Source organism: Zonotrichia leucophrys, chromosome 10 (genome assembly GCF_028769735.1).
Source record: "Zonotrichia leucophrys gambelii isolate GWCS_2022_RI chromosome 10, RI_Zleu_2.0, whole genome shotgun sequence".
Lineage (NCBI taxonomy): Eukaryota > Metazoa > Chordata > Aves > Passeriformes > Passerellidae > Zonotrichia > Zonotrichia leucophrys.
In genome coordinates, this window is record NC_088180.1 from 1,616,562 (window position 1) to 2,739,702 (window position 1,123,141).

Sequence of the window (1,123,141 nt, forward strand, 5' to 3'; positions counted from 1 at the left end):
ATTTTGAAGTGTTTTGTAGTGCTATTTATTTTTATAGTGCCTTGTGACATCCTGTGGGGAACACACTATAATGAATACATAATGAGGCTGCCTCGCACCAAGAGATTATTAGTGGAAAAAAGATGGGGGAAAGCGTTTTAGCTGCTCCAGAGCAGATCTCTTGTTGTAGCACAGCCCGTTTGCAGTGTTACGTGGGACAGCATGAACATAATTTTTGTGTTGTGCGCACACGTTTCTTTGGGAGTTGACTTGCCCAGGGCAACATGTAAACTTCTGGGGTCACAGGCAAGACTCACTCATTGCGGACGTGAGGGAATTATGCCATTATTTAGCTTGAACATAGCTTTAACTTGAACACATAACTACATGCTTACAACTGCTGCTGTGTTGGAGCGGGAATTGAGCCCTGTGGGACGGCCCGGAGCCGCCCTGGGTGAGGGCCGGGCCGGGCCCGCGGACCACAGCCCCCGTCGGGCCCGGCGGTTCCGGCCGTGACGCGCTCGCAGCTCCGCCTGCCTCCCTCTCTCTCTCTCTCTCCGCCCGGCCCTGCTTCCCTTCCTTCCCTTCCTCCCCTTCCCCTCCCCGCCCGAGTCCCGCCCTCCTTCCGTCCCGCGTTCGCCCCCTCCTGCTGCGGCGGCGAGCCGAGCCCAGGCGAAGATGGCGAAGACTTACGACTATCTGTTCAAGCTGCTGCTGATCGGGGACTCGGGCGTGGGCAAGACCTGCCTGCTCTTCCGCTTCAGCGAGGACGCCTTCAACACCACCTTCATCTCCACCATCGGTGAGGGGCCGCGCCCGCGGCCGGCCGCCGCCATCCCGGCGGGAGAGGGGTCCTGCCGGGGCCGAGCGGGGACGGAGGGAGGGAAGGGCCGGGGGCACCGCCCGTGCCGGGGCCGCGCTCGGGCCGTGCCGGGCCCCGTGCGGGACCGGGGGCAGCGCTAGCCCAGCACGGCAGTGCCCGGCAGGGATTGTCCGGCGGGGAAAGGTGCCGCGGGCCTGGCGGGGCCCGCAGGGTGCGATCCGCTCCTGCAGCGGCCCCGGCGCCTCCGTGCCCGCCGCAGCAACAGTTGGGCCGGGCCGGGCCGTGCTGCCGCCGCTGTAGTGCCGCGCGCAGAGCCCGCAGCCCCTTCCCTGGGCGCCGGGAGCCCGCAGCCCCTTCCCAGAGCGATCGGAGCCCGCAGCCCCTTCCCGGGGCGGTCGGAGCCCTCAGCCCCTCGCTGGGAGCCCGCAGCCCCTTCCCAGAGCGATCGGAGCCCCTTGCCGAGCCCGCAGCGCTGCCGGCCTGAGGCAGAACCGCTGCTTCCTTGGGCTCCCCCCGTGTGAGGCGTCTCGTGTTTAGGTGCAGATGTTCAGAAAGTGGGGAAGGGTTGCTGGAGCTGGTGGTGGCAGTGCCTGAACGCTCTGGGCAGGTGGTTCGGCTCTCAGTTCTCCCCTCCACACTCCTCGTGCATATGTGTGCTCGCGGTTTGGAGATTTGGAGTGGTTGCGTTGAGTAGAGCTCCTCAGTCGGCTATAGAAGCCCCTTAGCGACTGGGTGGAGGAACCTCCTCGACAAATGTTGAGTTTTGTCCCAAATTTGGTTCTGAAAAAGGGTTTGTTTCTAAGCTTCACTAGCCTTTTTTAATGGCAGTGAAGTGTGATATATCCAAACAGGTGGTTGTGACATATTTTTGTAAGATTTTTCAGTTTTAAAATACTCTGCTGAAGTAAACATAAGCAAAATTTTCAAGGCCTTCACTGAGATAGAATTGAAACTACAGCGTGGCATGACTTGAGATTTACATTCAGCTACTTGTAGCTGAGGTCACTTCTAAAGTGAGGTACAGTGTTTTGGGGATGAAAGGGAAAGGTGCAGTGCAGGTTACTAGTATTTAGGAGGGCAAAACTAATGCTGACTTTAAAAAAATAACACTAAGAGAATGAGTAGACTCTCTTGAAAAGAAATTGCTTTAAAGATAAGTGAAATAGTGTGTAACTTGTTTTATGTTACCCTAATGCCCTGTCCTTTTCAGACATTTTATTGTGCAGAACTTGGTGCACAAGGAAGAAACAATCTTTACTTAGGCAATTGTGATTGACTAAATTAGGTGTGGCATCATTTCTAATGCTTTTACAACAGTTTTTCTGCATTTTTCTGGCACATTTCTCTCTGCAACCATTTTCAAAATGCTGGATCAGTAACACCAGCTGATTAAGGCCTGAGTAATTTTACCTGAAGAGGTATTATTCTGTACCTGTGGTAGAATAAAAGGCTTAATAAACATTAATAAATGCTGTATCATTAAAAAAAAATAGCCTACTTTGGTACTGTGCTGCTTCTTTATACTTCTAAAGAGATAGCTAACATAAATGGGTGTGTCTGTCTTCCAACCATTTTCTTGACGTTTCTTGAACTGCTCAGCTCCTTGATGGATTTTTTTTCCCTCACTGATTCACTTTGAAGTCTTGAGGACTGTGAATATGCTGTTGTTTTTTCTTACCTTATTCAGCAAATATAGGATTTGCTCTCATTTCCTTCCTTTATATTTGTTTGTGCAAGGGCCTTGTTTGCAAAACAAGTCAGCTTGAAGAAACTTATTAATAACTGAGGCCCACTTTTAATTCCATAGGTAATAGTTGGGATTCCACAGTTACATATTCCTTCTTATAGCTCTAGTCCCCTTTTGTTTTTTAGCAAAGAACCTCCAAGCAGGAAGGTTGACAGTCAGGAAATAGTGAAACTGTTCATAAAAGTGCTGACCTATGCTTGAATAGAAAGACTTGGAGCTTTTTCAGTCTTCGTTGAGGATTGTGTGTGTTACTTGTAGGTCTGACATGTGGCTGTAATCTGCTGTTGAAGATGTGCTCCTGTGCCCTTTCTCTCTTCTCAGAACTAGTTGATTTTACAGTCATAACTGCTCCATCTGATGAGCTTGGGGGAATTCCATTTTTAACAATTCTGCTTTTTTTCCATGACTGATAAGTCACAGTTAGCTGTGCTGTGGAGGGAGGCACAGGGATGCTTCTCCCAAACAGGCTGCCCTGCCACTTCACGTTCTGAGGTGCCCAGATGAGCATTTCTCATTAAATCCAGAGTTTTCCTGGAGTATGAGCTGCCATGTATGTTCCCATGAAGTGGATCCTGCAGTAGGATGGTACTTAGGATGTGTGTTCAGTTAACAGTGATTTGTGATGTTGTGGGCCCTCAGTTCTCCTTCTCTCAGTTCTTAAGAAGATCAGACTTGGTTTTACTGTAGAAGTCTAAGAAGGCGTATGTTTGAGATGTGTTGACATCAAATTTTATTGTTTAATCTTACGTACTTACATGCTGTTTGTGAGATGAGTCATTCAGATTTTTTTTTCAAACTATGATGGGGTTAAATTTTTGCCAGTTTAAACTTTTTTTTTCTTAGACGTTTGGTGCAGAAGTTAAAACACTCTCTGTTGCCATGATGCAAGGGCCCACATCATATCCAAGCACCAGAAAACTTCCTTATAATTTCCCACTCCTATTGTGCTTTGGTAGTTTTACCAGGGTTAAACTACAGCACTCCAGTTACCAAAACAATGAAAACACTTTCCAAAAGGAAAAAAAAATAAAGTAGGAGGGAGATATGGAAATGCTGTTTTATTACAGAATAATTGCTTTATTTCCCTTCAATGCTCATATTATAGAAATAAGTCAGTAATGAATTGTAGTTACTTTGTCATTGTGCGTGGTATATTCGTGTTATACTTCACAGATCCTCTTCTGTTTTGCTGTCATGCAAAACGTGCCTGTAAGGCTGCAGCATCCATGTGGAGTGCTTGGAGGTCAGGAAATGCTCCTTTGACTTTTCTCCTCGAGACTTTGCTCATGCTCACACTCAATGTTGGGCTGTTCAGACAGCAGGGACTTCCAGCCTGGTGTCCTGTGGCCAGCATTGCATAAGAAATGTGATAAAAGTGCAAGGCATATGTATTTATAACTCATCAGACTTCTTTTATTCTTTTTATGGGTGACTGTTGGTGCAAGAACCTTCATGTCTTGGTCTTCACTACCTGGCATTAGTAATACCTTCAGCAGACTTTGCTACCCATTATGAGAAGTGAGCCAGTGACCTTTGGATTGTTCAAAGCCACGTATTTTCACTGTGTAAAAGCACAGATTGGCCTTAAGCAACTTTAGACATGACAGGTCCTTGTCCTTCAGCAGCTTTTGATTTTTTATACAGGGCTCTGTAGCTCTGTTAGAATTTCTGAAAATGCTGGCAAGGCATAATGCTGCTGTGGTCCCTAGTGAGGGTCAGCTTTTCACTGTGAACATGGGATAAAACTTTTTTTTGCAACAGGAGTGTGTTATGTAAGGTTGTGTTGTTTAGTTTGCTTTCTGGGTGGAAACTTCTGCTTTTGCACATTACATGGAAAGTAAAATGCAGTTGAGTCAGCTCATTTTCATACTTAACAACTCCTGAAGCAAAGCCTATCTTGGAATATCTCATGTGCATTTTGCTAGTAGTTTCAGTGCAATACACAAGAATCAGGAGCATTAATTTAGCGGTTTCTAAGTATCTTAACTTGCTGTTCAAGTAGTGCTGTCTGGTAAAACTGGATTTGGTTTATCATTTGAAATAATAAGGTTTATTTTTTGCATTCCTTTCAGCTTTTTTGTTTCTATGAGAGTAAAGTCAAATCTCTGTAGCTGATAGCATTTCTGATTTAGTACAAAGGCTTGCTGACAGAAACAGAATTTGTCGTATTTATTTTTTTAATCCAGGATGATATCAGCATTTGGCAGGAAGTTGCTCACAAGATAGTACTGTATCTGAGAGCTGAAACCATTTGTTGATTTTACAGAAGTAACTTTTCCTTAGTCTACATCTTCCAAAATAGGACACTACTCTGGCAGGCAAGCACGTGTGTGCTGACCTTTGAACACTTCCATGAAAATCCTTTGTCAAGCAGAATCACCAGCTTCCCTTTTGCAGTGAAATTTCCATGTCTGTAAAGTGTAATGGAAATTGTTTTAGTCTGTTCAAGTCAAATCATGCCTCATTGAATATTTCTACTCTTCTTCTTCACAGTTACTTATTTGTGTGATGGACAAGGAGTGATTGTTGCTTTCTTGGGGTTTGGGGTTTTGTTACCCACCCTCCCATTAAGCTGCAGCATTTCCTGTCCTTAGTCAATCAATTTCTTTTGGGCTCCTCCAGATGGTTGGAGCTGGAGAAGAAAACACATCAATGATAGATGAGCAGGGAAGCATCGGGAAAGCATTGCCAGGAGTTCTTTATTAATGGTCATTACTCCAAAGTGATTGTCAGCTGCACTTTGGAGTGGCTGAGGTGAGGTCAGTCCCACTCAGGTGGCACAGTTCCATGGGTCTGCAGGGTGGGAGTGTGTGTTCCCTTGTGGGATCTGGGTGAGGGTATCTCTTTAGGACAGGGTTTGCATGGAATAGGGAAAACAGGTAAATATGAAAGTGGAAGAATGATTCTGTTTTCAAGGTCAGCAAGATGATGTCCTGATATTGAACAGGAAGTTGTAGCTGAAGGTATTGCAGGTTAAAAGCATTGAAGTTTGTGTGTCTTGTAACTTTAAATTTGATATTAACACCCAGCTGGTAGCAAAGGACATCTTAACTCTGATTTTCATCTGCTGGTGAGGTTGCATTACCTCACTGTATTCTGCAACAAGCCAACAGTGGAGTGGAAATTATTTGGCTTTTATTAAAAATGCTGCTGCAGCTTTTGTGCTGCGTGTTTTACTCTGAAACAGCGTGACAGATGTCTGAGTGTTGGTGCCTGTTCCTAATTGGCAGATGGAGGTCTGTCTTGGTTATGTGTTACTGGTTATTTGAGTGACAGGAGGGCAGTTTGGAGCTGCTTTTGTGATTTGGTTTGAATGCAAAGTTAAGAACACAGACTAACTTTGAATAAGGGTAGGAATTGGTTGATGGATACAGGCTTTGAGAGCTTTTGTTTGGGAATTTTTAATGTACTTTTTAGGATGGATTTCCTAGTCCTTCTGCAGTAGAAATGCATCCTTTTAGTGGAAATACATCGTGGACTGTCTTACTTCAGAAATTAACTAACTATTATTATTAGTTAACTAATTATTATTCATATTATAAATTAACTAATTATTATTCATAATAATACATGCAGTGTTTATAATGATGGTTTATTGCATGTTTTGTGGTTAAAGCTACGTGGTTTTAATTCAAAGGATATTATATTGCTTTTTATCTTTAATTGGATGTTATGGTGGCTTAAGTGTCAAGTCATCAGGCTGACTATATATATAAACCAGCTCTGATGCTTTTCTAATGTGGATAAGCAGGGACTAATAGTAGCATCAATAAAGTTGGGCTGTGTCAGGCTTTTGTGCAGAGTTAGGATCACAGACTCAGGATATCCTGAGTTGGAATGAGCATAGAAGGATCTTTGAGTCCAGCTCCAGGCTGAGCAGACCAAGTGCCCTCAGCTGTTCCCCATAAGGCTTCACCATCCTCATGGCCCTCCTTTGGACCCTCTCTCAAGTTTTCCATCTTTTTTTTACTCTGGGACCCAAAACTTGACCCAGAGGCTTTTACTTACCAGACTTGCAGCTCAAAACTTAGGTCAGTAACTTCCTGTCCCAGCAGAGCCTGCAGTGGGTTGTAATTTAGTGCCTTTTGGAGGGTTTTGACCAGTAATTGCATCTAATATCAGTTTAATCTTGTGGTTTATAGTAAATTTTGCTGTTAAATGTATGCTATGACACTTTTGATTAGATTGTATGTAGTTGAAGTACTGCATGTTCAGAAGGTTTCTATTCAACAAACAGCTGACCAGGTTTAAGACGTGTTAATTTTGCTGCCATCGTGCTTTGGGCACCAGAGAGAAAACCCCTGATGCTGAATATCAGTGGCATCCTCTTGTATGTATGGAAACATCAAAAAGCATGTCAAGCAGGCTGGTCACTAGTAGGAGTCTGGTTCCACATCTGGAGATTGGGAAAACCAGGCTGAGTATAGGAAATTGGGCAAAGCTGAAGTGTCTGTCAGCAGGGAGCACATCCACTGCTTCCCTGCCTCCACACTCCCAACAAAATCCTCATTTCTCCCACCTGACACAGAGCAATAGCTTTCCTTTGCTGTGTCCAAATATCTTGTGTGTGTGGTGTGACTTCTGCTGGGATTAGAGATGGAGTGTCTGTGTCAACCCAGGCGTGGAGAGGAGGAAAAAGAAACAGAGGAACTGCCTGGGAGAACTTCTCTGGCTTAGCAGAAGTGATGTAGAGAGGAGCACTTAGAACATGCAAAGCAGGAAAAGCAAATGAAGAAATTAAAGCATTAATTAAAATTAATTCATTAAAAGAACTTGCATGATGTAGGAGGAGAAAACAGCTGTGCCAGAAAGAAAGTATGACCTTTCTTAGTAAGTTAGGTGGCTGTGCCTGTTAGTATAGGTAATAAAAACCTTTCCAAAAATGGCCTGTTTTGTCATTCATGTAAGAAGTTAAAGCAGCCCTTCTTTTCTCATGTCCTTAACTTCCCAAACAAACCAGCAAATGACAAACCAATGCTTACTTATCCCCATGTTAAAACATGGCTTTAAAGAAGCCTCTGATGAAAATGGTGTTTTGGGGCTGCTGATAATGCTGTCTATCAAACTGACTTCAGTAACTTTAAACCTTCTGCTTTGACTTTTTGGCCTGATTTTGCTGCCTCACTGGGTACTTCCTACCCTTGCTTCTAACCCAACTGAATTTCAGACTCTAACTGAAATTCCTAGATGAGATGATTTATTTTAACAAGGATAATTCTTGCTGGATGAGACATTTTGCTCTTCTTGGGTCCTTTTGGACAGAGTGTCAGTGAAAGCCAAGAGCTATCTTACTGATATTGTTGATATGTGTGGGGTATTTTGTTCTTTGTACTTTTTCTTCCAGTGTAAGCATCTGTGCCCTTTGAAGTGAGCAGAGGGTTTGTGCATTCCTATAAAACTTCCAAAAATTTCATCACTTCTGTCTTTACATTGGTCATGTGTAATTTACACCTGCTCTAACATTATCCAATTTAAGTAGTTTTTGTAGCATCCCTGAACCCATCAATGAAGTATTTGGCAGTGTGGTTTGTTGGGCTGTAGCAATGCTCACCTGTCCATCCCAACTGTTCCTGTGCTATTTTCCATACCTGTGTTAAACCTGCAGCTGCTGGGGTTTTTCTGTGGTGCCAGTCACAGGCAGGGCTGCAACAGAAGGTACAAAGTGCATTTTTGTGAACTGTGTGAGGGCATCTTATCTGTGAGCACTCATGGACTTGCCAGGTCCTGCTTTGCTTTGTGGCTCCTGGGACACTCGGTGTGCTCACTTTCCATGGAGCTCCTCTTCTCTTTTAAACAAACAATGTCCTGGCCCCCAAAATCTTTATTTCCTCACTCTGAATAACCAGTTCATGTAGAGCCCTGAAACTTTTAAAGAAGAAGTGGCATCTCCATTTCTCACTGGCCAGATGTGTAGATGTACCAGGAGCAAAAATTAGGGAACAAAACCAATCCTAATCTTTTTGGGCTGTTCTTGTTGTCACAGCTGAAGTTTGGTTTATGAATAATAAAAAATGAAGTTTAAATCGTGGTGGCAGGGCAGTATTGATTCCATGAGACTTTTTAATAAGCCATTTTCTCAATCTTTTGGATTCTTAAGATGCTAACTTTGGTCAAAGTAATTATTTTTGTCTTTTTCCTGACAGCAGTATTCAGTTAGAGTTATTTTGGTTAAGGACATAATTTTCTATGTTTTCTACACCTACAAACATAGTTCATTTACAGGCAAGAAATTCAGGAGAATTCTTTCATTTTTTTCCTGTTCTTGAGAATTCCACTTTGTGGGAGCTTTTTTTTTTTTTTTTGGTCTTGCCTATTAATTTCTGCTTTTGATAAGGATCAATCACATGTTGTCTTGTATTAAGCACTGGACTTCTGGAAGAGGAATCAAATTTTTGTCTTCATAAGCCACCTTCTAGATGGGGAAATGTGGTGTTCTTACCCATTGGAGCAGAGTTTTTTACCCATGTGGCAGAGTTTTTCATGTTTGCTGCAACTCCAGTTGCATCTTGGCTTGAAAGGAATATGTCCTCTAAGCAACTAAGTTAATGCATTCCTCTTAGACACAGGCAGTCTATGAATAATCCTTAAAATAAACAAACTTTGCTGTCTGTATCAATAGTACAATTTTAATCTATTTAAAAATTGTTTTAGATGAAACTGAGTTACCATCAAGCGTAGCTTATCTTGCATTGAAAATAGAATGAGAGGTAGACCACAAGTGAATTCCTGTGCACTTTCATGGTATCTAGATTGTAAGCTCTAAAATACATTCTGCAGGGACTCAGCCCTTTTAAAGTTGGGCTCTTGTGACAGTTGACAATTTCACTCATGTCAAATTTCAACTAAGTTTCTAGTGTTATGTTGTTTTGTAGTCTTGAATTTTATATTGAGTAGGTTTGATGTTTAAAATCATGCATTTCAAAGGTTGCTCAGAGCAATATACAAGCTGAATTCATAACACTGAAAAGAGAATTTTGGTGCTCAGGATGTTGCAGTGCCCACACTGAAGCAGTGCAGTGCACAGTTGTGGGGGCAGAACTGACAGGAGCCCTGGGTTCAGATCTCAGTGTGGTGATCAGAGCACACTGTGGGCTGCTGAGCTGTAAAAAACATGGACATTCCAAACGTTGGTCTGATTCTGTTGGTTGGAAATGGTATTCTGAATCCCTTGTTCTGTTTAGAGTAGAAAGTGGCTTATTTAAAGCGAGGCAGCTTAGGTGGCAGTTGTGCCACAGCTGAGGGGACACGTGCTGCAGGAAGTGGCACAGGGCTGGCACCCTGAGCTGATGGTCCTTATCAGCCTCAAGGCTTTAGGAGCAGCAAACATGCACGTGGCATCCCCATTCTTTGTTGCCTTACCTCCTTTAGCCATTTCTGTAGATTTGTTTTGCCAGTATTAAGCACTGGACTTGTGAAAGAAGAATCAAATTTTTGATTCTTCTTTTGATTTCCCCTTCTAGATGGGGAAATGTGGTGTTCTTACCCATTGGAGCATGTGGCAAAAATTTATTTCATGTTGTACAAAGCTGCACACTGCACATCCTGCAGACTTGAGGGAAAGAAGAGCCTAAACTAAACTTTCAAAGTTTGTAGCTTTCTCAACTTCCAGAGCCTTTCTGTGTTAATAACTTCCAAGGTGCAAGACATTGCTTTATCTGCGTCTCGTTGTGTGGAACTCTGGGTTTGGGCTCTTGGTGGGGGTGAGGAGTCAGATGAAGAAAGGCCAATTAACCTGAAGGAGCCAATTCAGCCCCCTCAGGGTTACCAGTGTGTTGTGGGTTCTTGTGGGCTGCCCAGAAAGAATGCAACTCACTGTGTCCCTTTAAGTTGTGAAAGAGTAACAAGAAGTGGTTGCACTTGTGTTTAATTCTAAAATAATTCGCTTTATGGCTTTTGAGAAAATGTTGACCTTTAGCCTGGTGGGGTGTTTCATGTTAGTCTGCTGTATTTCTGAATGGTGCAATAAAAAACTACTGCCTCTTTAATTTACATACTGATACAAGACATTGCTGAGATCATCTGAAAATTCTCTGCAGATGTTACTAGGGACTAAGGCTAAACGTTCAAGTTCAAAATGGTCAGACTTTGTTCTTTTGTATGAGGCTGTATGACACACTGGGATGTTGCAAGGGTTCTCTATCCTGCCCTTTACAGTAATCCTGACTCTAATTTTGTCATTTTTTATTTTTACTATAATTATTGTAGGAGTATTAATTTAAAAGCAACTTTCTGAAGCGTCATTTATCTACCTTTGTAGATTGAGATGTAGCACAAGAAAATGTTCTCTTGAAAACCACATTAAAAAAATAATTGTGTACTTAATCCAAACCCTGCAATAGCTCCTGCTGAGAACAAAAAAAGGAGTAATCTGTGGGTAAGCTTAATCTGTGGGAACAAATTGATGTCCCTTGGCTGTTGGATAGATATGAAAAGAGCAAGTTTGTGGAGAGCTGATCTGTCCATGGAGGGTGTGTTGTGGTGTGTGTGATCAGTGCTGGTCCCTGCTGTGTGTCCCTGAGTGTGACAGGGCCCCAGTGCTCTGTTCCTGTGTGTCCTCACCCAGCTCCTGTGTGATCAGTGCTGGTCCCTGCTGTGTGTCCCCTGTGTGTGACAGGGCCCCTCAGAAGGATGGAGGTGCCCTGGCAGAGGTGATGCTGGAGGAGCTGCAGTGTCTCAGGTGAGAGTTTGCTGCTGGGCTCTCCCTTGGAGGGTGAGCAGCCCTTCCCTGCCCCTCTGTGCAGCTGCACACAAATGCACAGCCTGGAGGGAGAAGTATCTCCTGAGGAATTCCCAGGATTCAACAATCTGAGGGTGAAGCATATTGATTTTCAGTTATGTGCCTTTTCTCACTTCATTTTTTTTTTTGAAGGTAAATTACAAATGTACTTGCTTGGTTCAAAGTTACTTTTAATTCACTTAACCCAAGTGACTGCAGAAAATGTTTTCCTTTCTTTTTGTGTATCTTAAGACTCTTACATGTCCTGCAGTAAAGAATTCCTAAGGAGTTCTCTTTTCCCAGCTCAGCCCATTGAAAAAAATCAACACCCCACCACCTCATGTATAAACCAAGCAGGCTAGAAAGGACCAATGCTGTGCAGCTGGATCAAGCCTGGCTTAAGATTTGATGCATAAACTCCAATTTTTCCCATGCTGACTTGCTCAGAGGGGTAATGAGACTTTGTACCTTGACTCTTTGTGGTCTATGTCCAGTGGTGGTGAGTTCCACTAAGTTCTGTTTATTGTGGAATCCCATTTAAAAAAAAAAGGTTTTTATTTCTATTTCATTCTTCCATTCTTACTTCAGAGAAGTAAAGTAAGATTTAGACAAATAGGAAGACAGCTTCTTTAAGAGGGTGAGGCTTTTATTATATGCAGGTCATGCAAAACAGTTCCCTTTTTGTTTTAATAAAGTCTAGTGCATCTTTTATGTTCTCTGATAGATGGGACTAAAATAAGATTTCTCTAGCAAGCTAATCTGGTATTCATGTTTTCACAGTGTCTTTGCCAGTTTTTGTGTTCACTGACTTCTTAAAATGTCTTTGGCTTATATATTAAATAAAACCAAAAGGTAAACAAATTAAAATGCTAGTACATTGAATACTTAAAGTATGGATTTGTCAGAGATGGAGCAATACTCTGCTGGGGTAGATATGCAGGCTGTCAGAGCCTGATGTTTATTTACATCCTGAATGGTGCTGATTTCCTGTCTGCTTTCTTGCTACAGCTGCACACATAAGGTCCTCCTGCTGCAAACTAGTGTTGAGCCACATGAAAAATTAACTTAAAATACTGCTGAATTGGGTAATAAAGGTAAAGGTCAAGAATTCTAACATTTGCCTGCCAGTGGCAGGATTTTTTGTTTCAGTTTCATTTGTATAAATTACTTTTGTGTCTGCATTTTACTGCTCATAGAAAACATTCAGGAACTTGACCCTTCCAGAAGCATTTTGCTGAGCAGACTGAAGTCCCCCTAAAGAAACCTTTACCTTCAGGAATTATTTTCTGGTACAGTTGGAATAGCTTACTGGCTCCAACCAGAATACTTCAGTTTGGTTTCTTTGCTTTCTTTGTGCTGTAGCATTTCTGCAACAGCAATTTTGTTGAAAAGAACAAACAAGACAATCTGTCCAGGCAGTGGTGCTATGCAGGGGAAAGTTGTAGTGGAGTCCTAGCTGGAACAGATACTGTAGCATGAAAAACATGAGATATTGGCTCTGATGGCTACAGGGTTAAAACCAGGGTGAGGGGAGAACAAAAGAGTAACAGTGATGCCCTGAGAGTGAGCTACTGTTTTAAAAACTAAAGTAACAAAATGAACTTTTCCAGCCTCCCTGCTCGGTTTGTCCTTCCATTCCTGTAAGGGCTGAGTCAGGCTGGTTTGTTGAGGTTCATGGTAGAAAACCCCTGGTACTAGAGCTGGAAAAGGAACTGCTCCCTGTGTGCTGCTGGGCAGTTCTGCTGCTTACTACTGTAGTGTTGAGAGCTCTTTCTAATATTTCACTGTGTCTCCTGAAAATTATTGCATGGCAGCTTAATTATGGGCAAAATCTGCCCAGGTGGGCAGAAACAGCTGGGGAGTGGAGTAGGGGAAGAGGCAGTGGCAGAAGAGCTTTGGGATATGAGGTGGACAGGAGTTCTTGGCTTAAAGCAGAAGAGGCCAGGTGAGATCAGTCCCTGTGGCTTTTGGCTGAGTGTCACTGGCCAGGCATGCCCTGAATTCTGTCAGCTGTGCAGAGCAAGGCAAGGTGGGCACAGCAGCACAGAGCTGCCAGGGTTCTGTGAGAGCCTTTGTGTGGCACTGGGGATGCTGCCCAGTGTGCTCCTGTGCAGGGCTGTGTTGGGAGCTATGGAAGCAAACACCCTCAGTGAAGTGAGGAGAGAGGATGCACCTCTGCCTGTAGTTAGCAAGGATCTGGAAAGGATTTTAAAGAGCAATAAGCCCTCAGCTGCTTAAGGGAAATGCAAGCATTACAGCCCTAACTAATGTGCAGTTCAGACTGCACATTCTGGCTTCTGTCCTTGCAGAATGCAGGTTTGTGATTCCTGCAGCAAATGTTTCTGTGTAGTTCTGATCTAATATTTACTGACATGCTAGTGTGTCAGACTTTCATGTGACAGCTCCAATTCAGCAGTTAATTATTCTGTTAGCATCTGCACTCTTAAGCATTAATCTGGGTCTGTGTTTTCTAAAAGCTTCTAAAACTTAACTTCACATGGACATCCAGATATTTCTGGGCTTTTTTTCCTACTGGAAGAACAGCATTTCATGTTGCATTTTAAAACTGCAAACTCTGTGATCCTTTGCAATCAAACTTTAATTCACTGACTCATCTTCATTTAGCCTAAGTAACTTTTCAAACTTTTGTATCCCAGTGTATGACTGTGCAAAAGAAGAATGGATTAAGAGCAGAAATCCTCTGTGAGGAGTTGGTGTTGCAATCTCTAGCTGTGGAGTGTTTTCCATGGTGTAATTTGGAGGTGGCTGCGAGCAGATCGTGGTTTGTGCTTTACCAAGCAAGAGCCTTGGACGGAAGTGGCAGCACATGTCACCATTGCTCTCAATGTGTGTAGCTCACCACTTCCTCATGCTGAAGAGCAAAAGAAACATCAGTTTCTAGTTCATTTTAACCTCCAAAAAGTTACAGTTGCAGAGGTACTTACAGCCTTTCCCTTTTTATATTCTTCTTTTCGCTTTGAAAATCATTGAGAATTTTGGTGAAGTTCTTACTAGGAATCTTAAGTTCTGAGAAGATATTTTTTGTGCAGGTCCTGACTTTTAGAAGGAGTGGTTGTATAGATAATTTCAGTGCTGCAAGGGAAATGAGTAACCACGAGAAACCAGTCTGTGCAGGAGCTGGATTGGTGCAGATGGGAAGCTGGTGCCGAGTCCTTCTCAGAAAGCCACCCCTGCAGGATCCCTCAGTGCTGTGCCTCAGCTCCAGCAGCTCTCACTGCAGGCAAATTCTCCTTCTCAATCTGCTTTTCTGATATTTGCTTCCCAAAGCTTCAGGCCTAGACACAAATGAACTTTTGGAACGGATTTAATTTGCTGTTGCCACGATAAAATGCTCTTTCCAGAGAAATACATATTTGTGCTTTATAACCTTTGAGGCCAAAACAAAATCCATTCAGGGCAAAGGTTATTTGTTTTCAGACCTGAATACAATTGTCTATGATTTCAACAGCTGTGATTGCACCTGGTTAGGAAAAAAATCTTTACAACAAGGGAGGCAATATCCTCTGTTATGGAAATGGAAACATTTGCCAAACTTATGTAGGATAGAAATTTTTTGAAAGTGCATATAATTCTCATGTCATTTTTAGAAGAGTGTGAATTAATGAAAGTCTCTTTTTTTCTACCAGTGAATCTTGTGAAGTTGCAATTGTACTGGCAATCATAGCATTTTAATTAATGCAATTAATTTCATGTGCTGTTTAAGTGCTGATGTGATATTTTTGCTCATAATTTGTATTTTAACTAATGAGCTGAGCTACATATCCATGGCACATTAAGTGGCCAAAACTTGTTATTTTCCATATATTAAAATAGTAATATTGTATGTGAGAAGAATGAAATTCAAATAACTAATGAACATCCATATTTCATATTCAGTTTCTACTGTGGTGTAGTAAAAACTCCCATAGCTTCCTGTTTAGTATCTGGATTAATTCTTAAAGCTAGAAACAGCATTTTTCCAATTAAGATACTTTTGATAATTGTAAATTAAATTACATTTTAAGAAAGTTTATTTTTTTTTCTAACTTACCCCATCTTTTACAAACTACAACTAAGTATCAAGTAACTATTTAAGATGCAGTGAAGAACAAGTGGGCCATTTGTTTCCAAACCAATTAATCTGAGGGATACTGTCACAAGATTGAAAAATCTGGCAGTCCTGTAGTAGTGAGGCTTGAGCAGTCCCAATTTGACCTGTGTTGTAATACAGATTTAGAGATCCAAAAGTTACAGTAGTTAGGATTAAGGGGCTAGTCTGTTTGGAAATCCATTTCACCCCTCTAAACCTTAAAAAAAAACATTATTAAACCCTTCTGAATTAATTTTTCAGTCTTTTTTTAAGACCTATGGCTTAAAATCTGAAATTTATTTTGAAAATCATTCTTAGAACTGATGGGTACTATGTGGAAGTGTAAAGGGGAAAAGGAGAGAAGTGTTTTCTTGATGCTTTTTTGGAGCTTCCTAGAAAATTTTAATTGTTCCCAAATGAGTGTTCTTGGAAAAGGAGTCTCCTATCTCCTGTGTTGTATTGCTATTTAGTGTGATGTCTGATTAGATTGAATCAAACATCAGTTTTCAAAAGTAGATACTGGCTTTGAAAAGGAACTCTGAGGTGTCACAGGATGAGCCAGAGGTACCAGAGAATTGACTCAAACTGCAGGGACTGGTCAGATCTTCAGGAGAAATACACACTCATACCAGTGCCCTTATTGGTGTGAAATGGAAGGTTCTGGAGATCAAGTCTTCCTCTGATGATCTTGACTAACTAGTACTGCGTCTGAGCTTGGCCTGCTTTCATTGTGCAGAATAATTTATCCTTGCCACGTTGGATGCAGCTGAAAACTTTGTGCATTTTCAGCACTTCCAAGTGTGTGGAAGAAATGGCAGCTTCAGAATGGTTCTTTTGGCTGAGTTTGCTCTTACCAAATTGCCAAAAGGAAACCGAACACCTCCTTTTCATTAACTGCAAAACTTAGGAGTGTCTCTTTCTCTGGCAGGAATCGACTTTAAAATCAGAACAATAGAATTAGATGGAAAGAAAATCAAGCTACAGATATGGTAAGTATTCCAGAGTAATTCAGGTTTTCAATAACTTGAATTCAGTTTGAGAAAGAATACTTGAAAGCTTTTGAACTTCAAGGTATCACAAGTTTCCTAGCTTTTATTAATTGACTGTTCATAAGGTTTGTGCTTTCTCCTGGCTTGCCCTTGGAGTGGTTCTGCTTCAGCAGCACTGGAAATAGCCTGCTCACATGCAAGCATTACAGCAATTCCCTAGTTTATCAAAAACTGCCCTCTTAAATGTGCCTTTAGCTTTTCCCTGTGCAGGAGAAATATTAACTCAGTAGCTGTAAGCTAAAATATGCAAGCCAATAAAATGTAATCTCCTCTGGTACTTTGATACCTGGTTGTACTCACCAAGGCCCAGGTGAGTGATAATTCCTTGCATGGTGGCTTGGTAGAAACTGAGTCTCCTGAGAGTGACTGAGGAGGTGCAGTGCCACAAGTGGCTGATAAACATGTTCTGTCTGTAATACAGGTTAAAAAAGCTGGGTTTGGATCAGTTAAAAAGGGTTTTGTCAGGCCTTTGGGGTTCAGCTCTGCTGAGGTGTGACTGGAAACACCAAATATCAAATATATCCAAAACTTGGGTCGGCTGGGTCACTCGCAGGCAGGTGCTGCTCTCAGGTCACCCAGGACAGGACAGCAGCACACTGAGCTGTAGGGGCTCTTTGAACTTCTGTTTAAGACAGGGCTTGGATGCATCAGAACTTTTCATTTTTGATTACTGGAGGGCTGGCTGTGCAGTGCTGAGTTTTATTGCCTGCATGTAACCTGGAGTGGTTTTGTGCCACTTTTCTGGTGCTGCTCTAAGTGCTGATGTAAGGAGTGAGGAAACTGCTGAGGGCTGAAGGAACTCATGCAAACAGCCAAAAGTGTGATTTTCCTAATGAGCAAGTATCAACGCATTGTTATTTTTTAATAAGACATCTCATGAGTGTAAAACAAATCCTTTTTTTCTCTCTGACCTGTAGGGACACAGCAGGCCAGGAGAGATTCCGCACAATCACCACAGCTTACTACAGAGGAGCCATGGTGAGTGCTCACACTTCAAAAAAAACCCTAAACACAACTAGTGGAACTGGTTTGCTGCTCCTGAGTTTGGGTCCTGTAAGTCTTCCACTGGGAGGACTGGATAATTGTGGCTTGAGGTGTGGGGAATGAAGTTTGTGGTTTGGTTGGGGGTTTGCTCTCTGTTTTTCCTTTTTTTAATGTGCTGGTACTCAGTCTAGGCTTGTTTTTTGTGATGAAGCTTCCAGCCCTATTGTGTTTTTTAATATAATTAAAATTTCTGCAGATTTTAATGAAATATGCTACCAAGCTTCAATCAGATAGGTTCGGGGATTTTTTAACTCCTTTAACACTTGAAGTGTTTCAAAAATGGATAATGAATTATTTTAATATTAAAAGTGTGTTTCACTGAATTGCTTTTCCTTCAGCCAGTAGAGAATGCAAAGTCTGGGCTAGAAATAGTCACCTGCAACACCTACTGTTATGTTTTGCCCCATTGAGAGTGACTTGAAGTCAAATAATTGACTTAGAGCCTGCACCCTTGTGGTACAACACTTGTAATGGTTCTTAATGCTGTGACTTGAGATATTTTATTTTGGGACACCTTTAATTTTGATTTGGTGGTTGCTCCCTGTGCTGCTGTTTTAGGTTCTTTTTGCTTTGTATGAACAGATCTGTGACATTCATGGGCTGTGGGTCCAAATGACTCCACTGTTCCAGAGCACAGGGAGAAATAATAATGGTTGTGGCACTGTGTTAGAGCTCTGCAGTGCTTCAGAAGGCTTTGGCAGTGAGCTGGGCTTCTCCCCAGTCCATGGCCAAGAACTTCTGTTTGTCCTATGAGGAGTGATTGGAAAGGCCTTAGGAAATGGAGGTGAACCCTGCACTGTCCTTACTGCAGTGGCTCTGGGCTTTGCCATGCTTTGCTGAGATCCCATGGCAGAGCATGTCCAGGGCTGCAGGAAGGAGCTGAAGCTCCTGGGAGAGCCCCAGGGCTGAAAGTTCCTGCTGGCCCCAGAGACTGGAGCTGCCAGGTTTGGGATCCTGGATTGCTTTAAGCTGCTGCATTAAATGTGACTTTAACCAGAGAGTCCTGCTGGCTGCTGGAGTAGAATTTCTAAACTTGTCCTGACTGTAGGCTAACAATTAAAAGTATAGGTGGTGTGTTTGACCCCTAACAGTGGCAAAAAATGTTAAATAATAATATTTTGGGTAAATTCCAAGCCATGGCATAATGCCTTGAGAAAAGACTTACACACCTATAATGCAGTGTTGAATTTTTTTGGAACTGTAATTAAAACTACAGCATACATCAAAAGTCAGCCAATTGTACTAGCTCATCTAACTAGATTTTCTTAATTTTATTTAGGGAATTATGCTGGTGTATGACATCACAAATGAAAAGTCTTTTGACAACATAAAAAATTGGATAAGGAACATAGAAGAGGTAAGTGCTTCATTCCATCTTATGATTTCCCTGGGACAAATAAAAATCAAGTAATTACTCACTTCCATTGCAGTAGCCAGCAGATGTGGCCATGCAGCACTTAGGAGTAAAGTGCCTGCTGTTTGTTACATTTCCAGAATAGCCAAATGCCTGGGCAAGTGTGCAACCTGCCACAGGGCTCATTATAGTACATGGGCAAATGCAATCTAGGAGTATTTATTCCAGCCTATTTTAATATTTTAATTGCTTTTTTCAAGAGTCAGCCTCTGTCAGTAATGCCTTCCCATTAGATAATTTCTGTAAAATAAAATAGTCCATTGTGGAGGAGTTTGACACACAAGTTTCTTCTCAACAATGATGCACTTTGTTCCTGAGAGATTACTTTTTCTTCTTCCAGCATGCCTCTTCAGATGTAGAAAGAATGATCTTGGGTAACAAGTGTGATATGAATGAAAAAAGACAAGTCTCAAAAGAAAAAGGGGAGAAGGTAAGATTTGGTAACTCACCCTAATTAGAAGCCTACTTCTTGTAGGATTTTAGCTTCTGGGTGTTTGATATGTTTTAGGCATGTGAGAGAGAATGGATCTCAAATCTCTTGTTTTATAGACTTTTACATGTATAGGATGCCAGGTTTAGGGGGTTTTTGGTTTTAAATAGCACTTAACTGTCTTCAAGTTTGGATAAACTTAATGGTACTGTTGTCTTGAGGGCAAGATCCTGTTAAGAATGTTGGCCTTTGCTACAGCATGAAATATTCTAGATCTCAATAGAAAGTTTTCTATTTGACCACATTGTACTCAGTTATTCGAGGTGGTTACTTATCCTGGTTATAAGTGCTGCTACTAAAGGTTAAGTAATTAATGAGTTGTTCTACAGAACAAACAAATGAGGAAGAATCCTACAAACTCTCATGTACAGCTGAAGTAGTCTGGCTGTTGGCAACACAGCTTAAGGGATGATGGCATTGCAGTTTTCTGGTCCACAATCCATATCAAGAAAGATTCTACCTTAATGTTCTTTTAGAGCCTAAATAAGTATTTTGGTGAGAAATTAATGTCCTTCTTTTGTTTTGTTTTGACTTTATGTGAGGGTAGGATGAGTTCTAATACTTTGTCTAATTGTCTTTAATGTTCTTGCAAGAGAAAATAGAAGTGAAACGTGCTTGGTTTGGTTTTTATAGTTTGTACAGCATCTATTCTGTTATGAACCTGTTGTGAACCTGTGTGAAACATTACTTTTACAAAGGGACTTCAAAACAACTGAAAAACTTTAACCTCTCTTCCAGTTAGCAATTGATTACGGAATCAAATTTTTGGAGACAAGTGCAAAATCCAGCATAAATGTGGAAGAGGTAAGAGACGGGTGCCACACTTGGGGGTTTCCTGAATTACTTCTGGGGAGGTTTTACTCCATGGCCTGCTGGGCTTTCTCACCTCACCTGGCACCTGAAACCCCCACTGCACTCCTGGGTCTGCTGCTATGATCCAGCTGTTTCTGGTTTTCTGGTAGGGCCTGGAATTGTTTTAAAAATGGGTGTTAACAGAGTGCTCCACTATTACTGTAGCAAACAGTTGCCTTTGATGTCTGTGCCTTGCTATTTCAATTTCAAGTCCTTTTGCACAAAGAATAGGTTTAATTTTAGAGCAGTGCCTTGTGCAGGAAATGGGAATCTTTATTTTCAGGGTAACATGCTACTGTGTCGCAGAGGTTACTGCCAAATACATGCTGTGCAGATGAGGCTGAAAATTCGTGTATTAACCTGAACACCAGGTCATAGCTCATGTTAGGGGAGGAAGAAGACTCACAATGCTATTTATAGATTTATAATCTGTTTTCCTGTAAATCAATTTCGTGCTAAACTCACAAGATCCCCGTGAGAGTTTCAGGAAATAGAGTGGGAAGGAAGAGTGGCCCAAGTCCAGTCTGTCTCACTATAAATCACTGCTGTCATCTCAGGGAGGGTGGGGCAGGATCTGAGCTGTGTGAGAAGTGTGGACAAAAAAAAACTCTACCAAAGGCCAGTTAAAATGAGATTTATTCATCCAGCAATGTAGACTTGTGTTGTCCTTATACATAATCATTTAAAAGTCTTTCTATGGGATTTTTTTCTTTACAAGTCCTGCAAACACCTACTGAATTCAGCTTGTGTGTCTGACAAGTTAACTAGAAACTGAAAACAGTGTTGCTTTAAAATAACAAGAGGGATGTTGTGCCAGCCAGGGTGGTTTTTTTGTGATTGTGGGGTGATTGTTTTACAGGATAGAGTTAGAATGGACTGATCTGCATCATGCTGGACTAGCCTGACCTGATTTTCAGTGTCCTTGTGGTTCTTAGGGCAGACTCTGGAAGTGGGGCCGTGAGGAGTCAGTAGCAGAGGGGAGACCTGAGTTCCTCTGAAGGGATGACTTGGCTCTCTCATGACATGGCACTTTCATTTTAACCCTTGCATGCCATGAAATACACAACAGCAGTTTGTGCTTACTCCAAAATGTTTGGCTCTCTGAATATTTTTTTAAATTGTCACATGAATGGTGAAGAAAGCATTAAAAAATGCAGCTGGTGTAGGCATTTGGCAATCACTAATGCTTTGGTTTACTTTCCACCAAATACTTTACTTGCAGGGAATTACACAATTGTGATGGTCTTGGGATCTGAAGTGCATTAATTTATCTGTTGTGATTTATTTACATTAAATGAGTGCCTGTCTTTGGCTATATTCCAAATGAGAGGGGAAGTGTTTATACTTCTTACATTCTGGAACTGTCCTTTGATTATTAGGGTCTCCAGACAGCCTAAAGTCTTGCTTTTTCCTGCTCCTGGAGAATTGCAGAGCTTTCCTGCTACTGAAGTTTCTTTGCTCCTTCATGCATTGAAATCTGAGATGCTGAGATTTGCCAGAGTAATTATTCATGGGTTTGTGTCTTTAATTGAGATCCTGGAAGCTTAAATAGCCTTACAGATAGTCCAGAGTAAAGCTTTTGGAGGACAGAAAGCAAGCTAACCTTAAAGGGAATTCCCAGGCTTGCCCTTCTCAAACCTCTCTGGGTTCCTGATTGTGATGCACAGTTCAGTTTGGGGGGAAATAAAAACAGGATTAGTAAATGCAGCCTTGTCTTCAGCTGATTTTTCTTTCTCCCCTCAGAGGAATGCAATGGGGAGATCTGTTCATTTGCTTCAAAGATTGGCAAGATGGACGCTAAAAATAAATATTTTTTTTCTTCTAAATCACATTTGCTGAAATTTTAAATATACAGATATTGTACATAGAGTGTCTTGCAACTCAAAGTGCTTCTAGTGGCCTACAGAACACTGCATTGTTAATGTGTCTGGCTAGTCCAAGTTTATCATGTCCTTAATGTGTCTTGTGACTAACTCTTGTTTGTTTTTTCTTCATTTCCCCTCCTCACCAGGCGTTTTTCACACTTGCACGAGACATTATGACAAAGCTCAACAGAAAAATGGTTTGTATTTCCAATTAGCATACAAACTAGATACAGTGAGAGTACAGCTATCATAATACTGAGTAGTAGCCCTACCAAATTCTCCTGGGGATTGCATTTGTTACTAGATAAAATTTGAGCAAGCAGTGATTTATCATGCTTTATTACACATCAGTGCATAACTATTCATTATTTTGCATGAACATTAACACTGGGCAGCCTGAAACTGATGTGTTGTTCTAAAATGCAGTAGTGTGATCTGTGTTTTATTGTGTAGTCCCTTTGCCAGCTAATTCTTGAGATCTGGATTGTTATGTAAATGTTAAATTTTTTGCCAAGTGCTTAATGAAGTCTGGATAACTGAGGAGCTCATGTTGCATCAGATCTCTGCTCTGATTATTGCTTTGCAAGCAGAGGAAGTGGGAAGGGAGACTAGGAAAGCTAGAGACACTATTTTCTGCATTTTGTGATGTTGACACTCTTTTCTCTTTCAGAATGACAACAGTTCATCGGGGGCAGGTGGGCCAGTAAAAATAACAGAAAATCGATCTAAGAAGAGCAGCTTCTTTCGATGCACGCTACTTTGATGAACTTCTAATGATAAGACTGCAGCACACTTAGAACCTTTTCTGCTTCTTTGAAAGCACAGGGTCACAAAGCCTCAGAAATAATACCACCAAGCTGCTGCTGAGAGCTCCATTGAACGTAGACTGCGATACACAAATACCAAGTGGATTTTGCTCACTAAGCCTATTGACCTGTCAGGCTCTTCTTTCTCAGATATGGAAGCTATGAAGTGGAGACACAAATGCAAGATTTAACTTGTTTTCCTTTTTTACTTTCTGTTTTATTGCCTGTTGCAAAAGCTGCTATGTTTCTTTTAACTTTGCACATCCATATTGGCCTCTTACTGCCTGTTACAGCACAATCTTACATTTGTATTTGCACAGTTTGACTTGTAAGTAAGATTCTTAACAGATTTGTGCACAGTTTTATTTCTCTTTTTAAACAAATTTATTTTCAAGCAGAAGAGCCAGGGGAAAAATTAAGTCTCATTTCCATTATTTTCTATGCTGTATACTCGTGGCCATGCAGTATGGATGTTGTTGCTCTAGTGATGAGAATTACTGTAACAATTGGCATTTAACAAATTTGTCCAGATTTTGTCTCTTAGATGCACAAATCTGTTTATGCAGAAGCTGTGGCTTCTATTCTGAATGTAGTATGCTTTTCTTTCTTTACCAGACTTAGCAAAGTTGTGTTCTGAATTGCCAGTCACTGTCTGATTCACAGATGCACCTTTCAGTTATTTGAATAAACACAGTGTCTTTCCTCACCTAACTTCCCTTTGTTAGCTCAGACTGTCTGCTCCTTGTTTTGTTTCTGATGAGGAAGCACACTCTGGATTTGAAATCATCACCACAAATTGGCCTCATCACTATCACTTAAGTGGCTTGTGGAAGCTGAATGCATGAGTTTTGAGTAACCTCTTTGTGGATTCACTTGTTCAGAAATGACTGCTTCTAAAGGTGACTTCCATTTCTACTCTTAATTCTAAGGATAGTTTGTTAATGTCTGTAAGCATTGGCACTAAGGAAGCCTCTCATTAGGGCTCTGATGTACTCCTAGTTTGCAGTTAATGCTGAATGTGTGTCTTTGGTCTGCTCGAGCAGTTGTTTTTTCATCAAAAACTGGTACAGTGACCTAGACTGTTAGAAGCAGAGGTGAAACATAGTTGCCTTTTTTTACTCAACTGAGCATTGTATAACCTAGTCTTTGTTCTACTACTTTTTTATTGTCTTCTGAGAAATTTCCTCAATGAGCAATTAAAACAGGTGCTTTAGTTCTGTTGGTGTGCCAAACGTGGACCATTGTAAGCTTTAACTCCAAGTTTGTGTCCAGCATGTTTGCTGTTAGGGGATGGGCGTGTTCTGTCATTGTCAAAGGAAATGTCTGACATGCTTTTGCTTCACTTGGTTGTCTGGAGCTGTAAACAGTGAGTTAGTTGTTAGCACAGAGAACCATTTTGTTGTGTCAGGTACTGAATTTTGTCATCTCTGGGTCTGTTTGGAATAGTTTGAAAGCAAACAGGCCGATAGCATTAGATGTAAAGCTTTTGATTTTAAAGGGTTTATCCTTAGTAGCTGGTTCCATAAAGTTTTAGGTGGTTATCAGCCTGTCCCCACACGTAGTTTAATAGAAGTAGTTCTTGTAACTAGATGGTGGATCTCATAAACTGCTGTTGCTGCACTAGAACAGAGAAACCTTCATGGCAACAAGGTTTAGTGAAAAAACAAAGCAACCCTAACTGCTCTGTTGTCTACCCTTGATGTTTTTCTTGGACAGGCTAAAGCAGTTATGTTTTCTGTATGGTTAAAAAAAGTGCTTCTATACAGAAAGTGTTGTGACACCAATTATGAATGTTGTTTATTTTCAGTAATTTACCTCTGACTTACTTGGTGTCGTAATACTTTGATTTTTATCTCAGGGGTTGTCTGCAAACCAAAACTGACATGTTCTGTGTTTGGCACTGTTTACAGAATGCTTTGTATTGTTTTTCCTGTCTTCACTGTGTGGTTAAATGTTCATTCAATATTAGTCTCCATGAACTTCCCTTTGAAAGAGCCTGTAAGTAGTAGAGTCTATGAAGTGCTTCTTGAAGCAGCAGCGAATTGGGGTATCTGCTCTGTACGGGGGAGGGTGGGAGGGAGAAAAGAACTTGCTATTTTCTTACATTTAGCTGTGCTAAACTGTACATAAATGTGAGGTAAGACCATAGGAAATTCACTTTATGCATGAGAAAGTACTGCAGTAAATATTTCCCTTTGCTTATTGTTCGTGTACAGTTCATCTTTTTCTATTTGTAGAAGAATTTAATGCAATTTTGTTGTCATCTGCTGAAACTGAAGAATTCTAATTTCATGTGATCTTATGGATAAGGTAAAATGCAGATTTCTTTCTTTATGTCTTTGCCCCCACCCCACTTCTCCAGCAGTATTAAATGGCTGAGTGGCTGCACTTTATCAGTGTGCTAACTTTTGGTCAGTAGAGACCTTTCTGTGTACAGTCTGCCCTGTCAGACGTGGGAAAATGTGCTGTATCTTAGCATGCAAATCAGCTGTATGTTTTACTGGGATATTTTAGCTCTGGTTTCCTCTAGACAAGCGGGTGATGATGATGGTATGTCCTGCCTAGGCATCAGATGCTGGCTATTACAGGCTTTTCTAATATCACTATGATTGTTTTGTGCAGTCTCTGTTGTTACTTTGCTCAAGACTATATAATCTTAAGTTTTGAAGGACTCTTAACTATACCTCAGTCAACTAGTTAGTACTCTAATGCCCATTAGAATGAAAGTCATATACTTACTATTCACTTAGCAGCAAATGTATTTCTGTTTTCTTCCAGAAATTGCCATTAACCTTTCAGGAAAGCAGACATTTTTTTGGTGGATTTCAATAAAACAAAAATGCTGCCTATGCTTTGGAGTTTTAGGAGAACTTTCCCTCAGCCCCATGCCTGTGCACTATATCTTGACCTATGTTTTTCTAAATGGTTTTTAAAAAAAAAAGCCAAATGAAAAACAAGCTGGTCTCAGTGCTTTGCAATTTTAGCTTTCAGTCTGTGCTCAGCAAAACATGCACAAGAATTTTTTGTTGAGTGTATATAGAATGTGTTATTGACTTATCTGGGAGTTCTAATATTGCTAAAGCTTAAACCACTCATGAAACTTAATGCAGCTCACTTTTCTCTTTGGGGGACAGTCTCAAAAATGCTGATTGACTTTTCAGACCTGTAGCTCTTTTCACAGAAAATATTTCCCATTGTGACTTTCTCCTACTAGTCTGCTGAAGTTAAGAGAATTACATGGATCATTTTCACAAGTGAATAAAGAAGTCTTGAATGTACATATCACATTAAAATATTGTGAAAGCATAATGATTTGAAAGTCCATCAATAATATGTAAAATGCATAAATGTGTTATTTGTGAAAATGCATCTGTTGTTGGGTTACCTGTTAATGTAACAGAATTTTTGCAATGTTAAACTTGCTAAGGATTGGTCTGTAGGTAATAATAGGTCTTTTTTCTCCTCTGTTCATTGAACTGCTTATACCATTCTCACTCTTACAAATAAAACTTGTATTTCTTTCTTCCAAAAAAGCAGGATTTACATTGATTTTTCTTGTTTCTGGTGAATATAACTATTTCAGTGCATTCCTATGGCCTTACGAACATTTTTGCAAATAAAACTTCAATTACCATTATTTTAATGCTATATAGCTACTAAATTCAGAATAAAAAGTATAGTCCTTGAGAAAATGCTTAATTTTGAAATAGAAGTGTTCTGCTGTGTGTGTTTAAGCACATTTTACCTCTGGTATAAAGGTGTAATGTGAAAAGCTCCTGCAGATAAAAGTGAACTTGTCATGTGGTTAACTTGTAAACCTAATCATTAAATGTGTATTGATGTATATAGATAAAAAAAACCAAACCCAGCTCCTAAGAAAACCTTCATAGTCCAATAGTTTTATTATTTCATGTGAACTTTTTTACAATGTGTGTCTCAAATAAAAGTTACATAATGAAAAGTATTTTGGAGTATTTTGTATGAAATATTCCATGTAGTTTTTATACAGTTGGCATTTCCACTCTACTTCTGATACAATTGTTGTGGAAAGGTGTCCTGCTGGGTTGTATATGTAAAGTTTAGTTTAACTAGTGGTGAACCACAAGGGTTTTTGCCTGTCTTTGCTTGTTCCTAAACTTCACTGTTCTTTAGAGCAGTCTAGAAAAATCCTTTATTTCTGTAGTGATTGCTTAAATCTGAGTATATTAGTTTGATGACCTTCAGTTTCCTAGGAAACCATTTTTCCAGACATTTAGTGTCATGAAATGCCCTTTTAAAGTGACTTCTAAACAATGCCTGCAAAGGTAACATGAGACACAATTTCCAATTTGATTAAGAATTATCTACTGACTTAAACTGTTAACATTCTCCTTTTTTTGGTTATTGTTTTAAATCAGCATTATTTGAAAGGTATGACTGAAATAAGCTGGAGCACAAACATTGCATCAATATAGCAAATATTGTTTGTCCAGTGTCCTTCAATTGAGGAACAAATCCCAAATTGAGGGATTTGGCAAATTCTTGTTAGCTGTTATATTAGCAATAGTTTCTGCCTTCCAAATTATTGTGATTTGGCAGTAGCTTACAAGTGGTACAAAAATTAGCAAACCTGAGGAAAGAAGGGTTTTATCTTCCCAAGAAAGTTAATAGTTGAGACATCCTAAGAAGTAAGTGGGAAACTCAGGGATGACAGATAATTTCTGAAATGTGTTTTCTGTGTGTTTAAGCATTATCTTACATATCCCCTAGATCTGAATTGGGTTTAGATGCTCAGCAGTCCTTAAGTCCTCACAGTGGTCAGTGACACTTTAAGTACATTTGCATTCTGCATTTGTTAAAAGGAAATAGCAGACATACCTACACTACAGAAAAATGATGATTTATTACAGCTTCTGTCTGGAGCTATTTTTGGTTGCAGACTAGCACTTATGGTACAAATAGTGCCCACTTGTAGATCACACATGTGGAATGGATCCACTTTTTATAATGTGGTAAATTGCCTTTTTCATAAATTATTCTTTTTCCGACTTGGCTGACCAGTGTCTCTTAAGAATTCTTGAACTATACCAAAGTAATCAATATAAAAAGATTTCATAATATTTTTTCTTTAGAAAGATTCTAATCTCCAAGAGATGAGATACATAAATGAAGCTTTTATCTCGCCATCTGGAGATTTAAAGAAAGGGCATGGCATGGAATGCCAAACATACTGAAAAGTTGTGCTCTTGTATGTGTTGTAGCTGCTTCAAAAATTTTTTACTGGCTTCAGCAAAGCACATCAGCAAGAAGCTGCTGGTGTGAAGAAAAGCTGCACGAGTTCTGTGCACATAGCTGGTACTTATTGTTAGTTCAGTCTGGGAAATAAAGTTGTAAGTTATGAGCAGGGTATGAGCATTTTCCTCATCTGAGGAATTAACAGGTTTAATGAATTATGGAAAGTGTGTGTAACTTAAACTGCACTACTGAATACACTGTACTGCCTTCAGAGCGACCAAGAACTCTGTGAATATCCACTAAGTCCTGAGAATTTTACCTTAGTTAATCCTAAATATCTTCCTTGAGCAGGTGGCTGAGGTGCCTCACTGCAGCTGGGACCTTGCCTGCCTCTGCCACCCGTCCAGAGGGGTGGGTGACACAGCTGTGTGTGCCAGGGCCTGCTGTTGGCACTGGGCTCTCACATCCCTGGGCCTGCTTCCACTCAGGGAAATGCTGCCATTGTGCTCCCTGACCTTTCTGCCGTGGTTTGACACTTTTGTGGAACAGCACGAGGGGATGAGGATGCTCCTGAGACACTTCCTGTGGGACAGGGCTGGCAGGGCCAGGGCTGACGCCCTTCTCTGCTGCATCCTCTGTCAGTGCTGCCTCACCCACAGGCTCGTTTCTGTATGCAGGGGAAAGTGCAGTGCAGACTCCACTTGTCCAACTCACTGCAAGTGAAGTACAAATTATAGAACTTTTTTTAAGAAAAGGCAAATGTTTAATTTATTTCTATGCTGTTTGCAAATCCGTACTGCTACTTTTACTTATTTTTTCTCTTTTTTTTTCTTTCTTTTTTTTCCCCTCCAGGCAACATAGGAACTAACTAGCTCTGGTCTGTATTGTAGATGAAGGACAGAATTTCTTCAACAAGGCTGATCAACTCCTGTCCCTGTCTTAATGCTGCCGAATGCTTCTTCTGAGCTTCCTCACCCAAACTGCAATGACTTTGTAACCCTCACACTTGTGCACTGAACCAATAAAACACAGGCAAAAGGCAACCACACGTGTCTTATGTACTGTTTATATGTCATTTTCCAGAACAGCACTGGTAGATGTACATGAAATTAGGAAATGGCTGAGCAGCTCCTTGGGCCAGCCGTGAGGAGGGACCGTCCTTTAAAACGAGGTCTTGATTAATTAAATGAGTTCTGCCATTTAGGCAGACAGGGCTGCATTACCCGGCCTTCGTTCGCTTCAGGGAGGGCAGGGAGAAGCCCAGCGCTGCACGAGGCGGGGCCGGAGCCCTTCCCCTTCCTCGGCTCCCGCCTAGGAGCGGCGAGACCCCGGCCCGCCTCGCTGAGGGGATGGGGCGAGACCCGGGCCCGACTCGCTGAGGGGAACGGCGGTGAGGCCTCGCTGCCTGTCCCGGTGAGGGGATCAGCGGCGAGACCCCGGCCCGCCTCGCTGAGGGCACTGGCGGCGAGGCCTCGCTGCTTGTCTCGCTGAGGGGACCGGCGGTGAGGCCACCCCTGCCGTGTCCCGGTCAGGGTATCAGCGGTGAGGCTGCCCTGCCGTGTCTCAGCGGTGAGACCGCCGGTGAGGCCGCCCTGCTCATCCCGGTGGGGAGACCGGCGGTGAGGCCCCCGTGCCCATCCCGTGAGGGGACCGGCGGTGAGGCCGCCCTGCCGTGTCTCAGCGGTGAGACCCCCGTGCCCTGAGGAGACCGGCGGTGAGGCCCTCGTGCCCATCCCGTGAGGGGAACGGCGGTGAGGCCCCCATGCCCATCCCCTGAGCGGACGGGCGGTGAGGCCTCTGTGCCCATCCCGGTGAGGGAACCGGCGGTGAGGCTCCCGTGACCTGAGGAGACCGGCGGTGAGGCCGCCCTGCCCATCCCCTGAGGAGACCGGCGGTGAGGCCCCAATGCCCATCCCGTGAGTGGACCGGTGGTGAAGCCCCTCTGCCCATCCCCTGAGGGGACCGGCGGTGACGCTCCCGTGCTCTGAGGGGACCGGCGTGAGGCCCAATGCCCATCCCGTGAGTGGACCGGTGGTGAAGCCCCTCTGCCCATCCCCTGAGGGGACCGGCGGTGAGGTTCCCGTGCCCTGAGGGGACCGGCGGTGAGGCCCCTTCTCGCCCCTCTGAGGGAACCAGCGCAGCCCCCGGGCCGCCCGCGCCCCCTGGCACCGTGGGGCGGGCAGGGCTGCGGTCGGTGCCGGCGGCCCTCGGGGCAGGCAGGGCGGGAGGGAGGCGGCCCCGGTCGGGGCAGAGAGCGCGGGGGCCGCACGGACTCGGGGATGGGGATGGGGACGGGGACGGCTCCGAGATGGCGAAGGCGCCTCCCGCCCGCCCCGGCCTCTCCTCCGCGATAATAGAGAACTTAGGAATCGTCATTTAAAAACGTAACTCTATTCCTTAACCCTTGAACTTTCTCTCATAGGGAGGGTCACCTTTTGGAAAGCAAGAGAATTTAAAAGGAAGTTTATATTTTACTTCTCTCTGAGGGTATCATTTCAACGTGCCCCTCTTTTTTAGGGTAAGACACCCTAAGAATTTAGAGTGGTGTGGTTTGCTGGAGAGCTGTTCCTTGTTATTTATTAAATACACATGGAAAGCAAAGAACAAAAGAGGAAACTGGTGAAAATTCCCTGCGCCACCTCTTTCGCTCTTTCAGTTTTTGTGCAGCAATTCCGATAGGAAAAGCTCTCCTCGACAGTCCTGCAGAGGGCACATGACCGCGGTTTGAGAAAAAGGTTACTAAAGTTTTGTTCAGTATACCCCTTCAACAAAATCATAGAGGAATAATAATATAAAACCTAATAAATATTTTGCTTTTGTCTAAATTTTTCTAGTGGATGAATTCCTGGGATATTTTATAAGACCTATGCAATCTGTACAGAAGCAGGTAAGTTGAGTAAAGCAGCTTAGAAGTGTTCTGTGCTGGCAGCCTTTAGGCAATCTGCTGGAAAAGTGAACATAAATGCACAGGATCATGGTGCCTGTGCAAATATGAGGTGTGATTATCAATTGAAGAGAAGGGGCTGCTATTTGAATTTATCAGTGAAAAATGAGATGCATCCAATTTTTATTCATGAGTTTTGACAGCTGTGTGTGTTACTAACTGATAGAAGCCTTTTTAATAAGCTATTGTTGCCACTGCTTAAAAACCATTTGTTGCTACTGGGAAGATACTTGGGTCAATAGTATGTAACTATTAAATTTATATTGTGTGTTCTTCCAAAATGTTTCAACCTACTAAAGACCACAGGTATCTAGTTTGGTAGAAAAATAATCCTTGAGTACAACACTTGACTTTCAATTCCTTGTTCCACAGTAGGTGTTCTGGCATTCATGCTTATTTTTACATTTACTTTTGGTAATGTTGCCGAACTTGACTGCATGGTGTTGAGAGGAAGTAAAAGAAGTGACAACTTTTCTGGTTTCTCATGTGTGAGTCACTAGATGGTGCCATTTCACTTCTCTTGAATCAGAAACTATCTGACATTATTTTTAGTAACAGTGGTTGGTTGTGTTTTCAAAAGAAAACTACTGGTCTTCTGAGTATTTTTGGATTTTTTTGAAACTATTGTGTTTTTTTTCCTGAGACTATGCAATATAGATGTTTTGAGTTAATCAAACTAATATATTCATGAAAATGTACACAATTTTAAAGTTCTGATCTTTTAAATTGTCATCAACTTTCAGTTTTACATTCTATTACATGTTTTACTGGTCTAACAATGAGACCAGAGTTGACAAAAATGCACATTTTAAATGCAGAATTGTTTGAGAGTCTTTAAGTATCTGCAGCTAATGTGAATCAGTGATGTGAAGAGGTCATGGGGCATTCCCCATGGGCTCTTTCATAATTTTTAGGGCACACAGCCTCCTTTTAGTCCTGATTTTCTGGCCACATTTTCCCACTCTCTTTCCCCACTGGCTGAGGTACATGAGAGGTACAGACTCCCCAAAAAGCCTAATACCTAAAACCTCCTTCTAATGTATAACCCCCTCCAAACCCCATTTTTCTTCTTCCTTGTGTCTCTGTTCTTTTTCTCTGAACCCAGAGATTTTGCACAGTCTTAAGTGAGTAACAGTGTGTGTCAATGATTGGAATTCCTATGGAATTTATGGTTCTCCCATTGCTTCTTTCACCTCTCTGTATCTGGGCTTATCTACCACAGTTTGTTTGTAAAGACACCTCCTTCTCATTGCTTTCAATCCCTCCTCTTCTAATTTTCCTCAATAATTGTCTTTACAAACCTTATTTATCACTGACTTCACTTGCTGTTCCTGGGGCCTTTTTGGTTTTGCAATTATTTGCAGTAACACCATTTTCTGTCCTTTTGTAGCCATTTCTGGATTTCTGGATCTGTAGGCATGGCTACTACCTGCATCCCTTTGATCACATACTGAATAAGTTGCACTAAGCAAGGGATCATGCATGGTAAAAGATGAGAGTTGCTACAGCACATAAGAGGAAAAAAAAGGTATTCCTTTAACCCACCACGAAAATGTGTCCCATTTCCATCCTTTCCATGTTTGGACTGGTACATGAGCTAACTTTCTTATTCCCTTTGCTGTTTGCTTTACCACTTTTCTATGGTCATCTATTTGCAAATGGCACTTAATTTACTTTGCCACACGCTCCCCCTTCTTCTGCTAATAGATAATCTACTGCCATTGAAATATTGCATTCCTCATCTGAGTGGATTGGTCAGCAAAATGGTGAAGGGCTGTAGTGACTGGTTGGTAATTATTTCAAGGACAGCTTGTAACCTAATTATCTGCTTTAAATTATAAATGGGTTCTCTGGCACCTGATAATAATTCAGTAGGACTCCATGTGGCTGCTCCATGATGATGTATAATTTACTCATGTGGCCATTCATCTTTTCCCCTCTTCTAGGTGCTCCTTCCAGCCAGGGCTGCATCAATTGACTGCTTTTCTCTGATTAGACCATCATATATCTTGATTCCTGACTGATTTCCCTGAATTGTGACAGCAGAAAGAACAACAGTCCAATACACCCTACACAACCAGGTTGGAGGTAACCTGTGATGGGCATGTTGGCCACAAATCCAGTAATGCCCAACCTCCTGGGCATGGATTGCCCTTCATTACCTCTGCCAAACTACCTCAACAATTTCCCAAGGGATTCTTTGAGGTATCTCAGGATCATCATCTCTTTTTCCAGGACCCCACCCTGGCTTTAACTGTGCACTGGCCCCTTCTGTGTAGGAGCAAATGTTGGGCCTTGCATTACTGGAAGTGTTGTGCAACCTTTGCTTGGCTAGTTCCTGAATGAGAATGTGTTTTCATGGGAAGGAAAAACACACATCCCCACTGTTGGAGGTGCAGATAAGAAGCTGATAAGGAGCTGCCTAGTGGAGGTCCAGGCAGGTAACCTGTAGCCACATTTCTCTTCACAGAGAAAAGCAAGGCACATCTTCCCAAGAATATTTCTGGGTTTCACATTTCTCTGAACATCAGAGAAAAAACCCCACAATTCTTAACATTTGCTGTGCCTGTGTTGTGCCAAAGTAGAATGCAATATGGAGATTGTTTACCCACAGTGATGGGGTTTTGTTTCCTTGGCCTATCAGGGCCAGGTGAGTGTGTGTGTGTTGGGACTGTGGGCTGACAGCCATGAGATTCTGTGCAGAAGAGTGTAGAGTTGAATGCTTGGCAGATTCAGTTTAGATGTAATGTAATAGAGTGGAATATAGTATAGAATAATAGTATACTAAAGTAATTAATTAGCCTTCTTTTAATGTGGAGTCAGATGCATCATTCTCTCCCCTTGTTGAGGCTGCCTGTGAATTCAATAGTAACCACTTTCTGTCCTGGCATATTTGGTGTTTGCCTCAGTTTGTCCAGTGATGGGGTTGGTATCCATCTTTGGAAGGTGATCTCCTGATAGATTCAATTTGGCATGAGCTATCCACATCTCAGAGGTGGCCTTCTTGAAATTCTCCTGGCACACATCTTTCAAACAAGGGAAGCAGCTACACTGAGGCTTGGTGTGCACTGATCTCGTGCCCTGGGCAAGTAATGCCCAGTGATGGTGTTCTGTCACCTTTTGTATGGGGTCAGTCCTCAGGTGTTTTGTGTTTTGGGGGAGGGGATGCCATTTCTTTTGAGATGGGCTTGTAGTTCCTCTCTTTGGCAAAGCAAGCAGGTTCTGATGCACACACTGGGTACTCTCACTGAGCATAAAGGCCTTTCCCAACAGGCAGCTCTCTGGGTTAGAGCTGTTGAGCTGTCAAGTGGGAATGGAAACACCAAACTGCTGAGCTTTCTGTCCTGGTAGTTTTAGTGTGTGAGCAGTCCATTTATTCCTGACTCTGAGTCTGAAGGCTCAAGGTGGTACCCAGAGCTGGGAAGGGAAGTGCTGATAGCAGGGTGTGTGCTGGAAGTTTGATGGGTGCAGCTGAAGCTGTAGGCAGCAAGAGCTTTCTCAGCTGACTTCTTTGTGAGCTCTGGCTTTGACAGATGTTTTCAAGCTTGTGGCCACACTCTGTGAGAGTGAAAAGATTTGTTAGGGCAGAGGAGTTTGTGTTGCCTTTTAAATGTGGTGCAGAGAAGGGTTTGCACTTTGAAGTGGAAGATCAGTGAAGCCTTTTTGTCCTGATGTGGATGATTTGAGAGACGTTTGTTTCTTGGCTCTGTGCTCGGGGTGGTTTCCAGCTGGGCTCTGTGCATTTCCTTCTTTTGTGAGTCGACACCACCATCGTGTGGTTGTTTCCATGAGGGCTGACAGTGCCCAGGAAAAAGCCAAGCACTTTTGTGGCCCTGCCCCATTTGTGTGGGAGCAGTTTGTGGAAGAGCTCTGCCTTGGATCCTGGCTCTTGGCGTCTGACAGAGTGGGATCCTGCATGTACCAGTGAAAGAAGAGGAATTGTTTCACCCTTAGCTGTGCACAGCTTATAGGTTACAAAAGAAAAGGCAATTCCAGCACAGCATTTTATTTTTAGAATGTTTTCCAGCTGCTGAACATGTAACTCACACCCATGAGCTGCATCCAGCCCTGTGGAGATGTGTTCTTTCCCTTAAGCTCCATGTACCATCTTACCCTCTCACTCTTGCACATCACAAACCCCTTCCAAACGTCCAGCAGGTATTCCCAAAGGAAACAAAAAGTGCTAGCTTCATCCTCCCTTTGCAGTCTCTAAGTTAAACAAAACACACCAGTGATTTGCATTTGCCTTCTCAGCTATATATATAGCATCATCACATTCTCTAAAGGCAGCAGGGTCCATCACTAAAGTGAAGCATTTCAGACTGAGAAATGTGCCAGGAGACAAAGCATTTGCTGACCTTCCCTCTTCCCTGTGAAACCTGATTTTCACAATGCAATCACTTTCAAACACCTTCATTGTTGCCTAATTGAAGCATCTGTATCTACCAGAGAAGGAAGTGTCAGGACAAAAGGCTTTACTAAATTAACCTCTTTTCCTGGCAACCTCTAAAGTGCACACAGCATGCTGGGACTGTGCACCTTCCTTCTCACATGTACAAATCAGACATTTCTGGGTCAGTTCTAGACAGAAATGTGAGGGGCACACTGCCCAGCTTTGAGGCTGCCCAAGCTGGGCTTTGCAGAGCTTGAGGGATGGCATGGCCCAGGCTGTCTCCCAGAGAGGGCTGGCTTTGCACTGGGGCTCAGTGTCACTGGCACAGGGACTGCAGCATGTGGGTAATGAATCCCTGCTGGCCTCACCCCAGGGAGCCACCCCAGGAGCAGCCATGACATCAGTGTCACCTGCACACCCAAGGGCCTGGAGCAGGTGTGACACACACGGCTGTGGCAGGGCCAGGGCCAGGCATGGGCACAGAGGGGGCCATGGCACTGTGTGCACCCATCCCTGCTGATCCCAGACACCCTTCCCTGCAGCCAAGAGGCCACTGGGACACTGGGGGGACTTAGGGAAGGGTGGGACCATTGTGACACAGCAGGGCTGCACAGAATCCACAAACTTCTGTGAACCTTTTTCAAGGTATGTTGTGACCCCGTGGGACCCAGGAGACCCTTGTGATGCTGTGCAACTTCACAGAACTCAGGCACTGTGACACCACAGAAGCTCAGGGAACCCTGGAGACTGTGGGAAAGCTGTGGAACCTGACAGAAGCCTGGGGAGCACTGGGATGCTGTGGAACCTGGTGGGACCCAGGGCCCTAGTGACACTGTGGGGCCTTTTGGGACCAGGGAGACCCTAGTGAGAATCCACACGAGGAAAGAGAGAAGGGTCAGGAAGAGCAGAGAGACAATTCAGAACGCCATGCTGCTTTGGTTACTAGAATGTTGAGTGAAGCAGACAAGCTGATCCTGGAAAACAGCAAGGAAATGTTGTGTTTAATGTTTGTTTGGGTTTTTCTTGTTACTCAGTATGTAAACCTTTTTCAATTGGCCAAACATTAATTTCCCCAAGTTGAGTCTGCTTTGCCAACAATCATATTTGCAAAGCCATGTCCCAGGGTTTGTTTTGTCCTGGAAGAATTCTCATCTTGTTTTCTATGCTTCTCATTCACAGAAGGTGGAGCAGGAGTGAGCAGCTGACTGTGCTTAGCCCACCACAGGCATGGACCCCCAAATGCACCTACATGGCACAGTGTGTGTGGGGAGTGATGCTGTCACCAGCATCCCCTAAAGCACCACCAGCACCCACAGAAACAAGGCAGACTGTCTGACCCTTTTCTGCTTCTCTGGCTGCTGAGGGCTGGAGATTGGTGCTGGACACCCAGATCCATCTCTCCCAGACACACCCCATCGGTCTGTGCAGCCTGTGCCTGCAGATCAATCCTGATCTGTCCAGGGTCCTGCCCCAAGCCTGGGCAGCTCCTGGGGCTGATCTTCTCTAGTCGGTGTCTACCCCAGCTTGAGTTTTCCAGCCAATACCTTACTGACAGAAACACCCATCTCTTGTGGCAGCCTGTAGCAGGGCACATAGAAACAGAAGGAGCCGGTGTGGGATCCTGAGCTGGTGTTTGGAATGTGACCTGGAGGAGCAGGCACAACCTGGTTACACAGATGCGTTGGTGGTATAGTGGTGAGCATAGCTGCCTTCCAAGCAGTTGACCCGGGTTCGATTCCCGGCCAACGCAGAAGAATTTTGTTCTCTCACCTGCTCCCTGATGGAAGCACAGACGCCTCGAGCCTCTGTATCGCTGGATGACGAACCTCAGCTTCTTGCCTGGTCCTCCTTTCCCTGCCATGACACACCTGTTCTGATGGACAGGTTTCTTCTCACCCCCCCACTACCCTTTCCGGGGATTCAGAAAAGGGTGATGACAAAGGTTTACCCAGCATCAGCTCTCGGGGCCTAGGAGGACACTCTGCTTTCAGCAGTTTATTTTTCCTGCTGAGATGGCTCTGTTGGTACAGGGTGAGAGGGATTTTAGGGCTGCTGCTGCAGCTGGTTGCACCTGGCAAGAGAAGCATGCTGCTGACACGGTAATGATGGAGACTGACAGTGCCCAGGTGGGGACCCAGGCATGAACTGCACTGCATGAGGCCAGTTCTGCACTTTGGGGGATAGTGGGAGGAGGCCTGTTCTATATAAAATGTCTCAGTGTATCATTGGGGTGAAATTGCTCTCCATCCTCCACCTTTTCCATCTCTGCAGTGCCAGCTTTGACAAATGACAAATGCTTTGTCCTTCCCCTTCAGAGGGGATGCTGGTACATACAATGTCTGTGTTCACAACACACAGTCATTTCATATGTAGGACTCTTCCTTGAATACAGACTGTGATACATGTGGAATTTCATTTGGGATGGCCTGGTTAGCAATCATGACTGCACATCTCAGACACCCAATGTCACCAACCCACAGGCAGGGCTGCTGTTCTTATTGGGGCTGCTTGCAACTAAGATACTCCCTCACTTTCCTAGGGACCAAGGTGAGGCTGACCAGCCTGTAGCTCTCTGGGGCCTCTTACCCTTTTCAAAGACAGGAGTCTTTTGCCTTGTTTTAGTCCTCAGGCATCTCTCCCAGTCACCATGATCATTCACTTATTGAAAAAGGCCTGACAAAGACATCAGCCTGTGCTGTCAGCACTCATGGGTTCATGGGCAGGTTCATGGACAGGGGGATTGGAACTAGATAATCTTTAAGGTCCCTTCCAACCCAAACCACTCCATGCTTCTGTAATTCTCTGATTCTATAAGTTATGTATGTCTGTTATTCCCTGACCTGATCTTCCTTCACCAAGGATGCACCATCTTTACCCCAGAGCCCCTCTGACCTCTCGGGCCTGGGGTTCCTGAGGCCTGGTTTGCAAGTGAAGATCAAGGTAAAGGAGTCATTCAGTGCATCAACCATGTTTTGCCTCATCAGGTTCCCAGCTCAGTCACCAGTGGGCTGTGTGTGCCTTTTGTCATGTGGGTACTTACAGAAACCCTCCTTGCTGTCTTTGACATCCCTGGCCAGGTGCAATTCCACTTCAGCTCTGGCTATCATAACTGCATTTCTGCATGCTCAGACAGAGCATGAAGATTTGAATAATAGTAATTGTTAATTAGCTTATGCACTTTTGTCCTGTAAACTGCCAGCCAGATGCTTTAGGGAATATATCTGTATGGCCAATCAAAACACTTCCACCCACACCCAGGCGTGCACATGCACGCCCCACACACTGCAGGAATCCTCTGAAGAGAAGGCAGAGGCCAGGAGCCCTGGAGGCTCAGGAGAGGATGATGGTGCACTGGTTCACAGCTATTGCAAAAAAACCCAAAATCATCTCGATATGAAAAGGAACTGCAGGTGTTCATTATTTTATTTTGACAAAAGAGAAAAAACTAGAACAACCAGTTGTATGTATAGAAACCTAGAACCAGAGCAGGTGTAAGCACATGGGTGACATCCTCAGCTTGTCCTCAGAATGAATCACATCACAGTGCTGACAGCACATCCTCTTGTTGTGCCTGAGTCCTGCTGCCACAGGGCTGCTGTGAACACAGTGCTGCTGTCCAAGGCAGACACAAGGCTGAGTAACCCCCGTCCCAGGCTTTATGTTCTCATCTAGGTTTTTCTCCAAAATATTTATATCTCCCACTGACTGCAGTTTGGGAAACCGTGCTCCTGAATTTGTGAGAAACATCTGCAAAAATCCACCCACCTGCCTTCTTATATGCTCCCCATAAGACACTTGCCTGTTTTCCCAAAATCTGATGGATGGGTGGTTGTGTACCACAGGTGAATGGTGGCTGCTACCAGGCAAGCCAAAAAGCAGAAGATACCAGATGGGCTTTGTCTCTGTTCTGCTTTCAGCAGCACAGGGGGGACTTGTTGTAGCAGGACATCCCCGACGGGGTAATAATTAGCATTGACTCCATGATTCCAGAAGGCTGATCAATCACTTTATTACACTGTACTTATTAAGAAACTCATCACCCTTACAGACAGTCTGGTACAGTTTGACCCACTTGGTCCCTTTAAGTAAAACACCATTACCAGTGGTCAACCAAGAACCCACCCTTTGGTAAACAAATCTCCATAACACATTTCACATGTTCACATCAACAGGTGCAGCAAGTGAAGATAAGAATTGTTTCTCATTCTTTTCTCTGATCTTCTCCCAGCCTTCCCCAGGACAATGCCTGGAAAAGCTGTGCCTGTTGCTCTCTGTGACCAGAGAGCGGCTGCCACAGGGGTGGTTCCTGGGAGGAGGTGAAAGCTCTAGCAGCAAGTGGGGCATCACAGTGTGTTATATTCATTGTCCTCCGTTTTGGGGCTAACGGGGCATTCCTGTCACCCTGCACAAGCTGTCAGTACTGCTGGGGTTGCAGGGCAGGGTGGAATTACAGATGACAATATCTACTTGTGAGAAAAAGTCAAAGCAGAAAGCAGAGTGGCGCAGCGGAAGCGTGCTGGGCCCATAACCCAGAGGTCGATGGATCGAAACCATCCTCTGCTAGGAATGCTTTTTTTTCTGTTCCGTTTTCCCGGGAAGCGGAGCCATGGCCGGGCCAGCAGGTGGCGGCGCAGACATCTTCCCAAGGTGGCCGGTTAGCTCAGTTGGTTAGAGCGTGGTGCTAATAACGCCAAGGTCGCGGGTTCGATCCCCGTACGGGCCAGCTTAGCTTTTCCTGAGCATCAATCTTTTTTCTTCCCGTCCGGCTCTCCCTTTTTTGGCAATGATGGTGCAGGGAAATAGTCTGTAGGAAAGCAGGGATCCTCCTCGTGCTGCTCAGCCCTGGCGGATGGTCTGAGAGAGCTTCTCGGTTCTCCCCCTGTTCTCCCTACTCCTCCTTTTGCAGGTGTTCATTCCAGCTAAGGATAAACTTCACTGGTGCCCATGGCAGGTGCATCATCTCCAGCAGCCCTCAGACCTGGCAGTGACCTCAGCTGTGCCATGGCTGGATTCAGGTGTGCAGCACTAACCACTGCACCTGCTGCTGCTGTGCAGGGGCTGAGGGTCACACCTCGGCCACCAAGGTTTATTGTGGCCGTCTGATGACAGGAAAGAATCAGCTGGGGTACAGATGGAGCCTTGCTGGGCAGGCAGGGCAGTGGAGTCAGTTGTCCTGAGAGAAGGACTCTTGGGGTGTCCCTCCTTGTGTCAGGATGCTGCCCAAGGTCACTCTGTGAGATTGAGAGCCCTCAGTCTGTGGCATTTTGTGTTACCCTTTTTTTGCACGTTCTGTGTTACCCTTCTAAAATCTTGAGAATTCGGAAGTCACTCAGGAAGTACAAATTCCACTTGACATCACACATCTCTGTGCAAATATTGACAGAGCCTTAATTAGTTTGATTTGCTTATCTGCTTTAACTGCTTTATAAGGCAAATCTCATAAAATTATCTGTGGATTTTATAAGCCTCCTTGGCAATGCTACAGTCAACGTTGCCCATTTAAATGGTGAATAATTGTCAGAAAGCAGGTTTGCACAGGAAGTGCATCAGTCAGTGTCCTGCCCTAAGGACCCCAAGAGTGACAAATGTCCACGTCCCCCACTTTCAGCCACCAGCAAGGCTCAGTGTGTAAGCCCAGGAGGCACAGGCTGTCTGTAATCCCAGAGTGGCAGAGGGGCATTAGATGCCACCCAGGCCATCATATCCTTATCCCTCTATTTTCCCACACTTATGGCTCTCCAAAACCACCTTGGTCCCTCCTTTTCCCCACTTTTCATTCCTGCCCTGAACATTCCATCAGTCACAATCTGAAATTGCTCTTTCCTTGTATCCCACAATGTGACTTTGCCCCCAGTGAGGGACCAGCTGTGACCTGCAGTGGCCCCATTCACCCTCTGGCTGGGAGCCAGCTCTGAGCCCAACAAGAGCCCTGGGAGCTGCTGGGACAGGGAATCCCTGGCACGTGGAGGTTCCCAGGGCTACTCCACCTCCCCCTGCTTGTCTTCATTGCTGAGCTCTTAACCACCTAACCTAATGCTCTCATGGGGTAGGAGTGTTCCCTGCAGCCCTGGCTGACCCTAACAACCCTCAAAAACACCCCACATCCTGCCCTGTCCCTTCCCAAGGTGCTGCACCCCAGCCAAGCCCCAGCAGCTTGGGGCAGGGGCTGCCCTCACTGCAGCTCCAGCAGCATCTCCAGCCCTGCAGAGAACAAGGCTGAGGGTATGAGAGGGGCTCAACACAGGGTATGGGGTGACAGGGGCCAGGGAAGGGGTGTCAGGGCTGTAGCTGCAGCTCAGACATGGGATGCAGCTCTGGGTTCTCAGGTGGGACCACTCTTGAGCTGATATTCTAGAATTCGACCTTCTTCCTTGGTGCCACTTCCCTCCAGGGCTTGATCCCATGGGACTGTATCAAGCAGGAGGCCAAAGTCTGCTCGCCTGCTGCCCAGCATTGTGACCACAGCTTGTGCCTGGCTACCTCCTTCAGGCCTCTGAACTCCAGCACCTCAGTTTTACCAAGGGGAGCAGCTGCACTTTGTTATTTGATCAGAGTAGGAGAAACCCAGACCTTGCAAACCTCATTTTAACACCTGTTGAAGCAGGTTGGTGAGAGAGAGATCTTGAGTTTAGGAATCACCATCTAACTCCCATAGAATGGAGGCACTTTCTCCTAATTAGAGACATGGAATTCATCAGCATCCCCTGAGCTCCCAGAGCCATCAGGAGGCACCCTACTGCCTGGAGAGCCTCTGGAACCATGCCTGGTAACACCTGAGCCCCAAGAAACCCACTCACCTGCTTTAGGTACTTGGGTATGTCCTGCCCTAAGTGATGGAGCTGTTCCCTCCCTTATCTGGCCCAAACTCCCCTCTGACCTGGCTCCTGAGGCAAAGGGGGCTGCAATGCTGTGTAAATGAATAATCACATCAGCACCACTGGGAGGACTGAACCTGGGATTGTGTCTTGGGAGAGATCAATCTGGTGTCAGATATTGTAATACATGCTGTAAAGAGGCAGATGGGGAAACAGGAAAAGCCAAATGCAGGAACATTTCCAAGCAGCCTGCATGGCCAAAGGAAGTTTTGGAAATAAGAACCAACAGCTCTGTTTTCTGTATTACAAATCATGGTTTTAGTTTAATACATACAACACAGGCAGCTTCAACAAGCACAATTTACAATCATTGTCAAGCACTGCAGTCCATCTGTTCCAAGGCTCGCTCAGGCACTGTTGCCGGCCCCGCTGCCCTTGCCAGAGGCCGCTGCCTTCTGCCCGCGGCTGGCGCTCGGCTGCCGGATCCTCTGGGCAGATCCTTCCCGGCTGCTTCTCTCGGCCAGACCCTGGGAGCCACCCACAGCAGAGCTGCTTTTATTCCTCCCTGAATAAACAAACACATCCATCAGCTTTCACATCCCAGCCCCAGCATCCCCACACAGCAGCTAGGCACAAGCGTTCCCTCAGGAACCATGCAGGAGGCAAAATTCATTAATGTCACAAACATCTCCAGCATCCAGTGCACAAAGCAAATTGGTGAATTCAGCCCAACAGGTATCAGTGCCACTAATCCCAAAGAAGTGACAGTAGAAGCATTTTTAATTTTCATGAGGTTTAATCTCCCAAGTAACCAGCCACTTTGTTCCAGTCATTGCACACAGGAACAGCAGCACAGCAAACAGCACTGCTGGAGCACCAAGAGTTTCCAGCACCTCGAGCTGGGATAAGTGAAAGGATGTGCCAGTGTCCACTGGTGTCTGAGACTGCTGCCACATCATCAGACCACACACACCTCTCTCCATATCACTTCTGTCACTCAATGAGCAGATCTGGATTCCCTATCATCTCTTGGGATTCTCAGGAACTCAGACTTCTACACAGGATTTCAGATGTTGTCACAGAGCTCAGGAGGTGACAGTTCCCCTCCTGGAGGCACAGCTGATGGGCTCCAACAGGCACGGTGGGTACAAAGGTAGAAACTGAGCGAGGCAAGGGGCAACAGGATCCTGTCAGAGGAGAGAGGGACAGACTCACTGCTGCTGAGGGAATGAGGGACACTGACTTTTCCTGCCACTCCCTCAGGTGAGAAGTAGGACTCACTTTAGGAAAGAGAATAAAAGGAACATGATGTACAGCATTTATTAAAGATGGCAACCTCCATGAAGCATCGTAAAATGAGGAAACAAACCAGGGATACAGAGGGCTGTAGTTACATGCACACAATTAAAATGAAGAGTGACATTTTGGCAACCACTCACAGTACAACCTGCACAATATCAACAGCTGCTCTACACTCTAGAGTCTCCATGGACATGATCTTGGGTCATCTGTGCTATGGACAGCCCACAGTTACTCACCAGACCATCCTGCCTCCTTGGAGCACTGTCTGGGAGCAGGACTCACATCAGTACTACCACCTAACACCTTGATGCACCAGCAAGACAATCTAAGAACTTCCAAGCAGAAGCAAGTGGCTGTTATTAATCCATAAAATTTGGGTGGCACAAAAATCCATTCACTTATCCCAGCCAAGTCAGGTGCTCTTGGTAAACTCTCTTCTTGTGAAGCAGGGCAGTTTTGTGCCAGCAGCCACCACCCCAGGTCAGCCTTCCCAGCTGTGCTGTAGCTCAGGCACCTTAAGCAGCTTCACTAAAGCAAGTGCTGTGGATGAAAACAAACACACTGGGCAGAGGTAAGATGTGATCTCACAGTATTTGAGAGAAAAGTGGCAGGAGGAATAAAAGCATTATTCACCATGATGCTTTTAGCTAGCCTGGACACGTCCCCAGTGTCCTCCTGTCTCCCATGCATGTGTCTGCTGAGAGGGCAGGTCCTGAACCCACCCACAACTGCAGCTGTGTGCACACACACCCTGGTACCCTAAAACACTCCTGGAGTGGGGCCCTCCATGTTCTGAGCAAAACAACTTGGGGAGAAAGAGTCATTGGGCTGAAGAGAAGCTGGGCTCAAAGCACAGGCCCTCCATCCCATAGCCTTGAATCACAGCAAAACAAACCAATTAAACTGCATAAAATACCCAGAATATTTGTGGAAGCAGCCTGTGCAAACCCATGTACCAGACAAGGACAGCTTCTGAAGCGTGCAGGGACAGACATGGTTTGTGCTTCTCTCAGTTACACTATCAGAGATAACAGATTCAATTACCACAAAGCACAAAAGCAGCTCAATGAACACAAACTCTCTGTAATTCAAGTACTACAGAGGAACAAAAGGATTCCACTGATATTTTCCTTGCTGACTGTCATGGTTTGACACTGGACAGATGCTGGGCACCCACAAAGCCATTCACTCACTCTCCCATGTTACACCCAGGCAGAGTCCTCACTTTTCTCTGAGAGCTCTGCTGAGTCTGATTTTTTGAGTGTTTCTTTGGTAGGGTGGGGGGAAAGAATGAATTGTCACTCAGTTATAATTCAAACTTGTATCTCATTACTGTGCAGCAAAACCACATGACAAATCTGGCATTTACAGTATTCCTCTAAATCCTTTTTCTTCTGTCAGGTCTTGCCTCGCAGAGCATGAAAAGGAGGGAAAATAAAAGCTTGATAACCAGCCTGAAAAGACATATTGAAAAAATTATGGCAGTGCAGCAGAGAGGAAAGCTCAGAGCCTCAGGTAACCCTCAAACCTCCTGCAGGAAAAGACCTCCATGGCCACCCATTCTTCTGGGACTAGAGCCACAGCAGGTTGTGAGTATTCCAGACTAGACTTTTTGCAATTTACTTCCCTACTCATCACCTGTATTTTGAGAGGTTCAACTTTTATTAATACCTCCTGGGAGGAGAAAGGTACAGGAACTTTTAACCAAGGCAATTTCAGAAAGCACAGTACAGCTGAGAAAATTTTTGTCAGTTCTAAAATAATTGACATATTGATAATTTCTGTACCAAAAGATAATAGAGGTCTATAAATTGAAGCTAGTTGGTTGCCTACAATACAGAAAAAATATTAATTTTGGAATGTGAGCCTGGGGGAAGGGAGAGGAACAGCAACAACTTCACATCAGGAATGCTCTGTGCACAGAACCTGTCCCATGCATTTACCATGTCCATCATTAGACAAAACATGAATCAAAGCCTCTCATCCAGAAGGTTTAAACTCTATTGTTTATGGTAGGAAAAGCTGAGGGGAGTGAGATTGCAGGGTAAGATCCAGAAGGCAACCTAACTGCTCCTCAGTGACTGCAGGAAATCCAATCATTGGAATGGTATTGATGGAGAGCTGGAAGAAAACCGAGTAAGAGCAACTAAGTAAGAAAACCATGATCAGATTCTGTAAGTCCTTTAATTAGTCCCATATAAGTCACCAATAGGTCATTCTACAGATCTTTTTTCAGAGAAGCATGCAGACCACCAAGTGTCTGGGAATATTTTCAGGTGCAAGGCACACATCAGCACCACTCACACCCCCTGGGGATATTTCATTTACAATTAAAGCATAATAGCCAGTATAACCCACAGGAAAATTCACTGCATGATGTATAAACCCCAGATTAAATAAATGTAAGAGAAATCCTTTGCATATCCAAGGGGATTCCCTCTGCCATATCAGAGCCTTACACAGAATCCTCCTTGTCAGCATTATCCTTATCTCCTTAATACAGAAGTCCACACTACAAATCCCACATCAGGGTGAACCCTGAGATACCTCAAGGCTGAGGGGAAGAGCAAAGCAAAGCAGCTGGCATGGCAGACCCAAGAGTCTGACAGCCACCACTGCAGAAGGCTGCTCACAGCCAAAGACAGGCTGCACAAAGAGAAAGAAACAAGTGAGAAAAAGGGATAAATGGGGAAGGATAAAACCCCACAAAGATGGCAAGCAGAACACACAAGAAGGACAAAGTTAGCAGCAAGCTGTGTTATACATTGAGGAATATTTATGAAACAACTGAAGAGCAACACTTACAATTCTGAGGCCTTGACTGCATCTAAGTATTTACACAGGAATTAAGCAGTTAAAAATGCAGGGTAGAAAAGGACTTGTGATTGTCCACAGCACATTTTTCCACACAGACCATAAAAACTCACCATGTGAACCTCTGAGAGCCCATGGCTGGTGATGGGCTCAGTGTTTTTTCCAACAGGCACTGAGAGTTTCCCTGGGCAGGAGAGCATTCTGACCCTGCTATGCACAACTCCTTTCCTCCTGTGTCAATTAGCTCCTCGCAGCCCTAAAATCCACACACCAAGTGACAGCCCCACAAAGGAGACAGATTTTGAAAAGCAAGCCCATGTTAACAACACATTCAGAAGAGAAATTAGCTGGGGTAAAGCTTCAGGAAGTAATTTTATGGTAAGACACTCTCTGGGGAAATGGGGAATGTGAAAAAGAGGTTGGAGTGCAGAGTGAGAGAAGCAGCAGAGACTACTCAGCAGCCCAAAAAAGAGCAGGGCACTGATATATGCACGTGTATAGAGAGGTAGAAAACTGCAGGGAACCAGCAGGGACTTGAGGGCTGGCTGATGGAGACAGAAAGTACAGAAATATGTGAGAAATGGGTTACTTAATTACACATATGTCTAGTCTAGCCAAACTCATCACTGTCCTTAACCCTGCCCCTCACACACACAGAAAGGACACCTGGGAAATTCCTTCTATTTCAATCCAGCACTTTCCCTCCCAAATGAAATGCTGAGGGACCATTTTGAATGAAGCTTAAATTAAGCTGCATCCAGCTAAATATGCCAGATGGATGCTGCAATACCCACACAGAGCAATTTGCAGGCAGCTGTCAGGGATTCAGTTACCAGCCAGCACAGAAGGCCATGGCTGTGTGCTGTGGGAAAATACAGAGCTACTGATTTCAGACTCCCTGATGCTTCATCAGCACAAAAGCTGAAATAACCACAGGGCATCCCCCAGCACCAATAGTGCAGATCAGAACTGCTGCATCAGCTTTATTTTAGCTGGTTTTTAAAGCCTCCTGCACCAGGATGTGCTGGGAAGCCTCAGCCAGATCTCATTCCTGACACAAGTGGAGCAGAGCAGGCTTGGGTGGGACCAGGATTCCCTGAGCCCCTTGTCTGCCTCCTGACAGGGCAGGGAGTGCAGGGCTGAGCTGAAAGGCACCAAGCAGCTGGAGAAGCTGGCACAGGACAATGCTGCTCTTGTCACAAGCACAGAGCTTGGGCTGTAAAACACAAACAAGTCCCAGCAATGCAGAAGAGGCATCTCCCCCAGCAAATGCCTGGTCCTGCATGGAAGCTGCACCATCCTCTTCTTAAATGAAGCAGCACCTTCCAACAAGAGATTGCAGAGCCAACAGCAGGCAGCACTTAGGTTCCCCCTCCTTACAGCAGCTCCCAAAGGGAAAGGAGGCAAGGCAAGGCAAACCCACCAGTCCTGCAGAACAGATCCAGCCCAGAGGCCACCCCCAGACACCCCAGAGACACTTACCCACTCCTGAAGGATGCACTTGGACTGTGCCCACAATGAGAAAGCTCAGTGAAAGACAAGTGATTCTTTTTCAAGTTAAGGATGGTAAGTTTAGATCAGGTATTGGAAAGAAATTCTTGTCTAGGAGAGTTGTGGAGCCCAGGAACAGACTGCCCAGAGCAGCTGTGGCTGCCCCATCCCTGGAAGTGTCCAGGAGCCACCTGGGATAGTGGAAGGTGTCCCTGACCATGGCAGGGAGTGGAATGAGATGAGCTTTAAGGTCCCTTCAACCCAAATCATTCCCTGATTCTGTGATCCTTACAAGCAGGACTGGACAAAATACATCCTTCATATCAACAGGATCTCACCAGCACTTCTTATACTCACAGAAATGAAAACACAGGACTAAAGTTGTGCAAAGCCCCTGCTCAGCTTAAATTCTGCCTAAAGCATTTTCTGAGCATCAGCTTTTCAGTGACAATTTTATTCACACAGGAATTAGCTGATGTCAGCAGATGCTGTGTGACAGCAAAGTCACCTGGGCTGGCAGAAACTAAAGAGAGAATTCACTCTCACTTTGATTCAAACTGAGTTAGGGCTCTAATTTAACACAAGCTTACAGAAAACCAAAAACCTGACACAGTTGGGAAGACCAAGCCTTCTGACAAGGTACAGAAGTGCTGTCCATTGCAATTGGTCAGGGATGAATGTGAAAAGAAAGAGGAGGCCCAAGTGCCTCTTCACCACCATTACTAAGCAACAGCTTTGCAAAGAGGGCAAATCCAAGCTTAGCATTTAATGTTTGACCACATCTGCAGCACAACTGTGGCTTGATGGTACAATCTTCCTGTTTCAGCAATTCCAGTGCATTAACTTGCACCAAGGACATATTTTAATCTTGGGAAATAAGGCAGCAATTGGCCAAACTGGCTGCTGAAAGCCAAACTAATACCAGAAATATTTACCACAAACAACACCACAAGAGAAATTAACTTTTCCACTGTGAATCCAGGCTTAGTGACAGCAGACTTATTTTAAACCTTTTGGAAGTAATCCACTGAGTTGGCGAGCCAAAAGTCACTTCAAGGAGTAAATAGAAATTTTATTAGAACTGGTTAGGAATAAAATAAAATTATGTATATATATTTATATATATATATGGCACAAGTTCAGGGCTATGGTTGTTACTGTCCATGGACATTAGAGTATTAAGGAGAGATAAATACATTCAAAAGCAGTAACTGCTTTAGCTGACAGCCTTCTACTTCATCTTCCCACACAAATACCATCTCTAGAGGATGGAAACCGCTGGATGAGTGTTAGAAACCACCACACACAGGGGGATAAAGGAAGCAACACAGCTTTCCTCCTTTTCCAGGAATTCCTCGTGGCCCGGAAACCTTTTTTTGTTACATACAAAGAAAGCAGTACTGAATAATACCGTAGATTAAAGTGAATTTTTTTTCTGGTAAGGGCTTGGCGAGCAGAAGTAGCACAAGTACTGCAGCAACCTCTGCCCAAAACCCATGAACAGTAAGACAAAAGGGGTTCGGGCCGGGGCTCACCCGGAGCGGGCCCCTCGGGCCGGGCCAGGGCTCACACGGAGCGGGCCCCCCGGGCAGAGCCGCTCCCCGGGCTCGGCCGAGCGGCCCGCGGGCCCCTTCCCGCGGCGGCCCGGGCACGGGGCAGCGCCAGGCGCGTTCCGGGCCGCAGCGGCCTCAGCGCGGGCCCGGGGGCCGGCGGGCTCCGGCCGTGCTCGGGGGGCTCCGCCCGGGAACTGCCCGGGGAAGGGCCCCGTCCGCCCCGTTCCGCCCCTGCCCGCCGCGTACCTCGGCTGTCGGCGGGGATCGGCGCCGGCGCGGCGGGGCCGCTCTCGGCTGCCGGCGGGAGCCGCTGCCCGGCGCACATCGACTTCAGCACCTGGAACACGGCGAGCGGCGCCACGTTCATGCGCAGCAGGTCCAGCAGCACCCTGCGGGGGACACCGGCAGCGCCCGTCACAGGGGGCTCCGGCCTCACCGGCGGCTCCCGCGGGGGCGCCCCCACCGCTCACCGGAACACCTCCGGGTCCAGCCCGCTGCCCGCCGCCTGCGCCAGTTCGAACAGCTCCGCTTCCTCCGCGCTCAGCAGCTGCTTCCGCCGCAGCCGCGTCTCCGCCATCGCCGCCGGTGCCGCCATTCCCGCCGGCCCCTCCGACATGGCTGTGGGGCCACGCCCCGGGCCCGGCCTCCTCACACCAGGGCACGCCCCCACACTGCTCAGCCCCGCCTCCGCCGGCCCGGCTCGGCTGCTCCCGGCGCGGCCGGCAGGTGGCGCTCCAGCCGCGGCCCCGGCCTGAGCGTCCGCGTAGGGACGGTGAGAGGGGTGAGGGCGTGCGGGGTGTGAGGGTTTGCGGTGTGTGAGGGGTGAGGGTGTGCGGTGTGTGAGGGTGAGGGTGTGCGATGTCTGCTCTGCGGTGTACGGTGTGAGGTGTGCAGTGTCCGGTGTGCGGTGTCCCGTATCCGCCCCGCCGCCCTCCGCGCTCGCCCCTGGGGCCTCCCCGCGGACGCCTCCGCTCCCGAGCAGGCCGGGCCCAGCGGGGCCGCTGTGCACACAAAGGGCCGTGCTGCAGTTCGGGGTGCGGAGATGCCGTGGGACCGACCGGACCACACTGAACCCCCGTTCTCACCCCGGCTGTGCCCAGGGCCCGGCGCAGCTGCCCCGAACGCGCTGCAGCCCCCGAGCCCAGAGAGCAGCTGGGGTTGCATGGGGAGAAAACGGGAAATTGGAGTCTTGAGTCGCACCGTGGCGAAGCGCTGGCAAACTGAGATTGAAATTCCTCTATCTAAATGGAAATGAGCTGTTGCCATCAGGGAGGGATGTTCGTCACCGCTGCCCCAGCCCAGAGCTGTGCTGTTAATGCAGAGCAGGGCAGAGCAGAGGGGTCACTGTGTCCCCCCATCACTGCTGTGACAGACCCCGTCCCACCCTACACCAAGCCACAGCACACAGATGCTCCCACTCCACATCCCAACCTGTGAGTGTCAGAAGGTGAGCCGACCTTGTGCTCCAATGGCCTTGCTGACAGACATCTACTGCAGACGCCAAGACAGGAGTGACACGGATGATGATAAAAGAAGGATCTTGCTCTCTATGGCCCCAAGCACAACCAGCCCAGCAAGAACAATTATGGCTGTTTTGAGTGGGAGCAGCTGCTGCCAGCACGAATTACTGTGCTATATCAAAGGGATGTCTCTGAGCAGCCCCAGCACTGCTCCCCACCTCAGCCTTGGCATGCCCCCACTAACGTTAACAGCAAGAAGCTGGTAGTGTGGGATCATCATGCCTGGAATGTCCTGGGAAGGGACACAGCCACACCACTAGCACTGGGATGGTCTCAGTGGAAGATCATGGAATCCTAGGTTTGGGTCAGAAGGTCATCTAGTCCAACCTCCTGCTGTGAGCAGGGACCTCTTCAATTAGATCAGGTTGCTCCAAGCCCTGGCCTTGAATGTTTCCACACATGGGATTTCCACCACCTCTCTGAGCAACCTGTACTGGGGTTTTACCACCCACACTGTAAAATACTTGTATCTAATCTAAATCAACGTTCCTTTTAGCTTAAAGCAACTTCCCCTTCTGGGTGCCTGAGCATGGTGGTTTGGAGACAGGCCTCCAAAACTGTGCACAAAAAATGACAGAACTACTCACAGGTGTAGACTCAGAATGAGGTGGAGGCATCCAGGCAGAGATGTCTTGGGACAATTTCCAAACAGGACACCAGGAGCAAGTCAGTGGTTTGGAAGGATGCTGGGAGCCATCCTGAAGGGACTGAGTGAGGATGGGCTCCAAGTCAGAAGTTGAAATTTGTCCTTTGCATCAAACATTTGGTCTTTAGGAAGAGATTGGAGAGGAGGCATTCAGCTGTGCCAGTGCACATGTGTGTTATGTGGGTGCCACCCTGCACATTCCACTGGCAGCCCGAAGGGATCAGGAGCAAATTTCTCTCCTTTTCTCTAAACTCTGGCAGCTGATCCTCCTGCAGATTGCTGTGCTTGGAGACAAAACACAGGGCACAGCATTCTCAGGGATACCCAAGTAACTCCAGCATCCCTACTAGGGCTGAGGTTTCAAACTCATCACCAGGCTGGGCTTCAAGGAACTGCTCCAGGCCAGAGGGCAGGAAGGGGGCATGGATGACAATGTGAGGGTTTAACCCAGCCCCACAAGGATCAGCTCTGGTTCTCTCCAGCCTCTGAGGTACCTGGGAGCCTTGATGACTTGTGCTGGGAGGGTGATGTGAGGCTTGGCACTAACCAAAGGGTTTCATTTCTAGCAGGTGGGAGACATCAGGGACAGAATTCAGTGAACACAGCCCAGCTTCCCAGGTAGGCAAGCTCCAGTTCTGCCTTCTATCAGTCTTTTCTCCCTCTTGGTTGCCTCCATCCTGCAAAACTACACATTTTCATAGAATCATGTAATGGTTTGGGTTGGAAAGGGCCTTAAAGCTCGTCTTGTTCCAATCCCCTGCCATGGGCAGGGACACTTTCCACTATCCCAGGATGCTCCAAGCCCTGTCCAACCTGGCCTGGAACACTTCCAGGGATCCAGGGGCAGCCACAGCTGCTCTGGGCAGTCTGTGCCAGGGCCTGCTCACCCTCTCAGCCAAGAATTTCTTCTTACCTCATCTGACCCTGCCCTCTTTCAGTTTGAAACCATTCCCCCTTGTCCTGTCACTCCAGGCCCTTGTCCAAAGTCCCTCTCCCACTCTCTTGGAGACCCTGAGGGCACGGGAAGAGGCTTTAAGGTCTCCCTGGAGTCTTGTCCTCTCCAGGCTTCACAGCCTGAGCTCCCCCAGCCTGTCCTCATGGCAGACAGCCCTGTGAGCACCATTTTGGCCAGTGAAGTGCAGGGCTGACACAGCCCCAGCTGACCCACAACCAGGCAGAGACACGAGGCCAGGACTGCACCAGCTCAGCCCTGACCCCCTGCACAAGCTGTTCCCAGCAGTGCTAATCCAATTACAAAACAAACTTCCTGCCCCCATTCTCAGAGCTGCAGCATGTGCTGAACCAGCCCTGGGATTGTGGAGGGCTTTGTGAGGGACCAGCACTGAATGGCAGAGGGAGGAGGGACACAGAGCACAGGCAGCTGGGAGCACATGGGGCACTGCTGGGACAAGTGGATTACAATTATTACAAACAAAGGTCTTTGGTCTAACTTTATACTCCCAACGGGGTTAACCTTAAAGCCACACAAGGTTGTTCATGCCCTTTTCCCTCCTGGGGATTAGCATCCTCATGAATAGGGATCCCTGTCACCTCTCTAGCCCTACTAGATGCCTGCCCTCACCCACCCCATTCCCAAACAAAGCTCATTCAGTCACAGGATGGCAAAGGCAGCACTAAAACACCCTTTCTAGAGAATTTAAGTTCAAATTTTCTGGGGAGAAACTCCTGCTAGAATTGGAGTGATATATTTTTGGTGGTCAGGACAAAGGAAGGGGTTATTTCCCTTTATTTGGCATTGGTGAGACCACACCTGGATACTGTTTCCAAGTACATGAAGAGAGTGAGAGACTCCTGCTGAGGATGTTGGGGGCAGAACAAAGGAGTTTCACTTCTTTACCTGGAAAAGAAGGGCTCAGGAGGGATGTGATCCCCACAGCAATGCCCAAGAGCCATTTTGCTGGAGCACTTGCACACCCAGCCCAGCTGCAGGCAGTGCTGCTGGCCCGTGCCTGGCTCTGGGCAGCTCCTGCAATGCACACAGCTCTCATTCCTCATCCCTGTGCTCAGCAGGGATGCTCTGAGATGGAGCCAGCTGACTGAGCAGGATTTCACCACAAGGCTGCACAGCCAGCACTGCCTTCCCGGCACTTTGCTCCCTGCCACAGCTCCTCAGGAAAACAGCCCCACACCATGTGGGGAGCTGCATGAACACAAGAAACCTCTTTTCCACCCCAGCTTCCAAGAAGGCAGAGGATCCCCATGATGAGCTCTTCACTGAAGCCCTTCACACTGCAGGGCTGTTTAAGTGCCACTTGAAACCTCCTAAGAGCAGAAAGGGCACCCAGAATTCTGCACCTCCAGCCCTTCCTGCAGGCTCTGGGTGCAAAGCCCTCCCGGTGGAGTCACCTCCATCCCCAGCGGACAGAACGCCTCCCTGGGATGGGAGAGGCAGGCAGAGCTGCCAGCACCAGAGGCTGTAAGGAGACACCGGCCAGCTCGATCCAATGCCTTTTAAGGAGCGGCACAGGCTGAGGCATCCTGGGCCAACCCCCCAGGCTTGTGCAGCCTCCAGTCACGGCGTGCACTCACAGACCACACTGGCCATGCCCCACGGCCCCCAGAGCAGCTCAGAGCTGTGCAGGGCAGCCAGGACAGCTGTCTCTGTGCTGAGATAGAGTCTGAAATACCCCAAACCCCGGACAGCAGAGCGGGGTTCCTGCAGCGGCTGCAGCTCTCACCCACACAAAATCACAAAATCCCCCCAGTGCCATCAATCACCTCAGTGTCCCCCAGCAACAGCAGGGACAGCTTCTTCCTGGCAGCAGGCAGAAGGGAGGATGATGCTTTTTCACAAAGCCTTCACCAGGACACTGCTAACTCATCCCACCAATTCCCCAGGGCTTTGTTCCACTAACAGAAAAGGTTTTGCTGGTCCAGCAGTGAATTTGCTGCTGTCATCCCCACCCAGAGAGCAGAGGGGAAAGGGAATGTGCTGCTGGGGAGTAACAGCAGGATGGAGCTGAGGCTGAAGCATAGATAGAGGAAATGCATGTGCATGGGTAGAGGAGCGACAACAGGAGCAAGGTGAAAAGGCAAGGATGTATGAAACAGTACAGAGCACCAGAGAAAGGTTCAGCCAAAAAAATAAAGAGGAGCAAGCTGGCCCAAAGACAAGGTGTCAGAAAGACAAACAACAGGAGTGGAGCCAGTCATTTCTCAGAGGAGATCAGGAGCTCTGTGAAATTCAGAGATTTTGCCTAAGATTTCTGAGAGGTGAAGGAAAACAAGAAGGCAAAAGATCCTTAAGAGCACCCTCTTCTACAGGGAGTAACAGGCAAGGACATGGCCACCAGCATCCTTTGTCCCCTGTGTCTCAGAGGGGACACTGGCTGACCACGCCACTCTCAGTGTATCCAATGGCGCAGGCAAATCAATTCCCTCAAAGCTCTTGTGCAACAAAATTTCCCTTTGCACTGTTTTGCTACACTGATCCCCCACTCAGGGGGGATGTGGGCACACAGTCCCATGAAGCAGGAGACAACCATGCACTGCTTTATTGGGCAGTGGTGCTGCACACATGGCCAAGGCCGGTCACTGTTCACGTTTGGCACAGGATGGCAGTGAGCACTGAGCAGGGGGCACTGAGGGCAGCCTGCCTGGCACTCTGCACGCCTCACTGGCCCCAGGCAGGTCCTGCTCACCCCTGCCAGCCTCCTCACCTCGAGCACAGCCATTTGTCTCTCATGGGCAGAGCCAGGCACCCTCACGGAGGTACCTCAAGCCTGCTACCGGATGATTCATCCCCGTCCTCGCACACACTGCCCCCCTCCCTGGACTCTCCAAGGTCCCAGCTCCAGTCCTGGCATGCCAAGCTCTGCCAAGGAGGCAGGTGTGGAGGTGTGGACAGCCCCACTCGGCTCCTGGCACAGGGGGTCCTTCCAGTGCCACGCCAGCACAAAACCAGAGCCCCTGGGCGAGCAGGACGAGGGGCCCGGCTGCAGCAATGCCCGACGGCAGCGGCTGTGCCCAGCGAGCCGCCCACGGGCCTGGAGCCCATCCTGGGCACGGCAGCGCTCAGCCCTGGGGATGGGCCAGTTTGGGTGCAGCCAGCCTGGAGCCTGGCTCGTGGGGTGATCCCTATAGGGTACGGATGGCCACCGGGTACAGCAGGGACATGTGCTCGGCCCCCTTGATGGGCAGCTTGCGGCTGGCGTAGTGATGGATGATCTCGGGCACGCTGTCGAAGGGCGGGCTGTGCTGGCCCAGCACGTACTTGTTCTCCTGGGTCCGTGACAGCTTCATGTGCATGAAGCCCTGGCTGCTCCTGCAAGGACAGAGCGAGGCAGGGTTAGGGGGTAGAGCTGGCCCCGGCCTCCCCTCATCTCTGACCCCCGACACAGGCAGCCTGCCCCTGCAGCTGAGGGGGACACTGCTGGCTCCTGTCTGCAGCCATGGCTCTGCTCCTGGCTGACTCCAACAAACCCCACAGAGCAAAGCAGGGACATGGCCAGTGATGCTGCACAGTGCCCCTTGGGGAGCAGGGCCGTACAGTGGGGTGTGCAGGGCCCTCCCAGGGTGTGTGTGGTAGGGAAGGCATCACTGCTGTAGGGTCACAGAGGGGTACTGGCTTTTGCTCCTTGCATGTGACAAAGCCCCTTTTTCTCTGGTTCTCACAAGATCCCCTCAGCTCCCACATCTCCAGCCTCACCGTGGCAAACCAGGTTTTTCTCCTTTAGCCCACAGCCAAAGGATTTTCTCCTTCCCCCTCTCCCCATGCCACCACTGCAGGCTCCATAAAACCTGCTCAGCACAGCAAGAGCATTTCCCAGCACAGCACGGGCACGGAGCCACGGCAGGCTGTGCAGGCAGACCCTGCCACGAACACTGATTCCAAGTGACGGACTAATGGCCCTGTTGCTATTAATTTGCGTCTCCGAGGAGAGCCACAGCCTGTCTGCAGTGTCTGGATTGCACATTATGGCAAAATATTGATGACTTAAAAGCAGACAGGACCTCATCAGTGATGCTGAGCTGCTTGGAGTGCTGCACAGCCCGGCCCCATCCCCCCGGCTGGAGAGGGGCCATAATGGACAGCCCAGCTGCATTAGCAGAATGGCTCTGCAATCCATTTAGAGACAGGAGCAAGGAGCCAGCTGTCCTGAGAGACAGCCACAGCCCCCCAGCATGGGCTGAGCAAAAGCAATAGCTTGGCTGTGTCTTGTGTCCCAGCTGGGAGGGAATGGAGTGCTGCCACACGGAGCCATGGAGAGCTGACACTGGCTGTGCTTAGCCCCAGGTGCTCCACAGGACTTTGCCACAAGCTCAGGGATGTGGTGGGATCACACCCCTAGAGTGAGGGAACAGGCTGCAAACACCAGCAGCCAGGACAGGGGGTGGGTGCTGCTCCTGCTGAGCACCTCTGCAGGCACAAGGAAGGACACAAAGCTCTGCAGTGTGGCCTCAGCCACCCTCGTGGGCTCTCCAAACATCTGAGGCAATGACATGACCCTGTCCATGACACTCTGGGGCTGCCCACCCTGGACCAGCCAGCACTGTCACAGCAGGGTTAAATCCTTCCAGCTACCTGACCTGCTCCTGGCTGCTCTCTCTTGTGCATATTTGCCTTTAAAGCAACACCAAAGTACTTTAGGTCAGCATTGGAACGCTTTTCAGACCATCTCCTTGGCTGTGCCTCCTTCCTCAAGGAAAAAAAAAAGAGTTTAAAAAAAATAATAGAGAGAGCTGCAGACAGCCAGCTTACAGCTATATAAAAACATCCCAGGGGATTTTCCTTGAACAGGCTCTACAGAGAAAGGCAGTGGAGTAAAAATCCTGCTCCTGGGGCTGTGGGTTCTCCACAAACTCTGCAAGGACAGGCAATGCCCAGACAACTCCCTGATGGGCTGGGGAAGGTGGGATATTGCTGCACACCACGGCAGAACCACACACGCCCTCTGAGAGATGAAGATTTTGCCATAAGACTGAGGAGGATGGCAAAAAGTACGGGAAAAACCACTAAGGTGACTGGCTTGTGGAGAGGTGATGGAAAACCACCTTTGGTGATGGAATGCCATCTCCCAGGCTCTCCAACACACAGCTGGCTAATGCCAATCCCAAGGCAATGGTGAGACCTCTTGCAGCTTCAAATGCAGCCCCCCAACCAGAAGAAGCTGTTGCTCCAAAATGGCTCACAAGCCAGGGCAAGGAAAAACCACAGAAAATTAAAATATCAGTAAAAATTAAATCATCAGTAAAAATTCTAACCAAAAAAAAGGGAAAGGAGGGAGCTCTTTCAGAAGGGTTTATTGGCTGATCTGAAAGCTCTAAATGAAGAAGGAAGAAAATGTATTTTCAGTGGAGCTCCTGCCCTGCTTTGGTGCTGAAGGCAACAAAAAGAGTGAAAAAAATGTGAAGAGAGAGCAATTTAATTCACAATTGTGCCACTGGGAAATAAACAGAGAGGCTGAAAGCCCTTGGGAGCAATGCAGGTAGAGAGACCAGTGGGGAAACTCAAAGTATACTGAGAGAAGCACAGGGTTAAGGGGTCTGTTGTTGGGCAGGGATAGCTGAAGTGCTCAATGAATACTTATTTCCCATCTGGCAGGAACAGAGCTAATATAGCTGTCCAGCAGCAGAGCAAGAAGGTATTTGCTCATCCATCATCATCTTCAGACAGTAACAGCTTTGATTTTGTGGATTTGTGCTGCCCCAAGAGCCAGGAAAGAGCTGGATGAGGAGCTGTGGGCAGTTCCCCCCTGTCAGGACACATGCAGAGATGCTTCATGCAATTTTGGCATCCAGGGAATCTGGAAAACTTGGGGAGAATATAAAGATTCCCCAAAAACCACAAGCAGAAACCAAGCTGTGCTGTGGGAATGGCAAACCAGAGCAGGGCAAAGCCCTGTGTACAGCTGAGCAATGGATCTGCGGGCTGGGGAGGCAAGGATGGGTACCCACATTCCCTCAACAGTGGGCTCTCACAAACTTTCTTTTCCCATAAAACTAAACTACAAAAAAAATAAAAAGGGGGAACAAGAGAACAGAGCTGGAAGCTGTAACCAGACACATCTGACTGAGAAGTGAAGCACATCATTGATCCATCTCAGGGATTATGAGCACTGCCAAAGAAGAGCAGTGGGCCTCCAGATTTTCCTGAGAGATTTTTTTTTGCGACACACCAAACCAGAAAGCTGTGCCACACCACAGAAGAGTGTGGACTCCATACTGCAGCCACAAGTGCTCATCTCATATGGGCACAATTCACCTGGGGCACCCACCTAAGGGTCACCTGTGCTGTGTGCACCCCCCAGGCCTGGCAGGCTCACTCACTTCAGGGACAGCGAGAAGTCGTTCTTGCTGGTCTCGCTGTTGCGCACCAGGTAACTCGCCTCCTTGCACAGCCGCAGCAGCGTCTCCGCGTCCGTCCGGCTGATGGCCCCGTGGTACCAGCTGCAGGGAGAGGGCACAGGGCACTGCCACGGCTCTGCTGGGCACAGGGCACACACTGTGCCAAGGGCTCTGCTGGGCACAGGGCACTGCCACGGCTCTGCTGGGCACAGGGCACACACTGTGCCAAGGGCTCTGCTGGGCACAGGGCACAGAGCACACACTGTGCCATGGGCTCTGCTGTGTTGGGCACAGGGCACACACGGTGCCAAGGGCTCTGCTGGGCACAGGGCACACAGCTGGCAAGGGCTCTGCTGGGCACAGGGCACTGCCACGGCTCTGCTGGGCACAGGGCACACACTGTGCCAAGGGCTCTGCTGGGCTGGGCACAGGGCACACCTGGCAAGGGCTCTGCTGGGCACAGGGCACACACCTGCCAAGGGCTCTGCTGGGCACTGGGCACACACTGACAAGGGCTCTGCTGGGCACAGGGCACTGCCACGGCTCTGCTGGGCACAGGGCACACACGGTGCCATGCTGTGCTGGGCACAGGGCACAGTGCTGGGCACAGGGCACACCTGGCAAGGGCTCTGCTGGGCACAGGGCACACACTGTGCCAAGGGCTCTGCTGGGCACAGGGCACACAGCTGGCAAGGGCTCTGCTGGGCACAGGGCACACCTGGCAAGGGCTCTGCTGTGTTGGGCACAGGGCACACACTGCCAAGGGCTCTGCTGGGCACAGAGCACACACTGTGCCAAGGGCTCTGCTGTGCTGGGCACAGGGCACACACCATGCCAAGGGCCCTGCCCTGGGGCAGCAGGGGGAAAGAGCTCTGCCATGCTGGGCACAGAGTACACACCATGGGAAAGGCTCTGCCCTGGGACAGCAGCAGTGCCAGCACCTCCCCAGGGACTGCAGCCACCCTCAGGGAGAGGAAGGGGGTGGCATCACTGGGGTTGGGAGACAAGGGGCAGGGACAAACAGGCTGAAATGTGGAGTCAAAGAAGAAAGGAAGGAGCAAATCTGCCCCAGGGTTCCTCATGGTGTGGCCACAGGGCTCCCTGTGCAGTGGGAGGGTTGGCAGCCAAGCTGGGCAGGCAGGACTCACCACTGGCTCTCCAGGGGCAGGGCAGGGTCGATCCTCTCCCCAACAAAGGGGCCGGGCTCAGCTGTCAGTGTCTTTGTGTTCTTGAGGCCGCTGGAGCCGTGCCTGAGGACAGCCCTGGCCTTCTCCTCCCTGCAGGGCGAGGTGCGGCCGTACCCCAGCCCCTCCGAGGGACCTGCCAGACAGACAGACAGACAGACAGACAGACATCACAGGCTGGGATCAGAACTTCCCCTGGCAGGAAGAGCCAGAGCCACTTCCATCACACTGGGTCACCTCACACTGCCCCATCCCCCTGGTCTAAGCAAGGGCAGGGCAGCTCTTGGGCTCCCTGCAGTGCCCAGGCTGCAGCCAGTAGCTGAGCCCATGGAAGACATTTCCAGGGAGGTTTCAAAAGCTCAGGAGGTTTTGCTGATGCAAAAATAGATTCAGTGGCTGTGGCACAGGGTTAAGTGAGATACAGCAAGAAGAGGTTCCCCAATCTCAGAGGAAGAGGGGGTAGATGGAGCTAAAGGAAGCTGTCAGTTTGGAACCAATGGACACATTCTGCTGGCACAAACAAACAGGGGGTGAAAAAACAATTCCTCAAGGTGGGAAGGGGATATTTTGACTGCAGGTACCTCCCTGACACTGCCACCTGCCTGTCACCAGCCCAGCCACAGCCAGGAGTGCGGGGGATTGACCAAGCCCTGCCCCAGGGACCTGGCCTCCCACTGCCTGTTATTTCCACGCAGGATGATTTCAGCATTAACAATATCAGCTCTCCTTCCTCCCAGGAGTTCATTATTGCTCCCTGTACCACCAATCCCCTTGCACAAATTACTTATTGATCAGGCAGAGCTGCCACAGTGTGGGGCTGCCAGGGGCTGACACTGTGGCAGCACAGTCACTCTGGAGATGGCTGAGCCCAGAAATGCCCTAGGACTATTGGAATGCCCCAGACAGAACAACTCTCCAGGCTCCCTGGCTGCTGGAGGGGAGGTAAAAAATAGCCAGAGGGATGTTTTCCTCTCTAGCAGGGCATCCTCTATGGCAGCTGTTTGAGTGATACCTTCTCCAAGCCCTGTGCAGGTGAGCAGGACTCCAGCTCCCCAGCACTGCAAGGAGGAGAAGGCAGCCAAAAGCAAACCCAGCCAAAATCGTGTGCAGCTCAGCATGGCATAACCCACCCTGAGCACAGCCCAAGGAGGAGGTGCCTGGCATTATGGCTTGACAAGCCCTGCTTCTGCAGCACTCTGGCTTTTCACCAGCCATGCTCCCCTTGGACATCACACACAGGCTTCGATTTCAACTCATCACCTTAAAAAATTGGGGCAATCATTAAAAGCCAGGCAATCAAACAGCCCAAGTGTTTGCTGGCGGCACAAAGTCATTGTGTTCCAGGCTCAAAAGAAATGCATTGCACCTGTCAGAGGGAGACAGAGGCAGGTGCATGATTAAACAGGATATTAAAAACAAGCCCTTAGGAGGAAGAAGACATCCTTCAAGACGTTCAAGTCACCCCCAGACATGGGAAATAGAAAATGAGACAAAATTCTGGCAAGATAAACTTAATACAACAAAGCAAGGCAAGTTAGAGGGAAAAAAAAAAAAGAGTCTCTGTGTTGCTAAAACCAGGAAAAATGACAAAGTGATGTGTTCATCAGGAGCAGGATGCATGTCAGAGCCACGGTGGGGATAATAAATGAGAGGGGAAGAGGGGAGCCTGCATAACAAAGAGATTAATTTCTCTTGACACCTGCACTCACTGCAGGAAGAGGATCAGAAAATTCCCACCTGCCAAGACCTTTCTTCTTGAGGAGTGATCTCAGCCTGCAGCACCCCTGGGGGTTTGGGAAACACCCAGCAAAGCCCTGGCAGAGCGGCCACTGCTCTCGAGTGCCCCCACCATCAGCACCACAGTGAGGCAGCACCTGCAGCCTGTGCTCAGCCCACCCAGGAGGCAGCAAAGGCCACTCTGGCTTTTATCCTATGGAGCTCTGCAGGGATCTGGGTAGCTGCAGATAAGGGAATCAGACATGTGCAGCTGGCACTGCAGCGAGTGCCCACCTGGACAGCAGGAAAAGGCACAGCCTGCATCCCAGCTCCACACTGGTAACAACCCAGTCATGGCTTTCCACAAACCCCCCCCACCTAATGCTCTTGGCAAAATCCTAATTCACCACAGCATAACAGCAAGGTCCTTGAAATATTAATAAAGGGTTAAAAGAGAAGCAGCAATATTTGGCTTTCATAAGTGAGACTGCCAGCAGCATCCAAAGGGGATTTACCCAGGGGCTCTGTGCTCAGCACACAAAAAAAGGTTTCACAGCAAGGCAAACCTGAGATGACAAAGTGTACCTGGGAGATTTGGCTGCTCAGGATAGCAAAGGAAGAGTGGAGAATCCACAGGGACCTCCTGACACTAAGCAGCAAGGTAATAAAACAGCAGAGGAAACGGAGCAGTGCTAAATAATGAAGAGGGGAAAAAACAGCCCCAGCCTCAGCACTGGGATCTGAATTAGCTGCTAACACACCTGTAAGGGACCTGGGCATTAAAAATCAGTCAATGAAAGAAAACATCACCTAAATACTCAGTACAGTTGTTGAGAAGACCTTAACAGCAGCCATCAAATGTTGGGAATTCAGAGGCAAAGAGGAGAGAACAAAAGGGACAGTAACAACTCTGCCATGCCACGGAATGATCCCCCAGAGCAGCTCTGCTGCCGAGAGCTGAGGCACCAAAGAGACAGCGCCTCTGCAGCAGAAAATACAGCAGGACAAACACCTGGTGTCCAGCATGGGACAACTGAAGAGCCAGGAGGAGCTGGGAGAGGGCACAGGAGGAGCTGGAGAGGGCACAGGAGGAGCTCGGAGAGGGCAGAGGAGGAGCTGGAGAGGGCAGAGGAGGAGCTGGGGAGGGCACAGGAGGAGCTGGGAGAGGGCAGAGGAGGAGCTGGGAGAGGGCACAGGAGGAGCTGGGAGAGGGCACAGGAGGAGCTGGGGAGGGCACAGGAGGAGCTGGAGAGGGCAGAGGAGGAGCTGGAGAGGGCACAGGAGGAGTGGGAAAGGGCACAGGAGGAGCTGGAGAGGGCAGAGGAGGAGCTGGGAGAGGGCAGAGGAGGAGCTGGGGAGGGCAGAGGAGGAGCTGGGGAGGGCACAGGAGGAGCTGGGAGGGCACAGGAGGAGCTGGGGAGGGCAGAGGAGGAGCGGGGGAGGGCACAGGAGGGGCGGGGGAGGGCACAGGGGGGGCTGGGGAGGGCACAGGAGGAGCTGGGGAGGGCACAGGAGGAGCTGGGGAGGGCACAGGAGGAGCTGGGAGAGGGCACAGGAGGAGCTGGGAGAGGGCACAGGAGGAGCTGGAGAGGGCACAGGAGGAGCTGGGGAGGGCACAGGAGGGGCTGGGGAGGGCAGAGGAGGAGCTGGGAGAGGGCACAGGAGGAGCTGGGGAGGGCACAGGAGGAGCTGGGAGAGGGCACAGGAGGAGCTGGGAGAGGGCACAGGAGGAGCTGGAGAGGGCACAGGAGGAGCTGGAGAGGGCAGAGGAGGAGCTGGGGAGGGCACAGGAGGAGCTGGGAGAGGGCACAGGAGGAGCTGGGAGAGGGCACAGGAGGAGCTGGAGAGGGCACAGGAGGAGCTCGGAGAGGGCAGAGGAGGAGCTGGAGAGGGCAGAGGAGGAGCTGGGGAGGGCAGAGGAGGAGCTGGGAGAGGGCACAGGAGGAGATGGGGAGGGCACAGGAGGAGATGGGGAGGGCACAGGAGGAGCTGGGGAGGGCACAGGAGGAGCTGCGAGAGGGCACAGGAGGAGCTGGAGAGGGCACAGGAGGAGCTGAGGAGGGCACAGGAGGAGCTGGGAGAGGGCACAGGAGGAGCTGCGAGAGGGCACAGGAGGAGCTGGAGAGGGCACAGGAGGAGCTGGGAGAGGGCACAGGAGGAGCTGGGGAGGGCACAGGAGGAGCTGGGGGGGCACAGGAGGAGCTGGAGAGGGCACAGGAGGAGCTGGGGAGGGCACAGGAGGAGCTGGGGGGGGCACAGCAGGAGCTGGGGAGGGCACAGGAGGAGCTGCGAGAGGGCACAGGAGGGGCTGGGGGGGGCAGAGGAGGGGCTGGGAGAGGGCAGAGGAGGAGCTGGGGAGGGCAGAGGAGGAGCTGGGGAGGGCACAGGAGGAGCTGGGAGAGGGCAGAGGAGGAGCTGGGGAGGGCAGAGGAGGAGCTGGGGAGGGCACAGGAGGAGCTGGGAGGGCACAGGAGGAGCTGGCGAGGGCAGAGGAGGAGCTGGGGAGGGCACAGGAGGGCGGTCATGTCTGGCACTGCCCAGGGCAAGCCCCGAGGCAGCCCAGCGGTGCAGAGTCACAGACACGGCGCTGGCACGCAGGACCCACCATTGGCGTCTTCGTAGCTGAGCTGCGCAGGGAGGGGGGCCCCGGGCTCCCCATCCGGGGGGCTCTCACTGCTGTCCAGCTGTCCCACCGGCGGGGGCCATGGCAGGTCTTTAATGACCTTGATTTCAACTGGATGGGGGGTGGGGAGGGTGGGGGAAACAGAGAGAAAGAGAGAGAAAGAAAGGGTTTAGAAAAAACCATCAGCAACACCAGAGACCCGCAGAGAAGGAGAACAGTTGTGGGGGAAAAGACCTCAGGATTCCCAGGAGCCCTACATCAGCTTGGCCATCTCATCCCTTGCACAGCACCAAGCAGGGACAGGCCTGAGGTGGGGCACATTCCCAACAGAGAGACCCTGCTCCTCCCATCAGTTTTTCCAGGCAACCCTCTCTGGGGTTTGGGGGAGCCTGCAATCACCCCTTTCACATACTTGTTTGTCTGGGGGTCTTGGCCAAGCATCCCATTGCCATCTGTCCTGCCTGTGCATCTGTCCTGCCATAGGTACCTCCCAGTGACCCACAGGGTGCACATTTCCCTGCCAGGCACCAGTGGGTTGCAGCCTTGTGCCAGCAGCAGCTGCCCTTCAGCAGGGGTCTCATGGACCCCTTGGCATCACTGGAGAGAAAAAACACCCCACAAAACACAGCAGGATGTGCCCTGGCTTCACAAAAAAACGGGCAGCAGGTTCCAGCGTGGCCCAGGGAACAGCAACCTGGCTCCCTTGGGACTCAGAGCAGGCCTGAGGCACCCTGGGCAGCAGCCACATGTATCTACAGGTGAGGCAGACCTGTGAACACACCACCTCCACCCAGGGATATCAAGCAAGGCAGCTCATCCAGAGCACAGACACCTCAGCACAAACCCAGCCCAGCAGAGCACGGTTCCATGATGGAGCCTGACACACCAAATCCTCAGCACAGGGTGCTGTGGGACCTGTACCCCAAGCACAAGTGACACCGTGACACTGAGCCCAGCACACACATCTCCAGCTCACACTGCCCAAACCCAAAGGGTGAACCTTTCTCAAAACCCAAATTTCCACGTCTCTCTGCCATCATCTCCACACAGTGCCAGCAGCCTGAGCACCCTCAGCAGCAGCTGCAGCACAGCCACACAATGCTGCAATTAAAATGCATCCTAGATAAGAGCGCAGCAATTAGGCAGCAGCGGCAAGGAGCCAGTGCTAATGCACAGCATGGATTTCCTCATTACCAAACACAAACACAATCGATCCCACAGCATGGATAAATAGGTCAGGGAGCTGGATGAAGGCTCCTTGGCTATCTTCCTGCCCTGAGGAAGGAGGGAGCTGCTTGAGCTCGGGGTTGAACCCACCCCTGCAGTGCAAGGTGTTAATTTGCACCAGAGGCTGTGATCGGTCAGAGCATGGTAGAGGCAATGGGAGACAGGTGTTGGACAGGTTACCAAGGCAGATCTGTCCATCACTCTGTCCAGCCTGGCTCCCTGCTCAGAGAAACAGCTTCTGCAAGAGCACAATACTCCCTGAGCTATGAAAATGCACAGACCAACATTACTGACCCCTAGAAGATGAAGCAACCCCAAAGACCCAGCTTCACAAAAAGTGTTGTTTGCTTTATGGCTGCTCCCATCGCTCACCTGCAAAGGCTTTGGAGATCCTCTCCTTCTTCCATTCCCAGGGCTGGTCATACTCCTCTGGTGGCCTCTCATCATCCTCGGGCAGCCGGGACTCCCTGGGCCTGGGGCAGGCCGAGCAGTCGCTGTCCATGTCCAGCACAGGCTCGTAGGGGGTGTCATAGAGGGGCAGCGGCCGCGCGGGCGCCTCCCGCAGGCCCTTCTGGCGGATCTCTGCCCGGACAGAGGGAAAGGACCATGAGCCTTCTGCCAACACAGCCATGGTCCCCCAAAAAACGGTGCTAGGTGACAGGGATCAGTGTCACCCGTGGTGAAATGGGGCAGGGAGCACCAGCAGAGGAGGAGACAGCGAGCAGCTGCCAGGAGCAGGAGCACCAAGATCCCACAGTCCCACTCCTGGCAAAATGGGGACAGAGTACCCTGAGCCTGATTTCCTGCAAGCAGTGAGGCTGGGCTTCTCCCCTGGACCCCCAGAGTGGTTGGTTTAATAAAATGCCCTTCCCTCAAGCAAAACAAAGTCTCTCCCACAGGCACAAGCACTCTCTCCACTGCTTGCTGGTTTTTCCAAGAAATATAATGGACTACTTGAAAAAGTCACATGAGCTTTCCAGAAACCACTTACTCCAGGAAAACCACAGAGCTGCAAAGCAGAGGCAGAGCCAGCATGGTGACCCTGAGCACTGCCTTCAGGAGCACATGCTCCCAGCTCACCACAGCTTTCCAGCCCCAGACAGGCCCACTGGGGGCCCTGCCAGACACTGCACGTTCTGGCCCAGTCAGTCCTAACTGAATTAAACAGCTCCCACATCCATCTTAGTTTTAAGCCAGATGCATGGAATGTCAGGTCTCTCCTGACTCCACCTGGCAACTGGGGTCCTGGGGGACAGCATCTCAGGGAGAGATGTGCCTGTAGTGCTCAGACAGTCTTTGCATGCTCCTGCAATCCCAGTGCACAAGGATAAAGCTGGGAAAATTCGCCTGCAAAATGGCTCTCCCCCACCAGAACCATCACCCAGGTTTGCCTCATGTGGGGGCTGCAAGGAACAGAGTACAGTGGCCACCAAACTCAGGGACCAGAGGTGTAAAGAGTGGCCTTTGTGTGACACCTTCCACCTTACCAGCCATCATCTTCTGGGCTTCATAGGGCTCCATATATCCATCATTCTCCATCACCTTCTCCAGCCCTGCCTGGCTGCCTGCCACCTGTGCTGCATCAAAGGGATCTGCATAGTCCTCCAGAACAGCCAGCTGCAACAGGGCAAGAACAGGAAAGGGTTAAGGCACTCTCTGCCTTTACTGGCAGGTGGAAGGCAGAGCCCACCATGAGCTCCTCCAGCAGCAGCCAGCGTGACCACTGAGAGCCCAAACCCACAGCGTGGCAGCCCTGCAGAGCCCTGCAGGCAGTGACAGCTTTCCAGGCACCAGCAGTTGGCTGTGGAAATGCTCCAGCCTTTGTCCTGAAAGCTGAGATGGAGCCAAGCAGAGCAGAAGGCAGCTCTGCCCCTCCCTCACCAGCAGGCCCCACCTGCCAGCACCCACATGCATGGCCTGGCTGGTCCCACCCCTCCATGGCACACACAAGCTCTCCTGCACACAGCCACATCTCCTTTCCCAAGGTGGACAAGGGGCACAGATCCCAAACACGGGGTGTCAGCTGGCACTGGCACAACTAGGAGCTCACTGCTTAATTTCCAGGGCTCCTGTGCACTCATTCGAGGAGCTTTTCTAACAAAAGGGCTAAGAATAGCCAATGGCTTCCTCTCCACAGCACCCCCAGACACATCCCAAGTTAAGTCAGACAAGATAGAACCTTCCTCCAGGAAGCCAAAGCAGGAGCTCCTCAAGTGCCAGGTCACAGGGTCAGCACTAAATTCCTGAGATTTGCACTTATTCGTGAAAAGGATCCTGCAGTAGGATATGGGGCATGTCCCAGAGCTCAATCCCCTCCAGCACTGCAGCCACATGCCTGCTCTAGCATCTCAGCAGCTTCCCATCAGAGCACCCCCTCACATGGCCCTGCAGCCCCCAAAAAGCCTGGAGCTGTACATCCACCTCCAGCCCCAAAGCCTGCTCCCAAAGTGGGGCCAGGCAAATTTCCAGCAGCAATCAAATGTACCCAAGCACCCCCCAGGACACACACCCCCAGCTTGGGGGGGATTTGCTACCACAAAAAGGGCTATGCAGATGTCCCACAGCAAGGACCAAATGTCCCAAGCATGGTGTGGCACCCACCTGGTGCCAGGCTCCATCCTCACCACGATGCTGCCCTGCTGCTGGCCAGCCAGGGGGACCACGGCTGCTCACACATCCCTCTGCAGCTCCAACAATCAGCTCAAAACAAAAGATTTCTCCCTCCTTCCTGAGCAAAATGCCCAACAATAGCCTGGGACAGAAAGCCCAGCAGGAAAAGGGAACAGGAACTGGAACTGTAAACATCTCCATGCAGACCCAAGACTTGGCATCCCTGGGAGCTACATGAGGCTCTGTGCCTGGCTCAGCAGCTCCTCCCGAAATGTCCCAGCTCCATGGGGCATGGGGAACAGGGTCAGCTCTCCAAACCAAATGTCCCAGCTCCATGGGGCATGGGGAACAGGGTCAGCTCTCCAAACCAAATGTCCCAGCTCCATGGGGCATGGGGAACAGGGTCAGCTCTCCAAACCAAATGTCCCAGCTCCATGGGGCATGGGGAACAGGGTCAGCTCTCCAAACCAAATGTCCCAGCTCCATGGGGCATGGGGAATAGGGTCAGCTCTCCAAACCAAATGTCCCAGCTCCATGGGGCATGGGGAACAGGGTCAGCTCTCCAAACCTGGTCCCTCCATGCCAGGGCACGAGCATTGCTTGTGATCACCCCCAGACTGCCCCAGAGGAGCAGAACAGGGCTCACACATGGGAGCTGCAGATGCTCTCCCCTCAGCAAGGCAGCAGAGGACAGGTGGTGTCAGAGCTCCACCCCAGGCAGGGGCAGCGAGCCAGGACAGGGCTCAGGAGCAGCCAGCCCAGCTCTGCAGGGGGAGACAGGCAATCTGCTCTCACCTCCATCACCTCAGGGCTGACAGGCATCACTCAGGCCCCATCGAGCACTGGGGACACGAAGGAGCAGAGCTGAGCCCAGGGGTCTGCAGCTCTTTGCAGGGTGAAATTCCCCAGGGCAAACACAAGCCCCTGGTGACTCTGACAGCTGCTTGGCCAAGCAGGACCTGCTTCCCACTGCTGCCTGAGAGATCTCAGAGAAGCTGCTCCAAACAGCCAGGACACCCCATGGCCTCTCCCATAGAGGCTCTTGCTGCACCTCAACCCCTGCAGAGCACAGCCCGGTGACAGCAGCAGCAGCACCTTCACACATGTGCTCCAGACAATGGCATGGGCATGCCAGCAGAGTCCCTGCACACACAGGTGCACCAGCCAAGGTGGGTGACTGGGCTGTGCCATGCTCAATGCTAACTTTAGCAGAGCTCTCGTGGCTCCAAGCATGCTGGGGGGGCTGTGAAATGCAGTTTGCTGACCCTGCTGGGGTTAGCTGTCTGTTCCTTGGGCCCCAAGCCCAACCTGACCACATTCAAACCTGCCATGAACCACATTTCCTAGACAGGCACAGACCTATTGTGCTGCTGGTGCCAGTCCTGGACACTCCCTCTGTACCACACACACACAGAGGCTTCCCTGCATGCAGTGGTCACTGTCAGAGAATCATTAAGGCTGGAAAAGACCTCCAAGACCACCAAACCCAACCTTATTTCCATATTTCCAAAAGTATTTCCTTGTGTTTAGGCCTGGCTTCCCAGGGAGGAATGCACAAGCTCCAGCAGGCTCACAGAGTGGCCCCACACAGATCATTCCAGGTCTAGAAAGCAGAGGATGGTGGAGAATCCTAACAGGTTTCTGTCAAGACCCCTAAGACTGGGTATTTTGCCTGCAGAAGTTTGCAGAGGCACTCAGCAGAGATTAGATGGAGGATGTGGTTTGCTGGGTTCAGTTTGGACCCAGAGCAAATGGCTCTGGTTAGAGGTAAGCTCCTTGGGTTTGGGGGAATTTGCCACACTGGTTTGCTTTTCCACTGCCTCAAGGATGCCACCTGATAGCAGCAAGGTCTCCCAACTGCAGGGTGATGAGAACATAAATAAATTTTTTTTCAAATGGGTGGATATTACAGCAGAGAGCCACAGAAAAGGTGGGAAGGGAATTTCTGCCTCCAGGAGCATCACAACCTCGGGATGGACAAGCAAGCCCACGAGAACGGTGCCTCAAGCCCCAGGAATGAGGGGCTGGAGGCTCCAGCCAGTGCCAGGAGTGGGGCAAACAGCAGGGATCCTGCAATCACTGGGCACATCCTAATGCCCTTGCACAAGGGGCTGTACCACGGTTGCCCAGGAAACTGAATCTCTGACATTTCCTAATCTGAGTTCTGGACTTTATGAGCCATGCAGGGCTCTCAGCAGCAGCCACAGTGCAAACTGCTGCTCCCAAGAGAGGGAGGGGGCACAGCCCTGGCAGGGCAGCTCCCAGGGGTGCCCTGAGCCCCCCCACTTTGCTCCAAGGCCAGGCATTTCCATGCTTTGCTCATGTTGCTGAAGGAGCTGCTCACTGCCTGCTGATCCCAGCACACGGCTGTGGAGGCATTGCCTGCTCATACAGAGCACAAGCTTTGCTAGATTTGAAATAATCTGGGTGCAAAGCAAAAGCCTGACGTGCAAAGCCACCATCCCAGGGCAGCTCTTGGTGCAGACCAGTCCTTCAGGGAGCAGCCAAGCACCACTGGCACCTGGACACACATCCTGCTTGAGCACGAGTGTTTTTCACATGTTTATCTGCCACAGCAATGCACTGAGGCTGGTCTCACTCTATTGTACATGCCAACAATAAGGAGGGGAAAAAATCAAAACAAAATTAATGCAAAGAACCAAATCATCACTGGGTTCTCACAGTCAAACAGCTTTTATGCTGCTCACCAGTGAAGGTGACAGATCACAGCTCCTCAAGAGCATTCACAGCTCAGACACCAAATTCCCAGGGCAGAGCTGGGGCTCTTTGTCCCATCTTGCTCAGAAACATTTTACCTGCCACCACATTCTGCCACAAGATGTTCCACTCTACACAGAGGTTTGCAGGGGATTCCTGGGGAGATCCTCCACCTTAAAAACGAGTTTCCTGCCCTAGAGGTAAAGCTCATTTGGGGTCTCCTCAGAAGACCGGGTAAATAAATTGTGCAAACTCTGTCAGGTGCAAAATCCCTCCAGTTTTCCACATCTGGCAGCTCGGCTTTTGGCAGACACGGGAGCCAAACCCAAAAGCAAACAGAGAGCTGACCTTCCAAGAAGGGTCTGGTGCAGGGCCCCCAGGGACAGGTGGGCTGGGCAGGGAGCCGGGGCTGCAGCCGTGGCATGGAGGAGGGCACACACACAGCACAGCATGGGCAGCGTGTAAGATGACTCAGATGGAGGAGCTCTGGCAGGAAGGACACACACCCAGGAGCTTCCTGAGCGGCTGTTCCCACACCCTGCAGCACTGAGCCTGCACTCCCAGCAAGCACAGCACACTGCTCCTGGTGGGCACGGGACAGAGGTGTCCCCAGGCAGATCCCCCAGCCCAGCAGTGGCAGATCCCTCAGTGCATCTCTCCCCACTGGTGCTGCTTCTCGTGCCTAATCCAAACCCAGCAGGGACGGCACCTCCAGAGTGTCCACCTGGCTCAGGTGAACAGCACAGGGCCAATCCATTGCCCACTGCTGTGGGGAAAGGCCTGGCACACCAAGCAGGCTGAGGAGGACGTGTGCTGTCCACACCATTTCCAGCAGGGTTTGGAAAGCAGCACAAGCCACGGCAGAGCTCGCTCTAATGCATCCCCACAGGATGCTGCAGATCCCACAGAAGGGGCAAAGATGTGGCAGATGTGCTACAGCAGCAAAGCATCGTGCAGCCCAGGCAGGAAGGATTCCTGTACCAAGATGTTCCTGCCCTTTCCATTCTCCAGAAGAAACACGACAGCTACAGCAGGCACAGGGTGCCCAGGGAGCACAGTCAGACCCCAGCCACAACAAACCACATGGTCTCAGCCAAGCCACACAATCAGGAACCACAGACTGCTCTTCCCACTTGTCTCCATCCTAATCATCCCCGCTTGGAAGGGCTGCATATTTTATTAGAGTGATTTTCCCCGTCTATCATTAACAAAAACCCTCTCTGCTCCAGCAGCTCTGTCTGTACACAGAATTGTGCTTCTCCTTTAATCTCCAGCATCCCCACAACCCCAGGGGTCTGCAGTGTCAGTCCCTGCAGTAGGCAGGGAACAGTGCCCACAGCCTCCTGCTAAGCCTGTGAGCACTGAGCCCTGGGCACAACCATCACCTCAGCTGAGGCTCCAGCCAGCTCCAGCATCCCTCCCCTGCTCCAGGACAGCTTGACTGCACCAAGAGCAAGGGTCACAAACATAAGTAACCCCCAGCAGGCACTTCCATCCTCCTGTACCACCTTCAGGAAGAGCCTCCACGATGCTGGAGCTGTTGGGAGCCCTTCCAACTGTTCAGCCCAGTAGATGAGAGCTGCAAAGGGCTTTTCAGCCCAACACAGCTGCTCTACATGGTGGATGCTCCCTGGCTCCTCCAGGAAAACTGTATTAATGGACAGCTGCAAGCACTATCAAATATTTCTACTTTTAGTCCGGTTTTGCCCAGGCTCTGGAGCTCTGTGTCCATCACGTGTCAGAGCCCTAAAGAATTAGAAGTCTCCTCCCTACAGTGGCATGCAGGAGACCATCAGTAATCTAATCACTGCCTATCCTGGAAAAATGAAGGGTCTTCAGCCTAGCACTGTTTGAGCACAGCTTCCCTGAATGCACCCCAGCTTCTGACTTTTCTCCACACTTCTCAGATTCTCCCCAACCTTTGGGTCCCCAAACAGCCTGGCCGTGCCTGTCAGCAGTCCCTGCTTCCCTCAGCCCTTTGCACATCACAGCCTGAGTCCACACGCTCCTGCTCTGATCCTGCAACATGCTCCAGACAAAAAACCATCCAGACTGCCTCAGCAAACCACAGCACTACGGTGGCACCTCTGCTCCCTACTCCCCCTGCCACCCTCCTCATCCCCCTCTGCTGCCTGCAGCAGCCAGTTCAACCCCGTTCAGAAGGGGAGCTCTGCTGGGCCACTCGAGAAATCTCCCAAAAGCAATTACTCAGTACAGGCAACTTCCCAAGATCCACCAGCAACAAGTTTGTCTATCTGCTTAAAACATTCCCTAGCAGATTTTTCCCGGTGCTCATTTCATTGTGCCGCCCGGCAGTGCCAGGACCACGGATGGCATCGCTGACTGTATCCGCGATTCCCTCCGCCAGCCAGATCTGCAATCCCGTCGAGTTCGCCTGACAAGCCCCGTCTTGCAGGCGGCAGCACTAGCGGGCACTAATTACCCCCTCCTGCCTTTATTTGCGCAGTCCCCGCATCAGCCTCTCCTCCGAGAGCGAGGCCCGGCACCGAGGGCCGCAGCCCCGCTCGGGCTTATCCTCCACCAGGTCCGGTGCCACTCAGAGCCCGTGTGCCATGGGGAGCTCCTGCCCAGCTCCTGCCTCTCACCGCGGATGTTTCTTGCCTGCCTGGCAGCTCCAGGCTCTGCTCTCAAGCCTGGAGAAGCCGGCGGAGGGGGGGCGGCAGACAAAGAGGCGCTGAGGCTCCTGACAAAGCAGCACGGCATCTCTGGGGGTCCGGCCGCCGCCGCTGGCACGGGCAGCCCGGGCAGGGGAGATCCGCCGGGCACGGAGCGCTGCGAGGCCCAGGGTCAGCGGCCCCAGCCTCGGAGGGCACCGCAGACAGTGCTGCGCTCCTCGGCTTCCCGCTGGGGATCGTACCTGCCGCCCGCAGGAGAAGCCAGGGCCGCCCCCGGTGCCGCTGACGTGTGCCCGGCATGTCGGTGCTGCCGGGGCACAGGGGAACGCGACACGGGAGCCCCGTGGAGCCCGGCCGGGCCCCCCCGGGTGCTCGAGGATCCCAACCCTGCTCCTTACTGCGGTGCCAACAGTCTGGCGGGACCGCCGGGGCCATCTCCGTGACAGAGAGGCTCAGGCTCCACCTGCCCCGAGGGTCCCGGTCCTGCCCCTCACGGCACGGGCCGAGGCTGCGGGCGGTCACTCGGGGCACCGCAAGTGGCGGGATAGCGCGGGGAGAGCACCGGGGCCCCGTGTCCGGGCACTCACCTCCTGCGGCGGCTCGTCGGGCGGTTCGGGACCGGCCGGGGGCGAGCTGGGGGCAGCCGGCACCGGCGGCGGCGGCGAGGGGCTGGCGGGCACCTTTTCCACCGCCTCCACCTTGATGAGCCGGTGCTTGGGCGAGACGTAGCGGGGCCCGTCGGGGGCGACGGCGGGCGGCGGGCCGCTGTAGGGGTCCTCGAAGTCGCGCTCCTTCTGCAGCCGGTAGGCCGCCACGATGTCGGGCTGGGCGGCGGCCAGCGGCTCGGCCGCGCCCCCGGGCGGCAGGGGCGGCTGAGGCGGCGGCCCGGCGCGGTAGTCGGGCTTGGGCGGCGCGGGCGGCGCGGGCCGGGCGCTGCGGAAGCCCAGGTGCTCGCGGAGCCAGCGGGCCATGGTGCCCACGCACTGCGGGGCCCCGCCGGCCCCCGCCCCGCCGCTGCAGCCGCCGCGCTCCGAGCCGGCCGCTCCGCTCAGCAGCATCGGCGCCGGCGGACTGAGCGCGGCGGCGGAGCTCGGGGGGGGCGCGGGGGAGGCGGCCAGTGCCACCTGCCGGAGCGCCGGCTGCGGGGCCTCCCCCGCCCCGCCCGCCGCACCGCGGCCCCGCGCCCGCTCCCCCCGGCGCGGCCCTCAGCGCGGCCCGGCCTCCCCGGCCCGCCTCCCCCGGGGCCCGCCCCGCTCCCGCCGCCTTCCGCCGCCTTCCGCCGCGCCCGGCCCTCCTCGCCGCTCCGGGCCGCTCCCCCGCTCCCGGGCGGCTGAGGGCTGGCGGCTCCCTCCCGGCGGGCCCGGGCCCGATCCGGCACCCGGGGAAAGCTCCCGGGGAGCAGGGCGGTAAGGGGTCCCTCATGGGATCGCAGGACGTGCTGAGCTGGAAGGAGCCCGCGAGGGCCGTGCAGTCCCGCTGCCCGGGAGGTGTGTGGTGGGAGCAGCCCCGTGCGGGACCCCCGGAGCAGCTCGGTCCAGGGAGACACTGAAACACGAGGCTGCCTGGGGACCGCCACAAGAAACACTGCGGGAAGGGGAGAGCAGGGACAAGGCAGGGAAGTGCTTGGGAGGAACGCTCAGTTCAGGCTGGATGTGCAGAGACATTGGAGTGAGCGTGCAGGGCTGATCCCCAGCAGAGGGCCGGGGGACATCTCCTGGGATGCAGCGGGAATGGGGCACTGGGAGCAGTCTGTTGGGGCATGGCAGCAGAGCCACAAAAAACACACTAGCACACATTCTCAGTGCTCCCCCTGGACACAGCCATCACCAGCCGGCAGCTCACCCACCACTGAGACCATCTCCCCATGCTCTCCAATGCCCCAGCAGCCCTGTCTCCAGACCTATGCCCCCAAATCCCTTCCCATCCACACCATCACCCAAACCTGCTTCCAAGTTCACAAGCTGAATCCCCTGAAGGCCATGAAGAAAGAAAAGGAGCAGGGACAGGTGCCACAGTGTGTGTCTGTGCGTCCTCACACCATTAGCCGTGGCCCTGCACAGTGTGGGGACAGATGCTGGGATCTTGCTCTTAGCTGGGCAGAGAAGTTTCTCATGGTGACCTCCTTCCTACCATCCCTGTGCCGGAGGGACGGTGAGGATGGGGCTGCAAGGAACTGAGCTTCCTGTGCCAGCCTGGCACGGTACATGCCCAATATGTGCCCAGGGAGCCCACTGAGTCCCACATTTCCTGGTTCCTTGAGCACGCTCCTGCTTGAGAAACACATCCGAATTTTCCAAATTTGCCAGGTCCATGTGGACACCGTGGGAGCTTCCTCCAAAGGGAGAAGACAGCCATGAAACCCAGAAAAACAGCCCTGGAAATTTCAAAGCATGGGGATTGCAAGATGCAAAAGGCAGCAGGAGAAAAAGCATCTGTGAGGAACAAAGTGATCACCAGGCAGTGTTTGCAGCAGTCTAGCAGCAGACCTCGCTCCCAGGCTCTCAGATGGAGATGAAGAGACTTATTAAAATGCAGAAAAGACAGAGATTCTCAATAAATTTGCCTGTCCAGCATTTGGAAGGAAGCAGGGCTAATGGCACTTGAGACTGAAAGCACTTCCACCCTCTATTAGTAACCAAGGAGGATGTTCAGCAGCAGCTGTTGGAGATGGCTCTTGTTAAATCCTCAGGCCTGGAAAACACACGCTCAGTGTCTCCAGAGAGGGGTCTGAGCAGGGACCTAGCTTGTGGTGGTGTTTGTTTTTTTAAATACTACCATATTAGAGGAATTGCAAAGGTTCTTCCTTCTCATCCAGTCCTGGCACATGCCCCACATTGCTCCCTCCTTGGAGAGGCAGCTGTGCTGGGGTTTGACAAAGGTCTGTGGTCCATGCAGGACCCCAGCACCTCCTCACCATTTGCTGGGCCTGTTTCTCCTCCAGGCTGCCCCCTGTTCCCTGATCTGTGCCTCTGAGTGATCCCCTTCTCACCTCAGGCTTCAGCAGAGCTTGGAGGGGGATCAAAGTCCCTGGACTCACCTGAGCCCTCAGATTTGGGCTTCCCCTTGGCCAAGCCTCCCAGGCAGCAGGTGGAGAGAGCACAGCTGAGGTGAGAGCCCCCTGGGAGACTCCTTTGTGCTTGGGGAGCTTTAGGGAGCTCCAGAAGGAGACCCAATGACCTTACCACCTGCAAGGCCTGGCACAGGCACAGGCTGCTCATGTTCTTTTCTGCAGTCACGACGAGAGGCTGGTGACATCGCTCTGTTCACAGTGCCTCACTTCAGGCTTGGAGGAGCAGTGGCAGATTTCTACATTCTCCTGCCAAAGCCAGAATCTGTCTGCAGCTCGTGCTGCAGCTGGTGCTGCTCCAGTCCCAAGTGTTTGCACTCTCCCTACCTTATTCCTGTTGGGACCCAGGTTTGGTGGCTGCACTGCAGAGATTGACCCCGACACCTGGGTGGTGGCTGTGATGCCACTGTGCCTGTGGGTCGCTGTGACAGATGGCTGTCATGGGGTGCTGCAGGGACTGGCAGATGGGAGAGGACGGGGGAGCACAGGCTGCACCGCTTGCGTGCCAGACTCCACATTTCAGCTTCTCTCTGATGCATCCCCAGGTAGGACGTGCAGCCCTGGGGGCTGCCTGCTGCTGGCACTGCCCAGGAGGGAGGGAAGGATGGCTGTGAAGCTGCACACAGTCCTCAGACAGGAATATAACAACCCATGGCTGTGCAGAAGTGATTTATGGTTCACTCTGAGGGAACAGCGGAGGCAGAAGGGCTCTCTGCAAGGATGCAGGGCTGGTCCTCTGCACTGGAATCTGCTCCCACCCTCTTCTCCACCTCTGATGGCTCCAGGAGCTCTTTGCTGAGATCTCCAGGCTGGTGCTGACAGCATTGCCCTTCCTCTTACCAAAGGAACTGCTTGCCTGGGTAAATCCAGACAGGTCAGAGCACGCACCAGGAAGAAGAATCCAGGTAATGTCTTCCGGGCTGCTGCCAGCCCAGCGGAGAGCTGTGTGCATCCTCATCCATCCTCCGGGGCCCGAGGAGCCGCTTCAGCTGCCTGGAGTGTTCCTGGTGCCCACCCCAGCTGGGGACAGGAGCCCTGTGTGGCGGCAGCCGGGCCAAGAGCAGCCCACAGCATTCCCTGGGCTGAGGAGGGATGGTGCCAGGTGTCATGGCAAGGCTTCCCCTCTGGTTTAACCTCGGGTGGTGCGGACACAGCAGCTTCCTGTGAGTCAGAGTCCCTGCCCCTGCACACTCCCGGCTGACTCAGCCCGGCTCATGTGGGGGCTGAAGCTGGCACTCGCCCACGTGTCACCTGAGTCAGGTGCTGGGTCCATCCACTCCATCCACCCTGGCCTGCAGGGAAGCCTGCAGCTCCTGAATCTCCAGCTGCTTCTTCCCAGCTTCAAACAAAAGCCATTTGCAGGAGGTTTGGAGTGGATGTGTGCCTGCTCCTTTCCTCCCCAGCAGCAACCCACATCCACCCCACTGTGCAGCACAGCAGGGACCGAGGGGATGTCACCTCTGCTGGGTGACAGCCGAACCATCTCCGGGCTCCGGGTACAGCAGGGGACATGAGGACTGGAAGGTGGCAACTGTGGCACCAGAATTGCTTCCTGGGAGGCAGCCAGGGAGTCCCAGGCTGATAAATGACACATCTGTTCTCTGCAAATGAACAAAAATTGGCATACGGAGGAGGAAACTGGCATCGTTAGGGAACAGATGGATAAATATGACATATTGGGGAAGAGTTGATACAGCTCTCTTGCAGTGAATTTCTCTTTTCCACAGCGAGTGCTTTCTTGGAAAAAGCCAGCAGGCCCCTGAGGTGATCCAGCAGAAGTCCCTGCGTTTCCACACGCAGATCTTTGGCAAGATGAGGTCAACGGCAAAATCTGCAATAATATTGAATTATTCTGGAAATTGTGGATGCGTGCTGAGCATTGCAGGAGGACTTTGAGAGGCTTAGGAAGCTGACAATAAAATGAGACAAAAGCCAGTGTTAGGGGAAACCAAGCCCAGGCTCTTGTCCACAGTGATGGGTTCTGAGACTGGGAGCTCTGACAGTCTGTGAAACTGCCCCCTCAGCAAAAGTCAAAACCTCAAAGCCTCTCTGACAAGCTGATAGGAAGGGTCAGCCAGAAGGAGAGATGAAATCAGAGATGTCACTATTCCCCAGCCAGTCCCAGTCTACATGCATTTCTGGTCCCCCTGTTCCAAGGATACAGCAGAGCTGGAAAATGTGCACACAAGGGCAGCAGGAGGATCCAAGGTCCCTGCACACGGGGTCCCTGAAGGACCAGGGCTCTTTGGCACAGGAAGGAGACAGCTGGGATCACAGAGCAGAGATCTGCACAGCAGGGGGAGGTGGGAGAGGCTGAAATAACAGTGATAACACTCAGCACACAGGGGCCCTCCCTGCCAGGGGCTGCTGCAGATGCTGCGTGGTTTAGGAACAAAACCACACAAATCCACAGGAAAAAAATCCATAAATACATATTAAATACAAAGACTAGCACAAAGGAGAGTTGTGAGATTTTAGAGGCAGGGATGGTGTCCAGGGAAAGTGTTGGTACACATTTGCACCAGGACACCATCAAAGCCTGGGTAGGATATGCACAAAGCATGTGGAGCAAATTTCTGCAGGCACTTTTTGCAGCTTTCCAGCTTTTCTGTGAAAAAAAAAAAAATGTTATGCAGTTGATAGTATAATTGAGGCAATGCTAATTGACCAAAAGAAGAGATGACAACTTGCTGAAAGACTTGGAGCCAGATCCATTGGTCATCACCTGGAGGCTGGTCCCTGCCTCTGCTCTCTGCCCTGACAGCCTCAGCACCCCGAGTGTCACAGCTGCTCTGTATGTGGTCCATCATCTCATTAACACTTTGACGAGGTGTGGAGAGCACTGGGAAACTTCATTTCCACAGGTTCAGGTGCAGCACGCTGGAGACAGGCCAGTGAGAGAGCTGGGTGACAGGAGAGGAGAGAAAAATGACTGCAGGATTGACACCCAGAGGGGGGAAACGCTTCTTTCACTGACAAATGCAAGGTTGGAGGGAAATTTCCAAGCAGCCATTATGTAAACTCTGATGTTTTTGGTTTTTTTTTTTTTGTTTTGTTTTTTTGCAAAATCATTTTGTGTGGGCTCAAGTCCCAGAGAGCTGAATTCTCCCCACTCAGGTCTCATGGGGACAGGGGAAGCAAGACATAGGATCTTTCCTGGAACAAAACCAGGATGATGACAGGAAAACCTCATGCAGATGCTGGCTTGGTGGCAACAGCTCTGTGATATCATGCAAATTGCATGGCCTCACCCAGCCAGCCACTCCACACTCTGACAGCCAGGTGGATGCTCTGGGGCTTCAACCACAGCACAAATTCAGTCCTTTCATTGCTGGCCCTCCATTTTTGGCTTTTATTTGCTCCTACCAAAAGGTTTGATCCTGCAAGGACAAAACAGCATCCAGCTGGGATAAAATGCCTGAATCCCTCCTCTGAATGAATGAAGGAAATGGGACCAGCTGTGAGAGCATGGATCTGAACTCAATAGCAAGTGGTAAAGTGGAATTGATTGGGGCTGCCTGCCCTCATCGATCTGAGGCTGAGCAAACGAAGGAGCTGCAGCATTTGCAGCTCAATCAGAGCCATGAGCTGCTGGGGGCTGTGCTGGGGGCTGGCAGGGGACCTCAGTGCCCCAGGAAGGGGTTAATGGTGGGTTTGATTAATCCAGCTGCAACAGCCATGCTCTCACAGCTGGGTCCTTCTCCAGACAGCTTTGTGTTGCCTGTGGGCAACACCCACCCTGGTATCTCCTTATATCTCTTAATAGGGCTGTCATCAGCTGTCAGGAAGATGGGCTCAGTGCACAAGAGCAAAACAGTGGCCATTGCTCCCACAGAGAGGGGATCAATTGCAATTGCCACCAGCCCAATTTCTCTGGAAGGGCTGAGAGGCAGAAAATGAAGGTGAATTCAGAGATGAGTGCAAGAAGTGTGGAGGTGAGGGCTGGCAGCTCATGGGGGCCTGTCCTCTGCCCACTCAGCAGCACAAGCCTGGGTTAAGGCTGGCTGTGTGCAGGCCATAAATCCCTGCAGCAGGAGGAGGCTCCTGCTGTGCACACAGAGTGGGAGCTGGGGCTGGCAGCTGGGATCAGGCAGGGCACACACAGACATGCCCAGCTTTTATTTAGGGCTGCAGGATGGCTGGATCTCCCCTGGGACACTTTCCTCACGTTCCATCTTCAGCTGGATGCTGGACACACCAGGGAAGAGCTCAAGAGGCTGCCCTAGGCTGTGCTCCCTGGGTTTTGGACAGGGATAAATCCCTGCTCCATACATCTTGGGTACCATTTTCTTTGATTTCTGAGTGTTGGACCCAGGCAAGGGCATGTCAAAATACAAACAAGCAGACAATCTTTCTGTTAGATCCTGTTTGCCTTCCCTTCCAGTTTTCTTGCAGACTGGAAAATATCCTTTGAAGTTCAGGCTTTGGAAGAACCAGGACCCACCACATGTGCTGTTGTGGGCTCATAAAGCCTCTGGAGAGCATCACAGCTGAGCACTCGTGTCAAGGAATGCTCAAGTTCTTCTCATTCAGTCCTCAGTGCATGTCTCATGAGCTACAATCACAGAATGGTTTGGGTTGGAAGGGACCTTAAAGCTCATCTCAATCCACCCTGCCATGGGCAGGGACACCTTCCACTATCCCAGGGTGCTCCAAGCCTGTCCAGCCTGGCCTGGAGCACTTCCAGAGATGGGGAAGCCACAGCTTCTCTGGGCAATCTGTGCCAGGATCTCAACACCCTCTCAGACAATAATTCCTTCCCAATATCCCATCTGACCCTGCCCTCTGGCTGTGGGAAGCCATTCCCCTTGTGTTGTTGCTCCAGGCTTTGTCCAAATCCCCTCTCCAGCTCTCCTGGAGCCCCCTCAGGCCCTGCCAGGGGCTCTGAGCTCTCCCTGGAGCCTTCTCTTCTCCAGGTTAAGCCCCCCACTTCTCCCAGCCTGGCTGCAGAGCAGAGGGGCTCCAGCCCTCAGAGCATCTCTGTGGCCCTAGAAGAGGATGGTGGGGACAGAATGAGGTCAGGTTGATGGCAGTTGTCTCCCAATTCAGGTGTTTTGTCCTTCACTCCTAAATCCCACACAAACCTTCACCTTCAAGTTGTCCCAGCCCCAGAGCCTTTCCCTGCTCCTGCTCCAGCATCCAGCTCTGCCCCAGCAGCACCCATGGGATGCTGGCCATGATGGTAGAGTTGCTCTGATTTCCTTAGGAAGGAAGGTGGGATTTCCACAGCAGAGCAATTTCCAAGTTGGATTAGTGGCCTCTGAATAGGCAGAGAGGACAGCACTGGCCTGCACCCCTGCTTTTCCATCAGCAGCAAAGCACAGAGCACCTCCTCAGCTCCATCCTGCCTCCCCAGCACCAGCGCTGCTGCTGGGGCTGCTTCAGCAATCTGTGAGAAAAGAGGAGGTGGTGGGGATTCCTCTGCCTCCCAGCTGCCTTCCTGAGGCTGGGAAAGGACACCAGGGCCTGCCCCGCTGAGGGAGCAGCTGGGGAGCCTGCTCGAGGGGCAGAGCAGCCCAGGCAGCCGTGCAGTGATGAATTGCCCTTGTCCCTGTGCCAGCTGCAGGATTTATATTTGTGCCACAGAGTGGCAATGGCTGGGTACAGCAGCACTCTCCGTCTTGCTGCACTGGTGTTTTGACATTCCAGGCACCTTTAAAATCCCACTGAATACAACCCACAGGCATCAGAGGGCTCAGAGAAAGGACACTGAGGGGCAGAGCAGGGTGGGAAGAGCCTGGAGCAGCCATCCTGGCCGGGTGCTGACATCCCAAAGGGATCAGGTTACCCAGCAGGCACATGGGGCTCTCAGTGCTCCCACAAGCTCATCTCTTTTCCTCCATCCTGGCAGGTCCAAACCATCTGGACTAAAAAGCACATGGCAAAGGGTGGTTGGGGCCCTGACAACCAGGCAAGGTCCCTTAGGAGTGCTCTCATCCCAGTTCTGTTGGGACAGCAGCCTACAGCAGAAAGTTGGACAGGCCACCACCGATGCCAGCGATGGGTGGCAGCAGTTTCTCACCTCCTCCTTCTCATCCACACCCCATGCCTTATCTCTGGGCCCTTTTGCACCTCCCTGCTGAGTTCCATGTTTGGCTGACTCTCCTGGATGGCTGCAGTGTTATCTCAACCATGCCTGTTCCAGCAGTTGAGGTCATTGTAATTCTGTCAACTTCCACATTCTAGAAACATCTGCCAAGAAGTCAAATCACAGCCCGGCTGCCTCCAAATCACAGCCCTGCTGCCTCCTCCAGGGCACCAAGGAGCCCACACGTGGGCTGTGCCTCCTGCCAGACCAGGAGCTGGGATAAAGCCGTGGTGACACAGCCTCAGGGGTCCCACTCTGCCTGCCATGCAAATCCCTGAGCAGGAATCTCCTGGTCAGTGCCTGTGCCTCTGGGGGTTCTCTGTCCCCACCAGCCATGGACAGCATGTCCTGCCAGAGCGTGCCCCACTATCTCCTGTGGGTCCCACCACACTGTCATGCTCTACAGAGACTAACATGGAGCTGGGCTTATCCCTTCACCAGGGACACAGCTCATGGCATGGTGCCACTGTGGAGGAAGGCACAAGAGACCAGGCACAGGGCAGCACCAGGACTTCTTCCCTTCACAAGCTGATGACCTGGGATTCAGAGGTTGCAGTGATGCCACCTCTACAGCTCAGCTACACCTGTCCTGCAGGGGTCTGTTGGTTGGATTTGTGTCCTTGGTGCAGCAAAGAGGATGATGATGGTGTCAAACTCCTCAGGCATGAGAGGAGAACCATGTGTTTCCTTCCATTGTCACCTGCTTTGTTCCAGCATAAGGACACAGATGGGGACAGGGATGGACACAGATGAACAAAAGCAGCATCCCTGCAGCCCCATTAGAGGCATGGACTGGGATCCCCATGGACTGGGATCTTGGCACGTGGTCAGGAGAGGGAGAAAGGTGGGACTGGAGCAGGACAGTAGCACATGGGCACTCAGCTCATTCAGAGTGACACCCCTTCAGCATCTCCTGGCCAGACAGTTTGACATGGGAGAGCATCTCCCACTGCAAAGGTTCCCAACATTGCTGAGGGACCACTGGTGCACACCAGCAAACTGCTGAGGACAGGATGAGGTGGGCACAGACAAAGAGAGAACACAAAAAAACACAAAAAAACCATTCTGTCTTCCTCCACCACTCTGAGCTCTTTTGGGCTGGTTGTGAGAAAGATGAGCTCAGAGTGGCAGGAGCAATTACTTCACAGAGTAATCAAGGCACACAGGGCATTTCTCCAGTTTGCCCCAAGCCTCAGGAAGACCATTCTAGATGGAGGATTTTCCAGCTGCAGCAGATACACCAGGATGGATGGGGTGCAGGGACATGGCCAGCAGGGTTGTAGGAGTCCCCTGCCACTCCCTGTACCCCCTCCCATGTGTGTGTATGACACTCGATGAGCTCATTCCGTGTGAAGGAGCTGATGTTTCTATGACCAGCTCCAGTTCTTCAGAAGGAATGAGTCATGCTACGATAACTCTGAAATATTTTATGTCAGGAATTCTTTTTGATCCCAGGTGTTTGGAATTCTTTGCATATCTGTGAAAATGAAAGAACCTTTAGTACTGGGAGCAGGGAAGCAGCAGCAGTGGTGAGAGCAGAGCCTTTAGGTCTCGATATGTGCTCGAGCAGGAGAAACAAGGAGTCCGGCATAGTCTGATACCTGTTGCTGTTTCAGGGGCATAAAATCCTTAGTCTCTCTCTTTTCTCCCATCCCTCTGTGCCCAGTCGTCATTAATCCTGTGGTTGGGAGAAACTTTACTCCCTGAGAAATACGCAGGGGAGCGAGAGGTGAGGTTACAGCTCGAGGAACGGAGTTACCCCGGGATACGGAGATGAGGGGAAGGGCCGGGCTCAGGGTCAGAGCAGGGAGGGCTGAGGGCAGGGGATAAAGGTGAGCGCCGCCGTGGGGTCAGACACGGAGCGAGGCTCGGGGCTGGGGCCAGGCAGGGGCTGAGGGCCGTGAGAGCTCCGGGGCTCGGCCCGGGGCCCTTCACCAGCGCCCCGGCCCCGCACGGCGAGCACGGGACGGAGCTCCGGAGCTGCGCCCGGGGAATGCCCGAGTAGGGCGGAGCGGGAGCGCCCAGAGCAGACCTGGTGTGACAGGGGACACCCAGAGCGAGCCCCGCTGTGACACTGTTCACCCAGAGGCAGCCCCAAGTGTGACAAGGGGACACCCAGAGTCGGCCCCGCTCTGCCGCTCCCGCCTCGCCCACACCCGGTCCCGCCCCGCCTCACGTCAGCGCCCTCACACACAACTGCCGCCGCGCCGACCCGCCCGCACAGAGCCCCGGTAGCGCGCCGTGATCGTATAGTGGTTAGTACTCTGCGTTGTGGCCGCAGCAACCTCGGTTCGAATCCGAGTCACGGCATCGCCCGGCGGTACCACGGCACACGGGCTCTCTTTTTTTTGACGTTTTCTTGCTCTGCCGCCTCGTGCTCTGGTTTTTTGTCACGTCGCGCCAATATTTCATTTTTCTTTCTTGTTTTCTGGCGGTTGCCGGCGGGGCTGCGGGGCTGAGCTGGGCCCGGCGCGGGGGGGTCCGCGGGCGCCGGGGAGAGAAGGAGCGGAGGGACTGAAAACAAGAAAATAACACAAGATAAAAAAAGAACATAAAAGTAGAAATAATAAATTAAATAATAAAATTAAATTTTAAACACACGAAAATAAGAGGAGTCGAGAGAATAAGGTATAAAGTAAGAGTAAAATTAATATATATATATAAAATAGAATTTTAAAAAAAGTTAAAATAAAAGAAATATTTAAAAATTAATAAAATTATACAGCTTTATTAAGTAAAATAAAAGTAAATAAAATAACTACATAATTAAATTTAAAGTAATATAAAATTAACTATTAAAATGAACTATTAAAATAAAATATAATAGAAAAAACTAAACGAAAAATAACATTTGATGGCATGAACGTAAATAAAGAAAAAAAATCAAAAATTGAATAGAAGAAAATTAAAGAAAATATTATTAAGTATAAGAATAAAACAGTAAAAATTAAAAGTGAAAATGAAAATTAAGTTACGTTAAACAGATAAAATGAAATAGAATTAAATGAAAATAAATAAGCATGTTAAAATAAATTCAAAATAATAAAATTAAGTTCAAAATAATAAGAGAGAATAACAAAACTAAATTATGAAATAAAACCAAAGCGGCGTTTGAGGGGGGAAGAAGTGAAAAAAGAGAGCCCGTGTGCCGTGGTACCGCCGGGCGATGCCGTGACTCGGATTCGAACCGAGGTTGCTGCGGCCACAACGCAGAGTACTAACCACTATACGATCACGGCGCGCTACCGGGGCTCTGTGCGGGCGGGTCGGCGCGGCGGCAGTTGTGTGTGAGGGCGCTGACGTGAGGCGGGGCGGGACCGGGTCTGGGTGTGCCCGGTCACACTTGGGGCTGCCTCTGGGCGTGCCGTGAATGCCACACTGGGACTGGCTCTGGGTGACCCGTGAGTGACACAACACACCAGGCTGGCTCGAGGAGTGCCGTGAGTGTCACACCGGGGCTGCCTCTGAATGCCCTGTGAGTGGCACACCGGGGCTGCCTCTGGGTGTCCCCTGTCACAGCGGGGCCAGCTTGTCACACTGTCCCCTTGTCACACTGGGGCTTTCTCTGGGTGTCCCGTGTCACACCGGGGCTGGCTCTGGGTGACCCGTGAGTGCCACACGCGGGGCTGGGGGACCTCCCCGAGGCGCGGTGATGCAGCTTAGCCCAGCGTGGCAGCCGCCGCTTTCATGGTTTCTCTCTCCCTTTGTCACCCCACGCTGCCCGGCGCCATCGCGCCCTCGCTCCGCAGCCCTGGGCAGCTCTGGCGGGATTGGATTGGCCGAATCCTCAGGGAGAAGGCGCCGGGCTGGCACCGAGCGCGGTTTGTTTACGGGCGGCGTGTGGCACGTGGTGCCCTGAGCGCCCCGTGCTATCGCTAATCATCACCAATGCCTGAACTGATTCCTGCCAACCCCGGTTTGGCACCCTCGGAGCCACATCACCGCTCCCTGTGCAAACAAAGCGAGGGAGGTACCAGCAGAGTGCACAAACCTGGGCATTGGATTCCCATCATCTGCGTGGGAAGGCCGTTTCGGACACACAGTGCAAGGGGATGTGTTTGTTGGCTTCCACCCCGTCCCTCTCGGGTACCAGGGCACATGGCTTCATGCCACTGAAGCCTTGGAGGCCACGTGTGGCGGGCTCTGTTTTCCTTTGGGAAACATTTCCCGGGGTGGGGTAAAAGTTTGACTTCTACTTTCAATATCTCTCCTGCAGGCTCGTTTTGCCAAGGGGGAAAGTCCCGCGGCTGCCCCTCCTTTGGATGGCACGGTGCCCTGCCCGGCCGCGCCGCTGGGCTTCCCTGCCCGCCCTTCCGGGCAGCCGGGCGTGAGCCCGGGAGGAGCGACGGCCCCAGCCCAGCCCAGCTCTTTGGACCGAGCTGTTAATGGGTAACCGGACCCGGGCCCGGGAGCTGCGGGGCCGGCAGGGCTGAGGGTGAGTGCCGGGGGACGGCGGTGCCAGGGCGGGGGAGCCGTGAGGACACGCAGGGCACGAGGCCAGCGGGGGATGAGGGACACGGGGCAGGGGGTGCCGCGGGCACGCTGCTCCAGAGGCTGCGGGGGACACAAGGAGTGAGCAGGGACACAGGTATGCAGGGGGCACTGGGGACAGCCGTCTGCTTCCTCCTTCATTATCTGCCTGTCCCTGTGGTCCAGCTCCTGACGGGACAGCAGCCAATGAGACTGCACAAAAAAAAAGAGATTTTGGGGCTGGTAGGGTGAGGGACAAGGAGGTGGCATCAGCCCTGGTGTGCACTGAGCCTGAGATGGGGACACAGCCAGGGACCTGGGGTGGTCCTGGAACTCCGTGAGATCCTGGAGGGGTCGCTGAGCCCAGATGGGCACTGGGGAGTGTCCTTGGAGTGGTGATGGACTTGGGGCAGGGGCCCTCCTGATTTGTGCCAGGGTCCTGGAGACACATCCCTGAGCACCAGGAGCACCAGCGATGTTGGAGGCCCTGGGTTCCCACCATGGCCCTGAGTCCTGCCCTGCTGCTGAGGAGCCACAGGGACACACTGGGCCAGGACACTCCAGTGGTTCCCCATGGTGGCTCTGCCAGCCTGTGGAGCCCTGGCCACTCCACCTTCAGCTGCCATGAGGTCCCATGAGGACGTTCTCCACCTTCACCTGTTGCATATGGGGCTGAGCCCCTTCAATGGACACTGAGAGAAACCGGTGATGACCCTGTGATCTCCATCTTCTTCACACAGAGCTCTACAATTCTCCTCAAAGCAAAGGCAAGATCTTACTGCCTCTGTCCTCACACAGAAGCGCTTCTACAGTCGATCACTGCCTTGCCTGCGACTCTCTGCTCTTCCCTCAGCCTTCTCCAGGTAGGGGAACTGGGTGGGTGTCCAAACAGGATGCTCCGAGGGTTCCTGCCCTGGCATAACACTGCTTCTTCTGGGTTTGCTGGACCAGTTCTCCCAGTATGATTCTCTTTTAGGACCAATCCCTATGCAAACTATCAGTCATTCCTACCCCTCGTTCCTTCACTATGTTAATTATCAGCATGAAAGGATCTTCTTCCTCATCTTACTTGGTTGTATCAAGACCTTTTGAGGATGAAGGATACTTTTAGAAAAATCCCTCTCGCAAAGGTGTTGCGTTGTGATTTCAGATTTTACCTCAGAAACCTAGTCCCTCCCCTGATAATTCTCTCCCAGGTGTGTCAGTCACCTCTCCTTTCCCTGGAGCACTCTCTGTCAGTCCTGGCATTCCAGAAAGGCTTTGAGTGATTGGCAGATTCAAAGGATGCTCTCTACCCCCGGGGGGGACATTGGGCCATCCAGGTGTCCTTTGTCCCTTGAGACCTCCCCTCCTGTGCCTGGTTGGTGGCTCCCTACCCCTTCCCTCCCCTCTCCCCGGGGTTAAAAGGAACAGCAGCCACGAGGTCTGAGAGTTCTGTTGCTGCATTCAGAGCCCTGCTGGCCAGAATAAAGCTCTGGATCAAAACTCTCCATCAGAACCGACTCCTCTCCTTCACCATCACCATAAAGCTTCTCTGCCAAAGGCTCCATCCCGCCACCACCAGAGCTCCTGCAGGCCTGGATCTGCCTCCATGTGCCCAGCTGCAGCACCCAGCCAGCCAAAAGTGTCTCTGGGGTGAAACACCACAGTGCCACTATTTGGTTCAGCACCAAGGGCCAGACAAGCTCAGGCACGTCCTGTCCAGCTATACTGGTATTATTCCAATACAAAGAGGCTCACAGGGGCTGGTGGTCACTGTCACCATCTTGGAGGGGGAGTACCAGCACTCCCTGCTGCGTACAGTCCTCTCCTGTAATTCCTTGGAAGCACAGCAAAGACCTCTCTAGAGTTACAGGAATTCAGCCCACCAGCACCATGGCCTGAGGACCCTACAGCATGGTCCCTCGATGAGCTGGGGCAGGACCTGCTCTGAACACTGACTGCAAGGGGTGTTCTCCTCTCAGCGCCCCAAAACTGAAAAGCAGAGTGGGACATTTGAGCTTCCCAGAGGTGATCCCATTTTGCTCTCCCCAGCCAGCATCAGACCCTCCCGGGGTTTCCCATATGCACTGAAGCAAAGGAGCTTCTGGAGATGGAAGGAAACCAGATAACCCTGGACAGCCTTGACAAGGGCACAGATAACCTAGCTTTCAGCTTGGAGGTAAGTTCCCTTCCCTTCCCTTCCCTTCCCTTCCCTTCCCTTCCCTTCCCTTCCCTTCCCTTCCCTTCCCTTCCCTTCCCTTCCCTTCCCTTCCCTTCCCTTCCCTTCCCTTCCCTTCCCTTCCCTTCCCTTCCCTTCCCTTCCCTTCCCTTCCCTTCCCTTCCCTTCCCTTCCCTTCCCTTCCCTTCCCTTCCCTTCCCTTCCCGGTGCTCAGTAATGGTGTTTTCCAGGGAGAGAACAGACACTATGAGGAACATGGTGATCCACACAGTGAGAGCCAAGAGGAGAGAAGAGAAGGGAGATTCTCCTCCTACTGCAGGTGGGATGATCTGCACAGATGTGTGAGCTCTGCCAGAGTACAAACCTGGTTTGGGAGCAGAGTAGGGTGGTATCGAGGTGGGGACAGTGTCTGATGGCTCCGTGTGGCCCTGTAGGGTGCCACTGGCAGGTCTCTGTCCCCACAGCAGGTGACAGTGAGCATGCTGGGGTTCCCACCTGTACCATCTCCTGCTGCTGGCAGTGCCCAGCGGGAGCCACGCTCATGGCCTGGCTCTGCTGGGTTGGTGCACTTGGGGTGGTTTGGCTTGGGCTGATGTTCCTGTCCATCTTCTGCGTCTCTCCTGTCTCTGCACGTGACTCTCCCCAGGAAGGCCCTGCAGCCAGCATCCAAGGCCCAGCATTTCTGCAAGGCTCATGCCAAGGTGGTGAGAAGAGTTCTCCTGGGGCTCCTTGCAGTAGGTGAGGACTGAGACTCCACATCCCCACCCCTTCGGCTGGCTGTGCCTCCAGACTCCACTGACTGAGCACTGTCCAGTGTGTGGAGGTTGTATCCACCCCCAGCAGCCTCACTGCCCCCTCCTCACCCCACCACTGCTGCCCAGCTCTACCTTCATTCACCTCCCTGTCCCCCTGCCCTTTCTGCACCTGCCCAAAGGGTTTACTGTGCCCCTGCTGCTCCCTGCTGCGGTGGTGCTCTTAAGCTCTCCTCACGCAAAGATGGGATTCTCAAGGGTGGCCAGGGAAGGACATTGGGAGGAAATGAACCTTATGGTTGGCCCCAGTGAGTTATGGACCCGTGATCCTACAGCCCTGATGTTTCTGACTCCCAATGTGCCTTCTCCAGCCTACCTGTGCTACTTCATTGCGGCCTGCTACCTCAACTTCCAGCGAGCCCTCGCCTTGGTGGTGATAACTGCTGTGGTTGTCTTCTTCATCTGCTGGGAGCTCTTCCAGAAGCACTTTGGGGCAAAGGTTCTGCTGCTCCTCCGCCCCATTGGGAAGTGCTTCCAAAAGGTCTGGCCATGGCTGAAATGGTGAGTCAGGAGAAGGAAGGGCCAGATCCCTCCCCGCACCTGGGTTCCCTCCCATGGCTCTGCATGTGCCAGGCTGGCACCTGGCAAATGCTGAGCATGGCCCAGCCTGGGGACCCCTTAAAAGCATTGCAGAGATGTCTGTGTGCTCTGCCTCAGTAGTGATGGCTGTTCACAGCCTCACTTGTGCCTGAGCCCCAGGTTTCTGCGCATACATGGACCTTACAGTGGCAATTCCACACAGTGGGCTCCTGCCCTTCATGAGCTTCCCTCCCTGTGGGGACATCATCTTGCTGACAGTCTGGGGTTTCCTCTGCAGGCTTGTGTGGGTGGCCCTCCTGGCAGGCCTGATTGTGTGGCTGGTTTTGGACACTGGCAGAAACCCAGAGCAGCTCATCTCATTAGCTGGCTTCTTCGTTTTGGTGCTGTTCCTGTTTGCCTGCTCCAAGCACCACGGTGCGGTACGTGTTTCAGGTGTGGCTGACCATCAGGCCCCTTGCAGGAGGTGACACCGAGCTCTGGAGAAGCTCTTTGTTCCCCCTGGTATCCCCTTCTCTGGAGGAAGCAGAAGCCCAGCAGAGCTGGGCAGAGCTGGGTGCAGCCTGAGCAGCTGAACTGGTTGGGTGGATAGACCCCAAAGCCACCTCGCTGCTCTTCGTCCCATTGCTCTCCTTCCCACTTCCCAACCCAGGGCTCCCCTGCATGCCTCTGTCCTGTTTTCTGCCATGTGGGTGAGACCCAGAAACCCAGCACCAGACCCACACCTGGGCTTCAGGTGCCTTGGGAGCCTTGGTCAGAAGGGATTGAAATCCTGGTGGTTTTCAGCCCAAACTGCTGCAATGCTTTGGGCAGCCTCTCCATCCTGCTCCTCCAAAGGGTTATTGAACAAACAGTTTCAATCTAGCAGCTCTGTGCTACCAATCATCATAAGGTCTTTGTGCTTGTATCCCTGGCAGGTTATGTTCCAGCCAGTTCCAGAGTCTCACCAACTCACTTCTGGCTCTGTCACCAACCCACATTTCTTGGTTTCTGTAACACTTTACTGGTCTCCCCACGATCTTCACCCGGGGGCAGTGTGTGGTGTTTGTTGTGTGCTGGAAAGCAGAGGGGGAAGCCTGTAGGCCTTGAAAACATTTCATCTCCTGTTCTGCTTTTTGTCCCCAGGTGTCCTGGAGAGCCGTTATCTGGGGCCTTGGTTTGGAGTTCTTACTCGGACTCTTTGTCCTGCGAACGACTCCTGGCAACCAGGCTTTCCAGTGGCTGGGAGACCAGGTCCAGGTACTGACTCATCCCATCCTGTGCTGTACCCTGAGATGGACAGGAAAAGCAGAGTGTGGCATGGGGAGGGGACACGGCAGGGATTGCATGCTCGGGACTGGAGGGCAGCCAACTCTTCCCTGGCTTTCTGCAGCAGCCCAGAGCCCTCTGTGTGCTCCCCTTTCCAGGCTGTAGCAGGGCCCTGTGGCTTTGGGATAGCCCACCAGGATCCCCACCTTAGGTCTCAGAGGGGCACTCTCTGGTGTGCAGTGAAGGGAGCTATGGGACTGAGGGCACAGCCCCTCATTAGGCAGAATGAGATATCAGGGAGGGACCTGATGGAGATCTCTGTCCTACAGTGTAACTTCTTCCCTTGCAGTACTTCCTGGGCTACACCACAGCTGGCTCCAGCTTTGTCTTTGGGAACACACTCATTGAAGACATCTTTGCCTTCCAGGTCAGTCAAGGAATGGGGAATGGGGCATGGGGAGGTTTTCTTCTGGTCTGCCTCTTTGCTGGGTCCTGGAGAGCACAGAGCTAAATGCAGCCAGATCTGCTGTGGTAGAGCTCAGCCATCTCAGAGATGGATCTCCCTCAGCTGTGTATCCACCTGGGGGCTCCCTCAGTGCCACGGAGGATTTGCAGGGGTCCCTGTCCCTCCTGCCAGCCTGGCTGGGTGTTGTGGCACCCCAGCAGTGTGGGCTGGCTGTGCAGTACCACACCATGTCCAGCCTGGTGCCCACGGGTGCTGGGATGTGGGGCTCAGCTCTCCTTTAACCGTGTGCCTTGCCTGCAGAGCCTGCCCATCATTGTTTTCTTCAGCTGTGTGATGTCCATCCTCTACTATCTCGGTGTCATGCAGTGGATTATTCTCAAGGTAGGGCCTCACTCCTTATCTGGGATGGCAGTGGGAAGGAGAAGAACCTGCTGGGCTCTCTGTCTACTATGGTCAGCTGAGAGCAGTCCCAGAAAAATTGTCATGGTACTAATTTGGGGTGATTTGTCCTGCTTAAAAGGATAGACACAATCCCTGTCTTTCTAGCACGTCCTTCTCAGAAAGCTTAAAAACTGAACCCTAGAGCTGATGTTTCCTCCAGGTCTGGAGGTGCTTCCCAGGACCAGCTCCATGCAGGGGCCAAACAGTGCCTGGCTTGTGGGTATGGTGGCAGGGTGCCTGCAGCTCTGTCAACACAGCGGCCTTGTCTTTCCCCAGATCTCCTGGGTGCTTCAAATCTCAATGGGCACCACTGCCACCGAGACTCTCAGCGTGGCAGGGAACATTTTTGTGGGACAGGTAAGGTCCTGGTCTGGCAGCAGATCCAGCTCCTCAGTGCTTGCAGCTGGGCCTGCCCTGGAGAAAGGGTCTTCTCCCTCCCCCTGTGAGACCTATATGGCCCCATCCTGAGGACAGCAGGGTTTTCTCCTCCTCCTGCACAGACCGAAGCGCCGCTGCTCATCCGCCCGTACCTCGCAGACATGACCCTGTCAGAAATCCATGCTGTGATGACTGGTGGCTTCTCCACCATCGCAGGCAGTGTGATGGGGGCCTACATATCCTTTGGGGTGAGTAGCTGGAGCCACATGCTCCCTGCCACAGGCCACTGACATGCAAGAACTGCCCTGGACTTGGGGAAGACCCCCAGCAGGTGCCTCATGTCCCCTTCCCCAAGGAGGATGAGAGCAGGGTGTCCAGACCCACCTTGTCCCAAAGACACCTGATCCAGCCCCACCTTTGCTGGCCTGGCCAGAGCCCTGGAGCCCTGCCAGGTAGAAGGCAATGCTATGGGATCCCTTACCCTGTGTCCCTGCACAGGGAGCAGAGCAAATCCCACAGAACCATGGGATAATATAGTCCAGAAAGACCCTCTGGTAGGGGGTCTCTGACCCACCCTCCTGCCAACTGAGGTTATGGCAACTGAGGGGATGCCCAGGACCTTGTCCAGGTTGGTGGTGAACATCCTATGGATGGAAATTCCCCCAACCTCTCTGATTTCCCCCACAGGCACCTCAGACACAAGAAACAAATTTTCCTTATATTCAAATGAAACAGTGTCTGTGATTCTCACCTTTTCACTGACTATCACTGAGCAGTGTCTCCCCTCTAACCCCCTTTTAAACAGAAACAGCAATACCCAGCCCCCTCCTCTTCTCCCAAGGGAAGAATCCCTGCTCCTCCAGCATTGCCTGGGCACCAAGCCTCCAGGGATGCCCTCTCCAGTTCATCAGTGCTCCGAAAAAACCTTTCCCTTAACCTGCTGCCTGAGCTCCTGCTATTTAAATGTTAATTAGTGTCCTTAAATGGGGAACCAAAGGTGGAAGGTCAGAGAAATGAGACGTTGCCAGGGGAGGGGTGAGGCTGGGAGCTTGGTCAGCAGGTAGAAGGTAGCAGTGTTATTCAACATATTGCTCTGATACCAATAAAAAGGGACAAGGAAGGGACAAGAACCATTATGATTAAGTCAAACAGCAGGAGAGATTAACATCACCAAGGCTACAATCTCTGCAGCTCCAGCAATTGCCTCCATGCAGGCAAGCTGCCCCATGTGCACGGCTGCTTAGATGGGAAAACAGCCAATTTTCCCACCTCCAGCAAGTGGAGAGCCCTGAACTGCTCTGAGTGTCACTGGCTGATGCCAGGCACGTGCTGGACTGGCTGATGCCAGGCACGTACCACCCTGGGGTGGCAGTTCATGGGGCACAGCCCTGCACAGAGGTGCCTATGCCTCTGGTGTGCACGTTGCAGATTGATGCAGGATCACTGATTGCAGCTTCGGTGATGGCTGCGCCCTGTGCCCTCGGCATGGCCAAACTTGTCTACCCTGAAGTGGAGGAGTCCAAGTTCAAGGGCAAAGCAAGCGTCCGCATCTCCCGAGGGTGAGTGTGAGCAGAGGGGCAGTGCAGTGGGGCTGCACGTGGCCGGGCACTGCAGGGTGTGCCCACATCCATGGAGTGAGCGCCGACCTGGCATGGGGGATGCCCAGCCAGATGAGTACATTGGGGTCTGTTCTCATGCAGGGAAGAGCAGAACATCTTGGAAGCTGCTAGCAATGGGGCTGCCAACTCCGTGGGGCTCGTGGCCAACATTGCGGCCAACCTCATCGCCTTCCTGGCCGTGCTGGAGTTCATCAACGCTGCCCTGCGCTGGTTCGGGGAGATGGTGGACATCGAGGGTCTTACCTTCCAGGTATCCCCAAGAGCCAGCAGATCCTGCATCCCACACCCATCCCCACCTCAGTGGGCTGCTGAGACCCTTGCTGGGTTTTGGCAAACACTGGCAGCAGATGTCCAATCTGGCGGCCGTGCAGGTCAGCTCTGAGTCGTTCCCTTCTGGGATGCTTTTCCCAGGTGATCTGCTCCTATGTCCTCATGCCTTTGGCCTTTCTCATGGGAGCAGACTGGGCAGACTCACCGATAGTGGCTGAGCTCCTGGGGATCAAGATCTTCCTGAACGAGTTTGTGGCATACCAGCAGCTGTCCACGTACAAGAAGAACCGTCTGATGGGCCTGGAGGAGTGGGACGGGAGCCGGAAGCAGTGGATATCTGTGAGGGCACCTGCCACCCTGCCAGGCACAGGGCAGGGATAGAGCCAGCTGGAATGGGGCATGGCATCTGCCCAGGCAGTGGGGTGGTGGGCAGGAGAGGATCATAGAACCATTTAGTTTGGAAAAGCCCTCTAAGATCATTGAACCAAGGATGATGGTGCTGGGAGTGGGAGGGCACTTGGATGTTTGCTAATGGCATGGTGTGGGAAGAAGGAGTCAGTGAAGCCCTTTCCCATTCATCCTGCTCCTTGATGGAAAGATCATGGTGCTACAGGGCCCCTTGTCCCCCCAGCCCAGCCTCTTCCAGGAAGAGCCTTCATGCTTGCTCCCAAAAACAGCTGACAGAGAAGGGACTGGGGTGGGGGACTTCTCTCTATCATGTCTGTCTGGGAGCTCCAGTGTGGTGCTCAGCTCTGGGGCTGCTCCTGGGCAGACACGACTATCCCCTGCTGCTGTGCCCTCCAGGAGCGAGCCGAGAGCATCACCACCTTTGCACTCTGCGGATTCGCCAACCTCAGCTCCATTGGCATCATGCTGGGAGGCCTGTGTGAGTGTGACTGACATCCTGAGTGCCTGGGCACTCTGGGAGTGGGGTCCTGGGTCAGAGAGCAAGACCTCAGCTGAGGCAGGAGGAATTTGCTGTCCTCAAGCCTCCATGTTTGGTCTCTACCAGATAAAAAAACAGGATTTGCATGAGGCAACCAGGATGATTTTACACTGCACCCATGGGCAAGCCTGGGTATCACCCAGACACAGGGGAAAGAGCAGAGAGACTCCTGTGCTGGGAGTGCTCTGGTGGATCACCCATAGGTGCTGGGTGGGCACAGATCTGTGCCAGGATGGACAGACAGCAGACTGGGTGCTGGCTGGGATCACCACACCCTCCAGACAGCAGGAGCTGGGGTGGGCAGGGCACTCAGGACTGAGGAGGGTACCATGATGTCCCCATCTGTCCCCCATGCAGTGTAGAGCAGGAGCAAGGATCTGACTGACGCCCCTGTCTGTTCTGCCCCCACAGCTTCCATGGTGCCCGAGCGCAAGGGTGACTTGGCCTCGGTGGTGCTGCGGGCGCTGCTCACTGGCATGTGCGTCTCCATGCTCAATGCCTGCCTGGCAGGTAGGTCTCTGCCCACCAGAGAGGCCCAGGGAGGGGCAGGCACAGGGCTGAGGACCCCATAAATGCAGCATTCAGGGATGGAGGTGGCTGGCCTGGCTCCCCATGGCTCTGCCTTCAAACCCTGCTCTCCCCTCATGGCTCTGCCAAGGGCAGCCCAAGCCCAACAGCTCTCCTGGGGCCCGTCATCCTTCTCTGGGCTGGAACATTTCAAGGGCAATTTTTGGAGTGTGGCAAGGAGCTCTCTGAAGTCTTGGGGGGTGAGGTGGAACCTGCACAGTCCCAGGTACAGGATTTGCAAGGAAGTATAGTCAGGGTGTGGGACTTGTGAGCAGGCATGGGGTACAGAGCTCACAGCTTGCTTGAGGTATGGAATTTGGATCCATGGTCCCTCTGAAGTCCCAACAGAAGATCTTGTCCCCCAGGTCTCCTCTATGTGCCAACAGAGGTGGGTGACTGCGCCACGTTCTTCAGCACCACCAACTTCAGCTCAACCAGCTACACCATGTACACCTGCTGTAAGCAGCTCTTTGCCAGGTGGGTGTGAGGGGCCCCAGAGCCATCTGGTCCTGCCCAAGGACCCGGTGCTGGGGCAGCAGCTTGTCCTGACCCTGTCTCTCCTTCCAGCTCAGTGCTCCAGAACGGGACTCTGACCTTCACGGGATCCTGGGGTGAGCAGGCAGGCAGCGAGCAGTGGCTCAAGGAGTGCTGTGCACACTACAACCACACGTCCTGTGCGTGGACATTCTAGAACTGGAGGAGCACCAGGGCCTACAAGGCCTATCCCCAACAGCAGAAAAAACCCCAACAGAAACCTGAGCGTCTGGTCTTCTCCACTCCAGCGCCGACAGACAGCTGCCTGCACCCTGCAACCTGCACCCTTAGGTGCTGGCCCTGTGGACACGAGGGAGCAGCTCCCAAATAAATTATGGCAACCCTTGTGTGCTTGCCCTCAGACCCTCTGGCCCCTGACTATGGCTGTTGCACACAGCACAAGGTGGTTTGCTGGGGCTGCACCCCAAGCCCACTGCAGACTGTCTGCTGCCAGCCTTGGGTTCTGGCCCCAGCCCCCCTCTTCTCCCCCACGGGACATGGATGGAACACAAAGCCAACCCACTGTACTTGGGTGCAGCTCTCCCAGAGGGACCACAGTGCCAGGGAACAGGCCAGTCCTTCTCACTTTATTGCACTCGAGAGCACCCAGTCCAACGCAGCCGCGTTCCGTACATCGGTATCTCACAGCCACCCAAGGACAAAGCACCTGGAGCCCAGAGCACACCACGCTCCCAGCCCGGCCCCTTCCCTCCACCAGGCTGCACTGAGCCACTGCTTGGGACCCCATCCTGCAGGGTGCAGGCACCCAGCACCCTCCTGCAACGCCCTGAGGAAGGGGATGCTCTGCAGGGTGAGCGAGCAGACAGCTCCTGTGCTTGTCCATCACTGCCTCGAGCCAGGGCCAGCAGGATTTGGAGTGGGTACTGCCAGCTGCTGCTGGAGTCCAGCCTGTGCCAAGCAGGGGTGATGCTGAGCACCAGATTGTGCTGTGGGGCTAGGGCATACAGGGTCTATGTATGGCAGGGGGCAAGGAGCAGCGATTCCTGTGGGACAGACAACCCCACATACCAAGGCAGAGCCTGGTATGGAGGGGAAGTCACCCCTTTGCCCTGCTCCCTGGTATCCCATGTGAGGTAGAGCATCCTTACCATAGCACCAGCCACCATCCAGAGCAGCACAGCCACCCAGCAACAGGGTGGGAGACTTCCCTGGGAAGCAGGGGAGGGCAGGGGTGCAAAATCCCAGCCCTATGCAGCTGCTGGTACTACTGGCAAACACCTGCCCTGGAACCAGCTAACACCCCAGAGCCGCACACCATAGCAGAGGAGCCCTGCAGCAACTGCTGCAACCCTCTGCAGGAAAAAGGGTGTGCCAGGGCATTGGGGACTGCCTGGGCACTGGTGGGAGTCTCATCCTTGACAGTGCTGGCAAGGCTTGGCCCGGTCACTTTATGGGGTCACAGAGAGGGACATGAGGTGCTGGGAACCACAAGGGTGTCCAGGACTCCCAGTCTGCTGGGGAGCCAGGCAAGGACATTCTCCCTTGAGCCTACAGAGCTCCAGGGAGAAGCTCTGCCCCTGCCTTAAGGAAGGCCTATGGAAAGTTGAGAGAGGAAAGCGAGTCCGAGCATGGAGAGGCACTCGGCCCCACAGGCTCCAGCAGCAGCTCCTGGAGAGAGGCACTGGGGAGGTGGCCTGTGCCTCACAGCCCCCTGGCCCGGCCCAGCCACTCACAATTAGCACACACCACACAATGCAAGCGCTGCGGGCCGGCCAGGAGAAGGCCACTGCCAGGGTCTCCCTTCCCCACTGCTCATGTGCTGGGCCCAGGCTGGGAGCCAGAGCAGGAATCTCAGCTGCAGCAGCTCTGACTACTGTGGGCAGCCAGCTCTGTTGCTCTCTCCTGACCTGGGTTTGCAGGCTGTTGAGGCCTCCCCTGTTTCTGCAGCTCTCCGGGAGCTCTTGGGGCTCACAGAAGCCTTGCGGGCGCTCTGAGGACTTGTCAGCACCTTCTTCTGGAGCTGGGGGCTGGACTGGGCAGACTTCCTGCCCAGGCAGGGACTCCTGGAGCCCTTGGGCTTGGCTGGCTCCAGCATCTTCAGGCCCAGGATGCTGCAGTAGTGATTGCACTTGTGAGCGGCCGGGAACTGCTCCAGCAGGGAGGGAAAGCAGCTCTCCTTCAGCCCCTGGTACCTGCCAACACAGCTATCCTCAGCTCCTGCTCTGCACCAGGAGATGTCCCACCAGGGCACAGAGGTGAGGATGGAGCCTGACCACGGTTCCCACCATGGCAGAGCTGGGGACAGCCAGGGCCACCCGGCTCCAGAGCTGGAAGTCACTCACCCTTTCAGGTTGGTAGCGATCCGCACATTGGTCAACTTCCAGCCCACTCCTGTAATTTAAGAGGACAACCAGTCTCTGTCCAGGGAAGGACAGCCACCAGTACCAAGGACAGGTCATTGCCCTGGGTAGAGGGTTCCATGGCATGGGGTGGGAGAGGGGCAGGAAGGCAAGCCTGGGCTTTTCTTTCTTTCCAGACTGGAGGGGGGTGATGGGCCATGGGCACCACACAGGAGATCCCCTTACCTTCCATGTCAGTCACGAGGATGTTTCCATTTGTCCACTGGTAAACCCAGTGCTGGAAGGTGCAGCATTTGAGCACAATCTCTGAGGTGCCTCGTGCCACCAAGCTGCCATCTCTCTCAGTGACACAGTACTGCTCACAGGGCCTGCCAAGGTCCTCCTCCATTGTGGCATAAGGGATGTTGTTGGCCGGACGATAAATCAGGTACAGAGGAATTATCCTGTGTGGGAGTTCACAAACAATGTCAGCATGGTGAGCTCCCCTCCTCTGCAAGTGGAGATTCACACCACAGTCTGCAACCCTGGCACTTGCCTTCCTCCCAGTATCCCTTCCATTTGTGGGAGTAGAGTGCACTGTCTTTGGGATGCCCCAACACCCACAGGGAAGCTTCCCACCGTCCCCTGCAATGCTCTGCCAGGGCATTAAGCCAGTGGAGGTGCAGCACATCACTTACTCAGGCACTGCTCCAAAATCAGGGACTGCTCGTGCCTCAGCAGCAAAGATCTTGCAGTACTCACGACTGGAGTTTTGGACTTTACATTCCTGGAAGTGCAAACAGAAGAGTCAAGAACCTGTTCCATCATGCACGACTGCCTCCCTGGGACCACTGCCAATTGTTTCCCTGTCCTGGTGGTCAAAGGGTGATGGGAAAGTCCTGGGCAACTCCACATTGCTCAGATGGAAGAGCTGAAGCTAAGAATGGCAAGGACATGTCCAGCCCCCTGGCTAGAGCACCCCAGAGCATTCCAAAAGTGGAAGGAAATAGCAAAGATGGGCACAGAGCTGGGGACTGTCTGGGGACCAACTCATACACAGGTGGGGACGGTGGGAGGGAGAAAGGTGGATGATGGCCCACAAGGATGCCCACCTGGATGGTGATATCATAGTTCTTCTCGACGAGGCTGTTCTCATTCTTGGTCCCAAAGACGATGAAGTTGTGCACTTTGATGACGCAGGTGTGGCCGGACTCGAAGATGGGCTCCAGGCCGTAGATGGCCCGGGCACGGCAGGCCTTGCGCAGGAAACCGGCGCCCACCTCCAGGTCCTCGCTGACCACGCGCCCGAAGAGCTTATCCCCCCAATAGCCTGCATCAGCCAAACCCTTGGCAAACACCATGGGTGTCATCTCGATCTCCTCTCCAACTGGTGGGAGGAAGAGCTGGTGAGGAGGGGACAGCATGGGCACGTCCTGCTTCTGCCCCAGAGCTGCCTGCCCCACTCAGCAAGGGGCAGAGTCACAGCTCAGCACGTGGCCCTTACCTTCAATCTCCTCCCGCAGGATAAATCCTGACAACACTAGAGGAGACAGAAAGCAAAGAGGTGTCAAGGTCCTGCCATGATCCCACCTTGCCCCATGCACTTGCACAGCTAGGGATGGCAGGCAGGATGGTGGGAATCAGTTGGCCCACAGAGGCAAAAGCACCTCACAGAGGTGTGGATACAGAACATGCCAAGGCTCCCCCACTGCAGCCTGGCACCAAGCCTTCTCTGCAGTTGGCCACACCACCCCATGGCACACCCAGGAAGCTGTGAGAGGCTGCTGAGGGCTCCTCACCTTCTGGGCTGAGCAGGAAATCTGTGGAGTCGGTGCCGTACTCGTTGCTGATCACACACCGATAGACCCCGCAGTCCTTCTGGGATGCCTGCACAACAGCCAAAGCTGCCTGGCCCTCATCACCAGCACTGCAAAAGAAATGGAGCATGGCCACATCCCCGTGTGGTGGTGGGGCCACACGGGGGCCCTGTGACAGGCACTGTGGGTGGGCAACATCCTGCCCTTGGGGGGATGGAGGAAGGCTACAAACAAAGCCATCCCAAGGGCAGCCCAGCTGTTCCCCCAGCATGTCACAGCACCAGGAGTCCTGCCCTGTGGTTTGTACTAACAGAGATGCTTATCCTCCACACAAGCCCTGGAAAATCTGGCTGGGATTGGGCTACAGACTGATAAAGGTACTTGTCCCTGAGTGAGGCTGGGTCAGGGCTTCACAGAGAGGAGAGGTGGGACCCTCATCCTGAGACCCACTGGCTGAGCAGGCTGGTTTGCTGGAAGGCAATGGCCACTCCTGCCCATCTCAAACATCTGCCCCAGGAGACAATTTCTGCCCCAGAATCACCTAACTTACCATCCACTCACTATAAAGGGAGCTCAGGGGACACCAATGGCATCAGGCAAATCCTAACTGATGTGGATGATGCTCCTACACAAATCCTCTGGGTTTGCTCTTCATAGTAGACCCAAAGGATAGAACCAGCCACCCAGCTGTCTGAATATGGACTATCAGTATCTGAACTATCCCTGTGCAAGGGCAATGCCCAGGGATAGAGAGGGCACAGCCAGAGCTGCTTTTTCCCAGTGGTGGTTGCATGGAAGACCCTCCCAGCTCTGCTGAGAGGCTGCCACCCTCACATGGATCCTTTGGGGTCCCAGTTTTGCAGTTCACATTCAGCTCTTGACTTTTGTGATGGGCATAACACCTTTTCTGCCCTCCCCAAGGTTTGGGTACCCAAAGCAGACACTCCAGATGGAGCATCAATAAGATAAATTTGTCAGCAACTCCCTATCTGGGCAATCCTTCCCTGTGTGGACACTGATATGATGAAGTGCACAATGCACTGTGCCATGCACCGAGATTCCCATGCTGCCTTAGCAAGAGTGACACCTTCACCCAGCAGGGCAAGGAGCAGGATGTGACAGGTGACAATGTGGAACTGACAGGTTACCTCCTTTGGGCTTCAGCCACAGGGATCTCGTCCTTGTACCACGTCAGCTTGGAATCACTCAGTATATTGAAGAACTGGCACCAAAGTTTCAGGTTTCCTGATGCATCAGAAAATTGCTCTGCCCTGATCTTACGGACCACCTGTGGAGCTGAGGGTGCAAAAAGGTGGGTGGTGAGACACAGAGTGCTGGCTGCAGCTCTGGGGACAGCCAGCCTACATCCATACTGCTGCTCAGGGCTTTGGGCATCACGGGTATGTCAGCACGTGTAACTCTGCCTTCCCAGGGAAGGTCTCAGAGCTCCACTGGGATAAAGAGATGGGATACAAGTGGTACAAATTTGCTCAACATTGCAGCACTGCAATACCCAGTGAGGCCTGTACAGAGGAAAGGCAGAAAACCACTATGGAATATTGGAGGAAACATTCATCTACTGAAGTAGGGATTTATCATGGTTACCCTTTGCAAGAGTGCTGATTCCTGTGAAAGTATCGCCTGGTTCCATGATCCCCAGGATTATGCCTTTTTTCAATTCAATGCCACAAGGAATCAAATTAGCACTGGCCACAGACGTGGAAGAGGAGTGTGTGCCCTGTGATGCCCACTGAATCATGGAATCACAGTTTGGGTTTGAAGGGACTTTAAAGACCACCTCTTGCCATGAGGAGGGACACTTTCCACTCAATCAGGTAGCTCAGGATCCCCAGCCCAGAACAGAGAGACCAAAACCAAGAGTATTCTATGATCCCTGAAGCTGGGGAAGCCCAGGCTGTAAGAGACAGCTGCCAGTGTCAGAACTGCTGCCTCTTGCATTCCTCATCCCTCCCTGCACTGGGATAGAAGTCTCAAGGGAGACTTTTGGCTTTCACACAGCCAAAGGCTGATGCTGAAAACCCTACAAATGTACAAAACTCATGTGGCTCCAGCTGACTATTACTGGCTCCCTTTGTAGGCAACAATGGAACGAGCTTCATGGGGATTCTCTCTTCCCTCACCTTTAAATGGGTTATTAGTACTCTGGGACTCTGCTGGCTGTGCTTCTGGCTTAGCATCTCCAGGGACCTCTTTGTCACCACCGGTGTCACCTGCAGGCTCCTCGTACAGCTTAGGAACCTCCAAGGTGTCCATCTTCCTCGTGAGGGTTGGAGAGCACTGCTCTGAGGGAGAGGATGGAGCTGGGGCAGGAGAATGCAACAGGGATGCATTCTTCCTGGACTGCCGTGGCGAAACAGTCGGGCTTCTTGTGTGGCCCAGGCTCTCTGGGGTTGCCTCCTCCTCCAGCCCCACCTGTTTGGGTTTTGGCAGGTATATTTTGCGCCGGGCCCCCAAAGCCAGCTCTTCTGGTGTGGCACAAGGTAGCACTGGCAGAGGGTCAGCAGGGCTCTCTTCAGAGCTCACTGGAGGCAAATCAGATAGATGAGGAGCCACTGCTGCTGTGGGCACGCTGCCCACCACGATGGAGGGCACTGAGAGTGGGGGTGGCCCCTCGGCCTCAGGAGCCCCCCAGGTGCGTCTCTTTGGAGGCACAGGCCTGCAAGCCAGCATCTCCTGGCTGGTGACAAACTCCTCATTAATCATTCCTGTGATCCGTCTGGATGTCCTGGGGGTCAGAGGCAAGTTCTCTGCTGTCTGGAAGAGCTGGTTGTTTTGTACTTTTTCCAAAACTTTCCTTGAGGTGCGAGGGCTGAGGCCAGCAATGCCTATCTCTGGGATCATGCCTTCCCCTGCATTCGGCTGCTCCGTGTCCCCAGAGTCAGTGTCCCCTTTTGTGGCATCCTTACTGCTATCTGACATTTTTAGAAGTAGCAGCAGGTAATTCTTTAAGGAGGAAACCAGGTTTTTGTGCTGCATTTTCTCCTCCACAGACATCTCCTGAGATCTCTCAGAGCCGGGCAGGACCAGCGGTACCTGTGGCTGAACCTCAGAGACTCCTTCCCAAGTCCCTGAAGATGCTGCTGGTTCCTGGCATGGAGCTGTGGCTGTCAGGAGTCCTCCCTCCTTCCCTTGAGGTCCCATGGGCACTGGCTTGGCATTCTCCTCCTCTGAAGTGATGGCTGAAAACATCTCTCGTGGGGCAGATCCAGCTGTCGTCGTGATTTCCGCTCCTCCTCTGGCAGGAGGCAGCAGCTGGGCTCCAGATGGGACCTCTCCTGCAGTGGCCTCCACCCCTGGGCTTCTGTTGGACGCCAGCAGTGCCTCCTGAGCCCCTGATGGCCTCACTGCAGGAGCAGGGGGCGGCTCTTTCTTGGCAAGAGGAACTGAAGCAGGAGCTGCTGTTTCATTTTGGGTGTTCTGATGGCCCAAAGGTGTCCCTGCTGCCTCCCTGTGCACAGCCCCAAATGGCTCTGCTGCTCCACTCCCTCCTGTCCTCACACCAGGATGGCTCCCAGACAGCTCTGCTCCTGCCTCTTTGCTCTTCCCATCCTTGACTGTCTGACATGGGATTTGTTCAGGAGCAGTGTTTTCTCCAGGTTCCGGAGGAGTCAAATTTTTTAGCAATGACTCTTCCCCACCTTGGCTTTTGTTCTCTTGATTTAACAGTCCTTGCTGAGTCTCTCTGTCCTCAAGTGCATGGGAATGTCTTTCTGCCTGTTTCCTGGGGGGTGGGTGCTCCTTGCCAGACTGCACACGGTCTGCAGAACGTGCTGGTGGCTTTGGAGGCTCCTGAGGCCTAAACCGAGGATTTGTCCTTTTCACAGCCCCCCTGGTTTCCTGGCAAGCAGGCACGTCTTTCCTGACCTCCTCTAGCTTACTGCCTTGCTGACTGGTCTCTCTGGCTGGACTGGACACTGGATGCTTTAGGTCACCAGGAGACTGTCCAACTCTTGCTGCAACCTAGTTAAAAAAAAAAAGGAAGGAAATTAGCATCATGTTACTGCCTGGGTCTGTGCAGTTGTATTTGTGGGCCACCTGTACCATACAGCACTGCCCAACTTCTTGAATCACGGGAATTACCCTGATACCAGTGTTACTCTGTCATCCAGGGTCTTCTGTTTCATCATCTTCCCACAGGAGTGGGTCCCACCTGTCAGGCTGTACAAAATGTTTCTTCTTTCAATCAGCTCCAGCCCTTCTGCCTTTCAACACCCCTGCTGTGCAGAAAGGCAAGAGATCTGCTTTTCTAAATCATTCAGTGGCCTTTAATCCAATCTCCTCTGACAGTGCCTTCCCAAAGAGCAAAACTTTCCCATTTTTACCAGCCACTGCTGACACCTTGCATAATTCCCCTGATGTTTCTGCAGACTGAGCGCTCCCCTAAGTGCCCTGTGAGATGGGGCAGCTGGCATGTCACACTCTATCAGGATGAGGCTGCCCAAATGATTTATAGGGAAACCATACACCCTGACGTTATCAGCACTATTCAGCCATTCTGTTTCTCTGACGTTTGGGAAGCTCAAATGTTTCCGACCGCAGCTGCACCCAGCAGACGTGTCAGCGAGCTGCCTGCTGTGATGGCCAAGCTTTGTCCTGAGGAGAACTGCTCCAGTCCTCCAGCCAAGGAGCACAGCCTATTTTTGTAAGGAAGGCAGTGATTCCGTGGTGCACACTCTGGGAGCATCACCAGGACAATGGCACGGGGACAGGGCATGCCCACAATGGGACCCCATCACCATCACATTTTCTGAAAAATCCTCCTTGCCCACGATTTCTCTCCTGGGAAGCTAGGAAGCCTCTGAGAAAAAGGAAAACAATATTATGTCATTTGCTTCTCCTGTGTCTTGCTGCTTTGGAATGTGGTTGCAGATTTATCTGACACATTGAATTGTTTTAACTTAACAACCAATCATGGTCCAGCTGTGTTGAGGCTCTAGAGAGAGTCACGACTTTTTCTCTATTATCTTTTAGCCTTCTGTCTGTATCCTTTCTCTATTCTTTAGTATAGTTTTAGTATAGCATAATAGAATAGAATAATAAATTAGCCTTTTAAGAACATTAATTAATATAATAATAAACTAGCCTTCAAAGTATCTTGTTAAGCTTTCTGTCTGTATCCTTTCTCTATTCTTTAGTATAGATTTAGTATAGCATAATATAGTATAATATAATATAATATAATATAATAATAAATTAGCCTTCTAAGAACATGGAGTCAGATTCATCATTTCCTTCCTTCATCTGGGGACACTGAAAATACCACAGGACCCCCTTCCAGCCTGGAGGATCTGCTGCTAAGGATTTTCTTCTGAGGTTTTTGACTTGAGCGTTAAGCCCCCCAAAATGAACACCATGGGAAAGGAGGGCTGTGGCACTTGAATCTCTATTTTGTGCTGCTTTTGCTTCATTGGTAGCTTGGGGAAAAGAGGAAAGGTAGCACCATTCCCTCAGCAAGCCCATTCCCAAGCAAATAAATAGAATGGTTTGGGTTGGATGGGATCTCAAAGCTCATCTCATTCCATCCCCTGCCATGGGCAGGGACACCTTCCACTATCCCAGTTGCTCCAAGATCCATCCAACCTGGCCTGGAACATTTCCAGGGATGGGGCAGCCACAGCTGCTCTGGGCAGCCTGTGCCAGGGCCTCACCACCCTCTCAGCCAAGAATTCCTTCCCAATATCCCATCTGACCCTTCCCTCTGACAGTAGAAAGCCATTCCCCCATGTCCTGTTACTCCATGCCCTTTTTCTAAGTCCTTCTCTAACTCTTAGGGCATGAGTATTGAAGGGCTGGAGTGGGGGAAGCATCATTAGAGGCTGTTCCTACCCATAAAATTCAAGAAATATAATCAAATCATCAGTTTAGAATTTAGGCAAGAGTGATTACCATGCAAAACTAGTTTCTTTGCTCTCATAGAGGATGATGTTCAGAGCCTGGGTACACTCTGGCTTTTTGCTACAGATAAATCCAGCTCAGAAGAGAAGTCCTGAGCATAAGGCCCAGCTATGTCCCAAGGCTAGGAAAACACTCACCTATGACCTTTCTTTTTTAAGAAAAAGAATAAAAAATAAATAGACAAGTAACCCCTGTCCTGAGGGGTGAAAATATCCTGAAACATGCCTGGAATCTGCCTTAAAGGCTTTAAACCAGCTTATTTGCTCTCACAAAAGCCTGATGACTTTCCCCAGCAGCACCAACAAGCTGAAGCATTCAAATTCAAATCAGAAGCATTCCCTTTTGTCTCCTCAAAGGCACACCAGCTGACAAGTCACAGTTTTCCCTCTGTGAGGCTTTTAAAGAGAAAAAAAATCTTGATGCATGTCAAAGGCTCAGGGATGACAGCCCAAGCCTGCTGCACACCAGCATTTTTCCATCTTTTTTGGAAGCCAGAGCTGTTAAAATGAGCACAGAGGGGAGAACAAATGGCTTTGCCATGGGCTGGCCTGACCAGCAATAATTTCTGCAGCAGTATGTGATCCTGGTGGGTCAGGATGAAGATGAGTTCACAGCACTGTGCAGCAGCAAGGCCAGAAACCAGGTGAGCACTGCAGAACACAGCAAAGCTGCATCCACCAATGGCTAACGAAATTTAAGAGAGAAAGAAGGGATTTTTTTTTCCACTGGAGCACCCATCAGTCCCTTATGCATTGTGGATTTTTCCACGTTCTGAAATACATGCATTACCTCCCAAGTGAGAGGTGCTGCACCCAGAGCCTTGTCTCTGCTGAAAGCGTGCACCTACCACAGACCAAACTCCAGATCCTGCCAGCACCTGCAAACTGGACTCAGAGAATCCTTTATGATAGAAGGGGTCATTAAAGAAAAATGGAGGGAAATTAGTCCAGTAGCTTCCAGTCTAATATTTTCATGGCAAATACTTCAGGTTAAGTGACAAAAATAGCAGCTGACTAAGAGATGCTCTGAGGGTCAGAAGCAGGTGCTGTGCCCTAGCACCTCATCACCACCAAAACGAGTCTCCCAACAGAGTTTTCCCAACAGGGATGGGTGAAAAAAATAGTCCAGACCTACTGTATCCACGTTGCACTGTAAACAAAACTCGAGGCCCTGAGGGTGCAGCTCACTGGTACCTCATCTGCATGGGGGGCTCCTTAACTAAAGGTCCCTTGTTAAACTGAGCAGATGCCATCACAAGGCACTCACTGCCAGCTATAAATACCCATTCAGTGCTCCCTGCCGACCTGATCTGCAAACATTCCGCATGAGGTCAGCCTGCTGATTAAACCGGAGAGCCCCAGGCCACCGGGACCAGCTGCTCGAGTGGCCCCGACTTACATCTCTCACCACCTCAGCTGACATTTGCTTGGAGATGGGGTGGAAGCTCTGCTGTCTGGGCTCACAAAATCCAAAGAGCCCTCCTGGGTGCTTTCACCAGTGGAGACCTGCAGAGCCTGGGCAGCAGATCCCATAGTGTACATGGAGCCTCCCAGTGCCACAACATAAATGCACAGCACAGATATTTTCTTGCTGCCACCCCTGCGTTGGCTGCTGTCTCTCCTAGTTACCTCTTTGTTTCCCTCCAACTTCTGTTCTTGCTGCTGGCCTCTCTGGCCCTCCAACACCTCAGGGGCCAGTGGAGCATCCTCTGTCTGTCTGCTGGCTGCCACAGGCTGCAGGGCAGCCGGACTCCCGGCCTCGTCCTTGGCTCCCACCTCCTCCTTCCCTGCTGCTGGCTTCACTTGCTTATCAAAATACATGTCCTTTAAAGAGAAGTACATGTCATCATTGGGTTTAATGTCCTGTTTCACAGCTTTGCCAGGCTCTTTGAGTTTTGGACTGGTTTCCACTTCTTGATCACTTGCTGCTCGCAAACGCGCGTTCCTGCGTAAGGGGACAGGAGGAGCAAACCTGGGATTTGAAGACTGATTGGCCCTGTCTCTCCCACTTTCTTCTCGCTTAGAAACCTCCTGTTTTGGTGCCGAAGGAGCCTCCACCTTCTTTTTCTTTTTAGCTGCAGAGTCTTTTGCCCCTGGCTTGGTTGCCAAGTCCTCCACTGTCTCATAGATGTACGTGAGAAAGCTGTTCCCGTTCTCCTCCCCACTTTCCAAAGTGGCATCTCCATTGGTGGTCACCTCTGCTTTCAGAGGTGCCACCAGTTTGTTTGGGAAGCCTGGCACTGCACTGAGTGGCTGCTCCTTTGTCTCAGCAATATCCTTGTGTAACCTGGACTGTGAATCTGCCACGTGCACTTTGGCTGTGTCTTCCTTCTCCCACGAAGAGTCTCCTGAGCGGAGGTTCTGATCTCGAGCCAGCCTCCGCTTCCTCTGGAGCCGTTCAGGGCTCATTCCTTGCAACTTCTCCACCTCCACATTTTCTTTTCCTCGTTTCTTGCCTTGTTCTATTTCTTGCATCTTTTCTTCAGCCTTTCTCTTGATTTTGTCAAACCACTTCTGATGGATTTTGAACTCCGTCATGGTTCCCACTTCCAGCACACCGGAGCAGGACACGATGCCTTTGTTATTTCTAGCTGAGGCCTGGTAAATGCCTGCATCCTCTTCTCGGCACCTGGAAATCAAAAGCTGTGTGTGAGACCTACCCATCCTCCTCAGGATGCCTGCTGGACTCACAGGCATGCATGTTCTCCTACTTCTTGCTCCACAGAGTGCAGAAGATGTGGCCCATGAGGAGCCCACAGGACATCTGGAGGCCTTGGGCTGGCCTCCCACCCTGGCTCTGCCTGCTCTCCACTTTAATAAACAAGCAAGTTTTATGATAAATTTGTTCTAGCTCCACCCTGGGCTGTAACTCTGGTATGAGGGCTGTGATGGAGGAGAACAGGCAGCACCAGGCTTCCCAATTGTTCTTGGTCAGAGTCCTCTGCAGGATCTTTTCCTCTCAGCTCTACACAGCCCACAAGACATTCCTACTCTTCCTCTACCCCACCCTATTACCAAAGTCTTCCCACCCCCTGTCACAGGCACCAAAAGCACCTGCCTGCATCCCTACTGTCACCCCCTGAGGACGCCTGACCCACAGAGATCCCTGCTCCTGGAAGAGGTGAGCCAGCCTCTGATGGACACCTGGAGCACAGCTGGGGGAGCAGAAAAGCTTAGGCCACAAGCACAAGGATGGCAGGACTATCAGCAACACTGATATTCTGCATTTTCAGTCAGTGCCACACCTGATATCCCAAATCCAGGACTCAAGGTATGCTTGGCTCTCCAGAAAGTTGACTCCCTTGACCATCATCATGGAGGCAGATAGTGCTTTCCCCTTGCTCACCTTTGTCATACCTAATGCTCAGCACTGGAAGGTTCCAGAGAGAGGGATTCCTTCTTCCCTTCCTCTTGTTTCCAGCAGTAATGGATCTCATACTGGTGTGACTGGGGAGCCACAGCTGGAGGGGAAGGGCCAGCTCTGAACTCACAGTGGGGAGCAGAAGGGGCCAGCCAAGTGGTGGGGGGCTATCACTGCTGACAGCTTATCCAGCCTCTGACAACACACTCAGAGCTCCCATCAGCAAGCACAGGCACTCTGCAGCTCCTTTACTCACTTGTAGAGCTGCAGGGTGTGGCGGTTTCCATGACGGAATATCTCGTACTTGGGCAAGCCACAGTAGCGATCCATCTCCTCATCATCCTTGTACCACGTCACCTCGGGCTGTGGGTACCCTGGGGAGGACAGGGAGGGGACATCAAAGAGTGAAACATTCCACACAGAAGCACAGACAGCACGGTATCAGCAGCAGCACACCAGCACAGATGCTATTCTGGGCTCACCACGTTCCTAAATGGCACAACAGAAACAGTGGAAACTTAATGGGCTTATCTCAGACTTTTATCACTCCTAGGAATAGGGCTATTTTTGAGGAAAAAATCCCAGCACTTCATTCCTGAACAGAGGGAGTGGATCACACGCTCGTCTCCTGTAACGCTGGCTGGGAGAAGGTGAGCATGCCGTCACTTTTATGTGAACAGGGGTGTTCTGAAGGGGCCAAGGCTATGGCTGGACAACAGGCCCCTCCATGGAGCTCACAGCATTTTGCACAGTGTCACAGCCTGTAAGCTGATCTGAAACTTTCCACTGAACAGAAACAACCTTGATTGCATCACAGTCAGCTCAGTGTCCTACAAATGTCACTTGACAACAGATGTCACCTGCCTTTTCAGTAGAATGACATCATGATGTGTGTGACTGGCTGGCTGGCAGGCTGGCTGGGCACACAGCCACGTTCTCCACCACTTGCAGAGGTGTTGGATCAGCATGTGAGTCCCATATGGACCAGTGCTAGCCACAGCCCTCACTGCTCACTGACAGCAGCTCTAGTTCACATTAAGTGCAGTTTTCATGCAAAGACTGCTCGAGCCAGCAGCCAGCAGAGGTTCCTGCACCTCACTCAGGGCTCACCACCCAGCCAAGCTGACCCTCAGGGCATGGGATCAGAGTGTCAATGATCACATCCTGCCATGGGTAAAGGCTATAGGAATGCTCAGGACCTTCTCTGCTGCAAATATCCCTGCAGGCTTTCTATGGAGCCAAAGGAAGGAGTCCAGCACTCTCCTCAACTCCACCAGACCCCAAGGATCACCCACAGCACCCCAGAACGTGGCAAGGGTCAGCTCCCATGAACATCCCAGGCATGGGGCTGATGAGGGCTTTCCAGGAATATCCAAAGGGTCCCAACCCAATGGATCTGGAGTAATGAGAAAGCAGGGACAAGGTGCTCTCTGGATACCAAGCCACAGGTTTCAAGGCCAACCAGGACCTCAACTGTCCTCCTTGCACCAGCCAAAGATGCTGTCAGCCCATAGCAATGCCTGAGCTCCTGCTCTCATGAAGGTCCTAGAGCAGGACTGAGAGTCCAGGAGCAGAGACTCATCAGCAGGAATTCACCCAGGCTTTGGCCAATCCAACATGCCTTTGCCCAGAAAAGCAGCATATGCCAAATCTCCTCCTGTACTGCTCTGCCTCCCCTGTGCCCACCCCTTGCCTGTGGTGGCTCCTCAGTGTCCACTGGGACCAGACAGGGCTGGGAAGAGAAGTCTCAGCAGCTTTTCTTTCCTGTCCTCCTCTATGAGAAGCATCCACCCCCATAGCCCAGACACCCACAGACTGGATTTTACCCTATTGTTCCTCCTTCTCTAAGGTCTTACTCTGCACTGCCCCACATCCCTGCAGTCTGTACATCTCCCACGTGCTTTGCTGCCTCAATCCCCTCCCACTGCTGCCATCAGCAGCTTTGGCTTTCTGTTGGGTAGTGCCTCATTTCTCCTCTTCCACAGGAAGCCAAGCCATGACTTTCTCCCAACACCCTTCCACAAGGCTCTCTGTCCTCCCCCTCTGCCCCACTCTTGTCACAGCCCGTTCCTTGCTGCTGCCCTGACCCCCCAAACCAGTTTCTAGAGACATGCAAAGCCCTCAGGTACTTGAGGGTGAAGAAAATTAGCCCTGAACTGCAAACTGGAGAAAGCTATGAGAGCATTCCAGTGATAGGACCACCAGGGGTTGACTGCTGCTTATATTTTTCATAAAACAATAAATATTGGCAGCAGGAGCCTGGGCTGAATGAGCCTGTGGTGGATTCTTTCTGCTCCAGAGTTGACCAAAACAATTTCCATACACAAGCTCAAACTGTGCCCAGAGCAATCCAACCCTTCCCAAGGGCTGCTCTGCAAGCAAGATCTTCAGAATGCCCCCACAGCCCATCCTGCAGGGAGCTGGCAGGTAGATTTTCCTGACATCCTAAGAAACAGCAATCACAGCCCTTCATTCTGGGAACTGCCAGCTGACAGTTTCCGAGAAGCTCTGTGATGTCCCCCCTGCCGTGGCCTCCACAGCTGATTTCCATTCCCAGCTGACATCTGCTGGAAAGGAAAGAGCTGCCATTGCAAAGAGCTGCCACTGCAAAGAGCTGCCATTGCACAGAGCTGCCATTTCCATCCAGGAAAGGCTTTTTCTCCTGCTAAGCTTCAACTCTCTGTGACTTGTGGCACTCGTGTCCTTGAGGCTGCCTGCTCCCTCTGAGGAGCCATGGCCACGAGAGCTCAGTGCCAGGCCAAGCTCACACTGCACAGTGTCACCAGTGTCACCTGCAGCCCAAGAGAGCTGCAGGCAGGCTCTGGCTGGATCTGCAGTCTGCAGGCAGGCGGATGCTGAAAGGATTCCCACCTCCCACGCAGGTACAGTGGCCCCAGCTGCCTGTCCAAATATCATCCATCCCTTCCCAGGGGCTGTAACCAGAGCCAAGATGGAAACATGCCTGGGCAGGGATGAATGCTCTGGCACAGGGAGGGGAGCTGCTGCTGATGCTGCTGACATCCATCTTTGGGCTGCTGAGTGAATAAATTCCCCCAGTCCAGAGTAGGGGGTTAAAGGAGTCAGGCATCATTCCCAGCACGGTGCATCCCCTGCAGGCACAGCATCCACAGCTTGCCCAGTGGGATGAGGGCTCCATCCATGGATGGAGGCACCATCACACACCCACAGATCCACACTAATCCATCCCAGCCCTGCCCTGCTGCAGCCCCCCGTGCAGCTGGGCCCCTGCAGCTGCAGACAGAGCAGCCACCCAGAGGCTCCACATCCCAGCATGTGTGTGTGTGCCTGCCAGCAGCACTGCTCCAGCCACCACAGCATCCTGGAGACTTTTCAGAGCAAGGATGTTTCTTTCATGGAGATTGCCAGGTTTAGATCAAACATTCTTTTTCAGAAAACTGTCGAAATCTGAGAAGTCTTCAAAGCTTAGTGACTGTGACCAAAACAGTTCTTAAAATATCTATCCAGAACAGTTCTGAATATATCTATCCAAAACACCCAGAGAAACTCTATTTCAAGTTGCTTTCTTTTTTTTTTTATTTTTTGGGGGCAGGAAAGGAGGGGGAGTTAGTCTTCTGAAACTTGGGAAGGTGATATGAGTTCAGAACCATTAAACAATATCCACAGTTTCTGCTCTACACAAGCTACATACACACAGGGGCTTCAACAGTCTTGGGAATACAATTCCTGGTAAGGGGTCACCCTTCCTGGCTTCATGGATTTAAACCCCTCCAGCACACAAGGACAAGGAAGCTTCTAGCAATGCTGACAGGAGGGACAGATACTCAGAGCAGAAGCTCCCCATGCACTGTGAGCAGCGCTCATTCACCATCCTCCCCTTGTCCTGGGCCCCAAAGCCAAAGCTCCTCATCTCCCAGCAGCTACTCTCTGCTCTTGCAGTCACTATCCCATCCCCAAACCCCTCTCACAGCCCTGCCTGTCTCCTGACATCCTTCATCCAAGCACTTCAGTCTCATCCTTCAAACACTTCCCTCAGGGGGTCACCACAAATGCAGCAAGTGGAACTCCTTTAACCTGATTAAAAACTGCATCCATAAGCATGTGACTGTCTACTCAGCCTACCCCACCTCTCTTCCCCAAGCCATGGGCAGAGCCCTCTCCCCTCTGTATTCTGCAATAAAACCATGGAGGCACTGATGGGATCAAGCTCCTGAGACAGTGATTTGTGAAGCCAGATCAGAGGGTTGGACCTGGCTGAGGAGGGCTGAAATGGCACTGAAGAGGCAGCTGTACAGCAGTGGGCTGGTGCTGACATACAATGGTCTTGGCTAGATCCAGCCACCACCTGTCCTGGCTGGAGTCATTCCCTAACAAGCAGCCAGAGACCTGGCCTCTCCATCCAGCTTCCCCCATTTCATCAGCTGACATCTCTCCTTCCCAGGCAATGCTGCACAGAAGCAAATAAAAAGCTGGAAAATCCTTGTGGCAGCACCTCCATGAAGGGCCACTCTGAAGAGAGAAGCCCAGTATCGACCCACTGCAAATGAGCTGTGATGACCCTTGAGACCCTGAAGTCCAGACAGACCCAGCAAAGACAGCACAGAGATGTGGGATGAAGCTGCACAGTAAATGGAAATGTTCTTGTTTCCTTTGTCACATCTCTTAGAGAACAAAGGATGAAACTAATTTTGTCTGAAAAAAGAAAACATCTCATAACTGATGCAGGATCTGACCCAAAAAATCCAATCAGACATAGCAGGGACACCAGCAGCAGGCTGAACTAGGCATGAGGAGGAAAGGAAAGTTTGTGCCTCCACACACAGGAATCTGCCTCTGCCTGACCTGCTTTTTTCCTGCCTGCACCACTCATCACATTCTGGAGATTGGTTCTTCAAACTCTTGCATCCTTCTGTGTTCCTAGGACAGCCCAGCAAGTCCTAGTCAAAGTATTCCCAGATGTTGGACTAGTCTGTAACTCTCATTATTGATAAAGAAAAAAAAAGTAAGATGCTATTGTAGGTCACACGTCCATATTTGTGGCTTGACCGTCAAAACAGGAGCAGGTGACTGTCTGCCCTTTGCCTCCATCAAAGTGTCCCTGGACTGCAGCCACAGTGCTGGGACTGAACTGGTTCCACTCTGGTCACTGGCCAGGGATGCCACTGCCATTTCCTTGCTCCCAGCAACGCCTCCCAGTTGAACACAAACATCACGGCAGGGCAGGATACCTGACGTACCAGGCAGGCTCTGCAGCCAGGGTATGCCCCACACCTCCTGCCCCTCTCTCCCAAAGAGATCCTGAGCTCCTAAAGCACTCCACAGGACCACATACAGGAGATGCCCATCTGGCAAAGGTGGTCCAAGAATGATTTTAAAACCATTTCATTTCCATTAAAATTTCTAAGTGCATAGAGACATTTCCCAACCTAGTTCACCAAGCACAAAAATATTGTGACACATGCTGAAAGAGACTCATTGACAATTTCCTATACTTGAGCAGGAAATGAGGCCAGTACCAGGTTCAAGTTTTCTGCCTGGTGCAACACACCAGGAAGAGATGGAATTTGTTAGAAGGAACCATCAACCTCAGAGGTGCAGCTGGTGGAGGTTTAAGCCAGTGAGATAAGCCAGGACTTTTACTCTGGATTTCCCAACACAACTAAACATTTTCTCACCTCTGACACTTGCAGAATGGCATGTTCCATGGTACTGCACAATATGTCAAGCTTTTGCTTCCAGAAAACTCAAACTGGGAAGAGCCCTTCTAATGACTCCCCAAATAAAGTGGTTTGGAGGCATCTCCTAGCAGCCCTCTTTGGCTCTAGAAGCAGCAACAAGGGGTCTGCTGAAGTTAAGCCTCAATAAAATCAATAAATCAGTTGTACCCCTGCAAGTCAGAAGGTCAGCCTTCAGAACAAGGGAATCCATGAGGGAAAAGCCAAGAATTCATAGCTGGCAGTTCTCAGAGGGACTGAGACTGTGCTTCCCTATTTCCAGCCTGTTCCTAACAGCAAACCAGACTTCCTTAGGAAAGCTTTGGTCCTTGTGCCTAAGAGGCTCACTGGATAGACTCTCCTCCTTCCAGAACTTGCAAACTTGTTTGCAAGTGCCTCTCACTGAGTAACCTCTGGCAGTAATTAATACTAGTGAGGTCAGGAAGGATCATGGAGCTGTTAACAAGAGGTTAACATTGAGAAGTTTTAGAGTCTCCATATTTAAAGAATAAAATTTCATCACCAAAGGAGCTACTTGTGCTGCCATGCCACAAGGCCTTTAGCACCAGCCTTCTTTTTTGGCCTCTCCCTCTTCCTCCTCCTCTTCTTGACTTAACCCCTTCCTGCCCAAGGGGAGGTTTTAGCTCATTGGGCAGTGACCAGCTTTTATTTCAGATGTTGACAGACACAGAAGCTCGTCACAGATACAAATGTAGCTGTGCTCTAACCATCCACAGCCAGCAGTATTGGTTCCAGCAGGAGAGCCTTAGTCTTCAAAACTGCACATTCCTGAGTTATGGAGGCCAGGATTAGAGAAGCAGAGATTAGGACAACAAAATGTAGCTGGTCCAAGCAGTAACCAGCATATCCCATTTTCTGGTCTTTCACTTGCCTTGTTTGAGATGTTAGCTTATGCCTTTGCCTCTTTACACACTCAGGTGCTTCCCACCTCCCTCAAATTGAAGCTAAAATCACCATGCAATTGCTGAACCTCTGCTTGTGGTGGGCTTGTTATCCTTGTTATCACTTGCTGCAGAGTTTAACTGGCACAAGTCCAGCAGGTGAGGCAGGACCAGGTTATTCACTGAAGACACTGTTACCTGTCACTATGCACGTGAATTTAGCATCAGAGTCCTCGGACACAGCACGGGATTTGATAGTGGTTTCAAATAGTGGCTGTGTTTCCTCCGTCAGCTGAGAAATGATTGCGCAGAAGGTGCTCCTGGAAGATTCAAGAAGCATTTCTTAGAGATAAAAGCACCAGAAAAATCAAAGGGTCCACCTTGTGTCTCACCTCAGCAGCCTGTGTTCTCATTGTCCATGCCCTCTTCCCTCCCATCATCCCTACACCTGCTCACAAGTCCAGTCCAGTGCCAGGGCATTGGACTGATTTCTCCCTCCTAAATGTCAATTTAAAGTGACATTTGGGAGCCATTCCCTTTGTCTTAGCTCTTAGGGCTATTGGGGCAATGAATGTCGACCCTCTGGATGAATGAAGACCCATTTTAGCTCTTGATTATACCAAAACATCTCTTTGGCCAGCCAGCAAGCTTAGAGCTCCACCTAACAAAGTCAATTCCCAATTCTGAACCATAAATGTTTCAAGAGATGTTCTGTTCACTGGGATTTCCTTTTATTTGTGAAGACTTTGAGTCATTTCAGGCCACGTGTGAATTGCACGTTTCCTAAAACACAGCAGCACTCTTAGAATGAAGAAAAGCTGCCAGCTGTGGGACAGCTCGCTGAGGAAGATTTGAGTCTGGCTAGCAGCTTTCTGAACCCAGAATTAGCTGGGAAGGAACTCCCTGATTAACCCCTTACTGCTGCAGGTAGACACTCACACTCCCTACTCCAGGAGTTCAGGCTGGGACACCCAAATAGCCAGAACTATCCTGACAATGCAATCTGCAATGCTCAAGAGCAGACCATGGTGTTTCAGCACTGTTCTATGAGTGCAATAAATCACCATATTCATCCAACCCTGCTGCAGCATCACTGAGAGAGGTCCCAGAAAATCTGGGCTTTCTTAAATAAAGGGAAATTATTTAATTTCAAATTGGGTTTTCATTCAGATAATGCTGAGGCTCTTGGAAGGGAAGAGCTTCTTATTTAATTCTTCCCTCTGCAATTAAAACTCTACACATTTACAACATGAGAGGGGCCCCCGAGGCCTCAAGTGCAAAGATGCTGGGAGAAACAGCTAATACTGCAAGAGAACTGGTAGCTGGCAGCTCTATTTATATAATTTTCAGCAGTGAAAGACATTCCTTAAACAAGTGATCAGCTTCCAGAAGCATGCAAGGGGTGGAACAGATGCCCAAACCACTCGTGACACAGCTGCACCATGAGCAGAAGGGCTCAGAGTGTGTGGTGAGGGTTCCATGAGCAGGACCCCAGCCCCACAAGCAGCCCCAGCTTGCAGGCAGGATGCTGCTGCTGCTGCCACTAATGCTCTACCTGCTAAGGAAGCAAACTGAGTCAGGACAAACCAAAAAAAAAACATGTTTAGCATGACCCAGAGGGGGCAGGTGCACTGACAGGGACTAAGCACACGTGGCTGAAGGCGTCAGGAGAGCTACAGCCACAGCAACTGCCTGTTTTATCCACCCTGAAAACTTACCTGGAGGCTGCAATGTCATTATTTTCCCTCTGCTTTCCTGCAAGAATGGGTTTGTAAGAGCTGCAGGGAGATGAATCCCTGAGTAACAACCCACTGGGACCTCACCCAGCTCCCAGGCACCTTGTGCTGGATGAGGGTCAGGACAGGGGAAGCTTGGGATGTTGCAAACCTGATTCATCTACTGAATGAGGGTTATAAGCGTGGTGTGTATCCAAACACATGTGTGGGGTGGGATAAAAATAACAGATCCCACAGCTCAGACTCTTTTCTGTGGAAATCAATGGTTACTAGGACACTGGTCCTGGTAAGCAACTCTTCACTCAACTGTGGGGCCAGGAATGGGCTGTGGGAGTCAAAAGCTGTTTCAAACCAAAGCAACCTTCCCAAATTCCAATCCCAGGAAAAAAAAAAAAAAAGCCCATTTCCACGGAGCAAGGCAGACAATCCAGTACAAGGCAGTTACTGGTAGGGTTTTGATGCTCCTTTTAATACAGATCCCCCTCCCCATACCAGTAAATGCCTTTCAGAGCCACATAAAAGAATTTCCCAAGCATCAACCAACATTTCATAGCCCAGCAGGAGGGCAACAGGATCAGCATCTTATAACCAAGTGATGCACACACACAGAGTGGCTCTTGGGACCCAGTTTAATCCCAGCACCATGCCACCAGCAGGCAGCACCAGGAATAAGTCTGGTCCACTCAGTGCAAACCCCACAACCAGGTGAAATACATCCAGCAAAGGCTACTGAATGGCTTTGGAAAGCAGCTGTGGTGGAAGCTGGGAGCGCCACAGGCTCAGCAGATGAATCAGGGCCTTGCCCAGTGACACCTGGCAGGAAGCCTGGAAGGTCTATTGAGCCTTTCAAAGAAACCATTGTGTTGGTCACAGCAGGATTTCAAGGCTCTGGCACTGTGGGGCTCTCAGCTGACTCACTCCAGCTGCAAGGAGGCTTGGCCAATTCAAATTGCTTTCTAAACCAGTAATTCAGGATATTCCAAGAACTGGACACAAAGCACTCGCCACTTTTTCTTTGGGCCTTCCTGGAGTTGCGTCTTTGGGGCAGAAGAGACCCCTTGCAATTCAGTAGCCTTTTCAATTAAAGAGGGATTTCCATACAAAAGCCTGCTGGAAAAGGAGATTTGAGAAGTGTATTCCTCTTGGTATGATTTTCTCTTTCTGACTTTTTGGTTAGAAATCCCAGAGCTATAGAGGTGTTCTGGAGAGGCCTCTCCCTCCATGGTTATTCTTCTACCTGCCACTCCAGCAAACCAGAAATGCCAACTGATTTCCAAATGTGCTCTTTTGCCAAAGGCAAAGTACAGCTGTACAAGTGCCTTTTGGGGCAAAGTCCAAGTGAATGAGGATCCTCACAACAATGGCAGGGGGAAGAAAATTTTTTTCTCTGGATGTCTCAGGGCAGTCACATCCAATTTTTAATGTCTCTGTATGGAAGTCTCACTTTAATATAAAGAAGTAGCTGAACACCCATCCTTTGGCTAAAAAAGAGGAATATTTCTTGCACCTTAATACAGGAATTATGATGAACATTCACTTTTCTTTCTGCAGTTCAAGCAAATATTAGGGATCAAATCATGCAGAATGAGGCTGTTAGAACACTTCAGGGCTCTTGACTGATTAATTAATTAGTACCAAAGCATTACAGGTTAATCACGTGCAGACAGATTCAGAAAAGTGTCTGGTCAGAGCAGTTTAATGCAATGTAGTTTTACCTTCCTAAACTGGAGGGAGAGAATCTGCTGCTTGATAAGCTAAGCAAAAAACAGCATAAAAACCATTAGAGAGAGAAGCACGGAAAGGAGCTGAAATAAACAAACCGTTACAGAGACATATTAATGATGAGTCATTTTGCAGAGGTCAGAGTTCCTATTAAAAGAAGGTACAGCTGCCTTAGGCTGCCTGCCAGGACGAGCAAGCCACATTGTCAATTGAAATCAAAGGCTGGAAAAATGAAATGGTCGTTAACCACAGAGAATCAGTGTCAGGACATTTATACAAGTAGGTTTCCAAGAAGCAGCACTTTGAGCCTTCCATGCACCATCTGCAGCACTGTGCTCAAAGCAGGCAGCTCCAGCACAGGAGATGTCCAGCCCAGCTCTGTGCTGGCAAGCAGCTGGTCTGAGCTGGGTGCCCTCTGTGCTTCCAAGGACAGCTCCTGGCAGAAGCTGAAAACTCTCTGATCACATTGCTGTGCAGCTTGCCAATCAAATCACTAAGGTCTGGCAAAACATTAACATAAAAGAACAGAAGTAGACTTTATAAGAATCTACACGTTTTGCTTTCCTTGTGGGAAGATGTAGGAGCATTGACCAATTCAGGGAACAAAATCAAACACGCAGCTCCTGCACAAGACATCTTGATGAGCTACTTACCAGTGGTCACAGCTCTCCCAAAGGAGTGTCTTCAGGGACTCATGTCCTAGCCAAAGGACTGTGGCAGCAGCCCCTTGCAGGCTGCAGGAAACAACCTCTGTGCATTGACCTGCAGCAGTCAGGAACAGCTCCTCAAGCCCTGACTCACCCACATGGCAATCAAAAGTCCAAAACTAACAGGGACAAGCTAGTCAGCAGCATGTAAGCTCAGTGATTTAATTGCACTGAGGTACATGTTACACCTGTGCAACAACCTCACCACACAGCCTTGGAAATGACTGCAGCATGGCCATCCTCTCTGGGAGGTGCCAGGCCAGACTGGCACATCCCCAAGTGCAGGGAGATCAAACCTTCTCAGCCTCTGTGAACCACCAAAGTTCAGCGCTCTAGGATGGTGCTACTGAAGGCAGCAGGAAGGACCACATGGAGGGCCACCTGCAGGTGCACCTCTTCAGGTCTCCTACCCAAATGTGTGAGTCCCAGTCCTGTGCAAACCAGCAGGACTCCAAGTCTTGCCCTAAAAATGACCACAAAGAGACCCTGAAAACTGGTCCTGCCAACTGTACAATCCACCTGTGGAGGCAGAACCTCCATGTGAACACTGAGAAAAGAAGTAGCTCAGCTTGAAGTCCTGACACTTTACACAAATAATTGCATATTTCCTTTGAGAAGAAAAATCTGAAGGGATCACTGACTCTTCTCCTTCAGGAAAGCAAAGACAGCAGAAGTTTTGGTCTGTTGCTGAGGAGCAGCTTTAACCCAACAAACATGGGTGGCACTTGGCCTTTTGGCAGCAGCTCCACCCCCAGGCACACAATCCTGGTCCATTCCCAGTGCCAAGTGCTGGTCATGCAGCCAAAGGATGTGCAGGCTGGGTGTGATCCAGCTGGGGAAATCAAGTGCTCACAGGAACAGGCTGAGGATCATTCACTCACCTGATCCCTCTTTCATGTGCTGTGCTGGTCCATGGAGAAGCCACACAGAGTCCTTTGTCCTTTGAGCTGTATCCTTCCACTCCTTGCAACATCCCTGTGAGCTCCATGCCCTTTCTGACACCACCAGGCACAGCTTTGCATTACCTGCCTTACTGACCAGCACCTCACCTTGTCCTCAACACCCTCAGAGCTTCTGGGGCTCAAATTGCACCTCGTGCTGCTGTCACCCCATCCTGACCTCCTGGGGATCCAGGTTCCTCCTCCCAAGCACAACCACCCCCAGTGGTCCCAGGGGCAGCTGTATCCCTGTGCTCTGGGCTGCCCCCAGGCACCTCTGTCTGTCTGTCTGTCTGGAAACACAACTCACTGGTTTAACTCGTCTCAAAACATTTTGCTTACCACGGCAAGGGAAAAACATCTTTTTACCCACCAGGAATACTAAAGACCTTCTAAAAAGGAAGTTCCCAAAATCCTTGCAAGCTAGAATGCTAGTGTAGGCAGTGGTGTGGTTTTAATCATGATTTCTTGCATAAGACAAGCAGGGATGTGTCTTGGCTTGGACGTAAAGAAAATAGCAAGAGTCAGAACAAAGGCTGCTTGTGCCATGAACCCATTGTGCTCATGGATGTGATCAAACAGTAAGCACTGACAGTGCTTTTTTTTAATCCCCAGTATTAAGACAACATGGGCTTTATTCAGTGCACATCCTGAGACAGTGCTGAACACTGAACTGAGGGTCTCTTGAGGGTCTCTCCACATTATCAGAAGAAAAAGACCATCATGTATTAATTGAAGTTTAACCTCAATATGCTAAATTTGCTTTTCAGACTAGAGCTTTAAGCCCCAGAGAGCATGATCAAATTGTGGATCCTGCAGCCAGCAGAGCCCTGCCTGCAGGCAGCTGGCACCTCACTTCAATGACGTTCCAGCATATCCATGGAGAGCTGAGCCAGCACAGCTCCATCAGAACCCAACCCAACCCCTGCTGGAAACGGGGGGCTCCTGAGCAGGGCAGCAGATATCCAGTGTGCCTGCTCTGATCCTCTGTGCCCTGGGCTCCCCAAGGACTTACACAGGGCTCTGCTAATGAGGTGCAGCCTCAGCAGTGGATGTGCCTCCCTGGAGCAAGCTCAGGGCCATTGCACTTACTGGATAAAAGCAAATGCTTATGTTGTCCCGAGGAACACATCTAAAGCACTGAATCAAGGCCTCTCCAGTGTAACCCTTCCTTCTGTTGGAGAAGTGGACTTCAAAAACATCTGCTCCAGGTGTGTCCAGCACTGGTGGGATGAAGCCTCCTCAGGCACCTCCCACTGATGAAGAGAAGCTCAACTTTTTACAAGCTAATTCTGAAAATACACAACTGTTCTCACAGCACTACACCTCTGCACCACATCCCTTCTACCACTCTCAGTTCTTTGTTAAATTGCATTTTGTCATATGCTTTCAAGCTCCTTTGGCCATTTATCATCCTCTTAAAGGCTTTAGCCCTTCAACTACTCCTAATTTTCTTTGGAAGTGAAGACAGCCTTCCTCATTTTTCATGCTCTTGCCAAATTTCAGTCTTGCAAGGGCAGGAGGCAGAACTGTCAACACCACTCACTTTTTTTAACCACTCAAGTTGATGGTCTGGGCTGGCATCCACTGACACTAAAATGTTAACTGCTTGAAAAACATACATTTTCGGTCTGACACCTTTTTTAACCCTCTCATGCAATTATCCATGAAATTACTCTCTTTCTGTATTTCTTACAATTGAGATAAAGACGTCTTTCTCCTTCCAGTGCACTCCTCACATGGAAGTGAGCAAGAGCTCAGGAGACCCTGAAATAGGCTTAACAGTGGCTCCATCCCCATATGGACAAGCACCTGGACTCGAGCTGCAGCAGTGATCAATATTTTTTAGTGCTCTTCCACAGCGTGAAAATTGACCCACACAAGCTGTCCAGTGAAGGAAAAAAAGAGCAAAACATGTCCATGACAGCAAAGCTGACAGGCCCAAGTTATGTTTTGAGGGAATCAGCATTGCACCAAAGCTCCTTGGAGAGCCTGGCAGCCTGTACAGAGCTGCACAGAGGGACTGGCAATTTCCTACAGACATTGCCCCTCACTGGCTCCCTGATCCCTGACATTATTGGGCATGTTTTGCACATGCAGACTTCCAAGCATAAGATTTCCTATGAACTTGCCTGTCTTCAAGGTTAACACTACTTGAGACAAATACAAACCACTCAGCTGTCAGCAGTGAACCCTTTTCAGGGTTTAAAAGCCAATACTGAGGCTTTCATGTAGGCATGGCTGTGCTCAGAGCTGCGTTCCTGCCACGTGTCCTGCTCCTTATCAAGCACTCCCTGCACACACAGAATGTGTGCTGGTGCTCATACACCATGGCAGGAGCTATCAGCAGGCCTGTGATAAAGCAGCTCTGGGTGCTGTGTTGCTGTACAAGACACACTGTTATTTCACAGACTGGAAAACAGATGTATTGAGTCTTTGCTTGTCAAGGTCACAGAGCGAATCCATGTCAGAGATGCAGAAATGTGACAATTTTTTTTCTGCAGGTAATTTACTTTTTGCTGAAATGACTTGTGTGTAACTATTCAGGCTAGATTTCATTAACAGAGAAGGTGGAAAACAATAAATTAAGTTACACATTCCTGTATCAGCCTCTGTAATGCTCAGATTTGTGTATTTTAACTCTGAATTGTTGCTGCCTCTATGGCTCAAATTAAACTTAGAAACACACCAAGGGATGAGAAATGGCCAAAAATAAAAGCAATGTAACTATTGGACAATGAGATGCCCAGGAAAGGTGACATCCTCCTGGCAGCTCACTCTGCAGAGAAAAGAAAAAAAAAATAAAATTGCCTGCAACAGCCCTTCCATCTTCCTCTTCTTGGACCAGGCGATGCTGTGAATGTGAGATAACAACCTCAGTCACTCAAGATCTTCCTCCATTCACCCAAAGGGGGCAAGGGTAGAGCAGGTTTCAATTCCATCTCCTGGGAACTGTCTCTGCTGGACATGAGAGGTGCCTTGTTTGGAGAGGACCACACTCTGCCCCCCACACAATGGCACCCCTGGCCTGGGAAACACCCCCTTTCAGGAGGTTTCCTGAGAAGAGCAGAGTTCCCACATGTGATATCCTCTGTATCTTTATGATGACCCTAAAGGGCATGGGCTTATCAGGACACACACTTGGCTCCACTTGGCTTCCTAGGGGATATGGACATATGGACAGGAGCTATGGAAAGGGAGCTGGAAAACCTCCCTTTGGAATTGCTGAGGATTGTTATTCAGAGTGCACAGCTGCTGAGGAGCCCCACTCAAAGCAGAGCCCTCCAGCAATGGGAAACAACCTCCTCTGTCCTGCAGGTCACAGGGTGTGGAGATGACTCATTGGCACCCCAAACTTTGCCTTTCCTGTAGGAACTGGCTGTCCCTCCTCCCGGAGTTTGAGACACTTCCATCCCACAAATCAAACTGACTGAGTGCTCTCAGCTGCCTCAGCTGGCATCTGACCAGGGGGTTACACCACTCCTGGCCAAAAGCAAAGTCCCCTTGGACATTACAGGTACCCAGCTGCCAAACAGGGAACGCCACTGAACTAAACCTGCTTTTCAGGAACCAGGGGCTCCTCAGTTTCCTCAGCACACTTTATTATAGCAACAGATCTTTCTCCTTCATTTGATATTATGTGCAAAGCAAGAGGGACAAGATTGGGAATGGTTTGCAGCCAGAAGAGCCAGGTGGCAAGGCCCTCTCCTGAGCTCAAGTGCCACCCTGAGCAGAGTTATCCAAGAAAAGCTCAGAGGCAATGCCACTACACTCTATAAATATCTGGCTATGATGTAGCTGTGACAGTAGAAAGACATTCAAGCAAGGAAGCAAGGCTCTAATGAGACTGAGGAGCAGACAGCTGCATTAGGTAAGAGGTGCAGATCACTTGCAGCAGAGCTTTGCCTAGCACTCAGATGAAGGTTTTATATAAAACTGCATCTCTCTGCACAATACACTCTCCAGATTTGCTAGTTCTTACAAAAAGGACATCTAAAAAGATGTCTTGAGGGTTGTGGCCCATGAATGCAGCTAAGGTAGACCCTGAACAGGACTGACAGTGAAATAATTACTTGCTTGAAATAATTGCTTTGAGACATAACAGGTTTGTTTAAAAAAAACAACATAAAGATTAAAAAAAATCCTGTCAGCAGCCAGAGCAGAGGGCAAGTCACTGTGGCCATAAGCTGCTCCTGACACTGTCCAAGATTAGGTATGTTAAAAGAGCAGCAAAGGAAAAACACTGAGCTGTTTGCTGACAAGGAAAATCCTTACAAAAGAGTAGTTCCCAAGGGCACAAAGAGTAAATACCCTGAATACTCTGTTTAATAAAAGGATGATGTTCTATCTATGGCCACTTTCAACACCTCTATTCTTCTGGCTTTCTTAGCACCGCCTCTAGAAAATTCTACAAGTTAAAACCCAGAAAAATCATGTTCTGGTTACCAAGTAAGACATCCAAACTACCTTCAACACAGAATCACAGAATGGTTTGGGTTGGATGGGACCTCAAAGCTCATCTTGTTCCACCACCTGCCATGGGCAGGTGATCTATCCCAGGTTGCTCCAAGCCCTGTCCAACCTGGCCTTGGACACTTCCAGGGATGCAGGGGCAGCCACAGCCCCTCTGGGCACCCTGTGCCAGGGCCTGCCCACCCTCACAAGCAGAACTGAACCCTCATATCCCATCTAACCCTGCCCTCTGTCAGTTTGAAGCCATTCCCCCTTGTCCTGTCACTCCAGCCCTTGTAAAGAGTCTCTCTCCATCCTTCTCTTAGGCTGCCTTCAGGTACTGGAAGGCCACAATCAGGTTACCCAAAAGCTTCTCCAGGATGAACAATTCCAGCATTTTCTCATGGCAGAGGTGTTCCATCCCTCTGACAATCTTGGTGCCTCCTCTGGACTCGTTCCAACAGCTCCATTCCTGTGCTGGGATCCACAGGGCAGAGTGTGTTCATAAGTCACCCCAGAAGCAGGGATTTCCAACCTCAGTTTCTTTTCTTAAAGATCTCTCCAGGTCTTTGTGTACCTCTACCACGTTAGTACACTTTCTACTGCTTTAAGAAGTGGTGAACAGGCAAACATTTTAGTTAAACATAGTCTATATATACACATAAAGACAGAAACAGAGAAACCTGAAAAACCCCACATTTTCTTTGGATCACAATATCCATTTTTGTTTCCTAATTGCTACAGCAGCCTCCCACAGCAATCCTGTGTTTGTCTCATTGCCTTTGTTAGTTTCAAACCCAGCAAATCCAAACCCATTCTGTGTTAGGAGAGCTGCTCAGTGTTATCTGCTGTTCTGCATGTTGCTCATCGTGCTTTTCAAGTTCTCCCAGGTATGCTCTCCAGATGTTCCTGGATTTAATTAAAGTCATAATTGCTTTCTGAAAGTCTCCTTGCTACACCATTCCAGTCATTTGCTTCCCAGAATTGTTATGATACATTTTTTAATTACAACATAAAAAGCCACACTTCATTCAAGCCCTTGCCCTGCATTTTAGACAACAGTTTCCAAAAATCCTGGCTCAAGTCTTCAGCACTTGTAGGGCTCTGCAGGGAACCAGACTTTTACATTCCTCCTCCCTAACTCATTAGAGAACCTAGAAGTTGCCATGAACTCAGGGAAAGGTCAATTTTGCCATTCAGCCATTATTTAGTCACTGCTTCTTACAACAGAAGGGGCAGACAGTGGATTTCAGAGACAAAATTAAATTGCCTTGCCACAGGCTTTGACGATCATGCACATAAGTGGTTGGAAAAATGATTGGAGAATTTGTGGAAATTGAATGTGCTGCTGATTTAACTGGGGCAGCAGAGTCCCTTTGCCAGCACTGGGCTCCCACTGATGGAAATTGGGGTGCAGCCACAGCAGCATTAGGTTGAAAAGCTCAAAAGGTTCAGGGCTCAGAGCTGGATTTACCATGCCTGAGGCACAGCCCCAAGGGGTGCTGCAGCCAGCAGACACCAGGAACACTGCCTGCATGGGTGCTGCACTGCTCCCACCTTCCCCAACAGAGGAAACTCTGGGAATCCAACTGGGAGCACTGAAGGTACTTCTTGCTGGATGGATGAACTCTCCTTTATGGTTAAACTGATTAAAGCTGCAATTTGAGAGTAGTAAGGAAAATAAAAGTTAAGCTGTAGGCAACCCAAATACCTCAACATCTTCTTTATTAAAACCCCTCTCTGCTTGTAATCCCCAGAATGGAGTCACTGGGCTCAGTTAAGAGATTTCCAGTCCCTGGTATGATCTGAAGCCACAGGTTGTGGACCCTCTGTGGACATTTGGTGGTGCTGAAGATGTCACTGTGTGCAGCCAGTCTGTGATTAGCTCACACCCCAGCACGACATGATACCCCCACAGAGGAACTCAATTTAGGCAACTACACTTTGGCGTCACCCCAGTTTTAACACCTGATTTCCAAGCAGCACTTTTTTATCTCTTTTGGTCCTGCATTTATTTTTATGAATGTCTGACTCCTTGAGGCATCAATGCTTGACACGCTTGGAAATGGATTATTTATAAACCATCAGCAGGGAAGAGGCACACTCATTTGGAGAGCTCATAGACTGAAGAGCATTCCCAGCGAATTCAAAGCAATTTCAAGGCTTTTTTGAGTGCCTCACACAATCACCGACACCTTGGGCACTGCTGGCATATCACCCTGTAATTCTGTGTTTGCTAACCTCAGTCAGGCTCAGCTGACAGCATGTTTATCATACCTTCCCCCTGCGAACAAAGCCTTATTCCTACCCCAGACCCTGTGCTGGAGGCCATTCCTGACCCAGGAATGCTGATCTCATTGCTGCTCAGCCCCTATCTACAGTGCAGAAATGCCTTTTTGACAATAAGATAAGGCACCCAGCGGGCCCCTCGCTCTGTCTGGCGAGGCACTTTACTACAATGAAGGCAGGAAGGTCAGTGCTGTTCCCTGAGTTTAACTGGAGACACTGGTGTTTGTCAGGATTTCATAAGGACAGCTTGGACTGAGCCTTCACTGGGATCTGCAGCTTTCTCATGAGGAGAAGAGGAGAGGCAGCACCAATCACTCTCTGCTCTCTGGTGACCAGCAACAGGACCTGAGGGGCCAGCATGAAGCTGTACAAGGGGGGATAAAATATAATAGATTCTTGGATATTCAGAAAGGGTTCTTCACTCAGAAGGGTGAAGAAGGTGTGGAGGCTGTTCTGGTGGGTCACCAGAACAGGCTCCACAGGGCAGCAGTCATGGCCCCACGGCTGCCAGAGCTCCAGGAGTGTTTGGACAACCAGCTAAGGCACAGCACGGGATTGTTGGGGTGTCCTGGGCACGGCCAGGAGCTGGTCTCGATGATCCTTGTGGACAGGACATTCCATGATTCCATGCTACGATTCCACCACCACTTCACACACCCGCTCAGCCACACGCAATGCGCCGTGTCCACAGGCCCTGCCCGGCAATAGCCGCGACACCGCCAGCTCTCTCTGGGGAGGCGAGGGACTGGCACACAGCACACAGCAGCTCCTCTGAGAGCCCGAGCCATCGCTCGGTTTTCCCCCTGGAGCAGCTCCCCAGGGACGGCCAGGCCCGTTGTCAACAGCACTTCCAGCTGGCCTCGCATTCCCTGCGAGGCCTCACGGTTGGGGTGAGGGCCAGCCCGGCCTCCCCGCTGCACCCCCGGCCCGCTCCGTCCCCCGCCAGCCCCGCTCCCGCCGTTACCGCACCCAGGGCCGCGGGCAGCTCGGGGACAGCCCCACAGCGGCGCCTTCCCCCGGGCCGGCGCTCACCTGTTCTGGGGCCGGATGCCCAGCAGGTAACTCCGTCGGTCCGGCCGCGAGGCCCAGGCCGCGCTCTCGGCCTCCTCCGCGCCGTCGATGTGGCTCGTTCCCCGCCCGTAGAGGCCCGCCAGGGCCCTGCGGGTCGAGCTCATGGCCGGAGTGCGGCTGCCGTGCCCCGCGGCCGTCGCTGCCCTCCCTGTCACTCACGGCCGCCGTTTATAGACCCTCCACACATGCCGCTGTCAATCGTGACGCGGCCGCTGCCCGGCCTCCCCGGGCCGCCTGCCCGGCCGCCTCCTCCTCCTCCTCCTCCTCCTCCTCCTCTCGCCATCGAGTCCAGCTTTTGAGGAAGAAGTGAACTTTTCTTCATAATAACCGCCCCATCACGGGGGATTTCTCACCCCTCAAAGATCTCTGTGGTGACCACTGATAGAACCTGGTGGTACAGCATTGAAGCTGTGTCAGGTTTTCACTGGGTCAGGTTTTCACTGGATATCAGGAAAAGATTCTTGCCCCAGAGGATGGTTGGAAGAAGTGAACTTTTCCTTATAATAACCGCCTCACCACGGGCATTTCTCACTCCTCAAAGATCTCTGTGGTGACCACTGATAGAACCTGGTGGTACAGCATTGAAGTTGTGTCAGGTTTTCACTGGATATCAGGAAAAGATTCTTGCCCCAGAGGATGGTTGGAAGAAGTGAATTTTTCCTTATAATAACTGCCTCACCACAGAGGATTTCTCACATCTCAAAGAGGTGACCACTGATAGAACCTGGTGGTACAGCACTGAAGTTGTGTCAGGATTTCACTGGATATCGGGAAAAATTCTTCCCCAGAGGATGGTTTGGCACTGAACACACTCTCCAGGGAATGGTCATGGCCCCAAGGCTGCCAGAGCTCCAGGAGCTTTTGGACATTCTCAGGCACAATGTGGGGTTGTTGGGGTGTCTGTGCAGGGCCAGAAGTTGGACTTGATGGTCCTTGTGGGTCCCTTCCAGGTAATTCCGTGATTTCTCAGGATCAGTTCCAACATTCCCCACTTCCTTGCAGCACAAGGCTCCCACCCTGCCTGGCAGCACCTCTCAGCATGGGCATGGCAGTCACATCCTCACATCACTTGGCAGCCTGTTTTTTACCCCAGAATGCACAAGAGAAAGTCTGTGATGGTATTTATTCAGTCTCTAAAAAATACAGCACAAAAGAGAGATGTAAAAGGTGGATACATGTCACAAACAATTACTAGCTGTGATTTAATACCAAATGAAAATATAATGAGTAATAAAATGGACTTATTTTCTTGTTCTACCTTTCTCTTGCCTGTCAAGTTGTTGCATCATGTGCTGCAGATATGTCACTGATGGCACTGCATCCCTCCAGCACTGGAATGATGGATGGAGCAGATTCACTGTGGATTAGCTGCCTGCCCATGGCTGCACAGCAGTGATTGCAGCAGGAGCAGGGAAATTATGGCAAATTGCTCCATTCCAGGAAATACAGCATGATTAGAGCTGATCCTCCTGGGACAGGAGAGGCAGCAGATGTGGCAGCAAGCAGCAGGACAGGTGATGGATGCATTGGTGCAGGACATTCCTGATTCCTTCTCCTCAGCAAATACTGTGATTTGGAATGTGACTTTGGCTAGGGACTGGCACCAGGGTATGCACAGACACACAGAGTGTGTGCATCACCTGTACAGATGACACAACAGTGGCAGGTGATCACATTATCAGGCATGGAAATTGCAGGATTTGTGATAGCAGAGAGGATATTTGATCTTGGCAAATGCAAAGGAGATGGACCTCCTGAGACATTTGGATGTGCTCCTAGGAAATATGGAGAAGGGTGGTCCCAGAGGGCTGACTGAAAACCTTCACCAGGCAGTGAAACAGCAGATGAAATTGCATAAAACAAATAGAACATGATCCATGGGGGAAACCACAGTACTCATTTTCAATAGGCAGCAGTGAGCTCTGTGTGAGCTAATGTCACTTAGAAATAATCCATCTCAAACAGAAAACAGCAGATGCCCAAAAAGCCCAAATGCAGAACTCAGAGAAGGGCAGCAAGGATGAGCCAATATCCAGGCTGGCTGCTGCATGAAAGGTGACTGTGTGGACTGGGACTCTCCAGCCTGGAAGAAGCCACTGAGGTGCCCATGACTGAGGAATACACAGCTGAGAGGGACAAGGAGAACAAGTCAGATTAGCAGGAGGTAAAACAGTGAAAGGGAGATGCTTCCTCCCTCCCCTTGGCTTTAGGCTACTCCCACACATGGCTGTGGTTGTTCAATGTCAACAGGGATTAATAAAATCCACAGGACAAACCTGTGGAAAGAAAATCTCCTGAGATTTATGCAGTATGGAGATATAACCTTCAGTTCAAGAAATGTTTGAGGTGCATAAGAATGTTCAGTGTGTGCATGCCCTGATCTCACACCTTTGCTCTGCTCTGGCTGCTGCCCAAATGTGGGAGGCAGGATGCTGGGCTGGGAGGACTCAAGCTGGCATTCTCCTGATCCCATTCCTTTCTCTGGAAAGACAAAGAGGATTTTCAGGTCCCACAACTTCAGGAAACCTGAAGTCCCAACATATGAATTACACATGATTTTACCATGAGCCCAGTCTCTTGGCATATTGATCTGATAGAACAGAGCCCAGACCAGCTAAGAAGGGTGTCCAGCACAGGTAGGTTTCTGCTTTGGGCCTGAAACTGTATCTGATTTCAGATTCCCAAATACAGGAAAGACACTAATATGCTGGATCAAGTCCAGTAAAGGCCACCTAAAAGACTGAAGGAGCTCAGACACCTGACAGAGAAGAGGGTGAGAGAACTGGGGTTTAGGCTTTGGGAAAAGGCTAAATGGAGACCTCCTTGTTTTCTTCACTACCTCATAGGAGGGCACAGACTCAGAGGTGCAGAGTGATGGAATGAGAGGCCAAAATGCAAATGGCAAGGAGGAAAGTTCTGACTAGATATTGGGAAAATTACTTGCCCTGTGAAGGGAATCAAGCAGTACCACGGGGACCCAAGAGACAGGCACTCTCCATTCTGTGAGACAGCTGACTGTGGATGGCACAGGGTGCTGAGCAGCTGATTGCCATCCTGCTCAGCGTGGGGGGCTGGATCAGAGACGCCCAGAGCTCCCTTCCCACCCTGGTCATGTCATGGTTTGGTGCTGCACCCCGTCAGTGGAGAGAAGCCTGGATGGTGAGCGCAGAAAGAGCCTGCTGTGGTGTTTGATCCTCCCCCTGACACGCAGGGCTTATATTCCTTTTCTGCCCTTTCAAGCTCTGAATGGTTCCTGTGCCTGTTGCCTGCTGAGACAGCTTCCTCTCACAGCATCTGCTCTCCCGTCAGTCTGCTCAGAGAGTGACAGTGCCCTCTGCTCCTGGCTCCGGGGGAAATGCATTCAGCTGCTGCAGCCTGAGCCAGCCAGAAACGAGGCTTCAGACCTCGTTAGCAAAGCTTTCTTCCTCTGCCTGCAAATCCAGCACCGACTCACGCAGGCACAGATGTTTTCTCACTCCTCTTGCACAATTTATCCTTCCCTTTCCCATCCTGCACCCTTAAGTTCCTCCCTTTCTAAAATGACAGCCTTCTTCCTGCACTCCTACAACAAGCTCTCACCTCTGGTTCTTCCCCAAATATTAACAGGTAGTGCCAGGGAAGGGCTCTGACAGAGCACAAGCACAATGGGCTTCCTGAGGAGGTATTTGGAGGAGGATTCTTCCTATCAAGCCTGGAGAAACAGTCCACAGGGAACACAGCAACCTCCAGCTGTTTGAAGAGATTCTGCATCAGCCAGAAGTGCCATCTTTAGCTATGGGAAAGTGCTGAGGTTAATTTAATGATCATTTTTATTGGCTACGTGTGTCGCATAGATAATAACTCTGCAGGATAGATGTGCCACAGAGCTGCTGGCACATACTCAGCCAGAACCTTCACTTTCAATCATTTATAGATATATTTCCAAATGCCTAGCTGGACCCTGGAGAAAATAGGAAAAAGAAGGGTTTGTGTGATCTCAGACAGCTGGGGAGATGAGCACAAAGGAAGGTCCTTTTTTCCTTTTCCTCCCTTTCCCTTTCCCTTTCCCTTTCCTTTCTCCATGGAAGGAGAGGATCAGTCCATGTTGGAGCAGGGATTGCTCTGGGTCAGATTGAGTGGACAGGTTTTCCTGCCTTTGCAGTGTAACAATCCCATTCTGCACAAAGGAAAGGACATGGAGGGACAGAGTTTTTCCTCGATCCACCAGTTGTGTGGGGTTTGGCTTTTTCCTACCACCTACTTCCCCACCTGTTATAAAATAAAAGCAGCAGTTAGAGATGCATCCTCCAGCCTTGCTTAGTCCCTCTGACCCTATGGCACAGCTTAGCCTTGCCCTGGGTTCCATAGGGCAGGGATCCACCAGCACTCGGCCACAACTGCTTCTCTCTGCCATCCTGATGCCCCTGTTTGTGCCCTTCCATGCTGCCTCCTGGGAGAGACATCCCTGATGGCCTCCCTTTTCCTTGCTCAGCCCATAGCTACAGGATACAGAAATTTCAGCAGCAGAGTGAGTCTCTCATAGCTTTCTCTCTAACTGGTCCATGGTCCCCCTCATGCTGAAGTCCTGGTCTGTGAGGAGCCTGCTTCCTAGGACTATTAACATAGGGAAAAACAAGCCAGATGCAAATTTGTCTGCCCTGAGTTCATTCCTCCGAGCTTTGTGTTACACTCCCTTCCCAATCACTTCAAAGTTCTTTGGGAATGACAGTCACTCCCTGGCCACCCTCTGTCCTCCGTAGCCACCATTTCCAGCTAATTTCCTTATAGCCTTGATGCCTCTGGAAAAGTGATGAGTACTGGGTTAATGAGCCTGACCTTGCCCTAACCTTACCAGCGCAAGTCTCGGCACAGCGCTGGGGAGTTCTCCACGCTTCCCTTCTTTCCCAGAGGGGCTTGTGCAACCTCCGGAGGGCTGGCCCAGCCACTTCCCCCGGGCCGTCCGTGATGCCCGGCCCAGCTGGCGGGGACTTCTCGGAGGAAGGGGGTTCTACACACCCACCCCGGGGAGTGCTGGCTCCACCATGAACCTTCCGGGCCGTGCTCCCCAGGAGAGACGTGAGTGCGGCCCTGGAGCCGGGGGTGAGGGCGGTGGGCAGGGGGCGAGAGCGGCTGCGGGCATGAGGGCGTGGGTGATCATGAGGGGACGGACAGGGCCATCTGTGGGGACACGGTGAGGACACCCCTGGGGATGTGGGTAAAGACGGCTGTGGGGATGAGGACACTGGTGGGGACACGGTGAGGACACCCGTGGGGATAGGGGCGAATATACCCATCAGGGGGTGCAGGACAGTGTGGGGAGGACATCTGTGAGAAGAGGGGCAAGAATCCCTGTAAGGAGTGGAGGGGACACTATGGGGAGGAGGGGAGGAGGGGAGGACACGCCTGGTAAGTAGTTGATGTCACCAGTCAGAGTGGGGACAAGGACACCTGTGGCAAAGCGGCAATGACGATTGTGGGGTTGGGTGAGGTCACCAGTGCGGATGGGGGTGAAAACACCCGTGGGGAGGGGGTGAGGATATCTGTGGGATATGGGGTGGTGGGGACGGGGACGGGACGAGGACACGCTGTATGGGGGAGGGAAGGACACCCGTGTGAATGAGGCTGAGGTCAGCCGTGGCGGTGGGGAGGCCGCGTGTGAGGAGTGTGGAGAGGGGCGAGGCCACCAGTGGGAGTGGGGACACCCCTGGGCAGGGGGCGAGGTCACTCGTGGGCTTGGAGCTGCGGGCAGCCTCGGCATGGTGGCGAACGGCGTCCCCGTCGGAGCGGGCCGGACATGCCTCGGAGCCCATCCGTGCCGTGCCGGTCCGTGTCGGTCCGGTCCGGTCGGGCGCGTGGCGGCGCCGCCCCCGGTGCTGGCGGGGCGCGGGGCGGGCCGGGAGCGCGGAAGTGCGGGCCCGCGGGGCCGGCGGCAGCCGAGTGCGGGCCCCGGCCCGGCGCCGCAGCCCCAGCCCCAGCCCGCCATGGGCCCCCGCGCCGGGTGAGCGGCCCCTGGGCCCGGCCCGAGCCGCCCCAGCGCCGCCGTTCCTCGCCGCAGGTGCCGCCGCCGCGTCCCGGGGACAGGAACCGCCGCGGGGCCGGCCGGCGGCCGCCCAGGCCGGGGAGGAGCCGCCGGAGAAGCGATGCAGGAAGGTGAGTGGCCACTTGGCAGTGACCGTGCCTGCCCCCGGGCACTTGCGAGAATAGCCAGGAGAGCCCCATGTCATCCATTCACCCACCCATACTTCCATCCACCCATCCCCTTGTCCATCCACCTACACACCATCCATCCATCCATCCATCCATCCATCCATCCATCCATCCATCCATCCATCCATCCATCCATCCATCCATCCATCCATCATCTATCCATCCATCCATCCATCCATCCATCCATCCATCCATCCATCCATCCATCCATCCATCCATCCATCCATCCATTCTTTCCAATCTTCCCTGCCTGCTGGGATGGGTGTCCCCCTTGACGCCCCCCATGCCTGGCCACTGGGTGACAGTGAGATGCTGGGCTGTGCCTGCAGTGCTGTTCCCAGCTGCAGCTGCTGTTTCTCCACAGCCATTACCATAACGGAGCAGCCGGTCTCTGTCTCTGTCCCGGTGGGATATTCCTTCACGCTGCGGTGCCGAGCCCAGGGACGTTCCCCTCTGCAGTACCAGTGGTTCTGTCAGCACCAGGTAAGGATGGGGTGGCCCTGGGTGTGGCACCAGTTGGGTCCCTGGTGGCACACAGTGAGAGAGCTGAAGGAGAGGAGGGTCCAGGGGTTTCCACTTTTGTTGCCTTTACAAGGGGCTTTCTGGTGCCTTCTGCTGCCAGCAGTGAGGAGGGAATTGCTGCCCACTGCCTGTGTTTTCCCTTTAGTCTGACTGCCGCCTCATTCCTGGAGCAACCAACCAAGACTTGCCCATCATTGCAGAGCAGACCCAGCTCTACACCTGCAGAGTCAATGACCTCCAGAGAAATGCTGTCTTCTCTGACTGGGTGAAGGTAGAGGTCCATCAGTGTGTTGCCAGAGGTACAGGCCTGTCTTTTACGTTCTTGATGTATTATGGAATCACAGAATGATTTGGGTTGGAAGGGACCTTCAAGCTCGTCTTGTTCCACCTCTTGCCATGGTCAGAGACACCTTTCACTAGACCAGGTTGCCCCAAGCCCTGTCCACATGCACCTGCACCTCATGCTTGCTTTGGTTTTCCCAGAGTTATTCTGGGTTATATTGGGACTGGAAGAACCCATCTGGCTACTTCAAAGTTGACCAAAAACGGGGTGTGGTTTTCCTTGGAATGTTGACTGTACCTTTGTCAGGAAAGGGCGAGGATCAGGTTTGGGAAGGCAGAGGCAGGGCTTTGGTGTGGCATTTACTGTCGCAGGCATTGCTCCCAAGGGTTCCCTGCTCCCCAGGGAGAAAGGTGCAGTAGTGATGGTGGAAGATGGTGTTGTTTGCTGTCCCTGTGGAGGGAGGACCAATTGTGTCTTGCTGCCTTGCAGGTCTGCCCCCTCGGCTGTGGCAAGGAGAGCCAGTGATTGTGCTGAACCCCCAGGAGCAGCGGGTGGAGGTGGGGCAGCCCCTGCAGCTGCAGTGTGCTGCCATGGGGGTGCCAGCCCCCAGCTACCAGTGGTACCACAATGGGAACCCCCTGGAGCAGCAGAAGAGGAAAAAGCTCCGGGTAAGGCTTTCTGGGGGCAGTACAGGAGCTCTGGGTGCTGAGGTGGGTAATGGGAGAAGCTGATTGCAGGGTTGTGAGAGAGCCCTCCACGTGTCACCCTGCTGCTTTGGCAGCTGGCTGGATGACTCTGTGTGTGAGGGGAATATGTTTTATACATTTCTTTCAAAGTTGTGGATATTCCTCTAAGAGGTAACCAATCCATAGATGTGTCAAGGGCTCTCAGCACATCTCTTGTGCCCTTTTATGCAGAGATATGAGAACAGCTACTCGCTGTGTGTGGATTGATGGAGCAGTGGGAATGCTGTCTGCCTGCTGGAGACCTAGAAGGAAAGAGTCAGGGAGGCAGTAGAGGAGCTGGCTTTATTTTGTGTCTCTGTCTGAGTGTAAATCAGTGCTGTGTTATTGATTCGGGAAAGGAAATTTCCTCCCAGGGCATCATGTGAAAGGCACAAGGACAAGACATCCAGTCTCTCCTCAGATGGTATTGCAGATGGTCTCAGAGGGTATTACATGGTGGCCTTAGATTGCAATTCTGATGGGAAAGTTCAGTCTGGGCACTAACAAGAGGTTGTTTTCAGAGGTGGATGGTGCTGTGCTGGAGCCAGAAAGGCAGCAATGTGCTTAGAGGTGTTCAGGGCTTGAGTAGACAGAGCTGTGGCCACCCTGACTCAGTGGTGGCTGTAGTCCCTCTCTGAGCAGGATCCTGGGCTGGAGAACCAGAGTCCTGCTCTGGTTCTTATCCCTGTCCTGATTCTTTGTGAGGTAAAGTCTCTGCAAACAGCAGGAAAAATACTTTTTATTCCACAAACACAAGTGCCTTTGGCACATCCTGGCCTGGATCTTCAGACTTTCCCCATAAATAATGTGATTTAACTTTTGGTCTGCCTAGATCAGCCACAGCAGGGTCAGTGACTCTGGCACGTACCTGTGCTGTGCCTCCAACAGCCACGGGGAGCACTGGAGCAGCGCCGTGGACGTTCACATCGGTGAGCAGAGCCAGCCCCCGTCCCTCTGCTGCGTGTCACCTGCTGTGGGATGGGATTACAGGGGACAGAGGAACGTGGTGCTCTCTGGAGGTGCTGAGCTGGTGAATGAGGACTGTGATAAACAGGATTCCTTGACACTGAGGGGGCAAAGGGAGCAGTGGCTGGAGAAGCCCCTGAATGCACATGGGATGCTGCTGGGCCTGTTGTGGGTCAGCCCTGCTGTGTTAGGGCAGGCTCAGTGCTCTCAGAGCTGCCAAGACACCATGCCAAGGTGCTGCTTTCACCAGCAGGCTCCTGTGGCCATACTCATTTCCAGTCTCTCTGACACAGCGGGATGTGCTGGGATACAGAGCTGGAGAGGATGGTGTTTATTTGGGAAGGTTCAGGCCCCTTGGGCAGCCAGCTCAGGGCTGGTGCTGTGTGAGTGATGGATCCCAGGGAGAGGATGTGTTCCCAGAGCACCTCTGGCTGCTTTGGCCCTGTGCCTTTCCCTTATGTGAGGCAGGAATAGCTCAGGCTGAATTGCTGGCTCTTTACTCCACCTAGAGATTTTTCTATGCCATAAGCTTCTTATCCTGCCTTTTATGCTGGCTTTAAAATTGCTCCACAGTGCAATGAGTGCAATGAGCATAGTGCAATGAGCAAAAGAGTGCTCTTGTGTAGCCAGAGAGCACTCTGCCTGCCTCCTCACAGCTGGCAAAACACATCCTGGGGGCACAGACAGTGAGAACAGGACACCAGATTGGGTTGGGTTCAATGTGTTACTGCTGGGGAGCTTTCACATGCAACAAGTTCCTCTGTAGGAGGTAGAAAAGAATGAGTGGTTTTGTTCTGCAGCTTTTCAGGCACCTCTCATGCATCAGCAGCACTGGTTCAGGGACCAAAGGTGTTCAAGACCCATGAGATTTATGCAATTTATCCTTAATTTCTTCTTTAAGAGCATTTAGCATTCTCGAATTTTCTCCTGGGCTGGATTTTTAAATTTATTTCTGATTGAAATAGGAAAATGTGGAGCTGTTAAGGTAATGATGATTTTAAAAGACTGGAAGTGCTCAGGCAGGAGAGCTTGTGGACCAAAGTGAGTGGCTTGCTGAGCCAGAACTGCTGCTAAAACACCAGGGAAAGACCGAGCAGGGAGATGAAAAGCTCTGGGAATATTGTTGCAATCAAAAGCAGACAGGGCAACTTCCTCTGCACTGCACATTTATGGGGAAAAACTCTGGTTTTGGAGCTTGTATTGACCTTGAGTCATTTTGTTTCCTTTGCTTTTGCTGCAGTGAGGTAGCAGGTGAGTCACATCAGGTAGGAGCTTCTCCATGTTGACCCTCCTTCCCTGGTCTGCCACCTCTCCAGGCTTTGCTTCCCAGCTGCTCAGGATGTCATAAATCAGGCTGGATTTCAGAAATCCTCCCAGCATCAGAGCAGTGTCTTTAAGGTTAGCAGTCAGGCTATGAGGAGTTGCCTGAGGAATGTTGCTTGTGCAGATCCTCTGTGTGTTTGTTCCAGCTGTGCATGGCCAGGGCTGTGGGAGCAGAATTCAGAGCTGACACTGGGTGCTGGACCCAGGCTTACTCAACCCAGGCTTATCATTTCCCTTTTTCTTTCCCAGGTCCGTGTGGCTCTGGGAAGTTTTTTGGTGAGTACTGTCATCTTTTCTTCCTGAGCAATTATTCCCTTAATTAAAAGCCAGGCTCCAGGGTGGATGGGAGGAATGGGAGTGCTTTTTCTGCAGAGACTGCTTCAAGCCTTTATGACCACAGGCTCTGCACTTTTGGATTACAGCTGTACAGCATAAAATGAATCCCAACCCCTGCCAAGCCCTGGTCTTTTTCAGCAAGTGGAGTAAGATTATTCCTAATGAGTAACTGAGTGTTAAGCTCTGTGCCTGCCAAATGATTTTAAAAAGTGTTCAAATGACAGCTTATCCCTACTTGAAATACCTCCTCAGAGCAGGGCAAAGTCCCTCCCTCTCACCACTGAGCAACATAAATCCTATTTTTTACAGTGGGAGGTGGAGATAAAATCAAAGCAGGAGCCTTGGGTTTCTCTCCTTGAGCCCTGTGAGGGAAGGACCCCTCGGCCTGGCTCAGTGAATCCCCCTCCCTGTGGTCATGGTTGGGCAGGTAGAGCAGAACCTCTGCACTCCTGGGATTTTGGTTGTCAGCTGACAACTTTCCAAGCCTTTCTGTCAGAATGACTGTGGATTTTGTCAAAGTGCTCAGAAAGCTTTCTGGAGAGCACTCCAGGCTTGCAGCAGCCTCAAGTCTATCATTGCTTAGATTGTCCATATCTTCACTCCAGAAGGAGGAGGTGAGATCTTGCTGAGCATTTACAGCTTTTTCTCTTGGTTTTTGTTTCAGCTACAGGCAAAATAGCACTTTTAGTGGGCAACAACCGTTACCAGCATCACCCCAACCTCCTGGCCCCTGTGAGGGATGTGTTTGAGCTGAGGCACCTTCTGGAGCATCTGGGCTTCCAGGTTGTGTCCCTGCTGGATCTCAACAAGGCTGAGATGGCGACGGCGGTCGCTCAGTTCCTGCAGCTCCTGGGCAAGGGAGTCTATGGTAAGGCCAAGCCAGCTCAGCCCCCTGCCTGTGCTGAGGAGGGGTTAGGGAATTGTCTGAACAGCTAGTGAATTAAAAGAGAAGAAATTGAATGTTGCTGTCTCAAAGGAGACCTGGTTTGGCAGGAGCCCTTGGATTAAGCGTAGTTTAGTTTTGGCAGATGTTTCTCCAACATGTGGCTCACCTCCAATCCCAGCAGCACGGGCTTACACTGAGTTTTTGGGGAGCCAGTGCTTCCAATAGTGAATGGGTTTTGATTTTTCCTTGAATAAAAGAATTGAGGAGACTGATTGCCCCTCCCCTACTCATGTGTGAGGAGGGGAGCTCCTTTTGGGCCCTGACTGCTGCATCTGGTCATGATTTCCTTGTTTCTCTTTCCTGAAGGTCTAATTTGGGCCCCTGACAACCCTTTTGCAGAAGAGCATTTCCAGCTGCAGGTGGCTTTGAGGGTGGGCTTTGTGCTTAATTGTACTCAGTAAGGAAGTGTTCCTCAACCACAAACCCAACCAGCAGATCTTTTGGATCTTAAAGCAGGTGTTCAGATTTGGTGGTGAAAGTTGCATCTTTGGGGTCCCTGAGATTCTTACAGTGGGATAGATACCCTGAAAACACCTTGCAGGTGCTTGTTTTTAGTTTCCAGCCCTCAGAGTGAGGGTTACATGCCAGCTGAGTGGTGCCCAGACAGTGAGGACCAAAAGGCATTTTATCCATGGCCCTTCCTAAGCACTGCAGAGAAAAAAAGGCTTGGAAACAGCAAACCCAACATGCTTTTCATGTTGTCATGCCTTATTTAAACTTTTAGAGCTTCTCTGCATTTGTGGCCTCTGATCCTTCCTGGCAAAATTGATTTTGTGTGCTGTCAGGAAAAACATCAACAGCTGGGTTGAGTGTTTGTGAGGCAATGCCTGCTTAGGCTGAAGGATCAAAACCCAAGTGGATGTGACACTGCATGATATGGTTTAGTGGGCATGGTGAGGTTCAGTCCAAGGTTGGACTTGATGATCTTGGAGGTCTTTCCCAACCCTCCTGGTCCCATGATCCAAAGGTTTGTCCAGTTCATTGTATGGAGGTGGTGGATTATCAGGCTGCTTTTCCTCCAGACTTCATCTAAAAAAGCTTCATAGGATTTTTGAAAGGCCCTGAAACTACATCCTCTAAGTGATCTAATTATTGCACCCTCAGGCAAGTGAGGAATCCCCTGGATGTTATTTTGAGCATCCTAAAAAGTCCCAAATGAAAAAAATTTGGAAATGCAACGCGAGCAGAAAATCGCCTTTATTCAGCCTCATGCTGGTGTTTCCTCCATTATAAGCAGTGCTTGGAGCTTCCCCTTTTTAATTTAAGCTCAGAAGTTTTTCTGTGACGAGCAGTTCTGACTCATACAATGTGGAAAGAACTCAGAATAACACATCCCTTTCCTTCTCTGAGCAAACTGTTGACTTTCCTGTTCAGGGGGAGAGATTCAGTCCAGGAGAGGTTGGAGAAGTTGCTCAGGTGATGTGAAACTCACCTTTTTTGATTTGAACACAAGTCTTTGTGGTTTATATAGCATGGGGAGCACTTGGTGGTACATTCAGGTACTCAACAAGACCTCAAAAGTTACAAGATTTAAGGAGTGAATCATTCTTTGTGGGCTTTCCTGTTACATTTCATTTTTTCCAAGCCTCAGTGGTGCTGCCTGGTGACAGATGTCATCACTTCCCTTGCATGTACAGGCAGAAGGACAAAAGCCACCAGTGCTCAGTGGCTCAAGGGGCCCAAGCTGCATCTAATTTTTCTAGAAGGCTTCCTGTTTTATACTCTTTTCTCAGGGGAGGGTTTTGTGGCTTTGATTCACAAGTTACAAAAGTTTAAAGCTTCTGCAAATCAGAGCCTGCTGCCTCTGGCTGGTGATCCACCAGAAGAGGAACCCAAATCTCATGGGCACCTGTGAAAATGGCCATTTGAGAAACTTTCCATTGTCTCCTGAGAATAGAAAGCAAAGGTGACTCAAGGTCTTTTTGACTCTGAGATCATGTTTTCCATTCTGCACACAGTGAGGTCATGCTTTCAGCCCTTCAGCTCCTGCCCCTGTCACTGCATCCCTGCAGAATCACACCAAAGTCAGTGTCCTGCCAAGTGCAGGGGCAGAGGAAGGAAAACAGAGGAGAGGTTACTCGCTCAGTGTGGGCTTTGGCAGTGAATCTGAGTGAAGAATTTCTCCTGCTGTTGCCTCTTTGCTGCTTTTTCCCATTTCTGACCTCTCACTCTTCGCTGTCCCCCAGCTGTAGTGACACAACTCCCTGTGTCACCTCACAGAGCTTTTTTTAACCCATTTCAATTCCCCAATTTTCACCAAGCAGCATCCCCAGGCAGTGGCACTGGTCCTGGGGAGGGGTTGCCAGCCACTGCCCCTTGTGAGAAGCTCCATCCTGGGGATCCCCTGCCAGCCCTGCACTGAGCCCAGGGCTGCAGAGGAGCCCCAGCTTAGGCCATGCCAAGTTCCCAGTGCTGGCTTCCCACCTGGACAGCCCATCCCTTGGGAAGGCAGAAACCATCACTGTTTCACTGTGCCTAAGAGTAAAACTCCAAATTCTTGTTGGGTTTTGGCTTCCCACCAGCATCTGCATGAGTCTGACTCCTCCCTTAACAGGGCTGGTGCTTGGTTTGAGGTTGTTGAAGCAGAGAGTCCTCATGTTCTGGCTATCTGAAAACTCATCTCTCTCTGTGTCTAATTTTCCACCAGTTTATAGGTGTGTGAATACAGGCAGACCTTTGAAATGAGAATGTTTCCCATCACCTAATCAGTTATTAGTCTCTTCTCCAAAACTAGGAAACTGAGGAGCTTCTAATTTAAATGGCTGTTAATGGCATCTAATTTAAATGACTGTTAATGTATTTTCCATCCTGGTAAAATCCTTTTCTGTTGCCTTATTCCTTCAGAGAGCTGAGGACTGAGCAAAACATGGTACAGTGAAATTCAGCCTGGCAGGTGCTGAGCCTGGGTGTTGCAGCACAGAGGGTTTGGAAGTGTGTAAATCAAAGGTCCTCAGGAGACAAGCAGTGCAGGAGTCCACAGGCACAGGAGAGCCTCTAGGGGCTGCCTCCAGCACTAATGAAGGGAATAAATTGGGAAAAAGTTGAAATTGTGAGGTCAAGGTAGCTCCAGTTCCATACTGGTCTAGGACAGGGGGTGGGACATGGCCATGAGGAGCTGGTTCCTGCAGGTTGGCATCCTGATTCACCTCTCCTCTCCCTGTCCCCAGCTGTATTCTACTATGCTGGGCATGGCTATGAACATCTGGGGAGGAACTACATGGTCCCTGTGGATGCTCCCCAGCCCTACTCCCCTGAGAACTGCATCAGCGTGCAGAGGATCCTGCAGAAGATGCAGCAGCAGCAGACAGCCCTGAACATCATCCTGCTGGACACCTGCAGGAAGTGGTAGGAGCCTCTTCCCCCTTGCTCACCTGGGCGTGCTGAGGGCTGGGGAGGGGATCCATCCTCAGCTGTGGGTTTGGACAGCCCCCGTGGTGCTGCTGAGCCTCTGTTCAGAGGTTATTGATCTTTAAAATCAACCAGGTTGTCAGGTCCTGCAGGGTGTCCTGAGGGGTGGGGCAGTCATGTCTTAGTGCAGAGAGCATCAGACCTTGTCTGAGATCTGCTGGAGACCCTCCCTTGGTTTTTGAGATGAAGAATCCTGGCAAATACAGGCAGGTTGCCTCAAGCTTGTGGAGGGATGGCTCTGCCTGGCATAAACTCAGCACAGGGTTTTTATTTTGTGTTTCAACCTAACCTGATCTTGCTGATTGTGTGCTTTCCTGGTCCATATTTCCCACGTGCTCAGGCTGGGAGTGTTGGGTTCACCTCTCTTCTCCTGGCTGCATTCTTGTTAACATCTGTGAGAAGACTGCAGCATGACAGGGAAAATATTTTAAGCCCTGCTACTTGTTTTTTTGCTGGGCTTAAATCCTTCTGAAGTGGTCGTGTTGTGAAGCTGCTGCTGCTGAGGTCAGGGATCAGCATTTTCCCACTTTCTGTGGAAAACCCATCATCCTCCCTTGGCCTGCAGACTTCTATCCTGCTGCAGGAAATTACTACTTGTCCAATTTCAGCAGAGGTGGGTGGATTGGTGCAGTAGAAGCTGTCATTAGTTCATTTATTTCAGGCTCCTGAGGCAGATTTACAGGTCAGAGAGGACCTGGAGAGCAAAATCTCTCTCTCTCTTCCTGCTGTGGTTCCTGCATTAAGAATGGGAAAGACAACAAAGCTTTTGGTACCTTGAGAGAGCTGCCAGCCCCTGAGAGCTGATAAATTTTGGATGCCTTTTAGCTGCAGTGATGGGGCTGCTTGCTTTGAATAGCTTAAAGCTGGCTGTGCTGGGATTTGTCCCACAGCTCTGGGGCAGGAATTTGATGTCCCTTGATGCTGCCCTGAGCTCCCCAGAGTGGAGCATCCCCTTTCTCCCTTCCTGCTGAGGGCAGGGTGTGGTGCTGCCCTCCCCAGTGTGCTCAGAGGCAGGGGATGGCCTGCAGCAAAGCAGGAGCTCCTGGATCTCATGGATGCTCTGCTGGAGCTGGGCTGGAGCAGCTCTGGGCTGTGCTGTGCCATCTGTGTGATGGGGAGGCACTGTGGGGGCTGCACAGGGACACCAGTGCAAGTGCTAACAGTCTGTAAAACACCTTTTGAGGTGCTGTCTGTCTGCCTCTGAGCTGCTGTCTCCTCCCCTGGCATTGCCACGGTTCCTTTGCTCAGTGGAGTCTCAGTGGTGCTCAGAGGATGCAGTGTGAGCTCTGCTGTTACATTCTGGCAAATTTGTGCAGCTGGTTTTCTCCCTCCTTCCCTGAAGTTCACACCTCCCCTGTTCCACAGCAAGCACAGCACTCCATGCAGTGGTGTTATCCCTGATCTGGTGGGGGCAGGAGCTCTGTCCTGAGCTCAACAAGTCACCATTTCAGCTCAGAAAATCATCTGCATTTCATAGCTGTGTAGAACAAGGCCCCCTCCTTTCCAGGCACCCTCGTGGTCAGGCTGATGCTGCAGCTCTGTCAGCAGCTCCTGCATGAAGCTGGGGCTGTGCTGAGAGGGAGCTCACCCAGAGCTGCTGCTCACCCCATGTGTTGGCATCAGAAATGCCAGGGTGCTGAGAAACACATCTCCTCCCTCTGCCAGGGGGAGCAGATGCTCAGCCTCAGCAGGGGAGGAATCAGCACAGAGCCTGTGTGTAGCCTCATACATTGATGTACTGATTTGGGGTGGGTGTGATTGCCTTTTCCAGGAATTCCCTGATTTATCCTAGGATCTGGAACCAAAGATTTCTGCATTAAATTAAGAGCAATTGAAGAGCAGATAAATCTCAATATTCAGATTTAGAAACATGCTTCCTTTCTCACATTTTCTCTTCTGATCATCTTTGGGACAACTTACACAAGCCAGTTGAATTCTGCCATTGAACATGTCCAGGCTGTGCCACCAGCAGTAGGTGACATGCTGGCTGCTGCCAATACCTCTGTCCTTTCTGCTGTCCTTAGTGTGCCAGCTCCAGCCCCAGGAAGCTGTGCTGGAATTGAATTACATGGACTGACTCTGCCTCTCTGCCTGGTTCTTGTCACCGTGTGACTGGGAGCAGCTCTGAGTCACTGGTGTGAGCTGGAGGCAGCCTGTCCCCATGCTGTCAGTCTGGCTGCAGGCAGATGGGCAAGCTTTAACCATCCAGTGTGTTTTGTTGGAAATCAGATCCTGTCACCATGGATCTACCTGATTTTGGGAATAGTAGGGGCTCTGTGTCTAGACTGAGGTGCTGGGACCAGTTTTGGGCTTTGAGACTCTTGTGTGTGTGTCCTGATCCCATCTCAGGGAGATCTGGGGGTGTATCACCCACAGCCTGCATTGGTTCCCTAAGGCAAAGGTGTGGGCATGGTCTGGGAGGGCCCTGTGGGGTGCAAAGACAACTGAACTGTAACCATGGTGCTGAGCACCTCTGGCTTCTTGAGGAACTGTTGTGTTTGCAGGGTGCCCTGGTGAAGGCAGGAAAGATACATCTGACTCCTTGTTCTCAGAAGGCTAATATTTTATGTTATATTATTAGATATTATTTATATTATATGATTTATTTTTATATTAAATAATATAAATTTTAAAGATATATTCTAAATATATATTTAGATATATTTATATAAAAATATATATTTATATAAAATATATTTATATATAAATATATATCTAAATATATATTTATAGATAAAATATATGTTATATATTTTTATATATAAATATATATATAGATATAAATATCTTTTATATATTTGTATTTATTTTCATGTGTTTATATTGATGTATTTAATATATTCTATTATTATAATATAGTATTTCTATTATATTAAAGAATACTATACTATACTAAAGAATACAGAAAAGATACTTACAGAATGCTAAAAAGATAAAATGAAAACTCTGAATGAAAATGGAAAAGATAAAATGAAACTGACTCTTTCCAGTGCCCTGACACAGCTTGGCCCCAATTGGTCAAAGAGTGAAAACAACTCACAGCAGAATCCAGTGGAACAATCTCCAAACACATTCCACATGAGTAAAACACAGGAGAAGCAAACGAGATAAGAATTGTTTTCCTTTTCTCTGAGGCTCCTCAGCTTCCCAGGAGAGAAACCCTGGGTGAAGGGATTTTTTCAGAGGATGTGAATGCCACAAGGCACAGCTGTGCATGGGGTGAACCTGTGTGTTCTCTGCACTGTGGTGCTGCTGGAGTTGTTAAAACCCAGCCTCTGTAGGAGGTGCCAACGTGCACCCACAGCTCCAGGCTGAGGGCAGGGAGCAGCTCACCAGTGCAGATAAGTCACAGCTGGACAGACCACACCTTTCTCTGTGGTTTGGGTTCTTGGTGGGATTCCCAGCTTTAGTCTATCTGTATCTGAGGTGAGACTTGGTCCTACTGCCACCCCTAAGAGATGGACATGAGGAATGTGTGGGATTTGTCCCCTCCAGCTGACAGATGTCCTGGACACTGACCTGTGCCTTTGCTTCCTCTCCAGGTACAACCCAGGACGTGCCTTGTCCCAGGTGCAGCCCCTGGAGCCCTGGGGGAACACTGTCTATGGCTATTCCACGTGAGTGACCTCAGCATTCCCACAGCCCCACACAGGAGCAGAGCCTGGCACAGCCCTGTCTCCTCTCAGCCTTTCCTGCACAGAGGCTGGAGAGGATTCCATGTTCCCTCTGGCTCTCAGACCCTGGCACAGCCCTGTCTCCTCTCAGCCTTTTGTGCAAGGAGGCTGGAGAGGATTCCATGTTCCCTCTGGCTCTCACCCTGCATCTGCTGGGTGTGCTGTCCAGGCACTTCTGTCCTTCCTTCCAGAGTTGTGTGTGAAGGTGACATCAGCTCCTATCACCTGATTTTCACCTGGTTCTCCAGGTGGATGTCCCATGAGCAGCTCACCCAAAGCCTCCTGAGGTGCTGGGTGTTATTTACTGCTCCAGTGCCAGTTCCACTGGCTTTTCACCTTTGTCACCTACCTGGGCTGGCAAAGGAGACTGTGCTGTCCTGTCCCATTCCCTTCCCCTGCTTTTCCCTGTCCTGTGGCCTGCCCATCCTCTCTGGGGCACAACCAAAGCACTTTGTGTTATTCCTTGAGAAACTCTCTGACCCAGCCAATAGAGCCTGGATGGAGCTGGCCACCCCAGACTGACCTTGGGCTTCATGCCCAATGCAGAACTGCAAGGACTCTGAAGAAACACCCTTACTCTTGCAGGAGTGAAGATGCAGAAGCCTATGAATTGCAGGATGGGGAGTTCAGCTCTGGGATCTTCATGAAATACCTGAAGAAACACATTCTGCAAGAGAAGAAGGTTACACACATGCTGGAGGATGTGTTAGAAGGTAGGAGAAGCTACAAATTGTGGGAATTTACAAAGTCAGAGGGTTTTGGGAAAGCTGCAAAAGGCAGGCTTCAGAAACAGTAGAACTGTGATTAGAGCTAAGCAGCAGCCATGAGATAGGTCAGCAGAAAAATTATTTAAGAAGTAGAAAAGCAAAGACAAATAGAACAATGGTCTGTGGATTAATGCTTGTCTAGAATAACTCTCTAAGCTACAGAAAAGTTTATCTAGCAAGATATTAGGAAGTTTGAAGCTTAATAATGAAGCTCTGTGCATTGTGTTTTAAGGCTTACAAGTAGGTATTGTATTCAAAATAAGCAAGCATTGTCTAACCAAAGGTGTGTGTGCTTATGGTGGTTAAATAGAACTACTGTCAGTATCCTTTTGCTTTGTGTGATTGGTCAAAAAACTTATAAAGTAAGTTGTAACATCAAGTTCTTTGTCTGCTGCCTGAGATGTGAGCTGGTGGCATCTTCCCATTGTCATAACCATGTAATGAGACTGATGCTGAAAAATTAAACAGCTCAAGGCACATTTCCACAGCAGTCCTGTCCTGTTTGTGATTTGTACAGAGACCCCAGCCAGTGATAAAACCAGTTGCTTCAGTGGCAGGGGTGAGAAGAGACAGCAGTGGCTCCACATTGCCCCATCCCATCCCATCCCATCCCATCCCATCCCATCCCATCCCATCCCATCCCATCCCATCCCATCCCATCCCATCCCATCCCACTCACTGTTCTTCCCTAAGCTCCAAATCACCGGCTGTGCCCCGTGGGAGCTCTCAGTGGCCTCTGAGCAGCATGGAGACGTTCATGTAGGGCCTGAAAGGCAGGGAGATCAGTAAGGAGCCTGGAGTGATCCTTGTGCTCCCTTCCCACTGTTTCCCTCAGACATTGGCCGTGATCCCCTGGTCACTGGGAAGCAGGTGATGGAGATCAAGCACACCCTGAAGGAAGCCCGGTCCCTGACAGACCCCATCTGTGCCTCGGGAGCAGGCGCTGAGCGCTGGGGACACGGCCAAGGTGAGCCAAGCAGGCGTGGGCAGGAGGAGCTGGGGGTGCCTGTGGCCCTCAGGGGCTCTGCTGGGCAGGGAGGGGTTGAGAGAAGCCCAGAGGAGCTGATGGTGCTGGCATTTCCCTTGCAGAGCTGCCGAGCAGAACGGTGACGTTCCCGTGCGGGGCGCGGGCGCAGCTCCGCTTCCTGCGGCTCTTCTCCAACCTGATGTTCGTGTGTGCCAAGCCACTGCCACCCCTGGCACACATCACTGAGCCCCAGCTCCTGCTCCACCAGCTCGTGAGTGCTCTGCCCGTGCCCTTCCTGGGCTGCTTTCCCCAGGTTACAGGTGGGGAGGGTGCTTGGGCTGAGTCCTGGGGAGTGGGGATGGCTCATCTGAGTGAAAAAGGGATTCCTCTTTGAGGCTCCTCCCACATCTCCCTGGATTCCCTGCCTTGCTCCTCGTGCATCACAAAAAAAGATTTGGCAGCAGTTGGATGCCTTTAACCAGTTATCCCTCAGATTGATTTCTGGCCTGCCTGATTAAATTATTGCATTTAATCTGATTGAGGCCAAGAGCTGTTCTGTTTTCTGTGTTAGAAAGTAGGTCTGGCTTTTTGACTTCTTTAGCCTGCTGTGCTAATATATCTTAATGCAACAATATATTCTTTCCCAGCTGAGCTGTACCAGCTTCCTTGAACCCCTTTTCAAACCTTTCCTCCCAGACCTATTGTATTTGCTGGGAAATGTCCCTACAAAGGCAGGAATGATGCATCTGACTCCATGTTGTCAGAAGGCTAATTTATTACTTTATTATACTATATTATATTAAAGAATACTATACTAAACTATATTAAAGATTACAGAAAGGATATAGACAGAATGCTGAAAGGATAATAATGAAAACTTGTGAGTCTTTCCAGAGTCCTGTCACAGTTTGGCCTCAATTGGCTGATGAGTGAAAACAACTCACAGCAGAATCCAATGGAACAATCACCTGTGGGTAAACAATCTCCAAACACATTCCACATGAGCAAAACACAGGAGAAGCAAATGAGATAAGAATTGTTTTCCTTTTCTCTGAGGCTTCTCTGCTTCCCAGGAGAAAAACCTTGGGTGAAGGGATTTTTCAGAGAATGTGAATGTCACACAGACCATGTGCCCAGGGTGGGCTTTACTGATGGTCTCCATGCCACTTGTACAGAGTTAATGTGCTGCTCCTTCCTGTAACTATCATCTCCCTTGTTTTCTGTAGTCCTCCTGACGTGTAGCTCATTTGTGGTGGATTTTTGGCCCTTGTTTCTCATGGAGGGAGAAGCACAGTGGGGTCACTGATGCAGTGTGGTGTATCCAGGAGGTTTGGAGCCTGATCCTGCCCATTCCTCAGCTGCAGCATCATTTCCCCTTGTGAGCATCATGCATGAGAATTGTGTCTGTGTATGTGAGCATGTATGTGTATGCTTTGCCTCACATCAGGGACTGGGAGAAATGGAGACCCAGCTGCCTGCTGGAGCTGTCTCAGGAGGGATCAGGGGGACAAAAAGGGACCCCAGTACAGCCAGATCCCTCTTGTTGTGCTGGTGCATGGTGGAGCTGGCTCCCACTGACTCCAGGGCTGTCTGCAGAGGCAGCAGCTTGTCCTTCCATGAGTGTCACCTGCCCACCTCAGACATCACAGCAGCCCCTGTCCCACTGTGGGATCCCTGAGATGCCCGTGGGGACAATGGGCTCTCTCTAGTAAGGAAAAGCTGGGAGAGCTGGGGCTGTTCATCCTCTGGAAGGACAGGCTGAGGAAGAGCTCCTCCAGGTTTACAAACACCTGCAGGGAAGGGGCAAAGAGGAAGGAGCCAGGTTCTTCCCTGTCGTGCCCAGTGTCAGGAGCAGAGGCCATGAGCCCACACTGATGCACAGGAAATTCCACTTAAAACTAAAGAAAACTTTCCTTCTTGGAGGGTGACTGAGTATGTCTGGGCTTTTTGGAAAATCAGGGCTGTGGGATTGGTTGTTATTTTCACTGATGTGCTTATTAAATACACAGATCCCATAACACCAAGGTGCTACAAAGCAGATTTTTGAAGGATTTGGATAACTGAGGGTACAATTTGAGGCCAAGGCTGTTATTCAGCAGATACAAGTTCCTGCATGTGAGCCAGAATAAAAAGTAGCATCAGCATGGGATGGGCAGTGAGTGGAGAACCAGTCCTGGTCAGAGCCCAGAGCAGCTGATGCCCCAAAAACAGGGCACAAAACCATGGCAAGGTAGCAGACTAGAGCTCTGAGATCTCTGTGAGATCTTGCCTGGCTCTCCTGGCTGTTGCTGCAACACTGGGTCCAGTTTTGGGTCCATGCTTCATGGAAAAAAAACTGTGCCAACTAAAACACAGACAAAGCAATGAAAGGAAGGAGCAAGCCAATTGTAGTTTAGGCAAGAAAAGCAAAAATGTTGATTTTACTGGGCCTTGAAATCTACAAAAAGTTCTTTCTAACGTGGAAGAAAGTCATGGTTTGAATTGCAGGGAGGAAGTTCCACAGTGGAGATGACATTCTCCCTAATCTCTGATGGCAGTGGGAGCCATTCCCCTCTTGTCACTCCATCCCTTGTCCCCTGTGACATTGTTCACAGGGGTTCTTGGATGAGGGAAGAGATGAGGACCTGACTGACTTTCAGAAGGCTGATTTATTATTTTATGATATATATTGCATTAAAACTATACTAAAAGAATGGAAGAAAGGATTTCATCAGAAGGCTGGCTAAGAATAGAAAGAGAATACAATGATAACAAAGGTTTGTGGCTTGACAGAGTCCAAGCTAGCTGTGATTGGCCATTAATTAGAAAACAACCACATGAGACCAATCACAGATGCACCTGTTGCATTCCACAGCAGCAGATAATCAATGTTTACATTTTGTTCCTGAGGCCTGTCAGCTTCTCAGGAGGAAAAATCCTAAGGAAAGGATTTTCCATAAAAGATGTCTGTGACAGTCCCCAGTCCCTCTCCAGCTCTCCTGGAGCTCTCCCTGGAGCCTTCTCTTGTCCAGGTGAGCACCCCCAGCTCTCCCAGCCTGGCTCCAGAGCTTCCTGCCTCCTTGGTCTCCATTCACTGGCCTGATCCTCCCCAAGCTCCCTCCAGCTTTTTGTCTTTCCTGTAATGAGCTGCCAAGTGCAGAGATGGATTTGGCTTTCTCTTGCACAGAGATAAATGGTGTTTCCTCAGCCTCCAGTGACCTCCTGTTCCACCAGCCTTGCATGCAGGGCTGATCCTGATGCCTGCAGATCCCAGCCAGCATTTGGAATCCAGTGCTTTTCCTCATACTCTCCTGGCCAGAACCAAATCTCTTTGGCTGCTTGCAGGCAGCAGCTCAGGGAGGGCCAGGAAGAGCTCCCAGGCCTTCTCCAACTTTTAAATCCCTAAATATCCCAACAGCCTCCTTTATCAGCCTGCCCAGGGCAGCTTCTCCTGCTGAGGATCACACTGGGATGGTGCCAGAGCTGGCTGGCAGAGGGAATCTTCTGGAAGGGGCTGTAGGCTGTGGCCTGTCACCCATTCTGGAGGGCTCAAATCCAAGGCAAGAGGGAATGGTCACAGCTCCAGGGCTGTCAGAGCTCCAGGAGCACATGGACAATGCTCTCAGGCACAGGGTGGAAGTGCTGGGGTGTTTGTGCAGGGCCAGGGGTGGAACTCAATGACCTCTGTGGGTTCCTTCCAACTCAGGGTATTCCATTGTTGTCATCATATTGCAAAAGTTCTATTGTCATTACATGGCAAAGGTTCCATATTGCCAGAGTTTTGTACCTCCTTGATGTTTCTTGTAGGCAGCTCCTCTGATTTTTCCTTGTCCTCACAGCAGCCAACTGACTCCAGTTCCCACCAATCCACTCTTTAATAACACTCTTCTTATTGGCTAAATGCAGCCTGTTAACATCAGGCCTGCTCCTAATCTTTAATAATTAACCCAGCTGCAACTCTTTAGGGGGTGAGATTACTTTCTATACCAACTTTATTTACTTATGTTCTATCCCCCTACATTCCATGACCTGTGATTTCATAAGGCCTTTATTCCCTTGTCTCTTCCTGGGGTATTATTGTGGCTCAGTTGGTACTGAGGAGGATCTCAGTGCTGTTTTGGTTAAATTTGAGCAACTCAGCAAGAATTGGCAGTTCTGTAGATGGTGGGGGGCTAAATCAGCCCTCAGCACAACTCAGTGCCTTTGGAAAACTTGCTCCCTCCATGACACACTGCTGGCACTGTGGTGGTTGTGATACCAGCTGGTGCTGCTTCTGCTCTGCTGCAAATCCCACTGTAGCCCATTTTTCACAGTGAGATGTGCTCAGGTGTAGGCACAGAGTTTGTGGTAATTGGGGATGGGCACAGCTGTGAAAAACAGGTGACAGCAATGAGCCAGGGAGTGCCCAGGGGCACTGAGCAACCACCAAAGGGAGCAGAGGGCACACAGGGGCAGGGCATCAACATCAGGGGTGTGAAAGGCTGGGCTAAAGAAGAGGAGCAGGTGTTTGCAGCCTTCTGAAGTGTTGTTCTGTCTGGGCTGATGCTTTCTGATATTGTTTGATGATCCTCTGTGTATTGTGGCCATCTCAACTGCAACATGTGCTGAGACACTCATGGTCCTCTCATTGCATACCAGGCAAGTGTGTGAAACCTCTGCATTCCCGTGGCTTTCTGTAGCACTTCCATTAGGATACCCAGCCTTTCCACCAGGCAATGTGTTGTTAATCAAAGCCCTGAGCACATGTTTGAATGACAGTTGTGCCTCAGTGCTTCATGCTGCTGCTGAAATTTCCTTGCCTTTCCTCTTGTTTTCCTGACCCAGGAGACAGATGCTGTGGCCATCCAGAGGGAGAGCTGTCTGGACCACGTGGAGACTCTGCTGGCCTCTGTGTACAAGAGGGAGGAGCTGGACTGCATCTTCCAGCTCTGTGCACTGCAGAAAATTCAGGTAGAGAGTAGCCAGGTGCACATTTCCCCAGCTCTGCACTCTCATGGAGCTGGTGTCCTTACCTGCATGGCTGGAGCTGGATCTGCCTCTCTGATTACATGTCTGTGTCACATCCAGATCAAAGAGGAGCTTGTTGGTCTTCAAGGCACAAAAGCCGCTCTCTTTTAGAGAATCACAGACTGGTTTGGGTTAGGGGGGACCTGAAAACTCATCTTGTTCCACCCCCAGCCATGCCATGGGACACCTTCCACTGTCCCAGGGTGCTCCAAGCCCCATCCAGCCTGGCCTGGAACACTTCCAGGGATGGGGCAGCCACAGCTGCTCTGGGCACGCTGTGCCAGGGCCTCACCATCCTCACAGGGAAGAATTTCTCCCCAATATCCCATCCATCCCTGCCCTCTGGCAGTGGGAGCCATTCCCTGTGTGCTGTCCCTCCATCCCTTGTCCCCAGTCCCTCTCCAGTTCTCTGGAGCCCCTTTAAGCATTGGAAAGGGCTCTAAAGTTATCTTGAATCCTTCTCTTCTCCAGGCTGGACACACCCAGCCCTTCCATAGGAGAGCACTGTCCTTTCACCTCACCTCTTCCACCTCAGCAAAATCTTCCTGATTTACAGTCAGGCTGCAGAACCTGACTGTGGATGCTCTTTGCTTTTGTGTTGTCTCCTCTGCCTGACTTTGCTATCAGAGCTGACCCACAGCAGCCTCTGCTGAGGGCAGAGAGGCATCACCAACCATGATTGTTCTGTTTTTCTCTGCTCCCTGCCCCCTCACCCACAGGGAGGTCAGAGCTGCCCAGTTATTTCAGGTGGAGGAATGTCTCACTGGCTGTGTGCATGCCTGAGAGATGAATTCAGGTGGAGGAATTATTTCAGTTATTTCAGGTGGAGGAATGTCTCACTGTGCTTGCCTGAGAGATGAGTTCAGGGGCTGGCCAGGATCTCCAGTCACCAGAGTGACACTGCCAAGCCTGATCCAAGCTGTGCACACTTTGGCACACTTCAAAACACCCTCAAACTATTTAAAGAGCATGAGAGAAGCAGAATTGCTTGTCCCCTGGCTTGTTTCTCCTCAAACAGCAGTATGCACCTTGTTTATTCTTGGATTTTTCTTCCCTAACACACAGCCAGTGGATCTCACACCCAGTGCTGCTCTCAAGCTGCTGCCTGGATCTGCCTGCAGCAAGTTCTGCTTGCTCTGTACATGATGTGCTTCAGCATATGGCAATGCTTTCAGTTCTTCATTGTTCCTGGAGCTCTTTTCTGAACCTTTCCCTGATTTTCTGCATTGCTTCTAAGTGCAGACAGGAGACCTAGACCAGGTATTGCCTGCCAGAATTTTCTTGTTCCATTATATCTCTCCCTGCTCTTTACAGGTGTTTCTGGGGATCTGTTTTCAGGGGTTTGACTGCCACAAATGTGGTTATTCTCTTATTTCTTCACATTTTACAAAATTCTAAAATAGTGCTAGGCTGTGAGTAGATCCCTGTGGAGCACTGCTGGCTTTTACAGAGTGAGGAGTGTTTTAGTTCACAGAATCCCAGAATGGTTTGGGCTGGAAGGGACCTTAAAGCTCATCAAGCAGGGATGCCTTGCACTAGATCAGGGTGCTCCAAGCCCCATCCATGAGCACTGTGAGTGGTTCATGCTTTCCTCTCCCACATGCATTGCTCTTGGCCATGGTGCACAAAGACCTGGGTAAATACAGCCCAGTCAGTCCCACCTTGTGCCTGGCAGGATCATGAGGAAAATCCTCCTGGAAATGATGCTAAGATCTCCTGTTATCTCCTGGAAATGATGCTAAGATGCATGGAAAATAAGGAAGTGATTGGCTGACTGTGCCTGGTGTATTTGTGATGGGATTACAGTAGTGCTGGGTGAGGGAAGAGTAACTGGTGTCATCTGCCTGACTTGTGCAGAGCATTTGGCACTGTCCACATGGCATCTTTCTCTATAAACTCTTTTCTGCTCCTGCTCCCCTGTGCCCCAGGGTGATGCTGGCAGTGGCAGTCCCTGATGGAGCTGATGGGATCCCACATGGCCTGACTTCAGGAGAAATCCAGGATCCATGGCTGAGGCTGCAAGCTGTAGGAGTGTGTTCAGCCCATTTTCTCTGGCAGCAGTGTTGCTCAGTGAGCTGTAGGAGTGTGTTCAGCCCATTTCCTCTGGCAGCAGTGTTGCTCCATCGTGCCACAGCATGGGGCTGTGAGCCTGCACAGCAGCAGCCAAGGCTCCTTGCTGGCAGCAGCACTAGGAGAGCTCTGCTTCCAATCTGATTCCCCCATTCACTCCATCTTCTTTGTTCTCTCTTTCCAGACAGATGTGGTCCTGCAGCTGGATTTGCATTACACCCAGCCAAGCACAAACCAGAGGACTTGTGAAAGCCTGCAGACCACGCTGCAGAAATCCCTGCTGAGGCAGTTTGTGTGCCAGAGCAAGGACTCCCAGCCAGCCCCTGCCCGTGTGTGCCCACAGGGTGCCCCGGGGCTGGGCACTGAGCCCAAGGGCTCCCTGGGCACGGGCTCTGGGCACAGCTTGCCCAGCAGCAGCCCCTCCACCTTCAGCAGTGAGCCCGAGGAGAACGATGAGAGCGAGCTGGCTCTGCCTGGCCCGGGGCAGGGCAGGCCCTGAGCCCAGCCTGGGAGCTGCTGCTCTGTCATTGAGGCCTCAGCCTGAGTGCTCAGTCTGGCAGAACCCATCAGTGCTCCCCAGCCTTGGCACAGCCCTGTGTGAGCGAGGCCAAGGCTGCTTTTTTGGAAAGGTTTCTCCTGTGTGTGCTCTGCGGTGTGCAGGGCCTCAGTTCCCAGTGGGAATGTTCCCTGTCCTGTGGGAGCACTGGGATCAGCGAGGAGTCATTGTGGTGTCTGGCAGGGGACACAGCCACCCACCAGTCATAACAGAGCCAGGCAAAAAGGGTTTTGCTGCAGGGCAAGGGCACAGGCTGGTGTTTTCTGCCTGGAAACAAAGGTTGCTGCATTGGGAAGCCCACAAACACTACAGACCCCTCTGGCTCAAATCCCAGCCACCACTGCTGATGTCCCCAACCCGTGCAAGGGACACAGGGCTGCACTGAGGGAACCAGTGAAACAGTGCAGGCTCTGCACGGGTCCCAGTGTAGTTTCCTTGTCAAAGCAGGTGTTAAGTTATGCATTTCTGTATTTATAATGGGGGGAGGCAGAAGCTTGCCAGGAGAAGGAAGGGCAGATGTTGCATGCAGTGTGTTTACATTGGAGCAGGAGCAGTGTCCAGGCAGGTGCACTGACACTGCCCCTTCCAGCAGGGCATTAAAGGGTGTTCAGCCCTCTGCAGCTCCAAGTTCAGGTGCAGAATGTCCTACAGGAGAGATGCAATGTACAGGATTGAGAAAGGATACCCTCAAAAAGTTATTATTAATGTAAAGTGTTCTGTGTGTGTGCCTGTCTGTGCTGTGGGCAGCCCCAAGCACTATGTGGGGAACCAGCTGTGCAGGGAGAGCCACAGGGGAGCCCAAAGCACAGCCTGGGTGTCACAGCTCCTCCCTGATGGCTTCCTAATGGATGTTTGATAAAGGGGATTGCTCAGTATTGCTGTGGGATCTCCATCCTTGGAGAAAAGTTCACTTTGGGCTGCACAAGGTGCCAGTGACCTGATCCAGGATGGCTGAGGGCTGGACCAGAGACCACTGGAGATCCCTTCTGGCTGCTGTGGAAGAAAGGTTGGAGGGCAGAACTTCTTGAGAGGTCAAGGGCAGCAGGGTGGGGAGAATGCTTGAGCTCTGTCTTGCTTTAAAAGAGGGTTGGAGGCAGAATTTTCTCAGTTTTGCTCTCCTTCAGCAATGAAGATACATCCCTGTCTGTGGTGCCAGTTGCAGCATAGAAAAATCTGAAATGTTGCTTCCAGATAAACCATTCTCCAAGTGCTGGAAACCTGTCCAAAGAGAACAGAGGAGGCTTTTATCCTTCTCACAGTGAGTAGAGCCAAGGGAAAGAAGTGGGGCCCCAGCTGGCTGCAGACTAGAAAGCTTCCTAGAAAAAAAATCTAAAGCTCAAAAAAAAGAAAATTCAGAGGATGTAGTTTAACTGAGATGGGTTGATAGAGAAGCTAAACCAGAAAAAAATAAACTAATTTCAGGATGAACCAAAGATCAACTCCACAGCAGCAGCCATGGGGACAGGTCAGTGGGAATGGCTGAGCAGGCATTTGGGAGAAGGTTCTTCTGAGGATCATTCACAGCCCCCTGTGCTGTTGGGGCACTGAGGCAGGGCTTGATCCTGGCTCACATTATCATGCCAAGTGTCATCTAATATGAATTTTTATCTCATTCAAAGCAAGGTTGATTATTTTTTCTGAATAAAACACTATTGGTGTTTTTAATGTACAAAGTTTCATGTGGCTCTGAGTTAACTGTGTTTATTTTCCCTCTAATTGCCAGGATGTAACTTAATATTGATCTGCTGGGGTTTCATGCTTCCAGCCTGAGCTTCTAGGCTCTTCTGGGTGAGCATTGTTTCTTTTTTTAGGGAACTAAAAATACTGGAGTTTGGATTTAGAAGGCAGATCAAGTGACCAGATAGGATGAAGTGATGTCAGGTGAAGTGTGTAGATTCAAAAACAAAAAGTCCTCATTCATTGTGATTTGTCCATCTGCTTTGTGAGGGTGGCTCAGGTGGTCTCCTGCCTTGGTGCCAGCCACAGCACTTGTCCCTGTCATCAGTTCTGCTCCTCCAAGGAGACCCTGCAGCCAATCCCAGGAGAATCACCACATTCCTATTGAGATGATGGTTTGCCATGTCTGGGATTGCTGAATTCCAAAGGTGGGCTTTGTGTGCTGGGCCTCGGCTGGAGTCATTGTAGGAGGGGATGGAACTATGGATCCTTCATCCCCACCTTTCATGTGAAATCCGAGCTCCCTCATGGTGGTTAAACTGTTTAGTGCCAGTACATTTTCCTGGAGATCTGTGTTTCCATCCCCCAGCATTACCACGTGTCCCTTTCTGGAATGCACCTTGGGCTCCAGCTGGGAGGGTGGGAAGGGAGCAGGGCTCAGGCAGCAGCAAACAAAGCAGGATCAAGACATCAGCTCCAGTTCACATTCCCTTTCTGCCTCATCTTCCACAGCCATTGCCCTCTACTATTGCGTTTGTGGGGTGCCCTGATGAAGGAACCATGAATCTGACTCCATGTTCTCAGAAGGCTAATTTATTATTTTATGATACTGTGTTATATTAAAGAATGCAGAAAGGATACAGACAGAAGGCTAAAATGATAATAATGAAAACTTGTGACTCTTCCAGAGCCCTGACACAGCTTGGCCTCAATTGGCCAAAGAGTGAAAACAACTCACATGAACCCAATCAAACAATCTCCAAACATATTTCACATGAGCACAACACAGGAGAAGCAAATAATATAATTATTGTTTTCCTTTTTCTCTGAGGCTTCTCAGCTTCCCAGGAGAAGAATCCTGGGTGAAGGGATTTTTCCAGAGAATGTGAATGCCACACTCCACTTCCTCTGTTTCTGGGCCAGTCTGTGCCCAGAGGCTGCAAACAGCACTTAGAACCATTTCTGTAGGTAATACAGGTGCTTTCCTTCACCCAAGTCTTTAAAAAGCACCAAGGGAACTGAAGCTTTAAAACAATATATGATGAAAATAGCAGCACCTAAATATTCAATAATTTTATTTTTAGATAGATGCCCTTCTTTTGCTGTCTGCTAGAGCAGATGTGTTGAAGGGATGGACCTTGGAAAAGAGCCTGGTATGTTCTTCTTCTGCTACAGAATTCATTTGGGGTGCAGTTCTCCACTCATTTGCTGAGGTTTGGCAGTTCCTGACAAAACAAGGCAAGTGCACCCAAAAGGGTTGAGAAAACAAGGCAGGGAAAATCAGAAAAATCAGGGAATCTTGGACATTTCAGTCCTGAGCCCAAGCGCAGTGATGAGATGTGTTACACATGCATGGCAGATCCACCCCAGCCTGGCAGCAGATTCCTGAAGGTTTCTTTTCTGTTGGCATCTTTGTGATCAAAGCATGGAAAAGGTGGATTTGTCTCATATCAGCCACAGCCACAGAGAAAAAGAAACCCAAGACAGGTCCTTCATTTCAGGAGGCATTTCTGGGAGAAAAAAATCTGAATGGGACAATATTCCAGCTCACTTAACTCTTTCCATCTTTTTGGAACAAATCCTTCTCCCTCACAGATGTAAATCTGAATTAACTCTTCAGAAACTGGCAAGTTCTCCTTATTTTCTGCAATAAGAGGTTTTCCATGCTGAACAGATAATTTCCTACCCCACATTAGGGGCAGAGTGCATGGTGCTGTTGATGGAATGTGCTCTCAGTGTAATAAAATGTGTAGAGGGACACGCAGGGAAATTCCAAGATTCAACAACATGGTTTTGGTCTTCTTTCCCTAGTTTTTGGAAGTAGCTTCTCATAGAGGGAGGAGAATCCTGAAGGCATTCAGGAGCCATTCACTCCCAGGGAAGGAAGGAGCTTCCCAAAGGACAGGTTATGGTTCTTTAGAAGTTATTGCTGCCTTTCATGTGGACAAGGAGTGAAGAGGATGATCTTGTGAACTGAGAGGACATGGGAATCAGCTGTTTTGTGAAATGCTGAGGGTTGCTTTCATCAGCTGAGGATCACTTCTGGAACACCAGGTCCTGGAAGTCAACTTGCTCTGAGCTAACAGGACCATGCACAACAAGGCAGAAATGAGAGACAGGCTGAGCTCTGGTGAGGAGGGAATCACTAAACCCAGGTGCTGCTTTCACAGCCAGCCCTTACCCATCCTGTTTTGCACATGGAGACATCCCCAGCTCTGTCCTGCTCCCAGCTGGATTGTGTGTCCTGTTGGATTCACCTCCCAACCAAGGCTGTGGCTGTGCTACCAGAATGTGCCCACAAGGATGGATGTGTTCTGAGTTCTACACACCAAACTGGCAGTTTCAACATTCTGTTTCAGTGAAATATCCCTCGTCCCTGTCCAAAAAGCAAACAAGGACATTGGTTCAGCTCAGCTGGATTCAAAATTTATGAAACAAACTCGTGGCAGGGCAAGAAAATAAGGAAAAAGTGGTAAAAGAGTTCATTTGAAAATGACAAATGGTTCAGATTCAGTTCATTCGGGCCTCCCCATCAGGGGGATGGTTCAGGAGTGAAAGCAGGAGCACAGTTTGAAACAAAAGGGGTGAGTGAAGCCATCCCTGCCCAGCTAATAAACCCAAGGTGAGTCATAAGGAGATTCACACTGCTGCCCTTCATTCAGGCACCTCCTGGGGAAGCAGGAGCAGCTCTGGTGTCACACTGAAGCTTGCAGACCACGATTTTCTTATTCATGGTGAGAAATTATTGATTGCCCAGACTTTTCATGTTGTCCCAGAGTTCTGTTCTCTATCACAGATTATTTCAATGACTGTTTTGCAATTGTTACTAATCTCTTGAAATTAGGTCTGTAACATCATGTGGCAGTGGAGAGAAAAACACATCAAAAAAAAGGAGGCTCCTTGAAGCACTCGAAATTGCTTCTTATCTTCACAGTTTGGATAACCTTTTGCATAACAAGCAACAATTTCAAATATATTGGTCATATCACCCCCTCAAAGAGACAGAAGACACACTTTGAAATTACAGAGCAGACTTCATGTGCAGGAGAAGAGCTGACGTGGTGTCACACAGCAAGGAAGAGCTAATGTCTCTTTGATAAATCTGTCTTCACTGAGTTGGGTTTTCTTGCCACAGTGTCAGGAACAGTTGACGAGACAGACGTGTTATTAAGTGGTAAAAATAAACAGATGGAAGAGAAAAGTGAGAGATTTCAGCTCTGACTTTTCCAGAATGTTTCAGCAAAGAATAACCTCCTCATTTCCATTCCCTACCAGAGATGAAAATCAGGCAATGCTTCCTCAAGGACAGCACGGCTGGAGGAATGGGGCACCCACAGGTCCCTGGGGATGTGGGATTTGGGCTCCCAGAGAGGGAGGGAGCTGCTCCTGTCCTGCTGCTCCTGCAGATCCAGAGTCACCCTTGTTGTTGCATTGCCTGCCTTTGGTTCTCCTGGGGTTTGGAACCTATTTTTGAGACCAAACCCCCCTTTCTCTCACTCTCCCTCCCTCCTTCTTCCACAGAAGGGACATTTCACTCCTTCCCTCCATGGAGGATGCTGCACTTTGGTCAAGGCTGTGTTCTGACAAGGGACAGGACAGAGGACAGGCAGCCTGGAGGTGCAGGCACAGCCAGAGATCCTCACTCCAAGACACACATTGAGGGGCTGGGAAATGTCACAGAGCCAGGAGCAGAGCTGGGAAAGGGTCTGGAGCAGCTGAGGGGGCTCAGCCCAAGGAAAAGGAGTCTCAGAGTGGGAATTCTTGTGCTCCATAATTCCCAGACAAGATTGTGCAGCCAGGTGGGGATTGAGCACTGCTCTCGTGGAACAAGGGATAGGATGACAGGAACTGACTCAAGTTTAACCAGAGGAAGTTCAGATTGGATTTTGAGGAAAAGTTCTTCACAGAAAAAGTGATCAGGCATTGGCACAGGTTTTCCAGGGCACTGGTGGTGTCACCATCCCTGGAAGAGTTAAAAAAAGTGGATGTGGCACTTGGGGACATGGTTTAGTGGTGAACCTGGCAGCTGGACTCCATGAGCTTAGAGGGCTTCTCCAACCTTAATAATTCCATGCTATGATTCTAGGAGATGTTTCATCCCCTGGGAATGTGGTGGTAGAGCAGCAGCTCCTGCAGATGTGGCACTGAAAAGAGTCAAGTGGCAGTGTTGTAAGTGTGGGGGAGCTGACCTTGGCATCTGGGCTCCTCACCCAGGCAGGGCACAGCACAAAATCCACTTTTCTGAACAGCTGATGGTCAAGGGATGTTCCCTGGCTCATGCCCAGGCCATTGGGCATTGCTGGAGGAGCAGGGGGTGGCTTCTGCTGTGTCACTGCAGCCACCTCTTGGCCTGCCTGCTTTATTCTTCTGTGTCACTTAATATAAATTATAAAATATTAAATCAGATAAATACCTCTAACCTTTCTGGATGATAAGGAAAGATATTGTTCAGCCTCCTAAAATGCCTTGTATTCACTGGAAAATGCTAATGGGATTATATAAAGGTTATTTCAGCCTCCTTTCAAGACTGAAGATGTGGCAAAACAATCATGATGCCCTTTGTTTATGCCTTTTTAATGACTGCTTTTACCTTCAGGTATCTGAGACTTCTGCATCTTTTCAAGGAAGTTCTTGGAGTGCTTTTTGGTGGAAACTTCCTGAGGAATGTAAATGTGCCTGTGATTTTAGAGGTCTGGAGAGAGCTGGGCTGTTGGAGCACTCTGGCAGTCTGGCCAGGGTTTGCTGTGCATGTTTGGATGTCTCTGTGTATTTTGCAGGTCAGGAGCTGCATCCAGAGGCCCACCAAGCTCCTGTGCTGTGTGTGGGAGCAGTGCTTGGGGCTCTGCTCTGTCCTTCCCTGCCTGTGGGGCTGTGCCAGGCTGCAGGAGGAGCTCAGTGCATGGCACAGCCCTTCTGCAGCCTCCAGCACAGAGGGACCTTTGCTACACTGCAGCTGGGAATTTCTGGGTAAGAAACCATTCATGATGCAGAGAAATACAGAAATAATGTTCCACTCACTCTGTCCTCTGGGAAGGACCTCCCAAGCCCATGATTTCCTCTACTTTTTTTTGTTGTTACTGGTCTTTTCCCCAGGTTTTGATTTTTTGGCCAAACTTTGTGTCCCAAACAGCTCCAGTGTTGTGCAGGGAGCTTGTGGTGGCCTGATCACCTCCCTGCATTCCAGAGCAAAGCATGAGGCAGCCTGTCATCATTTCTAACAAGGGAAACCCCATCAAAGAATTCATTCTCTCCTCCACCCACGGTCCATCTAACTGGGCCTTGGACACTTCCAGGGATGGGGCAGCCACAACTTCTCTGAGCAACCTGTGCCAGGGTCTCACCAGTCTCACAAGGAAAAATCCTTCTTAAGCACGGTTTTATTGTGTTAATAGGTGGAGTAATTGGAGAGGAGGAAATTGTTCCTGGAGAGCAGAGGGCAGGTTAGCTGAGCCAGCAGGTTCACACCTCTCACAGCTGGGAAGAGAAGGTTGTTGTCACTGTCTGGGGAATACCAAAGCATTTAGCCAAGAGCAGAGGCAGGGAAGGTGCTGCACCCCTTGTGCTTGGTGGAGATACAAATGGCACATTGCATTACTGGAAGTTATAACTCTCTATTTTGAGGTTATTTTGCAGGTCCCTGGAGGGTCATGCCTGGCAGGTCAGAGAGAGCAGAGCAGCTCCTCTGGGAGGACCATGTTCTCCTGCCCATGGGGCTTTTCATGCACGTTGGCTGTGCAAATTCAGCAGCTGTTGAGTTTCTCACATCCTTTTAAAAACATCTCTCTGGCATCTGTGTTAATTAGGGAAAATCTGCAGTTTAATCACTAAAAAATTAGGGAAAATCTGCAATTTAAGCACAGCATTTCCAGTATGGGGATAGTGTTTCTCAGTGCACTGCTGGCATCATGGAGCCCCTGGAGCCTCATGGGTGCCCACCTGCACAGACCATCACCCTGGCATTGCTGCTGGGCTCCACCTGACACTGCCTGCTCCATCTCCCTCTCCTGCCAGCCACAGAGCCACTGTGGTGGCCAAAATCACAAGAAGCAGCAGAATGTCCCTCAAAAGTTGGATCTCACCTGGAGGGTGCAGCCTTTGCACTGGTTTGGGACACTTCTGCCAAAGATGTAATGGAGAACACCAAAAACATGATGAAAATTGCAATCAATCTGGGGGGGAAATGGAAGGATTTTGGGCAGAAGAGATGATTTATTGAAAGCATAAAATCAATCCTAAGTGGTCTGCATGCCCATGTCTGTCAGGGTCTGGAGTTCCTTGGGTCATGGATGCCTCTCACTCTGTCATGGTTTAACACTGGCCAAGCACCCACAGAAGTCATTCACTTCTCTAGTTACAGAGAGCTGGGCAGATGAGAGGGAAAAAATTTAACAAAGAGCTCATGAGGTGAGATAAGGACTTGGGGAAAAAACACTCTAAGGGCAAAACGGGTTCAAATTTAAAGGTGTAAAGTAAATTTAATATTAGTGATCAGAGGAGGATAATGAGAAGTAAAATAAGCTTCTGAAACACCTTTTTTTCTCCCTCTTTCCCAGCAGCAAGGGTCTTCTCTCTATCTCTCTCTCTGGGAGCAGAGGCCTTCTCTCTCCATTTGGGTTTCCCACTGGATCACAGCTCTCTCTGCCATCCACCTTCTCTGCTGTGAGCAGATCTGTGCATCCCCCATGCATTTTTGGGGGACAGTTTGTTTTAACACAGCCTTTACCATGGCCTGCAGAGGACTCTCAGCTCCAAAGCCCCTCTTCCCCCTCCTTTTCTCCACTGACCTCAGTACCGCCATGTTGTTTTCCCTCACATGTTCTCACTTCCTCTTCTTCTCTGACTAGAAGTAAAACTGTTGTTTGTAGGCACCATTGCCAACAAATGTCACTAATTTGAAAGAGTCTTGCAGGATTTCACAGCATCAAAAGGTCAGTCTTGTCTGGGTTCCACACTGGGGACTCAGACTCAAAAACACTCCCCATGTTTTTGCTGCTGGCCATGGGACCCTGAGACAAAGTGAATCCCTATTGAATGCTCATCCATTGCCATGGCTTGGCATCAGCCCAGCTCAGCTTCTCCCACAGGACATTCAGACACACATCACAACCCTCCAGCACATCAGCCAGCTCCAGTGGCCTCCTTCAGGTCACTTTAATGGTGGGAACAAAAAGTCTGTCCCAGACACACGTGGTCCCTTGTCAGGGGCAGAAACTCTTTCTGAGGGCCCTGTGTGATGCACACAATCTCATCCTTCTTGAGGAATGTGACACACAGCAGGAGGACCACAGGAAATGGCCTCAAGCTGCACCAGGGGAGCTTTAGGTTGGATATTAGGAGAGATTTCTTCACTGGACATTCTTTGACAGGGAAAGATGCTCCAGGAGAAGATGACATAAGCTGCCTCCCAAAGAGGCCAATTCCTTTATTACCTGTTTCCTACCTACCTGGAGGTTATAATTTTATCCTGTATACCTCATTGCAATTTTATTCTTTGCCTTCATCAATGCTTTAACAAGCCCTACTTAGCCCTTTCATAGGAAGAGGTTTTATGATCTACAATGCAATGAGGCTGCTTATTCATTCCTGGCTCCTCTCCACTATTTTCCCTCACAGGAAATGCTGCTGATTCCTGGTAGGCTGCAATGAGAGTGCTGAGTGCATTTCTCTGCTGCACTGGCATGAGTCAATACGAGTTCAACCTTTGGAAAATTGTTTCTTGAAGGCCAGAGACATTTGTTTGTCCTACAGTTAAACATCTTTTGCTGACACATCAGAGCCACCCCAGCCCATCGCTCAGTGTCCTGAGTGACAGCCCAGCTTAACTGAGGCCCCATGGATGCCTAACAGGATAAAAAAGGACATGAAATGCTCTAATGTCTGCAGTTAATGGGGTCAAAGGAGGCCCACAATGGAAAACTTCATTTGCAGATGACTTTTGACTGTGCCATTACAGTGCTTTCTCAGCATCGTCTGTCATGCTTTTAAGGCATAAAAAGAATTTTCTTCTTAACAAATCTTACAATTGTTTTCTTTTTTTTTTTTTTCCCATTCCTGAAAAGTCCATTTGTCACACCCCCTTATATTTTTTATCTTTTTTCCTTTCTCTCAAAGCTTGGTTTGAACAAAAAGTACTCAGAACCCTGCACTTCTTATGACACTCTATACACTTTTGGGGCTTGGAGCAACCTGATCTAGTGGAAGGTGTCTCTGCCCATCACACAGGTGCAGCAAAATTACCTTTAAGGTCCTTCCAGCCCAAACCATTCTGGGATTCTATGACTTTCTAACTTTTAGGAAATTGATATTGCATCTAATACTGCTTCTCAGGAGCCACAGCCCCACAGCATGTGGCTGACACCTGTGACCTCTCCAGGGGAGTAATTCCTGCTGATTAATTCCAGCCAGTCTCCAGAAAGTCCTTCACAGGGACAAGGAACTGTGTCCTGTGTGATACCAATATGGGGCCGAGGGTGCAGAACTAAAGGTGAACAAGGCAGGAATGAGACAACACAGGAGGGAGAGAAGATGCAGGAGGAAGAGGAGGTGCAGGTGCAATAAGCAGAGGTGATGCAGGAGGCACAGAACATGTAGGAGGCTGAAACTACATTTATCTACATTTATCCCACTGCAGGATCTGTGAGGGGCTCTGCCCTTGTGTGTGAAACAAGACACAAAGTTGAAGCCAAGACATTTGTGTTAACAAAATCAAAACCAAATTGAAAATTTAGCATTTTTTTCCAAGGTGCTGGTCTTTCCCTTGCCTGAGAGCTTGGTGGAAGGATTACCCAGAGAGTGAGAGCAGCAGAGTGCCCTGGAGCACACCTGATTTGCTCAGGGGACATGCATTGGATACCACACAGGTGGATCCCAGCTCCTGAGCAAAATCCATTAGCATGACATTAATAAGCCAAATGGAAAACAAACACAGAAGATTTTTTTGCCTCACCTGTGGGATTCCTAGAAACTTGAAGGTTTGGAGAGCAAGAAGAAAAATCCTCTAGTTCCCAGTTATCCTCTTGTCCCTAGTTATGAAGAAAAACCTCTGCCCCAGACTGGGAACAGTTTAAAATGCAGCTCCTCAGCACAGCTTGTGGGATAACGCCTGAGAATGTGCTGCCCTGCCTGGGGCTGGACCCACCCCACTCACACCCAGCTGCACATTCAATTGCTCAGACGCCTCCTGTCCCCCATGACCTTTTAACAGCGCCACAGGGAGGATCAGCAGGGCTCCTTGTGAGCACCTGGGAAAGTGCCAGAGGACATTTCAGCAACCAGAAGCATGGAGAAGGGTATTTAGGTATGTAAGTGCCAGGGAAGAAGTGGCACAGGTTGTAGGGGTGAGGAGAGGGGCCTGTGCACCAAAAACTCCATTTCTGAGCTTTTTTGTCCTTACTCTAGTAGTGGAATTAGCTTCTGTTCACTAGCCCCTTGTTTTGGGACTATGTTGCCTTTAATCCTTTTTTAACATCTGGAAATATATTCATATATTCTCATAAATGCCTCTCCTAGCTCTGTGTGATAATTTGAAGCAGAAGAATTTAATCTACTGACCTCTTCTTTCCTGCCTTACCTTAAACTTGGTCGCATTGGCTGCCTGTTACTCCTGTTGGGAAAAACATCCCACTCACCCCTCAGCTACACCTGTACCTTGTACTGACCTTGTACGAGCATCTACAGCCCCATCCCTCTTTTTCTGAGCATGCAAAGCAATTTCTGGAGCTTTCTTGGGGAAGTTTTTCAAGATCCAACTGCACTGATACTGCTTGGAGTGTCCTATGGGCAGTTTAAGACAGAGAACCCTTATGGAATTATTTTCCCTGCAATTTTCTCAAGGTTTTGTTTAAATTTTTAACCAAAGTTTGGGAGAGTTTCCAGGAGCAGTGTGGGCCGTGGTTCAATGCTGCTGGTCCCTCCAGCTGGATCCCACCTGCAAGTCAAGTACCTCAATCTTTGTTTTTGCCCACACAACCACTTGTCAGACTATGGGTAAGCTCAATTCCAATCCTGGGGGCATGACCCTTCATGACAAGATTTTGAGGGGCTGGAGCACATCCAGGGAAGGGAGCAGAGCTGGGGAAGGAGCTGGAGCACCAGGAGGGGCTGAGGGAGCTGGAAAGAGGCTCAGCTGCAGAAAAGGAGGCTCAGGAGGGACCTTGTGGCTCTGCACAGCTCCTGACAGGAGGGGGCAGCTGGGTGGGGCTTGGGCTCTGCTCCCAGCATGATAAGAGGAAATGGCTTTGAGTTGTATTAGGGAAGGTTCAGGTTGGATATTAAGGAAATTGTCTTCACTGGAAGGATGTTCAGGCACTGACTCAGCTGCCCAGGGCAGTGGGGGAGTCCCCCAGCCCTGGAAGGACTTAAAACACAAGGATGTGGCACCTGGGGACATGGTTTAGTGGTGAACATGGCAGTGCTGCATTAATGGTTGGGCTCACTGATCTTAGAGTGCCTTTCCAGCTGAAATGAGTCCATGATTCTATGATGAGGGATGATTCAAAGTTTAATTCCTTCCCTGAAGAGGTTTAGCAGCCTGAATCAGTTCTCTCTGGTTCACAGGGCTGTTCCACTGCTATCACATAGAGGCACAAAGGCAAGAACAGCTCCAGCCCTTGTCACCCTGGGAATGTGTGGGGAAACCATGGAGCTCCCCAGCCACTGCAGCCACAGGAGACATTGCTCCATCAGGAGAGGATCTTGACAAGGTTCTCTTGCCACAGGCTGGAGTGACTCTGTTCAGAGGCAGCTGGGGAAGGAGAGGGGTCACTGTGAGTCCCACAGCAGCCATGAGGAGCCCCTCAAGTGCTCATAAATGGGCAGAGCAACACAGCTCAGGGCTCTGCTGTCAGCTCAGAGGATTGCACAGAGCAACCTTGCTTGCCCAGACCTTGGAGTGTGTCTGTACTGTCTAGAGCCTGCAGTTCTCATGGTGAAGAAAACTGGAAGTTATTCTCCTGGTCTTCTGTGTGAGTAGTAGAATGGGTTTGGTATTGCAGCAGAAAAAGCTGATATGGACAAGATGCTCCCTTGGCACTTCAGCGGGGTTTGGCTGCAACCTCCGTGCAAGAAATCTCGTCTTGCCTCCAACTGGGAATCCCCCAAATCCCAACAAATGGGATTCAGAATCATGTCAAGGTATGAAACAGTCCTTCTCTGTTGGGATTTTGCCACATTATGATTCTTATTCCTGCTCCAAAACTCACTGGGAGATATGGCTTTGTTCTCTTAGATTTGACTCCAACTGGGAATCCACCAAATCCCAACAAATGGGATTCAGAATCATGTCAGGGTATGAAACAGTCCTTCTCTGTTGGGATTTTGCCACATTACGGTTCTTATTCCTGTTCCCAAACTCGCTGGGAGACATGGCTTTGTTCTCTTAGATTTGGCTCAGGAATTTAAGGTGAGGGCTCCATCACTGCAAGAGAGCATCACAACCATTCCAAGTTGTATGGATGTGGGGTAGAGGCAGGTTTTTCTGTGTTTGTGGTGGATCAGTGGTTGCACAGAGGGATCTTCAGTGAAGACATGCACCCGCTCATCAATATTTGTGTAAATGAGGAAAAAGACAGAAAAAAACAGTTTGGGGCAAGGAAGAGTGCAGGCCCTGGGAGTGAGTGAGACAAAAAAGCCAAAGTGATAGCTGTAAATGGTTTTAAATATATACAAAACACATCTGTGTAATTAATCACCCTGATTTAAGTTACACCCCTTTTTTCATGTGTGTGTAGGTAACACCAAGGGCTACAGTGTTATCTTGGAGGAATGTTTGTGTCTGGGGATCCATACTCACCCTGCCAATAACAAATCTTCCCCCGAGTTTCTGAACCATTAATTACAGTTTTGTAACAGGCAAGTTTTGCAACCAGCTCAAGGTAATTCACTACAACACAGACGTCTGGCAGAAACAAATGAATCTCTGATGTGAAAACTGACAGTTGCTTAGACATGAATGCTCAAGACTTTGTAATGTTTGTTATTAAAAATAAAACGAGTCTCACTGTCCTTGCCAGCCTGCCTGCCTCCATACACTTTTCAGCACACTGGCACCTGGGAAGAACCATTTCCCCCAGCTAAAAAGCAAGCACCAACAACCCCAAGCAGGTCAAGAATTAAAAGTTAAGGTCCCACATTTTCAGAGTGTTTCATCCTGAGGTTTCCCTCTCTGAGGTGGGTTCCACCACTGTTGTTCCCTGCTCAGGCCTCAGCACCTCCCAAGTGCAGAGGGCTGCTCTGTACTTTGTCTCCTTTTGTCTTTTCCACATCAAATCACAGAATCCCAGACTGGTTGGGGTTGGAAGGTAAAGCCCATCCCATTCCACACCCCTGTCACAGACAGGGACACCTTCCACTAGATCAGGGTGCTCCAAGAGCTGTCCAGCCTTGGATACTTCCAGGGGTGGGGATTCCATAACATTTACAAAACAAGCCTAAAGGGACACATTTAAATTTTAAAAGAAAAACAAAGAGGAGGAAGATGTTTTGCTTCCAGATTTGTCAAATCACCACATTGGACTAATGTAGTTTTTAGGTCATGCTGAAAGACATGGACTCTCCTTAGAGCATTTTGTGTCTCTGCTGTCTTGAGGAAGGGACCCCAGCCATTCCAGGGCTGTCTCTCCTCCTTGGCCATCTAAAGGGATGGAGCTAAATTCCCATTGGCATTACATTTCTTAATTATCACAATCCTTCAAATTACCATAGCTTTCCGGCAGGCTACAACTTGTTCAGGACTGTGACAGCTCTTAGTAAATTGTGTAACAAATGTCAGCTCTCTTACTAGATACAATTTAGAGGTTTTCATAGACATGTGCTAAAATTAGAGGTAACAGTTGCAATTTTGAAAATGTTTTCTGTTTGTGAGTCCCTTTGTCCTTTTGCTCGTTTTTGGAAACTGGCTATCACCTCCAAAAGAAGAAAAGTGATGACACTGATTCAGAAATCAAAGATGTGAAGCTACATGTTTCAGCTAGAAAAAAAGACTTTTTTTGCCCATGATGTCAAAGAAAAAATTAATTATTTAACTAGATAAAAAATAAATGTAGTATGAGCAGTGCTGTATGCCTGGTGCTGGGGGTAGATGCTTAAAATGTCAGTTCATAGGAAGACAGCCTCAAGAAATATTGTTGATTTATTATGATAGAAGTGTGCATGTCCAAACCTCAATACAAAATATTTCACAGCATCTCAGAGTACTTGAAGTTGGAAAAGAACTCCTGAGGTCATCTGGGCCAGCTAATACTGGCTGCTCAGAAAATCCCAACTGCTTCTGAACACCTCCAAGGATGGAGACACCACAGCCTGGGCAGCCTAAGCCAGCCTGTGGTTACCATCACAGGGAAAAAGTATTTCCTGATGTGCATCAGTGTGTGCCCATGGCCTCTGCTCCTGGCACTGGGCACCACTGGGAAAAACCAGGCTCCTTCCTCTTTGCAGGTATTTGCAGACCTGGATGAGCCCTCCCTGACTCTGCTCTTCCATGGGATGAACAGTCCCAACTCTCTCAGCCTTTTCTTACAGAGGAGATGCTTCAACCACTTCATCATCTCCATGGCACCTCCACTATGTCCATGCCTCTCTTGTACTGAGGAGCCCAGAGCTGGACACGGATGGAGTACAAACAATATCCACCACCCTCTCCTCATCCCCTGAACTTGCCATAGAATGGAAAGGGCCTTAAAGTTCATCCTGTTCCAGGATCCACCTTCCACTAGACCAGGTTGCTCCATCCAGCCTGGGCTGGGACACTTCCAGGGATCCAGGGGCAGCCACAGCTGCTCAAGGCCTCGCTGCCCTCACAGGAAAGAACGTCTCCCTAACCTCTAATCTAAATCTACCGTTCTGGTAATTTCGATGCAGAAGGCATCAGGGATGGAAGCCCTTAGTAACCTGTGCTGACAGATCCCAGGCATCTCCTTGTCCTCGCTGTTTGGAAAGGGCTCCGGGGGTTATTGGCTCCGCCGCCTTGCCAGGATCAGGGTGAGGCTCCCCAGCCTGGAGCTCCGCTCTCGCCTTTATGAGAGATCAGCGGGTCCGTGGTGTAATGCGAGCGAACCGCAACAGGGCGGGTGTGGGACACACAGCGGGGAAGGAGCTGGAGACACGGAGCGGGGGCTGCAGCGGAGCCGATCCCGGGGCAGGTTTGGTGAGGGAACCGTAGAACAGCGGCAGCGCGGGGCCTCGGCGGCGTCAGGGGCGGCGGGACCGGGCCGGGGCCGGGGCCGGGGCCGCCTCTGGCAGGAGCCTCCCGGAGGGAGAGCGGGGCAGCGGGGAAGGGAAGGGAAGGGAAGGGAAGGGAAGGGAAGGGAAGGGAAGGGGGGGCGGTTCCGCTGTGCCCGGCCCGCCCCGCTCCGCCCCCGGCCCCACCCGCCGCCGCCGCCGCCATGTTGCGGCCGTTGGTGCCCGGTGCGGGGTGAGGCCGCGCGGGCCCGGTGGGCCCGGAGGAGCTGCCTGCGTGGGTGAGTCCTGCCCGCCCGCCGGGGCCCGGCCGCGCCGGGCCCGCCCCTCCCGCTGCCCTCCGCCCTCCCGCGCTCCCTCCCTCCCGCCGGCCCCGCGGCCGGGCGGTGCTGCCGCCCCGCGGGCAGGGCGGGCGGCCCCGCCGCCGGCGCACCGAGCCCTGCGCGCCCGCACCGGCTCTTCCGGCCCGCAGGCCGCCGCCGCTCCCCGTTCCTCAGCTCCGTGCCCCGATGGGCTGCGCTGCCCGCGGCGGCCCGGCCCGGCCCGGCCCGGCGGCGCCGGCACAAACTAAGTTCGGCGGGCGGCCCACGTGCGGCGGGGCCGGGCCGGGCCGGGCTGTCAGCGCGGGGGGCGGCGGGGCCGGCCTTTGTCTCGGGTGGGGACGGCGTGGGCTGGGGGCGGCGTGTGGGGATGTGGGTGTGGGTGTGCGGCTCTGTGTGTGCGGCAGTGCCACGGGCCGGACGGGTCCCCAGCCCGGCGGCCCCGTTCGCACCGAGAGCCGCACCGGGCTCATGAAACTTTCACGGGTCTCAGAGCCCCGGGTCCCGATGCCACCGAGCCGCCCTCCGGTTCAGCCCTTCCCCGCAGCCCTGACAGCGGCCTCTGCCCCATCCCCTGCCTTCCCCGCGCTTCGGGCTCCTGCCATCCCTGCCTTCCCATGGGATTCCGGTGTCATGCAGTCTCTGCATCCCCTCCCGGAGACACCAGTCGGGCTTGAGCAGATGTTTTCCCTTGTACACTGTTTTGGTGAGGAATTACCAATGGTTAAAATGGTTAAAATGACCAATATTTAGTAATGGCAATGTACATGATAAATAATCCCCTACAGCAGGGGATTGGAGCTAGATGGTCTTCAAGGTCCCTTCCAACCTAATCCATTCTCTGATTAATTTCCTTGGTGTTACTGGGGTTTCATGCTTCACTATTAAGTGGCAGTCTCAAATCTCCTCCTTAGTTGGAAAGCTGCAGAGCATCTACTCCCAGTCTCCAGGAGTCCCTGGGAATAGCACTGCTAGCAAAAGGTTTGTAAGGAGTGAGTGGAGGAAGTGGCTCCTGTGGTGCCTCTCCTTGGCTTTGAAGCTTATCCATAGCACATGGCCCTGGGGTTTGACATCCTTCCCCAGGGCTTTTGTGGATGGCTTGGAGCCTTCCAGGTTTCCTGATTCCTGAAGAAATGTGTATATATAGTGAGGTTGATTTTGCACACTGAAATACACTCTTTACTCCATAAGTCCTTCTGCTTTGCTCACTTTATTCACCTCTTCTACTGCTTTGCAATTCTCAAGCTCCATGTTTTCGTTGGATCCCAACTGTGGGTTTGCAGTCCTTTGCACAAGAATGATGGAGTAAGGACAAAGGTCTTTATTTTCAGCTTTCCTCACAGGCTAGTTTACATAATTCTCTTTAATTCCTTTTTTTGTTTGTTATCTGTGATCAGAAGTATACAGTGTTGTGTATGTTATTTAAAAATCAATTTTGTTGATAAGATACTTATTCTCTAGAATCTGGGTCAAAACTTGCTTTATTCTGAGAAAGTGTAGCTTTGTGTATGACAAGTTTAAGATGCAGTTCTGTGGAGAAATATTTAGGTAGAGACTTGTGCCCTCATGGTTGCAAAGCCAGTAAAAGAGTGTTTTATAGGACTCAAAGATGAACACAAATCCTTCTGAAAAAGCAAGGTTTCATCCAAGAAAAGGATATTTTGAGATGCTGCAGATACATGGGATTTGTCTTGCATTTCAAAACAGATGCAGAGAGGTGTTCCAGAGTGGGAAGGGGAAGGTCAGGAGTGATTGGCAGGCTCATTTTTCTCTGTACAAAACTCAGTCATGCCAGGTTATGGAATGAAGTGTCTTCCTTGCAGAAGGGTTTGTGTGCCAGAAATGTTGGGAGCTGCATGGTGCCTAGCTCTCTCCCAGCTGGTACAACTTTTCCCACCCAAAGGAATGGGAAGTTTCAGGCCCATGCCTTTGCCAAGTGCAGTAATCTGTGTTGTCTCCAAAGTCCTTCCCAAGCGCTGCGGATGTGGAGTGTGTGGATCATTTGGGCTTCCAGGGATTTCATGCTCAGCTGTGATTCCTTGAGGGAAGTGGTTGCAAATTATTGCATAGCCCTCTGTGGACCTTCATATTTGTGGTTTAATTTAAGAAGGAGTTTAGGTTCAGCCACAGCTAGCCACTTTGAAGCCAAGTAAATCTCTGCAGAGTGTTTTGCAGTAGATTAAGCAAAGCAGCACCTCTGGGACTTGTGTAAAGCTCAAAGACCACTGTGTCCCTGTGCTCCACTCCAGGTGATTTCTCCTGGCCCAGGAGCTGTTCCCCATTCCAGCAGCCTGGCCAGAAGGGTTCAGCTTTGTTTGGTTTGGATGTGATGCTTGACAAACTTCTAAACTGCATGGTCAATAATGACAGCAGCCTTAAGCCAGGCCCCTTTTGGGGAGCCATCAGATGGTTTCTCTCTGTCCCTCTGCCTTGTGCCATGGTCCTGCTCTGCTCCCAGTTCTGCCCTGTTATCCTGGAATTCTGCCACCCTCTCAGCCTCCCTGGCTTGCTGCAGGCTTTGGCAGCATTGTTGCAGCCCAAGTGGAGTGTGGCAGGACTCACCTTGCCTGTGGATGCTCCTTGCCAAGCAGGAACTGGTGCCCTGCTAGTTCTGTTGACACATTTTGTTTTTTTTCCCCTCCCTTGGGTACAGCATGCACCAGTTCACATAAGTTTGGGGTTTAAATAAAATATATTAAAGAATGACTCATTAAATGTTTGTGAAGTCTCTGTATTGTAGCAACTCGAAAATATTTTGGTTATCAGTGTAAATGCAGTATCCCTGACAGTAGAGAACACAAATGTTCTAGTAATTCTGTGCTGTCAGTTTTCATGCATCTCACCAGAGCTTGTAGGTTGCTTGTTGAGGCACCACTTCCTTTTTGAAGAGCTTAGAAAGAAAGTGCTGGCTGGGAGCACAATTTCATCTTTCAATTTGGATATTTAGTTCTTTATTCTATCTTTGGGTGGTTTTTGCTTCACATCATACTTAAGGATTGCCCCTGTTTCAGAGAATCCTTCTTGGAACTGTTGTATTGAAATATTTACTGAAGATTTCTATTATTTAAATTGCTCAGGATAGGGAGTCATCTCAATTTCAGGTCTGTGTCTCTTGGGCCACCTCTTTGCCCCTGCCTTTCTTCCTGGAGAAAAGACTGAATTCTTCAAATGTGGCAATCTGTGGAGAAATCAGCAGTCATTGCTACCTATTAGCTATACAAAAAACCCTCTGCTAATGTACTTCAGAACCTTCTGTCGAGGCTCATGATGATGGCTGGTTTTGGATTAGTCCAGAGATGTCCCCTGCATGAGCTGGGTGTGGTTTCCAAGGTGATGCTTGTGCCAGCTCTGTTCTGGGGGATCCTGGGATGGGGGGATGCTTGCTGTCTCTCACTGTGCTGCTTGGAGCACCTCTGAGGAGCAGCCCTGCCCACACCCCAGGCTTTGTGCAGCTGGGATTTTTGTCACAGAAAAAAAATCCTGATTTTTTGATGCACATGAGTCTTACAAAGTTTGTGCATGGGGGAAATACATTGACAAAGTATTTTTTGTGCTTTTGATTGTAGCTTTCATCATGGGGGACATGAAAACCCCTGACTTTGATGACCTCTTGGCTGCTTTTGACATCCCTGATCCAACCAGTCTCGATGCTAAGGAGACCATTCCATCAGCTGGGGAGGAGAATGAGAATCACCTGAAGTCCTCAGGAATGTGCATGGATGAGAATGTGTCCTTGTCCCACTCTCTGCCTCCCTCCGATGCGCCCGTTGTCAGTGTGATAGTGAAGAACACGAGTCGCCAGGAGTCTTTTGAGGCAGAAAAGGAGGGGAATCACCTTGGAACTGGTCTGTTACACAATGGCTTTCGTGGCTCTGATCTGCCACCTGAGGCTCATGCTTTAGTCCATAATTATGGCAAGTTTGAGTCAACTTTTATTAATGGTGACAGCTCGAGAGGTTACTCTGATAAACTGGACGAGTCCAAGTCAGAGCCTTTGCCAACATTTAGTCAGTTTAGCCCCATTTCCAGCCCTGAACCAGAGGATACATTCAAAGAGAACAGTATTGGGGATAAACCCAAACATGCCCAAACTCCCTATTTTCCACCACCTTCAATATATGTCCCAACAGGGGCTTCAGTCCTGGATCATCTTAGGAAGGTGCCAGAGCCCGAATTAAGCATGTTTGATCAGTACTGTAAAAAGGAGCAGAAGACAGAAATCCACTGCCAGCCAGAGAATAGGCTGGAAATGAGCAGGAGAGAGCAAGACAGAGCAGTGGAGAGGTTTGCAGAGTCAGGCAAGGACTTGTTAGATACCAACAGCTTTCTTGGGGAAGGCTTGGTGTTTGGAGACCTCCCTCACAACAATTTAGGAGATGGCAAGGGCTCTGTGCCCGAGCTAAACATGTCTTCATCCATACCACCTCGGCAGAGGCTAAAGCCAACTCATTCCAAGCTGTCATCCTGTGTGGCAGCATTAGTAGCTCTTCAGGCCAAAAAGGTTGTGTGTATCCCAAAAAGCGATCAGCCAAATTTTACCAAGGAACCTGGTGCTTTTAAAGACGGGACGAAGGGAAGCCCAAAAATGCCCAAGTCGCCAAAGAGTCCCCGCAGCCCCCTGGAGGTGGTGAGGAAGGCTGGCAAGCAGCCCGAGAGTCCTCGTAGCGTGTGCAGCGACAGCAGTGGGAAAGGCTCTCCCTCCATGGCAGCTGGCTCCCCGCCAGCCATTCCCAAAGTCAGAATAAAGACTATCAAGACATCTTCCGGTGAAATTAAAAGGACTGTAACTAGAATTTTGCCAGAAAATGATGAGTTGGGCAAGTCTTCAGAAGAGTCACCTGCAGAAACCTCTTCTGCCGAAGAGTTTATCAAATCTTTCCCATCCCCTGATACTAGTGCAGTTACAGAAGGTGAGGCTGGCAGGAATTCAACCAAAAACGGGGCTGCTGTGGCTATCCAGCTGTCAAATGTAGTGAGTCCTTACTCGGACAGTGTGAAAATGGATATTGCAAACAGCACTTGCACCGTGTCCTTATCTCCCCTGCCCAACTGCGGCGGCGGCGCCATCAAGGTGGGGGTCAAGAGGCAGCAGCCATCCAACACGGCCTCCTCCAGCCTCCTTCCCAAAGCTGTGCACTTGGCAAATCTCAACTTGGTCCCCCACAGCGTTGCTGCTTCTGTCACAGCCAAGACATCGGCGCAGAGGCGGAGCCAGCCTCAGGTGCCGCAGATGTCGGTGCCGCTGGTGCACCAAGTCAAGAAAGCTGCTCCCGTTGTCATGGAGGCATTCCATAAAGTGCTACACAGTGCCAATCCGGTGCCCATATATACTCCAAACCTCAGCCCCCCAGCTGACACTAGTATTAATTTACCTGCCTCTGGGTATTGTTGCCTGGAATGTGGGGACTCATTTGCCTTAGAGAAAAGCCTGACTCAACACTATAGTAGGCGAAGCGTTCACATTGAAGTCATGTGCACTCAGTGTTCAACTATGCTCCTTTTTTTTAATAAGTGTAGCTTGCTTAAACATGCACGAGATCACAAGAGCAAAGGATTTATCATGCAGTGTTCTCAGCTGCTCATGAAACCAATTTCCATAGACCAAATGTTTTCACCTTCTCCTACAAGCTCTTCAGCCTCTCCAGCTCCTCAGACTTTTCTCTCCTCCTCTCCTCCACCCAAGTCCAGTGCTGCTTCAGGAGGTGGGGTAGGGATTTCTGCAAGCACTCAGCCAGCCTTGCCTCTCTACACAGACCCACAGAGGCTAATCCGTCATGGATCTAAGTGTTTGGAGTGTAACAAGCAGGAGCAGGATTACACTTCTTTAGCAGCTCATTACCAGAGAACCTCAGAAGATAATGAGAGACTGGTAAGTCATCATTTTAATGTTATTAGTTAAATCTCTCCTAGTTTAAAGAGATTGTCCTCAAGGGGAAAAGTAGGCATGGTGGTGGCAGATGAGTTGCTTTGCCTAAAAAATGCTTATGGGGAGAATTTGGAATGCGCGTGAGCCCAGACGCGTGCGTGTGAGGAGATGTTTGCATTGTTTGCTTGCCTTCCTTCTGCCCTGTGCCTGTAAAAAGAGCATAGTAAGGAGACTGTGGAGATCCTTGAGTGTCAGAGAAAGGTGATGGAGATGAAAGATCCCTTGGATGAGGCGTGCAGAGAAGCTGTGGGGGAGGATCAGCAGAGCGTTACCTGGAACAGGGTTTGTGCTGTAAGCGTGGCTGGAGGAGATGTGGCACAGCTCAGTGCTGCCTTTCCTGCAGCTGCTGCCAGAACCTTCCGTGAGAGCCATGGCACATGGGCTGTTATTGTTGCTGTTGTGTGGTCAGCTGTGTGTTGGACAGGCCTGCTGTGCTATGTGGGGGAAAGGCTGGTTCTGGCTGCTTTTGTCCTGTGGGTGCATAGCAGGCAGGGTTGGAGAGCCTTGTTAGTGGCTTCCTGCCTTCCTCCTGTGCTGCCCTGCTCAGCTTTCCACCACCTTTAGGGACCTGGTTGGAATCCCCTTAAATTAAACTCCAGCTTAAGTTTCCCCTGATGAAGAGAAGATGATTATTGTTCTGGACCATACATTTTCTTCATGGCTTTTATTTTGGAAGATGAGGTCAGTCTTGTTTAAGTGTTAACCAGCTTGCAGTTGAAGAGGAGGAGTACTCCCTTCTCCTTATCTCTTTGGATGAGGTGAAAGCTTTCCAGCAGAGCTGGCTGCCACTGCAAGGGCTGCAAAAAACCAGGACTCCATGCCAGAATTTGGGAGGATGACCACATCTCTGCCATGGCTGTGAGAACACCTGCACTCTCCCTGTGCTGCTCAAATGGCTTGCAGGAGTATTGAGGTTGCTGTGGTCTCATTTAGATAGTTTGTTATCTTAAATTCATCAGCCACCAAAAAAAATAGATTATGGCTGAATGGTTTTGATGTTGTAAAAAATGGTGAGGCCAAAAGGGATCAGTGTGGCCACGTAATCAGGTTTCTTGCCTGAGGCAGGTCAGTGAGCACTGCACTCTGTCAACACACCAACTTATTTTTCAACTCTAATGCTTTTTTAGGAAATGTCAGCAGTCTGGCATTAAAACTTCCAGGAGAAGGGATACACTGAGTGCTCCAAAGTGATCTCAAATGTTAATCAGTGGCATTAAAAATGTACTTCCTTATTTCTATTGTGGGATTATCAATTCAGAAGTTCCTTAAAGAGGAAAAGAATGTGTGATAGTAAGTATTTTTAGCTTGTAATCAAATAATTTATTCTGTAACTTAACCAAGAATAGAGTTTACGCCTCTCATGTCAAGTAGTTCTGCTAGATGTGGGATTATTTTTGGGGTATTTTTCTGAAGAGAAGCACTGGAAAAAGAGGCTACTTTGGAGCTTCTGAAACCAGTTCCTCCCTGTAAGATCTTCCCATGCTCACCCTGCACAGGATGCATGCACTGCTCTGGGAGTCCTTTTCCACTGTGTGTTTGCTGTCCTGCAGGCTGCCCAGTGCTGCTCCGTGCTGTTCCCAGAACATCTGTTTCAATAAAGTTGTTACAATTCTAAAGGAAATAAGCATTTGTGCCCCACGCCTGTAATGGTGTGTGTGGGTTTAGCAGTAGCTGATGGAAACCATCCCTCTGCCTTCTCAGGTGTTTGGTGTCACTGGGCTGAGAGGTGGAAGGATGGGTGGAATTCAGTGGGGTCTCAGGGATCCCTGATTCTCTGAGCTGCCCAAGGGAAAAGCTGTGGGTGACCTTCACATCATGTGTAGCTCCCAGCAGCACCAAGGTCTGAGAAGCTGAAGGTTTTGCATATTAATGAATGTAATACTATTAATCATGGTGTGAGAAGGGTGTAGGTGAAGCTGTTGGAATTTGTGCCATAAACTCCTGGAATAGGAGAACATGGCCACCTCTTTCTGAGAGATACCCTGACTCTGCATTAAGTTAATTCTTTCTGTTTTGGTGAGAAAAAGGAGAAGTGTTGGTATAAGCAGCAGAGGATCAAATGACTGATTTTGCAACACTTTCTTACATGGTAGAAGTGGTTAAAAACTCTGCAGAGTTGGGCCAGGACACTTGTTTTTTGTTAGAAATTGGGTGTAGAGAAATTCTTCCCTTGTGATGGGGGGAGGCTCTGGTGTGGGTTGCCTAGAGAAGCTGTGGCTGTTCCATCCCCATAAATGTTCAGGGTGAGGTTGGATGGGGCTTGGAGCAGCCTGGGACAGTGGGAGGTTCCAGGGACTGGAATGAGATGATCTTCAAGGTCCCTTCCCACCCAAACCAGTCTGGGGTTCTCTGATTCTCTGAAATTGGGTTGCTGAGGAAGGCATTGATGTAACACCTGTAATAAAGAGATTTCAGTGCCCTAGTAGTGGTTCAAAACCACCATGTCCACAGGGCAGAAGATGTTGATTTACATATTGGTACATCTAATTAAAACCACAGTCCACAGCAGTTGTTGTGCTTGATCCACAGCAAGCTGCAGTGGTGGGAAAATCTGTCAGGATGCAGAAATAGTATTAATTGTTGTGGGCAAACCTGGTTATGAACCACATTCCTAGATCTCAAGAGACTAATTATCTAGAGTTTTAGCATAATTTTGTGCATTTTGAATAAAAACTGTGTATTTCTTCCTCCATACCTGATGTCTATCTCACTGTGTTGAAATGCTGGTATAGAAGTGGTGGTATGGTTGTCCTAGTTTCTTATAGACAGCAAAAAACTGCACTCTGATAAAAAATACAAAAAATTTCCAAATGAATTTCTTATTCAATTTCAGAACTCAGGCACAAACTCTTTACCATGCCTCACTGAGAAACTAGGAAGTGCTGATGCTTTCCACATAAAGACTTGGATTGATTTATGCCTTCTAAGGAGCTTCCAGAAGTAGCAGGGCAGGTCCCCTTTGTATTATGGCCAAAAGCTTTTAATCTGTGACTGTTCAGATGCTTGGTACTAGATTGTCCATAAAAATGAGGATGCTTGGAAAGGGTAGATGAATGTATAATGGAAAGAGCAACTTCAGCTGAAGGGAAAAGGTAAAAGCAATTTATCCACAGCACCTGGGTTTGTACGGGAAGGTGGAGAGCTGTGCAAAATAAGCCAGGTGATTTTTGATCCATGTTCTTGGAAGCTTTTCTGTTGAATGACACCACATCTGGATGCACATCTGCTGTGACTGTACCTTGTGGAACCAAACAGGCTTTGAAGTGCTCAGTTCTGGTGCCTTTAACTCCAAAACTGGACATGGCTTTGGTGTGGCGCCTTGCTCAGAAGGAAGGGCTGATCCAACGGGGTTGATGAAGAAAATAAAGAGCAGGAGAGGCTTTTTCAGTGTGGTGTTTTCAGTTCCCCAGAAGCTGAAGGACAAGCACCCTGTGATAAGAGGCAGGAATGACTGGATTGGAGAGGGGGAAGAGCCTGAGCTGTCTCTGCTCCATGAGAAAACTTACCCTGTGCTGATACTGAAGACTTTTCACTTCAATTGGAATTTCTTACCATGACTTTGTGAATTACTCTGACATTTTCAGGTTTCCCAGAGCTGCTTGAAAGGGGATTGTTGGTTTTTCTCTTTCTTCCAAATGATGGTTTGGGAAATACCTGGTGTTACACTCCTACATGGCTGTGGGTAAATCCTGAATAAATAGGATGGATAAATTGCTTTCCTAGGTGTGGCCAAAATGTGAGTGACATGGCTGGGTCACAGTTCTATTGCAGGAAGGAAGAAAGATAGTGATGTGGTCTGGAAGGAGGGAAAGGAGGAGATTTGGAGCAAGTGGGAGGAGGAGAGGGGGATGATGATGTGCTTGAGAAGGTGCTGTGGTTTTCTAAAGGAAAAGACCTTTAAAAAAATGATGGAGAGCTTGACCTTAATGTTGTATTTTTAAACATGTACATGACTGCAGTTGCTCAGAGCACAGCAGGGTTTATTTTGGTACAGAGTTTGTGTAGGATGAAGGCAGTTGCTCCCAGCTGAATTCTGTGGTGGGATGGGATGGGATCTCCATGGCTTGCAGGGAGGATACAGGCTGGAATAATCCACTGCAGAAACATAAGGAACTGGGTTTATCAGATGTATGTTTTGAATGGATCATCTTGATGCCTTTTTTAGCAACTAGTGAGGCCAATTCTGCAATTTTTTCAAGCTTGTGAATCAAGCAGCTCAGTGGGACCTGCGTGCTGCTTTTCCATTGCTGAACTGCAAGAAGGAGGCAGTATGGGAATTAGAATAACTGGCAGGTTGGATTTGTTCAAAGCAGAAGCTGAGCTCTGTGTAGGCATTATCCTTGACAGATGTTGAAGAGGTGGTACCAGATGTTCCATGTGACTTCAGGTCTGTTTGGTTTCATACACTGGTGTGTTCTAGAGCAAGATTTTTTGGGGTTGAAGGGGGAAGGATATATAAGTAGGTGTAATTTATGCCAAATTATATTGGTTTTTGGAATAGAGAAATGAGTTTATCCTCATCTTCTTGATGTTCAATGAGATGGTTGTTAGGAGTGCTGCATGAAGAATGAATATACTGAAGAAAATGGATTGTGAGGTTGGAGCAGAATCAGGTAAACTCCCAGAAATAATTGCAGCTGGGATCAGGATTTTATGAGATCTCCTGAGGGATGGTTTTAGATATCTGTGGAGTTCATATTTGTGTTAAGGAGACCTTGGAGGATGACTGTGTTAAAAAATTTGCTGAACCAAACTAGCACAGTAAGAAGTCATGGAAAATGGGGAATATTTTACAGGAGGTTCTAGATGATCTTTAAGACTGAGTAGGAATGGTAATGGTATGAAAATGAACCAAAGGCAGGATTTTTGATCTTGAGAACTCTCTGAATGACTGAGGTGACACAACTGTGCAGGAGATTTCTGTCAATCTGTGGTGATGCTCCCTCGTGCTAGAAATAACCGAGTTGGAGAGGAGTGTATTGTTTTGTTTATCAGGATAGATTGGAGTAACCGAGGGAAGAATGACCAGAAATGGAAACATGATCTCTTGAGGGGAAATTAAAACCATTTGATGAGTTTAGCTTGGCAAAGGCCTGGTAAATGAGGGTGGGTGGGTGCCCTTCAGCACTGAAGCAGGCAAAGGACTAAGGTGAGGATAGTGGCACTTTTTTCCCCCACCAGAAAGTAAATCTGCCCTCAAGAAATGCTTCCTGTACTCACAGGAATTGCTCTGGGCAATTCATCAGTATCAGACAGTTTTCAGGGCTCAAATTACAGGAGAGAGGAACAAAGCCCATGCAGCTCCTGGTGCCTGCATTTGGGATGTGCCTTTCGTTACAGGGTGTTCTCTATCCACTCTCACCTGTATCTGGTGTGATCTTTGGAGAAATGAGCTTTTTCATTTAGGGGCAGTAATGATGCAAGACAGACCGAAATAGATTTATGTAGAAAATCAGAGGACAGTCTGAGATCAGCACAGGAATGAATTCTGGAAGAGTTTGCAGCAGAAGGAATGGAACAAAGAACACAAACTGGTTTTGAGACAGAGCTGATTTGTTTTCTTGGCAAGGAAAGACCACAATAACATGTGGAAGAATTAAAAGTACTTCCTGACCCTCTTGGGCATAATTGTCTATCTACTGGTAACCAGAGATTTTAATCCTTTTTCCTTTCCTTTCTTATTTGACTTGACCACCCAAAATCCACCAAGGTAGCTAGCAACTCTGATAAAGTACAGAACATAAACTCAGGACCTCTGAATTCTCTTGAACCTTTTGTTCTCCTTACTTTTTTCTTCTTTTCTCTCTTTTTTTTTTTTTTGTCCAATAAGAATTTTTCAATGAGTTGTGATGTCTCCTGTTTATGAACCACCTACACAAGTAATTTAAAAGCAATTTTATTGCTGCCTTTTCTTTTTCTTCTTCCTTCCCTGTCTTAAATCAATGCTTTATAATTTATTGGATAAAACTTGCCAGGAGCTAGTAGAACCACATGCTGCCCTGATAATTTCCCAGCAGCAAAAATAAGAAAGGCAGCAGCTGTATTTTTCCTATTTTTTCTCTTCCTTCCCCCCTTCAAGTTCATGTTTTAATTTAGAAAACAAGAGGTTTGAAAATCAGCAAAAAAATTCCCTTGGCCCCATAAAGCACTGTTTTCTCCCTGTCCCAAACCAAGAGGGATTAATGCAGTCCTTTGGTACCAGTGAGGATAGATTTTATTTTTTATGGAAATTTTCCCTGTGGATTTTGTAGAAGCAAAGGGATGGAAGATGTTCTGATGAAAGCATGTTGGGGAAATGGAGCTGCTGGGAGAGAGCAGGATAGCAGAGCCTGCACCCAGGCCAGAGCAGAGGATGAGGAGGAGAGGCTGGTGAGGAAGAAAATCCAGGGTGTGGCTCCATGGTCTGCTTAAATCAGTTTGTGATGTGTTACCATCCCCAGCCCCACCCTCTCCTCCTTCCCCAGCCATGCCTGGTCCTGGTGGCCCTGCAGGCCCCAGAGACTGGGAGCAGCTGAGGGAGGAGGAGCAGGAACTGGAGGCCATGGCTGAGAGTGAGGAGGAGGAGGAGGAGGAGGAGATAGCTGGAGCCAGAGGGGCTGTCCTGGGTGGCATGGAGATGGGGTGGAATCTGGTGTCTGCTGGCACTAAAAGGAAGAGTGTGGCTCCTGCATTCTTCTTCCAGCTGGGCACCCGTGATGCTGCCCCTGTGGCTGGACAGCTCTGTGGGTGACAGGCCCAGGCAGGGCTGATGGTCTGCTCTGTCCTGCTGGGAGGACAGGCTGCCCTCTGAAGGGTGTGATGCTGCTGCAAGCACCACAGGCAATAAACACAACCTCCAACCAGAGAAACTGTGGCTGCTTCATCCCTGGAAGTGTTCAAGGCCAGATTGGCCAGGGCTTGCAGCAACCTGCTCTAGTGGGAGGTGTCCCTGCAGGGTGGCGGGAAGAGCAGAGGCCTTTAACATCATCAATGTAAGAAAAGAGAGGGAATGTTCCTATGTAGCACATGGGGTCACACAGGGGGCTTGAAAGTGTGGATGTGAAAAGTCATTTAATCCACTATGGGATCATTTTAGTGAGTGGGAGTTCAGATTTCTGGTTGGAACTAAGTGCCCACCCAGCCTTCCTCCTCACACGCTGCCCTGCTCCATCATGGAGTCCTTCTGTGATGGTGTTCACAGGGGTCTGAGGATGAGGGAAGAGATGAGGATCTGACTCCATGTTTCAGAAGGCTGATTTATTATTTTATGATATATATTACATTAAAACTATACTAAAAGAATAGAAGAAAGGATTTCATCAGAAGGCTGGCTGAGAATAGGAAAAGAAAGAATGATAACAAAAGTTTGTGTCTGGGACAGAGAGTCCAAGCCAGCTGACTGTGATTGGCCATTAATTAGAAACAACCACATGAGACCAATCAAGGATCCACCTGTTGGATTCCACAGCAGCAGATAATCAATGTTTGCATTTTGTTCCTGAGGGCTCTCAGCTTCTCAGGAGGAAAAATCCTAAGGAAAGGATTTTTCATAAAAGATGTCTGTGACATCCTCCCCATGGGAGACAGTCTGTCGTGAACAGCTTTGTCGTGAGTCCTTTCCACAGTGCAATTCTTGAGGATCTGCTCTGGGATCAATCCTTTCCATGGGGTGCAGTCCTGCAGGAACAGGCTGGAAGAGCACGGGCCTCCCATGGGGTCAGAGATCCTGCCAGAAATCCTGCTCCAGCAGGAGCTGCAGTGTCCTACAGAGCACATCCACTGTGGTCCTCCATGGATCAGAGAGGGACAGCCAGTGTCACCATGGATTCATGGCACTGTGCTCTGCCATCTGGGCTCTTACTCTCACATCTTCTCTCTCCTCTTTCCCAGCTGCTGCCCAGCATCTTTTACCTTCTCCTGATCTGTTATCCCACAGGTGCTGCTCAAGGGCTCGGTCCTGGCCAGTGGCAGGTCCATCACAAGCTCTGTCTGACATGGGGACACCTTCTGGTGTCTTCTCAGAGGTCACCTGTCACAGACATCTTCTATGGAAAATCCTTTCCTTAGGGTTTTTCCTCCTGAGAGGCCTCAGGAACAAAATGCAAACATTGATTATCTGCTGCTGTGGAATGCAACAGGTGCATCTGTGATTGGTCTCATGTGGTTGTTTCTAATTCATGGCCAATCACAGTCAGCTGGCTTGGACTCTCTGTCTGCGACAGAAGCTTTTGTTATCATTCCTTCTTTTTCTATTCTTAGCCAGCCTTCTGATGAAATCCTTTCTTCCATTATTTTAGTATAGTTTTAAGGTAATATATATAATAAAATAATAAATCAGCCTTCTGAAACATGGAGTCAGATCCTCATCTCTTCCCTCATCCTCAGACCCCCGTGAACACGGGCACAGTCACCCCTGCAGCCCCTCCCAACCAAAACCTTGCCACGTAAACCTGCTACAGTCAAAAGAAAATATGTCAAAACTGAAATTCTTGAAATTACAGCTGAGATCATAAAGAGAAAAGAGGTACAGATTTTGCAAATTCAGAAGGAAGCTGATTTGATGTAATATTGTCTAAGGTCTGTGAGGGATTTTTCCATTGCAATTCCACTTTGTTTCTCTAAGCTGTCGAGTTTCTAGATTTACATCAATGCTTTAACCAAGGATTTTTCCATATATAAAAAATGCATTTTGTGTTTATTTAATGGCCTTACTTTCCAGAGATAAGTTTTTATTGGAGTGCCTTACTGCAGGTGTGTTGGATGATTGAGATGTTGTGTGGGAGCTGGTCTTGGTGCAGGTGTGAGGAGGACTCTGGATTTGGGAGTGTTGAAGAGTCAGGGAGGTTCAAGGATACAAATACAAAAGGTCGATGGGAGGAGGAGGAGGAGGGATGCAGCAATGAGGCTGAGGATGAATTGATGTGAGGTGGGAGTGAGCTGAAGGTCAGGCAGGCTCCCTCTGTGGCTGACAAAATAGGCAGCCATAATCTAAGGAAATAGCAATTGCTGTTGTGCTTGGATATGGCTAATTAGAATAAAATCTCCAAATTAGGGTTCTAGGTTTTTCTTCAAATGAATAATCTTGAGTTTCTGTTGAAGGGGTGCTTTTCATCCCTGAATTGAACATGTTAATGCAATGATGTGTGTTCATTTAGAGAGAGCCTTGGCAGGAGTTCAGTTCAGTTATCACAGCAACAGCAGGTTCAGTTCTCTGCCTGCTGCTTCTCCTCAGGCTGGTAAAATGCTGTGTGGCACTGCTGTCACCTGGATGGTTGGAATAAGTCCAAAATAGCCCTCCAAGCATCTGGAGCCTGCCTGTAGTGTGTGTGACCCACAACCAGTGATCCCAGAGGGCTGTGGGCAGGGGAGCAGAGGGGGCAGAGGTGCCAGCTGTGCCCCCAGAGGCAGCACATGGCACCCCTGCAGTGCCACCCTGCTGAGGGACACAGGGGCTGGCACTGATCCCAGCCAGGCAGGCAGGGAGAGCTGCTGAGAAGTTAAAGGTTAACTTCAACTAGTAATTGATCACTGGTTTTTTTTATTTTTAATAGCAAGAGGATCCTGCTGCTCTCTGTGATCCCTTGGCTGCCCCAAAGCAGAAAAATTACAGCTTGCAAAATGGTGAATTTGGGAAGAACTGGGCTTTAGGGCACCACTGGTAGGGGATTTTTGATTTGAATATATTAGGGGTAAGCATTTTTTGAAACATTACCAGTCTGCAAATACAGTTTCTGTTCCCCTATGACTGTTTGAGTCTTTAGTATTTTTTTTAAGAGATATTTGGCTTGTGAATCTTTTTCCTAGCCCTGGTTCCGTGCCATAGGGCTGCTGCCCAGGTGTTTTTAACTGAAGCTCCATGATGATCATGTCAAGGTGGATCCTTGTAATCTGGGGGCAGCTCTTAAGTGGATGTGGACTCCATGACCATCACTTAACTCTGGAACTGCAGAGACTAAAACTGCTGGAATGTTTCTTTGCTCGTGCCAATTCCCTTTCCACAGGCACTGTCTGGGGTAAAACTCTGTGTTGCTATAAATGCCCTAATTTGCAAACACCTCTGTGGCCACAGGGTTGGGTTTAACAGACAAACTTTTTTTGAGTAGTGTATGTTTTTTTTCAATCTGCACTGTATCTCAGTGAATATTTAATTTTTTTCCCCTTTTGAAGAAGCTAATAAGTAAAAATGGGAATCAGCTCAAGTATTCCAAAATGGCTGAGCTTCTGAACATTTGTCTGTGTGTGAATGTGACTTGTGGAAGAAAAACCCGAATGAAATGTGGCAGGCAAACCAGAATTAAAGAAAATTTGTAATAAATAACTCTTGATTAAAGCGTAGGCTATGGGAGTATGAAAAACACAGACATTACACAACTGAATCCTGTCCTGGTAACATGTTTTAGAAATAACTGACTAATGAATGTCTCAAATTGCTGCCAGACTTCTTTGAAAAGTCATGGAAAACTAGGAGAGAGATAAAAATGTGACATCTGGAAGCAAGTAATAATTTCTCATACGAAGCAGAGGAGTTGCAGAAGGAGGAAGCCGTCTGTGTCCCAGAGTGGGAGTCTGGTGGGGAGCCCAGCATGGCTGCACCCTGGCTCCTGCTGCACAAGGGGTGAGCAGAACCTGCTGTGATCCTCCAGGCAGGGTGGCTGCTCTCCTCTATCTGCAGCTGGTGAGAAAAGCATAAGTGTGAGCAGGAAGACACCATTATGGTTTTTTTTCCTCTTACTGGAACCTTCCTCAGCTCTAATGTGTTCCTTGCTTGGTTCCTTCCTACTCATTTGTGTGTAGGGCTGAGGGTAATGAAATGAACCAAGACACATGGCTGTGTCCTTTTGCAGCCAGTCCTTGTGCTCAGCCCTTATCTATAACATGCTGAGTGACTGGATTATGATCATCAATCTTTGCTCTTTAACTTTCCCAGATATTTGGAGGTTATTTTGAAGAGCCAAAATGCCAGCAGAACTTCCTGGGGACCTTGCTCTGTCTTTTCTTCTAACCACTGAATTATCCAAGCAAACTCCTTCTCTTATGTGGTGGTACCTCCTCAAAATCCTGTAGTGAAGGATGTTGCAAAGCTGTTTGGAAAATCCAGGTAGCCTGATGGTCCATTGCAGCTCAGATCTTCCTTACCCATGTGTTTGTTGACTCCTCTGGAGAGCCTGGATTGTTCCCTGGGGCCAGAAGGGAGAAGCTGCATTGACTTTTCCCAAGTTGAGAAGTAATGCTGCTTGAGGATGAGATTTTCCTTATTCTTACTCATTTATCTCTCTTCTTTGTCTGTTTACTGCCCAATATCTTGGCTCTTCACAAGACAATGTGAATTTGGAGGCTTGGGCTGGTTTTTGTCCCTCCTGTGGTGTGTGGTGTCAGTGTGGGAATCCTTTTAGCTCCTTCAGTGGTGCCTGCAGGAGCAATGAATTAATTAATTTAGCTTTATCCTCACTGAGTCTTGCTTTTTATTGCTGTATCATGTGTCCACACTTTCTGGCGGGCTTTTGCCAGTCCTGAAGTAGATAACCACAATTTTGGTCCCCAAGCTTTCCTGGCCTGTGTTGGTATGATTTTGGTCCCTGGGAGCCTTTCACATAATGCAGGAGGTGACAGGAGCTGGCTGCTCCTCTGACATCCCCAGGAGCAGTGCCCAGGCATGGAGCTCATCAAATCCTCCGTGGGTTTGGCATATTTTAGATCCAGCACAAGAGCACACAGGCTGGTGAAAATTCAAAATGCTGATTGATTCTGGGAGCAGTGGGTATGACACGCAGGGGAGGAAGAGGTGAGCCTCAAACTGACTTAAAATCAAAACTAAATTGGCTTTGACAAGGCAGGATCTGGAGAGAGTGTTTCTCACCGAGTTACTGGGGCAAAGGTGCTTTCAGCTTGTGCTTGTGGTGCCTCTGCCTTACATAATAGTTGAGATCACAGCAAGAAGTCCCATTTTGACAATGCCAGGGAGATAAATTCTCCATTCTCAAGCTAGTTAGAAAAAAATATCTTAAAAAAATCTTAAAAATATCTTAAAAAAACCACAAAACCACAAAAAAAATCTTAAAATATACACAAAAATATCTTAAAAATATCTTAAAATATCTTAAAAAAACACAATAAAACTGATTTTACTTATTACTTACTGGTCTTATTTACTATGAATTTACTGCTTATTACTTACTTTTGTAGCTCTTACTTGGGGATTTGAGAGTGCATTGGAGAATTAAAGGTCCCGCTCAGCTCCTTGCAGAGAGATCCTGGGGGATTTTCTGTTTCTCATTTTCTCATTCCCATGGCCCATTTGCACTGGTTTTGTTTGCTGAAATTAGGAGACTTCTGCAGCATTTGAAATGCTCTTGAGCTTCCTTTAATTGCCCATGGGTGTGTACATGACAATCCTACCATGTGGTTTTTCCACTAATTTCTCTCCTTCCTGGAGAAACAGTTTCTCCTCTAAACTTGAGTTGTGTTATATCTGAAGCTTTCCAGGTATTTGGCAATTTTTGCAGTTTTTACTTTTGAGTGCCTAATTTTTTATTCCCTTCCACCCTGTGAACCTTTCAGGTTTGTCACAGCTTTGCATTTTATTGTAAGTGATGCTTTCTCATACCTGCAGGGGTTTTGACATTTCCCTGGTGGGTGTTATGTAGTGGAGCATCACAGAGGTGCTGCGTGAAATAGCAATGATACAGAAAAGGGAGTTGGCCATTGATTTTATTCTATTTTTTTGGTCAGATTTAGGGGCTTCTGTCTCATGTTTCTACTCTGCCTGCCAGCAGTGAAGTCCATGGAAATGATTTAGTTAAATTACTTGATTTGATAATCCATAATTAGCTGCATGCTGCTGTTTATTCTTAAGTTAGAGGAGTGATTTTGCATGGGATGATAAATAAGTGTTGGGAGACAGTTTTTGCTCCTGGAGGGCTCAGAGTGGGCTGGGATCTGCTCCAGCTCTACTCCTGCTCAGGCATCCACAGTAATTTCCTTCCTGCAGAGGAGGAGTAGCTGCTCCTGGGCTTTGCAGGAGTACAGAGACACCTGTGAAAGGGAGCAGAGGTTTGACAGCTGTTGAAAATGGGGCGATACATCCACATAAAAACTCTGCATGGCAAATAAATGACGCTTCTGCAAAGAGGTTTTGATAGCAAGCATGTGTGCAAAAATGGATTTCATTAAGGATGAAACAGGGAGAGAAAGAGGCTTTGTATTATTTCTGGTCATCAGGAAGTTTCTGTAAGGGAAACCTAGTTTGTGGTCTTGGAAAGTTGAAATTTCATCTGATACAAAGAAATTTTGCAAGAGACACAGCAGTTGTTTTGGTGGGGAAGGTGCACATGAGGACTGCACTGCCTTCAGCAGCAGGGGCTTGGAGTCAGGCTGTAATTTTCCTCCTTTTTGTGAGCTTTTGGTGTGGGGTGAACTCTTGTTGAGAAGAGTGCTCTCCTTCTCAAGTCAGGAAATGAAAGTGCTGAGCGTTCAGAATATCGTGAGAGCTGAGAGGTGAAAGAGTTTGCTTTCCTTTTTTATGGGGAAAAAAGGAAATAAACAATAAAAGAATAAAATAAAAGAATAAATAATAAAATAAAGAATAAACAATAAAAAGTGTGGTTTAAAAATAGAATGGTTAACTGTGGTTATAGAGCTTTGTGCAGTTGGTGCTGCTCATGAGAGCTAAGAGGTGAAAGAGTTTGCTTTCCTTTTTTATGGGGAAAAAAGGAAATAAACAATAAAAGATAAAGAATAAAATAAAAGAATAAAGAATAAAATAAAGAATAAACAATAAAAAGTGTGGTTTAAAAATGGAATGGTTAACTGTGGAAGAATTTGGGAAAAGATGATAGGAGACTGGTTAAAGAGCTTTGTGCAGTTGGTGCTGCTCATGAGAGCTAAGAGGTGAAAGAGTTTGCTTTCCTTTTTTATGGGGAAAAAAGGAAATAAACAATAAAAAATGTGGTTTAAATATGGAATGGTTAACTGTGGAAGAATTTGGGAAAAGATGATAGGAGACTGGTTATAGAGCTTTGTGCAGTTGGTGCTGCTCATGAGAGCTAAGAGGTGAAAGAGTTTGCTTTCCTTTTCTGTAGGGAAAAAAAGGAAATAATTAAAGATAAATAATAAAATTAAAATAAAGAATAAACAATAAAAGATGTGGTTTAAATATGGAATGGTTAACTGGAAGAAGTTGGGAAAAGATGATAGGAGACTGGTTATAGAGCTTTGTGCAGTTGGTGCTGCTCATGAGAGCTAAGAGGTGAAAGAGTTTGCTTTTTGCTTTCCTTTTTTATGGGGAAAAAAAAGGAAATAAACAATAAAAATGTGGTTTAAATATGGAATGGATAACTGTGGAAGATGTTGGGAAAAGATGATAGATTAGTTAAAGACTTTGTGGAGTTGATGCTGCTGCTAGTGCAGTATGCCTGTTCTTCCTTCAAACCTGGAAGTTTTCTAGGGTGAATTTGGGGAGAAAAGAAACCCCAAGTAGAAAATAACTCCCAAATGTAACCTTTGTTCCCTCAGACGTGCCAAGTGTGCCAGATGATGCTGCCCAACCAGTGCAGTTTCTGTGCCCACCAGAGGATCCACGCTCACAAGTCGCCGTACTGCTGCCCCGAGTGCGGCGCCGTGTGCCGCTCCGCCTACTTCCAGACGCACGTCAAGGAGAACTGCCTGCACTACTCCCGCAAGGTTGGCTTCAGGTGGGTGCTCCAGGCTCCCTGCCAGCTGGCATTTACACCTCTGGCTGCCCTGCATTGCCCAAGCCCCTGCCCAGGGGGGCTCAGATGTCCGGTTTTCGGCTGTTTGAAGGGCCTGGAAAGGCCCGGAGTGGCCTTGGGGCAGCCCGCGTATCAAAGGACGAGAAGAGGCTTCAGTTCTTCTTTCGGTTTTTATGTTTATTAATTGTTTATCTAAAAGATTTTCTTTCGGCCCAACAGCGCTCTGCTCAGCAGCCAGCCATGAGCACACTCCCTCCCTCCGGACAGTCACCTATCTTTATACCCATTGTTATGTGTACAATATTTATCATTTTTCCCCAATACCATTTATTCTTATTGCCCGGTGCACTTTTAGTAATGACCAATCCCAAAGTGCCACCATCACCAAAGAAGATGGAGGAGAAGAAGAAGAAGAAGGAGGACAGGACACGCCCCAATTCCTCCATCTTACTTCTCTAAACCCCCCTGTACAGAAATCCTAAACCCTGTGTTTCACTCTCTAACTAACTAATCCCTTCACCATTCACCCCGGTGAAATCCTCCTATCCTCATACAGGTGTCGTCTCCCGTGTAGGATCAAAGTCCAGCCACCAGACACTGCTGGAACATTCCAGGACTCCCGAGCCCCCCAAGGGTGGTCTCGGTGACTCGGCACCTCAGTCCTGAGGTGCTGAGATCCCACACTCAGACACCCTGGCACAGAGCCCAAGGCACGTGTGATTTGGATTATGTGATGTGCATGTGTGTGCCCCCCATGACATAATACACTTGACCTAGTGGTTGGAAGTTTTAACATCTGCTGGATTCCAGCTGCAGGAAGACAAGGTTCAGAGGATGCCACCTTGGAATTACCCGGGCTTGCAAATCACTGCACAGACCATTGATCCCAAAACCCTAGCAGATCTCCATTCCTTGTGGGGGTCTTTGACCTGGGTCAGGCCTTGGCTGGGCCTCACCAACGAGCACCTAGCTCCCCTTCTCAATTTACAGAAGGGAGAGAGAGAGCTAGCCTCTCCCAGGGAACTGGCCCCAGAGGCAAAAACCGCCCTCCAAAAAGTGCAGAAGGGATTCCTGCCCATGCCCGATCCCCACAAATTAAAAACAAACCTTTAGGGAGGCTTTTGGGATGTGAATGGTCTGGATTGTCTGCTGCAATATGGCTTAAAACCTTACACCACGTTTTGGCAGTGAATTCCTCTCAATGTTTAATGTTGTTAAAAGGTTTGGTGTTGGAACATGGGATAAAGAAGAAGTGTATGCAGTATGGTGCAGGGGAGGAGCCCAACAGCTCTAACTTTTGGGGCTCCTGAGCAGCTCTGGGTAGCTTTGGCAGCCACTCTTCTGTGGGGTTTTTAATCATTACAGCTCGCTGGTGATGGATATTGTGTGGTTGTGTGTGATTTGGTTTGGAATTTGGGTGAAGTCTAGGTGTATCTAACTTGTCTGTGAGCTCTCCAGCTTGCAGTGGAATCCCTACCAGGCAGGTACTCATTGGGTCTTCTGCTGCTGCTACCCATGGAAGGAACAGGGATACAGCAGCTCTTTTGGGCTTGGCCCAATGGAAGATTTCTGCATCACAGTTTGGGTCCAAATTGTCAACACTTCTCTTTTGAATTTGGCTGACTGAATTGTTCTTTTGAGTCCACTCACCAGTCATGGTTTGGTGTCAACAATTATGACCCATGGAAAAAATTATTAGCCTTACATGAGGATCTGCAAGCCACGAAAGTCTAAGCAGAATAATAGTTTGTCACAGGGTGAAAAATAGATTTTTTTTTTGGTTTTTAGAATGGGGGTTCAGGAGGCAAGATGGAGGAATCTGAGTGTGTCCAGCCTTTCTCCTTCTTCTTCTTGGCCTCCATCTTCTGCTGTGCTGGCACTTTTGGATTGGTTTAGAGTAGAAGCTCACTGTCTAACACAGGTGATAGGTATTGGGAGGTTATGGTAAATAATGCACACGTAGTTTTTAGTATAAAAGATAACACCACCTCTGAGGGTGGTCAGTGTGCCTCTGTCTGACCTGCTGAGCAGACCTAGGCAGGCCAGAGAAAGAATTTTATAGATAAGAAACAATAAACAACCTTGAGAACGAGAATAGAAGAGTCCTGACTCCTTCTTCAACCACCAGACTGGGAAAAGAGACTTTCTGACACATCTTGGGGTCACTGTGAGCAGCAGAATGCTGAGACCTGTCCTGGCTGTGCTCCCTCCCAGTTGGTTTTACAGCTCCCTGAAGGGAGGCTGCAGACAGGTGGGGTTGGTCTCTCCCACCTGGCAGCACTGACAGAACCAGAGGACACAGTCTCCAGCTACATCAGTGAAGGTACAGGTTGGATATCAGGAAGAAATTTTTCACTGCAAGAATAAAGTGCTGGAATGCTCTTCCCAGGGAGGTGGTAGAATCACCATCTCTGGGTGTGTTTAAAAACAGACTGGCCATGGCACTGGGTGCTGTGGTCTAGGTGAAGTGTAGGGCATGGGTTGGACTCTATGATGTTAGAGGTCTCTTCCAACCTCATTTTTCTGTGATTCTGTTTTGTGTCTTCTCACAGAGCAGGAAACAAAAAAAACACAGCCCTTGACTTAGGATAAACCTAACTTAGCAAAAAGCAAAACATCAGTGTGTTATCAATGTTATTCACATTCTGAATCCAAAACACAGCACTGCAGCAGCTACTGAGAGGACATTAACTGTTCCATCTGAAACTAGGACATCCATCCTAGCTAGGATTTACACCTCTGCAGTCTGGGTGTGCTTGTGGGGTTGTGGCTGTGCCTGCCCTGGCTGTGCTCTCTCCTGATTTGTTTTGTTTCTTTTTTCACTGGCAGAGCAGGAGACACACGCACAAAAAAAAGGTCCTTGATTTAGGATAAACATAACTTAGCAAAAAGCAAAACATCAGTGTGTTATCAATGTTATTCTCATTCTGAATCCAAAACACAGCACTGGAGCAGCTACTGAGAAGAAATTAACTCTGTTCCCTCTGAAACTAGGACATGCATCCCTGGAAGTGCTCAAGGCCAGGCTGAACAGGGCTTGGAGCCACCTGGTGTCATGGAAGGTGTCCCTGCCCAGGGCAGGGAGTGGATGGGATGAGTTTAGAAGTCCCTTTTAACCCAAAACATTGTGACTGTGAACTGTGTCTTACTTACAGCAGAACTGAAAGTGGATGTAGCTGGAGCTTGGCATGGTTTTCTGCATGACAGGACACATTTGAAATGGGAAATGATTACTAACTGGATTTAAGGGAGGTTTCTGAGAGCAGACATTATTTTGTGGTGTCTTTGAGCTGAAAAGCTCTTGTATTGAATTCATGTTGCAGCTGGATGTCTCAGGATTGATACTTACAGCAAAAAAGATTGCAGATCTTAATCCTGTAAATCTCCTTAAGGCTTGAATTTATATTTATGTCAGTTGTAATGGGCTGAGGATGTATGCCTTTATGAGAAGGGCACAGATTATTTCCTTCTATGCCCCTGCAAATGTCCAAACATTTCTCATGAGCTGAGACAGGTGGAGAAGGCTCCCAAGGTTCTGGATGTGGTACAATCTTTTCTCCAAGTCAACTGCTTGCTCTAATAAGATGTTACTTTTCCCTATGAGCCTTCTCTCCTTTTCATGTTTAGATCACCTGAGCTGCAGCACAGCCCTTAACACATGATGGTTTGCTTGGGAGACTGGCTGATCTTTTGAGTTTCATTAAAGTTCTGGTTTTCTCTTGGTTGCCATTAAATACTCTGAGAATTCAAACAAGCAGGGCAATTTCTGCTCTTGGAGATGTTCTTTTAAGATGTCTGCAACTTCAGGAAGCTCTGCTGTGTGGTTTGGTCTGAATCACACTGAGGTTTTCAAGGGCTTTTTCTTTCAACTGTGAAGACAAGAGGCACATAACAAACTAATTTTGAGTTTAATTATATACAGATAAGGTTTTTTAATGTGGGATCTGATTTGAGGAGACCCAGCCCACAACAAAGAATTAATTCCATCACATATTAAATGGCTGTGACACTGGGGCTATTTGAAAATGAGTTAATCTGGGGAGGAGGAAAGCTGGAGCAAAAAATGTTTTCCCTGAGATGGAAAAAGGGGTATGGAGGAGATGTCAGAAAATTAACTTGGGTTTGGTGCAGTTCTTGGGACTTCAGTGGTACCTGAGAATCCAGCAAGGAGAGCTTCCATCTTTCTAGAGATGTCTTGAGCAGATACCTGCTCTCTGTTCCAGGGACATTAATGAAACTGTAAATGAAGGCAAAGCTCACAAATTATACTTTAAGATTTTTTAGCTTTACCCAACTTCTCTAAAAGCTGAATTTCTTTAACTTCTCCTCTAATTCACATCTACTGAAGCTCATTTCTGAAAGCTGAGTCCACCAGACAGGTCAATGTGTGCCATCCTTGTTATCCTGCCTGTCTCTGCTGCAGGGCTGATGTCACTGACATTGTTGAAAACAGAAGAGATAAATTCTGGTTGCAGAACCATATCTAGATAATCTGTGGCATCTGCCCTGTAGTCACAGAGTGACTTAATTCTTTTCTTTCACCTTTCTTACTTGCAGAGCTGAAAAGCTGAGGAATTCTTTAAATCCCTCCTGGGATCAGCTTGACTTTAGCTGCTTCTCTTTATGTCCCTATTTTTCTTGAATTTCTGGAGCACAGGTTTGGCTTTGTGATAAGTCCTTATTCTGTCTCCTTTTCTGCTCATAACCCTATGCTTTCAATTACATTTGGGCTATGGTTGTTTTATTTGGAGTTGAGTCAGGGCTAGTGATTGCACTGAAAATGAGAATGGTCTTCTACAGTTAAAAATGAAACTTTACAAGATTGTCCTTAATGCTCCTTTCTTCTTGGCTCCAGTGTCACTTTCCCCATTTTTTTCCAAGCTCCTTCCAGGTGTCCCCACTAATTTGGGACTCATTTTTCTGCTTGGTGCCATTTGGAGAATTGAGGGGCTGGAAGGTGATGGCATAAGAAGCGTTCTGAGGGTTAAGACAACATCTTGTAGCTGTTATCTCCTCTCACAGGATGCTTTCCAAGACTTCCAGCCAACCCTCCCTGCCCTGAGGGATCCAGCAGCACTGGGGATGATAGCAGGATTTGCAATTTGCAGGAATTACATGGCAAGCCCCTTGACATCCTCCATCCACTTTGTTCAGCTAATTAGTTTATGAGACCTTGTCCTTCTGGCACTGGGATTCTTAATTACAACGTGGCTGTTGTTTAGACTTCCATTTAGTGTAAATTAAATTAACCTGTGATCCTTTGACCCTGAGTTACTTGTTTCATTCCTTATTCTTAATGAAGTACTTCCCAAAATCAAGCATCAGGCAGAACCATCTCTTTTTAATTCAGGGAGTATTTGTGGAAAAAGCCCCTTGGATATTCCTTATGGCCAGGATTGGTATTTGTTCTTCCATTTATACTTTGGGAATTCATTCTTCCATAATAACCTGGTTCCTGGCGTTACTGTGTTAGAAAGTCTCTCTCCCCCTCTCATATGTTGAGGATCAGGCTTGAAGGCAGAACTACCCCAGCAGAATGTTTTCATGCTTCCCCAAAGGTCACACCAGCTTCTGTCACTGCTTCCCTCTTGAAATTTAAGAAAACAGCAATTCTGTGTTTTCTTAAAAGTGTGGGGGAGAGGGTTTGGCTCCTTCAGGCTGGCTTCTGCCTAATGATCTTTTGAAGTGCAACTTCAAAGCCTGGGCTTGTTTCCTAAACGCTGCTGGGAGGCTGGTTTGGAGGGAAGGATATTCCAGCAGCTTGTTTGTTTATGATAGGGGCTTGGAGCTGTGCCAGGGCACGATAGCTGGGGTCCATCTGTGCCAGCAGCACTGAGCACACTCCCCCAGCAGCGCTGTGGGCAGACACAGCCTCAGGGGAAGGAGGGAAAGGGAGGGAAAACCCGTTCATGAGGTGAGGAGGTCATCCCTTGTGCATCTCTCACATCCCACCTGTGCAGGGTTGGCCCTTGCATTGCCAGGCTGGGCTCCCCTGCTCTAACAGCTGGACATGCAGTGCTGGCTTAAGCAGGGTTCCACTGGTGTCATTCTGATGGAATATCCTTGGGAGAGGCTGTTCTGGTGCCACATCAGCAGAGGGGCACCAAACTGTGGCTGGTGTACTGGGGACAGGTGGCTGCATCCTCACATGCCCTTCTGAGTTGGAGTGTGGCATCTCAGAGCACAGCAGGCAGATGTGGGGAGTGTCAAAGGGAAATGAAGTGAGGCTGCTGGTTGTTGCCATCTTGTGGGAATGTGAGGCAGGACCTGTCACAGGTGTGTGTGTCTGGAGGAGAGGCCAGCTGGGAACAGCAGGGTGGCCCTGCTCTCCTCTTGGCCTTCTTTTCAGCTGCTGAGAAGATCCTTTTCTGCTTCTCCCTCTCTCTTCTCTGAGCACTCAGACAGCCTTTCCAGACAAGCACTTTATAGGCAGCACCTGTATCTTAATGAGCTTTATCAGTTCCTTGGGTGTTACTATTGCTGTTGTGATTTTCTAGAGTAGCAATTGCTGAAGATTTCCAATTGGATATTCTTTCTCTTTATTTTGTACTGGGTATTTGTGCTGCTTTTTGCCACAGGGAGATCTCATCAGGTACTTTAGTCTTTCACTTGTGCCCTGTGCTGGAATTGGCTTTCACAGGTACAGGGCTGGCATTCTGTTCAACCACATCTTCATTCTTTATTGGGTTGTTTTAGTCTCTGAAGGTTTCTTTTATAGATCTTGTTGGTAACATTTAGCTGTGAGTTCTGCCCAGAATTCCAGCATTGTATTCCTCCTTGACTCTTCCACATTAACACAGAAGAGATTGAACTGATTGTATCAAGGACCCACCACAGCCTGGTCCTCCTCCCATCTGTGCCATTCTGTGGCTGTGATGGGAGTGGTGCTGTGGCTGTAACTCAGCTCTTTGTCCTGCCTCCCCCAGGTGCATCCACTGTGGAGTTGTCTTCATGACCCTGGCCATGCTCAAAGTGCACATCCACGAGAAACACTGCGAAGTCTTCCACAAGTGTTCTTTTTGCCCCAAGGCCTTCAAGTCTGCTGACACCACCATGGCTCACGTGGCCAGCCAGCACCCAGCAGAGCCTCACAAGACTACTCAGTAAGTGTTTTTGGTTTTATCTCTTCTCCTTTGCTGGATGGATCCAGGATTCCCCCTTTCCCTCACAGGTTTTTATCTAGTTTTGTTTTTTATCCTTGTGTAAGATGAGCTGCTGCTTTGTCTGCTAGCAGGGGTCTGTTCCAAAGCAGAGCATGCCTTGGTACAAACACAGTCTCCTGGGTAGGAGGAGAGGGCTTTGGACAAGCAAGAGCTAAACATTCATAAAAGGAATTTAATTGTCACCTCTTTGTCCAGCAGGACCCTCAGTGGCACCTCTTGGTACATGTCCCCAGGGAATCTGGCACTTTATGGAAGAGGAGAGTTATCCCAGGCAGTGTTACCCCCAAAAATCACTAGAGAGAAGCCTCCTGATTTTTCCACCCTGTAGCTGTTCCCTCCAAGGCTTGAGCTAGTGCCAAAAATCTGTGCTTTAAGTGAGGAACTATGGAAAGGTGGGATTGAAAGCAGTGTGTAGCTCTGGCTGGTTTGCTTTGTGTTTGCTCCCATCTGTCTGTGCTCATACACACAGGGTTATGCATATGCATAGAAGTAAACTTATTTTTAGCAAGCTGTGGTATGTGCCTGAGGCATTTTGATGTTCTTCCCAGTTGAGTTACTGGTGCAGTTGCCCACGTGGGTGTGTGTTGACAATACATGGAGAGCACAGCCCTCCTCAGAAGTCCATCCCTTTCTGGAGTTGCTGGGATAACTTTTTACATTGTTTTCTCAAGGCTGAGAGACTGAATTTACTTCCTTTAATTGTTTAAGGGTGATCTACAAATGCTCTTGTGAGATGGTCTTTAACAAGAAGAAGCTGCTCCAGGAGCACTTCCAGCAGAACCCCAGCAAGTTGTTAGTGGGAGTGTTTAAGTGCCCACAGTGTCAGCTGGTGTATATGCAGAAGCAGCAGCTAATGCAGCATGTCAAGGTAGGTAACTCTCTCCCTTACTGGTGCAAAATCTCATTTTTTGAGTTCACAGAGAATGTACATCAACCATGTGGGGCAAGTGGTTCAAGAAGTGGAAGATTCTTGAGGAATATCTTGGTGGAAAATATAGACTGCAATGATTTACAGGATGTGGAAATGTCATAGTGGAATAGTTTGTGTTAGTTGGTCTTAATGCTGGCAGTTCCTCTCATCTAGATGCATTTTATGACAAAAATGTGTTTATACAGGTAAAGCTCTTTGATTTTAAACTCTTGTGTGTTCATAGAAGCACAGAATCACTGACTGGTTTGGGTTGGAAGGGACCTTAAAGGCCATCTCATTCTACCCCTGCAGGGACACCTTCCACTGTCCCAGCTTGCTCTGGGTGCTGTCCCTTGTGTCCTTGAACACTTCCAGGGATGGGGAGTCCCCAGCCTCCTAAAGAAAGTAATTAAATTCATATGGCAGCTTTTTCTTTGGTTGGAAGACAGGAACAATTATTCTCTGCCCACAGTGTTACTGAATTTATATAGTGAAAGCTGGATCTGCCATTTTGGGTGCTCCCCTGGAGAGCTTTGGTCCCTTTGCAGCAGCCTCAGAGGAGGTTATGTGGCATTTAACAGCCCAATTCCTGCTGCTCTGAACCACACCAGGCTGCAGGAGGGGACTGAGGGAGGCAGAAATTACTGCCCTGGAGGTACCAGCCTTACAGGTCTGATCATCCCATAAATGTAAAGGGGTCACATTTTTCTGTTATCTTACTCAGGATGTTTTTATGTTCAGTGCCCAACAACACCTCACAGAAATCATCTCAGAAGATTTTTCTGTGGCATTCTGAAGAAAGAGCTTGCCCTTTGATGAGGGAAAAATGATTTTTTTTTTAATCAGTGACTTTGTTTATACTAACACTGAGAAAGCTAGAAGATTTTTTAGCTCATTCCTGAAAGCAAAACCCATTCAAAACTCTTTCCTTGCTCTCTCCCCCATATATTTAATTTGCAAATCTGGAAGTACTTTGCATGCAGTAATGAATTACAATTTGAAGCCCTCCTGTGAAGCTGATGATTGCTAATCTTGGTGCATTATAGCTAGGAAAATAGAGTTGAGATTAAGGCTAGGACCTTCAAAGAGGTGTTCATCCCCAGTGCTAAAAAACTGGGGCTGAGATATTTCCCTTGTGGTTCATTGTCAGATGCCAGCCCAGGCACCTGCCTGCAGCAGTCTGTGCATCAGCACCCCGAGATCTTCACCACAAAACTTTGTCTCAACCTCTGAGGTGACTGAAGGCTTTTTGGCTGTGATTGCACTCCCTCTGAGATCACCCTCATGTGGTAGAGTTTTTAGGAGGTGCTGTCTGGTGTGTGCCTACATGCAAAATAAAGAATCCACGTGCCTCCTCATCTTCCTCAGGTTTAGAGCTTTGCAGAGCAGGAGTTACTCTGCTTCCTGGTGTTGATTCTGCAGAGAAATCATTTTTCCATGCTCCTCATTTGTGGTGTAACAGTGGAGTAATGGGCACTGAAACCCTCCAGAGATTTCCAGATGGGGAGGAAGGTGATGTGTCTGTGTTCCTGAGGAGCTGGCAGTGCTGTGGCTTCTGTGGGCATCAGCTGGGCCAGGTGCAAAGTACACACAGAATTCTCAGCTGAGCCCTTTGTTTAGAGGTTTGTTTGGTGTCTAACCCACAGAAAGATTTCCAAATGCCTGGGGCTTTCATGTGTTGAGACTTTACCCGTTATTAATTACTGTGCACAATTAAACCTCTAAATTAGCCTTTTGTGTGGATGAACTGTTGTTGTTCCTGGGGGAGTTTCTTGAGGTTTCTTTGGTATGTTGTTCTTTTACTTGCTTTTGCTTTCCCACAGCTCTTCATTTTTAGATTATTTTCCTTATGTTCAATTTTCTTTGTTAAAATAACTTTTTGGGGGACTTTTGGATTTTGGCCTGTTGAATAACCAAAGAGCCTGGAGCCATATTCCTTATAAGGCTGGTTCCTGGCTTTATGCTTGGTCTTATATGTCAGGAGCAAAGTTTTGAACCATGAAAAATGTAAATATCAATAGATGGAGTGGAATTGAAGGAAATAGACTTGGAGAAACTTAACATTTTCTCCTTCCATCCCTTGAGCAAAAATGAAGCAGCTTTGGAGCAACATTTCATTCAGAGCTTACCAAAGCTCTGTGTTTTTAGAGCTTAGCCTCTTGAAATAATGACAATTGAAATTTCTCTTCCATTACATGTTCCCTGTTTAACCAGAGTTCCCAGAGCTCATCCAAAATGCTGAACAGGCAGCAGCAAGGAGTGGCTGTTGTCATGCAGGAAACAGAAATAGAAGTTTATTTTTTTTTTTGGGAAGATCTCTTGTCAGGGAAAGCACTGCAGCAGCTTCTAGGAGAAATGGAAAACATACAGGAGCAGGACAACACACAGTTTGGCCAGTGGGGATTTAAATAATGTGTTTAAATAGTGAATGGTATTTATTTATAAATAAAGGTGTGGAATACAAATTACATGTAAATGTTACCTGCATTTCCACTATTCCTGTTACACAGGGTGTTCATGGAGTCCCCCGCAATCCTGAGGAGCTCTCAAACTTCCGGCAGAAATCTGAGAAGGCTTCGAGGAACCAGGTTCACACCTCACCAAAGGAGCTTTTGGTAGCCAATGGGACTTCCCCCTCTCCTCTGACCAGGAAAGACATGAGGGTGGAAGGACATAACCCTGAATCCAAGTCCAGGCTGAGAAGAACTGGTTGGACTTGCAAGGAATGTTCACAGTGGATCCCTGATCGGGAAACCTACGTGTCCCACATGAAGAGAAATCATGGAAGGGTAAGACTGGAATGAAATACTTGAGCTAGGGAGATGGAGAAGAACACCAGTCTCCTGCATTCCAGGCCCCTTTGCAGAGCTGTCATTACAAGAACTGCAAATCTCAATTTTTGTGTGTTTCATCCAGCTCAAGCCTTGACCTACTTTTGTCAAGCTAATCCTTGTTGCTGGCAGAACATGGGCCAAGATGCTGTGTGCAGCCAGATTTCTCAGTACTTTGGCATCAGGATTTCTTGCTTGATATCCTGAGTCACCCAGCCATGAATGGGAATCTGGATCATTGTATTTGAGTCCTTCTAGCTTGATTTGGGGAGGGCTGGGTTGTCTCACTTGATGATGCCCTCACTTCAAGAGAAGGAGATGAGGGCAGGCTGAGTGCTGGATTTTCCCATTTGAATGTCACAGAAGTAGGGAATTGGACAAATATTTCAGTTTAATACATAGATGTATTCTATGTATTTAATTAAATACATAGAATTATGTATTAAACAAGCCTAAGAAGATTTTAACTGGAATGTACATGCAGGTTATATAAAGGGCTGTAGAAAAATTTGGAGGAGGCTGGTTAAAGGACAGACTTTCTTAGGGGAATGTGGATATCATACATCCAAATGCATGATAACAGAATAGGGATAACAGAAAGGCCCATGTAATGCTGTTTAGCATTTTGCCCTTTTCTTGTTCTGAATTACAGGAGTGAGAAGGGTAAGTGGACTTGTACTTAACTGGGGTCCTGCTGCCTTCTGAGGCTGAAGGGATCTTCCACTGAGGGAATTCTGCATGGGGTCCAGTAGTGAATATATGTAATTCCTAATAAAAACATCAATAAAATCAATGCTTTAGGTAGTCCTGCTTTTATAAAATCAGTGCTGGTATTACCCAACTGTAGGGCTGAATCTAAGTGAGATCTCAAAGCCTCTGTGATCTCCATCACAGAATTACATATTATTAAGGGATTTTTTTGCACGTGAGAGGTAATATCCAGGTGAAGAGGAGGAGAATTAGAATCCAACCAGTGCCTTCCATGTCCCTGCTGCTGAGAGGTGTTTCTCTTTGCCTGCAGTCCATGAAGAGATACCCCTGTCGGCAGTGCGAGCGCTCCTTCAACGCCTCCAACAGCCTGCGCAGGCACATCCGCAACAACCACGACACAGCAAAGAAGGTCTACACCTGCTGGTACGTACCCTGTGCCCCTGGGCAGCAGCACCCTCACCCTCTGGGTCTGGCAGTTGTAGTAACTCATGTCTGCTGCTCCTGTTTGCTCCTGACTGTGAGTTACTGAAGCAAAGTGAGGAGAAGAATGTGTTAAACACAAGAGATTTAGTGGCTAAAAAACTCCTTGCTTTTAACTGCACAGTGAATGTAGAAACTTAAGGGAAGGTGGGCTATTTAATAGAAATACATATTTGGAGGTACGAAACATAACTGATATACTAAAGTAACTAACTGTTATAAATCATAGGAGGGGCTCCGGGGCTACAGCCAACCATAACTCCCAGAGAAAAGAAAATTCTCGAAACCTGGGAGGAGAGAAGGAGTGATTGACTGAGCCCAAGGAGGAAACAACTTTCACTTTATAAGAGAAACCAGGGGAGGAGCAGTTTCATTTCTATAGCAACTTAACTGACAGGGTCCTGGGAAAGGAAGAAACTATTTAATACAGAAAATGGGGGGAGCAAACTAACAAACTTAAGAACACACTACAGCAAAGGTGTGGTTTGATATCTGCAGTGTGTCCTGGTTCAGGGCAAATTTTGGAGAGAATCCCCAAAGGGGGCTCCTCTAGGAAAGCAGATTGAATTGGTCCCTCCCCGCAACTGGTCCAGGAGAAAATTATGTCCTTGGAGAAAAGTGATAAAACCTGTTTATTAAGCAATAAAACCTAAACAATAAAACCTCTTGCTGCTCCAAAAGAGATGACAAACTCAGAAACGCCCTCCCCAGGTTGCAGCTCAGCTCACTCAGGCTCTGATCAGTCCCTCAGTGCTGGAAATGTCACAGGCCAGGCCTGGCCTGATGGGCCACAGGTGCAGCTGCCAGTGCTCTGCTGGTGTTCAGTCCAGAGCAGGTTGAACAGCTCCAAAGAAAAGGAAAAAAACCACAGTCCAGGGAATTTTTTTGCCTCAGCTAGCTAAAACTAACTAAAAGCAAAGGAGAGCTCTGTCCCGCTGTCTGTCCGTCCACAGACAACACAGTCCAGGAGCAGAAATGTGGAGGAGTGAGTGCAGTGTCTGAAACAAACTGCTGCTTCTTCTCTCCCCCTTCACTCTTGGATCAAGTCTTAAAGGTGCAAAACTTACTATTCAGCATAAACAGAACAGAACTGGGGTAAAAGCATCATATAGTCAACCCAGGACAAGGTGGTAAATGAGATTAATATTTTGCATAGTTGTGAAACAGCCAATAAAATATTGGGTCAGTCTTTCACTGCTTTGTGGTTGGTGTGGTCATGCAGCACTCTTGTGCCTTCTCTTTGGGTATGTAAAATCCTAATAATGAACCAGATCTTGTCACTGCTGTGGAAGGGCAGAACTGACTGCACAGAATTAATCTTGCTGGAATTGCTTGGGAAGTCACACCTCAAAGCTGGAAAATTGATCTGGAGACTTCAGACAAATTATGGAAATCAGTGGTGAATGAAGATCATTGCTGGTCAATGTATTTTAACTGTGGATACAATCTCAGTTCAGGACAAAGCCCAGTGCTTATGAATCTACCTTTTTAACTGCTGCAGGTAGAGTTGTTTGCTGAGTGACCGTGCAAAATTCCTTCCTGTCTCATTCTGAGACATCCTTTTGAAATAGGATGAAAGCATTTGGGTAAGAAAAGAAGTTTGCAGTGATGTAGGCTGGGGAATTTTTCTAATTTATCTAAAATTTTGGTGTAATGCAAGCATTTCTGATGTGTGTCACTTCACTGCACTCAAATTGCTAAAACCTCATACCAATATCTGAAGAGTCCAAGTACATTCCCCATGTACTGTGTTTCTTTGAACTATCTAGTGAGCCACAGCAGCTTTTAGTAAATTGATACAGCACAGGCATTACCACTGGGAATACATTCCTGAGACATTTTTCCATCCAGGACTTCTAAACTTTCCTTTTCTTGTAACTGCTCTGACTTGGAACTTCTGGAGGAGATGAAATGTTGGCTCTTATTGTGTTTCATTCAGCTTTAAGTTTGTGGGCGATGGTCTTGGGTGTTCCACTCACCTGATCTGTGTAAATCTGTTTCCTCTGGGTCAGTTATTTGTAAAGTGGGATGTTTCTGGGAAGATGTTACTGGAAAGAAGGATTTGTGTGGAAATTCCTGACAGCCTAGGATATGCCAGCCTGCTGTGCATTACCTTGTTGCTTTTCAGAACAACACACAGCTGTGCATCCACTGGTTCACCCAAGGGGCAGTGGTCATGCCAGCAGAGAAAACACAGCTAGCAATCCAAGGGAATTGTGGTTGCATTTAATTCTGCAGCTTGTGCTTGCTCCTTCTCAAAATCTGTGGATGAAGTCTTAATTGGACAGTGGTTGTGCTCTCTTCATCATTGTAGGGCAGACTCACTGAAATCACAGCACTCTGCAGATGAAATCTCCTCCTTGAAATTCTCTGCCAGCATCTCCAAGAGCTGCTCCTTGTTTGGTTTGAGGTCTCTTGTTCTGTCTTCCATTTGATCCCTCTTACTTTATAAAGCACTGCTCTAAAACTCTTACCCTCCAGTCTCTGCATTCTTCCTTGGCTCTTTTCAGCACATCACATCTCCACTGCTCCTCCTTTCTTGTGGTTCTGGTGTCTCTTTTCCTTCTTCCTGTTTGGCATTTTGTATCTCACCTGTTACTCTCTTCAGGGATTTTGATGCCTTAACTTCATGTCACCCTCTTCTCCTGGGTTTCCATGTGAAACATGAATAAAATCTGTCATGGATCTGATTATTGACAATTTTTGTGACTCTTGCTTGTAGGTGACCTTCCTCTGGTTTCTAACATTCCCAGCTGTGATTTCCCCTTTTTCCCCCTGCCCTGCTTAGGTCTCTGGCTTTGGATAAATTTGTAGGGAGCAGCCAGTGATGAAGGACTTACCTGAACACCCTCCTGCCATGCTTGTCACTGGGGTCATTCAGGTTAGGCAAGCATCTTTCCCTGCTCACATGAGAAGAATTCTAAATTAGGGCAAATTGCAAAATACTGTGATGTATTGTGTATTTTCTTTCATAATTCACTTGGTTATTGTTATCTTACTCTTCTTTTCCAAGTCTTGAGTACAAAGTGTCTGAAACACTTGATTTTCAACATGTTTATTTTTGATAAATACCACTTAATAACCTCTCAGCTCTCCTCCACAAAGAAGAAAAATTCCTTCATCATTAAATATTGATTTAGCCTCTGAGCAATTCCTGTTAAAACCCAGAAGTATTCAATGAGCATGTCTGCATTTTCACATCATTTAATTTCCCTCTAGTTATACTGGAAGATCAGTAGGAATCTTCTTTTAGAAGGTATCTTTGTTATCCAGAGACACTTCAGCTCCTCTCTGTTGTCCTCTGTCTCAGATGCAATTAGGGCACTTCAGGGGACTCTGGTGTCACTTGTCCTTGTTCAGGTCTGTGTGTGATGGACTTTCACCATGTTGTGCTGGCAAGAACAGCACAAATACTCAATTTTGGCTTTCCCAATTGCTAACAGAGCCCTCTGTGCACTTCAGGGGGGTGGTTTATGTCTGCAAGGCCTGGCACTTATTGCAGGAGATCTCAGTGATCCAGGAGCCAAGGTGCAGACAGCCCTTCCCCTCACCAGCTCCTTTTTGAGATGTCACCAGCTCTGGAGCAGCTCTGCCAGGTTTGAACATGGGTTACATATAAGTGACATGTTCATGAGTGTTTCTGCCTAGATTGTTGGGACAAAAGTTGGAATTTCAACAGTTTGGTAAGAATTTTAGCTGTGTTGTGGCACAGTCTGGTGGGTGTAATGCTGGTTCTCCCTGGGTGCAGGGCTGGGTTGTGTCACACACCTCCTCAGTGTCACACGAGTCACCAGCTCTCTCTGTGTGGTTCTCTCATCTCAGAGTCCATTTTTGTTGTTCTCCCATGTGTTTTCCATCCTGATAATTTATCTTCTTTGGCATCTGTCACAGGTGCCTGATCCCCTCTAGTCCCTATATTTATTTAGCACTGAAAGAAGACATGTCCTACTGTCATTCATGAGCACTGTGGCAAACTCCAAACTGTTCTAGATTTCTCTCAATGTAATATTTTATTATTAAAACATTGCTTTGCTGTGTATTTTGGTAATCTGATGGTACATTACTCACCAGAGTCTGTCTCCAATTGCACCTCTTGGTTTGGCACAATACAAAGAGCATATCCTCTAATAAATTGTCTTCTTTCTTTTTTTATTTCCAAGGTACTGCACAGATGAAAATCAGACATTTCCTCAGCCATTCATGCTGGAGAACCACATCAGCCTCATGCACGGCATCAAAAACCCAGACTTATCCCAGATGGCCAAAGTGAAAGCTCCAGAGAGAGACAGAGCAGAAGTAACTGATCCCTATTTTCATGGAAAATTAAATGTACAATTAAATGTACTTGGCTAGTAGCTGTTCATTCGGGGTGTTACGTCGAGCTGTGGCCTCGTGCCAGTCAAACCCTCCCACCCTTGGGGCAGATCCCCTTTCCTCACTCAGTTCCATCCAGCCTGGCTCCCTCTGGCAGGGGCAGGGGCAGCAGTGTCAGTGCAGCTGAGCTGCACCAGCTCCAGGACAACATGCATTTCATCTTGCATTTCTCAAGATTTTCTCTGGCATTTTTTCAGTCTATTTTGTAATTTAAGGTTGTTTTTACCCTTGTTTTCCCCTGGTACCCCGTTCACGAGCATGGCACATTTTCCTTCTTTCTCCCTTATTTTTTCTGCTACTTACAAAAGATTTATTTTCTGTTTTAAAGTACTTGCTAGATCCATTACCTATGAGAACTGCATTTTTCTTAAGTAGGAATGTGTAATTTCGTATAGTAGCTGTAACTGTTCTACTGATTTTTGTTTTGGATTGGAGTGGAGGGTTGGCTGCTTGGGCTTCTTTGCTCCATTTATTTTAAAAATACACATTTTGCATATCACTGCAGGGGCATATTTAAGCAAGTCATCCTCAAAGGAGAAGAAGCTGCAAGATTTTAAGATAGAGAGGATGAGTTACTGAGGGATGCCATGAGGACAAAATCTGAGTGGAGGGGAGAATGTTCAGAGTTTAATCTGAGAAGTGTTGTCTGGGCTATTGACCACCCCTGTGTCCCTCAGCTGTCCCTCTTCTGTGGGCTCCTCCTTCCCACACCAAACCAGGTTTTTACCCAGAGAGGTCGTGGCTGCCCCATCCTGGAAGTGTCCAAGGCCAGGCTGGACAGGCTTGGAGCACCCTGGGACAGTGGGACATGTCCCTGCCCATGAGGGGGTGGAACTGGATGAGCTTTAAAGTCCCTTCCAACCCAAACCATTTCATGATTCCTTGATTCTAAACTATTTCCCCATCATGTTTGTGCCCTGCCAGCCTCTCCCAGCGTTCCCATCTCACATCACAGGACAGCAGCTGAAATCCTGTGCACTGGTGAGGTGTTTGGGTGTGGGGAGGGAAGGGAATGCCCCAGCAATCCTAGGCATGACTTCACCCTCAGGCATCTCCAGACTCGCGTGTGGATTTTAGCACTTACTTTTCTGTGGGTTCAAATGATGAAGTAACTTTTCAATCTTATTTTTTAAAGGCCAAATCTCCAAAGAGGATGGCACAGGATGAGCTGGGTGAGGCAGAGAGCGCTGCGGGTTCGGACGCGCCGCCAGCCAAAAAACTGCGAGCGCCTTGGAAATGCGCCAAGTGCGGCTTTGCCACGGACGTCCGGACTGAGTTCCAGGAACACATCCCTCGGCACAAGAGCGACAGCTCCACCTTCCAGTGCTTGTTCTGCGGCCTCTGCTACACCTCCCACATCTCCCTGAACAGACACCTCTTCATCGTTCATAAAGTCAAAGATGAGGAGGAGGAGGATGAGGAGGAGGAGGAGGAGGAGGAGGGGGATGAAAGGCAGAAGTTACAAATAGAGATGGGTAAGAATGGACACGAGGACTACAATGGCGAGTTGAACACTACGGCAGAAGAGGAGAACAAATACAAAGAGTGCAAAAGGGACTCAGCTCTTTGTGAGCACAGTCAGACGTGTGGAGCAGAAGGCCCCAACAGCACCTCACAGAACAATCATTCAAAGTCTCTTAAGACTTAAAAGCAAAAAAAAAAAAGCCCTTTTGGTTGATTGGGGTTTTTTTGTTGAGGGGTTTCTACTCAAAATACAGGGTGGGGATGGGGCAAATCTTTGAAATATTCTGTTGATTTCTTGAGATGGACGTTGCAACTCCTATTTGTAAGGGAAATTTAAAACAGAAAAAAACAAAACCAACCCTGCCATTGCATCCTAAGCACTAACTCTCTGCCAGCCCAGAGAGGTGAAAAGGGAAAGCAGGGCCAGAGCCCTCAGTGGGGTTTGGCCAGCTCCTGAGGATCCAGGAGCACTTTGCAGCTGCAGTTTCCTTCAGATGAGCTCTCCTCCTTTGAGTGTGCACCGCCTCAGCCTCTGCCCAGAGCCCCAGCCTCGCCTTCCCAATCTCCCTTTCTTTCTCCTTCTATTTATGGCTTCTTTTTTCTCTCCCCATCCTGCCTTTGTGTTACTCATTTTAACTCATAATTCTGGCTCAGCCGAACGCGCTTGTCAGGACCGTGCTGGCCGGTCTGGGATCCGCGTTACACGGGATGGCCTCGAGCTGGAAGTCGTGCTGGTTATTCTTTAGTTATGCCCAAATAACAACATTCTTTTCCAAAACGCAGTTTAATGAAATGTCTTGGACCTGAATCATCCTTGAAAGAGGATTTTGAGGCCCCTGTCCTCCTTGGTGAGTAGGGTGTTGAGGAGGGCCGTGCTGGCCGTGTGTCTGTGGAAGCCATCCTGGGGTGGGCATTGCCAGGCCCCTTGGCTCATCCCAGTGTGGAGCTCAGCCTGGCACCATCACCAGAAGGGGGTAAATCCGCCATCAGTGGGGTCAGCTGGAGTGAAACTATTCCAGAGCTCCCGATGTGTCAGTGCCAGGGCTCCCTGACAGCTCATTTTGAGGAGAGAGGAGCAGAGCTCAGCCCACAGAGGTGTTGGAACAGCAGGAGCCACCATCCTGCAGCCATCAGTACCTCCATAGCTCCTCTGCTGCTGTGGCTCGGCACTCCCATCCTTTAGGAGATGTTTCTTTCCATGTAGTCACATTGACTCTCTCTTTCCTCCCTCATTCCTTGTCACACCCATGCTTTGTGTAATACAATTACCTTCTATACCATTATTTTTTTTTCATTCTGTTGAGCCAGAACTCCGCTTGTTATTGTTTACTCTGACAATGTTTAAATAATTTAAGAACTATTTATCTCCTTGCTTGGGCTCCTCACCATGTGGTCTCGTGATGCTTGGATACGGAGCTGTCTGGGTGCTGAATGGTGTGTTGGTTGGATGAGTAAAGGCTGGATGGGGGGTGTCTGTAGGATTGGGGGTGTCTGTAGGATAGGGGGTGGTGGGAAGGGCTGTCGTAGGGGGTGTAGGTTGGATGAAATGTTGGCTGAATGGGGTGTGGAGTGTAAGGGGTGTCGGTGTTGGTTGAATGGGGGTTTGGTTCACTGTGTGTTTGGTTCAATGTGTGTTTGGTTCAGTGTGTGCTTGGTGAGATGTGTGTTTGGTTCAGTGTGTTTGGTTCACTGTGGGTTTGGTTCAGTGTGTTTGGTTCTCTGTGGGTTTGGTTCAATGTGGGTTTGGTTTCATTTGAGTTTGGTTGTTTGGGTTTGGTTCGGTGTGGGTTTGGTTCAGTGTGTGTTTGGTTTGCTGTCTGTTTGGTTCAATTTGTGTTTGGTTCAATTTGTGTTTGTTTCAGTATGTGTTTGGTTCGGTGTCTGGTTCAATGTGTGTTTGATTTGGGGTGTGTTTGGTTCGCTATGGGTTTGGTTCACTGTGGGTTTGGTGCAATGCATTTGGTTCAGTGTGCGTTTGGTTCGCTGTCTGTTTGGTTTGCTGTGTGTTTGGTTCGCTATGGGTTTGGTTCAGTGTGTATTTGGTTCCCTGTGTGTTTGGTTCGCTGTGGGTTTGGTTTGCTGTTTGGTTCGGTGGGTTTGATTCGCTGTGTGTTTGGTTCGCTGTGTGGGTTTGGTTCGGTGTGTTTTTGGTTCGCTGTGTGTACCCTGGAGGGGAGTGACTGGAAGAGGCACGGACGGACCTGGGCATGGGTTGGACGGCTTTTGATGGAGCGGGGCATTGCTGGCTGCGGTGTTTGGCTGGATGGGTGTTGTTGGCTGCGGGCGCCGGGTGCGCAGGGCTCTCTGGGCTGAGGTGCGGCCCCGCTCCGTTCCCGTTCCCGCCCCGGTGCCCGGTGTCCCGGTTCCCGCGCGGCGGAAGCGGCGGTGACGTGTCGGGCAGGCGGAAGCGGAAGCGGGGCCGTGCGGGCGCGGCGGCGGCGGTGGCGGCGGCGATGCTGTCGCTGGACTTTCTGGACGATGTGCGGCGCATGAACAAGCGGCAGGTGCCGGAGGGGCCGGGGGGGAGCGCCGGGAGGGCAGGAGGGCGGGCGGGGCCGGTGCGCCTCGCCGTGCGCGGGCGGCGGGGCCTCACCCACCCCTTGCTCCCCAGCTCTACTACCAGGTGCTCAACTTCGGCATGATCGTGTCCTCCGCCCTCATGATCTGGAAGGGGCTCATGGTGGTGACGGGCAGCGAGAGCCCCATCGTGGTGGTGCTGAGGTCAGTGCCGGCATGCGGGGGATTGAACCCAGCGGGTTTAACCGGGGCCCTCACAGGGACGGCTCAGGCGGAGCCACAGCGGGCCAGGAGCTCCTCAGGAATCCAGGCTCAGCAATAGCGAGGGAGGAGGGAGCGGGCTAGAAAGAGCATCTCACCTGGCTCTGCCAGCCGGCTGGTGAGAGAGAGGGAGAGGGACTTTATACCCGGGCAGGTAGTGACGGGACGGCCCTGCCGGAGGGCAGGGTTAGAGGGGTCAGTGTGAGGAAATCCTGCCCTGTGAGGGCAATAGGCCCGGGCATAGGCTACAAAGAGAAGCTGTGGCTGCCCTATCCCTGGAAGTGTTCCAGGCCAGGTTGGACAGGGCTTGGAGCACCTTGGGATGGTGGAAGGTGTCCCTGCCCATGGCTTTAAGGTCCTTTCCAACCCATCTGTGATGGTTCCATGATTTTCCATTACAGAGGTGGTCCTGAGCTTAAGGCTTGTCACTTTGTCACTGATTGGGGTGTCACACACTGTCCTTACAGCAGTGCCCTGCACTGGGTGCCACCCGTGTTATCCCACCTTCCTGCTGCCTGGGACAGATTCCCTGGGTGCCATTGGGTACTGGCATGGATATTGCCCCTGCTCTTTGCATGGATATTACATCTGCCCTGTGCATGGATATTGCCCCTGCTCTGTGCATGGATATTGCCCCTGCTCTGTGCATGGATATTGTCCCTGCCCTGTGCATGGATATTGCCCCTGCCCTGTGCATGGATATTGCCCCTGCCCCGTGCATGGATATTGCCCCTACCCCGTGCATGGATATTGCCCCTGCTCTGTGCATGGATATTACATCTGCCCTGTGCATGGATATTGCCCCTGCTCTGTGCATGGATATTGCCCCTGCTCTGTGCATGGATATTGCCCCTGCCCCGTGCATGGATATTGCCCCTGCCCTGTGCATGGATATTGCCCCTGCCCCGTGCATGGATATTGCCCCTGCCCCGTGCATGGATATTGCCCTGCCCTGTGCATGGATATTTCCCCTGTCCTGTGCATGGATATTGCCCTGCTCTGTGCATGGATATTTCCCCTGCCCTGTGCATGGATATTGCCCCTGCCCCGTGCATGGATATTGCCCCTGCCGTGTGCATGGATATTGCCCCTGCCCCGTGCATGGATATTGCCCCTGCCCTGTGCATGGATATTGCCCCTGCCCTGTGCATGGATATTGCCCCTGCCCTGTGCATGGATATTGCCCCTGCTCTGTGCATGGATATTACACCTGCCCTGTGCATGGATATTGCCCCTGCTCTGTGCATGGATATTGCCCCTGCTCTGTGCATGGATATTGCCCTGCTCTGTGCATGGATATTGCCCCTGCCCCGTGCATGGATATTGCCCCTGCCATGTGCATGGATATTGCCCTGCTCTGTGCATGGATATTGCCCCTGCCCTGTGCATGGATATTGCCCCTGCCCTGTGCATGGATATTGCCCTGCTCTGTGCATGGATATTGCCCCTGCCCTGTGCATGGATATTGCCCCTGCCCCGTGCATGGATATTGCCCCTGCTCTGTGCATGGATATTGCCCTGCCCTGTGCATGGATATTGCCCCTGCCCCGTGCATGGATATTGCCCTACTCTGTGCATGGATATTGCCCTGCTCTGTGCATGGATATTGCCCCTGCCCTGTGCATGGATATTTCCCCTGCCCTGTGCATGGATATTGCCCCTGCTCTGTGCATGGATATTGCCCTGCTCTGTGCATGGATATTGCCCCTGCCCCGTGCATGGATATTGCCCCTGCCCCGTGCATGGATATTGCCCTGCTCTGTGCATGGATATTGCCCCTGCCCTGTGCATGGATATTGCCCTGCTCTGTGCATGGATATTGCCCCTGCCCTGTGCATGGATATTGCCCTGCTCTGTGCATGGATATTGCCCTGCTCTGTGCATGGATATTGCCCCTGCCCTGTGCATGGATATTGCCCCTGCTCTGTGCATGGATATTGCCCCTGCTCTGTGCATGGATATTGCCCCTGCTCTGTGCATGGATATTGCCCCTGCCCTGTGCATGGATATTGCCCCTGCTCTGTGCATGGATATTGCCCCTGCTCTGTGCATGAATATTCCCCCTGCTCTGTGGCCACTCTGCCCTTTCCTTTGTGTTTCTGCATCATTCTTCATGATGTAGAAATGCACATGACCAAGTGCTGCTTACCAACACCCCCTCCTGATGAGGTGCAGGGCAGATGTTTCCCCCTGCTCCTCCCAGTGAGTAAAACAGCGGTGGCGAGGTCACAGCCCCTTTGCAGTGACTGATCTGCTGTTCTGAGCTGCATCTGCCGTGCTCTGTGAAGATAAAACACAAATGCACGCGGTACTTAAAGTTCATTGTTCTGTTCTGCATTATTTATGTGGAATTAGGAGGGATAAGTAGTTGGTAACAATTGCCATTTACAAGACAGAAGAAAAATAACTTGAGTCGTGGTGCCTGAAATGAGATAATTAAGCAGAGCAATGAATCATTGTAACAAATTTTTGGCAAGTCCCTTTGTCTGTTTCAGATGGGAATGCTTTCAGTGCTTTGTTTCTGATGATAATCTGTCTATCTCTAAAAAATAAATTAAATTTAAAAAAGCTTCCCATCATTACAAAGCTGCCAGCATTGCCCTGCCAATGGTGAGCTCAGGAATCAAAAGGCAGCGTTCATCATCAGCTTTTTGCTTATTAAAAAAGCTTTTCCCTTTGGATGTGCTTGTAATACAGTGCTCTTTTCCCAACAAATCCAAACAGTATGATGACTGAAAACCTGATTGCAATAGAGATTACACAGTTGCCCAATCCCCAGGGTGGTTTTCTCTTCATTAAGGTTTCAGCCTGGTCTTCAACACTTCCAGCAATGGGGTATCCACAGCTTCTCTTTCTCAGGAAGTTCTTGTGAGATTTTTCCTAAAGGGCCATGAAAACCTGGTACTGAGTGTTGAAATGTTGTTCAGTTGTTCCTCTCCTGTTTTTCAGTGGGAGTATGGAGCCTGCTTTCCACAGAGGAGATCTGCTGTTCCTCACCAACCGAATTGAAGATCCCATCAGAGTGGGAGAAATTGTTGTCTTCAGGATAGAAGGAAGGGAAATTCCCATTGTCCATCGTGTCCTGAAAATCCATGAGAAGTATGTGAAGAGTTTGGGGGTTCTGCTGCTGTTGTGTCCCTGTCTGGTGTTCTTCATGGGTAAACAAGGGGGGATGTCAGTCATGGAAATCCAGGTATAGGAAGTGTAGGACACTCCTGTTCCGCTGTAGGAAGTGACACAGGAGTTTCAGGCAGACAAAATCTGGCCTGCTTTGTTTACTTGTAAAGATCATAAGCTGTGCCAGTGCCCTGGACACTCCAAACTGTAAAATCATGGAATTGTTAGGGTTGGAAGAGACCTTAAGGCTCACCTCATTCCACCCTGTGCCATGGCAGGGACACCTCCCACTGTCCCAGGGTGCTCCAAGCCCTGTCCAGCCTGGCCTTGGGCACTGCCAGGGATCCAGGGGCAGCCACAGCTGCTCTGGGCACTTGTGCCAGGGCCTGCCCACCCTCACAGGGAGGAATTTAATTATTTTATCCCATCTAACCCTGGCAGTAGGAAACCATTACCCCTGTTACTTCAGGGCTCTTGTTTGCAGTCCCTGTCCATCTCTCTTGGAGCCCCTTTAGGCACTGGAAGTGACACCATGCCTGTCTCCTGTGCCATCCTCTCTGTCCCCAGCTGCTGTGCTGTCTGCTGGAGCAGGGCTGTGTTTGTGAAGTGAATCTTGGTGGCAGAAGATGTTTTGTGTGTAGTGTGTGTTACTTTAGAGCTTGTCTCTGTATCCTGGTCTTTGCTGTCATGCACACTCAGGCCCTTTTGTCTCTCTAGAAGGTTGTGTTGTTGTGCTCAGAGTCTTTGTGTGCTGCTCACTCTCAGCACTGGGGAGGTTGTGTGTGTGGAGGAATGGAACAGGCATTGGTTTCATGGCTCATCAGGGCTTAGCTTTCCAAACAAGGCTTCCACTGCAGTCAGGAGCTTTCCTGCTTTGCTGGATGGGGCTGTGGCCTCTCCAGGTCAGCTGTGTGAGTTGTTTGAGTGAAAACTGAATCCAGAACTGAACCCCTGATTCTTCAGGGCATCTCTGGCAGGCAGCAGCTGGTTGGGGTTCCCGCATCTGTTCCTGCTGAGTGAATGTTTGCTGGTGGGAGCTGGAGCTGAGCCAGGTGGCATCTGAGGATTCCTCTGGTTGAGATGTTGATGGGATGGAGAAGGTTCCTTTCCCAAAGCTGCTGGAATATCCAGACCAGTTGTCTGCTCCAGCTGAAGGATGACCAGCCTTGTGCCTGTGAATACCCAGCTGGAATCCTGGCTCTGAGGCAGTGAAACAATGCCTCTCCCAGCAGGCAAAGCTGGTCAGATTTATTCTTCACCCATTCTTTGCTGTTCAGATTTATTCTGTACCCAGACCTTTGAACAGTGTCAGTTTGCAAAGTGCTGTTCTTTGATACCACTGATTTAAAAATAACTTCAGTTTATGGGCTGAATTTGACATCTGATGTTGTAGGAACTCTTTCAAGTGAAATGCAGTTTTCCTTCTCTGTTCTGTGCAGCATTTTCTCTCCAGATGTTGCCCACCCTTCATTTTTGGGGCTCTATCTCTAGATATCAGGATATCCAGCACTATTTTTTGTTTAAATGTAACAGGGCCAGAAGGGTGAAACCATTCTGCAGTATTTTAGGTTTCATTTAACTGAAACAACCAAACACAAACCTAATCTTTTTATTAGGAGAGATAAACTGAAAAATCCATATTGCAACCTGAACCTGGGAGCTGAAGGCAGGATTTGGGTGTCTGTTGCTTCTTTCACTACTTAAAGAATAATTTTCTAGTGCCAGTTTGGAAGTGCAAAGTCTCTGCAGAAGCTGACAGGAGTGTCAGAATTCAGGAAGACAGAAACAGTGTTCTCTATGATTTTGGGGCAATTCAGGCCCCAGTTCACATCAATATTGTGTCAGTGAGAAAATGTCTGTTATTTGCTGGCCTTTTCTTCTTCTTTCAGCTCAAAATTGAATTCATTCTTTATTACTAACACTGAGTCTGCATTCCAAATTTACTTAGTGGTTTTGGAGCAGGGTCACTCACCTCAGACAGCAGAGGATTGCACCATGGGCTTCTCATGCTGCATCGTGGCAGAGCCTTGACTCTGCTCAATAAGGTGCTGCACTCCCACACCATCACTCTTCAGAGCTAAACTACATTTTCTGCACCTCTGGGGATCTTTATCTTTTCCCAGACAGCGTTTGTTGTTCCCACACAACGAGCCAGATGTGCTTTGGAGAAAGAAATGTGAGTTTTTTCTCTTTTTCCTTCCCAAACTTCTCCTGTCAAGGAGCCTGTTGGTGTTCATGCATGATGAAAACAGCCTGAGCTCCACAGAACTGCTTTCCTGTTTGCATTCCATCTGTCAGTTCTGGGAGAGCTGAGATTCAAGCACTGAGGATGCTCCTGTCCAGCATCTGAACAGGAATGGCCTGGAAAGAATCTTTTTCCTGGTCAAAGCAAAGATTCATCTACTCCTCAATCCTGATTCTGGCAAGCCAATTCATCTCAGGATTAATTAAACACTAGGGAGAGCATGTAGTGATAATTTCCCTGCTTTCTGCAGGTTACAGTTTCAAGCACAAAGTCCTAGTTCTTTATGAACAACCTAATTCCCTCTTTAATATCAGGTCAATTTTTCAGCCAATACAATTTTTTGCCAACCAAAATACCTTTGCAGAGAGCCATGGTTTAGTTCTTCCCTGCCTGGCTTTAACCCATTATTTGTGAGCTCCTTTTGGTACCTTCTGGCTCTTGCACTGGAAGAGAAAATCTATTTGATTGTTGCTGCCATTTGTGGTGGATTATGACATACCTGTCCCATCAGTTCTGTCTTTCCAGGCTGGAGGGTCCTGGTCTGTAGTTTCTTGTATGGAAGTGGTTCCACACCTTGTTAATAATTTCTCAACCTTTGCCAGTTCTTCTCTCCATTGCAGAAAAGGATCTGGGGGGCTCAGCAGTGCCCAGAGCATTCCAGATGTAGGCACATTGTGAGTTCATGCAGTGCCATTGTGGTGTTATTTGGGTTTTTCTGTCCCCCTTTCCTAATCAATTCTAATTTTCAGCTTGCTTCTGCCCACTGCTGAGTAGAGCTGTGTGCTTCAATCCCAGTTTCTCCTTTTGTGTTGTAGTAGGGATACCAGAATTCAACATTTGTGTGAAGCAAGAGAAGCATCAACACAAGATGGGTCAAAAGGCAAGAGGCAATAGCTGCACCTACACTAGAAACTGTTCTGAAATTCTGCTGGGGCCAGAATTCATTCTTCCCATGGCAGCTTTTCCCAGACCATCTGCTTTCTGCTGCATTTGACAGTTTCCCCCTTTTATCCTCCTTGAATTGTAGGACATGGATGCTTCTAGTGCCCTTGTGTTGGTCTCTCCATGCTTCTTGTTTTAACAACTTTCTCTCCTGCCTCACCTGGCTCTCTTGTCTTGTCTTTACCAGGCAAAATGGAGACATCAAATTTCTGACAAAGGGAGACAACAATGCTGTGGATGACAGAGGGCTCTACAAGCAGGGGCAGCACTGGCTGGAGAAGAAGGATGTAGTAGGACGAGCAAGAGGGTAAGTGGAGTTGAAAACAATGGGGCTTTTCACAGTGCTGTCCCCAAAAGCCATCTGGTAAATCCTCCTTTGCTGGGTTTTGTAACCTGCCTGAGGGTGTGGAGAGTTCAGTTCTTAGTTTGGTGTAAGCAAAGGCATTGAGGTGTGAGCTGTGTCCTGAGGTGTTGGTGCTGGATGGACACAGGTGTAAGGGTGGGTGGGCTCAGACTTGGTCAGAATTGTCAGATTTCTCCTCAGTGTTTGCAGGCAAGTGAAATCTGAGCCAGGCACAGACTGAAACACCCTCTGGGCTGCTTGTCACCCACTGCCACAGGGAGGAAGAAGTCACCAGCCCCTTGATTAATGCTTGAGTGACTCTCCCTCTGCACCCTGGAACAATGTTTATTTAAAAAAAACCCCTTTATTCTTGTAGATTTGTGCCCTACATTGGAATAGTGACTATCTTAATGAACGATTATCCAAAATTTAAGGTAAGAACTCTTCTATTTCCTGCCTGCTTTTCCCACCCCAGCTGTAATTCCTTCCTGAGAACACAGGCAGAGCCCTGTGCCCTGCACATTTGCTGCTGTAGATGTCAGTGTGCACTCCTTGTCTCCTCTGCTCTCTCTTCCAGTATGCAGTGCTCTTTTTACTGGGTTTATTTGTGCTGGTCCATCGAGAGTAATCCCTTGCACTGAACTACTGAAGATGAAGGTGCCATGGAATTTTCTAGATGAACCTTTAAAGTAGCTGATGGTCCAGTGTACCAGGAGAAAGAAGAAAGCATGCATTTCAAAGCTTCGTGCCAGTTTGGGTTTGTTTTGGTTTTTACTGCTCAAGGGCGAATGTTTGTCACAGTATTTCCAATGGTTTGTCACATTTTAGCCTTTTTAGTGAATTTTTATATTAAAAATTTGAGCCAAAGTGTTTAGTGCTTGTACTTTGAAGCTGAGCTTCCTCTCCAAGTGCCTCTGGGACCGTGTGCTCAGTGTGTGCCTGGCAGGGCCAGGTGCCCCCTCCCTTGTGCTCACTGAACTGTCCTCTGGTGACTTGTGGCCAGGACAGCTCTTTTCCAATTCAGAACTGGAATAAAGATTTTGCCTCTTGCCACGTTTTTTGTTATTGCCCTGATGAGAGCAGCCTCCTTGCCCAGGTTCTGGGGGATACCTGGGCTTTGCTGAAAGCCACCATTGAACTTGTTCTCTCTCCACAGAGCAGTAGCAGCTGCAACTCTCACCCCTTTTTGGGGAATAATCTGTCCTGAGTATAGATCATTCAATATTTCTGTGTTTCTATAGATCACACTGAAATAATCTGCCTAAACACTGCAAAGTGTGTGGGGTAGAAGATGGCAAAGGGTTACTTTGTGCATTGTGTAGGTAACAGAAGGATAGACATGGGAAATACCCACAGCTCTTTGACAGGGATGCAATAATAAAAATGGCTTAATTTTTATTGCAAATTGAAAATTGCAATTCATTGCAATTTATTGAAAATTACAATTTTCAAAAATTGTTTTGAAAAAGGGCTTCAGGTGGCCTGTGAGCTGGCCACGTCTCACAGCTCACCTGAAAGCTACAGACTGCCCTGGGTCTGAAATAAAAAACCCACTGGGGTCTGAAATAAAACCCCACTGGGGTATTAAATAAAAACCCATTGGGGTCTGAAATAAAAACCCACTAAGATCTGAAATAAAAACCCACTGGGGTCTGAAATAAAAAGCCACTAGGGTCTGAAATAAAAACCCCCTTGTCACCACTGTTTTTTCTGAGCTTCTCCTTCAGCCTTGTGATGCTGCTGGTGGAGGTGTTGTCACAAGGGGCCCAGGGAGGAGGTGCAAGGCAGTGATGCTGCAGCTGATCAGCTCTTCTCCATGACTGCTCCAGGATTCCAGAGCAACAGGAATCATTGCAGGTGGTCCCTGCAGCCTCACACACAGCTTGTGTAAAGCAAAAGCAGTCAGGAAAAGCAAGGACAAATCCAAATGGGGTGTTCATGGCTGTTTGCAGTTTCTTGCACGTGTCTCTCTTTGGGTTTGTCAGGCCTCTCCCATCTCTGGAGGTGAATTACACACAAAGGGCTGAGCTGAGCTTGTCTGAAAGCTGCAAACCAACACCTCCCCATGAACATTCACTGGCAGTGCTGCTGCTGCTCTCCAAGTCCTCTCCCTTTCACACCTTCCCCAAAATTCTGAGTGTGTGCAAGCAGTTTATTCCTGTCACTGAGCTAATTTAACAACAAAAAAAGGCTGAAACACAAAGGTTTAACTCTCCAAGTGCTGAGCCTGCAGTTCCAGAGGGTGGCAGCTGCTGTCAGGAGTCCCTGGGCTGGGGGACACAAGGTGAGCTCTTGCAGGAGGGTGTGCCCTGCTCTCACCTGGTGCTGTGGGAAGGAATTGAGCAAATGTGGTGGTGTGAGGTCCTTAGGATGAGGTGAGAGATGAGAATTTGACTCTGTGCTCTTAGAAGGCTGATTTATTATTTTATGATATATTATATTAAAAGAAACAATATACTCAAACTATACTAAAGAAAGAGAAAGGAGACATCAGAAGGCTAGGAAAGAGTGAATAATAAAAACCTATGACTGACCAGAGTCCTGACACAGCTGGACTGGGATTGGTCATGAAGTAAAAGCAATTCACATGGCACCAATCCAAGATGCACCTGTTGGTAAACAACCTCCAGATTGCATTGCAAAGCAATCAAATATTGTTTACATTTATTTTCTGAGGCTTCTCAACTTCTCAGGAGAAAAATCCTGGCAAAGGGATTTTTCAGAAAATATCACAGTGACAAACAAGTGCTTAAAAATGCAGGGTGGTTGTGGTGAGGGGTGGTGGGAGCTCCCACTGCAGCCCAGCTCCAAGGCTTCTCTCCAGGCTCTGCAGGCACTTGAGGAACAGGAACCATTGCCCTAAAGCAGGGGCTGCCATGTGGCATTTGGGAATTCATCTCTGCAGCCCTGCTGTGCCTGCTCTCAGCTCTGTGCAGCTGGGAATGTGCCTCTGCTTCCTGCAGTTGGGAAATGGGGAGTTGACTCCAACAGGCAAAGAATAACTTGGCAGCCAACCCCATCACACTCTAACACCCCCCACCCCCTGTGCCAGCTCCCTCCTGCCTTGCAGCCAAACCTTTCCTGCCACAGGATATGGGGGCAGCATGACACAGAGCTGCTGCTGGCTCCATCCCCACCAGATTTATTCTGCTTTGCAGAGCAGAAAAGGCACGGAGTGAGCAGGATGTGTGGCTGGCTGGGTGCTGATGCTGAGGTGTTTGGGAGCACTGCTGAGCCCCCACAGAGCCAGAGTGCCTGGTGATATGTCACAGACATCTTTTATGGAAAATCCTTTCCTTAGGAGTTTTCCTCCTGAGAAGCTGACAGACCTCAGGAACAAAATGTAAACATTGATTATCTGCTGCTGTGGAATGCAACAGGTGCATCTGTGACTGGTCTCATGTGGTTGTTTGTAATTAATGGCAATCACAGTCAGCTGCTCAGATCTGTCCAGCACAACCTTTGTTATCATTCCTTCTTTTTCTATTAGCCAACCTTCTGATGAAATCTTTTCTTCTATTTTTTTAGTATAGCTTTAATATAATATAGATCATAAAAGAATAAATCAAGCCTTCTGAAACATGGAGTCAGATCCTCGTCTCTTCCCCCTTCCTAAGACCCCTGTGAACACTGTCACAGTGATAGAACTTGATGTGTTCATGTTTTATTTCAATTTTATGCTAGTTTTTTTTTAAAGGTGAAACTGTCTGGGCAGCTCCAGCAAAGGCAGTGCCTCTGGAGGCTCTGGAAATGGCTTCAAGTCACTACAGGAATGGGATTTGCTTGTAAAGTACGTGGGTGTTGAGAGGTCTGGTTTCTGAAGGAGAAAAAAAAGAAGGAAAAATCTGCCAGGGCTGATTGCTGCAGTGTCTGTTGTGGTTGGTTAGAGCCAAACAGGGCAGGTTTTCTGTGAGCAATTCCAGTGCTTAATTACAGCTCAGTCACATCCTCGGTACAGAGCACAGATTCCTTCACGGGCAGGAGCTGTTCCATGAAGCAAAGCCATGCTGGGCTCTGTCTGACGGCTGCTGCAATTCCAGGGGGTGATTTTCTTCTTGTGTCAGAGCTAAATGCATAAGCAGGAGCGTGATGGTTGGGAAGTGAGCTGTGAGGGGTGATTGCAGCAAGCTGGAGCTGTGAGCCAGAGCCTGGGTTTGTGTATTTGTGATGCTTTAGTGCACGGTTGTTGGTTGAACAGCAGTGAACATCACGGTGCTTCATCCAGATCTGTTGCTGCTTATTGCTTTGCAGGGGTTCACAGAGCTCAGGTTTTGTCAGTTCCCCACTGTCTTTAATGACATTGGGTAATTTCATGGTGATTTTCGTGCCCTTAAAATCAGAACAGATCAACTGTGGTTTTTTTCCAAGGAGCATCTTCAAGATGAAACCTGGTCCATGCTTGAAGACCACAATGCACAACACAATTCCTGGTCTGTCCAGCTCTGAGAGTCCTTCATGTTTTCTTATCCCTCAGTTTCTGTAAAAACCCACCAGCTCCATCACACACAGTCCTGCTTGCCCATGGGGCAGGACCCACCTCTACATGCTGGTTGAGCACATTGTGTGTCAAACCTACTCCAGCTGATGGGGAAATTCATAAACTTGCTCACTTCTAGCAGGTCCTGTGAGTGGCTGATCCAGCAGGGTTCCCTAAACCTCAGGAACATCTTCACAGAGAGCAGCCTAAACTGGGATGGACTAGAAATTCACCCTTTGTGATTCAGAACCTCTGTGATCCAGGATGGAGCTCTCAGTCTCTTGCTCCTTCTGCCCAGCTCCTCATCTTTGGACTATTTGTGCTCCTTCTGTTTAACAATTCAAAAACCCTTCCTGCATCTCTCTCTGCTGAATATCTTGGTATCACTTTTGTTTTCCAACCTCCCCTTTCCCCATAAAATCAGTCCTGAAGGAAAAATAATGTGGAGGGAATGAACTTCTCTGAGCCTTGATTCACTCAAAGTGGGATGTCGGATTTCTGCTGTTTAATTCTGGCTGGGCCTGGGTTTGCCTGGAAGAAAACACGATTTTCTTCTCTAAGTCTTCTTGCAGAACAGTTATTTGTATATGTCCAGCAGTGTGGAGTGAAAGGGAGACCTCAGGGAAAACCACAGCTCATTTACAGCTTAAATGAAACTTGAAAATGAGTTGAAAACAAGATGTGCAAGATTTCAAATTTTATCTTTTATAAACAACAGCTATTGCCTGTGGATGAATCCCTGTAACAGAGGGATTTAATCTTTGTAAACAAGAGAAAAATGCATCAAAATAGACCCTCAGGCATGTGGCAGGACCTGGCTTTGGAGAAATGGTGAAGAAGAGGCTGAAGCAACCTAACTGCTGCTAAGAGTTTTATTGGCACAGGAGCTCTGTGAAGGAGACAAATAGGGGAATTCAAGGCCTTTGCTCCTTGTATTTGTTTTTTATTAGAGCCATCAGTTTGAGCACATATTTGCCTGCCCAGGTGGATATTTGCAGGGCCTGGGAAGCCTCAGCTCCCCAGCATGGAGTGTCTTTCCCTTGCCAGCCTGGCCACATCTCTGAGGGCGCAGCAGTGCCAAAGGTACTAAAACATGGAATTTCAGAGTGATTTGGGCTGGGAGGGACCTTAAATCCGAGCCAGTCCCACCTCCTGCATGGGCAAGGGCACCTTCCAGTATCCCAGGGTGCTCCAAGCCATGTCCAGCCTGGCCTGGGACATTTCCTGGGATGGGGCACCTGTGCCAGGGCCTCATCACCCTCACAGGGAACAATTCCTTCTCAATATCCCACCCAACCCTGCCCTCTGGCTGTGGGAAGTTATTTCCCCTGGTCCTGTCCCTCCATCCCTTGTCCCCAGTCCCTCTCCAGCTCTCCTGGCGCTCTCTGAGCTCTCCCTGGAGCCTTCTCTGGTCCAGGTGAGCACCCCCAGCTCTGCCAGCCTGGCTCCAGCCCTCAGAGCATCTCTGTGCCCTCCTCTGGACTTGCTCCAACTGGTCCATGTCCTTCTTGTGCTGAGCACTCCAGACCTGGATGCAAAGCAGAGAAAAAACAAAAATGGGCCTTGCTTTAAAGCCCTTGAAGCCAGGGTGTTTTCAGGTTGGTGTGTTACATTTGTTAGTGAGGCTCTTCTGGCTGTGCAGTTTTTACATCCATTTATTTTGCCTCGTTGTGGTTTTCCTTTCTTTTCCTGGTGAAATCCTGCTTTATCCTTAGGTGCATTTAGAGGATTTGCTACAAGTGCCTGTTTCACAGGGCTGTTATTGCTCATCTTATCCCTGCTTGGACAGGAGTTTGGTAAGGAGCAGAACACACTAAGAGTAGACTTGGAACTTGTGGAAGGAATTTGGAGGTTTATGGGCAAGGTGAACCCACAGGGATCTGTGACCGTGTTCACTGGGCTCTGAGGATGAGGGAAGACACAGGATCTGACTCCATGTTTCAGAAGGCTGATTTATTATTTTATGATATATTTTACATTAAAACTATACTAAAAGAATAGAAGAAAGGATTTCATCAGAAGGCCAGCTAAGAATAGAAAAAGAAAGAATGATAAAGGTTTGTGGCTCGGCTCTCTGTCCAAGCCAGCTGACTGTGATTGGCCATTAATTACAAAAATCCAACATGAGACCAATCCCAGATGCATCTGCTGCATTCCACAGCAGCAGATAATCATTGTTTACATTTTGTTCCTGAGGCCTGTCAGCTTCTCAGGAGGAAAACTCCTAAGGAAAGGATTTTCCATAAAAGATGTCTGCAACAGGGATCATCCATCTGGATTTCCCAAAGGTATTTGGCAAGGTCCCCCAGCAAAGGCTCCTGAAGGAAGGAAGCAGCCCTGGAACAGGAGGTGAGATCCTTACAGGGGAAATTGTTTGCTAAAAAGTAAGGAACAAAAGGGAAGAGGGAAGAGACTGGGTAATAAAAGAGATGAAGTTTAAATGTGCATAAATATAAAATGGTGCACAGGGAGAAAAACCAATTTTAACTCTATTTATGAAACAACGGGTTCCAAGTTAAGTGTTACCATCTGAAACATCGGGGTTGTTACAGATTGTGCTGTGAAAATGTGAAAATGTCAATTCTGTGGTCAGCAGCCACCCAGAGCAAACTGTGTGTGTCAATTGCTGGGCAAAACAGAACAAAACAACCCCTGCTCCCTCTGGCTGCAGGGGATGCTGAGGATTCCTGGAACTCTGAGGTGTTTTGGGTGGGAAGGGACATTCCTGGAGGCTGTGGGGCTGTGCAGGGCTGCTCTCACCCAGCCCCAGAGGGTAAATCCTGCAGAGAGAGGAGGGGATCTCCGTGCAGACCCTCCTCTGAGGGTCTCTCTGCAGATCCTCGAGGATATAACCACGGGCAGCCGGAATTTTCCAAGCAGTCACCTCAGCCTCATCTCCTGCATCACCTGGTAAAGTCAGTGTGCTGACTGTCAGCAAAACTGATTTATAAACTAGAATTTCTACAGCATTATTTGTATATAAGCTGGGAGGATTCCCTTGGAGGCTGGGAAGGTGAATCTCTGCTGAGCTGGACACAGCAAGGGGCAGAGAAGCACTGCAGTGACAATTCCTGCCTGGAATGCTGAATCCCAGCAGGCTCCTTGCCCTGATCCACCAAAGTGGAAGGGAGAAAATCTACCACAAACCCCACCAGGCTGGTGATGGCCAGGTTCTGGAGCTCAGGTCCTGGGTGCCAGTTATTTCCCCTAAAATTAGGAGCAACTTCTTTGTGAAGGCTGGAAAATCCAGAAGAAATCAGGTTCCTCTGTTGGTGTCTGGGGCTGGTTTTTACCAAGGCTGCTGTGGAGGAAGGAATTGCTGCTCCTGCCTGGATCTCAGCACTGCTGTGCTGCTGCTCATGAGTGCTGAACCCTCTCAGCAGCTGTTTTCCAGCAGAGCCCCCCTGGCTGCCCTGAACTGTGCTCCCACTTGCAGCCTCCAACACATCCCTGAGTAGCTCCTCAGGTGCTCTTTGCAGACTTGAATCAGGGTTATGGGCTCACATCTCCCCCACACACACCATGAGGCCAAGCCTTGGTACTCAGCAATCCATCTGACACCCCCTCAGTTTCTGAGGGCACTGCAAAAGGGCAGGAATTCCCTGATTTCCTTTTCCCAGCCTTCCCCAAGCTTCCTTAGCAGTGCCACTGGGATGGAAAATACCTGTTCCTCTGCTCCCACCCTGGCTGAGGCAACAGCAGCTGAAAAAGAAGGAACATCTGGCTGCATCTGGCTGATTAGAGCAGTGCACAAGCCTTCGCTGTTTGAAACCCTGCAGCTTCCCAGTGCTCATCCCTTGTCCCTGGGGCTGCCTGAAGGAATGGGATTTACCCTGTCACGCTTCAGTTGGTGCCGTAATTGCCCAGGGCTCCTCCATCTGCCCTCTGTAATTGGGATCACTTTATCCCTGCCTCCATCCTCCCTAATCCTGCAGGGAACCCCTCAGCTTGCTGTTCCCCACAGTGCAGGATTGTGCTCAGCTTCCCAAAAAACATCCCCAGGGCAAGGAAAAGCCAGACTCAGCAGCACCAGGATCTTCCTTCACACTCAGCACCTTCTCTGGACCTCCCCTCCTCCTCCTCCTCACTTTCCTATATCCCCCACCCTCTCCAGACACCCCAAATTTCCATCATTTTGGCCACCACGAGTGAATTTAAAACTGTCTTGAAGAAAACAAGGTAGTGTCCAATATCCATTTCAGGCCGTGTTTTGTCAGTGCTGTGAAAAACACCAATCGCTTGTTTTTAAAATTTTAAAAGTTTAATAATAATAAAATGGTTATGAAAATAGCAATATAATTAGAGTAATAATAATTTGGGCAATTTGGATTTAGGACAATACGAGACAATAAGAGCAAAGAGTTACAGATGGTCCAGGTACCTTTTTCTGGGCAACATAAGCTCAAAAAAGGACCCAAATATTAACCCTTAAACGCAACAGCCTGTTGCATATTCATACACCTCATACATGATGCATAAATTCAAACACAGGATTCTGTCTGGTCAGTGTCAGCTTCTTCCTCTCAATCCTGACTGCATCTTCAGGGCTGAGCAGGCAGGAAGAGATTCTGTGCAGTGCGTGCAGAGCTGAGTGCTTGGCAGATTCACTTTAGATGTAATATAATATAGAATAATAGAGTATAATGAAGTAATTAATTAGCCTTCTGATAAGATATAATCTTATCAGATCTTATCACTCTCTCCCTCTCTTCGGGATCAAAAATCTCCACTACACGCATGTATTGGGAGATGGCTTGGAGCTAAACCGGGAATGACGCTCAGGGCTGAGCTCCGGGGCAAAAAGAAGAGAAGGAGAAAGGAGAAGGTGAAAGATGGGCATGGAGAGATGTGGGGATGGGATCGGACTCAGCGGCGGATCTGTCACATCTCCCGCTCCGCCGGGGCGCTGGGATGACACACGGCGGGCACGGGCGGAGCTCGGAGCGGGTCAGACCGGGCGGGCTGGGCTGTGCCGCGGTCCCGGTATAACCAGGCGGGGTCGGGGGCCGGGCTGTGTGCCGGTCCCTCCCGCCGCTATAACCGAGGTGTCCCTCCCCGTGTCGCGATCCCTCCCGCCGCTATAACCGAGCGGTCCCTCCCCGTGTCGCGGTCCCTCCCGCCGCTATAACCGTGCGGGCGGCGGGTCCGCGTCCCGGGGCGATGGCGCTGCGCTGCCTGCTGCTGCTGCTGTGCGGAGCCGCGCTCGGACCCGCCGTGCACCTCGACTTCGCCGAGCACCGCAGCCAGGCCGCCAAGATCAAGGTCAACCCCCGCGGCAACCTCTGGGCCACAGGTACCGGGCGGGGACGCGGGGACACGCGGGGTGTGCGGGCACGGTGACATCCGTCCCGTGCTGGGGCTGCCTTGCGAGCTGCTCCCACCGGGGAGGGGATGCTGGCAGTGCGCGATGGGCAGAGGTGAAATCACCCTGGGCAGCAGGTCCGGCATCCCCGACAGGCTGAGCGGTCTGGCATCCCCGGGTGTGAGGTTTGGCATCCCCGGGTGTGAGGTTCAGCATCCCTGGATGTGAAGTTCAGCATCCCTGGATGTGAAGTTCAGCATCTCTGTAAGCCCAGAGATCCTGTCAGCGGGAACAGAGAGTGAAGTTTCCCAAAAATCCCACGTGGAGTTACTGAGGACCTGGGGTTTCTGTGTTTCCCGTCACTCAGCTGCTTTGGGCATTAGCTCGCTCGGTGCTCCCAGTGCTGGTGCCAGCTCAGCTGCAGCCCCGTGTCCCCCCAGAGCCCCCGTGTGTGCTGTTGCAGGTCACTTCATGGGCAAGAAGAGCGTGACGGGCTCCCCGCACCTGGAGGCTGCCGAGGAGCCTGCGGTGCCCGTGGTGTTCGGTCCCTCTCTCCGAGCCCTGCTGGAGGACATGATGGAACTGCTGACCCGGGAGCTCCTGAAAATCCTCTTGCAGGAAAGGCTGCTGGATGAGAACCAAGGGAAATACGACCTCACTGGCCAGGTGAACACTTACTGAGCTAGAGGGAGATGCTCAGAGCAGGGAGCTGGAGGAGCTCTGCTGGAGAGGGGAGCCCCTGCACAGCTGCTAGAGGTGCACTCCCCTCTTCACCCTCCCTTTTAACTCTTCTTAAGCCACTTTTAAAACCAGCCCCAAAGGGAGAGGGGAGAAGTGTCCTGAGGCTTGTGCCTGGCTGGGCAGTGACAAATAGTGCCAGGTGCCTGGGAAGGGTGTGAGGATGAGCAGGTAACTCTGCAATGAGCTGTGACAGCAGAGGTGTCCAGGGTTGCTAATAAACATCTGGATCTTCCTCAGCCAGATGCAGAAGAGGATGGTGTCCCCTTTCCAAGGACAGGGAAATCCTCTCTCCCTGTTATTGCCACAGCAGGAGACCAAGAGGGGACGCAGTGTGTGAAGGGAAAAGCATCTGTGAAGCAAAGAGCTTTGGCTCTGTGTCCCTGTGGTTGGGATGCCTCGATGCTGAGGGCACAGAGCCTTGCAGGGAGTAGCTGTGCATTGCTCCTGCTGCTGCAGAGTGGGTTTGGGGGAGCAGGGAGAGGGCAGGGGCTCCTCTGGTGCTGCTGTGCATCAGCACACCCTCACTGTGGCTTTTACCTTGGAGCTCACCCAGCTCCTGGTGGAAAACCTGCCCCTGGGAGCAATGCACAGGCACAGATCCTCGGGCAGGATGCACAGATTGAATTGCTCAGTCCAGAGATGGAATTTCTGCATCCATAAATAGAATTAGGCTGTGTGGCTCTGCTTGTCTGTTGCCTCCTGCACACCTCCCTGGTGTCTCACCCTTTCCAGTCACTGCAGAAGTAACTGGGAGTCTAAAAAATCCTCTTGGGTCTGTCCCACCTGTGCTGTCCCCCTGAGGCAGTGCCTGAGGAGCCATCCAGCAGCCCTGCATGCAGGTAAAGCCGTTTCTGCTGGGCAGGGCTTGCTCCTCTTGGGCACAGGTGTGTCCGTGCAGGGGCTGCCCAGAGTGCTGGTGCTGTGCCACAGGCTCCAGCTGGGTGTGCCAGAGCCCTGCCAGCCCTGGCAGTGCCATTCCCAGAGCTCAGGGCTGGGTGCTGCCCAGTGTGGCGCTGCTGCCACAGCCCTGCTCTGCTGGGTGATTTGTGTGTGCCCATGCAGGTGCTGCTGCCTCTCTGGGGCCAGGTGGGTGGTGTGCCCATCACAGCTGGGCTGCTTGGTGTGAAACTGGCTCCTGCCCCTCTCTTTCTCTCCCCAAAGCCTGGAGCCTCTCCTTGCTCAGTGCCCTGGTCCCCTTGGCCACCTTGCTGCGTTCTGTTTCTGGGTTTGCTCCTTGGGCACCTCTGAGCACTTCCCTTCCCCAGCTCCTGCCCTACGGCTCCTTTCTCCACCCATCCCCAGGGCATCCGCACATCTGGGCTGCTGTGGCTATTCCAGAACTGCCTCTGAGTGCTGTCCACCTTGTACTGGTCTGTGTGACCCACCTAGAAAAACTGTTCTTGCTCTGTGGTTGTCACAGCGCCAGTCCAAACCCCTGCCACCGTGCCAGCTCTGCCCTCAGCATGGCTGTTGTTGGACAGCAGGTGTCAGCAGCCAGCCTGAGCTCCTCTGTGTGCTGTTCCCTCATCCCTCAGGAGCCAGCCCGAGCTGCTCTGTGAGCTGTTCCCTCATCCCTCACAGAGCTGCCTCTGTGTTCCCTCATCCCTCACAGCCTTTTCATGGCTCTGCCCTGGAAGCTCCCTGTCCATGCCCTGCTCAGGATCCGTTGGTTCCATCTCAGCTTTCCAGCCATGGGTGTCCCGTCAGGGTTTGGCTCTCAGCGTGCTGAGGCTTCACTGGGATATTTCCTGAAAAATCCCTTTGCCAGGGTTTTCTCCTGAGAAGCTGAGAGCCTCATTGCTCTGTGTGACAGAGGAGGAGGAGGATCCTCCCATCCTTTGTCATCTCCTGGGGTGTGTGACACTGACTCCCCATGGAATGGAGCAGCTCCAGGGTTGGGGAGAGCCCTTCTGCCTCTGCTCAGTGCCAATCCCACAAAACCCTCTGTGCCTCTTCCCTGCTGTGTTTTCTGCCTCTTTCTGCCCTCTCACATTCTCTGCTGAATGAGGCTTGTGGTGATTAATTGTTGTGGTGTTGTTGTGGGTCCCAGGATGAGGTGAGAGATGAGAATTGACTCCAAGTTCTTAGAAGGCTGATATATTATATTATATTATATTATATTATATTATATTATATTATATTATATTATATTATATTATATTATATTATATTATATTATATTATATTATATTATATTATATTATATTATATTATATTATATTATATTATATTATACCATATACCATATAATATCATATTATAGTTATTGTATTATATTTATTACATTTATTGTCCAATAATATAATTTATTAATTATATTAATTAATTAATATAATTTTTATTTATATTTATATTATTATATTGTATTGTACATTTATTTTATTTGTGTATGTATTTATTTATACAATATAATATAATTATATTGTATTTATATTTATATTATATTTATGATATTGTATTGTATATATTTATTATATTATATTTATTATATGTATTACATTATAATTATATACTAAAACTATACTAAAGAAAGAGAAAGGAGACATCAGAAGGCTAGAAAAAAATGATAATAAAAACTCGTGACTGACCAGAGAGTCCAACACAGCTGGACTGGGATTGGTCATGAAGTAAAAACAATTCACATGGAACCAATCCAAGAAGCAACCTCCAAACCACATTCCAAGCAATCAGATAATTATTGTTTGCATTTCTTTTCTGATGCTTCTCAGCTTTTCAGGAGAAGAAATCCTGGCAAAGGGATTTTTCAGAGAATATGTCAGTGGCAGAGGCTCTGCCCTGGAGCTCAACCAGTGGCTGCTGCCTCCCTGGGATGAAGTTTCCCTCAGTATCTGAGCTGTGGTTCAGCTGTTGGAGCACATGGGAAGCTCCTGGCTCTGTCCTCATGTGTCCTGAGGGTGCCATGGGGTGTTTGTGTGCCCTGCCCAGGGTGGGGATGGTGCTGGTTGTGTGCATGCCCCCTGTCTCACTGTTGTGTTTTGTTTTGCAGGAGACAGGGCTTTTAACAAAGGTGCTGGAGAAGTACTTCTCAAACTGAGGGAGGATGAGGTGTGCAAGGTCAGCTGTGCCTGTGAACAGAGGAGAGCTTCGTCCTTGTGGGCTCCTATAGCAACAGCACTTTTATTTATTCTTTCTGAAATATTGTTAATAGTGATGGTGTGTGTGGAAGTGGAGCCTCCCTGTGTGTTTTGTGTTTCCTTGCTGTCTGATGTGCCTGTGTGAATAAAGCTGGTTCTTTGCACAGACTCTTCTGTGGGGGGAGGAAGGCAGAGCCCAGGGCTCGGGCAGGGGAATGGGCAGTGGGAGCTCCTTGGGGAAGGGTGAAGGGAAGCTCCCAACAGCTCAGAGGGGTTGGATTCATATCCCTGCAACCTCTGCTCACTGAAGGAGACCCTGACATGATAAAACAGCACACCTGTGTGATGGTGTTCACAGGGGTCTGAGGATGAGGGGAGAGACGAGGATCTGACTCCATGTTTCAGAAGGCTTTATTTATTATTTTAGCATATATATTACATTAAAACTATACTAAAAGAAGAGAAGAAAGGATTTCATCAGAAGGCTAGCTAAGCTAAGAATAGAAAGGAATGAATTACAAAGGTTTGTGTCTCGGTGCTCTGTCCGAGCCAGCTGACTGTGATTGGCCATGAATTGGAAACAACCACATGAGCCCAATCACAGATGCGCCTGTTGCATTCCACAGCAGCAGATAATCATTGTTCACATTTTGTTCCTGAAGCCTCTTCAGCTTCTCAGGAGGAAAAATCCTAAGGAAATGATTTTTCATGAAAAGATGTCTGCCACACACTTGGGTGAGCTGATCCCGCCACTCATCACTGGAGTATTTGTGACCCTCTTTGCTGGGAATGCTCCCAGCAAAATCTTGTCCTGGCAGTGCTGGGATTGAGGCTCAGAGTCCTTGTGGCACCTCAGGGTTCACTGCAGGCTCTGTGACCATCACACACTGCTCTGGTTCTGAGGCTGCTTTGTGAGGATGGTTTGGTGCTCCCTCCCCTCGTGCCTGCAGTTCAACACCCACAGGGGCAGAGGCACAGCCCTGGGCCCTTGGCTGTGCAGGATGGCAGGAGAAGGGAGCTGAGGGTGAAATAGGTGATGGAACAGTGCCATGAGCAGGCTCTGGGTCTGTTCCTTCTGGAAGTGCTGCTCACAGCTGCACCCCATGGCTGCCAGCCACTTGTGGGGGTCACAGAATGGGTTGGGTTAAAGGGACACTTTTGTGGCCATATTCCAGGGGCAATTCCACTATCCCAGGCTGCTCCAAGCCCTGTCCAGCCTGGCATTTCCAGGGATGGAACAACCACAGTTTCTGTGGGCACCCTGTGCCAGGGCCTGCCCACCCTCACAGGGATGAATCCCTTCCCAATATCCCATCCATCCCTGCCCTCTGTGCTGATAACTAGTAGAGGGGTCAAAGCCATGGTAGGAGACCTTCCCACCATGCTCCCTGTCCTCTCAAGGGTAGTCCAGATCCTGTGGAGCCTCCTCTTCCTCACTGGAGCAGCTCCTGGGAAGAGCAGCACCCTAAGCCTCCCACAACATCTATTTCTTGTTGTGTTCTGGGCATGTGGGTGACCCCCAGCTCACCTTTTCATTAGCTGGAGTAAAGCTTTGACTTAAAACTAATTATTAGCAAGAAAAATAATGAGCCTGTGGATTGTGTTTGACACTGGAGGAAGCCAGATGCCCCTCAGCCAGCAGAGTGAGGGCCTGACGGCCTCATGGGCTTCCTGCCTTGGTGTGCCATGGGACCACCCTGTCCAGCTCACTGCAGGGGGAGCAGGGTCCTGAGGCACCCACGAGAGATCCTCATTGTCCCCCTGACCCAGCCAGACCCTGTCCAGCTGCCTCTCTGTCTGTCTGTCTGTCTGTCTGTCCCCAGCCCCCCATCGCTCTCCTCTGGGTTGGGAGAAAGAAGGGTGAGGTCATTTGTTAACTGCTGCCATGGGCAGAACTGGCTCACCTTGGGGAATATCAGTTTATTTATTAATTAATTTAAGTTTATTTATTAATTAATTTAAGTATTTGATTCAGGTTTTGGGAGAAAAACAACCCTCCCAGCATTTTCACACCTGGGGAAGGCACCTCCCCTCTGCCATTGTCACTTCCAGCCCCTCTCCTGCTCCCTGGTGTCCCTGTGGGTGACATCTATTTATCCCTGACAGGCAAACAACTGAAATCACTGTTCAGCCCCTAAATCACCATTCCCTCTTGAGTTTAGATTACAAATGAGAGGATCAGGAAAGCTTTTGAGGAAGATCATGATGTTTTGGCAGTGTGCTGGCTCTGCCCTGTCATGCCCCTTTCTGGCATTTACCTGCACAGGCTTGGCACAATGTCCCATCACTCACCAGGCCACCTTCTTAGGAAAGCTCCAGGACCAAGGCTTTGTGCCCAAGCTTAGAAAATGAGTAAATTCTTCACTTTGGTTTTTTTCCCCAGCTCTGATTTGTTTCTGTCACTCCTCTGGTTTGAGGCTAACTCTCCATGCTGCTGCTGGGGCTCAGGTCCTTGCTCACAGCTGTTTCTGCACACTGCAAACACAATATAAATTAATTTATTGTAAATTAATTTAAGTATTTGATTCAGAGATGCAACGAGGCCCCTGGGGGTCACTGGGATGACTTTCCTGGGGTGTTCAGACTGGCTGGCTGTGATGGTGTTCACAGGGGTCTTATGTTGAAGGAAGAGACGAGGATCTGACTCCATGTTTCAGAAGGCTGATTTATTATTTTATGATATGTATTATATTAAAAGAAAATTATATATTAGAATATATATTATATATAGGATGAGAAAGGAGACATCAGAATGCTAGAAAGGAATGCATAATAAAATCTAAAACTATACTAAAGGGAAGAGAAAGGAGACATCAGAAGGCTTAACAGGAATGAATAATAAAAACTCGTGATAGACTCAGACAGTCTGACACAGCTGATGGTGATTGGTCATTAAATAAAAACAATTCACATGAAACCAATCAAACATTCACCTGTTGGTAAACAATGTCCAAGCCACATCCCAAAGCAGCAATCACAGCAGCAACAATCAGATAATTATTGATCAGACACCCCAGCCCACTTTTCCCCCTCACTCAACCATCAAACTGGTGAAGGTGGCACTGAGAGGGTGACGGGACCTTCAAACATTCAACAAAGGCCAACTGCTGCTCAGGCAGCACCAGGAGCTCCCTGTTGGGCTGGCCCTGCCCAACCCAGACCTTCAGGGACAATAGAACAGGATAAAGTTCCTGCAGTGCACATAAAGAATGAAAACAGCTCCAGAGCAGCAGGGACAGCACCGGCTGTGGGGCTGGATGGGAGCTGTGATGGTGGGCACAGGGGCCTTAAGGTGAAAGAAGAGAAAATTTGACTCTATATTTTCAGAAAGCTTGGTTTGTTATTTTATGATATATATTACATTAAAACTGTACTAAAAAAAATAGAAGAAGAAGTTTCTCAGAAGACTAGCTAAGCTGAAAATAGAAAAGAATAAATAACAAAAGTTTGTGTCTCGGACAGAGAGCCGAGCTAGCTGAGCTGTGATTGGCATTAATTATAAACATTTAAGATAGGCCAACCAAAATTCTACTTGATGCATTCCACAGCAGCAGACAATCACTTGTTTACATTTTGTCTCTGAGGCTTCTCAGCTTCTCAGAAAGAAAAAAAATCTTAAAAAAGAGATTTTCCTAAAAAGATGTCTGCCACAGAGAGCAGCCCAGCTGGAATTTGGGCAGATCCTTCCCAAAGGAGGAGGCAGAGGTGGGGGCAGTGAGACCCTTCCTGCCCCAGGTAGGAAACACAAAGAGTGAGCTCAGGGCTCTCCCGTGGTTCCTTTCCTGCTCTCACAGCCTCGCTGACATCTCCCACCCTCTCACTTTGCCCTCAGGAGTGCATCTGTGCCTGTTCCAAGGGTTTTCAAGCCAAAACTGCCCCGGGGTGGTGGCACTGATAAGGGAAGCAGCTCCATGATTTTGTAATGATGTTTTATTCCTTAATTGTCTGCTTCACACCCTGAACATGGCTGCTGTAGATTTCAGATGGACCCAGGGGTGGGATGGGGAGATTTGGGCTCCTGCATGCTTTTGGTTCAATCTCTCTCCAGGCTGGACCAGGGACACTGCATTAGATTTTTATGGGATTGGTTTTTCACTAACTCCAAGCCAGAAGCTTCCCTTCCCTTCCCTTCCCTTCCCTTCCCTTCCCTTCCCTTCCCTTCCCTTCCCTTCCCTTCCCTTCCCTTCCCTTCCCTTCCTTCCCTTCCCTTCCTTCCCTTCCTTCCTTCCCTTCCCTTCCCTTCCCTTTCCCTTCCTTCCCTTCCCTTCCCTTCCTTCCCTTCCCTCTCCTCCCTCCCTTTTTTCCCTTCCTTCCCTTCCCTTGAAATGTTTTTGGCATTTCTCATTTTTCCTTTCAGCCCTCTTGGGGAAGCAGTGGGGACCTTAGAGGAGCTGAACCAAGATGAGAAAGGACATTAAAACATTAAAATCCACCAGCTTTGGCTGCAGTGAGGAGAAAACCCACACCACAAATCCAACATGTTCCCAGCTGCTCTGTGAATTCTTTTCTCCTCCCTTCCCAGAGAAGTTCAGCCACCACCTTCACCTCTCAGCCACACACTGAGGTGGGGTTGGGGTGTCAGGTTCAATATTTTTTCCTGTACTTTGCAGGTATCTTGCTTTGATAATGAACAGTTTTGTTTGGGTACTTTTCTTCACTTTCATCTACTGGTATCCATTTCTCTCACTGGCAGAAGAAAAAAAGAGTTACTGATGCCCTCAGAGGAAACACTCAATCCAGGGCATTTCCTCCTGAAATTTGTCTCCATAAAGCTTTTGTGACACCCAGAGCTGGTAGAGAACATGCAGAGGAGACCTGGCCAACCCCAAATCTGCCTTGGATATCTTCCAGCACAGAGTTCACCCTGCTGATGTGAGATCTGGCAGCTCACACCCCTCAGGAGCTGCTGTGAAGGGATTCCAAGGCTGGCAGGGAGATAGAATGCAGAGGAGTTTCCATGGAAAAATGTTTGTTGCTTAAAGCTGGCCTCTAATGGCAGGGATTACAGGAGAAAGCTCTCTAAGCTGCAGCCAAGGATGAAAGTGATGATTAGCACACAGTGCATCACCAACAAGCCCCAGCACAGCTGGGAAATGTTCACCTCCCTGATGGTGACATCAAACTGGCAGGAAGGGCTGCTATCCATGGGGACAGGGCTCCCCAAACTGGGACAGTGAAACCCCACAAATAAATCATGGATCCCTTCCTGAGAGCCACCCCAGGGCAAGGAAAAGCTCCGTTGGGTGAGGGAGATGCTCTGGGATGTGTGACCGTGTTCACAGGGTGAGGGAAGAGATGAGGATCTGACTCCATGTTTCAGAAGGCTTGATTTATTATTTTATAATATATATATTGTATTAAAACTGTACTAAAAGAATAGAAGAAAGGATTTCATCAGAAGGCTGGCTAAGAATAGAAAAAGAAGGAATGATAACAAAGGTTTGTGTCTGGGACAGAGAACCTGAGCCAGCTGACTGTGATTGGCCATTAATTAGAAACAACCACATGAGACCAATCACAGATGCACCTGTTGCATTCCACAGCAGCAGATAATCGTTGTTCACATTTTGTTCCTGAGGCCTGTCAGCTTCTCAGGAGGAAAAATCTTAAAGAAAGGATTTTCCAGAAAAGAAGTCTGTGACAGACAGCAGGGACACAGGGACTCTTTCCAGGGTCCCAACACAGCTTGGCCCTGATTGGCCAAAGAGTGAAAACAATTCACAGTATAATCCAATGGAACAATCACCTGTGGGTAAACAATGTCCAAACACATTCCACAGGAGCACAACACAGGAGAAGCAAATGACATAATATTGTTTTCCTTTTCTCTGAGGCTTCTCAGCTTCCCAGCAGAGAAAACCTGGGCAAAGGGATTTTTCCAGAAAATGTGAATGTGAGAGTTTGGGACTAGAAGCAGGGATGATCAAGCACCCAAAGCAAGATGCTCCTCCTGTCATGTGCCACAGAAGGTCCAGACCATGGCCAGAGCCTGGTTCCTCTCCTGCACAAGGGCTCCTGGAAGGGGCAGAGGGCTGAACTCCCAGCACAATTTCTGGATGAGGATTTCCTCAGTGTGGCTGAACCCTCCTGGTTCACTTCCCACAGGGATGGCTTGTGGCTCCTGCTGGGCTCTGCCTCCATCTCCTGGCAGCCCTTCCACTTAAGCTGGCTCCATCACAAGATGTGAAACCCACAGGTCAGTGGGTAGCAACAGCTCCTGCTTCTCCCAAAATGTGCAACTTCCAAACAGAGATGGAAAAACAGATCCTTGTTGAAAATACACCTAGAGCCAAAACAAGGCCACTGACCAGAGGGGCCTTCCTTCCTGGAATCCTGGAATCCTTCCTTCCTTCCTTCCTTCCTGGAATACCTCCTGGAATCCTTCCTGGAATCCTTCCTTCCTGGAATCCTTCCTGGAATCCTTCCTGAAATCCTTCCTGGAATCCTTCCTGGAATCCTTCCTTCCTCCCTCCTTTTCCTTTTCCTTTTCCTTTTCCTTTCCCTTTTCCTTTTCCTTTTCCTTTTCCTCTTCCTTTTCCTTTTCCTTTTCCTTTTCCTTTTCCTTTTCCTTTCCCTTTCCTTTCATTTATTTTCCTTTTCCCTCCTGTCATTCCCTTCAATCTGCTCCATGATGCCCCAAAGGTTCCTGGGCAAGGATCCATCCTCAGGGGATGGGTTTCCCCATAGCAGATCCCCACCTGCAGATCCCTGTCAGAGAAAAGGGCAGAGGGGAGATGGGCACAGCTCTGGGGCAGGGTGGCTCCTGCGGACAGGCAGCACATCCATCATCCTGGCTGCCATGGGTCAGGCAGAAACGCTCCCTGTCCATGCCCAGCATCACCTCCCTGCCCAGGCATGCCCCCACTCTTTGCTCACTCCCCAGCCCTGAGAGGGGTGGCTGATCCAGCACTCCCATCCTCTTGCACAAGAGGTGCTGGGAGCTGCCCCCACCTCCCAGGTGACCTGGATGCAGTGACTCATCCCTAATCTGGGGCTCCATCTCTCCACAGAAGCTTCCCAAGCAAGAGGGCTGCCCCAGCAAGGGCAGGGTGCTGACACTGGCAGAAGAAACTCCCTGGAAAATGTGCAGTGTGCCCTGGAAACTCCGTGATGAAATGCACGCCTTTGCTGCCTGCAGAAGCACTCAGAAAATGTAAAATTTAAAAAAGGAGGAAAACACAAACAGCCAGTTGGAATAATAGCCTCTTCCTACATTCAGAGTGCTGGGTGAGGGGTAAATCAGGCAGTTTTCTCACATTTCCCAGGGAATAATCCCATCAGCACTCCAGGAAGGGGAGCATCCCCTGCCAAAATCATTCCCCATTTCCATCCCTGCTGGGGCACATGAGGGAACCAGAGCACTTCTGGGAGCACACAAACCTTGTGGTGCTGGTCACCTCTAGAGAAAGAGGGGAGCTCCCTCCCCCTTGTTTTGGGAACAGGATATCTCCCCAAAGGGACATTGGTGATGTTTGTCTGAGCAGCCCCAGACCCACCGTGCCTCAATCCCTTCCCAAGGCAAACTCCACACATGGATTTATCCAAGCCAGTGCAGGGCTCACCCCTCTGCTGCCTCTCCCAGCTCCAGGGCGTGCAATAGGGGATGATTTAGACCCTCATCTCACCCTTCACATCTGGATTAATTTCCTGCTGCCACCCCTCAGTGATCCCCTCCCACACTGCAGGCAGAGGTGGCTCCACCTTTCCAACAGGTCCAGAGCCCCAGGGCCGTCCCTGTGACCAGCCCTGAGGATTTGCTCCATTTGCTGAGAGCAGTTTTGTGTCTCCCTCTGCTTTGCAGAGGCTGTCAGAGCTGGAGCTGGAGCCCATCCCCACCAGAGAGCTCCCAGCCCCTCTCTGCACACACATTCCCCAACACATCTCCCTTCCCACCCTTTGATTTCTGTAAACAGCTCCCGGGGAGGGATTCAGTGCTCAGATTGGGTCAGATCAATTGGGAATTTCAAGGGAAATGGCAAAGTTTTTGCCCAAAAAATGCCTTTATTCCCTGTTGGAATACTCATTTTTACCTCCCTCTGCCAAGGGGGTGGTACCCAGCCAGCCCATTCACTGGGATGCAAACAAGAAGCATCCAGGGGATGGATATTTCCATCAGTTTCAGAGGGGAGATCCCAAACATGGGTCAGGGGAGTGTTTCTGCCCTGCTGGTCCTTCTCAGCATCAATACAACCTTCTTCAGCCAGCTGAAATGCCAAAGTAGAGGAGCAAACCCCAAAAACTTGAATTTCCGTGATCTCCATGCCATGGCCAGGTCACAAACCCGAGCACCTCCTGCACGATGGGGCTGGGAGCAGCCCTGGAGACCTTGCAGGACCTGCTCAGGGATGGAGCCAGGGCCACCTGGCCAGGCAGGGCCAGCCCTGCTGGGTGATCCAGCTGGGAACCCACCAGGAATGGGGGCTTGGACACCTCTGGTCCCACAGAGGGGCCTGGCAGCCCCAGGCTCTTCATGCCATGCGGAATTGGACTTTTTAAATGTTCTCCAAGAAAACTCCAGGAGGTGAAGCCGACCCTCCCCAGCTCCCCTTTGTGCCCTCACAGGAGCTGGGAGCTCTGGCTTAGTGTGAAAAACGCCAATCCCTGGTTTTTAAAATTGTAAAAGTTTAATAGTAATAAAATGGTTACAAAAATAGTAATACAATTAGAGTAATGATAATTTGGATAACTTGAATTAGGACAATATGAGACAATAGAGACAAAGAGTTATGGACAGTCTGGGTACCTTTTTCTGGGCGAGTCTGAAAAAGGACCCACGTTAACAGAGGATTAACCCTTAAAACCAACAGCCTGTTGCATATTCATACACCTCATACATGATGCATAAATTCCATTCAAACACAGGATTCTGTCTGGTCAGTGTCAGCTTCTTCCTCTGAATCCTAACAGCGCCTTCGGGGTGGGAAGAAGTTCGTTTCTTCTGAAAATGGAGCAATAAATTCTCTTTCTCTGAAAGATTCAGGTGTCCTGTGGCTGCTATCTTGCTGCAAGTCCTTTCTTTACAAAAAGTATCCTACATAGCATTGTTTCTATTTTAACAATTTTTATAACCTAAAACTATATTTAACACACCACTTAAGAGAATTAATACATCATTATTATTGTTACTTTCTACCACAACACATACAATATTAATTTAACATTTGCGAAAAGCCTATCATAAAATACACATTTTTCACACTTAGGCTGGATCGTCCAAGCACTTTGGGAGGCGGGCACTCCAAAAACCACCGGGAGCAGCGCAGCCAGGCTGGCTGCTCGCCCGCAGCCTTGGCAGGAGGAGGGAGCGGGCGGGCAGGCGGCGTCAGGGCTCATCCCGGAGCTTCCCGGAGCTTCCCAGCTCATCCCGGAGCATCCCAGCTCATCCCGGTTCATCCCGGTTCATCCCGGCTCATCCCGGAGCATCCCGGCGCTCCCATCCCGGCACCGAGGTAGGCTGGGCGTGGGGAAGGGGCTGGGGGTGTTCCTGCTGCCCCCATTCCCGGGGGATGCTGAGCAGCCCATTCCCAGCAGGAAAAGGAGCTGCTCAGGTGCTGGGGTGTAAAAGCAGCGTTCGGTGTCCGAGCTGGCTCCCGAGGGCTGGCACACCGGACTGGCAGTGTCCCTGTGCCCTCCGGGTTATCCCCGGGTGGTGAAGGGTTAACAGCGCAGGGCTCAGCCGTGTTTGTGCCGTGATTCACCCGGCAGCGGGGCCGGGCTGCTCCAAAGGAGCTGAACCAGCGAGGGTGGCTGGGACGGTGTTGGCAGGGGTCAGGGGATGAGGGAAGAGATGAGGATCTGACTTCGTGTTTCAGAAGGCTGATTCATTATTTTATAATATATATTACATTAAAACTATACTAAAATAGAAGAAAAGATTCTCCTCAGAAGGCTGGCTAAGAGTAGAAAAGAAAGAATGAAAACAAAGGCAGCTGCCCCAGACTCTCTCTCCCAGCCAGCTGGCTGTGATTGGCCATTAATTAGCAACAACCACATGAGACCAATCAAGGATCCACCTGTTGCATTCCACAGCAGCAGATAATCAATGTTTACATTTTGTTCCTGAGGCCTGTCAGCTTCTCAGGAGGAAAATTCCTAAGGAAAGGATTTTCATGAAAAGATGTCTGTGACAGGTGGGAGCACAGGGAACATTTTGGGGATGGAGAACAGATTGGAGTGAGCTGCCCAGTTGTGTTTGCTCACCTTGCTGTCCCTCCTTGGGGACAATCGAGCTTTGCAGCAGTGCCCTGGTGGCTCCAAGGCAGCTTGGCTGTGCAGGATGGAGGGTTCCTGATGAAGGAGATCCCTGAGTGTGGGATTGCAGTGCCCAGGGGCACAGGATGCTGAGTGGGACAAGGGGCAGGACACAGCTCTGTGGGGAAGGCTGACGGAGTGCATGTGTGGAGATGATTTTCTGCCAGTTTTGGGCCCTTCCAGGCAGCAAGATGACTCTGTGGAATGGCTCCTACCCCTTCTACCCCGGAGCCAATGCCTGCTTCCCCTTTGACACCACCCGGGCCGTCATTGTCACCGTGTTCCTCTCCATGCTGGCCACCTTCATCATCATCCTGCCGGGCATCCCAGGCAGGAGGGTAAGTGGAGGAGCAGGGGCACTTCAGACCTCTGCTCCCTGCCTGTGCATCCCACATTCCTCCTCTTCCCAGCCTCCAGAGCAGATTTGGCAAGCAAAGCTGCCTGGGGCTATGGCCAGAGCTCTGGGATCTCTGAATGCCATGGGGCTGAGGGAGCTCCAGCCCAACATGAGCACCAAACTCCACCAGCCCAGGTTTCTGAGGCTGCTAGAGCTGATCTTGGCTGGATTTCTCTGTGAAATTCTTTCAGCAGAGTGGAATGGCAGGGTGAGGCTCAGAGTTCTTACCCCACCTTGGCAGAGAGCTTGGTAAAAGAGGGAGGTGTGTACAGGGCATGTCCCAGCACTGCTCCCTGTGCCCCACAGACCCTGCTGGAGCCGCACCAGGGCTGGCTCTGTGCCTGCAGGGCTGCTTGAGGGGCTCCTGTCCCCAGGGGACACCCTACAAATGCCTGGTGGCTCCTTTTGTTACAGCTGTGGCCAGCTGTCAACACACTGAGGGTTTGGGTAAGGGTGGGAATTGCGGCTGAAGATTCTCAGAGGGAATGTTTCCAAACATCCCTTCCCAAAAAAAGGGCTGTCACAGCTTTCTCCAGTGGGTTCTTTAGATGATTTTCTTCCTCTGCCTGGATCTCCCTGCTGCCTCCCCCACCCCAGCAGGGTTGCCACAGGTACCCCCTGCCACCCACCCACCCAGCACATGGGTGACTCCCCAGGGCAGGGACAGGGCTGTTTCTCACCATTTCACCTTGCTAATGATGTGCTTGGTGCTGAGGTGCCCGTGGTAACCTCTGGCTGAGCCCTGTGACTCCTCTCTCCCCTCTTACAGAGGCTCCTGTGGTTCCTGCAGCTGGTGCTGGGGCTCTTCGTGGGAGCAGTGATCCTCAGTGAGTGCTGGGGGGCCCATGGAGGCCCAGAAATGGGGGGGAAAGGTGGGAGAGGGTGAAGGGATCACTCAAGGGCCAAGCCCAGCCCGTGGGATGAGCTCATGGGGAAGGTGGACACGTGTCCTGTGCGTGGGAGGTGGCTCCAGCCATGGTGGAAGGCACCAATCCATCTGCCTGGGGTCTGAAGATCAGTGGTCACCTCCAGGGCAGTCACCAAAGGCTCAACACCACCTTCCAGGGGGATCAGGGGCTCAGGGGCAAAGCAGTGCCCAGGCAGTGCCCACACATCACCCCACAGCCACCAGGGAGAGGATCTGTGCTGGGGCTGGGGAGAAACCAGCACAGGGGGGGCTTTGAGGGTCACTAATGGGTGATAATGAGGAGGGACACACAGGGATACAGGAATGACACACAGGGATACAGGAGGGACACACAGGGATACAGGAGGGACACACAGGGATACAGGAATGACATCCAAGGATACAGGAATGACATCCAAGGATACAGGTGGGGCACAGAGGGATACAGGACTGGCACACAGGGACACAGGAAGGACACACAGGGATATAGGGAGGACATCCAGGAGTTCTGCCCCTTGGGGCCCACAGCCCAGCCCTGGATTTGGGGTGAGCTAGGTGATGCTCAGGCCATGGTGACTGTCCTGGCAGGTGTTTCCAGCACCAGTCATCTTGCTGCCAGCTGTGACTAACCCCTGAGGTCTCCACAGATGTGCAGTTCACCAGAGACTGGGAGCGTGGCTGGGTGCAGGCCAACACCTCCTACAAGTCCTTCAGCCCTGCGCAGGTGAGCGCTGACATCGGGCTGCACATCGGCCTGGCCGGGCTCAACGTCACGCTCAGGGGTGAGTCTGTGTCCCCCTGTGCCCCTGGGCAGCGGCCCCAGCAGCTGCACAGCTGCCCTGCAGGGCCCTGGCAGTGTCTGGGCCCTGCTGTGCCCGCGCTGCTGCTGCGCTGGCAGTGCCCAGGGCTGGCACAGCGGAGCTCAGCCCGTGCCTCCCGCAGGAAACCCGGTGCAGCAGATCAACGAGACCATCAACTACAACGAGCACTTTTCCTGGAGCTTTGGGGAGGATTATGAGCTCAGCTACAGCCAGGGGCTGCACAGGGGGCTGCCCAGCCCCATCCTGTATGTGGCAGAGAAGTTCAGCGGGCAGAGCCCCTGCGGGGTGCACGGGCAGTACCGCATCGCCGGGCACTACGTGTCCCTCACCCTGTGGTGAGTTACAGCCCTGCCCTGCCCTGCCCTGGGGAGCACCAGGGACACCAAAGAGAGGTTTATGGAGCCACCCTTGTCACTGTAATGGTGCCACAGCCTCTCTGCAGGGTCTGGGGTTCTCATGCTTCCTGGCTTGTCACAGATTCCCAGAATTTTGGGATCATGGAGTGATTTGGGTTGGGTGGGATCTTAAAACTGATGTTGCTTTAACTCCTCACCATGGGCAGGGACACCTTCCATGATCCCAAGTTGCTCCAAGTCCCATCCAGCCTGGCCTGGAACATTTCCAAGGATCACTTCCCTAAATGTCTCCCATGTGAAGCCAGGACAGGCAGCCAGATCTTCGCTGGGCCTCACCACCCTCACAGGGAGGAATTCCTTCCCAATATCCCATCTAACCGTGCCCTCTGGCAGTGGGATGTTATTCATCCTCATCCTGTCCCTCCATCCCCTGTCCCCAGTCCCTCTCCAGCTCTCCTGGAGCCCCTTCAGGCTCTGAGGTTTCTCCAGAACCTTCTCTCCTCTCCCAGCACCCCCAGCTCTCCCAGCCTGGCTCCAGAGCAGAGGGGCTGCAGCCCTTGGGGCATCTTCTGTCCACGTCCTCCTCTTATGTGTCCTCTGCCTTGATGTCCAAAACTGCAGTCAGAAAATTTCATTGAGGGGAAAGCAGACACAGCTGTGGGGCTCATGGTTCCAGATCCCTCCAAAGGACCGAGATAGAACCCAAATTTAGACCCACTGTGTCTTCCTTTGCCTGTCCAAGTGGGCCCAGACCTGTCCCATGGTCAGGATGCTCCTCCCTGGGGAGGGACCATCAGGAGGGAGCTCATGGAGCTTGGAGCCTGGTGTGTGCTGTGATTGTGGGGTCCCAGGGCACCCCCACGAGTCTCAGAGGTCTTGGGAAAGGCACTGCAGGGTAGAGAGAGCCTTGCAATTCCCCCAGGAATGCAGGTTCCACATCCCTGTATCCATCTCTTTTCTCATGTTCAGGAAAAAAATTATCCCCACCCAAACATTCCTGTATTTCCAGGCAGAAATGTTCAACAAAACTTATTTTTTAGGGTTTTTTTTCCTTTGAATCAGAAATATTTGTTAGGCTCACCTTCCCAGGGAGCTGAATGCAAGCCCCAAGCACAGGGGTTTGGCAGCTGGATGCACTCCAGGTGCTGCTGGATCAGGTGTGGGCATGGCTAATGGTGCAGCTCTCCAAACAAAGGTGTCCCTGCATGCCATTGTCCCTGCATGCCATTGTCCCTCCATGCCATTGTCCCTCTGAACGCTGGGAACTGCCCAGGGGTGACCAGCTGTGGACAGCCACAAGAATCAGGAAAGAAGGCACTTGGCAGGACTGTTACAATCTGATTGTTAGGGACACCCTCTGCCCAAATGAGGGTGCAAATGAGGCCAAATGAGGGTGCAAATGAGGCCACGTGCTGAAGTCCATAGTACGGACGTTATGTTACAGGAAATATGCCGTAGACAAAGATGGAAAGAAATAGAAAAGAGAAACTGGGAAGAGAGAGAAAAATTAAGAAAGAAGAAATGACCCCCCGTGGTACCAGACAGTGTCCCATGGATGCTCCTTCCTGGGAAGGGAGGGGAGCATTCCAGCTGAGCCTGTTGTGTGAGGGAGGGCATTGGCACGGTGACAGACAGCACCCTGTGTGAAAAACGCCAGTCACTTGTTTTTTTAAAATTGTAAAAGTTTAATAGTAATAAAATGGTTATAAAAATAGTAATGCAATTAGAGTAATGATAATTTGGACAATTTGGATTAGGACAATATGAGACAATAAAGACAAAGAGTTACGGATGTCCGGATACCTTTTCTGGGCAGCACAAGCCTGAAAAAGGACCCACGTTAACAAAGGATTAACCCTTAAAAACAACAGCCTGTAGCAAATTCATACACCTCATACATGATGCATAAATTCCATTCAAACACAGGATTCTGTCTGGTCAGTGTCAGCTTCTTCCTTCTAATCCTAAAAGCACCTTCGAGGCAGGAAGAAGTTAGTTTCTTTTGATAAGAGAGCAACAAATTCTTTTTCTCTGAAAGATTCAGGTGTCCTGTGGCTGCTATCTCGGTGCAAGTACCTCATTCCTTTCTTTAAAAATCCCACTAGCATACTTCTCATTTTAACTACAAAAGTTGCCTTTTAATTACAACGCTGCATTTATTATTAAAACGTTAATACAGCACTACTAATCAATACATGAAAATACATATGGTAAATATTTGCATAGACCCATATAATATGCACTTTTCACACCCTGCCTCTCCAGGGGCTGCTTCTCACCAGCCTTCTCCCTCATCTGCCTCAAATCCCAGAGCTTCCTCCTCTTATGCACATCAGAGGGCTTGCCAGCACACACCCCAAAACTCTCCTTTCCCCAAATCCCCTCCTTCCCACCACACACCCAAAACCCCTCCTTTCCCCCCCTACAAAGCTCCTGCTGCCTCTGCAAATGGCCAAACGTTTGAGCTATTAAACACTCATATTTCAGATATTTCAGTCTCTCACAGGAACCTCCAGAGATTTCTACTCCAGGCCCACACCCAGAGCAGGGCTGATGCCAAAGCTGCACCAAGGTGCTTGGGGGGCTTCAGGAAATTCAATGCTGAACATTCCCAGGTGTGGAGATCCCTCTCCACTGCTGCAGGATGTGTCCCACAGCTCCACCACTCATGTCCTTACTCAGTTGTTTGGGTTGATCTCTAGATCAGATATCAGATATCTGCTGGAGCAAGGCCAGCTGGACCAGGTTGTCCATGGCTTCATCCCTCCTTTGGGATATGGAGAGCAGAGCCTGAGCAGATTCTCCAAGCCTGGTGTTTTGTGTTGTGTTTTGTGGTCCTTTTTCAGGCTGGCCTTTTGCACATGGCTCATTTCCATCCTGCTCTTCTCCATGTCCATCCTGCTCTACGGCGGGCAGATGCTCCTGCTCACTGGCACGCTGATCCTCTCCTCCCTGCTGCTCTTCTCCACTGCCAGGAACAGCCTGAGGTGCCCCATCCAGTTTGGCCCAGTTTCCTTGAGGACAGACTATGGGGAGTCCTTCTGGCTGGCGTTGGCCACAGGTGAGTGCTCAGCCTGCTTCTGGGGCTCTCCGCCTCCATCCCTGCACAGGGGATGGCCCTCAGCACCTCTTCCCTTCCTTCTCCATGGCTGGCCACAGAAAATGATCATTTCAGGTTAGAAGATTTTGGATTAGAATTATCAAGGTTGAGGAGAGAGAGAGATGAGCAGTGCAGAGAATTGAATGTTTGAAGTTGCCTGCTGGATAGAGATTCCCTCTCCTCTCAGGACTTGCAGCAATTGCTTCCTTTGCTCAAACCAGAATTTTCCATGTCACAACATCACCTCCAGGGAGAGCAGCTCTTTCCCAGTAGCAGGTGATAACTAAATCCCCTGGTGCTCCTGTTCTTCAGGCTAAACAAACCCAAATTCTCCAGCCTTTCCCTGTGCATGGTGCTCCCCATCCATAATTGACCTCTCTTTTGTGCTGGAGAGCCTTCAGTGATGCCAGAATCGAGGTGGGGAAGGAGAAAAAGCCTTTTCCTGCCTGCTGGGTGATGCCACATGCCCCTGGTGTGCAGCTGGGCCCTGCAGGGCTGTCTCTCTGTGTGTTTGCAGGGCTGCTGTGCCTGCTCCTGGGGCTGGCCATCATCATCCTCAACGCTGTGCAGCCCCAGAAGCTGAAGCTCATCTTCAGCCTGGACAGGAACAACGAGGAGGAGCAGTGGGAGCAGCCCTGGCTGCCAGCCCAGCCCAGCTGCTCTGCACAGGGCAGCTTCATGGTCCCCCTTGGGGAGCTGTGCCCTGGGACAGCCACCCGGCTCTGAGGCACAGGGGACAGGGCAGGGCTGCAGGGGCTGCTCCTGAACCCACCAAATCCATCAGGAGCAACAGCTGGGAAGGGACAGGACAAGGACCAAGGGATGAGAATATCCAGAGCTGAAAAAGTGTTTCAAATACAACTGGTTTTGTTGGTTTTGGGTGGTTTTTTGGTTGTGTTTTTTCTTTTTTGTTTTACTGCCATCCCAACAAACCCCGAGTCCTCCCCAGCATACAGAGATTAAATCAGAACAAACTGGGGACAAAACAAGTAACTGCAGAGTCACAGCGATGAACCAAAGGAAAAGCAGAGCCCACAAGTGCCCCTAACCCTGAAGACCTTTAAAAATCCCCCTGCCCTTGGATGCTGCCCCACCAGCAGGCAGGAGGCTGAGATGGAGCTGTGCCCCCTGTACCCCATATCTGCTCTCAGTGTGAAAGGAGGAGCAGGATGGCAGAGAGAACACAATTGAGGAGGATGATGGAGGAACCAGACCAGGAGGGAGGAGGAGTTGGGAAAGGAGGATCAACAGTGCCTTGGAGAGCAGCTGGAACTCATTAGGGAGAGCTGAGCAGCACCTCCAGTCTGGGTTCCTCCTGGGCTCCTCATGGCAAAGGTTCCTCAGTGGGTTTCTTAGCCCCTGAAATCTGCCAAGGAGACATTTGTCCCCATGGGAAGGAAATGCTGCTGCTGGGGGCTTGGCAGGATTGACCTCCAGATGTGCCCCATGGTCCCTTCTTAACAAACCAGCCCCCTAAATGTCCACATGGAGTGCTTCAAAGGAGAGGGGTTTTAGTAAAGTTTTATTGAAAATAATTCCTGTGCAGAACAAACCACATTAGTGACACACAAACATCATCCGACACAAATGAGTAACTTGCCAGCAAGGATCTCAGGAAGAAAAGTCAAAATATTGAAATGATGTAGTTTACAGTTAATTGGAATGAAGGTGCCCAGGCTTCCAGCATTCAGATATGGAATCCCAGAATAGTTTGGGTTGGAAGGGGTCTTAAAGCTCATCTTGTTCCCAGCAAGGGCAGGGATATCTTCCAGTGTCTCAGGTTGCTCCAAGCCTGGCCTGGAACATTTTCTGGGATGGGGCAGCCACAGCATCTCTGGGCACCCTGTGCCAGGGCCTCATGACTCTCACAAGGAGGAATTCCTTCCCAATATCCCATCTGCTCCCTGGCAGTGGGAAGTTATTCCTCCTCATCCTGTCCCTCCATCCCTTGGCCCCAGTCCCTCTCCAGCTCTCCTGGAGCCCCTTCAGCCCCTTCAGGCCCTGCAGGGGCTCTGAGGTTTCCCTGGAGCCTTCTCCTGCCCAGGGGAGCACCCCCAGCTCTCCCAGCCTGGCTCCAGAGCAGAGGGGCTGCACCCTCAGAGCATCTCCGTGGCCTCCTCTGGGCTCCCCAGCAGCTCTGTGTCCTCTCTGGAGGCAGCTCTGCAGGTGGGGTCTCACCTGAGTGGGGCAGAAGGATGGAATCCTTCCCTCCCCTCCATCCCAGCCAGTCTGAGTGTGCTCCAGCTGGACAGGGATTCATTCCCCACTCTCCTTCCTCTCCTTATGGCATCCTTTCGGCCCACACTAGGCTACAATTTCATCTAATAAGGGCCAAATTTGAAGGTGAAAAGGATCAAATCAGCACATCCCCCTCAGCAGGCTCCATGGTACATTCACTCAGTGTTTGTTTCTGGAGCAGGCTTTTTATTCCAGCTCCTGCAGAAGCTGGATCCATACCTGGCTTTCCTGGATACACCTAAACCAAAAAACGTCATGTTTGGGGAAGAAATGACCAGGTTTAACCCCAGGCTTTTGGAGTGGCAGGTGCTCCCAGGCAGAAATGTGAGCCATGAGCTGTTTCTCAGTGTCAGTGGGAACAGACCCTTGGAGAATGGAGCAGGAAGGACATGGATTCCTCCTGGGACAGCGTGCCCAGGTGGGTGTGCAGCCCCAGTCTCAGCGAGCTGCTCTGGCACAGATCACAGGAGACACAGCCTGGGAAGGGCTTGCCAGCAAGGACCCATCCCAGAGTGGGTTCAAAGGCAGCTGGATGGGGAAATGCATCTCTGGGGACATCAAGGAGGATTTGTTCTGCCCTTTTGGGTCCATCCTCAGGGGAAGAGTGAGGATTTTCTGCTAGACACTGTTGATTTCAGTGTGCTCAGAGGGAGACTGGCTCTTGCTCACAAAGTGAGGGTTGATGAACACCTCAGGCAGCTCCTGGTGCTCCTCTGCTTTGTCCTCACGGAGATCAAAGAAAGTTTTCAGCAGGTCCAGGTTGAGGTGGTGCATTGCCACGACGGTGGTCCCAGCCACCAAACAGAGCAGGCCTGGAACAAACACACACTCTGATGGGGTCCTGTCACCCCAGCAGTGTCCCCACCCCTTGTAGGATTGTCCCCTGCCAGAGGACAATGCCTTTGCTTATGGAAGGTGGCCTTCCATTGCATGAGCTGCTCTGAGCATCCTTAATGCCCAGGCACAGGTCTGAAAACCCAGGAGGGTGATCCCAAAGTCTTTGCACACCTCAGGAGCTGTGAAAGCCTTGAGATGAGGATGGTGCTTGTCCTTTTCCCACCCCTCCTCACACCTCTGCCAGGATCTGCACGCCAAGGCCCAGGCTGGGGCTCTGGGGAGATGCACATCCCATTTTGGGGGGCAGCCCTGGGACTCAGGGATGTTTCCTGGGGCACCCCAATGCTCTCACCAACTGCCAGCATGAGCCAGAAGGATCCCCCATAGGCCACGTGCAGGGTGCTGCTCCCAATCTGGATGGGGCACATCGGGGAGTTCCTCACGGTGGAGAAGGAGAGCAGGGAGAAGATCATGAAGGCCCCTGTGGCCAGGAGCATGTATCCTCCATAAACCAGGGCGGGCATGGAGAGCAGGATGTTGGAGATGATCCACGTGCAAAAGGCGACCCTGGAGGCAGGAGGAGACCAAGGGATGAGTGGTGAGAGTGCCATGGGTTAGGGTGCTCTGTGTGAGGATTTCCATGTGTTGGGAGCACTCTGGGCTCCAGGAGCACTGCAGGAGGAGGAGAAGCAGGCAGGAATGATCCCTAATCCCCAGGCTGAGCAAGTGCACGTGCAAGGCTCACATTGCTCCATCCAGAAGCACAAACACAGATCTCCTCCTCACATTGCTCAGCCCACACACAGCTCAAGGAGGCTGTGGCAGCCCCTCAGAGCATCTGGACCACCCCAGCTACCTGCCCTGCCACACATGGGGCAGCCTGGTCCCTGAGAGCAGCACCAGGACTGGGATGAGTGCAGGAGCAGGCAAAGGCCATGAGCAGTAGCTCTGCACTTGCTGAGGAGCTGGGCTACAGAGGAAAGCCTCAGCTATGGGCCAGGAGCTCTTGCTCCATGGTAAACCAGGCTCCTTCCCTATTTCCGTGTCCTGCTGTCTGTCACACATTTTTATGAAAAAATCTTTTAAAGGATTTTTCCTCCTGAGAAGCAGGAGGCGCCCTCAGGAACAAAATGTAAACATTGATTATCTGCTGCTGTGGAATGCAACAGGTGCATCTGTGATTGGTCTCATGTGGTTGTTTCTAATTAATGGCCAATCACAGTCAGCTGGCTCAGACTCTCTGTTCCAGACACAAACCTTTGTTATCATTCCTTCTTTTGCTACTCTTAGCCAGCCTTTAGAGGAAATCCTTTCTTCTATTCTTTTAGTACAGTTTTAATAGAATATATATTATAAAATAATAAATCAAGCCTTCTGAAACATGGAGTCAGATCCTCATCTCTCCCCTCATCCCCAGACCCCCATGAACACTGTCACAAGCTGTCAAACCCCAGGCAGGGACAGCAGCCCTGCAATGGTTCGTGATGGCCAGCACGTGGTGGAAGCTGGTCCCCATCTCCTGCCAGCTGGGACAGCTCTCCCCCAGCCCAAACGGGCACTGACAGATCTCTGACCTTGCCAAAGAGTCGAGATCAGCTCCACAATAACAGCAGCAGGAACTTTTCCCCACTGGATCCAATCTTAGGTACAAAACCCACTCACGGGTAGGGCTGGGAGAGTCCTTCATGGGCCTCTCTGGGCCACCAAGGACAGCAGCTCCAACTCCATCCATGGGGAGGGAGTCCTGCCACACCACAGCAGGGACCTGCAGCACGTTCCTCTCTCCTCTGCCCACCCTTTGGGTTTTTCCAGCAGGGAGAACCTGAACTTCTCCTCTGCTCATCCCAAAGTGTCTACAGTGCCCGGCAGGGCCCCCTCCATGCACACAGCTTCCCTCCTGACAGGATGCAATCCCACCCATCCCAAAGGCCATGGGGAAGGGCAGCCAGGCTCCCCACACCCCTGTGCTGGCAGCAGGACAGGACAGGGCAGGGCAGGAGGGCTCACCAGAGCATGGCTGAGGCGTAGTGCCCGGCGATGCGGTACTGCCCGTGCACCCCGCAGGGGCTCTGCCCGCTGAACTTCTCTGCCACGTACAGGATGGGGCTGGGCAGCCCCCTGTGCAGCCCCTGGCTGTAGCTGAGCTCATAATCCTCCCCAAAGCTCCAGGAAAAGTGCTCGTTGTAGTTGATGGTCTCGTTGATCTGCTGCACCGGGTTTCCTGCGGGAGGCACGGGCTGAGCTCTGCTGTGCCAGCCCTGGGCACTGCCAGCGCAGCAGCAGCGTGGGCACAGCAGGGCCCAGACACTGCCAGGGCCCTGCAGGGCAGCTGTGCAGCTGCTGGGGCCGCTGCCCAGGGGCACAGGGGGACACAGACTCACCCCTGAGCGTGACGTTGAGCCCGGCCAGGCCGATGTGCAGCCCGATGTCAGCGCTCACCTGCGCGGGGCTGAAGGACTTGTAGGAGGTGTTGGCCTGCACCCAGCCACGCTCCCAGTCCCCTGTGAACTGCACAACTGCCAGGAAAAATGAAGCTGGGGTTAAAGCAGGCCCAGGCTTTGCTGTGCTCAAGGGGAGAATCACAGGTGAGTGGCAGCATTCCCACCATGGCACTGGGAGGGAGTGTTGGGAGGGCAGGAATGCTGATTCAGCCACCAGGACGTGCCCCAACCAGCTCCCACACCCTGCAGAGCTCGGGTCCTCCCCTTGCTAAGCATCCACTCCCTGGATCCGGGAACAGCAGGGCTCTGATCCCCAGGCATGGACATCCTGATCTGATCCCTCCCTGGACATCCTCTGCAGAGCTTCCCTGCCAGCTGCCCACCATGGCAAGCACCACAGCAGCCAGGGTTCAGAGATGAGCCACAGGAACAGGGGTGAGTCTCATTTCCCACATCCAGCTCCCTGAATTGCATTATTAGTGAATAGTAAAGGTCATTGTCAAAAGGAGAGGTGGAGACGGGTGGGAAGTGCCATCACAACTTGGGCAGCCATTCCAGCTCGGAAAAAAAGAAAAATTGGATTTTTTTTCTGGTATTGTCTTTGGGAACAAGGTATCTTTTTGGAAGCACTTCCACTTTGCAGTGGGCTTCATTTTCCAATGAAGGTAAAGCCGATGGTTTGATGCTAGGCTGAACAAAACCCTCCTGAGAAAATGTTCAGTTGCTGAGTCAACTTGTGAGGGCACTGATGCAGTGGGAGCTCCACAGGAATGTTTCTGGCTGCAAGGGTGAGTGTGCCCTGCTGCTGCCAGACGGAAACTCTGACGCTGCCTCAGGAACAGTGTGTTCCTCCCTGTGCCCCAGCAGAGCCCTGTCCCACAGTGGGGCTGTGCCTCTGCAGGGCTGGGCTGTGGTGGCATCTCCCAGACCCTGGGATGGTCCCTGTGCCCCTCAGCTGGTCCCAGCCTGGCTGCCTAATCAAGTCAGAGCTGAATCTTTAGGTCATCATTTTAGGTCATCTGAGTCCATCTTGTCCTTCACAGCAGGAAGGATGCTTTGATTTAGGGTCAGGGCTGGTTTCTCTTGCCACCTGGCATCTTTTGTCCCCTCAGTATATCTTTTCTTACCCATCCTGTTGCCCAGAGCTGGAAATCCCACTGCCTGGTTTCCACCATCAGTTATTACAGAAGATTTCCTGGTTTTTACTAAATTAAATCCTCACCTTCATCTCCTCTGACCTTGCTCCTTGGGAGGTGTTTACCCCACCACTTCAATCTCTGCCCTGCCTGTGCTTTATTCCAACCTGCTCCCTCCACATCACTGCCAGGCTCCTCACAATCTCCACAAACACGCCTGGCTGCAGCACAAGAGGGCTCACAGAGTGGGGGGAATAATGGAAAACTGGTGAGGAGGACTGCAAACACATCAAGCAGTGTGTAGAAAACCCCAGAGATCACAGTGAGCACTGTCTAGCCCTGTGTGTTGGGGAAGAGGAGCACCTATTGAACAAGGGAAGATCAAAGCACATCAGTGAGCTACACCTGCACAAATTCCTGCAAACCAGGTGCAAACAGCAGGTTTGGTGACCCTTGGTGCCAGTGCCCTCCTTGTCTCTACCCAGTGCTGCTCTGGGGGTCCCTTGGAGGGCAGGGTAATGAGAATAAACCTGCTCTCTGCATTTCATCCATGCCTTTGTGGTTGTTCCTGCACCCTGCCTGTGTCAGGTACACACAGCTGGAGGAACACGGGGCTGTGCAGCCTGGTGGAGCTGGGGCTGCTTGAGTTACACCAGCAAAACTCCCAGAAATTACCACAGGCACCTCCAGGCACCCTCAGCCCAGGGAAGGGAAAAGGAAAGGAAGGGAAAGCCATTTTGGGAACTGTGTGACTGCTTTGCAGAGCAAGGCTAAGGCAGACTCCACGACCAGCAGTGGTTGTGCCCCTCAGCTCCCATTTCCCAGCCCCAGGGTTCAATCCTTCCCCCAGAGCCATCCAAACCCGAGGGGCTGCCCTGCACTCACCGACAATCACCAGTCCCACGAAGAGGCTGAGGAGAACACGGAGAGTCCAGTACAGCCTCTGCAGGGAGAGAGGTGGGACATGAGGCAGCAGGAACAGCAGGAACAGCCCTGCCTCTGCTCCTGCCTCTCCCTGAACCCCAGAGCCGCCCATCCTTGGATTCCCGGCACCCAGAGCCCCCATCCCCGGGGTTCCAGCACCCAGAGCCGCCCATGCCCAGGAGGGTCCCGGCACCCAGAGCCCCCATCCCCGGGGTCCCGGCATGCGGGGTACCCCATGGCCGGAGTCCCAGAGCCCCCATGCCCGGGGTCCCAACACCCATCCCCGGGGTCCCAGCATGCGGGGTATCCCACGCCCGGGGTTCCAGCACCCAGAGCCCCCATCCCCGGGGTCCCAGCACCCATGCCCGGAGTCCCAGCATGCAGGGCACCCCATGCCCGGGGTCCCAGCACCCATCCCGGGGTCCCAGTATGCGGGGTATCCCACGCCCGGGGTTCCAGCACCCAGGAGCGCCCATGCCCGGGGTTCCAGCACCCAGAGCCGCCATCCCCGGGGTCCCAGCACCCATGCCCGGGGTCCCAGCATGTGGAGCACCCCATGCCCAGGGTCCCAGAAGCCAGGGCCGCCCATGCCCAGGAGGGTCCCAGCACCCAGGGCACCCCATCCCTGGGTCCCAGCATGCGGGGAACCCCGTGCCCAGGGTCCCAGCACCCAGAGCCACCCATGCCCGGGAGAGTCCCAGCACCCAGAGCCCCCATGCCCGGGGTCCCAGCACCCAGAGCCCCCATGCCCGGGAGGGTCCCAGCATATGGAGCACCCCATACCCGGGGTCCCAGAACCCAGGGCCGCCCATGCCGGGGGTCCTGGCACCCAGGGCCGCCCATGCCCAGGAGGGTTCCAGCACCCAGGGCACCCCATCCCTGGGTCCCAGCACGCGGGGTATCCCATGCCCAGGGTCCCAGAACCCAGAGCCCCCATGCCCGGGGTCCCAGCACCCATGCCCGGGGTCACTCACCGCCCGGCCGCGGATGCCCGGGATGATGAGCAGGAAGCAGCAAGCCAGCGTGAGGAACACCACGGTGACTATGATGGTGCTGATGTCAAACACGGCAGCCTTCCTGTGCTGCGGGTAGAAGGGGTAGACGCCGTCGAACAGAGTCATCCTGCACCTCCAGGAGCCTGCGGGACAGAGCTGTGACTCCCTGTGCTGCCCTGCCCGGGTGCCTCCGGCCAGTGGTGGCTCCGTTCTGGAATAACCAGCTGAGGGAGGTGCACCTGAAGGGTCCCCAGAGGGACAAGGAAATGTGACGCTGGCAGCAAGGCGGGCAGAGCGCTCAGAACACTCCCAGCAGAGCACACGCCACCCAAATCCATCCTGGAGCAGAGAGGAGGTGCCTGGGGCAGGCCCAGCAGCCTCAGGGGCCGTGGCACCCCAGCAGACACCAGCCCTGGTCCTGAGGAGCAGCCCCAGAGCAGGAACCTGTCGAGCAGCTCCTGCCTGCACAGGGCCAGGCCTTTCTTTCCTCCTTGGGGTGGAAGTGCCCAAGCCCACTGGGGGAACTTCCCAGTGGGCAAAGAACGCAGAAGTGTTTTCCTTCAAAATGACAAGGAACCACTGAAAACGTGGATTTCACAATAGCAAAATGAACCCCAGCCAGGGGCCAGCAGTGCCAAGTGGAACAAAGCCCATTTCGCCCATTCCTGCCCATTTCCTCCAAGAAGATTTTCCCCAGGAGATGCTGGTCTGATGAAGGAGGAAGAGGAAGGATTGGTCCTGCACGTGGCTGAGGGGGGCCAGAAGCAGCCCCCGTTCCCAGCATGAGGGTCCAAAGAACACTCAAAACTCTATCAGCACATCTCAAGGCTGAAGGACTCTATCAGCACACCTCAAGGCTAAAGGAAGCTGAATGATATAAAATTAAAAGGTGCGTGTGATTCACACAGATGACCTTGACCTTCCTCTGGCACTCCACTTCCAGCAATTACACACCTTATTCTTGTGCCTGCGTTAGATCTTCTCTACCAAAACATAATATGCTTAGTCCTCTTGTTTTGCTCATTTAATAGCCTCTCTGCATGTCACTGCCCCAGGAAGTTTGGGAATGCCAGAGCTGATCTGACTCGTGTCCAAGCAGTATTTTTTTCTGTTCCTGTACAGAGCAGGTGATTTTATTCTCATTTTCCAAAAACCAGTTTAAATCATATTTTTGGGTAAGATCCAACCCAGAACAATTCAGCCACAAAAAGCTGGTCCCAAATCCCTGGAGGTGAGTGGGGACAACAATAATTATCATAAAACAGTTTGTTTAGGCAGCTCAATTGCTTTTCAATACATAAAGCAATATTTGATTTGAGAATAATTTTCTGTCCAGCAACCCAGATAATAACAGCAAAGACTGGAACAGAGGCTGGGATTTTACAATGGCTCTGAATTTAACTTGACTGCTACAGACTGACAGAGCTGTTGTGTGCTTTTAAAAATCTTTTTTGGGGCTATTTTGCTGTAACAGCTTTGGGTTTATTTCTTGGAAAGCCAAACCTGGAGAAAGGCAGCCTTCAAGTGTATTGATTTACCTGGCAAGAGGAGCTGCAGCTGATTCCTGATGCTCCTGACACCCAGCAAAAGTGCCCACAAAACAGTCAGAGCTGCTGCAAGAAAAGAAATAAATGAGCAGTTTAACCTAGGACAGATTAAATAATAATGGCTTGAATTCCACTTGTCCTGGTACCTTTGCCCAAATTTCCTATGAGATACAATGAAGCAGGAAACATTTCCAAGTGTAAATTCACAAAACACAACTCGTCAGAGCTGAAAACTTTAAAAACCAGAACATAGCATGGAGAATGCGGTCTTGTTAAATTTCAATTTAGATTTCAACCAACACCAATGGATGTTTGCATTTCTGTATGTTTGGACTCGTTTTATAGAGAATTTCCAGGGAAACAACTCTGAATGTCTGTCCTTCTTTCTCCATTGATTGCCCTTCCGGCATTTTTGCAGTTCTTTGGCACTTTTTGCAGCTTTAAGTAGAAAAGTGATGCCTACAGTTCACAGTGGGAGAAACTGAACTTGTTGCACCTTGTGAAACATCCTCCACTCTGAAGCTGTGACCGTGGAGGGGACCTGGGAGTCCCTCTGTCACAGTATATGGAGGGGAGAAAAAATGACAACATCTTCAAGGAAGGATTAGCAGTTCAGCAGAAACAGACAAGTTAATCTTATCTTTTAAAATAATCTGGTTCTGGAGGATAGAAAGATGAAGGAGGCAGAAAGTTTGCCCAAACCCCAGAAGTTTCTCCTTACAGAATCTCCATTTCCCTGCTCCAGAGTCAATCAGGATAAAAGGATTTTTTTTGGAAGTGCTCAGCCGAAACACTCATGGTGGCAGAGCAAGCAGCAATCCTAGCTGGGACTGACAACAATCCTAGCTGGGTTGCTCGGGGCTGCAGATTGGTATTTTCCATTGGAAAAAAAAGAATCCTGTACCCTAGAAACTGAAACATCAGAACTGCAACTCCCAGCGGGGGAAAGAGGGGCGAGGAGGGAACCTGGCTGCGCTTTCCTGCCCCTGTAACAGGATGGAATAGAAGGAACCGAGGGTTAGTGCAGGTGGAAGCATCCTCCCCAGGCAGCCCCCCGCAACAGGGGCCGGGGTGGGGGTGCCGCCCCCTCCCTCCACATACCTGTTCCTCCTCCTCCTCCTCTTCCTCCTGCTGCTGCTGCTGTTCTTGCGGGCGGCTCCGTCCCGCTCGGCGCTCTTATAGGGCGCGGGCCGTATGTAACCCGCGGAGCGCCCGCCCCAGCGCACTGCCGCCGCCCGCAGCACTCCCGGTGAGGCCGCAGCGGCACCGGGGACACCGGGGGACAGGACAGCGGCACCGGGGGGACAGCGGCACACCGGGGACACGCGGTAACTGCCCGGGAGGGGGTCGGGATGGAGGGCACACGCGTTGGGGAAAGGGAGGTGCAGCGGCTCGGGGGTCAGGGACACTCGCGGTCCCTGCGTGTGTCTGAGGCCGTGGTGTCCGCGCTTGGGAGGATGTCTGAGGGGCCGGGGCCACGCGTGTCCCTGCCTGGGGTCGGGATCGAGCCCACACGTGTCCCTGCCTGTCTGCGGGACCGGGACCAAGCCCAGGAGTGTCCCTGCCTGTCTGAGGGACCAGGGTCACGCTTGTCCCTGCCTGCCTGCGGGGTCGGCACCGCGCGTTCCCGCCTGTGTGGGAGCTGCGGCGCCGGGAGCGCGCCCGACCCCTCCGGGCCCGCGCACGCTGCGACCTGCGGGGCTGGGGCTGTCACCTGCTGCAGGGGACAGGGGCTGGGGCTGTCACTTCTGAGGGGGCAGGGCATGGGATTGTCACTTTTAGAGGGGACAGGGGCTGGAGCTACTCCTCCCCACATCCCGCTGTGGGGACTCGCTGCGATGGGGCCGTGCCCAGGGGATGGAAGGGTCGGGAGGTGTCCCCGTGTCCCGAGGGCTCCGGGTGATGTGTGAGTGAGCACGGTGAAATGGAGCCCCGGGGATGGAGGTGTCGGGCCGTGTCCCCATGTCCCGAGGCTTTGGGTGAAGTGTGAGCGAGCACGGTGAGCTGGAGCCCCGGGGATGGAAGGGTTCCCATGTCCCCGTGTCCCGAAGGCTCTGGGTGATTTGTGAGCACGGTGAGCTAAAGGTTCCCATGTCCCCATGTTCCGAGGCTCTGGGTGGTGTGTGAGTGAGCACGGTGAGATGGAGCCCGGGGGATGAAGGGGTCGGGCCGTGTCCCCGTGTCCCAAGGGCTCCGGGTGAAGGGCGAGCACCGTGAGCCGGAGCCGTGCGTGGCCGCGCCTGCAGGGTGCGGTGGAGCCCCGCACATCCATCCCTGGCGCTCAGGGAGCAGGCACGGCACAGATCAGGTGGGACAGGAGGTCCTTGCTCTGTGGGAAGCTGTGTTTGCACTGACACATGGTTTTTGGAGGGGTGTGAAGCTCCAGGCTCTGACAGGACACAGGGATCCTCTCTGATGGGAGAAGACAAGTTGAATTTCACGGGATGCAGAAGGAGGGAGTTAGTTTCCAAAGGTGGCACAGGGAATCTCTGGAAAAGCAGAGTTTGGAGGGCTCATCATTACAATATTTCTGGGAAGCTTGACAAGGCTGTGGAAATAATCCAAATTTGCCAAGCTTTCCCTCAGCAAGCTGCACCAGGGGCTTCCAAGGCCAGTCTGTGAGATGGCCACTGTGACTGTATTACACTGGCCACGATCCAGACTGGAAAACCTCCAGAGGCTTGGATTGATAAGGCATAAGATAACTAGATTTGAATTCCTGGGTGTAAGGAGATAAAGGATTCATGAGAACTGGCATGTTATCTCATGACTTGGGACAAGAGTCATTCCCATACCTGAGGACAAGGGAGGGGTGCTCAGTGACAGAAGGGATTTTAAAACACTTGTTGTGCTAGAACTCTGTGAGAAGACCCAGAGGGAAAGGGGAGATGTGTTGTTATAGGACATGGAAGAACACATGTGCACACCGCTGTTCTCAAGGTGAAGAAAAAAGGGAAGTTTATTTTCTTACTCTAACATTTATAGTTTTCTAAGAGTGAGAGTGGATTGGAGGGTGACAGTGCCACCTCTCCAATGACACTGGACAGACTAACAGTCTGTCAACTCTCTCCTCCGCTATAAAGGAATGCAAAAGAATGAGTTATTTGCAGAAAGTGTGTAAGAAAGTTCATTATAAGAATGCCAACATCAGAGGGCTTAGAAAAATCTCAAAAAACAGAGGGAGAGAGATGATGTGTGCTGTGGCTGTGGTGATGTGCTTTGAGCCTTGGCCCTGCTCTGTCTCCTGAGTCACCTTCAGACCTTGCTCTGGGGAAGGGGGCAGCTGCACATTTGGAGTCAGGTGGAGATAAATCCAGCTCTGCCCGATAAATCCAGCTGTGCCCGATAAATGCAGCTGTGTCTGATGAATCCAGCTGTGTCTCTGGGATCTCCCTTTCTGCAGCACAGGGGGCTGTGTGGACCTTTCTGCACAAGTCCCCAACTCTGTCCCCTCTAAGGGAAGGAGCTTTCAGGCAGGACAGTCCCAGTCCCATGGTGACAGCACTCTGTGCCCATCCTGCCAGAGGCCACAGGCACCTCCTTGTGTCACTGTGAGCCAAACCTCCCTGTTCTTTGTGCAGAATGGGGCTCACAGAGCCTCTGGTGCAGCCCAGCAGCTGCACAGAATAAATCCCACATCCCCCAGACCATGCTCAGCACAGGATGGAAAGGATGGAAGAGCTGTGGTGATGGCCAAGGAGCATGGAAATGTCACTTCTTGAGACACAACTTGTTTTCTAGTGCAAAAAACCAAAAGTACAGGGATTTTTGGCAGATGTAACCACAGGTTACATGCTCTGCTCACAGCCTGGTAATGAGTGTTTAAATTGATGGATGTAATCAATGTGAGTGCAAATGGTAATATTTAAGTCTCAGAACACTTTGTTTTCCAAGCAGACAGTTCAACATGAACTCATGTTTTGCAGTTTGCACCACTGCGAGTTACAGGTGAAAAATCCCTGCTGCAATTCTCAGTAAATGAAATATAAAACCTACAGAGCTGCTGGAAATGTGTAAGCCTTCCCAAAACCAGATTTTATTTAAGTTTTAATTAAATTAATGAAAAAAAGTTAAAAATTAGAAACATCAATTTGGATGTGACAGAGTGGTGTAGGAAAAGCTGAAACCTGTGTGTTGCTGCATCTCCTGGCAGCACAGCTCTTCTGAAACAGTGCTGATCTTTGGGTACACACTGAACCAGGGACAAAGAGCCATATTTAGAGGAAAACCCTGTCTTGGAGTTAAGTTCAGGTTTGGCATTTCTGTGCATGGAAAGCCAGTGGTGGGTGGAATTGTCACATTTGTGACTCTAAGTCACTTCACAATTCAGAACTGGGAATCCCTCTCTTCTTCCAGGTGTTGCCTGGGATTTTAAATGCTCAGTTCCCACTGGTGAAATCTGCTCTGGATCCAGGGTTTTTGTGGAAAGGGAGGTGGTAAAGCATTATGAGAAAGGCTGGTCAGGAGGGATGGCCATCAGGTCAGCTCAGAGGGGATCAGGTTGTCCTGTCTGCAGGACTCACACACTCTGGGATGTCTGACTGTGTGCTGAGGCTGTTCCATCATGTTCACAGCTGGATTTGCTTGGATGGGTCAATGCAGGGGGAATTTCCAGCTGCAATGTGCCTGTCTCTGTGAAGAAGGGCTTTCTGTGATAGAGCAGATGGTGAGCTGTGGGTCTGAACTGACACACAAGGCAGGAACACTGGTCCTGCTCCAGCAGAACCTTCCCAAGGTGGTGGGGTCTCACACAACTCCTGCCAACTCCCCAGAGCCAGGCACTGCTGATGGATGATGGCAGCAGGGGGGTCTTACCCAGCAGCACAAACCACAACAAAGAGTTGGGATTTGCTCTTTCCACATTTCTGGGAAGAGCCCGCCTGCATCTCCCTCCCTCTCATTTCCATTTGCAGGTCGCTGCTTCCAAGGGCTGATGGAACCTGCAGCAGCGATGCTGAGCTTGGTGGTGGCTCTGGTGGGAACATGGACCTTGGGGGGTGAGTGTGATATTTGGGATGGGGAACCCAAGGGGAGATCCTATGTGGTTGATGCCCCTCATGGGAATTTCCTCTGAGCCACAGGACATCATTTCAGAGTACCCTGCTCTTGTGGAGGTGTCTCTGCCCAGGGTGAATGGAACCAGGTGGAGTTTATGGTCCCTTCCAACACAAATTCCATCAATTCTGTGATGCAGCTTGTGAGGAGATAAGAAAAAAATTGGAGCAAAGTGCAGGTGGAGGGACTGCCCCATGGCAGCTGAGCACGCAGCTTGTTGGCTGGAGCTGGAAGTCTTTGCTAGTATTAGCAAAATAAAAAGTAAAAGTAATAAAAATTAACATGAAGGAAATAAGGCTGATGCAAAAGTGTCAAGTATTTCCTTGACTCCCATGGACTTTGTAGGGGTCAGAAGTAAGGAGAGGTTTCTGACCCAGTGAGACAGAAGGAGTAAAGGAATGTCTTTTGGGATTAGACTGGTGGTGGCCACAAATTCATCTGGGGACATCGGGATCACAAGCACGAGTTTCTAATTTTAGCTATTGTCCCTCAAAAGGAGTGCAAAACTTGTCTGCAAACCTGCATAACTGGGAAGTCTCAGAAAGAATATGGGAAAAAAAAATCCCAATATAAATATAATCCTCTAGTGCTGATGCATTCATGCCTTTTCCTTGCTGCTGCTGAGGTGGGTTCTGTGTGTTGCAGGAGCCCAGGAGAGCATCTCGTGGGAGGTGCAGCGCTACGATGGCTGGTACAACAACCTGCTGCACCACAGCCACGGCTCTGTGGGTGAGTGCCAGGGGTGCCAGGGTGGCATGGGCACCGTGAGCTGCCCCCTGGGCACTGGGCTTCCTGACAATCTACAGGGCTTGCTGGTGTTGGATCAGCCCCAGAGCAAAGCTTTGTGCCTTTGTGAGATAGCTCAGAATAGACCCAGCCCTTTTCAGCAGGTGTTTCTGTGGTGGTCAGGGATCCCAGAGCTGGAAAAAAAAAACATCTTTAGCCAAAATCAGCACGCAGTTCAACAGGGATCCAACACAAGGCAGAAGAGCTCATGGTCCAGGCGTGTGATGGTGTTCACAGGGGTTCTTGGATGAGGTAAGAGAAGATCTGACCCCATGTTTCAGAAGGCTTGATTTATTATTTTATTAAATATATTACACTAAAATTATACTAAAAGAAGAGAAGAAAAGGATCTCATCAGAAGGCTAGCTAAGAATAGAATAAGAAAGAATGATAACAAAGGTTTGTGTCTCAGACTCTCTGTCTGAGCCAGCTGACTGTGATTGGCCATTAATTAGAAACAAGCACATAAGACCAATCACAGATGCACCTGTTGCATTCCACAGCAGCAGATAACCAATGTTTACATTTTGTTACTGAGGCCTCCCAGCTTCTCAGGAGGAAAAATCCTATGGAAAGGATTTTTCATAAAAGTTGTCTGTGACACAGGCATGCTGAACCTTTGATTTTCTGCCCTACAGAGAAGTGATACCATGTGCTGGGAGAGGCATTTGGGATTTCCCTGTGCCATTGGTGAACTGTTTCCTCATGCTACAGCCATGGGCTCAACTCTAGATGTCCCTGAGCCAGGGGCCAGGACAGATCAGGCAGGATCTTACTTAAAACACTGAAGATTCTGAATCCTCATTTCTGGCAGGTTGGTCACTGCTCTGGTGACACACTGGCTCTCCCACACGACATGTGTGTCACCAGCCTTTAGTAACACCAAAGCCTGACAGGAAAAACCAGCCCTGACAGACCAGGTCTTCTTCTTCTAGAGTAGACAGATCAGACTTTAACTTTTGGAAACCAATATGCGGAAACTAAGCCACAAACTAGGGCAGGAATTCAGGATTTCCCCCAGTTCTTGGGAGCTCCAGTAAATGGTGACAAGGCTTTTAAAAGCAGTGAGAAATGACCAGGAGGCCTCTGGGCCTTTCAGTTTTGGGACCAGCAGTGTGCACAAAATCAGGGTGTTTCTCTCTCATCTTCACACTTGTCTCTGGCTGTTCCCTTTCCCATTCCCTGTGGTGCTGAAAAACACCACACTTCTGTAGGATTACACTGTTAATATGGGACAGCTCAACAGCACTCCAGTTACCCACTGGAGCACCATCCCAGACCTTCAGGAGGCAGCAGGGAAGCACAGGGACAAGAGAAGGACAACTGGAAGAGAGGAGGGTCTCTCCTGGATTTAAGTGTACTGATTCCACTGTTGCAAGCAGTTTTGGGTGATGCCACCAAACCTTGCATGTTCTTGGCCACTCTGAGAACCCACCCTGTAACAGACATCTTTTATGGAAAATCCTTTCCTTAGGATTTTTCCTCCTGAGAAGCTGACAGGCCTCAGGAACAAAATGTAAACAATGGTTATCTGCTGCTGTGGAATGCAACAGCTGCATCTGTGATTGGTCTCATGTTGGTTGTTTCTAATTAATGGCCAATCACAGTCAGCTGGCTTGGACTCTCTGTTCGAGACACAAACTTTTGTTATCATTCTTTATTATTTTATTCTTAGCCAGCCTTCTGATGAAATCCTTTCTTCTACTCTTTTAGTATAGTTTTAATATAATATATGATGCTGGCAAGGGGGGCTATTTACAGACTATGAACGAGACAAGGCTGCTATGGAAAGCGCCTTGAGCTGTTTATTTTTCAGCATCAGCCTCATTATGACAATGGGAAGACACTGGCAGCTCACAATCCAGGCAGCAGGCCAAAAAACTTAATGTTACAACTTACTTTATAAGCTTCTTGATCAATCACACAGAGCAAAAGCATATTGACAGTGGTTCTATCCAATCACCACAAGCACACATACCTTTAGTTAAAACAACGCTTGTATTTAGAATATAATACCTGCTTGTAAGCTTTAAAACACAATGCACAGAGCTCCATTATTAAGCTTTAACCTTCCTAATATCTTGCTAGATAAACTTTTCTGTAGCTTAGAGAGCTATTCAGACAAGCATTAATACACAGGCCATTGTCCTATTTGCCCTTGCTTTTCTACAGTTTAAATAATTTTTCTGCTGACCTAACTCATGGCTGCTGCTTTAGCTCTGCTCACAGTTCTGCTGTGTCTTAGGCCTGGCTTTTGCAGCTTTCCCCAAAACCCTCTAATTTTGTGGATTCCCACAATTTATATCATAAAACAATAAATCAAGCCTTCTAAAACATGGAGTCAGATCTTCATCTCTTCTCTCATCCTCAGACCCCTGCAAACACGGTCACACCACGCTGTGCTCTCGCTGTCCTCTGGCCCCTGAACGCACATCCACGTGTCCTGCCATGGCTGGGCAGCACAGGACCCACGTTAACCAATCTCCCCTGTGTGTTTTGGTGCTGCAGGAGCCAGGCTGCTGCGTCTGCTGCCGGCACATTTCGCGGACGGCGTGTACCAGGCGCTGCAGGAGCCCCGCGTGCCCAACGCGCGCCAGCTGAGCACCGCCCTGGCACGGGGCGCCTCGGGGCTGCCCTCCCGCAGGAACAACACCGTGCTCGCCGTCTTCTTTGGTAAGACCCTGCTGGGGAAGGTGAAACGGGAAAGCCTTATCAATACGATTGCCTGGCAAAAGATTTTGAGAATATGGAAACTATAAGCGAGATGGAAGGGAAAGCAAGCTTTGAGATCCTTCAGTTACTGAACAACTGGAAAACAATGGTGTGGCCGGCTGAAGGTATCCCCTTTTGATGGAACAACACCCTCTGCTTGCAGACAGGCCCAAGGGTCCGAGCAGACCCTACAGCTTGGCAGAAGGGGTCCAAAGAGGAGTTTTTAGGGTTTAAAATGTAACACAGTATGGTAATGTAATGATTCTTATAGGCTGTATGGAAATGCTATAGGATTTGTATCTTGTACTAGATTGGTTAGTGAGAATCAGAATGTTCAACACAGAAGAAGATTTATGGTATAACAGGAACTTCGCTCACTTACTTTTCTATGCTCTTGCCTCTTGTCTCTTAGCTATTTTACTCTCTTATGCTTTTACTCTCTCACCCTCTCATCCCCTCTACCCCCTCTCTTCTCTCAGGCCTGCTCTGAGCTGTGGCTGGCAGCTCCCAGCAGGGCCCTGCACCCAGGCCCTTTGCAATAAACCTCAAATTCCAAGACCAGAAGAAGATTTATTGTATTGTAACGGGAACCTCACCCTGTGATGCTCTCTTTTACTCTCTCATTCTCTCTTTACCACTCTCTTTATCTCTCTTTCCCTCTTTGGGGCCTGCTCTGAGCTGTGGCTGGCAGCTCCCAGCAGGGCCCTGCACCCAGGCCCTTTGCAATAAACCCCAAGTTCCATGACCTGGCTGCAGAGATCTCTTGTCTCCATCCGTCCCGACTGTGCAACCCCCCCATCAATCCTACGAGACCCCACATCCACTGCAAAAATGGTGGTTTGGGTGAAAAAAAGTTGGTTTGTCACACTCCCAAGGCCGTGCATTGGAGCACTCCTCACCCAGCACTCCACAGCAGACCCACTTGTGGATATCAGATCCACAGATACTTGTGGATATCATACTCCTTGGATATTGTCAGAACCCAGGACATCCCTCTGGCTGTCCTGGATGGCTCAAGCCCCTGCCAGGGGGCTCAGAGACCTTGGCACAGACCCCAAGGCACCTGTGCCTTTGATTTTGACCCACAGAAAAAATTACCAAACTAATATGAGGATTTACAAGCCACAAAAGGTTAAGTAAAATGATAGTTAGTTTGTCACAGGGTGGAAAAGTAGAATTTTGGGGTTTTTAGAATGAGGGCTCGGGGTCCCAAGATGGAGGAATTTGGGTGTGCCTTGGCCTTTTTTCTCCTTCTTCCTAGCCTCCATCTTCTGGGTGATGTTGGCACTTTTGGATTGGTTTAGTGTAGAAGCTCACTGTCTAACACGGGTTATAGGTATTGGGAAATTACTCTAAATAAAGTACACAAAGTTTTTAGTATAAAAGATAACTGAAGGCGGTCAGTGTGCCTCAACCCAACCTGCCGGACAGACCTCAGCAGGCCAGAGAAAGAATGTTGTAGATAACAGAGAATAAACAACCTTGAAAACCAGGACAGAAGAATCCCAGCTCCTTTTTTAGTTGCCAGGCTGGGAAAGGAGACTCTCTGACACATCTGGGAGTTATCCTGACCACAGAGACCCCCAAGAGGATATGACTTCACCACAGCACTGTCTGGCTAGGAGAGATCATGTGGGTTTTTGGTGACCTTTGCCAGGTGACCCAAGTGCTGATATTTGTCATTTGGGAACTTCCTCATTTCTTTTAGCAGTGGAGTTGCCCCACGGCGAAAACACCAGACAGGTGTGATAAGAGCCATGCTGGGCTAAATTGCTGCAAGCTGGAGCAGCTTTTTCAGTCTCCCAGGAGCTCAGTGGGGTCTTAGCTCTCCAGGCCTGGAGGTGTTTGTCTCTGGGGAATCATGGAACCCCAGAATGTGTGGGTTGGAAGGGATCTCAGTGGTTGTTTTGTTCAAGAGGGCCAGGTTCCTTCCAGCCCTGTCCAGCCTGGCCTGGGTCACCCTGGCTGCTCATGGTGGTGCCCCCAGCCTGCCCACAGCTGTCCTGCTCCAGCTGCTGACCAGGCTTTGGTGTCTGCCAGGTTTCCACGTGCTCCTGGACATCCTGGACACAGAGAAGCCCGGCTGCCCTGCTGAGTTCCTCAACATCCACATCCCCTCTGGAGACCCCGTGTTTGACCCTGCTGGCACTGGAGACGTGGTCCTGCCCTTCCAGCGCGTCCGCTGGGCAGCAGAGACGGGACAGAGCCCCAACAGCCCCCGGGAGCAGGTGGGTGTGCTCTCCTCTGTCTTTGCTTTTCATCCAAATTCTTCTTCACCCACCATTGGGGTCAGTAACACTCAATATAATTTACAAAAATAACTGATAGCACTACTACATCCCTAAAAATACACATCTCTCAAGCATTTAAACCAACTAAATGAACCCCAAAGTCAACTTCCAGTTTCACATTGAGCAATGCTAGTGATTGCCCAGAGTCAAAGCATTTCCCGAATGAAGAAAAGGTAATTAGGTCAGTCAATTATTGCACGTTGTTTTAGGCACCAAGTTCTGTCTTTAATAATGTATCACAAAGGTGAGCTGGCCCTGCCACAAAGATGTGGTGCTTCCCTGAAATTTCAGTCATTTTGGAAAATAAATCCAGGTTTTCCCCCAGTTTCTCTGGATTTTGCTGTTCTGCTTGTGTTCTCCAGATTTCTTTCATGCTGGAGATCTCCCCAGCCAAAATCACCAAAGTGAAACACCCCCCTAAACCTTTCAGGTGACAAATCCTGAAGAGACCGATTTAGCAAGTCATGTTCTTATCAACATTTAAAAGCTTAAAAAATTGGAAACTCCAGCATGTTTTCAGAATAAAAAGTATGTTTCCATGCAAACATTTGGCAGGGGAAATGTTCAACATACTTCCACGATAGTGGGTTTTCCTACTGTGAAATCAGAGGGGAAAGCTCTGGTGTTCCCAGTTTCCCCAGAGATGGGTTTAGTCCCCTTCCAGCCTACATGGGAGGGATGTCTCTACAGATGTCTGCTTCTGGGCATAGCCAAAATAACTGGGGAAAAAACAATCCCAAATGTAATTTTGAAAAGCTTGTACCTGGTTACTTCTTCTACCTGGCACTAACTCCTGGGATTTGCATAGAGATTGTATTTGCTTCCTGAGAGCTCTGGTTAAAATGAGGTTAAAACAGACTGCTTTGCAAGAGCAAAAGAGGCAGACTGGGGCTTTCCAGACCTCTTTTTTACACCTTTCCAGTGAAACCCTGTGCCCTGTTAATGCCTCTTCCCTGTGCCTGCCCTAGACCAACGGGGTGACGGGCTGGCTGGATGGCAGCTCCATCTACGGCCCCTCTCACTCCTGGAGCGATGCCCTGAGGAGCTTCCAGGGGGGACAGCTGGCAGCAGGGCCCAACGGGAGCCTCCCCAGGCAGACAGACGGGAGGGTGCCCATGTGGAAGGCTCTGGATCCATCCACGGGACAGGGCGGTCCCCAAGGGATCTACGGTAAGGGGGGCATCCCAATGGTTCCTCATCCCTGCAGGGAGCAGGGGTCCCTGGAGCTGAGCCCAGGAAAGGGGAAAGGGCAGAAGATGCAGGATTTGTGGATCAGGGGGGCTGTGGCAGGTTCCCAAGGGGTGGGAGATTTGAGCCCCAGCAGGACACACCAGGAGCTCCAGAGGCCACACACCCTGGTGGCAATGTCAGAGAGCAGCTCTGATCCCAGCTGAACTCTGGGGAAAGGGGCTGCTGCTGACACAAACCCACCCAGCTTGCTTGGAGCTCCTCACCTGCCCAACGTTTGGTCATGCTGGGGGCCTGGTGCTGCTGCTCACCTGCCCAGGTTGCTGCTCTGGCTGGGGAGATGGAAGGGTGAGGGGACAAGGGACACTGGGCTGGGGGTGCTCCTCCAGGGACAGGGGGACACTGGGCTGGACCCACGGGGCTGGGGGTGCTCCTACAGCCACGAGCAAAGCTAGACCCAGCGGTGACACCCCCAGTGATGGTCGTGGTGGCTCTTGCAGACCTGGGGAGTGCCTGGGGGAATGAGAGCCCCTTCCTGCAGGCCGAGAGCATCGCCTGGTTCCGCTACCACAACCACGTGGCCGCAGCCCTGGCCCAGCAGCATCCTGCCTGGTCTGATGAGGATCTCTTCCAGCACGCCCGCAAGAGGGTCATCGCCACCTTCCAGGTGAGGGCTGGCACCCCCCAGCTCTGCTGGGACCCCCAGGATCTTGCCTGGTTCTGGCCCTGACCCATTTCCCTGTTCCTAGAGCATCGTTCTGTACGAGTGGCTGCCGACCCTGCTGGGCACACAGGTCCCCGAGTACCAAGGTGAGGGTGGGCAGAGCAGGGCTGGGAGCAGGGGAGGGGACAGGGGAGCTGGTGGGTGGGGAGGGACAGGGGACTTGGCCCCTTTTCCCTCCAGCCTGACAGTGTTCACAGGGGTCTTATGTTGAGGGAAGAGACTAGGATCTGATTTTATGTTTCAAAAGGCTTGGTTTACTGTTTTATTATATATATTACATTAAAACTGTACTAAAAGAATAGAAGAGAAGGTTTCATCAGAAGGCTGGGTAAGCTAATAATAGAAAGGAAGGAATGATAACAAAGGTTTGTGACTCTGCTCTGTGTCCAAGCCAGCTGGCTGTGATTGGCCATTAATTAGAAACAACCACATGAGACCAAACACAGATGCACCTGCTGCATTCCACAGCAGCAGATAATCAATGTTTACATTTTGTTCCTGAGGCCTCCCAGCTTCTCAGGAGGAAAAATCCTAAGGAAAGGATTTTTCATAAACAGATGCCACACTCCCCCACAGGTTACCAGCAGCACCTGGACCCCAGCCTCTCCCCTGAATTTGTGGCAGCTGCCAGGCAATTCCTGGCCACCATGGTGCCTCCAGGAGTTTACAAGAGGTAGGAGCAGCCTGGTGGGACCATGGGACTGTGTGAGGGGAGGGGATGCCCAAGCTGGGCTGGTGACTGGGAATGGTCTTTGTTGGGGAAGATGAAAGAAAGCCTTATAAATATGGTTGTCTAGCAAAAGACTTTGAGAATATAGAAACCATAAGCAAAATTAAAATGAAAGCAAGCTTTGAGATACCTTACTTACTGAACAACTAAAAAAATATAGTGTGACTAGCTAAAAGTAATCCCTTTTTAATAAAACAATACCCTCTGCTTGCAACCAAGTCCAAAAGTCAGAGCAGACCCTACTAACTTAGCAAAAAAAGTCCAAAGAGTAATTTTTTAAATTTAAAATGTAACATAATATAGTAATGTAATAATTCTTATGAAGTGTATGTAAATACGATAAAATTTATATATTGTACTGAATGAGTTAGTAAAAATTAGAATATTCAACACAAAAAAAAGATTTATTGTATTGCAATAATAAATACAATAAATCTTTTATCCTCCTTTACTCTTTCTCTCTCTCCCTCGTCTTCTTTACCACTCTTCTCTCGGGCCTGCTCCGAGCTGTGGCTGGCAGCTCCAAGCAGGGCCCTGCACCCACAACTTTACAATAAATCCCAAATTCCACAACCTAACCTCAAAAATCTCTCATCGCCATCTGTCCCAACCATCCAACCTCACTGTCACTCCTACAGATGCTCTCTGTCCCTTCCCCATGTTTTAGCTGAGACAGCCCAGCCCTGGCAGCTGCAGGCACCCCTGGCTCAGGGCTGTGGGCTCAATCCTTCTCTGTTCTTCCAGGGACACCAGGGACAGGTTCAATCCTTCTCTGTTCTTCCAGGGACACCAGGGGCAGGTTCAATCCTTCTCTGTTTTTCCAGGGACACCAGGTGCAGGTTCCAGAACGTGTCTGCCTCTGGTGCCTTGTTCCCAGCAGTGAGGCTCTGCAACAGCTACTGGAGCAGAGAGGTACAGGGTGGGGATCATGGGGTCCCCTGGGGATGTGGCAGGCTGGCCAGGGGGCCTCACCCCTTGCTCTGGGTTATGGGGCACTCCACAGGGGTCTGTGAGGGAAATTGGGTGCAGAGCATGACAGCCAGACAAGGGGTGAGGGGTCCTCCCCATCCAGCATCCCCAGCCTTCTGCTGTGTCAGGCTCAGGCCTCGAGGTTGAGCTGATGTGGAGAAAATGAGCCTGGAACGGGGTCCCTGATTCCCCTACACCCCTGGGGGCACCAGTTCAGGGTTGTGGGGCTGCTTTCTGTCCTCCCTTGTGCAAGAGGAATAATTTGCTCTTCCCATGCCTATCAGAGCCCCGGGCTGCAGCAGGCAGAGGATGTGGACGAGCTCCTGCTGGGGATGAGCTCCCAGATAGCAGAGCAGGAGGACAACATTGTGGTGGAGGATTTGCAAGGTCTGTACTGCAGCTGTGCTGGGGCAGGGTGGGGAGCAGGTGCCATTGCCTCCTTTATCAGCACCCAGCCACACAGCTCAGCCTCTTTAAAGGAGGTGCAGAGAGCTAGAGACACACAGAGCATGTGCCCCCACAGATTTCTGGTATGGACCCTTGAAGTACTCCCGCACTGACTTCGTGGCCAGCTGGATCCAGAGAGGGAGGGACTTTGGCCTGCCCACCTACAACCAAGCCCGGCAGCATTTTGGGTTGGAACCTCTCCAAAACTGGTCAAGCCTTGCCCCACACCTGGAGCCACAGGTAACAGGGCAAGGAATGTGTGTGGGCCAAAGGGGGATGGATTGTTCCAGGCAGGAACTCAATTCTGCAGCTTCATAGGAAGAGGGAGATCAGTGCATGTCCTGATTTTCACGCCTGCAGGGGGTAACTGTGTAATTTCCTGGCATGAATAAACAATCCTGTCCCAGTGCTACACTCCCATGCCAACAGGCACTCTGCACCTCCTAGAGCTGATGTGCCCTGGGAGTGATGCTCAGCTGCTCAAGTTCAAGCCATGGGCTCCAGGCTGTGTGAGGCTCAGCACCCTCCCAGCCCACAGATGCGTGTGATGCCTGGGAAATGCACATTCCTTACACCTCCCGAGGCTTGCCAACACTTTATGGTGCCCTGGCAGAACTCCCTGTGCTCACGGATGTGTGCTGGGGGTTTCTCACCAGGTCCTGCAGAAGGTTGCTGCCCTGTATGGCAACAACCTGGCTGGGCTGGAGCTGCTCCCTGGAGGCATGCTGGAGGCTGATGGCTCCCTCTTCTCCACCATCATCCTGGAACAGTTCCTGCGCCTGCGTGACGGTGACAGGTTTTGGTTCGAAAACACCAAGAATGGGTAATGGCCTTGTCCCTGTCTGGGAGCTGCTCTGTAAGCCCCAGTAACTCATGAAAACTGGAGGAAAAAGCATCCTCCAGCTTCCTCAGTTCCCTCCTGCTGCTGCTCTGTGACAACCACTTGTTGTTTTCCCCAGGCTGTTCACAGAGGAGGAGATCAGGGAGATCCGTAACACCACCTTCCACGACGTGCTGACTTCTGTCACCTCTGCCAAACCCACAGACCTCCAGCCCCACGTGTTCATGTGGAGACAGGGTGAGTGCACCCTGCAATGGGGTAGCACAGGGAGGGAATGGCTCCTGCAAGGCAGAAAGGGGAACAGAGCCACCCCAGTGACACAGCTGGTGAGTAAATGGCATAGGGAACACATCAGGTTTGGAGTTTCTCAAGCCTCACACCTGCTATGACCCTAAACCAGCAAAATGGGCACAAAATGCAGGGGTTGCTTGTGAGCAAGATGTTGATACACAGTGTAGATGTTGAAGGAGGGCTGTAGTGCAGGCAGGCATGATCCCAAGGGAAAAATGCATATTACTGTTTGGCAAAATAGTACCACCACCAACCCCACCCTCTTGGAATATTGCCACACCTTCCCATTTATTGGAAGCATTACCTTTGGGCAACATTCCAGACCTTGCAAGGTGCTTTCATTCCCATGGTGTATGTTCCTTGTAGTCACACCAGGAGGACTTCCTGCAGCATCCAGATGAGTGCAGGCTCTGAGCCCCAGATTGCTGTGGCCCAGGGTCTTGCTCAGCCCATCCCAACAGGAGAGGGGATGGTGCTGAACTTGCAGAGCCCTTGAGTCCAGTTCTGTGCTTGGTTTGCTGTGGCAGGCAAAAGTTGAACCCAAACCCAAAGGCTGTCCCCAAGATGTGGAGTTTAAATCAAGCCCCCCAATTCTGCACTGCTGGGTCGCTCAGCCATGGTCCCCATCAACATCTTCATGCAGAGGCTCCTGGGGGGATGCAGGTGGGCTGGGTACAAGGTCAGTGACATTCACACATTCACAGCCTGTTTTCCCTCTTGCAGGGGACCCGTGCCCCCAGCCCCAGCAGCTGACAGCTCAACTCCTGGCCAACTGCACGCCCATGATGGTGCTGGACTACTTTGCAGGCAGTGGCGCGGGCTTCGGCATCATCATCGTTGTCCTCTGCTGCCTGCCCCTGGGTTTGTCATCCTGTTCCCTCTTCCTGTCACTGTCCTCCTCTTCCACCTCTCCCCCAGAGAAAGGGGCTGAGTGCCCATGCACAGAGCACCTCCCAGCAGGAGCTGCTGAGTCCTGGTCTCTGCTGGGGGGCTTGAGCTGGCAGGGTCCTTGGGCACCAGGAGGGAGCCAAGGGGGGAAGGAGCTCTGTGATCTCTCATGTGTGACCATGTTCACAGGGGTCTGAGGATGGGGGAGGAGACGAGAATTGGACTTTATGTTTTAGAAGGCTTGATTTATTATTTTATTATATATATTACATTAAAACTATACTAAAAGAATAGAAGGAAAGATTTCATCAGAAGGCTGGCTAAGAATAGAATAGAAAAGAATGATAACAAAAGCTCTGTCTCAGACTCTCTGTCCAAGCCAGCTGGGCTGTGATTGGTCATTAATTACAAACATCCAACATGGGCCAATCACAGATGCACCTGTTGCATTCCACAGCAGCAGATAATCATTGTTTGCATTTTGTTCCTGAGGCCTGTCGGCTTCTCAGGAGGGGGAAAAATCTTAAAGAAAGGATTTTTCACAAAAGATGTCTGTGACACTCATGCCCCTTTCTCCCCTGTGTCCCCAGTGACTCTGTTTGTGGCCTGGGTGGTTGCTGCTCTGCGCAGGAGGGATTTCCAGAAGCTGCAGAGGAAGCAGGGCACCAGCGTGCGCAGGGAGGTGTCTGGCGAGGCCGTGTGTGGTGAGTGGCACTGCCAGCCCTGCGGTGGCATCTGCTGCTGCTGCTGCAGCCAGGGCACTCTCTGAGGCAGGGCTGGGCCTGGGGCTTGTACCCACGTGGGATGTAAGGAGGAACAGTTTACCCAGGAGCAGAGTCAGGCAGTGGGACAGGGAGCCCAGAGAGCTTGGTAGCCCATCCTACCCAAGGCCTGACCAGATACAGCACTGAGCAGCCTGACCTGTGGCTGGTCCTGCTCTGGGCAGGAGGTTGGGCAAGATTCCCTTCCAACCTAGGTCATCCTGTGCCCCAATTCCAATCTTCCCCAGGCCCCACCTTGCCTGAAGGAAACCTGTGCAGAGCAATTGCACCAGTAGCTCCAGGACAGGGACAGCATCTCCTTGCTCTGCCTCCCTTCTCCATAGCCTGGACTCCTCCTGTGCCCATGTGCTTGAGCTATGCAGTTAGGAGATTAGGAGATATCATTATTCCTTTGAGATCTTCCTGGTCATAAAATCACTCCCAAACTGCCTCTCAGTGCAGGAGGTTCTGAGACGAGCAGGAACATTTCCAGCTGAGTCCTGTGCTCTCTCCCACCAGCCATGGAGTGGCATGGGCCCAAGGCAGACAGCTGTCCTGTCTACATTCAGCTCCAAGCTGACAAAGAGCTCAAAGTGCTGGACAGCAGAGGGTCTGTGCTGCGGAGCATCAACCTGAAAGCCCAGCCAAGGGTGGAGGTGATCCTCTCCAACAACAGAGGCAACAGAGCTCTGCTCCTGAAGAGCCCCAAGGAGTATGACCTGGTAAGTGCCATGGTGCCTGGGGGATGGCACCTTGCCCTGGGCCCTCCACAGTCCTCTGCACCACCCAGCTGGGGGCACTGGGAGCACTGTAAGGCCTTGGAGGGAGGTTGTGGCCTCCTGAGAACCACCAGGGCCAGCAAATACCATGGAGCTGAGCCTCTGGTGATCACAGCCAGTCCGTGGGCCCTTTGCAGGTGCTGCTCTTCAATGGGGAGGCCGAGAGGAGCATCTTTGTTGGGAAGCTCAGAGACTACTTGAAGGAGAGCAGCTTTGACCTGCATCTGTCTGAGATGAGGGAGCAGAACCTGATGAAACGGGCAGTCACCCAGGAGCAGAGAAAACAAATTCTAGAGACTTTCTTCAGGCACCTGTTTGCTCAGGTGTGTAGAGGTGTAGCAATCCCTGATGCATGGGGGAAGGTATTTCTGTATTGGTTAAACATGAACATCAGGGCTGGTGCTTTCGGGAAGAGCTCGTAAATCATACACAAGGAAGCTGCCAATGCTTCCAGTAAATACATTTTCCTCTGCAGAAGACAAAGGGAGATCTCCTGCAGTGACGCATGTGTCTAAAGTGGCAAAGAGACTATTGGGCAATGTAACAGCTCTCCAGAGTGGTCAGCCACATGGAGTGTGACAAGTCACATTGTGCAGGAGGGACACGGAACGTTCTCCATGGCATCTGCCATGAGTTTGGTGCCAGGGAGCCACCAGGCTTTGTGCAATAGGTCAGGAAGGAAACACCAGCCTTCTGCTCTGCCATCACTCACAGCATTTCTTTTGTGGGACACAACCTGCAGGTGCTGGAAATCGACAGATCCGATGCTGGGGAGCTCAGCTTTGAATCTTCACAGAAGGCAAGGGAATCCCTCACCTGTGAGCTGAGCAGGGCTGAGTTTGCTGAAGCCCTGGGGCTCAAGGAGCACTCCATGTTTGTGGAGTCCATGTTCTCCCTGGCTGACAAAGACGGCAATGGCTACATCTCCTTTCGGGAGTTCCTGGACATCTTGGTGGTCTTCATGAAAGGTGGGAGCTGGAGCTGGTTAATGCCCCTGTCTGCTGCCCTTGGACCTGTTTCTGGGCTCTGTCAGAGTGGAGGACATGATTCACACAGCAGGTCAACCTGTAGACACTGCTATAAGTTAAAAATTTCCTTCACTCAGGACAGCTTCAGCTTGGGTCATGGGGCATGACAACGTGAATGTGTTTTCTGGAAGATGGTTCGTGAGGGGAGCTGTCTTCCACCACCACAGACATGTCAGCCCTTTCTCCTAAAGGGACATCCTGTGCATCCCGTGCCTGGGAGGTCATGGCAACTGTGTCTGATATCTGATTCTCTGTAAATGACCACTGGAATGATGGATTAACAGGTGGAGGTGTTGAATGTCAGATTCAATCAAAACAATTCCCAGGAAAATCATTGCTCTGCAAAAGCACACTTTGAAAAATAATGTACAAGAAAGAATGTGTGTCTACCCAATATTTACCTTGCACTTGAGAAAGTCAAGTGGAAGGGTGAGGCTCCACTGCTGCAGGGTCCAGACACTCAAAAACAACATATGAAATCATCTTTGTTGATGAAGATTGGATCTTCTTCTAACTTTGCCTCTTCCTCTCCCCACCAGGGTCCCCAGAGGAAAAGTCCAAGGTGATGTTCAGGATGTATGACACTGATGAGAATGGGTTCCTCTCCAAGGAGGAGTTTCTGAGGATGCTCAGGTACTCTCCTTCCTCTCTCCTACTGTTTTCACAATGTTTATAGACATGTCTTCAGCAGCAGCTCCCAGTTTCTGTGCACAAGGGCAACCAAGAGCCCATTTCTCCCATGAAACTGGCCTGGGACTCAGCTGGTGTTCCCATCTCTCCTCCTTGCTCCAGGTCCTTCATTGAGATCTCCAACAACTGCCTGTCAAGTGAGCAGGCAGAGCAGGTGACCGAGTCCATGTTCCGGGCCTCGGGCTTCCAGGACCGCGAGGAGCTGACGTGGGAGAATTTCCATTACATGCTGCGGGACCACGACAGCGAGCTGCGCCTCACCCAGCTCTGCGTCAGAGGTCAGTGGGCACTGGCACAGCCCAGCTCCTGCAAGGCTGCAGGCAATGGGCACCACCATTGCCTCTCAAATCCTGCCCCATCAGCATCCCCACACCAACTGCAGTAATGGGGCTTCAGCTTGTCACAGACATCTTTTATGAAAAATCCTTTCTTTAAGATTTTTCCTCCTGAGAAGCTGAGAGGCCTCAGGAACAGAATGTAAACATTGATTATCTGCTGCTGTGGAATGCAATAGGGGATCTTTGATTGGTCTCGTGTGGTTGTTTCTAATTAATGGCCAATCACAGTCAGCTGGCTCAGACAGAGAGTCTGAGCCACAAGCCTTTGTTATCATTCCTTCTTTTTCTATTCTTAGCCAGCCTTCTGATGAAATCCTTTCTTCTATTCTTTTAGTATAGTTTTTAATATAATATACATCATAAAATTATAAATCAAGCCTTCTGAAACACGGAGTCAGATCCTCATCTCTTCCCTCATCCAAGAACCCCTGTGAACAGTCACATCAGCTGTTGCTTCATGTGTGATGTTTGGGCCAGTTCACAGCTTTTCCCTGCCCACAGGAGATTCCTAAACTTTGTCTTGCACCTTCTGAATGGCTGTTTGTCATTTTGTCTCCTCAAAGGTATCCCTGAGGTCTCCAAGCAAAATCTGCGCAACTGTGTCTCCTTCATAAAAAAGAACGAGCCAAAAGGGTAAGCTCCCTTCCTTAGTGGCACTGTGGCTATTCCTTCTCTTCCTGGTGGCTCACATCTGTCCTCCACCCCAAGCCTTCCAACAAATGCTCCCACCAGATGTTGGAGCTCCCAGAGCTGGGGAAGGGGTGGGAAGTGCATGCTGCAGGGGGCTGCCATCCCCCTCCCCAGGCACAGCCAGAAGGGGGAATTGCCTCCTGCAGAGCCCTCTGTGCGGGGATGGGAGTCCTGCATAGCCCTTCAGATGGAAGTGTTATCTTGGAGTGAATCCAGACTGTGTGCAAGTGGAGTTAATGCAGGCAGGCTTGCAGGAAAGAGCTGGACATGTCCCCAGCTGAGCCTGAGATGGGAAGTGGAGAAAAGGGGAAAATGTCAGCAAGCACTTCTAGCAAATAGAACTCTGGGCTAGACACAGCTCTATTTCCACAGAATCATCTCAGAGGAGAAGACAGACCCAAACCTGGACACTGTGAGTCACTACATGGAGCGAAAAGGCCAAGAACTGAGGAAGAGACCAGGAAGAAAGTGAGTCCCCTCCCCAGCTGTGCTTTTGGGGCTTGGGCTTGTCCTGTTTGCTGCTTCTCACACCTCCATGTCAGACTGGGTAGCCCTCTAGTCAAATGTCACTGCTCCAAGGAGGCACTCACTCATTGGCCAAGGAGCTACAGAAAGAATCCCATCTTGGCAGGACAGTGCCATAGCTGAGTCTGGGCGATGCGCCTCTACAAAAAAACCCAAAAAACTTCAAACAGATGAAGTGGCCAACTCCAGAGGTTGGAATAGTGTCTTTCAGAGAGGGGTTTTGTCTGACAGTTCCCACCTGTGCTCCTCCTGGTTCACCTGGGCTGCCTGCAAGAGCTGCAGGAGAGAATTTGTCCTCCCTGCTGTGGCAGCAGCAAGTATTTCTTGGAAGCAAGTGTTTCAAGGCAGCAGTTCAGCTGCTGTTATTGTTGGCCATAATATCTTGGATCGCCTTAATTGCACCAATTAAGGAAGTTCCCCTTCTCCAGAGATTTTTTTGATGGCTGAATAGTACTATGAAATTTACAGTTCTCATCTACAGTTTCATTTGTGAGTCATTGCCTCCACATTTACTACCAGCTTTTGAAGGCATTGCAGAGCAGGCTGACCTGAGATCACCCTCAGATGGTGTGTGCTCTGCAGGTCTCCCCTGTCGCTGATGTGACAGGGAAAAAAGGAATCCCAAACCTGGGCCCTGAGCCATTCCCTGCCGGGAAGACCTCAGGGTGACACCAGCACTCCTGCCATTTGCCAGGGCAAACCAGTACCAGCTGCGTCTGTACACGGAAGCGCGACGGAAGAAGTACGAGAGGAACAAAGTCCAGCAGAAGATCCAGGAGTTCAAGCGCTTCGTTGAGAATTACCGACGCCACATCGTCTGTGTCACCCTTTTCTCTGCCATCACTGCTGGTGTCTTTGCTGAGAGAGCCTACTGTGAGTGCCCACCCTGCCCTGCTGAGGGGCACGGGCTGCCTGCCTCGGCGCTGGTGGATGTCCTGGGGCAACCCAAGGGACTTGCCTAGCACAGCTTGATGGGGACTTGCCCGGCACAACTGTGGGCAACAGGGTCAGTCCTCCCCTGGACTGAGATCTCTGGAAGGGTCTGGTCTGCTCTGTGTGCCCATGAGATGGCTGCAGACAGCCAGCTTCCCTGACCCATCTCCTCCAGCCTAACAAGCCCATTTCCCTCAGCCTTTCCCTTACATAGACATAGCTCTGTGATGTCCTGCTGCCCCCACCCAACCTGGTGGTCTCCACTGGACTCATTCCAGTTTATGGACACTTCTTATATTGGATTCCCCATCTGAGGCGACAGTCCCAATGTGCAGATTACCAGGTGGACATTCTCCTCCCTGGATCTCCAAGGACACCCTATCATCCAGCAGTTCTGGGTCATTGTGCCCCTTTCCCCACACAAACCCACCCCTGGTGTCCTGTTTTTGGTGGAGCCACGCAGGTGACTGTCCCCTTGCTGCAGGGAGGGTGATGTCCCTCAGTGCTGGGCACACGACACCCCCTCCGCTCTCTCTCCCCAGACTACGCCTTCGCATCCCCCAGCACTGGAATTGCACAGACCACCTTTGTGGGGATCATCATCTCCCGGGGTTCAGCTGCCTCCATCTCCTTCATGTACTCCTACATCCTGCTCACCATGTGCCGCAACCTCATCACCGTCCTGCGGGAGACCTTCCTCAATCACTACATCCCCTTTGACGCCGCCGTCGACTTCCACCGCTGGGTTGCCATGGCAGCCCTGATTTTCTCAGGTGGGTGGGCTGCTGGGGCATTGCCACCCACCAGCACAGGACCAGCCCATCACCCCATGGCAGGACCAGAGACAGAAGCTAGAAGGCCTTGCAGAGACATAGATGCCTTGCACTACAGAAAAGGAGTCCTCCGAGTCACTCCAGGTCCCAGGGGACATCATCAGAGTCTGACACATCTCCATCCACATCAACTGATGTTTCTTTCTCTATGTTTTTGTCTCTTACAGTGCTCCACACTGCAGGCCACGTAGTGAACGTCTACATCTTCTCAGTCACACCTCTCAGTGTGCTGTCCTGCCTTTTCTCCACTGTCTTTACAAATGATGGGTAGGTGGAATTTGAAGCAGAGTCCATTCAAGGGTGTCCTGGGCATGGACAGAAATGAAAATGGAAACCATTCGTTCATTCTGGTCACTCCATGGTGCAATCTCTTGTCCTTCTGCAGGTCACAGCTCCCACAGAAGTATTACTGGTGGTTCTTCCAAACTGTTCCAGGTGAGAATAGGTGGTTCTTCCAAACTATTCCAGGTCTGTCCTGGAATATTAGGACTATTACTAGTGGTTTGGAAGAACCACTATTACTGGATTACTGGTGATTCTTCCAAACTATTCCAGGTGGTTCTTCCAAACTATTCCAGGTCTATCCTAGCAGACAGACCTGCACACCTGTGTCCAGGATGGGCTGCCCTCTGCCCAGTCCAGTCAGAGCCCCTCTTAACTCTTCTCTCACAGGCATGACAGGAGTGCTGCTGCTCGTGGTCCTTGCTGTGATGTACGTGTTTGCCACACACCACTTCCGGCGCGTCAGCTTCCAGGGATTTTGGATCACTCACCACCTCTACATGCTGCTCTACATCCTGGTAAGGGTTGGGGCTGGAAGGGAGGGATGGCGGTGCCCGTGCACTGCAAGCCTGTAGGTGAATTCAGTGCAGCTGATGAGATGGAATAGCTTGGGGTAGTCCCAAGGGAGATGGTAGCCCCACTCCTGGCTCCCCATTGCTGTTGAACTGCCACCAAATCATCCCTGGGCTGATGACTCGCCTTGCTAAAGGGTTCTGCTCCCTGCCCAGGTCATCATCCATGGCAGCTACGCACTGATCCAGCAGCCCCGTTTCCACATCTACTTCATCATCCCAGCCCTCATCTACAGCGCAGACAAGCTATACAGCCTGAGCAGAAAGAAGGTGGAGATCAGTGTGGTGAAAGCCGAGCTCCTGCCCTCAGGTACCACGACATCCCTGCCCATCCAGCACCAGCCCAGCTCAGGCTCCCTGCAAGAGCATCAGGGGCTGCAGCGCTGCAGGAGCATCAACCCCTCAACATCTCCAACAACCTGCCCACAGGTGTCACCCACCTGCAGTTCCAGCGGCCGCAGGACTTTGACTACAAGTCCGGGCAGTGGGTGCGCATCGCCTGCGTGGGGCTGGGCACCACGGAGTACCACCCGTTCACGCTGACCTCGGCCCCGCACGAAGACACGCTGAGCCTGCACATCCGCGCCGTGGGGCCCTGGACCACCCGCCTGCGCGAGCTCTACTCGCCCAAGAGCCTGGCCCTCCTCGGCACGCTGCCCAAGGTGAGCCCTGCTCAGCATGTCACCCTTGGGGACACCTAGACATCTGCCCAAGGTGAGCCCTGCTCAGCATGTCACCCTAGGGGACACCTAGACATCTGCCCAAGGTGAGCCCTGCTCAGCATGTCACCCTAGGGGACACCTAGACATCTGCCCAAGGTGAGCCCTGCCACCCATGGGGACGTCTAGACCAAGAGAGCATCTCAGCAATGGGTTGTGCCAAGCGTGAGGCACTCCTCCAGCCCTTCCAAGGCCTGGGCAAGCAGAGACTTCTGCTAACTGCTGTCTCCCTTCCAGCTCTACCTGGACGGGCCCTTTGGGGAGGGCCACCAGGAGTGGAACAAGTTTGAGGTGTCGGTGTTGGTGGGAGGAGGCATCGGGGTGACTCCCTTCGCATCCATTCTCAAGGACCTGGTCTTCAAGTCATCCATAAACTCCAAGCTGCTGTGTAAGAAGGTAAGAGTGTCTGAAAGACAAGTCCCCCTGGGAGGCTGGACTCGATGATCTCAGAGATCTTTTCCAACCTAACTGATTTGTGATTCTGAGATGCCTCCTGCTGCTGCTGGCCTCTTTGGGGGTAAAATCCTCTGTGGAGTCCATAGAGATTCATAAGGATGCTGGCCCCACTCTGGGCCTCATTCCAATGTGCTACAGATCTACTTCATCTGGGTGACGCGCACGCAGCGGCAGTTTGAGTGGCTGACAGACATCATCCGGGAGGTGGAGGAGTCAGACAAGAACGGCTTGGTCTCTGTGCACATCTACATCACACAGCTGGCCGAGAAGTTCGATCTGCGCACCACCATGCTGGTGAGCCTGGGCATCCAAGGGCGAGGGTGCCATGCCATGCCATGCCAGGCCATGCTGGGCTGTGCTGGGCCATCTGACGTGCACCAATCTCTCTTTCAGTACATCTGTGAGCGGCACTTCCAGAAGGTGCTGAACAAGAGCCTGTTCACGGGGCTGCGCTCCATCACCCACTTTGGGCGCCCTCCCTTCGTGCCCTTTTTCAGCTCGCTGCAGGAGGTGCACCCTGAGGTCAGTGTCCACCTGGGGACAGGAGGAGGTGCACCCACTGGCTATTGTGGAGGATTGGTCCCAACCTGTCCCCAAGGTCCTGGAGACCTCAGTGGCATCTGCACCAAGAACAGTGCAGAAGGGGAATGAATCCTGTTTTCCCTCTGGAGCCAGGCTGAGCTGCAGGAGTCAGCAATGCCCCACACCAGCCAAACACCCCCTGCTATTGCAGGGCCCCAGCTGCAACCTCTGACCTGAGCTGGGGGGTTCCCATCCTTCCTCCATGGCCCTGGCAGCTCCATGGGAATGTGACAACCTCCCCAAAAGCCTCTGGAGGCTGAGCAGCCATGCCCACAGCTGTCAGAGAGCAAGGGGGGCTGACTGTGGGGAGAGCTGGTGCTGCAGCCTGACCCTTTGGCTCCCTCCTTCCCCAGGTGCAGAAGATCGGGGTGTTCAGCTGCGGCCCGCCCGGGATGACAAAGAGTGTGGAGCAGGCGTGCCGGCACATGAACAAGAAGGACCAGACCTACTTTGCACATCACTATGAGAATTTCTGACCTTACCCCGCACTGTTCCACCCTCTGGCTGCAGCTGCATGATTTCACCCTAACACCTAGCAGCAATACTTCCAGCAGCCACAGTCCCAGGCACCTTCCCCAGGTGAAAGCCATCCAGAGCTGAGTGCAGGGATACTGAGACCCACACAGCAGAGATCTGTGTGCTAGTAAAGCTTTGCCATCCCAGCACTGCCCTACATGGCCCCAGTGAGAACCCCTGAGCCCTGCTACCATCCACACATCCCTGCAGCCCCACAGACAGGGGCATGCTGCTGTCCCAACCCAGTTAAACCCAGCTCTGCCCCCTTAATGGCACAGGACAGAGCTTCTGCTCTGCTGGGGGACTCAGGGAATGTTTCTGACCAGCTTTGGGGAGCAGCTTGGTGCCTGCACAACCTGGATTCACAGCACTTTGTTCCAAGACCCATGTGGTGAACAGATGGGGTGAGGAGCCAGCAAGCTCCCTGCTAGCCCTCTTTTTGAAACAGCTCTCCTCACACACTCTTCAGTGCCTGCTTGTTAACTCTCCAAGCCCTCCCTGGGTTTGCATAAGGCCTTAGCTGTGTTTGCATTGGCTTCTTCCAGCAGTGTCAGTCCTTCAGTCAGGTATCAGTTGTACTTGGTTAAGTAATGCCTGGCTTTGCATCACTGCTGCTTTTACAGGCTGTGGTTGAGCTCAAATAAAGCTGATTGAAGTCTTCAAACACTTTCTTGCCTCCTGTAGTTGGGTCTTGGTCTTGGGGCTGCTAGGAGTGTCTTGAGCTATTTATTTTTCAGCATCAGTGCTGCTTTAGCACTGTTCACAATTCCACTACATCTACAGCCTGTCTCTTACAACCTCCCTAAAACCCTCTAATTTTATAAATTCCCACACCCTGCAAGCCCATCCAACCCACCATCCCACACTTCAAGAGACACACTCTGGAAGGTCTCAGGCAGCCAGAATTTATTGAGCAAAATTCAGTACCAAGCAAGGAACTGATCTCTCAGTACTAAAATTAACATGACTGTAATCAAAGATTAGAATTTTTCTACCTCATTAGTACCTTGTTTGTGGCTCACAAACTCAGCAGGAAGGCTTGATATTCCCAAATAATTATGATATGTTTGCAGTGGTAAAACCCTTGAGTGACGCTCACTCAAAGCAGTGGTAAAACCTTTGAGAGATGCTGTCCTGTCATGTCTCATCTGTGCTCCTTTCCATGTGAAAAGCAGCTGTGCCCCCCAACAGCCCCTTCATGGGAGGCACATGAGGACAGGGCTCTCAGCACTCCCAGTTTCCCTGCCTGCAGTGGTCCCACGAGGAGCTGCTGGGGTGACACAGCAGACATGGTCCCAGCTGGCCTCCAATTTCCCAAAACCCCAGTTCTGAGCTCTGAGAAGGGCATGGAGAGAATGACCTGAATGTGCCAGTGCTTCCCGTGCAGTGGGGAGGGCCAGGCTTTGTTCCACAGGCTGTCCAGTCCCTGAGCACCCATGAGGGAAGGGGGGCTGTTCACATAGGGTTATCTTGCATCCAGGGATTGCCATGCAGGAAATGCTGCAGCCAGGGCAGTGCAGGACAGGAAGGGAGGAGTGCCAGCACCTCCACCCTTGCTGTGCCACATGCCAGCTCCTCCTTGGCATGGAGGAACCTGGCCAGGCTCTGTGGTCTGTGAAGAAGAGCCACCAACTGCAACCCATCACCTCTAATTCAGCATTTTGATTCAAACTATTGGTTGTCCATTTGTAGTAACCTGTTAGTGCTCTAACGGTGTCTCCCAGTACCATTCACCCTCATTACATGTGATTTTCTAGTTACAAGCAGCAGGGATGAGGGCTGGGCACTGGGACAGCTCAGGGGTTCTGATCAGTGGGGTCACACTTCAGCATGACTTTGACCCCCTCACCCCTCTTGGTGGTCTCAAAGGCCTCCAGAGCCTTCTCCAGGGGAAAGCGGTGCGTGACCAAGGGCTTGACGTTGATCCGCTTGGATGCCAGAAGAGAGATGGCCACAGGCCACCTAAAAGGGAAGCAGAGAGCAGGGGATGAGAGCAGCCACTACTCTGGAGTCCAGGAAAAGAGCTGCTCCATGCTCTTCTAGCCCAAAGAAGTTTTGCCTGCAAAGAATTTTCTGGTGTCTTGTCACCATGATATATTATGAAAAGTCCCTTCGCCAGGATTTTTTCTCCTGAGAAGCTGGGAAGCTTCAGCTTCTCCATGTTTTTCTACTTTGGAATGTGGTTTGGAGAATTGTTTACCCAGCATGTGAATTGTTTTACTTTAATGTCCAATCACAGCCAGCTGTGTCGAACTCTCTGGGTCTGTCACAGGTTTTTACTATCATTCTTGTCTAGCCTTCTGATGTCTCCTTTCTCTTTTTTAGTATAGTTTGAGTATATAATTTTCTTTTAATATAATATCATATCATAAAATAATAAATCAGCCTTCTAAGAACTTGAAATCAGATTCTCATCTCTCACCTCGTCCTGGGGACCCTCACAACACCACAACAGTGTCTGGTATGGGAGATGGGAAAAGCCAACAGCTCTGGGCAGTTGGGCTCTGAGAAGAGAGGCACTGCTACACAGACAGTTGAGACAGAAGTGAAATCACAGGAAGCAAATGAAAATCACAGGAAACTACGACTTTGGAAGGCCTGAAGGAAAACCAAAACTGCCGTGCTCTGCTCTCCTCTTGCCCAACCTCTTGCCTGCACACTGACCATGGTGGAGCTCAAACTCATGGACTCAGTGCAGGGAGAAAAAAGGAAAAGTCTCATCCAGCTTCCAGCCTCTTCTCTGGCACAGAGTCCCTCATAGGGATTGTGTTGCCACTCTGTTTAGAATCATAGAAACACTGAGATTGGAAAAGGCCTCCAAGATCATCAAGTCCAACCTTGAATGGGCCGAACTAGAGCAACAGGGATACAAAGGGATGCAGCAGCTAATCCCAAACTGCCTACTTAATAACACTTCTCATTTTAAGAAGGAGCGTGACGACATCCCATAAATCCTTCCTGGGGAGCTACAGATTAAGAAAAGAGACTTTCCCCATCAGCAAGAAAGTAGAGCTCTGAAGGATTTTAGCTTGGAGACACATCAGCCCCCCAGACGAGACTCACGTGTTGCAGTAGCGGAATATGCCGCGGATGTCCACCTCCCGCACGGCCGCGTTCACGATGGGCACCGTCACCATCTCAGGGCCCAGCCCCACCAGAACCAGGGTCCCACCAGAACGAGTGGCCTGCAGAGCAAACACACAAACGGGTTACATTCTGCAGAGCACATTGCAGGAGACTGTGTAGGGTCTGTCAAAAATGAAGGCATCTTTGTGGCTGCAATGGATTGTCTGGGGCACAGCAGAGAAGCACCAGGGAGAGGCAGGATGCTGTCAGGAGTCTGTAAGAGTGAAATATGTGGTAATCAAAGCATAAAATGCAATCTTTTTTTGAAGGATTTTGATAGGAATCCAAATTTCCTATTCTGAAAACCCCATTCTGAAAAATGGCTGGCATTTAGGACTACAAAAGGTACTTTGGGATTTCAGTGGGAGAGATTTAAAACTAAGAGTCTGATGCTCTACTGGAATTTCTCTTTTTGAAGTTTGTCCCATTCCCCTCCTGTCCTTTCCCTGTGAAACTCCACATTAACCTTCCCCTCATCCTCCTGTTAGGATGTTCATGGCAGCAAAACATCCCTTTCTTAATTGCTTCTTTCATTCCTTCTGGAATTAATTTTCTTGATCCCTCTTCTTATGTGGACATGACTTCAATGGAAGCTGCTGTCCTACTCCCTGGGTTTGGGGATCTTATTGGAGTCTCCTTGGTAAGTTTTTAAGCACCCAAGCATCAAATCAATTATCCCCACGCTGATGTTAACCCTTTAATTATCTCTCTTAGTTTATTGTCTAAGGAGCAGCTCCTCTCCCCAAACCAAGCCCACTTAAATTAAGCACAGTGAGAGTGAAATAGGTCATTCACTGACCCATCCCAGAAAAAAAAAAACAGACCAACACCATCACTGGTCTGCCTTTGGAACAAGTGGTACTCACATAAATTCCAGCCTGGATACAGGCTTGCACTCCTGTGCACTCCACAGTTATCTCAGGCATGCAGCCAAGCACACTTTCCACCTTGGAGGCCACCTCCTGAGGGGTCTCTTTCTGCAGCTGGATGGTGAAATCTGCCCCTACCTCCTTGGCTTTCTGCAGGCGAGAGGCAGATAAGTCTGTGGAAAGAAAACCAAGCCAAGAATTGGAGTATTGGTGAAAGAAGGGGAAGAGCCTGAACCTGGCCTCTTCTCACTACATGTGTGCACAGGACAGTGAACAACCAGAAGAGGTGAGGATTCACCCCTTCTTGGCAGGCAGAGAATGATCATAAAATCCTGGAATAGTTTGTGTTGGAAGTGACTTCAAAGCTCCACTCCCCTCTGAAGTTCCATTTCCTGCCATGGGCGTTTCTCTTTGGTTCTGCCAGAAGACTGAGAGTGCATCAAGGCAATAAACATGGCTATGGACAGCACCAAGGAATCCTTCCAACAGGAGACAACAGGCTCAGAGGGTCATTAATGGGGTCATTTCACTTCTAACAGTACCCAATGAGAACAGACCATGAGCTCTCCAAGGGCTCCCTTGAGGAACCCTCAGCAGGTGCCTTCAGCTGAGCAAGGTGCAGAATGCATTCATTGCAAACACTCAGTGTGTCTGCATGGTCACCGACCTGTTCTGTTTTTTACCCTCCTTGTAGCAGCTCTGGAGGCTGCTGAGCATCTCTCAGACAGTTTCTGTCATAGATGAATGAGCAGGCAAGCCCATAAAACAAAAGGGAGTGGATCTGGTAATAAGATGGACTTGAGATACCCATTAATATGGAGCAATAAAGCTGGTGATGATAAACATCTGTGAGGGCATGGCTGTACTCTGTACTCTGCTCTGAGGGATCTTGACAGGGCTGTATTGCCTGAAGATGACAAGCTGTCCTGCTGGGGCATTCCACACCCCCTGGAGGAAAGCCACCTATTCCTCTCCAGGCACCACTGGTAACCTTATCTCCTCTGGAGATAAGGATGTGGACAGCTGAAGAGAAGAATGGGATTGCCCAGGAAGGAATCACCTCTTTTCTCTACACTAAAGCAGAGTCTACAGGGGTCTGCATGCTGGCACTGGAAAAGATGTAACAGCCAAGATTTCCTAGACCCAAAATTGAGAGGTGGTCTCCTCCCAGAGGTGCTGGACTTGAAGACTCAGAAAATGATGCCTGTGGTAGGGGCACACACAGCAAAGAGGAAAACACCCCTCTCACCAGGGCACAGTCTTCAGAGAAGTCAGAGGTGGGGCGGGGTGAAAACACCAAGGGGAAGAGGAGGAGGATAAGGCCAATTCTCCAGAATGAGCCAGTCTGACTCAGCTGCGGTCCTGGGAGTGAGCCAGAGGCTCTACCCTGCCCAGCCCACAGCAAAAATGATGGCACTCACTCACTGGCAGGGCAGGGGATGGACAGACACTCACTGGCAGGGCAGGGGATGGACAGGCACCCACTGGCAGCTGGAAGGCTCAGGATGCCAAGTGTGGGCACAACCACCCAAGAGAGCTGTGGAGGGTGTTTCAAGAAGGTGTAACAAAGGGTAATAAAATGCAGACAAAAGAAGAAAAGTCAAGGCTGAAAAGAAAGGGAAGCATCACCCTAAGAGCCCCAAAATGGGCTCATTGCTGTGGCTGCAGGAGTCACCTCTGTCCCTCCCAAGCTCTGAGCATTGGGCTCCAGGCCCATGCTTGACCCCAGCTGAGCTGCACTCAGAGACCTCCCATGCACCAATTGCAAGGCCAGGAGGTTCCTGAGGCACTTCAAGTGCCATGAAATACTCTTGCCCAGCATGGTTGGTGTCTCCCAAATCTCAGTGTGTGGCAGGGAGACCACAGGGTTCAACAGTACAACAAAACTCATCACAATACCACTTCACAGCAGGCACAGATTCTGGATTCTACCATTTTTAACATCTCCTGAGGCACTAATGTATTTTAAACTATAAATAGATATTTAAAATATTACACATGTATAATATATAAATATTAGAGATATTCTAGTCTACATTTTACATATTTCATACTTTCTCTCTAGCAGAAACAATCCACAGGCAGTGCCCTAGAGTAACAAGGCAGCCAGTGCATTTCAAAGTGGCCACAAAACCACTCCCAGGCAGCAAAAACCCCCACATCTTCCCTGTAGCTGGCCTCTGGTTTGCTGAGCTGCTTGGGAAGGAAGCCCTGGCTCTAAGCAGCCCATGGAATGCAGCAGCAGCACTGTCAGCCCTGGCCAGGGCTGCAATAGCATCCCAGCACACCTGAATCACCAGGAAGCACTTAGTGAAGCAGACAGATCTGCAGGTCACTGCATTGTTAGAGCTCCAGACACTTGTGAGTCTTAGGAAGGATCAAATCCTTTGCACTTTAAACCCACACAGTTCTTGGAAACTGGTCAATTAAACAATTAATGGCTTGCATCTTGCCTTAGTCAGAAGTTTGTTTTCATTTCCTAGCCCCTGGGGCTAATTAAAGTTTGGTTTGCTTCCAGTGAAGTTATCAAATTACCCTTAAGCTTCTCATGATGGTTTATGAGCCAACTTAACAAGCAAATAAATACTCTTGATTATTCTCAGATTTTCATTGTTCATCTTCTTTATCAACAGAGTTGAGCTCTGTGCAGTTATTCACCTCCCCTGACCTTGAATTCCAGGGTTTCTGGAGGCATCAACACCCAGAACATCAGGTTCAGATAGAACAAGGAGAATAATTTCCCTTAAGCAGGAATCATAAAGTGCACCTTCAGTGACAGACAGTGCAATGCAAGACAGCCCAACATGAGCACCTAAACTGCCCCATCACCTTCTGGGAAGGAAGGGTGATCTTTGACATGCATCTGAGGAGAAAAGCAGCTTTTCAGAGCACCAGCAAGGCAGGAGGACAGGAGAAGGTTGCCCATTCAGGAGTGGAGTGGATTGGAGAAAGACAGAGATCTTTTGGAAGAGTAGGTGAGGACCCATGAAACAAATTGATCTTCTCACCCATCTGGAGTCCATGAAATATATAAAACACTCCAGGCAAGCCAAGACAGAAGTTGTAGGAGGTGAGTTCTCACAAAAAAGCTTTTCTAAATATTTCTAGATCTGTAAGAAACTTGTCAAAACAGACACAAATTTTTAAAGCCATAAGTGCTGCACAGACAAAACTCCTCACAGACATGATAAAAACACAGGGCAATGACTTCAGATAATCTGGTAGCAAAGTACAAGAGGGCCTCTGTGGGCAGACAGGCGCCTCACAGGTGTTGGCTCCTAAAGCCAAAACAAAAAGCAGTTCCTTGAGACAGGCAGCAAAATCTCCAGCAGCACAAGCCAAACCAAACCCATTCCTCAGCTCGTCACACTCAAATATTTGATTTGGGACAGCACCTTCATGGTTTGAGCACCTCAGCCAAACCCCTCTTGTGTGGAAGAGACATCCACGAGGCACAACCAGCACCTAGGCTAGCACAGAAAGATAAGAAAGGGTAATTCCATGTATCCAAGCTTGCTGATCCTTCAAACCAAGCAGCAGGCACCTCCTGTGGCACAGGGAGCCAGCACATGACAGCCAGCTCAGCTTGCCAAGGTCCCCATCAGGAGCAGCTCCCGGTACCAGGGGAGGACACACCCATTCCTGGAGCAGGAACGAGGGCCAGGCTGAGCCAGCTGCCTCAGCCCCACCAACCCCACTGACCAAGCCCTCCCCACCCAGGGAATGGGACACCCCCAGCCCCTGCATAGCCCAGCTGGGCACAGGGTTCCTCGTGCATGATTCAGGAGGCAGAGCTGTTTTTCCTGCTACAGCAAATATCATCCTCAAATGACAGCACTTCACAAAATCTGAGGTGTGGACCAGCCACATCCATCAAGCACACACACCTGCAGGGTGAGGCCAGCACAGCTAAAAATGCCCTGGACTCAACAGCAAAGGGATTAAGGAAGGAGAAGGCCTTGTGTTTTCTGCTTTGACCTCAGCTACTACTGAAGGATGTTTCTGTTTCAGGAGGGTGGGACCTGAATTTTATCTCTTGACCCAAAGTAGGTCAAGCAATACAGTAATGGAAAGGTCAAAAATATATCTGGCTCGAAGTATGGGAGGTGAATAACAGCCCTCTGAAAGGTCAAGATCCTTTAGGGCTTTGACAGAAAAACTGCAGCAGGTTGTGCTCAATGTCCAGTGGCACCTCTAACTGCTCCTCCTGGCCATCACCACTCAGAAAGGGTGAAGACTCATAGTGGGAGCTGGAAGCACCATTTCCAGACCCTCTTCAATCCCCAGGTGGAAATTTCAACCAGAGAACATCCTGAGGTTACTCCAGCTCTCCATCCTTCCAGGCAAGCTACAGAGAGAGAGGGCCTGAACCTTAGAGGAGAGCTAGGAGGAACTGGGCTAGGTCAGCATGGCAAAATAAGGGGAGGACGGAATTGCTGTCTCAGCAACCTGAAGGGCAGCTACAAAGGTGATAAGGACTCATTTCAGCTCTTCCATAAATGGAAAATCTCCATAAATGACAGCTTGTGAGTGGACCCTAGAAAAAGCTTCATCATTGAGAGATGCAAACCTGGAAAAGGTATTTAGAAAGATGGGATCTCCTTCCTCAGAGATTTTCCTGACACAGCTGGACATTCCTGAAGCAGCAGCTCAACTAGAAACATCCAGGATACAGTTATGCAAGGAACACCCATTTCTGAAATGCAGAGACCCTGAAAAGGCCATTTCAGTCACTGTGGATAACCAATGAAAAATGAAACCCCCAGCAGGAGCAGACAGAAGGGCAGAGAAAGACAAGTGGAGAAGCACAGTGTGGCTGCACACAGAAAACAGTGGGCAAACGCTGTCTGGGCCATATCCAGATAAAAATAACCTGCTAAGATCAAACCTCCCTGGAAAGGTGATCAGGTACTGGTACAGGCTGTCCAGGGAAGTGGAGGAATCACCTTCCCTGGAACTGTTCAAAAAACATGTGGATGAGGCTCTTATACAGACAGGGTTGGGCTTGACAGTGCTGCATCAATGGCTGGACTCCATGATCTAAGTGGTTTTTTCCAACCTTAATGATTTTGTGGTTCTGTATGGTGGGAAACAGGCACACTCTGAAAGGGCTAAAGGGACTTACCTGTAACTACCACAGCTGCTGCACCCATCATCTTAGCAACAATCACATTGACGAGGCCGATTGGTCCTGGGGACACAGGGGAGAAAGAGAACATGTACCACTGCCAGGCAGCATCATCCCCACCTTCTGCACAGCCCAGAGCTCTGGCAGCCCCTTTGGCTCCCCTCATCCCTCATCCCTTCCAGCAGAGCCCAGAGGCAGAGCCTGAGCCTGCCCATGCCCTCCCAGCAGGCAGGGAAGCCAAGGACTGGCTGTGCTCACTGTACCAGAGCCAGACACGAAGACTTTGCTCCCCAGAGTGACTCCTGCTCTTTTGCAGGCGTGGATTCCCACTGAGAGGGGCTCGATGAGGGCTCCTTCCTCAAAGGTGACATTGTCTGGGAGCCTGCAAGAATGGGACACAAGGAACAGTCAGCAATGTAGTTCATGAGGGCAATGGGGAAAGCCATGAGACTCAAAAAACAAACATGGGTGTAAAACACAGTGGCAAAACACACTGTCACCTGGGGTCAGGGAAATATGTTGGAATACACTTCAAGAGATTCCACTGTTCTTTCCCTCCTCTGAAGCAGCATCAAATGCACCTGAAGCATTTTCCAGTGAGGTTTGCCCCAGCACCACACCCAGGGCCCCACAAACTTCCCCACATCAACTCTCCAGTGTTTGGTGAGTCAATAAGGATTCCTTTGCCACTCATTCCCTTTAGAATAACCCCCCCAGCTGCATATGTACCACCCCAAAGCTGCCCTATGGCTCACCACCAGCGAGCTCCCAGAACCCTGATTTACCAGGGTTACTCTTAGAAAACATCCTGCTGCCAAAGGTGAGGCCACCAGGAAAGGCAGCCAGATCCAGGTCTCCCTTCCTGGTAACAACCAGGAACACCTCTCCTGATGCACCAAGTAATTTAACAAGTGGACTGGTCCCAGTATGCATCCTTCCAGCAGTCAGTGCGTATCAAACATGTTTTGGACAAAACCAGCCCTGTTACACAGCCAACATAAGTGACAAAAAAAGCAGAGGGAGTGAAACCCTTCTGAACTGCTGAAAGAAATCAATCTCAACCCCAAAACACTGCTCACCAGCAAGCCACCAGTGTTGTTCCCACACTGCTCTGGGAGCTGTGCCTGCCAGGAAGGTCAGCAGGGACAGTGACAGCACTGGGAAGCTCAAGGTCAGAGCTCAGTCAGGCCAATGTGAAGCCAAGGAAATGGAAATTATGGCTGTGGGAAGACAGATGTAAGATATCTGCATATTCCCTATTTCCAGGAGGCTTTAAAGGTCTGACTCCAAGAGTTCCCTTGTCACAGAGCCTGGCATCATGTCTGCTACTGCTGGGTTTGGGCAGTACCCTGTCAATGGGGAGGGCATGATCCCACCTCCATCAAGTCACTCAGAGCACCCAACACAGAGTCTGTCCACCAGCAGGACACACAGCAACTGCCCAAATGTGTAACAGCTCACTGAGCTCAGCCATCATCTGTTCTTAGCAAATCTGTGCTGGCAGAATGACTGCGTGCCAGGGAATCTGCTCTACATGAGCCAGACACAGCACTGCTGATCTGAAACTGGGAGCAGGCTTTGCATCCCAAAGCTTAAAAAAAAAAAAAAATATATATATATATAATGATATATTATATTATATATATATGTATTATTGCTTTTTCCCTCCAATTTGAGCAAATATTACTTTGGCTGTATATATTAAAAATATATTTAATAAAAATATAAATATAAAAATATATTATTATATATTGTATATTATATATTATATAATATATATGTTATTGATTTTTTTCCTCCAATTGGAGCAAATATTACTTTGGCTGCATATATATATATATATATATATGCAGGCAAAGTAGTATTTGCTCAAATTGGAGGAAAAAAGCAAAAGCCTGGAAGAAGCCAGCTACAAATCAACCACCTCCTCTCAAGCAAAAACTTATGATGTTGTCAGAAAATGTTATTTTGATACACAGGGAATCGATGACAGTGGGTCTGGGCAGTGAGATGCCAATTCCATCCAGACCAGCACCTCATCCTGACAGCAGCTGTTGGTAGCTGGAAGCTTTGAAAGTTTCCTGCCTGAGGATTCCCAGGAGAAGAGCAGTCAAGTGCCTCCTTCAGACTGACATGATCCTCATTTCTGTGCCGACAGCAAAGATCAATCCCAAGAATGTTCCAGCTTATGGAAGCACCAGCTCCATACACACTGAAAAAGAACAAGCTCCACAGGTAGAGCAGCTTCATGGGGACACTACTTGGGTATTTTTAACTCCTTGTTAAAGGCACTTAAATGGATTTAACAAGTTTATTCAGGTCTTTGGAATATTTGAGCTCTGGCAGAGGCTGCCTAGAGAAATGGTGGCTGCCCCATCCCAGGAAGTGTTCAAGGTCAGGCTGAATGGGGCTTGGAGCAACCTGGCTTGCTCCAAGCAAGTTTTTTCAGGTGTTTGGAGTATTTGAGGCTCTGGCACAGGTCACCCAGAGAAATTGTGGCTGCCCCATCCCAGGAAGTGTCCAAGGTCAGGCTGAATGGGGCTTGGAGCAACCTGGCTTACTGGAAGGTGTTCCTGCCCATTTGTAGGGGGTGGAGTGGGAAGAGCTTTAAGGTCTCTTCCAAACTGAACTGTTTTGGGATTCTATGATTTGCAGAGTGTTTATGCACAGATTTGCTTCTAAGCAAATGTGCCAGTGCTGCCACAATTAATAATATATACCAGTTTGCTGAACTGGACATGAAAACAGATATGTTGTAATGCTGGTAGCTTAGTGGAGACACTCAGACACACATGGAAAAACAGCTCAGCAGGGCTACTGCTTTCTGCTCTGCTCAGAGTGGGATGACTTTGTTTCAAATGACAGAGTGAGATGTCAGCAGTCACCCTGGTGCTTCCTGAAAAGCAACAGCAAAACTCAGCTCAAAAAACCAAAGACCTTCAGGCACCAGCCTAGGAAGGCAAGGATATGAAAAGAGACAGGAGAGAAACCAAGAGCAGAGAGCAAATGGGAAAAGGAAAATAATTAAAGGGTAAACCAGTGGTGACATCCCAGAAGACATGCAAGAAATGTTTATGTCTGGCACCTGAGGGGATAAACTGTCTGCCTGACAAACCCTTTGCAAAGTGGCAGCCATCCAAGCTTAGGCATGTTATTTATGGATCAGAAAGCAATAAAACCTGTTGGGATCACATCAAGAGTGTTCCAAAGGGCCAAGAGGTGATTGCTGCAGCTAATCTCCCCCCAGGGAGTGTATATTTCTCTTGGTGGAGGGAGCAGGGACTGACTTGTAGCAGTAGCTCGCGCTGTGCTTGTAGTAGCGGCACAGGTTGCCGTCGTCGGGCGGCGTGGCGCAGAAGAAGATGGTTGGGGACAGGTTGTAGCGCCCAGATTTGCAGAATTCATCCATCTCCCTCGGCACGCCCGGCTCGATGGCCACACGGTCACCTGGCAGGATGAAAGCAGATGCAGTGGGTCAGGGACAGGGTGGCACACAAGCAGGAGTAGCACCAGAACCCACAGGAACGCTGGCACCGTGTCACGAGGAAGGTCTTGCTGCACACACCAGGCTGGTTCCCAATGCTGCCTTGGCAGCAGCCTCATGTGAAAAACACCAATCACTTGGTTTTAAAAACTTTAGAAGTTTAATTGTAATAAAATAGTTATGAAAATAGTAATATAATTAGAGTAAGAAAAATTTGAACAATTGAGATTTAGGACAATACATGACAATAAGAGCAAAGAGTTACAGACAGCCAAAATACCTTTTCTGGGCAAAATAAGCCCAAAAAAGGACACACATTAACAGAGGATTAACCCTTAAAAGCAACATCCTGTTGCATATTCATACACCTCATACATGATGCATACATTCCATTCAAACACAGGATTCTGTCTGGTCAGTGTCAGCTTCTTCCTCTGAATCCTGACTGCATCTTCAGGGCTGAATGAGGCAGGAAGAACTTTGTTTCTTCTGATAAAAGAGCAATAAATTCTTTTTCTCTGAAAGATTTAGGTGTCCTGTTGTTGCTATCTGGTTCAAGTACCTCAGTCCTTTCTTAAAAAAAATATCTCACATACATAGTTTCTATTTTAACATTATGTTATAACCTAAAACTATATTTAACACACTACTTAAAAAATGAATACAGCATCACTTTCTAACACAACACATATAATATTCATTTTAATATTTGGGAAAAGCCAATCATAAAATAGGCATTTTTCACACTCATCACTGAGATCTTCACAGGCAGTTGGGAAGAGATGGCGTTTCAGAGGCACAGATGGAAGCTCAGCCCCACACACACACAGCTTCCTCCAGCTGCCTTGCAGCCAACCTCAGCAGGTGAAGGGGCAGCCCCCAGACAATCACTCTGTGAGCAGATATTTTGCTGAATCTGTAGAAGTGGAAACACTGAGGATGGAGTAGGTGAGCTTGGCTAGCCACCACACTGCCAGCTGGAAAGGGCTGTTCCTTGGGAATCATGGAATCATCATGGAAGAATTTGTGTTGGAAGGGACATTAAAGCTCAGCTTGTTCAACTCCCTGCCATGGGCAGGGACACTTCCACTATCCCAGGTTGCTCCAAACCTCGTCCAACCTGGCCTTGGACACTTCCAGGGATGAGGAAGACACAGCTTCTCTGGGCAACCTGTGCCAGGGCCTCCCCATGCTCACAGGGAAGGAAGATTAAGGTGCAGAACACCCAGGAGCCAGGCAGGATTTATCTGGGAACAGAGACAGCTTGTGCTACAGCAGAGTAGCCCAGGGTGCTGGAAGGACACAGGCTGCAGGACAAAGAGCTGTTATTTCATTGCTGTCACAAAGCAGGATGGACCAGAGAAAGCAGTGTGAGCATAGTACAACTTGCAGGGGACACAAAGCCTCACATTTATCTGGCAGAGGAATCAGAGCCAAACCTCTGAGCAAAGCTCTCCACCAACAGGCTTTCAGGCAGACACAGGGATAAGGAGGATGGAAGCAAAGACCCATCTAGGCCACTGCACCCCCTCTGAGCTGGCCAACAAAAGGTGTCTGACAGGACACAGGACAGGCACAGCATGAGTACTCTCACATTATACACAGCTGAGAGGCTTCCCAAGTCACAGGTGGTTTGTTTGTATTTAGTAACACTCAACAACTTCTCCTCCTTCCACCACATAAACCACATGGTCTGCAGCATCTCAGGTGAATGCTGCACCTCACTGTGCCTTGCTCTGGTGCTGGAGCAACCAGAGAATGGGCAACCTGTCCTGCCAGCCCTCCATGAGCCCTCACATCCTTGAGTTGTGTCTCTATCTCTCTGACTTGGACATTTGTCAGAGATGCTGCTGCACATGTTGTTATCTCCTTGTCCTCCTCTGAACCCTTCTCCCTTGTTTTACATCCTTTTGGGAAGGAGGAGACCAGAACTGCATGCAGAGTTCCAGATGTGCACTGACATCCTCTGAGTCCCCTTCCCAACAGAAATTTGCATTTTCACTGCTGTGGAGCCAATGCTGCTATGCACAGAGTCAGAGCCAAAGCTCTCACCCTTCAGCAGTGATGGTCAGCACAACATTTTAGATACTAAGCTGGTTTTGTTTGTTCTATAGTGAATATAACTTTGTGTTTGCCTGACTTGAATCCCACTTGCATCTCCCTGGCACCTCTCTGGTCTCTCTGTAACTCTTGCTGACTCTCCCCCACATCTCTCCACCTTGCCTAAGTTGCTGTCATCAGCAAACTTTCCAAAATTCCCTGCTCAGTCCATTTTTTAGGATATTCATGAGCACAGTGAGCTGTGGAGGTCCCACCACAGGGCCTGGAGCAGTGGCTCCAGTGACCTCTGCACTGCAGGAGGCTGTTTGCTCCTTCCAGAGCACACACAGAGAAGAAACACTCACAGCAGGCTGCTGGCAAGGGCTATAGATGTGGTTTCTGAAGCTTTATCAAGCTTCCTTAAAAGGGACCTTGCACCAGTATACACTCTGCTCTGCATTAAAATATAAAATACAGCCTGGCCAGCTCAACACATCCCAAGATAAAGCTACCTAAGGAATATCACACACCAGTGGCCAAGATGGGTGACTAACAGCAGCACAGTGACACTTCTTAAAGGAGGTCAGAACTTCAGATAAATTTACACGACACAGAAAGAAACCCAGCCTGTTATCGACACATTCTCGGAACTGATTAGGAGGAAAACAAACAAATGGGTTTGGTTGCAGATACCTGGTTTCAGATGAGTCACCCCAGAGCCCACTTTCACGACAGTCCCGGAAGCTTCGTGTCCCAGCACCATGGGATCCTTGACAACAAAATCCCCGATGCGGCCGTGCTGCCAGTAGTGAACATCAGAGCCGCAGATCCCCACGGAATGCATGCGCAGCAGCACCTCTGCCAGGAAAGGAGAGAAGGTTCCTTGTAGAAAACCAACCTTCTCAGGCACTGGGAGAGCAGCACGTGGGCCCCAGAGCAAAGGCTGAGCCAGTGTGGACACATCCAAATTTACTGGCATTCAATCAGCACAGAATTGTTGCTCGTGCACGCGTTAGGAGAGCGGCACGTTCGTGAGCCACGCGAAACTATGCAATGATTCACAAAGCAAGAAGGCTCAAAATGGGGTAAGGCAAAAGATGATGTCAATAAAAATATGGGCAACAGAGTGATGCAGTTTAAGAGCAATGTTATTATTGCTGGAGCAGGAAAAAAACAGCAAGTCCATTTAATTTTCCCTTCTCCCAAAGGTATGATTTGAGCCCCAGAGAGTTAGTGAATTGAATTTCTACCAGCCCATATGCTCATTCTATTAATGTTTAGTCCTGCATAAGATCATCTGGAATGTCCCAAGAGCCATTTACTGTGACATACACCAACTGATGGAACAGGAAGCAAAAAAAGACAGATAAAGGGGTTTATCTGTGACTGCCCCAGCTCTTCTTTTCAGCTGGAAAAGCAGCATTACCTGTTTCAGCCACACAATTGTTTTTTTGGTAATTTTATACTTCCTCAGAAATATTTTATGTTATCAAGGAGCAACAAAAGAGAATGAGAAAACAAAGAGAGAAGTAAAGGAAGCAGCCAGAATCAGTCATCTATAGACCTACCATTAGGGCCTGGTTCTGGGATTGGACGGTTTTCCTATGGACAAAAGGAAATAAAAAAAAACATTTAACTGCTTGTTCATATCCCTGGCAATATCTGTGGAAGCTTAGCTGTGGTCAGCTCAGGTAAATCCACAAGCAGACAAGGTTTTTGGTTCTGTCTGCTCCATAAGACACAGCTGTGCCACATGGAGCCTGCTCCTGAGCTCCTCTCATTTTCCATACTCAGTGGATAACACAGGGAGCTGTAGGAGTAAGCACACTGCCAGCTTGTAAACCCACCCTCCAAATTATTTTGTAGTAAATTCCCTTTTCCCAGCCCAGACAAGAGACACATACTAAATTTCCCTGTACTGGAGCAGCCCCAAATTTCAGCTGAATCTTTCATCCATCCCACTGGCTGACAAAAAAAAAAATGCCCCCCAGAGTAGTGCCAACAGTAAACCCTTAAAAATTCATTTGCTGCTCAAACTGTTCTGCATTTTAACTGTTTAAATCCCAGCATATTTTGTACTTCAGTATTCTAAACATCATGGAAAAACCAGCTCTGGAAACATGTTCTCATATGACTAAACTGACTGAAATTTTCTATGTTCAGACCCGTATCTGCAATTTTTCTGTGTGGGGGGTTTGTTTTATTACACTGAGGAGCAGTGTAACTGGGCCCAGAGCAGCATTATTTCTAAAAGAGGTCAATCTAGGTGTAACCTCTTTTATAGAAATGCAATAAGCACAGGATGTGGTGACACACCAGAGGTACAGACCACCTCAGAGTGAGCAGAAATTCCACAGTGAGAGATAAAGGCAACTTCTAGCGGAAAATGTGTGTGAAAAAAATCCCAAAAACCACTTTTTTTTTTTTTTTTTTTTTTTTTTTTTTTTTGGCAATAACAACTGTGCCCAGAAAACCTGGACACCTTGGTAGGAAGTGAATTCTCCAGCCTGATTTGGTGAAAATAGGAGTGACCAAAGTGGAGAAAACCACAAATTCTGCTCGTTGGCTGTTGTTCACTGAGAAGTTCAGAAATGGTGACTGGTAAAGTAAACACAGCAAATATTTTCTGTGAAAGGAGATGTGGAAAGAGAAGCCATGGTAGAAGTATAAAACCAACAAATCCTCAATGGGCAGCAAAGAGGAACATGTGCAACTACCTAAGGACAAGAGGAGGCTCAACAAAATCAAAGCAAACACATTGTCACACAGGACAGGGATCACAGCAACTCTGCCCACAGGAAACTTGTCCAAAAATCAAGAAAGGTGTGGGAATTACAGGAAGATGGAGTCACCCAGTTTTGGGTATCAATAACAGATAACAAGTTCAGAGTTCACTGCTGGGACTACTGCTACCACCAGTGGGTCAATACCATGAGCACCATTCACGTGACGGAAACAAACTTCAGGGAAGCCCAGGAGGAACACACAGGGTGCTGCCAGTGAGGCAGGAGGGCACTGATGACCAGCTCTAAGGTCTCCAGCAGTACAAATACCCAAGGAAAACTCACACATCTGGGTGTAAGCCAGTTTAGAGACCAGCCACACAGATGTGATGGAGAGCCCACCTTCACAAGTCTCAGACACCAAATCACAGGGGTTTGGAAATGTGTTCTTGAGCTAGAGGAAGCACATCAGTCCTTAACCCATTTTGATTTCTTTGGGTAATCAGGCTCCATGTGACTGCAGGGAAAGCCCAATTGTGCCAAAGGTGCCGGGGAGCCACCAGGAGCCACCCACGGCACGTGTGGCTTCAGCTGGGCGGGATTGGTAAAGAATCAACCCCTTCCCTGGTAATCATGCCCTGAGCAAGGCGTGTGTCCAAAGTCTGTGTGCTCCCCAGAGCCCTCCTGCCAGGGCTCTGTGTACAGAGAGCTGCCTGCCAATGCCTGCCCGGGGAAACCTTCCTTCCCCCTTTGGCACTCCCCAAGCTGGAGCACACGGCTCTCCAGCAGCGCCATAGTGATTCAGCACCCAGGAAGAGCCCAGCATTAGCAGCCAGAGAGACAGAATGAGATTAAAGTAATTAAAAAGTACAAAATAAAACTCCTCCCTGTCTGGGAGGGTCCGTCAGCACTTTCTCCCCCCGAACCCTCTGTCCTGGTGCTCACCTGGGCTCTGATAGCCCAAAGGAGCAGCAACCACCCACCCTCCACCTGCTGCCTGGGAGGGCCCATCCCAGCTGTGAGAATGGCTAATCTGGGGGAAGGAGAAGTTTTTTGGGGATTCTGGGTTTCAGGGATAAAATATTCTCCCCCCAGAGCTGGCAAAGATCTCAAGATTATCCCCTCCTGTGTCCCCGAAGCGCATTCTGTCGCTGAAACCTTTCCAAGATCGGAAAACCAGAAAAATATACACACAAAGTTGCCAGAACTAGCTAAAAATAAATCACACTTCCGATAGTGTTACATCCTCCTAGCAGAAAGAATGAGCATGCCTCTAGCATGCATGAATGAGTGTATCTGTGAATTGATTTCTCTTGCAAAAATGTTGCACCTCCCATGCACACGAGGGCTGGCGCTTTTTGTTTGTTTTGATTTGGTTTGGGTTTTTTTCCCTGTCCGGGTCATTTCCCGTAACGCTGTGCCGAGCCCGAAGCGGCCGCGGGCTTCCCCTCAGAGGGGATGGGAGGAGGGCCCAGCCATGGGACACCCCCGAATGTGGGTCCCCCCCGCCACCCCCTGCCATGGCCGCGGGCAGCCGGGGCCGGTTCAGGCTCTCCCGGGGCCGGTTCAGGCTCTCCGGGAGCCGGAGGAACCGGGAGGAACCGGTGCCGCCGTGCGGACACCCCCGGTGCCCCCCGCAGGCCGCGGGGCCGCTCCCGCCCCTCCGCCCCCGCCCGGGCCCGGCTCCCCGCGGCCGTACCAGGCGCAGGTCCCCGGCTCGGTGAACCACCACGGCCACGTTCTGCCCCGGCACCGCCATGGCTCGGCTCGGCTCGGCACGTTACAGCCCCGGGTCCAAGGATCGCTCCCTGCTGGGGGGGCCGCCCGCGCTCCGGCCCCCGCCCGCCCGCGGGCCCGGCACCGCCCCCGGGACCGAGCGGGCACGGCCGGCTCCGGGCACGGCTGCGGGCACGGCTGCGGCCCCGGCTGCGGCCCCGACCCCAGCGCCAGCCACAGCCACAGCCACAGCTCCAGGCCCATCTCCGGGCCCGGGCTCTCCAGCTCCAGGCCCCAGCTCCAACCAGGCCTCAGCCCCTGCTCCAGCCTCAGCTGCCGCCACAGCTCCAGACTGTAACCCCAGCCCCAGCTCTGATTCCAGGCCTCAGCCCCTGCTCCAGCCCCAGCTTCAGCCTCAGCCCCGACCCTGGCACCAGCTCCAGCTCATCTCAGGCCCAGCCCCAGCTCCAATCCAGGCCTCAGCCTCTGTTCTGAATCCTGCTCTGGGTCCAGTCCCAGCTCCAAGCCCCAGCTGCAGCCACAGCTCCAGGCTCTAACCCCAGCCCCTGCTCCAGCCCCAGCTTCAGCCTCAGCCCCTACCCTGGCACCAGCTCCAGGCCCACCTCCTGGCACAGCTCCCCCAGCTCCAGGCTCTAACCGCAGCTCCAGTTCCAGCCCCAGCCCCAATCCAGGCCTCAGTCCCTGCTCCAGGTGCAGCCCCAGCCCCAATCCAGGCCTCAGTCCCTGCTCCAGGTGCAGCCCCAGTTCCAGCCTGTAACCCCAGCTCGAGTTCCAACCCCATCTCCAGCCCCAACTCCAGGCTGTAACCCCAGCTCCAGTTCCAGCCCCAGCTCCAGTTTCAGGCCCTGGGTCCAGCCCCAGCTCCAGGCCCAGCTCCAACTCCAATTCCAGGTCCAGCCCCAGCCCCATCCCCAGTCTCGACTCCAATTCCAGCCCAAACCACTGCTTCCAGGCCAAATCCTAGCCCCAGCTCCAGTGCTTACTCCAGCCCTGCCTTTCAGGCCAGTCCAGCCTCACCCCAGGCCCAGCTCCAACTCCAGTTCCAGCCCCAGCCCCATCTCCATCCCTGACCCCAATTCCAGCCCAAATCGCTGCTTCCAGGCCCAATCCCAGCCCCAGCTCCAGGCCATGCTGGTGACAACACTGCACCCTGAAATTTGACTGAAATTCAATAAAATGTGACCTGTGTGCTTGCCCTGGACATGACACAATTGGAATGTGGTTATCACAGCTGCAGAAATAGTTTACTGGGGGGAAAAAATGGAGACTTCAGGGATTCTGAGTTTTGGGAACAAGAGTTTTCCTGCTCTAATGGAGTTGACAAACACTTCGAATAGATTATCCCCTCCAGTGTCATTGAATCATGGAATATCCAGGGTTTAAGGTACCCACAAGGACCATTGAGTCCAAGTCCTGTCCCTGCACAGACACCCCAACAATCCCACCGTGTGCCTGAGAAATTGTCCAAACTCTCCCTGAACTGTGGCAGCCCTGGGGCTGTGACCATTCCCTGGGAGCCTGTTCTGTGTCCCACCACCCTCTGAGGAAGAGCCTTTACTCATATCAAACCTAACCCTCCCCTGACACAGCTCCAGCTGTTCCCTTCGTCCTGTCATAGGTCACCAGAGGGAAGAGCATTCTAAGAACATTCCATAGCTGGGAGCTTTCCAAGCTTGACTTCCTTGGAAACAGAGAAAATATATAGGATTTATCATGTAAAATTGCCAGAACCAGTTAAAACTGTTCTAAAAATGTGTTTCTAATATTATTTTGTCCTCCTCCTTGCATGAATTTAGTTTCCCTAAAAATGTTTCAGACACATGAAGTCTCATGCTTTTTATTTTTTTCCCTTTCAGGGTCATTCCCTGAAATATTTATTGCAGTCAGAGTCAACATTCTTGCAGACATTACTCTGAGGGTAGGGAAGAAAGTTCATGGGAGGCTGTGACAAAACACCTTACTCAGTGTTTATACAGCAATATAATTCCTGACACTTCCATGGAAGAAGGAATATCTGCATTTTATGGAAAGGTTGACAACAGCTATTTCTTGCTGGATATGCTTGTTTTATCAAGGTACCTGCTTGTGCCTTTCCTTTTTAGGGTGTATTTGCCTCCAGACTTGCCTTGCCACTCAAATTATCTGTGTGGGATTCACCATGAAAGCCTGCAGCTCTGCCAGCACATCACTAAATCTGCCTCCCTAAATCTGAAAAAATGCTGGAGACATGGGCTGGGAGCTTCACTGGGAACTCAGGGCTCTTGCTGTGATGCACCCCTTTGGGTTCTCACGTCAGTTCCTTGCCAGACTTTGGGCAAAAAGTGACTTTTTGTTGGGGCAGGGAAGCTGGTTCCTTCAGCTCTTCTGCTCCTCCCTGCCATGACAGTCAGCACTTTGCCCTCAGTTTTCTTCCCTGCTCTTGCCCTTCCTTTCTGGATCAGATTCCTTTCACACTTCCATGTTTTCTCTGCCAGAATTTGCTGCCTGTGCCTGCTGGGCCTGCTCTTCCTTCTGGACCACGAGAACCTCACCAGCCATTACAAATCCTCCAAGATCCTCCTATAAAAAAGATGTTTTGAAGACCTTGCAATGGCCAATTTCTCTTTGTTTGCCTTCAGCATTGCCTGGCAAGCCCTTTTGACTGCCACCCAAAGACAAAACACCTGTAGGACTCAGTCCTAATTAATTTCTCTCTCACCTCTCTGTGTGTGGGTGTCTGGCTTTCACTGGCGAGGCAGTTCACGTTCCTCCAGGCACACAGGAGCAGTGCTGTGGGATTATGTCATATCCATGGTGTGTGCTCTCACAGCAACCCTTATTACCACAGCCATTTCACTGCTCATTAACTCAACCAAATGTTTGCCCACTCATTCTGTGATCAGAATGCTTGTGGTCCTGCTGGAAGAGGATGTGGGTGCTTTGTTGACATGACAATAAATCACTTCACCTGAAGCAGTCAAACTCTCCAAAACACAAACTCAGTGTGTGTTTTCCTTGCGTGCAAATGATTAAACACCTCAGAACTAACTCAGTGAGGAGAATTGGGGCATGACCTCAGGGAGGTGCACCCCCAGGTCTCGGAGGATGAATTCTGCTGAATTCTTCTGCAGCCTGGGCTCAGTCTCTCCATCTGCAGGAACTCTCCATCTCCATGCACAGGGCAGGCAGGACTCACATTGGAGGCAGATGCTCCTGTTCTCCTTCCTTTAGGAGAATATTTCCCTTTACCTTATAGAGGATTCTGGTGTTTGCCTAGGAGGTGTCACCCCCAACAGAATTGCCCTGGAGCTTCTTCCACCTCCCAACACCACAATTCTATTTCTGACCAACTACAGCAAAGTGTTTTCTCCAGAACTGCTGCAGAAAATTCTAAGGTGCCTGTCCACGATCTACCATCACCTTTGACAGAGTTGGAAAAATAACTCAATAAGTTATTCCAATAACTGTGATAACTGCGCCTCAGCTATAAAGCCATCATCCTGTGACAGTCTTATCTCCCCTCTGAAGCAACGGGACCTTGAGTGGTAGGGCTGTGTAAGGTAGTGACCTACCACTCACCCTAGATTAGGGTGAGGTTCAGTAATCCTATGGAATATCTCCAAGTGGGGACAATCAGATTATGAAATAATGATTAAACAATCCAGTGGGAGAAGAAGGCCCTGTTGTGGCTGCTGGTTGCAAGTTTTTGCATTACTGTTCTATTCTGGATCAAGATTTTCATCCACCTTCTCGTACGTGCCGCTGCTCCCTCCACCTCTTCTATCAATGGCATGACTCCGTCAGTTGGGTATTTACTAAACATGGAACTGTTTGCGTACTCAGATTTGTGCTTTCCACAGAAGTCGTCCTCAGCCCTGACTTCCTTGTCCAACCTTGCTCTCAGCTCTGCCTTTTGATAAGACATGACATCACATATCATCCCATCACTTAATATTTAACACAACTGTCTCCAGAGAAACACTGCTCAGGAAATCATTTCACTTATCCTTATGAGACAAACATTTAGGGACTGAGTGCCAGATTTTTAAGTTCCCCCTTCCTGGGAGAGGTGGCTGTTCCCTGCAGGACAACAACCCTGTCCCAAGCCTGAGATGGGACAGGAGCACTGTGAATGACAGTCCCTCTGCACTGTGTGCTCACCCCCAGAATTACAGAGCTCACCATCAAACTCTTCTGCAAACGAGCTTTGAGTGGCAGTGGTGGGTCTGGGATAGGTGGTGGTAGCTGGCACTGGGGCAATGTGTCCACCTAATTTTGTGTGTGTGCTTTCCTCGTAAATCCTGTCGCTATGTGAGTCATGCTGGAGACTGGCAGGCCATGCCAGGGCAGGGTGCAGGCTGAAAGAGCCACCCAGGAGTTTGGTGGAGCTCAGGATCAGGGTCATAACCCACAGAATCTCGGCTTTCATTTGTGACTAACTCCTGCTCTATGTGCCCATAAACAGCCCTTCTCTCTTCTCCCAGGTATCTGTGGGTTTAAAACTGCTTTACAATCAGCAAGACCTTCTTGGTAACCTATTTTGAAGCCTCCATGCTGCTTCCTTCCTTGCTCTGACATTGCCACCCCGAGAGCAGACAAATCCCACCTTTCCATGTCCATGCACCAGCATCGTTCTTTTAGTGGTGTTGCTGTGCCCCCACCTGCCTGCCCTGATCCCCTTCTCTTTGAAGTACAATTTTACTGACATTACAGACGCTTTTCATCCAAGAGGCTGCCAGAATTCCTCTGGCAACTTCATCTCCAGCCTCCATGGGAGCCAAGCCCTGTCCCAGTTCCCCAGGCTTGCTGGCTGCACGTTGTGGATTATCACCAGGGGCACTTGGACAACACTCTCAGATGCATGGGGGGGATTATTGGGTTGTCCTGTGCAGGGCAAGGAGTTGGACTGGATCCCTTCTAACTCAGGATGTTCCATGATTTTGTGATTCAATGACTTATTGGTTCCAATCAGCAGAACAAGGCATTCAGCCCAAGATTTGCTGCTGAAGGCCTCAGTCACATAAGCACAGTGCTGGTGCAAAGCCTGTATTTGCTTTTCCCTAGAGGAATATTTTTTAAATTATCTAAACCAGCTGACCCGTTTCCCCCATGAAGAGTTTACACATCTTTTAAAAGTGACCAGAAATATCACTGTAGCAGGAGATCCTAGAAAAGGAATAAAAGAGTGGGACGCAAGTGACAGAGAGAAGAAATACATAAATCAGTGCAAGATCCAAGGAGTGGGAGGTGAGGAATGTGTACCTAGAAGCACTCTCTGGACGTGAGCGTGTGTGTCCCTCTAGCCCCAGAACTCCCCCGAGCAGGTTGGGTTTGCCCATGTTTACCCAAAGGCTCTGCTCTGAGCAGCAGTGGGATTTCTGTGGGCAAGTCAGGGCACCTCGAGGCACATCCCTCTAAGAACAGAACAAAGGCTGCTGGATGCTTTCCTGACACCAGCTGGCATTTCTGAGCAGTGCCAACCCTGGAGATCTGCCCCTGCACACAACTCAGGCCTCACAGGGTTTGCCTCACCCCAGCCAAGGCCTCTCCTCTCCCTGGGATGGTTTTGTGGGACAGCTTGTCCAAGGGAAGGCATCCATCCTTTATCTCAGGGAGGAGATGTCTCCTCTCCTTGCATCTCTCCTTCCTCACAGCCTTGGAGATGCTGTTCCTCACCACTCCTAGCAGTGCTCCACCATTTGGCTTTTGTCACAGACACATTTTCTGAAAAACCCTTTAATAGGAGTTTTTCTCCTGAGAAGCTGAGAAGCCTCAGAGGAAAAGAAAAACAATGATTATCTGCTGCTGTGGAATGCAACAGGTGCATCTGTGATTGGTCTCTGTGGTTGTTTTTAATTAATGGCCAGTCACAGTCAGCTGGCTCAGACTCTCTGGTTAGTCACAAGATTTTATTATCATTCCACTCTTTTCCTTGCTAGCCTTCTGATGAAATCCTTTCTTCTATTCTTTAGTGTAGTTTTAATATATCATTTTCTTTTAATAGAATATATATCATAAAGGAATAAATCAGCCTTTTGAAACATGGATTCAAGATTCTCATCTCTCCCCTCCTCCTGGGACCCCTGTGAACACCACCACATGCTTTTCTTCTGGGAGCGTTCCAAAATGCTGCCTTCACTCTGCCTCATTCGTGCAGGGCTATGCTTGGAGGAAGAGACATGAAATTCAGTGGAAGTAGTTACAAAAATACTATTTTCCACAGTCCACTGCACAGAGCACTCCATGGGGTGGCTTAGGGGTGATTTTATCTTGAACAGCTCCACCCAACTCTCCCCTTTCTCACCCTGATGTTGGCTTTGATCACTCCCTCTCCATCCTTGGGGCTGCAAGCTCTGACATTCATGCCTAAAACTTTGCCCAGAAAGGAAAAACCCATAGTTCTGATTATTTCCACTGAGAAAAACATGAGAAAATGAGAAAACCTTTTTTTTTTTTTTCATTGATCCCCCCAAAGCACCTTGTGTGAGTGTCACCAGCATTTGCTTTCAGTTTCCATCTCCAGGACCTGCCGTGCATGGGAGCTTTGCTCTGATCCCATACACAAACACACACTGCTGGAGATCACCTTTTTCTTCACCACAGCATATTTTCTTTAGAAACCCGAGGTGTACTTACTGGCTTGGGATTTGTGTGTCTGTTTGTAATAATCTTTTTGAAGAATACAAACAGATTAAAAAGAAGTTATCTTCCTGTTTTGTTTTATATAATGCTTTTTTTTAAGGGCAGGCATGAAGAGAAGAGAACACCAAGCAGGGCTTGAACACTCTAGAAAGGTTTAAACCTTCTGGAAAACACTGTCTGCATTCAGTGTCATATATTTAACCTCTAAAACAATAGATATTTTTTATTCTAGCTAAAAGCTTTTATTTTTAAGAAAAAAGTATCTGTTAATCCTCATTTATTGAGTGATAAATGACTACAGACTGTGAGACAGACAATTAGATGTTTCTGCAAATCAAGTTTAGCCAGTTACTCCTCTCCCATGCAATGTCCCCTAAATTGCAAGAAACGGGGAAAGTTTTGAGTTGGAGGCAATTCTGGAGATCTCCAAGGATGAAGAGACCCCTCACCACTGCTCCATAGCCTGTCCAGTCACTCTGCCACTCTCAATATATTTTTTTTCCCTTGTATCCAACTGGAATTCCTCCCATTTCCCACCAAAGTTGCTCCCCAGACACAGGACTTCTCCATCAGAAGGGAAAAATAATAATTTTATACTGTGAAATGCTAAGAGAGGATTTTTAGCCTTCATTAAATGCTCACTTAGTTTTTAATGTTCCACCACCACATTTTTTTTACATATATTGCATATAAGTTTTCCATGCCTTTAATAAAGCCAAACTCATCATAGGAACTCAGCATATCATCCCAAGAGGTACCCTAGAATTTTTGTATCTATAGCATGGAGAAATTTTTCAGAATTGGCTTTTTAATTTTTTTCTTCTTTTCTCTCTCTTTTTTTTTTTTTTTTTTTTTTTTTTTTAGAAAAGAAACCAAGAAACCAAGAAAACAGGCACAGTGGTCATTTGGATTTCCAGTCATTTGGATTTCCAACCTTTCCTTGGTAAATATTAAGGAAGTAGGTCCATGTCAAAATGTTCTGTTCAAATCCAGTTGCTGCCTTTCAGAAGGATACTGGCACAACCAGGCTGCTCCTCATGAGAAGAATTTCTCTCCAACTCCCAAAAATTTCCCCTAAAGAGGCAACTACCTACAAGTGCCAACTTCCTTGGAAAATCAACATTTCCTTGCTGATTCCCAGCCCACATGGAAGTTCTACACCAGAGAGGAAACCTAAAATAGGGTAATTAATTAATCAAATTTGACCCTGTTTGGTTCTCATGAGCATTTTAATGTGCTTGGGGCACAAAGGCAAGGCTGGAACAGGATCACAGAACTATGGAATCATTTGGGATGGGAAAAACCTCTGGGGTGATCCAGCCCAACTGCTCCCCCAGCACTGCTGTGTTCACCACTAAACCACATCCCCAGGTGCCATATCCACACAACTCTTGAACATTTCCAGGGATGGTGACTCCACTTCTGCCCTGGGCACCCTGTTCCTGTGCTTCACCACCCTTACAATGAATAAACTATATTTATAAAATAATATCCACTCTAAGCCTCCCCTGGTGTGACCTGAGGCCATTTCCTCTCATCCTGTCCCTCTTCCCTGGAGCAGAGCCTGATCCTCCCCTGGCTGTCCCCTCCTGTCAGGGAGTTGTGCAGAGCCAGAAGGTCCCTCCTGAGCCTCCTTTTCTCCAGCTGAGCCCCTTTCCAGCCCTTTCAGCTGCTCCTGGTGCTCCCGACCCCTCCCCATATTTCCTCATTGCATCCAGTGGGATTTGGGAGGCAGAGGTAGAGCAGCAGCTCTGTCTGGAGAAGCCACAGCGGGTTTTGTGATGTGGGAGGTGTTACCAGGGGTTTCTGTCCTGCTGTGGCACTGGAGGCTCAGACTGCCCTGGTAGAACTTGTTCCCAAGGAAACCTGTTGGGATCAGGGAGTTGAAATCCACCTGCACCAGCTGGCACCTCTGGAAATGCCACTCAGGGTCACCCACCAGTGCAGGGACCTCCTGGGCACAATGGGAGACATGGGCCAACCCCTGGCAGATGTTTGGAGCTGGCAGCCATCACTCTTCTTGCTGAGGGAAGAATGATCCAGCTCAGGACACTGTGCACAGAGAGCAGTTCCAGCCTTCCCCAGACATCTGCAAGGATCAGGCTCCTCTGCCATCACCTTGCTCATGATCCTGAAGGGAGACAGATCCCTGGGAAGATCCTGCACATTCTGACTCCAGCTGGGGCGTCAGGTTGTGCTGTCTTTGCCACCAGAGAAAGAAGAGCACCTGTAGCTGTGCCCTGAGGGGACTGTGCTGTCACACACCCTGAGCAACCCACCCAGCCCTGAGCACGATGCCAAGGACACTGAGGGGACAAGAGAAATGATGGGAACTCATCAGTGGTGGGACCAGCCTGCCCTGACAGTCAGTAATTGCTGCCAGCAATCGGCTTTAACCCATTGCTGCCCTGGCTTTGACACAAGCTGCCCCTCTCCTTTTGCTGCTGGAGCTGCTCTCCTGGGTCAGCAGCATGGAGAGCTCAACCCAGGGGAGATTCAGGGGGTCAGACCCACTCCTGGAACCCAGAGGAGAATTTAGGAATGGAGATCTGGAACCCAGGGGAGATTCAGGGGTCAGACCCAATCCTGGAACCCAGAGGAGCAGGAAGGAATGGAGACTGGAACCCAGGGGAGATTCAGGGGGTCAGACTCACTCCTGGCACCCAGAGAAGCTTTCAGAAATGGAGATCTGGAACCCAGGGGGGATTCAGGAGTCAGACCCACTCCTGGAACCCAGGGGAGATTCAGGGGGTCACACTCTCTCCTGGAACCCAGAGGAGATTCAGGGGGTCACACTCTCTCCTGGCACCCAGAGGAGAATTTAGGAATGGGGACCTGGAACCCAGAGGAGATTCAGGGGGTCAGACCCACTCCTGGAACCCAGAGGAGAATTTAGGAATGGAGACCTGGAACTCAGGGGAGATTCAGGGGTCAGATCCACTCCTGGAACCCAGAGGAGCAGGAAGGAATGGAGACCTGGAGCCCAGGGGAGATTCAGGGGTCAGATCCACTCCTGGAACCCAGAGGAACAGGAAGGAATGGAGACTGGAACCCAGGGGAGATTCAGGGGGTCACACTCACTCCTGGCACCCAGAGAAGCTTTCAGGAATGGAGATCTGGAGCCCAGGGGAGATTCAGGGGTCAGACCCAGTCCTGGAACCCAGAGGAGCAGGAAGGAATGGAAACCTGGAGCCCAGGGGAGATTCAGGGGTCAGATCCACTCCTGGCATCCAGAGGAGCATTTAGGGATGGAGATCTGGAACCCAGGGGAGATTCAGGGGTCAGACCCACTCCTGGAACCCAGGGGTCAGACCCACTCCTGACACCCAGAGGAGCAGGAAGGAATGGAGACCTGGAACCCAGGGGAGATTCAGGGGGTCACACTCACTCCTGGCACCCAGAGGAGCATTTAGGAATGGGGACCTGGAACCCAGAGGAGATTCAGGGGTCAGACCCACTCCTGGAATGCAGGGGAGATTCAGGAGGTCACAGTCACTCCTGGAACACAAAGGAGCATTTAGGGATGGAGATCTGGAACCCAGGGGAGATTCAGGGGGTCAGACCCACTCCTGGCATCCAGAGGATCATGCAGGAATGGGTCAGCCATAGCTGAGCCCAGCAGGTGAAGCCAAATGGACAAAGCCCAGGGGATGATGCCCAGTGGATGAAGCCCACCAGGTGAATCTCACCTGAAGAAGATCAAGGTGAAGGCCAGGAGTGAGGCAGGCTCTGCCATGACTAGGGAGTGTGGGAGATGGAGGGAATGGGAGAGCTCTGGGCTCCCATAGCAGGACAAACACTCCAGAGACTCCAACCCATCTGCATCCCAGGGAAAAGCTGGGATTTCTCCTGAGCTGAGCATCCCAGAACAAGAGAGCAGGACATTTTGGATGAGTTTGGAGATCCTTCCAGGATTTCATCAGGAGATGTTGCTCCCCTGTCCCAGAGGTTGCTGCAGCTGGTTCTTGATCTCCTGCCTGTGCTGGGCTGAGACCTGAGTTTTGATACAATAAAACTTCTTTAAATCAAAAGAAGTGACAGACACAGATTCCATCAAGAACAGATTGAATGCTAAAATTCTGGCAGAGTGGAGGAGAGGATTTTGAACCCCTTCAGAAAATGTTTGAAACAACTTCTACTGTTTTTGATGCTGTCACTTTCTCATTCTCCTGACAAACTTTAAAAAAGAAACGGTGACACTTTTAAGATGATGTGAACACCTGTTGGAGATGCCCTGAAATGTCTATTAGATAAATAACTATGCTTTGAATTTGCTTTTGACCCTAGTTCAGCTTTTCCATAAATGACCATGGTGTCTCAACCATGAAGACTGGAGCCACTTTGGGTATGTGAATATGTGAGTATGTCAATATGTGAATATGTGAATATGTGCAACACCAGTCTATAACCTTTAGAGAACAGCAGACATATTGAGTTTAGCATTAAGCAGCAAGATGCAGGAAGGCACCGAGTGGCCTCTGCTCCGTGCCAGCTTGTCCCGTGCCAGTCTCCAGTGCCACCTGCCGTCTGTCCGGCACACTGAGGGCTGGCAGTGCCACTCCGCCCATCCCGGCTCACTCCCAAAGGAGCGGCTCCGGTGCCCCGCGGGATGGAGAGCCCAGTGTGTCACGGCTGTGTCATCGCAGAAGGCATCGCACTTCTTCTTTTTGAGTTAAATGAGTAATACCAGCAGCTATGCACAGGAGAGCGACAGCTCCAGCCTCAGGGGGTTCCCAGGCTCGGCTGAACAAGCCAGGACCGGCCTGAGTGGTGACAGTGCCACCTCAGCCCGCTTGGACTGTGAAGCAACACCCCCATCCCGTCCCGTTCCAGCTCACATGCGGTGTATTTTTGATAACAACGCTGTAGCTGACCAGAAAACCAGAAAATATTTTCTTTTCTGAACTTAGTATAGAGCTTCTTTGCCTAAAAGTATCACAGAATCATAGAATCATGAGGCTGGAAGAGACCTCTAAGATCACAGAGTCCAACCTATGCCCTAATGTGACCGTGTTCACAGGGGTTTTTGGGTTGGGGAAGACATGAGGATCTGACTCCATGTTTCAGAAAGCTTGATGTATTATTTTATTATATATATTGCATTAAAACTATGCTAAAAGAATAGAAGAAAAGGTTTCATCAGAAGGCTAGCTTAGAAAAAGAAAGAATGATAACAAAGGTTTGTGTCTCAGACAGAGAGTCCAAGCCAGCTGACTGTGATTGGCCATTAATTAGAAACAATTCTATGAGACCAATCACAGATGCACCTGTTGCATTCCACAGCAGCAGATAACCATTGTTTACATTTTGTTCCTGAGGCCTGTCAGCTTCTGAGGAGGAAAAATCCTAAGGAAAGGTTTTTCCATAAAAGATGCCTGTGACACACGCGTGTTTCCCGCAGTGTCCGGGCTGAAATCGCGCTCGGGCTCCGGCTGATGCTGTTCCCTGTGCTCAGGTCTCGGATGCCACCTCCTGGTTTTGCTGCTGAACTGTCCATGTCGCGACAGCGCCGGCCCGGAGCGCATTTCCCATCACACCATCCCAAATAACAACCCCGTTAAAGCCTGCCTGGCTCAGAGCAGCTTTTGTTCTTTGTGGAGATGACCCCACACAGGAATTACCTCCTGTGATTATTAACCCTCAGGATCCCATCACAGCAGCACCTTGAGTCCCAAGGCCTTTCTGGTATGTTCCCCATCCCTTTGGGGGTGGGATCTGTCCCCTCTCACCTTTCCCTAACAGTTGTTTTTGGGGTGATTTTGTTACATGATCCCTGTGGCATCCATTGTTTATTACCTGTGTCATCCATTGACAATTCCAGGTCTCTACAGACTTGTTGCTGGGTTGGGGGGTAATTCAACAAGAAGATGTTTGGCAGGGGGAGAGCAGAGTTGTTCTTGGAGCTGTGAGTGTGGTGATATCCCCCAGAGCTCCTGAGAGGGGGCACTGTGCCACAAGGAATCGTGAGGCAGCCACAGCGCTGTCTCCTCCCTGCTTGGTGTCCATCATTCCCTGCCTCCTCCTGCCCTCCTGGGGATATTTCAGGCCTGGCTGAGCTTGCTTGTACAGCTGCCAGCCCAACCTGCCTCTCCCAGAGGTGCTCCCGAGCTCATCCATCATTGCACATCTCAGACAGTCATTTTATCTGCCCCACAGATGTGCGATGCTCCCTGACCACAGGAGATCTGCTCCTCACCCTCACAGGGATGGACAAACACGTTTGCCTGGGAATCCCAGCAAGCTTGCATGAGATGCAGCTGCTTGGCACAGCTCAGATCCTGTGCTCAGCTCTGGGCCCCTCCTGACGTTGAGGGGCTGGAGCATGTTCAGGGAAAGGAAAGGAGCTGGGGAAGGGGCTGCAGCAGCAGGAGCAGCTCAGGGAGCTGGGAGGGCTCAGTGTGGAGAAAAGGAGGCTCAGGGAGACCTTGTGGCTCTGCACAACTCCCTGACAGGAGAGGGCAGATGGGGGGAAGTTGGGCTCTGCTCCCAGGGAACAAGGGACAGGATGAGAGGAAAACACCCCAAGTTGTTGGGGAAAATTTGTTCCCTGAAGGGGTGATCAGGCATTGTAAGGAGCTGCCCAGGGAGCAGTGGAGTGATCCTCCCTTGAACCATTCAAACCTGTGGTGATTGGGAATGTTGGTTTAGTGGTGGCAGTGCTGGGGAATGGTCTTAGAGGGCTTTCCAGCCTTAAAATTGTTGTGATTCTCTGATCCATGGAAATCAGCAGGGAGCAGTAGCTGCTAAATGCTGCTGCAGGATGGAGCTGGGGCTCTCTGAGATGTTTCCCCACAGCTGTGGCCATTGTTCTCTGCCTGATGGACAAACAGCAGCAGGCCAGCAGTGATGTCCACAATGATCTCTAGCCATGACAGGCTTTGGCCTGGGAGAGGACAGGGAAGGGGACAGTGGCAGCAGGGCTGGCACAAACCAGCAGATGGGAATTGCTGGGGTTTGATCCTTTACAAAACCCTTTGAGTTGTTCTTCATCACATTTTCCAGAGAAATGGGTGAAAAGCACTGACATGACTGAGCTGCATCTGGGGGTATTCAACCATCAGCAGAGGTGTGTGGGACATGAGGGGAGCACCAGAGCTGTGGGATGGCCCTGCCCCAGAGCTCCTGTGAGCAGCACATCCCTGGGTGAGTGCTGCTGTGAGATGGCCTGAACCCCTTCCTACCTCTCTGGGTGCAGCAGGGACAGAGTTTTGGATCTGCCCCCCTGGCTGGCTGTGATCACCTCCAACGGGAGCAGCTTATCCAGCACAGCCTGCTGAGAGGCCCTTTTGCATCCCAACAGCTGGATTTTCTATTCCCAAAGTGTTCCTTGCCTCAGTGCCCAGACCACACACTGTGGCAGTGCACAGCATGCTCAGGAGAAGAGAGTCCAAAAGCTCCAAGATTTATCTTCAAAACAAGGAAAAGAGGAGCTTCCAGTAAAGTGTAAAACAAAAGCAGCTTTTTCCCCCTATATTTTTCCAGCTTCAGTGTCATCCTCTCTATTCCCTGGCAGGTTTGTCCTTTTGCTATGGGCTGACACTCCCAGGCAGCACAAGGACCGAAGGTGCCATAGACCTGCATCCTTTCCCTGGTGATGCCAACAGAGCATCCCTGCACCTCGAGTTCCATCCTGTCTGGCCATGGGGATATTTTGGGGACATCCCGTGTCCCCAGATCCCCTCGCAGAGGGTGTGTCCGAGCAGGACCCCATCGGGAGCAGGCGGGGGCAGGGCACACGTGTGTCCGCAGCCGGGGAAGGGGCGCCCGGGGACCCTCGGAGCAGACGTGACCTACTTTAGCTCCGAGGCGAGGCCCCGTGTAAAAGCTTCGTAGAGCCGGGCGTCAATTATTCATGGCCTGGCCATGTTAATGCATGTGCTAAAGGCTTTAAAAAAAAAAAAAAAAAAGAAAAAAAGCCCGAACAGGATAAAGTCTGCTGTATAATTTAAAGCCTTGCACGCTGCCGTCACCATGGCCCGCTGCTCCCGGAGTGTTTCCGCTCAGGTGAGCAGGGATGCGGATGGAGGCAGCAGGGAAGGGCCGGCCCGCCGGAGCTGGGGTGGGGTTGGGAGCCGGGATGAAGGCAGAGCTCCAAAGCTCGGGCTGCGGGCGGGGGATCCCATGGGAAGGGGCTGGCAGCCTGCTGTGTGCGGGCAGCCCCACAGCGAGTCACTTCCCGGAGCAGCAGCGCTCGCTCCGCTCCATTCCCAGGCACGGGGGCCAGGCCGCCTATTTTTAGATCTGCCTTTTTTCTTTTGCTATTTTTTTTTTTTTTTTTTTGCCTTGCTTTCGTTCAGCGCTGCCCTCGAAGGCCTGGGGAGGGAGGAAAACACTGATCCCTGGCGCGGGAAGCTGCGTGGGAGGCTCCGGAGTGCCCCACACAGGGGTCAGCCAGCCGGGCCATGGGGACGCTGAGGCACCGCAGGGAGAGCCCCGGGCCCCGCACGGAGATTCCCAGCGGGACAAGCAGCCCTGGGCCCAGGACTGCCATTCCCAGCGGGACAAGCAGCCCCCAACCCCTGCACAGAGATTCCCACTGGGACAAGCAGCCCCTGGCCCCCACATGGAGATTCCCAGCAGGACAACCAGCCCCTGGCCCAGGACTGCCATTACCACTGGGACAAGTAGCCCCCGGGCTCCTGCACGGAGATTCTCCCCGTGACAAGCAAGCCCTGGCTCCTACAAGAAGATTCCTAGCAGGACAAGCAGCCCCTGGCTCCTACAAGGAGATTCCCACTGGGACAGCAGCCCCCAATCCCTGCATGGAGATTCCCACCAGGACAAGCAGGCCCCAGGTCCTACACAGATATTCCCACCCGGACAAGCAGCCCCTGGCTCCTACAAGGAGATCCCTGCAGGGACAAGCAGCCCCTGGCCTAGGGCTGCCATTTCACCACCTTCCCACTGGGACAAGCAGGCCCTGGTCCTAAAAGGGAATTCCCCTGGACAAGCAGCCCCTGGCCCAGCGGGAATTCCCACGGGACAAGCAGCCCCAGCTCCTCAAGGAGATTCTCCCTGTGACAAGCAAGCCCTGTCTCCCACAAGGAGATTCCCAGCGGGACAAGCAGCCCCTGGCCCAGGGCAGCCATTTCCACCAGGACAAGCAGGCCCTGGGCTCCTGCACAGAGATTCCCAGCAGGACAAGCAGCCCCTGGCTCCCACAAGGAGATTCCCACCGGGACAAGCAGCCCCTGGCCCAGGGCTGCCATTCCAGCAGGTACAATAAGGCCACAGAAGGTTGGGCAGCGCAGGCAGCAGAGCAGGAGCTGGGCGGGCACACAGGGAACGCTCCAGCCATGGAGAGCGTTTGCCTTCTATGGAGATCTGCTCCTGCTCTGCTGGCACGGAGGCCTCAGCCTCACAGCCACTGGGAAGGGGGAACAAAAACATCCAAGAGAGCTCAGGGCTGCCCTCACAGAGGCCTCCAGCAGTTTCACACCACCAACCCCCCACAGCACATCCCCGGCCAGGCCAGGGCTTGCCCTGCTCCCAGGGGTAGGGAAGAGCCAGCTCCTCATCCTCAGCTGCATCCCAAAGCAGCCCGCATCCTCCCAGCCTGGGAAACGGGGCCAGGCCAGGCCTGCAGCATCCCACACCATTCCCACAAGAAAACACCCCAGACCACAGAAAAAGTCACAGCAGCCTCTGGGTATATATATTTTTTTTTTTGGTTGCATTTCATATATTATCCAGTTTCACATTCTCATAGGATCAGCAATTATAGAGCAACTTATTCTCAAATCTTTTAATACAAGCGAGACAGCCATGGTCAGATAATACTTAAAGCACTTCAATACCAAGCAATAAGATGCTAAAACAAAAATTGCACAATTTCTTGTTTACTATGCCTGACTGAATCATTGGTACAGAAGACAACCCTTCTTTTTCAAGCTTTTAACTAAACATTAACTTATCTTACAGGATTACAATTTCTCTTTAATAATAATAATAATAATTAATTGCACACAAACACACAAGAAATTCTTTATGATGCATAAATATTTCCTTATTACACATGGTACAAAAATACTCGTACTTTTTTTTTTTTTTTGTTCGGTATTCCCATAAGGATGGCTGATTATTTGGCAAGACTGGATGCTCTCCAATCAGAAGAATGTGGGGAAAAAAAAAAAGAGGTTAGATATTTTACAGCTGTTCTATATATAGAAGTTTGAAGGAGGAAAAAAATAATATAATAACCCTGACTTTAAAACAAGCAGAATGGATGAGAACAAAAACCCAGTGCATCATACTTAAAAAAAAAAAAAAAAGAAAGAAAAAAAAAGCATTTTTCAAATTTTTCTGGTCATCCTGGGGAGGGGAGGGTGGAGGTGGGAGAAGGGGTGAGACAAGGACAGTTAGTATTTCTCAAAGCCAAGTCTTCACCGAAGCAAGAGGAAAACCTTGATGGATCAATCCGTTGGGCCAAGACCCGTTGCTAACGGTTACACAAACGCTAGAACAAACAAACTTACACTCACACAGACACAAGTTAAGTGTTTTAATTCATGCCAGAAAACATGCAAAACCCATTTTTGCCTTTCGATTCCTTCAGCCGAGCTGCCCCCGGGGCAGGGGGAGCTGGGGACGCCCAGGACCTGGCCCCGGCTGGGTTTCAGTGCAGCCGGATGGCAAAGCTCAGGCAGGGAGGAGGTCCTGGGGATGGATGGAGGGAGGGATGGATGGAGGCAGCACACAGCCCGTGGCTGGGGCCACGATGGCTTCACAGTCCAGGGAAAGGGTGCTGGCAGCCCCGGGGGCAGCGCGGCGGGGCGGGCGCGTTGTCCTCTGGCCACGTACCCAATCCAGAGTATCGATCGTCCCTGGCACATCCCGCTGTGGAGAGGCAGGGAGGAGGAACACAAGCCCAGGAGAGACACTGTGGGAGAGGAGCACGGTGAGCAGGGCCAGCTGGAGCCGTGTCCTGAGGGTTCCCCACAGCCTCCACCCAGCCCAGGGCTTGGGGGCTCTCCCTGCTCCCATCCAGGAAACCCAACCACATCCCTGGGTGGGTGTGGGGCTGAGCCCAAGCTCCCATCCTGCCTCCCCACAAGAGCCCAAGGAGGAGCAAGACAAAGACCTGACTCCAAGAGTAATTAATTACTTACTAATGAACTAACAAAACTGACGAGACTTCCATCCTTGCTGGGTAGCTTCAGAGGGAGGGTACCAGCGCATCTGGAAAAAAAAAGCCACAGCAGAGGTCCATGATCCAGGATCACCTCAGCCAGAGCACAAACCTTCAACTCCTCCAAGCCATGTGCAAGGTCCATGGAGCAAAGATGTCTCCAGCAGGGGAAAGGAGGCTCCAGGGTGAGCTCCAAATACTCCTTGAATAGCTCCACCCTCAGCCAGTCAAAAGGAGGATCTCAAGAGCACACATTAAAACCAGACAACCTCTACAGGACATGTAGGGGGAAAGAATTGGCTCATCTACTACAGCAGATGCCCATGAAGTTTTCCAAGCCCCAACTCTGCTACCAGGAGTGGCTCCAGGCAAACCACAACATGGGAAGAACTTGGAAGAGCTGCAAACCAGCAAGAATTGGAGGCTTCCCTTGGAAGCCTTGGAGGCAGGTGCTTGCTGCCACCTCTATTTCTCAGATCTGCTCCTTGCCAAGGAAATGGCTGGATGGGGACCTAACAAACAAACAAACAAGGGACAGTAGCTGAACAGATACTTTCCAGCCCCTTAGGAGACACAGTGAGCTGGCAACACCCAGCCCACAGCCTGGGACATCCAGATGATCCCATGTGATCAGCAGGGCCAGCGTGTCCAGCTGGGCTGCATCAGCAGCTCCAAGCCTGACAGCAGCAGAGACAAGCCCATGGCACTTCACTGAGCACTGATCCACCAGCAGGAGCAGCAACTGGAGCTTGGAGCTTGGTCCTGCTGCTGGAGCACAGCAGCCACCCCTCAGTCCTCCCTCCCCAGCTGCCAGGAGAGAAGCACAGCCTCAGCACATTCAGGGCTGGGAACCAGCACAATGATGGACTTGGTTCTGAGATGGGGAGAAAGTGGCAGAAAACCCCCTGGAGACCCTGTGAGCCACCCCCCTTGTTCCATTCATCCTGGCACAGCTGTCCCCTCACCCAGCCAAGCCTGGTTAGATGCTCCTCTCCCAAGGATGTGCAGCAGACTGCCACAACCTCTGCACTGCTGCCTGCAGTGGCCAAGTTCCCCCCACCACAGGGAGAACAGAATCCCAAGTTCTCCCATTGGGACTGCAGTGCCAGGAACTGCAGCCACACGAGCCATGGGCCTCGAGTCCCTCTCCTAACTGAGCCCTGCCAGTCAGCAGCAGCTCAGTCCTCACAGGAGCCCCTCATCAGCTCAGAACAAAGCCAGTCTGGGCAAGACTTGATCAACCTGGCCTAGTGGAAGATGTCCCTGCACATGGCATGGGGGTGGAATGGGACTGGTTTAAGGTCTTTACTAACTCAAACCATTCCATGGTTCCATAATCTGCTGGGCTCTTGCCAGACACCTTCACAAGGCAAGGGGGTGCCACTAAATCAGCTCCCAGCTGAGCCCATACCTCACTCCATGGCACAGCATCCCAGTCACTCCAGCCTCCAATCAAGGGCATGGAGGTTACCAAGACCCTCCTCCCCAGTGAGGGGTCCCACCCACCTGGTGCCAGCACCAAAGTGCCACCCAGAATGTCCTTTCCCTTCTCCTTTAGCCTGGAGAGGGACCTTTGCTGCCCAGTCACTGTGCACAGCCACCACCCAGGAAGGCTGGGCACGGGCAGCAGCACCACTGACACCTTCCAGGGCCACCACAGCAGCTGCCAGAGCAAGGACAGGGGTTCCTTGGCCCTGTCACCAGGAGGAGCTTGCTCAGCAGAGCCACATCTCTGCAGCCGTGCTCCCCGGCCAGTGTGTCCCACTGCACACCCTCCCCTGACAGCTGGAAGCAGTTTCCTCCTGCCCACAGGAAACTCCCCCTTCCTTCACAGGGCTGCAAGAGCTTAACCCTGAGAGCTGCCTCTGCCCCAGGCAGGCTGGGGAAGCAGCACAGCCAGGCCATGGACAGCCAGCCCAGCCTGGTGACCCCCATCCTGCCTCAGAGCCACCTTCTGCTCCTCCTGCAGAGCCTCAGCACCTCCACTTTGAACAGAAGTGCTGCTTTGCTCTTAAAACATGCACTGTAGCTCTGTTCTGAGCTAATTAGCTCGTAGTTTATAGCTAATAAACCATCAGTGCAATGGACCACCCCTCCTTGCCTTCCTCCTGCAGGTCTGCAGTGCTCACACAGCAAACCCACCCAGCTGAGCCACTGTGGCTCCACAGCCCAGCCCTGCAGGAGCTGCTACAGATGTGACAATCCTGGGTACAACCCAAGGCTCTGACATGCTGGCAGGGGGAGGCAATGACCTGCCAGGCCTCTCAGCCCACAGAAAGATTAAGGGCTTGATGGGACGAGGCAGGAACTCAGTAGGAGGGAGGCTCCCAAAGCCAGCAGAAAACACTGGAAGCTGTGGATCAGAGGGAGCAGATAGCCAAGAGGACACTCTCTAGGCAGATTTCTCTTCACACCCCTCCAAATATTACATCCATCAAGGAGGAAGCTGAGAACTGATGGAGATGTTCAGCACTGGGTGAGGAAAGCAGAGCAAGAGAGGCTTTTACTGGAAGAGACCCTGTTGTTTCTGGAGAGGCATTAGCTCACAGTTGGAAAGGAGTCTGGTCACACCACCAACACATCTCCTGCTCACAGGGATGAGGCAGCCACTGCTGGCCAACTGCAGCAGCCTTCAACATCTGTCCCAGGAACAGCTGGAGAGGAGAAATGTGTGCCTCTGCCTGCCACCCCTCCCAGAGGCAGGAACCCCTCCCTTTCTGCAGCACAACACCAGCAGCTGCCTGAAAGTCACAATGAAATTATAAACGGGCAGAGAAACAGCCCATCAGAGCCTCACTCTCCTTGTCAAAACCTCCCTTGTCTCTCCCAGTTGCCCTCAGAATTTAAGTATCCAACTGTCCACCATCCTCAGGGAGGGCAAATCCTTCAGAAGAGGGGAAGCAAGGACCAAACACACAGGTCCCTCCTCAGAGCACCTTTGGCTTGGAGGACCTGCCTTTCCTCCTTAGTTACCTCTAGGTCTGCAGCCAGCCCCAGCATCTCGGAGCTCTGACCTATCTCTACAGCTGGAATGGTCTCCAGGGATGATTCCCTCTGCTCCTGGGAGCTGGGAGGATCCAACCAAAACTTCCAAGAGCTGCATCTTGCTGCCAAGGTGCTGAAGTGCAGAGCGCATCCTCACTGGTGCTGCTGAGATGCTCAGCCTGGCAAGCCAGGAGCAGCACAGCTGTGAGCCCTGGGCAGCCCCCACGAGCAGGGAGAGCTGCTCTGCTCCATCTCCATGGAATGGGACCAGGCAGGCAGGGACAGGCTGCTCCTCACCCACCCCAGAGCGGGCACTGCATCCTGGCACCTGCTGGAAGGTCCCTCAGGGGCTGGTGTGGGACCAGAGCAGCTCAGCCCAGCACCAGGAACACCAGATGCAGTGGGATCCAGCCCGTGCATCTCCCCAGGGAGCTCTGGTGAGGATCAGCAACCATCCCACAGCAGGGCAAGGAGCATCTGGGACAACGCAGGCACTGATCCATCCTCTCAGGAACATTTTAACAGGTGTGCATCCATCCATCCATCAGTCCAAAACCTTGCACCCCTATGGCTCAGGGAGACACATCCCTCTCTGAGACTGCAACAAAGAAGCATTTCCCTTTTTACAGCAAGTTGTGTTATTTTCTTTTGGATTGAGCCTGCTAGGGAGAGCCACTGCTGGCCACAAGTGTCTTCTGAAGGCACAGCAGTCCCTTTGACCCACCAGTTATGAGGACAGCTGCTCAGGAGCATCTCCTGCCTGCTTCTCCCTGCCCAGGAGGGAACTGCTGGCTGGGGGCTGCTTGGCCAGCTATGCCACCACTGTCACTGCAGTTTAGAAAGTTGCCACAGCCATGAACGTCTTGAACAAGAGGCTTCACATCTCTGGAGCTTGCCCAGAGAGAAATAATCCTGGGAAGTCCCTACACGACAGCACCAACAGGCAGCAAGTTATTAGAGACAGAAAATTCATCCTGTCTCCAGTCTAGGGTGGGTCTGTCAGCTGTTCCCCTGCAAGGGAAAGGGGGTTGGGACGAACCTCAGCTTTCATCAATGGGATCAGCCTCAACCAGCACCAGGAAGTCCCAAGGTCCTTCCAGGCTCTTGCATAACCACACAGCCACGATGCAGGACTGCTCCCTCCACCCACCACTTACTTGGACAGGCCCCAGAACCAGAGACCACCTCTGCCATCTCCTCAAGGAGATGCTTCAAGGGAACCTTGGGCAGCCCCCTCCCAAAAAGACTGGCATCTCTATGTCCTCAGGCCTTGCCCTACCTGACTGCCTTGGAAACACCCACCAGGGGCTCCAGGCACCCAACACATCAGCTGTGTCCCCAGCAACACCCTGTGGCCATGTTTTTATGGGCAAATCTTGCTTCCCATGGCAAGTCCTGCCCAGAGCAGAGTCCTGCCACAGCTGGAAGCATCTCTGCAAAAGAGCTCTAGAAGCATGGATAGCCCTGGCATCCCCTGCTGCCCACTCACAGCCTGGTTTAGAGGCACCCCAGACCAGTGGCTCCACCTCAGAGACACAGTGCAGCCCAATTCCATCCTACCAGCAATGGACAGCTCTGTCTACCAGGACCAAGCAGAACAAGACAAGCTGTATCAATGTCTCTGTGCCTGTGTCAAGCTCTTCACATCTTCCCAGGAGGGAAAATTATAACTCAGAAAACTGTGAGGGGCAAAGGCAGACCTGGCCCCTCATCTTTGGTGGCTTCTCTTCTTATCATCACTTCCACAGAGAGAGGAAAAGGTCTGCTCAGAACCACAGCAGGGGGAACTGAACCAGGGCTCATTTCCTTCAGTCACACATCAACCATCCCCCTGCCAACCAGTCCCATCCCTTCCCTCTTCCCAAGCTCCCAGTGTCCTACACCACACACCCCTCTCTCCCAAGGCTGCTGATTCCCTCCATTACAGCTCACACAACCTGGGTCCTGCCTGGGATTTCAGCTTGCAAGAGAGAAGTCAAGCTCCAGGTAGGAACTGGGCTCCATTTCCATTACCAGAGAGGAAAGCAGTGAGATTAGACCCACGATCAGGGCAGGGTCTGTCCCGGGAGGCGATTCTGGAACAAAGTGACCGGCAAGTGCTGTTGTCTACGGTGCCCACTAAAATTTAGTCGTGTGCTATCAACTACCACGTCACTCACCTCCCCCACCGTGTGCCAGGAGTGAGGTCAAGGTGTATTTCTGGTTGCCCTCTAAGGGTCGAGGTTGGGGAGAAACCAGGTTTCTTTCAGGCTGGGTGGCAGGGTGGTGTCTGCCCCAGCCCAACCGGGCTGCTCCCCTCCCAGGCAGGGCCTGGCTGAGGCTGGCCCAGCTGGAGGAGCTGATGTAAGATGGTGCCATGCTGTGTGCGCCATGTCATGTGCTGCCAAGTTGGAGATGTGGGTTAGAAAGAAGGCCTGGCATCTCATTCCCCAGGCTCTGGTGGGTGGGTAGCGTGAGGCCCATGCACTGGGTTGCCAAGGAGATACGGGCTACAGAGATGGGCAGAAGCTTGCAAATCCCACAGTGCACCTTGGAGGAGAGATGGTTACCTTACCAGTCTTTCCAGACGTGGCTGCCATCATGCTTAACACTTCTAGGAATGGAGCTGTGGTACAGCCACTCCACTAGCTGCAATAAGGCATCACTAGGGCGTCCCATCTCCAGGGACAGCTCTGAGCTTCGGGGCTAGCCTGCGCTGGCATCATGGCTGGAGTTCACTAGGGACATCAAAGGAGGGATTTGAGAGAGGGTGGGAGGGAGGGAAGGCAGATGGGACAATCTTAAAGTCAGCAGAGTCCCCGGAGGGGCAGGGTCAGGCTACAGTCCCAGCTGCAGCAGCCTGGTGCCTGCCTGGAGCAGTGCCAAGGCATGGACATCCCAGTAAGCTGGGAGTGGCTTACCAAGGGTTCCCGAGACCAGGCCAGCCTCTCACCACCTCCTGCCCCTTATCCCTCCTGCCAGCCCTCGGGGCAGCTCTTCAGGAGACCAGGCCAGGCCTCCTCCTCTCCCCGCTGCTGAACTCAGCTCTGCAAGAAGATGAGCCCTTCAGGTTGAAATATCTTGTGACAAGACCTTGGTTTAGCTACATCCTCAAGGCTGATCACTGTGGAGCTGCTGCAGCTCTGGCCATCCCCATGGATGCCCTGCAGCCAGCACCAGTCCAGCAGGAGGAAGATCTGTGACTGTTCTAGGGAATGACCCATAAGCCCACCACAGGAGTGAGCCAGCCCCTCCCAGCGAGGGCAGAGGGCTCAGCACACGGGGCTAAGGGCACAGCTTTCAGCCCAGTTTGTGAGCAAAAGTCATCTCCCTGCTGTGCTCCACCCTCAGCTCTGCAAGGGACAGGGCTCCAGCCCAGAGCTGCCAGCACGAGTAATGTTTAACCGCAGTAAATTTTATTGGTAACATATCCTGTGCCAGGACATGCCCCTGCAGGGTCAGCACTGGCTCAGCACAGCCAGGAGCGGCTGGGACTGCCCAGCAGCCTCTTTGGAAAAGAGAAAACAGCCTGGAGGGGCTGCACTAAGGCTTGGAGCCCATCACCACCTATGGACCCCTTGGGCAGGGAGCTCTACCTGCACAGGGAGCTCCTCAGGTCTTAGGATGAGGCCAGACAACCTCTTTGGACACCAGCAGCTCACTAGCTGGAGGGCAGGAACTAAGACCCAGAAGGAAAAGATGTAGCTGGAGGCCTCCTTAATACCCTCCAGAAAAGTGGACTTTTCTCCCCAACTTTGCACCATGAAATTTGGGTGTCTCACCCTCACACTCAGGGTCCCTACACAGTCACCAGTGACCACCCTGGCAGAAACTGCAGTTAAAGTTTCACCTCCCTCAACCACCTCAGCCAGGCCAGAGGGGTTGATTTTTCCTGGTCCTCCCTTCCAGGGACAATTCAGCCTTGACCACCACCCTACACACACAAGGGGCAGGGAGACACTTCTCTCCTGGGCCACTGAGGAGCACAGCACTGCCCTGTAGGTGTGGGCACCACCACCAACTTCTGGAAAACACCAGCAAGCACAACCTTCCCAGTGAAGAAGCAGCTTGGCTCTGGAGGTCCTTGGAAGAACATTCCAGTGCTCTTCCTGGTCCTGTCCTGAACCCCAATGTACTTTTCCCCACCCCCCTGGAGCTTCAGCCCAACAACAGCTCACCTGTGGAAGGGCAGAAGGAGAGATCTGCAGGTGTGAGAGGGGCAGGACAGAGGACAGGAGTTGGCATCCACCCCACATGGCATTTGGGAAGCAAGCTTGGCTTGAAGCTGGGCAGTTACCATCACAAAGCTTGCAGGAAGCAACAGGAGGGGGCCAACACAGCTCACTGCCAGCCAGGACAGCAAGGGGAGAGGACACAGCTCCTCCTGCTCTCCACTCAGGCAGGGAAGAGCAGGAGTCAACAGCCTGCCTGGCAGGGCAGAGAGCAGAGGTTAAGCCCCAGTGCTCAGTCCCATGGCACCACAGAAGCAGGCAGAGCACAGCTGGCTGGTCACACTGAGCAGGGTGGGACAAGGGCTTCAAACCAAGCACCTCAAATTGGAATCAGGACACTGCTACTCTGTTTTGACTTTCACTTTGCATGTTGATGGTTTCAAGGTTTGTGTGGTCCCTGTACATTAAAGCATCTGTCAGATCAGTATAGGCAACCCTACATCCTCAGGTGTCAGCAGGCAAACCTGGGGAGAGCAGGTAGCTGTTGCACCTCCAGGGGCTCATGCATGGAATGCCTCTCCTCACTGGCCTGTACCGAGGGTGGCTAACACCCTGCTCCATCACAACCCTCACTCTGGCAAGGCTCTGGTCACTTATCTCCTGCAGCACACCCTCCTCCAGCTTTGGGAGTGTGGCTGAGCCCCTCAGTTTAGCTCTGTTGCTTTTGCTGTGACTTGGGATGACATTTCACAGCTATGTTACGTGCAGGAAGCGTTTCCACCCAGCACTCCCTCAGCGGAGTTCTCTGGCCATGGGGAGCAACAAGAGCAGAAACGGAGCCCTGACTGCGGGGTCAGAGATCCCCAGGCAGCCCTGCCTGCTCTCCCTGCAGAGCCCTCCCTGGGCTGCCCTGCAGCGGAGCCAAGGTGCAGAGGGCAGGGCGGGGGTGGCCAAGCGCGGCCCGCGGGGATGGAGGGGACACAGGAGGGACCAGCCCCGCTCGGGATGGGGACAGACTCACCTGAGCGTGCAGAGCTGCGGCCGCGGCTGCCGCTGCCGGGTACGTGAAGGCGGCGTGGGGGATGGCCGGGGTCAGCTCCGTGGTGTACAGCGGGTAGGGAGCCCACGCCTCCGGGGACGCCGGGATGAGAGCTGCTCCAGTCAGGTCATCTACAGGAGGGGGAGACAAGGGACAGTGTCCCAGGACTGTCCTGCTTTGGGGACAGCCGGCTCCGGATTCCCCACCCCAGGCTAAAGCTTTGCGCTGCCGTCTTGATCAGGTATAAAATCTGTATGCACAGCTGCTCCTCCAGCCTCAGCCTCATTCCAGGAGAACCCAGGAATGGGTCACATTACAGCCCCACATGGGCTCTGGACACTGGTCCACACAGCAGCCGCAGGATGCAGGGCAGGGGGCTCAGAGCCACATTATAGCTCACCCTCAGCAGGGCTACTCAGCCTACCAGGCTACACAGAGGGTGATGGCACAGGACTCATCCCTTATCCTTCACATTTAGGGATGCTTTAAAAGATTTATGGTATCACTTGAGCCACCAAATCCAACTTTCCTGTCTCAGCAGCTCTGTGCTGTCCAGATGCCTGTGACTCTCCTGTAGCTCCACCACCCTGCTGGCCTCCCTGCCCTGGCAGATTTCAGAGGTGGGTCTGGGCTCCTCTCCATTCTCAGAGCCACGAGCCCCCAGCCCCTCCCAGCATACTCACAGGGGTCCCGTGCAATGAAGTGTGCACCCAGGGCAGGGTGGATGTTGGTGGGGTTCGGGGTGGCCATCAGCTTGCTCTTGGCCATCTTGGTGTTGGCTTTGGCAAACTCTAACCGCAAGGTCTGCGGGTTCTCGGGGTCGAAGCGGATGCCCTGTCACAGAGAGAGCACAGGGCCCTTTCAGAGGTGGAGTTCCAGCCCAAGCACAGGCCGTGGCTACTCATGGAGCAAAGCCCAGCTGAGGCACCAAGGCCACCACTCTGCAGTCACAAGCCCAGGTTTTTGTCACCTCACTGCAACACTCAAATTCCCATGTGCTTTTATTTTTACTTTTAGCTGGCCTGACTAACATTAGACCACTATTTCCAACATGAAGGACATAATTCTGCTCCTTATGTGCAGCTCACCAACCACTACCGCAGGGATGGATATCAACATGGCTCAGGAAAAGTCTGTGTGCTGAAGCTGGGGTAACTGTCTACACTGGAGTTGCAATAATGGAATAATCCCATCCTGTGTGGGAGCTCCCATCTACACCTTCTGCCAGCCTGAGCAGAGGCACTAGCAGGTGTCACACAGCACAGCAGAACCATGTCTTGCTGACCAGATCCCACCAACACTCCCGCAGGATGGGGATCATTTTGGGTGTCCTTTCCAAGCTGACCATCCTCATGATATTTTATTGAGTCACAGCAGGTCTCCACACCCTCAGAGCTGTCTTCCAGTGGTCAAAAACTACACAGAGACAGCTTGCATCCATTTGCCCAGGCTGATGTCAGCCTTGAACAGCTCTCCTGCCTCCCTGCTGGGATGCTGCAGGCCCATTTCACTCTGCCCTCACTCTGGGCCCAGCAAGGCCTGTGGCCCCAGCCCTGCAGCCCCCAGCACTTTGGGTACTCACATTCAAGGCGTTCTTGGCTGCTTCAGCGCCAGCCCGGCTGTCGAAGGTCACAAAACCCACTGGCTAAAAGAAACAACACCCATTTCAGTTTGGAAAATCTTCCAGCTCCTCAGGCTGCCTTGCCACCCCCTCTGCCCCAGACAACCAGCACAAGAGACCATCCTAAGCTGTTCAGGAGCTTGAAGCAGAGCTTGGGGCATTGGCTCAAGATTCCTGCTCTGATCTGCTCCCACCATAAAAGTTTTGGTGTTCTTACATGTGGGGACACAGCTCACCCTGACAAGCCCCCAGCATGGCAGAGGGGAAGGCTGATGGCAGCACAAGGTTTGGGGCTGAAGCCTCAGGGCTCACCCAGGGCAGCAGGAGGAGACATGGAGACATTGAGGACATGCTGGGTCAGCAGAACCCCTCAGTGTGGCTGGTGCTGGCCCAGACAGTGCATTACACACTGGAACGGGATCTGTCCCCTCTCCCCTCCTGGCATGTCCAGTTTGATAGCAAAAGCCAAAAATACCCAGGCTGGAAGGAGGTACCTGCTTTGAAGTCAGCTTGATCAGTGACCCCTCATAACCCTGCAGGAGAGAAGAAACAAGTCAGTGTTGGGCTCCTGAGGAGGCCACGCTACAACCAAGACACAACACGACAGCTCCAGGAGCTCCTGCAGCACCAAACCCTCCCCAGGGCAGGGGACAGAGCAGAAACAGGGACAACAACACTGCTTTCCCACCAGTAGAGAAGACTGGGGACAGAGCAGGTCTTTTAGCTCTTCCATCCTGGCCCTTTGGGAAGGAATCCCATTTTTTAGCTCTTCATCCAGCTACAAAGATGAGCACCCTACCCTGGCAAGTGCCTAGAGAAAGCAGAGCACCCTCCTTGTGCCAGAGGAGTGCAGAGAAGGGAACCCCACGTGCCCTGAGACAGCCTGGGTGGCTATTGGAGAAGGATGGAGGGTCTGGGGGATGAGGACACATCCTCAAGGAAGGGCTGGTCCAGCAGAGCAGCAGGGCTGACCAAGCAGCACAATTCCAATGGCAGGCTCCAGCTGGAGGCTCCCAGCTGAGCACAAGTCATGGATCCCGTGCTGGCTTCAGGCTCCCATGTCATCCCCACTTCCCTGACAGACCTTTGGTGCCAGGTCACCCACAAACCAGCATCTTTCCCTCCAAAAACCAGATCTGAAGATCTCCTTACCTTGAAAGGTCGGAAGAGAAGGTAGAGCTCTCTGGGTTTGATATCCACAGGAAGGCCACTGACAAACAGCGTCCGTACCTGGGGAGAGGCCAAGCAGCTGTACTGAGATGTTTGGTGATGTTTGGTGCCCAAGCAGCCGTACTGACAGGAGATATCTGCTGCCCAAGCAGGAGCACAGCTCAGAAGTGCACTAAGAACAGGACACCTTGCATCAAAGGTCCACTAACCCTTCCCTGCATTAGGGAGTGTTGGCCAGGATAAAACACACCCAGCCCTTTGATCTCCACCTCAAAGGATTGATGACTTTACAAAAATTCAGTCCCTGGCACCGTGGCCTGTGTTGATGAAGGCATGGACACCAGCCCCACAGCCAGACAGGGCATGATGGCTAAACTGGCAAAGACCACACACTGCCACAAGAACCAAGTTTGGCACATCCCAAAGGTCCAAAGGGACCAGAACAAACCCCAGTTCTCTCCAGATCTTTCTCCAGATCCCACACTGGATCTCCTCTCCTCAACCCACCGTGGCACTTTAATTCCATCACCTATTCAAAGACAGCCCTCAATTTTAAGAAACACCTCACCACCCCACTTAAAGTTTTTGACTTCTGCAGCAGCCCCAGAACATGACTGCAGGAAGATTTTTGGGTCCATCCCAGCTCCTTCCCCAGCACACCTCAGACCCTCCAGGAGTTGCTCCCAAACCCACTCTCAGAGCAGTTCTTCTGCTGTGCCCAGCCAAGAGCAGCTGTGCTGGGTCAAACCCCTGTGGCCATCTGCTCTTCCCAGGCTGTTCAGCCATGGACCGAGTCCAAACACACTCATGTCAAAGCAAAAAAACACAGTTCCAGGGGAGGGTTTCAATAGATAATCCATTAAAGTTATAGATAATAGTTCACTTGAATAACCAGGAAGAGAAAGTGCTGAAGGCTCATGGCCTGGGAGAACTCTGCTCAATAGTCAGGCTCACCACAAGCACCTTCTCCCTGCACTATTCCCATAGGAAGCAGCATGAGGAAGCTGCAGAGGGTTTTTGTAAATCAGCACAGAGCTGGAAAGGGAAGTTATGCACAACCAAAGTCATGAAGACATTCACTGGTCATTATGAACAAGGAGCAGAACAGGCCAGAGCTCATCTCCTGGCCTGCTCCCAGCACTGTGACCCCATTATGTTTGCAGGGCAGAAGAGCTCTGCTCCCTGTTTTGTTTTGCTCAGCCATTTCCCATTCTTCAGGCAGAGTGGGCTGCATCCAAAACCAGGAGCTACCAAATGCAACTTTTACCAAGCATGTGCTTGCCCTGCTCCTGGGCTGGAGGCAGACCTGGAAACACAGGAGCCCCTGCCTCTGTAATTCTTTGGGGGCAGCCAGATAGAGACTCCACCACACAGGGAAGTTTCTGTTGCTTTCAGATGGTAACTCACCTCTTTGAGCTCCTGTGCCAAGGCAGACAAATGCCATTCCCAGGGTAAAGCCCCTCAGGATGAACAGTGATTGTGAAAGGCTTGAGGTGCTCCTGCTCTCCTGTGCATGCTGAGACTAAGGGCTGTCACTGTCCCCCATTAGTGTGAGGAGCCTTCTGTGGCCCAGCACAGCTCAGGAGCAGAACCAGAGCATCCTTCCCATCCCCTCACCCTTCAATATGGATGCCTCTAGCACTCACTCCTGCTTTGCCCTGCCTTGGGAAGCAGGATGCCATGTGGAGCATTCAGAACACTTGCCAAGCCCAGGCTCAGTCTGACAGGCTCCCCAGCCATCCCAGCCCACATCTGATGCTTTAAGGCACCGCTGCAAGGCCACCCCATGCCTGGACAGAGGGGACAACGCCACGGTTCCCTGGCTTGCTGCCTGCCTCAAAGACCTCAGCGCGAGCTCCACAGAGCGTTCCCAACAGACCCACAGCCATCTCTGGCAGGGAGGACTGCAGAGTGTGGTGGCACACATGTGCCTCAGCCATGTGAAAGCATTGTCCCTTTTCAATATTTCAGGATCCAAGTGCGCTCAGCCCCCAGAATGGATTTTTCCTTCCGAGCAGATGAAATCCACATCCCTGTTGGGTCTGTAAATGGCCCCGTGATGCGTCACTGGGTAACTCCTTGCGACAGGCGTGACAGGATGGGAGATGGTGGTGGCTCAGGGAAGGGGGAGCCAGAGCTGGGGCCCTCACATCAGCCTGAACACAGCCCAGGAAAGCTCTTTGTCAGAGGGAACAGCCTCCCAGTGCCAGCCCCATAAGCTGCTGCCAGGGACAGGAGCAAGAAATCTCCTCTCGCTGCCCAGAAGTTTCCCTTTGGCCTCCAAGTCCTGTTTGTCACCATCCACAGCACTGAAAAGGCTTTGGAAGCCAAGCCACAGCACCCAGCAAGGGCTACCATTGCTCCAAAGCCTGGGCAATTCCAAATGCCACCAGCCAGCCTCTCCAAAGAGGGGCTCAAGGCAAACCAAGGAAGGCCCTGCTCAGAATGGCTTGTTGGAAGCAACAAGACCAAGGAGCTGGTTTTATCTCTGCAATTCAGCACATCCATAAGTGATCTAGAGACGTGTAAGGAAAGAGGGAGACCAAGTTAATTAAGGGAGGGTGAGGCTGGTGAGAGACCTGAGCAATATTTTCAAGGGATAGAGTGAGCAAAGCCAGAGGGAGCTCACTTCCAACACCAGGAATAAAGCAAAGGAGATTTAGGTTACCCCACAGGAGGCAGCTCACCAGTGTGAGCCTCCTGTGCACTGTGGGCAACCTGCTCCAGCCTCTTCCCCTGCTCCCAAAAGAGAGGAAGCTGTAGATGAGGGCAACGGGGTCTAGACAAGCATCTTCCAGTGGATTTACCAAAGTGGGACTCTCCAGTCAGCCCAAGTGCTGCAGGCTTTGAGAGCCCAGTGGTACCACCCAGGGCTGACAAATCCAGCATGCCACAACAGGATAACTTCTGCTAAAACATGCCCTGCTTCAAGTCCCTGCCACCCAACACCAAACCCAGCCTCCCCACAGGGCATCTGGAAAAGGCACAGGACAAAAACCACCAAACCAAACAAAAACACCATCAAAAATATCCATCCAGGGCTGCATCAGGAACTGCCTGGGCCAAACTACACGTGCAGACATCCAGCAGGAGCAGATGTCCAGGAATGCCATGTTCTTCTGCTCATCCTTAGGCTGTGATGCCAGGTGAGAGCAGTCAGATCCCACCCAGGGATCTGAACTGGGCACATGGGCATGGGGGAAGCAGGACAGGGAGCAGCCCTCACCTGGGACAGCCCAGCAGGGTCACCCTGCTGCAGGCCCTGCTGAAAACATTCTCCCTGCCCCTCGGGGGATGTCCCCAGCCCAAACACCTGATAGAGATGGAGGAGAGCCATGGAAAACAGCATTCATGCCAGGAGGGACAGGACCATCCAGGCCATGCCAGAGAGGGAGGATCCCAGCACAGCTTCCCACGCAGGGGGAGGAGGGACAGGACAAACCATTCACCCTGGAGTTCTCAGTGTCAGCCCTTGCACAAGGGACACACACCTTGGGCCAGCACAGCCAGGAGTGCACACCAAGGCTGCAAAGGAGCCAAGGAGCAGCACCACCTGCTTTGTGCTGCCACAGCCCCTGCACAGCTCCCACAGCTCCTGGCCACAGCTGCTTTGCAGTAAGAGCTCTCAAAAGAGAGTTCTGAGCTGCCCTGCAGCCCAAAATGGGTTATGTCAGAAGTGTTTGATGCAAGGGCACAGGTACCCTGAGGGTGCAGTGATTGGGGTTTTTCTGTTAGAGCACTGCTCCAAATCCCCCTCCTGGAGGCAGCAAGGCCAACCCTCCCCTCTGGAGAGCTCAGCCCTTTAACTGCATCACCCACAGCACACTTGGGCTACTCCAGCCCCCCAGAACTGGCCTGGTCCTGGATCCATACTTGCAGCACAGCAGTGGCTCAGAGACACCCAAGCACAGATGTGCTTAAGGCACCACTCCAAGGCCACCCCATGCCTGGACAGAGGGGACAATGCCACTGTTCCCTGGCTTGCTGCCTGCCTCAAAGCCCTCAGCGCTTGCACTTCAGCATGAGCTCCACAGAGCATTCCCAACAGACCCACAGCCATCTCTAGCAGGGCAGGAATGTTCTGTAATGCCTCCCCCACATTGTGCTGTTGGACACTTCCCCTCTCCAGGAAGCCACCCCAGTCTCACACCAGTTTTTCCTAGAAACTAGGAAAAACCATTTCCCACTAGTTCACACCAACATGCCCACTGAGCCTTCTTCCTGTGCCACCAGCCGGTGCCACCCTGCTGAGGACAGGGACAAAGCTCTGCCACAGCATCCCAAAGGCACTTCCCATTCTGCTGCCAGGAGCTCAGGGACATGGACCGCAGGGACATGGACCGCTGCTTTTCCCAGTGGGGTGCCTGCCTGCTATCGGGGAGGCCTGAGGGGACACAGAGCCCGGTGCTGGTGGCTGTGATGCCGCCAGGGCCACTTGACGCCAGAGCGCTGGAATGCGGCGGGGCTGCGCTACCCCGGAGCCGGGACTTATAAGGCACGGACGGGAGCTTGCACAACAGGGCTGCGGGGAGGGGAACGCACCGACTGCACTGGCGGGGCTGGAAAATGGGACAGATCCTCCCCCCTCGGTGTCTCGGGGGATGCAGAGTCCTGCCATTGCAACCTGGAGATGTTTGGTCCTCAGCGCGAAGCGCCAGGAACCGCAAGGAGGAGAAAGCATGGAGAGAGGGATGTGTGGTGTGTGCGAGGGACAGCTGGGCAGGCGAGCAGGGCAGCCTCCATCACAGGGCAGGAATCCCGATAAAAAGGGCTTGAAACTGGCTGCTGCACTGCTCCGTGCCTCAGTTTCCCCTCCAACAGCCAGAGGAGAGGCGGCAGGAGCTGGGAATGCTGCCCTTGCAGAGCTCCGGTGTCTTGGGCAGGATCGCACCGAGCCCCGGCAAAGGACCGGGAGCTGCTCCAGCCCGGATGCCCAGAGCCTCCCATCCCTGGAAAGACGCTCACCCATCCCCAGAGGGGAAACAGGGCCTTGAACATCCCCCAGCGCCTGGAGTAAGGCAGCTTCAGGCATTTCCCTCCAAAACCAGCCTTTGCACAAAAAGCACGCGAGGACCAACGTCCCCCCAGCCCAGAGGGAAGAGGGCTGACCACAAGCCAGCCCAAGTGCAGCATTGTGTCCCCAAGGCTGTGGTGTCCCACACTGCTCACAGCCAGAGCAGCCTCTTCCCCCCACGTCAGGCAGGGGATGTCAGCAGGGCTCAGCCACCCCTGTGGTCAGGGGAGGAGGAAGACACTCTGACAAGGGGAAAACAGGGAGAGGCACCAGCCCCACTCTGGGAGAGCAGGATGCACATGGGGGCTGATAAACCCAGGCACAACAGGCCAGCACCCAAGAATAGACCTTGGCCTGGCAGAGGAAGCTCTGCTGGTGTGGCTTGGCCATGGATGCCCGCTCCTGCTATCAGGTCCCATCACCTCTGCCTCTGCAGCCTCTCACAAAGAGAGCAGCACCCACATGGGTTTGGGCCACAACAGGGGCTCAGAGCTGATGGAACATTTGGAAAGGTGAGCCTCACAATCCCCAAGGGCAGCTCCCAGCACAGGGAGGGCTGGCTGAGCACCCTCAGGCTGCCTTCATCACCTTGCACCTAAGCCAGAGGGGACAGGCTCCAGTGCCACAGCCAACGTGCTGAAGGACACTCACATCCATGCTGGCCCTACCCAGCCACCACACTGAGCCCTGGGCTGCAGACACCCTCACCTGCCACTCTCTGGTGTTGGGGACACCTGTCACCATCAGCTGGAGCCATGGGCTTTACCTGCTATGGAGCAGCTTTTCCTGCCCACACCCAGGCACCTGCTCTCCAGGACAGGAGACAGTGGTGAAATGGGCTCCACCCCAGGGCAGAGACTGGCAGGAGGCATGGGTGTGGAAGCAGGACCCTCACCACAAACATTCTCACCTCAGATCCTTCATTGAGCACATCTGTATCTGCCTCACCCCACCACAGGATGACTCCTGGGCACTCTTCAGTGCTGTGCCTCCCAGGACACATCCAGAGACAGAGGAATCTCTCCTCAAACCAACCCAATTTGGGCAGCACACCAATGGCCATGCCCCAGCCCCATGCAGCATGTCAGGTACCTCCACAGCCCAACAAACCAGTGCTCCATAAAACCCAGGTGATGGAGAGCTGAAGCTCACAGCAGCTCCTCACTGTGGACAGCAGTTATTGGAGTGTCACCCCAACACTGAGAGACCTCTGGGGACACCAGGAGGGTGACAAGCACCCACAGGACTGAGCCAACACTGCATCAGCCCAGCTCTTAGCAAGACAGCGCCACTAGACAGCAGGGAAGGGCTGTGCTCCCAAAATATGGACCAAAAGTGCCAACCTAAATCCACAACATGTCCTCTGGCTGATCTCTCCCAATCCACAGCCCATGTTGCACTTCAGGCCATTGCTACAGGTGACCCAGGGCAGCTACACATTGAGGGAGACAGAACTCCTGTCCTTGGAGTAGATGGGAAGGACACACATCCCCAGGCCAACAGCTTCTGACCCACGGACACACCCCACAGCAATGCAAGAACCTGACACCCCCTGCAGCACAGGAGGGCAGGCACCAGCCCAAACATCTCCACAGCTTCTCCTGGGCTCTGCAGCAGGGCTGGAGAACCTCCACAAGGATAAAGCCACTCACTGGGCCCTCAGGTTTCCAGCCACCCCAGCACACCAGGACCCAGAGCACCCTTGCCAAGCCTGTAGCACCCACTTCTGCCATGCCAAGGGTCACCTGGTGCCACTACTCCCTCCTCATCAGACGTGCTGCCTGGCTCAGGATCACACTCAGTGTGAGCCAAGGTCAGCAGCTCCAGCGTTGGAGCTGTGCCCCACTGCCCTGCCCCTCATCAGGGGTCAGGCACACAGGGGGAACCAGGTTTCCACTATCCCACAAGGTGCAGGAAGATGCTGAGTCTTGTAGCAAGGTCCAACCGCCTCACTTCTGCAGCCATGCCACAGTGAAGCTTCAAGCTGAAGCCTTTATTTCAGGCAGAGCTCCACAACAGGCAGCAGAGTTGTTCTGTGACCCACAAAGCAGCAAAGTCTCCATGATCTGACATGGCCAAGACCAGCAAAGCCAAAGGATCTTTCACTCCTCAACTTTCCACATTAGTTCCAGCAAGAGTCTTGAATTCCTACTGTGCCAGATCCTCAAGCAGAGCTATGAGGAAGGACAACAAAGCCTGGACTACTCTTAGCTGCCTCCCAGACATCTCAAAGGGCATCCTTCCTACTTTGGTGAGGGCAAAGCAGAGACCTAGAAAGGGAACCATTGAGTTTGGCCCTTCCTAACTTCCACAGGCACCACTAAAAATTGTGAGGCTAAGGAGGGAAAGTGCTGCTCAGCAGCTCCTCAGGAAGACTCATTCTGAAGCTGGGTCTCATTTAATAGCCCAGCTGGCAGGAGAAAGAAATTACCCCATCACAGGGACTAGTTGAGTTGGGATGTCAATGCTCAAACTCACATCTAAGAAATTGAGATTTGAAAGAGTGAGAAAGGGGAAGGAAGCTCCTTGAGAGGGTATTTGCAGGACACAAGGAGATAATGGGCAGATTCCCACATCCCTCCTCCTGTCAGAGCAACTCCGTGCTCAACCCAAGACCAAGAGGATGTCTGGGAACACATCAGTTCCCAGCACCCCTGTGTGCACGATGACTACAGGGTGTCTGCTCAGTCAACAATCTGTCACTGACAAAAAACTGCACCCAACAAACACTTGGGGGGCTTTAGGATGCATGAAAACAGCTCTGAGGCACCGTCCTGCCTCAGCCAGGCCAAGTGCAGGAGGATTAACAAGTGGTGACTGTAACTACTGCAGCTTCGTGTGCCTCACAGTGAAGAGCAGCATCAGAGGAGACATTTGACTCCAGAACTCACACTAACCTTATTTGTTTGCAGCTGCAGAGCTGGAATCCACACATGCACGAGGTATCTAGGTCCACTCAAGCAGAGATTACAGAAGTCAAGAGATGCCTGGCACCAGTCCATGAAGTGCTACAGACATCCAGCACATAACACAGCCCACTCACCAGCAGCATTCCCAGGCAGCTCCAGCAGCTAAGGCAAAAGGGATGTAGGATTTGCTACTGAGGAGGTTGTCTGCAAGCCAAGAGCCTCTGCCTCTCCAACACAGAGTTTTCTAACCCACAGCCTTTCATGGACCAACAGGGAAGATCACAGAATTATATAAGATTTAGTTTAGAAAGGATCCTTAAGACCATCCCGTTCCATCCCCTGCATGGGCAGGGACACCTTCCATTAGACCAGGTGGCTGCAAGTCCCATCCAGCCTGGCCTTGAACACTTCCAGGGCTGGGGCAGCCACAGCTGCTCTGGGCAGCCTGTGCCAGGGCCTCACCCCACCACATGGAATTATTTCTTCCTAGGATGACCCTCTCTGGCAGAGCTTAGCCAGCTCCTCACCCAGGCTCTCCCAGCACACCTCACATTTAACACTTCCCACCTTCAGCATCCGGGATCCCCAAGCTCCACCTCAAGAGCAGCAGCCATGGAGCTGCAAACAGGCCCTTCAGACCAGCCAGGAGGACACACAGGATCACCACAGACTTCAGCTGCCAGCTCCAGATCCCTCCTGCTCATGGCACACCTACAACTTCCCAGCGACCTCCCAGGAGAGCAAGAACTAATTTCTAGAGTAGAACCAACATTTCTGCACCATGCACTCCGGAGAGCAGGGTGAACACACCGGGTTTGATTGCCATGCAGCCATGGCCACAACACCCAGCGTCCACGGGCAGCATGAGAGCTCCTCCAGCTGCTGGAAAAAGCTCTGCCTGCCCCAGGGGTGGGAGTGCAGCACCTAGGCCTGTCCCACACTACCCTTCGGGGCTGCCAGGAGAGATGCAGCCACGCAGATTGGTGCCTGGGCTGCCTGGAAAATTAAACAGAAGATAGCAGCAAGTGGGGAGGGATCGCGTTTGGGGAGGTGTCTGGTGAGGAACAGCAGGGACTGACATTAGGCCCTGTTTGTTTAACATTCCCGTTAACGACCTCGAGAGGAGCGAGAGGCATTCCTGTCCTCCGCATGTCACCCGCCAGGAAGCGGCTGCTGCGAGATCCAGGGGCTCGCAGATAAGATAAAGGGAGAGGCTGAATTTGGGAGCTTCGCCCCGCTCTATCTGGGGCACACGGCGCTCTTCTGTGGGGAGGCAGGGAAGGAGGTGCGTGCTGGGGGGGACTGGGGGAGTGTCCACAGCGCCGGGATCTGGCAGTGTTATCCTGGCAGTGTGGGAAAATATTCCAGCACACCCTCCTGCATGTGCTGGGACTGAAGGATTCCACTTTGCACCGAATGTATTTATCGCTCTGTATCAAGGGGAGCTTTGGGCAAGAATTTGGGCCCCCAGACCGTGCTGGGATCCTGAACACAAGGTCACTCCTTATGCCTCCACTAGGCTCTGCAGTGAGGAACAGCTCCTGGCCAGCCAGGAGGTACTGGGAAAACAAGGATTCAGAGCAGGCTCAGAGTAGCCACCATGGAGCCCAAACCATGCTCGCCACCCACAGTGTTATTTCTGTTGGATTCTGGTGGAGAAAGGACTTTCCAACAGCAACCCCACCAGGGACAGGGACATTAACCCAAACCAGTCCCAGCCTAACCCAGATGGTGGGTATTTTGCTGCAGCCCTGGGTGCAGGGGGACAGACACACCCAGCGAGGACACAGACCATCCAACAGGGCAGGCAGACTGAGCCCCTCCCTGCACAGCGGAGAGCAGGAGCCCCTTCCGTCCAACCCCTACACGCTCCCCAGGGATGCCATCTTCAACTCAGTTTTCCAGCCATCAAGCTCCACTCCTGGGAGGACCAGCCCCTCCAGAGGGTGAGGATTTCCTGAAATGCTCCAGCACCCGCTTTGCCAAACAACCACCACGCAGTGGGGAACACACTGGCTCTTGCCCAGCACCAGGAGCTCACCTGAGCACCACCTGTGAGGCACCAGCCCAGCTGGAGCAGCACCACTGGGATGGGATGCACCAAGTGGTACCAACCTCAGGGACCTTTGCAGGCCAGTCAATAATTGGATTGAAGAGCGGCATAGAATCTTCTGAGCGCTCATGCACAGCCTGTGAAGCCCCCAGGTACCAAACCTCCCTCCACCAGGAGCGGCACAGGGCCCCAGGAGCTCAGGCTCTCAGCCCACCCACAGCAGTGGCACCCGGTGACGCTGGGACACGCCATCCACAGCATCCCCATCCCATTGCACCAGCGCATCACCAATGCCCTGCTCCACGCTGCGGACAGCACCGCTCCAGCCACCACCTGCCAATCCATTCCAGGCCATTGCTCGGGTCCCCCTGGCCGGGGCTGGGGCCCAGGGGACACGGTGGCCCCGTGTCAGCTGGCGTGCGGGCCGCGCTGCCCGGTGGGTGGTGGAGCAAGCCAGGCGCCATGTTGCGGCGGCGAGAGCGCACGGAGGACAGCGAGGGGAGGGGACTGAGCACCTCCACGGTGCTGAGCGCCAGGCACTGAGGACTGCAGCAAAACGTTGCCATGGCCAGGCATTTTCCAGAGCCCTCTCCAAGATGGAGGGCAGCTAGTAACCCACTGTGGCAATACCTGCTCCAGGGGTGCAGTGATGGCATCAGCCAATGGCTCCAACAGCCAAAGTGCAAATGTGGAGGGCTGCAAGCTCTGTCATGTGGCTACAGAGGACTGACCCTCATTAGCCTTCCCAGCCCTGAATCCAGCATCATCCAGGCTGTGGCTTGCAGTGGTATCTGGGGGAAGGGGCTGCCGGTGGGTCAGCTCAGTCCTGCAGCCCCAAGCCAGGCTGCCAGCACACACGGAGCAGGGCAGGGGTTCCTCTACTATTGTCCAAATGTCTCCCTTGCAGCCCACACGGGCAGAACGGTGCTGGATCCAGGAGCCCTCCAGCTAGAGGGACGTGGCAGCAGAACACCAAGACACCATGCCCACGGGCACCGGCTGCGCTGGATGGAGCAGGGACCGGCCAGCCCTCTGCCCCACAGGGCTGAGCACGGGACTCGCCCTGCCCGACCCCAGCCCCTCTCAGGGCGGCCCGGGGACTCCAGCACCAGCTCGCCAACACCTCCGTACTCTGGTTTCCCACAGCCTGCCCCCAGCTCCCCAGCCCGCAGCAGCCCCGGCATCTGGGCTCTGGTTCCTCGACGACCCGGGGCTCCAGCCGCGACACCGGGTCCTCTATTCCCCAAAAGAGGCGCTGCGCTCCTTGCCGCTCCCCGTCCGCGGTCCCCGATACCGCCCTGCTCCATCCCAGTACCCCAGCCGCGGTTCCCCGACGGCGCTGCCTGCGCTCCGCCCGCCGTCCCCCGCCGCCCCGTCCCTGGTCCCGCCGCCGCTCTGACCCAGCCCCAGCCCCGTTCCCGACCCCCGGCCGCTCCGGTGTCCCGGCGCCGCTCGCAGCTCCCGGCTCCCACCTCCTCCTCGACGGTGCCGCCGCCGTTGGTGTGCTCGGTGTCCTTGTTGAGGTTGCTCATGGTGGGGTGCCGGGGCGGGGGTGTGCCGGCTGCTCCGGAGCTCCGAGCCGGGTGCGGGTGCCTGTGCCGGTGCGGTGCTGGTGGCGGGGGCGGTGCGGGGCGGTGCGGGGCGGCGCTGCCCTCCCGGCTCACATACGGCGGCCCGGGACGGCGCCGCTGTTAAGGGCCGGGCCGGGCGGAGCGGGGCCGAGCGGAGCGCAACGAGCCGCAGCTGCGGGGCCGACGCGCCCCAGCCCCAGCTCGAGCCGCCGCTCCCGGTGCCGCCACCGCGCACCGAGCAGCGGGGCCGGGACCCGCCCGCCTGCCCCGCCCGGGGCCGCCCCCGGCCGCCAACGCCGCCAATCCCGGCCCGGCCCGGCCCCCCGGGACCGCGGGGAGGGTTTTTTTTTTTGTTGTTGGGCTCGAGTTATTTTAATTATTTTTTTCCCCTCCTTTCCACGAAAAACTTTGTCAACTTTGATGAACTTTCGGGTTTCGACTTTCTTAAAGGGCCCGCCGGGCTCTGAGCTCGCGGCGGGGCTGTGCCGGTCTCTCCGCGCATCCCCGGGCCGGGGAGACGCGGCTCAGCCCCGCCGGGGTCCGAGAGCCCCGGAATGGCGTCCTTGTGACCCCCGGTGAGAGCCCCGAGCCCCAAGAACGGCAGCCCAAGAACGGGAGCTCAGCACAGGGATCCTGCAACTCCGGGACAGCGGCTCTGAGCCCCAGGAGAGCAGCCCCAAATCTGCCCCGACAGCATCCCCGGTCCCCTGGGGACAGCAGGGACAACTGGGCAACCCCACAACCATCCTCATGGACGTCCATGTGTGCAAAGCCCTGTTCTTGGGCCTGGGAGGAGGAGCAGGGTTGAGGCACAGAATCATGGAATCTGTGTGCGGTGTGGGTGGGAAGGGACCTTAAATTTCATCTCATTCAACCCCCCTGCCATGGTTGCTCCAAGTCCCATCCAACCTGGCCTTGGACATTTCCAGGCATGGGGCAGCCACAGCTTCTCTGAGCCAGGGCCTCACCACCCTCATTATCCATCTTCTTTCCTTTCTCCCTGCCCGCATGGGTGCCCAGTTGGCCACATCCTAAAGCACAGCCTGTGGTTGGATAACATGAGCAGAAAATGAAATACATAAAACATTCCTCCACAGTGCAACCCCTTTGGTCCTATGTGAGGTATCAGTGTAAAACCCCAAGAGCTTGGGTCACCCTGCCAAGTGAGAGATGTCCAGAGATCTGAACCCTGCTATCTTAACCAGTGTTTCTTGTGCCCAGCCCCTGCTTCCCCAGCACTGAGGCCAGGTGAAAGAGGGGAAACATCATCCCTGTCCTGCCCTGGGTGTCCCACAGCCCCCCTGCACTACAAAAGCCAAATGTGTTCCCTGTCCTCCACTGGCCTGGCTGGAGACACCTGTGCTGTCCCCGTGGCACTGAATGTCACTTCAAAGTAAACTGAGTCCACTGCTGCCTCTGAGTGACAGTGTCATTCCAGCAGGAGCTCAGGGATTTTGCTCATGTGAATGTTGTGAAGAGGTGTGAGCCACAGCTGAGTTCCCAGCACCCCTGGGTCCACTGCCCTGTTCAAGCCCCAGCCCCTGACTCCATTTGCCACCTGGCTGCAGAGAGGCACGCTGTGAAAATGTAACCCCAAACTGAGCCATCCCCATGCACAGGCAAAGTCCAGCACAGCTCACAGCACTCTGAGTCTGGCTCCAGAAAGGCAATGCAGGAAACACCATCACCGAGATGGTGCCACAGCCAAGAGCATGTGGGGCCAAGGAATTCCATCACAGGAATTTGGAGTGTATTGGAGGGGATGAAACATCCCCTGGGAGCATCAGCTTTATGTCCCCCTCCTTTCTAGGTTCTGGCTTTCAGCAGCAGCACAGAGGGTTTGTGTACGGAACCCTCACACAGTGGCAAAGTGATCACTTCTTTTTTCAAGGCTTTGCAATGAGCTGCTAAACCAGAGAGCCTGATCCCTGCCAGGTTCTGCATGAGGGGAGAAAACTCCCACTTTTTGACTTTATTTATTTAAAATGCTGTCCTACAGAAAGGTTTTGGAGAGACTTCACATCCCAGCTGTGAGCACCACAGCAAGAGCTCCCCCAAGCCACCCATGGAGTTCAGCACAGATCCAGATCAGAGCAAGGACTTTCCCTACTCTTCAGGGATGCTGCCCTTCACCACAACTTTGTCCCCAAGGCTGGGGACAGTCCCATGAGGCTGTGCAAGAACAATTCCCAGGAAGAGTTGCCTACCATTACTCAAAGACTCTGAGAGAGCCCACCCTGTCAAAAGACCAGGAATATTTGCTTCCTGTGCTAATTGAGCAAAACCCAGTGTAACCTCACAGCACTTTCTCTGTGTTTAGGTTTGGGGTTTCACTTTCTACAGACTTTGATTGCAGAGCCTGAGGCAAGTGCAAGAAGGCACAAAAGGGTGGGAGTCAGGAGCAGCAGTGGGTTTTCATCAGACCCCCAAGGACCCCAATGCTGCACACACGTGCAGAGGAGACATTCTGCCTCTTCCAGAGCAGGAAAATCCTGGCCACAAGCAGAAGAGTTCATGTTCCATCATGCTGGGGCAATAACAGTGGCTCCACCACATCACTACCATACTGATGGCCACAACCTCTGGTTTATTTTGTAGGCAAATCCATGGCATTGGGCTGGATATAAGTATCCTCCTTGCACACCCACCCCTCAGAGCTGTATGATGGCAACATCCCTTCATCCCATTTTCTTGTGGCTCACAGGATCTTTGATATCTTCATAAACATCACAGCCAGGCAGCCTCTCCCCTCCCAAAGCACTGCAGGATGTGCTTCAACACATGGAGCCTTTGATGGGCCAACCAGCTGCACACAGAGGAGATGTTTTCTCCCCTCAGGAACTCAAAGGGATGGACAGAAGGTGGGACAAATGAAGCTGCCACTGCTACCAGCTTGTGCAGGTGAGCCAGTCCGCCAGAAAATGGTGATGGCCCTGCAGAGATTTTGGCTGAGGATTCCACTTCCACCTGGAGGTGCTCAGCTTTAAGTATGTGATCCAAGGTCACACCAGCTGAACCAGGGCAGGAGACACTTGGGTTTGGCCTATCCATGCCTTACAGCAATGTATTTTTACACCAACACCTTTCCTCCTAAAGTATCACTCAACAGCATCTGGCTCTGCAATCTGGCCAAGGGCTGCCCCAGAGCTTTGTCCTTGTGATACCATCTCCACTAAGATGGGATGGTTACAAGAGCAGATGTGATGCTGTGACCCATTCAGCATCCACTTACCCCTCCCACATCAATTCCCCATCAGGGTGGACATGTGGACAGTGAACCCTGTGATAATGTCCCACACAAGCAGCTCACACCAGGCTGTCCTGCCTGCAAACAATGAGAATGGCAGAGCCTCACCAGGGAAAAGGAGTAAAAGCTGTGAGGTGCACACAACCAACAAGGTTGGTCTGGCAGGCCTAGAAAGGGGGTTAACAAAGTACTTGAGACAGAAACAGATTGAAATCAGCTGAAAAATCAAGGTGAGACTTGAAATGAGAGCCAGTTGTGGACACTCTTGTGCTTTCACACAGTTTCTCAGCTTTGCATTGTCCAAGGGCTCTTTCTCATTCTTAAACAAGCAGGTGACCAGCTCAGGTGATAACGAGGGGTGTCTCTCTCCAGCTGGGCTCCTGCATCCTGCCCACTCATTCTGTGATCCCAGACCTCCTTCACCCACCTGTAGAAAGGCAATGGATTTAATTTTGGACATCATGGTGGCTGCTGAGCCCATCACAGGCAGTGCCACACTCTGGCTGAGCTGCTGGATTGTTTTTGCTGTTCCTCACTGCTTATCTGGGACAACAACTGAGCCTTGGCACTTGTCCCAGGGCAGAGAGGATGCTCCCATGCCACTTCCAACATTTCTGAGGTATGGAAAAGGGAGGATTTCCTCTGCTTGCCACTGGCACCGATTTCTCCTCCTCCTGTCCTTGTCCAGGAGATCCCACATCTGCCCAGACTGCTCTGCTGCTTTCCTCCAACCTCTGCCCATTCCAGCTGCTGTATCCTCATGCTCCTAGTCTTTCTGGTTGATTATTCCAGACTGGGATTTGCTATGCTGGTTGGAAAGAGGCCACCAGCCATGGGACAGGGAGGAACACTGATTTCCAAGCAAGCAGAGAGACCAGACAACACCCAGACCAGTGATGGGCACATGCAGGCTGAGTGCTGGTGCCACCAAAGACCCTTTACAGGGCCTCAGATGAGTTCTCAGAGACCTTTCTGGGCACAGGCAGGTGAAGGCTTTGGGGCTGCTTTTGGTACCAGCATGCAAACATCTGGAGACTTGTTATAGCAAAGGTGGGAAGGGACCTCAGAACTCACCCATCCAACATCCTGCAGCACGGGTCAGGTTGGTCTTACCTTGAAAACCCCTAAGGATGGACCAACCCCACCTCTCCACGTGTCCACCCCAAAGCTGCACCATCCAGCAGGGAAAAAGTCTTCCCTAACACCTATCCTGACTCTCTCAAGCCACCAAGTGTGGCTGCTGCCCCATGTTACATCATCTGCTGCCCCTATCAAGGTAAGTGTAACTCCACCGTCTTTGTACTTCCCCTCTAGGGAGCTGTAAGCTGCAAACAGACCCCTGTTCAAGCTCTTTTGGCCAGGCTAACCCAGCCCAGTTCCTTGCTGACCCCTCAGCAGCACCTTCTGTGCTTTCCCCCCTCCCATTGTGCATCTCTGTGTGACGCAGAGCCTGCCCAGCCTGGAGCCTCTTTTGGTCTGTCTGTCCCCAACCAGCAGGGATGGCACTTGGTCAAGGCCAAGCTCAAGAGGAGCTCCCAACCCCTTCCATGGATTTGTTCCTTCCATTGGACCATGTGGCTACAACAGCCCTAAGCACCACAAAGGGCAGAGGATAAAAGGTGTGGCAGAAAAATTACAATGATATTTGGGCACCAAATCACAGGCTGCAGTTAGCCCCATCCTGGGAGCTGTGCAGGACTCTGGGTGGCCCAGTGGGTGCAGGGCAGAGACGAGCAGCAGAGGAATTGCAGAGCTCATCCAGCATCACATGCCTGGAGTAGCTGCTCCGAGGACGGCAGCGAGCGCTTTTCAAACTTTAATTCCTTTCCAGACGTCACCGCCGGTGTCCTGCAGCCCCGCCTTCCCCCAGGAGGACCAGCTGAAGCTAAGTGAGAGAGACAAGGGCTCGGAGGTGTGCGCAAATGTTTGCTCAGACACATCTCAGCGCTGCAGAGCGGCTTTTATGGGCATTTCAGAGCAGCTCCTGGCAGCGCCGAGCTCCGGGGATGCTGCAGTGCCCCATGACGCCAAGCGCCGAGTGGGCTCCCGACCAAAAACGGGTGAGGAGGAGAGCTCGTGTTTACACTGTTTGAATAAAAAGATAGCACCAAACAGAAAAGCCTTTTAGGAGCCAGGAGCAGGAACAATAAACCCAAACGCTCTCTCTGATGGGTTGCAGATGCAGCATTGCTGGTGATGTGGTGGAAAAAGCACGGCTTCGTGGAGGGATTTGTCACTTGGTCACCTAGAAATGAAGACAGGACTTTAGTCTGCCCCAAGACTCATACTTTTTTTGCCTAGAAGATGAAATACAGAGAAGAAAGAAGGCAATGCTCCTCCTTGCTTGTGCAGCACTGAAACAGTGCACTCTTATCTCTTTAGTTTCATAATTAATATGTCATTTGCACTGGCAGGCACATTATTTATGAGGACATTAACCAGGGGGAATCCTTTGTAGAGGATTTCTTAACTAAAGACCCCAAAGCCAATTCAGCCCTGTGCATGGGATGGCCACACACCTGGCTCTAGCACACTGCACTGAACATCCATGGCTGATTTTTAACGAGGTCGTTTTGAAATGTGGGGTGCAGGCTCTTCCAGCTCTAGGTCCAGACCTAGTGGAGCTCTGTGTCCATCCCCTGCAGCTCCTTCCACCATCCTTCAGCCATGAGAGCAGCTGCTGCCACCACCATGGTGCTCTTGTGGGCTAAAATTGTCATAGTGCAGCTGGACCTCACCAACAGCAGGATCATTCCATCACCTCATCCACAGAGGAGCTGGGAGCTGCCCAGCCTGCAGTGGTCCCATGGCAGCTGTAATGGAGGGATTTTTGCAGTTGGATCTGTCCTTCCTCACTGGAGATGTGTCAGGAGCTGCCCCACTGGCAGAGGGACAGGCTCAGTGCTCCCCAGCCCCACTGTCACTGCAGTGCCAGCAGACACAGCTTCACTCCAGAGCCTGGCACTCGGCATTAACAAAGTGGCACCAATGGTCACCAGACCTGTCCCAGCAGCAGGGAGGAGTGACAGCACCTCTGGCAAGCCCTGCCAGGCCAGATCCTGCCCCTTCCCTGCTCTGCAGTTGTTTGAGTGAGGGTTTGACCAGGTGCTCAGTGACAAGATCAGCTTCAGTGCCAACAGGGATGTGGAGCAGAGGGACAGGACGTGGCTTGACCCAGAGCACTGAGAAACAATCAGTGGCATTGGTGTCCTGAGCCCTCATGTGTGGTCCTACCCCCAGGATCTGGCCCAGGCCCCTCAGGGTGTCAGCAGATGCAGCTTTGGATCTCTCAGCCAGCTGCTACCCAGCAGAGTACCATGTCCCATCCTCTCCAGAGCCACCTCTGACCACCAACAGGGCTCTGCAGGCCCCATCCTCTGCTCCATCATCTTCATCCCTAATTAACAGACATTAGGGATCATATGGAGGGGAGAAATACTCCCAGAGTTTGCCATTAGGTATCTGGGCAGCCAAAGAGGGCCACCTCTGTAAGGCAGATGAGCAGCTTTGAGCTGTCCCCTGGTCACAGCAGAACACACCAACCCGAACTCCCCGAGAGGAAGGCATCCCATTTTCACCAAGGTTATTAACATCCAGCCCCTCTGCACACTGGAGACCTTGTCAAACAAAACAAAAAGACTTGTTGTGGAGGAATCCTTGGCAACACGACCAACATACACATGACCTCCCGACTTGGAAAACAGATTGTCCAAAACCCAAGTGAGCGCTGCCGCCACTCGTGGCACGGCTCAGCCCCCCAGCCACTGGCGCCGGCCCGGGATGCACCACGAGTCCCAGGGCCTCTGGAGCATGCCAGGGAGCAGGAGGGGATGAACATCACTCCAGGCTGGATGTGGCACTGTCTCGGTGGCAGCTGCAAGCTTGGGAAAGCTCTTTAGCAGCTCACTTATTGCGTCCTTCCCCAGGACACTCGCTGCTCCCATGGGTGCCCCTCAGGCAGCCCCTCTGCACATCCACCCTGGGGATGTGTCCATGGGTGCCCTCAAGGGTGGGAAATAAATCTCCTTGAACTTCCTCCTCTTGTCCTCCTGGTGCTGAGCACTGTGCAGGACAGCCAGGGACACCCCCATTGTTAGGCTCCCTGTGTGACACTGCCCAGCACGGGGAGATCCCAGCATGGATGTGGCATTCCTGCTGACTCCAGCTTCCCATCTCCTCTGGCCAAGCAGGGCCCATGCTCCCCTCCTGGAGATGACACTGCCCATCCAGGGGTGCAACCTGCTGTGTAAAAGCTGCTGCCAGAACTCTGAAGGCTGTTCCTCAGTCATGTGAATAATGAGAGGTATTAAGGAGTTGGGAGGATGAGAGCTAAATGAAGCATGGCCTTGCAAGGGGCTGCTCCATCCATCCTTGTCTTTGGGCAGAGAAGGGAAGGTGGAGGGCAGCACTGGGGCAGGCCAGGGACAGCAGCAGGGCTCCACTGTCCCTCCTGGAGCTGGGGGTACAATGAAAGGCAATGTGCCACAGCAACAGCCTTGCCAGTGCTGTTCCCACATAGGGATGCACTACAGCCAAGGCTCCTGCACACCTGCAGGGTTTGCACTCACTCCCAGCCTGGCCACAGCCCAGAGTTCCCCACAGGCACAGTTAGTGGCCTGTCCCCATCCCCAGGGCACCCCAAGTCTCACCCTCTGGAGTTTCCAGCCTTGGCAGCAAACCAACACATCCTCCCAGTTTTCAATCCCAGCGAGGCCAGGCTTGTTTAAAGTGGGTTGTTTAGATGACTTCGTGTATGTTGGACACCCAGCCTGAAAGATTCAGCTCACGATGAACGTCTGGCAAAGCCCTAAAACCAAGGAAAACAAAGAATTTTATCATGGGAAGCACTGATCCCTGAGATGAGCTGTAATTATTTTTGTCCTGCTTCGACCACAGTGCATAAACACCGAGGACTGACAGCACAAGGGCTGATTTTCCAGAGCTGATCCCTTCGGCTGATGGGACAAACTGTGGTGCAAAGTGCCCGTCTCCCTGCAAGGAACATGCTGAGCTCCCATCTGCAGTCCAGGCATTTCCCCGCAAATCCCTAAGAAACATCACTGACCATCACCAGCGCAAACTTCCCTGGAAAAATTCATTTTCACGCAAGGAATACAGCTTGGAAAATTCCAGCCTCAGTGGGGAACAACAAGCAAGGGGCTGCGATGGAAACTATTTTGCAACCTTAATTACTTTCCCCCAAAGGCTGGCAGCCTGTAATCACATTAGTCTCCTTGAGAAAGCCCGAGCCCCTCTTGCCCTCTTATCACTCCCCCAGGCCCCAGAGGGAGCTTGCAGGGAAGCTCGGGGGCCTGGTGAGCCCCTGCATGCAGCCTGCCAGGCAGATCCCGGGAATGCCTGATTTATGGTGTTATGCTTCGTTCTGTTTACGCCAGGCGAGTTATTTAAAACGAGCAGAGTGAGAGGAGCTCGGGTTTTGTTTAAAAGTCCAGCAAGGAGATTTGCCTTAAATAGTCAAGAGCTGAGGTTGGAGGGGAAGGCGCCCGGCGGCGCGGACCTCCGGGGTGGGAGCGGAGCTGGCACCCGCGGCGGGAGCTGGCTGCTCAGGAGAGGTGCCAGAGCCTCACATTAACCCAGGAGAGTTAAACCATCCTCACTGCCCCGGCTCTGAGCGGCTTGTGGCGACATGGCCCACCTCCACAACATGAAACAGTTTCAGAGGGAAACAGCGCTGGCCTCACAGCGCTCTGAGCCCGAGTGATGGCGGTCCAAAACGCTGCTCCACAGCCAGAATTGGCGCTGTCATGCCAAAGGAAGCCATGCCCAGCTCTGAGCCTGCTGGGCAGCCCTGCCAGCCCTCCAGGCCTCCTCCTCCTCCTCAGGGCAAGGCTCAGCGTGAGGGAAGGGCCTCTCTCGGGGGACCCACTCGAGCTTGGTGTGCTCGGTGATAGCACAGATCTGATTGCTCTCTATAAATACATCCGGGGTCAGCACCAGGGACGGGGAAGGGCTATTTAAGCTCAAGGGGGGACGCTGGCAAAAACAAAAGGCTATATATAAACTTTCCATGAGCAACGCCAGGCTGGAGGGAGGGTTTTAACTCCTAGAGCAGGGAGGTGCAGAAAGAGCCCCACAAGGAGTGGGGTGAGGCATGGGATGGGGCCAGACATGTTTCACTGTGTCCCCAGCGTGAGTCACCTCAGCTTCCCTCCATCCTCAAGACCAGTAAAACCAGCTGAGGGGCCATGAACTGGCCTTGGCACCACAGAGAGAGCTCCCAGCCCCACCTCAGGCACAACAGCAAGGGGCAAGAAGCTCTTCAGACATTTTTCAACTTTCTTGACTTATTTGGTCAAAACTGCTGGGGAATTAATCAGAATAATGAGTAACTCGGGTGCCTCAGCACACTCAGCAGCAAGGGTCAACTCCTCAAAGGCTGAACTGTTGTACCCAGCCTGGCACCCCTTGCTAAGCCTTTCCCTGCATCACTCTTAATGCCTGTATCCCACATAATTCCTGATCCTCCTGCAGAACACCACAAAGTTCTGCACCCACTGTTAGCACATGCATCATCTGCTAATCCAACCTTGCCCATCCCTGAACCTCTCTGATCCCTGCACCCCAAGGAGCCATGATGTCTGCTCCCAGAGTGCCCACTGGATCCACCTCCCAGATCCCTGAACCCCAACAGTGCCTTCTGGGACCAGCATGGGTGAAAAACATTGCATTTGGGAGGTGTTACAGAGATGGGTATAGAGGAGGAGGACAAGGAGCTGCATGGTGGGGCAGGCTGGTGTCATGGCCCCAGTTAACAGCCAGGCTTGTGGGACACTAACCTGACACTTTTTGGAGCTTGTCTCAGATGGAACGGAGGCCAGGACACCACCAACCCCAGCAGAACTATTTGCAAGGTGGGGGATGAAATATTCAGAGAGGTTAAAGCAACTCAGAGTCTCCCATGGAGCAAGGATGAATATTTCAGAGGAATGGGCACCTTGAAGAGGGCAGGGAGCCACCTGAGCATTGCAGCACACAGCCACCTGGTCACCAGAGTGGCCATGGTGTGGTCAGAGCAGCCTGTTGTGTGAGGCCATGGTGTGGTCTCCAGCATCCCAGGGATGCTGCTGGGAATCAGAGCAGCCTATTGGAGCATTGGCCAAGGAGGACACTTCTTCTGGAGGTGTACCACATCTTTCTGCTCTGCCCCCAGGGGTGCCCCAGCAGTGAGGGTTGGTTCCCAGGCACACAGCCATCCATTAGGTATCCCAGGCACTGCAGAGTGGTTTCCTGGCAAGCAGCAAGGCAGATTCCATCTTCCCAGCTCCTCCCAGCTCCCCTCACCTCACTCATCCCCTCCAAGCAGTGTGGTCACTGTGCTCCCACACTGTCACCCCACATGCTGGGATCACTGCAGGGGGAAGGTGACAGCATTGGTACAGAGGACATTCATCCCACCATGGGAAATCCCTCTCCTCACCCCTGTCCACACAGCCTGCTCCTTTCCAGGCTGTACAAGGAGGGATCTGGCTACATGGGCAGTGAAGTGTGGGCTGTACATAAGGCCCATAAACACTTGTCACTGTAAATTAAAGCAGACCTGCCCCTATCTGCCACGCTCCCAAATCCCCTAAGCCCCAGCCCCAGAGCAGCCCCACCAGCACTGGTTTTGCAAGGACCAGGGGAGTGTGGGGAGTCACGTCCTGGGTGAAAAGTTCAGGCCCAAGCCAGAAGAGCTTCTGGGGCAGAGTAAAGGCTGTGGGGTTTGGGATGCACTGCCAAAGGATGGGCTGGCACCTCGCTGTCCCTGCCTGGCACAGAGCTGCTCAGCAGAGTCAGCACAGGGCAGGACTCCACTGTGCTGGGAAGGGGTTTTAACTCCTGCTACATCCCCCAGGAATGGCAGCAGCAGGTCCAGAGGCCAGCAGAGCAGGGATGTGACTGGCTGATGGGAAACTCTGGGGTAGCAGGAGGCAAGGCAGCATGCCGCCAGACTCAACCAGCACTGGGGCCACATTCCCCAGGGAGAGATAAAAGCAACCGTAAAAGGGGAGAGCTGTCACTCAGGCTGGCCTGGCTTGTCTCAGCACGGCGGGGAGAGTGGAGCACCACTCAGCAGGCGGGTGCCACTGCAGCTCCAGGGGCTGACGGCCACCTTATCACTGCATGTCACAGCTCAGGGATTGCTGAGTGCTGCCAGGGAAGGCACCAACTCACCAGGCACCTCTGAGCAGCCTCAGCTCTGTCCCCTCTGTGGTGGCAACCTGCAGCCTATGCCAAATTGGAGCCACCACTTCCCATCCAGCTCCACTGGCCAGCAGGTCCCCACACTGTCCCTGTGCCACTGCAGCCCTTCAGTGGGAAGTTGGGATGGCTCCTGGGTGAGCCCAGGCTTTCCAGGGGCACAGCCATGCCTGATTCCCTCCATCACCCTCTGCACACAAGGGAGAGGCAGCTCAGACAAAGGGAAGGCAGGAGAGAGCAGTCCCCTCCAGAGGAGTAAGAAATGAGACCCTCAGCCCCCCCAGTGCATATCCAGCAGGAGCTGGGGCAGAAGCCACCGGCTGCAGCAACTTTTGCTTACGACGAGCAAAACACTCGAGATCCATAAGCAGGAAGAGGCTCTTTTGGAGTGAACACAAAATATTGTCCTTGCACAGCTACACTCCCCCGCTCGCTCCTTCTCCTTGAGGCCTCGGCAGCTCTCGGGGAGAAGGTTCCTTCCTGCTCGCCCTCCACCAAGGGCAGGGCTCCTCCTCACAGTCAATTAGAGAGCTGGGGTCGGGGGTCAGGGGCCTTCCCGAGTTCATGGTGCCTCTCTGAACCGCTGCCGAGCGCCGCCAGCACCGAGTGGCACAGGCAGGGCAGTGAGTGGCACAGGCAGGGCAGTGCCCATGGCTGTCCTGGGACACTCTGGGTACCAAACTGAGTGTGTGTGTGTCCCAAAGTCTGCAAATTCCCCTCCTAGCCAGCAGCTGCTGGGTCCCCCCCTGCACCCACCTCCCTGCTTCATTCCTCCCTCAACCTGACAGCCTCCAGCTGCCGGCCCGGCCCCCACACATCCCTCTGCAGAGGCCACATCCCACCATGGCAGGTTTGCAGGGCTGGAGGAGGAGCTCACATCTCTCCAGCCCCATCCCAGCACCACCACACTGGCCTGGGCAGCCCCACTGCATGCCAGCCCCATTGCCAGCCCCATTCCAGCCCCATCCCCTTCCTGTGCAGGCCACGCCGCAGCAGGCCAGTGGCCGCTATCAAATATTGATGGTGCTGTGTGGTAAATAAGCATTATGAATTTATGACTTGCTGAATTAAACAGGCCCTGCTTGGGCTGGCTGCTGTTCAGCGAGGTGGAAGGAACAGTGGCACTGCTGGCACATGCAGCAGTAAAGGCACAGCCCCACAGCTGACCACGTGCAGACCCAAACCAAGCCCAGGCTCTGGGAACACCCTGAGCCCTGGGGTGCACCAGGCAAAGGGTTCCCTCCTCTCCTGCTCTCTGTATTCAGCTCTCCCAGGGCAGCTGACAGTGCAAACTTCCCCCTCCTTGGAGCTGCAGTACCTCGGAGCAGAGGGAAGGGAGAGAACTGAGGCTCAGGTTCACTGGTTTAAACAACAGTGAGTGCAGCACTATGGTTATGTGAGTAACTGGGTTAATTAATAACATGGCAACTGCTGCCCGACACAGGAAACAGGCACAAAATTATTCTGCTTTGTACAAAGGGGTTGGTGGAAAGTCACCTGTGGAACCCCAGGCAGTGGGAAGGAGAGATGTCCAGCTCTGTTCAAAGAGGCTGGTTTGCCACAGCCAATCCAACATGCTGGATGCAAGGAGAACCATAGACTGGTTTGGGTTGGGAGGGACCTTAAAGCCCATCTCCTTCCAATGCCCTGCCACAGCAGGGACACCTTCCACTAGACCAGGCTGCTCAGATCCCTGTCCAGCCTGGCCTGGAACACTTACAGGGATGGGTGTGAGAGGGTGGTATGGCTTGGCATCTGAGCCTGGCTGCCTCTCTGGAAGAGGTTTGGGTGTCCTTGTGAACATCTTCACAAGAAGTGAGATGTAAGGCAGGAAAGGAGATGGGATAAACACTGCAGCAGCATGTGAGACACCACCTAATGTGGGCCAGGGAGGTAAGTGCCAAAGGAAAAGCCAGGGGATGGGATTTCCAGGATTGACACAAGAGGGAGCACAGGGAAACATAAAAGCAGCGAGAAAGGCTCCCTGCCAGCACCATTTCCCAAGGGAGCACCATGCAGGGCTGGTCCTGTTTATCAGGACCATGGAATCAGTTTGGCTTGGAAGGGACCTTCAAGACCACCTTGTTCCACCCCTGCCATTGGCTGGGACACTACATTAGGCCAGGTCACTCCAAACTCCTTCCAGCCTGACCTTGGAGCAAGCCCAGAGAAGGAAATATTTTTGCCCATCCAAATATGGCCCTTTACACCTCCCTGCCACACGACAGATTGACCACTCAGTTAGGGCTGGGACATTGCTGTCACCATGTCCCCTGTGAGGTGGCAGCAGGGTGTCACCAGGCCTGGCTTAGCAGATGGGACCCCCATCCTCGCTGTTAACACAGCAAATGATCTCCTCAGCCCCCAGGCTGGGGCTGGCTCCCAGCACTGGCTACGTCCTTCAAGGACCAGCATGGCCCTGGTGTGACACCACAGAGTCACTGTCCTGGAATTGCAAAGCACCCTGCACGTGGGTGACCTGCTTCTCAAATCAGCCCTGGCATGTCTTCTCCAAGCTCCTCTTCCTTAAGTGACAGCGGAGCCACCAAGGAGGATTGGCAAAAGGGCTGGCTGGAGCTGCTGCTTTGGTCACTGCTGCCCCTTCCCACCCCATCTTCCTGTCCCCATTGGGTGTCCAGGGCTTTGCCACCCAGTGACAGCAGGAACCACAGACACTCCTGGCACACTTGGCTCAACACACATCAGGCAGAGAGGGTGACAGTGTTCACAGGGGTCTCAGGATGAGGGAAGAGATGAGGATCTGACTCCATGTTTCAGAAGGCTGATTTATTATTTTATGATATATATTATATTAAAACTATACTAAAAGAATAGAAGAAAGGATTTCATCAGAAGGCTAGCTAAGAATAGAAAAAGAAGGAATGAATAACAAAGGCTTGTGGCTCGGACTCTCTCTCTGAGCCACCTGACTGTGATTGGCCATTAATTAGAAACAACCACATGAGACCAATCAAGGATCCACCTGTTGCATTCCACAGCAGCAGATAATCATTGTTCACATTTTGTTCCTGAGGCCTCTCAGCTTCTCAGGAGGAAAAATCCTAAGGAAAGGATTTTTCATAAAAGATGTCTGTGACAAGAGAGAGCCAGCTGGGCTCCTTCAGCGCCACTGAATTTACCCCTGAAGACCCCTCTGTGGTACAATCAGTTCCCATCACCGGGTGATGCTTCATTCCCACCCCCACCTCCTCCCCCAGGGCAGGACATTCCCTCATGGCCGTGCAGGGCTGGGAGCAGCCAGGTTCACACGGGACAGGCAGTGGGGCTGGACCTGACTACAGGCACCAGAGGGGATGTTGCTGTGCCCCCCACAAGCCAGCCCCGTGCACCACCATGGCTTCAGCTGCTCTCCCTGGCCGGGCAGGGGCTGCAGGGTGTGTGATGGCACACCAGCCATGGCTTCTGTGGGTCGGTGCCCTGCTCACACCAAGGACAGGGGAAAACCAAACCTCCTCACAGGAAGCCCTGCAGAGTCCTGACATCACCTCACACTCCCCCTCATGGAACCATGGAGGGTTTGGGGGGCTAAGGAGGCTGCAATGAAAGCCATGGCATGTGCCCACATGCCAGACCTGGGGATGACACCGTGAGTTTAAGCCACATCACTCCCTCCCCACCCATGACAGCCAGGAATGGCCAGACAAAGAGCAGGCTTTAGTTCCTTTGCTGGATCCACGCCCCGAGGAGCCCAGGGAGCTTGAACACTAATAAATCGAGCTTCCAAGACCACAGAAAAAGCACATTTCTGTATGGTTTCAATATTAAAATCAGAGAGATATTGCTGGCCCAGTGAAGAGTCCTGGGAGCTTGAAATTCCAGCCAGCACAGGATGCAGTGCTCAGAGCTCGTCCTATTGGAAAGCACAGCCGGAGCTCAGGAGGAAAACGCTCCTTGTGAAAGAGTGACCCCAGCTGTCGTGATGGAAGGAAACACTGCTGGAAAGCTCAGCTGGGAGCCTCAGCTGCTGCTCTGCTGTGTGACGCCAGGCACAGAGAGATGGAATCTCTGGGGCAAAAAGTGAAACCACTGAGGGGAGACACAAGACGGGAACAGAAGTTACAGGGTCTCACAGGGGACTCGGCTCCCTGTCCTTCTCCAGCTGCAGGGAGAGTAAAGCAGGATGGTTTGGCATTAAAGCATTGAGAAATATATTTGAGTCCCAAAAATTCAGCTGGGATTTAAATGCACTGAGCTCTCCATTTTCACTGCCAGCAGCACTGAGACACAGCACTGTTCCTGGTGTCACCTCCTGGGACTGGGAACCCTCCTGGCCCACACCAGCCACCTGTGCCCTTACAGAGCCACAGGAGCTGACATGAACCCCAAAAAGAACACAGTCACTAATGGGAATGCAGGGGACAAGGACCAAGGGAGGGACAAAGACCAGTAATGGATGAGGTGACAAGTGACACTGACAGGGGCTGCCTGGAGATGTGGCACAGCAGGAACAGGGTGGCTGTGGGGTGAAGATGAAGCCTGGGTTTGGTCCCAAGGGGCCCTCACCCCACAGGGCTCCCCTCTGGCTGCAGGGGAGATGGGGAACAGCCCCCTCAGCATCAGTCACCCCTGGATTCACTCCATCACAGCCTAGGACACCCTCAGCAACTGACACAAGCCAGGGAAACATGGACTGGCCTGGGAATGCTGCAGGATATAACCCACCAACTGCCTGAAAACCCATCCCACACCTCCCAGAGGCTCTGATAATTGTCCAGTGTCCCAAGGACCAATGAAGAGGGCAACCACAGCTTTGGGTAGGAATTTTTTCACTGCCACAAATAGAAATTTCTCCAGGAAAAGCTCTGCATCTTGCCACTGCTTCCCTGCTCTGTTGTTGCTCGCTTTGGCTTCCAAGCAGTCCCACATTCCTGTCCCAAATAAAGCACCTTCTTCACATGCATCCAGCCCTGCTGCAAGAGAGTGACCTGGAAATGCATGGAGAAAACAGCTGGAAGATGGTGGCTGAGCTGAATGTCCCATAAAAGCCCACAGGGCTGTTGGTGGAAGCAGGCCTGGCAAGGCTGACCTTGGGACAGGGCACAGCTGCACTCATGTTCCTGGGGCTCCTCCTGCAGGATAATGACCCCAGCAAGTCCTGGGAGAGATCTGGAGGACAAGGACCTCCAAAACACAGCCCTTTTTGAGCAACTGAAAGGAAAACTTGGCAAATGGTTTAAAAATACTGTAATGAATATGCTGTCAGGGCTAAAAGTGACGCTTTAATAATTTTCAAGCACTCAGAGGTTTTAGTGCTCAGAGGCAGCTCCTCTCTTTATAAAAAGAAGGAAAACACTCAAAGGCATTTCAGCTGGTCCATAACAACCTGCCCAGCCTCACAGAGCACCCAGCACCCGCTCAGACAGGGGCACAGGAGGGCACAGGGTGTGCTGGGCACCCACACTCGGGTGAGGAGCACACGGGGTGCGATGATGGGAACACAAAGCTGGGCAGGGAGGGGCCCTGTGCCCGAGCTGGAGCTGTGTGTGTACCCATTCACCCCAGCTCCCCACGGCGCTCTCCCCGCCCGGGGATGGATGGATGGAGGCGCTGTGCCGGGTGCTGTTCTGGCCCAGCGCCGCTCCCCGGGCCATTCCCACGACCCGCTGCACTTCCTGCGCTGCCGGCGGCTGCACGGCCCTGGGACGTGGTGCGGAAGGAGAGGCCGGGAGCAGGAGCAGCCTGGGAACGGCCTCCATGCGATGTTCCCCACGGCCGCGACACCCGCGGCGGGATCCGCTGCCGGCCGGGAGCCGCTCGGGGGATGCTCTTGGGAAACTCGGTCCCGAGAGATTTCTGCTCCTTGTCCACAAGGCTGTACCCCAAGCAGAGCCATTACATGAGTTTGTAAAATGCCCCGGGTTGGCTCCAGCCCAAAACCATTTCCCGTTGCACCAGAGGGGCCGGCGGAAAGGGGGCACTCCAAAGAGGCAGGTGCTCCCAGCCCTGCGGTGATTCCTTCCCTGTGACCGTGTTCACAGGGGTTATTGGATGACGGTAGAGATGAGCATCTAACTCGTCTTGATTTATTATTTTATTATATATATTACATTAAAACTATACCGAAAGAATAGAAGAAAAAGATCTCATCAGAAGGCTAGCTAAGCTAAGAATAGAAAGGAATTATAATCTCGGACAGAGAGTCCAAGCCAGCTGACTGTGATTGGCCATTAATTAGAAACAACCACATGAGACCAACCACAGATGCACCTGTTGCATTCCACAGCAGCAGATAACCATTGTTCACATTTTGTTCCTGAGGCCTCCCAGCTTCTCAGGAGGAAAAATCCTAAGGAAAGGATTTTTCATGAAAAGATGTCTGCCACACATCCCTTCTTTGAGAGATGTGCAGGGAGCAGCAATGTTTCTTGCTCAGACTGGGCACCAGAGCTCGTAGAGGAATCTGTCTTAGGTAGGTTGCACACAGACCCATCACACACATGGCAGAATTGAAAGCTATCCAGAAGCTGATTTGGGAATGGTCTCCATGTACTGTCTTGGGAAGGTTTTTATCAGTGTTCCAGAGCACTCCAGATGGCAGCTCATGAATCCCTGACTCAGCTGTTTGATGGGCATGTTCTCAAGTTTATTCTTGCAAAACAATTAGATTTTCTGGAGCTTAGGATCACTTGGAGGTTAGAGCTGGAGCTCCAGGACAGGAGGCTGCCCCTGCACATGGTGACAATTACAGCCCAGTCTGCACCTTGTTTGGCTCTCCTGAAGGAGGGAGGTCTCTGTTTAGCTGTGGGCTCCTGAAGACAAACATTTGATTTCTTAGGGGTCAACACACCAGGATGAATCCAGCTGGAGTCACCTGCTACTCAGAGGTGTTCCTGTCCCAAATCACAGGCAAAGCCTGGGAGGCCCTTTTCCTGCCTCCCTCTTGTTTCTTTCCTCTCCATTCTTTGAGCAAAGCTGTGTTGCAATAACACTTCCGTGGGACGAGGAGAGCTGCAAGGTGATTGGGATGAAAAGGTTTGGCATGTGGCCACCCTCTGAGCTGACAAACCCTCAGCCTGTGTCCCAGAGCAGTTCTAACAATACTGCAAAGCCACACTCAGAACACACCCCTGCCATAAGCCCCAACAGGCAGAGGAGCACAAAATACCACTGCAGGCACCCACAAACACTCACAGGAGCTCTGAGAGTGAAAGATCCTCCTCTCCTACCTCATGAAAGCACAGAACCTTCCCAGCTGTTCCCTGCTCCCAGGCAGACACACACACACACACACACAGAGCTTGCTATGGATATGTGCCAACCACCCTCAAAAGATTTGCAGTCATCTTTGTGAGGTAAAACCAAGTCATTCATCATCTATTGTAACAGGAAACTGCATGAGGAACCTTGATTTTACTTTCAGTTTGTCCCCAGAGTTTCAGGTGATGGGAGTTTTGAGCTTTTGAGTCTTCTATGATGGTTGTGTAGACCTTTGTCTGTAAAAGAGCTCATGGCATTTTGCTTATTCTTCTCCCAAACTGCCCCTCCTAAATTAAACTTTCAACTCCTCCAGAATCCAAGATTTTTCTCTCCCTCTGCGTGCCCAAGCAGTGGTTTCTTGAAAAGATTCAAACAAAGAATGTAATTTTACAAAAGTAAATTAATTGAATCTTAAAAAATCCAAAACCACAGTAACTTTGAATCACAGGGAAAGGCATATTTGGTGGGTTTGGAACGTGAAAGGATCCTAAATTTATATTAGATTAAGATATTTAGCATATTGTGAATAAATAAGTGAGCTGCATCACTTGGAAGAATGTACATTAGACCAAAAAGCACGAAATGCAAGGAGACAAGAACCTACAAACAAAGATATTCACAATAAAACTATCCAGAGGACAATTTTAACACTATTTGGGTATTATAGAGGAGCTCATTTCCATAAAATGAGCAACCTGAGGAATAGCAGCACCTTGGCTGGTGGTTGTGCTGGTTTGACCGGAAAATGGGAATTCTGGGATGCTGTAGTCAAACCAATGGGTGCTCAGATTTTAATACAGATTTTAACACGCTGCAGCTGCTGACAGGAGCCAGAAGCTGGAGCAGGGAATGCAGCTTTGCAGAAAAATTCTCTTCCATCAGCCCTTTCCCTCTGCTTGCAGATGATGCAGAGGGCTAACACCCAGCCAGCCTCTGCAGGGAGCCCCCAGCAATTTCACTGAGCCTGCAAATTCCTGTGGGGCTGCAAAAACAGGAGCTTTATGAATCCAACTGAACTGAACAGAAATGTGTCCAACACATATCTCACACACACCAAGGCACAGAGAGGAAGAATCCACACAGTTCTGGGTGTTCTGCAGGGAGTTCTGCATCCCCAAACCCAGCTGGCAAAATCCATGTTTGCATGTGTGGCATGGAAAGAGAGAAACAACACTACCTTTTTTGCAGAGGATGGGACAGAGGCATGATCACGTTCTAGAAATATCTGGATCTCAGAATGAATCCTTTGAGTGAAGCAGTACAGTGAAACAGGCCTGGACACATTATTATGGGGGTGTAGAATTGAGAAAAACAAAATTATTAAAGCAAAAGGAGGTGTTTTGCCTGGACAGGTCCTTGAGCTTCTTGGCTCTGTGTTTCCAACGGCTTCAGCACCAGCACAGGAGGTGTGAGCAGACAGGAGCTCTGCAGCTGGGGGTGAACCCTCAGCCCTGAACCACTGGTGCTGCCCTGCAGCATCCCCAAGGCTCGACACGAGTCGCTCCTGAGGATGGAACCAAGCTCCTGTGTCAGATCCATGGACCCACTCCTTGGTTCACTCCTTAAATTGACCATGAAGGGACAGTGAGGCTTTGGGTGCTGCTGGTGTCACCTCACCAGGGAGCACCCTCTGCTCAGGGAGCTTTGGGGCAGCACTTTAAGGATTTCAGATCTGCAGGGACTCCAGATTTCCAGATTTGGGGGTTTCAAGATTTCCTGTTTTATGAAACAGCCATAGGTTAAGAGGAAAGACACAAAACAAGCTCTCCCAAGACAGTTCTGAGTTCCTGTCATGTGAAATTTCTAAGAAGCCTCACTCAGGTACTGTGAATGCCATGGGCAGACACAAGACTTTGATTTTTACTGTCCTTGCAGTGAGCAGTCAGCTTGTGGCCTTAAAAACACAACTCTAAGAGGCCTTTTGGACTTTTGCTGGAGTAGCAGTGGCTCCTCATCATGTCCCAACACACCACCCAGTCTGTTCCACAACTCCACCTCTGTTCATGGGAGCTTTTCCTAAAGTATTGACCACAAAAAACCAGCTTTTGGGCAAGTCCCACTGCTCAGAGGCAGCGCACAGGCCCTGTTTTGGCAAAGTTCAGGCAGCTCCATCACAAACACCTCCAGCTCCATCCATCCCACCTCACACAGTGCCTACAAGCAGCCAAGATAAGACCTCTTCTTCTCCAGGGATAAGTAGCAAAGCTGCTGTTCCCAGCTTCTATGTGGTGAACAACACCTGCCATGCCAGTATGGAATGCACAGGGAGAAAGGATGTGCCAGGAAAGATGAGCTCATTGTAAAAATAATTGAATGAGCTTTTAAAGGAATCAATACAAAGCCCTGGCTGGATTCACTTGTGCAAATGCTAGCAGCAAGGCACCTCCCCACCACACAAGGCTTTTCTGTATGCTCCTTTTTATCAATTTGTCCTTGATTTTATCCCTTTTTTGTCTCTTTGTGCCACCCACCAGACCTTGCACTGAGTACCCTGGAGTGTGTCGTACTCCACAAACACCAAGGAAAAGAGCTTTGAGCACAGAGCAGCGGGGATGATGCAGAGAAGCTACAGGCAGTGGAAACAGGGACAGGGAATCACAGAAGTATTTATTTTGGCCAAGGAGAAGTGACCTCTGGAGCAAACCCCAGCTGCCACAGATATTCTCACTGCCAGCTCGGCTGACGCAGTCCAGAGCCGGGCGCTGTGTGCCTGAGCCTCCCATGCACACGTTCCTGGCTGGCTGGAGCCTCTGCACCCCATGGATCACCTTCTCCATCACACCCCATGGATCACTTTCTCCATCACACCCCATGGATCACCTTCTCCATCACACCCCATGGATCACCTTCTCCATCACACCCCATGGATCACTTTCTCCATCACACCCCATGGATCACCTTCTCCATCACTCCCCATGGATCACCCTCATCACTCCGATGATCACCCTCCATCACCCCATGGATCACCTTCTCCATCACACCCCTTGGATCACCTCTCCATCACACCCGACACCTTCCATCACTCCCTTGGTCACCTTCTCCATCACTCCCCATGGGTCACCTTCTCCATCACTCCCCATGGATCACCTTCTCCATCACACCCCATGGATCACCTTCTCCATCACTCCCCATGGATCACCTTCTCCATCACACCCCATCCCCAGGTGCTGTTGTGCCACATCACCACAGGTGGAGGAACTGCCTGGTTTTTCAGTGCTTGACAGTGAAACCCCTCTGCCTCTTCAGGGCAACACATTCCAACACTCACTGCTTGGAGGGACAGTCAGGGGTTTGCTCTGGCATGTGTTCCCCATGGCCATCCCATCCTACCAGCAGAGCCCTTTCCAAAGGCATTGACACTGGCCCACAGGGCTCATCAATGACACAAGTTTGTGACAGACCCCTCTCATGGTGAGCCATCATGTCAGATCACCAGCTCATCCCCCTGACACCATCCAGCTCCTCCCAATGCCACCCAAATTCAGGCTGCCCACCTTTGCTTGGTGCTGATCACACCCACTGGCATGAGGAGGGACAAGGCCTCCTCAGAGCACAGCAGTGGCAATTCATCCCTTGTCATGATTTCTAAGTTTTCTTCTGCCCATTCCCTGGTTCCAGGCCTTGGACACACCAGATATCACCATTCCCTGAAACAAGAAGTTCCCTGACCTCCTTTTCCCTCATCACTAATTCACACCGAGCAGGTTTCAGCTCAGCTCATGCATGAACTCCACGCTGGCACCACTTAATGGCTAAAGAACGAATTCTGACAAAGCTCATTAAAAAAGAAAGCCACTGATGTCAGCAGCATGCCTTAAACCTGACCCTCAGCTCCAGGCAGGTCTGCCAGGAAATCAAGTCATCCTGCTGGAAATATAAAGGGAGAGCAGAAAATGATCAGCACGGTTTGGAAGGAACCTCATTTGTTGTTACAGACGTGAAGCAGATCGAAGACACAGGTGAGGGACACCAACCATTTTAATTTGACTGTTCAAACAATTAAAACCCACCTTGCAGATTTACAGGTGGGCTCTCAAGACAATTCCAGATGCACTGATGGGCCAGCTTTAGGGGATTTATGCACAGCTCACCTCAAAACACAGGGAACCAAAATCCCAGGAATGCTCCTGGTGCTGTTTTGGTTGTAACAGACACAGACATGTCAGCACAGGAAGAACGAGCTGGCAGAAGGGTTGGGACTGAGGTATGAAAACAAAATTCTCTGGCAGGGTTCATTTTTGTTTTTTCCTTAGGAAAACAAGATCCTCACCTTAAAAGGAGGATCAGTCATAGAAGGGGGATGAAAAGGCACTGTTGAAAACTTAATTACATCCCCAGGTACATGTCCAGCCCTAGAAAGTTCTGAATGACACATTTCTAACAACGTTTTTAAATAGCTGGGAATCACTGATCACTTCTGTCCATAGTTTTTTTAGGAGCTACACAGTCCACATTTCATCACAATAATTAGGGAGATGCTCAATTAGTGTTTGCAAGCTTCTAAAACAGAGAGGTTGCAGATTGCATCTGTTTTGCATCTAGAGTTTGGGACAGTCAACCCCAGAAACCAGTGTGACAGAGTAAAGCTATTTGGAGGAGTCTGTCCTTCCTCAGACTGGCTGTGGCAAAAAGAAACTGTCCAAAAATACGGTGCAACAGCTCTTCTCACTGCCAAAATCATGGGTGCTGGGTGCTCCTAGGGTTTGGCACTGAAACAAAGAGGGGCTATTTGTTGAGGGCAATGCCCCTCTTTGGCCTCCATCCTCAGGACACCTCTCAGTGCTCCCAGCACCCTCCCTGGTGGGCTCATGGGCACAGACCCCTCAGCCAGCAGTGGCAGAGCATTGGAGAGCTGTGAGCAGCACCAGGCACCTTGTGCTTCACACACTCTCCTCCTCAGCACAGATGGGGACGCGCAGTGACACGCAATAAAAAATAAAAAGCCTTCCCAGGGAGATGCAAAAATAATACTATGTACATTCCAGCTTCCCAAACAACAATCGCCTGAGAAGCCGGCACTGTGGGAAAGTCTCAGTTCGCTTTTCCTGGGCATTATAAATAGAATCAGGGCTTCAAGCAGGGCTGGAAATGCGAAGGAAGGGGGGAAAGGCCATTTAATGGGCTCTGTTTGAACTTGGGCCCTGGCTGATGTCCAGCTTTCTGCAGAACATCTGGTCCTTTCCTGCCGAGCCAGGGGCAGCACCGCTGCACTGGGAACTGGGAAGCACCAGCCCAGGGATGCTTGTGAGCACCCAGAGCCCACTGGGGCTGGCACCCCAGGCTGCTGCAGGTGCCACTCAGGAGCTGCCTGTGCCGTGCCCAGGTGTGAGACCCTGCAGGGCTCCAACCCTGGGGCTGTGCTGGCAGCCACAGGGACTCCAGAGCTTCTCTTCCAGAGGGATGCTCAGTCCCTGACCCCACGTGAAGGCTCAGCACCCACCAAGATCTCTTGCAGGACTGAAGCCCACAAGTTCTTCCATGCGCCTGGTTCTCCAGGAGCCTCATCTTTGGCTGTGTGACTTCTTTTCTCTCATGGATACATGATACCAAAAGCCCTGCAGAACCCTGTCATGGGCAGCTCCACATTCTGTTTTCCATGTGTTCAATCTTGACACTGGCTCCTACTTACCTGTTGTATCCCAGGCCACATTTTATGCACCAGCAACATACTTTTAAGCAGGATATAAAATCATCATGTCAGGAGATGGTTTGGGTTGGAAAGGACCTTAAATCCCATCTAGTTACAACCCCTCTGCATGGGCTGGGACACCTTCCACTATCCCAGGTTGCTCCAAGCCTTGTCCAACTTGGCCTTGGATACTTCAACAGATGGGGCAGCCACAGCTTCTCTGGGCAACCTGGGTACCAGGGCTTCCCCACCCTCACAGGGAGGAATCTCTTCCCAATTACCTCTGCACCAGTGGCTTCTTCTACGTGGCTCTGCTACCCATTCCCTGGCCCTGTTCCCCAACCTCTCCTCCCGCCACCTGTGCCCCTGTTCCTGCCTGGGCCTTGTCACTATCCCAGACCTGCCCCACAGGGGTGTTGGGGGAGAACCGGGAGCCCCAGAAGAATGGGGAGTCTGAGCGGAGCTCCAGGAATCCATGGGGGGAACCAAGACCTAGGAGATAAACGGGAGCCCAAGGAGAGCAGGGAGCTGAGGGGAAAACTGGGACCCTGGGAAGAACCGGACCATGAGGAGAGCCAGGAGCCTGAGGGGAGAGCCAGGACCTTGGGGAGAGCTAGTCCATGAGGAGAGCTGGGAGCCTGAAGGGAGAACCAGGACCCTGGGGAGAACCAGATCATGAAGAGAGCCAGGAGCCTGAGGGGAGAGCCAGGACCCTGGGGATGGCCAGGAGGAGCCAGAGGGCAGAGCCGGGGCCCTGTGGGTGACAAGGAGGAGCCTGGGCACAGCCAGGAGTCGGGACAGAGCCGGGGCCCTGTGGGTGACCAGGAGGAGCCTGGGCAGAGCCGGGCCCTGTGGGTGACCAGGAGGAGCTGGCAGAGCGGGGCCCTGTGGGTGACCAGGAGGAGCCTGGGCAGAGCTCGGGCCCTGTGGGTGACTAGGAGGAGCCTGGGCAGAGCTGGGGCCGTGTGGGTGACTAGGAGGAGCCTGGGCACAGCCAGGAGTCGGGACAGAGCCGGGGCCCTGCGGGTGACCAGGAGGAGCCTGTGGCAAGCCAGGGCTCACAGGCGCGCTCCCCTCAGCCCCTCCAGGAACGCAGCAGGCGCGCGCCCCCGCGCGGGGCGGTGACGTCGCGGGCGCGGGGCGGGGCGAGGCGGGGGCGCGGCCGGGCGCGCGCCTTTGTTTGGGGCGGCCGTTCCAAGGCTGCCCGCGCGCCGCGGGGCGGGGCCGAGGGCGGGGCCGGGGGCGCGCGGCGCGGGGGGCGTGACGGCGCGCGGGCCCGCGGGGTCAGTCGGAGCGCGGCGCCGAGCGGAGCAGGAGGGGATAAGCGGGGCACAGCCAGCCGGGCACCAGCACCAGCAGCGCCGATAGCCACCGTCAGCCGCACCGGAACGAGCGCACCATGATAAACACCCAGGACAGGTGTGCAGCGCGCTCCCCGCCCTCCCTCGCTCCTCAGCGCGGCGGCGGCGGGCGGGCCTGGGGCGCGGGCGGGCGCTGAGGCGGCGGGGAGGCCGCGGGACGGGGGAAGGCCGCTCCGCCTTTTCTCGTTTAAAATCCCCATAGAGGCGTTGCTTCCCCCCGGAGGAACCCCCTGGGGGTGGGTCTGGGCTCGCCAGGGCCTGAGCACCCCTCGCTGGGCAGCCCCGGCCGCGGTGGGGTCCGAGCGCTCCCTCCCCGCGCCCCCCGCGCCTCTCAGCCTGGAGGAAGGTGCTTTTCCAGGCACGAACTTGCAGCATCTGTGTGTTTTTCTCAGCTGACCGATCTATCCTGTGTGTGTGTTCCTTGTTTGGAGTCCCCAGAGTGTCATTTCCTGCGCCCCTGTGGCCGATAAGAGCCCAGAGGATGCGTGTGGGGCAGCCTCGGTTCTTGCCCTTTGCCTGTGTGGGAGATGCTTGAGCTGTGCTGTGTTCATCAGATGGTTATTTACAATTTAGTCCTCAAATCAGGCTCCTGGATATACGTCCAGCAATAATAATAGTAATAATCAATTTTACTACTATTGTTGTTATTAGTATTATTATTATTCAGGTGCAGCTGCATCTCCAGCGCCTGTTTAGGGAAGGGGCAGAAAGGAAAACAAACAAAACAGTCATTTCTCCAACGTCAGGAGAGCTCTCTAGATCCTTCCATCTGGTCTAAGTGTTCCAAACAAATGAAACCCCCAAAACACAAGGAAATGTGTCGATTTCAGCCCCTGGTGGTGCTCCCAGCCTGGCTCTGTGTGCCAGGAGCAGCGATGATGGGGTTTTGAAGTTGTTGAGCTGCCCTTTGCACTTCCCAGGGACAGGGCACGGGCTTGGGATCGCTGGGAGCTTAGTGAGTTAAAATTACACCCGCGGGATGAGAGCTGAGAGCTTAACATCGACTTCCAGCTCCCCTTTCGGGCAGGGCACAGAGGAGGAGTTCCTCCACGGAAAGGCCTTGGTGATCTAAATGCATCCTTATTTCTACCAAGCAGCAGGAAAGCAGCTTCTCCAAGGAGGACAGACGTCAGAAGGGAGCACAAGCCTAACTTTTAAGCTACAAGCAGACGTCGGGGAGAGTTTGTGCGAGGATGGATGTAGGGATCAGATGCTGTTGGGTGTTTGCATGAATTTCCTCCCAGTGAGCTGAAGCACAGCTGGAGAAAGCAAAAGCCCTTTTTTGCACTCTCTTCCCTGAGGGTGCTGCTCTCAGAACCCCAATCCTTGGTGGGGGTCGTGGTGGTGTGCAGGGACCCCGATTTTGGGGGAGGATGGTGGAGGTGTACAGGCAGCAGCTGAAGGGGGCTGGTGTTTTGACTTCTGCATGTGCCAGAGGAAGTGAAACCGGGAAGTGTCTTTGGCTGCCTCTCTGTTTTAATTTTTTTTTTTTTTCCCACAACTCCACTTCATTATCCAGTTTCTCGATGCCTTGGCCGCAAGTTGCAAAGAGCTATCAATAGTACATTGTTGGCTGGAGGCTAGAGGGAGGAGGGAAGGGAATAACAAAGCTGCCAACAGCTTTCGGGGGTGGGGACGGCACAAAGTGCTTTGTCATCCTCTCGACATCCTCTACTACTGAGCACACACTGGCCCATTGATAGCCCCAGGCACAGCAGGGAGCACACAACACCCTGCTTTGCTCCCAGACATCTCCTGGTGTATTTAAACTGCTTTTTCTCCAAGAGCTGCCTGCTCTAGCACATGGCAATGCTGCCCCAGTGCCCCTCTAGCAAACCTGGGGGAGGGAGTATGTGCAGGAAAATATCAGTGTTTCCTTTAGAAAGATGGCTTTGGTGGTAGGTGGTAAGCAGAGATCCGTGGTGAATTCTGCCTTGTGCGTTTGTGAGTTGTTTTTGGCACTCAGAAATGCCAACCTGTAGTAGTTTGTTTGCAGCTGGCACAGGCAAGTGACAAGGCCGGTTGGATGGGGCTTGGAGCAACCAGGTCCAGTGGAAGGTGGGACTGGGAGGGCTTTAAGGTCCCTCCCAGCCCAGCCCAGACTGATTCCCTGTTTCTGTGCATCTGAGGTGGTTCTGACAGTGCAGCTCTGTTTGGATACTTAAGCCTGTCTGCCTCGTGGACAGGGATTAGAGTGGAAAAACACTGCATTGGGAATCACTTCAAGTGAGAAGTTTCAGGGCAGACAGTGGCTGTCAGAACAGCTGCAGAATTTATCCTCCCAGCCTCATTGCTGGCTCTGTGCTCACAAACCCCCCCTCAGTGTGTTGTTTTGGTGGTGCCTCCACAGCTTTGTGCTGCTGTGTTTCAGAATGGCAGCACTGGGAAGGGCTGTGCTAAAGGAACATTGCTGGGCACAGAGCTGTTGTGGTGCTGAGAGAGGAACCAAGGCTCCAGAAGTAAAATAATTTGCTTTGATGAGCTTCCTAAAAACCAGAGCAGGTATTAAAGTGTCCAAAGCAATTCTGGAGGACTGTGTGTAGAACTTCCAAACAAACCTGGAAACTGCAAAGGAAATGTGTTTTCTTGCTGTTCAAAGTAGTTCCTGGGGTGAACTTGTAATTTTTAGGGTGGGGTGGAGGATGCTTGCATGGTGCTTCATGTGTGTGTGAAAATATTGCCATGGATGTTGTGGAGCATACTGAAGAACCAACCCTTTCACTTCTCCTGGCTTTGAAAATGTGAAACTTAAACCTTCTCCTCCTAGGCCCTGTTGATCTATTTGTAGATATTTGCCTCTAGAAAATGTGTGCTCATCTGGTCATGTGTTCCCAGCCATCTGCTCCTGGCAGCCTTCCAGGGCTCCCTTATTAGCATGAGGTTGCTCAGCACTCTCTGGGTTCCTGGCTCTGGCCCCTCCTCCATTCCCAACAAAACACCCTGGGGGTTCTGGTGCCACCGGGGCAGTGGGTGGTTTCTGTGCTGACACCTGGGTGCTGTGGAGGAGCAAGGATACAAATGATGTGGGGGTTTGAGCCTCCAAAACACGATGCCTGCTAATGTAACGGGGTGTTCTCTCTCTGTTTTTCTTGCAGTAGTATTTTACCTTTGAGTAACTGTCCCCAGCTGCAGTGCTGCAGGCACATCGTTCCAGGGCCTCTGTGGTGCTCCTGATGCCCCTCACCCACTGTCGAAGATCCCCGGTGGGCGAGGGGGTGGCAGGGATCCTTCTCTTTCAGCTCTGATTTATAAGGTGAGATACATTTAACCTCTAAACATTCACCTGTGCCTCTGTTACAGCTCTACAGTCTGGTGGGAATAAATGCAAAGAATTCCGAGATAATAAGTGGGAGAACAGGTAATTGTTCAGGTCTCTGCTGCTTAAATATCACCTGTTTATTAAGAAATGAGAGCCCATTGTGCAGCAGATCATTCACCAGGCTGTCCCCAGGGGCCTGCTGCAGCTATTGTACGTGGAGCCTGCATTATCAAAACGTGAAAGGGGCTCTGAAATGCCTGGCAGAGAAAGGAAGTGAGAAGCAGAAAGGTGAAATGCAGCAAGGGAGGGTTGATAAGCTCCTTGCTGCCCCCTGCTCTGGAAGGTGAAGCTCTCAGGGCCTGGGAGCTGCCTGAACCCAGGTGCAGATGGGAGAGGCAGCTCCCAGACAGGGCTGCTCCTAGAACATGAGCACAGGCAGGATCAGCAAGGGTTTGTGTCTGCAGGCCTGCAGCTGTCTCATTTTGTGTTCCTCCTCATTCCACGGGACCTCTCCTTCCCAATGAGGAGACCTGGCTGCTCCTTCCTGTGGAGTGATTTGTGTGCCTTGGCTCACAGCTCTCTCCTTTCTGGGACAAGGGCTGCTTTTCCTTGCAGATGAGGCAGGCTGAATTTCTGCTGACCCTGCAGATTTGGCTGTTGTCAGAGGTGTTAGACCTGATTTTAATTAACCTGTGGGCGGCACACAGACGTCACCTGATGGAAAGATACAGACCCTTTTGGGCCACAGCTCCCAAAGACTCCCTTGGGAGTTCCTGAGAGAATCACAGAGCTCCTGGTTGCTCTCAGAGTTTCCTTTGGTGAGTTTTCAGCACTTTCCTCACCTTGCAAAATGTCAACCTCTGAGCCTCCAGTGATAAGATCCCATCAGTTTAATGCTCAAGGTGAATTGTCACAGATGTTTGGGGGTACAAACTCCAGAGAAGCTGCACAATGGGCTTTCTTCACAAAAACAGCTTCAGGTGGGCTCAGACAAATAATGAATCCCCTCTGGGTGGGAAATGGGACCTTGCAGCCTGAACTCCACCCAGCTTTGCCAAGCCTTGTGTGTGCACCAGGCAAGGCCCAGAGGCAGAAAATGGGCTCAGCATGGAGGAGGAAGGTGGAAGGAATCATGATTTGGGGACTTTGGAGTGTTTTATTCCAGTATAGCCCCAAACTTGCACAGATTTTGGCAGTGGTGTGTAGGCAGGGGGGATGTCATCCAGATAGCTGCATCCCAGAAATATGGATGGAATTCCTCCTGGATTGTTTGACTAAAACTAGCAGAATCTGTCAGAAAATCAGCCCCTTCTGTAGCAAAGAATCATGGAATAGTTTGGGTTGGAAAAACCCTCTAAGGTCATTGAGTCCAGCTGTTCCATCAGCACTGCCCATGTTCACCACTAATCCATGTCCCCAAGTGCCAAATCCACAGGGCTTTTAAACCCCTCCAGTGATGGTGATTCCACTTCTCTGGGCAGCCTCTGCCAGGCCTGGACTGTCCTTTCAGTGACAACATTTTCCCTAATACCCAACCTGCTCTGGCCTGGAAATGGTTGAGGTAATTTCCTCTCATCCCACCCCTTGTTCCCTGGGAGCAGAGCACGACTCCCCCCTGGCTGCCCCTCCTGTCAAGGAGCTGTGGAGAGCAAGAAGGGCCCCCATGAACCTTCTTTTGTCCAGGCTGAGCCCTCCTAGCTGCTCCTCATCAGATTTGTGCTGCAGCCCCTCAATGTCTGTCCTGGAATGAGGGGCCCAGGAGTGACCCCAGGATTTGAGGTGTGTCACACCTTGGGGTGGTGACTGGATTCTGATCACCTGCTCAGTCTGGCAGTGCTGCACTTACAGCAGCTCAGCTTTCCAGCCAGCATGACCTGCAAAGGCATCTGGATCTGAAAGTTTAAGTCCTTTTTCCAGCTGTATCAGCTGTTCCAGTCCAAGGGATGACCTTTCTCAACACACCTGCCTCTGCCAGCAGCACTCAGATACACCATTGCCATAAGTTTGGGATCATTTTAAATGTTGGAATTTTTGTGTTAAGAGACTTTAAGCTCAGCTCTCCATCCAGGGAGTCTTGCTGGAGCTGGGAATGCCACAGTGAGTGGTGTGGGTGCTGCACAGCTGAGATGTGCCCTGCAGGTGCAGCACAGGGCAGCAGTGAGGGCTTCCACAGCTTTCTGCAGCCCCTTGGCCAGAATGGATTTTAACATCCTTCCTCTGACCCTGCCAACACACCAGGGCCTCCCCCCATCCTTCCTGGGACATCTGAGGAGCAGAGCAGGGCTGGGAAATCTTGTGCTCGGTGAATTGGAACCAAGTGGAAGTGCTCCTTGCAGCTTTGCTCTGCTGAAATGGAGCTGCAGGGCTGAGGAGCCAGGGTGTGGGCAGCTGAGTAAAATCCACTCTGGTGGCAGAGGGTTTTGTCCACAGGAACGTGGCAGGGGGAATTTCTGTGGGGATTTTTCCACGGTGAGCTAAAACCGAGTGCTTGTTGTGTAAACAGGATTTTGCTTTGAGCAGCTTCCAAAGAATTTTGGGCTGTTGTTGCTGCAGCCCACAGAGTTTTTCTCTTCCCCAGCATCTCTGGATGCCTAGAAATAAAGTGTCAGCTGGCCCAGCCAGGCTGTGTAAACCTAATTCCCACTGAACCAGGGGAGCTGGTTCTGCTAATCCCTGTGGTCCTGTGCCTTTGGCTCCTGGGGGTTCAGTGGAACAATCTCACTGGGTTTAGGGCACTGGACACAACTTCTGGTGCCAAGGAAGTTCTGAACCAAATGGCTCAGAATGCTTTTCCCTTCACTATGGCAGTGCCACACCTCCCATGTGGCAATCCCAGCCTGCTTCCCTTACCTTCCTCACCCAGTTTGACTTTTGTGAGCATGGGAAGAGCTGTGAGTTTTTCTGGAGAGAAGGATGTTTTCTGGAACAGAAACGCTTTCTGCACTGAAACAAGACCTGTAAAGGGTCCTGTAAAGTCACTGCTGAAGGATATACACATAAGCCCCTTGGATTTGTTTTTTGTAAAAATCTCTGTATTCAGCCCTGCCCCTCTGTGCTGGCTCCATCACAGCCACAACTTGACCTCATTGGAACAACTCTCAGTGCATTTCTTGGTGCACTCAGCCACTCAGGCTTCCTTCAAACTCAATGAATAAACTTGTTTCCTACAGGATATTTATTCTGGTGAAGTGTAAGCTTGTTTTCCAGCTCAGCTTTGTGAGCTTTCAATGAAAGGCAACTTCCTCTGCTCAGCTTTCAGAGGCCAGGCAGCTCCCAGTTTGCCCATGGTATTACTTTGTCACCAGTGTCAGTGTCCTCAGAGGCTGCTCTGTCATACAGCAGTCAAACCAAGGGACATCTATTTGAAGACAGGAGGTAATAGGAATTAAAGCACTGGGACAGTGGCTTGAGGAGCCTGTAAGGAGTTGCTGAATGTTAAAATAAAATATCTGGAGGCTGGACAGTGCTCACCCAATGTCCCAGAGGAGTGAACCACTGCCCACCCACCTGCTGAGGACAGGGGAACAAACACATGGCTCTCCAGGTTTCAGAGCTGCCCAGGTGCCTGTGACATGAGGGACACAGGAGCTGTCACCAAGCACAGGGGACATTCAGCTCCACTGCAGTAACACTGTTAACTCTGGGCTCTGCTTCTTTCACTGGGGCTCTTTGCACTGAAACATGGAAATCATTACTGGGCAAGCCAAGTGCCTGCAGGAATTGTCTGAAGGAATGGGGCTTTAACCACTGAATTGTTTTCTAGGAACTGCTGAGCTGATCCCAAGTAATCTGCATGCTTGGCATCCTCATGGGGCAGGACTGGGGAAGGACATGTGCATTTGTGGTCTCTGGAGGAGACCTCCTCAGAAGCTTCAGATCTGCTCTGGAATTTCCCCATGCTCTGTGTTTTCCTCCCTTACACCAGGAGGCAAACCATAAAATCTGGGAAAGCAATTTGTGGTCACTCCTGGAACAGAAAGGCTGTGTTGGGGATGGGGGAGGCACCAAACCTGGCTGGGCTGTGGTAGCAGCAGCTCTGTGTTGGGTGTTGGGTCCAGTTGTGTTCTTGGAAGGGCAGTTCCTGAAGCACCACCAGATGTGGCTGGAGCCTGCAGTGAGGGAGTGGAGTCTTCTACTCAGAAATTTAATATCATGTCAATATGTGAAATTACATTCCTTAACAGGAAACCATGGCTAGAAATCCCTCTGAGGGCTGAGAAGTGTGTGATGTGTCCCCGAGCCAGCAAAAGGAGAAGGGAAAAGCATAATCCTCTTCTCAGTAAAACCCTAAGACTATTCCTTTGCATTTGCTTTCTCCAGTTGTCTTCTGGCTGTTCAGGACATTACATTTTTCATTTTCCCAGGATGAGAAGATCACTGTTAGCCAAGATGTCCCAGTGCATGAAGGGAAGCCTCACATTGTCCACTTCCAGTACAAGGTCACAGAGGTGAAGACCTCCTCCTGGGATGCAGTGCTCTCAAACCAGAGCCTCTTTGTGGAAATCCCTGATGGATTATTAGCTGATGGAAGCAAAGAAGGGTAAGTTCTGCATCCCAAAGGTGCAGCCATGGCTCCTGGAGGGCAGGACTTGGGTTACATAAGTGATTGTGGATGGACACCTCATCTCTGGAAGTGTTCCAGGTCAGGTTGAATGGAGCCTGGAGCAACATGGTCTAGTGGAAAGTATCCCTGCCCATGGCAGGAGTTGGAATGAGATGTTTAAAGGTCCCTTCCAAACCAAACCATCCTGGGATTCCATGCTGTGTGTGGGGAAAATGGGCTGTGCAATAGCAGCTCTGCTTTCTGGTCTGTGCACATTCTGCTCCCTGGTCTGTGGAGTCCTCCACAGGAATATTTTCCCCCCCAGTGATATTCCAGATGAGTTACATTTTTTGAGTCCCAAGCCTAATGAAAAACAAGCAGTAAATGAGCAGAGTGAATCTTTGTATACTTTGGTATAGAAAGCCAACAAGATTTTCTCTGATATTTTATTACTTTTTAATTTTATTTTTCTGCTGGCCACTTGGCAGATTTTCCTCTCTTTCAGGGAACTAAAAACCCCTCCATGCTATTGATGCTGTCCTCCTCAGTAGGTGGATCTGCTCTTGGAGCCCTGGTGCCGGGCTCTGCCAGGAGCTCTGATTTTTCTCTTGGCAGAATCCGGTCATGTTTTGTCCAGACAGCTCTGCTATGGGAAGTTTGTGTAAATGCAGCTTCCAGAGCAGCTCCTTCCTGCCAAGTGCTGTGCCAGAGGTCTCTGCTGCAGTGGAGATGTGGCTTTGCTGGATTCCTCAGCGCCTCCTAAATCTCCAAGCAGGCTTCATCCCTCAGTGACACGAGCTCATTAAGGAAAAACCCATGGCTGGGCACCTTCAGGAAGTGGCAGTGTTGTTGCTGTCTCACACTTGTCTCATTTGCCTCTGAGTCCAGATAAATGTTTGTGTAGTTTCTCCAGTTGGCCTGTAAATCTCTGGGCTCTCCCTGGAATGGGTCCTTCTGGGAGGGGATTTATTTGCCACTGTCATTGTGACTTAAAGCGCAATTTTGTCAGGTTATTTTTAGCTGGGTGAAACAGCCGAGGAGAGGCCAGAAGCCATAATTAAAGTAGTTCATTAACATATTAACAGAAGCCTTGCAAATTTAATCTCCTGCTCTGCGCTGACAGCTGGTTGCTGAGATGTGGAGTGAGTGAAGGCCTGTTTGTCACTGCTGTGGCAGCGCCAGCGGTTCCGAGTGACAGCAGTTGATCAGTGAGCCACCCTGGAGGCTGCAGAGGGGTTCCTGCAGCACCGCTTCCATCACGAGGTGGCACAAACAATCCAGCTGGAAAGGCAGGAAGCGAGGATTCAGGGGGCAGCAGCTGTGCCATCCAGCTCAGGAAATGGCTTTGCCTGTGCACGTGTTCTCTGGGGATGGTTTGTTCTCCTTTTCTGCCTGCCACGAGCTCGGTGCTGGGCGGTTTTCCTTCCCAAAAAGCACAGAACTCCCAGAGCCCCCATGTGCACTGCCAGGGAATGCAGCCTGGCCTGGGAGCAGCTGCAATATTCTGCTTCCTGACCACGAAAGCTTCAGTCCCAAAGCACCACGGGTGGGGAGGGTGTTTGTGGCTGTGAGGACAGGAACTTATCCTGACTGGGAGCAAGGACAGCTCTTGAATCTGCAGGGCAGGAAGCCCATTGTTTCAGCACCCATTGTTCGCTGGAAGGGCGCTGTAAACAATCTTTGTGTCCGAAATCATCCAAACAGTTGATAATTTGATAATGCTCAGAGGCTTCCTCAGGACAGGACTTCCCAGAGCTCATGTCCTTTTGTCTTCTCCCTCCTTGGCAGGTTGTCAGCACTGCTGGAATTTGCTGAAGAAAAAATGAAAGTCAACTATGTCTTCATCTGCTTCAGAAAAAGCAGAGAAGATCGAGGTGAGGGCTGGTCTGTGCTCGGGTTTGCTCCTGACATCCCACACGGTGCTGCTGAGGCTGTAAAGAAACTTGGTCATCCCAGGGGACCCTCCCAGTGCAGGGATTGTTATGTGCATAATTCCTACAGGAATAGTTTTGTGTGGAGGGTAGGGGTGAGGCAGTGCTGTGGTTTCTCCAGCAGATGTGCTGGACAGGGCTTGGAGCAGCCTAGTCCAGTGGAAGTTGTCTCAGGCAGTGGGATGGAATTCAATGAGCTTTAAGATCCTTTCCAGCCCAAACCAGTGTGGGATTCCATGGGATTCTGTTCATCTGCTTTGCTGCACTGCCATTAAATACTCTGGTGCAAAATGCTGCTCCTCAATGATTTGGGGTGATTTTTTCATCCAGTGTCAGTTAATATTCCCCCTTTTGGTGAGCAGTGAAGTCTCTGTTTGGCACCAGGCTGCTGTGACATGGAAGGTGAAAGGGAGGAGTTACTAGACAGAAAACCAGCACTTAGAGCCTGTTGCCCTGAAATTCATCAGCTTTTTAAAGATCTCCTGGCACTTCTGTCCTTTCCAGGCTTACAGGTAATCCTGGCCCTAGCTTGAGATACTTATAGCTTTGGGGCTGCATTAGGGTCTAAAGATAGACGTGCTGGGTGAGGGATTACAGCCTGGGGGCTGGGGGATGTACCAGGCTGGGAACGTGTCACTGCAAATCCCACCAGAGCCAGGCTGTATCCCAGCCAGTAATTCCAACCCCAATTCTAATTTTACTCTGCAGCTTCACGAGCTGTCCCGGCTTCTCCGAAACGAAGGGCCTTAGTAAAGCTGAGCTGAGCCCAGGAAGATGTCATCATCCCTCATTACCATGCCAAGAATAATTTCCAAATCAAGTCCTGGCTGTTATGTCACCACTAGCACTGCTTGTGTAGGTGGCCCCTGCAGAGGGGGGACAGGGGACAGCCAATGCCAGGGGTTGTTTGTAGTTCTGGAGTGGTCAGATCCTGGGTCCTTGTCTGTGCAGCTGGAATTCATTGCTGCCAGAAAACAGCTTCAGGAGCTCCTCTGTGTTATCACTCAGAGTCCTGGAGCTGATTGCCCGAGGGTGCCACAGAGTGGGACACTGCAGCAAGGGTGACTGTCACAGGTCAGCCATTGCTTCAGTGACACAGGCAGGTGCCACAGAACTGGATCTGTGTGGGCTGCCCCACTCGGAATTCCCACAGGCAATGATCATGAGTGGCTTTCCTGGGGTCCCACCCCGACCTGTGCAGAGCTGACTGGAGTTTCCACTGAGCTCCAGCACCTCCTTGTGGAGACAGCAAATGTCACCCTTGTCCCCAAAGAGATTCCTCCTTGCTGCTGTCTGTCCTCTCTCGGTGCTCAAGGGGTGCTGGGCCTGGACAAATCCTCTGGGATGGCCACCCGCATCCTGGGAAAGCAGGGATGTGCAGCTGGTGCAGGCACACAACCAGTGATTGCTGTTTCTCACAGGGGATAGAAGAAACATAGCAGGAGAAACATGGACAAAGCTGCTCAGCTGCACAGCTAAAATCCCTTGACACTCAGGAGCAGCTGCAGTGAGCACAGGAGGAGACAAAAACCCACAGCCTGCTGGGGAGGGCTGTGCTTCTCTGCATAGGAAGCTGTGGATGCACTCAGAGGGTGTCCCACACAGTGATGGCTCAAGGGAGAGGTCAGGAGGGTTATTCCTGGTGGTAACACATCTCCTTGTCTTTGCCAGCTCCACTCCTGAAGACGTTCAGCTTCTTGGGCTTTGAGATCGTGCGGCCCGGCCACCCCGCTGTCCCGGCACGGCCCGACGTGATGTTCATGGTGTACCCCCTGGATCAGAGCTCTTCCTCCGACGAAGAATAGCTGCAGAGGGCAACTCCAGTGGGACCCTACATGCTGTGGAGGGGAGAGAGGACCACCTCCTTTCCTGAGGAGAGGGAAGCAGAGCTTCTGTTGGACTGCAAGCGCATTTCTCATTGTTAGATTGGGCTGTGTACCCCCAGAGTTGACTCTCATTGAAACATGTTGCCTAGAGAACTATCTATCACACATGTAATCATCACTAGGAAAAGGAAGATGTTTATGAACTGGCATAGGAGCTCTTCCCATGCAGCTGCATGGTGTGGGAGCCCCGGGGTCGGTACCACCTTCGGGACTCCTCCGACCCCCACTGGTGCCGCCTGCCCGCCCAGCGTGGGCTCAGCTGGGACACGACCCCTTCATGTCCCACTCAAGACCTTACAAACAGCCTGCCTTGGTGTGGGGCCCGTGCAGGAGACACTCAAGTTTATCCTTTAACACTACATTAAACCCCCCATACATCTCCACTCCAATGCTGGTTTAACTGGTCTAACCTTTTTATTTTCCCTTTTTTTTTTTGAAACTTCTTGCTCTTCCAGCTTTTGTTTTACGCAGTCTTAACCCTGTTCCATGTTCCCACTACACTATCACAGCATTCAATAAAAGGGGCATTCAGATGAACTTGACACACCTGGGGCTGCTTATTTGGGAGGAGCAGTTTCCTGACCTGCACCATGCTGGCTGGGATGGTCCAAAGAGCCAAGAAAAGCTCCTGCCTTTACCATCCACCCCAGGATGGGTCTGGAGTAACCCCAAGCCCTCAGCTCTGCTCCTGCTCATCTTCCCACAGGGATGAGCTCAAGGCTTGAGATGCCAAACCAAAGGGTTGTGTGGGGGCAGGTGCTGGGATATTCTTCCCACCCAGGGGCTTTTGCAGGAAGGGGCATGGTGCCAGCAGTAGGTCATGTCTCACCCTGTCCCTGTCCCTGGGCTGGCTCTCTCTGGCAGGGAATTGGGCTGTGCCCCAGGGCTGTGCCCTCAGCTCTTCCCAGCCTGGCTCCTTGTGGGATTGTTCCTGTTGTGCCCTTGCCCTTCACAGATGATTCTACTGGGAAGCTGGACCTGCATCATTCCATATCCACCATGGTGAGTGGTTAGGGAGAGGTGGGGCTGGGATATGAGTGTGTGTGAATAAATAATCATAAATTTGGGTCTCTTTTGCCCTATTTCACCTCCATGAAGCCAAGAGGGAAAGGAGCTCTGCTCTTTCCAGCAGGGCATTAGACCCTCTACCAGTTTAAAATCAAACAGGCTGTCCTCTGAAGGAGGAGCCCTTGGGAATGGGTGTTCCTGGCTGAAACTGCTGAGTGCTGCTGCTGCCTTGAGAGGGGTGCAGTTTATCCTTTCTTGTGGCTGGAGCTGCCCCAGCTCTGGCCCAAGACTGGTGGGTGCCTCCTGGGTGTCCCTGCACGTGCCAGTGGCTGGCACATCCCAGCTGATGGGATGGGAACCACTTTGCTGCTTCTTACTGGTAAATTTGACTGGTAAAATGTAGGATTCTGGTCACAGGAGCTGCAGTGAGGCTGATCTGAGCTCATCATTGTGCTGGAGATGCGAGGCTGTGCCACTGCATGTGCTCCTCTGACAATTTCAAATCCTCTCCTGCCCTGCCTCAAGTAAAGGAGGGCAAATGCGGATTTCCAAGATCACCAAATGCCTTCCAAAACCACCTCTGGAAAGTGTGGAAGGTGCCTCTGCCCTGTACCTCCTGAACCCTCAGGCCATGGTGTAGGGCAGGCCCTTGGTGCCCAGGGGTTCAGCCCTAGGGGGTTCTGCCCCAGTTACCAGCTCTGAGCTCAGCTGCAGCACCCACCAGAGCCATGAGTGCTGGGCAGAGGTGGATCCAGGGGTCAGAGAGCACCAGGAGCCTTCTCAGATGCCTGAGACAGGAAAATCCCCTCTCCCACCCCTAAAAATAACTGGCCACTCTTTAGGGATAAAGGACCAGACTTGGGGGAACAGCAAGAAAAAGCCACCCTCACAGGTTTGTGATTGTCTCTTAAAAAGATTTATTCTCCCTCCTTGCCTAAATGTACAAAGGCAAGAAGAGTACAGTTTGTATATATATATATTTATATATATATATATAAAAAAACAAGGAACTTGGTAATAATGTACACTTTACAGAAGGGCAGAGTCAGGAAGACTGAAATGAAACCCAACACAGCAACGCCAATGGAAACGAGCTATAAACACCAACGGTCTGACACCGGGGCTGGGGGCAGCAGCTGGCCCAGAGAACCCCGAAAACGTCAAACCTCAAACCTATTCTGCAAAAACTGTTGTTTCATTTAACACCTAAAGGGAGACTCAACTGGGACCCAAGTGGGAAGGTGGGGAGCAGCCCCCCGAGCCCCTCCGCCTGCCAGCAAAGCCTGTGGCACCCCCAACACCCCCAGGCACTTCCTCTGCGCCGCTGGGGCCGCTGTGGGCCCCGGCCGTGCTGGGAGCCCGGCTGGGCCGGGCCGGCCGGGGCTGGAGGTAGGAGCAGCCAGCGGGACACCCCTCCACGGTGGGATGTGGGGCTCTGAGCACCCCGACCCTGCCAGTCAGGACACCCCTCCACGGTGGGATGTGGGGCTCTGAGCACCCCAACCCTGCCAGTCAGGACACCCCTCCACGGTGGGATGTGGGGCTCTGAGCACCCCAACCCTGCCAGTCAGGACACCCCTCCACAGTGGGATGTGGGGCTCTGAGCACCCCAACCCTGCCAGTCGGGACACCCCTCCACGGTGGGATGTGGGGCTCTGAGCACCCCAACCCTGCCAGTCAGGACACCCCTCCACGGTGGGATGTGGGGCTCTCAGAGCAAGCACCCCAACCCTGCCAGTCGGGACACTCCTCCACGGTGGGATGTGGGGCTCTCAGAGCACCCCAACCCTGCCAGTCGGGACACCCCTCCACGGTGGGATGTGGGGCTCTCAGAGCACTCCGACCCTGCCAGTCCCCGCTCCCGTGGCTGTGTGTGGCTCTGTGCCGGGTGCGGGGCGGGTCCATCAACCAACCCACCTTGTCCCTGCGGAGTGTGCCGGGCCACGCGGCCCCGTCTCCTTCCAAACACAATAAAGGGTGGAAGAAAAATGAGTCAGACAACAAGAGCAGGCTGGGGCTGCTGTGCTGCCGGCACCTGAAGCGGGCCGAGAGCAGCCAGCACCTCCTTTCCAACTGGGTACAGTGGGATGGGGAAGAAACGGGGAAAGAAAACAAAACCCAAAACAACAGCTTTCAAACAATTGCTTTTTACAGTATGTACAGAGCCCAGCAGGCAGAGCATCCCCGTACAGCGGCCCTCGGGGCCGGGTGCGACACGGACACACACAACTGAGCGATGGCCCCTGTCCCCCGGCCGGGCAGCGGGAGAGGCGGGGCAGGGCGGGCGGCCCGGCCGCTGCGGGGCCGAGGTAGAGTGTCGGCCTGGGGTGAGCCGCGCTGGGGCTGGGGGCAGAGGACCAGAAAGCCCCTGTCCTCAGAGCTGGGAGCAGCCAGGAGTGGGGACCATCTTCCTCCAGGACCCGGTGCCCCCAGCCCTGGCACGAGGCTGGAGCGGGGACCGGCACGGCCCCACACGCCTCTGGCAGAACCTAAGTGTGCTTGTTTCTTGCTGCGCCCTGCCTGCGGCCTGGGGAAGTTGCCCTAAAAGCAAAAGGTGGATGAAAAGGGGAGCCACAGCCCCCCCAACAGCAGGATGTGCTGCCCCAGGGCTTGGGGGGCACTTGCCGTGATAGTGGGGCAGAGAAAAGGCTGGGATTTGCAGAGCTGCAGCTCCAAAACCAAAGCAAAAGCCACAGGCAGGAGCTTCAGGCAGGTCTGGGCCGTGCACAGCCTGGGGGCCCTGGCAGCCTGTGGGGTGACAGACACAGCCCCCAGCTCTGTCCCCTGCTGCCCCCAGCCCCACAGAGCCCCAACCCCAAGGGCAGAGGCTGCTTTGCTGGGGCCAAGAGCTTCCCCAGCCCCACTCTGGCCATTGGCTGGCGGCTCCTGCCCACAGACAGAGTTGTGGGTGCTGTGGGGGGCAGGACCAGATGAGGGACTGGGAGAGCCCCAGAGCTGCCTCCAGCCAGGCTGCCACTCACCCGCCTGGCTCACACCAGCCCCCTGACACCCGCCAAGGTTCTGTGAGCCAGTCCTTCCTTCCTTTCCTGAGACTGTGGCCACACGGCAGGCTCGGCCCCATGTTCCAAGTCCCCGCCTGCCCCCAGTCCTATCGTGAAGCAGCAGCTCACAGAGACACGGCAGGGTCCCAAATTCATCAAGAAACCTCAGTGCTTCTGTTTCCTCTTCATATGCACCAGGCAGGTGAGTAGCCTCCACCCCAAGTGCTGGTGCTCAGTAGAATAAATATATCCGCAGGTACCAGCTCACCCAGCCCCCAGAGAGGGGTGGGGTGGGGAGTCAGTGTGTGTCCGACGAGGGGAGAAGACAGAGTCTGCCTCAGATCACGGCAGGAACGTCAAGCAGTACAATTAACACCATTCAACTGATGTCTAAAGGAGTCTCCAGCGCTTCTCCATGTGAGCCAGTCACACGTCTTGTACAGCCCAGGCATCCCGGTGTGTCACATCCTGCCACGACCCAAGGGCAAGTCAGCTCCCGCGAGCCCCAAGAGGCACGGGCAAACCCTAAACCCTCGAGGGCATCCCGTGAGCGCCCATGCCGGGCACCTGGGGCCCGGCCCGGCTGGGGAGTGCGGCAGGAGCGGAGCCTTACCGTTCTCACCTCCGGGGAGGCGGGTACAGGGATGGGGCGGAGCCTTGCTGGCTGGCCACGATGGCTGTGGAGGAGAGACCTGCGGGGAGAAGAGGGGTCAGCAGCTGCTAGGCAGGGCCCTCGGGGACAATGTGAGCGTCCCATGGCCCAAGGGCAGGTGCAGCCTGCCCCAGCCCAGCCCAGCCCCACTCTCACCTGTTGCATAGGGCAGGTTGTACTGTGCTGGCAGCAGCGAGTAGCCGAGGTGGTGGTGGTGGTGATGTGTGGAGAGCAGGCGCTGCGAGGGCGACGTGCGGGGCCGGTCAGCGCTCCTCTCCCCTGCCCCCGCTCCTCCAACGCTGCTGCAGCTCCCGCTGCCCCCCACCACCCCACAGCCACTGCGCTCCCGCTCCTGAGACGTCTTCTCGCTTATCTGGGGAGGAGAAAGCACACACTGCTGAGGGACATGACCAGCGACCCCAGGGCATGGACCAGGATGTTCCCTCACTGTCCAAGCTCTGTCTCCCAGCTCAGCCCAGGAGGATGGAGACAGCCCCCACATGGCACCTGCCAGTTCCAGGCCTGACTGAGGACAAGTGTCACCTGACTGCCCTGTGCTGGGGCACAGGTTTGGCTGGTCCATCCCAAAGGGCTTGTAATGCAGGAATCCATGGCTGCAGGTCCCCCACAGCAACAGAAACAGCAAAACCACATGACAAACAGAGCTGCTCCCACCTCATTATAGGATCTAGGGACTACCCCACAGAGCTGGATGAAGCCAGCACCCTGCTGATGCTCACCGTGGGTGATTTGCTTTTGTAGTGGCTGGCATGCTGCTGCAGGATGTCCAGAGCCTTGGACTCCGAGCTGGATTTACAGCTCACGCTGGGGCTGGCCCGGGACTTGTCACTGTCATCACTGCCGGATGCCTTGCTCCCATACGGAGAGAAGGAGTAGCTGGAGGGTAGGTATGATCCTGGGGGAAAAAGAGCAGTCAGGGCACCTGGAGCATTCAGGCAGCACAGTGAGAGCATGTGGCTCTGTATGTGTGTGAGAGGATGTCCCACAGCCACCCCCCACCCCGAGAGCAGGGACAGCTGGCAATGGACACCCCCTGACGGCCCCAGCTCCCTACCTGGGTAGTTCTGCATCATGACGGTGGGCATGGCACGGTAGCTGGGGTGGTTGGGGTCATACGACTGGCTGTAGGAGTAGCCGTGCATGTACGGGATGTAGGACTGATGCTGCGTGAGGGGTGAGGACACGGGGACGTGGACACTGGGCCTGGGGTCCTTCCCCACCATGCGAGCCTCCTCGGTGGGGGTCAGCTTGCACTCGGAGCTGCTGCTCTCCTTCCCGTCCTCCTTGGACGAGGCTTCTTTGCTTCGATTTCTTTCTTCCTTCAACTTTCGGTCCCTCTCCTCTTTCCACCGCTCATCCTCTGCCTTGATGTCTGAGTACTTTGCTGGGTACACGTAGGTCCACATCCGGGGCTCAGCTTCCTGCAAGAACAGCCAGCCATCAGAACAGCTGCCTTCCCCTGATCCTGCCTGTCCCAAAACCAGCCTATGTTTGGAGAAGACTGGCAAACCCCATTCCCTTTCTCTGAGCTCTCCTTGGCCCACCCATGACCTCCACTTCCTGCAAGAACAGCCAACCACCAGAGCAGCTGCCTCTCCATAGCCCCACCTGTCCCAAATCCAGGCTGGGTTTGGAGGAGACCAGCAAACTCCATTCCCCTTCCCCAGGCTCTCCCTAGCTCATCTGTGGCCTCACAGCCCCACCCTTTTTCTCTCATGGAGTCCCCACCACGTGCTCTCTGAGATGATGGCCCCATCAAAGCCCAGTGAGCGGCTTCCTCCAGGAGCAAACCCAAGGGAGGCAGGGCTGGCAGACAGGGCAGGGCATTACCTGTCTGTACCAGAGAACAGGGTCCACCTCCGCCTGCCGGCCACACTCGGAGCCAGCCTTCGTCTCAGCCGTCTCCTTCCCCAGGTGACCAGGCTCACCCAGCTTCACCTTCAGCCCCTCGGCAACCTGGCTGCTGGACAGCTTGGACGAGTCCTCCAGCTTGGGGATGATGACTGATTTGGCCATATCAGGACCTCCCTGCTCCTTGGGCTTGCTCAGCCCCGACTTGACGAGGTCTGTGAGGCTTGGGGCTTTGGTCAGCGTTGGGGGCATGGGTGGCTTCTGCTTCCATTCTTCTTTGAGTGCCGCCTCCCTCTCTTTCAAGCCCAGCTCTGCCTTCTTCTCCAGCCCTCGCTGCTGCTGCTGCTCCAGGCTCTGCCTCTGCTTCTGCTGCTCCTCGTACTGCTGGCGGTAGGCAGGGTTGGTGCTCAGCAGGTGGGCATGGTAGCCCTGCTCGCTGTAGCCGTAGGGTGGCACGTAGGCGTACTGGTTGTAGTAGAGGGACTGCATGTACATGTTGGGGCGCTGCTGGATGACCGAGGGCTGCTGGCTGGAGCCACTGCCGAGCTCTGCCTTCTTCTCTTCACAGCCTTCACTCTTCACCTTCACCTCCGGGTTCTCCTGCTCCTCGTCCTTCTTCAGCTTCAAGGTCTGTGTCTCGGCTGCAGACTGCCCGCCGGGGTTCAGGGGTCCCGGGCTAGCCTGGGGGTAGCCAGGGGAATAGTAGGTTTCAAAGCCTTGGTAGAAGGGAGACTCTTTGCTCTGCGGTTGTGGTGGGAAAAGAGCTTTTTTGGCGCCTTCCTTGACCAGCTGCTCTGGATCCTTTGCCTTCACACTCTCCAGCTTGCCCTCCCCATCCTCCCCAGCATCAGAGATGTCCGAGTAGGCCGGGCTGTTGGTCTTCACCGAGCTGGCCTCTGCCCCATTCTGGGTGACAACGTGCAGTGGGGTCAGGGGCTGGGCTGGGTTGGTGTTCTCCAGCCTGCTGGCCCCACCAATGGAGGGACTGGGGGCGTTGTCAGTGAAGCTGTAGATTTTATCTGCCTCGGCCTTGATGCTGGCGAGCCGGCTCTGGTGGGGGTCAGATGAACCGTTCAGCAGCCCCTCGCCTTTCATCCCCAGCTCACTGGATTCCCCCCGGAAAGGGCTCTTACCTTCCTCTGCTCTGCAGGCTTTGCCAGGAGTCAAAGGGTTTTCCACCTCTTTGGGCTCTTTCTTCTTCTTGTCTTTCTTCTTCTTCTCCTTGGAAGGGGTGAGGGCAGGGTTGACAGCGAAGGGCTCTCCCATCACTGTTGGCTTGGGCTGGATGGGTTTGAGCTGGGGGCTGTTGGGCATGGTCTGGACCACAGTTGTGGCCAGGCCAGCAGAGGAGCCAGGGCTGGCTGTGGTCAGTGTGGCAGTCTGGAAGGTGTAAATCGGCTGCGGGGGGATGGCTGGTGCAATGGGTCTGGCAGACTTCAAGCTTTTGGAAGGAATCTTCTCCTGTTTAGCACCAGAGGCCTTCTTTGACTTGTCCTTATCAATGCATCGCTTCTCCATAGAGTCAAAGTCATCGTTACTCGTCTCATCGGCCACCAAGGGACCATCCTCAGAGCCATCATTGGACAGAGCACCCAGGTCTGTGTCCCCTTCCCCACCCACCTTCTTCTTGCAGGGGACCTTGGCGCTGAACTTGCTGGATGGGGAGGGGCTGTGTGGCTCCATCAAACGCACCTTGGGGGTGGCCGAGCGCGCGGGTGAGAGGGAACCCTTCTGTGTTCCAGCAGCACCATTGCAGCTCCCAATGTCGGCATGCAGGGAGGGCTCCTCACCATACTCACTGTCCACATCTGCTTCTAGCTTGCTGTCGTCATCCGTGTGTGCGTGGGCCTGGTGGTACTTCAGCCCATTGATATGCTTGTACTTCTTGTTACAGTTGGGATGGGGGCAGTCGATGAGGATGGGCGAAGGGCAGTTGCGCTCCAGGACAGCCGGCTCCACCTTGACCGCGGCAGGCGGCACCGAGGCCGAGCCCATGGAGTTGGTGCGGATGCGCTTGCTGCCCTTGGAGTCCTCCGAGCTGGAGTTCAGATCCATGTCGGAGAGGGGTTTGCTCTTCCTCTTGGTGACCGAGGAGGGGCTGGCCTTCACGTCCTCGGCGGTGCCCCCGGGCGGGGTGCGGTGGTCCGACGAGTTCTGGCTGCCCCGGCGGCCCTTGCTGTTGGCTCCCGCCCGGGTCTTGCTGCTGTTGCTGCTGCCCTTGCTGTCCGAGGCGGCGGCCGTCTCGTTCACCGGCGTGTTGCTGTTGGGGCGCATCCGCTTGCCCCTGCCCCGGCCGTTGCGCATCTCCAGGTCACTGGTGGGAGAGTCACAGAACCTACAGGGAGGGGGACACAGAGGTTTGAACAGAAACATGGTTGTGCTGTCCCCAAGGCACAGTGGAGACCCCCTTGCTCTCCTCACTACCAATGCCATAGACTTCTCTCCCCACTGACCGATAAAGAGGAACCAGAGAGATCCTCTGCAGGGGCAAAGAGCCATGGGAGCAGCTGGGTTGGGCAAGGTGGAGATGCCAACCCTGTGGCAGCCCCATGGGCACAGGGCAGAGTGTCCCAGGTGCCATGGGGGCCATACAGACCCAGACCTGCCCTCAGCACTAGAAGCCCACCGGAGCCCCCCACGCACTCACCGGGGCGGTGCCCAGTCATGCTGCGTGCAGTCCAGCAGTGTCCCCACGTACGTCTTGTTCCTCCAGGTGACGTTGACCACCAGCATCCCTGCAAGGCGAGGAGAAAGGGTCAGACAGGGCCAGGTGTGATCCCCTGGTGCCAGGAACCTGCCCCTCAAGACAGACAGGAGGAAGAGATTAGCTCTAGAGTTGAAGGAGGGTGGACAGGTGGTCATGGGCTCTCAGAAGAGGTGAAACATTGGGCTCAGGGCTGGAGGGACACCAAGATGGGATTTGGAGACTCCCAGCTCATCCCTTCCCTCAGCATGTCTCACCTAACCTCTTTTCCCATTCCCTACTTTCATGGAATATTAAAACCCAGTCATCCCCAAAGGGCTGTGGGATTTCAGCCCTTCCGGGGGGACCTGAAGATCCACATTGGCTCCATGTGTGCTCAGGTAGGGTAGGGAATGTGAAAGAGCTGGAAAGGCCCTGGGGAAAATGCAGAAAGCTCCTAGCAAGGCTGTAGACCTCAAAGTGGAGCTGCAGATGCCCCAGCAGGGCTATGAACCAGCACAGCCATGAACCTCATGACTCTCTGGAAAAAGCTGCTACTGCCACTAGATGGCAAGCTGAGCCCAGCATTCCTGCCCAGGAGACTGTTCCTGGCAGGAAAACCCAATCCTGGCAGAATAATCCTCTGTTGCCCTGGGCCACTTTGTTTCAGCACCTCCACGGGAATCCCTCTGCCCTGTATTTCCATTTGGAGAACCATCCATGGGGTCACAGCCTCCCATCACGGAGCAAAGAGAAAACCTTGGAGTTTCAGCTTTTCCACACTAATTCAGAAGAGGAACTGCCTGGCTCACACCCACACTGAGGTCAAGGATGCTCAGCACCTCTTCTGGGAGGCAGAGGGGTCTTCCACAGCACCCCTCAGCATTGTGGTGTCTCCTTGCCACGGATCACTGGAGCAGAGTCTGTTGTGCCAGGCACATTTATCCAAGCAAGGTAAAACTCGGGAATACATTTGCAAGGGTTGATGAGTGCAGCAAGATATACGGCCCTGGGAGATGGATGGAGCCGAGGGAGCCCGGAGCAGCTGCGCCTGAAGCATGTTTATAAATCTCAGCCCACATCCCCCGTTGTGCTATGCCAGCAGCCAGCTGCAGGCTTCGGCATGGATAATACATGGAGCCAAGGCCAGACACGTGGGGCTCCTTCAGAGACAGAAATGAAATGCAGACCTTCTCTTTCTCCTTTTCCTCCTGGAAAATGTTGCGAGCAGATCATGGTGCCAGCACATGGCCAAGAGGCACAACTGGCTCATCCCAGTGAGCAAGAGACAATGGGCTCTGCCTTCAGAGGAAGGTGCTGGGGACCTGCCTTAACAAAGACATGGCCAGGCTGTGATGGTGGAGACAACCAACTGCTGGGAACCCACAGCCCAACTCAGGGAAATACCAGTGGGATGCTGGTTCCAGGCATCCCAAAGGGGGCACATGGAATATGGCCTTCTGTTCCTCCTAATGCAGCAGGTTTTGGCAGGCAGGAGCCTGTCCCCCTTTCCTTAAAATCCAAAGAAGCTCCTGGCTGCCTCCTGCACCCCAACCCAGCCCCACCATCGCCAGGACACCTCTGGGGAGCTGCTGTGGGATCCTCCCAGGAGCTGCCCAAGGACCTGGGAGGCACTGAGGAACACGCAGCACTAACCCAGGCCCCATCCCTCCCAGTCCCTCTGCTCTCCCTGCCAGCTCAATCCCTCTGAAGGCAGAGAAGGCCACGTGAGCCCCTGCAAGTTAATTGCATGGCAAACCACTGGAGTCTCTTGTGCATCCCGGGGCCAGTGCATGGTATTAGAAAGAAGTGCTGGCATTTTTCATCCCGACCACCACAGTCACAAGAGAGAGATGAAAGAGGAAGGGGCAAAACGAGCTGGCACCGTGTCTCCTTCCCTGTTGGAACACCAGACCTCCAATACACACCAGCCTATATTTAACCCGCTGCAACCAATCATACCAAATCCCCTCCTAATCCTCCAACAATAACCCAGGACAATTTAAACCCCAGGATAGATCCTAAGCAGCTTTTTTCACCCACTGTGTCCCCCTCCCACGGCAGGATGATGAGCAGGCATGACAAGGGCAGCAGTGAGGAAGCAATGCTTTCACATCTCCAAGAACGCCGATGCTCTTGAACAGAAGGAATCCCACTTGGGTAACTCCCACCCCACCTGGTTTATGGGAAGGAGACATCTCTGAAGCTCCTAAGGAATCAATAGCACCCAAATCTGAGTGCAAACCACTCAGCATCCTGCTTACCAAGTGCTCACATCAGAGTTGTATCCTGGCTGGAAAAATTAGGGGTGGTGATGTTGCCATTCAGGAAGGCAGTGTATGAGAAAATCCTGGCATTATGTGGGATGGAGGACAAGGTGCTGTGGGCACCAGGAGCCTTTCTATTGAGGCACATTTCCCCCCTTTTCAAAGATAAACCCCCCAAGCCCAACCAAGAACATCTCCATAAATTCCTCCTCCACCTGCATCACTTCCAGGATGCCCTGGCTTTGGGATGCCCCTTCTTCCATTAATTTCTTCCCCAGCTGCATCATCTTTAAAATGATCTTTGTTGTTTCCCCTCCAGCTGCATTACTTCCAGGATGCTCCAGCTTTTCCATAAGCCCAGCTCATGTGCAGAGATCCTGTCTGACCTGTCGTGCCCAGGCTCTGGGACACAACACCAAAGCTGCTCACGGCCACCATGCTCCTGCCAGGAGACAGGGGACACCACAGAGCTGTCCAGCATAATTGTCACCTCACCCAGTGAGGAGAGATCACTCACCAATTACCATCACAGGCAAAAGAGACTCACCCTGGGGAAACTAATTTAATTTATTATGGATGAAATCAGAGTAGGGTAATGAGAAATAAAACCAAACCTTAAAAGACTTTCTCCTGGCTTCTTCCCAGGCTCAACTTTACTTCTGATTTCTACATTTCTGCCCCCTAACAGCACAGGGGGATACAGAATGGGGGCTGCTTTTTCTCCCCTTCCTAAATACATTATCCTGCCCTCATCACTGATAGGCTCTGCTTTAGCTGACCTTGTCCAACGTGGGGGAAGTTTCACAGAGAAGTCCCTGCTATCAAACAGACAACTGGAACATGGTTTCCCCAGCAGGGCCGGAGGGAGACAGATCTTCCCATCATACCATGCAGGGATGGATGCTCAGATGGTGCATGAGTGTCCCTGGCCATCCAACTGCTTCCCAGGGACTGCAGCACACAGAAGGATCACTGCCCTGGACTCCAGGAGAGAGGACTATGGCCTCTTCAGAGACCCATTTGACAGAGTGCCATGGGACAGAGTGCTGGAGGGGACTGGGACACAAGGAAGCTGGGTGACATCCAAGGATCATCCCTTAATTCAGGAGCAATGCATCCCAACAAAGAAAATTCAGGCAGAAATTCCAGAAGGCCTGATGGATTAACAAGGAACTCTTGGAGAAACTCAAACACACGAAGGAAGCCTGCAGTTGTGGTAACCCACAGCTAAGGGGCTCAGTGACTTGTTTGCCTTGATTTTCCCCAGCAACACCTGCTCCAGCCACACCACCTGAGGGGGCAAGGACAGACTGGGAGAAGGAAGAACCACCTGTAAGAGAAGTTCAAGGTGTGTAAGTCCATGAGACCTGATGAGACCCCACAGTTCCCATGAGAGCTGGCAGAGGAAGCATCTAAGCCACTATTTGAGAAGTGTTTGCTCTCACCCTCCCATCTTCTCCATTCTATCCCTATCTCTTGCATTTCCCTCCTGCTCCAAGCAAGGACATGTCCACTGGCACGTGCCAGCCCTGGGCAGGCTTGTGCTCCACCATACCCTCATGAGAAGTTTGCAAAAGGACAATCCAAATGTCCAGAGTACAGAAACCTGAGCCATGGTAACCTGCCACTGACACCCCAGCAAGGAGCTGGAGGAAGGGATGTCCATTGTGCTGATGTTTTCCAGGTGCTGCCACACCATGATCCTCATAGCTCAGAGGGTTTGTGTTTGTTTTGCTGGGATCAGCACTGGTGTGGCACCATGGGGAGGTGACAAGGTGACATGATCCAAGCCAGGTGACACCAGCTTGACTGAGGGGAATGGAGGAGAGCTGGCAGCTCGTGAGGCAGCCAAGAGAGCAATGCTTCCTGGTGTGATCACATCAGATAATCTGTTCCTCAGTTCCTGAGGATCAGAATTACACACAGCAGCACCAGGGGAGCTCCCAACACAGCTGCTCCCCACTGAAAGTGTCCTGATAAAACACATCCCTGTGCAAGCCAGGCTCAGCAAAGGACAGTGTCACCAGCATGGCCGCAGGAGAGCAAGAATAACAGTGTCACTGCCAGCTAGACCAGACCTTGGGCCAACACCAGCCTGGAATGGTGGAGGAGAAGGTGGACCCAGCCCAGAGCCAGATGGCTGGGAGCCCTCTGGGATGCCTTCAGCAAGGCTCATGGACTCATGGCACATTTTCTAGTGGGAGATGAGGACAAAGTTGGTTCAGGGAAGAAAGGACATCATCAGGTTCACTGGAGCTTCACACTCCCATCTCAGATGGACTTGTCCTTCTTGCCCAACTTATCCTTCCAGGCATTGCCAGGCTTTGGCTTTGGCTTTAGAAGCTTTTCTCCACGATTTTGCAGACCCACATGGAGAGGAGCAGGCTGGCTTCAGGGAGATTTTAAGAGTCCTTTCCAAAGCCTGAAGGGGATCTCTAAAAGAATGCTGAAGAGGGATTTTTGCAAGGCCAAGAAGTGACAGGCCAAAGAGTAATGGCTTTAGCTGTAAGAGGGGAGATTTAGATTGGATATTAGGGAAAAAATTCCTTCCTGGCAGGATAATGAGGCCCTGGAACAAGTTTCCCAGAGAAGCTCTGGCTGCCCCATCCCTAAAAGTGTTCAATGGGACTTGGATGGGACTTGGAGCAACCCTGGCTAGTGGAAGGTGGGGGTGGAATGAACTGGTTCCACGGCAGGGGGTGGAATGAACTGGGCTTTAAGGTCCCTTTCAAACTAAACCATTCCTTAGTCCAGTGATTCCAAACTTGATTCAAGCCAAGAGCTGCTCCACTGCTCTGGGGTCCTTCCAAGCAGTCCAGTGAGGCTGCTACATCCCAAGGAGCAAGGGGAGAAACTGATCCCTCTGGAGATATGAGGAGAGTCTCCAGATGCTTTGACTTTGCAGACATGCCCTTGGTGTAGCTTTCTCCTCTGTATCCTTTGGGCGAGGGGAGATGGCTGCTGCATCCCTGGACACTTCACAAGCTCCAGCTTCCAACAGCCAGATCCAGCACCACCCTTGACTCCATCTTTGACAAGGGGAAGGCAGGGGAGAGATGCCAGGCAAAAACCAGGGCTGGCTCCCCCCGCCTTTACAGTCAAGGATGAGAGATGCTGTGTGACTGAGCCAAGGCACACAGCAGACCCAAAGAGACCAAAGGCAATATCAGGGTTTTTTGTGCAGAACTGGATGTGAAATCCTTGCTCCCAACAGTGGCAACTGGCAGAGAAGCATCACTGAATTACCACAGACTAAAAATATCTGGGCTGTGGGAAATCACAGGACACCTCCAAGGCGTGCTCTGAAATGGTGGCTGCAGAATTGAGGGGCAGGCATGGAGCTCCACGGTGGGGTGAGGAGCAGGAGAAAAGAACAGCAACCACTCCCATGGCAAGGCCTCTCAAGCAGGAACTGGCAGGGAGGGAAGTTTCTGTGCTCCCTGCCTCAGGGATGCTCAGTTCATCCATCCTGGCACGGCCATTGTTACCCTTTTTGGATTTCCACCCAAAACCACCCTACAAGGTCCAAGCTCTCCTCAGCTCTGCTGCTGCCCATGGGGCTCTCCAGCAGCCCTGGGATTTTCAGGGAACTCTGCAGCTCCAGGGCTTTTGGGTTGAGGGAAGTCACACCAGGACAGTAGGCTGATGGGGCTGGGGAGATGGGGGGGCCCCACAAGTGAAGGGTGCCAATGTTCCTCTGTGCTGCTGTGTTTCCCAAAACCCAGCCCAGCTGTGCCTCAGTTTCCCCAGCTGAAGGTGGTGTATCCTACAAAGTGATCGGGCTCTTGGAGACATTGATCACGCAGTGCTGGGGAGGTGGTAGATGAGTGCAGACCTTCCACAGATTTCTTTGGAGCAGATCCACCCTGCAGATCCCCTGGCCCTGGGATGTGCAGAGGAGGACTTCTGAACTCTCCTGTTTTGTTTCTTCTCACATCCTTCTGATTTGGAGCAGCAGAAAAAACACGCTTACAGCTTCCAGCTGCCTCAACCAGGGTGATTTTTCTTCCATATGGAATGGATGGTAAAGGAGAAGAGTGCCAAGGTCCCCATCCCAAGCTAGACACTCCAATCTTCCCTGGCACAGTCCATCCATTGCTCTCTTCCCAAACAGCTCTGGTGCTATTTCTCAATATGCTTTTCCCAAGCAGCCACTGCAGCACCTGGTCCTGTGCCAACCACGGTTTCAAAACCAGTTTGCCAGTAGGAAAAGAGGAAAGGCAAACTGGGCCCACCCCCACCTTCCCAAAGCACGGGACAAGAAGAGAACCTCACTGGAAGCAGATAATGGGAATGGGGATTTCAGCTCAGCTTCTATCCCCAGTAACAGTCTCAGTGAGGAGTGGTTGGGATAAAGGCCAACAGCTTCATTCTCTGCACAGAACTGCAATGGAAGAGTGGGAGCAGATGTCCAAGAGGAGCACATGGATACCTGGCTGAGATGACCCAACAACCAGCCTCCACCACCACTGCTCTCTCTCACCTTTGTGCTTCTGGACTGTTTCTGCTTCCACACACAAACACAAGGAGCTCACCCCGTGCCTCCCAAGGCAGAAACCTCCAGCATCCCACTCAGGCTCGAGGGAAGGCCAAGTTCCAGCGCTTGCCATGGGCCACTGAGCCACCTATTCATCCCTGCATTCCTTGGCAGAGCCCCAAGAGCAATGAAAACCCATCAAAGGACCTGGGAAAGCAAACCAAGCTGTGCACGGATGAGATGAGCTCCAGTGGAAAAAAAAGATTGGATTGGCTTGGCAAGAGAGGCGAGAGGCTGATCTCCCACTGAGTCGATTTTGAGAGCTCCACTGGGGTTTTTTAATCCAGCAGGAGATTTCTGCCACCTCCCAGGGTTTGAGTGTTTTTGTGACAGACCTGCGGGTTGCCAAGCAAAAATGAAGTCAACTCTGTCGAATTCCCCTGCCGGCTGGCACGGCCTTTCCCCTGGCACCTCCAAAACAAGTCAGCTCTTGTCCAAGGGCAGAGAAATGGCAGCTTAGATTTTTGCCTGCTGTCTGGGCAAAGGGATAACGCAACACATGGGGCTGATGCAAGTATTGGCCCATTACTCCCTTTACTGGAGGATTATGGACTGCTCTCACACGGCTCCTCTGTCCTGACCACCCAACTGGTGGCAGGCGAGCCCAGGAGACACCAAAGAACACCACAGCAGGGACATGGGAAGGAAGGGACTGCCACAACTCCCCTGTGATGAAGCTCCATGGCACTCACCGTCCTCTGTCTCCTGCCAGACGATGCCCTCCAGGTTGACGCTGGTGCCAGGCTCGCAGGGGCCCAGGCACTCGGGCTCGGTGGCCAGGGCCACGTCGCACGTGTTCACCCCCACCGAGCGCGTGCGCACCATGATCTGCTCGCACGGCGACGAGATGTCGTTGTTCACCACGGGGACGAGGAGGTGCAAGGGCAGCACTGCGGGCGTAGACACTGGAGATTCCATCTGTGGGGGAAAAGAGAAATGTGGCCACTGTCAGGAATACTGCTGGCAACACAGAAGGGAGAGCAAGTATCAACAGATATTTACATTCCTGGAGAACCTCAAGCTCAGGACTGCCACCTTCAGCTCACGTCCCACACACCATCAGAGGACAAGGATCTCGCAGGGCTCTGCTGCCCTGGCGTGCCCATGCCCATGTAACCCTGGGGAGCTCTGTAGTCACAGAGATCACAGCCAGAAGTCCTTGTGCAGGAGATATCTGTGCTCCTGCTTGAAAGAGCTCATGGCAAGTTCCTTCCCCGACGGCTTCTGTAATCATGCCTGCTGAGGATGCCTCTTGGCTATGGCTCAGATGTTAATGCAGTCAATGACTTTGGACCCCATGGCTCCCTAGAAGAGCTTCTGCTCAACCAGCAGGACAGGACAAACGAGTAGCAGACTCCCTCTGGCACCCATGAAAACCAACATCCTTCTCCTTCCAGAACCACCCTGTGACCACCTGCAGACACAGGCACTTGGATCATATCCCTCTTCCCTATGCAAGTATCTGCTTCAGAGCCTGATCCAGCCATTGTGCTCTCTTTGCACACAGAAACCAGATCCCACAGCCAGAGCCGGGCTTGGAAAGCCAACAAGCCAACATGCCAAGAGGAAGCCCAGCCAAGCAACCCTGCTGCTGAGAAGCCAAGGCCCTTGGCCGCTCTGCCACGCAAGCAGATTACAGCAGTGTCAGGAGGAGGATGGCTGATGGGCGGATTCTGTGGCTGGCCAAGGCAAGGTGGAGACCTCCTCCTCCTCTGGGGCTCATCAGCCAAGCCAGCCACGGCCAGCCACCCCTACACCTTGGCTTGAGAGGACCTGCAGCAAGGGGTGAGCGGCTCCTCTTCAGCTGAGACTTCCCCTCTTCACCATTTGTGATCTTTAGACACCGGGCTACCTCAGAAGAGAAGCAGACTGAGGAAACTCATCACAACCGCAGCAAGTGCTGACCTGGGTTCCTGTTTCAAGCAGGCAAAGATTCCTCTAGAGCACCCAGTTGTACTCCCAGTCCTTCTAAAACTCTTCTGAGGGAAAACAACAGACCTGGAGAGCCCAAGTTTGTGGTTACCAAGTGTGGACATGGGCACCAGCCCAGCCTTGCTGCTGACTCCCATCCTGGTCCTGACCAGCTGCCAAATTTGCCTGCTCTCTCTCTTGCTCACACATCCCCCTCCTTCCAGCAAGGGAAACAACTCCAGCAGAACCTTGCATGTCCAACCCAGCCTGCCCTACCTGATAGGGTAACCACAGCAAGCACCTGGAGCATCACATCTCCCCACCAACTGCTGACCCACAGATCCTCTCCACGTCCCTGGTGACACAAATCTCTAGGCAGAGGAGCAGAGATGAGGACATCACATCCTGGCTCTGATAGTGCAAGTGGATTTGCTTTTCCAGCAGAACACAAAGCACCTTCTGTCTGCAGCCCTCTCCCTGTACTGCATCCATCCTCTCTCTAGACAGCTCATCAGAGCAACATGCAGCCCACCTGGCACTAAAGATGGCCTGGAGGTCTCTAACAGCAGTGGCTGGACCCCACAGTGCCCTCCCCAGCAGCACAGCTTGTCATCCACAACCACCTCCAATCTCCCAGCAACAGAACCAGCTCTCCCCCAGTAGCCCATCTCCAGACCATCCACCTCCAAGGCTGCCATAGGGCCAGTGGCCCAAGTGTACCCCATGGGATTCAAGAAGGGTGGTTTTGGCATAAAACCACCCCAGAAGGCTGCCAGAGGAGCTTCCAGAAGACTCCCACAGGAAAATCACCCCCCAAAACACAGCAACCTCATCAGCACATCCAGGGCAAGATGCTCCAAGGAAGTGTGAGGCTTCTTAGAAGGGGCTCCTCGATGCCATATTGTGCAAACCACACGTCAGTCACCAGCAAAGGAAGAGACAGGGAAGAACCAGGGTGGTGGGCAGCAGGAAGAGCCCAGGGAGTGGCAGGGATCACTTTCCCCCATTGCCTGGGGAGTGGAGGCTGTGTGTGCATGTTGGAGACCTGCTGAGACCGTTCAGCTTCCTTCCACTCTGCAACAGAAACCACAGCGCAGCTCAGGAGCGTTTAATTACAGTTCCAGCTCTGCTAATTATCGCCCGGTCACATTCGTAATCTGCATTATGCCATGGTGCATAATAAGCAGCTCACTGAGATCTCTAATAAGCAAGGCGGCTTGATGGGATTTCATATCTCACCCTGCTCTGTAATAAACAGCCTCTTTCAGCAGCCGTGGGGAGACAAGGCGGCTCTCCTGCTCCCTTGCCCCAAGCTCCAGAGCAAAATAAAAAGGTTCAGGATGCTTCTTCAAGGGTGAGGGCAGGAGCAGAGGTTCTCCACTGGGACACAACCAAAAAAAACAACTGAAAGCCATGCTGGAGGAAAAGCCACATGGATCAATCCCTGAAATTCAGCTCCCCCTCTATGTGTGCCTTATCTCTCGTTGCCATGATCTTTTCACCCTCCTGCTTGCTGAGCAAGGTCAGGAGATGCAGGATGGCTGGGAGAGCCCTACATATCATGGGGTAGCTCCTCTGGCTGCTCTTCCCCTCGGAGGGAGAGAGGGAGCCTGGGGCAATGCTGGCTGGGGGTGGTGGGCAGCACTCACACCCCACGGCAGCGCATTGCACATCACCTCCAGGGCTGTGCTAACCGAGATCCCCAGCTCCAAAAATGAGCCTTGTACCTTCTGGCCACCCCCCCATACTTCTTTTGGGCCCTAAATACCCCTTGCAGAAATAAAATTTCTTTCTCTTTCCAAGCTCTAAGATGAAATACCGGCTGCACTCTGGCTGCTGGAGGAAGCTGGTGTGTGTGCAGGCACCCCTGTGGCAGTGAGATGGGGTGAAGCTGCAGTGTGCCAGCGCTGGCCATCCGTGTCCGCCCGCCGCTGCCTCCCCTGCTGAAAGCCCTTTGTGTTTGTGGCGGAGGCTTTCCCATCACGAGGAACGTGCTTTCACCAGCGCCGAGGACACAAGTGGAACGGAGCCAAGCCCGGGCGGCAGCGGCCGCCACAGCCTCTGCTCGCTGGGGGAAAAGCAAATCCACCCAGAGTCCCCAGCGATGCCAACGGCGCCGCGGCATGCCAGGCTCTGGGGGATAATTAAATCCTACCCCTCGTTACAGCCACCCCCAGGAAGGTGCAGTGGGGTCCCACAGTGGGTGCTGGCATGGAGAGATGCACACAGAGCAGTGCCTGCCATCTTAGCAGCACTGGTTAGTGCATCAGCTGCCCTCAAGGGGACAGAACAGCAGCAATTATTAATGAGAGAGTGAGAAGAGGGCAAACCAGAAATAAAAACACCCCACTGGTTTTAATGTCATCTAGACCACCCATTCATATTTATGAGAATTTTGGTTTGTCCTCAATAATAAAAGTCAGGCAAGAAAAATGCATTTTGGAGTGATAAAAGCCAAAAGCAAAAACTCCCGAGAAGTGCAACTAGCAGAGATATCTGCAGTGCATTTCCAAGGGCAGAGAGGGTGTGAAGGTGCAGGGCACCCCCAGATCTGTCAGAAGAACTCAGGCTGAGACCACCAAAGCATGTGAGATGGTTCTAGGCTCCAGTGTACCCCCACATGAAGAAGCTATGCAGCACATGTATCATTTTTCTCACCTACAAGGTCCTTTCACTCCTGCAGACACAGAGACAAGAAAAGCCAAGAGGGAGCCTTGTTACTAGTCACAAACTCATGACTCTGCGTCAGGAGACAGAACATGGACCAAAGGTGCTCCATCATCACAGGAGCATTGCTCTCAACACGTCCCATGTCACTGATCAGCTCAGCTCAACCTTTGGGAGCTTTGATCTTCTCATTCCTGTCACTATATGCCCCACAGCTTTGCTTTTTCAGAGTAGGAGCTGGGAATGTTAGCTCCTTGGTGAGAGACCCCCAGGGAGCAGATCCACCCAGGTGACAGGCATCTTCAGTGGGCATCTCTAGACCCCCAAACCACAGCACCACAGTGCCTCTGCCCCTCTGCTGACCTTGGAAGGAATTTAGAAGAGTCTTCTCCAACCTGACCCCCAAAGCTGGGTATGCAGAGCCTGAAGACAAAATCCTTTTGTTGGCTCTGGTGCCCACTATGTCTATGATTCCATCTTAAATCCACCTGCAAGCAGAGCTCCCAGTCACATCCCCCAGTAACACCATCCCAACACACTGGAGGTACAGGCTCCAGAAGATCCCCTCCCCAAACAGTGCAGGTGCCACTCAACCCTGACTGTTTGCTGCCTGGATTTCTCCAGCAAGAAAGCAGCCAACAAGAGCTTCCAACAAACACCCACATGCAGGGAAATAATGGTGGCACAAGTGTCAGGTCCAAAGATGGAGCCAGGAGGGTGGCCTGGGACACTGATCCCAATGCTGCTGCCCACTGCTCTCCCCTCTTGCTACAGCAGGAAGTTGAGGTTGCTGACATCAAGATGTGAAAAAAAAGGATTCTGTTCTAGACAAAAGTCTCCTTTCCCTGGATAAACACAAGCTCAAATAAACAAAGCCAGTTATTTCTACAGGCCACAGGAACACTTGGGGAATATATTGGGTTCCTTAGCTGGCAAATCTGAGCCCACAGGGCAACAGGGCAGTTGCTCCAAGAAAAAGAGATTGACATTTGTGACAGCCCTCCCTTACCAAGAAGCAGTAAATGCCACAAGGAAGGATGAATGCTTCCATGTGCTTCCATCTGTGCAGAATGCAGTGGGCTCAGCATTGCACTCCCTGAGTTTGCCACTCAGAGAAGACAAATGAGCGTGGGACCTCCTGGCCAGCACCACCACCAAAGAGCCAGGCAATTCGGATGGGAAGTAAGGAGTTTTAAGGAGCAGAGATCCCAATTTCCCAGCCCCAGGGCTCTCAGCATCCCCCTAAAAACATGCCAAGAGAGGCCAATTCCCCACCACTCTCCTTCACAACTTGTTCCCAGTGCTCATCACCATCTGCTTCCACCCATCAGACTTGGGATTCATGGCATCTCCCAGCTGTGGGGCTGTTGATGCCAAGGTGTAATGGGAATGCACTACCTACAAAAGGTGCCTCCATGTCCTTTCCTGGCCATACCAAGCACCTGTGCTCCAGCTCTGAGATGCAGGAGGGGCTTTGCCTCCATCCATGCAAACACCTTCCCTGGCCAGCAAGTCCCTGCAGAATGACCAGAGCAGATGGTGGCCAAAAGGATGGCACAATGCAGCCCAATGCTGGGGTTGGCAGCACATTCCCAACTCAGACTCATTTTTATCTGGGCACTTTGGGGTGGACCTGGCTGAGCAAGGCTGTTCTGGCCACAGGAACCAAAACCTGGAAGAGGATTATCTGCATAAAGCTCCCAGCCCCACCACCAGCACCACCAAAACCAGACGTGGTCACAGTTAATGGGAATGTCAGGGTGAGCCATCCCACCCAGGGATGCTGGAGGCACAACCTCCCACCATGCCAGTGCTGGGGGCTGATCCAAGTACCCAGCTGATGCAGACAGCTGGATGCTATCAACCTCAGCCACACTGCTGGGGAAATGCAAATACAACCCAGCATGACTTACGAGGAGCTGCTTTCTCTCTGCAGAGGAGAGGGGAATAAAATCACTGCTTGAACACAGCCTGTCTTATCTCAGTGCTTGCAGCGTTTTGAGATCAAGAGGAGGCAGACACCGCAGAGGCACAGCCTTGCATATTACTGTGTCTCCAATAAAGCCAGGAATAGTATCCAAGGCAGACGTGCTGGCACCAAGTCACCTGCTCCAACCACTTACAAGACTATCAGATCTGCTCCTGGAAGGGAAAAAAGGTGTCTCCAGCAGGAGAGAGGTAGTGAAGAGCGGTGATGAAAGGGGACAGGTGACATAAGTGAGAGACATGGGAAAGAAATCCAAGCTGGGACCTCTGTGCATCAGTCCCACCACATGGCATTGGGTCTCCATTCAGCCTCATCAAGCACTGATATCCCACAGGTCTCCTCATTTACTGAATTAAAAAGTGAAGCAGCTCAGTTGGCGGGGAAAAAGGGAAAGATTCCATGTGGAAAAGTAATGGAGATGCATCTGGGTCATGGGAGAGCAGAGACTATTAGAAACACAGAGCCTGACCACAGAGGGCCACAAGCATCCTTCACAATGACCAACCCAGCCTGCAGCTCCTTCTTCAGCACTGCTGCTGCCATGGTCAGCTGTCATCCTCACCTCTGGCAGTGCTGCCTGAGCAGGAAAGCTCTGATGGCAGCAAGTGACTTCCCACTGGGAACCCAGGTCCCCCATTACACCCCACAACCTGTACCCACCCTTCTGCCAACACAGCCAACCATCACAGATGCGTGGTTGGCTTCTCATATTTCTGCTTCCTACATCTCCATCTCCAGCACCCCCTGCACTGCTGACTCCAGCCATGTCTCCTGCAAGTCAGGTTTCTATGTGAAGAAATACTGTGAGGGAAAGTCTTGCTTTTGCTGGTTTTTTTCCACCAAAATAACCAGGCAGCTGCACCCGAGGATCCGAGCAGTGCTCAACAGCTGCCATTAACAGCACTTGCTGACCAGCACATTTAAGCAGGCAAAGGAGAACATAAAAGGTTTCACAGTGCCTCACTCAGTGCATCAATCTCCTGGAGGGAGGATACAAATCTATGAGACCTTTCACAAACCACAGGCAGCTCCAGCCACTGTTAAGAGCCATCTGATAACCACCAGCTCCATAAACCTGGCCAAATGACACAGAGGCTGAAACAGCCAAACTACAGACATCCCTAAAACCCAAATCTGCAAGGCAGGCATGAGAAATCAGATGAAAAAGCAGGATTTTCATGGCAAGTGGCTTTAACTTGCCTACAGGGTCTGCCTTGTGCTACACAGCACACAGGCCAGCATCCTGAGCACCAAGCACAGGCCCCACCACCCTAGGGATGAAAAACATATTGTAGAGCTTGGAATCTCCATTCCAGCGGATCAAGAGATGAGTCTGAAAGAGGCTGAAAAAGCAGGCTCCTGGAGACAGCAAGAACACAAAAGTTACCAACAAACCTTGGCGAGGATCACCAAGCAAGGACTGCAAGCCAAAGCTGACACTTGGTAGGTCAGGGCTGAGGAAAGAAGCTGGCACAGCAGCTCAGCTCTCTGTTGGGGAATAACACAACTCCACCTGCCTGCCTCAACTTTTCCTTCCGTTTTTTCACCCATTTTTTCCTCTACCTCAGTCTCACCAATCTAAACCCCTAAAACATGGACAATGTGGCTGCTAGGCCTCCAGCAATTCAAGTCAGGGCACGGCCACGTGTGCACACACACCCACAACCCTACATGCAAACTCAGAGCATTAATAATTTAATCACTTTTAATTAATGCTTATCCAGGCACAAAGTCCTTACCTTTGAAAAGCTACAATGCACAGGAACCAGTCAGAGGGGAGACAGCTCAGGATTTACAAATCATTTCAGTACAAAATTGGATTCTTGTCAATATAGAAGGGAGAAGATGGATCCAAGCCTTGAAGTAAAAATGAGCTGGGCTCAGCCCTGTCTCATCTAGGATAGGTTTCTCTGCTTGTTTGGTGCACAGTCCAGGGACCAGCTTTGTCTACATCCATCCCAAAACCCAGTGCCCACTTCCAGGTGAGACTGGACAAAGCCACCACAACCACTCTGTCACTGTAGACCCATGGCAGACAACACAACCACGTGCAGGGATGCGGTTTTATCACATCACTAAGAAACCAACTTTTATACTCATAAAGCACAAGAGATGATGTGGTAAAAGGCCCTGGTGTTCTCAGAGCAGAGCTGACAAAGAAGAGATGGAGTGTGGGGTAAAAGATGGGCTTTGTTTGGGGGTGTTTTGATCAACCAAGCTGTGAATGTGGTGTGGGACAGCCGGACCTTCCACAACAGCCAAAGCTGTGGCACTGGGTTGTGCTCCAAGGCCTCAAAGAGGGCCAAAAGCAAATCCCACTCACATTCAGAGTCCCTGTGCAAGAAAACTGGGGGAATATGGAGTTACAGACATACATAAAACAGCCAAGCACCAGCCCAAGGTGATCCTTTCAGTGACCCAGAGGGGATCATCGTCAAGATGCCATCTTAATGTCCCAGAATGCTTTGGCTTGGAAGGGACCTTAAAACTTCTCTCATTCCATCCCCCTGCCACGGGCAGGGACACCTTTCACTGGTCCATTCATGACAGAAAAGGACACAAGAGACAAAGTGAAGGAAGTTCAAAGAAGAGGCACAAAAATAACAGGCTGAGGGGATTGGTTTGGAAGAGGAGATTAGAAGAGCTAAATATGGATAGCTTGGTTCAGTGACAGCTATGTGGGGACACAGCCATAATCTACAAATACATGGGGGATGAAAACATCAAAGGAGAGAGAGGAATTACGCAGAGGATGATGCAGAGGAGCAAGGAGGAAATGGGATGAATCAATGAGAGGAACGTTTAAGACAGACATTGGCCACAGCTTTCTGGCAGGGAAATTGTTCCTAAGTATACCAGTATTTTCCAAGTGAGAAAATCCTTCATCCTTCCCTTGCTCTGCTCCCTCTTTCTTTCCTACAACCCTCCATTAACATCATACAACATACATCACTGCCCACAGCACCTCCTAAATGCTGCTGACACCCCAGATCCACCCCGTGCCAGGCTCTGAATCCCCAAGCCACATTCCAGGTCTTCCCAAGACACAGCAGCAGCTCTTCTCCTTTTAGAGAGCCAACATCCAGCAGCTTTGGAACTGCCCAAGTTCAGATTAGATTTGCCAGGTTTTGGCAGGGTTTTACTTAAATTTTGGCAGAGTTATCTTTTCTTGATGTTCTTCCACACTGCAACCATGATAACAAGCATCTCTGACAAGAGAGCAGCTTCAGCTCTATGATCCACCTCCATGGCTGGACCAGGAGGTTCATGGCCAAGCAGATAAGAAAAAAATTCTTCTCTTGTCCCATCCATCTCCCAGCAAATGGCAGTAGCAAGATGGAGAGTTTTCTAAGCAGTTCTCCAGCACAATAAGCTGCCTGCCCACAGCTACAAACAGCATTTTGTCCTGAAGGGCCTGTGGATCGTGGATGAGAAGCCAAGCCAGGTGCTCAGGGCTCACACCTGTAAAATTTGTTTAGGGAAGGGCTGGGAGGGAAGGAGACAGTGCTCAGTCCCTGCAAAGCAGGATGCACCTCCTGAAGCACCCACACAGCTCCTGGAGGAGGTTTAGCACTGGGAGGGCACCAGAGTACCACAGCTGTGACACCACGGTGGCACCATGAGAAGCACCACGTCCAGACCATGGGGTGCACACAGCTATGGACTGGGGGAAAAAAAAGAGGCAAATCCATTCACTGGATGCTTCTCCCAAGAGAATTTCCATCACATCCCACATACACCATGAATACCAGAGCATTTTTACACATGAGTTGTAGCCAGGTATTGGCAGCTCCTGGAGAGGCTCGATTCCAGGGTGAGACACACATATTTCAGATGCAACAAGCAGCAAAGTCTAGGATGAGTTTCAGATCTATTTATCCCTCAGGCAAAAGGAGACATCTTCCTTCCATCTATTTAATATTAAAAACCTGCTTTGGTATGATGTGCACGTCCCAGCCCCTGCAGGCTGCACGTTTAGGAAGCCGCCCACTTGGCTCTCATCTCCTCTTCTTTGTAGGTTTTGCTCCAGTTGCCAGGAGAGATCCTGGTGCTTTCCAGACACAAAGCCAGCTCTGTTCCATGGCCTGATGGGGAGGTTACAAGAGAAGAGAGAGCAAGAAATGAGCCCAATCACATGACACACAAGAATGTGGGTGAGGAAGATGGTGTCACCACATGTGTCTCATAGCAGTGGCCACAGAGAGGGGACTGGTGTCTGGAATGTGCCTCTGTCTCCCAACACACAAGACAGAAACCTCAAGCTAACACAGGAATGACAAATGTGCTGTGTCCCATGACTGCATCACCCCCACTCCCCAAACCCCAGTTTTTCAGCCAATTCTTTCAATCATGCTGTTTTTAAAACAACACAAGTCAATATTCCTATTCTGGCCAATAAATGCTGGGCTCATCCCAACCCTTCAAGCAACAGTTTGCACCCATGTCCATCAGCTCCCATCAGGAACATGCAGGACACAGCAAATTCCACAGAAGTTTTTCAAGCCAATTCCCAAGGTTTTATAAATTACTGAAATCAAGATGCTGCCTGCACAGAACAGTGCCCAGGCACCGACCCCAAAGCAGCACAGCATGTGCTCATATTGCCATGAAATCTCTAGCTGAGCTGCAAGAGGAGCAGGAACGAGCTTTCCACGTGAACCCACAGGCTCCCATCACCTACCCTCACTCCAGACTTTAATTCCAGCCTCGAGGATGAAAAGCAGTTTTCCTGTGCTTGGCTCAAATGCCTCTTGGTGCCTCTGCTCTGATCACAGAATCACAGACTGGTTTGTGTTAGAAGCAATCTCGAAGCTCATCTAGATCCAAGCCCCCACTGCAGGCAGGGACATTTGGCAGGAGGAGGCAGAGCCTGTGCTGCTGTGGGAGCCAATGCCTGGCTGCAGGACACAGCTGGGCTGTGATGCCTGAAGGTCTCACCTGGCAGGCTCTGTGCTGACGAGCAGCAGCCGCCAGCGGTCGAGCAGCACGGCTGGGGAGGATCGATGGCTCCCTGCAGGGAAGCTGAGCAGCCAGGGAGCAGAGGAGCTGAGCCAGAGCCAGGCCAGAGTGTAACTCATCACCTGCAGGCCACCTACAGCCAGGGAGCAGTGCAGCCACAGTGGGGCTTTCACAGCACAGGGAGCTTTGTGATTCGCATCACAGGACTGTGCTGCTCGCAGCCATGCTCTCCTTGAGAGTACTTCACATAAAAATAGAAAAATAGCTTCAAGTAGCTGCTTCATCAGCTCCTCTGGACCACACCAAGGGGAAGAGCTTGCATTGAAATCCAAATCAGCCTCCACCACACAGGGATGGATGCTGACACCACCCATGGCTGAAGCTTTCTGTCAGTCCAATTAAGCTCCAGGAAGGTTTTTAGCCTCTAACCTCACATTTCTCAGGCTATGTGCCGGGACACCCACGGGTCAGCAAATTCCAGCTAATGAGAAATTGTTCCCCTTTGCCACAAAACAAAACAAAATGAGAGAGAAAACAGTCACCACCGAAAAAACACCATCCAATGCCAGCAGTCACTATGCTTCCTTCCACCCAGCAGCACCTCAGACAGCACACAGACATGTCAAAATGAGATGCCAGGGGCTGGTGGGCACACAGGGAGTAGCAGGGCCAAGTTTATATTCAGTCAACACTGGATTTTTAGCTGGCATCCCTAAAATAAGGCAAAGATACTGCTGGAGTTAGACCCATCATAAGCAAGCCCAGATCTCCATAAATTTCATTTCTTGCCCTACCAAAATTTGATTCTTTAAATTACCAGCCAGCTGTGGCAGAGAAATCCTAATTCCATGAGGAAGAGTGGAATGATAATAAATAAGGAAGTTTTAGCCCCAAGCTTGAGTATTGGGGTTTGCTGGCCACTGCAGACCTGAACATGGCCACCCATCATTAAAATTCAACCATTCCCCTGGGGGCCAGAGGGACCACAGGGCTCTCCAACAGACAGCCCATGGAGGTAACACAAGCCCTGTTTGGAAACACACAACAGAGTCATAAATCAGAGCCTGGAAGGTTTTTATGGCCAGCAAGGGGGGCATAAATAGAGGACAGGAATGGGGAGCCTGGAAATCAGCCATGAGCTCAGCAATGGATCAGCCCACAGTGGTCATTGCCTGCATGCCAAGGGTCCCAGCTGCAGAGAGCTGAGAAAAGTCAACAAGGAGCCAGCCTGGGCTCAACAACCTGCTGGCTACATGTTTCCATCTCCTCCATCTCCTCTCCTGTCTTAGGGAGAGGTGGGAGGGATCAGGGAGCTCCACATCTCCTCCCCAGGGCTCTCCCTGCCCAATGGTTGGCTTTGAGGGATGATAAAAGAGTCACTTTGCCCAAGAAATGCTGGGGGTTTGGGGTCACATGCATCAAAAGGATGTCCTTAGCACAGGGGAAGCCACCACCCCACAGCTCCACATTTCCAGGTTCTTTGGGAAGACGTCCCACAGTGTTTCTTGGCATTTAATTCTTAATTAGTGACATAACTCTGTTTTATAGTTTTTATATGGGATCTTGGAAAGTTAAAACAAAAAAACAAACAACAAAAATACAAAGGCAAGTAGGACAAGCAGGACACCAGAGTCCCTCCCAGGAATGCCACTTGCTCAGTGTTATGATCTAATGGAACCCTGTAAGAGACAATTCCTCATTATCAGTGGGACAGTCTTCCAGAGCCTACTCTGGAAGTTCCACAACCCCTGCAATGGTTGTCCAACAGTTTTTGATACCTCTGCTCCAGCCTGAAGCAGCCAAAATGCATTTCTGTCTGTAATAAACCCATCTGACCTTTAATCACACTGTCTCTCCTGAAAACACACAGGCAGCATGTCCATACACATCCTGTACTTCTGCTCATACCTGAGGAAAACGAACAACAGCTTTTTATTGATAATAATCACACAAGATGCTGTTTGGACAGAGGGAGAAGGTTCCCACAGTGTAAATCAGCAGCTCTGGGATGGCCAGGACGTGCTAATGAGCTGCTGGTCTGCAGGTTGGGGCTAGGAAAGCAGGCACTGGCCAGGGAGAACCAGGGCTTTGCAAGGCAGGAGAATGTGTATGAAGGCAAGGATGGATGGATGGATGGATGGATGGATGGATGGATGGATGGATGGATGGATGGATGGATGGATGGATGGATACTTGTGCAACCCCTGTGCTCAGAGTGGTGTTGGCAGCAAAAGTCCTCCCTGCTCACCCTTACCATCATCTGGGATCTCTGCCAACATCTGACCTGATGCTGGCTTTTCCCAAGCCAAAGCAGGTGAGTGGTGCCTGTCTGAACACCATCCCCTAAACATCACAGAGCTCATGTGGGGACAACCAGAGAGCTTCTCAAGGGCCTTCAAGAGGCTGCTGGTAAAGGAGAGGGGCACAGCTGATACAGCAGATCCCAGAGATGCTTCTTGGCCAAAAAAACCAAACACTGGCATTTGAAGGGCAGTGTCTCAGAGAAGGAAGCTGGTGGCTGCAGGGATGAAAGCCTGAGAAAATCTGCATGGGCACTGGGAAAGGACCTAGGGCTGGGAGGGGCTCAATGGGATTAAACAGTTGAAACTTGGTAAAAAGCCTGGAAATGACTCCTTTCACACAGAGGAACACCAAAGGACAGGAGGAATAAGGGGACCTGAAGAACCCTCCAGGATATGGTAACAGTAGCTAGGCAAATCAGTAACAAATAAGCCTGGGAAAAGCCAAGGGGATGCACCACACTAAGTGGAGAAGTACAGACATCCCAGAGGAGCAAGTGAAGAGCCAGAGCTGGCACGCAGCTGGAGTCACGCCGAGGACACTGCCTTGGGCAGCCTGTGCAGGCAGGGAGAGACGTGGGAGGCAGCTTGGCAGAGGGAAAAAGCCTTTCTCCATCACATCAGCAACTTCCCTTCCCACCCAGAGAGGAGCAAGTGCCCTCTCTGCCCTCTGTGCTGGCAGTCTGCACAGCTCCTCACAGACTGCTGGGCTCCTGTTCCCTGAGCTGAGCATCTCCCATCTCCTGGAGCAGGGTGCTGGCAGCAGTGACTTCTCTTGAGGATACCTCCAGGAATGGGGTGTTTGGCACCCCCAAAGGATCTTTCACTGCTTCTAGAAAAAGGCTCAGCAGCACAGACCCCATCCCCAGCTCCCAGGGCAGTTTGGGAATGAGCACAGCAGAGCAGTGGAGACCTGGCTAAGTTTAACCCCCATAAAGTAGAAACTTGATGCACCCCATGACTGAGCACCAGCACTCAAAACCCAGAAACCCCACCCTTTATCACCAATCCTTGGCTTTTAAAGACTCAGGCCATTATCAGGAGGATTGGGCAGGAGTCCTGGTGTCCATAAGGAGCCGTGCTCCCCAGCACAAGGAACACAGCAAGACAGCAGTTTATCCAAGTTATTTTCTCTGTCTGAGGAATGACATTAAAGGGGGTGAGGGACTGGACAGAAGCCTGCCCTGCCTCCCTGCCCTGCACAGACACTGACTGCAAGCTCACCCAGTGGCAAGGAGCCATCCAGAGCCCTGCTGCAGATATTGAATTTGCCAAGAAGCTGAAGAGAGAGAGGTGCAAGGCACGGGCAGCAGCAGGCAGTGATTTATGGAGCTGCCGTGCCTTCCCAGGTCACACATCCACAGGAGCCTCACCTCCTCCGTGGGCCAACAGCCAGGCTGATTATCTGTCATATGCTACAGGATGCAGTGCCAACAGCCCAGCTCAGATCACCCAGCTTGCTTGCAAAAAAAAAAAAAAAAATTAATAAACACAACCCTGTAGATCCAGGTGACCGGCTTTTGCTCAAGCCCATGCTTGCTGGTGGTAGGAGATCATCACAGCAGCCTGCAAGGAAGCAGGTAATGCCTGGAGGCTGACCCTCACCAGAGCTCCTGGAAAGCACAATGGCAGCTGGCAGCAGGAGCAGGGCTCACAGGAGCAGCTCTGCAGCTGCCTGGCATCTGCCCCTGGGTCGGCTCCCTCCTCAACTCACCCCAAATCCAGCCCTAGGGTTTCTGTGCTGTTACAGGCATCAGGATAGAGCTGGTTGCTCCATGAATCCCAACACTGGTGCAGAGATACAAAAGCAGGAAAACAGCCTGTGCAAAGAGAGTGCTCACAGGGCTGTGTGCACAAGCCACGTGCCTTTTACAATTAGCCCCTGCTGACAAATGCGCTTTTTTCCAAAAAAAAATCAATTTTAAGAAATCAATTTTTCAGAAATTTAGATTTAATATGGTATTTCCTCCAAATCCTTTTTCCTCTGGCAGACCTGAGGGATAAGCTGAGAACCACCTGCACTCAAGTCACCGAGCTGAATCACAGCAGCCTGAAGGACACGAGCTTCTGGAGCTGCCTGCTGCCAACACTGCATTAACCTTTTTTTCCCCTTCCTTCTGTTTTTACTGAGTAATTCCCAGATGCAGCCACTCAGCAGCAAGATGCCATTCAATACTCCTCAGGGAGTCTCAGAGCCTTTCCTCCCACTGGGATCAACAGTGGAAAAAGGTTTGTGGTTCTTGTATGACAGTCTTGTAATGAGAATCCCATAAATTCTGAACTGTATTTCATCAGGAGTTTGTAGGGAGAAACCAAATTTCACAGAAGAGAAACTTAAGACGTGGGTTGAGACTTTGAGAAACCAATTTTTTGTTCTCTTGGATTCTGCCAAATGCTTTGGAGGATGTCAACTTTTGAAGGAAGGGATATTCAGAGATCCTCCAAACGAAGATGTGCAACACCTGAAGCTCCTAACATAATCACCAATGAAAATACAGCAAAAACAGTGACCTAACCTTGTGTTTTTACAGGAACAAACAAATCCAAAAGAGCCAAACAGTCATGACTGAGAGCAAAACAGCAAAGATGTGAGAGTTTGGGTGCAGACAGGTGAGCATGACCACAAAAAAGCTTTACTCTTACTTTTTTAGCCCATTTTGGCCCAACATCAGCTGCATGTTGAGCTTGTGTAGACAAGACACAGGGCCAACACACTCTGTCCCACAGAACAGAGAGATGAGGCTTCATCCACATGCAATCTAAGGAACATACTCTCATCTGTGACTTCAAACCACCTGACACACCTGGACCCCCTCATTAGGTAATCCAGAACCTGAATGTTTTTACACCTCAGATACATCATGGAAGGCCACACACATGCATGAGCCATGCATTGCTCCACACCCATGGTGAGAAGCCTGCAGTGCCAGCCAAAACTGGGACCTGGAAAGACCAGAGGTGATAATCTGGGAACAAAAATGAAACTTTGGGGTTGTGAGCCAGGCTCTGTCCCAGCCCAGCTTGCGTGCTAGAATTTTAAGAAGGGGGTTGTTTGCTGACAGCTTAAAGGATTTATGGGAAGGATTAACCATGGCTTTGCTGATGAGGGAACCAGTGGCAAACTCGGAGCAATCCCAGGAGCATGGGGAGAAGCTGGAAGAGGACAGGGAAAGGGCAGATGAGCCTACAACAACAAAAACAACAGGGACAGTTTGTTTTGCACAGTGAACTCAACCAGGAGCAGCTCTTCCCAGCATTACCAGCTTGGTTTGGTGCCCACTAAACACGGGACAGGCAGCTCTGGAGTCCTGCCTTCACAGTGCTGGGTAACTGGAGGTGCCCAGGAGCCATACAAGTGAGAACATCACACACCTCAGCCATGAGGAAAGGTGCCCAAAAAGAAGAGAGTGCAGAAGGTCTGGAGGGGAAGGATGTGGTGGTGGTGGGAGTCCTGCTCTGGAGGTGGGGGAGGAGGGAAATCCTGCTGTGAGCAGCAGGCAGCAAGGAACCGCAGATCCACAGCACTGGAAAGCTTTGTGCTCTAGCTTGAGAACTCTGTGAAGTGTCTACAACTGAATCAGGCTTATATCCAGGTGAATAACACAGATAAAAAGCAGGAGGCTACAGATCTGCTGCTGACTGCCAGAGGAACACGAACCTGGAGGGGTTTGCTCCAGGAAGCACGGGATGCTGGTTACCAGGAACACACATAGACCGATCAATGGACTTGTCTGGCAAGCTGGAGCCCAGCAACAAGGGCATGTTCCAGCTGTGAACAGCTAATCCACCCTCTCAACCCAGTGCAGCTGCTCAGCAAACAAGCATGGTCCCCTTAAGAGAAAGCACAATCAGCCCAGATTTAGCTGGAAGAGGGTGGGGATATCGCTGAGCTCCAAGCCGTGGTCTGAACCTTATCTGCTGCTTTAATACCTATCAGTGTTGATACAGATTAAAGGATTAGTCGGGATTACTGAAGGCAACCCCCCTCGGCCCCAGGCAGTGAGGATGGCCATGGGTGCAGTGCAATTCCAGCCCTCCCCTGTGACCACAGCCCTTGGCTGCACCCTTGAAGCGAAGGAGCCTGAGAAACGCCTGAGGAGAGGCTCTCCATGAGCGATGGCAGCCTCAAAACAGACACAAGGGAGTGAGACTGGGCTCCCTGGGAAGAAAACAAACACTCACCAGCTAGAATCCAAGTGGGAGTCAGGTTTGTTGTCCCTACAGTTGCCTACCAACACAGCAAGCCTTCATGGACCAGCAGCACCACCAGAAGAAACCACCCCACCACAATCCACCCATGGCTGTTTATTCCTGCTGTGGTCCAAAGCCCTCTTTTCCTAACAACAGGCATTTGTGGACTGTCAGGAAACTGCCTGGTTAAAACCTGCTTTCGATGCCACTCAGCACAGCTTTTAATTGGATCATGTCCCTGACCCAATTCCCCACATGGTTGCACAAACCCTTGAGCGTCCATGTGGGAAGGGGTGGCCAGGAGCAGGCAGGACAACTCCTGGGGGAGCAGCAAAGCTCCAGTGACTGCACAAGGAGGCAGGAAGGCTCCTGTGCCCACGTTTATCTGAACACAAACCTGTGAAGAAGCTCTCCACTGAGATCCCCCATCTTCCAAGAGATCATCACCAAATCATCACTAGCTATATCCAGAGAGCTTGTTCCTAAAACCTGGCTGGGCTGAGAGTGGTTTAGGACAATGGCAAGATGACGAGGTCAGTTTAAAAGACCCTTCCAACCCAAAGCAGCCTGTGAGTCTATGAAACACGAATGGAACCACACCTGGCTCCTCCATCTTTCTTGCTTCTTGCACCAGGACAACAGCAGGGAATGGCAGAGGCACTGAAGCTGTCAGCAACAAGAAGACAGGCAATGCTGGGGCAAAAACCACAGAGAAGGACATCACTGATCTGAAATGATCACCTGCCAGAGCCAAACTCAGCTTACAGAACCACAAAACAGTTTGGGTTGGAGGGGACCTTAAAGCTCATCCAGTTCCAAGCCCCTGCCATGGGCAGAGACACCTTCAAACTTCTCCAGGTAGTGCACTCACATCCATGTGTCAACATCCCACATCCTGCAGGGATTCAGGGATGAAACTCTGCATCAAGCCTCAAGCCCAAGGCAGCACCCCTCTGCATCCCCACTCCCCTCAAACCATCTCCTCTGGAGGGGGAAGCCCAGGCAGCTGCTACAGCCATTAGTTTCTTCCCACTAAAACACTACCAGGCTGCACAAAGCTCAGGAAGGAACGTGGAGCCCTGGCCACAAAAGATACACCCAGATAAAAGACTCTTTTCCCCTGTGCAGAGAAGATCTGAGTAAGGAAGAAGACCAAAATTGGTCACACTTCACTCAAAAGCACACACACAGTACAATCACCTCACCATAAGAAACCAGCTGAAGACCTGCAGCGTTGGACATTCAAATGATATTAAAAAAGTCTAACTGTGCTGAGATGTTAATTTTGGTCCCATAAAAGCAAGCTGCACTGGGCATTCAAGGGCCAACAGCAGTAAATCCGACACTGGAAGAGCATGCCAGCCCAGTGCCAGGACAGGGTGATTAAACCCTTACAAATTCTTGGCCCAGATGGAAGAGTGGCTACTTTCAGCCTCACTGGGTCACAAGCCAGCTGGAACCTTGAGTGAGTCTCCAGAGCCAGGGCCCCATCCTGCACCATGACCCCAGGCAGGAGCCAGAAGGGCTCCCAGCCAGCACTGATGTGTTCAGCCATCCTGGGGATTTGAGGAGCTCCACAGGCAGAGACACCAAGGTGGTTTTTGATGGTGCTTTCCAGAGTTCCTGTTCCCGGAGCCAAGAGAAATCCCTGAGTAGGAACACTGACCCACCAACACTATCTCCTCCAGGTTAATACCATAACTGTTTATGGAGTCAAGCCTACCAGGAGTAGGACTTGATCCTTGTGGGTTACTTCCAACTCAGGCTATTCAATGGGTCACGACTTCAATCACCTGCTCACAGGCCAGGGTGTGATTCCCAGGTGGGACACACAAGCCACTAGCCAGGAGTCTCAGAGCAAGTCCTCCTATGAGCATGCTTTTAATAACAGTGCCTTGGTGACTGGGAATTAACTGAGCTGACCCAATCCCAGCTCCTTTGGGAGAGGCACAGGCAACACACAGCCCATAGAAGTGTGTTAAGCTCCCTCCAGCAGCTCTGACTCTGCCCTTTAGGAAGCAGATGGCATCCAAACCATATTTTGCTTCAGGGCCACGCAAGTTTGGAGAACACATGCCGTGTGTACCTACATATCTCATCAAGGAAGAAGTTCAGCTCCCTGTCACTGCACAAGTTGTCAAACAAAGTCACAGCATAAGGACATGTGATTTTTAGCAAAAACACTGCCAGAAGGAGAATGACAAAGGGGGCAGCATCAAGGCTGCTGTGCTCTGCTGAGCTCGGCACCTCGGCAGGTGCTGAGAGCCAAACTACTCCAATGTGGCACCAACCTACTTTCAGATGGATCTTCATACAAAACCTCACAGATTATCTGCATCACACTGCCACCATCACATCCTCAACACCTAAAGTTACACCAGCTATCACCCTCATTACATCAGCTTGTCACAGGAGATGCCAACCCATCCATGAGCAATCCATTGTGGGGCGTGAGGAAGATGGATGTGTGCATCAGCAGTGTTCCCATCAATCCGACCACAATGCATGCAGATCTTTCCTCTCAGGGATTCAGTCACTCAGCCACAAACTCCCAAAACTTCCCTGACTGCTATTAGATCACCTCAGGCAACACGTGACAAATTCAAACACTCTTGTGGAAAATTTATAGTCCTCCAACCCCCCAGCAGGAACAACAATCTGGAGCATTTGAGGCTTCCTAGGATGGTTCTTCATGCTCACCCACAAATTGTTTTACAAGACAAAGTCCCAAGAGCGGTACTTAGTCTCAAGCAAAGATTATTTTTGGCAGCTTTATCAGAACACTTCTCACTCCCTTAATCTCTCCTTGGATGAAAGCACATTTAGGAAAACAGTCCAGATGCTGGAATATCACTAAAACAAAAAGCAGTGGTACAATGCAGTCTTGAAAAGCCCTTTACAAATAAACACAACTTGGGGGGGTTTCTGCTCAGCAATTTCTGGTTTCTGCCAGGCCCACACTCATAAACCAGAACTACATGTTCCCCTCCCCAGGAATCAGAAAACAAAAGCTGGTTTGGGTTACCCAGCTGCAGGACACACATGCAAGAATTGCTCTTGCAACTCTCCTGCCCCTAAATGGTCAAGCTACTCAACCACTCCATGGATTTTTAATCAAATATTCCAAAATAACAACTTACAAAAGGAGTTACAGCTGAGACAAGAAAGATGTTATGGGAAACTCAGCATCAGCTCTAAGTGAGGATCTGGAGAGCTGATGAAATCTCCCCTCACAGCAACAGGTTTGTCCACTCCTCACACATCTTAGTTTGAAACTGGACATCATCCACAAGGGCTTTGAACCTCCTAGCAGATTTCTCACTCCCAACAGCACTCACCAGCAACAGCTCAGCACTCCTGAATCACAGACCAGTTTGGGTTGGAAAGGATCTTCAAACTCAGCTCCTTCCAATCTCCTGCCATGGGCAGGGACACCTCCCACTGGACCAGGGTGCTCCAACCCCCATCCAACCTGGTCTGGAACACATCCAAGGACGATGCAGCCACATCTTCTCTAGGATGGCTGTGCCAGGGCCTCACCACCCTCACAGGAAACAATTTCTTCCCAACATCCCATCTAGCAGTGGGAAGCCATTTCCCCTTGTCCTAGCACTCCAGGCCCTTGTCCAAAGTCCCTCTCCAGCTCTCCTGGAGCCCCTTTAGGCAGTCAAAGGGGCTCTGAGGTCTCACTGGAGCCTTCTCTTCTCCAGGTGAACACTCCCAGCTCTCCCAGCCTGGCTGCAGAGCAGAGGAGCTCCAGCTCTCTGAGCATCTCCATGGCATTCTCTGGACTCACCCCTGCAGCTTCTGATGTTGGACCTCCAGACTGGGGGCAGCTCTGCAGGTGGGGAATCCCCTGAGCAGGGCAGAGCCCCCTCCCTCCACCTGCCAGCTCCACTCCTCTGGGTGCAGCCCAGGTTGGTTTCTGGGCTACAAGCAGCCACTGCCAGGTCACATCCAATGTGTCACCCACCAGTATCCCCAGGCCCTTCCCCCAGGGCTATGCTCAATCTATTCCCCACCCAGCCTGTTTTTGTGCTAGGGATGGCACCAGCCCAGGGCAGGACCTTGTACTTGGCCTTGCTGAACTTCATGAGCTCCACACAGACCCACCTCTCCAGCCTGCCAAGATCAACCTCTTGAAGAAATCCAACCATAGCACAAGAGTCTCTCGAACTCCTAGGCCACTATTAGTAAAAATTACATCAACTCCTCCTCCTGAACCACGCTGGCCATCTCCAGCAGGTCTGGGATGACTTTCATCATCTACTCCCAGAAGATTCAGCCTCTTTTCCAGCTGACAAGTCTCCAGCATTTTGAAGAAGGCTGATTTTCCCCCTCCTCTCCCAGCCAGGGAGGGCAGGAATGCTAATGGCATCCCATTAAACGAGCCAGAAGAAACCCAACCCACCTGAGCCAAGGCCCTGTCTTTGCCCTCCCCATTCACTGGCAATCTCAGCGTGAAGTGTGGTTGTCAGAAGATTTCTTGGGTTTCCTTAAGTTCTTCTGCCAAGTTCTGATTAAAATCCTCCTAAGTGGTTTTCTCTTTATTCCATTTCCTAGAACTGAGAAGCAAAGCAGACCTGAGAGCAGCTCTGAGTGCTGGAGCTAACAGCCCCCAACACAGCCAAGCCATCTGAGTCTCCCACACTGGCTCATTAGGATCAAAAGGAAATTGAAAGCAATGCTCCTTCCATCTCCCTTATCAGACCATCAGCTCCCAGAGGAGGCTGGGATTTAATGGCCTCACTCCCTGGCAGGAGGCTGGGATTGCTCAGCTGACAGGGGCTGCTGAGCCACCTCACTGGGTGCTGCTTCAGCATCATGTTTGAAACAGGTCAGCCAAGAAGGAACATTCCCAAAGGCTTTGGGACAACACACAACAGTGAGCAGTGGTAAGGAATAAAGCACTGCACTGTAACACATCTCCATGCCCAAAAACATCCAATTTACTCCAGTCTCTCAGCACTACTTGACATGCTCTGGTTCATGATGGTGACTTCAAAAGAGAAGGCAACCTCTCATCACAACCTCTCATCACAGGCTCCTTGTGCTACCAGCTTCAGATCTGCACCAAACTGGATCCCCTCTTTGCCCCAGAAAAATCTGTCTGCTTTGGTGGCCTGGAGCATGAAATCATTGGTTTCTTGCCCAGAAACAGGCACCTGCCAGTCTAGTCACTGGTTCCTGTGGCCGAAGGCTGGAGGCCATCAGGTCACCGTGAAGGTGGCTCCTGGTGAGGAGAGCCCCCTCCCTGCCAGCAGGCAGATACACTTGGTCCTGGGGCTCATGCACACTGTACAGGGGTGGTGCAAGGGAACCCCAAAACAGCCTCTGCTCATACAAGAAAAACCAGAACCAGATGTGTTGCTGCCCTCTCTGCTGTGTCCTCCTCTTTTGCAGGGTCCCACACAGGGAGCTGCTCCTGCCAGAGCCAAAGCATTGCTGATGAGTGCACAGCCTGAAAATCCCAACACTTCCAATTTTTAATGCTGTGAACCTCCCCATGGTCCCTGGGGGAGCAGGAATACACTGACCCTACTGAGAGACCACATGGACAGGACACACACTGGTCCAAGCTGCTGCTGAGGGATCCATCACAGGGAACAACAACAGCTCCTGTTTTCTTGGTCTGGAGGAAGCAGCAGGGGGGAGCCCCTCCAAAGCAGGGCCTTTTCCTGGGACCTGGCTCTTCCACAAGCCAGGCAGTGATCTGGCAAAGCCATGGCCTATTTGGGCATGTTTGGGTGTGGTTTCACAGGCAACCTTGGCTTTTTGTATGCAGGATCCAGACCCAGTGTGAGAGCTAAATCACCTGCTCTCCCCACTACCAAGGGGTTTTGACTCTTCCCCCAGGTCAGGCAGCTCTTCCCATGGCCACAGGGGTTTGACCAAAAGGCTGGTTTCCTTCAAAGGGCCATTCACCACTCAGCCCCTCCAGCTCCCTCACCCCACCCACAAAGAAAAGCATTAACAGCCAGCCTGTGAAACCATAAAACACTAATGCCCAAAGAGTTCCTGCACCTTGAAATGTTAATGCTGAGCAAAGAAAGAAACCTTTCTGTCAGCAAACCAGGTCCATGATACATAGACACAGTCACCCTCCTCCCCTGCAAGCCACAGAACAGCAAACAGCCCTGCAAACCCTGAACCTCTCTGTGTACAAAGCCCCCATAGATGCACTGGTCCCACCTGGGCAGGAGAGGCTTTGCTTTGTTTGATGACCCTGTCACCACCTCCAAGAGCTGCCTGGAGCCCAGCCATCCTCCCCTTTCAGCCTTGGAAAGCAATTTCCCCTGGCCTCTGAGCACACAGAGCCCAGACCCAGTGCCCTTCTGCTCCTCCAAGCCTCTCTTGGCCATTTGATCCCCAGAACTTGGCTCCAGCTTTCATAGATTCATAAAGTCTGAAGAAGACCTCCAGTGGCTGCACCTCTAGTCCAGTCATTACCCCAGTGCCACCACACTCACCACCAAACCCCAAATGCCACAGCCACACACTTCTTGAACACTTCCAGGGATGGTGATTCCACCACTTCCTTGGGCAGCCTGTTCCAATGCCTCACCACCCTTTCACCAAACCCTTTCAAAGGGGCATCCATTGTTTACACCACAGGGGTCAGAGGGACACAGAAGTGCAGACCTGGGGCTTGGTCAGGATCCCAAGCTGGCAGGGCAGCCCCAGCTGGAAATCCTTGCCTGGAGCTGGTGTAGTCACAGTAGCCATGGCTCTCAGTGTGCACCATGTCTGGTGTGGGACCACATGGACATCAGAGCCTTCCCTCTGCACCACAACCATGATGGAGCAGCCCAGCTGCACTGGTACCAGTGATTTTTGGGATGGCCTTCCCTTTCAGACTCCATTTGCCACCATCCACAGACAACCCACCGGGGGCTGCAGCTCTCCCTCCTCCAGTCAGGCTTGAATACAGGACCAAGCCCCAGCTCCAGGGTCCTTTTCCTGTGGGCTGATCCTAGGATGATGACCAGCAGCCACATGGCACGCAGTTGACTCCAGAACATGCCTCAGCCATCTGTTAACCAGATGAGAGGGCCATTCCCAGTGTGGGAGGCAGTGTATCTGCACCCCAAAGAGTGCAGAGAGGGGAGGGAGTCTGGGAACAGTGCTCATTTGCATTGTATCTGGAGAAATATAACAACACAGCATTTCTGGGTAACTGGGGGAGACAGAGAGCTTCCCAGAAGGAAATTACTTTCTGCCTTGGGAAAAAAACCAAAACCACAACCTGTGGTACAACAACCATGGGATTTGTAGCTGCAATGGTGCCTTCTGCAGCCTCATCATGCTCCCCCCAGCAAACCCCATGCTCAAGCCTGACAGGAGTAGCCAGTCCATGCAGAGCACAGGGGAAACTGAGACACACAGGCTCCAGCAATTGCAATAAGGGAGGGCAGCCCAGGGGCTTCTCTTACTCTCTGAGCACCAGACAAAATCCACTTTTGAGCTTTATCACATCCCATCACCTCACCAAAACATGGTGACCTCATGGTGATCCACATCCCAACCAGAATTCCAGCTCAGGCCTGCAGAGCAGGCATGCTCTCTGCACTATTCACCACAACACATTCCAAGACATCCCAAGTGAATGAGGGCCAGACAGTATTTTAAGGTAAATCTAGATACCAAGTTTTAAAGCCACTTCAGTGTCAAGGACAGGGGAAAAGTCAGCAGATGTGAGTAGATGCCATCACCTCACAGTACAAAAGCTCCATGGTAGCATCTTCCTGCACAGGGATTTATCCTGCCCACAGAACACTGGGATGGAGCTGGCACCATTCAGCTGGCAAGGCTGGGGGCACAGGAGGAGGAGGGATGGGGAGCACAGGCACCATGTGCTTTCCTGGGTTCAGCAGAGCTTGCCAAAGCTACTGTGAGCCCTGTGAGAGGCCAGTGAGCCCCTAAACCTACACAGCACAGCATGGCCCCAGCAAAGCCCCCATGTCCAGCCCCAGGTGCCACCATCACTGCCATGCCCCATCTCCAGCCCCAGTGCCATCACCACTGCCCATGCCCCATCCATGCCAGCCCACAAGCTGAGCTCACCCCAGAAAACCCTGAGCACATTTATTTACATCAGATCAGTTCCCTGAGCTGGTCTGTGGGCAGGAATGAGTAACAGGGACAGGAATATCTCGAGCAGATGTTGTCACCGAATACAACATATCGTCAGGCTGCTGGTGGCTTTAAATCATCCCAGCCCTGGGCTGCTCTCCCAGCTGCTGCTCCACAGCTCTGAGCCCTGGGGTGGCTCCTCCTGCACCCAATGAACACTCAGGCTCCAGGCACCGATCACCACGGGGTAGGAATGTCACAAAACCACCCCAGAAAGTCCACAGCAATCATCACTGCCTTTTCTCCTGCCCAACTTCAGCTCTGGGGATTTATTTAAGTGCCCTCTTGCCCAACACATCTCCAGGGTTGCATGCACACAAGCATTCACAGGGAAGATGGATTTCACAGCTCCAGCCCAAAGCATCCTCGAGAGCAGCAGCAGGGCAATGCAGCACTGTGAAAGCAGTGGCACAGAAGATGTCATGCCTGCAGCAAACAGGGAAAAGGCAGCGAATCCCCAACCAAGCAGCCTCTAAAAGCATAGGAGGGGAAATGCAGGCAGCCTGTGCTCTGCTGCCCTTTGCTGTGGCCTCCCTGGCTGCCGGGTGGAGAAGCAGCTTTGCTCATTAGCGGGTTATTCCTGGCACACTCCCCCTGCATCAGCTCCCCGGCAGGGCTGCGGGAGCAGCTCGCTGGGTTTTGAAGCCTTCGGGCTCGCACAGCGCTCCAGAGGCGCAAATCTTCCTTTAAAGAAATCTCCCTCGGCAGATAAATGGTGCTGGGTAACTGGGGTCATTAGGCTAATGAGCAGCTACCGCCAGCCTGGAAGCAAAGCAAAAAAAACACCACAGAGTCTACCAGAGCCCGTTAGCCTCAAAATGTGACCCATCTCCAGCAGCTGCCATCGCTCTCAAGGGAGGAATCAGGTCCATGAGTCAGCAGGATCAATCACCCGCCGGCCTTCCCATCAAAATCTCTCATCAAAGCACTGGGGGAGCAGATTTGCAGGTCACTCGCACCAAGGAAGCTGAGAAGGGGCTGCTCCACCTCTGTCTCCCCTCTATCAGCCCCTTCATTACCACGGTGTCATTCTGCTCTCACGCTTCAGGAGCGGGGAGGTTTTTTCTCTTCTTTCCCAGTACTGCTCCATTTCCTACCACCATGTCCTTGACAGGGAGCCACATGTCCTGCTGTCCATTCTGGTGGAGATTGAGCCATGTTTTGGCATGACAGCCAATTCACTGCCATACAGCAATGCTGATGGGTCGGGCATCAAAGCTAACTCAGCCTTTTAGTCCTTCCTAACACGGCCATCTGGGAAAGCAACCAGGGAAAGATGCAATTTTCCCTTTGCAAAGCCTTCAGAGGTGGGATCAGCTGGAACTCCCAGCCTGCTACATCCAGTGGTTATAAAAGAAAGCCCACATATAAATAACCTCTCAGCAGGAGCCAAAACTCCAGCAGTAACCCCATGGTTTGAAGTGAACGAGGCCAATTTCCTCCTTTGTAGCTCTTGACACATGTTGGCTGCGTGCCCCCTTCTTGCCTTGTTCCTAGAGCAGAAGGCTCTGGGCGGCGGAGCCGGGGACAATAAGGAAACGAGTGGTGTCATTCCCAAGGACTCCCAACACAGCTCTGTCAGCAGCTCTGGAGGCAGCCAATTCCAGCACTGCTGGAGAAAAAGAACCACAGCGAGAGGATCAGGCAAGAGCCGGTAGCTGCCTGCACGTCCCTGCCGCCTCCCTGAGCTGCCCATGTCACGCTGGCTGCCACTGCCTGGAAAGAAACAAGCCCTGCAGAGCAAGGGATGGGAAACAACTTCTCCAGGTCCCTACCCAAGCACTGGGCTTCCCACACGCCCTGAAAATCCCTGGGGAAAACAAAGAACAGGGTGAGCACCAGCTCCAAAGTCTGCTTTGGAGGGGCTGAAAAAGAAATAACTTTTCACCAAAATAGCTCCACTGGGAGTTTCTCCATCCAAACTCTGGCCCCAAGACAAGGAACCTCACAGGAGTCAAAATCCCAAGCACATCTTCAAAGCAGAAGGCTGGGACCATCCCCAGCATCTCATCCAGGTTCTCCCCCACATCAAGAAATGAACCTAAGGGTGTCTGTGGCCATCTCCTGTTGGACTTGGACCCAGCAGAGGGACTGGGAGATCTCAGCTCTTTGAGCTGGAGTCACACAGGTATCCCTCACCCCAATTCTTGCCACTGCATGCACAACCAAGTCTCATCCCTTCCCCCAGCAGTGGAAAAATGGCTGAAAAAAGGCAACCATGCTTTCACTCCAGGTAAAGGATTAATGGTGCAGGACACCTGGGGGTCCCACTGAGGCTGCAGGACCAGCACTGGAGGCACCACGCAGGTCTGCAATCCTGGATTAGGGCAAGAAGGTCCACAAAGGTGACACCAAAGCCACCCTGCAAACTGCTGGATAAGCCAGCAGCAGCAGGGACAGTGCAGCATTTTTGGGTGTAACTCTTTTTTAGGCAGCTGCCACTGGTGTGGTGTCACCACCCCGCTGTCTCCATTGTCACCTGACCCCAAGCACTCCCTCTGTTGCCACACTGTCCTCCCAGAGAACTGCAAGGGCATTTTCACACCAGTTTTGGTGTGAACACACTGCAGTGTCCCCCATCTTATCAGGGCACCCACAACAGGGATGTCTGCTCTGAGCACGCACAGGGCAATCACTACACTGTGCCTAGGGGAGAAATTCAGGAGAAGAAAATGCACCGGTGGCTTCCACCCCCTCTCCCTCAGAGGGACACGGATGCACCCACCCTCCTGGCTGCCCAAAACCGCAGCACACGTGACCCAGAGAGGCTTTTCAGAAGAGCCCAGTCTCCAGCGGCTTCTGTTTGCCTTTCCCTTGTCTGCAGCAGCATCACATCTGGATGCTCGTCAGAAGAGAAGGAAAAAAAAAAAAAAAAACCCCTCCCTCCTCCTGCTGAACAACCTCTCAATCAAAACAAAGCCGGAGCGGCAGCCAAGAGCTGGGAGGCTCTTTTGTTTAATGCTCAACATCCCCGGGCTGGGCCAGCACGCCCCGGAGCGCCGGGAGCGGGTGCAGGGGCCCGGGCTGGGCACCGGGGTGGGAGCAGGGCGGATGAGCAAGGGGCCAGCTCAGCCACCAGCCCCAAGGGCAGCTCAGCCACGCCACGGCAGCTGGTGGGGCAAAAGCAGCGCTGCTCCTCCGTGCACGGCCATTTTGCTGAGCTCGGCTGCTCACCGAGCTGCCATTCCCTCCCAGCACCAGTGTCCCTGCAAAGCAAAGCAAAGCAAAGCAAACTAAACCCCAGCTCAGCTCCAGCCATCCCCAGTGACCCAGGGACTGACCCAGCCACGTTCATGAGTCCACCAGCATAAGCTCTTTTCTCTCCCTCATGTGAGTATTTTAAGCTCCCACTGCTGCCCCTCCAAATATTTTTTGGAACTCCAAGGACTGACCAAGCCCAGGCACTGACCACAGCCAAACCTTCTCGAGGGGCTCAGCCCACCCCAGAGATCCTGGAAAGTCTCAGCAGCGTTCTCACCAGTGGGTTTCATCAAGATCAGCCCCATCCCTGGAGAAGTTATCGCCTGTGCCCCAACACACTGACGGCATCAGGTTTGAGGAGAGCACGTGACAAGCCAAGATCCACACCAAGCAAAAGGATATTTGGGATATTCAGCTCCTGAGGCTTCACCCAAGAAAGCAACAACCAGAACCATGGGGTCACACTGGCAAAAGACATCCAGTGGAGCCCAAGGGCCATGTCCACAGGCTCCATCACTGCTGTGTCAGACATGGGAGCAAGGGTGAACCCCCCTATGAACAGAGCCATGGAGCACTGACTGACATGGAAAAGCGTCTGGCAAAACCCAAAGCTCCTTCCTGCACCCCACAAGGGCTGCCAAACCCTACAGCAAGATATTGCAAGAACACAAAAGCAGAAGTAGAGGCAAATGGGGCGAGCTGGTTGGGGCAAGAGCTGGCTGCGGCACTGGAGCACCTCATCAAGGAAAAGCACTCCCTGCCAAAGTGCTCATTATTCCAGCCATGGAGATAACAGAGCCTCCTGGCTGGCAGCTACTGGCTCAGCACACATCCCTTTTGTCTGACCCCCAGGGAGGTCACCCAGCCCAGGCTGCAGCACTGGAGGGACAGACAGACTGCCTTTCTTCATGTGCAGATGGAGACCAGCTTCCCTGCCCCAAACGGAAGTGGGAGCAGCACAGGGTTAAGCAAAGGACAAGCTGACGGAGACCAAAGGTTGGGCTGAGTCACGCTCTGCCTGTTCCTGTTTCAGTCTGAGCAAGTTTCTCGCTTGCCAAGCAGGGTTTGTCCCCAGGCCAGAATGAACCTGCCACCTTAATCCTCTCGATGCACTGCCTGGAGGAGCTGCCCTCCCTCCCACAGCCAGCACATACCTCTGCTCTTGGCTTGTCCTTTGGACTCCACACAGTTTTTGGGACATGGCTGCAGCTTTCAGGAGACAGGACGAGCCCAAGGCCACGTCCCCCATTGCATCCCATTGGTCCTCCACCCTGCCCCAGGCATCCACCCAGCCTCAGTCTCTTCCTCAAGACACAGAACTGCTTTCCCAGCCCTTACCATGCAGACACCTTTCTTCTCCTCGCCCACGGCTTTCCCGACCCAAAGGAAGCCATCCAGCTGCCCCCAGGAGCCTGATGAAACACAGACAATGCCTCCTCCTAAGTGACACATGTTCCTGCAGATCCAGACATCAAATCCCTTCTCAAAAACAGGGATCAGCCCTCCAGCCTGAGCTTTCAGCAAGGGGGTTATGCTTCAATCTGGACAAGTAAAATGGCAGCACCATCCTCACCAGGTGTCAGCATGGAGAAGACAGAATCATTTGGGTTAGAAGTGACCTTAATGCCCATATTTTCCACCTCCTGCAATGGGTAGGGACACCTCCACTAGACCAGGCTGCTTCAAGCCCTGTCCAACCTGGCCTGGAACACTTCCAGAGATGGGGCAGCCACAGTTTCCCAAGAGAAACCCATGCCAGTGCCTCACCACCCTCACAGGAAAGTGTTTCTTCCCAATACCCCATCTAGCCCTGTCTTCTCCAGGTGGGAAGCCACTGCCCCATGTCCTGGCACTACTTGATCAAAGTCCCTCTCCAGCTCTCCTGGAGACCCTTTAGGCCCTGGCAGGGGCTCTGAGCTCTCCCTGCAGCCTTCTCTTCCCCAGGTGAGCACTCCCAGCTCTCCCAGCCTGGCTCCAGCCCTCAGAGCATCTCCATGGCCTCCTCTGGACTCACTCCAGCAGTTTCCATTCTTCTCATGTTGGGATCCCATGGCTGGAGGCAGCTCTGCAGGTGCAGTCTCACCTGACCAGGGCAGAGAGGCAAAATCCCCCCCTGCCCTGCTGCCCACACGGGGGAACGAGCCCAGAACACAGAGGGGTTTCCATGACTGGGGTGTGTGGAGCTTCTCGTCCACCAACACCACACATCACATTGTATCTCCAACTGCAAAGAGTTTCTGCAGCAGTATCAGTGAAAGAAATGAATCTTTAATTGCAAGAGCACAGCAAAGCCGTGCAGGGTATGACCCAAGGTCCAGCCAGCTCCAGTGCTGGCTGTCACTGCAGCCAGCACAGATGGCAATGAGGGAACAGAACAGCCAAGCATGTTGAGGTATTTCCCAAACCAATTCCCAAGCTTCTGTCCTCCTCATGCTTTTCCCAAGCCAAAACACATTGCCCCGTACACCCCCCTGATGAGTTTCTCCTCCACAAACTCACTCAGGTGCCCCAAATCACAGGTGGACTTTCAGCATCCACAGCTTTTAGCAGCAGCATTCCAGTCCATCATGCAAAAGAGCATCTGCTGCTCTTCCTGGTTTCATCCACTTTGGTTTCTTTGCCAGAACAGACAAAGGAACAAGATGTCTCCACGCCACTCCTGAATTTTACAGGCTTCAATTACCCGCCCCAGGACGCCACTGTGCCCTCCCCACCCATCCCAGTGCCCACATTGTGATCCCCACGCCAAAGCAGAAATCCTCCCAGGGAACCTCTGGCTGCAAACATGGTGAGAATGCTTTTCATACTCCCCAGCCACTGCCCTGACACCCCGGCACATGTTGATGGCAACAGGGCAAAGCCAACCCAAGCACACACACTTGTGATGCTCACCCTGTGTGTGACATACACACGGCTTCACAGGCACACACCAGCAACACCCCATGTGCAGCTGGCAGAGGAAAGCACAGACTTCCACACACTTAAAGCCTTCCCCATCTGAAGCAGAAGTCACATCAGACACTGCGATTCCTCAGAAACCAGAGAAGAGTCCTGAAAAGTGGCCACGTCCAGACACAGAGTAGGCACCCAGAGCCCAGCACCACCCAGATGGACAGGCAGCCACTCACCCCACTGGCCATCTGCCATTGACAGGGCTTTTTGTGCCTCTGGTGACCTGGAAGAGCAGCCTGGCCTGCTCAGCATCACTGCCACGTGTTAGCAGAGGAGTGACACATCAAACACACCCACAGCCACCCACCAGCCCTGGATCACCACCACAAGTGGGACAGAGCCCATGTACCATTGACAGACCTGGGAACGAGGCGGTGACTCCTGCCAGCCCTGCTCCTTGTGCTCACCCACATGCCCAGGCAGATCCCACATCCACTAATGTGTTAAGGGATCCTTCTCTGCACATGATGCAACTGGAGAGAAATACATTCCTCTGGGAGCTGCAGAAACCTTGACACACACGGTGAAGCCAGCATGACACAGAGCACAGCACACACTCTTTGTGTCCCCTTGGGATATGTAGCAGACAAAGCACCAGGACATCACCTTGACTTCAGAGTGACATAGGCCAGAGAGGCCTGGACCTGTTCCACACAGCCAAAACATTGAGGAAAACCAAATCTCAGCAGGATGGCTCAGAGAACACAGTCTGCAGGTTATTTGCTCACACATGGTTCCCAGAAGCCAAACTTGACCAGTGTCATTCCACTGCCATGTCCAGACACCAGCACATCACATGCCAAACCACACTCACACCAAAACCAGGAGGCACCAGCCACATGGCAGTGCTGGCCCCAGCAGCACAAGACACACAGTCCCACCCCTTTGTCACCCACAACACCATGTCACAGCAAACACCATGTGAGCAGCAGCAATGGCACCCATGCCCCAACACCTTTCTTACCTTTTCTGACTTCACCTTTTTCAGCTGCCGGCACTCACTTTCTCCATCCTCCAGCTCCGACTTTACTCCCAAGGGATTGAGCGCAGCTCCCGTGTCAATAGCTATACTCCCAAGCTGCTCAGCAGCAGCAGGCTCTGTCCCCTGGCCCCCGTCATACTGTCCCACCCTCACTGCCAGGGCCAGGGGCTGCAGCACGCTGGGCTCCTTCTCTGCCGCAGTCCCCGCACCCTCACTCCTTTCCTTCTTGCTTTTGGATGAGCCGCCCTCCTTCTCCTTCTTGGAGCCAGCCACACTGCGAGACGCCTTGGCTGACTTCTCCGAGCTCTTCGGGGCGACGGCGGGCACCAAACCACCCGAGTTCGCACCATCCCCAGAGCGTCCTTGAACCTCCTTCTTGCCACCAGCTCCCTCACTGGGAGTGAACAGGGAGGACCCTGGGGTCGGCTTCCCACTGTCCTTACCAGTCTTGCTCCTTTTCGACTTCGATTTGCCCTCCTTGCCTTGCGGGCCTGGCACTGGGCTCACAAACTTGATGTTATCCGGTAGTGTTGCCACTGCGTTGGGTGCCGGGAGCCCCACCTCCTTGGAGCCCGACATTTCCAATTTCTGCTGATCCTTCTCCAAATCAGCGTCCAGGTCAATGATGAGATTCCCTACACCAATGTCCCACTCATCCCCACTGTCATACGTCTCAACCGGGTTCGCATCAATTCCTTTCCCTCCGGAAGCTCCGCTGCTCAAGGACATCTTAGAGTTAACGGCCCCTCACGATTCAAGGCTCTTCCCTGCCTCTACGCCCTGGGGGTCTCCTACGTCCTTGGGGGGCTTCCAGTGGTCCGGGTCTGCCCAGGTGACGGCATCGCTGCTGGAAGGGAGAGCAAAGAGAACAGGGTTACACACGAAGAGCCGTGGACAGGTGCACCTGCAGGCAGGAGAGATGTGGGCAGAGTGAAGCCCCCAACCTCCCAAATCCCCCTCTCAGCATCCTTCTGCCACCCCCGGGGCTGGGGCTGCTCCGCAGCCGCCCCCGCAGCAGCGGCCATCTGGCACCGCTCCTCGATCGATAGCAGCCCTGGCAGGTCACGGCTCTCGGCTCCAACAAGACATTACTCACACATTTCCCCGCTCACCATTTCCCTCGGAATTATCGAGCGCTGCCCCTGGGAGGGAGGATTGATTCCTCTCCTGCCAATGCCACCCAGAGGGAGGGCTCCTCTCCACGCCAGCCTCGCTGCGAGGGACAAGAGCTGCTCACCAGGGAAGTCAAGTGCCTGGGTGGGAAATAAATCCCAGGCTTTCAGAGTGCCTGTGACACTTGGGATGTGTCAGAGCAATCACCAAAGGCCAATTTGCAGTGGGAAGCATAAGGGTTCCCATCCCACAGCTCTGGGCAGAGCAACACAGTACCCAGATTTGGAGAATTTACCACCGTTACCTCTGGCCACGATAAGCTTCCAATGGAAACAGAGATGCAATTGTATAAGTAGCCAGTCTTAACTGGGAAGAGGGGGCTCAGCCCTACCTGCCCACACCACAGCTGACCCTGGTGAGCCCAAAATATCTCCTCCCTGCTTCCCAGCCTCGCCCCCAGGGAGAGAAACAAAAAAGACACCCACGCGCAACCTGACACAGCACCCGAGTCACGGCAATTACCCTGACGAGACATAATTAACACATGTAACAGCTTCTTCCCAGCACCGCCCAGCAAGGCCACCTGCTCTCCAGAATCCTTAAGAAATCCTTGACCACCCATTTGGATGAGGCTTCTCTCCAGCAGCACTGTCCTCCCCTTGCCCATCAAGCTCCAGGCCTGCCTGCTCCTGGTACTATTTACAAGTGACACTTCAAAAACAGGTGACTTAAAGAGAAATGAGAAGTAAAAAACCAAAAAACAATCCAAAAAAACCCCACACACCACACACACACACAAATTTCTTCAAACCCCAGCAGGCAGGAGCCTGGAAAGCAGCTTCACGGTGCGTTTCCAGAGATGCAAACACTGTAAAAATGCCAGGGATTCTTTCATCAGCCAGGCTGCCGCAGCCAGACCATTTTCCATCTGCTCCCCACAGCATCCTCAGCTCTGTACAGCTAATAATCCGCTCTCTGACAGGTCATTACGGAGATTTTTAACCCCAGGAGCTGGGGGGCTTGCGTGCAAGCTGGAAATGAAAAGCACTGACCTCTCATTTCAGCGGCAGGGAAAGTGCCGAATCAGGAGATCACTTTGTGCACCGGAGTCGCTAACGGCTTCCCAAAGCTGACCTGCGTGTTTCTATGGCCGCCTCCTCCTCCTCCTGCTCCAGCACCTGCTCCCCAGCCCCAAGCTGGTGTGTCCAATCCCATCAACCTGCCTCTCTCCAAATCATCAATGGGGCCAGCAATTGGCAGCGACCACCTCACCCCTTCACGACACTCCTTGTGTCATGGATCCAAGGCAATTCCTTTCTGCAGGTGGGCAAAGCCAGTAATGAGCTGGATGAACCAGATTTTTGGCTGATACCAGTCCCTTCCCAGCCCTAAGCTGAGGCATGGAGTCCAGGAACAATCCCAATGAACCAGTGGACTACTGATGCCCAGGAAAAACCCACAGGAACTGAAAGCACAGGATGAAGTTCAGTCTCCAAATCCAAGAGTTGTCAACCCAAAGCTGGAGCAGGCAAAGAGCCACAGTGAGCTCAGGTCAGAGGGAAAAGCAGACAAGGATCTGACCTTGCAGTGACAGGAAAACGACAGACAATCCACAGGGTTGTACTGCAACATGTGTAGCATCACCTGCTCCATGCAACACCTGCACAATGCCAGCTTGGCCAGCACTCCACTCCCACCCTGGAATTCACCTTGCTGCTCCAAACGTGCACATACACACGCACACACATCTCCATAAGTATTATTTATACATGTAGAATAAGGACAGCAGATGAGCGGGACTTGGGTCTGAAACTCTGCAAACAGCAGCAGCTTTTGCCAATTCCTACCACAACAAAAAGAAGAAGGAGCCCAGAAGTCCGCTGGGTCCCTGGCAATTGGAGAGCCAGGAACAATCAAAGGGTTAGACAACAAGAGGAGCAAAACCCTCGCCCTGCAGAGGAGGTGCCGAGGGAGCCCAGGCTCTGCTAAGGCAGACAGAAGGGAACCACAAACAGGACGGACAGGAACATGCTGGATTGGCAAGAGCGGGGCAAAGGCACGTTGTGACGAGAGTGAGGCAGAGAACTCAAGACATGCCACCACAGGAAGAGGGACTGGGGCAGGGATCAGCCCTTTCCAGAGCAGAGCTGGAGGCTGAGACCCTGCAATGTGATCTGGGGGGAATCTCCTGAATATGCTCCATTGCATATGGCTCTAAAGCATTTTCAACAGCTTCTTCCCTCCCCAAAACTCCCATCCCAGCTCCCCATTTCTCTACTCCACTACTGCAGGCTCAGCCTCTGCAGCCAGAGGAGCATCTGGAGTCCCTCTCCCAAGCCAGACCCACAGAGACCCCAACCTGACGCACCACCATCATTCTGGGTGCACAGGAGCCCCTGGCTAGCACACCCCACGGCCCAGAGAAAGAGGCTCCTTTCCCAGTGCCTCCTTTGCCCAAGCTGGAGAAGCACCGGGTGGTATCCAGATCCTCCCCACCCTCCTGCCGGGGGAGTGAGGCTGCCACAAATCACAGCCTCTCAGAAAACAGAGCGAGGAGATTGATTCAGCTGTAAACGTGTCCTTCCCCTTACCTCCTGCCATCGCAGGATTGATCCCCGCACAACATGAAAAGCATGTGCTCACTTGTTGGCCTGGAGACCTGCCAACAAAGCGTTTTAAGAGCAGTCCTGGAGCGCAGATCCTACAAGGAGACAGCTTTCTGCTTGGGAATGCTGCACACACACAGCACCAGACATGAATAATTCAGCTCCATTAGGTGCTGAGACCTCTATAATCCACATCTACGGGCTGGGACAGAGCCAAGCCCTATTCAGACACAAACCTGAAAGTTCACTTTCAGGGCTGCACACACACCTAGAGACAGCTCTTCCACCAGAACGGCTCCACTTCCAAAAGGCAGCAAGGAAACCATGCCAGCCCCCGGCTCTATGTGCTAAAACCAGTGCAGGATGCTCAGAACCTGCCGAACCCGCGCCACTCTGGCTTTCTCTGCTGGTTGCTGGAGGCCAGGAGACCAAAGCTGGGAAGCATTGACCGCCCAAGGGCAACAAGATGTAGGAGAAAGCTCTTCTCCTGGCAGCAGCCAGCCCACACATAGGGAGACTGTCTCATAGCCATGTGCTCCAGCCTGCAGCGCTCCAGGATTAGCCTCTGGTGGCTTCCAGACATGACTGACTGCAATTTTCACCCTGATTAACTTTCAGGAATGCCCACAAGAAGGAGCGGCAAAGAGGACAGGGAAGGGGGGGAGAAAAATCTGCAGGATGCAGCATTTCCTCCAGCGGGCACAAGGCAGGGAGCAGAAGGTTTGGTGAGATGGGTGCTCTGGCCAGCATGACCCGGGAGAGCAGAGCCCTCCGCTCCCTCCCAAAAGAGCCAAAGTGGCACAGAAGGGATGCTGCCCCCCCCCGCCTGCCAAACCCCCAAAGGGCTCCCCACAAGCCCCCAGCTGAGGCAGCAGCACCAGGGGCTGCAGTGCTGAGGCCCTTCCTCCAGCTGCTGGCAGCCAGTCGGCTGCTCTCCCCATCCCCTGCCTCTGCATGAGATCCCTTTTTGTTTCCTTTTACGACTAAAGAAACTCGGGGTGGTGGTGGGGGGAACACACACTGCCTTCCCCACGCTGCTGCACTCACTCCCCACTCAGCTCCTACCACCGCGCCTGTAATCCCCCAGCTGGGCTTGTTTGGGTTGGATTTTTGTTAAGTAACTCCCATGTCTTTTCTGCAGATTTCTTTTTAAGATGTTCCCTTTCTCCCCGCCCCCTCTCTCTAGAGCTGGGGGAGAGAGGAGAGAAAAAAAGAGAGAGAGAAAAAAAAGAGAAATGTTGAACGCGAGCCAGCTGGCACGAACAAGAGGAGACGGAGAAATCTGCACAAAGGAGCTTCCTCACTCACTTGCTGCTTTCAGCTCAAGAAATCACGCAGGGGAGGAGGGTTCACTCTCCCCCAGACATCAGTCAGGCTGTAGCAGACAAAGGAGATTTGCCATGACACCCTCCAGAACTGCCACCCAACGGGGGCAGGATCCCTCCACCGCCTGCGCCCTGCGGGAGTCCGAGCTGTTGCAAAACACGCCAAGGCGCAGAGCTTCAAAACAGGCTGTTCAATGTGGAATTAAGCAAGATTTTGAATGGAGGAGTTGTGCTCCCGCCTCTGCACTCACACAAGGCGCCCGCACAACTTCAGTGGCTCTCAGGGCTGAGCGGGACAGTGTCAGCAAGCTGCCAGCAGGGAGAAGGCTGAACCCAATTTGAATAAAATGGAGCCACCCTTCTTTTTTTTAATATGGAGGTGCTCCCCACCAAGACTACATCTTCCAGCATGCACTGCAGCCAGAGGGCTGAGAGAGACACAGACAAACTTAGGCCAGGACTCCCAAGTTTCCAAAGGCTGAGCCTTGACACTGGAGATGAACCTGAGACAGGGCAGCACTTGAGAGATGAGTCATTTGTTGGCATTCTTGAGAAAAGCTTGAAATACTTCAGTACAGGCATGACAAAAGCAGGACATACAAGGTCACTGGAAGAGGCTGGAGATGGAGGAAAGTGGAGAGATGAGCAGAGAGCACTTTGGTGCAGGGCAGCCAGGCAATCACCCTACCTGAAACAAAACTCCAGAGACTCATCAGCCACAACACCCACCTGCTCCCAAATACACACTCGGGCCTCAACTTCACATTCATCATCAGGCAAAAGATGCTCCTGGGATCAAAATTCAACCCCACACCCGCTCCCATTCACTCATAACCTTAAAACATGACTTTTCCAGCAAAACTCCACACAACTGCAGCACATGTCAACGTCCAACAAAGCTGTCAATACAAAAGACAGACTCATGGTGCCAGGGTTTTTGAGGAAAATACCAGAATAGCTAAAACCTGGCATTTGCTTCTTATTGACACTTCTATAACCTCAATACAATGAGGATCAACTTGATGTAGGGTGGAAAAACCCAGAGTTCTTGAACATGTCTGACTAGCAAAGACATCCTCTTGAGAACCCCTCACTTCCCTCAGCTCCCAACAGGCTACACACAGCCCTGATACATGGGCACACAAAAAGGGGGAACACAAAGAGGACCAAGAGTTTCAGGTTTTCCTTTATGTCATTGAAATGGGGAAAACTGAAACAAGTACCTCTTTAATCCTCCCATCAGTTTTGCAAGTGTCATCACCAAAGTCCAAATTTTTTGTCTGTTCATGCCAAGAGACTCCAAAGTTCAGATTTACAATTATTTGATTTTGATGTCTCCCAACTTGTGCATTTTTTTCAAGGTATCGCTTCTGTATGTACTTCTGAATAAAACACAGCCCACATTTCTTCCACCAACTCACAAGGAAGTCCAAGAGTTTCATATTTCAAGAAAATTATCAGCAAGAGAACCATCCCATGGTCCTCAGCACATGGTTCTCAGGTAGAGCAGGAGGCACACTGATACCTACACCAAACCCTCCATTCTGTTCCTGTGAAGGATGGCTGGCAAACAGCACCTGCTCAGAACATCTGCACTGCTGGAGTCACTTCTCTGGGAAGCTGAGCAAGGGCCATTGTTACACACAAGCTTGAATGAATGTGTCTACATGACTCAGGTCATAGAACCATAGAGCAGGAGACATTGGAAGGGACCTTGAAGGGCCACCTGCTCCAACCTTTTGAGAAAAAGGGAGATCAGGTGAGATTACCTACTACCCTATCCAGTCACATCCTGAAAATCTCCACCAGCATGAACTTACATCCTTAGTGTGTCCTGGAGGGGATTGCTCCCAGGAGTTCCTATAAAAAATTTCTTTCTTATGTTGAGATGAAACCTCTCCCAGTGCAATTTTTATCTATTGCCCCTTGACTTCTCCATATGGCTCCTCTCTGTAGGTGCCTCAAGTCCAGCAATGTTCCTGCACACACAGCCCTCCTTCAAAGAGCTGAGTGACCTCCTGCCAGGCAGGAGCCAGGTTTGCAGGAAAGGCCATGGTGCCAGGATAACACAGTGGCATGGACTGCAGGAGCATCAAGCACAGCACGAGCAGGCAAGAGTCATGCCAGTGCTTTGTTACAGCTCTGACAGCAGGATCCTTCCTGAGCGAGCCACATCCCCTTCCCAAGCCTTTGCCATGGAGATGAGCAAGGAGCAGCAAGGCTCAGGCTCTGGATCACAGCATGTTCATCCAAAAATGCCAGGACAGACATCTTCCAGCAAGCATGACCTTGCAGACTCTAAAATCTCAGGCAGCTGAATATGGCCAAGATTTTTCTAAGAGATCCCAAATCCACAAACACAAACTAGTGCCCAGTGTCTAAACTTTCTGCTGTAGAGAGAAAGAGGAACTGAAAAATCCACAAGTATGGGAGAAAAAGTATTCGGTGGGTAAAAGGACAGAGCAGCTTTCTTCCTGCAAGCTCAGCTCTCAGATCTACCCTGGATCAGGGCTGCCCAACAAGGATTGGGTTGGACAGCCCTCACTGTTGTGTCTGCATGCTGGAAGACACCTCTGGGTAACTGCCATGCCCAGACCTGCACACGTTGGTTTAACAAGAATCAAAAACAAAGGCCCATCCTCACCCAAAATCTGCATCCCCTGCTTGCCCCATGATCCTCATGTGCCACCCTGTGGGTGGCATGGCACCACTGGCACCCAGCAGGTGCCCGGCTGGCACTGGCAGTGCCAGAGGAGCAGAGCAGCGCTGCCACAGGGTTTGGCTGTTGAAGGCTGACACACAGCAGCAAAAGCAAAGCAACACCATGAGCAATAAGCAGCCAGGATTAGCACAGAAGCCCTTTGGGTGAGTGTACCCCAGACAAGCCAGTGCATTCCTGCAGCACCAGACACGGCCCTGGTGCTCCCCTACCACCACAAAGGCCATTCTTGTTGAGCCCAGCCAGCCGTGTCGCTGCTGGCTGGTGCCAAAAATAACATTTAACTCTCAAAATGAGACATCTGAGCCAATCTGCTTGGCACTGCAATGTTTCCCATAGTGATAAACCTGGGGAATGACTGCCCCTTGAACAGAGCTGGTTTCCATTGGGAAAGTGGGAGAGCCGTGTGGATTTAAAACCAGTGCAGTTACATCCTTGCTAACCCCAACACACAAGTGAACTGATTTATGAGAGGCTTAAAGGTATCTGAACTGGTGGCCTGCCCTTTTGCACAGCCTAGAAGGGGGTAGAGGGCACATAAAAATAACCCAAGAGGTTCCCAAACTTCAGCAGTCCATGCAGGCTGGAAGATTGCCAGCAGTGAGAGGAAGCAGCAAGACGGATGTGTCCAGGGAAGATCCTCGAAGCATCAGTCACAGAGATGGGAGGAAAGAAGACCTGGCAGAGACTGAAGACAACCAATGGCATAAATAACCACTGGAATAAGTGCCAGCAAAGGGAGCTTGCCCTTTTCCCCTGCTCACTCAACGCTGTCAGCAGGGATGCACGAGGACACCCAGGTGCTGGCAGCATCCCGAGCTCAGGGTGTTGTGGGAGCAGGGTGGGCACTACTGAATCAGCCATTTGCTCCCTTTCCTTACAGGGCTCCAGAGGCAGCGTGGCTCCTCACCTTGCTCCTGGTCACCCTGCTGTCCCCCAGGCCCATGGCTGGCCCAGTCCCAAACCTGTGGCTGGGTTCTCATGGTCACAGAGATGCAGGTATCCAACAAGGATCACCCTCCACAGAGGCACAGCAGAAACAGCAAACCATTGGCTGCACCAAAGTCAACATCTCCTTTCCATCTTCTCCATCCAAAGGAAGAGCACTGGAGTGATCCCAGCTGAGCAGTGTCTCACAGCCACAGCCTCAACAGGAGAAGGGCACAGCATTGCTCAGAGAGGACAGACAGCCACTGGTTTGCTTGCTCCCAGAGAAGAGTGAGCTCCCGGCCTTTATTTTCTTTATCCTTCCTTTTAGGAGCAGAGCACGCAGCCAGTCTTGGCTGTTTCCCAGCCTTCAGAAGACGATGAACATCTCTCCACTGCTCCAAAACCGAAGGAGCTGCCACTTCACCTATTAATGCCTCTAATTCCCTTCATTCGATAACCAATTAGGGCACCTTGGCTCCCAAAGCTGAGGCTCCCTTTGTAGCAAGGCCAGTGCGTGCGGCTGTAATCCCTCTTCCTGTCACATCATCAGCCTGGGAACACTTTGGGAAAAAAACAACCAGACTGTGAAGTAAAGGAGGAGGGAAGGCAGATGCAGACAGGGACAAATGCAAGCAGAGCAAGTACCATGCCAGAGAAATCCCTTTTTTTTTTCCCTGGGAGGGATAATAAATAGGTGTATCTCCCAGATTAATACGGCACATTTGCAGAGCTCTGATATCCATCAGAAAGTTGCTAATTCGTGCTAATGACCCATTGCAAATTGCTGAATTTTGTGAATTAGCCAGCACACAGGAATACAATAAAACCCAATGAAAACCATGCATCAAAGCAGGCTGGGCTTATTTGGGGAGTCCTAGTGCACTTGGAATTATTTGTGGCAATGGATGCAGAGGAGACGTGCAGATGAGATGTGAAACCCCCTCAAAGATAAACAAGAAATCCTCAGGACAACAAGAAATTTCAACAAGGCTACTAAACCTTTGGGAAAGGAGATGTAATTCTCCCAGAGATGAGCAAGATTCTTCCTCTCCTATTGGATTCATAGTGTTGAGTGTCAGTGAAGTCATTACACAGCTCCTTTCCACTCCTTTAAAGCCACACAGCACACTGCTCCTGATCCACCCTTCATCCACTTGGAGAAGCACCAGGAAAACTCCAAGTCAAATCTTTGGACCCAGTTGAACCAACAATGCTCTGCCAATCCAAAGCACAAATGGGCTCAGCAAATTCATTAAAATAATTTTTTTTATCATTAAATCAGCGCAGCCCCATCACACATGATGGTGCACTGTGGAGGTCTCATCAGAAGAATGAAAGTGGCCCAAGAACAGCTTAGAGGAAAAATCCAACACCACAAAACCTTTCTGTGCTTGGGGAAAGAGAAACATAAAGCAACAATATCATCTTTCCTTTTCTTACACCATGATCATAGCATGAATTGTAGAAGTTGGGTATTTAATGTTTCAATACAAAATATCAAGGTTGTCCTGAAACTATCCTCATTCATCCACAACAAACTGCACTTGCATCCTTTCATACCCCTCACACCACATCTGAGCTGACGCTCAGCAGCTACGTCAGTGGGTTTTGTGCATGTGAAGGACACTCAGCTGCAGCGAAAACAAAACAACCTCTTGGACTCATCACAAAAACTGATTTTTCACCCAAATGCAGATGGGAATTGGCTTCCTTTAAAGAAAAAAAAAATCAATCACAAGAGCAACTGGAATCCCAGAGCAAGTTTCCTGGTCAGGCAGCCATTCCCTATTTTCTTACTCAGATTGTTCAAGCTCAACCTCACTCCTTCCTCTGACACAATGTCATACCTCAAGGCACCGACCCTCAGTAGCAGGAAAACGTGTCTGCATGGCAAAATAAGCCATATCCCAGTGGGATCCCTTTTCCTGCCCTTTCCCAACATAAAGCAACACCCTTCCTCATCCAAGTCAACCCAGCATGGGGACATAAAGCAGACTGGTTGCTGCCAGGGTGGCCAAAGCTCTGGGTCAGGAGCCACAATGAGCTCCCAGGACAGTTACATGCTCTAAGCCAGCTCATCTACTTACCCAGATCTTAGAAAAGGTCCTTCATACCCACATGGGCTCCTCAGCACACCCCACCCCAACTCCAAACCCCCATGCAGTGCATCCTCATCCCTCCACCCACTGCCACAAACACCCAAATTAGATCTTCCCTAGTAAGCAGGCAAGACCCAAGAGAAAATTACAAGTTCTCCCCATGCCCAGAAGAGCCCATGAAGCATCAGGAGTCACAGAAGAGCTGCAAACAGCCTGGCCCATCTCCAGGCGCTTCAGAGACTTTGGTGCTTCCCAAAAAATATCTCCACAAACCATCAGCTGCAATAGAACACAGGGTTGGGAACAGACACACAACTCTCCCACTCTCAAGGTTGGGGAACAGCAGTCCATATCCTGCAGGAAGCCTGCTATGATAACCATGGACTTGTCCATGACCTCAGTGGGCCCCAGTGACTCCAGCACGGATCCACTCGCTGCCTCCATCACTACAAGCAACTCAGCACGCTGATACTGCTCCTGGCAAGGACACCTGGAGCCTCACCTGCATGTGACACAGTCCCCAGAGGACCTGTCCCCAGCAGGTCCCTGTCTCTGGCCAGGAACACCGGCAGCCAAGCCAACGCTCAAAGGGCATCGCTGCGCACGCACGATGTCACACAGCCCCGGAACAACATACCTGGCACCATAAATACCATCTTATTTACATAATGCTCTGGATAAAGGGGACAAAGAGGCTTACTGCATTACATCTGGGACTAGGATTGCATCAGCGCCCACAGGCCCTAATCCCACTCAGAGCCTGCTGCCGGGGCGTGGTGGGACAGGGCCGAGGGGCAGCCCCACAAGGTCCAGCTCAACACTCTCCCCACCACAACATGCACAGAAAGATCCCCACACCCTGGAAATGCCAATTAAATCAGGCAAAATCCATGACTTTGGTCCTCAACACAGAAGTGGGACCCCAGACGTGGGTGTCCCACCTGTCCTGGCCTAGACACAACACAGACACTGACTTTGTCTGGGGAATGATGCCCACATGGAAACGCTCGAAAGACCAGGCAGCTCCCGGTTTTCTTTAATTTATGCAATCACAATTAAAGATACACTGTAAATATAACCTGGAGGCAATTTTTGATTCAAGGCAACCCTGTTCTCCAAGAGAATAAACCAGACAGAGCGAACTTTGGTCTGTTCCTCTTGTTAATTCAAAATAAAGAGACACACACAAGCTGTTGGGTAGATCCAACACCATGTGAGAGCACCTCAACCACCTTTGTGAGCCCTTTCTTCCCAGAAATGCACCTTTCCAGCTCAATTTACAGGGAAAAAGCTTTTGAGGCAGAAGCAGCGATGTCATCACCACCGACATAAGACAAGCCAGGTGCAAGGAAGTGTGAGGGGACTTTGCAACTGAGGCAAGGGAGGGATAATCTGGGGCTACCACCCAGCACAGGGCTCCAGACAGACAGATGGATCCCCTTCAAAAAATCACACCACTTTCAGCACGCAGAGAGATAACAAGGATGTTAAGAGACACATCCATGCACACACACACACTGGCCCCTGAGGCTACTGAGCCTAATGGTGACTCACCAAACACACGGACCAAGTGGAGTGCCTGGCTTGGAGAAAGGAATAAAACCCCCTCTCCGTGCTCTGGCCATACTCAATTACAGGTCATTCCAACTTGCTTGATAATTAATTTCCTCCAGTGGCTCTGACCAGAGGCAGCCCTTGCCCTCCATGCCAGGCCAGTCCAGGTGAAACATTAAATCCTTGTCCTTTTCCACCACAGACACCACGCTCCCTGCGCTGTGCACATCTCCCTTCTCCTCCTCACAGGAGAGGGGGAAACCTCACTGGATGAACAAGGGTGTAAAAAGGCAAGGATTTGTGTTTTGTGACTCAAACAGCTTCAAAATAATAAAACATAAATTATTTTTGGTCAAGAGCTAATCAATAAAATCAGCTGCCTGGATTTTCTGAGTGCCGTGCATGTGCGGTCGCGTACTGCCAACAAAGAGCTAGAAATGTGCGGCATAATCTGATGCTGGAGTCATCGCACAAAGCGTGGAAATAGGTTTTCCTGAGGATGTCCAGGCAAGGAACTGCCTGCACACGAAGGAGCCCAAAAGGCAGCCCCAACACCGGCATCCTCGGACATTCCGGAGGAGGGGGAAAGAGCCCATGGGGCTCCTCAGTGCACACTTTGGAAAATGAGTGTACAAAGCCTCCTCCAAGGGAAAGGGCCTTCCCAGAAAGCGGGGAAAAAGGAAAGGAAAGGCAAAAGGAAGGCTGCTGGGAGATGGAGGGGAGCCAAGTCTCGCAGACCAGAGCTGAACCTGTGACCTTCCCCGTGTACACAACGGGCGGGAGAGCGCACGGCAGGAGCGCTTGCCCCGCCGGCCGCCCCAGCCCTCGCGGGACACCCGGCCACGTTGTCACCGGCGGGGTCACCTCCAGACGGGCCCCGCTGGCCAACGGGGGGGCTCGAAGGAGTCGAATGAGAGCGGCTCGTACTGCGGCACAGGGCCCGGCCCCGGGGGTGCTGCCCGGAGGGGGCTCCGCTCTCGGGGTCTGACCCGCCCCAAACTCACAGGGACTCGCTAAACGCGTTGGGGAACATCCAATCTTCCGGGATTTGTGCGGAGAACCGACCCCTTACCGGCACCACAAAAGAGCTGAGGTCCAGTGAACCTCTGCTCGCGCTGTCCCTCTGCCCCTGTGCCCCCCAACCCTCCCTGCACGGGGGTCAGCACGGGTGACCCCCGCCTCCGCCCAGCAACACCGAGAGCCCCCTCCCCGCCCGCATCACCGCCCGCAGCCCCGACCCTCCCCACACAACCTGGCATGGCGGTCACCCCACGCAGGGGAGGGACACCCCTGCCAGCCGTGGGGACCCGAGCGCGACCCTCGCGACGGCAAAGGCGGGCCCCGCTCCGCCCGGGGGGACCCGACCCCAACGGCCACGACACCCGCGGGGCTCCCTCCCAACGGCCGCGGGAGGGACCCGCAACCGCCCCCGGGCCCCGGGGCGGGGGGGGGGGCAGGGGCACACAGACCCTCGTCCCTGTGGTGCCGGGGGGGGCTGCGGAGCTCCATCCCCACGGCAGAGATGAGCGAGGGGGAGGCATATAGCCTCGTCCCCAGTGATCGCAGAGGTGGGGGGCACACAGACTGCCCCAGGATCCGGGGGGGGCTCACGGCCCCATTCCCAGGGGGCACAGAGGACGGGGGGGCACTGAAATTCCCGTTCCCCATGGTCCCGGGGGAGGGGTACCCGGATCCCCGTCCGTGTAAGGGTCACGGGGGGGGCCGCGGGGGGAGGGGGAGGGCACAGCCGCCTTCCCGGGGGTCACAAGGAAAAGCGGGGAGGGCACACAGCCCCGTCACGGCTCAGAGCGGCGGCCCGGGCCCAGCCCGTGCAGAAGGGGCGGGGGGGGTGCCCGAGGCCCGAGGGGAGCCCCATTTGCCACCCCCCCACACACCCCCCCCCGCCCGCGGCGGGTCGGGCAGCGTGGCGCGGGCCCGGCCGGGCGCGCACTCACCCGGTCGCTGGGGTATCCGCCCTAGGTGCGCTCCATGTGGGTCGCGCCGGGGCCGGCGCTGCGGGCCGGGGCCGGGGCCGGGCCGGGCCGGCCGGGGCCGCCACGCGCTGAGGCCGCGCCGCGCAGGCCGCGCCGGGTCCGCCGGGCGGGGCGGGGCGGACGCGGCGCAAAACGCGGAGGGCGGAACGTGGAGCGGCGTCCCCGGGCGGCGGGAAAACACGGAGCGGATTCCCCGCCTGAAGCATCGGGAGCCGGACACAGACAAAGCCCGGAGCGGAGCGGGCCCTGCCTCCGGAGCCGGAGCCGCCGTAGCGCCTCCTCGGAAATGGCGGGGTGATTCTTTCGGGGGTGTTTCACGCTCTGGGTGGTGTCTTGTGAGACCTCAGGCCGGCACAGTTCCCCCAAGGCCACGCTTTTGGCTCCCTGAGCCAGCACAGAAAGGCAGGGGGCGGGAGTCACCACCTCAGGCATTCACACCTACCTCAAAATCCATCATCGGGCCCCACGCTGCCACCTTTCCTTTCCAAACAGTCTTCTGGATGGAGAGAGCACCTGGGCACCCAGCCGTTCTCATGCCCTGGAGGTGACATGTCCCCTAAACCCTCCACTTCCTACCTAAAGCCTCAGCACTGGCCCTGCGGACCAAGGAGGAAAATCCATCTCATCTCAACCCTAGCCCCCAGACAATCCAAAACCTCTGCTCCTTTTCCCAAAGCCTCAGCATCAGCCCCACTGTTTGGAGAGGAAATTTCGGTTCAGCTCAGTGGGGATGTCCCAGTGCTGTGTCTCCATTACACCCCAAAACCAGGAAGGTGAACCAGTGTGACAAGATGTGCCAATGGGAGGTGGGATGCAGGATCCCAGCTGGCATCTGTCAGGGTTGGGTATGGAGCAGGAATATGCACAAATCTGCAGGTCCTGCAGAGGGAGAGGGCAGCACCAGCTCCACCCACCCAGCCAGGGTGTGCTGTAAGTATTCCAGCCCAAAGAGGTGCCACCATTCCTTGAGTGTGCCACCATCCAGCGTGGTTTCAGGAGAGCACCTAAGGAGATGCCAATTTCTTCTGATGCTTTGTGCCCCAAACAAGGACAACACAAAACCCAAACCCCTGGCAAAGAATGCCAGGAAGGCCAGAGGTTTGGGTGTCTCACCAGCTTTTGGGGCTGGGGAAAGTGGGAGGGAGCCAGAGGATGTTCAAATCAACAGGAAAAGAGGGATGAGAATTCTGACAGCCCAAAATAAAGAGGAAAAATCCTTCCTTATCTTGATGAGGAGAAACTGTCCTCACAGAGCACAGAGCCAATGTTAGCAGGCTCCAAGAGAACCTGTATTAATAAAACCAGGTCAGTTTTTACTGAAATATTTTCAAGGATTGGGTAAAAGGTTTTATGGGCATTTGGTGGTGATGCTCAGCAAATCTCAGACCAGGAATGGTGCTTCCAAGGGTGGAAAAACCAGCATCAGTCAGGAACACAGGATGAACCAGGGATGGGCCAGTGCATCGTTCCTGGTAAAATTGTGATGCCACTAACACAGAAGGAAAATAGAATCCCTGCCAGGCAAGGCAGGTCCATTGGGAATGATCTCAGCTCCAATGATGTTTTGGCACGACCACGAGCAGGGCCTGTGATCCAGCCTGCCTGCAGGTGCTGGAGATCCCACAGGATCCTACAGATGATGGTGGATGTGGAACCCTTAGGGGTGAAACCTGCAGGCACCAGGTAGATGTGAGCTGTGAGTGACAAAGGACAGGGAGGTGACAAGGCAGCAGCCATAGTCAGAGGTGGGTGCAGGAGATGGATCTGGTTTAATATGGAGCCAAACCATGGTTTCATATCAAAGCCTGGCTCAGGCATGGGATGGGTGACCCATCTGGAGAAGCAGTACCTTGGGATGGGGATTTTAACCGGCACTAGGTGTGATGAAGGTGGGATTTTGTGGGATCACAGAGCTGGTACGAGATCCCACTCTGTCATGGTCTTTGATGGTGCTGCACTCCTGGGACAGGAGCAGGAGCTGCAGCACCTGGAGCCAGCCTGGCAGCTCCTCCCTGGGTGCTGACTTCCACCCTGTGTCCCACTCCTGCCTCCTTCCCAAGGCACCAGCACCCTGGGATCACTCCCCAAGCCCCCATCCCTCCCCAGCTCTGCTCCTGTTGGCACCACAGATACTCTCCATCACTCTCAAGGGACATGCACCAGGACAGCAGGATCTCCATGTACAAACAGTGCAGGGAAGTGTCCAGGAATCCCAGCACAGCTGGCTGGACCACAGTGGTGGGACACAAGGGATGCAGCCAGAGGAGGAAGGAAGCAGGAGAATCCCATCACCCTTGGCCACACTGAACAACAGCTCCCACACCATAACATGGTGCTAATCGTAGGCAGTTCAGAGCTGGAACACCCACGAGGGTTTTCCCACTGAGGGATAACGTGGATCCAGCCCCATCACTTCAGCACCTCAGAGATCCCACAGGCAGCAAATGGAGCCAGAAGACAAATCCCAGGGCAAATGGCATGGGACGACTTCCAGTGCTGCAGCACGAAGGCTCTGCACCCTCCTCCTCCTCGCCCACGGGGCAGAGGGCTGGGACAACCCACACCCAGGGACTGTGCTGAGCAGTCGAGCTGGCAGCTCCCACCACATTCCTGGGAAAGAGGAGGAAAAGGGATGCTGGGAGTGCTGGGGGGAATCACTCCATCCCCACCAGAGCAGGGTGGGCTCAGGGTAATGAGGAGGAGCTCTTAGACCATGGCAAGGCAGAGCCTGGAGCAGCCCAGCACGAAGGGATCACAGCCCAGCACACACCAGTGCATGATGAGCGTGGTAATGTGGGGAGAGGCACAGTGTGAGGGAGAAAAAGGCAAAATTCAGCTTATTCCAAAGATGTTCCACACACAGCTGCTGGGGCCAGGCTGCTGCTTTGGTACCAATCAGCACAAGGATGTAAGGTTGGGCACTCAGCAGTGATTCCCAAGGGCTGGAAGAGCACCTGTGGGCAGGCACAGAGCCCACCTCTAACCCCAGACCTCCCATCCCCACTTGGCTCTCTGGCTGTTGGGAGCCATCCCACTCATCCCCTCGGCTTCTCATCCTTCTCCTCCATGTGTTTGACCACACAGAGCAAAAAACACCTCACCTTTGGAGAGGGAGAACCTGCCAAAGCCAGGCTGGAGCTGGGCTGCCTGCTGCCAGAGAGCTCCCCATGGCCCATGCTGCTCCTGTGGGTGCCAGTGATTGCTGAACTGCATCCTCCCACCCACCCTTGTCTGCAGCGTGGGACCTCCCTGGAAGCACTGGGCTGCTGGGCCAGGTCTTGGTGAAAACAAGTCTCTTTTAATACTTTTGGAATACAAGAGAGAAAGCAATACCTAAACACAATCTGGGACCAGGGATCCATCTTGCACCTGCTTTCCAGAGCTGAAGACCATCCTGGCTCCCTTCAGAGGCAGTTGGGTGCTTCATGGGAACCAGTGCTGCTCCCCCGGCGCTCACCCCACGGCTTTCTGCTTCATTAACCCCTTCTTTGCTCCCTGATGGATCTTTGCATCCAGCTTCCCTGTAAAGAGGGGATTAAAGAAAAAAAGAAAAACACAACAAACCCTCATCACTCTTTATTTTTAAATGCTATTTGCAATGCAAATGAGCTGGAGGCAGCGAGGTCTCCTAGTTAGTGTGTTCCTGTCACATCCAATTATCGTGCTTGAGGAGCCAGGCGTTTCCAGCCGCCCTGGCCTCCCTCTGCAGGCGCGACACCCGGGAGCCAGGGGCAGCGTGTCCAACGCGGCCAAGGGGGGGAAACTCAGCCAGGAGAGGAGTGAATTCACATCCAGCACTCGCCTGACACTACCAGGGGGGGAACCAATCCCTGTGCCTGCCCACTGGATGCTTGGAGGAGATGGGAACCATCCAGAAACGTGGCAGGGATGTGTTGCTGCACGGTGCAGCAAAAGGCAGGAGTGGGACAGCAAACCCTCAGCTTGGGATACCAGTGTGATGGGGACACCTGCTCCACGTTGCTACGTGCCAGCTTGGTGGTCTCCAAGGCCATCTGCTGCCTTTGCCACCAGGGAAAACCTCAGCCAGCAGCTCCAATGGGACCTGGAGTAAACACTGCCTTCTCCTTGTCCTTCACACCCTTGGGGGCTTCAGTGCCAGCTCTGCTTTCCCACCTGGGAGAGGAGCAGGACACCAGAACATGGGATTTTGGGTAACTCCTGCTGCAGAAGCCAGCAGCCAGGCATAGTGGCTCAGAGGAATGTCCTTGTCCTCTTCTTCCTGTCAGCAGTAATGCAGGGATGCTCCTGCTCTCCCAGCTCCCAGAGAGGCTCTGCCAGCAGCCAACACTGGTCACCTCCTCTAATGCCACAGCTCCCCAGGACTTGCCTTCCTGCTGCTCCCTTGGATCTTCCCATCCTCTAAATGCCAGCCTCATCCTGTCTCTGTAGCTGGGAACAGAGATAGGGCAAGACAGACCAGGCTCCAAAGTTCTGCTTCAACCACTGCTCCAAAATCTGCTGGTAAATGTCCATGTGCCACAAGAAGCAGGTGCTTCTCCAGAGAAAATGGCTCCTAACCAGCCAGTGACCATCACCTTCTCTTCAAACCAAGAAAACTTCTCAATTCCAGTTCAACAAACACAGTTTGCAGACCACAAATGCCACAGATCCACAAACTGAAACATGGCTTGAAGATGTTCTGGGATACCCTCCATTCCCTTGGCCACCCCAGAGAAAACTTTCCCTCCCACCTAAGGATGGGGAAGAAGTCCCCTCCTTGCAAGTGCTGTTTCCAGTCACTGGCAGCCCAGCAGTGTGTCAGACCACCCTGTCCTCACTTCAGGAGTGGCTTTGGCAGGAGAAAGGCAGCAAGTTCACCTTCTCTCCATGCTCTGGTCCCCCAACACCACCTACTGTCACCAGGGCTGTTGCTTTGCATGTGCCTGCCTGCTTCTCCTGGACCCAAAAACACTGGGAGCTCCTCTGCTCTTCCAGCTTGCAAACACCACACGCCACACAGGTAACCTTTAAGAAAAGGCTAAAAATAAGGCAAAGCCCCAGGGTCCCTTGCTCTTTCTGCTCAATGATTCAAGGCCTCTTGTCTCACACCATGTCCTCTGCTCCTCTTCACTCTTCCAGACACTGGCTGTTGGAGGGAGGCTTCTAATTGATGCTTCAGGGTAGCTTTGCCTGGATTCAAGGAAATCTCCCATGACAAAGGCCAATGAGCTTTGTCCTCTCGCACTGAAACTACAAGGGGACATATCTGGGGAGAGCTGTGCTCCCAGATGCAACACTGTGCCCACTCCTTTCACAAAAACAATGACCCTGGCAGCAAAAATTGAGCCATGCTAGGGTTTTTTTTCCCATCCCCAGGCTGCTAGAAACAATTTGCAACAGAGAAGCATCCGGATGTCACTGTGGCGAGGTCCATGCTGTTATCTGGCAAGGAAAACTGCTCTGGCTTGGCTTCCCAACAGGACAAACTGGCATTTTGTCATGGTTTGAGCCAGGTTTGAAGGAGACCAGGGCAGCCAGCAAGCCCAAGTGAGGATGTGAGCTGGCACCTTCCCTCTGCTCAGCTTCCAGCTGGGAGAATTAAGCTTCTGACTGCTGGGATGCAATGCCAGCTTCTATTAAAACAGCGCCTTGCGCCGCTGAAAGGTCAAAGGCTTCCCTGCTCCTTCCCCAGGCTGTCATAAATATCACCCAGACGGACCATGTCCCTTCTGGGAGGTGAGCACACAGCTCCACAGCCCCCCTGTGCTGCTCCTGTGACAGCTCCTACTGGGATGGAGGGCAGGGAAGGCAGGGCCAGCAGTGGCAGTGGGAGCACAGGCAGCCGCCAGCACAGCCGGCTCCCTTCCAGGCTGTTAGACTGATCCCTCTCCAAGCAGGAAAGTGTCACAACACAAAGGAGATGATGTGACAGATGGGGAGGGGACTGGCAGCACCTGCACCTGGCAAGGCAGACGGGCAGGAGCCACAGAGCAGCTTCACCCTCTCCCACCCACGGCCACACAGAGGCAGAGGTGGGAGTGAAGGAGCACGAGAGCCTGGCAGAGAGAGGGCAAAGGAGAGGTTAAAACAAGAGGAAAAAGGATGCAGTGGCTGCACCAGCACACAAGGGCCACAAGGCTAACCCACAGCCAAGATTTGCATCCTAAATAACTCCTGCCTGCTCACTGGCACTCAGAATAACCCATCTAGGGGGAGGACCATGAGCGAGATTCAAACGCCCGCAGGTGTCCAAGCACTGGTCAGCATTGGCTGAATACACCTCCCAGCTGCTGCTCAAAAAGGCAAGGAAGAGACCAAATGGTTTTGCAGGACATCCCAACACCCAGCTGTGAGAGAAAGGTGATTCCCTGAGAAGAGGGCAAAAGACCCTCAAAGCCAACAAAAATAACTCTCTGCTGTGCTTCAAAAAAGCCCTTATTAACCAGTCCTGAGAAATCCCAACACTCCCGAACCCCAGGTACTAGCCCAAGGATCCATGTGGAAAGGAGGGAGATCACCCAGTTGTCAGCTCTGCTGAACAAACAGCCAAGACTCTTCCTGCTTCTGCTGCTTTTAGCCCGTCAAATTAATTTTTCACATCCCCTGCAAGCGCGTGCGGTGCCTTCCCCGGGCTGTGCGCTGGGGAGGGAGGCTGCTAATAAGGACGGAGCTGACTGCGGGCTCCCCAGCTGCCGCATTCCCTCCTCCATCCTTTTTATAGCAGGGATAACTGGCAGCCTGCAGAGGGGCTGGTGGCTTGTAAAAGGGACTGACGGCGCTGGCAAGCGCGGCGCGGACAGATGCTGCGGCGCTTCCCCGTGTGCTCTGCCAGGACAGGGCATCCCATCCCATCCCATCCCATCCCATCCCATCCAGCCCTGCAGCTCTTGCTGTTCAAGCCCTCACTGCCCCAAGGGGCAAGAGTGTGGTTTGGAACTGCAGGACACGGAGGTTGCCTGGATCTGCCTGGGCATTGCTGCACCAACTCCCATCCTGACCCAGGCTGGTGCTGGCAGATGAGCCACTGACACAACTGCTCTTTGACTCCCCAAGTGTTTGCAGAGGATGTATTTGGAAGGAAGCAACATCTGGGGAAAAGGGGGAACTGAAGACAAAAAAAAAAAAATTACAGATGTACTCAAGCCATTAAACAAACACCTCCAGATCAAAGAGCAGCCGGCGAAGGTTGGGAACTCATCTGGCAGCAGCAAGCTGGGGTGGCAAGGGGAGCCGGCTCTGAGGGCTGGGGGGGCACCTGGGGAAACTTTACTACTTACAGATTTTGTGTTTTCCTTTGATGGGAAACTTGAGAACCATCTCCTGGGGATTCGTGCAGATAAAGACAAATGGAGAGCCGGACTCCTGGCTCAGGTCTGGATACTGTGAAACACAGAGAGACACAGAGAGCAGAGTCAGGAGGGCTGCATGGCACAGACAGAGCTCAGTGGGCAAGACAGAGGGATCTTAGCCAAGACATGGCTCATATGGAGGCTGCAGCAGCTCAAACCAAACCACTTCAAGAACTTCTAATGAAAAAAAACCCAACAATTCCAGGTTTGGGTGTTATTCTGCAAGCCCCTTGCTCAGGCTCTTCTCGCTGTGCCTCTTTGGATCTGCTCACCCTGGGTGTTCCCAAGCCCCTTTCAGCCCCCTTTAGCACCCCCTGTGGTTTCACACTTGATTTAGGCTGATCAGAACCCTGAGATGTTGAGAGGGACGTGGTTGGGGCCCTACTATCACCAGCCCACCTGTTCCCTGGGACAAGCAAGGGACAGATTTTCAGCCTGATGCATCCCCGGATTCAGGTGACCAGGAATGTGAATATTCACACTAATCCCTAACAGGTCACATGGACAGCACACCAGCACCACAACCAAAACAACCTGTCAAACCCAAAATGAAATGACCACCAGAGAGGTGGCCACCACCAGCTGTCCCAGCTACAGATACATCCCCAAATGCTCCCCACAAAGCTCAATCCCAAACACAAGGATTTGAGACTTGGAAAGTGTGCACTGTCCTGCTGTGGGACACACATTCCTTGATATTTACTTGCATATAAAGGGTGAGCAACACACCTGCTACATACCGAGGTGATGGCTCAGAGAGGCCAGCTCAGGGCTGGCTCCATTCACAGAATCATTGGAGGGATTTTAACACACTGAACACATGGGGGAATTTTACAGGAAGAGAATAAACAGATTATAGAATCACAGAAGCATTTAGGTTGGAAAAAGACCTCTAAAATTGTTTCTCTCATTAACCATGTGGGGAAAAAAGAGAAAAAAACCCCACTCCATGCAGGAAGCACACCAAGATCCTGGCTGGCTGCAGCTCAGCCTCCCTGGCATTCAGAGGTGAAATGCAAAACAGTCATAAAAAATGTATGTCTCAGCTCTCACCTCAGACTGTCCATGAGCTGCAGAGCTGGTGCTGACAGCGCTGAGGCCAGCACATGGCACGAGGATGCTCCAGCCCAGGAAACCCTGCTCAAACAGACTGCAGAAGTGCTTTTCCTTCCATGGGAAAAATGCCTTCTTTTTTTTTCCCTGCTCCCCTGCCTTCCTCGAGCAGATCCATCAAGGCTGCTGGAGGGGACAGGATGCCAGAGCAGATGGAGCTGCGTGTCCTGGCAAATCCCCCATTTGTTAGTAACAAATGACTCCTAGGCCGAGTGTTTGAAAAGCTCTCACCGACCTGCCAAGAGGAGTTTGGATTTGCCCTGGAACAGCTGGGCACGGCGAGGGAAGCAGGGAGAGACCTGCTCTCCCCACACTGCAGCAGGGCTTGGCAGCACTGCCAGCACTTCAGGGAGATTTACAGAAGCCCAACGCTGGGATTGGATCAACCAGGGGAAGCGCTTCCAAGCCCTCTCATTTTCCACAGCCTGGAAGAGCTGTGCACTGGGTAAGAGAGAGGTACAAGCACTCAGCTGCTCTGTGCTGGGGAGGAGGAGCTGCCCTGATCTGCTCCATGTGCCCATGCCCTGCTGCACCAACCCAGCCTTGGACAGCTCTCTTCCTCCCTGTTCTCTTTTGGCTGAGTCACCTTACTTGACTTGCTTCCACTGCTCCGTGCCCATGCCAAGGATTTTCATTTCCCATCTGCAGGGAAGGAGGATCTTGGAAGGTTAGGAAGAGCCAATGTGAACATCCCAGTCAGTGCCTGGAGAGTGTGAAATGCTGGCACTGCTTTGTCACTCTCGGTATCTCCCAGTGACCGGTGGCACCTCGGTGGCTGGAGATGAGGACAAGCCAAAGGACCAAGGTCCTTCAAGGCTGGAGGAGCAAAGGCTACCCAAACCTGGCTGCAGAGGGGATCCCTCCTGCTCCACTACCCCTGGTTCAGCCCGTGGGGCAGCCAGGATGGGTGTGTGGCAGGGGTCCTGCTGCTGGAATACAGCTGCTCCCCAAATCCCCTCAGCCACATCTCCCAGGCGCACCAGGACACCACCATGTCCCCCTCACACCTCCTACAGCCCCATGCTAGGAACATCTCCCAAACAGGCACCAGCAGGGAAGCAACAGCCAGTTGGTTTCTCCACTGACAGCTTTCATTCAAACCTGGATGGAGCCTTCAGCTCCAACAGTTCCCACTCAATCCAATCTCAAGGCCAAGGTGGATGCCACAACTGTGACTTCAATTCCTGCTCCCACACCACAGCCTTTCATCTTTGCTGCCAGGGTGCATTTCAGTCTGTGAGCCAAACCCTTTTGTGTCCTTTTCAATTTTAAAAAGCTTTGGTCCTTCCTCTGGCATCTCACTCCAGGAGGCAGGGAAGGATCCTCTCATCCAGCCATTGCATTTAAGGCTTCCTATTGTACCTATCCCAGAAACCTCTTATCCCATCCAGGTGAACAAGGATCCAGAATATTCCTGTGGGCTGGAGCTGAGAAAGAGCCATAACCCTTTCCTGTGCCTGGAGTCAGGAGGTTCCCAAGCAAGGGAAATGAGGCTGAGCTCCCACAAGATGCTGAGCCAAGCCAAGCCCAGCTCCCTTCTTCCCCTAGTGCCTTCCATGACTACATTCCATTCATTCATCCCACAGAAAGCTCCATTCTCAAAAGAGATGCTGCCATCAAGACACCAAACATGTCAGCCTCTGTTACATTGTCCAAAGCTGCCTAAATTTAAGTACCAAAACCTAATTTCTCACTGTTTCTGCTGTAAAAGATCAGTTGTGTTACTCTACTGTCTGAAAAGCTGGAAGTTCAGGAAACAGAGAAAAAGTTTATTCCCAACTACTCCACCCCACAGGCAGCCCATCATCACTTCAGTAAACCTGAGCTTGGAATAAAAGCCCAAACCCAGAGCTGGTGTGGCAGAGGGAGAGGACAGAGCACATCCTGTCATATTGCTCAGGCTGGACAGGCTTGGTGTCACTGGCTCCAGGGGCAGGTGTGTTTCACCCCATGGCAGGGAACAAAATGAGATGAACTTTATGGTCACTCCCAACCCCAACCAGTCTGGGATTCTGTGATCCCCAGTAAAGACAATCTCCAGCAGCAGTTTTTCAAATAAAAGGTCAGTTCAGAGTGAAACCATGCTCCTCCTCTTCCAGAGATCAAGAATTAAACCCAGCCAGGAGCCTGCTAGGGGATGTCCCTTCTTAAATTCAACAGCACTCATCTCTCTCATACTGGTGGTGTTAATAAGATAGGTGCTGGTACTCCAGCTTTACACTGCCTCTACCTGGAAGCAACCTGGCATTTACAAGGTGGACACAACAGAGTCCAGAGACCAGATTGTCCCTCAGAAAGGAGCAAACCTGCCCTTCTCCAGTCCTGCAGATGACCAGGGAAGCTTGAAAGAGAGAGGTTATGCAATGCAACTACAGTGTGAAAAAAGAGATTCAGCCTCCTTTCAGACCTTCTGCCACCTTGCAGTCAGCAGGCAGCAAGGGAGGTGGGAGGCCAGTGGGCTGTGTGGGCTGCAAGCAGCTGATGTGGCTCACCAAGAGCTGCTCCTCCCACTGCTTCACACCAACACCCCACGGACACACTCCACACACAGCCACTACCCCCCCTGCTCGTCCCACCTCTCCAGCTGGGCTTCACTTTGCTGCTAACAGGTCTGGGAGACCCCAGCTGTGAGGAGATTAGGTGGGAGGGAAGGGAAAAGCACATCTCAAGGCAGCTTAACACCTGCAGGAAGAGCTCGAGGTTAAAGGAAGGTGGAAAAGGGAGCTGAGCACTGGGCTCCTCCAGAAACTGCCCACCAGACTCACCCTGACGCCAGAGCCAGCGCTTGGAACACGTATTAAGTGGCTATCAGATGTCCCCAACAGCCACCCAGCTCAAGCTGCAAGCAGGGATAATTGCTAATGAATGTTCCCTACACTTTGTTTTCACCATCCCTCGTCTCCCATCACCAGCTTGTCACCACCAGGAATAGCAGCAGGGCTGCCAGCCTCCCGCTCCACAGCCCACAGCAAAAGAGCAAAGGAGGGGACGAGCCAGCTCGGAGCCAGCAGAGACACAAACCCACCTTCTCTGACATCTGAGGAAAAAAAATCCTGCTAGATTTTTCCCCCCCCACACCAATCTGTTACACTTTTTTCTTTCCCAATTTAGGTAAAGCCTGCAGCAGGATGCTGGGGCCGGGCAGGCTCACCCAGCATTCCTGGTACTAATGCAGCATTTGGGACCCTTTGCTCATCCTGATTACATCTCCACAGGAGAAAAAAAAAACCCCAAACCCCTCAATTTCTGCTCCTCTCCCCAATAAACTGCACTGGCTTGAACCCAACTGCTGTGACCCGGAGGCAGGGAATGGAAAGAGCAGAAGGAAAACGTCCTGGGGGGAAGCCAAACCATCACTAACGAGATGAGCTCTGCTCTGGTGCATCCGAGCAGGAACAAAGGCACCGCGTGCACGGAGCAGCGGCTCCGCACAGCACAAAGCCCCAGCGCGCTCAGCAGCTTCTCTAGCGACCCTCCAGGAGCATTCTTGCTCTCATTAAGGCCTGGGGACACAAAAGGGGTGGGAACAGTCCTGGTTTCACACACGGCAGCCAGCCTGTGGAGCCCTGCAATGCAGCCTGAGCTCTGCTTGCCATGGGAGCGCACGTCGCGGTCAGCCGGAGCGCGGCGGAGAATTGCACGCTGGAACCTGTGGTCCTTCCCCTGGTCACTGCCACTCTCTCTCCATCTTACAGCTGCTGGGGACACCAGCAGCCAGGAGGTGCTTGAGATGCTCTGCAAGGTTCATGATGGAAAGGGGTGAATCATTTTCCTGGCGTGGCTCCCCAGTGAACAAGAGGGAAAACACGGCTCGCTCTGCCAGGCAGCGCCGGGCCAGGACACCCGCTCCAGCCTTCATTTCCCTGCTGCTCTCCAAGAGCCTTGAAATAAAAGAGACAGCACTGGAAAGCAACGCTGTCTGGAAAGAATAAAAGCAAGCAGACCCCATGTGCTGGCAAGAGAGTTCACCATAAAATGCTTTCAAAGGGGAAAAAATCATCCTGGTGGAGGCAGCATCTCCTCTGACAGAGCGGGGCTGCTGCATCCAGCAGGGGCAATAAATCAGCACCCCCCAGCAGGCAGAAACACACACTGGGCTCGTCCTGGCTGTTGGAGACACCCCTTGGCCACGTGCAAAAAGAGGAATGGGATGCAAGGGAACCCCTGGGAGCCCGAGTTCCTTCACCCTGTTTTCTTGGTGATTTGTGGGAGAGGCGGATCCGCTCTTCTTTCATGCCTCATAAGCTTCATCGCTGCCACAGACACGTAACAGGTAATTAACTACTAAACAGCCATTTTCTCCTCCTCTCCGGAGGGAAATTGCTCACCATCCAGCTAGAAAATGTTTCTTCAGTGGTTTGCAAGAGGGAAAAGAAAATGGGCAGCTTTTTGGGAGGGATGGGGGTGCTGCAGCCAAATAAGGGCACTCGCAGCAATGCCTGCACCACAAACACATGGATCCAGGAGAACTGAAGCCATCAAGTCTGAGAGATAATGCTTCATTGGATGTGGGTGCCACTGTGCCCAAGCCACATTTGGCCTGTCACTTTTCCAAGGAGAGTGGTTTAGGAGCATCAGCTGCCTGTCATTTGTTCTGACAGCAGTGGTCTCCATCATCTCTTTACAAGGACGTTTCCTTTGGGGAATTATCCAGCCAATCCTCCCAACACAGCCTTCACCCTGAGTGCCCCAGGGCACATTCACCCACAGGTGACACCCAACTGCCAACAGCAGATCCAGGTTTACCACCACTGTGTCACCTCCTGATTCAGCCCTCCAGTCCTGAAAAGCGCTTGCAGAGCAGCAAGTGCTTCACTCTGAGTTTTGATCACCCTCATGACACAGTCTTGCATCACACTTCCAACTGCAAGCACATTGTCAAGCACCACTTTTTAAGGTCATATGCCAACCAGCCTTTGGCCCATGAGAAATGTAACATTTTCCTAAATAGAAACCCTAAAGCAGATCCAAGTTTCTAGAAATGCCAAATTTTCTAGCTCGAGGCAGAAACATCCAGAACATGCACCCAAAGAACACTACAAGCTGTCCTTGGCCACGGAAGAGCTCAGGGATGCAGCAGAGCTGCTCCACAGAGGCTGAGTTAGCAAAGGGATGCACGTTGATGTTCAATTCAAATCAACAGAACACGAAAAGAAGGAAAAAAAAGCAGGATCACAAAGAAATCCAAACAAAAGCCGTCAGCCAAACTTTTGTTTGAAAGCCTGTCAGGTCTAGACTGCAACGTGTGAGGAAGGAACAGCTCGAAACCACAGCTGCTAATGGTTATGGATTTGGCAATCAAAATGTCTTTGTTAAAAAAAAAAAAAGAGAAAAAAAGTTAACTGCCTGACTATTGAGGCTACAAACCGCAGCCTTGATGCATTGTTGCAGTCAACATCCTCCCTGCTGTTCCTGAGCGCTTACAGCTGCTGCTGGCAGCTCCGTGTGCTGGCACATGCTCCCTGCACCAGGATGCACAAGGAATTTTGTGAGCCTGCCTTCCTTTCCCCTTCTTCCCACCACAATGCCTGGCAGCCCCGGGCTGCTCTGCCCCTCCATGCCTGGCTGGTAGAACCAGATGCTGGGATGGCTGCGGGATCCCTCCCTGGAGGGGCGGATCCATCCGGTGGGTGTTCTCAGAGCCCGGCTCCCATCGAGGTGTCTCTACACCACAGGCTGTACTTTGATTTGAAGGGCAGGGGAAGCAATTAAAACACAGTCAGTAATAACAGGACTTTGAAATGTAGATTTCAAATTCAGCCTTGTGCTGGTGCACTCCGAGCTGTCTGCCAGGGCTCAGCTGCACAGCTCTGCTCTCCCTGAACCGGCAGTGCAGGACCTACAGCCACCAACACCCTCCTGCCCTCACACCCCAGCCCAAAACCCGCCCATGGTAAACCCTGGAAAGGCTGGAGGTATTTATAGAGTGCCTGACAACCAGTTCACGAGAAACTGGGTGGACTTGGAATAATATTTGGGAAGGCACTGGGCTGAAAGGGCTGTTTGCATGCCCCGTACCAAGGGGTAGCAGGGGCAGGACTAAGCTCAGCTCCAACACAGCCCCATCACCTGCACCATCAGCAAGGAGAAGGGAAAAGCAACAGGGAGGAGGAGCTGAGGACAGCCAGGGTACCTCAGCTGGCTGCATACAGTCAGACTTCAAGCAGCTTCACAAAGTCCTTTCACAGTCAGAGCTGGGAAGAACAGGGGTAGGACACAAAACCGAGCCAGAAAACGCAAACGTTGGGAACACAGCCCTGCCCCTGCCATGGCTCACTGGGCAGCTGCCTCTCCCCTTGCTGACCCTTGCTGCTGCTCCCCAAGGAGGAATGATGCCAGCACCTGCTCCCAGAACTGATTCAATCCCTCAGGTGGGATGGGATCTCTCACAGGACCAGGAAATGCATTGGAGCGACCGGTCTGTTCAGGGTTAGGAAATCACTGACACACAACAAAAGCTTAAGCAAGCAGAGTCCTTGGGCACTCTGCATTACTGTGGGGGCTGCATTCTGCAGCTGACACATCATGTGGGGTCACCATGGAAAGGGTGGTCACAGTCCAACGTGGATGGGAAGGCAGTGGGGCACCAGATCTGGGGCTCCGGGTCAGTTTTCTCTAACCCTCAGTTTCAGGATTAAATAAAACCCAAACACTGAGGAGGCAGCAAGTATCAGTGACCACATCTGAGAGAGGGAAAAAGCCCTGCCAGCTCATGAGTAGTTTGCTGAAATGGTAGCAGAGGCAAAGTCCACAGTCATCATTAATTAAGTCATATGCTTCAGCCTTGGCTTGGCTTTCTCCCTTGGGTCTAGGAAACCAGAGGAGAGGGCAAGCAGGCCTCTATCATTCGATTTCTTTGGCATGCTAATGCATTCCTAAATTAATCATCATCAAGTGACAATCTCTCCTTCATCTTAACAGCCTGAGCAGTGACCTGAGCAAACCTGCTGGCTTATGCAAGGCAGCTGGAGCCTCAGAAGAGCCTCTGATGAAAACCAAAGCACTTCCCATATGGAAAAACTCCCCCATCTCTTACCGTCCCTAATCCAAACCAGCTGCGTTCCTGCTCTGCTCCCAGAACCACAAATCGGGGGATTTTGTGGGGTGAGAACCTGAATTAAAGAGATGCATCACCCTGTGAGCCAGCCTAATGCCTGACACCACTGGATCTGGCATCTGGCTACACAGAAAAGACAAATTCAGCTCAGGAGAACGCAGGGCCTTGCAAAGTTCAAAGGCCTTTCGTGGGCTGCAATCATTAACAACCACCTAGACTGCTCCAGAAGGAAGGATATCTGACCTAGCTAAAAATCCTTCACTGGGAGAGGTGCCTCAGGAATGAGAAGGCAAATATCCTGGTGGTGGGGAGGCAAGGAAGGGGCCAGGACAGCCACAGCACCACACAAACAGGCATTTGTCTCACTCAGAGCCTGCACCAGGAAACCCTTCCCTCAGGGACCAGGTCCTCATAAAAAGTCTCTATGCATTTATACTGTTCCTAGAAGCACACATCAATGTCTATGTTTGTGTTTCTTCCCTCCCATTAATTCCTTAGGAAAATACTCCCAGAGGGCTGTTGTTCCTTTATTTGGAGATAATCTAAACAGGCACCTTCTGGAGTCTAAATATAGAAAGTCTCTACCCTTCTTCACTCCCATTTGAGAATCTAAACCATGTTCTGTACACTGGGCACCTGAGTTCATTTTTCTGTTGTTCTTTTCACCAGGGAGGGAAGAGGAGGCCAAAAGTTTAAACCCAAATTTCCTGAGTGGGAAAGCTGGAGCCTATTTAAATGATAGCTGCAATCTCGTGGCACAAAAATAGCTTCTACATGTTCCCTGAGCAGATTTAGGACACTAAGTGATCACCTAGAAATGAAAAATAAACACTTAACTCCCATCAAACATAATTAGCCAATAGTTCAGCCTGGTATAATAGCTCCATCCAGGTATTGGCACTCGAAATAAGCCAAGCACACCTATCAACCACCCAAACAGCAGCAGGAAACACTCTTTTTCCAGCTAAATAACCTCTCAGATCAAAGCCATTAGCAAAAGGAACATGGACTTCAGAGCACATGGAAATGGCATCAATGTAAACACCTCCCTGCTGGCTTTAGTGCTGTGCCAAGGCCCGCCTGCCCCATGCCACAGATCCCAAGTGGGCACTGCTGAAGTCACTGACACCTCCTGCAGGAAAACAAGGGCAGCTCCTTGCTCTGCTCAAGGTGTCACTGACGTCAGCCCCAGCAAGGAAAAGCCTCGGTGAACACTTGGATCTCCAAGGGGGGAAAAAAAGTTTCCAGGTCACCTCTAGCTGAGAAGTGTAACAAAGGAATCATTCTGGTCTTGAGCAGGGATTTTTGGGCTGCTGCCAGGGAGAGAAGGAAATGAGCCCAGAATGTGCTCTGAGGAGGGGCAAGATGTGCAAAGCTCAAGTGGAAATCCTGAGATTTCAGAGGGATCTGCAGGCAGCAGGCAAGCAGGGCTGAGCTCCCTGCAAACACAACAAGGGACACTGAACACCTGGGCTGGACCCTCCTGCCTCAACTTCTGCTTCAAGCCAAAGATCACAGCTCTGAGCAGCAAGATGTGGTGTAAATAACCTCTGGCTGGAAGAACTGATTTATTTTTCACGTGGGAAAGAGACCCAGAGGAGCAGATTTAACCAGCTCATGCAATAGGCAGCATAACTGGGATTAGGGTACCTGACTGATCCTAATCACAAGGACATCTCTGCTCTTCCTCTGCTCCCTGCCAGCTCCAGCACTACAGATCCTGTTCCATCATCACTTCCCACACGTCCTCAGGATCTGCAAACCATCTCAGCAACGTCAGCTGGGCCTCCAGTGCTGCAGGTAGGGCAGGGGAAGGTAGGGACCGCCCCCTCTCAGTGGTGATGAAAGGCCAGGCTTACATCTGCAGCAAAAATGTGGTTAAAGAACCCCTCCCTGGCCATAATGCAAGAGCTCTGGCAGGGAATGGGTCTGACTCTGCTGGGGCAGCGTTGCTTAATTTTGGTTTTTTGAGCACAAGTGTAAAAAAAAATAAAATTAAATGAGGATAATGATAGAAAAATACCAGCGGGGTGCCACAACATCTTCATTAGCAACTTGAGAGAGGATGCAAACAGCAGGGAAATTAAATCTGCAGACAGTGCTAAACAGGGAGTGGGTGACAGCAGTGAAAGGGCTGAGAGGTAATGGGAGAGTTACAGTGGGACAGACCACAAAGCCATGGAATCACAGACTGGATAAAGGTGCAAAGGACCTTAAAGCTCATCCCATTCCACCCCTGTTATGGGCAGGGATAGTTCCCACTAGAACAGTGCTCCAAGACCTGTCCAACTTGGCCTGGAACACTTCCAGGGATGCAGGGGCAGCCACAGCCCCTCTGGGCACCTGTGCCAGGGCCTCACCATCCTCACAGGGAACAATTCCTTTCAGTATCCCATCCATCCCTGCCCTCTGGCAGTGGGAGCCATTCCCCATATCCTGGCACTCCTTGTCCCAGTCCCTCTCCAGCTCTCCTGGAGCCCCTTCAGGCCCTGCAGGGGACTCCAAGGCCTCCTCAGAGCCTTCTCTTCTCCAGGCTGAAGAAAAACAGACCTAAGACCTGGAAGAGTCTCCCTTGCCTATGGGAACAAATAGTCACAAGAGTCAAACCAAACTTTTGTGGCTGCCAAAAAACACTGGATCACCACCAAAACACCGTGAGCAAGCCAGGAACTATTTCATCCTCGGGAGGTTGGTATAACCTGCAAGTGAGGCTCACCCTGCACTTGTGAAATGATTTCTTCTGGAACATGCAGGAGCCTCCAACAGGAGGTGGTGAGGAGGAGAGGTGTGAGTCAAAGCACAGAGCCTGGAAAAGCTCCACCAGAGCTCAATCCCCGAGAGGTCTCTGCTCTGCATCACCTCCCCTCGCCTGCTCACACATTCCCTGAAAATACCCAATGTTTCTGCACGCCCTAAGCGGTGGGAAAGCACCGTGTTCCTTGCCTTTCTGCCTGAGCTACAAGGAGCCTTTGCACACTGGATCACAGTGCTGACACTGCTGATGAAGCCAGGCTGAAACACCCACGTGAGCAACAGGAATTTCTTACTCCTGGCGAGACCCAACTCACATTTCTGAGCTTTGTCATCTTGCTGACAATTGCAATTAAATTCAGCTCAGCCTCCTTCAGACGCACTTGCTGCTCCTGAGAGCCCAAAAAAACAGATATTTCCTAAGAAAGCAACTGCAGAAAGGCTCAAATCTCTGGATTTTAGCTCACAAGTGAGGGAAATTACCACTGCTTAAAGGAATCCTGGGAAAAACAGACAAAATCACCATAAAAAAGCAGGAAATTAGGGATTATAAGCAGTTTGGAATATGGGAGCAGCAAAAAGGCAGAGAAATGCAACCTAGGAAAGGCCAGAGAATTGAGGAGAAGGGGAAATCTGCCACTAACAGGTTGGATAATGGTGCTCCTGGATACACAGCTCTGCCTCCAGCCCCTCTGCAGCCAAGCAGTGCCCACAAACTGGGAGGGATTCCCAGAGAATGTGGTTAATTGGGAAGGTCCTTCCTAGGAAGACTGAAGCTGGTTACCTACAGCACAATTCCCAGCTCAGAGATGCTGTCACAGCCATTCCACCAATGCCTGAACAACATAACCACAAGATAAAGCAAGAGCAGGGATTGTGACAAACAGAAAAGTACTTGTAAGAGATCAAGATCTATTTTCCACCACAGCAGGAGATGGACAGGAACCTACACTGAAGCCCAAACTGAAAATCAGTGGATGCTACAAAATAAAATCTCTACAATGGCCTGGGTGCCCCTTCCTCTCCCTCTGCCATGGCTTGTTCCCATACAAAGCCAAATATTCCTGTAGGTTTCATGGTATTCCAGTCCCAAAGCTCCCTCTGCTGCTCATGCTCTGACTTCTCTGCCTTCCTCCTGTAATGAAGAGACACAACCTCATCAGAAATACACTCCCTGTCTTTCCAGGCATCTCTCCCAGGTAAAATCCTCACAGGGTTGGGAAAGGCAGAGGAGCACTCCCTGAAAAACAGCCCCAACTCCTGCTGCTTCTCCAGCTTTTCACAGCAAGATCATCCTGGTGCATTCCTTCCCAAGGAACTCATTTATTTCACCTCACAAGATGGTCATGGTTCACTATCAAGCCCTACAAGGTTTGGTGATTCAAACCTGACATGCACAAGGGTCAGTGGAGTGAGTAGGGATGAAATGGGATCAGGAGCAGCCGTGCTGGGCTTGGTGCTGAGTGCAGGTTTTGTAAGTCCATAAAACACAGCTCAAGGAAAGCTCCTGCTCCAGATTTTGGGAGCGTGGAGTCAGTCACAGCATCAGGCTCAGGTCTCAAGAAAGTCTCTAGTCCAACCTCCTAACCAAAGCAGGGCCAACACTGAATTCAGGTGAGGCTGCCCACAGCTTTGTCCTCTTGGGTCTTGAAAACTTTCCCAGGTGCAGACTGTCCAACCCCTTGGGCAGTGCCTGCCCCACTGCTGAGCCATCCTTATGGTGATTTCTTTCCTTAAGCCACATTGAACCCTCCCCTTTCAATGTATGACCCTCCTGCCTTGTATGTCAGCACAGAGCCCAGCTCTGTCTCCCAAAAACCTCCTTGCAGGAAAGGAAAGATCTCTGTGTCTCCTGCCTCTCCCCACAGGGCTCCAGCCCCTAACCACCCTTGTGGTCTCCATGGGATTTGCTCCAGTTTATCAACAATTTTATGGTGACCCAAGTATTCTAGATGTGGTTTAACCACAGCATAGTTACCAGTTTCTACTGGTTTTGACTCCTCTGGGATTTGTGCCCACTCCAGGATAGCAGGTTAACAGATACTCTCCACTCTATCTATTGGATGCAAGAAGGTCATGGGGTCAGTAAAGCATGAGTTTATCCTTAGGTAAATCCACACTTGCTATTCCTAATGTTCCCTTCCTCCATGTGCCCAAAACTGTTTTATTGGTTTTATAAACAAAAACAAATGTAAACTGGCTTCCAAGAGCAATCTCTATGAGGTTCCCAGAGTCCAAGGTGAAGCTGCCTGGCCTGAAGTGTCCAGATCTCTTCCCTTCCCTTTTCAACCACAGCTGCAGGACAGTCCTCTCCTGCTTTCCATAACCATCCAAGCTAAGAGTGGCCTCACAGGGCCACCTGCCAATGCTCTCAGCACATCTGGACACACATCAGCATCACCCATGGACTTTCACAGGCTGAGATTTCTCAAGAGACTCCTGATTCCAGCCTTGCTTCACTGCAGGTAGTCCTGTGGCTCTCCTGTCCATCCTCCCTGGTGGGAAAGAGCTCACCCTTTCCATCTCCAGGTCACTCAGTGCCCCAAAAAGGGCACAACTCTCCCCAGCCAGGCCAGTGTGACAGCACCAGTGGAGGCCACTGTGACCTCCAGCTCCTGTAAGAAGATCCAGCAGCCCTGGCCCATGATCCCTCTGCACAGGCCAAGCCATGTGTCTGTCCCACACCAGGGCAGTGAGTGCCACTGGCACCACAGGGCAGGGACAAGGTCCCAAGGCACAGCACCACCACTGGGGCAGAGCTGTCCATGTTTCCATGCTGTCCTGAACTGCCAGGCCCCCTCATGTCCTCTGCCACAGAAATCCCTGCAGGAACTTGGGTCTTCTCAACGCAATCTAAAATTTCCACTCAATGTCTTCTCCAGAGGCAAGTTCCACTGCTTTAAAAGCCTGCTGGTTACTGCAAGCATGGGAAGGTTCATTTCTGTACTCACCTGCTCCTGAAATTGTTCCTGTGATAAACAATCAGTCACGTCCACACAGCCCAGGAGGCATCCTGAGGGATAATCACTTGGAAATTCCACATCTGCAGCACAAGAAACAGCTCTTCAGGGAGCCCAGATTCCCACACACAGCTGGGGTCTCCCAATCCCCAAGTGACCTTCCCTCTCCTCCAGGCACCTCTACTTTTTGAGGCACAAAAACACATACAGCAATTTTAACACTTTTTTTGGTGCCTTTTCCAGGTCAGGATCTTCCTCATAAAGGGCTGGGACATTTAATTTTATGTACAGCACTCCCTACTCAGCAGAGAGGGATTTCTGACACTGCTCATGACGTGGCTCAGTGTACCAAACCACTGCAAGAACCAAGGAGAGGAGTTCACCTTTCCTGTGCAGCATTCTGTAGGTGGCCTCCAGCTCTGAGATTTCCTGAGGGGAAGGTCTTTTAGCAGTAGCTGCAATCCATAACCTGCCTCGATGAGATGTGTACCAGGTCCTGCCCTCCACCCTAAAGAACAGAGGAAAAGGCAGGACTAAAACTTCAGCAGAAATCCCCCACATTTTCATTCAAACATAGTCAATTCCTGCTGCTAAGCTTTGCCCTGATTACCCCAACTCAAGCAACGTGTCAGGACCACAAAGAAAAGCTGAGATAGGCAAAAAACAATGTCACAAATAAAGCAGAGCATGTCCTCAGGGCTTTAGAGGACACCAATCCCCAGCAGGGCCAGCAGAACACACACTCAGGACAATCTGCTCACACAAGTCCCTCACAAGCTCCCAAAGTCACACAGAAAAAAATCAAGGGAGCAATAAGGGATTAGGTCTCTGCATGGAACAGTTGTCTGGAGATCCTGGAATTCTGCAGCTGGAGCATCCCCAGGACACCTGGATGAACAATCCTGGCACATTAAGATTTACAGCATCTTTAGCTTGGGAAGTGAAAAAGCCTTGGTCTCCAAAATGAGAAATGTGGTGAAGGGAAAAAAAGGCTAAAGGAGATTGTTTGTTCACTATTAACAGTAGCAGCTCCTTTTTGTAACCCAATTCCCAGCCCAGGAGGGTGAAGGTAGTGGCAAGGGTTGGGTTTCTTTTAAACAAAGCCTGGTGCCACTATTGCTTCTTTAGGCTGAACAAAAAACCCAGAAGAACATATTTCAAGTGATTACCTTATTTGCTTTTCAAGTTTCACACAGGAACGCCTCAACTACAGCAGTGAAATCTCAGCCTCTCTCTACACTCACCCACTGTGAGGAAATTTGTCCCTTACAGTTGAGGTACTATCCCAAATAAGAAGATTGTGCAGCTCCTCAACTCATCAACGCACTGGAAGAGGAAGCACAACTTCCACACCTGGAGTTATCACAGATTGCACAGGCCACAGAGATGCTCTGAGGAACACAACCTCCCACCTCCCTGTGGAGCAGGAGCTGCCTGGGACACCTTCACCTTTTGATGCCTCTCACAAGCAGGGAAGCCCAAGGCTGGTGCAGGCTGAGGCACCAACCATCATCCGAGATCTCCTGCAGCTCCCGGTCCTGGATCCGCAGGCGGCTCCGCTCCGAGCCACACTCGCCTCCAGCCTCCATGGAATGAACAGCTTTCCTTGGTGGGAGCAAACCAGTCTGGTCCACCCACTTGGGAGTGTTCAAAAGAAACAGGAAAAAGGTTAGCACCTCTCCAGGAGTAATGTGTGCAATTCCTATCTTGAAGTTTTCCTTCATTACCCTCATGCTCTTTGGGAAATGGGAATCTGGCAGAAAAGGCTTCAAAAAAATAGAGGTGAAAGGGTGACACAGCCTTAGGCTGACTCTCAGAAACTCTTCTGCATGCCTGAAAAGGAGGCAGGATGCTAAAAATCCAATAAACCAACCCACCATGAGCAGGGCATTGTCAAACCTTCTCTATCCCAGACTGAGATGGCCAATGAGGGACACAAGGGAGGAAACAAGGGGAAACGGGCAATGGCTTCCCACTGGCAGAGGGCAGGGTTAGATTGGATATCAGGAGAAATTATTTACTGTGAGAGTTGTGAAATGCTGAAACAGGTTGTCTAGAGAAGTCACTCCATCTCTGAAAGTGTTCTTGGCCAGGCTGGACTGATGAAAGCTGTCCCTGCCCATGGCAGGGGATGGAATGAGACTCTTTAAAGTCCCTTTCAACCCAAACCGTCCTGTGATCTTTTCCCCAAAAGATCCCCTTCTACAGACAATTCTCAATCTCAACTCCCCAAAATCAGTCACTACTCTGGAATAAACCACAGAAGCCCCACTGACCAAAGGAGCAGGCTGGAGGAGACGGGGATTCACCAAAACCCCCGAGTTTGGTGTCATCTCTGCCCCAGGGCTCCTGGCTGGCTCGCTCAGTGCACCACAGCTCATGGCTGCAATGGTCTCATCCAGCCTGCAAGCACAAAGGAGAGGGATGAACATTCCCTGCCTCCCCTGGGAACATCTCCCTTCTCCCCACATACTCAGACTCAAAGCATTTTTGCCCCATTCCCCCCAACTAAATTACTTCCTTGCTCAATCTGATTTCCAGTTTGAGGACTCACTGCTCTGTAGTGCAGAAACTCAGCTTGGTGTGAATCTGAGCTCAAGTGGCTCTGTTGAGACAGGCCTTCTCAAACACCTCTTTCCCAGGCGTGTCAGACCCCTCTCCATAAGGATTTGCACCTCCTTGCTCCCGGGCACGCTGCCAGCCCTCACTCACTTGCTGTGGTACTCAGCCATGTTGCTGTCCTCCTCCAAGATCTGCCTGCCAGCGAAGTCGATGGTGATTTTCCTGGCCAGCCGGGAGGCGTGGCGCAGCTCCCGCAGCTCCTGCTCCCTCTTCTGGAGCGCTTCCCTCTCCTGCTTGGACAGCCACTGGTTGGAGTCCGTGGCAAAGTAATCCGACTCGTCATCAATGACCTGCGTCCGCCGCACGCTGCGAGAGCAGCCCCCACAGGAGAAGGTGAGCACGGCACAGCCTCAAACCCACCCTCCAAGCTGTGCAGCCCCACTTGTCTCCTCACAGGGAAAAGCAAGGCACAATTCCTCCCAAGAATATTCTTATCTCGTTTGCTGTGCCTGTGTTTGTGCAAAAGGAGAATGCAATGTGGAGATTGTTTAGCCATAGTGATGGGGTTTTGTTTCCTTGGCCTATCAGGGGATTGTGTGTGTTGGGACTGTCTCTGACAGTCACAAAATTCTGTGCAGAGTTGAGTGCTTGGCAGATTCAGCTTAAATGTAATGGTGTAATATAATATAGAATAATATAGTATAATAAGGTAATTAATTAGCCTTCTGATTGATGCATCTGACTCCATCCTTTCTCTCCCCCTCATCAGGGTTGCCTGTGAATTCCATAAATCTCTCTTTCCTATCCCTCTGGAGAGCTGGACTGTCAGACACAAAAAGCAAAGGGATCCATTCCAGAGACTCACTCCTGTCCCACTCAATGCCTTAGTTAAGGCATCAGTGGCTGTCACTGTGATATTTCATGAAAAATCTCTTTGTCAGGATTTTTCTCCTGAGAAGCCTCAGAAAAGAAATGTAAACAATATGGAATGTGGTTTGGAGGTTGTTTACCAACAGGAGCATCTTGGATTGGTTCCATGTGAATTGTTTTTACTTCATGACCAATCCCAGTCCAGCTGTGTCAGATTCTCTGGTCAGTCAGGAGTTTTTATTATTTATTCTTATTTTAGCCTTCTGATGTCTCTTTTCTCTCTTTCTTTAGTATAGTTTTAGTACATCATTTTCTTTTAATATAATATCATAATATAAGAGAACTTAGATTCTCATCTCTCACCTCATCCTGGGTACCCCCAACACCACAACAAGTGGCTGTGGGTTTTAGAAGGAATTCCCAACATTTCTGCTACAGGCAGCTCACCTGCCAGGTCATTTATGCTGTTCATAAGAGTCTTCCACCTCGTATCTTACCTTGTCCTATCAAACTCCAACAGTTTGTCCTTGTGCTTCACAGCCATCTCCAGGCCTGATTTGAGTCTTGCTTCCTGCTGAGGCAGCAGGCCTTTGCTTATGGCATCCAAATTCCCTGAACTTTCAGCACCTGAGGCACAAAACAAACCACAGCTCAGCACTCAGTGTGTTAAAGCCATTTGGGCTGCAGAAATGTCCCCTAAACTAAATCCCATGCTAGGAGCTGAAAGCACAGCTTTTCAGGAAGATCAGCAACTTTCTGGGAGGTTAAAGCCACAATTTTCCCTCAAGCCCATTTCAAAAACTTCTTCCTCCAAAGAGAAGGAATCACTTAAATATCACAGTGATAAAGTCTGGGTAGAGGTTAAGGAGAAGCTCTTGGCCTTTGGCTTTCCTTCACCCTTCCCTAACAATTTGGGCAGTCAAAATCCCTCCCATCACCAACCATGGGCCTCAGGCCATAGAACCATGGAATGGTTTGGGTTGAAAAGGACCTTAAAGCTCATCTCATTCCACCCCCTGCCATGGTGGAACACCAAGGACACCTCCCACTATCCCAGGGTGCTCCAAGCCCCATCCAAACTGGCCAGGAACACTTGCAGGGACAGGACACCCACTACCTCTTTGGGAGACCTGTGCCAGAGCCTCACCATCCTCACAGAGAAGGATTTCTTTCCAAAATCCAGTCTAAATTTCTCATATTTTAGTTTAAAACCATTCTTTCTTGTCCTATCACTGCCCATTTAAGTAGTCCTTCTCCCTTCTTTTCATAAGCCCTCTAAGACTGGGAAGGGCTCAAAGGTCTGGAGGCCTTTCTTCTTCAGTAACAACCCCAGTTTTTTAGGAGTCCCCTCCTAAAAGCCAAACCCTTCCTACACACTGTTACCCCCACAAAGAGCCTCTTGCCCAGGACAGATTCCAGGCAGACCCAGAGCCTTCTGCTGCTGTTTGTGCCTCCCTCAAACCAGATGCTCTTCTGACACACCACACCAGATTCCCAAACCAGCTGTTTCCAGAGATGGAGAAATCTATCCCCAGCAAATGCTCTTCCTTCTTACCCCTCCTGGCAAGGGGCCCAAACCCACCCAACCAACAGGGAATAACCAAAAAAAGCCACAATAAAAGGTTTGAACCCAGGCCATGATGGAACAAATCAGTGCACTTCACCACACTGGGAAATGCCTTCATTTCAGGGAAACAATTGTCTGTATTTCCCTTTGGTCACTGATGCACAATTTTTATTCCCAAGACAAACAGCAAACCACATTCCAGCTTTTACCTACACAGAGAACAAAACAAGAGCTGGCAGGGCCAGGAGCGAAGGAGACAAAACAGGTAAGAAAAGAGATCCTGAAGTGTGCCAACATCTGTATTGGAAGGACAGAACAGACTGGCTGGTGCTCTCAAGGACTCCATCTTCCTGCCATCTCCACAGCTCTAAGGAGAAGCCCAGATCTGCAGTAAATATTTCCCCAGTTCCTCAGCAAAGTTTCCAACCAAGAACACCACGACCTTGGCTGCAGTTCAGCTAAACTCAGACAAACATCCCCACAATGCACAGGTCCTTGCTGGGACACTGGGTTGTATTTCCTCTTGCTTTCCTTGGCTCTGTTCCCATTTCTAGCTCCCAAGGTAAGTGTGAGACAAGAAGAGCCATTAGAAAATATTAACCACCACCTCTCTAAGCCCAGCAAATCAGACAGCAGCACTTTATCTTGCACAGCACACATTCCACAGGAGACTTATCCTAATTTCCAAGGACTGCTTGGAATCCACAAGAATCCAGCTCATGGGATTGATTCTGGAAGGCTGAATGAGCAGCCTTGGGGCCTCAGGGAAAGGACACCACACACTGCCATGTGACACTTGCCACTGTCACCTCTGCTGAAGCCTGGCAATGCTGCCTAGGGCTTGCAGGAGGAACCAAGGGAAAACTTCCAGTCCATCCCTTTAATGCCAGACAAAGGGCAGCAATGAGGGCAAGTGGCTCGGTCAAGTCTGAAGGAAATAATGCACACAAACCATTTGGATTCATTCTATTCCAGGTATGGAATGGCCACTGACCTGCCATGAGCTTCTTCAGCAGCTTCTGGCTCTTGTTGGAGTCCCGCTGAAGAATGTCCTGCTCTTCTTTAGTGCACACCTGAGCAACAGAAGGAAATTAAGCCTTGAGAAGGAAAGACATCACATGGAAAAGATGCCACAGCTTGACCATTTCAGAGCCCTGGACAACAGTTCAGACTGTTTAAAGTGGCAGTGACAACCCACACCTCCTTCTCTTCCCCACAGACATGGGGAGAAGCCTGGAAGCTCATTCTTTACTAAAGAGAAAAGTAGAGTTTGGTCTCTCCCTGTCCTGTGGGTGGACATGTTGCTGATTGAGCTCAAAGGACAAGAGATGAGCTCAGAACTATCCCAAGCAGAACCATGACCCTTAACTCCTTTTTCTTTTCTCTCCTTCTTGGCCACTGGGAGTTAAACTGATCTTTCAAAATAGCAACCAATCTGCTTTAAAACATTTTGCTCTAGCCAGTTAAAATTCTCCTCTCACATGGAGAACAATCCCCTCTGCCATCAATAACTTGTCCCCTTTCTCCAAAAGGTGCCCTTTGAACTGAATCTGGTATCCCAAAGGATCCATATCACACAGGAGTTGAAGGAAAAGCAGGACACTGCTCCTGACAAGGAGATCAGGGCTGTGCCTGGGATGGGGCTGAAGCCTTGCAGAGATTGTGGACACTGCAGAGACACACAGCAGACTGTCAGAAACCAGACAAGCTCCAAAGCCATGTAAATTATGGGGGAAACCTCCTAACAGGTTCTTTCCTTTCCTGATTTAGAACTCTGCAAGAGGAAATTCAATCTGAAGGGCTAATTCAGCCAAATTCTCCAGGTCCAAGCAGGGCACAGAATTCACAGAATCACTGGGTTGGAAGAGACCTTAAAGATCATCGAGTCCAACCCATCATCTCAAATAAACCATGGCATCAAGTGCCATATCCAGTGTATTTTTAAACACACCCAGGGATGGTGACTCCACCACCTCCCTGGGCAGGCCATTCCAGAACTTTCTCACTCTTTCAGTAAAAACTTTTTCCTGATATCCAACCTAAATTTCCATTGGTGCAGCTTGAGACTGTGTCCTTTGGTTCTGGAGAAAGAGCCCAAGCCCAGCTGAGCACAGGCACCTTTCAGGGCGTTGCAGAGTGATGAGGGCAGCCCTGAATCTCCTTTTCTCCAGGCTGAGCACCCCCAGCTCCCTCAGTTGTTCCTCCCAGGGCCTGTGCTCCAAGCCCCTCACAGTAACTCCCTGGTTACTCACCAGGGCCCCACAGAAGAGGCAGGGCCCAGAGCCCTCCTGCTCACACACAATGCGCCCGCACTCCAGGCAGTTGTTGATGAGTTTGTGCTTCTGGCCCAGGCACTCGCAGGCGTGGCGGCCTGGGATGAGCACGGCCAGCCTGTCCTGCCCCTCCCTGGTGTACAGGCTGACATACTTGGGCTTCTTCTTGCAGGAAATGCTACTGCTGCTGACCCCACTGCTGCTCTCCTGGGCCTGGGAAGGGAAAAAATAAACAAACAAACTGGGCAGCAGAGAGCCAGCACTGACCCCCGGGCAGGCCAGGAGCTCAGACAAGTGTTACTCTGCCTCACTGCAATGGAACTTGGACCAGACCCCAGACTGAGCGGAAAGACAAGCTCAGGCCTGCCAGAAAAGCTCCAAGGAATCCAAACAAAGCAAGGACACCAGGATGCACTCGATGTTTGCCACCCATGCCAGCTGGAGCTGGTGGGATTTGGGCAGTGAGTGCTGCTCTCTGTGCTCTGCACAGCCTCATGCCTGTTTAACAGCTCCAAACAGCAGCTCAGCTACTCCTGATGCCCCAGGGTTTGGCTTTTCTGTATTTCAGATTCTGTTCTGCTTTAGTGTGCAAGTCCAGGCTTCATATTAGGAGATAGTAGGGAGCCACAACAATTCCTGCTCTAGCTGGGGACCCAAGGACAGCTGATCCAAATCTCAGCCCCAAGAGCACAAACAACAAGGGCTGAAGAGAGAAAACAGGAAGGATGGGACTGCATGGGCTGAAACTGTAATTGTTTTAGGCCAATATGCCAATAGAACCAAAACTGGGACTTCATGGGCTGCTGGAGCTGTAACTGTTTTGGTCCAAAATGCAAATGGACCAAACTGATAAAAGTGTGTGTGACCCCATAACCTGTGGTCCATTTTGTGGCCATTTTGGGTTGTGCTGCCCAAGGTGGATCCATTGAGGCCTCTTCATAAATCCCTACTTTATTCTTTAGCTCAGTCTAGTCTCTGTTCTGGGTCAACCCTCACAAGGCATCACTCCCAAGCTCATTTCCAAGAGTTATTTAGACTCCCTGTTTGTAGCTGTGCACCCTGGGCATTCCCAGCCATGTCACCTCCCAGCAGCCTCCCCACATCCCACCTGGCACAGCCACCTCAGAAGGAGGTTTTCCACACAGGAGGGTTCAAGTACTGAGCTGTAAAATAAATTCTGCTCCTCCCTCTGTGATCTGGCCTCAGTGATTTCATGATTCACCCCTGAGTTTCAATCTGGTTTAGTGACAAGCAGATGCAGCGTTTCCAGTCCTCCCAGTAAAGTCCAACTGGTTTTAGTGCCACTGCCACATTCACTGCCACCATAAAATACCCAAAAGAAGATAGATCTGCCAAAGTCCTTTTTCTCACTTTTTTTTTAATTTTAATTAAGTTAGAAGGTAACTACAAGGAAATGGAACATCACTGTCCATTTTTAACCCACCAATTCAAAAATCTTGTGGTTTATCCCATAAACACTTTTACAAAATACTTTCAGCCTTTGCAGCCTCCCTGCTCCAAAAAGTTCAATTTAAAAACATGAATTTAAGTTCCACTCCTTACTCAGGAATTGCAGCATTTCCCAGGTTTTGGTGTTTCTATGCTCTTATTCCACAGTTTCTTTCTGAAGTGTTTCAGTTTCTAATTAAAGCTTCAATCAGTGTGAGATAGTTTAAATACAGTAGGAAAGGATGTTCTAACCACTTGGTGACTTCAATTCCCCACCCTCACATCTGATTTAAAGAAATCCCTTTTATTCCTAATTACAGCCTCAACTTCCTGCACCTGCTCTCTCTTCTCAGGTTTTCTAGGGGAGAAAAATCCATGCTGGCATATTTGCTACTTGATTATTTTATCCCAGTTACAGACACAAACAGACACAACCTTTCTCCCCAGCCTGGACATCATAGAAACATGGAAATGGTTAGGTTGGAAAAGCTCTCCAAGATCAGAGACCCATCATTAACTCGCTCTCCTTTCCTCTCTCTCCCTCTCCTTCCCTTTTCTCCATCCTCTCTCCCTCCCCAAGTGCCACATCCACACGATTTTTGAACCCTCCAGTGATGGTGACTCCACCACTGTCCTAGATAGGCCATTCAAGTATCTGACCATGGTTTCCATGAATTTTTTCCCCTAATATCCAACCCAAACCTCTCCTGGCACAGCTTGAAGCCATTTCCTCTCATCCTGTCCCTGTTTCCTGGGAGCAGATGCCAACCCCCATCCAGTTCCACCCTCCTGTCAGGAGTTGTGCAGAGCCACAAGATCCTTCCTGAGCCTCCTTTTCTCCAGGCTGAGCCCTCCCAGCTCCCTCAGCCCCTCCTGGTGCTCCAGACCCTTCCCTGGACACACTCCAGCCCCTCACTGCCTTTCTTGTGAGGGGCCCAAAACTGACCCCAGGATTTGAGGTGTGACCTCAGCGGTGCCCACCTGGGCACCCCAATGTCCCAGACTTTCATTTCCACCTTTCAACCACATCTTCACCAGTGACTGACACCCTCTTTCCCCAGGCAAGCCTTTCCAGTGCCCCCCTGGCCCCATACTCACCTTGGCCAGGTCCAGGGGGGTTTTCACCTCCTCCCCATGAGCGCTGGGCTCGGGCTGTGCCGGGGTCTCCTGCCTGTTCCTCCCTTTGCGCTTCCCCTTCTTGCCCTGCTCCCGCAGCACCTCCAGAGCCTCTGCAGTGGGAGAAGCACAGACACAGGAGCAACACTCAGATCACCCCAAAGCTTCTCTTCTCCAGGCTGAACAACCCCAATTCTCCACAGCCTCTCCTCCCAGCTGAGCTGCTCCATCCTCTGAACGTTCTGGTGCCTCCTCTGGCCTCACTCCAACAGCTCCATGGCCTTCCCGTGCTCGATTGCTCTCACACATCATGAAGCAGATAAAATCTGATGGAGCTGGAGCTCACCAGGCTGTGCAGGGATGGGAGGTGCACAGAAAGAGCTTGGCCTCAGTGGTGCCTCCCACCCTGCTGGGAACCTCAGGAAAGAGCAACACTGGGGACTGAGGAGCAACCAAACTGCTTTTGCCTCTAATAAAACAAGCGAGAGGCTGGGTAAGTGCCAGCAGAAGAAAGATGTCCCTGGGCTCTACTTCATGACTGAAAACAAGTAGCAGCAGCTCTCTGGCCACAGACTTTCCCAGAAAAATCCTACGAAGCTGTGGGAAACTTAGAGGAAAAAAATTCAAACCATTATTATCTCTCTTTCTGTAACCCCTGTTTATAGATATGGTTCTATATATAGTTCTCTAGAGTGTGTTACTGATAGCCACCAATAAATGTATGAGAGGTTTTCACTTTGAGATCAATCAGGTCTTAGGTCCAGCATTGTTTCTATAAGAACTGTAGATTTCTAATAATAAAGTGTCTTTCATGCCTTCTTGTGAAAAATGTGTCTCTTATGATTGGTTTTTTGCAAATATTAAAATGAATATTATATGTGTTAGAAAGTTATGCTGTATTAATTCTGTGTGTTAAATATAGTTTTAGGTTATAGAAAATGTTAAAATAGAAACTATGCTATGTAGGATGCTTTTTTTTTTTTTTTGTAAAGAAAGGACCCACAGTGAGATAGCAGCTACAGGACAACTAAATCTTTCAGAGAAAGAGAATTTATTGCTCCATTATCAGAAGAAATGAACTTCTTCCTGCCTCGAGGGTGCTGTCAGGATTCAGAGGAAGAAGCTGACACTGACCAGACAGAATCCTGTGTTTGAATGGAATTTATGCATCATGTATGAGGTGTATGAATATGCAACAGGCTGTTGTTTTAAGGGTTAATCCTCTGTTAAGGTGGGTCCTTTTTTGGGTTTGTGCTGCCCAGAAAAAGGTACCCAGACTGTCCATAACTCTTTGTCTCTATTGTCACATATTGTCCTGATTCAAATTGTCATTACTTTAATCATATTACTATTTTTATAACCATTCTATTACTAGTAAACTTTTAAAATTTTAAAAACAACTGACTGGCGTTTTTCGCACTTCTGGATCACGAAGTCAATGCTCATTATTACCTGGCTGGGGGCCTGCTACCACAGAAACGGGCTTGAAACTGCCCCAAATCAGGGATGGGATGTATCCATACAGGGATTCGTGGCATGGAATTGTTTGTAAGCACAACAACCGGGTTTATCTGGGAGTTTCCCTCTCTGCAGCACTCACCGTCCTTTTTCCGGTAGGCCGGGAAGGGCTCGGAGGGCAGCTGGGCAGATTTCCTCCACCGGCTCAGCAGCTCTTCCACAAACCAGCTCTTCTTCCCGTCCGTGCCCTGAACAAGGTCCACAACGTACTCCCGGATCTCCTCCTCGTTCGTGATGGACAAGATGTACCTAAAACGGGCCGGGGTGGATAAACATGGGTGAGGGAGAGGATGGTCCGCGCCCTCATGGCACAGGTGGGACATTTATCTTTCCTTTTCCATCAGGTCTCTGTGGTAAGGCCATGGCAGGAGGTGGAACGATGTCACCTTTAGGATCCCTCCCCGACTAAGAGCAATCTGGGATTCTGTCACCTCACATCCCACCTCCCGCCACCTCTCCCCGAATCTCCACCCGAGCCACAATCGCGGGCAAACTCCCGGCAGCTGCTCTGGCACACCGTGTTTCCTCCGAGGAGCCCCTCTCAGAGGGCAGGAGGGCCCCGTCCGACCCCGGCCCCGCTCACCTCACCACGTCCTCGCCCACGTCCAGCCCGAAGTCCCCGCGCAGGTGTTGGACGCACCAGGCCAGGAGCGCGCTGGGCGCCGCCATCTTCCGCGGGGGACGGGAAACGCCGCCGCACCGTCCGGCATCCTCCCCTTCCTTTCCCTTCCCCCCGGGAACGCGGCCGCGGAGCGACCGTTCCGGGACCGGTTCATTCAAACCGGGAATGGCTTGGGTTGGATGGAACCGTAAATCCCCATTCCATTCCATTCCATTCCATTCCATTCCATTCCATTCCATTCCAACCCCGCGCTACGGGCAGCGACACCTCCCGCTAGACCACGTTATTCCAAGCCCCGTTCAGCGCGGCTTTAAACACTTCCAGAGTTGGGACGGCCACAGACGCTCTGTACAACCCGTGCCAGCGCCTCGCCCCCCTCGCAGGGAATTTCTCCCCAACATCCCGCCCAGGCAGAGGAGAGCGGGAAGGGCAGCGGGACGGGGCGGCCCCGCGCTCCATTGGCGGGCTGCGGCCAATGGCGCTGCCGGGGCGGGGCCGGGCCGGGCAGTGCCGGGCAGGGATGGCGCGGACCAAGGTGGATCAGCGTGGTCGTGCCTTCCGCAAGGGTGCGGGAACGGAACGGGACGGGCTCAGGGGGGTTCCGAGCGGGACGGGGGACAGGGATGGAACGGGCTGAGGGGCGGGAAGGGAACGGGACGGGCTCAGGGGGATTCTGAGCGGGAAGAGAACGGAACGTGACGGGCAGGGGAGGGCTGAGGGGGTTCCGAGCGGGCCGGGACGGGCAGGGCTGAGGGGGCGGGACGGGCAGGGCTGGAGGGGGTTCCGAGCGGGAAGGGAACGGGCAGGGCAGGGCTCAAGGGGGTTCCGAACGTGACGGGCAGGGCAGGGCTGAGGGGGGTTCCGAGCGGGAACGGGACGGGCAGGGCTGAGGGGGTTCCGAGGGAGGGAACGGGACGGAGGGGAGGGCTGGGGATCGGCGGGGGAAGGGAACGGGCAGGGCAGAGCTGAGGGGGTTCCGAGCGGAACGTGGCGGGCAAGGCACGGAAGGGCTCAGGGGGTTCCGAGCGCAGAGCTGAGCCCGGTCTTCCCAGCGGGTGGCGGCCAGCGCTCGAAGGCGTGGGCTCCGGCAGCCGCGGCTGAGCCGCGCTCCCAGCAGTGTGGTGCCCGCGTCCCGGCAGGAGAGGTGAGCAGCGGCCCGCGTCAGCGCGCCCTCCACTCGAGTGCCGCCCTTCTCCTCCTCCTCGCTTCCTTCCTTCCTTCCTTCTTTCCCTCTCTCCCTCGCTACTGTGAAAAACGCCAACCACTTGTTGTTAAAATTTTAAAAGTTTAATAGTAATAAAATGGTTGTGAAGATAGTAATATAATTAGAGTAATAAAAATTTGGACAATTACGATTTAGGACAATACAAGACAATAAGAGCAAAGAGTTACAGACCGTCCGGATACCTTATTCTGGGCAAAATAAGCCCAAAAAAGATACATGTTAACAGAGGATTAACCCTTAAAAGCAACAGCCTGTTGCATATTCATACGCCTCATACATGATGCATAAATTCGACTCAAACAAAGGATTCTCAGTGTCAGCTTCTTCCTCTGAATCCTAACGGCATCTTCGGGGCTGAGTGAGGTGGAAGAACTCGATAAGAGAGCAATAAATCCTTTTTCTCTGAAAGATTCTGGTGTCCTGTGGCTGCTATCTCCGTGCAAGTCCCCTCTTTAAAAAAGCACCTTACATAGCATAGTTTCTATTGTAACATTATGTTATAGCCTAAAACTATATTTAACACCCTACTTAAGAAAATTAACACAGCGTAACTTTCTAACATCATACATGTAACATTTGCAAGAAGCCAATCATAAAATACACGTATTTCACACTACGTTCTTTCTTCTTTCCTTCCCTCCCTCCTCCTCCTCTCTCTCCTTCCTTCCTTCCTCCCTCCCTTTGCCCCTCCCGTCCTCCCTCCCGTCCTGCCCAGGCTGACCCGGCGCTCCCCGCAGGTGAGCGGCGCCCCGTGGGGCTGAACCGGGTGTGTGTGAGGCCGGTGCCCGCCTGGCAAAGGGGCATCAGCGACTTCCTGCAGCTGCCATCCAAGGAGAGCCGCGCATCCGACGGAGACACGCCCGGGACCAGCGGCCTGGAGTGGGTACTGGGGCAAGGGGAGGTGTGCAAACCCAGGGAATATTTCTGTGTCTGCTCTGGGGTGCCCTGACCCCCAGGGAGCACTGACTTTGACCCTCATTCATGGAGGAAGTTTCCTAAATTCCAGAATAGACTGGAATCCACAGAAGTGTGAAATAGATTATAGAGAGTAGTGTAGGTGTATCACAAAATTTAGGGTTTGAGATTTTTAGTATGTTGTGGATGGAACGGAGATGGAGGTGTCATCCTGAGTTTCTTCTTAATGCTTCTTCTTCCTTTTTCTCCATGGGTTATGGTGGCATTTTGTAATTGGGCAGAAAAGTCTGCATTGCAGCTCTGTGGGATCAGTTATTGGGTTAAAAGGGAAAATAATCCAGGTGTCAGTTCTTCATTGGATAGTTTAGTCTTAAAAGACCTTGTAAAATGAGATTGTTGGCCATTTTGTGCCTTCTAATGAAAAGCTGCTGAACTCACAGTAGTGAGACTGTTTTAGTGATAAGAAATAATAAACACTTGAGTCTGAACATGAACTAGCCTCTCAAGTGCCTTCAGTCCAGACCCAGAGAAACCAACAACTGGGCCCACCACAGGGAAGCAAGCTGTGATTATTTTTTCTCTGTGAAACTCCATTTTTGGAGGGGCAAGTTGACAGTGTGTCTCCTGACCTCTGTGTCCTCATGGAAGTGATGTTTCTCACCAAATCTGGCAAAGTTTTCAGGGACCTCATCAAGGTTCCTGAAAATGGGTGGAGTAACTGGTAGTTCAGGCAAGTTCTTACTGCTCAGGCATAACTTTGCCAGCACAGTAAAGTTTTGGAGAAGCTTAGGAGAGCACTAACAACTTCCACGTGCCAGGAATTGAAATTGAATGGCTTTTCCAAGCTGGAGCCTCAGAGATTAACTGTAGGCTGCACTACTGACTAAAAAGGCAGCAGTATAAAATATTGTCTCAGACTCTGTTTTCCATAGGGAATTCTGGGTTGGAACTCCATTTTCCCACCAAATACAGGTATTTCCAAACTGCTAGGGGGAGCCCATAAGAATTGGCCCCAAATTGTCCTGCAGGACAAGCAGACAAAGGCTTTTAAGTGCATCCCACCTGTTGGTGAAACAGAAAACGTTTGCTGTAGCACAGGAAAGCTTTCATCCCTTTAATCTGGAGTTTGCTGGGCTGAACAAGAACAAGGTGGTGGGAAGAGAACACAGGATAAAGGAGCCCCTGTCAGTCCTGATGCCTCAAGGTCTAACTAAGTCATTGGGCTTTGGGAAAAGGGCTTTGTTAGCCTTTCAAACCAGAGCTGGTTCCTGCTAATGCTTTTGAAATAATTCTCCTTACAGAGCTCGGCCCCTGCCCCTGGATCCTGCTGAAGAGAGAGAGTGCTTGGAGGAAGAGTAGATGTGACCTGACCTCGATTTTCATGTTAAAATGCTCCTCCTACTCCAGCTGGGTTTTGTACATTTGCATAGCTCTTTACTTTTTTTTATTACTTCCTTTCAACTTTTGTACGAGCCTTAAAGTCTGAGAGATGGCACAAACACTGGAGAAATTAATTAGTTTTTACTGTTTGGCACTTAATTTTCATTGTAAAGCACTGGTTTAATTTTTATCTTGGTTTGCTTGAGTTCCTCCTGCTTTTGTCTTTCATCTTCTGCCTGCCTTGTGTTTGTGCAAGACTTGCATGATCATGGTTGTTCCGTTACTGCAAAGCAGATCCTCGTTTTTAATAAACTGAAACCATCTGAGCACACACCTGTGCTGTGTCTTTGCTGCAGTAAAAGCTGTTAATGAAGATTTCTTTGTCCAAAAATAAGAAACTGGATTTGGAAAGACACTGGAGAGGTGGGTGGGCAGCTGAAATTTGCTCTGATTAGAGGTGAAGTTTAATTAAAACAAACTGGCTGTTCTAAAGAATCAGAACTCTGAAAGCTGAGGTGGCAATAAATGGCTAAAACTAAATAAATCTTGTTATTGTGGGTGTTTTAACATTGCCACATAACTTTTGGGGAAATTCATAGGAAAAAAGCAAGTGTGGCCTTGTGCTAGCTCTTGATGTCAGGGGTTCTGCTTCTGCTCTTCCTCAGAAGCTCCCTGAAATTATCATGATATTGTTGAGCAAATGAAAAAGGGAAGTTTGGAGGAGATTAAAATTAAAATTTAAATTTAGCACACCAGGAGAGTTTAGTGGCAGCTCTTGTAGGTCAGCCTGCTGGGGAAAGCAGTGAATGCTGTAAAAACCTCTTCCTAAAAGTCTATTGATAAAAAGGAGAGTTGTCACAGAAAAGCAATTCAAGTTTGAATGAGAAGCTGCAATTGATTGCTCCTAAATAGAATTTTTTTAAGATTATGTAAATTAAGGGGGAAGATCTGAACAAGCCAGACTTCTTTGCCCAAACATGACACAAACCATCATCACAGGGACAGGAGGGGAAGGATGGGAGCTGCTCATCAAGGAGCAATGTTGGGATCTCAGCTGGTCACAGTGACCTGAGAAAAGCTGGAAAGTCTCTTTATGCAGCCTGGCGCTTGAAGAAGGAGTCAGGGCTCTTCATTTCTTGGTCTCAAGGTTGTTTATTGTTTTTTATCTATAAAATTCTTTCTCCTGTCCTGCCAAGGTCAGCTCAGCAAGACAGTCCCAGGCACTCTGCCTTCCTCCATTTGTTATTCTACAAACTACATATACAATATTTACAATTACTTCCCAATACCTATCAGCTATATTAGACACTGAGCTTCTACTCTAAACCAATCTGTAAGTGCCACCATCACAGCAGAAGATGGGTGTTGGGAATTTAGCTGCTAGAAAATAGAAAAGTACAAAACCATGGCTAATTCCAAGTCCTGCACCTGTGTTGATAGCATGTCCTTGGGCCTAGCTGTAGTGTGATAACAAACAGAGAAAGAGACATGAGAAAAGAAAGTGTAACCCCTAAGGAATGAAGATGAGTTAATGCTATAGTTTAACCAATAGATTGCTTGGCTTACAGAATATTCATAAGCTTATTATTTGCTGTATAAGTGTTTGATGCTTTCTTCAATAAACGGGACCGGACCAGACCTGAAAGGCCTGTGATGAACCAACTGGTGTCCTGGTCCCCTTCCTTCGACAGATGGGGACCAAGAAGAAGAAGGAGAAAGGCTGGACACACCCAGTTCCCTCCATCTTGCCTCCCAAACCCCCATTCCAGAAACCCCAAAATCTACTTTTCCACCCCGTGATAACTTCACTATTATTCTACCTAAACTGTAGTGGCTTGCTGATCTTCATATAAGGTTGGTAATTTGCTCCACAGGCGATAATCAAACCCACAGGTGTTCTGGGCTCTGTGCCAGGGTCTCTGAGCCCCCTGGCAGGGTCTTGGCTGTCCTGGACAGCCAGAGGGATGCTCTGGGTTCCCACAGAGCAATGCTCATGGAGACCTGAACCACAGATCCCAGAAGGGTTTGGGATGGAAGGGACCTCAAAGCTCATCCCCTGCCATGGGCAGGGACACCTTCCACGAGCCCAGGGTGCTCCAAGCCCTGGCTTTGGACACTTCCAGGGATAGGGCAGCTTCTCTGGGAAATCTCTGCCAGAGCCTCACCATGCTCACAGGAAAAATTCCTTCCCAATATCCCATCTAACCCTGCCCTCTGGCCGTGGGAAACCATTCCCCCTTGTCCTGGCACTCCAGGCCCTTGTAAAAACAATCTCTCTCCATGTTTCTTGCTGCCTCCTTCAGTCACCCCAAAGCTTCTCCTCTCCAGGCTGAACAACCCCAATTCTCCCAGCCTCTCCTCCCAGCTGAGCTGCTCCATCCTCTGAACGTTCTGGTGCCTCCTCTGGCCTCACTCCAACAGCTCCATGGCCTTCCCGTGCTGGATTGCTCTCACACATCATGAAGCAGATAAAATCTGATGGAGCTGGAGCTCACCAGGCTGTGCAGGGATGGGAGGTGCACAGAAAGAGCTTGGCCTCAGTGGTGCCTCCCACCCTGCTGGGAACCTCAGGAAAGAGCAACACTGGGGATTGAGGAGCAACCAAACTGCTTTTGCCTCTAATAAATAAATAAACATGCTCCCTCTGCACAGATAAAATCCAAATGTTTGCAACAGGACCTGCAGCCTTAAAGCTGAGTTTTCAATAGGAACAAAATGCAGGAGAAGATGTTTATTTGGCTGCTTTCCTGCCCCAATGGGAATACAGGAGGGTGACCTTCAGCCCACCCTCCCTGGGGCTGGAGCTGATTTAGCTCCAGCTGTGCCCCTGCTGCTAATCTTTGAGTCTAGAGGGAAACAGGAGCAGCACCCAGCTCTTCTGAAAATAAGGGAAAAAATTAGAAAAGGAGAGAATGCTAAAGCTCAGGAGCTTCTGTCAACCCAAAATAAAATTTATAACTAAGACCAGACTTGTAAGAGGTTTCCATGTCCAAAAGCTTGCCTGGTTGCGTTTTTTGGGTTTTTTTCCAGCTACTGTTGCTCCAATAAAAATCTCCTTAGAATGCTGAAGAGAGCTGCCCCTATGCTGACACCTGTGCTGAAGGATTTCCATCAATCTCAAGAAGTGCTTCAATCCAACAATATAATTAATAGTGAAATTTAATGTGGTAAAGAGGGGTCATGCACAGTGCTGAAAATTAATTTACAGATAAATTGTTTGTATCACTGTCCTGGGTGTAATGTTACAGTACCTAACAGGTTTTCCCTGTGAAATGGGATTTCCACAGTCTTTGGGCAAGAGGTGTGCTCCAGAGAAACCTCCTAAGGGGAACAATCAGCTGGAAATCCAGTCAGTATTACTTTTATATCTTTAGAGTGGTTCTTACTTCTGAGGTAATTTCTTGTAATTTTAAGGGATTATGCTATAATAATGATATTTTGGTTAAATCCATATGAACACCACAACTCATTGACAGCCTCTGCCAGGGCCTGAAGGGGCTCCAGGAGAGCTGGAGAGGGACTGGGGACAAGGAATGGAGGGACAGCACACAGGGAATGGCTCCCACTGCCAGAGGGCAGGGATGGATGGGATATTGGGGAGAAATTCCTCCTTGTGAGGGTGGGCAGGCCCTGGCACAGCGTGCCCAGAGCAGCTGTGGCTGCCAAGGCCAAGTTTGATGGTGCTTAGAGCACCCAGGAAGAGTGGAAAGTGTTCCAGGGGGATGGATTGAGAGGAATTCAAGGACATTTTCCAACCCAATCCAGTCCGTGGCTGCGCCACTTTCCAACACTTTGAAACGCTTTTCAGTACCCCGGGCTGACCGTAGATGTCAGCAGCAGCTTCAGCTACAAACCCCGGGCTGTGCCAGCGACCAGACAAGGCTCCTCCTGCCTCGGACCCGTTTATTTAGGAAACGTGAAGAGAATATATAAATGTATGGACGGGAGACTGGAATTGCTCATTTCCTGAGCCTGTGCTATCTTGCCAGGTAAGGAAATGGCTCCAGCAAAATCACCCTCCATGTCACCGGCTGAATCCCTGTGGCTTCCTCGAACCCAGCGGTGTGCAGGGTCAGGGATGGGCAACCCACTCCCCCCAGCAGCTTCATTTCCATCCTCACACATAGAATTTTCTTCCAATAGTCCAAATAATGATTTATCTGACCCCTGACCTTGAGAACAGCACGGCCCTGAGAGCACTAATGAGCAATAAACTGCTCTCAGCTGAGCCTGCTATTCATTTCTGAAGGTCCAGGAGCTCCTTTTGACCCCGGCTGGGGCACCCACACCTTTCCCCAGGGGATGCTGGATGTACCCACATCACAAATGAGAGCTCAGGGGGTCACTGCTGGCACAAGTGGGCATGTGGTTCAGCAGGAGCTGTTGGATGCTCCAAAAACAGCTGCAAAGTGAGCAAACAAAGGAGAGGAGATGGAAGTGTTTAGGAAATAATAATTCCCGAGGGCCTAATATATTGAATTTTAAACCTTACTGGGCAAAATGATCTTTGTTTGGGCAAGAGACAGTGATGGAACAGACTCCATCCCATCTCATCCCCATAGCCTAAGGCTTTTTCTCACAGGGATAATCACAAACTGCTGCTGCTCCAGAGCACTTTTGAGCTTTTCCTTGCAGGCCCCTTCTCCCCTGAACAGGCCAGACAGCCCATTTCTGTTGGATTTAGCTGGAAGGAAGGAAGGAAGGAAGGATCCCCTGCTGCTGTCCTGCTCAGGGGGGCAGCTGCTCGGCGGGGACAGCAGATGTCTGGGCCATGGGGACACAGACAGAGGGGAGGGGAGCAGGGCCATCAGCTGTCAGGCTGCCGACCTCGTACCCCGCCGTGGGAAATCCACTGCCAAATCTCAGCGATCTCATCCCCACATGAGGGAGTTTCATCTTTTTTTTTTTTTCTGATTTTCAAGGCTTTTTCTGTTACCAGACCGTGTCCAATTTATAGCCATGATTGTTGACTTCCCATCTTTGGAGTGCAGCCTCCCTGCTGGGGACACTGTGCTGTAGAGTTCAGGTGTTGCCTGCTTGTGTTAAGGGAGATACACTCGACTCCTTCTAGAGCTAATTTTGCTAAATTCCAAACCTGTTCATGTATATTCCTGCTGTGGATTGAGTATTTACAGGGCTGTTTCTACGGGAAGAGAGACAAGTGAGACCTCAGTACCCCTCTGGTTTCACCTCTCTGCCAAATCATGCGCTTTAAAGCTTTGTCTCCCCTTTAACTTTGCTTTTTTCCCCTTTGGACGTTTCTCAGAAGGATATGAGGTCTGTGTCTGCAGGGTCCCCCTGCCCACGCTGGGGCGGTGCCTCCCTGTGCCTGATGCTCAACAGGAGCTTCATTGTCCTCGCCTGTGCTGGGACAAAGGGGGATTGTCCTGCCCACCACGAGCTGCTCCATCCCGACCAGAGATGCAGGAAGAAAAGCAGGATGTTTCCCTTCTCTGCATGATAAGGTGCTTGGGAATCAGGCTGGAATCTCACCTGTCTGGGCTGAGGATGAGGAGGCAAGGAACTTCCACTGGGGTGCTCCTCACTCACCCCAAACGTTTTTGGGTCAATTTTGACCCCTCCTTTATTCAACACACAGGCTGGTGTTCAGATAAACTCCCAAGGGATTATCACAGGGCTAATGAGAATCCACACGTTTAATAGGACTTAGCAGAAGAACTGCTCGGACTAAAATTGATGATAAATCATTTTTTTCAGAATTAAAATGCTCCTTGGGAGTGCCCAGAGGGTTCAGAGCAGAAAAAAAATGGGAGCTGAATTGCAAAAAATGCCTCTCTCTTTGATCAAAGGTATTGTCAATATTGTGATATCCACATTATTATTATTTTGCACAGAAAATAGTGCAAAGAATGAGAAAATAAGCTCATTTTGGAGCAGAGGTTCAGGGTAGGGTTTGACAGGATGCTGCCAGGACAGGCTTTTCAGGTGCCTGGATTGAGACATTCTGCTTTTGATATTGACAAATTAAAAGGTTTAATCAGAAATATTAAGCCTTTATTAAACCTATACTGAGTCAGCCAAGTGTGTATAGCTCTGAAAAGAGAAAGCAAAAACCTAAAGTGAAATGTCCATTTTTATTAGAACTGGTCTTTGTTTTCTGGTTAACTACAGCATCAGGGAAAAATTTCTAAGCTCAGCCTCAGGATTATGAAGTAGTAGGGGAAATGGATAATTTTAATGCTTAAATTCTGGATCTGCACACATTTTCCAAATAAACCTTTGCTTTACCCTTGGTGGGGCCCATATGCTGGCAAGCTGTTATGTGTGTGGCTGGATAATGGGATTGTCCCAGGCTGGAGGCCTGCACACCAGGGAGGAAGGTTTTCCTCACGGTGTTTTTAACCATTTTCAAGGCGTGAGCAACCTGGTTGGGTGGAAGGTGTCACAGCCCATGGCAGGGAGGGAATAAGATGGGCTTTAAGGTCCCTTCCAACCCAAAGCAGTCTGTGATTCCAAGATTCTATGAATATATCAGTTTAAATGCCAAGTTCTTCACCAGAATCAGCTTGGCAGCATCTAGGTGACAACACCAGTGGCTTTCTGCTCCTCTTCCACAGATTCAAGGAATGGTTTGGGTTGGAAGGGATCACCCCAGTGGGTGCTGAAGCCTGGAGGATGCTGAGCCCCAATGGGGTGCTGAGCTGAGCCCTGGCTGATGCTGAGCACCAGAGGAAGCAGAGCTCTATTGGGTGCTGAGCCAGGTTGGTACTGAGCCACAGAGGATGCAGAGCTCCATTGGGTGCTGAGCCCAGCTTTGTGCTGAGAACCAATGGAGTGCCAAGCTGAGCCCTGGAGGGTGCTGAGCCCCAGAAGATGCAGAGCCCCATTGGGTGCTGAGCCCAGCTTTGTGCTGAGAACCAATGGAGTGCCAAGCTGAGCCCTGGAGGGTGCTGAGCCCCAGAAGATGCAGAGCCCCATTGGGTGCTGAGCCCAGCTTTGTGCTGAGCCCTGGAGGATGCTGAGTTCCAGTGGAGTGTCATGCTGAGCCTGGTAGGTGCTGAGCCCTGGAGGATGCTGAGTTCCAGAGGATGCAAAGCCCCACTGGGTGCTGAGCCCGGTTGCTGCTGAGTCCCGAAAGGTGCTGAGCCCCGGCTGAGGCAGAGCCCCAGAGGAAGCAGAGCCCCATGGGGTGCTGAGCCCAGCTTTGTGCTGAGCTCCAGTGGGTGCTGAGCCCCAGAGGATGCTGAGTCCCATCGGAGGGCCAAGCTGAGCCCTGGAGGATGCTGACCCCCGGTTGTTACAGAACCCCGGCGGGTGCTGAGTCCTGGAGGGTGCTGAGCCCGGCTGCTGCTGAGCCCGGCCGGCAGCGGAGCCCCCGTGGCCGCGGTCCCGCCGCGCTTCCCGCCCGCCGCTTCCTCCTGGCAACGCCACGCGGTTTCCAGGGCCGGCGGTGCCCCGGAAGCGGCGCGGGCGCGGCGCGGCCATAGGGCGGAGCCGCGCGGGGCGGTGCCGGCGCCGAGCGCTGCCGGGTCGGGCTGTGGCCGTCGAGTGCCGTGAGGGAGGAGCTGCGGCGGGCGCGGGGAGAGCAGCGGCGGCTCCGGCCCGGCCCAGCCCGGCCCGGCCCGCCCGGGGAGCGCAGCGCCGGCGGAGCAGGTACGGCCGCGGGGCGCGGGCGGCGGGGCCCGGGCGGGGGGCGGTGCTCGCGGCCCGCCCGCCGCGGAGCCTCCGCCGGGCTCGGCGCTGCCGGTGCGGCGGGAGCGGCTCCGGCCGGGCGGGCGGGCGGGCGGAGGAGCCGCCGTGGGGCGGCCCTAGGGAGCCCCGGGCGGGGCGGCGGGCGGGGGTCGCGGCTCCGCCGGGGTGTGGGCGAGGGGAGCGGGGCGGGCTCGGGGCGCCGGGCTGGTGCTGCCGGCGGGGCGGAGCGGCGGGATTGGATCGGGGGAAGGCGGCAGCCCCAGCTGAGGGGCTGTCCCGGGAGAGCCGGGCACGGACCTGCCCGGGGAGGAACGGGAGGTGCCACCTTCCTCCCTGGTGGTGTTCCCAGTGCTCTGTGGAGCTGGAGGTGTATCAGCAACTTATTTGTGTGAAGAAGTTGTGTGTCCCCCCTACGTCTGGGAAGTGTTTCCATGAGGGTTGAGGTTTGTTGTCTTATCCAAATAATGGAGTCGGGATGGTTTGGGTTGGAAAGATCTCAAAGGTCATCTCATTGCAGCCCCTGCCATGGGCAGGGACCCCTTTCACCAGAGCAGGCTGCTCCAAACCACGGCCAGGCTGGCCTTGGACACCTCCAGGGATGGGGCAGCCTCTGCTCCTCAGGAGGGTGACATCTGCCCTTGCAAATGTTTCACTGCTACCAACAGTCCCCTTTAGCCTGTCTCGACAGTGACTTCTCTGTTCCTGGGAAGTCTTCTGAGCAGAGTCCAAGCTCTGTTGAGCTGCCTCCTGTGCCTGACTCGTGTGACATTTTCTACCTTGCTCATTTCTGGGCTCACCGTGACCTGCCTGCAGTCCCCCTGTCACGGGTGTGACCTCAGACTGGACTGGTTTTTTTTTTTTACTAGTGACCTAATGCCTGTCAGCTTGTGCAGCCACTCCCCAAGTTCTTCAGGATCTGCTTTTCCTTCTCTCAGCTGCCCAGCTGTGATTTACCCAGACAAACCATCTCCACATCCCTGGTTCTCTGCTGTGCTGGTAACTCAGTCCCTCTTGGGAGAGGATGATGGGTGAACTGGGAATCACGAGCTTTGTTCCTATTGAGAAGCTCTTATCAAATATTAGCAGCACTTTCCCACAGACACATTCCAAAAAACACAAAGAGTGCCTTTGAATTATGAATTATTTGCAGAGATTCAGGCTGCAGAATTCCTCAGTGCTTGCCAGTGGCTCAAGTTTTAGAAGTGCCACCTGGGTGGTGAAGTGTTACTGATGAGAGAGTTTGGGTTTCATGGCATTGCTGTTGAAGAGGGATGCACACCATGGTTATTTCCACGTGAAGCTGGGCTCACACTGGAGCTCCTGGAGCCAGGGATGAGCTGGAGGTGCTGCCAGTGATAAATACCAGCAGGAGTTCTGTTCAGGGAAGGTGACCGCTGGCAAGGTGTGACCCGATAAGAAAAGAATTTAAACATCATGGTGTGTCATAAAAAAAATCATTATTAGTAAAAACCCATGCGGATGTATTTAGTAATAGGGAGGATGGAGGTGAGGGGTGCCAGGCAGATCTCACTTCCCATGCTGAAGGTCTGGCCGCCGGTGTAGCGGCACCGCTGATGCTCCAGCCTTTTGGCAAAAACCTTGCTGACTCCAGTGAAATCTTAGACTATTGGCCTGATAAAATCAGGCCTTTATGCTCACACCCTGCGTAAGCACCTCGGCTTTTTTCAGATACCAAGTGTTTCTTGAAACAGCTCCTGCCCTGAAATCGCATTTTCTGGACTGGGCTGGTGCATTTTGTATTCTTTAGGAGATGCTGGGTGCTGAGGAAGAGGAGTCTCCTCTCTCTGCTTTCCTCTGCAAGTCTATAACTGTGTGTTTTCAACTGCTGGCCAAAAAGTCCTCACAAGTTTGGGCCAGTTTGGGCTCCTTGCTGCGTTTTGTGTAAGTTCTGTTTTCTGGACATGAGATCTGGGAACTCACACCAGATTCTCACAATAAATTTATCTGGGACATACCTGCCTGTATTTATGCCAGAGTTGCTTCCTGTAAATCAGCTCTTCTCTCTGTTGGTGCTTTTGGAAAGCTTGGCCCAGCTGTTGGCTCCTTATTTTCAAAGCACAGTCACTCTTTTCCAGGTTCTCTTGTTGCTCTCTTTCCTGCTCATGTTTGCAGGGCAGGGAATGGCTCTCTGGGATGCTGTGCCATGCCATGGATAATTCCTTTGTGCTGGTATCCTTCATGGCAGAGATAGGTTGGTGGCTCATAGCATGGCAACAAGCTCACATCCTGTCTCTCTTTTTGCTTGGATTTTAAAGAGTTTTCCAGTTCATAGCAGTGTTTGTTGTGAAGTGCCTCATTCCAGCCCATCTATCTTGCTCTTCCATAGGAGTTTTCATGCTGTTCTCTGTGTTGGCAACAGCGTGGTTTGCTGTGCCAGAGTCAGTGATGGAAAATATTCAGGCAGGTTCAGAGCTCCACTCTGAGGGGAGCTGTGAGCTGGGCAAGATCCTGAGTCCATCCTGGTCCACAGCCACTTGCTGCTTTCCCTGCTCCCCTTTTCCAGCCCTTAGGAAGCGATCAGCCCCTGTGTATTTTCAGGTTAACAGATGAAATCCTGTGTAATGCCTTAAAAAGTGCTACCAGATGAGACCAGGAATCCATCTGGCCTGGTATCCTGCTCACTGGTAACCAGGAGCAGATGCTTGGGGAGGGGAGAACACAAACACAGCAGATCTAATCCAGGGAAATAGTGCTTTATTTTTCTCTCTCCAGCAGTTCATGACCTCCCTGAGCCAGGTGTCGAATTTAGGAACCTTCACACTGCTCTTCATGATAGTCATGATTTTAGGAAAATACTTTTTCCATTCCTGGCAGTCTCTTGGCTGAATTCTCCTCATATATTTTGACTTTCTGTGGCTCTTCTTGTATCTCATGTCATTTCCAGCTCTGCTTCAGCCTCCTTGAGACAGGTACGGGGTGGGGCACAGGACAACAGAGGACATTGACAGAGGTGCTGGATTATATTTATGGTATAAAAATATATTTATATTTTTAGAAATATTTTAGGGGTATTTTTCCTATATTATAGTCTCTGTAATTACAAGTGTTGTGCTTGTTCATTAGTGATCTTGGAGCCATGGTTTTTGGTGGAATATTCTGCTGTAGTCCTGCTTTCCCAGGGTTGGTTTGAGTTCAGTCTCTCGTGTCTCCTGAAGTTGATTTTAGGGTGGTTGTTCCTGATGTGCTGCTCTGTGAATTGTATCACCCACTCATATCACGAGATTTTACTGCAATTCCTTGGAGTCATTGCTCTTATTTACTTCTCATCCTGAATTATTCAGAGTAGCAAATGTTGTCATCTTAGTAACACAGCTCAGTGTAAAGCAGAATCCTTTGGTGAGTCCCTCCTGCTGCAGAACGGACCAGTGATACATTTTTCCCCCTCCTTTACCTGTTATTTATGTACATGAAGGGTTTTTCCTTTTATCCTGTAGTTTTCCTCTCCAGAGAGCTTTGATGGATTCTGCCATGTAGTATCTTGCTTTTTTTCAATGGAGTATATCAGCTGATTTCCCCCTTGTTGATGTGCTCTGTCCACTGCCAAAGGAAGAAGGAAAAGGAGAAAAAAGAACAGCAGCCCCTGACTCCTGAGGCATGGCTTCATTTTGTACAATATAATTATCCCTGCAGCAGTTTAGGCTGGTCTTTAGGCCAGCTCTGGTTTGCCCAGGCTCTGCTGAATGGTTCTGTGAAAGCTGGGCCAGGAGACTTTGGGGTACCAGCTTTAACCAAGGGCACTTCCCCATCTCCTCGTGTATGACTTTGGGTAAAGTGAGGCTGTTGCTGTCACCTCATCATCTTTTGCCACCAAAAGCCTGATTTTTGAAGTCTGATTTCAAGCAGGGAGAGAGGAGGTGGCCAAGCTCAACAGAGTTTGTATAAAACACAATTTTAATTTTTGAGAGATGTTGTCCGATGATTGATTAACACAATAATGGATCGTGTGACTTCTAACCTTTTTTTCCTTACTAAAAGTAATATTAGTAGTTTAGATTTTGTAATTTTAGATTTTGTTTCCTTCCTGGACATTTAGCCTTGCTGTAGAGACGGGCTGGCTTTGATTATTTGGTCAGATCACACTGTAGGGCTCACACCAATATTCCAACTGCTATCCAAGGTGAAGGCAGGAATTAATTCAGATGAGATGTTTGGATGAAATTCTTCTCTGTGAGGGTGGGGTGGCCCTGGCACAGAGCAGCTGTGTCTGCCCCATCCCTGGAAGTGTCCAAGGCCAGGCTGGACAGGATTTGGGGCACCCAAAGGCTCTGCTTTTCTGGTTTAAACTTGTAATTCTGATGTACAGGGGATTTCTTGTTGACACAGAAAACTTGAGGTGCTCAAATGGTGGTGTCAGCTTAGGTCCTCTGAATATTTGCTTACTCCTTGTGTTTTTTTAATGTCTAGTGGCTCCTTACTCTCCACTGTGTTTTAAATGAGCTTGCTCTGTCCACTTGCAAACCAGACATTTGAGGTTTTTCCATCATGCTTTTAGACTTACAGCATTTGTGAAGAAACACTGCTGACCCTTGTTTTTTGTCTTTCCATCTGACTTGCACTGTGTTGATTTTTTTTTTTCCCAGCTGTGGATTTTCACATGGCTAATTCTTGTCCCATCTGTAGGAGTTCTTGAGGAGGTGAAGCTCTTATGAATCACCTTCTTTACCACCTTGAGGGTGGTAAAGCCCTGGCACAGGTTTTCCAGAGCAGCTGTGGCTGCCCCACCCATGGAAATGTCCAAGGTCAGGCTGGATGGGACCTGGAGCAGCCTGGGATACTGGGAGGTGTCCCTGCCCATGGCAGGGGATGGAATGGGATGGGCTTTAAGATCCTTCCAACCCAAACCATTCTGGGATTCTGTGAAGTGGTAAAAATCTCAGAATTTTTGTACCTGCTTCATCTCTATCTTCCACATTAACACCCCCCAGCCCTCGACCTTTGTTTTGTACTTGAGGGAGGAGATATTTGAATTACTTGTTAAATGGCCCGTTTAATTTCTGGTTCATGAGACTCTCCCTACCTTTTAAACAATCCCTTTTTTTCCTAGAAATTGGCAAAAGCAACAATGAAACTCACTAGGGGTGAAATTACCATTTTTTCCTGGCTTTTCATATGTTCTTCCTTCTTGTCAGATCCATTTGGATCTCCTGCAATGGATAGGTGTCTCTTACCTGTCTGAATCTTCTGGTTTGCTTTGCTCATCTTTGAGCAAATCTCTTCAGGAGAACAGCTTAAAAGCCTGAAAAGCTGACAGTGATTCCACCCTCAAGATCAGCCTGACAATTTCTGTGTTGTGGAAGACAATGGAATAGCTTGGATTCGCTACTCTGAGCATTTAATGCAGGAATTGGGGATATTCACCAGGGAGATGGGAAAATTGTTTTCCTGTCTGCTCTCCTGCTCTTTTTTTTTTTTTTTCTCCCCCCCCTTCTTCTTACAGTTCTATTATGACATTCCTTTAGGCTGGGAATATTGTGGCTGTTTACAAAGATGTGAAGGTTTTTCTGCAGCCCCAAATCTTTTTCCTGAGGTCATCCTGTCTCTGTAGCTCTCTTAGATGAGTTGGCCACGTTGTGTGGGGTGCATTAGAGGAGGCCACATCATTTATTAAATATCCTGAGTAGCTGCTGTCCTATATACATGTTTTAATGTCTAGTGATAAAGCCTGAGGAGTTCAGTGCTGAGGTTAAAAAACCTCTGAAATACCTGCTTCCTATAGAGCTGCTCCTTTTTCCCAGCCCACAAGGAATTTGCTGTGCATCAGTGCCAGAGGTAGTTACATCAAGTTGTAGGAGAAACCTATTTGAACTCTGTGAAACCAACCTGCCTGACGTGTTTCCTGGAGCTATTTATTTTATGTTAGAGAAGATGATCTCTAACATAAGGGTGGCGAGGCCCTGGCACAGGTAATATCTTGTTTGTAGAAATAAGCCAGACTCACTGTTCCTTTGTTTTGCACATTCATTTCTGAGTTACAAGTCAGAGGATAGATTCAGATAATTTCAGCTGTCATCCTTCACATTAATGGAGGGCTCACAACAGGGAAAATGAACACAGGAAATCTGTCTGCATCAGTCTTGTGCTCAGCAAGGAGGGGTTCATAGATTGACTCATTGATTTGTTCAGGTTGGCATCACCTTTAAGATCATTGAGCCCAGCCATTAATGTTACTTCTCATGTCTGGAATTCTTTAGGTGGGTTTTGGAAGAGTAGCACTTTGGAAGAGGAGCAGTTTGGAAGAGTATAAGTTTGAAGTCTCAGACTTGCTGGATCTCCAAGCTTTCATTCCTCATCACTCAAAATTCCTTCCAGATCTGACTGCTGTTTGTTTGGATCTATTACAACAAATAAGAGGCAGTTCTCTAAAATGCAGCTTTAATATCATGCATGGAAGGTGGCAGTTCTGGCAAGTGTCAAGGAAGAGTTTGACTCTTCCCAAGGCTGGAACAAGCTCCTTCATTGTGCAGCAATCCCATCCTGCCCCATCCTGGCTGTCCTTAGTTACCTTCTAACTGTCTTCCTTTGTAATGCACAAGGCCAGTTTAGTTTCTGCAGTTTATTTTTATTTCCTAGATCTTACAAGAACAAGTTTCAATGAGCAAATGAAACTTAAGAACCTTTAACATCTTATTTTAATGAAGCAGAGGCCACAGGCTTTGTAGTTGTCTCTTTTCAAGTCCGGGTTGGACTTCAAAGGTCTCGCCTTCAGGAGTTTCATGATGCAGACTCATCCTTGGTGTCGCTTTTTGGCAGGTCACAGCACTCTGGTTTGTGCTGGGGGAAGGGATTGGGGCAGCACGTGATTCAGATGGGAATAAACACTTCCACAATGCCTGCTGTGTGTCATTCCTCCAGGTGCTGAGGTTCCTGAAAGTGTCCAAGGCCGTGCTGGGTGGGGCTTGGAGCAGCCTAGTCCAGTTGAAGGCGTCCCTGCCCATGGCAGGAGGAGGAACAAGGTGGTCTTTAATGTCCATTCCAACCCAAATCAGTCTGGGATTTTATGATTCTTCCCCACTCTGAATAATTTTCACTCCCTGGTTGCTGTCTCATTTTTCTAGCCACCCTCAGCTGGCTAGCCTTCAGTGCTGGGTTGGATGCTTTGGAAGCCCTCAGGTTCTCCAAATGATCATCCTGCAGCTGACATCAGGCCTGGAGCCACTTTGGCATCTGATGCTGCTTCCCAGCTGTCCTCTCTTTGGAAAGGTTTTGACCAGTTTCCCGTTCTGGAGCAGCTCTGTGCAGTGTTGGCAGCACTGAGGCTTCAGTTTGATTTGTGATAAATGCAGTGCCAGTGAGGTAAATCATCCCTGGGCTGTGCTCTGCATCTCTGGGGGATATCTCTGCTCAGATCCCTGGCATTCTGTGATTAAAATCCAAGCCTGGTATTAGGCTCCAACACAATTCACAGCTCTCTGGTTTTGTGTGGATTTGCTGGGCACAGTGCTGGCACTTGGTGGTTTTTATCCCTTCTAAGTGTTAGGAATTACTGGGCATGCCAGAATGGCTTTTCCTGTCGTGATCTGGGACTGGCAGTGGGATGTTTTGGAGCCACTTGTTCTGTTTTTCCTGATGCTTTGACTTTATAGAGGCAGTGTGATTGAAGATGGGGGTTTGGTGGAACTTGGCTGCTGTGGTGACAGCTACAGGTTTTGGATGGGGACCTAAAGGTGATGGCATCCTCCTGGCTGGGGCCTCTGCAAGGACAAATTTGGTGAGAACAGTGATGTGCAGGGTGGCTGATGGATGTTCAGGTAGCCTTCTGTGTCACCATCTGTTTGCAGAGGCATTAGGGGATGGAGCCTGACTTCCAGATGCCTTTTGGACCATACACACTCAACGTGTGATGTGAGAAACCTTGTGCCTGGTTGGACTTGGTGTAGTCATCTTAGTGATCCTGGCTTTGCATGCTCGAGCTAATGCTTCTGTTTGAATTTCTGGCACGAAAATTGGTTCTTGAGCATCTTTGAAGACCTGTAGGGCTGAGGCAGATAGTTCAGAAATTCCTAGTGGTGTCTTGAAACCAGATTGTTTAAATTGTATTTTCCTCCAGATAGATTCTTGCAGTGATGCTGGACATCAAACCTCAGCTGGCTGCTCTGGTCCTTCCGTGGGCTCGTGGCTGATACTGACCCCAAGACCTGATACAGTTGAAGAAACTCAGTCACCCCTGCCTCTTTGGCTTGGAAAATTATTAAATGTTTGACAAAACTGTTGGCTGATACACTTTTTGGTAAACTGGGGCTTGTCTTCACAAACTGTTCAGTCAGCCTCTGCTAACATTTACAGAAGCTTGGAATAATCCCTGAGTTCTTGTCTATCTGCTCTGGTGTAGCTGTTAGAAGTGTAGTGTGAGGTGAGGTAGAGGAGGAAATGTGCTTGCTAAGGAGGTGTTCTGAAATATATTTGTGCTGAAACCCCATCTGTTAAACCTTCTTGAGCTCCTCCTGCTCACTCTGAATGTAGTAGTTTCAAGCAAGCCAGCCCTAACAGGATGGCAGTGTCCCATTGCTGAGTTTGTGGGGTGCTCAGAGACAGCTCCTCTTTGATGGACTGGGATCAGGCTCCCCATTTATAGCTTCAAGATCATTTGCAATTAAATGGAGCCAAGTCTTCCATGGGATTTACCCTAGGAACAGTGCTCCACACCAGTATCCGAGCTTCCCATAACTAACAGACTTGCCTGAGGCACAGGTGGCTAAATTTAGTCTTCCAGCGAGCTTGGTACGACCTTGTGCTGCAAGGACTTTCTACTTGTATCTCTCTCAACACATAAACACTGTTTTTGTGTGGTGGACAGAGCTTTGAGGCTCGAGGATGCCAAACAGCTTTTTGGGTTTGTCATTGGCCAACGCTTCCAGCGTGGCTGTTGGCAGGAATTCACTTGGGACCTGAATGCAGTGCAAAAGGTTCATGAATGATCTTCTGGTACAAAGCCATCCTCTCCAGTGGGTATTGAGGCTTCAGAGGGGAAAGACATGATGTGGTGGGTAGAGCAGATTACTTGGTGACAGACATTTCTAATTGACAGCTATGCTGAAGTTTGGGGCTTGAAAACGGAAGTTGAACCAAAGCAGCTTCATACAGATGCAATTTCCAAATTGTGGAAAATGTAAAGTTTGCCTTCAAGGTAACATGAAGCTTATCTGTGCAAAATAGCTCTTTACTTCAGCTTCTGGGAGAAGTTAGTCGTGTGTGTGAGCTGGTGCACAGAGGTGGCCAGTTTGGCACGTGCTCCCTTGTGTGGGTTTGCCTCCTCGTGTGAAGTGAGACTCATCCTCCATGTTCAACTTCAGCAACTTCTCCTTGAAGCTCTTTCTGATTAAATATGTAATTCAACCTACGAGCATAATGAAGAAGATGCCCTCAATGTGTACTCAGAGCACTTCTGGAGCTCTTCTGCCATGCTCCAAAATTGCCAGGCTCCCCTGAAGTTGGCAGCACGCTGCCAGCTGAATGGGAAAAGTTGCTGGGAACTGGAATAGGATTTTTGGGTGTCTGCCATGCTGTTCAGGAGCACAGTGAGTGCTGTGGGGTTTTTTGCCTTGTGAAAGAAACTCTTTTGCAGGTGAGTGGGCAAAAACCTTTTGGTTGGCATGGGCATGGCTTGGAGCCATTGGGATTCATCTCTCTGGCATTGACTCGGTGGTGGTGCACTGGTTTCTTGCTTGCTACAGATAGCACACACTGTTTTATTTCTTGGAAGGCTGAAATATTAATCTGATTAAGGATTAGGGTCGCTGAGTAATGCACTGAGTAAATTGCAGTGGGTGAGTGTGTGACTGCTCCTATTGTGTTGTGCATTTTCTGGTCATTGCATCTTTACCAGGGTTGGAAAACATGTGGAGAGAGAGAAAGTGGAGTTGAAGGTGAATGAGAAGCTGCCTGTCCTGGGCTGTCTGAAATGCCTGAGACTCTTGGGATTGGGGGGATTTCATTAAAAATCAGGCAGCAAATTTCTGCATGTTGCTCTGGGGCTGTGTAGAAGCTGTTGGTTTAGAAGCTGGACAAACCCAGGATCAGCATGTCCATAAAATGAATGCTGGTAGGGCTGGGCAGTTGTGTCCATGCCAACATCTGTAATCCAGGAATGGCAGATCTTGGAGCAAACTGCAGAAGTTTGCTGCTCCCTGGATCATCCTCAATTGCCAATTGACACTAATGCTCTCCTGCTATTAATTCCACCTTTATGAGCCTCCTGCCTTTCCAGAATCCTGGGGCAGCATGAGGAGGTGGTGTTTCTGAAGAGCTCTGGAGGATGCCTCAGGGATTCTCAGAGGAGGGGAAATCTCCAGCTGTTTCCAGGATACTGTCCATATCTACAGGCCTCCCATGCTGTGCTCTTCAAAGAAAATTTGCTCTACAATGTACTGAGGCTTGTGAGTAAAAGCATTCCAGGGAGGATAGATAGAAATGGAAAGGAGGGAAATAAAATTAGAAATTAGGGATGAAGAAAGGAATTGAACATAAAGTTCTCGGTCCCTTTAAAAGGGAAAAATTACTGAAATTCCACTTTTCTGTGCAGAAAGTGGGAGGAGGTGATCATAATGCCTCTCTTCAGCTTTGCCAGTGTGGGATCCAGCAGGAGTTGGGCTGGCAATCAGCTGATAGCCCAGAATGGGGCAGGGACAGCCAAGAGTGAAGCAGCACAAGCACAAGTTAATGTCCTACTCTGTGTCATACAAATTACATGCAGTGTATATACATGTGTGTGTGTGTGTGTGTGTATATATATATATATATATATATATATATATGTATATAGGGGTGATCTCAGTATATCCCTGGGGCTGTTTCCCTTGTGTTCATGTCATGGCTGACCAATTGTGGGTTGCTTTTTAGCTTCTGTGCCTGCTAAAAATCTAGTTTTAATCAGACACTGACCTATTAAATTAATAATTTTAAGCATGGACGAGGAGCCATTAATGCAGTTTCATACCTAAACGTTACACTTAGTGTTGCAATACTTTCCCTGGGATTGAAACATTCTATTGTGGAATGTTCACAGCTTGAAGTCTTTTTTTGTTACCTCCACAGAGGTACCTGCTGTGCCCAAAAGTGGAGATTTTGTCCTGCCTTTCCCATATACTGCTTGTCAAACCTGTTCCTGAACTGCCCTGAGTTTCCAACCTGGCACAGAGCTCTCCAGGTATTGTTGGGTTGGCTTTCTCCTGTTGCTGTGGTGAGTTAGACTGGCTCAGCAGTGGCTGTGATAAGGGGAGAAGCCCCTGGGGGTTCCTGCAGCTCCTTGGTTACTCCGTGGTCCAGAGATCACCTGTGGGTTTTCCTTCAGAGCTGCTGTTTCATCCTGGGGTCAGTTCTAGGCTGCAGGCATCTCCCCAGTTTTTGGGGCACTCTGGGTTGTTGTGGGCTTCACACATGGAGGAGGAGAACCAGAAACAGCAAGAAACCTGAGGTCTCCTAAAAACTTGAGGAGCAGCAGCAGAGGCCCTGAGGAATGGAGTTAATTTAGTGTTAATAGGTTAATTTAGTGTTGCTCCCTCTCTTTAGAGAGCCATGGTGTCACCTGAGTGTGTGATGAGCTCTCTGGTTCTCTCCAGTGAGGAAACAGGATCTTAAATATCTGCATTTGGGTTCCTGGCTTGTGCTTAGGTCTGGAGAGGGCTATGAGCTGAAAGAGCACTAAATCAAGAGTCTGTTAATGATTGAGTAATCCCATGTAGTAAGGGGGAAATGTGGAGCAAATCATCATTGCTGTGCAGGTTGGGAGCAGCGAGTGCTCCAGCAGCTCTGTTATCCTCTCTTCAAAAGGATGTGAAGAACTGAAGCAGCTCTTCTTCAGATGTGAATCAAAGGGATCTTGCAGGAAAATTCCTTAGACTAGAGGGGATTATTTTCAAGGGTTTTTTTATTATTATTCTTATTTATTTAAAGTATTACTGCACAATGGTCTGGGTTGAGATTGAGACCTGGAGTGTGAACTTGGCCATGGCTGACAGCAAATGCCATTTAGTGTGACTTTAAACTTAGGAGGGCTCTGTCCTTCTTCTTCCCAGAGGCTCTGGGAGTGGTGACATTTCTTGTGCAGATGACAGAAGGATATTACCTGTGTGATTCATGTAACCCATAAAGGGATCCTTGGAAAAGAAGAAAGTAATAATAATAATACAAAATATGAGCAAAGTGCAGTGTGATAATGGTAATAGAGAGTGTGTGAGCTGCATGCTGTGTGCTTCAGAGGAGGATGTAAGGTGAGTGAGTGCTGTGTAGAGCACTTGGGGCAGATTGTGAGCAGAGTCTTCCTCAAAGCTTTTTTCCATAAGATAGTGAGGGTTCAAATTCTCACTTTTAAATATTTTTCATAACTCAATGTTTAGTCAAGGTGGATGCTCAGTTTTGACCCTTCTCTGTGAACTCAAGGCACCCAGACCCTTGCTGGGTGCTGTTGTGGGTTACCCTCTGTTTTTGCTGCAGGGGAAGCCAAAAGGGAAAAACTCCATTTCTTTGCCATAAAAAAGAGTAAAAAGCAGATGTTTCATATTAAAAAATGTGCTTGTGTTTCCCTGAGCCACACTCTCTCCTTCTCCCAGACCACTGTTCCTTGCACAGTATCTGCAGCTGCTGCAGGGGGAAAGGTTAAATCATCTCAAAGTGAAAAGTAAAATACTCCTTGGGTGGGCTTTCCCTGTTGGAGGTTCAGGCTCTGGAAGCTGTACCAGGCAGGTCAGGGTTTGGGAGCAGAGGCTCACACTGGAAGGATAAATTAGAGTTTTGTTCATGAGAGTGCTCAGCTGAGCTGCCACATCTCTGTGCTCCCAGGCTGAGGTGACACCAAACCACATCCCATGGAGTGATTGCTGCTGGAAGCACACAGAGCAGCTCCATGCTGGGCTACCTCAGCTACAGGCAGGGAAAATATCATGAAATTTGATTTAGAATAAGCAGGCCTCTGTTCCTGATGAGTTAAAAGATTTAAAGAATCCCATTCCATGATATTCCCGTGTTGCAAGTGGACTCTACCTGAAGTTGCCTTCATGTTTTCTCTGATTTTTTTATTCTTGTATTATTTGAGGCACTGCTCTGTTCCTTTTGATCACAAAGGTGGTTAGCATCAGTTTGGAAGCCTTCAGTATTTTGCTGTTAATGAAGTGTAGGCCCCTGTTATGTGTTAGGGACAGGCAGCTTACTGAGAATATCAAACCTTCATGTGCTGGGATGGTGTCGCAGACATCTTTTATGGAAAATCCTTTCTTTAGGATTTTTCCTCCTGAGAAGCTGAGAGGCCTCAGGAACAAAATGTAAACAATGGTTTGCTGCTGTGGAATGCAACAGGTGGATCTTTGATTAGCCCATCTTAGATGTTTATAATTAATGGCCAATCAAAGCCCAGCTAGCTCGGACAAGAGTCTGAGCCAGCTGCCTTTGTTATCATTCTTTCTATTCTATTCTTAGCTTAGCCAGCCTTCTGATGAAACCTTTCTCTTCTATTCTTTTAGTATAGTTTTAATGTAATATATATCATAAAATATAAATCAAGCCTTCTGAAACATGGAGTCAAATCTCCGTCTCTTCCCTCATCCGAAAACCCCTGTGAACGTTGTCACAGGATGGCATTAGGTAACTCCAAGAACATTTGCAATTTTCCTTTTGTAAAGACAGAATTGAGATCTAGACCTGTTTGCAGCATTTCCTTGCTCTGTTGGAGGTATGCAGGCTGCTCATGAGTTAAGGGAATTGGGAGAGAGATGTCAAATGGGTTTTGTGAGCCACAGGTTTGTATGATTTTATTTTTTTACCTTGGTGTGAGCTGATAAAGGCTGTTCTGAGCAGTGCCCAAGTACAGTGTGGGATAAAGGCTGACTCTCTTGCTTCAGCTGAGCAGAATGAATGCAGATATCAGCTTTGGGGTGTATTCAGGGAGGAATTTGCAAATTACTGAGTCCCAGCAGGAGCTTTGCTTCAAGTGCAGTCATGAAGGCATTCATCTTTCTGTCCAGCTCTTCCTCAGGCGTGGAATGTGTTTGGTTTTGACAAAAAGGCAGCAAAATCTACTCAACAATGTATGACTTTTCCCCTTTTGACCCTGCTACATTTCATGTTTTGAGGGCAGACAGCCTTAATGTGTCATTGAGGTCCTTTCTGCTTCGCTGCTGCTCTGCTGGTTTTGATATCTGCTGATAACCAGCAGATGATGTCACTGATTTATTCACAGCAAATGCTGTTTATTGAGCGTGTGCAGCCAAAGTTCATGTCTCTTTCCCTTCTGCCAAGATTTGTTGTTTAGACCTGTCTGCCACTCGAGGGTCAGGTCACAGAGCCATCAGGGTGCATGTGGCAGGACAGTCCCTCCTGCTGCCATGAGGTCCAGAGAGGGTTTAATGGAGCTGACAGGAGGTGAGCTCAGATATTGTTCAGGTAGCCAGGGACTGCTGTGGCTGCAAAAACTTTGTGTAGAGTCTGGAGAAGAACTGGACACACTCACCAAGAGGCTGCACTGAGTGTTCTCTGTAGAACTGCAGAATGGCCTGGGTTGGAAGGGACCCACCAGGACCAGCAAAGTCCATCACCTTGCACAGGACAGCCCTAACAATCACACCCAGAACATTCAGGTGCCCAAACTGGCTTGGGGAGGCCCAGAAATACAAACCACTGGAAGTGAGAAAATGCATAATATTCTTACTCTCTTCCTTCCCTTCCCAAACATGTCTGTGTGGGTGCTCTTCCAAGCTAGCTGTGCCCTGTTCTTTGGTTCACCTCTTTGCCTCTTGGAGGATGTGACATGAGGTCTGAAAGGGCTCATCAATCCAGCTCCTGGTGTGCACAGCCACCCCAGCAATCCCACCCTATCAGCTGGACTGATTCCCACCCACTTTTTGAGAGTGCTGTCCAAAAGCTCCCTGAGCTGTGACCATGCCCTGAGGAGCCTGTTCAGTGCCTGACCACCCCTGGGGGAAGAACCTTCTAATATCCAACCTAACCCTCCCCTGACTCAGCTTCATGTATTTAAGGTTTATGCTGAAGCTGTCTGGCAGAGTTGAGGTGTCCTGGAGAGGCTTTACCACACACCAGACGTGGTCTGCAGACACCTTGTATTTTTCCATATCAGTGTGGAATGCTTTGATTGAGAGTCTGTTCTTGTGAACCCCCACTGATCCAGGACTGATGGGTTGCTTTTCAGATAAGTCACTTGTTTCTGGAGATTTACACATCCTGGGCACTGCTGAGCCAGGTTCTCATGGTCTGAGCTCAATGCAAGGGCTGGAGCATCACGTTGGCTCTTGAGGTTGTGTTCCATCATCTGATACTGGTGGGAACAGGATTTTTGTTCTGCTGTGCTCAGTGGTATGAACACTTTGTGAACACTTTGGAGCAGGGCAGTGTCCATTGGGTTGGAATTTGAATATTGTTCTTGTGCTTTAATTTGGGAAGAGTACAAACACCTCCAGCCTAAAGATGAGAAGCTTTTTCAAAGTGCTACCCTGAGTTTTGTGCTGCTAACTGGTAATAAAATAATAATGAACTGAAGGATGAAAGATCCAAAAACTGTCTGTGTACCAGCTTCCATGGAGAGCTATGGAGAAGTGGATTTGTAGTAATTTCTCTGCTGTGGCAGGAGTCATGTCCTCCTGGCTCAGGCTGCCAAGGATTTCCCTGATCCCTGGAGGAGATGAAGACCTGGTTGTGTTCTCTAGGTAGCAAATGCTGGCTTTTCACACCATGCCCTCAAGGATGTTAGTTTTTATCTGGAGCTGAAACAAACTTCTCATCTGCTCCTTGCTTTGAAAAGTAATGTGGAAAATAACCAGCAAGGCTTAAAGCTTCTGGTGGAGCCCTGTTCTCTCACACTGACAGCTCAAAAGGTTTTTGGGGTCTTTGTGGATTCTCCAGCCAGTGATTCTGTGATATTCAGATGATGGTTTAGGTTGAATGGGCCCTCAAAGCTTATCTCATTCTGCCCCTACCATGGGCAGGGACACCTTCCACTAGACCTGTCCAACCTGGCCTTGGATACTTCCAGGGATGGAGAGTCCACAATCTCTCTGTTCCAGTGCCTCACCTGGGAGAAGTAAAGAACATCTTCCTCAGGTGAGCAGCATTTGGCCCTGTGCTGGGAACAGACCACTTTGCTGTGGCTCTCTTGACTGATACAGGGGGTGTTCTCCTGAATACAGGTGTGTGGGACCCATGCCCAGCTCCACAGCCCTGACTGCTTCATGTCCTCCTGCCCTTTGGCACTCTGGAAAATCAGTAACTTATTGCTGAAGTGCCTGGTACAAAGGAAGGCATCCTCGTGGAAGGATCCTGCATGGCTGTAAAACATCAGGGCCTGTTCAGCTCCAGGTGTGTGTCTCTGGGCCTGAGGCCTCTCTGGAGCTGGCCATGCTAGGACATGTCACAGGAAATGGGCTCAGTGTCCGAAGATGCTAATTAAGTGCAAAAAGGGTTAATTATTTGTCAAGAGCTAGAAAAGGACCCACTTGCCAGTCATAATTTCAGGTTTCCTCTTTTGTCATTCTTCATTCTGCCTTATTCTTCCCTTCACCCAGAGATGTGGTCCCTGGATTCTCTACAATGTCAGGCTTTGGACATCAAGGCTGGATGGAAAGGGAGAGGCTGGAGCTTGTTCCCATGATAAACTGGTGCTCTAACAGGGCTCTCCACATATTCTCACTTGCTAACCATTGCCAGAGGTGCCCTTCTGCTACATGCCATGCTTGCAGCTAAACGAGGTTCCTGGCCATGTTTAACAAGGTCAGGATTTCTGTGTGTGTGGCCAGGGAAAGGATGGACGCCAAGCTCTGCATTTGGAACCTCAAGATGCTGGAGTCACATCAGTGTGAATGTGGGAGTCATGTTTGCTGTGCTTCAGATCAAAAGATCTGTTAAAAAGAGGTCTTGGATGAGGTGGGGATGGGTTTTGCCACTTGGCCTTGCCAGTAGGAAGTGGCAGAGTCAGACTGGCACGGGGATTTTCCCACATTACACTTTGATCCTCTGTAACGTGCTGGTCGTCTTGTTCTTTGAGCAGAACGTGAATAATGCCTAACCCCTGGTTCAAACCTGAACCTTAGGATGGCAGGAGATGATTTATTTACCTTTATTCCTCAAGTGAATCATTGTACCATGGAGTGCATTATAAATAGAGTCTTCTGTTCTGCTTCCTTGTTTGGAGTCACCACCAAACATTGGGATGGGTGTAAGGAAACTGAGGAATGAACCCATCTGGAATTTTTATGCACAGCTTTTGGTTTTCTAAGTTTAAGTAGGACATGTTCCAAGTGCAAGACAGCAGAGCTAAAAGGGTGTTCAGCATTTAAGTATGTGGACTGTCATGTTAATGGGATGTTCCAGTTTTTTGCCCAGGAGTGGATGACAAGTGACTGAATAAAGCTGCAATCTCTGCTTTCCTGTGAATAGGTGCTTGTTTTCCCTTTCTTTGAGGTCTTGGTTGGTTTGGTACAAGTTTGGCTGGTTCTTCCTTGCTGCAGCCTCTGACCTGGTCAAATAAAGTAGAACAAAAGATGGCCTTAAATGCTTCACAGTAAATTTTATATTGAGGGCTCCATTCAGCTCCCTAATACCTTTTCATTTGTGAGGAGTGAGTGTCACTGCTTGTACACTGGAGTAGAGGTATGTGTTCCTCACAATGGTGCTTGGCTTCATTCTGAAGCTGGTGCTGGATAATTGCAGAGCAGGATTAATTAATGACAGCTGTTGGGAGCTCGTGAGGACTTTCAAAGTCTGCTACAAACCCCACTGAGCAATCCTCCAGGCTTCTAGGGGACAGAAACCATGAACATCAGAAGGGCACGGGTGTGACTTGGGCTGCACTGACCACAACTCCTGAAAGCACAGGTCAGAGCTGGACACCAAATTCAGTCAAAGGGCTGTCACTCAGCAGCACAGCCACAGTGGCTTCAGTCTGTCTTGCATTTCATGTTGGAGAAAGCAAAAACACCCTCTGTTTTAAGTTATTAATATGGACCTTTACTGTTACCTTGCCACAACAGTTGGAAAAATAAGGATAAAACTGCTAACCTAGCTTGGAATACTCCTTGGAGAGCTGGTTGCTTGTAGCCTGTGTAAGGGAATCTCCTGTGGTGTTTCAGAAGGATCTTCTTTAGATGACAGTCAGAACTCAAAGTTGCTTTTTAAAATTTTCATTTTTGTTAGCACTCTCCATGTGTTTTCTTCCAAAGAGCATTACATGCCCAAGTTCTGAGTGCAGAACAGAACAGGCTGTCTCTGGCTGCTCTGGGCAGAGTTACCCAGAAATAGTTTCATTTCAGTTTGACTTCCACGTGTGTCTTACAGTGCACTCCCCCTCAGAAATCACTGTTTGGAGGGTGGTTTTTAAGGAAGAAAGTCGCAAACAAACAAAAACCCCTTGTGCTTGCTGCTGACCAAGGTGCCTGGAGCAGGGCAGGAGATGGAGCCAGCCCGGGCACTCTGCGTCAGGGCAGTTCAGGTTTGGGAACCTGTTTGCCAAGGTGGGGAAGCACAGTTCACCAAAAACCAACCCTCCAATTACTGAAGAGACAGAAAGATGTATTTTTAAAGAACTCACTGACATTCACATTATTTATTGCATGGAAAGCTTTGAGTTTGCCCTGACATAGGGTAAAGAGAATGATTTTCCTATGAGCAGTGGGGTTTGGCTCTGTTTCATCCCCATACTTGAATGCTGCCATATCCAGCTGAAACCAAACAATGCCTTTTTTGTTTTTAAGCAGAATACAATAAGATTGGAAGTCACTGGTGTCAGCTGTGGCATGGAGACTTCCTAAAGTGTGTTTTCTTCCTTCCCAGGTTTGGTACAGATATGAGTGCCTGGCTGCCCTGCTGCTCCTGTGCCCCAGCACTCCCTGCCCTGTGATTTTGGATAACAAGCCTAAGAAGTGAATTACACATCAGCTGGTGAGTGCCACATGCCTTTGATGTGCTGCAGTGTCCTAGCTTGGAGCTCAAATAGGCATTCCTAAAAACCCAAACTCACCTGTATTTGATAGGAGGCACCTCCCTTGTGGAGGCAGGGAGAACTGAGGCTGTTCAGCCTGGAGAAGGAAAGGTTGCATGGAGACCTCAGAGAACCTTCCAGGATCTGAAGGGAAGCTGGAGAAAGACTGTTTATCCAGAACAAGACAAGGGAGAATGACTTCCAACTAAAATAGGGGAAATTTAGGTTAAATACAAGAAAGAAGTTGTTCCCTGTGAGGGTGGGAGACCCTGGCACAGGGTGCCCAGAGCAGCTGGGGCTGCCCCATCCCTGGAAGTGCCCAAGGCCAGGACAGGGCTTGGAGCACCCTGGGATAGTGGAAGTTGTCCCTCCATGGCAGGGGGTGGAACAAGCTAAGCTTTAAGTTCCCATCCAACCCAAACCATTCTGTGATTCACTGATTCTCTATAAAAGGCAAGACACTAAAAATCCAGTATTTTATCTGGATTATCAATAAAATACCTACCAAGCCTATGAAAGGATGCTTAGAGACCCAAATGTAAGTTGTTCAATTCTTATTCCTTATTTCCATTTTGTTCTTTTTTTTCCTCTCAGTTTTGTCAGCATTTTTCATCTGAGGTAACTTATCTGGGAACTTACATCCCTGATTTCCTTTCCCTGGCATTATTTTTAGAAAGACACGTGTGGAGCTGAGAAGTAGGTGCTGCAGTGTTGCTTGTCAGTGACTAACAAGGAAATTGGGCTGGATTAAAGGCAGGGAGAGTCCAGAGTCTCCTGTGGTGAACTCAGAGCAGAGTTGTTGTGTTGTGTGTGTAAGTTTGTTTGTGTGACAAACAAAGTAATGGCCAGGTTATCTAATCTCTAACAGCTCACCTATGGAATGAGCAGATAATTCAAAACTGAAGTTGTTGGGAAAATTTTCCTCTCCAGAAATCAAATGGAATAGTATTTGTAGGTGGGAGTGTTGGACTGGTTGCAGTGGGGGTAGATCCCTGGATTTCATGAGAATAAACCAGTGAGTGTTCTGGTTTGGTGAGGGTGGTGCCCTTTAGGGAGTGCAAGTCCTGCTTGGCACAAAGGATTTTTGGGGTTTACATGAAGGCTGAAACTGGCACCAGAGTTCCCTTTCTGGACTTCTGAAAAGGCATTTATGTCTGATAAACAATTTTTTTCTGTGCAGACTCAGTGATCCTGATTAAGTCATTGGGATGTTTTGTTTAGGGCCATAATTGTGCAGCATCCTTTGGGAATTTGTTTCTATTTTTTTCAAAGTGATTCAACAAAACAAATTCTTTTAAAATTGTAATTTCCATTTAGAATTTTCTCTGTAGAAAGTTTGATGAGTTCTTGCCTTTTGGTAATTTCAGCTGGGGGCAGGGGGGGCACGGTGGATGTGCCACAGTTTCACCCTCTCAGCAGCTTCCAGCCTGGAGCAGAAATCTGCTTCCAATTTTGCTTGATATTGTATCTCAATTTTTTTTTGCAGCTTCATTCCCTAAAACCAATTTGTCTATTTTTGGTGACAGTAGTAGGAGTGTCATTAATTGTTGAAAAGTGTTTAGTTTGAGCAGTTCAGGCTGGTGCAGTGCTTTAATATCTCCTGTGAGCCCAGCAGAGGCTGTGTCATCTGCCTGGGCCTTCTTTCACATTATTTTTTCTCAAAGAGAAGCCCCTGCAGCCTAAAGCTTTGCTGTTGTGATATTGTGGAGGATTTATTTGGAGCTGAAGTCAATGGCTTGTTTTTCTGTAAGATGTCTAGGATGTTTGCAAGTTTTTTGCCTCAGATACACCTATATCTCAAGATTTGTGTTCCTAGCATGCTTTTTCACTTGGGTGAAGCTTGTTTCCTGTTCCTGCCTCCTTTAATCTTTCTGTATGTTTTAATTTAATATTTAAAGACACGTGTGAGTGAGGAGCTGGCTCTTGGCCCTGCCTTAGTGACCTCAGTGTGCTCACTCAGCCACGTCCAGCTTGAGGAATTTGGCCTTAGGTGCAAATTTTTCTTTTCCTGGATGGCACAAATGAACAAGAGCAACGGCAGCTGCAGCCTCAAGCTGATGTCCAAAATCAGGGATACACCTGTGAGGGCCATGGGTGCCTCCTCTGTACCCTGCTTGCATCCTGAGAGCAGCCCTGGCAATGTGGGGAAGCCTAAATTTCATTTTGTGCATGGAGCTTTCTAGTTGTATTAGTCATCCATCAGGCTTCTGGATTATTTAAGTGCTTGAGCACTCCTCAAAAAGCCAGCAATATCTATTTGTAGAAAGGTACATCGTGTGAAGTGCAATTCCAGCATGTTAGAGCTGCCTGCTGGAGGTGTTCTTGGGAATTTTGCCCTTCCAGTTGTGGGACTTGAGGAGCTGGAGAGGCCCCATCAAAGCTCTGAGATCTTAAAGGCTTCTGGTTGATCTTGTGGACCTGTATGGTGATACATTGGAGCTCCTCTCAGCTTCTCCCATGAAATCACTCCTCCTGTTCAGCCCAGTGCTCTGTGTTGTCTCCAGACACTGAGAACCCTGAGGAGAAGGTGATCTGGAGCATTAAAGGGAAATATTCTTCCATGAGGCACAGGAAAACTGACTCAAACAATGACAGACCAAAACCCTCTTCTCTAACTCTTGAGCTTGTTCTGTCTTGAGCTGAGTCTGAAAGTGCCTAAAGCTGAAATGCTCAGTTTTTAAGCTGTTAATTCATCTGTCCATGCTGTTGGCAGAAAATCTTTAGGACAGCTTCTAGCTAGAAAGTTAATTCCAATACAGCACAATTATATCCCCATAAACTTAGGGAAAACTCAGATTTTCATGAGTTTTGTAATGTGTGTGAGTTGACTTCATTGTTTTCTAACCCAGAAATGAAACATGAGGTTTCATGTAAGCTTCTGAGATTCACAGACTGGCAAAACACTTGTCCTTGCTTCTGCCGTCTGGCTTTTATGTAACTCATTATTTTTGCTCGAATGTTGCAGATAGTCGGTTTCCTCTAGCAACAGCCACCAGATGTTTCACTGAACAAGACTTAATTCTTTAAAATTGACCTGTGAGAAATGTGTGAAGGCGAACAGGGAGGCGGAACAATTGTGTGCCAGTGTGATTTCCATTTCCTTGCTCAAACCCCACTGCAGGCCCTGCAGTTTGATTCCAGCAGTGAGGGATCCTGATTTCTGTGCTGCACTCTGAGGCCTTGTCTGTGGTTTTTAGTGTTTCCATAAATGTGGTGTTGGGAGCTGGGGGATGGGATCAAGCTGTCTTACAACTCTTAGTGTTGCTTGGGCAATTAGCTCTATATGGATTAATTGTATTTAGTGGTAATCTTGCTGTCTGTAGGTCTTCTGTGATCAACCTTGTGCTTTGCTAGACTATTTCCTATTTTGTATTTCCATGGGAAACCAACTCCTACCTCAGTTTCCCTCCTACCTCAGTTTTCCAGCTGGGGGAAGAGCGTGACCCAGTGGGGTGAGTGGTCCTGGTGGTCACTGCAAGAAGTTCTCAGCAGCTTTTGTGTCCATCCCCATTCTGGGGGTTTGTCCTGTCCATCCAGGGCCACCTTGTGTGGGAAACTGCACAGGGATTCTTTGCTAGGGGTGAATTATGTGCAACCTGGATTTTTGGGTCTGTTGTTTTACTGTCCAAGTCTGCAGAGATTGCATAAATCAAGGCAGGGCTGTGTGCTATTTCCCTTCCCCACAAAGATATCTTGATCCCATTTTGCTGCTTCTTGTGCAGTTTGGGCACAGATGTGTGCATGGGATAGATGATCTTCAAGAGGAGATTTACTGGTCTGTAATGGGGGTACTGGTGACAGCTCTGTACCTGAGAAGTAAGGATTGAGCAGAGAAGTTCAGCTCTGCAGATATTTTCAAGATTTTGGAGATGAGAGTATCTCAAGGCCAGGTTGGATGGGGCTTGGAGCACTCTGGGCTCATGGAAGGTGTCCCTGCCCATGGCAGGGGGATGGAGCTGGGTGAGATTTTGGGTGATTCCAATCCAGTGTGGGATTCAGCTGCCAGCCAGCCCTGCAGTTCTGGACTCACTGAGAGGTCAAACCAGTGCCAGAGCAGATGAAAAAGAGGGACCTGAGGGTGTTTGGTGGATGGAGCACCAGGAAGGTGCCTTTTGGGGGAGCTGGATATTAACTGGGGTATACACATCTGGTGTGTGTGTACCAGGCATGTCTGTGTGGTAACCTGGGGGCTGCTCAGCTCTGCAGTCAGAATTATCTCATCCCACAATTACAGAATCAATTAGGTTGGAAAACACCTTTAAGATGAAGTCCAGCTTTTGAGCAGTCCCACCTTTTGAACTAGAACAGAACTAGAACAACCTACCATCAGTTGTTTCTTGAATAGCTCCAGCTATTGTGACTCCACCACCTCCCTGAGCAGCCCATTCTGATGCTCCATAACTCCTCCTGAGGAGAAATTCCTCCTGATGTCCATCCTGAACCTCCCCTGGCACAGACTGAGGCCATGTCCGCTCATCCTCAGCCCCAGTGAGGCACCAAAAGCCTGGCTTTGCTCCCCCTCTCCTTGCCCATTGTAACCATGCCAGTATGGGGCTCTCTGCCCATGAAGCTGCCCTGTCCCTGCCAGCAGTGGCAGGTGTGACCCTGACCTGTGACTGCAATGCTGGAGCCTCCACTGGGCTGGAATTACCTTGGTTTTGCCTAATTTCAGCTTTGAGCCTGTCTCAGCCTGGCTGCTGAGCTGCTAATGCTCTGCTCATGGTCTGTCCCATCCCTGGAATGGGCTGGAGGAGCCTGAGCTGCTCTGTTTCAGGCCTTGGGGTGCTGTGGGGCATTTTGGGGGTTCACCTGAAGGCAGCTGCTGTAAGTGCTTGTGGACAGCATAGAAGATGTTGCTGGGATAAACTGATTTGTATCTGGGAAGGTTTCCTTGCTGCTTACTTACTTTGGGTCATGACTCTGAAGGTGTAAACACTTAATTGTTTTAATTCTAAGGATTAGGTGCTTTTTCTCATCACTTCAACTCCTCTTTCTGAGCTTCAGCACTTGCAGATGATTAAAAAACTAAGATCAAATCTAGAAGGGACCTGTCACAGTGAGTGGCATCCCTGCCAGTGGGATTGGAATGAGATGAGCTTTAAGGGCCCTTCTCACCCAAACCATTCCATGATTCCACAAGTGTGTGGATTGCTGTACATATGGAGCTTTGACTCACACCCAGACTCTGTGCTTGTGCTGTTGTAAACAGAGTGGAGAAGGCTGATTTTTGTGCTGTGCTGGAGGCTTGGTCTCACTGACTGCTTTCCTGGCAAAAAACCCCACCACCAGGAAAACTAAAGCTTGATTGCTAAGTTTTGTACCTAATCACCCCCTAGATCAGGTGTAAGCTGCTTTTTGTATGTGTGTGTGAGTTGGGAAAATTGTCATACACTACCACTGACTTTCCTTAGAACAAACAAACCCCACTGCTAACATGCACCATCACAGTAATCCAGGGAATAATCCCTGGAAAAAATTATAAAATCATATGAATCCTTTCATTTTCTCAGCATGCAGGTGTGTAAGAGATGCCAAAGAATACTTGGGCATCTTCCCCTGTATCTGGTGGTGTTTCAGGGGACACCAGAAGAGCCTGGCTGCTGGAAGTGGCACCTCTTGTTCCTGTCAGATGTCCTTTGGTGTGAGTGCTCCCAGGCTGTGCTGTGCAGGAGGAGAGATCAGCTGCAGCCAGGGATCTCCAGCCTCCTCCCTGGCCAGCTGCTGATGTGATTTCTACAGGCCAACACATGGTTGTTGTCATCTTCTCTTCCTCAAGCAGCAGCAGCAGAGGTTTGCAGGGCTGGAAATCACTTCAGGGAGTGCAGGTAATGAAGCCAGGTCCCTTGGGGACATCAGACTGGCACTTTATAGATGTGGTCAAGCAATAATCCATCACAAACAAGGGGCTGGTTATATTTAGGTGGGTTGTTTCCTTTTCCATGTGCAGCTTCTCCTTGTCCTGAGATGCAGCCTGGGAGGGATGATGGCCAGACCAGCATGGTTGAGAGTTTGCTTTCCATTTTAATGTTGCACTCAGGTTCTGGGAGGTCTAATTGTTAACATTTGGTGTAGTAGGAGGCAGATGCTAATTCAGGGAGTCCATAAGGTGTTTTCTAACCTCTCTGCACCAAACTGTTGCTATATCACAATTTCCTTCTCACCTAAACTTTCTTCTCCAGGTGAGTGAGAATCAAATCTGGGCAGTTTCTGTGAAAAAAACAGCATTCTTCCAATTCTTGTTGTCTTGCCTATCAATGGAAAATGGGTTAAAAAGACCTTTCTGATGCAGATGTTTAAGTTGGCCACGGTGAAATTGTATCAAGTTTTGCTTTTTCTGGGATGCCATCTCTGGGGAATGGAGCTGCTCCTGTGAACAAGGATGGTGGCTGGCCTCAGGTGGGCTCTGAAGGTCACAGGTTCAAGGAGGGATGAGCTGCCTCTTTCCATTTCCCATTGTCCCTGAGCTGTGGGAACAGGAGCTGCACAGATTCACCCAGAGTTCAGTCAGCTGGGGAAAGCCAGTCCAGCATTGATGATATTGCAGGTCCTGAGATGGTTTTTAAGTCCTTCACTCCAACACAGAGCATTGCTGTGCTCTCCCCTTGGCTGCCTGGTGCTTGTGCATCACACCTGCCCTGCCATGGCATCAGCTTCTCAGGAACAATCTGGAATGCCCTTGTGCCACCTGCCTGTGTTCATGATCTGACTGAGAAGACTCAGCTGGAAATAGCCTGAATTTTCTTCCGCGTGTGGTGATTCAAAAGGGCTGAGCACAGAGCCATTTTTGGTTTTCAAACCACAAAAACAATGTTTGAAAAAGTGCCTAAAGTACTGGGCTGTTGTCTAGAGATGTGATCAAGAGGTGCTGCCTCTCCTTGTGGAAGAACTGCCTTGTAGGCAGAAGAATTGGGCTCATTTTTCCAGTTTTCTCAAGGTCATGTTGCTGGCATGGGGGGGAACAGGTGCTGTAATGGAGTAATTACTCTTGGAAATACAGTTTAAGATAGCACCTAAAGGGGATCTGTGGTTGAGAGAGGCAGAATCCTCCAGCAGAGGATTCTTGGAGCTCAGCCTGTATTTCAGTGAAGATTTGGTGATGGGGAAGGATTTAAATGGGAGATTTGTGCCTCTCAGAGGGCAGAGAGGCTCAGCAGTAACTGGCTTCTCCCATGGTTTGGAGGCAAGTCCTGCATGGGACAGCCCCCCATGTCTTGTTTTAGATGATGGTTTTAAAGCTAACAGGGTGGGAAAGGTGTTGTGTCTCTGCTCAGTGAATTTACTGCCTGTGAAACAAGTGCTGGGGTTCAGTGTGGAGAAATGTGCCAGCTGTGATTAGTCCAGGGCCATGCAGTGCAGGATAAAGCAATGCTGTCATCAGGATTTGCATCTCTCTAAGTACCTGTGTGGCATCTCTGCTTCATTTTAAAAGATAAACTCAACTCTGAAGTCCAGATGAGTGTGAGAGGTAGAATAAACAGCTTTCTCCTCCAGCTCCAGAACTTGCTCTGACCATCACTCCTTGTTCAGGGCATTTCTTTCATGGTTTTCTTGCAGGGCATTGGCTTCAGTTTCTCCCATTGCTAATCCAGGGAGTGCATAAGGTGTTTTATAATCTCTCTGCACCAAACTGTGCTCATCTCAAAAAGGCTCCAGGGAGAGCTCAGAGCCCCTGGCAGGGCCTGAAGGGGCTCCAGGAGAGCTGGAGAGGGACTGGGGACAAGGGATGGAGGGACAGCACACAGGGAATGGCTCCCACTGCCATTGGGCAGGGATGGATGGGATATTGGGAAGGAATTTTGGGTCCTGAGGGTGGGGAGGCCCTGGCAGTGCCCAAGGTGAGGTTGGATGGAGCTTGGAGCACCTTGGGGATAGTGGGAAGTGTTCCTGCCCATGGCAGGGGGTGGAACAAACTGAGCTTCCAACCCAAGCCAGTCCATAAACACAGGAGAGAGCTGGAAACTTCTGAAACAGGAGTCTCAAATACAAGTCTAATGCCTTGAGGACTGCAACAAAATCCTTCTTTTTGTTAACCACAAGCCTTCACTCTTGTCCATACTGGTGGGTATTTATAGTTTTAGTGGTGTGTGCCTTGTCTTTCCTTCCTAATGGATTGCTGGACCACAAGTGGGTGGAAGATTTGTTTGTTTTGGCACCATATTCCCTTTACATGGGCACGTCTGGAGTTCAGAGCAAACGGAGCCAGGCCGTGAACTGTGCAAAGTCCTTACCAGGAGGGAAAGGAGAGAAGCAGGAAGAGTTGTCATGTGAAATTACCTCTGTGAAACTGAGCCATCCCTTCAGTTGATTTCCCTGCTGGTTTACAGGCTGCTCCCTCGAGCTGACGTTGCTCCAGGGATGCACTGTGAGGTTGAAGGTTTGTGTCAGCGCTGCCTGTTCCTGCCACCATGCCCTCCATGTGTTGATAATCCAGTGTCCCTCCTTTGGGGCATTGAGGAGCTCCAGGGTAAAGCTCTTCTGGCACAGATTGTAATGGATGTAACCAAAACAGCAAGGTGACCTCCGAGAGGGAGCTCAGGTGTTCACTCACTGTTGAAGTGCCTTTGATTGACCTGTCAGATAAGCACCAGGCAGTGACACCGTGCTGAGATGCACATAAAGGGTTATCAGTGTCAGTGACAGCAGCTGACATGAATTAAATCCACTGCCATGACCTTAACACAGCAGCATTCCCACAATTTGGCTTTATAATGAAAATAAATGTGCTGTTGAAGCTGGATATGGCTTTGGAGTTACTGCTTGTGACTAGAAAAATCATAATAGCTTATGGGATATCCTGAGTTGGAAGGGACCCACGGGATTATCAAGTCCAACACCTGGCCTTGCACAGGACACCCCAATAATCCCACATCCCTGAGAGCATTGTCCAAACCCTCCTTGAGCTGTGGCAGCCTTGGGGCCAAGACCATTCCTTGGGGAGCCAGTTCAGTGCCCCACCACCCTCTGGGGGAAGAAATTTTTCCTAATATCCAACCTAACCCACCCCTAGCACAGCTCCATGGTATTTTTCTTGCTATGCAGGGATTTGGGGGGTTGCAGATGTCCTTGTAGGCATTAAGACCCTCTTGGGCACATTGTGCAAAGGCAGGTGATGTCTGACCACCTCTGATTGCCAGCCTGTGTTCAGAAGGGACAGTGGTGTCTTAACCAGGCTGATCTTTCACAAATTTAATTTTTTCCTTTTACTGTGAGCTCGAGGAGGGAAATTTGATGACCTTGGTGATGCCCATGTGAGACCTGGATGGGTATTGGCAAGAAGATGTCTCTGAAGCTTCTCCAGACCATCACTGTGAGAAACCAGAGCGTGTTTGTTGCAATCTCTGGTGCTGCATGTGCCACCCAGACGTGTTCTGGTGTGTGCAATGGCTTTGCAGGAATCCCAGTGCAGAAACTCCATCTCTGCTGATGGAGCACATGGACCTCATCTTGGCATCATTTTACAAAGAAGCTGCACCTGTGAAAGCACAGGTAGAAGAATAACAGGTGTGGGATGGTGCTTCCTAGCACACCTGGAAGGAGCTGAAATCCTCATCCAGTGTGTGAAGACTTCTAAGGAGCTGACAGCTCCAAATTTGAGGAAGAAAAAACGCAGAAAACCAACCAACAGCACAAACCTTCAAATATTATGATTTTTTAAAGCCACATGGCTGCTCCTGGAGTGTTGGTGGCTCCTGCTTGGCCTCCCCCTGCGGGCAGGTGCCATGGGCCACTTCCTTGCCAGAAGCATTTTGTTTTTTGAACAAATGCAACTGTTTGCCTATGTATTTTGGGATCACAGTGCCTAATTGCCCTTGTGAGGAAGTGCAGATTTTTATGGGGCTGATGGTGTTTGTGTGGGTGTAGCCACCAGCACAGAATTAGACCAGTAACCAGGACTGGACCTTGCACTGGGGAGGAGGCAGCTCCTCCTGCCAGCAAACAGAGCGACCTTTGCTTCTTTTAGAAATAAATGAAGACAGATAAATGATAAGAAATGAAAATTTAAAAGGCAAGAGTCAGGTCTAAACATCTTCTGGCCTGCCTGCAAGGGGGTTGTGCTTCTCCAGGGGGTATTTTGCTTGGTCTGGATGTAATTCCCAGCACCTTTCAGTCACACAGGTAATCCAAATCCTTCTGACAGCTGAGCTGCCTCATCAGGACACGGAGCTGGGAGATCTGGGAGATACAGGGAGTCTTATCAGAGAGGAAGGAAATGATGGCTCTTTATGTGCCATAAGGATGCTGCCCTGTGGGATAGGTGGGTTTTGGGGTGGGACAGCTTGTTTTGACATCATGCAGTTTTTATAGTCCCATACCAGGAAGGGGATTGCTGTAGAAGGTTTCAGGCTTTGAGTGTAGCAGTGCCTTAAATATCAAATTCTGGCAGTTTTTAATTATCTATCCCAATAAAAACCTTCCTCTCCCAAAACAGCGGTGGCAAGTAATCAGGGTGCTGACAACAGCATTGCTTAGGCTGAAACATTGATTTATTAGCCTAAATTAGCAGGATTTATTACTTAGGGGTTGTTCTTACCTTCCCAGCTCCCTTGTGCTCTAAGCCTCACAAGCAGGTGAATGGTTCCTAAGCAGGTGAATGGTCAGTCACCCCCATCTGACAGCAATTCACCTCCAAAAAAGCAGCCCATAAAAGGCTGGGGCAGATTTCTCTCCCTGTGTAGGTCTCAGGTACAAAGTTTCCTCTTCAAGACATGGTTTAATTGCAAACAAAATATGTAGGTGATGTCAGTCAAATTCCTGCCAAATGTCTCATTATATGAAGAGATAGTGTGGTCTGCTCCTCTCTCCTTATCTGCTGGAAAAGGCACAAAAGAGAAGGTAAAGTTCAGGCATTGAAAGGAAAAAACATGTCAATTAAATCATGGACTTTCAGATTTTCTTGTGTTTTCCCTTAATACACTCCTTCTCTCTCCTGGTGGCATCACCATTGCTATTTTTTAAGAAGTGCTGCTGTTCCAGCTCTTACATCACCATGTTTCCAGTTTATTACCCAGCTCTTACAAGGAGTTTTTAGTGATGAGCAGCCTTGAATGAGGTCTGTTGGGCACCATCAAGAGTCTGTGGGGTGGAATGACACAGACTCTTCCCTGTTTGCTGTGGGGTGTTTGGGCTTTGCCTGCCAGGCCAGGACTTAAAGTTCAGCTGCAGAGTGTACTTGGGACTTCTACCCACTGCACCCTTCTTGCCTTTTCATCCTCTCTTTGTGTGAGGCTGTGTGGTGGTGAAGAACACTGGAGTTACTGTGGGGTCATCCCTGGAATCACAGGAGGATGTGGATGCACAGTCTCCTACAGCTACAGGAGCTTTGGATGGTGGCTGCTGTTCATCCCTGCAGGACCCACCTGAGCCAGGCTGAATTGTGCCCAAACCATCTCACTGAGTTAGGTACTGGTGTGAAAATCCCCTTTCTGAAGCCACCTCCTTCTGGTGCACCCTCATAACTTCATTCCTGTTGCATGGAAGTGGAATCTTCTCCAAGGCTTTGCTGCTCTGTGGTGCACATTTGGACACTGAGAGAGCCCTTGCAGCATGTTCAGGTTCTCAGTGCTGTGAGAGTCCAGATGTTTTCCTGTCTCCTGAGCCATTTGAGCACCAGAGGCTGATCCTGGGTCTAACCAGTGCTGTCTGAAGATCATTTTAGGAGCTGGTAAGAGACTTAGCAGAAGTTTGGTGTCATTTTGAGCTGAGGCAGCAAAGGAACCGTTCTGCTTGTTTGTCCTCAGCTTTTGGAAGTGATTGGTATTGATGGGACAGAGAGGGGACAGCCTGTTCCCACAGGTGACCACAAGCCAAGCCTGGGGACGTGGGGCTTTCTTATATTGGAATACAAAGACCCTGCATCTGAATCCCACCTCACTGCTGTTCTGTTAGGACACTTTTTATGGATACCTTTTATGGATGGCACTTGAGAGGAATGTGTCCTTCCATAGGGGAAACACAAATACCTGTTGGATTCACTTTGGACAGGGCCAGAAGGCTCTCAGCACCCTGTTATCCCAAGCTGGGTTCCACTAGCACAGCTTCTACCCCCCTTTGCCATCAAGGTGTCTTCAGTTTTCTTTGGCCCATCTCCTCAACTTCACAAGGATTTTTCTTCTGGTGAGAGGCTCTTCCCCACCCCACACACACTGTGGAAGCTGCCTTGGCTCTAAACTGGATATTTGCATTCCTTTCTGAAGAAGAAGAAAGCACATCATGGTTTGGAGACTACCAAGGCTTTTGGGGGTGGGGGAAGTTGTGTTTGGCTGCCAAGCTCACCAGTCCTTCCAGGCTGTCTGAGCCTGTCTGCAATTTATCCCCTGTGCTGCTTTTCCCTGCCAGACAGAGCAGATAAAACAGTCGTAGATGATTGAGGTGCATCTGTGTTAAATTAGGCTGTAAATCTGGAAAAGTGATGTTGCTGCCAGTGATCCAAGGCTGCTCCAGAGCCTGAGCTCCCCTGGTGGTCTTGTCGAGGACTTTGATACCATTAACTGCAAACTACATCCATCAAGCACCATGGATGCACCTGAATCCATGTGGATTATTCCTTGGTGATGGATGCACATGGCTGTCTAGAAGTCATCTTAGCATTTTTCTTCTCTAAATCCATGGTCTGGAAGGAAGAGGGTGGTATAGGGACATCTGCACCTCTCTTTTGTTCAACAACCTGGTATTTTAAGAGGAAAAATAAACCTACAGGTTTATGATGCCTGGATATCAGAGAAGAGAACTTTGCAGGTTCTGTTGTAGAGCTTTTGCTGCTGGCAGGTTTTTCCTCATTTCCTCTGTAGCATCCCCATAAATACATATTTCTGCTGCAACCTGATCTTTTGTGGCCTTTCACAGCCTGTTTTGCCAGCAGAGATGTATCCTGACCACCAGGCTCCTTGGGAAGCTGTTCAAAGCTTGGAGTTGATGATCTAGGAGGTCTTTTCCAACCTTAGAGATTCTCAACACTGGATGGTAAAGCTGGGGTCCTGATGCACCTGAATCCGTGTGCTGTGGATTATTCCTTGGTGATGGATGCACTTGGCTGTCTAGAAGTCATCTTTGCATTTTTCTTTTCTAAATCCATAGTCTGGAAGGAAGGGGGTGGTATAGGGACATCTGCACCTCTCTTTTGTTAAACAACCTGGTATTTTAAGAGGAAAAATAAACCTACAGGTTTATGATGCCTGGATATCAGAGAAGAGAACTTCTGCAGGGTCTGTTGTAGAGCTTTTGCTGCTGGCAGGTTTTTCCTCATTTCCTCTGTAGCATCCCTATAAATACATATTTCTGCTGCAACCTGATCTTTTGTGGCCTTTCACAGCCTGTTTTGCCAGCAGAGATGTATCCTGACCACCAGGCTCCTTGGGAAGCTGTTCAGAGATTGGAGTTGATGATCTTGGAGATCTTTTCCAACCTTAGAGATTCTAACCACTGGATTATAAAGCTGGGTCAGCTGCTGTATTCTCAGGTGGTAGATCCCAAAAGTGCTGTGGGTGTGAGTCCCCTCCAGGCAGGGACAGCCCAAAATATGTAGAGCTCAGGTTTCATGAGGGGATTTTTCTTTTTATTCCAGCATTCAGCTGCTTCTTTAGCTGTTCCAGCATAATCTCCCTGTTCATAGACAGCACTAACCCTCCTTTTCTGACAGATTATGGTCTCTAGCCCTTTTTACATCTGTAGGAATGTGCATCCCTGGCTGCTGGGACTCAGTTCGGGGAGAGAAGTCGATGAATTGATCTCACATCACACAATCCACTCCCCTGGAAAATGCTCTCTGCTTTGTTTGGACTCTGCTTTGTTTTGACTCTGCTCATGTGGAAGAACTAAATTTCCAACTAAATTAGTTTTTCCCTTGGAAACATTCCTGGCTTTCGTGCTGAGCTTCTGTAGAGGGGATTGGGAGCAAAGTTCAGGAGTGAACTTAGAGAATGGGTGCTTGGATCACTCTCAGTGAAACAATCAACTGAGATCACTTGGAAAAGTAACTTGCCAATGTATTTACTTGGGGATTATACAATTAATGTGTTTTAGCATGTTCACAAGGCCTTCAAGGAAAAAAAAGAGCTCTTGGAAGTTCACTTTACTCAGCTGGAAAAAGGCATGAGTTCATTTGGGTTCATCCTTGTTTGTAAAAACTGTAATTGGAGGATGCAAACTTGACAGTCCTGGGCATTCAAGAGTAATGAATGAGTGTAGTGATCCACAGTTGTCCATCCCTGTCCCTTCCCAGCAATATAGACTTAAATATGGTTTGTGTGCCTCCTTATTTTCCTTCTGTGAAGCACCTAGCAAAACTAACTGCACAAGCTGAAGATTAAATTGTTGGGTCAAATGATTCAACAGAAGCAATTCATAATGTTTAAAAGGCATGTGCAGCCTCCAAGGCTGGGAAGAATCTCCCAAGTGAGGGGCATCTGATGTGCACCTGCTTGCTGTAGCTGGCAGCCAGCTTTGTCACTGCTGTTCCCAGCTCTAAATTGCAGCAGAGAATTTTGACCTACTTTTTCAGTTTTTCTGTTGTTTTGCACAACATTGAGGACGCTGAAACCAGGTCAGTGTAGTGCTGGTTGGGGAAGCACAGATAAATGCTGATCTCTGTGGAGAGGTGCTGCTGGGGTACAGCAGGGGAGCTGGAATCCATCCACTGGAAGATCCTTGAAGTAACCAGGGAGACAAAAAGGCAAAAAAAAAAAAAAAAAAAAAAAGATATTTCTCATGTCTGAGTGGAGAAAGTATTTGACTTCCATCTTCCCTTCCTTGGCTTGGGTAATAGCCAAGCACCAGAGCAGGGCCCTCTTCCAGGTGACACCAGGAGTGTGGGTCTGCAGGAGGGCTCTGCAGAGGGATCAGGACAGGCTGGATCCATGGGGCAGGGCAGGGGTGTGAGGGTCAACAGGGACAAATCCAGGTACAGCACTTCAGTGACAACAGCCCTGTGGAACACTCCAGGTGTGGAGTTGGTGCCTGGTGAAAAAGGACCTGTAAAGGTCAATATGAGCCCAGGTGTGCCCAAAAAACCAGCAGTGTTCTGGCTTGTGCCAGCAATAGTGTGGCCAGCAGGACCAAGGTAAGGATTGACCACCTGTGCTGGGCACTGCTGAGGCCACACCTGCAATCCTGGGCTCAGTTTTGGACCTCTCACAGCCAGAAAGGCACTGAGGGGCTGAGGGGTGTCCAGGGAAGGGAATGGAGCACCACAAGCAGCTGAAGGAGCTGGGGGGCTCAGCCTGGAGAAAAGGAGGCTCAGAGGGACCTTGTGGCTCTGCACAACTCCTGACAGGAGGGGACAGCTGAGGGGGGCTCGGCTCCAAGGGAACAAACAACAGGACAAGAGGAAACGTCCTCAGGCTGTGCCAGGTGAGTGTTGGTTTGGGTATTGGGGAAAAGTTCTTCATAGAAAACTTTGTCAAAGGTTGGAACAGGCTGCCCAGGGCAGTGGTGGAGTCACCACGCCTGGAAGTGTTCAGAATGTGTGGATGTGGCACTTGGGGACGTGTTTGGGTTAAGTGGTGGCCTGGTCAGTGCTGGGTTAATGGTTGGGCTTGATGAGCTTAGAGAGCCTTTCCAATCCTTATGGATTCTGTGATTGTAACACAGGATATTTGTTAATAATAATCTGTTCATTCGTCTCCTCAGGAGCAGGGCAAATCTCAAAACTCTTATTATTAGAACAGTGACTTTGTCAGGAGTAAGTAACAGGAAGGCTGCAGAAGAAAATTTTGTTGTGGCCTGTTGGAAGGACAGAAGCAGGGTAAGAAATGCAACATAAAAGCAGTGGGATGAGAAGAATTAAGGGGTGTGAAGCCTGTGGAGATGTGTAACCATGCAGAAGAGAGCAGAGCTGGGAATGAAGGCTTTCCTAATTGCACTTTAATAAAGGCAGAGCACTGACACCTTGGAAGCTGTTAAGGCACACAGTGAGGCAGAGCACCCAAAGCCAGCTTGATCCTCTAAACTTAGGGGTGTAAGCATAAAATGAGTTGGTAGATGCTAAAAACATGAGCAACACATCGTGTATGTCCTGGTTTCAACATTTCTCCTTACCTGCAGCTTGGCTGCTCTCCCTTTTCCAGAGGGTGAGTGCTTTGTCCCAGTCTGTGGCAAAGTTTTCTGCTGCTGAAGGCTCTACTTTTTCCACAGTGTGAGGGTGGAAGCTGGTGAGCTCATATCTCTGTGTTTATAACGTGTCAGTTGAGAGCCCTGGAGGATTTTCTAGTCTTTGAAGTCATGTGGGAAGTAGCAGATCTTGTCTGGAAAGTGCACTCCACATCAGGAGACTTACCAGACGTATTCACACAGGCACGTGGGGTGGATGTTGGAGAAGCCAGTGGGAAGGCATGTGCCTTGTCCTAAAGCAATGATCTTGGAGCTGCTTTGAGGAATTGTGGTCCTGTGTCTGTAGAGAGCAGGGTGAGTTCAGCCATCCCAGCAGAAAATGGGGCTTTCTTGGACATTTCTTCTTAAAAGATTAAAAAAGGAATTATGGGGCTGAATTGCTGCTTTTCAGGGTGTTGCTTCATCCACCTGGCATTTTCAGTTTTATTTCTGGCATGTAGTGACTCCTTCAGGGATGAAAACTACACACAGACCTGGACCAGGCCTGCTTGCTTCAGTTTGAAGAGGGGGATGTTCATTGACTATTTCAGTTTGGACAGATTTCTGAAATTGTGCCACAAACCAAGACTTTGAGAAAACTTGTTCCTGTCATGGAATGGTCTCCAGAGTAACTCAAGGAGGTTAAAGAAGTTCTGAGTTCAAGGGAAGTGAGTTTTTCCTTTGGGAAACAAGGGACAAGAATGGCTTTGGCTTCGTTGCACCAACCTCTCATTTGTGATGTCCTTTCCTGCATCTGAAGGGCTCCCCTGAAAAATGGTGTGGCTGTGAGCAGAGTCTCTGTGCCATTCATAAAATGAGCTCCTTTAGGCTGGACTGTGGATATCAACACAAACAGCAGCTGCCCTCCTGGAATTGTTCCAGCCCAGGACCAGGCTTGGAGCACCTGGCATAGTGGAAGGTGGTGGAACAAGATGGGTTTAAGGTCCCTTCCAACCCAAACCATTCCATAATTTAACACCACTTGGAAGCTGGATTCTAGCTGTAGTGCTGTGGGTTTATCAGTGGAGGACAGGTTGTGACATAGATTTGGGTCTAAATGTTTAGAAGTGTGTAGGATACAGTGCTGTTGTTTTTTACTTAGCTAACTGTGCTGCAAATAATCTCCTTTCAAGCCTGTTTCTTTCATTAAATAACTGTTCCTGTGTCTCCAACTGTATTGCAGTGAAATCAATCCTGGAATTGGGCTGATTCACCATTAGGCAAATATCTTCATGCAGCTCTGTTCAAATGGAAGTAACTTTGAGGAGCAATCTTGCTGAGTGGGTGGAAAGGTAGGAAGGAATCATTATAAAAAAGTTTCAATCATGACAGGAAGTCATCCTGGTGTTCTGAGCAGCCTTTAAATATTAATGTGACTGACAGTCTGGTCTTCATTCTGCTGCTGCCTCCCCTCCAAAGCCAGCAGAGTTTTCTGCTGGTCCTCAAAGGCCATGTTTGATGCGTTATTTATTACTTACACTTTTAGTAGGTGGTAATGATGGTGTAAGATCTTTGGGTGAGCTTCTCAGAGGTGTGGTTCCCTCACCTATTGCTGCTCTGAATTCCTGTTTGCAGGAGGTTTTCAGCTGAGAGAATGGTTGGTGTTTGCAGACTGCCAGGCTGACCTTTCCATGCTTCCCCCCAGGGAGAGCTGATCCAGATGGGGAGCGGGGGAAGGAGCTCATAACTGCTAACATCTTCCTTTGTGAGCCCCACGATGTGTGGTGGGGCTTGTGCTTGATTTGCCTGAGGATAATGGGCTTGCTTGTCCCATCTGAGGTGTGCTGAGCAAGGTATGAACTCAGCAGGGTTTGTGCTCTTGCTGGAGATTTTTTTCTGTTTCCATTGCTGAGGTTGTAGGTAGTTCTCTGTCATAAATTATTCAGTCTTGACTGAAATAATGACTTTGGTCTCCAGGGAGAAAAAATTCTTCTCTGGCTTTGGCAAGTTCTACTGTGATTTCCAAAGTGTTACTGGGTTTTTACTCATAGAATTCCCGTGTCCTGTTCATCTTCCTTAGTGATCCAACCCTAGGAACATTCCAGCACCATGGAATCATTTAGGTGGGGAAAGCCCTGTGAGATCAGAGTCCAGCCATTCTCCCAGGTCCCCAAGTGCCAGACCCATATGTTGTATTACATGGAAGATGATAGCTTTAACTGCAAATAAAACATTTGGCTGGAATGTTCTGTGTCTACTTCTCTTGCCATAGCAGAGATACACCAGATAGGCCTAAACTCGCCATGCTTCAGTTTTATTTTTCCAAAATTTTATCAGAAAGACCTGATAAAATGTGAATGTGAGTAAGTCCACCTGCTACTCGAAGTCATTCTCACGTTTGGTGTGAGTTGAGCAGTATAACTCTGTAGTTTCACTGATGGTTCTTTTTCATGTTGTTTGTTTTGAAGGCAGTCTCTCCTCCCAGCACAGCCTGGGGTGGAGTCCAGTCAAAGTGATTTTCTGATATCTGATAGAGCCTCATCACTGCTGCTGCTGCCTGGTTTCACAGGGCAGACACAGCTCTGCTGTGTGTGTGCCAAGCTGAGTGGGGATGTCTGTGATGAAAAACCAGCTCAGCCAGTTCACTGGTAACGGAGGCTTCCTGCTTATCCATATTCAACTCTCAGTATTAAATCTGGGATTAATTTGAGGGACAACTAAAGCTTGGTAATGCTAAATAATTTCTTGTACATGAACATCTCCAGCTCTTTTGTCTAGGCCAGAGGTACAAGTGGTGTTTCACACATTGCTTGGGAGCATGTTGGGAGCTTGTCACTTTGGTTTATGGCTACACTGGTGGTGTGGCTGTGACATGGAGGTTCTCAGGTGACCTGGTGACTGTCAGACCTCCTGGATGTGCTGCAGACATGCTGTGTGTCATTTTCTGCAGGGATCCACAGCTCTCCCAAGTGACAAGGAGAATTCCAGTACCTAAAGGGGACAGACATACAGGAAGGCTGAGGAGGGACTTGTTACAAGAGCAAGAAGTGACAGGACAAGGGGGCTTGAAGCTGAAAGGATGTGTTTAGATTGGATATTAGGGAGAAATTGCTCCCTGGGAGGGTGGGCAGGCCCTGGCACAGGCTGCCCAGAGCAGCTGGGGCTGCCCCTGCATCCCTGGAAGAGTCCAAAGCCAGGTTGGAGAGGGCTTGGAGCACCCTGGGACAGTGGGAGGTGTCCCTGCCCATGGCAGAGGATGGAATTAAATGAGATGGGCTTTAAAGTCTCTTCCAACCAAACCATTCTGTGATTCTGTAAGTACTCAAGGACTGGAATTCCCAACTGGTAGTTCCCTGCATTTTGTGCATCCAGCATGAGTGACCCCCCCCACCTTCTATCCAGGTACCTTAGGTTAAACAAAAAGTCTCCAGAAACAGAAGTGTTCCACAGCTGGAGGCCAGGGCAAGCAGAATTCAGAGGAGCTTCTGTTCTGTGTGGATGGGTAATCATCCCTGTCTTTTATTTTTTAATAACTGGGAGTAAGCAGCTTAGCTTCATGCTGTGGTGGACCAGAGGATCATCATTGAATGGGTTAATGGTTGGACTCGGTCATCTTGGAGGTCTTCTCCAACCTTAATGATTTCATGGCAAAATGAACAGAAGGAACTCTGGCTAAGCCCTCTACAGAGGTATTGCTGCAGGAGAAGTGAGCCAGCTGCCTGAGTAGAGTAACTTCTGAGCCCTTGTTTGTGTTTTGTGTCCTTCCATGGGACTCTTGGTTGGGTCTCATTGAGCACTTCAGTGATTGCTTTGGAGGCATTGGAAGTAGGACACAAATTTTACTTGTTGATAAAATTATACAGGAGCTGTTCTGTTCACATCTGGAAAATCTGAATGCAGCAGTGTTCCTGTATCTTTATATCCTGGATATGGGGGGTAGTTGCAGGTGTGTTTATTCTAATCCTTGCTTGAGAGCTGCACCCCAAGAGTGCCCGATACCATCTCCTGATGCAGCACCTGTGCAGACCTGACATCCTGCAACCTTTCCCTTTATTGTGCTGATTTCTTGGGAAGTGAGGGGAAGCTCAACCACCATGCTGGTACCTCTGGACTGTCCTTGTGGGGCAGGACCTCCTGGGTCCTTGCAGCTCCTGTCAATCTCCTCTGGTCTCGTTCCTGAGCACAGAAGAACCATTTGGCCTGCAAGGGTTGAGAGGCATCTATGTTTTGTCCCCTTTAGACTGAATTATCAGCTTTTAAAAATTAATTAATCATGCTTTGGCTCTTGATTTTGGTCATCTCTGTAGGTCAGCAGTTTGAATTAGCAAATATATCTGAGGTCAGTTTGGACTTCAGTGATTCTCATGGGTCCCTTCCAACTTAGGTTATTCAAGATAATCTAGATCAACTTGAAAAGAGGTAAAAGGAAGGAGAACTTTATTTAAATGCTACAAAATTTTCTTCTTCTCTTGGCACCTTTCATTGGCCCCTTTGTATTTTTTGTCTGGCTTTTCTGTAGTACTTGATGAATGTATGAAGTGAGGAAAACCCAAACCTACTCTTCACAGGGGCTTTAAAGGTGGGATGTGTTGTCCTCACAGTGTCCACCTGACGTGCTGGTGTGGTTGGAATGGCTCTGGTTATTGCATGTGGTGTCAGTCCTGATAACTCCAGTGGAATCATGGAATTACAGACTGGTTTGGGTTGGAAGGGACCTTGAAGCTCAGCTGGATCCACCCACAGCCATGGGCAGGGACACTTTCCACTAGACAGGTTGCTCCAAACCCCATCCAGCCTGGCCTGTGGCACTTCCAAGAATGGGACAAGTAGCAACAGTGGATGGACAGCACTTACATTTCTTCATGGCATCAGGGCTTTTTATCAGAAGCTTGTTAAGAAAATGATAAAGTTTCCATATAGCTGTTAAATTCCTCGAGGCCAGGAAAGTTCTGGACATTGTTCCTTTCTCACCTGGTATTTTAAAATAATGATTTTTATTTCATGCATTTCTTCTTTTCCCCAGGTAAGAAACCAAAAGCAACCTGCCTTCATCGAATTCTCAAGAACGCAGCCGACCCTTTGGTACATTATCAAGATGCATTAGGAAACTGGATCTGGTGCCAAAAGAACTCCATGAGTTTCCATGACTCTCTTGAACTCCAACGCAGATACTTTTGGATATAAATTTCTGTTCTAAGGAGGAGAGTGTGTACTCCAACTCCTTTCTGCCAGCTTGCTGGCAGAGGTATTTCACTAAGATCATGGACCATCCCAGTAGGGATAAGGATGAAAGGCAGCGGACGACGAAGGGAATGCCGGGCAGGAGCGGGCACGGATCGCGGCCGAGCTCGTCGGCGTCCTCCGGCGTGCTCATGGTGGGACCCAACTTCAGAGTGGGCAAGAAGATTGGCTGTGGGAACTTTGGAGAGCTCAGACTAGGTAAGAAGCGAGCGTTTCAGTGGCCTGCATTGTGCAAATTAGCATTTCACCACTGGAGTAGGAATACACAGAAACCTACCCTGGCTCGAGAAATGCGTGCGCTGTCTTGTTTCCCAAGTGTTGAGCTGTCTTATCCGAAGCTCCTGACTCAGAAGATGTAACTCTTAGAATGATTTTGATTTGCATAAAGTCAAAGGGATTACACTGGAGAGGCCAAAGATGCAAATTTTGAACAATCCCAACAAATGACGACTGTTCACAGCTCTGAATGTCTTGCCTAAGGTGAAAAAAATCTCAACTGTGAATTGCTGATTCTTGCTCTCAATTTTTTGTTTGTAAGCTAGCACACCCATTTAAAGGGATGGGTAAGAGTCTTTCCCAGCACTCAGACTCAATTCCATGTCCTTCTCTAGCCTCACTGCCCTAATTCCAGCCCCATCACTCTGTGCCTGCTCTGTCTGTGTGCTGGGCTTGCTGGCGAGGAGCAGGATGTGCAGAGTGGCCATCTGGCTCCCCCAGCCAGCCCCACGTTTGTTCATGGTCTGTTGCTTTCCTGACCACGTCTTGCAGCTGGTTGCCCAAAGCAGATGGTTCCACTGCTGCATTGTTTGTTTAGGGCTACTTAAGAGACCAATGCAGAGCAGGGCACTGGGCCCTTAAGTCATCCTAAAAAAACAAAGGTTGTGTTTTAAATGAGATGGGGGAAGCAGCTGGTGTTGCTTCACATAACTCAAGGGTCATAACACTACTGATAGTGTCTTTGTAGATGCCTGCTCAAAATCTGCCCTCTTAAATGAATCTGTGTGATTTCCCTCTCTGAGGTTGGGTTATTGCATCAATACATGGTGTGAAGATCAACCAGCTCACCTCTGGTGTGTCTCAGTAAATGCGTATTTTGGTTTCAGCATTGCATCAGAGAAGTTTTATTGATTCATCCGAGCAGAGATAACACTCCTAAGGTGGAGAGAAACCAAGGGCAAGGGTGGAAACTCCCACCTTCCTGCACATGAGTATAACTGGCAGCTCAGATAAATTTGGATCCTTACAGTGACATAACGTGAATTGCTCTGTTGGATTCTCAAAGCCCCCCCCAGCAAACGTCACGATCTCAGGATCCCCAGGGAGATGTTGAACTGCTTTGTAATCTAAGCTCTGCTCTGAGGTTTAGCACCTGTAGTGGATCCCTCTGGATATATGGCTCTTGAGTTTATTCAGCTGGTGCCCAAATCACAGAATCACAGCCTGGTTTGGGTTGAGAGGCACCTTAAAGCTCATCCCATTCCACCTCTGCCATGGGCAGGGACACATCCCACTAGTCCAGGTTGCTCCAAGCCCTGTCCAGCCTGGCTTTGGACACTTCCAGGGATGCAGGGGCAGCCCCAGCTGCTCTGGGCACCCTGTGCCAGGGCCTGCCCACCCTCACAGGGAGGAATTCCTTCCCAATATCCCATCTAACCCTGCTCCCTGGCAGTGGGAAGCCATTGCCCCTGCCTGTCTTGTCCCTCCATCCCTTGTCCCCGGTCCCTCTCCAGCTCTTCTGGAGCCCCTTTAGACACTGGAGGGAGCCCCAAAATCTCCCTGCAGCCTTCTCTGGTCCAGGTGAGCACCCCCAGCTCTCCCAGCCTGGCTCCAGCCCTCAGAGCATCTCCATGGCCTCCTCTGGACTCACTCCAGCAGCTCCACGTTCTTCTCATGTTGGGATCCCATGGCTGGAGGCAGCTCTGCAGGTGCAGTCTCACCTGAGCAGGGCAGAGAGGCAAAATCCCCCCCTGCCCTGCTGCCCACACTGCAGGGAGGCAGCTCCTGTTTCCAGGATTCTTTTTCACATTTCTCAAAATTTTAGTGATACTGATTTTGTGACTTATGTAAAATTTCATGGCATGGACTTTACAGAAAAGATTTCACTTCTGAAAAAGTGAGTTTACAGAGAAATTCGGTTTTAAATTGCAACACCTGTTAATTGAGCGTTTCTTTTTTTTTTAATGATACATGTATTGTTAATTCTAGTTTACTAAAAATTTAGGCAATGAGCCACACATACTGATAACAACAATTTGTTGCAAGGTTCTTACAGAAGCTGTATTACTCTTTTTTTTCATTTCTCCTGCTTTTTGCCAGTCACTATCACTTTAAGAGTTCCTGTTTGCTCAAATAGCAGCTATTTCTCTAGCACAGCCCATGGTAATTATCGCTGGGGGGAAGGAGAAGCTGCAGCTGAAATCCGAGCACACACAAGTCTCTGATAACAGTTTTGTCCTGTGAAGATGAATGATGTGCCCTCTGCTTTTTTGCCTATTTTTTACATGGTTTCAGAGCAGTTCAGCACCAACATCACAGGCAGAACAAAGTCATGCACTGAGAAGCAAAGGGAAAATAGGCTTTTCCAATTCCCTGAAGAATTTCTCTTTTTTGAGGTGTTGTGTTTCAGTTGAAGCTGCTCTTGTTCGATTCTTCAGGGAGGAGATGGCACTTACCTAATGAAGCTGTTTGCTGTATATACCCAGCTCACTGCTCAGGGCTGGTCTTTCTTCCTGAAAATACAGATCACCCAAGGACAGGACTTTTTTGGGAGCAGCACAGTTGGATTCCAGCCCTCAAAGGGCTGAGATGGGGAGCTGAACACAAAACCTGGCATTTGATAGGACAGGGGAAACGGCCACAAGTTGTACCAGGGGAGGGTAAGGCTGGATATTAGGAAAAAAATTCCTCCCTGAAAGGGGGGATGAGCATTGGAGCAGGCTCCTCAGGGAAGAGCTGAAGTCACCATCCCTGGAAGTGTCCAGAAAAGGAGGAGATGTGGTTTAGTGGGAATGGTGGGACTTGTTCGGATGTTGGCCTTGATGATCTTGGACGTCTTTTACAAAATAAATGATTGTGTGATCTGAAGCAGGGGCTGCACCTTCACTCAGCACAAGCACAGATCTGCAGCACAGTCAGGGGATGTCCCTGTGCTCCAAAAGCCTTTCAGGCTGAGGCAATGCTTTTGATGGAGCAGCAAGTCCATGGCTCAGGTCTGGGTAGTTCCACTGACAATTCTGTCATATTCCAAAGGAGAAGGGATGCATTATGTCACCAGCATTCACGTGGGAAACTTCCCCAGGAGGATTTCTCCAGGCCTTGGCAGTGAGATGTGAATGTATGGATGGATTGGGGGCAGCAGAGAAGCCCCAAAAAGATCCATCTCCAAAATGATGCATCTGCACAGGGACAGACCATTGGGCACTTGGGACATGCTTGATTTGCTGTCCCTTCTACAGCTCCTGGTGTAGGAGCTTCCCAGCACCTGCTCCTGCCTTGCCCTCCACATCTAACATTATTCCAGTCAAATCATGACTTTGGAAATATTGGTTATTTCCAAAATTTGGTTAATTTGGAACTACAGCCCCAGTATCAAATGTTATTAGCATGTTTAAGTATTTATTTTACTGGTTTGCTTGTTTTGAAGCAGAATTCCTGGCTTCAGACTGCAGCCTGGGAGGCAGCTGAGTGATTCTCACTTTTGGGAGCTCCTTCCCAGTTCCAATGGAACTGCTCTGACCTGGCAACCTACAAAGATGCAGCTTTTCTGCTGGTTTGGGGCCTGCTGCTCTTCTAACAAATTTTCCAGTTTCAAGCAGGGTGAAAAACTGTGTGAACTGCCATTTTTAAATAGTACCTGAAATAATTTTTAAATGATACACTGTTTTGAAAATGCCAGATAACGTTTCAATCGGAGCAAAAAGATCAATCCAGCAAAATGAAGCTGGAGCTGCCACTGGGGCTTATTTGCTGGTAGCTAAAGCAGAGCACAGCAGATAATCCAAGTGTATTTAGATTTCCTTCCCTTAATGTCCTCACATCTTCTGCCCCCAGCTGCTGGCTGCAGCCCTGGTCTGTCTCAGGGGGTGGAGGGGTTTATCTGCCACCTGCTTTTCCATGGATTTGGCCTGGGAGCTCTTTCAGTGCTTCCTGCTGTCAGTGGGTTCCTGATGAAACTGCAAAATCTCCTTTCTACCCTTAGTTCCAGTCTGGGCATAATATTATGGTTTTTTCTAAAAGATGGAAAGAAATACATGGAAACCCCTCCATGTGTGTCAGGGGTTAATGCTGGAGCTCAGCTTTCAGCTCTGCTGGCAGAAAACACCCTCTGAAGGTATCTAACCTCACATTTAAATCCCTGTCCTGTGCATCACCAGGCTGGAGCTCTGATGTCTTCTATTACTGAGGGATGTCAGAAAAATCTGCTTGGTGCAGCCTGGGCCTGGGAACACCCAGTCACAGATTTAGAGGCCAGAAATACCCTGAGTGATACAGCAGGGAACGCACCAAAAGAAGTTAAATGCAGAAAACATGAAGCTGTTATAAAGTAAACTGAATTTCCTCTGATATTTCAGGATTTAAAGATGACTGTGTGTCTTTTCCCATGTTCATAATGTGTTTAATTTCAGTGCTGTTGGTATCCTGTGCTGAGGAGGACATGGGAGGTTTTTTAATGCTGCCATGTGGATATGGAAGAGCTGCTGCAGCTCCTGCCTGCTCTGAATGATGAAACTCCCTGCACATCCCAGGATGGAATTGTTCAGTGTCCAGCAGATCCAAGGCGTTTCCAAAAGCAGTGACACTCTGATCCTTCATTTTTTGTTCCCAGACTTTTTTGGCATCATGGATAATGAAGCCTGATGTGTCTGGGATACCTCATGTAGCAAAAGTGCTGCCATAAAATACAATTGCCTTGTGCTGAGGGGAAGGTGTTATTTACCTGCCCTGCTAAACTGCTGCAAACTGTTCATTATTTTGATTATTTTCAGGCAAATGCTTTGTTAAAGGCAGGAACTTCAGGGGGAATTGGGAAAACAGCCCTTTGGCATCAGTGTCATTATTTCTCATTGTGCCTCGAGCTGCAAGTGTTGAATGTGGAACTAAAAGATTTTTTTTTCTTCTTCCTTTGCAGGTAAAAATCTCTACACCAATGAATATGTAGCTATCAAACTGGTAAGTAGTAGCTTCAGGTGTCTTTCAATGACTTCATCTTAAAAATTCAGACCAAAAGCAAGTTTTTCAGTTTGGGTTCAGTGCTGCTCCCACCCTCAGCTGGGAATGATTTGTCAAAACTAAAATAAGTTCTTGAAAGCAGGAAAAAACCTCATCCTTCCACTTTTGGAAGTTTTTTGGTACCTAAAGGATCTGTAGCTGTTTTGGAGCAGTGAGAGCCTTGTTCCTTTGCCCTCAGTGAAGGGCACTGGTGGTGGGTTTGCTGTGGCTCAGACCTTTCCATTCAGGGCTCCAGAATGTTTGGCTAGGAGCATGGCACTGTGCAGCCTGGTGGTCCATGTTTTTGGAGTCCAGAGGCAGGAAAGAGGGGGTTCCTTTGGTTATAATTCCCTGGGGGAGCAGAGTACAGTTTGGTCTGGTGTGGTGCTGAGAGCCTGCAGATGCAACAGGCAAAACAAGATCCAGTTTGGTGAAGATCAGTCTTCCTTGGATTGCAGAGATACAGTTTCATCATCTGTGGAATCTGGGGGATGAGGAACTCCCTAACTTGTAGCTCTTCAGCATTTATGAACTCACAGCCCAGTAGTTTGTGTTTAGGCATTAACTTTTCCTATCTGTAAACTCAGGCTTTCATTAGTCCCTTGGGGTTTCAGATTCCTGATGGGCTGAGTTCTCATGTGAACACTCTGTAAACATAACTCAAGCCCTAAAATCTGAAGTTAAAGTTGTGCTGCTGTATTGACACTGCAGCAAACCCCTCAGTTTGCCCAGTTGATGGGATCTGGCAAAATGAAAGGAACCACTCTGGTGATAGAAAATCAGGATGGATTTGGTGTATTAATTGTGATCACATTTGAGTGCCTCAGATTCCATACCTCTGGCATTCCCCTTATGATGTCTAGTAGATGAAAAATAATTACAGCTTTGCAGGAGAGACTTGTTTTCACACCTGTTGGCAAATGCCAGAAGATGTTGCCCAAAGTAAATAAATAAATGTCTGCAGAGGAATTCAGGAACAGAGTATCCCACACAGGTTTGGTATCCTGGAAGGGACCTTAAAGTTCATCTCATTCCACCCCCTGCCATGGTGGAACACCAAGGACACCTTCCACTATCCCAGGGTGCTCCAAGCTCTGTCCAGCCTGGCTTTGGACACTTCCAGGGATGCAGGGGCAGCCACAGCTGCCCTGGGCACCCTGTGCCAGGGCCTGCCCACCCTCACAGCCAGGAATTCCTTCCCAATATCCCATCCATCCCTGCCCTCTGGCACTGGGAGCCATTCCCTGTGTGCTGTCCCTCCATCCCTTGTCCCCAGTCCCTCTCCAGCTCTCCTGGAGCCCCTTCAGGCCCTGCAGGGGCTCTGAGCTCTCCCTGGAGCCTTCTCCTGTCCAGGGGAGCACCCCCAGCTCTCCCAGCCTGGCTCCATAGGAGATGCCCTTGGTATGGATGCACATCAGAAAGGAGAATTGTTGCTTTTAGGCCATAGAAAATGTGCTGTGTACACAGACAAGGTGTTTTATTGAGGCAATAATGCTTCTAGTTTGTTCCACAGATAATCCCACAAAGCTGTTGCATTGGGAACCATAAGTTAAAACACAGCTGTACCAGTCCAAAGGGTGCTTTTTTCTCTCAGAAAAGTGGCTGCAGTGACACCTCTCAGTAACCTGAAGCTTTTCCATATGGCAGGACTCAATGGCATTGCCTCATGGCTGCCTCAGCCTGTTTTTCTGGTCACATTCTTCATTTTTCTTACTATTTTTTCCCCCAAATAACTGAATGTTAAAGCAGTTACACTGCACCACTCTCCAGTTTCATTTGCTCTGTTGTGATCCAGGCTTAAAAATCTCAGGTCCTTCTTGTGTGAGGGACTGGAATTGCCATCTGATGGCCATCCAGGTGTCCAAATCCATGCTCTGTTTTGGAGAAGTTTAAGGAGGGAGCAGTAGGAGAAATGGGGGTTTCTTGATCTCCTAAGCTTAGACAAAATTCCACAGGAATAAGAATGACTCAGCCTCCTCAGCAGCAAATACATTTTTCTTACATGTGGACTTAACTGCTATTTTCTTTATCCTTCAAATAATTTGTGGATTAGTGGTGGAGTAGCTGTAAGATGTACTTATAGGCAGCATTTTCTTTTATCTTCATTGTTGGACCGAGTCAAAGCTCTGCCCCAAGTCCTTCAAGCCGTGAGATCCTCTCCCAGCACTGCAGCCCTGCTGTCTCAGCTATTCCTGCCTCCTATCATGACATTGGAGCTGGGAAATGAGGGAATTGTGTGATAGATACCAAGAGCCCATCAGAAAGTGCTGTGAAATTCCATGCTAATGCCTCATGGTTTCTTTTTGGGACCGAGGCTCCGCTTTGGAAAACTGCTGGCAGTGGAGGTTGGTCCTTGTGTTGATGGGTGTGGCGTCACCATGTAGCTTCTGGTCCTGCTCTTCAGCTGCCTCACTTGGTCAGGGCCATCTGGTTTATTCTTCTGAGGGTTTTCCAGGCTGCTCTGCTCTGCCCACATGAGGAATTTCTTCCCTGGGAGCAGCCAGCCTGGTGCCCCCCAGCTGCAGTCAGAGCACAAGCACCAGCCCATCCCCTTGCAGCAATGATGACACCCCCGGTTCCAGCTGTGGATTTTCTCTGTTAGGCAGCAGCAATTCAGTTATTTTTGCTACAAACACAAAATCTGCCATCATCCCTAAGCCCTGGGCCTACAGGACAACCATCTGTGCTGGTATGATCTTCTCAGAAGCTGCCATGGCTCTGGCAAGTGTCCAGAGCTCTGGCTCCAGCAGCTCCTGATGCAGAAGCGGCTCAGAGCTGCCTCTCCTGATTTTGTCATGAGCAGCATCACGTCCTGCTGCATCAATCCTTCCCCTTTGCATGTTTGGATAAATAAACTGCTCCCTGAACATGCTGAGCTCCTGTTGCCCTGAATCCCTGTGCTGTGCAGGTGTCTGTAGACCCTCCCTCAAGCCACCAACAATTATCTTAATTTTTATATAACAAGCTTTTTTGTGATTGCCTTTGGTGCAGGTTCAGTTTTTCCTCCAGAATATTTTTTTCACATTGTTTGCTGAGTATTTGGTCGTATTTGTCTTCTGGAGCTATAAAACATCAGGAATTTGATGACTTTAGAGTCCTTTTCCTACCTCAATGATTCTATGACTAAGCTGAGAAGTAACCAGGAGCATTCATTCCCCTTGCTGGGAAATGGATGGGATGACTTGAGCTGATGAGGAACAGCTTGGCTACAAGTCAAACTGCCTGAATTCCTGTACAGAATTCCTTCTCCACACTTAGAAAGAAGCCTTGGCTGTGGGGTTCACAGCCAGTGTGGGCATCAGTCTGTCAGTGCAGACTAGAGGTCAGCAAAAATTGAAACCACTATTAACTCCTATCTCCAGGGCTGTTGGTAAACCCCATCCATGCCCATCCCAAGTGCACGGTTTTATTGCAAATGTAATTACTCCAGTCTCTTAATCCTCTCCATATTAACTTTATATTTTTAGAACCTCCGTAATCTTGCGCGTTAATGCCTTGATGGATTGTAGGCATTAAGTCTTGTATGTAAAACACAGATGAGTAACAGTTAATGAATGGGATAGTTTGGGTGCATTGCAGACTTACCCTCGTATTTTTTTGTATTTTGTGGATAAAAATAGAATATTATTGAGTGTTTCAAGATGTTTGACTGACAGCTGCCACAAGGAGGGGGAGACTTCTTCCCTTTTCCCAACTGGCTGCACTGTGGTGCTTGCTGTGAGTGACTGTGGTGTGATCTAAAACACACTTGTATGACCCAACATTTTTCAGAAATAAAGGCTGGAGACCAGCAAAAGCACTGTGGGCAGTCACAGAGCCCACAGAGTGAACTGGGGCTTGAGCTTCTGCAACCTTGGCTTCCCTCTGCCAATGTCCAGGGTTGTTCTTCAAGGACCAGCAGCTCTATGGAATGATCCTTGAATTTCATCGCTGCAATGAATGAGCTTTGTATTTAAATGAGGATGTTATTTCTCCTCCAGAGAGCAAATCTTACTGCTTTTTGTTCTTTTCTTATTTAAATGGCATTTAATGGTGAAGTCAGTTGCTAGAATTTCAATTTGAGGTGTATTAATACTCTGCACAAATCTTCAAGTATAGGACAGAACTTCTTTTAGTCAAACTGATTTTAACCAACTTATTTATTTTTGTCCTAGGAACCAATTAAATCCCGGGCACCACAGCTTCATTTAGAATACAGATTTTATAAACAACTTGGAAGTGCAGGTGAGTAAACCTACCTTAAGCTTATCAAAAGTTTTATTAAATTTCTTTAATAAAGGGATTTCTTTATTAAATCAAACACCACCGTAGTATTTGTTGTGTAACTGACTTGAACTTAGGGATCTGGGCCAATTCCTTTTATCCTCACACAGGTTTTGGAAGCCATTTGGTGAGAATGGGATCATAATGATGATATTGGGTAATTGAGATCATAATGATGATATTGGTAATTGAAACCAGCTAAAACCTTGAGTTGGTGAGGATTTGCTGATATGGAAATACTCCTGTGAGTGTGTTTGTAAAACATAGGAATTGCCAATGGATGGAAAGTTATTTGTGTATAGAACAACAGCCCTTAAGTAGGTGATCTAAAGTCTAAACCTAGGAAACTGTTTTCATTTTTACTTGTTAAATCATAAGAGTGTCCACAAGCCCCATGGCTCCTGTGTGGAATCATGGTCTACAGCAAACAGGAGAAAAATAGAGCAGGATCAGCCAAAGGTGGAATTTTTTGTACATTTTTTCTGGCAGTCTCTGATTTCCCTGATACAGAGCTTGAGCTGTGTATAATAGTGTTTGGATTTTTCCTCCCTGAATTTATGGTTGTTTTTTAAGCCTGCAGAGCCTTTTAGCATGTGCTGTTTCCCATGCCAGGGATTTCCACAGCCTCATGCAGGGTGTTCCACTGCTCAGGGAAGTCTCTGTGAAGCAACAACCTTCTCTTCTCCTTGCCTTGATCCTGTATTCACTTTGGCTTTTGACAAGTTTCTTACATTACTGTAGTGTTTTTATACTTCTGATTTTATTTTTCCTGTTTTTCTTGAATGGACCCAGCTTCCACTTGCAGAGGATGTCTGATGGACATCCAGAAATACTTTGGTGATAATATATTACCAAAATGCTTGGTTGAACTTCTGCTGGAGTTCTGTTGGTGCTTGTGATGTCTGGGATACCCCAGCCCACATGTCTTGTGACACATGAGTGAATCCCAGCCTGCTTTTTCTACACCACTTGGCTTCCTTCCACTCTTTAAAGATGTTATTACAGAATTATAAAATGATCAGAGTTGAAGGAGTGGCTTTATTTTGGTCAGATTAAGTATTTTTAGGTTTTCTTCTATTCCTAAAGAATTTAAGCTTTCCATCCTGTAATATTTACCCACTCAGAGCATTCGTGGAATGGTTTGGGTTGGAAAAGACCTTAAAGCCCATCTCATTTCACCTCTGCCATGGCAGGGACACATCCCACTATCCCAGGCTGCTCCAAGCCTGTCCAGCCTGGCCTTGGATCCTCCCAGGGATGCAGGGGCAGCCCCAGCTGCTCTGGGCACCTGTGCCAGGGCCTGCCCACCCTCACAGGGAGGAATTCCCTCCTTATCATGCAGCATTTGTGCAGGGGCTGCTGAGAAGGCTCCTGAAGACCCTGACTGTGTTTCTGTCTCTGTGGTCCCACGGGTGTCACACACCCAGCTCTGGATGCCTTTAGAAGCTCTTGTGCTGCAGTTCTGCTAAAACAATTGGAAATTGGCCAAGGCTTGAGTGGAGGATGTGAACTGCAATTCTGGTCTCACCATGAATCCCAGCAAAACAGATTTTGGTGGAGTCAAGCTGCCAGGAGCAGGGAGGTTTGGCTTGGGAAGAGTGTCTGGCTGGAAAAACAGATAAATAAGTGTCAATAAATAATTATTGAGGTAATAGAGGGGTTTGTTCTCAGTGATGTTGTGGTATTGGTCCTTGCTCTGGAGCTGCTCAAACAGCCAGGCTTGAACTTCCAGTAGGGATGTCTGGTTCCTTGGAATTGTCCTACAGCAGCCAAGCCAAGACTAGGAGTGTCCGAACACATGGTGTGCATGACTCAGAGAGAGCAACAGTAGCGCTGCATGTGACATTCTGCTCAATAAATCAGCCAATTAATCCTGCCAAGTGACGTGTCTGGCTGCAGCTCCCACTGTTAGCTGGAGGAGGGAGAGCAGGGGGAGCCTGGTTGTGACACCACGGGAGCCACCTCGTCCCCTCGTCCCCATTGCACAGCCAGATGGTCCCAGTGAGCTCTGAGATGTCAGAACTGTCATCACATGCAGCTTTGGGAGAAAAATGGGGGATTTTTTCCTAATAAGAAGAGTTTTAATGGTTATTTCCTTCTTGGATGTTCAGAATAAATGTTTTTAAATGTGTTACTCTTGGGTAGTAGTCAGATGAAAACTTGGGCTGGAAGGGACCAACCTACTTGGCCAGTGCCTGAAGGATGTATGTGGTATCAATAACCTGCTGCACTTGACATCATCAAAAACTAGTGAAAATAGTCTTTTTTTTCCTTTTTCTAAGTTATTCAGTCAAGTTTTGCATTTCCCTTGGTGCAGCTGGACAGAGTAGCAAACAGCCCAGTAATTCAGAAGCCAAATGAGATGAGCTTCCATGTGAGATGTTTCCACATGAAGAGAGGCTGTGATAAGTGCCTGTTCCTTAGCAGTGGCTCTCCCTGTGCCACGTGCTCCATCAGCCTCCATGTTCCAAGACTTTCTGACAGGGCACTGAAGTTGCATCTGTTTCCTCCCAGTCAGCTTGGATTAGCAAAGGAGCAGACTGGATTTCATGTGTCTCAGACATCTTAAGATGCTTCACACTAGATTAAGTGATGGAGCAGGGAGAAGTTTGTCAAAGGGATCTAAACTGCAGGAATGTGGCTCCTCTTGGTGCTTTTCAGAACTGCTCAGTACTGGTGGATGGATCCAGTGGATTCAGGGAAAGTCCTGAGTCAGGAGTAACCAACTCACAGATATCTCTGATGTGCTGCTTTGGATATTTGATGCTGTCTCTGATGTTTTAGTGCCTCCTTGTTTTAAGGGAGGCAGTAAAATTCCTCCCTTGTAATTCCCTGCCTCTAACTGGAGGAATGTTTGCACATAGAAATGGATTTTTGCGATTCTTCCTTGAACATTTCTCCCTGCAGAAGTCAAGCAAAGCCCTGCTGCACAGTGACCATCTGCCAGCTTCTTCCCTCTCACTGTGGAATTAAATATCTAACAACCTAAAATAGTGTCTGAGCACTTTGCCTTCATGTGAGCAGCAAAACAAAGCAGCAAACTTGGGCATGGAGTCAGAGACCTGATGGTCAATCCATAGGGTGTCTCAGGAAAGCACATCTTTCCTTTAGGAAATGTAATTCATTTAGGGTTTGGGTAGTCTGGGATATGATCCATTTGCTCACCAAGGTAATTGAAATAGTTTTAATCAGCTCTGTGCTAACTAGTTGCATTGCTCTCATCATTCCTCTAGTGCCAGTGTTGTGCTGAACTGTTTAATGATTGCTTTTTGTCCCTAAAAGTCACATTGCTCCAGCATCCTGACTGGAGTCAGGATCATTCAAGTCTCCAAGATGTTTCTGGTACTGGATAAATCATTTGAGCATGTCATTTGTCCCCTGTACTTTGGAGTTTGGGAAATAAACTGAGTTATTTGTCCATGGTTAAACAGACCCAGCTCCTGGAATAATTCAACTTCTTGGGCAGTTAGTAAAGGCAAAGCTTTGACTTTGCTTGAACTGTCCCCTGCATAGCCAGCAGCATCCCAGGACCCTCCTGCTTGGTTTGGGATGAGGAAAAGCCACTGCTTTTCCCATGGCTTGCCGGAGTCCTGCAGCAGCTGGGTCCTGCTGGTGGCACACCAGGGTCCCAGTGAGTGTGTCCTGTGGCCTCTGTGGGCCTCTGGATAACAGGAATGGTCTTTTTGTTTTGAGGCTGATTCCAGATTAGAAGAATCCAATCTTCTTTTCAGGAGCTGCTGGAACAAGCCCAGAGGAGAGGACAGAAATGTTTCAGGGGCTGGAGCCCCTCTGGAGCCAGGCTGGGAGAGCTGGGGGTGCTCACCTGGACAGGAGAAGGCTCCAGGGAAACCTCAGAGCCCCTGCAGGGCCTGAAGGGGCTCCAGGAGAGCTGGAGAGGGACTGGGGCCAAGGGATGGAGGGACAGCACACAGGGAATGGCTCCCAGTGCCAGAGGGCAGGGATGGATGGGATATTGGGAAGGAATTATTTTCTGTGAGGGCAGTGAGGCCCTGGCACAGGTTCCCCATCCCTGGAAGGCTCCAAGGCCTGGTTGGATGGGGCTTGGAGCAACCTGGGATGGTGGGATGTGTCCCTGCCTATGAGGGGGTAAAATGAGATGTACTTTAAGGTCCTTTCCAACCCAAACTATTCTGGGCTTTGTTACCACATTTCAAAGCAGCTCTGGCATCTCTCCCTGAAGCATCACCTTTGGAAGGTAAAATGGCAGTAACAACTTCCAGGTTTCTTCTGGCTGCACGGAGCTGATGCTCAAGCTTCCACATAGTGACAGCTTCTGCCTGTGCACGTCGTGTGCACAAGTCATGCATTTTTGATTCAGTAGTAGTTTATTTTTATATCAGCTGGCAGATGAGTCACACCTTCCCCCAGCCCTCTCAGTCCCACCTTGGCACATGTGATTGATTCATTCACACACGTGCATTGTGCCACTGCTCTGGAGCCACTGGTCATTCCCAGCATGGGGAGGTGACACTGGCAAGTGGCTGTGGGACGTCATGAGCCTCCAGAGTGGCGTGGTGAGGAGCAGCAGAGGAGTGTGATAGGCTGGAGAATCCCAGGAAACCGAGATCTCTGCAGTGCCCAGCCCACGCAGGGGATGAGTCACAGAGTAGGAGCAGAACGTTCTGAGTCAGGGAGGAGGGCTGTGTCAGTGCATATAGAATATTGACGGATTCTGTGGTTTTGTTTTAATTCCTGCTCTGTAAACAAGTTCACCTCTAATGAAGTATGGAGTCTGTGTGTTTACTTTGGGATCTCTCTGTGTTGCACAACTCGCCAGAGCGAAGCAGTCTGTTTACTTGTCAGGAGGTAGGACTGAGGGAAATGAAGGTGTTATAAATAACCAATCCTTTGCATAGTCTAGTCAATATTTGCATATATATTCCTCAGTGTGGCTGAGCTGTCTGCTATCCATGCTGCCTATGGAGCTCTCCTGTTGGGATTGCTCCTGTTGAGCACCTTTTCCTGTGTTGCTCTTGCTTTACCCACATGTGACAGTGTTCATAGGGATCTTAGGTTGAGGGAAGAGACGAGGATCTGACTCCATGTTTCAGAAGGCTTGATTTATTATTTTATGATATATTTTACATTAAAACTATACTAAAAGAATAGAAGAAAGGATCTCATCAGAAGGCTAGCTAAGAATAGAAAAAGAAAGAATGATAACAAAGGTTTGTGGCTCGGCTCTGTGTCTGAGCCAGCTGAATGTGATTGGCCATTAATTAGAAACAACCACATGGGCCAATTAATGATCCACCTGTTGCATTCCACAGCAGCAGATAATCATTGTTTACATTTTGTTCCTGAGGCCTCCCAGCTTCTCAGGAGGAAAAATCCTAAGGAGAGGATTTTTCATAAAAGATGTCTGTGACACCCACACACACTTTGTATGTATCGGTGTGCTTTATGAAGAAATTCTTTCCATGCCAGTTGCACAATGCTGTCATTCACGTGGCAATTAGGGGTCATTTTGGTGAAGCTCGTTATGGGATGGATGTAAACAAGTCTCCCTGGTGGAGCTGCCAACACCACAATTTTATGGGGAGGTCGTTGAGCACAACTCTCTTCCCCAAGGGAGCAGAGTAACTCCAGGCCATGGGAGGGAGGGTTAGTGCAAGTGGTCCCCACCCTCGTTTAATTAAGAAGTGTGAAGATAACCATTAACAGTGGCTACAGTCACTGTAATCTTCAGAATTCCCACTGATGTTTGCCACCTGGATGGAAACATTGCTGTGGGCAGGAGCTGGTTTGGGGGGGCTGATCATAAAATCATGGAGTGGTTTGGGTTGGAAGGGACCTTAAAGCTCATCTCGTGGCCATATGGGAGCACACCTTCCACTAGACCAGCTTGCTCAGAACTCTGTCCAACCTGGCCTTGAACATTCCCAAGGGTTCCCCTTTGCATCCCAAAGTGAGTTTGGACTTGTGTGGGGCAACACATGGCTGTCACCTGAGGTATTTTATGTCCTACTTATTGTATGGGTTAGTTCATACCTGTCACACTGCAACACTCTGGATGAGCACTGCAGCCTCCTCCTTTGAAATACTGGAAATATTTTATATTGCCAGTGTTCAGTGACTGTAAGTATTCAATAAGTGACTCATCTGTGCAAGGTGATACAAAACTGACGTCTCTTTACAAGGAAACAGCTTTGGGACACATCTCATGTCACTCATTCCCTACCTCAGATGCCTGCAGTACACCTGAAGGTTTTATGACGTTGGGTTAATTTTCTACCAGTGAGGAAAAATGTCTCCATTCTCAAATCCTGCCCAGCAGTGTGCCCTTGACCTGAGGTGGAGTTATTCAGCAATGGAGATACATTTTCATTCTGCTGAAGATGTTTTCAGGCAAAAATTGGAGACCCTAATGCTGAGCTGCATATTAAGGAATGGTGATCAGCAGCTTCATTGTAAAGTCAGAGTAGTCCAAGGAGCCTGAACCTGAGGGATCCTGGACTTCCAAGCTTTTGAATTGCAGAATGAAATGTAGAGGATTACTGTAAAGTGCTCAGTTAGACCCTGCTGCTTTCAGGGCTGGCTGGCTGTTGATCTCCAGAGAATTATGTTTCACTATTTAAAAATACATGGCTTTTCTTTCATGTGGCCATTCCCTTGTTAGGAAGGGCTTCCTGAATGTGCACATTTCAGCATCTCGGCATCAGAAGTTTTGACTTCCTTGGGCTAAATTTAGATTTTGTCAATTGGAAGTTATCAGATGCTTTTAAAGCAAGGCCATTAATATTTGAATATGAGATTAGGGCAGTTTCCTTTTCATGTTCCGAAAAGTCCTCATGCATCTCCTGCTCTTGCGATATTTGTGGCAGTGATCACAAATCAAACACCAGCAGTTCCAGGCAGCAGCTCCAAATCAAACACCAGCCGCTGAAGGGGAGCAGCAGGATGCTGGGAAGCTGGAAAATGCCTTTCCTGGAGACACTTTTCCATAAACCTGGAGCAGCTGGACTCATCCAGGTCAGCCCAGATGCCCCACTGAGTCCTGTTATGGAGGGCTGCCCACCTCCCAGACAGGCTCTCCAGTGGCTTTGGAATTTGTGTTTTGGAGCTGTGCCCTGCCTGCTATTGAAAAACCTCCTCTCATTGCTGGAAGATGAGGCACAGGCTCTGCCTGAGTGTGATGGGTCAGGCTGGAGTTCTGAAGTTTTGTAATAATTTTTCTGTCTGAAAGTTCCTACCCGCTCTCACTTGACTCTCTTAAGGTGAAACAGAGATGGGATCTGGAGGCAGGATCTGATTTGGTGCCTCTGAACTTCTCTTGGCAGCAGGTTCTCCTGCCATTAGAGGGAGTGGGAGGTTTTCCCTCAGGCTGGAAGGACTGTGTGGGTAACACTTCCCTACTCATGTGAAAAATCCCTTTTTCCCTCCAATCCTACAGTAGTGATGGGACTGATGGGAGCCAATCTCTTGCTTTGTTGTGGAGAGTTTACATTATTTCATTCTTATCCATCATTTTCTACTCTGATGCTGCTGCAGGGGCAGACCTGCAGAAATCCACCCTCCAGTGGGACCAGTGGGAGTTCTGGGGGCCTGGGTTGCAGGAAGATCCCAGCACTGCTCTGGGGTGACACAAAGGGCTGTGCTGCCAGAAATGGCCCCAGATTGTCCCACCACAGTCTGGTGGGAACCTGGCCTTCAGCTGCCTGGGCAAGGCCGAGCATCCTCTTCCTCCTGAGCACCCAAAGGTACATATCCAATACCACATCTGCTTTATCCAGCTGGGTCTGAGCCCTGATCTGCCATCCCAGGAAAAAATGCTGCTGGATCCAGGACAAATCCTGCCTGTTGTGTGCCAGTTTGGCCTCAGGTGGCTGTGCTGTGCTGGTGGCACTGCCTGTGGCCCCTGCTCAGGGCTGTGGCTGCAGCTCAGGCTGGCAGAGCCTCCTGCATTGTCATCATGGAAGTGTCACCCTGTGTGCAGCTGGGCAGGGAGCAGGGAAAGCTCTGCCCCCAGCCAGCAGTCTCCAATGGAGATGAGCTGAGGAACAGCAGGAGCCACCTGGGACTTGCTGTGATCAAACCAAAATGGTTCTCTGGGCACCAGAGGAGCAATTCAGCACAAGCAATTTGGTTTTGCTGCTTTTGTGGCATTTTTCATCTGCCCAGAAGTAGCTTCTTCCCTGGCACTGCTTCTGGAGTTAAATTTGAGTGCTGCTGAGCAACCAAGAACTCTTGTTGTTGATTTTTCTCGAGGTTATACCTGTAATGTCATTAACTCACATCACTCCATGTGCATAACGTGTTGCCAAGGGACAGTTCTGACTGTCACCAGGAACACCACCTGAGGGAATAGTTGGAGCTGTGTTAGGGAGGTTTAGGTTGGATTTTGGGAAAAGGTTCTGACCCCAGAGGGGCTCCCAGGGAATGGTCACAGCCCCAAGGCTGCCACAGCTCAGGAGTGCTTGGAAAATGCTCTCAGGCACAGGGTGGGATTGTTGGGGTGTCTGGGACTTGTTGCTCCTTGTAAGTCCCTTCCAGCACAGGATATTCCATAATTCTAAGAGCTTGTTCTCAGAAGGAAAGAAAATTACCAAGGGACCCCATGATTTCATCTCAACTCCCTCTCAGCAGGTGGAGCTGAGCAATTGCACAGCAAAGGAAAACTGATCAGGAGCAACTTCCAATTGCTCCTTGGATTTTTATTTTTTTGAGGGGGAGGGAGGGAATTTGTTTCTTTGTTGGTTTCTTTCTTTCTTTTTGGTTGGGTTCTTGTGGGTGTTCTCAAACAGCAGAGCCCAGTTGGCCACCCAGATGTGCTTACACAGGTATGTGACCTGCAGAGGAGCAGAGTCACAGAATTGTTTAGGTTGGAAAAGAATCCTTCTCAAACCATCAAAGCAAAGAATCCATCTCAACCACACCCCAGCACTGGCAAGGCCACCATGACCCCCTGTTCCCAAGTGCCACATCCACGTGGCTCCTAAATCCCTCCAGGAATGCTATTGAGTGGCTCCACCACTGCCCTGGGCAGTTCCAGTGGTTTTCTTTCATCCTTGTCCCTGTATTGCAGGTGTGTGGGAAAGGTAATTAGGATAGAACTTAAGCTAGAACTTTTTTAGATGGTTTGAAATAACTCTTCTAAAATTATTTACTGGTTTTATCCTTCTTTTAAGGTGTTGTTCTATGTGCCAGCTGCCATCATCACTGGAGCAAGACATTGTGTTGGATACAAAATCCAACAGTAACATGGAGATTTGAATGCAGTCATTTCCCCCAAGCCCTAGAAATGTGAATTCAGTCTTTTGAAACTTGAGGAAAAAGCAATTTATTGTGCTGTGCTTTATTCTTCTGTGTTTGTCAAGAACAGAAACAATTTCACTTGACTAATTTAGTTGTTAGAGCTAAGAAACTGCCTGTGAATGGGTGTTTCTGGGTAAATTTCCCAGATTTTGAAAGTTTTCCTGCATTTGACCTTTCCAGATAGGGTTGATTCTTCTCCCAACCTTTTTTTATCTTTATGAATACAAATATGAATGTCTCCTTGGTACCCCCTCTTTAAGTGCTTCTTGCTTTGTGGATGTGAAGAGTTGTTTAATTGAGAGAAGCCATGATGTCAGGAAACCAGCTTGTACCACTCAAGGAAGATGAAATGCCACCCTGTTCTAATAACACAACGATCCTGAGATTTGTTTTTCTGCAGTTGAAGTAAAAATCAAATAGTTTGGATTTTTACCAGCATCAAGAACAAATATGTTCTTCCTTCTGTCCTTCCCGTGTCTGTTTTTCTCCTGCTCCTTTTCCCTTACCTTTTCTTTTTGTAGATTCAAATATTACCAAAATGAAACAAAACACAGCAGGGTTTAAATACATCTTGAATAATCTGAGATAAGCTGGAGTGAGGCTGGAGCCTTGGAGTGCACATGGAACTCCCTGGAGATGACAGTGGTTCTGTCTCCTCCCAGCTCATTCTTTCCTTAATATTCTTAGCCAGCCTTCTGAGATGAAACCTTTCCTTCTATTCTTTTTAGTATAGTTTTAATGTAATGCATATCATAAAATAATAAATCAAGCCTTCTGAACATGGAGTCAGCATTCTCGTCTCTTCCCTCAGCTGGTGCTGGAGTCAAAAATTGCGTTTTCTGCTTGTTTTCCTTCACATCTCAACTGCTGTTTCTCAAACACGAGAAAACACTCAATCACCCAAAATCTGTGTCCTTCCCTGAGCTCCTCCATGGAAGATTTAAGGTGAAGGACTCTACTATAAAGCTTTGGCAGCTGTACTTTGAAGGGAGATCTCTCTGAAAGGCATCCAATCAAATGTGTAAAAGACCCTTAGGACCAGGTTATTCCCAGTAACAAGCCCAATCTCAACTTTTGTCCCATCTTTCTGTTTTTGAAGCAGACTCTTCCAAAATCTGAAGGGCAGGATGAGCCTTTTTACTTGCAGCTCACAGAAATTATCTGTTAACTAACGTGCTCAGGTAGATTTACATGGGACATGTTTGAAGACATTAAAAGCTGAGATCTTGGCCCAGTCAATGTTGATCACAAATCTTCTCTTTCAGCCAGGATTTTATTCTGATTTGAAAATTAAGAGAAGGGTAGATCCTCATTAGTGTAATCAGCTTAAATGGGTTGACTACTCTAAAGCAATTTGTTTAATTTGTTTGGAACATGTTTAATTTTAGCTATAGATATTCAGCCCTCTCACAGTTGCTATTTATGGTGTTCATCGTGTAATTTTGTGTTCTGTGATTTGTAAAAATAAACTTTCTGCTCTGAATGAGAATTTTGTGACAATCTACGGCCCATTCATCAGAGCCTCTTTAAAACCACACAGAACTTTCTGTGCACTGATGCTTCTGGTGTGTGTGTGTGTCTGCATCTCTTTCAGTGAGAAAGAGTTCTTGCTGCCCACACAGAGCGTGGGTTTGCATCAAGAATCAGCTTTTTGCTGGCCTTGGATTCCTCCCCGCTCTGGGTGTGGAATTTGGGGCTTCAGGAGTGTCTCCCCTTTGCAATAGAGCTCAGTGTTAAAACCTGCATGAGGAGAGGGTCTGAATTCTTCTTAAATTCTTGAAATTGAAGACATCAGCTTCTCTGATGTCTTCTTCTTTGGCTACACCTCATTGAAGAGCAGTGGAAAACAACTCCCCATGGGAGCAAAAGCCATGGTGGTTCAGAAACTGCTGGTATTGATCACAAGCTCTGGATGTTTCTGGTGATTTGCTGTATGGGGATGTGGCACTTGTCCCTCCATTGATGTAGATGCCACATGCATCTTCCTGCACTTGCTCCCTCGTTCCTCCTTGGGTGTATTTTACTTGCTGTTGATGAAGTTTATTCACAGAGCCTCAGGCCAGGTGTTCTTCTGGAGCAGGTGGGTTCTGCTTCCTGTGCCCTCCATGCAGGGCAGGTGCTGCAAACTCTGATTATTCCCTCGGGCATAACCTTAGATTGGCATCTCTGCCCATCACCATTTCATAACCAGGCCTGGAAATGGCTTTGGAATGTCTGTGTGCCTGAACCATTGAGGTTTTTTTGGAGTATGTTGGATGTCTGAGGAGTTTTGTGGCCATTAGTCATGCTGTAAAAGATATGGCAGCAAGATAACATTACTCAAATCATCCAGGGTGGCATGGAGTGGATAACATTACTCAAATCATCTTGTGGTGGAGGTTCCTGGAAGGTGTTGCTCCAGGTGTTAATCCAGCTCAGATGAAGCTCTCCGGAGGAGCAGTGATCCTGCTCCTTGTTACTGTTCCCATTCTTGTGTTGAAGCTCAAGCCAAGTGTTTTTTGGGTTGATCCAACATATTGCCCAGCCTCAGAGCACGAGGAAGGATGGGAAGGTCCCTTTTGGTGGCAGCCCAGAGCAGTGAGAGTTTAGCATCCCCAGAAAGCCAGGGCCAGTCTCAGGAGTGTGGGGGAATCAAAGTCTTGAGTTTTTGGCTTTGATGTCTGCATTTGCTCTCGTTCCAGCAGTGATGCTTTAATCTACAAAATGCTTTGCTAGGTTTTCGCTGCGCTCAGCTTGAATTTCTTCCAAGACATCACTCTGCTGAAATAGCAGAATTTGCCTGTGGATTCCGGTGCAGCAATCAGTCTGTGTTTATTGGGGTGATAAACTTCCTGTGAGAGTGAGGGTGGAGTGGGCCCTTTTCCATGTGGCTGAGCCAAATCACTCAGCAGCGAGACCAAAGCCGTTAAGCAAATTGAGATGATTTCTGCTTGCAGCAGTCTCTGCTGTAATAAACTGGTTTTCCTCCAAAGGAGAACCTGCACATATCATGCCTGTATTTTCTTCCCTTAGTGTATTGCTCTTGTTTGATACCATGGAGAAATTCTTGGTTGTGATGTGATTTCATGCATTAATTGCATTAAACAGATCCTGGTTTGTACTTCAAGTGTTGAGTTGTACCTTTGAATCCTCAGTGTGAGACTCTGCTCTGCTGGTGGCTTTTCATCTCTCTGAATTCAGAGCTGCTCACCTACAGCATGACACCGTGGCTTTGTGTGACCTTTCCAGTCCTCTCCCACTGAGATTACTTTCCATTAAAAACCTCAACTCCAACTGCCCAGGCAAAAAAAGTCCTTTTTCCTCCATCAATCTTTTCAGTTGGCAACATCCTTCTTAAGTATTTACAGATCTGCTGGTGATATTTATGGAGTTCCTGTGGTTCACTGTGACAATGGACTCTGCACCAGGACACAATGCTTTTCGCTGAAATAGAGCCAAGCTACGTCATAAATTATGCAGATGGGCTGTGACAAAATCAAATTTTATGCAGATTTTCTTAGGCTGACCCTTTTTACTGTTCAGAGTGGCTCTGGAGCTGCCTGTATCTCAAATTTCATCCAGTTTTATCTGCCAACACACCCTTTAATGTGTACATCAAGTTCATCTTTCGAGCTGTTCCTCTTCCCAAAAAGATGGTGAAGGTTGAGTTGAGCTTGAGTGAGCTGAAGATGTGTTATGTTGAGTCCATCCCAATTTTATTTCCATAACTAGTGTGGAGCTGAGGATCCCTGGTGTGGGCTGGGAGCTCCACAGGGCTCATCAGCAATATTCCTTTGGATCCAGAGGGATGTTACAGCAGCTTTATCCTGGCAAAGGCACGAGGGAAGTCCTTGACTGCAGAGCTGGCAGTCAGAAAAAACCTTCAGGGAAAAATCGAACCCTAAAAATACGCCTGAAGCCAATGGTGTCTCCTGTATTCTGACATTTAGGATGCTTTTTTAATGTTCTTCACTAAGGCCTCACTGTGCCAGAGCTCCCACAGAAAGCAGAGCTTTCCTGGGGGTTTCAGACAAAGAGGGTACTCCAAGCTCTGGGCTGTGAGCTCTGAGTAGGTAAAGCTGAAGGAATTGGGATCCCAGAGAGCACCAAGTAGTGTTGCTTCCTTCCCTACATGAAATCCCCACTTTTTGGGTCTTGCTGCAATCTGTCTTTCTGGGTCTTATGCCCAGTAGGAAATTCATTTTGATTGCAATGCTTGCCCCTTACCAAGTCAGGCTGTAAATGTTCTCATATTCCCCTGGGAATATTGATATTAAATGGGATCCTTCACCTTCTTTAAGAGCCTTTCTACAATTTTATTCTCCTGCATGTCTTAGTTAGCAGAGTCCTAACTAATTCCTTCCTCAGTTCCACTATTTGAGACTTGTAGAAATTGTGGTAGAGGTACTCATTGTCTGTCTGTATCTAGAATCTATAATGGGCTCAGGTTTAAACTTTGCATAAAATATTCTGTTACTCTCTTCTTCTCTATTATTATTCTATTATTCTCTAAAAAATAGAGATGCTTATCTTGGTGTTAGAGGTGACTTTGTAGGTAAGTCCTCATCAGACTTCACTGAAAACCCAGTGGCTCACCGTGAGTCACTTCAAGAGCTGTTGCAATTATTCCAGCCTTCAGCACTAAGCTGATGACATTAAATTGCCATTTGTGTTGATTTGGGGATATTTGAAAGCATCTTGGAGCTGCCTGGATCATATCCCATCATTGTTTGGCTTTCTGAATTGCTTCTGCATCAAACCATCCTGTGTTCCTAGAGGATTTAATGAGTGTGACTGCTTCCTGAAGCATGGAGCTCTGTTAGGAGCAGCAGCCTCCCAGCCCCAGGTTGGGTCAGTGTTTTACATGGGACACAAAACACTGGTTAGGCAGGGAATTCCTGCAATGCTCTGTAAGATCCCATTAATGCATCCTGCTGACAGGTTCCCAGAGCATGTGAATTAATGAGATTAAAACCCTCCCCAGGTAATGTTTGTCAAACTGCAGTTTGTTCTTTTGGAGCAGGAGTTCTGTGATATTTACAGTTTGGTGATCTCAGTGCTGCTTTGTTATGTTGTTGGCAGGTTGCAGAGTTCTGAGTGCCATGGGGTGGATTAGCAGGGTTTCCCTAAATCTGGAGTAGGACTTGCACTTGTTGTGTTGCTGACATTCTCTCCAGCCTGGAATGTTTCACTGAGCACCTCACACCAAACTCTGAGCTTAATTAGTCAAGTATTTTGCTATATCTAACATTGATCACTTATTCAAATCCAGGTGCACGCCTGCACTTGTTTAAAACATGCCATAAAATTAGTAATCACAGTGCTTTCAGGTCCTGTGCACTATAATTTGTGGATCTCTATGGGAAAAAAACTTAGCAGTGCTCCCCATGCTCAGCCTTTACACGGAATAGCAGGAGGCCAAATCTTTGGCCATTCAAGCACATATTTTGTTTTGACATAAGACAAAGCCCTGTATTTCAAAACAAAACCTTTCTGTTGTGTTTTGGAGCTGCTTATGAGGTGTAGACTGGAAATACAGAGATATTTAAACATGCTACCCAGCTTGTAGCTGGTGCAGGTGCTGATTAGCAAAATGAGCAGTTGGGCCTGTGCTAAATTCCTCCTGTATGGGCTGCTGTGGTTTCCCTTTTGACTCGAAGGTAATTCCAGGAGTGCTGTGCAGCTCTCTGAGTCTTCCAACATCAGGGCTGGTTTTTTCCCTCTGCTTCTGATGCCTTTCAGAGAGCTGATCCACCCAAAAATCCCCTGCCAGCTGAGTATCAACACTGCCCTCCCACAGAGCAGTCTGCTGGGTGGGAAGATGGGCTCTGGCTCCTGCCAGTTCAATGTTGATAGATGTGTTGTGTGCACATATGCTAATGACCATGATCACCTGTTTTTGTGTGGTGATTGGTCAAAATTTAAAACTTTTTCCTATTTTATAGGAAAAGGGGTTTTTTTTCCATTTCACTGAGTGTAAACTTTGTGTAAGGTTGTGCTGAAAAGCAAGGGCTGGGTGCTATTTTGGTGACAAAGCAGCCCTTTTTTGGCCATGCTTCATTTTCCCCAAGGACTATCATCTTCCTAACTGCTCCAGCAAGTGCCAGCCCACATCTGGGGCTGTTCTCTGCCTGGTTTTTAGTGGAACACAGGGAACTTTGTGTCGTGTTCCCTAAATCCAAGCCTTTAAGCTGCCAAAGCTCAATGCTTTGAGGTGGACTTGTTAATTGCTCTGAAATCCCTTTTGTCTGTGCAGGGGTGTAGCTGAGCAGAGCCTGCTCAGGTTTGGCCTTTGGTTCAGTCACAGTTTGTGCTGGGACTTTTATTTCCTTGCTGGGCTGCAGCAGCAGATAGAACACTCAAGAAGTGACAATAAAACTGCCTAACAAAAGGTGTGCACACAGGGGGAGGGGAATTAACTTTGTCCCATTGACTGATTCCAGTTTTTTTCCCTGTTCTTCCAGCTGAAGGGCTCCCCCAGGTGTATTACTTTGGACCCTGTGGGAAGTACAATGCCATGGTATTGGAGCTGCTTGGTCCCAGCCTGGAAGATCTGTTTGACCTCTGTGACAGGACCTTCACTCTGAAGACGGTGTTGATGATTGCCATTCAGCTGGTGAGTGATGGCAGAGCCTGCCCTGGGGTGTCCTGGGGTGTCCTTCCATCCTGGGGTGGGCACAGTGCAAGGTTCAGTGCTGAGAGAATCTTCTTCCATCACAGAATCACCAGGTTTGAGTTGGAAAGAAACTTCAAGGATCTAATCCCACCCTGCCTGCCAAAGACTAGATTGCTCCAAGATTGCTCCCAGATTGCTCCAAGCCCTGTCCAACCTGGCCTGGAACATTTCCAGGCATGGGGCAGCCACAGTTTCTCTGGGAAACCTGAGCCAGGGCCTCCCCAGTCCCACATTCTCCCCAATATCCCATCTAGCCCTGTGTTCTGGCTGCAGGAAGCAATTTCCCCTTGTGCTGTCACTCCAGTCCCTTGTCCAAGGTCCCTGTCCATCTTTCCTGTAAAAGAAAACCTCTCAGGGGTGAGGAGGACTCGTGCCCATGGAGGAAGGTCAGATGCTGTTGATGAGGAGCTGGCTCCCTGCACAGCAGAACCAGTGCAGCCAGATTCCTACGGACTCACATCCCCTGCACACCCCAGGTCCCTCCCTCTCTTTGGACATCCCAGGAACATCTCATTTCTCACCCTCTCCGTGGGACACACAGAGCACAGCACCCTCCCACACTCCTACCAGTTCTGCTGGTTTGGTGCTGCTGGGCTGCCCATGGACTGAAACCTCACGGGGCAGTGGGGGCTGAGCCCTCCTCAGCCAAAACAGCAGCGTTTGAGAGCTCTGCTTTTGTCAAACGTGGTCAAAATTTGGTCAGTTAAGTGGGTTTAAATTCCTGACACCTGGAATTGAATAGTTCCATGGGCAACATCACAGAGCCTTTAATGTACCTGAAAAGGAAAGGAAGTCAAGCTGGAAGTGATCCAGCTTGGATTTGGGTTTGTGTTAAAAGTAAACAACATGAAAGCTGAACTAAATGTGGTGTGGATACTTCCACAAGTCAGTGGGGCCTGCCAGTCAGTTTGGCTTTTTTGGTTTTCACATTGGCTTGCAGATTCCTAAATATCTGCAGATATCCAGGTCTTGCATAGCTGGACCTTGGGATCACCCAGATGCTCCACAGCAGAGTTGGAATTGTATATTCACATTAATAGCTCTGTGGATAGAAGCATGGTAGGGAAGAGGAGATGTAAGGGATGAGGAACACAATCCTTTCCAGGTAAACTGAAGTTTGACACAGCAGATGGAAAACTGAGGTCAGAACTGCACAAGTTTGAACAGCACCTGCCTGGTGCTGAGGCCTCCCCAGCAAAGCAGTCAAGTTCTCTTGGTTTTTAGTGTTTCCTTATCAATGGAAAACCAATTTATAGTATTGGCTTTGATTAAATCAAGTGGCAACAGCTGGCAAAGCCTCAGATGCAGCTTGTGTGACCTTTGCAGGGAAAATATAAAGATGTAAATTCATTCCCAAGGGACTGCTGGGGAAATCAAGACTGTCACAGCCATGGCTGCTGCCTTCTGCTGTGCCCTGGGGCTGCAGCTCAGCTCTGGGCTTGGATGTTCCTCACTGCCATCACCTGTTGATCTTGTGGCCAAGCTGCAGCTCACCAGGGCACTGGTGCCAGGTGGAAAACACGTGCAGGGGGACAGCAAAAGCAGCTGGAAATGGAGGAGCTGTTCTCCCAAAGGATCAGGTGCTCCCCTGGCCATGGGGAGATGCTGTAGGGCCTTCTCAGTCTCCTCAGGGGGGTTACAGGAGTGTGCACATCTAAGGGGACGGATCAGACATGCTCAGGTGTGCCCCATCACCTGGCTCTGACAGAAGTGTTTTCCAAAGGGGCTGGCACTTACTGCTCAAATGAAATGAAAACACTCTGCTCTAGACCCAAGGCTTTAGGGAAAACCTTTCTCCCACACTAAATGATTGCAGTCACTGTGTCACACTCCTGTGTGAGACACATCAGAAAGGAAAGCTGGACTCTCAAACTCCTTGGGCTCACATCCATGAATTGCATTTCATTCCTGCTTCTGACTGGCCAAGTCTGCTAAAGCTGTAATTCTAGCCATGGGCATTTGTCCCCTGATCTTTCTCCTCATACTTAGGGTGATCCCCATGTCTGTAGGAGCATCCAGTCCCGTGGTCAGTTTTTAACCAGAGGCATTTTTTTGATCTTTTTTGATACATATTTCTGCTTGTCTGTTGTGAATGAGCTTGACAGGCTGCAGCATCTCAGGACTGGGGTGGATCCTTTCCAGATGGTAGAAGAAAGAGGAGTTTCTCTGGGAAAAACAAGGGCAGTGTCTCTTAAGAAGTGCCACGTGGGATTACAGGAGAATTCAAACATAGTTTTACATCAGGAAGGCTCTCCTGGCTGAGGGCAAGAGAGACTGGATGACAATGAGTGTTCAAGGAAGGCAACCTGTTTGGGAATTGTTCAGACTCAAACTGCTTCCTCCATACTCCACATGCAGCTGAATAAATCCAGTGGGTGAAACTCCTGAACAAAATGTGGTCACTATGTCAGTCCCCACAGCCCATAATTCAGGGGAGAATGTTTTTTTTATTCAGACTTCTGTTTTTCACTCTTGGCCAAGCCCAGCCTGTACAAAGCTCACTGACAGCTTACAACAAGGTCTGTTGTGCCACCAGGCACTGGAAAAATACTCTGGATGTGATCTGGACCGAGTTATGGCAGGATGTTTTTCTACCAGTGACCATCAAAATTGCCTTTGAACAAGATTAATTTCATTCTCTGCTGATCTGATCTATATTTAAGCAGCTGATGTGTGGAAGAAGGGCTCAAATTTATCAGGAAGGTCTAGAGATGGAACTGCTGTCAAGATCAGTCTCTTAAGAGTTACCTTTCTGGGATCAGAGGGTTTGTTACACTTGCTGCCTTGGCAGGAGGAAGGCGCACGAAAGCACGGGTTTCTTTGGCACCTGCTAAATGTCACAATTTCCTCTCATTTCTCCACCACAGCACAGGGGTCCTGCCGTGTGCCAAGGGATTCTCCCCCCTCCTAAAGGTTTCTCTGACATCTGAAATGGAAATTTATGGCTCCAAGGACGGACTCAGCCAGCCGTGCCCATGGAAATCCCTCTGTAATTTAGAGTCTTCCATCTACCCCAGTGCTCCCCTGCTTGCTGGTTTTCCAGTGTCAGAGCAATGGAAAAACAGCATTCCATTCCTGGAGTGGTTTCTCTGCCCCTAAAAGAATTAATTCAGAGTGTTTTGAGCCTGTAGTTCAAACCCAAAGGAGTGAGCACTTCACCTGTGCATCCAGCACATTTCTGGAGTGGCAGCTCCACCTCCCCTTTTCTTCAGCCAGGGTTGGTGCTGAGGTTGTGCCCCAGCACTGCTGCTCCTGTGTGCTCAGACAGAGCCTGGGAGGGCGATGCAGCCCAGACACTCCACATCACAGCAGCCACCAGCAGGGACACTGGCTTGTCAGGCTCAATAAAGCATGGAAGCTGCTCCAAGAAACATCTTTCTGACTCGGGGAGTGTCTTTGAGCTGCCATGGCTGAGCAAAGCTCTCCAGCATGAAGCGTCCAGGCAGGTGGAAGTAAAGAAGGAATATGAAAGACCCCACAGCAGCTGTGTGTGTGTGTGGTGGAAGCAAAAAAAGGCAGGTGGGAGGAAAAAAGGCAGGAAAATAAGTGCCCTTGATTGCTGCTGGAGCATAATGGCTCACCTGACACCTCAGCTGTCCAGGTTGTTGTCCTGCCTGCTGCAACTTGCAGAGAGTTTTTAAAGAAGAAAAAAATGGGCCCTTTTCAGGCTCTCTAATTGCTGTTGGGATTTCAACAACTGAGCTGCTTTGGTAGCAGGAACAAATCAAATGAGGCAGTCAGGCTCCACTTGGAAGCTTGTTATGTGTGGAGAGGCGAGGAAACTCTTTGTTCCACTTTCAAGGGTTGCATCTTCATTTGAATTGCCTCCCAACGTGGCTTTTTGTCTCACGACCTGCTGCTGTGTCCTGTAGGTGATTCAAAGTGTGAAGAATGACTGAAGAGCATCTGCTCTGCTCTGCACCAGGCTGTAATTGATTGGAAATAATGGCTGTTAGCCGTGAAACCCATTTTCTCTGCACATTGGAATCAATCACTGCGTGAGGGGAGGGAGCGGCAGCACGTGCTGTTCCCTTCTTTGAAGAGTCTTGGAGCAAATTCTGGTTTTTTAAGCCTGATTCACCTGCAGCCAGTTTTCTCCTGTCTGCTGCCCTCCCTGTACAGCTGTTTATTTTATAAGGAGGGCTGCCTCCTTCTTTCCACGAGGTGGAAATGCAGCAGATTTTCCTTTAAAACAGGGTGCGTGATAAGGGCCTGGGAGTGTGATGGAGGATCGCATGCATGTGGGCTTTTAAAACCAGGTGTGGGTCCAAGATGTGTAAAGAGAAAGAGTGGTCTGGGTTTGCCAGCTGTGTTTGGATTCAGTGGGGAATGAAGGAGCAGTCGGGGTGTGCCAGCCCAGCAGAGTGAGCAGGGGGTGGAAGGGCTGATGGGGGGTTCCTGATGCTTGGCTGGGGCAGAGATGGCTCAGTGAGCCAGAGAATCCATCCTGCAGAGCTTTCCCAGCAGGATCCTCCCAGTGGGGTGGGTGAGCAGCTGGTGGCCCTCGCCCTGGATGTCCCTGTGCTGTCCCTCACAGCGGTGTGGCAGTGACCTCTGGGGACTGAGGCTTGTTAGTGCAAAACAGACTTGGTGTAACTTTGCAGAGCTTTTGTAGCATTGCCAGCCCACAAATATCTGGGTGAATCCCAGTAGCCTTTCCAAAGAAGCATCTTTGGCATGCAGGGCAGCTGTGACCAGGACAGCCATAAATGAGGGTTCTTGTGTGTTCATTTGAAACATGTAAAGGCAATTAAAGGTAATAAATTAAATGAAATTGAGAATTATTTTCCTTTAGAATCATCTCCTAAATTCAGGACCCAAGGAGAACTGCTTGACAATACACCTGCAATATGTTTGTTTTGAAAAGCAATTTTAATGATGATCTTCTGAGCAAGGTGTGTTGTTAGAGGCACTCTGTCACCTCAGAAGTGGGGTTCCTGCCCTTCCACCTTCCCATTCACTCAAACTTCCAGAAAAACATTAGTCAAAAGCTGAAAAATATTCCAGCTATTCCCAGTTGACAGCAATGAGATTAATTATTATTTTAGTCAGCTTTGAAGATCGTAAAGCTTGTGCCTGCCCAAAAATCCCCCTCCACGAAGAATCTGGCATGTCTAAGACAACATATGGGTCGAGGGAGGAAGGTGGTAAGACACAGAGCAACAGGGGAAGGAGGTGGGCAAGGGAAGAGCTCTTGGTAACCGGTTTAGTATGTTTAAAATCAATACAAAAAGGCTGCTGCAGCTCCCGTGGCATCCTGCCAAGAGCTGCATCCCAGTGGTAACGCCTCAGAAACAGCCCTTGCCATTTCCGTGGGAATAAAGCAGGGAGCACAGCATGATAGCCTTGGAAAGGAGGGGATGACACATTCCTCTTGCAGCTCTGCTGGGAGCCAGAGCTCTGCTCACATTTCCCTCCTTTTTGCAGATCTCTCGGATGGAGTACGTGCATTCCAAGAACCTCATCTACCGCGACGTCAAGCCGGAGAACTTCCTCATCGGCCGGCAGGGCAACAAGAAGGAGCACGTCATCCACATCATAGACTTTGGACTGGCCAAGGAGTACATCGACCCTGAAACCAAAAAACACATTCCCTACAGGGAGCACAAGAGTCTCACTGGAACAGCGAGATACATGTCCATCAACACACACCTTGGCAAAGGTTTGTGTGCGTGGGGGCAGCTTGCAGAGTGTGCTTCAGGCTGGAGGAGCTCTCTGAGGTCACTGAGTCCAACAACTGACCAGCACTGCAGTGTTCACCTCTAAACCACGTCCCCAAGTGGCACATTCACACGTTTTTTGAACAGTTCCCAGCATGGTGACTCCATCATGCCCTGGGCAGCCTGTTCAATCTTTGACAGCCCTCTCAGTGAATTATTTTCTCCAATATCCAACCTAAACCTTCCCTGGTGTTGCTTGAGGCTGTTTCCTCTTGTCCTTTGTTCCTCTGTCCTTTGTTCCCTGGGAGCAGAGCCCAACCCCGCCCCCCTGGCTTCCCTCTCCTGTCAGAGGATTGTGCAGAGCCACAAGGTCCCTCCTGAGCCTCCTTTTCTGCAGGCTGAGCCTCCCCAGCACCTTCAGCTGCTCCTGGTGCTGTGCTCCTTCCCCAGCTCCTGTCCCTTCCCTGGACACATTCCAGCATGCCAGACCTCCCATAGCATTTTGGCTGAGCTCTCTTGTGCCCCTGAAGCTGTTTGTGAACCTCCCAATGCCGTTTACAGTTGTGTGCCTCTTTTTTTTTTTTTTTTCTCCCTTCTTTTGAGGAATTGAGCCAGCTGAAATGTTGGAAGCCTGATAATTACAGTTTTTATTAGGAACTAAATAACTGGGAGCAGCCCTGCACTGATAAAAGACAAGCAGGCAGGCAGTGATTGCTGCACTGGATGATAGACAAATAGATTTTTATAGCACAGCACTGTCCCAGTGCCTTCCAGTTCCAGGTGTTAGAGTTGGATGTTCCCTGACCTAGTAACTGGTTGGAGAAAATGAATGATTTAAATAACTTTAAACCTGGCTTTCATCTCCTCTCCTCGCTGCTTTCTTTCCTAACACAAGATTACATTTCTGTGGCTGAAAGGCAAAAAATAACTTATTAAATGTTTATATTCTCTTAAATCTATACAAGCAGTGAGATAATGGAATATTTTCCAGGAGGCCTCCGTGCATGTTGGCTCCCACTTGGAGAGCTCACTGTCTTTGGGGAGTAAGGAGGGATGAGCCTGGTTTCTAATTTTGGCAAGTGAGGAGTCAGGCAGGGATGGAGGAATGGGAGGGCGCAGTGGGAGCAGGCTGGGAAGCTGCTGATGAGGGCGATGTGGAGGGAAGATGTGTTTGTGTTTGAAGTGCACCATGTGCCTTCCTTGGGACCCATCTCCCACAGGATTTCAGCTCCCACCATGGCTCATGCAGGGGAAGGGTCCAGATCAGTTCTGGGGGTGTATTTGAGGGGGCTGTCCCTGCCCACAGGGGCTGTGAGGAGCTGATGCTTCGCTGGTGAGACCAGCCCAGGTGGAATCAATCTTGTCACGTTTCAAACACGGGAGTCTGACTCCAGCTTTTCTGAGAGACAAGTGCACTCAACCATCTTCCTAGAAGGCCATCTGCATCACTGCACTAAATTACCCAGGGCATCCTCCTTTTTTCTCCTTTTTATCAGGATAACTGCAGGAATTGTTTCAGTTCCCTTTTCCTGCGTGTTCCCACTCCCAGCATCTCCTGCAGGTTAAGTGGCTGCAGTGGATCTGCTCTGGATCATGGATCATGTTGTTTGGAGCAGGTGGGGTTCAGAGGAGGGGAGGATGCACCAAATGAGTCCACGAGCTCAGTGAACCCCAGAGTGCAGCTCAGCCCAGCCCAGTGTTGCCTCCACATCTGTTGTTCTCTTCTGTCCTCCCCAGGGCTTTTGGATACATTTTGGCTGCTTGTTTTAGAATATTTTTCCTTTGGCTCTGTGCCCCTTTCCCCCACTCTCATTTATAATTACAACATCTGCATGTGGCAGCAGCAGCAGCAAGTGTTCCATGGTGCTGGAAGGAGCTATTTTTGATCTGCTCTGATGAGCAGCAGAGGAAATTGGGAAAGGGTTGGCACTGTGCAAGGGTAGATCCCTGCAGCTGGTTGTGAGCATCCCATTCCCATTTAGTCCAGAGGAAATGATCCAGCACCACATGGCAACACTGACACTGCTAGGTCAGAGAAGAATTGAGGCACTGCTTTATTCCTTTTTTTAAATTCCATATTATTATATGGCAATTAAGAGTTGTCCATTCTGCCTCAGGCTGGATTGTGCAGTTCCCATGTTACCTCACGGCTTCTGGCTGATTTTACACATTTTCTGGCTTTCTGAAACAGCTTCTGGTTTTGCACAAGGTCTGAGCTGCAGACAGTGAGTGAATGTCCCTGTGGTACCTTTATCTCAGGTACAGGTGTGGCTGCTGCTGAGATCTCAGAGCCATTTCTGCTTCTGCAGCAATAATTTGTCATCTCTTCTCTTTCAGAGCAAAGTCGTCGAGATGACTTGGAAGCCCTTGGCCATATGTTCATGTATTTCCTCCGAGGCAGCCTGCCCTGGCAAGGATTGAAGGTAGGTTCAAGCTTCAGGTTTTGTCCTTTAAAACTTTGGCTAGTCTCTACCCAGAGGAGAATCCTCTGGGGAAACATTGGCAAAATCCAGCCAGAAACACCGTCCTCTCCTTTGTGTCCTTGCAGCCTAACCCAGGCATTGAGTTTAGCTGCAGGGAAGATTTTAAGGCAGAAATACTTTACCTGGCACTTTAAATTGCCAGATTGGTACAATTTTGGAGAGAAGGTTGAACAGAGAGAGACAGGGACAGCAATGGGAGAGCTGTGATTGGAAGCTGCCCTGAACTGGAGCGTGACTGGGACACAGTGATTGTTTATGAAATTCCAGTTACGGCAACACAATCCCCCAGCTGCATCTGTGATCCCTGTTTATAATGGAGCAGTTTGATGGCTTTAGATGCACAGATGGACTTCAGCTTGAAAAACTGGTTTTCTGGCACAAGTATTGGACTTGGCTTCCCTCCAGAGACACTGGACACTCAGTGCTGGGGAGTTTATGAGATGCTGTGTACAATGTGGAGAGCTGCAAGAAATTGAGTTGCTGACTGCCGCCAACATCCATCAGCTGAGCTAACAAGGAGTAAGTCATTTGCTGGCTCCAGAGCTGTTGGAGGCTGCATCTTCACTTCTCCATCACCTCCCTGATGATTAAGCTACTGTGTTCAGCTTTGGCATTGAAGGGAGTGAAGGGACTGATCAAGTTAGGCTCATCAGGAAAGACAGCAGCTCCTGTTGGAAAAAGGAGCCAAGGCTTTGGGTTCAGGAGCTGCTTGGCAGAGCTCTGCATTGGTCAGTGGCTTCCAATTGGGTTGATAGAACTTGTCCAGCTTTTTTTTACCACCTATCCAGAGTCAGTCTCAGCTCAGCCTCATCAGGCACATGCCAGAAATGTTGGCAACAGCTCCTAAAAGCAACAAAAGGTTTTTCAAGCATGAAAGGGATTGTGAAAGAAATCAGACTCTCTCTGATTTTATGTCCACGCCTCTCTGTAAGTGTGTTATTCTAGTATGTATTTTCTTTCTGGCTTAGTTGAACTCATCTGCTTTAAATGAATCCTGTAAATTATTCTAAAAAAATTCCAAGTTTATACAAAGTTTTACAAAAGTCCCTCAGTTCAGTGTTAAACTTGATAAGAATTAGTTGACTCCTTTTGGAGGAGTCTAAATCCAGCTGGATTTAGAATGTGGCATCTTTGCCCTTCTAGGTCTCCTCAGCTTAGACTTTTGGTCTGTGCTGTCAGGGCTGTATCTGCAGAGAATGTCTGCAGTGCTAATTATGCTGCTGCCAGGTCTAACTGACAGATTTTGAAATGGAGGCAAGAAACCCCACTTTTAGGGTGCCAGCTGGAGCAGAGTTCTCTGCCTCAGGTTGATTTAGGTGGGAAATCCAGCTGCAAATAGTTTCATTTTCTTGTTGACCAGATATTAAACCAGTGCTGAGTGGTGGATGCTTTGGGGGTGAAAGAAAAGGCTGTGTGGGAGCAGCCTGGGATTTGGGAGAAGTGCACTGATGCAGAGTCATATTCAATGTGGTAACATTCTGTTGCACAGAGGAAAACTCAAATTGCTGTGCAGTGGGTCTGTGAATTTCACCCAAATTGCTGTGAATGTGCTGTGCAACTGCTGTGCATTTGTTTGTGAAGGCAGCTCGATGGCTGGGGAGGACCAGATGTGCCATCACAGTTCATGCACCTTTATCTCCTTCTCCCATAAAACCTTCCCTGTACAGTCCTCAGGACTGGGCTGTGAGAAATGAGCCCTGTAAGACACTAATGAGGGTCCTGCCTTTCATGAACGAAGATGTTTGAACATCCTTGGATGTTCTCTCCTGTGAAATATTCCCACTGGTGCAGTCCAGGATGCAGTTCAGTTACAAGTAGCATCTCCTGATGTCACCCAGAGTGGACATTAAATACCTTGTTTTTCTTCCCACACAGCATGTCCTTTCTCACATGGTTGAACTCTTTCTCCACAACTGTTTTGTCTTTGTGCGCTGCAGGCTGACACCTTAAAAGAGAGATATCAGAAGATTGGGGACACAAAGAGAAACACTCCAGTTGAAGTTCTCTGTGAGAACTTTCCAGGTAAAGCCCTGATGGGATCGTGTGAGTGCAGCTGGAGGTGGCCATACCTTGTTAAATGGGATGGGCCTGCACATCTCTGACATTTTCTCTGTCAGAAAGTATTGGGTGACGTGTATCCATCACGTTGTTCCTCAAGCTGGCAAACAACTGAAGCTGCTGCTATAAATTAGCAGGGCCTGAGGTCTTAAATTGACCAAAACTCCTCTCATTAAGGAGGCTGGACAGTGCTCAAGGGCCTTGTATGCCTGTTTTACTTCTTGGCTTCCTTCCAAAAAGAGCTCCTCATTATTTTCCCTCTCCCAAATGACTGCGCTGAAACTACTGAGTTAATTCTTTTCCAAATGGAAGGTTTTTCAGGTGTTGCAGGTGTGGGTGGCCAGCTTGGAAGATGGGATGGTGTGTCTGTCCATGAATCCCACCTTCTGGGAGCAGTTTTAAGGAGAGTGTTACTAAAGAGTGCTTCTAGCCAAGCCCAGCACCTGATCTCATGTTTACCAGACCTTGGAGCTGGAGGAGCAGGGTACAGAGTTAGTGCCTTCCCCAGGGTCCCCTGTGCACAGAGTGGGCTTGGGAGGTTTTGTGGAGTGTTTCTGACGGCCTCACACCAGGGAGAGCACCCACAATTAATCCCATTCCTGTACTGCCACATGTCTTTCCCAGCATGAGGAGCAGCAAGCCTGGAATGGGGTCATTGTTCACTCAATTTACTCTAATTCCCCAGATGTCTCATTCCAAAATCCACCTGGTTCCAAGCAGAACAGCTTCAGGTTGGCTGTTCTCATCTTTTGGCCAGTACTCCTCCTCACAGCTCCTTCAGGTCTGGGCTGATAGGAGATGAGAGAGCTGAGTTGTGTCCCTTCCTTGCCTGAAACTGGTTGTTCTCCACCTTCTGGAGGTACTTAAAAGAGAGGATTCTTTCTTCTCCTTTCTTTTCCCCCTCTTTTATCTCCACAGAAGCCACAAGCCACAGACAGAGTTAAGTATCAATAAGCAGTACTGTTCTTACTTTTGTCAGCTGAAGTCAAGGCCATGAGCCCAGGGAGAGCTGGGAAAAGGCAGGACATGAGCTCCTAGGACTCAATATTCTGTGCATGCAAAGTGAGACCCAGATGCAGGAAAGCAATTATCTTATTATCTTAACACCAAACCCTGGTCTGTAAATTAACCCTCTTCAGGTAAATTAACCTTGGAGCCTCCCCTTCTAGTCTAGTTCTGAATATTCAGGCAGTGCCAATGTCATGATGGGACACCTTCCACTATTCCAGGGTGTTCCAAGTCCCATCCAGCCTGGCCTTGGACACTCTCAGGAATGAGGCAGCCACAGCTTCTCTGGGCAAGAGCATTCTAAATACCTGTGAGCAGCCTGTTGTCAGGTTCAGTGAGCTTATTTCTCACTCTGTTTATTTTTATACAAATGTATAGAATAAATCAAGGTGTGGAAGTCAGATTTGAGCAGAGGCGGGACTTCCATCTTTGCTTGAATTGTTTTCCGTTGAGGACTGTTGGGAAAACCATGACTTGTAGGAGAAAAGCCAGAGGTAGTGCTGGCAGCCCAGACACTGGTTTCTAAGAACTCATTTGGAAGGTTCAGGCTAAAATCTGCTGCTTTTTGCCCTTTCTGACAGAGGAGATGGCCACGTACCTCCGCTACGTGCGGCGATTAGACTTCTTTGAGAGACCAGACTACGATTACCTGCGCACCATCTTCACGGAGCTCTTTGAGAAGAAAGGCTACACCTTCGACTACGCCTACGACTGGGTCGGCAGGCCAATTGTGAGTTGTCCCTGCCACATCCCGTGCCTTGCCTTCCAGGTGCTGCTCCCCCAGCACTGCCTTTCTGCTCCCAATAATCCCAATTAATGCCAGTGAGTTTAGGATTTAATCTTGTTGAATTTGCAGGCAGTCCTGACATGGGAAGAGATGAGAATCTTGACTCCTTGTTTCAGAAGGCTGATTTATTATTTATGATTTATGTTATATTAAAAGAAAATTATATATTAAAACTACACTAAAGAATAGAGAAAGGATTTCATCAGCAGGCTAGCAAGGAATAAAAAAGGAACTATAATAAAATCTTGTGACTGACCAGAGAGTCTGAGACAGCTGGACTGTGATTGGCCATTAATTAGAAACAACCACAGATGCACCTGTTGCATTCCACAGCAGCAGATAATCATTGTTCACATTTCATTTCTGAGGCCTCTCAGCTTCTCAGGACAACAATCCTAGCAAAAGGATTTTTCATAAAATGTGTCTGTGACAGAATCTTTCAAATCTCAACACAGTGAGAGGTCCTGACGTTGTGTTCAGGGGGTTCTTGCAGTGCCTGAGGGACAGAGGCCCCATCCACCTCTCTGGACATTCAAGCCTCATTTTCCTATTTGTGACAATGATCATTATGAGACTGCTAGACTAGTCCAGCACAGGATTGGAGACCAGTATCTAAAATCCATCTTAAAGCAGGAGAATCACAGAAACCCTCTGTAATGGTCACGTTCCCATCAAAAAGGTACAGGAGATTGAGGCAGGGCTCTGATGGATGTTCAGTGGATATTGGAATCACAGAATGGTTTGGGCTGGAAGGCAAGATCGCAATGCCCACTTTGTTCCAACCTCCTGCCATGGGCAGGACACGTTCCACTGTTCCACCATCCCAGGGTGCTCCAAGTCCTGTGTCCCACCTGGCCTTGGGCACTGCCAGGGGTGGGGCAGCCACAGCTGCTCTGGGCAGCCTTGCCAGGGCCTCACCACCCTCACAGGGAGGAATTTATTCTCAAATATCTAATCTGAACTTGCTCTCCTGAACTCATAATGTCCTGGATGATGCTCAGAGGCTGAACCAGCTCTGTACAGTACATGGAAAAGTGGGAGAAACCAACCTCCATTTAGCATTTCCATGACTCCATGTACACCATCACCCTGATCTCATTGCACGACTTTTACCATCAAAACCCAGTTAAACTCAGGAAGACCTTAGCCAAAGGATGTATCATGGGGAAATATGGTAGAAGAATCTAAAGCTCTTTGTTCTGGATCATTGGATCATTCTGCTCACAACCCACCCCCAAGAGCAGTAATGACATCTGTAAATGAATTGTCATTGGTGCCAGATCAAACGCCATCCGTGCTAAACTTGGTACCACTGCTTTAGTGTCCCAACTATATTTAGTGTTCCCCATGCTTACTGTGCTCAACAGAGTTCCTAAGAAATCATTCCCTTTGTGAATCAAGATTTTCCCTTCGTTTTTCTTTAATTACAAAGGCAGTTGATAAAGAGCACCTTGTAAGACAAGTGTGCTATTGCTGACAACCACGGTGGTTGCCATGGAGATCTCGATGTTGGGAGCAGGGATTATGACTTTGGTGAGAAGAGAGCAGATGAAGCTTTAATTTTAACACGTCCTGTTTCTATGCAAGCGTGATTTTTACAAGTGGTGAGACAATGGGATGAGGAAAACAAGTCTGTATATTTTCAGTTGTAATAATTCTGTGTGAGACACACTAGGTGTGATCTGACATCGAGACAGGCACCTAACTGTATCTTCTTAATTAATTTTTACACAAGACATTTGGTGCTGGTATCCACCGCCAAATTTCATGTCTGTAAATCACAGGGACTTTATAGCCCTGCCTGTAATTCTCCTTGGCTCCTTTGGGCAGTGATTTGATGTTTTTCTTCTTCCTGCTGGCTTGACAAGGTGGGTTTGTGTATGTGAGAATCTTAGCCCTAACCAACACCTTATTTTCCAGCCTACTCCTGTGGGATCTGTCCACGTGGATTCTGGGACCTCTGCAGTGACCAGAGACAGCCACATGCACCGGGACCGACCATCCCAGCAGGCCCTCCGCAATCAGGTGTGTTCCCTGGCTCTCTCCCAGTTCCCTGGCACTGGGCAAGCAGGAGCCACATGGCATTATGGATGGCTGGGGCTGACTCTTGGTCATAGCAGGGACAAATCCCGCTTAATTTAGAGATGGTGATTTGAGGAGAATGTTGACGGTTGTTGAAATAAGGTATCAACCAGTGGAATTCCTCAGTATGGTGAGCTAACCAGAGTCCACTTTGGAATGGGGTTGTTTTTCTGTAGTTTGTGGGTAAACAGGTTAAAGTCGATCATCCAGCATGGTTAAACTCTGTGACTACCACATTTTTGAGGTGCTTTTACTCATAGCACATGGACTGTGGAGCAGACTGAGAGTTGTGCAGGTTCCCATGTTCCCTCTGCCCACAGAGCTTGTGGCTGTGACAGGATGTGTGTCCCAAAAACATCCATGTGTCCTTCATGGCGTGTCCAGTTCACAGTGGGAGGGTTGCAGAGCACAAAGGACAGGCAGGGCAGAACCCTCAGGAGGGCAGCACAGTCTGGATGAGCTGCCACAGGGAAATTGAATTTCCCATTTCTTCCTTTGTCATTGTACTGTTTTGTTGGTGTTGAGAGTTTGGGTTTTCTGTGTTAACAGAATTCTCAGACGTGCAGTAGATCTCCCAGCTGGAGCTGTTGCTGCTCTTATTCTCAGGGAGTGGTTCCAGGTTTATTCTGCTCCCCAACCTCCAGGTTCTGCTGAGTTCCTCGAGCTGGGGTTTGTGGGTACAGGTTTGTGGGTGTCACAGCCTGTCTGGGCTCAGCCTTCCTGGGCTCTGAAGGGTCACACAGCTAACACAGGGTAGGACACATCCCAGTCCATCAGCTGCAGTCAGGATAACCCCTCCTTGGCTGTAGGAGGCCGGGTTTTTTGCAGTATGTGTGCATGGTGATGAGTGTGGGCTGGTGTGTGAGCCCTGATACAGTCATCTGCTTTAATAAATACCCTGATGGATGCAGTAACCCCCTGATTTTGGGGGGATTGTTCAGCCAGTCTCCTATTGTCCACCTTTACCACAGACCTTCACATTGTGTATGTGCGAGGCATCGTGTTTCCTTGACAGCACAGTGACACCTGGCTTCGTTTTCAGGCATTTTAGTTCACAAAGGCACAAAGAAATCCCAAAATATGCAGGCAGCCTGCAGGCCTTGTTCTTCTGAGCTGCACAGATAGTCCAGTTCTGGATTGCACAGCAGCTTTTCTCATGTTTTCACCTAAACATTATAGGATGATGAATTGTTTAATATGCCATGGAGGAAATCAAGTTCTTCTCACCAAAACACAAATAATTCTCTTCTGAAGGATGTTCCCTTAAAGTCTTCAGCAAAGCATTTCTCTAAAGGAAAAAAAGCAAAAAATAAATGTCTCAAGAAGTGAATCGGAGGCATGGGTTTGGGTCTCCAGATTTAATGGCCTAATTTTTGTTCTTGGGTCTAATAATGCAGATTCTCTCTTACAATATTTGACTCCTAGTAAAGAGCTAATGTGGAATCACTTCTTTGTAGCCTTTTCCTCTGGAAAGTGAAGTATTTTAATCAAAGATGAGTGAGCTTTTCCCCCCTCTGTCTTTAGTTTTGCCATGTGATTTGGGGGGGTGTTTCTGGAATCTTTCCCTGGGTGCACTTTCACTGCTCACAACCTGGGTTTATCCACTGGAGCCTCTTGTTTCCTGGCCAGATCCATGGTGGCTCATTCAGCTGAGGCCAACACAGATGTGTTTGTCCCACACTTCCCAGACCTGGGAAGCATTCTTCCCACTGGTCACTTGGGTTCAGGTGTGCTGAAATCCTCCTGGGTCTTAGGTGAGCACTGCATGTGCTGTCATCTGAGCTGGGTGACTGCCTTGGTTTGAAAGACAGGGGTCTGCCAAGGAAGGTGTGAACCTCCCTTGGAATGGAAAAAACATGACCCCCTTCCCTCTCAGTTATTACAGCTTTGAAATGAAGGGGCTTTCAGGCAGAGATGAGGAAAGGATGAGCAGTTCTTTACCAGTGTGTGTGTATAACAAGGCCCACAAAGCCTAGCTCTGGCACTGACCCCAAACCCAGCACAACCCACCAGCAAAGCCAAACCCGCACAATCCAGTCCAAACCCAGCACAATCCAGCCATCCGCAAACCCAGCACAATCCCGCCAAACCAGCACAATCCCAGCCCCAATCCCATTCCCAATCCCAGCTCAATCCCAGCCCGGCCTCTCCCGCCTGTGGCGCGGCCGCCGCTCCCTCACGCAGGGATGGCGGCCGGGCCTGACAGAGGTTCAGGGCCGCAGCAGGAACCTCGGAGCCGTGGCTGTCATGGCTGGGATGAGCAGATCCCAGAGTAGTGAATGAATGTATCAGAAACTCCACAGCTGTAGCAGGAGCCGTGGGGTGTCCTGGCAGGCGGGGCTGGGTAGTGGCAGCCTGGCTCCTGAACATGGCCGTGAGAGGCTCCCTTGGAGCAGGGAGGGGCTCACAGTCCTTGTTTTTGCTCTTAGGCATCCCACTAGATGTTAAGGGTCCTTTCCAGTTTGATTGGGTGTTAATAAAGTCCCAGTCCTATGGCTTCTCTTACGAGCAAAGGCTCACCCCCACTAAGGAAGAAGCAGTACAGGGCTGGGCTCCAGCAGTGGCAGTGAATTCTCCCCACAGTAAACAACAGCTCAAACGTTCTCCCCCAGTGCTGACAGTGAGACGGGAGCTGTACCCAGCCCCTTCCCTCAGCCTAAAATCTGACAGCGAGAGCAGAGCTGCACCCAGCTCCTTCCCTCAGCCTCAAATCTTGTGGTAACTCTGCCCTTCCCCAGAGAAACCCCTCAAGTAAGAGGGTAGCCAGCTGCACATTTACCCCTCCTCCTCCTCCCAGCCACATCTTTTGTTCTCTTAAGTATCTTAGCAACAGATGGGACAACATTTCCTGAGAGAAAGAAACAAAAGGAAAAACCCTAACCACCAATAGTGACCCACCTGAGCTTCACGTGCAAGTGCAGAGTGATTCTTCTAAGAAAATAAATGAAGTTCTAATAATTTAAAACACCTGGTGTTCTTCTGTTGAGGGCAAAGAGGAATCTTGTTAGCCAGAGCATCCTATCTACTTTTCTGCAGAAACCCAAAAAGCCCCCAACCCTCTCTTCAGTCAAGCAGGTGTGGATGTTTCCTTCTGTACTGCACAGGTGAATCAGCGTGTGGTACTGCCTTTGGGTGAAATTAAATGTTTGGCTTCAGTTTATGTTGCAAATTTTAGTTTAAAAAGATGTGTTTGAGGGAGGTTGAGCTTTGTGAATCCCATCTTGCTGCAGAGCCAGGTGCTCTGCTGTGTGTGGCCTGACAGACGTAGTTAAATACTGTCAGTGTAATTGTGGCTGTGCTGAAATCCATGGAAGTGAAGCTGTTCTAAAGAAATTATTTCCAGAATAGATCTTTCCCTTCATTCAGCAGCTAAAGGAGATGAAATCCACTCCCACAGTGGATCACTGCAGCCACCACAGAAGTAAATAATGAGGTGCACTTGGTAAAGGGGAATTTTAGCCCAGCTAAAAGTGTCAGTGCCTTGCTTTCTGCAAAGAAACTAACTCACTAACCAATACACCTTTATTTCTTCTCCTCATTCACCTTTTGCCCTCCCTTCTGTTTCTTTCATGCTCCTGAACTCCTGAGCAGGCGTCATCGGATCGCCGAGGGGAGTGGGAGATCCAGCCCAGCCGGCAGACAAATACCTCGTACTTGACATCTCATTTGGCTGCAGATCGACACGGAGGATCTGTGCAGGTACCTCTTCCTTCTCTTGTGTTAAACCCCCTGAATTCTGCTCAAATTGCAGCAACGTTGTGGTCAGGAGAGCAGTTTCACTGGTGCTGTCCCATACGTCATGCTCAAGCCATGGTTTGGGAGGGACCCAAGCTGTGATGGCCAACACCATGGCTTTTACTGCTTCAACAAATTTTTTAAAGCTTTTTTTAAGTTTTGAGCCCAAATTTGTTAAACTGAAAACAAAAAGGAGTGGCATTAGTAGATCTGGTCTATAAAGTACCCTCTATTCTATCTTGGAGATGCTCAAGGCAGCTGAAGTAGGATTTGTTGTACATAGTTCCCCATTAATATTGGGAAGAGTTGAGCTGTTCCACAGCAGATCACCACCAGTTTGAGGGCACGGTGGGCACAAGGTGGATCTTCAGGGGGTTGCACTGCCAGGAGATGAGCAGAGGATGTGCCACAGACACATCTGTGGAGCTGGCACTACCAGTGTTTTTAAATTCCTGAAAAATTCCAATTTGTGAAGTCCTACATGTCCTGGTTGTCACTTAGGCTCGCTGAGGGACTTTCTGGCACTAAAGCCAGAGTGAGCTGGCTGGACAAGCTGGAGAGAAGGTGCAGGAGTCATCCAAGCAAAGAAGAACTCTGCTATCGCTGCCTCTTTGGCACAGCTTTGCTGTGAGAGCTGGCTCTGCTGTCAGACACAACACCCTGAACAATGGCTCTGGTGAAATGGGAATTAGTGCTTGGAGCAGGACAGAGCTGAGCCAAGGAGACAGGTAGTGCAGGATGTCCCTAAGGAAAATGCAGATTAGGTTGACATTTTTACTTATTCTTGATACTAACTTGGGTTTAATGTGGTTTTGGCTTGATTAGCCTTGGTTCTCTTTTAATTTAAAAAATATTTTAGTGAGTAACAGAAAAACAAAAATAAGGAGGACCTGATGAATGTGTAGCTCTGCTTTCAGATGTGAGCAGAGAGTAACCTGGAGAAGTGTCCAAGGTCAGGTTGGGTGGAGTTTGGAGCAACCTGTTCTAGTGGAAGGTGTCCCTGCCCATGTCAGGGGGTTGGATTAGATGAACTGTAAAGGCTCTTTCTGACACAAACCAGTCTGTGATTGTACAGCTTCAGCACTCAGTACAGACTAGATGTTCTTATTGACTTTTTTTTATGTGAGTGTCCTGTTCCACAATAAAAGGAGCCTACAAGCAAACCTACAATTCCTACAAGTGATCCCCTGCTCCCTCCTAGCAACCCAATGCAAAATGGCTCTCCTTGTGTCGTAGTTAGCTGCATTTATGTGTTAATCTTCTTCCCACAGCCTGAATTCCCCGAGCATCCTTCATGGGCAAGTGGGAGAGGTCACTGACAGGGCTGCTAGCACAGCATGTACAGCTCTTACAGGAGTCTTTCATCTCATGTATAACATATGTTGAGGCATGATAAAAATCAGATTGGTCCCTCTCAGTGAGGGGAATGTTTCATTGTGACAGCAGCACTGAAGCAGCCCTAGAATTGAATGGGAAGAGTTGCCAACCTGAGCAGTTTATGAGCTCCTTGTGCCACTGTAAGCACTAAAATTCTGCTTATCTGCAGTTGAGAACAGGAAATGTGCTGTGTGTGGCTGCTAAGCTGCAGAGGCTGGAATTGTTCCTCAGCAGATGCCCCAGCTCATGCTGGACTTTGGCAGGTCAGCAGCTTTGAGTCCCCATTCCCTTTAAGGCAGAATTTGCCACATGAAGATGAAGTGAAAAGCAAGGAGGAAAATCAAAGCCTTTTGTAACATGGAATTTAACAAGTAGCTGAACAAAGTGTGGGAAGAGCCCTGGGAGCAACACAATTAAGTGGCAATGCTCTGCAGATCTGCATGGGAAGCGTGGGGTCTGGAGAACCCAGGGCAGCCCAGGCATGATGAGTAAGGAAAGAGGTGAAGACCAAGGAATTGTCACTTGAGGAGAGCACCATGTGAGCAGAGTTCTAACCTGTCCTGGCAGAGCCCAAGGGGCCTGGTTGGCAGAAACAGCAGCTCCTGGTGTTCAAAATAGTGTGTATTCAAAATTAACATAATGTGCTGACTAGGGGACATCTGCTCCAAGGGCTTCTTTCCCTTCATCCCTGGTGGTCAGATCATCCAGAGCCACCAGGAGTTCTGGATACCACCCCTACCCCCACCCCATGGGAAATGCCTCCTTTTACCTTGTAGAAAGGCTAAGAGGAGGTCCTGTCAGGCAACAGGACTGTAAAAATGTCAGGAGGAAACAACCAGCATGGTACAGCTCATGTGAGTAGATAGGGCTGGCAGTCAGTGCTCATACCAGTGCCTGCACTCCCAGAGGGGCCTCTTGATGCCAAGTCATGGGCTGGGCACAGGAATGTGAGCAGGGGAGCACACACACAGCCTCCTGCCTGCTGCTCTGCTTTGGCTGCTCCAGCCTGGAGCCTCCAAAGCACCCACAAAATTCACCCTCCTGAGAGGGTGAAAAGAGACAGGAGTAAATGGTGATGTGTCAGCTTTCCCATTCCCTCAGCAGGCAGCCTCGTGAAAAGGGTGTTCCTTTGTGTTGCAGGTGGTGAGCTCAACCAACGGGGAGCTGAACGTGGACGACCCCACAGGAGCACACTCCAACGCACCCATCACAGCGCAGGCGGAGGTGGAGGTGGTGGAGGAAGCTAAGTACGTTTGCTTTACACCAGCCTTTCCACTGGGTGGTCATTATCCTTCTCCTGGGAAGCGAGTGGGGACATTTCTCTGTGGCAAAGTCCTCAGTGCTCGTGTCCCGTGCCCTTTTCCTTGCCTATTGCTGCTTTTGTGCATGGTGCCTTCAGTGCTGCTGCTGCTGCTTCTCTTTGACACTTGTCATGCCTGGAGAACATAACTCTTACTCAGAGCATGTATTGCCAGATAGACATGTCAGGAGCACAGATACCAAAATCCTGGGAGCTGATCTCAGGAATCCCAGTGAGCAGCCCCCATTGCAGAGGGAGAACACGCTGTGCTTTTGTGCTGAGAGTGTAGGAGTAGCTTGAGCATAGCTCAGCAAAGAGATCCTTGGTCTGAGAGTTGTCACTTCATTTCTGGCTGTGAGAGGTGTGTGACAGGTACCCAGAACAGGCTGGAAGTAACTCCTGCAGGGATGGGAGTTCTCCCTGGGGGTTCTCTTGGTCCAGCCCTGAGAAGCTGAGTGAGAGGAACCAGAAGCAGCTTGTGGAGGGGAAAGTGCTCCCTCTAAGCTGACCTCTCCTGTAGCTTGTGGTCAGGTGTGAGAACTGCTGTTGGAGCTGCTGCTTTGACCATTTCCTGTCCTGTATCCAGCACCATCATGTCACCTTTTGCACCTTGTCACCGCCTCTGAACTAAACCAGGACCTGTCACTGCAGGGTCACCACAGAGTTCTGGCACCCCCAGGTGAGGGGCCAGTAGGCCCAGGGCTGCCTTTGAACTGGTCAGTGCTGAGACATGGCCCAGCTGCCTGGTTATTATTTGACTGGGTGATCCTGGTGCCACTGTCCCCCACTGTTGGCCTCAACCTGTGCAGGCACTTGTGTTTGAAGAGGAAAAGTGGCAGGTGTAAGGAAGGGTGTATGGATGGAAAAGGTCCCTAGGTGTGTGTCATCTGTGCTGGTTGTCCTGAAGGTCTTGTGCTCTCTGTTCCCCACTCCCTCAGGGATTCCCCAGTCCCTTGGGCAGCCATGTGTGTGGGATCTTGCTCACTGGTAGGTGGCCTGGCTGGATCCCAGCAGCCACAGACACACCTTCTCCTCCCAGCCCAGGAAGCCTCAGATTTGCTGCAGGCTCCTCATCAAGCTGGGAGGGTGGGGGAGATCTTGAGGAGCAACTTCCAGAGTGGGAAACATTCCTGTTAGATGTGGGTTGTGTGGCCAGCAGAGACCACCATCTTGGCATCGTGGGCTCTGAAGGGGGTCCCCCCAGGCATGTGTCTCCTAGGATGGGGCAGATTGTCATCCTCATCAGTTCTGATCCAACAACCCAGTGCAAGGAAGAACCAGGAACATCTCCAGCCCATGTTTGTGCAGCGAGGCCAGGTCCAGCCCCACTGGGAGACATCAAGGCAGGTGGGAAGGAGCTGTGCCACCCAGGCCTTATCCCACTGCACATGGAGCTGTCCTGCCTCTCTCCAGCCCTTGTTTGTGTGCTCCCAGATCGGTTTTGGAGGTGCTGGGAAGCAGAGCATATGCTGCTTTGCACTGACAGGTTTGTAATTCCCAGGCATAGGTCACTTCATTCTGTTTGTCACAGGGAGAGTTTGTCTTCCCTTACATCTGTTCACACAAGGACAAAGGACTTTGGGATTCTGCTCTGCAGTAAAGGGTGCCAGAGAGAGCTGGCAGGAGCTGGAGCTGGGCTCTGTGTTTTGAGATGCTGTGCAGTAGTGGGATGGGCTTTCCCTGGCACTCCACAGGCAGAGCTGTGCCAGGGCTCCTGCTTGGAGCGTGCTGGAGAGAAGCTCCTGATTCTGGCAGTGGGTGTCGCTGGAGGGCAGGGCCCAGGGGCAGATCCATCATCGGGCCCTTCTGCTGCTGCTGGAGCTGCAGGGGACAAGAGCTGATGGAGGCCTGGAGTTCCTTCAGATGAGAACGTGAGGGCAGAGTGGTGTGAGTGCCGGGGCGGGCGGCGGGCAGGCCTGCTGTGTGTCTGCCGCTCTGCACTGCATGTTTGCATGGCTGCAGTGACTCGCTTCCATCCCACCTCTGTGAACTAATCGCTCTTTCTTCCTTTCTGTGTTTTTTCTCTATACTCTCTGTAGCTGCCTGAAAATGCTCAACTTGTGGTGAGTCCCTCTCTCCAGTCCACATGCAAGGGGGAGCGGACCAGACTAGACTGGGGTTGGCAAAACCAAACCCACCAAACGCTAAAAAGGCACAAAGTCAAAGCCAACCCAGAGCCGTTTTGATTTTAGCACCATTTGCAATATTGGGGAGGGCATGGGCTGTGTCTGACCGGCCACACTAGGCTGAGGGATTTGGCTGATCTCTGAGTGGATGGATGCAAAATCAGATTTGAATCCTTTCCTATTTGGCTTTCCATCTCCCCCAAACGTTTACGTCTGTGAGCAGATGATGCCTGATGGAGTTGGGCAGAGTCAGGCCTAGGCTGGCTGAGCCTCTTGCAGGAATTCCTCACACAGACGGTTACAAAGGGAAAACCCTGCACTGAGTGTTGAGGAGAAGGGCCACTCACTTCCTTGGAAAGTCTCCTCTTGGAGAAGCACAGGCCAGGGAGGATGGAAGGACAAGGCCAGGGAGTCCTCATTAGTCACAGAGCCCCTACTGAGAGAGGACAGGTGGCTCCTTTCCAGCCAGCTAAGGTGCAGGTCAATGGGCTTCTCCAGGAAAGAAGGGCTGGGAAGGTTGGGATCAGCACTGGTCCAAGCCCAGCTTGGGGTTTTATCAGACCTTTGAAGCTATAGTGTTCCAGTCTCAGGTTGTCCCAGGAGGTGCCCTTGGGGAAACCACGTACCCAGTAAGGGAAGGGCCATGCAGACACTCAGATGAGTTTGTAGGTTCCAGGGTGGGCTGATGGGTGGAAATTGCCACAGAGTGAGGGGGCCAGGGCCGTGTGTGGCGAGGAATGTCCTTGTTGGATGGGAGACTGACTCTGCCCTGCTCTCCATAGGCATTGCCTCCAATACCTCTGGCATCTCTGGCTTCTCTGTATGTCGTAGTCTGGGGCTGTTCTCTTGAGCATCATCTGCATGCAGAGAGATCACGTTCTGTAATTGTCAGCCTGCCTTATCCTTTTATTTTGGTGTTTTGCCTCTGCCTGTCTGAACTGCCAGGATTTCCTTTCCTGAACCCTTCCCTGGACCTCTTGAGTAAGAGCCTAAAAAGACAGTCACAAGAAAACCAGCCAGAAGTCAGTCAGCTCCCTTTGTTCGGTGCCCAAGGAGTCGAGTGCTGCTCAGCCCCTTCTTCCCTTACCCGCTGCATGCCAAACCATCACTCATGCATCCTCCATCCTCTCCCTGTGACGTCCCCCTGACTCTCCATCGCACAAGCCATGGAGGAAGGTGGCTACTGTGGGACAAATACTGCAGCAGGCTAAAGCAGGAGATGGTGGCAGATGGCCCAGGACAGCAAAATGCCAGAGCAGTCCTGGGGTGGGGGTTCCAAAGTGGGATGGGAGTGCTGAGGTGGCAGACAAACACCTCAGGGTGGGTGGGCAGCAATGGAGGCATCACTTGCCCTGCAAGGACAAGGGCTTTGCACTTCTCCTCATCCCACCACCAAACTGGGCCTTTCAGGAGCCTAGAGACAAACCATGGACATCAGTCCATGCACTGGGAGGAGTCCCTCCTCTTGAGGGGCTGTGGGAGCTCTCCATGTCACAGGGAGAGTTGTTTGTTCTCCCAAGCAGTGGATCTGTGCTGGCAGGCTCAGCTCATGGCAGGTTGTGCTCACACATCGCTTTTGCACCCCAGAGTGAAGCTTGTGCACCCAGGGACAAGTATCTGAGTGAGAGCTCCTCCAGCTCTGAGAGGACAGGGGTGTAAAGCTGACACTCCATGAAGGACCCAATGAAAAGTAGTTTGGAGAAGATGTTAGAGTGGTTTGGAATGTTTTTAGCCTACAACAGATGGTTGTAGGAAAAAACAGTCTTTGCATCCTCATGTTTGCCTGCCAGAGCTCAGGGAGCATTTGAACGACACACTCAGACACATGGTTGGATTCTTGGGGCTGTCCAGCCAGAGTTGGACTCAATGATCCTTGTGGGTCTCTTCCAACTCAGGATCTTCTAAGACTCGGTGGTGTACTGTGGTTGTTTATCCAGGCATCCCTTCCAGCAGCCTGAAAGAGCAGTCTTCCAGCATCAGCCAGGCTTCTCCAGGGACTGCTGTCCCAGCAGATGGAGAAAGACACATAGCTTGGGAGGACTCTCACAGATGTGCAGAGCATTCCTGACAGTGGGCTCAGGGCAGAAAGGCACATAACATGTTCAGCACCAGGGAATTCTGCAGGAAGCCAGGAGGAGATTAGGCTCTGGCTGACTGTCCCAGTGTATCCCACAGGGAACCCACCACTCCTCACAGTTCAGCTGCGCTGGGCGTTCCTCTCCCCACCTCAGCCTCCACTCTCCATCCTTCTTGCTTCCCCTAACCCTGTGCACCACCCTCACAGCGGATGGGGGAAGAAGCAGGGGTTCTGCATCCCAGCACTGAGCGATTGATCCAGGGTGGAAGCTCTGGTTATCGTGAAAGGTTCAGTAAAGAAACCTGGTCCCTGAGCCGAGGTCTCTTTGGAACTCGTTTTGCTAGTGAACAGTGGTGAAAACCGTGTGTTTGTGGCTGGGAAAAGCAGCCAGAGCTCACCTCCCCAGCCCAGTTCCTCTGGGGTGGGACACAGGGAGTGGGTCCCTGTTTTGCTGCTTTCCCAGATGGCTCCTTGCCTTCCAGTGGAGCCTGGGAGGGAGAAGCCCAGCTGGGAGGGAGAAGCCTGGCTGGCACTCTGGGGCTTGGCAGTGAGACACCCCTGCTGTCCCAGTGCAGGCTGGAGGTGTCACCCACCCACCAGCACCTGCCCCCAGCCCAGCAGCGTGGTGGGGCCCAGGCCGGGCAGGCAGAGATGCTGTTGCATGAGGACAAGTGGGGGGACGGCAGGGACATCATGGGGACATTGTGGGGACATCACAGGCTGCCAGGCGTGGGGCTGACTCTCCCTCCTTGTCCTTTGTGCCCCAGGTGCTGCTGCTTCTTTAAGAGGAAACGGAAGAAGACGGCTCAGCGTCACAAGTGACCGGTGCCTCCTGGGCCTTGCAGGAACCACCACGCCTGCAGCTCCTGCCCTGTCTTACTGGAAGGGGCTTCTCTTTAGGAGGGAGGAGGAGGAGGCATAGGAGGAAGAGAGAAAAGTGAAAACAGAAAAGAAGAAAAAAAAAAAAAAAAAACCCAAGTGACATTTTAAACCAAAAAGAGAAGAAAACGTTCCAAAACAAACCACTCTGGGGTGGATCTGCTGAATGGTCTCCCTCATTCACTCCAAGCCTGAAGCTCCTTTTGGGACCAGGACTGTGGCTGGCTCAGGTCTTGGTCGCCCTGGGAGGGGGGCTGGCTGGCTGACCCTCCTTCCCATTGTTTACGGTGAAGGCATCGTGTTGACGCAAACCTGAGGACTGTGCTTAGTTCCTGCTCACTTTCCTCCCCTCCCTCCCCTGCACTCTGCTCCTCTGTCCTCCTCCCTCCTTAATTAAGTGAAGAAATTCCATAGGCTCGATTGGCTGTGGAGAGGGCAGGAGGATGCGGGGCAGGCAGGAGAGTTGCTAGGAGAAGGGCCTGACTGCTGCAGCAGGAAGAGACAGGTTCTCTCTGTGGCTCCTTGGGAACAGTTACACTGTAATGTGCAAGCTGTGAGAAATTTGCAATCTACTGTTCCAGTTAGGGTTTTTTTTCCGGCTCCCTTGACACCTCCCTCCTGTGACAGTAACAGAGCAGTGTGGATTGTTTTAAAGAAGCTGACGTCGTTGCACTTTTTATTATTTTTAGCATTTACAGATGCACATTGTATCTGTGGATCTCTGCGTGGCCACGCCAGCGCAGGCAGACATCCAGCGGGGAGGATGGTGGGGTGCACGGAAATGCCCTTGGTGGAGTGGGGATGTCCACAACCCTCGTGCCAGTCTGGGGCTCCTGACGCCCACCTTGGGCCGCGCGCTGAGGAAAGCATACTTGAATTTCCAATCACCCTTCCTAGCTGCCAGTGAATGTCCTTGCCATGGTTTCCTACGCCGTGCCTGACCCAGCTGGCCAGAGAGGCGAGGCTGATGCCCGGCATGGGCTGGAGGGAGCAGCATGGCTTTTGCCAGGCCAGAGAAATTTGTGCTGGTCTAAGAGGTAGATCAGGATTGAGGTTCCTGGGAAACAGCCATTTCCTGAAACGTGGGCGTTTCTCAGTGTGGGTAGCCAGGCAGCCTTCCCAAATCCCTCCTTGGGCTGGTTGGGAACCTTCTGCAAGAACATATTAGTGGGAGGAAAGCATCCCCAGCAGGGGAGAGGATACTTCATGCCTTAACACTGATCCCATCTCCCGGTGGTCAGATAGGTTTGACTGGAATCGCCTTCACATCCTCTCTGTGAGCGCCGGGCATCATCCCAGCCCCGCAGCAGCCACGCTTCTCCTGCACCACTTTGAGCCAAACCCATAGCAAGGAAAGGGCTTGGGGTGCTTTGCACACCCAGAAAAACACTGAAATCATGCATCCAACTGCAGTGTTTCCTAGTTTGGAGATGAGGCTGTCCAGGGGTTACTGCAGAGGTGGGAGAACTCAAGCAGCTTTGGGGAGATTATAAGTAATTTGTTGGACTTTGTCTTTCCATGTATGACACCAGATCAGGCTGGAATAGTTCAGTTGTCATAAACTTGGGCCTGGCTTACCCAAAAATCATGGAGAGCCTGAAGGGAGGAAAGGGAGAGACTAGATCTCATTCTTGTTTATTTGATTTAATGCTAAGCTGTGTAGCTTGGAGTTCACAGAGCAGCATTGCCAGGAGGTTCAGTTTCCCTGGCTGGGTAGGAGCAGGCTTAGAGGGCACAAAATCAGCCTGGGCAGCAAGCTCTGGGCTTGCTCCTGGTGCATTCCTGAGTCAGGCAGACACTGGTGTGGTGCCAGGGTGTTAAAGCCTCCCTCCTGGCCAGGATCCCAGCAGGGCAATCTCTCCTCCATTCTCGGCTGCGTTCTCTCCATGCCTTACCCCAGAGAGCACGACGGAGGCGCAGAGCCCTGGGTTCACACGTGCACCTCCTTCCTTCCCCCTCAGCAAAGCGCTTTCCTCCAGCCAGGCTGTGGGCTGGGCTGGGAGCAGGGCAGGAAGGGCACACTCACCTCCCACAGGCAGGTGCCATGTGTGCCACAGGGAGGGCACAGCCATGGGCACATTCCACCTTTCCCCCTCCGACTCCTCCGCTGCCAGTGGTTCCCAGAAGCTGCGTGTGTGGCACAGGCATTCCTCTCTCTGCTGTAGGAAACCATGGTTTGGCATCTTGGGAGGGTGTCCAGGGGCAGGGGCGCTCCCCGGGGCGCCGCCCTGCCCGCTGCCCACAGAGCTGGCCCTGAGACACTTCCGTTGCTGCCCTCCCAAGCCCCACTAAGTGCCTGTCACCAGAACTCGATTCCTTCTGCATCTCCTGCCGTGTTTGGTCATTCCTCGCTGCCTCCACTCAAGGAGCAGCTTGTAGTTGCAGCATATGTAAGTGTTTGCAGGGTGAGGGAGGGCGGGGGGGGAAAGGGGCCATCTCAACAGGTTTTGTTCCTAAATGTTTTTGGTTTCTTTTTGTTTCGTTGTTTTTTTGGGGGTTTTTTGGTTTTTGTTTTGTTTTTTTTTTTTAAGTGAATGTATTTGATCGTTTAGAAACTTTCCTGACCTTGTTTTTAAGTGGGTTGGTTTGAAAGCTTATTTCATGGTGACCCACTACAGCTTCTCTCCAGAGATACGGTGTTCTTTTAATCCTACAATGATGTGTTTGTAGGGGAGGACTGTCCCCCCACGGCATGCTGGTAATGCTCACTTGTACCAAGCCCTCTTGCACTATAATCGTACGTTGGACTCTTCAAAAAAAAAAAAAAAGGGCAAAGATGTGGGGTGGCTTTTTAACAAAAAGAAAAAAAAAATAAAAAAAAAAAAAAGGAAAGAAAAGAAAAGAAAGCAGGTTACCAGCAAGTCCTGTGCTTGAGGGAACCGCTGTCCCCGGGGAGCTGGGAGGTGACAAGGAGAGCAGCCAGACTGAGCCAGCCATGCTGTGGTAGGATGTAGGGCATTATCCTGGGCAATCCCTCCTCTCCGTGCCGGGAGCAGTTGGCAGCCAGGAGGCCCCAGGCAGGGGAGGGCTCCTGGGGCTCCTGGTGCAGGTGCCTCTGACGCCGCTCTCGGCCCTCCAACGTTGCGATGCAGTCTTCTGAGGTATCAAGTGAGATGATTTTTTTTTTTTTCAATAAAACATTGCACTGCTGCATTGTTCTCCATGAATAGAAGTATTTATTACCTCAGCCTGACCACGGCACTTGTGTTTTGTCTTCCTTTGGCTCTGCTGGGCGCTTGTGTCACCCTCTGTTCCCTTTGGAGGGGACAATGCATGGGTGGGACCATGTGGGACCTTCTCAACTCTTCATGCATTACAGCCATGGGTGGTTCAGCCCTATGGAGCTGGGCCAGGGCATGGTGGTGCTGATGTCCCTTCTCCCTGGGCACACACATTCCCACTTCAGCCATCCTGGAATGCGGGATGCCTTGTCCCACAGGGAAAGGGGTACTGGGACCTGCCCCCTTGGCAAGGCTGTGGGATAAAGACTGAAGGAAAGAGTGAGAGAAGCCATAATTCCTCTTAAATACCTGGAGAGGCCAAGATGGAAGCCCACAGGATTTTCTGTGGTGTTGCAGATGCGATATGTTCAGCTTAGCACCATCACTGATCACTGAAGGTGTCACTGCCCATGGCACGGGTTAGACTTGTAAAACCCAAACCAGTCTGATTGCAAATCCTGCAGGCAGTTAGACATGCGGGAATTAGGTTTTCATCAGGTCTGGGGCACTGTCAGTCCCCACAAAGATAAATCTCAGAGGTGGAGATGTGGGTTCCAAGGGTCAGGGAGGGAACCTTTGAGGCTCATCTCCTGCTCAGAGCACACGTGTCCCCAGACAAATTTTTGGGAGCAATAAATGAAAGATCATGCTAAAAAAAATACATTTAAAGCTGGGAATCAGGGGGGGAAATCACGAGAGATCAGAGCGTAGAGCAGGTTCCAAGTGTGGGAACACTTTGGTTCAGGTGTCTGAGGGGGTACAGCGCCAGCTGCTCTCAGAGGCGCTTTGGCTCTGGGGTGGCATCTGCAACGCGCCCGCTCAGCCTTTGACTGCAGCCATTCAGCTCGCCGGGGGCCGCGGCTGCTGCTACCGGGGACACACCGGGCCCCGAGGACAGAGCGGGGACAAAGCAGGGACACGCCGGGCCCGAGGACAGAGCAGGGACAGAGCGGGGACAAAGCAGGGACACCACAGCGGGACACGCCGGAACAGCGCCCTCGGCGTTCCTCAGGCCCGCCCTCCGCCCATGGCCATTGGCCACCGCCACCCTCGGTCCCGCCCCCTCCCACCTCCTCCCCCTCAGTGACCAGTCACTGTGGCGTTCCGCTCATGATTGACGGCGCCGCGGCCGCCCAGCGAGGGGCAACGTGGCATACGCCCGCGCTCCGCCCGGCCGGAAGGGGCGACTTTCCCCCCCTGTGGGACCCTGTTGGTCGCGCCCAGGCGGGCGGAGCGGGCGGGCGAGCGGTGCGGGCGGTACCAAGAGGCGGTGCGGGCGGGGGTGCGCGGCGGGCGTGGCCGGATGCCGGCGGCGCGGCGGGCGCTGTGGCCGGGCTGCGAGCGGCGCAGGATGAAGGTGCTGGTGGCGGCGGCGGCGCTGGGCGCGGCCCTCCTGCTCCTGCTGCCCGCGGCCTCCCGCGCCGACGAGCGCAAGAAGGGACCCAAGGTCACCGCCAAGGTCGGGGGGGGCCGAGGCGGGGCCGGCGGGGGGGATCGGGGGAGACTCCGGGGAGTGGGAGCCCGGATGGGGCGGGGGAGACCGGGAGAGGGAGAACTTGGGGTGAGGGGCCCTGGATGGGGCTGGGATTCAGGGTGGGGTGAGGCCTGAGGGAGGGAGGGCCCAGTGCGGGGGTTTGGGGGCACCTGGAAGGGGGAGGCGGCCTGGGGAAGCTGAGGGGAGGCCCGGGCTGAAGGCTTTGGCTGGGGGCTCCAGCTGGGGTGAGTGTGAGGCTGCTGGGGGATGCAGCCAGGGCTGTGGGCACCAACCAACCTCCCCTAGTGAGAGTGAGGGTTTGGGCCTGGTTGGAGTTAAAGTTGGACTTTTGGGGGTGGGTTGGCCCAGCAAGGTGAGTCTGGCTCCCCTGATGCCCCCTAACCTTCCTCCCTCCACCCAAGGTGTATTTCGACCTGCGGATCGGTGAGGAGGATGTGGGCCGTGTCGTCATCGGGCTCTTCGGCAAGACGGTGCCCAAGACAGTGGAGAACTTCATGGCCTTGGCCACCGGAGAGGTGAGGGGCCCGCGGCACCCTGGGCCTCCCCGGGTCCTGCTCGGTGCCCTGGGGCAGCGCTGGGGCCACGGAGCTCTGGTCTGTCCCTTTGCCTCACTCCGTATTCTCCCTCCACACCCCCAGAAAGGATTTGGCTTCAAGGGCAGCAAGTTCCACCGTGTGATCAAGGACTTCATGATCCAAGGAGGAGACTTCACCCGTGGTGACGGCACTGGAGGTAACCTGGTGGATCCAGGCCACTGTCTTGGAGCGAGGCAGCAGCTGCAATTCCAAGCACTGCAGGGCTGTCCCTGGCACCAGTGTAGAGCTGGAGCTGGGTGGAATCAAGTGGGCATGGAGCTCACAAAGACACGGCCTCAGAATTGAGTGCTGGGAGCCTCCTGCTCCTCTCCCTTGGCACAACACCCCTGTCCAGCTCCCTGCAGCAGCCCATGGCTCATGCATCCCTGTGGCATCAGTGCTAGTCCCTGCTCTGGAATTGCTCATTCCCCCACCCGCCTCATTTTGGAGCTACCACCACCATCACCCCTACCTGCCATATTCCATGAGACCACTGTGGCCTTTTTGTCCTCCCCTTTAGGGAAAAGCATCTACGGGGACCGTTTCCCTGACGAGAACTTCAAGCTGAAGCATTATGGGCCGGGCTGGGTGAGCATGGCCAACGCTGGCAAGGACACCAACGGCTCCCAGTTCTTCATCACCACCGTGAAGACGCCGTGGCTGGACGGGAAGCACGTGGTGTTCGGCAAAGTGCTGGAGGGAATGGTGAGGCAGGGACAGGGAAGGGTTGGTGCTGTGGGAAGGGCTTGGCTGAGCTGGGTGTGCTCAGTGTCCCACTGTGCCCCACCAGGACGTGGTGAGGAAGGTGGAGAGCACAAAGACAGACAGCCGGGACAAGCCCCTCAAGGACGTCACCATCGTCGACTGTGGCACCATCGAGGTGGAGAAGCCCTTTGCCATCGCCAAGGAGTGACGGGACCAGGGACCAGGCCCTGCCAGGCTGTGAGGGGCTGTGGGACGGGGCTGCTGTGCTTCCCCTGCCCTGGGGCCACCGGGTCCCGCTGTGTCCCAGTGCCAGCCCCTCTCCCTGCTGCCTCCAGCCAGTGGGACAGGGCACAGGCTGCTCTTCCATCACTTTTGTAAGAAGCACATGCGCCAATAAATGTGACCAATGTGTTTTTTAAAGAGCTGCCTCTCTCCTGCCTTCAGAGAGGTGCAGATCACTCTGCATCCCTCAGCCAGATGCACCCCTCAACTTCCAGCCCCCCTTCCAACCTTCCTTTTTTATCATCTCATCCAGCTGGGAGCAGTGCCACAGTTGGCCCTGGGTTTGCTTTGGAGAATTCCACAGCACAGCACTTTGCCAGTCAGTCAAATCCAGGAGATTTATTGCACCAAAGCCTGGATGCAGGGAGGTTTTCCAGCACCACTCAGCATCCAAGGGCTCGTTCTGCGAGCCCACAGCAGCAGGGGGGAAGGCAGAGCTCCTGCTCTGCCAACAAAGGCACTTTGCATGGTGGTGGGAGAGCATTCCCAACGTCCCTTCAGCTTCTCCCAGCAGGCAGGGGTGAGTTTCACCACAAGGATCCTTTCTCTCCCCACTGCATCCCCAGGTGCTGGGTGGAACTCATCATTCCAGAGGCTGGGGGTGCTGCCAGGCCGGGACACAGCTCAGGGGCAGGTAGAGGCCCTGCAGGACCCCGCTGAGGACGGTGTTGGGGAGCAGCTCTGCAGGGAAATGGGGGTGCTGTAACAGCTGGGTCCCTCCTGGGCCCCACTGAAGGAGAAGCACCTTTGTAGGAGCCTCTTGGAGGTTTTGGAGCCCTGCTCCCCTGCCCTGCTCCTTACCGGGGCCGTGTGGCCGCACGTAGGGATCCGAGCAGAAGCCGACGGTGGGGCGCTGGGGGGGCAGGAGTCTGGTGCTGCTGTGGGAGAGGGGACACCAGTCCTCAGCCTGTCCCCAACCCCAGGTACTCGTTAGGGGCAGGGGGACAATCCCAGTGCCGTGTGGGATAACCCTGGTGCCGGCAGAACTCATTACTCACGGGGGGCTGCTGCCCTTGGGGCTCTGCTGGCACCGCCGCACCTTCAGGAAGTCCAGGATGTCCTGGGGCAGCTCCTTGTTGTGGTACAGCACACCCTGCAATGCCCCAGGGGGGTCAGCACCCCATAAACCCCTCCCAAACCCACCACCGTGTGTTCCTCACCCCTCAAACCCAGCCTGACCCTGCCATACACCCCCACCTGCAGGTAAACCTCCAGGGCCTGCCGGCGCTGCTCCAGCGCTTTGGGCATCCAGTTGGGCACATGGCGTGGGGGGAAGTCGGGCACCTTGCAGGTCTTCTTGATCTGGGGAAGGTGTGGGGGGATCAGGGCAGGCCAGAGAGGGCGAGGCCGGGCCTCCCTCGTCCCCTCCTGCAGAGCTGGGGGCTCTCACCCGCTTGTGCAGCGCCTGGAACTCGCTGTAGCGCTTGGTCACCGTGTGCCGCCGGCCATTGCACAGCACCTCCACGCGGAACACCTGCATGGGACAGACACGGTGTGCTCCTCGTCAGCCCCAGCCTCACTGTGCTCACCATCCCTCATCATCCTCACCCTTCTCGTCAGCCCCAGCCTCACTGTGCTCACTGTTCTCACCATCCCTCCTCATCAGCCTCACCATCCTCTCACTACTGTACTCGCCATCCCTCATCATCCTCATCAACTCCAGCCTCATCATCTTCAGCATTCTCAGCATCTCTCATCATCCTCATCAGCCCCAGCCTCACCATGCTTGTTGTTCTCACCATCTTCATCACCCTCACTATCCCTCATCATCCTCACCATTCTCACCAGCCCCAGCCTCAGCACCCTCACCATCTTTATCACCCTCCCCATCTTCATCACCCTCACCACACTCATCAGCCCCCAGAGGAGGTAGGCTGTAACTCACACACCTGTGGAGAGCACGTGGGACACTCCAGGACACGCAGAGGCCCCCAACCTCCAGGGCAGACCCCCAACACCCCCACAGCCAAAGGGGGTACCATGGGGCCAAGCAGGACCCCCACAAGCACATGGAACACAATTCCCCCTTCCAACGGGAGCACAGCAAGGTCTGACATCCCAACCCCACCAGACAGGGACCCTGGGGCTGGCAGGGACCCCCAACAGCTTGGGGTGTGCAGGGACACCAGGAAGGGACATGTGGGGACAGAGGGAGACAACCCTTTTATCCCCAAGGCAGGTGAGGTCTACTACCTAGGGACAGTCATGGATCCCCACCCTCCTGGGGAAGGCAGGAGAACCCTTCTTTCCCCCACGGCAAGGGGCCCCCCCAGCTCCAGTGGGGATCCCCCAGGCCAGGGACAGCCCCTGCTGTCAAGGGTGAGCCCCTGAGGACAGACAGACATCCCCATCCCACAGGAACGCCCCAGGCCAGGGTAGAAGGGCAGAGGACCCACCTCAGACAGAAACCCTGTGGGGGCCTCTGCCCAGCACCCCCTGGGCCAGGGACCCCATCCCCTCCCCTTCAAGGGCTTTGTGTCCCCCTTCCCACAAGGGGATCCCTGAGGACAGCTGGGGACCTCTCCTCCTCAGGGCAATGATCCCACCTGCCCCTCTCTCCCCCTGCCTCCTCACTCACTGCACAGTTGGGACCCTAGGAGGAGGTAAGGGCTGCTGGGAGCCCCCCGAGCACTTGGAGCATGTGGGGACACCCCAAATGACACATTAAGAGCCCCACACCCTCCACCACCCAGGGCAAGCAGGCACCCTCAGGCCCAGGGCAGAGGGGGCACCCAGAGAGACAGGATCCCAACATCCTGGCCAGGGGGCGCCTGGTCAGAGGGGATCCCCAGGGTAAAGGAACAGCCCCTGGGCCAAGTGGGGCTCCCCAGTTACACCTGGGGACCCTCAGTCTCTGACTCACATGGAGATACACTCGGGGGCAGGTGGGGAGCCCGTGGGAGAGACAAGATCCCAGAACAGGACCCTGGGGTGGGCAGGAAGAGCCTCCAACCCCTGAGGCAAGTGGGGGCACCCCTGGGATGTGGGGACCCCAGGGGACAAGGCAGGACCCTGCACCCCTGGGGAAGCTGTGGGACAGACAGACAGACACACTCGCGACTTCCAGGGCAGGAGGTGCCCCCGGCAGGGCCCCAGGGCAGGTGGGCACCACCCAGGGGCACTTGAGGACCTGCAGCCCTTGAGGCTGGGACATTTCAGGGTCGCCTGGGGGAACGAGAGGACCTCCAGTGCCAGAGCAGGGGGGGCATCCCGGGGAGAGAAGGGAACCCCCAGCCATGGGGGCTACGGGGACCTCTCCCCTTTCAAAGGTGAGGAGTCTGTGCTCCCCTGGCTGGGACAGGCAGAGGCCTCCAGCTCCTCCCTCCCCAGACCGAAATAATCTCACCTTGCCCACCTCCCCCCTTCCGTCCTCCAAGGGCAAAGGGTCCCCAGCGGCAGCGGCCCCTGTGGGGATCCCGCCCCCCCCGGGTCAGGGATCTGCTGTGGCTGCCGGGGACCCTCCCCGGGCTGTCTGGGGTCCTCCAAGCCCACAGGGACACCCCGACCTCGGGGGCAGAACAGGACAGGAGAGCTCCCCAGCCCCTGGGTTAGGGTGGAAGCACCGCCGGGCACGGAGAGAGCCCTGGGGAGAGGCAGAAACCTGCAAACCCCGCAGCCAGCGGGGACAGCGGCAGCAGGATCCCGCACCCCCGGAGCAGGGACACCCCCCGAGCAAAGGGCACCCCAAGAGCAGAGACAGCCACCCCCTGTCAAAGGCAGGGGTTCTGTGTCTGCTCCCGGCAGGGAGGCCCCAGGGACACGCAGCGACCTCCATTCCCAGGGCACGTGGAAGACTCCTGAGGCAGAGAGCGACAAATCCCCCGGGAGCAGAGGGTGACACCCGCTGGGAACTTGGGGACCTCCAGTGCCAGGGAGGGATCCCCCAGAACAGGGAGCCCCGGGGGAAGGCAGGGAGGGGCGGGGGACACTTGGGGACAAGCGGCGACCCCCAGCTCCCGGGGCAGGAGGAGCCACCCTCGCCCGCCCTCAGCCCCATTCCCTGAGGGCACAGCCCAGTCCCGCTCGCCCCGTCCCGTCCCTCACCGTGTGCGCCCGCTCGGGGCTGCGCGCTGCCGCCGCCGGGGGCTCCGCCGCGGGGATGGACACGGCGATCATGGCCGGGACACGGCGATCATGGCCGGGACACGGCGATCACGGCCCGGAGCGGGGCCGGGGCCGGGCAGGGACCGCCCCGAGCGCCCCCGGCGGGGCAGGGCCCCGGCAGCCCGGGGGGATCCGGCGGGCCCGGAGCGCAGACTGAGGGAGCCGCAGAGGCGCCGCAGGGAGCCGGCTCCAGGGATTAGGGGAAAGGAAAGAGGGAAGTCAGCCCGAGCTGCCTTTTCGCTTTTTGAGCGGGTATCGGTTTTGATAAAGCGCACACGCGAGGCTGGGAGGGGTGAAGGAGCAATCCCGGGTAAGGGAGGGGGGCAGGAGCACCACAGCCCTGAGAGCTCCAGCGTGGATCGATTCCTGGGGAATGCCACAGCGTGGGATCGCCACAGAGCCCCGCTGAGCTCAGATCCCAAAAACAGCTTCCACCGGAGGAAAGGCACAGAGCCAAAGCCTAATCAAGAGCGGGGACAGGTGGCCAGAGCAGCCCAAGGTCACCTCTGTCCTGTCACAACACGGGGGAGGCTCTGCTGCCTCCAGGGATGCACCCTTACCCCTCCCCATCCACCCCAAACACCCAGAGCCTGTTTGCCCTGATAGAAGTTTTATTACAGAACTTTAATGGCACTGCAGGAGTAAGATAATTCATTAGAGCCTTAAAACCCAGCCTGAAAAATAGATATTTGCCAGATCTCATTAACCCCCTGGCTGCGGGTCTGGTCTGGAAGCAGGAAACTAGTTTCTCTTCAGTAAGAAAATATATGTTGCTAAATGAAAAATATACAGTTAGAAGAGTTACTGGCTCACAAGCTGTTCTTCTGGGGGTGACACCTCTACCAGCTCCAGCATGTGGAACGAGGGGTCGCTCACGTGGAAAAGAGGAGGAGGTATAGTGTATATAAAAAAAAAAAAAAAAGGCAGAATTCAGGTTTGTTTGCTCAGTCCAATTAAGAAATGGCCTTGGCTTCAGGCAGGAATGCTTCCCAGTACTTCACCAGCTGCAGGGAGGAGAGGGAGAGAGTCAGGAGCCTTGAGGATGGGTCATGCTTGAGAGATTCACAAGCACGGCCCGAACTTGGACATAACCCCACATCAGGGAGCACTCACCTGCTGCTGAGAGTTCAACAACGTCTCAAGGTATTTCGTGACATGATTTCTGAAGTCCTTAGATTTCTCTTTCTGCAAGAGATGGCCATGAGGCTGGAGCAGCCACCAAAACCCTCCAGAGTGCGGGAGGGGGAAGGAGAAACCAGCAGGATTTTGCTGTTCCTCCTGGGGCCCGCGAGGAGAGCAGCACATGGGAGGGACACAGAGGATCTCTGCCCACCCAGCTCCATTTTAAGGTTCCCTGTGGGGAAGCCCCCTCAGCGACAGCCCAGCCCACACATGGTGGGATTCAGGGATGCTGCTGTGGCAGGAGGAGGGGCAGGGCTGCCCCACGTACCTCGAAGCGGATCACCTCCTTGCGGATGACGGCAGAAATGCGCTCAAAGTCCCGCTCGTACTGCGTCACCCGCGACTCCCACTGCAGGGACAGCAAGGGCACCGTGGGCACGGGAAAAGGAGCCTCTGCCCCCTCTCCATGGGGCTCTGGAGCCACCACTGTGCCTGTGAGAGGGGCTGCTGGAGCAGAGCTCAGCCCTTGGCACCGCCTTGGCGTGGAGGTCACAGGAGGCACCAGCAGCCTCACTCAAGGCTGGCTTGGTCCTTGGTGTAACCTGGCCACAAACACCTCTCCCTCCTGCTCAGGAGGGGCCCCCCAGCCCAAGAGATCCTTCTCCAGCCCAGGAGATCCTTCCCCCCTGCAGCAGGGAGGGCAAGAGCAGAGCAGAGACCCCACGCTCCGTTCCCTACCTCCGAGATCTCATCCTTGGCCTGCTGCAGCTTGTCGGGTTTGTTTGCCCACAGCAGCCTGGCCTCCATCTCCCTCTTCTTCTGGAGCATGGTCTGGGCATCCTGCCACCGCTGCCAGGTCCTCATGCGCTGGTCAAAGGCTCCCTGGGGGGAAGGAGGGGCACAGCTCTCCTGACAAGGGGACACTGGAGCTCCGGGACCAAAGCTGGGCCACAACACAGACTGGAGCATCCACAGCTCCTGTACGGAGGGGTCAGCCTGCTGGACTTGCTCCTCGCATGGGATTGCTCTTCCCAGTGCACCAGATGGGCTGTGTGGATTTGATGCCCAGGTTCAGGAGCACTCAGCACTCAGGCTCTGCCAGAGCAGGCATTTGGCAGGTCAGTTTTCACCCCTGTATCACAGGTTAGCAGCTCACAGCTTCAGCCTTCACCTCTGGAAGGGCTGGGGGTCACCCACAGGCCCTGAGCTTGCTCCACATCCCCTCTGGAGAAGAGCAGCACAGCCAGGCCTGACTACAGCATCTTCCAACCTACCCAGGGCACTCCTGCCCAACCAGCAAGGCTTCCCTCTGCCTGAGGAGGCCATGCCCTGCACGCCCTGTGCTCTGCCCTGTGCTTGAGTCTGGAACACCTCCCTGCCCTGTGCTTGAGTCTGGAACACCTCCTGGCATCCCTGAGCCTACAATGGGCACAAGGAGCAGGAGCAAAGGAATCCTCACCTTCACAACCGAGAGCAGGCGGATGTAATCCCCCAGGAGCTCGGCCAGGAGGAAGAAGTCATTGTTAGCCTGTTCATGGTGCAGCTGCTCGATCTTCTCCTCCACCTCAGCCAGCTGGGAGAGGGCCCTGGACAGGGCTGTGTTGTCCTCTGAGCTCCCCAGCATGGCCAGGCTCTTGGCAAACTGGGCTGTGTTCAATGCCAGCTCTGGGGAACGGGATGAGGGTCAGGAGAAGGGCCTGGCTGCACCAGGAGCTCCCCAGCAGAGGGTTCAGCCCCTGGAGCTGCCACCCCACAGCCCCAGGAGGTACCAGCAGGGAGAGCCAGCAGCTCCCAGCCATGAGGAAAAGGGAAGCAGGAAAGGGAAGGAAAAGGGAAGCAGGAAAAGGGAAGCAGCTGAGCCCAAGGACAGGCATAGCTTTGCAGAAGTCAGTGAAAAATGCAGAGGAAGGGAAACATCCCCACTCCCAGAGGTCAGCTCTGCTCAGGTTTGCTGCAGCAGCATTCAGGCCCATGAGGACAGGCTGAGGGAAGGAGGGATGATCAGCCTGCAGAGGAGAAGGCTCCAGGGAGAGCTCAGAGGCCCTGCCAGGGCCTAAAGGGGCTCCAGGAGAGCTGGAGAGGGACTGGGGACAAAGGATGGAGGGACAGCACACAGGGAATGGCTCCCACTGCCAGAGGGCAGGGATGGATGGGATATTGGGGAAATATTCTTCCCTGTGAGGGAACTGAGGCCCTGGCACAGGGTGCCCAGAGCAGCTGTGGCTGCCCCATCCCTGGCAGTGCCCAAGGGCAGGCTGGACAGGGCTTGGAGCACCCTGGGACAGTGGAAGGTGTCCCTGTCATGGCAGGGGGTGGAACAAGATGGACTTTAAGGCTCCTTTAGCCCCCAAGCCACCCTGGGATTCTGGGATCCCACAGGACCCCGGTTCCCTTCCACGCTGCCATCCCACCTTGTGCAGCTGCACACAAGAACTGGGGTGACCATTTCTGGTCTCCCAGGAGGAAGGGACAGAGAGTCCTTTACAGCACTGTCCCAGCTCCTTGGGAGTGTCCCTGGGACAATGGTGACCCCCTGCAGGCCCAGCCCAGGTGTGTCCCCGTGTCACCTTTGCGGTGGTTCACCAGCGTCTCCACCACCGCGTGCAGCTTCCGCAGCCGCTGGTCCTCGCACTCCACCTCCTGCAGCTTCTCCTCAAACCACTGCAACGGCAAATGCAGGGCTGATTCCCACAGGGGGGCCTTCCCTGCACCCAGAGCTGGAGCTGGGAAGGGCACAGAGCTCTGAGTGAGAACAGGGATGCCCAGAGGTGCCCCACACTCACCATGTCCGATTCGTTCATCTTGATGGTCATTTTACTGACTGCATCCGTGGCTTTGTTGAACATCTTCATTATTCCTGCTCCACTCAAGGTCTGGGTTCCTACTGCTCTTGGGAGCTGAAAGGAATGGAAAAGTTTGCTTTGCCATAGGAGATGGAGGGAGTTGGGAGAGCTGGGGGTGTTCACCTGGAGAGGAGAAGGCTCCAGGGAGAGCTCAGAGCCCCTTCCAGTGCCTAAATGGGTTTCAGGAGAGTTGGGGAGGGACTGGGGACAAGGCCTGGAGTGACAGGACAAGAGGAAGGAAACGAGTTTCCACTGCCAGAGGGCAGGGACAGATGGGATATTGGGATGAAATTCTTCCCTGTGAGGGTGATGAGGCCCTGGCACAGGTTTCCCAGAGAAGCTGTGGCTGCCCCATCCCTGGAAATGTCCAAGGACAGTGGATGAGGCTTGGAGCAACCTGGGACAGCAGCAGGTGCTCCTGCCCATGGCAGGGGGTGGAATGAGCTGGGCTTTTTAAAGTCCCTTCCAGCCCAAGCTGGAAGCTTTAAACTGTGTAGGTATATTTCTTGTAATGTCTTCAATTTGTGTTAGTCTGGAATTGACTCACTGCAGGAGCTTCTGCCCTGTTCCCTCCTTTTCCAGGGTTGTCTTTACCTATTTATGCACTTAAATATCACATCTGTCTTGAGAACATTTGTATAACAGAACCTATTCTGATGTCAAAATAAATATATATAGACAATAAAAAGGAATTTACTCAACCTTCAAAGATGAGGGTTAGTCAATTGTTCCAAAGAAAAAAAACCTGTCAGAATGAAGTTGAATAAAATGCTTGTCTGACCACACTAAATAAGAAGTAACATTATATTAAATAATGTTACTTACAAAGGCACTGTAGTTCTTTCACCTTCTTCATCTGGCAGCCATTACATTAAGTGGTTCTGATGATTCTGTTTTGCCCATGAGGCACCTGCTGAGTGATCTCTCCCTGCCCTTGTGTTTGTTTTCTCCCAGCTGGTGGGCACCTGGGCTCTGACACTCCCCACTGAGCTTTGGGGGACCCTGCCTCATTAACTGCTCAAGGACCATTTCCTTCAGCACTGCCAAGGGTTCCTCACTCCACCCTACTGACCTCCTCCTTCTCCAGGAACTCCCTGACGTCCGGGTCCTGCAGCATGGTTGGATGGCTCACCACCCTCCGTAGGTACCTGTGGGAGAACAACTCCAGGAGTTACTCTGGCTGTGCAAATCCAGCTTCTGATTTTAAATTTGTCCATCACAGTGGTATTTACTCCAGAACAGCAGCTGGGGGGCTGGAAATCAGAGCCAGCAGCTGCTCTAATTCACCCAGCAGCTCTCCTGTCTCCCTGGGGAATTTGGTGGTGCCACCATGAAGAGCAGCCCTCTCTGAGGTCCCTCACCACTCCAGGGGCAGCTGAGGGGGTCATACCTCTCTAGAGCAGCCCGACGTTTTTCTAGGAACTCTGCCGAGGAGGAATCTTCTTTCCCAACTTTCACTTTGGTCATGCCTAGCACAGAGGGAAGATGTGATTAATGAGCTGCTCCAAACTCTACACAAGAGGTAAAGTGGTTTATTACAAGGGAAAGTGGTTTATTACAAGGGAAAGTGGTTTATTACAGACTACCAGGGTGACAGTGGAGGAGAGGAATCTTACAACAGGAACGAGACTTTGGAAATTTGAAATCTGCTCACACCCAAGGAACTGACATGCAGGAAAGAGGCAAAGCAGTGGGCTGAACTCAAGTGAACAGCAATTCAGTGACCCCACTGAGGTTTTACTCTTCACCAAGCAGGTGGGGAGGCACCTGTGAACTCCATCACGGATTTAAGTGCAGAGCTCCAGGTATGGAGCCAGAGCTTTGTGTGTGCTACAGAACCCAGATTCATTTCCCTGCCAGCTCTGAGGCTGCTGCAGGGCAGTCCCTGGGCCCAGAGCTCCCTCAGAAGGGCTCAGGGAGCTGTGGAGGGGCAGCCCTGGTGCAGGGCAGTCCTGACTCACCGATGAGGCTCTTCTCGGGCGGCGGAGGGACGATGAAGCCGTTCTGGGCGTGCTTCTCCGACAGCTTCTCATAGAGCCCCAGGAAGTCACTGAACCTCCTCTTCACCGAGAACTGCTTGCTCCTGAACATGGGCATGCTGGTCTGGGGAACACACGGCACATGGGTCACACTCCCCCAGGAAAGCCTGGCCCTGCTGGCACCTCTGGGGTGGAGTGGGACAGCACCAGCTCTGCAAGATGTCAGCAGTGTGCAGAGCAAGGTTTGGCCCAAGTTTTCCATTGTTTCTCTCCCAATTGGGCTCTCCCTCGAGCCAGCAGCAGAATTAATGGCAATAAATAACAAACAGCTGTTCCTGCAGCCGTGGGCTGCTTAGTAAGCCCTGCCCACTGGCTAATCCCATCATCCCTGCTCCACACGGGAACAGGGACACACCCCTCAGGCCACCCAGACCCACCAGGGCTTTGGACTGAGTTTGCAGAGCAGGAATTAAGGATAACAAATCCTCTTGTCTCTTCTTCAGACCACAGGTTGCCTGTAGCCCAGCAGCCATGGTACAGGCAGCTGGAGCAACTTTCCAGAGCCCAGAGCCAGACTCCAAAGCATTCCAGCAGCTGCATTTCTCATGGAAACTGAGGGGAGAAGGTGCTGATGTGAATGCAACTACAGCAGCAGCTCTGCAGAGAGTGCTGAGCTCAGGTCAGCTCAATCTGCTGCTGCCACTGGCACAGAAACCTCAGCAGCAGCCCCGGGCTCAGGGACTCTCCCAATGGATGCCATTCCTGCTGCTCCCTGCAATGCTGAGCATCCCTCTCAGCCAAGGCTGCAAAGAGGGAACTGACTGTGAAAATAAAGCCAGTCTCCTTTCAAACAGATTCCAACCCTACTCCTCTGCTGGGCTCATCCTTTGTGGATTATAACTCCTGAATCCACAGAACAAGGCATTCAGGCCTCCTGTTTATTTAGGTCACTGCTGGCTTGGCTGAGGACACACAGTCCAGCTGCCTTTAAGCATGGAAAAATAATGGAAAATGAGACACAGAGGGGTCAGACATACCTGTGTTGACACTTTGTAGGCTACGTAGGCATTCATGCCATCCCCTAAGGAAAACAGAAAGGAGGTGTTGGTGTTGCAGACAACTTTTATGGAAAATCCTTTCCTTAGGATTTTTCCTCCTGAGAAGCTGAGAGGCCTCAGGAACAAAATGTAAACAATGGTTATCTGCTGCTGTGGAATGCAACAGGGGGATCTGTGGTTGTTTGTAATTAATGGCCAATCACAGTCAGCTGGCTCAGACAGAGAGCAGAGCCACAAACCTTTGTTATCATTCTTGGCTATTCTATTCTTAGCCACCCTTCTAATGAAACCTTTTCTTCTATTCTTTTAGTATAGTTTTAATGTAATATATATATAAAAATAATAAATCAAGCCTTCTGAAACATGGAGTCAGATCTTTGTCTGTTCCCTCATTCCAAGAACCTCTGTGAACACGGTCACATGTTGGGATCACAGCATCAGCACTTTCCACTATTCCCTGAGCACAAAGCACAAGGCTCCTGACCTTTTCCTGCCTCAGTGATCCTGATTTCGGGTCTGATGGAGCCCTGGATCTTCCTGCAGAACCAGAGGCAGCATCCTGCTGCATGGCCCTGGACTCCTGCCCAGCAGCCACTTCCCAACCTGCTTCTGCCTCCCCACACTTCCTACAGAGCCAGCCCTGACAATTGGGCACTTGTTGTGCCAGCAGCCTCTGGGCTGGCTCCACACATCTGCTCACACCCAACAATTCAGGGGCTGTGGGGCACATGAAACAGTCCATTCAGGGGATGCAAGGCAGCCTGGATGGGGCTGGGTCCTGGAACACCACAGGCAGTTTGCTCCAGCTCACACAGCAATCCCCTTGTTCACCTGGCAGTTCATCTGAAGGGCACCCTCTGAGCTCCAGTGCTGCCGTTAGGATACATCTGATTGACACCTCCCAGCTCCAGGGATCACAGGCCATGCAGTGGGAACACTCATGGGGCTGCTCTGCTGCCTGGGATCTGATGTACCCCTGGGTTTTCTGCACCCCAGAAATTCCACATGGCTGGTTGTGACACTCTGACCCCTCTTTCAATGGACAGAAACCCTCTTGCTTCTCATTTTGAAGCCAGAGTCGTTTCCCTGGCAAGCCCAGCTTCCAGGGAATGTGTCAGAGCATGGAGCAATGCCCTCAGCTTCAGGTTAAGGGAATTTTGCTTAGCCCATGCCAGCTGCACACAGGGCAGTGCTGCCTGGAGGTCATGCCAAGCTGGTCACCACAGTCCCAAAAACCTGGCTCTGGGCTTTCCAGAACCTAACTCTGCCTGGCTGATTCTCACCCTGGGCTTTGTGCAGCATCATTTCTTTAAGATGCCAGAGGAAGCTTTGGAAATGTTATTCAAGGCTCAGGTTTGGGCTCAGAGAGAGCCCAGGGGCAGGAGCTGCAGGGCCCAGCCTGGCTCCCCCAGCCCTTTCCCATGCAGGATTGTAACTCACCAACTTTCTCTGGGTCACTCACTCCCACAGTCAGGTCAAATTTGTCCTCCTGCTCCTCCTCCTCCAGCTGTTTGGAGAAAGCACAGAGGGACAGCAAGTGAAAACCAGGAAATCAGGGTTGAACCCACCCCAGAGCATCATGGTGAGCTTGTCCCCCTGCAGTCTGACCCTTCCAGCTCCTCCTGGTTGTGTCCAGGCAAGGATCCCACACTGGGTTTGTTGTTCCCACCCCACTCTCTGCCCAGACTGATGCACAAAGTGCTCAGCCCCAGGAAGAAGCTGCAGAGCTCCCATTCACAGCTGGGACCCTCAGGAGCAGACCCAGCACTGTGCCAGCTCTGGAAGGGACCTGGACCTCCACAGGAGCAGGAATGCCACCAGGCTGAGCTGAGCCCCACTGCAGTGGCATCAGTCCCACACTGATGGCCTGAGACACAAATCAGGGCATTCAATAAGGTAATTACATATTAATGACATCATTTAAGATTCATGTTTCCAACTGAGAACACAGAGAGGTTCCTGCCAAAGCCAGTTTGGAATTCTCACCTCCTCATAGCTCTTTGAAAGGTTTCTAGAAGAACTTGCTGCTACATCTAATGAGGGCACAGGACTGGAGGGTTTGGGCACCTCCTTCTTCTGGTTGTTCTGAGTGTTGTCAAGGGACAGCTCCACGGTGGCATCTGCCAAAAGAAGTTTGCAAGGGTCAGCCTCTCTCTTGGGGTTCAGAAAAGGCAATTGCAATATTCTCTGATTTGTGGGATCCAGGAGGTAACAACAGCCTTAACAAGCAAAGAAATCCATGGGGAGAACACCTGTAAGCACTGGAAGAGCACAACAAAGCATTGTCACTGCAGTAAGAGCATTTGAACACTCCTGCTGGAGAGCAGCATGGCATTCCAAGCAAGTTCTTGTTCCAGAAGGAGCCAGGCATCACCTCTCACTGATCACCCCCTTGATGGGGAGCTGCACCCTGGAGCAGCTAAAGCCAAGGCAGATGATTGTACCTGGGAGGAAGGATCCTTCCCAGGCCACCTCTCCACCTGGAGGATGTAAAAGCCTCCACCTCTTAGCAGAATTATCCAGAAGTGACTCTCAGCCCATCATGCCAGGGCTGGGGAATGTCTGACTCTCCTCATTTTCCCCTTCTGAGGGGGTTTGTGTTTCCTGTCCCTTGGGAACAGCCAGGTCTCTACTAGAGATGCTTCTTCCACTGGCTTGGAGCCAGGAGAAGGTGGAGAAGGAAAACTCTGAGGAGACACTCATCACCTCAGGGCTTAAGGCAACAAAAATCTCATTTTATTCCTCCTCAGCTCCCAAACAGTTTCTCCTGTGGCAGGGGCTGCTCCAACCTTCCTGAACACAACACCAGAGCAAGTGGACTCAAACATGCGTTTGAGATAAGGATTTATGATCTGCTTTTGGTTATGGGGATTTCAGGGCTATCACTCCAGCACACCCAGACTCACCTGCAAACAGGTCCTGGTCATCCTGCTCCACATGAACTCCGTTCTCTTGGGAGGAGCTGCTCACAGGGAGAGGAGGTTCCTCTTTCAGGGCTGGGGAGTTGCTCTGTGAGAGGATTAAAAGGTCAAAGGCAGGTCACACACTGAGGGATGCAGGAGCAAACGTGCCACCCTCCTGTCCACCACCCCGTGCCCTTCACCCTCACCCTTTCTGCCATTCTTAAGGACAACAAGTGTCACACCAAACTCTGGAGTCACTCTCCACCCAGAAAGGACCATGCTGGCTGCTGGGACAGGCTTGGGGACAAGGGGACAGCACAGCTGAGAGCTTTCATGCCAGCCAGTCCTCCCCAGCAGAGGACAGAACTGCTCCAGCATTCCTGTAACAGATGCCTGCATCCCAAGCCATCCCTCACTTTGCAGGCAGGCAGATATCCCAAGGATATCTTCCCCCAAGGAAGAAGGGGACAGCCAGTGCTGCTCTGCAGGTCCCAGCAGAGAACAGGACAGGTCATTGATGGGCAGTAAATGGAGCTCTAACAGAGACTCCTTGGCACTCTCTCCAGCAGGGCAGTGCCATGGGATCACATCACTCCTGAAGGAGTGAGGTTGTGCTGAGGCAGCTTTTCTTTAAGGTGGTAAAAACAAAACAGCCATCAAAACACTCACTTGGTGGCAAGAGCTGCTGTATTTTAGGATGTTTTCCTAGAGGAGGGAGTGCTCTCAGCTTGGATCACAGCAGTTAAAGGCAGGAGCTATGTGTGTTAGTAATGGAAACGGGGAGCAGAGCCCTCCATGGCAAACATCCCTCCAGACTGGTGTCCAAGCCAACAAGAGGCCTGGTGCCAGTGGTGACCCATGAGGAAAGGGCTCACACAGCTCCTCTGCTCCCCCAGGGAATATTCAGGCTCATAAAGAAGCCCACTGTGCATGGACAAAGTGGTTTTCTGCTGTAACAGCTTCCTAGCTTGCCTTAAATTTAGTTCCTCAGTTCCTCAGACCCGAGAGCACCACGCCCTGCTCCCACTTCTCCATCTGCTGCTGCAGAGGAGCTGTGGCCTGCTTAGATCAGCCCATAGAGGACAGCAGCCATGTCTGGGCTGGATTCAGCACCCCAACATGCCCCTGTGCCAGGCTGACCCTCACACAGGGAAACAGAGCTCCTTGGGAAGGGCTGATCCTTGGGGGCAGCCTGGAAAGGGCTGTGCTCAATCAGGGATCCAACTCTGCCAACACACAGGTGAGTCCTGCTCTGCTCCTGCTCAGGTCTGACCCAAACCCTGCCCTGCTGGTTCCCAGGTGCTGCTGAGCCTCCTGAACAGCAGCCAGGCTGAGCTGCCTCCCCTGCTGCCCACAGAGTGTTTGCCTAACGTTCAAGGGCACAGCCAAGCAAAGGCACCGGGTCACAAGAACAGGCCTGTGTTAGTTACAACAGGCTTCCACAAACACTGATAAGCTGCTGGGCTCAGCAGCCTCCCCTGCCAGCACTGGGATTGTGATTCCCATGAAATCCCACGGCACTGTGTGCTCAGCCCTCCTGGTGGGCCACAAACCATCCATCCACCTCCCACACCCTCCAGTTCCTCACCAAAGGAAGCTCCTGGGAAGTTCCAGACCATCTCCATGGCCTGGTGCCTGCCACAGGTAACAGCACCTTCCTCCTGCAAGGCCCAGGGCTGGACTTTCCCAGCTCTGCAAACAAACCCAGCTGCTGTTCTGCCCACAGCAGTGTGGGTTCCACCCTCACAAGGTCACAGTCCATCCACATTGCCCCAAATCTCCCTTTTCCCTGCTGCACAGCACAAGCACAGCTCACAGACAGCAGGCAGGAGCTGCCCCAGGGCTTTGTGGCAGGGGCAGGAGAAGCTTGGCCAGGCCATTCCCAGCAGGTTCATCTGGTCAAGGCCACAATCTCCTGCTTGAGGCCTCCCTGGGCTAGAAAACAGCAGAACATTCCTGGAGAACTTCCTGCCACAGACACCAACTCCTCCTGTGCCTCCAGCTGGACCTGGCAGGCTGCAAAAAGCCTGGGTGAGGTGGGCAGAGGCTCCCAGAGCTCAGGGAATCACCCCCACAGCATTCCAGCCTGCAGGAAGGGCTTCTGGGGCCCCTCTAGCTGAGATCCCTGCTCCATGGGAGATGCTGATCCCAAGGACCAGAGGCTGACTGGGGAAATTCAGCAGACTGGGAAAGCACCAGTCAGTTTTAGCTCCCCTCCTGCCTGCTGGTCCCTGCCTGGAGCAAACCTGGGAAATGCCAACAGGAACTTTCAGCAACCTGGATGTGCTGCACAGGAGACTGCTGGAAACAAGGAAAGCTGCTGACCCCCTTCACACCTCCCCCTTCAGCACAGATTTGTGCAGCAGCTCCGGGTTTGCTGAACCAGCACCACCAAAGGCTCCAAACCCCTCCTGCAGCCCAGGAAGGTGTTGGAGCCTTTGGTGGCACATAAACCCCCAGCACAGAGCCCTGGTGAGCCCAGGGATGCCTCCTGTCCCATCACCAGGCTCAATCTCAGCCTGAAGGCACCACGGCAGCACCCTGTGGGTGTGGAGGGGAGCAGAGCTGAGGATGTGGGGAAGGCAGACGGAGCCTCACGGTGAAGAGGCTGAGCTGTGGCTGCCCCTGAGGGACCCTGAACCCCACATTGCTCCACCAGCTGCCATAGGTACAACACCTTCCAGCAGAGCAGGCTGCTCCCAGCTCCACCCACCCCGGCCTTGGGCAGGATTTCTGCAGGATCAGAGAGGGAACAGCCCGGGCACACGGGAGCGGCCGAGCACAACCCTTCCCTCGGTCCCGCAGCCACGGGAGCGCTCCGAGCCCCGCCCGGGCTCCCCCTGAGGGGACACCACACCACAGACATCGTCCCCTCACGCTTTACTCGGGGGATTTGGGGGTTTCCGCACAATTTTCACCAAGCCCAGAGGATGCCCCGGGCAGCTCCTCTCACACGGGCCCGGCCCCGCAGCGCCCCGGGGGCGGCGCGCACTCACGCTGCCGGTGAAGATGTCCTCGCCCTCCGAGTCGCTGTCGGGGGCGCCCAGCCCTTGGTGCTCGGGGAAGGGCGGCGGGCGGCGCTCGGCCGGGGAGGGCGAGCGGGACCCGCGGCTGCCGCCCGACGCCATCGCCGCCGCTTCCGCCCGCGCCCGCCCCGCCGGAAGCGCCCGCCACGCCTCAGCCTGCGGGGCGGGGCCTCGGCTGCGGGCGGGATGCGGATTGGACAGCGTCTCCTCTCGCCCCGCCCCCGCCACCAGCGACAGCCAATGGGCGCCGCCGCTGGCAGGCGGCGCGTCGTCACCATGGAAACGGGGGTGCGGCCGTGCCATTGTGGCGGCGGAAGGAGGAGCGCGGGGAGCTCAGGGCGCTCTGTCCCCGCCGCGCCCCGGCTGAGGGACAGCGGGACCCGGACACCAATCCCGTGCTCTCACAGCCCGGGGAGTGCTCCCGTATCGCCCAGAACACACGCCAGGGTGAGCCCCTTTCCCCAGAAAAACATCGCCAGGGTGAGCCCTGTGTCTTGAATTAGCCCCATAACCTAGAGATGTCCCAGCATGAACCCCAGACAAAGTCCAGGGCATCCCAGAATGAGCCATATACCACTCCAGGTGTCGCAGAATGAGCCACTGACCTTGAAGATGTCCCAGGATGAACCATATTCGCCCCCAGGATGTTCCAGGATAAGTCCCAGACCCTGACGATGGCACAGCATGAACCCCATATATTCACTAAGACATCCCAGGATGAGCCACAAACCACTGAAGTTATCCCAGGATGAGTCCTATACTCACCATGATTTTGCAGGATGACCCTCTGACCTTAAAAATGCCCAGAATAGACCCTACACCCCACTGAGACATCCCTGGATGAGACCCATACACTTCAAAGCACCTCAAGATAAATCCTATACCACCAAAACCATCCCAGGATAAGCCTCATACCCTGGAGGTAGACCAGGATGAGCCCCATACCCTAAAGTTGCCCCAGGATGAAACCCATACAACTACCAAACATCCCAGGATGAGCTCCATAACTTCAAGACTTGACAGGATTAACCCCATACTCCCACAAGACATCTCCAGATAACCCCCAAGACATCCCAGGATGAGACACACACCTTGAAGGTGTTTCAGGATTAACCCCATACAACACCCAAAGACAGCCCTGGATGAGCTCCATACACCTCAAAACATTCCAAGATGAGCTCCAAACACCCCAAAACACTCCAGGATGAGCCCCACACACCCCTTTCCCCTCAGGACAGTGACAGCCCATGGTCATGGGTCACCATCATCCTGTGGGGCCAACAATGCTCTCAGGAGAGCACCAGGAGGAGCTGGGCAGGTGAGATACCCTAAATTTCCATCAGCTCTGGATTAAGGGAGAGCATCCAGATGCAGCTGAAGGATCTGGGGGTCCCCTGAGCTGGATTAATTCCTGGGTGCTGCTCCATGGAGAGGGTCTGTTCCTGCAGGTGGGAAGCACTGGGTGCTATGAGGCAGTAACAGAGATGGGTTTTGCTTCTTTTCCCTCAGCTTTCTCCTGTAACAGAGCAGCAAAATCCAGCAGAGATCTCCAACCTTCCATGCCAGAGACCTTGGTGTAGCACACATTTGCAGCCAGGTCACACTTTCATCCTTCATCCACTCAGGCAAGGAGCAAACAGAAAACAGAGCACAGCTTATCTTTATCTGAAGGACTTGCCAGTGTCCTCCCCAGCTCCTGCTATCAAGGAGCAGCTGCTCATTCCCTCCTGCCTGAAATTCTCCCTGGGATTTGGAGCAGCAAGGTCTGTTCTTTCACTGGCAGGTGAGACCCACACTGGAATCCTCCCCAGATTGCCTCAGTGGGGTTGGAACAAGGGGTTTACCCCACGGAGAACCTGCCAGTGTCACTCTTTTGAAGAGGATGGCTAGGAATGAACAGAGCTGTGCCAGAAAACTCCCTAAGGATAAAGCATGAGGAGCAGGTACATCCTATAGGATGAGCAGGAGATAGAAACTACCAGGACGATTGGGAGGTCCTGCCCTTGGGCTTTGCACTCCCTGAAGGAGAAGAAACTGAGCAACCTTGATGAGCAGTGAAGATAAACCCCACCCAAACCCCCACAGCCTTATTCTCTGTAAATTCTCCCTTTGGCCCCTAAAGGATGCCCTTTTAAAGGAATAGTTTTATCCACTCAGGGTTACAGCTTGGGCAGTCTGAGGATGAGACAACTTTCTGCTGCAAATCTCTTTTGGGTACACACCAGGCTTTGGGTGTCAGGTTTAGGCCTCTGGGTGGGTGGAGGTGGCCCAGTCCCAGCTCTCCCACGGGATCAGGGGAAATCCCACCACAAAACCAGGCAGGAGCTACCAAGATTCCCACAGTGGAGCAGATATTGCACACACTCAGCCTCAGATAGAAAAAGTGAGGATCAGCTTGGGGGGGTCAGAATTGCTTAGGAAGATGCCTTAAAGTACTTCCAGCTGGAAGACTTCAGACTAAACAGCCTTTGGGAGCTCATCAGAGACAAGTGGTGCTTTATTACCCATCCACATATGTGCACGTGTGCATCAATCTCTATTTCCCTATCAGGACAAGCTCTGACTTACCTTCCCCACTACATCCCTTCTTTTCCAGCCCATTTCCCTCCCTGTGTGCTCAGATCCCCTCTCCAAGCACTCCTTTCTCCTCCTCAATCCTCGGAGCATCCCTCCCTTCTCTCCTTGCCTTTTGCCAGGGGTCTCCCTACCCAGCAATGCCCATAGGACCACTGTGCATCCAACACAAGCTGCCCCAGAAGCCAGAGGAGCTCATTCATCACCTTTTTATTTTATTTCAAGCACTGTACAGAACGTGCCATAGACAAAACCCCCTTCCCCAGGTGCTCCCAGCGCCCCTGTGCCCTGCCTCAGCCCCCTGCCATGACCCAGCACCCACCACTGCCAGGGGGGAGGCCAAAATAAGTTACACCCACCCATCCCCGTGCTCCGGGGCACCGGGACAGGGTGGCATCACATCAGTGCCATCCCTGCCGCTGCCCGTGTCACCCAGAGTGCCCTGCACCAGGGTCAGTGCTCATTTCCAAAGCCGCGGCATCGGGCCCTGCCCATTCCCGGCTGCAGACCCCACCCCCGCTGCCGGGGCTCAGCAGAGCATGTCGGCCTCGGTGGGCAGCGGGGAGCACCTGCAGGAAAGGATGGGATTGGGGTGTCAGGGTGCTGATCTGCCCCAAAGAAACAGCAGCAAAGGCAGCAGGAGCAGCTCAGCCCAGCTGGAGGTAATTCCGAGGGGGGTGGAAGCAGTGAGCCCCCAGTGCTGTCCCCAGGAGGGCCATTGCAGCAGTACTCACTCAGCCATCTTGGCTGCCAGGTGGTAAACTGTCTGCTTGTCCAGGTAGCGGCAGAAGAGCAGGACGAGGTTGCTGGGCAGGAAGAGAGGCTCTGCCAGCGAGGCTGTGGGCAGGCGTGACAGCTCCTGGGACATCAGGTACACCGTGTCCGTCCTGGGGACAGCAGCACAGGGAGTGAGCACCCCGGGGAGCAGTGACAAACCCTCCCCAGCTCACCCCGGCCCTCACCAGGCCTCGAAGTCCCCTCTGCACGGCTTCAGCGGCGCGTGTGAGGACAGCAGCCTCTCTCCGTGGCTCAGCAGGGAGTACAGCAAGGAGATGCCAAACTGCAGGAGAGCACCAGGAGTGTCACAGCCAGCAGCAGTGGCACCCCAGGGACACACTCAGGCTCAGGGCCAAGTACCTGGTTCTTCAAGGCCATGGTGAGGGGGAGCTCCGAAGACTCGGGCAGAGGCCGGGTGAGCTCCTGCAGGACCTCGATGAGTTTGCTGAAGGTCATCTCACCCACCACCTCATTCAAGGGGCTGTAGAGCAGGGGGAGAGACTGGGCAGGGCAGAGGGGAGAGCAGGAATCTGAGATCCTTGGACCTGTCACAGCCACACCCCCATCCCAGCCCTTGGAGGGGAGGCCACTGCCACCAGGACTGCTGGTGGCTGACTCCTGGAGGCCTTCTCCTCCCCAAGGATGGGAAAGGGTTCCTGTCTCATGCTAACCCCACAAGGCAGGCCCCCCTCATTGCCCAGGGTGCCACCCCCAGCAAGAACAGAGGAGGAAAGAGACAGCCCAGGTCATCCCTGCCCTGGCTGGAGGTGCTTGCCTCATCCAGCACGTCCTTCTTCATGAGGAAGGGCAGGTGGTAGGTGATTGCCAGCAGGATCTTCTCCCTCTGCTCCCCAGCCAGGTGGGGCAGCAGCCGGGCCACGAGCTTCTTGCCCTTCCGCACACACAGCAGTTGCAGGAATTCATCTTCTGCCTCCCTGGGAACAAAGGCTGCGTTGGCACAAATCCCAAGGGACCTGGAGCATCTCTGTCCATCCAAAAGGACAGCATCAGCTCCACTGGAGGACAAGGTTCACAGGCAGGGTCAGCACAGGCTGCAGTGACAGGATGGATGGAAGGAAGGACCCAATCCTCCTGTGACCCAGACCTGCTCATCAGTGACCATCTCAGATCCACAAGGACCAGGACATGCTGCTTGCTCCCCTATCCCACAGCACAGACTCACTCTTCACTGCTGCAAGCCCTGATTTTCAAGGCTTGGTAGATACTCTCCACTTTTTGGCTCTTCTGCTCCTGCTTCTGGGGCTGTTGCTCCCCTGGGGACGTTTTCTGTTGCACCTCCTCTACTTCCAGCAGCTGCAGGAAGAGCTGGAGAAATGACACAGAGTAAGGAGGAAGCTTGGACATCTACCAACTGGCTGTCCAGAACGCTGCCTAGGTAGTCATACCCTTTGAGAAATCCCTGGATAAAAACAGAAAACCTGGGCCATGCTGCCCTTCCCCAAATCACCACTCACTCACCTTCTCGATCCTGTGCAGCGCCCGCAGCCGGTGGGTCCCTGCAGCCTTTGGGAGGGTAGAAAGGAAGGCACAAAGGTTACAGCCATCCCCAGACACTGCCACCAGCTGCTCCCTGGGGAGCAGAGGTGACTTTTCCCTGGGGAAACCGTGGCCAGAGCCCAATCGCATCCCTTGGCCAAGCACAAATGACACTGGTGAGGTGGTACCTCCTCCAGCTGTGCGCCCCATCCCACTGCTCAGGACAGCTGCTAAAGCAGCATCTCTGGCAATTTATGGCCCCAGCCAGCCCAGCTTCCCTTCACCTACCTCCTCCTCCACGAGGGCATGGTGCACAGCATCGATGGCCCGGCGAGGGCTGTAGCAGGTGGACACCGTGACCTGGCCCAGGGACCCCGCGATGCGCACCACTGCGGGACAGCAGGAACACGGTGACACCACACCCCAGAACAGCTCACCCAGCCCCCCAACACTGCCCCAGCCCCTCACCAGAGTCATAGGTCTCCACTTTTTGGATGAAAGGTGTGACCAGCTTGGGGGGCTTGTTGCGCCTGCCCAGCAGCTCCTCCTCCGCCTGTTTGCGCTCCAGCCGGTGGTAGTAGGTCTGTAAGAACAGGAGAAGCCAGGAGTCCCCTCCACCACTCCTCAAGGGTTTCTCCAGCTTCCAAAGCCCCACCCTGACGGGAACAAGCTGCAGGTGCTGCCAGCAGGAGCTCACCTGGTAGTAGTAGTCATCATCTATATTCTCACTCTGCAGCTGCATCATCTCCACCTTGACAACCCAGTCCTTCTCCTTGGAAGTCATCAGCCCGGCATAAGGGTCCACTTTCCGAGACCACAGCTTCTTGGGGGAGACACTGGCACAGGAGAAGAACTCAGCCCACTGTACCCACCCAGAGCCCCCCTGCCCTGCACCCAGAAGACCCCCATACCTCTGCACCTGCCTGCCCTGCCGCTGCATCAGGATGCGCTGGTGCTGGGGGTGCAGCTGGGTCATGTGGCTGGGCATGCTGCAGGGGACACCAGACAGGGGTCAGGGGGGTTTTGGGACCCCTCCAGCCCCACCCCAACATCCCACTCCTGCTACCTGAAGTTCAGCTGGCCCATGGCTGAGGGGCTGAACAAGACAGCAGGGTCCAAAGAAGAGGCCATGGGCCTGAAGTGCACACCCAGGGGCTGGGGTGGGCTGCCCACGGTGGGGGAGCCAGGCTGGAAAGGGCTTGGAGGTGCAAACCCTGCTGTCTGAGAAGGAGAGAGGGGATAAAGGGTGTGAGCCTTCCCCTCTGAGCATGCCAGAGGGGTCAGCCAGCTCTGTGCTGGCTTCTGGCTCCCATTCCTCTGGCAAAGTGCTACAGTGCCACTGTCGCCATCCCCTGCCACACCAGGGCCACCTCAGTGGGGCCGTGGCAGTGGCTCAGAGCCCACCACGTTACCTGGCTGGGACTGAAGAGTGCAGGGGGTCTGCAGGCAGGTGGGAAAGGCTGAGGAGAGCACGGGGAGCGAGGAGACATCATGGGTGCCTGGTGCAGAGCAGGAGGCAGGAGGTGTCAGACAAGCCTGTCCTCGAGGCTGCACCTCCAAGGAGGGGAGGCAGAGAAAGAGGGGATGCAAAAGCACTCCCAAAACTGTTACCTGCTGGAGAAAGCACTGGGAGAAAGGCCTGGGGGACATCAGTCTTAAGTCAGGGCACTTGAGCCGGGAAGAGCCCCCGTAGCCCCTCTGCACAGGAGAGCCAAGGAAGTCGAGAGCCATGTTGGGAGATGGTGGAGGTCTCTCCAGCACCTGGAGGATGGCTTTATCCTGTGGGAGGAGGCAGCAGCAGGTGGGAACAAGGCACAGCTGGGAGCAGTTTAGCTCCCTCAGCAATAGTTAGCTCACTAAAACCTGTGGTCACTGCTCAACCAAGAGCAGCTGTGCTCCCATCCTCATAGAGTGGAGCAGTTGGAGACCCATGGGAACACCCAGCATGGGGGTCCCAGTCCCCCCAATCTCAACAACTTTACCTTCAAACCCAGGCTCTGCTTTGGGTGGGCACTCACAGCCTTGCACCCAAGACATCTCTGTCTACCTCCAGAGCCATTTGGAGATGCCCCAGGTGTCCCAAATTCCCTGTGAGACCCTTGTTCCAGAGTAGGGGGGAGCCCTTAGCTCCAGCATGTACCCACCTCCAGCATGAGGTGGCGAGGGACACTGCCAGGGCAGGAGCCCCACGTGGGATCCATCGCCCCCTGGAAAACAGGGAGAGGCTGGCATGAGCCAAGTGAACAGGAGGAGAGAGCAGGGGACACCACAGCAGCCACCCTGCCTCATCACCAGATGGGTGGGGACATTTTTACCATGTCCTCCTTGTCAAACTCTTCCCAGCAAGTCCCAATCCCACTGTCCAGCACTGCTGAGTCCTGGCTCTGCAAGGAGAGGGGAGTTAAAGGCCTGCCTGTCTGCCCCAGTGCCCCCTGTGGGGCAGGGCCCACAGGTGTGGGGATGGAGGGGAGCAGCAGGACCCCTGTCTGCTCACACATCACCTCCAGCGTGGGTTTGCTCCGCACAGCTCTCATCACTGCTGGGTCTCCCAGTTCACTGGGCTCCTCAAAGCACTCCTGATCCTCCTCCTGTTCCTCAGTGCCCAGCTCCTCTACCTCTTCCTCCAGCTGAGAGTTAACCTGCTCCATCTCTGCCTCCATCCCACCTTCCTCCTCGGCCAGCTCCTCCAGCTGCTCAGCTGCTCCTCCAGTTGCCTCTACCAGCGCGTTGGCCACCTCAGGGCTTATCTCCGGTACCACCAGGAGTTTTGGGGCATCCTCCTCTGTGGAGTCTCGGTCTTAGAGGGGGGAGCAGCGCACAGCAGGGTGGGTGAACGCTTTGGCAGTGCCCACCAGGCTGTCTGCTCCCCCCGAGTGCTGGCAGGTCCTCCAACACCAGGACTCCCCCGAGGTCTTACCTAACCCAAAAGTCATCTCGTTGTACAGGTCGAGCTCCTCATCCTCCTCAGCCATCTCTTCCAGCAGAACTGCATCTTCCACCAGCAGAAAATCCTCGATAATCTGGATTTGGAAGCAGCAGATTCCTCTCTAAGGTAGAGGTAACCCTAGCATACTCCTAAAGTGGGGAGCGGCACCCAACCTCCCCCTCACTCTACTGCTGGTGCCAGGCAACCCCCAGGGCTCGCAGCTGGAAAAGGGAAAAGCAGGAGCAACCCCCAGGGCTCACAGCTGGAAAAGGGAAAAGCAGGAGCAACCCCCAGGGCTCACAGCTGGAAAAGGGAAAAGCAGGAGCAACCCCCAGGGCTCACAGCTGGAAAAGGGAAAAGCAGGAGCCAGCGGCGCTGCCAGCGAGGACTGGAGGCGCAGCTCAGCCCACGGCTGTGCCGGCACCAGCGATCGCCGGCACGGAGCGGCACCAGCGCGGCTGGGCTGGGACACCTTTAGGCTTCAGAGTGAACACCCGCTACGAGAGCATCCCACCAGCACCTCCAGGGCAGAGCCTGCTCCGAGACCGACCGCGCTGGGGAGCGCCAGCCCCGGAGAACGAGCACCGCACAGGGAGCGGGACGCCGGGAAGCGGCAGCGGACAGGGGTGAGCGGAGCAGGGCAGGCACTCACAACGCGCTCGCCGCCCTCCGCCATCCCGCGGTGGTGCCGCCGCCTCCTCCTCCCGCTCACCCACCCTCCGTCCGTCCCGGGTCCCCGTACGGGGGCACAGTGCCCCCGCCGCCCCTTTTATGGGCCGCCCCCGCCGCCCCGGCATGCGCCTGCCGTACAGCATGGCGGCCCCCAGGGGTGCGCCGCGCATGCGCACTGCTATGCACCAGGAGCCTGCCGTACAACATGGCGGCCCCCAAGGGTGCCCCGCGCATGCGCACTGCGCTGCATCGGGAGCCCCGGAGCCGGGGGGTAGCGGGGATGGAGGGGTCCGGTGACCGCACCTGCGGCTCTCGGGGCACAGGACGGCCCAGCCCGGCTTTCCCCGCTGCTCCCACCGTGCTGTTCTCAGAGCTGATATCCCTCTGGGGCGTTATGGAAATCTGGTGGGATGTGCCCTGAGTATTCTGGCGGGCAACGCCGAGCACAGGTGTCAACACTAACACTATAAATGTCTGTATCCCACAAAGCATAGCGGGTTGCCCTTATTCCCCTGAATTATCCCCCTGAATACTCGGAGAACCTTGGTCATGTTACCCACTCTCAAATAATTCTGCTAATAAAAGCAGAAGTGTCCCCAAAGTGGAAGATTTGGCTACTTTAACCAAATCACTGTGGCTTTTAATAAACATCACGTGGAAGAGTTGTGCTTCTCTTTACTGGGAAATTCCAACAGGTGGTGTGGGTTAGAGTCATTGCCAGGGATTCACATCCCAAAGGGCCCATGGAAAGGATCCATGTCCTGCCATCCTCTCCCCAAGGCGAGGGAGTGTTCGCGTGGGCAGAGCCAGATTCACCCCTGGGGCAGCTGGACTGGGCTGGTGACTCCTGCTGTGGTGACCCTAACAACAGCTCTGCCACCAATGGAGCACTCAGGGATTATTTCTGTTGGAGCCTGAGATCCCTGATAAGGCTCTGGCCGCAGCTGCATCTGTTTATCCCACGCTGAGGAAAACATCGAGTGTTTTCAGCTGGCACTGCTCGCTGAGCAGCCAGCAAACCCAGCAGGAGCAGGGCCAATGGGAACTGATAACAAGTGTTTTCAAGATTTTCCTTTGCTTGGCCTCTCCTGATTTACCTGCTGCCTTTGGGGTGTTCACCATACATGCTTTATTAATTTAATTTGTATTTTAATGAGATACACTCAGAAGTCCTAAGGGGATTTAGTGTTTTGGTACTTAGACCATGCTGCTGTTTTCTCCCCACTAGCAGTGACTTGACTTTCTTTTCCCTTTATTTTCCTTCTAAGCAGCACTACTGGGACACTCAGTGGCATTCCTAGCCTTGCTGGGCTTTGGTACTCACAGTTCTTCTCGAGGAGACACCAAAAAATCTGGTTCTTTGGTGTTAGAATTCTCGTGCTTTATGTCAGGGAATTCTCATGTTTTATGTGTGCTGTGCTCCAACAACAGTCAATTTCCCACCCTGCAGCTGCTGGAATGAGACATTCCACACAGGTTTTGAAAGAGGTTAAAAAAAGAAGGTGGATAGCTTGCTCCACCGCAGGCTGTTGGTGTAATACCAGCCCTGGATGCAAAATCTGCAAGAGGTGACTTTTACCACAATTTAGGTTGGAAAAGCTCTCTGTGACCATCAAGTCAAATCATTCTTCCAGCACTGCCGAGGCCACCACTAACCCATGTCCCCAAGTGCCACATCCACAGGGCTTTTAAATCCCTCAAGGGATGAGGGCTGTACCACTGCCCTGGCAGCCTGTGGCAAGGCTGGACAGCCCTTTCAGAGATTAACTTTTCTCTAAGAGCCAATCTAAACCTTTCCTGGTGCTTTATTGAAGCTGCTTCCTCTTGTCCTCTCCTTTGTTCCCTGGGGGTGGAGCACAACCCCACCTGGCTGCTCCCTTCCCTCAGGGAGTTGTAGGAAGAAGGTTCCTCGAGCCTCCTTTTCTCCAGGCTGAGCCCTCCCAGCTCTCTCAGCTGCTCCTGGTGCTCCAGCCCCTTTCCCCGGCTCTGTGCCTTTCCCTGGACATGCTCCAGCCCCTCGATGTCCTTCTTGGAACGAAAGGCGCAGAATTGACCCCAGGGTTTGGGGTGTGGCCTCAGCAGTGCCCAGCACAGGGGACGGGCGCTGCCCTGCGCCTGTGGCCACAGCGGGGCTGGTCCCGAACAGGTGCCATTGCCCACCGGGGCTCACGCCCAGCCGCTGTTTCCCGCTGACGCCCCGGGGTCTCTGCCCGGGTTTTCCCCCCACTCAGCACGGAACTGAAAGCGAAAGCGCTTCCCCGCTGGCTCGCACAACCCCGGAGCTCCCGTTCTACCTGGAAACTGATGACGTAGTGACCGCTCCGCGCCACGATTGGCCGTGTGTTCCGGAGGCTATAAAAGGCGGAGTGCGGGCAGGGGTGGGACATTCCGGGAAACGGCAGGGCAGCGAGGAGCGGCGATGGCGCGGAGGGCCCTGGCGCTCGGGGTGCTCGCTCTGCTGGCGCTGCTCGGCCTGGGGGCGGCCACTGGTGAGTGCCTGGGGCGGCGCGAAGGGTCCTGACGGGGGTGAGGGGCTGCGGGGTCTCGGGTGGGCGGGCGAGTGTTGGCATCGCGGCGGTGCCCGCGGCAGCCCCGCTTCTCACGCGCCCTCGCCCCTCTCTCCAGAGGCGCCGAAGGTGGAAGTGTACGCCCGTTCCCGCGCCGAGGAGGGGAAGGAGAACACTCTCCACTGCTTTGTCACTGGCTTTCACCCACCCAAGATTGACATCGAACTCCTGAAGAACGGCGTGCCCATTCCCGGCGCCACGTACGGGGACTTGTCCTTCAACGACAAGTGGCAGTTCCAGCGCCTGGTCTATGCGCGCTTCACCCCCACAAAGGGTGACACCTTCTCTTGTAGGGTGGCGCATTCCACCATGCGGGAGCCAGGCAATTACATCTGGGGTATGCTGTGCCTCCCCTCCTGCGTGCAGGAGCTCCTTGCTTTATATCCGTGCTGTCTCTGTTCCTTTTCCTGGGAAGCAGGGTGAAATGGAGCGGGGTTTGAAGGTCTTGTGTTAGAGAGAGAAAGCTAACTTGCTTTTAGCTGAAAAGGCTCTTACACATGCCTGTGAAGGATTCGGGGAGGACGCACGCTGGTGTTAATCCACAGGGATTTGGTGATGCCGTGTCACCCGATCTCTGCCGTGGTGAATTTAACTAGAAGGCGATGGGTCATGCAGTGAATTTTTGCTTTATGTCGTGTGAGTATAAAGAAGGGCTGATGGTGTAGACCTAGCCTCAGCTACAGCTGAAGGCAGCTCTGGTCGCCATACTGGGGCTGTTTCTGGGGGAACCTTGTGGGGACAGGGGACAAGGGGTGCCATTAGCCCCAGGTTTAACGCTCTGCACTTCCTTCCTGCAGAGCCAGACTTCTGAGCTGCGTCTGGAATAATCCATGGTGAGTTATTCCCGTCCTGTGCTGGTAAGGGAAACACAGACCCATTTCTGTAGGGAGGGGGGGTTTGAAAAGCTGAGAAACAAAGCCCCACACCCTAAAAGTAGATAATATTTGGGTCACAAAGAAACCTGTTCCCACACCCTTTCTCCCCAGTATTTTGGTCTGGATTTGGCCATCCCGTGCCTACAAGAGTCCTTTTCTCCTAAAAAAGGAGAACTTTGAAGAAAATCTTCCCTGCACCTTGTTGCTGCGTCAGTTAGATACCGCAGAGAGTTGTCGCAGTCCCTAAAGCTCCCTGAGGCCCCGAGTGCTGTTTCCTGTCAGGGGAGGAGCAGGAAGTCACTGTACCCGAGATCCCTGTGCCTCAGGGTGGGTGGCAGGCTGGTTAACCAGCACCCTGTGGGATTTATGAGGCACAAACCAGAAACATTTTGGGGTTTATTCACCAGTGTCTCTGTGTGAGGGCTCCAAGTTCTTCAGACTGCGTGTAACTGATCTGGATGTAGCAATGGGGAAATTCCAGTTTAACACTTGGTAGGGAAAAGAAACTGAATATGTGGCTCAGCTGACGTAACCCTGGCTGAAACAGCCAAATTATGTGTCCAGTTAGAGGCTGGATAATGATTAACTGTTCTGAGACAAGCCCTGACAGGACCCTTATATGAAATGCCCTGGTTCCTGCAGAGCTATAAAAAGTTGTTTACAGTCACTGCTATGGTCTGTCACTCACCTTTGGGCAGTGGGGTGTGAGCCTGGCAGGGTCTGGAATGTTCTGGGCTCACACAGCACCATGGCTTGGGTTGGTGGGACACTGGTGAGGGATGCCACGTCTGGCTGGAGGGGGATGTGGGTGACTTCACTGTGCTCCGGGGATGAGGATTTACTGAGCTGGCCTGGAAAGAGTTGAGAGCAGGACAAACTCCTCCCTGGGGTGGAGAACAAGGATCCTCTTGACTTGTTGGACTCTGAACTCCACCAAGGAAGGGACAGAAAAGGAATTTCTGCAGGATTTTTACCTGAATCTCACTGGAAGGTGGTTCTGCAGGGACGCTGCAGTCAGACTGCTCTGAGGAAACTGGTTTTTAGTCCTAAAATAATTGCAGTTGAAGGTGTCACTAGAGTGACTGGTGTCAATCTACTCTCTCCATGCAGATTTGAGACATTCTTCTTGCAAGTCAGAATCTTCTCGAGCTTCTGTCCATTCTTCAAAAACAACTTGCATTGTAATCTTCGGCATTATCACTTATCCACGGCGTTAAGGGAGCTCTGCAGGCTTTTTGAGCTAAAAAATTTACTGCTTAAGAAATAATAGTAACTTTTCACTGCTCAAAATTTTGGAGGATTTTTATCCTTTAATAAACTGCTAGTCCATAAAATGTTTCTTCAGAGTCATTTGACAAGCTGATATCACAGGCTCTGATGGCCTCTGGGTTGTGGGTGGATATGTAGCCTTGGTGGCATGATGGGCAGTTGTGCTTTTTTTTATCCCAGTGAGAAGATGCAAGATCACTTTTCCATCAATAAAAGAGAGTTAAATTTTTTAATTTTTCTTTTGCTGGTGTGGTATCTGCCTGTCTGGAGGCTCCTGCGTGGGTCTGAAGGGAAGGCACAAGGTTTAAAAAGGGATAAAGAACCTTGGGGACACAGGGTGGGACAGAGAAGGAACGATGACAGGGAATGGTGCTCACTCAAATGGAGAGAACTCTGGCAGATGCATTTTGGAATGTGTGGTGTAAAGCTGAGCCTGGGGAAAGCAATGTGTGTGTGGGTGAATTTCAGTTCTGGTTCTCTCTGTGTTTGAGCCCATGGCGAAGTTCAGGCCAGTCCTCTGTTACACTGTGGGGGATTCACACTACCCAAAAGCAATACTGCTGCCATCAGCTCACTTTTCTTTTATGAAGAAATCAGAATGATTGCTTGAGGAATATTGTATCCAAATGGATTTAACCAGGATCACTTGTATGGGATCAAGGTTTCAGCTTCTCTCCCAGAGACCCCAGGAGCAGCACTGGGTGCTGTATGAGCCCAAGGAGCTGTGGAACATGTCCTGGCCTCCTCCCCTAGATCATGAAGGGCCACCAAAGCGCTTTCCATCACCCCAGCTCCACTTTTCCTATCCTCAAGAGCACCAGAATATTTGTTGGGTAACCACTCCACCAAGAGAGCTTCACCCTAATTAGGAAAGGCATGGAGACAACTGCAGAAACTGAAGATTCAGTGGAGGCAACGTGAAGTGACCCTGTCTCCAAAGGGCTCATCATCATCTTCACACACTGGGGAGGTCTGCCCTGATTGCATCTGTGGGATTTTTCTGTTCCTATTTTGATGGTTTACTCAAAAATCCCCTGTCTGTGGGAGAACAACATGTGACCACACCAGAGGCTCATTTCCTTTAACTGTGGATTTCAGGACCATGTCCAGAAATGCCTTCTCAGTTTTATCCAGCATCCTTGGGGTTGTGAAGTACTCGGGATCTTGCTGAGCTGCTGCTGCTGGCAACAGCTCCTAGAGGATGGGTTATGCTGAGGGATATCTTGGGAAGCTTCGAGCATGAAACAAGCCTCATTTGTGCTTTATGAAACAAAAGCAGTTTTTCTGCAAGCAGTTTCTGGAATCACCAAAATGCAAGGGTTTTTCTGAGAAAAGCTTCTAGGAGAAAAAGGATCGACTCCAACTCCTAACTCTGCACGGGACACCCCAAAACCCCGCCCTGTGCCTCGGAGCGTTGTCCAAGTGCCCTTTGAGCTCTGTCAGGCTTGGGGCTGCCCTGAGGAGCTGCTCCAGTGCTCGCCCATGCTGTGGGGGAAGAACCTTTCCCTAATATCCAGCTTAAGGCTCCCTGGCGCAGCTTCAGCCGTTCTCCCTCTCGCCGGGTTTTTCCCCCACCGCTTCCCCTCACGGCCGTTCCCTCCCTCCTTTACCCTCTCGGCCATTCCCGCCTCCTTTCCAGCCCCTCACGGACGCTCCCGCCCTCGTTTCCCCTCAGGGCCGTTCCCCTCAGGGCGGTTCCTGTCTTGGCCCACCCCCTCACGGCCGTTCCCGCCCTCGTCTTCTCTCAGGGCGGTTCCTCCCTCCTTTCCAGCCCCTCACGGCTGTTCCCTGCCTCCTTCCAGCCCCTCACGGCCGTTCCCCTCAGGGCGGTTCCCGCCTCCTTTCCAGCGCCTCAGGGCCGTTCCCGCCCTCGTTTCCTCTCACGGCCGTTCCCGCCCTCGCTTCCCCTCAGGGCGGTTCCTGTCTTGGCCCACCCCCTCACGGCCGTTCCTCCCCTCGCTTCCCGCCTCCTTCCAGCCCCTCAGGGCGGTTCTCTCTCTCGTCTCCTCCCCGGGCGGCTCCCGCCGCGATGTTCCGCGGACACCGCGCTTGGTTCTCGCAGAGTGTCAGCCCGGGCCCGCGGGGGCTCTGGGGTGAGGGGGCCAGACCGCGGCAGTCAGGGAACCTGGGGCACGAGCGGGAGATCCGGGATTGCAGGGCCGCGTGTCACCGATCTGGGGGAATTAGGAGGGGAACACAGCCCCATCGTTCCTCAGTGGGGCATAGCTTTGGGGACACTGCCCTGTCACCCCTTTGTGGGACTGAGACCCACACAACAGGGCAGAACACGAGTTTGGCCAATCCACACAGAGGACAAGCCCTGCCCAACCCTCAGGGGAGCAATGGGAGTCCCACAGGCATGGGGAGCTGTCACAGCTGTCACTTCAGGGTGGCCCCACCAGCAGCTGTCCCCTCCCTGGGTCACCCCGAGGTGGGAAGCCCTGGATGCCCACACTCACTTGGCTCTCTGTCCCCTGCAGCCGATGGCGGCGGGACCATTGCCCACTGGCTGGATGCTGATTACCTCTTCAGCAGCGATGCTGCCCACCCTGACACCCGCAGGTGGGCACAGGAGGCTTTAATGTATTTAGTGAAAAGTATTTCATGGATATTGACATCCTGTAAAATTCAAGGGTGTGTTTTTAAAGTCACGGCGTGGATCTGCCATTGCTCAGTGGGCTCGGGAGAACTCACACCCACACTAAGCTATAGATAGACAGAGAAAAACCATCCATGGGTTCAGAATGGCTTAACAGTGATATAAATTTAATTAATTGTACTAGTTTCTTGCTGGTCTGCTGGAAAATCAGCATCTAAAACAGAGGTGATACAGTTCCCAAGGAAGGAATCTGGTTTCAAAAAATCCAGTGTGAATTAATGCTAAAAGGAAGCACTGGGTTAAAAATGGACGGAAAAGAACTGAAATGCTTAATTAAAAAAAAAAAATAGAGAGCTATGGAATATTTGTACATATATAAGGAAAGTCTTAAGGATCTTTCTCACTTCCTCAATATCAGCGAGTTTTTGTATTTATTCATTATTTAGTCATGTAAACATATGTATGGGGAAGGAAGCTGCAGTATTTCCCTTTGGCTTTGCTAGGCTGAATTAAATAGTTTCTCTAACAGACCAGTGCTTAAAACTGGCTTTGAATTTTGGAATCTTTCAGCCACCTGCTCCAGCTAAGCGAGGGGAATTCCAGTAAACACACAATAACATCTTTTATTCTGCAACAATGTGCTGCCAGACCAGCCTGCTCCCACAGGGAATTCTGGATAATTTATATATATATATAGATATATATACACATGTACACACATATATATATAAATTATATATAGTATATATACACTATACTATGTAGAGAGTATACTATACTATATATAGTATATATTATATATACTGTATATAAATATATATACTATTACTAATTATAAAATCGTATATATTCATTATACATTAAAAAGATATAATTTTATAATATACAAATATAATAAATATTTTAAAATAGAAATAAATAGATAAATATAATTATATAATCATCCTTAAACCCAGCAAACAAGATTTAATTCCTCTCTAAGGAGGACAGTGAGGGCTGGAGCACCCTCCACCTCTACTTCCTTGCTCCTGTGTGAGCAGGAACCAGTGTGGTGAAGGATAATTGTAGAAAAATCCTGTCTTTGCCCTTCCCTAAGCAGTTTCACCTCAAGAGCAGAATGAGACTGTAATCCCTAAAAATACATTTACCCTGATCCCTCCTCCGGGCTGCCCCTGGGAGGTGCTGGCAGCCAGGACGTGGCTGGTAGAAAATCACAGAAAATTAGGGGCTTTTGGCAAAAAATTTTGGCAAGTTTCATGATAACACCCCTCTAAACGTTTTGGTTTTGGTTTGCTTCCAGGTTCTCTTTGGAAATCAGCTCTGTTTCTCTCTTGCAGCATCCACGAGAGCCTCAGTTACCTGGAGGGCAAAGCCACGGTCTTTCACTCCTGTTACCTCTCTGTGTGTGCGAGCACCCGAGCTGCAGAGAGGCCCTCGGTGCTTCTGGGCCACTTCATCCTGCCCCCTGCCTGCCTGCACGAAGGTCAGGCACAAACAATCATCTGGGGATGTTTTCCCGTGGAAATCCCCCTTGAGTACAGCCTTGGTGCCAAACTAGAGCTGACAGTTACTTGTCTGCAGGGAGGGATTTTTCCTTCTGCTTGGGAGTGGCTCTTCCTCCCAGAGGACAGAGTATGATCCATCTATTACCACAGGGTGGCTTGACCTTGAACATTCCCAGGGATGGGGCAGCCACAGCTGCTCTGGGAAACCTGTGCCAGGCCCTCACCACCCTCACAGGGAAGAATTTCTTCCCAGTATCCCATCTAACCCTGCCCTCTGGCAGTTTGAAGCCTTTCCCCTTTGTCCTGGCACTTCAGGCCCTTGTCCCCAGTCCCTCTCCAGCTCTCCTGGAGCCCCTTTAGGCACTGGAAGGGGCCCTGAGGTGTCTCTGGAGCCTTCTCCAGGTGAGCACCCCCAGCTCTGCCAGCCTGGCTCCAGCCCTTGGAGCATCTCCATGGCCTCCTCTGGACTTGCTCCAACAGCTCCGTGTCCTTCTGCTGTTGGGGTGCCCAGAGCTGGAGGAGCACTGCTGCTCCTGAGAGGGGCAGAATCCTCCCCTCACCTGCTGCCCACACTGTGGGAGCAGCCCAGGACACATGGAACCTCACACCCATGAGCTTCTCATCCACCAGCACCCCCAAGTTCTCCTCAGGGCTGCTTTCAATCCACTCTTCCCCACCCTGAATTTGTGCTTGGGATTGCCCTGGCCCAGGGGCAGGACCTTGCATTTGGGCTTGTCCCCAGAGGCACCTGCAGGGCATCACACTGGCAGCAACTTGCCAGAGTTGTGTTTTTTGGTGCTCTCACAGTCACTAGTTTTGTTGTTCTTCTCAGAAATCAAAAGGAAAATTGGCCGGTTTATTTGGGAGAAGGCAGATGCCCTTGAAGAACAGGTAAGATGAAAAATTTGTACTTCACATGTATGTGCTGGAGGAGGAGCTAGTGCTGAGCAGGGAGCTTGCACAGGAATTCAGGGGGAAAAAAAGAGCATATATAATTTTTGGGAAAAGGAGCAGGCAACTCAGGAAGCATTTAAAGATGTCTTTAGGTCATGCAGAGAGAAGAAAATTAGAGAGGTGAAAGCTTGGTTAGAACTTAATTTGGCCATCTCTATAAAGGATAATATTTTTATAAATTATATATATAAAAGGAGGACCATGTGTGATGATGTTTACAGGGGTCTCAGGTTGAGGGAAGACACAAGGATCTGACTCCACTTTTCAGAAGGCTTCATTTATTATTTTATGATATATATTACATTAAAACTATACTAAAAGAATAGAAGAAAGGATTTCATCAGAAGGCTGGCTAAGAATAGAAAAAGAAGGAATGATAACAAAAGCTTCTGTCATGGATGGAGAGTCCAAGCCAGCTGGGCTGTGATTGGTCATTGATTAGAAACAACCACATGAGACCAATCACAGATGCACCTGCTGCATTCCACAGCAGCAGATAATCATTGTTTACATTTTGTTCCTGAGGCCTGTCAGCTTCTCAGGAGGAAAAATCCTAAGGAAAGGATTTTCCATAAAAGATGTCTACGACAACCAAGGAAAACCCTCATTCTTTATTGCAGTGTCCATCACCAAGGACTAGGAAAAGGCTGAGGTAATTACCACCTTCTTTGCCTCAGTCTTCAGCACTAAGACTGGTGGGATCAGGACAAATAGTGGTAGACAGGCATGGGGAGCAGAATGGAGCCCCAGAAATCCAGGAGGAGGCAGTCACTGCCCTGCTGTGCCACTTGGATGCTCACAAGTCCATGGGCCTGGATGGGATCCATCCCAGGGTGATGAGGGAGCTGGAGGAAGAGTTTGCCAAGCTGTTGTCCATCATTTATCACTAGTGCTGGCTCACTGGGGAGGTCCCAGATGACAAGGGACAATGTGACACCCCTCCACAGGAAGGGCTGGAAGGAGAGTCTAGGGAATTAAGAGATCTTTCAGTGTGACCAGTGGCAGGGAAGGTTATGGAGCACATCACCTCGAGTGCCATCACCTGGCACATGCAGGAAAACCAAGGGATCAGACCCAGCCAGCATGGCTTTGGGAGGGGCAGGTCCTACCTGACCAACCTGATTTCCTTTCATGACGAGGGGATCCACCTGGATGAAGGAAAGGCTCTGGATGTGCCTACCTGGATGTCAGCAAAGCCTTTGACACCATTTCCCACAGCATCTCCTGGAGAGCTGCAGCCCACAGCTGGGACAGCTGGTGTCTGGGCACCAGTGGTGTCCCCCAGGGATCAGTGTAGGGCCCAGGCCTATTCAACACCTTTCCTGAAGATCTGAATGAGGGGACTGAGCCCACCACTGGCAGACAGACAGGTGACACCAAGCTGAGTGGGAGTTTGGTTTTACTGGAGGCTGGGAAGGCTCTGCTGAGGGACATGGACAGGATGGATCAATGGACCAGGGTCATTTGTAGGAAGGTCAACAAGGCCAAGGTCTGGGTCCTGCACTTTGGCCACAATAACCCTGCAGAGCTACAGACTGAGATGAGTGGCTGGAAAGCAGCCTGGCAAGAAAGGTCCTGGGATTGCTGATCAGCAGCAGCTGAACATGAGCCCAGGTGGCCAAGAATGCCAGTGGCACCTGGCCTGTGTGGCCAGCAGGAGAAGGAAGTGAATTTTCCCCTGTACTGGGCACTGCTGAGGCCCCAGCTTGAGTGCTGTGTCCAGTTCTGGACCCCTCAATTCCATTCAAGGACATTTTAGTGCTGAAAAGGAACTGAGCCAGGGAAGGGTCTGGAGCACCAGGAGGGCTCAGCCTGGAGAAAAGGAGGCTCAGAGGGGACCTTCTGACTGTGCACAACTCCCTGACAGGAGGGGGCAGCTGGGTGGGGGCCAGGCACTGCTCCCAGGGACCAAGGGACAGGACGAGAGGACGCTGCCTTTAGCTGTACCAGGACAGGTTTATGCTGCACATCAGAAAGAACTTTTTCCCAGAAGGGATGATTAGGCACTGGAATGGGCTGCCTGGAATGACTGCATGTGGCACTCAGTGCTCTGGGTGTTTGGTCACTGGTTGGACCTGATGGTCTTTTCCAACCTCACTGATTCTGATTCCTTGTGCTTGCTGTGCTGTGTGTCCCTCCCTGCATGACACCCTGAGGGGACAGCACTGGAAGGACTGTCCCTTGCCCAGACACATCCAGTGTGCTGTTCCAGGGATTCCAACTGCCACAGGCTGAGCTCAGCCCTTTGGGCTGGTGTTTTCCTTCCCCATGTCACTGCCCACTCTCCTCTCAAAGCAACTTCCCAGCACTTTTGAAGGAGGAATGCCCTTAAATTTAAAATTGAACTCTCAATTATGCTTGAAATCATAAGCCCTAAGAATTCATGCACTCACAGCATGCCCCAGCTGTCTGCAGGTGACCCAGGGACAATTTTAACTCCTTCTTGTGCTGATATTCACAGCCCAAGGAAAATCCTACAGAGGAACCAGAAGCAGCAAGAAATAGCTGTGAGGAAGAATCAGAGGAGGAAGTGCTAGACCTGGCTGAGAGGTATTTTCCTACCTTGGGTGGTGGGATTTGGATACACCTCCAATTCCAAACAATCATAACACATAGGAACTAACACACAGATTTTTTTTTTTCCCCCTCCTGATACAGCACTGAAGAAACAGAGTCTGAAGCACTCACCCAGGGAGAATTTCCATGCCGTGCCCTCCAGGAATACCCAATAAATAACATGGTGACAGGTAAATAAATGCAGCTGGAGAGGGCTGCAGATGGAGCAGGACTCAGTGAGCCCATCCTCCCTCCCCAGGCTATGCCTCTGCACGGGACATGAAGAAATACGAGGGGGAACTCCACGACTTCATCCCCGGCACCTCGGGCTATGCAGTGTACTGGGTTCAAAGCAAATGCAGCATTTACTGTGAGAAGGCCAAAATGAAGAGGAAATGGTAAGGAACAGGTGGCTGGAGCAGCAAAATTTCAATGGAAGAGCTGCCAGATGATTTATAAATTATCCCACTGCAGCTCAGAGCATTCAATGTGTTATTTGAGTACTGGCAACAGTTATAGCAGTATTTGCTTCTTTAAGTAACTACTTCAACTAAATTTCACAACAAACATAAATACATTTTTCCTCAAAACACAAATATTTTTCTTTCTATTGTGGGGCTGTGGGGTGTGTGGTGGTTTAAGATGTGTTTTAACTAGTTAAGCAAGTTTTTCTTGGAGGGACAATCCAAGGACGGACATCTCCTCATTTTCATTTAATCAAAAAATTTTAAGACTTTTTCCCTTTTGTTTAAACACTTGGAAGTGACCAATAGGGTTGCAAAACCAACTTTTATTGTGGTACAGCCTGATCCTTGGGCTGTCCACTTGAAGGAAACACAGGAAAACCTAGGACAGGCTCCCACAAGCTCCAAGGAACCACCATGGTTGCTCTCCCACTGCCCCAAAGGCAGGAGAGCCTCTAAAATCAAACAGCTTTGCACCTCACACCCCAAACTGCCAGGAAAGAACCCAAAAAGATGCTGGTACACACGAAGGTGTTGAGTCCTCAAAAACCCACCCTCCCTCATCCCTTGGGTGTCTAAAGACCAGGCAGGCTGAGGTGGTTTCCTCACGTTTATTGGAAAAGCGACACACAGGGACAGACTCAGAGCGCTCCCCGGGGCGTCTTGAAGTTCATTCCCACTGTAGGCTGTGTCACCTGCAGGTTGGACAGGCTGCCAAAATCCTGGAAAACAGCACAGCAACAATGGGATCAGTCCCAGCATCCACTGACAATAGAAGCAGGTTTCTCTGGGGAGGGGTGGGAAGGGGGAAGGTGCTGTGGTCTCCTAAGAAGGGGAGACCACCCTGCTGCAGAGATTGACTCCACAGAGAGGGAATCATCAGAATGGAGGGCAAGGAACACCCCCCACCCTGCTGGAGGCAAAGCCCCCATGCCTCTGCCCTTCCAAAAGCCATGTATGAACTAATCCTCCCACAGGAGCCAGGGCAGAGGGACATCCCTGACACCACCCAGCCACTCAGGGCAGCAGGAGCTGTGCCAGGGCTGTGCCAGCAGCTGGGCAGGAACAGTTGTGGCCACTAACCAGGAGCTTCAGCATTTCCTTGGTGTCCGGGTCCACTTCAATGATCTCCTGGTCAAGGGCAGAGACCTGGGGACAGAGGGGAGAGAAAAGGTGTGATTGACAAAGCCCCACAACAACCCAAATGTCACCACAGCCACTCTGGTCTCATCCCACTGCTGTGGGGAGCAGCTCCAGCAGCAGAGCCAGGAGCATCCTCATGGGACACAGCTTTCCTGACTGAACACTGCAGGAGGCAGTAGAGGGAAATGCCTGGTTTATGGCAAATCTTTGGAAACTGGAACTTGGTTTATGGCAAATCTTTGGAAACTGAGGCCCAACCTGCTCCAGGCCAGGGCTGCTGAGGAGCTGGCACTTGACCCTCAACTGCACCAGGCTGGGCAGTCACAGTGACATTCACAGTGGCCTTGTAACACAAGGCCACCACGGTGCCAACAAAGACAGTCCCACCCCCAGGACACCTGTGCTCTCCTGCTCTTTAATGCCAGCAAAACTTCCTCCAGCCCTCTCCAGACCCCAAAAACTCTACCTCCACAGGTTTCCTTCCCCAAGAGCTACATAAGACCAGGATTCTTCTAGGAAAACACAAATATAGCACAGGTTTTGTGCGCTGACACTGCACCAACAGTTACAGCGTGGACATTGCTTCCCTGTAACCCTCTGGTACCAGCACAGAAACCAGCAGCTCTGCCAGGAGCTGAGTGGGAAGATCTGGGAAAGGGCAAGATGTGCTGTGCCTGAAGGTTACAGGATTTAGGAGCAACAGGATCACGTTCCTGGAACAAGGGAAGCCCTCCTGGACCACCTCACCCAGGTGACAGGTGAGATCTTGAGGCTGCCCAATTTCACCAAAACTCTCTCTGGGAAGCCATTCTGAATTATTCTCCTGCTTCCCATCAAGTTTCTTTTTTCCCAAATTTTAAGTTAGGAGAAGCCAGCTGTCCTTCCTCTCCCAGGTGGCAAGCTTTGGAGGGAATCCACCTCAACCCTCTTGATCCAAACCCTCCTCAGTTCCTCCTGGCTGGGGGTTTGTTTTAAAGAAACTTGGGAGCATTTCTGGAGACACAGCGAGGCAGGATGGAGCGATGGGGAAGCTGGAGCCTCACCTCGGGGACGTAGTTGTCCCTCCTCTCCCTCTCCTCCTCCTGCAGTTTGATGGAGATGCCGCGGACAGGGCCCCTCTGGATTCGCTTCATCAGGTGGGTGACATACCTGAGGGGACACGGGGGTGTCCTGGGCTTTCCCAGGGCTCATGGAACCCTCCCCAACACCCCAAAACCACAGCAGGATGGGGACAGCTGTCACCATCTACCCCGGCAATGTCCCACCACTCACCCTGGCATCATCCCATCACCTCCAGAGAATCAGAGTGTCCGACAGTAACAGGGTTTGGGGGAGACACACACCCCCCCAAACACGGGAAAACTCTCGCTCTCCTCTCCCTGCACTATCAATGACCCGGCCACAAGCAGGACCGTAATCACTTTCGAATGCAGGAACATCGTGCCCGAATCCCCCAGGCCCTTCCCCATGCCCAAACCTCCCGGGACACCCCCAGCTGCCCAAAGCCCAGCCGAGGCCTCGCGGTGCCCGAACCCCCTGCGACCCTCCGGTGTCCAAGTCCCACCCGGTACCCCCCAGTGCCCGAAGCCCAGCCGGGCCCGCAGTGCCTCACCCCGCAATCTTGTTGCGCAGCTTCTTGCTGGGGATGATGGCGATCTCCTCGCACACGCGCTTGTTGGTGTGGAAGTCATTCCCGAGGCGTGTGTAATACTTCTCGATGATCACCCGCGCCGCCTTCTTCACCGTCTTCGTCCGGACGCGTCCCTACCCGGGGTGGGCGGGAGGGCCGCCGGTCAGGCTCCGCCGAGGTCCCTGCCCCAATCCCCCCCTTCCCCAGCCATCCCGGGCTCTCACCGCCCCGCATGCCCCTCGCCCCGGTCCCCTTCGGTCCCCAGCGCCGCTCTCCGCCGCGGGGGCACGGGCCCGCCCGAGGATGGCGGCGGATGGCGGGACCCGGACTCACCATGTCGGCGGCGGCCGCGGAAAAAGAGCGGAGGGTGGCGGGAGGCGCCGGAAGCCAGCAGCGCTCAGCGCGCCCCCTGGCGGCTCGGAGGGCTCCAGCAGAGGCGGAGCGGCGGGCGGGGCCCAGCCCAGGCGGGAGCGGCCTGAGGCGGGAGCGGCGGGCGGGGCCGCGGCCTGAGGCGCTCCCGCAGCGCCCCGCGGCCCGGAACAGGATGGAGCAGCCCGGGAAGGGAATTGCAGAGAGCAGCGGTGCCCGCGGCACCGGCCCCTCCCACAGCCGGCCCCGAGAGAGGACACGGAGCAGCCGCAAACTCGCAGCCCCCAGCGCACAGGAGGAGGAGGGTGAGCACAAGGCTGCTGCAGAGTCACCGCTGTGGGACAGGGAAGGAGCCCGGAGCCTGCATTGGGACATGGGACACACAAAGTGTCCTCTGTGGCAGCCCCAGTCCAGCTCAGCCCTCCCCAGCCCCACAGAGAGGAGCTCTGGGTCCCTCTCCCTCGCAGCCCTGCAGGAGCAGCACCTCCCGGCCACGGCGGGAGAGCACACGGCAGCACAGGCCCCTCTATCAGCCTCATTAACTTCTCGGTGCAATTAGGGGAGCTCCGGCTGGAGCCCAGGAGCCTGCAGGGACCTCAGGTAAATGGGATCTAAAAATGCATTGCCCAGCAGACAGAGCTCCCGCCCAGCTGAGTCACCCACCAACAGCATCCACAATTCATAGCTCCATCCATCCCTCCCCCCAACCACATCCATACCTTCCTCCACACCTCCAGGAGTGACACCACAGCCTCCGAGCTGCAGAGATCTCCCATGAAGCACACAAGGCACAAGAAATTTTTTTTTTTTTTTTTGCTGCAACGTGTTTATTATGTGCCAAAAACTACACCACAGCTTACTCCACACGTCTGTAGGAGAGTGCAGTCTTGCCTGCATATACTACAATGAGGTAGAGACTTCACACACAGCTTCACAAAACCCCACAAAGAGCAGCTGGGATATGCAACAATGCAACATCAGCTCAGCAGGAAAGAAAAAAAAAAATAATCATAGTAAAGAGGGAGAAATTATGACACTGGTTCTTTGGCACACAGCTTCCAATAGAGGGGAAAGTAACAAAATAATAATGTGATCAGCATAATTAAGGTCTCAAATCCCAGCAGCAGCATTTCAGTCGACTGCACTGATACTCCAAACATCTCGGGAAGGAAAGGAAAATTACTTGTCCCCTCTAAGAGAAAGGGCTCCCAGGAACCTTCATCGTCCACCAAAACGCAGCCCTTTTTTAGCTTGTTACAAAAGAAAAGGTAAGTCCTGTGACTTTGTGTGATTAAAAACCTCTATCAACCCCCCGTAAGTGCAACTTAAAAAAGTGCAACAAACTATTTAAAACTATATACAGCAGCTCAGAGATCCTCATCCCGTCCAGTTTCAAATCCAAAAACAAAAAAAAAGCCCGGCCTGTCCCGTTGCAAACCCCTGGATTTACAACGTCCTGCCATCAGCCCCCAGACACAAATTGCAATAATGTTAAAAGCTGCCAGGAAAAGAAAAAAATCTCTCATTTCAAACGACTTAAAAACTGTTTTTAAGAGTGTAAAAAGGAACTCGTAAAAACCCTCGAGCGTAAAATATGAAATATGATTTGGTTTAAATGAAGAGCAAAGTCTCCTTGTTGTTACAGTAAAAAACGCCAGCTGAACACCCAGGTCACACCATCCAGGTGGGGGTAAATGAATGGAAAGGCACTGTATGGCAACGGCAAAACAATGACCAATGAGACCTGCGCTCTCTCCACCAGTATTGCAAGGAATGTAAAAAAGCGCCTTTAAAAAATAAAAAAAACCAGGGCGGGGGCGCCTGCGGCGACGCCCCCGCGACACGTGGCCCTTGGTTGGTTGGGTTTATTCGTTTTCAATTTTTGCTTCTCGTCAGCAAACCAGGAACCAAAGTCTGGGAACTGCAGAATGGCTTGAGGGGCACTCCCCCCCTCAAAACACCCCCAAACAAACCCCAACAAAACTCACTGTGCATTAGTGCAGAAACAAAAAGACCAGCAAGTGCAAACATGAATGTAAGATTTTTGTTTTGTCCCCATCAGTCCTCAGGAAGAACCTTCCCAGCCGGGCCTGGCTCCGGCGGGCGCTGCTGCGCTCTCCTCGTGGCAGGCTCTCCCAGGACTCTGCCCGTGCCAGCCCCGGGCCCGGTGCCCCTTAGCTGGAGTCCCGGTTCTTCTGGTTGCGCATCAGCGGGCGGTGGTGGCGCAGGACCTCCATGGAGTGCTGCCAGTGCCAGCACGAGCGGCAGAAGTACTTGAAGCAGATCTGTGGGCAGAGCACAGGGCGGGTGACACCAGCAGAGCCACTCCTGCCCTTCACCCCTGCCCGGTTTCACAGCCCCCACCCAGCAGCACAGTGGATCTGTGGGTTGGACAGGGAATGCCAGCGATGCTGTGCAGGGCCTGGTGTGCCCAGCTTCCATCTTTTGAATAGGTTTGAAAATCAGGGACTGGGCATGGGGGCAGTAGCTGGGCTCTGCCAGGGCTCCCATCACTCCCATGGCATTCCTGCCCCCTGCTCATAGCCCATCCCAGCTCCTTTGCCTGCAGCCAGAGCTCCCTGTGCCTCAGCCAGCCCCAGGGGCATCCACCCCAACCCCAGCCCATCATGGCTGACAGAGCAGCAGCCTCCCCTCCCCTCAGGTGCACCACTAAGTCCCAGTGCTGGCAGAGCCCCAGCAAACTGCAGCACCCATGGCTCAAAGCCAGCTGGACACTGCCTGCCTGGGCCTCCTGGCAAGCACCAGCATTGCCCTTCCCAGGAGGGCTGCACCTCCTCCAAAACAAGGTCACCCTCCCAGCTGAGCCCCATCCTGCCCACTGGGGAACAACCAGTGTATATATCCCCAAAACCCAGCAGCAGGGCCTGCTCCTCCTCAAGAAAACCCCTGAGCACAGGCTGCAGGAGAACTGGCCTTACCTGGTCTCGACAGAAGAATGGGCCAGGCTGGGCATTGCACACTTGGCACATGGAGTCCTCCAGGTATGGGTCGATCTGAACCTGCAGGAGAACCAGGCAGTGGGCATGGAGCAGCACCTCAAACCCACCCCCAGCAGCTCCCCTGGGGCTGGCAGAGCAGCAGCCCCACTTCCCACGGCTTGAGCAGGAATGTGGGGCAGCCCCAGGAACACTGGTGCCCCCAGCAGTCCCACCCACCATGCACACCCCCCTCCCCGGGCTGCCCCACCAGCCCCACTCACCTTCTTGGTAAACTTGGTGGTTTTGATCTCCACAAACGCAGCAGTCACAGCCTTCAGGTAACTGCGCTGGTTGTTGAAGGTGACACGGCCCGACCCTGCAAGGAGCCAGACCACAAAGGTTAGAGAGGAACAGCAGAGATCGAGGGAACCACTGCCAGCACTGTCCCCTCCCCAGTGCCACTCAGACAGGGAGACGTGGTGCTCTTCTCCAGGCACCACATCCCCAGGATCAGCAGTGCTTCACACTACACCTGAAATGCACCAGAGCTGAGACAGCTCAGCAGCTTTTATCCCAGCCCCCCTCACCCCAGAGCCTTGTGTTCTGCAGCCTCATTGCTGGTCAGCAGCATTCCAGCACCACTTGCTTCCAGCCAAGGTCTATTAAGTTTCAGGACTGACACTGGCAGATCCCTACAGCTCAACCACAGGACAAAGTGCCACCCAAAACCCATCCATTCCCCTCCCAAAGCATCACACAGGACACAGGCAGGAGGGCCTGGATCCAGTTTGGGGTTACAGATGCCCTCAAGCAGCACAACCAACCAGGGCACAGCTTAGTTACCAAAACTGAGCTCTGATTGCTGTGACTTTAGGACAGCACTAAAGATGAAAGCACCACTGACCTGTTGGGAGATGGATCTTGCCTACTTGGAGCAATCTGGCACTGCATGAAGCACAGGAGGTTGGGGTCACACACTGGGATCTCACAGGGCCAGCACAGGGAGGTTCTGTGACACCTCATTCACAGCCACACTGAGGATTTGCCTCAAGTCTCATACTGCCCTTCCCACCCTCCTTGAGACTGTCCCCCTAAAGGCACTGCAGGGGCTTTGCAGCACAACACGCAGGCCCTAAACCTGAGCCTTGCCCAGAAAAGTCTGACTGCTATCCAAGCACAGTGACCAAGCAGTGACAGCTCTGCACCACCAAGCTCTGACACTGTTACTGCCTGGCAACATCAGGAGATCCACAGTGTCTCAATTTGTGACTTGCTGCAGCCTGAGCCTGGAAAGCTGGTCCTGAGACACAGGCCACAGACCAGCCACCTCAGTGCTGTCCCCTGGCCCACGAGGTCTCCAGGGACATACACACATCATGACACGCCACATTTCAGCTCTGGTGACAAGAGCCCAAGAATGGGTTAAGACCCACAACTGTGCCTGCCCTGGGAATGGAAAAGCAGCTACAGCAGCATCCAACAACCACTAACAGCACTGAACAAGGACAGAGAAACCCTCAGCAATGCCTAAAGGCATACTCAAAACTTCAGGCTGCTCTGGAATGATCCAGGACCTTCCAATTCCCCAGCACATCAGCTCTACCAGCCCTCCCCAAGGCTGCTCTTGCCTCCCCAGGGCCAGGAGATGAGAAGCACAGACTGCAGAAGAGTTTGGACAGCATCTGCTCCCCGAGCCTGGCACCTGGGCAGCGTTCCAACAGCAGGACAAGCCAAGGGCACACTGCAGCAGAGCATGGCGGGGGTGAGCACCGATGCAGGGGAACCATCGCTCACCTATGGGGTACTTGTGCTTGTCGGTGTCGATGCCAGCGTAGACCACCCCTCCGAAGAGGTCGTACATGACGGCGGCCAGGGCCTCGGCGTTGAGCATGCCGTGCAGGGCGCCCACAAACACCGTCTTGCTGGGGTCCAGCCGCTGCGACGGGCTGCGCACGAAGTTGCTGTCGGCCAGCACCCAGGGGATCACCTGCACCTGCAACCGGAGCAGCCCCGAGCCTCAGACCTCATCACCCCGAGCTGCACATGTCATCTGTTATCTACTGCTGCTCTGGTCCACATCCATCTACTCCAGACACACCACACAGGGACAGAATCAACTCTGCTTCCGGCCAAAGTGGAACCCAAGCCAGCAGTCCCTTGGGGGTGGCAGCCAGAGGACAACCCACAACCCTCCATATGGTCCAGTCAGGTACCTCCCAGCACAGGAGCCCAATGTTGGAGGGGGCCACTGGAATACCACCCACTGCCAGCTCCATCTGCAGCTCTGGAGAGAAGCTTCTGGCAGAACTAAATCACCAAGCACAGAAGCCCTGCCAATTGACAGACACCAGGAGAGCTGTCTAGAGCACAATTAGTTTGTGCCTGTCTAGATTAAGAGCTGCATCTCCATCCTGTAACTCCCTGAACTCCATGATCTGAGGACACTCTTTCCCATAAGCCCAAATGGGGCCTCTGGCAGCCCCAGCACCCCCAAAACACAGGTCAGCCAGCCAAGGGCACACTGTGGAGCAGCCTGGGATCCAAAATATCTGCCTGCTGAGGGTGAGTTACTTGCTGTGCAAGCAGAGGAGGCCTGACAAAGCACCTGAGGGGTCCCACTCTGCTTCTGCAAGCAAAGGTGTGATGGAAGCAGCACAGAGCAGTGAAATCTCTGTCTTCCATGCTCTGTCCCAGCTAGCTGAAGAGTGAAGGCAGAGTCTGCCACCAACCCAGGAGCTCCAGGTTGGTTTGACATAAGCTGTGTGAGGCACACAAACACTGAGCTCACACATCCCTACCACAGGCACAGAGCAGTCAAAGCCAGCACACCTTCAGCTGCTGTTCCAGCCCTGCTTCCCTTTCCTCCAGGGATGTCCCTCTGCATCCCCTGCTGCCACCCCAGGCTGCTCTCCCAGCCCTGCTCACCTCTTTGCAGCGCATCCTGCGGCTGGACATCTTGAAGTAGTACTCACTGAGCCCATCAGGGCTCAGCAGGTCCTGGGAGCAGGCCTGGAGCAGCGCACGCACCGACTTCTCCGACTCAAACACCAGGTAGACGTAGCCTTGGGAAGGGAAGGGAAAGCAGCAGCTGTTAGAGCTGTGGTGGAGGAGGAGCAGATCATCCCAGTTTGCAGGCATCCTCAAAATCACTCCTGGGTGCCACCTGAAGTATTTGTGTGGTAGCTTTTGCTGTTCTCAGCAATATTATTCTCTGAATATGTAAGCCAAGCTTGAAGAGCCCAAACCCAAGCTCAGCACCAGGGGCAGGATGCCCAGGGCCATGTGGGCCACTGTCCATTATCCACAAACCACACCTGGACATGCCAGGTGGGCACCACCAGCCTGGCCACAACAAGGTCTGCAGAGAAACAGACCCTGCTATGTATTTAGGATGGTCCAGCTCAAATACAGTCCAGGGTTAAATAAAGTCCCTTCCATGGATGCCAGTACTCTACCTCACACTGCTCTGGTGACTGAATGAGGCCATCAGGCACTACAGGGCCTCCAAACCAGCCACTTCCTACCCTGTGACTAATTCCTGCTTACACAAGATGCCAGCCCAGCTGCACATGCTGGCAGTGGGATCGGCAGCTGTTCCACAGCCACAGCCCTACATGGAGCTCCCAAAACACGCAGAGAAGGTTCCCCCAGCCCACACTTCTGTCCCACACTGCTATGGATGGGTGAGGAGGCTGGGTTTGGGGTGCCAGTGCTCTGCAGCCCAGGTGGACACCCAAGTGAGGGCAGGACATTACCCCAGGTGCTCTGTACCAACCAGTCACCAGCATGCAGCTGTACCATCCCAGCATCCGTGCTGTAACATAGCATGGGAAAAAAGTAACCCTACCGTGTTCGCTATTACCTTTAGGCATATTACCTTTGGGAGGACAGCGTGGGTGTTTGCCATCCTTACCAGGCCACTCCACACTCAGGGAGCCAAAAACACGGAAAGTGTTGATCAGCCCAGCTACAGAGAGAAGCAGAGAGGTCAGTGTCCCCCACAGAAAGCTCCATCCTGCACCCTCCCAACATCAGCACCCAAGGCCTTGGTGTGGGGCCTCGCTTTCCAGGGCTGCTCACCTTCTGTAATGTCCCATGGGACTCCTCCCAGGAACACCTTGCAGGAGTAGACGGGGTTCTTGTAGTTTCGGGGAGGCAGCTGCCCGCTCCAGGTGCAGGTTGCTTCGTTCACAGCTTGTAGAAAACACCAGTAATGCTCAGTACAGGATCATTTCCTTCCCACTCTCCCACAGGTCTCCCCATCTTCCCCAACTACAGGCTGAGCAGAACTGCACAGCCACAGGCAGCTGCCCTGATCTCTCAGCACACAGAGCCTGGAGCAAACTCTGTGTTCAGCCTGTGTCACTGTGTTCAGCTCAGTGTCTGCACAGATGCCACCAGCCCCCCCAGGTGTGGGGCTGTCCCCATGCCCCCTCCCAGCTCACCTGCTGCCTGCCGATGAAGCCGGGCTTCTCTCTCAATGCTGAAGGGATCCTCCGGAGAGTCCAGAAGATCCCAGGAAGGCCACGCAGAGGCTCCAGGCCATCTCTTCGATGCACTGGCCGGGGAGGAAGTGACTGCAGCCAGGGCAGCTTGGTCTTGATCCAGCTGGGATCCCACTCCCATCTTCAAGGGGTCTCTCGACACCCCACTGAGAGGCAAGAAGGGCAGAGGAGGGGAAATGCGAAGGCTTGACTGCAAGAGAAAAGGCCATGTTGAATTCCAGCTCTGAGTAAGAGCACATAATGCCAGTGGTGAGGCATCACACTGGGGCCCTGCCCTTGCCCATGCAGGAAAGGGGGCTCTCAGGGATCCCCTGAGACCCTCTGAGGCTTGGCAGAGGCAAGAAAGCAGCAATCCCAACATATCCTGGCACCCTAGGAAAGCCCTGGGCCATTCTCCACTGAACCCATGCCCATGAACAGCAGCAGGGATCATTAAGGAGGAGGCACTTCAGAGACCACCAAGCCAACAGCTACCCCTGGCTGTACAGCCTCAAGAACAGCATCACCCCTGGGGAGCACCAGCCTCAGGCTCTGTGCTGTGCCTGCAGTGGGCAGGGCTTGCTGGAAGCGCCCGGGGACTCTGCAGGCACCAGCTGGATCTCATCCTCACAGCCCAGCTCCAGGGCTGCCTGACCAGGGAGGGAGCACCGTGCACCACAGCTCCTCCCAGGGCAGGAGGAGGGAAGGCTGGATTAATGGAACAGCAGGGAGGCAGGATGCTGCACAGCTCGGTGCCAGCTGCGCTGCGGATCTGTCCCTGCGCTGCCACGGCAGCCGCCCACGCTGAGCCCTGCTCAGAGCCCTGCCCTTCACAAACAAGGCCAGCACAGAGCCCTGCACCACCTGCCACCAGCACTGCCTGCCTGCTGCAGGCACCCAGCACATCCTGACCCTCCAGGGTGCATCACAGCACCATCAACCCCACAGCCAGGCAGGCCTGTCCTTCACACCCACCCCAACAGAGGGGCCAAGGCCATGGCAGCACCACAGCACAGCCTGAGCAGCTCCTGGCTTTATCCTCCCGTGCCAAGGCCAGGCCATGCAGCAGCACCCCAGAGCTGGCTGCAGCCAGGCCACCCTGCTGGCACCCAGAGCTGCCACTTGCACCCACCACAGACCCATCAGAGCAGACTGGGGCAGCCAGCCAGACACTCACTTGCTCCCTGCCTTTCACATTTAGCTGTGCTTTAGGGAATGGGAGCAGGCCAGACCCAGTTTGCTCTGGAAAAAAACCACCCTGAGACAGAGAAGTGCAGTCAAATGGGAAGAGCAATGAAAGGACAGTAGCTCCTCAGAAGTCCAGGCTGGATCAGCCACCTCCCTGCTGGGATCAGAGCACAGACACCACCCTGCCTCACACCAGCTCAAGCACTCCAGATCCCTCTGGGAGCTACTGTAACCCAGTAGGGTTTCAAGCACAAACCCAAAAAGCCAAAATAATAGCTTAGAAGAAAAAAAATATGAGGATACTGCTGGCTTGTGGTGAGGGACTGGGAGACTGAGCCTGTCTCCCAACCCCTGGGCTGTGCCAGTGTGTGCACAACAGCTCCTCCCAGCATCCCCTCCCATTCCTGAGCAGGCAGAGCTCTGGCTGGCAGCTCCACTCAGCTGTTCTGTGCTCCCCAAAAAACTCAGCAGGACCCCAGGAGCCACACTTACAATCAAGTCAGAGAGGTGGTCAGAACCAGAGCTGAACCCACTGGTGTCCGAGTCCGAGGGGCTGCTGGAGCGGGAGTCCAGGAGGGAGCGCGAGTTCCTCAGCGGCGGCGTGGAAAACTTTTCTGGCAGGTCTGAACCAATGGGGTCTAAAGGCAGAAAACCCAGCGGGGGCTTCCCCAGGACGTTGCCAAGAGGGCTACTCAGCATGCTGAGAACTGCAACAGAGAGGGACACAGAGTCTGTCAGGGCTGCAGCACAACACTGCTCCTTCCTCCTGTGGCCCAGGAGGCCACCGAGCTCCTGTCACCCCACAGTGTCATGTCTGGGAGGTGGCACCTCTGGTGTTTGCCATCACTTGGGCCATGGTGCTGCACAGAGCCCACAGCAGCCGGTGTGGCTGACAAAGATGAAGATGGGTTTTGAGAGAGATGAGCCAGGAGAACCCACTTCATGTGGGAGAAGTTCAGAGATCCCACATCCCAGATTACAGAGCTCAGAAGTGCTCTGGGACAGGGCTCTCTGCTCAGTCCAAGCCATTCCCTGCCACTTGTCCTGGAGCAAGCTGGGGCTCAGGGGGCAGCTCCCCAGGGATGGGGGCACACACACCTGGCCCAGCAGCAGGGATTTCCATGCTCAGAGGTGGGACACTGCTCCCAGCATCCCTGCCAGGAGCTGGCTGTGGGCAGGCAGGAAGGTGCCAGCCTGGGCTGCTGACAGAGAGGCTTCGCTGTCCCTGGTGTGCTCACAGCAAGTCTGTCTGGTCAGGTCTCTGCCCCAGAGCCTGCAGACAAGGATGTGTCAGACTGCTTCCCTCACACTGCAGGTTTTCCTCCCACTGAGGAGAATCCAGGAAAATTCCTCCCTACAAAGAGAGCTGCTTCTGAGCAGAGGAGCAGGCCATTCAAAGGTCACAAAGTCACATCCTGGTCAGTGATGTGGGGGCAGATGCCACCCACAAGGCGAGGGAATGTAGGGCAGGGATCCCACAGGGGCACACCACCAAGCAGCCTATTCAAAAAGAGCAAGTCTCAGCAAGCTGAATGCGTACCAGAACCAAGTGAAAAGAGCAAAGCATTCAGAAATGGTTTTAATTATTCACAGGCTGCAAAACAAGGCAGCTTGCCCTGAAGCTCTCAGTTTTCAGCAAAGCAAATTTGGGATCCACTCGAGATCCTCCATGCCCCACCTGATCTCAGCAAGCTGAACCATGAGGTTTTAACCTAGATTTTCAGCAGCTCCTATGCAGATGAGGATTCACAATCCAAACCACCAGCCAGACCAGGAGAGTGACAACACCATGGTGCTTCAGCATGCTGTGGTGCCAGCGCCAGGGAGAGCTGCTGAGCACAGCTGAGGCAACATGCTGGGATGTCCCTATCCCAAACTGCATTATCCAGTCACACATCCAGTGTGAAGCTGGCACCTCTCCAGCCCCACACCTGGGGAAAATCCTCACACCCCAACAGCACACAGGTACAGGTGCCTCCTTGAAGTATCTCCCTCAACTCAAGGCAGAGACCTCAGCAACAGCCACAACATCTTCCCACATTTGCAGAGCCTTATCCCTGCAAGATTCCCCTACTCTGGCTACATCACAGGACTAGGAACTCACCTCTGACCACACTGAGACAGGGACCTCCTGCCCCTGGCTCTGCTGGACAGGCAGCACCTGTGTTCACACCCAGCCCTGCAGCCACAGGAAAATGCCAGCCAGCCTGGCAGTCCTTACCTGGGCAGCAGCAGCCCTGGGACCGAGGGAATGTGACACAGCTGGGGAGGAGCTGCTCCCTCCTAGTCCCAGCTCCGAGCAGGGCACAGCATCTCCCAGCCCCGGCAAGCCGCACTTGCTGCTCTGCTGACTTCTCTGAAGCCACGTGATGTGTTTAAAAATACAGCCGGCGTATTGTTCTGGGGAGACAGCTGAATCTGTCCGACAGGCTCCAAAATCTGATTAGTCACTAAACAGCACAAGAGGCAAAGCAAAGCAGCTGATCCCACAGCCCAAGCCTTGCTGCCAACAAATGCTCCCGCACTGACACCCTCCTCTCCTTGCCCGGCCAGCGAGGGCCGTGGGTTTGGAACGCTGCAGCCCCGTGCTGACCCCAGCTGCACAGCATTCCTGAGACCTGGAGCAGCTCACGCCAAGCAGGCTGCTGCCAGATAATGCTGCCCTGCCCTCTATCTCCTGCTTAGCAGAGATGTGGAATCAGAACTCGGTTTAGGATGCAACAGCAACGGTTTGGGGCTCATCAAGAGCTCCCAGGGGCATTACAGGGTCCAGCTGCTCTGCCCTATTTATGACATCCTTGTCCCTCCCATGATTTCTCAGCTCTCGCAGCAGCTACAAAACCAGTAAGGCCAGCACAAGCACACTGAAGTGGCAGGATTACTGGCCTTTAAAAGGATCTACTGTCTGGGCATTTACCACCACACAAAACCCTGCCAGCTTCAGCTGCCCCAATCCTAACCTCATGTCCTGGAAGTGCTGACATCCTGCTGTTAACACGGATGGATTCCATCCAGTTCAGCAGCTTTGACAGCTCTGCACTGGCAGCACTTGATTACACACTCTGCAGGGCAAACTGAGCTCGTGGGAGACCCCACATCACCCCAGTGGGCCTGACTCAGCTTCACCTGGTACCCACAGCCCCTCACAGGGACAGTGGCAGGAAAAGCCATGAGTCAAACTCAGCATTTTTACAGTGACCAGGCTGTGGGCTCTGATGCCAAGCTGTGCAGGTAGCCTAGGAAACACCTGCAAGAGACACCCAGATCTTATTCCTCAGCACTATCCCAAAGGCATCCTGATCCAACTCCTTGCTTCAACCCAAACTCCTCCTGAGGAATGGGGCACAAGAGCCCAACACAGGCTGCCCACCTAAAAAAAGCCTTCAAGGCACTGGGGCCACACTTCTCTCTGGGGAGTTGGCCTTGTTCAACCATCCAAGCAGACAGCTCATGCAAGGGAAAAATCATTCCCAACACACACGCAAGATGCATCAGCAATTCCTGGAGTTAAGTGCCACAGTGAAAAAGCAAGTACCATGGAACTACTCAGGGTAAGAAAAGAACATGAGTGCAAAGAAGGATTTTTCACACCTAGAGGGGAAACTTTAACTTGGGGGGGGGTCAACGTGATTCCCATTCACCACTCACACACCAAGAGCTTCTGGAACTTCTCCTGCCTCTGCTCAATGCAGCAAGGGAGGCACATGGCAATGCTCCTCTGCAGGGGACAGCAGAAAAGGAGCTTTTAATAGAATCTGGGCACTGACTTTTGACTGGCTGCTGCAGCTCCAATGCCTGACACAGAGGCAGCTCTGCTCCATCTCTGGGTGTGCCAGCCCAGCACGGGCACCTCTGGCCTCTGTGGAGCAGCCCTGACACCACAGAGCACAGCCCTGGCCACACAGCCACTCCCTGGAGAAGGAGCATTTTTCAAACTGCTCCTCTCTTCCTTAGCTGAGCTTTCCCTGGTAACTGCTGTTTGGAACACCTTTATTCCTGCATCAACCCAGGGCCCCTAAGGAAGCCCAGGGGAGCACAAGACTCTCAGACCCATCACACCCGACAGAAACAAGCAATGAGCCCACAGTGCTGGTTTCAGCTCCTGAGGCCACCTCTACCTGCAGACCCTAAATAAATTATCCCTTAGATCCCACTACCAAGCACTGAGCTACCCCACTGAATGTGAGTTCACACTAACAAGCAGATCCAGCACAAGCTGCAATGCAGAGCACACTTTGGCAAAGTGTCCCAACAGCAAGAGTCCAGTCCAAGCACTAAGAACAGCTTTTACTATTCCATCCACCAGTTAAAACATGCAATTTAAGCACCTGCCCAGGACCTTGGAGCACACAGTTCTTCTCTGTACACTGTAATTTGCAGCCATTTGATATGTAGACCTTCCTAGCAGCTTTGCCCATGCCCACTCTGTAAGACAGGAATATAAAGATGAGCCCCAAGGATTGCTGGTTGTGGCAGCTCAGGGGAAGAAGGGCTCTGGGAAAATAACCACTATGCTGATGACAAATGACAGCTTATTGCCTTGGATAACACCTTAAGGGCAACAGGATCATTTAGGTTGAAAAAGACCTCCAATATAGAGTTCAACCTTTGACCAATCACCACTTTGCCAGCTAGACCAGAGCACCAAGTGCCACATCCAGACATTTCACATGGAGCACCCACTGAGTTCATGCCTGATGGACAGAGCTGACCAGAACCTCAGCCACCTCCACAGTGCCCTTTGAACAAAATGCCTCAGCTCAGCTCTGTGGGAGACCACCCAACCACCGGCATACAAGATCAGTGCTGATGCTCTTCTCTCCCTGGTGCATCAGTTTAATCAAATTATCCAGAAACTGAGTCTTGCCCAGAGCAAAAATCTCTTATCCTGCAGCTGCCCAGGTCCCTCCACTCTCAGAACATCAATGAGAGCTCCCTCATGGCTGAGAGCAACACTTGCCACAGGGCCCTGCAGACACATGGAGAGAGGGCCAAGGAGCTCCTGCTGTGCCAGGCCCAGTCTGAGCTGCCAGCTGTGGCTGGCACCCACAGACTGAGCACAGGCAGCTGGACACAGCCCCAGGGCCAGAGCAGCACACACACTCTCAGAAGTAATGCTCTGGAGAGGTGTTCCAGCCTTTAGAAACTCTCTGCAGGGATGAGAAAGCCTACTTGGAAAAGTCCAGGACTTGTCTGAGCGAGGTCACCTCTGCAGGCTGGCACCTCCAGCAAGAGGGACATTGCCATCTCCACAAGTTTGTCTGCTCAGAGATTACTCAGCACAACAAGGATGGCAAGGCTGTTAACACCTCCCCCTGCATCCACCAGCTACTACACAGGCTGGAAGTCCACCTTTCTGCCTGGATGTCCCCACAGAACAGGAATGCTCTCCAGCCAGGTTTCAGTGACACCTGCCATGCCCAGAGGCTGCAGCACCATACACACATTTGGGGCAGGGCAGCAGAGGAGAGCAGCAGTGTGATTGAGGCCCTGGAGACTGAATACAGTGCACTTTCTTTTGTCATGCATCAAATAAGCCTGTAAAGTTAAAAAAAAAAAAAAAGCTAATGTCCTAAACAATAGCCTGCTGCAATTCCAGAAAAACAGCTCGTCTGCAGTTTTTACCACCCAGCCAAGCTCTGCCCTGGTGGGGTGGGAGCAAGCTGAATGTTTTAGTCAGCCAAAAAGCAGCACCTCCTACAGACACTGAGAAACTCCGTGGCAAGAGCAACATTTGCATGTCTGAAAAGCAAATGGGCACCTCAAGCAGCTCCTAGAGCTGTGGTTCAGCAGTGACACAGCCAGACAAGCTGCCAGGGTGAGCAGCTTACCCTCACCAAACTGCTCAAAGCTCATGGCAGGGAAGGGGTGACCAATACTCCAGTCTAACCCTGAATTTCAGCACTTCTCACCTGCAGCTGTGGGACCTGGAGCTGCCTGCACAGGAACATTGACTGAAACATGGCCAGCAGCAGCTGCAGATGTGGGTCTGGAGCACACAGGACAGGAAAGGCAGACATTGGATTCTCCCTGTTTACCAAATTCTCACAAAAAAGCCAAGGAAAAGCTGCAGCAAGAGCAGTGGCACAAAAATTTCTTCCTCTTAAGTGGAGCAGCTGTGGGATAAGGCCCAGAGGTGGAGGGAACTGTGTCCTTAGAGCCTGAGCAGCACACTGGATACATCCAGAGGATCTGCCCAGCTCAAATCCTCTAACTTTCATTACATTCCCATTACTCCACTGAAAAAACAGTCTAATAACAGTGCTGTTATTAGAGGAGCCAAGCAAAGTCCAAGGCACACTGTCCTCTCCAAGCTGTATCACCACAGAAGCCCCAACAATCTTGAGCTCTGGAGAAAAGCAGCTCCCAGAACTGCAGATGTAATCAAAGCAGCAGCAAACACCATCTAAGTAGGACCTACAGCACAGCCCATTTTTTTTTTCCTGAACTACAAAAGAGGAACCTCTGCCCTCACAGATTCTTCATTTGGGGCAAAGAAAAACTGAAGATACACTGGCAGCTATTTCTGGTTTGCTAAGAAGGGGGCAGGGGAATAAAAAAGGCAGCATGATCCCACAGCTGAACCACAGAATTAGAGTCAGGACACCTGAGGTCTATTCTTGGTTCTGACACCAACATGGTAAAGTCACTTGCCCTGAAAAATGGAAACAGCAGCATAACTGGGAACAAGTAGAAGATTATTGCATTAACATCTGAGAGCACTGGTACTGAGAGCAGGGCCTGGCTGACAACAAGGCTCACAGCTTCCTGAGGCAGGGAATTTACTCCTGTGTGTTTCTAGGAAGAGAAAACAGCTGCCCAAGGTAAATATAAAAATCAGAAAAGACAGCTAAAATGCAATTCAGGATTACAAGTGCCCAGGTAATTGCATTCACTAAGCAGGCTGCCACAACCACAGTTGTCTTTAAAAAGATCAGAACGCTGAAATACAGCGGGTTTTAAGACGTATCACTCCCAGAGAGATTTAAAAGCCAACATATTCAGGTCAAATTCCGCACAACAAGCTTCAGCTTAGCAAGCCTCAAGAACAAACACTTCTATATTTAAGTACCAAACTCTCCTCAACTATCTGCTGCAACATCTAGGGTGCAAACTGAGCTCTGTGTGTTACCTGACGTGATAACAAGGGTGACTGACTCATCCTCAGCTGCATCACAGTTTGGGGGTGCCAAGGCCCGGATACACCTTTGGAAGGGGGGACTCTGGAAGGGGAGAGGGTGTTGGCCAGACCCCTCTGCAGGCTGCAGTGAGGGAAAAACAACTGAAAAAAAGACAGACTTTAGTCCCAAAATCAATTTTCCTTGGGAAATGGCACACAAGCCTCAGCTGGCATAAAGCCACTGCCAGACTGACACTCCCAAAGCCCACCAGGGATGCAGGCTCCCAGTTACCTTCCAGAGCTCTGCACCCCTTAGCACCACAGCTTGGGAGCCTGCCTGACCTTCAGCTCCACACTCTGGGGGAGAAAGCCAGGCAGAGGGACAAGGAGGGGTGTCCCCATGGCCACCTCACGTGTGGCACCAGCTGCTGTGCCCGAGAGCCGCCTCTGCGCTGGCAGCAGCACAGACAGCACCTGTGATTCAGCTCTTTTGCCACCACCCAAGGGCCCAGGCACAGGGCAGAGAGCTGCAGATGGGGACAGAAGGTGCAGCCCTGGCTGGAGATGCCTTGCTCAGCACCCCAGCCCTACAGCAGCACCACTCAGCCTCAGGGCAGTGACAGGCCAAGGACTGCAGCATCCTTTGGAAGGGGATCATCCCCAAGCCAGCTCAGGGGAGGGACCCACTAAAAGATTGTTTTTGTGGGAACAAGAGGCAGAATTCATTTCTGGAGCCCTCTTGGGCTACATTATTTCTGCCACCCTCCAGCAGCTTTCCTACCCTGCTCTGAGCAAGAGCTGGACTGGATAACCTCAACCTTCCACCTGGAGCTGCCCTAAAATCCCCAGCCTGCCAAGAGCACTGCAGAGGGCCCACAGCCTCTGCTACAGGCACACACACTGGGAGAGCAGGCCCAAAAGCTGATCCCTACCCTGCTCCATGTGGAAACACATTCAGCATGTGCTGTAGAGTTTGCAGGAAAGGCACTGAGTCAAAAACACATCCAAGACCTCTTCTAGAAAGCTCCCATGCTCCTGATGGAGCTGCAGCACAGCCTTTGGAGTCAGCTCTGCCCAGCAAGGAACCCTCACATCCACTGCCTGGACATGCAGCAGTGCAAGGGCTGGAGGAAAACCTCATCTCTCATTTGACTGATGCAATTTTGGGGATGAATACTCCAGGCCAGGGCTTGCACACACTAAACCACTCCCCCTGCTGCTACCTCCGTATCAATCACAGCAAAGGCTAAGCCATGAATTGCCTGGGGCAGTTCAGACCCACCAAACAGCAGCTCCACTGCTCTCCCTGGAAGGGAATGTGCCTTTCAAAGCTCAATTCCAGAGTGAGCCAAGAGAAATGTTCTCCAAATCACCACTGAACAGTGCCACAGGGCTGCTCCAGAGGCCACAATCAAACAGCCCTCCCTGGCAGAAGCCAAGGGGAGGGTTTGGGTGGTACCTGCTCCCACAAGCTGCCTCCAGCAAAGGACTGGAGCTGCCCTGACCCACTTCAGGCCTGGCTGGGTACAAGCAGAGATGCTGGTTGGGTTCCTGTTCCAGTTACTCCTCTATTTGCATCTTCTGTTTTACAGCATCAGCGCAGATAAAAATAAATCTGTTTTAGGAGAAGCTGCTCAAATGGAAGCTTTAAGAGTTGGACTGAGAGCAACTTCCTTTAGAAACCAATTGCAAGCTGAGGTTTGATACTTCTTTTACTCATTTGATACATATTTTATTCTGTTCAGGATCAAATACTGCTGGCACATGAGCAGTGTGCAGCTTTTAAGTGCTTCCCACTCCCCAGCACGGGTGGCTGGAGCCAAGCACTGAGGAATGAGACCACTGAGCATGAGCAGCTCTCATGGAAACACATTCAAGGAACAAGTGCCCATTAAGTACCCACATCGAGTAAATCCTTAGAAGAGTGCTACAAGCACTAGGATGGCATGGGACAAGCTCTTAGTAAGGCTGTCTCAGGTACTCCTGGAAAACCAGCACGGAGCAGGAGAGCCAGAGAGCCAAACCAGCTCCCAGCTTTGTGCCTTTACACTGTTTTCATCCACAACCCTCACCCAGAAAGCAACACCACATCTCTGCTTCCATTACTGCACTCTGAACATCAGCAAGCTGCTCCCAAAGAACCAAAGACTGCTGGGAAAGGCTGTCCTCCTTTCAAGGGAACAAAGCATGGCAAGAACATGTAATTCAGGACCACCACCAAAACTCTGGATACCTATTTTCCTGAACCAGGCACAGGTCCAGGGTCAGCAGGAGTTGCCCTTCCCTCCTCATCCCAGCAGGACAAAGGAACATTTCACTGAGTTTCCTAGGCACACTTGGGCTTACATGGAAGTAAGTATCACCCAGGGGAAGCGCTCTCCCCCTCACTCCAAGCACCCATTTCATTACAGAGCAGGAAAAATCCTCCTTGGATATTCTGATGCCCACCTAGTGTTGCCCACACACTGAGCCCTCCATCAGGATGCACCTCTGAAATCTTCCTCCAGCACAAGGAGAAGGATTTACACACAGCCAAGGCAGAATACACAGGAGCTGAGGACACACCTAGGTCAGCTGAAGCCACTTGTCCAAAAGACAGCAGGAAAAACAGCAGGGAGAGACCTGGATATGCACAAAGGAGAGCTCTATGGAGCTTGGCATAGGTTAGCCAAGCAGCAAATTAAACAGATGGAGAACTGGAGACCCAAATCCTCTGCCCCAAGCTCTGCATCCGACCACTCAAACCAGCAGCTTGAGGAAAGCCAGTTATTGCCATGCTGCATTTATAAACAGCCACCCCAGGCTGAGCAGCACCTCTCCCCTGGGGGGCTCAGGTGCCCTCCACCACACACAGCATCTGAGGACACTCTGAAAACAGCCTGACCTCGGGGAGCAGCTTATGAATCCCTCCTGCTGTTATCAAGAAGAAAGGCAAGGAGTCCATGACAACAACTGTTCTTCCTGTGCAACAGGTCTTTTCTTTCATCTTTCAGATGGGGCTTTGCCTTGAAGACTTCAGAGAGATTTGTGCTCTGAGGCCTCGCTATCTGCCAGGCAACACACAACAGACTGCCCGCAGCTCCAGCCTGGCAGAGCTTAAGCAAGTACAGATAAGCAAGCTTATTGCAAAAATGAGTTGCTGTGCTCTGGGAAGCAGAAGAGCCAAGGGCTGGAAAGACTCAGCAGCATTTTCCTACCATGGGCCATTTCCCCAGAAGCAGAGCGACGGGAGCTGCAAGCGTGCAGGCTGGAGAATGGGACAGCAGCAGCCACCCCGCAGAGGGCACAGACGAGGCTGGAGCTGCAGTCTCAAGAGCAAATCCAAGGAAAAGCTCAGATCTGCTGCTGCACCAGCAGCAGAGAGGCAGATGCAGCAAGGTGCTCCATCAGATGCCAGCAGGAAGACCTTACCTCGAGAGCCCAACATCCTCTCCAGAGAACCTGATCCTGCTAAAAACACTCCCAGGTTAGCACTGCAGACTTAGTGTTAACAGACTGGTTTTAGGATGATTTCCCTGTGGGCAAGTCTGCTGTCCCACATAGGGACAGCTCCCAATGTAGGGCAGGACAGACCAGCCAGACCGAGCAGCTGGCACGCAGGCTGAAAGCCAGGCAGGGAGACCCAAAATCTGCACACAGATCTGCTGCTCTCCAGGCAAAAACTGGAACAAGACCCCATTTCCCTGCACCCCTTGAGAAACAGGGCAGTGAAGGTAAAGGATATCATCAAGGGCAGTCCCACCTCGCTGCCTCTTAACCCCTCAGAGATCTCAGCACACCTGCCTGCCTACTCAAAAACTAAAGACAGGGAAACACGGCCTCAAGAAATACAGAACAGCAGGACTGCAAGTGTTAAAGGCCAGCCTCCCGCACAAGTCCCTCCCCAGGTCACAGAGCAGGTTGCTGGCACTTGCTGAAGTATTTCCAGCCTGACAGATCCAGCAGCAGCAGAGGGTTTGAGACACTTGGCCGGCTGTGAGACAGCAGTTCCATCCTACAGCCAGGAAGTGCCAGCAGCTCGAGCCTGCAGCAGCCACTGCCTCCAGAGAGCCTCTCCAGGCACCAGCAGTGCCTCTGGCACGCTCCCCAGAGCTCAGCACACGCCCTCTGTGCATTACAGGCCTGGTGCAGAAGGAAAACTCCTCACAAATAACCCTGCCTGGGCACAAGGGGCTCAGCAGCCCTTTGGGAACAGGGGATGTAGGCAGGAGTGGGGCATAAAAACCAGCCCTGCTGTTCTCCAGCCTCCCATCAGCTGGCATGTGCTCCTACTGCACCAAGCTGTGTGGTGACAACGCCCTGGGAGCACAAGGTGACACCAGAAGGCTTTGCAGCCAAAGGTCCTTCCCAAGCTGAGGAAGCTCCGTGCTGGCAGGGACCAGACAGAGGAGAAGAGGTCCCAGCTCATCAGTACTCAAGCACAGCACTGCAGGGGACCACATCAGCAATATTTTCAGCCTGATTGTTCGCTATTTTGTTGCATTTCCACCCTTCCAGCCACCTCTCCGTGGGTCCGCACAGCTGAGTCACTGCTGGAACCTTCCAAGCGCTCGGGTGCCAGCAGCACAACAGTTTGCTTGGCAGTGCCAGCCCTCCCCCATGGCCAGCACTGCCGCAGCCTCACCTGCCTGCAGGACACCCCACGGAGGCCTCGGCAGCACTCAGACACAGCAACATCCTCTCCACATCTCTGCATGCACAGTGGCCACCTGGCAGCACCAGCACCTGCCAGCTCCTCAGACCCACAGAGCTTTCAGACACAGGACACTTTTCTGCCACCCAGAGTGTTCCACAACCTTTCAGCAAACACTTCTGAGCTACAGGCCCTCTGCTCCCAGGCAGCTCCACTGCCACTCCTCCAGGGCCCTGAGGAAGGGCTAAGGCCCCACAGAGATGGGAGGGGTGGGTGGCTGAAGCAATACAAAGCCGTGCACAGGACCAGCCTTTCACCTCCCCAGCTAGCACCGACCATCCCACAGCTCTCAGAGCAGGGGAGTAACAGCAGCCCAGATCGTGAAGCACTCCTGGCCCAGCTGCTGCTCGCCCGCAAAGGGAGTGTAGGAGTGAGAAGGAGAACATTGTCTCAGGATCACAACAGCGCCAGCCACAGGGCACTGGACCCTCTGCACAGCCACTGAAGGCCAGAGCTGCTCTGTACAAGCAGTACAGCTGCACTTGGGCAGGTCTCACACCCCACCAAGTCCCTCTCTGTACTAATGGGAATACCAGGAGTCAGAAGTGCAGGAACAGGCCTCTTCAGACAGCACTGGGTGCCATCTTCCACCAGCTGTTGCCACACTTGTCACAACCTCCCAGTGGGCACAGATCATCAGAGCCCAGGGCTGTGCTTGAGGCAAGGTCCTTTCCCCAGCTCTATCCAGGCCTCTGCGGCAGGCAGGAGCTCCAGCACAAAGCACTGCAGTCAGTGGGGGCACCTGACACCAGATACACTCTCTGTGAGCAGAGAGGTCACCAGAGCACCTTCAAATCCTCTCCAACTCAATCTCTCTCCTGAAACCAGCAGCCCTTTCACTCCCTCAGCAGTGAATTCCCACCAGCAGCATGGCCATGCCAGCCTTGCCACCCAGGCTCCGAGGCGCAGAGCCCGCCCCGGGCTCATGCCAGCACTGCTCGCCTGCCTGCCGGAGCACTGCGGAGACATCCACGCCTCTGCCAAGGCAGCCTGGCAGGAACTTGCCAAGAGAGCTCTGGAGATGGCTCCAGAGGAGCAGGTGGAGCTGGGACACCCGCACCGAGGGGCTGCCCCCGTGTGTGACAGCCCCGTTCCGCAGCGCGCTGTGCGCCCAGCCCAGTGCCACGGTCACTCCAGGGGATGTCACCTGCTCCAAGTGTGCTCTTCATCCATTAAAGACCCTGTGACACAGGGACCAGCAGGGCTCCATCTGCCAACAGCCAGAAGGGGCTCAGAGCAGAGCTCTGAGGCACCTGGCTGGCCCACCGCACACTAACAACTTTTCTCTCCCTCCTTCGAGGTCTCAGCTGGCAATGGAAGTACAGGCAGGAGTGTGTGGTATTCCCTGGTTCATTAGGGGAAGCCCACAGGACCATGTGGAAGTTTGCTCACTGGAGCAGAGCAAAGCTTAATAAAGCTACCGCAGCTGGGCTGCAGGCAGACCTCAAGTGCCCATGCCAGGCCCCACATGCCAAGTCTCGTGGAAATTAAATGCAGAAACTCAAATGAGCTGTGCAGATTGAGCTGTTCAAACTCTGCTACCCCACTAGCACTTTTGTTTTTGCTCTTTTACAACTCATGCAGCAACTCAGGGATGTGTCCCAGAAGCTCTTCCTATGCTCAGGACAGCACCCCCTTGCCCCTCCACACAGGCAAGCCCCACTGCCCAGCTCCCCCAGCCAAGAAACTGTCTGTAACTCCTGTCAGCACCAGCTCCATGCCTGGGGCCTCAGTGTCACCCAAGCCTGCACAGCGATGCACTCTCCTTTTAACAAAGCAGCAGCATGCTGCTATAAAGGGATGAGTTTCTGTAGCAACCAGGCTGTACTTGCACAAACTCTGCCAAAGCACTAGATCTTTCCACAGACTGATACTTAAACGAACACACTGTTTGTGAAACTGGTTTTTACATGCCTCAAAGGCTACCAAGTGAACCCTTCCCTGTTTTACCCCTCTGCTCCAACACCAGGCTGACAGGATGCATTAAGTTTGTGCATGCAGCACCCCTTCCTCCCCTCCTGGGATTTTACAGGGAAGGCCGGTGTCTCAAACAGTTAACTGGGACCCCACATCACTCCAGGGGAGGGCACCCAGCATGCCTGGAATCCCCGAGCCGATCCCAGCTGCAAAAGCAGACTGGAGAGGATCAAGGGGGAAGGGCACAGCAGCCAGCAGCGCGTGGCTGCAAGCCCACACCCTGCCCATCACGTAGGTTTGCGCTGGACCACAAGAGTTAAAACAAGAAGCCATTCCACTGCATCTCCTGCAGCCCACTGGCAGGCACAGCCCGCTATTTCTAGTTGAGCGTGGGAGTGGAGAAGGATCCCTCCGAGTCTCCCACCCAGCCCCAACCTGGCTGAAGTTGTTGGGTGCTGGCTGTACCACACCCCACGGCAGAGTTGGGCAAGTGAGGCTGCCGGGACTTTGGGAATCAGGCACGGGGGGGACCCTCTGCAAGCACACCCCTCCCCACCTGCAGAGCTCCCTGCCACCAGGGATTTCCTCAGGCTGCCGGAGCGAAGTTCAGCCTCACTCCTACCCAGCGTGTTCAGCCTCCTGACACCACACCCCCCACCCACTCCTTCCAAACACAGCAAGAGGATTTCTCCTCTCCCGGTGAGGTTATTCCTCCAGCAGCGTTACAGCTCTGAGCAAAACAACCCCGGGCACTTCTCATCTGCAGTGAGCTGACAGCAGAGCAGAGGGGGCTGTGGCACAGGCAGCCACAGCCTCCCCAACTCAGCTGTCACATTACACAAGCAGCACGGCTCCAGAAGCCCCCATTAGCCGCCGCCAGCGCCCTGTTACACAAGCACATCGCTCCACGTTAGCTTGAAACCAGCCAAAAACACACACACAACCCAACAACTGTTGCTGCATGTGTCAGCAGACTCACCGGACTGTGTGCTGGTTTGTGCTGCAGTGTCAGAGTCCTGGGTGCTCCAGGGTCTGTCCCACCCTGTCAGGTTGAGAGACTGCAGGCCAAGGCACAGATCGTTGGTGTCTGGGAGGCCACGGGAAGACTCTTGCGTGGACGTAGGGAAGAGCATCCTGCTTGCCGCTGCTTCTTCAGAGTCCTGGATGTCTGCTCGGATGGAGAACAAACAGAAGCTTGAGAGTTCAGGGCTGCTTTTTTCTTTTTAAAGCAGGAGTTTTCCAAAGCATTAAGCCCCAAGCCAGGTCTCGCGTCGCTCTGAAGCCACAGCTCCTGCAACCAGCAGTTGCACCCCAAAAGGGAGGGCTACCATATGTCCAGAATCCAGCCCCCCACCCCCCTCGGCCCCTCCACCTTCCTATCCCGTCTGCATTACTGACTGGGTCAGCATGTGACCAGGCTGCTGATGCTTACTGTGCTGACAGTGACGTCACTCTGCCATGCAAGAGAACTGCATCAGCTCTTACAAAATAAAGGTAAGAAGAAAGGAGAAGATTTCCCCTGACAGACAAGACGGTAGCAGGAGCAAAGAGGAGCAGTTCCAGTAAATCAGGGGAGGCAGGCAGCACAAAGCAGGGCTCGTCGGCACAGCAGACACCAGGCTGGAGGCAGCAATCCCCCCAGCAACGACGAGAGCAGCAGCGACAGAGCACAGTTAGTTTTAGTGCTACCCAGCTCTCCTGTCCCCGCCTCCCTCCACCCACAAAACCCAAAAACACTTTAGTCCTGGCCAGCTTCCAGCTGCTGGCTCCGATTCAGAGCCGATGCAAAGCTTCGCAATTCTGCTGGCATAATCTGTTTGGTTGAGCCCGGCCACTGTGCCTCACTGACTCGGCATTGTTTACCCCTGAGTAACAAGGATAACCTTCAACCCCCACTGCCCGGAGAGCAGCCCATCATCCCTGCTCCAGCCCAGGCGGGCACATCCCACTGGTACAGGAGGAGGAAGAGGACCAAGCAGATCCATTCCACATCAGGAATTTTTCATGGCCTGTTTACCTTTAGCCTGCCTGGTCCTCCCTTTCCCAGCCCTCCCCTCCCTCGCAGGGTGTTCACAAGCCTACAGTACTGGAGATGCGGATTCTCGCCTTGGCTTAAGCCCGTGCCAACAGCCTAAGGAAACGCAGCAGGTTCATAGTCTGAGAATTCCAGTTTAACGCAGGGATCTGGGGGCTGGTGAAACCACAAGATGCTCAGCTGTGCTACCCGAAATCTGAGTCAGAGGGCATTTATAAGCCAACTCCCAAGCAGCAGCAGCTGTCTCCTCCTCCTCCCCCTGCCCCCACAGCCTCCCACTGTGCCATCAGATGTACACCTCACTCCACACACCGCTCCCGGCTCTTCCGCAGGCGCTGCAGTCGCTCCAGTCTGTCACATTATCCCTCACGTGCAGTCCCAGCCATCCCAGACAGCCCGGCAGCGTTCCTGGCCTCCTCTGCCACATCCCATGCCACTCGGATGCCCACGAGCAAAGGCCAGGCAGAGGCTGCTGGCAGCTGGGTAGCCCATGTGTGACACAGCCACCGCTGCCAGAGGCAGGAGCCTTGCCTCCACCCCATGGCACTTGGGGAGCACCAGCATTCCCAGACCCCAGGGAGGGGACTGAGGCACCACAGGCAGGATCAGAGCCTTTAAAACCATCACCTGCTGGCAACATGTCACCTTCCCTCCTCCCAGCTGCAGCCTCCTCCACAGCACTCCACCGGGGTGTTTCCTACTCCTAGTAGTACTAGTACAAGCTGTAGTGCCAATTCAGTCACATTACTACCAAGCACCTGTAACAGCATCACACTGCATCCCCAGCATGGTATTGCACTGCATCAATTCTTCCCAGACAGGTTTTTGATGGCTTGTTTTGGACATCTAACATAGGGAGGAAAGGATCAAGACACAGTGCTCAGCCAACTCAGTTCCCACAGCAACCATAACTTGTCCATATGAATATGGAACATTCCTGCCTTTATGAAAAGGCACAAGTGCTGTGCACAGATCCCTGGCAGCAGGAGACTCCCTTCCCTTTGGGAACCAGGGATCCTGCTAGGTCTCAAAAGAATAAATCCCACCAAGCTCCATCTTCTGGGAAGCATGGACACAGAGTACTGACACACAGCAAAACCTGAATCCCAACAGCTTGGATGAAACCCACAACTGAAAAAATAAGAAAAATACAGAACAAATTTATCTGTGACAGGAAGCATTCATTCCGCAGTATCCAGCCAAGCTTTCCCTAACTATATGCATTTTTCAGGAAATAAACTGTTTCATTTAATCAAACCAAATCAGATTCAAGCAAAAGATCCATGATTCCCTCTGATGATTTCAATTCACATTAAAAACAAACTCCCTGCAATCCAGTTTCAGCTCTAACTGTGGAAGCACACAGCAAAATCCACTCAGATAACCAGCAGTTTTTAATTAGATCTTTTCCCATCGGAAGCCAACAACCAGCCCAAGCTGCTTCCCCTTTAATACTCCCAGCCAGGCTGAAAGACAGATACAGGTCATCCAGACAAAACATCAACTAAAAAAACAAAGAGAACTTAAAATAACTAGTCCAGAAATCTGTGTAAGTCAAGAGTCTGGAGATTTGCTACAAAGCAAGCAATTGTAGACAGAGAAAACTAATCAGATACTAGACCAGGAAGAATTAAATTTCTGACAAAAATTCAGTTTCAGAGTCATAACCTCAAGTTATTCATAACTAAATGCTTACCAAATACTGAATAACTTCACTTTGCAATCTGACACAGCCCAACCCAAATGCTTCACTGCAGCTTTTTCCAAGCCCCAACCACCAGCACAAGCCCTTCCAACCTGGATTTTTCCCTGGAGTTGCCACTGCAAGCCAACCATCCTGGCAGAGGGAGCGGCGCTGCGCTGGGCTCGTGCCCGAGCGTCTGGGAGAGACTGAGCTCCTGCCTCCCAAGCCTGTTGGGTTTGATTTCAACAGCATTGTGAGAACAAAGTCCTTAACAAAACACTCCCTCACTGGCCTTGGAGCAAGTGTCTCTCTCCTGGGTGACTCCCTCCTGGCCTGCCCAGGAGATCCCTGCAGCCAGGCCAGGCAGCTTTCCACACCACTGCCCACACAGAAAGCTGCATTTTCCAGATTTTAACTGGGAGCCCTGGATTTAAGGCATTCCAAAGGCTCTAGAAGATGAGGATCTCCAGAGCTCAGCTCTCACCTGCAGGCAAGGACAGCTCCCACAGGCCCAGCCCCTGTCCCCACCCCACTCACACCACTTGAGGCAGGTGAGTTTCCACACAGGAAGCTGGGTTGGGGAGCTCGTCTGGTTAAAACCAAGCCACAGGGAGTTAGTTTTAAGCCTGGTTCTCTCCCCTGATCTGGTATGCAGCATGGCTGCACCAACCAGGCACTTCAAACAAGAAAATATTTAGGAAATTACAGCCTAAGCCTGCGTGGGAAGGATCCACAGGGCCTGGCAGCAGAAGCTGTGATCCACAGGCAGGTTGTGGGTTAAGGGAGCAGGAGGAGCAGGGAGCATGATCCAGTTCCCAGCCCATGGCAGCAGCATCTCTGTGCCATCAGCCTGGAAAGGTGGTGCTTCCACCTAGCACAGAGGGGTTCAGATATTGGAGCCTTCCAGATCTGGGAAGGCCAGCTAACAATCCAGCAAACAGGGTTTTTCTTCCTCTGGGTTTTCTCAGAATGCTTAAGGAAACATGAACCAAATCAGATTCCATTCCTACCACCTCCACAGCCAGGACAGCTCTCCCTTTGCTCCCACACCCTGGTTTCCACCAGAGCCTGAATACACATGAAACCCCTCCTTGAATGCACCCCAAGCACTGAGGGCAGGAGAATGACAAGCCCAGCTCAGTTGTAAGCTCTCCTCTCTGACAAAACCAGATTCACCCTGTGGACCAGAGCTCTGACCAAGGCTGAGCTTCCAAACCAAACCTGCAGAAGCCAGAGGCAGAGGGAGAAGCCTTCAGAAGACAAACAGAAGGCAGCAGCAGCATTGCTTTGCCTTTCACACTTCCCTGCACCTCCAACTGTAAAGGCTGGGAATTGCATTCCTGAAAATTAAGCCTCTCAAGTGCATGCTGCACTCAAGACAAATACCCAAGTGAAAGCTGTCAGATGAGTCACTTGTACTCCCAAAGTGCATTGGAGATCATTAGGGACTTAGAAAAGCACTTGTTCACCATAAACCTACTAGTTACAAGAGGCTTTTCTGAAACACAACTAAGCATCTCCCCTGTAATCTGAAAGTGGAGACACTTGCTGCTGTGTGACCTGTTTCACTGCCAGATGACGGAGTCTGCCTTGTTCCATAGCCACAAACACTTGAGCAGCAGGCAAACAGCTACTTCAGAAACCAAGGAAGAGACACTGCAACAGTCTTGCTGCTCTGCCTCCCTCTTCCAAGAGTAACAGAGACTGCCACAGAATTACAGCACCAAAAACCTGAGTGACAGAGCTCAGAACAAATCATAACTGCTGGATCTTCAGGAACACCACCAGCCTGTGACCACAGCAGAACACAACAGCTCTAGGCCAAGTGCCTGCTCTGCAGAACACTGACCTGCTTCTATTTGCATATCTGATACAAAACCCAATTACTAGAGGCACTTTCCAGTAGAGAAAAGCATCATGATTGTGTAGGCAAAAATCTGGCTGTGTGACACTTCAAAGGCCAGCAAGACCAAGGGAAGTAAGTGTGCTCTTTTTCTGGGGCACAGGTGTGGAATCTCCCTATTCTGGATGTGTACATGGCATCCAGCATTTCTCTGGGGCAGGCAGAATAGCTCTGTCAGCTTCAGGTGAGCTCCTGTTCAGAGTTACTCTGCCTCAGCACCTCCAGCTAAGCAGAGCTACCTTTGGGGTCCCTGCATCCCTGAGCATTTTATTCCCTGATTCAAGGCCATGCATATCAGGTCAGCTGCATCCACTGCTGTCTGGAATGTTTCCTTGGGGCTGCAGAGGAAGAGCAGAGGAATTTACATTACGGTATCAGAGACACTTTTTGGACGGCTAAACAAGTGATAGGTCATTAATTGACTGCAGTTAAGAGCAAACAGGAAGCCGATTTAGTCATCAGCTAGTCTGGGTTTGCATTTGTCCTTCAGTTTTCCTTAAATAAAGCAGCCACAGAGTCATTAAAGCCTGATGGGCCACAACTAACAGCCTTTAAACTTGGCACCTGAAGCCTCTCCTATCCGAAGGAAGTCATTTAGGCATCTCCCATTTCTTCACACAATGGACTGTCAAGTTAGAGCAAAATAATGGTTGCTTTGTTGCTGTTAAATGAGCAAAGCTTAATGAATGAGATATCAATGTTGCTGGGACATTTGGGGTACCTACATGTCTTCAAAGTTCCTTTTAAACAAAGCATTGCCTTCAGCTGAAGGCAGCCACAGGTATACAAAAGCTACCGTGGGAGCTTTACTCCCAGCTCTACTAAAGCTGGAAGTTGTGCCTAGTTTCAAAAGCTGGTGTATGTAGCAGCACCCAGCAAGGCCCAGCTTTAAAGCCTGGCAGCAGGCTTTAAAACGAACCAGCAGCCAAGCTGAGAAATTGTCCTTGCCCACACTCTTATCCAGAGAGGTGATAAACATATGCAACAGCTTTAAAATCACATTCCTTGTGCAGCAGCTGCTCAAGGACAGGCAGCTGCTCCAGCAGCACCGTCAGGAGATGCTGACTCCTGCCTCTGTCAAGGCCACGCTGCCTCTCCCATCTCCAGCACCACACAAAAGCCACTAAAGGTTAAGGCCTGCACTGAGGAGGTGCTGCCTTTCCCCACAGAAGACTGAGCCAGACGTGCAGCAGTTGGGAAGCACCATGACCCTGTCCCAGAAGCCACCAGACAGGTTCTACAATGACACCACTGCACCCCGAGCCTGGTGCTTGGAGAGCTCCTGGAACAGCACCCACAAACCTCAGGGGTTGGTCAGCCCCGGCATCCCAACACAGCTGGCTCTGACCAGGGGCAAAGTTCACCACGGAGTATCCTCAGCTGCAAACTGATCTTTACAGACACCCAACTGAAGGTGTGGCAAGCTGAACCTGCAGCAGCAGTCCCAGCTGTGCCCAGAAGGGGATAGATAACCCTGCCTGTGAGGATGCAGAGTGCTGAATCAGCCCATGCTCTCACATTGCCCAGGCTGATCCCAGCACGGCCTCGCTGCCAGCCCGACAGTAAAGTGTCTCCACACGTGCTTCCCCAATAGCATTAGTGAAAGGTCACAAACTTCTGCCATCTCCTCTCCACCACGTGTAATCCTCTTAGTGCTCAAAGGGGCTTCTTCAACACAAGTCCAAGCTGGGATAAATTTAGTTTGACCTGAAGATGACAACTGAAAAGCTTGAGGGACCATGAATAGATTAAAGTCCAAGCATTTACTGCTGGAATAAAGTCTCTTCCCCAAGCTCTGCCCTTTAAAGAGTTTAAGTTGTAAAAAGACAGTCCTTTCACCTGTTATAGCTACTACATTCATGGTGGATCTCCAGATTCATAACCCTGCCCAAGCAAGGAATTTCCTGATAATCTAGTCTAACAGTGGCTCCTGCACAAGCAAAAACCCCACAGACTCAGGAATTCTTCAGGAGGGACTTGACTTGGAGCAGAGACAAAACACCACAGGAGATGAAGGGTCTCTGCTCCATTGATCACCTACCCAGAAGTGACTCAAGGGCAAGGCAAGCAGCTCCAACAACCTGTTCCAGGCTTAACCACCTGCACTACGTTATGCATTTTAGCAATCAGCTGCTCAGCCTTACAGCCATCAGGTGAGAATTTCTGCACAACCCAAACCAAGGTCCAGGTGCCAAAGTAACCCCCATTTCTAGATCACAGATGCCCCAGGATTCACATCTTTGCTGACACTGCCAGCCTTTTTATGGAGAAGACTCTCATTATCAACCTATGAAACATCAGGAGCAGCTCCTGCACTTTCCAGCTCCAAAGACAGGACAAAGCTTGCAGAGCTGCTGCATTCAGGCCCTCCTTACCTACCCAGAGAACCCAGCTCCAACATAAAGGAAACAAGGCTGGGACTGCAAGGAGAGCAATAACTCTGAGCTGCTGATGCTTTGGCAGATGCTGACTCATCCACGAATTTACAGCTGATAACTGCTGGCCCAGGTTGCTCTCTTATCAATACCTTCACATTTCTGTTGTCCCAAGGCAGCCCTACTCCAGCCCAGCATCCTTTGAGAAGTGAGGAATTCTTTCCTCACAGCACCATAAGCATTTGTGTCACTACACAAGGGATTTGACACAAGCTGAAATCCTCCTGTGTGGATAACTACTGCTGAGCAAGGCTCCCACCCTGCTCCCCAGGACTCACTGGTCAGACTGGTCCCCAGCTGCCAAAGCAGGAAAAAAAGCTGCTTAGGGTGCCCCCAAAGCACAACTTTGGTCTCCCTGCAGCAAAAATAACATTTGCTAGAGGAAGGCCCTCTGTTTTACACCCCAGTGCCAGTGGATTTGCCCTATGAGAGGTTTCCCACAGGACTTATCACCTGAAATAGGCCGTTTAACACTACTGGGAAACTCAAGAGTTTCCACACAAGGCATCACCAGCAAGACCCTCTGCTCCAGACATCCCTAGGAAAAAACAAGAGTAAATGACAGAGCACACAGATTTGCAAGCAGCAGGTCAGTAAAAGCTCCTAATTCAGTGCCAGGCAAACACCCCCACCCCTCAGAGAAGAGTTTTCAAAGTCAAACACAGCATGGCAAGTTAAAATTGCTGTGCCAGCTCTTAAGCCCAGACACAAAACCAGAACTAACCCACACCTTCACATGATCAATCTGCTCTAGCAGGCAGAGACATCTCCTTTATAAATCAGGTTAACTTTGGCAAGCTGAAACTTAATCAGGAAATACCATGAACATGTTCTAAGAGCCTATGAAATATCCCCATTCCAAATGGGGTAGGAAGGGCTATAGCAAAGATTTCTACAAGGAAGCCAGAAACAACCCTTTCATTAACCCACTGCAAGGAGGTAAAAAAAAGCATTCAATTTATTTCTCCTTTATGCTTCCAGTGCACCCAGATCAGATACAGCACTGTGTGCCAGGGGACCAAAAAAAAACCAAAAAAAAAAAACAACAAAACAAACCAGCTCAGCACAATGCACCAGTAACCTGAAAGGGTTAATATTCACTACACCACTGCTCAGGAGTAGCCAGCATAGCCTCCAATCCCACTTTACCAGAGAGGTTTCAAGCAATGCTGGCCATGGATCCAGGCCTCCAAGCAGGCAATTCACTTCCCCTGGTATTTCTGCAGCGCCAGCACGGGATCACATGGCCAGATCAGCCCCAGGTCCACACTGCTAAGTCCTCAAATACCCAGGAGATTAAGCTGCACTGGAAGTCATCTGGTAGCAGTCATTTTGCTAGCCCAGAACAAAGTTGCACTGTACAGGCATCAAGCAGACCCACACGGTGTGCAGGCACTCATTTAGAGCTTTTTTCCACGCCCATTTGATTAAACTCAGATTACCCACCAGGCCAAGGCAGCCCTGTCTCCATGTGACTGCAGAGAAACCTGCTCTGCCCAGGGAACCCTGCAAGGTCACCAGCTGGGGAGGCTCAGCCCTTCACTTCCCACTTTGTTTTGGGACCTATCCTGAGGGGTCAGCTTGTTTCCAATAATGGCTGAAGCGTTTATTGACCCTGTAATTCAGAGGCTGGAGAGGCAAGAGCAATCCCTTTCAAGTGCCCAAATCCTGGCACAAGCAAGCACTGCTGCTCAGAGGTGTGCTGGCAAAAGGAGTACCAGGCACAGGTACATTTACTGGCAGACCTGGGCTGCTGCAAAGGGACAAAAGCGCGTCCTTCACTTGGATAAAAATAAGACCAGACCAAACACACTCTGCTTTGGCACAGAACTTCTGTCTTAAGGCAGCAGAACATGCCCACTCCCCTCAGCCTGGAACAAACAGAAGCTTGCAGCACTGATTTCATCACACCAAGCTTGCTTTGCAGGGAAGTCTGCACCCACCTGTGCTCTTACATGCATGTTAGCTGACCTGTGGTTTTTCAAAACTCTTGCAATTTCAATGTATGCAGCAACTCAGCCTGGCTAACCTTGGGAGCAGATGAATGCTGCCTCCAGGAGAGGCACACTAAAGGAGCCTGCTGCAGTTATTCCCACCAGCAGGTCAGGCAGGGAGCACTCACACCCTGCCCACAATAACCCACAGCACCACAGGGAGGCAAGCAAGCCTTCCCAGGCACCTCCACGCTGCCAGGGAATACACAGGGTGCTCATTTCAGGCACACAAGCAAAGACCCCCTGGTACCAAGCATACCAACACCCATGCACTGAGGATCACCACCACCACCACCTGTTCACCAGGTCCACCCAGCACCTCCCCACCCCTGCACCCCCCCTCCATCACCTGGCAGGGTGTCACATTTGCCTTTTGTGACAGGCGTGGTGCAGACTCCACTGAAATCCAGAGAGTTGTCCAACATGGCATTTATTCGGCGGAAAATATCTGCATTGCTGCAAGTGGAAAGTGCAGGGGCATTCGGGCTATCCCAGCAGTCTTTTATGTTCCTCACAGGATCTTCTTTCTGGTAAAAAAGAACCAGTATGTTTGTCAAATAGGCAAGTACTCAGCTTTCAACACATTGTGGAAAGCCTGGACTGCCTCCAATACTCACATTAGCTTAGGTCTTAGCAACACTCAAACCCAATTCGTGGCATTAAAGAAGCAGTTAAGCAAACGGGTCGGTAATTTGTCAGCAGGGCACACTGGAGCAGAGTGCCCATCACACACAGGGAGCAGGGATGGACTCCGGGCTGACAGCCACAGCAAACCAGCTGGGTTGTGAACACAGCTCCTGGCTGTTTGTCCAGCAGAGATCTGATTAATGAGGGTACAACACCTTCTACCCCACAGTCAGTCTGACACCAAGGGACAAGTGGGATGCTCACGGTCGAGGCAGACACCACAAGGAACCACAGCAGTTCCTCCGATGCACAGCAGGGGAGCACAAGGCTCACCTCACTACCCACCACAGAGCTCCGTACAGTATCTCTGAATGATCCAAGTCAGCAGCAATCACTTCAGGTTTGCAGACAAAAAACCCCAAAAAAAAAAAATCACTCCTTCCCAGCTAAACAGCCCCAAATCCTGAGGAAAGGCAGAAGATAAAATCCTTATCTTCCCTTCAGGCAGCAGCACCTGACCACAAAGGAAGTTACCCCAGGTCATCTCTGCTTTAGCACAACCCAGCATGGACATGGATGCACCAGCACCCTAAAAGAGGATCACCCCTTGTAAAGCTGCCTGAGAAACATCAAACCCCTCCATTGAATCAAGTTAAACTGAAACCCAAAGAACTGAAGAGCATCAAGTCTGGCAAACGAGCCCCAGCTCCTCCAGCACACACCGACGCTCTAAACGGGGCCGTTTGTACTTGTCAAGAAAACAATACAGGCACGGCTTGGCTGTGCTTCTGCAGGGCTCAGGCCTCACTCACCTCCCGTTCTGCTTCACTCGCAAACAAGCCTGGAGCACCGAGCTGGTTTTACTTTCAAATGACCCCTCGCGGATCGCTCAAGGAGGCTGGTCTAAACTGAACTTCACATGGAGACCGGAATATTAGCCCAGCCCACGCCTGGCACTTGCATTCCACCCCCCCAGCTCGTCATTAGACGCGCACGATGTGAGCCTTTTCTCCAGCTACCCACCACATGGGTAAAGAGCACAGGAAACCCAGACCAGGGAGAAGCAGGAACACGGACAGCTCGCACCGTGCCTTCATCAGGGACCTGAACAATCCCTGCAGAACTCCGGCCCGTTTACAACTATTGGCATTTCTTCAGCGCTGAGGGCTGCGATCTTTGGCTATTGAAATGCTCAGAGCTGTGCAGGAAATCACGCTATGAAAAGCCAGTGCCCATAAAGGAGACAGAAGAGTCCTGCAACTTTATTAGAATAAAGGGAGAGACTGTCCACTGGGGCACACACCCGTGAGGTTTTCTCCCTCACGGTTTCAGAGGGCACAGCCCCCTTTCAGCCTAAACTCCCGGCCGCATGTTGCCCTCTTCCTTCCCCCATCAGCTGAGGGACTCGGAAGGTGCAGCCTTCCCGAACCCCCTACCACATATTCCCCCTTTAAACACGTCATTTTCCTCCCAAAGGTCAGAAACTCGGGCTGAGTTTGTCCCTTTCAGGAGCCAAACTGTCTGGTTTCTCTAACAAACCTGCGGCTTGAAGTTGGTAGAGACATTAAGAACCATTTAGAAGAATTAACACCCGTGGAATTGTTTGTAAATGCACGAATATCAGAGCCCACCACCAAACAACTGAACATTTAGAAGAGTGACACAGGTAAGGCTAAAACCGAGCTGAAGGCTGAGAGAAGAGGCAGAGCGCGCTTTAAGTCATCTTTATAAAGAGCAGCTGGAGTACAGAAGCTCAAATTACAAAAGCATTGCCAGTCATCCCTAATAAAAAGGAGTGCCGCATCAGGCTGCCTTGGCATAAGGATGAAACTCCGCATTCCACTCCCGCTCCCGGTAAAAGAACCACTTCCAGCGGGAGGCAGAGCTTTTCCCGAGGAGTCTGCACTAGCGAGACAAAATAACCCGGAGCAGCCAGCCGAACGCCCCACCCGCTCCTTCTCATTTAGCCTCCACGACCGGCAGCACCAGTCCTGCTCCAAAGGGGCACAGAAACCAGCGAGAACACAGACAAGCCTTTCCACAGAAATCCCTTCTGCTGGAGAGATTTTAACCCTAGACTGTCAAGGATACCCTTGGGATACTGCAGTCATGCTGGACATAGGGTAGGGGGGGATTTGCAGCACTGCAACCCCTTGTAGGAAGGGGCTTGCAGCACACCCTCCCCTCTCCTAAACCTGAAAATAAAGTACTCCTTTGAGAAGAGGTCTCCAGAGCACTCACAGCCAGCCCAAACCAGCCCCAAGAGCCTGGAGAGGATGCTGGAGGAGTCTGCAAACTGGAGAATCCAGACAAGTACTTCTGTCTCGGAGTCAACACCAAATCCCAGGGAAACACCTCGCCTGAGGCAGCATCCCCAGAGCTGGTGCTGCTCATCATCCCCAGGCAAGAGGAGCAGCTCCAGAGCCCAGGGAGGATTGGCTGTCCCTGCCCCACCTGGAAGGGTTTGGCAAATTCAACACAGTGCCTCTCCAGGCTTCCCTAGCAGCCTCCACAATGCAACTCCAAACTACAAATCCCCTCTGCTTCCAGTGGTGAATTCTCCTGGCACCATATGAGACACCCTGGGGTGTAAGCAGTGACCCAACAGCCATTCCATCCTGCTACACCTCACAATCCCAATCCAGAGGCACAGACACAGTTTTATAACAGGATAAACGAGTCACTGGAGAAGCTGATACAGCTGACAGGTGCTTTAAAGCCACCCAGAGTCAAACACCACTTCTTAACACCTGGTAAGACACCCAGTCTCTTAAAGAGCTGAAAGTTTCTAGAGAAGCCCCTGGATAAAAACCAAAGGAGAAGGACAATTCAGTTCTCTGCTGCAGGCTCACAGAGCAAATGATTGTGAGATTGCAGGTTAAGTCACTGGATGTCAGAAACACAGACCCAAGCAGCATCATACACAGACACACAGCAAGAGGAAGCTCAGGCAGGAGAGCAGTCCATCCACATCCTGACTCAACCAAGAGCTTCCAAGCAGGAAAATTCATCCCCAGAACACTGAGACTTCAAGGAGGGCACTGAAAGCCTCCAGATCCCTCTTGCAACCCCAAACAAACACATGGCATTGAGAAAAGGAGTGCCAAGAAACAGGGAGGAGCTGCCCTCCCTCAGAGAAACAGAGCACAGCAAGCCTTACCACCACGGCAGAGAGCTCTTGTTTTCCTGCTGTGCATCAGGAAATTGGCAGGTCCCTGGAGCTCCCACCCCACCAGCCCCAAGCAGAGTTCACCTGCAGGAGGGCCCACTCCAGGCAGCACCAGCAGCACTCAGCACTACAACACACACCTGTGCAGCAAAACACCCCAAAGATGTTCAAGGCAAGGGGAAATGAGGAACCTCTGAGGCTCACACACCTGCAGGAAACCTAGAGATAATGAAATCCCAGGGCTAGGCAGAACCTGCAGCATCACAACAGCACTAGCACAGGATTAGGATAGCCTAATCCTTAGGGAAGTCATTAAACACTGCCTGGCTGCCAGGATGGCCAAGATGTGCATTAGCTCCCGGGGATGCTGGGGAGCAGGCAAGGCTCATCCACCTCAGCTACAATCCAGCCTTTGCTTTTTACATCTTCCATGGAAATCTCACCCAGGCAGCACCATGCTAATGCCCAGAGGGGTTCTTGGAGCTGTAGCTACAGCCAAGAGGGCCTGCAATCCCAAGGCAAAATTTAAGATGCTGTTAAAATGGTGCCCATGTCTACATAAACAAGCTGAGATGGCACCACACTTCAATAAAAGGGAGTTCAGAAAATCGTTTTCTTGTTGGTATGTTTTGCTTCCCAAATTGAAGGCAGCTACACCCGTGCAAAACACAACATTGGTGTAACTGTTTCCACCAGGCACACACTCCCACCCCAGCTCATCCCAAAAAGTGTTAGGCAAGGCTGCACCAGCTCTCCCACCATCAGCAAGGCTAACGACAAGCAGCTGTCCTGGGGTTCAGTGAGTAGAGACATCTTGAACACACCTGGTTTGAATTAAGACTGGTCTTAATTCACAGGGGAGCACTGCCTTCAGAACAACTCCAGTTTTGCCAAAATCCCTTTTTTTAAAAGGCATTTCACCATCAGGGCAGCTATTTTTTTTTTATTATTTTTTGAAGCCATCACTCACCAAAAGCTTCATACATGAGCAATACCCACAGCTGCCTGTTCCAGCACACTGTCAAAGCTGAATAAGGTTTTAATTGGTTTTGGGAGACTGTTCCAGTTGGGACAAACTGCAGCAAAGTAACGGGGTCCTGGAGCTCTTCCCAGAGCCCAGCTGTACCCCAAGTCCCTCACCAGCACTCCAGGTGCCAGCACACCTTGTTAGCCCGTAACAAAGGCACCACTAATGAGCGTTAATTGGCTTCAGCTGGGGGACAGCAAAGGGCAAAAAAAAGAACTTGTTTTTCAGCAGACTTGTCTCACTCAGAAGAATCACCTTTGTCCATACTGAGTTACGAACCGAGTCTCCTGTATCACCCCTCACCCTAGCCAGACACTACATGGAGCTTTCAGCACACAGTTGACAAATAAAACAGCACCTCTGGTCACCTTTTACACTTAAAAAACAAAAAAGCAGCTTAGAAGTGGGCAAAAATACCACTTGCATGAGCACAAGTGTCCACTGTAGCCAAAATATGCCCCACCATGCACACCCGAGTTCAGCTTCATCCCCCTAAAGCCCCGGGAAGGGTGGAAGCACAGGTTGCTAGGCTAGGCAGCGGTTCGTCCGGCGTTTCCCTGAAGGCAGGGTCAGTTGTGTTCCCTGAGCTCCACCACACCCCGTGTTCCCCGCGGCTACCTCAGCAGCCGGGACCCCGCGAGGCCAGTCCGAAGGGAACGGGGATCCCATGGCAGCGCTCTGCCGGCAAGCGGGGCGATTCCCTGCAGGGCCGCCCTGAGGGCTCGGTGTCCCGCTGCCCTCTTCAGGCAGGTGGAACGGGCGGGAACGCCGCCCCCGGCAGCTCCACCGCGTGGAACCACGTGGCGGGGCGGCCTCGCGAGGCGGCACGTGCTCGCACTTACCGGCGGGAAGGCCATGGGCAGCACTACGGACGGGCGGCCCCGGAACGCAGCACAGACGAGCCAACAGAATAGCGAGGACACCGGGAACGGCGCAGCCCCTCTACCGGCCCGCGGCTTTTATGGACCGGGCCGGGCCGGAGGCGGGGGCGGGGGGGTGAGGGCGTGGACGTGGAGGGAGGGGCGGGGGTGCCGCTGAGGGGCGGGGCTGCTGCGCATGCGCGCAGCACGCGGCGGCCGCGTGGCGGCTGCCCCGCCGCCATCGGGCCGTTCCCGCCACAGCCCCGCGGAGCCGCCTCGCCGTGAGGGGAGCGGGCAGCCGCGGGTTAACGTGGCGTCACGCGAGGCATTCTGTCAGCCCCTCTGAGCTCGGCACTGTGCTGTCCGGCTTCAGCCACCCTCCCAGGGACACCTCAGCCCTGGCAGCTGCCACCTGCAGGATGTGACACTCGCCGTGCTCCCCGCCGTGAGGGGAATGGAATCCCCTATGCGTTAAATTGAGCACCCCAAGGGCAGGCTTAGTGTCATCATTTCTTCACACATGGGCTGTGGTTCTCACTGATCCCCCTCAGAGGGGATGGAAGCCCTGAGCAGTTAAATCAGCCCTGTCTGAGTGCAATGGGGTGATGGTGGCACTGTGGTTTCCAGCTGTAGCCCCTCAGGTCATCTCAGTACCAGAAGCTCTCCACTCATGGGCTGTGGTGCCCACTGAACACCTCATGAGGAATAGGACTCCTGAGGGGTTAACTCAGCTCCCCTAAAGGGAGTAAGATGGTGGTGTCACTGCCCAGCTGGAGCCCCCTGGGGACATCTCAGCACTGGCAACACTTCGTGTTCTTCTAAGGGGAGCAGGACCCCAAGGCCAGTGACGGGAGTTCAGGACTTAAATCAGCCCCTCTGAGGGGTCTGGGATGGTAGCGGTTCTGACTTTTGCTTCAGCACCTCTGGGGCCACTCACCGCACAGAGGCTGCGTGTTCACCGGATGCCCTTGTGTGAGGATGTGCAGAAAATCACATTCTGAAAAGCCAGTGTCCATAAAGGAGACAGAAGAGTCCTGCAACTTTATTAGAATAAAGGGAGAGACTGTCCACTGGGGCATACACCTGTGGGGTTTTCTTTCTCTCTCGGTTTCAGAGGGCACAGCCTCCTTTTCAGCCTAAACTCCCCGGCCGCATGTTGCCCTCTCCCGAACCGCCTACCACATATTCCCCCTTTAAACAAGTCATTTTCCTCCCAAAGGTCAGAAACTCAGGCTTGTAGGGACCCTTTGTTTGTTTCAGGAGCCAAACTGTCTGGTTTCTCTAACAAACCTGCGGCTTGAAGTTGGTAGAGACATTAAGAACCATTTCAAAGGCTTTCATACCCATCCCCTCACCCATGGAATTGTTTTTAGATACATGAGCACACATCTTTCCTGTCAAGGGGAATGGGGTTCCCCAAGAGCAGCCTCAGTGCTGCCAACTCCCACACACAGGCTGTGATGCTCACTGAGCCCCTCGTGAGGGGATGGGACCTCCAAGGGCTTAAATCAGTCCCTCTAAAGGGAATGCAATGATGGCACTGCCTGGCTGGAGTCCTTCTGAGGACCCTTAGTGCCAGCAGCATTCCATGCATGGGCTGTGGCACTCATGGTGTTCCTTCTGATGGATGAGACCCCCAAAGGGCTCTCAAATGACCCCCCCCATGAAGGCAATGTGTTGGTGGCAGTGCCCACCTGAAGCCCCCCCGGGACACCTCAGCACCAGCATCTCTCCACACACAGGGGTTGTGGCACTCACTGAGCCCCCTCTGAGGGGATGGGACACCCCATGACTAAAAAAGGGGTTCCCCAAGGGTAGCCTCAGTGCTGGCAGCTCCTACAGATGAGCTGTGGCATTCAGTGTGACCCCTGTGAAGGGATGGGACCCCCAAGGGGTTAAACAAGCCCCTCTAAGGGGAATGGGATGATGGCACTGTCGTGCCTGGATGGAGCTCTCTAGGGGACGCCTCAGTGCCAGTAGCTCTCCTCTCACTGGCTGTGGTGCTCACTGAGCATCCCATGAGGGAATGGGACCCCAGAGGGGTTAAATGAGCCCCTGTAAGGGGAATGGCATGGTGGTGGCACTGCAGTGTCCATCTGGAGCCTTCCCAGGGACACCTCAGCGCTGTCAGCTCCCACACATGGGCTGTGGTGCTCGCTAAGCCCACTCTGTGGGGAATGGGATCCCCAAGGGCTAAAATCATGTCCCTCAGGACTTAAATCAGCTCCTCTGAGGTACTGGAATGGTGGCAGTGCTGTGGCTCAGCTTCACAACCCCCACAGTGCCAGTCACTTGCCACACACAGGCTGGGTGTTCACTGAGCCCACTCTGAGTGGAATGGGACCCAAAGGGGTTAAAATGGGTTCCCCAAGGAAAATGGGGTGGTGGCAGTGCTGTGGTGCCTGGCTTTAGCCCTTCCAGACCCCCTTTGGCTCCAGCAGCTCTCCACACACAGGCTCAGCACTCTGGGCTCCCCATGGGACAATGAGTCTCCCAAGGGCTTAAATCAGTGCCCCTGAGGAGAATGGAGCGGTGGCACAGTGATGCCTGGCTGCAAACTCCCTCCCAGGGATGCCTCAGCGCTGGCAGCTCGTACACAGAGGCTGGGCTGTTCACTGAGCCCCCCATGAGGGAATGGGACCCCCAGGGGGTTAAAGTGAGGTCTCCAAGGGCATCTTTCCACACACAGGCTGTGGCACTCGCTGAGCCCATGAAGGGATAGGAGCCCAAGGGTTAAATCAGCCTCCCTAAGGGAAACAGGGTGGTGGCATCATTGTGCTCTCTGTGAGGCAGCACAGCTCCAGCCCCTGTCCTTATGGGAATGGGCTTTTTCCCTGTGGAACAAGCACTTGACACCCAGTGGTTGCTGCTGCTGCTCCAGCCAGGGACTCCTCACCCATCAGAAAACACAAAGGGGTTTTTTTCATCTCTTACCCGGAAAAAGCAGAAAGCCCCTCACCCTTTTTGTGGCAGCGGAGGCGGTTCGGGATTCAGACCTTCCCGCACGTCCTTTGCTCATCCTCTGCCTCTGGTGCCGGGCCTGACTCTGCGCTGAGCTGCAGATTTGGATGGAGAGAGCCAGTGCTCACTGAAATCCCACCCAGCCCGTGCTGGGAGGAGAGATCTTAATAAAGAGTCAGATTTCCTTCTTTTTTTGTAATCCCAGTTTGGAGATGAAACGCCTCCCCGAGCTGGCCCCAGGAATCCCTCCAGTGACACTGCAGAACAGACCCAGCCCTGACGTAGCAGGTATTTCTGCGGTCGAAGCATGAGCAATTCTGCCTTGAATAAATAGCTGGAACCCTCCCAAGACTCCTCAGATCCGTGCTCCGACTGAGCACCTCCTGCCCTGGGGGGTTCACTCCCACACCATGTGCCAGGTTTTCTCCAGGACGCAGCAGCCACCCACCCCTGGGACACTCTGCATGTTTCCAGTCACCTAAGGGATGGCTGGTCCCCTGCTGTCCCCTGTGGCTGCCCCGGGGAGGCTGGCAGAGCCCGGCATGGGGGGAATTTGGGGTTGATATGCCCACAGAACAGAGAAGGAAAAGGGAGCAGGTTGGAGAAGAGCTTTATTGGGAGATCCTGGACATAATAAATAAGGGTTACATCGGGAGATGACAGTGAGGGACTGGGGCCACAATGTGCTCCATGGGGGCTGGAACTGCTTCTGCCCTTCTGAGTAGGACACTTCCCTGCATCCCATCTGCTGCATCCTGCTCCTTCCGCCCAGCAGCAAAGCTGGCCCGAGGGTCGCTGCCTGCCGCCCCTTTTGGGATTGGGGCAGGGAATAACCTGGCAGAAACAGGGGCAAGGGAGTGTTTTGGGGAGCAGCATGGGGCAGAAGGTGTGGGAGGGCAGGGCCATAGGTGCGGCAGAGCCCAGCTGTCACTGTGTCAGGGCCTGGATGATGTCCTTCACCAGCATGGTGCCGATGACCATCTTCTCGCTGTTGATGGTCAGCTGGGCCGTGGAGCCCTCCCGCCGCTCCAGGGTGATGAGCACCAGGCTCCCGCTTGTCACCGTCTTGGCTGCAAACCTGTGGGGTGGTAAACACAGGGCTTCAAGGCAACCTGTCCCCTGTCACCCTCTGGTCCCATGGGATGCTCCAGTGGGGACAGGCAGGTGCCTGCCACCCACGGCCGCTGTCCCATTTGGGTTCATGCAGGCTCCTCATCCTAAAGGAAGCCGTGAGTGTCCCCACTGTGATTCAGGTGGGAACGGAGGGGTGACAGCGCCTGCCTGACCCAGGTGTGGGGGTGCAGCTACCTGTACTCATTGCTGGCACCGCAGGGCACGCGGCCCACGTTGGCAGCCGAGGTCACTTGCTGGACGATGGTGTGGTCACTTCGGCATTTCTCAGGCAGCGTCAGCTTCTCTGTGATCTCGCTCATGCCCATCAGCTTCCCTAGAGCAGGCAACAGAGGCACCTGCCTGTCTCTGGTCACAACCCTGCTGGGCCCTGCTTTGACATGCCCAAAGCAAGCCCCTCCAGCTCCCTCAGTTCAGGTTCCCCATGACATCCTGAGCTGGCTGCTCTGCTTGCTCTTGGTTCAGGATTCAGCAGAGATGGGAAAATCCTTCATAACCCTTCCTGGGCTCATCCCTATGTGCCTGCCTGGTGGCAGCAGCCACATCCCTGGAGATGTGCTCCTCTGGACAGTGGCAGCAATGGGGCCAGGTGCTACAGGGCACCAAGCACCCCCTACTCAACACTGCCCCCATCCATGGGGTCAGGGTGGGGATGTGCTGATCCAGAAGCACGGAGACACAGGGTGTCACTCACCAGACACAGTTCTGGGAGCACCAGGGTGACATGGGCCCTTCACACTTTGTGGAGACCCAACAAGGCCACCCTGGCACCAGAGTGGTCACCCCAGCCCACAGGCTGGGGGTGCAGGGGAGGGTGAGGGGAGCAGAGCTAGTCTAGGGGCCAGCTGAGCAGCCACTTACCCTCACCCGGCCGTGCCAGGTGCTCTAGGGCCACAGCGAGGGCGGCAGAGGGGACAAAATTGGGGGTGAGTGTCAGTGGTGGGTGCCCGTGCAGCACTCTGTCCCCATCCCTGGCCCCACTCACCCTGCTCCTTCTTGAACTCGTTCTCGCTCATGAAGACAGGGGCCATGAGCTCCCCCACGGGTGGCTGGATGGAGACGTAGAACTGGCGCGTGTGGGTGCTGGGGAGACAGGCGGGTCAGAGGGGCATGTGCTCAGATTATGTCCCCTCTCCATGTCCTGCTTCCTATCCCTGCCCTGGGCAGGGGTGACCGCGGAAACTGTGGCACAAAAGGGCTCAGGAATGGGGGGAACCTGTCAGGCTGGACCTGGAGCTGCTGCTGCCTCTGTGTCCCCTTGCAGGGAGGCCTGTGCATTTCCTGCTGTCCCCCACCCACCCCATGCCCATCTGACCATCTCCTCTTCCCTGTAAGGACTCTGCTGCCTGTCCTGCTGTCCTCCATCCCCTCGTGCCCTGCTTCTGCTGTCTCCTGTCCCTTGCTATGTGGAGGGATGTTGATACCTATCCCACTTTCCCCATCTCTGGAGCACCTGATGCCCTGAATCCCTGGGGACACCCATCCTGCCCTGCCCAATGCCAGATGCTCACCACAGCTGGAAGTTTGCCGCCTGGGTGGAGTCACAGAAGTCGATGCCCATCACCACGGTGGCTGTGTCCCCTGGCGCCAGGTGCTCTGGAACCACAGGGCTGCCACTACATCCCACATTCCCAGCCAACCCCTGTCCCCACTCCCCCGCGGCGTCACGGCCATGCCGTGCCATGCCATACCGATCTCAGGGAACTCCTGTATCCTCATGCCGGACAGTGGCTTGGGTTCGTTGACCCGCAGGTTCTTCACCTCGGTGTCGGTGTTGTTGGAGATCTGGATCTGCACGGCCACCATGTGGGGGTCGCTGGGGAAGGGCCGGCGGCTGAAGCAGTACTCCACCGCCAGCCCCTCGCCCGCCATGCGGTGCAGCAGCTCGTAGGTCTTCACCGCGCTGAATGCCGGGCTCAGCAGCTGCACCAGGGGACAGCATGGGCTGCTCAGGGCTCCCTGCAACCCCTACAGCTGGCAGAGGGCCCAGGAGCCCCCACGGGTGACAGGAGGAGGCCTGGGACCTCCCCAGACAGGGCATGGGGGACACTTACGGTGGGTGTCAGGGAGGTGTCGGTGAGAGTGAGGCCCTCCAGGTCAGTCACAAGGCTGGTGGAGATGATGCTGCTGGAGGGGATGGGCTGGGGAGGAGGGGGAGTGACTGCAAGGTGGGGAGGGGGGAGGAAAGGGTTAACAGAGCTCACAGCCCCATGGCTGTGAGCATAGCCCCATGGGGACACCCACACGGGGACAGTTCTAGTGGCTCAGCTCCATGGGGACAATAGCATGGGGACAGGCCCAATGCCACAGCTCCATGGGGACAACCACATGGGTACAGCCATATGAGGACAGAATGGTGGCATAGTGCCATGGGGACAACTCCATGGGCACAGCCTCATGGGGATAGCCCCATGGGGACAGCCATGTGGGGTCAGCCCTGGTGGCACAGTCCCATGGGGAGAGCCACACAAGGACAGCCCAGTGGCACAGCTCCATTGGTGCAGACACAACCCTGTAGGCTGTCCCTGTGCACAGCCACACGGGGACAATCCAGTAGGCACAGCTGCCTGTCCCACAGCCATCTTCTGGGGACAAGGACCCCCTCACCACACCTGTTCTTGTCCCAGCTTTGCAGCTCCCAAAGGACCCATGGAGTCCTGATGGCACTGGGGTGAGTGCTCATGCCTCAGTTTCCCCAGCACCACCACCACGGCCATTCGCGTATTCCAGGCAGCCACTCACAGTCATCCAGGTCAAGCAGGGAGATCTCCTTGGAGCTGGCCTTGCTGCTGGGGGGCTGCAGTGGGGCAGAGATGGGAGTTCAATAGGGGGTCTAGGTATCCCTGTGCAGCCCCCATCCCAGCCCATCCCAGCCCTCACCGCCTTCCTCTGCTTGGCCTCTGCCTCGGAGCCCGAGTCGGAGCCAGAGGAGCTGCTCTCGGAGGTGCTGGCCTCTGATGAGGTTTCAGCACGGCCTTTCCTCCCCTGAGGGGCCTTCTTCTTGGCCTTCTTTGCCCCTTCCTCCTCCTCCTCTTCCTCGCTGGGGCTGCAGGGAGAGCCCAGCTCAGGGGTTGGGGTGGGGGTTTCGCTGGGAGTATCCCCCTGCCTTCCCAGGGCATACCTGCCTGCAGTCCCCAAGACTGCCTTATGGGAACCTTCCTTGTCCTTCCTCTTTGGCCTCTTCTCCTCCTCCTCCTCCTCCTTGTCCTCTGACTGCTCCCCGCTGTCGTCGTCCTCCTCTTCCTCATCTTCCTCCTCGCTGCCAGAGCTGGAGCTGCCAGAGCTGCTGCTGCTGCCGTTCTCTTCGCTGCCGGACTCGGGCTCTGTGGGGGCACAGCTCAGCCCTGCTGCTGTGTCCCCCCACATTCCTCCATCTCCCATTTCATCCCACTACATCCTCCATCCTCCCACTGCAACCCCACACCTGCTGCTGCCTTGCCACTGCATCCTCCCACTGCATTCCTGGATAGTCCCACTGCCCACCACTGCCTCCTTCTACATCTCCTGCCATGTCCCTGCCATGATGGGGTGTCCCCACTGTCATGTCCCCTGTCCAATGCCCCACCATTGTGGCACCTGCCTGATGTCCACAGTGACCACTGCCCAATATCTCATGCCCTCAGGTCCTCACCACTGTCTGCCGACTCCGTGGGCCCTGACTCGCCCTCTGAGTCAGAATAGAAAGGCTTCTCCACTTTCTCCTTCCTCTTCTCCCGGCTGGTGCACTTGGTCCACTCAGGAACCTGCTGGCACAGGGTTGATGGAGCAGGGCCATCCCCATGACTGGGGGATCCAAACACCCACCCTTGTCCCCCCATCCCCAATCGGATGTGTGAGCACTAGAGAGGGAACGGGGGCAGGTGAGCAGTACCTAGGCACCTTCTGGGGCTCTTTCAAGACCTTCAGTCAGTGTCCCCACCTTGGTCCCTCCTCCCCCATGCACCCAAGGTGCTCCACACACCTCCACATTCCTCACAGAGGGGTCAGGGGCCTCGTCTGGCCAGTCAGGCAGCTCCTGGTAGCCCACAGCCTTAGCGTTGAGCAGATGGGACAGGGAGCCCAGTTGGAAATGGTCCCGATCTACAACGAGGTGAAAGGAGGGAGCAGCTCAGGGAGAGCCATGCAGCATTGTGGTGACAGCTTGTGCCCCATGTCCCAGTGCCCTGTGACCAGGGATGGGTACCTTTGAAAGAAGACTCCAAGATGGGAGCCGGTTTTTGGGCCAGGAAGAGCTTCTTGGCGTATTTATTGAGGGCCCCGCTCTTCTCAGTGGGCACGATGAGCTGGCGGATGAAGCGAGCCCGGTCGCGGATGTCATAATTCTGGTCGTACTTGGCCAAGTTGAGGACGTACTGGGTCAGCAGCTTGCTCTGCAGCAGAGAACATGCTCAGGGCTGGCCTCTCCCTCCCTGGCAGGGAAACTGAGGCCCACCCTAGGATCACATCCCCGGTACCTGCTTGGAGTTGGTCAGGTAGAGCTTAGCTGCCAGATTGATGACCTGCAGCTTGACAATGTCCTCCTCGTTGGTGAAGGACTTGGCCATCTTGCGCAGCACATCAGGTGCGATCTTGGGCACGTGCTCGCAGTACTCCCCAATGAGCCACAAGATGCTGGCCCGCGCCATTGGCACCTGTGAAATGCCCCCAGACATGTGGCACTGCTGCCATCCCCTGCTCCTGTGGGTCAGCAGCACCCCAACCAACCTGGATGTTGTCAGTGAGCTTGGCCATGTGCTTGATGATCTCGCTGTGCTGGGCCGGCTGCATCTGCAGCAGCTTTTTGATGACCACCACGGATTCGGCCACCACCAGCTCTGTGGGCAGAGCCCCAGCCTCAGTTGGGTCCTGCCCTGAGAGCGATGGAGCTCCCATTTCACCCCTGCTGTGTGTACTCACCATCCCTGTTGGAGAGCAGCTGGACCAGGCCATTGAGGCAGGTGTCCCGCACCTTCCCGATGTTGGTGGCACAGCGCCCGATGGCTTGGATGGTGGCCGCCACAAAGTCCTTGTCCATGCTGCGGATGTAGGTCTGCACATGAAGGACACACATGACATGTCACCCATGTGCCAGTGCTGGACATCCCCCCTGGCAGTGGTCACATATTGGGGCCCTTTGGAACCGCTGGTGGGGTTGGGTATGGCCTCAGCTCACTCCTCCTGCAGGGGCTCTCCTCTGCCCCCTCCATGGTGGTGGTTTGGCACCAAGAGCCATGCCAGGGTGGCAACATCAGTATGGCCATGGCATACCTGGAACTCTCTCAGGATGGTGGAGATGTTGGTCTCATTGGCCAGGTTGGTGAGGACCTCCAGCTGTGGAAATGAGGAAGAGATGAGCAGCACAGGGGTATGGTGACAGGGCACTTGATGTCCTCCTGTCCCCAGGGCATGAGGACAGCTGACCCAAAGAAAGGGCTCCATGAAGCCCCAAACCCACTCCTGACAGGTGTTTCCAGCTCACCTTGAGGATCTTAATCTGTGTGGGGTCCGTTGAGCGGATGTAGAAACTTTTCAGATAGGGCTCAAACATCCCCTGCATGTACGGCCAGAGACATTAGTGTCATCTCTGGGTCAACACGGCCAACTCCTCCCACACCAAGTCGGAGACTCACCCGCCGCTTGATGGACATGGTGGCCACATTCTGTAGCACGACATACTGCACCTCACTGTGGGGACAAAGAGGGGACATGATCACTGGGGCAAGGGCCAAGCACGCTCAGCAAGTCCCTGTGAATATGGGCCAGGACCCACCACCAGCCTGGTGCCACCAAGATGCTGTCACCCCATGTCTGGACTGGACCAGCCCAAAAAGGCCCCCAACCTGATGTCCCTTAAGGGATGGGCTTTTTGGGGGTCTCTCAAAAAGGGTCTTGGAGCTCCCCATGGGTTCCAACAACTGGGGTGGAGGGGTAGGACACCACCACAACCAAGGTGCCACAGACCTGTGACTCCGCAGGAGCCGTACCAGCGCCTTGGCAATGACTCCAACCTCTGCCTTGGGTGCCAGGTGGAAGTAGAGCTGTGCCACGGCCATCACCACCTATGGACACACACCCAAGTGTCACATGGTGGGAATGGGGGACACCCTGAGGAATGGCCATGTCCCCCAGTCCCACTCTCAGCACTTGGAAGTAGCCTGACCCTGAGGACACCCATTTCTGGGTGTCCCTCAAGCATCCCAGTGAGTCCTAGACTGTGGGGACATCATAAGCCCAGGCAGATGGACACCACCAGTGGCCCTGGGGGAGGAGCAGGGTGGAGTGAGGGTCTCACTGCGGCGTTGCGGCTCTGCAGCAGGGGCTTGGTGTTGCGCAGGAGGAGGCGGTGGTCGGGGTCCATGACGTAGGGCTTGCGCTTGGCCAGCGACGCTGCCTCTGCCTTGGCATCCTTGGCGTCCTCCTCCTCAGAGCCATAGAAAGCCTTCTCAGTGTTCTCCTCCAGCAAGGACTCCTGCTGGCAGGTGGGACCCTTTTCATTCCCAAGAACACTCCCCCTTCACCCCACCTCCCCAGGGGCTCCCAGGACATCCCAAGGCTCCCAGGGCATTCTGAACTCACATTCTGGTTGGGGCTGAGGAACTGGGTGCGGGCGTAGCGGGTCAGCATGTTGATGATGACCACCTGCCCCCACTCCTCCACATCGATGAGCAGGTTGCAGAGCTTGCGGTAGTTCTTGTGGATGAGGTCTATGCGCTCTGGGCAAACCTCCTCGAATGCCATCACCACGCTGCCAGCCACCAGCTGCAGAAGAAAAGCTTGGGGTGACTTCCTGGAGTGGTGGGATCATCAACAAGATGTTGGTTTGGTGGGGATGGTGGCATCTCCATAAGGGCGCTGGTTTGGTGGGCAGCCCTTCCTTGTAGGGATGCCAGCTCAGTGGAGTTGGTGAATTCCCATGAGGCTGTTGGCCCAGTAGGGACAGCAGCACTCCCACAAGGATGCCAACTCTCCAGGGATGGGTTCATCCACACAAGGACAGTAATTTTGTGGGAATATCTGCATTCCTGTGAGGATGCTGGATCAGTGGGGACAGTGGCATTCTTATGAGGATTCTGTCTTGCTAGGGACAGTGACATCCCCACAAAGATGTTGGCTTGGGAGATGGCTGCAACCCTTCATGGATGCTGGATCAGTGAGGACAATGGCATCCCCCATGTGGGGATGGCTGCATCCCCAAGATGACACCAATTTGGTGGGAACACCTCCATCCCCATGAGGGCACAAGGCCAGTGACGTTCCCAGATTTAGAGGTGGGGGAGACACAGAATCCTGCTCACTGTGGTTTTGTCAGCCAGCAGCTTCTCGATCACTTCGATGAGCTGGTCCTTCTGGTCTGAGTCGAGGCTGTGAGGGAGAAGCAGGGCAGGTAATGCTGGACCAAACTCCTCCCCATCCCTGCCTGTACCAAGCAGCCAAGACCCTTATTGATGTTGCATACAGGTAAAGATATTATAAAGAAAGGCCTTTTAAAATATGATTTAGGCCCTATTACTCTAGCTAAGCTAGCAGTTAGCTTGTAACTTCCCATGTGAAAAAATCACAAGAGTGAAAGCAGTTAGCATAACAAACTATTCTAGTAAGAAAACCATTTGCACGTGTAATAAACAAGAAATCTCTCCCATGGGAACCAGTGAACAAAATATGTAAACTAACCAAAAATGGAGAGATTTGACAGATGTACACCCTAGCCATTTACTGACTCATAAACTGAGTGTCAGTGTATCGTTAGCCAATTAGATCTAACACAGTGCCTTCTGATATTTCCTACAAATATCAGCTTTGTGACTAAAGAATTGGCTCTTCTGCATGAAGAAACTGAGTCTTGGCTGCTTTATCACAACAATTGGTGTACCTTACATTCAGCAGCTGATTCCCTCCTGTTACCTGTACAGCTTGGGGATGGCGTGGGCGGCTGTCTTGCGCACGTACGGGGACATGTCCGAGGCGGCCTCCTTGATGGCCAGCATCATGATGGGCACGATGATGGGCACCCGGATGCTGGACAGGACCCGCAGGGCGCTGGCACGGATCAGCTGGTTGGGGTCCTGGGGGGACATATGGGGGGCTGCAGTGCAGCTGTGGGAGGCTCAGTGCTCCTCCAGACCTCCCCTGGGCCCTCAGAGCAGCCCACCTTGAGTCCTCGCTGGAAGGTGGAGATGGAGAGCAGGGCCAGATCCTGCTGCTCCTCTGCGTAGCGCACCAGGTACACGTACACCAGCTTCTTCACCTGCAGGGTGAAGGTGCCACCTCAGAGCCCCCAAACTCCAGCCAATCCCCAAAAACAGGGAAAGTGCCAGACCCTGGGATGCTGCCAGGGCCACCCAAGATCCTCCTCACCTCAATGTTCTTGCAGGCAACGTTTTTCACCACAGCTGGGAAGAGATCGGAGGCGTTTTTACCACGGGCAATCATCTAGGGGGAAAAGAAGTGGTGTGACGCTGGGCAGCTGGCACTGCAGGGGCTGGTACAGCGTGAGACAGCTTGGCACCAGCAATGTCCCCACCAGTGACAACAACACCCACCGCCACAATCCTCTTCATGGCCTCCAGCTTGAGTGAATCCTTGTTGCTGTCGAGCATCTCCTTGAGGTCATCATGCCTGAACCACACCAGGAGGAAAAAAAATACTATTTTCACATTTTTACCTGTTTTTAGTCTTTTTTTTTCTGCTTCCAGCCTTCCATCAGGCTGGCAATCCAACCCTTCATCATGAAATATTTATGGGGACAGGAGTTGGGTTACAGCAAGGTGAAAGAGGAACCGGAGTGACTGGCATGGTGCTAGCACCCAGTGCCATCCTCATCCCAGGCACTGGGACAAGAACCCTGTCCCATCCTGGCTGTGGTTGTCACCCTAAACCACAGGTGCCCATCACCAGCTCCATTCTGGCTTGGCTGGGTATCCCTTGTCCCTCATGGCCATAGTGGCATAGATGTGCCAGCACACCCCGATGCAAAGTCCTTCCCTGGTCCCCTCCCTGGACTGGGAAAATGCCACCAGCCTTTAGTAAAGTTGTTACCACTGTCCTCTTTTCTAAGGGACACCTGTCACCCCCTAAACTGGGGGCACCTGCAAGGCTGCATCTGAGGGTGACACCTATGGGACGATGCTCGTCCAGAGCCACCATCACCAGAGGGTCCTGGGGGCGCTCCCTGGGGGAGTCTTACCGCGGCGGTGGCCCGGTGCCAGTGTCCCCTGCGGGCTTGGTGCCGGCGAGTGGCCGCAGCTCATCGGCTCGCAGGGCGCTGTAGCAGGCGGCTTGTCCAGCCTCGGGGGCCAGCACCGGGCTTGTCACTTCCTCGGCCGCACCAGCACCCTCTGGTGTTTTCGGCCAGCCAGCCGGCCCCACCGGCAGCTGCCGCAGCAGCTTCTGCACTGGCGGCAGGGACATCATGGCTGTGACAGGCGGCAGTGGCCCTGGGGATGGTGACAGGGCTGTGGCCCCGCTTCTCTGCCCAGCACAGTGGGCTGAAACCTGATGCCGTGGTTGGGGTTGGGTTGCAGCCTGGATCAGGACGCAGCTCCCAGTGGGTGAGGCCAGCTTGGGATGTCACGTCCAAAGTGACATCTGACCTGCAGCTGGGACCTGGGGACACTGCAGGGAGCTCCTTCCCCAGTGCTGAGTGGCTCAGTCCTGGGCAGGTGGTAGGGTGGCATGATGGGGCACCTGTGGGTGTCCGACCTGGAAGGTGGGGTCACACTGGGTGCATTTGTCATGTCCCATGTGCCATGGCTGCCATAGATGTCTCACAGGACTGGTGACAGACCTGGTGTGGCTCTGGCAAAGAGCAGCATGCAGATTATAGTGACACTATGGGTGTGGGGGACAATGTGGGTGTGAGGGACACTGCCAGGAGGTCGGGGTAAAGGGACACTGCAATGAGGGAGTTGGCACTGCCAGAGTGGGAGGCACTCATGGCAGATCACTGTGGTAACCTGGACAGATGGGGAGACACAGCCAGGGTGTCAGGGCTGGGGCATGCCTCCAGAGTGGGGGACACTGCCAGTGGGGGTCAGGGGACACTGGCAGACGTGGGAGCAGGGGAGGATTTCCAGGCTGGAAGACATTGCCAAGGAGGGGGGAGACTTGGACAAACTGGGGGACACTGCCAGTGGGTCATGGATAGAGGGCACTGCCAGACTGGAGGACACTGCCAGTGGATCAGGGCTGGGGGAAATTGTCATACTGGGGGACACAGCCAGGGGTAGGGAGTGTCACACTGAAAGGGACACTACTAAGGGATCAGGAAAGGGGGAGACACCATGAGATGGGGATACTGCTGGAAAAGGTCATGGATGGAGGGCACATCCAGAGTGGGGGACAGTGCCAGGGGCTCAGGACTGGCAGGACACTGCCATACTGGGGGACATTGCTAGAGTATCAGGGGGAGGGGGACACTGCCGGGGGTTCAGGGAAGGGGAGACCCAGTGAGATGGGGACACTGCCAGCAGATCACAGATCAGGGACACATCCAGAATGGGGGACACTCTGCAGCATTAGGGAGGAGTACAGGGAGAGAGGGGACACTCCCAAACGGGGGACATTGCCAAAAGGTCGGGATGGGGGACACTGTCAGGGAATCAGGACGGGAGGGACACTGTCATATGGGGGGACACCACCAGAGGGGCAGGGATGGGGGGCCCTGCTGGGCTGGGGAACACAGCCGGGGTAGAGAGCGTGATGCTGTCAGACAGTGATTCAGTGCTTTCCTGCTGGGGCAGCAGGGAGGGGGGGACAGTGCCAGAGCGGGGGACACTGACATGGTCAGGAGGGCCAAGAGACATTCCTGCAGCTCCAGGAGCACAGCCCCCGTTCCTCTTCACCCCTGCCCGCCGCAGGAGCCTGTCCCACGGCAGGGTGACATTCCCAACATCCCTCCCTCGATGCGGCGGGGGGGTGTCAGCTCAGGAGAGCCACAGGAGCCGGCAGATCCCGTGGGGGGAACACCGTGCCCGGGATGCCCCAGCCCGAGGGTGGGAGGTTCAGGGGGCATCCCCGCACATCTTCCCCAGCCTCACCATCTCCAAAACCGGCCGTGTTCCCACCCTCTCCGGCCTTTGCAACCTGCAATGACGGTGGCGGCGGCGTGACCGCATTCCCTGCCCCATCCCTGTCCCCATCCTCATCCTTATCCTTATCCACACCCCCATCACCATCCTCATCCCCGTCCCTGTCCCCGTCTCCACGTCGGGGGCCGCTGCAGCCCGGCTCGGGTCCCACATCCCGCCGAGCCCGGCGGCGAAGGCCTCAGCGGCGGCCGCCCGGGCCGCCTCGCCCTTGTCCCCTGCGCCCGCATTGTCCCCACCTCTTGTAGTCGGAGGAGAAGATGCCGCCGCTGGCGGGGTCGTGGCCGTACTCGGGCTCGCCCAGGCTGGAGGAGCCGCCCTTCTCCTCGCCGTAGGCCGGGCTGGCGGCCATGGCGGCGGGCGGGATGCGGGATGCGGGATGCGGGGGGGACGCGGGAGGGAACTGATGTCAGCGCGGGCGGGGACGGGCCCGGCCCCCGGGACAGCCCGGCCGCACCGACCCCGCCGCACCGGGAACCGCGGCCCGAGGGGAGCCCGGCTGCCCCGGAGGGGTCCCTGCGGCCCCGCACCTGCGCGGGTCTGGGAGCGGGACACGGGGGACCTCAGCAGAGCAATGCTGGGGACACGGCTGTGACAGAGTGACAGCCACTGGGCTCACAGCCGCACACATACCCGTCCAGAACCACCAAAATCTATCATTATTGCAATAGGCATGATTGTGTATGGTTATAATTAGACATTATAGTAAAGAATGTTATATGTTCGGCTGTTATAATATGTATTATTAAATCCTACCGTATTACATTTTATATTAAATACTGCGTGCAGTATACATAATATACATTTATTTACACATTACATATAATTTGTACACTCTATTACATGCTGCATACTGTATAGCATATATTGCATGTTATTTGTTACATTACATTACAATATATTACAGATTTCATTAAGTATGCAATACTATATATTTGCCATATTCAATGGCATATCTATAACATGCTATGTTATAGATAATCCATAAACCTTTCTACATTCTACAGTTTATATATTATATAATGTATGCAATATGTTATATATGCTATGTGTTATGCTATATGCTATATTATATTGCAGATTATATGAATTCTATTATATAGTATTTAATGCAGTACATATTACATATTGTATTATGTATTATCCACTATATTATAAAATTTAATATTTTATGGTCTATATTCCACATGGTAGTATATGTGATGTATGATATCTAAATTATTATATATATTAGGTGTGGTATTAATTTATATTATTCTTATAAATATTGTAGTTTATACTTAATATTATTATCAATAACATGATAGGAATGATATACTAGATATATGGGCACAGAGCTGACCCCTGGGGTACACCTGATGCAGCCTTTTGGCCCATTTCCAACCCAGCAGCCCACGGAATATTCATTTTTACGCTCAAAATTAAATGCCAGCAGTGGAAGAGGCAGATGATTGTCTCAGGAGGACATGGGGAGCAAAGAGCAGCCCCTCCCTTCAAGGGGTGTCAAGGTGGGACATCCCTTGACAGCAGCTTCTGGGAAAAGTGAGAAAACAACAAATCAAACAGGCTTGGCACAGGGTTTCCATGCAACTGTTCATTGCCACACAGGAGGATTGGCAAACCACTGGTGCAGTTCTGGTGCCCAGGGGAGGATGCTCCAGCCCCACATATTCCACATTGTGGTGGTGTTCACAGGGGTCCCAGGACGAGGGAAGAAATGAGAATCTTGAATCCATGTTTCAGAAGGCTGATTTATTATTTTATGGTGTATATTAAAGGAAAATTATGTATTAAAACTATACTAAAAGAATAGAAGAAAGGATTTAATCAGAAGGCTAGCAAGGAATGAAAAGGAATGATAATAAAATCTTGTGACTGCTCACAGCCTTGACACAGGTGGCTGTCATTGGTCATCAAGTGAAAACAATTTCACATACTGGCTAAACAATTCTCCAAATCACATTCCAAAGCAGCAAAACACGGAGAAGCTGAAGCTTCTCAGCTTCTCAAGAGAAATGATCCTGGCAAAAGGATTTTTCATGAAATATGTCTGTGACACACCATCACCTCCATCACTGCAGCGCTGGGGACACCTGGGAAAGCAGAAGAGGTTTGGTGACCCTTGGCTGGAGCAGATGCCAGACCCCAGGTTGGTGACACCTGATCTGGAGGCGGCACCCACCATGGCCCCAGCCAGGTGGCCCAGCCCCAGGAGGGCGAGGGCGAAGTGGATGCAGTTGCAGGAGACGGCGTCGTAGTCCAGGGGCTGCTCCATGGCCGCGCGCACCCGGCGCTGCAGCGCGGCCACGTCCAGCGCGCCCTTCCTGCGCAGCACCCGCGCCCGGCCCCGCGTCCGCAGCAGGTGCCTCTTGCCGTGCTTGGCCACCACGCCCGATGGGGACACCCCTGAGCTGCCTGCGGGGCAAAGCGGGCTCTGTACCCCGTGTCCCTTCCATGGAGATGTCCCGTGCCATGCCAGCTCCCGGGGCTCACCTTCCAGGTGGATGATCTCCCCGTCCCCGCAGTAGATGCCAGCGTGGGCGCCCCACCAGCCAGGGCCCCCCGAGGCCAGCGGGAAGAGGAAGAGGTCCCCAGGCTGGGGCTCAGCCACCCCGTTGGGGACGACGTGGAAGTGTTGTCCCAGCAGTCCCTCGCAGAGGAAGAACCCTGCCGTGGTCACTGCCCCGGCCACTGCCTGGGGACCCAGCTGTGTTTCAGGGCCACCGGTGCCCTGGGGACACCAGCAGTGTCACTGACCTGCTGGCTCATCCCACACCACTGGTGCCTTAAGCACAGCTTGGGTCTCAGGTCTCCATGCAGGGAAACCCTTTGGGAAGGGGCTGCCTCCTCCAGGTGCTGAGGCACCCATGGGTGCCGAGGAAAAGGCAGGGTGGGCAGGACTTGGCTCAGCTGTGCCAGGGGTGAGATGGCAGTGCAGGGCACAGGGGCAATGCCAGCACTTACCTGCCTGGAGCTGCTCACCTGGAGGGACAAACACCTTGCATCAGCCCCAGTGGCACCCGTGTCATGGCTCACCCCCTGCCCGAGCACCTGGCTGGGATTCTCATGCCAGCACCCAAACCTGCCATACCCAGGAGCCCAGCCAGTGCCAGGGCTGGAGGAACAGCCAGTCCGGGGCTTGCAGGGCCTGAAGGAGGGAGCTCACCTGTGGGGAGAGAGGGCAGGGCAAGACGGGACCCGTCCCCTTCTGACCCCTGTCCCCTTCTGACCCCCGTCCCCTGCCGCCCCCATCTCTGCCAGCCCAGCCCAGCCCAGCCCCCCAGGCCACAGCCAGCACCAGGCAGGTCCCAGCTGTGGGGTCCAGGGCCCTGGTACCATGGCAGAGGGTGGGATCACCTGGCTGCAGGTGTCCTTCCTGCCGGCTCCCCCTTTACCTGGGCGAGGAGATTCATCTGCAAGGAGAAAACACCGTGTCCAGGAGCTGGGGACAGCTGCCCCATACCTGGGGGTCTGCTCTGTCCCCGCAGTTGTGGTGACACGTCACCCAGGCTGCAGCCTCAGGGCTCGGTCTGTGCCCTGCTGCCTCACCTTGGTCACCTCCAGGGTCCCCTCGGTGCCTCCCGAGCTGCCGCTGCTCCGAAGGTGCCTGCGGGGCAGGGGCAGGAGCTCGGCCCGCCCCCAGCACCGCGGTGGCTCCTGGCAGTGGCACACGGCTCTGGGAATGTGCCCCGACCGGCTGCACCGTGGCACCGTGCCCATCCTGGAGGGCCAGTCCCAAGGGGCAAACCCAACCTGGTGTGACATTTCATCCACAAACTTCTTGGGTGACCCCAAAGGAGGCAGGAAACAGCCCTGTGGCCACAATGCCTTGGTAACCACTGACCACCAGGCTTATGACAAATCACCTCTTGGTGCCAAAACCCTCTGGCCCAGTGAGGCCATCAGCCTGTGCCCAGCCCCATGTCCCAGGGATGGCCACCAGCCTGTCCCCAGCCCTGTCACCCCAGAATGGCGCATGCCCGGGGTCAGCTCCAGAGTCACATTAAAGTTTAATCCTGGTGCCAGGGGTCAGTGAAGGCTTTAGCAGGGCTCAGGTGGGTGACTGTCACCCTCTGTCATCGGACAGCCTCCAAAGAATCATTTATCAAGGAGCTTCCAATAAACAAGAGCTAATTACAGGTGAAACTCGAGCCTGGCCTGGGCCCAGCTCAGTGCTGGCGGCCACATTAACCCTTCCCAGTCCACATTAACCCCCTTCCTCTGGTCCCACAGCCACCCTCCTGGAACTTCATGTCATTTTTTGTTGGTCTTGTCCCCTTCTGATCTCCGCCATCCTCTCCTGGTCTCTTGTCTTGCCCACATGTACCCATCACACCCTTCTCATTGCCATCCTCCCCTCCCAGTCCCCATCATCCCATCTCAGTCCTTACCATCCCCTCATGATCTCCATCACCCTATTGCGTCTCACTGCCCCCTCATGATCTCTGTCACACCTTCCTGGTCCCCATCATCCTCGCATGGTCCCTATTGCCATGTCCCGGTCTCCATCATCCCTTCCTGGTCACTGCTCTCACCTCCTGCTCTTCCCATTTGTCAGAGACACGTCCTCATCACCTCCTTCTTGTTCCCATCTCCCCCTCCTGATCCTTGTTGTCACCTCTTGGTCCCCATCATCTCTCCTCCTCCCCCATTGGCTCCTCTTGGTCTCCACCATCCCCTCCTGGTCCCCACTGTCATCCCTTGATCCCCAATATCTCCTCCTGGTTCCCATCACCTTCCCCTTGTCCCCATTGTCTCCTCCTTGTCCCCACTGTCCTGTCCCATTCCCCACCACTCCATGCCGTCACCAGCAGAGCAGGACTGCCAGGACAGTGGTGCTTCCCTGGGTCACTCAGTGTCCCTGGCCAGGGTGCATCCACCAGCTCCCCACAGCCAGTGGGATTAGGGTGGCTGCAGCCCTGGGGCTGCTCCTGACCGCAGCTCTCAAGCCCATCGCCAGCATCTTTAGGTAATTAGTAAATTAGTAATTAAACGCTCTCTGCCTGCTGGGGGGAAGGGGGGCAGATCCCAAGGTTTTAGGCTGGGTAATCCTGTGGCATCTGCCCCAGCATCTGTGACCGAGCCGAGTCACGACCCCGCCTCGGGCTTTAACGTTTGCTCCTTCACCCCCACCCACACCCAGAGCCCCTCCAGGCCTGCTCGTGTCTCACCCAAACAGGCTGGGCTGGGCTGGGCTCCCAGCAGGGCCCAGTTGGGTGCCCATGGAGCCCTCATCCCTGGGAAGAGGACAGGGTGCTGCTCCACGGGGATTCCACCACAGGGACAGCACCCATCAGGGTGCAATGGAGAAACGGGGTGGGAAACCATATTTTTGTAATTATTGGCTTTCCTGGGGGTGCTGATGATTGGCTGGCAGCAGATGGTTGGCCCAGCTAATCCCCCTCCCAAATCCCTGCTCCAGAGCTGGCTTTTACCCAACGGCAAGGAGGGGATGGTAAATTAGCCTAACTCAGCTGCACCGCCATGCTGGCCCTCCCCGCTGTCCCTGGTGCTGGCTGTCTGTGTCCCCACGGATGGGCTGGCACCCGGGATGCCGGGGCTCCTGCAGCCACAGGAGTGTTGCACCCTTGGGTGAGAGGTGTGGAGGCACCCAGGGGCCGGGCAGGGAGGTGACAGCTTGCTCCTTCTGCATTAGCCCAGCGTCATAATTCTGCCGCGGGAGGAGGAGGCGGCCCCTGCCGCAGATGGCGGCGGTCAGAGATCTGGGTCAGCATGGGGCTGTGGGTGGGACAGGGCACCCAGGGGAAATGGGGGGTCCTAGGCTGGGAGGGGGCTGGAAGGGGCATGGAGCCGTGGTACAGGCAGGGATGGAGCCGTGGTGCAGGCAGGGATGGAGCTGTGGTGCAGGCAGGGATGGAGCAGGGATGGTGCAGGCAGGGATGGGGTCATGGTTCAGGCAGGGATGAGGTCATGGTGCAGGCAGGAAGGATGATGGAGCCGTGTAGTCAGGAAGGGTGATGGAATGTCCCTGCACGTGGGAACATGGAACCATGGTGCAGGCAAGGCTGGTAGAGTGAGTCACTGTGTTAAGAGTGTTAAGATGGAGAAACGCTTCAGGCAAAAGGGATGGAAGTAGGCTGTAGGCAGGGGGATGGAGCCATGCCACAGGCAGGGGATGCAGGAACGCTGTAGGCAGGGGGATGGAGCCATGCTGCAGGCAGGGGGATGGAGCCATGCCACAGGCAGGGGATGCAGGAACGCTGCAGGCAGGGGGATGGAGCCGCATCAGTGGAGGATGCCGCAGGGGTGATCCCCAGCCCCTGGATCCACTGGAGTCACTGCTGCCAGGGCCCGTCCCCTGGGACACCTTCAGGACACCAACACCCCTGAGCCCCTCTGGAAGGGGCACAGAGGCCGGGACCCCCTGTCCTCAGCCTGGCCCATGGCTGGGGACAGGCCGGGCCCGTGACGGTGGCACCCGCCACCCCCCTGAGCGGGGCGGGGGGGTTTAGCGGCTAAAGCCCACAAATCCCAAATTGTGCTGCCCTGTCACCGCGAGGGTTTAGCGGTGGTTGCATAACCCCGGGGCCACCTGGCCCCCACCCTGTGCCGTGTCAGCAGCCCCAACATCCGTGGAGGGCCCCGGCCCCGGGAGGGGATGCTGAGGCCCAGCGGGGATCCTACCGAGCATCCCCCCTGCCCTCGCCATCAGGGCCGGTAATTAATTACTTGGGGGCAGGGAAATTACCCCCCTTAATTACCACTTTTCGTTATTCCCCTCTAACCGCCTTAGTGAAGGGCTTATGCGCTTACAGGCCCTGGTGGGTCCCGAGGGGAGGACGACGCCCACGGGGGGTCCCCAGCCCCGGCCCCATCGCCCTCCTGTGCCGCAATCTCGGCCCCGCAGTGCTGGGGGTGGCAGTGACACAGGGTGACACCTCCACGGCGGCGCGCGGGGGGGTGGCTTGGGTGTCGCGGGGTTTAGGGTTACAGGGCTGGGGCTCAGCACCTTTTTAATTCTTCATCGCGTGGCTGATTGATCCCCCCCGCCCCGCGCAGACACTAAAGATTAAGAGGGTGACAAAGAGGCGGCTGCTTACACAGCGCCCGCCGCTAAGCCGCCTTGAAGAGAGCAAGGCAGGAGCCCCTCTGGCCGCAGAGCTGCCCGAGCCCCCAGCGCCTGGCCGGAGCCTCCGCGGGGATCCACAGGGACGGACAGACGGACAGGGACAGGCCGGGATGGCTGCGTCCCCGGCGGGGTCGGTGGTGAGCGCCGGGCTGGATGAGAGCCCCACGGGTAAGAGGCGGCTCTGACTCGGGGGGACACCTGGGGATTTTCTCTGGGGTGGCCGGGCCCCCACTGTGCTCACTCCCCGAGATGCTGGGGGTCCTCTTCAATATCCTCTGGGATACTTGGAATCCCCATAGTGGTCAATCACCTTGGGGTCCTCCATTGCAGTTTTTATCTGAGATGCCTGGGATCATCAAGGCCTTCTTCTGGATGCCTTTGGTCCCCATCGTGGTCCTTCTCTGAGATATCTGGGGGTCCCTATTATGGCTCATCTCCAAGACACCCAGTGTCCCCATCATAGTTGTTTGGGATATTTGGGTTCTCCATTGCCAACCTTTTCCCGAATGGCTGGGCTTCTGCTCATGGTCCTTATCCTGGATGCCCAGGGTCCCCATCATGGTCTGCTGAGATGCTTGGGCTCTTCAGCTGCCATCCTTCTCCAAGATGCTGAGTTCCCATCATGGTCCTTCCCTAGGCCAGGATGCCTGCAGTCCCTGACCCTCTCCATGATCCTCACTTGTGTTTGTTCTCCAGGATCCCTGAGGTCCCCAGCTGTGCCCGTGCTCCAGGATTCCCAGGGTCCCCTGTAAAAACCTGGATGCCCTTGGTCCCTGGCCTTTACCAGGATCCCCACAGTTCCCTGCTGTGATTCTCCTCTGGGGTGTCCCGTGTCCCCAGAGCTGTCCCTTCTCCAGGACTCCTCCCATCCCTGATTGCAGCCCTTCTCTGGGATGCCTGGCGTCCCCATCCCTAAGAACACAATTTCATCCCTTTTTTAATTTTCAAAATTCCTCTGAGAGCCCATCCTGCATCGCTGGGCTGTGGGAAGATGGTGAGCCCTGCGTGGAGTCCCTGAGGTGTCCCCATCCATGTCCCTGGGCTGAACCAGCAGACAGGAGCCACCCCATCTCCAGGATGCTGGGAGGCAGCAGGGGCTGGGGGTGGGACGAGGGACATTGGGATGCCCAGAGTCAACCCAGATGTGACAGTTCCCCTCCCACAGGGCTGAGCCCGGCCCCCGGGAAGGAGCTGAGCCCGGTGCTGCTGTGCAAGGTGTGTGGGGACACCAGCAGTGGGAAGCACTACGGCATCTACGCCTGCAACGGCTGCAGCGGCTTCTTCAAGCGCAGCGTCCGCAGGAAGCTCATCTACAGGTGGGAACAGGGGTCCCCAGGGCAGGGAATGGGGGGCAGAGGGGCAGCCAGAGGGGCAGGGACAAGAACCAGGGTCCCATGGACAGACACCGTAGAGGAAAGGACACCCCACAGGGCAGGGACCCCAGGAATGGCCACCCAGGGATGCAGGGGTTGGACACAGTGGGGCAGGAGTGGGGGGAGCGGGCACCCAGCAGGGTAGGGACACCCAGCAGAGCAGGAACCCATTGGGATGGGGCACCCAGCAGGGAAGGGACAGGGACACTGCAGATGGACACCCAGCAGGACAGGGAGCTTGGGGCAGGCCCCCAGTGGGGTCGGGTACCCTGGGATGGACACTCAGCAGGCCAGGGATCTCAGGATATGGACAATGGGTGGGGCAGAGACCCAGGGGGACTTCAAACCACTCAGGGGACAGGCGTGCAGGGGGAGAGGCACCTGTGGAGAGGGTGTCCAGAGCCCCCTGATGGGCCAAAACACCCACCAAGGCAGAGCATTCACTGGGACAGGGCACCCACCGGGGACACGGCACCTCCTGGGGACAGGGCACCCATGGTTGTGGGCACTTGGTGGGTGGAGGAAACCCATGGGGTGAGACATGGTACCTATGGGGGAGGACGCTCCTCGGGGACAGGGGCCACCTCAGGGGCTGCAGCCACGTCTCCCCATAGGTGCCAGGCAGGGACGGGGCTGTGCCCAGTGGACAAGGCTCACCGCAACCAGTGCCAGGCCTGCCGGCTCAAGAAGTGCCTGCAGGCTGGCATGAACAAGGATGGTAAGATGGGAGGGACACACAGTGACAAACAGCAGTGGGGACAACGGGGTGGCCGGTGCTGATGCCACCTTGTGTGCCCAGCTGTGCAGAACGAGCGCCAGCCCCGCAGCACAGCCCAGGTCCAGCTGGACAGCATCCAGCTGGATGCTGAGCTGCCCCCTGAGCACGTGGCCACCACATGTGAGGTTCCCCCCTCAACCTGTGCGGCTCCTCGTGGTCCTGGTGCCACTGTCACCCCGGGTCCCCGAGCGCCCACACCGCCCACCAACCATCGCTTCATGGCCAGCCTGATGACGGCCGAGACCTGCGCCAAGCTGGAGCCCGAGGACGGTGGGTGGCTGCCAGTGCAGAGGGGGTGGGGGGGGGTGGCTGTCCCCACGGTGTGGTGACAACCGGTGTCCTCTCCCACCCCTGCAGCTGATGAGACGGTGGATGTGACGGGCAGCGAGCCGGAGCGGGCGGCTGGCGAGTACCAGGTGGCGCCGTACCCGGCAGCCAGCCCCGAAAACATCTACGAGACCTCAGCACGGCTCCTCTTCATGGCCGTGAAATGGGCCAAGAACCTGCCCGTCTTCTCCAACCTGCCCTTCCGTGACCAGGTGGGGTTGGCAACCTCCATGAGGAATTGGGGATTTGCCTATGGGGCAACAGGAACCCCAAAAAATGTAGCAGCCAGTTGGAGCATGTCCACAACATTCCTAGGGTTCCCCTGCAGGTGCTCGTCAGCCCGACCAGCTGTGGTGGCTACAGGTCCTGGAGGCTTTGGGGGTGACAGGGGTTTTGGGGTTCCCCCCGCTGTCCCCAGGTGATCCTGCTGGAGGAAGCATGGAGTGAGCTGTTCCTGCTGTGTGCCATCCAGTGGTCCATGCCCCTGGAGAGCTGCCCGCTCCTGGCTGTCCCCGAGCCGGGCCCTGGGAAGCTGCTGCCGGCCACCCTGGACGTGCGGGCGCTGCAGGAGACCCTCGGCCGCTTCAAGGCCTTGGCTGTTGACCCCACGGAATTCGCCTGCATGAAGGCCGTGGTGCTCTTCAAACCAGGTGAGGCCACCCCCGGCAGCCACCACTGGGCATCCCCGTGTCCCTCCCCAGCCTGTCACCCCCTTGTCCCCGCAGAGACCCGTGGCCTGAAGGACCCTGAGCAGGTGGAGAACCTGCAGGACCAGTCACAGGTGATGCTGGGCCAGCACAACCGTTCCCACTACCCCGGGCAGCCCGTCAGGTACCGCTGTCCCCACCTCCTCAGGGTGCCACCAGGGTGGGACACCCACCCACGGCCACCGCTCCATCCCCAGGTTTGGGAAGCTGCTGCTGCTCCTGCCGGCGCTGCGCTTCATCTCCTCGGAGCGCGTGGAGCTGCTCTTCTTCCGCCGCACCATCGGCAACACCCCCATGGAGAAGCTGCTGTGTGACATGTTCAAGAACTGACCCCCCTTCCCGCTGTCACCTGGCTTGTTTGTCACCCTGCGCTGGCACCCTGTCACCCCCAGCCTGGGGCTCCTCAGCCTGGGCTCTGAAGGTGCCCACGGCCCCATCTCTGGGGCAATGTCCAGGACTGTGGAATGCTGCCACAGCTGGGAGGTGGGAGCAGCTTCCCTGGGGATGTCCCCAAGTGCGTGCCCAGGGCACTGCCACCACCTCACTGGGTCCGTGTCCACGGTGTCCCAAATGCTGGAGGAACCCAGGCAGAGGCACCTTGGCACCATGAGGAGCCACTGCCACCCAGGGGGCAGCTCGGGGACACCAAGCCGGGGATGATCCAACCGGGCATGACACCAGCCGGGGTGACAACAGCCAAGGGTGGTGACACCTGGGGGTGACCCCAGACTGGGACAGCCTCAGGTTGACCCCAGGCCAGGGCTGACCCTGCCCAGGGGTGACCCCAGCCCGGGTGACACGCGGTGACAGACCCTCGTCCCTGCGTTCAGGGGTCTCCCACTCGTGTCCCCCGTTTTGTACTCGGAATAAAGAGAGTTTTGCAGCCAGAGTCCCTGTGCCAATGACTTGGGTCCCCTTGGATGGGGGACTGGGGGGACCAGCTGAATGTTAATAACCCAAAGAGGAATAAATAAAAATCAATAATCTGAATATAAGTACCTTGAAAAAAAATTATCTGAACAGAAATAAACTAAACATAAGTAAAATTAGTATAAATAATCTGAATTAAATAACCAATATAAGGAAGATAGTAGAAAAATAGGAATAAAAATAAAATGAAAATAAATAACCTGAAATTATCTGAATATAAAATAGATAAATATAAATAACGTTTGAAAATATTAGATTAGAAAGAATCTGAACAAAATAATTTAAATAGAAATGTAGCAAAACTAAATAAACTGAAATACTCTAAATAGAAAATAACTGAAAAAAAACCTATCTTAATTTAAGTAGATTAGTATGAATAATCTGACTGGATAAAATGGGAATTAAATAGTAAAAACCACAAATAAAATGAAATTAAATAATCTTAATAGAAATCAAATGCATGTAAATTATTGGAATATAAATAGCTGCTTTGAAGTCTCCTTAAATAGTCTGAATAGAAAGAAAATAAAACGAAATAATCTGAAATAATATCAATAGAAATAAATTGAGAATAAACAAACTGCATATTAATAAGAGAACCATAATGAATCTCATTAGAAATCAACTGAATTAAATTATGCGGACAGAATTAAAATGAAATAATCTGAGTAGAAATAAATTGAAAATAAATCGTCTGAATATGAACAGTCTACCTAAAACTAATCTATAGAAATAATCTGAATAATCCAATAGAAATAATTGGAAATTATCTGAATTCAGAAAAATTGTCTAAATATAAGTCAAATAAAAATTATCTGATGAAAATAATTTGCATATAAAGAATCTGTATATACATAAATAAAACCAATGTGAATAACAAGTAAAATGGAAACTCTGTGCACACAAATAATGAGAATGTGAACAAGCAGCACTAAACAATCCAAAGGGAAGCGATCTGGAGCCCTGGCTCCATCCCCATGGTGGGGATTGGGAAAATCCACAACTCCACAACCCCATGGAACAAATGGAGCAACCCCCAGAGCCCCAGGACACGGGCAGGGGGTGGCAGGAACCATGTCCCACTGGGAATTGTTGGCCTTTGCAGAATGACACTTTTATTTGTCTGTTTTTGTCAGTTTGTACAAGGTTCCGAGCGCGGGCGACGCGGGATAATATATCCTCTTACATACACACTCTGTTTAGTTTACAAGCAGCCACTTTATAAATTACTTAGAAAACTTTCCGTGAAAAATAACAACAATTGCCCTGGCAGCCCTCCAGTAGTCAGCACGTTCAGCCCTCTGGAAACCCTCGGGGACCCCAAATCCTGCCGGGGAAGGGGAGCCGGGAACGCGCCATTGTCCCTCCAGCCCTGCTCGCTCCTGCCACAGCTGCATTTTACAGATGGATATATCCCTCTCACATGGGTTTTTCTTTATACATATGACCACAAATATATTATATATATATAAAGAAACATATTTTCTATATATTCTATATATATTCCGTACATTTATCTATGTCAAGAAGTTTTTTTTATATATTTTCCCTACATTCCGCACATTTTTAAACATATGAAGAAATAGAGAGAAAATATATTTCTTTATATATACTATATATTTCCTTTATATATTTCTTTACAGAGAAATACACTCTTTATATAAAGAAATATATAAATATATGTGAAGAAACATATATAAACATACATATTAAACATATATTAAATATATGTTTAAATCATATAACATTAAATATGTTTCTACATAGAGAAGAAATACATTAAAATATATATAAAGTAATAAATATTCTTTATATATAGTACATATCTCCTTTATATATATACTTCCTTATATATAGAAATATGTAATATATATACATAAGGAAATATATATTAATTTCCTTTATATATTTCTTTATATATAAATATATAAGCATATATAAAGAAATATGTATTCTTTATATATAGAATATCTATTTATATATAAATATGTACTATATATAAGAAATAGAAAATACATAAATGCATTTAGTCTTAACATTCTTTTATGCATTTTTTAATTACACAGAGAATATTTATCCTTTTGTGTGCATATTTTCTTTATATATAGAATATATATATTATTATATATGTTCTTTATATATATAAATATCACTTAAATATATTTTCCTTATATAGAGATTAAATGTATATAAGGAAAATAAATATATCCCAAAAGAAATTAGATAGATATACATATATATATATATATATACACACACATATTCACATACATAAATACACACATATGCATGTATATGTATTTATGTGTATATATATGTATATATATATATATATATTTGCCCCAGTCAGATGTGACCTCCCTGCTCTCATCCCACAGGGATGAGAAACCTGAGGATGAGGCTGGACCTTCACTCACACCCAGGATCTCCTCCCCTGGGGCCATTTATTTTAAGGGCAATTCTGGGGTTTTCAGCTCAAGAGGCTCACAAGGCTGCATTGGCACCAGGCACTCCCGGCAATCCCAGCTCCCAGAGAATCTGGGATGGCTCCCCCGGAGTTCCCACTGTTGTGCTCACCAGCTGCCTCCCCAGTGCATCCATGTCCGTCCCCAAAGCCCTGATTTCCCCTCCGGCACAGGGAAAATCCCATTTTCCCCCATGGATGGGGGTGATTCACTTGCTCCTGCCCCACTCCCAGGACGCAGCGCCGAGGCCGATGCTGTTCCCACTCTCCCTGCAGCATCTGGCACTTCCCCCGTTGGAAAAAAATTAAAGATAACATGAAAAAAAGTCAAACTTCAAATATCAAATAAAAAATTACCCCAATAAATAAACCATCCCTGGAAAGGGCAGGGGGAGAGGGGACCGAGGAGCAGCTCAGCCAAATCCAGTCATGCCGGGAAAAGACAAAACACTTAGGAAAACTTAATTTTTTGCTATTTCCCCCATTTTTTGTGGCATTTCAGGAAAGGATAAGCCCCAGCCCAGCCCACCTAGGAGGACAGATCCAGCCTTTGTAAACCTAATTATTGCCCTGGGGCTCCTGATTTTGCCTTTCCAGAGGTTTTCTGGTACCTGGAGTTTCTCCAGGTGCCACTGAGGGTGATGATGAGACTGGGGAGGGATTATAAGCTGAGAAGCTGAGTCAGTAACTAGCATCATTAATTAGTCCTATGATGGGTTATGATGGTATAATTACACCTCAAGGGATTTCCTGCTGAGATTAATAGAGCTCCATGTTTTATTGAGTGATGGCCAGTGACACCAGTGGGGACACCAAGGATGGCTCAGCCAACTGCTCCCCTCCTCTCCCACTCAAAAATAATAATACAATAATAATAATAATAATAGTAAAAAAAAAAAAAAAAAAAAAAGAGAAGTTCTGGGGAAAAATAAAAAATTAAAAAAATATATATTTACACAAAATTCCAGGAACCAGCATATAAACAAATATCGCTTCAAGTAGTCCTCGATTATTATTAATTATTATTATTTTTTAATACTGATGATCTCAAAAAGACTAAAAAAAAAAAAAAAAAAGGAAAGACAGGTCTTGTTAAAAAAACCAAAAAAACCAAAGGGAAAAGGTGATTTTTGGCAGGTTTTAACACTTTTCCATGCACTTGGCGTTGGCGTGGATGAGGTGGTTAAAGCGCGGAGGGCTGGGCTGCAGTGGAGCAGCTCGGGATGCTCCCGTGGGATTTGAGGCCGGGTTTGCTCCCAGCAGCAGCGATGGCGATTCGGCACAAGGGTTTGGCGGCGGGCGCTCCCAGACGGGGGATGCTCCGAGGGGAAGGGCCAGGAGCTGTCACTGCCTCCCATCCCCGGCCACCCCCGGCCACCCAAAGGTCTCAACTCCCCCAAATCATTAAGGCCACCATTAAAACCGTTGCCTCCCGGCCTTTTTAATTAAGAATTCATCTCCTGGCGTTAACGAGGAAGCCATCAGAGCGCTGCCAATGGGGAGGATGCCCCGGCATGGACACGGCTCCAGGGTGGAGCATCTCAGACCATGAACTCGTTGCTCCCCAGGAGGACAAGGGGTTGGGCGGCGGCGCAATCGGCCTCAGGGTTCCTCTTGCGTCCCCCTCCAGGCCCCCCGTCCGGGGGCTCTTTGGTTTTTGGGGGGGAAGATTTCACACTCTTCAGTTTCTGTTTGCCCTTCTCCGGGTTGAAGGTCCCGCGCGTGGTGAACTGCGGCCGGTCCTCGGGACAATGCAGAGGCCCCGGCAGGCCCTCGGGGCTCGCCCGGCTCTCGGGGGGCTCGCCATGGTGTCCCCCTGCCCGGTAGAAAGGAGATTTGGAGTACATCTGGAAGCGCTTCCGGGGCAGGTGGGGCAAGCAGGAGGTGGATGATTGGGAGGAGGAGGAGGAGGAGGAGACGGGGGTGTCGGTCGGCTCCGCCGGGTCCAGCCGCATCCTGGGGTGCCGCCGCAGCCGGCTCGGCCCCTCGGCCTTGGCAGGGCGCAGGGAGGTAAGTGCTACACTTCTCTCTGCAGGGCAGCAGGAACACAGATGGTCAGCACCCACACACCACCCAGTATCCAACCGTCCCGCTCCCTGGGGACACGCGCCATTGAAGGCAGGACACCATTCCCAGCATCTTGGTAGGGACACAGCACCCCTGATGATGTGGCAGTGCTGGAAGAACGCTCACCTCCCCACCAATCCTGGCTGCTCCCACCCATCCCCCAGGGCCATGTGCTTGAGCCCTTAACCTCTGTCACTGCATACATTTAAACTGTCGACTTTAAATAAACCTGAAAATCCCAAGTGACCCTTCCCAAAGCAATAGAAAAACACGGTGGAAGGTGTCCCTGCCCATGGCCTTTGAAGGTCCCTTCCAACCCAAACCACTCCATGATAAACCCAAGAACACCTGGATTTACCCGAGCGATCGGAGATGGCTCCTTCGGAGTCAAAGTTCAGATTTTCGGAGCTGTCAGCTGTGCCAATGGAGGCTTCGGACTCGAGGGTTTCATCGTCGGAGGCGCGGGGCTCCAGTGTCAGCATCTCAAATGTCAGCTCCTCCCTGCAAAGCCAACCCAGCCCCACTGAACCAACGGGACCAAAAAGGTGGAGAGGAGAAAGGGGTGCACATGCACTGAGAGATCATGGAGGGCCGGAGGCCTCCAGCCATCAACCACAGGACATCAAGCAACATCCAGAGGCTGGGGACACGGCTTGAACCCTGGGCCAGACTCACTTTTCCTTCTGCAGGCTCTCGATCTGCTCAGTCAGCACCTTCTCCTCCTGCTGCATGGCCACCTGCTGCTGCTCTGTCACTTCCATCTCCATGGCCTCCTCGCTGCTCAGGGTCTCCTCAGGGACGTCCGTCACCGAGGGCAAGCGGCCGGTGACAGGGGACGCGGGGCTGGGGAAGGCGCCGCGCCGCACGCGCCCTTTGCCCTGAAGGGAGACAAAGGTGTCACCACCACAGCCGAGGGCACGTGGCAAACACTCAGGTGCCAACCACACTGCTCTCCCAAGGAGCGAAGAAGGCCCCAGGCCCTGGTCCTTTGTGTGCTGCTGTCCGATGCACCCCGGGCCCTCAGGCTGGGAGAAGTACCAGAAGGACTCAACACATTGGAGGGGCTGGGGATGGAGGTGGTGAGGAAGACAGTGGTGAGGATGATGCTGATGGACCAAGTGCAACTTGGTCCAGGTCCAAGCAAGCCCAGCTAGCAGCAGGCTGGGTTCCCACAAAGCCCACAGCCTGCACGATGGGAAGCTTGATGGTGGCTTTGGGTGGGAGCACCACCAAGGCTTTGATTTCAGGGCACCTGATAAAACCCATTTTATCCTTGGATCAAGTCTCACATCCTTCCCTCATCCACCCTTGGTATTTCCTGAGCATAACAAGGGTCTCACTGACCCCTTCAGCAAACAGGAACTCCCACCTAATTATGTTGTCCATGCCATGCCATGTCTCATCTACAGGAGATCCAGAACCAGGACCACCTCCAGTGGTCCATTGTAAGGCAATCCATGTGGATCTCACAGTTGAACTCACTCTGATCTAATGCAGCTCTGAAGAACTATCTCATTTTTTAAATACTGAAACTGAAAACACAAAAGGATGCACATGGTGGTGGTAGAGGTGGAGAGATATATATGCAACTGTTTAAATCTTCTGGGGACCAGCTCTACAGATCTGCTCCATGGAGCAGAGGAAAATGGAGGATTCTTGGAGATGAGGGACATGGCAGATATTAAACAGCTTTTATCTTAACTGTTATCATGACCAGACTTCTCATCTCCTACATTCCAGATCCTGACATGACCAGGACTAGGAGATGTCCATCACCCTGTCCTCCCCTGACGACCATCACCCATGAAAATCCTGCATCTCCTTGGGTTTGAAGAGCCTGCTGCTGCTCAGTTTTGCTTCCCATATTTATAACCCCCACAACTGTAGCATCCCTGGGTCTTCCTGACAATCCATGTGCTCAGAGCAGATTTTCAGGATAAGGGATCCTCCCTTTTTATCTTTAAAAGCCAGATTTTCTCAATTTTAGCCCTTTCATCTTTTAACGCCACATCTCAGAGATCTTCCTTTGTCAGCAAAGCCTCTCCTGTGCCCCGGTGTTCTTCTGATGACACTTTTCACGTGGGCTCCTGAGCTGAAGCACAGCTCCCTGAATCCTATTAGCCAAAAGCCCCCAGATCCCAAAGATCCCACTGCCTCGTGGAGTTAAGCCCCTGAGAAATGCTGTGCTCAGGGGAGCAGAGCTCAAATTTTGCTCTCCTCCACCTCCTGACACTCATGGATGTGGAAGAATGGGGGGAACCTGAGGGAATTTTTATCACGGACTGAGCCTGTTTGGAAAGGAAACAGCCCTATGAGAATTCCCAAAATCCTGCAGGTGCTTTTCTTGCCTGTCACCATCTCACAGAACTCAAACTCAAGCTGGGATGGAGTTGGGGAATACAGGACTTGCTGGACTCCTCCTCATTCAAATATATCCTGGTGTCCTGACCTTGTGTTCAGGGTGGTGGTGCTCCTCCTCCACGAAGGTGGAGGAGACCTTTGGATGCCTCGTGGTCTCCAAGGCATCCAAGCCGAGGGTTTTATTCACCATCTTCAGAAACAGCAGCGCTGTGAAAGCAACTTGATGCTGAAACGCATCCTGAGCGAGGAGAAATCGAGGTGGGAAGGGAAGGGATGAGTCAAGCAAAGTAAAAAAGAGGGAAGCACAGGATGGAAAAAGGAAATAAAATAGAAAATTAAAGTAAGGAGGAAGGGAAGAGAGGTGGGAAGCGTATTTCTGAGGAGCTGCGTGCAGGGATGGCCGAGTGCCAGCCCCACACCGCTGTGCTGGGGGGCCCTGCTGGAGGAACGGCGGCTCCGAGGCGCGGTGGGACAATGGCCGGTGGGACAGAGCTGGAATGAGCGACGGTGACACACAACGAGGGACGCGGCACTGCCGTGATACATACCGGGATTGAACTGCGGGTTATGCTCATAAATCTAACTGCAATTAGTACGGGCTTCTGGATTGGAGAGGAGATGAAAAGGAAAGCAGAAGGTTAGAGTGCACATGCCGCCGCCCCTCCAAAAACCCGCTTTGCTCACTTCGAGGTTTTTTCTTGGTTATCTGAGAGGAGTGGGGCAGCTCTGCAGCACCAGCTACTCAGTCTTGGGCGGCCCCTGCTTGGATTTCATCCCCAAAAAGCAGAAGCAATGCGTCCCTGAGCATCACAGGGGCAGGTCCAAGCAGAGGGGGGTCCAAGCTTGGCTCCTCAGCCCAAGCCTGTGCTGATCGTTTGCAGCAGGTTTGTCCCTCTCCCGCAGCCCAACAAGCCAAGCACAGGTGCATCCACAGCCTGCCAGCCCTCTGCAAGCATGGAAGCTCAATGAGATGGGTTTGAGGCTCCCAAAAAGGCAGTGCGGGAGCAGGGAGAGCCTCTGGGCAACTCATTTTGGGTTCAGATAATGTGACTGAGCACAAAAAACAATGGTCCAGGTCACCCATGGGGTGATGTTGAGCTGGTCACTGAAAGGCTTGACTCAACTCAGGACCACACAAGCTCAAATGAAGGTGGAAATGCTGATCAGGAACACCTGAGCAGGAGCGACAATGTTTCCATGGACTGTTCCCACCTCCTTGTGCTTTGGCATGACTCCCTGCAAAGGTGAGGAGCCACCACAGGGCTGAGGGTCCCTGTCCTGGTGGAGATGGCGTGGGAGTTTGCGAGAGGTTTGGGAGGCTGGGATAAGCAGGAGAAGATAAGGCAGGGTGGCTTCAGGGGCAAGGAGAGGACAGGAGAGGACAGAGAGGGCTCTGGCATCTCACCATGGATCTGCGGATCAGGGAGAGGCGGCTCTTGGCCTTGTTCTCTGCAAACTCCAGGCTGTTGATGTCTTTGAGCCGAGCCTTGTACTTGTTCATCTGCTCGATGACAATTAACTCCACGCAACTAAGGGAGGAAAAACCCAAAAGAAGACAAAATGGGAGGAGGAAGCCATTGGATCTGAGCTGCTCTGTCTTGGCTTATCCTTCAACAGGATTTTGTGGTAGCTTCTCCCTTAGTTGCAGCACATTCTCTTGTTTTATTATGGAAAGAAAAGGATTATTTGGAAGATCTGCCCTGATGGAAGAGCACGGAGGAGAAAGCTCCAGCTGGAAGCCAGAGGGTGGTGAGAATTCTCCTAAAAAGAGTGATCACAGGCCAGGGATGGATTGAGGAACAGCCTACAGATATTAAATATGGCCAAGGATCCCACCAGAGAAATCTACACCCCTGGGAAGAGGGAGTGGTGGAACACAAATCTGGAGAAGGCAGGCTGATTCCAACTCACTTGCACACAGTAACTCTGCAGCAGCTTGTGCAACTGAGCTGATGGTTTAATGTTGTCAGGAGGGTGTTTGGGGAAAAACACAGTTCTTTCCTTGAAATAAAATGTGATGATGTGCTGGAGCTGAAGTGTAAGGGAGAAGCTACAATGAAATCCTGTTAAAGGACAGATGTTCCTGCCAGCTGGGTATTTAAACATGTTCTGGTCTTCAACAATTTTAATACTTCCTGGAGGTAAAACCACCCCTTTCAGAAGCCTAGACCTTCACTGGAGGGTTTTCATTATTGTAATTGACTCCAGGATCTATTTTAACACCTACTTAGCATGAGCCAAACCAAATCTGGGCAAGTATCACTTTTTCCATGTAAAACCTTTTCAGTTATGGCAAACCCATAAATAAAACTAAATATATTAATAACACTATTGCTGCAGACTAAACTACTCACCTCCTTCAGAGAAAAAGCCAAAATCAAGTAACAATCAAGATCTGCTTGCCAAAAATGAACTGCATTAGCTATAAAACCATGTCAGCACAAGCTCCACCTTTTCCTGCCAGGTAGGAACAAAAGCTTATCCACTCTTGGGGATCCTCCATCACTTAAAAATCCTCATTTAACAACTTCTTGGGGATTGAGAGGATTTGAAATATCTTCATGCAAATGCATTTAGATGCATAAATTACTATGTGTTTGTCCCTTTGTGCCAAAGCTCTCAATTTCTGAGCCATGACCATCCTAGGGGTGGTCCATCAATTTTTGCCCATCCTAGGGGTTGCCAAGATGTGAATGGTGATGTGGTGGTGGAGCCAGCTCACCCAGCCCCAGGCTCTTACGTGGTGGTTTTGCTGATGTCCTGAACACTCTGTAGAGGGTCTGTGGTGTCGGGGCAGCGGAGGATGCAGGGGGCAAACACAATGGCCAAGGCATTGGCTGACATGCGGTTGGTCTCTTCTTGGAGGGCAATCCTGAAAAAAACAGGGATTCAGAGAGAAGTCAGAGGTGGAGGCACCTCCACTGCACCTCCTGCACGTGGTCATGGCTGAAGAGAGGAGATGATATTTCTATGGTGTAATCTTGCTTTGAGGGAGAAAGACAATCCTCAAGACATCTCAGATATTCCCAAGGCAACAACCAGCCCTTTCAGCCACAAACACGTCCCTGCAGCAGTGAGAGGCACCTCAGGGCTGCAGGAACCAAAGTGACCAGAGCACAGCACAGGTCACTCATCAACACAACATCCCTTGGACAAACAGCTCCGTGGCCACCTCCTGGGAGACAGGGTGGGTGCAAAAGCCTCAGATGCTGTGGTGGGAAGGACACCCGACCATGCTCCTTGGCCTGAAGGTGCCCAGGCCCAGCATACCTGACCAGGTGGAAGATGAGGCGCTCCAGGGTGCTGAGGTGGGTGCGGGAGAGCTGGTCGATGACCGAGTACACCCCACGCACGGTCTCCTTCCTCTCCTGGAGCCCTGTGGAGAAACCACCAGCACTTAGGGGCAGCCTCTGCTTCTTCCTCTTATTTAAAATGGTTCTTCTTAATACTTAATTTTACTACTTAGCAGACAGAACTTTGGGGCTGAAACTAGCTGAACCATGATGCAAAAGCCACCAAAATGAGACCAAAATGCCTGAGATTTTGCATAAAAAACCCTTTATAACCAAAAAAATCAGACTTCGAAACCAGGTAAACACAATTTGGCAAAACCAGCTGGTTTGGCCCCGAAGAGTGAATGAAAAGCTTGGCACTCAGAGTGGCCACCATTTCCCTCTGCCAAGGGAAAGGGATAGGAGGGAAGCTGCTCACCCATCACCCGCAGGAACTCCTCGTAGAGCTCAAAGGTCATGAGGGGGTTGGGCAGGTCCCGGAGCCACTGCTTGAACACGCTGGCAATGACGTGGATGTTGTAGTCGTCCAAATTCACACTATCGATGTCTGGGTTGGCACCAGATGAAGCAAGAAGGAAAAGAACAAGAGACAATGATCAATATGAAGCCCAAGGCTGGACAAGGTGACCTTTAAAGGTCCCTTCCAACCCAAACTGTTCTATCATAAAATATGTTTATGTGCCTTTAATGGCAACAAATCCAGCACATTATATCAGCTCCACATGGTAAAATTAGAGAGAAATACATTTTCCAGGGCAAATAACTTCAGGTGGGACCAGGATTTCTTTTCTCACTGATGATTGCTAGGGTGTAAATAAGGCAGCACTTTCCCCCAATTAGAATGACTTTTTTCCGTGGATTGCTCCCAAAAACCCCATGAGCTGGCAACCTGAGTTGTGACTGCCAATGTGAAATCATTCCTTGCACAGCCCAGAGTCAGGAATGCTGAAACATTCCACCTTCCTCCCATCCAACTTCGCTGCTGCGGAGATTTTCCTCCCCAGGCTGGATCTTTTCTCCCTTCCCCTGACCTGTGTCGAGGCCTTGCCGCAGCTCCTTGATCTTGTTGGTGGATCCTGATTTCCTGTAGATGCCCTCGGTGTAGAGCCCGTGCATCTCGATGTAGTTGATGAGCTTCTCCACCAGCAGGGGCACCGCCCGCTCCTCGCTGGTCAGCCGGGACAGCTCCACCCCGAACTGCCGCGGGGAGAGCTCCGGGTCGTGCTGCAGGAAAAGGGAAAAAGGGGAAAAAAGGATTGAAATCCTTCTGCACCACCCACTCCTCACTGGTCAGCCAGGACAGCTCCATGCCGAACTGCCTCAAGGAGAGCTCTGGGTCATGCTGTACAGGAAAAGGGAAAAAGGGATTGAAATCCTTCTGTACCGCCTGCTGCTCGCTGGTCAGCCAGGACAGCTCCAATCACAGATGCATTTTATGGAAAATCCTTTCTTTAAGATTTTTTTCTCCTGAGAAGCTGAGAGGCCTCAGGAACAAAATGTAAACATTGGTTATCTGCTGCTGTGGAATGCAACAGGTGCATCTGTGATTGGCCTCAAGTGGATGTTTGTAATTAATGGCCAATCACAGTCAGCTGGCTCAGACACTCCGTCTGAGACACAAGCTTTTGTTATCATTCTTTCTTTTTCTATTCTTAGCCAGCCTTCTGATGAAATCCTTTCTTCTATTCTTTAGTATAGTTTTATATTATATATATAATAAATTAATAAATCAAGCCTTCTGAAACATGGAGTCAGATCCTCATGCCTTCCCTCATCCTCAGACCCCTGTGAACACCATCACAAGCTCCACACCAAACTGCCATGGGGAAATCTCTGGGTCATGCTGCACAGGAAAAGGGAAAAAGGGATTAAAATTCTTCTGAGATGCAATTCTGGTGCAGCTTTGGATCTGATTATTCAGAGTCCTTCAGCATATACAGGAATGTGCTATTTTCGGGGTCTCCTGATGAAGGAAGGAAATGATGAATCTGACTCCATATTCTTAAAAGGCTAATTTATTATTTTATGTTACTATATTATATTAAAGAATGCTATAATACTAAACTATACTAAAGAATAGAGAAAGGACACAGACAGAAGGCTAAAAGATAATAAAGAAAAACTCGTGACTCTCTTTAGAGTCTTGACACAGCTGGACCAAGATTGGTCATTAAGTTAAAACAATTCACATGTTGGATAAACAATCTCCAACCACATTCCAAAGCAGCAGGACACAGAAGCAAATGAGATAATATTGTTTTCCTTTTTCTCTGAGGTGTCTCAGAATCCCAGGAGAAGAATCCTGGGCAAAGAGGAATTTTCAGAAAATATGATGGTGACACAGGAGGACAGGACAGGACATGGGTCTTGCAATGCTAACCCAGTCTCTGGACATGCACCTGAAGGCAAAAAGTTTGGATTTTCTTTCTTTAACCAACCCCACTGTAGTTAAATTCCCAGCCTGGCAGAGCCAAAGCAGCTGGGCATGGTCCTCCTCCACCTCCTGCCCCTCTGGCACCATCTCCAGGGATGATTTCACCTCCCAGAGATGCACAAAGCAGAAGAGGCAAAAATGAATCTTGGGTGTTTAAATCAACTTGAAGAATTGCAAGTTACAAAATACCAATGAAAGATGCCAACAAAAGAACATGAAAAGACCCATCTACACCTGTCAGGAAGGGCCCTTTGCCAGCTGCAAACCCTCACTGGAGAGTTGGTATCTGGCAAATTCAAATGTGAACAAAGTCCTCCTGCACAGGAGATTCTGCATGGGAAAAGTCCAAAGATCCAATAAAATATTGACACAGATTCTCAGCCCTAGCCAAAGGTGAGATGCAGCTCTGCCTTCAGCAAGGCAGTGGCTCCCCTCACAATCACTCCTGCATTTTTCTCTCTCCAACTCACTGTCATCCTTTCATTGATCCTGCAAACCTTAGGAACAGATCTGGGAAGGTCCCCATGTTCTTTCTTTCTCATGACTGATGGTTTTTAGCTCCCTGTCAATGATAACAACCCTAAAAACACAAATTCACCAAGCACAGAGGAACTGGAGCCTTCCAAGAGAACTTCTAACTGCCCAGTGCAAAGCTACCCATGAAGACACAGTGAACTTGCTTCCTGGGATGCAGCACAAAAACTTCCTTGTGCAGAGAAATCACAACAAAGAACACAGCTCCAAGAATGCCTGAAAAAATTAATCAGACATCTCAATGAACTTCCCAGATTTTAGAGCACAAACTCTAATGAGGTGTCCCCACTTCTTGCAGAAATAGTGCCAGAAAGGGAAAGACTGCAGCAGAAGTTCTATTTATATTCAAAATACAAATGTATATATACAGAATACAAATATGTATTCAGAATACAAATCACACACACACACATATATCTTCAACATATATATTCAGATTATTCCTTGGGAAAAATGGACTCATGCAGCTTTCTGGGGGCTGTGTATTGTGGAGGTTGCTCTCCCCTGAGAAGCCTCCCAGGGAGCTGATAAAACTTTCCACTCATTATTATTGTTACTCTCTGTCCTTCTTCTGGGCACAAAATGAGCTATTTAAAACATCCCCACCAAATGTGGATGATTCATTGTTAGCTGGGATGACCTGCTGCACTCATTCCCTGCTCCCCATACCCTTAAATCCAGTAAACAATATTTAATACCCCTCTAAAGAGGGCAGTGAACATCTTCCACCTGCCCTTCCTCACTCAGCTGTAGCAAGCAAGGACTGTAGAGAAAAAGCCTGTATTTCCAAGAATAACCCCACATTCCCAAACCCTTAAAAGCTACAAAGCCAGGGAAATTCCTTTTATTCTGGGTGCTTACAAGGCAGGGAACGACACTGCAACATCTGCTGCATGACTGGGCAGATCTACAGTGACTCATCACCGCATAATTCCCAAAATATCTACAAAACTCTGGTTGGAGAGACCTCTGGGGACCTCTGGTCTAAGCTCCTGCTGAAAGGAAGGTTATGTCCAGAATTTTATCAAGATTTGCACCCTCTAATAATTTTTATACAAACTTGGGATCATTGTCTCAAGGTATTTAATGGAAGCAAAGCACTGAGAGACATTTACCTTTTTGGAGCACTTGGTCGTGGTTTTAAGACAGCACTTCTTGTGACAAGCATATTTACATACTGCAACAGAGAAAAGGAGAAAAGGAGTGTTTAATTATGCCAAAAATCACACTGCTGGAAAAACAGGAATTCATAGGAATTGAGCAGCACTTCTCAGAACTACCAAGTCAAAAGCATGCTGCATTTGCCTGTTTCCAGGGGCCAAGTCTGGATTAGATCCACTCAAACAAAAATAATGAAGCCTTTAAATGAAAGGTGCCATATTTACATACATGAAGCATTAAATCCTCCCCTCATCCTACCATGACAGATGGGCACAAACCTGATGGGATAAGATGTGTTTCACAAAGTTCATTAACTGTGTCAGGAAGGACTGCTGGGATGGACTTACTAGTTGACTTCAGAAACCTTAAGACCTGTCCCTAAATCTCTTCAGGTGTTATAAAAATCAAAATTATGTGAGCAGGGGGTTGCAGGAAACAGCAGTAAACACATTTCAAAATCCCCAAACTCATCAGTGTGATAGAAGCACAAGAAAAGGATCAAATAAAGAGTGCTTACATTTACAAACAGAAGCCCTGTCCATGATCCAGATCAAGGAGGAACAATATTCACAGTATGTGGGGATGCTGTATTGGGTTGCCTTGAAAATGTGACCATTGTGCTCTTCCACCTGGAGGATAAAGGTTGGGTGGTGAGAAAAGGGAGCCAGTGCTCAGCCTGAGGCAAAATGGAGAGATGACAAACACAGCTCTTCACCTTTAGCTCTTGCTTTTATTTGGTATTTTTGTTCCTTTTTCAGCCCAGCAACCCCATAGACAACCCAAACCAACATCCACCTTGTAGGGGAACCAAACCATCATGGAAGCAGGTTGGAAACTCTTTGACTGAGCTTGGCAGGTCAACTTCTTCATGTTAAGGTTTTCTATGCATCTGTGGCCCCTTTTTTGGCTTTGCACCTGCACCCTTCCCAGTACCATCACATCCCTTAGGAAAACAGGAGGTGTAATGTCCTCCATGGCTGATCCCACAGATGTAAAACACACACTGTAAATTTATGCAGAAAGCTGGAGCAAGGCTTTGTTTTCCTCTCAGACCTTTTCTAACAATCCTCAACATTACATTTATGTCCTGGCAGATGAGGGATGTGTTTTCAGAGCCATCTCAAGTGATCCCTGATCAAACAAAGCAAAGCCACCTCAAATGTCTTTCTAGCATGTCCTTTCAGGGCTGATGTTCAGATCTCAGCCCAGGACGTGTCACAAGCTGGTCTCTTGACATTCTGGCCCCAAGGACATTGATTTTTAAATGTACAGGTTTAACTCACCACGTCTGCTTCCTTTTTCCTTCTCTTTTTTCGTTCCGTTTTTGGCATCTGGTGAGGGAAAGAGATTTAACTCAGTTTTTGGGCAATTTTGCCAGGTAAAGAGTACAGAGGGCTCATATCTGACATTGCCCAGTGCCTTCCCAGTGCACCTGCAGCCCCAGAGGAGTCACTCTAGAAAACTCTCCTATGGATCACTCCAGTTTTGGAATTTCCCTGGACAGCTCTTCCTTGGAGAAGAGGAAGAAGCTCCATCTTGGAGCTGGGAGCAGCTGCTGCTCCAGCTCTGACCCCACCAGCAGTGACCTGAGGAAAACATGATGCTTTGAAGAGAAGCTGCCTGCAGAAGAGGCTGGAGAGGACTTGGAGCAGAAGAGGCAGGAGATGGGATATTTGTACAATAGACACCATCTCCCAGCCCAGCCTCAGATCCCATGGTGGGCCTTGCAGACAACGTGGAGCAGGAGGTGAGATCAGGTCTGTGACACAGTGCAGGCTCTTTCTGCTCTCAGAGTGGTACCCAGACCTGAGCCACTGCTCATGTCCCCTTCTCCTGCAACCCAGCCCATGGTGATGTGTATGGTCGCTTGGGAAGCGGTCAGGAGACCCAAGAGGGTGTATCTCTTTCAGCATCCCTCAAATTTTGAACAAACCCCCCAGAACTAAAGAAGCACCAGGAGCTGCCTTTCCAACCATCCACAGCTGGTTGCAGCTTTGCCCTGGAAATGACATCTAGTCCTTGGCAGCCCAGTGTGGTCTGGGGTTGGCTGAGCCCAGTGACACACAGCCAGTGAGCCACACCTTGCCTTGCCCAGCTCAGCTTAAAGCACAGAAGACAACACAAGGTCCCAGGTGTCTACAGGGGCACAGCCACATGGAAATAGAGCTCCCAAACCTCCAAGGGAGTTTAAGGAAAGTGCCAAGTACCTTTCCTGCAGTGTAGTCCAGGGGTTTGTACTCGTGCATATATTCATCCAGGAAGACTTTGAAGGTGTTGACCCAGACTTTAACTGGAGACTCACTCCAGTCCCTCTGCTCAAGCCTCATGTTCTTCTCCAGAATCTGCTCAAATAAGGCGTACAGGTCCTTGTAGCGGATGCTCTTCCCATCGTCCATCTTTTAAGGGAACAGAAGAAAAAAAAAAAAAGTGATTTTTATACAGCCCAGATTTTTCCAGAGACTTTTTATTTTCCAGACAATTATTTCAGCCTCACCAGCTTCCAGCTGCTTGGGGAAACTTCCAATATGATACAGAGAAGGAAAAAAGGATCATCTCCACCACCAGAAAAGGTAACACAAAGGTTTCCAGACACTTTGGGTGACAAATTGACTTTCTGTCATCTCCCCTTTGGCTGGGAGCAGAGCTGTAATGAAGATCAGGAATCTACACCCAATGTATCCTGAGGGATGGCTCAGGAGGAAGTGTTAGTCCAAATTTACATCATGGGACTGAATACAAAGGAAGAAATCCATCCTTTGGGATGAGCAAACCAGAAATGGAGGGCTTGGCAAAACCTGTACAACCAGGAGGACCCAGAATATCCCCTTTCTCCTGGAGGTGGAAATCCTACCCATCATCTGGTCACTTACTGCCAATGCTGAGGAGTAAAAACTGAAGATGTTTTGTCGGAATTCCTTCAGTGCTTTCTTGAACACGACATCCACCAGCGTGTCCTTCTTGCTATCCTCGTTGTCCAGTTCATTCATCTGGGAAAACAAGGGGGTTTTACACCTTTTACACTCTTTTGCTGCAGCAGAGCTGGTGTGAGATGAAGCAGCACTAACAAGCAGCTACTCCACCATGATCACCAGGTGATCTCCTGCATGAAAACCAGAACTTTCTCTAGACCTGCCCTGGCACCCTTAGATGAATTATTAGCATTACTACAGCTACCCACTCGATCGTTTTTACTTTGTTGCCTCTGTGTGCTCCTGGATCTCTGTGCTGATGGATGGAGCAGTGAGTTACCTTTTTCAGGAGAAACTCATCCATGCTCTTCAGGTCGCTGGCACTGGTTATGATCTGCAGGGAGTCGTTCTGCCACTGCACGGGCTCCAGAGCCACGTTGCTGATCTTGACGCTGCGCTTGCGCTTCACCTTGGGAGAGGGCTCCTTGTTCTCCTTGAACTCCCGCCGGTACATGCCCGACAGCTCCGGGCTCCGCGGGGGCGTCAGGTGGTGAGGGCCCAGCTCTGCTGGTGATCAACGAAAAGAGGGGAAGAGATTGAGGAGCAGATGAGAAATAATTGTGACACTAAAACAGGGCATTGGAAGAAACCTGTGGAAGAGAAAAGCACAGTGTAGAACTCACAGGAAGATTAAATGTCATTTCTGCTTTGGTTACGTCCTCCCTCAAGAGAGGAAACATCTGTCCATTCCAGATGTGGCTGGAAGGATTAGTGACATGGAATTCCTTGAGATCCATTACGGATCCCACGCTCTAACCTACTTGCCATCGCTCTGGCTTGACACCACCCATGAATTAAGAGACATAAACCAGCATGGACATATGCCAGTTTTCCAGCCCAGTTTCTCTCTCCTTACACCTGGTCCCGTGTCCCCCCACCAGGTACCTTCACCAAGCTGCAGTCCAGGGATGCTCTCCCTGCCAGGGGCCTCCTGCTCCGCGTACAGCTCCAGCAGCTCAGACTGGGTAGCGAGCTTCTCCCGGGAGGTTTTCTTCTCCCCCTGCTTTCCCTTCACCCAAAACCTCATCTTGGCTCGTTGAGGCCTGGAAATAAGCCATGGAAACAGGAACTGCCTTACTAGGAAAGGTCTTTCTACCCAAAATGACATCAATCTTCTGGACATTCCTGAGGAGATAAATCCATGCAATTTCTACCAGGGAAGTGTGGCTCCTCATCCTCAGCAAAGAAGAGAAACTTCAGTTGCATGCATGGGAGTGGGTGGTGTGGGACAGCACGTGTGGCCCATGTCACCAACACTTAACTGTGGTGTGAGCCACACACACACTGACTGGGCCTGCCCATGGCCATGTGGAAAAGGTGGGATGGGTAACTCATGCTGCAGACAAAGCTCCAAGAGCCTGGGGGGCTCAACAAGGCATTGCAGAGCAAGAGGGACACAGAAGGACTTGTCTGCCACCTCCAGCCATGATTCCTTACCTCCCATCTGGAGTCAGACTCTTCTGTGAGGCTGCCAGCTTCCCAATCTCCCCCTGGGACATGGTTTTGTGCAGTTTGGCCTGGCCTTCCCCGGAGGTGAATCGCTGCACGGTCTGTAACGATTCCAAGCATGAAGCATTTAAAAAAAAGACAGCTCTTGGGATATCAGTTGATTTTTTTCCCTATCAAAAATCAGGTATTTTACCTCCTACGTCTTTATTTCTATTTGCCTACAGCTGAAAACCTACAGCCCTGGTGAGCCCCTAGAGAAATATTTTAATGACTCCTAAGAAAGAGAGGCATTTCCCTTGCTCCAGCGCTCCAACCAGGCCCAATCTTCTTTCTCCTTGAGCAGTTGGTGATGAAAATCAGTTTGCACCAAGCCACAGGTCCTTATTGCTCAGCCTGCACAGCTCTTCCACATCTTCATCCAGACTTCATTCCAGCTCTCCACCCAGAGTGTCCTGTTAGCCACAATGATGTGATTCCCCAAGGGAACCTTCAGCCACCCGGATCTGTCCCAGCAGAAGTTCCTCCTCCAACTCTTGCTGAGCAGTTTACACAAAAAACCCAGTCTTTGTGCCAAGGACACACCGAAAGGAACTCTTTAACAAAGAAATTTTGCAGCTTTAATAGAAAATATCTCCAGGTTTGCCATCATTTAAAATGCCCTCAGGTAATTTTTAAGGGTGGGTTGGATTTGCAGTAACTCAACCTAACAGGATCCCATGAAATAGCCCAGAAATAGACTTGCCATATTTAAAAAATATCTAAATTTTTGTTCTATTTTCCAGTTGCAGCTGTGATTTGGGAACTGGGCTCCTGGAGGAGAAACTTTCAGCATAAGAAAAGTGGAGAATCAGGTTGTATGAAAGGATTTGGGAGATGATGGTCAAATGTCTCCTGTAGCTGTCACCTCAATGTCTCAACTGACTTGCTCTATGTTTTAAAGCAATTTTTAAACTTCTGTTAAAAATATTTAAATAAAATTCTATAAAAAGTAGGCTGCAGAGGGGTCACATTTGCCATATTGACTCTTTTTCCATGTTTTATTCCCTCCCTCCCCCAGACTAACATCACTTCCATCCAGGAGATGGCAGCATGCAAGGCAAAATCACCACTGGGAAAGCCAGGACTGCCTAAACCATGAAAGAGATTTTGTTCCTGTCATTCTTACATTTAGGTGATGATCACACAGAAATTGTGGATGGATACTGTGATAAAAGCAATTCAAACCTATAAAAGTGATCTCCATCCTGCCCAAACCTACTACTTGTTTTAAAAATTATCTGTTAAATATTTACCCTACCAGTATGGTTTTGTTCTTGAGTAATTTCAACCTTTTGGGTTTCCAGCTTTAGTAAATAAAGACTAAAAGGCTTTTTTTGGCACAAGATCCTTCTGTTTGAGGTTATCTGCCAGGAAACTCTGAAGGGAAAGGATGGGAAACCTTCTCAGATGTCAAGATGAGCATCTGCACCAGAAAACCCCCTGCTAGGGAACACCACAAAGCATCATGAGGGCAAATGGCAATAACTGGGAGTCTGAAGTTGTCTCCTGGTTGAGGAAGGGACCAAATATTTTTCCTCTGACAGAGTAACCTGTGTTTCACCCACCCATGAGGTAACTATGGCCAAGAGTTATCCCAGCAGGCAGCAGTGCTGTGTGCTGCATGGAAAAACTTCCTGAAATTCCCTCTGAATGGCTTAGGACAAGAGATCTTCTTTCATTGCTGGCTCTTCAGCAGTGCTTGGGATCAGCTGGTGGCAGGTACTTGGAGTCATGTTTGTCAATTCATGGCTTTTGTGTGCAGGGTGGAGCAAAACAGCTGGTTCATTATCCAGGTCCCACTCTCTAAGGATGTTTCCAGAGGGTATTTCTGGTGTGATTCCTCTAGCCAAGGCCTTCCATTTATGCAGCTGCTCCAGGAAAAGCTCTCCAGGCTTAGGCACCAAACAAAAGTGGTGTTAACACGTGCTGGCAGAACAGCCAGGAGCTGTTCCTCCCACTTGTGTCTCACTGCATGGTAGGTTGATCCTTGGCTATTCACCAGCCAAAAATCTTCAATCTTGGTCTTGTCAGGAAGCCCTTACTCCTTAAAGAACCTTGGAGTCAACTGTACCTGCAGCAGCCACCTCATGTACTGCTGCCCCATGGGTTTCAGCTCCAGCTGCAGATGCTGTGGGTGTTTGATGCTCTGGAATGCCCTGGATGTGGGTCAGGAGCACTGGATTCCAGTGGGCCTCTACTCACCAGCTGGGCTACACAGTCAGTGACTTGATGGCCGAGAAAAAAATGGGCGGAACAGGCAGAGCAGCTGGTGACCCATCATGTGCTCGGCTCCATGGGGCTGCACGGGATCCCATTCATCCAGCCAGCAGCAGGACAGGGACAGAGGCTGCTTTGGGAGTCATAGCTGGAGGCAGGAGCTGTCTGAAGGAGCTATTCACTGGCACAGGGAGCAGCCAGGCTCGCCTGCATGTGACTATCACAAGACACAACCAATGTGTCTGCACAGACATCACCCTCTGTCCCTTTGTGTTTGTACCCAAAAACACCCCAACAGGCACCATCCAGCTTTATCACAGGCTGCTCTGCCATCTGCAACACCCAACTGGGCTCTGCTAATAAATACCAATAAACAGTCCCTAAATTTTGCTACTTGTGATGATCCTGACCCAACAAAGCCCCAAGCCAAGGGCTGCTCCCAAACCTGCAATACAAAACACAGATGGAAACACTGGACACATTGTCAGGACACACAGAGGGAGGGTAGCGCAGAGCACACAACACCAGGGGCAGTGTTGGCCTAGGAAGCAGAACTTACCACACCAGGGGGAAAGTCCTGGCCACCAGTGAGAACCAGAGCTGGAGAGCAGAGGAGAGGGGGGACACAGCAGAGACAGGAGAGAGGTGGCACCTACTGCTACTGGCATGCAGTGAGAGCTGTTAAACCAGGTGAGCAGAGTCCCAAGGAGCACTTCCAAGGAGTACAGTGACCCAGGATGCTCCCAAAGGTGGAGCTTGCCAAGCACCAGCACTTTTCACAGCCCAGAGGAAATGATTCCTACAGCTACAATTCCCTTTGTACATTGTACAGCCTCCAGGAGCACAGCAAGGCACTCCAGGTGTGGAACAGGGGGCCATGGTTTGGTGGTAAACAATGCAGTGCTGGGTTTGTGTTTGGACTCAACAATCTTAGAGATCTTTTCCAACCTAAATATTCCTACCATTCTATGTAAAAAAGTACATTTTACTGCATAAAAATCTCCCTTTCCCAATCTACAAGCAGGGACTTGCATAAAGGTGCAGCCAGGTTATCTCAGCCCATGGAGATGTGCCTTTCAATCAGGTTTTCAGAATTCCTGCCTCAACCCTCCAGCAAATTTATCAAGAGTAGGCTTAAAAAAATTATGGAATTTGTAAATCTCTGCCCTCTTCCAGTGAGGAAATTATCGTTTATAATAAGAGCTGCTAAAAGAAAAGTCATGAAAAGCCCTCCTTGACCACCTGCTTTTCTTGGAAAAGCAGCTTTTAGGATGGCACGGGATGCTTGCCGGACACACATCAATGCTGTGGCACAAAATAAATCTCTGTCTTTGGGTTTCATGCTTTTCTTTGGTTTTATACTCAGCTCCACATCCTGCGCTGCAGCTGCAGAGGAACATGGCAGCCCTAGCCAGCACTCCACCCAAACTCTCACAGCAGGACAGGATTCCTGCTGTTGATCCACACTCCTATGGGGACATCTCCACTACCTCAGGAAAAAAACTATGAGCGGGTTGGAATCTGTCGGCCTCTTCCACTTCTGGAACCTCTCAGTTTGTGATTTTCCAAAAGCAGCTTATGTGGGTGGGAGATTAAGTCTGAGATGGAAAAGCTCCACTGCACTGGCTCATGTCAGACCTGCTAAGGGATACTTGTCACTGTGCTTGGAAAAAACACTTTGCTTGGTCGTCTTTGTTTCATAACCCACTATTTCACTCTCGTTATGCTTTCATTGCCCAATTTCCATGGTTGTGCTTTTTCTGAGCTGCTGTCTGCCAGCATCACTCTGATAACTCAGGACCAAGTAACCATTGGATATTGTGGCTAAGCATAAAAAATCAAAAGTAAAAGAAGCCACAGGATTTACATAATTTTGTTGTCTGTTGCTTTTTGAACAATATTTACTTTCTTTTTTTACAGATGTGTATAGGCCATTTTTAGATCAAAAGCTTCCAAGGGGAGGATGAGGTTAAAGCCCCCAAAACAGGTAATTGTGCAATACAAGTTGTAATGCTCCAGGAAAACTATGGGAAGTGTGGTGGATATCTAATCAGCCCAGGAGCAAGAAACAGAGCTTGGATGGAGCGCTGAGCACCCTGGTCTAGTGGAAGGGGGTTGGAATTGAGATTTAGTCTCTTCCAATCCAAACCATTCCGCGATTCTGCGAATCTATGATTTTCTGCTGTGTTTGCCAAATGTACCCATCTACAGCATCCTTGGGAGTGGGAAAAGAAGCAGTGGAGGGATGAGTGCAGCTAAGGTTAGCGAAGAAAGGCTCCCCCACCACACTGGACACAATTACCATTTCGGAGTCACTGTAACAGGCCTGCCCCAGGCGGGCTGCGGGCACCGCCTCGGCGTGAGGAGGGTGCTCAGAGGAGAGAAGGAGCTCAAAACTGCCATCGTAATCCTCTTCCTCCGTATCCCCCTCCCCATCAGCAAAAGTACCTCTAGTCAAGAAATCGGAGCGCGTCCGCGCCATGCGGGCTTTCTTTTTATGGCTCGGTCTGGGCACCTGCTTGACCAAAGGATAAAACAAAACAAAACAAAACGAAAAGAAGGGTTTTAAAGTAAAAAGGAGACTCTACCCGTGTAGCCTCAAGACATCTCTGAGTGCCACTGCACCCCATGGAGGGGATGCAGTATAATGTCTAGTGAAAACAGCAAAGCACCAGGAAGAACAAAAACTAAGACAGGACGGTGAAAATGGACAATCATGGGTGTCACTGAAACGAAGACGTTAAACCAAACCAAGACAAGACGGCGTTGGACAGTGTTTGCCATCAGGATCACCGGATCCTTTTATCCAGAGCTGCTACAAATTATTCCTACAGGGCTTTTCATTTTAAGAGAAGGTGTGGAGGTTACTGTGCTGCCATATCCTCCTTCCCATGTCTGGCGGCCCTTGTGCTTCAGAGTTCACTTCTTTGAAGCTTTTGAGGGAAAACTGGCCAACTAAGTTATTTTTTGCTCTTTTCAATAGAAAGAGAAAATAAACAAGTCACAACTCACCTCTCCTCTGCCAGACCCTGGCATCTTAAATGGCTTCCGTGCTGTTTCACCCTTGGAAAGGCACTGATGATTTGCCTCTCTGCTGAAACACAAGAGAACAGAGATCTTTCATCCTCTCCCAAAAGCCTTCCCACCGTGCTAGCCCAGATCCTGGGAGTCCGAGCAGTCAGGACTAAATTGCAAGTCTGAGGTCATGGGGTTTCAGAATTGTTTGGAATTCTTCAGGACTGGACTTAATACCAAAAGACAAGAAGAAAAAACTTTCTGGCTGTCAACTTTATACAGCAAGGTGGTTATGGATTGTATCTTTGTACTTTGGGATTCTCAAATGTGACTATTCTGCTGCAGAGCAAAACTTAAAATACAGCAATTCTTAATGTCTTTTTCTTCCTGTTGCTTGTTCATGTTGCACATGAACCAGGAAAAGAAATTTTCAACAGGAATCCTCTCCTGTCACAACTGCACAGAAACCACAAGACTACTACACTTGGAGGTACCTTGAGATACCAACAGTCATTCACTGGGAGCTTTTGCCTTGGAAAGGGTGCAGCAGGATTTAGGAGGAGGGTGATTTATATCCTTTTTGAGCTACATGGCCAAAACCACCCCAAAATAGGCAAGGCCCCATAAGGAACAGAGTGGGAGCAAATGTTGTCCCAGGATCTTGCTGCCATCTCCAGACCCTGGAGCAGCCCAAGGTTAAGCAAAGCAATGGAGCTGAGCAACTGCTAAGTCCATTACAAGTGTAGTTAATTACATATGAGAATGACACAGTCTCCAAGGAGCATTCACTCCCACGCTCTCTCTGGAGAGCTGGTGTTTTTTCATCTGCAATGGTGAATGTCCACATGGCTTTGCTGGATTAATTATAAGGTAAACAAGGAAAATCCTGGAATTTTCTGCCTCATCAAGTCATTTCTATTCCAACTACCCAAAAATCCTAAGAACTCATCATGTTTCACCTTGAGAAATAAACTCCTATCCCCATTCATGTAGGGTAAATAATAACAGTAGTGAGCCTGCTTTTTGACTCTCTTCACCTGCTCATGTCCATGATTATATAATGTTTTAAGAGCCTGAGAAATCATATTCCAGGTCTTTTTCCTTTCCCTCTGACCTCCTCGTTGCTAGAAGATCAAGAACCCTTTGTTTAACTACGAGGTTTGTTCTGGACTCTTTGTACAAAAAGGTCCCTAGCAGAAAAAGAGCCCATGGAGAAAGCCTATGGAGACAGCCTGCAGAGAAAGCCTGAGGAGAAAGCACGGGAGAAAGCCCACCATCTTTTTACTCACTGGAGGCCAAAGGGATTGTCCTTTGGTGTGAAGAACATGGAGCTTGCCCGCGTCTCCTCAGTGGCCTGGTTGGGCATCCGAGGCTGCCGGAGGCGCTCAGTCCTTGAGAAATGGCTGCCTGGGTGGTCCTTGGGGTCCAGAGCCGGCTTGGAATGGCAGCGGGGCTCCAGACCTTCTCTTCTCTCCACAAACATGCTGACAGGCCGCTCTTTGGGGGCACTGTGGGCTGGAGAGCTTCCCCTGGTGCCAACAGTGAGACCCTTGATGTCCACTGCTGGGGCTGGGGCCACGCCTGGGCTGGGGCTGTGCTCCCCTCGGCTCTGGGCGTGCAGGATGAGCACGGACTGAGGCCGGCTGTCTGGTTTTTTGGCTGGTTTGAGGGAAGGGTCCTTCACTCTGCTCTGCTCCGTCCTCTGCAAAGCCTCTACCCTCCCTTGCTGCTCGAAGGCTTTGCGTTGTCTCTCCAGAATTTCCTTCTGCTGACGAATCTGCTCCATCATCTCCCTCTCATTCTGCAGCTGAAGCTGTTTTTGCCGCTCCTCCTTCTCCACATTGAGCTTTTCCAGTCTCTTAATGACAGAACCTGGAGAAAGGGCCCGTGCTGCTGTCACTGTCCCACGTTCCTCTCTCTTGGTAGAGGATTTATCCTTTTCCTCCTCTTCTTCCAAGGCTTTACCCTGGTCTGGCTCAGAGTCCTTCCTGACCTCAGAGAGCATAACTGTCCTTTCCTCTCTTTCCACTGCTTTATTCCTCAGGTTATTCTCCACCATCTTCCCCTTTACATTGTCTTGTGGCGGAACATAGAAAGTGGGGAGGTTGCTGGAAAGGAGGGCTTCTCTTGGGTGAGCCTTGGTAACATTCTGGGGGTCACCAACCCCGTGCTCCTTCCTGGTGAGGTTATCAGGCAGCGCCGTGTCTGGGGTCTGCCTGCAGGCGGGCAAATCATTGTTCCCATCCCCGGCACAGAAAGGCTTCTCCTGCAGCTGAGCCTGGGGACTGCTGGGCAGGGAGTCCACGGGAAATGACGGAGTATCATGCTCATCTAAGACTAAGGAAACGAGTTTACTGCTTGAGGTATCTTCACTGCTCAACAACTCGAAGCTGCCCTGGGAGCTCTCGCTCTCGGGGGTTCCCTGAGGGGAATGCAGTGCCTCAGGCAGCAGCTCCGTGGACCAGCGCTGCTCCTCCGAGGGTGACAGCCCGCCCGTGGAGCGCACCTTGAGCAGCTCCAGGCTGAACTTGGCCTGCTCCAGCTCCCGCATCCTCCGGCTTTCCCTCTTGGCACGAACCACTTTTTTCTGGTTGAGATCCTCCAGAGACTTGGGCCTCTCTCTCACGATGATCTCCTCCTCGGTGTCCATCCCGCTCTGGCTGCTGGCTCTCTCATGCCTTTTGTACAGGGAAGTATCCAGTGGGTCCATGTGATTCACCCGATTATTCTCCATCAGTGATTTATGTTGTTCCACAGCTCTCACTCGCTCTTCAAATGAGCTGTCCTCCCACTTAGATGGGTCAGAGCCTTTGATTTCCAAACCATCTGCTTCCAGTCCATCCTCCTCTCTACCTGCCAGGCCATTCTCCAGCTGCATCTCTTTTAACTGGTGCTCTTTCAAAGCTCTAAACCTGGAAGAAAGCAGAAAACCAGGATATTCAGCCCTGCATCCACTCAGGACCCTTCAAGACACTGCATAAGTGGTGTCTTATCACCGCCACCACCAGCACCTCACCACCACCAGCATCTCAAGAACCCTCCTTGCACATCTGGTGCAAGACAAGGCAAGGCACAGTCAATTTTAAATCTCCTCCTCTGCCATCTCTGCTACCAAAGGGCTGCCCCAACGCACCTGAAAGCTCCCCTGGTGCCGACGGCAGCGGGTCCAGCCTCCATCCCTGCTCTAGCTCCTTCATAAGCTGTCAGAGCCAGAAAAGCTTAACCCATCACACCCCCTTGGCTTCTCCATCTTCGCCATCCTGCCCAGACTGCATCTGGAACAACTTAGCAGGGACTTGTGCCCGGCACCAAGAGCTCCCTGCAGCTCCCAAATGTTCCAAGGGATGTTAAGGTGCTCCACACCTTGCAGGCAGCACCTCTGGGGAGTGAATAGTGAGCTGCCCCCCGGCCAGCGAGCTGAGGCATGGCTGGACAGCCTGTGCCCTCCACAGCGGCTGGCTCCGGTTCCCTTGTCCTTGTGAGCCAGCGCAGCAACCAGATTGGTGAGGCAATCTGAGTTAAAAATAGGCTACTTAAACTGGTGCTGCTGCCAAGAGGAAAAAAAAACCCTTGTGAGTATTTACAGCCTTGGCTTTGCACTGCCTACGTGCTCCAACCTGAAATAGGCTCTGCTTATTCCAAGAGCAGGACGTGCAGCTAAATTGCTAGAAAGCGTGGGCAAACAAAGGCCCAGGGCAGGTCAGGAGAGGGTCACGGATACACGAGGGGACACTGCCCTGTGTAAGTCACTGCAGTGCCCTGATTCACACCAACCAGTGTGAGCATCACCAAAAGCACGCTCCTCTTTCCCCAAGGTGTTACCTCTGCCGTGCCAGGTACCCACGGCACGCCGCCTGCAGGCACAGGGCCCCGCTCCTGCGGGCAGCGTACGCCTGCCGGCTCTGGTGTCCCCTCCAGGCCGCCTGGATGCTGGTGGCCGCGGCGTGCCGGCGCCTGGCGTGCTCCCGCCAGCAGCTCTGGATGAGGTGGGCAGCAAACTGCATCTGCAGGAACCTGCGCCGCTCCACGAAGCCGCGCCAGTGGCTCTGAAGGATGACAGCGGCTTTGCTGAGAACCACAGGCTCTGGGGATGGTTTGCCTTCCTTTCGGCTCTGGTAGCTCCGCCAAAATCTCTGCAAACACAGCACGGGATTCCTTGTAACAGGTGTTGTGTGAAGTACAGCAAAGTATCCAGTGGGTCCATGTGATTCACCCGATTATTCTCCATCAGTGATTTATGTTGTTCTACAGCTCTCACTCGCTCTTCAAATGAGCTGTCCTCCCACAGCTCATGCCTTCATGCAACCTCTCCAGCTTCATGTAACCTCCCACAGCTCATGCCTTCATGCAACCTCTCCAGCTTCATGCAACCTCCCACTTAGATGGGAGGACAGCACCTGCCTTCATGCAACCTGTCCAGCTTTCCCCCATTCCCAACGCATTATGGCAGAAGGAGTCAATCCTGATTGCAAGCTCCCTCCTTGGACAGGAGAGCTGATTTTGCCCACGGGCTCTGTCTGCAGGATTTGGGGATGGCAATTGGCACGGGACTCCAGCAGCAGCAGCACCCACCTGTATGCTGACGGCTGCGTGCCGCAGGCTCAGGAACTGCCTCCTGCAGAGCAGGCTGCGGAACCAGCGCTGCAGCAGCGTGATCCTCCGCAGCACCTCCTGGTGCAGCAGGTCCTGCAGCAGCTGCCGCTCCCGCTCCTTCATGAAAACCTGGCCAAAACAACCCAAAAAACACTAGCATGGAAAGCTTCCCGGACCACGAGTCAAATCCTCCTGGTTTCTGCTCCCAGGAAAGTTGAGGAGCTGATTTTTGTGAAGGCACGTCTAACAGGTTTCAGCAGTTTCACAACAGTGACTCTAAGCTCTGAATTACAGAGCTTTCCCACCAGGGGAGGCAAAATGAGGACCATCATATCAAGCTAAGTCTACATACACACAGAGATTTTGGAGGACATGAGTTTTTTGAGGCTGCCTCATTATAATCAATAGCAAAACAATATTATTCCTTACTCTTTTACATTAACAATATTAAAAGTTTCATTTAAATCACTGATTTTTGGTAAGAAGAAAAATAGTTTCATTAATTAAAACCATATATAGATATAAATTTATCAGACAGAAATACAGGCAAATGTTATATCTGTGTCTTAAAGGCTGAGCTGAGGATGAACATTTACCATTGTTCTTCCAACTTGGTAATTGTCTGGATCGAGTTTTATCTTCCGGAAGAAATCATGGATATTGTGCTTAGATGGGCTGATCCCTTGTGGCAAAAGGACATGGAAATGGTTCACAAAATCCTGAGAAGGAAAAGAAAAAAGCAACACCAAGATCTGGTTAGTTGGGTCCTGCTGCTACTTTCTCCCATAAATAACAGATTTGCTCCACTGGCCACATGAAACGGGACCTCTGGAGTGAGCACAAGGACAGATAACATTTTATGCACTGAGGAACACCAAGATTCATCCAACATTTGTGGTTTGATGGGAAAGACATCAAAGCAGGGACCCAGCAAGGTTCAAACATTTTTCAGTGTGGGAGGAGAGGCTCTGCAGAAGCCACAGGGTCAAACCCCAGCAAAAAAATGCTCCAAATCCCCAGCAAGAGCCACTAGGGAAGGCAGATACCAACATCTGCAAAACATCCCTGAGATGCTCCAGCCGTTACTGCTGGGAGGATTCAAAGAGTGAAGGAGGTACAAGAGGATAGATCCTCCCAAGCAAGGTTGGGAAACCTGCTCAGGGCAAAAAAATGCTGAGCATTTTTCTTTTTCTAAACAGCTGCTGTGCAGAACATGATGTCTGCCCCAAAGCAGCCACAAGCAGGAAACCAATCAGCACCAGCAAAGCATGAAAGGGCCGACATGTACACAAAACCTGGCAAACACATGGAAAAGAAGAAAACAGGAAAAGCTGGCTAACTCCAGCAGTACAGAGGATGCATATCATCCTCCTGATGGGACACAGCCAACACGACAGGGCTAACACTGCTCCCAGTAATTCCAGATGCAGAAGAGAACGTGCAAATCAGACAGCTTTTTCCAAAAGGGAGTCCATGTTGCAAAAAAATACTGGTTTTGTTCAAAAACCCCAGTGCAGGGGGCTCGCAGCCCTCCCTGAGGTCTAGACTGGCTCACAGGCAGAGCACCGCCTGTTACATCCACTGCCTTCCAAGAGCCAGAAATTAATTACCCTGATAAAAAATGAACCAGCAACACTCAGACAACTCTGCTAATGATGCTGCAGGAGGTGGAAGACAAAGGCCTCTGTGCCCACCTGGAAGGAGTACTTGCAGCTGTAGCCCGACTGGCGGATGCGCACGGTCTCCAGCATCCCCGTGTAGCGCAGCTGCCGCAGCACCAGGCTGTCGCTGAACCTCAGGGGCAGCTGCCAGGGGAAAACCAGAGCAAGGATGAGCAAATATTTCCTTTCACTGACGCTTTTAAGTGCATGGATGGGTGAAGGGTTCAGCAGATGTAGCACATGTGCATGACACACACATTGTCAGCGATGCTACAGGAGGGAGGGAATGTGGGTCCCCAGGAACTGAACTAATCCCGTTGGGATTGAATCCTGTTTGCTTCTGAGACTTTCAAACAGCTAACTAGAGAAATAAAGCCATAAAAAAAAGATTTTTTTGCATTTCAATTGAAAAAGACCCCCCAAGGGCACAGTTAATGGGTGATGTTTCGAGCAAGTAAATAATCTCCAATGCAAAAAGCTTCAGCTTTAAATGCCTGGATAAAACTCTGAAGGATTAATCTACAAAGCATCCCTACATTTAGAACTGAGGGTGTCCTCGGTCCATAATACAATTATGGAAAGTCAAATTCAAGAAATATGAGTCAGTGTGATCAATGTAGTTTATTCTAAAAGTATCTGCTTTTGCTTATAGAAACTTTATTTTAAGGAAGCTTCAGGGCTCAGACCCAGCACAAGTGAATTCATGGTTCTATAAATCTCTCTTATGGCTGGTCAGAAACTTCAAAGGAGTCAAATTAATTTATTAAACCAACATATTTTTCATATAAATGAAAATACTATATTTATATAAAATTTATATATTTGTATTTTCATATAAATGAAAATACTATATTTGCATACATGTGTTTCTACAAATATAAGAAGAGCCAGTGCAGTTTATCAAGTGACACCAAGTGATAAATCCATGCTTTCCCTTGCCCAAATCTTCTAAATTCAGCTCCATTTGAGTCTTTGTTTCCTATCTAACTCCCTGTAAAAACAGAAAAAAAGATTCCCAAGCTGATTTCTAGCAGAATCTTGCTTTCTCAGGATGGCATTTACCTTTTCAGCGTTGGATCTGATGCACTTGACAAAATAGGGCTCTGCTTGGCCAAGGGTCTCCATCAGTTTGTTGAGGGATGCCTGCAGCAGAGGAGACACAGGGAAGGGAGAGGAGACCACAGAGGATAATGAAAATCCAAATGCTTAAATTATAAACCAACATAAACTGGAATTAATTATGAGTAAATGAGGCACATGGGAAATTGTTCTCCCAAATGAGTGTTTTAGCACAAGCAACTTGACTGATTTTGTCTTTGCCCTCAATAAAGAAATCAAATATAATGCTGGGCAGGATTTTCAGATCTCTGGCTTCCCTGGAGCCCAAATTCCCATCCCACTCCACACCACAAGCCTCTTCCAGCCATGAATGGGAGCTCCAAGACAAGAATTTACACTTGCCACAAAACAACCACTGATGCATCTTAAACACAAATCAAATTTTCCTTCATCAAAAGTGACTCCAGGCAGGATTTACTCCTGATTTTTAATTGTCAAAACTTTACCGTTGGCCTAAAAATGAATTGTTTTTAATGAAAGTTTTGCCAAGGGAAAACTGGGATTTCACAAATATTTTTGAAGCCTGCAACCCTGAACACTTCACAGTTTGTTTCTAGAGAAGAGCCTCAATGCTGGCATGCTCCTGACTGAAGGATCACTGAGAATAGAGGGGTTTCCTGGTTCCATTTTTCTATTTCCCCTTATTTATTCATCACCATTAAAAGTCTCTCCCATAAAAGTGAATTTACATTGGCATCACTCTACATCCAGCTGCTCCAGTGGGATGTCATGCTGAGTTATCCCTTCACCTTGCAAACCTTTGGCGTTTTGGGATGAATCACAAGCTCTTGGAATAAAACCAGGCTGAAAACCAGAATGTGTCGAGTCCATCAGTGCTGGCCAGGCTCCTCAGCCACATTTTTTTGCTGTGTCCTGTAAATGCTTTGGGTGTCTCTAATTGCTGAGCTCATTACAAACATGGCGTTGGTAAAGTGCTAGAGAGTTGATTACTCCTGATTTTAATAGAGTTTAAAACTCAGTCATGTAAAGGAGATTCTGTCCCATTTATTATAGCAGAGTCATAAATTCTGGAATACAGGAGTTAATAAACTGCTGTGGTATTACAAAGAAGCATTTTGCCCACAGATCAGCTCACAGGAAGCCTTTTTTTCCCTTCTGATCATTTCAAAGACATCTTTATGGGAAGCCTTTCATGTTTAGAAAAAAATGAAAATCCTGGATGTTCACTCACATCCAGGACTTTGGAAGGAGCAAGGGATGGATCCCACGCACATGTGATGCAGCTGTGTTGTGCACATTAACTTCATGCAAATCTCCCTGCTCCTGTCCCAGGGAGCAGCAGCAATGCCATGACGTGGCAGGCCTCTGCTGCCATAATCCTGGTTTTCTTAAAATCTGAGATTGCTAATTTTTACACAAAAGAAGCCTATTGGGGGCTTTCAATCAGCAGCAATGCTGCAGCAACCCACTGTGCACACACAGGCTAGTGGGAGGGAGAGGGACACAAGGGACACAACCCCTTTGTTGGAAGCCCAGTGCTGGGAATGGCGGGAATGGGACGTGCAGGACCCATGGGAGGGACATTTCCATTCCCTGGTGCCATCCTGAGTGAGGCAGATGGTCCAGGCACCCTCTGCCATCTGCTGGTCAGGAATCCACAAAGGACACGTGAGGTCGCTGGATTAACCCTGGACCCATCTCCTTTGTCCCTCTGCCAGCCAAACTCTGCAGCCACCCCCTCCCTCAGCACCTGTACTGCACTCAACCCCTCCAGCCCTGTCTCCAGGGCACCCCCTGCACGTGGTTAAAGGGGAACTCCACAGTTTTAGCTATGGCTGGTTTCGTTTTCCATCCCTGCTCCCGGAGCACACTCGGAGGCAGCTATTTCCCCTACAGATTACCCTAAGTCTAGGGATAGTGGAAATCCACAGGAGATGGAGCAGCTGCAAGCCTGGGGTTGAGGTATTAGCCACAAAGCAGCGTTTCTCTGAAAAAAAAACACGTTAGGAAACATTTGTGTTTCCTGCCTGTGACCCAATTCCATGCGCTGCAATTTTATTAGATTGCTCTTGATTAAAAAAGCGATGCTGCTGCTTTGTCCCTTAAAATTGGTCTCTTTAACAAGTGCTCACTGAGGTTAGGGATTGTTGATTTGAATGTGCTCTGAAAATATTAAAAAAAAAAATCAATTTTTGTCCCCTAGGGCTTTTCAGAGTTTTGTTGGGAGCATAAATAGGTTTTGGGAAGGCTTTCACTCCAAGACATCCCTGTTTCAACCCCTCCATGGGTATGAATTAAACTCTGCAGGAGTAAATTTTGACCAGAATACCATTAGATTAGACAAGGCTAAATACATAAATTTACAAATGTGCATTCTGCAAATTATATATACACATGTGTGTGTGCATGTATTTTTAATTATTTTATCTTACCCACACCTACACACAGAGATTTCCTAAATATAAACCACATCTCCAAAAAAGCCCCAAAGCAGTCAAAATTACAAGTCAAAACCAAGCCAGACATGCCCAGAATCCAAATTTTAAGTGAAAAGCTGCTTTCTATTATTACCACCTGCTTGTGCACATGTCTTGTAGCAGTTTCCAAGCCGTGCTGCACATATAGAACATTCACATTCAGGTTGCAAAAGACCTTTAAGATCATTCAGTCCAACTGTGAGCCCAGCATTGCCAAGTCCTTGGAGGATTATTTTCCCTGCACCAACCCCAGGGATTGCTGACTGACAAAACAAAATCGATCCCTCCTCTGAACTCCCCTGCTCTCCAGGAGATAATGCAGCAGGATTCTGACTTTTCTGCCACTATTAAAATCCCCATTCTGTCTCAGAACAGATTATGCTGGATGAGAGTAAAAAGACTGCAAAAAACATGATGTGGGGATTTGGTGGTTTCTGGATTTGGGGGAGAAAGCACCACAATATGATGTACCAGAGGACAGGGATGCAGCAGCATCTCTCCCTGCAGCTCATCCTCATGTCCCACTCAAGCCCTCAGGGGGATCCATGGCCTGAATGCTGCAGGGATGGGGCAGGAGTGTGCCTGGAGCAGGGGGCTCCCCTCTCTCCAGCAAAGCAAAGGGCTCACCTGGAACTGGGCACTGATGCTGGGTGGTTTTTTCTTCTTGTGGAGGTGGAGCAGAGATTTGGTGATGCGGTCGTGCAGCGTCAGGTTGGTGAGGTGCTTGAGGGACTTCACGTCCAGCAAGTGCTGTGGAAAACGAGAGAATCCATAGAAAATCCAGATGTTACCATCACACCATCTGCTATATCCCTCCTTCACCCTCACAGGGCTTCCTTAGGTGATGCAATCTCAACAGGGAACACTGGGGATGGCTGCCCTGAGAGGGTGGGCAGGCCCTGGCACAGGGTGCCCTGATAAGCTGTGCCTGCCCCATCCCTGGCAGTGCCCCAGGCCAGGCTGGATGGGGCTTGGAGCAGCCTGGGATAGTGGAAGGTGTCCCTGCCCATTGCAGGGGGTAGAACTGGATGACCCTTAAATTCCTTCCCAACACAAACCATCCTATGATTCTCCTCACTGTTAATGAGCAGTTCATTGATTAATTTCATCAGTGCCTCTCCAGGTGCAAGACAGACATGGAGAGGAGTAAAAACCAATGTTTGCTCCTCTTCTGGTGCTCTGCTCCTGACCATGGATGCAGCACCAAAAGCCTTATTCTTCTAGGGACAAGAAATGTCCTGGCATCTCTTAAAATATAATAAATGTAGCCAAGACAGAGGGAAAGTAACAAGGTTGTTGTCTATCAGGTACCAGCTCTCCTGCATCACTTACTTGTTCATTTCAGTTTAGAGATTTAGTTATTAAATTTCACTAGCATGTACATACTCCTTCTCAGAAGGAGGAAAAATGAGAGAGCAGCTCCAAGGAGGATGTAAGTGCTCATATTTCTTTCTCCCAGCAGAAACCAGGGCTGAAATCCTCTGGGTTTATATGCATTAAAGAGCCCTGAACAGAGCTGAACTGACCAAAGTCTTGGTGTAGACACAATGGTCTTCTTCATATCCAGCAGCATCACATGACTGTGCTACAGCCTTAACCCACAAAACACAAGGGGAAAATGCTGCTTCTCACTCACCTTTGGGAGACTGGGTTTGGCTTTGAAGTTCTTATTTCGCCTGGGGAGATAATAAACGGCTCAGGTTAATCCCCAGTGCAATTGTGGAATGGGGGAGTTGATGAAACCAGCCCCTCCACATCCCCCTGGGCAGCTGCTGCCAGGGCCAGCACTGAAATGGGGCTGCCCTGCACACTGCAGACTGGGAGGGCTGTATCCAATAATGGGAATGGTTACACTGGAAATGATGGCATGCTGAGAACTTGGGAAGAGTGAAGATGCCAGCTCACAAAATGATTGACCAGCCTCCTGCTTTCCAAACCCCATGTTCATTGCAGCCACCCTGGGATGCTCCCTGAACCTTTGAGGAGGCTGCAGTGTGAATCACCTGCCCAGATAATTATAATGGAAACTCTGATAAGATGCTAAAAGTGTGACTGCATTACATGGCTGCTGTATCTCCAGACTGGTGTGACCAGAAGGTTTGTTCCTTCTCTTTCTTCCCTTTGTTTGTCATTCTCAATGAATGAGACAAATTAAATCAGACATGTCAAATGTACCGGGATTGCTTTAACCCAGCTGGGAGACAGCTCCAAGTCTGCTTGGCACCCTGACAGTTTTATATCCTGGCTATTTCCATGGCCCTAACCACCCCTGCTGCTCATTGTGCCAGGAGTAAAGCCCAGATCCCCTCCTGGGTACTGACATGAGGATGCCATGGGCTCTCTCCAGCAGTTTGCTGTTGGTGGTGTTGACAAATATCCCATCTTTGTCCAGGAAGGTGCCAGGGCTGGCGAGCCTGTTGTGCCTCATCCCCATCCTGCCATTCCAGCCAACTCCATAGGCATCCCTGCAACACCAGACACCGTTAGAAGAGATAAAAAACACAGTTCCATGATAAAAACAGATCATAAAACAACCCATGAGCTGCTGCTTTTTTCTTTCCATTGTTCATTCTCTCTCATGGGATGAGTTCTTGGTGCCAGACAGCACACGGAGCCATCATCTACTAAAGCAGCTCTCAGAGATCAAATATCCACAAAAGGAACAAATGAACAGCAGGACAAAACCAGCTTCCAGCTCTCCCAGACAGAAACCTTGAGTCTGCAGATACCTCTAGACACCTTTGGTTACCTCTAGATACCTTTGGTGGCCTGAAGGACACAAGGCCATGACAGCTGGTGCTGACTCTGGCTCCTCAAATTCACACAATCATTCCATTGGGAAAAGAAAAAGCAAATCTAATTTGCAATAAACTCATTATTTGCCACAAAGATGGATGTCAGCCCCAGCTGGATGATGGGTTGACCCAGAATCATTCTCTGGGACCTAATTACAAATCAGTCACTCAATTTGGTCCCTTCTGCCATGGAGCATAACTGCTGTGGTCTCCAGAAATGCTCACCTGGCTTCAGAAGGGCTAAAGGAAATAAGGAGAGGAATCAAAATCCTCTCTTGGAGGGATGGAAATGATACTTGACCAAACTACACATCAGGACAAGCAATTTCCTGAAGTGAGGAGCCTTCAAGTGGTGTCTGGGGGACATGAAGCCTCTCATGGGCAGCATCTCACCAAAATACTTTTGGCTTGGTGGGTTTTTGGTGGTTTGTTGGGGTTTTTAAATTCCAAATTTTTTGTCAGCCTTGCAGAAATCATTATATGAAATAAAAGCAATCCAAGTTATCTCAGACAGGAGGAAATGGAGCAGGAGGAGACTCCAGGCTGCAGCAGGTCATGAGGATGCTGAAGGACACGGTGGTTTAAACGCGGCCTCGGGCGCCGGCCACTTCTGAGCCCTGACAACAAGGCAGCCCTTTGCCTTAAAGTCCTGATTGGGATGAAAGGCAAATCTCAAGTGCCACATGGAAATTAAAAATTAAAGGATGTAAAGCTGTGTGTTCAGCCAGCTCAAAGCCTGGAGCCAGATCCTCAGAGCAACGTCACCTCGCTGCCTCATCTAAGCACTTCCCAAATTCCTTCCTGATCCTATTAAATCAGCATTCTGACATGGACCACTATTATAAGGAGGGATCAATCACAGCAAAGCAAAACCCCTGGCTAGGTGCTCCAGGACCTGCTTTCTTAAGCATTCCATTCACAGATGGCTAGTGAGGAGCTGGAATATCCAAGTGATTCCCCCTGTTCACCTTCCTTCTCTTTACATCTCAGATACCATCCACCTCCTGTTTGCAGGTGGGATAAAAAAATCACCACTAAAACTCAACAGCCACTTTTGGGATGTACAACACCATTAATCCTGACTAACCTCTCTGGAAAATCCTAGAAATTCCCACATGGTTTTGAAAAAACCAAAAGATAAAATGACAGGGACACTTCAGGATGGATACATTCAGATGGCAACAGATGCAGGATTTTGGTATTTTGGGGTCAATCCCCTCACCTCGCCCAGCCAGCTGCTTCCAGACCAACACCTGCTCAGACAGCCCTGCACATAAAAGTGTCCCTAGTGAGCACAAACCAGCAGGATCCCAAGTAGCCCAAGTGGTTTTGGTTAGGCATGGCCTGGCCTTCATTTCTCAGCAGCTGGGGAAGGCACTTGGAACGCTCTGCTGAAGCCTGGTTTCCCACCCAGCATGTGCAAACCACCCATCCACTTTTTTTCTGAGATCAGAGGAGAGCACTTGGCTCCCTAAACCCTCCACAGTGACTTCCTGAGTGATGTCATGCCTCAAACTTGCTTTTAGAAACAGGCCCCGGGCTATCCTGTAGGTTGGATGCACAACCAGGCTTATCAGCGACCACATGATCATGAGATGGCTTTGAAAGCAATTCCTGTTTAATTTGGAGCTGTAAATGGCCTGCCAGTCCCTCTGCTGGGAAGCTGCTCATGCCAATCTCTCCTCCAGAGTGTCACCTGCACTCCTGTGCTCACCTCCTCTTGCCCAACCAGCGCCACATTGGTATTTACCTGAAATACCAACATTCATCAAGGGTGACACCACTCTCCAGATCAAAAGCAGCTCCAATGAAAGGGATCAGAATCACCAGCCTGCTCTGAAAGTACAGGCTGGACCTTGGGGATCTTATGAGACATCTGGTTTGTACTTCCAGAAGGAAGGTGACATTTGGGGACCCACTACTGATGATGCCCAAGGGAAGATCACAGACCACATTACTGAGGCATCACAGGAGTTAGGATGGCTCCAAAAGCACTTTTTTTTTTTTTTTTTTTTGCAAATAAAGCCTCAGATTGAGGCTGCTGGTAGGACACAGCTGCTGAGGATGAGGAAGAAAAACAGAGTTTCTCAATTCTGGCTGTTTAGGCTGATTTGTCTGCTGTGCTGGTATGGGCTAAGCCACATAACCAGAGCTCACCCCATACTGAGCTCCACACTAAATAAACACATCCTCCTCCTTGCCTGGCTCAGGAGGAGTTTCCCTGCCTTTACAATGTCCCTTTGCTGAGATAATTAAAATATTTTGGGCTATGAAAATGTTGGCAGCCCCAGCTCCCACACTACAGTGCCTCCAAAGCTGGAGTTGGGCAGTCCAGAAAAGCCCTGTCCCAGTTTACAGATGCTCCAAAGGTGCCAAAGGTTGGATAGAGAAACTGCAGGAATCCTCTTATCTCCAAGGGAAGATCTCCACAGGGACAAAGTTTCACATTACGTTATCTTGAGGGAAACTTGCACAATCAGAGGTGCTGGGAACAGGGAACGTCACCTCTGGAGACACCGACCTTCCCTGCCCTGAGTGCTACCAAGGACTGGCTGTCATCACAACCCAGCCCAGCAGCAGCTCAGCATTATGAGAAAGGGAAGGAGGGTGGCAAAGACTCAGGTGAGGACAGCCAGGGTTGCATCACCTTCCCAGGACAGAGTGGCACTGCTTGTACCACCCGGATTTCTGCTCACATTCGAGAAGTGGCACAAATTTATGAATTCAATCCCACCATTTTAAGTAAATTCCATGCTCTCTAACCACTGAAATGGACTTGTAATGATGTGAGAACATTCAGTTCTCCTTCAGTAGGGTGCTACTGCCTCTCTCAAAGGGGAGGAATTCAGAGGAAGAAGGACACTCTATTCTTGATGGCACCCAGGGAGCACATGGTGAACAAAACCAGGCAGAAGAAGCCACTTTTCTTCCCCTAGAAAAAAAAGGAACTATGTGTATCTAATTTTTGTTGTGGCCATTTGGCATTAAAGCCATTAAAAATGAGCCTTTATAATATCCTTGAGGGATATTTAATTTTGTATGGAAGGGAATTGCACTGAGATGCAAGGACTGATTTAATGGGCCCATTTCAGGAGACAGATTTAGACTCCTCTTGACTCGTTCTGGGCTCCTCATTAACTTCAGAGCAGCCATAAAGACACACCTGGATATCTGCAGCTGCAAGCAGAGCTTGTAGGAGCTGAGGGTGCTCCCATCACTCCCTTCCCCAGCACACACCTGCTCAGAGGGAAGCAGAGAGGCACTGCCTGCCTTTAGAGGGGCATTGGGAAAATCAGACCTCCTGGGATGAGAGGAGGGATAGCACAAGAGCAGCTGGGAAAAGGATCAGTGCCCAGACATGCCCTGGAAATGAAGACTTTGGCTTCACAAGCAAGTTAATTCTGGAATAGGGATGGAGAAGGCTTTGCAGAAGAGGCCCAGATTTGTATCTCAAGTGTAGACCTGAGTTTTATTCAGTAGCTGCTTAAATGGTCAGAAACTTCAAGGAGGGATTTAAAAATAAAAATGTACAGAAAATCTGTAGAAACCAGTAAGTTTTGAAGCAAATGTGCTTTTTTACCCCCTGAAAACAAGCAAGCATTTGGCAAAGTCATCTCAAACTCCATCACTTCCAGGTTTTCCACATTCCAGGGTGCCTGAAGCCACCACATGCTGTAAGCAGCTCTGCACCCAAACCTGTCCTCCTTGAATGACTATTTCCTTGATATTGGCACATTCATTCATTTTTTAAAGCTTCTTATCCCCTCATACACCCATCCCCAACAACTGCTGCCTTTGACACAGGGAAGTTGCCTTTCCTGCTGCTGTTTAGTCAGGAAAGGTGTTTATATCCGATCACACGGCAGAGAAAGAGGGAAGAGAAGTTAAGATTGATAGGTGAGATGGAAAAAATGTCAAAACAGTAATTTTCAGGTACAGACAGTGCTCCCCCATCCCAGACCAAGGTAAAGCAGGATCCTTACCGTGGGCCCCTCTCGTTGATGGTGTTGACTCCCTGCAGGTCTGAGAGCGGCGTCCGCGGGCTCTTCCGAGTGATACCTGAAGCAGCACATGAGGGAGACGTTTCCAGCTGGCTCACACCCAAGAGACAATTAGCAGAGCCATCCCCAGAGACAATTAGCAGAGCCATAGCTGAGGCCTGACTCTGCTGACGCGTCCTGGCACATGCCGGGTGCCAGGGATGCCATCGCTCCCAGTGCCACCTCCCTGCCAGCGCCATCGCCCTCGTGAGTGACACTGCCTGCTCCAGCCTCCCATTGCTCTCCCCACACACAGGGGGTGTTCTGGGGACATGCTGCTCCACCTAGCAAAGAGGAGATGATGGGAGCAGCCACTCATGCTCTCCATGTTCAAGAGATTCCCAAGCTTTCCACTGGGCATGGGATAACCCAGCTGCATGGGCAAAACACCTGGACATAACTAGAATGCTTGGAAAAATGGTCATTTATTCCTTACACACTTCTTCTCTCCCTCCCTCCAAAGAGATGGACATGTGCATCTATTTATGCTTTATAGCATTTATAACTTTATAGCATTTATAACTTTATAGCATTTATAACTTTATAGCATTTCCTACTTGCTGCACATGTCCATCTCTTTGGAGGGAGAGAAGAAGTGTCCAAGGAATAAATGAATGCCTTGGAAATGAAGACTTTGGCTTCACAAGCAAGTTAATTCTGGAATGGGGAAGGAGAAAGCTTTGCAGAAGATGCCCAGATTTGTATCTCAAGTGTAGACCTGAGTTTCATTCAGTAGCTGCTTAAATGGTCAGAAACTTCAAGGAAGGATTTAAAAATGTATATAAAATCTGCAAAAATCAATCAATTTTGAAGCAAATGTGCTTTCCCCCCAATTTTGAAGCAAATGTGCTTTTTTAATATGAAATATATTTCATTTATTCCTTTCCACTTCTTATACTATTATAGACACTTCTACGCTATTTTATAAAGGCCTGATTGCCTATTGAGCCTATATCCTTTGATAGCTAGAATAATTTATTTGTAATAAATTACAACTAATAAAACAATATATTAAATAAAGTATCTATTTTGTATTCAGCCAAGGAAGCTGCCACACATGGTTACAGTAGCAGCTGTTATCTGCCCTGAAGTGGAAATGTTTTGTAACCAAGCACTTAGGAAGACAGGAGACAATTATTGTAGACAACAAAACACTTCAAGTCACCAAACCACAAAAATATAAAGATCTGATAATGTGGAGTTTGACATGGAAACAGCTGAGCAATTTTATAACTGTCTCAAAATCACTGCTGTGAGACAAGAAAAATCACAGCTCTCACCTCAGCATGGGAAAAATGTTTTATTCTACCCTGAGACATCTACAGTGGGAAAAAAACAGGGGGAAAAAAGCTTTCTAAAAAGAAAAAAATCTAAATTATGGTTTGTAGCAGGACAGAAGGAAGCAATGGCATATCCCCTCCTCCCAGTATTTATAATTCCTCTATTTCATACAGCCCAAGTGCTGAGTTAAAAGGTGGCCTGGCGATTTTTTACTCTGAAAGATGAACACAAAGCAAACATGCTGAGACCTGAGCCTGTCCTGCTGTTCTGAGCCTGGAATTCCTGAGGAGAAGATGAATTCCTACCAAAGCCATCCCTTTAACAGGACATTCACCACCCTCCCTGCCCTGTTAAGGTGTGGTAACTGCTCATCTTGGAGCTGAACAGGAGAATCTGCTCATCTTGAATTGGGCAGGAGATCCCTGAAAAGGCTGATGGTCCACCTGGTTAAGTTTTTGCATCTAAAGGTGCCCAAACATTCTGGAAATGCCAACAAAAGAAAACTTGAGGGTGTGCTGTCCCTTTGTCCCTGTGTGTATCTCTGAACCCTGCCCGTGCTCGAGGGCAGGACCAACCAAAGCACTCCTGCTGAGGAGGTTTGGCATCTCCAGCACTGGAGGGTTTTGGAAAGCAAGGCAGGTAATGCATCTGAGTGCTTAACAATACCCAAGCTCAAAACTCTTTTCAATCCCTCTTTTTGTCACTTAAGCCATTTTTGGGTTACATTTCTTGTCCTAGAAGTGTTCTTGTACCTCTTTCAAGGCTGGCATTTCTGTGTTCAAAGTCCTGATTTAAAGCACAGAAACCCAATTGTAAATAGGGAAAAATGGGAATAACCATGAATCTGCTTAAAATGTTGCATTAGCACTTTGTGTAGCTAGTTTTAAACTAAGAAAGCACCTAATGTCTAGCTGGATCTATTCGTAAAATAGATTAAACTAATATATTTTAATATGCCTGGATACTCCCCCATTAAGGCCCAGAAGGCTTTTGCTGCCTAAATGAATCCATGAAAAATGGGATTTCACTGGTATTTCCAAGATTTTTTTAATGCCTACCCTTCTTTTTGGAGCAAAATCTGCCTTCCTACCCTTCTGTCAGGCTCAGACACAGCCTGATCTGGTTTACACTTCAGGCAGAAAATTATTCTGATTTTTGAAGCATATTCCCTTTCCTTCAGCATGAGTGTTTTGGAAAAATGGACTGATTGACCTAACAGGTCTTTGCCTTGTTGAGAAGAGTTCTGGATAAGCTCTGTCAATTCTCTATGGGTGAATACCAACCAGCAGACCTCCAGTGTTGGTTCAGAGGTGTCCAAACCCAGTGCTTTGCTCTGGAGGAACTGGTGGTGTTAGGGAGGCTGTGGATGGTAAGGGAAGGGAGACCAGTTGGCTCCAAAGCTGAATACCAAGGGACCCACAGGGAATCTCAATAAACTCATCAAACCCATTTGTTTTCTCTCTTTGCTCAGAGCTAACTGCACAGCTCAAAACAAGGGGATGACCTTGGTTCCTGTCTCAAGGATGATGTGGATGTGGGAAAAGCCAAGTCCCCGGGGCCAGGCTTGCCTGTGGGGCCCAAACCCTGATGGATTCTGAAGCAGAACATTCCACATTCTCCAAGCCCACCTCAGCTGGGAGCCTGGGGAAGCAGGAGCACACCCCTGGGGAGATGGGAGGGATCTCTGAATGCAGAACTAGAATTACTTGTTTGCCTGGTCAGATGCCAATTCACAAACTGGCAATGTTCTTTTTAGACCCACTTGTTGGATTTATCCCAAGAGATCCCAAATTGTGTGGACTCATCTGTATTAGTGAGGTTTTGAGGTGTTGAGCTCAACAGCTTCCTGTTTCCCATTAAATTAAAGCTCAAAGTATCTCTTGAGTTGTATGAATTTCTTTTTCCTCACCTAAGGAAATGCAAACTAAACCCTGCCCAAAATCTCTCATACTGCTGAGCCAACTTAAAAATGAAAGTTAAATTGATTCATTAATGGCAAGTAAAATTACACTGCTGATAACTATCTTCCTTTTCAATAGTTTCTTAGCAGTATCAGTAAGGTCATTTGGCACAACACCTTTTAATAAAATCAAAAATCAAGTAAAATTTAGCATCACCCCTTATGTTTTCTTATAGCAGTGTTGGGAAATGTAGGGGAAAATAACATAGTTAAATTAAGAATGAAAGCCTAAATTAAGACCTAAACCACCACTGTTTGCCCAACCTCACATGCTGCAGGAAGCAGAGATATCTGACAGAATGTTTCTAACAGGAAAACCATATTTATGAAAATTTAACATGCATCTACTGTACTTACCATGCTCAGATCTACAGAAAAAAAGGTGGTTTCCACTTACACCTAAATTTCAGTAAGTTTAAGCAAGTTGGGCTGCAGAGCAGCTCTATTTCTGTCAGCTTTAACAGGCAACATGAATGAAGAGAATTATGGTAGGAAAATAATACATCTAAACATGACAGCACCAAATATCTATTTAAATATAAAAATAAACCAGAGTAGTGCAGGCAAGAGTGTCCATGTTGTCATGCAGGATGAGTTTATTACATGACAGAGGAGTGAAGATGAAGAAAAGGAGACCAAGTGCATCATTCCATAAAATAACATTGACAACGCTCTGTTTTAAGTAAAAGACCTGAGAGACAATATTTTCACAAGCTAAAGGTATTTCTGAAGTCTAATGAAATCCAAATTACGTTGAATTCCAGCTGTATCAGCTGTGTATCAGGAATATTCTTAATTAATGTCAGTAAATGGGAAAATTGCCAACAAAACAATTTTTCCAAGATCCCAAGAGGTATGGGTTTGCTTTTCACTCTGCCTAATCATTTCCCAATAGGTTCAAAACTGCTCTGAGGCACCTGGTTTGACCATGGAGGGCTCCTCAGGTGTTGGTTTTTTATCCTTTCTGCATGGAATGCACCTGGTTTCCGTTTCTGGACGTGTGAGTGTGGTACCAGAGGGGAGGGTGAGTGGTGGAGCCTTACTGTACTTCTCCTCCTTGCACCTCTGCAGGATCTCTAAGCTCCTCTGATGAACTGGGTGGTGGAGAAAGCTAAAACTATCCACACTTTTCAAAACCGCACATGGCACTGCATCATCATGCCCTTGGGAAGCAAAATAAAAACAAACAAAAAAAATGGAGAGAAGAGAAAGATTTTATAAGCGGAAGTCAGGAGAGGGGAAGGAACAAGCCCAAAGGAGCTCGAGGGTCACAGGTTTTTGTGCTTGACACAATTTAACTGTGGTTTCCTCCTCACAGCACTGAGGCATGGAAGCAATGGGCTGGACCACATCCCAGTCCTAATTAGAATCTTCATTAGACAGAGCATAAACACTTAATAATCACTCCAAGATTATTTGGGCAAAAAGAGGATTATTAGATAAATCTTTACTTTTATTAACTTATTTTTAAAATCCCTTCTGTGCCTCTGCCCAGTGTTACCAGCAAATCCCTGTCCAGCTGCTCCATGACACAGCCTGGAATTCTCATCGTGCATCCCAGTGCTACATTTTGCTCAGATTTTGGCAATTCAAAGGAAAAAAAATGTGAATTATTTGCATTAAGCACCATTTCCATATTCCCTGAGGGCACAGAACACAGAGTCTGGAGTTTGGCAAGAAACCATCAATGCGTGATGGCCCAGCTGTGAGCACAGGCTGGAGGAGAGGTGACACCGGTGACAATGTGCCAGCACACAGATGTCTCTCTGTCGTGGCTGGCCACGTCCAGGAGGTGCCACACTCCCAGTGAGGCGTGGGGAGGTCACCGTGGAGTCACTTTGTGCCAGCATCTCTGGGAGCATTTCATACCAACACATCAAACCACGGGAAAGCACTGATTGGAATTTTCCACAGGAGCACTGCCAAGGGGTTCATCCTCACCTCAACACCAGTGAGACCTCAAACACCAAGCTTTTGGTTGCTGTCACCTGTATTTGGCAAATGCAGCCTTTTTATTAATTATTCTGAGGACAGTGGTTTTTTGGTGATCAGCTTCAGGAATAAATTTGCAGAAACCAGGGGGATTATTTTTAAGGAGAAATTACCAAGGAGCAACCCTTGTTGGCTAAATCCAACTGCAGAGCCCATCAAGGACAGGCACAGCCTCAAGACCACAAAACCTTCATCAGAGCAAGGATTTAGGTCCAGCAAAACCAACTTTGTATGAATAGCACCATTTTCTCCATTAAGTTTTTGCTATGAATTAGAGAGTTTTGCATAATAAATGTGAATTGATGACAGCACAAAAAGTCAATCAGCCCATTTTCTCTCCTTAAAAGCTTGACAGTGTTCCTTTAATCCAAGTTCACAAATAAATGCAGTTCTAACACGCAGTTCTATTGGACCATTTCAGTCCTCACTGATAAACTTAGTAATAAAAAGAATTAAAAATCTAATTATTGAAGAGTTCCACCCTTCAGCTTAAGTGCAGCTCGTCCAATCCTGGCATCTTTCATTTGAGCAGCGTTGGCAGCACCCTAAGAAGCATCACTCAGGCAGAAACACAAAGGCACCAAAGAAAATTCACAGTGACACCACTTTGCTGCTCTTCACCTTCAGGTTAAAGAGGACAATCACACAATCACCAAAAGCTGCACTAGGAGGGTATGAGGAGCACAAAAAAAGAAGAGTCCCCAAAGCCATCAAGAAAAAAATGCTGATTATCCTTCCAGAAGCATCTGCTTGGCATGGAGGAGACAACCAAAAGGATGATGTGGAAAGGAAGCAGAGCAAAATTTTGCAGAGCTGCTTAGACACAAGCCAGGGATTTTTCTGGAAAAACCCTGTTGGGTATTGCAAGCATAAAAGCAAGAGAGATCCAGTTGGGGTTCAGACAAAGAATGCAAAGAGCCTTTAATTAAAATAAGCTAGTTTTGGATATTTTCCTGCTCCCTCACTTCACCTACCTGATGGATGGGGAAAGGACCTCAGAAACCAAGAACAGGCAGCACGTCTTGAAAAAATATCTGTACAAATATTAAGTGTGTGCATGTGGATGACTGTGTGAGAGGCTTTTCTTACTCTACCATCATTTTGTTAGCAGCTTCACATCTGTGGGCAGGCAGATGCTCAAATCAGGCTAATTAAAGCCATCAAGGTTTGATAAAAAACAAAATAAACATCAAACATATGCTGCCTTTGGTCTCTGCTTCTATCTATCAAGATGGGAGAATTTTAGCAATGCTTTGATAACTCATAAATGTTTTCTGCCATAGAGGCAAAGCATCAATTTGGGGTTTTCCTGTACAATTTTGGAGAAGGGAAGGGAATTGCAGCAGCTGGCAGTGGATGCATCATGTTACAGCAGGCTGTCCTGACACTGGCTGAGCCTCCTGCCCACGTCTACCCCTTCCACAGCCACCTGCTCTGGTGACAGGGCTCTGGAGGAGGACAATGGATGGGTGCAAGGTCACACCCGCACACAATTAAACCCTGCTGCTGATCTCACCTTGCTGAGTGTGACCTGGGCAAAGTCAGAATCCCAGAACGGTTTTGAGTTGGAAGGGACCTTAAAAATCATCCAGTCCCACCCCTTGCCCAGGGCAGAGACAACCACAGGCTGCTCCAAGGCTTGTCCAGCCTGGATCATGCCTGGACATGGTGGGCAGCTCTCCAAAGAGGGCAAGGACAGTGATCCCAGCTCTGCCACTGCTTGTAGGTGAAGGTTTTCCCACAGATAAGGTGTACCTCAGTATGGAATTTAGATTTAGGTAATCACCTCCTAGTAGTGTTGCCTGTATAACGGAGACTTTCTCATGACTTTTTCCCAATTTGATGCACATAAAAATTTAGGGTATAAATGATCTGAGGATTGTTGGTAAGTTCAAGATAAGCCTTACCCAGCTTTCTGAAGGGTTTGTTCTTTCTTTGACTCAAAACCCAGAGGGAACAAAGCACAATTCCATTTCAATACAGGCTAAAGGACATGGACAGATAATGGAGCAGCACCATGAGAAGGTTTAGAAATTCAGCCATCACCATGTATTAGTTAATTTTGGTATGGAAAGAGAAGGTGATACAAGAATTGAATCTCAGAATTGTCCCAAGACATCCTGGTCTCATCCAGTTACATATATATCTGTATCTATAATCATATCTATACATTGATACAGATATATATAGAGAGACATAAGCATTTACTGCCACAAACTCTGGCCTGAAAAGCAGGAGCAAGGAGATGAGCACAGCAGGGTGCAGGACCAGCTGCCAGAGACACAGAAAGCGAAGCAGGGCTTGAAATCAGCTCTTACTTCCTGAGATTGAACCATTTTTTTAATATTCTGGATTATCTCATTTGAGTTTAGCCTGGGGTTCATGCAGGATGAAAATGCAAAGATGGATTTTGGAAGCCAGCTCTTTGGAGTGGCCTTTCTCCCAAAGACAATCACCTCTGCCATCTCCCTCTTTGCTTACTCTGTCCAAAAATGCTGCCTTGATGTGCCAGACAGACCCAGGCTCATGAGAATCAGCTCTTCTCTTACACCACATTCAGGAGGTGTCAGAGCAAGAACCTCAAGACCTGAAAGTTGATTTTTTGCCTGCTGCTCTTCTTGGGATTTGCTCCCAAAAAAATGATTCTTTCTGCTTGAACAGCTGCCTCCCTTTGCTCCTTGTCCCAGGCTCCCTCACTCTCCACGATGCAAACCTCACTGATTGCAAAGTAATTCATGGTGCAGCTCTGCCTTTAATTTTAACCCAGCTGACATTTTCCCTGCGGAGGCTCTAATTTCATCACGGATTTCAAGCCCTCTTGTGCCCAGAAATGAACAGTAATAGCTTGTACCCGTCTCTCCGAAATTGCTTTATGCCAAGAAATGGTCTAAAAGCACAGCCAGGTCTTGCCTGCCACAGCATGATGATGCACCATCACTTTCCTTTAATTTAATGCCCCTGTGATCCGTGGTTCTGGATGACTGCAAAGCCATGAATTTTCCTAGACAAGAGACATGCTCTCCTGCAGCTGAAAGGGTGAACAGCTTGGAAAATCATAGGAAGATTTATTGCCTTTTTTTTGTTTCCAGATATAACTAACAGTTCAAGAATTATTACAAAAATAATTTGCTTTTTTTGCTGGATAATTTGTATGTCTCTGTTTGAATGACTTGTGTTTTTCTATCCATGCATCCTACAAAAATGAAAAAATTAAAGCAGTAAAATGAAAATATTTCCTTAGGATACGTTAAAATCCAAATGTACCTTTAAATGTCACTTCTGCAAAAAATCTAATGTTAATTCAATACATTTTCTAATAGGTTCAAAACTAGGTTCAATGAGTCAGGCTACTTCAAACAGGGTAATAACACATTAGAGCCAAAGTGCTGGTGAAAAGCAGGCTCCAGGACAGGCGATGGGCACACATACCAGTTTTCTTGTCCACGTATCGTTTCCCAGCCTCCCTGAAGGCCACCATGGCCCTGAAGAAGGCCCTGAGGACGGCCCAGCGGAACACGGCCACGGGATCGATCCCGATCATGCCGCAGATGAAGGCGTTCCTGCTGCTCCGCAGCAGCGCCACGATGTCCGGCCGCATGTGGTCCGTGTTCTTCTCCCGGAAATCCTAGGCAAAGAGGAAAGAGGAAAATAAACAATACTCACATGATACTACAGGTAGGACCTTCCAGGATATCTCTGGGCCAGCACAATTATTGAATTCTGTTTCTTTTTTCTCTCCTGCTCCCATAGCAGATCTTTATCATCATCATCATCATCTCTAATGCTCATCATGTGCATTTATTGCATCAGAAACACGATGAGAGATTTGCAGCAGCAAATCCCAAGGCTATTTCTCACACCGGAATTCCTTCTGCTCGTAACTGGCACGAATAGAAATGGGGTCAACTTTGGAATAATTCACGTGGGATTCCAGACAGTACATGTAGCAGCGGGATGCAGAGACCTAAGCACACATAACCTGTATTACAAGTGGCTAATGATGACGAAAACACTGGGTTTTCTACACAAACCAAGCCCAGAAAGGCCACTCAATTTCAACTCATTGTTGGGGTGTAGCACTGAACTCACTGCACTCCTCTAAATTCTTCCAAAATGCTCACATGAAGGAGAACAGGAAGACACTGTCCCTACTACTTTCCATTTCCCTCCTGACCCTCCCATCTTCTTGGGCCAAGTCCTCTCCAAAGCATCTCTGTGGAGCCTCTGGGGCTTTTCCTCCCAATCCCAGAGTTAGATGAAAGCAGCTGCTGGGGAGCAGCTGGGTGACAGACCTTGACTCCGTACTTGACTTTGCCCGCGTAGTGTTTGATGATGAAAGCTGGCTCCATCACTGCTGGGAATTCAATGTAGGAGCTCCCCTCGTGCTGACGCTTGAATTTGTCCAGCAGCGTCTGGTTTGTGGCTTGAGGAAAACTGAGGGGAGAGAAATGAAAGGAAGAAGCTGCAAACCTAACAGGAAAACTTTTCCACTTCTTTCATGTCCATGAAAGGGAAAACAGAGACCTTCTGAGCTTCCACTTCTGTGTCTGCTTCAGCAGAGCCTCTTGGTAAGAGAAAGCCAACCCTCCATCCTCAAACCTCATGGCAATCTGCAGCATGGGGATGTATTTCACAACTTTACCCAATTTAAGTTGTTTTATCTCAGTACAACATCACTGGGAGAGCACCACCGCTGGTCTCTTGTCAACGAGACAAGAAGTGGGGGAGAAACCCACGAGGCAAACGGTGGGAGAAGACCTCGTGTCCCTGGCCACGTGGATCTGAGGTGACCTCAGCAAGAACCACCTGGACTTTCCCTGCCTTTTACATGGAGGAAACCAGCACGAGTATCCAATGGGAGAACTGTTCTGCTCCGAAGTTTCCACACCAAGGCAGCCCCAGAAGCCACACGTTCCCCCAAGGACTTCTCCTCAGACAGATGGATGCAACCAAGGGTGCAAATCTGAGCTGAGTCCTTGATGTCCCTGAAACCCTGTGGAAATGCAGCCCCTATGGACAATTGCCCTCACTTCACTCTGGTTCAATTTTTATCAGTCAAATGGATAAATCTACCTTATATCTCAATAACAGCACCTACAGATTCTGCTTGAACTCAAGTACTTGTGTTCAGCACCTTCACACTGTCACATCCCAAGAGATAGGGAAGGAAATTAGGAGAGAAGCAAAGGAAACCTTCTCCCTTCCCTTTAATGGAAGAAATTCTTGAAAGGAATTTTAATTATTATTTTTAAGGCTTTTTGCTCAGCTGGCTGATTCTCCACTCTGTGTGTTGCCACCTCAAAAACAACACTAGAAACACCAATCAGCCCAGCGAGCTATTAGCACCTTTCTGGGAAGTTGTTTCTTTTTCAGAAAACTGAAGGATAAACACATTTTAACCGAAAAACAAATCCCATTTCCAAAGCCAGCATTTTCCTACTCACTTGCTTTCCTCATCCAGCAGATGGAGCAGCCCCGTTGGCTTCTTGCTGATCAGGTTGATGCAGCTGGAGTTGTCTATGTAGTCAATGTTGTGCCAGCTAATTCCTTCTGCTCTATATTCCTCCTAAAAAAAAATAAAAAACAACCCACAGATGACATAATGATGATTTGGTGAAAGCAAAAATAAAAGACAAAATCCAAAGGGTTTTGTGGAAACTGATACACCGTTTACCAAAACGGACATCTCTCCTGTAAATATTCCATCAGTGCTTTCTGTGATTCCAAAGAAAAGGATAAAGAACCTCTGGAACAACCTGAAACAGAGTGAACCACAGAGCATTTCCCAATTTCAGATGCACCAGACATTTCTTCGGACATGGGGTGGCTGTGTGGGAGTCCCAGCCTGCCAAGGACATCCAGTGTGTGTGGACTCCCCTTTTCCTTTTCCTGGATTGCTTCTAAATCACAGCACAGTTTGGGCTGGAAGAGACCTTAAAGCTCTTCTTGTTCCAGCCCCTGCCATGGGCAGCAACAGCTTCCACTATCCCAGCTTGCTCCAAGCTCATCCAACCTGGCCTGGGACACTTCCAGGGATGGGGCAGCCACAGCTGCTCTGGACAACCTGTGCCAGGGCCTCACCATTCTCACAGGTGTTGCTCTGATTTTTTAAGATTTTCTAAGCCTTCTGATGTTTACATTCTTGTAATGAACTTTCTCACACACTTTCTGTAAATAACTTACTGTTTTTGCATTCTTTTATGGAGGAAGAGAAATTTGATGGACTGTTGGTTTGACCAGTGTCATTGGTGAGGTGGCACCTTCACCCTCCAATCCACTGTCACTTTTGGAAATCTATAAATGTTAGAGTCAGAAAATAAACTTCCCTTTTTACCTTGAGAACAGCAGAGTGTCTGGGTTGGGTTGTTTCGTGTCCTATAGTGACACACAGGCATCAATTTCTCCTCAATATCCCATCCATCCCTGCCCAATGGCAGTGGGAGCCATTCCCTGTGTGCTGTCCCTCCATCCCTTGTCCCCAGTCCCTCTCCAGCTCTCCTGGAGCCCCTTCAGGCCCTGCCAGGGGCTCTGAGGTTTCCCTGGAGCCTTCTCCTGTCCAGGTGAGCACCCCCAGCTCTCCCAGCCTGGCTCCAGAGCAGAGGGGCTCCACCCTCAGAGCATCTCCATGGCCTCCTCTGGGCTCTCTGCAGCAGCTCTGTGTCCTCCCTGTGCTGGGGCAGCTCTGCAGGTGGGGTCTCACCTGAGGGGGCAGAAGGGCACATTCTCCTGCTTCCCACACTTTGGGGTTCCCAGTGCATGTGGAACATCCCACCCATCAAAGTGTCACACAGTTTGCATCAATTAATACTTAGTATTCAGTTGCTGGAAAGAAATTGTGGTACAACACATGAATTACACAGAAAAAGCAGTAAAACCTCCCTTTCCTGCCTCCCTGGGCTCTGCTCTTCCATTTTTTAATGTCCATTTTAATGTCCCACTATTAATGGCCTGTGCCATATGAGCTAACAAAGACACCTCCAGTTATACAAAGCCACAGCTCCAGCACCAGCAGAACCACCACCCTCTACAGGAAACGTGAGGATCTGCCCTAAAATTCCAGTTGAGACAAAAAAAGCTATTCATTTTCCACCAAAATAGTTCTAACCCTTGCTCTCCTATAAAGGTTATCTCTGAGACATACTTGCAACTGGAATACTTCAAGAAGTCTTATGCAGAAATTGTTTCAGGGCATCAAAATGAAAGTAGAGTTTAAAAATCATAATTTTCATCATAGGTTTGAGGAGTTGTGACTCACTGTCTAAACAGATATTGGACCATGCACCTTACTCCAAAGTCCTACTGATCCAGCTGCCTTTTTACTTCTCTATCACAGGACATTTTGATGGCAGAATTGAAGATAAAAAGGAAACAGGTTTCAAAATCCTAATAGGATGCATCTTTTAATAATAATCAGATTCATTATTATTGGTGCCTCTGCCTTTATTTTTAATATGAGCAAACAACTTTAAAAAAAAGTATGTACATCCTCATCCAAAATTAACATGAACTCCACAGATATTCTTAGAAATAAAGAGTCTGAAGAGCTTTGAGGCATTTTACAAGGAAATTTTTGCTAAAACAACCCCTAGATGGTCTTGAATTCACTATTGGAGACATTGTATAATCTCACAACAACAGTACAGACAAATACAGATGTGTGCTGCCTTAGAAGGAGTTTTTAATATCCCTAAAGCCTTTGGGATTCAAAATATACAACATCCCATTGGGGGAAAAACTCCTGAAAATAAGGAATGACTCTGCATCATGAATTTTGTTTTCTCCTTTTACTTTTCAATCTTTTACCTTCAATTCTTGCCGAGCAAGCAGGCCACAGCAGGACCTCCCAACAACATTCTCAAAGCCCTGCTGAATTACAGGCAATCCAAAAAAAATCACAGATTTGATTAAAACTCGTGGCATTTTGCAAGGCAGGAAAAAGCTTCTCTGCAGCAATCACAGGCTGTGCACTCAGAGCAGGCACGAGCTGCTCCTGAGGGATTTCCCTGAGAGTCACTGGGAGCCAGCACCATCCATCACTGCCCGCTTCCAGCAGCCCTTAATGCAGGGCAGGGTCCATTAGGCCCAGCTCTGCCAGCTCAAGCCTGGTCAGGATTTTATTTTTTTTTATAATAAAATATATTTATTTTATTGCGGAGAGCAGTAAAACCTTGCTGTGATGAGCCAAGAGCAGCATTATTGCAGTGGTGACACGAGGGTGTTACCAGACTTATATATTTATTATCCTCACTCTTTGTTCAAGTACTTGTTGGGGGCTTTACATTTTTTTGCCCCCCAAAAACCCATAAATCATGGAGAGTTTTATGTCTGCACACATCTAAGCTGAGAAATCATTGCTCTGCTCTAGAAGGACTCTAGATATCCATAATTCCACATGGGACATTCAGCAGCTGCACAGCAAATGTGCTGTGAAACTCCTCTGGCCACACTAAAAATTTATACTGCTGCTGAGATCAGTGCAAAAGCACTGATCAGCAATGCCAGATACGGAGTTTTGAAAAAATAATCTAGTAAATGACCAAAAAATACCAGAGTTCAAGGTCTCTACTTGTCTGGGCTCATTTTCAGCAGTTCCACAGATCTGATGGTCAGTGATCAGGTCCCTCCTGGCATAGTTTCCTTCAGCTGCAGGATTTTGGCTGATTCTCCCTCCTCTGCTCCTTTTTTTTCCTCTGGGCTGGGTCAGAAATCCTCATTCCCAGCCTCTGGGGCTCTTCCCTCCCTCCCATCCCCAACACAAACCTGTTCCTGCTCTGGCCAAATGAGAGCAGGGAGTCAAGTCCTCAACAAACAACCTTTTCCACAATAATTCAGAGATTTACTCTCATTTCAGGACAGGCAGCAGGAACTATTCCAAAGCTTAAATGGAAATACGTTCCCCTTATTCCTTTTTTCTAACATTTTTCCAGTTCCTTGTTTGGTTGCCTTCAGGATCTGAGCTCAAGAGATACAACTATGGCTTTGGGATGGTCTGCTCTAATTTCTGGGGTATTTGCTGCTCTGCAGAACACCCTGCAGATTGTTCATAGAAAGACAGAAGCTATAGAATAAAATCACTGCTGTCTATTAAACTTAATTAAATTGCAGTTGTTAATATTCCATGTGATTCCTATATTTGTCTTCTAATGACCATCCTCCTGCAGAATTCAGGAGATATCTTGAAAAGCTACCTCCAAAATATTCCTTCATCTCTGAGCATGACAACAAAGCCATCCTTTGATGGATGCAGGGTCCTGGATACTGGAATATGAGGGAATTCCATTCAAACAACATGATGCTTTCATTTAACAAGACAAAAACAACATGAAACACTTTCATTCAAAGAGAAAGACCTCAAGCTGGAGGTTGATTAAAATTCAGTTTAAATTTATACCTTGATTTAAAGCTAAGTTATGTTTAGGGGCACATTCAAATGTCCTATTCCTGGAAGATCATCTTTACATCAGGAACCCAATTGCTGACATTACCACTATGCAAAAGTTTCCAGTGCAGTGAAGTGCACAGAGCCCCTTTTTTGGCATCCTTACGTGCAATAAAAACGTGAGATTTACTCCTCCCATCCCTGGACACCTGTCTGCTGCAAAGTGGAGCCATGCAAGCTCACTGGAGAGAAGAGCACTGAGCTCCCACACTTGGCAAAAGAAATGGAGCAAAGAACTGAAAAAAGACATTCAGGTTTTTTTTTAGAGTCCAGCAGCTTCATATTTTCATTTAATTATTGGGTGAGATGCTACAGATGGTTCTCCAGGTGAGCTCTATGGACTCCATGAGGGGATTGCTGCTTCCCAAGTGGGAATTCAGAAACAGCTTTGCTGCCCTAAGCATGGAGAGAGACATTGGCACCATGTCAGCATGGGCTCACTGAAGGGATCTGAGTAAAACACAGTTTATGATGTTCAAATATATTAAAAAAAGATATAAAATGGGCATGCAGACTGTGAAATGCACATGAGAGTAAATCTTTACTCTCACACAGTGAGGAAAAGCAGCATGTAAAATCTGGGGTACCAAACAACCAGAATGGGGCAGAATACACAACATTTTAAAGTGGGAAAATTACTGAAACTCTAGGAAAGGGGGCAATTAAAGCTCTGTTAAAGGGAAACTCTGCCTGCCTACACTGACCCAGAGCATGAACGCTGCCCATGGCACAGAACAATGAATTTAAAATTAAAACACACATGCTGAGCATAAGGAAAACCTTCCCAACTGGGGTGCAAGGCCTGATGGCAACCCTCCTGCCAGGAACAGAAATATCCTGTAATTTCATAGTTGGAGTTGTTGAGAACCAAGTCCTGTTATCTCTACAGGAGCATTGGACCAGTTCTGTTATCAGGACTTTATTTCGGTGCTAAACCAAACCAAAACACTCAAATCCAGGATGGAATTAAAGATTTCTTTATCCTAAGTGGGATAAAACACCCACAAGCCCAACAAAATCTTGGGAGATGCTGGAAAATGTCTTTACATATGATCATCAATTACTCTGTATCCAGCCACAGTCATCAGTAAATAAACCCAAATGCTAAAAATAAAAAGCACAGTTAGGGGAGAAAAAATTACACATGATTTTTAAAGTCACACTTGTGTAGACATGGTATCTGTGATAAATATGATATCTAAATAAAATATCTCAACTCTCTTTGGAGTAACATGGTCCCTGGGTGCTGCTGCTCCCCAAAATCATGTGGCAAAGTTCAGGGAGGGACAAGGGGCTTGAAAAGCTTCAGAGGAGAGGAAATGCAGATTAAACGAAACAGAAGATGTGATAAAAATAAATTAAAACCATAATAAATTCCCCATCTGTCTAAAAGCACAAACCTCAGGGTTTAGGAAGTTCAAATCAAAAGGTAGTGAAAAGTCCCTCCTAAAGATAAAGGTTTTACCCTGATATGTGAAATTTGTTGCCCTATCATGGGATATCAAAGATACAATTTTTCCCATGATTTAAAGAGGTCTGGAGGGCTTTGGGCATCCATCCACACATCCTGCAAGCCAAAAGCCCTGAAAATCCCTCAGTGGTTCAGTGCCCTGGAGGCAGATGTCTTATCCCACAGGGATATTGCCATTAGTCACAGTGAGAATTGAGAAACAGCCCCAAAAATAAGATTCACAACCCCCAAGAGCAGCAGGAACCTCCACCAGCTCATTCACCTCCTCCCACCAGGCAGAGCTAGAACAGATCCAGGAGTTTATCTACTCCAGCCTTTCCCTACTGAGGCATAGGAAAACCTTGTTCACACAATGAAAATTCCCAGATTAAAGTGAGAAATCAACTGAAAAATCCCTTTTCCCAGCGTAACTCCACGTGGGAACATTTCCCATCGAGCTCCTGCCATAAAAGCTCGTGTAAATCCAGAGCCATACGATCAACAGGCAGCTACTTTGGGATGTCTAAATGTATATATTTGGCATCAAAATTCCCGACTAAACAGAAGGGTGTGAAATTCCTCTCTTCTTGCCTTGAACACCATCTGCTTCAGCTTCAGTTTCTTTGCAAAGTGAGAAACGAGGAATTGACGCCCCTTCCACATCTCTCTCCATTCCTAGATCAAATCCCCTGTTTAAAATAATCCCAAAATATTTTTGTAGAGTATGTTAAAAAGGGTTGTTTGTTAAATGAAAAATTAAAGGAGCTAAACTTCAAAAAGGCTCTTTTCTGGCTATGTATGGACACATTTTCATCCTAAAATCCACCCTGGGGAGGTTGGGAAAATTAGTCCACAGCTGGAAATGGCAACAAGGTGTGGGAGAAACTCTCCCCTAAGGATTCCTCCATCCAGGCATGAGCCCATCCCATGGAGGATTAATTGCTTATTCAGCAAATGGGCACTGTGAGCCAGGCCCAGCAGAATCATCCCAGCATAAACTGATGATTAAAATGAGTTTGATATGATAAATCCATGGGATGTGGAAAGGTCCTAAATGACTGAGACCAGTGTCTGATGCTCAGTCTGCTTGTGCTGCAGACAGGGTGGATGCCTCGAGTTCCCAACATCCCTCCAGGAAAAGATGCCGAGGCTGATGGTTTCATTTAGGAATGAAGATTTTTATGTTTGTTCTCAATTTCAGTAGAAAAGGAATTTATAGACACAGCCATAAATATAAATATATAACACATATGTTTTTTAACCATGTGCTCACAGACACAACAACTATAAATATTTAACCACATTCTTATGGGTACATGAGCTATAAACAGGTTTTTAAGGCCCCCTCTGTCCACGACAACATGAGGCAGTGCAGGGAGCTGAGGAGCCTTCCCTTGAAGCCAAAGTTCTCTCTCCTTCCAGGTGACTTTCAGCAGCTCCTCATCAAATGCCACATGAATTTGGTTTTATTCTGATGTTTCACCCACTGATAATCTCCCCCGTGCTGTACATTTGAATTTATTGGAATTTGGACTCTCCATCATGAAAGTGTTCTAAACCAGCAGGCTCAGCCCTGAAAATCATGTGCCAGCTCCAAACCATCCATCTCTGAACTCAAATCAGCTCCCTGAACTTCAGTGGCAAGAGGGTTTCAATCACAAATTATATTTTGCTCCCAAAATGGGCAGAATTGGGTTTGCAGGGTTCAGCTGGCAGCACACACAGTGCCATGATCCCATGGGCTCCCTCTGCAGAAACATCTTCCCAAGCTGCCCTTACACAGCCAGGACAAGCACGAGCTTAACATTGCTGTGTGATCTGCTGGGGGACCAATTCCTTTAATTTCTTGTGATCAAAATAAAAGAGGAAAAGAAATATCTGTATCTGCACTGTCAGCACCTTGAAAGATGGATCAGAGTTAGGAAATCAGAGAAGGAACCTCCACAGTGGTCATGGTGAGGACCAGACTGATCTTTGAGGCTGAACATCTCCTCCTTCCAATCCCACTCCACATTTTAGTCAATTAACTCACTCCTGATTCCAGTCCTGCCACAGTAAGACCATTTTTAGGTTGGCTGAAGTATTTTAGAGGCCTGTAAAGATTTCCTGCTCGTCACCTTGCTTAAGAGGAGAGGTCACATTGCACAACTCTGCCCTATGAAAATCCACCAACAGAAACACAGAATGGCTGGGCTGGAAGAGACCTTCAAGATCTTCTGTTTTCAAGATCTTGTGGACACCTTCCACCATCCCAGGGTGCTCCAAGCCCTGTCTGACCTGGCCCTGATCACTTCCAGGGATGGGCCAGCCCCAGCTGCTCTGGGCAGCCTCTGCTAGGGCCTCACCACCCTCACAGCTCCCAATATTCCATCTGACCCTGCCCTCTGGCAGTGGGAAGCCATTCCCCCTTGTCCTGGCACTCCAAACCCTTCTTGTACCATTAATAAATAAATTTAAAAAAATATCCCTGGCACAGTCTGTGCATTTATTTAGCCAATACATCTGAGTAGGAAGCACAATCAGCAGAAAACATCATCTACCTGGAAAAAGAGCTCAGAGGAGAGGAAAAAAGCTCAAGGGACCATGGTGACCTGGGAGAGGGACAAGGGCACTGGGAGCAAGCACCTGTGAACTGGAGAGTTACAGCAAGGAGCATGGGATGAGGGGTGGGCTTGCCAGATGCAGCACTTCTCTGCACCAGGGATAAATTAAAAGTTAAGAAATTCCATATGAGGAGAGCTGTAGCTGGATGATCTTTAAGATCCCTTCCAACTCAATCTACTTTATGGTATGAGAGGATATATAAATAATATAAGAGATTAGGATATATCCTATTACAGGTCACACATTATATATTATGTTTATATATATTTACTGCTCACCATTTGGAGAAACCCAGACACAAGTGGGTGGCAAACGAAGCCCCCCAGTCCCAGCCATGCAACATCCATGGGCTCAAGGATGCTGGAAGGACAGAAGACAAAGCTCTGGGGGTCTCACAATGGATCCCAGAGTCACAGAGCTTGGAAAAGATCTCCCAGACCATTGAGCTCAGCTTGTGCCTGATCCCCACCTCACCAGCCCAGAGCACTGAGTGACACATCCAGGAGTGCCTTTGCCCCTCCAGGGATGGGGGTTCCACCACCTCCTGGGCAGCTCCAGTGCCTGACCACCCTTTCCATGACGAAATTCCTCCTGATGTCCAACCCTAACCCACCCTGGCACAGATCAGGGCTGTCCTTCATTTCCCTAATGTGCTTTGAAATCTTCCTGCCCTGCAGATACCATTTAAACAGCTCTCAGCATCCTGATTTTTATTAGTGTAATTTATGTGCTCTAAGCATCATCCCCTTCTCCCAAACATGAGCTGCGCTCGATGGAGTTCTGCCAAATAATAAATCAATAACTTGTGCAGCTTGTTCCTTCTCCACGGGTCATGTGGCCCACAGCTGGCCAACATTTCTCAGAGGGCAGCCGCTCTCCCATCTCCAAGGAAAACAAATTTGAACTGAGCCTCCCAGGACTCAATGCTTGACTTCTGAGGGTTGGCTTTTGTCTTCGGAGGCAATAAAGAGGCGTTAACGCCTAAGCAGTGATGAGATACAGAAAAATCCCTCGCTGGAAGGAGAGGAAGAGTGTTCCAAGCAGTAGGAGAGAGACCTTTTTTCATCATTTATTTTAAATTTAAATATTTGAGATTGATGCTTTTTAAAATTAATTCACTCCCACATTAAATTCTAAATGTAATATTTAGGTAAGATATCTAAACTCATTTTAGAGTATTACGTTCGTTGGAGGTAGTGACCATCAAATCACACCTCCAACCAAACACCACCATGATTTAGTCCAGACTATCGGATTTCTCCACCTATTGCACAGGACCAGTAAACCCCACACACCTCCCTAAATATTTACAGAGTTTTGGATGGCTGAGCAAACATTCCATAGGATGCTTTATCCTGATGAAATTCGATTTTTCAGGCTGAGATTTACTGGCTGGGACACCAAACTCACCAGAGACTCCACCAGAAAATAGACTTCACTGCACACCTGAGCTCCTGCCAATTGATTGTACTCCAAATTCTGTAATTTTTTTCAGCCTCTACCTTGGTTATTTATGGATTTTTTAAAACAATAAAATCATGTCCTTGAAACTGAAGTTTGGTGGGTAAGCAAAAACTGGAAAAAGAGGTAGAAAAGAACTTTAATAGCAAGACCTGTGGGATGGAAAGCTACAGGATGAGTCCTCAGCCTTTGCAAAGCATCAGCTGAAGCAGGGAAAGGTGGGTGAGGTGGAGAGGACCAGATGAGCCCCAGCAGGGATGGGGAAGATCAGTGAGGACAAAGATGACAAAGTTTGGAGAATGGGATACATAAAGAAATAAAAACTTGTACTCCTGGCCCTTAAGCTGCCAATGACCTGGAAACTTGCAGGAAACTCAGATCATAGTGGTGTGGTACTGGTGACCTCCAAACTAAACTTCCAAACTTCACCTGCAGCAATTATTTAGCACAATGCCCTAAAAAACCCCAAACTGAAGAGCTGCTGTATTTTTGGGAGATACCAGCCAGAAGATCAGGGATGCCTTGGTGGTTGTTTGCAAACCACTGGAAATAGTGCCATCTTCAGACAGCAGGTTTAAAAAAAGATTCACCAGACACATTGTATTAGATTTCACCATGGAAAAAAAAGAGAATAAAATTTAAGATAATCCCATGGTTCTCCCAGAGGACAGTGGTGGGTATTTTGGTTTCCATAACATCAACAGCATGTCATGGCAACAATTCCATCATGGCTAAATGCAGCTCTGGCAGACAAATTCTATTAGGATTTCAAGAAAAATCCTCAGTGACTATTTAATTTTGCCACTTATTTTTTTGGCAGAGGTGTCTGGGTATCTCAGCAATCTCTCTTTGGCCTCCTGCAAGCTTTGGAGAGCTGAGGATTCAGAGAAAGATCTCTCCATTTCAGTCCCTATCACCAAGACATGAAAGAAACCCTTATAAAGATACAAATACCTCAGATAAACTCACATTTTGAAGTAACAGAACCATTTTGCTCCCTAGAAACACAATATTAACTTCTGGTCATCATTTGTAGACTCATGACTATCATTAAAAAACCTTTGGGCTAGTGATGAATGAAGAATATTCTGAAGACCCAAGATCTGAACATGAGTCCTTGAGTTTTCTTTCCTTCTAATCCACTCCTCCACATGCAGCTGGAATTCCAGGGTAAGTAAATGGTTAAACCATCCAATTCATACACCTAAGGATCAGTGCTCGTGCAGCTGCACAGATTTTGTATTTATAGACTCAATCCATGCCAAGATGTCTGAATTTTCCAGCAGCAGAGCTCACAGAGCTCCAGGCAGGATCCAGGAGGATGACGTGCTCAGGCATTAAGAGCTGGAATGGGCCCTTTGCAGTTTGATGGCTCCACAACTGCTCCTCACATCCACGGAGCAAACACTGACTCCAGTGACTTCACATGCCTGACAGATTTCCAGGAGAAAGGAAAGCTAATGAGCTCTGGAGCTGCTCCAAGAAGAATTAGGGATTGCTGCACTCAGGACCTCTGTGCATCCCCAGGCTTGGGGGGATGCACTGACCTACTAAGAAATCCCAGCCCAATAACAGGAATTCCCTCATGGCCGATGGCATCTTGGAGGAGGCTGCTGAAACCCCACCTCATGGAGGAATCATCTCTCTCCAGCTTTCAGGAAGGATCCTCCCTCCTTGAGTCTCTTCTAGGGAGGGTATGGCAACATTTATAAAAAATCCAGCTGGTTTGGCTTTGTGATAGCATCAAAATTTGTATTTTTATGGTGGACAATGGGAAAATAAACCTGTCTCTAGAAATAGACAGGTTATCCCACTATTAGAGCATCTGTTGAGTAGGGCACACCTACAAACAAAGGCCACTTAAAAAACTGAAATTAAATGGCTTTGAGCAGCTCTGCTCTACCTTATTAACCAAAACCAAAGAGATAAACAGAAACCATCAAACTCATGAACAAATACTCCCTAAGTGACCCACTTGTTTTCTGAACATCCTCATATTCAAGGCAACTTTTTCTTCTGCATTTTCCAAACTCTGACAACACTGGAGAAGCCCAAAACAAAACCATCAGGGTTTTTGGGAAGGGTTGGGTTAATTCTGTAATGATGATAAGGAGGGTTCCCCTTGGCCTCCCCCAAGAAGGATTTCACCTGGAGAGAGGACATGCAGACTGATGTAAAAAATAAAAGGCATTTTGAAGGTCTCTAACATATTTCTGTGTTGTACAGCCCAATAATAGCTGTCTATCCATGAAACAACACATGGATGGTGAAAGAAACTTTCAGTTTTCTTGTCCACAAATGGAGAAGTCTCCTCCCATCACTCTAAACCATCTTGTGTGTGTTACCTGCTGGATTGCAGCCTGTGTTTTTGGTGTCTCTCTTAGAGTGCATTCATTTGAGGCTGGAAAGCAACACCCTGTTCTAACATAAGTAAAGCAAAGCTTAAAGTTCAGCCTTTCCCAGTCTGCCAGGGCTATTGAACATGTTAATGCTCTCAAGTCTGACCTCTAAGAACACATGAGAGTGACATTTCCCCTCCCTCCTCACAAATCAACACTGGAAGGCAAAAAGCACTGCAAGATTGGGAAGGCTTTTTCACTAGATACCAAAAAATAACTTTTATGTGATATCAAATGGCACAGCACCATGTCCAGGCAAAGGCAAGGAAGGAATTGCTCATTCCTTGATAAGCCCTCTGAGCACATATCAAGGAGACAAAAGGGGTTAAGGTCTTCATGATGTTTTTGGAAGTCAAAATGTTTATTTTAAACCAGCAAATGCCTGGCTGGATTTTATTTTACAGGTGGAAGTTTGTAATTTAGAAGGTCAATTTGAAGTTAAATAGGAATAATTCAGTGTACACTCCTTAACAAAACAGAATTAAAGGGACAATTTCAGAACTTTATCAGGGCCACAAAGTCATGTCAATATTCACTGGCATTAGAGAGTAAATATTTCTGGACTTACCTGTTCCAGTTTAAAGATGTGTTGGTTAAAGTAGTGCTGCAAGCGCTCGTTGGCAAAGTTAATGCAGAATTGTTCAAAACTATTGTTTTCATAGTCTTCAAACCCAAAAATATCAAGCACTCCAATGGATAAAGTCTGCAAGAAAAGTAAGAGTGAGGATTAGAATAAAATCTCATTAAGTGGATTATTTGTACACAGTACATAATCAAAAGCACACCGACAGAATTAAATATACTTAATAGTAGGAATTTTACTAGAATTGTTGATATTGTGCCATTTGGAAGACTCCTCCAAATCAAAGAGACAACGTGTAACTTTAGATATCTGGACAAAAGGGCTTGTTCTAAGAGAAAAGCCCTTCAAGAGGTGATTTTGTTTTTCTTATTTACAAACAAATGGCCGTCTTTGAAGAAACCCGAAGCCTCTTCCAAGTTATTCTATTGGATTTAAGAGTATTGCTCTTCAGAAGGGAAAAATGGGGAAACAAAAGCTTGCATGGTGAAGACAATCCATGGAAACACACCTCCAAGGTGAAAGCAGTGTCCAAGCAAACCCACTCCAGCTGCAAACCTCAAAAAGAAACTCCAAAGCATCAGAGCTTCCCATGGAAATAATCTTTAGTTCTCCTGGTGAAAACTGAAATAGTGTCACAAATAAAGCATCCACCTTGTTTGTCAGATGGATCAGACAATGGGCTGGTGTTTGGGGGCATTGAGTCACTCCTGCCTCCCTGAAACGGGGGAATTAACACAAAAATAATAATAATGCTGCTGGAAAAGGGAGCCCAAAGCCCTGACTGACACTCAGCCCTAAGTGCTGGCCCAGCCCTGCCTGTGACACCTGGCTGTGTCCACGTGGCTCTTCTGTGTTCCGGCACCTTTTCCCACCAGCTCCTGCCAGTTTGGGATGAGGGATATGGAGGGGCACCTCTGGGCTCCTTTAGCTCTTGGGCAAGAGGGTGTAAAGAGGGACCCATCCCATTTTTTTTACGAGCCCTACATTCTCTCTAACAAACTTCCATAAGTTCACAATAGGGAAGTTTTACTTTTATTAAATCCATAACCCATAATATAAATTGCAGGATTTGGCCAGTTACAAATCTAAAGAGCCTTTTTTTCCCCATCACTTTGATGATTTTGTGAACCTCAGCCGTATCTCGCTCCAGGCTTTTCCCCAAATTGAAGAGCCAATGCCTGTTTGGTCTCTAATCTACAATTACCTCTTGAGATGCTCATCAAGATGTGGCTGCACCAAGGTTTCCTGTATTGGTAAAGAGAGCTCAGTGCTGCAGTGAATTCCCTGCTTGCTTTGCATCCTCCTGGCCCCTCCTCTCCCCACACCAGCCAGGCCAGGAGGGGCAGCTGAGCTCTGGCCAGGTGGATGTTGGCCCACAGGTGAGTGCAACCCATCACCTGCTGGCTCAGGCTGTGCTTCCCACCCTTGATGGGAGCAGAAATGTGGAACTTTCCCCTTTGTGTAGGTACTGGGTTTCATAAAACTTGAGCCTTCTGCCTGTCAGATGGATTTGGGAAACCCGGAGGAAGAGGGACATGGGGATGTGTCAGCAAATAAACCTCATCCACAGGGGGAGCTGGGGTGAAAAACAAGCTCAAAATACAGTTTCTGTTGCAGCTTCCATGCCTGTACATGACTGCTGTGCTAAACACCTAACTCATAATTAGTGTCATAAATAAAACTCATACTGTGCCCACCCAGACAGGCTGCTGTCATCAGAAAAGGAGTGAAGAGCCTGAAGGACACATTTGGGGAGAGCTCCACCAGCAGCTTGTTAGGGCACCATGCACCAACCAAAGCCATCTCATACAAATAAATACTCCTTTCACCCATTACCATTAATTAAATAATTAACAAGAGAGGTAAAAACATTAGTACTGATCAAACGAGCCAAGCCTTAAGTAGGGAGGAGAAATATCCCCTCCCTTCCACCTCAAAAATCCTGAGAGCTGCCACATGCCCTGGTTTTAGTTCTATGGTGTTACCTGCACTTTGGATTTTCTAACACCAATTCCACTGCCAGGAACACAAACCAGACTGTCCACAGGCCTCTCCACACTGCCTTTTGTCCATTTTCAACACGTCACACAATGTGGGAGGAAAATATTCCCTCTGTGCCTGACTGCTGAGCAGGGAACCACCTACGGCTGCAGCAGGCACGGCTGCCGTGGGCAGAGCAGCAACGGGGCCCTGAGCTGGAGCTTTGTCTGACCTGGACCCTGGCCACTGCGACAAGCACAAACACAACAAACAAAGCATTTCAGCACAAAGATAAGTCTTCAAACCATTTTCCAAGAGTTCATTGACTACTTCATCTTTTGTCCAGGCTCTTCTCCCTGTTCCAGGGCCAGTCAGTCTCTACCTCCCTGATGCCATGACAGGGATGAAGGCCCTTGGCCACTTTCCCAGAAGTTTGCATCACTCGACAAAACACCCATGAGAAACAGCTCTTTGACCAGAAGATGGGAATTGGGAACCACTGGACCAAGGACAGCCTGGCAGAGGATTCACCCTCACCCTCTGCTTCCTGAGGTCCAGCATCTTCTCCTGCTTGTCCCGATGGATGTGGCAACACTCCTGCTCACCAGGCAGAAATCTGCCTCATCATTTTTAAACACATCTCAGGAGGAACTCTTCTTAAACTCTCTGTATGATTATTGGATCATATCTTATCTATATTATCCATGGAAAAATTGATGATGGAAACAGGACAAAGTGACTTTCCTCATCTCCCTTGCAAATCCCGACCCCAACCACCCCATGCTGTTCAACCTCATCCATACAATACCCAAAAGTTCCAAAAAATTCCCCTACATAAAAGACTCTATTCCACCATATACAAACAAGACTTGGAAGATAAAATGCTCACACTTCCAGACTATTAATGAATTTACTGACACCACTTTCAAAAGCATCGTGTTGATGCCCTGTGGAAATAGTTCAGCCCCTGCCATGAGCGAAGACTTCAATCTGAACAAAGTCTTAAAGCTCTCACAAATTTAATTTAATATGAAACAACTGAGCACAAAAATCCTCTCCCTTTTTTTCAAATCCTGGTTCATTTACTGCATTGAAACTGCTACCAAATATATTTCAATGTGGGCGTGGAAATACACTTATAAAGCAAAACAGAAGAGTCATATACAGCAAAAAATAGCCCTGTCAGTTATAAAAGAAATATTAAATTTTAAAGCTGTGTTTTATAATTTTTTTGCTGACACCTAAAATTAAACACACACAGAATTAACACGATAAAAATATTATTATAAAAATAATCTGCATTTCACAGAACCACTGCAGGTATCAAACCACGCATCCAGGAGGAGGATGGTTAATTCTGCCATGGTTGTTATACAGAGTAAACCAGCATTTTTCTCACATCCCTGTGTTTGTAACTACCAAACTCCTCCAGAATACAGATTATAAACTGTGTGGTTTTTTGCAGAGTTTCATGCCAGAGAAATGCAGGCAGAGCTCTGCAGTGAAACAGTCATTTGTCCTCTGCTCCCAAAAGAACGGGGCCAATGGATGCTACTTGGGAAAACTTTAAAACCTGAGAAATTTAGAATTTATGGCTGTTTTTCTGCTCTCTGTCCATTTATTTATGATTTTTTATAAATATATATATTTATATATAAATATAATATATATAAATATTTATAATATTTATCATAAATAAATATTATCTATTTATTTATGATAAAGCAGCATAAATGTACTAACACAAAGTCAATTCTTGTAGCAAGGTGAAAAACCACCATTTCCATTTACATATACAGAAATTAATTTTGCTAAACTGTCTGTAAAAAGTGTGTAATTGGTTTAGAATGAATTTTGCAGCCCAATATTTAAAAAAAATAATCAAGGGAGTTTAAAATTTACAAATCTTTTAAGTCTTCAGCTCCAAATCTGTCGTTTGAATAGGTGCCATGCGGAAATCACACAAAGATAACTTAGAGCTTGACTTGCCAAGTCTAGCTTGTGTGTTAATGCTGTTTCTTTATCAAAACTAACATATAAAATTAAAAAGTGTGACTGCATTAATTAGCATTTCAAAATTCCTGTGATTAAAAGTGCACGTCTGTGAGGATTTTTAAAATTTGGGTGAACCCTGGGTCAGTGAGCACTTGCCGCTTGAGATGAGGAAAAATGACCTCATGCTTTTCTTGAAATGTCTCAGCCATGACATTTAAACACAGAGCAGGAGTTTTAAGGGCTTTTGGCAAATGATGACCTTGAAGCTCCGTGCTCTCCAGTTCCCAAAGTGCCAATAAATAGGGATCATTGGAGCTGATTTATGTGGCCCCAAATACACACTGGTGATGTAATTCCACCATGGAGGTACATTTTGGCAATCACAAATAGGTTTGCTTCAAATTCAGGGGAAAAATCTTGTTTATTGCTATTTTTAATTTTTTTACCTCTTGTCATTTTAGTAATTTCTTTTCATTTGTAATATTCCAAAGCCAATAGTGCAAAAAATCCCTCCCCAAAACCCCAAAATCCATCACCACTTCATCCAACAGGACCACTCCAACCTACATCACCCCAATATACAAGATGACCTATATGTAAAGTGAAACACAGTGATTTGCTACAAACTTGGAAGTTGGGACCTAAAATTAATGAACTGATGCACAATAAATACCCTGCATGTCCAGCAATTCTTCCTCTGCTTCAGGTCAGAAAAAGCCAAGAATTAACTGGTTGGTTGAATTTAAATGAATTTTCTTCATGGCCATGAATTCATGTGTTCAACCATGAATTTTTCTTCATGGCCATTAATTTTAATTTTCTTCACAGCCATGAGTTCACCATCATCCCCACGAATACAGCACATCATCCAAGCATGGCAGCAGGGTGATTTGGGAAGAAATTAAGACACTTCACAAGAACCAAATGGGGAAAGATTAAAAACACCCTCAGAAATGCCTTTTGATCCACCATGATCTCCACTCTATCATATTTTTAAGAGGTGAGATGGACTTCTAGCAATTCCTAACCTGATTTATGGAAGGGGAATTCAATAAGAGGCTCTGGGAGGTTCAGTAATCTCGTTCTCAAGAGAAGACAAAGTCTCTGGCCTCATTAATAAAGGTCAAATTTCAGACAGTTTGTAGGCAATCATGAGTCCGTAAAAGGAACTGAAAGGGGTTGAGAGAAGATGAAGGAAAAGGGAGTCAGAGCAAATCCAGCCCATGGCAGCTCTGCCATTACCATAAACCAGGAGGTATCAAATAACACATTCACAACTCGGGTCAGAAATAATATGCTAGAAATCCTGTCACCAAGCAAGATAAGCCAAATCCCACTGTGTTTTCCCAAAATATTTCACTGCACATTTAACTAAATTTGGATATCAAAGGTCTGATTTACATCTTCCAAATATTTGCTGGACAATATGGAAGAACAACGGCCGAGTGTTTATTTTTCTTTGCCCAGCTTCATCTTTTGATCTTCTCCTTACTGCTGATATCAAATAAACACATATTGGGATCTGAAAATGATCTCTGTTCCCATTGTCCCACTAAAATCAAATCTACACTGATGAAGAGAGAAACTTCTGTATTAATTTTTCTCCTCAACTTCTCCCACACACACTCTAAATTGAGATGGTTTTGAGTCTTGTTTTACCTCTGCATAATGTGATTATTATAAAAGAAAGCTCTGTGCCCCAAATCCATCATCTGACACTTTCTGAACCTTCCAAACCTGCAGGATTCTTTCAAAATGCATCTTAAAAGTCAGAGGAGTATCAGTGTCAAGCATGGGCTGGGATTAATCTGAGACTTTTACTGCAGGGTGAGTCACATATTATTCACCCACTGCACACCCAGGGGTTTCTGAGGAGCAAGGCTGTATTTTGCTCTCATAAATCAGAGATTTGATGTGTTTCAGAGACTTTTTTGGCTGGCAGCAAGGAGATGCCACCCATGTGCCAAGGTCTTGCCTTGCAACAAGGAGGGTACTCCCAGGGTTTGGAGATGCCAATGCTCCCAGCCCACCTCCCAGTCACCCAACCGGTGTTGCCCAACCTCAAAACAACACATGGGTGTTGTAATCTTCGCTGCAGCATTGTTCTCGCCTCTCTGCTGGGACTCTTCTCCATTCTCTGCCACACACTCCTTCCTTTCTTCTCAGGGGCGCCTCTTGGGCTCTCAACCCACCCCTATTTATCTCAGTTACCTTCACGAGCTACAGCTGCTGCCCAACTAAGGACCCTGCAGCTGCAGCTCGTTTGGAGCAACTCAGACCCACACAGGTCTTACAATACAACATATATTCAGGCCCCCACACATGGGAAGCTAAGGACAACCTGCATCCTCATCTGGGGCTTCTCCAAGAATGAGCTGAGAAGGAATTCAGGAGGATTGGGAAGCGGGAGGAAAAGCCAGATCAGTTGTTGGCTCCTGTTCTCCATGGTGGTGACTCTCAGCTGGTGCCTCAGTGGCAGCTGCAGAGCCCAGATGCCCTCAGACCCTTGTTGGCAGCAATGTTATTCCTCGAGGGCACAGGAGCAGCTATTCCCAGCCCTGCCCAGTCCAGGGAGACATTTCTCCTTTCTCTGTGCTGGAACTACCCATGTTGGGGGCTAAAAATAGGGCTGAGGAGGTGACGTTGGTAGAACCACTCAAGGGAAAATTGGCTGTCAATGTTTAACAGAGCTGCTCTGAAATGCACATAAATCTCTTCTTCACTGTCTCCACCCCTAAAATGGGGAGGATTTGTGCGTTTTCATGATTTCTAGGGGATTTGTGGGACTCAATCCAATTCATAGAGGACTCTGAAGATAAACTGAACTACACTTGTGCCTGGAGCAGCAGATATTTCCTGGTATTTTGTGCGCTGCCTTTCTGCTTCAGGAACTCTGGCCCAAGCTGTGCCCAGGATTGCCTCCCTGGAGCTGGGTATGAGCACACTCTGCAGCTCCAGGTCCTGGGCATTGGCCAGCGTGGGTGCATCTGCTCTGGCACAGGGGCAGCACCACTCCCAGCTCCTGCTGCCTGACCTGGATATTACCATTAGGATTTTGGGGTGAAAAAAAGGGTCAGAAACCTGTGAATTGTGAATTCATGAGATGACACACAGAGGTGGGCAAGGGGGAAGATGGTCACACTCCATGGGAGTCTTGGCTGGAGAAAGCAGAGGGTTAATGTGCAGCAGCAATGTTGGAGAAAAGCAGGAATTTGGGCTGTTCTGGCTCTTACCTGCTGAGATTTGAGGTTGGGATCAAAAGTTTAATTGCCCATAAACAGCTACTGTGGTGCCTCACTTTCACAGCCATGCTGACTAAGCACACAGGAGTGTCCTAGACTGATTTGTATTTAAATATTACAGAACAGATAATAATTTTAAAGAATCATTGGGTCATAAATAAAAAATAATTAGCATTTGAGATGCATTTCCTTGTCAAAACAAATCCACTTTTCTGCTTCACCAAATATGTAAACAGTGTGGTTTGTTTTTTCCTGACAGCCCAGACAAAACTTTTGATTACTTGGAAAAAAATCAGGAAAGAACACAACATTTCTGGTAAAATATTAAACAGAGGGAGAGGCAGCATGTGCAGTCAGAAGGCTCGCTGGATGTTATCACTGTAACAACCCTTCTTTGTCAGGAAAACACATAACCAGATTTCATAGGCATGTTTTTATTTCCAGCCCACAATTACGCTCCACAACCCTTTTTTGGAATTAAATAAAGGAGTGATTACACTGAGAATCTCTGCAACTTCAGTCCTATGGCACAATCCAAATGTCAGTGCTCAGCAAAAATCCTCCTTTTGGCAGCTGAGACTTCAGTTTGTATGCACAACCCCCCAAAAAGCCCCACATGCTGCTGGACCAGACCATGTCCCAGATTCCCAAGGCAAGGGGAGCTGGAGAGCTGGCAGTGCCTGTGTGCAGGGACACAGATTTTGGGGTCAGTACTCCCCAGCCACGAGGATGTGGATGAGTACACGAGAGGGTTATGGAGGATGTGCTGGGTCACAGCATGCAGGCCCTGCTATTGCAGGAAACTTCCTGTCACTCTTTCCATTAATTCTTTGGGAAGGTGGTACAGCATCCCACCAGCTCCATGGCTTATTTTCTTTAAATTCATTTTTCTACTGTACTACCTCAGTACCTACAGACACCCACCTCCTTCATAATCTCATCAGGGAGCAACTTCACCAAAATGCAGCAGCAAGAATTCCCTTTTTCCCCTCTGAATTATACATGGCCCTTTAGTTTTACACATAAGGAGGAAAATATTTGCCATTGCTCCTGGAGTGGGTGGGGGAACTGGCTTTTGTGGCTACAACAAAATCTCCTCCCTGGTTGCTTTGAGCTGACAGTACTTGAGGTGCTTCATCCTTCTCAGCTCAGCAAGCACCACTTAGAATAATGATGCACTCAGCTATGATCCGAGGAAAAATTAACTTCATGTTAAGCAACACGCCTGGGTAATGTTTTATCACTCAGTTATCTATTTTAAAACCCAAGAGAGGATCCACAGGAGCTGCTGAGGTGTTACCTTGGTGCTTTCCTCCATGTCCTTGGAGTTGAGGAGGGCATGGTTGATCCTGAACACGATCCAATCAAACAGGGCGCTGTACAACGACTTGGCCATGGAATTCCGCACGGTCACGGCCTGGAACAGAAAAGAAAAAAGGTGATTGGGAATGATTCCTGCTCTGCACTAAAATGGCTTTTGCTTCTCAAGCTCCCACATCCAATGTTCATATTTCTCCCTTGCCAAAATTTTGTCTGCTATTTTAATTTATGCCATGTATGTCAATGGTCCTAACAGCACTGGGAATTGGGTGTAATCCCAGGGCTGTGGATGTGCCCCTGACCTTGGCTTGGTTTCTTTCATGCATTCGAGTGGATGATACACAAGATCACACCACAAATCCCATCACTGGCAAAAGGAAAAAAATAAATACACACATTAAATATAAATATAATAAATTCACCAAGATCCTTGAAAAGTTTCCTGGGGGAGAAGGAAAGAGAAGGGTGGATTTTGCACAGGAGTGACAGCAAGAGATGTGAAAGCACAGGCCAGGACAGGCAGTGCCTGGCACCAGCACAAGGGCTACAAAAAGGGAGGTTAAAAACCCCTCTGGTAAATCTGAGGGTTCCTGAAAACTTGAAGTTTTCCAGGTACCACCAGTGGGAGCTACAAATCATGGCAGGCAGGTTCAGCACTCCTCCAGCAGCTCTCCCAGCGAGAGGAATAACAGAGCTGGGAAAGGGTCATCCCCACCATGGCCAGGATCAAAGAGATTCTGCTTGATGGGATGAAAGCTGAGATCAAAGGAAGATCCCTGGGCTTTTGGACAGGCACCTACATAGAGACCCAGAAAGCAGGAATTTCTATTTAAAGGTTATCTTTGTTCTTGCTGCTTGAGATTCTTCCTTGGTTTCAATTATCACCACGAGTAGAGCTTTGGTACATATTAACCACCCAAAAATTTATGGCACCAGCCATGACTGCTACACTCTGGTTCGTTTTAGCCACTGCAGAAGAATAAAAAAGGAACCAGAAGATTCCCATGTAATTATTTCAATTAAACCCTGAACTGTAACAAATCAGTGGCTTGTCACACATTGCCTTGAAATCCTTCTCACCAACGCTCCCTTCGAGGAACATCATCTGAGTGGCCTCATGTCACTGACCCCAAGGGAAGGATTAAAGCTCATGTAGCATCATTTATCTTCAATCAGCTCACTCCCACCTCTTTTCCCCTTGATTTTCAGAGACAGCAGCATTTAGTGTGACCACGAGCCGTTCTGCCAATGTTTTGCTATTAAGCACATGGTCTCGCTTCCTCTCTGTTCAGCTGGAATAGGAGAAGGGATTAACACAGTCCACGCCAGGAGAGATTTGGGTTGGATATGAGGAAAAATTTATTCATGGAAAGGGCTGTCAGGCATTGGAACAGCTGCCCATGGCAGGGGTGGAGTCCCCATTCCTGGAGGGATTTAATAGATGTGTGGATGTGGGGGCTATGGGTTAGCGGTGGCCTTAGCCCTGCTGGGGGATGGTTGGGCTGGAGGAGCTCAGAGGGCTTTTCCCACCTCAACAATTCCATGGTTCTGTGGCTGAGGATGCTCACAGCCTCTCTACGCTGCTAACCATAAAGTGGTGGCAATAAAAAGTGACATCACAAGGTAACTACAAAACATGGACATATTCAGCTAGGAATTCCTCACCCAAAAAACAACTGAAAACAAGCATGTGATGTAAATAGGTGAGCAACAGGACTGAGAGGATTTTGGTGCAGCTCAGACCAATACAGCAATTTTAAAGAGTGAGCTCTTGAAATGCTGGAGTTCTCCAACAAGGGCTGGAAAGCAGCCTGCATTTCAAACACAAAGAGCTCCAGTTCTCACTAACTGCTTTTTCTTTTCTTTACTGATGAAAAAGGTTTGGGGTGGGTTTTTGGCTGTTTTTATTAAAAACAACATGGGTTGTTTGGGTGGGGGAAGTTGCTATCTATTTTTTATTTTAATTTACTCAAATGTGAAAGAATATCACAGCAATTAATAGAAAATTCAAGGCTCCATCTACACTTTTTTCATTGAGCTGGAAGACAATCAGTGCCACAGAAAAATCAGTCTCTGGGGAAAGACCTAAGGCCAAGATCCAGGAATGCCTCTCACTGCCCTAATGCTTTGTCCTGGCATAAACCAGCCCAATTAATTGCTCTAACATGCAATTAAAAACAAACTCCATCTCTATTTAAAGCCAAAAAGAACACGGTTGTTTCTCCTACAGCATCATATATGGGTTTATGTCACAATACTTTCCATTACCTTTTATTAGAGGCTACAGGGATGTGCAGGACTTCACCAACAGGTGAATGTTTGATTGGTTTTGTGTGAATTGTTTTTGATTTAATCACCAATCATGGTCAGGCTGTGTTGGGACTCTGCAAGCAGTCACAAATTTTCCTCATTATCTTTTAACCTTCTGTCTGTATCCTTTCTGTATTCTTTAGTATAATTTAGTTTAGTATTCTTGAATATATTCTAGTATCATAAAATAATAAATAAATGAGCCTTCTAAGAACATGGAGTCAGAGTCATCATTTCCTTCCTGCACAAATACAAATACACCAAAGTGTTCCCACAAATCCAACACCAAAGTGTTCAACAGCCACTTTTAGAAGCAATGGTCTAATCCTAAGAGCTGGTAGGAAACTCCTGGCAAAGCAACACATTGAGAATACAGAGTGGATGGAGCACATTGCCTTCATCCATTTAAAAAATACCTGCACTGAAATGAACCTATTTTAAATGACTCAGGGTTTAGGGGGGGCTTTCTTTATTTGAATTTTTTATTTCATTTCAGTAAAATATTTACTTTATCAATAGATCTTCACTGATGTCACATTCTAAATATAGCCCCTCACTATCCTAAACAGATTCCAAAACTACCCAATCTGGAGACCATCAGGGAATATTATTTCTTTTCAAACTCAGGAGCTGCAGCAGAGCATTTAAAATAAGATTTTACGCTTTATTTAATGAGAAATCATTTATTTCTGTATTACCCTACATATCTTAAATTAATTCTAGTCTCTGAATTCTATCCCATACATCACATAGAGTTTGTCTTCAGGTCAACACCTGCAGCTTCTGGTCTCTTCCACAAGTCTCCTTTTGGGACATTTAGGCAGATCTGGAACATGGTGATGCTCATCAAACCATTTTTATTTCCCTCACAAAGCAAAATAAAAATAGCTGCTGCAATGCCAAAATAAATCTCTGGGGATCAAAGGGAGCAGGATATGTTGCACCCACACAAAAATATTGCTGATTCCAAACTGAGACAGATCAAACGTGCTCTGACTCAGAAGATCAGGAAATAAGCCACAGACAAGGTTTTAATCAATACTTTCCTGCTTATCAAGCTAGAAAGGATCTATATATTATTTATTATATGCCAGAAACTCCACTTGTTGGGCTGCCCAACTTTTGTTAAGATCCTGATAAAACATTTGAGTTCTTTGAGAGATTTCATTGCCAAATTAACTGTACTGAAAGTTGTCATGATCAGCATCGGATTCAGGCCACCTTAAAAACAGATAAACTTCTGGAAACATCTTCTGTTAAAAGGAACAAGGGGATGGCAGGCTTAAGAATTAAAATCTGCTTTTGAAGTGCTTTGGAACAAGGACTTACAGTTCCAGCAGCAGCAGCCTGTGTTTTAGAGGCTTGAAAAGATGTAATCTCAGGAACCCAAATTTGCTCAAATTAAAAGTCTCTGTAAAACACATTTGTACACACACAGGAGATTCTTAAGAACTGAGATTACAAAGTCACTAAATATATTTAAGCAAATCTGCTGCCATCCCACAGCACCCCCTGCTCCAGGCAGGATCCCTCACTCCTGCCCTTCTGCACTCAGCTGAGGGCTGAAATTTCAAGCTGGAATTATTCAAAATATTTGGTGGCACCCAGAAAATCCAGGCAAAGCCGGTGGGTTAAAAATCCCCACCAAACTTATACATTGGAAACTACAAAAAAGACATTGTGGGCTGGAGGCAGAGATGGAAACAGAGCTGGGGAAGGGTCTGGAGCACCAGGAGCAGCTGGGGGGGCTCAGCCTGGAGAAAAGGAGGCTCAGGAGGGACCTTGTGGCTCTGATCCCAGGGAATGAGGGGCAGGACAAGAAGGAATGGCCTCAGTCTGTGTCAGGGGAGGCTCAGGTTGGTGGAAAGGTCGGTCAGGCACTGGCACAGGATGCTCAGGGAAATGGTGAAGACTCCATCCCTGCAGGGATTGAAAAGCTGTGTGGATTACAGCGCTTGGGGACACGGGTCAGTGACAGAGCAGGGTATTCCGAGATGCTCAGCTCACCTTTTACAGACATTTTCACATGATTTTGCTGGAAGTTCCCCCCATGATCCTTATTAGATTCAGTGTTTTTACTGCTGACTGACCTAACACACGAGCAAGAGCAGCAACAGCTCAATCTGAACAACAAAACCTCAAATATTTTACATTTTTCAGACTAAGGGGAATAAACAAAGCCCAGAGAACAGAGGGTGGGTGGAAACAAGTGCTGAAGGACTTTGAAAGGCAAATAGCAAAAACTGGAGCAAAAATTGCAGCAACATCCCTGGATGTGCCAGGGAGCAGAAAGCAAAGAGATCCCACTGAGTTGGATCTGATGGTCCTTGTGGGCCCTTTTCAACTCAGGGTCTTCTCTGAGGACAAAGCCATCAGGATGCTGCTGGAAGCTCTGTGGTTTAGCCACCCCCTTCCACAGCCAAGAGGAACATTTTCTGGAGTGTGGGCCCCAGATCCAGAGTGGGACTGAAATACAAGAGACAGACCCTCTTCTCAACGACTCCATCAAACCAACCCAACCATGGAGAGTATCTGCAACAGAAAGTGACCTCTGGTGTTCAGCTTTAAGCATTTTTGACCCAAACAAATCCATGGATGAAGGGCTTTTGTAATTAATAAATACTTCCTCTAACATTGTGTTTCAAAAGAGCCAGACTAAAATGAAGAACTGTTTCTGTTCAGGGCATTGCTTGACACAAAATCAGAAAAAATTAGAAGGCCAAAACAAAGCAAAGCTCATCACTTTTGCATCACTTAGGAAGAGCAGGGTATTGGTGCACTAAGCCATTCTGAGCAAGAATCATTCCAAAGTGGTATTTATCAGACAGTCTCTAAAGATTTCAAGCATCTCAGCTCATTGAGAGTTTTGCCCATCTTCCCTCATAACTGATGTGGAGGACAGCACAGACTGATCCAGGACAGAGGAGAAAGGTGGTGGAAGGATAATTGGGTTTGGGCAGCTCTTATGATCATAAAACACAACTTAATATTATATTTGCACAGCCATGAAGATATCTGACTTTGCCTAGGAGGGTTTCTGAGCCTCTCTCCATCCCTGAAACTCCCAGAGCGCAGCCAGCACCACATGCTGCTCTCAATAAAGGCAAGATAAAAAATCCCAAACCCATTTTTCATAGAAAAGATGCCCTTTTACACACACACATTGCACAGCACCATCTGTTTTGGGGCACTGCTATGAAAAATGCACCTCAGGAAAGTCACAGTGCTCAGACCCCAGTCCCTGAGCACAGCCTCAGTTAATGAGAAGTGGATTTAAATACAACTGGAAAGTGAGTGCGAGCACCAAAACCACTTAGAGCCCTAATGAGGATTAAACACCCGTGGAGTTTATCAACTGTGACAACACTTATCCCATCTCTCAGCATTATGCAAAGCTAGGCAGCATCCATAAAGATGTGCTGACAGACTCAGCTGGTCAACACAACATCATTGCACCTTCAACAATCCTGATCAACATAACATTGTTAAATCCCAATTTTTCACTGGGGACACCACAGACATGGGGCAAGGTCAGTGCACCCTCTCCAGACTTTCTACAAGCTATGAGATCTTGAGAAGTTGGTATTTAAATGCCATTTTTCAAGCACTGCTCTGGAAAATTCCTTTAATCTAGAAGAAAAGACTTATTAGAAAGCAGCCTGACGTGTTAGCCTCAAAGGCAACTTAGTGCTTTGCTGTACAGATCACAAGATTTGCTCCACAGTTGGACATGGTCCTTTTTACCTCCAGTTTTCCAGCATTTTCCCAGGAGGCTGTGTGTGTGCATCCCATTATGGACAATGCTGGCATTATCTGTTCACACTGGATAAACACATTGCCAGCACCAGCATTACCCACCAGTGCAGAACCCATCCCCAAAAATATGGCTTTACAAGCAACACTCCTTGTAATTTTCCCCAAAAGTTCAAATAGCTCCAAAATTTAATTTGTTAAAATAGGAATGATGTTGGTAGAGCCACAGGAGCAACCTATGGATTAATTCTCTCCTGTGACCCCCCAACTCTTCCGGACCATGTGCAGCTGTTTCCTGCCCTCCACGAGGAAAACAAGCAGCACATTCCCCTTTCTGCCTCTCATCAACAAATACTGAACAATTACAGTAATTCCAAGGTGACAAGAAATGTTTCTTTCCAGGTGTGAAGTTTGCAGGATTTGGTGTAAGACATAAAGAACAGGTGTTTAATTACTTAAGTAAAGTTGGGCACCACAAAATACATTTTCTTTTGCTGGAGAGAAGAAACAGAGATTCCTCTTCTCTTCAGGAAATCAGATCTGAACACAGGAAGAGAGGAAATATCCCCTTTTCCCTTAGGGCCTTTGATGGGCTTCCTATAATTTCTATACAAGGATGAAAGGTGCTTCCAATGAAATGTTTGGGAAAAAAATAGAGCAGTAGAATTCTTCCTCTTCAGGAAATCCCTCAAAAAATCATATCTGGAAATGTGGTTTTAGTGGCTCTGTGGGAGCTTCATTTGTTTGCTTTTATGTTAATAGGTGGAATAAGTTTTCAGCACATTCTCTGATTAATCAATTGTTGTTTCTGCTCATAGGATTTGGCATTAAATCTCAGAAACCTGTTGATATCTTACCACAGAAATTATTTAGTGAGCTATTATCTTAAACAGGATTAGATTTTCACTATCACTTGATGTCTGGTTTGAAATCCTTATCAGCTATTCCCATTTTTTCCCCATTTATTCTCTAAGGTGAAATCTGGCTTCGTAATTACACTGGTACTTACTGTAACACAAATGTCTCACTCCAATATGGCTCAGAGGAAAAAAATTACATTTTACAATCTAGTGAATTTTACCCATGGCATTTACCTAGGCTTTTCAGATTAAAATCTCCCTCCTTCCATCACTTCTGTGGGTTTAAATGACATATTTAATTTACAAGTAGGGGAAAAAAAAATCAGGAAAAGAGTGTATGTGTTTTCTTATTTGCTTCCAAGTATTCAACAAAATCATGCTGCATGCAAGTAAATTATTAAAGAAATCAATTTTATTAAAAAAATAAAAACTGTGCTTGCTTTTTTTTAAAAAAATATATATTGACAAGTGTTAATAATCCCACTGTGAAGAGGGATAGAATTTATCCAAGATTAGAAAAGCACAAGCAGGAGGAATTCAAGCTCTCCTAATGCACTTGATTTGGATCACCTGAAGAGATCTAATGACCAGGAACAGAAGCCAACCCTCCATTCTCAGTGAGCCTTGGGTGTGCAGACAATTGAAAACAGCCCATGTGGGCATCTCAGAGATGATGATCTACAGCAATCGCTAATTAAGAGATTAAAAAAAGCAAACTGAAAATACACTTTTATTTGAATAGAGCTTAGGAGTGCCAGATGATACTTAACTCATAGTGCTCATGTCAGAGGAGTAGAGACCACATGTACTAAAATACTACAAAAATCCAGTTTTTATCTCTGACACTGAAAAAGCCCACATGGGAAGTGGCTGCAGCTTGGGTTTGTGGCTGAGGGAGGATTGCTGGCTTTGACACTCCTGTGCTGACATGGAGTAGCAACAAAGGAAAGGGAGAGACGTAGCTGTGAGAGCTCAATCAGGGAAAGAGCAGAAAGGGAGGAGGGTGAGGAGGGTGGTGAGGAAGGAGAGCAGCACCACACACAGAACCTGCTGGAGCATCGGTGGCTCATCACCAAAACTGGGGGAACATTTCTGGGTTTGCAGAGTAGAGGGGAAGAATCCCCTCCCATGCCATGTGTCCCACTCCATCCATGGCCAGCAGGATGAACACACTAATCCAGTATGAGAACATTGTGATATTAAAATAATTTTAATTACTTTTTAGAAATAATTATTCTTTTTTAAAAATTAATTACTAGTGGTCTATAATTTCCTAGAGTTGCAAGTAAGCAAGTAGCTCTGAAGGATTTCCTTGTCAACCTGATGATATGATGACATTGGAACATTGTCTCTCTGGATAAACTTGTTGAATTGACTTGTCCCATCAGGATTTTTAGGAAGGGTGTTAGTATGGTTTGGGGAATCCCCTTAAAATGCCTCTGACTGATGCAGACTGGCAGGTTGGAGAAGGACCTTTGTCCAAGGAGGGTGATTGTGAAGACACCAACTGGCCCAAGGTGAAAAGTACTGACAAACTGGTACAAGAGGAGGGAGAGCACGAGAAGAATTAGAAAAAAGGTGTAACATAAAACTTGAAACTAATACCTAAACCCCCTCCTGAATGTGAGAACTTTTACACCTGATTCAGTGACAAAATCCTGAAGTGCCTTTGTGTTTCAGTTATGTTGGGGCACCACGCAGCATTGCACGGGAATGACATTACAGGCTATTTTTTCTCATTGGAAAATCCACCCCTAAGTTCTGGAAAACATCATTGACACTTGCATCCCTTGGATAAAATCCATTGGCAGGACAACCTGCTGCCTCCCAGCTCCAGGGTGATAGTGGAAGGCTTCTGCCAGGATGTGGCAGCCAGCCCAGAGGGCGGGAGCCAGAGATAGCACAAGGTTTCAGCGCTTTGTTGTTGTTTTTCAGAGTACTTCCTTTGCAGGTACATTTATAGAATTAAAGTAAAAAAATGAACCTTTACAGAATGCTCAAACTACTTTTAAGCCAGCTTTTCCTCTTTTTTGTGGTAATCGAAAATAAAAAAAAAAGAATTTTTCACTCCTTTTCTTTCAATGATGCCTTTAAAGATATTTTTCCTCCTCCTTAATTATACATAAAAATCACTAAAAAACCTTTCTTGCAGGCTGAAGCCAGAGTGGTGCATTGATGATCTGAGTTCTCTTAGGGAAATGACCCAGGAGAATGACAGGGTTTTAATAAGATGTTCAGATAAAATATGAGTGTGGAAAATGACATCATACTTCTCCCGCCCAAGCATGACATAACACTCCTGCATGCCAAGTCAGGGATTAGGCTTGAGTCTGATATCCTGCAAGAGCACTTTCCTCTGGGTGTTAAGCCTCTGTTTTTAAAAAAACTTAATCCTGCTTGCCTCAGCCCATGCCCTGTGAGCCAAGGGGGAACCCCAAAGGCTGCCTGGTTCATCCCAGACACAGAACATGGATGGGGATGGAAACCAAATCTGTTGGGTCACAACAGGGAAGGGAGCAGAACAGCAGGAAACCACAATTCTCCACACACACAGGGGTAACTCAGACTCACTCAAGTGGGTGAATGTAGTGGTAGATCAGTTCTGGGTCATGAAAAGCTCAATGTGAGCTATCTGTGTGCTCTGGGAGCCCCAAATTCTCCCATGCCCTGGGCAGCAGGAAAGGAGGATTCTGCCCCTCTGCCCAGCTCAGGTGAGACCCCACCTGCAGAGCAGCCCCAGCTCTGGGCCCAACATCAGGAGGATGTGGAGATGCTGCAGAGAGCCCAGAGGAGGCCATGGAGATGTTCTGAGGGCTGGGAGAGCTGGGGGTGCTCACCTGGACAGGAGAAGGCTCCAGGGAAACCTCAGAGCCCCTGCAGGGCCTGAAGGGGCTCCAGGAGAGCTGGAGAGGGACTGGGGACAAGGGATGGAGGGACAGCACACAGGGAATGGCTCCCACTGCCAGAGGGCAGGGATGGATGGGATATTGGGAAGGAATTTTTCCCTTTGAGGTTGGAGAGGCCCTGGCACAGTTGCACAGAGAAGCTCCAAGCCCCATTCTGGGAAGTGTTGAAGGCCAGGCTGGACAGGGCTTGGAGTAAGGTGGTGGAAGTTGTCTCTGCCCATAGCAGGAGGTGAAATCAGATGATCCTTAAGGTCCTTTAAACCCACACCACCCTGTGATTCTGTGATCGTCACACCATCCCACATACACTCCCACTGAAATGGTTTGTGTGCTTCTGTGAATTCCTGTGACTTCTGAGTAGCAAAGAAAGCATCAGAGTGATCCTGCAACTGCCCTCTCCTTACTCATCCTTCCTGTCATTAGATATATGCAAACACAGAAAATGATGTGGAAAACCTCAAATAAAAACAATAAGAAAATCTTTTTTGGCTGTGTTGAAGATCTAGCTATTGTGTCCCTACTGGTGGCAGGCAGGTTTGGGAAAGGACAGATGGGAGACCAACCACTCCCATTCCCATTCCCATCCCAGGCCAGAGCCTGCCTGTTTATTTCTAGAGTTGATTTCAAGTCTTGTCTCTGATATTGTCACTTTGCAGCTGATGACTGGAACACGTTGTGGTTATGCTTTTCAGAAACAGTCCCCAAAGCAGAGCCAGGAGCAAAGGAAACCAACACAAATCTTGTTAGAGATTTTCTCTGAGTGCCGACGGCGGAGCCAGGCAGTTACGAGCATCATCTTCCTAAAAAGATTTCACTCAGAGCCTTTGGATTTGGACACTGTGGTTAGAAAGTGTCATCTGTAACAAATCAAAATTGGAAAAAAAGGAAAAAACCTCACTCTCTCTTCATGAAATTAAACCCTTCCAGAAAACAAGGCTGCAGCTCTTGCTTCTCCTGTGGAGAAGATGATGAAAGGAGACATGTGGAACATCCCTTAGGGACAGATGCTCACACAGAGCTACAGGAGAACAGAGCCACCAGGCAGCCAAGTTTCAAAGTTCCACTGATGACTAAATGTGTTTTCCTCCACCTTGGTGCATCCAGAGTCTGCTCTGCCAACGGCACAAACTGAGCTCCCATTCCACCCATGTTTTCACAGCAAAACCAGTACAAAAACCAATTAATAAATTACTTTGTGTCACAGGAAAAAGCTGTGTGACCTGATGTGAGGAGGACACATTTGGGGAAATTTGCTCAGCACTTTCAGGCACAAAGTACTGGGATCCTCACCAAGGAGTCCAATCAACCACCAAAACCAACCCTCATGCCTTTAAAAGCCAAATCCTGCCTTGAGATTGGTCCTTCCCAAGCAGAAGTGCAGACAAACTCGTTCTGCCAGTGCACCATCATCATCATTCCGGGTTAGTTTTACCATTTTTTGGGCAAGGTTTCCCAAAGAGAAGTTGTTTCTCATCACACCTCAGCTGTTACCCCTGCAGAGGCAAAGTTTGTGCAACAGACCCTACCCAGCCACAGAACTTCCACACCTCCTCCTCCTTCACCCACTGACCAACAGCCCTGGGCTGAGGAAAAACATCAACCTGAATTTATTCAGATTGGGATTACACATGAAAACCCCACATTCCAAGCAAATGTACCAAAACTACATCCCTTGTGGAAAGAGATGGCTAACTAACCCAGGAATGGCTTGTCTGCATTCCTTGAAAACTTTTCACATGATTTTAGTAGAAATTTAAGTAACTAAAGGAACTCTATGACAATAAAGCATCTTTTGAGTAATCAGACTTAATTAAAAGAATCCTTTAAAGAGCTGAGAATGGATTTGCTTTGAAAGGGCAGCTGGAGGGGGATATAAGCAGAGCAATCCATGAAAGTCAGCATTTCCCTTCCTGAAGTCCTGATCTTGGACTTTGTTCAGGAATTTTGGAATCCCAATGTCTTCCTTGTTTTCCCAGACATCAGTGCCAAATAAATAGCAGGAACACAGTTAGCACACAGGAATTTCCATGGTGGCACGGAGCAGGAGAGTGACTGCAGCAGCGTTTGCACATGAGGATGTGCATTTCCCAGGGAAAAGTGAGAAACCTCATCCCACAAACAGGTTTCTTTTGAAGTTCCACCCTCCCAGGTTGCCCTCATGTCCCGAAGCAGAGACACTTGCTTGGCTCTTAAAAGCTTTGTGGGGTTTCAATTTTATTCCATTAATATATTTTTCTGTGAATTCTGAATCCACTCATCAACACAGCAGCTCTTCAAAGGGCTCCTGCTGAGCTCCTCACGTTAATAACCCGTGGTGACAATGAGTCTCCTCAGCTAATGGGTTTGGGATAAGTAGGTGCTTCCAGCAGTTCTGCTCCTTTCTGTTCCATTAAGTGTCCCTGTCCTCGCACCTCAGGACTGAGAATTTTCATTTCTTCATGCTGTTAATTATTTTGTCTCCTTCCCACTTTCTCTCCTTGAATATTTTCAGGCTTGTGATTAATTGCAAATTGCAACTATGATCTTTTCCTTTGTTGTTTTTTGGGGTTTTTTAATATCTTAGGTAATGTTCTGCCATTTGGGCCTGGAACTCAATTTCTTCTCCCTTTTAATGGGCTGAAAAAGGCATCAGCCAGTCCCACTACAAGGATATAGAGAATGAAACATCACTCAGTTCTTTGCTGTAATTAAATACTTTTTCAACTCATTACAGTTCACTCCACAAGGCTTCTCTACCTTGTGTCTCTGCCAATTAAGTGCTATGGGGCTGAAAATTAAGTGTTTGTGCTGAAAATGAGATGCTCTCCCTGATTTAAAGTCCCTAACACAGCAGAGTTTATCAACCCAAAAAACCATCCTGTGATGGTCATTCCAAGTGTTTTGTATTCCTCGGCAAAAACTCATTCCCAGGGAAGAAGGGCCAGGTAAAATGACACTTGGTGATGTGAAAAAATAAAATCTCATGGTTTTGTGGCACCAGAAGAGAAAGATGTGTCTGGCCCACCGCTCCTGGGTAAAGGTTCTCTCCTGTCTCCTTCTCCCAAAGGACACAAATCCAGCTCTCCTCCCACTCCAAGCAGTCTCTCTGGCTCTGCTGAGCCAGCACAGACCCAGAGACAATGAACATGAGAGGATGAAAGGACAATGAAAGCAAAGCTGTGGAGCCCTCAGCAAATGTTTCCACAACACCTGGACCTTCCTCTCCTGCTTTGCTGTCACCAAAACACAAGGTTCAGTGCTTGTCACCCCCTGCCTAATCCTACACATCTCAGATTGTCAAGAGCCTGAATATTTTGGTTTGTAAATCTCACCAAAACTGCATCACTGCTTTTCCAACTAATCATGAGCTGATTTCACATGCACTTACAGCTGCACCTATTTGTGCAGAATAAAAAGCATCTCACAGATTTAATTGTAATTTGGGTGCTCTGGACACAGTCAAAGAATAGTTCCATGGTGACCTTCCATGGCCATGTAACAACAGCATGGAGCACCTGGCCATTTGAACAATTACATGATCATGGAATGCCAGACAGGTTTGGATTGGAAGGGACCTTCAAGGTCATCCAGTTCCACCCCACCTTCCACTATCCCAGCTTGTTCCAAGCACTGTCCAACCTCACCTTGGGCACTGCCAGGGATCCAGGGGCACCCACAGCTGTCCTGGGCAACCTCTGCCAGGGCTTCCCCACCCTCACAACCAAGAATTCCTTCCCAATATCCCATCAAACCCTGCTCTATAGCAGTGAGAAGCTGTTCCCCCTTGTGCTGTCCCTCCATGCCTTGTCCCCAGTCCCTCTCCAGCTCTCCTGGAGCCCCTTCAGGCCCTGCAGGGGCTCTGAGGTTTCCCTGGAGCCTTCTCTTGTCCAGGGGAGCACCCCCAGCTCTGCCAGCCTGGCTCCAGCCCTTGGAGCTTCTCCATGCCCCCCTCTGGACTCTCTCCAGCATCTCCACATCCTTCTGATGCTGGGGACCCCAGGGCTGAGGCAGCTCAGAGGAAGAATCCCCCCTGTCCCTGCTGCCCAGGTTCTGGGGGAGTTTGGGGCTGCAGGCCCAACATCTGCTCCCCAAGAGCTGCTTGCCCTGCCTTGCTGGAGGCACAACTCAGCCCCTTTCAGCTCCTCTGAGTTTTCAGACACCCATTTTCCACTTGCAATTCTGAACACACATTCAGTTAAACACAGGGCATGCTCATAGTGACATGCATCACAACAAACAACCAGCCCCCAACAGCTCTCCAGAATTAAAGGAAGGCAAGAATCAGGTCAGTTGTTGACCAAGAAGTTGTCTCACATCTTTTATTTCCCTTCTGTTGCACAATTTCACATCAGATTTCTCTCAAAAGTGTGAATTAATGTTTTCTAACCCTTAGGGTAAAATGTTCTTGATCACAAATGGCTTAAAAGTACAAAGATCTGTTAAAATAATGTCTATTAGTAAAGTCACTTGCTTAAGAAATACCAACTGTACTGGTTAAATGAAGCTAATGAATTGAAAACATCATGGAAATTTTTTTTTTTTTCTGGAGGAATGTAAAACAGGGCTTGCTAACAGATGTATTTACTTTGATAATGAGTTTTGTCTCATTGGATGAAAAACAGGGAAAAAATGCAGAGACTGGTGAAAAACAGACAAGCAGGTGCTGGACACCAGCCTGATAAACACAACAGGTGGGATGGAAACCAGGCAGGGATGCTTGTGGAGCTCAGGATTGTCTCCAGCATGATGGAAAGGGATGGAACCACCAACCAAGATGGATTTCAGAGAGTTAACTGAGTGCATGAGTCAAGGCATGTTCTAATGGCCTTGGAGACCTGCAGTGAGCAGAGATGGAAAAAACCTGAATTCCTTGGATTATTTAGGTAGAACAGGAAGACAGATGTGGCCCAGGAGAGCAGCTCCTTGCATGGATTAAGATGATACTCAGATTACAAACAGGATCAAGAGAAATATTTTTAACAACCCCCAAGTTCTCCACAAAGATGTGACTGAAGTGCTCTGCTCCCACATGTCTCATACCAAATATCAGTCAAATCACTTGATATTTAGTGCATTTTTTTTTCTTTTGAATACCTGAACTGTGGCTTGTGAAACTTTCCTACCTCAGTATAACTACAAAAATACACATAATAATATATGAAAAAAGAGCCCAGAGTCTGGGGTTGAGGGGCACTTTGAGAGGGACAACAGCAACAACCCCCAGCATGTTACTTTGCTGCCATTAAAATCCCATTTTTCCCTTTTTCAGCCTTATCAAGGAGAAGATGGCTGGGGCTACAGAGATGCCCAATGCTCAAGACAGATCTGAATCAAAATAGTCCAAGCACCACTGCTACCACTGATGGCTCTACTGCACCCATGACCTTTTCCAAGGGTCCTCCCCATTGCTCAATGATAAGTGGAATTTTCCAGCTCACTGCTACCACACGCTGCACTGTGATTTCTCTGCAAACCCATGAAGTGCTGCTGGCTCCATTAATGCACCATCTCACTCCTGATAAAGTCCTTGGCAGCTGTTTTGGACAAGAGCCCAAGACCTCAGCACACAAGTGCAGCCTTTCATGTCTGTGCAGCCTTCTCCCTAAGTTTATCTATGGCCTAAAGCTTCTAAACCTTTACACTCTCCCAAACTGTGCAGTTGTTTCAAACACTGCATTAAAACACCATCCAGTGCTATAAAAGGGAAAATGGATGGTTCCAGGAGGCAGCTCCATGGCAGATGAGCCACTGTGGCTCAGGAGATAAGAGGCAGCTGCCAGAGATGGATGTAAAGCATTATTTGTGATTGTGGTGGTGTTGATTGCCAGAGGTGCAGCCAGAGAGGATGGCAGCTCCCCTGCAGGGTCCCAAATCAAGCACAGTGCCACAGCCATGAGAGGCCAAACAAAATAGTCTTGATTTTTCCCTGCAAAACCACATCTCCCCTTGACTGCCCTCTCCTTAATTTCAGAAAGAGCTGTAGCTCCAGACATGGGGGTGTACCTGAATGTTAATAGCATGGTCAGACACAACCTCTAAACAATAAACCATGAGTTACTGAACTATGAGAAAAGCACGTTATGCTTTGTGGGGTCCTGAAAAACCACATGCTCATCCCATAAACCTGTAACACCCCAAGGATGGGCACTGGGACACCTAGAATCCCACCCTGGTGTTTAGCTCACAACTATTTATTTGCTCACAACTATTTCTTTGCTCCTACCTATGGCCTTGCTCGTGCAGGCGCTGCTGTGACACACCTTGAACACTCCTGGGTAAAATAAAGTAAAATGGAATCTTCTCTCTGCTGGGAAGAACTTGCTCAGCTGAAGACAAGGGGACCAGCAACTGCTGGCACACAGGAGACCCTGATTTTAATTGCTGGAATCCCACCTTCTCACTGGACTTCAGTGTTACATTTAACCCCATACCTGATCTAGATCAAAGATTCCCAGACTGTTTGAGTTGGGAGGGATTTTAAAGCCCATCCCATTCCACCCCCTGCCATGGGCAGCGACACCTCTCACTAGGTGAGGTTGGACCAAGCACTTCCAGTCTGGCCTTGGACCCTTCCAGGAATGGGGCAGCCACAGCTGCTCTGGGCACCCTGTGCCAGGGCCTCACCACCCTCACAGCCAGGAATTCCTTCCCAGTATCCCATCCATCCCTGCCCTCTAAGTGTGAAGCCATTTCCCCTTGCCCTGTTACTCCAGGCCCTTGTAAAAACTCACTCTGCAGCCTTTCCCTTTAGGTACTAGAATCCAGTCCTTGGATCCTCCAAAATCATCCAGCGGAATAATAAAATGTGGGCAAGAATCAAAAAGTCTTGAATTTATTAAATAAAACACAGAGTTGACAAAATCAATATTTCTGCCTAACTTTAAAATGGCACATTATTCCTGAGGGAAAAGCCCAACTCAACTCCTGGGGCAAAGCCATCAAGAAGAAGTCCTAAGAGAGGAAGCACAATATGAATAAACAGAAGTTTATTTACTGGTGGTTCCCAGTTGCAGCTTCTCCTTCAGCACTGCAGGCTTCCAACTGCTGGGAGAAAAGAAGGTTTCAGGGAGAGCTCAGAGCCCTTTCCAGGGCCTGAAGGGGCTCCAGGAGAGCTGGAGAGGGACTGGGGACAAGGCATGGAGGGACAGGACACAGGGAATGGCTCCCACTGCCAGAGGGCAGGGATGGATGGGATATTGGGAAGGAATTCATCCCTGTGAGGGTGGTGAGGCCCCGGCACAGGTTGGTCAGACAAACTGTGGCTGTCCCATCCCTGGAAGTGTTCCAGGCCAGGCTGGACAGTGCTTGGAGCAAGCTGGGATGGTGGAAGGGATCCCTGCCCATGGCAGGGAGTGGAATGAGATGAGCTTTAAGGTCCCTCCTAACTCAAACCCATCTGTGATTCCATGATGTCCATCCACAAGTTGTCCTCATTTTGCAGTACCTTCTACCCAAACCAGGCCAGAATAAAAGATGTGGTTTTACCCAAATTACTGCAGAGATGAACAGAACCAGGAGCAGTCAGTCTGGTATCAATTCATAACTGGAAGAGAATGTTTCAAGCAAGCTGCCAAGTGTCCAAACCACTGTTTCTAAAAAAAAAAAAAAAAAGCCCCAAACCACAGGACTGTGTTTGCAATCAGCACACAAGAAGGCAGGAGCGTGCAGCCAGCCAGGAATGTGACATCACTGCAAATCCAACTAAGTCAGCTTCTCCATGTGCTCTGGGGCTGCAGCTCAGGGAAGGGGAAGAGAAAAGGCTTAGCTTGGAAAATAAAACTCCAGTCTCAGCTCTGAAGCCTCCAAAATACCAAAGGGAAGGATCCCTTCAGGCCAACTCTGCCCATTCAAGACTATTAAAGGGGTGACAGTTGTCACAGCAGGACCCAAAGGGCACAAATCTCTCAGGAGCCAGGCTGGGATCACGGAATGATCACACTCACTTTCCATGAAAAGCCTTTCTGCACAGAGTTGTCATCTCCACATGCTCCAGCACTGATGAAAGGGATGGGCAAATGTTGGCCCCTGTGCTGAGCACAGAAAGTGAAACATTCCAGAATGGAGCAGATGCACATGGGAACCTCTCAAAGCTCAAAACCCATCCCAAACCTAAATCTCAAACTTTTTGCGTGGAATCCCAGTCACTTTGGGCTGGAAGGGACTTTAAACTGGTCTCAATCCATCCCATACCATGGGCAAACCCCATCCAACCTGGCCTTGGACACTTCCAGGGATGTAGCATCTACCACCTCTCCTGCAGCCTGAAGACTGGTAGATCCCACCTGCTCTTCTTGATGGTGTAAAGAAGCAAGGACATGCCAAAATGACATGATGCAATCCTTTCTGTGAGAACCTGTGGAGCAGAGTCTTTTCCAGACAAACCCCACTGAAAATTTCAGTGTACCAAGCTATGAAAAAACCCACAGGCATCTGAAGAATAAAATAGCTGCTGTATCCATCAGGAAAGGCAGCTGCCCATGAGCTACAGAGGTCGTGGTGGGAGACCCATGTCTGCAAATCCTCAAACCCTCAATGGCTCCATCCCTTGGAGCCAGCTATAATGCTCCTTTGTTAAATACACAGGAATAACCAGCCCGTTGATTCCCAAGAGCCCAGTGAGTCATGAGTGGGGATTATCAGACATCAGCAGCCTTTGTGAAGTCCCAAATGTCAAATGAATCCCATTCTTCCCTCCTGATTCAGACAGATCTGAATTTAAGTCACTCCTCCTACTCCCTGAGCCAGAGAATGACCAGGAGAAGGCCTCTTACCACAGGGAGGTTCAAGTTGGAGCATCTCAAATTCTGCTCTGTGAGCAGTGAACCTCCTCTCAGAGAGAGGTCACTGCTGGATAAAATTTGGAGGTCAGGATGCTGATGATGTAAGGAGGTAAACAAAAAGCACAGGAGGTGCCCATCTTAACCCAATTCACAGCTTCTCCCAAAATGATTTTGTCATGGAGATCACATCAACCATTCCCAAAGCAGCCTGGCTCCTTCGTCTTCCCCCACAGCCCCCACACCCTGATCTTTCCTTTCTTCTACTGATATTGGTGATAAACCTTTCTGAGGGGACACCTGGGATTTGGGAGCAGCCATATCACCAAAAACATTTGGGAAAGCACTGGAGAAACTCATGCTGAGCCACTCTAGTTCTAAAGAGGTGTGTTCCAACTCAGCAGAAGGTAGGACTGCTCCCAGCTGTGTCAATACACTGCAGATGCTGGGCAGCAGGACAAGGGGGGGATTTTTGCTCTCTGCCAGGCTGGATGGGGCTTGGAGCAACCTGGGATAGTGGGAGGTGTCCCTGCCCATGGCAGGAGCCTGGAACAAGATCATCTTTAGGGGCCCTTCCAACCCAGCCCACTCTATGATATTCTAAGGACCCTCCAGCTGAAGGGTAGTTAGAGCTCAGTTCTAAACTTTTCTAGCCATTTTTTAAATGCCTGTGCCCAAGATAAAGGAAAAAAGCAGAAACACCACATTGATTAAATGTCCATCACAAAGACCCAGAGAGCTCTTGTGTGGGCCTTTGTTAGGGCACACTTCACTTCTGCACAAAGGCAACGCTTCATTTCTAAAGATTAAAGATCAGTAACAGTTACTCAACAGTTACTCCCACCCTCAAAGTGGGAGAAAATATTTTTTTTCTCTCTGGAAAAAGGAGTCAAACTATCTCCAGCAGACCCTCAGTGACAACATGATGTGTTTAGTTATTTGTGACAAAACAGCTGCTCAGGATGCTCTTCAAGGTGCTGTAAATTCTCACACAACCCTACAACAAGAGGGAATGGAGGGACCAAGTGTGGTGTGATGCTCAGTGATCCTAATCTAGGGGATACAAGAAAGTTCAGCAGAACAGAACTCATGTATTTTGAAGAATATAAGAGGAAAAAATTGTTTCTCTTTACCAGCCACAGAACAGAATTCAGAATTCCTGAAAATCCCATGTAACTACACTGGAGTCTGAGAGAAGCTGATGGATTTGTGGCTGCTCCAAAGCATCTCACAAGGGCCCAGGTTTTGAGGGGTCTGAGGAAAAGCTACTGGGAATCTCCTGTGGATATCTGCAGCTCCTGCCATGCAAGAACCACACTGACACAGGCACTCAAGAAGGCAGTAAAAATGTAAGAATTTCCTGGAGTCTTGGGTCAGCACTGTGCTGTGGAATCAGCTCTCCAGCTTAAGGAATGACATCTGGAGATGAACACCTGCACCCACACACACACCCAGCAATGCACAGCTCTGCTTTGGACAACTCTCACACAACCACACGTCATTAAAGCACTTACAAACCATCAGAATAAAGCACAAACCTGCCTTCCAGGAATGGAAGAGAAGAAAAGTCAATCATTTCCTAGATTAGGACACCCATTAGCTTCTCCTACATTATTTTGACATAAATAAATAAAAACTGAAAGAAACTCTGAGTGTGCATCTCAAAGCATTGAAAACCATTCCAAGATTTGCCTTTTAATAACAAACACCATGCACTGACCTCTGCCAATTTGTATGGCAAGATCAGCTTCTCTCCCACTGTCACTGTCTTTCTGGTCACCAGGGCCTCGAACAGCATCTCTTCTTTCACCTAAAACAAAAGTACAGATGTTAATGATTATTCTAGTGATCTTTTTAAATTTTAAATCAAGTTTAAAAGATGCAAAACTGAAAATAAAATTCAGTGTAAACACATTCAAATATCAAAATTTAATTTAAAAAAACCCATCAACACTTTTGCCAGCCCTTGCAGAGTTAAGTTCAATGGGTAAAAATATGCCATTGGGAGGAGCCAACTCAGCACATAAATCCAGCATCAGAAACCTAACACCAGGGTATTCAAAGGAACCTGATTTTCTACATTCAGGCATCCCAGTTGTAGCAATTTCCCATTGGTTTCCTTATCCCCGGTACAGCTCCTCCCTCCCACACTTTCTCTTGGCAAAATAATTCAACTTTCCAGCGCTGTCAAGATGAAATCATACAAATTACTCTAGAATAAGCCAAGCAGTGGCATCAGTTTCAGGGATATCTAAGTTGGGGAGGGTTTTTTTGTGCTTTTAAGGGTGAGGAGGAGTCAGAAGGAGGAAGAAACCCCTGGAAAAGCACCTGATATTTACCCTGCTATTGGCACTGGATGTTTACTCCCCAAAGCCCCAGCTCCTGGCGAGGTGACAGTCTCTAATCAGGTCTGCAGAACAAAACTCAGTTGTGCAAACACAAACACTTCAGCAAAGAGGAAAACTGTGCTGACAAATTCCAGCTGTTGGGGAAAAGCCACTTCCCCAATCAGCTTCAAGACCCTCTTACTTTGAGGAATTCAGAAGGTGTCCTCTCTCCCAGAATAAATGAGTTAGACCTAAAGACTTTGAGTCACTGACTGATCCTCACTAAAGTTCCAAGTCAAAAAACACATCATGAGGCTGGGTGGGAATCTTGGAGCCCAGAATTAATGGTTGTGGATGGAAGTCTCTACAAGCTGCTTCTCCTACCTGAAGGACTCCATGCAGGCACCAACCTCCTCTGGACATCTCTGACTGCTCCAAATCCACATTCCTGAAGCCATCCAAGGCCATACTTTTATCACAGGGAAACCATTTATGATTTGACAAGGAAAATGGGAAATATAGAGGTTTATCAATTGAACTCAATGATCTTAGAGGTCTTTTCCAACCAAAACAATTCTATGTACCTACTTTGACTTAAGGGTTTCATCCGGGAATTAGTATGAAGAGGAAATGCAAACAAGACAGTGAAAGGTCAGGAATCTCACAAACCACAGCAATAATGATGCCCTTCTGTACAAAAGTCTCCTTCTGCCAAAACTACTGTTATGGGAGTCTCCCTGATAAAACCCAGGGAGTTTTCATATAACTGATTCTTCCTGCAACAAGAACTTGTTGCTGTGGAAATCAGAATACATCAGGTCACCTGTATATGATGTCACCTGCCAGCAAGGTCTCTATCACTGGAAATGACACTTCAAGGTTCATTTCTTTAGTGCTCAGCACTACTCAGGAGCCCCCAGTTCCTACAATCCAATTTTACTTTTCAAAATCAAGCAGGGAAAAAAATAATCTTCTGGTTCATCCAGAGATCCACAGCAAGATTCCACATTTGGTTTCTATTCCTCTACATGCACCAAAATATGTGATTTTGTAATTTTCAGCTCTGTGGACACTCTTCCAGCAGCTCTTGACAGTGGGACCATCAGCTGCTCTCCCTCAACTGCACAACTTGGAACAAAAGTGAGTTTCACACCATCCATTATCCCCCTTCAGGATGCTGCAAACCCACAGCCAGCATGCTGGCTTTTTTTAATTATCCAAGGCAACAAGGCAGAGGGGTGTCAGATGGTTCCTAATCAAAACAGTCCAAAGAAATATTCCTCAACAACATCAACACTTCCAAGTCCCAGATTTGTCAGCAAACACAGGGATTTTAAGCAATTTAAACAACTACCCACGCCATCCCTCACCATCCCCATCTCATGGTCACTCTGGTGCTTTCTCTCCCTGCTCTCTGGATTCAGGGAATCTGTGGATGTGCATCCTTCTTCTCCTGACCCATGGAGATCCCATTAAATCATCTTGTCCAAAAACACTCTTGGCAAGGATGGGAATCCCTGCATCTCCCCAGGCCCCTCTCTGCAATCACCCCCCAGTGGAGCTTGATCTCAATTCCTTCATCACCTCTGACGAGCACCACGGGGGCAACCAAATCATCCTGATCTGCACTCCAGGTCACAGCATGAAAGTGGCTGACTCCTGATGCCAGGGAGGAGCCACTGGGGCTTCCTAAATAAAAACTCAGCACGTGCTGATGACTAAGGACATGGAGGCACTCACAGCTTCCCCACATCCTACACCTCCTCCTCCAGTAGGTGTCAAACACTGAAATAGGAACACCCCTTGGTGCAGAGTAGCAACGAGGAGAGCACCACTTATTCCTTTACTTTGTGCCCCAGGAGTTTCACTCTCGGGTCACATTTCATGGATTTTTGCTTCCTGGTGCTAAAGGGCACAGCCTGCTCCCCCTCTTAAACACGGCCTGCAGGAGTTTAGATCTTAATTACAGGGACAAAATGCAGATTTCAGACTTTGTTGCCAGGAGTGGGCCCAGAGAGGGCTGGAAGGCTCAGCTCCATGAGCAGTGAGGGGTGCCCAGCAGTGCCACAGCTGGGAATGTCAGCGGAGCACGGAGCCAGCAAGGGCTGGGCTGCAGCCAAGGCAGGCAGAGACTGCTCCTCCAGCAATCCTGGGGTATTGTGTTAGAGCAGCTGAAGGAAAAGGAACCATTTCCAGCTGGAGAACAAGACAACACCAGGTTTTGTCTCTCCTTCCATATTTGAGAAAGGGATTCCAGTGCTGAGCGCTCGCTCTAAAGACGCCTCTGAAAATAAATTCAGATTTCTATCAGCTCTTCTTGGAAAAGAGATGAACCTGTTCCTCAGACTTTCTTTCAAATAACCAGAGTTAGAAAGGATAGAGGGAATGGCTGGAGCTGTGTTAGGAGGGTGGTGGGGCACAGAACAGGCTCCCAGGGAATGGTCACAGCCCCAGGGCTGCCACAGCTCAGGGAGAGCTTGGACAATTTCTCAGGCACAGGGTGGGATTGTTGGGGTGTCTGGGCAGGGCCTGTGCCTGTGAAGTTACACTCGATGGTATTTGTGGATCCCTTCCAACTCAGCATATTCTGTGATTCTCTGAAGTTTTCTGACCCTAATTCTGGCTCAAAATTTTGCATCTAACGATGATATCCCTGCTCATTGCAGGGATGTTGGAGCAGATGAACTTTGGAGGTCACTTCCAACCCCAATCATTCTGTGATTCTACAAAACATCATCTGAAAAACAAATCCAGAAGAAAAAGCTGGAAGCAAGCACTGTCTGCTCCATAATCCTCACCCCCTCCCCAATTAATTTCCAAGACATTTATCACAGGAGGAGCCCCAGTGCCTGTGGGATCCCTCTGGGAGGCTGAAGGCCATTTTTTAGTGGAAGAAGAACTTGAGCACATAAATCTCCTGGAGAGGCCAACTTTAGCTGCAAACAAAAATGTGCACTGGGAGATCTGGTAAAACTTATTTAGGTCACTTGATCACTTGTATTTACCTTTATTTGCATTGAGGTTAAGTATTGCAATGGTTACCTAAACCTAAAAACTGAATACAAAACTACTCCAGTGAGCAAAGACAGAATTTATCTCTTTCTTCAATGCTTTATCCATGGAAATAATTTCCCATTTTAGTAAGCACACATAATTAAAATGTTCCTACTGTTCCAATGGAAAACAAAACGTGTCTTTTAAGGTCAACTAGATAATCTCTAATATATTATTTTTGTTAATAAGCCCACAAATGAGCTTTTCCAAGCTTTTCCCCCAGAAACACAAAGGTTTTACCCAGTTTTACAGAACCCTCTGTGATTTCTGCTCAGGCCCTGGGATATTTGCAGTGCTTGCACAGGACTCCACGTCTGCTTGATCCATCAGGCAGCCTTGACATCACTCCCCAGCACAGCATTTCAGCACAGTTTAAACAAAGGCCCTGAAAAATCTGCCAAAAGCATCACATAATCCACACACTATGTCTATTCCTGAAAAAAAAAAAAAAATGGAATCAGGGATTTTACTGTAAATGAAACAATGATCTGCAGAGTCTGGCCAAAACCCTATATTGCAGTTTCAACAAATGCTGCTCTGGATGGTTTAATAAAGCAAAAACATATTGGATAGGGTTGTTGATATCTAAGAAAAAGCAAATCCATTGCAGATCATCATCTCCTCCCAGATTCCTTCAAAAAAATCTCAGTATTAGCTTCATTTTCTAGGGCCACAAATCTCATGACACAGAGGGAGGACAGCTGTGCAGTGGTGCTGCATTAACTGGTGCAGCAGGGAAACTCCTCAGTTATCATTAGAGGTCCCAACACAAACCAACCAGCTCACGAGAATTTGGGCCAGATTCCCCTTTGCAGTGGGAGCATGTCCGGTTTTCGGCTGTTTGAAGGGCCTGGAAAGGCCCGGGGTGGCCTTGGGGCAGCCCGCGTATCAAAGGACAAGAAGAGGCTTCAGTTCTTCTTTCGGTTTTTATGTTTATTAATTGTTTATCTAAAAGATTTTCTCTCGGCCCGACAGAGCTCTGCTCAGCAGCCAGCCATGAGCACACTCCCTGCCCTCCGGGCGGTCACCTATCTTTATACCCAAAGCTACGTGTACAATATTTATCATTTTTCCCCAATACCTTCACCCTTATTGCCCAGTGCACTTTTAGTAATGACCAATCCCAAAGTGCCACCATCACCACAGAAGATGGAGAAGAAGAAGAAGAAGAAGAAGGACAGGACACGCCCCAATTCCTCCATCTTACTTCTCTAAACCCCCTGTACAGAAATCCTAAACCCTGTGTTTCACTCTCTAATTAACTAATCCCTTCACCATTCACCCCGGTGAAACCCTCCTATCCTCATACAGGTGTCGTCTCCTGTGTAGGATCAAAGTCCAGCCCCAGACACTTCTGGCAACATTCCAGGACTCCCGAGCCCCCCAAGGGTGGTCTCGGTGACACCTCAGTCCTGAGGTGCTGAGATCCCACAGGAGCAAACCCTAATTTTGCCTGAGTTTTTAATTTCAGCCAGGCTGGTGGTTCCCCTCCTGCCCTTGGAGGCCAGGCTGGAGCACCTCTGCCTCTCCTCTTGGCTGCTCTCACAGATGGCCAACCCAGCTCCAGTTGGAGTTTTCCTTCTCTTTTCTGTGTCAAATCCTTCACTGAACAAATCCAATGAGTCATCTGAGTACAAAGATCAACCCAGAAGTTCCCCCAGGATAAGGAAGTATCAGATCACAGTTTCCTCCATCCCTTTGCTGTGCTCTGCATGGTCCCACCAAACAGCCAGTGAGCACAGGAAAGGAAGCTCAGCTCTCTGTCAACTCCTATTACTTTTATTCTGAGATGATTTTTCACTTATTAGTGTCTAATGCCAAGGTCTGGAGAAGGGATTAACAACTTTTTCAAGCCAATTCATAATTTCAGCAACAATGGGAAAAGCAAAACTGTTCAGTGACCACAAAAAAAGAAGAATGTAATAAAAATAATTACCCAAATGAGACAAAATACAAAGTGTCAAATATTTTAACCAGTATTTTAAATCTCTGGTTGAATAAAACTCATTGCACTTAATGTGGAGAGCTGTAATGAATAAGGAGTGGTGGCTGCTCTTTGTAATGATGCTTCATCTGTTTGAACCCTTTGGTTCTTCCTTTGGGTCAAACCTGAATAAGCAACAACATCTGTTGAGGCCTGCAAACAGAAATGTGGCATTTCATGGAGATAAATCAAGTCTTAAAATGAGATTATTGGCTTTTTTTCAGCTGATTTCAGTGGGTCTGTTGAAAGGTTTACACTTGGAGGCAGCAAATGCTTCCAGTTCCGTGGATCAGTTATCACCAAAATGCAACTTAAGGGACAAACAACACCACTTACCCAACTCAGTGATGCATTTCATCAGATCAACCTCCATGCAGCAAGCATTGTCCCAATCTAATTAACAAGCTTTTTATGTTCTAGATGGTCATTTAATTTGCAAAAAGAATTACCACAATGAATAGAAATCTGAGCAAATTAGTATTTGCTCAGATACATCAGATCTTAGTGGTTAGGTTTGTTGGGTTTTTTTTTCCAAATGGTGAAAAATACATATATTTATTGATTTTTACATCTTGTTGACACTACCTGGGGGTGCTGTTCCAGCCCATGGCATTAAGGCCCTGCTGGATTGACGTGGCTCAGCCAATGCCTCATTTCACATAATCATGTGTAAAATCCACCCCACGACCTCCCCACATGCAGATGTTGCAAAAGGGTTTGTTTGCAAAGGCAAAGACCCAAAGCCTGGAACTTTTTCAGCTCTCTAAGTCACTCTCTTACTCAAAACTTTTTTAAAAAACAATTACTTAACTGACTTGGCCACATTTAACAGGGTAAAATCAACCACATTCTCCTCCCCACTTATATTTTCCTTCTGTTTATTTCTGCAATCTCCAAGGCCAAGATGCAAAGAGCATCCAGCTGCTCAAACCATATTTTACAGAAGCTTTACCCTCCCTAAATTCAAAGTATTAATGAAGTGCTATGAAAATCCCAGAGAGACAATTCCCAAGTTCTGTAGGTAGGGAGATAACACAACAGTTATTTAATGGAATGAATGGGAAGAGCACCATGTGTAACACAAAAGGACAAGTTGCCTTCTGATTCCAGCATAAAATCAGCACAAATTCACCTTCCAGACCATCCAGGGAGAACAAAAGGGTAAAGATAATTGTTGCTATAACCAACTAGATGAAAAACAGTTCAGTTGCAAGAGGTTTAGAGCATTTCAAGTGCAGTGAGACAGCAAGGGGAGGTTCTGGCCACCTCAATCCATGTCAGGAGGTTTTTGAGCTCAGCTCCTGAAGGCTGAGCAAAATTGGCTCATTCAAGACTTTTCTGATGAAAAGAAGTACCAGAGCTTCAAAACCTGCTTGGGCTGACAGAGCAGATCTCCCAACAACAGGTGGAGACCGACAAACCCAGTCAGGTGGAGACCAACAAACCCATAATCAACAGATGCACCAAAGAGCTCCAGAACAGGCCCATAAATAGGGACTAGAGGGGTGAGATGGGCCTGCAGATTCCCTGGTGGAATCTGGCAGTAATAACAGACAAAAAGCACAGTGAGGGAGCTCAGATCTCCTTCACCAGCACAGGACAAAACATGGGGTTGTGGTTGTACAACTGCTCGAGTTCCTCAGACAGACCTTGGAACAGATTTGAGGAGCACCAGCTGAAGGCTGGCAATTGAAGACCCTGCTGTGTTGGACAGCAGGATTACTTTGCATCTACACTCTGCAACTTTTCACATTTCATCACAGAAACTGGATTTTCAGTCAATGAAACCTGAAGCTGAAGAGTAGGGGCAAAAACCCTCAATGAAAAACCTCATTAAAAATGATCCTGTACCTTTTCCCTGGCAAACATGAACAGCCCATAAGAATGGAAACACACAAGAACTTACTCTTTGGTGAAACTGGAAATAAACTGTGCACGTTTTGTGTGCTGAATCAGAGGTGGCTTGCTTGGTGTGAAATTCCAGGGGGGAAAGCAGAGCCTTACCTCCAGCAGCTCTGACACCACAGGAAGGATTTCAGGGTTGCAGATATCGATGGAGTCATCCCTGTAGGTTTTCTTTTTGTACCGGATGTTCCCCAGGTGCAGGATGGCCGACAGCAGAGAGAAAATCCTAAACAGAGACAATTCATTTTCACTCCGTTTTTCATAAAGTGAATGAAGAAGCAAATTTTACCCCCAAGGGCCATGTCCATCTTTGACTCATTCTTCTAATTTTCAACCCAAAGAATCCATTTTGCCTCATGTCAAGAAGTTTTTTATTTAGTCAAGTACCAAACTTGCATCTGAAAAGTTTCCTTGAAAATTCTTTAACACATCAAACCCACAGTTACAAAATTACAGTCCATGTTGTAAGAAAACCAGAAATCCTCCAGTATTCTTGATATGCAGATTAAATATTTATCATGCAATTGCCTAAATTAAGGGGTAGAGTGGGCATGGACATGCAGGTGATCCCTCTTAGTCCCCAGTGACACATTTTTTTGTCACCTTTTTGGATCTAGCCCCAGCCAGGAACAAAAGACTGTACAAAACAGCATAAATGCTTTTATCATATCTAAGTAACTGAGGCAAAGAAAAGATTTACACTTCAATAAGTTTATCCAACCAATTTCTCTGTTTTGGAGGGAATTTGGTCATTTTTAAGTTATCTCCCTTCCAAAAAAAAAACAAAAACAGGATCAGACACTCAAAGAATATCCTGAGTTGGAAGGGATCCACAAGGTTCATCAAGCCCAGCTCCTGAGCCACGGCTGACTTCAGCTATAAATCCTGCTTGTCCCTATTTCTAGGGAGCTAAAAATGAATAAACCCAAATGTGATTCCTAGCTATGCCACCAGCTTGTCTGGACAACACTCCTTCACCTCTCCAAGTCCTCCCTTATCTCCAAAACAGGGATACTGACTCCTTGTTGTGAATTTCAGGATGCAATTTTATAAAAATTTCTCTTCTCTGTTTCTACAAAGGTGAAGCCTCATGTTTTGCTACAAAGAAATTACTTTTAAAAGTATGGTAGTATTTAAAACATATTCCATCTGTCTCAGCTGAAGGTGGTTCCTTATTCGTGCTGCAGTTGTGTAAGGCCAAGCAAAATAAACCTGCTCGTGTAGTGAAGAATCCACTTCATTTCTGACACGCAAAATTCACCAGGAGCAACTTGTGTGCCAAGAAAAATCATTGCACAGTAAATCAGAAGTGAGAATTTGGTGCATCACCCGACTCTGCTCAGCCCTGACACTTCCTGATTGCTTTGCTCAGGCAATTAAAGCCCTCAACAGGCTTTGGACAAACCTCATCCTGATAAAGCAGCCTCTGACACAGAACATATTCACACAAGTCTGGATCCTTGGGTTTATCCATGTGTGTGGGGAAGATAGAGAAAAAGCAGTTTTAATTTCATAATTGATCTGTTACAAGTGAGGGATAAAGAACGAGCTTCCAAAATTTCTCAGTGTGAAAATATCTTTGAGGTAATTTTTTATGTCAAGTTCTTCCCAACCTACTCAAGCCCAAAATCAACACAGGAGGGATTATTTTGAAGGTTTGGTTGGTGGTGACTCTTAAGAACTGTCTAATTCCCTGGTGTCAGTGGTGGTGCAACCCAGCTAAAGCCCAGTTTTCAAACCAGCATGTCCAGTGAATTAGCAAAAAAGGCCAGTTGGAAATGAGTTTACAGACCTAGAATTGCACACAAAGGGTTAAGTTTGATGAGGGATAATGAGAACTTCTGATTAAACCAAGCTCTGGATTCATGACATGCAGAGTGAGGCGTGATTATTCATGAACACTTGAGAAATAACTCAAGATGTCAACTCCTGCCAACGCTCCGTTTGCATGAAGAGAATTGTTCAGCACAGCAATGATCATGGAACCACAGAATGCTCTGGCTTGGAAGGGACCTTAAACTCCTCTGGCTCCATCCTGCCATGGGCAGGACACCTTCCACTGGAGCAGGCTTGTGGGATCTCAGCACCTCAGGACTGAGGTGTCACCGAGAGCACCCTTGGGGGGCTCGGGAGTCCTGGAATGTTCCAGAAGTGTCTGGTGGCTGGACTTTGATCCTACACAGGAGACGACACCTGTATGAGGATAGGAGGGTTTCACCGGGGTGAATGGTGAAGGGATCAGTTAATTAGAGAGTGAAACACAGGGTTTAGGATTTCTGTACAGGGGGGTTTAGAGAAGTAAGATGGAGGAATTGGGGCGTGTCCTGTCCTTCTTCTTCTTCTTCTTCTTCTCCTCCATCTTCTGTGGTGATGGTGGCACTTTGGGATTGGTCATTACTAAAAGTGCACTGGGCAATAAGGGTGAAAGGCATTGGGGAAAAATGATAAATATTGTACACGTAACTTTGGGTATAAAGATAGGTGACCGCCCGGGGGGCTGGGAGTGTGCTCATGGCTGGCTGCTGAGCAGAGCTCTGTCGGGCCGAGAGAAAATCTTTTAGATAAACAATTAATAAACACCGAGACCGAGAAAAGAACTGAAGCCTCTTCTCGTCCTTTGAAACGCGGCTGCCCCAAGGCCACCCCGGGCCTTTCCAGGCCATCCAAACAGCCGAAAACCGGACAACTGGCGTCCCTGTGTGGGCACGAACCACCAACCTTTCGGTTAACAGCCAAGCTATGAAGATGAAAATCAACTCACTGTCTGCGTGTCCTGGGCAGGAAGCCCACCATCTCCATGGCCAGCTGCAGCCGCTCAAAGTCGTGCTTCAGGTCCTCCCCTTCCACGGAGAAACAATCCTGGGGATCAAACACACAGAGGAAGCACTGACACCCCAGCACCATCACCACAGGGCCAAATCAGCACTCCACAAACATCACTGAGTCATCTCCAGGTCTGTCAGCAGCAACATTTCCAGCCTGGCACTGGAAATACAACATTTCTGGAGATGCATCCCTGTTTCCCAGGTCTAACCTCTAAGGAAAGAGGAGAGCCACCCCATTCCAACAGGATGGGGAGAGCTGGTCAGCGTGACCCTACACAGAAAGGATGGGAAATAACAACAAGGTGAAATCTGTTCCACATTTACAGGCAGTTTATTCCACATTCAGTCCTCTACCTGAGGAGGGAAATTCAGTTTTTAAATAGAATTCAGATAACTTCATGTAAATGATCAGTCATTAAATCCTGTGTGGGAATGGCAAAGCTTTAAATATATTTCTCAGAAACTTTACTTGAACCACCAAGAAGTTATTTCAAAATTGGGAGGATCTGAAATCCAGGATATTTTGTACTTCTTGGAGGCTCACGTGCCTGAACAGTTTAGTTTTTCCTTTATATCAGTCACTGACATGTTTGGAAAAATCCAGTGACATTCCAGATCCAACAAAGCTGTCCTGCACCAATATTTAGGAAACAGAAATGCTCTTTAAATTAATATACAGACCACTAATGCCAAATATCTTCTGCTTTGGCTCACTGTAGGCTTCCTATGGATTATTTATTCTTCTCTCTGCCTTCCTAGCCTATATTTAATATTCTACCCATTGGTGCCTATAAAAACTACCCATCTATAAATCAAAATTAGTTTATTGTGTATCACACAATATTGTGCTATTTTAAACCTCAGACTATTTTATTAACACTTAAATCAAGGCTTTCTACAAGTAATTAGAGACTTTCAACAAGTTAATCCAAGTGTAAGTAAATACAAATAAAAATTATATAAAATTCTATTAAAAGTTTATTAAAATAATACAAATAAAAGTTGTAGCTGCAGTTGGAATTAATTAAGCAGCTGAATGCACATAGTTAATTTTGATAATTTCCTGAACATCATATTTATCACACAAGCAAATGTGCAAAAAATTTTGTACAAATAATTGGGAAAGTCTGCATTAAATGGGGTTATGTAAATCATTGAAAAGCCACTTGTACTCACTGATAGTACAGAAGATTAAGCACAAATACAGGATACACAGAATGAAGTTATTTTATATCAGCTTTGTGCTTTACAGCATTTAAAACCTCACAACCATATCAATGAAGTTCTTCATCATTACAGCTATAGTTATAATTAGAGTGGAAAACCCTTATTTAAGATATTTAGTTATATTATTTATATATTAAAATGTTGATATTATTATTTTATTGCTTACATGTTTAAAATATTTATTGCAACATAGGAGACACCCACACAACTGCACTAAAAGCCAGAGAAGTGCAATTGGACAAGAAAATCGAAATTTTTTTATCAATTGTCCTCAGGGACAAGTTAATGCTCCATGGGCAAAGTGAATTTGGAGCTGTTGAACAGTAAAACCATTTCAAACCACGCGGAGCATCGATGAAGGGGGGAATGACATTCCAGGAGAAAACACCAGCCTGTTTTAGGGAACAGTCACTAGAAAAGGGCATTTTCACTTTCCAATAGCAGCTAACTGGAAACTTTAGGTGTCTCTCCTGCTCCAGAGCCACCTAAAGGGACCCAACAGTGACACCACCGAGAGCAGGGACACCAGAGGCACCAGCACTGATTATTCCCACCACAAAACACCAGGGCAAGGCCTTGTCCCTGCCAAGCTCCAACCTTGGCTTCCTCAGCCTCTGCCCTTCCACTGAGAACCCAGCACAACCTCCCGCCCTCCTGCGCTTGCCAGGACAACAACACACCCACCAATCCTGCAAATTAGGCAGCTTTAAAGCTTTTTTTTTTTTTTTTTTTTTTAAATACACCAAGTGGTGCTTTTTAGTGGCACTCCACATTCCAGGAGACATTTTCATTTTCTGGCATCATTCCTCCAAAATGAAGTCACGAGTCAACAGCAAAATACCCCGGCCGACTGCGAAGTAGCACAATCTACGCCCAAGGCAATTTAATTAACGATTTGCATAACAATTGCCCGACTCATTAATCCGCATGGAAAGACTTTTAGCAAATTCCCTGCTTAAAAGCGGATGCTCTCTGCAGTGTTCCAGCACAGAACCGCTTCCTAATGGATGATAAATGAAGGATAATTATAAAATAGAGGAGTGTCCTTGATATTAGAGCAGACAAGCATCACAAAGTCCATCCCCACAGACCTAATATCCTGCCAGAGCAATTAGTTTCCCAGCAAAAGTGAGTTCCCTGCTTCCTACAGTCACATCGAAGTGATCCATGGATTTCCATGGAAAATTTACAGAGGATAAAACAGAGTTTCTTTAGAAACTTGCTGTCTGCAGCAGGTTGAGTCCATGGGTATGGGGAGAAGATCACGGTAGGTTAAAGTGTGAATCAAGCAACCAGGACTGCCACAGAAAATTATCCCAAATAAAATTATCCTAAATAAACCAGCAAATAAACAGCCAAATGGTAACAACACGTGGTTTTGTTGCACAGAATAAGGACACAGACATGGCAGCCCCCAGGCTGGCAAGGTGTTCTTGGTCATGTACCAAAGGAGAAGGTACCAAATTTTGGGGTTGTTTTAATTTTAATTCCTTCAGCAAATTGTCCCAACCCATTCCTAAAGCAATTAAGGGCTTTCCAACTGATAAAGGGTATTAAGGTCTAGAACAGCATCTGCTCATCACTCCCTGCTCCTGCAGGGCCCCTGAGGAAGCTGATGGATTAAGGATGCCAATCCAATATTCAATATTTTTAACCTTGTGAGGGAAATTCCCTCCTCCCCTCCTAAGGATCTGCAGGGAAATGTTGCTGTTAAGACCCTTGTTTACCCGAGTGAATCCCAGCTCCTTCCACATCACCTCTTACTCTTCCAGATGCATCAGCAGCACTTGGCAATCATCAAGCACGCGGTAAAACAGGCAGGAAGGACAAGCAGCTGATGCCAAACATGCTTCCACATGCAGGACACACGGACAGGGAGCACCACGGGACACACGGACACCCAGAGCACGATGGCGGCGCAGGAGGAGCCAGGAAGGGGGAGCAGATTCACCATTCCCTTGTTTGGGGCGATCCATTTGGAAAGGACAGTCATGTCAGCAGAAGTATTTTAGGAGAAGGAATTGTTTTTGCACTCTGAACAATATCAGGATTTGATTTTCTCACAGATGGCTGGGGGGATGTTTTTGGGTTTGTCTGTTTTTTCCTGGAAGCTGGAGAGCAGATACTCCACTACAACCAGCATGAACTGATGCATCTCTTGGGGCTTCAAGACACTGATTTGCTGTTTATTGGAATGGAATTTCAATTTTCACATTGCTGTCACATCACAATTCCCATATATCATCACGTATTCCATCAGGAAGGAATGAAAACCCCCTCAGTTTTCCAAAACTGAGAGGACTGCAGAGAGCTGACCATCTCCAACTGCTGAAGAACTTTCCAAATGGAAGGAACCATAAAAGGGAAAGGGGAAAAATAAATCTGTACTGTCACAAGCAACACCACTGCAGGGCAAAGGGTGGTTAATGGGTTAAACTTCATTGGATTTGGCTTTCTTTGTGTCCCTAAAGCACTCGAGTGAGAGCAGCCCTGCACCAGCAAGATGGGAGAGGTGGTTCTTGTACTGACCGGCTCCGAGTCATAGCAATAATCATCCCAGCTCTGTCTGAGGGGTTTCTTTGTCATCTGAAAGCAAGGCAGAGCGGGTTAAGAGAGTTCCCACCCCAAACCACCCCCACCACCTGCTCCCTAAGCAGGAAAATTGTTATTCTGCAGAGTCATTGCCTGGTTTTATTTGTTTTAAGGGAAGATTCATGGTGCTTTTGCATTCCTGGTGCTGGTTCCTGCTCACAGTGCGCCTCATTGAGCGAGGCCCTCTCATCAATAATCCTGATGGATGTACTAAAATCTCTTCTTCTCTTACAGACTGGGGGAAAGCCTTGGTTTATTTGGAGCTGAAGAGCCACTGATGCCAACATCTCACTGAAGAACAGATTTGGTTTGTTCCTACTCTCACCCTCTGCTCCAGACAAACACAAGTGCAGCAAAAGTGAGATTCTTCCAAGCAATACTCCAAAGCTTTTTAGGAATTTGTGTCTTTTCCAATCAGACAGAGATGGGGTTGAGAGAAGCCAAAGCATTACCAGTCCCAAGAGGGAGAGAGATGGCACTGGAGCTCCTGAGGAGCTGAAAATAAGGATCTAAACCTGCAAATGGCTGTTTTCAAAATGGATGAAAGTTAACAACCAGCACAGAGAATATTCAGTGAGCTTCAGGGTGTGCAGGGGTAGGTACACCTGCCACTGGTGTGGGAGGAATGGAAAAGTCCTCCATACTCAGGGGATACTTTGAGTAAATTTGCATTTAAAAATAAATTGAAATCTGTATTTTCAATCTGCTCCCTGCATTTACAGAGCAGATTTTGGTTAAGTATCTTAATAGATTATTTCTCATCTGCAAAGCAAACTCTCCTTTTGCTTTACATAACCCAACAAGAGCAGAGGAACCTGGGAGGAGGAAAGCAAAGCCTGACTCAGGACTGAGTCACTCCCTCACTTCAGGGGCCTGGTTCAATATTTTATGGTTTCTCTAGATGAATATTTAATTCTCAGTAAAACAGTTCATGTCTGAGCTGGTTCTTTTTCCTTTTAAAAAAGCAGGGTCTTCTCCAGGACACACTTAAGCAGAGACTGCAAATGTTCAAGGGTCATTTTATGATTTTTCTCTTAAATGTTTCCCAAGTTTCTTTTTCCATTTCTTTTTCCATATCTCCTTTCTCTCCTTATTTTCCTTTTCCTTTCTCCTCCAGGGCAGGGAAAAGCTGCTCCTGCACTGTCAGCTGGTCTTCATGTGAAACCATGCCCAGACCACATCTAAAGGTGCTGTTTTTCCACAGTTGTCAGTGTTAACTCTAATCCTAAGTACTAAAAGTTATTTAAAAACCTCCCAAAAACTCAGAGTGTCACTGCTGTCCAAACACTGTGTTCAGGGAAGTCCAGAGTCTGCTTCCCTGATCCATTGGACTGATCTCAGCAGCCTTTTCCAGCTTACTTGCCCCACAGCACCTTAATTTAGATTAAAATAAACATCTCACCCTAAATTATAATATTTCTACTGGAATAGGAATATTTCACCCTAAATTATAATATTCCTACTGGAATAATGTGTTCCTCATATTACATGCTGTTAGATTTCTAATTTTCCTTTCAATATAAACGCTCTTAAACTGCTATGTAAAAGAAAAGGACTGTAATTAAAAGCAATGTTTTCAACTAACAGAAAGTGAGTGGATGGACCAACAAAACCTGGGAATCCAACAAAACATTCCATCTTGGCACCTTCCCACTGCAAACCCGTGGCACAGATGGTGCTGGAGATCACAGCACGTTCTCCCACCAACGCCTGAGGCACAGAGCCCCCAGCCCTGAGTGTTCCTCACTTGGGAACATTTCCCAACCTGCCAGGGGTGAGTGGGAGTCATTAACATACAATGGATTTTGGTGATGATTGCCTGCTTTAAAAACATTCTTAAAAAGCCCCTGGTGATTGAGAGCTATTCCTGAATGAAGTTAGATTTCTATAAAGACTAAAGGCTGTTTGGGTTGGGCTGTGGTTCCAAGTTTCTTTCCAGTTTAGGGGTTAAATCACTCTTTATTGCTCCTCATGTTTCAGCACCAAGAAAGTTGAAATTCGTTAAAATCAACATGTAATTTAACTCCTCTTCCACATATTCCTCCTCTCTTTGGTCCATTTGAAGTTCCTGCTTGCAAGAGTCACTGGATAACTGCCTAAATACCTCAAGTAAATCAGTTTATTATAAAATTATCATCATGTAAACTGAGTTTATTTGGCTGTTGGTAACACCTCATCCATCATTCACTCCCAGGTTTTCAATGGCTGCTGTGGTTTTAGTTATATTAGACTTGTTCTATTGTTAAAGTCAGAGGGTTGTGCTAAAAGCCAGCCAGAAGCTACAGAATTAGGATTTCCTCATGCAAGATGTTATAGCCCAGTATGCCACATCTTCCCTCCTGCTCAGGAGGCAGATATTAATGAGTAAATGGCATTCACACAGAGAGCAGGAAATTCTGACTGTTTCTCCCTCCAGCAATCAAAACCCCAATACATTTAACATACCCCAGGTACTGAAAACACTGATTATTTTTTCCCTGAAACACTACCAGGTGTTCAGATTGCTCATGCAGAATTATTCCAATGACGGAAGACTTCCTCTAAACCATTAAAACCAACTGTTACTACTCCACACCTTTAAAAACCCCCACTTTTACTACTCCACACCTCTTCTTTATTAGCATTAAATATCAGCAGAAGAAAAGGCAAGACCAAGGATTGCATTCCTGTACAGAACTCCCACCTGGTTCAGGTAATGATATTCCTCTGGCTGCTTCAGGTGAAATGCTGATCTCTCCTCCTCACTTGCTCCTGCCAGGAGGTAATAAAATACATGGTAGTTCCTGGTGACAAATGAAAAACAAAAGCTGTTAGACTCGAAAATGAGCAGCAGCACTGAGCAGAGGCACACTGAAACCTCCCAACCTGATTTTCCAGCTCCCAAGCTCAGGCCTGACACCGTTTAGAGCTGGTCTGTACCTGCTGTGCAGGGATGGAACAGATTTAATTATGTCATGGAGAATGAGATCCCCCTTCTCCATCCAAGGACAGCCACTGCCCTAGAATGGACTGGAAGGGTTTCTAGCTGGGATGCTCAGGTTTTCCTTCAGAGCCATGTGCAATGCCCACACATTTCACAGAATCCCATCATCATTTAGGTGAGAAAAGAGCTCCCAGATCACTGAGTGCACCCTGTGCCCAAACCTCACCTTGTCCCCAGCCCAGAGCACTGAGTGCACCTCCAGGCATTCCTTGGGCACCTCCAGGGTTGGGGACTCCAAACCCCCCTGGGCAGCCCATTCCAATGCCTGAGCAACCTTTCCATGGAGAAATTCCTCCTGATGACCAACCTGAGCCTCCCCTGGCACAGTTTGAGGCTGTTTCCCCTTGTCCTGCTCCTTGTTCCCTGACTGTCCCCAGCCTCTATTACAGCCTGACCTCTTTTATTAGAATCACAACATATTTCCTTGCAATGCAGAAATTATGAATTTCCATACCTTATTAGAATTAAAAAGGCAGTGACTTTGCAGTTGCAATTCCATGAGACATGACTGAAAAATCTTCAAGTATTCAAAAACTCCAATATTCAAAATACCTGAATATCACTAATGCTAAACCCACCCCAAGGGACACTCATCTGTTCTGCTTCCAGACAGATTAACACCATTTCTTTCTAAAATTAAAGCTGTGCTTTTATGTTGGATGTTTTCCAAGAGGATCCAAGTTTAATCATCTTGCAACACCCAAGAGGACGTTTGTCAAGGCTGGAGATGCTCTTTAACTCCAGGAACAGCCCTGGAGCGTTCCAGAAAACTCACACATCTGTCTCCAAAGGGAAACACAGCCAGAAGTGCCAAGAGTTGAAAGGCAACTAAAGGCAGCAAAATTATTTAAAAGTGGAATAATAATTACTGAGTGAGGAGAGGAATATGCATCAAATTAGGAAAGAACACACTTCACATAAGTTCATTCTCTATATAATTTTGGCTCTTTCTAGAGGCTCCTCTGAAGGCCTCAGTGAACTGCAAAGAAGAATGAAAATACCATGTTTTTCTCCTAAAATGACATATTAAGCAGTTCATAAGTTGTACAAGAATGAAGTGGTACATAATAATCTATCTGCTATAAAGAAAACTAAATGAAATGGAATAAAATATTGTAGTGGGAGGTCCCCTGCTCATGGCAGGGGTTGGAACAAGATAATCTTTAAGGGTCCCTTTCTAAACACAACCTATTCTATGATTCTATGGCAAGTCAAAGATTTTGATAAAATAATGAAGTTTATTCCCTCCATTAACACATTTCTCCCTAAACAACAAAACATTCAAATATAAAATGCATCATTAATCTCTGCAGCACAGGGGTTAAGAGCATGAAAATCCTGCTGCCCTGTGCCAGCTGCACCAGGGGTTGAAGTTCTCTGTGCCACACAGAGGAGTTAAACCCAAGCCTTGGGCAAAGCACAGGCACCCACCGCTCGTTGTGCTCCTGATAGACCAGCCGGGACTTCTCCAGGAGGTATTTTTCAACATAAGCTCTGCCAAGGAAAAAAAATCAAAGCATTATTCACTGACCTGATGATATTCAGCTTCAATGAACACAGCTTTACCAGGGGCTTCAGCCTTGCTATGCACACAAAGAAGTTTCAGCCTTGTTTCACTTAGTTATATAAATTTCTTCCTCAGCAGAACAAGCCCAATATTATGTTTGGCTTTTGAGGTTTTTTTGGTTTGATAGCAAGCCAAAACTAACTTGGATCTGAAAAACATGATCTCAGATGCTTCAGCCTATGGGCAAGAGAAATGTTGTCTGCAAGGAAGGAGCTGGGATCCCTATTTCATCCAAAGCCAGCAAAATCCCACTGCCTGCAGCCCAGGAGCCGCGCACATGGAAATCCATCTGTGAGCACAAGTGTGCAAGAAGCCATTTAGCTGCAGAATCAGTCTCCAAATCCCCATTACCTCTTCCAGAAGAGCCACTTCTCACCAAAAATTTGGGTTATTAACTTCTGGCTCCAGTCAAAAAAAAATAAAAATAAACAATTGCAAAAGTTCCTCATTGCGGTTTACATTTTCTCCTAAGAGCCTCCACAACAAACACGCTCAATCTACATATTAAATACTTTGTTCAGGTTTGTCAAGTTAAACAAAGCTTCCACAGTTTTTTTTTTTCCTTCCAAACAAACCTAACCAGTAATGACAGGGATTTAGAAGCTGGAGCTCTGGGTGGCAGTTTGGATGGTGGAGCTGTGCTTTGCTGGTGACAGATGTGCCCAGTGACGTGGAGCTATGGAGGAACTGGGAAATCCCACAAACCTCAGCATGGTGGGACAAGGAGGTGCTTTCCTCCACCATAAATGGGAAAGCCAGATCTAATTATTACCTCCAGCACAACTTTCTCCCTTCCTTCCATAAAAACTAAAATATAAATAATTTGGACATGCTGCAGAGGTTTTGTGAAAATTCTTATGGCAGCTCTGGAAGTGGCAAATCCAACTCCCCAATGGATGATCTTGCTGGACAGGAGGAGTAAAGGAAGACAGACAGCAAAGCTGTATTCCTGTTTATTCCCTGGGAGGAAGCTGGGAACAGTCTATGGATATCACTCACCCACAGGTTGATGGGGTTTTTATGTTCCCTTTCTAACCTGAACCCAATTTTTCCTTGCCAAGCCATGAATTCACTGCAGGGTCAGGGAACACAAGAATGAGAGATCCCAGATCCCACTGATGAGATCCCACAGGAAAATGGCTCAGACACTCCTGTACAACAACTCCTGCACCATGGCCATGCCCTTGGCATTCCTCCCCACCCCAATCATTCCTGCTTTTATCATAAACCACCCCAAAAATCACTCTTAGGCAATAATTTAGATTGGAAAGGTCTTGTGGAGGTCATCTGCTCCCAACCACTAATTTCATTTATCTATTTTAAATTTTTATTTTTACTTTTAAAATTTGTTTTAGAAAGGTTCTATATTTTAAATTTTATATTTTAAATTTTTTAATAGATGCAATTAGAATGCTATTTTGGTAAAATGCTCCCTTGCTGAGTGCAAAGGTCACAATGAATCCACGTCCCAAGAGCAACATCTGTCCCCTCTTGTAAGAGGATAGTGAGTAGGAAAACCAGCTTATAGATATAAGATTAAAAAGTTTTTGGGTGATTATACTCAGAGGGGCTGCAAGCAAATATTCAACTGCTATTTTCAACCTCTGAAGAGAGGAAATCTCTTATTAGGGGCTGCAATTTATAGTTCCATTACCAAAGCTACTGATATGCAGAACACAGGGTGATAATTGATTTGGGTTGTGCTAAAAAAGTAGAGGCTAAATTTTTACAAAAATCTTCTTTCGCAGCAAAAAAAAAATAGAGGCTTATGTGCCACATACACTTTTTGGTTTTGAAATGCATATATTTTTCTTTCAACACCTTTTCTTTTCACTGCAGCAGCACTGCAAGCTCATAGCAGAGTACACTCACATCACACTGTGCAACCAAAGACCAAGAAAGCTAATTTTTAAAAAAGCAAAGAAAACTCCTCCTATTTTATGAACTAGAATACAGGAATATAATGTTATTTGCATATCTCTGCCAAATAAAAATAGAGGCCACAACCACAGTGCAGCTACATCATGCCAAGATAATACATAGTTAAGGCATTTGTTGGATTCTTGTTACCCAGGAGGTATTAAAAAATGAAGTTTATCCTTGTAAGAGAACTGTGCAGCAGAATTAAATAAGGGGAAAAAGAGCATCAGGTTTGATGTGGGATGCAAAACCAGTGGGAAAGGACATGGAGTACCCAAGCTCACTGAAAAATTAATGGCAGCTCTTTGTGTGATACTGTTCTGCTGGAAAAATAGAAAGCAAAAAATTCAAAAGCAATTCTCTAAATTAACAACAAAGTCCCAGCAAGAGGTCTCTTAGCCAGCTGCAGAAATTACACAGCCCCTGAAATGCTGCTTCTACTCCTCATTTTTCAAAATGACTCAGTTCACCTGGACAAAAAGAGGAGTTAACAAAGCCCTGCCCATTTACAGCTCCTTGGTGATGATCTGGTGCCATGGAAATTATCTGAAGCCAGAAAGTTGGGTTTAGGTGCTTCCATCCCTGCCATGGGCAGGGACACCTCACCCTGTCCCAGGGTGCTCCAAGCCCCATCCAACCTCACCTTGGGCACTGCCAGGGATCCAGGGGCACCCACAGCTGTCCTGGGCAACCTCTGCCAGGGCTTCCCCACCCTCACAACCAAGAATTCCGTCCCAATATCCCATCTGGGGATATCCCATGTTCCCTCTGGCAGTGGGAATCCATCCCCCATTTCCTGTCACTCCAAAGTCCCTCTCCAGCTCTCCTGGAGCCCCTTCAGGCCCTGCAGGGGCTCTGAGCTCTCCCTGGAGCCTTCTCCTGTCCAGGTGAGCACCCCCAGCTCTCCCAGCCTGGCTCCAGAGCAGAGGGGCTCCACCCTCAGGGCATCTCCGTGGCCTCCTCTGGGCTCTCTGCAGCAGCTCTGTGTCCTCCCTGTGCTGGGGCAGCTCTGCAGGTGGGGTCTCACCTGAGGGGGCAGAGTCCCCCTTGTCCTGCTGCCCATGCTGAGGGATCAGCCCAGGCCATGGGGGATTTCTGGGTCCCCAGTGCACATCTCCACGAGCTTCTCATCAATCATCACCCCAAAACTGCTCTGCTCTCCGACTTCCCAAGCTGAAACAAACTGAGGAGAACCACAGTGGAGACAGACCAGGATCTCCTTGCAGTGACCTGGCAGGAGGAGGAGCCCTTCCCTGGTCGAGGGCTGAGTTAGGGAGAGATTTGCAGGGAGGGAATCAGGCAAAGAACAACAAGAGTGTGGCTCAATGGCCTCCAGAACTGCAGCCAGATTAAATCCTCCCCTTGGCTCCTGAGCCTGAGTCAAACCTTCCACTCCACATCTACTGCTCAGCCCCTACCCATCCCAGCTAAAACATTCCCCTTTTCTGCTTTAACTCCTCTCTGAGGAGATGCTGCTTTTCAGGTTCATTACAAATTTGACATCAGGATTATGGAGAGCTCAGCTGGCTCGAAGGCAGCTCAGGTGTATCCACACCTCAGCACCCATCTTGGATGCACCAACATTTCCACATCAGCAGATTTTCATAAGCTAAAACCTATGAAGTTTTATTTCCTATCTCCATCTGGGGGAAAACATTAGCAAAGCAAGAACACCCTGTTTAGGTTTGGGTACACCCAGCACCCTCCCCTGTTCCCACTTACCCTCTCACGGTGCCTGTCTCCTGGTAGTTCACTTGGATGAATTTGCCAAAGCGACTGGAGTTGTTGTTATGGGCTGTTTTTGCATTCCCAAATGCCTGTGAAAAGAGGGAGATGCCATGGTTATGCTGGAAAAGCCTGATTCCCATGGGCGTCACTCACAACCAAACTTGGGGGATTTTCCTATCATTTCACATCAAAACCAGGGGATGGGGAAGGTTTCTTGAGTGAAAGTTTCACAAAATAATCTAACAAGCTGTTGGGGACCAAGTTCCTTTGCAAGCTGGTGTTCATGAGGAGAAGCTAAACACTGGTTAAAAATAAAGTGTGAGCTGCATACAAGAGATTTAATGTTTGAAGTTATTACAGTCTGCATTAAAGCTCTGCTTTATTCATTTAAATAAATATACAAGCATACTGCTCCAACAGGACTCTACATTTTAATGAGCTAGAGGAAGCTGCTTTTTAATTATAGGTGGAATTAGGGGGGAAAATGCTTTGAAGGCTACTCAGACTAGATAATGTCATACACAGCATTGGCATAACCCAGAGTATTTGCAGCATTTCAGACACCCTCCTTTCCATTTGCTGCTGTTGCTTTTCCAAAATCAAAATGCTTTTAAGTCTTTATTATGCAAAGCTTTTATTCCAACCCTGCCTTACCAAAGCACTGACTGAAGAGAGTAATTTTTGCCATTTAAAAGAAATCTCTGAACTGAAACTGCTGTTTTCAGTCGTGCCTAAATCACTTTCATAATCATCCGGACCACGGTGACACAATCTGCCAAGCCACCAGGTCCAATTAATGCTTCATTTATTAAACCAGTTTTCATAATCACACACCTTTTCTTCTAAGTCAAATTTATTTAAGGTAATTATAATTTCAGAGATAATTTCCAAGTGTTGCTCATGTATGGGCATTTTGTGCAGAGGCTTAACATCAGAGCTCAGCTCCCACTAGATTTATTCCCTGCTCAGCTATTTATTAGAAAAGATTAAAAGGGCTTTCCATCTATAATCTGAAGCTTTTCAAATGACCTTTGAGGATTTAACTTCCCAACTAAAAGCAGAATATAAAGGCCAAATGAAATGAGACCTTGGAGAAAGGGTATTGGACACGTCCCGTCTGTGCATGATCCCGTTCCCTTCCCAGGCTGATTTATTTCCCAAATTGCTCAGATTTAATGATTTAAGAACCCACAGAGGTTTGCCATGGAATAACAATGTGATTTCCCCCCTGTCTGAATACAGGGATTTGTTTAAACTCCAACTCTTGCAGATGAATCTGCTTTGGTTGACTAAAGCAGGTTCTGGGAGGGCTGAAAGCTGCCGAGCAAACAGGTTATTCTGGAGGGATGATCCCAGAGCTGCAGCTCGGGAACCCTGCACAGGAGTCACATCTTTTCAGGCTCTTCACACTTTTTCCTTGCTTATTCACCCCAAAAATCCTCCCTGCACCCAGCACCCCCCTCAACCCCCCCTCCAGCAGACATCAAAGGCGCCCACACCTCCCCTGAAGCCCCAAATCTGGCCTGGAGATGAAAATCCACTCATCCTCTACCCAAACCAGGAATTTTGATATTAAGAACCAGGATGGTGTTTAAGATTTCCAAAGGATTTACCTCCAGGTGTTTCAGTGAGCAGAGACATAACAAGAAGGTTTTAAGCAGAATATTCAAGACATGCAAGTGCATCACCTTATATTTAGGTATTCAATTGTATTAATTAGGTTACAAGCATTTCTCTGCTATGGGATCACTCATGTTCTAGGAAACCATCTTAAGGCAATGAGATAAAATTTCTACACACCTAATTAACATTGCTTGTTAGAGAAGCAGCAAGATGAACAGACCAAACAGGAGGCAGCAGAGTTTTTTATCATCTCATATAATACATTTTCATAAAATTTTAAAAATTATTTAAGCAAAGAACAATATTAAGAAGATTTATAGTGTGATTCCCTGTATTTCTACCCTAAGTAATCACTCACAGAGACAAACAAGGTCTATTTATTAGGAGTTCTTTGGGGAGAAGCCTTGCTCAGGAATCACTTTCTTATTCTATAGCAAGGAAATTTAAGAGAAAACATTTCAAATATAGGAGTGGGGAACAGCAAGATTCCTCCTTTTTTATGAGCTTTTTTGGGGATGAATGTGCCAGACCACATGATATGTTATAACCCAAATGCCTCCAGAAATCACAGCCCATAATGTTCCTCTTTCATGCATTTTTCTTTCGTGCTGATAGAAATGAGAAAGGTCTTTGGATCCCTTCTTGTGCAAACTTCGGGTGACTCCAGGCCTGGCACGTTGGGAATGGGCCAACAAGTAGCTGGAGAAACGTCTGGTGTTTGATTTGAGACAACTTAATACATTTTTGTTTGCTTTACTCACAGGGTTTCTTTAGCAGGACTGTTAGGCTATAAAAAAGTGCTATTAATTCAATTTATACGTGTCTAATCCATACAGACCAGACCAGAACACCCTGTCCCTTGCAAACGGGGCAGAATATAATAGTTCAACCTCAGCAAACGAGTTATGACTTCTCTAAAACAAATTATCTTCTGTTCATTTGATTGCCCTTTACTGACTCATTGATTGGAGGCTGCTGAGCAGCTCAACGGCCCAAACTCCAGAACAGCATTCCAAGGATTCTTGGGGAGACCAACGCTTTTACTGGCCAGGGCTCAACATTTGGAAGGAAACAGAATTCAATACGTTCCTGTGTAGGAGCTGGGAGTCCCTCTGGAGCTGGAGGGTGATCCAGCAGCCTGGAGAAGGCAGGAGAGAGCAGCTCCATTCCTCCTGCTGCACAAAGAGATGCCTATCAGGATGAGGGAAAAAAGGGATTTACAGTTTCCTGGCTAAATGCTCCACGTTCCTCCTGATCCCAGAGGCTTGCAGCTTCCTTGTTCTCCACTGAATACTGATGCAATCTGGATTAATTCCAGATTACAGTCAGAATAAGGATTATTTTAATGTCTTTCCTGAAAAGAAGTTATTTTCCAAACCTCAGCAACTGGGAAAACACCGTGGTGACTTGTTCTCATCTGGCAATAAAACACTGTTCTATAGATCATCCAAACTGAATGTTATTCCTCTACAGAATAACAGCAATATTCTCCTACAGAATAACAGCTGCATTCCCTTATGGAATAACAGCCTCTGTGGTAAAAGAACAAGTGGAAATACAGACCTTTGCCAGCATATTTTAGGTCCTCAGGCCTAAGAGGAGCCTTCAGCCCTCACCCTTGGAGGGAAAAATAAAAATATCATCTTCTCTTTGCTGTATAGGATAAAAAATATATTAATACACAAGAGTTTTTAAATAGTTCCCCACTAACCTGAAATATAAATTGAATTTTTTAGAAAGTCATACCATGAATATGCCAGGAGAACAGCAAGTTGACTGCTTAAATCTCAACTATGCCATTGTGGAATACTTATATTAATAGTTATATTCCATTGAGGGGCATGGAAGGGACTGGGAGCAAATCTCCATCAAGCTCATTAATGCCAGGGAGAAGAAACAGGTTAATATCAGACAAGACAGTGCTGGAGGATTCCAATTCCCTGGTTTACTGTGAAATTTGGAGTTCATTAATCAGATGTATTCATAAAGTCTGAATGACTCCTAACTGTGTGAGCACGTTGGGAACAGCTTTGCTAAAATCTATTTCCCACCAAATAACAGAAATACAGAAGGGGCTGGAGCCCAAGGAGGGGCTGAGGGAGCTGGGAAAGGGCTCAGCTGGAGAAAATCAGCTTATCCCAATATTCTATATGCTATTATTTGGGGAAAAAAAAAATCCATAAACACTTTCACTCCAAATTAAAAAAACACACAGGGAAGAAAAATAGTGTATTGGAATTTTTGAAATTTAATGTCTTTTTTATGTGTCCAGGGCACTCTCAAATTTCTTCCCCCTTCTGCAGGATGATAAAGATCATTCTCCCTAGTTTTCATTCCACCTGAAACCAAGCTCCCAGCACTCTTCTTCCCCTGTTATATTGCTTTTTAACAGAAATATATTGAATTATGTCCAGAACATTAACTGCACGTACACTACTTAACTTAGAGTCGTGCTAAATCCCTTCCCATTATTGCTCCTGCCCTGGGAAGAGCTTTTAAACCTGCAGCTCCCACCTCCTGATAAAATCTTCCAGCCCAAACTGATCTGCTAAAACAACCCCACTTTGATGGACCTCTCTAATTCCCATGAGGAGCCAGCTTGATGCAGAGAGATCCCAGCCCCTAAGGAAGCTCCAAAGCACAAAGGCATGAGGTACAACTTGAATAGCTGCAAAGAAAAAATAGCTTTTATGGGAACCCCTCAAGCTGTGGTTCAACAGCAATACTGAAAATCTAATTTATAGCAGCTAAACCTGCCTCGAAGCACCAACACCTCAGGGTTTTGCTCTCTCGGTTGTGGCTCCGTGTCCCACACTGACAGAGGAACCCAGCTGTGGCCAAAAGCACAAACCACAGATTATTTATGGTGTTTGTGCTGCAATGCCCCAGCCTGCCCCACACCGACCTTTAAAGCCCTGCAGACTTTCCTGCCTCGCTGTTCTCTGCAGCACCTTGAAGAGCAAACACGGGGTTTCCATTTCACACAGGGCAGAACCACAGCGTGGTTTGGGCTGGAAAGGCCCTGGAACATCATCCAGAGCCACCCCTGCCATGGGCAGAGACACTTTGCACTGTCCCAGGGTGCTCCCAGCCCCATCCAACCTGGCCTGGAACGCTTCCAGGGATCCAGGGGCAGCCACAGCTCTCTGGGCACCCTGTGCCAGGGCCTGCCCACCCTCACAGGGAACAACCTCCCAACATCCAATCTAAATCTCTGCTTTTTTAGTTTAAAACTGTTTCCCCCTTGTCCTGTCCCTCCATTCCTCATCCCCAGTCCCTCTCCAGCTCTCCTGGAGCTCTCTGAGGTTTCCCTGGAGCCTTCTCCGGTCCAGGTGAGCACCCCCAGCTCTCCCAGCCTGGCTCCAGCCCTCAGAGCATCTCTGTGGCCTCCTCTGGACCCTTGAACCAAAACACAACAAAGCAACTTAAATTCAAGGTGTATAATGGTTTAAAAATTGGTGATATTTGTGTCCAATATTTTAGAGAAAGCATGTCCTGGCTGTGGGCATAAACAGAAATAATCCTACACCTTTGGCAGCAAACACAGCAGAACATCTCCTTGGTGGTGATTGCTTCCTGTGGTAGCTGGATTTTTTGCTTATGAGCTTCTCAAACCCATGGAGTTTCCTGTTTCTTCCCATAAAATCAATACTCAATTTTTAAGCAGGTGCAGCAACCAAAAGGTGCACACCTGTCCCGTCCCTGCTCTTTGCTACCCACACAAGAACCTTTCAAATGCATGACCTACAAATCCTTCAGATGGGGCAAGTCCAGAGGATAAAGACACCAGGGAAGTGCTGGTGAGACCCTTCCTCATCCTCTGCCCCCATGGAGGACATGGAGAACACATCCATAACGCTTGCAAAGACTGCCCAAAGGGCCAAGACCTTATTTAAGGAGCCTCCCCATACCAACCAACATCCAATTTGTTGTATTTATGAAGTTTAAAATGCTCTTCATCCCTTCACTGACACTTCACTGTCAATGCCAGTGCAGCCACCACTACAGGGAATTAAACTCTTCCAACAAAAAGCACACCAAATCCTTCATTCCATAATTACAATGACTGAACAGCAGCCAAGTGAGTTCTACCCATTAACAGACAAACCCTCTTGTGATTAAACTAATGTGTAAAATACAACCCTCATGGTACAAACTATAAAACATCTTTTTAAATATGTTTTTTTCTCATTACAGACAGTTTATGTCAACTAAAAATGTTTTGTCATGGTAAGACACCTGCACTGACCCTACCTGAGGTGAAGACTGGGATTATTCAAGGATAGCACTTGAACAATCCCTGGGGAATATGTCAACATGCTGGAATGGAGAATCATGGAACAGCCTGAGGTGGAAAGGATCCACAGGAACCATCGAGTCCAACTCCTGTCCCTGCACAGGACACACAATAAATCACAATAAACAGACAAGAGCTCTGTCCCCACTGCTGGGCTCTGGCAGCCTCGGGGCCATGGCCATTCCCTGGGGAGCCTGTGGAGGGCCTGACCCTGCTCTGAGGGAAGAACCTTCCCTGATATCCAACTTAACTCTTCCCCACAGCTCCTGCCATTCCCTCAGGTCCTGTATGTGGTCACCACAGAGGAGCTCAGTGCCTGGAGAAATTTAACAACAATTTTTTAGTAACAACTTGTCTTAAAATACAGGCTCAGTTATGACCACGTGTCTTTGTGCACATTGAGTTCACACTGCCCGATACAAATATGGAAGAGAAGGACTTTTAATGGGAGAGCAGCAACTTACAGAAGGTTCAGGAGTCAATTTAGTTGAAGTGCCAAACCAGAGCGTCATTATGGGGTAAAATACCTGAGATAAACCCCATAACCATCACTACAACACACCCTTGTTTGGGAGATATGATGCAGAGGCTGTATCAGCTGTGTAAGAAATAGGATTTAGTGTCTGCATTCCCAGCAAACACTTCAGTGTTGGCAGAATATCCCTCCTTTTCCCATACTTAAGCACAGCATCAGACCACTGCAGCTCCTTCCTTTCAAGTGATGCACTGGAAAAACAAAGGAATTACCATGAAACCACAAAGCAAGAAAACAAAACCCCAAAACCCAAGCAAAGCCTCTGACCTAAGTCCTCTTCCCAAACAGGGCCAGTTTTCCTACACAAGTGCAAGAATGGGAAAGAAAGCCCAGCTGAGCTGGCAGCCACCAGCAAACAGCCCTACAACAGATCCTGGAGGCACAGGCTGCCAAATCCCCACGGCCTGGCCGACATTCCTGCTCCTCTGCTCAGACATTCGTGTTTTTGTGAGCAGGGTGGACAGCCCTGGGAAGAACAGCCAAAGGCTCATGTTTTCCAGCAAACTCGCATGCATTGGCCAGCAAATATTTGGGTGGAAAAAAGAAATCTTCATCCTAGGTTGAGCTTTGGATTTAAAGAAGCATCCCAAAATGAAGTTGGGGAATTTGGTGTTATTATAGTGTCTCTCCAACTCCCAACATTCATATTCTGCAGCCAAAGAACAAACTTTCCTCTGTCAAATGCAGGCAGCAAGTGTCTAACAGGTGCCAGGAATGAGCAAAATCTCCTTATTGGTGCTTCAAATGATTTTTTCATGGGATAAAAACATAAAATAATCACAATAAAACAGCAATAGCAATTAAGAGACCAGTTGGAAACAAGTCATAGCTAAAGGAGGAGGTTTTACATTCTCCCAGTCAGCAATACAAAAATATAAAAACATCTTTTTCCCTCATTTACACAGTTCAAATGGTGAAGTAAGAGCTTAAAAAGACTTACTAATAAGTGTTGGGATGGACCACAACACCTGCAGACTGAGGCATAGCAGTGAAAAAATTATTATTTCATTGGAGCAATGGGAAGCACTGAAAAGTAATTGTTTTATCAGGGACCAGAATATTTGATAAGCACTGCAGTGAGAACAGAGCAGCACTGACAGAATGACAACAGATTGCCCATGGTGACCCATTAATGTATATATTTCAAGTAAAATAACCTATATAACAGGTTATATTATGCACTGCTACATCAAGCCATATCATGATTTCCTTCTCACCTTTCATAGTCCCCTCACGCAGAGCTGGATGAAGGGCAGTGATGCAGCACAAACTGCAGCTGCAGCAAATAAAACCTGTCTGCCATTGCTAGGAACAGCCTCACACAGTGCCAGGAGCTCTGCTGCCTTCCTTTACTTTTGGAAGTGTCCAAGGCCAGGCTGGATGGGGCTTGGAGCAGCCTGGACTAATGGAAGGTGTCCCTGTCCCATGGCAGGGGTTGGAACAAGATGGGCTTTAAGGTCCTCCCAACCCAAACCATGCCGTAATTCCATGATCATAAACAGGTAACAGCATTCTCAGCACCACATCTGCCTTTTTCTTCTCAAGGTTGAGGCTTTTGAGTCTCCAGAGCTCCTGATCACTCGTGTCTTGTCTGCCCTGAAGCCCCTGACAAAGAAAATACAACTTTTCTATTTTCAAATAGTCAACCATTTTCAACATATTTCAGTGCTCTGCAGAAGATGGAAATAAATTCCTGTCTCCAAAACATCTCCTGGTTTTTAAAGCATGGAGCATTACATCCAGCTGTAGAAAGCCACCTCTCACCCATGGCTTCACATCCCTCCCAAAGTAACATGGTTTGGGTCTTTTTGGCCTGTTGTCTTGGAAACATTGATGTTTCAAATGACACAATACACAAACCAAGTGCTGCTTTGTAAGACATAATTTCATCATGCAGAACCATCCACAAAGGAACTGCATCCTGAGAACACTTTGGGACGAGGTTTTGCCGCGCTCTTGTCGCCTGCTGACAGCTCTGGTAGCACTCAGCCTTGCTGCAGCTGGGACTCCCTGATTTTGGGAGCTGGGGATGACAAGGTGCCACCACCCAAGCCTGGCTGAGGCTCCCACTGCCACACTATTTCAGGTGGAGCATCTCTGGACCCTCAGCCCGAGGGCAGGTCTGGAAAGAACCCATCAGAGTCCTGGGAGGTTGTCGTGAAGAAGACACAATGCCAACCCCAGGTGGAGCCGCAGCCCCTGCCCAGAAATTAAACATTGCCCATTGGCAAAAACTCATTCCTTGCAGAGTCATCCTCACCAGCTTCCACCCCCTCCTTCCCAGGCATCAGCCTCAAATTTAGGGAGAGGGATTTGGTCTGGTGGACAAGCCTTGGACACCCTCCAGCCCCTGGAGGAAGCCTCTCCAAGTCCCTTCAAAACTCCACTTTTTTACCCTTTTTTTTTTAATATAATGATTTGACGTGGGGCCATAAATGTTTGGAAATGAAGTTTCAACTTCCTATTACATACTTGGGTAGCCAAAAAAATGCTCAAAAGAAAACAAAGAGAAGAAGCATTCACTGCACACTCTCGGCTTGATATAAGTTTTCCTGCAGTTTGTCACCAAAATTAATGCCACAAAGTAAAAGCAGGAGAAAGTGTCTCTATCGTAACGCTCCCCATCTGGAACCTCTTAGCAGAGGCACAGAGCCCTGATGTATATTTGACACACAGTTTTTCCTGCTTTTCCCAAGAGAAATATGTGTAATGAAGAAAAACAAAAACACGTTAGGCAGCAACCAAAACATACCAGTGTAACCCGAGCCTCAGCTCGGCTCCCGCCCCTGCCGTCCTTCCCCTCAGACCTCAGCCACTTTCTGCTTCTTACAGACACAAAATCATCCACGCCCTCCCCTCCAACAAACAAAAACCAACCAAAGCAGAGCTCTGGCATTAAATCAACGCAATAAAACCCACGTTTGTTTTCTGCCACGTCAAAAATCTCTTGCGTAAAGAGAAGGTTAAACGTGAATCCACACATCTCCAGCCCTTCCTTGCTTTTCTGTGGGATTATATAAATAATCTACAACTCCTCTTGACACAATTCCAAAATTTCAAGCGCCACTGAGCAGCAGCATAGAATTTCCGTGCCTCATACGCAGTTTGGATGAGTCCTTTCCACCACGGCAACGCTGCCGGGCTCGTCTTTTCCAGCTTTTGTAATGTTTCAGTAGCCACAGGCAGCTTCAGATGTCTGACTGATCCATAAAAACACCTTTTTCCCTTATTTACATAGTTCAACGGTGAAATAAAAGCTTGAAAAGACTTCTTAGTAAGTGTTGGGATGGATCACAACACCTGCAGACCGAGGCATAGCAGTGAAAAAATTATTATCTCATTGGATTAATGGGAAGCATTGAAAAGTAATTGTCTTATCGGGGACCAGAATATTTGATAAGCATCAGAAAAAACAACAGCTGGCATCATTTTTTTTTTTAGGGAGCAAAAGAGAAGTCTCAAAAATCAGATACTTGTGTTAGGAGAGGGTGTCTGTTTCCAGCCCTTGGGTAAAGCAAAACAGGACAATTCAACAGGTACCGCCTGTCACCTCCCCAGAGGAATTACTGGGGGTTTCCTTGAGGCCACCATGGAGAGGTTTTTGTGAGCTGAACCAGGTTCCTGGGCTGGGGCTAAACCTGACACCAGTGCATCCATTCCCTGCAGAGGAGGAACAGCTGCAAGGCGAGCACGGAGCAGCTGATGCCCCGTGGCACGAGATTGGCACCGTGCTGCAATTCTGCTTGTCATGGGAGAGTCTGCAGGCAGGGAAGGAGCTCTCACTTCCAGGGTCATCCTGCCAAAACCACCTATTTAGCTTTGCACAATGTTCCTTAGCTCTGCCAAGGCCGGTATTTCTGAGAACAGAGCTTTGGGGTTTAAAGGACAAGAAAATCCAACCAAAAAAGGAAAGCCCTGAATTAATGAAATGAGGGGAAACGTGGTGAGATTTTATACTCCAGCTTTCCACATCGCAGAAAACGTTTCAAAACCAACACGGATATTTTTTCTGCTGTCCACCTCTTCCTAGCCTGGCTCTGCAAGATGCCAAATGGTTGGGATGGATGTGAAGAGTGTGTTTTCCTTTTCCTTTTTGGCAAAGACAGGAGTCAAACCGAGCCCAGGCCAGGGCAGATGTGCTGCCAGCACACCGAGGATGCAGAGGCCTCTCTGCACCAAGATGAGCAGCAGCTCTTCACCATCCACCTCAGCCAAGCAGGAGAGACCATGAAGTGGGGGCTCAAAGAATCTTCCTTCAATTCTATGTTTTCATGTGTGTATTAAGAAATGTAGTTTGAGGTTGTATATTCCATGGAGGGGCAGGATTTTTAACAACACTTCAAGTATAAATTTTTACACATCCAACCTCACTGCAAGACTTCCAGGAGCAAAGAGCCGGCCCAAACCACCCACTCTGCATTGATTTTGCCCAAAATGGAGCAAACCAGAGGAAGGAATGCAGTCCAAATTTTTACAGCAGCACCCAAGTGCCACTGAAGCTCCATCTGGGATCTCCCCCCACCAGATGTGAGGAGAATGCTGTGTCACTGAGAATGTCAGAACAAATTAAGCCTCCAAAGGCATTTCATAGCATTTAAATTTGCCATCTCCTCAGTCTATGTGCATAATATTTTAGGAAACATCAGTTTTTCAAACCTTCCTGCCCTCCAGAAGAACACAGGACAACATGTATGTGCAATAATGCATAAATAACACAAATATTGCAAAGAAAGGTGCATTGGATGGAGCGCTGGTGACCTGCTGTGCTGGGAGCTCTGTGTTTCCCACCCCAGCTGCCAGCAGGGAAACACAGCAGATACACTTGGAGAATCCACAGGGGCATTGCTTGCCGGAGCACACGGCAAACCAGACTTCGTTATCCAATTAATTTCATGGCAATATGCAAGGCTCTGTCAGAGCACACTCTCATTACCTTCCCTCTCCTCTGATTTCCTGAAGTGCTGGTTTCCAGCACACAGGTATTGTACATCTCAATTCTTTTAACACCTTTTCTGTTTCCTGACAAACCCTCTCTGATTGTTCCTTACTCTGATGATTCTCAGTCCCTCTCCATCCTGGTGTAACTAAAAACATTTACAACTCCTCTTGAAGAAATTTGCAGCCCCTCAATAGTAAAATTGAGAACATAATTTCTTCGTTCAACCTTTGAAGAATCACTACAGTGTGTTTGAACCTTTTAGTAAACCTTCTGCAATTAAATATATAGCAAATAAATGATGTTGGTATCAAAGTAGCTGTGATAGGACACAGAAAGGGGTGGGAAATTTTGTAGACAGATGTCAGAGTATCTTTAACCAGCCTGACTGGAATAGCTGGAAAACCCAACCAGGATTTGAGTACGGGCTGAGACAAACTGCAAAGCTCAAGTACAAATTCAGAGTATTTCTTCTCAATGTAGCAAGAGATTCAGTGGTTGTACCTAATGGGAGAAAAGGATCCTTAACCAGAGGAGCCCAGGGATGTGAAAAGGCAGAGGGAAAAACAAGCACTCCCTGTGCTGAGCAGCAATACATAATTTATAACCCAAATAAAACCACATTTCCATCTATTATTTGGAAGTGAGTGGTGACCTAACACACAGCAGCAGAGCACAATGAAGAGTGAGCCATTCCTAATTACTCTTGGTTTGTAAAAATGAACGGAGAACCATTGGTTATTTGCAAGGAAAGGAGCTGTTGGTGCTCTGGCCCTTGCTCCAGGAGCCAGGCTGGGATGCTGGAGCATCCCTCCCTGCAGGGCCAAGGGCAGAACAGAGCCCAGAGGCACAGCCCCACCACCCCTCCATGACAGAGCATCTCCAGAGGGTGAAAGCCTTGCATCACAATGACTGATCCAAGATATCATTTTGTGTTCTCAATAAAAAACATAAGAACACATCCAAACCCGAGGTTTTGATGTCCTAAATGTCCCTTCATAGGGCAGAACAAGGGAGGTGATGGTTTACAGGATTTTAGTCAAGCTCAGACCTGCCAATGAAAAACAGGCGGGAGGGAAACTTAGATCCAGATCTCACATTTCCCAGCACCTATTATCCACCTCCAAAACCATTATTCCATAGATATAGTTACTGCTGAGAGGTGACAACCTCATACACCACCCAACTCTCAATATGATGAAAACAACAGGGACATGATCACTCAAGTGGTCAGAATATCTCAAGTATCTCCTAGAGGGATAAAATCTTGGAAACATTTTGTAGGTGTAGAGCTAAAAGATCCCTCCCTTAAATAACAACACACATGTCATCCTGAAAGTGGGGATAAAGCAAGGAGCTCAACCACTCTTGTTGCATTTGGGATGATGTGAATTTATTATTTTTTCAACCTTCTTTATTATTATTTCTTTCTATTTTGCAATAAAAATGCATGTGGGTTGTAGCAGGAATCACTGGATTGCATCTGTTTATCCTGGCTGGGGAAGATGGGGATGCTGCTCCCGCTGGCTCACTCAAAGCAGCTTTATAAACCCCAACAAAAACACCATCAGTGCTAACTAAGGAGGGATTTGTTTGCATCTTTCAAGAGAATATTAAATGTATTTCTTTTATTGACCTTAATCAGCAAGTAAAACACTACATTAAAAAATTAAACTCATGTGAAAACAGCATTTCTCCTCTAAACAGATCTGCCTGCAATTCAGGAGGAGGCTGGAAAAGGAAACTAAAACACTGACAGAAAGGAAAACCACAGAAAGAAACCTTTCTTTCTCTTGCTGAGCCTCATCCTCTTGTTTATAAGTCCCTGGGAGAACAGCAGCACGATTGTCCTACCTCGTGCTGGCGGGGTTTCAGCAGGAAGGCTTCGCTCAGCCGGCAGCCCAGAGCGAGGCCTTTCCTGCCCATCCCTCATTTCACTGCTCCTCCTTCCCCATCTCCCCCTGGATGGCAGCCAGGATAGGGGGCTACTGGTAATTCACCAGCTCCCCAGGCTCAAGTCATAATTAATTATCATAATTAAAACCCAGGTGGGGGCTGAAACAAGGCATGGAAAAGGAATCCCACAGTATCAGGGGCTGCACCAAAAAAAAGGGGAGAAAAAGGGGAGAATTGGTGCTAAGGAGGTCTAAAATCTAAGTTGGATGATTCAGAGATTTCCACCTGTACTCTGCTGTTCCCTGGGACGTTTGGCACAAATACATGGGGGACATCATTCCCAACTGTATCAAGACTCTGATCCAGCCTACAAACAAATGGTTTGGGGGTTGCTACTGCATTTGCAATGCTTCCACTGCCACTTTAGAAAATAAATGCATCAAAGATAACTCATGTGAGAGGCAGAACGAAGGAGGGAAATATCCACACTGAATTATCCACACATTGAAGTCCTGACTCACTGAACTGTTCACCCTCTGCATCCCTTTAACCCCATCTCTGGCACCAGCCCCCCACAAGACACACAAAATTAAACTGAGCTGATTCCATGGCAAGGAGTGGGAGAAAAAAATAAAACACCATGATTTTTCCTCAAAACACTCTGAGCCCTGCTCAACTGCATCCTTGTCCAGAGAAATTTGGCTCACGAGAAACTGAAGTGTGGATCTGGCAATCAGGGGTGAAGTTGAATTAACTGTGGTTTGAATCCAGTCAAATACATGAAAGTCCTTCCAACCCTGCCCAATCCATAGTTCTATTAAGTGCAGTGACTTTTCTCAAAGCAAGAAACTTATTAGTAAGCTCCAACCTATTTTCTATTTTGAATTTCCAGTTGAAAGCTTGAAATTTAATTAAAGTCCTTGGAAAAAATTAGTGGTTAAGATCTTATGACATGATAACCATGAAGCAATTTAAAAATTACAACCATTAAATCAAAATACAGACTTATGGCTCCTTCAGTATTTGCTCTGACAGATCCTCATGCCTTAAGCCAGGAGGTGAGACGTCCTGCTTATTCAAAAAGCTTCTCCCAGCTCCCTTTCTCTTGTCAAACAGACACAATTAACATGGAAAACCAGAAATATTTCGCTTACTCATAATTCTATCTTAATGAAGCTTTCCCAGCACCAAAAACCCGCTGAGGGGAAACAATCTAACAACCCACAAGAGTGTTGCAGCATAGATGGAACAAAAAGCCTGCCTATTCCTCAAGTACCCCCCAGCCAACAGGGTCAATCTGCGTGGAGCAGGATGAACACTCCATTTGCTGAGAGCTCATGGATGTCTTTAAAAGCCCAGCGATCAATAAAGTGCAGTTAAAAAACTTCATCCACAGGGGCTCTAATGTGATGGGGATTAAGCAGATGCTGACCCATGCTGCTCTAAACTTGAAAATGGACCTCCATGACAACCTTATTCTGATTTAGTGGGACAGATAGGAAGAAAATAATGCATTTTTATTTCATATTTCTATAACTCTTGTATATATTATATCTATTTTATATTTGTATATCTCATATGTTGGATTTTATTAATATATCTTGTACACCTATTGTATATTTATTTTCTTTCAATATGTCTAATATTTGACAATTTAGGGAAGGCATTTCGGTTATAGGCTAACATGATGCAGGAATTGCCATATCCTTCACCCCAGAGCAACCATGGCCAGTCCCATCAGTAAAATCCCCTCTGTGCCCCAGGTCCCTCCTGACTCATCACCTGGGGGATGCACCAGAAATCAGAGCAATCTGAACCTGTGTTATTTATCATTTCAAGCCCTTCCAAGGAAGAACGTGGCGCTTGGCCCTCGCTGATGGCGCTGTCCCTTGGATGATGCCTTAACTCAAGCATCCAAGCCAGCGTCCACTCTGTCGATAAACCCTGCTGATAAATCTAATTAACGCCAGCTGAAAACCAGGCTAACATCAATAGTTGTCTTTTTTTTTTTTTTTGTTTAAAGCATTATGTTTTCTTCCAGTTTCATTGAAATGATTTGGCTTTCCTGCAGCAGATGAAAACCAGATGTTGCAAAGCGGGAAGGGCCGCGCGAGCCAGCGCGAAAACGCAGGGCTGCACCAGGCAGGTCGCACCCATTCATTACCCACATATTTCCCTTCTGCCAGGAGGTTATTTCTATTGCATCTCTGTGATTACAAATGTTATAATTGTGATGTAACTCTAGAAAGCCCCGGGTCGTCCCTCGCAGCCCAGGGCCGCACGCAAGGCGCCGGCAGAGTTTCTTTGTGCTGTGTCAGCGCTTTGCAAAAGCCTTCATGCCAATATTGTGCTCTGTAATCCCTCCTGGAGCAGCCCAAGCCCAGCATTAATCCAGCTTTAACAGCTCCTGGATGCCCACTTGTTACACTGAGACCGTTCAGGAAGGCAAGGAGTTGGTGTGCACGGACACAAGGCAATTTAGGAGGTTTCACTGTGCAAAATTGAAGGTGCACCTCCATTCTCCTAATTTGCAGCACAAGGTGGAGGAGCAGGAGTTGGGTTATTTATCGTTTTTAGCAGCTACATAATGCAAAAATGGGGAGCACTGGTGCATTACGGGTGCATTTAGGCTGACTGGCTACAAGCACCAGCAATGGAAGTGGCAGGTGACCCTGGGCTGCATTTTTAGACATATTCCCCTAGCCAGAAAGAACTTTGAATTTCTTTCTCTTTCCACAATATTATTTTTATAACAATTATTATAGGCTAACATGATGCAGGAATTGCCATATCCTTCACCCCAGAGCAACCATGGCCTATATTGTTAGCCTATAACAATATTATTTTATAACAATTTAATTTTAATCTAACATGTCCAGCAATAGAATATTCTGATTTAAAGCAAATATCCGGACAGGACGTGGGAGCAGGGCTTTCTGTGCTTCAATTTGCAGGAAAGAAAAGAGAAGGAAGGGGGAAAATAAACCTTGTGCTGGATTTGCAGCACAAAAATCACTGCCCAGCAACACTGACAGCCCTGGTGGGAATTACACATCATCAGCATCCCAGCGCTGAGCAGCTGCTATTCCAAGGAATCCACTGAAATTCCTTTAAAACTGGCTTAATTCATATGAATTTCACATCACAGTGATGTAGCCATGGACTGGCGCAGCGTCTCTGCTCATACCAAATGTGCAACAAACATACCTCACATTTCACTGACAGATGCAATAATTAACATATTGGACAAATTTCCATTGCTAAACACTCTCCAAAATATTTTAACTATCCATCACAGCTGTGCTTTTCTGTAGCACAAAGAGTTTACTTCTATTATAGCTTGAGAATTAAATTAAAATAAAGCTTTTTACATTCACATTAAGCCATGACCCAGAGAATGCAATGGGGTTTTACCTGAGTAATTGTTTGGGGATTCTATATGACACCTCAGAAGTTATATTATTATTGCTGTTGGTATTATTATTATTTGTAATTATGAACATCTATGACACCAGCAACACGGATGTTTTTTTACATATGCATATAGATATATTGCTATTACATAGATTATTGCAGGACATATTAATATATATATAAATTTGGATTACTTTGAGTCACCTGCAATGCAGATTTTTCTTTGTGCATATATATTATTACACTATTATTACATTACATATATTAATATAACAAATACTATTACAGATGTTATTTTGAACTTCTTTGACACCTGAAGTGCAGACTGTGTGTGTATATATGTAATTACATATAATTATTTTTACACATATTATTATGGCAGATATTATAATATATATATTATTTTGGATATGTATGTGACACCTGCAATGCAGATTTGTGTGTGTATCCATATAATTAATATATATGTCAGTATTATAGGAGATACTAATGTATTATTATTACTATAGGAGATATTAACTTATATTATTATTCTATAGGAGATATTAACTTTTATTATTATTACTATAGGAGATATTAACTTATTATACAAGTTGTTGTTGTTATTTATGTATTTGATTTTGATATGACACCTGCAATGCAGATTTGTGTGTATATTCACGTAATTAATATATATGTCAGTATTATAGGAGATACTGACATATTTTATTGTTATTAATATAGGAGATATTAATATATATTATACAAGTTATTGTATATATATTGTTATATTTATATGCATATATTGTTATATTATATATATATATTATACATATATTTATATTATATTATACATATATATGTCATATTATAGAGATACTAATTATTATTTCATATATGGAGATATTAACTTATATTATATATTCATAGAGATATAACTTTTATATATTACTATAGGAGATATTAATATATGTTATTATACAAGTTGTTGTTGTTATTTATGTATTTGATTTTGATATGACACCTGCAATGCAGATTTGCGTGTGTATTCACATAATTAATATATCTGTCAGTATTATAGGAGATACTGACATTTTATTATTATTACTATAGGAGATATTATCATATATTATTATACAAGTTGTTGTATATATATTGTATATATGTATATATGCATATATTGTATATATGCATATATATATATTATTATACAAGTTGTTGTTGTTATTTATGTATTTGATTTTGATATGACACCTGCAATGCAGATTTGTGTGTATATTCACATAATATATATGTCAGTATTATAGGAGATACTGACATATTTTATTATTATTACTATAGGAGATATTAATATATATGTGTGTGTATTCACATAATTAATATATATGTCAGTATTATAGGAGATACTAATGTATTATTAATTACTATAGGAGATATTACACTATATTATTATACAATTGTTGTTGTTATTTATGTATTTGATTTTGATATGACACCTGCAATGCAGATTTGTGTGTGTATCCATATAATTAATATATATGTCGTATTATAGGAGATACTAATGTATTATTATTACTATAGGAGATATTAACTTCATATTATTATTCTATAGGAGATATTAACTTTTACTATTATTACTATAGGAATATTAACTTATTATTTAGGTTATTGTTGTTTATTTGAGTGCATTTGATTTTGTGATTACACCTGCAATGCAGATTTTGTGTTATATTAGTAATTAATATATATGTCAGTATTACAGGAGATACTGACATATTTTATATTATTATTACTATAGGAGATATTTACTATAAATTATATATAAAATGTTGTTGTGTTATTTATGTATTTGATTTTGATATGACACCTGCAATGCAGATTTGTGTGTGTATTCACATAATTAATATATATATTGTCACTATTTATGGAGATACTGACATATTTTATTATTATTACTATAGGAGATATTACCATAAATTATTATACAAGTTGTTGTTGTTATTTATGTATTTGATTTTGATATGACACCTGCAATGCAGATTTCTACCTGCTCGTGCATGAAGCATCCCAAAACTCCCAAAATCCCATGGCAGCTTTTCCTGTAGCGCTTATTTGGACAAACTAAAACCAAGTGCTCGTTATCACTTTCCCTGGCCAGCACATGCTGTATCTCCTATATCTACACATGTCAGTATCTCCTAGAATACTGACATATATATTAATTATCTGAATACACACACAAATCTGCATTGCAGGTGTCATATCAAAATCAAATACATAAATAACAACAACAACTTGTATAATAATTTATGGTAATATCTGCTATAGTAATAATAATAAAATATGTCAGTATCTCCTATAATACTGACATATATATTAATTATGTGAATATACACACATATATATTAATATCTCCTATAGTAATAATAATAAAATATGTCAATATCTCCTATAATACTGACATATATATTAATTATGTGAATACACACACATATATATTAAGGCATATATAAGGAGCAGAGGGGTTTTTGCAGGCTGATGGTGTGCATTCATCCACTCCTGAGTGCAGCTCTGGGGAACAGCACGGAGCGGGGAAATCGATGGACGGAACAAAGAGCCGGCGACGAAACGCCAGAAAACAACTCCCAGGTTTGGCAGCGGGCTGGGATTAGATCACTGACAATCCTGGCTTAAGGAAAGCTCCAGCGTGAATTTCCTGACTAAGGTAAAAAAAAAAAAAAACTGGCTCAAATTTATGACCTGCTGGCAAGGTTACCTCTATCCCAGAGGCCTCCAAATACCAGGAACACTCTGGCCCAGAAATGCAGAGTTCAGCCTAATAATTCAAACACATTCCTCCCAGCATCGCCAGCTCCACGGCCGTAGCCTTGGAGATAAAGACAAACTCCGATGTCTCCAACTCCACATTTTTCAGAGCCTTAAACTAAACCAGAAAAGTGTATTTCTAAAGTTTGCAAAGTTCTCTTTCAATGAAGAAGTGGATATGAGCCTTGTAGAGAAGGTTGTTTTAAGGAGACAACACCAAATCTTCCCCATCTCCATCAGATGGAAATCACTCTACCTAATGCTGTATTTTTTTGTTGTTCAGCAAATATAGAGGTATTTCTATAGAGTGAAATAGAAATTTCACTCTATAGAAATACCTCTATATTTGCTGAACAACAAAAAAATACAGCATTTTCTGCTCCTCTGGACTATTTTCCAAATCTCCTTAATTAAAGGATAATTAACTTTGTACATATAAGAAGAAAACCTTCAACTGAACCCCACAATTTCCCACAGAAGACACTCAGGACTGCTCCTTACACCTACCAGCCTGTACGTAGAATATTTGGAATCCTGAGAAATTTCTTCAAAAAGGATTTTGTGTTATGAAATCTGCTTTGCATCTTTTTCTTTTGTTTCTTCATTTATTTCTTTTCCATTTCTTCTCCAAGCACATCAGATGCTTTACTGAAGTCTGGATCTGCTCTGCTTTGGAAAGCACTCAAGCACCAAATATTTGGGAGACAGCTCCCAACCAACCCACCAAACCAAAACTTTGCTCCCCAAACCTGCTGTTTCTCAAAAAACCCTTTTTGATTTCCTCAATGATAAAGCAAATTGAGTATAAACATTTCATCCTTATGTTGGACGTGAGCATTTTCACCCAGCTGCTTTCATTCTCCTTTGTTATCCTTCACTGAGATCCTTGGCTAAGATTTTTCTCCCAATTAAAAACCTGAAGTCAATCTGCCCATTTTGGGACAATCAGTAAATCTATGGTCTCTAGCACAAAGTCAGCGCACAGGAATCACGTTCTTTTGTTCTTATTTCCTTCTTTCAAATGAGAATAGTGTGGATCTGGACAACACTGACAAAAAATATATTTTTTCAAGTTACATTATGGGCAGAAACTCCTCAACTTTTCCTTTTTTTAAATATATATACATATATATGTTCTTTAACTATAAATATAAATATATTATAAATATATTTATATTTATAGTTAAAGAACATATATATAAATATGTTCTTTACATATCTATAAATAATGTTTTTCATAACAGCCAATAATCCTGATTTGTCTTATGCTGTGCTAAATTTTCAATTATTTTGACTCTTAATCAATATTGTAACATCTTTTCCTTTATTCAGGTTTTCCTTATGGCCAATGATAGTGAAGCTGACCCCAAAAACACCCATTCAGACTTGGTAGATGAAGGTTGTGCCAATGTAGGAGATCCCTGAGCTGCAGCTGCCTGCAAGGGGTGGGAGGAGCAGGCAAAGCTCATCCTGCCCTGCCTCATGTCCTGCCAGGGCTGGGATGAGGATGAGGTGAAGCCTTCATCTGTTGCAGAGGAGAGCATATGTGGCCCGAAGTTTGGAGTCCGGCTCGCTGAGGGCGAAAGGCCGACGCCCCTCTGCAATTCCTGGCCAGCTCCCTTCGGCGTCTGAGGGCCTCGGGCTGTGCTGGCTGCGGACTGGCTCACACCGCTGGTATTGGGGAGGAACGGAGCTGACCATTTCCCGGGGGTTAAACATCGGTTTATTGAAGGTGTTGCGGGATCCAAACGCGGGGAAACCAACCGGGAATAAGTAATTTCATAGGGGGTGAAACAGGATTATAAAGGAGGGGGGTGGGTATAGGCGGAACCAATCGGGAAAGGTGAGGGGATGAACTTCACAGAACTGACACTCCATGGAGACCAATAACCAAAAGGTAAAGGAGGTGTCCTGGGACCCCAGCCAACCACCATCTCCAGAGAGGAGAAGGTTCTCGAAACCTGGGAGGAGAAAGGGAGTGATTGACTGGACCCAGGGAGGAAACAACTTTCACTGATAAGGGAAACCAGGGGAGGAGCAATTACATATCGGCAACTATGAATAGCGGTTACTATGGCAACTTAGCTGACAGGCTAGCACTGGCGGGAAAAACTGGGGGAACGAAACCATTTTACACATAATAGGGGAGAACAATACATAAATTGGGGGAATAACACAAGAAACTTAACAACACACTACAACAATCTGTGGCAGCACAGAGGAAGACCTGGCTCTCCATGCTCTTCACTCCTGCACAGGAGGTGCTTCCCTTCAGCTCAAGGCTTCACAGGAGCAGGGAGCGATGGTGGGACACCAACTACCCAGAGACAGAGGGCTTTGTTAACCTGCTGATGCAAAATGGACATCATTTGGTTTTTATACTTGGAGTATGTTGAAAATAAATGATCTACAAAAGGTCGCCACTGTTTGAAACTCTTCAGATTCTCCTTGTCCTTTCATCTTCCCTATCACAGCCTCTGCCCAGAGAAGTCCAAATCCCCAATCACAGTGACAAAGCCAAAGGCTCAACTGTCTGGCACGACGTTGATTCCTCATCCATCTTAATTAAGGGAATAGAAGGGAGCTGCAATCTGCTGCTGCCGTTAGGGCAGATCCCTTCCGCAAACACGGCAAACAATGATTTTATTTGCCTACCCTGAATTGCTGCCATGAGCTCCTGTGAGCCTTGTGCAACGTGGGATTGGGAGAGGATTGTTCCACCGCCCTCCGCCGAGCTTTAACTTAACCTCTACCTAATATTTAACCTTAAACAGCAAACAAATGGGAGCAGCTCCCTGCAGTGCCTTACTGCTTTTAACTGAGTCCTCTTGGATTTGGCAAAGCCATTGGGGCAAATCAGAAGGCACTAAAACTCCTTTATATCCTTAAGATGTTGAAAGAAAACTGCAATCCACCTGCTGTAGAAGAGGTGGACAACAACACCCATACCAGCAATTGCTGAGTTGAGGCATTTTCAGTGGCGACCATCCTCACACTCCTCAGTGAAAGCACTGACTTGGAAAGTAACAATTACAGGCATGAACAACAGCTCAACTGGAGGTCTCCTAGTCCTGATATGTCAGTATTCTTGGTGCTGCTGTCACATCTCTGCATAGATGGACCAAAATATCAGGTTTGTTTCTTTTTACAACACCTCAGTGCATGAATCAACCCGAGCATGAAGCTGTTGCAGCCCCTCAGTTGCTGGAATTATCAAGTCTATTCCCATAGGACTCATATGGGGAAAGAAGATGTACACATTGCAGGGCTGTAGTTATCACAGAATCATGGAATCACTGAGATTGGAAAAGACCTCTGAGATCATCAAATCCAATCTGTGATCACCACCTTGTCAACCAGACCTGAGCATTGAGTGTCATATCCAGGGATGGGGACACCTCCTTCCTGGGCAGCCCATTCCAATGCCTAATCACACCTTCTGTGAAGAAACTCTTCCTCAAGTCCAATCTGAACCTCCCTTGAGGCAGCTTAGGACAATGAATGTCCTCTTGTCCTGTCCCTCGTTTCCTGGGAGCACAGCCCAGCCCCCAGCAGGCTGCACCCTCCTGTCGGGGAGTTTGGAGAGTGGAGCAGGAACAGCAGAGGCTGCAGAGATGAGGAAGGGCCTGGAGCACCTCCCTGCCGAGGAGAGGCTGGGGGGGCTGGGGCTGCTCAGCCTGGAGAGGAGCCCTCAGCCCTGGGTGTCCCTGGGTATCCCTGGGTGTCCCTGAGTGTCCCTGGGTGGTGTCCCTGAGTGCTGTCCCTGGGTATCCCAGCATATCACTGGGTGTTCCTGGGTGGTGTCCCTGGGTATCCCTGGGTGTCCCAGGGTGTCCCTGGGTGGTGTCCCTGGGTAGCCCTGGATGTCCCTGGGTATCCCTGAGTGCTGTCCCAGGGTATCCCTGGGTATCCCTGGGTGTCCCTGGGTGCTGTCCCCAGTTATCCAAGCATATCCCTGGGTGTCCCTGGGTATCCCTGGGTGCTGTCCCTGGGTATCCCTGAGTGCTGTCCCTGGGTATCCCTGGGTGTCCCTGGGTGGTGTCCCTGGGTGTCCCTGGGTGCTGTCCCTGGTTATCCCAGCATATCCCTGGGTGTCCCTGGGTATCCCTGGGTGTCCCTGGGTATCATCCCTGGTTATCCCAGCATATCCCTGGGTGTCCCTGGGTATCCCTGGATGTCCCTGGGTATCCCTGGGTATCCCTGGGTGTCCCTGGGTGGTGTCCCTGGGTATCCCTGAGTGTCCCAGGGTATCCATGCATGTTCCTGGGTAGCCCTGGATGTCCCTGGGTATCCCTGGGTGTCCCTGGGTATCCCTGGGTATCCCTGGGTGTCCCTGAGTGCTGTCCCAGCATATCCCTGGATGTCCCTGAGTATCCCTGGGTGTCCCTGGATGTCCCTGGGTATCCCTGGGTGTCCCTGGATGTCCCTGGGTGCTGTCCCTGGTTATCCCAGCATATCCCTGGGTGTCCCTGGGTATCATCCCTGGGTATCCCAGCATATCCCTGGGTGTCCCTGGGTGTCCCTGGGTATCATTCCTGGTTATCCCAGCATATCCCTGGGTGTCCCTGGGTATCATCCCTGGGTATCCCTGGGTATCATCCCTGGTTATCCCAGCATATCCCTGGGTGTCCCTGGGTATCCCTGGGTGTCCCTGGGTGCTGTCCCTTGTTATCCCAGCATATCCCTGGGTGTCCCTGCGTAGCCCTGAGTGTCCCTGTTTGTCCCTGTGTGCAGGGAGGAGCAGAGCAGGTCCCAGGCTCAGCTCCAGGCCCAGCAATGGCCCCAGAGCCACGGGCAGGGACAGAGCCCAGGAAGCTCCACCTGGACAGGAGGAAAAGCTTTTTCACTGTGCAGTGACCAAGCACTGGACAGATTGGCCAAAGAGGCTGTGGAGTTTCCCTCACTGGAGATTTATGGACACAATCTTCTGCCCTGTGGGACCTGTGGTCCCTGCCATAACTAACCACGCTTTCTCTGTCCCCCACCCTATAAAATTACTGGTAATAATTTATTGTTACAAGTAGCAATTCTTGCCCTATAAATAAGAAGGGAGAGCCTTTCTCCCTTGAAGACACGGAGGACAGAGTCAGAAAATCCTATCTGCTCCCTTGGGATACAACTTCTGAGCTCAGCAGGACACTGTCATTGAGCTGTCAGGATTTGCTCCTGGGCCAGCAAACCCAAATGCTCTCCCAGAGGTCTTTAGGGCACAGCACTCTCATTCTGGGCCCAGAAAAGCCACAGGGATGGCAGAAACCGTTAAAAAAAAAGCCCAAATTTGTGAAATTCCCACCAAAGCTGGGTGTAGTCCCTGTCCTACAAAGGCTCCTTGTTCCCAGGCTCTTGTGTTCCCCACCAGGGCTGCAGCACAGCACCCACCTGGCACCCACCCAGCACCCAGCCCAGCGTGGCAATCCCCATACAGGCTACCCAGCCACGGAAAAAGTCAAAAGGGTCTCAGAAAATGCTCCTGAAAACAAAAAAAAATCTGTGTTTTGACAGGGAGAAGGGGGAGGGGGAAGAAATAAAATCCCTCCTAAGGCATTAACTTCTCACTGCATGACTAGAAAAACATGGTGCTGTATTAACTATGCACATTAGGAATAAAAAGTCCTTGTCTTGGTTCTTAAGTTTTCATGGATGCCTTACTGAACAGTAGCAACATGATCTTTGATTGAAAACATCATTTATCAAAGTGCTACATTATGATTACAGCATTTGTTAAATAGAGAGAAAAAGGGAAAATAAGGTGTCAGAAAATGAGCCCTTCCTTCATGTTTTGTTAAATGTGCACCTTGATATTCAAGTTTTACCAGAAAAGCTGAAAACAAACCCAAATAACAGAAACACTGGTGGAATAAGACAGAGAAAGATATTTTAAAAATGGTATTAGAAAGTAAATTGCTCTCTAATACCATATAATACTGAGCATCATCTCAGTTTGAATGAACACATGGTCCCTGCCAGGGTCAGATTCAGGGTTATTTTGTATAGATACATAAATATTTATAGATTCTGGATAGCCAGAGATCCTGATATTAGTGATCCATAAAGCCTGGCTATCTAGAGGCCCATAAAGTCAGGATGCCTTGCAAGGTGAGCACTCCACCCAACAAGGGCAGGGTTTATTTGGCATTTTCCTCCTGGAAACAAAATAGCTCCTAATTCTTAAGGGGGGAGAAAAAGCAGCTTCATATAAACCTGCTTTAATAACAAATCCATCTCCCCACTGTCATCTCAGGGAAGGAACATCATTTTTTGCCATTCAAGTGCAATAATCTGGACTTTGGAGTAATGAAATATTTGCTGAAGATAGCATGTAATGAAAAATAATAACAATATTAGACCCAGGCACTGATACAGCCCATCTGGATATGGCAGGAAGACTCTACAGTGAAAATATTGAATAATTCAGTGTCAGAAACAGGGATGAACAAGATGCTATTTGATACAGAGCCTGAAACTGTAAAAGCTCCCCTGCTGAAGAATCCCAGCATTTTGCAGGCACTGGTGGGAAGCAGTTGGTGCAGAGCCTTGCTGTGGGAGTCCTTTGTGTCAGGCCTGCACAAATTCTTCCCACATTAGGCATCAGCTGGATAATCTCCGTGTGCTGCTCTCTCTCTAACCTTTCCAGGCAAGAATGCAGAGGGGAAAAAATCCTGGCTGCTGTGTTCACACCTACCCCAAACTCAGATGGCAGAGCAGTGATAATTGCATATATCATAGGTTAAAAATGATTAAAAGTGAATAATGAGCAGAAGAATAAATATTCCCTCTCCCCTTCATATAAATCCATTATTTTGGATATAAAACTTTTAGAGCCACACAATACAAGCCAATTACTTAAAAATCACTGTACTGGAAACTGAACATTGTGAACTGAATCAGAGAATCTATTTTCTTTTGTTAAGTCCATTTTAATGGAATTTGGTTACCTCCCATTAATACTGTTCCAAATAGAGGGTAAAAATGTAAATATACTTAAATTTTATTTCCCATTAATACTGTTTCAAGCAGGAATAGAGAAAAAAGGGAATATAGTCCAAGTTTACATCCCATTAGCATTGTTCCAGGTAAAAATATGAATATGGTCCATTTGCAAATGTCATTTCTCACAGGCAAATAATGGTGCCTTAATTCCTATATGAATATATGAATCAAGCAGCTCCTTATCCTCATTCCTGTACAGGAGTCAGGAGTGTGGGATGTGCCAGAGGAGCTGGTGCTGCCCAGGATAACTGCAGGGGAAGCAGCAGAGGCCCATGCACAGGGAGCCCTCAGTGTTCCCAGCGCTGCCCGAACCTGCTGGAAGTGCAGGACACGCCTGATCATTCCAGTTAATTGATTTTTCTAACTCGACTCAATGGCTCTTTGTCTGGCTCTGGAAACATTCAGCAGCATCCACTGCAATTCCAGCACTGTGGAGTTGTTCTGCTCACACCTCACAGGGCTGCACCTCCAGCTGCCAGGGCTCAATTCAGCTGCGAGGACAAAATCCTGGAAAATAACATCCAAAATCTTTTCTAGATGCTGTCTGCATTTCCCTCTAACAACCCTACAATCAGGATGAAGTAAATAAGAAAAAATAAAGGCTTTCAGCTTCCCAGGCCTTCAGGTGGCAACTCTGCCTTCCCCACAAATGCAAAACACACACATTGCACAACATTGCTCCAGAAACCAAAAGGCAGCTCCAGCTGATGTTCCTAAGGTTCCTGTGCAAACCACCACCACTGGGAATGCAACTTAGTCTACAGAAAGCTCCCTGCAGTTCTCTCCAAAGCAATTCAAGCAATCAATTGCTTTTTTTCTGGCAGAGATGCTGCAGATGCATTTCAGCTGTGAAGGGCAGCAGCAGCTCCCCTTGGCCACCGCCTGTGCTCCGAGGCCTCTCCCAGGAACACAGCTCTTGGCTTTTTTTAAAATTTTCTTATAAAAGCAACTGAGAGATCCCCAGTGGGATGTCTGAAAAGGCAAATAAACAGCTGCTCAGACAACACATCTGCCGTGTGTGGCTGCCATGGCTGCATCCTGTGACAAATGAGATGCTGAGAAAGGGACCGATGGTAAAACAATCTGGTGTAGACTCCTTTAGACCAAGGTTCATCCAATACCTGTCTGAGGACCTTTGGGAATACCTGAGCCAGGGAGGATTTTCCTACTTTTGCAGTTTTATGCAGAATTGAAAAAGAAATTAGCAAGATGTAATTTATTCAGTTGCATTCAGAGCTCCCCAGAAAGCTGAAGCATGGTCCAGGAGGACGCTCACAGGCTGTCCCATGTACCAGTACAAGGTGATGATCCCATCCACATCCCACCTCTAAGGGTTACAGTCCATAAAAACAGGCTGAGATTCCAACATAAAGTTCATCTGGATGTTTCTAGCTAATAGAATTAAAGAGGAAACAGGGTTTTAAAACACTCTTCCAAGTTCACATCAACAAGTTCCCTAGATCTGGGATAAAATATCCCTGCAGGGACAAAGCACAGCACAAACTGAATCATGGCATGCTTTGGATTGGAAGGGAACTTCAAAGATCATCTAATCCAACCCCCTGGGTGGGAACACCTTCCACTAGACCTGGCTGTTCAACCTCTCCAACCTAGAATGCTTCCAGGGATGGAGCAGCCATTTCTTTTCCAGTGTGAAGAAACGTTTCCAAACCCAAACCTCCCCTGGTACATCTTGAGGCCATTTCCTCTCGTCCTCTCCCTTGTTCCCTGGGAGCAGAGCCCAACCTGCCCAGCTGTCCCCTCCTGGCAGGGACACAGAGCCACAAGGTCCCTCCTGAGCCCCCTTTTCTCCAGGCTGAGCCCCCCCAGTGCTCCTGGTGCTCCAGCCCCTCAAGGTCCTGTTGAGGTGTGGCACTGTGGGCTCCTGATGGAGAATCAAGCTGAGCAGAAGTCATCTTCACCTCAAATATTGCATGGAGTCAATCAGAAACAAAATACAACTGCAGCATGTGGAACTCTTCCTTAATTAACTACACAAAATTACGGCTTTTGAGAAGCTCAGTCTTGAAACTAAAGAGCCAGAGTGCAAAATTTTAGTAAGCTCAGCTCTGCTGAAGAAGCGAGTTCTTATAGGGCATAATGTGTTTTATAAGAAAATGGGGAGAAACTGAGGAAAAATAGAAAGAAAATCATCTGTTTTTAAAAAAAATGGAATCTTGTTATTAGAAAAAATAGTATAAAATGTAATTTCTGACAGGGAAATAACGGTGCCCTAATTCCTAAATGAATCAAGCAGCCCCTTATCCTCATTCCTGTACAGGAGTGAAGAGTGTGGGATCTGCCCACAGTTATCCTACCCAGGGTAACTGCAGGTCTGGCACCCACAGGAGAAGCAGTATTGGTATTTAAGGAATATCATTTATGAAAGAACATACATAAATATGCAAGTATTTTAAAATATAATTTATCACCAAAAGAAGCATATTGCAACCATTCCAAGGAGCACCACAACAACAAAATTTTCCTATTAAACCCCAGCAGAAGAAAAAGAAAATCCATAGGATTTACATCAAATAGACTTTAAAAGGACACGCCTGGTCTCAGTACACACCTCAAATACGTGCAGCTAGGGAATGATGTCACTGTGTTTGGAGGGCAGTAACAGCTTGTCTTGACAGCCATCCCCAAAAGTCCAATTTGGACAAGACTCAGGAATCTCATGCAACAGCAACAAAAAAAAATCCCAAACAATAGCCCCAAGCTGTTCATGAAAGGTAAATTAAGAAAACAGAGAAGCTGCAGAAAAAAAAAAAAAAAATCTTAATTTTGCTCCACTTCCGCTCCTGCTGTGTGAGCATGACAGCAAAGGCATTCCCAGGAACAGGAGGTTCCATGCACTTGTCCTGCCAGAGACTCTTTTCAGGCAGAGAAAGAGATCTGTGGGTCCAAGGGAGCTCTTGGTTGCTCCATTTTCTAAATGAGAAGTCGCAGCACAAAGAGCTGTGTCGCTGCCTCTGAAGGACAAACCTGAGCTGAGCACAACCTGATCTTAAATATGCAAAGGGAATGCAGAAGGTGTCTGGAGGAGAGAAGAAGAACAAAGGAAAAGAAGAAAAAAAAAAATCCCCAAAAGTTTGGCATCTAAACTTCCAGAGTTTATTCAATTTATTTCAACCACAACTTCAAAGGTCAAATCTGCAAATGCTTTGCAGAGTAGTGCAACCCAAAGCTCTGCTCTGAAGATTCCTTTCTTGGGAAGCTCTAGAAAGAGAAGGAAAAGCAGAAATATAGGCACTTTATCTTTCAGGCTGCCTGATTTGTGACTATTTGGGACCAGTGCTGGCAGAGCAGAAGAAATTCTGGATTACCCCCACTTTTTCCAAGAGGCCTGGAAGCAGACACAGCACAACAGCAGCAGTCCAGCTGCTGGAGTGAAGGAATGCAAACTTCTGTTCCAACAGCAAAAAAAAAAATATAACAGATATGATTCAGGATTTTTTTCCCTCAAAAACAGCTGCAGATCTTGCGAAAGGAAAACAAAAGGCTGGAGTGCATCCCTGCCCTCCACCTCATCCCAACACACACAACTTGCCAGATCTGGGGCTTTGAGCAACCTCAGCTAGAGGAAAGGGAACCAAGGAGAGGAACTACAAAGCTGCTTTTTAAAGGAAAAGAATATTAAGAATTAGGAAGGAATTCTTCCCTGTGATGGTGGAGAGGTCCTGGCACAGAGAAGCTCCAAACTCCATTCCTGGAATTGCTCCAGGCCAGGTTGGATGGAGCTTGGAGCAGCCTGGAATAGAGGAAGGTGCTGCTGCTCATGGCAGGGGGTGGAATGGGATGGGAATGGGATGATCCCTCCAACCCAAACCCTTCTGGGAATGGTGCCCAGAAGAAGTGAGTGGCCACCACCAGAGCAGGATTCCCAACAAACCATTTGTGATGCCTCTCTCCATCCAAGAGCCAAGCAAATAAACAACCTATTCCTGAGAAAAGCAGAATCTAAGAAAAAAAAACCAATTCCCCAAACTTCCCTCTACTCTTCTTTTCACAGAGATCTCTCCTCCCCACCCCCAGAAATGTAACCTAGACAGACATGCTCTCTCTGACACTGCTAAAGAGAACTATAAAATGACCTTGGTCCAACGTGACACATTAGCAACAATCAAAAACTAAAGAGCATGGAAGTGTTTCAAATAAATAACAGGATTGCAGGTGGAATAACAGGACTGGAGGTGGAATGCAACAGTCTTCATGCCAGTTTGCTGAAATTAATGTAGTCACTAACGTGGGTCACCACAGTAACCACCATTAATTACATTAATCTGATGTTTCCTCATTAACTCCAGAGAGTGAGAGGGGGAGGATGCATGCACCAAAAAACCTCCAGGGATCGTGGCTTCCAAGGACAATGGCATGGCTGAAGCTGACACATCACCCATGTGCAGATGGGCTTTAAGCAACAAAATTCAAACTAGCAAAGCTGGCAATTCCAAGGAAAACCGTCTCAACCACTATGAGGCAAACTCATGACTAATTAATTAATTAATTGATGCTGGCATTCCACTTCACAGTTTCATACCTGAAAAGTTGATGACCAAGTTTATCTAACCTCTAATACACAGGAAGAGTCTTTAAGCAACAAAATTCTAACTGGCAAAGCTGTCAATTCCAAGGAAAACCATCTCAACCACTATGGGGCAAGCTCATAACCAATTAATTAATTAATTAATGCTGACTTCAGCGTTTCATACCTGAAAAGTTGATGGCCAAGTTTATCTAACCTCTAATACAAAGGAAGAGTCCTCATAAAGTAACCAATAAGTGGCCAAATCAATCACTCATGGTTAGAAAACACAATTTTGACCATGAAAGTTACCTTTGATTTCTTCCCCAGCTCAAAGAAGCTGACTGCACAGAAACTCCATAAATACAACATTATCAATACATTGTGTGCAATGAAATCCCTTTTCAATACACCAGAAAATTGCTACTGATAATTCTCATTTCTATTTTCCCACTGAGATAAACCTGCACTGAGAAACACTTGAGTGAAAACAAAGCATTAACAAATCTGGCAGCAAGCCATCTGCTGTACTTTTGCTTTTTCCTCTTTTTCTTGGAAGCAGGTAATATTCTATAGGTGGAAACACAAGCTTCCTTCATTGGTAATGCTGTTGTCACTTTATTATCAGTATTTAGCAGACAACCACAGAGTTAAGTGTCACAATAAAAATCCCAACTACTCAGGTTTGGTTTTTTTCACCGTTAAAACATTTCCACGCTACTATCGTTTCCATCTTACCTCAAGCACTGGGCCAGCTCCAAGAATAATCTGTTCTACTCCACTGGCAAATCCCTTCTGGCTGAGGGCGGTGAGGTGATGAATCAGAAAGTTGGTGCTCTGTGTCTTTCCCGAGCCGCTCTCCCCTGAAATCACGATGCACTGGTTCTTCTTCCTCTGGAGCATAGCGTGGTAAGCCACATCTGCCACGGCGTAAATGTGGGGCTCCAGCTTCCCCAGCTGATGGTTGTCGTACATCTTCACATACTTGGGGTTATAAATAGGTAGGAACTTGAAGGGGTTAATAACAATGAGGATGCTGCCAACGTAGGTGTAGATTTTTTCCTGCTTGAAGCGGTTTCGGAGATTTTCCAGGAGCGTTTTCTCGTTCAGGTCCGGCAAACCGCACAAGTCATCGTAGTCCTTCTGCTGGGGCTGGGGGAGGAAGCCTCTCTCCACCATCCTGCGCCGCTCCTCCGTCACCCTCAGCCACGACTGCAGGCTCCCGTAGTGGATGGAGCCGTCCAGGTTCTTCTCGCGCAGCAGGAAGCGATAATCCTCGCCGCTGATGCGGTTCTCCAGCGCCATGCGCGGCCACAGCATCATGCGCTGCACCGGGCAGTCCGTGGGGTTGAGGATCCATTCCTCCCCTCCAAACTCCTTCACTTCGGCCAGCACGTAGCATTTGGTCTTGTCCAGGTGCAGTCTGTCGATGAGCGAGTCGATGACCTCGGCGGCCGTGGAGGTTTTCCTGGCGGCGATGGGGCAGTAGATGGTGCCCTCGGCGATGCTCCCGGGGTAGATGTGCAGCGTGTACTCGCTATCCTCAAAGCGTCGTCTGCCTCCAACATCATTCACACTCATATTGGATCCTGGCCCATCAGTCCCTGGGCTGCATAGTCAGGACTGCGTGCTGGATCTTGTCAGGTCATCATGTTAGCAAGGCTGAAAAAAAATACAAATTAAAAACAGTTAGGTGTTGTGGGATCTCAGCACCTCAGGACTGAGGTGTCACCGAGACCACCCTTGGGGGGCTCGGGAGTCCTGGAATGTTGCCAGAAGTGTCTGGTGGCTGGACTTTGATCCTACACAGGAGACGACACCTGTATGAGGATAGGAGGGTTTCACCGGGGTGAATGGTGAAGGGATTGGTTAATTAGAGAGTGAAACACAGGGTTTAAGATTGCTGTACAGGGGGGTTTAGAGAAGTAAGATGGAGGAATTGGGGCGTGTCCTGTCCTTCTTCTTCTTCTTCTTCTCCTCCATCTTCTGTGGTGATGGTGGCACTTTGGGATTGGTCATTACTAAAAGTGCACCGGGCAATAAGGGTGAAAGGTATTGGGGAAAAATGATAAATATTGTATATGCAACTTTGGGTATAAAGATAGGTGACCGCCCGGAGGGCAGGGAGTGTGCTCATGGCTGGCTGCTGAGCAGAGCTCTGTCGGGCCGAGAGAAAATCTTTTAGATAAACAATTAATAAACACCGAGACCGAGAAAAGAACTGAAGCCTCTTCTCGTCCTTTGAAACGCGGCTGCCCCAAGGCCACCCCGGGCCTTTCCAGGCCCTCCAAACAGCCGAAAACCGGACAAGGTGTTATCCTACAAATACCCCAAAGCTGTAGCAGATATTCAACATCCAAACACTACACACACAACACAGCCTCCCCCTACTTCTCCTCCCACAGCACCTGAAGTTTTTGCTAATTTTGCCCCTGAAAATCAGAAATACCCTCCGATTTTCAGCGAAAATTTTGTGAGCAACACACCAGAAAACCTCCTGAATCCATCTCATGGGTGTGTGGTACTCAGCACCCACAAATTTTAGCTGCTAAAACAAAATGACCATCACCTCCCCTGCACACCTGGCCCTTGCTGCAGATGCATTTTTCCATGGTCCTGTGCCAGTGAAGAGGAGATAAATTCTTTTCCTTCCTGTCCAGATTTTGAACCCATGATGGTTTAATCAGCAACACTTTTCCCCCTACCAAGTCACCCTTTTTCAGAGATGTGCATATCTCACACTGGATACAACTTACTGCAACCAACTCCTTTGTATTTGCACTTTTTATTTCTATTGTACTGCTTAAAACCAAACCAACCCATCTCTCTGGCAATGAAACATCAAATGTGCAGCTGATTTCTCAAACTCCATCACTACAAGGAGATAACACAGCACCAGCAGCCCCAGATAAAAGCAGATTCAGAGTTAAAGGGCCCCAGCTCTCCACCAGTTCTAGCAAACTCCAAACTGCCCTGGAAGATGTTAAGAGTTGCTCCAATAGAAGACAAAAGGGAACTAGGGAGAAAAGCAGGACCCTCAGAACCAGGATCTGGGCAATCAGGTGGCAGAGATGCTTCATACAGATTAAAGTTTCCATGGACACACATCCTAATGTTCTTTGTAACGTTGAGTTTTTCATTGAGCACTGCCCTGTCCAAGTGAGGGAGCGACCACCTTTGTTGATTTCGCATCTGACTCCGTTTATTCACTCAATCAGTCACTTTTTATAACCGTGTTAATTAAGTTCATGCATATTGCAAAATCTGAGCTCCTGACAGGCTGTAGAGAAAACTTCAGCTCCTCCTTTTGCTTACAATACCTGAAGTTGGTTTACTGAAACCAAGATCAGTGTTCCCACCATGATATTAAAGGTTCTCAAAACCTTCATATCTATTCCCAGACTGGCTGTCTGTTCCCAGTAGCAGCCAAGGACAGAACGGTCTGAGAATCTTGTTTATATAAAAGGTGGCTGAGAACCTAATTATTTTCAGGATCAAGCCTGGGAAAGGCTGCTTCACAGCAGACTTCTATATTTCCCTCAGCTGAATACCTTCATGGCCTCTTTCTTTAAGCCATGCTTAAACCAGGCTCTCCACACTGCCCCACTGGAGTAAGACCTCACAATTATGCCAGTTCCCTCCTGGCATCAACAAAATGCTCAAGAAGGGTCCAAAAACCATGAACTCAAAACCCACAACAGGTTTAGGGAACTTCAGACATTTGATGCTGGCAAGAGTATTCAGGGAAAGCATTTCACTGGACACCCTGCCCCTGCAGTCTCCCCCAGGTTTCCACATCTTCCACATCCACTCCAAGGCTGGGATTTGGAGAATTGTTTCACTTCTGAGGCCCTCAAATGAGCAGCACTATTTTATGCTGCATTGTTTCTCGCTCCAATATTTCATTAAGTTTATTATCCCCAGCCACGCGCACTTCAAAGCCCAGAAATGAATTTGTCCCAGTGAAATCCATCTGGCAGAGATTCACGGTGCATTGCTTGGTAGCAGGACATACATTATACACTGGGAAGTGTTCCAGCTGCTCTCCTATGGCTTTACTACAGGCACAGATGCAGCAGGGATGATGTCAGGGAAGGGCTGGGCTGGGCTTGCTTTGTGTGGCTCTGCAGCTCCAGCATCAGCTTTTCATCAACAAGGGGTGAGCAAACCCCCCCACTGTACTTGAGCTGGGTAATTCCTCACCCAGATTTTCCTTCAAAGCCGAGGCCAAGAGTTCTGGCTATTTTTATTGATGTTATCAGAGCGTATCCAAGACTGCTGACTCACGTGAGAAGTGCAAACAGGACTTTAAGTTGCTTACCTTGAGCAAACTGACCCTCCTGCACACTCAGTAAAGCACCAGGCACTCCACCCACCCACCCAAACATCTCTGGAGATGTTTATTCTGCATGGAATTGGTAACAACAAACACCTGGTGCCTTCTGCACCCAAACAACGTGAATCCAGCAGGGTTGCAAGCCAAGCATGAACCCCATGGAGATGCCAAAAGCCTCAGAAACTCTGGGGACATGGAAGAGCCAAGTCCCATCCCCAAAAGCACTCAAAGATCAGAAAGCAAAGGGGTGTTAATTCAAGCCTTGTAAATCCCAGGGGTGCCACAGGGTTTACTGGTAACAACCTCAAAGGTGGCTCAGAGGGCTGAGAGAGGTCAAAGCAATGTTAATGAAGTTAATTGGCTGTGGTCTCCCGTGCCCTGCTGCACATGAGCCTGGCCCTGGCTCACAGTCCAACACACCTTGTGCATGCAGTCAGCTTTTCCAAAGTATTTTGGAGAAATAATGCAATGAAATATCCATCCTAAGGTAATTAGCATATGTCAGGGAGAAAGGGTCTCCTAATAACTATTCCAGTGACAAATATTCTATGTATTAGATATTATATGACTTGAAAAATTAATATTTTTGCATTTAGACATAAAAAATTAAATGAGATCATGAAAAGAATTATACAAAGTTTATATTGTGTCACCCAATAATACTTGCTCTGTGCACTATTTTAATTAAAGGCCTTTTGAGTTACTACATGCTTACATTTACAGGCGAACATATAAAAACGATGCTACACTTCAGTCATTTATACATTTTTGCCTAGTGCAAACTCCTGGGATCACTCTGGCCAAAAATTCATGGACTCTGCACACCATGAAAGGAAACATTTAAGGCATTTTAAGTCAACACAGAATCATGGAGAGGTGTGAGCTGGAAGAGCTCATCTCATTCCAGCCCTGCCATGGCTGGGAAACCTTCCACCAAAGCAGGGTGCTCCGAGCCCCATCCAAACTGGCCTGGAACACTTCCAGGGATCCAGGGGCAGCCACAGCTGCTCTGGGCAGGGCCTGCCCACCCTCCCAGCCAGGAATTCCCTCCTGCAGAGAAGAGCATATGTGGCCCGAAGTTTGGAGTCCGGCTAGCTGAGGGCGAAAGGCCGACGCCCCTCTGCAATTCCTGGCCAGCTCCCTTCGGCGTCTGAGGGCCTCGGGCTGTGCTGGCTGCGGACTGGCTCACACCGCTGGTATTGGGGAGGAACGGAGCTGACCATTTCCCGGGGGTTAAACATCGGTTTATTGAAGGTGTTGCGGGATCCAAACGCGGGGAAACAACCGGGAAAAAGTTTTTCAATAGGGGTGAAACAGGATTATAAAGGAGGGGGGTGGGTACAGGCGGAACCAATCGGGAAAGGTGAGGGGATGAACTTCACAGAACTGACACTCCATGGAGACCAATAACCAAAAGGTAAAGGAGGTGTCCTGGGACCCCAGCCAGCCACCATCTCCAGAGAAGAGAAGGCTCTCGAAACCTGGGAGGAGAAGGGGGTGATTGACTGGGCCCAGGGAGGAGACAACGTTCACTTATAAGGGAAACCAGGGGAGGAGCAATTACATATCGGCAACTATGAATAGCGGTTACTATAGCAACTTAGCTGACAGGCTAGCAGTGGCGGGAAAAACTGGGGGAACAAAACCATTTTACACATAATAGGGGAGAACAATACATAAATTGGGGGAATAACACAAGAAACTTAACAACACACTACAACATCCTCCCAATATCCCATCCAGCCCTGCCCTCTGCCAATGGGAAGCCAGGGATGGATGGGATATTGAGGTTTCCCTGGAGCCTTCTCTTGTCCAGCTGAGCACCCCCAGCTCTCCCAGCCTGGCTCCAGCCCTCTGACCAGATATACTTTCTATTTTCTTTTTCCATTTTCTATGTTAGAATGAAGAGTCTTCTCAAATTAATCCTGAATGCTGACTTTGCTCAATTTTACTACACGAACATAATTTTATTTCCAACATAAAAAAGCACAATCTCTAAATGTGGTTACAAATTCATTATATTCCCTGGGTTCTCCTACATAATAAAATCAATTACTGTTTGCAAGGGGAAGGCTCAGAGGGTGCTGATAAAACTGACAATAATCATCTCATAATTAGCAGGTTGATACAAAAATACTAAAACTTTGCCAATTAAGCTTTGTACAGACATTAAACATGTAAATACCGGTTGGTTTTTACATTCTATGTGATCTTTTGCTATATGATCACAGTTTAATACACATTCAGAAAGAGCAGCCTCAATACATTCATTTTCAGGGATAGTGTTAGCAGCACGTGGCAAAAATCCAAAACAAACTGTCCACTGGAAGCATCCAAACCCAGCATAAATAATCTGTGACAGCTAAAGCCTGAAATCATGCGCAGGGTTTGCCAAATACCGAATGATTTGGAAAAAACAGGGATCAGTGTCAGCATTGAGGCTGCTAAAGGGGCAATTCTGGAAGCAAAGTTCACTGAGTTTATTATAACATCCCCTAACCTGGCAAGGGATACAGAAACAGGGAAACTTTCTCCCCAATCCTCAGGGTTTGGTTTGTTGCTTATCCATCCAGCAGCACCTCCCAACACGCTGTGCAGGGCAGCAATTCCTGGTTGCCAATCCAAACACATTTCAGTGCTTAATCTGAATTTGTGGGCACAAGATGTTTGTCCTGTAGCAGCCCACAGCCTCGTGCTGCTGGCACCCAAAATAACACCTTGGTGACACCAAAACTGACACCAGAGCCACACATCTGGGCCAGATACACACAGGAGGAATACCAAGGGGAAAGCTGAACATCTTGGTTATCACTGCACCTTTTCACATTCACCTTTTCCTTCCCTCTTATTTTATCATCTTCCTTTTCCATGCTCTCCCTGTTTTTCTCTTCCCACTGTTTGCTGATGGGAGAGAAATGTAATTATTGTCACTTAATCACCTATGTGGGTCCCTCTCAAAGAACCTTGTGTGGTGGTACCCAAAACCCAGATTTATGTAAATTATTTCCATCCAAAAGAATGAAGGTTCTGTCACAGAGAGTTCTATCTCTATCACTGACATTTGGAAGCATTACAGAGATCTTGGAATGGTTTGTTTTGGAAGAGACCTTTAAAGGTCATCTAGTCCAACCCTCCTGCAATGAGCAGAGTTGTCTTCAACTTGATTTGTAATCACAATTCAAATTTATTTCTTAAAGGATGATAAGCTTGGATGGAGAAAAATATACCCATTAGCACTCCAGGATTGTCCACATACAGAAGGAAGGACTTTTGGCTGAATTTCAGAGTAGTTTATTTGGACTGAGGTACCTAAGCAAGATGCCAAAGCAGTGAGAAAAATTAAATTAGAACAGAAAATGAAAGCAGAAGTGGAGCCACATTCTCAGAGGCTCTGCAGCAGCACAGGACCCTGCAGGAGCTGGCACTGAACCAAAACAAAACCCCACAGGCACCAACAGTGAGGACACAGAGGCAATGGCAGCAACATCCCAATGACACATCTGACTGTTCCAGAGGCTTCTTTCCTTTCCCCTTAAAATTCTCCATTTGGTCACAATTCCTTTGAGAGAAAGAAATTCTTCCCTTTGCTAAACCTGCTTTGTATTGCTCAGAGCTCAAGGCAAATGTGAGTGAACATAAAAATTTGGTGTTCTTTCACTTTCTGCAAACCTGAGTGATTTTGAGTTAAACCTCCTTGATGGTTTAACCCAAAAATCTCAGTTTTGAGTTAACTCAAAACTGTCCCCAGTCCATGTGAGATTTGTAAACTGGGGTTTAGCTGTTATTATCAAGAGCCATAATGAAAGGGGTGTCAACCCTTGGACAGTGCCAGCCATCCTGCCTCAAGCAGAAAGGAATTTTTGTGGAAGGAAAGATGCCTGCACAGCCAGAGATGCCTACTCTGGCTCCAAGGGGGATTCCCAGAATGCACAAGAAGCAGTGGCACAGCTCACCCTATGTAAATCATTCCTAAAGCTGCCCACACTGGAACTAAAATAGGCTCAAATAGTATTCCCTAAGTGTTTCTGAGATCCACAGCTTCTTCCATGACCTGAAAAATCTGAGACAAGTCTTATCACACTGGTTTTCCCTGTGTCTTTCAGTTTTACTCAGCATTTTAAGCAATCTGTCACCTCCTTGTCTGTCCCTTTCTATAGTGGAGGATAACACTTGAATTTCAGTTTGGCACCTTGGGGGCACCAGAGGTGTTTCCTCCTTTTCTTTCAGAGATGGGCTTGGTTTTCCCATACTTTAATCAGACACTGATATTAACAAGTCCATGAATACATAAAGCACCTCAGTGCACAATAATCCCTTCCAGAGCCTGCAATCACCTTGTCCTGAGGTTTGGGTATTTCCCTGTGCTATGACAACCACTCAGTGGTTCCTCTTCTAGAAACTGGAGGTGGTGAGGATGTTGCTCTCCATTACATTCTTGCTGATGCATCTCCTGTGGAAATCTCTCTGCTTCTACCAGACCTTTCAACTGAGACAAAATGGAAATAAAAAACCCCAAAAACCTAACAAACAAACAAACCAACCACAAAAAGAAACAAACAAAACCAAACAAAACCCTCAAAAACCCCAAAACAAACAAACAAAAAAACCAAAAATAAATTACAAGAAAAGCTGTTGTGAAACGAGCTACTCCTAATATGTTACAACATTTCTGGTGAAGGAGGAACTGGATTAGGATGTGAATAAGAGCACGATCACTTATTCTTTCCCTTGAGGTCACAGCACTTTCTGTGCAGGGAATGAGTCAGCATCCACTGGGCCATGCAGTGAATGAACCTCACTGGCTGCAGATGCCACCAAAGGCACACATCCATCATCTATGGGGCCAAAGAAGTGAAAATTAAATAAAGAAACTACAAAAAGGCTTGGTGAGAACAGCTGCATGGGAGAAGTGACTCCCATCTTCACTTCTGCCACAGCATCTCTGCTTGATTTGGGGAAACCCAAATAAGTGGTGCAAGAAAATCCTGCCCTGGATTGTTCCTCTTTCTTGAGCTTCAGATTTGAGTCACTGAATCTTGATTTCTGGAAGCACTTCTGCTCTCCCAAAACATGCCCCTACACAGAGAACAGCATCCTCCAGCTGCTCCCTTGGCTTTTTTTGCCAGAAACCAACAAAATAGTAATATAAAAAATAAAATTAAAAGAAACAAAAGGAAATGCTGGATCCTCTCTCAGGCTGCAATGGTAGCACCTGTTTAACTTACTTTGCTGTTCCCAAATTCCCTGTATGGCTAATGGGAACTGTCAGAGAATGGCAAGGATTAACAAAAAGGAGAGACTAAGGAAGAGCCTGGTGTATCCTGAGTGTTTTGAGTTCTGCAGGGAAACAAATCCTTGCTACATTTTGTTTTCCTGCTTCTAATGAAGTACTCTGTGGTGGGACAACCCTGTTCCAAACACCAAGAGAAATGTGTCCTTTATAAACTGATAGAATTCCATTTACAGCCCCTTCAGGTTTTCCTGGATTAACTCCAGGCTCCAGCATCATCTTCAGTCAGAGCATCCCTCACCAACACAGCAATTCCGTTCACATGAACAGCCAAAATATCACATTTTCAACTTGACTGGCTGGATTTGCTCTCCACAGGTGGACACAGAGCAGTTCTGTCTCTGGAAATCTGACTGGAAACAAAGTGATGGAGTTGATATCCCAAAAGCACAGCTCACTGTTAAACCCCACACTGCTGCAGGCACAGAGCCAGCGAGCACAGACACGGCTGCACAAACTGGAAATGGACTCAGGATCTCCCTTTTAGCTCTACAATCATGTGCCCAGCTATTAATATTTTAGTTTGCAGCTAAAATTTCACATAGAGAGCCTGAAAACCAGCAGCCCTTACAATAAAACCATCTTTGAAGCTGATAAAAATGATGATTATGAAGTGTAAGCCACGTTGCCAAGGACTAAACAAATTCACATCGAGGAGCATCTCCCAGCCCCAAAACAGCTGCAGAAAATACCCTTTGAGAGCTCAATAGCTTTTGGAGGAATTACACAGAATTATACAGTGTTAAGGACAAGGTGCTTCTGGCCTAGAGGAGCTCGAGAGCTTCAGAGAACAAAACCTGGGTAAGTCAATGAAGGGATCCTTCTCCTCCTGATGCTCTGCTGAAGGTGTGGAGCAGGCTGAGCTGAAAAGGAAGTTTGCTGAAGGATGTGGAGGCACTCCAGGACCACTGCCAGCTCCAACAAGCATCACACTTGAGATAACAGCTGAGAAAAAGGCAGAAGGATTTACAGAAGGGTTGTGCTGGCATCTAAATGCACCAAATTGCTGCATTAGCAATTTTCAAAGATAACAGAAATAAAGGGCAGCTCATTAAAAAAAAATTATGTGTTATCATCAAGAAATTATTTCTCACTTTTACGGCAGAGTGTTTTGAATATTGCCATATAGATATATATGGATCTATATCAACTGCATGTTGATAGACTGATAAATATCAGTATATAAATCCATGCCAAGGGATTTTGTTGGGTTAAAGAGTCATGTCCTCCCACAGATCCTCAGCATGGATCCTTCCTCAACATTCTCCATCCTTGGGAAACTCAACCCACTTCCAGCACAAGCCAAGACAAACACTGACACCTCTCAGCCTTGCTTATTGTGGAGTCCACAGACACAGGAAAATAAACATTAAATCACTATGGAAGTGACGATATCTACGCTGTATTTCCCTAAAAATATCAAATTAGGGACAATTTACATAATTGAGTGTCACTATTTTTGAATATTTGGTCAAATAATTATCATTTCAGATGTTTTTCCTGTAGTCTTAGGAGCTGTGAAGTTATTATGAAGATCATTCAGCTTAGGAGCAAAGTGCAAATTTAAGTGCAATAGCACCAGGAGAAGATGTAATAATGTGGGTGCTGATGTTCTCCCTTGCCTCATTTTATGGAGGATTATGGACCATGACCGATGGCAAGGCAGGGATGGTTTTAAAGCCATCTCACAGAAAACTCTTTCTGGCCAACAGTCCATTTCAAATTAAGTTTCCAGTGTTCCCTACACAATTTTATTGCATTTCACAAGAATTATTACCTGTGATCCACCAGCACAAACCCAGAAGAGCTTTCTCTTCTGCCAAGAAGATTCCAACTTTCCTCCTGATACAACATTTACTGTTCAAGATCAACATGAGCTATAGAAATTAACTCTGGCTGGGCAGCAGACAAACCCCATTTTTCCCGTTTTAGGTAGAACATACCTGTTAATGAATGAGAGTTTACAAGGACAATTCTCCAATTTTTCAGCTCAGTCTCCTACTCCTTAAGTGACACTACAATCCAGCTTTTCTCAAGCATCTGAACAGGAATAAAGTTATTTTTGGGAATCCATAATCTTACAGTGCCACGTGCCCCTGCAGCTGCTGAATTTTCCCAACAAAATAACCAAAACTTCCATTCCAGCCCATCCTCATTCTTTTAAATCCTCCTTAAACAAAAGCAATCCTCAACCAACTTCACCCTTCAGCTGCCTCTCGTCCTTGCACCTCCTTCCCGTTTTCCCTGGCAGATGAAATCATTTCCCCACAGAGAATCATCTTCTGAGCATTCACTGAAGGTCAGCCCTCAGCAGCAGGAGCTGCACTGGGGTCAGGAAATCAGAGGCTGCTCCTGCCTGGATTCAGTTTCATATTAAGTAAGAGGTGATGCCATTTGTTATCTGTCTCCTCTCCACGTTCAGTGGCTCAAACAGCTTAGTGATATTTAATAATCTAAAGACTTGACCAGAATAATAGAAATAATTTATAAATAATTGATAGATTTTAGGGATTTGATCTCTGTACCTTCCACTCCTTTAAACCAAGCAGCTCAAAATCCCCCCAAATTTCCTTTTCAATGTAGAACTACTGAAAATCCTGTAGCACCAACATGAAAGCATCCTGCAGGAGCAAGATTCTATTAACTAGAATAGAGACTGATTGAAGGCTCATGGTAACCTACAGATTCTCTGCACAGCACAAGGAATAGATCTCAGAGCACTAAGAATTGTGCTGTCAAAGATCAAAGGGAAAATAACATTAAAACTGTACTGCCAGATCTGGCTGAGTTACCTTACAAAGGAAGAAAAAAACCAAAAAAACCCCAAAACCAAAACAAACACCAAACAGGATGAGTCATACTTTAAACAAGACTTTCAGCAACTAGTTCACAGAAAAAAAAAAATAGTCTTTTTCCTCTAAAGGCCATGTTTATAAAAAATATTCAGCCCACAGATGATGATAATTTACAAGCAAGAGCAGGAATAGGATGCTGGATTTAAATGAACCACAAACCAATATATTCTATCTGAAAATTAAACTGTCAGGCAAATGCCACAACACAAGAGTGGCTTTTAAACTTGACAAAGAGTGTTCTGAAAGCATCAGGACTTGAAACCAAAAACAAAAGCTGCCTCACAATGTGAGAAGTACCAAAAAATCTCTTGAATTAAGAGCTGACAGCTCCACTAAAAATAGTTCTTGGCAGCTACCTGAAACACAGGCTTTGTAGTTCTTTGAAAACATTGATATCAGACAGAAAAGAAAAAAAAAATTAAAAAGCAGGAGTTAATCAAGTATTTTATTTATTGCTTTTGCTGATGGATCAAACACACTGGCTGGAGGCTGTAGAAATTCAGATGTTTGATGACCAGCATCAGAGAACCAATACATCCATTAGGAAGGCCATAACTCACCTTTTTAAAATGAAACAAGCAGTAAATTATCAAGGATCTCCATCAGATGCTCTCACTAATAAACCCATAAATGTGGTTTATGGGTTATTTAAAGCTGTTTCTGGGGTTCCCACACATTGTGCTGTAGGATTAGGAGGAGAGCATCCCTGATTTCCAGACCTCATAAACGGGTACACCCCTACAGCCACCCAACACCAAGAAGGACAGACAGAACCTACAAATAAAGATAAAGATGACACTGGGGAACAAACACATACACAGACTTTGCATTTCATTTGAATCTTCCCAGTTTGGGGCAAAAGCTGGAACAACATCACAGCTGGGATCAGGATTTCATCCTGCACTTGGGGAGGAGCTTCCACCTCTCCCAGCCACGAGCTACAGCTCCACACAAACTTGGGGAGCAGACAAATGTGACTGTAGAGAAAATAAAATTCAAAAGCACATTCTGGAAAATAAAAATATTCTATAAATCACTGCATATATCCAATAAGGTAGCAATTAAGTCAATTGAGATAACAATCTGTATCTCATTATATTCTCTGGGAAAAAAAAAAAAAATCTCATCTGGAAGCTGAAGGTCTGGTTTCCAGCAAAAATGGAAATATTCACTGGACTGGCAGTGGAATGATTTCAATGCTTCAGTGAGCACAAGTTAAACCTGAGCATATTCAAACTAGCACAGTGAATTTGCTTTTTATCAGTACTCATGTGTCCTCCCTTGTCTTTAGGACTTAGAGTATGATGTGGGGGGTGAGCTTTCCCATTTTCTTCCTTTGGCAAGCACGGTTTTTCATTAGGATGGAACAAAAATGAAATTCTGCTCTGGTCCATGCTGGAAAAGAGAAGATGAAAACAAAGGGAAAACAAACGGCCCCAGAGCACAGAGCACAGAGAGAGGTCAGGCATCCTCAGATGGCTGAAGAAATCGGATGCCAGATTGCAGCAGCCCAGTATTAAACATCTCTGAGATAATTCCCAGCCCGAGCAGAAGCATCTCAGGGAGAAAGAGAAGCTCCTCTAAGCCAGGGCTGCCAGGCTCTGCTCCGACATCTGTTCCTGCATTTTCCACGGGGACGGATTTTCCCTAATTGCGGGATAATCACCCTTCATCCCGAACCAGGGTGCCCAGTGCAATGGGAAAACATCTCCTTCCCGGCTCCTATGCTCATTTCCTACAAAAGCTGCTCTAAATTGAAAGCCTCCCGTGGGATACCTTGGCTTTGAACATGTCTGAGGTGATTCCATAATTATTGAAGCTTTGGTTGCTGGGTTATTCCCAGAGAAAGTCATTGGGGCCTCTTCACCTTTTACTTTCCACCACGTGCCAACCTGTCCATCCCAATTTTTCTCTTCCACATTCAAGTGAAAGCAGAGGCACCTCCTTCCCACAGAACAGACAGCTCTCTATCTTAGTGCAGAAAGCCATTGATTACACCTGACACATGAGGTGAGATCCCTCCAAAAACTGCAGCACACTTGGGTTTTAAGCCTCTTCCTTAATAAAAAATATTAAGTGCATTTTCAATTCTTTTTGTGCCATCAGTACAGAAAAAGACAACTCTGCAGTGAGCAAAGTCACAGTGAAGAATTGATTATAAACATAACAGTTACATTTCTTGAAGCTCTTTAAGAATGATTATGAGCAGCCAAACAGCTTCCACAAGTTATTGTGGAATTATGAATTCCTAAACCTAATGTTATCCATTCCTAAAGCTGGCACCCCCAGCCCTGGGAGGGGACAGGACACAGCCAAGGTCAGTGTGCGTTATCTGCAGAAACTGAAACGCGATGCTGGTCCTGGTGCAACAGCTCAGGTGACACAACTGGCTTCAGTTCCACCTTTTATTTATGTGAAGGACAACTGAGATAGGAGTGACAGCCTCTCCAGATATCCACATCTCAGTGGTTTTCCACAAGCACATCTTCACTTAGAAAATAGATGGATTTCTCCAATATATTTAAGAGAATACAGCACTGATCACAAAAGAGATCCCATACTTTCTGCCACACTAAAATACAATGTTACATCACAAACCTCTCCTTGAAGTTCACAAGCACCTTCCAAAATCCTGCCTAAAAATACTACACCATTTACTTTTCTCAAGCTATTAAATCTTTAATTCATATTCACCACACTGCAAATATTCCAGGTGAAATATTTCCAGTTCTGTGCATGTGTCTTATCTTTTTCATACTCAAAAGGATTTATTTCAAAACATTCATCTTCCCAGCTACCAACACACCTCAGAGCTCCCCAGGAATCATTTTGTGCAAAGCAGAAGTTTGGGGAGGGGGCTGGTAAATCCTTTTAACAGAACACTTTCAGATTAGGACAAATTATTCCGCTGGCACAAAGCCAGCACAACTCTCCACAGCAGAAAAAGAGGTCGGGCAAATCCAATAACGAGTATTTAAAAAGACAAGTCAACAAAATTAGTTCAGTTTTCTCGCTGGAGGCAAAGCAAGGTCATTACAGAACAGGGAGGGGTGGGGGGGGTGAAAAAGAGATTCAGCAATAAAATACTAAAAAAAAAAAAAAACAGAATATTCAACCTATTGGGTTTTGGGATTACTTCCACTCCATTTCAGCGGCAGAATTAGCAACATTAGGACAGCAGGCTGCCACAACAGGCAGGTGCCTGGGGCCATGGCAGGCAGCAATCCATCCCTGGCTGGAGCAGATGCCACCTCTCAGCTCTCATCAGCCACGGGAGACACAGCGTGGGTCTGACACAGCCACAGCTCCCGGGGGAGCAGCCTGGAGCACGGTGGGTGTCGGATCTCAAGATCTCAGTCCTGAGATGCTGAGCCACCGAGACCACCTTGGGGGGCTCGGGAGTCCTGGAATGTTGCCAGAAGTGTCTGGTGGCTGGACTTTGATCCTACACAGGAGACGACACCTGTATAGGACAGGAGGGTTTCACCGGGTGAATGGTGAAGGGATTGGTTAATTAGAGAGTGAGACACAGGGTTTAGGATTTATGTACAGGGGGGTTTAGAGGAGTAAGATGGAGGAATTGGGGCGTGTCCTGTCCTTCTTCTTCTTCCTCTTCTCCTCCATCTTCTTTGGCCACGGTGGCACCTTTGGATTGGTTATTACTGAGAGTGCACCCAGTTATAAGAATAAATGGTATTGGGGAAAAATGATAAATATTGTACACGTAACAATGGGTATAAAGATACGTGGCTGCCCCGGAGGGCAGACTGTGTGCTCATGGCTGGCTGCTGAGCAGATCTCTGTTCGGCTGAAAAAAATCTTTTAGATAAACAATTAATAAACATAAAAACCGAAAGAAGAACTGAAGCCTCTTCTCATCCTTCGATACGCGGGCTGCCCCAAGGCCACCTCGGGCCTTTCCAGGCCCCTCAAACAGCCGAGATAACCGGACAGGTGGGAAGGAACAATGTGCAGGTGTGTCACCCCTGGACATTTCAAAACACACCGAGGAAAAGCTCAAAGTGCCCTAAAAAAGGAATTGATGCCACAGGGATCTGAGCAGGAAGGTTTGGAGGGCTTGTCCTGGTTTGTCAGATGGGACAAAACAGCCCTGGATTCTTTACCATCCCTGATTATTTCCACAGTGGCTGTGTTAGTGTGGGGGTTTTTGGAGACATAATATTACATGAAACATTCTTTCTGTTCACAATAGGCCCATCCTCATGTACCACACTATCAAATTCTGGCCCCAATACACCAAGTCCACCTATAAGGTGAGCACAGGAATCACAGAGCACAGTTCAGAGCAGAAACCTGAGATTCAGCTGATTTTCAGGACAGGAAACTTGTGTTCTACCCTATGCTATCTTTGATCCTCAGTCAAAAGTCTCTTTCTGCAGAAAAACTGTTTTCTGCAGGATTGTTATCCTTGCCTATACCCTGGCTGCAGGCAGAAAGCAAACCCAAGTTTCCCAGATTTAAGTCCATAAATGTGTTTGTGCTGTCAGGGTTTGGGTCTGACAGACACAGAGCAACCCATTCCTTCTACTCCTGCTTGTTCTTGCTGACTTTGCACCTGAGCCTCAGGGATTTTCCACTTTCCTTGAGCCTTTCCAAGGAAATCTGTGGTAAAACTCATCAGCAATTTGCCTTAAACATCCTTAACCCCTGACCTTTAAAGGATGATCAGGTTTGAAGGGTGATTTTTTTAATGGACGAGGGCTTTTGGTTGTTGTCCTTTTTAAAACACGTTTCTCTGAATAGAGAAATAGAGGTCTGGGTAGTTCTAAAATTTGATTTATTTTAATGAAGAGTGAAAGACAAGATCAAGTTCCTTGTCCTCACATTCCATAACCTGCTGGTTTGGGATTGCTCCCACCAAAAGCCACCCCAGGCTCTCACATTGCCATGAGGAAATTCTGCATCTCCATCTTCCAAACTGCTCCCACTGAAGGGATTCACTGATTTATCATCTAACCATTGATATCCCTTGCAAGGATATCCCCTTCTCCCTTCTCACCTTTTTCCCTGCATCACTAAGATCCCAGCCACAGTCCTGAAATCAACTTTGCAGAGGTTTCAGCCTCAATAGCCTCAAATACAGCAATAGATTTGATGGAATAAAGCTGCTCCCAGTGATTATAAAAATCCCAGAACTGCTTGGGTTGGAAAGGACCTTCAAGATGATCTTGTTCCAACCCCACCATGGGCAGGGACACCATCCATTACACACCATACCTTTTTAATTGTTCAGTCTCTTTTATAATGCCAATTATCAGCAGACATATTTTCAAAACATTTCTTCTCTACTACAGCCACAAATTTGTAATTTATATTAAAGGACATAATTTCTACAAAAGCAGTAAAAATAAGTCATGTGTGGTAAACAAGTGTTCTTGCTGCACTGTTTTGTCAAGTTAGAAAATATACTGGCATTCTGGTTTGCATTCAATCTGGCTTTAGTCAAATTTTAGTTAAAAAAACTCCAAACCCTATGGAAGCATGTGCAAGGAAGAGATTTCCTAGCCTAAATTACCAAATAATCCAACTGAGTATATTTTTTTCTCCAAGTTTCAGTCACATCTGTAGTCCAGGGACAACTTGTTCACCTCTAGCACAAATCAACTGAAACAAACTTTGCTCAAAGACAGTGGTAAAACAGATTTGTTTTAAGAATGAAAGTTTCAGCTTTTTTAGTACCATCCAGATGCTGCTAAATTTGTCTGCTTCGGTAATTTGGGTAAACCAGTGAAGCCTTGGCAGGCACTTGAAATTTCAGCTGAGTTTGTTAGATAGGAAAAATCCCAGAAGAGATTGGGCTTTCTCTGAGCACATAATTCACTTTTATAATTTACATTAACACTTAGCTAGGGGGATTTGAGCAGGAAAGATCCTCAATCCTTTACATTCACCACAATATTTACATTGCTACCTTCCCCAATAATTAGTGTTATGGAAATGATGGTTGATCTTTAAGGAAAACACCCCACGAGCAGGATGGGTGTTAAGTCAGTCTAATAAACACTCTGGAGTGAGGACACCATCTCCTTGTCCTTCCTGACTCCTCTAACAGACACCAGGAGATGGAACCTTCACAAAGTCATCAAGGCTTGAATAAGATGCTTGTGCCTCCCCCTGTACCTGAAAAGCAGAAAACATCTTGGCAGGACAAAGGGAAGTGAATGATATCCACACAATGATCCCTGCAGAACGCCTTGAAGAACATATGGTATGGAAATGAAAGTGCCTGAAATGGATTAACTCGGCTGCGTGATGAGATCCACAGAAGGGAGCGTGAAAAAAAAACATTGCAAAATGTATTCAGTGTAGGATCCCACAACGAGGCACATTCATCATCAGGATAAGGTAATGACACCAGGAAATGAGCTAAGTAAATCCAAGATTGAAGTTTCATTTTCTCAAGTGCATCTGTTTGGCTCATATTCCCCCGAACCTCATCGTTCTGCCATGCTGGGTCTCATCTCAGAAGCAAAAGATGCAAGAACATAAATCAAAACAGCTCCTCCAGCAAGCAGCTGTGGCAAACATGCTTTTAATTTGATTTTGTAAAAGAATTAACTGCATCCCAGCAGGTCCTTGCCACAGCCCCCCATGACATCTCCTTTCAGGGTGTCCTTCACTGTGGGTTTGGGGTTTTTTTGGATGGTGTCACTAGGGGAAGTTAAACCAGCTGCTTTTTCAGAAGAAAATGAGAAGCACTGGATTCAGCCAAAAAAATGAACAGGGACAGCACGTTCCTGCAGAGGAGGTCACATCCTCCAACACTCCTTCCCTGTGATCATCTGGTCACTGCTTTCTGTGTTTGGGAATGAGGAAACCCAGAACTGAGGTGGGCTTATCATGGAGACAACTCAAAACATGTATAGGGATGGCAAGTAATTTTTACACTTCATGTGCCACCAGCACGAGCAGCTGGCCAAAACTCTGCTTGAACATGTCTGTGGTGGGACTCTGACTTTGGATCAGGCTGGCAGAAAAGGGGTTAACTTGTCCAAACGAGTCAAGTGGATGCCCATCACACCAACCACCAGAAACCCTGACAGGCTGGGACACCTACAAAGCATCTGACACCAAGATTTAGGGAGATTTCCAAAGGAGGGCATTCATGTTCCTCCTCTCATTCATGTTCTCCATACCCAAGTGCTCACCAGTTCAGGTTTAAGGTGACAAACACAGGCAGATGATTACTGGAGCAAGGCCAACCAGATGTTAGGAAGTTTCAGTCCCATGAATTCTGCTGGCAAACATTCACAGCAGCATGAATGAGAGGAAAAACCAAGCAAGACCCAGACACACAGAAGCTTTCAAAATTAACATATGGATACTTTATGATGTGTTCAAATTGAATTTTGAATTGCCTCCACCAAAATTACACAAGCTGATGACTGTGTTCTATGTCCCACTTGACTGCAGATGATGATCTGGACTGATTTTGTCCAACTACAGCCTCCTACATCCCCTTCCCCTCTCTCCCAACATCCCATTAAATTTCTGAGGTTTCCCCTCACTCCACAGCACAAGCAGAGCAAACGGAAGCACCGTTATAACCCAACACAGAATGATTCAATCAGATGAGCATTGAAGACACCAAACTGTCCATTAGGACATTGAAAATATGAATTAGCAGAAATACAAAGCAGAGAAGATCAGTTAATGAGTTTATACAGAAATAGGATGAAGTGAGAATAGATACTTCATCTCCAGTAATATGATGAAGAACTTTAAATCTTTTTTTTCAGATTCATCTTGAACGTAGCCATGTCATGGGCTGGCTTTGCAAGAGGTTAACAAAGGGAAGCTCTCCAAGGGGTGTCCTGGTGTTATTTTGCAAAGAATTCCCCCATAACACCATGCTTCAATAGGAATTTTGCAAAAGGATGGGAAGAAACCTCCTCCATCTATTAACTCCACTGCCATCTCTATTCTAGTGCTCCCTGCCATCAGCTGCTTCCACCTCTGGAAGCAATTTTCCCTCTGCTTTTTTCACCCAGAAAGTAAAAAAAAACCACATCACAATGACCAACACTCTGGAAAATCACAAAGCCACTTCAGAAAAATCCAACTTAAGATCATTTTTATTCTCCCTCTTTCCAACACCAACCCCTTGTGTCTCTGAAGCTTTGAGGCAGCTCAACTCACTCGTTCCATGTGCTGGATCTCCAGGATGGTAGGATGTGGGATCTCAGCACCTCAGGACTGAGGTGTCACCGAGAGCACCCTTGGGGGGCTCGGGAGTCCTGGAATGTTCCAGAAGTGTCTGGTGGCTGGACTTTGATCCTACACAGGACACGACACCTGTATGAGGATAGGGGGGTTTCACTGGAGTGAATGGTGAAGGGATGAGTTAATTAGAGAGTGAAACACAGGGTTTAGGATTTCTGTACAGGGGGGTTTAGAGAAGTAAGATGGAGGAATTGGGGCGTGTCCTGTCCTTCTTCTTCTTCTTCTCCTCCTCCATCTTCTGTGGTGATGGTGGCACTTTGGGATTGGTCATTACTAAAAGTGCACCGGGCAATAAGAATAAATGGTATTGGGGAAAAATGATAAATATTGTACACGTAACTTTGGGTATAAAGATAGGTGACCGCCCGGAGGGCAGGGAGTGTGCTCATGGCTGGCTGCTGAGCAGAGCTCTGTCGGGCCGAGAGAAAATCTTTTAGATAAACAATTAATAAACACAGAGACCGAGAAACGAACTGAAGCCTCTTCTCGTCCTTTGATACGCGGCTGCCCCAAGGCCACCCCGGGTCCTTCCAGGCCCTCCAAACAGCCGAAAACCGGACAGTAGGATGGACAAGAAGTTTTATTTGCAAGGGCAACAATCTGCTGCTGAGCCTTGCCATCCTCCTCCTCCTCCTCTCCAGGCCGTGTAGGCGCTGAGGGAACAGGCTGAGCTTATTTCAGCACTGCAGGGCCTGGCCTGGTGTGGGATCTGCCCACAGCCAGCGGATTCTTGAGGCGTTTTCTGCGTGCAGCGCCACAAATACCGGCCACGCGGGGAAACAGGAAAATATTTCATTCCTGGGCTAGGGAAGAAGGCACTGAGCTAAATGAGGCTTTGTTTAGGGGCAGGAGTGCCCGGTCTCTGCAACAGGGGCAATTCAGGAATGCTGATAAGTCTGTTTTCCATGCATAAATAACCCACGTTGGAGCCCAGCTGCTTTATCTCAGGGATGGATAAAGCCCTCGGTGGCAAGGCCCCAATATTTGTCTACTCGTTTATCAAGCAGCAGCCTTATTACAAAGGCTAATTCTAGTGGAGATTAGATTTCCCCTATGAAGGAACGGACAATAACATCAGATATTCTTCAAACACCAGTAAATAAGATTAATGAAGTGCTGCTGCCATGGGCTTTCACCTCAACAATGCCTCAAAAAAAAAACCTCATACTGGTAGAGCCAAACAAATCTTTCTGAGGGTTTCATCATATTTCAGTGCATAGACATCACCTCACTCCAGTTGGCCAGCAGCAACTAGAAATAGCCTGCAGGAAGCCACTGATTTCCTGAAAAGAGGGTTAACTGAGAATCATAGGAAATGGAGAAAATTAAAGCTGGGTTTAACATCTTGAGTAGGCTGAGGAGGGAAAAAAATACAGCAGCAGCAGCACTGAGCGTGTTCAGACACTTGGATCCACGCAAAATTAAATAAGACTCTTAAAAATCACAGACCTAACAAAGAATTACCTCCTTCAGCACATCATACCCAGGGCAGTGGCTTTCTCCAGGCACTTTTCACATACAAGCACCTACAGGCAACCATCTAAAATCTTAATTAGAAATAAACCCAGCTCAGCACTGAGTGCATCACAAGTTGCAATACTTTGCATTGAAGTGCTCTCAGCTAAAGGGCTAACTGAAAAACTGAGCAGCAAAACAGAACTCTGCAATCAGTGAAGCTTCACATGCTCAACAGTTGTGCTGACTCATCACACACAGGCAAAAAAATCAACTCAGGGCTCTGCAGGAAACAATCTGAAATAAAAATGTCAATTTGATGACTTTACCAAAAAAAAGTAGGGAGCTTGGTTTTCAAATGTCCTAAATTGTGACAAAATGTTGCACAACAAAAAGGAGGGAAAGCACAGAGTGAAAAAAAATTAGAAAAACTGCTGAAATGTAAGTGTTGTAGCAGCTCTCCAAAACCCTAGGGATGGCAGGAGACAGACACAGGACAAGGTGATTTAAAAACCATAACCCCACCCCTGTGCTGCAGATGCTGTCACACACATGGAATAATCACAAGGAACGTGTACGTGGAGAGGAAGCAAAAGAGGAATCAGAACAATCTGGTATTTAGAATTTCACTGTATAAATTAAAAATTGAGGGGGAATAAATCTCTCCTAAAAAAAAGAGTTAAAGCTCCTTTTCCAGGCACTTATCCCAGCCAGCAGAGCAGCTTCCCTCTGATCTGAGAAAGACAATCTTGACCTGCCAGGACATTGCAGCAAAAGTCATTGTTTTATGTGATTTTGTTGCTCTTCTCTTGCACCTTAATAGATCCTCACTGCATTAACTTTGCATTTTTAATCCGTACTCTGAGGCTCTTCCTCACATTGAACTCTAGATCACTATCAGGAGGTTGACTCCTCTGCCAGCTCAGGATGCTGATCTCCAGTTCCAGCCTATTCAGGAATGAAAAAAACAAAAGGAAAACCAGCACTTTTCATGATATTCCAAGAGTCTCCTGCCAGACATTTGAAAGAAACATCCTCTAAAAATTTATACATCCCTTTCATATTCTCTGCAGCTTTTCTCTACACCTACAAATGAAGAATATCTGTTCCAAGACTTACATGTCCTTGGTAGACCCTACAGATCCATCTCAAACAGTAAAAGTGTTCACAACTTCACAAGAGACCTGGGACTGTAATGTGGGCACATAGATGATATAATAAAAAGGTAGAAAAAGCCTAAAAATGCTATTAACACTGCAAATAATTTATAAAATAATATTAGAAATCCTACAAAACATTTGGAAATGTTAAAACACTTCAATTAGGAAAAAAAAAAAAATGAGAGTAGAACTCATGAGGGTGTTCTCACATCAAACCATCAGTAACATCCTGCAGGCTCTCCTAGGTCCTGGTGGCACAATCCTAAACTTGGTGCAGCTGTTCAGTTTTTGCTCCAAATGAAAAAAAAGAAAAAGAAAAGTTAGTCTTTTAAAGGTTTAGAGCTAAGCTGGTTGAACCAAAAACAAGGGAGAAGCATATATGGAGTCAGTTTTAGCAGGAGAATGAAGCAGAGGAGGGCAGGAGTCTCTGCTGCACCACAGCCCTGAGCAAAGAGTACCTCTACCTATGCCCTCAGGAAAAATAAAAATAAAAATTTCCTTCCTTGCTGAAGAATTGCCCAACTGCCACACTAAACCCCTGCCTATCAGCTGTACCCGAGGAAGCAGAAGTGAACAAACAGTTCTGCTGGCTGTGGCACTGACCTCAAAGGGCCTTTCCCAGCCCACCCCTGGCTGGCCAGGACCCTCTGCCCAGGCACGTGCCTTGCTCAAAGCAGCAAGGAGAAACCCTTCTTTACCCTCAGCACCAATTCATCACATTTATCCCTTGAGATTTGGGATCAGCTCACCATGTTCTGCACATGGAGAGATCCCAGGACCAGAAAAACAGCCCTTGCTCCAGGAAGATCCTGGTTGGGCTCCAGCCTGGAAGCGCGGGCTGCTCCTTTGATGCGCTGCCAGTGAGGAAGGCCAGGATGAGTCACAGCACCGGCACAAGGAACTTGCCAATCTGGATTGCAGCACTCAGATGAAGCTGTGGGGATTTTCTCCCTGCTCTGCCACCCCCCTTTGTGCACAGCAATCCCAGTAATTGCACAGCAATATGGCAAAGAGGAAGCAAATAGACCCAGCAGACATGGGGAGGGCCTGCCAACCCTTTAGTGGCTTTGCCCTCAAACTGAGGAAGCAAATACACCCAGCAGGCATGGGGAGGGTCAGCTTTGCCCCAAAAACTGAGGCAAGAGGGTGTTGAGGGACTGAGGGGATCGTTTGGGAAGAGCACCATAAAAGCTTTTCTGGTTTTTCAGCGACTTGCACAAATTCCAGTTTGGTTTTTCACTGCCTTGGCACTGGGGTTTATTGCTTTCCACACCTGCAGAGCTCTGAGCCCAGAGCTTGTACTGTGTCTGCACCATATCTATAATACTGTATCCTCTAATCTGAGTTAGCTCATGCATAAATCCAGGGAAAAAAAACTTTTAAACCCATAAGACAGCTCCAAGAAAAAGTTGAGCCCCATGGCCTCTCCAACAAGGGATAAAACACGTACAAAACTGATCCATGTGACATGTACAAAGATGCAGGTAGTCTTTTTATGAAAATATAACATTATGAGCATTAAAGACTTAAAATTAATTCCTTTTTCCCACAAAATCCATTTTAATCAACAGTGGGGCAAGATATTTCTTTGCTTCATTCAGTCACAACCTACTGCAAGCCAAAAGCATGTTAAAGAATAAAAGCAGTAGCAACATCTCCTCTGTCTTTTCAGCTCCATTTGGCAATTCTGGCAATAAAACTCTTAATTCAACATGTTCTTTACTTAAAATTGAAACTGCAGGACATCTGCTGTAGCTGCTGAGCTCGCTGTGTGCCAGAGCATTTCAAGTCTTACTCTGTGCCTCTTTAACGTTGGGGTTTGGGTTTTTTTTATCTCTCTAGCCCAACCTCTAATTTAAAGGAAACTGTGCTGGATGCTCTAATTGACCCCGTTCTCTTCCTTCCCCAGTTTGTCTCTATAATTAGCCCTTCCCAGCAAAGGGAATCAGCAACAAGACCTTGCTGAGCCCCACCCTGCAGACCACAGCCACTGCCTCCCATTGTTTTTGCCTGAAAATCAACAGCTTCAGGACAACAAAAGGTTTAAGAATTGAAAATAAAAGAAAAAAAGCAAGAGCAAATGTGTATTGATAATTTTTCAGCACATTATAGTGAGCAAAGCAGGTAACCCAAAATTTCAACTGCAACACTAAATCCCTCAGCAGTACTTTGTAACATAAGATAAATACTTGTTTTCCTCAAAATAACTCATAGTTGCACAGCTGCCCACCCAAAATTCACACACCTGAGACTTTCCCTGTGGATCTCTGCACATGCACCAAACACAGAAGATTCCATCCTCTGCTAAGGCACCAGAAGGCCCCACACCTTTTTTCTTGAGGAATTAAAAGGCATGTTGAGAATGAGGAAAGGAAATGCATTAAAAAAATACTCTTATCAGCAAGCAAATGCCACCATAGAGATTTTGCTTCCCTACTTGCCTCTACAATAGGTGATTCCTACCAGGTGACCAGAGCTGGGTGTATTTTTAGGTATTAAGGGAAAAAGAAAGCAAAAAAGGCAAAACAACCCCCAAAACCCAGTTCAGGACCAGATTTCAGAGCTGCTGAGCACCAGAAAGTGCAGGATGAAGCAGAAGATCCCAGTGACACACATGGGATGATCTCAGGTCTAAAATGGCCTAACCCAGGTTCTCAGTGCCACCACAGCACCTTCTCAGTCTGCCCTAAAGGATGATGCTCCAGCCAGTACAATCCAAAACCAAAGCAGAGGAATTTTCTGGTTAGTTTTGAGCTTTGTTTTCCTCCATGTTGCATCCCCCATCCCAAGGCTGCTCCTGAAGGTGATGCCCACCAGGACAAGCATCTCAAGGTCTCCTGGTGTGCACCAGGGTCACCATTTTCTGCTCAATTCTCTCACTTGACTTTGCAGCTTTACAATCATTTTGCACCCACATTACATCAGAAACCAAACAGGTTGAATTTTGTTATGATTTTGGTGATTAACTTCCCTGACTGACATTCTCTTCAAATCCATCAACTCCATCAGTTAAGAATCATCCCAGCAGTCCAGAGTTCCAGCCTCTCAAAGCACTCCAACACACATACCTGTGTAACAATCTGGAATTTCAACATTTAGACATTGAGAAAATTAAACTGCAGCTGGCAGGAGTCTTGCTAATAACAGCAGCACCTGAACCTGTAATGATCCTTCACCTAAGGAAAATTGTTCAAGTTTTTGGAATACCTGCCCCCTCGCAGCCCCTGAAGAGCATACCTGAAAAGAAACTATGTAGATTAATGCTCCCAAAACAGAAAAGAAAGGTGACCCAGTCCTACAAGAAGAGGAAAAAAAAAAACCCAACACCTTTCTCAGTGTAGAGGACAGTCTGTGCTCAGGGGAAAAAAACTTCAAAATACACAGAAAAATTGCACCCACACCATTGTACATCCATGTCTCCAGGTTTTAATTTCCAATTATTTTTCTGATATATTCTCTCAAGGATTCCACTTTTATTAAAAATAGACTCAACACAAGACAGAAGATCACAATGTCCCCACCACACAGTCTGAACCGTGAATATCAGACTGAGCTACTTTCACACTGAGTTTTCAAATGAGTTTTTTCTGCAATTGAAAAAGTTTCATGCAGGGCCACTCCTTAGACTGCAACAACTGCATTAAACATCTCATTTAGATTTTGCTCCTCAGGTTTCACATCTTCCCCTACAAAACAAAAATGAAAGCAGTCATCCAGCAGCTGAGCTGAAGAGAAAAAAACACAGGAGGAAACCCCTAATGTTGCTAAAACCAAGCCAGCAAACCCTGGGTGAGATTCACACCTTCCCTCTGTGGGAACAGGAAAATACTCAAGCAGGGTTTTTTTCCCTTGTTTCAGCAAAGACTTTTAGGTAGGAGAATGAATCCTCACTCCCTCAGAAATGGACCTTTGTGCTCATTTTTTCTCCTTACCCCATTTGCTGGAAGTGCTCCTTGGTTTTTTAAATATATTTTTCTCCTCATATTTATTGTATTGTTCACTCCAGGTGAACAGCAATGGCTCTAGAAGATTATTTCAATCACAAAAATGAAGAAACACAGAATAGGAGAGCTGAACTCAAAGAAAACACTGGAAGGCAGCAGCTCCCACCTGGAATTACAAAGAGAATGGAGCCAGGAACAATGCACAAGTCCACATCTTTTCCACAACACTCGTGGGGCAGGGAACAGGCAACAGCTGCCAAGTCATCTGTCTTGGCAAGTTATTCCTTAAAGATAGAAGAAGAAGAAACACTGCTGCTAATGTTTATCAATGCTAATAAACTCCTTAATCAAATCCCTGTGGATTGCAGTGAGACCAGAGATGCATTTGGATCAGGGAATTCCATTCTGGAATGAGTGCTCTGACAAGTCATGGTGCACTTGGCAACCCCTGGAGTCAAATGAGGTTAAACAGCGAGCAGCAAAGGATTTGTGGATTCAGCCAGACTGCTCCATCGCTTTTGGGAAAGTTCATTCTCTTCATAGCTGAGGGGAACTCAAGATTCCTCATTATGTGCTGCAGGCACCTCAGAGCTGACCTCTGCTCTGCATTGTCCTGCTGTCTCCTTTCCCTGCCTACCTGCTCAAGTGCCTCTGGATAAGATTATCCCGGCTCTCCTGACAGGGAAGGCGGCGCCGGCCTGTGCGGGGCCTTTGTGCCAGGGCTGCCGGGCAGGGAGGGAGCCCAGGGTGCCCTCCTTGCCCAGACACACAAACCTGGGGTGCCCTCCCTGCCCAGACACACTGCACACAAACCTGGGGTGCCCTCCTTGCCCAGCCACACTGCACACAAACCTGGGGTGCCCTCCCTGCCCAGCCACACAAACCTGGGGTACCCTCCCTGCCCAGCCACACTGCACACAAACACTGGGGTACCCTCCTTGCCAGCCAACCTGGGGTGCCCTGCCTTGCCCAGCCACACGCACAAACCGGGGTGCCCTCCTTGCCCAGCCACACTCACACAAACACGGGGTGCCCTCCTTGCCCAGCCACACTCACACAAACCTGGGGTGCCCTCCCTGCCCAGACACACAACACCTGGGGTGCCCTCCCTGCCCAGACACATCATAACCTGGTGCCTCCTGCCAGCCCCACAAACCGGGGTGCCCTCCCTGCCAGCCACACTGCACACAAACCTGGGATGCCCTCCCTGCCCAGCCACACTGCACACAAACCTGGGGTGCCCTCCCTTGCCCAGCACACACAAACCGGGGTGCCCTCCTGCCCAGCCACACTGCACACAAACACGGGGTGCCCTCCCTTGCCAGCCACTACAAACCTGGGGTCCCTCCCTGCCCAGCCACACTGCACACAAACCGGGGTGCCCTCCTGCTCAGCCACACTGCACACAAACACTGGGGTGCCCTCCCTGCCCAACATGCACACAAACCTGGGTGCCCTCCCTGCCAGCCACACTGCACACAAACCGGGGTGCCCTCCTTGCCCAGCCATACAAACCTGGGGTGCCCTCCTTGCCCAGACACACTGCACACAAACACGGGGTGCCCTCCCTGCCCAGCCACACAAACCTGGGGGCCCTCCTTGCCCAGACACACGTTTCATAAATCTGGGGCGCCCTCCCTGCCCAGCCACACTGCACACAAACACGGGGTGCCCTCCTTGCCCAGCCACACTGCACACAAACCTGGGGTGCCCTCCCTGCCCAGCCACACTGCACACAAACCTGGGGTGCCCTCCTTGCCCAGACACACTGCACACAAACACGGGGTGCCCTCCCTGCCCAGACACACAAACACGGGTGCCCTCCCTGCCCAGACACACTGCACACAAACCTGGGGTGCCCTCCCTGCCCAGACACACTGCACACAAACCTGGGGTGCCCTCCCTGCCCAGCCACACAAACACGGGGTGCCCTCCTTGCCCAGCCACACATTTCATAAACCTGGGGTGCCCTCCCTGCCCAGCCACACTGCACACAAACCTGGGGTGCCCTCCTTGCCCAGCCACACTGCACACAAACCTGGGGTGCCCTCCTTGCCCAGCCACACTGCACACAAACCTGGGGTGCCCTCCTTGCCCAGCCACACAAACCTGGGGTGCCCTCCTTGCCCAGCCACACAAACCTGGGGTGCCCTCCTTGCTCAGCCACACTGCACACAAACCTGGGGTGCCCTCCTTGCCCAGACACACAAACCTGGGGTGCCCTCCCTGCCCAGACACACAAACCTGGGGTGCCCTCCTTGCCCAGCCACACAAACCTGGGGTGCCCTCCCTGCCCAGACACACTGCACAAACCTGGGGTGCCCTCCCTGCCCAGACACACTGCACACAAACACGGGGTGCCCTCCTTGCTCACCACACAAACCTGGGGTGCCCTTACTGCCCAGCCATACAAACCTGGGGTGCCCTCCCTGCCCAGCCACACTGCACACAAACCTGGGGTGCCCTCCCTGCCCAGCCACACTGCACACAAACACGGGGTGCCCTCCCTGCCCAGACACACTGCACACAAACCCGGGGTGCCCTCCCTGCTCAGCCACACGTTTCACAAACCCGGGCCCCAGTCCCAAGGGAGGCGCCTGGTCCCGCCGCATCCCTTGGCAGCAGGGCTGGATCTTTATTTTCGGATGAAAGGAAGCAAAAGAAACAGTGGCTCTGCTTTTAAACATCTCTCCAAGTGCCTTTGTTGAGCTGGAGTGGTTCAGCCATCCTTGCCACCACCAGCAGCAACAAATTCCACATAATGATGCCTCATTTATGAGGCAATTGGTGAATTAGGGAGCAGAGACCGGCTCTTCTGCACTCAAAGAAACCTCCAGAAGGGTTATTTACCCACATCATCTCCCTCTTCCAAAAAATTCATTTATTTCAAAAAATCATTACAAATTGCTCAGCATTGTTTTAATCAAGTGCAATATTTCCAATGATCCACTGCGGTCCTTTTTTTTTTTTTTTTGCCTAATGGGACCACATTCCTCAACAATTAAATCATTTACTAATTCCTCCCCAGGGAGCCTGTCCTGTGCACCCAACAAGCACAAACCAACCTAACAGTTTATAGACAAGTGCCATAGAAGTTTAAATGGCAACATTTAGGAGAATTTTTATTTTGGTCTATGTATTTACGTGAAGTATGAAAAGACAGCAGAGTTACGGAAGTCTACTAAAGTAAATATTTTCAGTTAACTTGTTTTAAGTTCATCCCTCAAAACCAACCATGTAGATGCTGAATACAATAAAAGAATTCTTGGCGGTCTCTCAAAAGCGTTCAGAGTCTGAGCTGGTTTTAAAGCTCAGGTTTTCCAAAGATGGATCTATCTGGATAAAATACTCCTATCCATCAATGCTCAGCCATGATACAGCATATCCAGGATCCTCTACCTTTTTAAAGGTTATGCTTTGCAAGAAATAGAAGACAGTTCAAAGAATTTTGATTAAAAAACAGCACAGAGGTTTTCAGATTAACTGTGCATGATGGATAAAAGCCAAGATCTGGAACAGGCATCCCAAGAGTAACTCTAGGATTCAAGGTCATCTGGGTGATGCCAGATGTGATTCAAGGTGAAGAGACCAGCAAATAAGACCCAAAAATTACACTGAAACCCACATATTTTGGCTATTTATTTTAAGCTACATTTTTCCTTTGCTACTTCATGCAGCATCCAAGCAGGACAGCCCTCTGCTCTGCTCCCCATTGCTCTTAAGAGGGATTTGCAATAATTCCTACAAGTCACAGGGATGGAAACCAAGCTGATTTTTCCAAGAGAAGCTGAGCAGACAGCTGGAACCACCAAAACTAACAGGGTTGAAAGGGGCCAGTCCAGCCCTCACCTCAAAGGGGATCCCCTATACACAGAGCCAGCCTATCCCTAGGGGCTGTAACACCAACAGGGATTTCATAAACTTCCTCCATGACCTGGCAGAGATCTTTAAAAACACACCACAACCCAACAGAGAGATGACAGGAGACCACAGCAGAGCTATGCCTGCCTCTTGTTTTAAGTGCAAAAAAAGCAACATATCACTGTAGGTGAGTGAAAGGAGAGCTTGGATGAGACACAGCTGGCTGAGCTCCCCTCGTATGATCTCACATAACAGACAGAGGATCCAACTAAGGAATATCAATATTCCTTGGGAGGATAGAGAGGCTGATCTCAAAGGGTCCAAGCAAACTTCAAGCTTGTATCTGGGTGCTTAATGCACAGACAGCACAGGAATCTATACCCAAACCTGGACACAGTGTGAATCTGCCCAGGATAACTGGCTGCCCCATCAGCTCCTGTCTCCTTTGCTTTCCATGATGGCACCAACACGACCCAGCCTCGCTGCCATCCCACCCCAGCACCCTCAGTGCACCCCGGCCTTTCCACCCTGAGCCCCATCTCCCCTGGCAAACACTCACCTGCCTGAAGGCCACGCTCTGTCTCTTCACGAGGCTCTTGGCAAAACTCTAACAAAGGGCTGACTAAAAACACCAACAGAGCCCAAAGCTATGACCCATGGCTTTGTCTAACCATGGTTTGGCACGGTGTGAACAGCCAAAGGCACATGAGAGCCCAGCAAAGAGAGACATCTCATCCCTCTGCAAAGGGATGCCCATCCGTGCCTAATGAGAAGCTGCAATGCAAGACTTAAACAGCAGAAAGTAATCAGAAGAATTACAATAATCCTTAAAGCACAGGTATTCATTTATTTATTTTATTTTGCCTAGAAAATCTCTGAGGAGTTTCCACCAAAACACTGTGGAGCCACTTGCTAGCTTCATGCTGACTATCAGCAAATGGACTTGGACTATTCCTGTTCTTCTCCCAAAATTAACTTCATGCTGACTACCAGCAAATGGACTTGGACTATCCCTGTTCTTCTCCCAAAATTAACTTCATGCTGACTACCAGCAAATGGACTTGGACTATGCCTGTTCTTCTCCCAAAATTAACTTCATGCTGACTACCAGCAAATGGACTTGGACTATGCCTGTTCTTCTCCCAAAATTAACTTCATGCTGACTATCAGCAAATGGACTTGGACTATCCCTGTTCTTCTCCCAAAATTGATTTCAGCCAGGTCAGATCCTCCCACAGCTGGAGCCTGTGACTATTCCAGCTTGATGGACTCCTGGAAGGCAGTGGGAAGCAGCAGTTCCATAGGCTGCAAGTGGAATGCTGTGCTCTGCAGGCAGTGCCTCGGGGATGATCTCACTCTGCTTGGACACCTCCCACCCAACACAGCTCAAACCACCTCACTTCCCTTCTCCTCCTGCAGCCCACAAACCACAGGTGGAACACAACTGACATGAGACACCCAAAGCCATGAAAAACCCAATCTGGCTTTGAAGAATTTCCTGCTGGGAGCAGAATTTTGGACCAAGTGACCTCTTGGGCTCCCTTCTGACCCAGGTGAGCCAACATTCCTCCATCAGAGGTAGCATTAAGATCATGGAATGAAAAGTCATTGCAGCAAAGATGTGGAACTCTCACCTCACCTGTAAGATTTTCCCACAGGTACCTGTGAAAAAGGGATCCACAGATTCCTCCCCACAGACAGAAAAATGCTACCACAACATCTAACAAAACTACAACTCTTCATAATATTTTAAAAACAGACACAAAAAATAATTCTACTCTAAAAATCCGTGTTCAATAGCCTTCCCTGCTGAATTTTCATATTTTCTGAGGTCAAGTGGTTTGAGTTCCACTTTTAAAAGTTTAATTCCAAGACACAGAGGTTAAGACATTGACACAATCACAGGAGTGAGATGTACATGTCACCATGAGGTTCAACCTGTCAAACACAGCACAAGATTTAATATTAAAGAGTCACCAAAAAAAACAAGGACTATTCCATTTCCCTTTTTTCCTGTTTTTATCCATTATCTGGCAAGAGTTTCACATGTTTGGTTTCTATAGTCTCAACTCCGAACACCTGTGCCTTCACACATATACCCAAAACCTATGGAAAACTTTGGCCTGTGTAAAAGAAAAATAAAATTCCACAAAAGCAATCTCAATTCCAATGATCCATAGATATCCCATCAGCAGCACTTTGTCCTTAAAATTTCATAAGAAGCCCAAGCTTTGTGATAATACCAGCTATCTAACCCGAAAAGACAGCAGAGTATTTTTGCAGCGTGAAGCCCAAAGAATTACCAAGCTTCTCCCCAGAGCAGGGAAGCACCCAGACACATCCCAAACCTCCAGTGCTACTGCTTTTGTCCAAAGGAATGCTAGAGAAAGTCTCCAATTTGCAAACTTGAACCGTGATCCTTTAAATATTTATGCTCATGTTTACTTTGTCGAGAGGGGAGAAATCCCGTTCGCTCGAGAGGAAGTGGAGCAAACGTCGGCACGCAGGACAAAGCCTGAGAAATTCAGAATGCTCTTTTCAACCTCAACACACAAAAACCACCGTGTTCCAAAGCTGAAAGCTGCACCCAGCCCATCTCAGAGGCCAGGCCCAAGCTGGGGGATTCATCAAGGACACAACAAACGTGGGTTCAAGCCCGGCGTTTCGCGTGCAAGCGGGAACGCGAATTCCCTTTTATTTACAAACTGAGGGGACGCAGGAATTTCTGAAATCAAGTTTGACCGGCTAAGATGCTTCCAGTGGTTCAACGACCTTGTTTGCTCTCTCATAAATGTATTTTTAAAGGAATTGAGTTCAAAAGTTGCACGGTTTAGAGCAAGAACTAGAATTGGGCAGAAAATGGCCACGCTACACTCACCAACACCAATCACCCCAAATGACTTCAGAAACTCTCTGGTCACACTCGAATGGCAGAATCCCAGACTGGGGCCTTAAAAACTGGTCTTGTTCCACCCTGTGCCATGGGCAGGGACACCTGCCACTATCCCAGCTTGCTCCAAGCCCTGTCCAGCCCAGCCTAGAACACTTCCAGGGATGCGGCAGCCACAGCTGCTCTGGGCAGCCCGTGCCAGGGCCTCACCACCCTCTCAGCCAACCACTTCTTCCCAATATCCCATCTAACCCCACTCCCTGGCAGTCCTGGAACTACAGCTCCTGAGGAAAAGTCTCTCTCCAGCTTCCTTGTACACCCCTTTCACACACTGCAAGTTTGCTCCTGGTTTCCCCAGACTTGAGGCATTTAAGCCTCAGGACGACAGGACACTTGTGGCCTCAGGGCTGTCATGGTGAGCCCTGGGTTCCTCGCCAGTTTGGTGCAAAACCAGTGGAGGGACCAGCACTGTGCCTGTGCTCCCAGTACTCCCCCTGTTGACTCGCAGGCATGGGAAGGAACAATCTGTTCTTCCATCCAGAGCAGAATACTGCTCTCCAAAAAACCAAGCAGGAGATGAAGATTTCAAGTCCAGCCATACTTTGACACGAGCTAAATTAAATTAAGCTAAATTAAGGCTGCACAGGTAACTCGAGTTTCACATTTCGCAAGTGCCCGGACTCGGGTGCTTGACATTCTCAGCAAAACTGATCAATGCTCACAAACTGCACCATAAACATCCCAGATACAAATAATTTAGGCATAAAAAATTCATATTTTCCTAGCAAAGGATTCCAAAGGTTTGATTGTCTGAGTGGTTTAGTAGTGGTGTTTGTGAAAGATGCTGTAACAGCAGTAGTCGTATCAGGCATTTGATACCTTGAATCTGAAAATGCAGCTTCCCCACCCAAAAAAAAGGAAGAAAAAAAGCTTAAAATGTGGAGTTTATAGATCATAACAGGAGCAGTGGGTGCAGAGAACAAATAACTTCACAAAACAGATCTACATTTTAAATACACGATAAATTCCAATAGAGCTTTTTCCAAGTGCTGCTGATGGACACCAGGCCTTTCAACACAGAGGAAAAATCTCTAAAGCCACCCTGATTTATGCATTGATCACAATAAATACATAAAGAAATAAAAAATTAAATAAAAATATGAAGTTGCATCATCATTGACAGCCCAGGAAACAAAAGCTTAATAGTTGTGTGCTGAGACTGCTGAATTACCTTCCCTGCCATCAGCAGCCTGACTGACAGCTTCCAAAATGGGATTGGGGATCAAAAATTACAGCCAGAAGGGAAGGCCAAGGCTGGGAGAGCCTTAATGAGGGAAAGAGGCATGAAACCCCTCTTATTTTAATTAAATAAAACGTAAAAATTAGAAAAGCCATTGAATGGGTGAGTTTACTCAAGGACATAGGGGAAATTGTGTGACTGTATGGCGAGGGGCTGAAAAGATGATGTTGTTCAGGGATAACACAGGCTCTGACCTAGCCAGAGTTTATGGATGAGGTCAGATTTGTAAGGTCGTGCTTAAGGATTCCCAGCCCATCACCGCAGCATCCATGCACCTCTCCACGGGAACACCGCTCCCCTGTCATTTCCGAGCAGTCCCATGGGAAAAGAGTCAGGAAAGCACTTGAGCCGGCCAGAAACCCAATTCTCCACCTAGCAATCTATTTACAGAGCGATTTATTACAGCTCCTGGTTATCGACTGAGCGAGACACCGCGCCGCTTTTCCTCCCGTAGCAGCAAACCTCCTTCCTCTGCCGCTACGTGATTATTTTTTTGATCCGCCGATGGGCAGGGACCGCGCTGCAGCGCGGGATGGGAAAGCCATGATTTCTGCTGAGCTCACGCTGCCCACTTTATCACCCTCGCCTTGCTTTGGGCACGGGAAAACCTAAATGGAGGAGGAGGAAGCCGATCGAGAAGCAGGAGGGCGGCCAAAAACCCGGCTCCGAACTCACGGCAGGTCCTAGCGCAGGTCACGTCGGAGGGGTTTATTTTTGGGGGGGATAAAGCAAAGGCCGTTTTGGCTACGTTTCGGAAAATTCCAGAAAGAAATATCGACTCTCTTAACCTGCGGAGGAGCAGTGCTCCCGCAGGGGTCCGGCGTGCCAGGGTGGGAACTGCCGTGAAGTCCAACACTGTGCTAAGCACACGCAGGTACAGCTCGTTCCGGCGGGTGGGAAGGGCTGATGGGTGCCCGGGAATGGCTGATGGGTGCTCGGGAATGGCTCTGCGGGGCAGACCGGGCTGACGGAGCCGCGGGGGACCGCAGGCGTCCGCGACCGGCTCCCGTGGCGCTGCCCACAGCCGTGGCCTCAGGGCTATGGCACACTGAGGGCTCCAGCCCACGGCCCCACTGCTGACACTGGGGACGCCTCTGAGGTGAATCTCCTCCCCCCCAGGCTGGTTGTTCCATGTTCTGAGTGTCCAACGCACCCGCGATGGGGGTGAGCGGCACCGGGCGGTGAAACGCCGTGCACGGGGCGGAGGGAGGGGGGTTACGCGGGGCCGCCCCGCACCGCGCACCCGCCGGGGACGGCTCAGGCAGGGAGGATCCCACACCACCGGGAGGACTCCGCGACACCGGGCAGACCCCACGACGCCGGGGAGACTCGCCCTGCTCCGCCGAACAAAGGCTCCGCCGGCCCCGCGATGCTCCGGCGGGGTTCGCCTCACGACCCCCGCCCCGCCGCTCCCACCTCACGCGCGCACCGGAGGCCCCCGCCCCGCTCCGCTCCCCGCTGCCGCTTACCTGGGTGTCGGGGCGCGGCGCATCCCTCGCCCGCAGCCGCAGCCTCCGCCGCCGCTGAGGGGGGTCCCGAGGGTCGTTGGCTGAAGGAGGTCGGTTCTGAACAGATGTCCCGGGGGTCTGCGCTGAGGACGGTTGGTGCTGAGGAGCGTCCCAGGGGTGGGTGCTGAGGAGGATCCCGGGGCTCGGTGCTGAGGGAGGTCCGGGGGTCCCGAGGATGGGTGTCGAGATGGGTGCCGGCTGGGGGGGGTGCGGACGGACAGACGGGCGCTCCCTCAGCCGCCGCCGCCGCCCGGGCGCTGCCCGACTGCCCGCGCGCGCGCGCCGCTCTCACGCGCCCGCCCGGCGGAGGCAGTCCGCGAGGGAGGCGCGCGCCCCGGCCCGCCCCGCTGTAGGAACGCCCACGGGCGCGCTCCGTGGATACGCCCCCTGTCGTTACGACGCGGCCGCTTTACGGCAGTGCACGGTAACCGCGCGGCGGCAGCGGCGACGGGCGATGAGGCGGCGGGTGAGAGCCGGGGGACACGGGAGGGACACGGGAGGGGACACGGGAGGGACACGGGAGGGGACACGGCGGGACATGGTGCCATTAAGGGCCTGGCAAGGACCCGGCGCTGGGCGCCATGCCCGGGGGTCGCGCCGGCCGCAGCCGTCGGTTATCGGTGCTGGCCGGCCTCGGGCCCGGAAGCTTCAAGCCCGCGTTTTGAGGGGAAAAAAGGGTAAAATGGGTAAAATGGGTGAGGGAGCGGAGGTGAGTTACGGTGCTGTGGGTGGTCCCTGCTAGAGCATGACCTTGCTGATCTCCTGCCTATTTTTATTCCCACAAAAGCAGCGATGGGCTGAGCGGGATCTTCCCGGGGCTGCTGGGTGCTCTGATCCCGGCCCTGGAGCGCCGGGACACGCTCGGGGTCAGCACCGGGGTCAGCAGGTGGCTCCTCCTCCTCCGTGGGGCGTGGGACACCCGCCTCGCCTCCCCTGACCGAATTCCCACTGCTGACCGAATTCCTGTCACCTCCAGGTCTTCCAGGCGAGTTCCATTCCCTGCCCGTGCTTCCCGCTGCTGCCTGGATCAGCCCCTGTCTGCGGGAGGTGAGAGGTGAGTGCAGCGGGTTCGGGATGGGAGCTGGGATCCCATCGGTACCTCCGGGACATTCCCGGTGTCCTCGCTCATCTCAGGCGTTCTGCTCGCTGAGGGCGTTTTTCCTGTTAAACTCCAGGTTTTGGTCAACCCCATCCTGGAGAGCAAAAACCATCGGGTGTTGTTCCTGTGGCTCTTGCTTTCATGCTGTGACACCAAGAGAGGTTCTGAGTTTGGTTGCAGAGTCTCTGGTTTGGGGAATTTGTTCCCAAATTCCCCAGAACAGAGAAGTTTGGGCATAGTGAGCAGAGAGCTTGGAGTATTTTCCTCTGATTTCAGCACTCATGGCCTGTTGAACCTTCAGAAATGGGATGTTCTTGTATCATACAAGAATTATAACCTACAGCTGCAGAAAGATTATTTATATTTGACAAAAAAGGAGACAACTACGCTTCTGTCCTGGTTGAATTGTTTAATTTTCTGTGAATTTTTCCTCTGGCTCTGTCAGGAAACACATAAGTCCAGAGATTCAGGTGTCATCCAGCCTGGCTCCTACTGGTAAATAGAAATTAATGTTCCTTGTCTGATCTTGCTCCATTAACAACTATCCAGACATGGTATCTACACTTCATATTTCCAGGAAAAGTGAATAGAAAGTTAAACCATAAGGTCTTTTGATCTTTTAAAAGACAAAACCTTCTCTGTCCTTCCTCCTGCTCCCTGATAAAGTCAGGATTTTTTGTGTTCCAGGTGACTATTTTCCTATTTACCTCCATGTTCTTTAAATTAGGAACAGAACTCTAGTGACGTGTCACCCCAAACTATTCACTCTGGAGCTTCTTAGCACCTTTAATTTATTAAAGTAGACTTTAGGATTCTGATTCATGCTCAGTTCACGCTCCTGTTGCTCTGTCACGGCCTTTTTATGCTCAGTTACTGAGGAGTCTCATTCCTTGGCTCTCAAGTGCCTTCAGCAATTACCTGCAGAGGGTTGTTGTCTTTAGTGGTGTGAAAATGACAGGTTTGGGGTGGTTTTTGGTCAAGTGCTGGAAAACACAGGCTTTGCATTGTGTCCGGACACGAAGGAGCCCCATCCATTTATGGATTGAACTCGCACTGATGCCAGCAGATAATTTGTTAAATTTTTATAGCTCCAGTGAGGGAAGCTTGACCTCTTGCCCTATTGATACAGCACCATTTTCAAACCTGTAAATGAAATGATGGTGTTTGTATGGAAATGCTCCTTTCTCTCTCCCTGGTTTCCTCATCTCAGCATTGGAAATGGGGCAGCTGAAATCCCTTGGAGGAGCTGAGGATTCCAGGGAGTTTGCACAAATTCCAGCTACTAATATGCAAATAAAATGAACCAGCAAGACACTTGTTGGCAACCTCCAGCAAATGTTCCAGGCCTGTGCCAGTATTTATTCTTATTTTTATGGAAACTGAACAGAACGTGCCTGAGCCTTCAGGAAGAGAGTCCTGGCTGTGGCTGAGCAGAGCTGCTCCCAGTCCACATCGGGATTTCAGCACTCCTCAGAGGCTCAGATCCACGTCCTGGCTCCTCTGCAGATCCACCTTTAGCTCTCATGGGAGGTTCTCCCAAAGAAAGCCACCTCACCAGTGGCTTTTCACAGCCCCACCACTTTGTTTTGGTGCTCTCTGCTTACCTGACCTGGCTCTGAGGGAGCCTCCCAAGGGTTTTCCTTGGAGCTGCATGTGGTGAGTCATGCCACGGAACTCACAGGCAGTTTCACAAATACCAGATGGCAATAAAATTAAAAGTAGTAGCTAGTGGCAATTAAGCACTTGCACTCTCCTTCCTGACTGGAGGAACCTGCCAAATGTCATGACAGGAAAAAAAAAAATAAATAAAAGACAACTGTGTTTCTGCAGAGTGGAAAATTAACAGAGCACGGGACACACGCTTCCCTCGCCCTTAATCCCATTTGGATGGAGTGGAAAGCTATTGGCTGGACTTCTACATGTCCAGGAGAAGATGAAGCAGAAAGAACACAATGTAAAGGAAAATCTGGGGCATTTCATGGGCACCTACAAGAAGTATTTCAGTAGTGTTTCACCATGTTACACACCCCAAACAGGATGTTTGGAGGATGTCCAGATCTTTACACCAGGCTATCTTTGGGCAGGCTGAGGAGTTACTGGGATTCCACTGGGATTCCTTGTTTTTGCACTACAAGGGTTTGCACCACGAGCTTGGCAATAGTTGGAGCTCGTTAAGGTCGGAAGCGTGTCCAAATACCATTGTGTGTGGCTCACACAAACAAGGGCTGCTCCCTTCCTCTGCTGACTCCTGCTCCCGGCATCTCTGGGATCCACCAGCACTCACGGGCTGTTTCACGGCCCAAGCACTCACCTCAGCCCTTCCTTCCGACCTCCCACACAGGGACCATGCCTCATCCATTCTGCTCCTTGCCTCTCACGTGCCAGGGGACCTTGCCAACATTTTTCAGTGATAAATCCCTTAATTTATGCATCCCAGGCCAGGAAGGGTTCTTCCTCATGATTCATGCCACTATAAGAAGTGTGAATCTACTTCTTCCTAACAGAGCACTCCATTTGCTTCATTCTTCTTTATCATGATGGAATATTGGTGACTTATTTATAGTGAATCATATTAAAGTGATCTTACCATTCTGAGCTTTCACACGAGGCTTTCAGAAATCTGAAGATGTTTTCCTGCTGTCTTTGGGACAGAGGAGGGAAGGATGAGGCCAAAACCAGCTCCATGTAATCCGTGTCCCAAGTTGTGGCATTTCCAGCCCTGTCCTGGCCAGGAAAGGATCTGGAGGCTGAGGATGGATCACAGCACTGAGGAGCCTGGAAGGGCTGCAGGGTGTGAGAGCTAAAGGAAAACCAGGGTAGATATAGGGGCTCTAAATCAAATTTCCCTGTGGAAAATCTCCTAAATCCTACTCTGGCTCTGTAGAGAGTTGTCATAAAGATTCCCACGGTCGGGAACTGGTTTGTTTGGGATCTCGTCCTGCTTTGTTACTCCTTACTCACAGCGGTGCCTCCTGTGCTGGCGGCCCAGCAGGTTCTCCTGGAACAGGTCGTGCCTCTGGCACAGAGCTGGGGCACTCTGTGCTTGTGGAAAGGGACCACATGTCTGTCACACAGCCCAAAAAGGTTTTTATTTAGGGGAATACAGTGAGGCAAAGAGCTCCAGTGCTTGTCACTGCTCAGGTAAAACACTGAGACACCCAAACACCACCTGATGTCTGGATCACTCCTGGTTTCTGTGCAGGAGCTGCTCTGAAACTCCTTTGTTGTGTGTCACAGACATATTTTCTGAAAAATCCTTTCCTCCTGAGAAGCTGAGAGGCCTCAGGAACAAAATGTAAACAATGATTATCTGCTGCTGTGGAATGCAGCAGGTGCATCTGGGATTGGCCTATGGTGGTTGTTTCTAATTAATGGCCAATCACAGTCAGCTGGCTCAGACTCTCTGTCCCAGACACAAACCTTTGTTATTCATTCCTTCTTTTTCTATTCTTAGCTAGCCTTCTGATGAAATCCTTTGTTCTTTTAGTATAGTTTTAATATAATATATATCATTAAATAATAAATCGAGCCTTCTGAAACATAGAGTCAGATCCTTGTCTCTTCCCTCATCCTTGGACACGGTCATAGTTGTGAGGTTCAGATCCTCAGGATGGAAGGTTGATCTTGGGGCCACAGCAGATTGCTGCTTAACCCAGCACTGTGTGTCCTCCATCTGCTCATGGTGCTGCAGATACCCATCTGGGAATCCTGGGCTCACTGCGTGCTGCTGAGCAGGCACTCAGGTGTTTGCTGGGCTGTGTCCTGGCTGTGATCCCATCCCCAGCCGTGTTCCCCTGTGTGTTGCAGCTGTGTTGGTGGCAGCCCGGGATGGATCCCGTGGTGCTCAGCTACGTGGACAGCCTGCTGAGGCAGTCGGACGTGGCGCTGCTGGAGCCCCCGAACTGGCTCAACGACCGCATCCTCGGCTTCGCCTTCGAGTACTTCAGCACCCAGCAGTTCCAGGAGTTCAGCCAGAGAGTTTGCTTCATCAGCCCCGAGGTGGCCCAGTTCATCAAGTGTGCCCTTAGTCAGGAAGAAATAGCCATATTCCTCCAGCCCCTGGACCTCCTCTGCAAGGAGCTGCTGTTCCTGCCCATCAATGACAACTCCAGCCAGGCCGCTGGGGGCACCCACTGGAGCTTGCTGGTTTATTTCAGGGACAAGAAGTGCTTTGCCCATTATGATTCCCACAGTAAATGCAACTCTGCCCATGCCAGGCAAGTGGCAGGGAAACTGGAGGCCTTTCTGGGAAAAAGAGGGGGCAAATGCACCTTTGTGGAGGAGAAGGCGCCGGCACAGCAGAACAGCTACGACTGTGGGATGTATGTGATCTGCAACGCCGAGGCTCTGTGCCAAGGCTACTTCCAGGGCAGGATGGAGCCCCTTCTGCAGCTCCTCACCCCCTCCTACATCACGCAGAAGAGGTCAGAGTGGAAAGCTCTCATCACAAAACTGGCACAGAAGTGATGGGGATGCACCTCCAGCCCCCCAAAAACTGCCTTCCCAGTCCAAGAGGCAGCACCCCCAGTGCCTGAGGGAGATGCCCATGCACAGGATTGTCCCAAAGAAAAAGAATGTAACCCCTCTAGCATGGCTACACCCCCCAAACACCCCATTCCCTCCAGGAAAAGCCTTATTCTCCTCTTGAAAGTTGAAATCACCGGCCTTTCAACTTCTAACGACAAGAGTCACTTTGCTTTCAAAGAAACCCTCTCCATGGTAAATTTTTACAGTAATTGCTGTGGCAAAACAGGTTGCTAAAGAGACTTCTCCACCTGTGCCCAGCAGGCAACACACCCTCATTAGGTGGCTTTAGTTGGCTCCAGGCATTGTCCTTCTAAGCCAGGTTTAGCAAATGCTCTTTAAACCCAAGCCCCCGAGTGCTTTATTGTGGACAGTTCTAATTTGTGCCTCCTGCTAATGGTATTGGAGAAATGTAGGATTTAGAAGCCAGGATTTTGTACCCCTGAAAATCTGACATTGAGATGTCACTGCAAAAAGATGAGACTGCAAAGGAAATGCTACAATTAACTTAAGAACAGGGCAAAATCAAAGTCATTTTTCATCAGCCAGGTGCTCCTCAGCCACACAGCCATGGCATTTTTTTGGTCCCCCGCCCCTGCTTGTTCTTATTGCAAATTAAAACCTGACTCTGAACTGCTGCAAGATTAATAAGAAGCTGAGAAAGCCAATCCTAGGAAAAGAAACTTAATTGAGATGAAAAGCAACTCTCTCTCTTTGAAGTTTGGTGTTTTTCATTAGGATTTTAGGTCGTCTCTGTGCGGGGAGGGTTTGTCAGTGCTCCCCAACCCTTGCTAGCGGTCGCTGCTCATAACACAAAACCAGTTCTGTTACTTGAGAGGAAAAAAAAAACCAACACACTAGGGAGAACAAAAGGACAGAGTTTGAGGTATAAAAGCCAAAGATAACTGCGGGCTCCTTGAAGTCCTTAATGCACTTCAGAAAATTGAAACACTTCTCTTCTGTGCTGGATGATGGCTGGGATCCTGGAGTGGATCCTCTCCTTAAAGACAGGCTTAGCAGTTTGGAAAATAAAAATTCAACTGAGATGTCATGGCAGGATAAGGAATAATCTCTCACCTGGTGAGAAGCAAAGAGCAGGTTGCTCAGGTGGTGTCTAGCAGAGCAACCACACCCCTACCTGCGAAGGGAAATCCGGGTTAAATACAACCCTTGGGGAAGGATTGCTTTTAACCTGGAGCACAGCACAGAGGGGATGGAGGGCTTCACTTCCCCTGCTCCAAGGGAATGCCAAGAAATCAGCCCCAAAACACCCTCATGGCAGCACGGGGGCCTGACAAGGGTTGGGGCCGTTCCCCTCCCTCCTGACACTGCCTGCACAGGAGAGCAGCCTCCAGCACCAGCCCTCCCTGAAAACCCACTCAGCTGGAGCCAGAGCAGGATCCAGCTGCTGCCTGAAGGGGATTCCCTTTGGACTCTGAGGGGCTTTGCCAGAGCAACATCACTGCCACTCCCAAATCCAAATAAAACTCAGCCCAAACTGTGTTTCCTGGCGTGATCCAGTCCTTGGTGTCCCTGCTCGTGCTGTGGTGCAGTGTGACAGCATGGTGGCTCTGACTCATCCGTCTGACAGAGCTGCCTTGGCTGATTTAATCTCCCAATCCTATTTTTAGATTGGCTTGGGCTGGGGAGGGAGGAAGACAAAGATGGGATGGTGGGTGTGACATGGGCAACAGCAGGGGGATGTGAGGGCAGGGGCTGTGCTCACCCAGCACCCCCCTGTGCTCACCCAGCACCCCCTGTGCTCACCCAGCACCCCCTGTGCTCCTCAGGGCTGCTTCCAGGCCAGCAAGGTGAGTGTTCCCTGCACCCAGAGCTTTTACATGGCATTTCTTTACCCAAAGAAAAGCAAATAGGCTCAAGCAGGATGTCACTGGGACAGCCAACATGCACCAAACCAGGCAGGCAGACACCAGATGGGAAACAAAACCAGAGCCTTGCAGCCACATCCTGGCAGCAGAGCCCTCCCAAAGCACACTGTGGGTTCATCCCAAACCTCCTGCATGTCCCTGCACCCGTGGCTCGTCCCACCACTGGCTTTAACCAAGGGGTCTTGAGAGGAGACCACATCCCTGGCTTGGGCTCAGCACCTGCTGCTGGAGCACCCAGCACACACCAGGCTGGGCACATCAGCCCAAACTCCCCCCAGTCCTCAACCTCTACATCTCTTTTTGTGGTCAAGAGCCCCACTTTGAGGTTGGACTCGTTAAACACCAACTTGTTTGTTGGAAAAACAATCCTAAACCCATTTCCACCATGTAAATGAGCTGGGTGAGTCCCTGGCAGGGACAGGATGGTGCCTTTCATCCTCCAGGTCACCCACGGAATCAAAGGCTCCGACAGCCCCATAATGCCGGGGCTTTGAATAAACCAGACCCGGGGTGCCAAATCCCGCCCAAAACAGGTGACACCACCCCTGTCCCCACTTAACCAGGGGCACCGTGGTTTTCAATGGGGCCATTTTCATGCCCAGGCCCGGGAAAGGAGTGGAATTGAGTTGTGGATGTGCAGTGAGGAGGAGGAGAAAGAGGAAGGCTCACCCTGCCCACCCCAGCTGGGCGGGGCTGTAACTCAGCTCCCTCCCCCGGCACCGCTGTCCCCACGGTGGCCCTGCCACCAGCGCGTCACATCCCGCGGTCTCTGCTGCCATCTAGTGCAGGAACCGCCGAGGCCCCTCCGTCCGGAGCATCCCTGTCCCCTTGTCCCCATGAGAGGATGGGCTGTCCCCGTGTCACTCACATCCTAGCACCGCTGTGGAGGACGCTGGTAAGAGAGAGTGATGTGCTAGAAAATCCTGGGTTTATTGTAATTCCATTTAAAAGCCGTTCCAAGCCTGGAGTGAGCAGTGAGCTCTTCCCCAGGGCGCTGGGATTTGGCCCCGTCAGCACTTGTAGTTCCCAAAAAAACAGGAAAGAAAGGAATCACACCGGTACCACCTGCCACCCCAGGGTGCTCCCAGGGGGGCTGAGGGACAAATCCTGTGAGACAGATCCTGCAGCACTCAGCTCCATGTGGTGACAAGGCTGACAGAGCCAGGGCACAGACACTGCACTCTGGGACATTCCCCAGTGCCAGCCATGGGCTCCTTCCCAGCGTCCCCATGGAGTGAGCAGGACCAACAAAGTTCACCTGGGCCAGGTGTGAACCCCAGAGAGGACACCAGGTCTGGGGGACCTTAAAGTGCTTTGCAAGGGATGCACACACACACACACACATCCCCCTCTCTGAGCCCAGTGCTCCAGGAGAGAAGGGCTGGGCAGCCCTGGCTTGAACCCCACCCTTGTATATGGGACAAATGACACCCCACAGGGCTGGTGGGACCCTCCTCCCCATCCCCACAGATCCCTGTGTCCAGGGCCATTCCTCCAGGAACATTCCCAGGGATACTGAGACAGGGGCAAACAGGTGGGTTCTCCCAGAGCAGCAGTGGCAACTCATCCACATTTCTGGGGGTTCCTGGTGAGCCCAAGGTCATCTTTTAACAAGAAAAATCCAAGCCTGAAATAAAAACCAGCATCCATCTTAGCAGCAAGTCCTAAGGGAAGGTCCAAGTGCTCGGCAGCCCCGAGCCATTGTCCAGTGCTACAGCACAGCAGTGTCCCAGGGAGAAAACAGGTTTCCAGTGGGATGGGGAGTTGGCACTGGTGGCCAGAACCTGGCTGCAAAGTCCCACCAGGAGCAAGTGCCCGAAGGAAGAGAGAAAATACTTGGTCCCATTTTACCAGCCGAGGGAAAGCCGGACCAAATGTAACAGCCGGGGTTGGGAGGACACGGCACCGGGATCCGTGGGCAGGGTGCCACCAGCTCAGTGCCCATCCTCAGCCAGCACCTGGGAACGGTCACCTGCAAGCAGGGAGTGGGGGAAGATGGGATGAGGAACTGCACAGCTCCATATCCCACCCCAGTGCCTTCTGATGTCCTCAGCCCAAGGAGATTCCCCTCCTGTCCATCCCATGCTGATGCCCACGGCCTTAGTCCCCAGGAACAGCCCAGCTCCAAAGAAATGTCCTGGTGCTTCCTACAACTGGAGAACCAGCACCAAACCTATGAGGAAACCTCTTCCCAAGCTCCAGAGACTCTGGGACAGCAGAGTTTCCCAATCACTCAAATTGATGGTTGATGGGATCACCTCTGGTCTGGAGATGGCACTGTGGGTTCTGTCACTGGCCAGCCCAACAGCAGGCCCAGGATAAGGGACAAAGCATTGCTTGGACACATCAGAGTGCAGCCATTCCCCTTTGCACCCACATTCCCTCAAGTCCTCCGCTCATGTCCCTCCACTGTGTGTCCCAACGTGTCCCTGAGGGTCCCTCACCTCCTGTGCCCGCGGGAGAGGTAATCCCGGTTCAGGGAGCAGAGCTGCTGCTCCAGACGGAAGATGCGGAATGCCAGGTACGAGGAGGACACCACCAGGAGACAGATGCTGGGAGCAGAGGAACAAGTCAAACACCCAGTTGAGACTGAGACTGACATTCCCAGTGTGCCCCCAGCTTCCCTGTGCCCTCAGCACACTTACAGCACAATGAAGATCTTCAGGAGCTGGTAGTCAGAGGGTCTGAGCTCTGCCACGCAGCTCTGCTCCACCTCCAGCTCCTCCTCGGTGTTTATTGCACTTTCTGAAAGCAAACCCAGAGTCAGTGACACAGCCACACTTGGCTGATGCTCCTGCTCCTCCAGCAACCAGGAAACATCAAATATTCCTCCCTCATGGGCTCAGACCCTGCACCAGGAGACCCCAGCCCATCCCCAGGACTCCATTGGTGACTCCCAGCCTAATCTGTAAGGCAGAATTCCCCTGCAGGAGAGCAGCTGATGGATGAACACACTTTTATGGAGGTGATCACCCCTCACCTGAAACCAGTGGCTCCTCAGAGGTGAAGGAGCTCTCCTTGGTGCTCAGGCTGCTGACAGAGGTCCGGTGGATGCACTGGTAGTTGGCATCTGGCAGTGACAGGGACAGTGAGGTAGGTGACACCTTCCTCCACTTGCCCTCGGGGACGATCACCTCCTGTGGGAACAGTCCTGGTGAGCCATGAGTGAAACCAGCAGTGCCACAGACATGGTGGGGCCAGATTCAAACTCAAACCTTACAGTATCTCCATGGAGCACCAGCACTTTCAAAACATCCTCCAGAGGGAGAGCTGGTCTTCCATGATGGCTCCATGGGAATGCAGGTTCCTACTACCGAAGAAGGACCTGCCCATGCACCCCACACCTGCCCCAAATACCAGCTGCTGCCTCCTCCACCCTTGAAGCTCAGGGCAGTCACCTGGAATTCCCCAGCATGCCCCAAATAGGACAAAAAAGTGCCCCAAAAAGACAACAAATCAAATGGCATGGCAGCTGGCACAGAGAGAGGCTCCCCCAATGGAGAGTTCTCAGGGCTGGAGCTGCCAAAGGGCTGCATCCCACCAAAGCACCAGGAGATGCTGCCAGATCAGCCTGGGCCACTCCTGATTCAGACCATTCACTCCGTTGAAATGAGCCTTTAACCCCTGGGATGTCACCAGACCATGGGTGACATCCCACCTGTCACCCTCTGGTGCACCCCAATTGTCACCTCCTGTACCCAGCCCGAGGCTCAGAACCAGCAGCCATGGAAGAGCCCCTGCTCCAAAGGTGCAGGATGTGGCCCCCATGCTCCTGGATCATGCCATGGCTCAGCAGGTGTTTCCCTCTCCCATCCTACTCATCCTGCACATTTTTGGGTAACTCGGCCACATTCCCAGCCTGTTATCCAACATTCCCAGCTGTGAACAGCATCAGCCATCAGGGAGCAGAGTGGTGGCATTTTGCACATCACTCTGAAGTTTTTCTGTCTATACACAGAGTCAGTGGCTGTGCCCAGCCAGTCCTCTTGACCCATCTGCTCCTGCCAAGTCTGGGATGAGGTCCCAGAGGACAAGCTGTGATGGGAACAGGCACATCCCTGCACCCTTTGAAGGCACCAACAGAAGAACCAGCTCTCTCCCACCTCTCTGAGCAGCCACCAGACAGTGCCAAACCCACCAAGGGCACCAGGTGGGCCCTCTCCACCCACATGAGGTCAGGGGGTCTCTCCTCTCCTCCCTCAGAGCTGCCCTGACCCTCACCAGTGACACAGAGTCCGGCTCCTCCGACAGCTCCTTCAGGCTCAAGCTCTTCTTACTGGAAACCTGGATGGGGAGGAAAGGATGGGGCATTACAGAGCCAGCTCTCCCTGCTTCAGCCTCAGCCACAAAATGGAATTTGGGCTTTTCTGCTGAGACTATGAACAGCAGCTGCTACAACTTATAATCTGTTCTGGGGCATGAGAAAAGGGCACTGCATCAGTGCTTCCCACCACAAAAACCTGGTGGGGCCATGGTTGAGCCAAGGGCTTCCATGGACAGCATAAAACATCAGGGGTAAATAAAAGAAGGGTACATCTGGGCAGAGCCCAGCACGTTTCAAAGATTAAGTCTCCCAGTTTGGCAACAAGGCTGAATCATCCAAATCGTTGCCCTGGCACAGCTGGCACACACCCTCCTGGGCAGGGCAGGGCTCCTGCATGGCTTCCCATGTGCTGCAAAGTCAGGGAGAAGAGGTCTCCACAGTCATCCTCTCCAGCTCAAGGCTGATGGACATCTTCCCCCACTTAAGTTAAATTCTTTTTTAACTTTGTACCGTTCTTCCTCCCCTTAAAACTTTAGATCTGGGCAAAAGGCATCAATGTGCAGAGTGGCAGAACTAGTATTACCACCAGATTATAAATAATTCATACCCACGCCCTGAGAGAGAGCAGAAACTCGGAGCTCTGCCTCATCCATGACCCAGAAAAGCCCACGGGGTCAGGATGTGCCCAAGGCATGGCTCCTGCCCCTCTTCCCATCCCTTCTGAGGAGTGAGGATGCTGGGAACTGGAGAGGGCTTTGGGAGCAGCCCAAAGCCTTGGAGGCAGTGACGAAGAGCTGTGCTCAGCCCAAAGGGCAGGTGCAGAGCCCCAGGGCCATGGGCACACGGTGGGACACACAGTGGGTGGTGGGTACCTGCAGGTGGGTGCAGACTCTCCTCAGGACATCATAGACACTGTCACGAGAGATGAGGGATACGAAGATGTACTGCAAGAGAAAGAGGTGAGCTGTTGGGAGAGATTCCCCCCAAGCTGAGTCCATTCTGCCCAGGCAGGGACAGGCAGAGACATCATGCCCTTGAATCTCCCCGTTTTCAGGAGCCACTGTGTCTCCCCCACAGGCATTTCCCTGCGGAGCTTCCCTGCTCTTATTTTTGCAGCCTGCTAAAACCTGGACCAGATTTTTTTGGGGCCAGTCTTGCTCAGTTGCTGTTCCTACAGCTTTGCCATGCTCAACCCAGAGGGACACAGCAGCAAATGGGGCCAGGACCTACAGAAAACATCCCCAGGGATGGAAGGGACACAGGGCCACACTCACCATGCCTGACACAGAGCCCCTGGGTGACGTGCAGTGCAGCCACACGTGGCTTTGAATGCCCAAATCCTGCCCCGTGCCACTCCCTGCTAAAACCCACCTCCCAAATTCCACAGGAATAACTGCCTCCCAACATTCTGCAGGAACAACCCCCTCCCTGGCAGGGACAGGCAACACTCAGTGCTGGCAGCAGCACCTGGGCAGGCGAGGACTTGGACACACTGCATCAGCTCACTGCAGCCAACAACATCCAACGGGATTTAAAAGCTGGAAACGCAGCCCCGTATCCAAGTTTTCCACCAGCTCTGGCTGAACTCCAGCCCAAACCCTTTCCCTGCTTGTGTTTAAGGAGTTTAAAGGTTTTACGTGAGCCTGGCAGGGATTTGTCAGGCTCGACCGAGTTTCACTTGGGCTTTGCTTTGTCCAGGAACAAAGTGAAATTCAGGAACAAAAGCAAAGCTGTGGTGTTTGCCCTGGCTGGCAACCAGCACAGAGAGCAACTCTCACTTCCTAACCAGGGATGGGAATAGCTTCATTCACTGCTCTCAAACCACATCCAGTTTGGAGCAGGGCATCTGCTGTGTGTCGGTGTTACCTTTCTGCTGGCAGTGGTGGTGATGGCCAGGCCGTTGGGCAGCAGCCGAGCCGTCTTGTGCTTCTTGATCAGCTGTACAGACACCACTGGGATCACCACCTGCAGGGCAGGAACACCAGCATGGACACAGCACAAGCACCACCCAGCCAGCCTCCCTAACACCCACCTGGAGAGCCCCCCATGCAAGCCCAGGGAGGGTGAAAAACAAGGCAGGATGTTATTTTTGGCAGGGTAACTTTGCTGAAAGCTCGAGCTTCCTTCAGGTATTTGTTTAAAGCATCACATATAAATAATTCAGTCCTTCAGCCCAGTTTTAAAGGAAGTCGTCTCTGCCCAAGATCCCCGTCAGCCACAAGACTAATGGGGAAACATCAGATTGTAAATCAAGAAGAAAAGCCAAGAGGGATTCAAATCTCACCCCCCCTAAAACCTTTGATCTTCCTTCAAGCGCCATTGCGGCTGGAAGGAGGTTTTGCATCAGGGAATTTTAGACCAAACCAGTATTTGGTATCCCCAGGCTGATGCCACAGATCATCAGAGTGGGAGGCACGGCCATGCTCCCCTTCCTATTGGAGGCTTTTGTTGGGGATTTCGGTGGTGTTTGGGTGAAGGAGGGGATGAGCTGTGGTTACAAGCCCTGAGGGACCAGGGTGGGCTGGTGCCCACGTTACCTTAATGTCCTTCCCAAAAAGGTTTGCGTAGAAGCAGAGCCAGTTGGGGGAGATGTAAAGCCTTCCCTGGATGAGGATGTCTCTCTGGAGCGCGCAGGAGCAAACTGCAAGGCAAAGAGAGAACCGTGGCAATGCCTGTGCCAGACCCTGCCGCCTCCGTGCCCATCCCTCACCCTGGCACCCACCTTTCAGCACGCTCTCCTCCGTCGGGATGTCCTTGAACAGCTTGTGGTACTGGGAGTTGTACTTGCTAGCAGCCTGAAAGCAAAGCAGAGCAAAGTTATCCGGTGACCTTGCCGATAAGGAGACCCAAAAATCCCCGTCCTGCAAGAAAACCTCCCTCTGCCCGCACCCGGGACCGGCGCAGGGGGGTCCCACCGGGCTGGGAACAGGAGCCGCGACGGATCAGAGGAAGGCTGGATGATCCAGCACCCGGCGAAGGCTGTGCCATCCTCCCGGATTAACATTTCCCTGAATAGCTACAGGGGGCTGCTGAGGAGCCTGTTCTCTGCCAGGCTCATCTGCAGGCAGTTTGTTTTGCCCAGCGGTTTCTCTCCTCCTCCTCCTCCTCTCCCTTATCCGGGACACGGTGACAGCACTTGCTTTGCGCCCATCGCGCCGCGCCATCCAGCTATTTATATTCCCGGCGCCACTTCAAAGCCCGCCGGCAGCCGCCGCGGGAGGCTCGGCAGGTCGGCCCCGCAACGCTCCTGTGGCCAAGGTAAAGCTCCAAAGCGCTTCAATGCCTTCCAGAAATCTGCTCAGCTCTCTGCTCAACTGCTCCTGTAAGGCAGCTTGGTGCCCCCTGCCCTCGGGATGCTCCCATGGGACACGGCTGTCCCACAGCTCCCTCCACCAAGGGAGGAGCTGCTGTGCCAGGGTGGCAGAGAAGGCTGGCACAGCAAGGCTGGTTGGTGGCAGCCACGCAGGCAGAGCCCTCCTGCCCACAGGTACAAGGTCACCTCTGCTCTGAGCACCTTGTCACAGGATGAGCTGGCCCTAAGAGGATCAAGGCGCAGCAGCACCTGCAGTTGGCTCAGACACCTCCCAGAGGGATGCTGGGCTGGTGGGGGTGCCAGTGGGAGCATTCCAGGAGAACACGGAGGGCATTACCCCCCTGGTCCTAGCACAAATCCACTGCTGGCCCTGTCACCCTCCCAGATGCCTCTGAGGAAATCGAAAAATGTTTTTGTCCTCCATTTTCTTCATGGGAAAAGGCAAAATGCCACTTCTTGTCACTCCTTCCTCTTCAAGAGCATCTCTTATGTGTAGATGGACCAAAACCATCTAGTTTGGGCATAATTTGAACAAGCAAAAAGGTTCAAATGGACAGAAACTTAACTGCTCTCAGTTAACATTTCCACTTTCTCCTTTGCTCTGGATGGAAAATCCTGGAAGCATTTGCAAGGCAGAGCACAGCCACACAAAACCATCACCAGCTCTCCTGAAATTAAATGTTCTGCCCCACAGGCAGGCTCCTCCTGGGGCAACAGGGTACAACACTCCAGCCTGGTCATTCCCACAGCCAAAGGCTTACCACTTCCCTGTGGCATTTCTTGATGTCCTCATCCTTGAGGGCTTCGTTCAGGCGGAGGCTGGAAGGAAAAACAACAATCACCAGGTAAGCAAAGAGCCACAGGTCACTCACCCGCTCCCTAAAACACGTGTGCTGCAATATGAGACACAGAAAAATGCACAGGGCTGAAGAGAGACCCCCAGGAAGCCACATTTTGGGTGTCTCCATGATTTATCGTGGCACTGGGCATTGCTAGGCTCAGTGCTGGCTGTGGAGGGCTGATCTCTGGTGAGAGCCAGTGAAGGCACCAGGACAAGGCACCTCACACCCACCCCAGCTCTGGGGGAAGGAGCCCAGAGCTGACCTGGCAGCAGCTTAGGACAGGTTGGGAGTGGAAATAATGTGCAGCTTTGGCGGCTGGGGCAAGGATTCCTGAGGGAAAGCAGAGGCAGGAATTTGGGAATGTGCCTGAGCAGGAGGGTGGACTCAGCTTTGGTTGTGCACAGGGATATCCATCCACGTCCATCCCATGGATTGGGCACTGCTCTCTCCAAACCATGGAGAGAGGAATATCCTACCAACAGCCTCAGCAGTGGGAATACCATCCCCTCCCCCAAACCCCCTTCACTTCCCTGCTTTTATACCCACAATATTTCAGGGAGAAAACAAAGCTGCCCCCACCCTGTGCCCTGCCCTAGCTGGAAGGCAATATTCAGGGTTTGAAGGCAGCAGAAAAGCCACAGCAGGAGAGAAAAGAGAGAACACTCAACCACAGACAGACCCTGGGATGCTGTTCCTCACCTGCCGTCGAGGGAATCCAAACTCTTCTGCTTGTGGGACACCTCCAGCTTCTCACGACCGTGCCTGGGCTCGGGGCTCTTCAGGGGAGCTGCCTTCTCATGCATGGGCGTGGCACTGCAAGGAGACACTGTCAGCCCCCAGGGAAAGGGGAAAAGGGCTCTGGAGCTGTAAATCTGTTCCCTTCAATCCCAGCCTGCACACAGACGGCAGAATCTGCCGCTCAAGGACGGCAAGAATATTTCTGCTATTTCTCGAGTCACGTGGAGATAAAAAAAAAAAAAAATCATTTTTCTGCCAGGGACTCCCCAGTGCTCAGAACAGAGCAGCCAAATTGCTGTGGCTCCCTGAGATAACACCCTCCAAAGCAGAGCCTCTTCTCCTTAAGGGCTGGAGGTTGGGATGGGAAAAATAGAAGTCTATAAACTCCTAGGGGGAATGGATTTCAGCCAGGGTCTGCTCCTCTTGGTGGGCAAACACCATCTTCCCAGGGCAGAGCCATCACCAGGCACCTCAGAGCCAGTTATTTACCATCGGGAACGTTATCAGAGGCGCTTATCAGCCACAGCAGGTAAAGTAAACACGGGCCCAGCGCCACAGGCAGGTTATCAGCTGGCAGGCCACAAAGGTGACACTTCCACCCTCGGCAAACCAGCACCGGATATTGCTGCGGCACTGGCAGCCAAGCAGGGCACGATCCCAGGGGACCGGTGGCAAGGCAGAGCCAGCAAACAGCCCCAGAGCCATGGAGAGGAAATGGCTGCAGGGCAAGCGCTCAGCTCCCCAGGCAGGGGGCGATGGCAGAGCAGGTGGGGCGGCGGCAGGACAGGATGAGCGGCAGCAGGCGGGACAGGCGCAGCGCTGGAGCACAGCCCGCTGCCCGCGGGGTGATGCCGTGGCAGTGCGGCAGAGCCCAGGCCGAGGAGCCAACCAAACTCCCTCTGCTCTGAGAGCAGCTCCTTCCCCACCTAGACACTGCCTGCTCCTGCTCTGAGGGGCTCATCTGAGAAAAACCCATGGAAATAATCCCCTCAACTCGGGAAGAGCCAGGATAGAGGTGCTGAATCCCAGCAGCAGGATCCCAGCTCAAATGGGCTGAGAGCTGAAGCTGCGTGAGCTCCCACATCCCCACAGCCTCAGAGCCCTGACCAAAACACTGTCCAGGTGCAATGGAGCCCGGCTGACTCCCAGCTGGAGGCACAGGGAATGCTCCCACAACAGGTAACACATCCATGGGGGCACAGGAGAACCAAACAGAAGTCACTGGTGCCGTGTGGCTGGAAACAGGCTGGGAAATAGCTCCTGGATTCCCACAGCCATTGTTGGCAAAGACCTGCCTGCACAGTCTGGAGTCCAAGCACTGCAGGGATGGGATGGACACACTGAGGTTGGGGGTTCTTAGGAGCTCAGATCAAAGGATGTGTCAGGAAGGAAAAGGAGACCTTACTGACAAGAAGCACCAAATAACACAAAGCACCTCAAATAACAAGAACATCCCCTGGCATAGCACCAAAAGGTGTTTCCCTACCTGACTCCTCAGGCATCCTCTGCCAGGGGATGCCAACCTGCCCTGAGGCTGAAACTCCTATCATGGAGGCACCAAAGCCTTCATGTGCCCTTCTCCCATGCAGAAAAGGGGCTCTGACCCGATCTGGAGCCTCCTTGTCCAGAGCTCAGCACTCTCTGGCTTCCCTCACGTCATCCCTTAAATCCGCAAGTGCCTGCACTGCTAATCCGGGTGAGCGGATTTATCCCCAACCAGTGCTGACACCAAGGGGCACCACACAGGGATGGGGGACAGCAAAGGCATCAGAACCCCTCCAGGGTCACCAAACACACAGAAATCCCCTAAAATGAGAAAAAACACAGGCTGGAAAGCACTTGGAAGTGCTGCATCCTTGCTTTCTCAGCCTCTCATGGCTACCATCAGGGACAACTCCTGGACACCGGGCTGGCAGTGGGATGCTCTGGGGGAGTCTGGGGGCTCTGAGGAGCATCCTCAGCCCCAGCAGGGACATGGCAGGAGCTGCTTTGTCTGCTCTGTCCAGATCTTGCTCCTAGATGCATCAGGGATAATACGCATCCAGAGTTTGGGAGCGCAGGGTAAGGCTGGGCTCCAGGCACAGCGAGGTTTCCCTTCCAAGAGGTGCTTCCAGTGCCAGCACAGCGAGGAAAACACTTTCTAGCAGCTCATACTGTCACCCTCCTCAAAGAATTTGTTCAGCACCAAACTGCTCCTGAGGTAAACTCACCATCCCAAGTGTCCCAAAATACAAGTGGAACAAAGCCAGTCGGAGTTCAGCGCTCCTGAGAGGAGGCAGAGAGGGTTGGTGTAGAACTTCCCAGCAAATTGAAAACAATCCAGCGAACTGACGCCCCTTTGCCTATTCCCAACACCCCCTCCCCGCCCACACCGGCTCCCCGAACCCCCCGGTTTTGCCAGGCAAACCCGGTGCTTCTCCCTCCCACAGGATCGGCATCTCCCTTCCCTTACGCGGCGCTGGGATCCAGCCTGGAAAAGGTCCGGCGCGAGCCCCTCCGTCGGCGAGCGCTTTCCGCTGGATCCCTTCCCCGCTGCCGGAGAAACGCGCGGCGGAGGCCGGAGCGAGCCGGGCAGCGATCCCGCCTCCCGTAAACCCCAGGAGGCTCAGAGGCGGAGGGAGGCACCGGCGGGCGGGCGGCCGCGGCCCGAGCGAGCCCGGGCGGGATTCGGCGAGCTGCCCTTGGTCCCGGCGTCCAAGGTCATTTCAGTCCCGCGTGTCGGAGCTGGAGCGGAGCCACCCCGGGATGCTGGAGAGGAACGGCCGGAGCCGAGCGGCGCTGGCAGGAGAGAATGAGGCGCGACGTCAAGGCCGGAGGGAGCCCCGCGCGTCTCTCCCGCGATGTCCCCGGTGCTCCCCGCCCCGGGAACCGGGGGGTCACGGCGGGGACAGAGCCGAGACCCGGGTCCCGGGATGCCCGCAGGTCAGAGGTTCTCATCTCACCGGGAGCCGCTCCGAGCGCCCCGCGGCACGGAGGGAGCCCGGAGGGAGGCGACCCCCGGCCTGCGGGGCTGTGCGGGGCACGGTGGGACTGTGGGTCTCGGCCACCACCGGGGCCGCGCCCGGGGCAGCCCCGGCGCAGATCTCATCCCCGCCGGCGCTCAGAGCCCCTCAGGCGAAGCCGGCGGAGTCGCCGGCGGGCAGCGGCGGGACTTCTTCCCCGGCCCAGCCCGGCCCGCCACTTCAGGGAATGGGCGAGGGGGTATCGGTGTTTCCGCGCTCCCCTCAGCGCGGCGCCGCCGGCCGGGACAGGCCGAGGGCCAGCACCGGCTCGGCGGCAGCGGCGGCGGGAGGGTCGCGGTCCCGGCACCCTCCGGCCCCGAGGCCCTTCCCGGCCCCAGCCCCCCTCAGTGCCGGGTCCCCCCCAGCCCCGGAGCCCCCCGAGCCCCCCCGCTACCTGCGCGCGGCCCCGCGCGCCGCCGTCATGCCCCGCGCGCCCCGGCCTCCTCGCGCCGCCACGGCGCCCGCCCATTGGCCGCCCGACGCCTTCCACCCCGCCCATTGGCCGCACACAGCGGAGCCCCGCCCCCTTCCTTCCGCCCATTGGCTCCACCGCCCAGTCCCGCCTCCGCCACACTGAGCACCGCATCCCGCCCCCGCAGGCCCCGCCCACCGCCGTGAGGGCTGGAGCCTGGCGGGGTCCCGGCCCTTAAAGCGACCGCGGTACAGCCTCTTAAAGGGGCCGCGGCGGGCGAGCGCCGGGGATTCCTCCGCTTCGGGCGGGGCTCAGGCCACGTCGGAGCCACCCTGAGCTCCCGAGGGAAAGCGGTCTCGGTGTCAGCCAGGCCCCAGGCCCCCTGCTGGCTCTGTCTCCCAGGCACAGAAACTTCAGCTCCCAATTTACCCCAAAAATGCCGGTAAAGCCCCCAACCCTACTGACTCCTCCTTGGGCCCACTCCCCACCCCAAGAGATGCCTCCAGCCCTGCCCTGGCCTCCCTTGAACGCCCAACGCCTGTAGAACCCCTCCACCCCTGCAAGCAGCCCCAACCCTAGCAAACCCCTCCACTGGCACCCCCTCCAACTGCAGCAGATTCCCCCAGCCCCTGCCGACCCCCACACCAGACCCTCCTCCTAATGCCTGCAGATCCCAGACCGAACAGCCCAAGCCCTACAGACTCCTTCACCAGACCCCCACTTGGAACCCTCAGCACTTCGCCACCTCCTGCAGCCCTTCACCAGATCTCCCCATTCCCCTGCAGACCCTGCATGAACCCCCAAAGGAGCAGCTCAGCCCAGCAGGTGCTTCAGCTTTTCTTTATTGATGAACAGTTGTGCTCTCCACCCCAGGGCCCATCAGAGTGCTGGGTGAGGGGGGGGCTCTGGGGTGGTGGGGGAACATGACTAACACAGGAGACAACGCTGCAAGGGGAGCACGGGAAGCTCTGTGCATGGAGCCAACACCCTTCCCCTGCCCCCATTCCCCAAACAGCCAGCTCGGAAAGGCTGGATCTGCCTTGGATTGGGTCTGGAGAGGCATGTAGCCATTACAGGAGGGGGGAGTAGCAGCTTGCCTCGAGCAAGGAGGGGTCCAACAGAACCGTTGACTAAACATTGCCTCTCCCCTTCCCCAAAACCCCACACCAGGGCCAGGAAAAGGGACATTTCACACTCTGAGCACAGTCACCAGGAAAGAGGAGTCCCAACAGCACGCAGGAACCTCCTACGCTGACTCCAACACACATCAAGGCAGGACTTTAACTACAGGGAGAGATTTTTAAAAAACTAAACACTTCAAGTATAATTTTTTTTAGTGATTTAAGGTCTCTTGCCCCTGCTGCTGCTGCACTGGGTGGTGTTTAGCAACCTACATCCACTCTAGGGACAAGGACAACAGCGCAAGCGATGGCTGGTCTACTGCAAGGGGAGACGGGGCAGTGGGGTGCTGGGAGGGGAGGGGCAGGGGGAGAAGGCCCGCTGGGCGCTCAGGGTACGGGCACCGCACGCATGGTGTTGGTGTAGCCAGAGCCAGGGCGCCAGCCCGTCAGCACGATCACCAGGTCGCCGCTCTTGAAGAACCCTCGAGCTTTGCCTAGGAGAGAAGAGGGAGGCGTCAGAGCCCAGTCCCACCCTGGCTCCTTCATCGCCCACTCCCCGAGTCACTGAGGCTGCCTGTGCCACAGCAGCTGGGGCTCCAGGAGGGTATCAAACCCCCAACCTTCCTGCTGCCCACCCATCTGATACCCTTCACCTCTGCTATGAGGTTCTCTGCCACACAGCTTGAAATTCCACAGCACATGATTTGCAGGGGTGTAGGACAGAGTCAGCCCCACTCCAGGCTTCCCTTATCCCTCAGGAGTGCTGAGTGTCACAAGCCTATCACTCACCAATAAACCCAACCTAGTCTTCTGTTGAAAACTCCTTAAAGGCAGCTGTGCCAAACCCACCACCCCATTTCCCAATCGGATGTGGTTCTGCTCATGCAACCACCGCCCGTTTCCCGTCCGGATCCAGTTACCACACAGGCAGCCAGTTCCTCTCTTCCCATCACCAGTGACCCCAGAGCAGCACCCAGGTGCTCAGGGCCACCACCAGAGCCGTGTCCCAGGGCAGGGGGAGGGTGCCACTCACCAACATTCATGCCCAGGGCCACACGCAGGTCCACATCCTCAGCCCAGGCGTCCAGGGCGGGGTCTTTGCAGAGCACGGGGAAGATGCCGCGGTACAGGTGGGCCTGGCGCGCCGTCTGCTCATTGCGCGTGATGGCGATGATGGGGGCGCGCGGGCGGTACCGTGACACCAGGTGTGCCGACCTGCGGGGACAAGAGCCACGCTGGGGCTCCACACGGCCACCACTGCCTCCGGAGAGACACCTGGGAATGGCCTGCGGGAGCACAGCAGCCCAAGGTCTGTCTGTCAGCCACCAGAGCTCCCCAAAACCTCTGGGGGGATGTGACCAGACTGCACAAAAGCCACTCACCAACCAGCTTGATGCTTTGCTGGACTAGGCAATGGGGCAGACCACCACTGGCTGTCCCCACTGGTGGTGACAATCTCCTCACCTCCAAGTTTAGCAAGTGCCATCAGGGTGTTTTGGTCCCTGAACAAGCCTTTACTTGTCTCTGTTGCTATGTTAGGGTGGCAAGGTGCCATTTATTCTGGCCTCTGCAAGCAGGCCTTGGCATCTCAACAGGGGTCCCTGAAAGTTCCCTGTTTTGAGGAGCTCCCGGTTTTCAGGGTGGAAAGAGCCGGTGCCAGCAGCGCTGCCCAAAGCATGCCAAGGAGGAAGCCATCTGCCTCCCAGCCACCCACTGAAGCCAGCAAACGGCCAGTTCCTCCACACAGAGCTCTGCTCCTGCACCCCATGGGAAGCAAATGCAACAGAGGTCAGAATTTATACTGGGAAGTTGGGCACAAAGTCTTTAAAACACCTTAAAATAGCAGCAGCACAGCCTGGGCAGGGACTAGACTACGGCTTTTCTTTCTCTGAGCACTGCTGAGGGAGAAAATCTGCAAATGGATTCAAACTGCAAGGCTATGGCATCTGCAGCTCTGTCTTTCCAACACATACTGGTGGTGTCTCCACTTGCTTTTGCAGCCTCGTTTAGAGAAGCCAAGCTCAGCAACACTCAGATGCAAAGTTTGCTGCTGAAAGCAGGGGCCAGCAGACCGCTCCAAGCACCCAACCACACGTGCCAGCTCTCAGACAATCCTGCCCACGCTATCCGAGCCGCCTCCCGTGAGATCCGGGAGATTCAGGTACTCACAAGAGTTAACCTAATCCACAGCTAAAAATATTCAAATATCAGAGTTCAAATCTCTTTAAGAAGGTCAAGTGTAAGGCTGGAACATTTGACCAAGAAACATTAGAAGCATGAGGACATCCAGAACTCCGTGCTTATAGTTCCCTCCTCATCTCTGCAGAAAATAATTTTCTGCTCAATATCATTTAAGCTGTACATTTTGGTGAAGGTTTCACCGATGGTCCGCATCTTCAGGTATGTGTGCTGCACTACTGTTTTGGTGTGAATCCAGTGTGAGAAATCCTGATTTCCTTCCAGAAAGCAGTCTGAGACTTATGGTCGGACGTGCTTTGGGAGCAGGCAGCCCAGGTCCTCTAGATGGAAGAGCTGATCCATGAGGCTCCAGCTCCCATTCCACAACTGGAAGAACGCGTCTCTGCTTGGCAGCTGTCACCGTTGCTGGACAGAAATCCCAAACTACATTGTTCCAGCACTCTTCACCTGCAGCCACTGAGCTCATCTGGTGCTTGCCAGATGCCTGTCTGTGCAGAGATTACCTGCAGGCAGGGGCAAGGAATCCTGGAAGAGGACATTTCCAACACTTTCCTCTTCCCTGCCTATCAATCACAGGCTGTGCAGTCCCTCTTCACCCCTTAGGCTCAGGCAAGCAGGGCTGATGACTGCAAAGTCTAGAAAGAAACCAATAACCTGGATGCTACTAGAAAAGGCCAAAGCCTTGATTTACAAGAAAATAAATAGATTCTGCATCCACTGAACTTCTGCCTCACTGTTACATTGATGATTTCTTGCCAAGAAGTTTGAATTGAAGCTGTAACACTTATTTTCCCTTGGCTCTTCCAGCTGGCGCCGCTGCCCCTTGCAGCAGTGAGGGAGGCTGGGCTCGGAGCTGGTGCCACGCTGGCAGAGGCAGGCCGAGGACTCAGCGTAGGATGTGTCCATCTCCCGAGGAACCACCACCGCAGGCACTGCCAGAACCTGACTCCACTGGTCTCTCAAAGCCACGGGATTCTCCTTCCCCCACCCTGTCACACAGCAGCCTCGACCTGGGGGCACCTGATCCCTCCTACCTTCCAGACTTGGTGAGGACAATAATGGCCCCGCTGCAGCACTTGAAGGACGCTTCCACAGCGCCAACTGCAGCGGCCTCGGTGGGGTCGCAGTTGAGGGGGGTCAGACGACGCAGTTCCTCAAACAACTGCCTGTGAAAGATGGCGGCTTCGGCCTCCCGGGCAATCTACAAGAGCAACACGCGTTCGGAGACAACACTCACGGCAGGCGCTCGGGCACGGGGCAGGGCGAGGTGCTCTGGCGCGGAGCGCCACATCTGCACTGCCAGCCTGTGGCACTGGCATTAACCTGCCAGCTCAGGCTAAGCTCGCCCCAACAGCACAGCCCTGCAGGGGAACCACTCGGTTCCCAAGGGTTGTTTTTCCAACGGTGGCACCTCGCCCTGTCAAGCCCACACTCAGGTGACACTCATGCCAACTGCCAGGCACTCTCGCTCTGCTCCTGCCTGCTGGGATCCCTCCCTGGCACAGGGTCAGCTCACATGGCAGCGGTTACACAAGGTCGGCATGGGCAGTGAGCAGCTGGCCAAAGACTGCAGTGTTAGAGTGCAGCTTGTTTAGCCACAGCAAGGGCTGGCCCGAGCCCCCTCTCTGAGCCCTACCTGCCGGACTCAGTCAGGACTAGCACGGCTGCAGCTAAGCCCTTAAAAGAGGCCTCCACGGCGCCCACCGCCATGGCATCGGCAGGGTCGCTGGTGTTAGCATTGAGCCGTAAAATTTCTTCAAACAGCTGTCGATGGAACATTGCGGCCTCAGCCTCGCGGGCGATCTGCAGGCCCGAGTGGGAGGGAAGGAGGAGAACACAGGAAAGAAAAGAAGGAAAGATATACCACAGGAACATGAGATCATATTAACTTGCTTAATTGTCATAGTAGTGCATGCAAGAAGGTATAAAGGTGAAGCAGTGAAGCTTTTTGTCTCTCGGGTTTTCACTTTGCCAAATGTAAGCAGGCTAAAATTCACCGTACCATGGGACTGGCAGGCCCCAGACACTGGGCAGGCTTTCCAAACATGGTATTTTTGTTGTATTTAGGAGTTCCAGCAGAGCAGGCAAACGTAAATTGCTTTTTAAGGAGCAGAAGAAGCCAGCTCAGAGCCAGATCTTGCTTTGTCATGGCTGCTTATGACTTCCCTGAGAGACTCTTATGCCACCTACCTGCCTGCCCATGGTCCTGCTTGCAATTTTCTAAGAGGGAATATCTGGCTTCCTTTCCTAGGCTCCCAACAGCACAGAGTGCTGCTGGAACAGTTTTCATGGAGCCAACATGCAAGTAACACATTTTAAATGTCACCCCTGAAGGTGGGAGACTGTTCTCTCAGTCTTGTTACATTTAGATTAACTTCAGGGTCCATGAAGATTTAGTTTAACTTCAGAGTCTATGAAAATTTGGCTTCCATGGAGAGCAAATAAAGATTTGGTTTGAGAGCCAACAAAGATTTATTTCAACTTGAGAGTCAATAAAGCTTCACATCCAAATGGGATACCGATTTCCTTTAAGTAATAGGGAAATAAACAGGAACAAGTCTTCCTTATAGGGCTGTCACAGATGTTGGGTGTTTGTACAGTGCCAGATATGGACAGATGAGAGGGACAGAGGCACAACTAAAGGCTTTGTGTTCTGGCTGAGCATTGGCAACAGGTTCAGCAACCTGTTCATCCCAGAATGCTGGGAATCATCATGTCTAATCATCTCAGAAAGCCTGACAACCTGATAAAGAAGGCTTGCAGAGACTAGAAAAGCATGCAAAGGTTCATGATCTTCTCAAGGACAATTTCACCCAGTTACTCCACAAAGTGAACAGCTGCTACACAAAGCATGACAAGTTTGTGTTGAATTAGAGACTCATGTGCCATCACAGTGAAAGCTTCGCAGTTAGAAAAATCAGAATTTTGCCACTCTAGTGTTAATGAATTATTTTATGTGATGCTGGGAATTATCCCTTCCACAGTTATCAGTTTAAGCCAAAGTAGTTAAGTATCTTAGCTCTAAAAATAACAGGACACAGGCAGCAGGCCGGAAAAGCAGGCCAGTGCCAACTTGTCCTAAAGCATATTGTTACTGCTGGATTGAGATAAAAGGGGAGTATTTGCATCACAACACTTACTCCAAATGCAGGAGCTTGAAGCCTGGCAGTTTATTTTCAGCTCCTGGACAAATGCAGCAGGTCCATGTAACACAGAGAGCAGATCTGATTTTAGAGGGAAGTCTGCACTCCCCATGTGTAAGGGAAGGTGGGAATACAGGTGTCTGCTTTGACAGCAGCTGCAGAGGGGCACAGCAATCCTCAACTTCACCCCACAGCTGGATCTGCTCAGACAGCAATAGCTATAGAGGGTTTCCAGGTGGTGCACAAATAGGGATACCAGGGAGTGGGAGAAAGGAAAATGGAGAGGCTGTTTAAACCCTGGTCCCATCAGGCAGCACAGCATGGCCAGGCTGGGCTTTGAAGTGTGGATCCTGGAGTGGAATGGGATGGATGCCCACTCCCACCTACAGCAATCAGCCTGCCCAGTATTTAGATGTTTGCTACTGCCCACTTCAGATGGTAACATCCACCTGCTCCAGCCATGCTGCAGATCCCCAGACCATGGTTACTGGGAACACTGTTGCTGGGCTTGACTAACAGGAACTGAATTAGCTCAGAGGAAAGATCCTCACTGTACTGGCAAGTGCTCCTACCATAAGAGTTGGCACCTTGCTGCCTGGAACATCTCACACTTAAGTCAATCTGTATTTCAATTTCTGCACAGTGTTAAAGCCTTCAGTGCTTCTCCAGGAGCCCTGGTGGCATGAACACCATGCCCAGGTCTGTAGGAGGAGGGAAGCACATGCAACAGATCCTCAAATCAGGCTACAGGTACAATACAACCTGCCCAGCCCAAAGAATTAATGCCAGGATGGAAACTCAGGTATAAGGTTTGCTGCAGCAAGTTCCCAAGTCTTGGTAGGCAGTTGATCCTTGTGATTTAGGGGTTGGAAAAAGAGGGAGAAGCTTTAAGGTGCACTAGTATTGGTTAGTGAAGGTAGTTAGTATTTGGCCTGTAAAGGAGCACCACTGCCCACTGATTGTAAGTTGTATTTTGCATTTGCCTCATGCAGAAAACATCACTCCATATTGATAAAAGATGTTTAGGTAACACACTGCAAACCAACACTGGCTGAGTTGAATAACCTATAGAAGCTGAATTGCAAATAAAACTGGTGAGAGTTAGAACTTGTGATGTGATTCACACTGTGTTGTGATTCACAGCACTGCTAACTGGGGAGCAGCAATGCCCACAGGTACTTGACATGAGGCTTATATCAGCTGAAACACGAACTTGAAGCAGAGCAGAGGTTTCTGGCAGTTCAGGCATGTAAAAATATGGTGCTGTCAGTACTCATGCAACAAACCCCCCCACCCCCAGCACACAGCAGGTGCTGAATGCAGCAGTGCTGTAAATCACCCTCAGGAGCCTCCCCACCCCCTCCCATGCAGGACTCAGCCAAAACCTTTCATTATCTATAGATAAACTGCTTAAAGCAGCTCCTTGACCATGCAGCAGTTTAAATCACTTAATATGCCACTGCAATAGGGTATTGGATGAAATTTCTATTGAGGTAAAGGCAAAAAAAAAAAAATTAAAGTTTTATATCTCAGCATTACAGAGCAGCTCTCAGCTCTGCTTGGCAAGTTTGGAGCACACAAAGTGAGATTCCAAGCCTGCGGGCCGAGGTTTGATAAAAAAAAAAAAAATCACTCAAGAGTGTGAAACAAAAAATGGCTGTTTTAGGCAGGTATTTAGAGCTTTGAGGGGCCAGCTGGGGTGTCCCTGTCCCCACAGGGACAGTGTGCAGTACTCACAGCGTGCTGCATGCGCACAGCCTCCAGGGGATAGTCTCCCTTGGCAGTTTCCCCGGACAGCATGATGCAGTCGGCGCCGTCCAGCACGGCGTTGGCCACGTCGCTGCCCTCAGCGCGGGTCGGCCGAGGCTTCTTGATCATGCTCTCCAGCATCTGGGAGAGAACAAACCCACAGGGATCATCAACACTCTGCCACAGGCAAGGGTGCACTTCAGTGCTCCTTATGGCTTGGGCACAAAGTGGGATGCAACCTCAGGAATCCAGTTCTCCAGGGGTATGGAACAGAAAGAGAGTCTGGTCCCTAAACCAGCTTTGATCTCCATCAGTAAGGAAAATAACCCACTCCATTTTATACCCATTCCACATTTAGTCCTTTTCCAGGGAGATTTAAGCCACACAACATCCCAGACAAAACACTCCAACCTCCAACTTCAACTTCTCAGCACAAAGCTTGGTCCAAGGAACTCAGAGCTCTTTAGAGCAGTGTGGCATTAGATGCATTTATGGAAAGCTCAAATCCAGTCATACATTCTCAAATTTGGGGATTATATCATCCAGAAATCATAAAGAGCAGGGTCTGCACCAATGAAGTCACCTTTCCCCAACACAAGGTTTCATTCAAATGCTTTAGACAATACACACAGGGTAGTAAAATCAGAACAGTTAACTCCAACAGGTTCCTAAGCATCCCCACTTAAAAGAGTGGAAAGAAAACGGGACAGCTTTCCATGAGGTGAGCACTTCCTAATCCCTTCCACACCCCAGTTCTGGCCAGCTCTCCTGTCTTTCTCGGGTGCTCAGCTTCCCCCCAGCTGGAGCTCACCACTTGTTTAAACACTGTGTGCTTCACCCATGGGACATTGCCTGAGGCTGTGTTTCAGCTGCATTTCTGTAGCAATACAGGAAAAACGAGCACACGCCATTGTAAATCCAGAACCTTCTTTAATGATTACTGCCTAAAGAAGTCTTCACTTCCACAGCCTGTGTGCAGAGCAAGGACAGTCAGGAAACCAGTCCTCCCAGTGCTCGAGGACTGTACAAGTGATCCCTATTCACTCCCAGAAAAAGGAGAAGGTTCCTTCTGAAGCTGCGGTGTGGGTACATTTCCTAAGATACCTGGGACCCCAGCAAACCTTCCCTGTCAGGCAGGGATGAGTTGCCACAACATGCCAAGGAAAAGCATGTGCCATTCTTCCCAGGAATTTGCAAGGTCAGCCCCAAAGGCTCATGACCATGTGATGTTCTGAGGCATATAACCTTTGGCAAGTGGTCCCATAATCTAACTGGGAAAAGATCCCAAACACAGAAATGCCTAAATATGAACTTTTCAGCTATGAGCAAAACTTCTCTACATCTCACTCTTTAACCAATGCCATCAACCCATGGGTGCCCCAACATTCCCTCCTGGGCAGACTCTGGCAGTGAGGAGCCAAAGGTGGTGTTTCCAGTACCTGAGTGGCACAGATGATGGGTTTGCCAGCCCTGTTGCAGCGCCCAATCATCATCTTCTGGGCAAGGAAGACTTTTTCAGCTGGGATCTCGATTCCCAGGTCACCGCGGGCCACCATAATGCCATCGCTGGCCTCCATGATCTCATCAAACCTGACAGCCAGAGAAGAGCTGTGTTATCCCATTTGCTCTGCAAAGCACATTCCCATCTGCCTGTCCTCCTCTGAAAGGAGCACTCACGCTTTTCATGGGCTGTTTGAGTTCTTGCAATGCCAGGAAGGAGGAAGAAAACCAGAAGCAAGGCACAGCACATATTCAGTGCTACACAAAGCTGCCTGAAGCTACAGAAAGGGAGTGAGAGTCGCTTTATTTCAGTGTGACAAACCCAAAGCATCCCCTGCACAAAGCTCACCTGCGCACACCCTCGTGGTTCTCGATCTTGCTGATGATCTTGATGTTCTTTCCCTTCTCCCCCAGCACCTTCCTGACAGCGTGGACATCAGCAGCCTTGCGGATGAAGGAAGCAAACACCATATCCACGTTCTGCTCCACACCGAATTTCAGGTCCTGAATGTCCTTTTCAGAGACGGCGGGCAGGTCGACGGCAGCGCCGGGCAGGTTCACGCCCTTCTTGCTGCCGAGCATGCCACCATTCTCAACCTCTGTCATGACATAGTCCTTCCCTGGAACACAGGTTCCCATGGTCAGTGTTTACAGGACAGCTGCTGCTACCAACTCCCACACACCTCCCTGCCTGGGAACTGCGGTGTCAACAGCGGCACACGCGATAAAAAGCACATCCCATCTCTTCAGAGCATTTCTGTATCACACAAGCTTGCAGCTTATCCTTGGGAACACAATGGATTGGTCTAAAACAACTTCCAGGCTGTTCCTGGATAAGATAGCAGCTGTTCACTGCAGGAGGTTGGGATTGCCTCCCCCAAGAAAAGCTGGCAGGCTGCAATTTTGCACACAAAGCCCTGCCTCCCACTCCCTACATGCTCACAGACTGAGAGGCTTGAGGCTACAGCAGTTTAGGCAGCACTATAAAGGGAGTATTATGGAAGCAACCTTGCCTCTACATTGCCAGTTAAAACTAGTTCTGTCTCTTAACTACAAAACCCAGGGCCTGTGCTGTAAAACCAGTTAAAGCCTTCATTAAGAGCATGAATTAGCCTGGCTGATCATGAAGAGTGGTATGGCCCTACCACACATTCCCTTTGAAGATGGGGTTTAGATGCCAGCCCAGTGAAACTCAGCTGAAGTTAAATTTTGGAAAGTTCCTACACTTGAGATAGAGAAATTTAGCAAAGTCTCACTAAACTATCAAGAACCATGTTCTCCTTTCTACAACTGCAAACTACGAAACAGTTACTGGAGGGAAACCACAAATATGTCCTGAGGAACACACAAATAGGCAGAGCTAAAATGGCTGTTACCCACCTTTCTCCTTAACCACCAAAGAAATCAGACCATCATCCACGTAGACTTTGCTGCCAATTTCTACAACTTTGATGAGATTCTTGTAGTCCACCCAGAGCGTGTTCTCATCACAGTTCTCCATGAAGGCATCGTCCAGGGTCACTTTGAGCTGTGCACCCTTCTTCAGCTCCACTTCTGCTGTGCCACTCTGTGTGACAACAAAACCAGTAAAAACCAGTACATCACCACCTCACAGCCCACAGCAATCTGTCAGAACTTTTGGGAGGTGGTTTGTTACTCATTTCCTATAATATTTTTTTGTTTGGAAATGGCCACAGGTTTAACACAGTATGAGTGTGTGGTGAAAAAAGTGTGATTAAAAAAAAGCAACTTACTCCCTTAATGAGTCCAGTTCTGATTTCAGGTCCCTTGGTGTCCAGTGCAATGGCCACAGGTCTGTAGGCGATGGGATCAGAGGCAAAGCTTTCTGCGGCTTCTCGCACATTCTTGATTGTGCCCTCATGATACTGACAAGAAAAGAAAAAAGATGGAAATGTTAAAGCTGGTTCTACTTGGCTGCTTACAGAAAAGATCTCAGTGCACCCAGAGGCTGCTCATGCTGACTGTTCTGCTCCAAGTCTCAGTTCTACCTTCAAAATTGAACCCAGACAAAGCTTCCTGCAATAGTGCAAGGATACATGGGCTTTCCTGCCATGGAGTCTGGAAGTTTTCTGGTGTGCCCTCAGCTCTAACTCCAGAAGGACAACTCAGGGAGACAGTCCCAAGGTCTGGCTGAAGTGATTTTTCATGAGGACACACACCTGCCAATTGAAGGTGGCTCACCAACCAAAAGGCCTTTAGGAGGAACTTTTCCAAAAGCTTACCTGAACACCTGCCTATTGAACACAGCAGAATATTCACAGCACCAGCAGCTGGATAAGTGTGTGCATTTAAAGAGACCTGATGGCAGAAAAATGTCACAGTGCCACACATGGCTGGGCTGCTCCTCCCATCAGAGCAAGGGAAGATGCCTCTCCCACACACACTTCCAGCCTGACCCACTAGCAGCCCTGCAGGTGGACAGGCTTTTCACTCTTTGGTCTGAATTCCCACAGATAAAGGACTTGCTAAAAGAAGGTTATCCATGTAAATATTTACAGTTTATTCCCAGAGTCAAAGCAAACACAGACAGCCAAAATAGTCCAGCACCACACACCTGGCTTCCAAACCTTGTTTGGGAGATAAATGCTTTGATAAATGATAAATGCTGCCAGTTTTAAGATAGTTTTGTGACAAAACCCATGCCAACTCCCTCAAATATGCTACAGATGGCCAAGAGATCAATTTACTTTCCTTGTTTAAATAACATTAAGAGATAACCTCAACTACTTACAACCAGTAAGAGTTGTGTAACACTTGACAGACTCTAGCAGATAACAAATACCCTTTCCTCTCTGTGCCACATGAACTGATGGAGTTTGACCTGACTCACCCCGAACACTCGGTTCCCTCGTGTCACTCACTCACCCCAACACGAGCCCTCCACACTGACTCCAATATCTCAGGGATGATAAGCCAGCACCAGGAAGGTTGGACTGGAAAAAGCCATGCTGAAGTTCACATGTGTGCCCTTACCCAGAAATACCTAACAGCTGATAACTCTTTATAGCAGGAAAATGAGTCAGTTTATTGACAGTGTGCAATGTGGGATTGAGTCGGCCTTGGCCCTTCCAGGGACAGCAGCTGGGGTGGATGCAGCACAGAAAGCACGCCCTGACAGTGCCACAACACTTATCTGAACACAATCACCTGAGATCTCCATTTTAGTTTGATACCAAGGACTAACTGGCTCGGAGGGAGCCTGACTTTCTGAAGAGTTACACATGCAGAACAGGAATGCAGGCAGAACTGGAGGTAAAAGCCATTTTTAGGCCATGTAAAAGGGAGTCAAGTGGGTGCCAAAGCACCTCTTGTAAAGCTCAAGCCCTGGTAAATGCTTTGGGGTGGACACAAGAACTGAAGCACCTGTGACAGATGGAAGCCCTTTGGGCCTTGGCTGGAAATGAGGGCATTTTGGAGGAGCCAGGCTGGGACACAAGCTCAGGACTGGCTATGGCTGATGGTCACACCCTGCAGGTGACAGCCACCCCAGAGCCTGCAGTCAGCTTTGCTGGTGTGAAATGTGTGATTAGACCTCACACAAAGCAGGAAGAATAAAGACCTCAGCCAGTTCACAGATGGCAGCAACTGGGCAATAACGGTGCCAGAATTCCCAGTTTCAGCCTGGCCACCAAGTCCCTGCTGTGTCACCTGGCCCAAGAGCCACCCAGCTGCAGGATTTGCCTCCTGGGATGCAGTTACTCCACACTACTCTTTCTCCAGGCTGATTTCCCAACTGCAAGACATGCACTGACACTATCCCAGGGTGGTTAGTCAAGGTCTGATGGTTGCCCCCAGTTAAATATCAGCCCTTTTGATCCTGACACTGCCCTGTGCTCATTAAAGGCTACCAGGGTGAGAGGCCAAGCTGTTGCATGCCACAAGGCTCATGGGTCACTAAGTAAAGCCACCTACAGCTGCTACTGGGTGACATTTTGAGAGTTGGAAAGCAGCCAGGGTCAAAAAAAACCCCAAAAAGCCTCAGCAGAATGGGATCCTGAGCTCCTCCAGTATCACTGAGGGTGTCAGCTATTTATAGCAATAAGGCCTTGACTGCCATGGAGTGTTGATTTCTTCTGACCTTATTTTTCTGAGCTCACCACACCATGTCCCAAGCTCCACGGTGGGACCTTCCAGAGTGCCAGGAATGCATCTGGAGCAGCTGGTGAGCCAGAAAACCCAGGGGCCCATTCTTCCCACTGAGCACAGTAATTACATCAAATCACCAATAACAGATGCCTTTTGATCAGGGTTATTTACGGATCACCTGCTTGCAAAATCCCCAGCAATGCAACAAAAAGTGAGATTAACTGATAGTGTGACCTCCTGCAGAGGTAAAAACAGGGACAGGTCTTCTCAGCTTCTGCTGCTCACCAGGAAGCAGCAGCTCTGGGAACAGCAGGATATGAGGAAGAACTGAAGGATTTCATGGCAAGAAGTTGGCACACGGTGTCAAATATCAGTTACCTGGCTCGCTGCTACAGGGCAGGGTGTGGAATTGAATTGCTTTCAAAATGGCTCACAAAATACACTCTAATGTTATCAACAGTGACGCAGGCTCGGTATGTACAACCAGCATGCCTTCCCAAAAGCAGCTATTTGACCTTGCCACACCAGGGATGGTCTGGATGAAGCTGGATTTCCCTCCTCCCTAAGCACAGGCTCAGCACACACACAGGGGCTGCAGCAGCTCAGACCACACCTCACCTCATGGGTGCCGTGAGAGAAGTTGAGGCGAGCAACGTTCATTCCAGCCTTAATCATTTCCTTCAGCTTGTCCACAGAGCGGGAGGCCGGGCCTAGGAGGAAGAAACAGTTTGAACATTAACTTTAGAAAAATAATGAGGTAACCCACACAGAGCAGGCCGTTTCATGTGGAAGAGAAAAGGTAAATGGATACAGCATTGCTCAGCGCTGCAGCAGCAAATATTGTTTTAACTTGCCCACGGAGTGCAGCAGAACCCAAGCGATTCCCATTTCCCTGGATACTGGATTCACTCCCAGCAGTAACACAGGTTAGGCAAACACGGGAAAGTCATTTTCCTTCACCACACAAGATCAGCCCTGGCAAGGGATGAAAGTCAGATCCTTCTCACAATTTCCCTCCTAAGTTTCACCAGGGTGTGGGCTCCTAGCTGCAATTCCCTCCTCTCTAGGAATAGCTTACCAATGGTGCAGATGATGCCGGTGTTCCTGGCGATGGTCGGCTCCGAGTCGATGTCCAGGCGGCACATGTGCTCCAGGAAGGTGTCTGCCATGGCAGCATGCAGCTGCTGGGTCTGGATGGGCCCTGCATTGTGGTGCTTCGACATGGTTGCTAGATTCCTGTGTCTGGAAGGGAAGAAAGCGGTGCCAGGTCTGGCAATCACCCACCCCAAACTGCCCATCAAGCAGAGACACCAAGACAACAATGTGATGAATATGGAGGTAACAAGAAAGCTGCTACTGGGTCAAACTATCTTTATGTTCCTATTTGAGAATCCTAACAGGCAAGGCACATTTCTATTTCCATGTCATCCCCCACATGGACCGCCCAAAGCTCACCTGCCTTCTATGCAGATGTTCCCTTCATAGCTTCTCTTCATTGCCAGTCTTCCCTTGGAGCTACACAACGCAACAAAATTCAAGCACTTGAGTGCACAGGCAGAGGTTCTGCCTCCTCCCTCCCAGCTCTCCACTCATTCCTCCGACAGGCCTCAACTGCACGTCCCATCCCACACGGGAGCGGGGCAGCTCGGCGCTGGCGTGACTGCAGCACGCCCAGACAGGGGCAGCCTTCTGCCCAGGAGCTCCTAATCACAGCAAAGTCCACATAAGCCTAAACCCATCCTCTAAGCCTGGACAAGCAAGCAGACTTGAGTTGATTGGACACAACACTTTGGCAGAGAACACAAAAAGGACTGAAGATTTAAGACATTTAAAGTCCCTGTTTGACTGAAGATGCTGCAGGTCTCCCCCACCTCCTGCACTCCCCTTCACCTACAGCACCAAAATTTATCATCAGGTTTAAAACTGGTCATATTTTTCAACATTTGGATTAAAAAACCTCTCTGAACTCAGGCCTATGGACTAGAGAGCTTCCACAACAGCAGGACCAGCCTATTCTTTGGGAACCAAGCTATCCTTCAGAGAGGAAGCTGAACTGAAGCTTAACAGTCCACTGGGATGGGAGGACATGCATTTCACAGCAGTGCTGGTGCCCCAGGCATTTCTAATTGCAGTAATTTTGTTCTCAAGTAATAACGGCAGCTCAAAGCTTTGTCTCTTGGACCTGCCCAGGCTAAAATCTCAGCACTACAAAAGCCTCTGGTAAAAGAGTGATGCAAGGTGATGGCTACTGGCATGGGCAGATCACTCATTTTTTTTGTCTTTCAAGATTGGTTTAGCTTCAAACGCTGTGCCCTGGGCACACAGGTGAGACTCAGAGCAGGCATGAGCAGCCTTCATCTCCAAGATGTGCTTACAGAAACACGGGCTGGGGCCCAGCTAAAAGCTGGGACAGAGCAGGAACAGAGCTGGGCTTTTGTTCTGCCCATCAATAAACCACAGAACGGTGTGAGGGGCACACACCAGCCAGCTCAGCATATCCAGCTTTGACACAGAGGCACCAACAAACCCCAAACCTGTGGCAGAGCCGGCAGCACTGAGCACGGGAAGGGCAGAGCGAGCCCTGCCAGCCTGCTCCCGATGCTCCTCCCCTGCTCCGCAGCCCTTCCTCACGTACGTGCAGATCCTCTCGCAGGCAGCCCTGACTCACCCTCGCCGCGCTGCCATGCGCCACACAGCAGCCAGGCCAGCAAAAACCATAATTTGACCTGGCAAAGCTTTTTTTCCCCTCAGCCCTGCCAAAAGCTGCTGATTCACTGGAGTCACTACAAGAAGGTCTGCCCACATAAAAAGCCCAACAAAGTCTTATTATTATAGGAAAACCCTCTGGTCAGTTCTAAAACATTGTGTTTCAGCCCTCTAACACTTGCTGCTTCACCCTCCAGTGTCACTTTCCTTAGATGCCAAGAAAAACAAGCTTTTGCTGGGAAATCACCTCCACGCACAGGCAATCGGGTTTGCACGGCTTCTAGGAACAAGAGGAATACTGAACAAGGTATCCCAACACGGAAACTGCAGCCTGAGCACAATTTGGAAGTTTATAAAAAATAGTCATGTGAATTCTCCCTTCCTCATGGAAATCCCCCACCCACTCATATAATTTGCAAATATAATTTTCACACCCTTGAAATCTTTATAAAGAGAAAGGAAAAGTTCACTTCCCAGCCAGTATCCCCTTCACAGGATTTTCCAGCAGTTCAGAGGGCTCAGAAAAATTGACAGCAGACACAGTGACCTTGTCCAGGGGCGAGAGCAGAGACGCAGGAGCCAGAAAATATCCCCAACACCCATCTGTCCACAGCACCATGCCCACGACCACCAAGAGCCTTTTCAATACTCCCTCCTGCCTTCCACCACCGTGCATTTACAAATCATCGACTGAATTTTACTGGAATGACTGGTCTCATATTTATAACAGGAATGTCTGGCATTTCCCACTACTCCGCTTTTTTTAACATCAAACACAGGAGCAAGGACTTTAAGGACACCAGAAAACACGGAGCACTCAGTCTGGGCAGATTGAGGAAGGGGGGGTGAGCAATATCCTACAATGCCTGAATGTTTCCAGCACTGAATAAACCTGAATTCATTCCTCAAGGAGTAACGATTAAATCCCCAAATTTATTACTTGGCATGCCCATGCTGCAGGCAGAGTGTCCCAATGATGTCTGGAATCTCCTCAGCTCCTGAATATTCCAGACTGAGCCATCTGAGGTCGGGACCGGTTTTTACTGTAGCCAGGTGAGTCACTCCAGCCAGCTCACCCCACGGGTCAGAGAGAGAAAGCCTAAAATCACGGTCTCTCCGGATATGCCCCTTGGGGATGGAGAAAGGAGAGGGAGCAGCAATCCCCACCCAGGCAATCCCCACCCAGGGCCAAGCCTTTGCTGTTACCGGTGACAAAGGGAAGTACAAACTGCAGCAGGGGCTGTCCCCAGGCCACAGGCAGAGCTGTGTCACTGCCTGCAGGGACTCCAGCCAGGAGGCTCCCAGGGGGCCACGATTCGGGATTTACGAGTCAGCCTCACTTACACAACATCACGGATGCTGCAGAACAAGGCTGCTCATGCCCAGTGACCCAGCCCAGAGGCAGAAATGGTTTGAGTTAGTGCTCAGGACAGGGTTATGAAACCAGGCAGGCCTTCAGATTCCCCAAAGAAGCCTAGAAAAACATCAGCTTTGCTCATTCCAGACGCTGAAGGCACTCAACAACAGAGAAACGCAGCTCTGCAGAGCAGCAGGTTTTTACCCTGGCCTGGCATCCCCTCTCGCAGGGAGGGAGGACAGCACATTCCTGCCAGGCAGCTGGTGCCGGAGGTGTCTCGCCGTTACGTAAGGACAAAATGGCCACCCCAAAATTCCACCCCTTTTCTGCAAGGCTGGATGGAACCCAGGAGCCACCACCTGCTCCTGGCTGGCCGATGCTCTCCCCAGCATTGAGCTGCGGATCCACGGGAGCAGAGACCCACAACGGAGATGCCTCTCCAGCTTTTTGGCAAAGGGGAACAGGAAGATCAGGCTGGCTCTGGCACCTTCCCCGTGTGCTGCTGGCTCAGCCGAGCCTTTGCTGAGCTGCCCTCCCTGGAAAGCTTAACTAAAAAAAATAAGAGGAGGTGGCAAGCATCGGATGTTTGGTGACGAGAAAGACTTATCTGATCTCGAGGGTATTTGTAGGACACACCTACAGGCTTAACCTTGCAGAGGACAAGGAGCCCTTCAGCTTGGCAAAAAAGCACCTGGCTGCCTTCAGGCAAGCTGCAAAAACCTGCTTTACAGGATAAAAGCAAGCTTAGGGGTTTTCTTTTCACATTTAACTAGGCAGAAGTGCAGACCCCTGCTGCTGCATCCCCGCTCCAGGATGGCGATCGCTGCACGTGGCAGCGCCCCGGTACTGCAGCCCCATTCCCTACGTGCCATCCATCACCGCCCGCTGCGGCTCCATCTTCCCCCGGGAGAACAAGGGCCCGGCGGCAGATAAAGGACCGAGCACGTGCTCCAGCCGGCCTGGCAAACGTCTTACTCCCCTCAAATTAAATTATCAACTTGTTGGGTGGAAAGGGAATTAAGGCCGGCGGTGGATCGCTCCGGCTAAAAGCAATAAATAAAGGTTTTAATAACAGCTTTAGATAGATAAAACAGTACGTAAAAAAAAAAAAAAAAATCGCAGGCTGCTGCAGGCTCTCCAAGCTCTTTATCTAGTGCAAGTGAAGTTTCTCAGAAGGGTTTCAAAGGCAGAAGTCCCCGGTTCAAGCACGTGGCTCACAGCAGCGCTTCCTGCCTAGGACAAAAACCTTCTGCTTAATCCGGTGATGGGTTGGAAACCTGCTGGCACCAGTACAGACCATTAACCCATCGAACGCCTTGTATTGGCCAGAATTCTGCTCTATAAGCAGGCATAAAATTACACTCTTTAGTGTTTTTTTTTTTTTTGTTTCGGGGTGCTTTTTTATTATTTTTTTAATTAAGCACTTGCAATTGCACAAGTTTCTGGACGTGTCTGAGTAATCGAAAATTTGTCATTGCACCTTTGAGCCAAGGCAAGTCACAATGAGCAGCAGGAAAATTAACGTGACAAAAACCTTCACAAAACACTGATTTTTTTTTTTGTTAACCTGGGCCTCTCTGACACCCAATTGCCTTATCAGAACAAAAGCAGGTTTTCAGAGATTGCCGTCTACTTTTAGTACTCTGAGGAGACAGTCGGGAGGTTGCCATTGTCCGCCGACAAAAGCGCTATTCATGCCTTGGTAGCTCTGCAAAGGGGGTTTAAACACGTTTGAAAGGTTTTCACAGTTCAAGAAAACGATCTAAATCAATTGGATGCGTTTAAGCCGGCACAATTACGGGAGAAGATAATTCAGAAGGGGCCTTGTCTTCCCGTGGAGGGGGGGCCGGGAAGAGGCTGCAGCATCAGTGGTGGGTGCAGTGAGCCGGGCGCTGATTTAAGCTGATGCCCTTTGGGGAACTGCCGGCTCTTACGTGAGTGCGGGCACGGGGGGGGAGGCGGCCCAGCGCTCACTCCGTCTGCCTCTGACTCAGCCTCCCAGCGGCTCCTCCCGCACCGCCCGGCCCGGCAGCCGCAGCGGCGCCGTGCGCTCCGTTTAACGGCACGGGGCCGGGCACACGCGGGGCTCCCCGCTCCTGCGTGGCCCCCATTTCATTTACTCGAGCCCTCGCACCCCAGACCGGACCCCCGCCGTCCCCTCCCCGTGCGCGGAGCGGCCATTTCCCGGTGCGGGCCGTGGGGAGATGCTCGGAGCGGGCGTTCCCCGGCGCGGGATCGGAAGGGATGCTCGGAGCGGGCGCTGCCCAGTGTCGGGTCACAGGGGGATGCTCGGGAAGGGCGTTTCCCGGTGCGGGATCTCGGGGGATGCTCGAGGGGGCAGAGATGGGGACGCGGGGCCGGGGCTGCCGGCAGCCACGTGCGCGGCGCCGCGACCCCCCGCGCGCCCCCTCCTCAACCGTCCCGCAGGGCGCGCGCCCCCTCCCCTCAACCGCCGCCCGGGGGGACCCTCTCCCGGTAGCGGAAACTTGGGCATAACGGCGGTACCGGCGCGGCCGGCCCCACCGCTCGCAGTCCCGCAGGGCGCCGTTACCTACCGCCGGTGGGTCACGCCGCTACCTCGTCCTTTCACTCTGAGCGCCGCCGCCGCTCTGAGCACCGCCCCCACACGTTCCGTCAAAGTAATCCCGGCTGGTCGAAGCACCGCCCCCCTCATATCCCTCCGCCGCCCGCCCTGCCGGGGCCGGAGCCCGCTCGGCAAGGGCGGGGCGCCGGAGCTACTTTCGGGAGCGGACGCACAAACCAGCAGGGGGAGGCCCTGAGTCACAGCACGCGCTCGGGCGGCCAATGAGGAGGCGGCGCAGCCGACGCGCGCGAGGCCGGAGAGTGCTCGCCGCCTTAAAGGGGCCGCGGCCCGCAACTCACACTGACACCCCCAACTCACACCGAGCCCCCCAACTCACACTGGCACCCCCAACTCACACCGAGCCTCCAGCTCACACCTCAGGAGTTCCTCACTGTGTGGGGACAGCGGCTCTGTGTGTTTTGGGGTGCTTTGGAAGCTCCTGAGACCTCCCAATGGGGACACTGGGGACCAATGTGGAATCTCTGTAGTGGGGCTACAAGGACACAGTACTGGGGACACTGGGGACACGAGGCTGGAGATGTTGGTGGCATGGTGCTGATGTCCTAAGGAGCTGAAACAGAGGCTAGACAGAGTTAAGAGGAATAAAGTGGAGATTTATTGAAGTGCCTTCAAAGGCCACACCCTGGCAATACCTGAACCACAGTCGTAGCTCTGCCCGGACAGCTCCAAGATGGAAGCAAAGGAGGGTTCAGTCATGAGATCTCACATTTTTATAAGTTTTAGTCCTTTTGCATACAGGAATTAACTGTCCAGTTAAGAGCTTCAAATTATGAAGTTTCATCCTCCTTGGTTGCTTGCCCACCCTCCTCTTCTCACTTTGTTCATGCTTCGGACCTGAAGTTTGAAGAGATTGTCTTTGAGTGTCCAGCTAGAACAGGATTGTTTTGTCTCCACCACCCTGTGAAAAGATCATAGGAACACTTAATATAAAGCTAAAGCTGCACACCAAAACAGAACAGAAAAATTAAAACCTAAGGAATTAGTGCTGGGGGTGTTGAGGACACTGTGCTGGGGTCAAGGAGAGACCAGGCTGGAGATGCTGGGGCCACAGGGGACACTGTCCCAGCTGTGAGGGACCCAACATGGACACTGTATGCCAGACCCATGAAGGCCTTTGGCTGGTAACACTGGGCACCCCATGCTGGAGGTATTGGGAACATGATCCCAGAACCATGGGGACCTTTTGCCTGTGACCCATGACAGTGGCTTCACACTGGCACCATGGTGACACTGGGGACATGCCATTAACACAGGGTCCTGGCACTCAGCCCCTGTGCTGAACTGTAGGGACTGTGGCAGCCATCTGGGGACCCAAAATGGTCACTGTGTGCTGGGACCACAGAGGGCTCTGCACCGGGTGCATTGGGGACCCTCTGGTCCATGGAGGGGACCAAAAATGGTCACCCCGTGCTGAGGGGCTGGGAGCTGCACTGGGGACACTGTGGACTCTGCACTGGGGACACTGGGGATACTGTTACTGTGCTGGGAACACTGTGGACCCTGCACTGAGGACGCTGGGGACACCGGGCTGGGCTGCGGGAGGGCTGGGACAGACAGGGAGGGGCCCCACAATGGTCACCCCGTGCTGGGGACACGGGACCCGCGCTGGATGGAGGGGTCACAGTGAGGGACACCCGGCATGGCCACCCCTGCGCTGGGACCGCCACACCCGGCCCTGGGCCCAGCCCCGCGTCCCCTCACGGCGCTGCCCCGCCCCTCACGGCTCGGGGGGTGTCGGGGGGGTCCCCGGCGGTGACGTCATGGCGGCGCCGCGGGGTGACGCGGTGCGGCGGCCCTGACGTCAGGCGCGGCCCCCCGGCAGCATGGCGGCCGTGCCCGCGCCGGCCGGCCCGCGCTGACATGGTGAGGGCCGGGGCGCGGAGGGGACGCGGGGACACGGCCGCGGCCGCGGGGGGAGCGCGCCCGCCGAGGGGGCGGGACGGGCCCGCGGCGGCCCGGGGCGGGGGAGGGGCAGCGGCCCTCGGTGTCCCCCCGTGTCCCGGGGTCCCCCGGCTCGGGGCGGGGATGGGGACGGAGCAGGAGGAGGGACCCCCGCGTCGCCATCGGCCGGGCATCCCCGGCAGCTCCGTGCGCAGTGCCCGTCCTGCTCCTCCATCCTGCTCCTCCATCCTGCTCCTCCATCCCGCTGTTCCCATCCTGCTCCTCCGTCCTGCTTCCCAATCCTGCTGTCCCGTCCTGTTCCCCCACATTGGTCCTCCGTCCCTCTGTTCCCATCCTGCTCCCCCATTCCAGTGTCCCCGTCCTGCTGGTCCTTCCTGCTGTCTCCATCTTGCTCCCCTCTAATCTGCTCCCCCCATCCTCCCTCTCCCAACCTGCTCCTCCATCCCACTGCCCCCCAAATTATTCCTCCCATCCTGCTCCCCCCATCCCATTGCCCACATCCTGCTGCCCCCAAACACTCCCCCCAACCCCTGTCATTCTCCCTATCCTTCTGCTCCCCCTAACTGCTTCCCCACACCCACCACCCCAGCCCTCTCCCCAGAACCAGCTCCCCCAGTTTGCTCCCCCCTAATTCCCTCCCTGTTAATGTGCTCCCCCAATCCCCTCCCCACCCCTGTCCCCCGTCCCTGCTGCCTGCCACCCCTGTGTCCCCAGGACCTCAAGGGCCAGTACTGGACGGACGATGACTCCGACGGGGACAATGAGTCCGAGGAGTTCCTCTATGGCGTGCAGGTGGGTGCTGGGGCCCCGTGGTGCCACGGGGGGCGCAGGGACCCCCAGCCTGACCCCCCTGCCAGGCCTGGGGAGGCTCTGGGTGTGACAGTGCTGTGCCACAGGGGACCTGCGCTGCCGACCTGTACCGGCACCCTCAGCTGGACGCTGACATCGAGGCGGTGAAGGAGATCTACAGCGAGAATGCCGTGGCCGTCAGGTGGGTGCCCTGCTGCCCTGCCCCGGGCACTGCCAGGCACAGCTGCATAGCTGGGCTGTGCCAGGATAGCTGTGCTATCCCTGGTACCCAGCTATGCTGTCCCTGGGTACCCAGCTGTGCTGTCCCCGGGTACCCAGCTGTGCTATGCCCAGGTACCCAGCTGTGCTATCCCTGGTACCCAGCTGTGCCATCCCTGGGTATCCAGCTGTGCCATCCCTGGGTATCCAGCTGTGCTGTTCCTGTACCCAGCTGTGCTATCCCCAGTACCCAGCTGTGCTATCCCCAGTACCCAGCTATGCTGTCCCTGGGTACCCAGCTGTGCTATGCCCAGGTTCCCAGCTGTGCTATTTCCCAGGTACCCAGCTGTGCTGTCCCCGAGTACCCAGCTGTGCTATCCCTGGTACCCAGCTGTGCTATCCCTGGGTACCCAGCTGTGCCATGCCCAGGTACCCAGCTGTGCTGTTCCTGTACCCAGCTGTGCCATGCCCAGGCATCCAGCTGTGCCATCCCTGGGTACCCAGCTGTGCTATCCCCAGGTATCCAGCTGTGTTATCCCTGGGTACCCAGCTGTGCCATGCCCAGGCATCCAGCTGTGCCATCCCTGGGCACCCAGCTGTGCTGCATCCAGGGCACTCAGCTGTGGCATCACTGGGTCACCTGGCCATGGCATTGCCAGACACCCATGGGTTACCTGGCTGTGCCATCCTCAGGCACCCAGCAGTGCCATCCCCAGCACACCTGGGCATTCCCAGGCACCTGACCATGCCATCTTGGAGCACCCAGCAGTGGCACCCTTGCATAACCAGCTGTGCCATCCTCAGGGCCGCTGACTATGGCATTACCAAGGCACCTGGCTGTGGCATGTGCAGGCATCCAGATGTGCCTTTCCAAGGCACTCAGCCATGGCACCCCTAGCACACCTGGCCATGCCACCCATGAGCACCTGGCTGTGCTGTCACACTCCCAGGTTCACATCCACATTCTGGGCACTCCCCCTGTGCACACACTTGATACGTAGGGAGCCACATGTGCCCTGTCCCGTGAGCCTGCCCACCCTGGCACGGTGGGCACTGGCCACTGTTGCAGCACTGTGCCACCCCCTGTGCCACAGCAGCATGTATCCTCACAGGGAGTATGGCACCATCGACGACGTGGACATCGACCTCCATGTGAACATCAGCTTCCTCGATGTGAGTCCCTGCGGCGCCCCCGGCACTGCTGGCATGGGAGGGTGGGCACAGGCACCCAGGGGGGCTCCAGATGCCCCTGCCTGGGCAGAGCTCCCGTGGCTGTGCCAAAGTGTGTGTGCCCTGGCAGGAGGAGGTGGCGACGGCGTGGAAGGTGCTGCGGACGGAGCCCATCGTCCTCCGCCTGCGCTTCTCCCTGTCCCAGTACCTCGATGGCCCCGGTGAGTGGGCACGGGCAGGGTGTGGGGTCCCTGTGCCCTCAGGACAGGCACAGTGGAGCACCCATGGCTCCTCATCCTCCTCTCTGCCCACAGAACCGTCCATCGAGGTTTTCCAGCCGTCCAACAAGGAGGGCTTCGGGCTGGGTCTGCAGCTGAAGAAGTAAGAGCTGAAACATGGTGGGCACCAAGGGTGGTGGGTGGGTGGGGTGGGTCACAGAGTCGCTGTTCTGCCCCAAAACTGGCCACGTGCCACATGTCCCCTTGCCAGCACCTTTTATACACCACACAATCCTGTGACAGGCTCACCACCATCCGTGTGTGGGGAAGAGGAGGGGCTAGGGGTGTCATGGACCACCAAGCACCCATGGGTGCTGTCCTCCCTGTTTGCCAGGATCCTGGGCATGTTCACATCCCAGCAATGGAAACATCTCAGCAACGATTTCCTGAAGACCCAGCAGGAGAAGCGGCACAGCTGGTTCAAGACAAGCGGCACCATCAAGAAGTTCCGTGCTGGGCTCAGCATCTTCTCACCCATCCCCAAGTAAGGTCCCTGTGCTGTCCTCACCGGGGACCAGCCCTCCATCCCCTCATCCTGGGTGAGGCCTGGCACCGTGCCTCAGTTTCCCCACTTGGATGCTGCTGCTCCCTACCAGATCCCAAGCAGGGGGAGGTTGCTCCCAAGGAGTATCTGATGGGTGGATCCAGCACTGGGTGATGGAGGAGCAGGGAACGGTGCCAGGCAGGTGCTCAGGGGGATTCTGTGCCCGCAGGTCTCCCAGCTTCCCCGTTATCCAAGATTCAGTGCTGAAGGGCAAACTGGGCATCCCCGAGCCCCGCGTGAACCGCCTGATGAACCGCTCCGTGTCCTGCATGGTGAAGAACCCCAAGGTGGAGGTTTTCGGGTACCCACCCGCCAGCACCCAGGCAGGTGTTGCCCCCTTCAACATCCTGGTGGGTGCCACCCCGCCTTGGGGTTTGCTTTTCTCTTCTTTCCCCTTCCCAGGGGCTCCTCTGGGCTCTGATTGTTTATTTTGGGGTGCTGGGACCCCCATGGGATGGGGGGAGCCCATGCAGGGTTTCTTGTCTCCAGTCTTGGGTGATCTTGGGGGGAGTTGGGGCCTGGCTGTGGGGTCCAGTGGGATTTTACCCCACTCGTGGTGCTGTATCCCTGCTGTGGCAGGGAATTTTGGCATGTTGGGGGTCCTGCTGTGCCAAGGGGTGTTGGCATGTTGGGGGTCCTGCTGTGGCAGGGAATGTTGGCATGTTGGGGGTCCTGCTGTGCCAAGGGGTGTTGGCATGTTGGGGGTCCTGCTGTGCCAAGGGGTGTTGGCATGTTGGGGGTCTTGCTGTGCCAAGGGGTGTTGGCATGTCAAGGGTCCCACTGTGTTGGGGGTGTTCGGATGTTGGGGGTCCTGCTGTGTTGGGAGGGGGTTGCCATGTTGGGGTCTCACTGTGTTGGGGCACATTGGAATGTCAGGAGTTCTCCTGTGCCAGGGTTTTGGTGTGTTGGGGGTCCTGCTGTGCCAGGGGCCTGGGGCTGCCCGTGCCATGCAGAGCTGGGGCTGTGTGTGGGAAGGGGGATAACGCAGCTGGCCCCGCTCTGGCTCCGTCACAGGTCGGCGGCCACTGCAAGAACATCCCCACGCTGGAGTACGGCTTCCTCGTGCAGGTGAGAGTCCTGCATCCTGCTCATCCTCAGCCTGCTGCCCTCAGCATCCTTCCCCACTGGCCCACTTCCCACTTAGCCACATCCTGCTATCTGGAGCATTCTCCTCACCACCCCATGTCCTGCTCATCCTTCTCCTGATGCCCAGAGCGTCCTTCTCGCTGTCCCACATCCCACTCAGCCCCATCCCATTGCCCAGAACATCTTCCCCAGTGCCCCACATCCCACTTATCCCCACTCCACTGCCCATATCATCCTCCCCACTGACCAGAGTCCCACTCATCCCCATCCCACTGCCTGGAGCATCCCCCAAGCCCCGTGCCTGCAGCAGGGCCTGACTCCCTCCGTCCTGCCCTCAGATCATGAAGTACGCGGAGCAGCGGATCCCGACGCTCAACGAGTACTGCGTGGTGTGTGACGAGCAGCACGTCTTCCAGAACGGCTCCATGCTGAAGGTGGGGTGGCAGGGCCAGGCCAGGTGCGGGCTGTGTCCCTGTGTCACCATCCCTGACACTCAGCACCCTCCTGTCCCCTCCACAGCCGGCCGTGTGCACCCGGGAGCTCTGCGTCTTCTCCTTCTACACGCTGGGCGTCATGTCCGGCGCGGCCGAGGAGGTGGCCACGGGTGCCGAGGTAGGGCTGGCCACGGTGTCACCTCCCCCGGGCCCCTGGGGGCTGGGCTGTCCCTTCAGTCCCTGCTCTGCCCCCCAAGGTGGTGGACCTGCTGGTGGCCATGTGCCGCGCTGCCCTCGAGTCCCCTCGCAAGAGCATCATCTTCGAGCCTTACCCCTCCGTGGTGGACCCCAACGACCCCAAAACTCTGGCCTTCAACCCCAAGGTAAGCTCTGGGGGGGGACAATGCTGCCCCACACCTGGGGGTGACGGGGAGCCCCAAGGACCCCTCTGATGGCCACTCCTCTCCTGCCCCATGTGCAGAAGAAGAACTACGAGCGGCTGCAGAAGGCCCTGGACAGTGTGATGTCCATCCGGGAGATGACCCAGGTAAGTGTCGTGGTCCCACGGCCCCATGTGACCTCCCCAGTGTGGGACCCAAGCTGGGAGTGGCATTTTGGTGCTGATCTCCATCTGCCCATGGCTGGGTGGGTGCTGGGAGACCCACCTGCACCCTGTCTTGCCTCTGCCAGGGGTCTTACCTGGAGATCAAGAAGCAGATGGACAAGCTGGACCCCCTGGCACATCCCCTCCTGCAGTGGTAAGGCTGAGGGTTGTGCAGCCCTCTCCTGCTGCCCCTTGTCCCTCCCACTGCCCCACATTCCCCAGGACATGGGATGGAGTGGGGGGCAGCCAGGTATCTGGGGCACAACCCTCTCATTATGTTTCTTTTGGGGGGGTCACGAGCATCTAACGATCTCAGGGCAGATTGGGACCACCTTTTCTGACTCTCCTCCTCTTCCTCCTCCTCTTCCCAAGGATAATCTCCAGCAACAGATCCCACATTGTCAAGCTGCCTCTCAGCAGGGTAAGGGGCCAGGCTAGGCTCCAGGTGGGGTGTGGGATAAAGGGAATGGAATATGGGAGGTGGGATGGAGGGATACAGGAGATGGGATGCAGGATGAGGCATGTAAGGATATGGGACGGGCAATGGAAGTGTCTGGGATGTGGGATGGATCCCTCTGGGTGGGGTTCTAGCCTGGGAGATAGGGGAGTCAGGACAGGGATATAGGAAGGGGGATGTTTGACACAGGCTGTGGGATGAGGACAAGGCAGGGATGCAAAGGACCCTTCTGGCAAACTTGGAGTCACCCAAGCCAGGCTGGGCTGGATCCCGGGCCCGGCGGCCGTGCATGATCTCTGTCTGTCTGTCTGTCTGTCCGTCCGTCCTCTCTCCTGCCGGCACTGCCGCTGCTCTTCCCGTTGCCCTGGTAGCAGCTGAAGTTCATGCACACCTCCCACCAGTTCCTCCTGCTCAGCAGCCCCCCGGCCAAGGAAGCTCGGTTCCGCACGGCCAAGAAACTCTACGGCAGCACCTTCGCTTTCCAGTGAGTTCCCCGGGCAGGGGACGGTGGGAGCCCCCCGGGTGGGTGCCCTGGGGCTGAGGATGATGATGGCTGACGTGGGGCTGGCTCTTTGCAGTGGCTCTCACATTGAGAACTGGCACTCCATCCTCCGCAACGGGCTGGTCAACGCCTCCTACACCAAACTGCAGGTACCGGGCTGCTCCCTGCACCAGCACACCCAGGGCAGCAGGGAGGGGCAGGAGGGCAGGGAGGGAGCAGACGTTGGGAAGTGCCAGGCTTCCTCCAATACCACCGTGCCTGAACTGTCACGGTGATCCCACCACGCTCACCCTGGTATTTTCCTGCAAGCTGCATGGAGCAGCCTATGGCAAGGGCATCTATCTGAGCCCCATCTCCAGTATTTCCTTTGGATACTCAGGTAAGAGGCTGCCTGCACTGTCCAGTCCTGCCTGTGCTGCCCAGTCCTGCCTGTGCTCCCATTCCCACTCCCTGCATGGGCCTGGGGAGGTTTGGCGTCGTGCTGGCTGGAGAAGCTGCTCAGGAGCGGCAGCATCCCATATCCATCCCATCACACCAGCCTCTCCCCACCCAGGCTTTCCCACACTCCAAAGAATCAACTCCCAGCATTTTCTAGGCTTCAGAAGCTGCTGCACACACTTCTGGGGGGTTCCCAGGGCTCTGGAGCACTGAGGGTGGCAATCCTTGTCTGTGGCATGTGTCCCTATGTCACTCCAGAGTGTTCCCTGAGAGACTGACAGCCCCTGCCTTGCTTCTTCCGCAGGAATGGGGAAAGGGCAGCACCGGATGCCGTCGAAGGATGAGCTGGTGCAGCGCTACAACCGGATGAACACGATCCCCCAGGTGATGGGCCAGGGGACACCGGGGCAGGATGGGAATGGGGACATGGCACCCATGGGTGTTTGGGACAGGGTGGTAACACAGGCTGCTCTTCCCACAGACCCGCTCCATCCAGTCCCGCTTCCTCCAGAGCCGCAACCTGAACTGCATCGCGCTTTGCGAAGGTGAGGGGATGTGGGGGGATAATGGGGGGGACAAGCAGCACCCTTGGGGTCACCAGGTGGGTGGAGGGATGGAGGGACAGGCCCTCTGTGCCCCATCCCGCCTCCAACAGCCCCTTGCCCCAGCAGTGATCACCTCCAAGGACCTGCAGAAACACGGCAACATCTGGGTGTGCCCTGTCTCGGACCACGTGTGCACACGCTTCTTCTTTGTGTGAGTCCGGCTGTGCCCACCCTGCCGCCCCTGCAGGACCCCTCAGAACCCCCCTGACCCCCTTCTCCCCCTGCAGGTACGAAGATGGCCAAGTGGGAGATGCCAATATCAATACTCAGGACCCCAAAATCCAGAAGGAGATCATGCGTGTGATCGGGACTCAGGTGTACACAAACTGATGGTGGCGGCGGCACCCTGGGACCCCCCCGGGCACCGAGTGAGCCCCCGGGCAAGGCTGGGCAGGGGCCGAGCAGGATTTGAGCCCCCCGGGCAGGGCAGAGCCGGGGCAGCACCGGCGGCTCCACCTGTACATAGGCGTTGGGCACCTGTGAGCACCAGGCAGGTTCAGCGGTCCCTTATCCCCTCCCTGTCCCCTTCCCACTGTCCCCAACTCTGTGGCAGCCTGGAGAAGGAGCCGTGGGTCCAGCGTGGCTGGGACGGCCCCTCCTGGCGTTGGCAGCGACGGCGTTTTTATCAACCATGAGAAACTGAAGCAAAAAAAAAAAATAACAAACAACCAAAACAAACCCAAAAACATAGGAAAAAAAAAAAAAAAGAGAAAAGGAATCAGTGTTTGTGGATTTAACTTGGAATTGAAGTGTGGGGTATGGGAAGGGGGAAGGGATGGGGGTACAGGGAGGGAATGGGATTGTGAGGAAAGGAAAGGGATGGGATGGGGTCATGGGGAAGGAGTGGGAGTGTGAGGGAGGGATAGGGGCACAGGCAAGGGATTGAAACCTGGGGAAGGGATGGGGGTACAGGTAAGGGATGGGATGGTGAGAAAAGGATAGGATTGTGGAGAAGAGGTGGGAAACAAGGGAATGGTATCTTGGGGAAGGGATGGGATTGAGGGGAAGGGTGATCATGCAGAAAGGAAAGGAATCCCTTCACAGGGAAGGGACAGGATTGAGGGGAAGGGATGGGATGCTGGGAAGTGCCATAGAGAATTGATGCAGCTTTGGGATAGGGCTGGGAGGGAGCTACTCCCCCATCACACACAGGGATGGTGCCGTGGAGGCGGAACACGATGGAGAAGGGATTGTGCCTCAGGGATGGGAGCACGGGACTGCACAGAGCAGCCCCCCAGGCACTGGTGCTGCAGCAGAGATTCAAACGGGAAGGAACCTCCCAGGGACAGCATTTTGTTTGAGCCCAAGCCCATCCCAGTAACTCCATGGACACGGAGGCAGCGCCAGCACAGCTGCATCCTGCTACACCCAAACCTGGATGGAAACCCAGCAGAGACAGCCCAGAGGCTGCCAGGGCTCAGGGTGGGCACTGCTGTCCCCACAGTCCAGGGGCTCTCCAGGTCAGTCACAGCAGCACCAGGCCATGAGTTCAGCCAAGATTTATGATGGAATTTAAGAACCGATCTAAGAATTATCCTGGTTTTGGTAGAGTCACCACCTGAGTCCTGACAGGTTCATTACACCAATGGGTGCACTCAGTGTCACTTATGGCATGTCCCTGTCCTCTGTCCCCCCTGGATCCCAACATCTGGCTGTCCCCACGTGTCCCACACTGGCACTCCATGTATCCAAGGGCCACCCAAACCTGGGCTGGTGGCCATTCCCTCAGCCCTGGCCCTGCCACCTACCCCTTGGTGAGGGGGGCTGCTTAAATTTGTGGGGTTTGGGGGTTTTTCCTCTCCTCAAATAAAAAATAAGTCACTTTCCTGGGATCATGGCAGTCACTCAGCTGTACCACAAGTGTGAAGGGATGTCCCAGGGGACATGGCCACATCTCTCTGAAGCTCCTCTCTCTGTCCCTTGGAAAGATCAGTGAAACCACAGGGCTGCATCCTGTCCTGATTCCCTCTGCAGCCAGGGTGAATTCCTCCCAAAAATAGCAATTCCTGTGAAAAAGCAAATCAAAGAGATGCCTATGGTGCTCTCCCAGCTTCACCAAATGCTGGTGGATGCTGCAGCCCAGCAGGAGCTGAGCTGGCCATAAAGGGGGCCCGGGTGTTGTGTTTGGGGTGGACGCGGCAGCGATTGCTCCAAAGAACCAACCAAGGTGACGATTTTGACAAAATAAGTTTATTTCGCTTCACTTCATTGCGGCCGAAACCTCACATTTTTCTTTTTCTTTTTTTTAAGTTTTTTTGGCTGAAAAAAAAAAAAACCCCAACCCAAAAATCCCCCCAAACCAACCCAAAATGCAAAGAACCACATCACTCCACCCTCTGCCAGAGGTGACCGAGGGGCTCCGATTCCCCCCTGGGCCATGGAGCTGGGGGAGCCACTGCAGTCCCCCCCACAAATCCCCTCTGCATCCCCCCAGTCCCCAGCCACAAACTGGCCCCCAAAACCGAGCCCTTGAACCCCCCAAATCCGAGCCCTGTAGGAAACGCTCGTGGCTCTGAATGCCCGAGGGTTTTTACTCAACCTTCTTAATTTTTGTTGGATTTTCTCCTCCTTTCCCGAAGTTTTTTTGTGTGTTTTGTTTTGTTTTTTTTTTTAAATTAATTTATTTATAGATATATTTAAAAAAAGCAATAGTCCTTTGGTCCCTAAACTCTAAGGAATGATATGACTCTGAAACAAGTAATCCTATGTCCCTGTGCCAGTGACAAGCAGGGGAAGCGCGTGTCCCGCCACCCTGCTCCATGGGATATATATATATATATACTTATTTATATATATCTTCTATAAGTCCAACATACTTTGATCCTTCTTTTTTTTTTTTTTCCCCCCAATGCAGGGAAAAAGGAAAATCTTGCCGTTTTTCTTTATCATCCAAACAAACATCCTCCAGGTGAAGCGCCCGAGGCTGGTCCCGTCCCACCGGCTTTGGTTTAAGAATCCATTTGGAGCCTCTTTTCCTCGTTTCTCCTGGGAAATCGGTAGCAGCAAATGAGTGCTTTAAAAAAAAACCCAAAAAACAAAGGTAGATCGTGGCCCGGCTGCCCGGAGCCATCAGCCTTGCTCCCAGTGAGGGATCCGGTGAGTCCCGGCGAGCGGCCGGCGGCGAATGGCAGCCCCGGCACCGCATCGCTCCCCTCCTTCCTTGTCTTCCTCTCATTCCCGTTAAACAACAAACAAGACCAGTTTGGGAAAAAATTCAAAAAGGAAAAGCTACGACCAAAACGCTCTCTTCTTTGCCGTTTTCTCCTTCACCTCCTCCTCCTCCTCCTTTTCCTCCTCCGGGGTGTGTTGCAAAGAAAGAGAGTTACGGGTTTGGATACTGCACTTGGGGAAGGGGAAAGTCGTCAGACACTGCGGGACGTCCGACCTGGAACAGAAGGGAAAGGCTGTCAGCCTGCTTCTGGGGATGGAGGGAAGGAAGGATGGAGGGAGGGACACATCCCTCCATCCATTGGGTGGGCGGTGCCAGGCAGAGATCCCTGCCCACCCTCGGGATGTAACACAGGGACAGCAGGATGCTCCATGCCCACCACACCCTCACCTCTCCGCAGGCTGAGCTGGGGTCAGTAGGGTCTGTTGGCGTCTTTCGGCCGCTTTAGCTGCACTTTTAGCCTCTTCATGCCGATCTGGAAGCCATTCATGGCCTGAATGGCCGCCTGAGCACTCGTCGGATTGTCAAAACTGACGAAACCTGGCGGGGAGGGGACACGGGGGCTTGTCACCACACACATCACAGGCACTGCCCTGCCTGAACCCTGGCCCTGAAATCCTGGGGGATGCTCCAGGTTTGGGAGTGCTGGGAGAGGGGGTCCTTGGGTAACATCACAGCCCCAGATTGCAGGGACTGGGTGACAGGTGATGGCACCTGCAGGGACACTGAGGTGACAAGGCTGTGAGGACAGCAGCATGAGAGGGTCCACAGGACACTGGAGTCATCTGCAGGGATACTATGGGATGGGATTTGTGGGCTCACTGGGGTGACAGGGTCTGTTAAAGTGATAGGGGCTGCAGGGACACTGAGGTGATGGGGTCTATGGAGACACCAGGGTCTGCAGGTATGTGGAGATACCAGGGTGATGGGGTCTGTGGGGACACCAGGATGGGATGTGTGGGCTCAGGGGACACCTATAGGCCAGGTCTGCAGCAACCCTAAGGTGATAGGGCCTCCAAAGACACCACAGTGAAAGAGTCTGTGGGGACACTGAGGTCTGTGAGAGGGAGATACAAATCCCTGAGCTGGGGACATAGCAAGGGACAGCAGGGAGACATGGACAGCTGAGAGACTAGGGAAAGAGAGATCCCCAAGATGAGATGTTGGAGAGACAGACTCTCAAACAGGGACTTAGGGAGAGTTGGACACCTCAGATGGAGATGCTCTGCACTGGGTTGTCCAGAAGAGCCAGACTCCCAAGCTGGGAAGCCTGGGAGTTCCAAACCCTTGAGCTGGGATTTTGGGACAGACAGACTCCCTGAGGTGGGATATTAGGAGAGCTGGACCTCCAGGCTGGAGACCAGAAAGAACAGGACTCTGGAGCTGGAGACTGGTAAGAGCTGGCATGTCAAGAAGCATCAGATATTTAAAATGGGATGCTGAAGAGAGCCAAACCCCTGAGTTGAGGAGTTGAGGAAGAGCCAGAGCTCCAAGCTGTGATGTTAAGGGTAGCTGGAGCCTTGAGCTGGGGACTGGGAAGAGCTGGAGCCCTGAGCTGGGACACCAGGGAGAGCCACACCCTGGGACTTACCAAAGCATTTACTCTGGTTGGTGGCACGGTCCACAAAGACTTTGGCAGAGATGACGTTGCCGAAAGGCAAAAACATCTGCGTGAGCTCCGCGTCCCCGAACTCCTGGGGCAGGTGATAAATAAACAGGTTACAGCCCTCGGGACCTGGGTGACACACAAAGGACAGGACACGTCAGCTACGAGGTGGGGTGACCCTGGGGGACACCGAGGAGCCACGTGGGGTGACCCCCACCCCTCACCTTCTCTCTGCTGCTGCGGGATGAGGGGCGCTTGCTGGGGAAAGGCTTGGCTGATGGGAGCGTAGGCAGTGGGATATGCTGCTGGAAGAGAGAAACAAGAAGCTGAGGCCATGGCACCTGCCCCAGCCACGGAGAGGGCTGGGACAGGCAGCTCCCCTGCTGCCACCTGCTCTGCCCCACGGCTGCTGGCTCTGCCCTTCCCACCCCTCCCGACACACCAGGGACGTGGGAACAGCTCTCCCAGGAGAAATGCAGGTGATAGCAGTAATATGGCCTCAAAGCTGAGTAAAGATGGTACTTTTAGCTGAAAAACCCCAAAACTTGATTTTGTTGCAAATCTGGACATTGCTGTCAATGCTCCTAATAAAATGGCTGCTGGGCTTGACCTATTTCCATGGGAGGCCCTGACTCTTTTCCCTCCACAGCCCATGTCCTTGGCCATCAGACTTGGCCACGTGATGAACATCCAGACTTCAGGTGTCCTGGTGTGAAGGTGGCCCTCTGTCACATCCCAAATCTTGCCCCCTCTTCTCAATACCACTGCCAGGGCTCCCCCATGGAGCTCTCTCAGCCCCATGGGTATTAAAATTCACTTTGCACTATCCAAATTTGCACGGGGGGCCATGACAGGAGCCAGTGGGATGAGGGGATGGTGCTTTCATCGGCATTGCCACCATGGAGCTCCTGCCAGGGCTCAGCACCTGCTGCTCCCCTCATGAATCCATGCCCAAATACGCTGCCCCAGTCCAATGTTCAACCCCAGGGTGATGTTCACCGCCCAAAAATAACAGTGAGGAGCAAAGAGGGGAGAGAGGGAAGGAGTGCGGAGCGAAGTTTGAGACCTGCATAGTGCTGCATGCCGGCGTAGGCCTGCTGGAGGGGGTCTGCCACCGTGGGGCTTTGAGCTGGGAAGAGAAGAGAAAGGAGAAGGAAGACAGAATAAGCCAGAGAAAGCCAGGGATGGATGCATGCACAGCTCCCGTGGGAAAGGGCTCCTGACCAAGTGCCGCCATGGAGGGGCAGAGCTGCTCCCTGCCTGGATTCCCTCCTCCCTGCAGCGATGCCACGGGAGCACACGCGGGTTCATCCAGCGTGTTCCCGGCATGGGGAGCACCCCGTGAGCACCCCGTGAGCGCCCCGCCTGAGCCAGGCACACTCCCCCAGCCCCGGGGCGTGGCGGAGCCCCGGCAGGGCCGTACCTGGGTAGGGGTGGATGCCATTGGTGTAGATGGTCTCGGAGGCGGGCTGCCCGTTGGTCTGGGGCGGCAGCGGGCTGAAGCCGTTCACCCCAATGGGCGTGGCAATGCTGGGCACCGGCGCCGTGCTGATCCCCGGAGGGGTGCTTGTACCTGCAGGAGCGTGGCGTCAGGGCCGGCACCACCCTGAGAGTGCCCCCCGAGGATGTCAAGTGGCAAATGCGAGGGTCCTACCTGAAGAGGGAGTGAGGGGAGCAGCCACCAGCCCGCTGACATTGAAGGCGGCCATTTGTTGCATCTGGGCGGCAGCGATGGCAGCCATGGGGTTGAGGCAGGTGCCCTGCGCGGCCGCCATCAGGGCTGCCTGCTGCTGCATGATCTTCGGGAAACAAGGGGGGAAAGGGGACAGAGAGCGAGAGGCACAGAGAAAGAGAGAGAGGGGAGAGCAAATCAGCATCTCTGCTTTGGATGGGCTCAGAGGGATAAATGCCACCCACTGCCAGACCCAGGGACAGGAGTCTTGGTCTTGGTGATGCTAAATATGGGACCACTGAACCCTAACCCACGCTCAGCTGTGGGCAGGAAGCCCTGCATCTGCCCTAAACACGGATACACCAGCCCTCCCAGGCATCCACACGCCCTGGCACTGGTGCTTTCATGGGCCAAACCAGCCCCCCCACCCACGGGGGTCCCCCAAAGCCCCCGGGCTGCTCCAGCTCCTACCGCTTGCGTGTAGGCCCCGTAGGCACCGAACTGGATGGTCATGGGGTTGAAGATGCCCAGCTGCCCCGCCATCTGATGCATCCGCCGCAGGGTCCTCTCCTTATCCGTGTCTGCAAACTTCACCACCAGGCTGGAGGAGGCGCCCTGAGGTGGGGGAAGATGGGGCTGATGGCGGGAGCACAGCAATGCCCCAAACCGTGTACCTGCCGTGGGCGTGGCTCGCAGCGTCCGCAGCAGCCTCAGCCCTGGGGACGCTGCCCAGCTTGGCAGCAGCAACCAGTGATCAATGTGAGGTTTAATTATAGCCAGTTTTTCTCCCCAGTGGCAGCTCCCTGACCTCTGCTTCCTTTCCCTTTCCTTGTCCACAATTCTGACCTTCAGCGTTAATTAAACTGTCCCTTTCTCTGGCATGGAGAGAATTAGTCCCAAGCTCCCACCTCCAGGGCTCAGCACCTTGGCAAGGAGGAAGCCGGGGTGATGTGGCCAACAAATTGCTAGTCTGTAGGATTTTGATGCAATTAGAGTGAGGATCAAATTAGTGGGTGATTGGATTAAGCAGGCAGCGTGGGGTCAGCCAGGGCAGGGTGTGAGCCTGGCACTTACCGGCATAGTTTGGCTGCCATGCAGGCTGTTGATGGCAGCCTGTGCCTCGGCGTGGCTGCCGTACTTCACAAAGGCACAACCTAAGGGAACAGAGGGAACATGGGACAGGTTGGATTTGGCCATTGTAGGTCCATAGGGTGCCCACCTGGTGCCCCAAAGCCCACCTTTGCTGGCTCCATCAGGCCCTCGGAGGATGGTGCATTCCTCAATCTGGCCGAAGGGCTCAAAGAGGCGGCGGACGTCGTCCTCGCTCTGCTGCTTCCCCAGCATGCCCACAAAGAGCTTCCTGTCTTCTAAAAACAAAACCAAACCCATCAGAGAGCGGGAGGTCACTCACCACCCCAACCCCTCACCAAAAATGGTGTATGGAGGGGAAGGAGCCAAGTGACATCAGAGGGAGGGAGCGACACTGATCCCACGGAGAAGGTGCTGGGCTTATCGTCTCCATCCTACAGAACACTCAGGATGGGAAAACCTCTCCTGTGGGGAAATTGCTGAGGGGTGAGTCCTGGAAGAGCCACTGCTTTAGGGAGAGGAGCTGAGGCTTTTTCTAGGGATGGGGGGGCTGGCTCCCCCAGCACTGGGGTGGGATGCGGTGGAACAAAGAGAATCCACAAACTGGAGGTGATCACCCTCGTGTGATCGACTCGCAGAACAACCCACAGCCTCCAGCCGTGCCCGGGGGACATCAATAACCCAAACACAAGAGAAGGGATAGTAAATAATGAGAATTTCATGATTATTACCAGCATCTGTCTTGTGCGGCCGCGCGCTCCCGCCGCACGCTAATGGCATTTGACAAAGGAAATAAGGTGCCCTGTCAAGAGCGTTGCTGGGGAAATAAATAAATAATGGCAGGAGACGATGAATGCTTAGTCTGTTAAGGTACCAAGAAAATTAGTTAAGGGAATAGGGCTCGTGTGTTGTCTAGTTAAACATGAAGCACCTCCCAGGGGGAGTGGGCTGGGCAGCCCAGTGTTCCTCCTGGGCGAGGGGGCTGCAGACGGGAGCCCCAGCTCACCCATCGATTTTTAATCCTTCACCAATTACGCTCGGTAAGTGGGTAATTTATTTGCCAGGTCCCTCTGGGACATGCTGGGACCAGCTCCCGGTGTGTTTAATAACAGGGTTTGGATGGGGGGGAGCTACCCCAGCCATCCTGCCAAGTGCAGGCGGCCCCATGAGAGCATCCTGCATGTCTGATAGCACCTACCTGCCCAGCAACACAACACAGGTGGGATTTTGATCCAATTCCTGCCATTTTGCCCAAATGATCACCTCAGCCTGGCAATGCCACAGCCCAATGAGTGGCAAATGCTCAAAGAATTTGAGGGGGGTGGTAGTTTGAGAGGGGCTTGGGCCATATGCAGCCAACTCCTGCCCCGGGGTCCCCACAGGCAGCTCTGGAGAGGGAATTGTATTTTTTGGTAAATTAAGGTGGTGAGGGAGAGATGCTGGCTGGTGCTCTGCACCCCAGGGATGCTCACGGTATGATGTCAGGACATTCCCAGGATGATATCAGGATGTTCCCCCCAGCTGACCAGACAGGGAGAGAGAAGATGGCATTTGCTCTGCACCCAGGTTTGGATGCCCCCAGCAAAGGCAGATCCTTTCCTGGATTTCTCTGCAAACCAACCTTCACACAGCAGCCCTCGTGATGCCACCATGTCCCCCATCACCCCCTAGGCGACCCTGTGCCCCCCTGCCCATGCCAGGCATCTGGAGAATTGAGGACCTACCTCCTCGGCCCTCGCTGTCGGCCGGCTTCACCTGGATGGGGCGGTTCATCTGCAACACAAGCGAGAGTGGGTGGTCACTGTGGGGGCCCCTGAACCCTCTCCATGGGGAACAGCAGGATTTGGCCAATGACTGGCACTGTGAGCTGGGGAAAAGGGGAGGGACCTGCATGAACAGATCTGCGGCTTGTGGCCACAGAGACCCGGGGATGCCACGTGCAAAGGGCAATGCTCCGGCCCTGGCTGTGGGCACCCAGTGCTGCAGGCACCCGCGGGGCTGCCAGTGCCAGGCTTGGCCGCCTGCCTGCTTTCCTCGACTGCAAAGGACTGCAGAGGCAGCAGTAGCACCCCGCCAGCCCCAGCCCCTCTGGCACCATTGTCCTCCTTTTCCCAAACCTCACCCAAATTTGGCCTCCTCCTTGTCACCGCCATGCGCACCCACGAGCGTGACCCCGTGTGCAGCAGGACACGCTGGGCTGGCAGGCACATCCCTGGCCTGCTGCCCCATGGAGCCATTCCTCCTCCTCTCTCCCCCTCCTTTTTCCCCTCTTTTAGCCGAAAAACGCTACAATTATGGCCGTTTCCATGGCAACAAGCGTGCTTCCCCCGCGATGCTGCGGAGCCCGAGCCATGTGCTCGATGGGGTCGCCACGGCAACAGCGAGATGTCACACATGACGGCGCGGGGGCGCGCACACGAACACGCCCCGAGCACACACGGGCACAGCCGCCCCCATGTGTGTGTGCACCCCCATCCCAGGTGCCCCCCGCTGCACCCCTGGTAGGGTCCCTAAATTTTGGGGATGGGTGGGGGCAGAGACAGTCCCCCCCACATCAGGGTGAGGAAGAGGATGGGTAAGAGAGAAGAGGAGGGAGGTTTCCACAGCAACCGCCTCGTCTCCAGGGAAACGTGGAGAGAAATGTCAGCGCAGAGCTGGGGATGGTCCAGGGAAGGGATTGAGTCCCCAGGAGTCATGGGATGGCACACAGTGGCACCGAGGGACACCTCAGTGTGACCCATCATGTCACCAGTCCCCCAAAACATCCACCGTGTGTAGGGGCAGGATTTGGCTCACCCCAAACTCCAGAGGCTGTGACAGCAACGAGACCCTAAACCCGGAACCCCGCTGTCCCTCACATCCCTGTCACAGCTGGGAGGAGGGAACCCCATTTTTGGGGGGCTGCCCCCCTCCACTGACCCGCCAGCCCCATTTACCAGCGTGATGGCCTTTGATGGAATAAATTTCCCATGCCCGCTGCTGTATGCTTAATGTAATAAAGGCAGTGAGGATGATTTAGAATAACATTTACGGAGCCGCAGAGTGTCATTTTGATGTGTCTCCCGTCTCCGCTCGCCGGTTATTAAACTGTATTGATTCCCCGGGAGCGGCTGATGTTTATAAATGTCAGGCCTCAGGGAACAGCTAACCTACCCCAGGGCTGCCACACCACACCAAGGAGAAATTGCCCTGGCCTCTAGACACCCCCAGAAGGGGGTTTTGGCACCCTTGACATCATGATGTGCCCACCACAGGGTGCTGGATGACCCCCTGTGGCACCCAGAGCTCCTGATTGTCCCCACAGCACCCCTGCACCATGTACACACAGCCCTCTATCCATGCTCCCACACTAAACAGCCACCCAGGCATTTCCCCCTGCTGCTGACACCCACCTGCAACACCCATCCATCCACTCATCCTCCTGGACACCCACACGATCACCCACATACCCATCTTCCCCCTGGATTCATCCAGCCATACTCCAACACCCATTCCCATAACATCCATCCATCCATCCATCCATCCATCCATCCATCCATCCATCCATCCATCCCCATAGAACCCACTCATATCCCCATCCTCATAACACCCATTTGTTCCCACAGCATCCATCTATAGCACCAACACCCATCCATCCACCCCCGAATACCTGTCCATCGCCATTGCAGCCATCCACATCCCCAACATCCATCCCCACACACCCTCCATTCCCATAGCATCTATCTATATTGCCAAGATCCTCTATCCATCCCCCAACACCCATCCATCCTCACAACACCCATCCATCCTCACAACACCCATCCATCCTTGTACCATCCTTCCATCTGCCCATTCATCTTCCATCTTGCCACCACCCACCTTTCCACTCCCACAGCATCCATCCATCCATCCATCCATCCATCCATCCATCCATCCATCCATCCGTCCATCCATCTCCCACACCCCAAGGACATAGTGACACCCTGCTTGGGGTGTTCCAGCACCAACCATCAGCAGCAGTTCACAAAGCCCCAGCTATCCCATGGCCAAACCACTGCTGTTCCACAGCACAGGGGATCACCAGTGGGTGCCAAACCACCTCCTGACTGCTCAGGCTCTGTCACCCACCCAGATTTGGAGCCCCTCAAGAAACTGGATATCAGGGAGAGCCAGCCCATAGAATCACCGCCAGGGGATGTACTCAGTGGGTCACTTCTGGCCTTTGTTCCTTCCTTGGCATCACACTCCTCCTCCTTGTCCTCACAACCAACAGCCAGAGGATCCAGCAGGCCACCATGCACCCAAATGAGATGGAGGTGGCAGGTGACACTGGAGCTGCGAGTGCCTGTGGGAGCCTGGTGTCCATGCCACCCCAGGGAGCCAGGAACCGAGGTACTGGCAGTCACTCATCACAGGAATACCTTGACAGAGCCCTGGGGGTATCCCACAGCCAGGCCACACAGCCAGCCTGGGGACAGCCACAGCACTGCACAACCCTGGCACACCCTGCACACACCCACACACCTCTGAACACAACCACAGACCCCAGCACCCCCTGGCACAGCCACCCCCAGTCCCCCTGGCACAGCCCGGAAGCCGCACACGTGTGCCCACGCAGCGCTGTGCACACCGCACCTCTGTCCCAGCACCCACGTGTGCCCACTGCACACAGCCCCACGGGCACCTGCACAACCCCAGGCTGCATGCCATGCATCCCACAGAGCCCTGCCTGCTGCCATGGATCACACACAGCCGCGGGCACGCACCCTGGGATGCACAGCCAGCACCGGGGATACAATGCCCCTTGCCTCAGTTTCCCCGTTGTAGCAGCAGGACCCATAGTGGGACCCTTGGGAGCCCTCTGTGGGCACACAGACACCTTGGGTGGGCTCATGGCATCCCCAGCAACACCCACATCCCATCCCCATGGCCACCATGCACACCTGAGCCCAGCTCAACACCTGCACTCCCTGTCACACCCCATGCGCCCACACACCCTCGCTGCTGCCACTCCCCCAGCCCATGTGCACCCACACCCTGTCACCATCACTGGGGGCAAAGACACCCTAAGCTCCTCTTCCCACACACACACAGACACCCACGTGCTTGCACACCCACCTGCACACACCCGCGGGTCAGAGCTGCACCCCTGCCAATGCACACACCCCTCCCTGCACTGCCTGTGGGTGCAACAGCCCCCGAGCGCTGCCCCTTGCACACCTGCACCACACACACACATACACACACACACACAGAGCTGCGGTGGAAAAATACACCCTCCAGCCAGTACACACACCAAACCCATCCCTGGGGGCACAAACACCTCCTCACCACCACCCTCCATCCCTGCCTGCAAACACCCCCCCACCCCAGCATTGCTGGGTGCCAGAATACCCTCCTCACCGACAGCCTCACCACACACAGCCTCCCTGGGTCCGGAGACATCACCAACACCCCTCTGCCGACACCCTCCCTTTCCCTGGGTGCAGATACACCCTCCCAGCCACACACACACATAGAGCCCCCACCCCTGAGTGCAAATACACCCTCATCACCAACACATGCACCCCATCCCTGGGTGCAGATACACCCTGCACAGCAACACTCACACCCACACACCCCATCTGTGGGTGCAGATACAGCCCCTCAGCAACACCCCTCCAACCCCATTCTTCTGTGCAAATACACCCTCCTCACCAACACTCCTCCATCCCCAACACCCATCCCTGGGAGCAGATACACCCTGTCACCAACACCCCCAATCCTCATCCCTGTGTGCAGATACACCCTGCAACACCCACAGCCGCCCACCCCATCCCTGGGAGCAGATACACCCCCTCACCAACACCCCTCCATCCTCATCCCTGTGTGCAGATACACCCTGCAACACGCCCACTCACAGCCCCCAACCCCGTGTGCACATTCACCCTGCCCATCAACACCCCTCCATCCCCATCTCTGTGTGCAAATGCACCCTGATCACCAGCACTGCTCCATCCCCATCCTGTGCCTGGGAGCAGATACACCCCCTCACCAACACTGCTCCATCCTCATTCCCATCCCTGGGTTCAGATACACTCCATCACCCTCACCCCCACTCACACCCACCATCCCTGTGTGCAATTACACCCCGATCACAAACACGGCTGCATCCCCAGCCCATCCCTGGGAGCACCCCCTCACCAACACCCCTCCATCCCCAGCCCTGTGTGCAGATACGCCCTGCTCACCACGAACACCCCTCCGTGCCCATCCCCAGGAGCAAGGATCCACACCCTCGCCATCACCCCCGCTCCCGCACAGCATCCCCGGGAGCAGATACACCCCCTCGCCATCACCCACATCCCTCCTAGAGCCCCTCCGGTGCAGCCCCCCCACCCCGGCTCGAGCGGAGGCTGCCGGGCGGTGCCGGGCCGTGCCGGGCCGGGCGGAGGCGGCGGCAGACAAAGGCGGGGCCCTACCTCGATGCAGAGGATCTTGGACCCGGCGGGCACCCACAGCACGGGCGGCCGCGGCCCCGGCGCCGGCACCTGCGGCAGCTGCATGGCCGGACCGGCCGGACCGCCGGCTCCACCGAGGCGGTTCGGCTGAGCTCGGCTGCGCTCGGCTCCACCCGAGACGGTTCGGCTGGGCTCGGCTTAGCTCGGCTCGGCTCGGCAAGGCCGGTCTCGGCTGGGCTGGGTTCGGCTGGGCTCGGCTGGGTTCGGTTCGGCTCGGCCGGATTCGGCTGGGCTCGCGCAGCGGCGCGCGGGGGGCGGGGCACAGGGCGGGGCGGCCGCAGCCCCGCCGAGCCGAGCCGGGCCGGGCCAGGCGGGGGGCGGGGCCTCAATGGGGACACGCCCACCGCCGTCTGGACACGCCCCCAGTCCCCCGACACGCCGGGGGCGGGGCCTGGCTGGGGTTGGGGGGCGAGGGTGAGAACACGGAGGGTGTGCAGGTACAGGGGGTCAGCAGGTTCAGGTGAGAGCACAGGTAAAGGTGTGTGAGCAGGTACAGGGGTGTGAGCACAGGTACAGGGGCTGTGCAGGTACAGGGATGTGGGCACAGGTACAGGGGTGTGCAGGTACAGGGGGTGTGCAAGGACAGGGGGTCAGGAGGTACAGGGGACAGCAGGTACAAGGGTGTGAGCACAGGTACAGGGGTGTGCAGGTACAGGGGTGTGGGCACAGGTACAGGGGTGTGGGCACAGGTACAGGGGTGTGCAGGTACAGGGGGTCAGCAGGTTCAGGGGTGTGAGCACAGGTACAATGGGTGTGCAGGTACAGGGAGTAACAGGTACAGACGGTCAGCAGGTACAGGTGTGAGCACACATACAGAGGGTGTGCAGGTACATGGGGTCAGCAGGTACAGGGGTGTGAGCATGGGACAGGTGTAAGCACAGGTATAGTTGTGTGAGCACAGGTATAGGTGTGTGAATACACGTACAGGGGATGCGTAGATACAGGGAGTGAGCACAGGTACAGGTGGTATGAGCAGGTACAGGGTATGTGAGCACCTGTATAGGTGTGTGAGTACAGGTACAAGGGGTATGAGCAGGTACAGGGGGTGAGCACAGGTAGAGGGGTTGCACATAAATGCACATGGGTGTGCTTGTGTGCACAAGCAGAGAGGTGTGCACAGACACAAATGTGTGTTCACAGGCACTCATAGGTGTGTACTCAAGTGTACATCAGCGCATACACATGGGTGTGTGCAAGAACAGGAGGGATGCTAAGGCACAGACAGGTGAGCACACACAGGTGTGAGCACACACAGGTGTGAGCACCTGCATGGGCACAGGGTGTGAGCACAAGCACGCAGTGCCCTGCACCGCTGTGTGCACACACACACGGAGAGGTAGGCACAGCCATGAGTCCCTGTGGGCATGCACCCACATGTCCATGTGCACACACATGCTCACACACTCACCCCCAATCCCCAAGCGAGGGGCCATGGCAATAGCAATACACACATGCATGTGCCTGATGAGAATCCCCAGGCAGGGCCTGACCCCGGCCTCCCTTAGGCTGCCAAGGTGGGCTGGTAACTCTCAAACCTACTGAAGCGCGGCCCCGCCGGTGAGAGCACGGCTCAGGAAGCCACATCCCCACAAACCTCATCCTCCTCTGTCAGCTGCACACACACACAGCAGGGATTGATATTCATGGGCCCCGGCTCTTTCCCCAGCCAACCCGCGGGCCTATTGATTTTTATTTAGGCGAATAATTAAATATTTATTTTCACTTTGTTAAGCTCGGGAGGTCGGAGCCCACAGAAAGCGCAACAGCACGCGGGCGGCTGGAAAATCGATGCCTCGGTTTGCGGCTGCTGGAAGTGGCTCCCGCGCCTCGGGGAGGTGTCACCGGCCCCCGCCCGGGCTCACCCCGATCCCTCGGTGTCACTTAAGGCTCCCATGCCTTGGGAGGTGTCCCCAGGTGCTGCTGCAGCTCAGCCGGACCACCTCAGTGTCACTCAATTCTCCCGTGCTCCAGGGAGGTGTCACCAGGTCCTACCCCTGGAGGTGTCACCAGGCCCTAACCCAGCTGACCCCGCCGCCCTGGTGTCACTTACCCCTGGCAGTGTCACTTACCCCTGGCAGTGTCTTCTGCTCGTGCAGGGCACTCTGTGCCTTCAGCGCGGAGTCGCGGGCGCAGTAGGTGAGAAAGGCACAGCCTGTGGAGACAGGGAGACAGCATCAGTGTCTGGCCTGGTATTGCCACAGTGCCCTGTGCACACAGGGAGCTGGTGGCACAGCTGATATGGCACTGTGGTGTCTCGGCATCCTGGCATCCAGCACAGTGACACCCAGCACACCAGCACCTGGGACTGTAACATCCAGCACCCCAGCACCATGGCACAGTGATACCCTGGCATCCAGAACCCTGGCACGGTGGCATCCAGCATCCCAGCACTCTGGCACCCTGGCACGGTGGCATCCGGAATCCCAGCAACCTGGCATGGTGGCATTCAGCACCTCAGCACCACGGCATCCAGCATCCCAGCACCCTGGCATTCAGCATTCTGGCATCCTGGCAGTCTATAACCTGGGATCTGGCACCCTGGCATGGTGGCATCCATCACCTCAGCACCACGGCATCCAGCAACAAGCACCCTGATGATCTGGCACCACGGCATCCAGCATCCTGGTGCCCTGGTACTCTACACCCAGATGGACACACACAGGGTCACAGTTCACCCCCAGAGCAGGGTAGGAGATGGAACAGCAGGATGAAGGAAGGAGGCAGGGAGGAGCAGGCAGCACATGGGCAGTGGCACTCTGGCCCCAGCCCTGGGGAAAGCCACAGTCCAAGTCCTCCAGGAAGCAGATCTCCAGGTGTCGAGGCTGTGCACCCTCTCTTGCCACCACAGTTCTCCCAGCCTAAGCATCCTCCTTGGGATGAGATTCGTGTGGTGAAGGCACTCGGGCTCCTTCGCCATCATGGCGCTTTGGAAATCGGGAATATGCCTGGGGTGAGGTTTTCCCACGCTGACTCACGCTGCCGAGCCACTCGCTCGCAGAGCTGGCAGCAACGAGCGAGCCCTGGGGACAGGGTCCGGTCCTCCTCGCTCCGTCTCTCCTGAAGCATTCCCTGTGCCTGTGCCACCGCTGCACCGCTCCCTCCCTGAGGGCTCCCCCCCAATTTGCTGGGGTCACATCCAAAAGCATCTGAAAGTGATATTAAAACAGCAGCAAAACAGTTTCCCTTCAACAAAGTAAATATTTAATGAATAAAATTGACATTGATGCATTTTTAATATTGGCACAATTAAATCCGCCAGCTGATTAAGTATTAATAACTCTTAATAAGTACAATCAGCGTGCCTGGGAGGAGAGGGAGCATGGCGGCAGGGCGGGGGACGCTGCGGGATGGGGTCCCTCGCCCGCCTTGGGGTGTTGGGGACATCTGCCCTCAACGGAGAGCAAGGAGAGATCCCCCTGGATCAACACTCTGGGAGATCAGCACAGCAGCTCGCCTCAGTCCCGGTGCCATTTCCAGTGTTTACCATCTGTAATCATGTTGGCTTCCTGCTCTCCGCTCTTCTTTCTCTCTTTTTTTTTTTTTTTCCTGTTTTTCCTGCAGGCGACAATGTAGACGGTGCCCGGGCATTCTGGAGAAGTTGGGAGGGCTGGCGCAGGAGCGGTTCTGCTCGGGAGGCTCGCCGGGAGGGAGGATGCCGTTCAAATTAGAGGAGCGTCCGCAATTAAATCATGCGGCTGGGCCGCAGGCGTTGAAGCCCGCGCTGGAGGAAGCGCAGAGGGAGGCTGGAAGGTGCAAATCCCATTGATCCAGGCACAGAAGCGGCTTCAGAGACACCTGGAGAAGTGCTGGAGGCCAAAGGTGCCAAAAGTGACAGAGTCCAGGCAGCTGCCCCATAGCCGAAGGGCATCGACAAGGCAGCAACCACAAACGCCAAGTTTTGCCTTCCCAGGACAGTCCCAGCGAAGCAGGTGCTGGCTGTGGCACAGGGGTTTGGTGACAGCTTGTGGCTCCTGTCTGGGGACACCTGGGGTGTGCTGACCCTGCTCTGGCACTGCACAGCACAGCTCTTGGGTGGCGGGTTCCGTGGAGACCTCAGCGGTGCCTGTGCCATCCCCTGGGTGTGTCACTGCTCCTCATGCCGTGCCACCGTGCCACAGCACCTGGGACACACTGCAGAGATGGCACTGTGTCCCCATCCTGTGCCACCCCCTGGGTGTGTCACTGCTCCTCATGCCGTGCCACCGTGCCACAGCACCTGGGACACACTGCAGAGATGGCACTGTGTCCCCATCCTGTGCCACCCCCCAGGTGTGTCACTGCTTCTCATGCCGTGCCACCGTGCCACTGGGCCACAGCACCCGGGACACACTGCAGAGATGGCACTGTGTCCCCATCCTGTGCCATCCCCTGGGTGTGTCACTGCTCCTCATGCTGTGCCACCATGCACTGGGCCACAGCACCCGGGACACACTGCAGAGATGGCACTGTGTCCCCATCCTGTGCCACCCCCTGGGTGTGTCACTGCTCCTCATGCCGTGCCACCGTGCCACAGCACCTGGGACACACTGCAGAGATGGCACTGTGTCCCCATCCTGTGCCATCCCCTGGGTGTGTCACTGCTCCTCATGCCGTGCCACAGGGCCACAGCACCTGGGACACACTGCAGAGATGGCCCTGTGTCCCCATCCTGTGCCACCCCCTGGGTGTGTCACTGCTCCTCATGCCGTGCCACAGGGCCACAGGGCCACAGCACCCGGGACACACTGCAGAGATGGCACTGTGTCCCCATCCTGTGCCACCCCCTGGGTGTGTCACTGCTCCTCATGCCGTGCCACAGGGCCACAGCACCCGGGACACACTGCACACATGGCACGTCCCCATCCACAGGGGGGTGTCTGTACCCCAGGGGTGCTCCAGCTCCCGGGGTGCACAAACTCACGTGGCTGTGCTGATGCCAGACAGGTGCCCCAAGGCAGGCAGATGTTCTAAAATCCATTGCAGTGTTCCCTGCCCTGTGATGCTCTGGTCCCAGGGGTGCCCCCAAGCCAGACAGCAGCACCCTGACCCCTGGTGGGTGCTCCCCTCTTCCTCAGGGGTACCCCAATCTTAGGAGGGGCCATATATCCAAACATTCCATACTGGGGTGTTCCCACCTCAGAGTGCTTTACCTCAAGGTTTCCTCCAACTTAGGAACACCTTCACCCCAAAGGTTTCCACTCCTTAGGGTGCCCCATACTTATGGGTGTAGCCTCCACATGAAGGATATCTCCACCTCAGGGGTAACTCAGCTGAGGGGTGCCCCATATTTGGGTACCCCACCTCAGGGTGTCCCACCTTAGGGACATCTCCATTTCAGGGCTACATCACCTCACAGGTACCCCATAGCAGTGTCTCTGACCTCAGGCATACCTCCAGATCGTGGTGCCCCCTCTCAAAGCATCCCAGCTGTACCTCAGGGTGCTCCACCTCAGGTTATCCCACCTCATGGGTGCCTCCACCTCGGGCATGTCCCACCTTAGAGGTACCCCTGTCTTGGGATGCACCATCTCAGGATGTCCCACATGAGGGGTGCCCTCTTCTCAGAGCACCCCACCTCAGTGGTGGCCCACACTTAGATACCAAACCTCAGGTTGTCCCATCTGATGGGGAAACCACATTTCAGGGGTGCCTTTGCCTTAGGGATATCCTGCCTCAGGCTGTGCCATATCAGGGGTGCCTCACATTGGGTGCCTTTGCCTCAGGGTGTCCCATTTCAGGGGTGTCTTCACCCCAGGGGTCCCCCTATATGCCAGGGTGCTCCATCTCAGTTTATCCCACCACAGGGGCACCACAACTGAGGGGTCCCCACCCTCAGAGCATCCCACCTCAGGGCATCCCACCTGAGGCGTATCCCTTTGTCAGGATGATCCATCTCCGGCTGTCCCACTTGAGGGGTACCTCACCTCAGGGGTATCCCACCTGAGGGACAGGACCCCTCACCTGAGAGGTTCCCCCCACCTCAGTCTGTCCTGCCTCACAGGTGGCCCATACTTCGGTGCCACATTTCACTGACGTCCCACCTGAGGGGTCCCCCATCCCAGGACACTCCACCTCAGGGTGTCCCATGAGCACGGTACCCCACTGAGGGTGCCCCCCCATCTCAGGGTGTCCCATTACAGCAGTACCTCACACAGGGTGTCACCCACACCTCAGGGTGTCCCACCAGCACGGTACCTCACTGAGGGTGCTCCCCACCTCAGTGTCCCACCAGAGTGGTACCTCACTGAGGATCTCCCCACACCTCAGGGTGTCCCACCAGCACGGTGCCTCACTGAGGGTGCCCCCACACCTCAGGGTGTCCCACCAGCACGGTGCCTCACTGAGGGTGCCCCCACACCTCAGGGTGTCCCATTACAGCAGTACCTCACAGAGGGTGTCACCCACGCCTCAGGGTGTCCCATCAGAGTGGTATCTCACTGAGGATCCCCCCACACCTCAGGACATCCCACCAGTGCAGTACCTCGCTGAGGATGCTCCCCATCTCAGGGTGTCCCACCAGACTGGTACCTCACTGAGGGTGCCCCCACACCTCAGGGTGTCCCACCAGCACGGTGCCTCACTGAGGGTGCCCCCCCATCTCAGGGTGTCCCATTACAGCAGTACCTCACAGAGGGTGTCACCCACACCTCAGGGTGTCCCATCAGAGTGGTATCTCACTGAGGATCCCCCCACACCTCAGGACATCCCACCAGTGCAGTACCTCGCTGAGGGTGCTCCCCATCTCAGGGTGTCCCGCCAGAGTGGTACTTCACTGAGGATCTCCCCCCACCTCATGACATCTCACCAGAGTGGTACCTCACTGAGGATCCCCCCCCACCTCAGGGTGTCCCACCACAGCAGTACATCACTGACGGTCCCCCCCCACCTCACAACATCCCACCAGAGCAGTACCTCACTGAGGGGTCCCCCACACCTCACGATATCACACCAGAGCAGTGCCTCACTGAGGATCCCCCCCACCTCACGACATCCCACCAGAGCGGTGCCTCACTGAGGGTTCCCCCCACCCCAGCGTGTCCCACCTCACCTCAGGACAGCCCCCACACCTGGATGTCCCACATCAGGGCTTCCCACCCGGGGGGTGCCCCGGCCCGCCGCCCCCGCACCTTTGTGCATGCCGGTGAAGCGATCCTTGAGCACGGTGAGCTCGTAGATGCGGCCGAACTCCTCGAAGAGCGGCTTGAGGTCGCTCTCCTCCAGGTTGCGCGGAATCTGCCCCACGAACAGCTTGATGGCGTCGTGGTCCTTCATGGCGATGGCGCCGGGCGGGCGGCTCAGCCCGTTCACCCGGCCGCTGTTCGCGGTGCTGAACGCCGCCCCCGCCGCCTCGCCCGCCGCCGCCGCCGCCATGGCCCGTTCCGCGCCCCGCCCCGCCCGACCGGCACCGCTCGGCACCGCCCGGCACCGCTCGGCACCACTCGGCACCGCTCGGCTCGCCTCGGCACCGCTCGGCACCGCCCCGCTCGGCACCTCTCGGCTCGGCTCGGCTCGGCCCGCGCCCGCCAGCGGGCCCGTGACGTCAGCCGGACGGCCCCGCCCAGGGGTGCTGTATTAGCATAATGAGGGGGCGGTGGCCAATCAGAACAGCGGGGCGGAAAGAGGGGCGGGGCGCGTCTCGGCTCCGCCCACTGCTGCGCCCTGCCGGGCTCACCCCGGCCCCCCCCCGCTCGTCACCCTCCCGTCCATGGCCCCCCGTGTCTCCCCATTCGGCCCCCGTCACCCCTATCACTCCCGTCATCCCAATCATCCCCGTCATCCCCATCACCCCCGTCATCCTCCATCAGCCCCCGTCATTACCATCACACACCCCCCCGCACCCCCCCACCACCAGAATCCTTATCATCCCCCATCACCTCCCGGCATCCCCATCACTCCTATCACCACCATTACCCCCATCACCTCCATCATCCCCATCGTGCCCATCACCTCCCATCACCCCCCACCATCTCCATAACCCCCATCCTCTCTATCACCCCCGGTCTCCCTCCCCATCCCTCCCATCACTTCCTATGACCTCATCACCCCCCGTTATACCCCGCCACCCCCCATGCCCCTCTTATCCCCCCATGTGCCCCCTTTCCCCTCATCCCCCATCACCCTCATGACCACCTATGTCCCTCCCTTTCCCCCATCTCCCCATCACCCCCATCATCCCTCAGCACCTCCACTCCTCACCCCCCTCTTGCCCCATCATCCCCCCAGCCCCAGCCAGGGCTGTCCAAGGAGCAGAGCAGCCTCCCACCTTCCCCCCTGCAGCCCTTTAGTAGCACCCAAACTGAACCCCTCTCTTCTCCCCATATCAGAGCAGAGTTTAAACACACACAAGAGGCTCAAAAAGGGTCAATTTGAACACTTTGTTGAGTTTTTCGCCTCCATGGACCCCACACTGCCCCTGTTGCCCCCCTGGGGCTGCCCCAGAAGGGGGAGGAGGAGAGCACTTCCCTCCTGCATCCCATGTCACCCCGAAAGATCTGTAATTAGACTGAGCAGCTTTAATACCTGGTGTTGTCGTTAATTAATTAATTAGTCCCAAAGCAGCAGCCAGGTGAGGGGAAGCCTGGCTTCCCCAGCGTGCTGCCTCGTGTGTGCAGGGGCTTGTGAGTGTGGGAAGGGCTGTGAGCGTGTGCCACTGTGTACATGTGTGTGTGAGCATGTGTGCAAGCACGTGCAAGTCTGCACAAACATGTGCATGCATGTTCAAGCATGTGCAAGAACATACAGGGGCTGCAAGAGTGCACGCAAGTGTGTAAGTGGGTGCAAGGGCATGCACAGCACATGTGTGTGAGTCTGGGCAATGATGTGTGGGGGTAGTTGCACGTGTGTGCAGGTGTGCATGTGTGTGCAAGTGTGTACAGGAATGTATGGGCTTGCAAGGACCCATATGCACATGTGTACAAGGGCTCCCTTGCTCATGAGTGGAAGTGTGTGTGTGTACACGTGAGTGCAAGTATGTGCATGAGGGTTACACATTCACATCTGTGCAAGTGTGCAAGGATCCATATGGACAGGTGTGCAGGCACGTGCACAAGTGTATGCATGCAAGCACCTATACGCACACGTATGCAAGTTTGTGCAAGGACCCACATGCACATGTGAGCGAGTGCATTTGTGCAGGTGTGTGAGTGCACACGTGCAAGGGCCCTTAATGCATGTGTGTGCACGAGTGGATGTGAGGACCCACAACCACGTGTGTGCAAGCGTGTGCTCACAAGCAGACACGTGTTTACAAGCACCCACACACGATGCCCACAACACACACATGTTTACAAGCACACACATAGCACACCCCCAGTATTTACACCTTGCACACATGCTTGCAGGCACACACTCGATGCACACACGTGTTTACAAGCACACACACACACAAGCCCACACAGGCACACGTTTTACAACAGCAGCACTCACCCCAAGTGCCCACATGTGCACACGTGTTTACAAGCACACACACACACAAAGCCCACAGTGCACACGTGTTTACAAGCACACACATAACACCCCCCCAGTATTTACACCTTGCACACACGCTTGCAGGCACACACCGATGCACACACGTGTTTACAAGCACACAGTGCACACAAAATGCTCACAGTGCACACATGTTTACAAGCACACACATAACGACTCACAGTATTTACAAGCACACACATAACACCCCCCGAGTATTTACACCTTGCACACACGCTTGCAGGCACACCCCCGATGCACACACGTGTTTACAAGCACACACACAAAATGCTCACAGTGCACACGTGTTTACAAGCACACACACACGATGCTCACAGTGCACGTGTTTACAAGCACACACACACGATGCCCACATACACACGCACACATCGAAGTTTTACAAGCACACACATAACACCAATTTAATTGCCACACGTGCAGCACCACGTGGTTTACAAGCACACACACACACAATGCCCACAGTGCACACGTGTTTACAAGCACACACATAACACACACCAAGTATTTACAAGTACACACATAACACCCCCCGAGTATTTACACCTTGCACACACGCTTGCAGGCACACCCCCGATGCACACACGCGTTTACAAGCCCTCACACACGCCATGCACACAGGTGCCCGCCGCTGTGAGCGTGTCCCAATAAACTCCCCTGGCTGGTGCCGGTGCCCACGGGTGGGTTTGGGACGTGTGGAGCACAATCCTGCCGGAATCCGGGGGCTTGGCGGCTGCTCCTCGCCGCCGCTTGGGTTTATTTTTAAACCCGTTGGCCCCGAGTGATTCACACGCTGCCTGTTCCCTGTTCCCTGCTCCCCGGCAAGTTTTACACGACCAAAATAGATGTTCTGGAAGGAACGGGCCAGCCGGCAAAGGCGCGGCGGGGAGAGCGGGGCGCTCCCGGGATCCCGGCCCGTCCGGGGCTGGAAACGTCACTGAGCCACCTCCGTGAGGGCGGGTTTGGGAAAATGCTGGTGCAGACACCCTGCGAAATGGGATCATGGGTGATGTTTAATCTGGATCACACCAGGCTTCAGTACTGGGGGTCTTCCGTGGGTATCCCAAGCCCTGGGGGCTCTCACACCTGGTTATGGGGGAAAGGGAGCCCAGCAAGGCAGAAGGGCAGGTGGAACGAGGGCAGGCAATGGGATAGCATCATCTGTGGGAACAGAGCAACATTCTTCTGAACAGAGCACCCATCCCAAAGCCAGCTTGCCCCAGCCCTGCAGGCAGCAGCTCCCTGCAGTAACAAAAGCACCCAGCCAAGGTACCACGTTACAGCACGCTGGGGAGAAAAAAAAAAAGGAAAAAAAATCTGACTTGTAAAAATAGGAGGCAGTAATAACTGTTAATTCACTATTTTTAATTTCAAGTTCAGTCATGAAAGGTTTCCAGCCATAACAGTGCATCTCACTCACTTAAGACCAAGACACACATACAACAGTCCCAGCCAGCCAGGATTTGTCCCTGACAGATTCCCTGCTTTCAGCTGAATGCCGTTTCCAGCACGGCAATCCCAGCCATGGAAGGACAACAATCACACCTGTCCCAGTTCCGTGGGACAGCAGCAACACTGGTTTCTTCTCCAAGGTAAACACCATTGAAACCAACCCCTCTGGATGGAGGAGACCTGGAGCTGAGCTCCCCACCCTGAGAGTAACAGAGCAGGAGGAGGATGGGTCAGTTGGCCAAATCCCAGGCAGAGGTGACAGCCTGAAGAGCTGAGCAGAGCTTTTGCAGTGTCCATGCACCACTCAGCAGATTTGCAAGGGCTCCTCAGAGGGGCTCCAGGGTGTTATCTGCTGAGGAAAAGTCACAGGAGGTGGCAGCAACCAGGGTTTAGGGCAGCAGAGGTGGTGGCTTGCAGGCATGGCCATCACAGGAGACAGAAGGGACAAGGACAGGACCCCACAGCACAATGTGACTGCAGAAGCAAACTCTGGGACAAAAGCAGAGGCTAAGCACAGTTCATCCAGCTGAGCAGGCACCCTGCAACTCCAGAGCTGCCAGGATGATGCTTCTCCACCAGCATCTCTGGAGCAAGCCCTACCCATCTCCTGCTAACCCTGGCACAGTGTCCCAAGCCCCAGATGAGCAGGAATAGGCACCTTTTTCCTCTTTGGGGTCATTTATTTATAGATTTAAAGAAATAAAAATAGAAAAAGAGGTAAAAAGTGCATGCCGAGGCAAAAGAAATGTTCATTGTAATGAAGCCAGAGCAGAGGGTGGGGTGGGAAGGGGTCCCTCTGCCCTTCTGAGGGGGGAACATTCCTCCTGCATGCAGAGACAGGGCAGTGGGGCTCTCCTTCAAACCTCGCCAAATTCATGCTCACAGTATCCAACGTAGAGAGGCTGTGCCTGGACACCACGCCTGGGAAGAGAACAGAAGGATGGCATCAGGGAGAGGGCACAGGCAGAGACACCACCAGGTCTGAGGGTGTCCAGTGGCACAGGGTGGCTGTGGGTGCCTCGTTTCAGGTGTGACAAGGAGGGAGTGGTTTTCATCCTGTGCTTACAAACAGTTTTTTGCTCATGTGTGGGAGCACGGGGTGAGGACGGGTTTCCTGGGGAAGCTGGTGCTGCAGGAGGAGTGGCAAGAGCTGACAAGTCCCCTCCTTCCTGAGCACAAAGCCCTCTCCTCGCCAGAGCCACCAGCCTACGCCAGCAGCAGGAGCGCTCCTCCAGCGCTGCACAAAGCAAGCTCTGCCCACGCACAGGCAGCACAAAAACCAGGGCTTTCCAGAGGAACAAGGGTCATTTTGCAGCAGGGCAAGCCCCTCTCCCTCCTGCCCTCCCAGGGCTGAGCCCAGAGCAGCAGGGCAGGGGTGTTGCCCCAGGATGGTTACCCGAGCAGCGTGCAGCGGAACTCCGCCAGCCGGGCGTATGCGTCCTGCACGTTCCCAACAGTCTCATTGCTCCAGAGTCTTTCAGCTACAGCCCCAGCTCTTGGCCTTGAAGAGACAAGGGACAGGCAGTCAGGACAAGGGGGAGCTCACAAGATTCTTACATGAAGCCCTGAACTCCCAAGCACTTTTCTAACCAGTGTCCTTCCACACACAAAGGCTTCAGAGTATCCCAAGATCTGTTCCTGGACATGTGCCCATCAGAAGCAGACCAGGGTGACAGCACAGAGGGGTGTTAAACACAACCTGGCTGCACCAGCCAGGTTGTTACAGCTTTGCAAACTCCCATTTCAGCCCAGTGAAGCTGTTACCAGCACAGGGAGGACAGGGACAGGCACCATGTGCAGACCAAACCCATGAGTTCAGCACATGACACTCGATGGCAAAGAAAAGGGATGCAAGCCCAGCCCCACACAACCCAAGTGACCTCCCTGTGGTCCCTCTTACCAGAGCCTGGGGGTCAGGTTGGTGACATCCACATATTCACCCCACATGCAGGCCTCACCACCGATCACCAGGGCCTTCTGCTCAGGGCTGCCTGTGGAGGGGACAGCAAAACAGCCACTCCTGGCACTGCATCTGAGTGCCAAGGCAGCTGCCATGCAGAAAGGGGCACAAGGAACACACCTTCAAACATCAAGGGCTCCACCTTATAGGCTTTTATCCAGTCCTGCCCGTAGGAGATGCGGTTGAGGTACCAGGGAGCAGAGAGCAGAGCCCTGTAGCCAGACCTGGTGACATTGGCGATCTCGTTCAGGTACTGCAGGTCGTTCTCCTTCCACACGTGGATGATGGTGTCAGGCCTCAGCTGAGGAGCACAGGTGAACACGGGGCAGGGATCAGTGCAGTGACAGGAACATCACCTGCCCCCCTGAGCAGAGTGCCCTGATCCCTCCACATCCCCAAAAGGAAGCTGAGGCAGACTTGGGCTTCATTTTTGAGCCACTTCCCATCTGGTTTGCAGGAACAATTGCAGAGTGTCCTGGGAAGGGTTAAAACCTGCATCCTAGAGCAAGCAGAGCATTGGCAGCAGTGTGACAAAGCCAAGATGAGGGCAGCTCACTGGCAGCACCATCTTGAGACCGACCACAGTCCCATTACAGAGTAACACCCAGCAGCCCCAGATCACACAGTGTGTCAGGGGGGTGCTGGCACTGCTCACCCAGCACAGGCAGCTCTCACCTTCACGTCGTTGTCAAACACCTCCTGCCACACAATATAACCTTTGCCGAGGGAAGAGACGATGTCCAGAAGCCTGGAGTGGGAAAAGTACCAAGTTTTGGGTGATCTCACTGATTTCCCTCTTTGGTGGTTACATACAGCCTAAGGAGCAGCACAGATATTCCCAACACCCTCAGCAGGATGTGGAGGTGCTTCTGAAGGAGAAGAGAAAGAGCACAGCCCCTTATGGGACTTCTTTCTCCTCAGCCCCAGGGTTTTTTGTGGTCAATCTCCCACTAAAATGTTCCCTTTTGGGGTCAGGGAGACATGACCAACAGGGAAGCTCCTGGAAAGGACATCTGGTGTCCCCAGGACAGAAGACATTTCAGCTGGTTACACAGTGCAGCAGCAGGCCCTGGATGTCCTGTCCTTACCTCTGGATGTAGAAAGACTCTAATTTTTTGTAATCTTGACCAAGGCCCATCTGAGCCATGAAAGCACGGATTTCTGGATTGGATTTCCTGTGCACCAAAGAGAAGAAATAAAACCATTGCAACCTTAGCTCTGCAGTAAGGTCAAGGCATGGTCAAGTCCCTCCCACAACAGCCCAAGGCTTGCCCAGGTACTCCAGAGCTGGGCTGGACCAGCACCAGCAGCTCCCTACATTCAGCATCACCATGAGCACAGAAATCCCAAAAATCCCAAGCACCACCACTACCCCTGCCCTGGGAGAGCAGGACACCAAAGCTCATGACCAAGAAACCATGGGCTGGGACTCCAATCCCAAATACCCACCCCCAGCCCCCATCCAGACTGATCTCAAACTCACCAGCACGTGAAATCTACCTCATCACCACCAAGGTGGAGATAGAAGTCTGGGAACACAGCGCTGACCTCTTGGAACAAACTGGTCACAAACTGGTAGGTGCTGTTAACAATGGGGTTGATGGGCCCATAGACTCCAGAAGGACCCTGGCCCACATAGCAGGGAGTCAGGAGGCCTGGAGCACCTGATGGTAACAAATGCAGGATGGTGAGGAAGGGGCAAAGTGTGGCCATATCATCCTCTACAATGCCCCTCAATGCACAACTTAGGGCCTGTCAGGGGACAGGGAAGGAGGGACAGCCACAGTTCCAGCTGTGACCACACACATGGAGAATTCTAACATGGGCCCTGGCATTTGGAGGCAGGGAAAGGAAAAAAAAGACAATGGAATGTTTTCCTGGAGCTTCTTGCACTTCTAGACATAGGAGACACAGTCCCTGGAGTAGACAGCAGTGTGTCAGGACTGGGACACAGCTGAGCAGAGCAAGGAAGCTTGGCCAGCTGCACCCTCAGTTAAACACAAGATCCTTGCAATAAGCCATGTTCTTAGTTTTGACAGAGCAGATGCTCCCACAAAAAAACCACCCAGTTTGGACCCAAGAAAAGATGGAAATGTGGAAATGTTTCCCTTTGAATTTTGCTCTTGAAGTTGGACCACTGGGTCCCACATCCCCCAAATAACGGTTTGCTCCTCATCCAAGCCAGCCTGTGAGACACTGCTGCTCACACCCAGCTTTTAGGGTCCAGACTGCAGCAGCCATCCCTGCCCCTGGGACAGCTCCAAGTCTCCTCAGGGCAGCAGCAGGCAGGGTGTGCTCCTCACCTGGCCCCCAGGAGAGCGTGTGGCCGGGGGTGTCGAACTCGGCGATGACCCGGATGCCGCGCAGCCGCGCGTACTCGATCACGCTGCGCACGTCGCTGGCCGTGTACACGTGGGTCATGGCATTGAAGGCTCCCTGGGACACAGGAAAGCTCAGTGCCTTGCTCAGGAGCAGGGATCTGCTCACCTGAGCTGGGCTTTACAGGGTGATCATTACCTGCTTGCTGAGCTCTGGGAACGTGGAACTCTCATAGGGGAAAGATGGGTCATCTACAATGTGCCAGTGAAAGACATTGAACTTGTTGTAAGCCATGACGTCCTGGGAAGGAACAGGACAAAGATGAACACGTCCCATCCCTTATGAAAGGTCACCCAGCTTGGCACAGATAGAGAACAAGGTCTTCCAGATCCAGAAGGACAAGGCAGAGTCCCTAAATGCTCCCCAGGATCCAAGAGAGATTCAGACACCTCTCTCTAAACACAAAAGTTGCACATGGCCAGGAATACTTCTGCTTAGTAAAATCCCAGCTCTCCCTGTAACTGAGCCACTGGTGGAGATCTGGGAGTTTTATTCTGCTTGGGATGAGCATAGAACCACCACCCACCTTTGCCAGTGTTTTCCCTTGCCTTAGAAACAATTCAGCCCTGAAGAGTAACCTGGACTGCAGGGATCCAAAATATCTCAGAGTTTTCTTTTTAACAAAGGCAGCTGAGAAATCACCCAAACAAGGGAGCTCAGTTGTCACAGGGGAAGGGACACCCAATTAAGCCATCTCATCTCCCAGCACAGATGCCCTACCAGAGTTTCCAGGATAGCTTTCAGAGGCAGGTAGTGACGAGAGGTGTCCAGCAACAGTCCCCGGTGAGGGAAGCGGGGAAAGTCCACGATTTCTGTCTCATTGATGTAGTACTGCACACAGAAGACACGAGGAAGATGTGAGCAGGATGTTGGACAAATGGCCATTAGCAAGAGACACTGAGGGTCACCATTGTCCCCAGGGCTGGCAGGACAGAGGCGCCCTCACTGCCCAGAGTGCAGCGTCCAGAAAAAGCTGCAGCACTTCTTTACCCACTCAGAAAGCAGGGATCTGGATGGATCCATGAATTTCCACTTGGCCCTTGGCAAGGCTGTGCCCACTCATCCCAAGCATCCCAGCAACCTCAGCCTGTCCCCATGGGAGCTGCCTGCCCCCAGGGGATGAGGCCAGGACTCACCATGCCATTCTCATCTCTCCCAACAAGCTGGCTGAATGTTTCCAGGCCTGCAGGAAAACACACAGCCCCTTTGTCAGCACAGACACCCCCAAAGGAGCAGAGCTCAATTAACAAAGTCTATGGAAAGAGAGAGGCACTGAGACATCCCCACAGGCCCGAGGCAGGGAGAGTGGGAATGCCCTGTGGGAAGCACAGCTCACCTCGGAGAGCTCCCCAGATGGTCTCTGCTGCGAGCAGCATGGAGCCTTTGGAGACAGACAGCTTATCTGAAAAACAGCATCAGGGGGATGTCCCACACTGCCACAACAGCACTGGGCAGGACTCAGTACAGAACTGCACCTTCAGACCCGAAAGAACTGAATTTTGGCCCTCTCTTGCTGTTTTAATCCTCTCTCCACTGCTTTATCAGCACCCTCCTGCCCTGCCCCAGTGTCTCAACAGCAGGGAATCGGTGCCCTCTCCAAATCCAAGGGTACCTGCACAGTGCTACTTCCCAGTGACAGGCACAGAAACAGCCACATTCCCTCTCACTCCCAACCCTGTCACTTACAGCTCTCGCTGGAGTCCAGGCTGGGAAACCCATCGCAGCCTGGAGTGGAAACATAGACGAGAAGATTGGCGCAGGGCGTTTCCCAGGACGGCTCATTCTCTGCAAAGGACACAGACCATGCACATCAACCCCATCCCAGCTCTTTTCCCTGCTTCCAAGCCCACCACCATCCTCCCAGCCCAGCTAGGGATGGAGGCAGACACAGGCACCCCTTCCTGCACCCCAAAACAGACACCATGGTGCTCAGCAGGGGTTAATTTCAACACAGCCAACCAGGGGAACATGAATTGATCCCAACCTGTGAGAAAGCCCACAAAGAAGCTTAAAGGAGCACACAAGAGAGGAGAAACATCAGAATATGGACCAGCAGCAGCCCCTGAGGTTTCCTGGACACCAGCCCTGGCTCTTACGTTACAGCCATGGCTAGTGAAAGCTTCTCTAGGAGGGTGAAGAGCTTCTTGTTTCCAAGATCTCCCGGCACTGCAAAAAACTACAAGCCCAAGAGCTCTGCTCCACTCAAACTTCTTGGAAAAGGGCAAAGAAAACGTGAATGTTTCCACCTTCCTTTTAAAAAGGGTGGAAAACGAAGCTGCTAAACTGGGCTGAGTTAGAGGCGATCAAAAGGTCTCACCCAGCTCAGAAAGCTCCCAGCTGACTGCACCTTCTGCAGAGCAGGTCCCAGGTGTAGCAGCCAGAGAAACAAACCCAGTCACATTTAGACCTCAAGCAGGAGCTCTGGGCACACTTCCCTAACTGAAGAGCACTTCCAAGGATGCACAAGCCTGAATTCCCACTTGAGTCACTCCCCCATTCCAAATGGATACTCAACCTTCATTGGGGTACAATGGACTTAGAGCAGTCAGTTGCCAGAAGAAACATGGGGTGGCAGGGTGGGACCCTGCTCATCCCAGCCAAGGTCTGTACCTACACCCCACAGCATTCCCAAAACAGCCAAAGCTCAGGGTGGTCACTAAAAATAAACAGCTTGGCTTTGAACGAGCCAAGAGCACCAAGAAGCTTCCAGAGAGATTGTGGCACTGCCAGCATTTCACAGAAATGCAGAGAGCCCCTGCTCCACAGCTCACAGGAGCTCACAGAAATCCCCATTTCTCCATGAAGGGATGACGAAACCTCTGCGGAGAGAAGGAAAACAGCTTGAAGCCAGCCCTGTTTTGAGCTTTCCTCTCGGCTGCAGACAAGCTGGTAGCCAAGGCAACCTCACAGATGTGCAAGCAGCACAGCAAGACCTGCTCCCTCCGCTCGGGAAGGCGGCAGCTCACCGGGAACAGCCGCTCTCAGGCCTGGCAGCACTCATTCTGCTGAGGAGCCCCCACAGAATTGGGGCCACCATCACACACCGTGTTTGAACCTGCTGGGTGAGCTGCTTCCCAACCCAAACACGGCCCCCAAAGCCAAGGTGCACACAGGCACCACCACCAACCACACCTGCAAGGCAGCGCAGCCAGAAAATGCTTTCTGCCATTTATTTCCTCTATTAATACAAATTATTTTCTTTCATCCAAGGTTTCCACTGCCTGTTCTTACTAACCACCCATGCGGAAAAAAAAGACCAAAAAAAAAAAAACTGAAGGAAAAGAGGGGAAAAAAGGCCTTAAAATAATTTGTGTAGCTTGAACATCAGAAAGCAGGGCATATGGAAAGTGATGAGTGTGAGCTGGATCTTGTGATCGCAGTGTTGCTCCAAGTGATTTGATGGTCACATTTCCCCTCTGAGTGGAACAGGAGAGCGTGAATAATTAGATCAGCTGTTTTTAGTTCCTAGCAGCAAAAGAGAACCAAGAGGAGTCTTTTTGGCTCTCAAATCAAAATTTATTTCTACTTCTACTCACAAGAGTTGAAGAAATAAAATAAGCCAAAGGGTTCTCCGTTTCAAACCTGCTTTTTTCAAAGTATGATGTACTCAAGACAAAGCCAAGCAGCTTCCAACACTGCCACCCTTCTCTGCTTTGATCAGCAGCGACAGAGTTCACACTGACATTTAAAACACTCGGGAGCAGAGTTACTAGCTCTTTTTGATGAATGAAGTGCTTCATACTCCCTGCATATAGCACTTCAGGCTGCAGCAGACCCACGCAGCTACTGAGCGTCCCTGAACGTCGGCTCCACAGCCAAGAGATTTCCTGCAGCTCATCCCAGGCAAGCAATGGGAGCTGTCATGAAGAAGTCTGGGTTCAAGAAACCCTTAGAGCCTGTCCCATAGCAAATCCAGACTCTCAAAGCTTTTGCCTTTCCTCATCTTACCCTACAATTTCAGGATGAATCCAGGAGCTAATCCCTCCCTGGCAGAAAAGCCATGCTCCCTCAGGACTTTTAGCAGCTCCACTTTGGCAGAGGTGTCCCGTGGCACAAGTACGTACTTGGAAGAACACACACAAAGCATTAAGTCTTTCCTCAAGGTGAGACCTCACACAGACCACCTAGAGCTGCTACGAATGAGAACAGCCAAGACTGAGCAGTAACCCTGAAGCAGGAATGGCTGCAAGACTGGGAGCAGCTCTCCCTGCAGCCACAAGAGAAGGAAGTGAAATGAGAGATTAACACTACCTGGAGGAAGCAAAAAATGAAATAGAGAAAACTCTTGATAGCGAGAGCTGAAATCCTGGCAGAAGGACAACTAGTGCAGTGCCAAACTCGATTACATTCCTTCCACACGTGCCATAGGCATTGCTCTCCAAATCCCAACCCATCGCTGCCCTTGCCACCAGACTCCGTCCAAGCCACAACTCCCACCCCACCTGCCGCCGCAGAACTGAGGGGAGGCACACGGCCACCAAACCCCGCGGTCTGACCCCAAACTTAGCGAGGGTGTGCGGGGCTGTTTAAGCTCAAAGCCACAGAGGAAAAGGGTCAGCGCCCGCCGCGGCCCTCACCGGTGGCACGGCCGAAGAGCAGCGGCCAGTACCGCTGGAAGGCGGCGTCCAGCACGGCGCAGCCCGGCCCCACGGCCGAGCCGTCCGCCACGGCGAAGCGGAACCGGCGGGCCGGCACCGGGCAGCGGCCGCCGCCGGGCGGGAAGCTCTGGGACTGGGGCTGCGGCCACACGGCCCCCGCCGGGCCCGGCAGCAGCAGCGGCGGGAGCAGCAGCAGCCGGAGCAGCGACAGCTGCAGCGCCCGCGCCGCCGCCATGTCGCGCCCGAGCCTGAGGGAGGCGGCACCGCCCGACAGCGGGGGGCCGGGCGGCCGCGAAATGGCAGCTCGGGCCCGCCCTCACGGCCTCCCCTCCGCTGTCCCCTCGCCCCACAGCCTCCCTCGCCAGTCCACCCTTCCCTCGTTCTCTCGTAATAAAGTTCGGAAACCCCTGCAGCTCCCCACTGAAAATAATTTCTGTCCCAGCCTTCAGGCTTTACAGCCCCCCCACCCCAGCCATGATTTCTGCCTCAGCAGAAGGAGCCTCAGCAGCCTGCCTCGGGGTTTGAGGAGATTGAGGGTTTAAATCACTTATTTCACCCGTGCTGCTTTTGTGGAATCATGTAGTGTTTGGGCTGAAAGGGATCTTAAAGACTATTTAATTCCAGCCCCAGCCATGAGCAGGGACATCTTCCTCTGTCCCACCTTGCTCCAATCCCTGTGTCCAACCTGGCTTTGGGCGCTTCCAGGGATGGGGCACCTACAGCTTCTCTGGGCAACCTACACCAGGGCCTCACCACCCTCATTGTAAATAAATTCTTCCTTGTATCTAACCTAACTAGACCTGTCTCAGTTTAAAACCAGCACCCCTTGCCCATGCTTTGCATCCACCTTTGGTTTAAGCATCTTCTGTTGGTGCTGTGTATTTTTATGAGCAATATATAAATCATCCTTTGCACAGATTTCCAAGGATATTTTATATGTGGCCAGTCAAATATTGACTGGGTTGTACAAATAAAAGGGGCCTTATCCCATGGTGGATCCTCACAGTGAAATGGTGCAGGGATGCTTTCTATGCAGGGCTTGGCTTTTCCAAGGAAAGCCTTAACCTCAGATGAACTCTATTTAATTTTGCTTCTTCCCTCCAGCTCTGCTTTCCTTAGCAATCCCCAACTCAAATAAGGGCCTTAAGCCCAGATCTTACCCATCTAATTGGCAGCACAAACCTACAAGTGAACTCACTCCATCAAATTATTAAAAACCTGTTGTCCCAGAAAACTCCAAGGTATCAGGTGTGCTGGGAGACAAGCCAGAGGCATGGGAGCAAGCAGGAAATGAAACAAATAGCACAGGAGAAAGTGTGACAAGGGAGATGGCCCCATCACACAAGAGGAAAAACCATTCTGTGTGAGCAGGACAGAACTATGGAAAGGTCTGGTGGGGAATGTAAGGGATTGTCCCTCATGGGAGCAGTGTAGAGAGAACAGGATCAACAGGAAAAAAGCTTTTTGTAGAAAAAAAAACCCACAAGAAACTTGTTGTCAAAGGTTAGAATAGCACCAGCACAAAGCTGGGGAGCGATGGGGAAAGAAAAAGACATGGAAGGGTTTCAGTGGGGCTGGGGAGAGATGGAGGGAGGTGCTCTCCAGTGCTGAAGGAGCCTGTGAGGTTCCAGTGAAGTTCTTGGGGGTGATGTGGAGGTGAAACAGTTGTGGGGAAATGAGGCACCAGGAGGAGATCACAGCCAGGTTTGGGTCTAAATGGGATTGTGGGAATTTAATGAGGTTAGTGAAAATTTATAGGGAGCTCATGGGGAGCTCCTATCTCTAGGACTAAGGGTCACCTAGAGATAGAGAAGCTGGGCTCCATCAGGAAGGGGGTCAAAGAGAGCCAAATGGTGTTGCCATGAGCTCAACACCTACACAGCACTGCATCTTTCTTCTCCAGCTGTGTAAAACAGCAAAGTCCATCTAATGGGAAGGTGACCCAGGAGCCAAGGACAGGCACAGCCTTGCCAGGTAGTTGTACCTCCACAGCCAGGCTAATAGACCACAGGGCTGGACCAACAGCCCAGGTATCACCCAGAGAATTAAAGGCACCAAGGGAAGTCCAGCATCAGTTTAGGAATACCTAGGAGCAGGCACACTCATAGCAGAGATCAGGAGGAATTGGTTGCCTGGATCTCAGATTGAATGGAGCTTATGGGGTTCATGGGTAGAGGTCCCAGGAGAGGGACCAATTGAAGGGGCAATTAAAACCTGTTGGTTCCCTCAGGCTCCTGACAATCATCCCTTGTTTTCCCTACAGAGGTGGCAGGACCCAAATTCAACACAATGGCACATGCCAGGCTGCTTCCTCACTATTCTTTCAGGATTTTGTGGCCCTTCTCTATCTCTGTCCTCATCACGCATCCTCTGTCCTGTATTCCAGCCTGTGTCAGACCTCTGGGAAAGTGGCCCCTGTCATTCCTTGTGTTCAAGTTTCCTGCTGCCAGTCTGCATAAAACCTCTGTGGTCTTGATCTGGGTTTGTTGCTTTTCTCTGTGCAAACTTCTGGAGCACCAGCTGTTACCACCATTTTCTGACTGTATTTGGTTGATTTCAGTATCTCTTGACTTGTCCTCAAGTAGTTTCACTGAATTAAAATTTCAGTGGAAGGAAAACCACCCCAAACAAGCCAGTTTCTTGCTGTCTTGCATCAGGCAATGTCAGGACTGTGCTTCCCAGCACATGAGACAGAACTGTGGGAGTGCCCTGGCTTGAGGCAAATTCTCATTTCAGCCTGGGGAGGGTGGCATGTTTGCCAGCTTATGTAAAGCATTGTGATCAGAGCTTTCAGTCCAAATATTCCAGCCTTTCTACAGATTCAGTTGCTGATGCTATTTTAGGGGACCTGATGTCTCTGGGGGATGACTCATTGAAGTTCATCTGTAGCTGGCCGGCATTAATCCAGACTAACAGTCTGATTTTCGAGTGTTTCTTTACATAAAAAAAACTGCTTAAGTGTGTGTCTAACTGTGGAGCTTGGCTGGAAGAACCTGGTTTGCACTCTGTCCTGTGGCAGGCCTGAAGCTGCTGATGCTCTTCAGTAGCCCATCAATAACCAGCTCCTGGGCTCAGAGCAGATCTGCAGGCTGGTAAAACCACCTGGGAGGCCTTTTCCAAGGTATTTCAGCAAGGAACATGCAGGGAGTGAGCCCCAGGCAGGGTTGTACTGGCTTAGGTAACACTCTACAAACCCCTCTGATGCAAAAGTTGGGACTTGCTGGGGGACTGCCAAAAACTGCTGTGCCAGGACATTGCTGGATTACCTACTTGCTACCAACAATGAATTTGGTAACAATCCAAATTAATTATTCTGATATAAATCATTATAAAACCTGGCTGGTGTCACATTTGAGTCTTTCTGGTTTGTTTGACTTCAGGGCATGAAGGTGGCCTTTGGGCTATCAGTGCAGTTGCAGCACAACATTTTTAAAATATATAATTCCATTTATTATGCTGCCTAACTCCCCATAATGTTGGCTGCTTCTGCATTTAACCAGGAGGGTGTTTTGCACACAGATTCTTCCTCTGATGAGAAGCCATTCATGAACACCTTCACAGGGCATGAGTTTTCTACTTGCTTTGCTCTTTGAGCCAACACTGTCCAGGAAAATTGCTCCTGAATGAAACAACTCCAAGCTCAAGGGACCTGTTGATGGTGTGGCTGGAAGAGGGCTTTGGAAAACACAGATCATCTCCTGGAAATACCTCTAACTTGGATTTTGGCATCTCTTTCTGGGCAAAACTACTGTCTCCATTTGCTTGTTTGCCTTCACTTTAATCCTTGGTAAAATTATGATGGGATTTGGACTGCAAGCACAAGGGTTGCAGGGTTGAAGTGTCCTTACTTGTGGTGGTGATCTGGAGGGAGTGTGGTCAGCATGTTCCAGGGCTTTTCAGGTGTGGACCCTCCTGTTGCACATCTTTGTACTTCAGGGATGATGTTGCTCGTCATCAAGCAGAAGAGTGCTCACATTTAAACACCCAGCAGGAGCCCCCAGAGACATTTGGTGGAGCTTTAGCATGTGCACAAAGAGGATCCTAAACATGAGATGCTAAATCCACATCCAGGGGGTTTTCACCAGCTCTAACAACTCACCCACGAGGAATCTTGATGTTTTGGGGGCCTGAAGCAAACTGGTGTGTGGCAGGATGCTTTTGGAGGCACAGGGATGCATTCCAGCATTTTTCAAAGCACAGGATAACTCATTTCCACATCCCTACCTTCCCAGCTAGACCACCACTTATCAATTCTGCTATTTCAACAGTTAGGAGCTTGAGAGTGGAGTTTAAATCAAAAAGCTTGAAGTGAGATGTGTTCATCAGTGTGGAGGATTTGGGGTCCTGACTCAAGCTCAGCCTGGTGGTGTTTCCCCTGTTGATGTTATCACAGAACCTCTTATCTTCTGGGTTATCTCCAGCTTGCATAGCTTTGGAGTGGTGATCTGAGGGGCTGCTCAGCCCGTGATTATGGTTGAGGTTGTTAAAGAGTGTGCAGACACCCAAAATCAAACCCTAGGCATTGAGAAATCTTCTGGATTTCCTTTCTCCCACTGTGGGAGCCCCGTGTGTCTCTGGTGATGGAGAAGAAAGGCTTTTTCCAGAGATCCTGCCTGCCTCAAGGAATGAGGGAGCAGGAAAGAGGCTGGGTGGGATGGGAGGTTCACCCTGAATCTGCAGGCGGTTTGTGGTGTGGGGCACCAGCACTTTCACAGCATTTTGGCATCACGAATCAGGGCTTGTCACGAGGAGATGCTGCAAGTTCTTGTGGAGGCTGAGTACATGTGGCTGCTGTCCCTGGCTGCTCCCAGTCACGGCTGTGGGGCTGAGCTGGAATCAATCAGAGCCTGTGGATGCGCTGTGACAAACTCCCTGTGCCCAGAGGCGACGCTCCCATAAATCCTGTAAGCACGTGCTTAACTTTGGGGAGCAAGGTGATTGCAAGGCAATATTTTATTCTTGTCAGCTTCTGTGTTAACAGTTACTAGAATCACTTGGGTAATTAAGCTCTTGCAAGAATAAAGTGAAAAAGCACCAGGTGTCTATGGAGATCTAAATCATTTTTCAGAGTGGGCAGAAGAGCAGTTTTTGGCTTTCCTCAAGTAGCTGGAGTCCTAAAATCCCCAGAGACAGTGCAGATCCCCTCCAAAGGAGCTAAAGGCAGCAGCCCTGCTTTTCTCAGGTACCTTTTGCCAACCACCTACAAGGAAGTGGTGGGTGACCAGGGCTTCATACTTGGAAATTTCAAAATAAAGAAAGGCCTTTTGCAAAAGGCACGGCTAAAACTTCATTCCAAAGAGTATTTTTGAGATGTGTTATTGTAACTGTTGCTGGAGTAACCAGCTGCAAAATGCTGATGCCTGTCTTGCAGTTGGGAAAGATAAGGCTGGAACTGTAGAAGGAGAACTGGTTTCCTTTATCTGTGGGATGTCATTGGGATGATCCCATCGCTGTTTATAAATATTTGTTACTGGGATCATAAAACCATCATGGTTTGGGTAGGAAGGTAGGTCCCTACCTCTAAAGATCATTTTGTTTCACTCCCTGCCATGGACAGAGACACCTTCCACTATCCCAGGGTGCTCCAAACCCTGTCCAGCCTGGCCTTGGACACTTCCACTGGCAGCCAAAGCTGCTCTGGGCACCCTGTGCCAGGGCCTCCACAGGGAAGAATTTTTCCCCCTTCTAGCCCTGCCCTCTGGCAATGGAAGCCATTCCCTGTGTCCTGTCCCTCCATCCCTTGTCCCCAGTCCCTCTCCAGCTCTCCTGGAGCCCCTTTAGGCACTGACAGGGGCTCTGAGGTGTCCCTGGAGACTTCTCCTCTCCAGGTGAGCACCCCCAGCTCTCCCAGCCTGGCTCCAGAACCTCCTCTCTCTGGGCTCCATGCAAGGCTCTGGCTGAGCTCTGCAGCCTTGGCCAGGGCTGTGGGGAGGTTCTTGGAGCACCCAGAGATGGGCAGTCCCTGCTCCCAGGAACAGCTCCTTCCCAAACACTCTCCTGGGTCTGTTCCTGAGGGGAAGGTCACCTTGGCCAAGGATTTTTGTGTCCAAAGCTGCCAAAATCCAATAAAGCCAAACCCCATTGTTTGGTCAGTGTCTTTCTTGGGATCCCGTGGACAGATGAGCAGCCCCAAAAAGGCTTTTGACTTGTCATTGTCGGCCAGGAGCTGGGCATGCCTCCAGCTGGGCAGGACTAGCTCAGAGTCCCAGGGGGTGACACACAGTCCCCCTTGGGGATGAAGCATGGGGTGAGGACCTGGAGCAACCACCTGAGCCCACACATGACGTGGGACCAGCCTGGCAGATGTCCAGATGGTGCATCTGGAGCTGAACCAAGTCAGGGCTACTTACATTTATGTAGGGCAGGATGATTAAAGCTCTGGCCTTTGCAATTCCACCTAAGTTGGGTAATTAGAGAACTGGCTCTATTGACTGGGTAGCATGGCATGAGGCAATGTGCATGCCCAGTCCACACCCCCTGTGTGCTCTTGAACTGAGCAGAGCAGAGCTCAGGGAGCTGCCTGTGTGTCTGAGGATGCAGCTGGGTACCCAGCGAGGGTTCTAGAGACATCTACCAGGCCATAGGACACTTAATCTGCCTGGATCCCCGAGGGCACCTGCATGTGTAAACCCCTGTCACTGCAGCCATCATTATGCTGTGTTCCAGCAGGAAATAAACACCCTTTGGGATGTGGCTTCTAATTTTCTTCCTGTTTCACAAGGGATTTGTATGTGACAGAAGCAGGAAGCAGGATCCTGCTGCAGCAGATGACTCCTGTCCCAAAGAGCTGATGAAATTTGTCACACCTACACCACATACTGCCCTGATGAATCTCATCTTCATCCGGGCAGAGTGGGTGAATAACGTCACCACATCCGCATGGCCCCACTTCACCCCGGCAAGAAATGATTCCCCAGGGCATGAGGAAGTGGAAGGTGAGCACCAGCGGGAGAAGGTAACCCTGGAGCCCTCCTGGGGCCGTGCCAGGCTCTCACATCCTTGCTGAACAGTGGTGGAGAGGGGGGAGCAGCTGGTTCTCCTCTGGGCCAGACTGCAGCCTTGTTTCCAAGCCAACCGGAGTTCTGTGAGCTCCCGAACGGCTGCAGACAATGAGCCCAGCAGCCTCCTCCATGTCAGGCTGAGCACAGCTGATGCTGGAGGCAGGGAAGGCTGAGACAAAGGGTGCTCAGCCCCTGCAGCACCTCAGTGTTCATCCTGCCCTTTGTAGCGGCTCAGTGTTCAGGTGAGAGGCTCTGGCAGGGATGAGACCACCTGGGAACAGCATTGCTGAACTGCCCAGGGCACTCGTCAACTCCAGGAGGTAAAAAAGTCTATCCCTGGTCTGGGGGTGAAACCACTCGTGTGTTCTCCTCTCTGCAAAACGCCAAATTAACAAAGAATAAAGGGAATCAAGCCTGGCACCAGTGAAAACCCAGTAGTACCATCTTCACAGACTAGAAGGCAACAGTGGAGCTTGGAGATGCCACCTGGCACAGTAAGGTTCCCCCAGGGGCAGTGGGCTCATGCTTATCCCATGGAATGATTAGGAACTTCTGCTTGGAGGGTCTCAGTGCAATTTTATTCTGATTTTGAGGCAGTGCAACCTATTTTCCTATACCTTTCCCTGACATTCCCCTCACATTTGCATCACATTGTCCTCACAAGTCACTTGCCAGAGACCATTCAATTTAATGGTGGCACTGGGAGTTTTCTCCACACTTGGCCCATAGAACACTTCATGAGGGCTCCAAGCCCCAGCTTCACCTCATGTCCCATCACTGGGTGGGCAGAAGGAGAAGTTGGTGACCCCCCAAACCTTCTGCTCCCCCACCCCCACAGCTTTATCAGGAACTGTAGGGATAGGACAGAGTAATGTGTACAAACTGAAAAAGGGAAAATTTAAGTTCCATACTGGGGAGGAATTCCTCCCTGTGAGGGTGGGGAGGCCCTGGCACAGGGTGCCCAGAGCAGCTGTGGCTGCCCCTGCATCCCTGGAAGTGTCCAAGGTTGGATGGGGCTTCTAGCACCCTGGACTAGTGGAAAGTGTCTCTGCCCATGGCAGGGGGTGGAATGAGATGAGCTTTAAGGTCCTTTCCAACCACTTAATATTGTGTAGCAGCAGGAGCAGCTGAGGGAGCCTGGGGGGCTCAGTTTGGAGAAAAGGGGGCTCAGGAGGGACCTTCTGGCTCTGCACAACTCCCTGACAGGAGGGGACAGCTGGGGAGGCCGGGTTCTGCTTCCTGGGGACAGGAAATGGGACAAGAGGAGATGTCCTCAAGCTGTACCAGGAGAGCCTCAGGCTGGACATCAAGAGAAATTTCTCCATGGAAAGGGTTGTCAGGCATTGGATGGGGGACATAGTGGAGTCCCCATCCGTGGAGGTGGCCAGGGAAGGACTGGACGTGGCACTCAGTGCCGTGGCCTGGTTGACAGCATGGTGTTGGGTCTCAGGTTGGAGTGGATGCTTTCGGAAGTCTTTTCCACCCCGGTGGGTGCGGTGATTCCGCGCTGGTTCCCTGCCGCACCCACCCTGGCGCCGCGCCACACTCAACATGGCGGCGCGGGCATGAGGCGGGCGGGGGCCGGCTGGGGGCGTGTCGCGCACCCAAGATGGCGGCGGCGGCGGGCGGGGTGAGATGGCGGCGGGCGCGCAGGCGCGGGCGGGCGGCGGTGACGCGCGGGGCGCGCGGTGACGGAGCGCGGCGGCCGCGGCCCTTTGTTGGCGGCGGTTGAGGCGCGGCGGGGCCGGGCCGGGCCGGGGCCAACGGCGGCGGCGGCGGGGCCGGGCGCGGGGAGGCCGCGGGAGCCGCCGCCGCTCCCTCAGCGCCTCGCCATGGACTCGGACGAGGGGTACAACTACGAGTTCGACGAGGACGAGGAGTGCAGCGAGGACAGCGGCGCGGAGGAGGACGAGGAGGACGAGGAGGAAGACGAGCCCGACGATAATCTGGACCTGGGCGAAGTAGAGCTGGTGGAGCCCGGGCTGCGCGTCGGCGGGGAGCGCGACGGGCTGTTGGGCAGCGACACGGGCGGGCTGGGCCCCGGCGGCGGCGGCGGCGGTGGCGGCCTGGGCGGCGGACCGGGCCCCGGCGGCGGCCCCGAGCAGGAGGAGGATTATCGCTACGAGGTGCTGACGGCCGAGCAGATCCTGCAGCACATGGTGGAGTGCATCCGCGAGGTCAACGAGGTCATCCAGGTGCGGCTCCCCGGCGCCGGGACTGGGGGGGACGCACCGGGGAAGGGGCGTGGGGGGTGGCGGGACGGGCCAGCGGCCTCCTGCGGGCACCGGGCCCGGCGCGTCCGCGGGCCGGGGCCTCACACACACTTATCGGTAACCCCGGGGCTGGAGGGGCTCCTGAGTACCCCCCGGGGCTGGAGGGGGCTCAACTCGGTATCTCCGACGCTGGAGGGGCGGGGGCAGCGACTCCTCTCGGTGCACCCTGGGGTGGAGAGGGCTCCTCGTCCCCCCGTTCTCCCGGGAGGCCCCTCGGGCCCGGCCAGGATCTCGCTTCCTGCTGTGGAAGCGTCGGGAACGAGGCCTTTGGCACTGAAAGGGCTCCTGTTTCTTTGTGTGGTTGCGAGCTGGGGGCCGTAATCTGTGTTTTTTTCTTGATTCCCCTCCGTCCTCACGGTGTTAGGCGGGGTGTAGCTCCTGCAGCTCCTTCGCTAACCCGCGGAGTCCATGGCCAGCCCTGGAATTCCAGGAGAGGCACCGCTCTGGTTTTGTTGCCGTCTCCCTTCCCTTCCCCCCGCCACACACAGAGGTTGAACCTTGTGTTTATTTCCAGCACAGACCAGGAGGGGTACGAGCAATCCCTTCACAACCGTAACTTTTTTTACCCTCAGTTTTTAAGCGTATCTCTTTAAAACTGAAATAGAGTTTGAAAGAACATCTACCTTCTTTGACTCAAAGTATCTACGTCTTATCTCTTGCCTCCTAAATTTTTGGGGAAAAAAATCAAGGCATTGAAGCGGTTTAGCATCCTTTTCTAAAATGTTCGTGGCAGGGTTTGGCTCCAGCTCACCATCAAGTTCCCGATGCAGTTCACTTTTCTTCAGGTGATGGGATTTCTTTAGTTCCCGTTTATTTTACTATTACTTAGAGTCATTAGGAAGTTGTTACTATTTGTCCAGTATGCCAACGGGAATAGCATGAGAAATCTGTGGATATTAAATATTGAGGGGTCCAGTGCCCAGAAAGCAGTTTTTTGGCTGGTTGTGTGTGTTGGTAAATCTCTTTAAACACGAGATGCCTCAGTGAATGTTTTTTCTCCAGTTGTCCTGTGCTCTGCAGTGGCTGTAACAGCAACTTTAAAATGTTCCTTTATGTGCTATAAATCCTCTGTAGTTTATATGGAGCTTGATGCAAACAGCTGTAAAAATATTTGCGTGCTAAATTAGCAAATGGCATTCCTTGAGTCAAATTAAAGTTTATAACTTTAATGATAGCATTGCCCATGTAAAGCTGAATAAAGGAGTCTGCCCGGATTAGCTGATTACCCTGCAGTTAAAGAAGATCTCATGGTTAAACAGGGATGTTTCTTTGCTCCCAGTTATTGATCCTGATGTAGGCAGGGAAACAGTTGGCAGGCAGACATGCAAACAGTTGGGACCTTCAGCTTTTTACTCTTTCAAAGAGCCATTAAAATAGTGAGTCTGTGTTTAATGATTAAGATTGCAAAGGCCATGTCCCATTCTGTTTGTATTGAACAGACTCTGACATATTCCTTATCTTTGCATAAGACAAGTGGTGGAAAAGTTGCTGCCAGTGAGGAGCTGTGAGTGCTCCTGCATTTTCCAGGCCTGGCTGGTGGACTCAGCTGCACGTTCTTTGTGAACTAATTTGTTAGAGAAGGTCCTGATTGCTGGTCTGAGTGGATTTGCCCCCCTCTTACACCGCCCTGAAGCTGCTTGACTTGTGTGCTCGACCTGTGAGTGGCAGAAATAGTGGAGAGGAATGGGTTGGGGTGACGAGCCCCTTGTGCTGCCCCATCCCCGGCCTGACCGTGTGCTGGGCTCTGCAGAACCACCCCCGACCTTCCCTGGCTGCTCTCCTGCTCCAGTTCCTGCCTGGGTTTGCAGTGGTTCCTCCTGCTTTAGCAGAGCAGGGTGCCCCAAGTCTGTCTGTTGAGAATATCCTGGGTAAACTCGGGGCCCAAAACCAGCTTAGGGCCTGGAATGCCTCAGGAGAGGGTAGGAAAGCTCTCAGGGTGGCTGTTAAATGCCATTTCCTGCCATCACATTTCTGGGCTCTTCTGAGGTAACTGGCCTGACTTTGGCCGATGCTTCAGGATTTGCTCATCCTCACTCCTGTGGCTGCTGCTGAAATCTTCCAGGGCTCTGTTCTGTTTATTTCCTTGTGTTTGGCACCCAACCAGGATTGCTGCTGCTGCTTTTCTGGTTCAGTAAACCTTTTCTGGAGTCACATTGGCTCGGGATCCTGCTGCGGATCCTCGGTTGCTGAGCTGTGATTCACTTGTTCCAGTCAAGTACTGGTGGCTTTGGTCCGTGTGTGTCTGCCCTGGGTTCTTGGGAGCAAATAGTGATGGTTGTGGTTACATTTTTGAGTGCTTTGAACTTATTTGTTCAAGGGAGATGTAATGTGCAGCCTGAAAACTTCAGCTGTGGGTCTTGTGCTCTCTGATGAGTGATTTTTTTTGATGATCCAGTGTAAGGTATAAGTGGGGTTTTGTTTTGCAGCTGTAGTGAAAGGAAAATGGAACAGGGAGCCACAGAGTATTTGCAAGGAGGTATCTGAGCCATGGCAGGTAGTAACTCTGTATTAAAACACTCCATTTGAGCAGTTATTAGCTGACAGGGCTATAGTTGAATGGTCTAAATTAAATTTTTTCTCCCATCCATTTGGTCATTTCCAAATAAAAGCTGTGTGAGAAAAACCATGAACTTTTCAGGGCAGGGATTTGGTCTGATGGAGACTTTGCAGAAGTGGGAGCTAATTTGTGGCTAAGTTACTCCTCACAGAGCCTGTGATTCACCCCTTAGTGTGGAATGGACTTTAGGAGACATCTGCTCAGTGCCAAACTCTTATCACTTGGCCTCCCTAAGGCCACTGAACCTGCAGTGAACCAGGCAGGTCTCAGAACGTCTCAGATATTCAGAATATTTTACACTTCTCTTTCTTGTCTGAGCATAAGCAGGATTTCAGGTGTTTCATGGTGGTTTTGTACATTATTTGGCACTTATGCTCATAATCTGATTTGTCTCCATGTGTCGCACAACAAGAATTCCCCTTGCTCTCCAAATGCAAAAATAGGGGTATGAATAACCCCTTAACCTTGTGCTGTGGGTTGGCTGAGACTTGAGTATCCCTCCCATCCTCTCCCTGTGATTAGGTGGAGCAGAGAGCCATTTGCCATGGTATTTGGAATTTTAGTTGTCTAAGTAAACAGGCGGGTTTCTGGTGGCTTTCCAGCTGCTGGCAGAATTAGTTAGCAAGGGACTGTAAAAACCTAGACAGAGAGGTGCTGTGGAACAAAAGGCTTCTCCTCCCAAAGGTATTTTCCCACAGTTAAATGTCTTCTCCATATTCTTCCTCTCTGAACTTTTGTCCAAATAATCCACTGCCACTTTTTTTTTTCTTATATCAGATTGCTATTTCCATTTTTGCTCTAGATTTTTTTCTGAAAATAAACTTGAAAAATGTTTAGAATGGCATATTTATTTCTGCTCTGAGTAGAGCACATGATGTTTCTCTGTAGCCTGGCTTGGCCCAGTATTCTCCTTGCTGTGTTGTAACCTTGTGCAATTCCAGTATTACCAGGTGAGATTAATTTCCCCTTTTTGCCTGTTTTTTTCTGGAGCATTCCAATGACATTGTTGTGATGTCACTGACCATATCCATTCTTCCTGGACTTTGTAATGTGGAGGTATTGAAAACACTGGGATGAAGCTGTGAGGTGGCAGAAAAAGGAGTTGAGCCTTTTGTTTTCTTTCCCCACCCCACAGCAGGGATCAGGATCCTGGATGTGGCTGGGTGTTGTGCCTGGCCTGCATGACTGTGAGCATGTTGAGCTTCAGACCTGAGCTTTCTCTGGAAGGATATACCCTTCTTGGATCCAGCAAAACTTAGTCTAGCTCAAAAACACCTTTTCTTTTGATTAAAGGCTTTAAATTAGATTTTTTTTAGAGCAGACCAGGTCAGATGTAACATCAGAGTATTTGTATCAAGTACAGGTTTCTCATTTACACAGTGGAGCTGGATGACTTCTTTGGAAGCAAGGTGAGCTCCTTGCTGGTAGAAGCTTTGCCATTAAAATATTCCCAAACCCCAGACCACTCAGGAGTTAAAAACCCCTCTTTGTTGAGGAATGGCTTTTCCCAGAGCCCCCTGGAGTTCCCAGCCCTGGTTAAATAGAGCTCTGTGATGACAAGTGCACACCCATTGTTACAGGAGGGGTCTTGTTCAACAGTGGCTTCACTTGCTTGGACAAACCATCCTGATTTTCAGGCAGAACTTAGGAAATCTTCCCAATGCTGGTGTAATTCAGCCAACTGTGGGCAGCACATTGCAAAGGTATTGCCCAAAACAGGGATGACTTGCCAGTGAGCAACAGGAATTGCTGCTTGTAGTACAGGGTCGTGCTCAAAGCTGTATTTAATGGTACAGATGACATCTTGGGAATTGGGAGTGCTTGGAGCTGCCTGACAAGCATGAGGTGGGAGTCTGGGGGTGGAAGCACTGGAGGCTGGAGCTGCTTCCATCCGGGTCCTCCTCTCACAGCCCGAGGTGCATTAGCAAAGCTCCTTGTGTGGTTACTTATTTGATAATGAAATTCATGTCAGGGGCCTGAATGTTATGATGCTGGGAGGAAATGCTTTGTGAAACCTCATGTTTCTGTCACGTGGTGTTTATAAGGTGTTTCATTATGGTAGGAATGCATTTAATATTTCCAAGGAATGGAATAAACTTGATTGTGACAAAGCATTCCTGGAATCTTGTATAAGCAATCACTCCAGAGCTTTTGGAAATGACATGGTGTCTGTTCCTGACTGCCAAGACATGTAATTCTGAGTATAACAGAATTTCTTTTTAATATTATTTTAAATTTCAGCATTACCAGGTAGAAAAGTCTTGTTAAGTCTCCAGAGGAATTTCAACTTAGTACTTAAATATGACCCATTTGTTTTGTGCTTTATGTTTCTGTTAGGCCAAATGCAAATCTTGTGGTTGGCCATGTGTGAAAACATTTGATGCTGGTTGCTTTTGTCTCAATGTAGTTTTCCCAAAATCTCAGCAATGAGCCTTTTCCTTCGAGGCCTTGGGGTGCAGATGGGAATCAGTGTGTTCTGGGATGTTTCAAAGTGAAACTGAAAACACTAATTTTTTTTGAGCTACTTTTAAATGTTTATTTCCAGAAAGCTAAAACTAAATAGTAAATACAGTTGTTGCTGTTCCCTGTGGGTTTAATTTCAGTGAGCAGGACCATCCCTGCTGTGCAAAATAGAAGGATTTTTCTGCTATAAAGTGGAAGCTGTGAGACTGCACTTGATGCAAAATGAGATATTTCTGGGTGTTAAAGCATCATTAAAAACAAACCATGGATTCACCTCTTATACTGGTCCCAAGCTCTGACCCCTTAGCTCTGACCTTGCACGAGTTCAAGTTTCTAACAGCAAATAAACCCCAAAGCTCCAGTGCCCTTTGGAAATGTAGGGCAGTCCTGTGTCTTTGGCACCTGTTGAATGGTTTTCAGTTTTCTATTTCTAAGCTAATTTCTCTTCCCCTTTACTCCATTAATGAAACAAATGAGAATGTGCTTCTGCTGTTGGTGTCAGGTGTGATGGTTGAAGGAAGTGATGGTTGATCTCCACATTGTGCTTGTTTTAACAGCAAGTCAGTGTTTTCATCCAGAATTTCTTTGTAGGAGCCTTTTTTATTTTCCTGGAGAAGATGGCAACTCATTCCTCTGCTTAGGAAATCTGTTTAACTGGGAAAAGAACCTGAAATTTGTCTGTAACTGAGAAAGCTGAAAGTTCTTTCCACATATCTCAGTCCCAAACTCCAGGGTCCTCCAGATTTCTGGTACTTGTGTAATTTTCAGGCTCTGAGTATTGTAAGTGATGTTTTCTGTTTGTGGCTGTGCTGGATCCCTGACAGCCACAAAGGATGTTTGGAGGCTGTTGGGTGCACACAAATGCTTAATGCTGCTGATTTCATCAAGTCATTTAGGAGCTGCAGCAACTGCAAGGAAATTGCAGCCTGGTTTCTTGTAAAACACCTTGGGAGGGTTTGTAGGTGCTCAGTAATGCCAAATGGTGCATTTGAGCCCAGCCCAGAATGCAGATGCCTCAGGTTTGGGAGAGGGCTGCTGGCTTTTCCTGGGGGATGTTGGTGCAGGAGGCTCTGAGGGGATGAGGCATTCAGCTGGGGAAAAATCAGTAGTTTGATGATGGAAATGCTGATAATATTAAATATCTTCACCATCCCAAGTGTTTGGTGTTGGGAGTGTTGGAAACCCTGAGCTTGGCCTGAATGGAATTCCTTGCCTTGCTCTTAGCTTGTGATCTTGAGCTGTGATGGAAGCACTGTTTAAATAAATGCTTTGAAAACTGCCATCCAGGGCTTCCCTCAGTAGTTGTTTCAGGTGTAACTGAGTTTATACTTCACAGGTGTGTTTGTTTCCCAAATTTGGAATGCCCGTGTAGGTGCAGAGGCTCTTGCAGGAGTGACCCCTTGTTTAGGGGGTGCAGCAATGCCAGGTCGCTATCTCTGGTACTCAGAGCAGCTCACTGTGGTGAGGGTTTGAACCACACAATACTCAAACAGAACCATTGGCATTGAGACTTTTCCTTGCTTTTAAGGACTGAGAACTTCTTCCAGATGTTGGGAATCATTTCAGATCCAAAACCTGACATAAATAGCTTCTGACAGCAGCAAAGTCACTTGGAAGAAGTGAGTTAAGCCCTTGTGAAAGCCTCTTGGGTGGTTGTGGTGCATTTTGGCATTGCCAGCAGTCTTGCCTTGAGTTTGGGGCAACTTTTGGGAGCTGGTGGAGCACAGAGCTGATAGGCATTGCCACTGCCTAGTAAAAAGGGAGAGATAAAGATTTGGCTGTGGAGGGATGTGTTCTGGAGAAGCATGGGGAGGAGAGCACAGCTGCTCCATGGCTGAGGTGTGGTGCCTGCCCTTGCTGCCAGGCCTGTGGTTCTGTGTGGATGTGTTTGGGAGAGGAGCCAAATGCAGCTGCTGGGCACAGGGCAGTAGCTGAGAGCCCTGACAGCAGGTGGCTTTTTGCTGTAATCTGGTAATAATTGAGTGTACAACCTACCTAAAGCTGGGCTTCTTGGTCTTCTCCTGGTGGTTTCCAGTGGTGCCCACTTACTGGCACATGATGGTACTTTCTAAAACATTCCTGGTTTTGTATCTTCCTTGGTTAAAAACTGATATGTTAGAGCACCATGTGGCACCTCAAGCAGTGCAAGGATGATGTCTTGGCCATCTGCTTCAAAATTAGGTCTTGTGGGACAGTACAGTGTCTCAAGCATGGAGGTGTGAGAGGCTTCCTGGTCTGAGGGGAGGGACTCTCCATGCACTGTGACACCACAAATAGGCCTTGTCATGTGCATTTTAATTCACAACAGATGAAGCTTTCATTGCTTTGTGATTTGAGGAATTTGAGAGCTGAAGGAAGATCATCCCAATGTTTGAAATTAAAAGCTTGGATATTTGCTTATTGCCTTCAGAAAAATTGTGATTGTTGCAGTGATTTCACCAGATGAGGGATGCAGACTCTCAACTCTGTTTCCCAGCAGATAATCAGGATAGAGTAGGAGTTCCTGCTCAAAAGAGTTCTACTTGGGCACAGTTAAAGTCCTCTCAAAGTGGAGAAGACACAGTAAAAACTTAGTAGAACCAGAAGAATCTGTATAATTGGACCTAAAAGTAGTCAAATGCCAAAATAACTGACTTCTTTGAGTGTTAGTTCAAAGGTTTTCTTTATAAACGAATATTTGCAATTCTTACCCAAGCTTTGTTCAAGGCACCAGAAGTGATGGTCTTTGAATTGTTCAACTCTGTCAGCCAAAGAAATGGATGTGCATCCACACCTCAACATTTCTGTGGTCTGTTTTGTGTGCACATCTAGTTAGAAGTGCATATTTAACTTTGGAAAGAGCTCTGGAGAGTTTTTCAAAATTTTGATGCCCTCTGCAGCTGGTAACTGTGGGCTTGGTGTGTTCTTGTGCAACAAAACACAAATGCAATCAGCATTCCTTTGTCTGGCAGACAGAAATGTGGAGAGGGATTAGGGGGAACCAGGAGGACTCACATGAATAAACAGTCTCCCTTGCAATGAGCTTTCCTGTGTGGGAAGAAACCTTAAGGCTGAGTTAACTCCTAGTTATCTTTATCCTGCTAATCTAGCATTTGAGAAATAGGGAGTAAAAAGAATGGTGTGAAAAGAAGAGTGTGGGAGAGCCATGTTTTGAGGTTGGATTCCAGAGCAGGAGCTTGGAAGTGACAGAGCTTTGTTAGACAATGTGTATTAAAACTAGGCTGAACTGCAGCTTTTTAATAAAAAGGGAGGAAGAGCAGCATTCCAGCTCTTAGTTAGCTGTGTAATTTTTCCTCTGGGAGCAACAATGTAAACTGGAAGGTCCTCAGAGTAAAATCTCACCTAGTGTGCATAGATGAAAATAACTATAATATAAAATAACAATAAAAAAAATTAACAATTTCTCTACAGTGTGAAGATCTGATGAAATAATGTGTCTGATGTCTTTGTTTTGATAGTTTGTAATACTTCTGCAGTGACTGAAAGGCCATCTGAGCAAATTAAGGTGATTTTAGATATGCATTAGGTTGTTCTGTAATAACCAGTCTCTTTATTTTACTTGATAATATGACATGCTTGAAATCTCCTTATTTGTATTGTTAATAGAGCTGAAATTGATGCTTCAAAATGTGCACAAAACCGTGTCTGGCTGGGATGGTAACTTCTAGAAGGGGAGCAGTGCAAGACTTGGAGTTGTCTGTAGGGATGGTGGATGCTGAAGCTCTCTGCAGGGAGAGTTTGGGCTCTGTGTCACTCTCGTGTGCCTGCTGTAATTCCCTGCTGTCCTTTGCCAGGGGGTTTGTGCAGGCAGCACTGGGCTTTGGAGGAGGCTGGGTGCCAGCCTGTTCAGTGCACTCAATTATTCACCAGTCATTAGTGTAATTATTCCTCTTGCTGCCCTGCACAGCAGTTCCAAGGCAGGGCTGATTAGGTGGGGTTTTCCTCTTGCAGAAGCCCAATGTCTTGATGACAGTAATATTTTAATGGGAGAGGAACAAGGGATATCCTTGTCAGCTGGTCCATCAAATACAAAATTGCACGTCCAGGTTTGTTCCCATTCCCTACCAAAAGGGAATAGGGAATCTGCACCTCCTTGCTGGTTTGACTCAACAGCTGTAGAAACACTTCTGATTAAATGTGTGCAAGTCTGTGTACAGGCAAGTTTTTAAAGCCCTTAAACAAGAAAATGGTGAAAACACTGGAGGTTTCCCATTCTCCCCCACTGCTGTATGACTTGTGTTCTGCTATTTCTGTATCAGATCCCACCAGACTATTTTCTCTGAACTCCAGGGAGCTCAGGTAGCTGGTTAAAAATACCTGCAGCAATTAGAGACTGCAGTTAGACTTCGAGGTATATCTTGTTGGGAACAAGAGTGAACAAGTGATTACCAAACTCCTCATGCCTCCAGACTATCTTTTCTTCAAAGGTGGCTTCTGCAGAACCCTTGGAGGAAAACATTTTGGGGTACAAAGAGGCAAAATTACTTCTTGTAGCGGAAATCCCGGCTTAGAAAGTAACGTGTTGCCAGGGCTGTGTTTTGTTGGCTGTAAAACTAAGTAAGAATAAATGAGCAGAGTGTGGTAAATAAACTGCAAAGTCATCATTAAAAAATGATCCCAGCTAGAAGAGGCTTGTTGGGAAAAGGATGCTGGCAGGTTCTCCAAGTGCAGATGCAGGTTGTGCCAGCAGAACAAAGTGCTTTTGCAGGTAAAGCTGCTTTTTGCAGGGAAGTGGTACAAGCCACAACCACATCTGCGCTGGGGCTGCTGCCAGCGTCAAGATGCTGCCAGAGATTACATCCCCAAGCCACTGCTGCATTGGCAGTAGTTTCCTGGGCCTAAAGAGTTTCTTAAGATGGCTAAATTTTCTTTTTTTCTTGATTGAGAGTTGTTGACTAAGGCATAGGCATCACCAGAATGGATTTCCTGCCTGTTTGTCAGGGTGACATTGAGTGTTTAAAACATATTTTGTCTGTGATGGGCAGATGAAATCACCCTGAGGAATGTGTGTTTTTCTTTCCTAAAACACTGTGGAGCATGGTGATGCTTCTGTGGAATGGGAAAACTTCCTCTTTGCCCCAGTGAAGAGGAATGGGCCATAAAAATGGGTGTTCCTTTGAAGAAGGGGCAAAATCAGAAGCAATGAAGGACAGGGAACTGAAGAAAAGTACCAAGTGCTCACCTCACTAGGGCCTGGAGGGGAAAGAGAAGCTAGAAAAATGTTAAGGATTTTTTTTTGTTCTCCAGAAATACTCATGTAAATCGTCCCTGGCTAAAAATTCTTGTGCCAAGCCTATTTTTCTCAGTAGTCACGCTGTTGATGAAAGGGTTAACACTTGCATGCCACCAGTGACTATGTATCCAAATATTTTTGAGGTAACCTGGCCATTGCCATGAGAGAAGTTATTCATTGGGATGGCTTTTGTTTACTTCCATTGGTAGATCTTTAACTTGCAGGAGTTTGTGGGTGCCACCTCATTGTGCTGGTGGAAGAAGTTATCATCCCTTACCATTTTCTTTTTCCTGTCTGTATATTTGTTGGAAAATGTTAATTATAATGTTCTGAACTGGAAGTCAGGACTCAGGACAGACTGCACAGATTTTTGCATGATGAGTTATTTCCCCCAAATAGCTGTGAGTCTGGGGATTTCTGGGGATTTCTCTGTTCACAGTCAGGTTATCCTGTGATTTTTAGGAATCACCAGTGGCTGTCTTGAGGTGATACAGAGTTTGGCTGGATTAAATCTTCTATATTAAACAACTCATGTGTCTTTGTGCCCAAGCACCCTGTGCTAGGTGTTCTCCAGCAGTGCCCAGTAACAAAAGCAGGTCAGATCACCTAAACCTGAGACATAACCAGCAGTGTTTGAGAGACATTGATGCTGAGCATCCTTGGAGGCTGAGCCTCTGCTTGCACGCTGTCTGAGGAGGAGACACCCTGGAAGGACAATTGGAGAGCCCTTTGCTGAGAACTTACAAAAATTAGCTGAGAAAATCAGTTGTTTTCATGGCACATGTTTGAGCCTACAGACAGATCTGCCATGGAAATAGGTTGTGGAAAAAAATCCACAAGTTATTGGGAATTTACCCTTCCCAGTACATATGTGATGTATTAGAATTTTTTAGAATTTCTAATACATATGTATGTATTATAAAAATACCTTCATCCTCCTAGAGTTTGTCTGATTTCTTCTAAACATTTCAAGTATACCATGGTATCATTATTTCTTGAATTTGCTTCTGATACTTCTCCACTCATCTGCTCATAGCAGCCTCCTCACACTGCCCTGGTCTGGGTGATGCCTCTGAATGTTTGATCCTACAGACAGATCTGCCATGGAAATAGGTTGTGGAAAAAAATCCACAAGTTTTTGGGAATTTACCCTTCTCAGTACAACTGTGATTAGAAAAATACCTTCATCCTCCTAGAGTTTGTCTGATTTCTTCTAAACATTTCAAGTATATCATGGTATCATTATTTCTTGAATTTGCTTCTGATACTTCCTGCACTCATCTGCTCATAGCAGCCTCCTCACACTGCCCTGGTCTGGGAGATGCCTCTGAATGTGCTTAAAGCAGCAAAAGCAAAGTTGTGTTGTGCTAAAGGTGTGCAGAATCCATGAAATGCTGGGTGCTGTTAAGTGGGAAATCATTCCCTGGCCAGAGCTGAGTAGGAGAAGGTGATGGCATCATTTCCATATAATTCTTGCTGGAGGAAGGAGCCAGCAGTTTTCCTCGCTGGTGTGGAGGAGCAGTGCCACTCTTGTACAGATTTACAAATGCCAGGCTGTGCCTTCAGCCCTTTGGGTGCCTCTGGCTCTGGGCCAGCCCTGGCTGTGCACATGGTGGTGAAAGAGCAGAGTCAATGTACCAGCACATATTGGAGTGAGGGGAAAGAGCAGGGAAAGCTTTTCTGAGGCTCCAGAAGACTTGTACAAAATGATGCAAAGGAAGAAAGCAGATGTGCAGTTCATCTTTCAGCTTTATTCCTTTACCATCCATTCTGCCTGCAAACAGGACAGTTTCTGGAGCTCACATCAGCAGACCTGTGCCTTCCCAGAAATGCACAGTTCATTCAGGAGTTGAGTCACTGAAGACAGCACATGAAAAATGTGCTTTGGGTTGTTTCCTTTTATCAGCTTGATGGGTAGCTGGCCTGACATATGCCACTTTCAGTCTTTCCAACATGGACTAATAAAGGACCTTTATAAAAAAGTGTATTTCTGTCAGGCTCACGTGGCTGCATTGAGGACACTTGGTAGTAGATACTGGCAGTATTCCCACAGTTTACTATCAGGATGTGCTGTTTGGTAAGCCAGGTGAATACAGCCCTCAGACATTGGGGTGAAGAGGGTGAGGGCCTGCTCTTCATAGCTGGTGAGATAATGGAGAAAAAATGGGACCTTTGACTGTACCTGGCATCAAAGTGTACCCCAATATGCTTTACAGTCTTTGGGACACGAAGATTTGGGGGTCTGTTGATATGGGAACACCCACCTTTAATGTGCCTGACACATGGCTTTTGGCAGCCTGAGACAAACAGATTTCTTGGAAGCAAGTCCCTGTTGTCCAGGTTGTTCCAGCTCAGCTGTCTGGTGACACAGTGATCCTGTCTGTGTTAAAATAAACCTGCCACCCCCTTTGCCCAGCCAGTTCCTGTGTCTGGTCACTCTGCTTCCATCACTGACTCCAGTGGCGAGTCCAGGAGCCAGTGCTTGTGTGAGCTTGTGTTACTGCTGAATAAATATTTTCTGAACTGGTCTGGTCTTGCCCAGTTACTGCCCTATTTCAGATTAAAATCGTAATCCAAGTTGCTGTCGCTTCATCTCCCAGGCAGAAATAGAGCTGGTGCATAGCTAAGCTGTTCTGGGTGTCCAGAGTCTTCCTTGGCCTCTCTGGAATCTTGTGCAGGGGGAGAGATTTCTGATCAGTGCTCTTAGGCCAAGCCATGGTGTTTTGGTACTTACTGTCAGTCACTGCCTTCATTCAGTAGAGTTCTTTTTCTGTGGCAAAATGTGCTTTTGCTTTCCTCTTGAAACAACACAGTGTGTTCTATTCAAGCCAGGAATTAGTGAGTTGTTATATTGGTCTGAGAGAAGAACTGAAACTGTCCCTGTGTGTAGCCTAGAGACTGTATAGAACTGAAAGTATCTAATGATGTCCTTTCTGCCTTAGGGATGCTTGTGATCTGGAGAAAACCCAAGTTTTTGTGTCTGATAGTGCTGGAAACATTTGTGACCCATATATGACATGAGTGCAGTAACTATGTGGTGGGTCCAAACTAAATGTGGTGGGGTGAGAATTTCAATAAGATTGGGGTTATGTTGAATAGAGGAGGAAAAATGGAACCTGGAGGTCTGGAAGAGCAGTGGTGTCAAGAGGGAAGCAGGCTCAGATATGCTTTGTGGACACTGGTTAGAATTTCAATAGGATTGGGATCATGTTGGATAGAAAAGGAAAAATGGACCCTGGAGGTCTGGAAGAGCAGTGGTGTCAGGAGGGAAGCAGGCTCAGATGTTTTGTGGTCCCTGCTTGTGGGAGTGGTGTTTTATTGACCAGCAGGGAAGGTGACCGTGCATCATTCATCATTTGTGATGGGGACACAGAGGTCTGCTATTGATTCCTGAGTATCCATTTCTGTTCCATGGGGTCTCATCCTGTCAGAGCAGCTCTGTGGCACTGGATGCTGACTAAAGGTTTGACTTGAGGGGGAAGTTGGTGATTACCAGGGACTTGGAGTTTACCTGGATGAACATAAAAGCTCTTTACATCCATGGTAGCCAAAACTTGCAGGGTTTTTGCTCTCCCCTCGTGCCCAGCCTGGCTGCAGCACTGGGGGCTGTTTGCTTCCTCCTCAGCGGATGGGGAGATATTACAGGGCTGCTGAAATAGTAAACTGGGAGAATTATATGGAAATGATGCCATCACCTTCTCCTACTCTTTTAAGGCAAGTCTTTGCAAATCCTTGAGTGGGAGGCTGAGGATTGAATAAAGCCGTTGTGCAGCGTACGCTGGCACCCATGTGCTCCCACCCGGCACAGACTGCAGAAACCAGAGCTGGGGCTTGTGTTGTCTGCCCAGCTCTGCTGAGCTTTTGTTCATATGTTGGGATTTCTTGTGCTGGGAGACACCAGTAAGAAAGCAATCCTTTGCGTGTTAGCGCTGTTGTGGGCAGTAGAACATCAGCTCAGGATCTGTGGGTCCTTCCTCTTTAAGGATGGGCTTTATTCTCCAGAACTGTAGCAAAAGGAAGTAGAAACCAAAGTGTTCTTCAGATTAAATGTATAAAATAAGGGTCAATCTCTCTGTGTCCTGTCATCAACCCTAGCTCTCCTGCTATGGAAGTGAGCATAGCTGAAATGCTGGAAGAGACCTTCCCTGGTCGTTTTTAATTTGTGTTGGGTTGGTGGTGGAGCTTCTGCAGTCGTCTGAGAGCAGCAGGGTGAATCCATGCCATCTTTTATTTGGAAGTATTACAGTGCAAATTCAGTTTTTGCATTTCCAAATTTGCTAATTCATCCTGGAATTGTTGCTTTAGTATTTTTTTCTGCTTTTAAAAGCTCTATTAGACAATGGCTCTTCATTGCAGCTCCTAATCATTAACCTGAAAGCTTTCCAAAAGGCTCTGAGAAAATGTAAAGCAGCTGACTGCTTCATTTCTGTCTCTTGAACCAATTAACTGAAGTAATAGAGTTTTCGCTGAAGTTGCTTTTTATTATCTTCCCCTGCTAGAAGAATGTATGTTCATCAGAGCTGGAAACAGTCAGTAAAGTGCACCTAAGTTACTACAAACTGATCAAGATACCATTTGGTGCCATCAGGTAATGGTACTAATTCAGTAAATCTGTAAAACTTAATTTTCAGAATTAGGAGATGATGTGTGAAGGGAGGTTAAGGAGATGAAGAAGGATGTAGGGAGCTGAGGAGATGATCAGTGCTGAAGTTGAGGCAAATGCCAGACTGAGGACAGCAGATGACAACAGTCACAGGGAGTAGCCTGGCTTCTTGTGGAGTTATGTGGAAATGGCAGGAAACTGGTAAATTTTCAGGTGTTTTAGAGTTCTAACTCCAGTCTTCTGCTATGGCTTCAGTAAGATGCAAAGACCACTGCCTCAGTGGGGTACAGAGAATGAGCAGTTCTGATGTTGTTATTATCTCTGAGGGGAAGGTGAGGACTATGTGAGACCCACCAGCCTGTTCCAGTGCTGTGAGCCCTGACATGGCCAATGGCAGCAATGTCCATGGTGTGATGCTGTCCCCAACCCCAGGGGATGGCACAGGGACAGAGCACGGGTGGCTTGGCAGATGGAGTCCTTTAGCTCTGTCCTCTCCTCACAGCAGCCCTCTCATGTTCTGCCTGTAATCCAGCCAGGGAATATTCGATTACACGGAAGTTTTCCAGCAGCTTCTCCGAGTGCTCAGTTGGTGGTGTTTAAAAACTAGCAAGTTTGAGATCATGTCCTGGAAATACTCAACACTTGGATCTCATCTTCTGTGCTGGCTTCCTGGGAATTTTATTAAGCTGCTAGAAATGAGGTTTTGTGCTTGTAAGATTTCCTGTAATTGTCTCCTGGAAGAATGGATGTGAATGGATCTCCACAAATGAAGGTCACTCAGTCCACTTGCAGAGCAGTGCAAACCTTTTGCTGACAGTTGTACTGTGATCTGTTAAAAGCTGATTTAAGACCCTTTCTAGCTGTATCTTTATATCTGTGTTTATCTGTGTGGGGCTGGGAGAGGTGCAGGTGAAGAGCAGAGGGTCCAAGCAGAGCAGACATCAGGTTATTGCAGAATTTTGGGTGGTACCCCTTGGTTATTGTGTGATGAAGCTCTTTGGTGCCTGGTGTTGGTCACAGTCTCGTGGTGGGGTTCCTTCTCCTCTCCCCACTGCCATTAAATGTGAGCTCAGGTTTATTTATCAGCACTTCTCCCATGGCACAGTGTGCATTGACAAGCCTTGGGGATGCTGGGCAGCAGGAGTTTCCACTTGGTGCTCTGCTGTTGCAAGCACTGGGGGTTTGGCTGGTTAAATATTGACAGTGGTGGTGTGTCCCCAGTGCCACAGATGTTTGTGCTGCTTGGCTTCAGACCAGCATTAGCTTGTGGTGACTCTTTGCTCCTCCACCGAGCCAAGCCCTCAGTCTTGTCAGCTGATGTGAAACCCTGGGTTTCCTTGTGCTGGGAAATGTAAACCCAGCCTGGTGTCCCCATGGGATACAGCAGTGGACATTGCTGAGGTTTGAACCCTCTGCAGACTTCTGAGGCTTGGGCAAAGTCAGGGTTTCTGAATCTGCTTGGATTCACAAGTGCCAAGCAATTGTGTGAAAACCCAACTGGAAGTGGCATCAATTCCTTATTGCTGTAAAAGCCTCTGATACTGGGATGGAGGTGCTGCCGTTGGGATGAAAAGTTTTGGAGTGCAGAAGCTACCATGGGTAGAAAACAAAACCATCCCTGATGTGGAAAGAAACAAAGAATTTATCAATATCGTGTCTCCAGGAGAAAGGATTTTGCTGGAGAACTGAGCTTAAGTTGTTCTTAAATGGTTTTTATTTGCAGTAAATGCTGAAACTGAACCAGGAACTGATTCCCAGCATGTGAGGAGAAGCTGAACTGTAGAATGTGCTTTTCTTTGAAATAACATCAAGAATTAACCATGCAGCTCATCTTGATGGATGGAAACATGAATGGATCAAGTGTTCCCAACTGTCATTCAGCAAATTGTGCTGCTTGGAAATTCTGATTCAAGCTAATGTTCTAATAGTATTTAATTTATAATTCATTTATGCATTTAAGTGCATCCAGAGTCTTCCTTCCGATTCATACTTTCTTATTTTGACAGCAAAAAGAATTCTAACTCTTATCACTGATGAAGCTTCCAGTTGAATTAAATTCTATTAAATTAAGGAGTTTTATTTGAATTAATAATGCTTCTTTGGTGAAGTCCAGACCTTTGTAGAGCTTCCTATTGCTGTATCTCCTGCTTGCATTGGTGTGCTGGAGCATGGCAACCTAGATAAGGACAGTAAATGCAAATACCTCCAGTGAAAAGCTGTGCTGGAGTGGAATTTGTTTGAAGCATATGTGGGACTTGGTTGCTTTGTTAGCTCCAAAAAAAAAAAAAAAAAAATTCCCTGCTGAAGGACTGAGGGTGTTCCTCTCTGGGCAGAGCTTTATTTGGAATGTTTTGTTAGGAAATCTTTTGAAGTGCCCAGAGAATTTCAACAAAATGGCTGCTTTCCTCGGGTTTGTTCCTATCTGGATATCAACAGGCTTGCTGCCCTCGGCTCCAGGCAATCCAACATGCAAAATTTAATAGGAGGCTGCTGTAAGTGAGATCTGCTGTTTCAGCTTTCATCAGACCACGTTTGGAGGAGAGCATGTTGGCTGTTCCCCTGCTCTCTGTCCTCCCTGGCTGCTTTCTGTAGGAAAATTCATCTCTGTAAACAGAAAATAGCTTTAGGAGGAGCATGCTCTCGCAGCCTCGGGAGTAATCCCGTCTGAGCAGCAACAGAGCCTGTTCAGAACTAATCTGTGTGTGTGTGGTTGGAGGAAATAATCCTGTGTGCCAAACCAGGAGGCAGACAGAGCCCCTGACTTCCCAGTGCTGTGCAACCCAGGATTTGGACATTCCATTAATTTTTACAGAATGAGTGTGCAGAGTGATGGCTGAGGGTTGGTGCAAAGCTGGAGTGGAACTGGTGTTGAAATAGCAAATAATTTTGGTGGTGTTTTATCCCTGTGTGCCTGAGGTACAGGGCACAGCTCTCACTGGGGTGGGTGCTGTGGTTGACTCCTGCAGCTCTGCTCTGCAATAACTGTGAGGGAAATCTGTGCATTCCATGATGGTGTGCCTGGTCTTACACTGGAACAATCCTTCATGTCAGAACTTTTGGCATTTGTATTTTCCTCAGATTTGCCCCTTAGTTGCCTTCCTCCCATTCTTCTGTGCTCCTCCAGCCCAGATTGTATCCCTGTTCAGGGATGAGCAAGGGCAGGGCTGTGTTAATTCCTGCCTTCTGTGTCTGGGAAGCAGCCAGGGGAGGTTTGAATGCTACATCTGGGATGTGGCAGGCACTGCAAGCAGGCAGCCCAGCTATTTCTGGTGGGAGCTTGTCATGCTGCTGGCGTTTCCTTTCTTTTTTAAAATGTTCAACCAACGGTGCTGGAGGAAGCTGGAGCCCAGCAAGCCAGGAGAAGGTGATAGCTCACAGAGTCAACAGTAAAATCCTAAATAATGTCCAGTTTTGTGCCCTGACCTCTCAGTGCTGGGATACCTGGGGGCTCTGACCTAGGGAAACTTTTGGAAAGCTGCAGTTCCTGTGTTGGGAAAATGGAGAAGCCACAGATGAAACCCTCTTGTCCTTTCCAGCCACATCTCCTTTGGGGAGTGGTATTTAATGGATCAGACTTAATAATCACTGCAGACCATTGGAGTTCATGGGTAAGAAACCCCAATTTTTCCTTCAGTGCAGGGGAAACCTTCTGTCTTTTTAAAGTCAGCCAGGGACCACTACCTCAGCTGCCCCTTAGCCTATTAAGTGATTAACAGGTATTCCCAGAAGCCTTAATAAGTGGCCAAGTGGGCTGCTGTGGGAGAAGATAGGACAAGACTTTGGGCTGATTTTAATTAAAGCTGTCGCAATGCCTTTGCTTGAGAAATGGAGAAAATTGTGTTTCTCTGTACATCTGGCAGATTTCTGGGCTGAGTGAAGACTCCTTATGTTGAAGGGCTGTGTGCTTTGCTATGTGAAATTAATAACTGGAGAACTACAGGGGCTGGTATCATAACCAAGATAATCTAGAGATAAGATAGGTTTATTTACTAAAGTATATTTTTATCTTTGATTAAATTGCTCCAGGAATTGTGTCTAAGTGAGCTTTTAAGAACTCCTTTAAAGTACTCCTACATAGTACAACCAGAGTTACAGAAAAGGTTGTTGTGGAGATCCAAATACAAAATAACCTGGAAAGATCAGAAACTAAACCCCACAAGAGGCTGCTGGATGGAGACCCTTAAATTCCCATAGAGCTTTTTATTGGCAGGGCTGAGTTGAAAGGGTTGAGCTGCTTGCTGCCCTTGCAGGGCTGGATGAGGGAGGGGTGCTCTTGGAGGGCTGGTACCGTGTGGTTGTGACCCAGGCACCTGGTGCTGCTGCAGGGGAGAGCTTGGGTCTCTGTCACCTGGGGACAGCTGCAGATACGGGCCAGACCCACACTGTCACCATGTGTCCGGTTTTCGGCTGTTTGGAGGGCCTGGAAAGGCCCGGGGTGGCCTTGGGGCAGCCGCGTTTCAAAGGACGAGAAGAGGCTTCAGTTCTTTTCTCGGTCTCGGTGTTTATTAATTGTTTATCTAAAAGATTTTCTCTCGGCCCGACAGAGCTCTGCTCAGCAGCCAGCCATGAGCACACTCCCTGCCCTCCAGGCGGTCACCTATCTTTATACCCAAAGTTACGTGTACAATATTTATCATTTTTCCCCAATACCTTTCACCCTTATTGCCCGGTGCACTTTTAGTAATGACCAATCCCAAAGTGCCACCATCACCACAGAAGATGGAGGAGAAGAAGAAGAAGTAGGACAGGACATGCCCCAATTCCTCCATCTTACTTCTCTAAACCCCCCTGTACAGAAATCCTAAACCCTGTGTTTCCCTCTCTAATTAACTCATCCCTTCACCATTCACCCCGGTGAAACCCTCCTATCCTCATACAGGTGTCGTCTCCTGTGTAGGATCAAAGTCCAGCCCCCAGACACTGCTGGCAACATTCCAGGACTCCCGAGCCCCCCAAGGGTGGTCTCGGTGACTCGGCACCTCAGTCCTGAGCTGCTGAGATCCCACAACCATGCAGGACCCATTTCTGCTATCTCCTGCCCCACACTGGATCTGCTGTCCCAGCTGTTCCCTCAGGGATCTGCTCAAACCTTTCTGTAGCTGCTTTGCTTCACATGGGCTTTTTAAGCTGGAGAAAAATTCTTAGTTTGGCCTTAAACAATCTGTGCTGGCATTAATAAGAGTCAGAACACACTGTAGAAGGAGAGGAGTGTCACTTTTTATAGTATAAACCACAAGACTTGTTCTTTGTGCTTATTACACTGTCACCCGAGGGCTTTATTTCGGTGAAGGTTTTGTTGGTGCTGGTGAAAGAGGCTGTCCTGCTTTCCCCTTGTGCTAATGCAGCTGTTTGTGTGGTCAGGCAATCAAATAGATTGGAGAACTGATTCCATGAAAAAAAACCAACCTAAAGGAAAAGAGAAGATGAGTTTCTGAGTCATTATTTGCAGCATAAAATGGCTGTGGTGGTGTGGGCTGATGAGGGCAGGAGATGCAGGGGTGGGGTGGGATCTCTGCTGTGGGTGACAGCACTGGCTTTTGGCAGCATCAGGTTGTGGCTGTGGCTGCAGGGCTCAGGAAATCACATTGCTGGTTTATGTCCTACTTTTCAACAGCTTCAGAGCGTCCATTGAACGTTGGCCCCGAGGCAAACTTCCATTTTGGTGTCAAATGGCAAAGTACACGCAGCCGCTCTCAGGGCCCTGCTCTTGTCTCCTTTGCATGTAAATGGTCCTAAAACTGAGCCCAGGGAGTGGATTTGGAGAGCTAAAATGTGGTTCTGGGGTGTAACAGAAGCCATATGGTCTGGTGGGTTTCTCATATAATCAAACTCTTGGCTGATGGTTCAGATTTAGTTGGAATAAAAACTTGTACATGAGTGAAAATCAGCTCTTATGTTCCACCTTCCTGCTGACCTTTCTAGACTGTATTTCTTTCCTTAGCTTTCTTTCCTTAGCTGCCCTGAATTTTTTTTCTGGATTTGATGGTGCTTCAGAAACTTCTGAGAGGTTTTCCAGGGACTTCTTACACTGTTCTAGGACACTTTTCAGCCCAAGTGTTTTGATGGTCAGGGCTGGATTATTCTTGCTCTGCAAGTAGTGTGGAGATTGTGGCAAAAATGGATGGGATGGGTAGAAATCAGCCCTTCCTGCATTTTACAGCCATCCTGGAATTGCATTGTGTGGGCATGCTGGATGTGGGGATGTTGGACTGTGGTAGGTGTAATTAGTCTGGTCCTTAAATCTCCAACCAAATTCTCATTTTATTCAGGTGCTTGGATTTATAGCGTTGGGGTTTTTTTTTCCTTTAAAATTTGTCAAGTCCAGCTATTTCCCAGTCCGTGCCAATAAACCTGTATTGTCTGAACAGATGATGTTATCAAACACCCTGATTTTCCCTTTGCCTGATGTTCTCACCCTGGCTTGGTCACTCAATTATTGATTGTTTTTCTCTTCTTTCTCCAGAACCCGGCGACCATCACTCGAATACTGCTTAGCCATTTCAACTGGGATAAGGAGAAGCTGATGGAGAGGTAAGCAGCTGCAGAGCTGGAAAAAATGTTTGTTCCTGGATCAAGTGAGGATGGATGAATGCACAGTGTGTGGCAGGAGAATCTTTTGTGTAAGCTCTAAATGTTCCCCCTTTCCCAGCTAAGGGTGACTGGTGACTCATTGTTGTAATATTATTGATGCCTGGTTAGATTTAAAGTTGTGGAAGTTATGTTGCCCATTGGAAAGAAGGATTTCCAGTTTGAACATGTACAGGCTTTGGGCAGGCTTTGGAAAAAAGCAAGCAGGAACAGGTTCTTGTTATCTAGCAACTGTTTTGGATTTGGGTTTAGCTGCTCATGCCTGTCATGCTGGCATGTGTATTCCTGACATGTTGATTTGCTGCTCTGGCCAAGGCTAAATTGTTCCTGCCTGATAATGGTCCTGCCTTGTCTTCATCTCCACAGCTCCAGGTTTTCTTTAGGGTGTGTAAATAAAGGCTTCAATTTTGCCTCTCCCTGCCTCCCCCTCAGAGCAGAGTGTTTTGTGGTTATTTCCCATCTTGGATTCCCAGCTCTTGGAATGTTGCTTGATAAAGGTACTTCTCAGTTTGTTGTTATACTGTGGAGCCCAAATCCAGCTGCATTTGCTTCATTCCAATGCCAGTGTTGGTGTTGAAGAAAGTTGAGGGAGCTGGAGAATTTAAATTCATTTAGAAACTGGGAGGAGAATGAATCTGGACCTAAAGGAGCAGTAAAAGCTGTGCAGGGACCTGCTGGTTGTGCTGGTCTTTCTTGGTGTGAAGTGACCAATGGGTGGGTGTGGAGGGCCTGGTAGGATCATTAGTTGATTTTTCCCTTAATTACCATTTCCTTTACCTGATAATCAGGCTATGGGAAAATGAGATGTGCTTGGTAAACCAGAGCAGTTATTGGTGCTCCTGTGAGTTGATAAATGTCCCTTCACTGACCCTGGGCTAGTTTGGTACTCTCTCACCCAGGGCAAGAGGAGCAAAGGTTTTCACACTGTCAGTAATTATTTTGGAGTATAAATATTTGTGCTATCCTTGGCTAATGGATTTAGGACATCTTTAGTGCCCTTTGTGTAATATTTTTGGTTAGTGATGGTGCTCAGGTATAAGCTATGTTTTGTTTAACCTAGATTTTTTTTTCTAAAGTGATTGTATTTTTTACAGCTTTCTAGTCCTTATTTTCCTGAGATTGACCTCTTTTAATAAATGTTGGAAGTCTGAAAGCTTTGTGTTACAAATATATCCACTATTTAACTACAACTGTTAAGAATTGATTTAATACCTGCTTTGCAACACTTGATATTTGAGTTTCTTGGGCTGGTTCTCTTAGTTGGGGTAAAGTTCACTCTCCTTGGCTGGGAGATACCTCTACACAAGTGCACTGAAAACCCATCCCTTTGTGCAGTAGGTTTTGTCCCTTTTTGTTGAAAGCTTGTTTAGGACTGCCATCAATTTAAAAATAAAAAGTTGGGCTGTGTTTTTTTTTTGTTTTGTTTTGTTGTTTTTTTTTTTCCTCAAGGGAGATGCTAACCAGGTCAATGTGAGGTATTATTGTTAAGGCTTTTCCAGTTTAAGTACATGTTATATTTACAAATGCACAGGTAAACATATTCATTAAAATACTTACCTCAGCAGGATTACTCCTGTGAGTAATAGAATACACGACTTGCTTAGGCACACCTGTTGCACACTGCTCCCAGTTTTGGTGCTTATTGATGCCCTGTTGTATTAGAAAAACACTAAAACAAGATCTTTGCAGTGCCTGGTGCTGCCTTCTGCACCAAAAAACTTCCATGAAATCTTCTGGAGTGCTGAGCTGTGTTAAAGCAGGAGAAGGAAGCTGGGTAGGAGGCTGAGAACAAGCTCTTGCTGTTCAAGAGGGTTTGGTCATTGCTGTGGTGATAGGTGAGGATTATGGGGATAAAACCACCCCAAAATACACATTTTGCTTGGAAGTTGCTGTTGTTTGATGGTGTATTTGCAGTTCCTAATTAGTGCCTGTTTTCTCTTAGCTCATGGTGAGTCAGCACCAGCTCCCAGCAGCCTTATCAGCCCTGGCCTGGAGGAAAGCACTTCAACCAAGTGGCTCCTCTTTTTTTTTTGATAAGTGGGGAGGTCTGAGCTTGTGACATGAAAATTTCTCTGTTTTCCCACTTTTTTTTTTAGCCTTGTTATGCCTGTTTTTAATGAGCAGGTTGTTGCTGTCTGTGCCAGCTTTGTCATGGAATAATTACACAGTGGTGTTCAGAGGGCAGATGTGCTACAGATATTTATTCCACTTACAGTAGAGTAATAACAGCCACAATTAAAAACCTGCCCTGTCCCACTGGTGAAACTTTAATTGTTTGTGTGCAAAAGCAAAATTGGGGGTTTGGGGTGGATTTGTTTGTAGGATGGAAGTGATGAGTGGAGGAGATACTGGTTCAGCCTCTGATATGCTGCATTAAGGAGAATAAAGATGTCAAATATTGTTTTCCTGGGTCTTGCAAGCTGGATTCATAGAGATAGGAGAGCACCAGGTGCACAATGACCACATCACCTCAGAACCAAGTGAAGAAAATGCTTTAATTATTATTACCTTCCAATTTTGCTAAGGCTGATGGTGTCCTCTCCTGAGGGGAGTTTGGGGAGGCACCTCTGTGTGATGAAGAGGTTAAAATGCAGCTTTTCCTGCTTTATGTGCCTTCCTCTGGTCATTTTGTTAAGAGAAAAGTGTCTGAGCATGTCCCCAAGGCCTGATTTAATCCCTGGAGGCACAGCCAGAGATAGAGCAGTCCCTTGGAGCTGCTTATCTTGGTGGCCACATGTCCCTGTTTGCTCTGAGTGCAGGAGGGATGTCAGGAATGCCCAGATTGCCTCTTCTCCAGAACCTGCTGCCTGCTTTCCTTGGAACAAATAAATACTTTCCACTCTTCAGCAGAGGCTGGACAGGTGAAAAATGGTGCATGGCAGGAGTTTTGATGTGGAGATATCTTTTATTGGGAGTGTTTTGATGCACTGACACTCACAAAATGCTCTTCCATGGAAGTAAATATCCCAAAGTGTGTACTAGAAGCAATTTTTTTTTTCAGTGAAAAGGCTTTTTATCTTTGATACTCCCATGGGTAGGATTTGATTATGTCTGGAAAATGGCGATTAGGCAGTTACAAACAGCAGGAGGGAGTTTTGAGGAGATAAAGGGGCTGACAGCTTGATCCCTCTGCCAAAAAGCCTTGGTGTTGTTATAGGTTTGGTCTTGGTAAGTAGAAATACTTAAAAATAATGGACAAACACTGGTTTGTCCATTTATTTTAAAACAGCAGAAAAAACCCCGACTTTGTGATGGAGCAGATGAACTTCAGAGAATTAATAGAGGAAATTCTCGTGCACCAGAAGAGCTGGAATTACTCAGTATCTGCATTGTGAAGGGAAAGGAGGGCACAGGATTTAAAGGGCTGTTGGAAGTGCTGTGCTCCTCCCTAGGATGAAAATAAGGATGGAGCTACCAAGAACCAACCCTTTAATAGAGAGTATTTGAGGAGAAATCAGAATTATTTGAGTTGTAACAGCAGTTAGAGAGCTGTTGGACTTTGGAATATCCATTAGAAGTATGTTTTCAGGGAGATCCACTCTCTAAAAATGCAGTTTTTCCTCTGCATTTTCTGGAATTCTTATGGCCCAATGGCTGCATGAGTATGAGTCTGAGAGACATACCTAAAAATAAATGTGGAAATTACTTACTCAGAAAGAAAATGCACAAAAAGAAAACAGCATGGAGAAGCAGGAATACTATCCATAGGTATTTAAAGGGGATAGGAAATTCCAGGTGAACAAAGTCAAGTTCCTGACATGGATATTCACCCTTAAAACCAGCCCACACTACAAAAAGCTCTGGTATTTCCATAAGCATTTAGCTGGTCATGAGTATCAGGGTTCAAGTTGCATCATAGCATTTGTATACAAAACTATTTTCCTTGCAAGCTTCTGACCCAGCTGTGTGTCTGCTCTCCTCAGAGCATGTCCTGTGCTGCTCCTGCTGCCTCTAAGAGCAGTTGGAAGGCTGGAAAACTTTTGTGGACTTAATATTTGTCCATGGTTCTTAATAAACAAATACTGCCTGTAATGGGATTGCACTGAATTCACTCGCTAAAATTTTCTAAATATATAATTTGATATATTTAGATTTTTTAAATTGAAATTTTTATATATTTAGATCTAAATATATATTTAGATTTTATATTTAGATTTAAATACAACATGCAAATTTCTAAATATAATCCTCTAAGCAAACAAAAGAACTTGGTTGAGTAAAATCCTGAGCTAACATTGAAAACCAATGGCAAAGCCTCGTGGATACTGTGATGCCAGAATTCACCACTTCCATCCAGATTCCAGTGTCTTGAAATATAAGATCTAAAATACATGAACTGCATTGAGAAACTTATGAAACAGCAGGAAAATTGATGTTTTTTCAATGATAAATCAAGCCTTGTTGGTAGGGAGAGCTGTAATGGAGCTGGGCAATGACTTAGTGGGTTTGGCTGGGGATGTGTGCATGTGATGGGGCTGTTAATTGGCTGGGGTAATTAGTTCTTTGCAGCTGCTGCAGGCTGGAGAGAGGTGTGGGAAGGATTCTGGGAAGAGGCTGAGCTTCCTGATAATGATTCTCTCCAGTTTGGTCCTCCTCTCCAAAGAGCAGCTTTTTACAAGCCTTTAAAGCAAACCAATATTGTTTCCCTTAAGGGAATAGGGAACAGAAAGGAAGTGATCTTTTTTCACCTCCCAAAAGCAATTTTGCATCTTCCTTTCCAATAGGTCCCTGATCTTTGGAAGCAGTGTAAATCTGGAATTGTATTTTTTAGGAGCTTGTTAAATTACCTCAGGTTGATTGAAGAGAAAAGATGCTCAAACAACTAATGATAAGAATATTAGGAAAAATGGAAGACTTCAGTTGAGAAGAATTGAGCTTGAAGGCATCAAACTTGTGTTTTAGGAAGGTGTTCCAATGCCTGAACTGTGAACTCATGTTCTTGCTCTAGTTTGCTGTCCTGGAATTCTAACGCCAAGCAATTGGGAGAGTCACAAATTACTTGAAATGCAGCAGAAGAATTGAATGTGGCTGAATTTCAGGAGTGTTTAATTCAAGGGAGAGTCTCTGAAATTCTGCAGTTGTCTAATATCCACCTCTGTGTTGTGTTAGAGAAGGGTTTGTTGGAAGTAGTGGGTGTATGAGTTTTGAAATACAAAAAGCATCTTTGTACACTTAACTGCTACATAGAACAGAAATCTGATTTAGAAGGTGGTTAAATTTTCCTTCTGTGTTGTGCAGGTACTTTGATGGCAACTTGGAGAAGCTCTTTGCAGAGTGTCACGTAATTAATCCAAGTAAAAAGTCGCGAACGCGCCAGATGAACACCAGATCATCAGCCCAGGACATGTCCTGTCAGATCTGCTATCTGAACTACCCAAACTCCGTGAGTACCCTGCTGCTGCCTGTCTGTTTCTTGAGGTTGGGATTGAGGTTTGGTGGTAGATTGAGATGGTAGTTCATGTTTGGACTCATGTGTTTGTTATTTCTTATCAGTGAAGCAGCCTCACAGCCATGAGTTCAGCAGTGTTTCATTAGCAAGGCACAAAATGGCCAACAATCTCTTGGTACAAGGTCTTTTAAGACTGAACTATCCAATTAAGAACTGACACCTAGATTATTTTCCCTTTTAACCCAATAACTGATCCCTGGAAACCCTCAGTGCTTACTTTTCTGTCCAATTACAAAACATCACCCAAACCCATGAAGAAGGTAAAGAAGAACAGCCTGTGTTTTCCCTAAAACCTCCATCTTTATTTATTTCATATATATTTATATGAAATAAACATTTCATATAAATTCATATTTATTCATATAAATTTCATATTTATTTCTGTATTCTAAAACCCCAAACCCTAAGTTTTCCACCCTGTGATATTACACTTTTAACCAACTACACACCCATAATCCCAGTGCTATCAGTCAATTTTGGAACTGTTCTCTACAGCCTCAGGTTAAATGTAGTGTTCTCTTGCAAGTCTGTGCCTTTCAACACAGAAAGTTTAAAATTCTCAGCATCCAGGGTTCCAACACTACCTGAACAGCAACTCCCCAAATTTCCAACCTGAAACTTCACATTTTCCTGCACAGCACCTCTGAGGGTGTTGGGGCTTGGGCAGTGGTGTGGTAAAGTTCAGGAAAAAGCAAGCAGGTGATGTTTGCAAGGGTCTGATACCAAGTGAGATGTACAGATAAAGGATGTGTGAAATTCAAACCTGTGAAAAGCATGATGGGCAGAGGGATTTACTTAAATAGAAAGACGTGGTAGGAAACAGCTTTTAAAAGCAAAATAGTCAAACAAGGGAGGTCTAGAAAAATGTAGTAGAAGTAAAAATGTAGATGTCTTTGGATCTTTATTATATTGGACAGTACTCTTTTGGTCAGAGTTACTCAGTGCTTGCTGGGGCTCTGCATCAATGCTCTGGGTCATAGTGTGACATTTTTTTGTCCCTGTTGACCAAACTGAGGCATTCCCATACATTGCTAAGAGGTCCAGGCTCTGCTGGGGCTCCCAGGGGCAGGACATACTGTTGGGAGACCTGGGAGAAAAGGAGTTGAGTGGAAAAGCTCAGATTGGAGAGTTCAACAAAAGGCAAAGTGCTGATAGGAAGGAATTCTTTTATTGGATCCTGTTCTTTGTGAGGGAGCTGCCCCTCCAGAGCACCCTAAAACAAGTGCTGGGCCTTTCCAGGCCTGCCATAAGGCTTTGCTCTTGCTCTGGCTGTGTTTTCACAAGGAACCACGATGAGCTTTGGGGTTCAGGAGTACTGGGGTGAAGTTCCCTGGCTGTGGCCTCTCCCTGGCTCTGGGTATTCTTCCCTGGAGTGGACAGAGCTGAGCCAAGCCCAGCTTCAGCCTCTCATTCTCAGCATTGAGGTCCCTGTTGCTCCTCAGCCAGGAGCCACAAGGCTTCATGTGTCTCCTCTTCAGCCTCGTGTGCCCTGACTTCTTCTTGTGAAGAGTAGCTGGGCAGGCAAATCCCTGCTCTGTGTGATGAGGTGCTTTGGAAAAGAAAGGCAATATATTCTAATATATTGTTCTCTCCATTTTAATGTAGTTGCTGTGCTAGATGGGGGTACAACCTACAAGTGACAGCCCTGTCCTCTGGCTGTGCTGCCTGGGAAGCAGAATCACACAATCATGGGACAGGCCCACAAGGATCATGGAATCCTACCCTGCACCTCTAAAACCACACCCCAGCATTGTCTAGAGCTTTGGAACTGGGAAGAACAGCACAACACATGCTAACACTTCTTGATTTTGTAGCTCAAATAGCAGTGGCCCAGCTGTTAGAAGAGCAGATTTTTAGCTGGAGCAGAGAGATGTTGCAGGTGAGCAGGGCTCTCTCTGTTGCTGGTGTTAAAGGACATCAGAGGGGACTCTGTTTCTTTGCCCTACAGAAAAGCTGGAGCCTGTAGGAAAACTAATATTTATTATTTCTTCTGTAAAAGGCTGTAGTGTCTCTGTCTAAGGTGATTGAAACCTGTTTTGAAATTTGTTTTAGTCGATGTGAATTATAAATTCTAGGATTATTTTTGTTCAATGCCTAACCTAAAATCTCAGCTTTGAAAATCCTCTTGCAATAATTAGCTAATTATTTTTCCATGTGAAAGCTGGGGTGGGTTTGCACTGAGAGCCCCTTTCAGCCTATGGAAAGCTGAGAGTTTGGAGGTGTTAAGAAGTTTTACAGTGTACAAATGTTGCAGGAATGTCAGTCTTGAAATTCCCTCTCTCCCATCTTCAAAGCCTTTGTAGCTCTTCAGTCACCTCCACAGAGCTGTGGTTTGAGGTTTTGGGAAACACCTGCCCAACAAAGCATTTGAAGCTCTCATCCTGCAAGCTTGAGGATTAAAGGGAAATGTTTCACCTGCTCTGTGTCCCTGTCAAGCCCTGTCAGGTCCCAGCAGTTCTTTTGGGTGACACTTCTATTGGGAAGACAGGAACTGGGAGGGTCATGGCTTTGCCTTTCTCCTCTCCTGCCCCTCAGCCTCAGGAGAGTGGGCTGGGGGTGTTTTTGGGAACATCCTGCTTGTCCAGGCTGCAGATGTTGAGCTCAGATGTGGTGACAGCAGAGCTGTCCCCTGGGCTAATGAGGAATCACTGCTCCCCCCATCCTTGGTGGTTTTATGTTGGCCTTTTTATTTGCTCCCTTGACATCTGCTGTCAGCTGAGCCAAAAATAATTGGGAACTCCCTCAAAGTAAAGAAAAGAGCTGAGAGATTCTCTGCATTCCTTGCAGCCTGGGAGGAAGTGTGGTGCTGGTGGCTGCCTTTCTGTGGGCATTCAGCAAAGCATTTCCCTGCCTGAAATAACCAAAGCAGGTCTCACATGAAGATGTGTTCTGTGCTGCTTCCTCATGTGTGCCTGCTGCAGGAGTGTTGAATTCAGTAAGAGATGATTCCCTTGTCTGTCCCTGCTTCCCATCACGTGTGGAGAAGCCAGTGCAGTCTTTGGGATGGTTTCATGCTGTGGCACCCCAAAAGTTCCAGATGTTGAAGTGTTTTTCCTCTAACTCTGCATCTCCAGGAGCCACAGCAGCATCTGTGGAGCATCATGCACCTTGTTAGCTGGCTCAGAAATGGGAAGGTGTCTTTGCACTCTTGCAGCCAGTGTACCTGGCACCACATAGCTGTCAGCCTCCTCTCTGGTATTTGTTGTTTTTTTTGGGGTGGATGTTTCTGTTTTTACCTGGAGGCAAGTCAGAAGCAAGTTTCCAGACCCAGTCAGGTCAGACTGAGCCGTGTTGGTGCTCACACTGCAGCCTGTGCTGGTGGCAGGAGTGTCAGAGCAGTGCCAGCCCTGGCAAAGGGCAATGCCAGAGCATCCAGAGATGGCACAGCACAGCTGCTGCACCTCTGTGGATGGACACAATGGATCTGTGGTGTCTGAGAATGCTTGGAAAGAGCATTTGCCTCAAGTGGATTCTCCTTTCCTCAATCACCACCATCCTGCTGCTGTTTTGGGCTGTTCCACAGAGCACTTCAGGTTCTTTCCTCTGTGCAGTTTTCATGGTTTGATGGTGTCTGAGGGTGGAGTTCTGGTTTTATCTCACTAGCTGAGGAGTTGGTTTGAAAAGCTGAGCCAGCAAATATTACCTCAATAGTGGTACAAATGAAGTGTTTTAAATACAGTTTTTCTTGGTGCTGACTTTGAGTATAAAATAACTTTCAGCTGACCAGAGCAAAGTACTTCAGTTCCACTCTTTCCTCAGCAGTGTTTACTTCTCCACCCCTTGTGTAACCACTCAGCCCCAGATGATATCTTGCCAGCTCTGTGCAGATGATGCAGACAAGGATGGAGTTGTCCCTGTTGCTGTCTGTGACAGCAGCTCATTATTGAATTCTGTTTATCAATTTACACCTGCCAATTAGGATCATGAGTGTCCTCATCTGATGAGCATCTGAGTTTCAGGGAGAACTTCCCTGGGGAGGTCTGGGACTTTTGGGCAGCACCCACATGTGCCAAGGGGAAGAAATAGGAGGAATGAAGAGTCTGTATCCTTGTCACTGTCACCTGTTTGCTGCTGCATTTATTTGACTGATTTCCAACGCAAAATGGGAGTGTGCTCCATATACACACCAAAAGCAAGGATAAATGGAAATGGGCAGGATGGAAACATGGGCCACACCTGTCCTTGCTGCTGGGCTTGGGGATTAAAGCCTGGCTTTGGAAGAGTGACTAAGGCTGCCTTGGCAGTGTTCTGTAGGGGTGATGATGCAAAGAGAATAGCAGTGTCTCAGCTTTGGTGTGAGGAATGAGGGTTGGGATGGATGAACTGCACAGCACCAAGAGGGGGAAATTATTGAGTCAATCCATGGGATAAAATCAGGCCATGTCTTGTGTTCTTTGTCATTGCAGTATTTCACTGGCCTAGAGTGTGGACACAAATTCTGTATGCAGTGCTGGAGTGAATATTTAACTACCAAAATAATGGAGGAAGGCATGGGACAGGTAAAAACTCAACTCACCTCATGGCTTATTTCTGGAAATCCTGTGTGTTGGAGAGAGGGGGGAGAGTCTCTCTGGTAAGAGAGAAAACCCAAACCCCAAAGGTTTGGGGGCTACAGGCTCTGCTGAGGTGAATCTGGAGAGAATTCAGTGGGGTTGGTGCAGGTTTTTGGGCTGGGGAAGGAGGAACCAGTGGCACTCCTTTCCCTGTGGATTGTGGTGAAGTCTGGTGCCTTGGAATTCCTTGTGATGCAGAACCAGGATAACCACTGTTCCTCCTCTGACCTTTTTGTGCTTTTCAGACCATTTCATGCCCTGCCCATGGCTGTGATATCTTAGTGGACGACAATACAGTTATGTAAGTAATTCTCATGGCTTTGCTCTCTTTCCTTTGTGTTACTCATGTGCTATTCAGATCTATTCAAATAAACTAACATACTGCACAGAGGCTTGCAGGCAGCAGAGGAACTGCCTTGAAGTGTCTGCTTTGATTCCAGAATGTCTCTGAACTTCCTGTTGAGGTGTGAAAACCCCATGTGATGGCACTGGGAGGAAACACTCCCTGACCAGTTTGGTCAGTGTGACACCAGGGTTTCCAAACCCTGTTTTACTGCTTTGTGCACTTTGTTTCCTTTGATTTAGGTAGGAATTTGGGACTTCTACCCAGGTCAACCCACTGGTTGCCCAAGCCCTATAGCTGTGGTTAAGAGGTGAGTCAGGGGACAGGAGTCCTAAGGGCTGATGCAGGATGTGTTTTTTGCCCTCTGATAGGAGGCAGTTGACCCTCAAACACAAGATTTGATTAAGGTGGTGTGTCATGCTGTATCCTTGGAATTATGAAGTTGTCCAGCTGCAGAATGACTGATACAGTTCATGGTGGAGCAGTGAACTCCATGAGCTTCCTTCTCTTTTATACTGAGGGAAGTTGTTGCATGAGCAATATCCTTCATAATGTTGAGCTTTGTTCAAGTTCATTTTAATTCTTCTTGCTAAAACATCTCAGTAGAGGCTTATTCTGTTACCTTATTCTTTCCTTCCTGAAGCCTGACTCACTCATTGATATTAATTTGGTGTTTTTTATTATCAGCTGCTTTCAGAGTAACGATTTTCCCAATTTTGGCTCTTGGTTACTCATGGAGTGTAGGCTGGATGGAAGTGGAAGTGGCTGAAATGCTTTCCTGCCCTGTTGAGGGGTGGTTTGTAGAGCCTAGTGGGTGGAAACTGAGCTGAAGTTGGCATGTCTTGAGTAACTTGATTGAGATTTTTGTTTACCAGAGGTTGAACTTCAATTTGTGGAGTCAAACGCTCTCAGCAGGACTTTTTGGAGTGTTTTCTTGATTGCTGCAGTTGGAATGAGCTGTTGAAAGAGTGCATGTGAAATGGAGTAGCTGAAAGCATTGGGGGTGGCAGCAGCAAGGAAAGGAGGGCAGTGCTTGGGATTGCCCTTGGCTGGAGAGAGCAGGGAGGAGGCCTGGGATAGGGCAGTGGTCCCATTTGTCTGAGTAAAACTAGAAACTAGAGGTCAAAATCCACCTTTCCCTGGTCTTACATGCATTTCTGTGGGGAGGAAGGTGCATTTTTTGAAAAAACTCTTTCCTTTAAAAGCCAACAAAACAACTGTGGCAATCTTAGGATATGTCAATATATATGTCAAAAAATGTAAATTATCTCAACTGGAACCTGTACTCACTCCTGTGTTGTTAATTATTACTTTTTAGGTCCTTTCCTGTTTACAAAGTCTCCAGCTCTGTTTCCAAGTGATAAGAACACAAAATTAATATGATTTATGGATTTTGGGCATGGGTTTCACCTCTTAATTTGTCTAGTTTCATTTATGATTTGCCAAAAGACAGTAACATTCAAAGCAAAATTCTTGAAATCTTGACCTGGTGATGTTGATTGGGGCAATCAAAGCAGATTGATAAGCAAAAAAACAGTGGATTATGTGCTCTGGTTAGTCATGGCATGACTATTAATTTAAATTTCAGAACGTGATATATTGTTATAATACAGCACATTTTCAAGGTGATATTTAGTATGTCTTGAAGCCCAGGTATGGGGTAAAAAAAGAGATTTCTAATTAATACCAAATTCAAATTGTTTTCTCCTTCTTCAGTAAGTTTGACTCCAGAATTGCAGGAGATGCTTTGTCAGCTGATTTGTTTTATTTTAGCCCTGGGAATTGAGCTGCCACGTGCTGTGATTTATGTAATAACCAGCATGTGCTTGGGAGAGGAGCTCCCCAGCTGCCCAGAGCTGGGATTTGTGCACATCCCATGGGCACACATTGCTCCTCAGGGAGTGGTGTAAGGATAACATGCAGGAATACCCTTAGTTTTGGCTGCAGCTGGAAAGGAAAATCCATTAATTCCAATATTTACCCATGGTATGGCCTGTATAAAGCTGTATCCCACAGTAGGATTTAAACCAGGAGTGCCACAAAGGGTGTGTCAGGGCAGCTTTATATTTAGATATATTGGGAAGACACTTCAGTTATAGCTAAAAGACATTTTTAGAAGTGCTCAGCAATCCATAATTAAGTTATTTTGGATGCATTTAGGCTGGGCAGTGTGCAAATGCCAGCTGGAACGGTGTGCCCAGGAGAAAAGTGGTCACCATGCTTGTCAAGGGTTCCCATCAGTGAGTTTTCCTCTGCTCTCCCAGTTCCAAGCAGACTGGAATTAGTTTAAAGTCCATGTTGTGTTCACCCCAAGTGATACTGAATTCAAGTCAGCTTTGTTTTTATGGCAGATAGATTAAAACACCATTAATTTTTAAGCTGAAGCTGTAGCATTCCACTGAAACCCAGCTAACATGAGGCTTCCCAAAGTTATTAGCCACACAAGAGTTGTTCTGGAGCTTTTTAAAGGGATTTGCCACAAAATGTGCTTGTTTTATGTAAATGAACTGATTACATTACTTGCTTTGTTTCTTGGGCTCTTCAGGAAAGTGTTTTTAAATAAAAATCCTCACACCAAGAGGTTCAGTTCTTTGGAACTGCATAAGCTTTCTGTTTCTGAAGCTAATATATTTATATATTCAATAGAATGAATGTAGTTTTCATAATGATCTAACAAATAAATAGGGAACAGGTAAGTACAAAAAGTACCTGCAAGTGTAAAAGGATGAATCAGATCTGTCTTTGCTTAATGGCAGTATATGAAAAAACCAAGATTTCTGCTACAATTTTTCTGTTTCTTCCCTTCCCACAGGCGTCTGATCACAGATTCCAAGGTTAAATTAAAGTACCAGCATTTAATAACCAATAGTTTTGTAGAGGTGAGTTTTTATTTGAATTTTTTAATGGCTTGTAGGGTTTGTCTCACACGTGTAGCCAGCCAGAGGCTGGAGGCTTGTTTAGAACTGCAGAGCAGGTTTTTTGCATAGTCTCTAATCAGGTGTGAAAGCAGGGGTTGTTTTATTGTCCTTTGCATTACAGGGATAATTGTAGGAAAATACTAAAAAAACTTGAGGACAAAAGACTTAAAGAGAATGTAAGAGCTGTTGCTTAATATTTGAGTTCTGAGAAGCAGAATTACGTAGTTATAGTAGTTACATAATAGTTATGTAATATTTATGGCTCTTGAGTGTTACCTGAGATACTTCACATTGAAAAGCAGGAAATGCTGTAAACAACAACATGCCTTAAAACATTTTGCCAGTTGAAGTAAAACTGCAGAAGTGCTTTAGCAAAGCACTGATAGTTTTCTAGGCTCCAGATAAAGTTGGAGAAAGGTGCTTTGCAGGATGTTTGCACTGTCCCAGTTTCCAGCTGTGTGGCTTCAGCTGTCCTGTAGAGCCCGGGGCAGAAGTTGTTACGGGATCAAGCTTTCAGTCCTTGCCAGAAGTGATGGGTGCAGTGGGTTTGGTTTTCATCTCTTAGCTGTTTGCAGCCCCAACAGCAGGGCAGGAGCTGTCCTTGAGCCCAGCTTCCCCTGTGATGTGGGATGTGTGCTTTGTTCCAGTGTAATCGACTGTTAAAGTGGTGTCCTGCCCCCGACTGCCACCACGTCGTTAAAGTCCAGTACCCGGATGCGAAACCCGTGCGCTGCAAATGTGGCCGTCAGTTCTGGTAAGAGGCAGCCAGGAAAAGCTGCTCATTCTGCCTGTACTCACAGCCTGGATGTGTTACTGTGTGTTCATGGAGGCTGCTTTGCCTTGGCAGGGACCTCAGAGGTGTCCAGTTCTACCCTCTGCCATGTGCAGGTGTTGCCATGTTTCTCTTCACAGAGAAAAGCAAGGCACAATTCTTCCCAAGGATTTGGGAAGAGATTCTCTGAGATTCTCTGAACCTCAGAGAAAGGGAAAACACAATTCTTATCACTTGCTGTGAAGTGCCTGAAGTGTGTTACTGTGTGTTCATGGAGGCTGCTTTGGCTTGGCAGGGACCTCAGAGGTGTCCAGTTCTACCCCCTGCCATGTGCAGGTGTTGCCATGTTTCTCTTCACAGAGAAAAGCAAGGCACAATTCTTCCCAAGGATTTCTGAGATTCTCTGAACCTCAGAGAAAGGGAAAACACAATTCTTATCACTTGCTGTGAAGTGCCTGAATGTGTTACTGTGTGTTCATGGAGGCTGCTTTGCCTTGGCAGGGACTTTAAAGGTGATCCAGTTCCACCCCTGCCATGTGCAGGTGTTGCCATGTTTCTCTTCACAGAGAAAAGCAAGGCACAATTCTTCCCAAGGATTTCTGAGATTCTCTGAACCTCAGAGAAAGGGAAAACACAATTCTTATCACTTGCTGTGAAGTGCCTGAATGTGTTACTGTGTGTTCATGGAGGCTGCTTTGGCTTGGCAGGGACCTCAGAGGTGTCCAGTTCTACCCTCTGCCATGTGCAGGTGTTGCCATGTTTCTCTTCACAGAGAAAAGCAAGGCACAATTCTTCCCAAGGATTTCTGAGATTCTCTGAACCTCAGAGAAAGGGAAAACACAATTCTTATCACTTGCTGTGGCTGTGTTGTGCCAAAGCAGAATGCAATATGGAGATTGTTTATCCAGAGTGAGGATGTTTTGTTTCCTTGGTCTATCAGGGCTAAGTGTGTGTGTGTGGGGACTGTCGGGTGACAGTCACAAGATTCAGTGCAGAGTGAGTGCTGGGCACATTCAGTTCAGATGAAATGTATATAGTATAGTATAATAAAGTAATTAATTACCCTTCTGATATCAGTGGAGTCAGATGCATCAGTCTCTCTCCCCTTCGTCGGAGTCACCTTTGATTTACAATAGGCAGGGACACCTTCCACTGTCCCAGGCTGCTCCAAGCCCTGTCCAGCCTGGCCTTGGGCACTCCAGGGATGGGGTGACTTCTCTAGAAACCAGTTTGTGTCTCACAACTCTCACAGTAAAGAATTTCTCCCTAATAATCCCATCTAACTCTGTCCTTTGGCAGTGGGAAGCCATTCCCCTTTGTTCTGTCACTGTTTTGAAGTGACCTTTGAGGGATTTCAGGATTGAAGGGGGATGTGTTGAGTTTCCTTAGGACTGACTTTCAACAACCCAGAAAAAACTTACACTGTTTAATTACAAGTACAATCTGCTTATTTTCCCCTTCTTTCCCTTACAGCTTTAACTGTGGTGAAAACTGGCATGATCCTGTTAAATGCAAGGTGAGCACATCAAGGTTCTTATACAAATCTGTGTTTTGAAAAAGTTTAAAATAAATTTGTGTGCAAGAATTAGCAATGAAGCCCAAGTTCTTGTGGCTGTCCATAGAACCATAGATGATCCTGAGCTGGAAGGGACCCCCAGGGATTACTGAGCCCAATTTTTGTTCCTAGCAGGGAGCAGAGTAGCTCAGCTGTTCAAATCACAGGGTGAGAACCAGCAGTGAAATCCTGTTGGGTGCCTTTACTGCTGCCTCCCAGCTGGACCTTGTGAGGGAGCAGTGCCTCATCCAGGTGGGAATTGCCTGGAAGGGGAGGCTGTTAGACCTGGGACTCCCTGCAGAGGAGTGAAGGTGCTTTTTGGACAAGGAGCATTCCTGTAGCAGTTGTTCCTGTAGGTGTTTGGTGCTTTGTCAGGCATTATCCATTGTACTGGAGGAACTAATTTGGTTTTGCTGGTTTGGGTTGGAAGGGACTTTAAAGATAACTACTCCCACAGCCTGCCATGGGCTGGGATACCTTCCACTAGCCCAGGGTGCTCCAAACCCCATCCTTGAACACTTCCAGGGATGGGGCAGGCACAGCTGCTCTGGGCACCCTGTGCCAGGGCCTCCTCACCCTCACAGGGATCAATTCCTTCCCAATATCCCATCTATCCCTGCCCTCTGGCAGTGGGAAGCCATTCCCTGTGTCCTGTCCCTCCAGGCCCTTGTAAACAGTCTCTCTCCATCTTTCTTGGTACTGGAAGGCCACAATTAGTCACCCCAAAGCCAAAATGTCCTTATTATTTAAGAGTCCAACATGAAGTTTGTGTTGATGAAGAGCTGCAAACTCATTGCAGGAGTGTTTGTGCTGGGTGCTTGTGCTTGCTGGATCAGGATGGAGCAGCAGGAACTGTCTGCCACTAAATTAGTGGCTGTTTGCACAGTTTTCCAGCACCAACACTCCCCAGTTCCCATGTGGCTGGGTGTACCTTTCCTTAATGTGAGCAGGTGTCTTGGGAACATTTACAGTTCCTCCAGCTACATTGAACACTCTTCTTCCATCATTTTTCTGACAGTGGTTAAAGAAATGGATTAAGAAGTGTGATGATGACAGTGAAACCTCCAATTGGATTGCAGCCAACACAAAGGTGAGAGGTTTTCTCCATTTTATATAGAGATTTTATACAGTCAGGTGAAAAGGACATCAATCTAATTCCTTGCACTAGGATTGCTTTTTCTGTTCCCTGTTAAGAGCAAGCCTTAAAATCCACAGTACACTCAAGTGCTCTTGTTTGAAGAGTGAACAGGTGTTAATGCCTGGAATCAGGTGAGTTTCTTCAAGTTCAGTGAAGGAAAGTGCCTGGAAGAAACAGTTAATTGGAGACTCAAAGGAAGATCAAGATTTAAGTCTTTGGGCTCCTGTCTGGCACCAGTGGCTTCCCTAAGGAGATCCATGGCTCATTCCATGTGTGGAACATGTTACCACCACCCGTGGCTCAGTTTGGCTGGCATCATTTACATCTGCCTTCAAATGCCTGGGATTGGCCTCCGGAGGAGCCTTCATTTCTGCTGGGCAGCATTCCAGGTGGAGACTGGCACAGCAGCTGCCTGGGATTTCATTATGTAAAGCTCTTCCTTCTACTTAGCCCAACTTTGCCTGAAACTTTACCATTTGATCATTTTGGGACAAACTAAAACCAAGATTGTCATGGTGACAAGGACACAAAAGCAGCAGATCCCATGGGAGTGAGGAGCAGGCCTGGGGCTCCCAGCTGAAGGAGGAAGGTGGGGAGGGAGTGAGGAAATGGCTGCTTTGTTTTCTTGGCTCTGTTGTGTGAGTGGTTAATGGCATTGTTTGCAGGCTGCCTGGTTTCCATCGAGCTGGAATGTTGTGTTGTGGTGGCAGGGAAGCCCCTGCTGGGCAGCTCCCATCAGCCTGCAGTGAGCCCTGCTCGGAGCTCACTGAGTCACCAGAGGGACTTTGCCTTTGTCTCACTGTGCTCCAAAGTGGCTCTGGGGCTGAACCAGCTTTGTCTGGAGTTTGCTCAGTCTTCAGGGACTGCTCCTATTAAACCTGAGGAAGAGCAGCCAATAGCTTGGAAAAGGCAGAGTGTAAGCACTGCTGGCCTTGGGTCTCACATATGTGGGACGCTGGAACAGCAACAGCCCTGCTTGGCCTGTTAAAGCCCTCAGGAGGCTGATCTTGGGCTTCCCCATCTTCTGCCTGCCCCTGCCTTGGGAATAAGAAGATTTTTGGGGGTGGGAAACACCCATCTGGAGGGTGGCATCTGGCACCAGCCCTGCTTCTTCACTGGTACCTTTGGTCTGGTGTGAGCAGCAGAGCTGCTGTCCTGGGACATCACTGTCTAAGCTGCTTCCTCTAATACTGTCCCAGACATTCCTACATGGGAATACTTAGGAGCCCAGGCTGCAGCAGGGAGAAAAATTGCCATCAGGGTAATTACTCCAGACATTTGAGCAAGCCAACAGTGCTGGAGTCTTACAGCATCCATATCCATTGAATTAGCTGAAGGACAATATGGCATTCTTCTCTCTGGGCTGATGCTGGATTCAATTGAGGGGAAAGTTGGCAGGAAGAGTACCACCCTCATGCTGATCCCTGCCTTGGGGAAGGTGGGAATCTGCAGCTTTGGCCTCTGGGATGTGTGTCCTGGGAGCTGTGCAGCCTCTGGAGAGCCAGGTCAGCCCTGGGTCGTGGGGCTGCATCCAAGTCCTGCCTCAGTTCCCTGCTGCTCCCTGACCAGAGGCATGGAGAAGCCCAGGTGCTGTCTGGGTGTGGGGCTGTACACTGGGGTGGGAATTGTGCAGCTGGAGTGTGGATCCATCCCTCCTTTCTCTCTGTACTGTTCCTAACAGCAAAGCAGGGCAGCCGTGTTTGGTGAGGCACAACTTGTGCCCGCACTGTTGGCTTCACAGCTTAAATTCTGTGTTGAACTTCATTTTGAAGAACTTAGAAAGGAATCAGGTGCCATCAGATGCAGAAATCTCCATTATCACTGGGAACAGCTCTCCAAGGAACTCGGTTGTGACTACGCGCTCCGTTGCTGTTTCTGGCTTTTGGAAAGCGCTTTCTGGAGCCATCCAGGCATGAATCCTGTCCCATGTGGGCTCCTCTCAGGGAAGGAAACTTCCTGTCAGAACCAAGATGAAGGTGTAAAAGAGAAATACCAATCCTCTGGAATGTGGGCTTGAAATCTGGATAATCCTTTGCAACGGGAGAATGTGAGATACATTTGTTCCGGCTTGTCCTGGGAGATGGAGTTGGAAAGGAAGATTAGGCAATTGTGTGAGAGAACAGAAGAGTGAAACCCAGCTGAATTGGCTTCTGTTCCCAAACTGGAATGATGTGATGTGTTTTTTGATGAATTATGTAGAGTGGTCTGAATGAAAAACGAGGAGATTCGAGTAGTGAGTTCTGTGGTTTCTGATATGATTTTTTTATTCTTTTGCATTCATTTACTTGCACTTAGGAGACCTAAATTCCTTCTACTTCTACAAAAGATACAGCCCTTGCAGCAGAATGTGCTGGAGTAGATGGCTTTTTTCTTAAAATAAGCTACTTTCACATGAGTTCAGCTTAACTAGATTAATTTAAAGTTGAGATAAGGCAATACAAGTTCTTTATCAAGCCTGTAATTCTCAGTCTTCTCGAGGAATGATGTTGAATAGTCCAAAGATTTGCACATTTCTTTTTCAGTTTATTTGACAAACTTGGTTCTTCCTTTTTTGAGTTAAACTCGGCAAATTTCAGGTATTTGGGAATAAAGGAACCACAGAGATCCATTACTTTTGTCAAGTGGACATCCAAAGGAGTGAAAAATAGAGAAAACCTGGATTTGTGCATTTATTTTGGGCTCTTAAGGTGTATCTGGAAGTGGTCTAAAATGAGGAGGAGAAACCTGTGTGGAACCTGAGTGTGATTTTAATCTCTGCTTCTTGGAATACCAAAGGGAAAAGAATAAAGCCAGTGAGGTGCTGGCCTTCACACAAGGCACTGCTTTTTATTGTGGAACTTAAATTGCTGTTAATGAAAGTTGTTCATTTGGTACTAAAAAAGGCCCAGCCTTGCTTCTTTGGCTCCTGGCACACCCCCATCCTTCCCTTGCAGGTCAGACAGAGCATGAAGGGCTGATGGATAAACCAGGCACATTTTCTTCTCCAAAAAAACCCATTGGCTGTTTTTCTCTTGTGCATGAGATAAAATGGCAAGAGCCCACATCTTTCCCTTTCCATGTCACTTTTTAATGGCTTAAAGTGCTCCCCCTGCACTTTCTGGAGATCCTGCATTTGTTGTAATGTATGGAAAATCTGGCAGGACATGGAATCCTCCTGGGCACCAGCACCAAACTGTGCTCCTTCATTTCCCATTGCACTGGAGCCGTGGCCTGTGTTTTTCTAAAAGAGCCCAAGTGCCATCTCCCTTTCTCAGATGAATTGGTGTTTCAAATCTGCTTTAAAAATTTTGCTCTATGTAGTGTTTGTGCTAGCCATAATTAAGTTTTTAGGTTTTGTTGAAATTCATTTAGAAACCCCTGTGTTTTTTGATGAGTCTTTATAGGATGGGCTAGGGGTGAAGGTGTTGCTGTGAATGTGGCTGTGGGGTGCTGATGTCCACAGTTCCTCTGGGAGTTCTAGAAAGGACTAATCTCTTTCACTTGCCCTGAAATAAGAAACGTGTTTCTGTTTAGCTTCCTGTTCAAAAAGAGCTGCTGAGGTTTATGGTGCTTTATGTGTGCGTGGACTTTTACAACAAAATCAGGATTGTTCTCCTTTGCCAGGTTTGCCCAGGCTTTTGTTTCCAAGCCCAGTTTGGAGTTGTTTGAAGTGGAACAATGTTAATGAGGTCACTTCTGTGCTGTGCTGTGGCTGATAATGTGCACAATAATCTGCAGGTTTAGTAACTTGATTTGCTGCCTGTTGGGTTGTTGCATGGCTGTAATTCTCAGGGAGCTCTTCCTTCCCCATCCTCATTAATCTGTAAATCTCTCCCACTTGTTCTGTTGGTGACTTGAGTAGTTACTACTTCTTTTTCTACTGGTGTCTTTAGTATGTGCTTTTCATGGCTTTAATTTTTATTAATACTCAACTTTTCACTTTTACACAGCTTTAGGGATCTGCACAGGTACTGTATCACATCTTCCTTGTGCTTTGCTAGACAGGAGCATGAAGGTGTGGAAAGGATGGCATTCCCTGTGAGAAAAGGGCTGGAATGAGATCCTAGAATCATGGAATGGTTTGAGTTGGAATGACTTTAATCAAGTTCCACCTCTGCCACCTTCCACTGTCCCAGGGTGCTCCAAGCCCTGTCCAGCCTGGCCTTGGGCACTGCCAGGGATGGGGCAGCCACAGCTGCTCTGGGCACCCTGTGCCAGGGGCTCCCGCCCTCACAGGGAAGAATTTCTTCCCAATATCCCATCCAACCCTGCCCTCTGGAAGTGGGAAGCCATTCCCTCTCCAGGCTCTCCTGGAGCCCTTTCAGGCACTGGAAGGGTCTTTTTGTCCTAGTTTGCATTCCAGAGCTCAAAGCCCTGAGCACTGTGGACACAATGGAAAGCTTGGTCCCACCTCAAAGACAGGAGGGCAGAATTTCCCTGCTCCTGCTGGAGCCTCCCTGGGGGTGAGATGGCCCCACATTTCTGTGCTGTGTATATGTGCTTGTGGCAGCTTGGCAGGTCCCTGGGGCCTGTTCTCCTCTCTCAGCTGTAGGATTTTGCTCACAGGAGGGATCAAGGCAGCTGTGTGGGTCAGCTGTGCCTCCCACCAGTGATGTGGGCACCTGGTGGGAGGAGATGTGTGTGGAAGAGCTGCACAGCTCCACAGCCTCCTCTGGCTGTGCAGCCCAGGGTCATGGTGGGACAGGGCCAGGGCCACTGTCTGTGCTTAGAGCCACCCTGGCTGATGGGCAGACTGAGCAGGGATCTGCACAGCTGGGCAGGACAGTGCTGACATAAACCTACATTTGAGTCTTGACTTGTTGGTGCAGGATTGGAAGAGGGAGGAGTGCTGCCTGGAAAAGGGAAATAGATGCTGCATTGAGTGCTCTGCTTGAAGGAGGGACCACTTTTGACTTTGAAGTTCACAGAACTGCTCTGACTAACTGGGAACAAGCTTTCCTGGCTGAGTATCCATCCTGTGGACAGTGCTAGGGAACATGTTGGTGTTGTGCCCTTGAGGGGAGCAGCACAGGAGCTGCTGTGCTTCACTTTGTTTGTAGTACAGTTGCTGAGTCTGAAGAACAAACACAGGTGACTGGGAAAAAGGCAGGTCTGGAAAATCCCTCTTTTGTGCTTGGTTGCTGCTTGATCCCATTGTGGTTTGATGTGCAAATTCTCCTGTCTGTGACAATCCAAACTGGCAAACTCATATAAAATGCAGTAATAGTTGGGACACTCAGAGTGGGTGTAGAAGAACCCATTGGATTGTGTCCTGTATAGAAGTAGCAGTTCTGGAGTGATTGTGCATGTTGGTTTCTTCCTTTGCTGAGAGTTGATCTGAATGCCATGGTAGGAGCTGCTTGCTTTGGAGCAAAGACATGCTCCAGACTGGGGAGGGGATTTCACATGCTCCTGACCCAAAAGCTGCAGCTGATTTTACAGGTGTGTGTATCACTGGTTTGGATATGTTTGTTATTGTGTTGTAGATAAAAACTGGCTCGTGCAGAAACTTCGTCAAGGCTGGTGTGGTTGTGGGATGAGCTGGATGAGGAGCTGATTCAGCCTAAAATGGTTTTGGTTTTATTTATGCAGTTTTTTTTTTCCTTCTTGTATTTGCTGCTTTGTTGATTTGTTAATTTCCAAGCTCATGGAGATATTGGTGTTATATTCCCCAGATATTTCCCTGTGCAGAGCTGCCCTTTGAGATACTCATATTTGTCAAAAGCCTTACCCCTGAAAGGGAAACCCCATGTGAGCTTTTATGGAAAAGTCTTCAGTGAGGGGAAAAAAGGGACCTGATGGGAAACATGGAAACACCTCAGGAAGAGAAGTGTCTTTTTAGCTGACAGCAGCTTCTTTGAAGCACACTAGAGTCTTGCTGCATGTTTTCAGCTCCTTTCTGGATGGCGTGTTACAGCTGCAGGATTGGTAACAGCGTGATTCCGGCTTGGTCTCAGTCCCAGAGTGGAGCAGACACTTGGTGGTGAGGAAAGCCAAGTTCCTCATGCTTCCCAGGCTCTTAGAGACCACCCCTCTGCTGGGATTTTGGGGAAGGTCATGAAGTGACTCGCCCAGTGTCCCTCTGTGACAGCAGCATAGATAAAATATGTTATTCCCTAAGTTTTTTTCTATCTAACTGCTCCGGGTTTGGAAGTATTTTAAGGCCTGACTGAAGAGGATCTCGATGTCCAAAGGGAAGAATTAAATCATGTATTTCTCTTGACGTGCTCTGTCTGCCTGCTGTGGGAACCCTTCCAAGTTCCCCAGGCTGTTGGGGTTCCGTGCTTGCCCTGCTAACGGTGCTCTCTGTCCTGTGGACAGGAATGCCCGAAATGCCACGTCACCATCGAGAAGGACGGGGGCTGCAACCACATGGTCTGTCGGAACCAGAACTGCAAGGCGGAGTTCTGCTGGGTGTGTCTGGGCCCCTGGGAGCCCCACGGATCTGCCTGGTGAGTTCGGGAGCGTGCCTTGCTGGAAGGGCGAGGAGGTCGTGGTGCAAACGGCACGGATTTGGACTGAAATCTGTGGAATCGGTGTCCCCGTTACAGGTACAACTGTAATCGCTACAATGAGGATGATGCAAAGGCAGCAAGGGATGCACAGGAGGTGAGTCCATAACCTTTGGTGATGAGGGAGATCATCGGCCCTGTGCTGTGCTTTCTCTAAACCTACACGGCTGCTCTGAAGGAGTTCACGGATTCGGGCACAAATCCAAAGGACAGTTAAGTCTTTTGACTTTTAAGATAGGGATGGCTTTGCCTGCTATGTGCTTGCTACCTTTGTACATCCAGAGCACACAAGTTGAACCATGCCCGTGGTGTTAGTTTTTTACAGCTGGTCTGTCAGTGTGAGGAAAATAAGATTAATGACTGTGTATTGAGTCATCTTGGTTCTCTTGTTTAGCACACGGTGCCTTTCCCCTGCTTTATAATCAACCTGAGATTGCCCTCTTAGCACAAGCCCAGTAATTAGAATTCCTTATTAGCCAAAAACCCCCCAACAAAACATCATCTTCTTACTTTTGTCATGACACTGGAAACATTTGAGTGCTGTACCTTGAGTCGAGAGGCTGAAATAGAGAAGTGATGAGGCTGGAGCAGTGTGATTGTAATTGTTTCCGAGGTTGGGAGTGAGGATGTCAGAGCTGTGCTGGGAAGTGCCCGGGGCGCTTCCCAGGGTTAGCGGGGCCGCGCGGAGCCGTCTGCCCAACACGACAGGAGAGAGGAGCCTCCTTTGGAAAGGAAGCTCATTCTCTGGATCAGGAAGAGCCTTGTGAAGGGTTTACTTCTCTTGCAGCCATTACTTTATTTTAACTATTTGTTTTCTTTCTCCCTAATGGGAATTAACGCAGCGATCCCGAGCAGCCCTGCAGAGGTACCTGTTCTACTGCAACCGCTACATGAACCACATGCAGAGCCTGCGCTTCGAGCACAAGCTCTACGCTCAGGTGAAGCAGAAGATGGAGGAGATGCAGCAGCACAACATGTCATGGATCGAGGTGCAGTTCCTGAAGAAAGCAGTCGACGTCCTCTGCCAGTGTCGTGCCACACTCATGTACACTTACGTCTTTGCCTTCTACCTCAAAAAGAATAATCAGTCCATTATCTTTGAGGTAGGAAAAAATGGGGTTGTCGGGAATTCAAATTGTAAAACTGAGGAAATGAGATTTAATGCTTGGAGGGCTTTAGTCCCCACTTTTACCCAAGTTAGTCTGGTTTAATGTTGTGTTGTGTAAAATTAGAGGTTCTCCAGGCATTGTGTAGGGTGGTGTGCTGGAGGAGTCACAGAATCACAAAGCTATGGCTGCCCCATCCCTGGAAGTGTTCCAGGTTATGTTGAATGGGGGTTGGAGCAACCTGGTCTAGGGGAAGGTGGCCCATGGCAGTAATGGAAATGGATGAGTTTCAATGTTCCTTTCCACCCAAAATCAATCTGGGATCCCATGATATCTAATCCTTTTTTATTTTGGTACTGATTCCAATTGCGCTGAAATGAAAATCTCCCCCTTTCCTTTACCCCCCTCAAACACTTTTTTTCTCTTATCTCTTTACAGAATAACCAAGCAGACTTAGAGAATGCTACAGAGGTGCTTTCTGGGTACCTGGAGCGAGATATATCCCAAGATTCGCTGCAAGACATAAAGCAGAAAGTACAGGATAAGTACAGGTTTGTGTTGGAATACTCCTGTCTCTCAAAGCAGCCAAAGAGTGTTGCCATGCCCTGTGTCAGGTAGTGACCTGAGCACTTGCCAAGATACAGTTTCTCCAGAGCCACATCCTTGGGAAGCTGTTTGCTCTTGGCTTTGTGCCACCCATTGTGATCAGCCATTCCCTGGATCTCTGAGAGCAGCAGCGCTGTCCTGAGCCAGCCCCGAATCCTCCGGGTGAAGCCCTCACGCAGATGCTGGCAGTGTGGTTTTGTGTCCCAGCTCTCAGGGGAGGTGACAGCCTGTGGGGAGAGGCTCCCAGCTCTGCCTTCCATCTGCTCTGCAGAGCAGGAGCTGGAAGATGCAACCCCAGAATGGAAAAAATCCCGTGTCCAGAAGCAATAGCTCTCAGTACACTGCTCTTCCTGCACAGAAGGAGCGTGTGGGAATGGCCAGCACCAGGATGGGATCCACAGAGCCAGGGCCAAAGAACAAGGAGTGACTTTGTTATTCCAAGCTGCCAGCTCTGGCCTAGGATGAGCTGCCAGCAGAGAGCAATTGGCTCTTTTAATTGTCTGCTGGGTCCATTTGTGCAAAACGTGGGTGTAGGAAAGCTGTCCCCGAGGAAGAGGGACAGAGCAGCCTGCCCAGCTGGGAAGGGGAGCAGGGGACTGGGGTCCAGGTGACACAGATGCCAGTGCTTTGTTCAGTCCCAGGGGAATCATTTCTGCACAGTGGAAAAGTACAAAGCTGAAAATGCGGATGAGTCACAGGATTAGGGCTTGCATTTCTGAGGCATTTTGCCAAAATCACTGAATTTGTTATGCCTGGCTTAGGGGGAAGAAAATATCCAAAGTAGGGTGAGCTGTAGGACTCAATGGACTTTGGGGCGTGGCAGGAGCTGTTAAGATTTGGTGGCTCATCCTGTCCAACTTTGGCAGCACAGCTGGGGCTGGACAAGACTTTCCTGACCTTCTTTTTGGAGACATTTTGTCATTTACCCTTTAAGGCCACCATTAATTTGATATTTCAGATGAAGCTGCTTGTTTACTTCAGTCCTCTGAACCTGGATGCTTTTGTAAGGGTGAAATTACAACCTAATATAGCCTGAATTGCTTGGAAACAGTATCCCAAACCTGCCTTCACATTTCTGAGAAGAAAATACATCTGTCAAGCCCGTGCAGGTCCCTGATTAACCAGTTCAGTCATGTCTTAATCATGTCCTGCACGGTGCCCTTTGATGCAAGACTGGGAGCAGGATGTCATCGAGGTGGGTTTAAAGAGCTCTGAGAAGCTGCAGGAACTGCCTTCCAGGCTGGTTTAGTTTCAGCTGTTTGGATCTCTTTGCTTGCAAAGACGTATCTAGAAAACAGGATTAAGCCCCCCACACCCATCCAGCAGAAAAATAACTAAAGTTTGGAAAGCAGAGACCACGTGTTTGCCATCACATGCTCCTGAAAATCAATGGGACTTTGTGTACAGGGGTTTCTCTTGACCAGCTGACAGCAGTGAGGGGAGCCACAGCTGCTCTGATGGATAAATCAGTCACTCTGATCAGGTCCTGAGCAGAAGGTGAGGAATTGCTGCCAGTTGTTAGTGTGTGTTGTGGTCAGGGACAGCTTCCCACTGGGAGGTTTCTCCTGAGGGATGTGTGACCCCTGCCAAGCAAGCCAGAACCTCTGAGACGCTTATTTAGAGTTTGCTCTTGGAACCTGAATTTGTTCAATGTTTCTGTCCTTTTTGTCTTCTAACACACCCAAAATGACATCCTTTGCTGTGTTCTGTGATATCCCTTTTCCTCAGGATCCTGGGAGGGCTCTTGGATCAGTTTTATGTGCAGCATTTTTCAGAGTAGGTGGGAATGCTCCGTGGGTGTAGTGTCCCTCTGAGAGCCACATGTTGGGATGTGAGGTGAAGCCTGCTCTCCAGCCAGACCAGTAACCCTTTGGACTGTTTCCATCTCCATCTAAAACTGTGTCAGTGCTCCTGAGGTTTTCATCCTGGACTGGTTTGGGTTGGAAGGGATCTTAAAGTAAATATGGTTCCACCTCCTGCCATGGGCAGGGACACTTTCCACTAGACCAGGTGGCCCCATCCCACCTGGCCTTGAACACCTCCAGCTGGTTTTTCCCAGCTAACACATGGCTTTTTGTTGTCCTGATGGGGCTTAGAGCAGGCAGCAGGCCATGTTTGGGGAGAGCTCATCCCATTCCATGTGTCTCCACTAACCTGTGCTCAGAGTTTTTCAAACCACAGCTGCTGCTTCCTCCTCCTCCAGTTATTCCTGAAGGTTTCTCAGCTGTAGAGGTTCTGGGGATATTTTGGCCTGAAAAGCTCTGAATTTGCACACTGGTTTCCAGTCAGGGACCTGGAGCTGAGTGACTGGAGCAACCAGTCTTAATTAGCACTGTTAGCAGGCTGTAAATACAGAGTCCCTTCTTGGGGGATCACCTCTTTTGGAAGTGTCTTGGTTTGGAAAGCCAGGAGTCTGCTAAGGAAGGCAGGAGCCTCCCCTGAAATGGAGAATGTAAACCCCCCCTCCCCCTGAATTGCTATAAATTTTAAATTAAGGGGCTCTCAGGGAAAAAATATGGGAGCAAGAAATAAAGTTCTTCAATAGGGAAGAAAATAAAAGGATAAAATAAACAATGCAGTGAAGTAGAACAACACTGACAGAGTCAGAACACAACCTGACACCCTGTGGGTCAGGGTGTTGGTGGCAGTGCCATTGGAATTGTGGCTCAGCCCTCCTGCAGTGTCAGGGGTGGTTCTGCTGGAGCAGGGATCCTGTAGAAAGGTGCAGTCTCTGCCTCTGAAGATCCAGTGGGAGAAGAGGCAGCTGCTGTTCCTCTGGGGAATCCAGTGGAGAAGCCGTGCTGGTGTTCCAGAATCTCCAGATTATATCTGGGTAGCAATGCTTGGCTCCTCCCTCTGGGCTCACATCTCCCAATGGGATGCTGCAGTTCTTATCAGCCATGCAGTGACATTCCATAGCTGTTATCAGCAGGTGTCTGCCTGAGGGAGGGGTGATAGAGGAAGAGATAAGGAAGACTTGCCCACTGAGCAGAAGCCAACTGCCATGCAGATGGCAAATAGAATACAAATTGCCTTGCAGTCTGGACAGGACCTGAGGCATGCGGTAGGTTTGGATAGCTTGGTGCCAGGGCTGTTGGAATAACACCCATATAGCTGGATGGGATGTGCCTGAACTTGTCTGGCCCTTGCTGCTTGACCAAAAAGGGGCAACTTTGGTGTTTTCACCTTTGGCTGGGTGCTTGGAGGGAAGTCCAGCTCCGGTGGTGGCAGGATGGAGCTTCCTCCCATGGAGGGGCCGCTCCTCAGGTTTCCCTCTGCTGGAGAAGCCTTAAGGCAAAGGTGAAGGAAAGGAGTTGGTTCTGATGGAGGGTTTTTTGGATCCAGAGCTTTATTCTGGCCCAGCAACAGCTTCAGCAGAACTCTCCAAACCGCATGGTTGCTGTTCCTTTTAACCCCGGGGAGAGGGAAGGAACACGGGGACCATCAACCGGGTACAGGAGGGGAAGTCTCAAGGGACAAAGGACACCTGGATGGCCCAATGTCCTCCCAGGGGTAGAGAGCATCCTTTGACTCTGCACTTCTGGAGTGCCAGGACTGACAGTGCTGGGCAGGGGTCAGGGATGGGAAAGGAGAGGTGACTGACACACCTGGCAGGGAATCACCATGGTAGGAACCGAGTTTCTGAGGTAAATCCTGAAATCACAACGCACCAAAGGCTGCTCCATGATTCCTGATGTGCCTTTTCCATGCTGTCCCTGTCCCCTGCTGCTCCATGATGGCTGACGTGCATTCTCCACGCTGTCCCTGTCCCCTGCAGATACTGCGAGAGCCGGCGGAGGGTTTTGTTGCAGCACGTGCATGAAGGCTACGAGAAGGACCTGTGGGAGTACATCGAGGACTGAGCCCGGCCCCGCAGCAATGAACTCTGAACCCTTTCCCATCCTAGAGTGCTCATGCAATTCCAATAAAACCCACCCAGGGCGCTGCTCCGCCTCTTACACCGCTGGTCTGTAGTACCGGGATTCTGTTTTGTTAACAGAAAAATTAAGTAAATTATATTGTAATAAAAAAAAAAGGTAGATAAACCATTGTACAACAGTATTCTAGGCGGCCAAGAGTGTGACAGACGCACTAAAAAACCCTCCAACTTTAACTTGTAACGTAGCTTCATCCTCCAAGCCGACTCCTTTTTCTTTTCTCTCTTTCTTTTCCTGTGTGTAGTACAGATGAAACTTAAACCAGTTTCTTGACACTGCTTTTCATGTCCAAACCAGCCATTTTGATGGACTTTGGTAAGGGGGGTGGCTCTCCCGCCCCCCTCCTCCTCTCTGCCACCCAAATACATGGATGAATGTGGATTGGCTCATTGTAAAGAGGATTTTTGGGGAGGGAAGGAGGGGGGTACACAGCAAGGAAAAAAAAAACCCAACCTTTGTATATGACTTTTAAAACAAAAAGAGGACAACACAGTATTTTTCAAAGTTGTATATAGCGCATATGCATGGACAAAGAGCAAGCGTGGCACGTGTTTGCATAATGTTTAATTACAAAAAAATATTTATTCTTTAAAAATCTTCAAGATTATGTCTATTTGCTGTGCATTTTCTTTCAGTTTGATTCTTTTGTTTGGTTTTGTTTTTTTTTTCCCTGGGCTGGGGTGGGGGAAGCGTGTGCTGGTGTAGTGAATATATCTATATATATATATATTTTATTTTTTTTTTCTTTTTGGAAGGCTTTTTCCAGAGCAGTTGGGTTTCTCCTCTTCCTGCGGTTCCTTTCTGTCCAGGGCCTCCCCCAGGTCTGTGTGTGTATCCATTGCTGGCGACGGACGCGGCCCCTCGCAGCTCCTGGAGCTCTGGTTCAGGATGCCTTGCCTTTTTCTTGGTTTATTTTTGGCCCCAGATCTATCTTTACCTGCCCAAATCCAGCTCTCTGTTCCCACTGGTGCACGCAGGACACGTGCTGTGATCCCAGAGGAGGCGTGTGAGTGCGTGTGTGTGTGTTTGTGTGTGTTTAGAGGTTTGTTTTGGATCCCGAGGCAGGACACGGAGGGGTGTTTTGCACCACTTCTCCAAAGGCTTCCTGCGAGATTTCGGCTGTGGATCTCCTCTCCCTCCACCTTTCATCTGTCAAATGGACCCTTTCTTGCTGTTTTAATTTTCACTTCATTATAACGAGTCGTAACATGGAAAAGGAAAGCTGATGGAATTGTCTTTGTGTTTGTTTTGGGCTCAATCACTGGGCGTCCTGTCCTGGCAACTATTTAACACTCCATCTAGTGCAGTAGAAGCTGAAATCAGCGGAGTATTTTTCAATTAAAAGGGGAAAGAACTAATGAGTTTAGCTACTGAGTCCATTTTTATGATTTCTGTAACAAGAGCTATGTTAAAGTAAACAATTGGTGGTGGTTTTATTAAATTTACTCCTGTATAGGAATTCCTTCTGTGGTATTTTTCGCCAGGCAAGTGTCCTCCAAGCCTCCTGCCGCTCTGCCAGCTTCCAGGGGATGGAAGTTGTGAAGGGATCAGATAAAAAAGGCAGATCCCAGGCAGGGCTGTAACACGGGATGCTGTTTCCAGCTGGTAGCGGGCTCACTTTGCCTCCCTCACCGCTCCTACCGACGTTCCACAGATGTGGTTTTTTCCCTGTATCCCTGCTTTTCCCTTTATTTGCCCTGGAAATCAAACCTGGTGTGGTTTTATCCCGTTTTTCCCTTTATTTGCCCTGGAGATCAGAGGCAAGGGAGGGCAGCCGCTTTCCCCGCGCTGTTCTGGTGCTGCTGGAGGGGTGGGATGGCGCCGGGCTGCGTGGAGCGGCCGTGCCCGTGTCCGTCCCTGCCATTCCCGCTGGGAATTCTCTGTCCATGCAGTGAAACACTTGGAAACTGGACTGGGCAGGGCAGGTACAGGCACAAAGGCGTTGGGTTTTCACTCCGCGTTCCCCGAAAGGAAAACGCCAGGGATGAGGGCACTCCCCCCAAAGGGAACCCGCTCTGAGGCGTCCTCAGTCCCCATGGCTGTGGGCAAATATAGAGACAGTGACAAAGCCCTGTTCTGTGGGAGAACCTGCTGCAGCTCCTTTCCCCCGGGTTTCAGGCGCTCGCAGTGAACTACCATCCCCACAGACACTGTGGAAATATAAAGGAAAATAAACAAACTCCGCCATGCCAACCTCCCTCCCTGCTGCTACTGTGGGGCGGGGAGGGAGCAGGGCCACGGCCGCTCAGCGCTTCCCGGGCTATCTCTCCTCACTGGCGGCCTCATTCCCCTCTACATCGTGGAGTTCCCAATAAAACCTTCCAAAACCCGGACATTATTATTTCTGTGGTTTTTCGGGTGTTTTTTTGGGTTAAACGGGGGGCGGGATTGATTGGAGGGAGGGGGCAGAGTCCTCCCGCCGCCACCTTCCCGCCGTGCCCCGCGCGCCATGGCCGCGCCGGAAGTGGCGGCGGTCGCCATGGCAACCCCGGCCCGCCGCGGCCATGGCGGAGCCTCAGGACGCCACGGTGAGGGGAGAGGGGAGAGAGGGACGGGAGGGGACGTGAAGGGAAGTGAGGGGTGGCAGCGGCGGCGGGAAGTTCTTTTGAAGAGCGAGTTTTTAATCTGCACACTTGGTATGGAAAACGTGAGGGAACTTCAGCCTGTGCTGAGGTAATCAACATTAATTATGGATTATTAGGTGCTGGAATAGGGGAAAAGTAAAGGAGATGGGGAAGGGGCTGCAGCACAAGGAGCGGCTGAGGAAGTTGGGGGTGTGCAGAGAAAAGGAGGCTCGGAGAGACCTCAGAGCCCCTGCCAGGGCATGAAGGGGCTCCAGGAGAGCTGGAGAGGGACTGGGACAAGGGATGGAGGGACAGCACACAGGGAATGGCTAAAAGTGGAAAAGGGTAGGGTTAGATGGGATATTGGGAAGGAATCGTTCCCTGTGAGGGTGGGCAGGCCCTGGCACAGCTGTGGCTGCCCCTGCATCCCTGGCAGTGCCCAAGGCCAGGCTGGATGGAGCTTGGAGCAGCCTGGGACAGTGGAAGGTGTCCCTGCCATGGCAGAGGACTGAACAAAATGATCTTTAAGATCCTTCCAACCCAAGCCATTCCATAATTATTTAATTTTTTGAGGTGGAGAGTGGTTGCTGTGGAGCCCTTCAGTGGTCAGTACCAGGCCTGGGTTGTTCAGTGTTCTTAGAAATTACCTGGACAAAAGGACGGGTACAAAGTTACTCAGGTGAGGAGGAAATAGGAGAAACTCCAGGAAAGTCTTAGCAGAGTGAGAGGACTCAGAATGATGGGTGTGCAGATTAAAAAAAAATTGCAATATGTAAAAAAATGAGGTGATTGTGCTGGTTATTCCTGCTGAGGAATAACCTCAGTGCTCAGAGTAGGGTAAATCCGTGAAAATCCAGTTCAGTTTTTCACAATAGGAATCTGAAAAGTTATTAAAATTTTAGAAACTGTTAAGAAACAAAAAAGTAAACAGTAAAAGAAAAAAAAACCAAAAGGAAGAGCCTTTCTTAGGTTATTTTTCATGTTTCAGCCTCTCTGATCTGCCCCATCTCCAGTAAAGAAAAAGATGCTACCAGAAAGTGTTCCCAAAACATTGCAAGGAACAAAGATTGTCTGAATCTCTGATTTTAAAAATTATTTATTAAGGAGAGGGAAAGTGACACAGGTGTATAAAATCCTGTGTTGTGTCTTCCCAAAAATCAGAAGGAAAAATAAAAATACTTTCCTGTGTAAGTCCATTTCTCTTCCATGAAGGTTTGATGGCTGATGCAAAGTAAGACAATCATATAAAATTAATGTATTTTCCATGGACTGGGAGCTCTGGGCAGTGTTTGCTGGGGGAGGTTCCCTGCCCTCCATGTGATGGGACATCCCTGTGCTCACATCCTGTGCACTCAGATGATTCCCAGGAACAGCTTTGCCCTAATTAACTTCATAAATGTTTGATGATAAATGCCTTTGACTTATTTTCTCTGTGATCTCTAATTAGGTCCTTAAATGCTCCAGTATTGTTTTTTTTTTGCAAGGTAAAGATCACTTTGGGATGCAGGTGATCAGAAGTGACCCCACAACAGGGATGTGCTGCACAATGGGGGTGTTTATTTAATCAGAAATCTCTGCCTTGCTTGGCAGGGCAGAGTTTGTCCAGCAGCAATGCTGCTATTTTTATGCCCTCCTGTGAGATTTGCCAGTTGTCCTTTCTGATTATTTTCTGGAACAGAGCTTCAAGAACCCTTGCCTGGTCTATTTACTACTCCTGGTTTCTGTCTTTTCAGGTTTCTCCATCGCCAGCGGCTACAGAACCAACAAAACCTCGTCCTAAAAAAGGTTTGTTTGAAGATGTGATTGTGTTTCTTGGGCAGGTTGGTTTAAAGGTTTCTTCTGTAGTGTTTGCAGCTGTCTAGGAGGAAATAAATGTCCTCTGGGAAAAGGGGAGACTGTCTAGACTGTAATTTGCTGAGTACCAGTATTTTTCCAGGGTCTCTGTGAGCTCAGTGCTGTTCCTGGCTGACTTGCCACAGCCACAGCCTGTATCATGTTTGCTTATAATCTGGGAGAGTGTTTATTTTATTGTGTACTCACTTGTGGGGCTGTTAATGGGTTTGATACTCATTTATCCTCTCAAATAGTAACAGGTTTGTTTTGGGTCTTCAGAATGATGTCTTGCTCTGGAAATAATCTTGGGAGCAAACATTCTGTCTTGTGGGTTTTTTTTATGTTACATATTCCAATTTTTGAAGTAAAAGTGATATTAAATCAGGCAGGTTGTGAGTTTAATTATCATTTATTTGCTTTTGCTTGTCTCTTTTTAATAATGAAAATGTGTTAATTCACTCAGTGCAAATTGTTGGTTTTGAAGTCTTGGTTAAATCTGAACTGGAACAGGTACAATTTCTGTTGTTGGTTCCAAATGTTTGACCAAATCCTGCTGTTTTTTGAGGGATCTGGTAAATTCTTCAGCCTCTCCTTTTCTGTTCCCCTCATTCCTTGGGCAGGACTTGTCCTGACACACACAAAGTGTTCCCTTCTCTGTGCACTGCTCCCCTTCCAGCCCAGCTGTGCTCACTGCAGAGCTTCTGTGCCTACCTGAGCTGAGCTTTTGGGCTGGTTTTTGATAGATTCTCCTTTCTTGAGCGCACAATTCAGATTTTAATCAGGAATATTTCCTCCCAGTGCCAGAGCAGTCCTCCTTTGCATTCAGGGACCCTCACTGGTGAGCAGAGCCCTTTGGCCATTTTCTGCCCTGGCACAGTATTCCTGATGGGGAATGGGATGGAGCCTGCCTTGGGGTGATGCTGGCAGTGAAGAGGAGTTAGACTGGCAGCTGGGCACTGCAGTGACACTCTGCAATGACAAACTGGCTTCTTTGTCCTGCATGAAGGCCTTGGGAAGCTGCAAAAACCCCTTTGCTTTTGGGGAGCTCAGGCCAACCTTGCATAGTCCCAGTTCCTGTAGGAGAATTGCAGCCCTTGAGCAGAGCGTGGCTGTCCTGGAGATGGCTCAGCACAAGCCCAGAACTCTTTGGGAGCTTGCCCAGAGCTGAGGAGAAAGGAAAGTAAAAATAACTCCCAAATTTACTTTTATCTTGACCCTCAACTCTTTCAGAGCAATGATTGCTCTGAAATGACTCTAAATTGGTTACTTTGAGGCAATTAGTGTGACTTCCATGGAGGCACTGATGGGCTCCCTGGTGAGCTATTTCATCTCTAGCCTTTCCTATAAAGGTTATGACTCCCATCTCATCCTCCATAACCCCCACCCTGCTCTGCCTCCTTGTGCAATCCCATTTATTTGTGCCTCTGGATCTCCCTTTTACACTGACAGAACCCTTGACTCCAAGTAAACCAGGATGATTTCTTAAAAAATCCTCTAGCCCGTGACTTTTGTAATTCTCTTTTCTGTCCTTTAAGGTAAATTGAGGCACCTCCAGGCCTGGCACACACAGACTGAAATGCCTTCAAAGCCTTTGGGCTTTGCCATTTAATGTTTGACTTCAGTGCAGCTGGGAAAGCTGATTTGAGCTGCCTGATCGTTAATCTCTGGGAAATGAGGGCAGCAAAAAGATTTGCACTTGGAGTGATGTAACAGTGTCCTCTGTGTGTGGGTGGGGGACTGGGGGCATGAAAAAGAGGAGGAGGGAGAACGAAAGGATGTTGGATATTTTTTGGTGGAATTTGGCAGGAAAGAGCAGCATCTATTTCCCATGACAGCTGTGGTTTTTTAATAGAATATTTGTAGAACATCTTAATTAAATATTTCATCCCAATTTAGTTTGGCTGAGGAGAATTACGGTGAACTTTAGGAGCCAGGCTACATCAGTGGTGTTTGAACAGAAAAGTACTGCTAAACTTATTTTAAACATTGAATGGCCACTTTCTGTTGCAGCAAATTGCCATTTTATATTTGCATTGTGTTTTCAAGCAGCATAAAGCTTTAGTGTCAGTGTTTTCTGTGAAATGCAGAGACCATATGAACAGTTTGGTGTGGGTAAAATTCCTGCCCAAATAGAGCAATAATGGATGATGTGGTTGCACACAGGTGTAGCAGAGTGGGACCAAGCCATTGACCATCACAGTGCTGCATTCAACCTGGCCAGCTTGTCTGTCTTTGTACTGGGCAGGAGTGAGGCATTAAATGTGTGTGTTTCTGAAAATGGAGTCTCAAATTTGCCAAAAATCATTGGAATGACAAAATACACACCTGAGGTTTGTAGCTTTAACAGAAGGCCACGTTTTCAGCAATGCAGGTTTGGTACATTGAACCTGAATTTTGGAGCTTCCCCTCACTGTTCCTTACTTTCCATTGGATATATTGAACCTGAATTGAGGAGTTTCCCCTCACTGTTCCTTGCTTTCCATTGGATATATTGAACCTGAATTGAGGAGTTTCCCCTCTCTATTCTTGCTTTCCATTGGATACATTGAACCTGAATTTTGTAGCTTTCCCCTCACTGTTCCTTGTTTTCCACTGGATATATTGAACCTGAATTTTGTAGCTTTCCCCTCACTGTTCCTTACTTTCCATTGGATATATTGAACCTGAATTTTGTAGCTTCCCCTCACTGTTCCTTGCTTTCCATTGGATATATTGAACCTGAATTGAGGAGCTTCCCCTCTCTATTCTTGCTTTCCATTGGATATATTGAACTTGAATTTTGTAGCTTCCCCTCACTGTTCCTTACTTTCCATTGGATATATTGAACTTGAATTTTGTAGCTTCCCCCCACTGTTTCCTGCTTTCCATTGGATATATTGAACCTGAATTTTGTAGCTTTCCCCTCTCTATTCTTACTTTCCATTGGATATATTGAACCTGAATTGAGGAGTTTCCCCTCCCTCTTTCTGCTTTCCTCCCATGATCCTGCCTGTGAGCCAAGAAAAGGTGGAACCTACAAGCAGAGTTTAGCAACTGCATTGTTTGGCTCTTAGAGGGATAATGTTGAGTTTGGAGATGGGATTTGTTCATGGAGTAGCTGATCCACCATGTGTGGCTGCCAAAGCCCTAAAGTTGGGATTTGAGGAAGAGGAGGAGTGTTCAGCAAGGTTCTGGAGCAGATGGGGTTGGTGGAATCAGGTCTGAAATCTCTCCATGCAATGATCTGAATTAACAGCTCAGGTGGAGGTGACTCCCTCCAAGTATCCGTGGCCACCCCTGGTGACAATTGTCCCTCAGCAGCTGACACAGGAGCAGCATTCATTATTTTGTCCTTTATCCCCTGTTGGGAGAGCTGCTCCCAAAATCAGTTCCCTTTGTTGCTCCATCCATTACTCTGTTGATCCCCAAGCAACTGAGGGTGGAATAAATAAATTCAAGCTCTGGTCCTTGAAGTGATAAGGAGTTAATGTCAGTGTGCTGAGGTCCTGCATTCTAAATTAATCAGGTATTTTCCTAAATGCTTTGCTGGTTTGGAATTGAGATAGGCTGTCTCCCATCTTCTCACTTTCTTTTTCCCACACAGGCAAATCAAATAATTTTATAGGATCTGATGGTACTGGAGTGGAGAATTGCTTTTACCAGCTTATATTGTTGATTTTTATGGAACATAACTCAAATTTATTTCCCTTTATTGTGGGAAAAACGTTTAGAAAGAAAGTTCTGAGCTCGTGTTTATCTAATAACAGTTCAGAGGTTAATGGGACAATTTTAAATGCATTTGGATTTCTACATGAATATGAGACCTCAGACTTTCTGAGATGCACTGATGGTGTTTTAATGACAAGGTAGAATCCTAAATATGTACACAGTATAATAAACTCACTGAAGCAAAATTGATTTTGCTTGAATCACTGGGAAGAACTTGTCCTAAAAATCCATTAATCTGTCAAGAATGAGAATTCTGAATTGTCATCAACCACCTCTACACTTACCACAGGAAGGGTCAGGTAAATCATTTTCAAAATGAAAACCCTGTAAAACTATGAGCAGACATCAAGTGTTCTCCTGGGCCTGGGCACTGGGGTATTTTTTGGGGTATGTTTTTTTCTAGGGTTTGAAGGAAGGATTTGTCTGTGACCTTTGGCAAAGTGCTCTGGCTTTTGTTGCTTTCCATTTATCAACCACAAGCTTGGCCTAATATCCAGTGACAGGCTTTGGATGCTGCAGGCTTTTGGTTAACAAAACATTTGGAGACATGAAATGAAAAGTATCATTTAAATGGATATATTACAATGCACTGCTTGGCCTGGTGGGTGGTGGCTCTGGTTAGGAAGTGCCAATAAACAATCTCAAAATGTGGCTGTTAATAGTGCTAATAAATAATAATGCAATAAATAATAATAAATAATGCTCAGATTATGCAGAAAGAGGTAAGTGGCTTTTGATGAGCTGTGTTGTCTCTCTCTGGGAGGCTCCTGCTTGTGCAGATGAACCAGTGGGGATCCCTCCTGCTCCTGCAGATGTTTTAAGGGATTCTGTGAGTATTTAATCTGAAGAGCAGGAACTCTCCACGCCGTGGAGTCGATTCCATGCACTTGCAGTGCTGATCGTTTCTGAATTTCTGGTACAGTTTCTTAAATCAATATAAATCCATTCTTTGAGCTGGCTTCAAAGCTGCCTTTGAACTTGTAAGAGTGAAGCTGCCTGAGAAATCCAGATAAAAACAACCCCCTTGAGTTAAATTAATTAATACTTCTAAGTGTGTCAGAAAGAAAAGGCCTTAGTGGGAATGTCATGGTCGGAGGGAGCCAATCCAGCCCTTATCTCTCCATACCCATTCCCTTCCATTTGGCCACATGCAAGCCAAGATCTTTTAGTCCATTTGAACCCCCAACCTTGTGGGAAGAAATTGGTTCCTAAATAAGCTAGATTAGTTGGTAATTACATCATTGTTTTATGTAAGAGACTTGGGTATTTCCATCTCGCCGATAAGTGGGGAGCAGCGAGTGCTGTGTGTGATGCTCAGGATCTGATGCAGCTGCTAGTTTGGAGTAGTGAGATTAAAAAATGGATTATCATTTCTGGGTAATTAAATTCTATAATATCCTTCTCTTCATCCTCTTCTCCCCAGAATAACAACCCAGTAATCCCTGCACTGCAAAGAACTGGTAATATTTAAATTGGAATGTGCTAGCACAGCTCTGCCCTCTTGTGTGTGTATATTAATATCTGTGCTGAGAGGAGCAGGGAATCCTTTGCAGGCAGCACAGCAGGGAACATTTTAGTGGCAGTTTTTAAAACAGGTAAATTCATTTTTTGAAGCTTCTTTGAAAGTCCTTGGTGCCAGGCAAGTGTTTTCTGATTTTGAAGCCCAGCTGCCACCCATTGCTTCACACCACAACAGAAGCCTTCAGCTGCAGTTTGTTGGCATGCTGCATACAGATAAAATAGCATCTCCTGGTGGGAATTTAAAAATAATTCTGTAAAAATAGCAAGTGACAAATTTAGGAAGGGTGGGATTCATCTCTCTGCACTGAGACATCTCTGATGCAGAGCAAGTCTCAGCAGATCACCCGTGTTCCATGTGTAGCCAGTGCAAAGGGCATCTGTGCCATTCCCTGACCCCTCCCAGCCACCTGGGCTGGGATCCATCCCTTCCTAAGGATGCCTCTTCCTTGGAGACCAAGGCAACTCACTCACAGCTTCATGTTCAGAGACTGGAAGGAGATGCAGCTCACTCAAGAGTCAGAATTCCCAATGTCTGTGCCGCTGGAATTTGAGCATCTGAGTTTTTGGTGACAGAATCACCTGTTACACTTAGCCCAGCTCTCCAGCAGCATCTGTGGCACAGGAATGACAGGACATGTTGAGCAAGGAGCAGCTCACTGGAGGTTTTTTGAATAAAAAATATCTCCATTCACTCCTTGCAGGGCTTGTCCCCTTCACTGCCAACGCTTCCAGCTGCATTACACACGCTGCAAGTCCCGGGATTTTGTCACTGGTTTATTCATATTTCTCAATAATTTCATCCCCTGCATGACTGTGATTCATTTTTATGCTTCTAATTAGAGGGAGGCAGAGTGTGCTTCTGTGGCTGTGTAATTAAAGACTGTGTCATTAACACATTTGAGCAGTAGGGAAGAGTGAAGGTGCACAGCAAATGCTCATCCTGGGGTAGGCTGGGATTTCCCTCCTGGAAAACTTCATCCTGAGGCAATGAGGCTGGAACAACTCAAACTAGAGAGTCTTGTGTAAGGAGCATTGAAATGTTTGCAATACTTCTATATTTTTTTTGTGTAAATATATCTATGTTCTTATAATATTCCTTCAGTGTAACATTCCTTGGCAGTGGATGAAGTGAGGACAGGTTCTAGGTGCTGTTCCTTATGGAATGGGAAATTTCAAAGACTGATGTGGCTGGATGCTGGTCCTCTCCATGCTGGAATTTTATTTTGCTTTCTAAAGGAAAAGCTTTTCTTACAAATGCCTTACAACTATTTTAGTTTCAATTTTCATTTAAAATACCCCATGCTATAGACAGAAAAAAGACTAAGCATAGGAATTAAAGCCAGAGGAGGGATTAGAACTGGAAATCCCCAAACTACTTCCAGCTCCTGATGCTGGAATTAATGAGAAGCTGGTTATTTTGGGAATGCCTGCAGCCACTTTGTGGGGGAAATATCTCCCATGCCAGTGTTGCTGTGGGAGGAGGCAGTGAGGAGGCAGCAGTATCTCAGGCCACCTGTGCTGTTCATGAGGGATTTTATTGCCATGCCTTTGCCAGGGTGTGCTCTGCTCCCCAAATCTGGGAGCACACACCCAGAGAGGGCTCAGACCTCACCTTGCCTACAAGAGCACAAGGCAGCAAGCAGAGCATGATTTAAACAGAGAGGAGTTGGGATGTCATACTAGGACTTGGATCCTTGAGTATCTCCAAATGTGGTGTCTGCATCCTCAGGGACTTGAGAACTGCCATATAAAGTAGCCTGGTTTTTGGTTTTTTCCCCTATTTTTTGGTTTTCCTCTGTTCTGAGCACATCTCTGCTCAGCAGTCAGCACTGATGGTCAGAATTGGCTCATGAAGAGCAAACAGACTTTCAGTTCTCATTTTTCAGAAAAGCCATACTTTTTCAAATTTCTTTTTAAAGGTTTTTGTTACTAAACCTCTCTCCAGTGTTATTTGTTTGAATCAAATTTTAGACTTGAATTGAGCATTATCAGGCTTGATATAAACTTTTAATGGAGTAATGATCAGGATCACGTACTTGTGTTAAAGATGTGTGCAAATCTCATCCCCCCAGATGGACTCAGGACTGCCCAGTGATATCTCAGCAGCTCCTGCTGCTATCAGAGATTTCCCAGTGACCAAACTGGTTCTGCCCTGGGAGCCTCACTGTTACTGGGATATCCAGGGGGGTGACAAGTGTGTGTTTATTTACAGATTACCCCACTTCACCTTCAGGTTGAACTTGAGCAGGATGTAGTAGAACACAAATAATTAAATAAATCAATTCTATTTATATGGCAAATTAACTGAATAATCAGGGTATTTATTTCATAAAGGAAACCATCTTTCTTTGGAGTAACTCAGAACTGTAAATGTCTTAACTCAGAAAAAAACCACAAATCTTGAGTAAGCAACTCAATGAGATTTATGCAGTGCATAGTAGCAAGAGAAAATGCCCCTTCTTCCCCATGCCCTGGAGCATAAATCAGATTTAAGATACAACGTTGAAGTCTTTCATCTATCCCTGGCTAATTTTCCTGCAGGGGGAGGTGGAGAGTCAGAAATGTGGGGTTTTTTTGTTGTTTAAACCTCTGTTTTGCAGGCTCCTTCCAGCTTTGCCTGCGCCTCGTGGAGCTGTTAAACCGTGGGAGGCAGCTCTGGGCATGAGTTACAGCTCCAGCCAGCGCCGGGCTCTGTGTGAGGAGTTTTATTAACCCCAGCTGACTGTAAATAACCTCCAACCACACAGCTCCAGGGCTTGATTTAAAGGTGCTCCAGCAACAATTTGCAAACAGGAAAACACAGGGAAAAGGGATTAAACAGAGAAAGGCTGCAGTGTAAAGCTGGTCCTTTTTTTGTTGTTGTTTATATCCATTTTAGAGGGATTTGTGCATACAAAACCCTCTATTCTCACATATATTCCTTCACACATGGTGAGTGAAATACAGCTCGTGGAGCCTCTTCTGAGTGCTGGGATTTGGGGTTATTTTTCATTATTACTGAGTTTTGAATACATTAACAGCTCCATTTTCAAACTCCCAGGATGGATCTGGGCGTAGGAAGAGCAATGTTCCTGTGCTAGTTTTCTTTCAAAGCTCTAATGTATTTATACTGCCACAGTCTCAGTAAAAGTCTGAGGAAGGAAGAGGATTTCTTGTCAAATTTGGCTCTGCTAGAAATTTGTAGGATGCTCTTCTCACACCGAGGCAGTCTGTGAGTTTTAAATCTTGATAAGAAGATTGATACTAGAGCTTACAAATGCTTTCTCTCCATTATCATACCTTGTTTCAGAAAATCCAATTCCCTGCAGAGCTGTTGGAGTGTGTGCCCTTTATTTTAATGTAATTTTTGCCCAGAAGATGCTGATTCCCTCCCTGACACTGGATTTCCAAACGGGAGCGGAATTCCTGGCGTTGGCAGCTTGTGAAGCTCAAGGCAAAAAGGAGACAGCACAGATGGGCTCATCCTCCCTGTGCATGTTTATTTAAATGGATAGGAGAGCACAGAGCTGTGTCTGGGCTCTGACCACAGCTATGGCTGCACCTTCCCCAGGCTCTGGGAGTGGCAGTGATGGAGATCCTGGCAGGAATGGACAGCTGGGTTGTCTTTGTGCCATTGGGAGTTTGCCATTAAGGCAATGACCAGGATGCCTTGGAAGTGGGGACTGAATGTCCAAACCCATCCAGTCCTGCTGCTGTGTGTCCCAGCGAGCCTGGCCCGGTGATGGCAGCTGAAAACCTGCATCTCTCTTTGCCACAGCCCTGCTGCTGCTCTGACTTCTACAGAGCAAGGTGCTGTGGTTTGAAACTGCCAGAGGGCAGGGATGGATGGGATATTGGGAGGAAATTCCTGGCTGTGAGGGTGGGGAGGCCCTGGCACAGGTGCCCAGAGCAGCTGTGGCTGCCCCTGCATCCCTGGGAGTGTCCAAAGCCAGGCTGGATGGGGCTTCAAGATTTAAGATGGTTGTGGCTCTGGAGAGGTGTATAAATAATTTCCATTAATTCCTTCTGCATCTGAATAGAGCACAGAGCCTGGTAATAATCCTTTACTTCCAACAGCCATTTTTGGGGGGATCAGATATGTTCTTGTGTCAAATTTAATAATGAATTTAGATATAGATACTGGGAAGGAATTGTTGACTGTGAGGGTGGGCAGGCCCTGGCACAGGGTGCCCAGAGCAGCTGTGGCTGCCCCTGCATCCCTGGCAGTGCCCAAGGCCAGGTTGGACAGGGCTTGGAGCAGCCTGGGGTAATGGAAGGTGTCTCTGCCCATGGCAGGGGAGTAGGACTTGATTATCTTCAAGGTCCTTCCAACCCAAACCATCCTGGGATTCTGATTCACTTTATGATGTTCTTTTGTGCTTCTGCTGCCTCAATATCAAAATGTCACAATAGAGGATTGAGGCACTGCCTGGGTGTTTGTTAGGTTTGAAAATATCTCTGTTCTTGGATGATGCTGTTTTGCACCATGGAATTTTGAATTAGAATTTGGAAAGGGACAGCTGAATCCTATTGGAAAACCTATCCCACATATGTGGTACCTTCCACAGTGGATCCAGGCTGTGGCTCAGGAAGCTACCGCAGAATAAAAAAATAAAAATACTTCTATTTAACTGCCTTTGCAAAGCTCTTCTGTCCTCTCTTTGTGCTGTATGTTAGGTGTGCTTTAGGTTATTGGGGATTTTGGGCCATAACAAGTTCTTGTGTCTCCTTGAGTCTTTTGCCCCTTTGCTGCTCTTGCTCAGGCTGGGTTCAGAGCTGGAAGGGGTGAACTGGGGCTTGGACCCTTTCCAATGATCTGGATTGGAAGGAGGGCTGGGCTCTGAACTGGTTTTTTCTCTCTGAGATGACTAAAACTTTTTCTTGAGCCACTTCTTCCTGCTGGTGCTTTAGCAATCATTTCCCCCATGAAATCTCATAGGAGCTTCTGGGGCCTTTTTCCCCCTCTTGTTTTTACAGCAATTTAAAGCCCTTTTATTAAATCTAAACCTCACTGTTTGATAGTTCATCCCTAAGCTATAATTACCCAATATGAAGATGCAAGCACAAAATAATTACCTAGGGAGGTTTACACAAAAGGGAATAACTCATTATTATTTTTTTCCAGTCCTCTGAGAAAATCTATAAGAGGAGGAATAAAGGGAAGAGTGATGATAGAGCAGCACAGATACAAACCTGATGATCTTACTGTGATTCTGTCAGGGTTTCTGCTCCAGTGGCTTCCTTAAAGGAGCATTGTCAGAAAGAAAAATCACCTTGCTGGAAGTGGCTGGTGCAATCAATCACTGGCCAGCCAGGGGATCAGATGGATTCCCTTTTGAATTCAATCAAAACACACTTCAAAGGCATTTAATCATATTTTTGGTGGCTGACTCCCTGGCACAGGACTTTTGTGGTCCCACAAAAGAGAGGCTGAAAGACAATTATGCAAGTTATAAACTCTTTTTGATGTAGATACCAAGTTCTTTGATGATTGTGTTTTCCTGGGCTGGCCTTTGGGCAGATTGATTTACAGCAAATAATGGCTTTTTGTTTCTTCACTGCTAGAAGGATCTAAACCACACTTTTCCAACCTGTGCAGTGCCTGGGATTATTGCTAGAGGTGACAAAGAAAAGTGTGTCTTCATCCAGCAGTGACACAGGAGAAAATCCTGAAGGTCCATATATTGAAGAAGGTGTTTTATTCCCTTTCTCTGGAGCTAGAGACCCAAATTAACAGGCATTTGTATTTTCATCTTCTTCAGGAGAATGACCCATTGCACTGTGACAGCCCTTATCAGCAGGCTGAGGGAGCAAACCTCAGGGAGATAAATGCACCAGGAGCAGGTATCCACTGCTTTGTGGGAAAGCAGGAATGCACATTAAGTGGTTGAGGCTCTGGAGAGGTATATAAATAATTTCCATTAATTTTTTCTGCATCTGAATAGAGCACAGAGCCTGGCAGTAATCCTTGAGTTCCCACAGCCATTTTTGGGGGGATCACATATGTTCCTGTGTCAAATTTAACCATGAATTTTGTCACAGATTTTGAAAAACATCAGAATTGTTGGTCTGCTTTCAATTTGCTTGTCTTAGGGAGAAAGAAGAAAAAAAGGGATTTGTGTCTCCTCAATTGTTGCTGTTTCCAAATGACTTTTAGGAGCATAAAATCTCCCTGTGTTTCCCCAATCACACAGAGTTTTCCTCAGCTCACAGGTGCATCCCTGGGGAAGCAGAGCTGCTTTATCTGCAGATGTCAGCAGTGCTCACTCCTGGGGCTCACTGTGCCTTTCCACTTCTCCATTTTCTCTCCATCCCAGCACTTTTAGGCAAATCCTTGGATTTTCCCCTTCCCCTGATGTTGTGCTCAGCCCTCAGTCTGATGTTCAGCATTTCTTCCTTCCCATCCCTGCTCCCAGCAGGCGTTTCCATGGTGTGGGAGTGGAGTACAACATCCTTCTTGTCTCAGAAGTGTGAAAAGGCTCCTTCCTTCAGGAATTAAACAAGCAATCCTCCATCCCCTCTCTGCTGTGCTGGTATCTTATCTTAGCCCACAACACTGGTGTATATTTTAACCTTTAATGGCACTTTTTACCTTCCCAGTAAGGCATGAACAGATGGTTGGAGACCTGTGGGGTGTGTCTGGAGCTCTTTTGACTATTCCTCATTTCAGACAGCTGCAGGATTTTCTAATTTGAGGCTGTATTAATAGGCACAGAATGGTAAAGGATACTTCAGTTAGTGCAATGTAGATGGGTACACAGAGTTTGCAGTGTCTGTCTTTAAATCCATACTTACAGAAGGTGGGCAGTGCCCAGGTGTGTCAGGTTTGGTGTTTTATATCAGATGGTGGCACCAGGAGATGCCAGGCAGGAAGGGCACACGACTCCAGCTGCTTTTACACAATCCCAGGCTGGTTTGGGTTGGAAGGGACCTTAAACCCATCTGATCCCACCCCCTGCCATGGGCAGGGACACCTTCCACTGTCCCAGGGTGCTCCAAGCCCCATCCAGGCTGGCCTTGGCACTTCAGGGATGGGACAGAGCATTTCCAGCACCCCCAGGTGCTGTGTGTCTGTCACACCCTGGCACTGGTAATAACCTGCCCAGGGAAGTAATTACAGAGTGTCAGTGAATTTGGTAGCCCCTGAATGGGCTTCAGATGTGAAACATTGGGGTTTCAATCAGTTTGTGGCTATTTAGGCAGCCTCTTGACTCTTCCCTTCATCCTCTCACTCTAAGAAGGACAAATGGGAAACATAAAGCTATCAGAAATCAATTAATCTGATCTAGGAACACGCTTATTAAAATGCTTTACTTACAAAGATCTGGATACTCCACAGCAGAGCAGAATTTGGGAATGTTTGGATCCCTGATCTGTGCATTTCTGTGAGCTCAGCCTGTTTGCATTACTCTTTTGTTTGGATTACTCTTTTGTGTGTTTGGATTACTTTTTTGTTTGGACTGCAAGCTTTCTATTTGTTTTAGGGTAGTTGAACCTTCTTTAGAAGCTATTTGACCTTAAATTGCTAGTGTGCACATTTAATTCTCATCTCTAATACAAATCTAGATGGATACTCTGGAATTTAAGAAAGAAAAACCAAGAAAATGAGAATGGCTTTGTGAAATGTTTTCCAAATTCAGCAGCTGAAGGATGTTGGATTTAGGAGCTGTAAGAGAAACGGGACTTGATGTGGGTTATGAGGAAGAGCCTGGTGTGCTCTGGAAACCAAGAAAATGAGAATGGCTTTGTGAAATGTTTTCCAAATTCAACAGCTGAAGGGTGTTGGATTTAGGAGCTCTAAGAGAAACTGGACTTGATGTGGATTATGGGGGGAGAGCCTGGTGTGCTCTGGAAACCAAGAAAATAAAAATGGCTTTGTGAAATGTTTTCCCTAAAGGATGTTGGATTTAGGAGCTGTAAGAGAAACTGGACTTGATGTGGATTATGAGGAAGAGCCTGGTGTGCTCCAGAAGCAATTAAAGCTCAGCCATTCCAAAAGATAATTACACTTGGCACCAGCCCTTCCCCCTGCAGGGTTCCTTCTTCCTCACCTCTGATGGCAAAGGGCCCCTGGGCTCCCCAGTGTCACCTTCTGCTCTGTGCTGCTGGAGCTGGGCCCGCCTGTCCGGGGGTGCCTCTGCTGCCTCCAAAGGGCTGCAGGAGCTGTCCCTGTGCAGTGTCCCTGTGCTGCAGGAGGTGTCCCTGTGCCGTGTCCCTGTGCAGTGTCCCTGTGCCGTGTCCCTGTGCCGTGTCCCTGTGCCGTGTCCCTGTGCAGTGTCCCTGTGCCGTGTCCCTGTGCCGTGTCCCTGTGCCGTGTCCCTGTGCAGTGTCCCTGTGCAGTGTCCCTGTGCCGTGTCCCTGTGCCGTGTCCCTGTGCCGTGTCCCTGCTCAGTGTCCCTGTGCTGTGTCCTGTGCTGTGTCCCTGTGCCGTGTCCCTGTGCAGTGTCCCTGTGCTGCAGGAGGTGTCCCTGTGCCGTGTCCCTGTGCCGTGTCCCTGTGCAGTGTCCCTGTGCAGTGTCCCTGTGCAGTGTCCCTGTGCCGTGTCCCCCTGTGCAGTGTCCCTGTGCCGTGTCCCTGTGCCGTGTCCCTGTGCCGTGTCCCTGTGCAGTGTCCCTGTGCAGTGTCCCTGTGCCGTGTCCCCCTGTGCAGTGTCCCTGTGCCGTGTCCCTGTGCCGTGTCCCTGTGCCGTGTCCCTGTGCCGTGTCCCCCTGTGCCGTGTCCCTGTGCCGTGTCCCTGTGCAGTGTCCCTGTGCCGTGTCCCTGTGCTGCAGGAGGTGTCCCTGTGCCGTGTCCCTGTGCCGTGTCCCTGTGCCGTGTCCCTGTGCCGTGTCCCTGTGCCGTGTCCCTGTGCTGTGTCCCTGTGCAGTGTCCCTGTGCTGTGTCCTGTGCAGTGTCCCTGTGCTGCAGGAGGTGTCCCTGTGCCGTGTCCCTGTGCAGTGTCCCTGTGCCGTGTCCCTGTGCCGTGTCCCTGTGCCGTGTCCCTGTGCCGTGTCCCTGTGCCGTGTCCCTGTGCCGTGTCCCTGTGCCGTGTCCCTGTGCCGTGTCCCTGTGCCGTGTCCCTGTGCAGTGTCCCTGTGCTGTGTCCCTGTGCTGTGTCCCTGTGCCGTGTCCCTGTGCCGTGTCCCTGTGCCGTGTCCCTGTGCCGTGTCCCTGTGCCATGTCCCTGTGCTGTGTCCCTGTGCTGTGTCCCCCAGCCCTGCCCCAGCCCTCGCCTGCCTTTGCCTCTGTGCTCATTCGTGTCACAATATTGACTTGCAAACACGGAGCTTTTGGGCCAGTTGCTATGGTTACCCCTCAGAATGGAGACTCCAGTCCCCGGCAATACATTCTCAGCCTTAATGAAATGCACAGCAGTGTGTTCAACTTGTAAACCCGACGTGGGTATCGCTAAGCAACATCCATCCGTGATTTGCCATAATTACTGCTGCCAGCTCTGCACCATTGAAATGCTGGAGCACAAGGCTGCCTCCTCCACTGCATCAAATGTTTTTCTGCAGTAGCTTCAGTCTCTCAGACCTGTGATGTTTCCTAGTCCCTTCACAGATTCAATGAACTAAGTTTGACCTTTTGAAATTATTCACACCTTCAGACCCCCTCTCTCCTATCTCTTTTTGTGTTTATCTACTGTTTCCTGCTCATTCAGTCCCAGAAATTCATCTTAAAGACCTTTGATTCTTTTGCCCTAGATTCAAAATGTGAATCCAGCTCATTTCCTCTGAGCTGCTTCTTCTTGTGTATTTAAAAAGATGCAATTCCTCCAACCAGTGTTGAATTAAAATGTGTGTGTGGAGCTGTTTACTCCAGGATCTGCTCCAGGAGGAGCCGATGCCTCAAATCTCTAAGAATCCCAGACTGGTTTGAGTTGGAAGGGACCTTAAAACCCATCCTGTTCCAACCCTGTGCTGTGGGCAGGGACACCTCACAGTAGACCATCTTCCAGTAGGTGGAAGTTTTCAGCTTAGAGCTTTTATTTGGTGTCTATCCTGAGCAAGGTGTTTTATCCATGAATTTGAGAAGTAGAATGAAACCAGACCCTGTTTAGAAGTCCACACTCCAGCCTTCAAGTCAAATCATTAATTGCAGTTTCAGCTCTTGAATTCCTTGCCTTGTGCAGGCACTTGGGGTGCTCGGGACTGTCTCTCCCAGATTCTCTGCTGCTCAGTCTGATTCCTTGTTCTGTGAATATTTTCCATGTACAGCCCCAGAGCTGCCAATCCTGGAGAGGAAGAACTGGTTGATTTATCTGCTCTACGTCCGCAGAGACTACGAGGAGTGTAAGGTAAGAGCTGCCTCCAGAATGTGGGAATTATTTCACTGATGTAAGGAAAAAACAGTTTTCTTGACAGTTTCCCAACCACCCTCTGTCCTGACTTCTTGTGGAATAAGGGGACCAAGAGAACACATGAGTAAAATGACTTCAGTGCTCTCCAATCCTTGGCTGCCTTCAGGATCTGAGGGTGCAGCTCTCTGGAGCAGTCTGGGAGCTCAGGATGTCACTGGGAGGGGAAAAGTGGAAAGAACTGCAGACTTCTGTTGTTCCAAGTGATGGATAGGGTTTTCCAAACTGATAATAACACAGTTCCACATGCAGGTTTCTTGATGGGACACTATGAAAACACTTCAGTTGAGGGAAACATTACTACCAAGTGTAAATAAAAAACATCCTGGTTACTCTTGAGCAAAATTCTTTCATTTTACACATGATCCATGGCTTGCTCTAATTCATCTTGGGCTTGGTGAGCAGTTTAGAACTGGTGGTCTGGAATTATAATGGTAAGTGGACAAAGGAAATGGCAATTTTTATTTAACAGTGTGTTTTTCTGATAAAATGAGCACAAGAAGATGGTGGGCAGGAGGAGGGGACAAGAGTTGCCATTCTGATTCTGGCATGTGCAGCAAAGATCTGAAAAGTCTTTTTGGCTTCTGAAACACCAGTTTGGTCAGGACTTGCCTCTTGTGGAGAAGCCTTGGAGGTGCTTAGGAAATGGGCAGGCTGGAGGAATTTCATTTAGCTCTTAATTAACAGAGCCAGGGAGTTGTATCATTAGAGTAATTTCCTCTCAGATCTTGGTTTGATAGATAGAAACACTGGCTGGACTAGCCCTCAAAACAGAAAATTGTTTCCCCTTTTTTGTGGTCTGACTGGAGTTTCTTGGTGTGATTCTGTGTGTTGATTGTTTCTGTGATGGGATGTGAAATCACAGAGTACAGAAAAGAAAAATATGTGCAGCTCAGGAAAGCAGAGAAAATAACAAATGGATGATATAAAGGCAACACTGATGTCTCCATGTCTTCATCAGTCATGGAAGCAAGGAAATAGCAGGGGAAAATCGAGAGAAGACAGCTAATAAATACTCCTCTGCTTGGCAGGCCAGCTTTCCTTTGCTCAGAGCTCACAAAAAAGTGATTTTGCAGTAAAATTGGAAGATTCCAGGATGGCTTGGGTGTTGTTAAAATCCATCAGTTTAGTCTCAGTAAGAAACAAATGACCTGTTGTGTTAATTAATTTTGCTCTTTCCCGCTCAGTGCTTTGAAATGCTCCCTCTCTAACAGAATTTAAAATCTCCCATAATTTTCAATGAACTAAAAGGCCATTAAAAACTGTTTATTTACTGACATCAACTCCCCACAGTGGAGGCATTAAAGTGGTTTTGACCCTTTCAGTGCTGCTTGAGCAAAGTGCCAGGCAGACATCGCTGAGAGTCTGCAGCTGCAGCATCCCTGGGATGACACAGAGACTGCTTGGTCTGCTGCCAGTTGTGTCTAAATTCTGTCATCAGCACCTTAAATAAACCTGGGGGAAGAAATCTGGGGTTTGAGATCATATTCCTCAGCTGAGGGCCTTTTGCTGTGGGACTTTTTAGGGTTTATAGAATTAATCAGATTTCTCTAAAAGATAGCTCTCTATTGCCCTCTCTTGCTCTGAGAATCCAGGTTTATGTAGATGGAACAATCCAGAGCATGTGAATTGAGGAGATGTTGGTTATTTCTGAGTACAGTGGTTTATAATCATGCACTTTGTAAAGAGTTACATAGATAAATTAGCAGCTACAGGTGAGAGAAGAGCAGCTCAGGCCTGTTCTTCCTTTTCCTTCAGTAAGAACTTTCCTTCTTCTCAACAGTAACTTCTCAATTAATATCTTCTCAAGAATCACTTTCTCAGTAATAGTTTTCCTCCCATGTGCTGTATTTGAGGTTCAGTTTTCAGGTCCTTCACTTCTGTTCCTCTCAGAGGCAGGGCATGCTGGTGCTGGCCATACACATCTGGAATGCCAGATAAGCACCAGGTCACTCAGAAGTTACTCTTACCCCCCTGTGTTCTTCCACTTCTGCACAAAAGAGGAGTCTCAGAGCAGAATTATGCCCTTGATTCCTGTCCAGGGTGTTCATCCTCCCAAAGGATGTGACTGTGGAATATATCCAGGCTGCAGCCACCCCACCCCACACTGGGAGCTGTGTGGATAAAGCCAGCAAGAATTTACATTTTCATCAGGTTTTTTTTTTCCCTGTTCACTCCTCATTTGTTGTTTTGGCTTTCATTCACTCAGCTGCAGTTGCTCCAGTTCAATTTATTTCTTCACAAAGGGCCTGGAGTAGATACCCTTATCAGCAAAGGATGCTTTCAGAGATGCCTCCTGGTGTTTTCCCCAGGTAGTTCCTAATTATCTTTGGGAATAGGAATGAACAGAGCAATACTGAAAGGGCCACAGTGTTCCTGGCACAGAGCTCTGTTGTGTTCACTGTGTGGTTGTCCCAGTCATGGTCCAGTGCCCTTGTTAGAGGTGGGGTTGTGGTTTTTGTGGCTGGAACCAAATCTCTGGAATCAACTTTGTTAAATTGATGTGAGCTTACAATTTTGTCCTTCCAGGCTGTCATCAAAGAGCAGCTCCAGGAGTCCCAAGGGCTCTGTGAATATGCTGTCTATGTCCAAGGTATGTCTGAAAATCTTTTTACTAAAGCAGGTCACCCCTGATTTGAGATACAGAGAACAATGCAGGGGATAGGTGAGGGAAACAGAATTTCCCTCATCAATGAAATTTCCCCACCCTATGTTCCCATAGAACATAGGGAAAAAATACAATTTTTCCCCTCTGCTTGCTCCATTTAGTATTGAAATTTGGGATATTCACATGAAATGGGCAGATTAAATGTCCTGTTTTCTCTGTATTTGTCATCAGTTCTTCTTTGGGTTATGGTTCCCAAAGGTTCCTGGCCTTCAGTGTGTTGCTGTGTGTTTGATTCTGTTACAGATGCATGTTTTCTGTTTGTTACCCACCCCAGGTGATCATTGTCTCACTCCTTGCTCTAAGGATGGCATTCCTCTTCCTGCCCTGCCTCTGGCCCCTTAAAAATGTCTCCCAAAATGTGACATTGCAATTCCAAATGCCATGGTGGGGGACAGTGGAGATTTGCTGGCAGGGACATGCTGCAGCCTGGAGAGGCTGGGGAGGGAACAAATCCAGATTGCATCTGTACAAGCAATTCCCCATGATTTAAAGCTTAAAGCTTTTGTGTCTGAATTTCCCCAGGCACACAGAGTCCTGCCCTCAGACACAAAACTGGGTGCTGCAGGAGGGGCAAACACCAGAGGAGCACTGATGTGATAGATGTGTGCTCCCCCTTCTTTCCCTGCTGTCATTTTTCCTGCTGAGAATGGATTCATTTGCCTGCTCTATGTTGTTTTACAGCTTTGATATTTCGCTTGGAGGGGAGAATTCAAGAATCTCTTGAACTTTTCCAGACATGTTCCATTCTGAACCCCCGAAGCGCTGACAACCTCAAGCAGGTGGCACGATCCCTGTGAGTGGTGTTTTATTTGTTGTTTCTCTTGGCTGTGCCACCCAGGACCTTCCATGCTTTGTTTTTCTCTTAGGCTGCTTAATTCCAGACATGTTTCCTCCTTATCAACACTTGGCTAGGCTTCCAGAAGCGTGGGTTGTTCTTTAAGCAGAATCTCTGTTATCTGCCTGGCTGCTCTTGTGTTTTCTCTTTCTTTGGGCTCCAGGCAGAAAGGTGATACTGATTTCAAGGTCCAGAGCTACAGGTGCTGTCCTGACCCTGCAGATCCTTTTCTGTTGCTGAAGGTTGTGTTAGGCACCTGGCTCTTTCCTTGGAGACAAAAGCAGGCTGCAGAGCCTGGGCATTCATTCCTTACATCCCCACTCGTGTCAGGATGGATGACCTTGGTCCCCAGAGGGAGCAGTGCTGAGATTGTAAACCTCTCCTGCAGATCTCTGGAGATACAGCAAATAAGATAATTTCTCACTGGCAAAGGTGATAGTGGCTGCACAGCAGGGTCTGAAAACAGGAAAGACATAAGAATTGCAATCCTTTTGCAGGTTTCTCCTGGGGAAGCATAAGGCAGCCATTGAAGTGTACAATGAAGCAGCAAAACTCGATGAGAAGGACTGGGTGAGTGTTCAGGAGGTTGCAGATCTTTGTAGTAGCTGCAAACTTGTCCCAAACCATGCTGAGCTCACACTGCCTGTGCTCTGAGCCTGGTTTGGATCACAGGAACCAAATCCCATGCCCTGGGGCAAATCCCTGGCTTGGGGCACAGAGAATTGAGCAGTGTGTTGGAACTTGGCCAAGGATCAATTTTAACATAACCACATCTGTGCTTTAAGGGAAATATGGGGAGAGTTTGGAAACCTCAGGTATTAAAACTTGCTTGAGTAATTGGCAAAGCTTTTGTAATGCAAAACATCGTTGAAAATACAGGAGCAGTGATTAAATGAGCTCTTCTGAATAAAAAGACAAAAAGAGAGGAAGAGCATTGCAAAGGGAAAGGTGTGACAGAGGGTGAGGGAGAGGCCATGCCTTGCAGCTTCTGCAGGTGCCTGTTTTGCCTGCAAAATGTTTCTAAAGTAGGCTTGCAATGTGTGAGCTCCTTCCTTTGTTTGTCACTACATCCAAAATTCAGGATACAAGGACAGCTTTGGTGTTATTCAAATTACCCTGTGCCAGACAACTCAGAAACCTTTTGTATCACAAGTCTTTCTTCCACCTGCATTTCCAGTGCTTGGCATGCTTGTAACCCTATTTACAACCCAGCAGGCAGATGCCAGTGGGTATTTTGATTAGTTATTCCCCATCCCTGGCTCAGCACTGGAAACAGAATCAGACTTTGCTCTTCCCTCATTCTGCAATCTGCAGCAGCCTGGAGTCACTGATTCAGTTCTGCACAGCTGGAGAGGCTGCATGGAGGAAAACAGGTTGATGGGGAAGTAAGAGAGTTTCCAAAGGTCAAGGCTGTCTAAGCTGATGAATCAGTGAAATGCTCACCAGAATAAAATAAGAAATTGGGAGAACTTTGCTTTTCTCAAATTGAGAAGTGCCTTGTGTGTTAAACTGTGGGTGAGGAGTTAGGGGCAGGGATGCTCCCTACAGACCAGAGTGTTCAGGATCCCTAAGGGATCTCCCTACTCTGTGCAAAATTGTTTAGGATGCCAGAGGGATATCAGATATTCCAGTGCTCAAGTTGTGTTTTGGAAAATGAGGCACATCTTTCGGTTTTGTCCAGCTGGGTTGGACACTGTGCATATCCTACTGAGGTACAGCCAAACTGAGTCACCCATGAGGGCAGCAAGTTTTACAGGGTGACACCACGATGAAGAAACCAGTCTGTGCTCCTTGTTTCTGAAAACAAAATGTCTGATTTCTCAGAAGAGCTTTGTCATTTCTGTGGATTTTGTCTCAGTGGACTGTAATGTTTTGTGTACAACCCCACTCAAGCTCTGTGGGTGCCTGAAGTAACTGGAATTTATAGGTTTACTTGTTCTAAAAAGCAAGAAGGGTGTGGGCAGTCACAGGGCTCTCCTCTGGGTTAGAGTTGTCAGATTTTATTTCATTCCTTGTGCTGATTTGGCTTTTTTGCATGCAGGAGATCAGCCACAACCTGGGTGTGTGCTACATGTACCTGAAACACTTCAACAAGGTAAGGTCAGTGGGAAGCAAGGAAGCATCCCAGAAATTTCACTCTCTTTGATAGCTTGAAATGGATCATTTGCAGCAAGAGGCTTCAAGAAAGTTTTTTGCTTCAGTGTTTTGTTTTTGGGAGCAAAGGTTTGTGAGCTGTCTCTGTTCCCATTTGTGTGTTGAATTTCTTTGAGTCAGCTGCAAGTCATTGAGGTTGTGTAAAGGGAGATCACCCTGTGGCAGGGCCAGAGGCTTTTTCTGAAATCTAAGATTTTTCAGAGAACATTTTTGGTTTTAAAGGGAATGTTTGAGAAACCTCAAACTAGACAGAAAATGGGCTGTGCTCCAATAAGAGCTGCTTCTGTGTCTGAGTCCTTTAAAGGCAGACCCAGGAACACTGCTGGCTTTGTAGGAGCAGCAATCCAGCTCCATCCTCTTGAAGCAAGAGAAGGGTGATGATAAAACTCCAAACCATTTCCCCAGCCCAGACTGCTGCACCTCATTTTCCTGCAGGAAACCTCAGCTCCCTGGGTCTGGCAGGACTCAGAGGGAAGGAGTTACAGGGTTGTTTGCTGGAGGTGCAGCAGCTCCTTTTTTCCACCATGGGAAGGTTTTGCTCCTGTGTCTGAAGCTCCTTTTGAACTACACCTGCAGTTAGTACAGGAGTTTTGGAGGTTGAAATGCAGTTTTATTCCCAGGTCTGAGTGTGCCATTCCCAGTTCCTCACTTAACCATTCCCAGTTCCTCACTTAACCATCCCCTGAGTGCTGGTGGTGAGCACTGAGCTGTCTCTGATCCAGCTGCTCTAAGGGAAAAACAGCATTTAGACCCTTTTTGTTCCCAGTTTGGCCCAGCCCCTCTCTGCTGCTCTTGCTGGTGGGTGCTGTGTTCCTTGCAGCAAAGCCCAGCTGTGCTCCCTGTTTGAGGCATCCCTGTGCAAAAGCAGCCTCTGCAGTGTGGGTTCACACTTGGGATTTGTTGTCTGCACTAACACCTTCCAAACTGGGACCTGCTCACACCTCCCCTGAGATTTTCACTTCCCCACTGCTGGAATAAGCATTTTAAGGAAGAACAAACTGCAAAGTATCAGTTCAGCCAGCAAATCCAGAGCGTCCCTCAAGCCAAACAAACTCAAATGCAGGAGCAGGCCTGTGCTCATCTCCTCCTTGGGAGGCAAATGCCTCTTGTTTGGCTTGAAGGTGTTGCCTTTTACTGCCCCTAAAAGCAGGTGGCTGCTGGTGCAGAGCTTGTTCCAAGGATTAGCTGGGCTGGGGTTTGTGTTCTCCAGGTGCAGGGGATGTTTGTTGGCTGTTCTCCTTCCCTGGCTGTTGGGGATTACTCATGGCTGTTGCTTTGCTGAGGGCTCTGGAATCATTTATTATTTCTTGCTTCTCTGTGGTTGTGTTTTTAGGCACGAGACCAGCTCAACCATGCCCTGGAGCTCAACAGACACGACCTGACCTACATGATGCTGGGCAAAATTCACCTCTTGGAGGGGGAGATGGATAAAGCCATTGAAGTATATAAGAAAGCTGTAGAGTAAGAAATATCCCTTTTTTTCCATCTGCCCATTCCCATCCTATGCCAGGAGAAAATTGATTGGTGTCCCAGATCTGAATTGAGGCCATGATTAAAAAGCTAATGGTAATTACAGGGGCTCTGAGCAAAGCTGGCACTTCCAAGCACTTCAGCTGTCTCTGCTCCTGCTGACAGTGTGGCAGGGAACAAGGGAGCTGTTGGAAGGGCTGCCAGAAAAAATTGGAATAACAAATGCATGGAGATGCCTGGGAGCAAAGTGATCCAAAACTGACTTCATCCATGCCAAAGGTTTATCTCCCAAAACAGTGTAACCCTGGCTGTCCCCCCAAAATCCCTGCCTGGGGTCACTTGCTGCTTCCCCTCAGAGCAGTTTGTGGCTGAGGGAGATGTGCTGGGCACAGGGAGCTTCTCCCACCCCATCACTGCTCCTCAGTGCCCACCTATCCCTGTTTCAGGGCATTCCCAAGCCTTGCCAGTGCTTTCAAATGCAGCTTTGCCATGGAGGCCAGCACTAGAAGGAAAATCAGGAGTGTGTTGGGAGGCAGGGGGTATTGATGCAGTGTTTCCTTACATGTGTGCCCTCACTGCTGCCTGAGGGTGGGTGGGGCTGGGCAGGCTTTTGGACTCATCCAGAATGTTCATTACGTAAATAATCCTTGCTAAGCATCTTACCAGGTTTATATTCTTATCCTGGTGCTCCCCTGCCCTCCTTTCTTCTTCATTCCTGTTTATTCCTGGGGTTTTTTTGTTCTCATCTGCCTATGACATTTTTCTTGCTGTTTCCAGCTCCAGGGCAGTCTGTTACTCCTTGTCTGTATTCCACCAGGCACAGGTGGTTTTGTTGTGGTTGAAGTTTAGAGGTGCCAGTGTGAATGTGCACATCAGATTTTTTTTAAGTCTTGCTAGCAGGGAATTAAAAACTGACTCCTGTTGGGGTGAGTGAGACCACAAATTGTGTCTCTTTCTCAGCTTTGTCCTTTTTTGTTGTGGTTTCCATCCTATTTATTTGTAATCTTTTTACAAGGTGAATTAAAATTCTGATGAGGAGTGTGTAGAATCCATCAGGAATGCTGAGGATTGCCTGCCCTACATGGCCCAAGAGGCTTAGGATGGATGGATTTACAGAGTGGTTTATGAGAGACAATGGAAAATCTCATTTTGTATTTCCAGGTCACTGATTCAGACTCACTTTGAAGCTTAACAAAACCACATTATCTTATTATGTGTCCAGATGTATTTCACAGAGCCTTGTGCCTTCCCACCAATCCCCAGAAGATATTTGGGTAGCTGAGGTGTGATGTTATTCAAAGGAAGTCCCCATGATGGCAGTTCTAATATTTGTTTTTAGTAATTACAATTTAATTTCCTGGATTGATACAACAATAATGTAGCATCAGAATTCCATGTTCTATTTTTACCCTGTTCTGGAAGGGCTGAAAAACAAACTCAGCCCTTTGGCTTTTATGTTCCAGGTTTTCTCCAGAAAACACAGACCTGCTCACAGCCCTGGGCCTACTGTACCTGCAGGTAATAAATGCTGTTACTGTTACAAAAACTTAATTATTTTCAATATAACCCTGTTGGATTTTTTTATAGAGTTAATTTCTATCCACCTTCCCATTGCTTGCACATGCTTCTCTACAGACTGAATTTAACAGGACAGAACTTGCTTTTCTGTGTCTTGTCTTTGCTGCTAAAAGCAAGCTGATTCCCTGGAGCAGAGCCAGAGCAGGAATTCTGTTTGGCAGCAGCCCTAACTCTGTTATAAATCCTCCAAGTATAACAAAACATGACTAGTCATTACCTTGCTTCTGCAGCAGGAGTTATCCTGAAAAAGCAGCCATGAAATTGTGAGTGTTAATGCACCATAAAGGAAAATCAGAATCAATTTAAATAACAAAGGTGTGCTTATCCTTGTGTCTGTGCAATGGATGGGAAGGGCTGGATTATTCCAGAAGCTGCTTCCCAAAGAGTGAACAAGCAAAGAAGAATAGGCAGTAGTGCCTGAAGGGAGGAGGAGGCCCCCAGGCTGCTCTCAGGGTGCTCTGGAGCCAGGCTGGCAGAGCTGGGGGTGCTCACCTGGACAGGAGAAGGCTCCAGGGAAACCTCAGAGCCCCTGCAGGGCCTGAAGGGGCTCCAGGAGAGCTGGAGAGGGACTGGGGACAAGGGATGGAGGGACAGCACACAGGGAATGGCTCCCACTGCCAGAGGGCAGGGATGGATGGGATATTGGGCAGGAATTGTCCCTTTGAAGGTGGGCAGGCCCTGGCACAGGGTGCCCAGAGCAGCTGTGGCTGCCCCTGCATCCCTGGCAGTGCCCAAGGTGAGGCTGGACAGGGCTTGGAGCAGCCTGGGACAGTGGAAGGTGTCCCTGCCATGGCAGGGAATGAGATGAGCTTTAGGTGAATTCAGTTGAAACCACAGAATCACAGGATGGCTTGGAAAAGACCTTAGAGCTTATCTAGTTCCAATCTATAGGATTGAAGTGTTTCCAAGCTCTCACATGCTCATATATGGCCACAGTGATGCCCTGTAACACCTTCAGGCCATGAGAAGGGAAGGGAAGTGCCCTGAGCAGGAGAGCCCTGGGCAGTGAGGAGTTTGTGGTGAGGGACTTGGGGATGTGCAGAGTACAGTTTGTAGCCTGTTTTCTGGGACAGAGAAAGCAGCAGAGACCTGTGAAGCCAGAGCTCATTTGTGGTTGGGTCAGAACAGTGAATCCAGCCAAGTGAAATTCTTAGAATCTGTTCTGTGAATTATCAAACAGGAACATGTGTGTGTAATGGGAGCACTGTACAACTCACTTTTCTGACTGAACCAGAAATCCTGGTGCCCACAAACCCTGTATTCTCCTTCTTAACTCCTCTTATTCCTGAATTTCTGATGCTTATGTACTTCTTTTCCCAGGCTGGGGAGTACCAGAAGGCTTTTGAACACCTTGGGAACGTGCTTACCTACGACCCAGGCAACTACAAGGTATGGTGAGGGTTGGAAATGACCCAGCTGAGCCATGAGGGGACACCTCCTAAAGCCAATTCCACATTCAGGGTTCTGCCATCTGCATCTGGGGCCTGGAGAGGCTGGAAAGGATCCTGCCCAGAGAGCTTTTTGTGAAATCCATTTCTGGGATGTTTCCCTGGGTAGGGAGTTGGGAGTGTGTGGAGGTAGGGAAAGGGAAGGAGGCAGAATATGGAATATTAAATTTGGTTTTTAATCTGAAGTTGCACCAAAGCCAGGTGGAATTTACTTTGGAAGGAAGATCTTCTGGATTTTAAAAATCCCTGAAGAGCTGTGCCAGGTCCCTTGTGATACTGCATTTTATTTTTCTCCCATCTGCTGATAGCCTGTGATTCCAGCTGCTCTGTGTATTTCCTTGGCTCTGGCCTGGAGAGCTGAGCTTGGTGTCTGGATTCCATTCCTCATTGTGGAACTGTTTCCCTTTTTAGGGCTGTTACTTAATTTCTCTCCTTTTTTTTCCCTGCTGGCGATGCAGAGCATTGAAATGTGTGGTTGACAAACATGAGTTGTTGTTAAAACACCTTTACACTTAGGAATTTTACTTGTCACTGTGAAATCTTAAAAAGGACTTAACTAGTGTGGTTTAAATATAGTGTGTTGTACTCACTTCCTTTTTTTTTCCCCATGCATATTCCCATTAATTTGCAGTATCAGCCAGTCACTGTGAACTAGGAGAGCTTTGCTGCATGTCTTGCTTGAGTACATTTTACTCCCCACTTAACTTGCACCAGAACTATTTCTATCTGTGCTTGGTTGTAAAAGGAATCTATTAGTGCACAGATCTTTTCAGAGCCTCAGACTCCAAGGAGTATTTCTGTCAGCCCAAAAAATACCCTAAACACTTGTAGTGTCATGTTGCAATACTGATGGAATCACAGACTCACAGAATGCTTTGATTTGGAAGGGACCTTAAAGCCCATCCTGTTCCACCCCTGCCATGGGCAGGGACACCTCCTGCTGTCCCAGGGTGCTCCATCAGCATGGCCTGGACACTTCAGGGATGGCAGACTCATTTCTGAGACAGTTATGATTCAAACAGTGCAGGGAGGAGCAGCCTCAGGTTTGTTCCTCACCCTGTGTTCTTCCCTTTGGTGGGAGATTCCAGAATCCCCATCTGCTCCCACTGTGGATCTTGGCAGTCCTTAGAAGTGAAATGGTTGTTCCTGGGATGGTTTTAGTTTAATCATTTTGTCCTCTCCTGTTCTTGCTGTGCCTGAGCAGATGGGGCTGTGATGGGTCACTGTTTGTTGTCCCCAGGCCACCCTGGCTGCTGGCAGCATGATGCAGGCCCACGGGGATTTCGATGTCGCCCTCTCCAAGTACAAGGTGGTGGCCAGCACTGTTCCTGAGAGCCCCCCACTCTGGAACAACATTGGCATGTGCTTCTTTGGCAAGAAGAAATACGTGGCAGTAAGTATCCAGTTTCCATTTTTACTCCCATCTGCATCCAGTTTCATGCAAGCACAAGATTCCTGTCATGTGGTGTGGGCACCCAGGACATTGCTCTGGCTGCCCTGGGTGATCCCAGACCCTGGCAGGGGCTCAGAGACCTTGGCACAGAGTCAAACACACCTGTGCTTTTGATTTTAACCCATGGAAACAATGACCAACTTTGGGTGAGGATTTACAAGCCACAGGAGTTTGAGTAGAATGATAGTGAATTTGTCACAGGGTGAAGAAGTAGAATTTTGGGGTTTTAGAATGGGGGTTCAAGAAGCAAGATGGAGGAATCTGGGTGTGTCCTGTCCTTCTTCTTCTTGTCCTCCATCTTCTGCTGTCATGGTGAAGCTTTGGGATTGGTTTAGAGTAGAGACAGAGTGTCTGACATAGGTGATAGGTATTGGAAAATTATCCTATTGTAAATAAAGTACAGGTGGTTCTTAGTATAAAAAGTTAACACCACCCCAAGGACAGGCACTGTGCCACAACCCAACCTGGTGGACAGATCTCAGCAGATTCTTTCTTCCTCAGAGAAAGAATGTAACAGATAAGAGAAAATAAACAACCCTGAAAAGCAGAACAGACAAATCTTGACTTCTTCTTTGGTCCTGGGGAAAAAAAACTTCCTAATACCTTGGGGGTCATCTCAACCACAGAAACCTGAGCATGTGGGGGCTGTTCTAGCACATTTATCCCTTTTATTCCCAAGGCTGTCAGCTGCCTGAAGAGGGCAAACTACCTGGCTCCCTTTGACTGGAAGATCCTGTACAACCTGGGCTTGGTGCACCTCACAATGCAGCAGTATGCCTCAGCCTTCCACTTCCTCACTGCTGCCATCAACTTCCAGCCCAAGATGGCAGAGCTCTACATGCTCCTGGCAGGTATGGGATGCTCCCTGTGCATCCCTCATGGGAACACCACAGCACAGACAGGAGCTGTGGGGTGAGGTAAAGAAACATGCCATAAAGGTTTTACTGAGGAGCTGATGCCCAGTCTCTTCTCTCTGGGGAAATAGAAGGGAAAACTGCATTCAGATCCAGATGAAACATTGGAAAAGACTTGACACATGTGAGACTGGGGTTGGGATGCCTAAGGAGTGGGTGTGGGTTTCCAGCACTGGATATTCTTGGGATGAAATGAGATAAACATGTCAGAAGTGACAGTGTGTGGTTAGATGGGATATTGGGAAGAAATCCTTCCCTGGCACAGGGTGCCCACAGCACCTGGGGCTGCCCCTGGGTCCCTGGAGGTGTCCAAGGCCAGGGGATGGTGAGAGGTGTCCCTGTCCACAGCAGGGTTGAGACTGGATGAGCTTTAAGGTCCCTTCCAGCCCAGGCCATCCCATCCAGTAGGGCTAATCCTGGCAGCAGACCTGACAACCCTGCTGTGACACCTATTTTATGACATTCACAATTGTCCTGAAAATCAGCTGCTTGTGAAACATCTCCTCCTGTGTGTATGTTTTGCTTTGGTGCAGTTGCTCTGACCAACCTTGAAGACATTGAGAATGCCAAATGTTCCTATGAGCAAGCTGTGGCCTTGGACAAGTAAGTTTTTGTCAGAGCTGTCACTGGTTTGGGTTTCCTTTGCCTCCCTGCACTCATTTCCTTTGCCTCTCACTCTATCTCAACCCTGAATGGTTTGTAGTTGGGAAATACCTTTATTCTTGTAGCTGTGACAGTGTTAAAACTTTTTTTTTCTTTTTAATTTAAGTCAGCTGTGAAAAATGAGAGAGGATTTTATTTTAGAGCAACCTAGAGTTGTTTTTTGTTTTGCTGTTTGGGTAGTGAATCAGTGGTGGTGACTTTGGATGCCAGTCCTCCTTTTGGTGAATATTTATACACAGTGGAGCAGATTGAATAGAAGAAAACATACTTTTTAACCCAAAGTTTGAGCACAGTGCAGAGCAGTGAGATGTCTGGGGTAAAGCCTGTTCTGAATTGGGCAGAGGGAAGTTTTTAGCTGGGAAAATGTGCAAGAAGTTTGTATAAAGCAAGTTAAAGGGCAGCTCCTTCATTAAGAACATCTGTGTTTGCAGTCTAAGTCTTAAAATCAGAGCACTTGATTTCAGAAATGTTAAGCTGAACATGAGAGTATGTCATCATTTCAGGCACAAAACCAAAATTACCTCATATTTATTAATAGTTTTGTTTCTCTCCCCAGTTTACTGTGAATATTTGCACACTTAGACCTAGCAGCACTCCAGAGTCTGTCTGCAGGGGCCACACAAGGTGGTGGGAGATGGGACACCAGGGATGAATTCCTCCCTGGCAGGGTGGGCAGGCCCTGGCACAGGGTGCCCAGAGCAGCTGTGGGTGCCCCTGCATCCCTGGCAGTGCCCAAGGCCAGGCTGGACAGGCTTGGAGCAGCCTGGGACAGTGGGAGCTGTCCCTGCCCATGGCACAGGGTGGCACTGGATGGGATTTAAGGTCCTTTCCCACCCAAACCATTCCATGATTCTATTCCTAATCATCTTTCCATGCATAGCAAGGCAGGACAGGACCTTAAAGGCAGCTCAGACTCCTTAGTCAGGGCCTTGTGAGCAGTAAATGGGCTCTGCAGCTTTGCCCAGGTATTTGGCACGTGGGCAATGCTCCAGCTCTGTGGTCTGACCAGGAAAATAAACCCTCATCAAAGCAAAAATGAATTCCCACTGCCAGGGCCTGCTGGGGGGAACATCCAGCCTGTGAGGCTGGTTCAGCTGACATGCCATGGATTTTAGCCAGTTACAGTGTGGCTGAACCTGTGTCCCCACAAGTTTCCCTTGCTGGTGTGTTCTGAGCTGATGGGGATGAAGGTGGTTGGTTTCCATCACCAGGAATGCTTCTGTAGTGGCCTAGGTGCCATGCTGGGGGCTGGAATGGAAATAACTTGGAAAACTCATCAGAAAAATGTGTTCCACTCCTGGTTGTGGCTTGTAACTGTTCTTTCTGTGGGTATTCAGCTATTGAATTTTCTCTGACTGTCATATTGCTTCTCAGCTCTTGAAGGTGGTGAAATAGCTCCATCAGGTTCAATTAATTTTAAAACTGCCTGTTCTCAGGACTGTCTGATCTCCTCAGTGTTTTGGCAGAGACAGGGAGGAGGGCTTATTCTGTGGTGGGCTCAGCATTCCAGTTTCCTGGTTAAAGGAGAAGCCATGGTTGTAAATGCAGTGAGATTTCTGCCTTGCACTGGGATGGAGAATCACCAGGACTGGAGAGGCAGGGCCTGCAGGTTACACTTCATTTATTGCCCAGGGCCAGCAGGGTCCTTCCTTTCTGCATTGCTCCAGAATGGGGACCAAAAAGTGAAACAGCAAACATGCATTCACAAACTCCCTGCCCATCCTGGTGGTATTTTAAAGTGCAAATCTACAAGACAGTGCCCACTGATTAACAACAGCTTTTAATGAACAGACATCCTGTCTGGTCAAGCAGGAGCTCTAGTGAATAAAGACACCATTAATCCATTAACACCAGCAAAAATTAAAGGCAAAATAGAATTAAAATATATTTAAACCAAGGATATTCTTTATAAAACTTTTGCTGTATATGATTTATTTATTTATTTTTGCTTCTGCCTTGGCCATGGATGGTTCCAGTTATCCCAGCCATGCTCCAGGAGAGGGCACCAGTACCTCACTCACATTTCTTGTCAACCCAGGGAGCATCAGAGCATCCCTGCCTGGCCTGGGTGCAGGGATGCTCCTGTGGGGTCCTCACAGGGAGCTGTGAGCAGGCAGAGCTGCTCCACCCACCCTGGCTGGGTCCCCAGGATGAGGTGAGGGATGAGGAATCTGACTCCGTGTTCTCAGAAGGCTGCTATTCTATTCTATTCTATTCTATTCTATTCTATTCTATTCTATTCTATTCTATTCTATTCTATTCTATTCTATTCTATTCTATTCTATTCTATTCTATTCTATTCTATTCTATTCTATTCTATTCTATTCTAAAACTATACTAAAGAAAGAGAAAGGATCCATCAGAAGGTTTAACAAGAATGATAATGAAAAACTCGTGACTGACTCCTCAGAGTCTGACACAGCTGATGGTGATTGGTCATTAAATTAAAACAATTCACATGAAACCAATCAAACACCCACCTGTAAACAATCTCCAGACCACATTCCAAAGCAGCAAAACAGGGAGAAGCAATCAGATAATTATTGTTTTCATTCTTTTCTGAGGCTTCTCAGCTTCCCAGGAGAAGAAATCCTGGTGAAGGGATTTTTCAGGAAACGTGACAGTGACACCTGGCTCTCCTGGGCAGCCCAGAGGGAGAGGGTTGATGTCTCCCAGTGAAGGAGATGGATTGTTTGGGAAATGAGAGTGTGTGAGCAGTTCTGCCTGGTGAAATCTTCATTCAGGAAGGGGGGCAGGAGTGTGCAGGTACCTGGAGCAGTACCTGCAGCTGTGTGTGGTTTTGCTGGGGTAGGAGAGAGGGGAGGTGAGGAAATGAAATGTAAGCAGCACATTCTGTGCTGTGTCAGGTTCTAAAACCCAAGAGCAGGGCTCTGTTGCACTGCCTGTCCCATGATGAGCTGCTCTCCTGCAGACTGGGAGTGCTGGGAGACTCTGAAGTAAATCAGAGAAAGATCATCATAGTGAGGTATGAAAAAGCCCCATCACTGGTGGGGCTGGGAGACAGAGAGTGCCAGGATTGCCCCCAGAGCTGGCTGTTGCAGAGAGGGAGGCAGTGATGGGGGGTTTCTGTTGGCACTGACACCCAGGGCCTTTGCAGAGTCCAGCACTGGGTCTGTCATTGGGCAGGAGGGTTCAGCCATGCTCCCAAAGCACTTTGCCAGACAATGAGGAGTGTCCAGCTTTGCTCAGGCACACCTCAGCATTACTGCAGGCAGGATAAATGTTCCCTCAGGAAATGTGATGCATCCCATGTGTCTGCTGCAGGTGCAACCCCCTCATCAACCTGAACTACGCTGTGCTGCTCTACAACCAGGGCGACAAGGAGGGGGCCCTGAGGCAGTTCCAGGAGATGGAGAGGAAGGTCACCGTGGCCAGGGAGAGCAGCACACCTGACTTCGACCCTGAGGTTTGTGCCTGAGCTCAGGAGCACCCCAGGGCTGGCAGCAGATGAGGAGGAGGAGGTTTGACTTTGAGTCCAGTTATTAGGAGGAAATTGTGCTTGTGAGATTTCCCAGGCAGAGCGAGCGCCTGCTGAGAGCTGCTCGCTTCCTTTCTGCTCTTTGAAGCCCCAGTTCTTCAATCAATACACAGCAAGACAAGATTCCCTCTTAATTAAGGCACTGAATTAGTGGAGATGTTTCCCCCAAGCACCAAACTGTAGCCAGCTCTCCACAGATCTTTTCTTGTAGTTTTTTTTTTTGATGGAGTTGTTGAGTTTATTGTTCTCTGAAGTGTCCCTGCTTACAGTGCTCTTCTCTTTTTGTTTCTTGAGAAGATGGTGGAGATGGCCCAGAAGATGGGGGCTGCCCTGCAGGTTGGGGAGAGCCTGGTGTGGACCAAGCCTTCTAAAGAGTCCAAATCCAAGCAGAAAGCTGCTGGGTCAGGGAAATCCAGCTCTCAGCAGCCTTTGGGCTCCAACCAGGCCCTGGGTCAAGCCATGTCCTCTGCTGCAGGGTATGGGAAAACCATGCAGCTCCCCCCAGGTATGTCTGCTCTGCTGTTCTTTCAAGTTTAGATGTGGGAGGGAAGAAAATAAATCTGTCTTCCCTTTGGAAGAGTTACAGCACCTGTGTGGGAGGGGATTGAGTGCTCACACAGCAGTGAGGGCAATATTTGGTGATAACTTTCCCAGATTTCTGAGTTCAGGAAGATGCTCTGTGTAGTGTATTCCACTCTCCTGCTTGTGCAGGGATGTGGGAGGCTGGGAGAGTTCCCTTCCTTTCTGAACCACAATGGGCAAGATTCCATTAGCATGAGGTTGTGATCTTGCTCTGGGAAGGAAGCAGTTTCAGCAGCCAGACCTCTTGCCTTTCTTTGCAAGAGCCCAGGAGCTGCCATGCACAGAGGCTGCTGCAGAGAAGGGAGAAGATGGATTTTTTACAATTTTTACAATTTTCCAAAGTACTTTCATCCATTCTCTGACAACAATACCTGCAGCTGGATTGCTCCAAAGCTGCCCATCCTTGCAGGTGTTGCTGGATTCGGTGGGACTGAGGGTTCTCAGGAGGTGCTGTGAGCCTTTGGAGGCTCAGCCCATCACTGCCTGTGCTGGGGCTGGGTGGGAGCATCTCCTGAGCCATCCCAAGGCTGACCTCCTCTCACCCCTCAGCTTCCAAGCAGGAGTGCACTGGGGATGTTGCACATTGTGGTGATTTTCTGTCACTCTCAGTCTTATTGCCTGTGGGCTGAACCAGGTTGTGTAATCCAGGCCTCTTTCTTTGGCATCCCCAAGGACCTGTCCCATTTCTCACACATGGAATAAACTTTCCATGCAGGGAAGACTTAGCCAGAAAATCTGGAAAATAAAACACACCAAGGGTTTAGGGTGTACCTGAAGGACTCCATTATCCAGATCAGAGAAGGGAGCTGGTTCATAACATCAGTTGGCACCCTAAATGTAAATGTAGAAACAATTTGTGTCCTGTTGTGATTTAATTCTGTAGGTAGCTGCTTTAGCTGCCTGGAAAGTCTCCCCATATTTGCTAAAGCTGTGAAGTGAAAACCACACTTTGCAGCTTGAGCATAAACCAGCTTCAGTGGAAATGGAAGTGGCACTTCCCTGTGAGGGTGGGCAGGCCCTGGCACAGGTGCCCAGAGCAGCTGGGGCTGCCCCTGCATCCCTGGCAGTGCCCAAGACCAGGCTGGACAGGGCTGGGAGCAATCTGGGATAGTGGGAGCTGTCCCTGCCCATGGCAGGGGATGGAATGAGATGATCTTGAAGGTCCTTCTCAGCCCAAACCATTCTGAGATTCATTATTCTAGAAAATGTTTTCCCTTCCAGGGCATGAGTTAATTCCTACATTTGTACTGAATTCTGACTGTACCTGAGCTTCCTTTCAGCAGGATTTCAGGCACTGTCAGGTCTGGGTAACTCAGTGTCAATAAACCACTGGTAGGGAGAAGGAATCTGAGGGTAAATAAAAGCTGTGATTGTTTTGCACCTCTGCTGCTGGGAGGGACATAAAGAGCAGACAGCACACACACAGGCACAGAGTAACTTGAACTGTGTTCTCTCCCCAGGTGCTGCAACACCAGCTCTGCCAAAGAAGCCTCCCTCCCTGCCTCTGGAGCCAGATCAGGAGCAGGACTCAGAAACGAGCCCTGAGGAGAGCCCAGCTCCCACAGGGGACGGGGAGCAGGGCAAGGAGAAGCACCAGAGCCAGGAGGCAGCAGAGTAGGGCAGCTCTGGGCAGCACAGGCAGTGCAGGAGCCTCTCCAGGGCTGCCTGGGGCTGGGGAAAGGGACCTGCCCCACCCTGCCCCATTGTGGCTTCTCCCCACTGCCTGTCAGTCTGGATGGAGCTGTTTCCTATCAGTGATTTCAGCCTGTGGCTCTGCCCTGTTCCAGGGAGTCACTGCAGTGACCAGAGGTGTGTGTAGCTACTCTTAGTGCAGTCACAACTCACCACCCAGCTCTCCCCAGGCTGGCTGTGAGTCCTCCAGAAGGACCCTTAGCAAAGGCAGCAGTAGTGATTTAGGATCCTGGGTGGTGAGGAGAATCAAACCCCTCCAGTGGCTGAACTGGTGAGCAGCTTTGCATAAAGAACCAGTAAACTGAAGCTTCAGGGCTCTGTGTTTGCTGGTGAAGCTCCCCAGCTGTTTGACACTTTATTTCCTGCTGTTAGTTCTGCACTCTTGGACTGTGTCCCTCCCTGATGAGCAGCCCAGGAGAGGAAGGTTACTCATGGAAACATCCTGGAGGCAGCATGAGCAGGGCTCTGGGTACATCCCAGCCTTCAGCTGGCCTTGGTGGTTTGTTGCTCTTATCCTTAATGCATCTTCAGAGCCCAGCCAGGAGCTGCAGTGCTCTCCTGGTCCCTGGAGAACACTGAAAGAGTGGGACCCCTCACTTTCCCCTGGGTTCTGCCAGCCCAAACTGACTGCTTATCTTAAATGTGGCTTTTGTTCCTCTCAGGTGTCCTTTCTGCTGGGTTTTGTGTCAGTTCAGCCCCAGGGCAGCACTTCTGTAAGGATTCCCTCCTGCCAGGAGTTAAACAGAACTTTTTTGCAGAGCATTGGCAATTTGAAACAAACCAGACAAGAAACAGTGTCAGTCAGGTACAGTGCAGAGATTTTTATTCACATTTAACTTCTTACACTGAAAGTCCCTGCAGCCTAACAGAGTGCCTGGGAAGAAGAGGTGAGGATTGAAGAACAGGGGTGGGCAGGGGCTCTGAATTTTTCACTTCAGCCCCAAAACTTGAATTCAAGGCAGATTTTTGTCCTATGATGCTTTGATGGGATAAGTGTCACACAGGGAGCACATACTGCACTTGGAGGTACTGTGAAGGGATTTATTTTAAATATATATTTTGTGAGAAGCTTATGCAACAGTGAACCAATTCTTCTATGAAATGAAGCAGTAACACCTTCTTTCTTCCTGGGAGCTTCATGTCTAGGGGAGCATTTTAAAATATGTAATTCCAGTTGGATAATAAATAGAGCTGCAATTGCTGTCCTGTCCCCTTTCCTCCCCTGGGCATGGTGATGGTGGCATTTGCATGCAGTGAATTCCTGGGATCATTCTGGAGAGCATTTCTGTGCTAATGGTAATGAGGCTGGACTGCCCTTTCAGCTGGAATTAGGCAAGGGACTCTTCAGCAGGACTGCACCGAGGCATTTAGGGATTTTGGAAATCACACCTTATGTTCCAAAACCTGTTTCTGGCATCAGCCATAATTCTAATCCCCTCTTTTCTCCCCCTTAACTGGAAAGAATCATGAGCTTAATTTCGAGGGAAGCAGAAACCATCTGCTTTAGGACTTTTCTTCCCCTTTTTAGGGAAAGGTCTGTGATGAACAGGGTAAAGCAGAGCTCACAAGGTATTTTGCATCTTGGCTTCTGCACAGGAAACAAAAGTCATTCAGACATCAATGCCTGAGTGGCAAGACCTTTTTCCAGCCAAGAGTAATGATCTGTCTATCCAGCAACATGTGTTCAACCCAAAAAATGTGGTGTTGAGGTCCCTGAGACAACTGGATGCTGATTTATGCTACAGGCAGGATTAGTGGCTACATGCTGTGCTCCTGTGCTTAGTTGTGGATGTGGGGGCCTTAAAGCTGTTGAGAATTTAGATTTCCCAGTTGGGGAGTGGGTTTCAGTTGGCAAAGCCTCTTCTGCAGAGACAGACTCAGTGCTGAATGAGGGAAAGCTTTGCTAAAATAATAAGCTCCACACAGAAATGCATTCAAAAAGAGCCCATGTTGTAACAAGTACTCCATCTGCCAAGACTTTTCTAGAAGAGAAAACCCAGTTCTGCTACAAGGAAAGCTTTACCACTCCCTCAAACCACACTGCTCCAAAAAATCTGTGTTTTTAATGGGAGACACAGGTGAGATTTGAACCCAGTTTTACCCAGTCTGCACCAAGGGGAAGCTTTCCTGAGAAATTCACAGGGGAGGTTTCCAGGGTTTTTATTCCATTGCCTCCCCTTGCATTTAAATGGGATAACTGCTGCCATCGTTTGTGTTCCTCAGCTGCTGGGAGCTCTGCTGGGCACAGGCTGATGCCAGGCTGTTGGAACAGAGCTCCTGGCACAGCAGGGAATGGCCATGTGCTGTTTGCAACCTGCACCTCTCCTTTCCTGAGGGAACATCCTCCACCAGAGTCTGCATCAGTGACTCCCTGAGAACCCTGCCTGGATCCAGCTGAGGTACCAGAGTGAAAGAGGAGAACTTCATCCAACATCTCCAAGGGGTAGAACCAGCATTCCTGGCTCTGAAATCCAAGTTTTATTGCCAAGGCTACTCAGACCCAGTATTTTCCTCTGCTTTTCTCCTGTTCTCCCCAACACTCTGAGTTCCCAATTGTGTGACACAGATCTGTACCAGCACTGCTCTGGAACAGATGGCACAGAGACAATACTGGCACAGAGACACTTGAGCTGTTCACTCACACAACCCTCAGCTTTCCCCTAAGCTGCAAGCTCCAAAAGAACTCCCAACCAACATTTTAGGATAACTGGAAACTGAGTTCTGTTGTACCATTTCACAGAACTGGCCCATTATTCAACTCTTTGCTCAGGACATGGCTGGAAAAGTCACCCTGTGGCACACAAACCCTGATAATTCAGTGTATCATTACAGAATAAATAGTGAAAAAAGAACCCAAGCACAACTGCTGACAGTTTTCCACTGGGTTTTGGAATGGATTTAGTGCTCTGCTGCTCTCCAGGCTTTGGATTCCAGTGGCTAATGAGTTGAGCTGAGCTCTAAAGCATCCAGCACAAAGCAGTTCATGAGGTCTTTGCTAAAGGCTGAGGAAGAACACTTCAGCACCAGTTCTGTAAATGAACTTGGGAAGGGAGGTCAGACTTGACTGGATCTCACACATCCCAACAGGAGATAACCAGGAAACAAAAGAAAATCAAGTAATTCTGAGTAATGCTGAGAAACTCCCCTGGAGAGGAACAGAGGTAAAGAGCCTTTAAAGGGGCCAGAGGTGGGTTTGGGATTGGCTCTTCCATGGCACAGCCCCAAGGGCACAGGGAGAAGGAACGTGTCCTTTGAGATCTGCCAGGCCCCTGGGATTCACACCTCCAAATAATCCAGCACTTGGCCCTCAGCAAGTGCCATACACAGAAAACATGGAAGAATGCTAATTTTGGATCGTGGATAAGGCAAAATAAACCTAAGCCAAGGTGGCTGCAGGAACACACAAGTGAAAATACCATGGAGAGCTGTCACAGTGCTGAGCTCTGCTGCTGCATCTCCAGCAGAATCTGTGTGAATAAATATTTCCATTGCAAACCCTGCTCCAGGAGTGAGGCTGGCTGAGGTTTGAGCCATCCATCACTGAGGATTTCAAGGTACAAACAACACAGGAGAACAAACAGAATTTGTAGAGACAGAGGATGAGGGGGAACAGGGTCAGCTCAAGCCTGGTTTTGAAGCTTTGGTATTTCTGCAGCTGTTGAAGCAGCTTTTCTTTGTTGTCACTGCTGTAGCTGTGCAGAGGTGTGAGACTGCAAGTACAGGGGAAGCATTTCAGCAGCTCTGTCATTAATTTGGGAAGGCAGAAGGAAGTTAAGCACATCATGTTCACAGCATGTGAAACAAAGCAAAGGCTGCTGGGCCCCTCCATTCAATTCAGATTTATTACCATATAGATTGTTCCACAACTTAATCAGGGATCCCACTGGCACAGCTGATGAACAGGTCATGGTGGTTAAGGATTCTCCTTGGGAAGTGACTTTGGGTGCAGATGAGCTCCATGTGCCTGATAAAACAGATCTGGGTAGAGCAGCAGCCTGGCCATGCCCAGCTGCTGGGATTAGAGCTGGGACTCCCCGTGCCAGGTGTTCCAGCACACCCACAATGGGCTGCAGCAGAAATGTTTACCTGTGAGGAGCAGCAGGAAGAAGGAGCTAACAATCAGTATATTAATTGAGCTTTTTGGCCCAGATGATTCCTAAGGAGTAAGCTCCTTTTTAATGATTCTTTGCAGCAGTTACTGACTCAGATTAAAAAAGCTAATTTTAGCCTCTATGTTCCTGTTCAGTGCAAGCACAGCTGACCCTGGCACAAGGTCTGTATGTGCAGTCACACGTTTTTAGGAGGCCCTAAGGAATGTCAGTCCCATCAGCCTCACATCCCTGGAAGTGTTTTAGCAAGAAAGAAGGGAAATCCAGCAGCAGGGCCATTGCTGGTGACAGCTTGTGTGTATTTAGTTTTGTTTCCAGGTCCAGAATGCACAGTACAAGCCAAGGATCAGTTTCCAGCTGGCAGATCCATGGCCTTTGGTGGCCCTAGGAGTGAGTGGAGTGCCAAAGGCCACCATCCCAGGCTGCAAAACTGCCTTGCTGATGGCCTTGGGACCTCTAAGTGAGCCAAAAAGAGAGGTTCTTTGCATTGATTTTCAGTTTTGGAAGACTAAAGCAGAACTCCAACTCCTGTGCTACAGTTTATCAATAATAATAATAATAATAGAAGTAATAATCATCTTCATAAAAAAATAATCTGGGCAGAAATGCCTCAAGTCTTAAGAAGATCCTGCACCTGGATAAAATGCTGACAACTGAAGGGAAGCTCAAGGTGGGCTGAGCTGCAGGAAAACACAGCACTGACTGTACTTAGAACACTGCTCAGGGGGAAAGCTGAATACTCATGACAGACAGCATTGTGTGCTGAGTCAGTGCAAGTACAGCAGCTGCCAATTTGCATCCTTGCAGAGCAGCCAGGATGGCTTTTCCCAACAGAGAGCACCACTGGCAGCACCTGACAGTGTTATTGCAACAGATCACTCCACCCTGAGTGACACAGACTCTCCTCCCTCCATTCAGGTGCAAAGACTGACCTGGAACAACCTCTGCAAAGGCACAGCCTTGCCCAGACAGGCTGATTGCACTTAACCCAGTTCTACTGAGAACTGGCTTGAGAGCTGTGCAAACACGCCCCAGGTTCCTCAAGTGGCCAGAGACAAAACCATGCTGGTGCTCTGCAGTTCTTAGTGTGTGACTGTGAAAAGGTAAAAAAATAGAAGCAAAGTATTTAACAAGGACACATGATTCTGCTTTTTTAATTTCACAGGCCAGAGCAAAGAAACTGTCGGTGACCTAGTCAAAAAAATCCCAACATCAAACCCTAAAAAGGCCACCTCACTTCAGTCTTACCTGGAAAATGCTGCTTTTGAGCTTCCAGAGGGACCCTCCCTGATACATTAACCTTTCCTAATAGAGGGCAGGGAGACCGAAGAATTTGGCACAACCATTCTCAAACACCCAAAAACGAGTCTCCAGCACTCAAGAGCTTTTCTGTAACACACCATCAGCAGAGTATTTAGTGTACAGCAAACACAGGGAATGGTTTGGGGGTTCCCTGGCAAGGAAACAGAGCTGTCCCCCAAACAGAAAACCTGATTATCTTCACTCCTTGTTTCCCAAAAACTAAGCACAGGCTGCTGGGGCTCAGTTGAACACCCTCAGTCACAGATGTCCAGAGTCACCTGTGCAGCCTGGAGTAGGCTCAGTCTGTGTCACATTTTGGTGGCTCCCTCTGGGGCTGGGCACAAGGAGAGCTGATTGCACCAGGCAGTAATTCCATCCTCACCCCAAGGAAGCTTTGCAAAGTGCTGGGAGGAGATAACCCACAAGCCTTTTATTTTGAATTTACCAGAGGCAGGGCTGGGCACTGCTGTGCTCTCCCTGGGATCCAGGGGCAGGAAATTCTCCTGCTGCTGCACTTTGCAGCACTACCAGAAAAGATCCATTCTGAGCTACGAGCAGCAAACTCTGCCAGCCAGGGATTTTGGTCTTTGTGTCCCTCCCCCTTAAGACAAAGCCAGTTTTCACATTAAATATTAAAACCTTTGCACCTGACCTGCACGTGAAGCGCTCGAGTCACTGCTGAGTGACTGGAATGTAGCTGACAGTTTATACCTGGAATTATTCTTTGGCTCTTTGACAGTTATACCCAGAAAACACACCACACCCTGCTTCTGTTCCTATACCACCACTGCTGCAAATGCCAATCCACGGCTCTCAGACACCGTGCAGTGCTGGAGAAGAAGGAGGCTCCTGGTTTGCTACTGAGGATACGCTTCGGAGTAGAGCAGTCCCTCGGCTGAGATGGCGTCCCCGAGCCCCACGGTCCGCACGGGGTCCTTGCACACCAGCACAGGGGTGAAGTGGAAGGAGATGCCTTCCCTGTGCCACTGCACCACGGGCTCGTCCGGATTGAGGGAGATTTTGGAAGGTGCCTCCGTGTGGGAGGTGACGAACTCCAGGGGAGCTTTGAGGAAGACCTTGGTGGTGTCGATGGTGTCGGTGGCACAGGCCTGGGTGCCCGCAGCCCTGGCCCCAGCTGCCACTGCTGCTGCCTGGTTGCCCCAGTGGCCGTCCACGGTGACCAGGATGTGGTAGGCCAGCGTGTGGAAGTGGATCCGGGTCAGGTCCGAGGCCCGTTCCGCCGTCTTGCCGTGCTCCTTCAGGATCCAGAAGAGGATGTCACTGACCACCCCCACGTCGGGAATGCCGCTCCAGGAGGCCAGGGAGGCGTGGGGACCAGAGGCAGACTGGGTGAGGAACAGCAGCTCCTGCTCGTTCAGCCCGATGGAGTTCACCAGGGGAAAGACCTGCTAACAGAAACAGGGAGAGCACGTTTGCCTTCAGGAGCAGAGTCACACCTGGGACTCCTTGCAGTGCCCTGCTGCTGCCTCAGCAGAAGCAGCACCCAGCTTCCCAGTCACTGCACTTCCACGAGTTGGCAAGAATTACTTAGCCAAGAAAACATTCCATTTGGTGCAATTAATTTTCCAGACAGTAAAGAATAACACATCAGCTCCACATAAAACATAACACTGAGATCAGAGCTGTGTCAAGCCAAACAAGGAACCACCAGGAAAGAAATTCTGCAAAGAAATCAAGGGATACTTTATAAACTCAGCTCAAATTCATTCCTCAGTTCATCTTCCAATGTATAGTCCAAATGTTGAGTTTTGATTTCTATATCCATGCACTAGTGTGTGCACTGTGATATTGAAGTGAAAAGAGCACATCCTTTCATTTTCCTTACCTGATGCACAATGTTGCTCATAAAATCCTGATCAGTCATACTGGCCAGCTCCAGGTGTATGGGAATGTCAGTTGGGATATCAGAGATGGAGGCCACAGCCTACAGGGAAAAGGAAAAAACAACCTTAGAAGACATATTTATTAAGAAGAAGAAAAAGGGTTGTGACTCAAGATACACATCCTTTAATCTCCCTGTGTGTGGATATAAACAATTCAATGGGATGTCTGACCTGTGTATGTACTGCTGAGAGGAAATAAAACAACTTCTAGTTTGCAGAATCCCAGGGCAGGAAAACTATCTAGCCTTAATATGCTCCAGCTCAGAACCTTTCTAATGGATTAATTCCAAGAACCTCACAAATCTGAAGCAGCTGCAGAGGAGCTGATCCCAAGAACATGAAAAATGCCAAAGCCTTGCATCAGGACAAGCCCTCAGCTGTAAAACAGGTGGCACAACACAGGTGCTCTTTAAGGAATGCAGGTGTTGATTATAACCTGCATCATCTGTGTCCAGCACAGAAAAAACCTGGTTTAGCTGCTAGATAAGCCCAGTAACCACATCAACACCCTCCAGCCAGGTAACCAGCCTTTCCTTTCCCTAGACAAGCCACAGAATCCAAGAAGAGCCAGTGTTACATGGTTAGACTTGAGCCATTCCTGCAGCTCCCACTCTCCTTTAGGCAGCCAGTACTGGGATCTGTGGGAGCTCTGAAGGCACAGCCTTCCTACACCTTCAAACCTGGGGAAACAAAAACCACCTGGAAGGGAACTGAAGGAAATCCAGGGATTCAGTATCTCACCTCCATGAGTCGCCTCTGTCTCATCTCCTTGCTCTGCCCTTCCATCATGTGAAGTCCTGAAAGCACCACGAGGTCAGGCTGGAACTCATCCAGGCTGGACACAAACACCTCCAGCATGTTCAGGGCGCCGTTGGACAGGTCGTGGGAGAAGATGAAGCGGTTGGCAGCGGGTGCCCTCACCCGGCCCCACTGCTCACCTGGGGTGGGTAAACAGCACCAAGTGTGTGTGAACTGCTTTGTTCCTGGGCAAAATCACAAATTCAGTGGGTTCCATCAGCAGCAAGAAAAGCCATTTTAGCTTTTAGAGCTGTTTTAACCTTCATTACGTGAAGGTTACCCTGAATTTCAGCAGCGGTTGCCAGCAATTCATTACAGAAGGTTACCCTGAGTTTCATCAGATTTAACATAGTTAAATCTGTTTTCAGGGTGCGTTGTAGTGTTTATGGAGGTTCAGAATGACACCCCTCAGGCTGTGCACCAATCTTAGTGATGTTCAGGGGTACCACTGAACACCTGCTCCGTTGTACCTGCTTGATATTCCAAGATAAGATGGAATTCATCTCTTTCCTGCATGGATTCAGGTGGCACAACCACATTGTCATCGAGCAGTTCGTGGAGTTTGGGACCAACTGGGCCACAAAGGAGGATCTAGAAAACAAGGAAAAACAAAGTTTCCCTTGCCATGTCCCTTGCCAAAATTTAAGCATCACCTACACAACTGATTTTAAAAAGTTAATAATTCAATTTTTAACAATCAGCTTGGAAGTCCAACCATATGTTCCACCAGCAGAACCTAAGAAATAACTGCAAAATCCCCAAAATCTACACAGAAGTAACATGAGACAAGCAAATTACAGAACACAAGCAAATGGCATGAGATGTTTGCAACATGTGTGTACCTTCAGGTCTGGGTTTGTTGCAAGCTTCTGCCCGATGAGAGCAGCATTTCCTCCCACGTAAAGCTGTAAAACAAACAGAGCAGGGTGTGGGCATCCCCTTGCTTTGGGACCTTTAAACACATTTAGTCCTCAGCACAGGCTGGAGATTTTGGCTTTTCAGAACAAGGTTCAGCAGTACCCAAGTTACTAAAGGTTGTTGGGGCTGAAGGCAAAATGATCTTACAATTCTCTCAACAAGTTGAGCATTCTTTATTTTTAATCTAAATATTCACCTTCAGGTAACAGCCCTGTAAAAATCAATTAATCCCCAACACTGACAGCACTGTAAAAACCAACTCATTCAGCACATAAACAGCCCTTACTCCTGTGCAACCTCTCTGTGCCTAAAGCCCTGGGGGTTTTTAGCAAGGCTGACAAGGAATCATTTAAAATCTGCAGCAATTCTTCCTCCAGTTTGAGGCTGAGCTGAAACCTGGTGCCTGTGCCCATGTGAAGTGAAAGGAACTGTGGAAGTTTCTTCAGTAGTAAAGGTCAAACTTTGCAGTGAAACTCTGATTTGAGCTTGAAAAGCAGCGAATATGGGCTATCCTGAGGGTCACAGGTGCTCAGAGGAGGCCGTGGAGAAGATCCAAGGGCTGCTCTGGAGCCAGGCTGTGAGAGCTGGGGGTGCTCACCTGGACAGGAGAAGGCTCCAGGGAAACCTCAGAGCCCCTGGCAGGGCCTGAAGGGGCTCCAGGAGAGCTGGAGAGGGACTGGGGACAAGGCATGGAGGGACAGCACACAGGGAATGGCTCCCACTGCCATTGGGCAGGGATGGATGGGATATTGGGAAGGAATTCCTCCTTGTGAGGGTGGGCAGGCCCTGGCACAGGGTGCCCAGAGCAGCTGTGGCTGTCCCTGGATCCCAAGGTGAGGTTGGACAGGGCTTGGAGCAGCCTGGGACAGTGGAAGGTGTCCCTGCCATGGCAGAGGGTGGCACTGGATGGGCTTTGAGGTCCCTTCCAACCCAAACCACTCCTGGCTTCTCTCACAGAAAACAGGCCATACAGCTAAAAATCAGGCAACTCCTCACTCCCAGCCTCCTTTACATCCTCAGCCCATGTGGCTCCCAAGAGACATCTCTGAATTTCAGTTTGGGAATGTCAGCAGGGGAGACACCATTGAACCCCCCCTCATTTACAGCGGGGACAGAATCCCAGGAAAAACCACGAACACAACTCAAGCTACACCACAAGCTTCTTCCTCAATGATTTGCTCTCCAGAGGGAGAATGAAGGTCAGCAGTGCCAAGGCAGTCAGGAAGAGGATTCCCAAGGATTCCCAAGGGTTCCCTGGCTGCAGACCCACCTGAGCTGCGGGGTGCTCCGAGGCTGTGCGCGCAATGTCCCGGAAGGCCTCGGCGTCGCTGAAGAAGCGCTCGGCAGCCGCCCCTCTCTCCATGAAATGGGCAAAAGCTTCCTTCAGGTCCTGCCCAGAGTTCAGCACTGCATGGTCCTTCCCATCACTGGGCTCCAGCCCCAGAGCCTCCAGCAGCTTCACCCCAGACAGAACCACGTCCACGCAGGCGTTGACACTGGGAAAGAGAAAGAACAGGCGTCCTGGGAAAAGCAGCCAGAGCTCAGGGCACCTCCCTGTCACATCCCCGACTCTGCAGGGGGAGAACAAGCAGCCAAAGGGAAAAAAGGCACAGCAATTTCCTGAAATTCTCTCCTAAAGCTTTCCCTGCTTCACTGGCTTTTATTGTGCTCAGGGAGGGATTTCTAACTTTCTGCTCCACGAAAACAAGGAAAGCTGTGTGCTCCAAAGGTGGTTGAGTATGTTACAACACAGGTTCTACTTCATTTCCTGCCTTGGGCTTGCTTAAAAAGAACAGGAATAGTAACAGAGGCATTTTAAATTCTTAAAAGCTTCTAATACCCATGTATTTTGGGTTTAAAATGTGCATGTGATTCAAAACTGCATGTTAGAAACAAAACTGAAAGCGTTTAAGTCAGCTAGATCAGCCTCTGGAGTTTCAGCTATTGCTAATAAAAGCCAACCCACACACAACTCCCCACACAGGCTGGCTCTGTTTACAGAAAGTCAAGAGAGCAATTTGTCAGTTGAAATATTTGAAAAGGAGTTTCCAAAGGATCATCCCAACCTTACAGAAACAGCATGCTGTGGAAACAGGAGAAAAATCCTGTGATTGTAAGGGAAGGATAAGAATCATTTCAGCAGATCCAGGTTGTTTTGGAAAGTCTGACTTGCAGTCCCCATGTCTCATTGATTCAATCACAGTCTAATTCAGACCACAGGACAGGAGACTTTGTGGCAGGAACCAGAACCCCAGAAGACAATTTAGAAACACTTGCCCTTGTCTCACTTGTGGTTTCAGAGCAATAACAACAAATAGGAAATACTTCCTGAGATAACCCCAGCAACTGCACAGAGATGCAATTGAAACACCTTCTGTAGCTGCTGTCAAGTGCCATTTCTGTTCCTGTGGCCCACATTTCCCTGACAGGGATCCAAACCATCAATCAAACTCGTGCAGGATGCCTGGGTTTCTCCACACCTCCCCTTGGACACTCCAAGGGCCAGTTCCTGCTCCCTGGCAGTGAGGAGAGCTCAGCACTCAGCATTCCCTTGCAGTGACCTCTCAGGAGTCACATTTGGGCTGCAACAAAAAAAAGCTGCATCACACAAAATAAAGGACATGAAAAACCCTGAGGCTTTCCATTCCACAAGGTAACCAACCCAGAAATGCTCTGGATGTGCATCACCTGCTACACCAAGGACACAGAAATTCCCTGGAATCGTAGAGAAAAAAACCCCATCAATTCAAGCAGCATTTTAGCCCCGAATTTATGTTTTAATGAATCATTACAGATCCAAGGATATGACTAAGTCATATTCCTCTGACAACACAGGGCCACACAGCCATGGACGTGGATAACTCCTTCCAACAGCCAAAGGATGATTCTTCCAGTCACAGTCAAGTTACCTGCCACGTCCATATATTTAAAAGAAAGTGAGTCAAGCGCTAAATATAAGATCGATGTGACATTCCTGAACTTTCCCCTTGTTCTCTTCCTACTTTAAAAAGAGAAAGGGTGTTGAATTTCCCTGAGCTCAACATCCATTGCCTTCCCTGTCCTTTCCCTCCTTATCTCTCTCCAGCTGTGTCTGGACTCAGTTACCTCTCCCCAAAGAAAGGCTGCACTCCTTTCTCCACTTTATAACTTGTCTCTGGTACCTATTTACTGCCAGCCAGCAGCTCCAACTGACCCTAACCCCAACCCTCAGACTGTACACAAAGTTGTTTTACAGACAACCAAACTAGGAATAATATCTCTGAGAAGGGCTCCAAGAGGGCCAGAGCCCAGCTTAAATCCCCACCACAGGAGTGTTCTGGATCATTGATCCCCTCGGCCAACATCCAACTCTGGTGGAGGTGCTGCACTCACTTCCAGCTCTTTTTCATGGAATCATGGAATGGTCTGGGTGGGAAGGGACCTTCAAGGTCATCTGGCTCCATCCCCTGCCATGGCAGGGACACCTTCCACTGTCCCAGGGTGCTCCAAGCCCTGTCCAACCTCACCTTGGGCACTGCCAGGGATCCAGGGCAGCTCCAGCTGCTCTGGGCACCCTGTGCCAGGGCCTGCCCACCCTCACAAGGAGGAATTCCTTCCCAATATCCCATCCATCCCTGTCCAATGGCAGTGGGAGCCATTCCCTGTGTGCTGTCCCTCCATGCCTTGTCCCCAGTCCCTCTCCAGCTCTCCTGGAGCCCCTTCAGGCCCTGCAGGGGCTCTGAGGTTTCCCTGGAGCCTTCTCCTGTCCAGGTGAGCACCCCCAGCTCTGCCAGCCTGGCTCCAGAGCAGACGGGCTCCAGCTCTCAGAGCATCTCCGTGGTCTCCTCTAGATTTGCTCCAGCAACTCCGCGTCCTGATGCTGGGGACCCCAGAGCTGGAAGCTGCTCCGCAGGTGCGGTGTCACCTGGGCGGCGCAGACACATCCCAGGTACGGGATCCATCCCCCTGCCCGCCGGGGCCGCAGCACATCCGTACCCGCACATTCCGTACCCGCACACGTGGGCACCGGGACGCGCATCCCGGCCCAGGCGCGCTCCCCGCGCGCTCCCGCACCTACCCGACGGCGACGCGCGCCCAGCCGCGCGCGGGACGGACAATGGCCGCCTGCCAGGCCGCTACCGTGCGCGCCTCCAGCGAGCGGGCGCGGCGCAGCGTCCCCAGCAGCGAGGCCGAGAGCTGCCGCAGGGCCGCGGGGGGCAGCTCGGGGCCCAGCACGCACAGGTAGCCCAGCGCCAGGGCCAGCAGGCCCACGCACACCGACCGCTGCCACATCGCGCCGGGCGCGCTCCGCTGCTCCTCCTCCTCCCCCGCTGCCGCGGCTGAGGCGGGGCGCCGCCGGCGGGGGCCTCGTTACGCCGCCTCCGTAGCGCCCCGCCCCCGCCGGCCGGCGGATGGCGTAAATCTCTTCGGGAATCCCGGCGCACTGTCCCTTCTGCGCAATTTGCGTGCGGCTCGGTCGTGCGGTTGCGCTACTTGCGTAAATCGGTATGGGAATAGAGCTCCTCTCTGCGAAACTTGCGTGCGGCCCGGTAATGCCGCTACGTCACCTGCGTAACTCGGCACGAGAATAGCATAGGTGGCAGCGGGCGGCGCGTCGTGAGGGGAGGTGGCGGGACAGAGGCTCCCTCACGGCACCGCCGGGCCGAGCCCTCAGGCAGTCGGGATGAGGAGCCCGCGGTGAGCACTGCCCCGGTGCTGGAGCCTTCGGTAGTGCTGAGCTGATGCCTGCACCCTCCTACGTACGTGGTACTGCTGGCCATTCCCTCCCCGGGGTTCCTCCTCACGGTGCCGTTATTTCTTTGTTCCCCAGCACCTTTGTGGGTCTGTGTTGTATTTCCACTCTGCCCCAACAGCGCAGTGCCTGTAGTCCCACAGCTCCTCTGCCCTGCCTCACACCAAAGTTTCTTAAAGGCTCACATCCATCAACCCAGTCACTGTCTGATAACCAACTCTAATCTAATTTTTTTTTTTTTTGTGAAAAAGTTCCTGGTCTGTCTCGGTTTCGTGCCTTCCTCAGGGTGCGGTGGCCTCATCAGAGCTGCCCACAGCCCTGAGGGCACCGGCGCTGGGAGCGGGACTGGGAACGCCCTTTGCTGCCTGGTGCGTCCCTCACAGAGATGCCCTAGTGAGCAAGAAGGGAGGTTTCGCTTTCTAATGAAAGGGAGTTTTTCTGGGCTTCTTTAGAAATCGCAGGAGCGTTCACTCAGAGACTTCTGACAAAATTTGCAAGAGTTTGACAACTGTGTGCCACAGCGCGTTGGCTGAGGCAGCCGATAATTTCCTTATTCAGTTCTGTGTTGTGAGTGATTGTCATCTCCTCAGACTCTGACAAAGCAAGCAGTAAAGGAGATAGGTTAGTGAAAGGCTTTTTTGCTGATTTTTCTTTCTTTTTAGGATGGTATTTAGTCAGCAGCCATGCCATGGATTCGTGTCTGGCCCTCATGGCTCATTGGCTGCCCATCAGGTTCCCTTTCTTCTTAGACATTGCCATATAGGACATCCTCATTTATTTGTGTATTCTCTTTCTCTGAAATTATTCCTCAGAGCTTTGAGGGGGCAAAGATGGGCAGGGCAGGTGGTGAAGGAGAGAGTGAGAACCTCCTCACCTGACAGCTGACGGTGACCCAGGGCATGGCTGGGATTGTGAGCCTAAAGCGGTAATGTAATGATCTTAAAGAACAGAATTGTGAAGACAAACTAGAGGCCTTTCTGCCTTCCCTGTTTTTCAACAGATCCTTCATGCAGTTCTTTATCCTCTAATACCTTCCTGCCATAACAGCCCTTCACAGAGTGAGCATCTTTTCCTCTCAGACCCTGTTCAGCTCACCAGAGTTGCTTGGTTAAGGTGTAACTCCCCTTTACCTTTGCTCAGGTGCTCTTTGGTTTTTGTCAGTAGCTTTTTCATTTGAGCAGATTTAATTATTTCCCCTTCAGTGCTTTCCTGGCTGATGTTTGATCGGTGTGTGTTTATGAAATCTCGCTGGTTTCACACTCCCTGGGGGAGAGGCCTGTGAGGCTCTCATGGTTACAAACAGCTCTCCAGCCCAGGCAGGCAGAGACAGCAGAGTACATACCTGCCCCAAAACCCTGCTGCAATGAGGGCTTCACCTGTGGGACCAGGGCTATTTATAGCCTTGTCACAGAACATCATAATTAGATGTGCCCACGGGGCAGCCTCAGCCCAGAGCGTTGTCACTGCTTGGGGACCCCATTATTAGTCCCATGTCAGGGTGTGGCTGTGAGCAGCAATCTGACACAGCAGCTCTTTGGGGAATTAAGGCACAATTCACCACTGGGGTGATGGGTTTGTCACGTGGTGCTGATGCAGTTGTTGCCCTGAAGAGTAAAGCTTGGGTTTCTTTTTCTGCAGATGCAGTTTCCACATCGATGCAATGGATGCTGCTGAGGAGGAACCACCTCAGTTTGGTCTTTGTAAACTGCTGCTGCTCAGCCTGCATGGACAGTTCTGGCAGTGCACTTGAATAAGGCTGCAAAGGTAATTGTATGATTCATTTTACAATCTGCCAGCAAAAATAAGAGGTCTATAAAAAGACAAGTTCTCTCAGAGAACCTGTTCAGTTAAAGAGCTAAACACCCATTTCTTGGTCAACATTTATTTTTTAAGCCAATGGAGATCTTGATTTGCCTCAAACAGCAAAATTAGAGGTGAAAATGTTGGCTGAGAACTGAAGTCCAGCTCCTTATTTCCTGCCCTTGAGTTACCCCATGAATTCCAGTTAGAGGTAACAGAGAGGGACACAGGGCTGTTGCATTCATATGAGCTAACTCAGACTGAATAAAAAGTATTGATTAAATACCTGTTTAATTATGGAGATAGCAAGTTGATTGCCTCTGGGTCACTGCTGTGTGTAATTTCAAAGAGTTGAAACTGATCTCAATGAATTTTCACTGGGATACTTTTATTAAAAACATGAGAACAGAAGGGTAAGATTTAAAATATTTTTCAGGATGGAAAGAGTTAAAATTTAATGTCAACAGTTTTCCTTCATTTCTTTTCCCTGGTGTTATGAAGTCCTTGTACAAGAAATCTTTTTCTTGACAGCTTTTTGGTGTAAGCTGCTTGTGAGTTGGGGGGGTGGTAGAAGGACAGTGGTTTTAATCAGTGTTCAGTTATTGGAAATGGAACTTGTTCCCTTTAGGAAAAAAAAAAAAAACAAACCAGAAAAGGTGAGGAAAAAAGAGAAAAGGTGGAACCCCCCTGTTTCTGCAGGAAGCAGACAAAGGATGGGATTCTTGCTTGTGTGAAGATTAGCTCTGGAGAGCTGCACTGTGGCACCTGTTCTCAGGCCACTCAGAGCTGACAGACCTGTCTGTGTGAGCTTTGGACCTCACTGAATTTGCTTTTCAGACCATGGCCTTGGAGAAATGAGGCTTTGCCAGACCCTCATTAGGCAGGAGGCAAGAGGGGAGGGAATGAGGGTGGGCACAGGGAGGAAACAGCAGGGAGGGGTGAAATCCAAAGGTTCTAGTTCCCAAAGGAGATCTGGAAATCTGTTTTTCTTTCTCTGAACTCACAAGCTTGAAGCAATTGTCTTTACTCCTTATTGAGTTGAGTTTCCATATTCAAATGGAATATGGAAACTCATATTCCCTTTGAGCTGCTTTGGCCAGTTAAACTCTAGGTCAGTGCACAGCACAGGGAGGGGAGGAGCCTTCCCAAAGTCTGAATTCCTTTGTTGTTGTTAGGATGGGTCATGTGTGGCTGCAGTGCCTGGGCTGGAGCCAATGAACACTGGGCAGGTCCTTGAGCCCCTGTCCTGCCCAACACTCCCAGTGTACTCTCCCTTATCCCTGCCTTCCCCTGGAGTCAGTCACTCAGGTTTTGTGTGTCACAGCTCACTCATGTGTGTGTCATCACACCTTGCTGTCAGACTGCCTTTGCTCAGGGCTCATTTTATCTGAGCTGTGTGTCCGTGTTCACAGGAGTCTGAGAATGAGGGAAGAGATGAGGATCTGACTCCATGTTTCAGAAGGCTGATTTATTATTTTATGATATATATTATATTAAAACTATACTAAAAGAACAGAAGAAAGGATTTCATCAGAATACAAAAAGAAAGAATGATAACAAAGGCTTGTGGCTCGGACTCTCTGTCTGAGCCAGCTGACTGTGATTGGCCATTAATTAGAAACAACCACATGAGACCAATCACAGATGCACCTGTTGCATTCCACAGCAGCAGATAATCATTGTTTACATTTTGTTCCTGAGGCCTGTCAGCTTCTCAGGAGGAAAAATCCTAAGGAAAGGATTTTCCATAAAAGATGTCTGTGACAGAGCTGGACACTCTTTCCAGGCACACACCACTCCATGTACGTGGGGTCAGTGCCTACCTGTGACATTCCATGGCAGCCAGCAGCAGAACACGTGGGGTGGGTGCTTGCTACTTGTGTGGCTTCACTGGGAGAGGAAAGAAAAAACTGAAGCTTGGCTTTTTGGAAGGATCCTAATAAAGGCCTAGAAAATTCACAAAGTTTCTGCTGAGCCATGCAGATGAGCAGAGGAGCTCTAATTAAAATACACACTCAGTGTTGTTCTCAGAAACTGGGCAACATTCCCCATCTGAGCTCTGCCAGCAGATCTCAGTCCTGCACTTCAACACCCACTGCTGCTCTGCTCTGTGAGACACCCACTCAGCTTGGCCAGCACAGCTCCATCTCAATCAGAAACATCTCGTGCTGTTCCAATTCTGGGCCCTTTACGAGCACAAAATGCCATCTCTCTACTAAATTGTGCCAAATTGCTTCGTTTTGGCTGCAGTACTCATTCTCACTTGTCACCTAATGGGGTACCTGGGGACTTCCATCCACACTAGCAGCAACAGAGGAAGACTCGTGCATGGCCAGCCCCCTGCTAGGCCCCTGATTATTTAGTGATGTGTTAATAACAAACACTCTTTCATGTCTTGGCAGTTGCAAACCTCTCCTCAGTAGAGCAGCGCTTCAGAACTAGAATGGCATGGGAAATAAGCAAGTCCCTGGTTTAAATAATTAGTATCAGCTTCTCTGGCAAGTCTGTTCCCAGAATGAGAGTTGGGAAGAGTCTGAAGCTGCCAGATGCCACTTTTGTGGATGTTCTAGAGAATCTGAACCACGTTGGAGAGATTTGCTGTGCAAAAGTATTTCTGCACAGAAAATCCCTTTCCCTCTCTCCCAGGTTATGAATCTGCCTTCCTTGGAGATCTTGCCACCTCCCAGTTTTTGACAGCTCAGCAGTGAGAGGCAAAACTATTTCCATGATGCCAGGCAAGAACTGGCATCATCCATGTCCAAATTTATGCATTTCTTTCAATTGGAGCCAAATTGCTGGATCTTGCAGTGCTGGTTGCTCACACCCTGTGGTGACCAGCCTGGCTTCCAGAAAATCCACAGGAACTGGTGCTGATAGCAGCTGGCCCCTCTGGGCTACAGGCCCCTGAACACAAATGCCGGCCCTTTTCCCTGGCAAACAAAACTCACCAGGTAAGGCTCCTGATGGCAGATTGCAGGAGGCACTTGGCACTGTCAAACCAGCCTGAGTTGGCACTGGTCCCACCGTGGGTCAGGGAGGCATCCTGCACATTGTGGAATTTCAGGAGCCCGTTGGCCACTCTGGGTCACAGGTCCCTGAACACCAACGCTGGCCCTTTTCCCTGGCAAACAAAAGTCACCAGGTAAGGCTCCTGATGGCAGATCAGCCACTTGGCACTGTCAAACCAGCCCGAGTTGGCACTGGTGCCAGCTTGGGGAGCACCTCAAGCAATCAGAGGTTGTGGCAGTGACTGCTGAGCTGCTTGTTTCTGGAGCTAATGGTTCAGATCAATGAAGATGGAGCAACTGAAATTTGTGGGAAGAAGACAGGTTAGGAAGTCATCCTCAGGAAGTGAGAAACTTTGGTAGGCAGGTATTTCCAGTTCTGCTCCTGTGTGACTCCAGCTACAACGCTGTCAGGGGCTGAGCTCTGCAGTGAAACCCGAGTTTATCTGTCAGGTGTGGCCCTGTAAACATAAGGGTGATTAGATGTGTTAGAGTTGTAGGCACACAGTGTGTGGTGATTGGGAGTGGGGCTGCAGCTCATCCCCATGGGCACAGCTGTGAGCAGCACTGCCAGCAATGAGCCAGGGAGTGCCCAGGGGCACTGAGCAACCACCAAAGGGAGCAGAGGGCACACAGGGGCAGTGCATGAACATGAGGGAATAAAATGTTGGGCTAAAGAGCAAGAAGGGCAGATGTTTGCAGCTTTCTGGTGTGACATGATGTTTCTCTGTATGGGCAGATCCTGAAGCCTTCTGAAGTGGTCTGGTGTTACTCTGCATGGGTTGAAGCTTCCTGATATTGTGTGATGATGCTCTGTGTATTGTGCTATCTTGCTGCCACAAGAGGTGTGTTGTTCAGAAGAAAGGATGGGTATATGTGAGCAGAGCAATGCTTGAAGTGTTTTCAAGCATTCTTAACTTGGCAAGGTAGAAGATGGATGACAGATGCTCAGTCTTATCTCTGGGAAGGAACTCTGAAATCCAAACTTGAATTATTCTGCAGTACCCTACATCCATCCAATTTGCATGCCCATTGGTGAGCGTTCTGTGGGTTGTAGCTCATTGTAAATACTTTGGATTCTGTATTGTGGTTGTTATAATTTATATTCACATCATTTCAGCACTAACAGCAGTGCCAGTGTTGCTGGGAGTGAATGTCCCTTGAAATGTTTGGTGCCTACTGAACCTGACCTAATTCCTGTGATACAAAAGGCATTGCTAAAACCTCATCATGTACCACAAACTGGTGTAGTACAACCCCACCAGCAGAGTTACATGCTAAAAGGGGCAACTTTCATTTCTGTTACTGTTCTAGACAACTCCCAAAAGCTGGGTCCTGGAGAAGCCTTTGATTTGCAGCCTTTAAGGCTGTAGTTGAAGCCCTTATGGAAGAAGGATTTAGGCAGGCCTGGAAAGGTGAGAAGAGAGAAGGCTGAGTGTTTGCAGTGCTGTAGGGGCTTCCAGCTTGCAGAGCTGTGTGTGGGGGCTTCTGGGGGCTCTTTGCAAGGGACAGGAGCCCTCAGGTTTCCATGAGCAGGGGAGAGGGAAAAGAGAGGGCCACAGTTTTACCAGCAAATGTGCACTTGAGCTCTCAGTGTGATCATAACCTGCTTCTGTTCCTCACGTGGTGTGTGTCCTATGACTGGAATAGACAGTCTTGCTGCCCCCTGTTGGCGGAGTGACTAAATTATTCATTGTCTGCTTAAAAAGGCAAAAAGCCCAGAAGTTTCTCTCCCAGTTTGGTACAGAAGGCATCTCATTGGACTTTTGGGACTTCACCTCAGACCTGGGGCTGGCCAGTTGGACAGAGGCCAAGAGGTCCCACCTAGGTCATTCACTAGAAAAGGAAGGGAACAAAGGAAATAATTGCTTTTGTGGGGTGTTTTAGCAAGAGCCTCTTGCCCCTGGCTTGGTTCTTCTCTGTAATTTTGCCTTTTATTAAACCTTTTCCTGTTTCCAACACTACCTCAGAAGCCATCCTGCTGATTTTATGCCATTGGTGGTAGCTGAGCTATCTCAGCTGTGATGGGTTTCTCTGAGAGCTCATAAGACCTGGCTTGAAGAGAGACACATCATGTGGGCTGTGGGCACAGGGGTGTGTGTCCATGGGGACTGGTTCTCTCCCACTGGCTCAGCTGCCATTTTCCTGCTCCAGTCACCCACAGCCCTGTGGGAGAATCACTCAGGGTGGGGACAGATGAGGTGACATCAGCTGCTCATCCTTGGGGATCCTGCCTTACAGATCACATCACCTCCCACAGAGCTGCACTGGGGCCGCCTCTGCCCCACCCTCCTGATCCCTTTCTCTTCCTTTGCACCTTCCAGGCTGTGCTCCAGCTCCAGGAACTGCAGGATGTGCAGTCAGGTGCTCTCTCAGGGGTGGCTGATCCAGACAGGATGTGCCTTATGCAACAGTGTAAGCTGGGCATATTTTAACATGCCAGCTGAAGCTCTGAGTCAGACTTTGCAGTGAATGTGTGTATTGGCCTTCTGAGAGGCAGTTGTTGGAGAATGTCACCATTGAGACTGCCAAACCTACTTGTGTATTTCATAGTTCATACTGCAAACTGCTCACACACCCCCTGGGTTGTGTGTTAAACAGACACAGCTCATAAATAGCAGTGCCTGGCAAAGCTGGCAGCTCTAGATCTGTCCACAGAGGTTTGGGCCATGGAATTTGCTGTGACAAAGGTGTCCCTGGTATTTTCCTTCTGTGTGAATACAGGAAGCATAGGGCATGGAGAGCTTGCTGTTAAATGAGACCAAAGGTAGTGATTGTGGCTGCATATGGAACTGTATTGCTTAACTGACCTCTTCCATAAAGAGACAACAATCAGAGAAATAGAAACATGGTTGAGGAAAGTGATGCACAGTCAGAACACCCAGAAAATCTTTTATAAAACAAAGAGGGGTGGAGGAGCAAAGGGATGCTAAAACCGGTTGTGTGGGGAAGGGCTTGAAAAGGTTTCAAAGAAAGTATCTTATGGTCCTGAATAAAGCTGGAAGACACTGCAAAACCACAGAAATCCAGAACACAATAAGTCCTTTTATAAGTATTTGAAGTCTGTTTTTTCTTATGTGTGTGTATAGATATTGCTGAGGCTTTGTGAGCGTGAAATTCCTTTTTCCTTTGTAGTTCTGTGGCACTTCTGAGTCTTGTGAGGATGTCTTGCCTCTAGGCTGGGCATCACTGAGACAAGGAGAAGTACCAACCAAGAGAGATCAAAGGGAAACCCAGGTAGGTTCCCAGGGAAGCTGCTGGGTGATCAACCAGCTCAGGCTCCAGAGGCTGCCTTTTGCAAGTCTGCATGTGATTTAGTGTCTCCATTGTGTGAGCTCAGCCTGTGCTTTGGTAGTGCTGCAGGACTGAGTGCTTCCCTGCAGCACCTCAGGCTGCTTGGGGCCAGGGGATGCTCGCTCTCCCTGCCTCAGAGCACAGCACATCTCCAGTAGAAATGGCTGCTGGGCACTGATGGGACAAGGGGCTAAAGAGAAGGCACTGAAAGCCTCTCCATGGTGGACAAACTGAGAGAGACTCTTCCTCCTTCATCCTCACAAAAGTACAGAAGAAAACAAACTGATGCTTCTCTACTTCTGCTGCTCTCTGGATTTCAGAGATGACTGTTGTGACATTTCCCTTCTCAGAAGTGGCCAAGACAGAATGTCACTTTATTCCTCCCCCTTTTCCTCTAGCTGAAACCTCCTGCTGCAGAAGACCTCGGCAGCAAGTGACTACTCCATCTGCTGTCTGGAGGAGGTCATTCATCTCCAAAGGAAACAACAGACTTTTCAGTGATTTCCTCCTGAGGAATCAGCTGCTGACAGAACTCTCTCCTTAGCCAAACTCAGGCTCACAAGGACAGTTTTGGCTGCTTGTTAACCTCAAAAACGATACAGTATAAAAATAACTAGGGAAGAACAATCTGTTGATCTGGACCAGCTTCTGTGCAAGGAAGAGTTGTCTGAAAAGGAACCCTTCAACTCCAGAGGGCTGTGAAGTGTTCTGTATCTAGAGGGTGAGCAGGGAGGGATGGCTTTCCCTTTCCCAGGAATCTCACTGTTCCAGAGGTGGGATAGTGGCCTATGTGAGTGCCTTGTGGCCTACTCTGCAGGGGAGAGGTGTTACTGAGCTTGGCTTTCACTTCAAGTGGAGTGCTAAGGTGCCAAATATAGAGGTGTGTGAGGAAGCCTTTCCCAAACAAAGCTTCCTTACAGGAAAAGAACTGATAACCTTTGGAGTCTGCTACAGATTTAGCACTTAGCTGGCAGTTGAAGGTGAGAAAGACAGGTCTGGGCAGCTGCACAGGACATGGGGCTGAGATAGGGCACAGCTATGCCCTGAGCACCTGGTGAGTAGGCTTTGACATTATCCAAGGTGCTGTGCTAGCAGATGAGGAGCAGGAGCCTGTGGACAGCTGGATTTTCAGCCTGCTCCTGCCTCTGTCGAGACACAGGTGCTGAGATGTTCTCACTGCTGGGCTCTTGAGCTTCCAGCTGGGCACCTGTCCAGCTGTCCATCACTGCTTGGACCTGGTCCATGGGAAACCAAGTGTGATCTGAGGGGTGCCACTGCACTGGAGATATGGAACAGACACCTGGCATTTAATTCCAGCTGAGGGGAAGTTGGGCTGAAAATAGAACTGGGCAGTGCTTTGAGTCTGTGCTGGGGCTTCTGCCTGGGTCATGGCCCTGTGGATCAGTTCAAGGCAGAACCAGCTGTTTGGGTGTAACTGTTTGAAAAATTGCTGTGGGGCAGCTCAGAACCTCAGGTGAATTGGAAGCAGTGCAGGGATTTTCTCTTTTCCCCAGGATCTGATCACACGAGGAACAATGGAGTGAGCACTTCCACTCTGTGTGGTACGACTGACAGATAGTGCAGGGGAGGTGAGACTGGCTTTGTTTTCAGCTGTGAAACCCAGGAAGGGATACATTTTTTGTGAATTAATTAATCTGGAGAAAAGGCAGTTTAACTATTCGACGAAAGATTCATTTCCACCCACTTCCCAGCTGGCAGCTTAGCCATGGACTGTCAGATTTCCATCAGCCTCCAACGTTCTGACTGAAATAGTAATTTTTGCTTGGCAGGCCAGAGAGTAACAGTTGTGAGCCCTGTGCTGCTCATGGGAAACAGGTAAGGGAGGCAGGACAAGGTTGTGCCCTGCTCCAGGCAGGGCTGCTTGGTTCTGCAGGGCCCATTTGGCAGATGCCATGAGCAGGAGCTGAACTTGAATCCCCCAAGCAGGGATTTGGGTTTGTTTCCTAAGCTGGCAGGTCTCAGGGAGTCTTCTTCTGACCTTATTGTGAAATGGGGGGAGTGGCACCATGCTTCAACCCAAGAAAAAGCATTTTTCATGTGGGTTATTCAGTGTTTCATTAGCACAGCAATCAGGGATAAGTGGGAGTCACTGCTGCCCAGTGACAATCTCAGGCACAGAAATATCTCAAGACAGAAGCTGAGGAAAATCATAATCACAAAGCCATCAGTCTGCTAACAAGAGCTGGGGCAGTAAACCTCAGATGGAATCCTGGTTTGTAACAGCACACAGCAGGTACCTGCTGAATTCCTGAGGTTTGGGCTCAGCCCAGGAAAGGTGTGCACTGCCAGATCAGATGCTGTTGGGATGTAAAACCTCCAGCTTCCTTCCAAATACTTGCAAGCCTTCAGTTGACCCTACCAAAGAGAACAGTTAGGGAGACATTTACATCCATGTGACACACCCACAGCAGGTCTTATCCCTCAGTGACAGAGCTGACCATGTCACCTGTTGGCAGTAAATGGAGTGCCAGCAGAGCCGTGGCTTTCCTGGGCATGTCACTGCTATCAACAGAGCAAAGATGGCTCTAAATAGCACAGGAATGTTTAGCATATTGTGGTCTCATGTGAAAAGTTCAAGCTGTATCTCAAGGACAGAAGGTCTTTTAAGAAGGAAGAGATCAAATCCCCGAGGAGCAGTTGTAAAATGCCACTGTGAGTGCCCCCCAAATGCCTTTGGCACATTCTGCTGAAGTGACATGCTGCAGCTTGTGTCTGTGTGAGGGGAAAAGGACACAAGGGCACAGAGTTGGGACCCTCAGCAACCTTACACATCATAAATACCACAAGGTAATGGCAAAACAAGATCTTTGTTCCATGTAAAAGAAAATGCAGAAAAAGAGAGAAAAAGAGGGCATCAGCCAAGCTTTGGGTGCTGTTAGCAGGAATCTGAGAACAAACTGTGCAAGACACATTTACAGTTGTGAATATTTGCTACTCTGTCAAGATTGAGGGCTCCTGAGAAGTCTGAGTGCCTGCAGAGATTTAAACAAATAAGCTACTGCAGCCCCTCTACAGACTGACCTGGGAGCTGCACAGTGAGAGACTCAGCTGGGTGTTTCTGGGAAGGGGAAGAAGTTGGAAGGACACAGCAAGGAGAAGGACCTGTGTATCTCACACAAGAGATAAGCCCAGTGAATCTAGATCTGTTCATCCTTCAACTGCCTAAAAGCAGAAAATGCTTTTTAAAATTCCTTTAGTCGGCTCTGGCGTTTTGATTTTCATCTGCAATGTCACCCTGGAGGCATCAACTACCACCTCCAGTCCCTGCAAAGCTGGGGCTCTGCAAGTGTCCTCACATTGCTGGGATTCACTTCTCTGCTGGAGTAACAGCTGCTGGGAGGCAGTGTGGTGGGAGAGGTGGGTTGGGAGCCTGCCCAGGGCAAAGGGAGTGAGGAGGTGCTGGGCACTGGCAGGAGAGCTCTGTCAGGACAGTGTCACTGTCACCCTCCTGAGGTTAATGCCAGTCCAGCAGCTGGGTGAGCACACATAGAGTGCAGGCAGAGTGAACAGCAGGGAGCCTTTGGGCTGCCAGAGCTGGGCATGGCACCCTGGCACAGTGTTTGATCCCAGGGTGAGTGTTTATGTTCAGTGATGGAGTCAGGGGCATGGGGTCTTTGCCCATGTCTGCTTTGGGTTTGATCTGGCCTTACCTAGAGTACCAAAAGGGGAATTTCCTCACTTTGGTGCCTGCACACCCTGGTGCTTTCAGTGTTATCACAGCCAGCAGTGGTGGAAGACCCAAAACAAAGCAGAGAAGTGCTAAGAAAAAACAAATCCTCTGTCACCAGCACACAAAAGACCACGTGGAACTACCACCAAGAGGTCCTGCCAGTGTTACACTGCTCTGTGTGGGACCCAGCAGAATCCATTAAGCAGGGAAATTCTTGCTTGTATGGCCCTGAGACCAAAAATACACACACTCACTGCAGGTGTGGGACAAGTGAGACTTGAGGAGCAGGGATATGTGCAGGGATGTGCTCAGCAGCACCAGGAGGAGGAACACAGAGCTGCTGCTGCCATGGAGCATAGTCCCAGCCCTGTTACAACCCCACATAAACACCCTTGCACTCACCCCAGCTGATCTCCCACACTGCACACACAGTTTTCCCAATGGCACAAAAAGAAGTAACAACTTCCCAAGCCTGAAGAAAATCCCTTTGGTGCCAAATCCCTTTGGTGCCAAATCCCTGAGATCAGGGAAAAATCAATGCTGGTGTTACAAGGGATGTCTTGGCTGGGCAGATCTGTCAGGACATGTAACATGGTGTGAGAGACATGATGGCTATTTCTACTGTCTGAGATGGATGTGGCAGGAAGGAATATTGCAAAACTCATTTCCCAGCAGCAAGTGCTGGTGCATGAGCCAGGGTAGGGCCTGAGGGCACATCTGGCCAGATGCTGTGAGGGCAGGGCTGGGACATGTCACAGTGCTGCTGCTTCTTGCTCAGAGGGAGCCCTGGGCTTCTCATTTGCTTTTGGACTGAATGAAATGTTTTGGTCAATTGAAATCCCATTTTATTTCATTTATCATTTATTCTGCTGACTTTATTCCAGGAGCTGCTGTGTGGTGCTGAATGTCCTGTGGGTGTAGCTGGGTCTGGCCCTGACACTGGTGCCTCCTGGAGTGTCTTGCACTGAGGAAGGGCAGGAGTGTTTCCAGTTTTCATGGTAGCCAAGAAGCCTTTGCTTCCTGGGAGTGGTGTTCCCTGGGGGAAGGCTCCTTCTCCAGCACATTGCTCTCCTGGCAGGGTGGAAGCACTCAGCCAGGCCTGGCATCTCAGCCTCTTCTCTGTGTCTAATGAAGGGGCTGAAGGCCTTTCTGCATCTCCTGGGGATGGGACATCTCATTTTCACCCCCTTGGAAAGTAAAATGGCAGCTGTGGATCAGCTTTATTTATTCTGTCTATACAATGTATCTGTATTCATGAAGCTCCTTTATTCAAATCCTTGGCTCCCAGCTCTAGGAGCAGTAACTTGCCCTTTAAAATGATAATAATCCCAAGCAAACTCCCTACAGAGACAAAATTTGTCATTGCTTTGCCTTTGGCTTTGCAAATATCTTGTGTTTCTCGTCCTAATGTGCTGTGCTGATGGGTCAGGAGTGAGGTCCAGGGCAGGCTGGTCTGCAGTGTGGGCACAGAGATGCCCAGGGCAGGGTGGGACAGGAGCAGCTGCTGAGAGAGGCTGTACAAAATCTGTCTGAGAACAGACCCGTGAGGCTTTGGCTGCTTGACACCCTGAGGTGCAGGCAGACCTCACGTGCTGAGCACTGCGTCCAAGACAGGGATAATGGCTTTATTCTGCACTCTTCTGGCAGATGCCAAACTGACATACCCTCAGCAAAGCTTCTGTGAACCTCCTCACTGTTATCTAAAGAGCCAAGCGTTGCTGGCAAGCGTAGGTAGGCAAAGACTTCTGCTTCTTGTAGGGGTGTCGGGGGTAGGACTGTCAGGACGGACGGAGACGAGAGATCTCTGCATCCAGGTCATGGAACTTGGGGTTTATTGCAAAGGGCCTGGGTGTAGGGCCCTGCTGGGATTTGGGGTTTAATACAAAGGGCCTGGGTGCAGGGCCCTGCTGGATTGGGGTTTAATGCAAAGGGCCTGGTGCAGGGCCTGCTGGGATTTGGGTTTATTGCCAAGGGCCTGGGTGCAGGGCCCTGCTGGGATTTGGGGTTTATTGCACAGGGCCTGGTGCAGGGCCCTGCTGAGGTTTGGGGTTTATTGCCAAGGGCCTGGTGCAGGCCCTGCTGGGATTTGGGTTTATTGCCAAGGGCCTGGGTGCAGGGCCCTGCTGGGATTTGGGGTTTATTGCAAAGGCCTGGTGCAGGCCCTGCTGGGATTTGGGGTTTATTGCCAAGGGCCTGGGTGCAGGGCCCTGCTGGATTGGGGTTTATTGCAAAGGGCCTGGGTGCAGGCCCTGCTGGGATTTGGGGTTTATTGCAAAGGGCCTGGGTGCAGGGCCCTGCTGGGATTTGGGGTTTATTGCAAAGGGCCTGGGTGCAGGGCCCTGCTGGGATTTGGGGTTTATTGCAAAGGGCCTGGGTGCAGGGCCCTGCTGGGATTTGGGGTTCATTGCACAGGGCCTGGGTGCAGGGCCCTGCTGGGAGCTGCCAGGCACAGCTCAGAGCACACTGAGAGAAGAGAGGGGGAGAGAGGATGAGAGGGTAAGAGAGTAAAAGGGCAAGAGAGCAAAAGGATAAGAGAGTGAAGTTCCTGTTACAATACAATAAATCTTCTTCTGTGTTGAATATTCTATTTCTCACTAACCAATCTAGTACAAGATACAAATCCTATAGCATTTACATACAGCCTGTAAGAATCACTACATTACCATACTGTGTTACATTTTAAACCCTAAAAACTCCTCTAGGGACCCCCTCTGTCAAGCTGTAGGGTCTGCTCTGACCCTTGGGCCTGTCTGCAAGCAGAGGGTGTTGTTCCATCAAAAGGGGATCACCTTCAGCTGGCCACACCATTGTTTTCCAGTTGTTCAGCAACTGAGGGATCTCAAAGCTTGCTTTCATTTCCATCTCACTTATAGTTTCTATATTTTCAAAATCTTTTGCCAGGCAATCATATTTATAAGGCTTTCCTGTTTCATTTTCCCCAACAGCTTCTCTCTGCTCACCAGAATCCCACAAAACGCACAGAAATCGCTGCTGGTTTGGGTGGTGCCGGGGTTAGCCCGGGTACCGGGCCGGGGGTACCGGGCAGGGGAGGGCAGCCCGGGAGTGCCGCCTGTGCCGGGGGTGCCCCGGTGCCGCGGGAGAGGGCGCTGCGGGCCCGCGCTGCGCAGTCCGGGCTGGGCACGGGGAACCTGCGAGCGCTGCGATCGCAGCCCTCGGCAGGGAAATGCTGCTGGAAACTTTACCCAAGCCAGCCCGGAGAGGGGAGGGGCACATCCTCACTATGCGCTTGTGAACTGTGTTGTATTTAGTGCAGGGGTCTCTCTGCCTAGAAGGTGTTTTAATGGATTAATGCGCTTTCGAGTTTAGCTGCTCCTCACCAGAGAGGATGGTGGGGTTTGATTAATACTATCATTCATGGTAGGGTTTGATTCATACCAGATATCTTTCCCCCCTTCTTGTTCTGTTTCGGTTGTGCCTGCAAAATATCCAGTCCTGAAGGTTGTCGCTAGAAAGGGATGTTAGAAGTGGTCCAAATCTACATCAGAAAAGGTATGTCGTGTCACAGGCATCCGTTCTCTTCCCATTTCCATGGAAACATGGACTTCGGTGGTGTCAGGCAGAGCAGCCTGGAAGGATGTAGTGGACTCTCTCCAGGAGGAGCTGCTGGCAGCAGCACACAGAAATGTGCCTTGGTCTCTTCAGGTTTGGAAAGACCAGGTAGTCTGGTCCTTTCGAGTAACAGCGCTTGATAGATCGCGTCAGAAACAACAGCTGGGACAAACATTTAACTCCCTATTTCCCCCTTCCTACCCCATCCCAGTGCCCCGTCCAGTCCCGCAGAGAACACTGCACACCACAGGCTCCGGTTTTTAATTTCCTGGGGGGCACAAGGGGAGGAGAGCACATCTTGTGGCGGCTGACAGGCTTTTTGTTCTGCGCCAGTCCTTTTATTAACCCCCCGCTAGATCATTCTCTGTCTGCGCTGAGCTGCCCCCGCTGTGCTGGTGATGAGAGTGTTTGTAGCAGCAGGGCTGCCGGGGGGGATTACGGGGATCCCGCCGACCGGAGCGAGGGGCCGGGCACCGGGACACAGATTGCTGCCGCAGCCGCGCCTCCATCTGCCCTCCTCGCCCGAGACACCCCTCGTGAGCCCCGCGGCGACAGCAGTTGTGTGTCTGATCCCCCCGTGGCCATCCCGCACCTCCCACAGCAGTTGTGTGTCTGATCCCCCCGTGACCATCCCGCACCTCCCACAGCAGTTGTGTGTCTGATCCCCACCCCGTGGCCATCCCGCACCTCCCACAGCAGTTGTGTGTCTGATCCCCCGTGGCCATCCCGCACCTCCCACAGCAGTTGTGTCTGATCCCCCGTGACCATCCCGCACCTCCCACAGCAGTTGTGTGTGGATCCCCCGTGACCATCCCGCACCTCCCACAGCAGTTGTGTGTCTGATCCCCCGTGACCATCCCGCACCTCCCACAGCAGTTGTGTGTCTGATCCCCCCGTGACCATCCCGCACCTCCCACAGCAGTTGTGTCTGATCCCCCGTGGCCATCCCGCACCTCCCACAGCAGTTGTGTGTCTGATCCCCCGTGGCCATCCCGCACCTCCCACAGCAGTTGTGTTGATCCCGTGCCATCCCCACTCCCACAGCAGTTGTGTCTGATCCCCCGTGCATCCCGCACCTCCCACAGCAGTTGTGTGTCTGATCCCCGTGCCTCCGCACTCCCACAGAGTGTGTGTGTCCCGTGCCATCCCGCACCTCCCACAGCAGTTGTGTCTGATCCCCCGTGACCATCCCGCACCTCCCACAGAGTTGTGTGCTGACCCCGTGGCCATCCGCACCTCCACAGCAGTTGTGTGTGATCCCGTGCCATCCGCACCTCCCGTGTCATCCCTGGCATGATCCACACGGTGTGATCCCGTGCCCATCGCATGCTGACCGTGCAGCACTCCACGCATTTTGATCCCCCTGCCATCCCGCCCTCCCCGCATTGTTTATTGCAGATCTTAGGCAAAAGCAAGTGTTTCCACTCAATAATCTTGCCCGATTCCCCTTCTGTATTTAGGGCCTCAATTCCATAAAACATTTATCCCAGACGTGGGACTGCACAATTTATGGGAGGAATTGAGATCCTTCTGAGCAGTTGTTTCCTTTTCCTTTTGGATCAGACTGCTGTTGGTGGTTGATTATTCAAACAAATTAATTTGGGATGCACACACAAGTCCTAATTAGCTGCAATTATTCACTTATTTCCCCCCTGCTTCCCTCCTACATCGCCAGAAATTAAAAAAATATCACCCTAACACAGTGTGCCCTGCAATAATTATCCCCTGGGCCAGTCCTGAACCTCTCAATCTACGATCAATACCTTCATCTGTCAGCCACAATTAATTAAACACAATCCCACTTTCAGGGCTTTGATTCATATCGCCCCAGAACATCTTACTGGATATTATAATCCAGACTGATGCTAATGCTGTCCTCAAGTGGAAGGGAGGGGCTGACTGAGATATCAAGCCCCAATTTCATTAAAAGCCAAGCAATAGAAGGGCTCTTGTTTGGAGGTGAGTGATGAGTAGGTGGGACTGTGTTCTCCTCTAGAGCCCTGTTGCTTCCCAGGGAAAGAAATAACACTGCTGGAATGAGACTGGGGCAAGGCTGTTGCTCTGGGTGGGGAAGGGAAGCTGAGTTAGGCCAGCATGATGGTTTTGCTGTCTGTGTGAGTGTGTACTGTTCTACAGAGGCTTCTTTTTTTGGACCGAATGAGTGTTTGCAATTTTGGAATTTGATACGTTTCTGAGCAGTAATTCAATATCCAAAGGCTGTTTAGAGCTTCCCGACAATGGTCTGTGGTGGTCCAAGCCAGAGCTCCAGAGATGCTATAACAAAGCTCTTAAAACAGTAAAATTGTTTTACTTGAGATTCTTCTGGTGCTTTTAATAACCCTCTGTTCTACACATGGAGTGGTAAAAGCAAAGAGGGATGTAGAGCCAAGCCACATAAGGACAGGATCCAAGATTCATGGCTCCCTCCCCTCTCTGCTGTCTCCCTCAGATAGGCAAGGAGGTCAGACCTAAAAGGGGTGATTTGAATCTGTTCCAGGTCTTAAACCTGAGAGCCCATTCCCTTTTTGCTGATGCTGGCCGTGTGTCTCAGCCAGCATCCTCTCCCAGGACTGCAGCCTTCACATTCCTTCTCACTCTGATTCACAGTCAGGCTCTCCTTCCCGGATGCCTGTTCCTTGCACCTTCACCCTCAGGATTTCTAAAGCCTCAGATCCAGCAGTCTGAAGGCAGCTCCTGTTTTCCACAAAGGGCAGGCAGCTCAGCAAATCTTCAGACAATAAGAGAGAATGATTTCCAACTTTGAGCCACCTGGAATAAAGTGGAGTTGATGATGTTGCAGTGAGTCGTGACCCCAGGACTGGGAACAGCAAATCTAACTATGTTTGAGCTCTCCAGTAGCCCTCAGTGTCCAGTTTCATCAGTGCAACTGTCTGGGGGTTTCCAGGACATCTTCCAAGTGATAGATGTGTTTTGTTTCCTGCCCTTGTAGGACAAATGACTTTGGAGCCGTAATCAAAGGGGAATAGGCAGGCACTGTAGGTCAGCTCAGGATTTGTGCTGGCTCTGTTGGAGGAGAGCCCAGTGTTCGCACAGAACAAGCAGGAGCCTGTTTCCAGGGCTGCAAATGTTACACTTGGCCATCCCAGCAAAATGTCCACCTCTCTGGCACATAATGGAGGCAGGAAGGTATGGAAAACCCTCCCCTCTGCCCGTGCCCAGGGTCAGCAGGGACAGCAGGGGCCCAGAACTGCGGAGCCTTGCGTGAGGGAGCTGTGAGGGAACCACAGCCTTCGCTTGAATCTGGGAGTTCATTCCAGTTCAGTGAGGAAAGGGATACTTCCATGCCTGCTCTCCACACAGGGCTCTGCTGTTTGAGCCTGTTGCATCCAGAAATGATTAAAGCTGGAATGTTTCCTAGGGAAATTCTGTAAGTTTGATAGGACATTCGATTAGGGAAGAGGAGTGAGAGCACACGGTGTGCTGGTCACTGAGTCTGCCTCTGACAGACCTCACTGAGAACTCACAATGGCTTTGCAGGGAGGAAGAAACACCATGTAAAACTTGGAAAATAAATAATTAGTTGGAATTTTGCTGCCTATTTTTTCCCAAAGCCCTGTACCCATCCTCTGATGACAATCAGAAAGCTGTTGCTTTATCTGCACTTTAAGCTTCAGCTTGTAAATAGCAAAATCTCTGTGATCAGAATGATTTTAGATACAATGAAGCCAAAAAAATGCCAATTTCTCTGCTATCCACCTAAGAAAATGGAGTGATGGGTTTGTAATAGAGCAATAAACCACAGTGCCTTTGTGGGTGCAAACTGTTAGCCTGAGGTTCCCTGCAAGACAGAGGAACAAAGGCCACTTCTCTTTCATCAGCCACTTGAGCAGCACAGACCCCCCACCACCCTCCCCGAGTGAAAGGCTCCGCTGGTGTCTTTACTGCCAGGAGAAAATGAAAATTATATGCAAAATATAGACGAGAAAATTCCTATCTCTCTGTTTGAGTGCTGTGCTGGGTATGACATCACTGGGAGCCAATCAGCACACTCCCTTTGTGTCTGGCTTTCTAATAAAAGCCACTTCATCAGAGTAATTTGCAGTAATAATTTATTCACCTTCTAGGAACGGCAGCACCTGACTCCCTGAGCAGCCAGGGAGAATGAGTGAGCAAAGGTCCCGAGCCCCAGATGTGGCTGTGCCCTGGGTGGGCACAGCTCCAGCTCTGCCTTGATAAGAGTTGCCTTCAAATTGCAGATAATAGAAGTGATTACATGTGTTCATTAATTACCCCATGGCTGAGCACCCCTAAAGCTGCTCAGTGCTGCAGGTGCCCAGAGCAGGGGATGGTTCCCAGCAGGAAAAGCAGCTTTGGGTTGGAAGTGTTGCACTGGGGCCCCATAACAGGGCTCTGCTGGGTGGGAGGGTTCCCTTTGCTCTGCAGGGGTGACAAGGGGCTGCTTTGCATGCACACAGGGAAGAATTTGGCCTTTGGAATTTGTGGTTTGCCTGGGTGAAGGGCAGGGAAGCCTGTGCTGGAGGCACAGACAGAAACTGAGGCACCACAGGAGTGTGTGCAGTTCAGATGCCTGGTGCTGTGCAGGGGAAGGCCATGGATATGGCCATGGATATGGCTTCAGGCACTTGTGTCCCTCAGTGCAGCTCACAGGAGCCTTCTTTGCAGGCTGGGATAGCTCAGAGCACCTTGCTGGCATCCAGCCTTACAGCAATGAGTAATAGCTCTGTGAGCAAGGACAGGCCCCACAAAAAGAGCAGCAGGCTGTGGGATCTCTCCCTGAATCCCAAGAAAATGCTGCTTCGAGCAGCACTCTGGGGCTGAGTAATGTGGTTGTGCAGGAGACACGTGGGCTGCAGGTCCCACATGTCTCTAGTAGAAGCTTCACTGTGCAGTGTGGTGTGTGGGAGGCTCTTCCAGAGCTGTGTGTAATTCCTACATTGGATGTGTATTCTGGTGCTGTAAACTCCCCTGAGCAGATTCTGCACACACAATGCTGGATTTGGAAACAGAGCACAGAGCGCTGAGCAGAGACCAGCCCATGAAGACACCAAAACAAGGGATCACTTCTGCCCTGAATGATTCATTCTGTTTTACAGAGAGCAAAAGCAGCAGAGCTGATGTCCTGAGCTGGCCCCAGGAAGGCCAGGCAGACACACCAGTACAACCATCAGCACACAGGTAATGGAGATCTCAGCTGAAGATGCAGGCAGGCAAAAACCCAACAGTTGTTTGGTGGCAGAGTGAGGGGATCTTCATTCCCATTGTGTGCAACAGCAGCCCTCCTCTCTGGCTGAGCTGTCAGCATTGTGTCTATGCAGCCTTTGGAGATTTTGAATGAAAAAAAAAATGCAAGTAATTCAACCAGTGGAGTTAATTTGCTCTGTAAATCCTGCTGTGAGTGCATCCAAGCAGGCTTTGTGTCAGAGGTTTCTCTGACACAGAGAGTTCCCTTGCCCATGTGTGCATTGATCCTGGAGAGCAGGACAGCTCCTGGTGATGAATAATCCAGCTCTCAGCTCTTCCCTAGGGAGGTGTTCAGCCAGCAGTCCATGCTCTGCTCATGGGGTCCATTCTGGTCACCTTGAGGAGGTACAGCCTTGTCAGAGCTTCCTGGGAGACTCCCAAGGATCAGATCCTGTGTCTGTGTGGCTGTTGGTGTGCTGGGAAGCACGAGAAGCCACAAGCAGTGTAAAGGAGGATTAGGGGTGAAAATGTGCTCCCCTGGGATTCCCACACAAATCTAGGTGTGCTCTACTTGGATGTGCTGCTCTCCATGTGAAGGAGAGGAAGCCTGAGGGGCCCTAAATGTCTTCAGAAGGAGTGGGAGGTGCATGGCTCCTTTCTGAATCCAGGCTTTGCAGGTTTGCCATTCCAGGCTCTCACTGGGGTTGAAATGTTTCCTTGGGTTTCTCCAGGACCACCTGCAGCAACCAGGAGACCCTGGCTGCACCCCCATGGGCACCACAGTGAGGGGTATCCCTGCCAGTGATCCCTGGGAGAGCCTCCCACCTGCCCTCATTGTGCTGGGACACCCTCTCACGCTCATGTGGGACTCTGAACACTGGGAGTGATGTTCCAGGTGCAAGGCAGACCCTGCCCCATCTCCCATACTGTAAAGCAACACTGGGGAGCTTTGGGAAGTGTTTTCCTGTTTGGATTTCACCATTTACTTGGTTAGGTTGAAGCACAGCAGAGATAACTGAGGAGGGGGAGGTGGTGCTGCCCCCAGCCTCTGTCTGTAGGACCCTTTTAAGCCTTGTTTATTGATTTACTTTGAAACTACATCCTTGACTCCAATGAGTGCAATCAGAGGTGGCAGAACTCCAGAGCAGAAGAGTTTATAACATATTTTCTAGGAATTGCATGTCATATCTGAAGGGAAAATGGAAGGGTAACATAAACACACACAAAGCCTGAGGATAATGTCTATTACTGTGTGGAGACAGTGGTCTCAGAGCCTCAAGTGATCTGATGAAGTCTGGTAGTGGAAATTTGGGCTAAGCTGTGCTTTGCAGACTGGATTCTTTTATAAATGAAGCTGTGTAAAAGAAATTCTGGATTGCTGGGTCAGGTAAACAGCAAAGCAAAGCAGGCAGCCTGCAGAGACCAGGCACTTTGTCCTGACTAACTGCATTTCATGGAGCCTGGCTTTGGGATAACCTCTGCCAGTCACCCTGGCATGTTAAGGCTCCTCACCCCACCACAGCACCACAGCAGGTCTGTGTAATATCTTGCTTCCATCAGGGATCGTGCACTTTAAACCTGAAAGCAGTTTGCCTTTGTCCTGAGCGTGCAGACAGAAAGAAACATAATGCTTGAGGTGCTTAAGTGCCTCACCCTCTCTTCTCCACTGACTTGGCCAGGCATTTCCAGGTTTTAAGACTGACTCATTATTAGCCTCAGATTAGGCAGCAGCAAAATTGCTTAAACCTGGCTTAACTGCCAGAATAGGCCCTATAATGCAGCCCTTTTGTCCTTGGACCATTGTCCCAGTGGTCTGTTCCCAGCCCCCCTTCCCCTAGCTCTGCCTGGGGCTTGCTGGACTTGCTAAGAGCCTCTCTGCAGCCAGAAATGGATCTGCTTTTTTTCAGGATCTCTTTGTTGTCTTGAGCTCTCAGGGTGGCTGCCTAACACCTGCAGCACTCCCCCATGCCCGTGTAAATTGCCTGCATCCCTCGCTGACAAATGAGAGGCCTTTGCCAGCAACAAGGTGAGCTGGCATTGCCTGCAGCTGCCTCCTGCTCCCAGCCAGCTCCAGGTGAGTGGGTGAGCTCAGCCCTGGCCTGTGCCCAGCTGGCTCTGTGACCTGGGGTCAATTGAGCCTTTCAGGATCCCACTGCTCCTGCCCCTGCAGTCTCAGACACGAGCTCTGGCTCTTCCAGCACCTGGGAAGCAGCTGAATAATGCTGGGTAGGCTCAGCTTCCCACACAGCTCCCTGCCAGCTGCAGCTGTGGGCTTGTCTTTTCCAATCTATGGCTACCACTAGCACACTGGCATCAGAGTCTGCTTTCTCTTTGGGCCTGGTAGTGACAAGTCTACCTGTTGTTATTCCCCTCTGCCCAATTCCCCCTGCCTCGATGGAGCTGGGGCTGTGCCTGCCCTGCCTGACAATCCTCAGGTACTGTCAGCTACTTCACCTGCTCCATCCTTGGCTATGTGCCCAGCCCTCCTCTCTTCCTGCTCTGTGTTCCCTCTCGGGGTGACCTTATTTACAAATTTTGCATATTTAATGTCCTGCTGGTGACTCACAGAGCGATCACTTTCCTTCTAAACCGTCCTGCACTGTCCAAATTAATTCACATTCTGCTTTCTGACAGCCCTTCCTGGACACCTACCTTCTGCCTTCAGCTCAGGAGTTTTAAATCTCCTCATACTCGCTCTTCCCTGCTCCTTTCTTGATGTCTCTTTCTCTCCATCCACTCACCCCCTCCATTCTCTTTGACTTGACCTTTCTCTAAATAACCACATCTGGGCTCTGCTGAAAGCTGGATGGTTCTGCCCAGAGGTTATCTCTGAAATCCAACTCATCCTCCCTGTGCACCCAGCTGAAATCCCTTTGGAATGCCCAGGTTTTCCAAGCAATCAGATTTCTGCCACACTTATCAGTGCTGTGCAGAGTCCCACACACCTTATCATTGGGATTTTCCTGGCAGCCTCTGGCAGTGCAGTGTTAAAGGGTTGTGTGAGTGAGTCTCACCCAGGCTGTCACCATCTCCCTCCCACTCCCTGTGCAGTGCCTGTGCCTCCTGCAGGCAGCCTGTCCTCCTGGCCCTGCTCCATCCAACCATCAGCTGCATTTTCCACTGCAGACATGCTGAGTTTTCCTGCCAGCCATGCCAGTGCCCATCTGCTACTGCATGCTCATCCCAGGTTACTCCCTCTGCAGCACAGGAGCAACCTGTAACCACTGACAAAGCCTTTTTTCCTTCTTCTGGATCTCTGCCAAAATCTACTGGGCTGCACTGCTGATGCTACCCAGGGTGTGCCTTCATGTTTGTGCTCCTGTGCCTGTGTATGGTCTCTTTGTGTCCCCTAAGTTGTCCTTGGGATGTGGGCACACTTCTGAGTGTGGGACTGTCCCTCTGTGCCATCAGCAAGATGAGACCATCCTACAGCCCATAATGAGGGAGGGAAGTGTAATCCTGGAAGCCTAAATGATGAAGTCAGGTCATTTTGGTTTCTGAGAGCAGCAAACACCAGGCTGGTTTCAGGGCTTGCAAATCTCCCCATTCCCAGGCCCATTGTCGTGGTGCTGCCTCTGTCAAACACAGCAACTCTGGCTCTCCTCCCACAGATTATCTGGGCATGCAAATGACCTCAGACAGATACACTGTCATTTTCTCATGCTGTGATTTTCCTTACACCCCCCTGCGGGACGTGACAATAAAATTACCCCTCTTGTTCCTTTCCCACAGACAAGCTTGCAGCGTGTCAGTCAGCATCACGTGAGCAGTCCCCCTTCCATTGCTCCTGGGACCCAGGGGGGTGATTTGGAAAGGATCTGCTGGGCTGTCACTCACCTCCATCTGCCTTCAGGAGAAGGATTCTGGGTTCCATGCTGTTTCCTCTTGTGCCTGCGTGCCTCTTTGATCACAATTGGCTTCTCAGGCCTTCAGAATCACAGCTGCCCTGTAAGGTTTGCCCGTAATCCTGCTGACATGTTGTTCTCTGGCAAGCTCTGGGCTTTACTTGTTCCCAATTTGGGATTAACTGCTATTTCTGATGATTCTGCTGTTGCCACAGATGTCCTGTTTCTTACCTGGATTTAAGAGCTGTTTGGGTCTGAGGTACTCCTGACCTTCTCAGTCACTGTCAGCTGACCAGCCACATTTTTACTTCAAGATTTCATTATTGAATCCATTTCTCTCTCTCATTTTTGTGCCCACTAACCTTTGTGCACAATATTCAACCAGACCTGCACCAGGAATTTGTGTGGAGAGCCTGCATGAGCCTGCAGCACTCACCAGCACTTGCCAGTGAGGTTCCTGTCTGGAAAACAAAAGCAACAGAGCCCTGACATGACAGCAAGATTTATATCAGATAAATCTGTGCTTTCACATCTTCCTCCCCAAAAGCCTCAGACATGCACTGAAGTTTACACTGCTGGAGCTGAGTTTGAGCTGGTCAGGCCAGGATCAGAAATGCTTGCAGGCAGGAAGGTTTGTACTCAAATGTTTCTCTTCTTCCCCCTTATTGCAGTGTGTGCTTCCAGGAGCAGGATATCAGAGCTGGTTGCCAGCTGCAAGCCAGGGGCCATGTGGTTCTTTCCAGGGCAGAGCTGCTGGGGATGGATATCCCCTTGCAGAGGGGTGTGGAGCTGCTGCAGGAATCCTCATCTCTGGGAGAACTGTTGTGCAAGTGATGGGGACAGTGAGCAGTGGTGGATGGCTGTTACTGAGCACACCAGTGTGTTTTGTGGGTATGAGCTGTAAAAATCATAGAATCAGAGAATCCCAGCCTGGCTGGGCTGGAAGGGATCTTAAGGCTTATCCAGTCTCACCCCCTGCCACAGGCAGGGACACCTTCCACTGTCCCAGGGTGCTCCAAGCTCCATCCAACCTCACCTTGGGCACTGCCAGGGATGCAGGAGCAGCCACAGCTGCCAGGGCCTCCCCACCCTCAGGACCCAAAATTCCTTCCCAATATCCCATCCATCCCTGCCCAATGGCAGTGGGAGCCATTCCCTGTGTGCTGTCCCTCCATCCCTTGTCCCCAGTCCCTCTCCAGCTCTCCTGGAGCCCCTTCAGGCCCTGCAGGGGCTCTGAGGTTTCCCTGGAGCCTTCTCTGGTCCAGGTGAGCACCCCCAGCTCTCCCAGCCTGGCTCCAGAGCAGGGGGGCTCCCCCCTCAGAGCATCTCCATGGCCTCCTCTGGGCTCTCTGCAGCAGCTCTGTGTCCTCCCTGTGCTGGGGCAGCTCTGCAGGTGGGGTCTCACCTGAGGGGCAGAGTCCCCTCCCTTGACTTGCTGAAGCAAAGCTCCACTGTGGGAGCCATATTTAGATCAGGGAACCTTTTAGAGGCCTGAAAGGTCTGAGCAGCCAAGGATACCCTCTGGAGAGTGGGAAGGGAGCAGAGCCCATGAAGGAGGAAGACAGATTGTCCAGAGCATAGAGGAGGAGTGTCTGGAGTGGAAAAGGCTCCCTGGGCACAGGACACACTCTCTTTGCACCATCTACCCCAGAGAAGGGAAATTTTCCCACCTGGGTGTACAGAGCTGGAGCTCAGAGTTCCACTCCCTTCCCACATCTCCTGTGTCTGGCAGAGAGGAAAAAGCACTGAGGGAGGAATACTCCAAGCTTGCCCCGAAAGCAGGGACTAAATCAGACTGCAGTAAGAAATTGCTTCAAATTTTCTGTAATATTTTTTATATTTGATAATATCAGGAGTGACCTCCTGGTCAGATGTTTCAGGAAATTTAATGACCATCTGTGAGGGGGGACCTTGGCTTCACCTTCCATCTTCCAGGCTTGCAGAAGCTGCCAGCTCATCACTCCACGTGCAGCAGCACTGATGTTACCTGGGGTTAGCAAGGCAAAGTTTCCCTAGGTCCTTCTTCTCCTGCCTGAATTCTGGGAAAACATGAATCCCTGTTGTACAGTCAGAAAATGCCCTTATTCCCTTCAATTATAATCCCAAACTGAAAAATTAATTGAGGCAGGTATTAAATTAGGCAGGTTTTGCTTGACTAAATATTTACCATTTGGGAGCCTAATCTATTCACTTAATAATCTAACCCCTTTTTATTTTTTATTATTGGTTTGGAAAAAAAATAATAATGTCTATTCCATTAGGAGCTGCTGCTGGCTTAAGAGGATTTCACTCCCATTTTATGGTTTGGATCAAAGAAAATTTATTCTTGCAACAGATTTAATGATTCTTAGCTAACATTGTCTTCCCAGCTGCAGTTGGACTGTAATAAAAACCCCTTTAGCTTTTGTTAGACTTGCACATTCTTTGCTGCCAATAATGATTAATCTTTCCCCCTACAAGACCACCTTATTACTGGGGTTTGACTTAGGAGCTGCCATTCCCTCTGGAGCTTGGTCAGGGCTTTGTCCCAGCACAGCCCTGGAGCAGCACAGGTGTGACCCCAGTGCCTCCCTGGCAGTCTGTCTGTGCCCCCTGATTGCTGCTCTGTGGCAGTCTGAGCTATCTGGGGGATGACAGGGAATTAATTGCAAGAATTCCTGAATATTTCCATGCGTGGAAAGGCCCTTGGCATGCCAGCAGGGAGGGTTGTCTAGAAACAGGGGTGAGAGGATGCAGGGGGGACCTTGGGCAAGCATGGGGAGCACAAATCCTCACCCCAAACCAGGCCACTGCCTCCTCCCAGCTCTGCTTTCCCCCTTCCCACAGCTGCCAGGGGCACAGACCATAGCCCAGGCAGGCTCTCAGTCAGTGGGGAGGGATGGGGATGCTCCTGGAAGGCACAGGAGGAGGCTGAGAGGGTAGGGCTGCTCTAGGTGGATGTCTGGGACAGCATTCCAGCAGATGAATTTGGAACATTGCCTGACATGTGAGTCTGGAGCTTCATGCTGAGCAAACGTGTGGGTTAATTCCTGGCCATTTTGTCTGTGTTTTAAAGGTTTGTAGTAATAAAACCCCTGGGAAGAAGAAGGGAAGAGATGATCCCTTTATCATTAGCTGGACACAGGTGCTGAGCAGCCTGTCACACCAGGCATGAGGGAATTGATGACAGATTAATTTGCTGTGCTGTCCCTCTGCCTTTGCCTGTGGGATTTTTGGGCAAGGTGCTCACACTGGAGATGTTGCCTGAAGGAATCTCTTTGCCCTGGCTGTGCTGGTTCTATGAAGAGAAGTGACCCTCAGAATTAAAACAGAAGTGGGAAAGGTGTTAGGGCTTTTTGCCCACTCACCAAAAAGCCCTAACACCCATTCCAAACTGTGCCCACCCACCTCCTCAGGGGGTTTCTCAAGACTCAGGGAGCACTGGGGTATCCCTGCAGGGATATCCTCTGCAAGGACTGCAATCTGAAGGTGCTTTGTCACTGTGCCTGAGCCATGTGCTGTTGACCAAAAATATCCACTAAATTCAGGGCAAACTCAGCAAGTCATTTTGAGCCAAGGAAACACATCCAGCACTCCTATGGGATTACAGCTCCAGTCCTTTCTGACTTAGTTTAAAACAAAATTGCTCAAGTTTTCATTTTGAGGAGCCATTTCATTCAGAAATGTAGCTGGCTGATGCTTTTAGAGCTGCACAAAAGCTTCTGAAACCAAAACCAAACAAATTTTCTTTGGTGTTGGCTGTGAAAAATGTTTTTGCATTTGAGTTTTTTTTCTTCAACAAAGGAACTTGATGGTCTTTTGTAATAGCTTGGCCTGGCAAAGTTCGGGTATTTTTTTCCTCTGTAGTTTTTCTTTTAGCTCAGTCCTTGAGAGGTCCTGCAGATGCCACTGACATTCTCCTGGAAGAACCCTCCATCCTCTTCCTGGTCAGGAAAGGGACACAACTGGGCCCTGGAAGAATGACTGGATGGAGGGTGAAGGTGCTGAGAGTGGAGTTGTTCTGTGTTTGAGAGAAAATGTGGATGAACATCCCTTACCCCTTGATGATGGAGCACTGTGGTGTCCCTGCCTGCCCTTCACACCAAATGGGTGAGTTTGACCATTTCCTTTGTTTTAAAAATCATTGTACCTGTAATCATAGAATCACAGACTGGTTTTGGTTGGAAGGGACCTTAAAAATCACCTCATTCCAGTCCCTGCCATGGGCAGGGACAGCTTCCACTATCCCAGGTTTGTCCAAACCCCATCCAACCTGGCCTTGGACATTTCCAGGGTGGGACAGCCACAGCTGCTCTGGGCAGCCTGAGTTTGCCCACTTTCTTTTTTGTTGTTTTTTAGTCATTGTACCTGTATTTCTTTCCAACCAGCAGGTCAGGGGTTCCATATCATGTGTAGGGAGGATGTTTTCTCTGTCCTTGCTGCTCCAGCTGGCTGCCCATTCCCCTGCCCCTCTGGGACTGTTTCTGGGCTCACAGCACTTCTCACCTTCCTTGAGTGGAGGCTGTGTTTTCTCACATCCTGCTCAAGTAACAAAACCAACCTTGCAGTGTGAAGGGGGCTGATGCAGGGTGTTTTAACTCTTCCATGTCTCCCCTCAGAGCCCTCCTTGCCCCGTGGCAGCCCCCAGGGCTTGGGCAGTCACGCTGTGTCACCAGCCAGTGTTGTGCTGGTCAGCTGTGTCACGGGTGTTCCAGCACTGCCCTGAGCACAGGCACTTCAAAGAACTTTCCATGGACAGGAAACAGGGAGATTAGAGGCACTTGCTTTTATTTTATGCCAGTACTTTGCAATGTTCTAGCTGGTATTCCTGAGGCCCCATGTTTAACTATGAGCAGGAGGCACCACACACCACATTTCTGAGGGATGAGAGTCACAAGGCTCCCTCCTCACACAGCCCAAGAGCCAAGTGGCTCCAAAGGAGCTTCAGGGCTGGCTGGGATGCTTCCTCTGGCAGCAGGGAACAGCTCAGCCTGACCCCCACAGGCACTGTTCAGAGCCTGAGGAGGGCTGTTCCCTGTCACCCTGCACCCCAGGGACAGACCACCTTCCTCAGTGTGCCCTGGGAGGCAGTGCTGAGGTAGCCAGAGCTCCTGACAGCCTGGGGCAGTGAGTGGGTGGTGCTGGGGTTTTGCTGCCTCTTCTTTCCTCCCATGCCTTTGCACCATTTCCAGATGTGCATCAGCTCCTCTCCTTCCTACAGCAGTGGAGCAAACAGGAGTGGAGTCCTTCCCCCTGGGAAGAGCACTCTCCAGCTGCTGCTCCTCCATGCTTTCTCCCCAGCAAAGTAAACAGTTTACAGAGGACTTTGTAAACAGCAGATTTGTTTAGGATATTGTCTGCATTCCCCTTGCCCCTGTGTTCCCTTGTTCAGCAGCACAGGGAGGGCTGACCTGCCATCTGTGGGGCTGGCTTGGAGGGGACAACCAAGAGGAAGGAGCTGTGTGCACTCCTGCATCCCCTGTGGGCCTGGTGGATTGAGGGCACCATGCACAAACTCTGTGCCTGCAGGGAAATGTTTCTGCACCCAGCAGGGAGAGAAGCTGGCACTGGATGCCTTTGCAGGATGAGCAGGGTAAGCAGAAAGCCCCAGGGCACTGGGAGAGATCAGAGACCTTCAAAGGCAGGAGCTTCATCCCAGAAAAGCACTGCCTGTTAGAAAAGCCTCAGAAAGTCCTTGGCTCCCTTGGAAAGCTGATTGTCCACCTAGGGAGGGGAGGCTGTTAAATCACCTCGGTGGGAGTAACATCTGAGGATGTCTGTGCTCCCTTCAGAGCTCTTCCTGCAGGGATCCAGCCTGTGCTCACCTCCCCTCTAAACCCTTGGAAAGGAGCAGAGGAGGGAGAGAACAATCTCCACCTGAGCTTCTGCACCTGACACAGCAGCTCTGGCAAACTTCCCTCCCAGAAACCCATGGAATCTCAGGTGCACTCACAGCAGACAGGAGCAGTCTCAGGAGGGGATGGGGGGAGCCTCAAGTGGAGGTTGACGTGCCAAAAGAGGGTCAGGGGTTGGGGGAGTAGCAAACAAAGGTTCAGAAGCAGCCAGAGAATGTTCCTCAAGCCCCAGATGTTCAGTGCAGCTGTGGGTGAGTCCCTTCTGCTCGTGAAACAACAGAGAGCAAAGCCTGAATGTTTCAGCACACTTATTGTGTGCTGGGTTTTTTTAATTCTGTCTTCTAAGTCTGAGCAGCTTCAATCTGTGACAGGCCCCTGGGCCTCTGTACTGCACCATTCCCCGTGGGCAGGGGGGATAACTGGGCAGGCTGGGCACTCAGGAGCTCACAGCAGATTGTTTGGCTCTTTGTTTGCCCCTGCTCCCTGCCAACCACAAGTTTGAGGCTTGAATTTAAACATCCTGGACAGAAAGGACAAGATTCCAAATGACAGCTCTGGTTTGTTGCCAGGGAAGTTTTGCATCCAGGAGACACAAACAGCTCCACAAAACCAAACACAGGGGGAAGCAACCTGAGCCCATTTTGCACAGCATGGGCTTCCCAAGTATGTGGCTGCTGGATGCAGTTCTGAGTGGTCTCCACCTCCTCTGTTTGTGTGACCATGTGAGGGCTGCTGACCTGCTCTGGCTGTGTCCATGTGGGCTCATTATTAGGAAGAAAAGGCCAGCAAGTTTGTCCTGCTTCCCTCAGAGGCATGGATGTATAGCACAAACCCAGCCTGGCCCAGGAGCAATTGTGAGGGCTTCATTCTGGATGGCTTCTCAGGATACTTTAAATACCACATAAAAACCCTGTTTGCCTTTGAGGGATGTGGATAGTTGAGTGTTGTCCAGCAGAATCCTGTTGATTTTCTGGTGAGCTCTAACTGTAAATATTTGAACAAAAAATTATCTTGTGTTAACCTTAGAGAAATTTAATCTCTCTGTACATAGTGAAATCTGGCTTGAGTCACATGTGGAAGTGACAGTGGCAGTTCCATCCCCAGTGGATGTTCCTCCACACTGGCACAGAAACCAGCGTGCTGCCCACCATGGATGGCACCTTGTTCATCAGGAAGGGCTGGAAGGGCAGCTGGAATTGCTGGGCAGGATGAGGATGCATTGGTAGAGGTTGATGAGGACCTGAGCAGGAAAGCAGGAGGGCTCCACGTGGTGTGGGATGGCTGAGGTGGCCAGTGGAAGGCTCAGGGCTGTCAGGATTGTTGATAGTTCCCAAATCTGTTTCCTTGCAGGTCTGGATTTAGCCTGCAGCGTGGGACCAGTTTTGCTATCAAGCTCAAAGCTCAAGCAGATTTTCAGCTCTGCTTTAGGTAAAATCCCCCTCTGCTCTGCTCAGGTCACTGATGAGCATTGTGCCCTCTTTGGAGGACAGTGGATGTGTCAGGAAGGGCTCAGTTCCCTTTCTTTTCTTGGACACTCACCTTTGTCACAGTGTAGCTCCCTGGCTTCCCCTGCCTTCACCTCCTGTGTGCCTAATTTATCCTGGAACTCTGCTGCAGCCTGGGATAGCCATAGCAGAGTCACAGAGGGCAGAGCTCAGTCTGAGGGAGGGAAGAAGAGCACAAATTACCAAGGAGAGGCTAAGCAGATGTGTGGGTGGAGGGAGACAGCAGCAGTGCCAAAGCAGAAATGGGAAAAGTGGGAAGAATTGTCTGTCCATGGGGAGCTGATGGGCATGAGGAGAGAGCTCCCACAGCCCTGCAGACCCTGCTGGATTCAGAGGGCACTGGCAGTGCCTCAAGCATAGATGTTCCAGCTGAGGAGCAGCTGACAGCTGCCCCTGCAGCCCTTGGGTGCCTTGAAATCCCATCTTGGTGCCCTGAAATCCCATCTTCCTTTACAATCAGTGAGATCCCTTGGGTGCAAACATCTGGAAGCTCTCAGCATTCTCTCCAAACTCCCCCTGCTCACAACACCCAGGCAGGCAGGTCTGTTCCTTTTGTACCCATCCAAAGGGAGTGAGTGCAGGGCTGAGCTGTGTCCGGGATGCCATAGGGAAGGGAAATATCCCATAAGGGAGGGAGGCATCCCCACATGGTTGAGCTCAGCTCCATTCCCTGTGTCAGGCCTCAGTTTGGGTGTAGCTGCTCCATGTGAGGGTTGGGAGCTCGTGTGCAGGCAGGAACTCCAGCAGGCTCTGGCAATTCCCATTTAGGTTTGACCTTTTGCTGGATATTAAAGCCTTGCTGTGGCTCAGTAAGATGAACACTGCAGCAAACACAATTCCTCAAGATGAAATATCTCTCCAGAGGGTAATTCCAGCCTCATTTGAGGGTTGTTGGATTTTTTTTTTCCCCTTTCCAGCTGAATCATTTATTCCTGGTGTCAGGAAGGTGCAGAATGACTTTCCCCACTGGCTTTCAGAGCTTCATTGATTCTTCAACTCCCACTCCTGCAAATCTGCTGGAACAGCAGCCCTTTGCCTCTCCAATTCTCCCAGGAGGGGAATGGGGAAGGGAGGGTCTCAGACCTGTGGGAGCTCTTCAGGGAACCCATTCACAATCTGGGGGAGATGCCATCATATTTTAAGCTCTGTAATCCAGAGGCACAGTATTTATCTGTAGTTTTTTTTGCCTTAAAAGCCTTCTCAGCACTCTGCTGAGTGGGGAAGGGAGCAGGACACATTTCACTGAGGTTGTACAGGGCACTGTGAACCTTTGGCCTCTCCTGCTTTGTGGTTCAGTGTTGCAGCTGAACTCTGCTCAGGATGGGTTTGAATCCCTTCAGCAGAGGAAGGCAGTGCTTTTTGAGTGCCCCAAAATGTGTGTAGCACACAAATCCAATCAGTGCCTGAAGTGACTGAAGCCAGGCCTCTGCCTGTCATCATCAATCCATTTGCAGCCCTGGCTCTGAGTTCACACCTTGTGCTCTCTGGGGCAGCTCCTTTCTCTGGGAGGCTGGGAAAGGCTCCTCTTCCAGCTGGGGGTGGGGAGGTGGGAGAATGAGAGGCAGAGGAGTGAGACCTGGAGCAGAGAGGGTCCAGAACCCAACCTGGGGGTGCCATCACATCACCCTGGGGCCGTGTGCGGGCAGGAGCAGCGGCCACCGGGCACTGGGGTGGGCACTGAGGGAGCCAAGGGGTGCCAAGGGCAGGGTCCTGCTTCACCCCTTGGAGCAGGACTTGGTGCCACGTGGAGCCCAGGCTTTCCTCAGGGCTGAATGGATCCCTGTGTCCAGCAAAGTTTGTCAGCAGGCCTGGCTGCCCAGCCCTGAGCTTTGATTTAAGGAGTCTGAACCAAGCCCATTAGCACTTACATGATTCCCCTGCCAAGCAGTTGTAAATGTTTCTATTTGTTCTGCACTTGGCCTGGTTCCTCCTGTTTATTATCCTAAATGTGCCCAGGACATGACCCTGCTCCCCTTCTCCAGCACTCTCTCCAATTCCATTTATTTTCCACTGCTTCCCATGAACCCCTGTGACACAAGTACCACTCAAAGGAGAGAAGAACAGATGGAGGTGGATGCTCATGGAGGTGCTGTGCCCTCCTTGGGATCAGACACTGGCACCAGTGTCAGCAGAAAGTGCAGAGGGATGCTGCCAAGGAGCTGGGGGCTGGAAAATGGTGGTGGAAGCTGAGAGCTGGCAGACATTTAAGTCACTCTTTATTGCAGAAGGGATTTTGAGGGGTTAAAAGCTCAGCAGTGAAGGTTTGAAACCCAAAATCACCCCCATGTCCTGGGCAGCATCAAAGGGTGAGGGAGAGGATTCTGGGACATGACCCTGCTCCCCTTCTCCAGCACTCCCTCCAATTCCATTTATTTTCCACTGCTTCCCATGAACCCCTGTGACATAAGTACCATTCAAAGGACAGGAGAACAGAGGGAGGTGGATGCTCATGGAGGTGCTGTGCCCTCCTTGGGATCAGGCACTGGCACCAGTGTCAGAAGGAAGCACAGAGGGATGCTGCCAAGGAGCTGGGGGCTGGAAAATGAGGGTGGAAGCTCAGAGCTGGCAGACATTTAAGTCACTCTTTATTGCAGAGCTGCACAGGAACAAAAAGGATCAATATTTATTAGTTGCAGAAAGCATAATTTTGCATGAAAGGCATTGATCAGCGTGTCAGCCCAGACAATGTCATTACATCTTTATGATTTGGTCAACATCCCTCTAGGAATGAGGACATTGCTCCCTAGACAGAGAAAGCTGGAGGGTGAAGAAGGGTTCAGCATGGTGCTGTGATCAGAGCAGGGCACAGCAGGAGTGTCTGGTGTCACAGGATGGGCTCAGTGGTCACTTTGTCACTGAGGTCTAAGGGCCACCAAGAGAAATTGCCTATTTCAGAGGCAGGGCCTAATATCTGAGTCCCCTTTCCCAGTGAATTAAGCTGTGTGTGTGAAAGCTCCCCCAGCAGTAACAGTGCACCATAATTTGCTTTATGGCAGTGGCTGGAGGAGGCAGAGGAGCTCTGTGGCAGCCTGCAGTGAGGTGGAGATGGGTTGGAGAGGATCAGGTGGAAGCAGGAAGGTGAGGATGGTGGAAGTGGTTGCAGGTTCACAGCTGGACACAAAGCCAAAGGGAAGAGGCTTCTGGAGCTGCCCTGTGGGAGATGACTGCTGCTCACATCTCTCCTTGTTGTGGCTCCAGCAGTTCTAATCCTGCCTTTTCCATCCCTGTGCTGGCCCCAGCAGAGACACAGGAGCACAGAGATGGGCCTGGAAGCAACAGGCCCTGTGGTTTTGCAGAATGCCTGAGTCAGGACTCTGGGGTCAGAATTCCCAGCAGTGCCATGGATTCCCTCAGGGCAAGCCACAAGCCAGCCACACACAAGGCAATTGCTGAGCTTGGCTTCCACTTGGATACCAAAATAATCAACTCCACAAAAACAGCCTGCTCCAATCACTAGGAGCACAGTGTCTGCTCAGAAAAACCCTGAAAAAGTCCTCGTGGGAGCAAGGAATGCTTCCAGCCCCCAGCACTGTGCTGGGTGTGAGCCAGGAAAACATGCCCCTGGCATGGTAAAAGATCCTGATGGGTTCACAGGCTGCTCGTGAGTCAGTCGAGGTGTTTGTAGATAAAAGGTGTCATCGGGTGAAGATGAGTGGCTCTGTCTGGCACTCTGAATGATGAATGAGCTGTTGTTCCATACAATCAGAAGGAACCTCTGTGTGAATCCTGAAATACAGTTTTGGAGACAGCTGTTCCTGCCTAACCTGACAGGCAGCCCTTTAGTCAGCAGGAGAGGCTGCTGGAGAGGAGGCACAGCCAGGTTTGAAGTGTTGAAGTGCCTGCAGCCCACCTGCACTGCAGCAGGGATCTGTGGATCTGGAATCTCTGGCAGAGGAGGCTGAGGGACCCCTGGAGCATGGGAGCTGCAAACTGCAGCCCAGCAGGGTCCAGCATCACCGTGCTGCTCCTGAGAGCCTGGGGGGCTGCACTGGTGTGGGTGAGCCAGGGAGCCTGCTGGGGGCTCAGGGATGTGTTCCATCCAGGAGCATTGGGAAGGAAGGAGTTTGCAGCCCCACTTTGGCTTTGCCAGTTGGAATGCCCAGAGCAGGCAGCTTTGCCTCATGCAGTCTCAGTGAGAGAACCATTAATTTTGTATTAGGACATAAAAACTGAGCTGAACACACCAACAGAACCTGCAGCCCTGTATCCTGTCTCCAGCAGAAGCAGAGCTGGATGCCTTGAAGGAAGACATAAAAATCCCATAATGGCCATAATTGTGCAATACTACCCTGTGAGGGGAGATTCCCCCCTGACCCCAGCTGGCAGCAGCTCCTACCCCAGAGCAGGAGAGGCAGGGGCTGCTCTGATTGTCACAGGAGCTGGAGTCCCTCAGATGCTGTTCTTGTGCACATAAATGTCCAATCCTGTGGTGAAACTCTTTAATTCTGGTTGTTATAGTGCTGTTTTGATATCCTGCTGAGGATATCTTGGATGGCCTGCTGCAGGCTGCTCTTAGGAGAGCAGAGGAGGAGCTTTGCCCCTTCCTGACACCAATCCTTTCCCCTTCTTGAATTCTGGAATTAATTTAAAGCTATCCAAGGCTAAGCTGGATGGGGCTAATCTGGCCCAGTGAAAGTGTCCTTGCCCCTGGCAGGGTGGAACTGGGTGAGCTCTGAGCTCCCTTCCAACCCAACCACGGTGGGATTGTGTGATTAGCCCTCCCTGAGGGCTGACCCTGCTGTGGTGGGGAGGAGCAGCACTGCCACTGCCACAGCTCCATGGGCTTTTGGCTCACGTGCTGCCCTACAAGCAGCCAGCTACCAAAGGCAGTTTCTGTGCCCATGGAGCATTCAGTGGATGGTCCTTACAGAGGGATTGTGGGGCTAACAGAGACTGGTGATGGTGGCTCACTCTGATGTTTGGGAGGAGAGCTTGACATGACTTCAATGAGAATTTTTTAAATTAGATTTTTGCTAATGAAGTAAAAACTTGGATTTTCACCCAGCTCCCAAATAACCACCTTTAGGATGAGATAGCCATCCCAGAGACCACCTGGTGTGGCATCCCCAGCCCGGCATCCCTGGGCAGGGGAGAAGTTGGGTCAGGACTGGCCAGGAGGAGCAGCAGAGGTGTGTTTGCCTGCTGGCAGAGGGGAATGAAGGCACAGAGCGGGTCTGGGCATGCACCACGGAGGAGGTGACACCGCCTGCGATAATTGGGCCATTAAATCTCACAAAGGCACCGACACTTTCACAATGTGGCTCCGAGAAACAATCACTCTCCAGTGGCAATCGCAGCTATCTGCAACCATTTTTCTGCTGATCCAGTGCTTAATCCCATTGTTCAGACTCCAGGTTAAATTGTCCTCAACCCACAGTGCAGAGGCCAGCCATGTTTGCAGAGATGTGCAGGTGCAACTGAGGGGACATTTTGGCTCAGAAATCCATTTGTAAATGTCTCTCAAATGCCTGCTCCTGTTCCCTCTGCCTCCTCTCTGCCAGCCCTTCCACCTCCAGAAATCTGCACATTGCAGGGAACCATCCCAGTCCTCTGCTCAATCCCCCTTTATTCTGCCCTGCTTCTCCTGAGTACAAAGAGTGCCAGGACTGCCTGATACAGTCACAAAATTGGCTTCAAAACCTCCTAGTTTGCAGAACTGCTTTAGTTCTTTTTATTTACTGTAGGTCTGGGGAGGAGGGGTTTAATCCTTTAGCTGCATTCTCAGGCTCTTCAGCTGTGGGAGCCCAGAATGCCATTTTTGCAGTAACAAAAGTGGAATTTTGCATGCAGACACAGGGCCCCAGGAGATGGGGACTGAAGAACACCCCTGTTTCTGAAGGCTTTGTAGTAAAGTTGTGGCTCTGGGTGTTTTGGGGCTCTCAAGGCTGATCCTGGATAATATCCTCATAGGTTCTTAATTCACCAGCTCTAATCCATGGAGCACATCAACCCCCCTCCTCCCCCAGCAGATTGATGTTTGGATGGTGAAGTGCAGGCAGGAGGTTTGACCAAGGCTGCTCAGATCCCTGAGCTGGGTTTGTGGTGCTGGCTGTCCCTGGCCAGGGACAAAGCCCTGCTCCCATGTTTGGTCACTGATCCTGTTCAGTTCTGGAGTGTTCAGGGGGTGACTGTGCTCATTGCTGGGGTGCTGGCACAAGTCCTGGGGTTTAAGCATTCCAGGTCTGGGATTAAAACCAAAAGCAAAGAGAATTTTACCTGTGTTTTGGGTTTTTCAGCAGAAAACCCTTTCTCAGTCTCATGTCTGGCCAGGCAGGGGATTGCACAACACTGCAGATGTTCCAGCTGTGCTGCTGCAGTGCTGGGCGTTGCTTCTGTCTTGCTTTACTCTGGCCTTTGGCAGGAAGATGATTTACAGGTGTTACCTGGCACAGTCACAGGTGACAGCAGGGCAGGAGTGTGACCCTCTGCCTGGCAGGAAAGGGTTGGACTGGGACAGAAGGAGACCCCAGACTGTGGGACACAGAGCTGTGGGACATCAGGCTGGGCATGAGCTGTGGCTGGAGCTCCCTGGGGAATGTGAGCTGGCAAGTTCATGACTCCCAGTAATTCATTCCCTTCCTGGAGCTGTCTGAGCTCTGGTAAGACTATCCAGAGATGCCTGGGGTATATTTATTTTTCTCTTTTTTCCCTTTGATGCCTCTTTCCTTACTGTGGGAGACTCCTGCAGCTCAAGGTTGCCTTTCTGTGCCTGGGCTGGCTGGGGCTCCCTTGGTGAGCAGGTATTAATGGCAGGGGAGGGCAGGACCTGTGATAATTCAGCCTGGCAGCCCCAGCAGCACTGAGCTGATGGAGTGGTCTTTGGAGACCCAGAGAGCTTCAGTCAGCACTTCTGCCTGAAAGGAGTTGTTGTCAAAGGGTGAAGGAAAGTCACTCCAGATCCAGGGAAAAAAGTCACCCCAGCATGCAGGGTTCTTCCTCTGGGAGGGTGTGACTGGGTTGCTACCAGCAGTGTGGTTTCATTTCAAAATTCATTTGAACAGAGAATTAGAGAATGGATTTCCCCTCTGCTAAGGATTTATACACATCAGTCTCACCCAGCCCCTCCCACCCCTTCACTGAGCCCCAGGCAGGGTTTTGAGGGCTGATTGTGGCTCAGTTCCCTGCAGCTGGAGCAGGGAGTTGGGCTCTGGGTTCCCCAAATTCAGATGTGGGACTCTGGGCCCAAAGCACAGTGTGGAGCACGTTCTGTGGTGGCCCAGTGTGACTGCAGAAACCTCCTCTGTTCTTGCAGTGGTGCTGATGTCACTGTGCCACCCTATTCCCTGCAGATGGTTTTCATCACCCTCCCATTGAGCCAAGCCAGCCTGTTAGCACAGCACACCTCCCAGGACCCAGATTTGTGAACCAGGTCTGCTGCAACACCCCGTGGGCTGATGCAAAATGCTTCTTTCCTCATGTCCTGTCAGCCTGGAATTATCCCAGGACACCTCAGGGGTAGGAAGCACGTTTAGTTTGTGAGCAGGGTTGTCACTTATCCCTGTTGCTCATATTTTCATCTCCCCAGCTCAGGAGGGTCACCTGTGCCTTACAATTTGGGACACCTTGTCAGCACTGTGCACGTGGAGGTGCCTCCTGATGTCCCCTCTGGGCTGTTTCAGGGGACACTGTGTCACTGCCTCACATCACCTGCAGCCCCAGGGCTGGTTCCCAGCTGGAAGGGGCTGCTGTGGGGCTGGCAGGATGGCAGCCAGGACTGGCAGCTGCCTGGGCAAGGGAACACTTCAGGCATCACACTGGCCTTGGCCCCAGTCAAATATTTTCTGTCACTGATCCTTACGAGTTTGTGGCATCCCCAAATGAGGCACAGGGGATTACAGAGCAGCCAGCTTTCCTTTAAAGCTTGACCTTGGCATCAGGCTGGTAGCATGGCAAGGAAGAGAGATGAGTTAGCTGGCAGCCTGCCTGTGTGTGCCAAGGGGTCTCGAAAGCCTCAAAGGATGCATTAGTTTGATGTCAGAGGCTTTGTTTGTGGCATTCCCTGGCACACTCCCCCTGCCTGTGTGTGTGTACGTGGATTTCCTGCCTGCATCCCTGCTGCTCCCCCAGCCTGTGTCCTGAGAGCTCAGCTAGGCAGCCTGGACAGCTCCATGAGACAGATGGAGATGGAGCCAGCTCTGTGGGGACAGCTGCACCCCTGACAGTCCCCTCTGGTCATGCACCTGTTAGGAGCTATACTTAGCATGGGAAAACTTTCCAGAAAAGAGAAAGCAGGGCAGAAGTGGGGAGGCAGAAAGGCAGAGAATTTGGCCTCATTCTCCTCAGCAGGTCCCAAAGCTCCAAAAGTGCCTCTCAGTGACAGCATCCAAAAATGCCAATCAGGTGAGAGCAGGCAGAGCTCTGCTGGCACTGTCTGGGGACAGCCTGAGCAAGTGATGGCTTCATAACTCCTGGGTGGGATGCCAGTGAGTGCCATGTGCTTGTCCTGGCAGCCCCTGAGCACTCAGGAGCTGCCATGTGGGAGCTCTGGGGGATCCTGGAGCAGCCACACTCCAGGGTCACTGTGCAGAGCCTGTGTCCATCTCAGCTCACCCAGAGCTGCTGCAGCTCCTCTCCCTGCTGCTGTCTGCTCTGCTCCAGCCTGGCTGCCACACTCAGCCATCCTTCCTCAGCCCTGGGCACTGCCAGCTGCCCATGGAGCTCAGGGTGCATGGATGGATGGATGGATGAGGAAACCTCCTGTTGGTGCTGGGCAGGGCTCTCTGTGAGGGGACAGGAGGCTCTGCAGCTCTTCCTCTGATAAATGAAGAGCCCTAAGTTAGGTGCTCACAGCCTCATGGCAAATAATGGTGCCTTGTCCCCCTTCTTGCAGCAGGGGCTCCCTGGGAGCCTGGCACAGGGGCAGCAGGTCTGGGTGGGTTTTAAGGCCAAGTTTTTGTTGTGTTCTTTTCCTTTTGTAAGTGCTGAGCTGCATTTTCAGCACCCAAGCGTCCCGTTGGCACAGGAGGTGCCCAAGGGCCATCTCTGCTGTCACGACTGCAGCCTCTCTGTTCCCCCCTCATCCTCATCTCTGGAGAGAGACTTGGATTTGCCTTTCCTGGAGCTCCAGCTGGCGAGGAGTGAAACCCTATCCATGGCTGGTGACTGCAGGAAGCTTTGGATGGATGAGAATCCAGCATGGTCGGATGCCTCGGGAGCGGCGGGCGCTGCTGACAGGTGGCATCTCCTCCCTGGAAGGACATGTCCCTCTCCAGCTGCTCTGCCTGATGCATGGCCTGTCCAATACCTGCTCCCCACTTAGCATTCCACGAGTTATGGCCACCTGAGCTGCTGCTTAGTGAGGGGATTTGCTGTGCTTAAATCAAAAATGCAACAGGCACTTTAAAGTGCCCTGTAGCTGAATTGAGCTGAGTTTTCCAATCCCTGCAGCTCTCAGCTCTGCTCCTCTGCCCTCTTAGCAGGAGGCAAGGAAACTGTTAGGTTGCACTTAGGAGCCACCTAAACATCTACTAAATGTCTTCCCTGAGTGATGCTCTTGGTCAGTGCTTCCCCAGCCTCAGGAGCAAGGTCTGGGTGTGAAACCAGGAAAGGAAGAGGGAGTACAGCATATCATGTGGACACCAGCAACATTTCCAGCTGACAGGATAAATCCATGGTATTCCTAAATGCCTCATCGAGATCTTTGTGCCACTGGAACAATTTGCATTGGCACACCTGTGCAGAAATGTGAATATCTTACAATTTCCAGGTGCTTGAGCCCTGCTGGTACCAGTGCCAGCTCTGGTGCCCCAGGATTGGTTTCTGTGCCATCAGAGGTGAGGAAATGCTCATCTCCTTCCAGTGGCCACTTACAGCTTTTTCCTTTTAAGATGGAGAAAATCCTTGTCACATTTCCTGATGTTTCTGTGTGGTGTGAGGAAGTGATCATAGAGAGAATCATACCAATTTCTGCTTGGGAGTGGGAGGAACAGGAGGTCATTCCTCATCTCAGGCCTGGGCTTGGATTGAATGGACCTGGTAATCTGGGATAACTAGATAACCTGTATGGTACTTGCCAGGTGCTTAACCCTTCTTCATATCCCTCCTTGGAACTGGAGGCACTGACCAACATAAATTGCTCCTGTCAATGTGCTTTATTGGACTACATCAAAGTAGAATCGATGGAGAGTTAAAAAAATCCCTAACAAAATGGGCTTTTTAAGGCAGAGCAAGTCATAAACAGACAGGAGTGTGGAGCAGGTCAGGTTTCACCTGGCAGCCAGGGCAACAGGGGGGCTCTGCTCTGTCAGGGGTGATTCATGGCACTGGGGTATTTCAGGGGAGGGGAAGCATCCAGGAGTTGTTACCACACTGCTGCGAGGAGAGGGGCTCTGAGTGGGTCAGGTTTGTGCCTCCAGCTTTGCTGTCACAGATTGATACTGGTATCATCTCTATCAGTGTGAGTTATCTGTTTCCATTTAACCTAGATGAAAGCTCAAGTGTGGTTATTGCATTCTAAGGTTGCTGGAACTTGTTAATAATTTAGAATAATCGAGCCAAATTAATTCACTTTTAAAATTGAGCTTATTTGCATTGGCTGGTCTGGTTTTTTGTGACAGATCTCTCTGCGGGCATATGTTTGTGTAAGCTTTTTGTGTGTGCTCGTGAGTGTTTGTGTGCATACATAATTTCCTTCTCCATCTCACAACCAACAGAGGCTGAGCTGGATTTAAATGTTGTGCAGGAAAAAATGTGAAGAAGGTCCACCCCAAAGTGGAGCTGAATAGCTGAGGTATAAATCCACAGGGAAAAACGGGGTTTGTAATGGAAATGCTGCCTCGTTTTAAATTATAGCCAGGCATCTGTGAGGCTGAAATTCCTGCTGCAGCATCCAGACGGTGCCTCAAGCTGGCTGCACGCTGCCAGAGATGAAGAACCCCCCCAGCCTACCTGCAGCCTGACCTTTGTGCTGCCACTGGCGTGCAGCTTTTGTGCTGCGCGGGGCGGGCGCAGTGACAGATTGCTGCTGACAGGGAGAGGCTCCTCCAGCTGCATTTCTCTGCAGCCCCTGCCGCATATCCAGGGGCTTGTTAGAGGAACAACAGCACCAGCCAATAACCAGTTGGTCTAAGCCCCTGGGACACACCGTATGGCCCACACTGTGCTTGCTGAGCCGGGAGTGTGGAGTAAATTCAGCTGCTGCAGCCCTGGTGTTACACAGTGAGGGAGCACACCCGGCCGGGCGTCTGTCTGTACCTATAAATAACAGTGTTTGTGTGTGTGTGTGCATATTTATGGGTCTGTGTATTTATTGTGGGTGAGGCTGGTTGTAGAGCAGCCCAGAAAATGGAAATCCTTTTGTGCAAATGTGCTTGCGTGGAGGCAAGGAGAGCCAGGAGAGCAGGGCTGATGGATTGGCCCTGGACTGCGATGACAGTCCTTTCTTTAAAGTCAAAACAATTCCAGGGAAAGGGTCTCCAAAAAAAAAGGTCCAGTTTCAGGAGGTAGCACAATTGAATTTCTGGTTGCTGGCTGCCTGCCTGGAGGGCCTCTTGTCACTTCTACTTTCTTCCAACAAGGCAGAAGGCGGAATTGACAGCAGCCTTCCCGGCAGGCTGTTAGGGAAGCAGGGAAGCCAGATGCTTTGCCTCCCTGCTCCCTCCCCTTCTGCGGCCCGAGAGCCACAGAGTTAAGTTGCTTAACTCTTCCATTCTCCCTCTCCAGTGCTCCTGGTCTGATCCAGCAGGGATCCTGAGGAACAAAATGCCTGGGAGTGGGCACAAAGGGTCCTCACTCCCGAGGGTGTGTGTCAAAATAAAGTACCTTCATGCTTTGTATAGAACAGGAGAATTAGACTTTTATACAGAAAGATTCTGCAGAGAGGCACATGGTGGGAATGGGCTGATACAGGAGCCTCTCTCCCAGCAAACCCAGGGCAAATAATATGATTTCAGAGCTTGCAGCCCAAACCCACTTCTAAACTCTCCCTCAGCCCCTGCTATTTATATCGCTGCATATAGGATACTGTGTAGGTGGGAACTAGAATATTCCTGTAATTTCTCCAGCAAGGACAGTAGGCTCAGGCCTCTCCTTTCTTTGTGTAGAATTATCATCTTTAGATGTTAAGGGATGTGGAAGGCTTTGGTTGCTGTTGAATTAACATTTCTATATGCATCATTTCACTAGATAATTTGCTGACTCTAAAATTTTTGTGTAATCAAATTGGCTGGCTGTTTTAACATTTGTCTGACACCATTTTTAAGTGGTAGTTAAATGAAGTGGAGAATGGAGCCCTTTCTTTAGACTCAGGCTGTAGCAGGGTGAGGGTCTCCAGTATGTTTTTTTGAGCCAGGACCTGCTCTGTGTCAGGGGTTGGGCATTTCCAGCTCTCACAACCCACAGAGTCCTTTTTAGTCTGCCCACAGGTGCAAAATGGGGTGACCAAGTGGTAGTGGATGGCCAGGAACTGACACCCTCTGTCCTAAAACCTTGGTACAGTGGTTAAGGTGAGAATCCTTCTCTTCACTAAGGACAAGAGGAAAAGGCCTCAGGCCTCAGGGGAGGCTCAGGTTGGACATCAGGAGGAATTTCTCCATGGAAAGGTTGCTCAGGCATTGGAATGGGCTGCCCAGGGAAGTTTGGAGTCCCCATCCCTGGAGGTGCCCAAGGAATGTCTGGATGTGGCACTCAGTGCTCTGGGCTGGGGACAAGGTGGGGATCAGTCATAGGTGGGACTTGATTGTCTTGGAGGGCTTTTCCAACCTCAGTGATTCTGTGAAATAGCTCCAAATGGCACCAAACCAGGGCCTGGAAGGGAAAATTGTGCCAGGGGAGGTTTAGACCACATATTAGGAAAAATTTCTCCACAGAAAGAGTGGTCAGGCTTTGGAACAGCAAAGTGGAGGAGCCACCATCCCTGGAAGTGTCCAAAAGAGATGTGCAAATGGCACCTGAGGACATGGTTTAGTGTGACCATGGTGATGCTGCTGGCTGGAGAGTTGGACTTGGTGACCACAGAGGTCTTTCCCAGCCTCAGTGGTGCCGTGCTTCTGTTTCTGAAGTTCACCTGCACTGCCACTGCCAGGCTGTGGGCTCTGCTGGGGGCCACCCAGGTACCTCCAAAAGCAGGGAAATTGCAGAATTTCCTCCAAAGCCATGCAGCCCTTCTCCTCCTGTGTGCCTCTTCATGTGTCTCCATGGCCAGGAGCTGCATCTCTGTGCTCGTACACTCCTGCCTTGTCCCTGTGCCACCTTCCCCAGGCAGGGAGGAGGGTGATGGAGCAGCCATTCCTCTGGGTTTGGCATGCTCAGCTCAGGCAGGAGGGAACACCAGCCTCAGGCAAACCACAAACATTTGTCACCTGCAGCAAGGCAAAAAGTGTTGCCCAGAACAGCCTTTGGAAATATTTTAATTACCGCTGGTTAATCCGGCAATCAACGAACTTGAGGTAAAGATCGCAAGTGGAGACAAAGTCTAAGGGGAATTTTATGCTTGGAGTCAAATTTCAGCAATGTTTTTGAAGCATTTCTAATTGGGATGGTTTAAGAGCCATCCCCAAACCTCCCTGAATCCAAACAGTTCTGATGTAAGAGGGAAACAAATCAGTCATGCAGCTCTAGCCCAGCACTGAGAGCTGGAGCAGCACAGGGCTTCTAAAAGAACCAGCCTAACCACCAAGGTCTTTCTGTGCAGATTTACAGTGAGAAAACTTCTTTAATGAACTATAAATCAGAAAAGGAAATTTATTTTTTTGTTTCTCCAGGCTCGAAAGACGAGCATGCATCTGCCTGACAGCTTTCAGAGCGAGCCATCCCTGCCAGCCAAAGCAGATTCTCTGTGCCTGCTTCCAAGCAGCACAAGCTGAAACAACTGGTGGCAGAGTGGGGTGTCTCTCCAGTCCTAGCCATGAAGAGAGGTGATTATTCCTCCCTCCTAATTCCACTTCCCATAAGGAAATTATCCTGTGCTGGAGGCGTGCACCTTCCTCTGTTCTGTCAACGTGTGTTGCTAGGAAGATTTATTTCAGTAATAAGGTCTTAGCAGTGAAACTTAACAAAAATGAGGGGGCAAGTTTATTAATTATATATTTTACAGTTAATTAAAGATAATATTTAACAGAAGTAATTGCAGGCATCTGCATTGATGGCACAATTAATTTCCAGTGATAAACGGGTTGTGTGTCCTTTTGTTGGGCTGATCAGAAACAAATCCTGCCTGGTGCTAAACCCCTGTTATCTCTTTGCATTTGCAGGAGATGAAACATCCTCCTGCTCACAGCACAGGGAAGAGGCTGGAGCTGGGCTGCTGTACCACACCTGTAGAACTGTGGAGAAATGGGGATTCTTTGTGTTTCATTGGCTTCTCTGAGGAAAACAGGGACCATGAGATGAGCCAGAGCCTCGGGGTGAGTGCAGCTCCCAGCACCAGTGCTGCCAGCTCCCCCTCCATCCCATCCTGCCTGGCAGCCCAGCTCTGGGAGGCAGGAAAGCCTTGTTCCACAGCACTCAGGTCTTTCACCCACCCCTCAAGCTGCTTCTAAGCAGTCTCTTCCATTTGTGCTGAAATGCTGTGTAGGAGCACTTGTCACTCATCTCAGCTTGCATTCAGCATGTTCCCAGAGCCTGGGCGTGGATGGAGAGGAGCTGTCCATGTGGGAACTTGCTGGGCTCTCAGGGCACCTGCCCCTTTGGGATCTGACACAGAGGGTGCCCCCATGTGCCCTGAGGTCTGTGCAGTGGGAAGGTTTATTCTGCACTGTCACTGGCAATGTTTCTGTTCTCCTAACACCTTTCAGACAGCTTGGTAGGTTCTACCTCGTGCAGGTGTCCATCTCCCATTATCTTCCCCCTACCTGAGGTGCACACAGAGCCTGTGCCACACAGCTGAGTGATTTTTATTCCCTCCACTTGAGGGAAGTAGCTTACAATGTTATAAACTGGTCCTCTGTGATTGACTCATGCCACCTATTTCTGAAACACAGCCAATAAGGTAAGAGTAGGTTTAGAAAAGTTTAAAGTGTCCAGATCTGTTTAGGACAGGAAGGGAGCCCAAAAGTTGGATAAAATACTGTAAAGAGCCAAGCCCAGCACAGCTGCTCAACACAGAGCCATCCTGTGACAGTGATGCTCCTTCTTGCTTGCTTTCTAATTTGTTATAGAAACTGTTGGTGCAGTTGGGGGGTTCTCCCCAGGTCAAAGAGCTGCTCCAGGAGCTCTGCACACCTCCAGGCCAGGTCCTCCCCATGGAGGAGGTGATGGGGCTGGTCAGGAGGTAAAGTACCTCACTTTTCCAAAGGCAGGTCACAGGGATCAGGGCTCCCAGCCTTTTTATTGTCTTTGTGAATGAGGTAAAAGATGGAGTAGGCAGCATGTGAATGACGTGGAGGGTGAAAGGAAGAGAAAGCCATGCCAAGGCCAGAGGGGGCCCCAGGTTCCAGCCTGGCCACACTGAGCAGGGCTGGGCTGTGTCTGCTGTGGGCTCAGCAGAGCTGGGGCTGAGCCTGGGCAGCCTGAGCAGCAGGCTGGGTTTGTGAGTGCAGCTTTGAGCTGAGGGTTGGCTGCTCTGCTCCAAACCCCAGCTTTCCTGCAGGCCCATCTTGTAAATATTTAAATGCAGGAGTAGCAGGCCCAGCAAGTCTGTGTGGGGATTTGCAGGCAGGGAGGGGAGCAGAGTGTGTGAGCTGCATCCCTCAGTGTCTGCACCCTATGTGCAGTCTCCCAGTGCCTTCCAGAGAGATTTTAATCCAGAGAGCTCTGACAGCCTTTCAGGCATCAATCACCCAGCACCACAACAGCCCAGCAAGGTCAGGCAGTGTTATCAGCCTCCCCTCAGAGCTTTGTGCCTCAGCAAGGAGGGATGGGCAGAGGGAGAGCAGCTCCGAGTGAGTGTGAGATTTCCTGCAATCACAGCTTTCCACATTGCTGGAGCCAGGGATGGATGCAGCTCTCCTGGAGCCCTGCTCCCTGCCCTGACCACTGGCAACACTTCCTCCCCACAGAAACCTCACCGTGAAACCACCCAGCAGAGCAGGCCTTTGAATTTGGCAGGCAGAGCACAGGCTCTGCTCTACCCAATCCACAGGCACATTTTTGGGGTTGTGTGTTTACTGAAACCTTGGCTTTGCTGGTCTGCAGAGAATAAAAGTTGATTGTTGAGCAGCCAGGGCTCGGCGTCGCCCTGCCCGTACGTGTGAATTCCCTGCACAGCCAGGCCAGGCCAGGGGGGATCTTTGTGGGGCTGCAGCCTGCTCATGTGAGGAGCCTTGTCTCTGCTCTGTGCTGAACATGTCTCTGGTTACCTGCTCTCACTGGAGCTTTTCTGCCTTCTCCAATCCCTTCCTTGGCTGCTCTGGCTGCAGGGCCTTGTGATAGCTGGCTGGATTTATTTATTTAATAATAAAACTTAAAGAGCAAGTTGTTTTCCAGGCAGTGGCTGTCTCTGTGGAGCCAGGTCATGATGGGGTTAGTGTGGAGGGAAGCAGGGCTGCTTGGGGAGCTTCAAGTCTGCCAATCCCACTATTCCTTCTGCTCCTCAGCCTTCTCCAGTACCCCCTTCCTCCTGCACTGGCAGGAA

General features: G+C 50.2%; 40 protein-coding genes, 3 long non-coding RNA genes, 6 other non-coding genes and 1 pseudogene across 94 annotated transcripts; 26 read left to right on the forward strand and 24 right to left on the reverse strand.

The window, feature by feature from the left end:
• Positions 1-546: 546 nt before the first annotated feature.
• RAB8B (RAB8B, member RAS oncogene family) lies at positions 547-23,598 on the forward strand. Its single transcript, XM_064721959.1, has 8 exons — positions 547-781; positions 16,284-16,344; positions 17,322-17,382; positions 18,728-18,805; positions 19,203-19,292; positions 20,091-20,156; positions 22,216-22,266; positions 22,740-23,598. Exons 1-8 carry the CDS (start codon positions 658-660, stop codon positions 22,830-22,832), a joined length of 624 nt encoding a protein of 207 aa, XP_064578029.1. The 5' UTR covers positions 547-657; the 3' UTR covers positions 22,833-23,598.
• A 13,506-nt stretch (positions 23,599-37,104) lies between these two features.
• Positions 37,105-37,176, forward strand: TRNAG-UCC (transfer RNA glycine (anticodon UCC)). The gene has a single exon. It is a non-coding gene; the product is annotated as a tRNA-Gly (tRNA).
• A 2,741-nt stretch (positions 37,177-39,917) lies between these two features.
• On the forward strand, positions 39,918-39,989 carry TRNAM-CAU (transfer RNA methionine (anticodon CAU)). Its single transcript has one exon. It is a non-coding gene; the product is annotated as a tRNA-Met (tRNA).
• An 86-nt stretch (positions 39,990-40,075) lies between these two features.
• Positions 40,076-40,149, forward strand: TRNAI-AAU (transfer RNA isoleucine (anticodon AAU)). The gene has a single exon. It is a non-coding gene; the product is annotated as a tRNA-Ile (tRNA).
• A 2,386-nt stretch (positions 40,150-42,535) lies between these two features.
• On the reverse strand, positions 42,536-50,047 carry LOC135452507 (mitotic-spindle organizing protein 2B-like). Its single transcript, XM_064722659.1, has 3 exons — positions 49,872-50,047; positions 49,648-49,790; positions 42,536-42,806 (listed from the first exon to the last, which is right to left on the reverse strand). The coding sequence occupies exons 1-3, from the start codon at positions 50,015-50,017 to the stop codon at positions 42,649-42,651; spliced, it is 447 nt and encodes a 148-aa protein (XP_064578729.1). The 5' UTR covers positions 50,018-50,047; the 3' UTR covers positions 42,536-42,648.
• Positions 50,048-55,059: 5,012 nt separating this feature from the next.
• SHF (Src homology 2 domain containing F) lies at positions 55,060-74,745 on the reverse strand. Of its 2 annotated transcripts, XM_064722658.1 has the most exons (7): positions 74,177-74,745; positions 67,113-67,242; positions 65,998-66,207; positions 64,381-64,509; positions 60,024-60,195; positions 58,858-58,977; positions 55,060-55,852 (listed from the first exon to the last, which is right to left on the reverse strand). In XM_064722658.1, exons 1-7 carry the CDS (start codon positions 74,645-74,647, stop codon positions 55,666-55,668), a joined length of 1,419 nt encoding a protein of 472 aa, XP_064578728.1. In that variant the 5' UTR covers positions 74,648-74,745; the 3' UTR covers positions 55,060-55,665. The 2 variants fall into 2 exon arrangements, with proteins under 2 accessions (XP_064578728.1, XP_064578727.1); XM_064722657.1 differs by lacking the exon at positions 64,381-64,509 and having other exon boundaries at positions 74,177-74,744.
• A 10,237-nt stretch (positions 74,746-84,982) lies between these two features.
• TRNAH-GUG (transfer RNA histidin (anticodon GUG)) lies at positions 84,983-85,054 on the forward strand. The gene has a single exon. It is a non-coding gene; the product is annotated as a tRNA-His (tRNA).
• An 857-nt stretch (positions 85,055-85,911) lies between these two features.
• Positions 85,912-85,983, reverse strand: TRNAH-GUG (transfer RNA histidin (anticodon GUG)). The gene has a single exon. It is a non-coding gene; the product is annotated as a tRNA-His (tRNA).
• A 3,292-nt stretch (positions 85,984-89,275) lies between these two features.
• LOC135452190 (sodium/nucleoside cotransporter 1-like) lies at positions 89,276-97,454 on the forward strand. The gene is made up of 17 exons (XM_064722063.1): positions 89,276-89,375; positions 89,606-89,694; positions 90,022-90,113; positions 90,499-90,688; positions 91,005-91,146; positions 91,850-91,963; positions 92,322-92,399; positions 92,739-92,819; positions 93,156-93,236; positions 93,380-93,505; positions 94,686-94,816; positions 94,958-95,126; positions 95,288-95,485; positions 95,951-96,032; positions 96,504-96,602; positions 97,025-97,136; positions 97,227-97,454. The coding sequence occupies exons 1-17, from the start codon at positions 89,307-89,309 to the stop codon at positions 97,348-97,350; spliced, it is 1,977 nt and encodes a 658-aa protein (XP_064578133.1). The 5' UTR covers positions 89,276-89,306; the 3' UTR covers positions 97,351-97,454.
• Positions 97,455-97,764: 310 nt separating this feature from the next.
• Positions 97,765-130,291, reverse strand: ALPK3 (alpha kinase 3). 2 transcript variants are annotated; one of them, XM_064722375.1, is made up of 14 exons: positions 119,069-119,144; positions 118,900-118,936; positions 117,380-117,501; positions 110,843-110,960; positions 108,855-109,854; positions 103,452-105,291; positions 102,459-102,606; positions 101,293-101,420; positions 100,998-101,033; positions 100,606-100,880; positions 100,192-100,280; positions 99,740-99,957; positions 99,497-99,545; positions 97,765-99,346 (listed from the first exon to the last, which is right to left on the reverse strand). In XM_064722375.1, exons 1-14 carry the CDS (start codon positions 119,118-119,120, stop codon positions 99,025-99,027), a joined length of 4,434 nt encoding a protein of 1,477 aa, XP_064578445.1. In that variant the 5' UTR covers positions 119,121-119,144; the 3' UTR covers positions 97,765-99,024. The 2 variants fall into 2 exon arrangements, with proteins under 2 accessions (XP_064578445.1, XP_064578444.1); XM_064722374.1 differs by lacking the exons at positions 118,900-118,936; positions 119,069-119,144 and adding an exon at positions 130,058-130,291.
• Positions 130,292-136,033: 5,742 nt separating this feature from the next.
• LOC135452254 (mucosa-associated lymphoid tissue lymphoma translocation protein 1 homolog) lies at positions 136,034-159,643 on the forward strand. 2 transcript variants are annotated; one of them, XR_010441562.1, is made up of 15 exons: positions 136,034-136,225; positions 136,647-136,765; positions 136,950-137,103; positions 137,577-137,755; positions 138,645-138,741; positions 140,351-140,377; positions 141,102-141,305; positions 144,551-144,728; positions 148,334-148,408; positions 149,051-149,178; positions 150,068-150,199; positions 150,322-150,470; positions 155,003-155,128; positions 156,251-156,445; positions 157,440-157,573. XR_010441562.1 is itself a non-coding variant. In XM_064722197.1 (14 exons), exons 1-14 carry the CDS (start codon positions 136,216-136,218, stop codon positions 157,752-157,754), a joined length of 1,893 nt encoding a protein of 630 aa, XP_064578267.1. In that variant the 5' UTR covers positions 136,035-136,215; the 3' UTR covers positions 157,755-159,643. The 2 variants fall into 2 exon arrangements, 1 of the variants encoding a protein (XP_064578267.1); XM_064722197.1 differs by lacking the exon at positions 156,251-156,445 and having other exon boundaries at positions 136,035-136,225; positions 157,440-159,643.
• A 9,024-nt stretch (positions 159,644-168,667) lies between these two features.
• On the forward strand, positions 168,668-171,846 carry LOC135452282 (uncharacterized). Of its 2 annotated transcripts, none has more exons than XR_010441568.1 (3): positions 168,668-169,005; positions 169,542-169,694; positions 170,265-171,846. It is a non-coding gene; the product is annotated as an uncharacterized LOC135452282 (long non-coding RNA). The 2 variants fall into 2 exon arrangements; XR_010441567.1 differs by having other exon boundaries at positions 169,567-169,694.
• A 2,198-nt stretch (positions 171,847-174,044) lies between these two features.
• Positions 174,045-214,120, forward strand: ZNF592 (zinc finger protein 592). 3 transcript variants are annotated; one of them, XM_064722060.1, is made up of 9 exons: positions 174,045-174,163; positions 177,769-180,071; positions 194,619-194,797; positions 201,742-201,918; positions 202,687-202,846; positions 205,399-205,677; positions 206,741-206,853; positions 211,071-211,239; positions 212,420-214,120. In XM_064722060.1, exons 2-9 carry the CDS (start codon positions 177,777-177,779, stop codon positions 212,930-212,932), a joined length of 3,885 nt encoding a protein of 1,294 aa, XP_064578130.1. In that variant the 5' UTR covers positions 174,045-174,163; positions 177,769-177,776; the 3' UTR covers positions 212,933-214,120. The 3 variants fall into 3 exon arrangements, with proteins under 3 accessions (XP_064578130.1, XP_064578128.1, XP_064578129.1); XM_064722058.1 differs by lacking the exon at positions 174,045-174,163 and adding an exon at positions 174,891-174,908; XM_064722059.1 differs by lacking the exon at positions 174,045-174,163 and having other exon boundaries at positions 211,071-211,206.
• Positions 214,121-215,146: 1,026 nt separating this feature from the next.
• Positions 215,147-223,226, forward strand: SEC11A (SEC11 homolog A, signal peptidase complex subunit). Its single transcript, XM_064722006.1, has 6 exons — positions 215,147-215,252; positions 215,360-215,469; positions 218,476-218,625; positions 222,018-222,137; positions 222,550-222,607; positions 222,751-223,226. Exons 1-6 carry the CDS (start codon positions 215,202-215,204, stop codon positions 222,799-222,801), a joined length of 540 nt encoding a protein of 179 aa, XP_064578076.1. The 5' UTR covers positions 215,147-215,201; the 3' UTR covers positions 222,802-223,226.
• An 8,466-nt stretch (positions 223,227-231,692) lies between these two features.
• Positions 231,693-235,943, forward strand: NMB (neuromedin B). The gene is made up of 3 exons (XM_064722274.1): positions 231,693-231,943; positions 232,416-232,618; positions 235,701-235,943. The coding sequence occupies exons 1-3, from the start codon at positions 231,811-231,813 to the stop codon at positions 235,746-235,748; spliced, it is 384 nt and encodes a 127-aa protein (XP_064578344.1). The 5' UTR covers positions 231,693-231,810; the 3' UTR covers positions 235,749-235,943.
• Positions 235,944-245,033: 9,090 nt separating this feature from the next.
• Positions 245,034-252,496, forward strand: LOC135452222 (dual oxidase maturation factor 1-like). 2 transcript variants are annotated; one of them, XM_064722127.1, is made up of 7 exons: positions 245,034-245,237; positions 246,207-246,377; positions 247,206-247,263; positions 247,991-248,125; positions 248,286-248,499; positions 251,367-251,581; positions 252,138-252,496. In XM_064722127.1, the coding sequence occupies exons 2-7, from the start codon at positions 246,231-246,233 to the stop codon at positions 252,344-252,346; spliced, it is 978 nt and encodes a 325-aa protein (XP_064578197.1). In that variant the 5' UTR covers positions 245,034-245,237; positions 246,207-246,230; the 3' UTR covers positions 252,347-252,496. The 2 variants fall into 2 exon arrangements, with proteins under 2 accessions (XP_064578197.1, XP_064578196.1); XM_064722126.1 differs by having other exon boundaries at positions 245,060-245,237; positions 246,223-246,377.
• A 1,736-nt stretch (positions 252,497-254,232) lies between these two features.
• DUOXA2 (dual oxidase maturation factor 2) lies at positions 254,233-261,801 on the reverse strand. Of its 2 annotated transcripts, none has more exons than XM_064721803.1 (7): positions 261,730-261,801; positions 260,171-260,334; positions 259,158-259,215; positions 257,077-257,211; positions 256,703-256,916; positions 255,048-255,262; positions 254,233-254,670 (listed from the first exon to the last, which is right to left on the reverse strand). In XM_064721803.1, exons 2-7 carry the CDS (start codon positions 260,315-260,317, stop codon positions 254,477-254,479), a joined length of 963 nt encoding a protein of 320 aa, XP_064577873.1. In that variant the 5' UTR covers positions 260,318-260,334; positions 261,730-261,801; the 3' UTR covers positions 254,233-254,476. The 2 variants fall into 2 exon arrangements, with proteins under 2 accessions (XP_064577873.1, XP_064577874.1); XM_064721804.1 differs by lacking the exon at positions 261,730-261,801 and adding an exon at positions 260,431-260,545.
• Positions 261,802-262,865: 1,064 nt separating this feature from the next.
• On the forward strand, positions 262,866-289,019 carry DUOX2 (dual oxidase 2). The gene is made up of 34 exons (XM_064721799.1): positions 262,866-263,066; positions 266,652-266,735; positions 267,439-267,522; positions 270,088-270,252; positions 272,332-272,519; positions 273,551-273,752; positions 274,271-274,437; positions 274,520-274,580; positions 275,071-275,167; positions 276,049-276,136; positions 276,478-276,580; positions 276,717-276,880; positions 277,297-277,463; positions 277,600-277,718; positions 278,496-278,633; positions 279,251-279,364; positions 279,941-280,143; positions 280,338-280,523; positions 280,943-281,168; positions 281,768-281,861; positions 282,021-282,196; positions 282,820-282,889; positions 283,319-283,414; positions 284,166-284,344; positions 284,947-285,177; positions 285,405-285,504; positions 285,623-285,672; positions 285,910-286,037; positions 286,248-286,401; positions 286,521-286,753; positions 287,048-287,206; positions 287,405-287,560; positions 287,660-287,788; positions 288,202-289,019. The coding sequence occupies exons 2-34, from the start codon at positions 266,672-266,674 to the stop codon at positions 288,322-288,324; spliced, it is 4,614 nt and encodes a 1,537-aa protein (XP_064577869.1). The 5' UTR covers positions 262,866-263,066; positions 266,652-266,671; the 3' UTR covers positions 288,325-289,019.
• A 236-nt stretch (positions 289,020-289,255) lies between these two features.
• On the reverse strand, positions 289,256-307,634 carry SORD (sorbitol dehydrogenase). Its single transcript, XM_064721802.1, has 9 exons — positions 307,434-307,634; positions 304,580-304,613; positions 303,705-303,869; positions 300,775-300,934; positions 297,751-297,869; positions 297,485-297,550; positions 292,357-292,532; positions 291,428-291,549; positions 289,256-290,326 (listed from the first exon to the last, which is right to left on the reverse strand). The coding sequence occupies exons 1-9, from the start codon at positions 307,491-307,493 to the stop codon at positions 290,161-290,163; spliced, it is 1,068 nt and encodes a 355-aa protein (XP_064577872.1). The 5' UTR covers positions 307,494-307,634; the 3' UTR covers positions 289,256-290,160.
• A 16,109-nt stretch (positions 307,635-323,743) lies between these two features.
• Positions 323,744-347,931, reverse strand: RBPMS2 (RNA binding protein, mRNA processing factor 2). Its single transcript, XM_064721805.1, has 8 exons — positions 347,635-347,931; positions 336,169-336,246; positions 335,511-335,549; positions 334,978-335,040; positions 334,079-334,229; positions 333,378-333,526; positions 325,201-325,270; positions 323,744-324,971 (listed from the first exon to the last, which is right to left on the reverse strand). Exons 1-7 carry the CDS (start codon positions 347,692-347,694, stop codon positions 325,208-325,210), a joined length of 603 nt encoding a protein of 200 aa, XP_064577875.1. The 5' UTR covers positions 347,695-347,931; the 3' UTR covers positions 323,744-324,971; positions 325,201-325,207.
• A 25,349-nt stretch (positions 347,932-373,280) lies between these two features.
• Positions 373,281-385,551, forward strand: OAZ2 (ornithine decarboxylase antizyme 2). Its single transcript, XM_064721806.1, is given in 6 exon segments — positions 373,281-373,448; positions 376,486-376,561; positions 376,563-376,643; positions 381,014-381,189; positions 382,981-383,066; positions 384,795-385,551. Coding segments are annotated over 6 exon segments (573 nt in total). The 5' UTR covers positions 373,281-373,428; the 3' UTR covers positions 384,929-385,551.
• Positions 385,552-388,148: 2,597 nt separating this feature from the next.
• Positions 388,149-448,737, reverse strand: ZNF609 (zinc finger protein 609). Of its 2 annotated transcripts, none has more exons than XM_064721800.1 (10): positions 448,615-448,737; positions 434,296-435,160; positions 401,723-401,948; positions 394,191-394,278; positions 391,523-393,878; positions 390,747-391,113; positions 390,412-390,587; positions 389,828-390,044; positions 389,633-389,711; positions 388,149-389,487 (listed from the first exon to the last, which is right to left on the reverse strand). In XM_064721800.1, exons 2-9 carry the CDS (start codon positions 435,040-435,042, stop codon positions 389,638-389,640), a joined length of 4,251 nt encoding a protein of 1,416 aa, XP_064577870.1. In that variant the 5' UTR covers positions 435,043-435,160; positions 448,615-448,737; the 3' UTR covers positions 388,149-389,487; positions 389,633-389,637. The 2 variants fall into 2 exon arrangements, with proteins under 2 accessions (XP_064577870.1, XP_064577871.1); XM_064721801.1 differs by having other exon boundaries at positions 434,296-435,157; positions 448,615-448,726.
• Positions 448,738-451,929: 3,192 nt separating this feature from the next.
• TRIP4 (thyroid hormone receptor interactor 4) lies at positions 451,930-482,217 on the reverse strand. Its single transcript, XM_064721950.1, has 13 exons — positions 481,783-482,217; positions 481,282-481,448; positions 479,664-479,794; positions 477,096-477,329; positions 475,838-475,916; positions 473,774-473,903; positions 472,557-472,772; positions 472,121-472,247; positions 471,294-471,481; positions 470,228-470,352; positions 469,836-469,927; positions 455,892-455,994; positions 451,930-452,174 (listed from the first exon to the last, which is right to left on the reverse strand). The coding sequence occupies exons 1-13, from the start codon at positions 482,058-482,060 to the stop codon at positions 452,107-452,109; spliced, it is 1,938 nt and encodes a 645-aa protein (XP_064578020.1). The 5' UTR covers positions 482,061-482,217; the 3' UTR covers positions 451,930-452,106.
• Positions 482,218-483,948: 1,731 nt separating this feature from the next.
• LOC135452139 (uncharacterized) lies at positions 483,949-485,289 on the forward strand. Its single transcript, XR_010441539.1, has 3 exons — positions 483,949-484,933; positions 485,055-485,165; positions 485,263-485,289. It is a non-coding gene; the product is annotated as an uncharacterized LOC135452139 (long non-coding RNA).
• A 7,528-nt stretch (positions 485,290-492,817) lies between these two features.
• CSNK1G1 (casein kinase 1 gamma 1) lies at positions 492,818-584,255 on the forward strand. Of its 2 annotated transcripts, XM_064721933.1 has the most exons (15): positions 492,818-492,955; positions 511,781-511,888; positions 532,975-533,390; positions 538,321-538,361; positions 542,555-542,624; positions 558,383-558,534; positions 564,022-564,256; positions 566,592-566,677; positions 568,675-568,759; positions 570,385-570,533; positions 572,511-572,615; positions 576,264-576,371; positions 578,925-579,031; positions 581,124-581,147; positions 584,055-584,255. In XM_064721933.1, the coding sequence occupies exons 3-15, from the start codon at positions 533,213-533,215 to the stop codon at positions 584,107-584,109; spliced, it is 1,395 nt and encodes a 464-aa protein (XP_064578003.1). In that variant the 5' UTR covers positions 492,818-492,955; positions 511,781-511,888; positions 532,975-533,212; the 3' UTR covers positions 584,110-584,255. The 2 variants fall into 2 exon arrangements, with proteins under 2 accessions (XP_064578003.1, XP_064578004.1); XM_064721934.1 differs by lacking the exon at positions 581,124-581,147.
• Positions 584,256-588,675: 4,420 nt separating this feature from the next.
• PPIB (peptidylprolyl isomerase B) lies at positions 588,676-590,582 on the forward strand. Its single transcript, XM_064722361.1, has 5 exons — positions 588,676-588,846; positions 589,284-589,397; positions 589,521-589,614; positions 589,978-590,162; positions 590,248-590,582. Exons 1-5 carry the CDS (start codon positions 588,691-588,693, stop codon positions 590,368-590,370), a joined length of 672 nt encoding a protein of 223 aa, XP_064578431.1. The 5' UTR covers positions 588,676-588,690; the 3' UTR covers positions 590,371-590,582.
• A 177-nt stretch (positions 590,583-590,759) lies between these two features.
• Positions 590,760-594,628, reverse strand: SNX22 (sorting nexin 22). 2 transcript variants are annotated; one of them, XM_064722362.1, is made up of 6 exons: positions 594,489-594,628; positions 591,835-591,918; positions 591,642-591,746; positions 591,443-591,537; positions 591,246-591,322; positions 590,760-591,125 (listed from the first exon to the last, which is right to left on the reverse strand). In XM_064722362.1, exons 1-6 carry the CDS (start codon positions 594,558-594,560, stop codon positions 591,028-591,030), a joined length of 531 nt encoding a protein of 176 aa, XP_064578432.1. In that variant the 5' UTR covers positions 594,561-594,628; the 3' UTR covers positions 590,760-591,027. The 2 variants fall into 2 exon arrangements, with proteins under 2 accessions (XP_064578432.1, XP_064578433.1); XM_064722363.1 differs by having other exon boundaries at positions 590,885-591,125; positions 591,246-591,319; positions 594,489-594,582.
• A 525-nt stretch (positions 594,629-595,153) lies between these two features.
• SNX1 (sorting nexin 1) lies at positions 595,154-607,599 on the reverse strand. Its single transcript, XM_064722309.1, has 15 exons — positions 607,450-607,599; positions 604,457-604,559; positions 603,537-603,670; positions 602,991-603,057; positions 601,530-601,573; positions 600,475-600,616; positions 599,904-599,982; positions 599,586-599,661; positions 598,454-598,567; positions 598,238-598,331; positions 597,130-597,335; positions 596,409-596,552; positions 595,999-596,079; positions 595,662-595,733; positions 595,154-595,552 (listed from the first exon to the last, which is right to left on the reverse strand). The coding sequence occupies exons 1-15, from the start codon at positions 607,579-607,581 to the stop codon at positions 595,502-595,504; spliced, it is 1,539 nt and encodes a 512-aa protein (XP_064578379.1). The 5' UTR covers positions 607,582-607,599; the 3' UTR covers positions 595,154-595,501.
• Positions 607,600-610,244: 2,645 nt separating this feature from the next.
• Positions 610,245-615,999, reverse strand: PATL2 (PAT1 homolog 2). Of its 6 annotated transcripts, none has more exons than XM_064722000.1 (19): positions 615,906-615,999; positions 615,245-615,347; positions 614,829-615,109; positions 614,643-614,711; positions 614,472-614,534; positions 613,939-614,106; positions 613,740-613,826; positions 613,394-613,548; positions 613,239-613,316; positions 613,025-613,163; positions 612,796-612,910; positions 612,616-612,716; positions 612,310-612,354; positions 612,014-612,156; positions 611,606-611,765; positions 611,191-611,331; positions 611,016-611,113; positions 610,788-610,940; positions 610,245-610,622 (listed from the first exon to the last, which is right to left on the reverse strand). In XM_064722000.1, exons 1-19 carry the CDS (start codon positions 615,927-615,929, stop codon positions 610,583-610,585), a joined length of 2,163 nt encoding a protein of 720 aa, XP_064578070.1. In that variant the 5' UTR covers positions 615,930-615,999; the 3' UTR covers positions 610,245-610,582. The 6 variants fall into 6 exon arrangements, with proteins under 6 accessions (XP_064578070.1, XP_064578069.1, XP_064578073.1 ...); XM_064721999.1 differs by having other exon boundaries at positions 614,829-615,124; XM_064722003.1 differs by having other exon boundaries at positions 615,774-615,909.
• Positions 616,000-618,286: 2,287 nt separating this feature from the next.
• On the forward strand, positions 618,287-620,869 carry B2M (beta-2-microglobulin). The gene is made up of 4 exons (XM_064722018.1): positions 618,287-618,414; positions 618,551-618,829; positions 619,290-619,325; positions 620,478-620,869. Exons 1-3 carry the CDS (start codon positions 618,345-618,347, stop codon positions 619,301-619,303), a joined length of 363 nt encoding a protein of 120 aa, XP_064578088.1. The 5' UTR covers positions 618,287-618,344; the 3' UTR covers positions 619,304-619,325; positions 620,478-620,869.
• Positions 620,870-622,665: 1,796 nt separating this feature from the next.
• TERB2 (telomere repeat binding bouquet formation protein 2) lies at positions 622,666-628,805 on the forward strand. Its single transcript, XM_064722396.1, has 7 exons — positions 622,666-622,729; positions 623,117-623,198; positions 624,573-624,718; positions 625,573-625,631; positions 628,156-628,244; positions 628,353-628,441; positions 628,510-628,805. The coding sequence occupies exons 1-7, from the start codon at positions 622,666-622,668 to the stop codon at positions 628,650-628,652; spliced, it is 672 nt and encodes a 223-aa protein (XP_064578466.1). The 3' UTR covers positions 628,653-628,805.
• Positions 628,806-629,310: 505 nt separating this feature from the next.
• Positions 629,311-631,973, reverse strand: RPS17 (ribosomal protein S17). Its single transcript, XM_064722397.1, has 5 exons — positions 631,821-631,973; positions 631,470-631,621; positions 630,901-631,006; positions 629,798-629,863; positions 629,311-629,436 (listed from the first exon to the last, which is right to left on the reverse strand). Exons 1-5 carry the CDS (start codon positions 631,821-631,823, stop codon positions 629,356-629,358), a joined length of 408 nt encoding a protein of 135 aa, XP_064578467.1. The 5' UTR covers positions 631,824-631,973; the 3' UTR covers positions 629,311-629,355.
• LOC135452533 (small nucleolar RNA SNORA71) lies at positions 631,165-631,292 on the reverse strand. Its single transcript, XR_010441646.1, has one exon. It is a non-coding gene; the product is annotated as a small nucleolar RNA SNORA71 (small nucleolar RNA).
• A 681-nt stretch (positions 631,974-632,654) lies between the features above and the next one.
• On the reverse strand, positions 632,655-669,999 carry CPEB1 (cytoplasmic polyadenylation element binding protein 1). 6 transcript variants are annotated; one of them, XM_064722066.1, is made up of 12 exons: positions 669,914-669,999; positions 664,598-664,775; positions 655,177-655,365; positions 640,960-641,174; positions 639,241-639,490; positions 638,876-638,989; positions 638,709-638,762; positions 637,721-637,857; positions 636,590-636,788; positions 635,077-635,171; positions 634,796-634,876; positions 632,655-634,141 (listed from the first exon to the last, which is right to left on the reverse strand). In XM_064722066.1, the coding sequence occupies exons 1-12, from the start codon at positions 669,926-669,928 to the stop codon at positions 634,031-634,033; spliced, it is 1,638 nt and encodes a 545-aa protein (XP_064578136.1). In that variant the 5' UTR covers positions 669,929-669,999; the 3' UTR covers positions 632,655-634,030. The 6 variants fall into 6 exon arrangements, with proteins under 6 accessions (XP_064578136.1, XP_064578135.1, XP_064578134.1 ...); XM_064722065.1 differs by having other exon boundaries at positions 638,673-638,762; XM_064722064.1 differs by having other exon boundaries at positions 638,658-638,762.
• A 3,486-nt stretch (positions 670,000-673,485) lies between these two features.
• On the reverse strand, positions 673,486-685,489 carry AP3B2 (adaptor related protein complex 3 subunit beta 2). 2 transcript variants are annotated; one of them, XM_064721873.1, is made up of 27 exons: positions 685,326-685,489; positions 682,543-682,618; positions 682,358-682,432; positions 682,152-682,247; positions 681,905-682,065; positions 681,298-681,364; positions 680,579-680,761; positions 680,295-680,474; positions 679,964-680,061; positions 679,633-679,687; positions 679,482-679,553; positions 679,271-679,333; positions 678,920-679,052; positions 678,728-678,837; positions 678,478-678,654; positions 678,207-678,393; positions 677,985-678,103; positions 677,655-677,766; positions 677,145-677,346; positions 676,904-677,069; positions 676,766-676,820; positions 676,078-676,184; positions 675,715-675,946; positions 675,535-675,619; positions 675,009-675,106; positions 674,201-674,339; positions 673,486-673,970 (listed from the first exon to the last, which is right to left on the reverse strand). In XM_064721873.1, exons 1-27 carry the CDS (start codon positions 685,436-685,438, stop codon positions 673,820-673,822), a joined length of 3,312 nt encoding a protein of 1,103 aa, XP_064577943.1. In that variant the 5' UTR covers positions 685,439-685,489; the 3' UTR covers positions 673,486-673,819. The 2 variants fall into 2 exon arrangements, with proteins under 2 accessions (XP_064577943.1, XP_064577944.1); XM_064721874.1 differs by having other exon boundaries at positions 680,295-680,471; positions 685,326-685,488.
• A 1,385-nt stretch (positions 685,490-686,874) lies between these two features.
• On the reverse strand, positions 686,875-688,702 carry LOC135452471 (uncharacterized). Of its 2 annotated transcripts, XM_064722573.1 has the most exons (7): positions 688,636-688,702; positions 688,482-688,499; positions 688,178-688,252; positions 688,051-688,068; positions 687,580-687,781; positions 687,269-687,501; positions 686,875-687,179 (listed from the first exon to the last, which is right to left on the reverse strand). In XM_064722573.1, exons 2-7 carry the CDS (start codon positions 688,497-688,499, stop codon positions 687,159-687,161), a joined length of 567 nt encoding a protein of 188 aa, XP_064578643.1. In that variant the 5' UTR covers positions 688,636-688,702; the 3' UTR covers positions 686,875-687,158. The 2 variants fall into 2 exon arrangements, with proteins under 2 accessions (XP_064578643.1, XP_064578641.1); XM_064722571.1 differs by having other exon boundaries at positions 687,269-687,781.
• Positions 688,703-692,286: 3,584 nt separating this feature from the next.
• Positions 692,287-695,854, forward strand: NR2E3 (nuclear receptor subfamily 2 group E member 3). Its single transcript, XM_064722150.1, has 8 exons — positions 692,287-692,344; positions 693,342-693,492; positions 694,164-694,267; positions 694,349-694,597; positions 694,685-694,866; positions 695,073-695,304; positions 695,380-695,485; positions 695,559-695,854. Exons 1-8 carry the CDS (start codon positions 692,287-692,289, stop codon positions 695,689-695,691), a joined length of 1,215 nt encoding a protein of 404 aa, XP_064578220.1. The 3' UTR covers positions 695,692-695,854.
• A 2,671-nt stretch (positions 695,855-698,525) lies between these two features.
• MYO9A (myosin IXA) lies at positions 698,526-879,536 on the reverse strand. 8 transcript variants are annotated; one of them, XM_064721966.1, is made up of 44 exons: positions 879,172-879,536; positions 843,106-844,029; positions 811,338-811,432; positions 807,560-807,622; positions 805,829-805,928; positions 803,083-803,139; positions 799,263-799,360; positions 796,601-796,727; positions 788,952-789,041; positions 768,627-768,743; positions 760,095-760,229; positions 747,618-747,739; positions 746,466-746,607; positions 745,603-745,798; positions 741,225-741,344; positions 736,884-736,959; positions 732,427-732,570; positions 731,742-731,781; positions 730,733-730,855; positions 727,611-727,691; positions 726,582-726,692; positions 725,484-725,606; positions 724,867-725,016; positions 724,117-724,427; positions 721,584-723,206; positions 720,292-720,370; positions 719,582-719,794; positions 715,012-715,124; positions 714,460-714,617; positions 713,855-714,081; positions 713,476-713,592; positions 712,813-713,001; positions 711,889-711,936; positions 711,123-711,234; positions 710,560-710,621; positions 707,508-707,700; positions 706,895-707,023; positions 706,454-706,559; positions 705,924-706,055; positions 704,589-704,712; positions 703,732-703,785; positions 701,498-701,700; positions 701,181-701,323; positions 698,526-700,784 (listed from the first exon to the last, which is right to left on the reverse strand). In XM_064721966.1, the coding sequence occupies exons 2-44, from the start codon at positions 843,946-843,948 to the stop codon at positions 700,297-700,299; spliced, it is 7,977 nt and encodes a 2,658-aa protein (XP_064578036.1). In that variant the 5' UTR covers positions 843,949-844,029; positions 879,172-879,536; the 3' UTR covers positions 698,526-700,296. The 8 variants fall into 8 exon arrangements, with proteins under 8 accessions (XP_064578036.1, XP_064578034.1, XP_064578033.1 ...); XM_064721964.1 differs by having other exon boundaries at positions 713,855-714,078; positions 720,292-720,373; XM_064721963.1 differs by having other exon boundaries at positions 720,292-720,373.
• SENP8 (SUMO peptidase family member, NEDD8 specific) lies at positions 878,342-886,336 on the forward strand. 3 transcript variants are annotated; one of them, XM_064721977.1, is made up of 3 exons: positions 878,342-878,576; positions 880,187-880,264; positions 884,117-886,336. In XM_064721977.1, exon 3 carries the CDS (start codon positions 884,138-884,140, stop codon positions 884,774-884,776), a length of 639 nt encoding a protein of 212 aa, XP_064578047.1. In that variant the 5' UTR covers positions 878,342-878,576; positions 880,187-880,264; positions 884,117-884,137; the 3' UTR covers positions 884,777-886,336. The 3 variants fall into 3 exon arrangements, with proteins under 3 accessions (XP_064578047.1, XP_064578046.1, XP_064578048.1); XM_064721976.1 differs by lacking the exon at positions 878,342-878,576 and adding an exon at positions 879,596-879,676; XM_064721978.1 differs by lacking the exon at positions 878,342-878,576 and adding an exon at positions 879,867-879,887.
• Positions 886,337-887,633: 1,297 nt separating this feature from the next.
• Positions 887,634-899,340, reverse strand: GRAMD2A (GRAM domain containing 2A). 3 transcript variants are annotated; one of them, XM_064721972.1, is made up of 13 exons: positions 899,276-899,340; positions 898,332-898,657; positions 895,841-895,954; positions 895,061-895,118; positions 893,709-893,781; positions 893,524-893,627; positions 892,853-892,951; positions 891,859-891,930; positions 890,944-891,006; positions 889,703-889,859; positions 889,368-889,467; positions 889,167-889,274; positions 887,634-888,694 (listed from the first exon to the last, which is right to left on the reverse strand). In XM_064721972.1, exons 3-13 carry the CDS (start codon positions 895,942-895,944, stop codon positions 888,691-888,693), a joined length of 942 nt encoding a protein of 313 aa, XP_064578042.1. In that variant the 5' UTR covers positions 895,945-895,954; positions 898,332-898,657; positions 899,276-899,340; the 3' UTR covers positions 887,634-888,690. The 3 variants fall into 3 exon arrangements, with proteins under 3 accessions (XP_064578042.1, XP_064578043.1, XP_064578044.1); XM_064721974.1 differs by lacking the exon at positions 887,634-888,694 and having other exon boundaries at positions 889,163-889,274; XM_064721973.1 differs by lacking the exons at positions 898,332-898,657; positions 899,276-899,340 and having other exon boundaries at positions 895,841-896,083.
• LOC135452415 (basic proline-rich protein-like) lies at positions 896,635-899,458 on the forward strand. The gene is made up of 2 exons (XM_064722441.1): positions 896,635-896,738; positions 898,309-899,458. Exons 1-2 carry the CDS (start codon positions 896,635-896,637, stop codon positions 899,456-899,458), a joined length of 1,254 nt encoding a protein of 417 aa, XP_064578511.1.
• Positions 899,459-900,117: 659 nt separating this feature from the next.
• PKM (pyruvate kinase M1/2) lies at positions 900,118-919,885 on the reverse strand. Of its 4 annotated transcripts, none has more exons than XM_064722623.1 (11): positions 919,731-919,885; positions 914,191-914,354; positions 913,731-913,822; positions 910,760-910,891; positions 910,386-910,572; positions 909,355-909,625; positions 908,945-909,095; positions 907,494-907,646; positions 903,648-903,814; positions 901,448-901,629; positions 900,118-900,908 (listed from the first exon to the last, which is right to left on the reverse strand). In XM_064722623.1, exons 1-11 carry the CDS (start codon positions 919,847-919,849, stop codon positions 900,802-900,804), a joined length of 1,725 nt encoding a protein of 574 aa, XP_064578693.1. In that variant the 5' UTR covers positions 919,850-919,885; the 3' UTR covers positions 900,118-900,801. The 4 variants fall into 4 exon arrangements, with proteins under 4 accessions (XP_064578693.1, XP_064578692.1, XP_064578695.1 ...); XM_064722622.1 differs by lacking the exon at positions 903,648-903,814 and adding an exon at positions 904,250-904,416; XM_064722625.1 differs by lacking the exon at positions 919,731-919,885 and adding an exon at positions 914,568-914,653.
• A 1,687-nt stretch (positions 919,886-921,572) lies between these two features.
• Positions 921,573-929,526, forward strand: PARP6 (poly(ADP-ribose) polymerase family member 6). Of its 3 annotated transcripts, XM_064722327.1 has the most exons (22): positions 921,573-921,643; positions 922,397-922,474; positions 922,579-922,673; positions 923,803-923,863; positions 923,991-924,081; positions 924,175-924,241; positions 924,473-924,622; positions 924,852-925,032; positions 925,697-925,750; positions 926,107-926,202; positions 926,288-926,380; positions 926,460-926,585; positions 926,684-926,749; positions 926,893-926,960; positions 927,179-927,227; positions 927,638-927,747; positions 927,842-927,914; positions 928,075-928,144; positions 928,508-928,587; positions 928,685-928,748; positions 928,875-928,959; positions 929,036-929,526. In XM_064722327.1, the coding sequence occupies exons 1-22, from the start codon at positions 921,641-921,643 to the stop codon at positions 929,136-929,138; spliced, it is 1,863 nt and encodes a 620-aa protein (XP_064578397.1). In that variant the 5' UTR covers positions 921,573-921,640; the 3' UTR covers positions 929,139-929,526. The 3 variants fall into 3 exon arrangements, 2 of the variants coding, with proteins under 2 accessions (XP_064578397.1, XP_064578396.1); XM_064722326.1 differs by lacking the exon at positions 921,573-921,643 and having other exon boundaries at positions 921,832-922,474; positions 927,635-927,747; XR_010441589.1 differs by lacking the exons at positions 928,075-928,144; positions 929,036-929,526 and having other exon boundaries at positions 927,635-927,747; positions 928,875-928,949.
• Positions 929,527-931,683: 2,157 nt separating this feature from the next.
• Positions 931,684-950,293, reverse strand: CELF6 (CUGBP Elav-like family member 6). 5 transcript variants are annotated; one of them, XM_064722580.1, is made up of 13 exons: positions 949,930-950,293; positions 944,893-944,975; positions 938,069-938,117; positions 936,494-936,619; positions 936,330-936,409; positions 935,727-935,870; positions 935,238-935,382; positions 935,007-935,156; positions 934,650-934,712; positions 933,808-933,888; positions 933,569-933,712; positions 932,368-932,517; positions 931,684-932,193 (listed from the first exon to the last, which is right to left on the reverse strand). In XM_064722580.1, the coding sequence occupies exons 1-12, from the start codon at positions 950,171-950,173 to the stop codon at positions 932,390-932,392; spliced, it is 1,437 nt and encodes a 478-aa protein (XP_064578650.1). In that variant the 5' UTR covers positions 950,174-950,293; the 3' UTR covers positions 931,684-932,193; positions 932,368-932,389. The 5 variants fall into 5 exon arrangements, with proteins under 5 accessions (XP_064578650.1, XP_064578649.1, XP_064578648.1 ...); XM_064722579.1 differs by having other exon boundaries at positions 933,808-933,885; positions 936,494-936,622; positions 949,930-950,292; XM_064722578.1 differs by having other exon boundaries at positions 936,494-936,622; positions 949,930-950,292.
• Positions 943,254-944,311, reverse strand: LOC135452475 (protein KPLCE-like; annotated as a pseudogene).
• A 4,103-nt stretch (positions 950,294-954,396) lies between the features above and the next one.
• On the reverse strand, positions 954,397-962,909 carry HEXA (hexosaminidase subunit alpha). Its single transcript, XM_064722408.1, has 14 exons — positions 962,654-962,909; positions 959,763-959,861; positions 959,413-959,478; positions 959,213-959,259; positions 958,797-958,907; positions 958,215-958,316; positions 958,001-958,133; positions 957,181-957,361; positions 956,786-956,872; positions 956,373-956,445; positions 955,818-955,998; positions 955,638-955,728; positions 955,134-955,238; positions 954,397-954,658 (listed from the first exon to the last, which is right to left on the reverse strand). Exons 1-14 carry the CDS (start codon positions 962,907-962,909, stop codon positions 954,595-954,597), a joined length of 1,596 nt encoding a protein of 531 aa, XP_064578478.1. The 3' UTR covers positions 954,397-954,594.
• An 8,483-nt stretch (positions 962,910-971,392) lies between these two features.
• Positions 971,393-1,022,874, forward strand: ARIH1 (ariadne RBR E3 ubiquitin protein ligase 1). Its single transcript, XM_064721985.1, has 14 exons — positions 971,393-971,870; positions 993,268-993,335; positions 998,631-998,775; positions 1,003,248-1,003,340; positions 1,003,640-1,003,695; positions 1,006,550-1,006,616; positions 1,007,303-1,007,409; positions 1,008,901-1,008,943; positions 1,010,001-1,010,072; positions 1,016,421-1,016,551; positions 1,016,651-1,016,708; positions 1,017,454-1,017,714; positions 1,018,156-1,018,268; positions 1,022,102-1,022,874. The coding sequence occupies exons 1-14, from the start codon at positions 971,508-971,510 to the stop codon at positions 1,022,184-1,022,186; spliced, it is 1,662 nt and encodes a 553-aa protein (XP_064578055.1). The 5' UTR covers positions 971,393-971,507; the 3' UTR covers positions 1,022,187-1,022,874.
• A 1,851-nt stretch (positions 1,022,875-1,024,725) lies between these two features.
• BBS4 (Bardet-Biedl syndrome 4) lies at positions 1,024,726-1,062,362 on the forward strand. 2 transcript variants are annotated; one of them, XM_064722679.1, is made up of 16 exons: positions 1,024,726-1,024,789; positions 1,026,559-1,026,610; positions 1,042,066-1,042,145; positions 1,044,735-1,044,798; positions 1,045,555-1,045,666; positions 1,046,206-1,046,278; positions 1,047,750-1,047,803; positions 1,049,196-1,049,323; positions 1,050,796-1,050,850; positions 1,052,231-1,052,299; positions 1,053,599-1,053,751; positions 1,054,491-1,054,662; positions 1,055,259-1,055,328; positions 1,058,674-1,058,815; positions 1,059,185-1,059,392; positions 1,060,930-1,062,362. In XM_064722679.1, exons 1-16 carry the CDS (start codon positions 1,024,766-1,024,768, stop codon positions 1,061,085-1,061,087), a joined length of 1,614 nt encoding a protein of 537 aa, XP_064578749.1. In that variant the 5' UTR covers positions 1,024,726-1,024,765; the 3' UTR covers positions 1,061,088-1,062,362. The 2 variants fall into 2 exon arrangements, with proteins under 2 accessions (XP_064578749.1, XP_064578748.1); XM_064722678.1 differs by lacking the exon at positions 1,024,726-1,024,789 and having other exon boundaries at positions 1,026,451-1,026,610.
• Positions 1,061,963-1,074,515, reverse strand: ADPGK (ADP dependent glucokinase). 2 transcript variants are annotated; one of them, XM_064722681.1, is made up of 7 exons: positions 1,074,250-1,074,515; positions 1,071,463-1,071,688; positions 1,070,117-1,070,179; positions 1,069,745-1,069,865; positions 1,069,218-1,069,414; positions 1,068,419-1,068,517; positions 1,061,963-1,067,978 (listed from the first exon to the last, which is right to left on the reverse strand). In XM_064722681.1, the coding sequence occupies exons 1-7, from the start codon at positions 1,074,462-1,074,464 to the stop codon at positions 1,067,430-1,067,432; spliced, it is 1,470 nt and encodes a 489-aa protein (XP_064578751.1). In that variant the 5' UTR covers positions 1,074,465-1,074,515; the 3' UTR covers positions 1,061,963-1,067,429. The 2 variants fall into 2 exon arrangements, with proteins under 2 accessions (XP_064578751.1, XP_064578750.1); XM_064722680.1 differs by having other exon boundaries at positions 1,061,963-1,067,981.
• Positions 1,074,516-1,074,647: 132 nt separating this feature from the next.
• LOC135452514 (uncharacterized) lies at positions 1,074,648-1,082,994 on the forward strand. The gene is made up of 3 exons (XR_010441640.1): positions 1,074,648-1,074,931; positions 1,076,563-1,076,688; positions 1,082,865-1,082,994. It is a non-coding gene; the product is annotated as an uncharacterized LOC135452514 (long non-coding RNA).
• The last annotated feature ends 40,147 nt before the right edge of the window (positions 1,082,995-1,123,141 follow it).

Coding starts and splice junctions, on each gene's coding strand:
- RAB8B (XM_064721959.1), top strand. CDS start 658: ATGGCGAAGACTTACGACTATCTGTTCAAGCTGCTGCTGATCGGGGAC. Junction 18,806..19,202: donor GGATAAGGAACATAGAAGAG/GTAAGTGCTTCA, acceptor TTCTTCTTCCAG/CATGCCTCTTCAGATGTAGA. Junction 19,293..20,090: donor CAAAAGAAAAAGGGGAGAAG/GTAAGATTTGGT, acceptor CCTCTCTTCCAG/TTAGCAATTGATTACGGAAT.
- LOC135452507 (XM_064722659.1), bottom strand. CDS start 50,017: ATGTCGGAGGGGCCGGCGGGAATGGCGGCACCGGCGGCGATGGCGGAG. Junction 49,791..49,871: donor CTGGACCCGGAGGTGTTCCG/GTGAGCGGTGGG, acceptor TGTCCCCCGCAG/GGTGCTGCTGGACCTGCTGC. Junction 42,807..49,647: donor GATCCCCGCCGACAGCCGAG/GTACGCGGCGGG, acceptor TTGTTTATTCAG/GGAGGAATAAAAGCAGCTCT.
- SHF (XM_064722658.1), bottom strand. CDS start 74,647: ATGCTGCTGAGCGGAGCGGCCGGCTCGGAGCGCGGCGGCTGCAGCGGC. Junction 67,243..74,176: donor CCGACGAGCCGCCGCAGGAG/GTGAGTGCCCGG, acceptor GCCCTGTTGCAG/CTGGCTGTTCTGGAGGACTA. Junction 66,208..67,112: donor AGCCCAGAAGATGATGGCTG/GTAAGGTGGAAG, acceptor CTGTCCGGGCAG/AGATCCGCCAGAAGGGCCTG.
- LOC135452190 (XM_064722063.1), top strand. CDS start 89,307: ATGGAAGGAAACCAGATAACCCTGGACAGCCTTGACAAGGGCACAGAT. Junction 92,400..92,738: donor AAGACATCTTTGCCTTCCAG/GTCAGTCAAGGA, acceptor CCTTGCCTGCAG/AGCCTGCCCATCATTGTTTT. Junction 97,137..97,226: donor TGTAAGCAGCTCTTTGCCAG/GTGGGTGTGAGG, acceptor CTCTCCTTCCAG/CTCAGTGCTCCAGAACGGGA.
- ALPK3 (XM_064722374.1), bottom strand. CDS start 130,200: ATGAGCTCGACCCGCAGGGCCCTGGCGGGCCTCTACGGGCGGGGAACG. Junction 117,502..130,057: donor GGCATCCGGCCCCAGAACAG/GTGAGCGCCGGC, acceptor TGAATCTTCCAG/GAGCACCTTCTGCGCAATCA. Junction 100,281..100,605: donor ACTATGATATCACCATCCAG/GTGGGCATCCTT, acceptor TTGCACTTCCAG/GAATGTAAAGTCCAAAACTC.
- LOC135452254 (XM_064722197.1), top strand. Junction 136,766..136,949: donor AGTGGTTCTGTCAGCACCAG/GTAAGGATGGGG, acceptor TTTTCCCTTTAG/TCTGACTGCCGCCTCATTCC. Junction 137,104..137,576: donor CCATCAGTGTGTTGCCAGAG/GTACAGGCCTGT, acceptor GCTGCCTTGCAG/GTCTGCCCCCTCGGCTGTGG.
- ZNF592 (XM_064722060.1), top strand. CDS start 177,777: ATGGGGGACATGAAAACCCCTGACTTTGATGACCTCTTGGCTGCTTTT. Junction 180,072..194,618: donor CAGAAGATAATGAGAGACTG/GTAAGTCATCAT, acceptor TTGTTCCCTCAG/ACGTGCCAAGTGTGCCAGAT. Junction 205,678..206,740: donor TGAAGAGAAATCATGGAAGG/GTAAGACTGGAA, acceptor CTTTGCCTGCAG/TCCATGAAGAGATACCCCTG.
- SEC11A (XM_064722006.1), top strand. CDS start 215,202: ATGCTGTCGCTGGACTTTCTGGACGATGTGCGGCGCATGAACAAGCGG. Junction 215,470..218,475: donor CCCATCGTGGTGGTGCTGAG/GTCAGTGCCGGC, acceptor CCTGTTTTTCAG/TGGGAGTATGGAGCCTGCTT. Junction 222,138..222,549: donor GTAGTAGGACGAGCAAGAGG/GTAAGTGGAGTT, acceptor TTATTCTTGTAG/ATTTGTGCCCTACATTGGAA.
- NMB (XM_064722274.1), top strand. CDS start 231,811: ATGGCGCTGCGCTGCCTGCTGCTGCTGCTGTGCGGAGCCGCGCTCGGA. Junction 231,944..232,415: donor CGGCAACCTCTGGGCCACAG/GTACCGGGCGGG, acceptor GTGCTGTTGCAG/GTCACTTCATGGGCAAGAAG. Junction 232,619..235,700: donor AATACGACCTCACTGGCCAG/GTGAACACTTAC, acceptor TTTGTTTTGCAG/GAGACAGGGCTTTTAACAAA.
- LOC135452222 (XM_064722127.1), top strand. CDS start 246,231: ATGACTCTGTGGAATGGCTCCTACCCCTTCTACCCCGGAGCCAATGCC. Junction 248,126..248,285: donor GCTCAACGTCACGCTCAGGG/GTGAGTCTGTGT, acceptor TGCCTCCCGCAG/GAAACCCGGTGCAGCAGATC. Junction 251,582..252,137: donor CTGGCTGGCGTTGGCCACAG/GTGAGTGCTCAG, acceptor GTGTGTTTGCAG/GGCTGCTGTGCCTGCTCCTG.
- DUOXA2 (XM_064721803.1), bottom strand. CDS start 260,317: ATGACTCTGTTCGACGGCGTCTACCCCTTCTACCCGCAGCACAGGAAG. Junction 255,263..256,702: donor TACGCCTCAGCCATGCTCTG/GTGAGCCCTCCT, acceptor TCCTGCCTCCAG/GGTCGCCTTTTGCACGTGGA. Junction 254,671..255,047: donor CTGGCTCATGCTGGCAGTTG/GTGAGAGCATTG, acceptor TGTTTGTTCCAG/GCCTGCTCTGTTTGGTGGCT.
- DUOX2 (XM_064721799.1), top strand. CDS start 266,672: ATGGAACCTGCAGCAGCGATGCTGAGCTTGGTGGTGGCTCTGGTGGGA. Junction 284,345..284,946: donor CTTTGCTGAGAGAGCCTACT/GTGAGTGCCCAC, acceptor CTCTCTCCCCAG/ACTACGCCTTCGCATCCCCC. Junction 286,754..287,047: donor TCCTCGGCACGCTGCCCAAG/GTGAGCCCTGCT, acceptor TCTCCCTTCCAG/CTCTACCTGGACGGGCCCTT.
- SORD (XM_064721802.1), bottom strand. CDS start 307,493: ATGGCGGTGCCGGGGCAGAACGTGGCCGTGGTGGTTCACCGAGCCGGG. Junction 291,550..292,356: donor GTATCCAGGCTGGAATTTAT/GTGAGTACCACT, acceptor TTTGCTCTGCAG/GCCACTCGTTCTGGTGGGAC. Junction 290,327..291,427: donor ATATTCCGCTACTGCAACAC/GTGAGTCTCGTC, acceptor CTTCCCTTTTAG/GTGGCCTGTGGCCATCTCTC.
- RBPMS2 (XM_064721805.1), bottom strand. CDS start 347,694: ATGAGCAACCTCAACAAGGACACCGAGCACACCAACGGCGGCGGCACC. Junction 335,041..335,510: donor TCAAGCTGACTTCAAAGCAG/GTACCTCCTTCC, acceptor TGTTTCTTTTAG/CCAGTGGGTTTTGTGACCTT. Junction 333,527..334,078: donor CTTCATTGCACGGGACCCCT/GTGAGTATGCTG, acceptor CCCCTCCTGTAG/ATGACCTGACTGGAGCAGCT.
- ZNF609 (XM_064721800.1), bottom strand. CDS start 435,042: ATGTCCTTGAGCAGCGGAGCTTCCGGAGGGAAAGGAATTGATGCGAAC. Junction 390,588..390,746: donor CATGATGCAGAACTACCCAG/GTAGGGAGCTGG, acceptor TTTTTCCCCCAG/GATCATACCTACCCTCCAGC. Junction 389,712..389,827: donor CAACCTGCCCTATGCAACAG/GTGAGAGTGGGG, acceptor TTCTCCCCGCAG/GTCTCTCCTCCACAGCCATC.
- TRIP4 (XM_064721950.1), bottom strand. CDS start 482,060: ATGGAATGGAATGGAATGGAATGGAATGGAATGGAATGGAATGGGGAT. Junction 479,795..481,281: donor GGCCTACCGGAAAAAGGACG/GTGAGTGCTGCA, acceptor CTCCCACTGCAG/AGGCTCTGGAGGTGCTGCGG. Junction 469,928..470,227: donor CAGAATGCTGCACAGGAAAG/GTGAACTCCTCT, acceptor CTTGTGCTGCAG/ATGTGGAATTTCCAAGTGAT.
- CSNK1G1 (XM_064721933.1), top strand. CDS start 533,213: ATGGACCATCCCAGTAGGGATAAGGATGAAAGGCAGCGGACGACGAAG. Junction 568,760..570,384: donor TCTCTGTGAGAACTTTCCAG/GTAAAGCCCTGA, acceptor CCTTTCTGACAG/AGGAGATGGCCACGTACCTC. Junction 570,534..572,510: donor ACTGGGTCGGCAGGCCAATT/GTGAGTTGTCCC, acceptor CTTATTTTCCAG/CCTACTCCTGTGGGATCTGT.
- PPIB (XM_064722361.1), top strand. CDS start 588,691: ATGCCGGCGGCGCGGCGGGCGCTGTGGCCGGGCTGCGAGCGGCGCAGG. Junction 588,847..589,283: donor GACCCAAGGTCACCGCCAAG/GTCGGGGGGGGC, acceptor CCTCCACCCAAG/GTGTATTTCGACCTGCGGAT. Junction 590,163..590,247: donor GCAAAGTGCTGGAGGGAATG/GTGAGGCAGGGA, acceptor GTGCCCCACCAG/GACGTGGTGAGGAAGGTGGA.
- SNX22 (XM_064722362.1), bottom strand. CDS start 594,560: ATGATCGCCGTGTCCATCCCCGCGGCGGAGCCCCCGGCGGCGGCAGCG. Junction 591,919..594,488: donor GCCCCGAGCGGGCGCACACG/GTGAGGGACGGG, acceptor TGTCCCATGCAG/GTGTTCCGCGTGGAGGTGCT. Junction 591,538..591,641: donor CCCTGGAGGTTTACCTGCAG/GTGGGGGTGTAT, acceptor GGGGCATTGCAG/GGTGTGCTGTACCACAACAA.
- SNX1 (XM_064722309.1), bottom strand. CDS start 607,581: ATGGCGTCGGGCGGCAGCCGCGGGTCCCGCTCGCCCTCCCCGGCCGAG. Junction 603,671..604,456: donor TGACCAGGACCTGTTTGCAG/GTGAGTCTGGGT, acceptor TTCTTTTGGCAG/ATGCCACCGTGGAGCTGTCC. Junction 596,080..596,408: donor CCAAGGATGAGATCTCGGAG/GTAGGGAACGGA, acceptor CTGTCCCTGCAG/TGGGAGTCGCGGGTGACGCA.
- PATL2 (XM_064721999.1), bottom strand. CDS start 615,929: ATGGCGGAGGGCGGCGAGCGCGTT. Junction 614,535..614,642: donor AGTTTGACAAGGAGGACATG/GTAAAAATGTCC, acceptor CCTGTTTTCCAG/GGGGCGATGGATCCCACGTG. Junction 610,941..611,015: donor AGAGGGGACTTCGAGGCCTG/GTGAGGGCCGGG, acceptor TGCTGTCCCCAG/GACGGACACGGTGTACCTGA.
- B2M (XM_064722018.1), top strand. CDS start 618,345: ATGGCGCGGAGGGCCCTGGCGCTCGGGGTGCTCGCTCTGCTGGCGCTG. Junction 618,415..618,550: donor CGGCCTGGGGGCGGCCACTG/GTGAGTGCCTGG, acceptor CCCTCTCTCCAG/AGGCGCCGAAGGTGGAAGTG.
- TERB2 (XM_064722396.1), top strand. CDS start 622,666: ATGTTCCGCGGACACCGCGCTTGGTTCTCGCAGAGTGTCAGCCCGGGC. Junction 622,730..623,116: donor GGGCCCGCGGGGGCTCTGGG/GTGAGGGGGCCA, acceptor TGTCCCCTGCAG/CCGATGGCGGCGGGACCATT. Junction 628,245..628,352: donor GTGCTAGACCTGGCTGAGAG/GTATTTTCCTAC, acceptor CTCCTGATACAG/CACTGAAGAAACAGAGTCTG.
- RPS17 (XM_064722397.1), bottom strand. Junction 629,864..630,900: donor GGGACAACTACGTCCCCGAG/GTGAGGCTCCAG, acceptor CTCTGTCCCCAG/GTCTCTGCCCTTGACCAGGA. Junction 629,437..629,797: donor AGGAAATGCTGAAGCTCCTG/GTTAGTGGCCAC, acceptor GCTGTTTTCCAG/GATTTTGGCAGCCTGTCCAA.
- CPEB1 (XM_064722064.1), bottom strand. Junction 639,491..640,959: donor ACCACCTCTCTGACTTGATT/GTAAGTGTGGCT, acceptor TTTCTCTTGCAG/TCAAGCCTTCGCATTTCCCC. Junction 635,172..636,589: donor CAAGCACAAGTACCCCATAG/GTGAGCGATGGT, acceptor GGCTCCTTGCAG/GGTCGGGCCGTGTCACCTTC.
- AP3B2 (XM_064721873.1), bottom strand. CDS start 685,438: ATGGCCGCCAGCCCGGCCTACGGCGAGGAGAAGGGCGGCTCCTCCAGC. Junction 678,394..678,477: donor ACCTGACCAACTCCAAGCAG/GTACCGGGGATG, acceptor TCTCTGCTGCAG/AGCAAGCTGCTGACCCAGTA. Junction 675,107..675,534: donor GCGGCAAACTTCCAGCTGTG/GTGAGCATCTGG, acceptor CTGTCTCCCCAG/CACCCACACGCGCCAGTTCT.
- LOC135452471 (XM_064722571.1), bottom strand. Junction 687,180..687,268: donor GCCACCTGGCTGGGGCCATG/GTGGGTGCCGCC, acceptor CTGCTTTCCCAG/GTGTCCCCAGCGCTGCAGTG.
- NR2E3 (XM_064722150.1), top strand. CDS start 692,287: ATGGCTGCGTCCCCGGCGGGGTCGGTGGTGAGCGCCGGGCTGGATGAG. Junction 695,305..695,379: donor CGTGGTGCTCTTCAAACCAG/GTGAGGCCACCC, acceptor TTGTCCCCGCAG/AGACCCGTGGCCTGAAGGAC. Junction 695,486..695,558: donor TACCCCGGGCAGCCCGTCAG/GTACCGCTGTCC, acceptor CTCCATCCCCAG/GTTTGGGAAGCTGCTGCTGC.
- MYO9A (XM_064721963.1), bottom strand. CDS start 843,948: ATGAGTGTGAATGATGTTGGAGGCAGACGACGCTTTGAGGATAGCGAG. Junction 811,433..843,105: donor GAGCTGGCCCAGTGCTTGAG/GTAAGATGGAAA, acceptor CTCTTTTCACAG/GCATTTGGGAATGCAAAAAC. Junction 713,593..713,854: donor ATGAGTTTCTCCTGAAAAAG/GTAACTCACTGC, acceptor TTGTTTTCCCAG/ATGAATGAACTGGACAACGA.
- SENP8 (XM_064721977.1), top strand. CDS start 884,138: ATGGATCCCGTGGTGCTCAGCTACGTGGACAGCCTGCTGAGGCAGTCG.
- GRAMD2A (XM_064721972.1), bottom strand. CDS start 895,944: ATGCATGAGAAGGCAGCTCCCCTGAAGAGCCCCGAGCCCAGGCACGGT. Junction 892,952..893,523: donor TTTTTGGGAAGGACATTAAG/GTAACGTGGGCA, acceptor CCTGCCCTGCAG/GTGGTGATCCCAGTGGTGTC. Junction 889,468..889,702: donor TGAGGAGCCACTGGTTTCAG/GTGAGGGGTGAT, acceptor GTTTGCTTTCAG/AAAGTGCAATAAACACCGAG.
- LOC135452415 (XM_064722441.1), top strand. CDS start 896,635: ATGGCAGAGCAGGTGGGGCGGCGGCAGGACAGGATGAGCGGCAGCAGG. Junction 896,739..898,308: donor CGCGGGGTGATGCCGTGGCA/GTGCGGCAGAGC, acceptor TCCCTCCCACAG/GATCGGCATCTCCCTTCCCT.
- PKM (XM_064722623.1), bottom strand. CDS start 919,849: ATGAGGGGGGCGGTGCTTCGACCAGCCGGGATTACTTTGACGGAACGT. Junction 910,892..913,730: donor TCTCTCACGGCACCCATGAG/GTGAGGTGTGGT, acceptor TTTTCTTGTCAG/TATCATGAGGGCACAATCAA. Junction 901,630..903,647: donor GTCCTCACCAAGTCTGGAAG/GTAGGAGGGATC, acceptor TTGTCCCCGCAG/GTCGGCACACCTGGTGTCAC.
- PARP6 (XM_064722326.1), top strand. CDS start 922,328: ATGTGCTCCCCCAATCCCCTCCCCACCCCTGTCCCCCGTCCCTGCTGC. Junction 922,475..922,578: donor AGTTCCTCTATGGCGTGCAG/GTGGGTGCTGGG, acceptor GCTGTGCCACAG/GGGACCTGCGCTGCCGACCT. Junction 926,961..927,178: donor GCACATCCCCTCCTGCAGTG/GTAAGGCTGAGG, acceptor CCTCTTCCCAAG/GATAATCTCCAGCAACAGAT.
- CELF6 (XM_064722578.1), bottom strand. CDS start 950,173: ATGGCGGCGGCGGCGGCGGGCGAGGCGGCGGGGGCGGCGTTCAGCACC. Junction 935,383..935,726: donor ACGGGGCCTACACGCAAGCG/GTAGGAGCTGGA, acceptor TGTTTCCCGAAG/ATCATGCAGCAGCAGGCAGC. Junction 933,713..933,807: donor CCCGCAGCAGCAGAGAGAAG/GTGAGGGGTGGG, acceptor TGTGTCACCCAG/GTCCCGAGGGCTGTAACCTG.
- HEXA (XM_064722408.1), bottom strand. CDS start 962,909: ATGGCGGCGGCGCGGGCGCTGCAGCTGTCGCTGCTCCGGCTGCTGCTG. Junction 958,317..958,796: donor AAGCTATCCTGGAAACTCTG/GTAGGGCATCTG, acceptor GTTCCTTCCCAG/GACGTCATGGCTTACAACAA. Junction 955,729..955,817: donor GGAGCCCTTGATGTTTGAAG/GTGTGTTCCTTG, acceptor TCCCCTCCACAG/GCAGCCCTGAGCAGAAGGCC.
- ARIH1 (XM_064721985.1), top strand. CDS start 971,508: ATGGACTCGGACGAGGGGTACAACTACGAGTTCGACGAGGACGAGGAG. Junction 998,776..1,003,247: donor ATCTGAACTACCCAAACTCC/GTGAGTACCCTG, acceptor TTGTCATTGCAG/TATTTCACTGGCCTAGAGTG. Junction 1,016,709..1,017,453: donor CAGCAAGGGATGCACAGGAG/GTGAGTCCATAA, acceptor GAATTAACGCAG/CGATCCCGAGCAGCCCTGCA.
- BBS4 (XM_064722678.1), top strand. CDS start 1,026,451: ATGCCCTCCTGTGAGATTTGCCAGTTGTCCTTTCTGATTATTTTCTGG. Junction 1,045,667..1,046,205: donor AAGCAGGTGGCACGATCCCT/GTGAGTGGTGTT, acceptor ATCCTTTTGCAG/GTTTCTCCTGGGGAAGCATA. Junction 1,059,393..1,060,929: donor AACCATGCAGCTCCCCCCAG/GTATGTCTGCTC, acceptor TTCTCTCCCCAG/GTGCTGCAACACCAGCTCTG.
- ADPGK (XM_064722680.1), bottom strand. CDS start 1,074,464: ATGTGGCAGCGGTCGGTGTGCGTGGGCCTGCTGGCCCTGGCGCTGGGC. Junction 1,068,518..1,069,217: donor GACAGAGGCGACTCATGGAG/GTGAGATACTGA, acceptor TTTTCCCTGTAG/GCTGTGGCCTCCATCTCTGA. Junction 1,067,982..1,068,418: donor TGAGCAACATTGTGCATCAG/GTAAGGAAAATG, acceptor TGTTTCTGTTAG/CAGGTCTTTCCCCTGGTGAA.